We start from the raw sequence: 1,153,433 nt of genomic DNA on the forward strand, positions 1-1,153,433 counted from the left end.
CCAGTCCCTCCACCCTTCCCTATCACAGTAACGTCCTCCAGTCCCTACACCCTACCCTACCTCAGTAACGTCCTCCAGTTCCTACACCCTTCCCTATCTCACTAACAACCTCCAGTCCCTATACACATCCCTATCTCAGTAACTTCCTCCAGTCCCTAAACCCTTCCCTATCTCAGCAACAACCTCCAGTCCCTACACCCTTCCCTATATCAGTAATGTCCTGCAGTCGCTACACCTTTCCTAGCTCAGTAACTTCGCCCAGTCCCGACACACTTCCCTACCTCAGTGACGTCCTCCAGTCCCTACACCCTTCCCTATCTAACTAATGTCCTCCAGACCCTACACCGTTCCCTATCTCAGTGACGTCCTCCAGTCCCTACACACTTCCCTATCACAGTAACGACCTACAGTCCCGACACCCTTCCCTACCTCAGTAACTTCTTCCGTTTCCTACACCCTTCCCTATCTCAGTAACGTCCTCCAGTCCCTACAACCTTCGCAATCTCAGTAACTTCCTCCAGTCCCGATACCCTTCCCTATCTCAGTAACTGTCTGCAGTCCCTACTCCCTTCCCTATTTCAGTAACTTCTTCCGTTTCCTACACCCTTCCCTATCTCAGTAACGTCCTCCAATCCCTACACCCTTCGCTATCTCAGTAACGTCCTCCAGTCCCTACAACCTTCGCAATCTCAGTAACTTCCTCTAGTCCCTACACCCATCCCTATCGCAGTAACTACCTCCATTCCCTGCACCCTTCCCTATCTCAGTAACGTCCTCCAGTCCCGAAACACATCCCTATCTCAGTAACTGTCTTCAGTACCTACACCCTTCCCTATCTCAGTAATGTCCTCCAGTCCATGCACCCTTCCCTATCTCAGTAATGTCCACCAGTCCCTACTCCCCTCCCTCTCTCAGTAACATCTTCCGTTTCCTACACCCTTCCCTATCTCAGTAACTTCCTCCAGTCACTGCGCGCTTTCCTATCGCAGTAATAACCTCCAGTCCCTACACCCTTCCCTATCTCAGTAACGTCCTCCAGACCCTACACCTTTCCCTATCTCAGTAACGTCCTCCAGTCCCTACACACTTCCCTATCTCAGTAACTACCTCCATTCCCTACACCCTTCCCTATCTCAGTAACTTCCTCCAGTCCCTACACCCTTCCCTATCTCAGTAACTTCTTCCGTTTCCTACACCCTTCCCTATCTCAGTGACGTCCTCCAGTCCCTACACCCTTCCCTATCACAGTAGCTTCCTCCAGTCCCGACACCCTTCCCTACCTCAGTAACTTCTTCCGTTTCCTACAACCTTCGCAATCTCAGTAACTTCCTCCAGTCCCGATACCCTTCCCTATCTCAGTAACTTCCTCAAGTCCCTACACCCTTCCCTACCTGAGTAATGTCCTCCAGTCCCTACTCCCTTCCCTATCTCAGTAACTGTCTGCAGTCCCTACACCCTTCCCTATCTCAGTACATTCCTCCAGTCCCTACACCCTTCCCTATCTCAGTAACTTCCTCCAGTCCCGAAACACATCCCTATCTCAGTATGCTCCTCCAGTCCCTACACCCTTACCTATCTCAGTAACTGTCTGCAGTCCCTACACCCTTCCCTATCTCAGTACATTCCTCCAGTCCCTACACCCTTCCCTATCTCAGTAATGTCCTCCAGTCCCTACTCCCTTCCCTATTTCAGTAACTTCCTCCAGTCCCTACACCCTTCCCTAGCTCAGTAACTGTCTTCAGTCCCTACACCCTTCCCTATCTCAGTAATGTCCTCCAGTCCATGCACCCTTCCCTATCTCAGTACATTCCTCCAGTCCCGACACCCTTCCCTATCTCAGTAACTTCCTCCAGTCCCTACACCCTTCCCAATCTCAATAACGTTTTCAAGTACCTACACCCTTCCCTATCTCAGTAACTTCCTCCAGTCCCTACACCCTTCCCAATCTCAATAACGTTTTCAAGTCCCTACACCCTTCCCTATCTCAGTAACTTCCTCCAGTCCCTCCACTCTTCCCTATCTCAGTATCGTCCTCCTGTCCCTTCATCCTTCCCTACCTCAGTAACGCCCTCCAGTTCCTACACCCTTCCCTATCTCAGTAATGTCCTCCATTCCCTACACCCTTCCCTATCCTAGTAACGTCCTCCAGTCCCTACACCCTTCCCTATCTCACTAACAACCTCCAGTCCCTATACACACCCCTATCTCAGTAACATCCTCCAGTCCCTACACGCTTCTCTATCTCAGTAACTACCTCCAGTTCCTATACACATCCCTATCTCAGTAACAACCTCCAGTCCCTACACCCTTCCCTATCTCAGTAACTTCCACCAGTACCTACACCCTACCCTATCTCAGTAACATCCTCCAGTCCGTACACCCTACCCTATCTCAGTAAACTCCTCCAGTCCCTACACCTTTCTTGGCTCAGTAAATTCCTCCAGTCCCTACACCCTTCCCTATCTCAGTAACTTCGCCCAGTCCCTACACCCTTCCCTACCTCAGTGACGTCCTCCAGTCCCTACACCCTTCCCTATCTCACTAATGTCCTCCAGACCCTGCACTGTTCCCTATCTCAGTAATGTTCTACAGTCCCTACACCCTTCCCTATCTCAGTAACTTCTTCCGTTTCCTACACCCTTCCCTATCTCAGTAACATCCTCTAGTCCCTACAACCTTCGCAATCTCAGTAACTTCCTCCAGTCCCTATACCCTTTCCTATCTCAGTAACGACCTCCAGTCCCTACACCCTTCACTATCTCAGTAACTTCCTCCAGTCCCTACACCCTTCCTTATCTCAGTAATGTACTCCAGTCCCTACAGCCTTCCCTAGCTCAGTAACTTCCTCCAGTCACCACATCCTTCCCTATCTCAGTAATGTCCTCCAGTCCCTACACCCTTCTCTATCTCAGTAATGTCCTCCAGTCCCTACACCCTTCCCTTTCTCAGTAACGTCCTCCAGTCCCTACAACCTTTGCAATCTCAGTAACGTCCTCCAGTCCCTACACCCTTTCCTATCTCAGTAACTTCCTCAAGTCCCTACACCCATCCCTATCTCAGTAACTACCTCCATTCCCTGCACCCTTTCCTATCTCAGTAATGTCCTCCAGTCCCTACTCCCTTCCCTATCTCAGTAACCTCCTCCAGTCCCGAAACACATCCCTATTTCAGTAAGTTCCTCCAGTCCCTACACCCTTCGCTATCTCAGTAACTGTCTTCAGTCCCTACTCCCCTCCCTATCTCAGCAACATCCTCCAGTCCCTACACCCTTCCCTATCTCAGTAACTTCCTCCAGTCCCTACACCTTTCCCTACCTCAGTAACGTCCTCCAGTCCCTACACCCTTCCCTATCTCAGTAATGTCCACCAGTCCCTACACCCTTCGCTATCTCAGTAACTTCCTCCAGTCCCTACAACCTTCCTTATCCCAGTAACGTCCTCCAGTCCCTACACCCTTCCCTATCTCAGTAACGTCATCCAATCCCTACACCCTTCCCTATCTCAGTAACGTCCTCCAGTTCCTGCACCCTTCCCTATCTCAGTAACTTCCTCCAGTTCCTGCACCCTTCCCTATCTCAGTAACTTCCTCCAGTCCCTACACCCTTCCCTATCTCAGTAACTTCGCCCAGTCCCTACACCCTTCCCTACCTCAGTGACGTCCTCCAGTCCCTACACCCTTCCCTATCTCACTAATGTCCTCCAGACCCTGCACTGTTCCCTATCTCAGTAATGTTCTACAGTCCCTACACCCTTCCCTATCTCAGTAACTTCTTCCGTTTCCTACACCCTTCCCTATCTCAGTAACGTCCTCTAGTCCCTACAACCTTCGCAATCTCAGTAACTTCCTCCAGTCCCTATACCCTTTCCTATCTCAGTAACTACCTCCAGTCCCTACACCCTTGACTATCTCAGTAACTTCCTTCAGTCCCTACACCCTTCCTTATCTCAGTAATGTACTCCAGTCCCTACAGCCTTCCCTAGCTCAGTAACTTCCTCCAGTCACCACATCCTTCCCTATCTCAGTAATGTCCTCCAGTCCCTACACCCTTCTCTATCTCAGTAATGTCCTCCAGTCCCTACACCCTTCCCTTTCTCAGTAACGTCCTCCAGTCCCTACAACCTTTGCAATCTCAGTAACGTCCTCCAGTCCCTACACCCTTTCCTATCTCAGTAACTTCCTCAAGTCCCTACACCCATCCCTATCTCAGTAACTACCTCCATTCCCTGCACCCTTTCCTATCTCAGTAATGTCCTCCAGTCCCTACTCCCTTCCCTATCTCAGTAACCTCCTCCAGTCCCGAAACACATCCCTATTTCAGTAAGTTCCTCCAGTCCCTACACCCTTCGCTATCTCAGTAACTGTCTTCAGTCCCTACTCCCCTCCCTATCTCAGCAACATCCTCCAGTCCCTACACCCTTCCCTATCTCAGTAACTTCCTCCAGTCCCTACACCTTTCCCTACCTCAGTAACGTCCTCCAGTCCCTACACCCTTCCCTATCTCAGTAATGTCCACCAGTCCCTACACCCTTCGCTATCTCAGTAACTTCCTCCAGTCCCTACAACCTTCCTTATCCCAGTAACGTCCTCCAGTCCCTACACCCTTCCCTATCTCAGTAACGTCATCCAATCCCTACACCCTTCCCTATCTCAGTAACGTCCTCCAGTTCCTGCACCCTTCCCTATCTCAGTAACTTCCTCCAGTTCCTGCACCCTTCCCTATCTCAGTAACTTCCTCCAGTTCCTGCACCCTTCCCTATCTCAGTAACGTCCTCCAGTCCCTACACCCTTCCCTATCTCAGTAACTTCCTCCAGTCCCTCCACCCTTCCCTATCTCAGTATCGTCCTGCTGTCCCTACACCCTTCCCTACCTCAGTAACGCCCTCCAGTTCCTACGCCCTTCCCTATCTCAGTAATGTCCTCCATTCCCTACACCCTTCCCTATCCTAGTAACGTCCTCCAGTCCCTACACCCTTCCCTATCTCACTAACAACCTCCAGTCCCTACACCCTTCCCTATCTCACTAACAACCTCCAGTCCCTATACACACCCCTATCTCAGTAACATCCTCCAGTCCCTACACCCTTCGCAATCTCAGTAACTTCCTCCAGTCCCTTCAACATTCCTTATCCCAGTAACGTCCTCCAGTCCCTACACCCTTCCCTATCTCAGTAACGTCCTCCAATCCCTACACCCTTCCCTATCTCAGTAACGTCCTCCAGTCCCTACACCCTTCCCTATCTCAGTAACTTCCTCCAGTTCCTGCACCCTTCCCTATCTCAGTAACGTCCTCCAGTCCCTACACCCTTCCCAATCTCAGTAACTTCCTCCAGTCCCTCCACCCTTCCCTACCTCAGTATCGTCCTCCTGTCCCTACACCCTTCCCTACCTCAGTAACGCCCTCCAGTTCCTACACCCTTTCCTATCTCAGTAATGTCCTCCATTCCCTACACCCTTCCCTATCCTAGTAACGTCCTCCAGTCCCTACACCCTTCCCTATCTCACTAACAACCTCCAGTCCCTATACACACCCCTATCTCAGTAACATCCTCCATTTCCTACACACTTCTCTATCTCAGTAACTTCTTCCGTTTCCTACACCCTTCCCTATCTCAGTAACGTCCTCCAGTCCCTACAACCTTCGCAATCTCAGTAATGTCCTCCAGTCCCTACTCCCTTCCCTATCTCTGTAACTTCCTCCACTCCCGAAACACATCCCTATCTCAGTAACTTCCTCCAGTCCCTACACCCTTCCCTATCTCAGTAACTGTCTTCAGTCCCTACACCCTTCCCTATCTCAGTAACTGTCTCCAGTCCCTACTCCCCTCCCTATCTCAGTAACATCTTCTGTTTCCTACACCCTTCCCTATCTCAGTAACTTCCTCCACTCACTACACGCTTTCCTATCTCAGTAACTACCTCCAGTCCCTACACCCATCCCTATCTCAGTAAGTTCCTCCAGTCCCTCCACCCTTGCCTATCTCAGTAACGTCTTCCAGTCCCTACACCCTTCCCTACCTCAGTAACGTCCTCCAGTCCCTACACCCTTCCCTATCTCACTAACAACCTCCAGTCCCTATACACATCCCTATCTCAGTAACTTCCTCCAGTCCCTACACCCTTCCTTATCTCAGTAACATCCTCCAGTCCCTGAACCCTTCCCTATCTCAGTAACAACCTCCAGTCCCTACACCCTTCCCTATCTCAGTAATGTCCTGCAGTCCCTACACCCTTCCCTATCTCAGTAACTTCTTCCAGTCTCTCCAACCCTCCTTATCTCAGTAACTCCTTCTGTTCATTACATCCTTCCCTATCTCAGTAACCTCTTCCGTTTCCTACACCCTTCCCTATATCAGTAAACTCCTCCAGTCCTTACACCTTTCCTAGCTCAGTAACCTCCTCCAGTCCCTACACCCTTCCCTATCTCAGTAACTTCGCCCAGTCCCTACACCCTTCCCTACCTCAGTGACGTCCTCCAGTCCCTACACCCTTCCCTATCTCAGTAAGGTCCTCCAGTCCCTACACCTTTCCCTAACTCAGTAACGTCCTCCAGTCCCTACACCCTTCCCTATCTCAGTAACTGTCTTCAGTCCCTACACCCTTCCCTATCTCAGTAACTGTCTGCAGTCCCTACACACTTCCCTACCTCAGCAACATCCTCCAGTCCCTACACCCTTCCCTATCTCAGTAAGGTCCTCCAGACCCTACACCTTTCCCTAACTCAGTAACGTCCTCCAGTCCCTACACCCTTCCCTATCTCAGTAACGTCCTCCAGTCCCTACACCCTTACCTATCTCAGTAACTTCCTCCAGTCCCTACACCCTTCCCTATCTCAGTAACTTCCTCCAGTCCCTACACCCTTCCCTATCTCACGAACAACCTCCAGTCCCTATACTCACCCCTATCTCAGTTTCATCCTCCAGTCACTACACGCTTTCCTATCTCAGTAACATCCTCCAGTCCCTACACCCTTCCCTACCTCAGCAACATCCTTCAGTCCCTACACCCTTCCCTATCTCAGTAACATCCTCCAGTTCCTACACCCTTCCCTATCTCAGTAATGTCCTCCATTCCCTACACCCTTCCCTATCCTAGTAACGTCCTCCAGTCCCTACACCCTTCCCTATCTCACTAACAACCTCCAGTCCCTATACACACCCCTATCTCAGTAACATCCTCCAGTCCCTACACCCTTCTCTATCTCAGTAACTATCTCCAGTCCCTATACACATCCCTATCTCAGTAACATCCTCCAGTCCCTACACCCTTCCCTATCTCTGTAACTTCCTCCAGTCCCTACACCCTTCCCTATCTCACTAACAACCTCCAGTCCCTATACACACCCCTATCTCAGTAACGTCCTCCAGTCCCTACACGCTTCTCTATCTCAGTAACTATCTCCAGTCCCTATACACATCCCTATCTCAGTAACATCCTCCAGTCCCTACACCCTTCCCTATCTCAGTAACTTCCTCCAGTCCCTACACCCTTCTCTATCTCAGTAACTATCTCCAGTCCCTATACACATCCCTATCTCAGTAACATCCTCCAGTCCCTACACCCTTCACTATCTCAGTAACTTCCTTCAGTCCCTACACCCTTCCTTATCTCAGTAATGTACTCCAGTCCCTACAGCCTTCCCTAGCTCAGTAACTTCCTCCAGTCACCACATCCTTCCCTATCTCAGTAATGTCCTCCAGTCCCTACACCCTTCTCTATCTCAGTAATGTCCTCCAGTCCCTACACCCTTCCCTTTCTCAGTAACGTCCTCCAGTCCCTACAACCTTTGCAATCTCAGTAACGTCCTCCAGTCCCTACACCCTTTCCTATCTCAGTAACTTCCTCAAGTCCCTACACCCATCCCTATCTCAGTAACTACCTCCATTCCCTGCACCCTTTCCTATCTCAGTAATGTCCTCCAGTCCCTACTCCCTTCCCTATCTCAGTAACCTCCTCCAGTCCCGAAACACATCCCTATCTCAGCAACATCCTCAAGTCCCTACACCCATCCCTATCTCAGTAACTACCTCCATTCCCTGCACCCTTTCCTATCTCAGTAATGTCCTCCAGTCCCTACACCCTTCCCTATCTCAGTAACTTCCTCCAGTCCCTACACCTTTCCCTACCTCAGTAACGTCCTGCAGTCCCTACACCCTTCCCTACCTCAGTAACGTCCTCCAGTCCCTACACCCTTCCCTATCTCAGTAACTTCCTCCAGTCCCTACACCCTTCCCTATCTCAGTAACGTCCTCCAATCCCTACACCCTTCTCTATCTCAGTAACTATCTCCAGTCCCTATACACATCCCTATCTCAGTAACATCCTCCAGTCCCTACACCCTTCCCTATCTCTGTAACTTCCTCCAGTCCCTACACCCTTCCCTATCTCACTAACAACCTCCAGTCCCTATACACACCCCTATCTCAGTAACATCCTCCAGTCCCTACACCCTTCTCTATCTCAGTAACTATCTCCAGTCCCTATACACATCCCTATCTCAGTAACATCCTCCAGTCCCTACACCCTTCCCTATCTCTGTAACTTCCTCCAGTCCCTACACCCTTCCCTATCTCAGTAACATCCTCCAGTCCCTACACCCTTCCCTATCTCTGTAACTTCCTCCAGTCCCTACACCCTTCCCTATCTCACTAACAACCTCCAGTCCCTATACACACCCCTATCTCAGTAACATCCTCCAGTCCCTACACCCTTCTCTATCTCAGTAACTATCTCCAGTCCCTATACACATCCCTATCTCAGTAACATCCTCCAGTCCCTACACCCTTCCCTATCTCTGTAACTTCCTCCAGTCCCTACACCCTTCCCTATCTCACTAACAACCTCCAGTCCCTATACACACCCCTATCTCAGTAACGTCCTCCAGTCCCTACACGCTTCTCTATCTCAGTAACTATCTCCAGTCCCTATACACATCCCTATCTCAGTAACATCCTCCAGTCCCTACACCCTTCCCTATCTCAGTAACTTCCTCCAGTCCCTACACCCTTCTCTATCTCAGTAACTATCTCCAGTCCCTATACACATCCCTATCTCAGTAACATCCTCCAGTCCCTACACCCTTCACTATCTCAGTAACTTCCTTCAGTCCCTACACCCTTCCTTATCTCAGTAATGTACTCCAGTCCCTACAGCCTTCCCTAGCTCAGTAACTTCCTCCAGTCACCACATCCTTCCCTATCTCAGTAATGTCCTCCAGTCCCTACACCCTTCTCTATCTCAGTAATGTCCTCCAGTCCCTACACCCTTCCCTTTCTCAGTAACGTCCTCCAGTCCCTACAACCTTTGCAATCTCAGTAACGTCCTCCAGTCCCTACACCCTTTCCTATCTCAGTAACTTCCTCAAGTCCCTACACCCATCCCTATCTCAGTAACTACCTCCATTCCCTGCACCCTTTCCTATCTCAGTAATGTCCTCCAGTCCCTACTCCCTTCCCTATCTCAGTAACCTCCTCCAGTCCCGAAACACATCCCTATCTCAGCAACATCCTCAAGTCCCTACACCCATCCCTATCTCAGTAACTACCTCCATTCCCTGCACCCTTTCCTATCTCAGTAATGTCCTCCAGTCCCTACACCCTTCCCTATCTCAGTAACTTCCTCCAGTCCCTACACCTTTCCCTACCTCAGTAACGTCCTGCAGTCCCTACACCCTTCCCTACCTCAGTAACGTCCTCCAGTCCCTACACCCTTCCCTATCTCAGTAACTTCCTCCAGTCCCTACACCCTTCCCTATCTCAGTAACGTCCTCCAATCCCTACACCCTTCCCTATCTCAGTAACTTCTTCCATTTCCTACACCCTTCCCTATCTCAGTAACTTCCTCCAGTTCCTGCACCCTTCCCTATCTCAGTAACGTCCTCCAGTCCCTACAACCTTCCCTATCTCAGTAACTTCCACCAGTCCCTCCACCCTTCCCTATCTCAGTATCGTCCTGCTGTCCCTACACCCTTCCCTATCTCAGTAACGCCCTCCAGTTCCTACACCCTTCCCTACCTCAGTAACGCCCTCCAGTTCCTACACCCTTCCCTATCCTAGTAACGTCCTCCAGTCCCTACACCCTTCCCTATCTCACGAACAACCTCCAGTCCCTATACACACCCCTATCTCAGTAACTTCCTCCAGTCCCTACACCCTTCCCTATCTCAGTAACGTCCTCCAATCCCTACACCCTTCCCTATCTCAGTAACGTCCTCCAATCCCTACACCCTTCCCTATCTCAGTAACTTCCTCCAGTTCCTGCACCCTTCCCTATCTCAGTAACGTCCTCCAGTCCCTACACCCTTCCCAATCTCAGTAACTTCCTCCAGTCCCTACACCCTTCCCTACCTCAGTATCGTCCTCCAGTCCCTACACCCTTCCCTACCTCAGTAACGCCCTCCAGTTCCTACACCCTTTCCTATCCTAGTAACGTCCTCCAGTCCCTACACCGTTCCCTATCTCACTAACAACCTCCAGTCCCTATACACACCCCTATCTCAGTAACATCCTCCATTCCCTACACACTTCTCTATCTCAGTAACTTCTTCCGTTTCCTACACCCTTCCCTATCTCAGTAACGTCCTCCAGTCCCTACAACCTTCGCAATCTCAGTAATGTCCTCCAGTCCCTACTCCCTTCCCTATCTCTGTAACTTCCTCCACTCCCGAAACACATCCCTATCTCAGTAACTTCCTCCAGTCCCTACTCCCCTCCCTATCTCAGTAACATCTTCTGTTTCCTACACCCTTCCCTATCTCAGTAACAACCTCCAGTCCCTACACCCTTCCCTATCTCAGTAATGTCCTGCAGTCCCTACACCCTTCCCTATCTCAGTAACTTCTTCCAGTCTCTCCAACCCTCCTTATCTCAGTAACTCCTTCTGTTCATTACATCCTTCCCTATCTCAGTAACCTCTTCCGTTTCCTACACCCTTCCCTATATCAGTAAACTCCTCCAGTCCTTACACCTTTCCTAGCTCAGTAACCTCCTCCAGTCCCTACACCCTTCCCTATCTCAGTAACTTCGCCCAGTCCCTACACCCTTCCCTACCTCAGTGACGTCCTCCAGTCCCTACACCCTTCCCTATCTCAGTAAGGTCCTCCAGACCCTACACCTTTCCCTAACTCAGTAACGTCCTCCAGTCCCTACACCCTTCCCTATCTCAGTAACTGTCTTCAGTCCCTACACCCTTCCCTATCTCAGTAACTGTCTGCAGTCCCTACACCCTTCCCTATCTCAGTAACTTCCTCCAGTCCCTACACCCTTCCCTATCTCACTAACAACCTCCAGTCCCTATACTCACCCCTATCTCAGTTTCATCCTCCAGTCACTACACGCTTTCCTATCTCAGTAACATCCTCCAGTCTCTACACCCTTCCCTATCTCAGTAACTTCCTCCAGTCCCTACACCCTTCCCTACCTCAGCAACATCCTTCAGTCCCTACACCCTTCCCTATCTCAGTAACGTCCTCCAGTCCCTACAACCTTCGCTATCTCAGTAACTTCCTCCAGTCCCGATACCCTTCCCTATCTCAGTAACTGTCTGCAGTCCCTACTCCCTTCCCTATTTCAGTAACTTCTTCCGTTTCCTACACCCTTCCCTATCTCAGTAACGTCCTCCAATCCCTACACCCTTCGCTATCTCAGTAACGTCCTCCAGTCCCTACAACCTTCGCAATCTCAGTAACTTCCTCCAGTCCCTACACCCATCCCTATCGCAGTAACTACCTCCATTCCCTGCACCCTTCCCTATCTCAGTAATGTCCTCCAGTCCCTACTCCCTTCCCTATCTCAGTAACGTCCTCCAGTCCCGAAACACATCCCTATCTCAGTAACTGTCTTCAGTACCTACACCCTTCCCTATCTCAGTAATGTCCTCCAGTCCATGCACCCTTCCCTATCTCAGTAATGTCCACCAGTCCCTACTCCCCTCCCTCTCTCAGTAACATCTTCCGTTTCCTACACCCTTCCCTATCTCAGTAACTTCCTCCAGTCACTGCGCGCTTTCCTATCGCAGTAACAACCTCCAGTCCCTACACCCTTCCCTATCTCAGTAACGTCCTCCAGACCCTACACCTTTCCCTATCTCAGTAACGTCCTCCAGTCCCTACACACTTCCCTATCTCAGTAACTACCTCCATTCCCTACACCCTTCCCTATCTCAGTAACTTCCTCCAGTCCCTACACCCTTCCCTATCTCAGTAACTTCTTCCGTTTCCTACACCCTTCCCTATCTCAGTGACGTCCTCCAGTCCCTACACCCTTCCCTATCACAGTAGCTTCCTCCAGTCCCTACACCCTTCCCTACCTCAGTAACTTCTTCCGTTTCCTACAACCTTCGCAATCTCAGTAACTTCCTCCAGTCCCGATACCCTTCCCTATCTCAGGAACTTCCTCCAGTCCCGAAACACATCCCTATCTCAGTATGCTCCTCCAGTCCCTACACCCTTACCTATCTCAGTAACTGTCTGCAGTCCCTACACCCTTCCCTATCTCAGTACATTCCTCCAGTCCCTACACCCTTCCCTATCTCAGTAATGTCCTCCAGTCCCTACTCCCTTCCCTATTTCAGTAACTTCCTCCAGTCCCTACACCCTTCCCTAGCTCAGTAACTGTCTTCAGTCCCTACACCCTTCCCTATCTCAGTAATGTCCTCCAGTCCATGCACCCTTCCCTATCTCAGTACATTCCTCCAGTCCCGACACCCTTCCCTATCTCAGTAACTTCCTCCAGTCCCTACACCCTTCCTAATCTCAATAACGTTTTCAAGTCCCTACACCCTTCCCTATCTCAGTAACTTCCTCCAGTCCCTACACCCTTCCCAATCTCAATAACGTTTTCAAGTCCCTACACCCTTCCCTATCTCAGTAACTTCCTCCAGTCCCTCCACTCTTCCCTATCTCAGTATCGTCCTCCTGTCCCTACATCCTTCCCTACCTCAGTAACGCCCTCCAGTTCCTACACCCTTCCCTATCTCAGTAATGTCCTCCATTCCCTACACCCTTCCCTATCCTAGTAACGTCCTCCAGTCCCTACACCCTTCCCTATCTCACTAACAACCTCCAGTCCCTATACACACCCCTATCTCAGTAACATCCTCCAGTCCCTACACGCTTCTCTATCTCAGTAACTACCTCCAGTTCCTATACACATCCCTATCTCAGTAACAACCTCCAGTCCCTACACCCTTCCCTATCTCAGTAACTTCCACCAGTACCTACACCCTACCCTATCTCAGTAACATCCTCCAGTCTGTACACCCTACCCTATCTCAGTAAACTCCTCCAGTCCCTACACCTTTCTTGGCTCAGTAAATTCCTCCAATCCCTACACCCTTCCCTATCTCAGTAACGTCCTCCAATCCCTACACCCTTCCCTATCTCAGTAACTTCCTCCAGTTCCTGCACCCTTCCCTATCTCAGTAACGTCCTCCAGTCCCTACACCCTTCCCAATCTCAGTAACTTCCTCCAGTCCCTACACCCTTCCCTACCTCAGTATCGTCCTCCTGTCCCTATACCCTTCCCTACCTCAGTAACGCCCTCCAGTTCCTACACCCTTTCCTATCCTAGTAACGTCCTCCAGTCCCTACACCGTTCCCTATCTCACTAACAACCTCCAGTCCCTATACACACCCCTATCTCAGTAACATCCTCCATTCCCTACACACTTCTCTATCTCAGTAACTTCTTCCGTTTCCTACACCCTTCCCTATCTCAGTAACGTCTTCCAGTCCCTACAACCTTCGCAATCTCAGTAATGTCCTCCAGTCCCTACTCCCTTCCCTATCTCAGTAACTTCCTCCACTCCCGAAACACATCCCTATCTCAGTAACTTCCTCCAGTCCCTACTCCCCTCCCTATCTCAGTAACATCTTCTGTTTCCTACACCCTTCCCTATCTCAGTAACAACCTCCAGTCCCTACACCCTTCCCTATCTCAGTAATGTCCTGCAGTCCCTACACCCTTCCCTATCTCAGTAACTTCTTCCAGTCTCTCCAACCCTCCTTATCTCAGTAACTCCTTCTGTTCATTACATCCTTCCCTATCTCAGTAACCTCTTCCGTTTCCTACACCCTTCCCTATATCAGTAAACTCCTCCAGTCCTTACACCTTTCCTAGCTCAGTAACCTCCTCCAGTCCCTACACCCTTCCCTATCTCAGTAACTTCGCCCAGTCCCTACACCCTTCCCTACCTCAGTGACGTCCTCCAGTCCCTACACCCTTCCCTATCTCAGTAAGGTCCTCCAGACCCTACACCTTTCCCTAACTCAGTAACGTCCTCCAGTCCCTACACCCTTCCCTATCTCAGTAACTGTCTTCAGTCCCTACACCCTTCCCTATCTCAGTAACTGTCTGCAGTCCCTACACCCTTCCCTATCTCAGTAACTTCCTCCAGTCCCTACACCCTTCCCTATCTCACTAACAACCTCCAGTCCCTATACTCACCCCTATCTCAGTTTCATCCTCCAGTCACTACACGCTTTCCTATCTCAGTAACATCCTCCAGTCTCTACACCCTTCCCTATCTCAGTAACTTCCTCCAATCCCTACACCCTTCCCTATCTCAGTAACGTCCTCCAATCCCTACACCCTTCCCTATCTCAGTAACTTCCTCCAGTTCCTGCACCCTTCCCTATCTCAGTAACTTCCTCCAGTCCCTACACCCTTCCCAATCTCAGTAACTTCCTCCAGTCCCTACACCCTTCCCTACCTCAGTATCGTCCTCCTGTCCCTATACCCTTCCCTACCTCAGTAACGCCCTCCAGTTCCTACACCCTTTCCTATCCTAGTAACGTCCTCCAGTCCCTACACCGTTCCCTATCTCACTAACAACCTCCAGTCCCTATACACACCCCTATCTCAGTAACATCCTCCATTCCCTACACACTTCTCTATCTCAGTAACTTCTTCCGTTTCCTACACCCTTCCCTATCTCAGTAACGTCTTCCAGTCCCTACAACCTTCGCAATCTCAGTAATGTCCTCCAGTCCCTACTCCCTTCCCTATCTCTGTAACTTCCTCCACTCCCGAAACACATCCCTATCTCAGTAACTTCCTCCAGTCCCTACTCCCCTCCCTATCTCAGTAACATCTTCTGTTTCCTACACCCTTCCCTATCTCAGTAACAACCTCCAGTCCCTACACCCTTCCCTATCTCAGTAATGTCCTGCAGTCCCTACACCCTTCCCTATCTCAGTAACTTCTTCCAGTCTCTCCAACCCTCCTTATCTCAGTAACTCCTTCTGTTCATTACATCCTTCCCTATCTCAGTAACCTCTTCCGTTTCCTACACCCTTCCCTATATCAGTAAACTCCTCCAGTCCTTACACCTTTCCTAGCTCAGTAACCTCCTCCAGTCCCTACACCCTTCCCTATCTCAGTAACTTCGCCCAGTCCCTACACCCTTCCCTACCTCAGTGACGTCCTCCAGTCCCTACACCCTTCCCTATCTCAGTAAGGTCCTCCAGACCCTACACCTTTCCCTAACTCAGTAACGTCCTCCAGTCCCTACACCCTTCCCTATCTCAGTAACTGTCTTCAGTCCCTACACCCTTCCCTATCTCAGTAACTGTCTGCAGTCCCTACACCCTTCCCTATCTCAGTAACTTCCTCCAGTCCCTACACCCTTCCCTATCTCACTAACAACCTCCAGTCCCTATACTCACCCCTATCTCAGTTTCATCCTCCAGTCACTACACGCTTTCCTATCTCAGTAACATCCTCCAGTCTCTACACCCTTCCCTATCTCAGTAACTTCCTCCAGTCCCTACACCCTTCCCTACCTCAGCAACATCCTTCAGTCCCTACACCCTTCCCTATCTCAGTAACGTCCTCCAGTCCCTACAACCTTCGCAATCTCAGTAACTTCCTCCAGTCCCGATACCCTTCCCTATCTCAGTAACTGTCTGCAGTCCCTACTCCCTTCCCTATTTCAGTACCTTCTTCCGTTTCCTACACCCTTCCCTATCTCAGTAACGTCCTCCAATCCCTACACCCTTCGCTATCTCAGTAACGTCCTCCAGTCCCTACAACCTTCGCAATCTCAGTAACTTCCTCTAGTCCCTACACCCATCCCTATCGCAGTAACTACCTCCATTCCCTGCACCCTTCCCTATCTCAGTAATGTCCTCCAGTCCCTACTCCCTTCCCTATCTCAGTAACGTCCTCCAGTCCCGAAACACATCCCTATCTCAGTAACTGTCTTCAGTACCTACACCCTTCCCTATCTCAGTAATGTCCTCCAGTCCATGCACCCTTCCCTATCTCAGTAATGTCCACCAGTCCCTACTCCCCTCCCTCTCTCAGTAACATCTTCCGTTTCCTACACCCTTCCCTATCTCAGTAACTTCCTCCAGTCACTGCGCGCTTTCCTATCGCAGTAACAACCTCCAGTCCCTACACCCTTCCCTATCTCAGTAACGTCCTCCAGACCCTACACCTTTCCCTATCTCAGTAACGTCCTCCAGTCCCTACACACTTCCCTATCTCAGTAACTACCTCCATTCCCTACACCCTTCCCTATCTCAGTAACTTCCTCCAGTCCCTACACCCTTCCCTATCTCAGTAACTTCTTCCGTTTCCTACACCCTTCCCTATCTCAGTGACGTCCTCCAGTCCCTACACCCTTCCCTATCACAGTAGCTTCCTCCAGTCCCGACACCCTTCCCTACCTCAGTAACTTCTTCCGTTTCCTACAACCTTCGCAATCTCAGTAACTTCCTCCAGTCCCGATACCCTTCCCTATCTCAGTAACTTCCTCAAGTCCCTACACCCTTCCCTACCTGAGTAATGTCCTCCAGTCCCTACTCCCTTCCCTATCTCAGTAACTGTCTGCAGTCCCTACACCCTTCCCTATCTCAGTACATTCCTCCAGTCCCTACACCCATCCCTATCTCAGTAACTTCCTCCAGTCCCGAAACACATCCCTATCTCAGTATGCTCCTCCAGTCCCTACACCCTTACCTATCTCAGTAACTGTCTGCAGTCCCTACACCCTTCCCTATCTCAGTACATTCCTCCAGTCCCTACACCCTTCCCTATCTCAGTAATGTCCTCCAGTCCCTACTCCCTTCCCTATTTCAGTAACTTCCTCCAGTCCCTACACCCTTCCCTAGCTCAGTAACTGTCTTCAGTCCCTACACCCTTCCCTATCTCAGTAATGTCCTCCAGTCCATGCACCCTTCCCTATCTCAGTACATTCCTCCAGTCCCGACACCCTTCCCTATCTCAGTAACTTCCTCCAGTCCCTACACCCTTCCCAATCTCAATAACGTTTTCAAGTCCCTACACCCTTCCCTATCTCAGTAACTTCCTCCAGTCCCTACACCCTTCCCAATCTCAATAACGTTTTCAAGTCCCTACACCCTTCCCTATCTCAGTAACTTCCTCCAGTCCCTCCACTCTTCCCTATCTCAGTATCGTCCTCCTGTCCCTACATCCTTCCCTACCTCAGTAACGCCCTCCAGTTCCTACACCCTTCCCTATCTCAGTAATGTCCTCCATTCCCTACACCCTTCCCTATCCTAGTAACGTCCTCCAGTCCCTACACCCTTCCCTATCTCACTAACAACCTCCAGTCCCTATACACACCCCTATCTCAGTAACATCCTCCAGTCCCTACACGCTTCTCTATCTCAGTAACTACCTCCAGTTCCTATACACATCCCTATCTCAGTAACATCCTCCAGTCCGTACACCCTACCCTATCTCAGTAAACTCCTCCAGTCCCTACACCTTTCTTGGCTCAGTAAATTCCTCCAGTCCCTACACCCTTCCCTATCTCAGTAACTTCGCCCAGTCCCTACACCCTTCCCTACCTCAGTGACGTCCTCCAGTCCCTACACCCTTCCCTATCTCACTAATGTCCTCCAGACCCTGCACTGTTCCCTATCTCAGTAATGTTCTACAGTCCCTACACCCTTCCCTATCTCAGTAACTTCTTCCGTTTCCTACACCCTTCCCTATCTCAGTAATGTCCTCTAGTCCCTACACCCTTCGCAATCTCAGTAACTTCCTCCAGTCCCTATACCCTTTCCTATCTCAGTAACGCCCTCCAGTTCCTACACCCTTTCCTATCTCAGTAATGTCCTCCATTCCCTACACCCTTCCCTATCCTAGTAACGTCCTCCAGTCCCTACACCCTTCCCTATCTCACTAACAACCTCCAGTCCCTATACACACCCCTATCTCAGTAACATCCTCCATTCCCTACACACTTCTCTATCTCAGTAACTTCTTCCGTTTCCTACACCCTTCCCTATCTCAGTAACGTCCTCCAGTCCCTACAACCTTCGCAATCTCAGTAATGTCCTCCAGTCCCTACACCCTTCCCTCTCTCTGTAACTTCCTCCACTCCCGAAACACATCCCTATCTCAGTAACTTCCTCCAGTCCCTACACCCTTCCCTATCTCAGTAACTGTCTTCAGTCCCTACACCCTTCCCTATCTCAGTAACTGTCTCCAGTCCCTACACCCCTCCCTATCTCAGTAACATCTTCTGTTTCCTACACCCTTCCCTATCTCAGTAACTTCCTCCACTCACTACACGCTTTCCTATCTCAGTAACTACCTCCAGTCCCTACACCCATCCCTATCTCAGTAAGTTCCTCCAGTCCCTCCACCCTTGCCTATCTCAGTAACGTCTTCCAGTCCCTACACCCTTCCCTACCTCAGTAACGTCCTCCAGTCCCTACACCCTTCCCTATCTCACTAACAACCTCCAGTCCCTATACACATCCCTATCTCAGTAACTTCCTCCAGTCCCTACACCCTTCCTTATCTCAGTAACATCCTCCAGTCCCTGAACCCTTCCCTATCTCAGTAACAACCTCCAGTCCCTACACCCTTCCCTATCTCAGTAATGTCCTGCAGTCCCTACACCCTTCCCTATCTCAGTAACTTCTTCCAGTCTCTCCAACCCTCCTTATCTCAGTAACTCCTTCTGTTCATTACATCCTTCCCTATCTCAGTAACCTCTTCCGTTTCCTACACCCTTCCCTATATCAGTAAACTCCTCCAGTCCTTACACCTTAGTGGGCGGCACGGTGGCACAGTGGTTAGCACTGCTGCCTCACAGCGCCTGTAGACCCGGGTTCAATTCCCGACTCAGGCGACTGACTGTGTGGAGTTTGCACGTTCTCCCCGTGTCTGCGTGGGTTTCCTCCGGGTGCTCCGGTTTCCTCCCACAGTCCAAAGATGTGCGGGTCAGGTGAATTGGCCAAGCTAAATTGCCCGTAGTGTTAGGTAAGGGGTAATGTAGGGGTATGGGTGGGTTTCGCTTCGGCGGGTCGGTGTGGACTTGTTGGGACGAAGGGCCTGTTTCCACACTGTAAGTCTAATCTAATCTAATCTAAACCTTTCCTAGCTCAGTAACCTCCTCCAGTCCCTACACCCTTCCCTATCTCAGTAACTTCGCCCAGTCCCTACACCCTTCCCTACCTCAGTGACGTCCTCCAGTCCCTACACCCTTCCCTATCTCAGTAAGGTCCTCCAGACCCTACACCTTTCCCTAACTCAGTAACGTCCTCCAGTCCCTACACCCTTCCCTATCTCAGTAACTGTCTTCAGTCCCTACACCCTTCCCTATCTCAGTAACTGTCTGCAGTCCCTACACACTTCCCTACCTCAGCAACATCCTCCAGTCCCTACACCCTTCCCTATCTCAGTAAGGTCCTCCAGACCCTACACCTTTCCCTAACTCAGTAACGTCCTCCAGTCCCTACACCCTTCCCTATCTCAGTAACGTCCTCCAGTCCCTACACCCTTCCCTATCTCAGTAACTTCCTCCAGTCCCTACACCCTTCCCTATCTCAGTAACTTCCTCCAGTCCCTACACCCTTCCCTATCTCAGTAACTTCCTCCAGTTCCTACACCCTTCCCTATCTCACTAACAACCTCCAGTCCCTATACTCACCCCTATCTCAGTTTCATCCTCCAGTCACTACACGCTTTCCTATCTCAGTAACATCCTCCAGTCCCTACACCCTTCCCTACCTCAGCAACATCCTTCAGTCCCTACACCCTTCCCTATCTCAGTAACATCCTCCAGTTCCTACACCCTTCCCTATCTCAGTAATGTCCTCCATTCCCTACACCCTTCCCTATCCTAGTAACGTCCTCCAGTCCCTACACCCTTCCCTATCTCACTAACAACCTCCAGTCCCTATACACACCCCTATCTCAGTAACATCCTCCAGTCCCTACACCCTTCTCTATCTCAGTAACTATCTCCAGTCCCTATACACATCCCTATCTCAGTAACATCCTCCAGTCCCTACACCCTTCCCTATCTCTGTAACTTCCTCCAGTCCCTACACCCTTCCCTATCTCACTAACAACCTCCAGTCCCTATACACACCCCTATCTCAGTAACGTCCTCCAGTCCCTACACGCTTCTCTATCTCAGTAACTATCTCCAGTCCCTATACACATCCCTATCTCAGTAACATCCTCCAGTCCCTACACCCTTCCCTATCTCAGTAACTTCCTCCAGTCCCTACACCCTTCTCTATCTCAGTAACTATCTCCAGTCCCTATACACATCCCTATCTCAGTAACATCCTCCAGTCCCTACACCCTTCACTATCTCAGTAACTTCCTTCAGTCCCTACACCCTTCCTTATCTCAGTAATGTACTCCAGTCCCTACAGCCTTCCCTAGCTCAGTAACTTCCTCCAGTCACCACATCCTTCCCTATCTCAGTAATGTCCTCCAGTCCCTACACCCTTCTCTATCTCAGTAATGTCCTCCAGTCCCTACACCCTTCCCTTTCTCAGTAACGTCCTCCAGTCCCTACAACCTTTGCAATCTCAGTAACGTCCTCCAGTCCCGAAACACATCCCTATCTCAGCAACATCCTCAAGTCCCTACACCCATCCCTATCTCAGTAACTACCTCCATTCCCTGCACCCTTTCCTATCTCAGTAATGTCCTCCAGTCCCTACACCCTTCCCTATCTCAGTAACTTCCTCCAGTCCCTACACCTTTCCCTACCTCAGTAACGTCCTGCAGTCCCTACACCCTTCCCTACCTCAGTAACGTCCTCCAGTCCCTACACCCTTCCCTATCTCAGTAACTTCCTCCAGTCCCTACACCCTTCCCTATCTCAGTAACGTCCTCCAATCCCTACACCCTTCCCTATCTCAGTAACTTCTTCCATTTCCTACACCCTTCCCTATCTCAGTAACTGTCTCCAGTCCCTACAACCTTCCCTATCTCAGTAACTTCCTCCAGTCCCTCCACCCTTCCCTATCTCAGTATCGTCCTCCTGTCCCTACACCCTTCCCTATCTCAGTAACGCCCTCCAGTTCCTACACCCTTCCCTACCTCAGTAACGCCCTCCAGTTCCTACACCCTTCCCTATCCTAGTAACGTCCTCCAGTCCCTACACCCTTCCCTATCTCACGAACAACCTCCAGTCCCTATACACACCCCTATCTCAGTAACTTCCTCCAGTCCCTACACCCTTCCCTATCTCAGTAACGTCCTCCAATCCCTACACCCTTCCCTATCTCAGTAACGTCCTCCAATCCCTACACCCTTCCCTATCTCAGTAACTTCCTCCAGTTCCTGCACCCTTCCCTATCTCAGTAACGTCCTCCAGTCCCTACACCCTTCCCAATCTCAGTAACTTCCTCCAGTCCCTACACCCTTCCCTACCTCAGTATCGTCCTCCTGTCCCTATACCCTTCCCTACCTCAGTAACGCCCTCCAGTTCCTACACCCTTTCCTATCCTAGTAACGTCCTCCAGTCCCTACACCGTTCCCTATCTCACTAACAACCTCCAGTCCCTATACACACCCCTATCTCAGTAACATCCTCCATTCCCTACACACTTCTCTATCTCAGTAACTTCTTCCGTTTCCTACACCCTTCCCTATCTCAGTAACGTCCTCCAGTCCCTACAACCTTCGCAATCTCAGTAATGTCCTCCAGTCCCTACTCCCTTCCCTATCTCTGTAACTTCCTCCACTCCCGAAACACATCCCTATCTCAGTAACTTCCTCCAGTCCCTACTCCCCTCCCTATCTCAGTAACATCTTCTGTTTCCTACACCCTTCCCTATCTCAGTAACAACCTCCAGTCCCTACACCCTTCCCTATCTCAGTAATGTCCTGCAGTCCCTACACCCTTCCCTATCTCAGTAACTTCTTCCAGTCTCTCCAACCCTCCTTATCTCAGTAACTCCTTCTGTTCATTACATCCTTCCCTATCTCAGTAACCTCTTCCGTTTCCTACACCCTTCCCTATATCAGTAAACTCCTCCAGTCCTTACACCTTTCCTAGCTCAGTAACCTCCTCCAGTCCCTACACCCTTCCCTATCTCAGTAACTTCGCCCAGTCCCTACACCCTTCCCTACCTCAGTGACGTCCTCCAGTCCCTACACCCTTCCCTATCTCAGTAAGGTCCTCCAGACCCTACACCTTTCCCTAACTCAGTAACGTCCTCCAGTCCCTACACCCTTCCCTATCTCAGTAACTGTCTTCAGTCCCTACACCCTTCCCTATCTCAGTACTGTCTGCAGTCCCTACACCCTTCCCTATCTCAGTAACTTCCTCCAGTCCCTACACCCTTCCCTATCTCACTAACAACCTCCAGTCCCTATACTCACCCCTATCTCAGTTTCATCCTCCAGTCACTACACGCTTTCCTATCTCAGTAACATCCTCCAGTCTCTACACCCTTCCCTATCTCAGTAACTTCCTCCAGTCCCTACACCCTTCCCTACCTCAGCAACATCCTTCAGTCCCTACACCCTTCCCTATCTCAGTAACATCCTCCAGTTCCTACACCCTTCCCTATCTCAGTAATGTCCTCCATTCCCTACACCCTTCCCTATCCTAGTAACGTCCTCCAGTCCCTACACCCTTCCCTATCTCACTAACAACCTCCAGTCCCTATACACACCCCTATCTCAGTAACATCCTCCAGTCCCTACACCCTTCTCTATCTCAGTAACTATCTCCAGTCCCTATACACATCCCTATCTCAGTAACATCCTCCAGTCCCTACACCCTTCCCTATCTCTGTAACTTCCTCCAGTCCCTACACCCTTCCCTATCTCACTAACAACCTCCAGTCCCTATACACACCCCTATCTCAGTAACGTCCTCCAGTCCCTACACGCTTCTCTATCTCAGTAACTATCTCCAGTCCCTATACACATCCCTATCTCAGTAACATCCTCCAGTCCCTACACCCTTCCCTATCTCAGTAACTTCCTCCAGTCCCTACACCCTTCCCTATCTCACTAACAACCTCTAGTCCCTATACACACCCCTATCTCAGTAAAGTCCTCCAGTCCCTACACGCTTCTCTATCTCAGTAACTATCTCCAGTCCCTATACACATCCCTATCTCAGTAACATCCTCCAGTCCCTACACCCTTCCCTATCTCCGTAACTTCCTCCAGTCCCTAAACCCTTCCCTATCTCAGTAATGTCCTCCAGTCCCTACTCCCTTCCCTATCTCAGTAACCTCCTCCAGTCCCGAAACACATCCCTATCTCAGTACGTTCCTCCAGCCCCTACACCCTTCCCTATCTCAGTAACTGTCTTCAGTCCCTACACCCTTCCCTATCTCAGTAACTGTCTGCAGTCCCTACACCCTTCCCTATCTCAGTACATTCCTCCAGTCCCTACACCCTTCCCTATCTCAGTAACTTCCTCCAGTCCCTACTCCCCTGCCTATCTCAGTAACATCTTCCGTTTCCTACACCCTTCCCTATCTCAGTAACTTCCTCTAGTCACTACACGCTTTCCTATCTCAGTAACATCCTCCAGTCCCTATACCCTTCCCTATCTCAGTAACTTCCTCCAGTCCCTACATCCTTCCCTATCTCAGTAACTTCCTTCAGTCCCTATACCCTTCCCTATCTCAGTAACGTCCTCCTGTCCCTACAACCTTCGCAATCTCAGTAACTTCCTCCAGTCCCTATATCCTTCCCTATCTCAGTAACTTCCTCTAGTCACTACACGCTTTCCTATCTCAGTAACATCCTCCAGTCCCTACACCCTTCCCTATCTCAGTAATGTCCTCCAGTCCCTACACCCTTCCCTATCTCAGTAACTGTCTTTAGTCCCTACACCCTTCCCTATCTCAGTAACTGTCTGCAGTCCCTACACCCTTCCCTATCTCAGTAATGTCCTCCAGTCCCTACTCCCCTCCCTATCTCAGTAACATCTTCCGTTTCCTACACCCTTCCCTATCTCAGTAACTTCCTCCAGTCACTACACGCTTTCCTATCTCAGTAAGTACCTCCAGTCCCTACACCCTTCCCTATCTCAGTAACTTCCTTCAGTCCCTACACCCTTCCCTACCTCAGCAACATCCTCCAGTCCCTACACCCTTCCCTATCTCAGTAACTTCCTCCAGTCCCTACACCCTTCCCTATCTCAGTAACTTCCTTCAGTCCCTACACCCTTCCCTACCTCAGCAACATCCTCCAGTCCCTACACCCTTCCCTATCTCAGTAACTTCCTTCAGTCCCTACACCCTTCCCTACCTCAGCAACATCCTCCAGTCCCTACACCCTTCCCTATCTCAGTAACGTCCTCCAGACCCTACACCTTTCCCTATCTCAGTAACGTCCTCCAGTCCCTACACCCTTCCCTATCTCAGTAACTTCCTCCAGTCCCTACACCCTTCCCTATCTCAGTAACTTCTTCCGTTTCCTACACCCTTCCCTATCTCAGTAATGTCCTCCAGTCCCTACACCCTTCCCTATCTCGGTAATGTCCTCCAGTCCCTACACCCTTCCCTATCTCGGTAATGTCCTCCAGTCCCTACAACCTTCCTTATCCCAGTAACGTCCTCCAGTCCCTACACCCTTCCCTATCTCAGTAACGTCCTCCAGTTCCTACACCCTTCCCTATCTCAGTAACTTCTTCCAGTTCCTGCACCCTTCCCTATCTCAGTAACCTCCTCCAGTCCCTACACCCTTCCCTATCTCAGTACCTTCCTCCAGTCCCTACACCCTTCCCTATCTCAGTAATGTCCTCCAGTTCTTACACCCTTCCCTATCTCAGTACCTTCCTCCAGTCCCTACACCCTTCCCTATCTCAGTAATGTCCTCCAGTTCTTACACCCTTCCCTATCTCAGTAACGTCCTCCAGTTGCTACACTCTTTTCTATTTCTTTAACCTTCTTCAGAAAATTGAGATTAGTACACTTTTACTGGTGGCTATGTCAGTGCTGACATAGCGCCTTTTCCGTGCTTTATGTGTGTATGAATCTACACCCCTTCCTCCAGCTCGTCCAGTCGTTTCCACGTTTGTAATCTCCTCCACTGTCTCTCCCTACCTCTGTAACCTCCTGCAGCCACGCCACTGCTTCTTAGTGGAGTTTAAAGAGATCGCTGTGTTTTTGGGATTGGGGGTGGTTACACAGATAGGGAGGAGACTAGTGGCTGGAAGGTGCTTTCTAAGGATCTTTGATGAATTTCTGTCATGCGTTTTGCTGTTACTGAGGGTTAGAAGTGGAGGGAGTGGATTTTGCAATCAAAAAGGCTGCTTTATCCTGGATGGTTTCGAACTTCTTGAGCATTTTTGCAGCTGGAAAGATCCAGGCAATCGCAAAGAATTCCATCACAGTCCTGATTTCTGCCTTGTCGATAGTGGATAGGCTTTAGGGAGTCAGGAGGGGAGTTTCTCACTGCTGGTTTCCTAGCCTCTGACCTGCTCTTGTAGTCACTGTATTTATTTGGTTACACTAGTTTGATATCAGGTCAATGGTAACCCCTAGGATGTTGACAGTGGGTGAATTCCCATTGGTAACACCACCCAATGTTAAGGGTTGTTGGTTAGATTGCCTCTTTTTTATGATAGCCATAGCCTGGCATTTGTGTGATGTGAATATTACCTGCCACCTGTCAGCACAAGCCTAGATATTGTCCACACCTTGTTGCATTTGAACATATCTGAGGAGTTGCAAATGATGTTGAACATTATAGAATCATCAGTAAACATCTCTACTCTGATGAAGAGCCATCCTGACTTGAAACATTAGCTTGCCGTCTCTGTCTGACCCACTGTGATCTCCAGCATTTGCTGTTGTCAGTACAGATTCCAGCATCTGCAATAATTTGTTCCCACTTCTGACCTTATGATCATTGATGAAGCAGCTGAAGATGATTGGGCTTGTTCATTACCCTCAGGAACTCTTGCAGAGATGTCCTGGAGCTGAGATGAGTGACCTCCAACAACTACAACTAGCTTCCTATGTGCCAGGTATGATTCCAACCAGTGGGGAGATTTCCCCCGATGTCCATTGATTCCAGATTTGCTCGGGTACCTTGATGACACACTCAATCGAATGTAGCAGAGATGGCACTCTCACTTCACCTAGAGCTGTCACACTGTCTGTAAGCTGAGGTGTTATTCTATCAAGAAGTTGAGGTATTGCTTTCTGAGCCAGTGGAGGTGTTAGTTTGTCAGGGGGTTGAAATGTTATTCTGTTAATGAGTCAAAGTGTTACCTAATGACTGTGTCGAGCTGTTACTCTGAGGGTTTGTCAGGGTTTTCCTCTGTGGGACAGTCAAAGTGTTACACTGTGGGTGTGTTAAGGTGTTACAGCATGGGTATGTCGAGGCGTTATACAGCATGGGTGCATCGAGATATTACAGCGTGGGTGTGTCAAGGTGTTACAGTGTGGGTGAGTCGAGGTGTTACTCTTTGGGTGAATCAAGATGTTATTCTGCCACTGATTTGAGGTGCTACTTCAAAATGGGTATTCCAGGAGATCACTACGTATTTCTCATGACAACCCTACCTTGTTATGTCAGCCAGCGCTGTCTCACATCATGCACAATACGATCTGACTGTGTGATCTGTCCTGAATACTGGAGTGCCCGTGAATCCCTCAGTTTCAGTACTGGGTGCTCTCATCTCCAACATTCATTTCTGCAAAGTCAGAGCTATGAAAGCTGACATCATACAGCAGTTATGTTAACAATCTGGAAACCTCTCCCATGACAGGAAAAAAGCAGTAGGAAATTGTGAAATAAAGTGGACTTTCAGATATGTCACTTCATGAACACCTGTTAAACAGAACTGGGAAGGAGAAGGAATCTTACTCTCACTGTGCTCTCCACCCTAATACAATCCTGTTGTCTAAACTCCTTTTAGACAGTAATCTTTAATTTTCTCCTTTCCCCAGAGAGGTCAGTCTATGGGTCAGATGTGAGTGTCATATGACTTCCACATATGTCATGATGTGGAAGTGCCAGTGGTGGACTGGGGTGTACAAAGTTAAAAATCACACAACCCCAGGTTCTAGTCCAACAGGTTGATTTGGAAGCACTAGCTTTTGGAGCGCTGCTCCTTCATCAAGTGGTTGACAATTGGCGTTGTGTGATTTTTAACTGGGTATTATGTGACGTGATACACAGTCAGTTTTAATCTGCTGTGTGATTGGAGGAGTGTTAACTGCTCATTGAAGGAAGCAAAATGAGGACCCTCAAAGAGACACTCACAAGCTCAAAGTACCATGTTTCTGAACAGGCCTCTGATCACCAAGTTGCTTCCCTGTTTTATACTCAGAACATAGAGTTGTTAATTTCTAACCAACAAGTTCAGAGATGTTATTGCACATCTCTGGAGGATATGGGGCTTGAATGAAGACTTCCTGGCCCAGAGGTAGGGAGACTACCACTGCAGCACAAGAGCCCCGGCGTGCTCCTGGGCCTTGGCTATACTGGTCCAGTGACATTACCACTACATCATTACTGCCACTGCTGAGGCATCACCCTGGGAACATAGCATCCAACATTGACCTTGATGCCTTTCAAATTTCCTGGGATGAGGCCCTTGTGTACAGTGGGGTTCATATCTTCACCAAGAAGATACTGTGAACCAGAGTGGGGAAATAGTGAGTCAAATGCATCTGAATCTCTGGCCCCCTACTGCTAGAAGGCATCAATTGTAAAAAATCTATTTATAGCCAATAAAAAGGGAACTGAGAACTTGTTGGGGTCAACTTTTAACAGAAGCATGAGTAGACCCATTGGCCAGTTGATGTCTGTGTTAGTTTACTCAATTTGACCGTCCTCCTGCCCGCACTCAGGGAGTTGGAGATTGGTACAGACATTGGGCACTCAGTGAAGCTGCTCTGTGAGAATATATCACATGACCAGGGATTCAAATCACCCTTCAGTTCAGGTGAAGACTGGTTGGGGTTTGTTGAGACTGCTCAGAGTTTACAGCCATTATATCATTCTTACTTTGGTGTGAGAAAGTTGTGAGAGAACTTCCAGTTGAGAGATTGGACATGATAACCTCGGTGGATGCAAGGTGCAGTACTGGGGGAATGCAGTATTTCCAGAGGTGCCATCTTTTAGAGGGGAAACTAAACTGAGTCCTGCTTGTCTCTGTCTGATGTAAAAGATCCCTAGCATGACTTTCAAGAAGACTTTCATGGGCGGCACGGTGGCATAGTGGTTAGCACTGCTGCCTCACAGCGCCTGAGACCCGGGTTCAATTCCCGACTCAGGCGACTGACTGTGTGGAGTTTGCACGTTCTCCCCGTGTCTGCGTGGGTTTCCTCCGGGTGCTCCGGTTTCCTCCCACAGTCTAAAGATGTGCGGGTCAGGTGAATTGGTCATGCTAAATTGCCCGTAGTGTTAGGTAAGGGGTAAATGTAGGGGTATGGGCGGGTCGGTGTGGACTTGTTGGGCCGAAGGGCCTGTTTCCACACTGTAAGTAATCTAATCTAATCTAAAAAAAAAGAGCAGAAGATATTTCCTCAGTGTCCCAGCTGATATTTATTCCTCTATCACCATCAAGCAGATTATTTGGGTCATTATAACTTTATTGTGTGCAAAATAGCTGCTGTGTTTCTTACTTTACAATGGTGACTACACAAATATTTCAATGGCTTGAAAACATTCTGCGATATCCTGAGGTTGTGAAAGGTGTTATATCAATGTCTATTTCTCTGCCTTTTATGTTTTTGTTATTCTGAAAGATGGAAGGAGGTGAATAACAGAGCACTGCTCATCCAAACGCATTGGCAAATCTTTTGGCAGTTGTGGCCAATAAAGCGGTACACACAAGGGATATTTAACATGTTTTTGGAAAGGCAGAGGGGGCTTCAGTTCAATGCTTCACTTGAAAAACAGCACTTCTGACAGTGCAGCACTCCCTCAGGAAGGAAGTGTATTTCAGAACTGGTTTTCTGAGTATAGGCCATGGCGACTCAGCTGTGGGGAATGCCGATGTGGCTGTAACCTGCATTGGGAAAGTCACCCCCTGTGGTATGGTTGGTATCGACAACCTTTTCACCTTGGGGTGCACTTGCTACCAGCTGGGGTGGCAATTGTCTCAGTCCCAACATTGAGAGCAGCTGGATGGAAGACTTGGCTAAGGCGGTGCCAAACACTGACACACATTTGTCCATTACTCTGGGTAAGTGGACAGTGAGCCTGGATCTGTCAGGGTTTTTACCTGTATGGATCAGGGTTTAGCTCCAGCCCCCAGTCAGTATTTTCTCCGTAGCAGCCCTGATTTTAATCATTCCATGATTGTAGATGTGCCATCAACAGTCATGGCCTCCGCTCATAAACCACTGCATCTCTCTGTGTCACCGTCTTCCTTTAAGACACATCTTAAAACCTTTTAGCAAAGTTTAATCAGTTGTCCCATATGTTTTAATGTGATCCAGTATCAACATTTGTTTCCTGAAACTCCTGTGTAGTACCTCGGGACATTTTCCTATAAAAGCCTAAGATGAACATAAATTGCTGTTGTTTTACCTATTGCCCAGAACAGCATGAAAAAAACACAATGGCAGCTGGATACTTAGCCACGTTCCGTGATTTTGTCCAGTTTCTTGCTTTCTACTGGATAAAGTACCTGTGATATGTGTCCAGGAATTCTTGAGATACTGACCAATTCCCATTCATATTGCCACCCAGACCCAACATCTCCTTCAAATGATAACTCTTTCAGCCTTTTTTATGGGATTTCTCAGTTTGTGACAGCTGTGTATATCAGCTCGTTGCAATTTCAGTGCCATCAATCTGGTACAATCAATCTGGCATATGTCGAAAAAATGTGAAAGGGAATGGGGTCAGCATTGGTTGACTCAGAAGCCAATTGTTCAGATGTGTGAAATACAAGACACTCATGTTGCACATTCAGCATGTACTAAATCCAAAAATATTCATGATTAATTGTTATTTAGAAGTTAGAGTCAAAAATGCCCACATAATCACTTTGGTCTCTGTCTATTTTGTCTTTGGAGCTGACCCCAATGTATAATACATTACTCAGACTCAAATGATTCATTTATTACAGGATTCGGAAACTAAAAGGAGGCCTCACAATGATGAGAAACATCAGGGAAAACGTGAAAATGAAATAGAAGCAGAGTCTGGTTGGAAGTAATTGGAGAAAATTGGTTTTATTGTTTTCTGTATCTGATCTAACCACCTTCATTACTCAGTAACCAAGATGACTAACCTGGAGACCAATGTTAACCTTTTGCTTTCACATGTAAGAGTCCAAGGACAGAGAAAGAGAGTCCATGACCTTCACTGGCTGACTACAGTAATTGTTTAAGCTGTGGAACAGATTTATTTCTGTCATATTATTGAGTGGGTTCAATTTAATTAGGACCATTGCGCTCAATGTCAATTCAAATGAATGCACAAAAGAAAGGGCTGGGGGGTTAAAGAGGAGGGTGAGTCCAAGTGAAGAATGTAGGGAAATCAGAAAATGATAAACAGTATTTCAGATTGCTGTAACTTCCTCGGTGATGGGCCTCCAGTCATAACTGAGCTGGAGTGGCGAGTGTTTCTGTCAGTGCTCGACAGTGTAATTTGTCCAAAAGCCACGAACAACTGCAAAAGGCCGGGTGCGAATCTGAAATACAAGTTATGATATATCGATTTTCTGAGAACTTTTGTCTGAGTTTAGAAAATATTTTAAAATATTTTATTAAGAAATTAACCATTAAACACAATGCAATAGCTAAAATGTTCTGATTCGAATTTTAAGATCATTTTCAATTATTTCAGTTTACGTTACAGATACAAGATGTTCTGGTTACAAATGAATATTTTTCTGTGTTACAGCTCCATTATTAAACATGTATCAAGTTATTAATTGTAAGTATTACAGGAACATACCTTAATACAAAATAAAAACATTTCCATTCTGTATTGCTTCCTGGTTGTTCGTTGAAGAATTTTTACATTCCACAATATGTGCAGGTCAATGGGTTTGGGTGGAAACTTAAGCAAAGCATGAATTAATTTATGCTAATATTCCTGTCACCAGGCACAGTGCTGCTCCCATGGACTCACACCTGAATCGTTCAACTCCCAAGGATTCTGGGCACCATTGGATGGCTCATGGGAGTCTGTAATGCATTCTAGATTAGATTAGACATCTTTGGCCCAACAAGTCCACACCAACCCTCTGAAGAGTAACCCACTCAGACCCATTTCCCTCTGACTAATGCACCTAACACTTTGGGCAATTTAGCTTGGCCAATCCACCTGACCTGCACATCTGTGGGAGGAAACTGGAGCACCTGGAGAAAACCCATGCAGACACAGGGAGAATGTGCAAACTCCACACAGACAGTCACCCGAGGCTGGAATCGAACCTGGGTCCCTGGTGCTGGGAGGCTGCAGTGCTAACCACTGAGCCATTGTGCCGCCCCTATTTTCTAGTATTGCTGTACTTAACAGAACTGCACCTATTCAGAATCTGCTGCATCTCTGTCTTTAATTTATCTAAGAGTATGTATAATCTGACTCTGAGGAGTTTCAATAAACTCGTTATTTACAATCTGATACAGAATGCTGATTACAGCTTGCGAGTATGGTTTTTCAATCAGACTCTTCTCTGAACCTTGATAGCATGTGACTGTTGGTGTCAGAGTTACATCATCTGTGTAGCTTCATAATACATTAATTGTTTGAGAGATAAGGCTCTATGGTAGAGGAATATTGCATGAGTTTAAGTTTGAGATGTGTTTCCTTATTATGTATGTTAAGTAGAAAGAAGACATTGTTTTTAATTTAATTTTAGATTTGTTCTGTGGCTGTTGCCAGGCTTTGTTTTGTTTACATGCATTTAAAATAAAAGGGGTCCTTGAGGGTATAATATCTGGATTATACCCAGTGCTACAAGCTAGTGATGGTAAGTATAGTAGCATAGAGCAGATGAATGCGTGGCTGAGGAGCTGGTGTATGGGAGAAGGGTTCACATTTTTGCATCATTGGAATCTCTTCTGGGGCAGAAGTGACCTGTACAAGAAGGGTAGATTGCACCTGAATTGTAAGTAAACGAATATACTGGCAGGGAGATTTGCTAGAGGAGCAAGGCAGGGAAGGCAGGGACAAAGCAGAGAATGAGGTAGGATGTATCAATTAAACAGCATTTATTTCAATACAAGAGGCCTAACAGGGAAGGCAGATGAACTCAGGATGAACTCAGGGCATGGTTAGGAATGTGGGACTGGGATATCATAGCAATTACAGAGACATGGCTCAGGGATGGTCAGGACTGGCAGCTTAATGCTCCAGAATACAGATTGTGTAGGAAGGATAGAAAGGTGGTGGTGGGGTGGGGGGGGGGGGGGGGAGAATGATGGCAAGCGAGGAGGAGATGTGGTGTTTTTGATAAGAGATAACATTATAGCTTAGGGAGGATATTGTTGTGGACAGTCTGATTTGTGGGAGTTGTTCAGTTCGTTTGGCACTTCCTCTCCCCTCTCCCCCCATCTCTCTCTCTCTCTGGGTTACTGGGAAGAATATGAACAGGAAGCAATTAAGAAAGGAACAAAGGGAGTAGAAGGAATAGTTGAACAAGCTAGAGAATGGAAGCAATCAGGAGAATATGTTACAGCAGTGGAATGCTACCTTAAAGTCAAAGAGACAAATAATTTACCTCTGACGGAGAAGTGCTGGATGAAAGCTGCTGAAATGTCTATCAAATTTTTAAATCAGGACTAAACAGTTAAGGTGATTCAGACACTTGGTCCTCAACTGATTGAAATACAGAAATACAGTGCAGCAGCTGAACTGTACCTTAATATGGACCTCATTAAAGATGCCATTGACTGTTTCATAGGAGGGGAAGAATGGAAGAAAGCTAAACGTGTGGCAAAGGAGCTCCATCCCAGATATGAAGACTATGTTGATCAATGCTATAAGGAATATTGGAAAAATCAAGGCAAAGTGGATTCACTGGTTGGAGTGGGTGTGATAGCTACACTTGACATGTATGTTGAATGAGGGCACTGGGAAAAATGCATGGAAACTGCTAATAAGCAGTATTACAAAATTCTCCACAACTATGTGGCTCTATATGTTACGCACCTTATCAAAGAAGGTCATACTGAAAAAGCCTTAAATCTGTTCAACATGGTGCTCTTGCCAATAAACAACGTTTTAACATTTACAAATGGATTATTATGGACATTATAAACATGCCAGATAAAAATACTGCAGACTCATTTAGGACATGGGCTGATCTTCACGATGTACTCTTCAATCTGTGTGATATTCTTAGGAATATATCCAGGGAAGTTATTTGGGTGGAACTGAGAAATAAGAAAGGGATGATCACCTTATTGGGATTGTACCGTAGATGCCTAAATAGTCAGAAGGATATTGAGAAAGAAATTTGTAAGAATTTGTAAGAAATTTGTGTTATCTGTAAGAATAATAGGGTGGTTATGGTAGAGGATTTTAACTTTCCAAACACAGATTGGGACTACCTTGCTTCCCAAGGGTTTAGATGGAGAGGAATTTGTTAAGTGTGTACAAGAAAAATTTCAGATTCGGCATGTGGATGTACCTACTAGAGAAGGTGCAAAACTTGACCTACTGTTAGGAAATAAGGCAGGGCAAGTGACTGAGGTGTCAGTGGGGGAGCACTTTGGGGCCAGCGACCATAATTCTATTGGTTTTAAAATAGTGATGGAAAAGGATAGACTGGATCTAAAAGTAAAAGTTCTAAATTGGAGGAAAGCCAAGTTTGACAGTATTAGGCAAGAACTTTCAAAAGTTGATTAGGGGTGTTTGTTTGCAGGTAAAGGGACGGCTGGAAAGTGGGAAGCCTTCAGAAATGAGGTATCGAGAGTCCACAGACATATTCCTGTTAGGGTGAAAGGGAAGGCTGGTAGGTATAGGGAATGCTGGATGACTAGAGAAATTAAGGGTTTGGTTAAGAAAAAGAAGGAAGCATATGTCAGGTATAGACAGATCGAGTGAATCCTTAGAAGAGTATAAAGGCAGTATGAGTATAGTTAAGACAGAAATCAGACCGGCAAAAAGGGGACATGAGATTTCTTTAGCAAATAGAGTTAAGGAGAATCCAAAGCGTTTTTATAAATGCATTAATGACAAAAGGATAACAAGGAGCGAAAAGGGCCCCTAATAGATCAGCAAGACAGCCGATGTATGGAACTGCAGGAGATGGGAAAGATACTAAATGAGTATTGTACATCAGTGTTTACTGTGGAGAATGACATGAAAGATATAGAATGTGGGGAAATAAATGGTAACATCTTGAAAATGCCCATATTACACTGAAGAAGGTGCTGGATGTCTTAAAATGCTCAAAGGTGGATAAATCCACAGGATCTTATCAGGTATGCTCTAGAACTCTGTGAGAAGCAAGGGAAGTGTTTGCTGGGCCTTTTGCTGAGATATTTGTCTCATTGATAGTCACAGGTGAAGTGTCGGAAGACTGGAGAGTGGCAAATGTGGTGCCAGTGTTTAAGAAAAATAGTAAGGACAAGCCAGGGAACTACAGACTGATGAGCCTGACATCAGTGGTGGGAATGTTGTTGGCGGGAATCCTGAGGGACAGGATTTACATGTACTTGGAAAGGCGAGGACTGATTAGAGATAGTTGACATGGCTTTGTGCGTGGGAAATCATGTCTCACAAACTTGATTGAGGTTTTTGAAGATGTAACAAAGAGGATTGATGAGGGTAGAGTGGTGGACCAGATTCATATGGACTTCAGTAAGACGTTTGACTAGGTTTCTCTTGGGAGACTGATTAGCAATGTTAGATCACATGGAATATAGGGAGAACTAGCCATTTGACTAAAAACTGGCTTGCAGGTAGAAGACAGAGAGTGGTGGTGGAGGCTTGTTTTTCAGACTGGAGGCCTGTGACCAGTGGAGTGCCACAAGGATCGGTACTGGGCCCAATGTTTTTCATCATTTATATAAATGATTTGGATATGAATATAGGAGGTGTAGTTGATAAGTTTGCAAATGAAACCAAAATTGGAGGTGGCATGGACAGTGAAGAAGGTTACTTCAGAGCACAATGGGATCTTGATCAGATGGGCCAATGGGCTGAGAAGTGGCAGATGGAGCTTAATTTAGATAAACGTGAGGTGCTGCATTTTGGAAAGGCAAATCAGGGCAGCAAGTATACACGTAATGGTGAGATCCTCGGGAGTGTTCCTGAACAAACGTTTTGGACATATGCTCTTCTTCAGGAATGAAGACATTACTGCTGAAGGGCTTATGCCTGAAATGTTGACATCCTGCTCCTCGGATGCTGCCCGACCTGCTGTGCTTTTCCAGCACCACACATTTCGACTCTTACTCTCCAGCACTTGCATTCCTCACTTTCTCTCAGTCACTAAACTACATCAACCTTAGGAAACAAACACCATTTTGTGTGTATTTTTGAGCATGGCTGTGGATTGAACCCAAAGAGGAAACTGTATCCTAACACATAGAACATAGAACATAGAACATAGAACAGTACAGCACAGAACAGGCCCTTAGGCCCATGATGTTGTGCCGAGACTTAATCCTAATGTAACATATAGTAACTTAACCTACACACCCCTCAACTCACTGCTATCCATGTGCATATCCAGCAGTCGCTTAAATGTTCCCAATGACTCTGCTTCCACCACCACAGCATTTCATGTATTCACAACTCTCTGCGTAAAGGCATATTCATGCCTCTTTGCCCATATCTGAGATTACACAGTCACCTCCTCACCATTCCCATCCAGTTTACTGCACACACTCTCCTGACGTGTAAGGTGTCGGTCTGCAATGGTACTCCTGTCTCTGAATCACTATTCTGGAGTTTAAGACTGAACTTAGTGTCTTCACATGATTTTAGCAGATAGTGCAGCTCATTGCCTTTGGGAACATTGATGGAGTCTGTTGTCAGGTGACTATGAAGTATCCCACAGCAGATGCATTATTTCAGTGGGGATGATATTTATCCCCAGACTAATACCCAACACTGATGATCTGGTCCCTCCCTGGATTACCTCGTTAAAATTTTGTCGTGTGCAAACTGGTGCCACATTACTTGCAACACAAGAGCAATTATATTCCACAGGTTGATCTCTTAACTGTAAAACATTGAGATGACCTCAGGTTGTGAAAGTAGCTATAATCTATGTGAATAAAATTTGAAGTTATTTAAAACAAAACAAAAAGAACAAAGAACAAAGAACAAAGAAAATTACATCACAGGAACAGGCCCTTCGGCCCTCCAAGCCAGCGCTGATCCAGATCCTCTCTCTAAACCCATCACCTATTTTCTAAGGATCTGTATCCCTCTGCTCCCTTCCCATTCATATATCAGTCTAGATACATTTTAATTGACGTTATTGTGTCTACCTCTACCACCTCCGCTAGCAATACGTTCCAGGCACTCACCACCCTCTGCCATAACATGTGACATAATTTGTCCATTTCCTTTTGTGCCTGTATTGTAGACAAACATAACACTCAATTTGTTAACCCAGAGGGATAATGTTAATCAACACTGCAACCACCAGGAAACTGCTGTTGATGACTCCATGAGATTGTGGTATGATTCTGGTGGTAGTTGTACTAGATATTACAATAAAGATTGACTGAATCATGGAAATGAATTTTTATACACTCATGGGATATGGACGATGCTAACTGTTGTGGTTCTGCTCGCCGAGCTGGAAGTTTTTGCTGCAAACGTTTCGTTCCCTGGCTAGGGAACATCATCAGTGCTGTTGGAGCCTCGTGTGAAGCGCTGCTTTGATGTTTCTTCCGGTATTTATATTATATTTATATTTATATTATATATAAATACCAGAAGAAACATCAAAGCAGCGCTTCACACGAGGCTCCAACAGCACTGATGATGTTCCCTAGCCAGGGAACGAAACGTTTGCAGCAAAAACTTCCAGCTCGGCGAGCAGAACCACAACAACGGATACCAGAGCTACAAATCTTCAATCAGATTTTAAACGATGCTAACTGGCCGGTGTCCATCCCTAGTTGTCCTTGAGGTGGTGTTGGTGAGCTGCCTTTTTGAACTGCTGCAATCCACCTTCTGTTGGTTGACCCACAATGCCTTTAGGGAGGGAATTCCAGGATTTTCACCCAGTGACATTGGAGGAATGGTGATATCTTTCTAAGTCAGGATGGCAAATAGCTTGAAGGGGAAATTGTAGTTGGTGGTCTTCCCCTGTATCTGCTGCCCTTGTCCTTCTAGGTGGAAGTGGTCATGGGTTTGGAAGTGCTGTTGATGAATTTCTGCAGTGCACCTTGTAGACAGTGTACACTGCTGCTATTGAACGTCGGTGGTGGAAGGAGTGGATGTTTGTGACTGTCAAGCTTCCTGAACACTGTTGGAGCTGACCCATCCAGGCAAGCAGGGAGTATTCCATCACAGTCCTGACTTGTGCTGGTCATTTCTATAAACAATTAAACGAATATATTGAAGTGTTATGCTGAAACAGATTTTTCTCCAAACCAGATGTCTCAGGATGTTTCCTATGAAGCTTGGATTTGCAGTGACTGCTCATCAGGCACCCTTGTTGCTGCTGGCTTCAAGTAGTCAAGGTTAGAAGTCACACGATGCCAGGTCAGAGACCAACAGGTTTATTTTAAATCACAAGTCTGACTTCACCTGATGAAAGACCAGCACTCCAAAAGCTTGTGCTTGCAAATAAACCTGTTGGACTATAACCTGGTGTTGTGCAACCCCTGACCTTGTCTACTCCAGTCCAACATTGGCACCTCATCGTCATGGCTTCAAGTCGTATAATTGTTACTCAATAAATCCTGAGCCAGACTTTATAGATGAGGGCCTCCAGGCATAGAGTTTAATGTGACGGCTGTGCATATCAGGAATTTGGTCCTGGAGGTCGAGCTCATTAAATTCCCTGCCAGCAGTGCTTACCTTGAAGCACTTCCTTCAGTGCTTTGACCTGTCTTCCCCAACACATGCTGCTTTCCAACCATGGGAAGAGCAGGGCCCTCAATGTGAATGGGATGGTTTGTGAGGCTACATGTCATGGCCAGACAGAAACACATCAGGGATTTTCACTCAAAGTGGGGTAGTTTTCTTGTGCAAATACATGTGCCTCGAATACAAGTTCATTACGTCTGCATAGAATGCAAGTTCCTTACATGTGCATGTATTGCTGGTTCACTACATTTGTATGCATTGAAAGTTCCTTACAAACGCATGTTCATTTTACCTGTGGGCAGGCAGAAAGCTCTGGTTTCCACTGGACCTTCTGGCAACAATTTCTAGGTCAAGGTTAGAGTGGTGCTGGAAAAGCACAGCAGGTCAGGCAGTATCCGAGGAGCAGGAGAATCAATGTTTCGGGCAAAAGCCTTTCATCAGGAAGCTCTGCTTTTTCAGCACCACTCTAATCTTCACTCTAATCTCCAGCAGCCACTTTCGCCTACCAATTTCTAGGTGCCATTTTTAAAAGGTACCCAGTCAGCACTTCACTTTTGGAACCCAAGAGAATTGGTGGATCTTGCATTCTGACCCCAGGCAGTCCTAAAGATGACAGGGCAGAGGCAGAAGCAAGTGCCCCAATTCAGTGACTGCTCCTTTGAGTTGCTGTTGCAGAGTGTGTGTGAACTCAGGGACATCTGGCTGACTAGGAGTGATTACAAGAGGCCATTTTGCATAATGAAGGCAGCGTGAGTGGAGGTAGCTGAGGGGACAGCACAATCAAACCCGAGTTGAGCCTGAATGCAGTGCTACGGGAGGATGAAGGATCTCTTTCGGTCTTCCAGCATAAGTACCACTGTCTCCTAATTCCTTTATTCTCCTATACCTCTGACCTACTATAGAATCCGTACAGGACTACCACACCCTTAGAGGATAGACATCTCCATCACATGCCTCATTACAAACCAAAACCATCACTCTTCAAGGGCTGCTTTGTGATTTCAGGGCTAACCTTTTATTGTCATTGACTCCAGCCTCAGGTGCTACAGTCACACAGAAAAATTATCCTCTCTAATAGTGCTGATGCTTGGACTATTTGGACTCTCACAATTGAAATTAGAAGAATTCAACAATATCCTCAATCATCAATTCATTAAACCTAGTTACAACACACAACAGCCTAAAGTCAGCAGCAAATACATATTTAAAAGTTATTGACATTTATATGCAAACATATATTTTATCAAGACAATCAATGAACAGGTTCAAAACAGAAATTGATCAGTTTTCAGTAATTAACAACATCAAAGAACATGGCAATAATGCAGAAAAATGGCATAGAGATCAGCCATGATTGAGAATGGTGAGACACACTCAATGGGCTGAAGACCTTATTCCAGGTCCCATTTTCTGTGAACTTGGTTAACCCTCTCACTCTCCTGTCTGTAGACTCACTTTGCCCTCAGTGCCAGCTTCACTCTCTGGGCCTTGGACCTACCAAACTCACTACCAAGGCACCTCCATTCTCCCTCACCCGCTAGCTGCACAATATACTTGACAAACCTTTTTGCTCAAGCTCTTTCCCTGGCCCCACTTCCTGCTGTTCCAATCTCAGACACTGACCTGAAGCTCTCACCCTCAACACTCTAACCCAACCCAGTCCAACTTGTACTGAACTTCAAATGTTTTGTCACTACTCATCCAATCATATGCTTCCTTCTTCCCACGTTTGCTGCTGATAGGCGCATAGTGAGCCTATCAACAGCAAGCACAAGCGAGAGCTAGCCACTGATTGGATAAGCAGCTCATCTGTTTTTGACTGGCCCCAGATACTGGGAGGAATTTTGGCTGATAGGTGGCCCAATGTGGTTACATTTCCACAGCCACTCCCATTCTATCATCTCAAACTCTAGCAGCACCCATCTGAACAGCTCAAATTCCAGCAGCACCCATATGAGCAGCTCAAACTCCAGGAGTGATATGAGATAGCTTTAGCAAATAGAATTAAGGAGAATCCAAAGTGTTTTTACAAATACATTAAGGATAAAAGCGTAACTAGGGAGAGAATAGGGCCCCTAGTAAAGGACAGCAAGGCGGCCTTTGTGTGGAGCTGCAGAAAATGGGGGCGATACTAAACAAGTATTTTGCATCAGTATTTACTGTGGAAAAGGAGATGGAAGTTATAGAAGGGAGGGAAACAGATGGTGACACCTTAAAAAATGTCCATATTACAGAAGAGAAAGTGCTAGATGTCTTGAAACACAAAAAGGTGAATAAATCCCCAGGACCTGATCAGGTGTACCTTAGAACTCTGTGGGAAGCTAGGGAAGTGATTGCGGGACCTCTTGCTGAAATATTTGTATCATCGATAGTCACAGGTGAGGTGCCAGAAGACTGGAGGTTGGCTAACATGGTGCCACTGTTTAAGATTAGATTAGATTACTTACAGTGTGAAAACAGGCCCTTCGGCCCAACAAGTCCACACTGACCTGTCAAAGCGCAACCCACCCATTCCCCTACATTTACCCTTTTACCTAACACTACGTGCAATTTAGCATGGCCAATTCAGTTGACTGGCACATCTTTAGACTGTGGGAGGAAACCAGAGCACCCGGAGGAAACCCACGCAGACACAGGGAGAATGTGCAAACTCTGCACAGTCAGTCGCCTGAGACGGGAATTGAACCCAGGTCTCTGGTTATGTGAGGCAGCAGTGCTAACCACTGTGCCACCGCCACAGAAAGGTGATAAGGACAAGCCAGGGAACTTAGACCAGTGAGCCTGATGTGGGTGGTGGGCAAGTTGTTGGAGGAAATCCTAAGCGACAGGATGTACTTGAATTTGGAAAGGCAAGGACTGATTAGGGATAGTCAGCATGATTTTGTGTGTGAGGTGCTGGTCAGTGGGCTGCTGGGATGTGAGGTGCCGGGCTGTGAGGTGCCGGGCTGTGAGGTGCCGGGCTGTGAGGTGATGGGGTGTGAGGTGCCGGGGTGTGAGGTGCCGGGGTGTGAGGTGCCGAGGTGTGAGCTGCCGGGGTGTGAGCTGCCGGGGTGTGAGGTGCCGGGGTGTGAGGTGCCGGAGTGTGAGGTGCCGGATTGTGAGGTGCCGGGGTGTGAGCTGCTGGAGTGTGAGCTGCTGGAATGTGAGCTGCTGGAATGTGAGCTGCCGGGGTGTGAGGGGCCGGGGTGTGAGCTGCCGGGGTGTGAGCTGCCGGGGTGTGAGGTGCCGGAGTGTGAGGTGCCGGAGTGTGAGGTGCCGGAGTGTGAACTGCTGGAGTGTGAAGTGCTGGAGTGTGAGGTGCCGGGGTGTGAGGTGCCGGGGTGTGAGCTGCTGGGATGGAAGGTGCCGGGGTGTGAGGTGCTGGGGTGTGAGGTGCTGGGGTGTGAGGTGCTGGAGTGTGAACTGCTGGGGTGTGAACTGCTGGGGTGTGATCTGCTGGGGTGTGAGGTGCCGGGCTGTGAGGTGCCGGGCTGTGAGGTGCCGGGCTGCGAGGTGCCCGGGTGTGAGGTGCCCGGGTGTGAGGTGCCGGGGTGTGAGGTGCCGGGGTGTGAGGTGCCAGGGTGTGAGGTACCGGAGTGTGAGGTGCCGGATAGTGTGCTGCTGGAGTGTGAGCTGCTGGATGTGTGAGCTGCTGGGGTGTGAGCTGCTGGGGTGTGAGCTGCTGGAGTGTGAGTTGCTGGGTGTGAGGAGCTGGGGTGTGAGTTGCTGGGGTGAGGTTCTGGGTTTGAGGTGCCGGGGTGTGAGGTGCCGGAGTGTGAGGTGCCGGAGTGTGAACTGCTGGGGTGTGAGGTATTGGGATGTAAGGTGCTGGAGTGTGAACTGCTGGGGTGTGAGGTGCCGCGGTGTGAGGTGCCGGAGTGTGAGGTGCCGGAGTGTGAGGTGCCGGGGTGTGAGGTGCCGGGGTGTGAGGTGCCGGGGTGTGAGGTGCTGGAGTGTGAGCTGCTGGGGTGTGAGCTGCTGGGGTGTGAGGTGCTGGAGTGAGAGGTGCTGGGGAGTGAGCTGCTGGAGTGTGAGGTGCTGGGGTGTGAGCTGCTGGAGTGTGAGGTGCTGGGGTGTGAGGTGCTGGAAAGTGAGCTGCTGGAATGTGAGGTGCCGGGGTGTGAGGTGCCGGAGTGTGAACTACTGGGGTGTGAGCTGCTGGGGTGTGAGCTGCGGGGTGTGAGGTGCCGGGGTGTGAGGTGCCGGGGTGTGAGGTGCGGGGTGTGAGGTGCCGGGGTGTGAGGTGCCGGGGTGTGAGGTGCTGGAGTGTGAACTACTGGGGTGTGAGCTGCCAGAGTGTGAGGTGCCGGAGTGTGAACTACTGGGGTGTGAGCTGCTGGGGTGTGAGGCGCTGGAGTGTGAGGCGCTGGGATGTGAGGCGCTGGGATGTGAGGCGCTGGGGTGTGAGGCGCTGGGGTGTGAGGCGCTGGGGTGTGAGGCGCTGGGGTGTGAGGCGCTGGGGTGTGAGCTGCTGGAGTGTGAGGTGCTGGGGTGTGAGGTGCTGGAGTGAGAGGTGCTGGGATGTAAGGTGCTGGAGTGTGAGGTGCTGGGATGTGAGGTGCTGGGATGTGAGGCGCTGGAGTGTGAGGCGCTGGAGTGTGAGGCGCTGGAGTGTGAGGCGCTGGGGTGTGAGGCGCCGGGGTGTGAGGCGCCGGGGTGTGAGGCGCCGGGGTGTGAGGCGCCGGGGTGTGAGGCGCCGGGGTGTGAGGCGCCGGGGTGTGAGGTGCCGGAGTGCGAGGTGCTGGAAAGTGAGGTTCTGGGTTTGAGGTGCCGGGGTGTGAGGTGCCGGACTATGAGCTGCTGAAGTGTGAGGTGCTGGAGTGTGAGGTGCTGGAGTGTGAGGTGCTGGAGTGTGAGGTGCTGGGGTGTGAGGTGCTGGGGTGTGAGCTGCTGGAGTGTGAGGTGCCGGAGTGAGAGGTGCTGGGGTGTGAGGTGCTGGGGTGTGAGGTGCTGGGGTGTGAGGCGCTGGGGTGTGAGGCGCTGGGGTGTGAGGCGCTGGGGTGTGAGGCGCTGGGGTGTGAGGCGCTGGGGTGTGAGGCGCTGGGGTGTGAGCTTCTGGTGTGTGAGCTGCTGGAGTGTGAGGTGCTGGGGTGTGCGCTGCTGGGGTGTGAGGTGCTGGGGTGTGAGGCGCCAGGGTGTGAGGCGCCGGTGTGTGAGCTGCTGGAGTGTGAGGTTCTGGGTTTGAGGTGCCGGTGTGTGAGGTGCCGGGGTGTGAGGTGCCGGACTATGAGCTGCTGAAGTGTGAGGTGCCGATGTGTGAGGTGCCGATGTGTGAGCTGCTGGAGTGTGAGGTGTTGGAGTGTGAGGTACTGGTGTGTGATCTGCTGGGGTGTGATCTGCTGGGGGTGTGCGGTGCTGGGATGTGAGGTGCTGGGATGTGAGGTGCTGGGGTGCGAGGTGCTGGAGTGTGAGGTGCTGGAGTGTGAGGTGCTGGGTGTGAGGTGCTGGGGTGTGAGGTTCTGGGATGTGAGGTTCTGGAGTGTGAGCTGCTGGAGTGTGAGCTGCTGGGGTGCGAGCTGCTGGGGTGCGAGGTGCCGGGGTGCGAGGTGCCGGGGTGCGAGGTGCCGGAGTGCGAGGTGCTGGAAAGTGAGGTTCTGGGTTTGAGGTGCCGGGGTGTGAGGTGCCGGACTATGAGCTGCTGAAGTGTGAGGTGCTGGAGTGTGAGGTGCTGGAGTGTGAGGTGCTGGAGTGTGAGGTGCTGGGGTGTGAGGTGCTGGGGTGTGAGCTGCTGGAGTGTGAGGTGTTGGAGTGTGAGGTACTGGTGTGTGATCTGCTGGTGTGTGATCTGCTGGGGTGTGCGGTGCTGGGGTGTGAGGTGCTGGAGTGTGAGGTGCTGGGGTGTGAGGTGCTGGGGTGTGAGGTGCTGGAGTGTGAGCTGCTGGGGTGTGAGGTGCCGGGGTGTGAGGTGCCGGAGTGAGAGGTGCTGGGATGGAAGGTGCTGGAGTGTGAGGTGCTGGAGTGTGAGCTGCTAGGATGTGAGGTGCTGGAGTGTGAGCTGCTGGGGTGTGAGCTGCTGGGGTGTGAGGTGCTGGGGTGTGAGCTGCTGGGGTGTAAGGTGCCGGGGTGTGAGGTGCCGGGGTGTGAGCAGCTGGGGTGTGAGGTGCTGGAGTGAGAGGTGCTGGGATGTAAGGTGCTGGAGTGTGAGGTGCTAGGATGTGAGGTGCTGGGGTGTGAGGTGCTGGGGTGTGAGGTGCTGGGGTGTGAGGTGCTGGGGTGTGAGGTGCTGGGGTGTGAGCTGCTGGAGTGTGAGGTGCTGGGGTGTGAGGTGCTGGGGTGTGAGGTGCTGGGATGTGAGGCGCTGGAGTGTGAGGCGCTGGGATGTGAGGCGCTGGGATGTGAGGCGCTTGGGGTGTGAGGCGCTGGGGTGTGAGGCGCTGGGGTGTGAGGCGCTGGGGTGTGAGGCGCTGGGGTGTGAGCTGCTGGAGTGTGAGGTGCTGGGGTGTGAGGTGCTGGAGTGAGAGGTGCTGGGATGTAAGGTGCTGGAGTGTGAGGTGCTAGGATGTGAGGTGCTGGGATGTGAGGCGCTGGAGTGTGAGGCGCTGGGGTGTGAGGCGCCGGGGTGTGAGGCGCCGGGGTGTGAGGTGCCGGGGTGTGAGGCGCCGGGGTGTGAGGTGCCGGGGTGTGAGGTGCCGGGGTGTGAGGTGCCGGAGTGAGAGGTGCTGGGATGTGAGGTGCTGGGATGTGAGGTGCTGGGGTGTGAGGTGCTGGGGTGTGAGGTGCTGGGGTGTGAGGCGCTGGGGTGTGAGGCGCTGGGGTGTGAGGCGCTGGGGTGTGAGGCGCTGGAGTGTGAGCTGCTGGAGTGTGAGGTGCTGGGGTGTGCGCTGCTGGGGTGTGAGGTGCTGGGGTGTGAGGCGCCAGGGTGTGAGGCGCCGGTGTGTGAGCTGCTGGAGTGTGAGGTTCTGGGTTTGAGGTGCCGGTGTGTGAGGTGCCGGGGTGTGAGGTGCCGGACTATGAGCTGCTGAAGTGTGAGGTGCCGATGTGTGAGGTGCCGATGTGTGAGGTGCCGATGTGTGAGGTGCTGGGGTGTGAGCTGCTGGAGTGTGAGGTGTTGGAGTGTGAGGTACTGGTGTGTGATCTGCTGGGGTGTGATCTGCTGGGGTGTGCGGTGCTGGGATGTGAGGTGCTGGGATGTGAGGTGCTGGGATGTGAGGTGCTGGGGTGCGAGGTGCTGGAGTGTGAGGTGCTGGGGTGTGAGGTGCTGGGATGTGAGGTTCTGGAGTGTGAGCTGCTGGAGTGTGAGCTGCTGGAGTGTGAGCTGCTGGGGTGCGAGCTGCTGGGGTGCGAGGTGCCGGGGTGCGAGGTGCCGGAGTGCGAGGTGCCGGAGTGCGAGGTGCTGGAAAGTGAGGTTCTGGGTTTGAGGTGCCGGGGTGTGAGGTGCCGGACTATGAGCTGCTGAAGTGTGAGGTGCCGATGTGTGAGGTGCTGGAGTGTGAGTTGCTGGGTGTGAGTTGCTGGGTGTGAGTTGCTGGGGTGAGTTGCTGGGGTGTGAGTTGCTGGGGTGTGAGGTGCTGGGGTGTGAGGTTCGGGGTTTGAGGTGCTGGGGTTTGAGGTGCTGGGGTGTGAGCTGCTGGGGTGTGAGGTGCCGGGGTGTGAGGTGCCGGGGTGTGAGGTGCTATGATGTGAGGTGCTGGGGTGTGAGCTGCCGGGGTGTGAGCTGCCGGAGTGCGAGGTGCCGGGGTGCGAGGTGCCGGGTAGTGTGCTGCTGGAGTGTGAGCTGCTGGAGTGTGAGCTGCTGGAGTGTGAGCTGCTGGAGTGTGAGCTGCTGGGGTGTGCGCTGCTGGGGTGTGAGCTGCTGGAGTGAGAGGTGCTGGGATGTAAGGTGCTGGAGTGTGAGGTGCTAGGATGTGAGGTGCTAGGATGTGAGGTGCTGGGGTGTGAGGTGCTGGGGTGTGAGGTGCTGGGGTGTGAGCTGCTGGGGTGTGAGGTGCTGGGGTGTGAGCTGCTGGAGTGTGAGGTGCTGGGGTGTGAGGTGCTGGGGTGTGAGGTGCTGGGATGTGAGGCGCTGGAGTGTGAGGCGCTGGGATGTGAGGCGCTGGGATGTGAGGCGCTGGGATGTGAGGCGCTGGGGTGTGAGGCGCTGGGGTGTGAGGCGCTGGGGTGTGAGGCGCTGGGGTGTGAGGCGCTGGGGTGTGAGGCGCTGGGGTGTGAGCTGCTGGAGTGTGAGGGGCTGGGGTGTGAGGTGCTGGAGTGAGAGGTGCTGGGATGTTAGGTGCTGGAGTGTGAGGTGCTAGGATGTGAGGTGCTGGGATGTGAGGCGATGGAGTGTGAGGCGCTGGAGTGTGAGGCGCTGGAGTGTGAGGCGCTGGGGTGTGAGGCGCTGGGGTGTGAGGCGCCGAGGTGTGAGGCGCCGGGGTGTGAGGTGCCGGGGTGTGAGGCGCCGGGGTGTGAGGTGCCGGGGTGTGAGGTGCCGGAGTGAGAGGTGCTGGGATGTGAGGTGCTGGGATGTGAGGTGCTGGGGTGTGAGGTGCTGGGGTGTGAGGTGCTGGGGTGTGAGGTGCTGGGGTGTGAGGCGCTGGGGTGTGAGGCGCTGGGGTGTGAGGCGCTGGGGTGTGAGGCGCTGGGGTGTGAGGCGCTGGGGTGTGAGGCGCTGGGGTGTGAGGCGCTGGAGTGTGAGCTGCTGGAGTGTGAGCTGCTGGAGTGTGAGCTGCTGGAGTGTGAGGTGCTGGAGTGTGAGGTGCTGGGGTGTGCGCTGCTGGGGTGTGAGGTGCTGGGGTGTGAGGCGCCAGGGTGTGAGGCGCCGGTGTGTGAGCTGCTGGAGTGTGAGGTTCTGGGTTTGAGGTGCCGGTGTGTGAGGTGCCGGGGTGTGAGGTGCCGGACTATGAGCTGCTGAAGTGTGAGGTGCCGATGTGTGAGGTGCCGATGTGTGAGGTGCTGGGGTGTGAGCTGCTGGAGTGTGAGGTGTTGGAGTGTGAGGTACTGGTGTGTGATCTGCTGGGGTGTGATCTGCTGGGGTGTGCGGTGCTGGGATGTGAGGTGCTGGGATGTGAGGTGCTGGGATGTGAGGTGCTGGGGTGCGAGGTGCTGGAGTGTGAGGTGCTGGAGTGTGAGGTGCTGGGGTGTGAGGTGCTGGGATGTGAGGTTCTGGAGTGTGAGCTGCTGGAGTGTGAGCTGCTGGAGTGTGAGCTGCTGGGGTGCGAGCTGCCGGGGTGCGAGGTGCCGGGGTGCGAGGTGCCGGGGTGCGAGGTGCCGGAGTGCGAGGTGCCGGAGTGCGAGGTGCTGGAAAGTGAGGTTCTGGGTTTGAGGTGCCGGGGTGTGAGGTGCCGGACTATGAGCTGCTGAAGTGTGAGGTGCCGATGTGTGAGGTGCTGGAGTGTGAGGTGCTGGGGTGTGAGGTGCTGGGGTGTGAGGTGCTGGGGTGTGAGGTGCTGGGGTGTGAGGTGCTGGAGTGTGAGGTGTTGGAGTGTGAGGTACTGGTGTGTGATCTGCTGGTGTGTGATCTGCTGGGGTGTGAGGTGCTGGGGTGTGAGGTGCTGGGGTGTGAGGTGCTGGGGTGTGAGGTGCTGGAGTGTGAGCTGCTGGGGTGTGAGGTGCCGGGGTGTGAGGTGCCGGAGTGAGAGGTGCTGGGATGGAAGGTGCTGGAGTGTGAGGTGCTGGAGTGTGAGCTGCTAGGATGTGAGGTGCTGGAGTGTGAGCTGCTGGGGTGTGAGCTGCTGGGGTGTGAGGTGCTGGGGTGTGAGCTGCTGGGGTGTAAGGTGCCGGGGTGTGAGGTGCCGGGGTGTGAGCAGCTGGGGTGTGAGGTGCTGGAGTGAGAGGTGCTGGGATGTAAGATGCTGGAGTGTGAGGTGCTAGGATGTGAGGTGCTAGGATGTGAGGTGCTGGGGTGTGAGGTGCTGGGGTGTGAGGTGCTGGGGTGTGAGCTGCTGGGGTGTGAGGTGCCGGGGTGCGAAGTGCCGGGGTGCGAGGTGCTGGGTAGTGTGCTGCTGGAGTGTGAGCTGCCGGGGTGTGAGCTGCCGGGGTGTGAGGTGCCGGGCTGTGTGCTGCCGGGGTGGGAGCTGCCGGAGTGTGAGCTGCCGGAGTGTGAGCTGCCGGGGTGTGAGCTGCCGGGGTGTGAGGTGCCGGGGTGTGAGCTGCCGGAGTGTGAGTTGCTGGGTGTGAGTTGCTGGGTGTGAGTTGCTGGGGTGAGTTGCTGGGGTGTGAGTTGCTGGGGTGTGAGTTGCTGGGGTGTGAGGTTCGGGGTTTGAGGTGCTGGGGTTTGAGGTGCTGGGGTGTGAGCTGCTGGGGTGTGAGGTGCCGGGGTGTGAGGTGCCGGGGTGTGAGGTGCTATGATGTGAGGTGCTGGGGTGTGAGCTGCCGGGGTGTGAGCTGCCGGAGTGCGAGGTGCCGGGGTGCGAGGTGCCGGGGTGCGAGGTGCCGGGGTGCGAGGTGCCGGGTAGTGTGCTGCTGGAGTGTGAGCTGCTGGAGTGTGAGCTGCTGGAGTGTGAGCTGCTGGAGTGTGCGCTGCTGGGGTGTGCGCTGCTGGGGTGTGAGCTGCTGGGGTGTGAGCTGCTGGGGTGTGAGCTGCTGGGGTGTGAGCTGCTGGGGTGTGAGCTGCTGGGGTGTGAGGTGCTGGGGTGTGAGGTGCTGGGGTGTGAGTTGCTGGGTGTGAGGAGCTGGGATGTGAGGAGCTGGGATGTGAGGAGCTGGGGTGTGAGGTTCGGGGTGTGAGCTGCTGGGGTGTAAGTTGCCGGGGTGTGAGGTGCTGGGGTGTGAGCAGCTGGGGTGTGAGGTGCTGGAGTGAGAGGTGCTGGGATGTAAGGTGCTGGAGTGTGAGGTGCTAGGATGTGAGGTGCTGGGGTGTGAGGTGCTGGGGTGTGAGGTGCTGGGGTGTGAGGTGCTGGGGTGTGAGCTGCTGGAGTGTGAGGCGCTGGGGTGTGAGGCGCTGGGGTGTGAGGCGCTGGGGTGTGAGGCGCTGGAAAGTGAGCTGCCGGGGTGTGAGCTGCCGGGGTGTGAGGTGCCGGTGTGTGAGGTGCCGGTGTGTGAGGTGCCGGGGTGTGAGGTGCCGGACTATGAGCTGCTGAAGTGTGAGGTGCCGATGTGTGAGGTGCCGATGTGTGAGGTGCTGGGGTGTGAGGTGCTGGGGTGTGAGGTGCTGGGGTGTGAGCTGCTGGAGTGTGAGGTACTGGGGTGTGATCTGCTGGGGTGTGAGCTGATCGGGTGCGAGGTGCTGGAGTGCGAGGTGCCGGGGTGCGAGGTGCCGGGGTGCGAGATGCCGGGGTGCGAGGTGCCGGGGTGCGAGGTGCCGGGGTGCGAGGTGCCGGGGTGCGAGGTGCCGGGGTGCGAGGTGCCGGGATGTGAGCTGCTGGAGTGTGAGGTGCTGGGATGTAAGGTGCTGGGGTGTGAGCAGCTGGGGTGTGAGGTGCCGGGGTGTGAGGTGCCGGGGTGTGAGGTGCCGGGGTGTGAGGTGCCGGGGTGTGAGGTGCCGGGGTGTGAGGTGCCGGGGTGTGAACTACTGGAGTGTGAACTGCTGGGGTGTGAGGTGCTGGAAAGTGAGGTGCTGGGGTGTGAGCTGCTGGAGTGTGAGCTGCTGGGTGTGAGGTGCTGGAGTGTGAGGTGCTGGAGTGTGAGGTGCTGGAGTGTGAGGTGCTGGAGTGTGAGGTGCTGGAGTGTGAGGAGCTGGGATGTAAGGTGCTGGAGTGTGAGGTGCTGGAGTGTGAGGTGCTGGAGTGTGAGGTGCTGGGATGTAAGGTGCTGGGGTGTAAGCAGCTGGGGTGTGAGGTGCCGGGGTGTGAGGTGCCGGGGTGTGAGGTGCCGGGGTGTGAACTGCTGGAGTGTGAACTGCTGGGGTGTGAGGTGCTGGGGTGTGAGGTGCTGGGGTGTGAGGTGCTGGGGTGTGAGGTGCTGGGGTGTGAGGTGCTGGGGTGTGAGGTGCTGGGGTGTGAGGTGCTGGGGTGTGAGGTGCTGGGGTGTGAGGTGCCGGAGTATGAGGTGCCGGAGTGTGAGGTGCCGGAGTGTGAGGTGCCGGAGTGTGAGCTGCTGGGTGTGAGCTGCTGGGGTGTGAGATGCTGGGGTGTGAGGTGCTGGGGTGTGAGGTGCTGGGGTGTGAGGTGCTGGGGTGTGAGGTGCTGGGGTGTGAGGTGCTGGGGTGAGAGGTGCTGGAGTGTGAGGTGCTGGGGTGTGAGGTGCTGGAGTGTGAGATGCTGGAAAATGAGCTGCTGGTGTGTGAGCTGCTGGAGTGTGAGGTGCTGGGATGTGAGGTGCCGGAGTATGAGGTGCCGGAATGTGAGCTGCTGGGTGTGAGGTGCTGAAGTGTGAGCTGCTGGGATGTGAACTGCTGGGATGTGAACTGCTGGGGTGTGAACTGCTGGGGTGTGAACTGCTGGGGTGTGCGGTGCTGGAGTGTGCGGTGCAGGAGTGTGCGGTGCAGGAGTGTGAGGTGCAGGAGTGTGAGGTGCAGGGGTGTGAGGTGCAGGGGTGTGAGGTGCCGGGGTGTGAGGTGCCGGGGTGTGAGGTGCCGTGGTGTGAGGTGCCGGGGTGTGAGGTGCCGGAGTGTGAACTGCTGGGATGTGAACTGCTGGGGTGTGAACAGCTGGGATGTGAACTGCTGGGGTGTGAGGTGCTGGAAAGTGAGCTGCAGGGGTGTGAGGTGCTGGGGTGTGAGCTGCTGGGGTGTGTGGTGCTGTGGTGTGAGGTGCTAGGATGTGAGGTGCCGGGATGTGAGGTGCCGGGGTGTGAGGTGCCGGGGTGTGAGGTGCCGGGGTGTGAGGTGCCGGAGTGTGAGGTCTAGAGTTTGAGCTGCTGGGATGTGAGGTGCTGGGTGTGAGGTGCCGGGGTGTGAGGTGCCGGGGTGTGAGGTGCCGGGGTGTGAGGTGCCGGGGTGTGAGGTGCCGGAGTGTGAGGTGCCGGAAAATGAGCTGCGTGTGTGTGAGCTGCTGGAGTGTGAGCTGCTGGAGTGTGAGGTGCTGGGATGTGAGGTGCTGGGATGTGAGGTGCCGGAGTGCGAGGTGCCGGAGTGCGAGGTGCCGGAGTGCGAGGTGCCGGAGTGTGAGGTCTGGAGTGTGAGCTGCTGGGATGTGAACTGCTGGGGTGTGAGGTGCTAGGATGTGAGGTGCTAGGATGTGAGGTGCTGGGGTGTGAGGTGCCGGGGTGTGAGGTGCCGGGGTGTGAGGTGCCAGGATGTGAAGTGCCGGGGTGTGAGGTGCCAGGATGTGAGGTGCCAGGATGTGAGGTGCCGGGGTGTGAGCTGCCGGGGTGTGAGCTGCCGGGGTGTGAGCTGCCGGGGTGTGAGGTGCCGGGGTGTGAGGCGCAGGGGTGTGAGGCGCCGGGGTGTGAGGCGCCGGGGTGTGAGGCGCCGGGGTGTGAACTGCTGGAGTGTGAACTGCTGGAGTGTGAACTGCTGGGGTGTGAACTGCTGGGGTGTGAGCTGCTGGAGTGTGAGCTGCTGGAGTGTGAGCTGCTGGGGTGTGAGGTGTTGGGGTGTGAGGTGCTGTGGTGTGAGGCGCCGGGGTGTGAGGCGCCGGGGTGTGAGGCGCCGGGGTGTGAGGCGCCGGGGTGTGAGCTGCCGAGGTGTGAGGCGCCGGGGTGTGAGGCGCCGGGATGTGAGGCGCCGGGATGTGAGGCGCCGGGGTGTGAGGTGCTGGAGTGTGAGGTGCTGGGGTGTGAGGTGCTGGGGTGTGAGGTGCTGGGGTGTGAGCTGCTGGGGTGTGAGCTGCTGGAGTGTGAGGTGCTGGGGTGTGAGGTGCCGGGGTGTGAGGTGCCGGGGTGTGAGGTGCCGGGGTGTGAGGTGCCGGGGTGTGAGCTGCCGGGGTGTGATGTGCCGGAGTGTGAGGTGCCGGAATGTGAGGTGCTGGAGTGTGAGGTGCCGGAAAATGAGCTGCGTGTGTGTGAGCTGCTGGAGTGTGAGCTGCTGGAGTGTGAGCTGCTGGAGTGTGAGGTGCTGGGATGTGAGGTGCTGGGGTGCGAGGTGCTGGGGTGCGAGGTGCCGGAGTGCGAGGTGCCGGAGTGCGAGGTGCCGGGGTGCGGGGTGCCGGGGTGCGAGGTGCCGGGGTGCGGGATGCCGGGGTGCGGGATGCCGGGGTGCGGGATGCCGGGGTGTGGGATGCCGGGGTGTGAGCTGCCGGAGTGTGAGATGTTTGTCAATGAGTGGGTTGAAGGGGAACTTGCAGGTGGTGGAAGTTCTAGATGGAAGTTGCTGTAGGTTTGGAAGGTGCTGTCTGAGAGTCTTTGGTGAATTTCTGCCGTGCATCTTGTAGATAGTACATGTTGGCCAAACTGGCCATAAACAGGTCCAGGCAGCGGGCCGTGGAAGGGGTCGTTAGGGCCGACTGCCTGCCCCTCTTCCGCGGTTACGTTAGGGCCCGGGTGTCCTTGGAGAAGGAGCACGCGGTGTCCACCAACACCCTGGAGTTGTTCAGGGAGAGGTGGGCGCCGCAGGGAGTGGAGTGCATCATTTCCCCCTCCAACTCTATTTTGATTTAGTCCCTGCCCTCCCCTTCACTGTTTTGATCACACAGCATTGCCCTTTGATGTGAAGGGCACTGCTCGTCACAGGCCACTCGGGTGTTTTCCTACTTTTCCTGGTGGTGGAAATTGAATAAAGATTTGTACACTTTGTGTCTCTCACTGTGTCTCACACCTGCACACACACACCATGGGTGCTGGGGATAAAAATAAGCACTACCGCAGTTAGGCGGTAGTGTGGGGGTTAAAAAAAAGAGAAAAAAATAAAAGAAAAAAAGATAAAAAAAATATAAACAGAAAAAAAAATATAACCAGGAGATGCCGTTTGATGTGAAGGGCACTGCTTGTCACTGGCCACTCGGGTGTTTAAAAAAAATAATAGATAGTACATGTTGCTGTGACTGAGCGCAGGTGGTGTGGGAGTGGGTGCTTGTGAATATGTGCCAATCAAATGGGCTACTTTGTCCTGGATGGGATCAAGTTTTTTGAGTGTTGTTGGGTCTACTCTCATCTAGACAAGTGGGGAATATTCCAACACACTCCTGACTTGTAGATGGTGGACAAGCGTTGGAATGTTAGGAGGCGCGTTACTCATTGCAGTCTTCCTAGCCTCTGACCTGCTCTTGTAGCCATTCTGTTTATGTAGCGAGTCCAATTGAGTTTCTGGTCAATGGTAGCCCCTAGTATGTTGACAATGGGGGATTTAGTGATGTAACATCACTGAATGTCAAGGGGCCGTGGTTAGATTGTCTCTTACTGGTGATGGCCATTGCCAGGCCTTTGTTCGGCACAAATGTTACTTGCCACTTGTCGGCCCAAACCTGTATATTGTCCATAAGTTGTTGTATTTAAATGTGTATTGCTTTTGTATCTGAGGAGTTGTAAATGGTGCTGAACATTGTGCAATCATCATCAAACATCTCCATTCTGACTTTATGATGGAGGGAAGTTTATTGATGAAACAGCTGAAAATGGTTCGGCCTACGACACTATCCTGAGGAACGTCCACAGATATCCTGGAGCTGAGATGACTGACCTCCAACCTCCTCCTATGTGTCAGGTATGACTCCAGTCAGTGGAGAGTTTGCCCCAGATACCCATTCATTTCAGTTTTGCTAGGGGTCCTTGATGTCACATTTTGTTGAATGAAGCCTTGATGTCAAGGGCTGTCACTCTCACCTCCACTCTGGAATTCAGCTTTTTTGTCTATGTTTGAACCAAGGCTGTAATGAGGTCAGGAGCTGAGTGGCCCTCCAAGCCTGTGCTGCTTATCATGCCCCAACTAAACTAAAAAACAAACTTTCTGCCCTTATTCAGTCCATATCGCTCTATTCCCTCCCTATTCATGTAACCATCCAGATGCCTCTTAAATGTAGCCAATGTACCTGCTTCCACCACCTCTTCAGACAGTGCGATTCAGGTTTCTACCACACTCTGTTGAAAATCTTTCCTTTCACACCTTCCTTAAACTTTTCCCCTCTCACCTTAAATTTGTGCTCCCTTGTAATTGAAACCCAGGGAAAAAGCCTCTGACTATCCACCCTATCAATGCCCCTCACAGTTTTGTAGACCTCCATCAGGTCTTTTCTCAGCTGCCGTGAAAACAATTCTAGTCTTTTTAACCTTTCCTCATAGCCAACGGCCTCAAGACCAGGCAACATCCTGGTGATCCTTGTATGCACTTTCTCCAAAGTTTCCATGTCCTTCTGGTAGTGCGGCGACCAACACTGCACATAATATTCCAAATGCAGCCTAACAAGGGTTATATATAGCTGGAACATGGTTTGCCAACTCTTGTACTCCATGCCCCAACCGATGAACACAAGCATGCCATGTGTCTTCTTACTCACCTTGGCCATCTGTGTTGTCACTTTTAGGGAACTGTGGACCTGCAAACCCAGATCGGTTTGTGTGTTAGTGTTCCTAAGGGTTCTTCCATTTACAGTATAATTCACACCTAAATTTGATCCTCCAAAATGCATCACCTCACATTTGTTTGGATTAAACTCCATCTGCTCTTTCTGCACCCAAGTCACCAATCTATCTATCCTTTCATAAACGGCAGTACTGTCAGCAGTTCCACCAATTTTCATATCATCTACAAACTTACTAATTAGACTACCAGCAGTTTCATCGAGATCATTCACATAGACTACAAACAACAGAGACTTTAGACTGATCCATGTGGAACACCTCTCTCCATTCTGAAAAACACCTTTCCACTGCTACCCTCTGTCTTCTATGACCAAGCCAGTTTTGTTTCCATCCAGTGAGCCCAGCCTGAATCCCATGTGATTTTCACTTTTGTACCAATCTGCCGTGTGGGGCTTTGTCAAATGCCTTACTAAAGTCCATATAAACTACATCCACAGCCCTTCCCTCATCAATTATCTTTGTCATCTCTTCAAAAAATTCAATCAAGTTGGTCAGACATGACCTTCTCCATAAAAAAAACTATGCTGCCTACTAATTATAATTTCCTAGATTATCCCTGCTTCCTTTCTTAGACAAGGAAACAATATTGGCTAATCTCCAGTCCTTTGGGTCAAAGAGGATGTGAAGATATCTGCTAATGCCCCAACTATTTCTTCCCTTGGCTCTTGCAGTAACCTGGGATAGATCTCATCTGACCCCGCGCACTTGTCTACCTTAATGCAATTTAGGATACTCAAAACTTCCTCCTTCAATATATTGACATTCGCTAGAGTGTTCACGTACTCATCCCTGATCTCAACATCAGTCATGTCTTTCTTCTTGGTGACTACCAATACAATGTATTCATTTAGGATCTTGCCCACCTGCTCTGGCTCCATGTATAACTTCCCTCCTTTGACCTTGAGTGGGCCTACTCTTTCCCTTGCTACACTCTTTCTTCTTATATATAAATAAAAAGCCTTGGGATTCTCTTTGACCTTGTTTGCTAAAGATATTTCATAGCCCCTATTAGCTTTCCTAATTCCATGTTTCAGTTCCTTCCTAATTAGTCGGTACACCTGAAGGGCTTCATCAGTTTGTAGCTGCCTAGACCAATCGTATGCTTCCTTCTTCCTTTTGACTAAGCTCACAATTTCCCTGGTCATCCCTAGTTCCTGAATCCTGCCATTCCTCTCCTTCAGTTTTGCAGGGATATGCATGTACTGCATTTTAATCAAGTAGTCTTCAAAGCCTCCAACATGCCAGATGTAGATTTACTGACAAAGAACTGCTCCCAATCCACATCCCCAGTTCCTGGCTAATTTGAATGTAATTGGCCCTTGCCCAATTAAACACTCTCATCCAAAATCTTATGAAGTTATGGTCCCTAAGCCCAAAATGCCCTCCTACCGAAACATTGATCATTATTCCTGGCTCATTCCCCTAATACAAAGTCTCGTATGACCTCCTCGCTGGTTGGGCTGTCCATATGCTGTCTCAAAAAGCCCTTTTGGACACATCTAATAAATTGCTCTCCATCCGAGCCCCTGGCTCTGAGGGAGTCCCAGTCAACAAGAGGAAAGTTGAAGTCACCCACCATAACTACCCTGCATTTTTCACACCTTTCCAGTACCTGACTACATACCTGCTCCTCTGGCTCCTGTAGGCTTTTTGGAAGTCGATAGCACAGTCCCAACATGGCGATTCCCTATTCCTGAACTCCACCCATAATGCCTCACTGCAAGATCCCTCTAATATATCCTACCTCAACACAGCTGTGATGTGATCCCTAATCAGGAAGGCAACTCCCTTCTCCTTTTGTTCCCCTTTCTATCCCATGTAAAACAGTGATATCCTGGAATGTTATGCTGCCAGTCCTGTCCCTCCTTTAACCATTTCTCCATAATGGCAATTCCATGCAGTAATCTATGCTCTTGGTTCATCTGTCTTACCTGTTATACTTCTTACGTTGAAGTAAATCCGCTGCATGTCTCCAGTCCCTCTTGCCCTTTTAACTTCCCTCTGCCTGCTCTGACTCTGCACTAAATATATCTCAGTCTCAGCTTTGGCCCCAGTCCCTGCACTTACTGGCCTGTTGTTCAGATTCCCACCGCCCTTGTCACATTAGTTTAAATGTTCCCAAAGAGCTCCAGCAAACATCCTGAGGTCCAGAGTCAATGTTGAGGACTGTCAGGACAACTCCCTCCTGACTGTATCCCACTGCACCGCCACCTCTGCTGGGTCTGTCCTGCTGGTGGGAAAGGACATATCTAGGTGATAGCAGTGATTGGAGCATTGTCTGAAGGATGTGCTTCTGTGAGTATGACTATGTCAGGCTGTTGCTTGACTAGGCTGTAAGACAGCTCTCCCAACTATGGCACTAGCCCCCAGATGTTAGTGAGGAAGACTTTACAAGGGTCTACAAGGTTGTTTCTGCCATTGTCTTTTTGGGTGCCTAGATCAATTCCAGGTGATCCGTCTGCTTTCATTTCTGTGAGACTTTGGTGCAACTTATACAATTGGTACAACTGAATGGCTTGCTAGGCCACTTCAGAGTGTAACTGAGTCAATCACATTGATGTGGGTCTGGAGTCACATGTAGGCCAAAGCAGGTGAGGATGGCAGATTTCCTTCCCTGAAGGACACTAGTGAATCAAATGAGTTTTTCTGATAGTCTGCAGTGGTTTTATTGTCATTAATAGGTTCTTAATTCCAGATTTTTCTTTCGGCTGCAGCTAGAGTATTGTGTGGAGTTCTGGAATCCATGTTATGGGAGGGATGTAATAGCACGACAGAGGGTGCAGAGGAGATTTATCAAAGGGTTGCTGAAACTGCAAAGTTTCAGTTTTTTATGAAGAGAGATTGGACAGACTGAGGTTATTATCATGAAGACAGAGGATATTGAAAGGGGGCATGATCGAGATATATAAAATTATGTGAGGTATATATAAACAGGAATGTCTAAGCTGTAGCATTGTCTTGTTATCGGCTTTCAAACGCATCAACATTGGTCTTCAAATACTTTTGTCTTGACCTGTCTCTTAATCCAACCCTTCAACTTTCCCAACCCACTTTTATATGGTTTTTGAAATTCTTCATGAGGAGCCCCTTCTGTAAAGATTGCCACAGGCTGCTGCATGTGCCCTACTGATGTGAACACAAATGTACAGATTTCCCTAGTGGAATACCATTAATATGTTAGTAATTCCCTTCTGATCCTCAGCCATCTTAGATGCATATGTAGTGCCATTGGACACAATTAAGGCCCTTGTACATATATGGCACCATTACATGTTGGCTCTGTCTAAACAGGTGTGTGTTGACACTGACAGTAGACTGTGTCCAATTTACATCAATGACAACTTCTTCCTATGTTGCTTTATCTTCCAGCCAAGGACTGAATTCTATCCCCATTTTGAGCAAAGACCCATGGTGAGCAAGTTTAAATCCACTTCCTGTGAATGGAGACTCAGATGTCCTCCATCATGAGTTCTGAGTGACCCATTTCCTATCTCGCCTGTAACTTAATTGAGGAAACAAAGTTAATTTAGGAAATGGTGATATGCATAGAAACCCATATTTAAAAAAATGTTGCTCTGTGTTGACAAATGTGGAGTAATGAAGTGCTCATTTAATTTATCACTAAAGAATCATTCTATTCCGAGTGTTATGATCCTAGCTGATGTTATTTATGGGCAAGTCAGATCCCAGAATAAAAGCTAGCCACATCGATCATTTTTATTTGGTAATGTGGTAATTAGTCATTGAAAAATTGTTGTGCAAGACTGAAAATGCTGTTTAGCAACGTAAGTTTATTACAGAGAAGAAATTGAGCTATACACATACCAACAGGTAGAAAGATCTGAACAAAAACATCACAACAAGGTTTCATCCTGTTTCCCCAACATTATTCATTACAGAAACTTAAGATCAGAGGAATTATATTCCAATCTCAACTCCCTCGTGGGATAGCATTTAAACAGTAAGTTTAAATCCACTCCCCAGGACTTAAAAAAGACTCATAAAATTGCCTCCACTGTTCAAGAAAAAAAAACTGCAAGGAATCTGTTAAAATAGAAACTTACTCTCCCTGGGTGTTTGCTCAGTAAAGGGATGCAATTCAGTACTTGGTTAGAAGAAGATAAGGCAGCACAACGAGGAGTTGTCAGTAATGTCAAGAGAACGCAGTGTGCCATCAGTGTCAGCGTACACTTGTCTCCAGTACTAGGCAAAGTTAATGTGTTATAGTGCCGTATGTGTCCAATGACCATTCTCCACTGTGATGGCCTCAGTATTTCCAGTTCTAATATCTTTAAGCTTCCATCCAAAACTCTCCTGGCTTGAAAGCTTCACAGAGTACAAAACATTGCCGCAGCGAGCTCCTCCAGACTAGATTCCCTACAGTGTGGAAACAGGCCCTTCGGCCCAACCAGTCCACACCAACCCTCCGAAGAGTAACCCACCCAGACCCATTTCCCTCTGACTAATGCATCTAACACTCTTGGCAATTTAGCATGGCCAATCCACTTGACCTGCACACCTTTTGACTGTGGGAAGAAACATGAACACATGGAGAAAACCCACACAGACACGGAGAGAATGTGCAAACTCCACACAGACAGTTGCCCAAGGCTGGAATTGAACTCGGGACCCTGGTGTTGTGAGGCAGCAGTGCTTCAGCACTGAGCCACCATGCCACCACAAAACTCCTGCTAACAGAAAATCTCTTCCCTTTCAAACTAAACCTTTGCTTTCTTTTGAACTGAAGTCCAACCAAACCCAGTGGCTTTGTGCTGTTTGCCCTGCCTATCATAAACTCAAAAGTATCAACCTTTTATTCCATTGGCCACAGACAGCAACCTGATGCAGTTAGATCAGTATATCTTATAGGCTTTCTGAACTTTTCGAAAAGAAAACAAATTTTCACAGCACTAACCCACACTATTTATCTCTACTTTAAAAAAAATTCCCGAAATGATACTCAAGTTTCATCATAAGAATATCGAACATAGAACAGTTCAGCACAGGAACAGGCCCTTGCTCCCACCATGACTGTGCTGACCACAGTTCCATTCTAAACTAATCCGGCCTGCCTGTATTTGGTCCCTGTCTCTCTATTCATTGCCTTGCCTCTGTGTCTGCCCAAAAGCCTCTTAGCTGTTGCTATCAATTCAACACCTTTCTTGGCAAAGAGAGCTTGATTATCTGCTGGACTATTCCCCTGACATTTCAGGAAGTGCCGCCAGCTTTACTCTGATACTAAACTGATTTAATATCAATATTCACAGGGAGCAAGTCTGATGAGTACTTAGCTAGAGTTTAGAATTCTGCATCATCCCATTCAAAACATAGACATCCCTTCCTATTCATTCCTTTGTACACCATACCAATGGGTCAGACTCTTCATTTCATTGTATGGAATCTTCACGAGTCAAACCTCTTCCCATTCACTTCATTGTCTTCTCTGACTGAAGGTAGGTTTGACCCACATCAACTGCAGGAAGGTCAAAGGGACAGCTCCTAATCCATCCTACCATAAATGGCCATTGAACCCCTGATGTTAGCATCAATCTGATCTGCAATAGCTGTCCAGTGGCTGAACCAAGGCTGAAAATATTTAGCTACAAATTCTAGTCATCTTGATCCAATTTGAGTCTGAGCCAAGCTTTCTTTTTTGGCCGATGGAATCCAAGTTTTTATCAGAGACTGACTGTAATTGAAACCTGATGGGACTTTGAAGATTTAACTTGAAATAGTGCTGGCACTGTTGAATGCTACTTATCATCACATTGTCAGACAATGACTCAGCAGGTGAGTATGTAAGGTAGGAGATTATCAGCATATCCTATCCGAATGAAAGGGACCCTGAGCCAATAGAAATGGTTCGCACTAACATTGCTTCTTGCAATCAGTCTTTGCTTTACTTTGGTTTTCCAAATTTGCCCTTTTCTTATAAAGGACCCATGTTAACCTTTTCCCTCTCTGTCCTTCCATAATGCTCACAGCATCAAGCTTCGTAGATGAGGCCAGAATAGTCTGGATGCACAGCATCCTTGCCTCATTGGACTTCCATATGGAATCCCATGTGGCTTCATGCTGGGGCCGTTTTCCATTTCATGCTGATGGAGGGGTGGCCAAATGACCAGTAAGAATTAACACCGTGAATTCCTGAAGCCATTCATTTCTGTACGAAGAATGCAGACTTTGCAAAATAAAAGTGCCATTCTAAAGGGCTGTCAAGGGACCTGAGTGTATAAATACTCAAAATATTCTTGGCCTCAACTTCACCAGTCTGTCTGTCCATGACAGTATCGATAAGAGTGACCATCGCTCTCAGCGATGAGTCTAAAGAGACACCCAGAAGACACTTCCACTATGCCTCTTAACATATTCACAATGAAGAAGGTGGCACTACAGCCTCACAGCGCCAGGGACCCAGGTTCGATTCCAACCTCAGGCAATTATCTATGTGGTTTTGCACATTCTCCCCGTGTCTGCGTGGGTTTCCTCCGGGTGCTCTGATTTCCTCCCACAGTCCAAAGAGGTGCAGTTTAGATGAATTGGCCATGCTAAATTGCCCACAGTGTCAGGTGCATTAGTCAGAGGGAAATGGGTCTGGGTGGGTTACTCTTCGGAGGGTCGGTGTGGACTTGTTGAGCTGAAGGGCCTGTTTCCACACTGTTGGAAATCTAATCCAAAAAAAAGAATGCGTGATTAAAAAAGAGGGATTTGGGATGGATGGAGTAATCAGGCTAGATGATCCAAAGTGAAAATGGAAGGTACAACTAATAGATATAAAATCTACGGACATAAATCACTCATAAGTATTCCTTTTAGAGTGGTATTGTCCTCCCGTGTACACCATGCATATGGAAAAAATAAGACATGCATTTATTTGGCATCATTCTCAATTACAGGACTTTTCTAAGTGCTTGAGCTGAAAATGTGTTGCTGGAAAAGCGCAGCAGGTCAGGCAGCATCCAAGGATCAGGAGATTTGACGTTTCAGGCATAAGCCCTTCTTCTCTAAGTGCTTTCCAGCCAATGAACAGGTTATTGCTGTAATGTAGAAAATACTGGAGCAAATTGCACTCAGGAGCTTCTCCGACAGTAATGTCTATTAATATGTAAATAATAACTCAGCTCCAGGAAGAACTCTCTGGCTCTTCTTTGAATGATCCCACAAGATACTTGACCACAAGACGAGAAGGTCGCAAATCCCTCAATTCATGGCAGAAAGACAATAACTCCTCATCAACAAAATACACCAGTGTCACGCTGGATTGGAGAAAGAGCCTCAACCTGATAGTGACAGAGCTAACAGCTACCAGCATGTCCTTAATCAAAGGAATGTCAGAGGCTCTTGTCTCTGAGTCTGACAATGTCCACCCTGTGGTGATTATGGAATGCACTTTGCAGGGGCCAGTTAATCAGGAGGGTGGATTATGGAGAAATAGTTTGTGGAACAGAGGGGCACAAACCCAGGGTTAGGAGCCAATTACTGGAGACACAGATAGAGTCAGAGAGTTGTACAATACAGAAACAGATCCTTTGGTCCAACTCGTCCTTGCCGACTAAATATCCTAAATTAATCTAGCCCCATTTACCAGTATTTGGCTCATGTTCCTCTAAACCCTTGCCATCCAAATACCAATCCAGATACCTTTTAAATGTAATTGTAACAGCTTCCACACTTCCCCAGGCAGCTTGTTCCAAACACGCACCACCCTCTATGTGAAAAAAATTGCCCTTTAGGCTCCTTTTAAATCTTTCCCCCTTCAACTTAAATATACGCATCTAGTTTTGGACTCCCCTACCCTGGGAAAAATACTTTGGCACCCTATCAATGCATTTCATGATTTTAAAAACCTCTCATCCACCCTTGCTCCAGGGAAAACAGCCCCAGTCTATTCAACCTCTCTCAATACCTCAAACTCTCAACCCCAGCAACATCCTTGTTAATCTTTTCTGCATCCTTTCAAACCTAACAACATCTTTCCTCTAACAGGGAGACCAGACTGAATGCAATATTCCAAAAGCAGCCTAACCAAAGTCCTGTCCAGCAACAACATAACATCCTAACGCCTGCACTCAATGGACTAACCGACAAAGGCAAGTGTGCCAACACCTTTTTCACTACCATGTTGTAGCAGCCTCCTGACTGCTAAAGCACAGATAGATTGCTCCAACAGTGAGGGACACTGGGTACATTGGCCAAGTGAAACTTTGAAATCACAAAAACTGACCAGACACAGTGCAAACACAGCAGCCAGGTACTAATGATATTAGCATAATGTAAAAGACAGCATTTATTCTTCACAAACACCCCTAACAAGTTATCCACTAAACTAAGTAAAGCCAAGATAGAAAGGCACTGGGTTCTGCTATACAAAGCAACTAACAGTAGCATACTATTTAATGATTGACTCTTGTTCCAAATTATTAAGTATATCTTCTCCATTGCCCAGAACTATAGAAAGTTCAAAAAAAAACATTTAAAAGGTATAAAAACATGGTTTCACCCGCAGACCTCTCTCTCTTGGAACCTCTCTCAGAACCATCTGAGGTCTTCTGAGGAGACCAGCATGGCAAGAGACAGAGACCAGCTGACCATTCAGAGCGAGGAAGAATGCAGCTTTGCAGACCAAGAGACAGAATGGAATATCCTTTATTGTCACATGTACTCCATTGTAGAAGGACAGTGAAAAGCTTTGACAATGTCTGCTTCTTATGGCACCATCTTAAGTACAAGTACCTAGACACAAATTATGGATACAAAAGACGAATAAAAGTAGTTGCATTACTTTACAGAGTTTAAAAATAAGTTAGAAATAAGACATCATTAAAGGATTAAGATTGCAGTCAGGTAAAGCATTTCAAATAAATATTACATTGCAGCTGTTCAGTGCAGAGCCACAGAAAGAGTGATGGTGTAAATTTTCAAGAGACTGTGGAAGTGTTGTAACCTTAAGGGACCAACAGGATTAGAGATATTATATTTAGTATTAAAGATTATTGTAACTTTGTTCTTGATAAAGTTGGGACTGTTTTGTATTTGTACTAGCTTGTATTCATATTGATTTGACTGCTTTGGTATTGTAGGATACCTGGGCAAATTCATTCATAACATTCTGGTCGAAGTTGTCTGTAACATGTTTAAAGAGGAACCAGACAACACAGTTTACCTGTGACTCCACCTTCAAGGAACCGTGAACCTGCATCCCAAGTTCTCTTTGCCTGGCAACACTCCCCAGGACCTTATCATTAAATATGTAAATCCTGCCCAATTTGCCATATCAAAATGCAGCACCTCACATTTATCTAAATTAAACTCCATCTGCCACTCCTTGGCAAATTGGCCCATCTGATCAAGGTCTTGTTGTACACTGAAATAACTTTCTCCATTGTCCTCTACACCACCAATTTTGGCGTCATCTGCAAATGCAACCCTCCACCATCACCCCCTGTTTTCTACCTTCAAGTCAATTCTGTATCCAAATGGCTAGGTCTCCCTGTATTGCATGTGATCTAATGTTGCTAACCTGTCAACCATGCAGAATCTTGTGGAAGCCCTTGCTGAACTCCATGTAGATATCGTCCACTTCATCAATCTTCTTTGTCACTTCTTCAAAAAGATCTATCAAGTTTGTGAGACATAATTTCCCAAGCACAGAGCCATGTTGACTATCCCGAATCAACCTTCCCTTTCCATGTAAATCCTGTCCCTCAGAATCCCCTCCAACATGATACCCACCACTGACATCAGACTCACCAGTCTCTAGTTCCCTGGCTTTTTGTTACTAACTTTGTTAAGTAGTGGCACCACATTAGCCAACCTTCAGTCTTCCATCACTTCACCCTTAGCTATCGATGATCCAAATATCTCAGCAAGGGACCCAGCAATCACTTCCTGAGCTTCCTACAAAGTTATAAGATGCACCCGATCAGGTCCTGGGGATTTATCCATCATTATGCATTTTAAGATGTCCAGCACCTTCTCCTCTGTAAAGTGGAGAAAATGCAGGAGCAAGTTGCACTCAGCAGTTTCTCAGAGTGGATGTGGGAAGCTGGAGAAGTGATTGCTGGGCCCCTTGCTGAAAACTAATTCAATAATTGCCTGTCAAAGTGAGTGGGCAAGAGAGTGGGGACTAAACTAAATGGGACAGTAAAAAGAGTGGGGACTGAGTGTGGGAGAGTGGTCAGCTTGAAATTGGAAGCAGTCAGTTCCTGAGGGCACTACATTGAGAACATTTTTCTGGGCAGTTTTACCTGTTTCATTTGGATGTGTAAGTAGTGTTGAAATCCCAGTGAACCCATCAGAAACACTGATCATGGATCACTTTAGTTTCTAGCAGGCCTCTGTACCGGTGAGTCGGTTTCCTTCCCTGTGCCTGGCTAGCTCTTTTACAGAACTGCAAAATAGTTAAGGTCATTGCAGTGATTTTTCTCTTTAGTGGAAGGAGTATGGAACAGATTTTCTCAGACATTCCATCCATACCAGGCTGAACGGGGCTATTCTGAGGCAAGAATACCCCAGAGTTGTTGAATCTAATTACTTCTCTGCTCAGGGAAGTCGTGGTCTATAAATATTATTTTGGTGACATTTGTTCTTGGTTACCATGGGAATGAGATAAGATCATCCAATACTTAATTTGGATAGATACAGAAGCAGGAGAAAGCTGGAGGAGTTTGCTACTGTTTTGATCACAAATATTGATGTGTGCAGTGGTCTGTACAACCTCGAATGTGGTTCAGTAAGTCCAGTTCACTCTGCCTTGGCAACATTCATGTAGCTAATAGGTACCCTGGAAGTAAGCTGATCACCAACAAAGAAAAGGAATTGATTTTCCCCATTAACCCTACATTTCATTGACTGTTTTATCCTCTGGCTGGAGGTGACCATGCAAAGATTGTTAATGACACACTGGATTACCCTGCGGAAATGAAGAGTTTCCTACAAGCAAGGCTTGAGTTATGTCAAGGAGAGGGTTTTTAACCTGTAGGATATTAGTTAGGATTATATTTCAGGGTTGGGGTTGGAACAGATTTAAAATAAGAAAGATGCACTGGTTGGAATTACAAACTGGGGTGAGGTTAGGGCTCAGTAGAGGGATTATACGAGTAAAAAGTGAGGTCTGCAGATGCTGGAGATCAGAGCTGAAAATGTGCTGGTTAAAGCACAGCAGGTTAGGCAGCATCCAAGGAACAGGAAATTCAACGTTTCGGGCCAGAGCCCTTCATCAGGAAGGGCTCTGGCCTGAAACGTCGAATTTCCTGTTCCTTGGATGCTGCCTAACCTGCTGTGCTTTAACCACCAACACATTTTCAGAGGGATTATACATCCATTGGTGAAGAGGAGGCAGCTAGGACCAGGAAACTAGAAATTGTGGGACTGACATAGTGTTAGAAGAGTCATAAATGTCAGTTGGAAGAGATTGAACAAGCAATAGAGTCAAGATGGGAGGAAATTGGTTCAGTGGGAGAGGAACAGCTGAAATGGTGCGTCTGCTAGGGCAGTCTTGTTTGTGGACTTTGGGAAGAAGATAGAAACAGGGTCTGCAGGGTGGGGAGATTCTGGAGGGCAGTCAGAAAAACAAAGCAACGTGGAAAATATGAGCAGTCATCCAGCCTTTTGAGCCTTTTCCGCCATTGAATACAATCATGGCTAATCATCCAACTCAATCAACTATTCCGACTTTCCCCCAATGCTCTTTGGTCCCTATAGCCCCAAGGATTGGAACCGCAGGAGATAGGTGAAATAATAAACAAATATTTTCCATCAATATTTATGATGGAGAAGGATATGGAAGCAAGAGAATTTACAGAGTCATAGAGTCCCACAGCACGGAGACAGGCCATTCGGCCCAAACTGGTCCATGCCGACCAAAATGTCCATCAACGCTAACCCCGTTTCCCTGCACTTGGTCCATGTCCTTCTAAACTGTGGGTGACATGGTGGTACAGTGGTTAGCACTGCTGCCTCACAGCGCCAAAGACCCGGTTCAATTCCCGCTTCTGTGAGAAATTTGCACATTCTCCCCGTGTCTGAGTGGGTTTTCTCTGGGTGCTCTGGTTTCCTCCCACAATCCAAAAATGTGCAGGTTAGGTGAATTGGCCAGGCTAAATTGCCTGTAGTGTTAGGTGAAGGGGTAAATGTAGGGAAATGGGTCTGGGTGGGTTGCGGGTTGGTGTGGACTTGTTGGGCTGAAGGGCTATTTCCACACTGTAAGTAATCTAACCTAATAAACCTTTCCTATCCATGTTTTTGTCCAAATGTCTTTTAAATGTTATTAATGTACCCACCTCAACCACATTCGCTGGCAGCTCATTCCGTATACATACCACCCTCTGTGGAAAAAAGTTGCCCCTCAGGTTCTATTTAATAGTTTCCCCTCTAACCTTAAACTGATGCCTTCTCGTCCTCAATTCCCCAACCCTGGGAAAAAGGCTGTGTGCATTCACCCTATCCACGATCTTATACACTTCTATAAGATTCCCCCTCAGTCTCCTACATTTGAAAGAAAAAGTCCTTGCTTGTCCAACTTCTCCCTATAACTCAGACCATTGTGTTCAGGCAACATCCTTGTAAATTTCTTCTGCACTCTTTCTAGATTAATAACATCGTTCCTGTAGCAAGGTGACCAAAACTGAACACAACACTCCAAGTGCAGCCTCACCAACATCCTGTACAACTGAAGTATAACTTCCCAACTTCTATACTCAATTCCCTGACTGATGAAGGCCAGTGTGCCAAAAGCCTTCTTCACTGCCCTGTCTACCTGTGACTCCACGTTCAGAGAATCGTGCACCTGAACACCAAAGTCCCTTTGTTCCACTACACTCCTTAAGGCCCAACCATTCACCATGAAAACTCCTACCTCGATTTGACTTTCCAAAATGCAACACCTCACACTTATGTTTATTAAACTCCATTTGCCATTTCTCAGCCCACTTCCACAGTTGATCCAGGTTCTGCTGCAATTTCTGACCACCTCCCTCACTGTCTACAATGCAGCCTATTTTAGTGTCATCTGTAAACTTACTAATCATGCCTTGTACATTCTGATCCAAATCATTGATATAGATAACAAATAGCAAGGGGCCAAGCACTGACCCCTGAGGGACTCCACTGGTCACAGGTCTCCAGTCTTACAAGCATCCTTCCATTATTACCCTCTGCTTCCTACCATCAAGCCAAATGTATATCCATTTTCCATTTTGTATATCCATATGGAACTTTATCAAAGGCATGATATCCATACTGAAATCCATATAGACTACATCTACTGCCATGCTCTCTTCAACATTCCTGGTCACTTCATCAAAGAGCTCTAACAAATTTGTGAGGCACAATCTCCCACTCACAAATCCATGCTGATTACTCCTAATCAAACCCTGTCTTTCCAAATGTATGTATATCATATTCCTCAGTATCTTCTCAAGTACCCACCATAAATGTTAGGCTTAGTGATCTACAGTTCCCAGACTTTTCTTTGCAAACCTCTTGAATAATGGTACAACATTCGTTACCCTCCAGTCTTTCTGGACCTCACCCGTGGCTAACGTTGATGCAAAAATATTAGCCAGGGCCCTCACAATTTCTTCTCTAGCCTTTTGCAGGGTTCTTGGGTGTATCTGGTCAGGGCCAGGAGATTTATCCAACTTCATACACTGTAATACATCTAGCACCTCCCCTACTGGGGGTATGTACTATCCCCAAGATATCACCACTTATTTCCCAAGTTCCCAAGTCTCCACGTCTTCCTCCATGGTAAACACAGAGGGGAAATAATCATTGAAAACCTTCTCCCACAGTTCTACACCTACATGGCCACTTTGTTCTGAGGGGCCCTATTCTGCCCCTACTTATTCATTTTCCTTTAACATATTTAAAGTACCTCTTTGGATTCATCCTATTCTGTTTAGCCAGGGCTAAGTCATGCCTCTTTTCACCCTCCTTATTTCCTTCTTCAGTAAACTCATGTATTCCCTGTATACCTCCAGGGATTCCCTTGGTCCCAGCTGCCTGTACCTGAGTACTTGAGAAAATAAATAGTGATATCTTGAAAAGTATCCATATTACAAAAGAAGAGGTGCTGGACATCTTAAAATACATAATGTAGATAAATCTCCAGGACCTGATCAGGTGTGTCCCAGAACTCTGTGGGAAGCTAGGGAAGTAATTGCTGGGCCCCTTGCTGAGATATTTGTATCATTGATAGCAATGGGTGAGGTGCTGAGATGCTAGAAAACTGGAGTCTGGCTAATGTGGTGCCATCATTTAAGAAAGTTGGTAAGGAAATGCCAGGGAACTATAGACTGATGAGCCTGACATCAGTAGTGGGTATGTTGTGGGAGAGGATTCTAGGGGACAAGATTTACATGTATTTGGAAAGGCAAGGATAGATTAGAGATTGTCAACATGGCTTTGTGCATGGAAACTGAGTCTCATCATTTTGATTGAGTTTATGACCAGGAAGAAAGGAAACACCCGAGTGGCCAGTGACAAGCAGTGCCCTTCACATCAAAGGGCAAGTCCCTGTTTATATTTTTTCTCTCCAAAAGCAGAGGAGGAGGTTTTTGAGAAAATCAAAAAGGGAGTGCAAATGCCCACACCCAATATACACATGGTCCACGGACTCCACAGCGCCACAGAACAAGCAGTTGGGCTGGGAGTCTGTGAAACACCGCAATCTGTGGTTGCAGGGGACTGCTGCGTGCAGCTCCCTCCACCCCAGATCCTCGAGAGAAAGGAGAGGACTCCTGCGTAGAGGGCCCTCCACTGGGAAAATCTCCTGTTTATATTTTTTCTTTATTTATCTCCTTTTTTTTTCCAAAAATAACCCCTACACTACTGCCTAACTGCGGTAGTGCTTATTTTCTCCCCAGCACCCATGGTGTGTGTGTGCAGGTGTGAGACACAGTGAGAGAGACAAGGTGCACAAATCTTTATTCAATTTCCACCACCAGGAAGAAAGGAAACACCTGAGTGGCCGGTGACAAGCAGTGCCCTTCACATCAAAGGGCAAGTCCCTGTTTATCTTTTTTATTTTATTAAACAAATTACAAAACAGTTTACAAAAAACATTTGCAGCTGTACAAGACTCAGCAATTTTACAAGGGAGAGGAGCAGCAAAGCTAGGCCCCAAACCCGACCATTCAACCATTTTACAGGGAGATGAGGACAAACCTCCAATCCCAGTTCCCCATATGACAAGACAGTGACAACGACATTTGAACATTAAACAATACGGTTACATACAGAAGTGCAGACAATACAGACCCAGCAAGCCCCCACCCCTCCCACCTTCCAACCACTCTAAGGCAGCCCGCCCCTACCCACCTTCCGGCTCTTGGTCTACCCCATGCCCCTTCCAGTTCTCGGTCTGCCCTGAAAGACCTTTCGACCACCTTAGGACAGCCCACCACGGTACCCGCCCAGGGTGACAGCGGTCAGAAAGTACCGTTTTTTTTCCCTTTTTTTTTTATTAACCCCCACACTACCGCCTAACTGCGGTAGTGCTTATTATTTTTAACCCCAGCACCCATGGTGTGTGTGTGCAGGTGTGAGACACAGTGAGAGAGAAGGTGTACAAATCTTTATTCAATTTCCACCACCAGGAAAAGTAGGAAAACGCCCGAGTGGCCTATGACAAGCAGTGCCCTTCACATCAAAGGGCAATGCTGTGTGAACAAACAGTGAAGGGGAGGGCAGGGACTAAATCAAAATAGAGTTGGAGGGGGAAATGATGCACTCCACTCCCTGCGGCGCCCACCTCTCCCTGAACAACTCCAGGGTGTTGGTGGACACCGCGTGCTCCTTCTCCAAGGACACCCGGGCCCTAACGTAACCGCGGAAGAGGGGCAGGCAGTCGGCCCTAACGACCCCCTCCACGGCCCGCTGCCTGGACCTGTTTATGGCCAGTTTGGCCAGGCCCAGGAGCAGACCCACGAGGAGGTCTTCAGACCTGCCCTCCCTCCTCCGCACTGGGTGCCCGAAGATCAGGAGCGTGGGACTGAAGTGCAACCAAAAGCAGAGGAGAAGGTTTTTCAGAAAATCAAAAAGGGAGTGCAAACGCCCACACCCAACATACACATGGTCCACGGACTCCACAGCGCCACAGAACAAGCAGTTGGGCTGGGAGTCCGTGAACCACCGCAATCTGCGGTTGCAGGGGACTGCTGCGTGCAACACCCTCCACCCCAGATCCCCGAGAGAAAGGGGGAGGACTCCTGCGTAGAGGGCCCTCCACTGGGGATCCCCACCGCCCGGTGGCAAATGGGCACGCCAGGGCGTGTCCGGGCGGTGGATGAGGGAGAAGAGGTGGACGGTGTGCAGCAGCAGTCGATATAGGACACACCTTTTAACGTCCTTGAACGGGACAAAGTTAAAATTTCGGAGGCGCCTCAGGTTGTGGGGCACAGGCTCCCGCAGGAAGTACGGGACCTTGGGGCCAATGTGAAATTCCGTCCGGGCAGGGGTGAGCGCGGACGGGATCCCACCGCACACCTGAGCGTCCTCCAACTGGTGCACTATGTCGGGTCCGAGCACCGCCGTTTTAAGGCGTCGGATGCCGGTGGCCACGTACCGGACGTCTACCGCTGCCCTGCTCGCTATGTCTTGCGGCAACGTCCAGCCCAGGCCCCCGGCACCCAGCACGTCCCCGACCCTGGTCACCCTCGCCGCCACGGCCCTCCCCTCCGACAGCCACTCGAACCCGCGAGCACGGAGGTGCGGATTCCTGAGCAACGGCTCCCTGACGACAGCCGCTACTCCTGCCGGAGGGTAGGCGCGACGCGATTCGACCGTGTTCCAGACAGTGATCAGGTCCTGGTAAAAGACAGGCAGCACCTTGAGGGCGACCTCCAAACCGTCACGGTCGACGAACAAGAGCTGCGTGTCGTAGTTGAGGTTACGCACCTGGCGGAAAAAATACGTCGCCAGGGCGCACCACCTAGGAGGAGGCTCGACGTAAAGGTATCGCTGCAAGGTCTGAAGGCGGAAGGTCGCGACCTGGGTGCGGACGCACGCCAGCGACTGACCGCCCTCCTCAATGGGGAGACTCAGAACCTGCGCAGCGACCCAGTGCATCATTTTGTCCCAGAAGAAGTCGACCAACGTTCTCTGGATGTCAGCGACAAAGCCAGGAGGAGGGACCAAAGTGACCAGCCGGTACCACAGCATGGCGGCCACCAGCTGGTTTATGACCAGCACTCGGCTCCTGTAAGATAGCACTCGGAGCAGTCCTGTCCAGCGGCCTAGGCGAGCCGAGACTTTGGCCTCCAGCTCCTGCCAGTTGGCCGGCCAGGATTCCTCGGTCGGGCTGAGGTAGACCCCCAGGTAGAGGAGGAGATGGGTGGTACTCCAGCTGAACCCCCGAAACTCCTCCGGCAGGGAGTCCACCCGCCACGGACCCACCAGTAGCCCGGAACATTTGGCCCAGTTGATCCTGGTGGAAGACGCCGCCGAGTACACGGCCTGGCACTCGCGCATCCTCCCCAGGTCAGCCGGGTCGGTGAAAGTGAGGAGCACGTCGTCGGCGTAGGCCGAGAGGACCACCCCCGCGCCCGCGCCGCGCAGAACCAGCCCCGACAACCTCCTCCGCAAGAGGCGCAGGAAAGGCTCCACGCACAGGGAATACAGTTGGCCGGACAGGGGGCAGCCTTGACGCACTCCTCTCCCGAAGCGAAGGGGCGCCGTCAGGGACCCGTTAACTTTAACCAGACACTCTGCGGCGGCGTACAAAAGTCGGATCCGGGCGACGAACTGCGTCCCGAACCCGAACGCCCGCAGAGTCCCGAGCAGGTACTCGTGATCGACCCTGTCGAACGCCTTCTCCTGGTCGAGAGACAGGAAGGCGCTCGGCAGACCAGCCCGTCGACAGAAATGGATCAGGTCCCGGACCAGATGGACGTTGTCTTGTATCCTTCGGCCCGGGACCGTGTAGGACTGGTCCGGGTGAATCATGTGGGCCAGCACGGAAGCCAGGCGAGAAGACAACACCCTGGCAAAGATTTTGTAGTCCGTGCTGAGGAGGGAGACCGGACGCCAGTTCTTCAACGAACGAAGGTCCCCCTTCTTTGGCAGCAGGACGATGACCGCCCTGCGCCAAGAAAGGGGCAGCTCTCCGGCATTTAGACACTCCCCCAGGACCTGTGCGTAGTCGCTCCCCAGGACGTCCCAGAACGCCCTGAAGAACTCCACAGTCAGCCCGTCCAGCCCCGGGGATTTGCCCCTCGAGAGCCGGTCGAGGGCGCCGGTCAGCTCCTCTAAGGTGACAGGAGCGTCGAGCCTTCCGGCGTCCTCCGGGCTGAGCTGCGGCAGGTCCTCCCACAGAACTCTGCGAGCATCCTCGCTGGACGGATCCGGAGAGAACAGGGCCGTGTAATAGGATCGGATGTGGGCCCTGATACCCTCCGGATCCGAGACGAGGGACCCGTCGTCGGCCAGCAGCACAAGGAGCTGCTGACGGGTGCCACGCCTTTTTTCCAGCGAGTAGAAGAAGGGGGAGCCGCGGTCCAGGTCCTGGAGGAGCTGGAGCCGCGACCTCACGTACGCGCCCCGAGCCCCGACGAGCTGCAGGTCCCGGAGCGCGGCCTTCTTCTCTTCGTACACCCCGCGCAGGGCCGGGTCCGCGTCGGGCTGACCGAGGCGTGACTCCAGGTCGAGCATCTTCCTCTCCAACTCCCCGATCCTGGATTTCCGCCTCTTCGTCGACCCCCTCGCATACTCCTGACAGAAGACGCGGACGTGAGCCTTGCCCACGTCCCACCATAGCCTCAGGGAGGGGAAGCTTCCCCGCTTCCTTCTCCAGCCGGCCCAGAAACGACGAAACGAGTCCCGGAACCGCTCGTCCTCCAGCAGCAGGTTGTTAAAGTGCCAGTACGCGGAGCCCAACCTGGCGCCGAACGGAAGGAGTTCCGCCCACACCAGGTGATGGTCTGTGCACGACACCTGCCGCGTGGAGGCCTTCGGAAAACAGGAGGCGTACGCCCGCGAAACGTACAGGCGGTCGATTCTGGACGCTCCGACCCCAGGCCTCACGAAGGTGAAGGCGATGGAGTCAGGATGGAGATTCCGCCAGACGTCCACCAGGTCCAAGGACTTGACCAAGTCCCCCAACCTCCTCCCCGACGTCGAACTCATGCGGGCACCACCGTGGTCCCTGTCCTCAAGGACGCAGTTAAAATCTCCCCCGAGGACGACGCACTGGTTCTCGTCGATGGAAGCGAGATGAGCGGACACTTCTTCGAAGAAGCTCGCTTGCCTCGGCCCGGCCAGGGGAGCGTAGACGTTCACCAAGTGAAGCACCGCGCCCCCCAGCCAAACCGTCAGGTGAAGCAAACGGCCTGGCACTGGCTCCCTGACCCCCAAGATCTCCGGCTGAAAATGCGGGGCCAACAGGATAGCCACCCCGCCAGATCTGCGGGTGAGGTGACTCATGTAGACCCCCCCTTGCCACTCCAGGAGCCAGGTAGCTTCGTCTCCCGGGGTAGTGTGGGTTTCTTGCAGGAAGCACACCGCATACCTCCCGTCCCGGAGGACCGAGGGGGTCTGGAATCTGTGCCGTTGATGTTGAGGCTATCTATAGTTATCTCCATGTCGGAAGTATAGTGCAACCACCACCAGTAAACAGTTAACAAAAACTATGTACATATTTACTGGGAGGACGAGAGAGGGGCACAGAAGTCCCTCGCCCTCACCAGGAGTGCTCCCAGGAAGTTCCTGACTCGCTTTCGCTCATTGACGTCAAGCCCGGGCGCCTGGCGCGCAGCGTGGGCCGACCAGTAGACTCTTTCGAAGGAGCTCCAGCGGTCGAGCGCCAGTTGGGCTCTATCCCGGCGACTCCGAGTTTCCTCGACAAATTCCCGGAGTTCCTCGAGGGGGATGATGGGGAGATCGGTGGGGGGCACCTGGGACTCGAAAATGTCGCTGGAGACGGACTCCGCGTCGTCCCCGGTGTCCGCCACCGATCCAGAACCCTCCTCCGGGAGGTCGCCTTCGGTCAACGACCCCTCCCCCACCGAGAGGATGGGGGCTGGTCCGGCACCACCAACTGGCCTCAAACCTCCAGTGACCCCACCCCCAGTCACCTTCAGTCCCTTCCTCGGCGCACCCCCTCCCGGAACGCCCCGAGTTTGGGTCGCCGGGCGGCAGAGGCTCGGGGCCCCGCTCCTCTCCCGACACCGGGACGCCCGGCTCCTCGGGGAAAAGGTCCTCCCCCAGGGCCAAGGCCCCCGGAAAAACAGTCTGGGAGGGAGGAGCGAGGATAACACCTTCCTCGCCTCCACCGCTCGACGACCCAATGATAAAAAGAACGCGGCCGCCTGCCCGTGACGGTATTAAAATCCTCCCCAGGGGCTGGAGGAGTTATGGCGGTGGAAGGCCCGGCTGTCGCCCCTGGGGGTTTGGGCAGGTCAGGCCATGGTGCAGGACAGTGGGGAGACACCGTCGGCTCATCCCCTGGAGAGGGGCAGCGCCGCCGGCGCGCTGATGGGATTTCTCCCCCCTCCAAGGGCCGGTGCCTCTTCCCCAGAGAGACAGGGGGGGATTTATGGGTCTTCCCCTCCCCGCCCGCCTTGGTGGTCATGGGGCCCGAGGTCCCTCCCCCCGCCTTTCCCGGAATACGATTGGCTGGGGGAAGTCAGGGGGCGTGGCCAGGGTGGGAGGGTCAGCCATGTCACTTCCTGCCCCGCCCCTGGTATATCAGGTGATGGCGGGCGGGGCAGGGGCCCAGTTCCCTCTCCGGGCCCAGAGACACGGTCGCTGCAGGAAGTGGAGCAGCGATGGTTCCCCCCAGGTTAGTGCCAGGGGGTGGCTGGGTGGGGCGGGGCTCAGTTTCTGGAGGGGGGGTTGAAGCCCCAGGAGTTTCTTTAACGAGGTGGGGGTCGGTGTTGGGGTCGGGGTCAGTGGGACCGGGATCAGGTACGGGTTTGGGGGTTCGGGGGTCAGGGTTCCCGCGCCGGGGCGACGCTGGCACGGCCGCAGGGGCATTGTCGTGCCGGGGCGGGGCAGGTCGTGGGTTACGTGGAGGGGAAGGGGATGGGGATAGGGTGGTCTCCCCGTGGGCGGGCTTGACGCGTTGCGTCTTCCTGAGCGCCTTCCGTTCGGTCGGGCGCTCACCCCCCTCCCTGCCAGAAGCTGAGGCATTGGGAGCCTCCGGCTTAGCCCCCGGTGCCGGGGCTTGTGGTTTTGACTTTGGGGGAGGGGGAGTGGGTGCGGCGGCACCACCCGCAGCCGTTGGTGTGGGCTGGGCAGCCTTCTGGGTGGGGCAGTTCTTTCTAATGTGCCCCACCTCACGGCACAGGTGGCACCGCACGCCGTCCGCCGTCCAGAAGGCGCGGTAGGCCGCGCCCTCGTGGAGGATGGTGAATGAGCCCTCCGTGACCTCCTCCCGGGCCAGGCAAATAAACACCTGGCGTCGGAAGGAGTACACGTGACGGAGGGTGGGGTCCTTAAGACCGAGCAGGAGCGGTTGAACACCTGACCGGATCTCCCCCAAGGTGTTGAGGTGGGGAAGAAGGAGCTCGCTGGCAATGAAGGGCGGGACGTTGGAGATCACGACTCTCTGGGCCGTGACCTCCAAAGGGTCGACTGGCAAATATGTCCCGCCCACAGTGAGCCCCCTCTCCACGGCCAGGTGGACCGCCTGCTCGGTCTTAAGAAAGAATACGGCCTTCCCGTACATGCGGGCCGCAGCGACGATGGCCAGTGGGCCGACCACACTAGCCATGGCCTTACTGCAGGCCTCGATGGTCATGTTGGGATGGGGATAGGCCTTGACCCCCAGGCGTTTGGTCAGGTGCCTGAAGGGGGATGCGGTTGCGGCCGGGGTTGGGCCAGCCGAGCCCAAGGCAGCGGCTACCCCGGCGTAGGTCCGGCTGGGCCCTGCGACCTTCGGGCTCGCCATACTCCGTCGGCCCCCGGCAGCAGCGGTGGAGGTGGGCCTCTGGCAGTAGTCGCGGTGGAGTCCTTGGGGAGGTGCCCGAGGCCAGTCACCCGAGGCGAGTCCTAGGCAGCGGTGGTGGAGGCAGGCCTCAGGCAAGTCCTCGGCAGGCCCTCAGTTGCAGTGTTGGGGGCAGGCCTGTTGGGGGGGGGGGGGGGGGTCCCCAAGACAAGTCCCAGGCAGCCCCAAAATTATGTCCTGGGCAGCAGCGTTGGAGGTGGGCCTCAGGTCACAGCAGTGGTGGAGGCTGCGGGGAGTGGCCTCAGGCAAGTCCCAGGCTGCAGTGGTGGAGGCAGGCCTCTGGCGAGTCCCAGGCAGGCCCTCAGTTGGGGAGGGACTCCCAGGCAAGTCCCAGGCAGCGCTGGTGGAGGCAGGCCTCTGGCTGCAGCAGAAGTTGAGGCAGGCCTCTGGCGAGTCCCAGGCTGGCCCTTGGTCCCAGCAGTGGAGGTAGGCCTCAGGTCACACCAGTGGAGGAGGTTGTGGGAAGGGGCCTCAGGCGAGTCCCAGGCTGCGGTGGTGGAGGCAGGCCCAGGCGGGGTCCCAGAGACCAGCAGTGGGAGTGGGCCCCAGGTCAGCTCAAACACAGGGCCCAGAACACACAGCTCTCACCTCCTTCCTCCTCCACGTTCTTGTTCTTGTTCTTGTTCTTCTCTCTTTTTTTTTTAAATTAACCCCACACTACCGCCTAACTGCGGTAGTGCTTATATTTTTTTTCCCAGCACCCATGGTGTGTGTGTGTGTGTGTGCAGCTGTGAGACACAGTGAGAGACATAAAGGGCACAAATCTTTATTTAATTTCCACCACCAGGAAAAGTAGGAAAACACCCGAGTGGCCTGTGACGAGCAGTGCCCTTCACATCAAAGGGCAATGCTGTGTGATCAAAACAGTGAAGGGGAGGGCAGGGACTAAATCAAAATAGAGTTGGAGGGGGAAATGATGCACTCCACTCCCTGCGGCGCCCACCTCTCCCTGAACAACTCCAGGGTGTTGGTGGACACCGCGTGCTCCTTCTCCAAGGACACCCGGGCCCTAACGTAACCGCGGAAGAGGGGCAGGCAGTCGGCCCTAACGACCCCCTCCACGGCCCGCTGCCTGGACCTGTTTATGGCCAGTTTGGCCAGGCCCAGGAGCAGACCCACGAGGAGGTCTTCAGACCTGCCCTCCCTCCTCCGCACTGGGTGCCCGAAGATCAGGAGCGTGGGACTGAAGTGCAACCAAAAGCAGAGGAGAAGGTTTTTCAGAAAATCAAAAAGGGAGTGCAAACGCCCACACCCAACATACACATGGTCCACGGACTCCACAGCGCCACAGAACAAGCAGTTGGGCTGGGAGTCCGTGAACCACCGCAATCTGCGGTTGCAGGGGACTGCTGCGTGCAACACCCTCCACCCCAGATCCCCGAGAGAAAGGGGGAGGACTCCTGCGTAGAGGGCCCTCCACTGGGGATCCCCACCGCCCGGTGGCAAATGGGCACGCCAGGGCGTGTCCGGGCGGTGGATGAGGGAGAAGAGGTGGACGGTGTGCAGCAGCAGTCGATATAGGACACACCTTTTAACGTCCTTGAACGGGACAAAGTTAAAATTTCGGAGGCGGCTCAGGTTGTGGGGCACAGGCTCCCGCGGGAAGTACGGGACCCTGGGGCCAATGTGAAATTCCGTCCGGGCAGGGGTGAGCGCGGACGGGATCCCACCGCACACCTGAGCGTCCTCCAACTGGTGCACTACGTCGGGTCCGAGCACCGCCGTTTTAAGGCGTCGGATGCCGGTGGCCACGTACCGGACGTCTACCGCTGCCCTGCTCGCTATGTCTTGCGGCAACGTCCAGCCCAGGCCCCCGGCACCCAGCACGTCCCCGACCCTGGTCACCCTCGCCGCCACGGCCCTCCCCTCCGACAGCCACTCGAACCCGCGAGCACGGAGGTGCGGATTCCTGAGCAACGGCTCCCTGACGACAGCCGCTACTCCTGCCGGAGGGTAGGCGCGACGCGATTCGACCATGTTCCAGACAGTGATCAGGTCCTGGTAAAAGACAGGCAGCACCTTGAGGGCGACCTCCAAACCGTCACGGTCGACGAACAGGAGCTGCGTGTCGTAGTTGAGGTTACGCACCTGGCGGAAAAAATACGTCGCCAGGGCGCACCACCTAGGAGGAGGCTCGACGTAAAGGTATCGCTGCAAGGTCTGAAGGCGGAAGGTCGCGACCTGGGTGCGGACGCACACCAGCGACTGACCGCCCTCCTCAATGGGGAGACTCAGAACCTGCGCAGCGACCCAGTGCATCTTTTTGTCCCAGAAGAAGTCGACCAACGTTCTCTGGATGTCAGCGACAAAGCCAGGAGGAGGGACCAAAGTGACCAGCCGGTACCACAGCATGGCGGCCACCAGCTGGTTTATGACCAGCACTCGGCTCCTGTAAGATAGCACTCGGAGCAGTCCTGTCCAGCGGCCTAGGCGAGCCGAGACTTTGGCCTCCAGCTCCTGCCAGTTGGCCGGCCAGGATTCCTCGGTCGGGCTGAGGTAGACCCCCAGGTAGAGGAGATGGGTGGTACTCCAGCTGAACCCCCGAAACTCCTCCGGCAGGGAGTCCACCCGCCACGGACCCACCAGTAGCCCGGAACATTTGGCCCAGTTGATCCTGGCGGAAGACGCCGCCGAGTACACGGCCTGGCACTCGCGCATCCTCCCCAGGTCAGCCGGGTCGGTGAAAGTGAGGAGCACGTCGTCGGCGTAGGCCGAGAGGACCACCCCCGCGCCCGCGCCGCGCAGAACCAGCCCCGACAACCTCCTCCGCAAGAGGCGCAGGAAAGGCTCCACGCACAGGGAATACAGTTGGCCGGACAGGGGGCAGCCTTGACGCACTCCTCTCCCGAAGCGAAGGGGCGCCGTCAGGGACCCGTTAACTTTAACCAGACACTCTGCGGCGGCGTACAAAAGTCGGATCCGGGCGACGAACTGCGTCCCGAACCCGAACGCCCGCAGAGTCCCGAGCAGGTACTCGTGATCGACCCTGTCGAACGCCTTCTCCTGGTCGAGAGACAGGAAGGCGCTCGGCAGACCAGCCCGTCGACAGAAATGGATCAGGTCCCGGACCAGATGGACGTTGTCTTGTATCCTCCGGCCCGGGACCGTGTAGGACTGGTCCGGGTGAATCATGTGGGCCAGCACGGAAGCCAGGCGAGAAGACAACACCCTGGCAAAGATTTTGTAGTCCGTGCTGAGGAGGGAGACCGGACGCCAGTTCTTCAAAGAACGAAGGTCCCCTTCTTTGGCAGCAGGACGATGACCGCCCTGCGCCAAGAAAGGGGCAGCTCTCCGGCATTTAGACACTCCCCCAGGACCTGTGCGTAGTCGCTCCCCAGGACGTCCCAGAACGCCCTGAAGAACTCCACAGTCAGCCCGTCCAGCCCCGGGGATTTGCCCCTCGAGAGCCGGTCGAGGGCGCCGGTCAGCTCCTCTAAGGTGACGGGAGCGTCGAGCCTTCCGGCGTCCTCCGGGCTGAGCTGCGGCAGGTCCTCCCACAGAACTCTGCGAGCGTCCTCGCTGGACGGATCCGGAGAGAACAGGGCCGTGTAATAGGATCGGACGTGGGCCCTGATACCCTCCGGATCCGAGACGAGGGACCCGTCGTCGGCCAGCAGCACAAGGAGCTGCTGACGGGTGCCACGCCTTTTTTCCAGCGAGTAGAAGAAGGGGGAGCCGCGGTCCAGGTCCTGGAGGAGCTGGAGCCGCGACCTCACGTACGCGCCCCGAGCCCCGACGAGCTGCAGGTCCCGGAGCGCGGCCTTCTTCTCTTCGTACACCCCGCGCAGGGCCGGGTCCGCGTCGGGCTGACCGAGGCGTGACTCCAGGTCGAGCATCTCCCTCTCCAACTCCCCGATCCTGGATTTCCGCCTCTTCGTCGACCCCCTCGCGTACTCCTGACAGAAGACGCGGACGTGAGCCTTGCCCACGTCCCACCATAGCCTCAGGGAGGGGAAGCTTCCCCGCTTCCTTCTCCAGCCGGCCCAGAAACGACGAAACGAGTCCCGGAACCGCTCGTCCTCCAGCAGCAGGTTGTTAAAGTGCCAGTACGCGGAGCCCAACCTGGCGCCGAACGGAAGGAGTTCCGCCCACACCAGGTGATGGTCCGTGCACGACACCTGCCGCGTGGAGGCCTTCGGAAAGCAGGAGGCGTACGCCCGCGAAACGTACAGGCGGTCGATTCTGGACGCTCCGACCCCAGGCCTCACGAAGGTGAAGGCGATGGAGTCAGGATGGAGATTCCGCCAGACGTCCACCAGGTCCGAGGACTTGACCAAGTCCCCCAACCTCCTCCCCGACGTCGAACTCGTGCGGGCACCGCCGTGGTCCCTGTCCTCGAGGACGCAGTTAAAATCTCCCCCGAGGACGACGCACTGGTTCTCGTCGATGGAAGCGAGATGAGCGGACACTTCTTCGAAGAAGCTCGCTTGCCTCGGCCCGGCCAGGGGAGCGTAGACGTTCACCAAGTGAAGCACCGCGCCCCCCAGCCGAACCGTCAGGTGAAGCAAACGGCCTGGCACTGGCTCCCTGACCCCCAAGATCTCCGGCTGAAAATGCGGGGCCAACAAGATAGCCACCCCGCCAGATCTGCGGGTGAGGTGACTCATGTAGACCCCCCCCGCCACTCCAGGAGCCAGGTGGCTTCGTCTCCCGGGGTAGTGTGGGTTTCTTGCAGGAAGCACACCGCATACCTCCCGTCCCGAAGGACCGAGAGGGTCTGGAATCTGCGCTGTGACTCCCTGCTGCCGTTGATGTTGAGGCTGGCTATAGTTGTCTCCATGTCGGAAGTATAGTGCAACCACCACCAGTACACACAGTTAAACTATGTACATATTTACTGGGAGGACGAGAGAGGGGCACAGAAGTCCCTCGCCCTCACCAGGAGTGCTCCCAGGAAGTTCCTGACTCGCTTTCGCTCATTGACGTCAAGCCCGGGCGCCTGGCGCGCAGCGTGGGCCGACCAGTAGACTCTTTCGAAGGAGCTCCAGCGGTCGAGCGCCAGTTGGGCTCTATCCCGGCGACTCCGAGTTTCCTCGACAAATTCCCGGAGTTCCTCGAGGGGGATGAGGGGGAGATCGGTGGGGGGCACCTGGGACTCGAAAATGTCGCTGGAGACGGACTCCGCGTCGTCCCCGGTGTCCGCCACCGATCCAGAACCCTCCTCCGGGAGGTCGCCTTCGGTCACCGACCCCTCCCCCACCGAGAGGATGGGGGCTGGTCCGGCACCGCCAACTGGCCTCAAACCTCCAGTGACCCCACCCCCAGGGTCACCTTCCGTATCTTCCTCGGCGCACCCCTTCCCGGAACGCCCCGAGTTCGGGTCGCCGGGCGGCAGAGGCTCGGGGCCCCGCTCCTCTCCCGACACCGGGACGCCCGGCTCCTCGGGGAAAAGGTCCTCCCCCAGGGCCAAGGCCCCGGAAAAACAGTCTGGGAGGGAGGAGCGAGGATAACACCTTCCTCCCCTCCACCGCTCGACGACCCAATGTTAAAAAGAACACGGCCGCCTGCACCATGGCCCGTGACGGTATTAAAATCCTCCCCAGGGGCTGGAGGAGTTATGGCGGTGGAAGGCCCGGCTGTCGCCCCTGGGGGTTTGGGCAGGTCAGGCCATGGTGCAGGACAGTGGGGAGACACCGTCGGCTCATCCCCTGGAGAGGGGCAGCGCCGCCGGCGCGCTGATGGGATTTCTCCCCCCTCCAAGGGCCGGCGCCTCTTCCCCAGAGAGACAGGGGGGGATTTATGGGTCTTCCCCTCCCCGCCCGCCTTGGTGGTCGTGGGGCCCGAGGTCCCTCCCCCCCGCCTTTCCCGGAATATGATTGGCTGGGGGAATGCAGGGGGCGTGGCCAGGGTGGAGAGGGTCAGCCGTGTCACTTCCTGCCCCGCCCCTGGTATATCAGGTGATGGCGGGCGGGGCAGGGGCCCAGTTCCCTCTCCAGGGCCCAGAGACACGGTCGCTGCAGGAAGTGGAGCAGCAATGGTTCCCCCCAGGTTAGTGCCAGGGGGTGGCTGGGTGGGGCGGGGCTCAGTTTCTGGAGGGGGGGTTGAAGCCCCAGGAGTTTCCTTAACGGGGTGGGGGTCGGTGTTGGGGTCGGGGTCAGTGGGGCCGGGATCAGGTACGTGTTTGGGGGTTCGGGGGTCAGGGTTCCCGCGCCGGGGCGACGCTGGCACGGCCGCAGGGGCATTGTCGTGCCGGGGCGGGGCAGGTCGTGGGTTACGTGGAGGGGGAGGGGAAGGGGATGGGGATAGGGTGGTCTCCCCGTGGGCGGGCTTGACGCGTTGCGTCTTCCTGAGCGCCTTCCGTTCGGTCGGACGCTCACCCCCCTCCCTGCCAGAAGCTGAGGCATTGGGAGCCTCCGGCTTAGCCCCCGGTGCCGGGGCTTGTGGTGTTGACTTTGGGGGAGGGGGAGTGGGTGCGGCGGCACCACCCGCAGCCGTTGGTGTGGGCTGGGCAGCCTTCTGGGTGGGGCAGTTCTTTCTAATGTGCCCCACCTCACGGCACAGGTGGCACCGCACACCGTCCGCCGTCCAGAAGGCGCGGTATGCCGCGCCCTCGTGGAGGACAGTGAAGGAGCCCTCCGTGACCTCCTCCCGGGCCAGGCAAATAAACACCTGGCGTCGGAAGGAGTACACGTGACGGAGGGTGGGGTCCTTAAGACCGAGCAGGAGCGGTTGAACACCTGACCGGATCTCCCCCAAGGTGTTGAGGTGGGGAAGAAGGAGCTCGCTGGCAATGAAGGGCGGGACGTTGGAGATCACGACTCTCTGGGCCGTGACCTCCAAAGGGTCGACTGGCAAATATGTCCCGCCCACAGTGAGCCCCCTCTCCACGGCCAGGTGGACCGCCTGCTCGGTCTTAAGAAAGAAGACGGCCTTCCCGTACATGCGGGCCGCAGCGACGATGGCCAGTGGGCCGACCACACTAGCCATGGCCTTACTGCAGGCCTCGATGGTCATGTTGGGATGGGGATAGGCCTTGACCCCCAGGCGTTTGGTCAGGTGCCTGAAGGGGGATGCGGTTGCGGCCGGGGTTGGGCCAGCCGAGCCCAAGGCAGCGGCTACCCCGGCGTAGGTCCGGCTGGGCCCTGCGACCTTCGGGCTCGCCATACTCCGTCGGCCCCCGGCAGCAGCGGTGGAGGTGGGCCTCTGGCAGTAGTCGCGGTGGAGTCCTTGGGGAGGTGCCCGAGGCCAGTCACCCGAGGCGAGTCCTAGGCAGCGGTGGTGTAGGCAGGCCTCAGGCAAGTCCTCGGCAGGCCCTCGGTTGCAGTGTTGGGGGCAGGCCTGTTGGGGGGGGTCCCCAAGACAAGTCCCAGGCAGCCCCAAAATTATGTCCTGGGCAGCAGCGGTGGAGGTGGGCCTCAGGTCGCAGCAGTGGTGGAGGCTGCGGGGAGTGGCCTCAGGCAAGTCCCAGGCTGCGGTGGTGGAGGCAGGCCTCTGGCGAGTCCCAGGCAGGCCCTCAGTTGGGGAGGGACTCCCAGGCAAGTCCCAGGCAGCGCTGGTGGAGGCAGGCCTCTGGCTGCAGCATAAGTTGAGGCAGGCCTCTGGCGAGTCCCAGGCTGGCCCTTGGTCCCAGCAGTGGAGGTAGGCCTCAGGTCACACCAGTGGAGGAGGTTGTGGGAAGGGGCCTCAGGCGAGTCCCAGGCTGCGGTGGTGGAGGCAGGCCCAGGCGGGGTCCCAGAGACCAGCAGTGGGAGTGGGCCCCAGGTCAGCTCAAACACAGGGCCCAGAACACACAGCTCTCACCTCCTTCCTCCTCCACGTTCTTGTTCTTGTTCTTGTTCTTCTCTCTTCTCCTCCAGGCACAACACTGCCACTGGTCCAACTCTTAACAGGCAAAACACCCGAGTGGCCTGTGACAAGCAGTGCCCTTCTCAACAAAGGGCAATGCTGTGTGAACAAACAGTGAAGGGGAGGGCAGGAGATTCCTGGTTATTTTTTTTTTTCTTCTTTTCTTTGTGTGTGTAGGTGTGAGACACAGTGAAAGACTTAAGGTGCACAAGTCTTTATTTTTTTTTTTTTTTTTTTTTTATTAACCCCTACACTACCGCCTAACTGCGGTAGTGCTTATTTCCCCAGCACCCATGGTGTGTGTGTGCAGGTGTGAGACACAGTGAGAGACACAAAGTGCACAAATCTTTATTCAATATACACCACCAGGAAAAGTAGGAAAACACCCGAGTGGCCTGTGACGAGCAGTGCCCTTCACATCAAAGGGCAATGCTGTGTGATCAAAACAGTGAAGGGGAGGGCAGGGACTAAATCAAAATAGAGTTGGAGGGGGAAATGATGCACTCCACTCCCTGCGGCGCCCACCTCTCCCTGAACAACTCCAGGGTGTTGGTGGACACCGCGTGCTCCTTCTCCAAGGACACCCGGGCCCTAACGTAACCGCGGAAGAGGGGCAGGCAGTCGGCCCTAACGACCCCCTCCACGGCCCGCTGCCTGGACCTGTTTATGGCCAGTTTGGCCAGGCCCAGGAGCAGACCCACGAGGAGGTCTTCAGACCTGCCCTCCCTCCTCCGCACCGGGTGCCCGAAGATCAGGAGCGTGGGACTGAAGTGCATCCAAAAGCAGAGGAGAAGGTTTTTCAGAAAATCAAAAAGGGAGTGCAAACGCCCACACCCAACATACACATGGTCCACGGACTCCACAGCGCCACAGAACAAGCAGTTGGGCTGGGAGTCCGTGAACCACCGCAATCTGCGGTTGCAGGGGACTGCTGCGTGCAACACCCTCCACCCCAGATCCCCGAGAGAAAGGGGGAGGACTCCTGCGTAGAGGGCCCTCCACTGGGGATCCCCACCGCCCGGTGGCAAATGGGCACGCCAGGGCGTGTCCGGGCGGTGGATGAGGGAGAAGAGGTGGACGGTGTGCAGCAGCAGTCGATATAGGACACACCTTTTAACGTCCTTGAACGGGACAAAGTTAAAATTTCGGAGGCGGCTCAGGTTGTGGGGCACAGGCTCCCGCGGGAAGTACGGGACCCTGGGGCCGATGTGAAATTCCGTCCGGGCAGGGGTGAGCGCGGACGGGATCCCACCGCACACCCGAGCGTCCTCCAACTGGTGCACTACGTTGGGTCCGAGCACCGCCGTTTTAAGGCGTCGGATGCCGGTGGCCACGTACCGGACGTCTACCGCTGCCCTGCTCGCTATGTCTTGCGGCAACGTCCAGCCCAGGCCCCCGGCACCCAGCACGTCCCCGACCCTGGTCACCCTCGCTGCCACGGCCCTCCCCTCCGACAGCCACTCGAACCCGCGAGCACGGAGGTGCGGATTCCTGAGCAACGGCTCCCTGACGACAGCCGCTACTCCTGCCGGAGGGTAGGCGCGACGCGATTCGACCATGTTCCAGACAGTGATCAGGTCCTGGTAAAAGACAGGCAGCACCTTGAGGGCGACCTCCAAACCGTCACGGTCGACGAACAGGAGCTGCGTGTCGTAGTTGAGGTTACGCACCTGGCGGAAAAAATACGTCGCCAGGGCGCACCACCTAGGAGGAGGCTCGACGTAAAGGTATCGCTGCAAGGTCTGAAGGCGGAAGGTCGCGACCTGGGTGCGGACGCACACCAGCGACTGACCGCCCTCCTCAATGGGGAGACTCAGAACCTGCGCAGCGACCCAGTGCATCTTTTTGTCCCAGAAGAAGTCGACCAACGTTCTCTGGATGTCAGCGACAAAGCCAGGAGGAGGGACCAAAGTGACCAGCCGGTACCACAGCATGGCGGCCACCAGCTGGTTTATGACCAGCACTCGGCTCCTGTAAGATAACACTCGGAGCAGTCCTGTCCAGCGGCCTAGGCGAGCCGAGACTTTGGCCTCCAGCTCCTGCCAGTTGGCCGGCCAGGATTCCTCGGTCGGGCTGAGGTAGACCCCCAGGTAGAGGAGATGGGTGGTACTCCAGCTGAACCCCCGAAACTCCTCCGGCAGGGAGTCCACCCGCCACGGACCCACCAGTAGCCCGGAACATTTGGCCCAGTTGATCCTGGCGGAAGACGCCGCCGAGTATACGGCCTGGCACTCGCGCATCCTCCCCAGGTCAGCCGGGTCGGTGAAAGTGAGGAGCACGTCGTCGGCGTAGGCCGAGAGGACCACCCCCGCGCCCGCGCCGCGCAGAACCAGCCCCGACAACCTCCTCCGCAAGAGGCGCAGGAAAGGCTCCACGCACAGGGAATACAGCTGGCCGGACAGGGGGCAGCCTTGTCGCACTCCTCTCCCGAAGCGAAGGGGCGCCGTCAGGGACCCGTTAACTTTAACCAGACACTCTGCGGCGGCGTACAAAAGTCGGATCCGGGCGACGAACTGCGTCCCGAACCCGAACGCCCGCAGAGTCCCGAGCAGGTACTCGTGATCGACCCTGTCGAACGCCTTCTCCTGGTCGAGAGACAGGAAGGCGCTCGGCAGACCAGCCCGTCGACAGAAATGGATCAGGTCCCGGACCAGATGGACGTTGTCTTGTATCCTCCGGCCCGGGACCGTGTAGGACTGGTCCGGGTGAATCATGTGGGCCAGCACGGAAGCCAGGCGAGAAGACAACACCCTGGCAAAGATTTTGTAGTCCGTGCTGAGGAGGGAGACCGGACGCCAGTTCTTCAAAGAACGAAGGTCCCCCTTCTTTGGCAGCAGGACGATGACCGCCCTGCGCCAAGAAAGGGGCAGCTCTCCGGCATTTAGACACTCCCCCAGGACCTGTGCGTAGTCGCTCCCCAGGACGTCCCAGAACGCCCTGAAGAACTCCACAGTCAGTCCGTCCAGCCCCGGGGATTTGCCCCTCGAGAGCCGGTCGAGGGCGCCGGTCAGCTCCTCTAAGGTGACAGGAGCGTCGAGCCTTCCGGCGTCCTCCGGGCTGAGCTGCGGCAGGTCCTCCCACAGAACTCTGCGAGCGTCCTCGCTGGACGGATCCGGAGAGAACAGGGCCGTGTAATAGGATCGGACGTGGGCCCTGATACCCTCCGGATCCGAGACGAGGGACCCGTCGTCGGCCAGCAGCACAAGGAGCTGCTGACGGGTGCCACGCCTTTTTTCCAGCGAGTAGAAGAAGGGGGAGCCGCGGTCCAGGTCCTGGAGGAGCTGGAGCCGCGACCTCACGTACGCGCCCCGAGCCCCGACGAGCTGCAGGTCCCGGAGCGCGGCCTTCTTCTCTTCGTACACACCGCGCAGAGCCGGGTCCGCGTCGGGCTGACCGAGGCGTGACTCCAGGTCGAGCATCTCCCTCTCCAACTCCCCGATCCTGGATTTCCGCCTCTTCGTCGACCCCCTCGCGTACTCCTGACAGAAGACGCGGACGTGAGCCTTGCCCACGTCCCACCATAGCCTCAGGGAGGGGAAGCTTCCCCGCTTCCTTCTCCAGCCGGCCCAGAAACGACGAAACGAGTCCCGGAACCGCTCGTCCTCCAGCAGCAGGTTGTTAAAGTGCCAGTACGCGGAGCCCAACCTGGCGCCGAACGGAAGGAGTTCCGCCCACACCAGGTGATGGTCCGTGCACGACACCTGCCGCGTGGAGGCCTTCGGAAAGCAGGAGGCGTACGCCCGCGAAACGTACAGGCGGTCGATTCTGGACGCTCCGACCCCAGGCCTCACGAAGGTGAAGGCGATGGAGTCAGGATGGAGATTCCGCCAGACGTCCACCAGGTCCGAGGACTTGACCAAGTCCCCCAACCTCCTCCCCGACGTCGAACTCGTGCGGGCACCGCCGTGGTCCCTGTCCTCGAGGACGCAGTTAAAATCTCCCCCGAGGACGACGCACTGGTTCTCGTCGATGGAAGCGAGATGAGCGGACACTTCTTCGAAGAAGCTCGCTTGCCTCGGCCCGGCCAGGGGAGCGTAGACGTTCACCAAGTGAAGCACCGCGCCCCCCAGCCGAACCGTCAGGTGAAGCAAACGGCCTGGCACTGGCTCCCTGACCCCCAAGATCTCCGGCTGAAAATGCGGGGCCAACAAGATAGCCACCCCGCCAGATCTGCGGGTGAGGTGACTCATGTAGACCCCCCCTCGCCACTCCAGGAGCCAGGTGGCTTCGTCTCCCGGGGTAGTGTGGGTTTCTTGCAGGAAGCACACCGCATACCTCCCGTCCCGAAGGACCGAGAGGGTCTGGAATCTGCGCTGTGACTCCCTGCTGCCGTTGATGTTGAGGCTGGCTATAGTTGTCTCCATGTCGGAAGTATAGTGCAACCACCACCAGTACACACAGTTAAACTATGTACATATTTACTGGGAGGACGAGAGAGGGGCACAGAAGTCCCTCGCCCTCACCAGGAGTGCTCCCAGGAAGTTCCTGACTCGCTTTCGCTCATTGACGTCAAGCCCGGGCGCCTGGCGCGCAGCGTGGGCCGACCAGTAGATTCTTTCGAAGGAGCTCCAGCGGTCGAGCGCCAGTTGGGCTCTATCCCGGCGACTCCGAGTTTCCTCGACAAATTCCCGGAGTTCCTCGAGGGGGATGAGGGGGAGATCGGTGGGGGGCACCTGGGACTCGAAAATGTCGCTGGAGACGGACTCCGCGTCGTCCCCGGTGTCCGCCACCGATCCAGAACCCTCCTCCGGGAGGTCGCCTTCGGTCACCGACCCCTCCCCCACCGAGAGGATGGGGGCTGGTCCGGCACCGCCAACTGGCCTCAAACCTCCAGTGACCCCACCCCCAGGGTCACCTTCCGTATCTTCCTCGGCGCACCCCTTCCCGGAACGCCCCGAGTTCGGGTCGCCGGGCGGCAGAGGCTCGGGGCCCCGCTCCTCTCCCGACACCGGGACGCCCGGCTCCTCGGGGAAAAGGTCCTCCCCCAGGGCCAAGGCCCCCGGAAAAACAGTCTGGGAGGGAGGAGCGAGGATAACACCTTCCTCCCCTCCACCGCTCGACGACCCAATGTTAAAAAGAACACGGCCGCCTGCACCATGGCCCGTGACGGTATTAAAATCCTCCCCAGGGGCTGGAGGAGTTATGGCGGTGGAAGGCCCGGCTGTCGCCCCTGGGGGTTTGGGCAGGTCAGGCCATGGTGCAGGACAGTGGGGAGACACCGTCGGCTCATCCCCTGGAGAGGGGCAGCGCCGCCGGCGCGCTGATGGGATTTCTCCCCCCTCCAAGGGCCGGCGCCTCTTCCCCAGAGAGACAGGGGGGGATTTATGGGTCTTCCCCTCCCCGCCCGCCTTGGTGGTCGTGGGGCCCGAGGTCCCTCCCCCCCGCCTTTCCCGGAATATGATTGGCTGGGGGAATGCAGGGGGCGTGGCCAGGGTGGAGAGGGTCAGCCGTGTCACTTCCTGCCCCGCCCCTGGTATATCAGGTGATGGCGGGCGGGGCAGGGGCCCAGTTCCCTCTCCAGGGCCCAGAGACACGGTCGCTGCAGGAAGTGGAGCAGCAATGGTTCCCCCCAGGTTAGTGCCAGGGGGTGGCTGGGTGGGGCGGGGCTCAGTTTCTGGAGGGGGGGTTGAAGCCCCAGGAGTTTCCTTAACGGGGTGGGGGTCGGTGTTGGGGTCGGGGTCAGTGGGGCCGGGATCAGGTACGGGTTTGGGGGTTCGGGGGTCAGGGTTCCCGCGCCGGGGCGACGCTGGCACGGCCGCAGGGGCATTGTCGTGCCGGGGCGGGGCAGGTCGTGGGTTACGTGGAGGGGGAGGGGAAGGGGATGGGGATAGGGTGGTCTCCCCGTGGGCGGGCTTGACGCGTTGCGTCTTCCTGAGCGCCTTCCGTTCGGTCGGACGCTCACCCCCCTCCCTGCCAGAGGCTGAGGCATTAGGAGCCTCCGGCTTAGCCCCCGGTGCCGGGGCTTGTGGTGTTGACTTTGGGGGAGGGGGAGTGGGTGCGGCGGCACCACCCGCAGCCGTTGGTGTGGGCTGGGCAGCCTTCTGGGTGGGGCAGTTCTTTCTAATGTGCCCCACCTCACGGCACAGGTGGCACCGCACACCGTCCGCCGTCCAGAAGGCGCGGTATGCCGCGCCCTCGTGGAGGACAGTGAAGGAGCCCTCCGTGACCTCCTCCCGGGCCAGGCAAATAAACACCTGGCGTCGGAAGGAGTACACGTGACGGAGGGTGGGGTCCTTAAGACCGAGCAGGAGCGGTTGAACACCTGACCGGATCTCCCCCAAGGTGTTGAGGTGGGGAAGAAGGAGCTCGCTGGCAATGAAGGGCGGGACGTTGGAGATCACGACTCTCTGGGCCGTGACCTCCAAAGGGTCGACTGGCAAATATGTCCCGCCCACAGTGAGCCCCCTCTCCACGGCCAGGTGGACCGCCTGCTCGGTCTTAAGAAAGAAGACGGCCTTCCCGTACATGCGGGCCGCAGCGACGATGGCCAGTGGGCCGACCACACTAGCCATGGCCTTACTGCAGGCCTCGATGGTCATGTTGGGATGGGGATAGGCCTTGACCCCCAGGCGTTTGGTCAGGTGCCTGAAGGGGGATGCGGTTGCGGCCGGGGTTGGGCCAGCCGAGCCCAAGGCAGCGGCTACCCCGGCGTAGGTCCGGCTGGGCCCTGCGACCTTCGGGCTCGCCATACTCCGTCGGCCCCCGGCAGCAGCGGTGGAGGTGGGCCTCTGGCAGTAGTCGCGGTGGAGTCCTTGGGGAGGTGCCCGAGGCCAGTCACCCGAGGCGAGTCCTAGGCAGCGGTGGTGTAGGCAGGCCTCAGGCAAGTCCTCGGCAGGCCCTCGGTTGCAGTGTTGGGGGCAGGCCTGTTGGGGGGGGTCCCCAAGACAAGTCCCAGGCAGCCCCAAAATTATGTCCTGGGCAGCAGCGGTGGAGGTGGGCCTCAGGTCGCAGCAGTGGTGGAGGCTGCGGGGAGTGGCCTCAGGCAAGTCCCAGGCTGCGGTGGTGGAGGCAGGCCTCTGGCGAGTCCCAGGCAGGCCCTCAGTTGGGGAGGGACTCCCAGGCAAGTCCCAGGCAGCGCTGGTGGAGGCAGGCCTCTGGCTGCAGCATAAGTTGAGGCAGGCCTCTGGCGAGTCCCAGGCTGGCCCTTGGTCCCAGCAGTGGAGGTAGGCCTCAGGTCACACCAGTGGAGGAGGTTGTGGGAAGGGGCCTCAGGCGAGTCCCAGGCTGCGGTGGTGGAGGCAGGCCCAGGCGGGGTCCCAGAGACCAGCAGTGGGAGTGGGCCCCAGGTCAGCTCAAACACAGGGCCCAGAACACACAGCTCTCACCTCCTTCCTCCTCCACGTTCTTGTTCTTGTTCTTGTTCTTCTCTCTTCTCCTCCAGGCACAACACTGCCACTGGTCCAACTCTTAACAGGCAAAACACCCGAGTGGCCTGTGACAAGCAGTGCCCTTCTCAACAAAGGGCAATGCTGTGTGAACAAACAGTGAAGGGGAGGGCAGGAGATTCCTGGTTATTTTTTTTTTTCTTCTTTTCTTTGTGTGTGTAGGTGTGAGACACAGTGAAAGACTTAAGGTGCACAAGTCTTTATTTTTTTTTTTTTTTTATTTTTTTTATTAACCCCTACACTACCGCCTAACTGCGGTAGTGCTTATTTTCCCCAGCACCCATGGTGTGTGTGTGCAGGTGTGAGACACAGTGAGAGACACAAAGTGCACAAATCTTTATTCAATATACACCACCAGGAAAAGTAGGAAAACACCCGAGTGGCCTGTGACGAGCAGTGCCCTTCACATCAAAGGGCAATGCTGTGTGATCAAAACAGTGAAGGGGAGGGCAGGGACTAAATCAAAATAGAGTTGGAGGGGGAAATGATGCACTCCACTCCCTGCGGCGCCCACCTCTCCCTGAACAACTCCAGGGTGTTGGTGGACACCGCGTGCTCCTTCTCCAAGGACACCCGGGCCCTAACGTAACCGCGGAAGAGGGGCAGGCAGTCGGCCCTAACGACCCCCTCCACGGCCCGCTGCCTGGACCTGTTTATGGCCAGTTTGGCCAGGCCCAGGAGCAGACCCACGAGGAGGTCTTCAGACCTGCCCTCCCTCCTCCGCACCGGGTGCCCGAAGATCAGGAGCGTGGGACTGAAGTGCATCCAAAAGCAGAGGAGAAGGTTTTTCAGAAAATCGAAAAGGGAGTGCAAACGCCCACACCCAACATACACATGGTCCACGGACTCCACAGCGCCACAGAACAAGCAGTTGGGCTGGGAGTCCGTGAACCACCGCAATCTGCGGTTGCAGGGGACTGCTGCGTGCAACACCCTCCACCCCAGATCCCCGAGAGAAAGGGGGAGGACTCCTGCGTAGAGGGCCCTCCACTGGGGATCCCCACCGCCCGGTGGCAAATGGGCACGCCAGGGCGTGTCCGGGCGGTGGATGAGGGAGAAGAGGTGGACGGTGTGCAGCAGCAGTCGATATAGGACACACCTTTTAACGTCCTTGAACGGGACAAAGTTAAAATTTCGGAGGCGGCTCAGGTTGTGGGGCACAGGCTCCCGCGGGAAGTACGGGACCCTGGGGCCGATGTGAAATTCCGTCCGGGCAGGGGTGAGCGCGGACGGGATCCCACCGCACACCCGAGCGTCCTCCAACTGGTGCACTACGTTGGGTCCGAGCACCGCCGTTTTAAGGCGTCGGATGCCGGTGGCCACGTACCGGACGTCTACCGCTGCCCTGCTCGCTATGTCTTGCGGCAACGTCCAGCCCAGGCCCCCGGCACCCAGCACGTCCCCGACCCTGGTCACCCTCGCTGCCACGGCCCTCCCCTCCGACAGCCACTCGAACCCGCGAGCACGGAGGTGCGGATTCCTGAGCAACGGCTCCCTGACGACAGCCGCTACTCCTGCCGGAGGGTAGGCGCGACGCGATTCGACCATGTTCCAGACAGTGATCAGGTCCTGGTAAAAGACAGGCAGCACCTTGAGGGCGACCTCCAAACCGTCACGGTCGACGAACAGGAGCTGCGTGTCGTAGTTGAGGTTACGCACCTGGCGGAAAAAATACGTCGCCAGGGCGCACCACCTAGGAGGAGGCTCGACGTAAAGGTATCGCTGCAAGGTCTGAAGGCGGAAGGTCGCGACCTGGGTGCGGACGCACACCAGCGACTGACCGCCCTCCTCAATGGGGAGACTCAGAACCTGCGCAGCGACCCAGTGCATCTTTTTGTCCCAGAAGAAGTCGACCAACGTTCTCTGGATGTCAGCGACAAAGCCAGGAGGAGGGACCAAAGTGACCAGCCGGTACCACAGCATGGCGGCCACCAGCTGGTTTATGACCAGCACTCGGCTCCTGTAAGATAACACTCGGAGCAGTCCTGTCCAGCGGCCTAGGCGAGCCGAGACTTTGGCCTCCAGCTCCTGCCAGTTGGCCGGCCAGGATTCCTCGGTCGGGCTGAGGTAGACCCCCAGGTAGAGGAGATGGGTGGTACTCCAGCTGAACCCCCGAAACTCCTCCGGCAGGGAGTCCACCCGCCACGGACCCACCAGTAGCCCGGAACATTTGGCCCAGTTGATCCTGGCGGAAGACGCCGCCGAGTATACGGCCTGGCACTCGCGCATCCTCCCCAGGTCAGCCGGGTCGGTGAAAGTGAGGAGCACGTCGTCGGCGTAGGCCGAGAGGACCACCCCCGCGCCCGCGCCGCGCAGAACCAGCCCCGACAACCTCCTCCGCAAGAGGCGCAGGAAAGGCTCCACGCACAGGGAATACAGCTGGCCGGACAGGGGGCAGCCTTGTCGCACTCCTCTCCCGAAGCGAAGGGGCGCCGTCAGGGACCCGTTAACTTTAACCAGACACTCTGCGGCGGCGTACAAAAGTCGGATCCGGGCGACGAACTGCGTCCCGAACCCGAACGCCCGCAGAGTCCCGAGCAGGTACTCGTGATCGACCCTGTCGAACGCCTTCTCCTGGTCGAGAGACAGGAAGGCGCTCGGCAGACCAGCCCGTCGACAGAAATGGATCAGGTCCCGGACCAGATGGACGTTGTCTTGTATCCTCCGGCCCGGGACCGTGTAGGACTGGTCCGGGTGAATCATGTGGGCCAGCACGGAAGCCAGGCGAGAAGACAACACCCTGGCAAAGATTTTGTAGTCCGTGCTGAGGAGGGAGACCGGACGCCAGTTCTTCAAAGAACGAAGGTCCCCCTTCTTTGGCAGCAGGACGATGACCGCCCTGCGCCAAGAAAGGGGCAGCTCTCCGGCATTTAGACACTCCCCCAGGACCTGTGCGTAGTCGCTCCCCAGGACGTCCCAGAACGCCCTGAAGAACTCCACAGTCAGTCCGTCCAGCCCCGGGGATTTGCCCCTCGAGAGCCGGTCGAGGGCGCCGGTCAGCTCCTCTAAGGTGACAGGAGCGTCGAGCCTTCCGGCGTCCTCCGGGCTGAGCTGCGGCAGGTCCTCCCACAGAACTCTGCGAGCGTCCTCGCTGGACGGATCCGGAGAGAACAGGGCCGTGTAATAGGATCGGACGTGGGCCCTGATACCCTCCGGATCCGAGACGAGGGACCCGTCGTCGGCCAGCAGCACAAGGAGCTGCTGACGGGTGCCACGCCTTTTTTCCAGCGAGTAGAAGAAGGGGGAGCCGCGGTCCAGGTCCTGGAGGAGCTGGAGCCGCGACCTCACGTACGCGCCCCGAGCCCCGACGAGCTGCAGGTCCCGGAGCGCGGCCTTCTTCTCTTCGTACACACCGCGCAGAGCCGGGTCCGCGTCGGGCTGACCGAGGCGTGACTCCAGGTCGAGCATCTCCCTCTCCAACTCCCCGATCCTGGATTTCCGCCTCTTCGTCGACCCCCTCGCGTACTCCTGACAGAAGACGCGGACGTGAGCCTTGCCCACGTCCCACCATAGCCTCAGGGAGGGGAAGCTTCCCCGCTTCCTTCTCCAGCCGGCCCAGAAACGACGAAACGAGTCCCGGAACCGCTCGTCCTCCAGCAGCAGGTTGTTAAAGTGCCAGTACGCGGAGCCCAACCTGGCGCCGAACGGAAGGAGTTCCGCCCACACCAGGTGATGGTCCGTGCACGACACCTGCCGCGTGGAGGCCTTCGGAAAGCAGGAGGCGTACGCCCGCGAAACGTACAGGCGGTCGATTCTGGACGCTCCGACCCCAGGCCTCACGAAGGTGAAGGCGATGGAGTCAGGATGGAGATTCCGCCAGACGTCCACCAGGTCCAAGGACTTGACCAAGTCCCCCAACCTCCTCCCCGACGTCGAACTCGTGCGGGCACCGCCGTGGTCCCTGTCCTCGAGGACGCAGTTAAAATCTCCCCCGAGGACGACGCACTGGTTCTCGTCGATGGAAGCGAGATGAGCGGACACTTCTTCGAAGAAGCTCGCTTGCCTCGGCCCGGCCAGGGGAGCGTAGACGTTCACCAAGTGAAGCACCGCGCCCCCCAGCCGAACCGTCAGGTGAAGCAAACGGCCTGGCACTGGCTCCCTGACCCCCAAGATCTCCGGCTGAAAATGCGGGGCCAACAAGATAGCCACCCCGCCAGATCTGCGGGTGAGGTGACTCATGTAGACCCCCCCTCGCCACTCCAGGAGCCAGGTGGCTTCGTCTCCCGGGGTAGTGTGGGTTTCTTGCAGGAAGCACACCGCATACCTCCCGTCCCGAAGGACCGAGAGGGTCTGGAATCTGCGCTGTGACTCCCTGCTGCCGTTGATGTTGAGGCTGGCTATAGTTGTCTCCATGTCGGAAGTATAGTGCAACCACCACCAGTACACACAGTTAAACTATGTACATATTTACTGGGAGGACGAGAGAGGGGCACAGAAGTCCCTCGCCCTCACCAGGAGTGCTCCCAGGAAGTTCCTGACTCGCTTTCGCTCATTGACGTCAAGCCCGGGCGCCTGGCGCGCAGCGTGGGCCGACCAGTAGATTCTTTCGAAGGAGCTCCAGCGGTCGAGCACCAGTTGGGCTCTATCCCGGCGACTCCGAGTTTCCTCGACAAATTCCCGGAGTTCCTCGAGGGGGATGAGGGGGAGATCGGTGGGGGGCACCTGGGACTCGAAAATGTCGCTGGAGACGGACTCCGCGTCGTCCCCGGTGTCCGCCACCGATCCAGAACCCTCCTCCGGGAGGTCGCCTTCGGTCACCGACCCCTCCCCCACCGAGAGGATGGGGGCTGGTCCGGCACCGCCAACTGGCCTCAAACCTCCAGTGACCCCACCCCCAGGGTCACCTTCCGTATCTTCCTCGGCGCACCCCTTCCCGGAACGCCCCGAGTTCGGGTCGCCGGGCGGCAGAGGCTCGGGGCCCCGCTCCTCTCCCGACACCGGGACGCCCGGCTCCTCGGGGAAAAGGTCCTCCCCCAGGGCCAAGGCCCCCGGAAAAACAGTCTGGGAGGGAGGAGCGAGGATAACACCTTCCTCCCCTCCAACGCTCGACGACCCAATGTTAAAAAGAACACGGCCGCCTGCACCATGGCCCGTGACGGTATTAAAATCCTCCCCAGGGGCTGGAGGAGTTATGGCGGTGGAAGGCCCGGCTGTCGCCCCTGGGGGTTTGGGCAGGTCAGGCCATGGTGCAGGACAGTGGGGAGACACCGTCGGCTCATCCCCTGGAGAGGGGCAGCGCCGCCGGCGCGCTGATGGGATTTCTCCCCCCTCCAAGGGCCGGCGCCTCTTCCCCAGAGAGACAGGGGGGGATTTATGGGTCTTCCCCTCCCCGCCCGCCTTGGTGGTCGTGGGGCCCGAGGTCCCTCCCCCCCGCCTTTCCCGGAATATGATTGGCTGGGGGAATGCAGGGGGCGTGGCCAGGGTGGAGAGGGTCAGCCGTGTCACTTCCTGCCCCGCCCCTGGTATATCAGGTGATGGCGGGCGGGGCAGGGGCCCAGTTCCCTCTCCGGGGCCCAGAGACACGGTCGCTGCAGGAAGTGGAGCAGCAATGGTTCCCCCCAGGTTAGTGTCAGGGGGTGGCTGGGTGGGGCGGGGCTCAGTTTCTGGAGGGGGGGTTGAAGCCCCAGGAGTTTCCTTAACGAGGTGGGGGTCGGTGTTGGGGTCGGGGTCAGTGGGGCCGGGATCAGGTACGTGTTTGGGGGTTCGGGGGTCAGGGTTCCCGCGCCGGGGTGACGCTGGCACGGCCGCAGGGGCATTGTCGTGCCGGGGCGGGGCAGGTCGTGGGTTATGTGGAGGGGAAGGGGAAGGGGATGGGGATAGGGTGGTCTCCCCGTGGGCGGGCTTGACGCGTAGCGTCTTTCTGGGCACCTTCTGTCCGGTCGGACGCTCACCCCTCTCCCTGCCAGAGGCTGAGGTATTAGGAGCCTCCGGCTTAGCCCCCGGTGCCGGGGCTTGTGGTGTTGGCTTTGGGGGAGGGGGAATGGGTGCGGCGGCACCACCCGCAGCCGTTGGTGTGGGCTGGGCAGCTTTCTGGGTGGGGCAGTTTTTTCTAACATGCCCCACCTCGCGGCACAGGTGGCACCGCACGCCGTCCGCCGTCCAGAAGGCGCGGTACGCCGCGCCCTCGTGGAGGATGGTGAATGAGCCCTCCGTGACCTCCTCCCGGGCCAGGCAAATAAACACCTGGCGTCGGAAGGAGTACACGTGACGGAGGGTGGGGTCCTTAAGACCGAGCAGGAGCGGTTGAACACCTGACCGGATCTCCCCCAAGGTGTTGAGGTGGGGAAGAAGGAGCTCGCTGGCAATGAAGGGCGGGACGTTGGAGATCACGACTCTCTGGGCCGTGACCTCCAAAGGGTCGACTGGCAAATATGTCCCGCCCACAGTGAGCCCCCTCTCCACGGCCAGGTGGACCGCCTGCTCGGTCTTAAGAAAGAAGACGGCCTTCCCGTACATGCGGGCCGCAGCGACGATGGCCAGTGGGCCGACCACACTAGCCATGGCCTTACTGCAGGCCTCGATGGTCATGTTGGGATGGGGATAGGCCTTGACCCCCAGGCGTTTGGTCAGGTGCCTGAAGGGGGATGCGGTTGCGGCCGGGGTTGGGCCAGCCGAGCCCAAGGCAGCGGCTACCCCGGCGTAGGTCCGGCTGGGCCCTGCGACCTTCGGGCTCGCCATACTCCGTCGGCCCCCGGCAGCAGCGGTGGAGGTGGGCCTCTGGCAGTAGTCGCGGTGGAGTCCTTGGGGAGGTGCCCGAGGCCAGTCACCCGAGGCGAGTCCTAGGCAGCGGTGGTGGAGGCAGGCCTCAGGCAAGTCCTCGGCAGGCCCTCGGTTGCAGTGTTGGGGGCAGGCCTGTTGGGGGGGGTCCCCAAGACAAGTCCCAGGCAGCCCCAAAATTAAGTCCTGGGCAGCAGCGGTGGAGGTGGGCCACGGGTCGCAGCAGTGGTGGAGGCTGTGGGGAGTGGCCTCAGGCAAGTCCCAGGCTGCAGTGGTGGAGGCAGGCCTCTGGCGAGTCCCAGGCAGGCCCTCAGTTGGGGAGGGACTCCCAGGCAAGTCCCAGGCAGTGGTGGTGGAGTCAGGCCTCTGGCAGCAGCAGCAGTTGAGGCAGGCCTCTGGCAAATCCCAGGCTGGCCCTTTGTCCCAGCAGTGGAGGCAGACCTGTTGGGGAGGCACCCCCAGGCGAGTTCCAGTCAGCAGTGGTGGAGGCAGGCCTCTGGCTGCAGCAGAAGTTGAGGCAGGCCTCTGGTGAGTCCCAGGCTGGCCCTTGGTCCCAGCAGTGGAGGTAGGCCTCAGGTCACACCAGTGGAGGAGGTTGTGGGAAGGGGCCTCAGGCAAGTCCCAGGCTGCGGTGGTGGAGGGCAGGCCCAGGCGGGGTCCCAGAGACCAGCAGTGGGAGTGGGCCCCAGGTCAGCTCAAACACAGGGCCCAGAACACACAGCTCTCACCTCCTTCCTCCTCCACGTTCTTGTTCTTGTTCTTGTTCTTCTCTCTTCTCCTCCAGGCACAACACTGCCACTGGTCCAACTCTTAACAGGCAAAACACCCGAGTGGCCTGTGACAAGCAGTGCCCTTCTCAACAAAGGGCAATGCTGTGTGAACAAACAGTGAAGGGGAGGGCAGGAGATTCCTGGTTATTTTTTTTTTTTCTTCTTTGTGTGTGTAGGTGTGAGACACAGTGAAAGACTTAAGGTGCACAAGTCTTTATTCAGTTTAGACCCCTGTTTATATTGGTCAGCCAGGTCTTCCTGATTGGGGCTATTAACTGGGCCAATCAAAAATCTTTTAGTCAACAAGATCCACCAGGTTCCAGTCACTGCAGGAGGGATGGTTAGTAAGTTTTCAGATTACACCAAGATTGGTGGTGTAATGGACAGTGAAGACTATCTCAGAGTACAACGGGATCTTGATCAGATGGGCTAAGGACTGGCAGATGGAGTTATAGAATCGTAGAGTCATAGAAATGTACAGTATGGAATCAGACCCTTCGGCCCAAATCGTCCATGCTGACCAGATATCCCAAACTAATCTAGTCCTATTGGCTAACACTTGGCCCATATATATCCCTCTAAACCCTTCCTATTCATATACACATTCTGGTTGCTTTTAAATGCTGTAATTGTACCAGCCTCCACCACTTCCTCTGGCAGCTCATGCCATACATCCACCACCCACTGTTTGCAAAAGTTGCCCATGAGGTCGCTTTTATATCTTTCCCCTCTCACCCTAAACCTATGCCCTCTAGGTCTGGAGTCTCCGACCCCAGGGAAAGGACTTTGTCTATTTATCCCATCCATGCCCCTCATGATTTTATAGACCTCAAGAAGGTCACCCCTCAGCCTCTGACACATCCGGGAAAACTGACCCAGCCTATTTAGCCTCTCCCTGTAGCTCAAATCCTCCAAGCCTGGCAATATCCTTGTCAATCTTTTCTGAACCCTTTCAAGTTAGGAAGGAGACCACAGCTGCATGCAATATTCCAAAAGTGGCCTAACCAATGTCCTGTACAGCTGCAACATGACCTCCCAACTCCTGTATTCAATACTCTGACCAATAAAGGAAAGCATACCAAACACTTTTTTCACTATCCTATCTACCTGCGACTCTACTTTCAAGGAACTATGAACCTGTACTCCATGGTCTCTTTGTTCAGCAACACTCCCCAGGTCCTTCTCTGAATTGCCTTTCCAAAATGTAGCACCTCGCATTTATCTAAATTAATCTCCATCTGCAACTCTTCACCCCATTGGCCCATCTGATCAAAATCCTGTTGTAATCTGAAGTAACCTTCTTCACACCTCCAATTTTTGTGTCATCTGCAAACTTACTAACTATACCTCCTGTCCAAAGATGTGCGGGTCAGGTGAATTGGCCAAGCTAAATTGTCCGTAGTGATAGGTAAGGGGTAAATGTAGGGGTATGGGTGGGTTGCGCTTCGGCGGGTCGGTGTGGACTTGTTGGGCCGAAGGGCCTGTTTCCACACTGTAAGTCTAAGTCTAAGTCTAAGTCTAAGTGTTCACATCTAAATCAGTTATATAAATGATGAAAAGTAGTGGACCTAGCATCGGTCTTTGTGGCACACCACTGGTCACAGGCCTCCTGTCTGAAAAGCAACCCTCTACCATCACCCTCTGTATTCTACCTTCAAGCCAGTTCTCCCTGTATACCGTGAGATCTAACCTTGCTAAGCAGTTTCACATGAGGTACCTTGTCAAACAAGATCCACCTGGTTCCAGTCACTGCAGGAGGGACTTACTGAAGTCCATATAGATCATGTCCACTGCTCTGTCCTCATTAATCCTCTTTGTTACTGCTTAAAAAACTCAATCAAGTTTGTGAGACATGATTTTCCACGCACAAAGCCATGTTGACTATCCCTAATCAATCCTGCCTTTCCAAATACATGTACATCCCATCCCTTAGGATTCCCTCCAATAACTTGCCCACCACCGATGTCAGGCTCACCGGTCTACAGTTCCCTGGCTTGTTCTTATCACCTTTCTTAAACAGTGGCACCACATTTGCAAAACTCCAGTTTTCTGACACTCACCTGTGACTATCGATGATACAAATATCTCAGCAAAGGGCCCAGAATCACTTCTTTAGCTTCCCACTGAGTTCTATGGTACACCTGATCTGGTCCTGTGGACTTATCCACTTTTATGCGTTTTACGACATCCAGCACCTTCTTCTCTGTAATATGGATATTTTGCAAGATGTCACCATGTATTTCCCCACATTCTATATTTTCCACATCCTTTTCCACAGCAAATACTGATGCAAAATAGTCATTTATTTCCTTCTGTGTCTCCACACATAGGCTGCCTTGCTGATCTATGAGGGTAACTATTCTCTCCCTAGTTACTCTTTTGTCCTTAATGTATTCATAAAATTGCTTTGGATTCTCCTTAACTCTATTTGCCAAAGCTATCTCATGTCCCCTTTTTGCCCTCTTGATTTCTGTCTTAATATACTCCAATGACCTTCATACTTTTCTAAGTATTCACTCAATCTCTCTAGTCTATACTTGACATATGCTTCCTTCTTTTTCTTAACCAAATGCTCAATTTCTTGAGTCACCCAGCAATCCCTATACCTACCAGCCTTCCCTTTCTCCCTAACTGGAATATACTGTCCCTGGATTCTCGTTATCTAATTTCTAAAGGCTTCCCATTTTCGACGTCCCTTTATCTGTGAACATCTGCCCACAATCAACTTTTAGATCCGGTCTATCCTTTTCCATCACAATTTCAAAATCAATAGAATTATGGTCACTGGCCCCAAAGTGCTCCCTTTGGAGAACACCTCAGTCACCTGCCCTGCCTTATTTCCCAAGAGTCGGTCAAGTTTTGCACCTTCTCTAGTAGGTACATCCACATACTGAATCAGAAAATATTCTTGTACCCACTTAACAAATTCCTCTCCATCTAAACCCTTAACACTATGGCGGTCCCAGTCTGTGTTTGGAAAGTTAAATCCCCTACCATAACCAACTTATTATTCTTACAGATAACTGAGATCTCCTTACAAATTTGTTTCACAATTTCCCGCTGACTATTAGGCGGTTTATAATACAATGCCAATAAAGTGATTATCTCTTTTTTATTTCTCAGTTCACTCAAATAACCTCCCTGGATGTAGTCCCAGGAATATCCTCCCTAGGTACAGGAGTAATACTATCCCTTATCAAAAACATTACTCCCCCTCCTCTCTGGCCCCTCCTTCTGTCCTTCCTGTAGCATTTGTATCCTGGAACATTAAGCTGCCCGTCCTATCCATCCCTGAGCCACATTTCTATAAATGATATCCAGTCCCATTTTCCTAACCATGCTCTGAGTTCATCTGCCTTCCCTCTTGCTTTGAAATAAATGCAGTTTAATTTATCAGTCATACTTTCTTCTCTGCTTTGTCCCTGCCTGCCCTGATTGTTTGACTCTTTTCTTTTCCCAACTGTATCAATCTCAGATTGATCTCTTTCCTCACTAGCTCCCTGGGTCCCAACTCCCCACCTTACTAATTTAAATCCTCCTGAGCAGCTCTAGCAAATTTCCCTGCCAGTATATCAGTCCCCTTCCAATTCAGGTGCAATCTGTCCTTACACAGATCTCTTCTACCCCAGAAGAGATTCAAATGATCCAAAAATGTGAACCCTTCTCCCCTGCACAAGCTCCTCAGCCATGCATTCCATCTGCTCTATCCTCCTATTCCTATTCTCACTAGCTTATAGCACCGGGAGTAATCCAGATATTACTACCCTCGAGGACCTCCTTTTTAAATTCCTCCCTAACTCCCTGCAATCATCCCTTCAGAAGCTCATCCTTTTCCCTTCCTATGTCATTGGTTACACTGTGTATGATGACCCCGTGCTGACCCCTCTCCCCCATGAGAACATGTCCCTCTCTGAGACATCCTTGATCCTGGCACCAAGGAAGCAACACTCCATTCTGATTTTTTGCTGCTGGCCACCGAAACATCTGTCTGTACCTCGGACTAGAGAATCCCCTAGCATAATCAATCTCTTGGAACCCGATGTTGCATTCCAGCCGGTCTCAATACCAGAAACTTGGCTATTTGTGCTACATTCCCCTGAGCATCCACCACCCTGTACCTTTTCCAAAACAGCATACTTGCTTGGCATGGGGATAGCCGTAGAAGACTTCTGAACTACCTGCCTACACCTCTTACCATTCCTGGAGTTAACTCATCTACCTGACTGTAAGTAAGTCTCACATCTGTCGTCTGCAAGGTGTTAGAAAGGATTCTGAGGGATAGGATTTATGACCATCTGGAAGAGCATGGCTTGATTAAATGCAGTCAACACGGCTTTGTGAGGGGCAGGTCATGCCTCACAAACCTTATCGAGTTCTTTGAGGATGTGACTAGAAAAGTTGATGAGGGTCGAGCTGTGGATGTGGTGTATATGGACTTTCAGCAAGGCATTTGATAAAGGACATTGACAGGATGCAGAGTTGGGCTGAGAGGTGGCAGATGGAGTTCAACCTGGATAAATGCAAGGTGATGCATTTTGGAAGGTTGAATTTGAAAGCTGAGTACAGGATTAAGGATAGGATTCTTGGCAGTGTCGAGGAACAGAGGGATCTTGGGGTGTGGGTACATAGATCCCTTAAAATGGCCACCCAAGTGGACATGGTTGTTAAGAAAGCATATGGTGTTTTGGCTTTCATTAACAGGGGTATTGAGTTTAAGAGTCATGAGATCTTGTTGCAGCTCTATAAAACTTTGGTTAGACTGCACTTGGTTGAAGGGCCTGTTCTGTGCTGTACTGTTCTATGTTCTATGTTCTATATCTACAGCCTTTCTCCCTTCCGACAACTGTCATCCATCACAGCCTCAAGGTCTTATAAATTACATATTACCTCTATCTGCCACTCCAACCAATCCATGTGATCTGATAGGATTCACAACTGAAGACACTTCCTGCAGACATAATCATCAGTTAATATGGAAACTCTCCCTAAACTTCCATATCTGACAAGAAGAGCATATCCCTCTATTAAAGGCCATCTTTGCTCCTTCACAATCTACATACCCAGAAAATTGCTTTTTGCTCTAAAATACAGTGCTCCAAGTTAACTTAATACTTATGGTTTATATTTTTAAAATTTAAATCAAGAAACAGATCTCAATAAAACATATAATCAATAAAGAACCCACTGTACTCACTGCTGTGGACCTACAGCAAAGTTACCTTTAAAACTATGCACTTATCTGTTCGTGTGCTGTGTATTCTCCTACACAGGTTCCTCCAAGGTGAGCTGTGAATTTTGTTGTTCATTAATTTTTCCTAGCTGTACTCTGATGTCCAGAGATAGATGAACTCAACAGCAAACGCAGTAAATGTCAGTTAGCAGTGCAGGTTTCTTTCTCTCTCTCCCTCACTGACTGTGTGGTTGCTGTCTTTTATCTGTCGTCCTCCTTTTACAAGTGCCGTTGTTTTGATCGTTTTTTTTCCCCCAAAGTTCCAAAACAATGCAGCGGCATATAAAACAATAGTTGCTGCTCCAGGAATTCGAGGAAATCACCTCCAATACCAGAAACGCCTCTAAAAAGGAACAGCTCTTACAGGCAGAATTTTTTCCCATCCTCCATCTGGGATTACCCAGATTTCTTCTTTAATTTTAATAAATATGAGGTATTGCATTTTGGTAAAGCAAATGAGGGCAGGACTTACATACTTAATCTATGGGCCCTGAGGGAGAGTTACCAAGCAAAGAGACCTAGGGGTGGAGATGCATAGCTACTTGAAAGTAAAGTTGCAGGTAGACAGGATGATGAAGAAGGCATTTGGCATGCTTGCCTTCACTGATCCATGCATTGAGTATAGGAATTGGGATGTTATGTTGCAGCTGTACAGGACAGTGGTGAGGCCATTTTTAGAATACTGCACTGAAATCTGGTTTCCCTGCTATAGAAAGATTTTGTTCAACTTGAAAGATGTTGTTAAACTTGAAAGAGTTCAGAAAAGATTTATAAGGCTGTTACTGGGATTGGAGCATTTGAATTATTGGGAGAGGCTGAATCGGCTGGACTTATTTTCCAGGAGTCAGCGATGAAGGGCTCTGGCCCGAAACCGCGATTCTCCTGTTCCTCGGATGCTGCCTGACCTGCTGTGCCTTTCCAGCAATACACACTCAACTGGGGCTATTTTCCCTGGAGTGTTGGTGGCTGAGGGGTGACCTTATGGAGGTCTGTAAAATCATGAGGGGCACAAATAGAGTGAATGGTCAAAGATAGGGGAGTCCAAAACTAGACAGCATAGATTTAAGGTGAGAAGGGAAAAATTTAAAAGGGATCTGAGAGGCAACATTTTCATGTACAGAGTAGTACATGTATGGAATGAGCTGCCAAAGGAAATGGTGGAGGTTGGAACAATTATGAGATTTAAAAGGCATCTGATGCGTGTATGAATAGGAAGGGTTTGGAGGGATATGGAACAAATGCTGGCAAATGGGACTCGATCAGTATGGGACATCTGGTCAGAATGAATGAGTTGGACTGAAGTGTCTGTTTCTGTGGTGTATAACTCTGTAATTATATCTATACCCTTATTTTTTGGGGAGAAAGAGTTTCATAGCACTGTGATATAATGAGGAGAAAGTGAGGACTGCAGATGCTGGAGATGAGGGTTGAGAGTGTGGTGCTGGAAAAGTGCAGCAGGTCAGGCAGCATCTGAGGAACAGGAGGATCAACGTTTTGGGCATAAGCCCTTCATCAGGAAAAATGAACTGAGGCTGCCTGACCTGCTGTACTTTTCCAGCACCACACTCTGTAATGACAATAATATAAACCCGGCTCAAACATGGACAGGAATAAACTTAATACTTATGATATTTTGAGACGAACTAGGAAAAGGAAAAGGAGCAAAGTGCAGTAATATTGATCAATGCAGCTATTAAAGAACAGAAAAGGAGTGATGTGCTTGATAATGGTGATGTTTTTATAAATTTTCAGAAGGTTTTTGGATAAAATATCACTTAACAGACTTGTCAACAAAACTGGAGGCTATGAGACTAAATGGGCAATAGAAACATGGATACAAATAATGAAGAGGCAGATAGCGGGCAGAGATGCTGAACAGTTCTTTATCTGATTTGCATCTCCAATTTATGACCTGGACTTGGATTGTAATTTCAAACATTCAGATGTCACAAAGCTCGAAAGAGTGGTGAACAATGAGGAAGAAAGTCAAAGTCCTGAGGAGGGCATAGACAACTGGGTGAGCTGGGAAACACATGGCCACAGTAATTTAGAACATAGAATGTGGAACATTACAGTGCAGTACAGACCTTTCAGCCCTTGATGTTGCACCAACCTGTGGAACCAATCTGAAGCCCATTTAACCTACACTATTCCATTTTGGTCCATATGTTTATTCAATGATCATTTAAATACCTTTAAGCTTGACAAGTCTACTACTGTCTCAGGCAGTGCATTCCATGTGTCTACTATGCTCTGTGTAGAGAACCTACCTCTCACATCTGTCCTATATCTATCACCCCTCAATTTAAAGCTATGTCACCGCGTGCTAGCCATCACCATCCAAGGAAAAAGGCTCTCTCTCCACCCTATCGAATCCTTTGATTATCTTGTATGTCTCAATTAAGTCACCTCTCTACCAACTTCTCTCTAACGAAAACAGCCTCAAGTCCTTCAGCCTTTCCTCATAAGACCTTCCCTCCAAACTAGACAACATGCTAATAAATCTCCTCTGAACCCTTTCCAAAGCTCCCACATCCTTCCTGTAATGTGATGGCCAGAAATATACGCAATACTCCAAGTACAGCTGCACCAGTGTTTTGACCAGCTGCAGCATGACCTCGTGGTTCTGAAACTCAATCCCTCTACCAATAAAAGCTAACACACTGTTTGCCTTCTTAACAACCCAGCAACCGGGTGGCAACTTTCAGGCATCAATGTACATGGACACCGAGATGTCTCTGCTCATCTACATTACCAAGAATCTTACCATTAGCTCTTTATTCCTGTTGTTCCTTCCAAACTGAATTACCTCACACTTTCTGCATTAAACTCCATTTGCCAACTCTCAGCTTAGCCCTTCAGCTTATCAATGTCCCTCTGTAACCTGCAACATCCTTCAGCAGTATTCATAACTCCACTGACTTTAGTGTCATCCCCAAGTTTACGAATCCATCCTGCTAACATTTAATGCAAGAGACTGTGAAGAATCATTGAGAAGGAAAAATGAGGAGAGTCAATTGTCACACAAGTGTTTTGAAAGTTATCCAAGGAAAACAAAATTGGGATAACCATGTTAGGTTGGAGAAATTGCTATATGATTTGCCATGAGGATATGCAGTTGTCATGGAAGAAACACAAATTGATTGAGGTAGCCTGTCAATTTTAACAAATTTTACTGCATTTCACAGAATACAGGGCTGCTGCTGTTTAGGTGCAGGAATAAATGTACAATTGCTATGGGAAAGATAATGTCTCATGTTAGCAACATGACAGAATACTGATGGAGATTCAGTTTCTATTCCAAAGGAAGAGACAGAAGAAAGGGAGCCTTGAAGACTTAAGACCCAGGGAATTGAAAGACATGTTTTGCTGGTGTAATCTCAAGACGGGGGGTAGACGAGTGTGAAAGAACACTGGAAGTTTTGACCTGTCCCAGTGGGACCTCTACGAAAAGCCCAGGAGTAACTGTGGACTAGTTCTGTGATGCTTGAAAGATGGTGGGAGCAGTGTTTGGTCTTTTTAAGGAGGAGGGTGGTAGATTCTTGAGAATCAAAGGAGCTATATTTGTCTTGAGTTGGTGGAAACTTGGAGTAATTAGATCAGCCATGATAGCAGAACAGGCTCAAGGGGCCGAGGGACTGACTTCTATGTATGTTCGTATGTTCGCCAGAAGCTCAGTGTACAGTGAAAGACCATCAGTTGTGTCAATTAATGTGAAATTAACTGTAAGTTTCAAATTGTTAGTTCAAATGTTAACTAGCAGCAATCTATGTTGTTTGCAGTTTATTTGTTTATACTGCAAGTCCTAAGGTGTGAAATCTTGAGTTATTCAATTCATTTATTTCCATCAATGTTACTAAATTTATCCCTTTTTGAAAAAAAATGTTATTGACTTGTAGGTTCACTACACAGCTGCAGTGTCAGTGTAGGAACAGAGAGCTGTGAGTTCACATATTCACATTGATAAGTTTGTTGACAAGATATGCATGACCTTGGACTTTGTTAGCAATATATTGTGTGAAACACTGATTAGGTTCCCGTTCTGAACATTGCACTTTAGGAAGCACATGCAGGTCTTGATGAAATGAGGGTGAGGGTATGGAGCTGGGCTTTAGTAGAATGGTGCCATGGAAGAGCCAGTTTGGATACTTGAAGGGCACGGACAGACTGTGTTTGTTCTCTTTTCAGAGCAGTTTCATGGAGTGAAGAAGAATTAGTAACATGAAAATGCAGATTTTGGACTGTTAGCAAAACATCCAGAATGGAAGTGAGGAAGTTTTTGACAGAGCATGCAGTTGCGATCTGGAACGCAGTGCCAGAAAGGATGGATGAAGTAAACGCAATAACATTCAAAAGAGAATTTAATGAACATTTGAACAGGAGAAATGTTCAGGTTGTGAGACTAATTAACCATATCACTCTTTCACAGGGTTGCCAGAGGCACCATAAACTGAATGGCCTCCTTCTGTGCTCTTTCATTCTATAACTAACTGAAATGGACTCATTTTGATGAGTTACCCATATTTGTGGGTGTGCTGTGATCAGCTTCAAACCACATTCCCCTAATTCAGCAAACCAGCTCCAGATACATTTCCTGTGCAGTAGTAATAGTGGCTGCAGGAAATGAGCAAAGCGCAAACCGTCAGTCTCACGTGGGCCCACGAACCATTCCAAACTCAGTGAGGATTAATCAGCAGCTGAATCACTGAGAGATATTTTCATGCCTTCTCCTTTCATTGTGATTATTTCTGTTGGCTTACGTCTCATACAAGACTCACTGGTCATGCTGTTACCTCTGGTTCACCCCTGGCTCCGTCAAGCTCATGCTACAGACTGACAGTGCAGTGTCATTCACAGGGAGTGCTGCACTGAGGGGAGTGTTGTAAACTGAGGCCCCCTCTGCCCCCACAGGAGGTTGTGAAAGCTCCCTCAGCACAAGTTTGATTTGGAGTGGGGAATTCTCTCCAGAACCTTGACTAATAATTAGCTTCTCACCTAGTTCCAAGATGGCAGTGGATTAGGACACTCCAGCTGCAGCTCATCCACTCTGCCTGTTCCTCCTCTTCCTTTCTTCTCTTTTCTTTCCTCTTAGTATTTCTTTCGCATTTTCTCTCCTGGCCTCCGACGACTCCCGGCCTCCAGCAATGACAGTTGGCCTCCGACAACTCTCGGCCTGGTACAGCAGCCTTACAGCATGGCATAGTGACCTCCTGGCCTGGTACAGCAGCCTCACAGCATGGCATAGTGACCTCCCAGCATGGCACAACAGCCTCCTAGCATGGCATAGTGACCTCCTGGCATGGTACAGCAGCCTCACAGCAGGACATAGTGACCTCCCGGCCTGGTACAGCAGCCTCCCAGCATGGCATAGTGACCTCCCGTCCTGGCAACAGCAGCCTCACAGCATGGCATAGTGACCTCCCGGCCTGGCAACAGCAGCCTCACAGCAGGACATAGTGACCTCCCGTCCTGGCAACAGCAGCCTCACAGCATGGCATAGTGACCTCTCGGCTTGGTACAGCAGCTTCACAGCATGGCATAGTGACCAACCGGCCTAGCACAAGCCTCCCAGCATGGCATAGTGACCTTCTGGCATGGCACAGTATCCTCACTGCATGACAGAAGTGGGTACTGCAGATGCTGAAGATTGGAGTCAAGGTTAGAGTGGTGCCGGAAAAGCACAGCAGGTCAGACAGCATTCAAAGAGCAGGAAAATCGAGGTTTCGGGCAAAAGCACGGACTTCCTGACGAAAGGCTTTTGCCCAAAACGTAGATTTTCCTGCTCCTCGGATGCTGCCTGATCTGCTGTGCTTTTCCAGCCTGCCAGCGTGATGTAGTGACCCCCTGGCCTGGCACAGCAGCCTCACAGCGTAGCATGGTGACCTCCCAGCATGGTGTAGTGATCTCCTGACCTGCTGTAGTGGCCTCCCAACATGGCATCCTCCCAGCTCAGTGTGGTGTCCTTGGCCTGATCACCTGCCAGCCTCATGGTGAAGCCAGGCACTGTTTGGATCCAGGGCCCAATGTGCAAATATGGCTGTTAGCGAGATAACCGACCATTTGAGATTAGACAAAAGGGCTGCAGTCACTGTTTTATTGAACAGTCTTTCACAGCGAGAGAGGTTAGCCAAAAACCTCATCTGTGTGACTATCCTACCCAGAGATCAAACCTCCTGGTGAGGGTCAGCTTTAGGGAAAGTCACAATGCAATGCTCAGGCATGTCGTGGAAACAAAGTAACTGTGAGAGCTTGTACAATATTGAAATCTATCCTTAAGATTAATAAGGTTGTCAGCCAGACACCCACAAACTGAGTCTAGGAAACAGTCCCCTTGTCTTTAACAGGCCTAGGAATGTTCAACATAATATAATGCATCACACACAAAGCAAACTCTAAATCTCTGTAAAAACCAAAAGGACTGCAGATGCTGGAAATGAGAAACAAAGACAGAACTTGCTGGAAAGGCTCAGCAGGTCTAGGCGCATCTTGGAGAGAAATCAAAGTTAATGTTTCAGGTTCAGTGACCTGATGTGTTTGTTCAAAGCTCACATCCAAAGAACAGAGAACGGTTCAGGAACAGGCCCTTCAGTCCACCAAGCCTACGCTGACCCATAATATAAACTAAAAACCTTTTGTCTCCACATTGTCCATATCCCTCTATTCTCTGTCTATTCATGGATCAGTCAAGATGCCCCTTAAACATTGCTATTGTATCTGTCTCCACTACCTTCTCAGGCAGCACATTCCAAACACTTACCACTCTCTGTGTAAAAACCTTTCCTCTCACATCCTCTTTATACTTACCCCTTTTTATCTGAAATCCCACATTCCCCCAGTAATTGACATTTCTATCCTGGGACAAAGCCTCCAACTATCCATTCTATCCATGCCTTTCATAACTTTTTAAATGTTTATCAGATCATTCCTCATCCTTTGATGTTAAAGTGAAAACTAACCAAGTTTGACAATCTTTCCTCATAGCTAATATCCTCCAAACCAGGCAATACCATGGTAAACCGTTTCTGTACCGTCTCCAAAGTCTCCACATCCTTCTGGTCTTGTGGTGACCATAACTGTACACTAGATTCCATATATGGCCAAATTAAATTTCTATGTTGCTGCACCATGACTTGCTAACGGTTATAGTCTATGCCCTGACTGATGAAGGAAAGCATGCTATTTGCCGCCTTGATCTCATCCACGTCGGCTTCAGCGGAAAGAGGACATTGAGGCAATGCTGAAGAAGGGGCTATTTCAAAGGTGACAGAATGATGGCATTCTGTTTGGTTATGGTGCCAGTTTCTAAACCAAACAGAATTTGTGTCAATTTAACACATTTAAACAAAGCAGAGTAACATGAGATCTATCCAATAGTACCTGTAGACAAGAGCCTGACTAACCTCTCAAATACCATACTTCCCACCAGGTTTGATGCCAACAGTAGCTTCTGGCAACTTCTTTTAGACAAATATTCTAAATTGCTGACTGCATTCATGAATTCCCCTGGATGTTATTCTTCTAAATATCTTCCCTTTGGCATATCTACACTTGAGATTTTTAAATGAAAAATGTCTAACATACTGGAAGGAGTCTTATGTCATATTCCCATCCATGAGTTACTAAAACCCAACATGATGACAGAGTGAAGAGGGTCTGGTATAAGTTACAGAATGGTGGGTTGACACTTAACTACATATGGGACTTTTACAGGCCATGGTGATCAGGCAACAGGAGTAATGGCGGATCTACAGGAGACAGAGCCATCTGGAACTTTCATCAATAACACTAATCCTGACAGTGCATAGGAATAGTAAACCAGGTGGGAAAAATCCAGCTTCACTTAGCCCAGTTTAATGAACCTCGCAGACAGCTCTAGAAGTAAGATCAGCGATGCTCATCCAACTAAACAACAAAATAAGCTCATTTTGTCAATGATCCTTTACCAGTATGCCCACACTTGTGCCGCTGTAATAAAGGCAGCTCCATCAGCAGCAGCAGATCCAGGAGCCATCTTCTTTCAGGTTTAACATGAAAGGCACAGAAGAACATTTTATAAAGCTTCCAGAGCTCTCTCATACATAGAACAAATGACAAAGAAACATTTTTGCAGCAACTTCAATGTGTGAGAAATTATCGGGTGACATCTTTGGTCACTGTTCAGGATTGAAGCTGACTGCATGTTGTCAGGAACCTTGTTAAATACAAGAGCTTGGAAAGCTGCTTCCCAAAATTCAGAGACTCTGTTTAATGCTGGAGCAGTCAATTCTGTTTTGCATCCCAGCTGACGGTAATACTTAACAAATCAGATCCCAGGGTGAGACGTGGCGTGATAAACTATAAATTTTAATGTGTTTACTGTGGAGGTCAGTCACTGAACAAAAAGTTGCCACTGAATTTTTAATGAAATAACATAAAAATCTGTTACTTTTATAATTTATTATATGAAAGAAAACTCACACTACATAAAACTATTTAATATGACTCATTACAAATATTAGAAACAAGTATTCAACATTTTTACTTCAACAATAACCATACAGACATTCACTTCAAGGAAGTTATCTAGATGCTAAAGCTTCCACATCAGTTGGTAAATTTCCATGCAATGACTTGAAGATATTTTCTTCAATTAATGTCTCTCCTCGAGAACTTTAAACAATGTGCTAACTCAGCTCACTATTACTACTGTACACGGGTTCCTTGACCTTCTGTCTTCAATAGCCTTGTAGGATGTCCTTCTTTCTGACATTTCCACGGCCTTCAAAGTATCCAAGACTTGCCTCTATTTCTGCTTGACCGTTTCTGGGGAATGCTACTAGCAGTATCTCAGCCTTTGATAAAGCTGCCTGCCTCACTCTCTCTGGGTTGCAAAACACAAGTCGGCCAACAATTGAGCAATGATCTCCAGATGGTTTGGTAGTTTTTGGTTGAGTTAAAGTTACATTAATTTTTGGATATGATGTTTTCAACCCACTTTAACTTTTAACAAATGACTTTCTGACCCTTTTAAAGACAACCACTCAGACCTTCACAGAACTGAACATTAAGATCTATTTGTCCTCCACTTTAAAATTTGAGTTCCTAAATAGCTATTGAAAGTTGAATGTTAACTGTTAAGTGCAGGGCCCAAAGGCATCAGCGAGGTGAGCCCAGAGAAGACTCTTGACGGCGGTGGAGTTGATTTTGAGCTGGTGTGGGACCCAGTGGCATTGGCAGCAGCTGTATTGGTGAGACCCAGCCAGTGCTCGCGTTGGCAACAGTATCGGTGGAGGTGGGATGACGATGGAGAGTGGCAATCCTTGTTCGGGTGGTCCCTGAGGGACGCATGGCTGGCCACTCCAAGTGCATGGCTGAGCACTTAACAAGAAGGACTGTAACGTTGAAATGTATTTCTTTATTTCTCTGCTTTTACATTCTATGTTCTGGTTTATGTTTCAATGTTTTAAGATGAGGCTAGAGAGTGACAACACCATCCAACACTTTTCACTGTATTTTGCAACAAAATGCACATGACAATAAGTAATTCAATCAAATAAATCAAACAATGATTTAAGACAGATTAAAGAAAAACTGGGAGGGGAGCTGTAGGCTAATTAGAATCCCTACAGTGTGGAAACAGGCCCTTCGGCCCAACAAGTCCACAATGACCCTCTGAAGAGTAACCCACCCAGACCCATTCCTCCTACCCTGCATTTACCCCTGACTAATGCACCTGACACTGCAGGTAATTTAGCATGGCCAAGTCACCTGACCTGCACATTGTTGGAACATGGGAGGAAACTGGAGCACCCGGAGGAAACCCATGCAGACACGGGGAGAATGTACAAACTTCACACAGGCAGTTGAACCCAGGTCCCTGACGCTGTGAGGCAGTGGTGCTAACCACTGAGTCTCCGTTCTGCCCCCACAGGGCTGTAACCAAAATGGTTGAAAGTTGGAGCAAGCATGCAGGGTTCTAAGCATGGTCAATCCTACTCACATTGCATAAACAGTGAATAAAGTTTGTCGTTCACTGAACTGAGGACAAACTCACCATTCTTTGCAATCTCAGTATAATCTCACAACACATACACTTTGGAAGTGAAGCTGAGATGGAGAACTAAAGGATTTTATGGTTTCAGAGAGACAGATTCTTCAAATGGTAAAACCATGAAAATGCAAACTAAGCATTGGGGGTTATTTCTACAGAGGGAGAAATGATTAAAAAGCAAACAAACTATGTTAAACTTAGGTAAAATGTTATTTAGATGAGATTCAGAGGACTGTGAACATTTCAGGTCTCCAAATCAGTGAAAGAACATAGAGTCAAAATAGGAGAGAAAATAATAGATTTATAACAATGATGTTCAAGACTTAACTCGGCGCAGATAAAGTGCCTGATGATTGGTTGGGTGGATTAGCCATGGTTAAATGCAGGGATAGGATAGAGGGTGTGAGTCTGGGTGATATGTTCTTCAGAGAATCGATGTGGACTTGTTGGGCTGAATGGCCTGCTTTCACAATGTAGGGATTCTATTGATTCTGTGGACCGGACAATAGCTAATGTGATCCCTTTGTTCAAGAAGAGCAATAGGGATTGACCAGGAAATTGCAGATCAGCTAGTCTGATATCAGTGGTAGGGGAATTATCGAAAAAAATTCTAAGGGACAGAATTAAATTAATATTTGGAGAGGCAGTGATTGGTCAGGAATACTCAGCATGCATTTGTTGGAGGGAGATTGTGTCGAGTTTTAATCGAGTTTTTTTTCAAAAGGTGACTAAATATATTGATGAGGGTAGTGCAGTTGATGTGGTTTCCAATTATTTCAGTCAGGCTGTTGACAATGTCCCACATGGAAGGCTGATCCAAAAGGTAAGAGCCCATGGGATCCAAGGCAAGTTGGCAAACTGGATCCAAAATAAACTTGTTAATAGAAGGCAGAGTCGAGAATGTTGCTGGAAAAGCACAGCAGGTCAGGCAGCATCCAAGGAGCAGGACAATTGATGTTACGGGCATAAGCCATTCATCAGGAATCAGATTCTTGATGAAGAGCTTTTGCCTGAAACGTCAACTCTCCTGCTCCTCGACGCTGCCTGACCTGCTGTGCTTTTCCAGCGTCACAGTCTCTGACTCTGATCTCCAGCATCTGCAGTCTTCACTTTCTACTCCATAATAGAAGGCAGAGGGTGATGATGGAGGGTTGTTTTTGTAATTGGAAACATGTGACCAACGGTGTGCCACATGGATTGGTGCTGAGTTTCTTGGTGTTTGTTACGTTCATTAACAACTGGGATGTGAATGTAGAAAGTATAACTAGGTTTGTCAATGACTCCAAAATTGGGGTGTGGCTAATAATCAGGAGGATGGTCTCAGGCTACAGTCTGTTACTGGTCAGCTGGTAAATTGGGCAGAGCAATGGCAGATGGAATTTAAGCTGAAAAAGGTGTTGCTGGAAAAGCGCAGCAGATCAGGCAGCATCCAAGGAGCAGGAGAATCGGCATTTCGGGCATAAGCCCTCTGATCTCCAGCATCTGCAGTCCTCACTTTCTCCCAGATGGAATTTAATCCTGATAAGTGTGAGGTGATGCATTTTGGGAGGTCTAGTAAGGCAAGGATGTACACGATGAATGGTAGGTCCCTAAAAAGGACTGAGGAAAAAAGGGTGTGCTGAAGTTGAAGAAGCCATTTGGGGACGTGCCTTCATTACCCAGAGTATTGAACATAGGAGCAAGAAAGTCCTGTTGCAACTATATAAAACATTCTTTAGGCCGCAGATGAAACACTATGTGCAGTTCTGGTCATCTCACTATCAAAATGACATGATAGCATGGTGATTGTGCAGAGGGGGTTAACCAGGGTGTTGTCTAGGATGGAAAGTCTCTCTAATGAGGAGGGACTGAACAAGCTGGGCTTGTTTTCCCTGGAGCAGAGAAGGCTGATGGGGAGATCTGATTGAAGTATACAAACGTATGAAAGGCATTGACAGGGTGGAATGTGAGAATCTTTTCTTTGTGGTAGATGTCCAATGACGTGCATGGACTGACCATGCTAAATTGTCTGTAGTACTCAGTGATGTGCAGGCTCGACAGGTTAGCCATGGTAAATGCAGGCTTATAGAGATAGGGTGAGGGCTGGATGGGATGCGCTTTAGAGAGTTTGTGCAGACTTACTGGGCTGAATGTCCATTTTCTGCACAATAGGGATTCTATGATTCTGTGACGTGTCTAAGACCAGGGGGCTTACATTTAAGTGGTTTAGAGGGCATCTGAGAAATTTGTTTCACCAGGTGGGTGGTAGAATTATGGGTGATGGAGGCTGGGATTCTTGCAAAATTTATGAAGGATCTGGACAAACATAAAAAAAAGGTTACAGTCAGCTATAGACCAAGTACCAGTACATAGAATTAGTGTATCATAGAATCCCTGCAGTATGGAAACAGACTCTTCGGCCCAACAAGTCCATACTGATCCTCCAAAGAGTAACCCACCCAGACCCATTCCCCTAACCTACACATCCATGAATACTATGGGCAATTCGCCATGGTCAATCCACCTAACCTGCACATCTTTGAACTGTGGGAGGGAACCATAGCATCCGGAGGAAACCCACACAGACACAGGGAGAATGTGCAAACTCCACACAGACAGCCACCTGAGGCTGGAATCGAACCCAGGTCCCATGCGCTATGAGGCAGCAATGCAAACCACTGAGTCATCATGTATTTGTTGACCAACATTGATAAAGTGGGCTGAAGGGCCTGTTTCTAAGCTGTATGACTCCATGACTCTGAAACTGTATGGTTTTGCCACCTTACTGAGGTAAAAGCATTTATAATAAAAAAAGGAATGAATTAAATAAATCAATTAAGTTTAGAGGATAAGGCTTTAAAAAGTATGAGGTCTTTTCCTGTGGTGGAAGGATCAATTATTAGGGGACACAGGTTCAAGATTCCAGGGGAAATGTTGAGCAGAGCTGTGTGAGGCAAGGTTTTCACACATAAGGTGGGACATGCTGCCAGAGGGGGTGGTGGGAACAGACACCATAACAACATTCAACAAGCACCTGGACAAATACAGGAAGAGGAAAGGAATTATGGGATAGGAATTCTGTAAGTGAAAATGGTTTTAGTATGGAAGGACAAAATGTTGCAGCACAGGCTTATAGGGCCGAAGGGTCTGTTCCTGTGCTGTATTGTTCTTTGTTTTTTGTTCTAGGATAAATCAATCCCTGGTTTGAAGGTGTTGCATCCAGGCATTTTAGAGGAATCTGGAGAAGAAATAGCAGCGCTATTAGAACCCACATTTAGTAATCAATTCAAAAAAGATGAGGTGTTAGACAACTGACAGAAGGCTAATGTATTGGACAGCCTACTGCCCCGCACCATGACCAATTCTCCCAAAGTGTTCAAGTTGCTACAGTTACCCAGACTGTTACATGCATCTTGCTTGTCATGAACAACAATGGTGGAGGCTCCAACTTGCTTTCCATCATGTTGCTGATCAGGAATCTCTCCCAGCGTATCCACTCTGCACTGCCTATTCAGTTGGGATACATCTCTAACTCCACTAGAAGTAATAGTTGTGCTTTCATCTCCCTTCTTATCTGTCTTTCTCTCATTCCAGAAGGAAATAAACCCAAAATAATGCAGAAGGAATCGAGATGTCTGGTGGCCATCCTAACATTCAGCTCCTTACCCCTCATGAGGAGAGGATCTTACTCTCTCCAGCTCAAGCAAGTGACCCTGTCCTGATATAGGGCCCACCCCCACCCCCCATACACCACACCCTCCACCCACTACCCATCATCCCCCACCCACCATCCACCACCCCCCGCCCCTGAATGAAAGCTTTCTCCTTTGACTTTACTGAGGCCTGCTCTCAATCATAATAAGACTCCAGGTCTTATGCCTGTGTTAACTGGCACAGCAATACAACAGTCCTGTCAGACTGGTATCTCTGAGAGGAAACGTACAGCAAAGCAGGGATACTGCGAGTGTCTAAGTAGGCTCAGAATGAGCCAGTGAGTTTTATGAGAGTGAGTGTAGAGCCCAGAGATACAGTTCCTGAGCTCTGTGTGTGTGTGTGTGTGTCCCTGAGCATGCAGTGTTGTTATTGCAGTATTACAATGCGAGTTACAGGTGCAGTCTAGTGTGAGAGCATTGAAGGGCTGAAATGTCCTATAAATGGATCGGAGGTGTGCCATGGGGGCTGTTAGAGGCTGGATATGTCAGGTGCCAAAGTCCATTGAAATAGAGTCAGTGTGCCCTGAGATGCTGGTACCTTGCATCCAATATTGAAGTTGTACAGAGAGGGTGGCAGGCTGAATCCAGCAGGTACACACTCTGGTTTCCAGGTACACTGTACTCAGGTCCAGCTGGTTCAGTGTGTTTGGTCAGATAAGAAGGTTAATATTAATGAGGTGAGTTAGGCTGTGAACAAAATGTTTAACAATCAACATTCCCCCATAACTGATAATCCACTGCTGCCTTGAGAGAAACATACTGCAGAGATAGGAAAGGGCATTAAAAGATGCAGTGAGATGCTGCTGACATTGAAATAGTCCTTGCTCAACTTCCTCATCTGGTTCTGCCACACAGCTCACATCATCCAGAGCCCTACATCTAACTGTACCTCTGTACCTACCCAAACCTAAAGACTAACTCTAACTCTAACTGTAACTCTAGTCCTAACCCTAACTCTAAGTCTAACCCTAATCCTAACCCAAACACTAATTCTAACTCTAACCCAAACACTAACCCTAACTCTAACCCTAACCCTAACTCTAACCCAAACACTAACACTAACTCAAGCACTAACCCTAACCACACATCTCATACCATTGAGAATCCTGTAACAAATACTAATCCGATAGCTAACTCTAACTCTAACTCTAACCCTAACCCTAACCCTAACCCTAACCCTAACTCTAACCCAACCCTAACTCTAACCCTAACCCTAACTCTAACTCTAACTCTAACTCTAACCCAACCCTAACTCTAACTCTAACTCTAACTCTAACTCTAACCCTAACTCTAACCCAAACACTAACTCTAACCCAAACACTAACCCTAACCACATATCTCACACCATTGAGAGCCCTGTAACTAATACTAATCTGATAGTTAGTGTACATGATGATTAGGGGTTTAGATAGGGTAGACACTAAATTAAGGGGTGGTAGGTATAGGACAGATGTTAGGGGTAGATTCTTTACTCAGCGGGTTGTGAGTTCATGGAATGCCCTGCCAGTAGCAGTGGTGAACTCTCCCTCTTTATGGTCATTTAAGCGGGCATTGGATAAGCATATGGAGGTTATTGGGCTAGTGTAGGTTAGGTAGACTTTGGTCGGCGCAACATCGAGGGCCGAAGGGCCTGTACTGCGCTGTATTTTTCTATGTTCTATGTTCTATGTTCTAACTCTAACCCAAGCACTAACACTAGCCCAAACACAAACCCTAACCACACACCTCACACCATTGAGAATCCTGTAACTAATACTAATCCGATAGCTAACTCTAACCCTAACTACATAGGTCACATTATGCGGAGATCTATATGTAACCCTAAGTCTATATCTCACCCTAAATGTGTACCTAACCACACAACTCAGATCATCCAGACTTCTGTACCTAACCCTAACCCTAACCTTATATCTAATCCTAACCTTACCCACACAGCTCACATCATCTAGAGCCCTAACCCTAACTCTAATCCTAACCCTATATCTAACCATAACCCTATAGATTAGATTAGATTAGACTTACAGTGTGGAAACAGGCCCTTCGGCCCAACAAGTCCACACCGACCTGCCGAAGCGCAACCCACCCATACCCCTACATTTACCCCTTACCTAACACTACGGGCAATTTAGCTTGGCCAATTCACCTGACCCGCACATCTTTGTGACTGTGGGAGGAAACCGGAGCACCCGGAGGAAACCCACGCAGACACGGGGAGAACATGCAAACTCCACACAGTCAGTCGCCTGAGTATACCTAACCCTAACTCTATAAAACCCCATCAACAGTGTGTGACTGGAATAACATGTAACCCAGAGTGAGGAAAGGTCCAAGATTCCTTTTTCTGAGGAGCTTTAGTTTGTTGTTAGTTTATTTGTAGCTTATGATCATCTCTTACTTTCACTTATGTGGCATTAGTCCAGTTATTAAAGAGTTATTGAATTTAGGTTTTGTGAGAACGAAGGAATAATGCAAGAGATAATGTGGCAATGTGTACAGTGAGACTGCCTGGGAACATTCCACCGTTCAAGTGAAGCTCTGTCTCCCCCAAACTCTCGTTCCCCAAGGACAAGGACTCAACCTTGACTTGACAGAGATACAGGGAGCCAACTGACACAGTAACCAATTATAATAACTTCAGTGACCTTGTGCTGAATCATTTTAATCCACCAGTGTGTTTTGGATTTGTTGATACATCTTCTTCAGTTCATTCACATACTTCCAGAATAGGACTACAAACCGACAGCCCCCTCCCCCCACCCCCAAACTTATCACCTTCAATCTGACGGTCCCATCCCTCCAATACTACTCTTACGTAGATACACAGAGATAGACATAACAACATACAAACACAGACACATCACACCCTCACGGAGAAACACAGTGAAACACATATACAGTCACAGACATAGAGAGACATAGGCAGGTATACAACCACACACACGCACAGACATAAAGACATTCAGACACACATCCTCTCTCACACACAGACAGACAGACACACGCACGCATTTACACAAAACTCTGGCACATTATTGCCTCCCTCCAACACGCAAAGCTATGTATTAATTAGAAGGCTCCCCTTCAGGCTCTGTACAAGTTGGGCCCCTGTAAGTAACTGTAAATATTGTCATGAACGGTAATTTAACAGGATCCAGCATTTAAACAAATTACCTTACTGTATGAAAAATAAAATGAAATGAGAGGATTGTCTACACTATGAATCTATGATCAAGATTTAGTTACACAATCTGCATATACTCTGAAGGCACAACTGTTTCTCATGTTGTTCTGCTGTGTCTGCAAATCTCTGAAAACAATAGGCTCTTTGCTTTAAAATCCAGAATGTGAAATGACAATTTACCTTGATATAAGATTGACGTGGTGGACATGGATTTTCAGAAAGCCTTTGATACAACGCTTCACAACAGCCTTGTGAGGAAAGTTACTGGTCATTACATAAAAGGGTCAGTTGCAACATGGATATAAAACTAGCTGAGTGATAGGAAATAGAGGGTAATGCTCAATGGATAGTTTTTCAGGCTGGAGGAGAGTTTGTAATGGAGCTCCTCACTACCTTGCTTTTCTTGATATGTCCTAATGACCTAGATGTTGGTGTCTAGGGGAAAGTTTACAAATTTTCAGATGTCATTAGACTGTGAAGAGGACAATGTGGAACGCCAAAAGGAGATTGATAAGTTGGGGAAATAGGTGGCAGGCGAGGTTCTATGCACACAAGTGTGAGGCAATGCTCTTTGGTTGGAAGGGCACAGGCTCTTAGGTGTGTATATGCATAGATTATCAAAGGTGGCAGGACAGATGGAGGTAAATAAATTATACATTATCCTTAGCTTTATTAGCAGGACATTGAGCACAAGAGCAAGGAGATGATATTGACCCTGTATAAGACACTTAGATTGACAGAGTCATAGAGTCATACAGCAGAGAAACAGACCCTTTGGTCCAACTCATTTGTGCCATCCAACTATCCCAAACTGACATCGTCCCAATAGCAGGATTTGGTCCAGATCCCTCTAAACTCTTCATACTCATTTGCTGATCCAGATACCTTTCAAATGCTGTGATTGTACCCAGCTTCCGCTTCCTCTGGCAGCTTGTTCCATACATGCCCCACCCTCTGTGTAAGCAAGTTACCTCTCAGGTCCTTTTTAAATCTTTCCTCTCTTACCCCAAACTTACACCCTCTAGTTTTGGACTCCTCCACCTTGGGAAAATAACATCGGCTATTTATCCTATCCAGGCCTCTCATAACTTTATAAATCTCTGTCAGATCACTTCATAGCTTCTGACATTCCAGGGAAGAATGTCCCAGTTTAATCAGCCTCTCCCTATAACTCAAACCCTCCAATGCTGGCAACATTCTTACAAATCTTTTCTGCACCCTCTCAAGTTTAACAATGCCTTTGCGATAAAAGGGAGATCAGAATTGTCAACAGTGTTCTAAAAGTGGCCTCACCAATGTCCTGTACAGCCACAACATGATGTTCCAGCTCCTAAATTCAATGTTCTAACCAATGAAGGAAGTGTGCCAATCAGCTCCTTCACTACCCTGTCTACCTGTGACTCCACTTTTATGGGACTATGCACCTACACCTCTAGGTCTCTTTGTTTGGCAACATTCCCCAGGGCCTTACCATTAATTTTGTAAGTCCCGACTTGGTTACCTTACCAAAATGCAACAGGAGAAAGTGAGGACTGCAGATGCTGGAGATCAGAGCTGAAGATGTGTTGCTGGAAAAGCGCAGCAGGTCAGGCAGCATCCAAGGAACAGGAGATTCGACGTTTTGGGCATAAGCCCTTCTTCAGAAGGGCTTATGCCCGAAACGTCGAACCTCCTGTTCCTTGGATGCTGCCCAAAATGCGACACTTCACATTAGATTAGACTTAGATTACAGTGTGGAAACAGGCCCTTCGGCCCAACAAGTCCACACCGACCCGCCGAAGCGCAACCCACCCATACCCCTACATTTACCCCTTACCTAACACTACGGGCAATTTAGCATGGCCAATTCACCTGACCCGCACATCTTTGGACTGTGGGAGGAAACCGGAGCACCCGGAGGAAACCCACGCAGACACGGGGAGAACGTGCAAACTCCACACAGTCAGTCGCCTGAGTCGGGAATTGAACCTGGGTCTCAGGCGCTGTGAGGCAGCAGTGCTAACCACTGTGCCACCGTGCCGCCCACAAATGTATCATATATCTAAATTGAACACCATCTGCCACTCCTCGGCCTATTGGCCCACCCAATCAAGGTCCTGTTGTACTCTGAGATCATCCTCTTCATGTTCAATCCACTAACTGTTTTGGTATCATCAGCAAACTTACTAACCATACACCCTACATTTGCATCCAAGTATTTTATATAAATGATGAAAAGCAGTGGACCCAGCACTGATCCTTGTAATGCACTGCTAGTCAGAGGCCTTTAAAAAGCAAGCCTTTACTACCTCTCTGTGTCTCCCACCTTTAAGCCAATTTTATGTCCAACTGGCTAACTCCCCTTGGATCCCATATGATCTAACCTTATTAATCAGAATACTAAGCAGAATCTTGTCAAACGCTTTACTGAAAGCCATACAGACAACGTCTACTGCTCTGCCTTCACCAATCGTCTTTGTCACGGCTTCAAAAAACTCAAATTAATTCAGTGATACATCATTTCCCATGCAGCAAGCTCAGCGGGAGTTTTACAGTGTGGGCACTGCGTTATAGGAAAGCTGTGAGCATATTGGAGGGTGTGCAGGGGTAATTTATATGAATGATTGCAGGGGTGACAAACTTCAGTTGTTCGAATGGATTGAATAAGTTCGGACTGTTCTCCTGGAAAAGAAGAAGGCTGGAAATTTTCAAAGTCATGAGTGGTCTGGTACAGAGTAGATGGGGAGAAATTTCCTACTTGTAAATGGAATTAAAACAGGAGCACATAGATTTAAACAGATCTGCAAAACAAACCAAAGGGAAATGAAGGAAAGACATTTTACACCCTGCCTGGAACTGTGGTGAAGGCAGAGTCAACTGAAACATTGAAGAGAGTATTGGAAGATTATTTGGATGAAAGTAATGTGCCAGGATGTGGGGGAAAGCAGTTGTTTGACACTCAGTAATGATATTCTGGATGTTCTGGCTGTGTCATAGCCCATTCATGATTCAGAGAGCCCAGGACTTCCAGCTTATGTGTAAAAGCTGCCTGAGGCTGCCCTGGCCTCCTGGAAATAGAAACAACCTTTTTGATAAGTGTGATTGAACAGAAATTAAAAATGCAACAGATCTCTGTAGTGAAATCAATGTTTCAATACATCTAGAAATGAATACCTAACAGGTGCCCAGTCTCAGTGGCTGCAATCTGAACTTCCATAAAATGCGTGAGAGGGAAAACCAATAAATTACAAGGTCATGTTAACATCACTCAAAACCACTTGGAATTTCAGTATTGTGGCCAGACTTCAGCACTTGGCTCAGAACTTTTCACTCTTGTTTTTTTACTGAGGTATGTGAAAAAACTCCACAGAGACCAGTGTCCCATCATCCTTTATTTACACATGCTTAGGACTTGACAATGGTATAGCATCCTCAGAATCAGCTCTCAGAGTGAACCGAACCCCTGCACTCCAGTGTATTTTTTCTTTTTTATATTCTATTTTTCTCTTTCTCTTCGTTTTTTGTTTTTTTTTGTACTACTGCCTAACTGCGGTAGCACTCCCATTTATATTTGTCAGCCAGGACTCCCTGATTGGACAAGATTTAATAGCCCCAATTAGTGTTCTTATATTCTATGAGAATCACCTGGCTGATTCCATTGCAGTCGCTATAATATGCTTTAGCGCTATCGCAAAATTCTAGTTCCCTGGAAATTGAGCAGATATGTTAAAAGCTTTGGTAAATCCAGGGTATCAAAAAACATCCTGGAGATCAGAGTCTCTTTGGAGATCTGGGCACAGTAGTTTTCCTTCTTGCAGGTAAAGTGTGAACTTGTTTGCAGCAAGAAATTGGAATTGGAGGTGGAGGGCCTGAGGCAAGCTACCATCACAGCCTGGAGTCCTGCTGTCCCTGTACATCAAACAGGATTCCAGAAATATAGACTCCAGCAATTCAACAAGCTCCGATTTCTGTCATGTGACAATGATGGGCTTTTCAGGTGCTGAGGGCCCAGCAAAATTGGAAAGCCATTAAGCAAACAGGAGCTTTACCTCCAAATCCAACTGTCCAAGACGAGGTGAAGGGGCCAACTGTAAGACCATTTGGCCCATTTTAATGGGTATGGCTTTTAATAGTATGGGTTTTGATCGCATGGGTTTTGATAGTATGGGTTTTGATAGTATGAGCTTTGAGACGTATCCTTGGCCAGGTACGGCTGTAGACAGCTCATCTCCAAGTTCTATGGTAGCTTTAGCTGAAATCTCTAAACAACTCAGAGGGTTCACAAGCTTCGAGAAAATTATCATGTGATCAGCTTCGGCCATCTTATCAGCCCAGTAAAACTGCCCATTTTTCAAAGAAATACAAGTGAAATATGAAATAAAGAGGAGAATATGGTTTTCTTTAGGATGTCTCCTCATGTCTCTTTTAGGGCGGCACAGTGGCTCAGTGGTTAGCACCGCTACCTCACAGCGCCAGGGACCCGGGTTCGATTCCAACCTCAGGTGACTGGCTGTGTGGAGTTTGCATATTCGCCCCATGTCTGCGTGGGTTTCCTCCGGGTGCTCTGGTTTCCTCCAAAGATGTGCAGGTTAGGTGAATTGATCTTACTAAATTGTTCATGATGTTCAGGGATGTGTAGGTTAGGTCCGTGAGTCAGGTGTACATGTAGGGTTGGGGAATGGGTCTGGGTGAATTGCTCTGTGGATTTGTTGGGCCAAAGGGCCTGTTTCCACACTGTAGGGATTCTATGATATTCTATGATTATCTTGCTGTCTGACAATGACCAATGACATGCCCTCACTGGCTGTGTTTACACTGAGGAGGATGTCAGTGAAATCAGGTCAGCTGCCCAACGCTCCAACCTGCCTTGAGCTTGCATAGCATCCTACAGAGCGGTGTGGGGAGACACTGCGACCGACAGCCTGCTCTCCAGATGGAAAGAAATAATCATCTTAATTGAGACCGCGATAATACACTGCCCATGCCAACATACTGGTGTGGCCAGTCTATTTTTTAACCAGCTGCAGGAACAAAGGCAGAAAGTGCAGGGGTCTATCTTTCAGGGCACTGCCCTTTTCTGCCCAGCTCCAGGCACCACGATTTTTCCCCACCATAACACCCAGAGCCACACCATCTCAGGGTAGACATGACCCTCACCAGGGGTCTCTAGTTGTGCCCACTACGCAGCTCTGGCAGTGATTGACCTGCAGTTCCCCAGGGTGTGGCTTCCTCTTGGGGTAGGGGGAGGACACCAACAATTAGCCGCAGTCGTGGGTATAACAGTGCGTGATATTCTGCGGATGACATCTCTTCATGGTGTGGGGGAGTGCAGGTGGAGTGGGGTGGATATGGGGGATGTGCCCCAGAATTGGGTTCAGAAACATATCGGTCACGATTGAATGGTGGGGCAGATTCAATGGGCCGAGAGGCCTAATTCATCTTATGGCCGAATGGTCACAGTGAGTTCAGAATTAATGCTGCACAGATTAACCCAGTCACCCTTGGAGCTGGGGGAGTGACTGTGGGTCATATCATTCTCCTCCACCCCACCCCCTCCCAAACTCCTGCTTTAAAGAAGCCGTGCATTCAGCCCGTTCACTCTCACAGCCTGCCCCCATGCTGGGTACTGAGACTGGTGTGTCCTGAAACTGTCCCAGCTCAGACTGCACCCGGAGCACAACTAGACTGGGCCTCATTGACCAGACCCTCAAAGGATTTTATCAGCCACATCCCCAAGACGCCATCTGTCAGAGACACTGATAATTAGCATGTTATGTATCAAAATAATGATCCCCCTCTACCCAGAATTTGGTTTTTGATCAGGTTAAAGGCAACTTTTGCTTAATTCCTGGTGCCCTCTTGTGATTGGTTCAAGAAGTACACCATTTGGGGAACTCATTTCAAACTTCCAGTGTACAGTCAGGAAAGGTAGATCTGTCTGCCATAAAACAGAATTGATCACCAACTGAAATCGCACATACAGTCCAGGCACAGCTTGACATAAAAATCGGGGGTTTGGAAATCTGTGGCAGGTCTGACAGTGTCAGTGTGGACGGAAACGGACTCATGAGCAGGGCTATATCAGCACAGGGTTGAAAGCAGGAGCTAACAGGATATCATTCTGGGAAATCCTGAGATAGTAATCAGCGACACAGCCTGTCTGTGGCCCCTGTCCAGCTGGGAATTATGGTCCACCTACCAAATTACTGACCCTCTCACAGCATCTCTGCAGGAGCCAGCAGTGACACTGATTCATGGAGGAAACCTTTCCTCAAACCCCAATCACCATTAAGGACTGGTTAGTTCAGTTATGGAAGATGTACTCCCGCCTCAGGTGATTGTCTGTGTGGAGTTTGCACATTCTCCCCGTGTCTGCGTGGGTTTCCTCCGGGTGCTCCCGTTTCCTCCCACAGTCCAAAGATGTGCAGGTCAGGTGAATTGGCCATGCTAAATTGCCCATAGTGTAAGGTAAGGGGTATGTGTAGGGGTATGGGTGGGTTGCGCTTCGGCGGGTCAGTGTGGACTTGTTGGGCCGAAGGGCCTGTTTCCACACTGTAAGTAATCTAATCTAATCTAATCTAATCTAAATGTAGGGGGTGTTGTTGGGGGTTGGGGGGGTGGATTTGGAAAGGGGAGGTATTGTTGGGTATTGGACTAGCAGTAACTTCAGTGAGGGGGAAATCTACTCTTCTAGAACATTCAGCAAAGAGGACTTCACCCAGAACCGACTGGGGCGGCTTCCCTCGCAGTGATGGACCCTTCTCCTGACAGTGAAATGGCTACCAGAGAGAAAAGGGCCATACTCCAGTTAGTCTCAAATTGCTGGGAATACACCATGGCTGTGGATAATGCCTGGCTCCCCTCTGGAGGTTTCCCTGGCAACAAACCATGTGACATGTCACCTCCAAGCCTATCATATGGAAACACTGAGCATCATCTTTCAGCTCAATGATCTTTCATCAGAACTAGATCGAATTTAAGAGGTAACAACTTTTAATAATAGAAAGGCCCAAGGAAAGACCAAAAGGGACGGTCTCTGATTGGGTGAAGACAGGAGAAATTCAATGACTAAAAGGTTAAATGGGGAGAAGTGAGATTGAGGAGAAGGAAGGAAGAGGGAGGATGAGGGCGAAGTATTAAGGAGGGAGTAGAATCATCATCTACAACTGCATCCAAACAAATAACAGCTTTCCTCATGTGGATTCTGGGCAGAATAGTGAACAGGCGTTTACATCCCACCTGCTCTAGAGGTGTGTAATAATATCTCTGAACAGGTTGATTTTAAAAAAAAAGGAATGTTTAATATGTGTGACTTTATGCAAAGAACAAAGAACAATACAGCACAGGAACAGGCCCTTCGGCCCTTCAAGCCTACGCTGATATATTTTGCCCTTCCATTCTAAAACTGCCTTCACTTTCAGGATCCATTTCCCTCTATTCCCTTCCTATTCATGTATTTGTCCAGGTGCTTCTTGAATGCTGCCATTATGTTTGCTTCCACCACCTTCCTCTGGCAATGTGTTCCAGCAATCACCACCCTTTGTGTGAAAAACATCTCTTTTAAACTTTCTTGCACCTTGAACCTGTGTCTCCTAGTAATTGACCCCTCCACCCTGGGAAAAAGCCTCATACTTTCCAATCTGTCCATTCACCATCTTTACAAACGTCTATCAGGCCGCCCCTCAACCTCTTGTAATCCAGTGAAAACAAACCCAGTCTATCCAACCTTCCTTCATAGCTATATCCTCAGGCAATATCCTGATAAAACTTTTCTTACCCACTCCAACGCATCCACATCCTTCTGGAAGTGTGGTGACCAGAAATGTATGCAATATTCCAAGTGTGGCCTAACTAAAGTTCTCTAAAGCTGCAGCATGACTTGTCTATCCTTACACTCAATGCCCCTTCCAATGAAGGCAACCATGCCATAAGCATTTTTTATTATCTTATCTACCTTCAGTGATAAGTGGACCTGCACACCCAGATCTCTCTCCACATCAATACTCACAATGATTCTGTCATTCACTGTATAATTACTGTATAATATTATTTAATCTTCCAAAATGCATCACCTCACATTTGTCCAGATTAAACTCCATCTGCCATTTTTCAGGCCATACATCCAACTGTTGCCTATCCCGAAGTCTGCCTTGGGGGTAGTCACCCGAAGATCTGAGCTGAGTGTCCCTGACCCTGACCCTGACCGCTGACTGGGAGGGAATACCCCTGTCTGGCAATTGTTGCCAAACCATTCATTCATTGTTGTAGCATCTGCTTGGTGCGTAGGCAGTCAATATTTTTATAATCTATGTGACATTTTATAAATTCCTATTTTGGAAATAGAATCAGTCTGACTCAAGACTGGAATACATACAGACTCTAACCTCACACCTTTAATGCATTGTCTGAGCTGAGATGTCACCTTTTGTTTTGTAAAACCTTAAGCTATTTTAGGAATGTGACTTGAAAGATGTTCTGGGATTTACATATTGGTGAATCGAAACCTGCAACCCATTCTAAAAGATGAAAGACTTAACAGAAATCTAGGTTCGTTCAATACATCACATCAGTGTATGACACTGTGATTTTTTGCTATACATTCTGTGTCCTATGATCCAACTCTGCTGGCTACCTGATGCAGGAGCAGTGCCCCAAAAGCTTGTATTTCCAAATAAACCTGTTGGACTATAACCTGGTGTTGTGTAATTTTTAACTATATACAGAGAGAGTCTGCAGTTTCTGATGTTAGTGTGAACAGGGAGTGTGCGTCGTATCCAGCATGAGTGAAAAGTAAATGTATGCAGTATCTGAAATCTGTGTAAAGGGAGACCGTACAGTGTTCAGTGTGAATGGTCAGGCAGTGTGTGCAGTGTGTATATACAGGAATGTGTGCATCATCTGATCTGAGCGTGTGAAAGACGTGTGTGCAGCATCTGAATTATATGTAAAGGGAGATAACACAGGGTCTAATAGAACATAGAACATAGAACAGTACAGCATAGAACAGGCCCTTCAGCCCACAATGTTGTGCCGACCATTGATCCTCATGTATGAACCCTCACATTTCTGTGACCATATGCATGTCCAGCAGTCTCTTAAATGTCCCCAATGACCTTGCTTCCACAACTGCTGCTGGCAACACATTCCATGTTCTCACAACTCTCTGTGTAAAGAACCCACCTCTGACATCCCCTCTATACTTTCCTCCAACCAGTTTAAAACTATGACCCCTCGTGTTAGCCATTTCTGCCCTGGGAAATAGTCTCTGGCTATCAACTCTATCTATGCCTCTCATTATCTTGTATACCTCAATTATGTCCCCTCTCCTCCTCCTTTTCTCCAATGAAAAAAGTCCGAGCTCTGTCAACCTCTCCTCATAAGATAAGCCCTCCAGTCCAGGCAGCATCCTGGTAAACCTCCTCTGAACCCTCTCCAAAGCATCCACATCTTTCCTATTATAGGGCGACCAGAACTGGACGCAGTTTCCCAAGTGCGGTCTAGCCAAAGTTTTATAGAGCTGCAACAAGATCTCACGACTCTTAAACTTAATCCCCCTGTTAATGAAAGCCAAAACATCATATGCTTTCATAACAACCCTGTCCACTTGGGTGGCCATTTTAAGGGATCTATGTATCTGCACACCAAGATCCCTCTGTTCCTCCACACTGCCAAGAATCCTATCCTTAATCCTGTACTCAGCTTTCAAATTCGACCTTCCAAAATGCATCACCTCGCATTTATCCAGGTTGAACTCCATCTGCCACCTCTCAGCCCATCTCTGCATCCTGTCAATGTCTCGCTGCAGCCTACAACAGCCCTCTATACTGTCAACGATACCTCCAACCTTTGTGTCATCTGCAAACTTGCTGACCCATCCTTCAATCCCCTCATCCAAGTCATTAATAAAAATTACAAACAATAGAGGCCCAAGGGCACAGCCCTGTGGAATACCACAGACTTTCAGGCAGAATATTTTCCTTCTACTACCACTTGCTGTTTTCTGTTGGCCAGCCAATTCTGTATCCAGATGGGCGGCATGGTGGCACAGTGGTTAGCACTGCTGCCTCACAGCGCCTGAGACCCGGGTTCAATTCCCGACTCAGGCGACTGACTGTGTGGAGTTTGCACGTTCTCCCCGTGTCTGCGTGGGTTTCCTCCGGGTGCTCCGGTTTCCTCCCACGGTCCAAAGATGTGCGGGTTAGGTGAATTGGCCATGCTAAATTGCCCGTAGTGTTAGGTAGGGGTAAATGTAGGGGTATGGGTGGGTTGCGCTTCGGCGGGTCGGTGTGGACTTGTTGGGCTGAAGGGCCTGTTTCCACACTGTAAGTCTAATCTAATCTGTAAGCTAAGTTCCCCTGTATCCCATTCCTCCTGACCTTCTGAATGAACCTACCATGGGGAACCTTATCAAATGCCTTGCTGAAGTCCATGTACACCACATCCACAGCTCGACCCTCATCAACTTTTCTAGTCACATCCTCAAAGAATTCAATAATGTTTGTGAGGCATGACCTGCCCCTCACAAAGCCGTGTTGGCTGCATTTAATCAAGCCATGCTCTTCCAGATGGTCATAAATCCTCCCCCTCAGAATCCTTTCTAACACCTTGCAGATGACAGACGTGAGACTGACTGGTCTGTAATTGCCAGGAATTTCCCTATTTCCTTTCTTGAAGAGAGGAATTACATTTGCCTCTCTCCAGCCCTCTGGTACAACTCCAGTGGAGAGCGAGGATGAAAAGATATTCGCAAGTGGAGAATCAATTGCATTTCTTGTTTCCCAAAGCAGCCGAGGACAAATCTGGTCTGGGCCTGGTGACTTGTCAATCTTAACATTTGACAACATTTTCAGCACATCAGGTTCCTCTATCTCGATCCAATCCAGCATGCACACCTGCTCTTCAAAGGTTACATTCACTATAAAGTTCATTTCTTTCGTAAAGACAGAAGCAAAAAACTCATTTAGGGCTTCCCCAACTTCCTCAGACTCCACACACAAGTTCCCTATGCTATCCCTGATCGGCCCTACTCTTTTTTTGACCATTCTCTTATTCCTCACATAAGTGTAAAATGCCTTTGTGTTCTCCCTAATCCGTTCTGCCAAGTCTTTCTCGTGCCCCCTCCTGGCTCTCCTCAGACCATTTTTAAGCTCCTTCCTTGCCTGCCTGTAATCCTCTACAGCTGAGCTTGACCCTAGCTTCCTCCACCTTATGTAAGCTACCTTCTTCCTTTTGATGAGAAACTCCACCGCTCTCGTCATCCAAGGTTCCTTTATCTTAGCCCTTCTTGCCTGTGAGTGTGATCACACACTAATGTGAGTGTGATCACACACTAATGTGAGTGTGATCTGGGAGTGGGTAGTTTCCTGGTTTATTCTTTGAATCCCTTCATTTTTAGTGGGTCCACACTGAATGCCCTTCAGTCCTCTGGCACTTCTCTTGTGGCCAGAGGGGACTTGAAATGTTTTGCATGTATCTCTGCAATATCCTCTCTTGCTTCAATCAACAATCTGAGATATTTATCTTCTTTTAAGCCTGCCTGATCACTCAGATTTACTTGTAAGTATCTGCTCCCAGTACACTGTAGCCAAATCATTCCTGATCTTATTAAAATCAGTTTTCTCCCAGTTGATTTTATGCCCATCTTTCTCCTTTTCTATTAACAAACTTTAATCTAACAGAGTTATGATCACTGTCTGCAAAATGCTCCCTCACTGATACTTCAACCACCTGTCCAGCTTTGATACCTAAACTTACATCCACCCTCTCTCTTGTAGTGGCTTTATGTACTGGCTTAAACAGTTGTCCTGGCAGCATTTTAAGAATTATGCTCCTTCCATTCCTCCGCTATGACTACCCCAGGTAATTTTGGGTAAGTTGAAATTTCTTATCATTGTTACTTTAATACTTCCAAGTATAAAGAAGGGATCAGAAACAATTGTATATATAAAGGGAAATGAAAATCAGTGTGTGAATATGTTTTTATTTTAAAAATATTTTATTTTGCCCACACTTTATAATAAGTCATTCATTTTTCCAAAGTGGAGGTGTTATGAAGGACCTTTATATTTAATGTTTTTCAGAGTATTTTAGTGTTGAATGATTGTTATAAAATAGATGAATTTCAAATTTTGTGGAAATAGCCCAAGCAGCTTTTACAACAAGCAGTTAATCCGGAATGGTTTCTTGAGAAGTGGTCCTTGTAAGGTCACTGAGGCCATTAGAGTTTCTTGTTTATTATGTTCAAATCTTATACATTTATTAAACTATTCAGAAGCTTAAGGAACCTTTCATTCACCCATTTCCTTCTCCATGGCAAAACCTCAGGTTGACTTGTCAACCAATGAATATCCTCAAAAACTGTCATGATCATTTGGAATTGGCATCCTTGCATTTCATGACTGCAAAGTGGAAACATTTGGCAACACATCCCTCTTTTCAACAATTTTTGAGAACATCCCTCTTACTTTGCTAAAAGTTACACTACACTAGGCTACAGTCCAACAGGTCCAATTGGAAGGACCAGCCCCCGGAGCGCTGCTCCCCCACCAGGCGTCCATCACCACCTGATGAAGGAATGGCGTTCTGAAAGCCAGTGCCCCCAACCAAACCTGCCGGACCACAACCCGGCGCTGCGCGACCTTATTTTTAAATTTTTAATAGTTTTTTTTTATTGAAAATTTAACATGTTTTTACAAACTTACAAATAAAATAACACAAGTACAGACACTAATATACAATTAAATCTTAAATAAATAATAGCCAAAACCTGTCAAACAAAAAGAAGAGATACAGAGAAAAAAAAGAAAAAGAGAAAACTCAACTAATTACTAATCTAACCTATAACTAACCAGAATGTATGATCAAATATCTTATATTACTCAAGAGAAAAAAAAGGATAACATAGTAATTAAATAGTGAAGTACATGCTCGGAATGAGTTAACATCAAGTTGTAATAAAACCTGTATTCATGCAGGATTCCTCTCCCAAGGGGCCCCAGACCAGCCAGAACCGTTACCTCAACTAGATGAAAGTCCTTGACAAAATGGCCGAAATATCTACATCTATTTAATTCAAGAAGAGCTGCCATATTTTATAGAATAATTCAGTTTTTTGGTGCACCATATTCGTAAGGAAGTCAAATTTCATAAAATTCCACAATTAATCTGTGCCAATTCGGAAGCCCTGGAGGGCCTTCAGCTGCCCAGTTTACTCAGATATTTTTCCTTACATAAAAGGAGAGAATGGAAAATAATTTCCTCCCGTGCACATCCAGAGAAGGTAAACTCGAGATGCCCAGGAGAAGAGGTACTGGATCTACTCTAATTTCCGTTCCAAAGATTTCTGTCAAGGCGTTTGCTACTTTGGTTTGTGGACCTTATGACATGTCCATAAGCAGTGTGTGAGAGTGCCTACCTCTGTTTTGCATTTGGGACACAGTGGAGATGCTTCTGCCCTATATTTTGCCAATTGTTCTGGTGCTATATGAGCCCTATGAAGTATCTTTAACTGAATGGCCTGGGTTCTGTTACAAATGGAGATTTTTCTGGCATTTTCCCAGATGTCATCCTACATTTCTGTAGAAGTTTCCAGCCCCAATTCTTGATCCCATGTTCTAAGCAGACGGTCCATGTCTTCCGACACTTCATAATGTAATAAATGACCGAGGGTACACCCATTGGCCACAACACTACGTTCTCTATCTGATTTATAAAGGCTATCTAATAGTATAGTCTTCTTCTGTATGTAATCTCGAATTTGGAAGTATCGAAAGAGGTCTCCATTAGGTAATCCAAATTTCTGATGCAGCTGTTCAAAAGGCATCAGGACCCCCTCCTCAAACAGATCCCCTAAACAGGAGATACCCCTGGACCTCCAGGATTTGAGTGTGGTGTCTGTGAGCCCCGGTTGAAAACCCCATGCCCCCACTTTTGGAGTGTAGGGGAATGTTATATGTGAATTACCTTTGCTTTATCGCATTATATTCCAGGCTTTAATTGTGTTTAGTACTGTAGGGTTTTTACAGTGCTTCATAATGATTTTTATCTTATCTAAAAATAAGAAGGCACTGTACTTGAGAAGCCTTAATGTCCAGCCAGATTGACTGCAGGTCAGACAAGACCCAATCGGCTATGTAGCTTAAAAGGGAACTCAGCTGATACTTCCTAAAGTCTGGAAAATCCAGCCCTCCCCTTGCCTGTGGAAGCTGTAGCTTCCTTAACTTAATGAGGGGCCGTCTATGATTCCAGATGAAAGAACCCAGCCAACCATACAATTTCTGTGGTGCTGGCCTCGGCAGCATCACCAGGAGCATTCTCATAGGGTATAAGAGACGGGGCAGGACCTTCAATTTAATTAGAGCTATTCTATCTAGCCAGGAAATTGGAAGATCCACCCAACGTTGAAGGTCATGCCTTATCCTTTCCAGTAGATGCACAAGATTGAACTTGTATAGCTGGCCAAATACTGGGGTGATATAAATACCTAAATATAAAAAACCCTCCAGAGACCACCGAAAGGGAAAGTGATATCCGTCCAATAAGGGGGACGCACTAGCGAGGCCACCCATCGGCAGGGCCTCCGGTTTTGTAACCTGAGAATGCACTAAATATATTAGTAACTTGGATCGGGGGTGCTCGGCCATCAGAGGATTACTAAGAAAAAGGACAACATCATTTGCATAATGGGTAATTTTATGTTTACTTGTACCAACCCTCGGGGCCGTTATATTAGAGTCAGCCCGTATAGCTTCCACTAGTGGCTCAATTATGAGCCTGAATTGTAACATTGAGAGAGGACATCCTAGACTTAGTGCTCGGAAACGAGCCGGGGCAGGTATCAGATCTTGTGGTGGGAGAGCATTTTGGTGATAGTGACCACAACTGCCTCACATTCTACATAGCTATGGAGAAGAGGATTAGGCAAAATGGGAGGATATGGAAATGGGAGGATTAGGCGAAATGGGGAAGAGGAAACTGATGCGATTAGACATGAGTTAGGAAGCATGGACTGGGAGCAATTGTTCCATGGTAAAGGCACTATAGACATGTGGAGACTGTTTAAGGAACAGTTGTTGCAAGTGATGAATAAATATGTCCCTCTGAGACTGGCAAGAAGTGGTAAGATAAAGGAACCTTGGATGGCGAGAGCGGTGGAGCTTCTTGTCAAAAGGAAAAAGGTAGCTTACATAAGGTGGAGGAAGCTAGGGTCAAGCTCAGCTCTACAGGATTACAGGCAGGCAAGGAAGGAGCTTAAAAATGGTCTGAGGAGAGCCAGGAGGGGGCACGGGAAAGGCTTGGCAGAACGGATTAGGGAGAACACAAAGGCATTTCACACTTATGTGAGGAATAAGAGAATGGTCAAAGAAAGAGTAGGGTCAATCAGGGATAGCATTGGGAATTTGTGTGTGGAGTCTGAGGAGGTAGGGGAAGCCCTAAATGAGTATTTTGCTTCTGTCTTTACGAAAGAAACGAGCTTTGTAGTGAATGTAACTTTTGAAGAGGAGGTGTGCATGCTGGAATGGATAGAGATAGAGGAAGCTGATGTGCTGAAAATTTTGTCAAACATTAAGATTGACAAGTCGCCAGGCCCAGACCAGATTTGTCCTCGGCTGCTTTGGGAAATGAGAAATGTAATTGCTTCGCCACTTGCGAAGATTTTTGCATCCTCGCTCTCCACTGGAGTCGTACCTGAGGACTGGAGAGAGGCAAATGTAATTCCTCTCTTCAAGAAAGGAAATAGGGAAATCCCCGGCAATTACAGACCAGTAAGTCTCACGTCTGTCGTCTGCAAGGTGTTAGAAAGGATCCTGAGGGATAGGATTTATGACCATCTGGAAGAGCATGGCTTGATTAAATGCAGTCAACACGGCTTTGTGAGGGGCAGGTCATGCCTCACAAACCTTATCGAGTTCTTTGAGGATGTGACTAGAAAAGTTGATGAGGGTCAAGCTGTGGATGTGGTGTATATGGACTTCAGCAAGGCATTTGATAAGGTTCCCCATGGTAGGCTCATTCAGAAGGTCAGGAGGAATGGGATTCAGGGGAACATAGCTGTCTGGATACAGAATTGGCTAGCCAACAGAAGACAGTGAGTGGTAATAGAAGGAAAATATTCTGCCTAGAAGTCAGTGGTGAGTGGTGTTCCAAAGAGCTCAGTCTTGGGCCTCTATTTTTTGTAATTTTTATTAATGGCTTGAATGAGAGGATTGAAGGATGGGTCAGCAAGTTTGCAGATGACACAAAGGTTGGAGGTGTCGTTGACAGTATAGTGGGCTGTTGTAGGCTGCAGTGGGACATTGACAGGATGCAGAGATGGGCTGAGAGGTGGCAGATGGAGTTCAACTTGGATAAATGTGAGGTGATGCATTTTGGAAGGTTGAATTTAAAGCTGAGGACAGGATTAAGGATAGGATTCTTGGCAGTGTGGAGGAACAGAGGGATCTTGGTGTGCAGATACATAGATCCCTTAAAATGACCACCCAAGTGGGCAGGGTTGTTAAGAAAGCATATGGTGTTTTGGCTTTCATTAACAGGGGGATTGAGTTTAAGGGTCGTGAGATCTTGTTGCAGCTCTATAAATCTTTGGCTAGACCGCACTTGGAATACTGCATCCAGTTCTGGTCGCCCTATTATAGGAAAGATGTGGATGCTTTGGAGAGGATTCAGAGGAGGTTTACCAGGGTGCTGCCTGGACTGGAGGGCTTATCTTATGAGGAGAGGTTGACAGAGCTCAGACTTTTATCATTGGAGAAAAGGAGGAGAAGAGGGGACCTAATTGAGGTATACAAGATAATGAGAGGCATAGATAGAGTTGATAGCTAGAGACTATTTCCCAGGGCAGAAATGATTAACACGAGGGATCATAGTTTAAACCTAGTTGGAGGAAAGTATAGAGGGGATGTCAGAGGCAGGTTCTTTACACAGAGAGTTGTGAGAACATGGAATGTGTTGCCAGCAGCAGTTGTGGAGGCAGGGTCATTGGGGACATTTTAGAGAGTCCTGGACATGCATGTGGCCACAGAAATTTGAGGGTGCATACATGAGGATCAGTGGTCGGCACAACATCATGGGCTGAAGGGCCTGTTCTGTGCTGTACTGCTCTATGTTCTATCCCTTACGGCAGCCCTCACCCACACTGAAGCTATCTGAGCCTAATCCATTGGTGATCACAACTGCTTTGGGATCATTATACAGTGTTGAGACCCATTTAGAGAATACCTTTCCAACTCCAAACCTTTCCAATGTATATAACAGGTATGACCATTCAACCCTGTCAAATGCATTCTCCGCATCCAATGATTCGCGGTATTCTTTCCTGATGACAGACTTGAACCACATTCAAAATCCTTCTAATATTATTAGATGATCTACGGCCCTTGATAAACCCCATCTGATCCTCTTTTATGCTGTATGGCAATACCCTCTCCAGCCTCAATGCTTAATGTTTTAGAAATAATTTTAAAATCTACATTTAGCAAGGATATTGGTCTGCATGATGCTCAATCTTCTGGGTCCTTTCCTTTTTTGAGAATAAGAGAGATATTCGCCTCTTTCAGCGAAGGTGTGAGACAGCCCTGACTATATGAGTAGTTATACATGTCCATAAGTGGGCCAGCTAATGCTCTTGTAAACTCTTTGTAGAATTCAACCTGAAATCCATCTGGGCCAGGTGCCTTAACACTCTGAAGCTGCCTGATTGCTTCCTGGGTTGTCAGGGGAGCATTCAGGATTGACACCTATTCTGGGGTTAAGTCCGGAAAGGCCAGGCTTTTAAAAAAGGACTGCATCCTCCTGGTTCTATCTTCACAATCCTGCAATTTGTACAAATCAGAATAAAACATTCTGAAGATTGTGTTGATCCTTTTATGATTGTGAGTCAGAATACCAACACTTTCCCTGATAGACGTGATAGCTTGAGGGGCTTTTTTTTGCCTTGCGAGAAATGCTAAGTATCTACCAGGTTTATTGCCAAATTCATATAATCCATGCTTTGCAAATAATATTTTCCTCTTTGCCGTTTGGGTAAGCGTGGTATTCAGGGCTGTCCAAAGGTCGTAATCCTTTGTAATTTGATAATAGAAGGTCTATCAACATACGCTATTTCAGCTGCTTTCAAGCGAGCCTCAAGTAGACGCTGTTGTTCTCCCTTTAGTTTTTTCTGGGTGGCCAAGTATGAAATGATCAAACCTCATGCATAAGCCTTAATAGTCTCCCACATCATTGACGAGTTACTGGCCGTACCTGAATTAATTTCCAAGAAAGCTTTAAATTCTTGAGAAAAATATTTTACAAATTTATTATCCTTCATTAAGAAGGAATCCATACACCTATGTCGGGGGGGGCGGGGTTAGGGATGCCTCATTGTTTCTAGCCTTGATTTCCATATACACAGCAGCGTGATCAGGGTGGCACGGTGGCACAGTGGTTAGCACTGCTGCCTCACAGCGCCAGAGACCCGGGTTCAATTTCCAACTCAGGTGACTGACTGTGTGGAGTTTGCACATTCTCCCCGTGTCTGCGTGGGTTTCCTCCAGGTGCTCCGGTTTCTTCCCACAATCCAAAGATGTGCAGGTCAGGTGAATTGGCCATGCTAAATTGCCTGTAGTGTTAGGTAAGGGGTAAATGTAAGGAATGTTGTGCTTCGGCTGGTGAGTGTGGACTTGTTGGGCCGAAGGGCCTGTTTCCACACTGTAAGTAATCTAATCTAATTTATTATATTACCTATTTGGCAAGATGATATGGAATTCAAAAAGGTCGAGGGGGCAAAAAACATATCGATTCTAGAGTGATATTTATGTGGGTTAGAGTAAAAAGAGAAATCTCTGCCTTGCAGGTGAAGGCACCTCCACACATCTACTAATCCGAACTCTTTATTCAAATCCACCAATTGCCTGGATCTGGGGGATACACCCGCAGTACCCTTGGGTATCCTGTCTATCTCCAGGCCCATAATGCAATTAGAGTCTCACCCTATAATTGTAGATAAGCCCCGAGAGCCATCAGTTTGGAGAAGGCTTCTGTTATAAATTTGAAAGGATGTGCTGGGGGACAAATCCCATATTCCTCTCCATTTATAAGGGCTTTAATCAGTATATATCGTCCAGATTCACCTATTATCTGACTTAGGATTTGGAAAGGGGAATTCTTCTGAATAAGAATGACTACTCCCCTACCTTTTGAGCTGAAAGAAGAAAAGAAGGCCTGATCAAATCCACCCTGTTGTCATTTCAAGTATTCTTTATCCAGTAAATGTGTCTCCTGTATGACAGCTATATCAACCCTTTCTTTTTTGAGATTTGATAGTATTTTCTTCCTTTTGACTGGTGAATTACTCCCCTTGACTTTCCAGGTGCACCATTTAATCATGGTGATTGACCATAATCGTCCAGCAAGTCCAAGACCCCTCGTGAGAAGGAACCCCATCCAAAACACCCTGAGCATAGAGCATATAAAATTCACAAAAATAGAGATTCTTTAATACACTCACACCAATATAATAAAAAAAACTATTTCTAAATAGAAAAAATATAAAACATATTTAAACGGAGAGTTTCCCCCTTTTTTCCAGGGGGCATCACTTCCTTTCCGAAAACCCATCATATCCTCTCCCAACCAGTGCCCCACTCTTGACCCAGGCATCCCATAATAAAATAAAGAAAATTCAAGTGTACTATAAAGCTAAAGTTAACAATGAGTACTCTACCCCTCCCCCCCACCACACCAATGCCTAGGTATATCTGATAATGTTAATACTATGTATTAGAGGAGAAAGTGAGGTCTGCAGATGCTGTGGATCAGAGCTGAAAATGTGTAGCTGGAAAAGTGCAGCAGCTCAGGCAGCATCCAAGGAACAGGAGAATCGACGTTTTGGGCATAAGCCCCTCTTCAGGAGCCTGAAGAAGGGCTCATGCCCGAAGTGTCGATTCTCCTGCTCTTTTGGATGCTGCCTGACCTGCTGCGCTTTTCCAACAACTACGTATTAGAGTTTCTTTTAACAAAGTTTCCTCCAAATCACATGACTGGTGATACCTGCTTGTTGTTGACCCTGCTTGGGCTAATTGTAAACAGTGGCTGGCTTGCTGAGGTTCTTATTCTATTGTGCTCAGGAGAAGGCAAGCCTGCTATGAACAAGGTATCCACCAGATATCTACCATTTCTGAAAAGGCAGAATTTGGCTTTCTAAAAGAATAAACACAGGCTATGGTGGTTGTAACAAGGTCAGCCAACTGGATATCATAGAATCAGAGGTCCCTGATTGAGGCCGTTAATCTGGTTCAATCAGGGAGCCCTGACTGATATAAAGCAAGGAAGTGTGTCAGAGATCCTATGAACAAGGTATCCACCAGATTTCTACCATTATTGAGTGAAATCCATTTGTTCTTTTTGAAAGAGAGATCAAAGGAAAATCTTAAAGTTGCATTTCCTGAGCAAGCTATGTCTGTAAAACGTCAAAGACAACCTTGTATGATTAGTGATGTCAGCACTCGCATGAGTAGATCAGTGCTCCAAACTCCAGAATATTCTATCCATTACCCTTTTGCCCATGAAATAACTCTACACAGGCCGATATTCCATCATCAAGTCACCCTTTACTTACACATGAACAGTCCTTGACTTTATTACTGCCTCATTCAGAGTCAGCTACCTGAGTGTTAGGATCTCTGACACACTTCCTTTCTTTATATCAGTCAGGGCTCCCTGATTGAACCAATTAATGGCCTCAATCAGGGACCTCTGATTCTACGATATCCAGTTGGCTGACCTTGTTACAACCACCATAGCCTGTGTTTATTCTTTTAGAAAGCCAAATTCTGCAGGGAAATTTGCATTTTATTCTCTTGTCCCAAAGACTGTGTTTGTATTTACTTTGAAGCTTTATTAACTGTATGTTGGAGAGGGCCATGCTTGTTTTCTTTTATTTTCTCATTTTGTTTTAGTTTGGAACTGTGAGTTAAATTTAAGAGTTGAACTATGCACGGTGGCACAGTGGTTAGCACTGCTGCCTCACAGCACCAGAGACCCGGGTTCAATTCCAGCCTCAGGCAACTGTCTGTGTGGAGATTGCACATTCTCCCCGTGTCTGTGTGGGTTTCTTCCGGGTGCTTCGATTTCCTCCCACATTCCCAAAATGTGCAGGTTAGGTGAATTGGCTATGCTAAATTGTTCTTAGTGTTAGGTGAAGGGGTAAATGTAGGGGAACGGGTCTGGGTGGGTTGCTCTTCGGAGGGTCGGTGTGGACTTGTTGGGCCAAAGGGCCTGTTTCCACACAGTAAGTAATTTAATCTATGAACAGCAGCTTGTTTAAAAGGGCCTGATAACAAGGACATACGTTTGCTGTTCAGATCTAGGCCTGCTAAATGCCTGTTGTAAGGATATTATAGGTGAATCAGTACTGAGACATTACTGTGCTCAGGGCTGGTAACTGATTAGATGTTGAATTGGTCAATAAATAAGGACTGGTCCTAACGGGCCAACCAGAGATAACGTTGATTAAAAACGAGAAAAGAGAGCACCAGTTCTGACTGGATTTTAGCAGGAGGTGGTGTTATTTTTAGAAACTCCAGAGACTGTAGCCATTCTCTTCTCTCTGGTTTTCTTTCCAGTTATTACATTGTTGAATGTTCTAAGTAAAGAATCCCAGTCTGTGAAAAATAGGTAAATATTCGTATGAGACAGTGAGGACTGCAGATGCTGGAGATCAGAATCAAGAGTGTGGGGCTGGAAAAGCACAGCAGGTCAGGCAGCATCTGAGGAGCAGACAAGTTGACGTTTTGGGCAAAAGCCCTTCAATATTCTTCGGATTCTGCAGAAAGTTTTTGCCCTAATCAATGACTTCACAATCTAACTAAGGGCATGCAACCGTGGCTTTCTTGGTTAAAGCACCTGCCTAATACACAGGAGATCCGTGTTTCCGCTCCGGTGGTGCTTGTCTTTGTCGAGAGCTCATTGTTGTATCTTCTCGCTAATGTTGCGTAAGGGGTGGCACGGTCGCTCAGTGGTTAGCACTGTTGCCTCACAGCACCAGAGACCCTGATTCAATTCCTGCCTCAGGTAACTGTCTGTGTGGAGTTTGCACGTTCTCTCTGTGTCTGCGTGGGTTTCGTTTGGTGCTCCGGTTTCCTCCCACAGTCCAAAGATGTGGAGGTTAGGTGAATTGGCCATGTCAAATTGCTTGTAGTGTTAGGTGCATTAGCCAGGGGTAAATATAGGGGAATGGGTCTGAGTGGTTTGCTCTTCGGAGGATTGGTATGGACTTGTTGGGCCAAAGGGCCTGTTTCCACACTGTAGGGAATCTATCTATCAAATATTATGTACGGGTTCTGCATGCCTGTGAACAACACATTGTCAAGGGACTTAATGAAGGCCTGGTATTTATTGCTTGAACTGGCAAATTACTGTTAAATTCTTCTTTTGTATTTAATTTACTCCTTAACTGTAACTGGATTAGAGTGGTGCTGGAAAAGCACAGCAATTCAGGCAGCGTCCAAGGAGCAATAAAATCGATGTTTCGGGCAAAAGCCCTTCATCAGGAATACCTCCTTAACTGTATTTGTCAGCCTGTCTATGTGAGAGTGGAGGCTTATGATCAAAGAGAATTGAGTTTAGATTGCCAACATTAAATAGATTACCTTGTCATTTGTCGCTGTTCTGCTAAATCACATTCTTAATAATAATTTGTTAATTTTTGTTTGAGTTATAAATCTTGGTGTCCAAGATCTGTTATTTGTCAGGTCTACTTAAGAACAGTTGAGCAATTTGAAGCACATTGAATGTTTTGTTTTCATTGTGTTGTGAGCCCAGTGATACCAAAACATGATTTGTTTGGCTTGTCCCTGTGTCATAACATATGTTATAACATACATAAGCATTGCATCAGCACTGAAACAAAACTGTTTTGATAACAATCAAATAATTGTATTTACTAAGAAAGGTGCTTGAGAGATCATGCATATGCAGTCTTGTGAGTGTGTAGACAGGGAGTCAATGTGTTCCTGGTGTATATATGATATTAGGAGAATGTTCAATATAAGTATATCTGCACACTGCGAGTGTGTGTAACATCTGGTGTTTGCGTGCGTGTAAAACAGTTACATGGATATGAGCGGTGTATGGTGAGGTGATATATGTGAAGTTTAGTGTGTCATACGAGTAGTGTATGTTGTATTAAGTATGTCTTTACAGGGAATATGTACAATGCCTGGTATGTGTCTATAATGAAAGTGTCTGCAGTATCTGGTGTGTGTATACACATAATTCGAGTGAATGTAGTGTTTGGGTGTTTAAGAAGGGAATGCATGTCCAACGTGTACATCCACAGGGAGCGTGTATACTGTCTGGTATGTGCACAAACAAAGTGCTGCAATATCTGGTATCTGCATGCAGGAAGCGTCTGCATGTTTGGTTCATGTTTATACTGTGAATGTGCACAATGTCCTGTATGTGTATAAATGGATATGTGTAACGTCTAGTGTGTTAGTGTTCAGGAAGTATGTGCAATGTCTGATGTATGTGTACACAGGCAGTATGTGCATACACAGACAGGGAGGGTAATCAAGATCTGGAGTAGGTGTATGCAGGGATTGTGCTGAAAGTATGTTGTTGGGGCTTGTGTGCAATGTCTGACGTGTGTGTATAGATGGAGTTTGTGCATTGTCTGGTCTGTTACATTCAGGGAGTGTATGCAGTAGCTGTTGTGTGTATAAGCAGGGAATGTGTGGTGTTTTCTTGTGTATTTGTGTGTGTAAATGTGTTACATGTACATGTGTGGAGTATGTTGAGGTGATATATGTGAAGTTTAGTGTGTCATACAAGTAGTGTACGTTGTATTAAGTATGTCTTTACAGGGAATATGTACAATGCCTGGTATGTGTCTATAATGGAAGTGTCTGCAATATCTGGTGTGTGTATATACACAGGCTGCATGGAATGTCCGTGTGCACATATGGTTGTGTGTGAGGTGTCTGATGTGTGTACATAAGGATGTATTCAATGTCTGGAGTATGCATATACAAGGAGTATGTACAATATTTGGTGTGCCTATAAAGGGAGAATGTACATTAACCAGTGTCTGTACAAATGGAGTGTTTGAAATCTTGTATATGTGCGTGTACATTGGAGGCATGTGTGGTGTTTTCTTGTGTATTTGTGTGCTCAGAGATGAGAAATATTATATCATGTTGGAGAATTTCTGGAATAAACAAATAAAGAACGATGGATAAATCACAAACGGACAAATTCTTCATTAACGTTTATTATAATAAATAACACTTCATTATCTTAGTGAGGTACTAATTTCTTTTGTTAAGCAGAACTGGTTAGAAGCTGGTTAGGATTGTCTTGCGGCTAGGGTCTTTTATTCTGGTTGCAAGGGGACATTATATTCTTAGAAATCATTGGAAATTAAACAAACATCAAAATGACACTTTGAAAAACTTCTCCCCTAATTTTGTTCAGATATGACACTCCTCGTACCAATATTATTTGCTTAGCGTGGCTGGAAGGACATGCATCTCATGCAGATGATGTCGGTGAGACAAAATGTGCAACTCTTCCATGACATGCAGTTGCCACGTGCAATTGGTGTAATGCATAGATATGGTCCACCTTTATCATACAGCCTACACCCCAGCCCAGTGTAACGTAATGGAGCCAGGCCTAGTTACAATCAAGCTAATGAAGCTAGCATGTTGGCTCTTGGATTACTAATTATTATTATTAATTAATCATGATTAATAATAATATAACAATAATATGCTACGAGTGTGGAAGAAGCAGTTTTCCTCAGGTTGTAAAGCCTGTTGGATGCTATGGGTTGGGACGGTTAAACATGCAATGACACCATTGAGACGCAAGAGATGCACACCAGGAGAGACTGTTCTGTTCATAATTACTTATTTCTTAATCCTTACAGACTAAAGTTTGAACAGCAGAAGAGTTGTTCATTACTCCCACAAACTCTGGTGTAATGTCAATAAAGAGTTCAGCTAGCTTGCAAGATTGTGGCCTCGAGAGTGGGATAAATTACCCACATAAATGAATGCTGTTGTTGCAATTGTGAAGGAGTGAAAAAGACATGTTTGCCATCAAGAATGGCTGGGGAGAAGGTCAGCTGGGGGTTGTTTGATAAAGTCATGCATCCACCACACCAAGACTTATTACAACTTCATAGATCAAAATCTAATGTTAAATGGCCTGCACACAACAATGGGAAACAAACTCCATGACCTGCTACGTGGAATTTGTAAACAGTTTTAACAGTTAAAACTGCTTACTGACTAGCCACAGAATATTATGTCCAAAACAATTTCCCATGCATTGATGTAACCATACATGGAGGTGAAAGGCAGAGGATAGGTTTCCAGCTCAGAATCACAACCCTTTGTTAGGTTTCCTGCTCAGAATCACGACTATTGATACCCATAGTGTAAACTGTGTGTAAATGAAAATGGTTAAATATTTAATCATCATCTTCTCCCCCCTCATTGTTGTGCTTACCCCAGATTCATCCCCAGGTCTCTTCTGAAGCTCTGCCCCTAGGAAACTTATACATTTTTAAAGTCACAAATTCCATGAGTAAATTATTACTCCCTATAGTTTACAATGAGCTGGGTTTCATCTTTCTTCACTTCAGCCATGAACTGAAGATTTGTTTGGCATGTTCTGACTTCTGTTTTTCAGTTCTATTCCAGTACAAAGAGATTTGCACTTTCCAGTTCAGCAACATTACCACATGAACGAGCAATGGCACCTGTGGGCTCCTCTCTTAGCCATGGAGTGGTCATAAAGGGGTACTCCTTCCCTTGACAGTCCACTGGGTTTGTTCAGCAGTCTGTCTGCGTGGTGGTAGAGTCCCGCTTGTCAGTGAGAGCAGAATGTGGTGGGCAATTAATCATTTTTTTTGGATTGACCGGCCTCTGATTGGCAGATAATCATATAATAAGTTTTCTGTTGTCAGTAACACTGTGGTGTAGGACAATATCCAACTCTCCTCACAATGTCTCCCATACGCATTTTAACTGCCTCCCAGCCTGTATTCAGAGAAGATGTTAAAATTCACCTTCATTTATGTGTCATTTTAAACTGATAATCAAAAATGATTAAAATTATACTCAGTGAAAGAGCAGCATTCAGTAAGGGCGTTCTCAGTTCCTTTCCCCAGTTTGTATTGAGCTAGACATTGCAACAAAGCAGAAATAGATTACCACAATTTGCCTATTCACTATCAATATTCATGCTCCTGAATATTCACTGCTCGAAACAATGAGTTAATGGACATATGTAATTTAAAAAAAATCTCAACTCCAGCACACATTTCTTGTCCTTCTGCATTTTGACACTGTCATTGTCAAGTTGCTCATTCCAGTTAGAATGTTGGGTGGATTTTAATTGCCACCCTGAAATCTGACTGGCCCACATTAGATTATCAAGCAGTTCATTCATAATGACAATTTGATACATTGGTGGCAGGTCAAAGCTTTGGGCCAATTATCACTAGGGATCAGAGTAGAGAATACAGAAACAGAGTGCTTTTCAATGAAGCATAAAATCTAAACAGGGAATTTAAAAGGAGAATAGAAAAAGGAAGTACTTTCACTGGGGAAGAAGAATTTAAGAGTAACACCAAAGAACAAGGTAAGATAACATCTCTTTGTGTAAGAGTAATGATGAGATAGAATTATCCTATGAGAAACAAACAAATACCGGTGAATAAATTATTTGAAGATGTTTATATTCTAAATTATGGTGAAAAGAGATGAGATTGAGATTAAATTCCATTCTTTCAGGGAGCCACTGGTCTCATTATTATAGTATTGAGAGCACAGAAATATTTGACCCAGCCACCCTATCAGAAGTGCTTTATGCTCTAAAGAACTGTCTGTCAGACAACTTCATTTCTACATAATGTAATAAAAAATTCAAAGTTTGTTTAGAAATTGAAGTCTTCAAAATGCCAATGTGGTTTTACTTCTTGACCCCTGGATTACCAGTCTAGGAATATGAACCATCACACCACCCTAACAGTGCAAATAGAATTTCCACCAATTAAAAGGCACTTCCTATCACTTCATTTGTTTTGATCACCACCAATGTTCTGTTCCGCATCTGCAAAAAAATTGAGTTGGTATGAAGTTTGACTGATCCTCTTCGAAAAGTCTTACGCACTAGTTACTTTCTGACCTAGATTGATTACTGTAACTTGAGGTTTTGTGTCTCAGTGAGAGTGCTGTGCTTTCTGATCCTCCACCTATTACCCCCTTTTCACTCTCCAACGATTGATGAGACATGGGGAGAGGATGAAGGAATGAACAAATCTTTTTCAATAAGCTCTTCAAGTCTAACATTGGCTTCACCCAATTAGCTCCAGTGTTCTCTACTACTCAGGTATGTCTGCATAAAATCCCCAGCCATGCTCAATAAAAGAAATGGATCAAACTGGCTAGTGTGAGGACCATATCAGAAGTCTGCCTTATCACTGAAAATAATGAGCCAGGCAATAGGGTGTGTCAGAACAGTACAAGACACCTACAGTTCTCTGCGTAAAATGGATTAAACATAATGGCCCTGATCATTTGTTGGATTTTTTTTGTACAAAATCTACATGGAGTCTGGAGATGGTCATTGGTTACTCACAATGCATTCCTGTACAGTCATCTCAAAGTACATTATTGTACAGACATCTGACAAAGTACATTATCCCTTACAAAATAAGGTTTTCCAAAAAAAAGAATGGATCTCTCATCATGTGTAGGTTACCTGCTTTTACAGAAAGCTCTGAAACAATGAAGTTGTGATTTTTCAGAAATGCAAGATTAAAAGTCTCAGAAACCTCATCTTCTATAGCATAACAGCCATGTGTGTTATACAGTCTATTCTGATATAATACAATAGTTCCATTCTTGTGCGATCCTGCATTATAAGAAAATTGTGTAATAGCAGTACCATTTAAATCAATGGGAACAGAATTGTGTTATAAGGAACGTTCATGTTCTACAAATAATGATCTAAATTATTCACTCGCATTATAGCCAATTGCATTGAAGAAACTTGCGTTATAGCAGAACCGACTGTACCTGTAAAACGTGATTGAAATAAATGATGGATCCCTTTTCCTCACCTTGTCAGCTCTCCTAATCAGAAGTTTAATTGGACTAGGCACTTTGGGAAGTGCTGTATTAACAACTGTTCAAGTGTTGTTTGGAGGTATCTTGTAGCTGTTTGTCCAATCACTCTTTATTTAGGGACTATGTTACTTTACTCTTTGGCAATCTTTGTGGTTCAAATTTCATGCAATAGACACAAAGGTTAAATCAAATATCTGGACAATCCATAGATATTAAATTGGAAGCTAAGAGAAAGTAACTTAGTAATGGGCTAGCACTGCTGCCTCATAGCGCCAGAGACCCAGGTTCAATTCCTGACTCAGGCGACTCTCTGTGTGGAGTTTGCACATTCTCCCCGTGTTTGCGTGGGTTTCCTCCGGGTGCTCCGGTTTCCTCCCACAGTCCAAAGATGTGCAGGTGAATTGGCCATGCTAAATTGCCCGTAGTGTAAGGTAAAAGGGGTAAATGTGGGGGAATGGGTGGGTTACGCTTCGGCAGGTCGGCGTGGACTTGATAGGCCGAAGGGCCTGTTTCCACACTGTAAGTAATGTAATCTAAAAAAAACTTTACAAGAGATAAGAAATACAATAAAATTGTTACTGGTTGATGCACCTACTGAGCTCAGGCTGACATGATACTTATACAGAGGCTGTAGGCCCAGAATAAGATGTCCACACAATCAGTAACACTACCACCAGTGACATCAACAGCAGTAACAATATTATTGGTAACACTACCATCAGTGATACCATCAACAGTGACATTGTCATCCATGACACTGCAATCAGCGACACTACCATCAGTGACACTACTGTCTGTAATTACAGCAATCATTAACACCGTCATCATAACACCATTCAGTAACACTATCATCAATGTGACAGTACCAACAATGTTCCAAGAACTTCAATGTGATGGGACCAATGATGTGATTGATGTATCAATGTGATAGTAAAATCAGTGATTTATCATCAGGAATAAGCTAACTTCAGTGTAGCTGTACCATTGTCAGTGTGATCCAACAAGACGACATGACCAACTGAATCAGTCTTGTGTTTCTGGCTGTTATCACCATTTGGGGTGATATAATGAATGTGCTGTCCTGACAGAGAAACAGCTGTTGAGCACAAAGGTTAGAGCATGTTGTCCAATATATTTCAATTGCCCTGGCTAGTGGAGATGTTCCAATCCAGTACAACACATTTGTGAGAATAGCCTTCAAGACAGCTTAAACTGCCCGACAGGCCATTGTTGCTCAGTACACCTTCACATTACATGAAAAATAAATAAAAACAAAGTCCACAAAGCTCAACCCAGCTGGGATTCTAGCCAAGCATTCAAAATGTGATGCAAGTAAACTTTTGTGTTATGGGTGGACAGTGTATAGGTTCTCTCAATGGTTTAACAGTTCTGAATTTCCCAAGAAAATAACTGACTTCTGGTTTTCAACAATAGTTGCAAGGAAAGGAAAAATTTCTGCATTATTTTGTAAATCAGATTGTCAGAACATACTGTACACCTCTCTATATGGTACCCCCTGACTGCTGAGTATATGTCAATGAATTAGAGATAACATCAGACTCAATTACGCAAGTTACTTACAAAAGGGAAATGAACCTTCGGAACTGCCTATAATATCTCATCTCTTAGTCACACCTCGTACTGTGTTTTATGTTGTTGAAGCTCACTGGGAGCAGAGATTTTGTAAATAGTTCCTCTTATGCAAAATCCAGCTATTTGGTTCCACTGACCTCATGAATAGGCAGCAAATCCACTATGTCCATCGATGATGCCATTCAGGGTATGACAGAATGGAACATTTCAGCATGAAATGGCTCAGTTGATGGTACTCTTCCCTCAGTCAGAAGGAGATTGGTTTATATCCCAAATTAGCGAGAGCACAGTGCAGTGTTGAGAGAGATAACTGCCTGATGTTCACATGGACATTAAAGATCCCAAGGCACAATTTGAAGAGCAGGGAATTCTCCCAGTGTCCCGACTAATATGTTTCCCTCAGTCAATACAACCAAAAATACACATTAATATCTTATTGCCGTTTGAGGTTTTTTGCTATTTTCTAATTGCCTGGCAGATTTGCCTGCACAATAGTCATTTTACCTGAAAACAAGTGTGAAGCAACCTGAGATTTGTCAGAGGTGGTAAAGTCCTTCTTTAACTGTCCAGCTTGTCTCTAACCAGTAATTTAAAAGCAGAAAACACAGTAACAAGACTTAACTGAGAGGCACAGATATAATTCCCATGTCTGCATTCTTTATAACACTTAAAATGAGTGGTGATTCAGTGGAATTTATTCCTCTTTAAACTCATATGATTTCTCAATTAGGATACGTGTATCAAGCCACATGAAGGCGAAAGGGTCTCTATGATAACTGGCTAATGATGTCCTAACAGCAGCACTATCACATTTTGCAATTTTGTAAATAAGTTATTGTTTTTTGTGAGATAGGATTGTGCGAAGAATCAGCCATCTCTCTATTTCTCCTTTCCTCTTATTTGCTTTTGCTCTTCTATCACATACATTAAAAAGAAAAGAGATCTTGCTGTGAAGCTAGTTTGTGTGTAATACCCATTAGAATGTCCTTTATTCAGACAGCTCAATGTTTAACTTGGGGTTTCTGGTTAGCCACTGTACCTTTGCATCTGTGGATGAAATAACAACTGGTACCTGAATCATACAGGCTAACAAATAGACACGGAGCTGCAATTAGTAATGCTCATACATTCCTTTCTTTAAGTATTGTTACTAGGGTCCTGATAAACTGAAATTCCTGATGAAGGGTTTTTACCTGAAGCATCGATTCTCCTGCTCCTCGGATGCTTTTCCAGCACCCCACTTTCGACTCTGACCTCCAGCATCTGCAGTCCTCACTGTCTCCTGAAAAACTCTATCTTATTCCTTAACTGAGCATGAACTAAACATCAGATTGGGTTAGATTTCTCTTGGATTTTATATTCTGCTTCCTCTCTGAAGGTATCTGAAACTCACTGAGAAATGTTGTCCTGCTCTGATGTCTTATGTGTCAGCTGCACTTGGATTTGAAAGTTTGTATTTGCCAGCATTTCATTTCACAGCTCTTCATCAATGTAGCTATAATTCACATTGTTATATCTCAAACTTTTCAGTAAGTCCACTACCAGGCACCACATTCCCCATCTCAAATTAAAACAGGAGTTGGTTCAATTGTTCCTTGAGAAATTTTGGCAAATTAGATTTTCCCAGTCCTTTCTTTAATATGCTGTCTTGCTTCAGAAATAGATATCTTTAACACTCTCTAGGAAGGACATTACAATACTGATGGCCAAAGACAAATGGACACACTCTAACAGAATGTTGATCTTGGCCAGAATCCTGAGAATTTGATTGACATCATTCTTTAATGCAGCTTCTGTGAATATAGTGCTAAGTTGTGTTCAACTTGACCTTTCATATGATTCCTTTGGTGCAGAAAGCTAAGCAAAAAACCAGGGATCTCAGACACACCTTGGATATGATAAATTATTTCATTGGAATGTTCTGAATAGAAATTGGAATTCCTTCATTAGCTTGAAATCTTATTAGTTTCTTTTTGCTAATGCTACATCTTTTACTACGGATTGCCTTGTGCACCATTGAGTTGGGGCTGGAAGACTGCAAAAAGCCAGGTGGAAACCTGTCACAGGCCATATTGACAAATTGTGTTGGCCGTTTCAGAATCATAGGAGACTGCAGATCATTTTATTCCCACTTGAGACCAGTAGTTGTCTTCGAGGTCACAGAAGATATTTTTTGTCACGTTGTTCTTCAAAAGTTGATCACTGGTACCGAAAAGACATCATTAAATTAAAATGCAAAACAATAATGGTGGCTTTTAAGATGTCTTCTTAGGTTTGTTTGTGCCAATCCACATAACCACATTCAGTCAGGTTACAAAATCAGCAATGGTCACCAGGACCTTTTCATAACCTTACTCTAGATTTGTGGAGGCAGATAGGTTCAACGTCTGGGTGGACATAGAGATATCTGTAGTATCCACTGGGCTGTGATAGTCAGAGGTCAGGTCCTGGTCAACTAGAGGAATGTTCATTGCAGCCAGTGTCAATGCTGTCACTGAACCTTTGCTTAAACTCTGGCTGTAGATCATCAATAACATGTCCAGCTTTTGTTCAATGGACTGCACCTAGAATAGACGGAGAAAAGACAGCGTAAATATACAACGAAACAAGGATACAATGAAAGAAAATTATTAATATTCACAGTGTTCAAACGTCAAGATGGTGATGTAGTCAGTAGTATGACTGGTGATGTAGTAATGTGTAATTAGGCATATCATTCTCTTTCTCATGGGAGATGCTTGGAACACAATTACAGGAGTAAACTCTAGAACTTGTCCCACCATTCATTTTGATCATGCCTAATTTGTGACTGAACTCCATATTACCCTTGCCCTATACCTTTTACTACTTTGGGTTAAAAAATATCAATCAAACTCAAGATTTTAAAATCCTTGCTGTTTCTGGAAGAGAATTCTATACTTCAACACTTTTTTTTGTAGGAGTGTTTCCTAACTGTACATCTAAGTTTTAGACAACGGCCTATTGTTTTAGACTCCCAATCTGCAGAAAGAATGTATCTGCAACTATTTTATCAACTCTATGCAATATGTTGAAAACTTTGATCAAATACATTTAGTGTGCTAAATTCCACGGAAAATGAAATGGTTTACATAATATATTCCCTTAATTTAACCCTTGGAGATTCGATATTAATGACAGATTCCCCTGATGCTTTGACGGGTGAGTGTTGATGTCTGGGTGAAAGACCTTCAGAATGTCTGATTCAGGGGCATTCAATGGTGAGTGTTTTCATCGTCAACTGACTGTAGAAAGAGACCTTTGGCACTCTGAATAGCATGGTCTTGACAGCAGCAGCAGATTATAAGAACTTTGGTGTTAAGAATTTTGTCTTTCAACTTAAGTTGCCGATAAATTTTAAACAGTGAAAGTATATTAATCTAGTTTTTTAAGTGAGAATGGTTGGTTGCCATATCTCATAGCCAAAGAGAAATTACATAAGAATCATTGTCCTGTAAGTTTTTAATACATGTTTTGAGACAAAGTCCTTGCTCTCCTCAAATCCTGTCTGTTAATCTATTGAATGCTTGATATATTTCTACAAGACAACAAGTGGTGTTGTTGGAGAATATAATCCCGAGTTGCAGAACATTTGAAATGAGTTTAGGGGTGTATCATTGATTGTGATTATCAAGTCTTAGAGTTTATGGCTAGGGACAAGTTTGTGTAAAATCTCTGTCTTTCTCAGACTTACTGTAATGCTGAAACATTCTGAGGATTGGGCAGGGCAGTCAACAAACAGTTCAAAATCCTTAAAGTGCGTGCACTCGGATAGTAAAGTTTCTAACAAACCAGAGCCTGCTTAACAGCCGTTCCGTGATCTTTGTGCAAGCCTTCAGACTTTCCAGGTTGAAGAAGTTGCTGTTTGCATTAAACTGAATGTTGTCTCCTATGTGAAGATCTTTGAATGAAAAGTAAATGGCAAACAGACCTGGAAGCTTGTTAATGCCATTGGAGACAGGAAAGGCATCTCATGAGGCATTATTCTATCTCACACTGACCACTACACGATCATAACATAAGAAGAGCCTGTACATCATTTTACGGCACTTCCACAGGTCTTCATAGTTTAAATTGGTGTAGCCCTTGATCAAGTAAATCAATACTATATACAGCACTTTCTTCTGTTATAGGCTTTTTTGGAAGTTAATGTGCTGAATAGATTGTATTGACCAATCTGAGTCAAGCCATAACAGAGAAAGCTGCACTGTGATTGTTGGCTGACCGAGTTTGCAAGATGAGTGAGAATCCTGTTACAATCTAAACTTGAGCATATCGAATTACATTATTGTAGGAAGTGACACACAAAGCTCTCCGACTCAGAGGAAATACAGCAAGCTTGACATAAGTAGTCGCAAAGATTGGTGATTTCACAGAAGATAACAGAGGTACTGAAGTTTCTCAGAATAAGAATGGATGTCACTCATAGCACAGCCTCTGAAATCCTTGGTTTCACCAAATGATAGCAACAGGATTGCTTCCATAAGCATGATAAACACCTGATAATCATCAATCAGAACACATGCTACAGAGCAAAGTAAGAGCAACAAACAATGTATAGTAGAATTTAATGGCATCAAAATGTTGCCAATAAACATGACCTTCTCCAAGAAAGTCTGTGATCCGTCTATGGCCCCCAAACCAGTATGATATCCATTTTTCCAGCGGACACTGATGAGCTCCTAATGAATAGGTGTAGCATTTTCTTTCATTCAATAGAGACTTTAACAATCTCCTGAAGCAAGAATCCTCAGTGAACAAAGATGTTGCTGAATCACTCCCAAAGCAGTATATTCTGGATGTGTTTGCCCTTGTTCAAATTCAAGCTGGAGTTACCATGATCATAAAGCAAATGTCTGGAAGTAAGTTTCCAGGAATCAATGACAGTTCCCTAAATATTCAAAAACGTGGAAAACCTCACATGGTCAGGCCAAGTTTGCTTAAACTGGAACCAGGGCATTTCAGGTTACAAGAATATTTCAATAACTCATTTGTATAAACGGGAGAGAAGCAAGCTCATCTGTGACAATTATTGTGGTATTTCATCTCTTTATATTAGATTAGATTATTTACAGTGTGGAAACAGGCCCTTTGGCCCAACAAATCCACACCGACCCGCCGAAGCGCAACCCATCCAGACCCATTCCCCTACATTTACCCCTTCACCTAACACTACGGGCAATTTAGCACGGCCAATTCACCTAACCTGCACATTTTTTGGACTGTGGGAGGAAACCGGAGCACCCAGAGGAAACCCACACGGACATGGGGAGAACGTGCAAACTCCACACAGTCGCCTGAGGTGGGAATTGACCCATGTTTTGGGCACTGTGAGGCAGCAGTGCTAACCACTGTGCCACCGTGCCGCCCACTGTGGGAAAATTTTTGCAGGGCTTTTCTGAACACCCAGATCTAGCATAATTTAGTAAATTTATATTATACCTTTCCTAAAATGTGAGCTCAGAACTGGTCACATTAACTTCAGTTATGAATTTGCATCTGCAGCATAATTCCCAGTTCCTTGTTTCCTAGTCCTCCATCAGCCTTGCTTATTATTTGCTGTATGTGTTTAGCACATTTGAATGATCTGTGAAGGTGCAGAAATGCAGGGTAGTGAAGAGGCAAGCAATAATCAAAGTGTGACAGGAAAGGGTAGAAAATATATGCAGAAGAGTGTAGTAGAAATTAGAACCAGAGAGAGTAATGATGGTGGAAGTTGAAGCCTAAGGCTCTTAATCTGATGTCAAAAATATCAGAAATAATGATAAAACCCTTTTACTCTCAATAACAGCCTTACAGACACTCAAACATCAGTGAAGGGTCAACGAGTTTCAACCGCCCCAAAGTTATCAAGGTGCACTCCACAAAGTGATGTAACAAGATCGGGGAGTTCAAAGCACAAACTAAAAATAAATTAACACATCTTGACAGCTATTACAGAGATGTGGTTACAGGGTGACCAGACCAGGAGCTCAATATTCAAAGATATTCAATGTTCTGGAAGATGAAACAAAAAGGAAAAGAAGGTAGTATAGCTTTGTTAATAAAGAAAGGTATCAGTGCAGTAACATAGATGTATTAGATCAGTTGTGGATTCAGTTTGGACAAAATGAGGAAACAAAGGAAAAAGGCCACAAGTGGGAGGCATCCACAGATCCAGACGAGTTGCCTCAATGTTAGATAAAGTAGAAGGCTGGAAATAATAGAGATGTGTCAGAAGACAATTGTCGTGGGTGATTTTAATTTGCATATTGACTGGACATGTCAGGTGCTTAAGGGGAGCAAGGAAGAAGAATTTGTAGAGTGCATCAGGAATTATTTCCCAAAGCGGTACATTACAGAATCTGTCCAGGAACAGGCAATTTTACATTTAGTAATGTATAATGAGATAGGATTAATAGGAGGTAATTAAGAATCTTTTGGGAGTAGGATCACAACATGGCAGAATTTCAGTTTAAGGGAGAAGCAGCTATGGAGGGGACGAGACTGTGGGGTTTGTTAAGATTTGTCCTGAACAGCTGTTTCCTGGGGTGCACATCGAAATGAATATCAACTGTGCCTGGAGGATCATCAGTTCGGTAGAAGAAGCTCTTTTGTATGCCCAAACCTTGCTGGTCTTCCACTTGAAGGAGTTAACCCCAAGTGAGTGTTGTAAACTGGCACATTCCAAGGTCCAGGACTATGTGCTGAAGCTTGGGGCAGCTGCTGCCAAGGCACAGTGGGGAAAGACCACTGTGTAAGGTCCCTCTGCTGAAGAATAAGGGGGGGGGGCGGTCCATTCAGTAACTGGGCCCCACTATTGCCTCAGCTATAGGCCAAGAGGTTGTCTGTAAGTATTGAGTATGGTGGACATCAAAGACTTAATTCTTCATCAGTAAGTGAAGAGAGTATAGATCTGAGCGGGTTCATTAACCTTCCATGTACCAAATGGAAGGATAGCTATCTTCTCCCCTGCCCGACCCCCCCTCCCATTTGTCTCTCCATTCTAGAGGCTCTCTGCCTCATTTCTGATGAAGGGCTTTTGCCTGAAATGTCAATCTTCCTGCTCCTTGGATGCTGCCTGACCCGCTGTGCTTTTCCAGCACCACTCTAATCTTGATTCTAGTCAGTAATGTCCCCATCCCCTGAATGAATAGAAAAAACAGTGGAATCATTTGTCAAAATATTCCAGAACTCACTGGATTCTGGGAGGTACCAGCGAAATGGAAAACTGCTAATGTGACATTACTGTTCAAGAAGGGCGAGAGACAGAAAGCAGGAAACTATAGGCTAGTTTGCCTAACATCCATCATTGGGAAAATGCAAAATTATTAAGGAAGAAATAGCTGCTCACTTAGAAAAAATTAACACAGTCAAACAGTTAAAAACATAATTTGTGAAAGAGAAATCACATTTGACAAATTTGATAGAGATCTTTGAGGAAGTAACAAGCAGAATATTTGGATTTGCAGAAGGCATTCAATAAGGTGCTATTGAATAAAAGGTTACTGTACAAAATAGTAGCTCATGATATTGAGGGTATATATTCCTATGAACTGAGAATTAGTTAAAATACAGAAAACAGTCACAATTTCTGGCATCTTTTTCAGGTGAAAATATGTAACCAATGGAGTGTCACAACGATCAATTCTTGAGCCTCAATTGTTTACTATTAATGACATATGTGTAACGTATCCAAATTTGTTGGATACAAAAATAGGAGGGGGGGCATTCTGTGATGGAGACAGAATGAATCTGCAAGGGTATAGAATAGAATAGAAGACATAGATCAGTATAGCAAAGTATAGGCCCTTCAGCCATCAATGTTGTGCCAACCTTTTATCCTACTCTAAGATCAAACTAACCTACATACTCTACATTTTATAATCATCCAATGTGTCTACCAAGAGTCACTTAAATGTCCCTAATGCATCTGACTCTACTATCACAACTGGCAGTGCATTCCATGCACCCTCCATTCTCTGTGGAAAAAATCTCCCTTTGACATCTCCTCTAAATCTTCCTCCAATTACCTTAAAATTATGCCCCTTCATGATAGCCCTCTATCAAGTTACCTCTCATCCTTCTTCACTGCAATGAGAAAAGCCCTAGGTGCCTCAACCTTTCTTCATAACACATGCACCCCCCCGTGCCCCCGTCCAGGCAGCATCCTGGTAAATCTCCTCTGCACCCTCTCTAAAGCTTCCACGTCCTTCTTATAATGAGGTGGCCAGAACTGAATACAAAATTCCAAATGTGGTCTAAGCAGGAATTTATAGAGCTGCAGAATAACCTCACAGCTCTTAAACTCAATCCCCCTGCTAATGAAAGGTGGGAAGGAAGATGGACAAATCCAGTCAAGTTAAGGGGGGGCAGGGTGGAGAGGGAGGCCTGGGTCTGGGATGTGGTGGGGGTGGAGAGATTTGAAAGCTGGTGAATTCTATGTTGAGGCTGTACAGTTGTAAGCTCCTGAGGAAGATGATGAGATGCTCTTCTTCCAGTGTGCATGTGGGCTTGTGTTGACGATGGACAACACCCAGGAAGGGCATGTTGTCAGGGGAGTGGGACTGGGAATTGAAATGGATGGCGACTGGAGATGGGCTTGATTGGAGTGTACGGACCATAAATGTTCCCTGAACCACTCCGTGAGTTTGCGCTCGGTCTCTCCGATGTAGAGGAGACCACATTGGGAGCAACGGATGCAATAAATCAGGTTAGAGGACATGTACGTGAATCTTTGCCGGAATTGGAATGATTCTTTGCGACTTTGGACAGAGGTGAGGGGGGAGATGTGGGGACAGGTTTTGCACCTCCTGTGGCTGCAGGGGAAGGTTCCAGGTGTAGGGGAGGGGTTGGTGGGGTCTGTGAAACTAATTAGGGAGTGCGGAGAGAGAGGTCCCTGTGAAAAATGGATAGGGTGAAGAGAAATATCATTTTGGTGGTAGGGTCCAACTGCAGGTGGCAGAAGTGGCGGAGGATGATATGCTGGACTTGAAGATGAATGGGTTGCAATGTGAAGACCAGAGGGACTCTTCCTTTGTTGTGGCTGGGAGGATTTTGTGTGAGGTCAGAGGTGCAGGAAATGGAGGAGATGCAGCTGAAGGTAGTGTTGGTCATGAGTGAGGGAAAATTACGGTCGTTGAAGTAGGAGGACGTCTAGGATGGCCTTGTGTGGAACTGCTCATCCGGGGAGCAGATATGGCTGAGGCACAGGAATTGGGAGTATGGGATCGCATTTTGCAGGGGGTTGTGGGAGGAGGTGTAACTGAGGTAGCTGTGGGACTCATTGGGCTTGTAATAGATGTCAGTGCTGAGTTGGTTGGTGAAGGTGGAGGCAGACAGGTCCAGGAAGAGCAGGGAGGTATCAGAGATGGTCCAGGTGAATTTGAGGTCAGGGTGGAATGTGTGGGTGAAGTGGGTGAACTGTTCAAGCTTCTCGTGGGAGCACGAGGCAGCACCAATACAGTCATCGATATAGCAGACGAAAAAGTGGATTTCGTGTCAGTATAGCTGCAGAAGATGTTCTGTTCCATGCATCCTATGAAGAGAACAGGCATAGCTTGGACCTAAGCGGGCAAGTGTGGCCATCCTTCTGGTTTGTAGGAAGTGGGAGGATTAAAGGAAAAGTTGTTAAGGGTGAGGACCTGTTCTGCCAGGTGGATATGAGTGTCAGTGGAGGGGGACTGGTTGGGTCTGCGAGAGAGGAAGATACAGGGGCCCTTGAGGCCCTCTAAACATCATGTGTAGAAAAACTGGATGGGCACGCTGAAGATGAGGTGTTGGGGGCTGGGAAACTGAAAGATGTGGAGAAGGTGTATGGCGTAGGTGGTGTGCTGAACGTAAGTGGAGAGTTCATGGACCAAATAGGACAGGACGTAATTCAAGATTGAATTCACTCTGCAATTTGAGAGGGAGAAGAAAGAATCAGAGGTAATGCTATTACAGCTGAATAAAAGCAACTACAGAGGCTTAAGGGTAGAGCTGGGTAGAACTGACTGGGAGAGGAACCTAGCAGGAAAGACACTGGAACAGAAGTGGCAGGAGTTTCTAGGAGTAATTCAGGAGACACAGCAGAGATTCATTCTGAGGAAAAAGAAGCGTGATAGGGAAGATGAGGCAACCATGGTTGACCAGGGAAGTCAGGGATAGCACAAAAACAAAACAGAAAGCATATAATGTGGCAAAGACAGAGGGAAACCAGGAGATTGGGAAGCTTACAAAGACTAACAGATGGCAACAAAAAAAGAAATAAGGAAGGAGAAGGTTAAATATGAGGATAAGCTAGTGAGTAATATAAAGGAAGACTTTAGATATATAAAGAGAGGCAAAAGAGAGGCAAAAGTGGATATTGGGTCACTGGAAAATGATGCTGGAGAGATAGTAGTGGGGAGCAAAGAAATGACTTAGAACTGAGTAATTACTTTGCTTTAGTCTTCATGGTGGAAGACACGAGTAATGCCCCAAAAATTCAAGAGAGTGAGGGGGCAGAGCTGAGAATGATGGCCATCACCAAGGAGAATGTGCTAGAAAACCTGAAAATGGATAAATAACCTGGACCAGATGGACTACACCCCAGAGTTCTAAGGGAAAAAGCTGAAGAGATAATGGAGATGTTAGTGGTGATCTTCAAGGATTCACTAGAATCAGGGATGGTTCTAGAGGACTGGTAAATCACTAGAGTGACACCCCTGTTTAAAAAGGGAGGAAGGCAAAATTGCAGGCTGATTAGCCTCACCTCGGTCGTGAGTAAGATCCTGGAATCCATTGTGAAGGATGGGATTTCTGAATACTTGGAAGTGTATGGTAAAATGGCAAAGTCAGCATGGTTTCATCAAGGGAAGGTCGTGCCTGAATCCTTTGAGGAAGTAACAAGCAGGTTAGACCAAGGAGAGCCGATGGATGTTACCTACCTAGACTTCAAGAAGGCCTTTGACAAGGTGACACATAGGAGGCTACTGAGTGAGCCAAGGGGCCGTGGTATTAGAGGCAAGGTGCTAGCACAGATAGAAGCTTGGCTGTCTGGTAGAAAGCAGAGCGGGAATTAAAGGGTCCTTCTCAGGATGGCAGCCAGTGACAAGTGGTATTCTGCTTGGGACGATAACTTTTCCCTTTATACATTAACGTTTTAGATGAAGGAACTGAGGGCATTCTGGCTAAGTTTGCAGACAAAACAAAGTTAGGCAGAGGGACTGGAAGCATTGAGGAGGCAGGGAGGCTGCAGGAGGATTTGGACAGGTTAAGAAATTGGACAAAGAAGTGGCAGATAGAGTACAATGTGAGAAAGTGTGAGGCCATACACTTTAGTAGGAAGAACAGAGACATGGGGTTGTTTCTAAATAGGGAGAACATTCAGAAGTCTGGAAAGAGACTTGGGAGTTCTAGTCCAGGATTGTCTCAAGGTAAATTTGCAGGTTGAGTGCGTAGTTAGGAAGGCAAATACAATGATGGCATTTATTTTGAGAGGACTTGAATATAAAAGCAGGGATGTACTTCTGAGACTCTATAAGGCTCTGGTCAGAACATATTTGGAGTATTGTGCACAGGTTTGGGCTCCATATCTCAAGAAGGATGTACTGGCCTGGAGTGTGTTCAGAGCAGGTTCACAACAATGGTCCCAGGAATGAAAAGCTTAACATATGAGGAACGTTTGAGGAGTCTGGCTCTATACTTGATGGAGTTTAAGGGATGAGGAGGACCTAATTAAAGCACACAAAATACTGAATAGCCTGCAAACAGCAGATGTTGGGAAGATGTTTCCATTGGTAAGAGACTAGGCCTCGAGGGCACAGCCTTAGAGTAAAGGGAAGACCTTTTAGAATGGAGATAAGGAGAAACTTCTTCAGCCAGTGAGCGGGAAATCTATGGAATTCATTGTACAGAAGGCTGTGGAGGCCAGGTCATTGAGTACATTTAAGACTGAGATAGATAGATTCTTCAGTATCAAGGGGATCAAGGGTTACTGAGAGCAAGTGGGAGAATGGGGCTGAGAAAACTATCAGCCACGATTGAATGCTGGAGCAGACTCAATTGGCTGAATGGCCTAATTTCTGCTCGTATGTCTTATGGTCTTATGGAGATGATTTCAGTGAGGCAGGAGCAGGCAGAGACAAAAGGTAGACTGGGGCAGTCAGGTTTATGAATTTTAGGGAGAAGATGGAAGCAGGCGGTGTAGGGCTATTGGAATTATGAGGTTTGAGGCTGTAGATGGAAGATCTCCTGAGGTGATAAGATTGTGGGTGACCTTGGAGATAATGGTTTCGTGATGATAGGTCAGTCATGATCGAAGGGGTAGTAGGAGGATGTGTCAGACGTGGTAGGAGGTTGGTGTTGGGGTGGAAGGAGTGGAGGGCTGCATGTTTGGATGAGGACAGGTTGAAGTAGGTCAGGGGTGGAGAGATTCAGGCAATTGATGTCATGACAGCAATTGAAGATGGAGAGGTCAAGTGAGGGTAGGAAACCAGCACAGGAGGATGGAGCTTGTTGGAGAAGGGGTCTTCAGAGGGTGGGTGGATTTCACGTTTGAAGAAGTAGGCATGGAGGCGGGTGGTGTCAAAAGTGCTCGACATCTAGACGTGTGAGAAATTCATTGATGTGGGAATAGTGGAATGAAAATGAGTCCTTTGCTGAGGTTTGACCGTTCTCCTCAGTGAGGAGTAGATCGGGTGGGGGGAGGGGGGGGAAATTGGTAAATACCTGGCAAGGCTTGGGGTTGGAGCCTAGTGTTGAGCAAGGTGTTTCCAATAAGCGTGGAAAGCTCAAACTAGGGTCATAATCTTCCAAATTCTACAGACCTCGGGATGTTCCTAGGGATTGGAAGGTAGTAAATGTAACTCCAGCATTTAAAACAAGAGGGAAAATACAGAGAAATATAGTCCATAAGTAACATCATAATTGGGATATACGCTAAAGTCTATTATAGAGGATGTGATAACAATATTTGGAAAGCATTAATGGGATTAGACAAAAATTAGCACAGGTTTACGAAAGGCAGGCCATGCTTAACCAATCTTCTGGAAGATATAGTACATCTGGATTACAAGTTTTGATAAGGTCACTAAAAGAAGCTGGAGGACAAAATTAAAGCATAAAGCATCGGGAAAAATGTATTGGCTTACATTAAGAATTGATTAATAGACTGGAGAGAGAGAGTGGGGATAAATGTATCTTTTTGCAGATGGTAGGCAGTGATTACCACAAGGGTGAGTGCTTGGGTCCCCAGATATTTACTGTAGACATGATCTAGATGAGGGAACCAAATGCAGTATTTCCAAATTTGCTGATGACACAAAACTAGGTAGGATTATGAATTGTGAGAAGAATGCAAGGAAGCTTCAGGGAGATCTAGATAAATAGAATTCAATATAAAGTGAATAAAATGTGAAAGTGCATACATTGGTATGAATATCAGAAAGATAATATTATTTAAAATGGTGATGTATTAGAAAGTGTGGGTGTACAACACAATCTAGGAGTCCTTGTACATCAGACAATGAAAGTAAACAGGCAGTAGCAACAAGTAATTAGAGAGGCAAATGGTATAATGACCTTCAATGCAACATCGTTTGAGTTATGGTGTATGCGTTTCTCAGTGCAATTACTTTGAGGACTTGGTGAGTCCACACTGCTGTATCGTGCATAGTTTTGGTCTCCCTATCTAAGAAAGGATATAAATACTGTAGAGGAAGTGCAGTGAAGATTACTTGGCTGATTCCAAGGATTGAAAAGTGTGGTGCTGGAAAGGCACAGCAGGCCAGGCAGCATCCTTGGATGCTGCCTGGCCTGCTGCGCTTTTCCAGCACCACACTTTTCAACTCTGGTCTCCAGCATCTGCAGTCCTCACTTTCTCCTGATACCAAGGAGGGCAGGATTGACCAATAAGAGGTTGATTTGACCAGGTTTTATTCAGTAATTTAAAAGAATGTGAAGGAATTTGATTGATTCAAATAAAATTCTATGAGGGCTAGGCAAACTACAGTTAGGATCTTTTCCCTGATTCGGAAGTCTAGAACCAGGGAAGAAAAGATGGGGTAGACCATTTAGAACTGAGATGAGGTTAAATTTCTTCACTCAGAGGGTGGTCAACTTGTGAAATTCGCTACCACAGTAGGCTGTGGAGGCTAGGTCACTGAGTATATCCAAAAAAGAAATTAATATATTTTATGAGATTAAGTCATCATAGCAGGAAAAGGCATTAACATAGAGGATCAGCTATGACCATATTGAAAAATTGAATAAGCTGAACTGGCTGAATGGCCTAATCAAATGACATTGTCATTGCATCACCAAACCTCTTTCTTTATTATTTATGGGATGTGAGCTAGGCCAGCATTTATTACTTATCCCTATTTGCCCTTGAGAAGGCAGTGGTGAGCTATCTTCCTGAATCACTCCAGTCCATGTGGTGTACGTGGACCCTTAATGCTGTTAGAGAAAAAACTCTAGCATTCTGACCCAGCAACATGGAAGGAATGGCGACTTATTTCCAAATCTGATGGTGAGTGGCACGAAGGGAAACCTGCAGGTGGTGGTGTTCTCATGTATCTGCTGCTTTGACCTTCTAGATGGTAGTTATTGTGGGTTTGGAAAGTGTTGTCTCAGGATGTTACTTGCCACTTGTCAGCCCAAACTTGAATATGGAACATGGACTGCTTTAGTACCTGAAGAGTCATGAATGGTATTGAGCAATGTGCAATCATTTGCAAACATTCCCATTTCTTACCTTATGATGGAGGGAAAGTCATTGATGAAGCAGCTGAAGATTGTTGGGCTAAGAACACTACCCAGGGGAACTTGTGCAGAGATCCTGGAGATGAGATGACTGATCAGCAAAAAAGACAACCGCATTGCTTTCTGCTGTATATGACAGCAAACAATGGAGAATCTTCCCTCTGATTTCTACAGACTGTAGTTTTGCTATGGGTCCTTAATGCTACATTCAGCCAAATATGATCTTGATGTTAAGGACAGTAACGCTCACCTAACCCCTTGGAAATCAGTTCTTTTGTCAATGTTTGAACCAAGACTGAAAGTAGGTCAGGAGTTGAGTGGCCCTGGTGGAAACCAAACTCAGCATCAGTGATCAGGTTATTGGTGTTTTCTCCTATTTCCTTGATTCTATATATGAGAGAAATAGAAGTGAGTGCCTTAACATATATCAGTACTACAACATCAGTTAACAAGGAGAGGACATCAAATTGAAAAGGATGAAATTTAGATATATTACCAATGGAGAATATTAGTAATAATCAGATGTGCTAAATGAAGTTTAGTGGAAAATGATGGATAAAAGCTTGCTTGCTACTTGGGACTTTTCCTGTAAAAACCTACTCTCTGTCCCAATGCTTGTCTTATCACTGCTAGTAACGGTTCAATTGATTTCTTGTAAGTATTCCACCTGGTTCTGATTAATGTTGTTCAAAACATTTGAAGAAAATTGTGGGTACGGTTTGGGGAAGGTGCAACACCTATAATAAAATGTAACTGGCCAGACTTCCGCCTTCGTGTTTGAGGGCTGGGGCAAATCCTTTGATCTGCAGAACAATGAAGACTCTCTGTGTCACAGATTCAGTTAGTATCAAGTGGACTATTGTGGTGTTCAGTGCAATGCTATGTTCCATCCATGGAATAAATTACCTGTTTTTCCACTTTTATCACCCGTCCCATCATGCTCAACTCATCAAAGGGTTCCAGTTCTGGTGGGACTTTCTCTCCTTTCTCACGCAACTTCTTGTCTGTGGGCATCTGACCTTTCCCAATGATTTGGTCAACTCTACAATGAAATAAAATATCAAAGTCAGCAAAACCCAAAGCCATGTCCCTATTTCTTCCGGTTTATTATGCTTAAGAAATAAAAAAAGAATCCAAGGCTTGTTGCAGAACTGCCATTCTCTTGAACCTTGCTTACAGCAGGAAATTTATTAGAAATTAGTGAATGCAGTGCGCACTTTTATCCAACAATTGATATTGATGTTCAGAAATTTCAAACAACTTTCTCACTGAGTGCCTTATGTAGGAAGTCAGCATGATTGTGCTGGGCAATGTAGTTTTTCATTTTGTCTTGCTGAAGCTTTTCAAAGCTGCAGCTAATGATGGGATGTTAAAAAAATTAAATTTGAAACAATATAAAGATCTTTCTTCTAATATTATACAGGTACATGTCCTAAATTTAGCCTCCTTTTCAGGCTTAATGCAGAAAGGCTTGGTTTCCTAGGACTCGGTGAAACCTTACAATTGACATTTCCAGCATTGCTTGTGAGTCAGTGGGAACAGGAGTGTTGGCTTTGGAGGGGATACAGTAAAGATTCATGAGAATGGCCTCAGGGATGAGAAACTTCAGTTATGCCAATAGCTGGATAAGTTGGAATTGGGAGAAGAGACATTTGAGAGTGGAGTTGATTGAGGTGTTCAAAATCAGGAGGGAACTTGACTGGGTACATTGGTAGATACCGTTCCCATTGGTAGATGGGATTGAGAATCAAATAAAGGTAATTGGCAACAGAAGCAATTGAGATATGAGGAAAAACCTGCTCATACATGAAATGGTTAGGGTCTACAATGCACTGTATGAGTGTGCTGGAGGTTAGCAGTCACGGCTTTCAAGAAAAAAATTGGATAAACACCCAAGGAGAAAAGCATTTGCAGGACTACAGACAAAGCAGAGATTATTAGTGCTGCAGGGAGCCAACATGGCACAAAGAGCTGTGCTTTAATACATGTGCTCACTTTCCATGACCAGCCATTAACGTAGGGCCATTCTATGCCAGCAGATCCTTGACTGAGGTGAGAACAGACATACCTGAATTGGAGGCTCTTGATTCGGCCAAGCATGTCCAGGTGACCAGCAGAATATTGCTCAATCACATCTTTTACGTCATAAGGTCGCAAAGTCTCTTTAAATTTTCTCTTTGCTACAAGAAATTTCAGAATCCTACAGGGAGAAGAAAGTGAAAAAACACATTTGGGAAATGCATCAGCAGGTGCTTTCAGATTATTTGATGGCTATGGTTTGACCTATAATTTGAACAAGAGGAATCAAGTTTACGAACTGAGAGACCTAGAGAACTGGTATTAAACTAGATTCAACAAGGTCATGGTTAATCTTTAGCTTGGACTGGTGTTAAATATTTCAATAATACCTGAAACATTCCACACTGGCATGTTCCCTTTGTTTTTCCCCACAGTTTCTGGATTTTTCAGTTGGATTCATGATTATTAACTCAGCAGAGATCCATACGTGTACGTGAACCATGAGAGCAGATTTGGTCTGTGATAAGACAATAGCACGAATTTAACAAAGGAGGGTCCAAAACTAAACTGATACAGAAAGGGAAAAGTACAATGTGAAAGTAAACAAGCCAGGAACATTAAAACAAACTTATATAAGTATGTGAAAAGGAAAAATAGGCAAAGAGAAGTGTGGATCCATTACAGATAGAGACAGGAGAATTTATTATCGGGATTGAGTAAATCACAGAAATGTTAATCAAATACTTTGAATCTGTGTTCATAGAGGAAAGTCTATAAAAAGCTGTTATAAGCAGTTAGAAACCAAGGGATTAGTGAGAATGTGGAACTGAAAGAAATTATTAGTAAAAATGTCGTACTAGAGAACTTAATTGACCGCAAATTGATAAATCTCTTTGGATCCATTGATTTCAATAGAATCTGGAAAGACTCCTGCAGATTCTAAGGAAGCAAATGTAAGCCCCTTTTTAAGAAGGGAGGGGAGAGAAAATGGGGAATTGTAGACTTGCTATCCAGACATCAAAATTAGAGAAATGATAAAATCTACAATAGACACCAAAAGAAAAACAACGGTAGGGTTGGGCAGAGTCAACATGAAATGGAAACTATGTTTGGCAAAGCTACTGGAACTTTTTAAGGACGTATCTAGCAGAATAGATAATGGGGAACGAGTTCATACTGTGTGTTTGGCTTTCTTCATGGTCCCACATAACAAGTTATTAAACAAAGGTTTGAGAAATTGTTTTAATATTGCAATGTGGATTGAAAATTAGTTAATGGACAGAAAACAGAGAATTGATATTGGGGGATTGAGAGTGGGATTGCCCTATGAGCAGTGATTGAAAAGACAAGTCTACATTCTTTACAGTTTAGAAGAATGATTTCATTGAAACATATAGAATTCATGCAAGACTTGACAAAACAAATGTAGAATAGATGCTGTCCTTGGGCTAGAAGTGGGTATGTCATTTTGTATTGAAATGAAGAGGGTGGCAAATCTTTGGAATCCTCCATACCAGAGGGCTGTGCAGGATTAATCATTGAGTATATTCATGTCTGACATCGATGCATTTATGGATGTTAAAGCAATCAAGGGATTTGGGGACAATGTAGGAAAAGCTAAAGATTAACCATGATCTAATTGAATGTCAGAGAAGGCTTGATGGCTGAATAGCTTACTCCTACTCCTATTTCATATGTTTCACGTGACTGTGTATAGACCCCATTCACTGATGCAAAGGGATAACTTTCAGTACTTTCAATAATTATTTGTCAATATGGTAACTGACATGTTCACAAAACAACAGAAACAGTGAGATAAATAAACCAATTTATAATGAGAACACTTCAACTCCAGAACATCTCTGCAAGAGTTCCTCAGGGTGGTGTCCTAGGCCCAACTATTTTCAGCTGCTTCATCAATGACCTTCCCTCCGTCATAAGGTCAGAAGTGGGTGTTCACCAAAAATTGCACAGTGTTTAGCACCATTTGCTCAGATACTGAAGCAGACTGTGCTCAAATACAACAAAATCTGGACAATACCCAGGCTTGGGCTGACAAGTGGCAAATAATATTGCCACACAAATGCCAGATTATTACCATCACCAATTAAAAAAAATCTAACCACCGCTCCTTGACATTCAATGGTGCTACAATAATTGACTACCTCATTACCAACATCCTGGTAGTCACCATTGACCAGAAACTCCACTGGACTCGCCACATAAACAGTGGCTATAAGCAGGTCAGAGGCTCGGAATACTATGAGCAACTCACCTCCTGACTTCCCAAAGCCTGTCCACCAAGTTCACCTGTCCAAGGCACAATTCAGGAATGTGATGGAGTACTCCCCACTTGTGGATCAGTGCAGCCACAACAATACTCTAGAAGCTTTACATCATCCATGACAAAGCAGCCTACTTGATTGCTACCACATCCTCAAGCATCAATCCCTCAACCACTGACAAGATGCACTGCAGACATTCACCGAAGAACTGTCAACAGCACCTTCCAACCCCATGATCACTTGCATCTAGAAGGACAAAGGGAACACCACCATCTGCAAGTTCCCCTCCAAGCGACTCACCATCCTTGCTTGGAAATATATCGCTGTTCCTTCATTGTTGCAGGATCAAAATTCTTGATTTCCCTACCAAATGGCTTTGTGGATCAACCCACAGCGAGTGGACTGCAGTGGTTCAAGAAGGCAGCTTATCATAATCTTCCCAAGGGCAACTAGGGACTGGCAATACTGGCCAGACAGTGACATCCACATCTCACAAATTAATTTTTAAAAAAACCAATAACACCCAGTGTATCAGTTATCAAGAAAAAGCTCTGTACACACTTATAGGATTGAAATTATATAACTTTAGTTCTGCTGGAATGTCAGCACACTGTCACAATGACACTCTGTTCTCTGTCTACTCTATCTTAAGGGCTCAGTGATTAGCACTGCTGCCTCATAGCACCAGGGACCTGGGTTTGATTCCACCCTCAAGCAACTGTCTATGAGCTTTAATATTCATTGGTTGAATCCTACACAATCAACATCCTGGACCCTAGCATTGAAGTTTAATATTAAATTGAACTGCATCTGCCATATAAATACTGTACCTACAAGAGGCTAGGAATCTTGCAGTGAGTAACTACCTTCTCCAGCATCATATGTCAGCTCAGCCATATCCATATCCTAACAATCATCTTATTACATTCTTCATAATTATAACACCGTCCATTTCGACAAGTTTTAATTTTTTAGACAGAGTAATATCTCAAATTCCTCTTTATATCTGTAATCCCTCAGACCTGCAAAAAGGGCTCATTATAATCAGAAAAAGTTTCAAGTGCAACTGTATCACCAGTCTGTTTGTTTTATTGACTGGGCATTCTACGTATGAACTACAGTGCTGTGAGGGCTGTGCTTTGAGACCATCCATTTTAAATACCCCCACACTATAGGCAAAGATAAAAGGAAAAGATCTCTCTCACTCAGTCAATGTTGAAAAGAATCAGAACAATAGAAATTCAGCTGACTTGCAAACGAAGAATCTTAAAATCAAATGCTCAACTGTCAAGTTCAATAATATCTACCAATGCCATCCAATAAGAGCTGCAACACTGACTTATCTGCTCTTCATGAATAATTCAAGAGACTGATCTGCATTTTTAAATACCTTTTATCTTTTTGAACTCACCTCTTATTTCTACTGCATGTTTGTGTGTTACACAATTGTTTCTTCTGGTAATTAGACATTTGAAATTAATTTAGCAATTCGGTTTATTTAGTAATTAATAAACCCATTCTTTTTGTTAATTGGGTTACTTTTAAAACATAAGATTCATTTGGGTCTGGGAGAAAGGTATCTACAAGGGGATTCTTCTAAGTTAACCCTGAGGCAATTAACTAACAGGGCGGGTAAATACAGAAGGGGAGCAAGTTAATCTCTCCAGGAACTTAATGTTTTGGGATATTACCTGTGAAACTAAAAAAAATTGGGAATCTCACCTTGGATCTCTCCTACAAATTAGGGACTTCTGCTGTGATGTGAATCCACAGATGAAAAAATAAAACTGCAGTGAGCAAATTGTTACCTTGACACCTTATTTTAAAGCGAAAAGAACTGCAGAACTTTAGTCTACATTGTTACAGTATAGAAATGCTTACATTACAAACATTTAGGGAGAATTTAGACATTCTGTCCCATGAACAATTAAAAGATGAGCAAAGCACTAGGGTTTAGAACGTCAAAAAAAGCCAAAAAAAATCAAAATAGTGGACAACAGTTTATGTTTGGAAACAGAGGACATTGAAACAGAGAGTAATGGTAGAGAGATTAAAATTGGAGCAGCAGAAAATAGAATTTCAAGAAAAAGAAAACAACCTAGATCAAAAAAGCCCATAAGGATAAGCTCAGCAACTACAAACCAGTCAGTTTAATGTTGAGAGCGGGGAGGCTTCTAGAAACAATTATTTGGCAAGAATTAGTAGTCATGTGGAAAAAGGTGGATGTATTAGGAAGAATCAGGATGGACTTCTGAAGGAAACATCATGTTGAACTAACTTGCTGGAGTCTTTTTTTTAAAAACAGAGGTTACAGTAAGATTTGGTGAGATTAATACTGTTGATGTTGTAAGTGTGAATTTCCAAAAGACACTTGATGCAGTACCACACAATATACTTTTGAGAAAAGTTATAGCTCATGGTATAAAACGGACAGTAGCAACACAGATACAAAATTGGTTGAGTAATAGGAAACAGAGGGTAATGCTCTATGGTTATTTTTCAGGCTGTAAGAAGATTTGTAGAGGAGTTTTCTAGGGATCAGTATTGGGACCCTTGCTTTTTCTGTGCAGGAGACAATTTCAAAGCGTGCAGCTGATATAAACTTGGCAAAATTGTAAAAATGTGAGGAAGACAGTGCAGAACTCCAGAAGGACATTGACAAGTTGCCGCAGCAGGCCAATAGGTAGCAGATGAGGTTCAATACAGAAAAGTGTGTGATATGTTTAGGTTAGAAGAGCATTGAAAGATAATACAAAATAGGGAGTACAATTCTAAAGGGGTGCAGCAGCACAGGTCCTGTATGTATATGTGCACAGATAATTAAGATGGCAATTAAAATATACAGTATCCTTGGCTTTATTAATAGGATCATTCAGTTCAACTAGAGTGTAGTGTAATGGGTACCACATTATAGAAAAGATGTAAATGCATTGGAGAGGGTGCAGAAGCAATTTACAAGAATGGTTCCAACAATGATAAACTTCAATTATGAGGACAGATTGAAGAAGAGGAGACTGTTCTCCTTGGAGTGATGGCGAGGAGGAGATTTGATATAGGGTTTTAAAATCTTGAGTGGGGTGGATAGAGGAGATAGGGAGAAGCTGTTCCTGCTCATAAAAGGAGCAAGAATGAGAGGGCTTGGATTTAAGGTGACATGCAAAAGAAGCAAAGGTGATGTAAAACAAAAAACTTTTCACTAAGTGAGTAGTTAGGACATGGAGATTGGCACTAGGTAATGCTGCTTGTTTAAGGATCTGGTGCAGGCACGAAGGGTGAATGGCCTCCTTCTGCACCACAATTATTCTGATTCAGTCAATTCTAATGCACTCAAAATCCACTCTTCTATTAAGTGACTGTGGTGAGTGGCATTACTTGGATTTATGTGACTGACTTCGAGTCATAAAGTCATAGAGAGGTAACAGCACGGAAACACACCAGTCGGCCCAACTTGTCCATGCTGACCAGATATCCCAACCCAATCTAGTCCCACCTGGCAGCACCCAACCCATATTCCTTCAAACCCTACCTATTCATATATCCATCCAGATGCCTTTTAAACGTTGCAATTGTACCAGCCTCCACCACTTTCTCTGGTAGCTCATTCCATCCACATACCACCTTCTGCATGAAAAAGTTGCCCCTTAGGTCTCTTTTATATCTTTTCCCTCTCACCCTAAACACATACCCTCTAGTTCTGGACTCCCTTACCCAAAGGAAAATATTTTATCTATTTATCCTATCCACGCCCGTCATGATTATATAAACCTATATAAACCTCAGCCTCTGACGCTCCAGGGAAAACAGTCCCAACTTATTCAGCCTCTCCCTATCGCTCAAGTCCTCCAACCCTGGCAACATCCTTGTAGATCTTTTCTGAACCCTTTCAAGTTTCCACCGATAGGAAGGAGACCAGAATTGCACGCAATATTCCAACAGGAGCCTAACCAACTGACAGCCATGTCGAGGACACCAACTTTACCTCTGTCTCCACAAAGTCAAAGTGATCATGGGTGATTTCAATATTCAGGTGAACTGGGAAAATTGGGTTGGTAATAGATTGCAAGAAAAGGAATTTGTGGAATGCCTTTGGCAATACTGGATTTAGTGTTGTGCAATGAGGCAGACTTGATAAGGGAGCTGAAGGTGAAGGAATACTTAGGAGGCAATGACCATAATATGATTGAATTTACTCTGCAATTTGAAAGGAAGAAGATAGAATCATAGGAAATGGCATTACAGCTGAGTGAAGGCAACTACAGAGGCATGAGGGAGGAGCTGGGTAGAACTGACTGGAGGAGGAGCCTAGCAGGAATGACAATGGAACAGCAATGGCAGAGGTTTCTGGGAGTAATTCAGGAGATACAGCAGAGATTAATCCCAAGGGAAAACAAAGCATGGTACAGGGAGGATGAGGCAACCATAGCTGACGAGGGAAGTCAGGAATAGCATAAAACCAAAGGGAAAACATATAATGTGGCAAAAGAAAATGGGAAATCTGAGAATTGGGAAACTTACAAAGACCAACAGAAGGATGAGAGGGATCTAACTGAAGGGAGTAGATTAAATATGAGGGTAAGATAGCCAGTAATATAAAGAAAGACTGTAAGAGTTTATTTAGATATATAAAGGGTAAAAGAGAGGCAAAAGTGGACATTGAACCGCTGGAAAATGATGCTGGACAGATAATTGTGGGAACAAGGAAATGGCTTAGAACTGAATAATTAAGTCATGTCTGTCTTCTTGGTGGAAGACATGAGTAATATCCCAAAGGTTCAAGAGAGTGAGGAGGCAGAGCTCAGTATGGTGGCCATCACCAAGGAGAAGGTGCTAGAAAACCCAAATGGCCTGAAAGTGGATAAATAACCTGGACCAGATGGACTAAACCCCAGTGTTCTAAGGGAGATAGCTGAAGAGATAGTGGAGGCATTAGTGGTGATCTTTCATGAATCACTAGACTTGGTGAGGGTTCAGAGGACTGGAAAATCACTAAAGTGAGAGCCCTGTTTAAAATGGGAGTAAGGCAAAACACAGAAAATTACATACTGATTAGTCTAACTTGGGTCAAAGGCAAGAGTGATGCATCCTTGAAATTCATTTTGACAGAAGGCTGTGGAGGCCACACATTGTGAAAGTTGAGATTTCTGAATATTTGGAAGCGTATGGTAAAATAGGGCAAAGTCACCATGGTTTCATCAAGGGGAAGTCTGCCTGACAAACCCATCAGAATTATTTGAGGAAATAATGAGCATGTTAGACCAAGGAGAGCCAATGAATGTAATCCATCAGGACTTCAAGAAGACCTTTGGCATGGAGCTGCACAGGAGGCTACTGAGTAAGATAAGGGCTCATGGTGTTAGAGTGAAGGTGCTAACATGGATAGAAGCTTGGCTGACTGACAGAAAGCAGAGAGTGGGGATAAAAGGGTCTTTCTCAGGGTTGTGGACAGCGACGAGTGGTGTTCCACAAGGTTCAGTGTTGGGACCACAACTTTTCACTTTATAAAGATCTAGATGAAGGAACTGAGAGCATTCTGGGTAAGCTTGCAGACATATAAAGATGGGTGGAGGGACAAGTAGCATTGAGGAGGCAGGGAGGTTGGAATTGGACAGGTTAGGAGAGTGGGTGAAGAAGTAGCAGATGGAGCACAACGTAGGAAAGTGTGTGGTCATATACTTTGGTAAGAAGAATGGAGGCATGGACTATTTCCTAAATGAGGAGAAAATTCAGAAGTATGAAGTGCAAAGCAACTTAGGAATTCTTGTCCAGGATTCTCTCAAGGCAAACTTAGGGGTTAGGAGTACAAATGCAATTTTGGCATTTATTTTGAGAGGACCTGAAAACAAAAGCAGGGATGTATTCTGAGGCTCTATAAGGCTGTGGTCAGATGACATATGGAGTTATGTGTGCAGTTTTGGGCCCCATATCTCAAGAAGGATGTACTGGCCCTGGAATGTGTTCAGAAGAGGCTCATGAGAATGGTCCCAGGAATGAAAAGCTTCACATAAGAGGTTCATTTGGAGATTCTGGATCTATACTCGGTCGAGTTTAGAAGAATGAGTGGATCTAATTAAAACCTACAGAATACTGAATAGCCTGGACAGAGTGGATGTCAGGAAGGTGTTTCCATTGGTAGGAGAGACTAGGACTAGAGGGCACAGCCTTAGAATAAAGGGAAGACGCTTCAGAATGGAGATAAGGAGAAACATCTTCAGCCTGAGATTGGGGAATCTTTGGAATTCATTGCCATTCAAGGTTATGGAGGCCAGGTCATTGGTATATTTAAGACTGAGGTAGATATGTTCTTGAGTATCAAGGGAACCAATGGTTATGGAGAGAAAGTGGGAGAATGGGGTTGAGAAACCTACCAGCTGTGATTGAATGATGGCGCAGAATCGATGGGCCGAATGGCCTAATTTCTGCTCCTATGTCTTATGGTCTAATATTCAGCTTGTACAATACTACTAACCAAGATAAATGCTTCACTACCTTCATGTTGGCAGGGCAGAAGCTACTCTCAGTCTCCATTCATTACCTCTAAGTATCTGGCCTTGAGTTAATTGTCTTTCATGCTTCCATCTCAATCAGACTTAAAGTATAAAACATTCTGTTTGACTCCAAACTCTGCTTCTTCTTCCATGTGGCTTTCATTATCAAAATCATCTTCATCACCTCTCTACAACATTGTCTATGCTCTACCTCAACCTGTTCTGCTGCTGCAACTAAGTCCTCATCTCTGTCATCTCCAGCCTTGACACTTACAAAGTAGTGACTCCAAGAGCTCTGACTTCTCTGAACTCCCATCATCATTCACTACCTTGCTAATTGCTAATTCTTCATTGCTAATTTCAAAAGTCCAGCTCTCATTTTCAAATTCAATCCCCTACATTAATCTGGTGCTTCTCCAACATGAGATCTCTGGACACTCTTGCTTCTCAACAGCAGTAAACCATTCAGCTTGTTGAGCCCACCCTGCCATTCAATACAATCACAGTTGTTCAAACACTTCAACCATTTTTACCCACCCGATCCCCATAATCATGAATGCCATTGATAATCAGAAATCTATAAATCTCTATCATACAAAGACTGAGTTTCTGTAGCCCTTTGTGGTAGAGAGTTCCGAAGATTCACAACTCTGAGTAAAATAAATTCTCCTCATCCCAGACCTAAGTGGCAGCCCCCTTACTCTTAAATTGTGCCCTCTAACTTTAAAGTGATCAACCAAACTAAACATCTTACCTGCATGTTTATCTCATTAGAAATTTTATAAATTTCAATGAGTTCACCTCTCATTTCTCAAAACTCTACAGAGAATAAAGGCGTAGTCTGCTGAATCTATTTTCAAAGGACAATCCTAATATCTGGGAACAAATATGGTGAATCTTTGTTGCACTTCCTCTAATGCAATAATACTTTCCTTGAGATAAGGAGACCAATGCTGCACACAATACTCCACACTCAGTCTAACCCAATCCCTTTACATTTGAAACAAAAAAAAATCATTACTTCCGAAAACCGTCTTGTAATAAAAACTAACATTTTATTATCCTTCCTAATAATTTGCTGCACTTGCATATTAGCCTTCAGTGACTTATCGATAAGGATACCCAGATTCCTTTGTACATCCATACATTCCAACCACTTACAATTTAAGAGTCTGTAGATCTGTCCCCAAACTGGATAATCTCACATTTTTCCACATTAAATTTCATCAGCCATGTTTCTGCCCAGTCAGTAAGTTTGTTCAAATCCTTCTGAAATCACTTCACGTTTTCCTTATACCACACATTCCTACTTAGCTTTTATATCATCAACAAATTTGGAAATATTAGATTTGGTCTTCACCTCCAAATCATTTATATATTGTGAACAGCTGGGGCCCAAGTATAGATTCTAGTAGTATCCCACTAATCATAGCCTGCTAACATGAGAACGACCCATTTGTTCCTAGGCTTTGATTGAAATTCCTCACCTTTGCTCCCTCTGGTGCCACATGATTGCCTTTTTGTCCCATTTCTCCTCTAAACCAGACCTCATACCTTCCTCCTTGCAAATCCCTGTTCAGCTACTAAACTCTGATCCACAGAATTCCTAGCTCCTCTCTCTTCATTACTACCTTACTCACTGCTTTCTACCTTTCCCACTGCTCTAAATACACATTCCACTTCTCATCTTGCCTCTCCATTCCCTACTGCTTCCCTAAATTCAATTTTTGTCTCATATTCTAAAGGATAAGTCCTCTCACACTGTGCAAAGATTGCTCTAAAATAGCCAATTGTATACTTGCTAAAATTCACACATTAATGTGCCACACAGTAAATCACAATAGAGTTGACGTCAATGAAACCTGCATTTCCAGAATGAGTTAACTCCATCTGAAAAATGAAACAGAAACAAATTCTGCATTCTATGCTCTGAAAGGCATTTTACTCACATTAATCCACTGACTCTTGCGTTACTCACCAAGAGGTGGCGATCTCTGCTGACAACTCTCATGCTTGGCCAATTCAAAACAACACAAATTGAGTGTTGACCTACATTTCTCAGTGCAAAGCAGGTGTGAAACAGAGTATTTATAAGTGACTTTGACAATGATGATCAGCACACTCGTTCCATCTAACAGGCAAAAGGCAACAAAAAAGAACAGTTCTGGGGAAAAGCCAGCACAGCAAAATAACAGCACACAGCTCTTTGCTCCTAACAACATTATTTATAACTTCGCACATCTTTGTCAGCAAAGAGCAAATTCCTTTCTACAGAAAACACAAATGTTTGTAGCGCTATACTAAACTTTCATTCCAGACCACCCAATCCTAGCATTGAATTTAGCCTTTGTTATAGACCACCTAATCCCAGCATGAATTGAGACTTCATTACAGACTACCCAATCCCAGCACTGAACTAAGGTTTTGTTATAGACTACCCAATCCCAGCATGAACTGAGGCTTCATTATAGACCACCCAATCCCAGCATGAACTGAGGCTTCGTTATAGACCACCCAATCCCAGCATGAACTGAGGCTTCATTATAGACCACCTAATCCCAGCATGAACTGAGGCTTCGTTATAGACCACCCAATCCCAGCATGAACTAAGGCTTCATTATAGACCACCCAATCCCAGCATGAACTAAGGCTTCATTATAGACCAGAACTGAAAATGTGTTGCTGGAAAAGCGCAGCAGGTCAGGCAGCATCCAAGGAACAGGAGATTTGACGTTTCGGGCATAAGCCCTTCTTCAGGAATGAGGAAAGTGTGTCCAGCAGGCTAAGATAAAAGGTAGGGAGGAGTGACTTGGGGGAGGTGTGTTGGAGACCTGGGGTGTGCAGTGAGAGAGGGACTCACTGAAATCCTTGTAGAGGGAGGAAGAGAGCTTCTTCAAGGAAGGTATCCTTGCAAAAGGATTCGCAGTAGGTTAAAATCTTCGAGGAGAAAGTGAGGTCTGCAGATGCTGGAGATCTGATCTCCAGCATCTGCAGACCTCACTTTTTCCCTTCATTATAGACCACCCAATCCCAGCATGAATTAAGGCTGGGGTGGCACGGTGACACAGTGGTTAGCACTGCTGCCTCACAGCGCCAGAGACCCAGGTTCAATTCCTGACTCAGGCAACTGACTGTGTGGAGTTTGCACTTTCTCCCCATGTCTGTGTGGGTTTCCTCTGGGTGCTCTGGTTTCCTCCCACAGTCCAAAGATGTGCGGGTCAGGTGAATTGGCCATGCTAAATTGCCTGTAGTGTTAGGTAAATGGGTGGGTTGCGCTTTGGCGGATCGGTGTGGACTTGTTGGGCCGAAGGGCCTGTTTCCACACTGTAAGTAATCTCATCTAATTAAAGACCACCCAATCCCAGCATGAACTAAGGCTTCATTATAGACCACCCAATCCCAGCATGAACTAAGGCTTCATTATAGACCACCCAATCCCAGAATGAACTAAGGCTTCGTTATAGACGACCCAATCCCAGCCTGAACTAAGGCTTTATTATAGACCACCCAATCTCAGCACGAACTGAGGCTTCATTATAGATGAAGTATCTTTACATAGGTTGTTCAGTCTAGCACTGAACAGAGTGTCAATACACATACTCTTCAATCCCAGCACTGTCCTGAGTGTCCTTACAAAGAACGTTCAATTACAGTACTGTCCTGAATGTCCTCACGCAAGTATGATGTGGAGGTGCTGGTGTTGGACTGGGGTGGACAAGATAAAAATTACAAAACACCATGTTATAGTCCAACAGGTTTGTTTGGAAGTACAAGCTTTCAGAGGGCTGCCTGATGAATGAGCAAGGCTCTGAAAGCTAGTGTGCTTCCAAATAAACCTGTTGGACTATAACCTGGTGTTGTGTGATTTTAAACTTTGCTCACAAAATATTTAATCTCAGCACTGAGTGTCGTTATACAGATCAATCAATCCCTGCACTGTTTCAATGTCCTTCCAGATATTGTTCAATCCTAGTACTGTACTGAATGTAGTTACACGGACCATTCAATCCCTGTTCTGAGTGCCCTCAAATACAACATTTCCAACATTGTACTGCATGACCTTAAACAGATGTTCAATCCCAGCACTGTACTGAGTCTTACAGAGTCATAGAGATGTTCAGCATGGAAACAGACCCTTCTGTCCAACCCGTCCATGCTGACCAGACATCCCAACCCAATCTAGTCCCATCTGCCGGCACCAAGCCCATATCCCTCCAAACCCTTCCTATTCATATACCCATCCAAATGCCTCTTAAATGTTGCAATTGTACCAGCCTCCACCACATCCTCTGGCAGTTCATTCCATACACATACCATCCTCTGCATTAAAAAGTTGCCCTTTAGATCTCTTATGTATCTTTCTCCTCTCACCCTAAACCTATGCCCTCTAGTTCTGGACTCCCCGATCCCAGGGAAAAGACTTTGTCTATTTATCCTATCCATGCCCCTCATAATTTTGTAAACCTCAATAAGGTCACCCCTCAGTCTCCGACGCTCCAGGGAAAACAGCCCCAGCCTGTTCAGCCTCTCCCTGTAGCTCAGATCCTCCAACCCTGACAACATCCTTGTAAATCTTTTCTGAAATTTTACAAAGACTATTCAAAGCCAGCACAATTATGAGTTCCTTATACAGACTGTTCAATTCCAGCACTGCACTGAGTGTCCTTACATAGACCGTTCAATACCAGCACTGCACTGAGTGTTCTTACACAGACTGTACAATCCCAGCACTGGACTGAGTGTCCTTACACTGACCATTCAATCCGAGCACTGGACTGAGTGTCCTTACACTGACCGTTCAATCCCAGCACTGGCTTCAGTGTTCTTACATTGACTGTTCAATCCCAGCACTGTTACGACTGTCATTACACTTCTTTCCCCGAAGTATTTAAATTTTGTAATTGGCCAATGAACTATTCTTCTCTCAGAATCTGGACAGTGTTTTTCCCCAGGATATTACAGCACACCTAAATGTAGTATCAATATCTAACATCTACACCTGCAGCTTCCAATGCAGGCACTGTATATCTGTCTGAAGGGGAGGTATTGGTTGAGTGGTAATATCTCTGGACTAATAATCCAGAAACTCAACCAAAGCTCTGACAGAGCCAGATTAAATTCTGTCAGATGGTGGAATTTGAGTTCAATAAATATCTGGAATTAAGAGTCAAATGATGAATGTGAAACCACTGCTGATTGTCAGGGGAAACCCATCTCATTCACTAATATCCTTCAGGGAAGAAAATTTGTCATCCTCACCTGGTCTGGCCTACATGTAACCCCTGACCCACAGCAATGTGGCTGACTGTCTAAAATGGTCATGTTAGCCATTCAGTTGTGTTAATCACCAAAAAGTATGGACAAAAAAAAAAGAAACCAGATGGAGCACCTGGCATCTAAAATGACAATAATAAAAACAGATCCTACTGCAAAATTGGGACTGCTATCTCAGAGCCTAGTCAAACAATATCCTGACTTGGTCATACTCATGCAATCATACCTCACATTGTCCGAGATACCACTATCGCCATCCGACTGACTGGACAGACACAGCAGAAGTGGCAATGCAGTGGTATACAATTGGAAGGAAGTTGCACTAGGAGTCATCAACAGTGACTCCAGACCTCATGAAGTCTCATGGCATCAGGTCAAACATGGGCAAGTAGATCTCCTGCTGAATACCACATACTGTCTTCCCTAGGCTGAAAAACTAGTACTCTTTCATTTGAATACTGAGGATGACAAGGGCACAGAACATATTCTAGATGGGAATTTCAATGTTTACCATCAAGAGTGGCTTAGCAACAGCAGTACTGGTGGAGCTGGCAAGTTCTTAAAGGACATAGGTGCTAGATTAGGTCTGGGGCAGGAGGTGAGGGTATCAACAAGTGGGACAAATATACTTGATCTCATCCTCACCAAACTGTCTGCTGCAGATACATCTGTCCATGATGGTATCAGTAAGAGTAAGCACCACACAGTCACTGCAGGGATGAAGTCTGTCTTCATAGTCATAATACCTTCTATCATGTTGTGTGGCATGATCAATGTACTAAATAGGATAGACTTTGAACAGATCTAGCAACTCAAGGCTGGGCATTTGTTCCTGGTCGTAAAAGAAACAAGATTGTGAGAGTATAAATTTTAGTGATGTGGAAAAGAAGGCAGGATGATGTGAGAAAAATTTTTTCACAGTGAGTTCTTAGCATAAAGAATGTGAAATCTCAGCACATGTGGAAATGTGGTGGACACAGGCTCGTTTAAGGAATTCAAGAGGGCATTCATTTTATTTGGACAGAAATAGCATGCAAAGGTTTGGGGAAAAAGCAGGAGACTGACAACAGGGGATGATATTTGTTTGAAGAGCTGGTGTAAGCAAGATGGGCTGAATGGCCTTTTTCTATGCTGTAGCAATTCTGAAATTTTGATTTGCAGAGAATTTGAAGGTCACTTGACTGAATAACAGTCAATTTAACCCACAATAATATATTCCTTTTATCGTCTGCCAATCTGTGAGGAATTCTGTGGGGCGAGGGAAAGGTGCAATCTCCCTTTTGCCATTCATAATGATATCATCCACTTTTCACTGTCAGGCTTGTCAGTGAAATGGTTAAAAGGCTGCATTTTTGACACTGTTTGTATGCTATTTCAAAGAAAGCCTTGTTGTTGTTTCCTTCCATGTTTTGTGTCAGTGACGATTATTTAGTTGCAGTGATTAACCTACAAAGGACACACAATGACATTTTCTGTTCACAGATGAATGATAAGTATTGTAGATTGTGTTGTTCGATGCTTTACAGGTACATTTCTGCTCCTCCCCCATAAGGTTTATGCCTGTGTGAAGTCCGTGTACCAAATACCAAACCATCTATTTCTGTCAGCTTGTTCCAGAAATGAGCTGAATGAGCAGGAAAATTATAAGTAACTCTGCTCCATTAAGCATGACTCTTTCCAGTGTTCACTCCTGAAAGTGCAGATTCTTGCAGTGTCAAGGTTCTTAAGGGAGCCATTACCACACTATCTTCAGGTGTAGACCAAAACAGTCAGCAGCCTTTTAAATCATGGAAGGTATCACGGCCAAGCCCAATCCTTTCTCCATCTGATCTTCCAACTAGTGCAGTTCCCAGAATGGCCGCTCAGAGTAATCCAGGGAAGGCACACTGAATATCATTTTCTTTTCAGGCCAGTAGCACAAAGGCCATCACTACTACCACAACCACTGTCACAGCTGGGATCAGCAGATCATGACATCACATTTATCCTTGGACCAAGTGAGGGCCTTTGTTCTGTTAAATGTTTAAGATTTTACAGTTCTTTTTCATTCCGAGGTGATTGACAGTAAGAGGACAGTAGGAAATGTTCAACAAGATAAAAGATACACTTACAAATCGATGCTTGTGATCTTGCAGTCACAGAATGTGCTATTCGCTATAGGTCTGAAAAATATTGGACATGGCAGACTAATGGTATGTGAAAGAAAGTAGATAACAAGCAACTCCATTCAGTCATAGAATCCCTACCATTTGCAAGCAGGCCATTTGGTCCATTTTGCCCTCTGAAGAGTAGCCCAACCTATCACTGTTATCATAAGACTATAAGACATAGGAGCATAAATTAGGTCATTCAGTCATGGCTGATTAGTTTCTTAACACCATTCTCCCACTTTCTCCCCATAAGCCTTGATACCCTTGATGCTTAAGAACCTATCTATCTCAGTTTTAAATATATTTAATGACTTGGCTTCCATAGCCTTCTATAGCAATGAATTTCATAGCTGAAGAAGCTTCTCTTATTTCTGTTCTAAAAGATCTGCCCTTTTTTTCTAAGGCTATGCCCTTGGGTCTTAGTCTCTCTTACCAATGGAAACACCTTCCCAACATCTAAGCTGTCCAGACCATTCAGTATTCTGTATGTTTCAATTAGATTCCCCTCATTTCTTCTAAACTAATTCGAGTATAAACCCAGACTCCCCAAATGCTCCTCACATGTTAAGCTTTTCATTCCTGGACCACTCTAGTGAACCTCCGATACACACGCTCCAGGGCCAGGACATCCTTCAAAGAATAAACAACTAAGAAAATTTACAGCCCTGGAGCAGGCCCTTTGGCCCTCCAACCCTGAGCCGATCCAAATCCACTGTCTAAACCTGTCTCCCAATTCCTAAGCATCTGTATCCCTCTGCTCCCCACCTACTCATGCATCTGTCCAGACACATCTTAAATAAATCTACCATGCCTGCCTCTACCACCTCTGCTGGCAACACATTCCTGTCACCTACCACCCTCTGTGTAAAGTACTTGCCGCATGTATTCCCTCTTAAACCTTTCACCTCTCACCTTGAAAGTATGACCTCTCGTTATTGAATCTTTCACCCTGGGAAAAAGCGAATCTCTATCTACCCTATCTATACCCTTCATGATTTTGTAGACCTCAATCAGTCCTCCCTCAATCTCCTTTTTTCTAATTAAAACAATCCTAAACTACTCAACCTCTCTTCACAGCCAGCACCTTCCATACCAGGCAACATCCTCGTAAACTTTCTCTGCACCTTCTCCAAAAGTGTCCACATCCTTTTGGTAATGTGGCGACCAGAACTTTACACAGTATTCTAAGTGCGGCCGAACCAGTGTTGTGTTCAACTTTAACATAATCTGCCAACTCTCATACTCAATACCCCGTCCGATGAAGGCAAGCATACCATATGCCTTCTTGACCACTCCATCCACCTGTGCAGCAACTTTCAGGGTACAATGGACCTGAACTCCCAGATCTCTCTACTCGTCAACTTTTCCCAAGGCTCTTCCATTTACTGAATAATTCGCTATAGAATTAGACTTCCCAAAATGCATCACCTCACATTTTTCTGGATCGAACGCCATCTGCCACTTCTTCACCCAACACTCCAGTCTATCTATATTTTCCTGTATTCTTTGACAGTCCCCTATGCTTTCTGCTACTCCACCAATCATTGTGTCATCTGCAAACTTGCTGATCATACCAGGTGCCTTCTTCCAGATCATCTTTGTATATCACAAACAACAGTGGCCCCATCACTGATCCCTGTGGAACACTACTGAACACCTTGTTCGATTTCAAGAAACTCCCTTCAACTACTACTCTCTGTCTCCTTTTGCTCAACCAGTTCTTTATCCACCTAGCTAGAACACCCTGCACACCATGTGACTTCACTTTATCAATTACTTTACCATGGGGAACCTTATCAAAAGCCTTACTAAAGTCCAAATATATGACATCTACAGCCCTTCCTTCATCTATCAACTTAGTCACTTTCTCAAAGAACTCTATTAAGTTGGTAAGGTACGATCTCCCCTGCACAAAACCATGTTGCCTATCACTGATAAGCCCATTCTTTTCCAAATATAAATAGATTTTATCCCGCAGTACCTTCTCCAGCTACTTCTTCTTCCAGAGATATGGGGCCCAAAACTGCACACAATACTCAAAATGTGGACTGACTAGAGCCCCAGAAGTACACCTCTGCTTTTATATTCAAGTCCTCTCAAATAAAACCATCATTGCATTTGCCTTCCAAACTACTGATTCAACCTACAAGTTTACCTTGAAAGAATCCTGAACTCCCAAGTCTCTTTGCACTTCAGACTTCTGAATTTTCTCCCCAAGTAGAAAATAGCCCATGCCTCTATTTTTCCTAACAAACTTTCCCATGTTGTACTCCATCTGCCACTTTGGTGCCCACTCTCCTAATCTGTCGAAATCTTTCCATGGCCTCTCTGTATCCTCAATACTATTTGTCCTTCTACCTTTCTTTGTATCATCTGCAAATGTATAAAGTGAAAAGTTGTGGTCCCAACACTGAGCCTTGCGGAACACCACTTGTCACCAGTTACTATCCCAAGAAGGACACTATTATCTCCAATCTCTGCTTTCTACCAGACAGCCAAGCTTCTATCCATGCTAATACCTTGCCTCTAACACCATGGCCCTTATCTTACGCAGTAGCCCTTTGTGTGGCACCTTGTTGTGTTCTTGAAGCCCAAGTAGATAACATCCATTGGCTCTCCTTGGTCTAACCTGCTCATTACTTCCTCAAAGAAGTCCAGCAGATTTGTCAGGCATGACGTCCCCTTGATGAAACCGTGCTGACTTTGCTATGTTTTATCATACACTTCCAATTATTCAGAAATCTCATCTTTCACAATGGATTCCAGGATCTTCCCCTTGACCAAAGTTAGGCTAACCGGTCTATAATTTTCCTTCTTTTGCCTTACTCCCTTTTTAAACAGGGATGCCCCTCTAGTGATTTTCCAGTCTTCTGGGACCCTTCCTGATTCTAGTGATTCCTGAAAGATCTCCATGAACACTTCCACTAACTCTTCAGCTTTCTCCCTGCAAACTCTGGTGTGTAGTCTATCTGGTCCAAGCAATTTATCCACTTTCAGGCCATTCAGTTTTTCCAGCACCTTCTGCTTGGTGATGGCCACCATACTCAGCTCTGCCCCCTCACTCTCTTGAACTTTTGGGATATTATTTGTATCTTACACCGTAATGACTGACATGAATTAATTATTCAGATCTCAGCCATTTCCTTGTTCCCCACTATTTCCCCATCATTTTCCAGCAGCCCAAGGTCCACTTTTGTCTCTCTTCAGCCCTTACTATATTTAATCCCGCATTTCCCACGGTTAATCCAACGAGCCTCCACATCCCCAGTCATGATAGGCAACTTAGTATGGGCAATCAACCTAACTGCGTATTTCTGGGCTTAGGGAGAAAATCAGAGCACCCAGAGGAAATCCAAACAGATAAGGGGAGAATGTGCAAACTTCACACAAACAGTCGCCTAAGCATGGAATCAAATCCAGGTCTCTGGTGCACTGAAGTAGCAGCCACCGTGCTACCAAGTTGACTCAGTCCTTAGCTGATACTTACATACAAGATCTCTGATAGTGGTCTGAAACAGAAGCATTGTTTGGCAACTTTAACCCTGCTTACATCCTAAGATTTAACGCTGGCAGCCTTTCAGCAGTTGTAAAGTGAGGTGATAGTGAAAATTCCACCTTATGCAGTCAGCTAATATTTTATATGGTGAATGATGCTCAACCTTTGGTGACTCGAGATAGTTACCTTTTAAAGGCAGACAGGATTAGAGGATTGAGAAGTACCAGTGAACTTTCAACAAGTGCTGAAATTACATAATTAGATTATTGCTGTATTCTTAAAACATCAGAGCAAATTGAAGAGGTGTTGATGAATCAGATACAAGGCTGCAGCTGGGATGTAGGACCTGGATGGGTTGTTGGTGCTAGAATGGAACTGCCAGGTATGGTTTCTTCTCTGCTTCCTATGCAGAATGCCACTCTTAAGGTGGGAAACCTCCAGGACTGCATTGACTCTACACAACAGTAGGAGGCCTTCAGCATTGGACCCTTGGAGACAAGGGACACCCATTTAAACACAGCTACTGATAGCAGTGAGGAACACTCATTCTGCAGCCAAGGAATGTCGCAAAATATTCTAAGGGTTGCCCTAAGCCATGAGCGAACAGTCACTGGCCTCTTAAAGATGCAACTCTGTTGTTAGATGATGGTGAAGGGTGTAGTTGAGTGACACAGTACGCTGCTGCAAGGGTTTACCATTCCATCATCATCTGCTGTGATCTGCACAACCTTAATAAGACCATACGACTCAGGGCCAGAATTAGGCCATTTGGTCCAATGGGTCATGGCTGATATGTTTCTCAACCTCATTCTCCTTCCTTTTCCCCACAAATCTTGATCCCTTTACTAATCAAGAACCTATCTATCTCTGTCTCAAATGTGCTCAATGCCTTGGCCTCCACAGCCTCATGTGGCAATAAGTTCATTCGATTCACCACCCTCTGGCTGAAGACATTCTCCATCATCTCAGTTTGCAATGTAAAGAGGGGAGTGATGCTCCTCATCCAACAAGAGGATGTGGAAGAGTGGCCAGAGCAGGCAGAACAGGATGCTCTGGACCATGAACAGGAGACAAGGCCGATGGAGAAGTATGCAAGCAAGCTTTGGAATGCTTACATTCACATTCCCTGCCTGCAAGCACAAGATCCTTCCAATGCCTATATGATAAAAAGTCTCACTCATTGAGGCTAGATAGCAACTGTCTCATATTGTTCACTCTCATGTTACACCCAGGGTTGTCACTTACACACACCACACACAGACAGGCAGACACACACGCACACACAAAATGGGCCTGTGCATTCATTGACAGTCCACTGAGAAGGCTGCAATAACTCCATGGCCCACAGCAGGAGCTAAAACATTTATCCATCAGAGCATCATCAATCCTTAACATGTGACAAATCTTAACACTTGTCAGCCACTGGTAAAAAGGAGTGATTCTGAACATGATACTTGTGCTTTTGTAGGGTGTTGCCCCTGTGCTTGCAACTAAGCTGCAGGCAGGCTGCTTATCATGCTGCCCCATGTTCTAGGATGACCTTGACAGCCACCCTTGGTTTTCCAGAATACAGTTGGTTTTCATTTCTTGCAAGACATGATGGGACCACCCTGCCAACCAGGGATACAGAATATCTGGGAGAGATTTCTGGAACTCAAGGTCTCCTCACTCTCTGTATTTGTAGCTCAAATCTTACTATCTGTGATCACCCAACTATCCTGCAATCCAGCAAGTTCCAGGGCCATCTCCTCTGCAGGTATCAGTGCTTTAGTATCAATCACATCAGTTCTGGTCTCAGTTCTCACCTTGCTGCTGTGGGCTTGCATGGGGTGCAGGTAGAATGAGGAACATTTGAGTATCCACACAAAGGTCAACACAGCATATTTTTGTTGGACAGTGATGGTGCTCCCAAGTCTCTCCTCCATGCATTTATTGTCCAAGGACATGGAAAGAATGAGCAAAGGTAGACTACTGGTGCCATCCAGCTGTGGTTATCTACTTGGACAGTAGCTAAACCCCGAGACTCCACAAATCATCACAAATGTATAAATAACCAATCGAATCATTAAGATGGTTAATTTACTTCATTTTGCTGTTGAGTACAAAGTAACTCCTATGCGTTTTCATCAATAAACACAAAGACTTAAAACAGATTATGAAATACAACTACACAAGCTTAAACTATCCTCTTTAAATCAAATTCACACACAAATATTCACAGATAGAACAGATGAGACAGAAAGCTCTGTATAAATGTCATGGGTGGAAAACTGGCTAAAGGAACAAATTCTGTGGATCCAAAGTCTAAACCACAAGGGCGGAATAAGGCAACTTCCTCATTACTCTTTTGGCAACGATAGTATGTCGTTGTTGATTGCTCAACAATAGAAGATCCTTAATTCAGTAGTTCATCAGTTGGACCTAGGTTGGTGCTTGAGTTAAAAGTTCTTTTTTTTTTAAGAGTCTGTGTGTATTGTATTTTCACTCCCAGAGAGAGAGAGAGAGAGGCTGACTTTCCTTGTAAATTTTCTGGAGGTCTATGTTAGATTGCATTTTCTCAGGTCTGACCAACTGCAACTTAAAGGGTCACTGTGAGGCAGATTTTTAACTCAAAGACACCTGGTGACAGCTTGTCCCATGAAAGTATCAAATAAAATTTCTAAAAAGTTGCACAACCTATGTAACAACTTTAAATTATTTTTTATTCAATCTGTTCAGAGATGTCATTACACACCTTCTGGAGCAGGTGGCACTTGAACTCAGGCAATGACAGTGTCCCTACCTCTCGAGTCAGAGGTAGGGACATGATTATTGGTCCACACCATGTGAACACTACACAATTTCACTATAACCTTCAAATTCTGAAGAGAAACATGCCTGGCATATTGTTTGCAACACAGCAATGTTCATACTTGCATTTTCCCCTAGCTTGCACCCCTCAAAAGCCTTTAAATGTCTAACAAAGGCTGTATATAATTAGCACACATATCTAAATTCCAGTGCCTTAAAAGTGAAGACCTGAGACAGTTGCTTGTGACAGATATTTACAAAGAAAAGTCCAAATGGTTTAACTACCCCATGATATTTATGAATACTATGAGAACTAAACTTTATTCATTCAAATCTACTTCCCAGGTACCAAGGATATTTTTTGACTTTGAGGATGCAGTGGCAGAGGTAATGCCACTAGACTAATTATACAGAACAACAGACTAATGTTCTGGGGACATGGGTTTAACTTCCACTATGGCAGTCAGTAATTCTAAATTCAACAAAAAAATCTTGAATTAAGCAAAGCTAGTCTAATGGTAACCATGTCTTTATCAGTTGTTGTAAATAAAAATCTATGGGGCGGCACGGTGGCACAGTGGTTAGCACTGCTGCCTCACAGCGCCAAAGACCCAGGTTCAATTCCCACCTCAGGCGACTGACTGTGTGGAGTTTGCACATTCTCCCCATGTCTGCGTGGGTTTCCTCCGGGTGCTCCGGTTTCCTCCCACAGTCCAAAAATGTGCAGGTTTGGTGAATTGGCCATGCTAAATTGCCCATAGTGTTAGGTGAAGGGGTAAATGTAGGGGAATGGGTACTGGTGGGTTGATCTTTGGAGGGTCGGTTGGGCCGAAGGCCTATTTCCACCCTGTAAGTAATCTAGTTCACTAATGACCTTTAGAAAAGGGAATCTGCTGTACTACCTGGTCTTGCCTATATGTGACTGCAGACCCAAAGCAATGTGGTTGATACTGAACTACATCCAGTAGGGCCAATTAGGGGTGAGAAGTAAATATTGGCCTGGTCAATGATATCCACATCTCACGAATGTTCCAGAAAAGAATTCTCTCTCCATAAATACATAATATTTCATGAAAAAACAAAAACTGGTTTTAGGATTGTGGAAACTTTACACGGAGAGCAAAGTTCAATCAAACATCCATTGTAGATTGCCCCCACACCACTCATGTCAATATCCCTTAATAAACACGGGTTACTTTTACTCCATACCTTGCCTTTGTGAAGCCTGTTTGTCTTCCTTAATCGTGAATTTGAAATCTATTTTTTAAAATTTGTTTCCTGTTGCCCTTTTGAACTATCTCAGTAACGTTGCTAATGACTGACACCTCAGCCCTTACCCCACAGCCTCCGTTTTGTAGGTAGTTGAAACAACTTTATCTGCTTTAAAATAGTTTTTTTATTCACTGGACACGTGTTGAAGGGCATGATTGTGGAGCTGCTGATAAGCTTTAAGTCAGAATTTTGAGCTACTTGTATCACAAATCAGCCCAGTTCTGAATGTGAAGGAATCAGTAGATATTTACTAACAGTAATGGAGAGCCATTGTCTGGTATTGTAAGAATTAGAGAGCATGAAGAGAGAGAGACATACTGCTTCATTCCTCATCCTCCTCTGTCCCAATAAAATCTTGCTTCCTTTCTCTTGGAAAAAATGTGAACAAAATCCACAAGTTTTTTCAATGATTTAAGGCTGAGCTGCTCACAAGCTCACCCCCTTTCAGTAACTGCTTTTGTGGGGTGTTCTAGACAGGAATGGAAGCAAAGTAATCTTCTTGCCTGAAAATGGGCCAAAAATTATATGTTAGGATTTGAAGACTTGCTCCAGATTCTTGTTAGTGAGGTTGAGAAAGATGAGGCAACTTAGGAAAGATAGTTGTTCTTTAAAGTAGCTAATGAGTTTTTAAAGTCAATTATTAAATTGAACTGTATCTCAAATTTCACAGAGAGAGTGAAATGTGAGATAATGGGAAAGCCTGCCAGAATTTTTATTCCTGAATTGCACATTGATTTAGTGAATGTAATCAGATTTCACATTGTCATCTTCAAATTTACAGGTGATCTTAATCAGCGAAATTAGAATCTAATGGAAGAAAGGGAAATCAGCCTGTGTCCACAGTAACTACCCTTTGTACTTTCCTATAAAGTTCAATGTTGGTGCTCATTAAGTGACGGGTAGCAGTTGTTGAAAATCAACTGCAGTTTGCTTTCATCCAATTTCTACCTAAAGTAGTTAGAAATGTGCAGGCACATGGTTTTCCAGTCATAGTGTTTTTAGCTGATATTAACAGTGAACTCAACAATAACAGTTTATGTTTGCATATCTATCACCTTCAACATAGTAAAATGTCCGATATTGCTTCACATGATTGATACTAAACTAGGCACAACTACAAACCATGTGAGGAAATATTAGTGATGGAATTCTAGAACTTTGGCAGCCATCAGTGTGGAGAAAGCAGGGATACATAAGTGACTGGCTTTAAAGGAGTGAAGATATAATTGAAGGTTGAGGGAGAGTACAGAGATCAGGAGGGGCAACGCTGCAGCGTGATTTGAAAACAAGGATCAAAACTTGAAACTGGCATTGTTGTGTCTGCTCTGATGAGTGCAAAGTGAACAGGTTTGACAGCACATTCATTTTTGAGAAATGTAAATTCCGTACCATGAAATGATTTTTGAGCCATCAGTTAACAAAGAGTCAATGTCAGAGTTAGCTGCACAGTTAGAGTGGGACTGAGATAAAGCAAGTAACTGAGAATGTCGAGCTAAGTGGGACTTCAACTGGTAAACTGTTGTAATTTTAATTATAGAGTAAAAGGCAGAATCAGACTTATAAACTATAACCTTAAAGGAAGTTTAATTATTGATCAAACATCTGAAATTCCTTGCCAGAATTCGGTGTCGATTACAGTAACAGAAAGTTAGGATTGTTAGGAATTGTCTACAAATTGCTGGAAATTAGAAAAACAATTTTTTATAGATGTTTTCTGATTTAATTGAGAAAGTCAATTAAATAAGGTAATAAAACTAAAGGAAATAAAGCTAAGACTTAAAAGTCAGGTCTTGAGATACATAAGGCAAGGTGTTTGCATTGCAGGATGAGTGTTTGCAATTAAATAAATTAGTATTCTTTAAAATGAGTAAGTACCAAGCTTACTCTACAAGAAAGTTATGAAGGCAGAGTTGCACAATAGTACGCCCTGCCTGTACTATATGGAAAGTCATGGTCACATCCGGTAATCCTGATGATCACATATGCAGGAAGTGTATCCAGTTGAGGCTACAGACTAACCATATTTCAGGGCTGGAATGGCAACTGTACTCACTGTGGCTTATCTATGATGCTGACATTATTATGGTCATTCAGTGAAGTGGTTACACCACACACCACAGGCAAACACTCTAGGCAGAAAGGTGAGGAGTAACCAGCAGGCAAAGTACAGGAAGGTAGATAGTGCAGAAAGCCATTGTAGTCGTCCCCTCTTTAATTTGGATATTACTTTGGATACTGTTGGGGAGAATAACCTTTTAGGGGATAGCAGCAGAAGCAAAGTCCATGGTGCTGCAGGTGGCTCTAATGCACGAGAGGAGAGGAAGAAGAATGGCAGGGCCATAATGATAGGAGAGTCAATCATAAGGGTAACAGACAGGCGTTTCTGTGACCACAAAGAAAGCACAGGATGGTAGCTGATGTCAGAATCAAGGATGACTTAGAGAGATTGCAGGGCTTTCTGAAGAGTGTTGTTAAAGATAACAGGATATACCAGATAATAACATGTAGGAGGGAGGGATTCAGATTCCTGGGATATTGGGACCAATAGGGTAGGTGTAGAGCAGGGAGAGCAAGGAGATAAAGGAGAGGAAAACAAAGATGAGAAATGAAAGATAAAAGTGGAAGACAGAAGAAATATGGGAGCAAAACAAATGGGGCCATAGGGGAAAATACAGCTAAGATGATTAAGAAGGTTAATTAGACAATATAAAGGGACAGTGCCTTAATGCATGAAATATTCACAATAACATAGATGAATTAGCAGTGCAAACAGATATAAATGATTATCTTCGAGTTGCCATTACAGAGACATAGCTGCAAAGTGACCAAGGATGGGAACTGAACATTCAAGGGTATTCATTGTTTGGGATGGACAAACAAAAAGGGAAAGAAGTTGTAAGAGCATTGTTAGTAAATGAAAAATCAATATAACAGTGAGGAAGGATATTTGCTTGGAAAACCATGATGTGGAAGTTATAAAAGGATGGAGATAAGAAACACCTTATTATTGAGATCATTGTAAGGGGTTGTCCAGAGGATCCCAAATAGTAATGGAGATATAAGGGAAGACATTACACAAGAAATCAGAGATGCACGCCATAAGGATATAACTGTAAAAATGCATGAGTTTGATTTACAACAGATTGGATAAACCAAACTAACAATGTATTGTGGAGGAGGATTTCTTGGACTTCATACCACCAAACCATCATCTCCCAGACCATCCATAACCTCATCACCTCATCCCATCCACCGCCTCCAACCTCATAGTCCCACAACCCCGCACCGCCCGTTTCTACCTCCTGCCCAAAATCCACAAACCTGCCTGCCCCAGCCGACCCATTGTCTCAGCCTGCTCCTGCCCCACCAAACTCATCTCCGCGTACCTCGACACGGTTCTGTCCCCTTTAGTCCAAGAACTCCCCACCTACGTTCGGGACACCACCCACGCCCTCCACCTCCTCCATGATTTTCGCTTCCCCGGTCCCCAACGCCTTATCTTCACGATGGACATCCAGTCCCTGTACACCTCCATCCCCCATCATGAAGGACTCAAAGCCCTCCGCTTCTTCCTTTCCCGCCGCACCAACCAGTACCCTTCTACTGACACCCTCACCCTCTTTTCAATCCTCCCACTTCCTCCAAACTAAAGGAGTTGCCATGGGCACCCGCATGGGCCCCAGCTATGCCTGTCTCTTCGTAGGATATGTGGAACAGTCCATCTTCCGCAACTACACTGGCACCACCCCCCACCTTTTCCTCCGCTACATCGATGACTGTTTTGGCGCTGCCTCGTGCTCCCACGAGGAGATTGAACAGTTCATCAACTTTACTAACACCTTCCATCCCGACCTCAAATTCACCTGGACTGTCTCAGACTCCTCCCTCCCCTTCCTAGGCCTTTCCATTTCTATCTCGGGCGACCGACTCAATACAGACATCTACTATAAACCGACTGACTCCCACAGCTACCTGGACTACACCTCCTCCCACCCTGCCCCCTGTAAAAACGCCATCCCATATTCCCAATTCCTTCGTCTCCGCCGCATCTGCTCCCAGGAGGACCAGTTCCAATACCGTACAGCCCAGATGGCCTCCTTCTTCGAGGACCGCAGACTCCCCCCAGACGTGATCGACGATGCCCTCCACCGCATCTCCTCCACTTCCTGCTCCTCCGCCCTTGAGCCCCGCTCCTCCAACCGCCACCAAGACAGAACCCCACTGGTTCTCACCTACCACCCCACCAACCTCCGAATACAACGTATCATCTGCCGTTATTTCCGCCACCTCCAAACGGACCCCACCACCAGGGATATATTTCCCTCCCCTCCCCTATCAGCGTTCCGCAAAGACCACTCCCTTCGTGACTCCCTCATCAGGTCCACACCCCCCACCAACCCAACCTCCACTCCCGGCACCTTCCCCTGCAACCGCAGGAAATGTAAAACTTGCGCCCACACCTCCTCCCTTACTTCTCTTCAAGGCCCCAAGGGATCCTTCCATATCCGCCACAAATTCACCTGCACCTCCACACACATCATCAATTGCATCCGCTGCACCCGATGTGGCCTCCTCTATATTGGGGAGACGGGCCGCCTACTTGCGGAACGCTTCAGGGAACACCTCTGGGACGCCCGGACCAACCAACCCAACCACCCCGTGGCTCAACACTTTAACTCTCCCTCCCACTCCACCGAGGACATGCACGTCCTGGGATTCCTCCATCGCCAGAACATAACAACACGACGGTTGGAGGAAGAGCGCCTCATCTTCCGCCTGGGAACCCTCCAACCACAAAGAATGAACTCAGATTTCTCCAGTTTCCTCATTTTCCCTCCCCCCACCTTGTCTCAGTCGGTTCCCTCAACTCAGCACCGCCCTCCTAACCTGCAATCTTCTTCCTGACCTCTCCGCCCCCACCCCACTCCGGCCTATCACCCTCACCTTGATCTCCTTCCACCTATCACATCTCCATTGCCCCTCCCCCAAGTCCCTCCTCCCTACCTTTTATCTTAGCCTGCCTGGCACACTCTCCTCATTCCTGATGAAGGGCTCTGGCCCGAAACGTCGAATTTCCTGTTCCTTGGATGCTGCCTGACCTGCTGCGCTTTAACCAGCAACACATTTTCAGCTCTGATCTCCAGCATCTGCAGACCTCACTTTTTACCCCAACACATTAAAGACCCAACCTGAGAACAGGCTGCTCTTTGTACAAACTTACAGTAAAGGGATTCCAAAGACTCACAACCCTCAGAGAGGTAAAAATATTTTCTCATCTATGTTTTGAATGGCCAACCCCTTATTTTTAAATCATAGAATCATAGAATCCCTACAGTGTGGAAACAGACCATTTGGCCCAAAAGTCTACACTGACCCTCTGAAGAGCAACCTACACAGACTCATTCTCCTACCCTATTCCTCTAACACCTAACCTACACATCCCTGAACACTACTGGCAATTTAGTGTGGCCAATTCACTTAACCTGCACATCTTTGCATTGTGGGAGGATATCTGAGCACCTGGAGGAAACCCATGTTCTAGATTCTTCCACAAGAGAAAATATCCTTTCAACATCTGCCCAGTAAAGTCCTCTCAGAATCAATGAAGTCGCCTCAGACTCTTCTAAACACCAGACAATATAGGCCTAGCCTGTCTAGCCTTTCCTCAGAAGGCAATCTTCCCATTCCAGGCATTAGTGTAGAAAAGCTTCTCTGAACTGTTTCTAACACATTAACGATCTTCTATGAATAAGGCATATAGTCTCACCAACATCCTGTATAAATGAAGCACTGGGTACTGTGCAATGAGAAGGAATTAATTAACAATCTTGTTATGCAGGGTCGGTTGGGGAAACAGTGACCATAATATGATAGAATTCTTCAGTAAGATGGAAAGTGAAGTTGGTGAATACGAAATGAGGGTCCTGAATCTAAATAAAGGGAACTACAACTTTAGATGTTTCAGGCATGATAGAGAGGGGTATAAAATGGTTGGAGGAGTTACATTACTGATTTAGGAGAATGTCACAGCTGCACAAAGAGAGATATCATGAAAGGCTCATCCAACAAACAAGGCTGAATAGCAGAACTCACGAATAAGAAAGGTGCAATCACAATGATGGGGTTATACTACAGGCCCCAATAGTCATTCAGGGATAGAGGCAAAGATCATGTAAGTAGATTATGGAAAGATGTAAAAACAATAGGGTTGTTGTCGTGCATGATTTTAACTTCACCAATATTGACCTGGACTCTCTAAGTGCTAAGGACAGAGATGGGGAAAAATTTACTCGGTCCATTTATTAGTACTAATCCTCGTAATGGCGAATGAGCCTGACCAGGTAATGGCAGTTTGAATAGAAGTGCATTTTAGGAAAATGATCATAATTCCATAAGCTTTAAGATAGTTATGGATACAGATAAGGGTCTGGATTAGTGGTGCCGGAAGAGCATAGCAGTTAGGCAGCATCCGAGGAGCAGTAAAATCAACGTTTCGGGCAAAAGCCCTTCATCAGGAATAAAAGCAGAGAGCCTCAAGGGTGGAGAGATAAGTGAGAGGAGGGTGGGGGTGGGGAGAAAGTAACATAGAGTACAATAGGTGAGTGGAGGAGGGGATGAAGGTGATCAGGGGGCAGGGTGGAGTGGATAGAAGAGATCTCCCACCCACAGCTTCCAACCTCATAGTCCGGGAACCCCGCACTACCCGGTTCTAGCTCCTTCCCAAGATCCACAAGCCTGACCACCCTGGCCGACCCATCGTCTCAGCATGCTCCTGCCCCACTGAACTCATTTCTACCTACCTCGACACTGTCCTATCCCCCCTAGACCAGGAACTCCCAACATACGTTCAAGACACCAGCCACGCCCTCCACCTCCTCCAAGACTTCCGTTTTCCTGGCTTCCAACGCCTCATCTTCACCATGGATATCCAATCCTCTACACCTCCATCCGCCATGACCAGGGCCTCCAAGCCCTCCATTTCTTCCACTCCCGACATCCCCAACAGTACCCTTCCACCGACACTCTCATTTGTTTGGCTGAACTAGTCCTCACCCTAAACAATTTCTCCTTTGAATCTTCCCACTTCCTCCAGACTAAAGGGGTAGCCATGGGCTCACATATGGGCCCCAGCTATGGCAGTCTCTTTGTTGGCTACGTAGAACAGTTGATCTTCCGTAATTACACCGGCACCACTCCCCACCTCTTCCTCCGCTATATTGATGACTGCATTGGCGCCACCTCGTGCTCCCGCGAGGAGGTTGAGCAATTCATCAACTTCACCAACACATTCCACCCTGACTTTAAATTTACCTGGACTATCTCTGACACCTCCCTCCCCTTCCTGGACCTCTCCATCTCCATTAAGGACAAATGACTTGATACCGACATTTTTTACAAACCCACCGACTCCCACAGCTACCTGGATTACACCTCTTCCCACTCTACCTCCTGCAAAAATGCCATCCCATATTCCCAATTCCTCCGTCTCTGCCGTATCTGCTCCCAGGAGGACCAGTTCCACCATAGAACACACCAGATGGTCTCCTTCTTTAGAGACCTCAATTTCCCTTCCCACATGGTTAAAGATGCCCTCCAACGCATCTTGTCCACATCCCGCACCTCCGCCCTCAGACTTCACCCCTCCAACAGTAACAAGGATAGAAAGTCCCTGGTGCACACCTTCCACCCTACCAACCTTCGCATAAAGCAAATCATCCGTCAACATTTCTGCCACCTCCAAACAGACCCCACCACCAGGGATATATTTCCCTCCCCACCCCTTTCCACAAAGATTGTTCCCTCCGTGATTACCTGGTCATGTCCACGCCCCCCCTACAACCCACCCTCCCATCCTGGCACCTTCCCCTGCTACCGCAGGAATTGCAACCTGCGCCCACACCTCCTCCCTCACCTCCATCCAAGGCCCTAAAGGAGCTTTCCACATCCAAAGTCTTACTTGCACATCCACTAATATCATTTATTGTATCTGTTGCTCCTGATGCGGTCTCCTCTACATTGGGGAGATTGGGCGCCTCCTAGCAGAGCGCTTTAGGGAACATCTCCAGAACACCTGCACCAATCAACCCCACCGCCCTGTGGCCCAACATTTCAACTCCCCCTCCCATTCTGCTGAGGACATGGAGATCCTGGGCGTCCTTCACCAGTGCTCCCTCACCACCAAACGCCTGGAGGAAGAATGCCTCATCTTCCGCCTCAGAATACTTCAACCCCAGGGCATCAATGTGGACTTCAACAGTTTCCTCATTTCCCCTTCCCCCACCTCACCCCAGTTCCAAACTTCCAGCTCACCACTGTCTCCATGACTTGTCCTACCTGCCTATATTCTTTTCCACCTATCCACTCCATCCTCCCTCCCCCCCGACCTATCACTTTCATCCCCTCCCCCACTCACCTATTGTAATCTATGCTACTTTCTCCCCACCCCCACCCTCCTCTCACTTATCTCTTCACCCTTCAGGCTCTCTGCCTGTATTCCTGATGAAGGGCTTTTGTCCGAAACATCGATTTTACTGCTTCTTGGATGCTGCCTGAACTGCTGTGCTCTTCCAGCACCACTAATCCAGAATCTGGTTTCCAGCATCTGCAGTCATTGTTTTTACCTATGGATGCAGATAGGAGTGGTCATCAGATGAAAGTGCTAAATTGGGGGAAGGCTAATTACAATAGACAGGAACTAGAGAAATTAGATTGGGGCAGCTGAAGATAAATTCTGGTCTGGCATGTGGAAGACTTTTAAAGGCCAATTGATCAGAGTGCAGGACCAGCATGTTCCTGTGAGGATGAAAGATAAGGATCGAAAGAGTCAGTAACCCTGAATAGCAAGAGATTTTGAAAGTTTAGTCAAAAAGAGAAAGGAAGCATATTTAGGGTTTAGGAAACTGAAATCAGAAAAGGCCTTTGAGGAATATAATGGAAGTCGGAAAGAACTTAAACAAGGAATTAGGAGCCATCAAAGAAGCCATGAAATGTCCTTGGCAAAAAGGATTAAAGAGAATCCCAAGGCATTTTATACATGTTTTGGGACAAGAATAGCTTGGGAAAGGATGACAATGACAAACAGAAAATTTATGCATGGAGCTAGAGGAAGTGGATGAAAATTTTAATGAGTAACTGGTAAACACATCAGTATTAACCAAAGAGAATGACATAGATGATGGTAAGATTGGGGATGAGTATATGGGTATGCTAGGGCATGTTGACGTTAAGAAGGAGGTGGTGTTGGGCGTCTTGAAAAACATTAAGGTAGTTCTAAGTCTCTAGGGCTTGATGGAATCTATCTCAGGATACTAAGTGAGGCAACGGGAGAACTACTGGGTCTTGACAGAGATCTTTGTATCCTCTTTAGCCGCTGGCAAGGCCCCAGAAAACAGCCAATGTTGTTCATTTGTTGAAGAAGGGAAACGGGGATAATCCAGGAAAATAGGCCAGTGAGCTTTACATCAGTGATAGGAAAACTATTGGATAAGATTCATAGGGACAGGATTTACTTGCCTTCAGAAAAGAATGTATTTACTAGTGATAGTCAGCATGGCTTTAGATAGCAATGTCTCTTCCTCACCTCAGTCGGGAATGGCTTAGACTGTGACCCCTGATTCTAGACTTCTTCAACATTAGCGATGTTCTTCCCTTTCCTTGCCTGTTCAGTCCCTTCAGGATTTTGCATGTTTTTATAAGATCCCCCTAGCATTCTTCTATGCTCCAGTGAGCATAAGCCCAATTGACCCACTCTTACTTCATATGTCAGTCCTGCCATCCCAGGAATCAGTCTGGTGAATCTTCGCTGGACTCCTTCAATAACAAGAATGTCCTTCCTCAGACTATGAGACCAAAACTGCACATAATACTGAAGGTGTGGCCTCACTAAGGTCCTGTATAACTGCAGTAAGACATCCCGACACCTCTACTCAAATCCTGTCACAATGACAGCCAGTATGCCATTAGCTTTCCTCACCACCTGCTGAACCTGCACACTAACCTTCAGCGACTGTTCCACCATGGAGGAGGTTGGTACTGCAGATGCTGGAAATTAGAGTCAAGGAATCCTGATGAAGGGCTTTTGCCCAAAACTTCGATTTTCCTGCTCCTTGGATGCTGCCTGATCTGTTGTGCTTTTCCAGCACCACTCTAATCTTGACTTTTCCACCATGACACCCAGGTCTTACCACCTCACCTTTTTCTAAACTGCCACCATTCAGATAAAAATCTGCCTTCCTTTTTTTGCCACCAAAGTGGATAACCTCATATTTATCCACATTATACTGCATTTACCAAGTATTTGCCCACTCACCCAGCCTATCCAAGTGATCCTTGCATCAACTTAGGAGTCAAGTGATATTATGGAGGTGGAAGTAGCCTTTCTTCCTGATAGGATGGATATATAGCTGGAAATTTTTTTTATTATTGTCACATGTACCTAGGTACAGTGAAAAGTTTTACTTTGCGTGCAGTACAAGCAGATCATACCATGTAAAAATTATAGCGTGATAGAACAGAGCAAAGATGCAAAGTTACGGCTGCAAAGAAGGTATACAAAAGCAAGATTGACGTTAGATTTGAAATTTGACATATCCATTCAGAAGTTCAACAAAAGCAGGGGAGAAGTTGCTTTTGTACTTGTTAGTACGTGTTTAAGCTTGTGTATCTTTTACCTGACAGAAGAGGTTGGAAGAGGTTATAATCAGGGTGGGAGGGATCTTTGATGGTGTTTTGGCTGCCTTTCCGAGGTAGCAGGAAGTGTAAATGGAATCAATGGATGGAAGATTGGCTTATGTGACGGACTGCGCTGTGTTCATAAACAAATCTTGAAGTAATTTTGGACGTAAGAAAATTAGTTTTTAGGTGAGTGACCATTCATCCCAGGTTATGTGCTGCCAGAACAGCTTTTGTTCAGTATTTTTGAAGTTTGATTTTTGCCTACATGCAGTACAACAGTTCGTAACCTCTTGTTCAATGCCAAGCTGGGCTTCTCAGCCAAAACCACTTGTGTCTTTCTCCCTTTCTACCTCAGTTCACCTGGCACTGAGTTCCTCATCCATTCATCTGTCAGATGAAGGCAGATCTCTTGGCCAGCCTCCAATAGCTTCACTACTGGTTAACTTCAGTTCACCCAAAAGATTTCTGCCCTAGTCTGTGCAAACTTTGCTTGTCAAGCAGTCATTACTGTTCTACATTTGTAGGGGTTCCTCAAGGTCTCAATTTTAAAATTTTTATTGTGCTTTTAATAATAAAGAACAATACAGCACAGGAACAGGCCCTTTGGCCTTCCAACTCTGACTTCCTATACCAAAACTGTCTTCACTGACAGGATCCATTTCCCTCTGTTCCCCTCCTATTCCACCGCGGGCGGCACAGTGGTTAGCATTGCTGCTTCACAGCGCTCGAGACCCGGATTCAATTCCTGCCTCAGGCAATCGTCTGTATGGCGTTTGCACATTCTCCTTGTAACTGCGCGGGTTTCCTCCGGGTGCTCCGGTTTCATCCCACAGTTCAAAAATGTGCAGGTTAGGTGAATTGGCCATACTAAATTGCCCGTAGTGTTAGGTGAAGGGGTAAATGTAGGGGAGTGGGTCTTGGTGGGTTGCTCTTCGGAGGGTTGGTGTGGACTTGTTGAGCCGAAGGGGCTGTTTCCACACTGTAGGTAATCTAATCTAATGTATTCATCCAGGTGTTTCTTGAATGCTGCCATTGTGTCTGCTTCCACTACCTCCTCTAGCAATGTGTCCCAGGCACTCACCACCCTTTGTGTGAAAAATTTGTTTCATACATCTCTTTTAAACTTCACCCCTTTGCAATTTGTACCTGTGTCTTCTAGTAATTGATCCCTCTACCCTGGGAAAAGCCTCAGACCTTCCACTCTATCCATGCCATTCACCACCTGCTATTAGGTTGCCCCTCAACCTCCTATGTTCCAGTGAAAGCAAATCTAGTTTATCCAACCTTTCTTCATAGCTAAAACCTCCCATATCATGCAACATTCTGGTAAATCTTTTCTGCACCCTCTCCAAAGCATCCACATTCTTCTGGTTGTGTGGTGACCAGAATTATACACAATATTTCAATTGTAGCCTAACTAAAGTTCAATAAAGCTGTAGATAACTTGTTTACCTTATATTCAATGTCCCTTCCAATGAAGGCTGGCATGCCACAAGCCCTTTCTACTATCTTATCTACCTCCGCTACCACCTTCAGTGATCTGTGAACCTGCACACCCAAATCTCTCTGCATATCAATAATCCTAATGATTCTATCATTCACTGTATAATTTTTACCTGTATTTGACCTTTCAAAATGCATCACCTCACATTTGGAGATTAAACTCCATCTGCCAATTTTCTGCACGTACCTCCAACCAATCTATATTCTGCTGTACCCTCTGACAATCCTCCTCACTATCTGCAACACCACCAATCTTGGTGTCGTCTGCAAATGTACTAATTAGACCAGCTACGTTTTCCTCCAAATTATTTATGTAGATCCTGAACAGCAGAGGTCCCAGCACTGATCTCTATGGAGCACCACTAATCAAAGCCCTCTATTCTGCAAAGTGTGCTTTCTATCTCCTATGACTAGACTAAGCCAGTCCTGTATCCATCTTGGCAGCTCACCCCTCATGTGACTTCATCTTTTGCACTAGTCTGCCATGAGGGAGTTGAACAGTGTGGTACTGGAAAAGTACAGCTGGTCAGGCAGCATCCGAGGAGCAGGAGAATCGATATTTTGAGCATAAGCCCTTCATCAGAAATGCCATGAGGGCATTTGTTAAAGGCTTTACTGAAGTCCATGTAGACTTTTCCCTCATCCTCACCTCCTCAGAAAAGTCAATCAAGTGAGTGAGGCATGACCTCCCCTGCACAAAACCATGCTGTTTATTGCTAATAAGCCCATTTGCTTTTAAATGCATAATGATATTGTCCCCGAGAATCTTTTCCAATAATTTCCCTGTCATCGACATCAGACTCAGAGGCCTGTAATTTCCAGGATTCTCCCTGCTATCCTTCTTAAATAATGGGACAATAGTGGCTATTCTCCAGTCCTCTGGGACCTTACCTGTTGTCAAAGAGGATACAAAGATGTCTGTCAATACTCCAGCAATTTGTTCTCTTGTCTCCCTTAATATTCTGGGATATATCTACCTTAATAATTTTTAAGACGCACAACACCTCTTCCTTTTTAACAGCAACTTGGCTTAGAAACTTAGAAACTCGACACTGCATCACCAATCCTTCTTTGGTGAATACCGACACAAAGTATTTGTTTCATTTTCACCCATCTCTTCTGGTTACCTCCTTTGTTCTTGAGTGGGCCAACCCTTTCCCGGCTATTCTTTTGCTTTTTATATAGGATTCTCTCTAACCTGTTTGCTAATAACTTTTCATGACCCCTTTTAGCTCTTCTAATTGCCTAAGTTCTTCCCTACTGTCCTTATATACTTCAAGGGCTTCATCAGTTCTCATTCTCCTGGACCTTGTGTATGCTTCCTTTATCTTTCTGACCAAGATCATAACATCCCTGGTCATCTAGAGTTCACGTAACTTACCATAACCTATCCTTCATTCTTGCAAGAATGTACTGCTCCTGAACTCTTATCAACTGCCGTTTGAAATACTCCCACATGTCCGAAGTAGATTTACCCTCAAACAGCAACCTCCAATCAAAATTCTCCAGTTTTTGCCAAATATTGTTGCAGTTGGCCTTCCCCCAGTTTAACACCTTTACCTGAGGACTATTGCGATTCCTATCCCTAAGTATCTGGACACAACGCCCAAAATATTTCTCCACTGAAATTTCATTCACCTGGCTGGTCTTATTTCCCAAAACCAAACCCAGTATATCTCCTTCCTTGGTGGGACTGTTTACATGTTGAGTCAAGAATCCCTCCTGAATGGTCTTTGCAAATTCTGTCCCTTGATCCTGTCCTTCTATATTTCTGTAAATTTTGGAGTATAACAACAAATACCCTCCTCTGATTCAGATCTTTACACATTCTCTCTGCTTTCACTTTGGCATCTTTGCACCATTGAGTATTTAAAATACTTAAATGAGTTGACAGATGCAGAGAGGATTTTTCCTCTGGCGTTGAATCTAGAACTAGGTTCATTATTCAAAATTAAAAGGAACTTTTCGTACAAGTAATAATGGAATGTGGATGTCTCTCAACAAAAAAGCCTGTAGATGCTGGGGTCAATTAAAATTAGAGCAGCTGAGATTTACAATATTTCTGTTGCATTAAGATACTTGGAATCCAGAAACAAAGGCAGTCTATTCGATTTGTCGAATTATTCTGCTTTGCTTTAATTAAGTGGTAGAACAGGTCCAAAAAGCTGAATGCCTCCTCTTCTTATGTTCCTATATTCTGACATTGCCCCTTTCAAATCTCTCTCTTTCTCTCTCCACCTTATCTTATTGTGTCAAGCATTTAATTGCCATTTCCAAGACCTTTCTTAAAATGGAGATCTAGTCATTAACTGTCAGAGAGTCATTGAGTTATACAGTCTGAAGACAGATTCTTCAGTCCAATTCATCCATGTTGACCAGATATGCTAAATTAATCTAGTCCCACATGCAAACATTTGGTCCATATCCTCTAAACCCTTCCTATTCATGTACACCATGACACCTTTTAAATGTTGATAAAGCCCAGAGTTTGAGGGACTAGGTAACACCTTCTAAAAGAATCTCCTTCAAAATTAACAAAATAGCCAACTGATAGTTTAGAAACAATCCTGGCGAGACAGTGTTCAAAGTGGACTCAGAAGATGATGGTGGAGGGACTTTCCAACGGAAAGTTTGTATCCAGTTGAGTCCCACAGGGGTCAGTGCTGGGGCCCTTGCTATTTGTGGTATTTATAAATATTTTAGACTTGAATGTAGAAGGGCTGATTAGTAAGCTTGCAGATGATATAAAAATTGGTAGGGTGGTAAATATTGAGGTGGATAGCCTTAAACGACAAGAGGATATAGATGGACTGATCAGTGGTAAATGGAATTTAATCTAGATAAATGTGAAGTGATGCACTTGGTCAGGGCAAATAGGCAAGGGAACACATGATGAATGTTAAGACTCAGCGAAGCACATAAGACCAGTCCCTTTTAGAAAAGGTGAATAGAATGTTTAAGAAGGCATATGGGACGTTTGCCTTTATTAAACAAGGCACAGAGTTTAACAACAGGGAGATTATACTGGAATTATATAAAATATTAGTTAGGCCACAGCAAGAGAATTGTGTTCCATTCTGGAATTTGTATTATAGGAGGGGTGTTAGCACTGAGAGGCTGGACAGGAGACTTACCATGATGCTTTGGTTCCCACTTTTTTCTTCCATGCTATGTTCTATGTTCTTAACTGGGCTCGACACTTCTACTTATAAAGAGATATTGGACAGACTGGGGTTGTTCTTCGAGCGTAGGAGATTGAGAGAAGACATAATTAAGATGTATAAAATTATGAGGGCAGAGATAGGATGGACAGGAAGAAACCTTTCCCCTTGATGGAGGGATCAATGACTGGGGACTGAGATTGAAGTTAGGGGTAGAAGGTTTAGAGGAGATGTGAGGAGAAACTTTTTTACCCAGAAGGTGGCAGAAACCTGGAACTCGCTGCCTTTAAAGGTAATAGAGGCAGAAACCTCATAACATTTAAGAAATATTTAGGTGTGCACTTGTGATGCCAAGCTGCTAATTGCCTCTGCCTAAGTGATGAGCTAGGGTTGAGGAAGACCTGTGAACCCACAAAGACACTTTACTGATAATAGAAGGTACTTCCCAACTGACCTGAAGATTGACTTGATTAGATTTACAGTGTGGAAACAGGCCCTTCGGCCCAACAAGTCCACACCGACCCGCCGAAGCGCAACCCAACTATACCCCTACATATACCCCTTACCTAACACTACGGGCAATTTAGCATGGCCAATTCACCTGACCCGCACATCTTTGGACGGTGGGAGGAAACCGGAGCACCCGGAGGAAACCCACGCAGACACGGGGAGAACGTGCAAACTCCACACAGTCAGTCGCCCGAGGCGGGAATTGAACCCAGGTCCCTGGCGCTGTGAGGCAGCAGTGCTAACCACTGTGCCACCGTGCCGCCCTACCCAATAATCTAAATTTGCTCCAAGCAGCATTTATTTCCAGCTTTAAATACAATACTTACAGTATCGAACATTACAGCGCAGTACAGGCCCTTCAGCCCTCAATGTTGTGCCGCTCTGTGAAAAGAATCCATTGCCCATCTAACCTACACGATTCCATTCTCGTCCATATGCCTACCAATGACCATTTAAATGTCCTTAAAGTTTGCGAGTCTACTGCTGTTGCAGACAGTGCATTCCATGTCCCACTACTCTCTAAGTAAAGAAACTACCTCTGACATCCCTCAATTTAAAGCTATGTCCCCTCATGCTAGCCATTGCCATCTGAGTAAAAAGGCTCTCACTGTTCACCCTATCTAACCCTCTAATTATCTGATTTGTCTCAATTAAGTCATCTCTCAACCTTCTTCTAATGAAAACAGCCTCAAGTCCATCAGACTTTCCTCATAAGACCTTCCCTCCATACTAGGTAGCATCTAGTAAATCTCCTCTGAACCCTTTCTAAAGCTTCCACATCCTTCCTATAATGCGGTGACCAGAACTATATGCATTACTCAAAGTGCAGCTGCACCAGTGTTTTGTACAACTGCAACATGACCTCAGGGTTCAGAAGCACAATCCCTCTCCCAATAAAAGTTAACACACTGTATGCCTTCTTAACAACCCTATCAACTTGGGTGGCAACGTTCAAGGACCTGGACACTGAGATCTCTTTGCTCATCTACACTAGCAAGAATTTTACCATTAGCCTAGTACTCTGCATTCCTGTTACTCCTTCCAAATTGAATGATTTCACACTTTTCTATATTAAACTCCATTTTCCACCTCTCAGCCCAGCTTTGCAGCTTATCTATGTCTCTCTGTAACCTACAATATCCTTAGTCATTATCCACAACTCTACTGACCTTCGTGTCATCCGCAAATTTACTAACCCACCCTTCTATGCCCTAATCCAGGTCATTTATGAAAATGACAAACAGCAGTGGACCCAAAACAGATCCTTGCGTTACACCACTAGTAACTGAACACCAGGATGAATATTTCCCATCAACCACCACCCTCTGTCTTTTTTCAGTTAGCCAATTTCTGGTCCCAGCTGTTACAAATCACCCTCAATCCCATGCCTCCGTATTTTGTGCAATAGCCTACTGTGGGGAACCTTATCAAACACCTTTCTGAAATAAACTTAATCACAGTTACAACTTACATCAGAAGACAGCATGTATTTCTATCACAGGAGATCTGTTAGTAATGGTGCAAATATCTTCATCTCCCTCTCATACCAGAGTTAACTCTGGACCAGTCACATTTGGCGGCACGGTGGCACAGTGGTTAGGACTGCTGCCTCACAGCGCCAGGGACCTGGGTTCAATTCCCACCTCAGGCGACTGACTGTGTGGAGATTGCACGTTCTCCCAGTGTCTGCATGGGTTTCCTCCGGGTGCTCCGGTTTCCTCCCACAGTCCAAAGATGGGCGGGTCAGGTGAATTGGCCATGCTAAATTGCCTGTACTGTTAGGTAAGGGGTATATGTAGGGGTATGGGTGGGTTGCGCTTCGGCGGGTCGGTGTGGACTTGTTGGGCTGAAGGGCCTGTTTCCATACTGTAAGTAATCTAATCTAATTTAATACGAAATATAAATAAAATCTCCTCACAATGAAACAAGTTGACAGCCTTGTGGTTAGGTGAAAATTTATAGTGGGTTATTTTCCAGCATGTTCTGCTGCTCACCAACTGTAACCTAAATGGACAAAGTGCAGAATCCTGTGGGTGAGCAAAACGGCGCCTGTGGAGATTCAATCCCTAACTATTTCACAAAGCTGACTCAGCCAAACACAGCCTTGAAGTTAATTTCATTGTAATCTGATTTTCTTCATCGCTTGTGTTCCTGCAGTAAATGTTAATGCTTCACTTTGTAATGAAACACTGACCTAATGGCTCGGATGAGGGTTTTCACAGCAGGCTTTACATCTTCCATACTGATGTCACAGTGAAATGTCTTTTCATCATAGTTGTCATCTCCCATGTTCTCAGCTTAATAAAAAACAAGGAAAGAGTTATCACAGAGTGCAACACAGAAAGGAAACTTGCATTTTTATAAAATATTGCAGGATCTCAAGAGCATCTCAAGGCTCTTTACAGTCAGTCAATGAAGTAATTTTTAAAGTGCAGTCAAAAAATAATAAAAGGGTTTTAACATAAGACTCACTTTTAAAATAATGCTTAGGTTCCCACTTTTTCCTTCCTTTCCATAACAGGTATGAGAGTTTAGACACACAATATTGACAGACTTTTGTACCATGACAAGCATGAGACAGAGGCTTGCCTTTACCAAACAACAGCCAAACATCTGGAAAGGACTCTTTTTTTTTAATCAAGTTGGCAGAGCTTTGGGGCCTCACCGAAAAAGTGAAGTAGATTTGGTTTGGGGCAGACCATAAACCAGCAAACTGGATTAAAGGGGCACCTAACACAGCCTTAGAGTGCCCTAAATGTCTTGAGATATTCCCGAAGAGATATAGGGATGTAATCCAGCAATATGAAATGGATTCATGCTGAATTAGCAGCTACAGTTTCACTACTCACTATTTCCCACTGATTTGGAAAGTATTACCAAAATATTCAACTTTAAACTAAGTGATAGGGAGTCTAAGAAGTGAGTCTCAAAGAGTTTAAGGTATATTTTTGTCAACCTCAGTGGAAAGAAGATCAGGTCAGGAGTGGTGATAAATGGATAGATGATTTGCAAAGAATCCATTTTGTACAGTGGGACTGGAATAATTTCAGCTCCACTACCATATAATGGGCTCACTGAGTTTGACCTTGCTGTCTGTGGGAAGAGAAACATGACTCAGTTTCCTGTGCCAGTGATCCAGACTACATGAATATGAGTGCACTTTGAGTGAGACCAAAATTTGATTGGGTGGTGATACTCTCCATATAGAATAGCTGGCTAACATGCAATGTTTGGTTTAACACTTTGAGTCATACAACACAGAACCCTTCGGTCTATCAAGCCCACTGACCAATCTACACTAATCCCACTTTCCAGCCATTCGATCTGTAGCCTTGAATGTTGTGACATTTCAGATGCTCATCTATATATATTTTAAAGATTGAGATATCCCAACTCTACTACCCTCCCAAGCAATGCATTCCAGATTCCCACCATCCTCTTGGTGAAAAGGTTTTCCTCAAATCCCCTGTAAATCTCCTGCTCCTCACCTTAAAATTACATCCATCATTACTGACCCTTCAACTAAGGGGAATGACTGCTTTCAAGCGACCCTGTCCCTCATAATTTTATATACCTCAACCAGGTTTCCCTTCTGTTTGCCCTGCTCCAAAGAAAACAACTATGTTCTATGTTCTATGTTTTTAGATTAGATTTCTTACAGTGTGGAAACAGGCCCTTCGGCCCAACAAGCCCACACTGACCCGCCGAAGCGCAACCCACCCATACCCCTACATTTACCCCTTACCTAACACTACGGGCAATTTAGCATGGCCAATTCACCTGACCCGCACATCTTTGGACTGTGGGAGGAAACCGGAGCCTATCCAGCCTACATAGCTGAAATACTCCATCCCGGGCAATATTCTGCTGAATCTCCCTCCAGTACAATCACATTGTTTCTATAGTATGGTGAGCAGATTTACATGCAGTATTCCAGCTGTTGCGTCACGAACATTTTGTATAAATCCTACATAAACTCTCTGCTCTTCTAATCTATGCTTCAACTAATAAAGGGAAATCCCATATGATTTCTTAACTTTCTTAATCTGTCCTGTCACCTTCAGGGACCTGTGGACAAGCACCCAAGATCCTTCTATTCCTATGAGATTCCTGGTGTCCTGCCATTCATGGATTACTTCCTTGTCTTATTCCTTCTTCCAAAGGTTTATCACCTCACACTCTTAAGGGTTGAACTCCATCTGACCAATCTGTCAGTATCCCCCTGTAACCGGATATCTTCTTCTTTGCTGTCAACCTTTGTGTCATCTGCAAACTTATTTGTCAGCCCCCAGCATAAAATTGCTACTTAGTGAATGATAAGGGTCTGCTCCCTGTGGTATATCAATGGACACTGGCCTGCAGTCACACAAACAACTTTCTTTCACCACCCTGATTTCTACAACTAAGTCAAATTTTGGATGCAGCTTTCTAATTTGCCTGGGTCTTTTTACCTTCTTTATTAGTCTCTCATGTAGAACCTCATGAAAAGCTTTGCTGAAATCCATATAAATTCCAATTACTGCATTACCCTCAGCTACAGACCTGATTATTATGATTGGACATAATCATAAGTTATTAAAAGACCACAGGATAGGCCTGTAGACATTTGAACCATGAATGACTTTACAGCAACACAACATAGTCAGGCCAAGACTGCCCCCCAAAGCTCCCTATCAAGGTTCACCTGACTTGGTCTCTCAAAGGGGCAGCACACATTCCCACTACATATACAATAGGGCTGCACGGTGGCTCAGTGGTTAGCACTGCTGCCTCACAGTGTTTGATTCCACCTTTGAACAACTGTGTGGAATTTGCACTTTCCCCCCTATGTCTGCACGGGTTTCCTCTGGGTGCCCTGGTTTCCTTCCACAACCCAAAGATGTGCAGGTTAGATCAACTGTCCACAGGAAATGCACGGTTACAGTGATAGAGTATGGGGGTGGATCTGGGTTGGGATGGTATTTGGATGGTCAGTGTGGACTAGATGGGCCAAATGGCCTGCTTCTACAATGCAGGGATTCTATAATTCTATGAACACCAATAACCTCGTCGAAAAATTCTATCAAATTTGTTAGGCATCACTTCTCTCTGACAACACTATGCTGACTATCCGTAATTAAACCTTGCCTCTCCAAATGGAGATTAATTCCCTCCATCAGAATGTTTTCCAACACTTTCCCTCCTAATATACTACTACTACTCCTGAGTGAAGACAGGTACGAAGTCGTCATTTAACACCCCATCAATGTCCTCTGGCCCCATGCACAATTGTCCCCTTGATCCCTAAAATAAGCTGTACTCTTTTCCGGTATCCTCTTCCTCTTGAAAAATGTATACCTGAAGAATAATAATTCATTTGACAATTATTATGCAGGTTATAAAAATGTCATCAAAACTAAAGAACTTCTTGACAACCTGAGACTTCATGGGAACCCCAAAAATGGTTCCAGAAATTTAATAAATACTTGCACAAAAGCAAGAAAGTGAATGTGGATTAAAGAATCACGAGTAGTGAAGCTGGTAGATCTAGTTCGAGCTAGCACCAACAGACAATAAACTGAATGGTCTCCTTCTATTCTACAATTTCTATGATTCTATCAATCTGTAAAATGGAGTACTTACTGTTTCAGGCACTCTATGCTGCAAGAAATAATTCGAGCTAGGTAGAGCATGGCCATGTACATCAAAGAACAAAACAAAGAACAAAGAAAGTTCAGCACAGGAACAGGCCCTTTGGCCCTCCAAGCCTGCACCGATCCAGATTAGATTCCCACAGTATGGAAACAAGCCCTTCGGCACAACAAGTCCACGCCAACCCTCCAAAGAGTAGCTCACCCAGACCTATTCCGCTACCCTACATTTACCCCTGACTAATGCACCTATCACTATGGGCAATTTAGCTTGGCCAATTCACCTGACCTGCACATCTTTGGATTGTGGAATGAAACTGGAGTACCTGGAGGAAACCCATGCAGACACGGGGAGAATATGCAAACTCCACACAGACAGTTGCCCAAGGTGGGAATCAAGCCCGGGTTCCTGGCACTGTAAGGCAGCAGTGCTAACCACTGAGCCATCGTACCGCCCTATCTATCTCTTTCTAAACCTGCCACCTATTTTCTAAAGGTCTGTATCACTTTGGTCCGTGCTCATTCATGTATCTGTCTAGATACATCTGAAATGATGGTATCATTCCTGCCTCCATCACCTCTGCTAGCAATGCATTTCAGGTTCCGACCACCCTCTGTGTGAAGAACTTTCCATGCATTTCTCCCCTAAACTTTTCACTTCTCACTTTTAACTGGTGACCCCAAGTAATTGAGTCCCTCACTCTGGGAAAAACCTACTTGCTATCCACCCTGTCTGTACCTCTCATGATTCTGTAGACCTCAATCAGATTCCTCCCTCAACCGCCATCTTTTTAATAAAAATAATCCTAATCTACTCAACCTCTCTTCATAACTAGCACTCTACATATCAGGCAACATACGGGCGAACCTCCTCTGCACTCTTTCCAAAGCATCCACATCCTTTTGATAAAGAGGCAAACAGAACTGTACACAGTATTTCAAATGTGGCCAAACCAAAGTCTTCTACAACTGTAACATGACCTGCCAGCTCGTGTTTTCAATACCCCGTCCAATGAAGGAAAGCACTTCTTGACCACTACTGACCTGCATTGCCAACTTCAGGGAACAATGGACCTGAACATTCAGATTTCCCTGTACATCAATTTTCTCCAGGACTTTTCCATTTACTGTATAGTTCACACTTGAATTGGATTTTCCAAAATGCATCACCTTGCATTTGTCTGGATAGAACTCCATCTGCCATTTCTCTGCCCAACTCTGCCCAACCAGATTCTACTGTATTCTCTGACAGTTCCCTTCATTTTCTGCTGCTCCACCAATTTTAGTGTTATCTGCAAACTTGCTAATCGGGCAACCTACATCTGCCTCCAAACCATTTATGTATATCTCAAACAACAGTGGTCCTAGCATAGATCCCTGTGGAACACCACTGGTCACAGGTCTCCATTTTGAGAAACTCCATTCCATTACTACTCTGTCTTCTGTTGACCAGGCAGTTCTCTATCCACCTGGCTAAAATACCATGGATCCTGTGTGACTTCACTTTCTCCATCAGCCTACCATGGGTAACCACATCAAACGCCTTTCTGAAGTCCATGTATATGACTTCTACATCCCTTCCCTCATTAATCAACGCTGTCACCTTCTCAAAGAATTATATTAGGTTTCTAAGACATGACTTTCCCTGCACAAAAACAAAAGTGTCTCCCTATTGTATCAACAACCAACCCACTCCCAGCTTTGACCTCACAAACGCATCATTTCATGCGTTCATTCAGCATTACGGTTGTATGCAATAGATCACAGAATGCCTATGATCTGATAAAACTGGCCAGTGCCAAGGCTGCTAGCAGTCAGTCCATCAATTGCAAATGCCCACAAACTGCATTAGGGCTGAAAAATTATAAAATGAAAGGACCTAGGTGGTGTTTGCTCAGAGTCTCTCAGGCCTTACAACTTTCTTATTCTGAGCTCAAAACTGCTCCATGCTTCAAGCTTCCATGAATTGGTAATCAACATCTCAAAGAGCTACAGCTTGACTACATTCCAGATCTTGAAATTTGTTCCTTCCCTCCTCTGCTGGCCATTTCAGCTCATCGTGCATAAGTAGAGTGAGCCAACAATGTCAATATGAAGCAAGATCAGCTTAGATACATTCAGAGTGCTCAGGTAGCTAGGTACTTGTTTCAAGGTCTAAATTGATAACTCAGGCAGGATTCCCACACTGTCACAGAGTCATAGGATTTTTACAGTATGGAAATAGCTCGTTCAGCACATTGTGTCTGCACCAGTCACTGAACATCCATTATTCTGAACACATTTCCAGAATTTAGTCAGTATCCCTTTGAGCTATGTTGTTTTGAGTGCTCATCTAAACAGCTCTTAAATGTCTTGAGAGTTCCTGCCTCTACCATCCTTTCAGGCAGTGAGTCCAAGGTACCCACAAACCCCTGGGTAAAGAAGAAAATCCTCAAAGCCCAGCTAAACCTCCTCCATGTTTCGGTTAAAACTGTACTCTCTGGTTATTGATCTCTCTACTGAGAGGAAAGATTTCTTAATATCCACTCTGTGATATGTCCCTCAGAACTTTATACACACCTATCAAATCACCCAGCAGCCTTTTGTGCTTTATGGAAACTGATACCAGCCTATCTAGCCTCTCTTCATAACTGAATCACTCCAGCTCAGGCAACATCCTGGTGAATCTCTTCTGCACTCCCTTCAAAGGAATTACATCCTATCTTTCCAGAACCACTCACAATATTCCCTGTATATTGTATATAGCCCCACCGCAACCTCCATGTTCTTCTATCCAATGCCTTGACCAATAAAGGCAAGTATCCCACATGAACTCTTAACTACCGTATCTGTGGTAAGCAAAGTAATGGAAAGGGTACTGAGGGATAGGATTTATGAGTATCTGGAAAGACACTGCTTGATTAGGGACAGCCAGCACGGATTTGTGAAGGGTAGGTCTTGCCTTACAAGTCTTATTGAATTCTTTGAGGAGGTGACCAAGCATGTGGATGAGGGTAGAGCAGTGGATGTAGTGTACATGGATTTTAGTAAGGCATTTGATAAGGTTCCCCATGGTAGGCTTATGCGGAAAGTCAGGAGGCATGGGATAGAGGGAAATTTGGCCAATTGGATAGAAAACTGGCTAACCGGTCGAAGTCAGAGAGTGGTGGTAGATGGTAAATATTCAGCCTGGAGCCCAGTTACAAGTGGAGTTCCGCAGGGATCAGTTTTGTGTCCTCTGCTGTTTGTAATTTTTATTAATGACTTGGATGAGGGAGTCGAAGGGTGGGTCAGTAAATTTGCAGATGATACGAAGATTGGTGGAGTTGTGGACAGTGAGGAGGGCTGTTGTCGGCTGCAAAGGGACTTAGATATGATGCAGAGCTGGGCTGAGGAGTGGCAGATGTAGTTCAACCCTGCCAAGTGTGAGGTTGTCTATTTTGGAAGAACAAATAAGAATGCGGAATACAGGGTTAACGGTAGGGTTCTTAGTCAGGTGGAGGAACAGAGGGATCTTGGGGTCTATGTACATAGATCTTTGAAAGTTGCCACTCAGGTGGATAGAGCTTGTAAGAAGGCCTATGGTGTATTAGCGTTCATTAGCAGAGGCATTGAATTCAAGAGTCGTGAAGTGATGTTGCAGCTGTACAGGACTTTGGTTAGGCCACATTTGGAGTACTGTGTGCAGTTCTGGTCGCCTCACTTTAGGAAAGATGTGGAAGCTTTGGAGAGGGTGCAGAGAAGATTTACCAGGATGTTGCCTGGAATGGAGAATAGGTCGTACGAGGATAGGTTGAGAGTTCTCGGCCTTTTCTCGTTGGAATGGCGAAGGATGAGGGGTGACTTGATAGAGGTTTATAAGATGATCAGAGGAATAGATAGAGTAGACAGTCAGAAACTTTTTCCCCGGGTACAACAGAGTGTTACAAGGGGAGATAAATTTAAGGTGAAGGGTGGAAGGTATAGGGGAGATGTCAGGGGTAGGTTCTTTACCCAGAGAGTGGTGGAGGCATGGAATGCGCTGCCCGTGGGAGTGGTAGAGTCAGAATCATTGGCGACCTTTAAGCGGCAATTGGATAGGTACATGGATGGGTGCTTAATCTAGGATAGATGTTCGGCACAACATCGTGGGCCGAAGGGCCTGTTCTGTGCTATATTGTTCTATGTTCTATGTCTTACCTGTTGATTTCAAAGATCTCTAAAGATGTACACTAAAGTCCCTCTGATGCCTTGTGCTTAGGAGGGTCCTACCATTCAACATCTAGTCTCTTACCTTGTTAGTCTTCCCAAAATATATCACCTCACACTTTTCAGGACTAAATTCCACTTGTCACTGTTCATCTTTTCTGACCAACCCATCTATGTCATCCAACAGTCTAAAGTTTTTCTCCTCACTATTTATTACACTATTAACATCTTTCCCATCTGCGAACCTACTGATCAAACCTCTTACATTCATGTCTAGATCATTAATATATACTACAAACAGCAAGGGCCGAGCACCGAGACCCGTGGTACATTGATCACCACCCTCCCCCCTCCGCTTTCTGCCCATTAAGCTAATTTTGGGTCCAATTTACACTGAATCCCAAGGAGTCTTAGCTTCTTAACCAATCTGCCAGGTGAGACCTTATGAAAGCCTTAATGAAATCCAAGCAGACTACATCAACGACATTACCTTCATTGACCTTCTTAAAAAATTCAATCAAATATATGAGGTATGATCTCCCCCGATACAACCATGCTGACTATCCTCGATTAATCCTGACCTGTGCAAGTAGAGATTAAGTCTGAACTTCGGATTGTTTTTCCAGTAGTTTTAATACCTACCATCCTTCTTGAATAATGTATCACATTAGCTGAGCTCCAGTTTCTGGAACCCCTTCTGCGTCCAGAGAGGATTTGAAAATTAAGTCCGAGCCACTGCAATCTCCTCTGTTGCCTCCTACAGAAACCAGCTTACCTGTCATCTAGGCCTGTGAATTTATCCACTTTCAAGTTTCCTGAAACCGCTAATATCTCTTCCCTCCCAATATTAATTTGTTCAAGTACATTGCAGTCCCCCTCCATCAGAGATTTCTCTCTTCTTACTTTCCACAGTTGTTCTGGGTTTTAATCGGAGTGATGCCCGGAAACGAGTTCTGTCGTTGAAACTCCAGCTCTTCTGCACCTTAGTGGGGCTGACCTGTGTTGCATTCTCTGTACTGGGTGAGCGCTGGATACTTGGGGCTGAAGTCTGCTTGCTCCTCATGCTCTGAATCCTTGGACTATTCATCTTCATTCTGTCTCTGAATCCTAGCTTCTGGTTACTGAAACATGGTAGAACAACATGAAAAACATGAAAATCCTTGCATCCATATATTGCTTAACCAATACAAAGCTGATGTATTTATCAACATATTTATCTATCAAAATATATTTATACTACAGATGGAAAATAATTTTGCAACAGAAAAGTTCATGTCTACCTAGGAGTCTATTTTTGATAGGATTAATCCTATCTACTTATTTTTTCACCATCCATATATTCTATCCAGAATCAGAACTCCATTACCAAGCAGAAAAGCTCCCTGTGGCTTCCCTTCTTCTTAGCATTCTCAGTTTAACCTGTCTCCAACCAAAAGTTGAATCCTTCACCACAGGATCACTTTACTGGGATCACCATTACATTCTTCAGTTGGCCAAACGTTCTAAAGAGGAAACGCTGCATTTTCTGTCACTGTTCCTGTGGATTTAAAATTTCTCAAAAATGCTGGAGATATTAGCGAGTTTTGAGAAATTGTTTTGCTCAGGTTGAGGTTTTGGATGTAGGTTTGCTTGCTGAGCTGAAAGGTTCATTTCCAGATGTTTCATTACCTTACTATGTGAGGATACTAGTGAGAGAGGGTCATGTCTTTTTGTGGCTAATATTCTCACATACAGATGAGGAAGGACACCACTTCAACTGGGACAACACATTCATCCTAGGACGAGCCAAACAGAGACACGCACGAGAATTCCTAGAAGCATGGCATTCCAACCGGAACTCTTATCAACAAACACATTGAGTTAGACTCCATCTACCACCCCCTGAGAAAAGGAACAGGAAGTGACTTCACCAACAGAAGTAATATCACCAACCCAAAGAAACACAAACTTATAAATAGAAAGCAGGAATTTTCAGCATTGCTTCGCCTGAGGCCCACTGAAGATTTTACCTAGTAAGGTAACGAAATGTCTGGAAATGAAGTTTTCAGCTCAGCGAGCAAACCTACATCCAAAATGCTGGAGATATGTTTCTGATCCTCATATTACTGATAGCAAAACCAGATCAACTTGCTTAGAAATATTTAAAATGTGTGGTAATAAGTAAGAAAGAACTTGGCAGTAGTGAACTCGAATGTAATCTTTACTTTCATGTTTGACCATAATGCAGTTGCTCATCAGTTTGTCTCATGCCACAAGCTAGCTACACTGGATTATTGCCCAGGTATATCCTTGGCCATGATCCAAATAACAATTTTATTTAAAGATGTGCTGGCATAATTGAACTGTATAACTTGAGTTTACCTTATTGGAAGTTGCAGAAAAGAAACTGATCAACAAAGCTTCACATGTTACATTCGTCAGAACAAATGCAAGAATTCCAAATTTCAATGACTTACAATAATTTATGCTACAGGAGAAAAGGGATGTGAATTGGTTGGCAAGTAATTGGCTGAGGCTTTGTAATGGGTTCCCGAGATTCCAGGTAATTCAGAAAGTGAAAGGTTTGAAAATATTGCTTTTGTTTGTGGAGAACAAGTTCTTGAGTATGTTGCTTCCAGTAAACATACATTTGCAAGGCTACAACTCAATTGATTACCTCAAGTTGTTTCTTCGCAGGTTTAGTAAGTGCCGCCAAATTGCAGTTCACCTGAATACAAAAGGTATTTTTTAATATTCCTAAGTTTTCTGAATTACCTATGGGCTTTGGGAATCTGTAGTACCCTGCTTTCTCCGTGGCAAGTGTTTTAGTTAAAAAAAACCCTACTGGTTTTGGCAACATGCTCTCTTTTCAGCAACATTCAATTTGTGTTATCAACTAGGAGAAAGTGAGAACTGCAGATGCTGGAGATCAGAGTCGAGAGTGGGGTGCTGGAAAAGCACAGCAGGTCAGGTAGCATCCAGGGAGCAGGAGAATCGATGTTTTGGTCTTAAACCCTACATCTGGAATTTGGATGCTACCTGACCTGCCGTGCTTTTCCAGCACCCCACTCTCGAAGTTGTGTTGACAGGCCACTGATTGTTGGAAATGTATAGGACAAGCACTTTGCCCAATCCAAAATTAGACGTGATGAGAAAATTATCATTGCCTGTATTATCTAGTTGAAATGGTACAACCATAAGTGCACCAATTAGGAGAGAGAAAACTGACATGCACCAAACAGGAGAGACAGCCTACTCTCACACCAATCAGGGAGAGGGCCTAATTCACATTGCTCCAACCAGGATAGAGAGTCTGACTCTCACTACATTATGGACACAGGATAATCTAACTGTTAGAAGTTCATGATGATCATCTTTTAAGTGTAGGGAACTACAGGGCAGACCAGTCAAGGAAAACCATTTATTGGTCTAACTAGAGAAAGCTCTTGCAGTTAACAATGTGGTTTATTGCATGCTAGCAACTAGCTATTGGTTACATTGATATGATTGATGTTGTTACAAAAGCGGAGTAAGGACCAGCTGTAGGTCTCATTCTTTCACAATCCTAAACTGTCTTTCCCAAGCTTGGTATTCCTAACTATTAACAATTTCAGACCCTGTTTGACCTATCAGCCATGAGACAGACTATCAATCATACAGCCACTAACATACTGGAAACAGGGTGAATCATGTCAGCAAAATGAAAGAGGAAATGGGTTCCATCACACAATAGTTAAAAATGAAAAGCAATGGGATATTTTATTTAGAAAGTTCAACATAAGGAAGATAAGGATACATGGAGTGAGAAGTGCAAACCTAGTGGTTTCTAGAGAAATATATTATCCAAGAGTCACTGGGCTGAATGGCAGTTCCTATGTTAAAGTATTCTAGGGCTTGATAACAGATGGTCAGAGCCACATTTGAGCACACAGGCACCAACTGACAAACACTGGTCAACGGCAATTTCACAATGGTATCCGGCCAGTTTCACAATGGCACTCAGCCAACCTTAAAGTACTGAAGATGAGGTACCTGCAGACAGCTCCAGAATATTACATATGCAAAATGCAGTTGTACATCTGAGCATGTTGATGACAAAAATGGACTTCAGGGAAGATAGAATTGTCTTTGAGAGAAAGTAATGTAGATTCACTATTATATCGGTGCTCAAGGTTTACATTATGGAGACAGGATAATCTGATTGAAAGAAGTTCATCAAATAGTAACATTAATTCATTTTCTCTGCAAATGCTACCTGACTTGAACTTTTCAGAAATATTTACATTTAGTTGAATCAATCTTCACTTTCCTGGATGCTGTTAAGCTCCTTGAATATTGTCATTGCTCCACTCAAACACAACTTGCCCATAAGCATCTTTAATGTTGTAAAACATCATAAGGTACGTCACAAGAAAGCCATTGAGCCAAAGCTGATGTTAATTTAATATCATAGATGTCACGATCAATGAATTAAAGCTTAGTTGAAGAGGCAGTTTTAAAAAAAAGTCTGAAAGGAGGGCGATGTAGCGGAGCAGGGAGATTGAAGGAGGAAATTCTATAACCCAAGCGGGTACACTGGCCATTGGCAGATGGAGGGTAGGAGGGCAAGCTCAGAAGCCAAAGTTTAAGGAACACAGAGTTCACATAAAATTATAGGCTTGGAGAAGATTTCATGGTCATATAACAAGAGTTTTTAAAAGCATTGCTTTATGAAATCATTTGTGATTGACACAAAGGTAAATAATCCCTCTGATTTTCTTTTGGCCCGTCTGCAGCCTTTGACAGAGCTGACCATACCATCCTCTTCCAATGCCTCTGAGCTATCATACTGCTGGGTGGAACTGCACTCACCTGGTTCCACTCTAACTATCCATCTAAACATAGCCAGAGAATCACATACAATAGCTCTTCTTCCCACTTCTGTGCAATTTACGACTATGTAGCTTGATCATAGTAACATAGTTTGTTTTACAATGGCTCTGTGAAACAACTTTGGACATTGATTTTAGAAGCGCTCTGTAAATACAAGTTGTTGTTAAGGCAAGTGGACAATGGGAAGCTAACATTTGAATAAATGAATCTTGAGATAACAAAAGCCTGGATGAGGATTTGATGGGCTGTGTGTTGATAGCTGACGTTTAGTCACTGTGAAGATATGGACTTGTATGTGCAGTTCTGAGTTAGTCCCAAAGTCAAGGTGGCAGACAGTCTGGCTCAGTGGCCAGGAAGAGGAATGGAACCAGTGTCTCATAAATAGATTTTGTGATATGGACTGAAGGTATAGCTTTCGTTTTTTTTTGTCCAATTAGAAGAAGTTTAAGTTCCTTGGGCGGAATGAACTAACTGACCATGGCACCATGATACAAGAAGTCACTCATGAGTAAGAAGGAGTGTAATTTAGTAGGGGATAGTATAATGAGGGAGATTGACATTGTAGGAGACAGAGAGTGCATATGTGTTGCCTGCAGAGTGTCAGGGTTTGGAACAACTTCTCTGAGCTGGAAATGAAACTGTAATAGGAAAGAAGGGATCCAGTCATCATGGTCCATATATCAATGAGATAGGCAGCACAATGGAGGTTGTGCATAGACAGTATGAGGAGCTAAGTGCCAAATTAAGAAGAACTTCAAAGGTTATAATCTCTGCTAATTACTGAAGCAACATGCTAATTGGCATAAACAAAATAAGGCAACAGAATATGTGGCCACAAGACTGGCTAGGAGAAGCGGGTTTCAATTTGTGGGGCAGTGGCATTAGTCCCTGTGCAAGTGGGATCTGTACCACTGGTTTGTCTCCACATGAATCATGTTGGGGCCAGTGTTTTTGTTAACTTCATAACCAGGTAAGGATCTTAAACTGAATATTGTGGGCAAGGGGTCAAATCTGGAAAACGTGATAAATCAAAGAGTACTCTCAAGCTCAAAGAGAGGTATTAAAATGGGAAATGATAAATAGGCCATGACAAAAGGATAGAAAGCAAAAATCTAAGATCAAAATCAACAGATAGAGCAGAATTTATAAAGTGAGTAAAAGGATAAAGCTGAAGCACTCCATCTCTATGCATATAGCACTCAAAACAAAATGGATGAACTAAGAGTGCAAACAGAAATTCATAAATATGATCTAGTAGCCAACAGAGAGACATGGCTGAAGGATGACATGGATTGGCACCTGAATGTTGAAGGGAATAGGAGTTTTAGGAATGATAGAGAAGTAAGAATAGGTGGAGAATGACTTATTAGTTAGTGATGGTATTAGCACAATAAAGAGGAATGACCTAAGTTCAGGAAACCAAGATATGGAAAAGTTTGGGTAAAAATGAAAGATGATAAAGAGCAGAGTCACTTTGGGAGTGCTTTACAGGTCCCCTCACAATAACCACATAGTATGGTGAGTCATAAGGAAAAAATATTGAGAGTTTGTCAGAAAGGCACAGTGACAATAATGGGAGGTTTTAGTCTATAATATTGATTGGAAAAGTCAGATAGTCAAAGGTAGTGTAAAGACCTTATCTTTTCATTTTTTTCTTTATGTTTTGATTGTGGACCAAAAAGAGAAAAGGATACTACTTTGAATCAAGGAATCTGTGGAAGGAGAAGTAGCAGTTTTAAAACAATTTGCTGGAACTCACCGTGACTTGTACTTATACGGTTGCTTTGTTCAAGTGATGGGGGAAGATTGTTACAGACTTATGGTCACAGTGGGTAGGTGCTCAAGACAGCTCTGCCCAGAGGTAGACTGATGATCTTTTTTTAAAACTCAAAGTTCACAGAATCATAGAAACCGTACAGTGTGGAATCAGGCCATTCGGCCCAATAAGTCCACACCAGCTCTTTGAAGAGCATCCCACCTAAACTTAATCCGCTACCCAATCCCTGTAACCCTGCATTTCCCATGGCTAATACAGCTAACCTTCACATCTCTGAACATTATGGGCAATTTAGCATGGCCAATCCACCTAACATGCATATCTTTGAATTGTGGGAGGAAAAGGGGGTACCCGAAGGAAATCCACACAGACATGGGGACAATGTGCAAACACCATACAGTCAGTTGTTCCAAGGCTTAGTGTAGGTCAGGACAACAATTCTTTGACTGGCTCTTGGGCAGGTGGACATCGATACAGTACAGATTCTAAAGAGTCAGCTTCTTTTGCTCTTTGCAGAAAATTAACAAATATTTCGGAGATAGTTAAAAATCAGACAACACCAGGTTTAATTGGAAGCACTAGTTTTCAGAGCGTGGCTCCTTCATCAGGTAGTTGTGGAATGACCATGTTGATCATCTAACAGTTGAGAGACTTAACAAACAATCCAGGTCTTTTTCAATATATAACTTCAGTTACATCACACTGTAAACTTTTGCTATAAAAGACCTGTGAGAACTCCCCACATACATTTGGGACACCATCCACCTCCTCCAAGACTTTCATTTCTTCGGCCCCGACGCCTCATCTTCACCATTGACATCCAGTTCTTATTCACCTACATCCGCCATGATGAGGATCTCCAAGTCCTCTGTTTCTTCCTCTCCCGGCATATCCACAAGTACCCCTTCACTGACACTCTCATTCGTTTTGGCTGAACTGGTCCTCACCCTAAATAATTTCTCCTTTGAATCCTCCCAGTTGCTCCAAACCAAAAGGGTAGTGATAGGTATCCACATGAGTCCCAGCTATGTCTGTTTCTTTGTCGTGTATGTAGAACAGTCCATCAACTACACCGGCACCCCACCTTTGCTACATTGAGACTGTATCGGCGCCACCTCATGATCCCACAAGGAGGTTGAAAAGTCCATCAACTTCACACCGACGTTAAATTCAACAGGATCATGTCAGACACTTCCCTCCCCTTCCTAGACCTCTCCATCTCCATCAACAGTGACTGACTCAACATGGACATCTTCTAAAAACCCACCGACTCCCACAGCTATCTGGACTACACTTCCTCCCACCCTGCCTATCGTAAAAACACTATCCCTTATTCCCAATTGTTTAACCTCTGCTGCATCTGGTCCCAGGAGGACCACATTCTGGATTAGTGGTGCTGGAAGAGCACAGCAGTTCAGGCAGCATCCGAGGAGCAGCAAAATTGACATTTCGGGCAAAAGCCCTTCATCAGGAATACAGGCAGAGAACCTGAAGGGTGGAGAGATAAATGAGAGGAGAGAGGGGGTGGGGAGAAAGTAGCATAGAGTGGGGGAGGGGATAAAGGTGATATGTCGGGGGCGGGGGGAGGGTGGAGTGGATAGGTGGAAAAGAAGATAGGCAGGTTGGACAAGTCATGGAGACAGTGATGAGCTGGAAGTTTGGAACTAGGGTGAGGTGGGGGAAGGGGAAATGAGGAAACTGTTGAAGTCCACATTGACAACTTTTATCTACCCACCTCCATAACCAGCGCTCCTCAATCATTCCAGAAGATTCCCCCAGCCTCTGGAACTGCTCGGACACCATTAGCCATGCGGCTGTGTAGCTGCCACCCCCACGCTGATTGATGATGTCACTTCTGCCCCCATCATGGCCACTCCCACAACCACTTCCACCTCTCACAATTCCTCATGCATCACACGTGACATCACTTCTGCCCCTCACATCATCGTTGATGTCACACGCTCAGTGATTTCCATCACCCCTACTGCCGTGTCTGCCACCACTTCCGCCCCCACCAACGCCACTCACCTGCATTCTGCTGACATGCCCCCCACAGATCCCATTGTCACCATTCCCAGTCCCCAGAACCCTGAGGGAACACCACCCCTGCTCATGAATCTACCCCCATTCCCCCCACCATCGCACCCACTCCAGTTACTGGCTCCGCCTCCATACCCAGCTCCACACCCACACCAGATCCCAGCTTCCAGCACTGCCGAGTTTTCACTATCCCTCCAGACCTTCCCCTCACTGAGGACGAACGATCAGTCCTCAGCAAAGGACTTGCCTTCATCCCCCTCCGTCCACGCATCAATGAATTTAATACACGCTGTGACATCGTACACTTCTTCCGCTACCTCCGCCTCCAAGCTTACTTTCACAATCAGGACTCCCGCCCACCTTCCGAGGACGCCTTCGCCCACCTCCAACACACTGCATCCACCTGGACACCCCGGACTGGCCTATTACCTGCCCTCGACCTCTTCATTTCCAACTGCTGCCGGGACATTAATTGCCTCAACCTGTCTACCCCCATCCCCCACTCCAACCTCTCACCCTCAAAACGTGCAGCCCTCCAATCCCTTTGCTCCAATCACAACTTCACCATCAAGCCAGCAGATAAATGGGGTGCAGTGGTAGTTTGGCGCACTGATCTCTACACCGCTGAAGCCAAATGCCAACTCGAGGACACCTCTTCCTACTGCCCCCTCAACCATGACCCCACCCCCCCATCACCAAACCATCATCTCCCAGACCATACAGAACCTCATCACCTCAGGAGATCTCCCACCCACAGCTTCCAATCTCATAGTCCGGGAACCCCATACTGCCTGATTCTACCTTCTTCCCAAGATCCACAAACCTGACCACCCTGGCCGACCCATTGTCTCAATCTGCTCCTGCCCCACTGAACTCATTTCTACCTACCTCGACACTGTACCATCCCCCCCTAGTCCAGGAACTCCCTACATAGGCTTGAGACACCACATGCGCCATTCACCTTCTCCAAGACTTCCGTTTTCCCCAACGCCTCATCTTCACCATGGATATCCAATCCCTCTACACCTCCTTCCGCATGACCAGGACCTCCAAGACCTCCAATGTTTCTCTCCCGAAGTCCCCAACAGTATTCTTCTACCGACACTCTCTTGTTGCATTTGGAAGGGTGGGATTCGAGGACAGAGGTGTGGGTAGTGGGTAGGGCAGTTGATGTGGTATACATGGACTTCAGTAAAGCCTCATTAGCACATGGCACTGGTAGCAATCCTGAGATTTCTACTATGCTCATCCTACGTTTTAGCTTCCAACCCAACCTCCTACCTTCACTTTTCAGGTACTCATCCCTTTTCCTAGCTATATTCATATTTTGTCTGCCTATGCTTAGAACGGATTTATTCATAATAAATAGTTAACCGCAGAAACCTGGCTGGTGTTTTCCATTCATCTGAATTGATCAGACAGATAAATTAAGGATTTTGAGTAACCTGATTAATCGTTTAACTTTGGTGATGACCTATGGAGTAGTGGAGCTCAAGCATCAACACACTTTCCCAACTGGCCTAAAGAAATAGCTCAAATAATGCTTTTCGGATAGCTTCTGAGCTGGCTCTAGGACTCAGCAATCTGTAAGAATAATAGGGTGGTTATGGTAGGGGATTTTAACTTTCCAAACATAGACTGGGACTGCTATAGTGGTTAGGAAGAAGACTTTGTTAAGTGTGTACAAGAACATTTTTTGATTCAGTATGTGGATGTACCTACCAGAGAAGGTGCAAAATTTGACCTACTCTTGGGAAATAAAATAGGGCAGGTGACAGAGATGTCAGTGGGGGAGCACTTTGGGGCCAGTGACCATAATTCTATTAGTTTTAAAATAGTGATGAAAAAGGATAGACCTAAAAGTTGAAGTTCTAAATTGGAGGAAGGCTAACTTTGACAGTATTAGACGAGAACTTTCAAAAGCCGATTGGGGCAGATGTTTGCAGGTAAAGGGATGACTGGAAAATGGGAAGCCTACAGGAATGAGATAACATGAGTTCAGAGACAGTATATTCCTATTAGGGTGAAAGAAAAGGCCTGTAGGTGTAGGGAATGCTGGATGATGAGAGAAATTGAGGGTTTGGTTAAGAGAATCAAGGAAGCATATGCCAGTATAGACAGGATAGATTGAGTGAATCCTTAGAAGAGTATAAAGACAGTTGGAGTATAAGAGGGAAATCAGGAGGGCAAAAAGGGGACATGAGATAGCTTTGGCAAATACAATTAAGGAGAATCTAAAGGGTGCTTTGCAAATACATTAAGGACAAAAGGGTAACAGGGAGAGAATAGGGACCCTCAAAGATCAGTAAGGTGGCCTTTATGTGGAGTCACGGGAGATGGGGGAGATACTAAACGAATATTTTGCATCAGTATTTACTGTTGAAAAGGACATGGAAGATAGAATGTAAGGAAATAGATGGTGACATCTTGAACAATGTCCATATTACAGAGTAGGAAGTGTCGGATGTCTTGAAATGTATAAAAGTGGATAAATCCCCAGGACATGATCAGGTGTACCCTAAAACTCTGTGGGAAGCTAGGGAGGTGATTGCTGGGATCCTTGCTGAGATATTTGTATCATTGATAGTCACAGGTAAAGTGCTGGAAGACTGCAAGTTGGCTAACATTGTGCCACTATTTAAGAAAGGTGGTAATGACAAGCCACGGAACTATAGACCACTGAACCTGACATCGGTGGTAGTCAAGCAGTTGGAGGGAATCCTGAAGGACAGAATGTACATGTATTTGGAAAGGCAAGGACTGATTAGGGATAGTCAACATGGCTTTGTGTGTGGGAAATTATGTCTCACAGACTTGATTGAGTTCTTTGAAGAAGCAACAAAGAGGATTGATGAGGACAGAGTGGTAGATGTGATTTATATGGCCTTCAGTAAGATGTTCGACAAGGTTCCCCGTGGAAGACTAGTTAGCAAGGTTAGATCTCATGGAATACATGGATAACTAGCCATTTGAATACAGAACTGGGTCAAAGGTAGAAGACAGAGGGTGGTAGAGAGTTGTTTTTCAGACTGGAGTCTTGTGACCAGTGGAATGTCACAAGGATCGGTGCTGGGTCCTCTACTTTTCATCATTTATATAATGATTTGGATGTGAGCATAAGAGGTATAGTTAGTAAGTTTGCAGATGTTTGCGGCTGTACAGGACATTGGTTAGGCCATTTTTGGAATATTGCATGCAATTCTGGTCTCCTTCCTATCGGAAAGATGTTGTGAAACTTAAAAGGGTTCAGAAAAGATTTACAAGAATGTTGCCAGGGTTGGAGGATTTGAGCTATAGAGAGATGCTGAACAGACTGGGGCTATTTTTCCTGGAACGTCGGAGGCTGAGGGGTGACGTTGTTGAGGTTTACAAAATCATGAGGGGCATGGATAGGATAAATAGACAAAGTCTTTTCCCTGAAGTGGTGGAGTCCAGAACTAGATGACATAAGTTTAGGGTGACATAAAAGAGACCTAAGGGGCAGCGTTTTCACACAGAGAGTGGTACATGTATGGAATGAACTGCCAGAGGAAGTAGTGGAGTTGAAAAATGTGGTGCTGGAAAAACACAGCAGGCCAGGCAGCATCCGAGGAGCAAGAGAATCGACGTTTCGTGCATAAGCCCCTCTCCTGCTCTTTGGATGCTGCCTGGCCTGCTGTGTTTTTCCAGCACCACATTTTTCAACTCTGGTATTCCAGCATCTGCAGTCCTCACTTTCTCCATCTGGATGGGTATATGAAAGGAAGGATTTGGAGGGATATGGGCCAGGTGCAAGATTGGGTTGGGATATCTGGTCAGCATGGACGAGTTGGATTGCAGGGTCTATTTCCATGCTGGACATCTCAATGACTGTATGACAACCAGAGAGCAGGTTATATAAGACCTGGTATTGACAATGGGACAGGATTAATTAATAACCTGACAATGAAATTTGGGCAGCAACAAGCTCAGAGAACCCTGGATGGGACTGGATTAAAAGGAAAGGAGAGACATATAACAAGTAGAAAGGGAGCAAAACAACACAGGCATGAGAAAATATATAAAATGCAGGAGGAGCTCAAGAAAGCAATGAGGAGACATGAAAAAATGTTGGCAGTGAGGACTATGGAGAATCTTAAGATATTCCATAAGTATATAAAGAGAATAATAAGGGAAAGAATAGGGATAAAATGGCTTCCACTTGCTCTTGATGTATATATTCATATGTCCAGGATTGGATGTTGGAAAAGCAGTGTGGTAACACAATGTGGAGGAGATGACAAAGAACATGGTGATAAGCTTTTATCAACTGACATATAGAACTTAATGTGCTTTTGGATGCTGTCCTGATCCTTCGATCATATTTAAATTTTCAGACTAATGTCTGAATTCATATACTAGATCAGCAGAAACTTTCCCCAACAAAATCTTGGAAAGATTGAAGACCTGTACAAACTCCTGTTACAAACTCTGCTCCCTTTCCATTGACATCCTCTCCTTGACAACTGTCAGCGGCTGAGACAGATTGTTTGCAATGTTGTTGACTTGTACATTATCCCAAGTTGATCACATTTCAATCGAGACCACCACCTCCATTATATTGATTAACTCTGCCATGTTACATCAAGTTCAAATCAAGTCTTGTTCACCCTTCACTCCTCTGCTCTTTCACACATATAGGCTGCCATTATTCTTACGTCCCTCTTTGGCTTTGTCACCTCCCTATCTTATTAACTTTCTCCAACTTTAAAACCTTCTACGATACCTGTTTTTCTGTAATTCTGGCCTCTAGTAACCTCTAGTTTAATCTTTCTGCCACTGGTGCCTGTGCATTCAGCTGCCAAAACCTTAACTTCTGGAATTCCACTCCTCAATCTCACTAGCTCTCTATCTCTCTTTCTTTCTTTAAGATGTTCCTTAAAATCTCTTTGATCAAGCTTTGGTCATTTGTCTTAATCTCTCAGGTGGGCTTGGTCTTCAATTTTTTTATTTGATTTGCTCTTTTGAAGCAAATTGGGACTTTTTAAACATTGTTAAAGCTGCTATATTAATGCAATTTGCTGGTTTTATATGTAGAATTCACAGGATGTACTTACTTCAGAAGGCCAGTCAGCCCATACCAGCTTAGCCATTCAACTCCTCTTCCCCCAACCAATTCAACAAATAAGTTTTTTATAGATGGCTTTTCCTCTCCTCCAACCAGAGGTCCATTCTCCACTATCACTGCTACTATCCAAAGGTAAATGCCCATATTAAACTGCATTGTAAATTTCATATGAAACTCTTGTCTGAATTTAACCCTGAAACTACAAGATTGGTTCCCCGTTTTGCTTTGGTGGACAGAAACACATTGGTTACAAAACAAAGAACTGGTTGAATGCAATGGGCCCAACTTCATTCTGTGGTATTTAATAGTTTCTCAACTCTTCGTTCTCTTCCCGTTGTCAATCAATAGAATGTACTCTCAGGGCTGCCACAAGAAAGGAGTGACATTTGCAAAGGCAGGAAATCAAGTAATTGAGAGGTAAAAAATTTCAATTCAGGGATCTCCACTTGCAGCTCCTGCTAAAATCCCTCATTAATCCTAAATGTCCTGACCTTCAATGGTGCAGTTGTGAGATTTTGTAATGGGCTTAAATGTTCTCTGCTGGAACATGCAACTCAAATGAATACCAAACAAGAACTGGATGAAGTTTGACTGTAATGCCTCCATTTTGAATAAGATGTTAAAACTCATTGTTCAGACCCACACATGGAGAATGGTCCTTTCGGTGAGGTACTAGGAGTTCTTGGCATTCAGACAATAATACTTGGATCATGAATTTCAGCACAGAAGGAAATTGAAGAAATCTTCAATTATGTACTTTCCTCTTTTTAAAAACATCCACATGAAATCAATCTCTTCTTGTTAAGACTCTGGAATAGAGGATAACCACTATACAAAATTAGGCTTTACATCTTCCACTATTTCGAGATGACCACTGGGCGTAGGCTGAGAATCTCTGAGCATCGCACAAAACAACATACTCACACCAACAGCAGAAAATGCCATGGAATGCTGGAATTCCAAGTTCATAACAACTTAGTTTACAATTTCAGAAGTGTTAATAAGGTAATATCTTGATAATCAAAAGATTAACTCCAAGAATCCATGCAAGAACAGGCATAAACATAATCTAACATCAAGCATCTAAAAGTCTACCTAATGGAGAACAGGCTAGTCTCCAATGTCTGCTGAAGCAAGGAATTCTAGGACTGAGGGGGGGGAGGGTTCATGCAGATTCAGTTAGTTGGCATTCCAAAGGATCACGCGACCCATCCAGGAGCTTGATACCTCTGTTTCCGTGTGGTTTGAATCCGGAAGAAATTCTTTTTACTATTAAAGAGATGACTAGGAGTCAAGAAGGAGATAAAAGTAGAATGTTATTGTACATATTAAAGGATTAAAAAAGTAAAGCACATGCAGTGTTACCAGAATCTGACTGCAGCCCAAAAGCAGAAGTGAAATAAATTAAGCACCTTCATTGTGAATTGTTCTTTCATACAGAAAAGCATGTGTCTGGTTAGAGAGGAGGGATACCATGGTCTTCTTATTGTGGATATACCCATGATGGCTATTTACAAGCTAAAGGTTACATTTTGTACTTGTTACCTTTAATTAAGTAATTAATTCAGAATTCCAGATTATTTCAATGCAGAGGGCTAAAAGGAATAAGATGCAGTTCATCAAATATTTAAAGGGCTGGCTTGTTTTTTGACACTTTAATGCTATTAATATGCCATATGACACCTCATCCTGTAAGATCTGTAAAAGGTTTTCTCCTCTGCTGCTTGTAATGGCTAATGCATCATATTGATATGCTCAACTGATCAATTTATTTACTGTAAATGTTGACTGTAAACAGACAGATCCTGAAATACTCCTCTTTGACAGTCAGTGATTGTGAAAAGTTAAACAGCCTTTAATCAACTTTCTTACTCCATGTTCAGAAGTCTATATTTGGCTATTTACAGCAAATTCTTATTTAAAATAACTTATTAATTAATAGATAAATTCATTTGGTAAAGTTTTTAAGTGTTTTCCTGTGGTCTCTTAGAACCCCAGATGTATTAACCTCCACCTCTGAAGGATGCTCCTTATTTTGTTTGGAGGTGGCACAAGCTTTCCCAATTCAGTTCATAGTTATCTTTAAACATGAGAGTGGAATTGAAGCCAAGGCCAGAGAATTCCTAACTGAATGGCAGAGCAGACTTGAGGAACCATATAGCCTACTCCTGTCCCATGTCATTTTCTTAAAATACAGGAGAATATAGGTGCCATTGTGTTGATGTTATTGGACCATTGGAGTAATCCAGATGTATGACCTAATACTGCAGTGACATGAGCTCAAATCTCATAACGGTTTAAATGCAATTAATTAATTCAAAGGTTGGAATAAAAAGCAAATCTTTAGTAATAATGATCTTGAAACCACAGGATTATTATAAAATCCCAACTCTTTCACTAATATCTGTTTGGGAAGGATGTCTGTCATCCTTACCAGTCCTGGCATGAATGTGAATTCTGATCTACAGCTAACTCTTAACCTCCTCCTGAAATGGTCTAGTAGGTACTCAGTTGTATCAAACAGCTATAGACAAATAAAGACAAAATCTAACAAACCACCCCTCGTTGATTGAGTCATCAGGAACAACAAAAGCAAACCCAGCCTTGATGACCTTGTAATGTTGTCCTTGTCCACATTTGGGGATTTCTGCTAAAATTGAAAAGCTGTCCCACAACTCATTGAGCAACTGCCTGATACATTCATACTTTCAAAATCATATGTAACAATGTGCCAGACACAACCATTTCTGGGACACCCTGTTCTATCATAAGACCAGACCCACTAGAAGCAGTACGGTGCTATGATGTCAGGAAGGAATGGCCAGGAGATTTTGAGTTAATGAAAAACTGCTGGACCACAACCCTTGGATTGGTCGAATGAGTAGTTATACAGTTAGAAATTTCTAAGTGCAGAACAGCCAGAGACAGCCAGGACTGGCAAAATTAAAACACCTCTCTCCTTCTCCACGTCTGACTGAAAACGCAAAACAAACCAAGAAAGCTTAAAAGAAAAAAGAATTAATCAAAAAAAAATCCAAATCCATCACATCAATTATCTAGTGAAGAACAACAATTGCTTTACAGTCTGTCATCAGTGCTGAAACTACGAGATATCATTGAACCCACCTTCGGAAGCGGAGTTTGAATCTTCAGAATTTTGATCCCTGTCTACGTGTTTTCTATTCATAATGACTATGTCATACTGTCTGTCTTTAACATGCATGAGCGTGTGTGAGGGTTATAAAGGTATATAAAGCTATATAATTCTTTGAGGAAGTAACAAAGTTGATTGATGAGGAAAGGGCTGTAAATGTCATATACATGGACTTTAGTAAGGCATTTGATAAGGTTCCCCATGGCAGGCTGATGGAGGAAGTTGCATGGGGTCCAGGGTGTACTAGCTAGATGGCTGGAGAACTGGCTGAGCAACAGGACACAGAGAGTAGTAATGGAAGGGAGTTTCTCAAAATGAAAAGCTATGACCAGTGGTGTTCCACAGGGATTCGTGCTGGGACCACTGTTGTTTGTGATGTACATAAATGATTTGAAGGAGGGTATAGGTGGTCTGATTAGCAAGTTTGGAGATGACACCTAAATTGGTGGAGTAGCAGATAGTGAAGAGGACTGTCAGGGAATGCAGCAGAACATAGGCAGAATGGAGAGTTGAGCAGATAGAGTTCAATCCGGGCAAATTGAGGTGTTGGAAGATCCAATTCAACAGCAAACTATATGGTAAATGGAAAAGCTCTGGGAAAATTGATGTACACAGAGATCTGGGTGTTCAGGTCCATTGTATCCTGAAGGTGGCAACTCAGGTCAGTAGAGTGGTCAAGAAGACATAAGGCATGCTTTCCCTCATTGGATGGGGTATAGACTACAAGAGTGGGCATGTCATGTAACAATTGTATAAGACTTTGGTTTGGCCACAGTTGAAAGACTGCATACAGTTCTGCTTGTCACATTACCAAAAAGATGTGAATACTTTGGAGAGGGTGCAGAAGAGATTCACCAGGATGTTGCATGGTATGGAGGGCGCTAGCTATGAAGATCAGTGCTGGGTCCTCTACTTTTCATCATTTATATAATGATTTGGATGTGAGCATAAGAGGTATAGTTAGTAAGTTTGCAGATGACACCAAAATTGGAGGTATAATGAACAGCGAAGAAGGTTACTTTAGATTACAACGGGATCTTAATCAGTTGGGCCAATGGACTGAGGAGTGGCAGATGGAGTTAAATTTAAATGAATGCAAGATGCTGCATTTTGGGAAAGCAAATCATAGCAGGACTTACACACTGAATTGTTAGGTCAGAGGGAGTGTTGCTGAACAAAGAGACCTTGGAGTGCAGATTTATAGCTCCTTGAAAGTGGTAGATGGGATAGTGAAGAAGGCATTTGGTATGCTTTCCTTTATTGATCAGAGTATTGAGTACAGGAGTTGGGAGGTCATGTTGCAGCTGTACAGGACATTGGTTAGGCCATTTTTGGAATATTGCATGCAATTCTGGTCTCCTTCCTATCGGAAAGATGTTGTGAAACTTAAAAGGGTTCAGAGAAGATTTACAAGAATGTTGCCATGGTTGGAGGATTTGAGCTATAGAGAGATGCTGAACAGACTGGGGCTGTTTTTCCTGGAACGTCGGAGGCTGAGCGGTGACATTTCTGAGGTTTACAAATCTTGAGGGGCATAGCTATGTAGAAATGTTGAGTAAATTAGGACTATTTTCATTAAAAAGATGAAGGTTGAGGGGGGAGCTCTACAAAATCATGAGAGGTATAGACAGGGTGGATAGCAAGAAGCTTTTTGCAAGAGTGGGGGACTCAATTACTAGGTGTCATGAGTTTAAGGTGAAAGGGAAGAAGTTTAAGGGAGATATGCATGAAAAGTTCTTTACACAGAGGGTGGTGGGTGCCTGGAACGCGTTACCAGTGGAGGTAGTAGAGGCCGTCGTGATAGCTTCATTTAAGATGTATCTAGACAAATACATGAATGGGCAGGGAGCAGAGGATACAGGAAAACAGGCAACAGGTTTAGATAAAGGATCTGAATCGGTGCAGGCTTGGAGGACCAAAGGGCCTGTTCCTGTGCTGTAATTTTCTTTGCTCTTTGAATAAGCAATGATTAATCAAGGATAATCACAATGACAGAAAATCATTATTGACAGTTTTGAATTTTTTGAGGACGTGTCCATGTGTGTTTGAGGGTAGTAATGTATTTCATGGACTGTAATAAGGCTGTTCATGAAACACCACTTGGGAGATTGGTCAAGGAGGTAAGAACCCATGGAATCCAAAGCAATCTGGCAAATTGGATCCAAAATTGGCTCAATGGTCGAAAGCAAAAGGTGAGGACCAATGGCTCTTTTTGTGACTGGAAGCCTGTCTTCAGTGGCATACCATACTGCTGAATCCTTTGCTGTTACATTAATGATCTGGACATGAAATTGGGAGGTTTGAGCAGTAAGTTCAGAGATGACACATGTTGGACTATATGAGCAATGGCAACACGCACCCCACACCTGTGCCTTTGGCATCCAAAATGTGCAGAACCCAGAAGGGCACCTTCCAATCAGATTAGAGGATGCTTTTGCACCTTATACTGCACTGGTGCATCAGTGTAATTCTGCAGTAAAGACATTTGCATCAGCTCATGGACATGACCAGGCTATATCTCTTTGCTTGCTGTCAGAACGTTCATTCACACTGAGCTTACCTGGATATTGGCATCACCCCCGTCTTGGTTTGGTTTGCCTTGCCTTGTTTTTCTCAAATTGCGTCTCAGCCAGAGACAACAGGTTCATATTCCTGTCTTGCCATGCCATTTAGCGCAGACTCAAAGTTAGAGTGTTAGCCACAGTTGCCAGCAGCCCTCAGTCCAATCAAGGGGATTGCCTTTGTTCAGGGGATCCTGGCAATAGTAAGTCAAGGGTAGCCTCATGTACTGGTCCAGGGTCTGCATGGGCAGTCTAAATCAGGATCCTCTGCTGTTAAAGGGTGAGGAGCCAAGTACCAGGTTGCATATCACCCAAATTGACTATTTCTGTCCTGCTGTGGTCTGCTTTGCTCCTTGGGGCAGGTAAGGGTGAGTGTGGGAGATCTTCATGCATTAGCAAGAATGGTAGAGAATGAGCCTTGGTGGGAGGTGTGTAAAGTAACAGATGGTGGCATTTATACTGGCGGAGTTGAGAAAGACATTGACCTTCTTCCTGCAATGTTGCGCATTCCTCCAGATAGCTGAGACTGCACTGAACAAGGTGGCAACGTCAGACTAGGCTGGCATGTTGTGGTGTCAGGACCTTCACTGCTGATCCTGGGGGAAGAGGGCATTTTATATTCGCACTACCCTGTCCAACAGAAATTAAAAATCACACAACACCAGGTTTTAGTCCAACAGGTTTAATTAGATGCACACTAGCTTCCGGAGCGTCGCTCCTTTATCAGGTGATAGTGGAAGTCTCAATCCTAACACACAAAATTAATGGCAAAAATTTACAGTGTGATGTAACTGAAATTATACACTGAAAGACTGATTGTCTGTTAAGTCTTTCACCTGTTAGAATAGTGATAGTTTCACTTCTTTCATGTGTAAATCACAAAATCTTTTTTTAAAAGTTGCATTCTCAGGTTAGCTGTTAACAATGGGTGATAGCTAAACAATATGTTGAAGGTGTTAGCCCCCTGTGTTCTCTGTCTATGCCATGATGTTTAGATTTATTCTAATCTAAAAAGTGAGATAACGGAGTTTTACATGAATTCGTGCAGTTTTTGAGCAAAGTACAATGTAACCCTGCAAGTAAAAATTCACCCCACAAAATATATGCGTGCATGTGGGTCTTTGTCTGCCTATGTGTGTGTGTCTGTCTGGGTTGAGGGTTGTGAGTGTGAGAAAGTGTATGTGTGTGTGTAGTGAGTGCAGAGTGTCTTAAGTCTGTGAGGGGGTGCATGTGGGAGTGTGTGTCTGTAAGGGTGTGTGTGGGTGTCTCATACATATACACAGACGCGCACACAGACATCCACACACACCTTTACAGTCACACACACTCCCACACTCATACATGCACCCCCTCACAGACTTAAGACACTGCACTCTGGGACACCCGGACCAACCAACCCAACCACCCCGTAACTCAACACTTTAACTCCCCCTCCCACTCCACCAAGGACATGCAGGTCTTTGGACTCCTCCATCGCCAGAACATAACAACACAACGGTTGGAGGAAGAGCGCCTCATCTTCCGCCTGGGAACCCTCCAACCACAAGGGATGAACTCAGATTTCTCCAGTTTCCTCATTTCCCCTCCCCCCACCTTGTCTCAGTCAAATCCCTCGAACTCAGCACCGCCCTCCTAACCTGCAATCTTCTTCCTGACCTCTCCGCCCCCACCCCACTCCGGCCTATCACCCTCACCTTGACCTCCTTCCACCTATCACATCTCCATTGCCCCTCCCCCAAGTCCCTCCTCCCTACCTTTTATCTTAGCCTGCTGGACACACTCTCCTCATTCCTGATGAAGGGCTTGTGCCCGAAACGTCGAATTTCCGTTCCTTGGATGCTGCCTGACCTGCTGCGCTTTTCCAGCAACACATTTTCAGCTCTGATCTCCAGCATCTGCAGACCTCACTTTTTCCGCGAAGATTTTAACCTACTGCGAATCCTCTTGCAAGGATGCCTTCCTTGAGAAAGACACATATATTTTGTGGGGTGAATTTGTACTTGCAGGATTACATTGTACTTTGCTCAATAACTACATGCATTCATGTAAAACTCCGTTATCTCACTTTTTAGATTAGCATCAATCTAAACATCATGGCATAGACAGACAACACAGGGGGCTAACACCTTCAACATATTGTCTAGCTATCACCCATTGTTAACAGCTAACCTGAGAATGCAACTTTTTAAAAAAAAAGGTTTTGTGAACTACACATGAAAGAAGTGAAACTATCATGGGATTCAAACAGATGAAATACTTAACAGACGATCAATCTTTCAATGTATAATTTCAGTTACATCACACTGTAAATTTTTGCTATAAATTTTATGTTAGGATTGAGCCCTCCACTATCAATTGATGAAGGAGCGACGCTCTGAATGCTAGTGTGCTTCCAATTAAACTGTTGTCGACTATAACCTGGTGTTGTGTGATTTTTAACTTTGTACATCCCAGTCCAGCATTGGCATCTCCAAATCACAACAGAAATTAGACATGTCACACTCCATGAGCGACCTTGGTAAGATATGGCAAGGAATTTCATTTGGTCTTGTAGCAATATTTCACTCCATGAAATGCGATTTGCAGGCATTGCATTAGAGGACATGAGGTCTCTCTTTCCTGAGAGAGCAATGGGGACAGTGGAGGATCTGGGTTGGCATGTTGGTATGTGGGTTTGAGACAGCAAAAGAGACCCATTAGACCTACATTGAGTAAAAGAACTCCAGAATCCAGGAGAGTGCATACCCTGGAAAGTACACCTACATCTGGTTTGGAACAGTTAAATTGCTTAGCAACATCTAAATCAAAGCCAACTGAAATAAACATCTGCTTAAATAGTCACCCAGTCCTAATTGAGGTCGATAGTGATGCAGCCATTTCAATGATCATAGAACTAGTCTTTAACAAAATTTGTTCTGAACTCCAACTTTTAAGTTTGCACAAGAGAACCTATACCTGGGAACATTTACAAATTAAGAGTACAACTTTGGTTTTGGTTTTTCATGAGAAGCAGCTGGTTCAGTTACCACTGATTGTCATAAAAAGGCTCGGGCCAAAGCTTGATGGGGCTAAATTTCTTGAGGTTCATCTAGACTGGTTAAAACTTTTTTGATTAGAAAATGGCTGCCTCAGTGAAGTTCAAATTAAATATATGCACGTTTGTCAGGAATGTCTAGGGACTATCAAAGGAGCTAAGGCCACCTTGCATGCTGACCAGGAAGCAAGTCCACAATTTTGCAAGACCTGCCCAGGAGCCATTTGCCTGACAGGCAAAAGTAGAGGCAGAAATCAGAAGGCTGGAAAATGAAAGAATTATCAAAGCAGTTTGTGGAATGGGCAGCATTGGTCATATCAATTGTGAAGCCGGATGGGTCAGTTCGCCTTTGTGGAAATTTGTGAAGATGAGGATTCCCAGAAGTATGCTCCAATTAATATCCACAGGGTTTGTACAAATGTATGAGACTACCATTTGGGGTACTGTCAGCCTGAGCAATTTTTCAGTGGACATTAGAGAACATTTTACAAGGTCTACCTCGAGTCACCATTTATCGAGATGACTTTCAATAACAGGAAAGACCAATAATGAACACTTAGAGAATTTGGGCATTGTGCTTAGATGTTTCTCCCAGGTAGCCGTATATTTTAGAAGTGAAAAATGTGTTCCAGGCATCCCAAGTGACCTACATGGGCTACAGAGTCACCATAATTGGGTTACACCCATTGAAAGATAAAGTAAGGATGATCAAAAGTGCCCTGGCACCCACTTCTACATTAGAGCTTAGGTCTTTCCTTGGGTTGGTGAAATATTATGGAAAATTCATACATCGCCTGGTGTCCATCCTGGCACATTTGCATCAACTCTTTACAAAGTGTCTTTACATAGATAAGACATAGATTTTAGGGAAGTGAAGAAACAGCAATCGTCCTCTAAAATGTTAGCATACAATAATCCCAAGTGAGATCTGCTATTGACATGCAATGCTTCCCCGTTTGGCATTGGGGTAGCATTAGCTCACAGGTGGCTCAATAGAGATGAATGCCCAGTAGTGTATGTATTGAGGACTTCGGCTTATGCAGAGTGTAAATAAACCCAGATAGAGAAGGCTGGCGTGGCGGCCATATTTGGAGTCAGGATGTTCCACCAATACCTTTACAGATGTAAATTTGTAATAATAACAGACCACAAACTCCTGCCACGTCTACATAAAGAGGACCAAGGTAGTACAGCCCATAAAGTCAGGCCGAATTCAATGGCAGACTCTAATGCTAAGTGCATATAATTACAAATTGGAATATTGCAGGGAGACCAAGTAGCAAATGTGGATGTATTGAGCTGCCTCCCTCAAGTACAGACTACAAACAGAGCATGTCTTCCTCCATACTGATTACATTAAATGCTCCCTGGGCAGGTGCAGTATAGGGTTAGCTACAGAGTAAATCTCCCTTCACTGTCCCCATCAAACACTATCAGGGCAGGTACAGCATATCCAGGCTATAGAATATATCTGACATTAATGGTTTTTAAAGTTTTATAATTGAAAGATCATCTCAAAAATTGATTCATAATCATGGAACTTCCAGCTAAATTACTAAACTACACAATATTCATAGTAAACATTGCATTAAAATGTCATCTATGCTTTTAAGAAAATAAGCATTTACTTAGAGATATCAAGGAGATGGATATATCTAATTCTCAATGCAAAGTCTGTAAATCCTTATTTGCTCCTTTTCTCAGTGGGACACTCAGCTCAAACTCCGCTGTATATGTGATCATCATACTCCATTTCCATCTCCTGACTCATGTGTCATATTGTTTCACTGAAGCTCTGCAAGGTCTCAATGAACCCCAGAGTGTGTGTAGCCCAGTTTGAAAATCACGGCTCTACTGTGTCCAATCATGGACATCAAAGGCAAGTCCAGAGAGAAGGTTAATACAATCTTACTTAACAGTGTCTGAACTTTCACCTTCAATCAGATAATGCTGGGATTAGGCACAGTAAAGCTTTAACTGCACTCTTCCATCAAACAAAGATTTATAACAAAGAGAAGTGGGTAATTCAGCCCTTCAAGTCTGCTTCATCATTTAAAAGGGTTATGGCTCATTGGATTGAGCCCTTAATGCCAGTTTCTTATAGTCCCATCCCATAACCATTGTCATTCAAAGTTTGTCTGATTCAGCTGTAAATGATCCAGACTCCTCTGCTCTCTGGGAAAGAGAATTCACTGACTAATGACCTTCTGAAAGAAGAAATTCTTCCTCATTTCTTTCTTCATACTTTAGTCTATATTATGAAATTATGCTCCCTGGTTCCAGATTCTCCCCCGAGAAAAGCATTCACTGACCACAAATCTTGTCAAGTCTCCTCAGAATCTACATGCTTCATTAAGATATCCTTTCATTCTTTTAACCTAAGCTGCTCAACCTTTCCTTAGAAAGCTGCTCTTCATTTCAGGAATCAACCAAATGAACTAGTTACAATGGCCATCATGACAACTACCATAGATTGTTTTTTTTCCCCAATGACAATCTTCCTCCCTTTAAGGAAGAAAATCTGCTATCCTTGTCTGGTTTAGCCTATATGTGATTCCAGATTCACAGCAATGTGGCTGACTCTTAACTGTCTTGTGAAATGTCAGTACAAATGTAATGAGGAATGGGAAACAAAAGCATTCAAATTATATAAAAGAATAAAGAAAAATTCTTTACCTTGCTTAGTTATAGTAAGACTGCCCTTTTTCTACCCCTTCCATTTGTAGAAAAGACCAACATTCAATTTACTCTCCTGGTTACTTATTGCAGCTACACGTTAACCTTTTGTGCTTATGTACAATGACACCCAGATCCCACGGTATTGCATCATTCTGTAATCTCTCTGTTTAAATAATGTTTATTCGTCGTGCCAAAGTGGACATCCTCTCACTTTCCACATTATACTCCATCATGTTTTTCCTACTCATTGGATCTATATTCTTTTGTATCTGATTTATTGAAGCCTCTTACAAATTACTTTCTTTCATATCCTTGTGTCAGGAGCAAATATTACAATCTAAATTGCAAAAGTTGCAGCCTCAGCACAGATCCTGTTGGCACTCCAAAAGTTAACAGCTTGTTCCTCTGAAAATGAGGTACTTATCCTGACTCCCAGTTTCCTGTTTGTTAGCCAATCCGCTAACTATGCTAATATATCATCCACAATGCCACCAGATCTTATCAGCATCTTATTGATTGCTTTCTGGAAATTCACATGCACTACATCTCCTGGTTCCCTGGTTATCCACCCTACATGCTACTTGCTCGAATAACACTAACAAATGTGTCAAGCATTATTTCCCTTGCATAAAGCTGCATTGATTCTGATTTATTATGACTTTTGCAAATATCTTACGAATACCTCCTTTATAATGGATTCTACCATTTTCTCAATGACAGATATGAGACTAAGTGGTGTATAGTTCCAGTCATTTTGTCTCCCTCTACTGTGCACTGCAGTCCTGAGTGAAGAGATTAGCCAGCTGGCCTTGTCCATCAATAAACTTCCTTTGATTTCTTGTAGTGACTCAAATGTTGAGGTATTGTGGCTGTTGCAAAACAAAAGCAACATGAGTACTTTCAGGATATAAGACAGTGACCATTGTAATTCCTAGCTATCATCATATATTACCTGTGATGTTGAGGTGCCAGTGTTGACTGGGGTGGACAGAGTTAAAATTCACACAAAACCAGGTTATAGTCCAACAGGTTTATTTGGAATAACAAGCTACCTGACGAAGGAGCAGCACTCTGAAAGCTTGTACTTCCAAATAAGCTTGTTGGACTATAACCTGTTACATTTTATATTACCTGGACATCGAAGAAGATAAATTCCTTTTGCTTGTGGCACATCTTTGAATCTATACATATATTCCACAAAGTGATGTGCATGTGGCTAATGGCACCCTGCATCATGGGGAAGACTGCAATCATAGTCAAGCAGCATGCTAACTCTGCCAGCTTGTCTCAGGCAAGGTGAAATACGTTATTCTTAGTCATCCTTTCATGGACACTACCAGTGACCTACCTCAGGCAGCAGTGGATGGCAAACTTGGGAGATTTTGTTTATCTGCTCCAGCCTGGAAGTATCCCCAATCCAAAACATTCAATGCCACTGTTACCTTCCCAGCTATTGACAATGCAAACTGCATCCTGTTCTGAGGCTACAGTTCTACTTCCAAGAGATGACAGAAAGCTGCTCCCTCATAGTGCTTAAATTATGGGCACAGTGTAACCAAACGTTGCAACAGAGAGACCTTAATTCCATCAGATCAAATGGATTGGAACTGGTGTCCATAGAAAAAGGCCTGATAATAACTGCCCTAATTTCTCAAACAGTTTTAATTTTAGTTAAGTTTAAAATAAAATTAACTTGGTTCTCTCTTGAGCAGGATAGAGTAAAATGTGCAAAGTTCTGAACAGATGAAACAACAAGCTCACAATTGTACAATTTTGAATGCAGAAATGCAAATAAAGAGTACAAGGAAACAGTCCAGAGTGTTAACAGCAAGCTATAATCAGTCCATCTTGTACAAACATTGATTTTTCAAAAATAAACACAATTTAACTTAACACAGTAAATATATTTTTCATTGGGGCTGAAAATTTGAAAACATTGCACTACATTCTGTCCTGATATGTACAAACCTGTTCTTCGATGTTTTTTTCCCACTAATGTTAATGAATGGAAGAATGGAAAGAAAAATAAGGATTAATAGTGTGAGATGATAAAAAAAAACAAGTGCACAACTTCTGGGATGAGTGACTGTTGCCTCTTCCAATATTTCCAAACTTCAGTAACATGGCCCCCTACACCAAGCACCACTTGCTAGTCATGTGAAAGAAGAAATGATTCTCAGCATTTTTGCAGGGATAACATATTAAATGGTCAGTATATGTCTATATCCCAAAGGACTCCGCAATCTGCTGGTTTAATTCCACACAGTGTCCTTGGGGACACATATGAAAACAGCAGTCTTTGCTACAGCATTTGGCTGTTGGACTTAACCCTCATCACCCATGGAAGGATTAAATGTCTATGAACAGTAATCTAAATGTACTTCACATATAACTAGGCTATCATCAAAGACAGTCAAAAAATGTATTTACAGCAGGGTCCTGAAGTAATCTTTGACATTTGAATGTTTTCTTCCCTGGTGATAACTCATTGGTCAACATTTCCCAACTGGGAAGAGAAACGGGCGAATTATTCTCAGTCCTCAAACACAGTTAGCTAACATTTTCCTTGAGGAAGCTGTCATCTATCTGGTGTTCGTCTTCCGGTATTCTCTTAAAGATTAGAATTCATTGGTTTAGGTAGCATACTGGCATTATCAAGGCATTGCAAAACTTTACCTTAAGACTTACTAAATAGAAGAGATAATACAGCTTCTCATCCCATAAGTTGACTTTTAAGTTATACCTGAACAATGAAAACATATGACCATAGCTAGAGGGAAGCATACACATACACACAAATGGAAACAAATGGCAAATTTGGCTTAGGGTAAATATATTTGTCACCTACCTCTCCCCCAAATTACAGGGGGGGACAATTAGTCTTTGACTTGAATGAAATGCATGTATCCGTGGGGATTCTTCTTGTAATTTTTTGCAGTCTGAATTTCTAAGTCCACCATTGCGCCAACGGCTCAGTGATTCAAGCATAATTGCCAGTTCTCTAGAGTTTGGTTTTAACAAATGAAAATGATCATTCCTTTTTGATGCTAAACATTTTGGATTCTCTTAAAGAGACAGTATCTTTTATTTATTTGCATGGTTTAGATTTTGGTGCCCAGAGAAAAGCTGTTCAGGATTTCCTGGCATTACCAGAGGGCCCTAACTAGGACCACAAGACAGAGTGGGAACTCGGCCATTTATGTTGGAACAACACTTAGCTTTAACTGAGTAGGAAGTGCTCCCAGCTCTGGAGGCAATTTTTTCATCTATTTTAGGAGAAAAAAGGCCTGATGGGCAATATTTTTTATTACAGGAGAGGTTAGACATTTATCTGTCTGGCAGTTTGTCATGAGCAGAAAAAAATCTCTAATTAAATACTGGAAAATCAAAGGCATTGACTTAATTTCTAGCACAAACTCTGTACCGTTGCCACTGACTCCATCTATCTCCCTCATAAAAGTCTGAGGATGAACCTAGTCTGTTTATAACTTCAATTTCATATTTGATCCAGGTATCCATCAAAACACAGTAAGTGTCATCACTAAGACTGCCTAATTTCAGCACCATGCCATTAGCTAATGCAAGCCAATTCAACTTCTGTTGCTGAAACCTTCATCCATACCTTTATTACCTCTCGATTTGACTATTCTACGTGGCCTCCCACATTCAAACCTCCACAAACCTGATTCAAAAATCTCCTGCCTATGTCCTAAATCACACAAAGTACCATTCCCCTATCACATGTACTTCAACTAACCTACACTGACTCCCAGCTACATAACACTTCACATTTAAAGTTCTCATCCTTGTTTGCTAATCCATTCATGGCTTCACCCCTCATCTCTGTAAATCAACCAACCCAAAAACTCCAAATGTCTGTACTACTCCAATTTAGATCTCCTATTTTATTTGCTCCAACAATGGAGGCCATACTTTCGGCTGGTGTGACACAAAGCTTTTGTATGTCCTACCTAAGCCTCTATGCCTCCTAAAAATTGCTCCTTAAAACTAACCTCTTTGTTTTATATCCACCTGCCTCAATATTATATGTGGTTCAATATTAAATCTTGCTCCTTGGAATGCATTACTATGTTAAAGCTGCAACTGTAACACAAGTTACCTGTGTTAACTGTTGTTATTGTGAAGGATCACAACAAAGGCATACATCAAATGTTAGATCTCTTTCACAATTGTGGTGGGAGCAGATTTCATCTGCAGAAATGAGTATTTGAACTCATCATTCTTTTCCTGGGTTCCTTTCCTCCTCTTTCGAATTTGTTAACTTTTGCTATTGGTTGCTAGTGGACAGTTCTCATGCGAAAAAAACCAATCAAGGCTTCATAACTGAGGCTTTTCTCCTCATACTCAGTTTCAAGCAAAGATAATTCAGTAGACCACCAAGAGTGAGTATACTGGTTGATTCTCCTCTTTCCTAGTGTTGGACCTTTTTGGTCAGTTATAGTCTTCACTATGCAATCCCAACAAATAACCAGAAACAGAACCTGCAGTCTTCCAAGACACACTCAATACTGCAACCACTGGCATCCACTGAAACACTAAGTTAGAAGTAGACATTCAAACTTAAACAAAAACTCTATTCACAAGTTCAGCTCCTGAGCAAATATTCCTGTGTTGTAAACAGGAACAACTGAATAGTTCCAGCTGTTCAGCAATGTGAGGAGAGTCCCTGGGCATACTGGCAATTGGGAGCATCACTGAAGCAGAAAAATATCTCAACAGGTACACTACAATCCAACAATTTCTGCTGGTGAATGAGTTGCTAATGGACACTACAATAAAAAAAAATTGGAAAGTTTAGAAAAAGATTTGGACAAAGGGAACCAGGCAAGACTGCTGCAAAAAACCCTTTATCTCTCTTTTACTTTCACATCTTGGTCACACAATGGTTCAAATTACAGGGGCTCTCACTGCATCAGAGAGCAGACCTGCCTTTTGTTGAATGGAGAAGTTCTAGTCATCTTGAGTTAATTACTGGTGCTACTAGATAAATCCTCCCACAGAGGATTTGGTCACATAAGCCTAGTCATGACTAGCTTCAGCAACAGACCTGTGACATCTGGAAAGTAGTAGCCTTGTTGTGGGGCGGTGGTGGGGGGGCTAGTTTATAAGCATTGAAGCTGAAAGGAAACGCACTGCACAGCACCTTTGAAAGCTAGAGGCATTTCTCCTACCAATAAATGAAAATTTATGGGTCAGAAGCACTGTGACAGACTGAATGAGATTGATTGAGTTCAACAATTTTTCTGCTAATTCTAAAACAATTCTCACCCAAAGTTTGCTGAATCCACAAAGAAGATACTGTCACTTTAATCCGTAAAAAGGAAACAAAACGTAAACTGAATTTTTAGCTTCTCAGGTTCTGAAGTTTATGTGAGCATATCAGTGAAAGCATTCAGAGTGAGTAGTACTTGTCTGGTGCTTTGCAAAGCATTTGGTGAAGTACAGCTGCCAGGTAGGAGACAAATACTATTTGACCTTTGTGAAGTGATTTAATTTGACCTATGGTATAATTTCTCTGTTTTCCCAGAGTAGCTTTGGAAAATGAGGAAAAGAACCAATAGATTCTAAATTATTTTCTAATCATGCGGCAAAATGAGGATAGCCACAAGGTGAAGTACAACAGAAGTAGACAGTGCGTGAGTGAAAGAGAGAGAGAGAGAGAGAGAGACTTGTATAGAGAGAAAGATGGGAAGAGAGGAGAAATGAGATTTGAAATTGATAAGGTCAGGGTGCTCAGGAAAACAGAATTAAGTTTTAGATGGAATTATTTTAGATTTCACGATGCACCCCTCAAACTTCTCCATCATCCAAACTAACTATTATAGCTGAAAATGTGTTGCTGGTTAAAGTGCAGCAGGTCAGGCAGCATCCAAGGAACAGGAAATTCGACGTTTTGGGCATAAGCCCTTCATCAGGAATAACTATTATAGCTAACTTGCATTATGTGATCAACATGAGATTTTTTTTCAGCCCTTACTTTGCAATCTGGAAGTATTCACTGCAACACATTGTAAAAAATGGTGCTAAACACCATCAGCAAGTTAATTTGTCGTCTATTATTTTATGGGATAAGATATTTAATGCAGAGAATAGAGATATATTTTCTTTTTGAGCTAGCAATAAAATATTGCAAAGCAAATAAATAGACAAGCTCCTTCAACCAATTTGAAACTGAAACATCTTGGTGGGGCACATTTATGCAGATTCACCTGCATCAAGTCAAAAATGCTTGTATAATGTAGGCGTTCATATGCATTTTAGATGGACTGAATTTTCTTTACCATTATTAATCTAACTCATTGTTGGAAAATATGATTCCTTTTGGCCAAGGTTTAATCAATTTATGTATTCCAGGAACAACGATGAATGATCCATAAAACACAGATATGTTCCCGCTCCCTGGGAAATACAGAGTGAATTGATCATCAAATGGTGCTGCTGTGCAATTCAGCTTGATTACTATAAGTGACAGCTATAATGACGACAGACAAACTACTGCTGGCTGATTCTGAAGCATGTGGCTCCAAAGAAAAATGAAAACTGAGGGGGAAAGTAAAGGAATTTGGGGAATAGGGTGAGAATTAGAAGGAGTATAGAGCAGGAATAGTTGAACTTTCAGCTGAACAATTCAGGAAGGAACTTCTCATGCAGCAAAGACTGGGACTGAAAGTAGAAAAAAGTTTAGTCACACTGAGCACATGATACAGGAGAACATGAAGGAGACAGTAACACCACGTAATTACTGGGATGGAGATACGCAGATGTTATAGTGCAGCAAAGCACCCAGAACAGTCTCATAAGGTGAACACTGGGGTACAATGTCAACTTGCAGACCAGGCTCTGTAGCAGAATTATAATGCAGAATTAGTAAATATTTTCCATTTAAACCACATGACCACTCAGAAGTATATAAAAACTTTATTTTGTTGTTCTAAAATTTGAAAATAAATTGCAAAAACCACTATTGTTTCCTATTGCTAAGTGTTACGTTCATATGCAAGTCAACAAAGCACTTTGCTCTAGTGACAATATAGTGGCTCGAGACCATGCATAGCCCCTGAGCCAAAGACTCTGAAATTCAATTATTTTTGCACTGACATTTCTTATTTGCTGGATTGACTGATTTGACTTTTGTGCAGTTGAAAATTTGTAAATCATTATTATTTCTATTTTATTAATGGATAAAACCCAAATTTGGGTACCAAGATCAGTTAATGGTAACATTAATTAATTTTTTGTGCAATCTTAAAAGTGAAAAGCCTGGGCATCCTGATATAACCCTATTCTGTTAGGTCCAAATTCTCAAATTCATGTGTTTTATAATAGTTTGAGAGTTCAGAGAAAACTTTTGCATCATTCCCCATGAAACTACCTTCTCCCTACATTACTCACCTTGGCCTGGGTCACTTCACGATTCTAAGAGTCTGGTAGCTGTTTCTCCTGCATGGCCTTGGCCTCCACTGTGGCACTGCTAAGTTCTGATTGGCCAAACCCCAGAGTAATGAGTACAATTTTCATCCCTTGTGGAAAGATGCAGTTGCACTGCAGGAGTTCAGAGGAGGTTCATAGATTGATTTCAGAGATGAGCAGTTTGTTTATTAAAGAGAGATTGAGCAATTTAGAAGAATTAGAAGAGCATTAAGAATAATGAGAGATCTAAGTGAGGTTTATAAGGTGCTGCAGGAATTGACAAAGTAGACATAGAGAAGATGTTCCCTCACATGAGACACTGTTGTTGTCATTGTTATAGGATGAGGGGAGCAGATTTAAGACAGAGATAAGGAGAATTTACTTCTTATAAGAGATTGTGAACCTGTGGAATTCGCTATCCCAGAAAATGGTAGATAGAGTCATAGAGATGTACAGCACGGAAACAGACCCTTCGGTCCATCTGTCCATGCCGACCAGATATCCCAATCCAATCTAGTCCCACCTGCCAGCAGCTGGCCCATATCTGGTGGCACAGTGGTTAGCACTGCTGCTTCACAGTGCCAGAGACCCGGGTTCAATTCCCGCCTCAGGCGACTGACTGTGTGGAGTTTGCACGTTCTTCCCGTGTCTGCGTGGGTTTCCTCCGGGTGCTCCGGTTTCCTCCCACAACCCAAAAGATGTGCGGGTCAGGTGAATTGGCCATGCTAAATTGCCCATAGTGTTAGGTAAGGGGTAAATGTAGGGGTATGGGTGGGTTGTGCTTCGGCGGGTCGGTGTGGACTTGTTGGGCCGAAGGGCCTGTTTCCACACTGTAAGTAATCTAAAAGTAATCTAATCTAATCTCTCCAAACCCTTCCTGGTCAGATACCCATCCAGATGCCTTTAAAATGTTGCAATCGTACTAGCTGAGAACCACTTCCTCTAGCTGTTCATTCCATAAACATACCACCCTGTGCATGAAAAAGTTGCCCCTTCAGGTCTCTTTTATAGCTTTGCCCTCTCACCCTAAACCTATGCCTTCTAGTTCTGGACTCCCCCACACCAGGGAAAAGACTTTGCCTATTTATCCTATCCATGCCCCTCATGATTTTGTAAACCTTGATAAGGTCACCCCTCAACCTCTGACGCTCCAGGGAAAACATCCCCAGCCTGTTCAGTCTATTCCTATAGCTTAAATCCTCCAAAACTGGCAATATCCTTGTAAATCTTTTCTGAACTCTTTCAAATTTCACTACATCTTTCCAACAGGAAGGAGGCCGGAATTGCATGCAATATTCCAAAAGTGGCCCCCTAACCAATGTCCTGTACAACTGCAACATGACCTCCCAACTCCTGTACTTAATACTCTGACCAATAAAGGAAAGCATACCAAATGCCTTCTTCACTATTCTTTCTAGCTGCGATTCTACTTTCAAGGAGCTATGAAACTCAAAGTTTGTGAGAAGATTTGTAGCTCGGGTGCTCATTGTTGTGGTTCTGCTCGCCGTGCTGGGAATTTGTGTTGCAGACGTTTCGTCTCTTGTCTAGGTGACATCCTCAGTGCTTGGGAGCCTCCTGTGAAGCGCTTCTGTGATGTTTCCTCTGGCATTTACAGTGGTTTGAATCTGCTGCTTCGGGTTGTCAGTTCCAGCTGTCCGTTGCAGTGGTTGGTATATTGGGTCCAGGTCGATGAGCTTATTGATTTAATCTGTGGATGAGTGCCATGCCTCGAGGAATTCCCTGGCTGTTCTCTGTTTGGCTTGTCCTATAATAGTAGTGTTGTCCCAGTCGAATTCATGTTGCTTGTTATCTGCATGTGTGGCTACTAAGGATAGCTGGTCGTGTTGTTTCGTGGCTAGTTGGTGTTCATGGATGTGGATCGTTAGCTGTCTTCCTGTTTGTCCTATGTCGTGTTTTGTGCAGTCCTTGCATGGGATTTTGAACACTACATTGATTTTGATCATGCTGGGTATTGGTTCCTTCGTTCTGGTGAGTTGTTGTCTGAGAGTGGCTGTTGGTTTGTGTGCTGTTATGTGTCCTAGTGGTCGCAGTAGTCTGGCTGTCAGTTCAGAAATGCTCTTGATATATGGTAGTGTGGCTAGTCCTTAGGGTTGCGGCATGTCCTCGTTCCGTTGTTTTTCCCTTAGGCATCTGTTGATGAAATTGCGCGGGTATCCGTTTCTGGTGAATACATTGTATAGGTGTTCTTCTTCCTCTTTTTGCAGTTCTGGTGTGCTGCAGTATGTTGTGGCCCTTTTGAATAGTGTCTTGATGCAACTTCTTTTGTGTGTGTTGGGGTGGTTGCTTTCGTAGTTCAGGACTTAGTCTGTGTGTGTGGCTTTCCTGTATACTTTTGTGGTGAATTCTTCATTCGGTGTTCACTGTACCATCACGTCTAGGAATGGGAGTTGGTTGTCCTTTTCTTCCTCTCTAGTGAATCGGATTCCTGTGAGTGTGGCGTTGATGATCCGGTGTGTGTTCTCTATTTCTGTGTTTTAATAATTACAAAGGTGTCATCCGTATATCTGACACAGAGTTTGGGTTGAATTTGCGGTAAGATTGTTTGTTCTAATCTTTGCATTACTGCTTCTGCTATGAGTCCAGAGTTGGGTGAGCCCATGGGTGTGCCGTGATTTGTTCATATATTTGGTTGTTGAATGTGAAGTGTGTTGTGAGGCACAGGTCCAGCAGTTTGAGTCTGCCGTCTTTGTCGATAGGTTCAATGTCCTGTTGTCTGTTCTCACAGGAATCTGATTCACTAGGGAGGAAGAAAAGGACAACCAATTCCCATTCCTAGACGAGATGGTACAGGGAACACCGAATGGAGAATTCACCACAAAGGTATACAGGAAAGCCACACACACAGACCAAGTCCTGAACTACGAAAGCAACCACCCCAACACACACAAAAGAAGTTGCATCAAGACACTATTCAAAAGGGCCACAATACACTGCAGTACAGCAGAGTTGCAAAAAGAGGAAGAAGAACACCTATACAATGTATTCACCAAAAATGGATACCCGCGCAATTTCATCAACAGATGCCTAAGAGAAAGACAACGGAACGAGAACATGCCGCAACCCAAAGGACTAGCCACACTACCATACATCAAGAGCATTTCTGAACTGACAGCCAGACTACTGCGACCACTAGGACTCATAACAGCACACAAACCAATAGCCACTCTCAGACACAACTCACCAGAACGAAGGAACCAATACCCAGCATGAGCAAAACCAATGTAGTGTACAAAATCCCATGCAAGGATTGCACAAAACACTACGAAGGACAAACAGGAAGACAGCTAACGATCCGCATCCATGAACACCAACTAGCCACGAAACAACACGACCAGCTATCCTTAGTAGCCACACACGCAGATGACAAGCAACATGAATTCGACTGGGACAACACTACTATTATAGATTAGATTAGATTATTTACAGTGTGGAAACAGGCCCTTCGGCCCAACAAGTCCACACCGACCCACCGAAGCGCAACCCACCCATACCCCTAACCTAACACTATGGGCAATTTAGCATGGCCAATTCACCTGACCCGCACATCTTTGGACTGTGGGAGGAAACCGGAGCACCCGGAGGAAACCCACGCAGACACGGGGAGAACGTGCAAACTCCACACAGTCAGTCGCCTGAGGCGGGAATTGAACCCAGGTCCCTGGCGCTGTGAGGCAGCAGTGCTAACCACTGTGCCACCGTGCCGCCCCACGAGAACAGCCAGGGAATTCCTCGAGGCATGGCACTCATCCACAGATTAAATCAATAAGCTCATCGACCTGGACCCAATATACCAACCACTGCAACAGACAGCTGGAATTGACAACCAGAAGCGGCAGATTCAAACCACTATAAATGCCAGAGGAAACATCACAGAAGCGCTTCACAGGAGGCTCCCAAGCACTGAGGATGTTACCTAGACAGGGGACGAAACGTCTGCAACACAAATTCCCAGCTTGGCTAACAGAACCACAACAGCTATGAAACTGCACTCCAAGGTTTCTTTGTTCAGCAACACTCCCTAGGACCTTACCATTAAGTGTATAAGTCATGCTAAGATTTACTCTCCCAAAATGCAGCACCTCGCATTTACCTGAATTAAACTCCATCTACCACTCCTCAGCCCATTGGCCCCATCAGATCAAGATCCTGTTGTAAGCTGAGGTTACCTTCTTCACTGTCTCTGACACTTCCAATTTTGGTGTCATCTGCAAACTTACTAACTATACTTCTTATGCTCACATCCAAATTATTTATATAAATGACAAAAAGTAGTGGACCTTTGTGGCATTCCACTGGTCACAGGTCTCCAGTCTGAAAAACAACCCTCCACCACACCCTCTGTCTTCTACCTTTGAGCCAGTTCTGTATCTAAATAGCTAGTTCTCCATGTATTCCATGAGATCTAACCTTATTCACCAGTCTCCCATGGGGAACCTTGTCGAATGCCTTAATTAAGTCCATATAGATCACATCTACCACTCTGCCCTCATCAATCCTCTTTGTTACTTCCTCAAAAAACTTAATCAAGTTTGTCAGACATGATTTCCCACGCACAAAGCCGCGTTGACTATCCCTAATCAATCTTTGCCTTTCCAAATACATAGACATCCTGTCCCTCAGGATTCTCTCCAATAACTTTCCCACCAATGATGTCAGGCTCACCAGTCTATAGTTCCCTGTCTTGTCCTTACCACCTTTTTTAAACAGTGGCACCACGTTTGCCAACCTCCAGTTTTCCGTCACCTCACCTTTGACTATTGATGATAAAAATTATTTCAGTAAAAGATGCTGAGACATTGAGTAATTTTGAGGAGATAGATAGATTTTGATCAGTAATAGGTTGATGGATTATGGAGAGTGGGCAGGAAAGTGGTGTTGAGGCCAAGATGAGATTAATGATGATTGCATCAAATGGTGAAACAAGCTGAAGGGGCTGAAATAGATATACCTGCTCCTAGTTCTTGTGTCCTAAACCATTTGTGCCTATAGTTTTGATTCCAGGGGAAAGATTACTGGTAGTTAGTGGTGTATGGGCCTTCCTAAAAACTCTTTCTCCAAGTCTGTGGCCAACAGGTGAGATCTCAGTTTCCTCAGTACGATTCTGTCCAGGATGAGCAGTGCAAGCTGAAAATCTGATCTTCATAGAATCTCTTTACTGCAGAAAGAGGCCTTTCGGTCCATCAAAGAGCATCCTACAGAGACCCAACCAATTCCCTATAACCCCCACATTTATCATGGCCAATCCAACTAGCCTCCATACCTTTGAACTGTGACAGGAAACTGAAGACATGGTAGAAACTCACACAGACACAGGGAGAATGTGCAAACTCCACACAGTCGCCCAAGGCTGAAAGTGAACTGGGGGTCCCTGACACTCTTAGACAGCAGTGCTAATCACTGTGTTACTATGCTGTTGTGCCACACTCTTACTTGCATAAATTACAGTATTCCACTGGGAATGTGTGACATCCTCAGAAAATATTTAGTTTTCAACAGAATGCTTTTGTGCATTATCAAGGAAACTGAATACAAAAATAGTGGGGATTATTCTTCACGTAGGCAGGGTACTGGTGAGAACACATCTGGAGTATTGTGTGCAGTGTTAGTCACTTATTTAAGGAAGGACGTAAAAGTATTGGAGGCAGATCAGATAAATTGGGTCAGAAGACGATTGCGAAGGGGGAGTTGGTTAAGAATGAGATAACAAGAGGTCAGAGACAGTATGTTCCTGTTATTGTGAAGGGCAAGGCTGTTAGGTGCAGGAAATGCTGGATGACTGGAGACATTGAGGCTCTGGTCAAGAAAATGGAAGCATATATTAGGTAGAGACAGATTGGATCGAGTGAATCCCTAGAAGAGTATAAGGGCAGTAGGAGTACAATTAAGATGGACATCAGGATGGCAAAAAGGGGACTTGAGATACCTTTGGCAAACAGAGTTAAGGAGAATACAGAGAGGTTCTATAAATATATTAAAGGCGAAAGAGTAACCAGGGAGAGAATAGGGCTCGTTGAAGATCAATGAGGTTATCTGTGTGAGGAACCATAGGAGATACCAAACAAATGTTTTGACTCAGTATTTACTGTTTAGGGGACAGGAAAGTTAGGGAATTTTGGAAAATAAATAGTGATGTCTTGTTAAGAGTCCATATTACAGAAAAGGAGGTGCTGGAGGTCTTAAAAGCGCATAAAGGTAGATAAATTCCAGGGACTAGATCAGATTTGGATTTCTGGTCAGTGTGGATGAATCATAGTCACACAGCATGGAAAGTGACCCTTCACTCCAATCAGTCCATGCCAACCCTAATCCCAAACCAAACTAATCCCACTTCCCTATGCTTAGCCCTTATCCCTCCAAACACTTTTTATTCATATATTTATCAAAATGTCTTTCAAATGGACCTGAATCCACCACTTCCCCTGGAAGTGCCGCACATGAACACTGTGCAAAAAAATTGCTCCCATGTCTTTTTTAAATCTCTCTCCTCTCACCTTAAAAGTATGCTCCCTAGTCTTGAAATCACTCACACAAGGGAAATGGCACCTGCCATTCACCATCCCAATCTGACCTAATCTCATTTGCCAGCATTTGGCCTATATCCCTCTAAGCCATTCCTAATCATATACACACCCAAATGCCTTCTAAATGTTGCAATTACACCGGCTCCACCACTTCCTCTGGCAGTGTTCCATACACAAACTACCTGCTGCATGAAAATGTTATCCCTCGGGTTCTTTTTAACTCTTTCCCCTCTTACCTTAAACATATGTCATCTAGTTTTTAACTCCCACACCCTAGGAAAAAGACCAATGGCTATTAACCAAGGTCCTCATGTCTTTTTCAATAGATAAGCTGGACTGAAAGGTCTGTTTCCATGCTGTATGACTCAATGACTCTCAGGCTTACTCAACTAATGTCTGTAATGGGCAGGTAGTCTTATGAGAGAAGGTTGGACAGGGTCATTTTGTACACAGTGGAAGGTTAAGAGGAGACTTGTTTGAAATATACAGGATTCTGAGGGGGTTTCAAAGCATAGATTTGGGAAGGAAACTTCCTCATGTGGGACAATCTAGATGAAGATGTGAAAATGGTCACCTTTGAAGTCAGAAATGAAGAGAACTTATTTGTCTCACAGGAATGTGTAATGGGGCAGACTTGATCAGGGAGTTTAACGTGAAGGAACTCTAGGGGGCAGAGACAATATATGAACAAATTCACCTTGCAGTTTGAGAGGGAGAAACTGGAATCAGATGTATTGGTAATACAACTGGGGAAAGGTAACTACAAAGACGTGAAGAAGGAGCTGACTTTGAGGCAGATTGGAAGTGGACCCTGGCAGCAAGACAGTGGAGCAGGAGTGGCAGGAGTTTCTGGGGATAATTTGGGAAGCAAAGCTGAAATTCATTCCAAGGAAAAAGTAACATAAAAAGGGGAGCATAGGTAATCAGGACTAACAAGAGAAGTAAACATCAGCATAAAAGTAAAAGAAAAATCACACAATGTGGTTAAGATTAATGGGAAGTCAGAGGATGGGGAAGCTTTTAAAAATCAGCAGAGGGCAACCAAGAAAAGCAATTAGTGGAGATGATGAAATACAAGGGTAAGCAATAATAGGAAACAAAGCAATGGCGGAGGACTGAATCAGTACTTTGCATGAGTCTTCATGGTGAAAGACACAAGTAGCACATGAGAAGGTTACGAATGTTGGTCAGCGAATGGGCTCAGTATGGACTCATGGCAGTCGTCGAGTAGGCCCAACATAGGCTCGAGTGGGCCCACGGTGGTGGTGGACAGAATTTGGGTTTCCGGCAGCTTCTGTATCGATGAGACCAACTTAGAGCCAACACATGGCTGCTGCATTGGAGGCAACTTTTGGTTCCCAGTGTCATCCATGTCCAGTGTAGATTCATGGAGGTGGCAGTGACAAGTCTAGCCCAGTAGGGGACCCTGCAGCATTGGTGCAGTGACTGCTTTGGTGAGGTGGGCCTGAAGTGGACTTATGGAGGTATTGGAGTCAAGTTTGGGCCAGTGTGATACCGGCGGTGTCAGTGTGTCTGCATTAGAACATAGAATATTACAGCGCAATACAGGCCCTTTGCCCCTCGATGTTGTGCTGACCTGTGAAGCTAATCTAAAGCTCATCTAACCTACGCTATTCCATTACCATCCTTATCTCTATCTAATGACCATTTAAATGCCCTTAATGTTGGCGAGTCTACTACTGTTGCAGAGAGGGCAATCCACACCCTTACTACTGAGTAAAGAAACTACCTTTGACATCTGTCCTATCACCCCTCAATTTAAAGCCATGTCCCCTTGTGTTAGCCACAAGGAGAAAGGCACTCACTGTCCACTCTATCTAACCTTCTGATCATCTTCTTTGCCTCTATTAAGTCACTACTTAACCTTCATCTCTCTAATGAAACAGCCTCAAGATCTCAGCCTTTTCTCATAAGATCTTCTCTCCATACCAGGCAACATCTTGGTAAATCTCTGCACACTCTCCAATGCTTCCACATCCTTTCTATAATGTGGTGACCAGAACTGTATGCAATACTCCAAGTCTGGCCGCACGAGAGCTTTGCACAGCTGCAACATGACCTCGTGGCTCCGAAATGCAAACCCTCTACCAATAAACGCTAATACACTGTATGCCCTCTTAACAACCCTCTCAACCTGGGTGGAAACTTTCAGGGATCAATGCACATGCACACAGAGATCTCTCTGCCCATCTACACAACCAAGAATCTTACCATTTGCCCAGTACTCTGTATTCCTGTTACTCCTTCCAAAGTGATTCACCTCACACTTTTCCACATTAAACTCCATTTGCCACTTCTCAGCCCAGCTCTACATTTTATCCATGTCCCTCTGTAACCTGCAACATCCTTCTGCACTCCACCGACCCCACCGACCTTAGTGTCATCCACAAATTTACTATCCCATCCTTCCATGCCCTCATCCAAGTCATTTATAAAAATGACAAACAGCAGTGGCCCCAAAACAGATCCTTGTGGTACACCACCAGTAACTAAACTCCAGGATGGACATTTCTCATTAACCACCACCCTCTGTCTTTTTTCAGCTGATCCAAATCACAAAAATCACCCTCAATCCCATGCCTCCATATTTTCTGCAATAGCCTACCATGGGGAATCTTTTCTAGCGCTTTACTGAAATCCACATACTAGACATTAACCACTTTACCCTCATCCAACTGTTTGGTCACCTTCTCAAAGAACTCAATAAGGTTTGTGAAGCACAAATTACCCTTCCCAAAACCGTGTTGACTATCCCTAATCAAGTTATTCCTTTCTAAATGATCATAAATCCTATCTCTTATAATCCTTTCCAAAACTTTGCCCACAAGAGAAGCAAGACTCATTGGTCTATAATTACCAGGGTTGTCACTACTCACCTTCTTAAACAAGGGGACAACATTTGCTATTCTCCTATGAAAACTTAACGATCAAAGCCAAAGACTCTCCTTCCTAGCTTCCCAGAGAGTCCTAGGATAAATCCCATCTGGCCTAGGGGTACTTAACTATTTTCACACTTTCTAGAATTGCTAACATCTCCTCCTTATGAACCTCAATCCCATCTAGTCGAATAGTCTGCATCTCAGTATTCTCCTCAACAACATTTTCTTTCTCCTGTGTGAATACTGAAGAAAAATATTCATTTAGGGTCTCTCTGATCTCCCGAGACTCCACACACAACTTCCCTTACTGTCCTTGACTGGCTCTAATTTTACCCTAGTCATTCTTTTATTCCTGACATACCTATAGAAAGCTTTAGGGTTCTCCTTGATCCTAGCTGCCAAAGACTTCTCATGTGGCCTCTTGGCTCTTCTTAGCTCTCTCTTTAGGTCCTTCTTGGCTAACTTGTAATTTTTAAGTGCCTAACTGGGTCTTCACATCTCATCTTTACATAAGCCTGTTTGTTCCTCTTGACTAAAGGTTCAACTTCTTTAGTAAACCATGGTTCCAGTGCTCGATCACTTCCTCCCTGCCTGACAGGTACATATTATCAAGTATATGCAGTAGCTGTTCCTTGAACAAACTCCACATTTCAATTGTGTCCATTTACTGCAGTTACCTTCCCCCTCTGTAGACCAGGTGAACTACAATCCAGGGTTCTGAAAGAGATAGCTGAGGATATTGTGGAGGCATTGGTGTGATCTTTCAGAAATCATTGGAGTAAGAGAGAGTCCTAGAGGACCAGGAAATGGCTAATCTATCATCCCTGTTTCAGAAGGGAGGGAGGCAGATGGGAAATTACAGGCTGGCTAGTCTGAAATCAGTCATTGGGATGATTTTAGAATCCATTATTTAAGATTGAGATTGCAGACAACTTGCAACTACATGATAAAATAGGGCTGATTCAGCATGGCTTTGTCAAGGGGAGGCCACAACAAAAAAATCTGTTAGATATCTTCGAGGAGGTAACAAGCAACTTCAATAAAGGAGAATCAGTGCATGAGATCTATTTGGATTTCTAGAATGCCTTTAACAAGGTGTCATAAATGAGGCTGCCAAATCAGATAAGAGCGTATAGTTTTGGGGCAAGGTACTGTCGTGGATAGAAGATTGGCAGACTGGGAGAAGGCAGAAAGTGGGGATAAAAGGGTCTTTTTCAGAATGGCAGCCAGTGACTTGTGGTGTTCTGCAGGGATCAGCATTGGGACCACAATTATTCACATTATACATTAACAATCTGGATGAAGGAACTGAGGACATTGTTGCTAAGTTTGCAGATGACACAAAGATAGTACTGAGGAAGCATGGAGGCAGCAAAAGGAGTAGCATAGGTTGGAGGTGATGTCCAAGTGCCAGTGTTGGACTGGTTTGGACAAGGCAAAAATCACATGACAACCGGTTATAGCCCAACAGGTTTATTTGAAAACACTAGTTCTCGAATCACTGTTCGTTCATAAGGTGTTAGTGAGAGAGGAAGACCTTTGACACAGAACATACAAGGAGAAGATCAAACGCTTATACAACACATGCTAGGAGAGTGGGCAAAGAAGTGACAGTTGCAATACAATGTGGGAAACTGTGAAGGTATGCACTTTGGTCAGAAAAAGAGGCATTAACTATTTTATAAATGGGGAAAGGCTTAGGAAATCTGAAGAATAAAGGAACTTAGGAGTTCTAGTTTAGGATTCCTGTAAGGTTAACATGCAGTTTCAGTTGACAGTTAGGAAAGCAAATACAATGTTAGCATTCCTTTCGACCGAAGGCCAGAACACAAGAACAGAGATGTGCTGCTCATGCTGTATAAGGTTCTGGTCAGACTGTATTTGGAATATTGTGAGCAGAATTGTGTTCTGTATCCAAGGAAGGGTGTGCTGGCCTTGATGTGAGCCAAGTGAGGTTCACAGGAATGATCCTGGGAATGCAGAGTTTGTTGTTTGAGCAGCAGTTGAGGACTCTGTACTCAATGGAATTTTGAAGAATGAGGGGTTCTCATCAAAATTTACAGAATACTGAGAGACCTGGATAGACTGGATGTGGGGGTGATATTTCCACCTGTTGGATAGACTAGGACCTGAGGGCACAGCCTCAGGGTGAAGGGATGATCCTTCAGAACTGAGATAAAAGGAATTTCTTCAGCCAGAAAAGGTGAATCTGTGGAACTCATTGTAATAGAAGGTTGTGGAGGCCAAGTCATTGAATGTATTTAAGACAGCAATGGATAGGTTCTTGATTAGTAAGGGGATCAAAGCTTGTGGGAGAAGGCAGGAGAACAGAGTTGAGAAACATTTCAGCAAACTCAATGGGCCAATTAGGTTAATGCTGTCCTTCAATAATGTAGTCATATGGTCATGTATCTTTGAAACTCTCTTCCTGAAAGATCAGTGGAAACAGAGTTTTTGAATATTTCTAAGCCAGAGATAGATCAGTTCTTGTTAAAAAAAGGGGGTGAAAGGTTAATGAGGGATAGGTAGAAATGTGTAGTTGAGGTTACAATTAGATCAGTCGTGATCTTAATGAATATTACAGCAGGCACAAGGAGCTGAATGGCTTATTCCTGTTCCTAATTTGTATGCTTGTATATTCTAATAGCTGGAGAGATGGAAAACTGATCTGCAGACGGATCCAATGATATCAACAAGGGATCATCTTCAATTTGTTGCTGGCATTTAAGTTCTAGTGAGAGCACTGGCGTGGGATCTTCTTTACATTTCCTCACTTTGATAGATGACCCACACCTACTGCACTTCCCAACAAGCTCAATGGAACCTGTTGACATTATTCATCATCGGTTTTATTGCGATCCTAGTGAAGATCCCCAGTTCTTTACTGCAGTGTCATTGTCCAAAGTGGGTGATTATCCTATTTTGCCAGGCATTCCAACCAGAACTCTATCAACAAATACATTGACTTGGATCCCATTTATCATCCCTGAGAAAAAGAACAGGAAATTACATCGCCACAGGAAATGGCATCACAAACCCAAGGAAACCTAAACGCATAAATAAAAAGCAGACCATACCACCAGTACTTCATCTGGAGGGTCACTGATGATGTTACCTAGTATGGTAACGAAACTTTTAAAACCAAACCTTCCAGCTCAGTGAGCAAACCTGCATCCAGAACCACAACCTGAGCTAAAAGACTTTTCAAAACTCATTTAGATTTCTATTTGGATTTCTATTAAGGGTTTATTGTTACGCGTACTCAATTATGAGGTACAAGAGTACAGTGAAAAGTGTACAATGTCGCCATCTTAGGTACAAAATTCCTAGGGACAAAATCTTAACTGTAGAAATAGAAAATAAAGATATAGGTTAAAAAGTTCAGCACTACAGTCTTAGAATCATAGAGGTCTACAGCATGGAAACAGGCCCTAACTTGCCCATGCTATCCATTTTTCACAGTTAAGCTACTTCGATTTGTTTACGTTTGGTCCATATTCCTCCATACCTATCTCATCCACGTGCCTGACTAAATGTTTCTTAAATGACGAAATTGCATTTGCTTCCACCACTATCTCTGGCAGCCCATTCCAGACACTCACCGCCCTCTCTGTGAAAAAACTACCCCTTTGGACCCTTTTGTATTTCTCCTCTCTCACCTTAAACCTATGCCCTCTAGTTTCAGACTTCGTTACCATTGGGAAAAGCTGTTGGCTAGCTATCTTATCTACTCCTCTCATGATTTTATAGAGCTCTATAAGATCACCCCTCAGTCTCCTATGCTCCGGGGGGAAAGAAGTCCCAGCCTACCCAACCTCCTTATAACTCAAACCTTCCAGTCCATGTAGCATCCTAGTAAATCTTTTCTGCACTCTTTCTGGTTTAATAATATCCTTTCTATAGTAGGTTGAGCAGAACTACATGTTGTATACCAAATGTGGCCTTACCAACATCTTGTCCAGCTGTAATAAGATATCCTAACTCCTATACTCAATGCTCTGACTGATGAAAGCAAGCATGTCAAAAGCCTGTCCCTCATCCTGTCTACTTGTGACTCCACCTTCAAGCAGCTATGAACTTGTACCCTGGATCTTTTTGTTCTATAACACTCCCAAGACCCTATCATTGACTGTGTAAGTCCTGCCCTGATTTGACCCACCAAAATGTAACATCTGCATTTATCTAAATTAAACTCTACAGTCATTTTAGTATAAAAGTGGAAAAATAAAGAAATAAAGCTAAAATGACAAATATTACATGGGCCTGCAAATGCTCCAAGCTGGGCTTACCCCAATAGGGCTCATTCTGCCCTGCGCTGGATATGCTTTCCTGTGCGGGGCTAAGACCCATCTGTATTCACCAACCACTGAGTAGATAAGATAGCTGTCGACTGTTGCAAGGCTTTGACCCAGAGTGCCGCTTCACCACTGCCATCATCCTTCAAAACCGACTGCCATTGCTGCCACCTTTCATTGCTGACCACCACTGATGCCATCCTTCGCTACCGCCATCTGGGCTTGCATTGGGCCCTAGCCACTGCTGTGCTTCATTGCCACTTTAGTCACCTCACTGCAAAGTCCTGCTCTAGTACAGCTCCGGACATTGATGCAGCATGATGCTGCCTTCTGGCTGACATCACTGTCCCACAGCCACTGCTTTATTAAGCAACTTGATTTCTCACCAGGGATCTGACTAAATTAGATTTTGTTTCATTGCACTTGAGCCTGTTGGCGGATGCCAGGAATCTCAGACTCATAATTTTTAGCATATGGTGAGTTTAAAATATTGGGTGAACAGGGTCTTCCTTGATTATGGTGCTAATTCTGACTGGAGTTTGATAGCAGAAGCCCTTTATCTAATCTGTTGGGAATACATATTTAAGGACAAACTTGGAAAACTGGGCGATTTTCTGGATTGAAAAGGATGTTACCATGTGACTTCTTGGAAATTAAGGTAACAGTTTTAATGTGTGCTGTGGTTGGCCTTTGTGCAAATTGTTGCCCAGAAACCCTTTCTGATTCTATTGTACAGATTCAAGCTTCAGACTAAAGAAGGCATTTCAAAGTTGGAAGTGCTTCCTGAAATCCTTTTCTCAGGAGAAATTTTTGAAAATTGATAGGATTATCAAATACCAGTATTTCTCTTTCCTGCTAAAATCAGAAGGGAAGAAGTCTCAAATCCAAGTTGACTGGAATCAGAATTGGACATCTATCTATGGCTGTCAGCAATTTGGCTTCATCAACATGAAATTCAGTGGACATGAAAAGTCATTATATTTTATCATTCGCTCTTGACACTTAGCCCTCAGGGATTTCCTTTTCTTTTTTTGAAATGCATTTTCTCCACATCCTTTTGTATTTTTATTTATTCATTCATGGGATGTGGGTTTCACTGGCTGGACCAGCATTTATAGCCCATCCCTAACTGCGTGGAGTGCAGTTAAGAGTCAATTGCATTATTGTGGATCTGGAGTCACATGTAGGCAGCCAGGTAAGGATGGCAGATTTTCTTACTGAAAGGACATTAGTGAAACAGATGGATATTCCTGACAATCAGTAGTGGTTTCATAGCTATCATTAGACTCTTATTTCTAGATTATTATTGAATTCAAATTCCACCATCCGCCCTGGCAAATTCAAACTCAGGACCCCAGAATGTTATCAAGGTCTCTAGATTAATAGTCTTGCAATAATGCCATGAAGCATTATCTATCCCTATATTCCTTGTGTGAATGTGTCCATGCATATACAATTTTAATTCTTGATCATAGCTTTAGTATTAATCACTGTTTGCCACTTTCCATAAAAAGGTTTTGCTGATGATAAGTAGCTAGTTTGATTTAATTAAGGAAGTCTGGCTAACTTTTTAAAAGTACTGAATAATAGTACAAAAGAAGTAATTGGCGATTTTATTTATTTAATTAAAGAGTCATATTGAAAATATAACTTGTGGTATGGCAGGTTTTGATTCTACTATCTGTTCTATTATCAGAACAGATGTACTTTTAAGGAAGGAAGTTTGCCATCCTGACCTGGTCTGGCCCCACTCCAGCCCCACAGTTGTGGTTGTCTGCCTTCTAAAAAGGTTAGCAAACCACTTAGTTCAAGGGTAGTTAGGGATGGACAACCTGGCCTTACTATTGATAGTGCACAGTAGCATTTCCAGAGAGCTTCTCTGCAGGATATGATTTATCCCATGGGAAACATATCTTATATGGGATCTATTCTGAGTTGGTCAGAAGGCTATTGAATGTAACCTGCTGGCTAACCACACAGAGGTTTGTTAGGCATGTTGGGTGTGTCCGCCTCAGGTCTTGACAATATACTCAAACCACACTGGTGCAGCGGACTCCAGATGGTGCAGTCTGAGCTCTAAAATGTCTCTGTTAACTTGATGAGGAAGATATACCCAGGGAGAATATTTTTAATTCAAGTACAACCTTCTCAACTTGTATGAAAAATGTTTGCAACAAAACAATAAGAGCAAAATACTACAGATGTTGAAAATCTGAATCAAACAGAGAATTCTGGAGAAACTCATCAGATATGGCAGCACCTTCAGAAAGATGATGATAATTAACATTTTAAGTACATTATCAGTCATATTGGACTCAAAATGTTATTTCTCTTCCTCGTTAACATCAACTATGATTCTCTGTCCACAGATGCTGCCAGGCCTGCTGAGGTTTTCCAGCGTTCTGTGTATTTGCTGCAACAAAATAATAATTATTTTCTGGATTCAATGTTGGTTTAGGCTTCATTCTTTCTTCAATTGCTTCAGTAATGTTGGTGCAAGCAGATACCTTTGTGTTTGGAGGGGCACTTTCAAATAGATGGGAACTGCCAATTGGGTAAGAGCTAGGGTGAGAATTGCCAACTCCAAACCATCTGGTCTTATAAAACTTTTAACCATTCAAGAATAGGACAAACTCCATGATATCCACCCTGTGACCCCTGCCACTGGTTTCCAGCAGCTACGTAGCTCTGGGTTGATTCATTAGATTATTCTGATGCTTGTCCCTATTTAAACTGAATGAATGCTTTCAGGAACTTTGGAAACCAACCGTTTGTAACTGATGCCATTAGAGCAATAGAGGAGACAAGGCATAGGGTGCTTTTATAACAGATGTTATGTTTTTGTAACTATATTATTCTTCAAACATGCAATGATTGTGATTAGCACAAAAACTCTCTGCCTAAACTTCATTTCCTCTTTTCTTGAACAATTGAAGCTGAAATTCTGAGTCAGACAGGAACCATCAATCTCGTGCTGTTTAGGGACTATTTTAATGTAAATTTAAAAACATGGCATAACAAGTGAAAAAAAAACTTGGGGTATCTATGGATCAAAGAATGATTGTTTTTTCATTCTAAGCAATTCACAAACAATTCAGTGTGCAGTGCCCTACATGCTTATGAAAATAACATTGTATTAAATGAATCTAATCTCTCCAATGTCAACCTGGAAAACTAAATATAAAGTCCTTCCACTACAAACACTCCTGAGTGGTCATGGGTACTTCATGGAAAATAAATCAGAAAAAAAATAGAATTTACACAGTGCCAGGACAACATGGAAATGGGGACATGAAAACTGCGACACAGGCTGCTGCTGTCTCTTTTCCTGTTACAGGACAATGGGGGGGGTGCAAGCTCTTCAATACTAGTGAATATGGCAGTAATAAAACTGCAATAGTGCACAACAAAGAGAAAGGAACCTTTTTTCTTGGTCTGCCGGCAACCACAAGTCGCATACAAGAAACACATATCGTCTCAAAGTATTCTTTTTAAAGTTTTCAAGCAATAATGCCTCAATAATAAAGAATTTGCTGATGCTTAGATTCCAGATTATACATCGTTTATTGTCACTTGGGCAAAACAATGACTTAGTATTAGTTTTTGTGGCACATCTTTAATTAGCAATTTGAAAAATAAAAACTTTCGGGAGGACCACATTTCTCTTGAGGATGTGGATTCATGTTACGCTTCCACCTGCAACCTTTCTACTCTCCATTTGCGAGCCTGGAGAATGAGCATTGATATACACAATGACTATAAGAGAAGCATATCAAGCCTAGACTTGCATGCAATTACAAAACTACACCAACAGCAGTGAAGTGAGAAGTGGTAACTTGCACTGATTTCCCCCCTTCTGGGGCACTAAGGCCAAAAATTGAATTTTCAAGAATTCACTTGCAAGCTCCTGCAATGTTCAGATTATATTTATCAGGGATCAAGACTTCTAGGCCCAGAAATAATCAGTCCTGTAAGATCTCAATGGACTGCTTGGCAGAACAATTAAATTGGTATTTTCTCTTCATTGAACAACACAGATTAGACAGAGTGAATACTGAAGTCACGTAGAGACTGAAAGGCAGGTTGATACAACATATTGTTACTTCAGTGGTCTGTGGGTACATGCCTGAACGAAGGTAGAACACTGTCATAGTAATACCAGGTGGCCGTCAGGTATGGCCGACTCACATCTGTAGAGTAGAGACGCCAAGCAGCCTGGATAAATAAAACAGAGAAAGACACACACCAACAGATCAAACCATCAAACAGGACAGGACAAAAGAAAGCAAAATAAAAAGTGGCACATAAAACACCATGCAAGATAATGGGAACTTTACACTGAGGGCAATTTCATAGATTAATGAGGCATTGCAGCTTCATGTGCATAAGAAAACAGTATGTACAATTGGTGCATGTAAAATGATATACAATAATCTATAACACTGTTGAAGTCTGCAAATTAATTACAACGTTGTGATTAAAAGGATTCAGATACTTGGCAATATTGCAGTGAACGGTGAATACTCACCCTGAATGAGTTCCAAGGACATTTGTTTTTAATGTATTTGAAAATTTTCTTCTCATTAAGACAACAATAGGGTCTAGAAAAGTGCTTTTAGAATGTCATCACCCTCTACTCCTTCACTAATTGCCTGAACTTCACTTCTGAATATATTGTGAGTGATCACACATGGTTTTATCGTGGGGAGTTTCATAACACTCATCACTAACGTCCATCACCAACAGCAAGACAATTTCTAAGATCCTCACTTCTAGCACTGTATGAAAATGTGTTGCTGGAAAAGTGCAGCAGGTCAGGCAGCATCCAAGGAACAGGAAATTCGACGTTTTGGGCATAAGCCCTTCATCAGGAATCAGATTCCTGATGAAGGGCTTATGCCCGAAAGGTCAAATTTCCTGTTCCTTGGATGCTGCCTGACCTGCTGCGCTTTTCCAGCAACACATTTTCAGCTCTGACCTCCAGCATCTGCAGCCCTCACTTTCTCCTCTAGCACTGTATGTCCAGCATTGTGTCAGCGACACAAAACAATTCCTATACGGTGCTGATATTAAGGAGTAATATCGACACTGACTTTCAGTCCTTGCTCAGGTCCACCGACACATGCTTTACAAACACCTGTTCACACTTCACATTTGTGGGGAATAAGTTAGACTGGAAGTCAGGCTGGGTCACCTGAAAAGAGCCAAAGGGGCTGCTAGTTGCCGAGGTGGGTTGAGCAGAAATCCTGCTTCAGGGTTCTATTAATGCGTACAAAAATTAAAACAGCACAAAGAGGGGAGGAGGAGTTGCATTTTTGATTCAGGGGAGTATTTCAGCAGTAATCAGAGACGAAATAACTGAAGGATCATCCAGTGAGGCTTTGTGGGTGGAGCTAAGAAATAAACAGGGGTTGGTGATGTTATTGAGGTTGTACAATAAGCCCCCAAATAGTCAACAGGAATTAGAGGAACAAATATGCAGGGAGACTGTGGAGATTTGCAGGAGCAATATGGTCGTCATAGTTGGGGATTATAATTTTCCTAACATAGACTGGGATTGCCAGGGTGTTAAAGGCTTAGATGGGGTGGAATTTGTTAAGTGTGTTCAGTAAAGTTTCCTCAAACAGCATATAGAGGGCCCAGCTCAGGAAGGGGCAAAACTCTTGGGAAATAGAGCAGGGCAGGTGACTGAAGTGACAGTGGTAGAGCCCTTTGCAACCAGTGACCAGAGTTCTATTAATTTTAAAATAGTTGTGGAGAGGTCAAAGCTGGTACAAGGCTCAAGCTCTAAATTGGGGCAAAGCAAATTTTGATAGAATTAGATTTGAGCTTGAAGGGGTTGATTGGAGTAGTTTGTTTGCAGGCAAAGGGATCTCCGGCAAGTGAGGGGCTTTTAAAATCGAGATAGCTAGAGTTCAAGGTCTACATGTTCCTGTGAGGGTGAGAGGCAGGTTTGACAGGAACAGGGAACCCTGGATGACAAGAGATTTTGAGGCTTTGACCAGAAAAATCGAGCCATGGCTCAGGTACAGGTAGCTGGGATTAAGGGAATATCTGGAGGTATATAGGGGATGCAGGAGTTTACTGAAGAAGGAAATCAGGAAGGCAAAAAGGGGGCATGAGATAGCCTTGGCTGAGAAGATTAGTATAATCCAAAAAGGTTCATTAAGTATATTAAAGGAAAAAGAATAAAAGAAAATGAAAAAGGATAGGGCCCCTCAAGGACCATAGTAGACATTTATGTGTATAACTACAGGAGATGGGCAGGTCCTCAATGAATACTTAACGTCTGTGTTTACAATGGAGAAGGACATGAAGATTTGGGAACTTGGGGAGGTTAGTGGTCATATCTTTGAGGACAGCCCATATCACAGTAGAGGAGGTGTTGGATGTACTGGAATGTATGGAGGTGAATAAATCTCCTGGTCCTGACTAGATATACCCAAGATCACTGGAGGAGGCTGGATAAGAAATGCGGGGGTCCTGGCTGATATTTTTGCATCATCATTAGTCACTAGTGAAGTCTTGGAAGACTGGAGGGTCGCAAATATTGTGCTCTCACTCAAGAAGGGCTGCAAAGAAAAACCTTGGAACTATAGACCAGTAAGCTTAACATTTGTGGGAGGTACATTACTTGAGAAGATTCTGATAAGATATACATGCATTTGAAAAGACAGGGTTAGGAATAAGCAGCATGGCTTTGTGCATGGGAGATCATGCCTCACAAATTTGTTAAAGGTCTTTGACAAACTGACCAGGAAGGTTGATGAGGGCAGGGCTGTAGATGTAGTCTATATGGATTTCAGTAAGGCCTTCAGTAAGGTTCCACATGGTTGGCTGCTCTGGAAGGTTAGAATGAATGGAATCCAGGGGGAGCTGGCAAATTGGCTTGATGGTAGGAAGCAGAGAGTAATAGTGGAAGCATCTTTGTCAGACTGGAGGCTTGTGACTGGTGGTGCACCTCAGGCGTTGATGCTGGGCCCATTGCTGTTTTTTATTTATATCAATGATTTGGTTAAGAATATATAAGGCATGATTAGTAAGCTTGCAAATGACATTAAAATAGGTAGTATCGTGGACAGTGAGGAAGGTTACCAGAAATTGCAGCAGGATCTTGATCAGCTGGGGAAGTGGGCCGAGAAATGGCAAAAAGAGTTTAATAAAGATAAGTGAGAGGTCTTGCATCTAGGAAAGTCAAATCAAGAGAGGAGCTTCATGGTGAATGGTAGGGCATTAAAGAGTGCAGTGGAAGTGAGGGACTTTGGAGTTCAGGTGCAGAGTTCTCTGAGAATGGAGTCATAGGGAGACAAGGAAGTGAGGAAGGCTTTTGGCACACAGGCCTTCATCAGTCAGGGCACTGAGTATAGAAGTTGGGAAGTTATGTTGCAGTTGTACAGAATGTTGGTGAGCCACACTTGGGAGTATTGTGTTCAGTTTTGGTCACCTTGCAATAGGAGGATGTCATTAAACTGGAAAGAGTGCAGATTAACAAGGATGTTGCCGGACTCAATGGTCTGAGTTATACAGAGAGGTTGGACAAGCTCAGATTTTTTTCTTTAAAGTGTCGGAGACTTGGGGAGCGGGATGGTTATAGAAGTGCATAACATCATGTGAGTCATGGACAGAGTGAATGCACTTAGTCTTTTTCCCAGGGTTGGAGAATCGAGGACTAGAATGCATCAGTTTAAGGTTAGAGGAAAAGAACAAAAGGGAACCTGAGGTGATATGTATATGGAATGAGCTGCCAGGGGAAGTGGTTGAGGTGGGTATATTAACACCGTTTAAAAGGGATTTGGACAAGTACGTGGATAAGAAAGGTTGAGAAGGATATGGGCCGAGTCCAGGGAAATGGGGTTAGCGTTAATGGACATTTTGGTCAGCATGGACCAGTTTGGGCTGAAGGATCTATCTCCATGCTGTAGGACCCTATGACTCTATATACCAGCAACTCACCCAGGCTCCTCAAATAACACCTTCCAAACACTACATCTAAAAAAACAAGGGCAGCAGACACATGGGAACACCACCACCTTAAAGTTCCCGTCCAGGCTGCACATCATCCTGACTGGTTCAAAATCGTAGAATGCCCTTCTTAACAGCATCTTCAGCTCAAGGACTGTATCAGTTCAAGAAAGCAACTCACCACCCAACTGCTTCAGGGATGGACAATAAATACCTTGCAAGAACTGTAACAAGCACTACATCGGACAAACAGGCAGAAAACTAGCCACCAGGATACATGAACATCAATTAGCCACAAAAAGACATGACACACTCTCAATAGTATCCTTACATACAGATTTGGAAGGACACCACTTCGACTAGGACAACACATCCATCCTAGGACATGGCTAACAGAGACACACACGAGAATTCCTTGAAGCATGGCATTCCAACCGGAACTCTATCAACAAACACATTGACTTGGATCTCATTTCCCCACCCATTGAGAAAAAGAACCAGAAATGACATCACCACGGGAAATGATGTCACTAACCCAAGAAAACCTAAACATATAAATAGAAAGCGGGCCATGCCACCAGTGCTTCATCCGGAGGCTCATTGATGATGTTACCTAATATGATGACAAAACATCTGACAACGAACCTTCCAGATCAGCGAGCAAACCTACATCCATGGGCAATAAATCCTAGACAGCAGCCCATGATATGCTAAAACAAAATTCCTCAACCCCTTACAACCCTCTCAACTCCTTCATATGCCCCAATACCCATTTGTGCCACTGTATATATTCTGCATACCCCATATGGCTCCTTATGTTCCCTATATGCCTCCAAACATTCCCCATTGCCCCTCAATACCCCTTTAGTAACTTACTGTCAACCCATAGTTTCTACTATTTCTTACCTTGTACCTTCAAGTAACCATGTATCTATCAAAAAAGTCCTTGTATTTAAAGTTCAATATTACAAACTGTACTTTCTTGATACGTATGGCACTTCTTTGACAGTTGCAAAGGGTTTATTCACTTTTTCAGAACAATCTTCTCTATTGTCAACAATCCCAAAGACTACCTGGCACACCATGAATACCGAAGACCCCCAAAAAGAGAGCATGATCCCATTTCAAAAAGATGTTCTTGACAAGAACCTAATATGTGCAATGGCATTCAAATTAATCCATGAAGTTCAAATCAGTTCTCAGCAAGTGTACTTTGTATACACAGACTTCCAGGTGAAAGGAACATTAAAATCTCACTCCAGTGGATGCAGTTGAAGATTTCAATGCCCATCTGCCTCTGCAAGGCATGGTGGCACATACCCGGCCTGACTCCCCCATCCCCACAAAAATGAGAATGCTTTGTTCTGGGGTGAAACTTGTGATTTCAGGGCACTATTGCCATTTTCATCATAAAGGCGAGCCTCTCTGTAATGGGCAAAATTAAGAAGAGTCTTTTCATCTATCAAGCTCTAAGATTTGACGAAATGGATACCCGAGGATACATCTTGTGTTATTACTAGTAACACTAATATTCACTGCAATTTCATTTGTTTTTCTCCACATTTTTGTTCATCAGGATCTGCTTTCCTCCAGAACAATAGCGGGTACTCAGTACTGAGAGTGCAGCTTTGTCAGAGTTTTATGCTTCAGATGGATGTTAAGATTTTTGTCCAGTACATGTTAAAGATTCCATGGAATTGATTGATGAAAAGCACAGAATTCTCACTATGTCATGTCCAATGTTTCTCTGTCAATTAATTGTTCTTTGTATGTTTTTATTTCACTATGTAATTTCAATTACACTTTAAACTATTTCACACCAAGGTTGTTTAACTAAACAAGTAGGGTTTTCATCTTTTAGGGCTTTGTATAGTTCTTGTGTTGTGGCAGAGTTAGTATTTCAAGTTCAATATGATGATTTTTCACAGTTCTAAAGGAGAGTCATTTAGAAATGTTAAAGTAAATTTATAGTAGCTACAATTTTACAGAATACGATGAGGTTGTTTTCATTAAAGCATAGAAGGCTGAGTGTCGTAGACAGATCAAACACTGAGACACCTTTACTTGTACTACAAGGGTCAATAACTAGGAGGCACAATTTAAAGGTGAGAAACAAGAGGTTTAGAGGGGATACAATGAAAAAAACGTTTCCAACCAAAGGAATATGCAACTTACTGGTAAAAGGGTGGTTGTGGTTGGGACCTTCAAAACATTGAAGAACTATTTAGATGCACACTTTAAACATCATAGCACAAAGGATACAAGCCAAGTGCTGAAAAATAAGATTAGAGTAGATAGCTGCTTGATGATTGGCATAGATAGAACGGCCAAAGACCTCCTTAATATGCTGCAAACCCTGTGTGATTCTTTGATTCTAATAAACTTGTACATTAAAAACAACTCTTCAGCATCAACACTGTCATGCACATAATTGTTTGGGTTTGCTGATCTGATTTCAAAATTGCCTTCTTGTACTCTCCTAGTCCCAAACAATGAATGAGCTCCTCAAGGAATTTAACAGAGCCAAGTAGGACCCTGGCTTCCCCAGTCACCTGGGCTTTGAAAATTAAAGCATCCCCAAAAGTCTCAGGGCACTGACACACCAGCATTTTTTCAAAACTTACACCAATCTCATCTCTGACAGCAACCAAACATCAACTGCTTGATTAAAAAAAAATCAAGAAAACTTTGAGCCCTGATGAAGGGCTTTTGCCCGAAACATCGATTTTCCTGCTCCTCGGATGCTGCCTGACCTGCTGCGCTTTTCCAGCAACACTCTAATGTAGATAATTTAATTGATTGTTCAAGCCTATTACTTAATTATAAATTTGGTTACTGTTTAAAATACAAATGCATGTATGGCTCTTTTGCAGCTTCGGCCAATTCTATTGCCAGCAGAGTCCTGAATATGGTGACTGCTTGTCATGATGGCATTTTTGTCGGGTGATCCTCATGCAAATCAGTCAATGAGAATTCTCTGATTTTGTTGTGAGTGAATCCTGAATAAGCATTGATCAAAATTTGTCCACAGAGTAGCAAAGAATTCAAGATCGACAGGATAGCATGTAAGCAAAAAGATGGGAAAACTCATTGGGTCCTATAAAGTTTGCCACATCACACAATATACACCTGCTAACCTACCTCTTAACCCTGAATTCTTTGGGAAGGAAAGAAATTTGAGAAGAAAAACTGTGGCCAATTCAGAAAAACACTGGGATTTCCCTTTGATTTCTTGAGATGTCACACTAAATTTCAGGATTCCTGACATCATACTTAAAGAGCAACTTACCCATAATGACAGAATACATTTCTTGGAACAGTGAAGGAATGAACCAATATTCGCTAAATGTTTAGGGAGCCTACTCCACAGAGTCAACAAATTTAGCCAATCTCATAATCTTGACTAAACATGGGTGACCAAGCCATCCAAATTTAATTTCCTTTCCATTACTCTGTATGCCAATGAGATTGTCCTTGCTTGATTCCATTCTTGCCAATATGACTGTAGTTAGAGCATCTCCAACAATTGCTTCTATTTCAGTTCAGGTACCATTTTTTTCTGAAATCTTCCAACAACTGTCCTTAGCCACTATCTTTGCCACATGTCATTTCTTGGTAATATCCTTCAAAACAATGGTATGAATGATCACATGGACATGAATCATATCCAACTCTTATTTCTCTACTATTTCTCTCAATCTCTGCACACTTGTCAAGATATCTGTTCAATATCAAAAAATAAATTAACCACATTTCCTTCCAGTTAAATATTGCAGTAAAGCTCATGTTAAAACAAAGGATTATTAAGATGCAGAGGAACCCAGGATTTTATAGTGTCTCTGTTTTTTGTTATGAAGATTTTACAAATATATTAAGGACAAAAGGGTAACTAGGTCCCTCAGAGATCAGCAAGGCACCCTATGCGTGGAACCACAGGACATGGGTGAGATATGAAATGAGTTTATTGTTTCAGTGTTTACTATGGAGAAGGACATGGCAGATATAAAATGTGGGGAAATAGATGGTGACATCTTGAAAAATGTTCATATTACAGAGCAGAAGGTGCTGGGTGTCTTGAAACGCATAAAAGTGGATAAATGCCTATGACCTGATCAGGTGTGTTCTAGAACTCTGTGGAAAGCTAGGAAAGTGATTGCTTGGACTCTTGCTGAGATATCTGTATCATTGATAGTCACAGGTGAGGTGCCGGAAGACTGGAGGTTGACTAACGTGATGCCACTATCTAAGAAAGGTGGTAAGGAAAAGCCAAGGAATTGTAGACCGGTCAACTTGACACTGGTGGTGGGCAAGTTGTTGGAGAGAATCCTGAGGGACAGGATTTACATATATTTGGAAAGGCAAGGGATAGTCAACATGGCTTTGTGCATGGGAAATCATGTCTCACTAATGCAGTTTTTTGAAGAAATAACAGGATTGATGAGGACAGAGCAGTGGACATGATCAATATGGACTTCAATAAGGCATTTGACAAGGTTCCTCATGGTAGACTGATTAGCAAGTTTAGATTTCATTGAATACAGAGAGAAGTAGCCATTTGGATAGAGAACTGGCTCGAAGGTAGAAGACAGAGGGTGGTGGTGGAGGGTTGCTTTTCAGACTGGAGGCATGTGACCAGTGGAGTGACACAAGGATCGGTGTTGGTTTCGTTGCTTTTCATCATTTATAGAGTCATAGAGTCATAGTGATGTACAGCATGGAAACAGAACCTTCGGTCCATCTGTCCATGCCGACCAGATATCCCAACCCAATCTAGTCCCACCTGCCAGCACCCGGCCCATATCCCTCCAAACCCTTCCTATTCATATATCCATCCAGATGCCTCTTAAATGTTGCAATTGTACCAGCCTCCACCACATCCTCTAGCAGCTCATTCCATACACCTATCACCCTCTGTGTGAAACAGTTGCCCTGTAGGTCTCTTTTATATCTTTCCCCTCTCACCCTAAACCTATGCCCTATAGTTCTGGACTCCCCGACCCCAGGGAAAAGACTTTGCCTATTCACCCTATCCATGCCCATCATAATTTTGTAAATCTCTATAAGGTCACCCCTCAGCCTCCGATGCTCCAGGGAAAACAGTCCCAGCCTGTTCAGCCTCTCCCAAAAGCAGAAATCCTCCAACCCTGACAAAATCTTTATAAATCTTTTCTAACCCTTTCAGGTTTAACAACATCTTTCCAATAGGAAGGACACCAGAATTGCACGCAATATCCAACAGTGGCCTAACCAATGATGTGAATACAAGTGGTATAGTTAGTAGGTTTGCAGACGACATCAAAATTGGAGGTGTAGTGGACAGCAAAGAAGGTTACTTCAGAGTACAATAAGACCTTGATCAGATAGGCCAATGGGCCGAGGAGTGGCAAATGGAGTTTAATTAGATAAACGTGAGATGCTGCATTTTGGAAAGACAAATTAGGGCAGAACTTATACACTTAATGGTAAGGTCCGAGGGAGTGTTGCTGAACAAAGAGACCTTGGAGTGCAGGTTCAGAGTTCCTTGAAAGTGGAGTCACAGGTAGATAGGATAGTGAAGAAGGCGTTTGGTATGCTTTCCATTATTGGTCAGAGTATTGAGTCTAGGAGTTGGGATCATGTTGTGGCTGTCTAGGACATTGGTTATGTCACTTTTGGAATATATTGTGTAATTCTGTTGTCTCTACTATCAGAACGATGTTGTGAAACTTGAAAGGGTTCAGAAAAGATTTACAGGATGTTGCCAGGGCTGGAGGATTAGAGCTACAGGTAGAGGCTGAATAGGCTGGGGCTGCTTTCCCTGGAACGTCGGAGACTTATGGAGGTCTATAAAATCATGAGAGGTATAGATAGGATAAATAGACAAGGTATTTTCCCTGAGGTGTGGGAGTCCAGAACTAGATGGCATAGGTTAAGGTTGAGAGGGGGAAAATTTAAAAGGCATCGAAGGGGCAACATTTTTCATGCAGAGGGTGGTGCATGTATTGAATGAGCTGCCAGAGAAAGTAGTAGAGGCTGGTACAATTGCAACGTTTAAAAGGCATCTAGATGGGTATATGAATAGGAAGGGTTTAGGGAAATATGGTCCAAGTGCTGGCAAATGGGATAGATTAGGTAAGGATATCTGGCATGGACGGGTTGAACAGAAGGGTCTGTTTCCGTGTTGTACATCTCTATGACTCTAAGTGCAAAAGCAGATATGTACCACTCAGCCCATCAAGTCTGCTCTGTCATTCATTGAGATCATGGGTATTCTGCTAATCCTCAACTCCACCATCCTACCTTATCCCCACAACGCTTGACTCCCTTATTTATAAACCAAAATCTGTCTACTTCAGCCACAATATATTTAACGACCCAGCCTCAATAGTATTTTGTAGTAAAGGATTCCATAGATTCACCACCTCGTGTGAGAAAAAAACCTCCTCATTTCTGTCTTAACTGGATGACTCTCTACGAGATTATGCTCTCTTGTCCCAGACTCTCCCACAATTGGAAAAATGCTTTCTCAAATCCTTTAAGAATCTCATTTGCTTCAGTAAGATCTCTCATTCTCTTAAACTTCCAATTCACACAATCTCTCCACATTAGAAAATCACTCCATATCTGGCATCAATCTGGAGAACCTACTCTAGCCTCCTCCAATGCCAATATATCTTTCCTTTGCTGAGGGTTGAAAAACTGAACAAGTGCCTTGTATAGTTTTATCAAGAACCCCTCCCTCTACTTTTGTACTTCAATCCTGTTGAAACAAAGCCTAACATTCCACTTTTCTACTATCTGATTGCTAGCTTTCTGTGATTTATCCATGAGAACGTTGGGATACGAGTGTTGCTGTCTGGGATTTTTTTGCCCATCCCGGATTGCCTGGGAGCAGGCGTGATGTAGTTCCAAGTCAGGATGATGTGTGACCTGGAAAGCAGCTTTCAGGTGGTGGTACTGCCCTTGTTCTTCTAGATGGTAATAATTTGGGAGGTTCTGTTGGAGGAGTCTAGGTGAGTTACTGTTACCTGTTTCATTCTTCTTTTTTAATTTTTGTACACAGTGCTGGAACCCTTCGGGAGATTTTCTGCCCAGCCCATCTCAGCAACGAGCAGCTTCTTAGGTTCTTCTCAGGTGACACAAACTAGTTTCCTCACAAATTATTCCTTGCAAATCTGAAATCATCATAGAATCATAGAATCCCTACAGTGTAGAAACAGGCCATTTGGTCCAACAAGTCCATACCGACCCTCCAAAGAGTATCCCACCCAGACCTATTCCCCTACCCTATTATTCTACATTTCCCCAGACTAATGCCCTGAGCCTACACATCCCAGAACATCATGGACAATTCAGCATAGCCAACTCACCTAACCTGCACATCTTTGGACTGTGGGAGGAAACCCATGCAAACACGGGAAGAATGTGCAAACTCCACACACACTGAGGCTGGAATCAAACCTGGGTCCCTGGCGCTGTGAGGCAGCAGTGCTAACCACTGAGCCACTGTGCCACTCTAAATGTGACACAATGGTGAAGACTGCTCCTCCAAACAGAAACTGGCTCTCTCCTGCTCTTACTTAGTCAGGCTATTAACAATGAACATGGGAAAGATACAATCTGTGAATGGAGCAGCAATAGGCAGAGTAGGTGCTAGTCATGAGGGAGTCTCTGGGCTAAGTGTCTGCTAGAGACTGGTGGTTGGAGGTAAATCATATGAACACAGGAATTAGGAGCAGGGGTAGGACATTCAGTCTCTTGAGCCTGGTCCAACATTCAATAAGAAGGGCTGATGTTTTCACCTTTTGACTTCCACATTCCCATTCATTCCCAATGATCTTCTTCGCCATATTCTATGATCTATTTACCTGCACCTATAAAACATTTAACTACCCTGCCTCTACCGCCTTCTGAGGCAAAGTCACAGAATCCTCTAAGACAAAATAATTCTCCTCATCTCTGTCCCAAAAAGGCTACCCCTAATTTTAGAAATCACCCACAAGAGAAAACATCTTTTTCAAACCACGTCTTCAAGACTATTCAGGATCTCATACAGTTCAAACAAATCACTCCTCACTCTTTGAAACTTTAGTAGATTTACATCCATCCAGTCCAAACTTTTCTCATAAACAAATCGATAAGGACCCTCACCAACTTTTACAGATGCACTATTGAAAGCATACTGTGCGATTGCATACTGGCCTGGTATGGCAAGGACCATAAGAAACTACAGAAGGTGGTGTGTACAGCCCAGACCATCATGGAAACCAACCTTCCATCTACCTGCTGCGGAAAGGCTGCCAACATCATCAAAGACAGATTGCACCTCAGTCATAATCTCTATAACCTCTTCCGTCAGATAGAAGACACAGAATCCTGAACACACGCACTAGCAGGTTCAGGAATAGCTTCTTCCCGACCATTATTAGACTGATGAATGCACTCTTGAGCCTCAAATAATGCTGATCCTGCTAACATTGATCTCGCCTAGTGCACACCTTGTGCAATGTAACCTGGATGCCTCTGTGTAAGTCTTTTTACTCTGTACACCCTCGCTTAATAAAATCTGTCTGCATGTACTGCACATAAACAAAGCTTTTCACTGTACTTTAGTACACAGGACAATAAATCAATTGATAAGAGAACCTGCTCAGTCTTGGCATTGATCTAAGTAAATCTCTTCCTAATCACCTTTATTATGTTTAAACATCGAAGCAAAAAAATACATACAGCAAGTTGAGATGTGGAGTCACCAATGCCCTGTACAACTACAGCCTAACAACCTTACTTTTAAATACAATTCTCTTACACTAAGTCTTTCAGAATTAGAATCCTTACAGTGTGAAAGCAAGCCATTTGACCTATCGAGTCCACACCAATGCTCCAAAGAGCATTCCACCCAGACCCATCCCATCTCCATAGACCTTGCATCTCCCATGGCTAACTCACCTTACCTATACATCCCTGGACACTATGGGTAATTTAACATGGACAATTGACCTAACGTGCACATTTTTGGATTGTGGGAGGAAACCAGGGCACCCTGAGTAAACCCACACAGACACAGGGAGAATGTGCAATTTCCACACAGACAGTCACCTGAGGATGGAATTGAACTGGGCTTCTGGTGTTGTGAGGCAGCAGTGCTAACCACTGAGCCACCATGATACGCCTTGATAATGTGCAGTGCCTGGATAATAACCTTTTGTTACTATTAACTAGAAAGCAGACATCACTCTGCACTTTGGAATTCTGAAGCTGAGATGCAGTGATGGGGGGGGTTGGGAGGCCAGGGGTGGTGGTAGCTAGCCACTGGAGAGGAAGACATATATTTGCAAGGCGCTTGCTTGTCTCCAGGATTTGAGGGACACTGGAAGGTGCTTAGAGGAAGCTGCAAAGGGGATGGTGGAGGTGGGATCTGTAAGTGGGGACTGGGGAAGGCAGGGAAGCTCCAAAGCAGATGGAGTGGGAGAAAGGATGGCTGCATGGAAATATCAGGCCCACAGGAAGGTTGCAAGGGGATAAAGGAGATGGTGTCTGCAAGGCAAATGGGGGGAAACAGGATGTTGCTGAAAGGGAACAGCAGGGAAGATAATCAGCCTGTAACAGGGTTGAAACGAGATGGGAAGGCCACAGATTGAGGGGCTGAGACGGAGAGACTGGGAGGTAGTTGGAGCTGTAAGGGAACTGTGGAAAGACAGGGACACTGCACGACCAGGGAGGATTGTATGAGAGGGAAGCTGCACAGGGGTTGGTGAGAGAGTGAAGCTGCAATAGATGTGAAAGAAAGAGGGAAGTTCTATCAGGATGGTGGGAGAGGATGCGGGGACAGAAAAGGCAGAGAGGCTACAAAGAAGGGAACACACTTTTGAACTATTCAACAAATGAACACTTAGCTAACTGGGAGATAGAAAAACTTGAAGTCATCGAATTCACAAATTACTTGAAAATGAAGGTGAAATGGATGCAAGTTTGCTCGCTGAGCTGGAAGGTTCATTTTCAGACATTTTACCACCATCCTAGGTAATATCATCAGAGAGCCTCCGGTGAAGTACTGGTGTTAGTGACTTGCTGTCTATTTATGTGTGTAGGTTTCCTTGTGTTGGTGATGTCATTTGCTGTGGTGATGTCATTTCTGTGTTTTTTTCTCAGAGGGTGGTAAATGGGGTCCAAGTCAATGTGGTTTGTTGATAGAGTTCCAGTTGAAATGCCATGCTTCTAGGAATTCTCGTGTGTGTCGCTGTTTGGCTTGTCCTAGGATGGATGTGTTGTCCCAGTCGAAGTGGTGAACATCAACTAGCCACAAAAAGACATGACCACTCTCACTAGTATCCTTACATACAGATGAGGAAGGACACCACTTCGACTGGGGCAACACATCCATCCTAGGTCAAGCAAAATAGAGACATGTATGAGAATTCCTAGAAGCATGGCATTTCAACTGGAACTGACAGCACCAACCCAAGGAAACCTAAATCATAAATAGAAAGTAGGTTACTAACACCAGTGCTTCACCAGAGGCTCACCGATGATGTTACTTAGTATGGTGATGAAATGTCTGAAAACAAACCTTCCAGCTCAGTGAGCAAACTTACATCCAGAACCTCAACCTGAGCTACAAATCTTCTCAAAACTTGCTATGAAGGTGAAATCTCCAGTTTAAGACTGCATATGTTCAGGAGCAACCGTATGGGAAAAATCTGTTGGGAGCCATATGATGCTGGCACTTAGCAACCAAGTTCCCAACAACATTCTGCACCTAAAAAAAGGAAGACATATCTTCTTTCATGAGATCCTCACTAGCAAAATCAAACATGATTTCAGATTCTTGATCAGTTCCTATTTCAAATATTAAAGGGATTTGATAGGCCAGATAGAGAAATATGTTTCTATAGTGAAGGAATTAAGAGCAAAGAGATATGATCTAAAACTTGAACTAGATCATTTAGCATGAGAATAAAATGCACTTTTGCACATACAGGAGTAAAAATAAGAAACTCTTTCCTTCAAATGGTTGGGGATCTGGAGACAAATGGAGCTTCAAAGTGAAATAAATAAAGTTTTATTTGGTAAAGTATCAAAAAATTATGGAACAAAGTTAGGTTGGTGAAGTTAAGTTCAGGCATAATCCAGCTGAATGGTGATACAGGTTCAAGAAGCTCAATGACTTCAGTCAGTTCTTAAAGTTATGTTCCCTCAGTGTCTCATCCCTTGTGTTTTACAGACATGTAAGGCTCCTGATTTGTACTGTAGTCTTGCTATTCTTCTCACTCTTTGTATTTACTGTGATATAAACTTTGACCCTTCACCTCAGGATTTCAAGAATGTAAAGCATTTCAGCTGGACAGCAATAGTTATATTTCGCAAGATCTAACTAAATTTAAACAGCGGATGCAACAAGTTTTGATTACTTGTATTCGTGTCATATTGGATGAAATAGAAACTTTCAACTTGCTATGGCTGTCACAGAGATTTTCTGTGTGTGTGTGTGAGACAGAGAGTGTGAGTGTTTATGTGTGTGCATGCTTGTGTCTGTGTGTGTCTGTTTGAGATGAGGCTGTAAGCTCCCCAAGCGAAACATAGGGCATTTTCCTCTTGCTTCCATTTGTCTTTACTCTAACAGTGGAGGAGACCAAGGATGGACATGGTCAGGGGAGTGGGAGGGTGAATTAAAATGGATGGCAACTGGAAGGTCAGGTTTGTTAATGCGTGCAGAACACAGGTGCTCTGCAAACTGGTTCTTGAATCAGTGTTTGGCTTCCCCGATATAGAGGAGACCATATCAGGAGCAACAGATGCAATTGATGAGGTTAGATGACATGCAGGTGAATCTCTGTCAGATCTGGTCTAGCCTCACCCCTCCTCCTCACCTCCCTGAACTATTCTATCTTGTCTATCTTCCTACTCAAGTGTTACACTCCACCCTTCCTACTGACCAATCACAATAACCTCCTATCTGCATCCACCAATCACCATCCCACCTACCCTTTACCCCAGCCTCACCCCACTCTCTCAATCTTCTTCTGGGCTCCCCTCCCCCTCCTGATGAAGGTTTCCACCCAAAACATTGACTTTCCTGCTTCTTGGATGCAGTCTGACCTTCAGTACTCTTCCAGCTTCAAATCTATTGACACTAACTTACAGCATCTGCAGTCCCTACTGTCTCTTACTATTTCTGCTGAGCTGTTATAGATTCCAGAAGACGTTTGGGGTTTAACAGATGAAAGCTTTTCCTTCATTCAGATTGCCAGATTGCTCTTCTTGCACTACATCAAAACCCACCCAAAATTTGTGTGCATTCTTTAGCACTGAGTCTATGGTAACAAAATATGATGGCACTGCCTGACCATTTAAGTATTTGCTGTGATTGTAATGTGCTCTCATATGATGCTGACAGAGTGTGCAATTCTTCACTTACCTGAATGAGATTGGCAGCAGGGGTTCTTCTTTTCTCAAAGTGTTTCTGTCGATGTTGTTCTTGCACTTTGAGAGCAAAACCAGAACCTAGAATTCCCTGCAGACAACACATCACAGTCAATTACTACTTGAGATACAACATTGGTTGAAACTGGACATTTTCTACATTGTGATTAGCAAGTTTGGATTCTATCCTCCTTGCCTGAAGTTGCTAATCTTACTGGAGTCATTCTACATTGCCAAATACAGGTAGTTCTTTTACAATGTGTGCTTCCAATTAAACCTGTTGGACTATAACCTGGTGTTGAGTGATTTTTAACTTTGTACACCCCAGTCCAACACCAGCATCTCCAAATCATGCCTAATTTGTCAGTCACGTTACGGTGAATTTGCGTCAACAAAACACACGTTATAGCAGAACAACCTGTATCCTTCAAATACCTACTTCAACTGGTTAATTTTGACATCTCTCATTGTACTGTAAGTGACTGCAGACTATGGGGACAGCAGAAACAAACACAAACTCAGCATCAAATGTGCACAAGATAGTAATTGACACAAGAACCTTGTGTGTTTTTTCTCATCAGCAGTCTAGAGTGTTTGAGGGCTGTTATAGTATCTTCACATTGCCATTGCCTCAGTTGAGAAATCAAACTGAAAATTAGGATCATCTTGTATGGTTCAACAACACAAGGGTAGTCTATTAAGCCATGGCCTCATTGGGGTCGACTATCCTAGCCAAGTAGAAGTAATAAGTGATAAAAACACATTTTGATGAAGCTTTTCATCTTGCACTCAGCAGTAGAATTTGTAAGAAATAACAAAGTAAAGACAAAATAATATTTATACTGCATGAGAGGAGAAATCATGTGGGTAATGGTTACTCAGAGTCATAGAGTTACAGAGTCATACAACACCCTTCTGGCCAGCCAGTCCATGCTGAACATAATCCCAAACTAAACTAGAACCACCTGCCTGCTCCTGAACCATATCCCTCTGAACCTTTCCTATTCATGTATCCATCCAAATGTCTTTTAAACATTGTAATTGTATACACATCCACCACTTCGAGAAGTTCATTCCACACGTGAACCAGGTTCTGTGTAAAAAATTGCCTCTTACGTCTTTTTAAAATCTCTCTCCTCTCGCCTTAAAAATGAACATTTTGGTTGGCAGGGACCAGTTTGGGCCAAAGGGCCTGTCTCTGTGCTGTAGGACTCTGTGACTCTATGACCTTCTAACCTTTCCTCAAAGGACTGAGCAATGAGGCAAGTGAGCCAAATGCCTTTTTAACCTACAGTCTATACAAAGTCATAGATTCTTACAGCAGGGAGATAGGCCCTTTGGCCCAAACTGGTCCATGCTGACCAAAATGTCCATCCACGCTAACCCCACTTCCCTGCACTTGGCCCACATCCTTCAAAACCATTCCTATCCATGTATTTGTCCAAATGCCTTTTAAATATTGTTAATATACCCACCTCAACCACATCTGCTGGCAGCTCATTCCATATGCATATCACCCTCCGTGTAAAAAGCTGTCCCTCAGGTTCCCTTTTTCTTTCCCTCAACCTTAAACTGATGCCCTCTCATCCTCGATTCCCCAACCCTGGGAAAACGACTGAGTGCACCCTATCCATGCTTCTCATGATCTTATACACTTGCACGAGATCCCATCTCAGTCTCTTACGCTCAAAAGAAAAAGTCTTAGCTTATCCAACGTCTCCTGAGATCTCAGTCCCTTGAGTCCTGGCAATATCCTTGTAAATTTATTCTCCACCCTTCCCAGCTTAATAACATCCTTCCTACAGCAAGGTAACCAAAACTGAATACAATACTCCAAGTACGGCTTCACCAATGTCCTGTACAACTGTAACATAACTTCCCAATTACTATACTCAATGCCCTGACTGATGAAGGCCAGTGTGTCAAAAGCGTTCTTCACTGCCCTGTCTACCTGTGACTCCACTTTCAAATAACTGTACACCTGAACTCCAACATCCCTCTGTTCCATTACACTCCTTAAGGCCTGACCATTCACCATGAAACTCCTACCTTGATTTGATTTTCCAAAATGCAAACTTCACACTTATTTATATTAAACTCTTTTTGCCATTTCTCAGCCCACTTCCCCAGTTGATCAAGGACCTTCTGTAATTTCTGATAACTTTCCTCACTGTTCACCATACCACCTATTCTAGTGTCATCTGCAAACTTACTAATCATGCCTTGTACATTCTCATTCAAGTCATTGAAATAGATAACTAACACTGACCCCTGAGGCATACCACCAGTGACAGGCCTCCAATCCGGCAAGTATTTTTTCACTGTTATCCTTAGCTTGCTACCATCAAGCCAATTGTGTATCCAATTTGCCAGCATCCATTGGATTCCATGCAATTTAACCTTCCAGAGCAGCATACCATGTGGAACCTTATCAAAGTCTTAACTGAAATCTATACTGACTACATAAAGGTAAAAACAAGGACTGCAGATGCTGGAAACCAGAGTCTAGATTAGAGTGGTGCTGGAAAAGCACAGCAGGTCAGGCAGCATCTGAAGAGCAGGCAAATTGATGTTTTGGGCAAAAGCCCTTCATCAGGAATAGATGAAGGGCTTTTGCCCTAAACATCGATTTTCCTGCTCCTCGGAAGCTGCCTGACCTGCTGTGCTTTTCCAGCACCACTCTATACTGACTACGTCTACTGATCTGCCCCATCAAATTCTTGATCACTTGATCAAAGAACTCTAACAAATTTGTGAGGCATGATCTCCCATGCACAAAGCCATGTTGACTATCCCTAATCAAACCTTGTCTTTCCAAATGCTCAAACCCTGTCTTTCCATACGTGACACACACTTTAGAGAATTATGTACCTGCACCACAAGGCCCTACCATCAACTGTATATGCCCTACCCTTGTTTGTTGTACCAAAATGCAATACCTCACTTTTATCCAGATTTAACTCCATCTGCCATTTTTCAGCCCATTGATCCATTCGATCAAGTTCCTTTGTAGTCTTAGAAGACCTCCTTCACTGTCTACTGTGCCACCAACTTTGGTGTCATCCCCAAACTTACAAACCATGCCTTCTATATTCTCATCCAAATCATTTACATGAATGACAAATAAAAGAAGGACCCAGAGCCAGTCTCTGTGGAACACTGCTGGTCACGGGCCTCCAGTCCGAAAAGCTACCGTCTACCATTACTCTGTGTCTTCTGCCCTTAAGTCAATTATGTATCCAATTGGCAAACTCACCCTGAATCCAATGTGACCTAACTTTACTAATATATCTACCATGCAGAACCTTGTCAAAGGCTTTACTAATATCCAAATAAACAACATCTACTGCTCTGTCATCATCAACCTTTTTTGGTAACTTCCACAAATAGTTCAATCATGGTTGTGAGACACAACTTTCCTCACACAAAACCTTGCTGATCAGATGTTTACATAGACATAGAAATACGTATAACAGGGGTAGGAGTAGGGCAATTGGCCCTTCGAACGTGCTCTGCTATTTAATGTAATCACAGCTGATCATCCAACTCAGTACCGAGTTCCCGCTTTTGCCCCATATCCTGTGATCCCTTTCTCCATAGGAACAATTTCTATTTCATTCTTGAAAACAAAATTAATGTTTGACTTAAACTGCATTCTGTGACAGAGAATTTAACAGGCTCACCACACTCTGAAGAAATTTCTCCTCATCTCAGTTTTAAATGGCTTTCTGCATACCCTTTGACCTTGACCTCTAGTTCTGGATTCCCTGGGCATTGGCAATGGCCCTCCTGCATTTACCTTGTCTTTACCTGTTAGAAGTGTATATGTTTCAATCTGAGTGCCACTCATTCTTCTTCATTCCAGTGAATACAGTCCTAATCAATCCAGTCTTGCTTTTACATGAGTCTATCATCTCATGAAAGAGTCTGGTAAACCTTCGTTGCATTCCCTCCACCGTCAGATCATCATTCCTCAGAAGAGGGAACCATTATGTCACACAACGCAGTACTCCAGATGTGGTCTCATTAAGGTCCTTGACGGAGCAAGAAATCCCTCCTCTTGTTATAAAGAACAACATACTATTTGCTTGCTTGACCACCTGCTATACTGTGTGTTTACTTTCAGTAAATGGTGAACAAGGGAGTTCAGGTCTTGTTGCACTTCCCCCTTTCCAAATCTATCACTACTCAGATTATAATCTGCCTTCCTGTTTGTTTAACCAATATGGATAGTCTCACATTTATCCACATTATAGATCATCTGTGATGCATTTGCCCACTCATCCAACTCGTCCAATCTCTGCATCCTCCTCATAATTCATCTGCCCACCAAACTTTGTGTCATCTGCAAACTTGGAGATATTTCATGTTATTTCCTCATCTAACTCATTAATATATATTGTGAATAACAAGGGTCCAATCATTGGTTCTTGCAGTATTCAATAGGCACTGGCTGCCACTTGAAAAATGACCTATTTAATCCTACTGCATTTTTTTCTCAACCTGTCAGATCGCTACCCGATCCCACGTGCCTTAATTTTACATGCTAATGTCTTACGTAGGATCTTATCGAAGTGCTTCTGAATGTCCATGTAAACCGCATCCATAAGGTCTCTGTTATCAATTCTAGGAGTTACATCCTCAAAACATTAGTCTGTTTTGATGTCCCTTTTGTAAATCCGTGCTGTCCAATTTTTTCATCGTTTCCAAATGCTTTGCTACTAAATCTTTTATCATCAATCTTAGTATTTTCCCTCTTACTGATATCATGCCAACTGGTCCATAATGCCCTGTTTTCTTTCTACCTCCTTTTTAATGGTGGGATTATTTTAGTTACCCTCCAACCCATAGTTAAGAGAATATAAAAAGATAACTCTGAATGATGTAGGATCAGCAAGGAAACTGGCATTTAGAAGTTACATCTTATGGCCAATTTTGTTTAATTGTAATCACATAATCAATATATTAATTGATTATTCTGACATATGCAGTCTTCTTAAATATAGCCAATGTAGAATTCGACATTTTAACATCATTTGAGTTTTCTCAGTTTCATTTGACAAAGAAACACACAATGGGATTGCAATCAGAATGAAGACAATAATCTTTTAGACTTATTGCTGCAAGACAGACAGACATCTGTTTAGTTTCAGATCAACAGCTCCAAGGTTGAACATGAGACATAGTGCTCTCCCAGCTTGTCAGTCCTCATCAAGGAATCATAACATAGCTGTGCCCTTGTATTAGTATATTAAAAAGTGTAAATGACTATATATAACCTTTGTATTCGAGAAAGCTTTGTAACGACGTATTCGTAATACTAAAATAAACCTTCAGCAGTTCTGACCCGAAACATTAATTTTGTTTCTCTCCTCAGATTCTTCTGACCTGCTGAACTTCTCAGAAATTTCTATTTTTGTTGTTCGAGGTGGTAATCATATAACCCTTACTCTTTAACACATCCTGTTTAACATTTTGTCAAAATTAGCATATTTTCTGATCTTCTATATAAAGGCAATGTCAGGAATGTAAACTGTTTCCAAACTTTCCACACTGCAGGATCAAACAGGGAGAAACAAACGGTGATAAGTAAATGTCTGATTAAGTGGGAACTTCACCAATTAATTGAAGATTGAGCCATGAACTCAAGACATCAATCACTGAGGCCAGATTACACTTGTCTCTGGTTTGTTTTTAAGTAAGAAGCAAAGAACTTCTATTTCAGTAAAACGGCCATAACAAACTCATGGATGCACACATGGATAATTGACAACCTGAGGAACCAGTCAGGAGATAGTGAGAAGTGTCAGCAGTCAATGCCCATAACCCTTAAGAGTCAATTAGAAATTCATCATACATCCCTTTGATTGGTGAGCAGTAGGTCTAGCTAAGCATAGGCCACTCAGAATGTAATTTTGTAATTCTATAATTTGTTACAAACTTCCTGACTTTCTGCACCAGTCTCCTGTTGCCTTATTGGTTAAAATTTCAAAATAAACAGTCACATAGCTGTATTGGGATTTTATTATTAGGACTCAAAAATTTACAGTGCATCCACTATTTCTAGGGCCACTTCCATCAGTACTGTAGGATGTGGATTATCAAGCCCTGGGAATTTAACAACCTTTGATTCCATCATTTCTCTATTCCTGATGATTTCCTTCAGTTCTTCCCTCTCACTATGCCCTGTGTTCCACAACATTTTGAGATGTAAATAAGCTCCCCCCTCCCCCCCACCCCCCACCATGTGAAGAAAGACCAAAATATGCATTCAATTGATCTGCCATTTCTTTGTTCATGATTATAACTTTTCCTGTTTCAGACTGTAAGGGACCAGCACATTTCTCTTCATGTATCTATAAAAAGTTTAAAATCAGTTTGTATGTTCCCTGTAAGTTTAATCTCGTAACAGGTGCAGGAGTAGGTCATTCAATCCTGTTTTCCCTTAACAGGATGCTGCCATCCAGCTAAAACGACATCTGTCCATCACACAAATGAGTAATGTGGTATATGAATTTCAGTGCCGACGTGATGCAATGTACATAAACTGTAATTTCCAAAGAACATGGCATATCATATCAAAGAACATATCCTTTGACAGTTTAGAACAAGAATGGTGCTGACTGTACCCAAACAACTCATGTCTGTAAAATTTATAAAATAATGACCAACATTAAATGAATTTAACTTACTAAATAATCCAGAGTGTGCAAATTGATTATGGTGACAACTAGTCAGATCTTGCTGTGTATGCTGAAAGTTACGTACATTAAATACAGAGCCATGTTATTGGGGAGGGTGATGGCCTAGTGGTTTTATCACTGGACTATTAATCCAGAAACCTCAGGTAACGTTCTGGGCATCCAGAGTTTGAATGCCAACATGGCAGATGATGAAATTTGAATTCAATCAGAATCTGAAATTAGAAGTCTTAGAAATGACCATGGATCCATTGTCGATTGTTAGAAAAAACCCATCTGGTTCACTAAAATCTTTTGGTGACCATGTGTCGTGTGTAGATGACACTAAAATGAATGGTAGAGGAGAGTGTCCAGAGGACATTGAAAGTCTACACAGAGATAAAGACAGATTAAGTGAGAGGGCAAGGGTATGGTAGATGGAATACAAAGTTGGCAAATGGTACGAGTAACAACAAAATGGACTTTTATTTAAATGGTGAAAAATTGCAGCATGCTGCTATGCAGAGGGACCTGGGTGTCGTTATGCATGAATCACCAAAAATTGGTTTACAGGTGCAGAAGGTAATTAAGAAGGCAAATGGAATATTGTCCTTCATTACTAGAGTGATGGAGTTTAAAAATAGGAGGTTATGCTGCAGCTGTTTAGGGTGTTGGTAAGAGCACACCTAGAGTACCGTGTACAGTTTTGATCTCCTTACTTGAGAAAGGATGTAGTGGTACTGAAGAGGTTTACTAGGTGGATTCTGAAATTGAGAAGGTTGGCTTATGAGGAGGGATTGGGTAGACAGAGACTGTACTTACTGGAATTTAGAAGGCTGAGGGGGTGATCTTACAGGAGCATATAAAATTATGAAGGGAATAGATAGGATAGAAGCAGGGAGGTTGTTTCCACTGGCGGGTGACACCAGAACTCAGGGGCATAGCCTCAAAATAAGGGGGAGCAGATTTCAGGCTGAGTTGAGGAGGAACTTCTTCACTCAAAGGGTTGTGAATCTGTGGAATTCCCTGCCAAGTGAAGCAGTTGAGGTTAAATGTTGAATGTTTTTAAAGGCGAAGGTAGATAGATTTCTAAACAATAAAGATTATGGTCAGCAGGTGGGTAAGTGGGTTGAGTCCACAAAAAGATCAGCCATGATCTTATTGAATGGCTGAGCAGGCTCAATGAGCCAGATGGCCTACTCCTGCTCCTAGTTCTTATGTTCTTATTTACAGATAGAAAGAACAAGTAACCACACTGCACCCATTTCAACGCCACAAAATAGGCGACGGCCATTTTTTTGTTCATTTCTTAGAGCCATGCATTGACTAATCAGAGTCAACCTGCTTATTTTATAATAAACTTTAAACAGATCCTCATGTGGAGGTGCCCTTCAGGACAAAAACAAACCACAAGAGGTTTCTTCACTAACTGTAATTTTTGAAGGTTTCCTTGTTTCTTTCTTTTCATTCTCCTCACATAATCTGTATTAAGGTAAACCCTGACCATTTATAGGGCTTTTGCTACACTGAACCCTTACGATCCCACAAGTGGTGGCAATTCATCTGAACTGAATGTTACCAAAAGATAAAGATATATCATTGTCTCTCAATGGGTTTCACTTGCATTTTCCCAGCTGCAAAAACCTACTTATACAATCTTCCAATTTTTAAAGGCAACTTCCATTTTTCTTGATTTTCAGTTCACAGTCCACAATAAAAGAAGATGTGGCCTCTTACAACTAACAGTCATCATTAACTTGTGTACTTTCCATTGCAATGCCTTTACTAATGAAAGTTGAATTGCCAACCAATCTACAATCTCCTCTCATTTAGTATAAAGATTATTTTCCCTTCTCTTTTGTATTTTTTGTGAATTGTCCTAATGAAGGTAATATGATCAGCTTTTAGAACATGTGTATTATATACTTACAGCTGGTAGAGCAAAGAAAGAGACTCCTAATAGTGCAAATCCTGCTGCCAGCATTCGACCAAGCCATGTTTGTGGAGTTTTATCACCATAGCCGATTGTTGTTAGTGTAACCTGCAAAATGAGAGAAGTGATTTTTTCAAAAAATGGGTCTTGTAATTCATTTAAATCTATTCTTCCACCTCAAGTAGTCTGATCATCTTAACCAGGCTGAGTAAGATTAGGGATCGCACAATAACTGGTCAGGCAGACACCAGCTCTTACTGTTCTGTGGTACTTTGCAGCCAGATTTCTTCTCCAAACTGGGTGTGGAGTAAAAGGTTAACTAGACCTTTAATCTAATAATTGCTACTGAGCATGTGCATCAGGAGCCAAATCAAAATGATATCAGGTTACGTGGAAGTGGATCAGGCTCCAGAGATGTTTTCTCTTATGGTCCCCTATACAAAGTGTGTGTATTTAATGAAAATTGTTAATACTCACTGACAAGAATGTGAACTGACTTCTATTAAAAACCTGGACCTGATCTTACCGCATTGGGAAAAGTACAGTAAGAGTGGAATAGTGTTGGTGCAACATAGGATTGAAGAAACTGAACCAAACTGAAAAATCCAAAACAAATCTGCAGCAAGCTGTTGCTTTACTCACTGGATGGTCTTAAGACCTGTACATATGAAAACTGAGCAGCCTATTAGAAGCCTTGAAGAGGGTATTGGATAATTATTTGGATAAAAATGATGTGTGCAAGTCGATGTTAAAAAGCAGGAAATTAGCACTCGGTAATGAAGCTCATTAAATGTGCCAGTGCAGGCACAGTAAGCTGAATGGACTCCTAATGCACCCATAACACCTCTGCGATTAAAACAAGACTCCAAATCTGTTGTCAAATTTAACTTTAGTCAATGTTAAATGGTTTGCTGATAGAGAAGAAAGGTGAGAAAACCTGGAGATACTGAGAGTGTTGGTCAGAGTGGGACAGGGAAATCACTTAAGATAATGGGATGAAGAAGTTAGAGATAAAAAAAGCTTTCTTCACACAAGGCCGTGCGATGTACTCTCTGACGTAATGGAAAAATAGGTCCTGGGCTGAAAATGTGCTGCTGGAAAAACACATTTTCAGCTCTGATCTCCAGCATCTGCAGACCTCACTTTCTCCTCAAAAATAGGTCCTGTACTCAGAAGACTAACCTATAACTAAACAGAGGTAATCTGTATGTTGTGAGGTAAACAATTTCCTCAGAAAGAACATAAAATGCTAATCTCTGCTCTGAAATATAGTAATTTTAAAAATGAGCACTGATAAAGGCTCAGTTGTCAATGCTTTTACATTTCAATGTACAAGGAAAGTGCAAATTATTTTACATTGATAGAAATGCCTACTCAGGGAAATTTAATTGATAGTGGTTTTGTCCAAATAGTTATCCAGATGAGTATTGTTGAATCACACTTATTGAAAATGAAGCATGAAATAAAAAGGATTAGGGTATTTCAGAAACTTTACAAACTAGAAGATAAAGAAATTCAAACAAACATAGGAACATGAGAACAGGAGTAGACTACTCAGCCTTTTGAGCATGTTCTATTATTCAGTCAGATTATGTCTGATCTGTGGTCTAACTCCATATACATGCCTTCAGCCCCTCTCCCTTAATAAGTTTGCTTAAAAAAACTTAATCTATTTAAGATTTTAAATTAACAACTGATCTGCCATCCACCACCATATTTGGAAGAGTGTTCCAATCATCTACAACTTATCGTGTATATAAGTTCTTCCCTTAAGATCTCTTCTTAATGCTGGGGCCTTTCTATTGCATCCCCTAGTTCTAGAATTCCCCCACCAGTTGAAATAGATTATCTTTATAACCAGCTAAGCAAGATTATTCACTAAAGAAAACAGAAATTGCTGGAAAAGCTCAGCAGGTCTGGCAGCATCTATGAAGAGAAATCAAAGTTAAGTTTCAGGTCCAGTGACCCTTTCTCAGCATCTGATAAATGAAAATTGACTTAAAATGACAGAGGTAGAGATAAAAGGTAGGATTAGTGATGAGGACAGTGATAAACAGCAAATCTATTGTAGCCAAAAGCCTGATGGGAATCTGTTTAAATACGCCCAACCATTACCAAGGTTAACGATAAGGATATAGAAGCTATTATCATTTCATTTGAGTAAGGGGCAAAACAAATGATCATTGGTTTGTAGGCATAGTTGATTCAATCAAAGTTGGTAGGTAGAGCTAGTGAGGTGTTTGCATCATTATCAGAGGTGGTAACTGGGGAGTATGATGAGGTGAAAAAATTATCTTAAATACATATAAGCTAGTGCCAGAAGCCTACAGACAAGGTTTTAGGAATCTCAGGAGGGAACCTGGTCAAACTCACACTGAGTTTAAAAGATTAAAAGAAACAACTTTGATGGGTGGATAAGGGCATTGAAAATAGGTCAAACACATGACTCTCTTAGAGAGACTGATATTTTAGTGGAGATAATAAATTCACTTCCTGAAGTAGTGAGAACTCATGTGGAAGAGTGCTAAAAACTGCAAGAATAGCAGCTGAAATGGCAGATGATGATGAGTTGGTTCATAACATCAAAGTTTGGCTTCTGACATCAATTTCATCTGAAATTGGGGAAAAGAGAAATCTTCATGTAAAGGAAAAGGAGATCTCATTGAGGATAGTAAAGATAGTTTACCACAAGTTAAAAAGGACGGGGAAAGAGAAGGAAAAAAAACCTCATTTGCTTTCATTGTTCTAAAGTGTCTTGAAGTTGCTGTGTTACTGGTTTAAAAAAAAGTACTGGGAAGATGGATGTGGGAAAACAGGATACGTAATGGGCTTTGTTAAAGAGGTAAAGAAAAGCTCAGGGGAAGCAAAAGACCTGCAAAAGAACGTAGAGCCTGCTTAGGGGTTGGTTGATTAGAAAGTGCCAGATCTCTTAAGAATTTATTTGCATAGGTAAGGCTTACTCATGTGTACCAGGAGGAGCAGGTAAAGAAATAAGAGATGTGGGAGCAAATTGATCTTTGATGGTGAGAAATGAAGAGGTATGCAATTCAGAAGGAGTATTGTCAGAAAAAAACGGTAATATAGTGAAGAGTAGTGTTCCATCCTATAAGGTGAATAGTGTAGAGTCGTGTTTCATTTTATAAGGTGAGAATAGTGAAGAGTAGTGTTCCATTGAGTTAAATCCCAGAGGAAATTTAACATGTTTTGAAAGAGTTATTACAAACACAAGGAGAGGTATATGGGAATAAGCTGAAAGTACCAAATTGATTATGCATTGTGTCCATATAGAAAATGCTGTTCTAATTAAGCAATAGCCCTAACCCTTTAAAATTCAAAAAGAGATTGAAAGCATACTCAGAGATGACATAATTGGAGTGAATTGCAGCAAATGAAGCCAAATGGTGGTACCAAAACCAGATGGTATCCAGTAATTATGTGTGGACTGTTGCAAAGTTAATGCAGTTACAAAATCTGATTCATATCCTGTAGTGATTGGAACCAGGGCCAAGTGGATCTCATTGACTATGAGATCCTTGATTGGGGTTATTGACTTGGGCCAATCAGGGAGCCCTGGCTAACAGATATAAACAGGAAATTTGCAGGTGGAACATGTAATCAGGAAGGCAAATGGAATATTGGCTTTCATTTTGAGAGGGATTGAATTTAAGAGAAGAGGGGTTCTGCTGCAATTGTTCAAGGTGTTGATGAGGCTGCACCTGAAGTATTGTGCGCAGTTCTGATCTCCTTACTTGAGGAAGGATAAACCCACTTTGGAAGCAGTGCCGAGGAGGTTCACCAGGTTGATTCCTGGTGTGGATGCAGGGCAGTTGAATGTTCCTCCTGCAGAATGTGGGAGGTAAGGGTCACCACACGTGTCCCTGCTGACATTATCTGCATGAAGTGCACCCAGCTCCACCTCCTCGAAAACTGTGTTAGGGCACTGGAACTGGATGAACTTTGGATCATTCCGGAGGCAGAGGGGGTTATTCAGAGGAGTTACAGGGAGGTAGTCACACCTCAAATGCAATAAATAGGCATATGGGTTACAGTCAGGGGACGGACAGAGAACCGACTTGCAAGTGCAGGGATCCCCTGTGGCTGTTCTCCTCAATAACAAGTATATCGTTTTGGATATTGTTGGTGGGGGGTGATCTTCCAGGGGTAAGCAATGGGGTACAGGTCTCTGGCACAGAGTCTGTCCCTGCTGCTCAGAAGGGAAGGGAGGAGATAAGTAGAGCATTAGTCTTTGAGGACTCCATAGTTAGGGGGATGGGTAGGAGACTCTGTGGGGATGAGAGAGACTCACGGTTGGTATGTTGCTTCCCAGGTGCCAGAATTCGTGATGTCTCCGATCATGTTTCCGGGATCCTTAAGGGGGAGGGGGAGCAGCCCAAGTCATGGTCCACACAGGTACTTGCAACATAGTTAGGAAAAGGGATGGGGATTTAAGGCAGACATTCAGGGGAGGCCGGGTGGAAGCTTAGTGCAAGAACAAACAGAGTTTTTATCTCTGGTTTGTTGCCTATGCCGCGTGCTACACAGGCGAGGAATAGAGAGACAGAGTAGTTGAACACGTGGCTACAGGGATGGCGCAGGAGGGAGGGTTTCAGATATTGGATACAGTAAGAACAGAGAAGATGGTAAAAGAGGGGGAAGTGTGGCATTGTTAGTCAAGGATAGTATTACGATGGTAGAAAGGACATTTGAGGATCCGTCTACTGAGGTGATATGTGCTGAGGTTAGAAAGGAAAGGAGAGATTATCCTGTTGGGAGTTTTCTATAGGCCTCCGAATTGTTCCAGAGATTTAGAGGCAAGGCTAACAAACATAATTCCCTGGATAGGAGGGAGAGTAACAGGGTAACTGTTATGGGGGACTTAAACTTTCCAAATATTGACGAGAAATACGACAGTTCGAGTATTTTAGATGGGTCAGTTTTTCTCTAACGTTGCAGGATAGTTTCCTGACACATTATGTAGACAAGCCAACAAGGGGCAAGGCCACATTGGACTTGGTACTGGGTAATGAACCTGACCAGGTGTTAGATTCAGAGATAGGTGAGCACTTTGGTGATAGTGACCACAATTTGGTTATGTTTACTTTCGTGATAGAAAGGGATAGGTATGTATGGCAGGGCAAGAGTTATTGCTGGGGAAAGGCAATTATAATGCGATTAGACAAGATTTAGGATGCATTGGATGGGGAAAGAAACTGCAAGGGATGGGCACAAATGAAATGTAGAACTTATTCAAGGAACAACAACTGTGTGTCCTGGATAAGTATGTATCTGTCGGGCAGGGAGGAAGTGGTAGAGTGAGAGAAATGTGGTTTACTAAAGAAATCAAATCTTTTGTCAAGAGGAAGAAGAAGGCTTATGTTAGGAGGAGACGTGAAGGCTAAGTTAGGGTGATAGAGAGTTACAAATTAGCCAGGAAAGACCTGAAGAATGGACTAAGAAGGGCCAAGCGCGGACATGAGAAGTCGTTGGCAGGTAGGATCAAGGATAACCCTAAGCTTTCTATAGGTACATCAGGAATAAAAGAATGACTAGAGAAAGATTAGGGCCAATCAAGGATAGTAATGGGAAGTTGTGCGTGGAGTCAGGGGAGATGGGGAAGCGCTAAATGAATATTTTTTGTCAGTATTCACACTGAAAAAAGACAATGTTGTCGGGGATAATACTGAGAAACAGGCTACTAGACTAGATGGGATTGACGTTTGCAAGGAAAAGGTGTTAGCAATTCTGCAAAGTGAGAAAACAGACAAATCCCCAGGGCCAGATGCAATTTATCCTAGGATTCTCTGGGCTCTGGGGTGGAGATTGCAAAGCCTTTGGCTTTGATTTTTATGTCATCATTGTCTACAGGAATAATACCAGAAGACTGGAGGATAGCAAAAGTTGACCCCTTAGTCAAGAAGGGGAATAGAGACAACCCTAATAATTATAGACCCGTGAGGCTTACTCCGGTTGTGGGTAGAGTGTTGGAAAAGGTTATAAGTGACAGGATTTATAACCATCTAGAGAGGAACAAGTTGATTTGGGATAATCAACATGATTTTGTGAAGGGTAGGTCGTGCCTCACAAACCTTATTGAGTCCTTTGAGAAGGTGACCAAACAGGGGGATGAGGGTAAAGCTGTTGATGTGGTGTATCTGGATTTCATTTGGTAAGGTTCCCCACGGTAGGCTATTGCATAAAATACGGAGGCATGGGATTAAGGATGATTTAGGAGTTTGGATCAGAAATTGGCTAGCTGAAAGAAGACAATGATGGTTGATGTAAAATGTTCAATGTGGAGTTCAGTTGCTAGTGGTGTACCACAGGGATCTGTTTTGGGGCCACTGCTTTTTGTCATTTTTATAAATGACCTAGATGACCTAGAAGGATGCGTTAGTAAATTTGCAGATGACATGAAGGTTGGTGGAATTGAGGATAGTACTGAAGGATGTTGCAGGATACAGATGGACATAGATAAACTGCAGAGCTGGGCTGCGAAATGGCAAATGGAGTTTAATGTGGAAAAATGTGAGGTAATTAACTTTGAAAGAAGCAACAGGAATAAAGAGTAATGGGCTATTGGTAAGATCCTCGGTAGTGTAGATGAGCAGAGACATCTCAGTGTCCATGTACATAGATCCCTAAAAGTTGCCACCCAGGTTGATTGGGTTGTTAAGAAGGCATCCGGTGTGTTAGATTTTATTGATAGAGGGATTGAGTTACGGAGCCACGAGGTCATGCTGCAGCTGTACAGAACTCTGGTGCGGCCACACTTGGAATACTGCATACAGTTCTGGTCACCGCATTATAGGAAGGATGTGGAAGCTTTGGAAAGGGTTCAGAGGAGACTTACTAGGTTCTTGCCTGGTATGGAGGGAAGGTCTTATGAGGAAAGGCTGATGGACTTGAGGCTGCTTTTGTTAGAAACAAAAAGGTTGAGAAGTAATTTAATTGAGACATATAAGATAATCAGAGGGTTAGATAGGTTGGACAGTGAGACCCTTTTTCTTCGGATGGTGATGGCTAACACGAACGGAAATAGTTTTAAATTGAGGGGTGATAGACAAAGGACAGATATCAGAGATAGTTTCTTTACTCAAAGAGTAGTAGGGGCATGGAACGCACTAGCTGCAACAATAATAGACTCGCCAACTTTAAGAGTAATTAAATGGTCATTGGTTTGACATGGACAAAAATGGAATAGATGGGCTTCAGATTTGTTTCACAGGTTGGTGCAACATCGAAAGCTGAAGGGCTTGCGCTGCACTGTAATGTTCTATGTTCTATTACGATCCAAACAAAACAATAAACTGGAATATTAGTATCTGGACTTACTGTACCCCACCACAGGGAATCTGCGTATGTCAAAAATTGAGGATTTGCCTCTTTCTCAGCCAGATAAACGAGGAACGAAGAGAAAATGAGTATTAAGAACCCAATGTACCAGGCTGTAATCAGTTCCTGCAACAGAAAGAAGAAAGCATCTTACTACATTGAACAAAACAACAAAGCAAAATCATAGAATCCCTAAATGTCCAACAAGTCCACACCAACCCTCCAAAGAGTAAGCCACCCAGACCCTTACCCTATTATCCTATATTTACCCCTGACTCATGCACCTGACCTACACATCCCTGAACTCTATGGCAACTTAGCATAGCCAACTCACCTAACTTACACAACTTTGATCAGTGGCAGTGAACCAATGCACCCGGAGGAAACCCGCAGAGACCTGGGGACAATGTGCAAACTCCACTCAGACAGTTGTCCGAGACTGGAATTGAATCTGGGTCCCTGGCGCTGTGAGGCAGCAGTGCTAACCACTTAGTCACTGTGCCACCCTGTAATTAACTCAGGCTCCTGATTCTTCAGTTGCCATGTACACAACCGGTTAAGTTACAAAGTCGTACCAAGTTCGCTGATTTTAGTTGGGAACCAGTATCACTTGTCCCTGACATTAAGGAATGCAATCAAATCAAGAATTTTTGCTTCTACTTGCTGGTTAACACCCCAGGAAAATGTATGTGTTGGGTGATATATGAGAGCATAATCAAGCTTGAATTCAATTGGCCCTGTCATAATAAACAACATTGGGTAATCACCCTCAAATAACATGCATGCATACTTCCTGGCAGCTGGCTGTTTGTGTATGTTTTATTATGGACTAAGCCAAACCCTCTCAAAATATATCAAGGAAGTAGCCTAGATCCTATCTATTTTCATATTTAAGGGCAAGTCTAAGGCAATGTGTTCCAGATTCTAGACATTAATTCTATCAAAATACTTAACAAAATAATGTACTATTTAACTATTAGTTATCAACTGTTCCAATATCCCATAAACACCCTTTGGCAAAGGAAAATTCAACAAAACTGATAGTGAGAACAATCTCTAGTCCCGAAGAAAAGAAAACCAAAAGAAAAATCTAGCAGAACAGAAGGCATGCAAGCGTTTTGGTGCAACAGAGTGACAGCTGTATTTATCAGCTACAACTCCAGAAACCCCAATTCCAACTGAAATCAAAACTAAAACCTGGGGTATGTATGAGCCTGAATCAACTCATTCATGCTTCTTTGTCTAATTTTTAAAAACACGCAGGGAACCCAAAGCTGTTTACCCCTGCTTCTGAAGCAACCATGTTGGTACTATTGTATTAACATCTCTCTTCAAGAGAAACAGCACCATGTGGGCGGCACGGTGGCACAGTGGTTAGCACTGCTGCCTCACAGCACCAGAGACCCGGGTTCATTTCCCACCTCATGCGACTTACTGTGAGGAGTTTGCACATTCTCCCCGTATCTGCTTGGGTTTCCTCCGGGTGCTCCGGTTTCCTCCCACATCCAAAGATGTGCGGGTCAGGTGAATTGGCCATGCTAAATTGCCCGTTGTGTTAGGTAAGGGGTAAATGTATGGGTGGGTTGCGCTTCGGCAGGTCGGTGTGGATTTGTTGGGCCGAAGGGCCTGTTTCCACACTGTAAGTAATCTAATCTAATCTAAACAAATCTCTCTTAAAAAGCACAATTCTGTTACAGCTTATCAAGTTGAAAGAAGCTTTTGCTGTGAACCTTCTAAATCTACTTCATAGGGGAATCAAAAAATACAGGAGACTTTCAGTTTAGTAATTGCTAAACATAGATTTTTGCAATGAAAGGATTGCGCCTAAAATAGTGTAGACAGTACTCTGTTCCTAATTCTGTAGTACAAAATGAGTGGTGAATCAGCAGCTCGTAACTATTTCTAAAGGTAGACAGTGATATTTTTTGCAATAGTGTGAACAATATACCTCAAAACAAAGAGATGTCTTTCAAAGAACATTGGTACCTAGGTAGGATATGTCACAAGGAAGAACTGATTTGTTTTTTGCAAAGGTGCAAGCCTGAATCCTGGAATTTTTTTAAAGGATCTGTTAACATTGAGACATCGGGTGAATCAATTGTTTTTTTGGAATGTCTTGGATTATTTGATTTAGAATGTTGTTGATTACCTCAACCACAGTTGTAGACATTGTCACAACTGTCAAAATATGAAGAGTTCTCAAAGTAAGTTGTTAAATCAATACTGGCCTGAAGCCTCCTCAGTGAAATGTAAATTTTTAATAAAAGGATTCATTTTTCAGCTTTATTGTTACTGGACATTAACCAGGCAGGGAAAGGCCTCGAGGGAAGGAGAGGCAAGGACTGATTAGTGATAGTCAGCATAGCTTTGTGCGTGGGAAATCATGTCCACAAACTTGATTGAGTTTTTTGAGGCCATGACGAAGAAGATAGATGAGGACAGAGCAGTAGATGTTATGTACATGGATTTTAACCATACCTTTGACAATATTCTGCCTGGTTGACTGATTAGTAAAGTGAGATCACGTGGGATTTAGGAAGAGCTAGCCAAATGGATACAAAATTGCCTTGACAGTAGGAGACAGAGTGGTGGTGGTGATGGGTGTTTTGCAGACTGGAGGCCTATGACCAGCCGTGTGGCGCAGGGATTGGTGCTGGATTCACTGTCATTCATATAAACAATTTGGATAAAAATATAGAAAGCATGGTTAGTAAGTTTGCGGATGACACCAGAATTGGTGGATAGTAGACAGTGAAGTAGGTTATCTAAGATTACAAAGAGACCTCAATCAAGCGGGCCAAAGGACTGAGGAGCGGAAGTTGGAGTTAAATTTGAATAAATACAAGGTATTGCATTTTGGTAAAACAAATAAGGACAGGATTTATTCAGTTAATGGTGGGGCCCTGGGTAGTGCTGACCAACAGAGAGATCTAGGGGTTCAAGTACACAGTTCTTTGAAAGTTGCATCACAGGTAGGCAGGGTGGTTAAGAAAGTAGTTAACATGCTTTCTTTCGTTGCTTAGATTATTGAATGTAGGAGTTGGAATGACATGTTGAGGCAGTACAGGACATTGGTGAAGCAACTTTTGGGGTCCTGCACACAGATCTGGTCACCCTGCTGTAGGAAGGATATTATTAAATTGGAGAGGGCTCAGAAAAATTTGTAAGAATATTGCTGGGACTAGAAGTTTTGAGTTATAAGGAGAAGCTGAATGGGCTGGGACTTTTTTCATTGGAGTATAGGAGGTTGAGGGGTGGTTTATAAAATCATGATGGACATAGATAAGCTGAATAGCAAATATCTTTTCCCTAGGATGGGGAGTTCAAAACTATGGGGGTATATTTTTAAGGTGAGGCGAGAAAGATACCTGAGGGGCAACATTTTCACACAGAGGATGATCCATACTTGGAATAAACTGACAGAGGAAATGGTAGATGCAGGTACAGATATTTGGACCGTGACATGAATTGGAAAGGTTTAGCGAAATAAGGGCCAAACTCAGGCAAATGAGGCTAGTTTAGTTTAGGAAACATGGTTGCTACGTATGAGTTGGATGGAATGATCTGTTTCAATGCTGTCTGACTCTGTGACTCTAAGAAAATGTCTATAATTGTAATATCAGCGATTTAACACAGCACGGCAGTGGAATGTGCTCCAGTATGTGATCTCTCCATTGATACGATTGATTTCAATGGAAGCAAACATCAGGATGTATGTTAAACAGATAACAAATTTATCTCGTCCATTTTGTACATTAAAGCAAAGTTAAAATTGTTCCCACAATCAGAACAATGCTAAGAAAATTGTAGAACGACAAAAATCTCTAGAAATAAAGATTACACGGAGGGCTGTATAAAGGAACTCCATACTAGTTTGGCTTCCCCATGTTTATTCTGCCAAATATTAAATCTGGAGGCCAAAAATGAGAAAGCATTCCTTTCTCAAACTGAAAAAAACTACAATAACAGCTACAATGTGTCACCATCAGTTTTGGATTTGGGAGTTGGAAAAAGTTAAGTAATTACTTGTTCTTAGGATCACCAACTGACCACTGTTGTAAAGCAATATTTGAGCATCGTGATTACTTCTGGTTGTGAAGCCCTTCAAGGTAACTTGTTCAATGAATGACCAATTCAAATAGAAATGTAAGGAAAAGGCAGTTGACTGATGGATTGCCCTCTGGAAATAAGCCCCTTGCAGTAGCTTATACCTTCAGAAAAGTTGGAGAGAAAATTAACAAGAAAATATTGCGGCACTGAGGTTAGGTTGAATAAGAAGGAAAGGGAGGTGCACAAAGCTAGACTGACCTTACTGTGAGCATACACAACAGATCCCAACAACTTCCAGGTTCCACCCCTACGATCCATCCGTACCATCCGAAGAATCTGTAGGAATCTCATGCTACGAAGTGCTGAAGTGGCAAAGATATTTCCCTTAGTCCCAGCAGCTATCACAGCAACAGAGGCAACAAATACAATAAAATCTGAAAGGTAGAAATGAGATGAAAATTAAGATTTGAAAGTTGAAGTTATCCTTGTTCGAGTCCCCTCCTTATGCATCTGAACATCTTGACTTGTACAATGGTATGGATTACATGGAGACTTTCACCACTCCAGAACCTGCCTACTGATCATTCTCTAAATATAAATCAAAACAGTCAATCGTTGGGAGATTATTTGATTATTTGTGACCAGTAAAATGAAGTTCAAATAAATAAAACATGAAACTGTAGAAGCGGGATATCTGAAACAAAAACAGAAATTGCTGGTGAAACATATAAAACGTTTACTGAGCAGCTGCAGGACACTCTTAAAAGGGAGTGTAAGCAGCCAGAAGTCATGGCATCATCGGACGAATGAAAAGAGTGACAAAGTCTTGCAAGGGGAGTTAGCACTAAGCTGAAAAGAAGGACCTCTCAGTATTACTCCTCGAGTCACGTGCTAGAGAGGCTAGGAGCAGGAAGATGGTACAGTTAGATATGTGGCTAAAGAGCTGGTGTAAGAGGGAGGACTTCAGATATCTGGATCATTTGGATGTCTTCCAGGGCAGGTGGGTCCTACACAAGAGGGACAGGTTGCACTGAAACTGGAGAGGCACCAATATCTTTGCTGGTGTCACTTGGGAGGTTTAAGCGAGTGTGGCAGGCAAGTGCAAATGAGAGCATTAGGACAGCAAATGAAATGACCGAGAAAGATTTCGAGACAAAGGTCAGTAAAGCTAAGAGGAAGAACAGATAAGGACAGACAACTGAACATGGTGTGACTGGCAGTCTGAAGTGTATTTATTTTAATATGGGGAGCATGAATTTAGATCTTGGATCATTACATACAAGCTTGGTGTTGCAGCTATTACAGAGACTTGGTTGAGATAGGGAAAATACTGGTATCTTAATGTTCCAGGATTTAGATATTTCGGGCAGAACAGAGAAGGATGTAAATGAAGTGGAGGAGTTACATTACTGATTAGGGAGATATCACAGCTGTACTGAGGAAGGACACCTTGAAAGGCTCATCTAGTGAGGCCATGTGGGCAGATGTCAGGAATAGGAAGAGCGCAACCAGAAGGCTCCCAACAGCCAACAGGAGATACAGGAACAGAAATGTGGCCAGATTATGGAAAAATATAGAAACAAGTGGATTGTTGTAATATTTGATTTTAATTTCTCCCTATATTGACTGGGACTCCCTTAGTAATCTAATTAGTAAGTTTGTTGGGGGAGCTGCAGATGGTGAGAAGGATTGCCACAGGTTACAGCAGAATATAAATTGGCTGGAGACTTGGGCAGAGAAATGGCAGATAGAATTTAAAATGGACAAATGCATGGTAATGGATCTTCAAAGGTCTAATGCAAGAGAGAAGTAAACAGTAGAACACTTAGAAACATTAATATACAAAGGGATCGAGGTGTACACGACCACAATTCCTTGAAGGTGCCAATACAAGTGGATCAGGTGTTCAAGAAGGCATATGATAGGGCAGAGAGTATAAACACTGGCAAGACATTTTGCAGCTGCAAAGAATATTACTTAGGTCACATTTGGAGTATTGCATACAGTTCTGTCACCACGCTATCAGAAGAATGTGGAGGCTTTAGAATGTGTACAGAAAAGGTCTACCAAAATGTTGCCTGGTTTAGAGGGTATTAGCTATGGCCAAACAACTTGTTTGTTTTTACTTGAATGTCGGAGTGGTGATCTGATAGAAGTTTACAATATCATGAGAGGCATGGATAAAATGGATAGTTGGAGTCTTTCTCCCAGGGTCGAAATGTTAACTGCTGGGGACATCGATTTAATGTAAAAGGGGAAGTTTAAAGGAGATGTGAGAGGCAAGTCTTTTTTTCTGCAGAGGATGTTAAGGGCTGAAATGCGCTGCCAAAGGAAGTGATAGAAGCAGATACAATAGCAACGTCTAAGCGGCATCTTGATAAATACATGAATAGGCAGGGAATAGAGGCAGAGCTTTTCAGGTTAGAAAGAAGTCATGTATCGGTGCAGGCTTGATGGGCTAAAGGGCCTGTTCCTACTGATCTCTGCTAGGTCTGGCAAAATCTGTGCAGAGAAAACTGAATTAGCATTTTGAGTCTGGTGATGAAGAGTTTTGCCAGCAATTTCTATTTTTGTTTCAAACTGAAGCTCGGTCCTATTGATTCTCGAGCCTTTAAAAGTCTGTAAATACAACGAGGGCTAAAAGATGTGGAGAATTTTGGGATTCTCAGAAAACATTACGACGACAATAAAACTAGATAACTGAATGAGGAACCTCAAATTCAACACAATGAAGGTTGTAGGGAGCAGGAATGGTTTATAAACCCCTCCATGAAAGAAGAGTTCAAAGCAGCAAGGTTCAGGGGTTTACAGATGAAATGGAAAGGCAAGGAAGATTGAAATGGAGGGAGGTTAGATATCACACATAAGGTAACAAATATTTATAGTCTACCACTGAGGTATAAAATGTGTGTTGTTGTAGAAGCTACCTATTCTCTGCAGTAAAAAAATCAGTTTAAACTTCAAGAAAACTAGTTATTTTCCTGCTGCAGTTGCTGCGAGTTGCAATTTTTGAATAGATATATCAGAAACATTTTCCGAGTTAATCAGTCGCCCTGTATTTATTAAAAACCAATGGAAGGTTCCAAAGACAAGCAACATAAAGGGCCTGGTTAGCCAAAGTAGGTCCATCCCAACATTGGAGTCAGGAAGCCAAGACCACTGAATTAACTTTTCAACTTTTCCATAAGCCTCCCAAAAATCTATTATCCTTATTAGTTTGTTTATGTAGGTAAGGGGGAGTTAAGGTCATTAGAGTTTTAGTTAGTAATGTTATATATGCTAATGATCGATATCAATTTACCTGTAGCTATTCTCCAATTACTTCCTATAAATAGTTGGTAGACTGGGTCTGTGGCACGTAGTGAGGAAACCATACTTGCTTTCAGTGAACAGTCAGACTGCCAAAGTCAAATCAAACCAGGCAAAAGATGAGCTGGGAGAACTGGCTTTCATTTTACAATGATTTTTTTTTAAATCTTAAAAGACTTTTGCCTGAGACAGTATCTGTTAGCTAGAATCAAACTGGCCCTAAAGCACCTCAAAGCTAGATTTTTCGGCGTCTGTGTCTTTTGCGTCCTCTCTCAAAAAAAACCAAGGACACCATAATCTTGTTAAAGTAGCAGCATCATCACACCTGATACATAGGAAGATGGTCATGGTTGGAGGTCAGTCACCTCAGCTCCAGGACATGTCTGCAGAAGTTGCTCAGAATAGTGTCTGAGGTCAAGGACCACCTTCAGCTGCTTCATCAATGACCTTCCCTCCATCATAAGGTCAGAAGTGGGGATGTTCGCCGATGATTGTCCAACGTTCAGCACCATTTGCGATTCCTCAGATGCTGAAGCAGTCCATGTCCCAATCTGTCCAACAAGATCTGGACAATATCCAGGCTTGGGCAGACAAATGGCAAGGAGAATCGACGTTTCGGGCATAAGCCCTCCTTCAGGAATGAGGAGGGTGTGCCAAGCAGGCTATGATAAAAGGTAGGGGGACGGGACTTGGGGGAGGGGCGTTGGGAAAGCGATAGGTGGAAGGAGGTTAAGGTGAGGGTGAAAGGCCGGAGAGGGAGTGGGGGCGGAGAGGTCGGGAAGAAGATTGCAGGTCAAGAAGTCTGAGGGGTGAGACTGAGAAAAGGTGGGGGGAGGGGAAATGAGGAAGCTGGAGAAATTTGCATTCATCCCTTGTGGTTGGAGGGTACCTAGGCGGAAGATGAGTCGCTCTTCCTCCAGGCGTCGTGTTGCCATGGTTTGGCAATGGAGGAGGCCAAGGACCTGCATTTCCTTGGCGGAGTGGGAGGGGGAGTTAAAGTGTTCAGCCACGAGGTGGTTGGGTTGGTTGGTGCGGGTGCGGTAAATGATGTGTGTGGAGGTGCAGGTGCATCCGTTGCACCCGATGTGGCCTCCTATACATTGGAGAGACAGGCCGCCTACTTGTGGAACGTTTCAGAGAACACCTCTTCCTGGAGGAAGAGTGACTCATCTTCCGCCTAGGAACCCTCCAACCATAAGGGATGAATGCAGATTTCTCCAGCATCCTTATTTCCCCTCCTGCCATCTTTTCTCAGTCCCAACCCTCAGACTCAGCACCGCTTTCTTGACCTGCAATCTTCTTTCTGACCTCTCCGCCCCCACCCCCTCTCCAACATTCAATGACGCTACAATCACTGAATCCTCCACTGTCAACATTTTGGGAGTTATCATTGATCAGACACTGATCTGGACTCACCACATAACTGCAGTGGCTACAAGAATAGGTCAGATGCTAGGAATACTGGTGCTGGGTCCACTACTTTTCATCATTTATATAAATGATTTGAATGTGAGCATAAGAAGCAGATGACACCAAAATTGGATTGGAATGGACAGCAAAGAAGGTTACCTCAGATTATAAGAAAATCTTGATCAGATGGGCCAATGGGCTGAGAGGTGGCAGTGGACTTTAATTTAGATAAATGTGAGGTGCGGCATTTCTAGAAAGCAAATCTTAGCAAGACTTATACACTAAATGGGAAGGTCCTAGGAAGTGTTGCTGAATAAAGAGACCTTGGAGTGCAGGTTCATAGCTCCTTGAAAGCCAAGTCGCAGGTAGATAGGATAGTGAAGAAGGGGTTTGGTCTGCTTTCCTTTATCGGTCAGAGTATTGAGTACAGGAGTTGGTAGGTCATGTTGCGGCTGTACAGATATTGGTTAAGCCACTTTTGGAATATTGCGTGCAATTCTAGTCTCCTTCCTAATGAAAAGAAGTTGTGAAACTTGACAAGGTTCAGAAAGGAATTACAAGGATGTTGCCAGGGTTGGAAGATTTGAGCTCCAGGGAGAGGCTAAATAGGCTGGGGCTGTTTTCCCTGGAGCTCACTGGTCTGTAGTTCTCTAGCTTGTTCTTACCCCAACTTTCTTAAACAGTGGCACCACATTAGCCAACCTCCAGTCTTTTGGCATCTCACCTGTGACTATCGATGATACAAATATCTCAGTAAGAGGAGAAAGTGAGGTCTGCAGATGCTGGAGTACCAGAGCTGAAAATGTGTTGCTGGAAAAGTACAGCAGGTCAGGCAGCATCCAAGGAACAGGAAATTCGACGTTTCGGGCATAAGCCATTCATCATTCCTGATGAAGGGCTTATGCCCAAAACGTCGAATTTCCTGTTCCTTGGATGCTGCCTGACCGGCTGTGCTTTTCCAGCAACACATCTCAGTAAGAGGCTCAGCAATCACTTCTCTAGCTTCCCACAGAGTTCTACGGTATACCTGATCAGGTCCTGGGGATTTATCTACTTTCATGCTATACTATATTAGTTCACTGTGTGAAGAAGTTTCTCCTCATTTCAGTCCAAAACGGTCTGTTGCATAGCCTGAGAACCCAAGCTCTTGTTCTGGACCAACGCTTGCTTTCACCAATTTGTTACCACTCTCTGAGAGATCTCTATCAGTTACATCCTCTCAAACCCTCTCTGATATTAGTTGTTGCTATACATTGGGAGTTGTTATACAATGGGAGTACATGACAGATAAAATTTAGTGTACACAAGTATAAAATGGTTCATTTTGGCAGAAAGAGGCTGAGGAGTGATGTTATAGAGGTTTATAAAATCATGAGGGGCATGGATAGCATAAATAGACAAAGTCTCTTCTCTGGGGTGGGGGAATCCAGAACTAGAGGGCATAGGTTTAGGGTGAGAGGGTAAAGATATGAAAGAGACCTGAGGGGGGTTGTTTTCACACATAGGGTGGTACGTGTATGGAAATAAGCTGCCAGCGAAAGTGGCTCTCGGCTCATACAATTGAAACATTTCAAAGGCATCTGGAAGGGTATATGAATAGGAAGGGTTTGCAGGGATATGGGCTGGGTACTGGCAGGTGGGACTTGATTGGGTTGGGATACCAGGTTGTCATGATGGGTTAGACCGAAGGGTCTGTTTCCGTGCTGTATATTTTCTGGAATTCTCTACACAGAAGGTGATAGAGACTAAGTCACTGAATATATACAGTTCTGAAGAAAGGGTTACTGGACCAAAATGTTAACACTGTTTCCTCTCCACAGATGCTGTCAGATCTCAAGATAGAATCAGTCATAATCATGTTGAATAGTGAAGAAGACATGATGGGCTAAAAGGCCTACTCACAAGGTCATGAAGCACAGACCCTTGGGTCCAACTCATCAATGCCAACCAGACACCTCAATGTGACCTATTCCATTTGCCAGAATTTGGCCCATATCTCTCTAAACCCTTCCTATTCATATACCCATCCAGATGCCTTTTAAATGATGTAATTGTAACAGCTTCAACCTCTTCCTCTGACAGCCTATTCCATACACACACCACCTTCTGCGTGAAAAAGTTACCCCTCAGGTCCCTTTTTAAATCTTTTCTTTCTCACCTTAAACCTGTGCCCTCTAGTTTTGGATTCCCTCAACCTAGGAAAATGACCTTGGCTATTCACCCTGTCATGCCCCTCATGATTTTATAAACTTTTGGAAGGTTACCCCTCAGTGTCCGATGTTCCAGGGAAAAAAAAACCCTAATCTTTTCAGTCTCTCTTATAGTTCAAATATCATAGAACATAGAACAGTATACCCTTCTTCCCTATACCTTCTTCCAGTCACTTTAAAATGATGATCCCTTGTGAATGCCGTTTCTGCCCTGGGGAAAAGTCTCTGGCTATCTATCCACCTTTGCCTCTCATTACCTTGTGCACCTCTATCTTCTCTTCTGTGTGAAAAGTCTGAGCTCACTCAACCTGTCTTCATAAGACAAGCCCTCCAATCCAAGCAGCATCCTGGTAAATCTCTAAAGCACCTACATCCTTCCTATAATGAAGCGACCAGATCTGGACACAATATTCCAAGTGTGGTCTAACCAGGACTCTATACAGCTGCAGCAAAACCTCACGGATCTTAAGCTCAATCCCCTTATTAATGAAAGCCATCACGTCACATGCCTTCTTAACAACCCTATCAACTTGTGTGGCAACTTTGACGGATCTATATACATGGACCCCAAGATCTCACTGTTCCTCCACACTGCCAAGAATCCTGTCTTTCACCCTGTATTTAGCATTCAAATTCGATCTTCCAAAATAAATCACTTCACATTTATCCAGGTTGAACTCCATCTGCCACTTCTCAGCCCAGCTCTACATCCTGTCAACATCTTGTTACAGCCTGCAACAGCCCCTGACACTATTTATAACACCACCAACCTTTGTGTCATCGGCTAACCCACCCTTTCACTTCATCATCCAAGTCATTTATAAAAACTACAAAGAGCAGAGGCCCAAGAACAGACCCCTACGGGACACCACTGGTCACCGACCTATAGGCAGAATACTTTCCATCCACTACCACTCACTATCTTCTTTCTGCCAGCCAATTCTGTATCCAGACAGCCCAAATGTCCCTGTATCCCATACCTCCTAACCTTCTGAATGAGCCTACTGTGGGGAATCTTATCAAATACCTTACTGAAATCTATATACACCACATCCAACACTCGACCTTCATCAACTTGTCTCGTCACATCCTCAAAGAACTTAATAAGGTTTGTGAGGCATGACCTGCCCCTCACAAAGCTGTGCTTTAATCAAACTATGTTTTTCCAAATAGCCATAAATCCTATCTCTCAGAATCCTTTCCAGTACTTTGCTTACCATAGACATAAGACTGACTGGTCTGTCATTCCTAGGGATTTCCCTATTCCCATTCTTGAACAGAGGAACAACATTTGCCTCCTTCCAATCAACCAGTACTACTCCCGTGGAGAGTGAGGATGCAAAGATCATCACCAGAGACACACCAATCTCATTCCTCGCTTCCCGTAGTAATCTTGGATATATTGGTCTGGCCCTGGGGATTTATCTATCCTGATGATTCCCCGAATTTCCAGCACATCCACTTCGTTAATATCAATCTGTTCAAGCCTATTAACTTGGTCCATGGTGCTGTCACCATAAACAAGGTCCCTCTCTCTCGTGAATACTGAAGCAAAAATCTCATTTAGGGCCTCCCCTATCTCTTCAGACTCCAGGCACAAGTTCCCTCCACTATCCCTGATCAGCCCTACCCGTTCTCTGATAATTCTCTTTAACACCATCTTTTCTATAGAAGGGTGACGAGAACTATCTGCAGTGTTGTACTTCTGCCACAGTTTTCTATATTTCTATGAGAAGGTTAGGGAGGTAGTTCCCGAGTTTAGGGTTTTTGCAGCTCATGGAGAGTGATTAAAATTGAGGTTGCTCAAACACTCACAACTGGAGGAACAAAAGTACCTGAAGGGTTGTGATGCTGCAGGAGATTATAGAGATATGGTGAATTCTCAGGAGAGATGCTGCATTGTTCTGACACAGAAATAGTTACTTCCTCCGTGATTTTTCCATCAAAATAGATACAACACAGGTGAGACAGAGAATTAAGCCACTTCTGCAGGTTCTGGACAACATTACCAGAGTAGTGGGTTAGATACTGAGTAAAGATTTCTTAAACTGTCCCATTAAACTCCTCCAGTTGTTACACAGAGAGGAGAGATAGCACAGATGGTTCCTCTCTGATACACTCTCTACTGACTGAAGATAGTGCACTTTTGAAAGCATTTTAATACTGATCACTGAGAACAATCAACGGTTTTTCATGAGTTTAGAAGTATCTACATATATGCAATACATTCATTTAAACACTAATACAGATGCTTACACCCCCACGAAAAGCTCAAAATTCCAAAATTAGTATGCATTTCAATCCTAGGATCTCAATACTTCTTTGTTTCATTTGTTTTGCCCTCATGACTTGGAATGAAGCAGGCCTGTAAACCTTTGACGAGGCAGAAGTGGGTACTGCAGATGCTGGATATTAGAGTCAAGATTCGAGTAGTGCTGAAAAAGCACGGCAGGTCAGACAGCACCTGAGGACCAGGAAAATCGACATTTCGGGAGGTCAGACAGCACCTGAGGACCAGGAAAATCGACATTTCGGGCAAAAGCCCTTCATCAGGGATGAGGCTGGGAGCCTTGGGGGTGGAGAGGTAAATGGGATGGGGGGGGTGGGGCGGTGAGGCTGGAGAGAAGGTAGCTGAGATTGCAATAGGCAGATGGCGATGGGGATAAAGGTGATAGGTCGGAGAGGAGGGTGGAGTGGGTAAGTAGGAAGGAAGAAAAATTGATGGGTGGGACAGGTCTTCCATTTGCAGTGACCACTGTTCTATGTACACAAAGGTAAGGGGCAGGTTTTGTAATTCCTGCGGTGGCAGAGGAAGGTATTAGGAAGGGACAGTGGATTGTTGTGGGCGTGGACCTGACCAAGTAGTCGCGGAGAAAATGGTTGTTACACAAAGCAGATAGGGGTGGGGAGGGAAATATATCTCTGGTGGTGGGGTCCATTTGTAGGTGGCGGAAATGTCGGCGGATGATGCAATTTATGCGGAGGTTGGTGGCTTGGAAGGTGAGGACCAGGAGTGTTTGTCCTTGTTGCAGTTGGAAGGGTGGGGTTTGAGGGCAGAGGTGCAGGACGAGGATGAGATGCATTGGAGGGCATCTTCAACTATGTGGGAGGGGAAATTTCGGTCTTTAAAGAAGGAGGCTATCTGGTATGTTCTGTGCTGAAACTGGTCCTCTTGGGAGCAGATGCGGAGAAATTGGGAATACAGGATAGCATTTTTGCAGGAGGCTGAGTGGGAGGAGGTGTAATCCAGGTAGCTGTGGCAGTCAGTGGGTTTGCAGAAAATGTCAGTGTTGTGTCAGTCATCCTTGATGGAGAGGTCCAGGATGCGAAGAGAGGTGTCAGAGATGGTCCAGGTGGTGCCGATGCAGTCATCAATTTAGTGGAGAAAGAGGTGGGGAGTGGTGCCAGTGTAATTATGGAAGATGGACTGTTCTATGTAGCCGACAAAGGGACAGGCATAGCTGGAGCCCATGTGAGTGCCTATGGCTATCCCTTTCGTCTGGAGGAAGTGGGAGGATTCGATGGAGAAATTGTTGAGGGTAAGGACCAGTTTAGCCAAACGAATGACAATGTCAGTGGAAGGGTACTGGTAGCGATGTCTGGAGAGGAAAAAAATGGAGGATGTGGAGGCCCTGTCATGGCGGATGGAGGTGTAGAGGGACTGGATTCCAGACATAGTATTCCAGCTGTGGTCTGACTAAAGCTTTGTAGAATTTTAACAAGAGCTCCATCCCCTACCTCTATATATATACTTTAATACCTTTGAAATAAAGGCCAACATTCAACTTGCCTTCCCTACCAACTAATGAACGTGATTGCTAGGTTTTTTTTATGATTTATCCAAAATCCCACTGTTCTATACCTTGTTACATTTAAATAATAATCAACACCTCTATTCTACCTGCCAAAGTGCATAACCTCACATCATATCCATCTTTCAAGTTTCTGCCCACTCACTTCATCTGTCTATATCCATCTGCCATTTCACCATTTGCCTTTCACCTACATTAGTGTCATCTGCAACTTGGCTAGAGTACCTTCAATTTACTCATCCAAGTAAATAATGTACATGGTAAATAATTGTGGTCTCAGCACTGATCCCTGGGGCACTCCACTTTTTGTAGGTTGCCATCCTGAAACTGCACAACTCTGTCTTCTATTAGTTAACCAATCTTCTAAAGTTTGACTTCAAAATCGACTTTTCGATGAGTATACAGTCATTATTTCAGAAAGATGTCTTTATAGAAGACAAGATTTGAAAACTGATTCTACAAGATTGTAGTTGGTAAGTGCAAATTTTAAGAATTTTTTTCTTCGTTCCACAATTCTATGATACATTCATGAGCACAGTTTATGTGTGGACAGCTTTGTGTACATAGAACAGTGGTCACTGCAAATGGAAGTGAAAGCACCATTGGAATGGTTTTGGCTCTGGATAAACTTCTGTTTTGCCACCATTGTACCTTGAAAACACAATGCATTGCTCTGTGCACTTCTCCACAGTGAACGGACTGAATTCTTAAGCAATATGAGTACATGCACTCCATCATCCTGTTGGAATGCCAGTTACAGAACTCAAATGGATCCTTGAGTGCCACAGCAAAAGCTGGAGCTTTGCCCTGACAAACAGGCACAAAGGCAATCTTTGAAACATATAACAGCTTGCAGCTGTTTCCCAATTCTAGTAGCTTAGAATTCTCCATGGGAAAGAAGGTTTTATTTTACTCCTCCATTGTACTGTATCATTTCTTTTGCAGATCAACAGAGTTCACAACCTAAAAATAAATGCATGTTACAGATGATGTGTTAAACAGATTCTGTTTAATGTTTGTCTCTTCATCTGAGGTGACTCCTCCACATTTTATATGGAGCTCTGAATTATAATTGTGCAAGTGCGAGAAAGCTTCTTAGTTCATAACATTGTTTTGTGACTGAAGTACAGAAAGGGCAGGAAGATATGGTGGCATAGTGGAAATATCAATGGACTAGTAATCCAAAAGCTCAGGCTAATGTGCAGGGGCCATGGGTTGAAATTCTAACATGGCAACTGGTGAAATTTAAATTCAATAAAAATGTGGAACTGAGTATTTTTCTATTGTGGGACAAAGTGGCAAGGTAATACTGGATGCATGTGATAAAAAGAGCAAATTATCATGGGAAATTTTAATCTACACATAAACTAGAAAAATCAGATTGGTAGTGGTGACCTGGATGAAGGATTCACAGAATGCTTTCATGATAGCTTCTTGGAGCAGTACATTCTGGAACTATACAGACAGCAGTTTATATTTCACTTGGCATTGTGTAATGTGACAGGGTTAATTGATGACTTAAGCATAAAAGCACTCCTTTAGCAGCTACAATAGGAACTGAATTTTACAGTTGAAAATGTGTTGCTGGTTAAAGCACAGCAGGTCAGGCAGCATCCAAGGAATAGGAAATTCGACGTTTCGGGCATAAGCCCTTCATCAGGAATCCTGATGAAGGGCTTATGCCCGAAACGTCGAATTTCCTATTCCTTGGATGCTGCCTGACCTGCTGTGCTTTAACCAGCAACACATTTTCAACTGTGATCTCCAGCATCTGCAGACCTCATTTTTTAACTGAATTTTACATCTAGTTTGAAAGGGAAAAGATTGGATCTGAGACTGCTATTTTAAATTCAAGTAAAGACGACCATGTGAACACGAAACCTAAGTCACCTGAAGTGAATTGACAGACTAGGCCAGGAGATAGAGCTACATTTCACTACAGTAGCACACTGGAAATCAAGCCCCACTACTCCAAGAGTCATCACAAAATTAAGGATTTTACAAAGTGTATTGCATTCAATTGACCTGTTTTTTCAGACCCAATTTAACAGAAACTATAGACCAGATTTCTGTGCTTAAGAATTACCATGAGAATGTGAGGTCTGCAGATGCTGGAGATCAGAGCTGAAAATGTGTTGCTGGAAAAGCGCAGCAGGTCAGGCAGCATCCAAGGAGCAGGAGATTCGACGTTTCGGGCATAAGCCCTACTTCAGGAATTCCTGAAGAAGGGCTTATGCCCGAAACGTCGAATCTCCTGTTCCTTGGATGCTGCCTGACCTGCTGCGCTTTTCCAGCAACACATTTTCAGTTAAGAATTACTATTCCTTACAAATAAACAGATTCAAGCCACAGATAAACAACTGTCGACATAAAACTCTAACCCACTTATAAACTCCCCTCCACATACATACAGACAAAATAGCAAGAAAACAAAGTGTGATGGGCAGACGGAAGACAGTGCAGTGGTTGCCATTTGCAGTTCATTAATATGGTCTTTTTGGCTCATAAGGATTTGCTGATCCTTGATCTTCCTTTTCCACGTAGTTTCACTTGCTTACAGAAGACTACTGTTGTTGGCCATCACTGCTGATGAGTATGATTGTCCACCTAGGAAATCCCATGTCACTGGTCTGAGGTTCTGCGGGTCCTTGGGTTGCTGAAGAGCCCCATCCACAATCACATATTTGGCAGGTGGTTCTGGGAGATGGAAGTGGTCCTTGGCCTTGAGATCATGGCATTCCTTTATTCAATTCCTTTTCTGTCCTTTTGTTGCTAACATGTGTTTTTGAAGAATTGTGTCCCTTCATACAAGAGCTTTCTCCAAGTCAATTTTTTCTGATGATGGTCTCCCATATCTATGCTGCATTTCATGGCAGAAGCCCCTTCAGGAACTTTTGAAAAGCTCCTCTGCCCTCTTCTCATTTGAGTGCCTTTCTTGAGCTGGATGAAATGATTTGCTTTAGCAGCCAGAACTCAGGCATCCTCAGCACGTGACCAGCCCAGGAGAGTTGCTATGCATGGTCATGGGCTTGATATTGCTCTATTATTTACTTCGAAGATGAGGAAAGTATAGGATAGCTCATTCACATTTACTAGTTAAAAGCACAGCTAATGGTGACTGCTAAGGGAAAAATAATTTGGCTTTCTTCAGGCTCAAGGTAGCTTTTACAATAGAGAAAAGAGACAGCTCTTGCCCTTGTGGCGATCTGATAGGTTGTCCCTCAAACAATCATACCCACAAACTTGGCAACCAATCACAATGTTGATTTGGAGAGTATTGTTGGCAGACAGAAGGCTTTTGTTATCAATTACTGGTAACGATTTGTTACTGATCAAATGTTTATTTGTATACAGCCTCTGGTTCCAGCTCATCTACAACTAGAACCTTCCTTGCTGCTTCCACAAAAAGCTGTATAAATAGTATTTGCACTGAATGCCAGATAACCTAGAACATAAGAACTAGGAGCAGGAGTCGGATATCTGGCCCTTCGAGCCTGCCCCGCCATTCAATAAGATCATGGCTGATCTTTTTGTGCCCTCAGCTCCACTAACCCATGCTCTCACTATAACCCTTAATTCCTTTACTGTTAAAAAAATAATTTATCTTAGCTTTAAAAACATTTACCGAGGAAGCCTCAACTACTTCGCTGGGCAAGGAATTCCGTAGATTCACAACCCTCTGGGTGAAGAAGTTCCTTCTCAATTCAACCCTAAATCTGCTCCCCTTAATCTTGAGGCTATGCCCTCTTGTCCTAGTTTCACCCACCAGTGGAAACATCCTCTCTACTTCCACCTCATCTAATCCCTTCATAATTCTGCATGTTTCTACAACATTCCCCCCTCCCACCCCCATTCTTCTAAATTCAAATGAACATAATCCCAGTCTACTCAGTGTCGCCTCATAAGCCAACCCCTTCAACTCTGGAATCACTCTAGTGAACATCCTCTGCAGCCCCTCCAGTGCCAGTACATCCTTTCTCAAGTAAGGAGACCAAAACTGCTTGCAGTACTCCAGATGTGGCCTCACCAGCAGCCTATACAGCTGCAACATAACCCCCCCCTGCTTTTAAACTCAATCCCTCTAGCAATTAAGGACATCTCATTTGCCCTCTTAATTACCTGTTGCACTTGCAGACCAATCTTCTGTGATTCATGCACAAGGACACCCAGGTCCCTCTGCATAGCAGATGATTTGACCATCTACAGCAGCAGAGATGTACTCCAGCACAATGTGCAACCCCATGGCCTCTCATACCCCCACTCAAAAATTACCATTAAGCCAGGGGATCAACCCTGGTTCAATGGAGAGTGCAGGAAGGCATGAGAGGAACAGCACCAGGCATACCTGAAAATGAGGTGTTAACTTAGTAAGGCTACCAACATACCAAACAGCACTATCAGCAAGTGATAGACAGATCGCACAATCAATTAATCTGATCTGAGCTCTGTAGTCTGGTAACATACAGCTGTTGAAAATGTGTTGCTGGTCAAAGCACAGCAGGTCAGGCAGCATCCAAGGAACAGGAAATTCGACGTTTCGGGCCAGAGCCCTTCATCATTCCAGATGAAGGGCTCTGGCCCGAAACGTCAAATTTCCTGTTCCTTGGATGCTGCCTGACCTGCTGTGCTTTGACCAGCAACACATTTTCAGCTCTGATCTCCAGCATCTGCAGACCTCACTTTTTACTCACATACAGCTGTGAATGATTGTGAGTTATAGGGTCATACAGCAGGGGACAGGCCATTTTGTCCAATTCATCCATGCCAAACAAGTTTTCCAAACTAAATTAGTTGTACTTGCCCGCATTTATCCCTTACTCCTCTAAACTCTTCCCATTCAACCCCTGTCCAAATGTTTTTTATGTACTGTAACTGTATTTACCACTTCCTCTGGCAATTTATTCCACATACAGACTACCCTCTATGTGAAAATGTTGCCCCTTAGGAATCTTTCTTTTCTCATCTTAAATATATACCCCCTAGCTTTGAACTTTCCCACTCGAGAGAAAAGACCTTTGTCATTCATCTTATCTATGCTCCTCATGATTATAGTCAGAAATCACGCGATACCATGTTATAGTCCAACAGGTTAATTTGAAACCACACAAACTTTCGGAGTGCAGCCCTTCATTAGATGCACCTGATGAAGGGGTTTTGCTCTGATAGCCTATGTGATTTCAAATAAACCTAATGCACTATAACATAGTATTGTGTGATTTCTGACTTTGTCCACCCTAGTCCAACACCTGCATGTCCTACATCATGGCCTTGTGATTATAAATCACCCTTCAACCTCCTACACTCAGTGAAAAATGTGCCAGCCTTTCCAGCCTCTCCTTAAAACTCTAAACTTCTAGTTCTGGCAACATCTTGATTAATTTTTCTCTGAACCCTCTCCAGTTTAATAATATCCTTGCTGTAGGAAAGTGACCAGACACACAATACTCCAGAAGTGGCTTCATCAACGTCCTGTACAACCACAACATGACACCCCAACTCCTATACTCAATAGTACAGCAATGAAGGCAAGCATGCTAAATGCCTTCTTTACCATCCTGTCTACAACTTTCAAAGGATTATGTACCTGAACCCCTAGGCATCTCTGTTGGATAACACGACCCAGGGCCCTACCATTAATTGTATAAGTCCTGCCCTTGTTTGTTTTACCCAAAATGCTTCACATTTATTCCAACTAAACTAATCTGCTACTCCTCAACCCATTGGCTCAACTGATCAAGTTTGTAATCTTAGATATCAGCCTTCAGTGTCAACTATACCACCAGTTTTGGCGTCATCCACAAATCTACTAACCATGCTTCCCATTGGGATATCTGGTCGGCATGAAAGGTTTGGACCGAATGGTCTGTTTCCATTCTGTACATCTCTATGACTCTAAATTGTTTATATAAATGGCAATCCCATCCAAAAACTTACCCACTACTGATGTCAGGCTCACTAGTCCGTAGAGCCCAGACTACTCCTTACAGCCTTTCCTAAATGAAGGCACAACATTAGCCACCCTCCATTACCTCACTCTTGGCTACAGATGATGCAAATATCTCTACTTGGGACCCACGATTTCTTCTGACTTCCCATAACATCCTAGGATATACTTCAGGCCCTGGAGATTTTTCCATCTTTATGTTTTTTAAGACCTCCAACATCTCCCCTTGTGGACTGCTTTCAAGACATCAATATGTATTTCTCTGATTATGCCTCGCCTCCATAACTTTCTCCACAGTAAAATTAAACAACTCACTGGAAGAGGAGGCTCCACAAATATCCCTATCCTCAATGATTGAAGAGACCAGCACATCAGTGCAAAAGATAAGGCTGAAGTTTTCACAGCAATCTTCAGCCAGAAGTGTCAAGTGGATGATTCATCTTGACCTCCTTCAGTGGTCCACAGCATCACAGATACCAGGTTTCAGCCGATTTGATTCACTCCACGTGATATCAAGAAACAGCTGGAAGCACTGGGTACTGCAAAGGTTACAGGCCCCGATAACATTTCAACAAAGCAACATGGTTGAATTTGAACTGCCCTATGGGCAAGTAAAGGTGGACCATATGTGTTGGCCTGGTTAGTAATACCCACAGCCTGTGATTGAATGAAAACAGCAGTACTGAAGACCTTATGTACCAGAATCTGCCACTCCCTTGGCCAAGCTGTTCCAGTACAGTTACAACACTGGCATCCACCTGTCAATGTGGAAAATTATCCAGGTATGTCCTGTACATAAAAAGCAGAATAAATCCAACCTGGCCAGTTACCGATCTATAAACTACTCTTTATGTTCATTAAAGTGATGGAAGGTGTCATCAACAGTGTTATCAAGTAACACCAGCTCAGCAATAACCAGCTCAGTGACACACAGTTTGGGTTCTGTCAGGGCCACTCAGCTCCTGACCTCATTACAGCCTTGGTTCAAACATGGACAAAAGAGCTGAATGTCAGAGGGGAGACCAGAGTGATACGCCTTGATATCAAGTCCACATTCAACTGAATGTGACATCAAGGAGCCTAAGCAAAACTGGAATTAATGAGTTTCGGGGGCAAACTCTCCCTGATCAGAGTCATAACTGAGACACAGGAAGATAGTCTGCTGGATGCAGTCATCAGAAATCCAGGATATCTCTGCAGGAGTTCCTTAAGGTAATGTCCTAGGTCCAGCCATCTTCAACTGCTTCATTAATAACCTTACCTCCATCACAAGGTTAGAAGTAGGTTCATTCATCAACAATTACACAACGTTTAGCACTATTTGCGGAATCTGCAGACATTAAAGCAGTCCATATCCAAATACAGAAAGACCTGGACTACATCCAGGACTGAACTGATAAGTGGAACATAACATGCGAGCCATATAAATGTAGAGAACCAACCATCATTTCTACATGTTCAATGGCATCACTGAATCCACTATTAACACTTTGAAGGTTATGATTTAACAGAACTGAACCATACTAACTTTCTAGATTGAGTCTAGAACAGGTTAGAGGCTAGTAATTCCCCAGTAAGTAATTCATCTCTTGTCTCCCACCATCTACAAGACAGAATTCGGGAGTGTGATAGAATTCTCTTCATTTGCCTGGATGAGTGCAACTCCAACAATACTCAAGGAGATCATTATCATTCAAAACAAAATAGCCCTTTGGCTGGCACCGCATTATTAGCTTAACCCTTCACTCCCTTCACTGCCAACTCATGATGACAGTGAGTTCCGAGCAGGAAAATCGGTGCGCATCTTATATTTATGGTTCAGTTCTCCTGACATGTGGAAGCATACTCTTAAATTTCATTCTATTGAATGTCTTCTTCATTTCAAAGACCTTTATCAGGTCACCTCTCACTGTTATACATTCAAGTAAGTATTCCAAGGGATGGACCTAGCATCTATGATTACTTAGAAATATTAAAAGTAGCTTCAAACTAAAAGAGAAAGCATATAATTATTCTTAGAATCCCTACAGTGCGGAAACAGGCCATTTAACCTGTTAGTGTAGACAAGTTTGGCATGACTGCTTCAGAACTGTTGATCAGAGTACAAGTGAGTAATGCTGCTTAATTATCCGAATGACAATTGCTCAAGGGATGGAATGTGCCACAACTTGGTCAAATTCAAACAAGATGATTTCTAACCAAGTAGGTCCCAAGTCCAAGTCCAAGAATCTAACTGCAATGAAATAGCCAGCTAATGGAATAACAAAGGAAATTGGTAAGTAATAACCTAATTTGAGAGGGATTAAATATCATCTGTCTAGGCAGGAAACTGTTCCAGGGAGTGGACAGCATTGTCACTTCCTCCAGTCATACTCTAGTAACTGTGGGGGCTATCAGATTCTTCACAGGACGTCAATGGTATAGAAAACAATGAGCGTTTAATGGTTTTAATGGTAAATAAAGGGTGGACGTATGTAACAACACTGAAGGGAAATACAAGTTATGTGGTAAAGATATCATTACATACAAGAAATGCCTCATTGATGAATGAGATAGTGTGATACTAGCTAAAACATAAGTCAGATGCAGTCAATGGGTGTTAATAGAACAAAGAACTGTACAGCACAGGAATGGATCTTACGGATCATGATGTTGAGCCGCACATGATTCCCTTCTGCCCGTATTGGTCCATATCGCTCCATTCCTCGCATATTCACGTGCTTACCTAAATGTCCCTTAAAAATGCCACTATTGTAAATGCCTCAACCCTCCAACCCTGCAGTAGTGCATTCCAGACCCCTCTCATTCTGTGTAAAAAAACTTGCCCCTCACATCTTCTTTGAACTTTCCCCCATCTCACCTTAAATGCATGCCCTCTAGTATGAAACATTTCAACTCTGGAAAAAAGATTTCGATTGTCAATCTGATCTATGCTTCCCATAATTTTATAGAAGTCTATCAAGTCTCCCCTTAGCTTCTGACACTCAAGAGAAAACAACCCAAGCTTTTCTAGACTCTCTTTATAGCTCATACTCTCTAAACCAGGCAGCAACCTGGTAAACCTCTCCAAAACCTCCCTGTAATATGGTGACCAGAACTGAACACAACACTTTAAATGTGGCCTAACCAAAGTCTTATAAAACTGCAACATGACATCCTGACACATCCACTCAATTCTCAGAACAATAAAGGCAAGCATGCCATATGCCTTCTTTATCACCTTATCTACTTGCCTAGCCACTTTCAGAGATCTGTGAACTTGAACACCAAGATCCTTCTGCACATCAACATTGTTCAGAGTCCTACCATTAACTGTATAGTTTTTCTCAATATTTGATCTCCCAAAGTGCAGCACTTCAAACTTACCCCGATTAAATTCCATCTACCATTTCTTCACCCATATCTCCAACTGATCTCTTCCCACTGTCTCCTTTGACAACCTTTTGCATGATTCACAACTCCACCAATCTTTCTATCATCTGCAAATCTACTAATCTTCCCATTTACATGTTCATTTAAGTCATTTATATTCATCACAACAGCAGAGATCCAAGAAAGGATATCTGCAGAACACCACTAGTCATGGACATCTGGCCTGAAAACAATCCTCCACCACTAACCTCTGTCCTCTATGGGCAAGCCAATTCTGAATCCACATGGCCAAGTCACCATGCATCCTATGCATCTTAATCTTCTGGATGAGCCTAACATGAGGAATCTTGTCGAAAGCCTTACTACATTCCATGTAGACAACATTCCCTGCTGTACCCTCCTTGATCAACTTTGTCACCTCCTTGAAAAGTTCAATCAAGTTAGTAAAACATGGCCTGCCCAGCACAAAGTGGTGTTAACTGTGCCTATTTAGGCCATGTTTTTTCCAAATGTGTGTAAATCCTAACCCTAAGAATTCTCACCAAAATGACAGTCACCAGTCTCCAGTTGCCTGGATTATCCCTATTTCCCTTCTTGAACAGAGGATCAACATTAGCTACTCAGCCGTCTTCTGATGTCCAGCTAATGCTACTATGGTTTTTTAAAAAATGATTCAGCAAGTGGAAATCTAGTGCTGCATAACAAAGTAGAGAACACTATAGAAGGCCAATAACAGAACTGTTGTGTGAGGTTCCTGCATTCAGTGTGGTAAATGCATTAAAGCCCTAACCAAGTCAGAAAACATTAATACAGTTCCACATTCACAAGGATCTTGCTACATGCATCACCGGTCCCTTCACTCTGCCTTGTCAACCCAACTCCATCACAACATCTTCACACCCGCTTATCCTGCATGTTTGTCTGTTTTTGGAAATACAAGGCTTCAAGGAGTACAGATATGGCTTTAATACAGAGGATCAGCCACAGTCATGTTTGAAAGTTTGAAAGGCCGACTGCTGCTCTTAGTTTCTTGATTTCTCAGTCTATCTCTGAGATAGTTTTTTTTGTGAAGGTAAGGTATTAACGTGTATTGGCTGAAGGCAGATGTATGGAGTTAGGCCACAAATTAGTCATGACCTGACAGACATAGAGTCACAGAGTACTACAGCACAGAGGCAGGCCCTTGGCCCAAACTGGTCCACGTGACCAAAATGTCCATCCACACTAACCCCATTCCCCTGCATTTCACCCATATCCTTCTAAACCTTTCCTATCCATGTATTTTCCAAATGCCTTTTGAATGTTGTTCACATACTCTCTTCAAACACTTCTACTAGCAGCTCATTCCATATGCATACCACCTGTGTAAAAAAGTTGCCCCTCAGGTCCCCTTTTATTATTTCCCCTCTCACCTTAAACTGATGCCCTCTAGTCCTCAATTCCTAAACCCTGGGAAAATGACTGAATGCATTCACCCTATTCATGTCTCTCATGGTCTTATATACCTCTATAAGATTCCACCCATCCCCCCTCCCTCCCTCAGTCTCCTATGCTCCAAAAAAAGGTCTTACCCTGTCCAACATCTCCCTATAACTCAGACCCTTGAGTCCTGGCAATTTCCTTGTACATTTCTTCTGCATGCTTTCCAGTTTAATAACATCCTTCCTATAGCAAGGTGACCAAAACTGAACACAATACTCCAAATGCAGCCTCACCAATGTCCTGTCCAACTGCGACATAACTTCCCAACTTCTCTACTCATTGCCCTAAATGACAAAGGACAGCGTACTAAAAGCTCTGTCTACCTGTGACTCCAACTCACTGAATAGTGGAACAGGCTTGAAGGGTTGATTAGATTCGAGTCACCTTTCCCATATGCCCATGTTTTGGAGAAAAAGCAGGCAACTGTTCAAGGAAATGCAATTTAAGGAACTTAATTACTGGAAAACCTGGTTTTGAAAAGATTCTAGGGACTCTAAGTTAATGGTTGTCAAGCTGGTTAAGTTCTGGATTTAGTTTTCTATTTTACAGACATAAGTGGTAAGTGAAGATGGGAACCCAGGGGAACAATTCTCTCTCCCCTCTCTTAGTAGAATTTTCTGGAAACCTGACAAAGTTTTCAAATATAATTAATTTTGATTAACTTATAAACCTTGAAAAGGTGGCCTTCGTCACTTTCCAAAGACTCAGATCTAGCTTGATGTCAAATTAAACTAAAGATCTTCCGTCAGCACACAGCTGCCAGCAACTCAATTTCATGGACTCTAAGAAGTCATCAAATTCTTTCCTTTGTTTTCAGGCCCTTGGCCAACAGACGTGTCTGTGTTTGTGACTAAGGGGACATAGTTCAAGTTGTGAATTATAACTTTTATGTTTCATGTTTTTCTACATGGTTTAAAGATAAAATTAGTGTTATAACTAATATACAATCTTGAGATTATTAAAGAGGCCAGGTGAAAGTCTGTTTTACTCTGGAAAACTGTACAAAAGAGATCATTTTGGTGATTGAATAAACATATTCAAACAAATAGTATGGCTGGTGGAAGTATGGGACTTGATTATCAACACATTCCATTCTATTTATTCACTTGTGGAATGTGCTTTTCGCTGGCTGGTCAACACTTATTGTCTATTCATGGTTGCCCTTGAGAAGGTAGTGGCGAGCTGCCTTGTGAACCGCAACCACGTAATGTTTGTAGACCCACAATGCCCTTATGGAGGGAATTCTAGGATTTTTACTAAGTGACACTGAGAAATATTTCCAAGTCAGGATAGTGAGTGGCTTGGAGGTTCCCACGTATCTGTTTCCATTGTCCATCTCGACTGATGTGGCCATAGGTTTGTAAAGTGCTCAGGATCATCAGAGAATTTCTGCAGTGCTTTTTGTAGGTAATATAAACTAATGCTACTCAGCATTGGTGATGGAGGGAGTTGATGCTTGTGGAAGTAGTACCAAACAAGCAGGCCGCTTTGTCTTGGATGGTATCTAGCTTTTTAAGTGTTGTTGGAACTGCAGTCATCTAGACAAGTGGGGAGTATTCCATCATATTCCTGATTTATGCCTTGTAGAATGTGGAAAAGTTTTGGGGAGTTAGGTGGTAAGTTAGTCGCTGCAGTATTCCAAGCATCTGATCTGCTCTTGTACTTACATGGTGACTTCAGTTGTGTTTCTGGTCAATGGCAGCCTCTAGGATGTTGATAGTGGGGGACTCAGTAATGGTAGCACCATTGTTTGTTAAGGCCGATGATTAGATGATCTGTTATTGGAGATGTTCATTGCCTGGCATTTGTGTGGTAAGAATGTTACTTGGTACTTGTCAGCCCCAGCCAGGACACTGTTCAATTGTTGCATTTGAACATGGACAGTTTCAGTATCTAAGGAATATCAACTGATGTTGAGTATTGTGCAATCTCTGGCAAAATCCCCACTTCTGACCTTATGATGGAGGGAAGATCATTGATGAAATAGTTTAAGATGGTTGAGCCCAGGACACTACCCCAAGGAAATCCTGCAGAGATATCCTGCAGCTGAGATGAATAACCTCAGCCATCTTCCTATATGCCAGGTATAACTCCAAGCAGTGGAGGGTTTGTCCCCAACACCCACTGATTCCAGTTTTTCCAAAGCTCCTTGATGCCCCAATCATGCGAATGCAGCGTTGCCGACAAGAGTTGTCACTCTCACTTCAACTCTAGACTTCCGTACTTTTGTTTATGCTTGAACCAAGGCTAAAATGGGTCAGGAGCTGAATGGCCCTTAACAGTGCCCAAACTGGGTGTCAGTGAGTCGATTATTGCTCAGCAGGTACTGGTGATTGCACTGTTATTGGCATCTTTCATCACACTACTGATGATCGAGAGTAGACTGATGGGGCAGTAACTGGCCAGTTAGATTTGCCCTGCTTTGTGACATTTCTGGACAAGTCTTCAGTACTATTGAGGGCACAGTTTCAGGACCCATAGCTTTTGCAGTATCCTGTGCTTCCAAACATTTCTTGATATTACGTAGAGTGAATTGAAATGGCTGAAGACTGGCATGAGATTTTGTGGATGGCACGTCTTGCTGAATTTTGTTGCAGATGTTTCAGCCTTCTCTTTTGCACTGATGTGCTGATCTCCCCAGCATTGAGAAAGGGACATTTGTGGCACGCCTCCTCCTCCAGTGAGTTGTTTAACTGTCCATCACCATTCATGACTGCAGAACTCAGATCTGACCGTTAGTTTAGGATCACTTAACTCTGTCTATCACTTGCTGCTTATGCTGTTTGGCATGCAAGTAGTCCTGTTTGGAACTTCACCAGGTTGACACCTCATTTGTAGGTATATCTGGTCTGCTCCTGGAATGTCTTTCTGCATTCTCCATTGAACCAGGTTGATCCCCTTCTTGATGGTAATGGTTGAGTAGGGAACCGCTGGGCCATGAGGTTGCAGATTGTGTTGGAGTATAATTCTGCTTGTTGATGGTCCAAAGTGCCTCAAAGTTGCTTAGTTTGAGTTGTTAGATTTGTCCCATTTCCGATGTGGTGTATTCTCAATTTGAAAGCAGGACTTCATCACCACAAAGACTCTCTGGTGGTCACTCTTATCGATACAGTCATGGAAAGATGTATCTGCACTGAGCAGACTTGTAAAGATGAGATTAAACATATTTTTTCCTCTTGCTGCTGCTGAACCACTCTTGCTAGTGGCCATTGAAATCTCCAACACAAAGTACATGTTATGCCCTTGTCACCCTCAGACCTTCATTCAAAAGTGTTGTTCAATATGGAGGGGTACTGAATCATTGACTGACAGATGACAGTGTGTGGTCATTAACAGATTTCCTTGACCATGTTTTACCTTAAGACATACAACGTCATGGGGTTTGAGGCCAATATTGAGGAATCCCAAGGTGAATCCCTCCTAACTGTATGTCACCACCTTTGCTGGATTTGTCCTGATGGTGGGACAATATATATCTAGGGATAGTGATGGTGGTATCTGGGACATTATCTGTAAGGTGTGATCCTGTGAGACAGTTCTCCCAATTTTGGCACACATTCTCAGATGTTAGTAAGGAAGACTTTGCATGGACATCACAGCTGTCATTGTTGGTTCTGGTGTCTAGATTGATGCCAGGTGACCCGTCTGGTTTAATTTTTTAGTTGAGACTTCATTACCACTTCCTCGGTTATTTCAGAGGGCAGCTGAGAGTCAACCACATTGCTGTGGCTCTGAAGTCACATGTAAGTCAGGCGAGGTGAGGTTAAGCAGGTTGCTTTCTCAGAAGTACATTAGTGAGGCAGATGCATTTTACCAACAATCAACAATGGTTTCACGGTCATCAGTAGATTTATTCCAGACTTTTTTTATTTAATTCAAGTTCTACTAGCTGCCATGTTAGGCTTTGAACCTGGATATCCAGAAAATTAATTGAGTTTTGGATAAATACTCAAGTGGTAATACTTGGCCATCGCCTCCCCAGTAAACATGATAAGATGCATTTTCTCACAGTCCCTTGCACCCCACCTTCCCCCTTATACAATTTTGTAAATCTCCATGATATCTAGTGTTCTCTAACCATATATAACCACTCATTAACATTGGTGAAAAGAACACAGAGCATGGGAAGAGGAGGAGACCTGGATGTGGGCTTCCACATAACTTCAGCTGAAATTGCAAGAAGGGCTCCCTTGAAATCGCTGATACTTTGGAGGCCATCATCATCAGAGATTGATATTAACTACCCCCTTCTCCAAATGTCCCAGCGAACACCTAAATATGTTGATAAATTTTCAACATAGATTAAAATATGATAATTTTTCTAATAGTATTTAATCTACCATTTCTAATCTGTGGCTTTTAAATAAACTGCTTTAAAAAAAACTATGATCTCAACCCTCATTTTGAATAACATAAGCCCTAGACCTAGAAGCTGAAAGTAGAGAGTAAGCTTGTAGAGAAACTATAAGAAAGTAGAATAATAGCAGATGTAAAATTGGAGCTTTTTCGTGCAAATGAAGAGTCAGGCATTATAGAGAATTGGTAGCAGGGTAATAATAGTGATGAAATTGTAGATCAATAATAATCTAAAAGTAATGGACAATGATAATGAATTTCTGACCAGGAACTACAATGCAAAATTTAACTCAACAGCCTTCAGGATAAGTGGGACATCATACATTGAACAACTAACAGCACAAGTGGGAGATAGACATTTAACTGTACATGGTTACCTTAAACCTTAAGCAACTGATTTTAATGTAGTTAGTGGACTGATCTAGTTTTAACAGCAGAGAAGTCGTGGAATTTGGAAACCAAATGTGAAAAATACTCTAGAGGTCAATGATGAAAATACGAACTGGACACTTTCAGGTGCTGAGGTAAATACAAACTTGTGGCTAAAATTAATAGTAAAACTAGAAGGCACGCCCTCTCTCCATTAGAGCTGATGGAATATGAAGTGTGGAAGAGAGATCTGGGGAGGATGGCAAATAATAGAAATCCCATTCGGAACTTAGTGTAGAACTATTATAAATATTTTAAAAATTCTTAAAACCAATTCTTAAAACCTGTCACCAGAATCTAATTTTTCAGTTTGGATAACATTATGATCAAGATGCCTTTTTAACTTTACTGCTGCTGCTCAGGACTTTCAATTTTCTGCTTGAAGCTGTTTTACATCCTGGACAGAAGTAGGATGATTTGTGGATTGTGTAACTGTGATATTAAGTGCTGACCAATCAATTGAAGTTAGAAGTTGATGAGCCTGCTGTATTCTGTATAACTGCCGTATTTTCACATTTTAAAATGAATAATTCTCAATTTGCTCTCCAGTAAATGCTGACTGACAGCAGTATATAGTTGTACAGTTGTTGCATACACAAAATAACCAAGTTGAAGCCTCAACAAGAAAAGGTGGCAGCACTCTAGCCAAATACAATCCCGTCCTCACTTCACAACAGTGAATGGTGATCAGGAAGAGATCCATGATACCCACTCCTGCAGTTGTAGCTGTAATCAGCTAATTCAATATAGATTGACATCGTCCCAGTCTTTGTTGAGCTTTACAATTGTTTCAAGTTATCTATAGGGAGAGAGCTCCTAAACAGATGTTCTAAAGCTTCATCAGTTCCAGGAATAATTATTAAAATATTGCTGAAGAGGGAGCCATGATGCTGACACATTCCATCTTGCACTCATCAGGACAAATGCAAGAATAGCAAATTTTAAATAATCACAGTAATCTATTCTGCTTGATTCAATTCTGAGCTGCTGTAGAGGGGAAAATCAAGCCCTATGCCTCTACTGTGATCTGCATGCCTTTCTATAAACTTTCACTATCTTCAATAACCTGCTCCTGCATACTTTATTGAATCATTTTTTTTAGTTTATATTGCCTCACATCACTTTTCTGACCAAAATATTTTGCTTTCCACTTTCCTGCGTTGGATTTAAACCGCTACCTGTCCACCCATTCAACTAGCATATGTCTGCTTAAAGTCTTTCACAGTCATTCTCAGAGTTCACTGTGTTTCCAAGTTTGGTGTAGTCAGCAAATTTCAAATTGTGCCCAGAAGTGTAGGTCAATGATGTATCTGGAAAAAGCACTGATTTCATATCATGCCCTGAGAACCACATTTTACATTTTGAACTAGTTAAGAAAATACTGTTCCACCATTCAGTTTTGTGTCAGTTTCCAATTTTATAATTATGCTGCCACTGTCCCTTTTATTCCAAAGTCTTCAACTTTGATGACAAGGCTGATGAGACTTTGTCAAACATCTTTTGGAATCCATATATACACATAAGCTACGCAATTCCACCAAATTCCTTTGATATATCAAAACTCAATCAAGTTGGTTAACAACAATTTGCCTTCAACAAATTCATGCTGCACCCGTTAATTAACCTAAATGTGTTCTATTAACTATTAATTTTGTCCTACATTATCATTTCTAAAATCTTTCCAAAAACATTATTTCATGGTTAAAATTGCTTCCCATTTTCCCACTTTCCCTGATAATCTTACCAATTTAATGGTCTGTCGGTTGGCCCTTGAACTTGCATTCTTCATAAGATTACAGGTTTTCCATATCACATCTCAGACCATCAAATGCCAATCACCCATCATGCTCATTGAACTGCATTAGCTACTAGTCCAGATATATCTTAAAATTTGATGATGCTTATTCTTATTCAAAATCAGATTATCTCTGTACGTTCCCAATCAAACAGACTCAGGGAAAGTCCAGGATTAGATACAGAGTAAATCTCCCTCTACCCTTACATCAGTGGTAAGGAAATAATTGAAAAAAATTCTGAGAGACAAATTAAGCAACACTTAGAAAGGCAGTGATTGATTGTGCATAGTCAGCATGGATTTGTCAGAGGGGCCTATCTCAATTAATTGAATTTTGATGAGGGTAGGGCAGTTGATGTGGTCTACGTGGACTTCAATAAGGTCTTTGACAAGGTCTCACATGGAAGGCTGGTCCAAAAAGTAAGAGCCCACGGGATCCAAAATTGGCTAACAAATAGGAGGCAAAGGATCACGGTGGAGGATTGTTCTTATAACTGGAAGCCTATGGCTAATGATGTACCACAGACATCAGTGCTGTGAACCTTGCTGTTTGTTATGTACATTAATAAGTTGGATGTGAATGTAGCAGGTACAATTTATTCAGTTTGCAAATGCCACGAAAGTTGGATGGTGATGATAATGTGGAGGATGGTCTCAGCCTATAGTCTGATATTAATCAGCTGGTAAATTGGGCATAATAATGGCAGTTAGAATTTAATCCTGATAAGTGTGAGATGATACATTTTGGGACGTCTAATAAGGGAAGGTTATGTACAATGAATGGCAGGTCCTTAGGGAGGAACAAAAGAACCTTGGTATACAAATCCATAGATTCCTGAAGTTGTCATGACATGCAGACAGGGTGGTGAAGAAGGCATATGGGATGTTTGTCCTCATTAGCCAGAGTATGGAATATAAGAGTTAGGCAGTCTTGTTACAACTTAAAACATTGCTTAGACCATAAATGGAATACTGTGTACAGTTCTGGTTGGTACACTATCGGAAGGACGAGATTGCACTGGGGAGGATGCAGAGGAGATTCACCAGGACGTTACCTGGAATGAGAAGTCTCAGTTATAAGGAAAGATAGAATAGACTGGGTTGTCTTGCTTGGAGCACACGAGGCTGAGGGGTGGGGCTTTTCTGATTGAAGTATACAAAATTATGAGATGCATAGACAGGGTAGATCATGAGAATATTTTCCCCACGACAGACGTGTCTAAGACCAGAGGGGATGTGTTTAAGGTGAAGACTACGTGGTTAAAGGAGATCCAAGAAAACCAATTTTCAGAGCTTGGTGGAAATATAGCACTTGCTGCCTGAAAAGGTGGTGGAGGCAGGTACTCTCGTAACATTTAAGAAGCATCTGGATGAGCACTTAAAATGCCGGAGAACAGTCAGCTATGGACCAGGGCCTAACAGAAGAAATATGCTCTCTATTTCATTAATATAATTTATGTTTGCTGGGATCCAGATTTTTTTTTCCCAAGGATGTCATACAATCTAGTGGTTCTTACCGATTACACAGAATGGCTTTCGAGCAAATCGGAGCCTCCCCTGCAATCCTCTGTACCGGCAACAGCAGCCAGCTGCCCAAATTCGGACCACATACTCCATTCCAAATACAATGATCATTAGGAATTCCTGTAGACAGGACAAATTAAACATGTAGCATTAGTACTGAGTTTCTCAACTCTAAACTTGTGGTTAAGGTTGTCATGGACTAGGTCAGGCCCTTTTCAGAACATTTCAAGAAAGGAGCCTGGATCCTAACTTTGCTCATTGTTTTAAACAGGTGCAGACTGAATATTCCAGGAGTGATGCAGCTGGCTCAACCACTTAGCATTAAACAAAACAGAATTTATTTGCATTATTACCAAATAAAACATAAACAAAAGAGAACAGAATATAGAATAACTTAATCTATCTGAAAACCCAAAAGACTATCCCAACTTAATGATGCTGTTCCAAATTTCTGCAACAATCCCCATAAACACTCCTTGGTAAAAAAAGGTAAAACCAAACACAGGGTCTTACAGGAGAGAGAGAGAGATGGCAGAGGGATTCAGCATGAAACACCTTCTTCCATGTAGCTGTTCCTTGGACCAGAAGCCTCAAACTGCTTTCAGTGAACAGCCAGACTGCTAAAACCCAACCAAACCAGAGAAAAGCTGAGCTGGGAGAACTGACCACTCCCTTTTCATTGTACAAGAGGTTTTTTTTTAAACTTGAAAGTCTTTTGCTTGAGGCAGTACCTGTTAGTTATACTCAAATTGGCCCGAAAACGCTTCAAACCTAGACCTTTTAGAATTGCTGCATTCATGGCTGCTCTGACAAAAAAGTCAAGGACAGCATAACCTTGTTAATGAAGCAGCATCCACACACCTCCCCCCCCTTAAACAAAAACCATCAATGTCCAAAGATAGCTTCATTTTAAAACCCCTTAACCTTAAACAGTTGTACTCCACACACACAAATAGATTACATTGACAATAGTCATGCAAACGTGCACTGCTACATTTGTTTCCGTCAGTTTTACTCCTGCCACCGAACACCTGTTTCTCATTCAAGTCTCGACAATGCTTTGGCAATCATGTTTCCTCATCCTGCCACATGCATAATTTTCAAATTGAATGGCTGTAACAATAAAAACAGTCTGTCAGTTTTGTCCTTAAATTTCTCCACAAACTTCAATGATCAGTGTATACGATTGTCTCAGATACATGACTGGTAACATAAACATTGAAATGTTGTAACGCCAACACCAAGCTCAAAGTCTCCTTCTTAACTGTCGAATATTTCTGCTGATGAATGTTCAGTTTCCTGGAGAAATACCCAGTAGGTCTTTCTATCTTCTCATCATCTTCCTGTAAGAGCACAGCACCGACATGGCTTTGCTTGATAAGATATGGCTGATACTGGAGCAGTGGTTAACACAGCTTTCAGATTGCCAAATGCCTTCTGACAGTCTGCTGTCCACTGAAGCTTCTTACCTTTCTTTATTAATTCAGTGAGTGGAGAAGCCACATTGCTAAAATTTGGTACAAATTTTCAATAAATTCCACTCAATCCCAGGAACCATAGTACTGCTCTTTTTGTCAATGATATGGGAAGCTCCCTAGTTACCTTGGTTTTTGCATCCCATGGGCCACTTGTCCATGTCCAATAGCATGACCCAGGAAAGTGACTCGGGCTTTGGCAAATTTACTTTTAGCCAGGTTTCTCACCAAGCCTGCCTTCTGAAGTTGATCGAACAAGTCTGATAAATGTTGTAAATGTTCCTTCCATGTGGGATTAAAAATAACAAGGCCATCAATATAAATTATACAATTGGGTAATCCAGCAATGATCTTATTGGTTAATCTCTAAAATGTGGCTGGCGCATTTTTCATACCAAATGGCATGACTTTAAACTGATACAGTCCATTCGCCATTACAAAAGCCGAAATTGTCTTTGCTCTTCCAGACAAAGATATCTGCCAATATCCTCTGAGCAAGTCCAACTTAGAAATATAAGTTGCTTGTTCCACCTTTTTAACACAGTCTTTCAAACGCAGAATCGGATAAGCATCAGTCTTTGTAACTGCATTGACTTTGTTTTAGTCCATACATAAGCGATGGGTACCATCTGGGTTTGGCACCATTACTATGGGTGAGCTCCAGACACTGTAACTCACTTCAATTATATCGTTTTGAAGCATGCATTCAATCTCCTTTGAACCTGTGCCAACTTTAGAAGGTTATGCCTATAAGGATGTTGCTTAATCAGAACAGCATCTCCTATATCCATATCATGCATAATTAGGTTAGTACTTCCCAGCTTATTTCCATGTGATAGAAATAACTTTTTCAGGTCATTTTCCTCTGGAAGGTAACTCAATAATTTATCGCAATCTTTGACAACTTCCTCACTGTCCAATTTAATTTGAGGAATGCCCAATTCAGAATCGTCTGAACCTGGTTCTTTCCTCTGTCTCCTTTGGCTTTCCTTCCCTGTCAAAATACCTTTTGTGCACATTCACATACATACTCTGTGAGATTTCCTTATGTCTGCCATCCTTATCAAATAATTCACCTCACTTAATTTCCTTTCAACTTGATAAAGTCCACTAAAGCTTGCTTTTGAAGGTTCACCTATCACTGGAAGGACCACTAACACCTTATCCCCCATAGCAAAATTGCAAGTATTTGATTTCTTATCTGTATCCTGTTTCATTGTATGCTCTGATACTTTTAAATGTTGTATAGCCAGCTGCCCCGTTGTAGCTAAGTGTTCCCTAAAATTTCACACATAGACCAGAGATGTGGTCTCTGAATTCTGACTTACTATTTTCTCCTTAATCAATTTCAGTGGTCCTCTCACTTCATGCCCGATCATTAATTCAAATGGACTGAATTTGGTTGATGCATTTGGTGCATCTCTGATCACAAAAAGTACTAATGGAATTCCCTAATCCCAGTCATCTGGATAGTCTTGACTATAAGTCCTTGACATGGTCTTTAATGTCTGATGCCACCTTTCTAGCGCTCCCTGCAATCCTGGGTGGTACGCAGTAGATTTGAATTGTTTTATTCCTAAGCTGTCCATAACTTCCGTGAATAACTCTGATATAAAGTTTGACCCTTGATCTGATTGTATCTCTGAAGGCAGTCCGTATCTAGTGAAAAATCTGAGTAATTCCTCCACAATCCTTTTAGCTGTGGAATTGTGTAATGGAACTGCCTCTGGAAATCTAGTGGACACATCCATTATTGTTAACAGTTACTGAGTCCCACTTTTTGTTTTCAGTAGGAGTTCTATGCAATCAGTTAAGACTCTTGTAAATAGTTCCTCAAAGCCAGAATTAAAGGTGCATGTTTTATTACTGCCTGTGTTTTTACAATTACCTGACATATATGACATGTCTGGCTACATTCAGCTACATTCTTGTGCAGTCCAGGATGGTAAAAATGTTTTATATTTTAGCTTGGGTTTTTCTCACTCCAAAATGACCCCCTAGTGGTAGCTCGTGTGCTACCCACAACACCTCCTTTCTATAACCCACTGGCAATACGACTTAATGAATTTCTGCCCATTTTTCATCTGCCTGAATAGATGACGGTCTCATTTTCTCATTAACATATCCTTTTTAAGATTTTAACATTCAGGGATACATTCAAATTCTTTTTCCATGTGTGCCTTTTGATACAATCATTTTAAATGTTCATCTTTCTGCTGTAACTCAGTTAATTTATCTGAGCTAAAGATGTCTGCTTTGTCATCTATTTGCTCCTGGTTTGTCTCAAAGATTTGAACAAACAGGGTCTCTGCTAATTCTACTTCAACTTTCTTAGCTGTACTCTTTGATCTCTCCTGTTTCAACTGGTGACTTTGTGACATCGTTATCACACAGTCAGGAAATATCTTAGAATATGTATCCTGCAATAACTCAGTTGCCTGAATCTTGATTGGCTTTTCAATCACAGTAGACAGCACCCCTACTCCTGAATGAACTATATCATTAGCAAGGTCAAATTGTGTTGCTGGAGCTAAGAGTTTGTCCAGTACTCCTACTACAACTTCTCCACACTTCACTGGACACTCTAACCTCACCTTACATAACTGAGCGCTTCTTGTCTCATTGAGAATCCCCGTTACTAGCACCTTTTATGGCAATAGTCCTTCATCTCTCAACATTACAGATTGAGAGGATCCTGTATCTCTTAATATTGTAACATCTTTTCCTGCTGCGCCTGGTCTATGTGAACTAACTCACAGGTATATGGTTTAAGAATATCTGGCACTTCCTCCTTAACCAATTTCCAACCAGGTTGTACATTCTGGTGCAGCTTATCCTGTTTTCCTACATCTGGCTTCCCATGCTTTTCCTAACCCACCAACACTGTAAAATTTCATGTGGCCTACTTTATTACAGTGAAAACAATGGAGCTTTTTAACTTCTCTTTCCTCTTCAAGGATTTCCTTTTACCCATAACTTATCCTTATGATCTTCACCGAGAATTACCTTTCCCTTTCCGTATGAGGATTTCGCTTTTCCCCAATTTCTAACTCTCATGGATTGAAATTGATTTTGGAAGCCAAACCTTGATAAATGGACCAACTCTTAATTATCAGCCATTTCATCTGCTAATCTTGCTGTTTTAACTCTCTGCTCTTCCACATGAGTTCTCATTACTTCAAGAAGTGAATTTTAGTGCTCGTCCAAAATAATTGCCTCTCCAAGAACGTCATAGGTTTGCTCTTTTTTTTATGCCCTTATCCACTGATCAAAATTACTTTGTTTGATCCTTTCAAACTGAATGTATATTTGACCAAGTTCCCTCCTTAGATTCCTGAAACATTGTCTGTAGGCTTCTGGCACAGGATCATATGCACTTAAGATGGCTTTCTTCACCCCCTCATTTGCCTGAGATACAGTCTCTGATAATGAAGTGAATATCTCACTAGCTGTACCTACAATTTTAGTCTGGATCAAGAAAACCCACATGGTCACTGGCCACCACATTTGTTTAGTCACCTTTTCAAATGAATCCTTCTCCTCAAATTTAGGCAATGCTTGAATATATTTAAACAGATTCCCACCAGGCCTTTGGCTACCATGGGTTTGCTCATCCTCACTAAGCTTACCTTCAACCTTCACCTCCATCCTTTTAAGCTGACTTTTCTAAGTGCCAATTTCTGAAGTTCAAACTCCTTCTCTTTCTTTCTTTCCTCTCTCTTTCTTTTTGTTCTGCTAAAGCAATTCATTCTTCTTTTCTTTTCTCTGCTTTTAATGTAATTCAAACTGTTTCATTTCTGTTACACTTTCCTTGTATGTGGGGAGTTCCTGGACTGGGGGGGGACAGGGCAGTATCGAGGTAGGTGGAGATGAGTTCGGTGGAGCAGGTGCATGCTGAGACAATGGTTCACCCAGAGTGGTCAGGCTTGTGGATCTTGGGAAGGAGGTAGAATCGGGCGGTGCAGGGTTCTCGGACTAAGAGGTTGGAAGCTGTGGATGGGAGATCTCCTGAGGTGATGACGGTTTGGTGATGGTGGTGGGGTCATGGTCGAGGGGGCAGTAGAAGGAGGTGTCTTCGAGTTGGCATCTGGCTTCAACCGTGTAGCGGTCAGTGCGTCAAACTACCACTGCACCCCCTTTACCTGCTGGCTTGATGGTGAGGTTGGGATTGGAGTAGAGGAAGTGGAGGGCTGTGCATTGTGAGGGTGAGAGGTTGGAGTGGGGGAGGGGGGTAGACAGGTTGAGGTGGTTAATGTCCTGGCGGCAGTTGGAACTGAAGAGATCAAGGGCGGGTAGTAGGCCAGCACGGCGTGTCCAGGTGGATGGAGTGTGTTGGAGGTGTGTGAAGGGGTCCTTGGAAGGTGGGCGGGAGTCCTGATTGAAAAAGTAAGCTCAGAGGCAGAGGCGGCGGAAGATGTGTTCGACATCACGACATGTATTAAATTCATTGATGCGTGGAAGGAGGGGGATAAAGTTAAGGACTCGCCTACCATCCGAGGACCCCTTCACATACCTCCTGTGAGGAGGTTGAGCAGTTCATCAACTTCACCAACATATTCCACCCGACCTTAAATTCACCTGGACTATCTCTGACACCTCCCCCCTTTCCTGGACCTCTCCATCTCCATTAATAACGACCGACTTGACACTGACATTTTTTTTTAACAAACCCACCGACTCCCACAGCTACCTCTTCCCACCCTACCTCCTGCAAAAATGCCATCCCATACTCCCAATTCCTCCACCTCCACCGTATCTGCTCCCAGGAGGACCAGTTCCACCACAGAACACACCAGATGGCCTCTTGATTTAAAGACCACAATTTCCCTTCCATGTTTGAAGATGCCCTCCAACGTATCTCATCCACATCCCACACCTCTGCCCTCAAACCCCACCCCTCCAACCATAACAAGGACAGAACCCCCCTGGTCCTCACTTTCCACCCTACCAACCTTTGCATAAAATGCATCATCCGATAACATTTCCACCACCTCCAAACGGACACCACCACCAGGGATATATTTCCCTCCCCACTGCTTTCCGCAAAGACTGTTCCTTCTGTGACTACCTGGTCAGGTCCATGCCCCCCCACCTCCCCAACAAACCACCCTCCCGTTCTGGCACCTTCCTCTGCCACGAATTGTAAAATCTGCGCCCACACCTCCTCCTTCACCTCCGTCCAAGACCCCAGAGGGGCCTTCCACATCCATCAAAGTTTCACCTGCACATTCACCAATGTCATTTATTGTATCTGTTGCTCCCGATGCGGTCTCCTCTATATTGAGGAGACTGGACGCTTCCTTGCAGAGCGCTTTAGGGAACACCTTCAGGACACCCGCACCAATCAACTCCACCGCCCCGTGGCACAACATTTCAACTCCCCCTCCCACTCTGAGGACATGCAAGTCCTGGGCCTCCTCCACCACCGCTCCCTCATTACCTGACGCCTGGAGGAAGAATGCCTCATCTTCCGCCTCGGAACACTTCAACCCCAGGGCATCAATGTGGACTTCACCAGTTTCCTCATTTCCACTCCCCCTCACCTTACCCCAGTTCCAACTTTCCAGCTCAGTACCGTCCTCATGACCTGTCCTACCTGCAAACCTATCAGCTCCACCCTCCCCTCTGACCTATCACCTCCATCCCTACCCTCATTCACCTACTGTACTCTTTGCTGCTTTCTCCCCAGCTCCCCCCACTCCCCCATTTATCTCTCCACCCTGGAGGCCCCTGCCTCCATTCCTGATGAAGGGCTTTTGCCCGAAACATTGATTCTCCTGCTCCTCGGATGCTGCCTGACCTGCTGTGCTTTTCCAGCACCACTCTAATCTAACTCTGGTTTTCAACATCTGCATTTTTGCCTACTTAACCAGAACAAAAGACTGTCCTCCAGACACCACTATGCCAGTCAACTTTACATTTGCACATGTGGTCGCTCTGCCTGCCTGTTTTTTCACAAGACTTCATCAACGGGTTGGTCCCAGTCTTTCTCTGGTCGGATACCTTTGTTCCTCCTGACCAGAAAATCCCAACAGTGGTCCCGGGACTACTGTCCAATGGAAAAGACTTCATCGTGACCACGATTATTCGCTGTTGAGGCTGCAGGAAGTATGCAAGGGCATTTTCATGTCAAGATGTTCATGAAAGCAAGATAAAATAAGATAGACAGAAAGCCTGAGTAGTCAGTGGGGAAGACCATCCAGTAGTTGTTCTGTAGCAGCAGGGTGCATGTTGCCACCACAGTCAAGAAACAGCTTTACAGGTTCCTCCCAGGAATGTTGCAGATGGTGAATAGGCTTTGGAGAGTCAGGTGGTGAGTTTACCTGTTGCAGAATGCATAGCCTCTGACTTGTTCTTGTGGCTGGTCCAGTTCAGTTTCTGGTCAATGGTAAGAGACTATGTTTTATCACAGGCATGGTGTCACTCTAGTCGTGTAGTAGTAAAATTGGAACAGAAAGAGGTCATTCAGCCTGTTGAACCTAGTTCACCAGTCAAGTAGATTACAGCTGATCATCTAGCTCACTGCGACTTTCTTATCTTATTCCTATGTGCTTTAATTTCATTTGACTCCACGAATCAATTTTTTTTAAATTGACTTGCGGAACGTGAACGTCGCTTGCTGACCAGTCAGCATTTATTGCCTGTTCCTAGCTGCTCTTGAGAAGATGGAAGTGAGCTGCCTTCTTGAGCTGCTGCAGTCCACTTGCTGTGGGTTGACCCAAAATAGCCTTAAGAAGGGAATTTCAAAATTCTGACCCAGTGACACTGAAGGAACAGCAATCTCCTTCCGAGTCACTGTTTGGAGGGGAACTTGCAGGTGGTGACGTTCCCATATATTTGCTGCTCTTGTCCTTCCAGATGGAAATGACTGTGGGTTTGGAAGGTGCTGTCTAAGAATCTCTGGTAAATTTCTGCCGTATATTTGTTCAGGTTCATTATTCTCTGAAGGTGGCAACACCAGTCAGTAGAGTGGTCAAGGCGGCAAACGGCATGCTTTGCTTCATCGGACGGGGTATTGAGTACAAGAATGGGCAGGGCATGTTACAGTTACAGTCCAGCTACTGGACTGTAGCTTTAGGGTACAGGACCTTGAGTGTAGGGAGGTTATGAACAAGGCAGCAATCTCGAAGGAGGGTGCCTGTAAACAGAAGGGCGGCTTGAAGTGTGTATACTTCAATGCCAGAAGTATAAGAAATAACGTAGGTGAACTTGCAGCGTGGGTTGGTACCTGGGACTTCGATGTTGTGGCCATTACAGAGACGTGGGTAGAACAGGGGCAAGAATGGCTGTTGCAGGTTCCAGGGTTTAAATGTTTTAGTAGGGTCAGACATGGGGGTAAAAGAGGGGGAGGTGTGGCATTACTTGTCAAGGATAGTATTACAGCGGTGGAAAGGATGATGGAGGAAGACTTGCCATCTGAGGTAGTTTGGGCTGAGGTTAGAAATAGGAAAGGTGAGGTCACCCTGTTAGGTGTTTTCTACAGGCCTCCTAATAGTCCGAGAGAAGTAGAGGATAGTATTGCGAGGATGATTCAGGAGAAGAGTGAAAGTAGCAGAGTGGTTGTTATGGGGGACTTTAGCTTCCCAGATATTGACTGGGAAAGCTATAGCTCGAGGTCGTTAGATGGGTTGGTGTTTGTCCAATGTGTGCAGGAGGGTTTCCTGACACAATATGTCGACAGGCCAACAAGAGGTGAGGCTATACTGGATTTGGTTCTAGGTAATGAACCAGGCCAGGTGTTAGACTTGGAGGTAGGTGAGCACTTCGGGGACAGTGACCACAACTCGGTGACTTTTACTTTAGTGATGGAGAGGGATAAGTGTGCACTGCAGGGCAAGAGTTATAGCTGGGGGCAGGGAAATTATGATGCGGTGAGGCATGACTTAGGATGTGTGGATTGGAAAAACAGGCTTCAAGAGAAGAATACTAATGATATGTGGAGATTGTTCAAGGAACAGCTACTGAGTGTCCTTGATAAGTATGTACCAGTCAGGCATGGAGTTAAGGGTCTTGTGAGGGAGCCATGGTCTAATAAGGAATTGGAATCCCTTGTGAAAGGGAAGAAGGTGGCATATGTAAAGATGAGGCGTGAAGGTTCACTTGGGGCGATTGAGTGTTATAAGGTAGCCAGGAAGGATCTAAAGAGAGAGCTAAGAGCAGCGAGAAGGGGACATGAAAAGTCCTTAGCTGGTAGGATTAGGGAAAATCCAAAGGCTTTCTATAGGTATGTCGGAATAAAAGGATGACTAGGGTAGGTATCGGTCCGGTCAAGGATAGTAGTGGGAAGTTGTGTGTGGAGGCGGAGGAGATTGGAGAGACACTAAATCAATACTTTTCGTCAGTATTCACTCAGGAACAGGACACTGTTGCTGGTGTGAATATTGAGTCACAAATGATTAGAATGGATGGCATTGAAGTATGTAGGGAAGAGGTTTTGGGAATACTGGAAAGGATGAAAATAGAGAAGTCTCCTGGGCCTGATGGCATTTATCCTAGGATCCTCTGGGAAGCTAGGGAGGAGATAGCAGAGCCATTGGCCTGGATATTTATGTTGTCATTGTCAACGGGAATAGTACCAGAAGACTGGAGGATGGTGAATGTGGTCCCCTTTTTCAAGAAGGGGAGTAGGGATAGCCCAAGTAACTATAGGCCAGTGAGTCTGACTTTTGTGGTGGGCAAAGTCTTAGAGAGAATTGTAAGGGATAAGATTTCTGAACATCTGGATAGGAATAATGTGATCAAGGATAGTCAGCATGGTTTTGTGAAGGGCAGGTCGTGCCGCACAAACCTTATTGAGTTCTTTGAGCAGGTGACTAAGGAGGTGGACGAGGGTAAAGCAGTAGATGTTGTGTATATGGATTTTAGTAAGGCGTTCGATAAGGTACCCTGTGGTAGGCTAATGCAAAAACTACGGAGGTATGGCATTGAGGGTGCATTAGAGGTTTGGATTAGAAATTGGCTGGCTGGAAGGAGACAGAGGGTAGTAGTTGATGGTATAGGTTCATCTTGGAGTGCAGTTACTAGCGGTGTACCTCAATGTTTTGGGACCATTGCTTTTTGTTATCTTTATAAATGATCTAGAGGAGGGGCTTGAAAGCTGGGTGAGTAAGTTTGTGGATGACACAAAAGTCGGTGGAGTTGTGGATAGTGAGGAAGGATGTGGCAGGTTACAGCGGGATATAGACAAGTTGCAAAGCTGGGCAGAAATGTGGCAAATGGAATTCAATGTAGCTAAGTGTGAAGTCATTCACTTTGGTAGGAGTAACAAGAAGATGGATTACTGGGCTAATGGTAGGCTACTTGGTAGTGTGGATGAGCAGAGGGATCTTGGTGTCCATGTACACAGATCTCTGAAAGTTGCCACCCAGGTAAATAGTGCTGTGAGGAAGGCATATGGCGTACTGGGCTTTATTGGTAGAGGAATTGAGTTCCGGAGTCCTGAGGTCATGTTGCAGTTGTATAAGACTCTGGTGCGGCCTCATCTGGAGTATTGTGTGCAGTTTTGGTCGCCATACTATAGGAAGGATGTGGAGGCATTGGAACGAGTGCAGAGGAGGTTTACCAGGATGTTGCCTGGTATGGTAGGAAAATCGTATGAGGAAAGACTGAGGCACCTGGGGCTGTTCTCATTGGAGAAAAGAAGGTTTAGGGGAGATTTGATAGAGGTGTACAAGATGATTAGGGGTTTAGATAGGGTAGACACTGAGAACCTTTTACCGCTAATGGAGTCAGCTGTTACAAGGGGACACAGCTTTAAATTAAGGGGTGGAAGGTATAGAACAGATGTTAGGGGTAGATTCTTCACACAGCGGGTTGTGAGTTCATGGAATGCCCTGCCAGTAGCAGTGGTGAACTCTCCCTCTTTATGGTCATTTAAGCGGGCATTGGATAGGCATTTGGAAGTTATTGGGCTAGTGTAGGTTAGGTAGGATTCGGTCGGCGCAACATTGAGGGCCGAAGGGCCTGTACTGCGCTGTATTTTTCTATGTCCTATAGTTGTAAAACACTGATTGGGCCACAGTTCTAGTTGCCACATTACCAAAAGGATGTGAATGCTTTAGAGAGGGTGTAGAGGAGATCCACCAGGATGTTGCCTCGTATGGAAGGCACTAGATAGAAGGAGAGGTGTTGAGTAGATTAGGATTATTTTCATTGGAAAGAAAGAGGTTGGGGAGGGGGGACCTGACTGAGGCCTACAAAATCATGAGAGGTACAGACAGGGTGGAAAGCAAGAAACTTTTTTCCCCAGAGTGGAGGACTCAATTACGAGTTTAAAATGAGAGGGAAAAAGTTTAGAGGAAATATACGTGGAAGGTTCTTTATGTAGAGGGTGGTGGGTGCCTGGAATGCATTGCCAGCGGAGGTGGGAGGGGTGGAAAAGATAGCATAATTTAAGATGTATCTAGACAGATACATGAATGGGCAGGGATCAGAGGAATACAGATCCTTAGAAAATAGGTGGCAGATTTAGATAGAGGACATTGATTGGCACAAGCTTGGAGGGCCGAACAGCCTGTTCCTGTGCTGTAATATTCTTTGTATATCTTGTAGATAGTACAGACTGTGTTGGTGGTGGATGGACTGGATGCTTGTGGATGTGGTAGCAATCAAGTGGGCTGCTGTGTGGTGGATGGTGTCAAGCTTTGCGAGTTTTTACAGCTGTGCTCATCTGGTCAAGTGGGGAATTTGCCATCACACGTAAAACCTGTGATTTTGGCTTTGGGGAGACAAGAGGTTAGCGATTTGCCGTAGTATTCCTAGTCTTTGACCTACTCTTGTAGTCACTGTGTTTATGTGGTGAGTCTAGTTGAGTTCTGGTCAATGATTTCTGTCTTAAACATGACCAAGCTTATACAGTGATGTGATCTGGGATACAGAATTCTAAAGATCCACCACCCTCTGATTGAAGGAATTTTTCCTCATCTCAGTCTTAAAAAGCCTCCCCCTTACTTTGAGAATATGAGGCCTATTTGTAGAGTCACCAGCCAGGGGAAATATTATATTTTCATCTAATCCATCACATACTGTATGAATTTTATGAGTTTCATTGAGATCACCTCATTTTTCTAAACTCAGAAGAAAACAGGCTCAGTTTTCCCACTCTCTAATGCAACCTTTCATCCCAGATTGATCTGTGAACCCCACTGCTGCCCCTCAGTAGTGAGTATATCCTTCCATAGCAGCCGGGTTGGCATGGACAAGATGGACCAAATTGTCCCCTTCTGTGCTGCATAATTTCTATAGTTCTATAAGGAGACCAAAACTACACAGAACACTCCAGAACGCTAACTGATTTTTTATTGTTTTTATTTTCATTCTTTTGTCAATTTTGGTTTGGAACTGTGTACTGGGCATTGTGGGCTGGAGATGACCTTTGGACTTTGGTAACAGCTTATGGTAAAAGAAAAAGAACAGATCAAACGAGCTTTTGCTTAGTTGTGAGGTCAGGTCTGGAGGTTAATTGCAGGCCGATTCTTGATTAGAATGGTTGCCACAGGCACAGCGACATTATCTTCAAATATAGCGGAAGCTATCAATTACCTTAGAATCGGTTCAGGAAAGTCAGGATATTTAAGCAGGTGGCAGATGCTGAATGGTAGTTGAGGGTTTGGGAAAAGACAATCAGTCTGTAGTGCAGAACCAGAGATAAAGTTGTTTTGTAAACTGTCTTTTCTGGGGGAGAAAATTATGAAGATTTGAAAGCCCCCATGCCCAAACTCCCTTACCAGCTTTCAGAAAGCTGAGTTAGAAGTATTATTACCTTTATCTGAGTGAACTGGAAAGGTGACCCTGATCAACCTCTCCAGAAAAGTAACCAATGATTTCAAATTTATGCTTCGTTTGTCTGTCTGTCTTCTGTGTGAATTGCAGCTAAAATCAAACTTTTCAGGTTCAAAGCATAGACGTTAATTAGATAACCTTGCTGTTTTAATTTCTTGTCGGAGAAAGTGAGGACGGCAGATGCTGGAGATCAGAGCTGAAAATGTGTTGCTGGAAAAGCACAGCAGGTCAGGCAGCATCCAAGGAGCAGGAGAATCAACGTTTCGGGCATAAGCCCTTCTTCAGGAATGAAGGGCTCATGCCTGAAACGTCGACTCTCCTGCTCCTTGGATGCTGCCTGACCTGCTGTGCTTTTCCAGCAATACATTTTCAGCATTTAATTTCTTGTCTGCTACTATTGCATATTTAATAAATTGTTAAGTCTTTTGTTTAAGATATAAAACTGTTACTGGAATTTATTATTCACTAAAACTGAGATTGGTTATCATAAGTCTGGTTAGGCCCAAGATTAACTCATGACCAAGAACACAAGACCCCTTTGGATATCATCAACCTCTTACCATTAAAGAAATATTCTGTTTTTTTCTACAAAAGTGGATAAATTCATACTTATTTACATCAAATTTCATCTGCCCTGTTTTTGCTTATTCACTTATCTGGTCAAGCAAGCTTGAAACCTACTTGAAGGGTTGTGCAGTGGTTATGTCTTGGATCTCTTGTCCAGTTTGTGGTTCTAGGTGATTCTTGTTTTTTTGTCTTTATCACCCACTTATCTACACCCTCATGTATTCCATCACAGCTTGTTAATGGTCCAGCAGAATAAATCATTGTGTTAATGTCAGGTTTGCTATGTAAACCTGAAGTGATTCCATGTCTCATAAATTAACCTAGGAGAAACATTTTAATTATTTGTGTAGAGCTTCTGTAACTTTAAATCTGCTTGGAAGTGTAATATTTTTCACCTTTTTATTGGTTGAATTGAATTACTCACTCTAAATTCTGAAAGCCTTTTAAAATTATTTTAAGTTCTGCTGTATTTTCAGCTTTTCTTCTTTAAGTTTGAATTATGGTTTCAATTCAATTCCTATAAAGCTTGAATGAGAATTTCCAGCTTTACAAAGTATTTTAATATTATAACTAAATGTTAATTACCATTACAGAAGATCTGTAATGATTTTTGTATTCTCTAATCCTTTCCTCGGAACATCTTTGCACTTCTTTGTTTTTTCAGTTGTACAAGTTTTTTAATCTCTGCATTGAAAAGATATTTCTTCAATAACGCTTTTGATTTTGAAGTGGCAAATCTTCTCGTAAATGAAATGTTATTTTCCAATTTAAAATAGCTTAACATGGGAGATTCACAGTGTTTTGCCCTTCTTCATTTTCTGCCTCTTTTCAGTATATTCCATAAGATATAAGATCAGAATTAGGCCATTCAGCCCACCAGGTGTGCTCCACCATTTGATCTTGGCTGATGTTTCTCAACACCATTCCCTGTAAACTTTGACCCCGTTCGAATCAAGAACCTATCTATCTCTATCTTAAATATACTCAACGACTTGGCCTCCACAGCTTTCTGTGGCAATGAGTTCCAAAGAATCACCACCCTCCGGCTGAAGAAATTTTTTCTCCTCACAGTTCTAAAGGATAATTCCCTCACTCTGAGAATGTGTCCCTAGGTCCTTGTCTCTCCAACTATTGAAAACATCTTCTCCATGTTCACTCTCTCAGGTTTCTCAGTATACTGTAAGTTGCAAGATGGAGAGTTGAAACAATTTCTCTTTCATCTGCAACTGTTTTGCACATTTTTAAACAGCAAAAGCTTGTGCCTTTTTAAGCCTTCAAATAAATTTCGATTGATAAACGAAAACAATTTATTTGATTCAAACTCATTTATTTTAAATCTGGTTTTGACTTGTAGGTCTCAATCTCACTGAAGATGTTTGATGAAAGTCTAAATAGTGTCCCCCATCATATTATATATCTGCAGTGTTTAATAACATTGACTCCAACAGCCATAATCCTTCTTCTAAATAAATTTTCCTGAATTCTACCTTTTCTCAGCTTCCCAGCGCAGAATAGCACTTCACAAGTAGGTTTCTTGAGAGATACAAATTACATTTGAAGCCCAAGTCAACTGTTATGTTGACAGACCAATGAGAGGAGAGGCCATTTTGGATTTGGTGCTCGGCAACGAGTCAGGACAGGTGTCAGATCTCACAGTGGGAGAGCAGTTTGGTGAAAGTGATCACAACTGCCCCACATTTAGCATAGCTTTGGAGAGTGAAAGGTGCAGTTACTGAGGGAAGATATTTAATTGGGGAAAAGGAAATTATGACGCTATCAAACAGGAATTGGGAAGTACAGATTAGGAGCAATTGTTCCACAGAAAGGGCACAGCAGACATGTGGAGACTGTTTAAGGAGTAGTTGTTACGAGTGATGCACGAATTTGTTCCTCTGAGACAGGTAGGAAGGAGTAAGATTAAGGAACCTTGGATGATGAGAACAGAGGAACTTCTCATCAAAAGGAAGGCAGCTTACATAAGGCGGAGGAAGCAAGGATCTAGCACAGCTTTAGAGGATTACAGACTTGCTAGAAAGGAGCTCAGAAATGGACTGAGGAGAGCCAGGAAGGGGCTTGGCAAGAAGGATTGAGGAGAACCCAAAGGCGTTTTACTCATACGTGAGGAATAAGAGGATGATCAGGGAGAAGGTAGAGCTGATCAGGGATAGTGGAGGGAACTTATAGTGGAGTCTGAGCAGATAGGGGAAGCCCTAAATGAGTTTTTTGCTTTGGTTTTCACCAAGGAAAGGGAACTTGTTGTAAATTAAAACTTAGAAGAACTGGGATACAGTCTTGACCAGATCAAGATTGATGAAGTTGAAGTGCTAGAAATTTTGGAAAACATTAAGATTGATAAGTCCCCAGGGCCAGACCAGATTTATCCAAGGCTGCTCCGGGAAGTGAGAAAGGAGGTTGCTAAGCCACTGGCGAGGATAGTTACCTCCTCACTCTCCACGGGAGTTGTACTGGAGGATTGGAAGGAGACGAATGCTGTTCCACTTTTCAAGAACGGTAATAGGGAAATCCCTAGCAATTACAGACCAGTCAGTCTTACGTCTGTGGTCAGCAAAGTTGTGGAAAGAATTCTGAGGAATAGGATTTATGACTATTTGGCAAAGCATAATGTGATTAAAGACAGTCGGCATGGCTTTGTGAGGGGCAGGTAATGCCTCACAAATCTTATTGAGTTCTTTGAGGAGGTGTCATGACAGGTCAATGATGGTCGAGTAGTGGATGTGGTGTATATGGATTTCAGCAAGGCATTTGATAGGGTTCCCCATGGTAGGCTCATTCATAAAGTCAGGAAGTATGAGATACAGGGAGATTTGGCTATCTGGATTCAGAATTGGCTGGCTGACAGAAGGCAGAGAGTGGTTGTAGGTGGAAAATATTCTGTCTGGAGGTCAGTGTTGAGTGGGGTCCCGCAGGGCTCTGTTCTTGGGCCTCTGCTCTTTGTAGTTTTTATAAATGACTTGGATGAGGAGGTTGAGGGCTGGGTTAGTAAATTTGCAGATTACACAAAGGTTGGAGGTGTCGTTGATAGTATAGAGGGCTACTGCAGGCTGCAGCGTGACATAGACAGGATGCAGAGCTGGGCTGAGAAATGGCAGATGGAGTTCAACCTGGATAAATGCGAAGTAATGCATTTTGGAAGATCGAACTCGAATGCTGAATATAGGATTAAAGACAGGATTCTTGGCAGTGAGGAGGAACAGAGGGATCTGGGTGTGCAAGTACATAGATCCCTCAAAGTTGCCACCCAAGTGGATAGGGTTGTTCAGAAAGCATTGGTGTTTTGGCTTTCATTAACAGGGGTATCGAGTTTAAGAGCTGCAAGGTTTTGCTGCAACTCCACAAGTCCCTGGTGAGACCACACTTGAAATAGTGTGGTCCAGTTCTGGTGTCCTGTCTGTGTCCAGTTCTGGTCGCCCTACTATAGGAAAGACGTGGAAGTGTTGGAGAGGTTGCAAAGAAGGTTTACCAGGATGCTGCCTGGACTGGAGGGCTTGCCTTAAGAAGAAAGGTTGAATAAGCTCGGACTTTTCTTTCTGGAGAGAAGGTGGAAGAGACCGGATCGAGGTGTACAAAATAATGAGAGGAATAGATAAAGTCAATAGCCAGAGACATTTCTCCAGGGTAGGATTGATTGGTACGAGAAGTCAACGTTTGAAGATATTAGGAGGAAGGTATAAAGGAGATATCAGAGGTAGGTTCTTTACGCAGAGAGCTGTGAATGCATGGAATACGTTGCCAGCTGTGGTGGTGGAAGCAGAGTAATTGGGGACATTTAAGCGACTGCTGGACATGCACATAGATAGCAGTGAGTTGAGGGGTGCGTAGGTTAAGTTACTATATCTTACGTTAGGATTAAGTTTTGGCACAACATTGTGGGCTGAAGGGCCTGTTCCGTGCTGTACTTTTCTATGTCTATGTTTATTTGCTGAATTTTGAGTTGGATCATCCAAAGTATGATTCTCTTTAGTCCTGACAGCTTTTCTGTCCAATTTGTTTTTGTCTGATTGAGAGTTAAGGGAGATTTTCTGGTCTACTGACTAGCTGCCGTCTCTGCTGCTGCAGTTGGCTTTCTACTTCTTTAAAATATATTCTTCGTTGTGCAGAATTCTTTTATTCTCTTTTCTCTTTGGATTGCTGTGAATTCTTTGAACTGCTGGTGGTTTCTTTATTACGTATCAGAAGTTGGAGCTATTCCAAAGCTTCCGAGTTAAATCTATCAGATCAACTGCCTTAGACAGCAATCAATTGCTAATATACTTAATGTTCAACCTGTGCTTTTGTAGTTGTTAGCAGTTATTAATTTGTGACCTGACTAACTTGCTTTATTCACTCAGCTGTGGCTATCCAAAATCAAGATTTGGCCAAATCTATCTTAACTGGATGACTTAGGATTCAGTTTCTGCATCGTTTACCCAACTACAAACTCAGATGGTTCCAGTAAAGTGAAAGGGTTAAAAACAAATCAATTGCCTTGGCATATATGTATTGTGATATGTGCAAACCGCGGTTTTTGCAATCCATTTAGACCACGCTAGTGAGGTTAAATGTCCAGCTACCAGCTACATGATGTAGCATCAATAGTAAAGTGCCTGAAAACTATTGTTTACCTTCAATTGTTTACCTTCAATTTCCAAATTGTAGTCAAGCCCAGATTTAGAGGCACTGCATGTTGGAAGAGAGATTAATGCGTGCATGGCATGTGAAGTCAGGGGTGGGAGGAAAACACAAGTAAATGCACACCTTGATAAATAGCCAATCCCGCCAATGCTTTAGAAAAATATGTATACAAACTCCAGAAACCATATCTAATTCCTGCCAATACCCAACGTGTACAAAGCTGAGTTTGTATGTTAGTGGGTTAAAGGCCAGGCTTTCTTTCTTCAGATAAATATTTGAGAATCTATGAGGAAACAGAATGAAATGATGCAGAAGTGCAATTTTTACATTCCACTGTGTCCCAGCACTCTTTGGTAAACAGACATATTTACACACCAGAAGCAGTAAGAAATGTATAATGAATCCTTTGTACTCTTTCAGTTTCTTTGAAATTTATGTTCAGTCCAATGTGCCTCAGAATTTATTTTATTAATTCCATTCTCCACCTCCCCTGAACAAACAGGGTCCTGTGGGGCACAGTTCCACAGAAGACAGTTTTCCTTCACTTATCACAGGTTTATCACTGACGAGTTATTTTAGCAAACAGTATCAGAGTTAAGCTATAAGCTAAGTTCATCTGAGGTTCACACTTAAAGACTTTCCAGTAGGTGTCACTAGATCACAATCAGGAGCAGGAAAGCTCACAGATCATTTGATACCCAATACAGCAGTGTTGAAACCAATTAATAGCAAACTTACTTTCACTTAGTTCAGATGAACTAATTCAACACAAACAGGAAATCAAACTTGAGACCTTGATAATCTCCATGAATCAGAATTGTCATGACCCCGGAGAACTTACTAAGAAATAGCTAGGCTCATTGGGGTGTGATCCAAATATAGAATCCCTACAATGTGGCTGCAGGCCCTTGGCCCCCATCAAGTCCACACCAAATCTCCAAACCCTGACCCATCCCAATCTCTGTAACTGTGCATTTCACATGGTTAGTCTATCTAACCTATACATGTTTGGGCTGTGGGAGGAAACCGGAGTACCTGGAGGAAGCCCGCACAGACATGAGGAGAATGTCCAAACTCCACACGGACAGTCATCAGAGCGTGGAATTGAACGCGGGTCCCTGGCACTGTGACGCAGCAGTGTTAACCACTGAGCCATTTTGTCACCTTTTTTTCTTCTGCAGCAGCTACCGCCAGGGCTATCTGGCCTCGCCCTCCTAGTTCAACAGATCGTAACTGGCACACATGCAGTCCCATCACCCTCCCAATGAGCCGAAGCATTATTATGCCACCTTAAGGAATGCTCTTTGCAACCATAACATTTCACAGGTAATGAGGAAAATATTAAAGACAGTTTCTGTTTGAGTAACATGGGAGGCATTGCTATGGGGAAGTCAGGAGAATTACTTCTGCATTAATAACTGTGCAGAATGCTTGGGAAAGTTTGGTTTCTATTCAGAAGAAAGAAAATAGAAATGCGGAGGCTCCTGAAGACTTATGAAAAGTGACACAAGGTAAGCCGAACTGATGATAGCCTGAGATTTCCTGGGTATGGGTGAGTGTAACAACTGTGAAAGGATTCTAGAATGACCTTCATGGTGGGGAAAAGTGAACATCATGGAGGTGTCACACCTTAATGGGAAAGACTGCATTGATAATCATGCTCCACTTTATTACAAACTTTCACAATGTGTAAATCTCCAATTAGATCACCAAGGTGACGCATTTGCCTGTCTGACTGCTATTCACAACAACAGAAGTTCACACTTAGTTTCACCATTAATGTAAAATAACTATTTATTGTCACACACAACTTTAACAAATGGCAGCAAAAGGAAGGAATTACTAATCTACTCCTAAATGATTTAAACCACACATCTTTAAAATTCCAAATGCACACACACAATCACCAATAAGACAGGCAAAAGACAAATGATTTGACATAGATAGCATTGATGGGAAAAAGAAGTTTAACAGTAAAAATAAAATTTACACATTATAATGGTATAGCCTGCTTTCTATTTATATGTTTGAGTTTCCTAGGGTTAGTTATGCCATTTCCTGTGGAAAGCGAGCTACACCAACAGTGCTTCATTCATAGACTCACTGAAGATGTGACCTAGTATGGTGATGAAACGTCTGAAAGCAAACCTTCCAGCTCAGCGAGCAAACCTACATCTAGAGCTTTCTGAGGTATCCGGTGGTGCTTTGGATCACCTTAGATGGATCTGTACATCTGGGCATTTTGGGCGGCACGGTGGCACAGTGGTTAGCACTGCTGCCTCACAGCGCCTGTAGACCTGGGTTCAATTCCCGACTCAGGCGACTGACTGTGTGGAGTTTGCACGTTCTCCCCGTGTCTGCGTGGGTTTCCTCCGGGTGCTCCGGTTTCCTCCCACAGTCACAAAGATGTGCGGGTCAGGTGAATTGGCCAAGCTAAATTGCCCGTAGTGTTAGGTAAGGGGTAAATGTAGGGGTATGGGTGGGTTGCGCTTCGGCGGGTCGGTGTGGACTTGTTGGGCCGAAGGGCCTGTTTCCACACTGTAAGTCTAATCTAACATCTCTTTGACACTTCAGAGAAGGCAAGAGACTTTGTGGACATATTAACCTAATTTGAACAATTTATTATGTACAAACAGTAGTGTTGTTTGGGTATGTCTTTTTTTTCTTTAAAAAAGAGGAAATCCGGTTGGGGCTTTCTTTTCCTTTTTTTAAAATTGGTAATAATCTGGTTTGAACTATGTTTGGCAGCGGTTGAGATGTGTACTTTCAATTTCTAAGTTAAGTTATACTGAAGGATGGATGGAGTATATACCCTTTTTCTCTTAAAAAAAACTTTACTCAATCACTAGTTCATGGTGTATTTTCTTTCTTTGTGCTTGTGTTTGCAGTGCAGCTCTAGCTAGAAGAAGGAAAAATGTTTGGGATGGCTAAATGCCTACTTATAGGTAGCTTGTACCCGTTTCAGGTATTTATACGCCTGGGCTGTACTCTTGGCAGCGGGAGGGGAAATTGGGTCTTGGGATAGGTAGTTGCCCTCTTTAGACAGGGGGTGAGTTCCTCTATTCAGTGCCATTGCTGCTTTATATGCCGGTTTGCTTTTTTAGTTTTTGTTGTATATAATCTTTGATAGCTTTGTCGGTTTGTTAAATGTAGTGGTTTTAGTTTATGTAGCTTTTATGTTTGATGGATCTTGTGACACTAAGGCTTGGTGATTTGTGGTTCGAGTTCCCCCTCTGGAATTTAAATGTTACTGCAGAAGGTTATGTCTAATGACTTGATTAAATGGTGTACCTGGAATATCAAGGGGAGTCACTCTCCAATTAAGAGGAAGAATGAACTTTTGATTCTTAGAAAGGAGAAGGTGTATATTGCTTTGTTACAGAAGACACACTTGGATGATAGGGAGCATTTTAAACTACAGCAGAATGTCTTTGTTCGGGTTTACCTTTCATCTTTTAATACCAAAAGGGTGTGGCTATATTGGTTAGGAGGAACCTCCCATTTAAGTTACTAGAGTGTGTTAAAGACATATATGGGAGGTTCGTATTCTCAAAGTCCTGATATATGGGGAAGAATATGGTGTTTTAAATGTTTATTACCAGATTTTTGGTAGATGTGTTCTCTAAACTGATCAGTCTCGAGATCAGGCATATTATTATAGGGGGAGATTTTAACTGTCTCATGGATTCCACTGTAGACAGGTTTCCCAAAGACCCCCTGATTCCTTCTGTACAAACTAAACAATTATGGTTCTATGTGTAGAGTTAGGGTTTTTTGATTAGATTAGACTTACAGTGTGGAAACAGGCCCTTCGGCCCAACAAGTCCACACCGACCCGCCGAAGCGCAACCCACCCATACCCCTACATTTATCCCTTACCTAACACTACGGGCAATTTAGCTTGGCCAATTCACCTGACCCGCACATCTTTGGACTGTGGGAGGAAACCGGAGCACCCGGAGGAAACCCACGCAGACACGGGGAGAACGTGCAAACTCCACACAGTCAGTCGCCTGAGTCGGGAATTGAACCCGGGTCTACAGGCGCTGTGAGGCAGCAGTGCTAACCACTGTGCCACCGTGCCGCCCACAAATTTTGGTGGATGTCTGGAGGCGCCTCCACCCTATAGGCAGGGATGTTACTTTTTTTTTCCCAATCTGCACAGATGCCACACCAGGATTGATTTTTTTTTCTGACCTCCCCCATAGCAACCCTGAACTTGGTGGCATCTTGTACGATTGGTAATATTACCATCTCTGATCACGCTCCAGTGTACCTGTTGGTTAAGATCAAGGACATTACAGTGGGTTCGAAGCATGGCGAATGGATCCCTTTATCCTCAAGGATAATAAGTTTGTGTAGTATTTCTCTTGGAAATTTCAGGGGTTCCTAGACATTAACTCAGGCTCAATTAGTAGCCCATCCGTCCTTTGGGAAACTGCCAAAGCAAGCCTATGCCGGGGGTTAGTTATTTCCTACTCAGCCAGTAGGAAGCGGCAGAAGGGTGAGCAGCAACGTTTCCTTGAAGCATGGTTGAAGGCAGCCGAGAAGGCTTTCTTTAACAGCCCCTTGTTGGCCAAGTTATAGAGGCTTACGGCGCTGTGTCTGCATTGAATTCTGTGCTCACACAGATGGCAAAGAAGAAGCTTAACTTTGCATAGCAAAGGTTATATGAGCATGGTGACAGGCAAATACTTAGCATATCTCACCAGGAAAAATAATGCCCCTCAAGCCATTACACCAATTAAGGAAGGATCTGAGAACCTAACATGTGACTCCAAAAAGATTAATGTGGCATTCCAAAGATTTTACTCTAAGTTATACCAATCTGAGGGTTGTAAGGAGGGGCAGGCCAAAATGGAGTAATTCTTTTAAGGATCTGGAGCTCCCAGGCGTGACCCCCGAACAAGAGTGTTTTCTCAATGCTTCCTTATCAGAGCAAGAGGTGCAGGAGGCTGTGAAGCAGCTTCAGAGAGGAAAGGCGCCTGGTTCTGATGGACGTCCCAGTGAATTCTATAAGGAATTTATCAACATATTGTTCGGCCCGATGCTGCAACATGTTTAATGAATCATACAGCAATGATTATCTCCCACTATCTTTGACAGAGGCCAATATTTCTCTTATTCTTAAAAAAAGGGAAGGTCCCGGAGAACTGAGCTTTATATAGGCGCATTTCACTCTTAAATGTGGACTTTAATATCCTAAGACACTTACTTTCTATTGTTAAAGAGGACCAGTCGGGCTTCATAAAGGACCGTAGATCCTCCAATAGGAGGCTGCTTAATGTAATTCAAGCATGTCATCAACAGTCAAGACAGGGATTGGTGATTTCTCTAGATGCAGCGAGGGCATTTGACCGGGTTGAGTGGCCATACCTTTTCTATACGCTGGAGTGGTTTGGCTCGGGCAAAGTCTTTATAAGATGGGTAAAGGTTCACTACAGTGGCCCTCTTCCTGTGGCCATCATCAGTGGGGTATGACCAAGCAATTTTAACATTTTTAGGGGCAGCCGGTAGGGCTGTCCCCTTTCGCCACTGTTTTTTCACATTGGTGATTGAACCATTGGCGGAGGTCATTTGTAGGGATCCCAATATATCAGCTCCAGAAGTGGGGTAAAAATTACATAAGATTTCACTATATATGGACATTATCCTAATCCAGTAGTTTCAGTGCTTCACCTGATAGAATGCATCAGTGCGTTTGGCGCCTTTTCGGGGTACAAGATTAATTTTGCAAAATCAGAGGCTGTGCCTATAGGTAGTCTTATGGGATGCTAGGTCCTGAGGGTGAATATCGATTCCCATTTAAGCGGTCACAGGGGGGTTTTGTGTATTTGGGCACATTCATTACTCTAGTTCTGGATTGGTTGTTCAAACCTAATTTTGTGCAATTATTTGACAAAATCAAACAAGACTTACAAAGATGGGAGGCACTTCCAGTCTCAGGGTTAGGTTGGATAGTTCTTATTAAGATGAATATCCTCCCCTCTTTGTTATGCCCTATATGGATGATCACCCTGATTTTCAATATCAAACACTCAGGAGGCTGAACAGCTGGTTCAGCTCTTTTATTTGGCATCATAAGTGGCTGCTCATTAAATTAACCCTCTTTCAATATGGTTAGATATCGAAACCACCCAGCAAGGTGCCCCCTTACTAGCTTGTTGTTTTTGGACAAAATGAGGACCGTTAAGGATAACCCAATAGTTATCAATACTGTTAAAGCATGGAAGCAATTCAACAGAGGGATGGCAATATTGGCAAAACATCTTCTTTTACACCTTTAGTGGGTATGTCAGGTTTTCAACCGGGATGATAGATTCAGGATTCAAACGTTGGGCAGCTAGGGATGTGTCTTGCATGGGCGGTTTATTTGAGGGAGACACAATGATGTTCTTTGATCAGTTAACATGGAAGTATGAGCAATCCAACAGGGACCTCTTTCATTTCTTTCAAGTTAGGGATTTTATTCTAAAAACTACTCCACTTTTGACTGATCCTACAAATCCAACAGAGAGGAGGGTGCTCAGTGCTAAGAGTGTACTTTCTGTCAGCACTTTATATCATTAATTGGGGGGGGTGCCCCCTCAGATGAATTTGATCAACTCTGCAGGGTGTGGGAGAGAGAGAGATAGGCGTTGAGGTCTCCTCAGAGGCATGGGAAGATATTTGGGAAAACGCAACGAAGATATCAATTTGCAATAGGACCCATGCTTTACAGTTGAAGATTCTCCACAGGGTCCACTTGGCTCCAGACCATTTGTCAAAATTTAAACCAGGGTATCGTCAACATGTCCCAAGTGCAAGGTCTGCATGAGCACTCTGATCCATTGTCTTCATAGGCTTCAAACATACTGGAGTGCAGTGGTGGGTGCAATGGAGAGGATTTTGAGTGTAAGGACCCGATCTCTCTTCTTCTTGGCCTGCTCAGTGTGTTCCCTGCAGATGCGCATTCAAAAAAACTTTTCACCATCTTCACTTTCTGCACAAGAAAGAATAGCTTGCTAGTTTGGGTATTCAAAAACCCTGGGCCTGTCAGGTTGGTGGAAGATTGTTATGGAGCATATCCCCTTGGATTTTCTCACAAGTATGGTACACCACAAAACTGAGAATTTTTGTACAACATGGCAGCCCTTTTTGGAATACCTGGAAGTGGATTTATCTGCCACACTAATAAGGGTTTTTATATAACTGTAACGATTGTGCTTTATGAGTCCAATATCCAGGGAGAAGGAACTGCAAATGTATGGGTGTCTTGTTGGGCTGAGTGGAGTTATTTTAAATATATATATTATGTTTGTTGTTGGTTATTATTTATTTAGTTAATAATTAGTTGGTTTTTTTAATTATATATTTTTCCATGTATATTTATACCTTTGTACACAAGGGCAGGTTGGGTTTTTGTCTTTTTTTGTATTCTTGCTTTGTATTGTTTTGAATTATATTGTTTTGTATTTATTGCAATACTTTTAATACATTTATAAGGGGTTTAGAGTTTTAGTTAGTAGTGTTATAGAGTCATAGAGATGTACAGAACACACCCTTTGGTCCAACTCATCCATGCCAACCAGATATCCTAAACTAATCTAGTCCCATTTGCCAGCACTTCACTCATATCCCTCTAAACCCTTCCTATTCATATATCCATCCAGATGCCTTTTAAATGTTGTAACTGTCCCAGGCTCCACTACATCCTTGGGTAGCTCATTCCATATATACACCACCCTCTGCATAAAAAATGCCGTCCCTTAGTTCCCTTTTAAATTTTTCCCCTCTCACCCTAAATCTATGTCCTCTAGATTAGATTACTTACAGTGTGGAAACAGGCCCTTCGGCCCAACAAGTCCACACCGACCCGCCGAAGCGCAACCCACCCATACCCCTACATATACCCCTTACCTAACACTACGGGCAATTTAGCATGGCCAATTCACCTGACCCACACATCTTTGGACTGTGGGAGGAAACCGGAGCACCCGGAGGAAACCCACGCAGACACGGGGAGAATGTGCAAACTCCACACAGTCAGTCGCCTGAGGCGGGAATTGAACCCAGGTCCCTGGCGCTGTGAGGCAGCAGTGCTAACCACTGTGCCACCGTGCTGCCTCTAGTTCTGGACTCCCCCACCCCGGGAAAATACCTTGTCTATTTACACTATCCATGCCCCCTTGTGATTTTATAAACCTCTATAAGTTCACCCCTCAGCCTCCAATACTCCAGGGAAAACAGCCCTAGCCTATTCAGCTTCTCCCTACAGCTTAAATCCTCCAACCCTGGCAACATCCTTGTAAATCTTTTCTGAACTCTTTCAAGTTTCACAAAATCCTTCCTATAGCAAAGAGACCAGAAATGGACACAATATTCAAAAAGTGGCCTAACAGTGTCCGAATAAACTGCAACATGACCTCCCAACTCCTGTCCTCAATGCTCTGTCCAATAAAGGAAAACATACCAAACATCTTCTTCACTGTTCTATCTACCTGTGACTCCACTTTCAAAGAGCTATGAATCTGCACTCCAAGGTCTCTTTGTTCAGCAACACTTCCCAGGACCATACCATTAAGTGTATAAGTCCTGCCCTAATTTGTTTTTCCAAAATGCACACCTCATATTTATCTAAATTAAACTCCATCTGCCACTCCTCAGCCATGACCCATCTGACCAAGATCACATTGCACTCTGAGGTAACCTTCTTCGCTGTACACTATGCCTCCAATTTTGGTGTCATCTGCAAACTTACTAACTATTTCTCCTTTGTTCACATCCGAATCATTTATTTAAGTGACAAAAAGCAGTGGACTCAGCACTGATCCTTGTGACACACCACTGGTCACAGGCCTCCAGTTTGAAAAGCAACCCTCCACCACCACCCTCTGTCTTCCATCTTTGAGCCAGTTTCAGCTGGCGTTATACATCTGTGGTTTAAAATCTTAGCTTGTAACTCAGGTAAACTTGGGTGCAATGCATACCCTAAAAATGAGCTAAAATATTTGGCATGAATCCAGGAATAGCAAAATTCAGTCTGGGACATGACACCCCAGTAGGTCATAACAACATAATTTTCTAAATGGTTTCTATCTGCGCTGGTACCATTCTATGATATTACATAAAAATCCTATTGTTGGTAAATGCCAGTTATCCTGGAAGCTATAACTGTATCTTCTTCCTGAAACAATCTGCTGTTCACACTGTCTTCAAGCCTCCAAGTTGAACATGATCGATGTTTGTAAACATGTGAGACTCTCTAGCTGCATCACATGGATAATGTAAGAATAATGGGCATATAATAAAATCTTTGTTGCCACCACAGCGTCATGAAGCAGATCGCTAACATGTTAAAGCAATTAAATAAAACAAAGAACTGCAAATTTTGGAAATCTGAAACAGAAATAGCTGGAGAAACTCATCAGTTCAGTTTAGAAGAAGCCATTGGATTTGAAATATTAACACTGCTTTCTCTCCACATTTGCTGCCAGACCTGCTGAGCTTCTCTAGCGTTTTTTTTATTTTTACTAAAGCCATGCTTCTGTTGTCTTGACCACTTATGAGAGAAGCCAGAACATGCCAGAGTGCATTCGAAGGTTTGCTTTTTCCACTAGATATCCATCACGATCGCATAACCATTGCTACCAGCCATCCTGAGGCCAGTTAGAAGCAGCAAACAGAAAGTAAAAAAAAAAGGAGGAAGAAACACAAGAAAGAAAGGACCCATCCAGGGTTCATTCATTCTAGTGAGGCAGAGAATATAGTTTTAAGATACAGGTTCCCTTTGAAAAACATCCCTTCATCACTCCAGTTCCATCAGTGCTCTTCAGTATGGAACATCCATCACAGTTGTGTGGAAACCAATAGTAACATCACAGGTTGCACTTCATGTAAGATAACTGGATTAAAGCAAGATGGGATTTGAGAAGGGACATTAGAGATGAACATACCATCATCCTCAGTGTTCTAAGCACTATCTGACGCATTGGCCTCTGTTGCAGTTAGTTGCACAATGAGGAGTATCATGTCCTTTCCTGGGCTCAGGCTATGCTGTCCCTGTTAAAATACTCTAGTTCTTTCTATTATGTGCAACTTTGTCCTGCAAGTGAGCAGGAAGAGCACCAGTGATTGTGATGTCCTATGTTTGATGATTACGGTTGAATGACTAGTTGCACATGGAAGCATCAAGAGGTTAACATCATTGTGTGTGAGAGGACTGGCCAACTTTCTCCTTTACAACTCAACACAGTTGAGGTCATTAATGCTGACTCCTTCACTGACAGACATCAGTTGATTCAGCACAGACTGGAAACCTCACAGTTCAGCCAACTCATTGAATATCTGCAAAACTATGTGAAGGCACAGATTGGGTTCCATATTTTTCACAGCATGATGCCTGAGATATATAGCTTCTGATTAAACAACTACATCCAAAACAGTCCAAGGAGCATCACTCTGCTAATTACCCAGCCAATGTGAATGAAAACTTGCAGATTTCATATTCTTTTAAAATATCTAATTGGCATTTTTGATTTATTACTTAATTAGCATCTGAGTTTCACCGGATATACAGATTTAAAATTTCTAATTAAGACAGAGTCAGGCAGGAATCTTGTGCCAACGGTCTATGTGGGAGATTTCCCTTGTACAGCAGAAAGACACTTTTGGAGCCAATGCACTATTTACTCGTACTCCCTAAGCTAGTTTTACTATTGTCAGCAATATACTTAATACAGTTAATATTCCTTCCATGAACTTAGCATTTTGCTTATTGTTCATAAACACTGAATTGGTCAGGTGTCTGCAGTATTTAATGAGATTTTTTACAGATGATGATGGGGAATGAAAAGGTTGTCTCCAAGGCAGTTAACACAAAATGTGCACAAGGCAAAATAGAAGATTTCAATCCCATCCTGTACAGTATGATTCTTGAGCATTTCCCTAACAGCTCTGGTACATGGTTGATATAAATGGGGTAGAAAGGAACATTTCATTGACATCTACACTGTACAGATTGTGTATCTCACTGTCAATACCAGTATGCGTACTGTCTGTAGTGAACGTGGATATCATTTCTGAATTAGAGACTTTAATACTGAGCTCCAAAGGCTTCTGCTGCCCCTCTGAAGGAGGGATTCACTCTACTGCCACTCAGAAGACTGGTTCTTCAAACTTGTCAGATGTTGGGGGGTGGGGGTGGGGGGTGGGGGGGTGGCTTCTAAACCTGACATTGTTTATAGAATGGACAAACCATCAGTAATTATCAGCAGTGCTCACTGAGCTCACATAAAATAATTTGACACTCAACACAGAGAAAGACAAACTCACTGTGTCTGAAATTAACTTTCTAAGATACAGGGAGATAACAACGAGAGTAAACTTGCACATAACAATGTAATGTCATTTGTTTCCTTCTAACCCCATCAAACATGAAAGAGTGAGCATTATTCCCTGCTTGTATCATAAATTCATTCCCAGGTACACAGAAATCACAGAGCTTCTTTACCAAGATGTGCAATGACACAGCAAATACATTATTGATAAAGATAGCACCTCCATGAACTCAATGTGGTGAACCAGTGCCATAGTGTATTTTCAATGGATATGAATCCAGAATCCCAGGCTAATATTCTAGAACATTGGTCTGAATCCCACCACAAAAAAACAAATTCAATAAATAAATCTGGAATTAAGAGCTCATCTACCAGTGAACAGGAAACTATTATGAATAATTGTAAAAACCAATCTGATTCATTATCCTTTAGGGAAGGAGAATGTATCATACATATCTGGCCCATGTGTGACTGCAAATCTACAGCTATATGGTTGACTTAACAGCGCCACCTCGTGCTCCCATGAGGAGGTTGAGCAATTCATCAACTTCACCAACACATTCCACCCTGACCTTAAATTTACCTGGACCATCTCTGACACCTCCCTCCCCTTCCAGGACCTCTCCATCTCCATTAATGATGACCGACTTGACACTGACATTTTTTACAAAACCAACCGACTCTCACAGCTACCTGGATTACATCTCTTCCCACCCTACCTCTTGCAAAAATGCCATCCCGTATTCCCAATTCCTCCGCCTCCGCCGTATCTGCTCCCAGGAGGACCAGTTCCACCACAGAACACACCAGATGGTCTCCTTCTTTAGAGACCACAATTTCTCTTCCCACATGGTTAAAGATGCCCTCCAACTCATCTCGTCCACATCCCGCACCTCTGTCCTCAGACCCCACCCTTCCAACCGTAACAAGGACAGAATGCCCCTGGTGCTCACCTTCCACCCTACAAACCTTCGCATAAACCAAATCATCCGCCAACATTTCCACCACCTCCAAAAAGACCCCACCACCAGGGATATATTTCCCTCCCCACCCCTTTCCGCCTTCCGCAAAGACCGTTCCCTCTGTGACTACCTGGTCTGGTCCACGCCCCCCCTACAACCCACCCTACCATCCTGGCATTTTCCCCTGCCACCGCAGGAACTGTAAAACCTGTGCCCACACCTCCTCCCTCACCTGTATCCAGGGTCCTAAAGGAGCCTTCCACATCCATCAAAGTTTTACCTGCACATCCACTAATATCATTTACTGTATCCGTTGCTCCCGATGCGGTCTCCTCTACATTGGGGACACTGGGCACCTCCTAGCAGAGCGCTTTAGGGAACATCTCCGGGACACCCGCACCAATCAACCACACCGCCCCGTGGCCCAACATTTCAACTCCCCCTCCCACTCTGCTGAGAACATGGAGGTCCTGGGCCTCCTTCACCACTGCTCCCTCACCACCAAACGCCTGGAGGAAGAACGCCTCATCTTCCGCCTTGGAACACTTCAACCACAGGGCATCAATGTGGACTTCAACAGTTTCCTCATTTCCCCTTCTCCCACCTCACCCTAGTTCCAAACTTCCAACTCAGCACTGTCCCCATCACTTGTCCGGACTTGTCCTACCTGCCTACCTCCTTTTCCACCTATCCACTCCACCCTCTCCTCCCTGACCTATCACCTTCATCTCCTCCCCCACTCACCCATTGTACTCTATGCTACTTTCTCCCCACCCCCACCCTCCTCTAGCTTATCTCTCCATGCTTCAGGCTCTCTGCCTTAATTCCTGATGAAGGGCTTTTGCCAGAAACGTCAATTTCGCTGCTCATTGGACGCTGCCTGAACTGCTATGCTCTTCCAGCACCACTAATCCAGCATTCTGAAATGGTCAGGCTAGCCACTCAATTGAATCTAACTATTACAAAGGCTGCAGAAGGAATGAAACTGGACAGTTCACCTGATATCAACCAAGGGTGCATCACAGTCCAGTTGACTTTGCATAATCTTCCTTTCTAACATCTGCAGGCTTCTGTTAATCTTGGGAGAGTTGCCACACAAACTAGTCAAGCAACAGCCTGTTATAGTCATTCTCACAGGATCACACCTAACAGGCAAGATGTGAGCTACTCCACTTACCAAAGCTGAGAATGGCTGTCTTGATGACAGGGCAGGTCCATTAGAGATTGTGATACAGTAGCAGTCAGGAAGGAGTTGCCTTGGGAGTGCTCAACATTCATTATGGACCCCATGACATATCATGGCATCAGGTCAAATATGGGCAAAGAGGCCTCCTGATAACTTTAACCAACAGTCCTTTCTCAGCTGATGAACCAGCTCTTCTCCATTTGAGGATGCACAAAGTGTGGCAAGGGTACAGAATATACTCTGGGTACGGAATGTCAATGTCCATCACCCAGAGTAACTTAGTGCCATCAGCAGAGTTTACAAGCGGTTCTTACTCAAAAATAACCTGCTAAATGATGCTCAGTTTGGGTTCCTGTAGAGACCCCAACTGTGGCACAGAGGAACTTACGAAACTGAAGTCAATAGGAATCGAAGGAAAACTATCCACAGTTGGAGGCATTCCAGGCATAAAGGAAGATATTTGTGTTTCTTGCAGATAAATCAGCTTAGCTCAGGAATTCTCTGCTGAAGTTCCTCAGAATAGTGTCCAAGGCTCAACCATCTTCAGCTGCTTCAAGGCCTTTACTGTAAAGTCAAAAATGAGAATATTTGCTGATGATTGCATATGTTTGTGACCATTCATGACTCCTCAGGTACTCAAGCAGTCCGTGTCCATGTGCAGTAAGACCTAGGTATTCTAGCTTGGACTGATGTAGTAAGCAACATTTTCACCAATAAGTGTCAGACAATGCTATCTTAACAAAAGAGATTAAATATTTTCCTTTGATATACAACGGCATTAGCATTACTTAATACCCACTATCAACATCCTAGCCATTATAGAAAACCAGAAACTGATCTAATCATCTAATCAGCTATAAAATTCTGTGTTGAGGTGGGGGGGGGGGGTTTGCAGATCAGGCAACATCCAGGGAGCAGGAGAATCGAGACTTCTGGCATAAGCCCTTCAACAGGAATTATGCTGGAAACATCGATTCTCCTGCTCCCCAGGTGCTGCCTCACCTGCTGTGCTTTTCCAACACCAAACTCTCGAGTCTGATCTCCAGCATCTGCAGTCCTCACTTTCTCCATAAAAATACTACGGTTACAATGGCAAATCGGAGGCTGGGAATTCTGCAGCAATCAACTCAACACCTGGCACTTTCCAGTCTGTGCACCATCGACAAAGCACAAGTCGGGAGTCTGACAAAATACTCACTTCCCTACATGTATACAGCTCCAACAAAACTCAAGAGGCTCAACCCTATCTAGGTCAAATCAGCCTGCTTGATTAGCATTTCATGTCCTCTATATTCACACCATTCACCACCAAGTCAGTGGCAGCAGCTACAAGCTGTGCTGCGACAAATCAAGAAGGCTTCTGTGACAACCCAGAAGAACAGTGTTAACAGATTTAAGGGAATATTAAGACCTGCAAGTTTCCTGTCTAAGTCATGCACCATCATTATTTGGAACTATCTCAACCTTCCTTCATTGTTGCTGGGTCAAAACCCTGCTAACCATATTGTGGGTGCACCTACCCACCATTAGGTGTCCATGATCAGGTAGGATTTTGGTGACTTGACTTTTACTTTACTGTCAGAAATTGAATGCAAATACTCAACTGGTGAATGGGAAGGATAAAAGGACCTACAATCATGAACATTGGCACTTGTATCTCTGTGACAGGAAGTGTGTTCTCTGTAATGATCTGCAGGTCCTGACTTTATTGTTAGACACATCACGATCTGATCATCAACCTTTACATCTACATTAGATTATCTTCATCAATACAACATTGAGGTGGAGTATCCCACAGATTCATGCAACTGCATATTCGACATGCCTAGCCATATTGCTATCACAGAGTTAGCAATGACGCAGCAACGAAAATGACATAATTGCAGTGGTTTCACCTAAACATGAATCTTGTAAAGATTTGAGCCTCTGCAGTAGTAAATAATCACCTGTAAAGCAAGTGGAATCACAAAATTGAGGAAGAATCAGTTCCATACTAGAATACATAACTGTATTGAAATCACACTGTTTGATGACAACTGGGTAGCAGTTATTTGAAGTGCTTCAGTTTGTGTACTGCCTCTTGCCCATGAATGGCATCTGGGTGTTACTAAGATGAAAAAATGATCCCCTCAAGCTGTCTGATTGCCAGTAACACATCACGATATAGAAAGTTCATAAGTAAACATAGGTTGCACATTTGCCTGAGTGATAATTAATATTGTCCTGAATTATCATTTAGAGTCATAGAGGTGTACAGCATGGAAACAGGCCCTTCGGTCCAACTCGTCCGTGCTGACCAGACATCACAAAGTAATCTACTCCCCATTTGCCAGTATTTACCCCTCTAAACCCTTCCTATTCATGTACCCATCCAGATGCGTTTCAAATATTGTAATTACACCAGCACCACCACCTCCTCCAGTCACTTGTTCCATACAAATACCATCCTGTGTGAAAACATTGCCCCTTAGGTCTCTTTTAAACCTTTCCTCCTCTCACCTTAAACCTATGCCTTATAGTTTTGGACTCACCTATACCTTGCCCTATCCATGCCCCTCATGATTTTATTAACCCCTAAAAGGTTACCCTTATGCCTCCAAATCACCAGGGAAAATAGTCCCAGCCTATTCAACCTCTCCCTATAATTCAAACTCTCCAACCCTGCCAACATTCATGTGAATCTTTTCTGAACTCTTTCAAGTTTCACAACACCTTTCCTATAGCAGGGAGACCAGAATTGAATGCCATATTTTGAAAGTTTGGCCAAACAATGTCGACAGCATGACCTCCCAAATCAATGCTCTGACCAATAAAGGCAAGTGTACCAAATACCTTCTTCACTACCCTGTCTGTCCACGACTCCATTTTCAATTAACCTGCACCTCAAGATCTCTTTGTTCAGCAACACTCCCCGGGACTTCACCATTAAGAGTAAAGATCCTACCCTGATTTGCCTTTCCAAAATGCAACACCTCACATTTATCTAAAACTCCACCTGCCACTCCTTGGCCCTTTTGCCTATCTGATCAAGGTCCTATTCTACCCCGAGATAACACTCTTCACTCTCCATTACACCACCAATTTTGGTGTCATCTGAAAACTTATTAACCATATCTGCTACATTCATATCCAAATCATTTATATAAATGACAAAAAGTAGTGAACACAACACCGATCCTTGCAGCACATCGCTTGTCACAGGCTTCAAGTCCAAAACACTATCTTCCATCACCACCCTCTGTCTCCGACCTTCGAGCAAATTTTGTATCCAAATGGCTAGTTCTCCCAAGCCGTTGCTTAAATTGATACAAATAACATCCACTGCTCTGCCTTAATCAATTTCTTCATCATGAAAAGCTGTGGGATGGCATGGTGGCTCAGTGATCAACACTGCTGCCTCACAGCGCCACAGATGCTAGTTTGATTCCAGCCTCAGGCAACTGTGCAGTTTGCACATCCTCCCTGTCTGCGTCTGGTTTCCTCCCACAGTCCAAAAAATACGTGCAGGTTAGGTGAATTGGCCATGCTAGAATGTGCATTAGTCAAGGGTAAATATAGGGTAATAGGAGAAGGTGTGAATCTGGGTGGACTGCACTTCGGAGGGTCAGTGTGAACTTGTTGGGCTGAAGGGCCTGTTTCCACACTCTCGAGATTCTATGATTATTCTTTCCCAACACAAATGTTAAATTGAATTATCTATAACTTTTTTTTTTCTTTACTGCTTTTTGAAAAATGTTGTAACATTTTCAATTCTCCAATCCTTTGGGTGCCACCCCTGAGTTTCATGATCAGTATTTGCACAATTTCCAGTCTCATACCTTTCAATATCACAAACACCTGATCAAGAAGCAAACCTCTGAAAGCTAGTGCTTCCAAATAAATCTGTTGGACCATAACCTGGTATTGTGTGATTTTTAACTTTGTCCATCGCAGGAGAAAGTGAAGACTGCAGATGCTGGAGATCAGAGCTGAAAAATGTGTTGCTGGAAAAGTGCAGCAAGTCAGGCAGCAACCAAGGAGCAGAAGAATCGACGTTTTGGGCATATGCCCTTTCGGCTTATGCCCGAAACATCGATTCTCCTGCTCCTTGGATGCTGCCTGATCTGCTGTGCTTTTCCAGCAACACATTTTTCAGCTTTGTCTACCGCTGTCCAACACTGACTCCTTCATATCACTCAATATCTTTGGATGCATCACAACTGATTCTAGAACCTTATCAATTTTAAGTCCTAACAGCCCTCTAATCCCTCCTCTTTATCAATTTTAAACCCTTCAATTGGCTGAACTACATCCTTTTCCACCATGATTTGCACAGCATCTTTGTCCATGGTAAAGATAGATAGAAACTATTCACTTACTACCTCACCTGTTTCCACATACAAATCCCCTCTAGATATTTAACTGCCTGCTATCTCTTCTCTCACCCTTTTAGTATTAATGTCTCTGTAGTCACTTTAAGATTTGGTTTTATCTTAGCTGTCACTCTCTTCTCATACTCTCACATTCCTTCTCTTGTGTGTTTTTCAATTACCATCTTTACCAGGCTATATCAATATTCTGCTGAATCTCAGTTCAATTTTCCAGCTTCATTTTAATCACAATTTCTTTTCTCAGTTAGGGAGTTTTGAACTTATTGCCCTAAATTTTCTCTTTGTGGGAATATACTTCTTTGACTGCACTTGAACAATCTTTTCTTTAAAGGTTCCCTATGGGTCAGTTACTGCTTTACCTGTTAATCTTTGATTCAAAATTATTTTAGCCAAATCTATTGTTACCCCATTGAAGTTGGTTATTTTCATGTCATTTATCCCTACATTTGATTGCTCCATGCCCTTTTCAAACACCAACCGAAATCTTATGATACAATGATGTATGCCCCCTCAATCTTCTCCTGTGGATACTTTGATTCACTTGGTCCACTTCATTCCAGAGAACTAGGTCCGGAAACAAAGTGTTGTTGAAAATTCTTCAGCAGCCAATGAAAAAACTGCTAACTGGCTATTCGGGTCTAGTTTTTTTTTTACGGAAAGTTAACATTAATTATAACAAGCCATTAGGAAAGCAAATTATATGTTAGGCTTTGTTACATGAATGGATTGGAATTTAAAAGTAAAAAGAGTTCTTCGTGCAATTATATCAGGCAAAAGAATATTTCTGCGGTTTTGCTCTCTTTAACTAAAGGAAATAAATCTCTTGCCAGAGAGGAAGCACAATGAATGTTCATGAGACTGGCTTCTGGAATAACTTTTCATCTTCTGTGGAGAGACTGAGTAGATGAAACCTATATTCATTGGAGTTTAAAAGAATGGTAATCTAATTTGAAACACAAAACAATTTTAAGGGTTAAATCAGGCTTATGCAGCAGGCAGCCAGCGAGCTCCTATCTAACCAGCAGCTGCTGTTTCAAATGCTGATATAAACATGTGAAATATTTTGTACAGAGCTGTTCATCTAATCAGAAGCCACTTCTCTCACTGCACAGGTTGGGTTTCTGTGTCAAACATCTATGGAAGCCAGAAAGTGAGTGAGGAATATGTGAGCGGTTATGGGGGAAGGATGAGGGATGGGTGGCTGAGTGAGGAAGGGAGGGAGTGACTGAGTGGGAGCAAGTGTGGAGGAGAGGAACAAATGGGGATGGAAAGACTGAGATATAAGGGAGATTGACTGAAGGGGGAATATTGGAGGAGTGAGTGATTGAAATGGGGGCAGCAAAGGATGGGAGAAAGGAAGAAGGAGGCAAGAATGATGGATGGAAGGAGTGGAGAGTAAAGGGTGGAGGGAGGCAGGAATGAAGGATTAAGGGGAGAGTGAAAGGTAGAGGAAGAGTAGAGTGGAGGATGAAGAGAGTGAAGATTGGAGGGAGGAGAAGTGAAGATTGGAGGGAGGGGGAGTAAAGAGTGGAAGGAGGGCAAGTGATGGGCAGATATTTATGGATAGGGAGACAGTGCAGGAGAGACAGTGAGATAGAGAGGAAGAGAGAGGAAGTGAGAACATGTGAGAGGGATGGAGTCAGAAAGGAAGGAGGATTGGTACACTATTGTGCGTACAGAGGTGTAGCACAATTGGGAATGCAATGAGAGTATGTAGGAACAGCGACCAAGTAAGCCAGATACACACTCAATGTCCTCTTTCTCACACTATTCCCCACTAAAACCACCAGAAAGTAGTTTGGGAGAGTAGAATGATCCAGGCTGACAGGTAACCCGGTTCTCAAACCCATTTTCATATGAATTCCACCAAGACCTTCTTAGGATGTTTGCCACCAGAGGCTAAAGCAAGGTCAGTGTTTCTTAAACCCGAATCCTTAGCTTGTTCTCAGTCCTCTCTCATTCACTATTGATCAAGACTGGGGACCTTGTCTGTCTCGCTTTAATTCTGTTTCTTAACTGAAAAGACAAAGAAGGTTTTATTTTTCAGCTCCGCTGCTTGCCACTTTTTAAACTCTTATTTTAAATAATTATTCATTTATTTAAATGATCAATTATTGATTTGGATTTTAAAAAAAAGTGTTCCCATTGTACCAACCCTTATTTCAATGAAATTTGTTCACGAGCCCCTCCAAGTCTGAGAAAAAGTGAACAAGTAGGCCCAACTGTGAAAACATAGGGACAAGCAAAGAACAAAGAACAATACAGCTCCGCCGCATTTCGGCCTTCCAAGCCTGCGTCAATATATGTAGCCCTTCCAACAAAACTGCCTTCACTGACAGGTCCAGTGACCCTCAGTTCCCTTCCGATGCATATATTTATCCAGGTGTTTCTTGAATGCTGTTATTATGTTTGCTTCCACTAGCTCCTCTGGCAATGTGTTCCAGGTGCTCACCACACTTTGTGAGAAAAACCTGTTTCGTACATCTCATTTAACCTTCCCGCTTGCACTGCAAATCCGTGTCACCTAGTAATTGACCCCTCTATCCTGGGAAAAAGCCTCATACTTTACACTCTATCCATGCTATTCACTATCTTACAAAATTCTATTAGGTCATCCCTCAACTCCCTGCATCACACTCAAAATAAACCCAGTCTATCCAACCTTTCTTCATAACCCAAATTCCCCATACCAGGCAACATCCTGGTCAACCTTTTCTGTACCCTGTTCAAAGGATCCACATTCCTCTGGTAGTGTGGTGACCAGAACTGGACGCAATATTCCAAGTGTGGCTTAACTAAAATTCTATAAAGCTGCAGGATAACTTGTCTACCTTATAATCAATGTCCCTTTCAATGAAGGCAAGCATGCCATAAGCCCTTTTTACTACCTTATCTACCTGTGCTGCAACCTTCAGTGATGTGTGGACCTGCACATCCAGATCCCTCTGCATATCTATACTCCTAAGGGTTCTGCCATTCACTGTATAATTTCAAACTGCACTTGACCTTCCAAAAAACATCACCTTACATTTAGAATCAGAGTCATAGAGGTGTACAGCATGGAAACAGACCCTTCGGTCCAACTCTTCCAAGCCGACCAAATATCCTAAACTAATCTAGTCCCATTTGTCAGCACTTGGCCCATATCCCTCTAAACCCTTCCTATACATATACCCATCCATACCCACCCAGCTGATTTTTAAATATTGTAATTATACCAGGCTCCACCACTTCATCTGGAAGACCATTCCATACACACACCACTCTCTATGTCCCTTTTATATCTTTCCCCTCTGACCCTAAATCTTTGACCTCTAGTTCTGGACTTCCCCACTCCAAGGAAAAGACCTTGTCTATTTACCCTATGCCCTTCATGATTTTATAAACCTCTATAAGACCACCCCTCAGCCTCCGATAATCCAGGGAAAACAGCCCCAGCCTATTCAGCATCTCCCTAAAGCTCAAACCCTCCAGCACTGGCAACATCTTTGTAAATCTTTTCTAAACGCTTTCAAGTTTCACAATATCCTTCCTATAGAGGAAGACCAGAATTGCACACAATATTCCAAAAGTGGCCGAACCAACATCCTGTACAGCCGCCACATAATCTCCCAACGCCTGTACTCAATACTCTGACCGATAAAAGAAAGCAAACCAAACACCTCTTCACTATCCTATCTACCTGTGACTCCACTTTCAAGGAATTATGAACCTGCACTCCAAGGTCTCCTTTTTAGATTAGATTACTTACAGTGTGGAAACAGGCCCTTCGGCCCAACAAGTCCACACCGACCCGCCGAAGCGCAATCCACCCATACCCCTACATTTACCCCTTACCTAACACTATGGGCACTTTAGCATGGCCAATACACCTGACCTGCACATCTTTGGACTGTGGGAGGAAACCGGAGCACCCGGAGGAAACCCACACAGACACGGGGAGAACGTGCAAACTCCACACAGTCAGTCGCCTGAGTCGGGAATTGAACCCAGGTCCCTGGCGCTGTGAGGCAGCAGTGCTAACCACTGTGCCACCGTGCCGCCCACAACCACTGTGCCACCGTGCCCCTTTTTAAAGATACCCTCCAGGACCTTACCATTAAGTGGATAAGTTCTGTCCTGATTTGCCTTTCCAAAATGCAGCCTCTCACATTTATCTAAATTAAACTGCATCTGCCATCCCTCGGCCCATTGGCTCATCTGATCAAGATCCAGTGGTGTTCTGACTACACTACATATCCAATTTTGGTGTCAACTGCAAACTTACTAACTATACCTACTATGGTAACATCCAAATCATTTATGTAAATGATGAAAAACAGTGGACCCAGCACTGACCCTTGCGGCACTCCACTAGTCACAGGCCTCCAGTCTAAAAAGCAACCCTCCATCATCACCCTTTGTCTTCTACCTTTGAGCCAGTTCTGTATCCAAATGGCTAGTTCTTGGGAACACTAATATAAACTAAAGAATCATGTTTAACGCTTTAAAAGTTCGCAGTTTAGAAACAGTTTAAATGTTGCTGTTATTACGTGATTTTCTAATGACATGGGATTGCATGAGAACAGAACTATCACATTTTAGCAAACCGACTGTCTGTAAATCACAAACAGCAGAGATCCCAGCACTAATCCCTGTGGAACGTTACTAGTCACAGGCCTCCATTCCAAAAAGCACTCTTCCACCATTACACTCTGTCTCCTATGATTAAGCAAGTTCTGTATCCATCTTGCCAATTAATCACTGATACCATGTGACTTCACCTTTTGTACTAGTCTGCCATGAGGGACCTTGTCAAAAGCTTTACTGAAGTCCATGTAGATAATATCAATCTCTTTTCCCTCATCAATCATCTTTGTCACCTCTTCAAAAAATTTGATCCAAGTTAATGAAGCATGACCTCCTCTGCACAAAACCATGCTGTCTATCGCTAATAAGTCCATTTTCTTCAAAATGTGTACAGACCTTGTCCCTGAGAATCTTTTCCAATGATTTCCCTATCATCGATGTGAGGCTTACAGGCCTGTAATTTCCAGGATTATTCCTGCTACCCTTCTGAAACAATGGGAAACCTTGGCTATTTCCTAGTCCTCTGGGGGCTCACCTGTGGCCAAAGAGGATACAAATACATCTGTCAATGCTCCAGAAATTTATTCCCTTGCTGCTCTCAATATTCTGGGAGAAATCCCATCAAGACCCCAAGACTTATCTACCCTAATACTTTTTAAGACCCACAACACCTCTTCTGTTTTAATTACATTTTGATTTAGAAACTCAACACTCCCTTCCCTGAGATCATCCTCCACCAGTTCCTTCTCTTTGGTGAATACCAATACAAAAATGTGTTTAGGGCCTCACCTCCCTCTTCTGACTCCGCATATAGATTCCCTCCTTTGTCCTGGAGTAGGCCAACCCATTCCCTGGCTACCCTCTTGTCACCTATAAAAACATGATCATAACGCAGACTCAGACTCCACAGATAGGAAAGGAATCATAGAATCCCTACAGTGTGGAAACAGGCCATTCAGCCCAACAAGTCCACACTGTCCCTCCGAAGAGTATGCAGCCAAACTCATTCCCCAACTCTATTATCCCATATTTATCCCTGACTAATGCACCTAACCTATGCATCCCTGAACGCTTTGGGCAATTTAGCATGACCAATTCACCTAACTTGCACATCTTTGGATTGTGGGAGGAAACCGGAACACCCGGAGGAAACCCACGCAGACACAGGGAGAATGTGCAAACTCCAAGCAGACAGCCCCCAAGGCTGGAATTGAACCCAGATCTGTGGTGTTATGAGGCAGCAGTGCTAACCACTGAGCCACCGTGCCATCCAGTTACCACCTCTCTATACCTGCTATCCACAACACTCTTTGCCTCATGAGCACTCTACAGTTTCTCCAGATGTTGCTTCAACTCCGAAACTTGGGCTTCCAGGAGCTGCAGCTGGAGACACGCCTCACAAACATGCACATCCCAGGCGCTGGAAATATGCCTGGCTTCTCACAGGGAGCAAGAGGAGCAGACTACAATTTGGAGCTCTCCTGTCATGTCATACCCTTGTAAGTTAATTAATCCTTATAATGTTGAAACTTCTGATGCTCTTTGCTCTGATAACAATTTCTCAAAACTTATCTGTTACTCACCAACAACAGTTTCCAGAAGCAGTTTACACTCGCTCTCCTTCCTCTCATGACGTTCTGTCTCCTCTGAATCTTGCCTCTCCCTTTTTTTTGTTCAGAGGAGGGAGGAGGCCAATGTTAGATTCTAAGAAAATATTTCCCTTGGCTCGTAATTCAGAACAAGGGGTCACAATCACAAAACAGTCCATTCAAGACTGAGGTGAGAGGATTCTGTTACACTCAAAGCTTTAAGAGCTTTTGGAATTCTCTTACCCTAGAGAATTGTAAATGCTGAGACATTTGTGTGCATTCAAGACAAAGGCCAACAGCATTTTGGAAACAACTAATTGAAGGACTTGGGAGAGGATGGAGTTGAAGTAGAAAATCAGTTATCAGCACGTTGATTGGTGGTGTAGCCTTTAAGGGCTAAATGGCATTCTCCGATGATTATTTCATATGTTCTTCTTGCCTTACCGTGGTCCCATTTTTCACGGTCTCCAGGATCCTGCCATCATGACTCACTGCTACATTTGCATCACTGGGGCAGGTGATCTGCATCATCTGTGACCAGGTTAGACTATTACTTGCACAATCTACTGATCCTAAATATTGTTTCAGCCGTTCCACTTTGAATCAAATATGTTGAGTTACAAAATTGTATTGAATGTAAATCAGCTAATTACATTTATGTACAGTTAAACTTTTCCCACCGTTTCTCTTACCAGAATAAAGAGTCCAGAATTTGCCACATCCTGGTGCGCAGGTATGGTGGAAAACACTGACAGGACGAGACAACTGAAGACAAGCAGGAATCTGTTGGAGACAAACAGAATGTAATTAAATTAAGCAAATGTGATAGGAGATATAGCAGATATTCTGGAGTTATTGATCACACTCTTCCAGTGTTTTTATCTCAGCATCCTAGAGTGTCAAATTGGTCTCAAATTCAATCATCCATACTCCAGAAAAAACAAACTGATTAGCAAACAAGTGTTAGAATATTGTACTAACCTGACATTGCTGGAGTATAATCATCAATGACTGTCTATTATGTAAGGCACCTCTTGGGGTTTTTCTTAATAATTTGTTAATTTAGAATACTTTGCTGAAGAGCATTAATAAACCAGATGGGTATCTAGAACAGTCATACAGTCATAGAGATGTACAGCATAGAAACAGACTCAATCAGTCCGACCCATCCATGCTGACCAGATATTCTAGATAAATCTAGCTCCCATTTGACAGCATTTGGCTCATATCCCTCTGAACCCTTTATTTTCATGTACCCATCCAGATGCCTTCTAAAAGTTCTATTTGTAGCAGCCTCCACCATTTCCTCCAGCAGCTCATTCCACATACACACCATCCTCTGCATGAACAAGTTGCCCCTAAGGTCCTTTTAAATCTTGCCCCTCTCATCTTAAACCTATGCCGTCTAGTTTTGACTCCCCCACCCCAGGGAAAACAGCCCCACCCTATTCAGCCTCTCCCTATAGCAGAAACTCTTCAACCCTGGCAATATTCTTGTAAATTGATGATAGTTTCATTACCACCAATACTAGGCTTTAATTTCAATTTTTTGTTATTTGAACTTATATCTTACCAGATGACTTGGTAAGATTCAAACCCACATCCTGTGTCACAAGCCTGGTTTGTAGATTACAATACTGGTCCAGTTACATTGCTACTTCAGCACCATCTTTTCTTCCCCACACTCAGTACCCACTACAGTGATAAAGTATTTACCTGATTACTCTACAACTGAAAAAGTGCTAATTACAATTGCTCATGATCAACACATAATCTATTCAGCACCACAAAACATATATGGGCTTAGTTATCTCAGTTGATTGGCAGTTGGTTTGTGTTGCTGACTGATGCCAGTGTGTGTTCATTCCTGCACTGGATGAGGTTCCCATAAAGGACTCTCCAGCGCATCCTTGCCTGAGGCTCAGGTTAAACCAGCTGTTTCTCTAATAAGAGAGCAGCCTTATGGCCCTTGGGAACTACGATGACTTTGCATCTATTAATGATCACTGTACAACAAATATGATCTATAATACAAATGCTGGTCATTATTATATAATGAACACAGTATACAATTGTCCAGATTGAAAAGTGTGGGGCTGGAAAAGTGCAGTAGGTCAGGCAGCATCCGAGGAGCAGGAGAGTCGATGGTTTGGGCATAAGCCCTTCATCAGAAATACAGAGGGGGAAGGGGAATGAAAGATAATTACGTAGGCGTGGGCGGGACTGAAGGAGGGTAGCTAGGAAGGCAACAGGTGGATGCAGATGGACGGTAATTGTGATGGGTCAGTGGGGAGGGTGGAGCGAATAGGTGAGAAAGAAGATGGACAGGTCTGATAGGTCAGGATGGCAGTACCAAGTTGAAGGGTTGGGTCTGGGATGAAGTGGGAGTAGGAAAGATTTGGAAACTGGTGAAGTTGATGTTGATGCTGTGTGGTCGTAGGCTCCCGAGGCAGAAGATGAGGTATTCTTCCTCCAGTTGATGGGTGGCTTTGGTTTGGCGGTGGAGGAGGACCAAAACTTGTCTGTCTTTGGGGGAGTGAGAGGGGGGATTAAAGTGACCACGGGGCACTGGGGCTGTTTGGTGCATGCATCCCAGAGATGTTCCCTGAACCACTTCATCAGTTGGTGTTCTGTCATCCTGATGTGGAGGAGATCACATCGAGGGCAATAGACTCAATAGATGAAGTGGGTGGATGTGCAGGAAAATCTCCACTGGATTTGAAAAGATCCTCTAGGGCCTTGGGCAGAGGTGAGGGCACAGGCTTTACACCTCTTGTGATGGGAAAGGAAGGTGCTGCATGTGGAGGGTGGGTTGTTGAGGGTGTGGACCTAACGAGAGAGTCGCAGAGGGAATGGTCTCTGCAGAACGCAGGTAGGAGTGTAGAGGTCTGGCTGAAGGTGGCAGACATGGCAAAGGATAATGTGCTGTATCAAGGGGTGGAAGGTAAGGACCAGAGGGGGTTTCTATTCTTGCGGAAGTTAGAGTGGTGGGATTTGAGGGCAGAGGAGTGGAAGATGAGAGGTGCGTTGGAGGATATTGCTGATCATGTCAGAGGGGAAATTGCAGTCCTTGAAGTAGCAGAACATTTGGGATGTCCTGGAATGGAATTGCTCCTCCTGGGAGCAAATATGGCAGAGGCAGGTGGAATTGGGAGTAAGGGGGTGGGGGGGTTGGGATAGGTTTAGTCAAGGTATCTGTGGGAGCTGGTAGGTTTGAAATAGATGCCCATGTTGAGTCAGTTGCCAGACGATGAGACAAAGAGGTTCAGGAAGGGGAGGGAGGTGTTGGAGATGGTCCGTGTGAACTTGAAGTCAGGGTGGAAGGTGTTGGTGAATTTGATGAACTGTTCAACCTCCTGGTGGGAGCATGAGGTGGCGCTGACACAGTCATCAATGTAGTAGAGAAAAAGTTGGGGCATTGTGCCAGTGTAATTGCAGAAGATGGACTATTCCACATATCCTACGAGAGGTAAGCATAGCTGGGGCACATGCAGGTGCCCATGGCTACTTCGCTGGTTTGTAGGAAGTGGGAGGATTCGAAGGAGAAGTTGTTGAGGGTAAGGACCAGTTCCACCAATTAAATGAGTGTATCAGTGCAGGGGGGGTTCGTTGGGTCAGCAGGAAAGGATGTAATGGAGGGCTTGTAGGCCTTTGTCTTGGGGGATGGGCATGTATAGGGACTGGATGTCCATGGTGAAAATGAGGTGTTGGGGGCTGGAAAACTGACAGTCACAGAGGAGATGGAGGGCATGGGTGGTGTCCCGAATAATATGTGGGGAGTTGATGGACCAAGGGGAACAGGACAGAGTCAAGGCATGAGGAGATGGTGGGAGAGGAGTAGACAGAGACAATTAGTCGACCAGGGCAATCAGGATTTTGGATTTTGGATGAGAGGTAAAACCCGGTTGTGCATTGTTGGGGAACTATGTGGTTGAAGGCTGTGAATGGGAGATCCCCGAGGTCATGAAGTTGTGGATGGTTTGGGAGATGATGGTTTGGTGCCAAGAGTTGGGGGCATGGTCGAGGGGATAGTAGGAGGACGTGTCAGTGAGTTGACGTCTGGCTTCAGTGATTAGATTAGATTAGATTACTTACAGTATGGAAACAGGCCCTTTGGCCCAACAAGTCCACACCGACCCTCCGAACAGCAACCCACCCAGACCCATTCCCCTACATTTACCCCTTCACCTAACACTACGGGCAATTTAGCATGGTCAATTCACCTAACCTACATATTTTTGGACTGTTAGAAGAAACCGGAGCACCTGGAGGAAACCCACGTAGACACGGGGAGAATGTACAAATTCCACACAAACAGTTGCCTGAGGCAGGAATTAAACACGGGTGTCTGGCGCTGTGAGGCAGCAGTGCTAACTACTGCGCCACTGTGCTGCCCATTGCCAATGTGCCGACCATGAGGCAGCTGATTTGATGGCGAGGTTGGGATTGGAGCAGTGGGAGTGGAGGGCTGCACATTGCGAGGTTGGAGTAGGTGAGAGGGGTGGACAGGTTGAAGTGGTATCAAGGACCTGACCAAGACAACTGCTACCTCCAACAGGAGCTGACCGAGTGCAATTACCAGAAACAATTGTACCATATAATCATAAAATCATACAATGCAGAAGAGGCTCTCCAGCTTATTGAGTTTGTATGGCTAAAATATACTAAATCTACACTACACATGATCGACAATATCTTCCAACACAATCCTGATAGTAAGAGATGGGATCAGTGCATTAGTAAGGGAGGATCTCAGATTAGAAGAACAACCCATGAAACCTGTTGGGTGGAACTATAAAACAGTAAGGGACAGCAAATACTGACTGGGGTTATTTGTAGGCCACCAAATAGTAGTGGTAGATTCAACAATTCAAAAAAGATCAGTCAATCAGGGTTACCAACAGACATTCAGGATTATACAGATAAAAAGTAAAGGCTTAAAATATTGCCAGAAATAGCAGTAAATCTGAAGATCAAGATGTTTTAAAGAATACAGCTAAGGAGGACCAAGAAACTAGTAAGGAATGGAAGAATAGAATATTAATGCAACCTAGCAAATAAACATAAAAAACATACTTTTGAAAAAAATTCACTCATGGGATGTGCATCCATTTCTATCCATCCCTAGTTAAAGAGTCATAGAGATGTACAGCACGGAAACAGACCCTTCCGTCCAACTTGTCCATGCTGACCAGATATACTAACCTAATCTAGTCCCATTTGCCAGCACTTGGCCCATATCCCTCTAAAACTTTCCTATTCATACACCCATCCAAATGCCTTTTAAATGCTGTAATGGTATCAGCCACCAGCACTTTCTCTGGCAACTCATCCATACATGAACCAGCCTCGTGTGAAAAATAATGTCCCTTGGGTCCCTTTTATATCTCTTCCCTCTCACCCTAAACCTATGCCATCTAGTTCTGGACATCCCCACCCCAGGGAAATGACCTTGTCTATCCATGCCCCTCATGATTTTATAAACCTCAATAAGGTCACTCCTCAGCTTCCAATGCTCCAGGGAAAACAGCCCCAGCCTATTCAGCCTCGACCTATAGCTCAACTCCTCCAACCCTGGCAACATTCTTGGACATCTTTTCTTAAACCTTTCAAGTTTCACAATATCCTTTCAATAGGAAGGAGACCAGAATTGCACACAATATTCCAAAAGTGGCCTAACCAACGTCCTGGACAGCTGCAACATGATCTCCCAACTCCTATACTCAATGCTCTGATCACTAAAGAAAAGCATACCAAATGTCTTCTTCACTATCCTATCTACCTGTGACTTCACTTTTGAGGAGCTATGAACCTGCACTCCAAGGTCTCTTTGTTCAACAACACTCCTCAGGACCTTACCATTAATTGTATATGCTCTGCAAAGATTTGCTTTTCCACAATGCAGCACCTCACATTTATCTAACGCAATCTCCATCTGCCATTTCTCAACCAACTGGCCCATCTGATAAAAATCTGTTGTACTCTGTCGATGACACCTCCAATTTTCGTGCCATCTGCAAACTTACTAACTATACCTCCTACGTTCACATCCAAATCATTTACATAAATAACAAAAAGTAGTGGACCCAGCACCGATCCTTATGGCACTCCACTGGTCACAGGCCTCCAGTCTGAAAAACAACCCTCCACCACCACCCTCTGTCTTCTACCTTTGAGTCAGTTCTGTATCCAAATGGTTCTTTCTCCCCGTATTCCAATGAGATCTAATCTTGCTAACTAGTCTTCCATGGGGATCCTTTTCAAACGTCTTACTGAAGTCCATATAGATCACGTCTACCATTCTGCCCTCATCAATCCCTTTTGCCAATTCTTCAAAAAACTCAATCAAGTTTGTGAGACATGATTTCCCACGCACAAAGCCTTGCCGACTATCCCTAAACAGTCCTTGCCTTTCCAAATATATGTAAATCCTGTCTGTCAGGATTCACTCTTAACAACTTGCCCACCACCGACGTCAGGCTCACCGGTCAATAATCCTTGAGAAGTGATGGTGAGCTGCCTTCTTGAACTGCTACAATCCTTGTGCTGTAAGCAGATCCACAATGCCCTTTAGGAGGGAATTTCAGGATTTAACTAACAACACTGACAATACATTTCCAAGTCAGGATGGTGAATGGCTTTGAGGGAACTTTGCAGGTGTTGATGTTGCCAGGTATCTGCTGTCCATGTCCTTCTAGATGGTAGTGGTTGTGGGTTTGGGGTTGGATGTCTAAGGATCTCTTGTGCATGTCGTAAATAGCTGCTATAGTTTAATGGCTGAATGTTTGTGGGTGCATTGCCAATCAAGCAGGCTGGTATTTTTCTGGATGTTGTCAAGCTTCTTGTTGTCACAGCTACATCCATCCGAATAAGTAGAGAGTTTTCCATCACAGTCCTGACTTGTGCCTTGTGAATGGTGGACGGGGCTTTAGAGATTCGGCAAGTAAGTTACTTGCTGCAGTAATCCTAACATTCAACCTGCTCTTGTAGCCACTATATTTATAGGGTGACTCAAGTTCCGTTTCTGATCAATGGTAACCCCCAAGATGTTGATAGTGAGTGATTCAGTTACAACAATGTCATTGCATATCAAAGGGCAGTGGTTAGATTTTTACTCAGATGATTGTCGGTCTTGGAATTATCTACATTAGAGGGCTGTGAAAGCTCAGTCCTTTGCATATGTTCAAGGTAGAGATTGACAGATTTCTAATTACCAGAACATTCAGGCTCATAAGGATGGGGTGGATAAAAGGCATTGAAGTGTTTGATCAGCCATAATTATACTGAATGGCAGAGCAGACTTGACAGGCTCCTGTAGCGATGTGCCTAACTTGATGATTGGCTGAGCATAACAACAGGTAGTAAATATTATGAGTGCCATGTACCACCATACATTTGTCTAAACTGCTTGAAACAAGCCAGGACCTCTAAAGGGATGGTGGATTATGGCTGGAGCAAATGTTGGAAGTGACACCAACCTGAGAAAATTTGAAGAATCGTGCAATGTTGCAGACAGCAGGCTTTTGGAGACAGCCTGCATTTTACAACATGCAGTTATTTCATTCTTAATGTTCTGTCCTCGTGCTATGGTCAAGGAGTCCAAAATAATTCTTCAAATAAGCCCACTCCACCATTCAATAAGATCATGACTGTCTGTTTATGTTGTGAATTTCACATTCCAATCCACTCTCAAAAATGTTTGTTTCCCGTGAGAAGAATTTATCTATCTCCGTTGTGAAAATATCTAATGACACCTCCCTCCCTGTACCTCCACCATCTTTTGAGGCAGAGTTCCAAAGCACAGCTCTCAGAGAAGAAAGTTCTCCTCACTTCTGTCTTAAATGGGCAACCTTTAATTTTAAAACAGTGTCTCCTTGTTCCAGACTCACCCACACAAAAAAATCAATTCCACATCCAACTTATTAAGTCCAACCAATATAGTCATAGAGCATGGAAACAGACCCTTCGGTCCAACCCATCCATGCCGACCAGATATCCAAACCCAACCTAGTCCCACCTGCCAGCACCAGGCCCATATCCCTCCAAACCCTTCCTATTCATATACCCATCCAAATGCCTCTTAAATGTTGCAACTGTACCAGCCTCCACCTCTTCCTCGGGCAGCTCATTCCATTCACCTACAACCCTCTGTGTGAAAAAGTTGTCGCTTAGGTTTCTTTTATATCTTTCCCCTCTCACCCTAAACCTATGCCCTCTAGTTCTGGACTCCCTGACCCCAGGAAAAAGACTTTGCCTATTTACCCTATCCATGCCCTTCATAATTTTGTAAACCTCTATAAGGTCACCCCTCAGCCCTTATAAATTTCAACAAATCAGCTCTCATGCTTTTAAACTGCAGTGGAAAGAAAAGTCAGTCCAACCTATTTTCGTAAGACAATCATGTAAACCAGGTATCAGTCTAGTACACCACTTTCAATGCATTTCCATACTTTTTTAAATGAAACAAATCTAATTGCAGTTTTTGAAATGTGGTCTCACCAAGACCCTGTTTAACTGAAGGATAACGTCCTTACTTTTATGTTCAATTCCTCTTGTAATAAAGGGCAACATTTCATTAATTGTATGACAATAGTTACTTGTCATACCTATATTTAGGGGTAGGTGATGGCTTAGAGATATTATCGCTACACTTATTAATCCAGAGACCCAGGAAATGTTCTGGGCACCTGGGTTTAAATCTCACTATGGTAGAGTTTAAATTCAATAAAAGTCTGGAAGTAAGAATTTAATGGATGATGACAAAACCATTGCTAATTGTCTGGGAAAAAAACATCTGGTTTGCTAATATCCTTTAAGGAAGGAAATCTTCTGTCCTTAACTAGTCTGTGACTCCAGACCCACAGCAATGTGGTTGACTCTTAACTGCCCTCTGGGCAATTAGAGATGGGTAATAAATGCTGCTTCAACCAGTAACACCCACATGCTATGAATAAATAAAAGAAAAAACTAACTTTTTGTGACTCATGCACTAGAGCACCTCGATCTCCCTGCACCTCAATTTTGCAGTTGTTATTTGTTTAGCTAACAGAGTGCCCTTTTTACATTCAATACTGAACTTGCAGAAAGCTTGAGACTAACAGATCACCCACATCTGTAAAACAATAATGTTTACAAACAATACTTAAAATTGTCTGGGATTAGAAGTGATTCACGGAAAGGTATCATTGCTGACCGAACAGCTGGAGGGTTAGCAGTCGGGAGTGTGTAGAAAAAGCAAAAGAATTGACTAGATAGAAGAAAAGTAGGACCACCAGAAAGGGAAAAAGAAATTAGTTGACCTGAGGCCAACACTGTTGGAAGGGACTGCAATAGAATCACACAGAACAGAAAAGGCCCTTCCGCTCACTGAATCTATACCACCAAAATTATATTAATGCCTCCACAAGTCACACTTTCTAGCACTTGCTCTATAGCCTTGAATATTTATGACAGTTCAAGTGCTTACATAAGTACTGTTTAAAAGGTAATGAGGTCTCCCACCCGAACTACACTTCCAGGCATTCTTGGGCATTCCACATCCTCACCACCATCGGGGTTGCAAATTATATTCCTCAAATCCCCTCTAAATCTCCTGATTTTCACTTTAAAATTATGCCCCTCTGTTACTGACCTTTTGATAAAAGGGTTAAAGCTGCTATTTACTCTGTCCATGCCCCTCATAGGCTCAAAGACCTCCATCAGATCGTCCCTCAATCTCTTCTGCAACAAGGAAAGCAACCCAAGCTTATCCAGCCTCTCTTCACTGCTAAAATACTTTATACCAGGCACCCTCCTGATGAATCTTCTTTTCAAGCCCTCCAGTGCAATTACATCCCTCAGGAATGTGGTGATTATGGTTTCAAACCAAAAGTGACATAGATTCCTGGGCAATTCCATCATCTCCCAAGACAGACAGCTACTATTGATTAAGAAGCAAGGTCCAAGTTACTATTGATTTTGTTTGGTTAAATCGATGTAAAGTAAGTATGAATTTCTTAAAGATTTTGCAATGATTTTATCTTAAATTTGAAATGTTTCGAACATGTTCTTTTGTAATATTAATATTTATAATATGAAAGTATCTATCTTTTTTTTCTCTCAAAGAGTCATACAACACAGAACACATACAACAACAGGTCCTTCAGCCCACTATGTCAATGTCAACTAGCAATCACCAAACTACACTAACCCCATTTACCTGCACTTGGTCAATAACTGATTATGCCTTGGCATTTTAAGTGCTCATCCAGATGCTTCTTAAATGTTGGGGGAGTGCCTATGTCCACCCTCCTCTCTCAGCACATTTCATATTTCTATCATACTTTGGGTGAAAACATCTTTCCTCAGAATTACTTCTCACTTTAAACTTGTGTCCTCTAATTTATGTCTGCTATGGGGAGAAGATTATTACAATCTACTGTGTCTATGCCTCTCATAATTTTGTATACTTCAATCAGATTCCCCCCTCAGCCTCCTCTGCTCCAGGGAAAATAAACCCAGCCAGTCCAGTTCCACCTCACAAGAGATTTTCTATTCCAGGCAACATCTTGACGAAGGAGAAAGTGAGGACTGCAAATGCTGGAGATCATAGTTGAGATTCTACTGCTGGAAAACACAGCAGGTCAGGCAGCATCTGAGAAGCAGGCGAATCGACTGTTGGAGGGCTTCTGTCTGAAACGACAATTCTCCTGACGAATCTCTTCTGTGGCCTCTCCAGTGTAATCACATCCTTGTAGTAGTATGGCAAACAAAATTGCACATGGTATTCCATCTGTGGCCTATTCAATGTTTTAAAAGATTCTAACAAGACTTCCTAGCTCCTATATTCCACGCCCTGGCTAATTAAGGCAAGCATGCCCTTTGCCTTTCTTCACCATCCTGACTAGCTGTGCTGATATCTTCAGTGATCCACAGACTTGTTCAGCAAGATCCCTTTGTTCCTCAGTACTCCCTAGGGACCTACATTGTGTATATACTTCCCTTATTAAAACTCTCAAAATGCATCACCTCACATTTATCAGGATTAAATGCCACCTGCCATTGCTCTGCCCAATCTACCAGTTGATCAATATCAGGCTGTAGGCTGAGACCATGCTGCTCACTGTCAACACTATCAACTTTTGTGGCATCCGCAAACTTACTAATTATACCATCTATATTAACAGAGAACTGTACAGCACAGAAACGGGCCCTTCAGCCACAACGTTGTGACAAACATGACACCAAATGATATTAATCCCTTCTGCCTGCCCTTGGTCCATTTCCCTCTGTTCCTTGCATTTTCATGTGCTTATCTAAAAGTCTTGTAAACGGCCCATTTGTGTCTGCCTCCACAACCATCCCTGGAAGTGTGTCCACACTCCTACCACTCTCAGTGTTAAAAATTTGCCCCTCATATCTCCTTTGAACTTGCCTCCTCTCACCTTAAATGCACACCTTCTAGTATTAGACATTTCAACTCCGAGAAAAAGATTCTGACCGTCAACCTTATCTATGCATTTCATAATTTTACAGCCTTCTGTCAAGTCTACCCTAAGCCTCCACCAATCAACAGAAAACAATATCTTCCTCATGCTCATACCCACTAATCCAGGCAGCACCCTATAAATGTCTTCTGCACCCTCTCCAGAGCTTCCACAACCTTCCTGTAATATGACAACCAAATTTGAACACAATACTGTTAAGTGTGGCATAACCAAAGTCTTATAAAGCTGCAACATGACATGCTGACTCTTCTACCCAACTGCCAGACCAATAAAATCAAGCATGCGTATGCCTTCTTCATCACACTATCTACTTACTTGCATGGCCACTTTCAGGGAGAACACCGAAATTCTTCTGTCCATCAATGCTGTTCAGGGTCCTGCCACTAAATGTATACTTTTCCTTAACATCTGTTGTCCCAAAGTGCAGCACCTTACACATACCTGGTCTAAATTCCATCTGCTATTTCTCTGCCCATATCTGCAACTGATCTATATCCCAGCCTCATTTACATTCACACCTATCAGCACACCTGATACTTCTTTACCCTGGAATATTGAGTTGCCAGTCCTGCCCTTCCTTCAACCATGTCTCAGTGATTGCAATGACAGCAGACATCCACGTCCTGATGAATGCTCTACGTTCATCCACTTTAACAGTCAGGGTACTTGCGTTTAAACAGATATAATTTAGCTTTCCGGTCCTCTCATGAGACTTATCATGTTCATGTCTTCTCTGCCAAGTATTCCTGATTGACCTTGCTCCCAACTGTGTCTCTACCTTGTGCTCCATCTTCGCCATTCTACCCCCCCTGGAGGGATCTGGGATGTCCTGGCCTGGGAACTGCTCCTTCTGGGAGCAGATACAGTGCAGGCAGAGGAATTGGAAATAAGGGATTGTGTTTTTACAGGAGACGGTGTGGGAGGAGGTGCAATCAAGGTAGCTGTGGGAGTCGGTTGGTTTGAAATAGATGTCCTCCTATTTCACGGAGTGCAATTTCACCTTCCACGTGATCAACAATGCTCTCCAGTGCCTCCCCTCTCAAAACCCACCCCTCAACCACAACAAAGATAGAACCCTGCTGGTCCTCACGTTCCAACCCACAAATCTCTGGATACAGCGCATTATTCTCTGCTATTTCTGCCACCTTCAGTCAGACCCCACCACCAAAATTTTATTTCCCTCCCCACCCCTATCTGTGTTCCGCGGAGAGCACTTCCTCTGCAACTCCCTTGTTAGGTCCACACCCCCCAACAAGCCACTCTCCACTCCCAGCATCTTCCCTTGCCAATGCAAGAAAGGTAAATACTTGCACCCACACCTGCCCCCTCATCTCAGTCCAAGGCCCTAAAGGATCATTTCAAATCTGGCAGAGAGTTTCATGCACATTCACCCACTTCATCTATTGCATCTATTGCTCACAATGTGTTCTCCTCTACATTGAGATGACAGAACACCAACTTGTGGAGTGGTTCAGGGAACATCTCTGGGATGCACTCACCACCCTGTGGCCAATCACCTTAAATCCTCCTCCCACTCCTCCAAAGACATGCAAGTTCTGGGGATCCTCTACCACCAAATCCAAGCCACCGTCAACTGAAGGAAGAACATCTCATCCTCTGCCTTGGGGCCCTATAACCAAACAGCATCAATATCAACTTCACCAGTTTCCAAATCTCCCCTACACCACACCATCCCCACCTCCCTCCCCCATTTCATCCCAGATCCAACCCTCCAACTTGGCACTGCTCTTTTGACCTGTCCTACAAGTCCATCTTCCTTTCCACCTATCCACTTCACCCTCCCCAATTACCTCCGATCTGCATTCACCTGTCCACTAAGAGAACAATTTAAACCTTTCAACAGGGGGATATTCAGCAAACCATGAATCACAAAAACCACGATAAGAACTTCTTACAAATGAATTTGGAGTCTTTAGCTCAAAGATGACAGGAATTCAGGAGTTACTGTGTGGGAGCAAATTGTAATGGATGCTACTGGAAAGAACACTGGTCGATGACTTTAATATTGAACCATTTTACTTCACAAAGACTTGTATTTTGTGTTTCACATCTCACTGTGGATTATTTGATGCGCAAACTCTGTTAGAAGCAAATAGTATTGGCAAGAGCTGTGATTTCACCAGTAAAACGCATGTGATCTTTCCCCTGTACAGAAGTGTGTACCAGTTTTTAAAATTGTTTATGCCAATTTAAATGTAGTGGTGTCTGGGAAATTAGTGCTTTCATTGTGTTAAAAGATATTCATTTCACGTGGCAGCATGGACTATTGAGAATTTTGATGAACTCTAATGCTGCTTTCTGCAAATCCATATCAGTATTTACAGAAGGTATTGTTAGTAACTGACTGCACTATTTCATAGAGGAAATTGTCAGAATGACAAGGGACTTCCCGAAAACCAAATACTAGCCTCCAAAAGTAAAAAGAAGTCCTTGAGAAAAACAAGCCCAAAAATCCTTAATGTCTATATAAATGGAAGCAATTATGTTGGCAGCATCTCTCAAAAAGATGCCTGCTGTATACAGGGAACGACGAATTGTAATTTCAGGCCTCTTCACTGATCAGGGATCTGACAACTCCAGGCAAATGGCGGGGCCATTACCTGTGCGTCCGTGCTGGACGATAACAACCTCAGCCGCTTTCGATGTAGTCAGAATGAATACGGATGATGGGACAGCACGCACTGACCAGAAAGCCAACACAGACACTCCTCACTCACACACGTGCCTATCTCCACTCCCGGCTCCAACAGAACACACATGCGCATTTGGACAATGGCCTCGCGCTGATGGGGGTTGATAACGGTAATGGCGCGCGCTAAATGGCGGGAAACGGTAGTGAATGTTTGTGCGGAACAACCGTTGAAATTTCTTCATCTGTAAATCGACGAAGGGATACATTTGTGTACATTTAATTAATACTTCCATCATCGCTTTGTGAGTGATTGAAAACTTTCTTTCTGAACAATGGGAATGTGTGTGAGGTCGCTCAGGGTTTGTTATGGTCCCATGGGTATCTCAAGCAAGGCCACCATTTATTGCCCAATACTCATTGCCCGGGGCCAGTTACGAATCAACCAACTGCTGTGGGTCTGGACGCACATGTAAAACCAGACCAGGAAAGGAGGACAGAATTCCTTCCCTAAATTGAAATAGGTGGGCACCACTCTAATCCAGACTCAGTCATAGTTTTATGGTCATCAGTACACTTGTAATTCCAGACTCTATTAAGTTCAAATTCCACCATGGCAGGATTCAAACCCAGGTCCCAAGAACATTAGTTGAGTTTCTGGATTACAGTAATAGTGTAGCAATAATACACCAGGCCATCACCTCACCATAATCCAAGGAGTGCTGGTCTACTGCCTCTATTTCCAAAAATCCCCGCTCCCCTATTCATCTCTCTAATCAGTTAGTTCTGGCTCCAGTAACTTTACAATTTAAAAATTTTCAGTTTTGTTTTTGGTTATGCCTGTGGTACTCCCTGCGTATGCAACCTCTTCTGAACCTGTAGTTCTCCAATTCTGGCCTCTTGTGCAAAGCTGATTTCAACTGATGCACAAGTGTCGACCTTGCCATTGGCTGTCTCGATTTCCCTCTCTAATCCTCTCAATTCTGTACTTCACTTTTTCACATTTAAGATGATTTTTAACAGTTAATTTAATGAGCAGCATTGCGCCATTTGTCTGAATATTTCCATTGTAAGGATATAATTGTACTAAAGATTAACAAATCACAAAGGATCAAATGGTTTTCATTCCAAAATTTTGAAAAGAGTTGGCGAGAACACTGCAGATGCATTAACAATAACCTTTTCCCAGTGTTCTCAATTCAACAGTTGTTCCTTTAAATTTGAAAAAACAAATTACTATTAAAAATTCTGTAAAGCTAGTCTAGTTAGCCTCATACCTGTTGTCAGGATTGCACAAGTAACTGAACTCCTTGCAACTTTTCATTTGATGAATTGGAACAAGCATGGTGCATTATGCTGAATGGTTCTTAAATTTTAGAAATGAAGTCAGGGGAATGTCTATGGATATTATTTGTATGGCATTCCAAAATATATTTGATAAAATCCTACATTAGAATATTGTACTTAACAAGTGACAATATAGCCCTCTTAACCTTCACCGAATCCCAAGCTATCAATGTTGTTCTTTCCTAGATGGCCATTGACCAAATTGAAATATGACATGGAGGTGGCAATATTGGACTGAGGTGGACAAAATCAGAAGTCACGTGATACCAGATTGTGACTTCACCTGATGAAGGAGCAGGGTGATCTATATGGACTTCAGTCAGGTGTTGACAAGGTTCCTCATGGTAGATTGGTTAGGATGGGGAAGGAAACTGCAGGGAGTGGGCACAATTGAAATGTGGAGCTTATTCAAGGAACAGCTCCTGTGCATCCTTGATAAGCATGTACCTGTCAGGCAGGGACAAAGATGTCGAGCGTGGGAGCCGTGCTTTACTCAGAATGTTTAATCTCTTGTCAAGAGGAAGAAGAAGGCTTATGCTAGGATGAGATGTGAAGGCTCACTAAGGGCGCTTGAGAGTTATAGGCAAGCCAGGAAAGACCTAAAGGAAGACTTAAGAGCCAGGATGGGACATAAGTACTTGTTGGCAGATAGGATCAAGCAAAACCCAAAGGCTTTCTTTCGGTATATCAGGAATAAAAGAATGACTAGAGAAAGATTAGGGCTAATCAACGATAGTAGTGGGAAGTTGTGTGTGGAGTCAGGGGAGATGGGGAAGTGCTAAATGAATATTTTTCGTCAGTATTCACACGATAAAAAGACAATGTTGTCGAGAAGAATACCGAGATACAGGCAACTAGACCAGATGGGATTGAGGTTCACAAAGAGCAGGTGTTAGCAATTCTGGAAAGTGTGAAAATAGGTAAGTCCACTGGGCCAGATGGGATTTATCCTAGGATTCTCTGGGAAGCCAAGGACAAGATTGCTGAGCCTTTGGCTTTGATCTTTATAGAGTCATAGAAATGTACAGCATGGAAACAGACCCTTCGGTCCAACACATGCATGCCGACCAGATATCCCAACCCAATCTAGTCCCACCTGCCCACACCCGAACCATATCCCTCCAAACCCTTCCTATTCATATACCCATCCAAATGCCTCTTAAATGTTGCAATTGTACCAGCCTCCACCACTTCCTCTGGCAGCTCATTCCATACACGTACCACCCTCTGAGTGAAAAAGTTGCCCTTTTATATCTTTCCCCTCTCACCCTAAACCTATGCCCTCTAGTTCTGGATTCCCCTACCCCAGGGAAAAGACTTTGCCTATTTACCCTATCCATGCCCCTCATAATTTTGTAAGCCTCTATCAGGTGACCCCTCAGCCTCTGACGCTCAGGAAAAACAGTCCCAGCCTATTCAGCCTCTCCCTATAGCTCAAATCCTCCAACCCTGGCAACATCCTTGTAATCTTTTCTGAACCCTTTCAAGTTTCACAACATCTTTCCGATCAGAAGGAGACCAGAATTGCGTGCAATATTCCAACAGTGGCCTAACCAATGTCCTGTACAGCCGCAACATAACATCTCAACTCTTGTACTCAATCCTCCAACCAATAAAGGAAAGCATATCAAACACCTTCACTATCTTATCTACCTGCAACTCCACTTTCAAGGAGATACGGACCTGCACTCCAAGGTCTCTTTGTTTAGCAACACTCCCTAGGACCTAACCATTAAGTGCATACGTCCTGCTAAGATTTGCCTTTCCAAAATGCAGCACCTCACACTTATCTAAATTAAACCCCATCTGCCACTTCTGAGCCCACTGGCCCATCTGATCAAGATCCCATTATAATCTGAGGTGACCTTTTTCACTGTCCACTACACCTCCAATTTTGATGTAATCTGCAAAAATATTAGTACAGAATCGATGGGTTGATGGACCAAAGGGCCTTTATTGAACTGTATGATTCTATGAAAAAAATCTTTAAGTGGCATAGCCTATGAGGCTACAGATCAAGAGCCAGAAAAGGAGATTGGAGATTAGATGATTTCCTGTTGGCCATGTGGACATGATGACCTCTTTGCTTGCTGTAAATTTGTATGATTTTGTGAAATCCTTCCTTGGCCTTGCTCCACCCTAACCTCTCTCACCAAAACTCTATAATCTCAAATGGGTATCTCTGCAAATCCCCCCTGTCAGGTTTAACTTTTTCAAACACAAATCCCTCCTAGATTTCGGTGCTTCTTGCTTGTGTCAGCCACAGTTCAGCAGGTAGCATTCTGCTCTCTGAATGAGAATGCTATCAGTTCTAGTACCACTTCAGGGAATAAGCATAAAGTCCAAAGCTGAAACTCCAGAGGAATTGCAAGGGAATGCTATACTGTCAAAGGTGTCATCTTTCAGATGTTAAATAAACTCCCACTTTCCCTCTTGGATGGATGTAAAAATCTAAGGAAGAGTAGTGAATTACCTTTGATGTCCTAGCAAATATTAACTTCTAAAGACATCAATAAAATAGACTACCTGCTCATTGTTGTATTTATTTGTGGGAGCTTGCTGTGAACAAATTGGTTACTTTTCCTATAGCTTGACAATTGGCTTCACTTCACAGGTACTTAAGTGGCTGTGAAAGCCTTTTGGACATCTGGTGGTTTTAAATGATGCAGGTCTTTCTACTTCCCCTGCATGTCAATGCTAATTCATGGAGTCAATGCAATGGATATAACCAAACTGAGAAAAGCTGCATCAATCATAAAATCGTTCACACTTGCACGTGCTGCTGCAAACATGAGACTGTAGCAATCAACAAGGCCGGAATTAGCATTGAGTGAAGTAAGAATGAGAAATGAAGCTGGCAAGGCAGATCCTGCAGTACAGCTGCAGAGTTACTGGAAAGCTGGGAAGTAAAGTGAAGTTGGAATTCTGTTGGAAGTGGAGCTGCAAAGAAAAGAGAACAATTTAAACCTTTCAACAGGGGAAAATTCAGCAAACCATGAATCACAAAAACCACGATAAGAACTTCTTACAAATGAATTTGGAGTCTTTAGCTCAAAGACGGCAGGAATTCAGGAGTTACTGTGTGGGAGCAAATTGTGATGGATGCTACTGGAAAGAACACTGGTTGATGACTTTAATATTGAACCATTTTACATCACAAAGACTTGTATTTTGTGTTTCACATCTCACTGTGGATTATTTGATGAACAAACTGTTAGAAGCAAATAGAATTGGCAAGAGCTGTGATTTCACCAGTGAAAAGCATGTGATCTTTCCCCTGTACAGAAGAGCTATGAAACTGCACTCCAAGGTCTCTTTGTTCAGCAACATTCCGTAGGACTTTACCATTAAGTGTGTAAGTCCTGCTAAGATTTGTTTTCCCAAAATGCAGCACCTCGCCTTTATCTGAATTAAACTCTGTCTGCCACTTCTCAGCCCATTGGCCCATCCAACATCCTGTTGTAATCTGAGGTAACCCTCTTCGCTGTCCACTACACCTCCAATTTTGGTGTCATCTGCAAACTTACTAACTGTACCTCTTATGCTTGCATCCAAATCATTTATGTAAATGATAAAAAGTAGACGACCTAGCACTGATTCTTGTGGCACTCCACTGGTCACAGGCCTCCAGTCTGAAAAGCAATCCTCCACCACCACCCTCTGTCTTCCACCTTTGAGCCAGTTCTGTATCCAAATGGCTAGTTCTCCATGTATTCCATGAGGTCTAACTTTGCTAATCAATCTCCCATGGGGAAACTTGTCGAACGTCTTACTGAAGTCCATATAGATCACATCTACCACTCTGCCCTCATCAATCCTCTATGTTACTTCCTCAAAAAACTTGATCAAGTTTGTGAGACATGTTTTCCCACGCACAAAGCCATGTTGACTATCCTTAATCAGTCCTTGCCTTTCCAAATCCATGTACATCCTGTCCCTCCAACAACTTTCCCACCACTGACGTCAGGCTCACTGGTCTATAGTTCCCTGGCTTGTTCTTACCCCCTTCTTAAACAGTGGCACCACGTTTGCCAACCTCCAGTCTTCCGGCACTTCACTTGTGACTATCCCACAGTGTTCTAGGATTCACCTGATCAGGTATCCTGAAGAGGATAGCAAATGTTGTTCCCTTGTTCAAGAAGGAGAGTAGAGACAACCCTGGTAACTATAGACCAGTGGTTGTGGGTTTTGAGTAAAGTGTTGGAAAATGAGAGAGAGGATTTATAATCATCAAGAAAGGAATAAGTTGATTTGGGATAGTCAACACGGTTTTGTGAAGGATAAGTCATGCCTCACAAACCTTTTTGAGTTCTTTGAGAAGGTGACCAAACAGGTGGATGAGCGTAAAGCGGTTGATGTGGTGTATATGGGATTGAGGGTGATTTAGTGGTTTGGATCGGAAATTGGCTATCTGAAAGAAGACAGGGTGGTGGTTGATGGGAAATGATTTTCCTGCTGTTAAATTACTCGTGGTGTACCGCAGGGATTGTGTTTGGGCCACTGCTGTTTGTCATTTTTATAAACGACTGAGATGAGGGCATAGGAGGATAGGTTAGTAAATTTGCAGATGATACTAAGGTCGTAGAGTTCTGGATAGTGCTGACAAATGTGCAGGTTACAGAGGGACATAGATAAACTGCAGAGCTAGGTTGAGAGGTAGCAAATTGAGTTTAATATGGAAAAGTGTTAGGAGCAACAGGAATGCAGAGTACTGAGCTAATGGTAAGATTCTTGGTCGTGTGGATGAACAGAGGGATCTTGGTGTCCATATACATAGATCCCTGAAAGTTGCCACCCAGGTTGATAGGGTTGTTAATAAGGCAAACAGTGTGTTAGCTTTTATTAGTTGAAGGATTGAGTCTGAGTCAAGAGGTCATGCTGCAGCTGTATAAAACTCTGCTCCCGCTGCACTTGGAGTATTGTATACAGTTCTGGTCACTGCATTATAGGAAATATGTAGAAGCTTTGGAAACAGTTCAAAGCAGATTTACTGGGATGTTGTCTGGTATGGAGAAAAGGTCTTATGAGGAAAGGCTGAGAGACTTGAGAGTGCTTTTGTTGGAGAGACAAAGGTTGAGAAGTGACTTAATTGAGACATATAAGATAATCAGAGGATTAGATAGGGTGGATAGTGAGCCCTTTTTCCTCAGATGGTGATGGCTAACATGAATGGACATTGCTTTAAATTTAGGTGTGATGGATATAGGAGAGATGTCAGAGGGGCATGGAATCCACTGCCTGCAACAGTAGTGGACTCGCCAACTTTAAGGGCATTTAAATGGTCATTGGATAGACATACAGACGAAAGTAGAATAGTGTAGATTAGATAGGCTTCAGATTGGTTTCACAGGTCGACGCAACAATGTGGGCCAAAGGGCCTGTGCTGTACTGTAATGTTCTATGTTCTATATTACAACAAACTTCAAAAGTACTCTCTCTAATTAAAAATATAATCGAACATATCACAGATAATATCAAAATACTTCATTGTCCCAGCAGGTGTGGTGCCCCTGTTCATATGTGGCTTGCTGATCTGGTGAAAGAATTTGTGTGGGAATCAGTTATCATTCTAACTTCTTCGAGAATTCCCACAGCTGAACTGCCCACTATCTGGGTCAATTTGAACAATGTAATTAACCACAACTGACATTGAAGTTTATCATTTATGTCATCCACTGAGCCATAGCAGTTTAAATGATATAATTGAATCATTTTAATGCACATGGAATTGTGATACCTATCAAAACAATAATATCCATTTAATTGGTGACTGTTAAAATTGGTTGCCATTGGAATTAGCATCTGATGGTACTGTCTTACTCATTGCACTGGTCACAGGTGAAATTAGCCCTGAATTAGCACGATAAAGACAGGAAGAGAGAAGCAGAAAGTCAGACTCAATCTTATTATAAAAACGTTTCAGTGACATGTAGACTTAAACAACATCTTCGTTCGTTAAGATCAGTAATCTCAGCATAGATTTGCGATCAAATCCAAGACCTTTTGCTGTTTGTATAGATCAACTTACGTCTTACATTCATCAATTGGTGGAATATATTTGTTATGTCTCCTGCAACAGAGAGGACAAGGAGTTAAACTGTACAAGACAGTTCTAACAGTTCCAAACAGCATAATTTCAAGCACTACCACTAGACTTTGAAGGGGAGAAGCAGTAAATTACTGCTAAGCAAATTCTAAATCATTTAAACAGCTCTTTAAATAAATCAAGTGTTTCTAAATCTTAATTTCCATAAAATATATAGGAAACAAGGAGGAAAGTGAATACTTCTGGCCAAATTGCAAAGCACTGTTGTGTTGATCAGTTGGAATACTCTTGGTTACCAATGATGAGGGAAGACCATTTCTTGAAATTTTGACAAAAGCACTGCGGTGAATGGGAATATGAGAGACCACTCCCAGTGCAAAAATAGAAGAGATTAGTTAAAATTCAAAACTTGCGGTTATGTGATACCAAGTGCTTGCTTTCAAAGAACATAATAGGCAGGGGAGTAGTAAAAGTATTCCATAGTGTGGTTGTCCTGTAAAGAAGGACTTTGAATAGCAGAAGGTGCAATAAGTACTGATTTAAACAAAAGAGAAAAATGCAGAACAGACTACTTCAGACAAACAACAGAAGAAACAAATGTGGGGCAAAAATTATTGCTGAAGGTTGGTGTTGCAGAGATGCAACCTAGAATTAATACCTTTGCATTCAAACTACTTGAAGGGAAATTCACATGCCAATATGAACGATTGTGTTGCATTTCGGTCTCTAAGCATAACAACTGACTACCCGACAGGCAAGACAAACATGGAGATCTTCAAACTGAAAACTTTTAATTTTCTGCCACCTGATTTACTCGATTAGTGAATGTGGAAGAAGTTATCTACTTGTTGTGACTTTCGGTGATGATAATATTTCTATTTCCGTATAAAACAAAGACAATAATATTTCAGTATAAAACACAGGGCATTTTAACATTCTGATGCAGATTACATCCAAATTGGGAACAGATTGGGAACAGAAACAGATTGGGAACCAGACTTTGGAAAGGTGCAGAAGCCACAGGCTAGTAGTCATGGGCGGTTTCAACTTCCCAAATATTGATTGGAAACTCTTTAGATCAAGTAGATTGGATGGGGCGGTGTTTGTGCAGTGTGTCCAGGAAGCTTTTTAAGTCAGTATGTCGATTGTCCTGACCAGAGGGGAGGCCAAATTAGATTTGGTACTTGGTAACGAACCGGGACAAGTGATGGGCTTGTACTGGGTGAGCATTTTGGTGATGTTGACCACAATTCTGTGACTTTCACCTTGAATATGGAGAGAGATAGGTGCATGCAACAGGGCAGGTTTTACAATTGGGGGAAGGGTAAATACAATGCTGCAAGACAGGATCTGAGGAGCATAAATTGGGAGCACAGGCTGTCAGGGAAGGATGTCGTTGAAATGTGGAACTTTTTCAAGGAACAGATACGACGTGTCCTTGATATGTGTGCACCTGTCAGGCAGGAAAGAGATGGTCATGTAAGGGAACCTTGGTTGATGAGGGAGGTTGAGTGTCTTGTAAGGAGGAAGAAGGAGGCTTACATAAGGTTGAGGAAACAAGGTTCAGACAGAGTGTTGGAGGGATACAGGATAGCCAGGAGGGAGCTGAAGAAAGGGATTAGGAGAGCTAAGAGAAAGCATGAAAAATCTTTGGCGGGTAGGATCAAGGATAACCCCAAGGCCTTTTATGTGTATGTGAGAAACATGAGAATGACGAGAACGAGGGTAGGTCCGATCAAGAACAGTAGTGGGAGACTATGTATTGAGTCGGAAGAGATAGGAGAGGTCTTGAATGAGTACTTTTCTTCAGTATTTACAAATGAGAGGGACGGTATTGTTGAAGAGGACAGTATGAAACGGACTGGTAAGCTAGAGGAGATAGTTGTTAGGAAGGAAGATGTGTTGGGCATTTTGAAAAACTTGAGGATAGACAAGTCCCCCGGCCTGACGGGATATATCCTAGGATTATGTGGGAAACAAGAGAGGAAATTGCAGAACCGTTGGCAATGATCTTTTCATCTTCACTGTCAATGGGGGTGGTGCCAGGGGACTGGAGAATGGCAAATGTTGTGCCCCTGTCCATAACTCCGGGAATTACAGGCAAGTTAGTCTTACTTCGGTGGTAGGCAAAGTGATGGAAAGGGTACTGATGGATAGGATTTATGAGTATCTGGAAAGACACTGCTTGATTAGGGACAGCCTGCACGGATTTGTGAGGGATAGGTCTTGCCTTTCAAGTCTTATTAAATTCTTTGAGGAGGTGACCAAGTATGTGGATGAGGGTAGAGCAATGGATGTAGTGTACATGGATTTTAGTAAGGCATTTGATAAGGTTCCCTATGGTATGCTGATGTGGAAAGTCAGGAGGCATGGGATAGTGGGAAGTCTGGCCAGTTGGATAGAGAACTGGCTAACCGGTCGAAGTCAGAGAGTGGTGGTAGATGGTAAATATTCAGCCTGGAGCCCAGTTATAAGTGGAGTTCCGCAGGGATCAGTTCTGGGTCCTCTGCTGTTTGTAATTTTTATTAATGACTTGGAAGAGGGGGTCGAAGGGTGGGTCAGTAAATTTGCAGACAATACGAAGATTGGTGGAGTTGTGGATAGTGAGGAGGGCTGTTGTCAGCTGCAAAGGGACTTAGATATAATGCAGAGCTGGCAGATGGAGGTCAACCCTGTCAAGTGTGAGGTTGTCCATTCTGGAAGGACAAATAAGAATGCGGAATACAGGGTTAATAGTAGGGTTCTTAATAAGGTGGAGGAGCAGAGGGATCTTGGGGGTCTATGTTCATAGATCTTTGAAAGTTGCCACTCAGGTGGATAGAGCTTGTAAGAAGGCCTATGGTGTATTAGCGTTCATTAGCAGAAGGATTGAATTCAAGAGTCGTGAGGTGATGTTGCAGCTGTATATGACCTTGGTAAGGCCACATTTGGAGTACTGTGTGCAGTTCTGGTCGCCTCATTTTAGCAACGATGTGGAAGCTTTGGAGAGGGTGCAGAGAAGATTTACCAGGATGTTGCCTGGAATGGAGAATAGATCGTACGAGGATAGGTTGAGAGTGCTAGGCCTTTTCTCATTGGAACGGCGAAGGATGAGGGGTGACTTGATAGAGGTTTATATGATGATCAGGGGAATAGATAGAGTAGACAGTCAGAGACTTTTTCCCCAGGTACAACAGAGTGTTACAAGGGGACAAATTTAAGGTGAAGGGTGGAAGGTATAGGGGGGATGTCAAGGGTAGGTTCTTTACCCAGAGAGTGGTAGGGGCATGGAATGTGCTGCCTGTGGAAGTGGCAGAGTCAGAATCATTGGTGACCTTTAAGCGGCAATTGGATAGGTACATGGATAGGTGCTTAAGCAAGGACAAATGTTCGGCACAACATCGTGGGCCAAAGGGCCTGTTCTGTGCTGTATAATTCTATATATAAAAAAATACTGTGCCCAAACCGATGCAGGTGATGTCGTCGTAGGAGCAAAATAAAATTTTATAGTGGTGTGGACAGTGTAGTCAGATAGATTGATACAATTCTCTGCAGCTGAGACTGGGAATCCTGAAGCTGTGTTGCTGGCCTGGTGCCAGGTTTTAAGGACATTCCCTCATGACTGGGAAGAACTTTGAGAACAAGTGAGTTGATAGCATTCTTGTGATTCACATGGCAAATAATAATACAATAAAGCTAGACATGAGGTTCTGCTCAGGGATGTTGTCTACATGGATTTTCGTAAGGCACTTGACAAGGTTCCATGGGGTAGACTGATTAGTAAAGCTTGCCAATTGGAGATAAAATTGGCTTGAAGGTAGGAGCCAGGGTTATAGAGGATGGTTGTTTTTCAGACTGGAGACTTGTGACCAGCAATGTTCCATCGGGATTGGAACCAGGTACAATGTTGTTTGTCCTTTATGCAATTTATTTGGATGGGAATTTAGGGGTCATGTTAATAAGTTTACAGATGACACCAAAATTGGTAGTGTCGTGATCAATGAAGGGGGTTTTCTAAGTTACAAATGGATCTTGATCATTTGGGCCAATAAGCTAAGAAGTGGCAGTTGGAGTTTAATTTGGATATATTTGAGGTATTGCATTTCGATAAGATGAACAAGAGCAGAACTTATACAGTTCAGAGTAGGGCTTTGGATAGTGTTGTTGAGTAAAGAGATCTAGGTGTTCAAGTACATAGTTCTTTGAAAGTTGCTTCATGTGTAGACAGGATGGTTAAAGAGGTATCTAGCATGCTTGCCTTTATTACTCAAAATATAGGAGTTGGGATGACATGTTGAGGATATACAGGATGTTGGTGAGGCCATTAGGGTCATAGAAATATGCAGCACAGAAATAGACCCTTTGGTCCAACTCATTCATGCAACCAGATATCCTAAATTTAATCTAGCCAGCATTTAGCCCTTATCACTGTAAACCCTTATTATACATACCCATCCAGATGTCTTTTAAATGTTGCAATTGTATCAGCTTCGCCTGACAGCTCATTCCATTCATGTACCATGCTCTGCGTGAAAACGTTGCCCCTTAGGTCCCTTTTAAATCTTTCCCCTCTCACCCTAAACCTATGTCCTCTAGTTTTGCACACCCCCATGCCAGGGAAAAGATCTTAGCAATCCATGTCGCTCATAATGTAAAAACCTCTATAAGGTCATTCCTCAGCCTCTGACACTTCAGGGAAAATGGCCCCAGCCTTTTCAGCCTCTCTGTATAGCTCAAACCCTCCAACTCTGACAACATCCTTGTATATCTTTTCCTTTAGCAGGGAGACCAGAATTGAATGCAGTACTCCAAAAATGGCTTAACCAATGCCCTCTACAGCTGCAACATGACCTTCCAACTCTTACACTCAATGCACTGACCAATAAAGTCAAGTGTACCAAATGCCTTCTTCACCCTATCTACCTGCAACTCAATTTTAAAGGAACTATAAAACTGCATTCCAAGGTCTCTTTGTTCAACAACACTCTCCAAGACCTTACCGTTAAGTGCATAAGTCCTGCACTGATTTGCCCTACCAGAAAACAACACCTCACATTCATCTAAATTAAACTCCATCTGCCACTCCTGAGCTCATTAGTCCATCTGATCAAGGTCCCATTGTACACTTGAGGCAGCTTTGTTCGCTGTCCACTACAACACCAATTTTGGTGTCATCTGCAAATTTGCTAACCATGCCTCCTATATTCACATCCAAAACATGTGTAGAAATTACAAAAAGCAGAGGACCCAGTTCTGATCCTTGTGAGACACTGCTGATCACAAGCCTTCAGTCTGAAAAGCAGCCCTCCCACACCACTCTCAATCCCTTACCTTAGAGCCAATTTTGTACCAAAATGGCTAGCTCTTCCTGTATTTGTTTTGGAGCACTGTGTACAGTTCTGGTCACCCTGCTACAGAAATAATATTATTAAATTGGAGAGAGTTCAGAAAAGACTTGCCTGGATGTTGCTGGGAAGGGATGGTTTGAGTTATGAGGAACAGCTGGATAGGCATGAGACTTTGTTCACTAGATCATAGGAGGTTGAGAGGTGACCTTGTAGTGGTTTATAAAATCATGAGGGAAATAGATAAAGTGAATAGCGAAGGTCCTTTCCTTAAGGTGGAGGAATTCAAAACTAGAGAGCATCTTTTTTAAGATGAGAGGAAAAAGAGGAACCTGAGGGGGCAATCTTTTCACACAGTGGGTGGTTCATATGTGGAATGATCTGCCAGAGGAAGTGGTAGATGTAGGCACAGTTACAACATTTAAAGGACTTTTGGACATGTACATGAATAGGAAGGGTTTAGAGGGATATGGGCCAAATGCAGGCAAGTGGGAATTAGTTTGGCAAACTTGGTCAGCATGGATAAGTTGGACTAAAGGGTCTGTTTCTGTGCTGTATGACTATAATTCTATAACTAGGGTCCAAATTAATAAGCAGGAAGTTAGACTAATAACCTTGGGATTACTGTTGGAGCCTCATTCAAATTGATATTGTGACAAGTAGACTAGAGGTTAAATTGCATGCATGACAAAGTGGTGTGAGAAACAAGGGTTTCTTGAGACACTGGCACCATATTGTGGAAAGAGGGAACTGTTTCACTCGGATAGGCGCCATTTAAATCAAACTGACATCAGTTTCTTTGTTGATCATAACAGTCTGGGTAGACTGAGCTTTAAATTCATCAGATGAGGAAAGGTACAGGTAAGCATGAAATTTTAAAATTGAAGGTAAGTCTTGGCCTTTTCCATAACTAAAGTAAAACTTATGGAATTATGACCCTGGCTAGGTTCATTTCCCAATACAGGGTCTAATACGGTCCCTTCACTAGTTGAACTCTCTACATATTGTTTCAAGAATTCCTCCTGGGTGCACCTAACAAAATCTGCCATATCTAAGTTCTCGACACTATGGGAATACCAATCACTAAATAAAAACTGAAAGAACTGTGGATGTTGTAAATCAGAACCAAAAACAGATTCTCAATTCTGAGGAAGGGTCACTCAATCCAAAAAGTTCATACTGATTTCTCTCCACAGATGCTGCCAGAGCTTTTCCAGCAATTTCTGTTTTTGAGTTCCAGTTGTTATTGGGGAAGTTAAAATCACCCACTAGCACAACCTTTCCATGATGTACTTACGCATCTGTTCTTCTCACTCCCACAGGCTACTGGGAGGCCTGTTGTACAACCACATCACAGCAATCACTATCATATTCATAAGTTACCAAATATCTTGCTTAATGAGCCTTCCAAGATGTCCTTTCTTAGAACAGCTGTGACATTCTCCTTAAGCAGTAATCCCATTTCCCACTCCTTTTACATCCCTCTCTATTACTCCTGAAACATCTAAATCCTGGTACATCGAGCCACCAATCTTATCCATCTCTCAACCAGATTTCTGTAATGTCTACCACATCATAGTGTTATACAGTAATCCATTCACTATACTAATTTGCATTATCTCATGGAATCCCTACAGCAAGGGAGCACGCCATTGAGTCCACACCGTCCCTCTGCAGAGCATTCCACCCAGACCCATCCCACTACGCTATCTCTGTAACCCCACATTTCTCATGGCCAATCCACGTTACCTGCACGTCTTTGAACTGTGGGACAAAACTGGAGCACCAGAGGAAACGCATTCAGACATTCAGAGAATGTGCAAACTCCATACAGACAGTTGCCCGAGGGTGGAATTGAATCAGAGTCCCTAGTGCTGTGAGGCAGCAGTGCTAACCACTGAGCCACTGTGCCAGCCTCTCTGTTAGACTCTTTGCATTAAAATAAATACACATAAGACTGCCAGACCTGTAGCGGTTATTAATCTGGGCCTGCCTGTTCATCTACTATCTTTACTTGATTAGTCCCTCTCTTCTATATACACGCTCGACATGCTGACCTACTGCTCTGGGTTCCACTCCTTTACCATACTTACGTTATATATTAGATTAGATTAGACTTAGTGTGGAAACAGGCCCTTCGGCCCAACAAGTCCACACCGACCCGCCGAAGCGCAACCCACCCATACCCCTACATTTACCCCTTACTTAACACTACGGGCAATTTAGCATGGCCAATTCACTTGACCCACACATCTTTGGACTGTGGGAGGAAACCGGAGCACCCGGAGGAAACCCACGCAGACACGGGGAGAACGTACAAACTCCACACATTTGGAAGAAGGAACCGAGTGTAATATATTCAAGTTTGCTGATGACACTAAATTGAGTGGAAAGGCAAACCGTGCAGAGGATGTGGAGGTTCTGCAGATAGGTTAAGTGAATGGGCAAGGGTCTGGCAGATGATATACAATGTTGGTAAATGTGAGGCTATCCACTTTGGAAGTATAAATAGTAGGTCAGAATATTATTTAAATGGTGAAAGGTTGCAGCCTGATGTTGTGCAGAGGGACTTTGGAGTGCTCGTACACGAATCACTAAAAGTTGATTTGCAGGTGCAACAGATAATCAGGAAGACAAATGGAATATTGGCTTTTGTTGCTAGAGGAATTGAATTTAATAGCAGGGAGGTTCTGCTGCAATGTAAAAGATGCTGGTGAGGCAGCACTTGGAGTATTGTGAGCAGTTCTGATCTCCTTACTTGAGGAAAGATATACAGGCTTTAGAGGTGATGCAGAGGAGGTTCACCAGGTTGATTCCGAAGATGAGAGGGGTACCCTATGAGGACAGGTTGAGCCGTCTGGGACTGTACTCGCTAGAATTTAAAAGAATGAGGGGGGGATCTTATCAAAATCATATAAATTTACAAAAATGATAGATAAGATAGCGGCAGGCAAGTTGTTTCTGCTGGTAGGTAAGACGAGGACTAGGGGACATGGCCTCAAGATTAGGGGGAGTAGATTTCGGACAGAGATGAGGAGGAACTGCATTTCCCAGGGAATAGCAAATCTATGGAATTCTCTGCCCAAGGAAGCAGTAGAAGCAGCTTGATTAAATATATTCAAGGCACAGTTGGTTGGATTTTTGCATGGCAGGGAAAGTAAGAGTCATGGCATAATGCAGGTAGGAGGAGCTGAGACGATGGATAGATTAGCCATGATTTTAATGAATGGCGGAGCAGGTTCGATGGGCCAAATGGCCTACTCCAGCTTCTATTACTATGAAACTCATTTTGACTCCCAAGTAGCACTAGCAAATCTGCTCTGCAAGGATATTGGTGCCTAGCTGTTTAAGCGCAACCTTATACAGGTATCATCTGCCCTGGAACAGAGCCCAGTGATCCAGATATCTGAATCCCTTCCTCCTACATCAACTATAAGCCATACATTCAACTGTAATATCTTCCTATTTCCGACCTCACTAACACATGGCACAGGGAGTGATGCTGAGATTACAACCCCACAGGTCTCCTTTTCAACTTTCTACCTAACTCCCTAAATGACTTTAAAGGACCTCCTCTCTTTCTGCCTAGGTCGTTAGTACAATAAGGACCACGAAACTTGGCTGCTCACCCTCTCACTTCAAAATATCCTGCGTATGGTCAGCAACATCCTTGATACTGGCTTGTGGCCACAGAAACATCTCTCTGTGCCCATGACTATAGAGTCTCCTATACTAGTGCTCGCCTATACCTCAACTCTCCCTGCTGTGCAACAGTGTTGAAAAGTGTGGCACTGGAAAAGTACAGCAGATCAGGCAGCATCCAAGGAGAAGGCGAGTCAATGTTTTGGGCATAAACCCTTCATCAAGAATGTCGGGGGGGGGGAGAAGTAGACTGAGAGATAAGTGGGGGCATGGGGGAAGGGCTTGGGGGGAAGGTAGCTGGGAAGGCAATAGGTAGATGCAGGTGAGGCTAATTGTAATAGGTCGATGGGAGGGTAGAGTGCATAGGTTTAAAGGAAGATAGGTATGACTGGTCAAGAGGGTGGTACTGAGTTGGAGGATTGGATCTGGGATGAGGTGGTAGAGGGAAGATTTGGAAACTGGTGAAGTTGATGTTGATGCTGTGTGGTTAAAGAGTCCCAAATTGGAAAATAAGGCAATTTTCCTCCAGTTGTCGGGTGGCTTGGATTTGGCAGTGCAGGAGGACCAGGACTTGCTGGTCTTTGGCGGAGTGGAAAGGGGAGTTGAAGTGGTCGGCCACAGGGCAGTGTGGTTATTTGGCGTGTGTGTCCCAGAGATGTTCCCTGAAATGCTCCGTGGGTTGGCTTCCTGTCTTCATGATGTAGAGGAGACCACATCGAGAGCAATGGACACAGTAGATGATGTGGATGGATGTGCAGGAAAATCTCTTCTAGATATGAAAAGATCCTTTGGAGCCTTTGATGGGAAGTGTGGGCACAGGTTTTACACCTTTTACAGCGGCAAGGGAAGGTGAAGGGTGTGGACGGTATTGGTAGTTGGCGTGAACGTAACAAGGGAGTCACGGAGGGAATGGTCTCTGCAGAGCGCAGATAGAGGTGGGAATGGAAATATGTCTCTGGTGGTGGGGTCTGATTGTAGGTGGTGAAAATAGTGGAGGATAATAACTGCTATACAAGTATCAGTTATGGTGTCGAGCTGAAAATGTGTTGCTGGAAAAGCGCAGCAGATCAGGCAGCATCCAAGGAACAGCCCTTCTTCAGGAAGGGCTTATGCCTGAAACGTCGAATCTCCTATTCCTTGAATGTTGCCTGACCTGCTGCACTTTTCCAGCAACACATTTTCAGCTCTGATCTCTAGCATCTGCAGTCCTCACTTTTTCCTCAGTTATGGTATCACACATTTGGCTGCTGCTGTTGCCCTTCCGCTGAGAGGCTGTTCCCTCACAACAGTATCAACAACGACGTATTTGCGCCAGAGGGAAATGTCACAGGTGTTCCTGCACTACCTACCCACGCTTATTAGTGATTTGACCACCTCGGTAAACATGCTATCCACTACATTCTCAGCTCATGAATGCTCTGTAGTGAGTCCATCTGCAGCCCCAGGCACTCTGTGCAGCAAATCAGTAGTTACAACTGAACGTACTCCCCACATGCCAGGGGCACTGGAAGTCTTCCTGATTTCTCACAAATTGCAGGAATAACATTCCACAAGGCTGAGTTCTTCTGCCATTTCTTCTGTCAGAAATAATTGACAGATTATTTCTGTCAATAATCTAGGGACCAATTATACAACATAACCCACTATTCACCAAAATCAGCTTTTCTCTCTCGCTCTTTATTCCAAATAAGCTACAGTGACATAAGTACTCAGCCCATGTTTTAGACTTCTGGATTTTACTTGATCTATGATATTTTGCAGGATTTGATTCTTCAAGTAGCAGTTCTTATTTTTTTCTGAACTGTCATGCCTTTATATACTTCCTAAGTATGGTCCCTGAAATTAAGGCAAGTGGTTTATAATAGTTAATCATAACCTTTTTAAAGATTGCTTTATATAGGTGCTGCATCCAAGTCATGTACTTAATAGTCCTTACAAAGTTTGTGGTGGTGATGATTTTCTCAAAGGTAGGGAAAAATGCAGGCCTCCAAACCTGCACGATAGCAGCACACCTGAACCTCATCATTTCTTCCATCTTCACCAGAATTAAGTCAGGACTAGGAAATGGCCTACTGTTAGACTTCCACCCTATACCAATTGATGGCTCAAAACCTTGGAAGTCACTCCCCAACAGCACAAGGATGACTAGGGTAGGAATAGGTCCAGTCAAGGATAGTAGTGGGCAGTTGCGTGTGGAGGCTGAAGAAATTGGGGAGACACTGAATGAATACTTTTCGTCAGTATTCACTCAGGAACAGGACATTGTTGCCAATGTGAGTATTGAGTCACAATTAATTAGAATGGATGGCCTTGAGATATGTAGGGAAGAGGTGTTGGAAATTCTGGAAAGGGTGAATGTAGATAAGTCCCCTGGGCCTGATGGCATTTATCCTAGGATTCTCTGGGAAGCAAGGGAGGAGATTGCAGAGCCATTGGCCTTGATTTTTATGTCCTCGTTGTCTATAGGAATAGTGCCAGAAGACTGGAGGATAGCAAATGTGGTTCCCTTGTTCAAGAAGGGGAGTCGGGATAACCCTAGTAACTATAGGCCGGTGAGTCTTACCTCTGTTGTGGGCAAAGTCTTAGAGAGAATTGTAAGGGATAGGATTTATGAACATCTGAATAGGAATAATGTGATCAAGGATAGTCAGCATGGTTTTGTGAAGGGCAGGTCGTGCCTCACAAACCTTATTGAATTCTTCGAGAAGATGACTAAGGAGGTGGACGAGGGTAAAGCGGTAGATGTGGTGTATATGGATTTTTGTAAGATGTTTGGTCAGGTTCCCCATGGTAGGCTACTGCAAAAAATACAGAGGTATGGCATTGAGGGTGAGCTGGAGGTTTGGATTAGGAATTGGCTGGCTGGAAGAAGACAGAGGGTAGTAGTTGATGGTAAAGGTTCATCTTGGAGTGCAGTTACCAGCGGTGTTCCGCAAGGATCTGTTTTGGGACCATTGCTGTTTGTCATTTTTATAAATGACCTGGAGGAGGGGCTAGAAGGTTGGGTGAGCAAGTTTGCGGATGATACGCAAGTCGGTGGAGTTGTTGACAGTGAGGAAGGATGTGGCTGGTTACAGCGGGATATAGATAAGTTGCAGAACTGGGCAGAAAGGTGGCAAATGGAGTTCAATGGAGGTAAGTGTGAAGTGATTAACTTTGGTAAGAGTAACAAGAAGATGGAGTACTGGGCTAATGGTCGGATACTTGGTAGTGTGGATGAGCAGAGGGATCTTGGTGTCCATGTACACAGATCTCTGAAAGTTGCCACCCAGGTAAATAGTGCTGTGAGGAAGGCATATGGCGTACTGGCTTTTATTCGTAGAGGAATTGAGTTCCAGAGTCCTGAGGTCATGTTGCAGTTGTATAAGACTCTGGTGCGGCCGCATCTGGAGTATTGTGTGCAGTTTTGGTCGCCATACTATCGGAAGGATGTGTAGGCACTGGAACGGGTGCAGAGGAGGTTTACCAGGATGTTGCCTGCTATGGTAGGAAGATCATATGAGGAAAGGCTGAGGCATTTGGGGCTGTTTTCATTGGAGAAAAGAAGGTTTAGGGGTGCCTTGATAGAGGTGTACAAGATGATTAGCGGTTTAGATAGGGTTGACCATGAGAACCTTTTTCCACGTATGGAGTCAGACATTACGAGCGGCATAGCTTTTAATTAATGGGTGGTAGGTATAGGACTGATGTTAGGGGTAGATTCTTTACTCAGCGAGTCATGAGTTCATGGAATGCCCTGCCAGTAACAGTGGTGGACTCTCCCTCTTTATGGGCATTTAAACGGGCATTGGATAGGCATATGGAGGAAAGTGGGCTAGTGTAGGTTAGGTGGGCTTGGATCGGCGCAACATCGAGGGCCAAAGGGCCTGTACTGCGCTGTATTTTTCTATGTTTCTATGTTAGCACGGTGTGTCCTTACACCCCAAGGACTGCAGCAGTTCAAGAAGGCAGCTCAATCCCTTTCTCTGGAGTAATTGGGAATGTCGGCAAACTCTCCATTCCATGAACAAGTAAAACAAAATCTCAGACCTCATTCAGATTCCCACTCAAGTTAGGGTTTTGGTACAAAATCAAATCCACCTCCTGTTTTCTGTATCCAAGGATACAGGTCCAGATCCTCACGTGTCCTGTTCTGAATCTTGTATGTCTCCGTCCATAGGTACCTACATTCTGGTTCCCTTCTACCTTACAATTTGCCTTATCAATGAACTGCTTCTCATTCTGGTCTTTCACTGTTGCTGCATCATCTTTAAGGGTCTTGTTTTAATTTCTGGAATTCCATCATACAGTTTATTCAGCACCAACTGTTGAATAAGCTGGTTGTTGGGAGTGCTGTCAAAGTTGATCACACTTAATTCATGCATCTAATTTACAGCCTTCCTTTCCTTTACATTACCAGCTCATTTCACTCCATGCACTATTAGCTTGTACTATGTCCTCACATTAGCAGGTTCAGTGTCCTTGTGGCACCATCTAGCTCCCTCAAAAAATGTATCTAGAATGTGATAAATTCTTAAAAGCCACTCTATATAATGGAACAATGGCTGCAGAATTGAATTTTGCAGCACTAGGCTTATTGTTTAAGCACCATTGAATGGGTGCATTGAATAGGGAATCACTAAATGCATATGCCCTGAGTGAATTTTGATTTTTGCCAACAAAATGCTTAAAGTCACTGCACTGCTCCTTGTGGCATGCCAGTATAAGATTGCACAAACCCCTTTAGATTTGCAGCAACATGACAGTCTGTGGGAGAGATATTGAATTTAAGTAATTTCTCCACAGTGGTCTTAGGCTACCTGGAATCTAGAGACAGGTTAACTGCAAAGATACTTGATATTGGAATGACATGACATGGAGGAGAAGAGAGAAAGAATGGAAATGTATCACTTTATTTTAGGTGAAGAAAGCCCATCAGCGCCTTCAGAACCAACAATATTACAAGCTGAGAATTATAACATCATGATTCTTGAAAGAGTCCACTGTCTTGCCGTGACTATCCTTTCTGGTAATCAACTGCAGATATTCGTTAATTACCTCTCGTGAAGAAATACTTCCTGGTATCTGTCCTAAACATACATTTCACCATAAAATCATTGTGCAGAAGGTAAGCAGTGTCATCTTGCTCTGCTGTATGAAATATTTGTAACTTTTGTTGCAGCTTGTTACCATTATGATATTGTGCATTTTTCATCAGAACTGTATACAGTTTTGCAGACATATTCATACTAGTACTTGGTAATAATATTGAAGTCTGTTTGCGTTGTACACTGAGTAATAAATTTTAAATGATTAATAGTAAGCTGCTTCCAGTTATTAATGTCAATGTTGCCATGCTTTGAGGAGAGCTTTGCAGAAGCTCGGACATTGGCCATTGAGAGATGAAAAAACAGGACAGCCGAGATGCTTTTCATCCACTAGACACAGTTCATCATGTTTGATTTTGCGAGAGCATTGCCTGAATATTTGTTGAATTGGCTTAACATAGGATTCTAGTCTATCAAGCTGCATCATGCTTTGGGCCCAGATGTCTTAATGATGAGACAAAGTAGCAACAGAGACAGGAAAGCATGTAAAGTTTGTACTCTTAAGTCCCATGACCTCAAGGAACATTCTCCTCCATGAACCCTGAAATCCATGGGACACTAATTGATCAATTCCAGTGAATCTGTGCTGTACTTCTTGAAGACGAGTATATCTTTCAGAGGGTCATGGTGTCTAAAACTGACAAAAGAATTTGACCATAGCTCTGTGCAACTGAAGTACCCTCACTTTTAAATTCAAGTTCTCTTCAGTTAAAGTCCAACATCCCATTCACTTTTTTTAAAATACCTTGTTGTAGTTTTGTACTAACCTTTAATGATTTGTGAGTCAGTCCCATAAATTTCTTTCTTTCTCTACAGTTCTTTATCTTTTGTCACAAAGAAATTTATTTGATTTGTCTTTCTTGGATTCAAAGTGAACAATTTTGAAGTTCCAGATTGTGAATAATCTCTATCATAGTAACATAGAACAAAGAACTGCAAATGCTGTAAATCTGAAACAATAAATTGCTGCAGAAAATCAACTGGTGTGGCAGCAGCAATGGAGAGAAAGCAGAGTTAATATTTTGGGTCTAATGATCATTTTTCAGAATATTTCTTTGGCGGTGGCAACCAGGTACTTTATCCAAATGCATAGTGAGGGACAGCAGAGAGGCTTATGGGACGCAATGGTCCTCATTGCCCAGAAGCTGCATCAATGCAGTGAGTTATGTCTGTCTGTATACACAGATTGGAAACTGCCTTTGAAAGCCCTCAGGGAAAGACACCTACACCTCCTCAGGACCAAAGACATGATGACAGGGAACCTTGACCCTCATCTAGGTGCCCAGTCCTCACAAGGGAATAGAGGCACCCACTAACTGGAGATAGAACCACACACAGGTCTCCCTGCAATTTCCACACAGAATACTTCAGATCTGGAGGCCTTGGCCATCTCTACCCTGTCTGCCTCCCTCCAACCTTGGTTGTCTGTAGAAACTTATCTCTAGAAAGAAGACCTTAGTGAGTTTTGAGAAGATTTGTAGCTCAGATTGAGGTTTTGGATGTAGGTTTGTTCAATGAATCTTGCAGTTCAGTGAGCAAACCTACATCCAAAAGAAAGAAGACCTTTAGCATGTTTGACTTGTTTGGGTAACAAGTGGAATCAGGGAGTGCATAAGATATTGTGGGAGGGAGAGAAAGAAAACATATTAAGTGCATTTTGGTAGCAAGGCATTTTTGTAAATAGAACTATGTATGTAAATATTGATGACTCTAAATTACTTGCATCTGCCTGGGGTTCTCCAGCAATAATGGCCCTCCATAAGTTTTAATGCATGGAGGTGTGTGCAGACAGCATGCAGCAAAATATGAATGCAGGTGGAACACTGAAAACATGGCACTAGGTGTTACTGATACTTTTGACTCTTCTAGTTCAACATTCCTAATACTTAACTCCCTTTCTGTGTAAAAGGTGTGCCTGTCAAAGATTTATCCAGCATGGTTTGTGCTAAGGCCGTGCCACACACAGAGAAGGTCAGTGCTATGGGATGTGTTTCATATTTCTTGGGCCTGTTTTCCATGTTGATTCCCTTTAAAAGCCCTCTATACAGCATTAATGCAGCCCTCTCCCCCTTAATTCAGGTCACTTACCTATTCCAAGCCGTTCCAAGTGGTCATAGCTATTGTCTTTCGAATCCAGGAGAATTGAAATTGACAGTGATCATTCCTCTTCTAGCAGCTTCAGGCCTCTTGACACACAAGATGACCACCGGACCACAATATGGAGACAGACAGCAGAGCAGACACAGATACTGCCTGGGGCCACCAGAACACTGGCACAATGCACTCACAACCTAATTGATTAATTTAGGTGGGTGGGGTAGAGAATACACATGAGTAGCGTATACTGCCCACCGAAGTGTAGCCAACAAGGCCAAAACCTTTGATAGAAATGCAAATGGTTTGATGTGGACTCAATACAATGTGCCAACAACCAGGGCTGCAGCAATTGTCCTTCTCAGGAAGAGCGATTAGCACCCATTACTACAGTAATGGACTTCCGCGCAAACAATGAAACTGAGAATGTCTGTGCTGAAACTGACAATGACTACGCTGAAATTAACAAAGGCTGCACTGGAACTGATAATGACTGATAATGATAATGACAGCACCAAAACTATCACTGATTCTGCAATGATTACAATAAACAAACTGACCTATTATGTGACAAAATGTATAAAAGTATCTTGACATGTGTTCCAGGTGAGAGAAGACTCACAGCTGACCACTGTGCTGTTGGTATCTTTCTCTCCCTGGAGCTCTAGTATTTCCTTGTACAATAAACTCTGTCATTGAATCCCGATTCTGATTCTGAGGCTGGTGATTTTCCCTAAAACAGATCCTTGCGGTACACCACTAGTAACTGAACTCAAGGATGAATATTTCCTATCAAGCACTACCCTCTGTCTTCTTTCAGCTAGCCAACTCCTGATCAAAACTGCTAAATAATCCTCAATCCCATGCCTCCATATTTTGTGCAGTAGCCTATCATGGGGAATTATCAAAGGCCCTTACTGAAATTCATATGCACCACATCAACTGCTTTACTCTCATCTACCTGTTTGGTCACCTGCTCAAAGAACTAAGTAAGATTTGTGAGGCACGACCTACCCTTCACAAATCGTGTTGGCTATCCCTAATCAACTTATTCCTATCGAGATGATAATAAATCGTATCACTTATAACTTTTTCCAACTCTTTACCCACAACCGAAACAAAGCTCACAGTTCTATAATTACTTGGGTTGTCTCTACTCCCCTTCTTGAACAAAGGAACAACACTGGCTATCCTCCAATCTTCTTGTACTTTTCCTGCAAACAGTGATGACATAAAGATCAAAGCCAAAGGCTCCTCCAGTCTTCTGGTACTTTTCCTGTTGACAATGATGACATAAAGATCAAGCCAAAGGCTCAGCAATCTCCTCCCTGGCTTCCCAGAGAATCCGCGGATAAATCCCATCCGGCCGAGGGGATTTATCTATTTTCACGCTTTCCAGAATTTCTAATACCGCCTCCTTGTGAATCTCAATCCCATCTAGTCTAGTTGCCTGTTTCTCAGTATTCTCCTCGACAACATTGTCTTTTTCCACTGTGAGTACTGATGTAAAATATTCATTTAGCACTTTAACTATGTCCTCTGACAACTTCCCATTGGTCCTAATCTTACTCGAGTAATTATTTTATCCTTTATATACCTATAGAAAGCATTAGGGTTTTCCCTGATCCTACTTGCCAGCAACTTCTCATGTCCCCTCCTCGCCTGTCTGAGCTCTCTTTTTATGTCTTTCCTGGTTACCTTGTAACTCTCAATTGCCCTGACTGAGCCTTCACATCTCATCCTAACATATGCTTTGTTCTTTCTCTTGACAAGAGTTTCAACTTCCTTAGTAAACTACAGCTCCTGCGCTTGACAACCTCCTCCCTGTCTGACAGATACATACTTATCAAGGACACACAGTAGCTGTTCCTTGAATAAACTCCACATTTCTGTTGTGCCCATCCACTGCAGTTACCTTCCCCATCCTAGGCATCCTAAATCTTGTCTAATTGCATCGTAATTGCCTTTCCCCTAGCTATAGCTCTTGCCCTCTGGTGTATGCCTATCTCTTTCCATCACTAAAGTAAACATAACTGAATTGTGGTCACTATCACCAAAGTGCTCACCTACCTCCAAATCTAGCACCTGGCTGGGTTCATTGCCCAACACCAAATCTAATTGGCCTTGCCCCATGTTGGCTTGCCTACATACCATGTCAGATAACCTTCCTGCACACAATGGACAAAAATTGACACATCTAAAGTACTTGAACTGTACTATTCCCAGTCAATATTTGGGAAGTTGAAGTCCCCCATATCATCTACCCTATCATTCTCACTCCTATTGAGAATTATCATTGCTATCCTTTCCTCTAAATCTCTGGAACTATTCTGAGGTCTATAGAAAGCTCCCAACAGGATGACCTCTCCTTTCCTGTTTCTCATCTCAGCCCATAATACTCCAGTTGATGAGTCCTTTCTACAGCTGTAATACTATCCTTGACTAACAATGCCACAGCCCACCTCTTTTACCATCTTCTCTGTTCTTACTGAAACATCTAAATCCCAGAACCTGCAACAACCTTTTCTATCCCTGCTTTATCCAGGTCTCTGAAATGGCCACGACATCGAACTTCAAGGAAGCAACCCATGCTGCAAGTACACCCACCTTATTCCAGATGTCCCTGGCATTGAAATAGACATACTTCAAACCAACTTCTTGCTTGCCAGTGCCCTCTTGCGACCCTGAAACTTATTTCAGACCTCCCTTCTCTCAACCTCCTGTATACTCAAACTCCAGTTTGGGTTCCCATCCCATGCTGAGTTAGTTTAAACCCACCCAAACAGCATTAGCAAATTCCCCCTCCCCCCCTCCAAGGATATTGGTACCCCTCTGGTTCAGGTGAAAACCATCCTATTTGTAGAGGTGCAAAAAACCAATTGAATTTTTTATACACTTGTAGGATGTGGGTGTCACTGGCTGGTCAGCATTTATTGCCTATCCGTGGTTGTCCTTGAGAAGGTGATGGTGAGCTGCTTTTTTGACCATTGCAGTCAAAACACTGTAAGGCTGTACTAACTCTCGCACTAGTCTCACTTTCCCACAGTAAGCCCACAGCCTTGAGTATTATGAATGTCATTGAAGTACTTTTTAAAGATTGTGAGGTTTTCTGCCTCAAATACCAGGCAGTACATTCCAGGCCCTCAGCATGCTCTGGTAAAAAGGTTTCTATTCAAATCCCTTCTAAACCTCTTACCTTTCATTTTAAAATTGTTTCCCCTTTTCTTTGCCTCTTCAACTAAGGGTAACAGCTGCTTTCTTGCCCATCTGTAAATGCCCCTCATAATCTTACATACCTCTATCAGGTTCTCCCTCAACCTTCTCTAACCAAAGAAAACATCCCAAGCTAATCTAGCCTCTCTTCATTGCCAAAAACATCCCAGGCAATATCCTCTGCATGCCCTCCCATGCAATCACATTCTTCTATAGTTTGATGTTTGCAGCCAGTACTTTAGGTATGGCCTGACCAAAGCTCTGTGTAGCTCCAACATGGCCTCCCTTGCTTGTAAAATTTATGCTACAAGTAATGAAGGTAAGTGTCCTGTATGCCTTCTTAATCAACCTCTTGACAAGTCCTGCCAGTTTCAGGGATTTGTGGACAAGCGCTCCAAGATCTTTCTGTTCCTCTGAGCTTCCTCATGTTTTGCCATTCATTGAGTACTCCCTTATCTTATCCTTTCTTCTAAACTCCATTATCTCGCATTTTTCAGGGTAAATTCCATCTGCCAGTGACCATCTGACCAATCCATTTTTACCTTTGTTTCTACCTTTCTTCTTGCTATCAACCATCCAATCAAGCTTTGTGCCATTTGCAAACTCATCATCCCTTCCACATTCTCATCTACATCATTTATGGATATCACAAACAATAAAGCACCCAGTACTGATCCCTGTGACATATCACTGCACACTCAGATTTATTTACACAAACAGCCTTCTTCCACCCCCTGTCTCCTACTACTGAGATAAGTTTGGATCCATCTTGCCAAGTTACCCTGAATCCCATAAACTTTTACCTTCTTTCTCAGTTTCCCAAATGGGACCTTGTCAAGGGCCTTGATGAAATCCATATAAAGTACATCAGCTGTCCTATCCTCATTCAAACACTTGGTCACCCCCTCAAAAACTACACCATATTTGTTAGGTATGACTTCCCTCTAACAAAGCCACGCTGACTATCCCTGATCAAACGTTGCCTCTGTAAATGGAGTTTAATTTTCTCCAGTAGTTTTCTTACTATTGATGCTCAACTCACTGATCTACAATTTTCTGGTCCATCTCTATCACCATTCTTGAAAAGCAGAATCACATTAGCTGTCCTTCAGTCATTTGGCATCATGTCTATGGCCAGGGAAGTTTTTAAAATTTGGGTAAATTACCCTGTAATTTCATCCCTCAACTCATGCAATAGCTTCTAATACAACTCATTTGGGTTTGGAGATTTGTCCACTTTAAGTCCACCCAAACCTTGAATACCTCCTCACTTCTAATATTAAGCTGCTGAAGAACTTCACCGTCCACCATTCTGAAGTTGTATGCTCTTTCTCCTGAGTTAAGACAGACATGAAGTACTCATTTAAGAGTCTACCAAATTCTCCATCTTCACAGATTGCCCCTTGGTCCCTAATAAGCACCGTTCTTTCCCTGGTTATTCTCTTCCCTGTGATGTACTTGTAGAATATCCCAAATCTAGTCTCCCAGTGTTTCCTCATATCTCTTTTGCTCTCCTAATTACTTTCTTGCGTTCTCCCTTCACTTCTTATACTTCTCTCAAGCCTCTATTGCTTTGTTCCCTTTGTATCTGTTATAGCTCTCTCTTTTCATGATTATCCAGTCCTCAATATTCCTAGTCATTCATGGCTCTTTGGGCTTGTTGCTTCTACATTTGAGGTGTATAGAGAAATTAGGAAGGATCTTAAGCGTGGAATTAAGGAAGACTAAAAGGGACCATAAAATATCTTTAGCGAACAGGATCAAGGAGAATCCCAAGATTTTTTATGCATATCTTAAAAGAAAGAGAGTAGCAAGGGAAAGAGTTACCCCACTGAAGGTTAAAGGAGGGATATTATGTGTGGAGCCACAGGTAGTGGGAGAGATCCTTAATGAATACTTCGTATCAGTATTCACTGAGGAGAAGGACGTGACTGATGTTGAAATCAGGGATGAGTATGTGAATACGAGAGAGGATTTCAATATATTGAAGGAGGAAGTTTTGGGTATCCTAAATTGCATTAAGGTAGACAAAGTGCCCAGATTACTGCGAGAGGCAAGGGATGAAATAGTTGGGGCATTAGCAGATATCTTCACATCCTCTTTGATCACATGTGAGATTCCAGAGGACTGGAGCTTAGTCAATGTCATTCACTTGTTTAAGAAAGAAGCAGGGTTATTTGAGGAAATTATAGAATGGTGAGCTTGACATGCATGTTGGGGAAGCTTTTGGAGAAAATACTGAGGGACAAGATATATGCATACTTGGAAGAAAATGAACTAGTTAGTGACAGGCTGTATGGTTTTATTTGGGGAAAGCTATGTCTCACCAACTTGATAGAATTTTTTGAAGAAGTGACAAAGATTATTGATGAGGGAAGGGCTGTGAATGTAGTTTATATGTTGTGGTTCTGTTCGCCGAGCTGGGAATTTGTGTTGCAGACATTTCGTCCCCTGTCTAGGTGACATCCTCAGTGCTTGGGAGCTTCCTGTGAAGCGCTTCTGTGATGTTTCCTCCGTCATTTATAGTGGTTTGTCTCCGCCGCTTCCAGTTGTCAGTTTCAGCTGTCCGCTGCAGTGGCCGGTGTATTGGGTCCAGGTCGATGTGTTTGTTGATAGAATCTGTGGATGAGTGCCATGCCTCTAGGAATTTCCTGGCTGTTCTCTATTTGGCTTGTCCTATAATAGTAGCGTTGTCCCAGTCAAACTCATGTTGCTTGTCATCTGCTTGTGTGGCTACTAAGGATAGCTGATCGTGTCGTTTTGTGGCTAGTTGGTGTTCATGGATACGGATCATTAGCTGTCTTCCTGTTTGTCCTATGTAGTGTTTTGTGCAGTCGTTGCATGGGATTTTGTACACTACGTTGGTTTTACTCAGGCTGGGTATCGGGTCCTTTGTCCTGGTGAGTTGTTGTCTGGGAGTGGCTGTTGGTTTGTGTGCTGTTATGAGTCCTAGTGGTCGCAGTAGTCTGGCTGTCAGTTCAGAAGTGTTCTTGATGTATGGTATCGTGGCTAGTCCTTTGGGTTGCGGCATGTCCTCATTCCGTTGTCTTTCCCTTAGGCATCTGTTGATGAAATTGCGGGGGTATCCATTTTTGGCGAATACATTGTAGAGGTGTTCTTCTTCCTCTTTTTTCAGTTCTGGTGTGCTGCAGTGTGTTGTGGCCCTTTTGAATAGTGTCTTGATGCAACTTCTTTTGTGTGTGTTGGGGTCGTTGCTTTCGTAGTTCAGGACTTGGTCTGTGTGTGTGACTTTCCTGTATACCTTTGTGGTGAATTCTCTGTTCGGTGTTCTCTGTAGCATCACGTCTAGGAATGGGAGTTGATTGTCCTTTTCTTCCTCTCTAGTGAATCGGATTCCTGTAAGTGTGGCGTTGATGATCCGGTGTGTGTTTTCTATTTCTGTGTTTTTAATGATTACAAAGGTGTCATCTACATATCTGACCCAGAGTTGGGTTGAATTTGCAGTAAGACTGTTTGTTCTAATCTTTGCATTACAGCTTCCGCTATGAGTCCAGAGATGGGTGAGCCCATGGGTGTGCCATTGATTTGTTCATATATTTGGTTGTTGAATGTGAAGTGTGTTGTGAGGCACAGGTCCAGTAGTTTGAGTATGCCGTCTTTGTTGATAGGTTCCCCGTCTTGTTGTCTATTCTGTATGTCCAGCAGGTTGGCTATTGTTTCTCTGTCTAGGGTTTTGACAAGAGCCCTTCTCTTCCCAAAACATTGATTCTCCTACTCCTCAGAAGCTGCCTGACGTGCTGTGCTTTTCCACCACCACAATCTCGACTGTGATATCCAATATCTGCAGCCCTCACTTTCTCAGAGTTACTGATAGTGCCAATAATTTTGAAAGGATAAAGCAGGATATAGATAGATTGGTGACTTGGGCACAGAAAGGGCAGATGGAGTTTAATCCAGACAAATGCGAGGAGTTACATTTTGGAGGATCAAATTTAGGTGTGAATTGTACTGTAAATGGAAGAACCCTTAGGAACACTAACATACAAACAGATCTGGGTTTGCAGGTCCACAGTTCCCTAAAAGTTGCAAGACAGGTGGCCAAGGTGAGTAAGAAGGCATATGGCATGCTTCCCTTCATCAGCTGAGGCATGGAGTACAAGAGTTGGCAAACCATGTTGCATCTATATAAAACCCTTGTTAGGCTGCATTTAGAGTATTGTGTGTAGTTTTGGTTTCCACACTACCAGAAGGATTTGGAAGCTTTGGAGAGAAGGCAGACAAGGTTCATCAGAAGGTTACCTGGTCTCGAGGGCATTGGCAATGAGGAAAATTTAAAAAGACTAAGATTGTTTTCAATGGAAAGACGGCAGTTGGGAGGAGAACTGATAGAGGTCTACAAAATTATGAGGGGCATAGATAGGATGGATAGTCAGAAGATTTTTCCCAGGGTTGAAATTTCAATTACAAGGGAGCACAGGTTCAAGGTGAGGGGTGGGGGAAGTTTAAGGGAGATGTGTGAGGGATGTTTTTCACACAGAGTGTGGTGGGAGCCTAGAAAGCACTGCCAGAAGAGGTGGTGGAAGCAGGTACGTTGGCTATATTTAAGAGGTATCTCAATGGTTACATGAATAGGGAGGGAATAGAGAGATATGGACAAAATAAGGGCAAAAGGTTTGTTTTTTAGGTTAGTTAGGGCATGATGATCGGCACAGGCTTGGAGGGCTGAAGGGTTGTTCCTGTACTGTATTTCTTTTTATTCTATTTCACCCTAAAGGAAACATGTTGGGCTTGTACTTTTCCATTCCCTTTTAGAATGCCTCCCACTGTTATCCTGCAGATTTCCACATTGTTTCCATACTGTAAAGGCCTGTTTCCACACTGTAAGTAATCTAATTTAATCTAATTTATCCTTAAGTAGCTGTTCTCAATCTGTTTTGGTCAGAGCCTGCCTTATATTTGTACAACCTGCTTGACCCCAATCTAAAAATCTTTTTTTTTTGCAGATTATCTTTATCCTTTTCCAGCCTGTACCCTGTACTCCCAACCTGACTGGCTATATCTGCTAAATAAGGACTTTTTCGATGGCATTTCCAGCTCCCCTGCAATTTCCATCAAATCAGGGCAATTTCCCAAGCATTCATGGTCTCTGATGTATTCCTTGGAGCAAAGTCTGGAGATGGAAACATTGTGAAGCAGAAATTGAAAAGGTCTTACCCATTAATGGGACCTGATGAAGTGTATCCCAGGACTTTGTGGGAAGCTAGGGAGGAAATTGCGGGACCTGTAGCAGAGATATATGTATCATCCACAGCCTCAGGTGAAGTGCCCAAAGATCGAAGGGTGGCTAATGTTGTGCCATTATTTAAAAAAGCTGCAGGGAACTACAGACTGTGAGCCTAGCGTCTGTGATGGGTAAGTTGTTATTGGGAATTCTGTGGAATAGGATCTACAGTCATTTGGAGAGGCAAGGACTCATTTTGAGATACTCAACATGGCTTTTGTGCTTGGAAAATTGTGTCTCATGAATTTGATTTTTCTGAAGGGGTGACGATGAAAATAGATGAGGTTTGTGCGATAGCCATTGTCTACATGGAGTTTAGCAAGGCTAATAACAAAGTTCCGCATGGTAGACTGTTGAGTAAAGTTAAATCTCACAGGATTCAGGGAGAGCTAGCCAATTAGATACAAAATTGGTTTTGATAGTAGAAGACAGAGAATGGTGGTAGATAGTTGTTTTTCAGACTAGAGGCGTGTGACCAGCGGTGTGCCACAGGGATCACTCATCCTTGATTGTTGAGTCTCCCTGGTGCATGTACTTGTCTGTTGCCCAGTGCACTCCAGAACTTCAATGGAAGTGGATGTGTAAAATTGCCAAAATTGCTCTGAGATAACTGTTAAGTCTAAACGTGCAGATATCAATTTATTGTACTTCTAGACATGTTTAAATCATTGTAATCAGAAATTATTCTGAAAATTGCAGTCTAAAATTAGACTTAATGACAGGCGTGTCTTATTAGCAGAGCAGCAACTTAGTACCTGTTCTGGCCTTATGCCCAAAATAGCCTCCAGTATCTTTGAGACAGTAAGGCAAGTAAAAATAAAATTATTCAACAAAAATTCTAAAGCTATTGTATAGCTAACTTGTCGAACCTCAGTAGACTTACTCTAGTGCTCAGCTCAGGAATCTGATTCAGCACGAGCAAACCCTCTCTAACAGAGAAATCAATTTACGAGTTGTGCTTCCTGGGATATAGTTTAGTACATGAACATTCTAACTGTACTTAAACAAGAGAATAAAATAGCAACCTGTGCATTTTTTGTGCCATCATTTCTCCTTGTTGACAAAATAATTGCTGTGTTTTGACATTGATTCCATACAAAGCAAAATTTGCAAAACTAAAGTGACATTGCAGGCTAGGTGCCAAACTAAGTTAGAAATCGTAGTTGTGTGGCTGGGATTTAGACTAGGGTTTGGTGCAGTGGGACAGGCTTGTTCCCACTTCACTTGTACACCTGGAACCAGAGCTAATAGCTAAACCACGATGACAATGCGAGTGCCTCTTCCTCGCATTGACTGCTGGAAGTTCTGTGTGAAATGAGTTTGGGCAGTTTTCCATGACTTTCCAATAAGTACAACTTGCTTTTGTTTGTATGGTCCAGTAAAGATGGTGTGTATCAAGGAAATCTCAAAAATAGTTGGGGGAAAATGGGGAAGTAATATATACAATAAAAGAAATGTTTTACATTGGACCTAAGACACGTTGCCATGGCATTATAGACAGAGCTTTATTCTCTCACTGGTGCCAAGCATGATATATGTGACGACACACTTGCCACTCAGTAAGACGATTGTGGATTTAAGACTCATTCTAGGGGCTCATGCAAATTATCAAGCTTGACACTTCAATAGTATAGTGAGAGGCTGCATATTTTAGATGAAACATTAAACAAAGGTCAAACTCTGTTCCTCAGGTGGACATAAAAATTCCCAGTGTACTATTTGAAGAACAGCTGGGAATTCTGTACGTATTTAAACATTCATCTGTAAAACAATGGGTGGAATGTTATAGAGTTTTGAATGGCATGGCCTATGACAACATTTGTGGTAGGCCTTTTTGGACTTCTCATTCAATTCTTATCTGAAAATCTAAGCTGGTAACTTCAGCTTGCTCTTGTCTGCAAGGAACCTCCTTGTTGCTAGCACCAAACAGCATCTCAAGACATAATCCACAGGCACTAGTCATATGTATCCCTCAACTCATCACCCCGATACTTGTCAACTCTTATGACCATCATTTTACCATTTTGATCCACTTCCATGCCGATTAAGAAGCCCAGCGCTAGCATTAAAAAGCTACAAGGCTACTTGAAGAAGGGCTTATGCCCGAAATGTCGATTCTCCTGCTCCTTGGATGCTGCCTGACCTGCTGCGATTTTCCAGCAACACATTTTTCAGCTCTGATCTCCAGCATCTGCAGTCCTCACTTTCTCCTACAAGGCTACTTTGCCCTGATGAGATTGCCATCTGGCTCACGGATTGGACCAGGCAGCAACTCAGGGCTTCATGCTTGCTCATTTAGCACTCATTTGTTTATTACCTACTTACATGTTTACAGCATCTATGCCTTGCCTTGCCATGCCATGCCTGTCAACGCACTAATGCTTCAGCCAGAGCCAAAAGATATCAGTATGTTCACATTGACATGTTCTGTTTTGTGAAGACACACAGCTGCTTGTTATGCCTGTTAGTAGGGATCTGTCCGGGGATTAAGCGGGTACACGACACATCACTCTAGCAGCCATTACATGTGTCAGCTGCCTGTGCAACAAATGCACTACTTGCTTATTTAATCCAATGGCCATGTGGGAAACTATCTGGAGTTTAGCCCTCATTCCATCAAGCGGTTCTGCTGTTGATCAAGGGGTTCCACTACCATCAGTCATGGCATAATCTCCACTCAGTCCAGGGGCTTGGCTATGGTCAGTCTGATTGGACTGTGCACAGTCAGGGGATATATCTTGATTACAATCCAGGCAGTGGGTAAGCACTAGCAGTCAGAGGATTCACCAATCATCAGTTAGAAGGCTACAAACGCAGTAGACAGGAATCTGTTCAGTTTTGTCTCGGGGCTGCTTGTCAATGGCAGTCTGAAATGTATACAGTCCTGGAGTCAGTCTGTTGATTGTTCAGGGGAGTGCAAGGGAGCTTGAAGGTACATGGGGAATCAAGGCTGTGGCAAAAAAACTGATGCATTTGGAGAGATGGGGCAAGGATGTTGATGGGGGAACCACTAAGTGCACGGGTGGATATGGGAAACAACATTGGCTATGGGAGCAGGGTTATTTGCAATGACCACCACTGTGGTCTTCAGAGGGGATGCATATCAAAGTAGGTTAGGCATTCTAAAGGTGTAATGCCAGTTCAGAAAGCAGAGAGGATGGCTAAAGACAAAATTCAATGTGGTGGATCGGGGTGTGGTAGGGGTCGTGGAATGCGATGAAATTGGCTGTCAGAGTAGTGTGAGGTAATAGGAGACTTGGAGGCATTGAGGGGTAGCTAGTGATCAGGAAGGGCCTGGAGTTGATGATGTCCACCACTAGTTGTGCTCCCTGCCATCAATTGCCATTAGGGCACATAGAGTCAGGGTTAATCTCATGGGTGAAAGCACAAAATCCACGATGATGAGACTTTGAAGAGATAAATACATGGAGCAGCATTTTGCAGTCTCCAACTACATTTTATTTGCAAGCATTTTATCATCCATTTGTTATGCATGCACAGTAAATGTTCTTCGGAGTCAGATGCAGGTTGAAGATGTTTTTAACCAATCCATTGGTGCTTGTAAATTGTAAATCTCAATGGATGCTTAAGATGGCAACAGCAACTTACAAAGAGCTCAATGCTGGAAAAATATGAACAATTATTTGTGCAATTCTAAGAGTGCTATGCCGTGTGCAGATCATTGCTTCATCATGTGTCATGTAAGCTTAATAATGTTCTGTACTGAATGCAATGAAAAGTTAAACAATTTGATATGGGTTGGAAATGGTGCTTGGAATTCGATCAAGTTGCTGCACATAGAGTCATAGAGACGTACAGCATGGAAACAGACCCTTTGGTCCAACTTGTCCAAGCTGACCAGATATCCTAAATTAATCTAGTCCCATTTGCCAGCATTTGGCCCATATCCTTCGAAATGCTTCCTATTCATATACCGATCCAAATGCCTTTTAAGTGTTATAATTGTAGCAGCCTTCACCATCTCCTCTGTCAGTTCATTCCATACATGCAAAACTCACTGTATGAAAAGGTTGCCCTTTAGGTTCCTTTTAAATCCTACCACTCTCACCTTCAACCTATGTGTCTGGTTTTGGAGTCCCCCACCCCGGGGAAAAGATCTTGTCTATTTACCTTATCCGTAACCCTCATGATTTTATAAACATGCATCACTCCTCAGTCCCCATGCTCCAGGGAAAAGAGCCCCAGCCTATTCAACCTCCACCTCAAGCTTAAACCTTCCAATCCTGGCAACATCATCGTATGCTGAAGCTGAATGAATAATGGAGACATGGGCCTTGTTGTCTGGATGTAGCATATATGGAGAAATGTGTTGAGCCCTCACCTGCAGGACATACCACAATGACTCTCTGAGACCCAAGAAATCTCCTTTGCTCTTTTTGTTTCCAACAAAAGTAATTTTTGCTGAGATCACTGTGGCTGCTTTGCTAAGAAGATGAATATGAAAGGAGCACCATGGCTTCCAGAAAACCCACAAAAAAGCAGCAGACTGCTGTGAAGGATGAAAAGCACCAAGTTTGAGGAGACACAACAGTGTCAAGGTGCTTTATGATTGTTAGGGTCCTCAGGAGGACCAAAGTTTTCCATCCTGACTCCATTTCCTAGGGTAAAAAATGAGGTCTGCAGATGCTGGAGATCACAGTTGAAAATGTGTTGCTGGTTAAAGCACAGCAGGTCAGGCAGCATCCAAGGAATAGGAAATTCGACGTTTCGGGCATAAGCCCTTCATCAGGAATGAGGAGAGGGTGCCAGGCAGGTTAAGATAAAAGGTAGGGAGGAGGGACTTGGGGGAGGGGCGATGGAGATGTGATAGGTGGAAGGAGGTCAAGGTGAGGGTGATAGGCTGGAGTGGGGTGGGGGCGGAGAGGTTAGGAAGAAGATTGCAGGTTAGGAGGGCGGTGCTGAGTTGAGGGAACCGACTGAGACAAGGTGGGGGGAGGGGAAATGAGGAAACTGGAGAAATCCGAGTTCATCCCTTGTGGTTGGAGGGTTCCCAGGCGGAAGATGAGGCGTTCTTCCTCCAACCGTCGTGTTGTTATGTTTTGCCGGTGGAGGAGTCCAAGGACCTGCATGTCCTCGGTGGAGTGGGAGGGAGAGTTAAAGTGTTGAGCCATGGGGTGGTCCGGGCATCCCTGAGGTGTTCTCTGAAGCGTTCCGCAAGTAAGCGGCCCGTCTCCCCAATGTAGAGGAGGCCACATCGGGTGCAGCGGATGCAATAGATGATGTGTGTGGAGGTACAGGTGAACTTGTGGCGGATATGGAAGGATCCCTTGGGGCCTTGGAGGGATGTGAGGGAGGAGGTGTGGGCGCAAGTTTTACATTTCCTGCGGTTGCAGGGGAAGCTGCCGGGAGTGGAGGTTGGGTTGGTGGGGGGTGTGGACCTGACGAGGGTGTCACGAAGGGAGTGGTCTTTGCGGAACGCTGTTAGGGGAGGGGAGGGAAATACCCCACCACCAGGGATCACATGGCATCGAGAGGGCCATATTACAAGGTTGCAGAATTCATCAATAAGAAAGGTTTCCACTTAATTGATGTTCAGGTCATCTATGATACCTCCAGGAAGTGGTAAAAGTTATGTGTCTGCTACTGTAACAACTGCCATGACTTCTATATCTTGAAGCCCTCTTGTACACCTTGTGTGACAAGGGCTCCACTGTGACTATGGCTCATAACACACTTGGTTAGACAGCAACCTGAGTGGAAAAATGGTGTTGTATGTGCAAGGAACTTTCAAGCATGCAGCCAATGTACTGTGAGTGAGCGGCTTTGTGGCTGCTGTGCTTTTATGAAGTGATGGGGTGGGGGTGGGGGGGGGGGGGTGGGGAGCGGGGCAACACCATTTGGCGACAGTGGTAATTGTCTTTGAGGAGAAAGTGAAGACTGCAGATGCTGGAGATCAGAGCTGAAAATGTGTTGCTGGAAAAGCGCAGCAGGTCAGGCAGCATCCAGGAAGAGAACTTCTTCAAGACAGGCATCCTTGCAAGAGGATTCGCAGTAGGTTAAAATCTTCGAGGAGAAAGTGAGGACTGCGGATGCTGGAGATCAGAGCTGAAAATGTGTTGCTGGAAAAGCGCAGCAGGTCAGACAGCATTCCTGAAGAAGGGCTCATGCCCGAAACGTTGATTCTCCTGCTCCTTGGATGCTGCCTGACCTGCTGCGCTTTTCCAGCAACACATTTTCAGTACAGTGGTAATTGTAAAAGGACCTCATACAATATGAGATCCCTGACTGGGCTAAATTAGATGCCCCAATCAAGAAGCCCTGGCTGACATATTTAAACGGGAGTGTCAGAGGTCTGTTCACTCCGAGAGCTGGCTCTGAGAAGGCCAGACCAGTGTGAAGTACAGTGCACGTGTAAATAAAGTGTGACTTGATGACAGGATACTGGCCTTTCTTGAGTTCTCAGCCATATGCGCAGCCACCTTTCAAAGACGGCATAGGAGCGAAGAGTGTGATTTTTTTTTGGTAGCTATCTGGTGAGTGGTAATAGGACAATGTAGAGGGAATTCTGTTGTGCACTTTATCAAACCTGTATTGTTACCTGCCCTCAAAGTTCTTGAAGGAATAGTGCAGAAGAAATTTATGCGATATATACCATTCTGTACATTTGCTAGGAGCATCTAAGGAGAAAGTGAGGACTGCAGATGCTGGAAATCAGAATCGAAAAGTCTAGCACTGGAAAAACATGGGAGGTCAGGTAGCATCCGAGGAGAAGTAGAGTCAACGTTTTGGGCTTAAGACCTTCAGGAGTACCTAATGCTGGCATTATCCCCCAACTTAGAAAATATTCTATTCTAAAAATTATAAGCGCTGAAATTATTTTTAAAACATTCTTCTGTTCTCTGCCTGTTTCAAAGTAGTTCTCATAAAACCAAAATACTCGAATTATGGAAATCTGAAACAAAGGAAATCCTAGAAAAACTTTATCTGCAGAGATAGAAACTGAGATAACATTTCCAGGCCAATATATCTTTTGTTTCAGAACTGAATGGAGTTGGAAAGCTATTTTTTTCTACATTAACTCTGACTTCTCTCCACAGATGCTGCCAGACCCGCTGAGCTATTCCAGCAATTTCTGTATTTGTTCTGATTTCCAGCATCCTTACTTGTTTTTCTGTCAGAGGCAGAGGAGGACCCAAATGGTGTGGAGATAGGTGGCTACTTGGAGTTAAAAAAAAATCAAAATGCGAAATAAGTGTAAGTTAAAATGTGGAAGGCTGAAAATGTGTCCTTTCAATTGACAGCGAAGTAAACAATCCACAAAGTAAACAAGTCCACAATGATGGTGGTGGTGATTGAGGTGAGGGAGCAGAAGAAGGTAACAAAATTGAGGTTAGATGTGATTGGGTCAGGCCCTGATGGTGTGGAATTCGGTACTGAGACTAAAATGCCTAAGTGGGTGATGAGGTTTCTTGACTTTGCATTATTTTCATTGGAACATTGCAGCAAGCCCAGGTCAGAAATGTTAACTCGAGAACAAGGTGATTCATAGAAACTGGAAGGTGGGTTATTCCTACAGACTGAGCATAGGTGTTTCGCTAAGCAGTCAACTAGTGTGTGTTTAGCCTTGCCAATGGAAAGAAGATGACATTGTCAGCAGCAAATACAGTAGACTAGATTGAAAAAAAGTAAAAGTGAAATGCTGCTTGGCCTGTGTAATTTGCAAGCTCCCACCAACAGCAATGTTTATTGATACAATTTATGTTTATTTATATTTATCATAGGTAATTTGTTTCAATAATGTTAATTGCTGAGTATAGATCAAGCAAAGAGCTTTTATAAAATGTTAATATAAATGTAGGCCCAAACCTTGTAGTATTATACTGAGATCTGCATCTCTTAAAATGAAATGCAGAAATGCATGGTACTTCCAGATTAAAATGTAAATTATGAGATACATTCAAGGTAAAAGGTATGAATGGGAAACTTACTTTGTAAAGATAAAGGTACTAAATCTGGAGGACCTTGGATGATCAGAGACACAGAGAATAGGATGAAGCAAAAACAGTGGTGCAGAAACATGTCAGATGAATTCTTCAAGCAGCTCAAATGCAATAAGTTGATAAGGAAGAGAAGAGGAAAGAAACACTGGCAAAGAACAAATATAAGAAAAGGAATAGCAGTTAACATAAAAGGAAATCAAACAATCTTCTGAAATATAAATGTAAGTGGATAGTAAGAGTTTGATTATCTCTTACTCAGGTTAAAAAGGATGATATTTACTAGACTACTCAATGAGTATTTTGTATCTGTCTTTACTAAGGAAGACAAAATGGAGATAATAGAGGTAACAGGTGGTGTAAATTGAGAGACAACAGGCACTGGAAAGGCTGACAATGTTTAGAATTAGTAAGTCACCTGACTTGTATCGTAATTTGCAAAAGAAGGTGGGAGTGCTAAAATCTTTCAATCACACCCAGATAAGGGGGGCTTGGGCAATGTGGCATCAGTTTTAGAGAGTGGCATCCTTGCTCAAAAAAGGATGCATGGACAGTCTGGTTACTCCAAACCAGTTACGTTAACATCAGTAAAGGATAAAGTTTTAGAAACAATAATTTGGGGAAAACCAAAGGTTTTTTTTGTTAATTAGGTATTGTCAATATGCAGACTTATGAAGCAAATTGGTCTCATAGTTTGTTTTGATACAGTAAAAGAACATGAATGAAGCAATTGCAGTGGATTTTGTATATGTGGATTTTAATAAAGTCACTTTGTCAAAAACACATAAATAGTTAACAAATGTATGATTTAAGGGATAAGAAGTTCATTGTCAGCCCAAACAATAAACAATGACCTACGGTAAATTGTTATTTTTCAGACTGAACGGTTGTAGATGATGTTCTTGGTCCATTTTTTTTTCCAAAAACCTGGTAAGTTGTAGATATTTTCTAACCAACCTGTTCAAAGAGGGTATTACACAGCTGTGGAGTAGGTGGGGCTTTATAGAATCATAGAATCCCTACCGTTTGGTGACAGGTCATTTGGCCCAACATGTCCACACATGATCCTCTGAAGAGTAACCTACCATTCCCCTACCCTATTACTCTACATTCACCCCTGACTAATGCACCTAACTTGCACACCCCTGAACACTATGGGCAGTTTAACATGGCTAGTTCACCTGAACCAATTCACTTGAACCCTGGTATCCTCGCTCAGATAGGGATGCTACCATTGCCTTACAATAGCCCTCTCCCAGACTGTAAACTGAAGATGATACCAAACGACTGTAATAGGTCTAGATAGAATGGCAAAATGGACAAGCAAGTGGCAGATGAAATTTAAGTCAGAGAAATGTGAGGTGATGAATTTTGGCGGAAAACGTAGGCAGAGGCAGTTTAGATATAAGGACAGTTTTAAAGAATGTGTGGGATCAGAAAGACCTTGGGGTGCTGCATAGTTCATTGACAGTGGGAGAATGTATTGAGAAAGTATTTTGCAATACATATGAGATCTTGGGCTTCATTACTAGAAGTATTGAGCATGAAAGCAGGGATATAATGTGGAACCTTCTAATGTTTTAATTAGGCCACAGTAGAATATTGTATCCAGGAAACACATGAGGGTACTTAAGGTGCAGAGGAGATTTTCCATAGGAATTTTAACTATAAGATTAGCTTGGAGAAGTTGGGGTTTTCACTTTGAAACAAAGAAGATTTTGGGGAGATTCCATAGAGGTGTGTAAGATTGTGACAGATTCGGATAAGAAAGGAAAATTTGTTGCTAGGAACCGATTATGCAAAAATCTGAGGAAACAGATGTAAAGCTTTGGACAAGAAATTAAGGGAAAATACAAGGTAGAAGCTTGTTTTGCAGTGAGTGATCGTGATGGAGAATACTGCCCACAAGAGGGGGAGAAAGCACAGGTGATCAATCATTTCAAAAGAAAATAAATTTGTGGATGTATGGTAATAATCAGGCTAATGGGACTGAATTACTTACATACACCTGGCTTGGAATTGATGGACCAAATTGGTTCTTTTTGTGCTATATGTATACATAGTTCTATGTTTGACTTCACCAGTTTCCAAATCTCCCCACTCCAAACTTCATCCTAGATCCATCCCTCCAACCATCTTCTTGACCTGACCTGCTTGTCCATCTTCCTTCCTATCTATCTGCTCCATCCTCCCCACCAACCTATCCCAATCAACTCCCATGTGCATCCACCTATTACTATCTTTCAGCCCAGCCCCACTCCCACCTCCCTATTTATCTCTCACCTGCCTTTCCCCTCCACATTCCTGATGAAGGGCTTATGCCTGAATCGTCTCTCTCCAGCTCCTCGGATACTGCCCGACCTGCTGTGCGTTTTCCAGCGCCACACTTTTCGACTCTGACTCTCCAGCATCTGCAGTCCTCACTTTCTCATAGTTCTATGTTTAGAAAAGTAGAGTGTTGTATTAAGTATTACATCAAGGGGAGTTCACATTTCAACTTAAAGTGACCACCCTCTGATAGCTATCAAATGGTAATAGTCCTGAAGTAGTATTAGGTAGAACAGTGGATGTATTGCATTGAATTATATTTGTCTTACAACTTGCAGCTGGGTGGGATGGGAAGGAGAAGGGGGAGAGAGGATTAAGACATTACAGGGAGATAGAGTTGGGAAAGGAAACAATTCAGAAGGAGAATACATGAAAAGAAGGAAAAACAAAAAATAATGGAGTCAAGAGAAGAAAAATGAAATGAGCACTGCAGTCTGTGGCAATAAACTGTGTCTCTGTGAAAAGAGATTTTCAATCTGAATAGCTTTATGACAGGTACCCAATACCAAACAGGAGTGAAATTTTACTGAGGCCTTAGAGCTCTCACCTGCCAGCATTTGAGCACATCCAGAGTCCCAGGATCATGGAGGACCAAGGACAGTGGTAACTATGGATGGTGGGAGTCTTGTTTGGGAGGCAGAGGGAAAAGTGGGGTTGGGGTTGGGGGGCATGGTGATGGTGTAGAGACATCCACTGCCTACAGGGTAGCAACTATGAGGAAAGCTGTATGGTGACAATCACTTGTACAGCTGGGCTTATCTTAGCGGTGGTGTGCTGAACTCCTTAAGTGGTTCTTAACTGAACATTTAAGCACCTTAATTGGCACTGTGAAAGAAAGATTGACCATGGGTTTCCCCACCCACAACTTAATTATGACCAAAGCTGAAGGGTGTCAGGGTTTGGGAATGCCAACCCCAACTTAATGAAATACTATCCTGCCTCCAATCTCACCACCTCCTTGAGCAACAGATTCAGTCTCATGAATCTTCCAAAGGGAGAATGCAGGGGCAAAAAGGGGAGAAAATCTGAAGCTGATTCAGGGATAGATCTGATGTATTTCCTGGTTCCTCTCACCAGTTCCAACCCAACTCTCATGTGGTAGACCTTTTAGGGGCAACTGATGAACACACAGCTTGAGCATCCAACAGCTTATTGTCAGCTAATCAAAAAGATATCAGTGGTGAACGATGATGTAAATAAAACTTCCTACAAATTGTTTTAACCACTTTTGACAACTTGGATTGTATAAATCAGTATCATCCCGTCACAAGGCTATATCACGGCTATATCACCATTTGACTTCTCTCAGACTCTAAATAAATCAATTTTTTGCTATTAAAGTAAGATTTATTTCTGGAAGTATTCATAGCGGCTTATTGCCAAGAGAGTAAGCCTTGAGTGTAATTGTACCAACATTAATACTACATATAATACAAAGCAATACAGTATCATTCTGTGCAACATTACTTGCATCAGAAGATCTAAGATTGTTTGAGGGTTTGAAAGGGATGGGTGCAAGGAGGATGATCTATTTGTGTGTACTGGGTTTGGAAATGTCATCTTATTGCAGAAATTGCTTGGTTTGGGTTCTGCCAGGACCACTCAGTACAATACTGCTTTACATACTTGGTCCAAATATAGACATAAAGCTGAATTCCAGACGTGAAGAAGGAGTGACTGCCATAACATCATGACAGTGTCTTCCAAATGTGGCATCAAGGAGTTTGAACAGAAGTAGACCAATGGGAATCAATTGTTTGGGGTGATATCTTGTGATTGTTGATGTCAATTATCTCAGTCCTAGGACATCACTGCAGGAGATTCTCAAGGTAGTGACCCTGGCCCCAAACATCTTCATTAATAATCCTTCTACCATGATGTGGTCAGAAGTGGGAGTGTTCACTGATGGTTACTGAGTGTTCAGTAGTACTGAGAACTCCTCACATACCGAAAAAATCCATGTCCATGTATGCATTAAGATTTGGACAACATTTCGGCTTGCAGGGTAAAAGGTGGAAAATAGCATTTGTGTCTTACAAAGCCAGATAATGACTGTCTCCAACAAATAAAAATCCAGCTATCATGTCATCAATGGCAATGCCATCACTGGAACTTCTGCCAACAACCTGGGGTTAAACATTGACTAGAAACAGCCATATAAAAACTAGCTATAAAGATCAGAGGCCAGGAATTCTGTACTAAGTAACTTACCTCCTTCGAGTGTCATTGTATACTTTCTACTTGCCTGGATGAGCACAGATCCAACAATGGTCAATCAACTCAACACCAAATGGGAGAAAACATCTTGCTTGATGGGCACCTTGTACATCATCTTAAACATTCACTGTCTAACCACTGATGCACAATAGTGAATCACTGCTGCAACTCCCTGAGGCTTTTTCAACAGCACCTTCCAAGTCTGACGTGTACCTCTTAGAAGGATTAGGGCAGCAGATGCAAGTTCCCCTCCAAGTCACACATTGTGTTGACTTGGAACTATGTTCCTTCATTGTCACTGGATCAAAATCCTGGAACTTCCTCCATAATAGTACTGGGTGTACTTGCACCAGATTGGCTGCAGCGCTTCTTTCTCAAGGGAAATTAAGGATGGACAATTACTGCTCGACTTGCAAGTAATTCCAAAATCCTGTGAATGATTAATATAGATAGAAAGTTTGATAGCAGGTTTAGTCTCCATTACTGTAAGTGAGGTATTTTCTCAAACTAATGCAAGTCAGTGTTTCTCTGGACATTTAGGAAATAATCTCTTTGGCATGATTCATAGAATATCAGTGCGTAATCACTGAGCTTTAGATTGATGCATCTTTAAGGTATTTCAGCTCCTTGGCTCTCAGGGACAATTTGAACTTCTGGACTAATTTTGATCATCTAAGCAGAATGAAGAGAGATTTTCCAATTTATTTTTCCTGTACTTTATCTGCCTTTTTTGTCTTTCTTGGGAGAGCTTATTGTGACGAGTGGATTTGTGAGTGTGAATCATGATCTATTATGCCGCAAAACTGTATGGAACTTTTCAAATTCTGTTTTCTTATCCATCATTTTTGTATGTGTGCATGCTCCTTACTGTGAGTTTGCTTGGTGTCCTTCTACAATCCTTATCTGAATGTCCCTTCCCGGTGCCATAACTTGGTGTTTTTTCATTATACACAGTTCAACCACCTTTGAATTCACGGCATCCATTTATTCTCCCAAGGAAAGGTTATGAGTTTGTGTTTTATTAATCTTTGCAGAAAGGGAGCAAAAGAAAAACAAGAGTAGAGCACCTCTACCTGTTCCAGATACATGGTCTATATGATTAAATATTTTGGGACTGTATGTTTCACTTAGGATAAAATGGAGGCATAATTCTGGCATAAGCTTTGCTGTCATGCACCAGCTCATCACTAAAATGATTTATTTTCTCAAGAATGTTAGTGATCATCTGATGATTTGAATTTGAAGTATTTTCACACCATGGTCAGCACTGAAGAAGTCAAGGATAAATTCTGGTTATTTTTATTAACCTGTTCAGATGTGAATAACACACCTGCAGGGTAGGTGGGATTTGGAACTCGACCTGCTGGTTCAGAGGTAGGGACTCTAACATTATTCCACAAGTGCTCTAAGGATTAATTTTATCATGACCCTTACTCCTTACTTGCTACCGAGTCAAAGACAGATAAGGTAATTACTGCAATGACTTCAAGAGTTGGCGTAGGTCACCAGGCAGTGGAGGAAGTCCTTAGAAAAAACGGTATTGGTCATTGAAATTACAACCTGTTCTTCTCCTGCTGCTGACATGTGCTGAACATGAGCTCTTAATCACCATCATAATTTTCTACCTACCTTATTGCACCAAGATGTCTTGGATGCACCCCATCAGCATCAATACAAAATGTTATCTTCAGACAGAGGGACAGGCAGAATCTATGTGTAATGAAAGTCATATGTAGCACTGACTCTTGAAATACCACCAACTTATCATTTAAAAGCTCTGCATCAAGACCTATCTCCCTAGATGCTTAAAAAGGATGAAGGTAGATAGGTAGAGATAGGTAGATTGATATTACGCAGGGGAGTGAAAAGTTAGCAGGGGTGGGTAGGAAGCTACAGTCAGGTTACCCATGATCCTGTTGAATGGTGGAATAGATTCAGGCTGATTGTCCTACTCCTCCTAATCTGTATTTGCATGTAGGTTCAGAAGCATCTCATGGCTTAATTTGGCAGTCATAGATACATCTTTCTCTGAAATTTAAGAGTCACCTGTACATAGTGAAAATGAGTATTCACGACATTGAGGGCAACTTTCATGGAGGTAGTGCCCACCACCATTCTAGAGGTCTTTGGTTTTACTTCTGGTAAGCTTCAAGATTGATTGGATGAAAACAATGACATAATCCAGAAACTACAAGAGGGCAAATATAACCTCTACAGAGTTTTCCTGAACAACTATTCAGAATCATCCCAATATGAGGACTACCAAAATATCCGCAGAACTGTGCAGTGTCAGGTCTGAGAGATGCAAGATTCCTGTCTGAATCAGAAAGAAGATGAACTTGAGAGTTATGCAAACCACAAAGATGGGAAGCAATTCTACACATCAGTCCAGTAGTTCATCATTAATCTTCGGCAGCCATGGAATAACTAACTCTGCTCAAGGAGAAAACAAATTCAGGAAGACAGATAGTCGATTTTAACCACATTCTCAAATTTCTTTAATACACCAATGAGAAGGCAATTAATGGGGGTGGGGGTCATAGGTTGCCTGTAAAATTATTTTCTTGATGTCTTTTGGAAGCTGTTAGAAATGATGCACGCATTCAAATGCCTGACTGGAGACAAAGCCCCTAAAATTGATTTAATCCCAAATAGTTACACTGTCATTATTCCCTACCTTTTTCTCCATTACAATATTGACTTATCGGCGCCACCTTGCGCTCTCACAAGGAGGTTGAACAGTTCATCAACTTTACAAGCACCTTCCACCTTGACCTCAAGTTCACCTGGACCGTCTCGGACATCTCCCTCTCCTCCTGCACCTCTCTATCTCTGTTCTGGCAACCGACCTAAATGGACATCTGCTGCAAACCCACCGACTCCCACAGCTACCTGGACTACACCTCCTCCCATCCTCTCCTGTAAAAATGCTGTCCCCCACTCCCAATTCCTTAGCTTCTGCCGTATCTGCTCGCAGGAGGAGCAATTCCACTCCAGAACATTCCAGATGAACTCCTACTTCGAGGACCACAATTTCTCCTCCTATGTGGTCAACAATGCCCTCCAGCACATCTCCTCCACTTCCCACACCTCTGCCCTTACACCCCACCACTCCAACTGCAACAAGGATAGAATCCCTTTGGTCCTCACCTTCCACCCCACCAATCTCTGTATACAATGTATCATCCTTCGCCATTTCTGACACCTACAATCAGACCACATGGCATCAATGTCGATTCCACCAGTTTTCTCATCTCCCCACCTGATCCCAGATCCAACCCTCCAACTCAGCATCATCCTCTTGAACTGTCCAATCTGATCATCTTCCTTCCCACCAATCCGCTCCACCCTCTGTTCTGACCTACCACCATCACCCCCTACCTGCATCTACTTACCACCTTCCAAGATACCTCCACCCCCCCCCAGCCCCACACTCTCCTATTTATCTCCCAGCCCCCTACTCCCCACCACCCCCCCAACCCCGATACAATTTCCTGATGAAGGGCTTATCCCTGAAATGTTGACTCTCCTGCTCCTTGGTTGCTGCTTGATCTGCTGTAATTTTCCAGTGCCACACTTTTTGATATGTAATCCTATAGAGAAGGACTGTAAGGCTTGCGTCTATGCCTGGTCAAGAAGCTCACAGAAATCTTTCAATTTATGTAGGAGCAAGGAACCATCCTGCAAAAATAAAAAGCTGCCTTAATTGTCCATCTTTACAAACAGAAAGGAACTCATCAATCTGGGTAATCCAAGATGGAGGACCGGAAAATTTTCTGGTGGTAACAAGCTGCTCTTTATTTGAGATGTTTTAGGTGATGGAGGTGATTTCCTCGAATTCCAGGAGCAGCAATTACTGTTTTATGTGCTGTTGCATTGTTTTGGAACTTTGAAGAAAAAAAAATCAAAACAGCAGCACTTTTAAAAGGGAGACAAACAGACAAAGGCAGCACATGGTGAGGTCAGTGCAGGAAAGAGAGAGAAAGAAACCCACATTGCTAACTCACAGTTAGCAGTTACTACCTTTGTTGTTGAATTCATGTATCGCTGGACATCAGAATGCGTCTGGGAAAAATTAAAAATAGTGAACTTCACACTGATCTCGGAAGAACCTGTTTGGGAGAGGTCACAGCACAGAAACAGATAAGTAAATGTTTTAAGTGTGGCCTTAAAATAAGTCTGTAGTAGTGAGTAAAGTGAGTTCATTCTTGATTATATGTTTTATTGAGCTATGTCTCTTGATTAAATTTAAAATATAAGCCATACGTATTAATTTAACCTGGAGCAATGTTTTGTAGAGGAATAAGACAGTGCTATTTTCTGAGTCTGTAGATTGAAAGAAGCAAAAATGGCCTTTAGGAGAGTGGTATGCTCTTCTTGTCGGATGTGGGAGTTTAGGGAGAGTTCACGGATTACTGAGGATTAAATGTGCAATAAATGCCATTGGTTGCGAATCCTATCAGATTGAATGGATCAGTTAGAGAGACAATTAGAGTCAATGAGGAACTTACAAGAGCAAGGGGATATGATGGATGGCAGTTACAGGAAGGCAGAAAAGCCTCATATATAGTCAAATAGATAGGTTAACTCCAGGAAATGTAAGAGAGGTTGGTAGGTAATGCAGGACTCTTCTGTGGCTATCCCCATTTCAAACAAGTATGCTGTTTTGGAAAATGTAGGGGGTGATTGATTCACAGGGGAACGTAGCATGAACAGTCAAGTTTCTGGTGCTGAGACTGGCTCTAATGTCATGAGAGGCATATCGGGTTTCGAGAGATCAGTTATGTTAGGGGACTGTCTATTCTGAGGTACAGACAGATGTTTCTGTCACCAGCAGCGAAAAATCAGAATGGTGTGTTGCTTCCCTGGTGCCAGTATCAAGGATGTCTCAGAGAGGATGCAGAATGTTCTCAAGGGAGAAGAGGGGCCAGCAGGAGATCATTGTACCCATTGGAACCAACGACAGAGGAAGGGAAACCGTTGAGATTCTGAAGGGAGATGATAGAGTTAAGCAGGAATTTAAAAAGGAGGTCCTCAAGAATAGTAATATCTGGATTATTCACAGTGCTATGAACTAGTGAGGGCAGGAATAGGAGGATAGAGCAGATGAATGCATGGCTGAGGAGCTGGTAGCTGGTGTATAGGAGAAGGATTCACATTTTTGGATCATTGGAAGCTGTTTTGGGATAGAGGTGACCTGTACAAGAAGGACGGATTGCACCTAAATTGGAAGGGGAATAATATACTGGCAGAGAGATTTGCTAGAGCTGCTCGAGGGGATTTAAACTAGTAATTTGGTGGGGGAGATAGTGAGGAAAGATTTCAATCTGCGACTGGTACAGTTGAGAACAAAGATGAGTCAAACAGTCAGGGACAAAGCAGAGAACAAGGTAAGACTGATAAATTAAACTGCATTTATTTGAAAGCAAGAAGCCTAATAGGGAAGGCAGATGAACTCAGGCCATGGTTAGAAACATGGGACTGAGATATCATAGCAAGCACAGAAACATGGCTCAGGGATGGACAGGACTGGCAGCTTAATGTTCCAGGATACAAATGCTACAGGAAGGCTAGAGAGGGGGGCAAGAGAGGAGAAGAAGTGGTGTTTTTGATAAGGGATAGCAATACAGCTGTACTGAGGGAGGGTATTCCCAGAAGTACATCCAGGGAAGTTATTTAGGTGGAACTGAGAAATAAGAAAGGGATGATCACCTTATTGAGATTGTATTATGGATCCCCTAATAGTCAGAGGGAAATTGAGAAACAAATTTGTAAGGACATCTCAGTTATCTGTAAGAATAATAGGGTGGTTACGGTAGGTGATTTTAACTTTCCAAACATAAGACTGGGACTGCTATAGTTTAGATGGAAGGAATTTGTTAAGTGTGTACAAGAAACTTTTCTGATTCAGTATGTGGATGTACCTCCTAGAGAAGGTGCAAAACTTGACCTACTCTTGGGAAATAAGGCAGGGCAGATGACTGAGGTGTCAGTGGGGGAGCACTTTGGGGCCAGTGACCATAATTCTATTAGTTTTAAAATCATGATGTAAAAGGAAAGATCAGATCTAAAAGTTGAAGTTCTAAATTGGAGGAAGGCCAATTTTGATGGTATTAGGTAAGAACTTTCAAAGCTGATTGGGCGCAGATGTTCGCAGGTAAAGAGATGGCTGGAAAATGGGAAGCCTTCAGAAATAAGATAACATGAGTCCAGAGGAAGTATATTCCTGTTAGGGTGGTAGGTATAGGGAATGCTGGATGACTAAAGAAGTTGAGGGTTTGGTTAAGAAAAAAAGGAAGCATATATCAGGTATAGACAGAATAGATCGAATTAATCCTTCAAAGAGTATAAAGGCAATAGGAGTATACTGAAGAGAGAAATCAGGAGGGCAAAACGGGAACATGAGATAGCTTTGGCACATATAGGTAAGGAAAATCCAAAGGGGTTTTACAAATATGTTAAGGGCAAAAGGGTAACTAGGGAAAGAATAGGACCCCTCAAAGAACAGTGGAGCCGCAGGAGATGGGGGGAGATATTAAACGAGTATTTTACATCAGTGTTTACAATGGAGAAAGACATGGAACATATAGAATGTAGGGAAATAGCTGGTGACATCTTGAAAAATGTCCATACTATAGAAGAGGAAGTGCTGGATGTCTTTGGATACATAAAAGTGGATAAATCCCCAGGACGTGATCAGGTGTACCCTTGAACTCTGTGGGAAGCTAGGAAAGTGATTGCTTGACCCCTTACTGAGATATTTACATCATCGATAGTCACAGGTGAAGTGCCGAAGACTGGAGGTTGGCTAATGTGGTGCCACTGTTAAGAAAGGTGGTAAGGACAAGCCAGGGAACTATAGACCAGTGAGCCTGACGTCAGTGGCGGGCAAGTTGTCAGAGGGAATCCTGAGGGACAGGATGTATATGTATTTGGAAAGGCAAGTTCTGATTAGGGATAGTCAACATGGCTTTGTGAATGGGAAATCATGTCTCACAAAATTGATTGAGTTGTTTGAAGAAGCAACAAAGAAGATTGATGAGGGCAGAGCAGTAAACATGATCTATATGGGTTTCAGTAAGGCTTTCGACAAGGTTCCCCATGGGAGACTGGTTAGCAAGGTTAGATCTCATGGAATACAGGGAGAAATAGCTATTTGGATACAGAACTAGCTCAAAGGTAGAAGACAGAGGGTGGTGGTGGAGGGTTGTTTTTCAGACTGGAGGCCTGTGACCAGTGGAGTGCCACAAGGATCGGTGCTGGGTCCACTACTTTTCATCATTTATATAATTCTTTAGGATGTGAGCTTAAGAGGTATAATGAATACGCACGGAAGAAGGTTATCTCAGATTACAACGGGATCTTGATCAGATGTGCCAATGGGCTGAGAAGTGGCAGATGGAGTGTAATTTAGATAAATGTGAGGTGCTGCATTTTGGGAAAGCAAATGTTAGCAGTACTTATACACTTAATGATAAGGTCCTAGGGAGTGTTGCTGAACAAGGAGTGCAGGTTCATAGTTCCTTGAAAGTGGATTTGCTGGAGATAGGATAGTGAAGAAGGCGTTTGGTATGCTTTCCTTTATTGGTCAGAGTTTTGAGTATAGGAGTTGGGAGATCATGTGCAGGACATTGGTTAGGCCACCGTTGGAATATTGCGTGCAGTTCTGAACTTCTTTCTACTGGAAAGATGTTGTGAAACTTGAAAGGGTTCATAAAAGATTTACAAGGATGTTGCCAGGTTATGAGGATTTGAGCTATAGGGAGAGGTTGAATAGGTTAGGACTGTTTTCCCTGGAGCATTGGAGGCTGAGGGGTGACCTTATAGAGGATTACAAAATCATGAGGGGCAAAGATAGGATAAATAGACAAAGTGTTTTCCCTGGGGTGGACGAGTTCAGAAGTAGAGAGCATAGGTTTAGGGTGAGAGGGGAAAGATATAAAAGCGACCTAAGGGGCAATGTTTTCATGCAGAGGGTGGTACGTGTATGGAATGAACTGCCAGAGGAAGCGGTAGAGTTTAATACAATTGCAACATTTAACAGGCATCTGGATGGGTATCTGAATAGGAAGGGTTTGGAGGGATATGGGTCGGGTGCTGGCAGGTGGGATTAGATTGGGTTGGGATATCTGGTCAGCATGGACGAGTTGGACTGCAGGATCTGTTTTCGCGCTGTACATCTCTATGACTCCATGACTCTAATCTTGTATTGAAATCCTTCTGAAACCACTTGGTACAACATCTCAATCAGAATCTGTTGCTAGTGAGTCAGTGGGGTTTTAGAAAAGGTTGAACAAACAGTGGTAAAGTGTTTGCAGTTACTCAACTCCAGGAAAAACGCCAAGAACAGAACACGGACCATCTATATCATGTTTGCTGACCTGACCAAGGCCTTTGACACAGCCCTGAGGGCCTTTGGAAGGTAATGGAAAAAGTTTGCTGCTCAAAAATTCATTGCAAAGGTCTGACAATTTCACCACATTGTATGTCCTTGAATGACTGTGAGTTTTCTGACCTATTGCTAATGGAAGTAGATGGCCACGCACTATCATCAACCTTCTTTAGCTGTGCTGTCCAATGCCTTCTATGAATGTGATCTTGGCATTGAAATTAGATGATGCATGGATGGGAAAGGCTGTTCCATCTCAGATAACTGCAGACAAAGACTAAAGCCTCCAAGGATATAGTTTGCAATTTTTTCTTTGCTAATTGGCAATGCATTAGCTGCTGGCTTAGATGTAAACAATACTGCACAAAGAAGCATGGAGTTGTTCTCCAATGCATGTGACAATCTTGGCTTTATCATCAGCACAAAGAAAACTGAAGTAATCAACCAGCCTACTCCAGGACAGCTCCATCTTGAGCCTCAGGTTTCAATCATAACCAAAATCTGTCAGCACTGGGTAGATTCACTTATCCAACAGCACAATCTCTCTGTTTATTCTGATGATGCGACTCATGGAAAAATTGCAAAAGCAAATGAAGCATTCAGCAGACCATCAGCTGAGAATGAAAAGTAAATCTGCCTAGCAAACTGGAAGTCAATAGAGCAATAGTCCTGTCTCTACATGTGAGACTTGTAACCATTTGCCAGTGCCATACCAAGAAGCACAATAGCTTTCACTTGTCCCACCTTCAGAAGGCAGAGAAAACACCAAATGGAGAGGAAGTCCTGAGCCAGCATCTTTTACAAAACTCAATCATCCATGGTATCTGGTACTGTTTACTTTTAGGGTGCAGATCAACCTTGGTTGAGATTCTTATCAAAAACACTAGGTGATGAATGCAGCATCTTTACCTCAAAGAACAAACAAGAAATTGAGGCATTGATTGGGTTATTATGACTAGTTATTTATCTTACCTGGCAACAAGCATAAAACAGCTTACCTGTTAAGGTTAAAGGCTTCCCTGGTTATTTTCTTGTTGCTGTTACAAGCTAATTAGCTTGGAACAAACTTTTCAATGTTGACAGTGAAAAAATAAATCAAAAAATCCAGCAATCATTGGATAGAATAACACCACAAAATATATTTTCAACAAAACAAAAATCATTGTACATACAGAGAAAGTAACCAAAGCACCAGCACTAACTTAAAACATTGGCTTATAAAGACTTATGCTATAAACTCAGTTGCACAGTATATTTTCACCAGAGTTCCTTTATCTTATGGGAATCCCAAAGGCTTGTTCACTGTTGCGAGGACCAACCCAAAAATATGCTAAGACCATTGGGAAATTTTTCATTGATCAATTTTTAATTAACCTCAAACATAAAGTTAAATAAATCATTTCACCTATGAATAATTTACATTGCAAATGGAATATTATAAGCCCCCCAGAACTGCTGGCCTTGTTAAGGAACGCTCTTGTTTACAGTCTGGTTTTATTTTCTTTTGAACAGGGAACTACATACATAATTTAAACCTTTGATTGAAGTAGTGGCAGACCTTCATGGTCTATTGTGCTATGATAGAAGACCCCTTCTTATTTATTAGTTTTTGAATTGTACCTATGACTTTGCAAGATAAACATAATTTAGCTTTTAACTATAATTACCTCAGAGGTTGTTTCATACAGGCCTGAATGAAAAGTGGAAGTCTTTGAATCCAGTGATTTTCAAAGATAGCTGTATCTTTTAAAGTAAGAAGTCGATACCTTTTGCAAAACCCATTTTGCGTAGCTATGGGTTTTAGGATTGTGCAGATAAACTGGGTCCAACAAATTGTTTACAAGTGAAGCTGACTGATAATTGGCTCCTAGTACACAAAACCAATGTCATAAGTTGTAGGTAATAAGCTAACCAGCCACGTGATTGATTGTCAAGTAGCTGAACACCTTAGGAAAGAAGGCAGCAGCCAAAAAACACATTCTGATTTCTCTGGACAAAAGATCTGAGGGCATTGTTGCTAAATTTGCAACTTACACAAAGATAGATGGAGGGGCAGGTAGTTGAGGAAGCGGGAGGGCTCCAGAAGGACTTAGACAAGCTCGGGGAGTGGGCAAAGAATCCACAGATGGAATACAATGAGGTTATAAATGATAGGTTATAAGTGAGATTATGCACTTTGGTAGGAAGAGTAGAGGTGTACATTATTTTCTAATTAGGAAAGGCTTCAGAAATCTGCAACACAAAGGGACTTGGGAATTCTACATGCAGCATTGACTAAAGGTTAACTTGCAGGTTCAGTTTGCAGTTACGAAGGCAAATGCAATGTTAGCTTTACTTTCATGAGGACTAGAATACAACAACTGGAATATGCTGCTGAGGCTTTAGAAGGCACTGGTTCAGACCACATGGGAATATCGTGGGCACTTTTGAGACCCATATCGAAGGAAGGATGAGCTGCATTAGAGGAAGTCCAGAGGAGGTTTACAAGAATGTTCCCAGGGATGAAGGGTTTGTCATATGAGGAGCGGTTGCAGTCTCTGGGTCTGTGCTCAATGGAGTTAAGAAGGATGGGGCAGGGCATGGAAATCTGACTGAAACTTAAATTTGAGAACAAACCTTCAGATCTACAAGAACCAACCTAAGTGATCTTGGAAAGAAAAACCATGGAGCTGAAATTTCCACTTTTCCTCCACCCATTTTTTCCCCTTTGTTTATATTTGTCTGCCTGTGTGTGCATAAGGTGGAGGGATTATTAAGGGGTATCGAGTTTTCTTTCATAGCTTTATATGGTGGTTTGTGGTTTGTACATGTTGCTAGAACTGAAGAACAAGAATTACTATTTAATACAGGTAAAGTACAAAAACCTGGTCTTTGATTTCTATCTGAAAATCAGATAGTTTTGAAATTTTATATATTTCTTTTAAAACATTACAACTTTTTGCATGACTCCAGAAATAGCAGGGCTTGATTTCCAGAGCACTATCCCAGTGAATCTTGAAACAGTCCAACTTTTACCAGATAAGGGGACCAAAATTGTTCACAGTATTCCACTATGGTCTAAAGTGTCTTGTATAGTTTTCAAAGTACATCCCCATTCTGGTATTTCATTCCCTTTAAAAGAAAGGCCAAATAAAGTCCATTTATGTTCCTTAATGCCTGCTGAACTTACATGCTAGCTTTTTGTGATTTATGTACAAGGATTGTAACTTTTCTAAATAATATTCAGCTCCTTTATTCTTTTTACCAATGTGCACATTATCCGACAGTGCATTCCATCTAACCAAATTTTTTGACCTACTTGCTTAATCTGTTGCTGATCCTCTGTAAGCTCTGTGTGGTGTTCACCAGTTGCCTTTCCACCCAGTTTTGTATCACCCACAAACTTGACTACAGTACATTCATTTGCTTCATCCAAGCCATTAATATATTTTGTAAACAATTGGGGCCCCAGCACTGATCCGTGTGGCACTCCAGTAGTTTCAATTTCGTCAGCACAATGCTGCCTCACAGTGCCAGGAACCCAGTTTCAATTCCAGCCTCTACTGACCATCTATATGGTTTTGCACATTCTCCCCATGTCAGTGTGGGTTTCAGCTGGGAGTTCCTGTTTAGTCGCAGAGTCCAAAGATGTGCAGCTTCAGTGCATTGGCCATGTTAAATTGTCCTTAGTGTGCAGGGATGTGTCAGTTCGATGGATTAGTCATGATGAATGTCGGATTACGGGGCTGGGTTGGGGGCTGACCCTGAGTGGGACACTTCTGAGAGTCAGTCCAGTCTCAATTGGCCAAATGGCCTCTTTCCACTCTGTAGGGATTCGATGACAACTTGCCTTCTTGAAAATGCTTGCCATATCCCAACCTTTTAGCTTAGTTAGCCGATCTTCCAGCCACGCTAATATACTATCTCCAACACAATATGCTCTTATCTTATTAAGTAGCCTAGCATGTGGAACCTAATCAAACACGTTCTGGAGATCCAATGATATTATGTTCACTATTTCCCCTTGTTCTATCCTGGTTGGTACCTCATGAAAGAATTCTTGATCAGTGGAAAGTATTTGGATGTCAGATAAGGACACAATCAAGATTACAGTGATATCCTTTGAGTTCAAATAGTCAATCACTGTGTAGTCTCTCACACTGAGGATATGTGTAGTACTAAAAGTTAGGCATTCCTTGTGAAACTTGAATTTCAAGAATCATGGTCATCAGAACACAAATGGAGAATCAAATTGACAATTAGATACATAGCGATCATTGAACAAAAGAACAAATAAGAGTTATTAGGAATATGTTTATGCAAAGGCCTGCTAAGAAATGGAATGCAATGCCAGTGCATTCAAATGGCTGAAACAGAATCCATAAAATGTTTGAAAGGGAAATTAATAACTGTTTTAAAAATGTTTGAAGAATGTAGGACTAGATTGACAGCTATTTTATAGAATTGGCACAGGTGGGTTTTGGAAAATGTCATGATTCTACATGTATACAGTAATAGATTTTTCAGGAATAACATACAGGTACTTGACAGTTCAAAGGTCCATTGAGTACTCAGTGTTAATCATTCATTATATCTTCAATCTGTACTGATTAATACAAAACAACAACTGTGAACCAGTTGGAAACATTTTATTCAAGCAAAATTATTTTATAGTTATCCATGAGAACACACAGAACAAGAGGGCAACAGCAAAAATATCAAAATCACCCTTTGTCCCATTCAAATTCTGAGCCAAATGTCTTGTACATTTCAATGAGAAGCCCTCTTATTCTTCTCAATTCCAATGAATCTATTCAATCTGTTCAAAATCTCCTGTTAAGATAGTCCCTCCATACCAAAGGATTATCCTAGTGTACCTGCTCTGAGCTGCCTTTGATGAAATAATATTGTTTGTTAAATAAGGGGACTAAAACTGTTTGCAGCACTCCAGATGTTGTCTCAGTACCTTGTACAGTTGCAGGAAGACTTCTCTGCTGTTATGCTCCAACCCCCTTGAAATAAGGGCCAATATTCCATTAGCCTTCCCGATAACCAGTTGGACCTTTGTGCTAGCTTTCTGTGTTTTGTCACAAGTACTCCAAAGTCCCTTTGCATTGCAACTTTATGTTGTTTTTCTCCATTTAAACAATACTCTGTTCTTTTATCCCTTCAAAAATGACAATTTCACAATTTCATACATAATACTCCTTTCGCCAATGTTTTGCCCACTTAACCTATCATCCCTCTCACAACTTGACTTTCAACCTATTTTTGTGTCATTTGCAAATTTGGCTACAGTATATTCATATCCTTCCTCCAAGTCATTAATATATATTGTAAATAGTTGTGGTCAGCACTGATTCCTGTGAACGTCCACTGGTTACAGATCACCAACCTGGCATCCCCACTCGCTGTTTCTTCCCCATTAGCTAATTGACTATCAATGCAATATACCATCACCAACACCAAGTTATCTCATAGAACATAGAACAGTACAGCATACTACAGGCCCTTCAGCCCTCGATGTAGTACCAACCTTACACCCTGCTCTAAGATCAAACTAACCTGCATACCCTATTCTACTATCATCCATGTGCCTATTCAAAAGTTGCTTAAATGTTGCTAATGTATCTGACTCTACCACCACTGCTAGCAGTGCATGCCACACACCCACCATTCTCTGTGTAAAGAACCTACCTCTGACATCTCCCCATCTTCCTCCAATCAGCCTAAAATTATGCCCCGGCATGATAGCCATTTCCTCCCTGCAAGTGCTCCCTCAACATCCCCTGCATTTCTGCTGTGTGTTTCCCTGAGAACATCTGTTTCCAATTTATTCTGTACATTTTCTGTCTAATTGCATTATAAAAGCCCCTCCCAAATTAAATACTTTCCCATACCGCCTGGTCCTATCGCTCTCCAAGACTATAGTAAAGGCCACTATCACCGAAATGCTGTCCCACTGAGAGATCTAACACCAGACCTGATTCGTTGCCAAGCACCAAATCCAATATGGCCTCCCCTCTAATAGACCCAACTACATATTGAGTTAAGAATCCTTCCTGTGACACACCTGATAAAATCTGCTCCATCCAAACTACTTGCACAAAGGTGGGTCCAATCAATGTTAGGGAAGTTGAAGTCACCCATAACAATAACCCTGTTAACTTCTGCACCTTTCCAAAATCTGCTCCTCCGTGTTCTCTGTTGCTATTGGAGGGTGTATTGAAAACTCCCAATAAAGTGACTGCTCCTTTCCTGTTTCTGACCTCCGCCCATAATGACTCATCAAGAAACCCTCATCGACGACCTCCCTTTCTGCAGCTGTGATACTAACCCTGATTAGCAATGCCACTCCATCACCTCTTTTATCTCCCTTTTAAAACATCTAAATCCCGGAACATCCAACAACCATTCCTGCCTCTGTGATATCCAATGTCTACAACATCATAGCTTCAACCACTAATCCACGCTCTAAGTTTATCATCTTTATTCCCGACACTTGTTGCGTTAAAATAGACTCACTTCAACCCATCACACTGACTGCAACTTTGCCCTATCAGCTGTCTATCCTTCCTCACAGATTCTCTGCACGCTGTATCTGCCTGTTCACCAGCAACCCCATCCTCTGATCCATAGCTCCAATACCCACCCATCTGCCAAACTAGTTTAAATCTTCTTGAAGAGCTGTAGTATATCTCCTGCCCAGGATATTGGTACCCCTCCAGTTCAGGTACAACCTATCTTCCTTGTACAAGTCCTAAATTCCCGAGAAAGTATCCCAATGATCCACATTATGACTTAACCTTTTGTGAAGTACCATGTTGAACACTTTCTGGAAGTCCAAATACAATACATCTCTGGTTCCACTCTGCCCACTGTGGTTGAGAATTCCTTGAAAAGCTAATAAATTAGTCAGAGCTAATTTCTCTTTCATGAAGCGATACTGACTCCGTTTGATTAGATCATGATTTTACAATGATGCTTCCTTAATAATTGATTCCAATATTTTTTCCAACACTAGATGTTAGGCTAATCTGCCTATAGTTACCTGCTTTTTGCCTTCCTCCCTTTTTGAATAGGGTTGTCACATTGGCAGTTTTCAGTCCTCTGATATTTTTTTGATTTCTAGCCTTTCCTATAGAGTGTGCTACTGTTTGGGGATCTGAAGATTAAAATGGTTACAGTGGACAAGTGGCTTACTTATCCAGTACCAGATTGGCTAAACACCAAAAAAAGGACATTGTCTCCTGTTGTCATCTGCTAAAACTGTTCACTTTTCTAGGATGATCCTGGAGTATAGAGTTAGTTTCCTTTGGAACTGGATTTCTCTGTACTGCAAGCCATCTTCTTAACCAGTAAGTCTTCTCTACCCTCAACTCCAACTAAAAGCAATAGAAAATTATGGATTTATTTGTCACCAGAATTGAGACCACCTGAGCAATGCCTTTGTACATCCGCTCCCTTCTCCTAGCTCACCAGGCCAAATTTCCTGTATGGTTATCCTCTGTTGTAGCATGACAGAGTGCTACATAATTATATCTTTCACGAGTTTATTTCCTACCTAAAGTTCTAAATTGGAGAAAGGCCAATTTTGACGGTATTAGGCAAGAACTTTCGAAAGCTGATTGGAGTCAGATGTTCGCAGGTAAAGGGACGGCTGGAAAATGGGAAGCCTTCAGAAATGAGATAACAAGAATCCAGAGAAAGTATATTCCTGTCAGGGTGAAAGGGAAGGCTGGTATGTATAGGGAATGCTGGATGACTAAAGAAATTGAGGGTAAGAAAAAGAAGGAAGCATATGTCCAGTGTAGACAGGATAGATAGAGTGAATCCTTAGAAGAATATAAAGAAAGTAGGAGTATATTTAAGAGGGAAATCAGGTGGGCAAAACAGGGACATGAGATAGCTTTGGCAAATAGAATGAAGGAGAATTCAAAGGGTTTTTACAAATATATTAAGGACAAAAGGGTGACTAGGGAGAGAATAGGGCCCCTCAAAGCTCAGCAAGGCGGCCTTTGTGTGGAGCCACAGAAAATGGGGGAGATACTAAATGAATATTTTGCATCAGTATTTAGTGTGGAAAAGGATATGGAAGATATAGACTGTAGAGAATTAGATGGTGACATCTTGCAAAATGTCCAGATTACAGAGGAGGAAGTGCTGGATGTCTTGAAACGGTTAAAAGTGGATAAATCCCAGGACCTGATTAGGTGTACCCGAGAACTCTGTGGGAACCTAGAGAAGTGATTGCTGGGCCCGTTGCTGAGATATATGTATCATCGATAGTCACAGGTGAGGTGCCGGAAGACTAGAGGTTGACAAACGTGGTGCCACTGTTTAAGAAGGGTGGTAAAGACAAGCCAAGGAACTATAGACCGGTGAGCCTGACCTCGGTGGTGGGAAAGTTGTTGGAGGGAATCCTGAGGGACAGGATGTACATGCATTTGGAAAGTCAAGGACTGATTCGGGATAGTCAACATGGCTTTGTGCGTGGGAAATCATGTCTCACAAACTTGATTGAGTTTTTTGAAGAAGTAACAAAGAAGATTGATGAGGGCAGAGCAGTAGATGTGATCTATATGTACTTCAGCAAGGTGTTTGACAAGGTTCCCCATGGGAGACTGATTAGCAAGGTTAGATCTCATAGAATACAGGGAGAACTAGCCATTTGGATACAGAACTGGCTCAAAGGTATAAGACAGAGGGTGTTTGGTGGAGGGTTATTTTTCAGACTGGAGGCCTGTGACCAGTGGAGTGCCACAAGCATTGGTGCTGGGTCCTCTATGTTTTGTCATTTACATAAATGATTTGGATGCGAGCATAAGAGGTACAGTTAGTAAGTTTGCAGATGACACCAAATTGAAGGTGTAGTAGACAGCGAAGAGGATTACCTCAGATTACAACAGGATCTGGACCAGATGGGCCAATGGGCTGAGAAGTGGCAGACAGAGTTTAATTCAGATAAAGGCGAGGTGCTGCATTTTGGGAAAGCAAATCTTAGCAGGACTTACACACTTAATGGTAAGGTCCTAGGGAGTGTTGCTGAACAAAGAGACCTTGGAGTGCAGGTTCCTAGCTCCTTGAAAGTGGAATTGCAGGTAGATAAGATGGTGAAGAAGGCTTTTGGTATGCTTTCCTTTATTGGTCAGACTATTGAGTACAGGAGTTGGGAGGTCACGTTGCAGCTGTACAGGACATTGGTTAGGCCACTGTTGGAATATTGCGTGCAGTTTTGGTCTCCTTCCTATCGGAAAGATGTTGTGAAACTTGAAAGGGTTCATAAAAGATTTACAAGGATGTTGCCAGGGTTGGAGGATCTGAGCTACATGGAGAGGCTGAACAGGCTGGGGCTGTTTTCCCTGGAGCGTCGGAGGCTGAGGGGTGACCTTATAGAGAAGTATAAAATTATGTCGGGCATAGATAGGATAAATAGACAAAGACTTTTCCCTATGATCGGGGAGTCCAGAACTAGAGGACATAGGTTTAGGTTAAGAGGGGAAAGATATAAAAGAGACCTAAGGGACAACTTTTTCATGCAGACGGTGGTATGTGTATGGAATGAACTGCCAGAGGATGTGGTGGAGGCTGGTACAATTGCAACATTTAAGAGGCATTTGGATGGGTATATGAATAGGAACGATTTGGAGGGATATGGGCCGGGTGCCGGCAGGTGGGACTAGATTGGGCTGGGATTCTGGTCGGCATGGATGGGTTGGACCGAACAGTTTCCATGCTGTACATCTCTATGACTCTATGACTCTACCTAAAACCAGTGTGTGATATAAAGGTCAGAAGAGAGAAAAATTAGAGTCCACCTACAAGTATAATCAGAGTGGGAAAAAGGTTTTAAACAAACAAAAACTTTGTCGGGGGTAGCGTTCAGGTGAAGGGGATTTAAAAATCCAAAGTTGAGGCTATAGGAAAGTAGCTGAAAATGTGTTGCTGGAAAAGCACAGCAGGTCAGGCAGCATTCAAGGAGCAGGAGAATCGACGTTTCGGGCATGAGCCCTTCTTCAATTAACTGAATTTCGGATTATCTGAACAAGATCGTATTGTCCTGATGCTTGGCCAACTATGTTATCTGGCATTCGATTATCCGAACGAAATACTCCCCGCCCATGTCCTTCGGATGATCGAGATTCCTGAAGTTAAAACTCTTAACCGAAAAGTAGTAGAAATGTGAAATGTGGAGGATGGTGGAGGCAGGTACTGTGGCATCATTTTACAAGCATTTGAATGAGCACTTTTAAAATGCCAAGGCAGAGTAGGCTTTGGTAAAGTGCAGGTGAATGGGATTAATATGGTTTAGTGTTTGTTGCTTGGCATAGACATAGTGGATTGAAAGGCCTGCTTCTATGCTGTACAACTCTGTGACTGTATCAATTTATCATTACAGAGGCAAAGTTACAGGGTGATCAAAATTAGGAAATAAATATTCTCTGGTAGACAATGTTTCAAAAAGGTAGGTTGAATGGAAAAAGACTGATAGAAAGGCTAACATAAGAACATTGGTAAGAAAGGATCTTTGTTCAGTAGAATCAGTATATATGGAGATTAGAATTAGGAAGGTGTTTAGGACAACTAACAATTGTACATTTGGACAAAGTATTAAACAAAACGTTGTTTAAGCTTACAATAAAAGACAATGAAATAGTTGTGGGGACTTTAATTTTCATATAGACTGACAGTCAGATTGGCAACATGAACTGGAGGATGAGTTTGTAGACCGTTTCCTAGAACAATATGTTGTGGAATCAATTGTAAATCTATTTACGATTGAATATTGTGTAATGTAGCAAGGCTAATTATACTGGTATAGTGAAATGTGCACTGGTAAATAAGTATCATAATACAACTTATTCCACATTAAGTTCGAAAGAGGCATGATGCAGTCATCAGCATACTAAACAAAGCCATTTATGAGGAGAGCTGGCTACGGTTGATTGGGTAACTAGACGAAAGGTTATGGTGGTAAATAAACAGTGGGAAACACTAAACAAAATAGTTCAAAATGTTCAATGAAAGTACATTTTGTTGAACAAAAGCACAGTATGATTCATTAGTGGTGTATTACAGAGATTAAGTATTGTCTTAGTTTAAAAGAAGAGGCTTACAATCTTGTAAAGAGTAATGGTAACTCTGAAGATTTAGAGTGTTTTAGAAATCAACAAAATACCAAAATGTTAATGAAAATCAGGAAATTTTTTTATGAAAAGAAACAATGTGCAGTATTACAAGGAGAATGGCACTAATGGGAACTGGAGCTGGAGTTGGATGAACTGAGGATTATTCGAGAGGCTGAGAGGGTGATAGATAGAAGCTACAGGGACATAGTTACGCCAGAGAATAGAGGTAGCTGGGTAACCGTTAGAGGTGGGAAGGGGAGGAAGCAGGCAGTGCAGGGATCCCCTGTGGTCGTTCCCCTCAACAATAAGTATACTGCTTTGGATACTGTTGGGGGGACGGCTAACATAGGTAAGCTGCAGTGACTGGGTCTCTGGAACGAGGTCCAGCTCTGAGGCCCAGAAGGGTAAGGGGGAGAGGTGGAGAGCACTAGTTATAGGAGACTCTATAGTTAGAGGGACAGACAGGTGGTTCTGTGGACATGGGCGAGACTCTTGGATGGTTTGTTGCCTCCTGGGTGCCAGGGTCCGAGACGTCTCGGACCGTGTCTTCAGAATCCTAAAGGTTGGGGGGGGGACAGCAAGAAGTAGTGGTGCACATTGGCACCAACGACATAGGTAGGAAGGGGGTGGGGAGGTCATTCAGGAGCTCAGGGAGTTAGGCTGGCAGCTAAAAGCTAGGACGGACAGAGTCGTCATCTCTGGGTTGTTGCCAGTGCCACGTGACAGTGAGGCAAGGAATAGGGAGAGAGTGCAGTTGAATACGTAGCTGCAGGTGTAGGAGGGAGGGCTTCAGGTATTTGGACAATTGGACTGCATTCTGGGGAAGGTGGGACCTGTACAAGCAGGATGGGTTGCACCTGAACCAGAGGGGCACAAATATCCTGGGAGGTACGTTTGCTAGCACTCTTCGGTGGGGAGGGGGGTTTAAACTAATTTGGCAGGGGGATGGGGTCCAGCAAGTAGGTTAGCTGTTTTTCACGATGTCCAAGAATGTAGGGAGGCTGTGGAGAAGGTAGCACTGACAGGGAATACTTGTGGACACAGAGATGGGCTCAAGTGTGTATACTTCAACGCAAGGAGTATCAGAAGTAAGGTGGGTGAACGTAAGGCGTGGATCGGTACTTGGGACTATGATGTTGTGGCCATCACGGAAACGTGGATAGAAGAGGGACAGGAATGGATATTGGAAGTTCCTGGTTACAGAAGTTTCAGTAAGATTGAGGGGGTGGTAAAAAAGGAGGGAGGTGGTGTTGCTAATTAGAAATGGTATAATGGCTGCAGAAAGGCAGTTTGAGGGGTATCTGCCTTTGGAGGTAGTATGGGCTGAAGTCAGAAATAGGAAAGGAGCAGTCACCTTGTTGAGTGTTTACTCTGCCCCACAAAAGCAGCAGAGTTGTGGAGAAACAGATTGGGAAACAGATTTTGGAAAGGTGCAGAAGCCACAGGGCAGTAGTCATGGGCGATTTCAACTTCCCGAATATTGATTGGAAGCTCTTTAGATCAAGTAAATTGGACGAGGCAGTGTTTGTGCAGTGTGTCCAGGAAGCTTTTCTAAGTCATTATGTAGATTGTCCCGACCAGAGGGGACGCCATATTAGATTTGGTACTTGGTAATGAACCGGGACAAGTGATGGGCTTGTTAGTGGGTGAGCATTTTGGTGATGTTGACCACAATTCTGTGATTTTCACCTTGGTATTGGAGAGAGATAGGTGCGTGCAACAGGGTAGGTTTTACAATTGGGGGAAGGGTAAATACAATGCTGCAAGACAGGATCTGAGGAGCATAAATTGGGAGCGCAGGCTGTCAGGGAAGGATGTCGTTGAAATGTGGAACTTTTTCAAGGAACAGATACGATGTATCCTTGATATGTATGTACCTGTCAGGCAGTAAGGAGATGGTCATGTGAGGGAACCTTGGTTGATGAGGGAGGTTGAATGTCTTGTAAGGAGGAAGAAGGAGACTTACATAAGGTTGAGGAAACAAGGTTCAAGACAGAGTGTTGGAGGGATACAGGATAGCCAGGAGGGAGCTGAAGAAAGGGATTAGGAGAGCTAAGAGAGGGCATGAAAAATCTTTGGCGTGCAGGATCAAGGATACCCCCAAGGCCTTTTATGTGTATGTGAGAAATATGAGAATGACGAGAACGAGGGTAGGTCCGATCAAGGACAGTAGTGGGAGACTGTGTATTGAGTCGGAAGAGATAGGAGTGATCTTGAATGAGTACTTTTCTTTAGTAATTGCAAATGAGAGGGACCGTATTGTTGAAGAGGACAGTATGAAACGGACTGGTAAGCTAGAGGAGATAGTTGTTAGGAAGGAAGATGTGTTGGGCATTTTGAAAAACTTGAGGATAGACAAGTCCCCCGGGCCTGACGGGATATATCCTAGGATTATTAGATTAGACTTACAGTGCGGAAACAGGCCCTTCGGCCCAACAAGTCCACACCGACCCGCCGAAGCGCAACCCACCCATACCCCTACATATACCCCTTACCTAACACTACGGGCAATTTAGCTTGGCCAATTCACCTGACCCGCACATCTTTGTGACTGTGGGAGGAAACCGGAGCACCCGGAGGAAACCCACGCAGACACGGGGAGAACGTGCAAACTCCACACAGTCAGTCGCCTGAGTCGGGAATTGAACCCGGGTCTACAGGCGCTGTGAGGCAGCAGTGCTAACCACTGTGCCACCGTGCCACCCATTATGTGGGAAGCAAGAGAGGAAATTGCAGAACCGTTGGCAATGATCTTTTCATCTTCACTGTCAATGGGGGTGGTGCCAGGGGACTGGAGAGTGGCGAATGTTGTGCCCCTGTTCGGAAAAGGGAATAGGGATAACCCTGGGAATTACAGGCCAGTTAGTCTTACTTCAGTGGTAGGCAAAGTGATGGAAAGGGTACTGAGGGATAGCATTTATGAGTATCTGGAAAGACACTGCTTGATTAGAGACAGCCAGCACGGATTTGTGAGGGGTAGGTCTTGCCTTTCAAGTCTTATTGAATTCTTTGAGAAGGTGACCAAGCATGTGGATGAGGGTAGAGCAGTGGATGTAGTGTACATGGATTTTAGTAAGGCATTTGATAAGGTTCCCCTTGGTATGCTTATGCGGAAAGTCAGGAGGCATGGGATGGTGGGAAGTTTGGCCAGTTGGATGGAGAACTGGCTAACCGGTCGAAGTCAGAGAGTGGTGGTAGATGGTAAATATTCAGCCTGGAGCCCAGTTACAAGTGGAGTTCCGCAGGGATCAGTTCTGGGTCCTCTGCTGTTTGTAATTTTTATTAATGACTTGGAAGATGGAGTCGAAGGGTGGGTCACTAAATTTGCAGACAATACGAAGATTGGTGGAGTTGTGGATAGTGAGGAGGGCTGTTGTCAGCTGCAAAGGGACTTAGATATGATGCAGAGCTGGGCTGAGGAGTGGCAGATGGAGGTCAACCCTGTCAAGTGTGAGGTTGTCCATTTTGGAAGGATAAATAAGAATGCAGAATACAAGGTTAATGGTAGGGTTCTTAGTCAGGTGGAAGAGTAGAGGGATCTTGGGGTCTATGTACATAGATTTTTGAAAGTTGCCACTCAGGTGAATAGAGCTTGTAAGAAGGCCTATGGTGTATTAGCGTTCATTAGCAGAGGGATTGAATTCAAGAGTCCTGAGGTGATGTTGCAGCTGTACAGGACCTTGGTAAGGCCACATTTGGAGTACTGTGTGCAGTTCTGGTCGCCTCATTTTAGGAACGATGTGAAGCTTTGGAGAGGGTGCAGAGGAGATTTACCAGGATGTTGCCTGGAATGGGGAATAGGTTGGATGAGGATAAGTTAAAAGTGCTAGCCTTTTCTCATTGGAACGGCGAAGGATGAGGAGTGACTTAATAGAGGTTTATACGATGATCAGGGGAATAGGTAGAGTAGACAGTCAGAGACTTTTTCCCCGGGTACAACAGAGTGTTATAAGGGGACATAAATTTAAGGTGAAGGGTGGAAGGTATCGGGGGATATCAGGGGTAGGTTCTTTACCCAGAGAGTGGTGGGGGCATGGAATGCGCTGCCTGTGGGAGTGGCAGAGTCAGAATCATTGGTGACCTTTAAGTGGCAATTGAATAGGTACATGGATAGGTGCTTAAGCTAGGACAAATGTTCGGCACAACATCGTGGGCCGAAGGGCCTGTTCTGTGCTGTATTGTTCAATGTTCTATATTCTAATTGAAATATCATTCGGATGGCCAAATGGAACAAATGCCCTCCTGCACAGTAACAATTGTGACAATAGCTAGAAAAAGAACAGACATATTGTAAAAGCTTTGACAAATATATAAAAGAGTGTGGCTGGCAAAAACATTGGCCCTCAGAAGCAGAGACAAGAGAAATTGTCCGGGACAATAAGTAAATAGAGGCATTGAATTTTGTATTTTTGGCAAGTTACATAGCAGAAATGGAAGCTAAGGGGAAAGTAGCACTGAGAAAATTCAAGTCATTAATATTAGAAGAGAAGAAATACTAGAGAAATTCAAAGAGCTAAAATCTGATGTATCTCCAGGATTTTGATGGTTTATACCTTAGAATAGATAACTTCTGTAATAGTGCATGTATTGATTATGAGTTTCTGAAATTATTTTCATTCTGGAATGATTTCAGCAGATTGGAAGTGATTAAATGTAACATGGGTATTCAAGACACTAGAAAAGAGAGGATGCTGTTGTTAGCTTTTATTAACAAAGTCTTAGCCAAGCACTTAGAAAAATGTGGTTTAATTACAAATCAACTTGGTGTTATGGAAGGGAAATTATGTTTGGCAAATTGTTTAGATTTTTTTGAGGAAGTACCAACTGGGATGACGAAGTGAAACCAATAGGCCTTGTTTCCTCAGATTTCCAAAAGGCATTAGTTAATGTGGATTTTTTTCCTACTCTTTCATTGGAACTGCTGGTTGCCCATCCTTAAGGTGGCTGTGATGACTTCTTGAATCACTGATGTCCATCTGATTCAGTTTCTTAACAAGGCTGTTAAGAGAGTTGTAGGACTTTGATGTAGTGGTAGTGAAAAAACAGCATTATTGGATCATGTGTGGCTTGAAAGAGGAAGTTGTAAATTATGATGTTCCCATGAGTCTGTTGCTCTTGCCCTTCTAAATGATCCAGGTCATCAGTTTGGAAGGTTTCACTGAAACCACCTAGGTGCACTGTTGCAGTCTATTTTATACATGTAGGATACTCTCCTGCCACTGTGCTCTAGCTATGGAGGAAGCGAATATTTAAGTTGGTGAATTGGATACTGATCAAGCAGACTGTTTTGTTCCTGATGATGTTCAACTTCCTGACAGTTTTACTAGCTGCACACATCCAGGCAAGTTGGGTCTTGTATGCGGTTCATAGAATTCCTACAGGGTGGAAACAGGCCATTCGGCCCAACATGTCCACACTGACCCTCCAAAAAGCATCCCAACCAGATCCATCCCCTTACCTTTTTTCCCCTGTTACCCTGCATTTCCCAGGGCTAATGCACCTAACCTACACACCTACAATTTAGCATGGCCAATCCACCTAACATGCATTTGGAGTCATAGAGATGGAGAGCATGGAGATAGACCCTTCAGTCCAACCCATCCATGCCGACCAGATATCCCAACCCAATCTAGTCCCACCTGCCAGGATCTGGTCCATATTCCTCCAAACCCTTCCTATTTATATAACCATCCAAATAACTCTTAAATGTTGCAATTGTACCAGCCTCCACCACTTCCTCTGGCAGCTCATTCCATACACGTACTACCCTCTGTGTGAAAAAGTTGGTCCTTAGGTCTCTTTTATATCTTTCCCCTCTCACCCTAAATCTATGCCCTCTAGTACTGGGCTCCCCAACTCCAGGGAAAAGACTTTGCCTATTTACCCTATCCAGGCCCCTCATAATTTTGTACTTCTCTATAAGGTCACCCTGCAACCTTTGACACTCCAGGGAAAACAGCTCCAGCCTGTTCAGCCTCTCCCTATCGCTCAAATCCTCCAACCCTGGCAAAATCATTGTAAATCTTTTCTGAACCCTTTCAAGTTTCACAACATCTTTCCGATAGGAAGGAGACCAGAATTGCATGCATTATTCCAGCAGTGGCCTAACCAATGTTCTGTACAGTCGCAACATGACCTCCCAGCTCCTGTCTTCAATAATCTGACCAATAAAAGAAAGCGTACCAAACGCCTTCCTCACTATCCTATCTACCTGGGACTCCACTTTCAAGAAGCTGTGAACCTGCATTTCAAGGTTTATTCAGCAATACTCCCTCAGACCTTATCATTAAGTGTATAAGTCCGCTAAGATTTGCTTTCCCAAAATGCAGCACCTCGCATTTATCTGAATTAAACTCCATCTGCCACTTCTCAGCCCATTGGCCCCATCTGGACAAGATCCTATTGTAATCTGAGGTGACCCTCTTTGCTGTCCACTACACCTCCAATTTTAGTGTCACCTGCAAACTTATTCACTGTACCTCTTATGCTTGCATCCAAGTCATTTATGAAAATGACAGAACGTAAAGGACCCAGCACTGATTATTGTGGCACTCCACTGTTCACAGGCCTCCAGTCTGAAAAACAACCCTCCACCACCACCCTCTGTCTTCTACCTTTGAGCCAGTTCTGTATCCAAATGGCTAGTTCTCCCTCTATTCTGTGATGTCTCACCTTGCTAATCAGTCTCCCATGGGGAACTTTGTTGAATGCCTTACTGAAGTCCACATAGATCACATCTACCACTCTGCCTTCATCAATCCTCTTTGTTACTTATAGAGTCATAGCATGGAACAGCATGGAAACAGACCCTTTGATTCAACTCGTCCATGCCGACCAGATATCCCAACCCAACCTAGTTCCACCTGCCAGCATCTGGCCCATATCCCTCCAAACCCTTCCTATTCATATACCCATCCAAATGCCTCTTAAATGTTGAAATTGTACCAGTCTCCACCACGTCCTCTGGCTGCTTTTCCAAACCCATAGCACCCTCTGTGTGAAAAGTTGACCCTTATTTGTCTTTTATATCTTTCCCCTCTCACCCTAAACCTATGCCCCCTAGTTCTGGACTCCCTGAAGCCAATGAAAAGACTTTGCCCTATCCATGCCCCTCATAATTTTGTAAACCTCAAATAAGGTCACCCCTCAGCCTCCGACGCTCCAGGGAAAACAGCCCCACTTTGTGAGACATGATTTCCCACACACAAAGCATGTTGATTATCCCTAATCAGTCCTTGCCTTTCCAAATACATCCTATTCCTCAGGATTCCCTTTAACTACTTGCCCACCACCGACGTCAGACTCCCTGGTCTATAGTTCCATGGCTTGTTCTTACCACCCTTCTTAAACAGTGGCACCAAGTTAGCCGACCTCCAGTCTTCCAGCACCTCACCTGTGACTATCAATGATACAAATATCTCAGCAAAAGGCACAGCAATCACTTCTCTAGCTTCCCACAGAGTTCTCGGGTACACCTGATCAAGTCCTGGCGATTTATCCACCTTTACTCATTTCTAGACATCCAACCCTTCCTCCTCTGTAATATGGACATTTTGCAAGGTGTCACCATCTATTTCCCTACAGTCCATATCTTCGATATCCTTTTCCACAGTAAATATTGATGCAAAATACTCGTTTAGTATTTCCCCCATTTTATGTGGCTCCACACAAAGGCCGCCTTGCATCTTTGGATTGTGGGAGGAGACAGCGGAAATGCATACAGGCATGGGGAGGATGTGCAAACTCCACACAGAGAGCCTCCCGAGGGTGGAATTGAACCCAGGTCCCTGGTGCTGTGATGCAGCAGTGCTAACCACTGAGCCATTGTGCTACCCTAAGACACAAGAAAAGGATTCATGGAATTGGGCTGGCTTACTGATTTGAGAATTTATTCCTTGAAGGAAGCAGAGAATAGGAATAAATTGGGAATTTTCAAATTGTTAGGCTGTGATCAGTGGGTTGTCACAAGGATCATTATGGGGGGCCTGAACTACTTACAATCCATACTAATGATAATACAAATCTAGTATGTAAGCTTTGTGATAGATACAGAAATGTCCAAAAGGGATTTAGATAGGTTAGGTGAAGGAGCAACAAGGTGGCACATGAGTGCAATACTGTGAAGCATTAGGACTTTCCCTTTTCTTGTACAAATAGAAATGCAAAATGTTTGAAACTTAGAAATCTAGACATGCAAAGAGATCCAGGTACACTTATACAAGGAACACAAAATGTTAGCATGTGAGTACAACAATCAATTAGGAAAGCAAATTACATTTTTTTTTGCAAGGGATAAAGTAGGAACAAAGACATTTTGCTATAATTGTACAGGACTTTGGATAGAATCTTCTGCTCCCAGAAATGGTGAGCTTATAGGTAGGAAGGGCTCAACTTGCGTCTTGGGTCCTTTGTGATCCTGGGTCTCTGGACCTGCATTTCTAACAACATTCATATCCTCCTCAGTGGTGCTGCTGAGTGCAAGAGCTGCTTGGTGGGGATGCTGGTCTCAAGTCTTGAATCTAGGGAAAAGCATGCAATGGTCTCACCACTACCTGATTAGTTAGTAGTTCAGTGGTCCCTCACTCAAGGAAATAGCTGGAGTCTCTCACTAGTGCTTCAGCTGGGTGGCAAGACTCAGGATGCCTCAAAAAGATTCTGCTCATTGCCTGGAATGCAGTGTCATATTTTGCTTTCTTTAAGGGAGGAAATGTTTGCATTGGCAGGACACTGCAGGTTCACTAGGTTCGCCCTTCGGATGAGGAGTCCTATGATGTGAAACTGAGTAAATTACATCTGCATTTTCAGAGCTTATTAGAATAAAAGGTGATCTCACTCAAACCAATAAAATTTTTGAGGAAATTTAGCTGAGTAGGACTGAAAATCTACGGTTGGCAAATGTAGAATAAAAGACTACAGTGTCAGGGTAAGGTGCTGAACATTTAAAACTTGGAATAAGGAGAAGTTGCTTCAATCAAAAGTGAATCTTTGGAATTCTCTATCCCCAAGAGCAGTGAATGCATCACCGTTATATATAAGACTGAAATAGATTTTCGGACTCGCAAGGAGAGATAGGGTAGTAAGTGGAAAAGTGCATTTGAAGCCCGAGACCAGTCATGATCGTACTGAATGGCGGAGCTCCATGGATCAATGGGCCATATGGTTTTCTCTAGGTCCCTAATTATTATTTCACCCTCATGGCCTCTCTAATCTGTTCATTGCTTCTCTTCCTGCTCCTGCACAGTTAATTTTGATGTTAACCAAGGAGTTGTGCTTTGCTTTGGCTTTTGCTGAGCCACATGCTGTCTCTTGGCAGCATCATCTGAAAACACAAGGGTGAACCAGAGAGTCAAAGAGACCTACAGCATGGAAACAGGCAGGCCCGTTAGCCCAAACTGGTCCATGCCGACCAAAATGTCCATCCATGCTAGCCCTGTTTTCCTGCACTTGGCCCATATATTTCTAAACCTTTTCTATCCATGTATTTATCCAAAAAACTTTTTAAAATTGTTAATGTACCCGCCTCAACCACTTCTGCTGGCAGCTTGTTCCATATGCGTGCCACCCTCTGTGTAAAAAAGTTGCTATTGTGGTTCTCATTTATTCTTTCTCCTTCAACCTTAAACTAATGCCCTCTAATCCTCGATTCCCCAACCCTGGAAAAAGACTAAGTGCATTCACTCTATCCATGCCTCTCATGATCTTATATACTTCTATCAGATCCCTCCCTCAGTCTCCTATGCTGTAAAGGAAAACAGTCCTCGCTTGTCCAACCTCTCCCTATAATTCAGACATTGAGTTCTGGCAACATCCTTGTAAATTTCTTCTGCACTCTTTCCAGTTTAATGACACCCTTCCTATAGCAAGGTGACCAAAACTGAACACGATACTCCAAGTGTGGCCTCACCAACATCCTGTACAATTGCAACATAACTTCCAACTTCTATACTCAGTGCCCTGATTGATGAGGCCAGTGTGCCAAAAGGTGTCTTCACTGCCCTGTCTACCTGTGACTCCACTTTCAGAGAACCGTGCCCTTGAACTCACAGTCCCTCTGTTCCACCACACTCCTTAAAGCCCAACCATTCACCATGAAACTCCTATCTTGATTTGACTTTCTAAAATGCAAGACCTTACACTTATCTATATTAAACTTCATTTGTCATTTCTCGGCCTACTTCCCCAGCTGCTCAAGGTCTTGCTACAATTTTTGGTAACCTTCCTCACTGTCCACAATAACACTTTAGTGTCATCTGCAAACTTACTAATCATGCCTTGTACATTCTTATCTAAATCATTGATATAGATAACAAACAGCATTTGGGCACAGCACTGATCCCTAAAGCATACCACTAGTTATAGGCCTCCACCCCGATAAGCATTCTTCCACTGTTACCTTATGCTTCCTACCATCAAGCCAATTGTGTGTCCAATTTGCCAGCTCCCCCTGGACTCCATGCAATCTAACCTTCCAGAGCAGCCTACTGTGTGAAGCCTTATCAAAGGCCTTACTGAAATCCAGATTGACTATATTTACCACCTGACCTTCATTAACTTTCCTGGGGTCACTTCATCAAAGAACTCTAACAAATTTGTGAGACATGATATCCCCATGCTCAAAACCCTGTCTTTCCAAATGCTTGTATATCTTACCCCTCAGAATCTTCTTAAGTAAATTACATACCACAGATACAAAGCTTACTGATCTATAATTCCCAGGTTTTTCTTGAATAAGGGAACAACATTCGCTATCCTCCAGTTTTTAAGGACCTCACCCGTGGCTAACGATGATGCAAAAATATCAGTCAGGAACCCCCAACTTCTTCTGATGCCTCGTGCAGGGTTCTTGGATATTTCTGGTCAGGACCAGGAAACGTCATACCTCCTCTACTGTGATATGGAATACCCCCAAGATATCACCACTGACTTCTCAAGTCTTCACATCTTTCTGCATGGTAAACACAGAGGAGAAATATTCATTTAGGAACTCACCCATCTCCTGTGGTTCTACACATACATGTCCACTTTGGTCCTTGAGGAATCTTAGATCATAGAATAGAATCCCTACAGTGTGGAAACATGTCATTTGGCCCAACAAGTCCACACTGAAGAGTAACCCACTCAGACCCATTCCCTTATCTTATTACTTTACATTTGTCCTGACGAATGCACCTAACCTACACATCTCTGAATACTATAGGTAATGTAATATGGCATACTCACCTAACCTGCACATCGTTGGACTATAGGAGGAAACCAGAGCATCCAGGAGGAAATCTGATGCAGACACGTGAAGGATTAGATTAGACTTACAGTGTGGAAACAGGCCCTTCGGCCCAACAAGTCCACACCGACCCGCCGAAGCGCAACCCACCCATACCCCTACATTTACCCCTTACCTAACACTATGGGCAATTTAGCTTGGCCAATTCACCTGACCCGCACATCTTTGTGACTGTGGGAGGAAACCGGAGCACCCGGAGGAAACCCACGCAGACACGGGGAGAACGTGCAAACTCCACACAGTCAGTCGCCTGAGTCGGGAATTGAACCCGGGTCTACAGGCGCTGTGAGGCAGCAGTGCTAACCACTGTGCCACCGTGCCGCCCACAAGGATGTGTAAACTTCACACAGACAGTCGCCTGGGGAATCAAACCCGGGTCCCTGGCGCTGTGAGGCAGCAGTGCTAACCAGTGAATCACCATGCCGGTCCTCTTCTCTCCCTAGCTATTCTGTTCCCTTTAAATATCTTTGGATTCACCCTAATCATCTCAGCCAAGAGGGCAGCACGGTGGCTCAGTAGTTAGCACTGCTGCCTCATAGCGCCAGGGTCCACTTTTGCTCGAAACGTCGATTTTCCTGCTCCTCGGATGCTGCCTGATCTGCTGTGCTTTTCTAGCACCACTCAAATCTAGACTCCCAGGTTCGATTCCAGCCTTGGGTGACTGTCTGTACGGAGTTTGCACATTCTCTCCATGTCTGCGTGGGTTTTCTCCGGGTGCTCCGGTTTCCTCCCACAGTCCAAAGATGTGCAGGTCAGATGAATTGGCCATGCTAAATTGCCCATAGTGTTGGGTGCATTATCTAGAGATAAATGGATCTGGGTGGGTTACTTTTAGGAGGGGCAGTGTCGACTTGTTGGGCCGAAGAGCCTGTTTCCACACTGTATGGAATCTAATCTAAACTAATCTAATCAAGGCCCCCTTTTTGGCTTCCTGATTTCCTTCTTCAGTAAACTCCTGTATCCCCTATAAACATCCAGAGATTTCCTTGATCCCAGCTCCCTGTACCTGAACCATGCCTCTTTTTTTTTCTGGTCAAAGCCTCAATATCTCTTGTCATCCCGATACCCTATTCTTGCCAAATTTGCCGTTCACCTTCAGAGGAATATATAGAGCTTGAACTCTAGCCGTCTCATTTGTAAAGGCTTCCCACTTGCTGGAGGTCCCTTTGTTTGCAAACAAACTACTCCAATCAACCCCTGCAAGCTCCTGTTTAATTCCATCAAAATTTGCTTTGCCCCAATTTAGAACTTGAACCTGTGGACCAGTTTTGTTCCTCTCCATAACTATTTTAATGTTAATAGAACTATGGTCACTGGTTCCAAAGTGCTCCCCCACTCACCTCAGTCACCTGTCCTGCCCTGTTTCCCAAGAGTAGATAGTGTTTTGCCCCTTCCTGAGTAGACCCTCTATATACTGCTTGAGGATACTTTCCTGAACAGACTTAACAAATTCCACCCCACTTAAGCCTTTAATTCTCTAGCAGTGTCAGTCTATGATAGCAAAATTAAAATCCACTACAAAGACAACTGTTTTGCTCCTGTAAGTCTCTCTCCGTCTCTCTGCATATTTGGTCCTCTAATTCCTGTTGGCTATTTAGGGGCCTATAGTGCAACCCTAATAACATCACCATCCCCTTCTTATTTCTTAGCTCCACTTACAAAAGCCTCACTGGATGATCCTTCAGTTATTTCATCTTTGACTACTGCTGTGATATTCGCCTTAATCGAAAATGCAACTTCCCCTCTCCTCTTCCCATGTGTTTTTGACAAAGTCTGAGTTGATTGGATCTTTTGGAAGGTTTTTCAACACAAGACCTAGTGAATGCTCTCATTGCATCTTTACCACAGAATTCATTGCCTCTAAAGGCTGTGAAGGCCAGGTCATTGAGTGTATTTAAAACAGAGATAGATTGGTTCTTGATTAACAAGGAGATAAAAAGTTACAGGGAGTAAGCAGGAGAATGGGTTTGAAAAAACTTAATCAATCTTGATTAAATGGCACAGCAAACTCGATGGATCAAATGGCCTAATTTCTGCTCTTATGTCTTATTATATTACCAAACATACCACATTAATTACCAACAAAACCACCTAGCATTTCTCAGCTCCATCTTACCATGCACCATTCCTGAAACAACTTGCTGAATAGCAACTGAAAGACTGGCATCCCTTTCTTTGAATGCATTGGTACAGTAACCCTGATGCCATGCTGCCCACAGCATACAGTTGGTGTATCTCTCACAGTCTCTTACCCTAGTTGTAATTTAACCATAATGTCACGCATTTTACCTGTCCATAAGCACATCCCACCTAAGTTAGCATTACCTCTCATCAATGTCCACGACAAGCTCATAGCTTGTCCTCGTCCAATAGTGCAACATCACATAGAGGCAAACAATGAGCAAATATACATTTAAACTTTTATTTGTAGAAAGCAAAAGGGAGCACAAATAAAACAAAGCAAAGCTGAAGCTCACCCTGGAATGCTATGTTGTATGGCTCACACATGATCCTTGGAAGTAAAATGCCCTTCAGCCAGCATTGGCTTTTCTTAATGACATTGCTGCTAATTGTCCCATTATTGAAATGTCCAAATTCAATTTGCAAGCACAAATGGCATGTTAGAAATTGCCACATGGATCTAACATGCATTTCATGCATTCAACTATCAAACTAATACTCCACCCACTCTGGGCATTCTGCCAGCCATTTTGTAGTAGCACTTCGCATCCAGGGAACAAAAAGTGATGGTAGGGTCGCAGTTTGCAATTAAGACCATCAGCGCTGACCCCAGTTTGGTTGCCAAATACCCCTACCCAGAACCTCAATTCCCTCTTCAAGTACCTTATGGTATTCCAGGCCATTTCAACCATTCCACCCCCCGCCCCCCCTCCCCCCAAATATCTGGACACCAACTACATTGAACTTCACCTAAAGTTGTCATCCCTGCCTCCACACCATGATATTACAACTTGATGATGCTCACCCTACTCCTTTGTGCTTCCCTGATGGAGAACATGATAATGGTCACTGCCGATAACACATAAAAATTCAGTTATTGAGTCATAATACACAAACAGACCCTTTGGTCCAACTCGTCCATGCTGACCAAGTTTCCCAAACTAATTTAGTCCCAATTGCCCCTGCACTTGGCCCATATCCCCTTCAACCTTTCCTATTCATTTTGTGTCCAAATATCTTTTAAATGTTATACCTGTACCTGCATCTACTACTTCCTCTGGCAATTAATTCCACACACAAACTACCCTCTGTGTGAGTAAGTTACCCCTCAGGACCCTTTTCAATTGTTCTCTTCTCACCTTAAAATGATGCCCTCTAGTTTTGAACTCTCCTAATGTAGGGAAAAGTCCTTTGGTATTCACCTTGTCTCTGCCCCTCATGATTTTATAAACCTCTATAAGGTCACTCTTGAACCTCCTACCCTCAAAGGAAAAATGGTCCCAGCCCATCTAGCCTGTCATTATAACTTACTGTCCTCTTCCAGTAACATCCTTGCAGATAGATCCTTTTCTGTACTCTTTCCAATTTAATAATATCCTTCCTATAGTAGGGTGACCAGAACTGTATACAGTACTCCAAAAATGGTTTCACCAAAATCCCTTAAAAGCGTAAGATTACACCCCAACTCCTATTCAACCTGGAGCTCAGTGACCAGTGGGTTCTGCAGGATCTGTTTTGGGACTTCTGTTCTTTGTGATTTTTAAGGAAAAAGTGAGGTCTGCAGATGCTGGAGATCAGAGCTGAAAATGTGTTGCTGGAAAAGCGCAGCAGGTCAGGCAGCATCCAAGGAACAGGAAATTCGATGTTTCGGGCATAAGCCCTTCATCAGGCTTATGCCCGAAACATCGAATTTCCTGTTCCTTGGATGCTGCCTGACCTGCTGCGCTTTTCCAGCAACACATTTTCAGTTTGTGATTTTTACAAATGATTTGGATGAGGAATTGGAAGGGTGGGTTAGTAAGTTTGTCGATGACACAAAGGTTGGTGGAGTGGTGGGTACTATGAAGGGCTGTTGTTGGTTGCAAAGAAACATTGACAGAATACAAAACTGGGCTGAGAAGTGACAGATTGAGTTCAATCTGGAAAAGTATGAAGTTATTCACTTTGGAAGGTTGAATATGAATGCTGAATACAGAGTTAAAGGCAGGATTCATGGCAGAGTGGAGGAACAGAGGTATCTTATGGTCCATGTCCGTGGATCCCTCAAAGTTGTCACCCAAGTTGATAGCATTGTTCAGAAGGTTTATGGTGTGTTGGCTTTCATTAACAGGGGCATTGAGTTTAAGTGCCACGAGGTTATGCTGCAGCTCTGTAGAGCCCTGGAAGCTTTAGAGAGTGCACAGAGGAGATTTACCAGGATACTGCCTAGATTGGAGGGCATGTCTTATGAAGAAAGGTTGCAGTAGCTAGGGCTTTTCTCATTGGAGCGATGAAGGATGAGAGTCAACTTGATAGAGGTGTACAAGTTGATGAGAGGTGTGGATAGAGTAAATAATCAAAGACTTTTTCCCAGGGCAGAATTGGCTATCACAAGGGGGCATAATTTTAAGATAATTGGAGGAAGGTTTAGGGGAGATGTCAGAGATAGGTTCTTTACTCAGAGAGTGATAGGTGCGTGGAATGCACTGCCAGTAGAGATAGTAGAGTCAGATACATTACGGATATTGAAGTGACTTTGGATAGGCACATGGATGATAATAAAATGCAGGGTGTGTAGGTTAGTTTGATCTTAGAGTAGGATAAAAGGGCCTGTAATGTGCTGTAATGTTCTATGTTCCATACCCAATGGTCTGAGCACTTATATTGCTCTCTCCACTGTCTCTAAATTATTACACTGCTTGTTCACCATCTAGAACTAGATGAGCAGAAATTTCCTCAAATTAAATTGACAATATTAAAGCCATTGTCTTTGGCCCCTGCCACAAACCCTACTCCGTAACCGTTGCCTTCAACCCTCTCCTTGGCAACCTTAACTGATTTTGACTGTTCACAAACTTGGTGTCATATTTGATAGGCTCATGGATGATAAAATGAAGGGTATGTAGGTTAGTTTGATCTTAGAGTAGGATAAAAGGGCCTGTAATGTGCTGTAATGTGCTATGTTCTATGAAAGCAAAAGTGAGCTTTCACATTAATAACATCCATGTTATTAATTAGACCACCTCCTTCCACTTCCATAACTTTGCCTGACTATACCTATTCCCTCAGCAAATCTGCTGCTGAAATGCTCATCCATGACTTTATTAACTTCAGACTTGACTATCCCAATGGTGTATAGATGAAGGTCATGCTTTTGAAATAGTCTACTTGGACTTCAGCAAAACTATTGATAATGTCCTGCTTGGGAGACTGATATCAAAGGTGAGAGTCATAGAATCATAGAGATGTACAGAATGGAAACAGACCCATTGGTCCAACTCGTCCATGCCGACCAGATATCCCAACCCAATCTAGTCCCACCTGCCAGCACCCTGCTAATATCCCTCCAAACCCTTCCTATTCATATTCCCATCCAAATGCCTTTTAAATGTTGCAATTGTACCAGCCTCCACCACTTCCTCTGGCAGCTCATTCCATACACGTACTACCCTCTGCATGAGAAAGTTGCCCCTTAGGTCCCTTTTATATCTTTCCCCTCTCACCCTAAACCTCTAGTTCTGGACTCCCCCCACCCTATGGAAAAGACTTTGTCTATTTACCCTGTCCATGCCCCTCATAATTTTGTAAACCTCTATAAGGTCACCCCTCAGCCTCCGACGCTGCAGGGAAAACAGTTCCAGCCTATTCAGCGTCTCCCTATCGCTCAAATCCTCCAACTCTGGCAACATCCTTGTAAATCTTTTCTGAACCCTTTCAAGTTTCACAACATCTTTCCGATAGGAGGGAGACCAGAATTGCATGCAATATTCCAACAATGGCCTAACCAATGTCCTGTACAGCTGCAACATGACCTCCTAACTCCTGTACTCAATACTCTGACCACTAAAGGAAAGCATACCAAACGCCTTCTTCACTATCCAATCTACCTGTGACTCCACTTTCAAGGAGCTATGAACCTGCACTCCAAAGTCTCTTTGTTCAGCAACACTCCCTAGGACCTTACCATTAAGTGTATAAGTCCTGCTAAGATTTAATTTCCCAAAATGCAGCATCTCGTATTTATCTGAATTAAACTCCATCTGCCACTTCTCAGCCCAGGGGCCCATCTGGTCAAGATCCTGTTGTAATCTGAGGTAACCTTCTTTGCTGTCCACTACACCTTCAATTTTGGTGTCATCTGCAAACTTACTAACTGTACCTCATATGTTCGCATCCAAATAATTTATGTAAATGACAAAAAGTAGAGGACCCAGCACTGATCCTTGTGGCACTCCACTGGTCTCAGGCCTCCAGTCTGAAAATCAACCCTTCACATCTGTCTTCTACCTTTGAGCCAGTGCATGGGATCCAAGAAAATTTGGCAGATTGGATCCACAACTGACTGAATGGTAGGCAGCAGAGGGTGATGGTTGAGTCATTTTTGAACTGGAAATCTGAGTCCACTACATCCCATAGGGATCAGTGTGGAGCCCTTGTTGTTTTGGGTTTTCATAAATGATTTAGACTTAAATGCAAAATGTACACAGATGTTACAAAAATTTTGTGGACTCACTTTGTCTTTCTAATTTGTATATACATCATTATTTATTCTCACATTTAGTAAGTAATCATCTTTTGTTAAATCAAGAAAACCTGATTAAATTGGTTCTTTTTAAAACATTTGAGTATTTGGTCTGGGAGAAATGTATCCACAAGGAAAAGGATCCTTTCTCAATTAGCGTGTGACCAACTGGGAAGATGTGTGAATAAAGAAGGGGAACCAATACATTCCTCCTCGTCTGGATGCCTAACAATTTGGGACATCGCATTTAAAACTATAAGACACAATGGCCTTGCCTCATTATAGTGGAAGTCTTGGTAAATGTCCTGGGACCTAGGTTCAAATCTTGCCATGACAGATGGTAGAATTTGAATTCAATAAGAATCTGGAATTAAGAGTTTAATGAAGACCATAAATGGTTGTCAATTGTCAAAAAACAGATATGATTCACTTATATCCTTTTGGAAAGGAAACCTTACCTCTTCTGGCCTACATGTAAGTCATAACAATGTGATTAACTCTTGACTGCCCTCTGTGTAATTCAGGATGGGCATACAAATGCTGACCCAATCAGCAACATCCACATTCCTTGAATGAAAAAACAATTTGGGGAACCTCACCTGGAGTGTGGTTATAACACAAGTATATTGAGATAAGGGGAGGCAATGGTCTAGTGGTATTATCACTGGAGTGTTAATCCAGAGAGCCAGATGATATTCTGGGGAGCAGTCTTTGAATCCTGCCATGGCAGGTGTTGGAATTTCAATTCAATAGAAAAGAAAGATTCTGGAATTAAGTGTCTAATGATGACCATGAATCTGTTGCCAATGGGAAAACCCATTTGGCTCACTCATGACCTTTGTGGAAGGAAACTGTCATCCTGGTCTGGCCTACATGTGACTCCAGACCCACAGCAACATGGTTGATTCTTGACTGCTCTCTAGGCATTTAGGAATGGGCAATAAATGCTGGGCTAACTAGCAATGTCCTTATCCTGTGAATTAATACATTTTTAAAAATGGGAGGTTAATGTTTAGAGTAAACATATGAGACTCTGCCATTGATCATTATTAAATATCTGTCTAATCTTTTGATCTGCATGTAGTGACAGGACAATACCAGAATTTCCTGCTGTATTTTGGTGTTTAATGATATTTGAGATTGAGGAATGAAAGTTCAAGTATAGCTAACTCAAACCTGTACACCCACATTTCAGAAAAATATGATCTCACAAACTAAATGTCTCGCAAGTGACTCCTGAATCTACCTAAAGGTAAATTGAAAGTACTTAGTGCCCAAAAAGGGGATATCAGTGTTGGCAATAGAACATGTTACATTTCAACAGTCCATTGCTATCTTAAACACATATGCACTTGCATGCGCATCCACATGAATTTATATTTTGCAGCGTGTGTAACAGGAAAATCCTAGCTAATTTCCCCTACCCCTCTACAATCCAAGGTTTTTTTGAAGGATAGTAGGATTGTCATCATTCTGTTTAAAGTATTTACTGTCAACAATTGTAATGCAATAGTATCTATGTATGATTGTGTGGTACTACCTGCAAATCCTTGATGATGATATGTACCAGGATGGTGGTACTCCGTTAAAAGCATTCACTACATTATTCAATACAATAGACTCACTGATGTTCCACAGTGATAAGTGAATGAGAAGGTTACTGCTAACAGCTTAATAGGAACTGACCCAAGATCAGGCTTTGGCCTGTGCTGAATTGGTTGATTTAAATCAAGATGCTTCCTGGTCTACGGAAGGAAACTTTAGTCTTGATTGTGCCACTATCCAATGCCCCTGACATATGCAGCTGTCAGTTGAGGAAGGGGAGATGTGAATATCATTGACTTGAGAGCTAAGTAACTTCACAGCTATAATTCAAGAGAACAGTACTTGAGTGAATTAGCAAAAGGGCACAAGAGAAATTTTCCAAACTTGAGCTCGCCTGCTTAGAAGAGGGAAAAGTTTTGTTTTAATTAGGAATTGACAGTAATAGTTTTCTTTGAAGAAATAAAATTCACAGAATTCCTGAGCCATCTGGTTGGATGAACATTGCCTGCATTACTTACTCACCTTCACTTCAGAGAAAGAAAATATAAGAGTTTGTCCCAAAGAACATTTGCAATCCAATTTGTCAAGTTTATCCATTTTATTCCCTGGAAAAGTCTTCAGTTTGTTCCTGCTTTGTTACTTCGGTCCCTCTCCCCCAACACACATGCATGTACACACATACATTTCACTAAAGTGGTGTTTCAGAATGTATTAGATATGAAACATTTTGGGACATCTAAAGACATGACAGGTGCTAGAGAGAACATAGAACAATACAGCGCAGAACAGGCCCTTCGGCCCTCGATGTTGCGCTGACCTGTGAACGATTCTCAGCTCGTCCCCCTACACTATCCCAAAATCATCCATGTGCTTATCTAAGGATTGCTTAAATCTCCCTCATGTGGCTGAGTTGACGACCTTAGCAGGTAGGGCACTCCATGCCCTTACCACTCTCTGCGTAAAGAACTTGCCTCTGACATCTGTCTTAAATCTATCACCCCTCAATTTGTAGTTGTGCCCTCTCGTACAAGCTGATGTCATCATCCTATGAAAAAGACTTTCACTGTCTACCCTACCTAATCCTCTGATCATCTTGTATGTCTCTATCAAATCCCCTCTTAGCCTTCTTCTTTCTAATGAGAACAGAGCCAAGTTTCTCAGCGTTTCCTCATAAAACCTTCCCTCCAGACCAGGCAACATCCTGGTAAATCTCCTCTGCACCTTTTCCAATGCTTCCGCATCCTTTCTGTAATGGGGCGACCAGAACTGTACACAATATTCCAAGTGTGGCCGCACCAGCGTTTTGTATAGTTGCAGCATAATATTGCGCGTCCGGAACTCAATCCCTCTACCAATATATACAGCAGTTTTAATTTTTTTGACCAACTAACTTTACTTCATGCATTAATACTTCCTGTCATAGAATTTTTCTGATCACAGCAGTTCACAAACTATTACTGTGCTCCCAGGATTTTAAGTTATACTGAATCCCCAACCGAAAATATTCTTGCAAATTGTTATACATCTGGCATATGTAACCACAAGAGGTTACTGAACCTTCTACAGATTTGAACAATAATTTGTGTATTGCATACTAATGAACTACATACAATTTACAAAGGTATGATTGACTCTGTGAAACCATAATGTTTCTCCCTGGGAGAAGTTATATCATCACTTTTTAAAAGTTTATTCATGAGATGAGGCTAGGCCAGCATTAATTGTCCATCCCTAATCGCCCAGAGGGCAATTCAGAGTTAACCACATTGCTGTGGGTTTGGAGTCACGTGTTGATCAGACCAGGTAAGGATGGCAGTTTTCTTCCCTCAAGGACATTAGTGAGGTTTCCCAACAATTGACAATGGTTTCATTGGTCATCATTAGATTCTTTATTCCAGGTTTTAATTCAAATTTTACCATCTGCAGTGGCATGATTTGTCCTCAGAACATTACCTAGGCCTCAGGATTAACGGTCCAATTATAATACTGCTAGCCATCACCTCCCCTTAATCACAGTACATGGTATTATTTTACATTACTCCAGAATTAACCCTTTCATTGACCATTTATCTATCTAGGGTTGTTTTTATTTGTAAAATAGTTTTTGTTAACTCACGGTTGAATTCTTGTCTGGAAGTCCAAGTTTCACATCTAATGGCAGCAGACTACATGTGCAAAAAGAACCCTTCTTTGAACCCTCCCTGAGCCTTTTTTAGTTTGTACTCTAATTTTGTGCTTATTCTTGGCAGTTTCTTCTATTCCTAATGGCAAGACAGGCAAAGCATTTCCACATGCACTTTTACATCCATTAAACTGTTGTTCTAGTTTTCATGATGGGTCACTGGACCAAAACGTTGACCTTGCTTTCTCTCCACAAATGTTGCCAGACCTGCTGAATTTCTCCAGCAATTCCTGTTTTTTTTCAGATATCCAGCATTTGTAATTTTTAATTTTATTGTTGTTTTGTGCTGTATTAACAACAAACAGCATGTTTTGTGTGGATTTGCCATTAGTTTGACAAAGGGAATCAGTAGCAGTGTTTGTGATGTTGAGGATCATCATTGTATTCCCTTTACAATCCCATTAATATTCGATAATCAAAGACCAGATCTGTTGTCTCTTTTAGGCATGAAATCTGTGTTTACCATTGAAAGAAAGGCAAGGTATGCACTTATATGGTGCTTTTCATGAGTGCTGATTACATCAGAGTGCATCACGTGAATGAAGTACCTTTCAAAGTGTTGTCACAGTTGTATTCAGGAAATATGTTAGCCAACTTGCATGCAGAAAGCCCCCACAAAGAGCATTGTGAAAAAATCCAATTAATCTGTTTTTGTGATGTATGTTGAGGGAGAAATATTGACCAGGACATGTCCCTTGCTGTTGTCTAAATTTGAACAATGGGATCTTTTACTCAAATGGGTTTCAATTTAAAGTTTCACATGGTGAATGCATTTTTAGTACTGTATTGAAGTATCAGCCTTTATTTAAGTCCTCAAATCCTGGAGCAGAATGTGAACCTGTAACTCAGAGGCAAGTGAGCCATTGCAATAACCTCATGTTGGCAGCACTCACAGTCATAAAATGTGCATTATTTTTCCCTCTTAATCTTTCTTTATTAGATTACTTGTGGAAACAGGCCCTTTGGACCAACAAATTCACACCGACCCGCCGAAGCGCACCCACCCAGACCCATTTGGCTACATTTACCCCTGCGCCTAACACTACGGGCAATTTTGCATGGCCAATTCGCCTAACCTGCACATTTTTGCCCTGTGGCAGGAAACTGGAGCACCCGGAGGGTGCCCACGCAGACACGGAGAGAATGTGCAAACTCCACACGGGAGTTGAGGCGGCAATTGAAACCGGATCTCTGGTGCTGTGAGGCAGCAGTGCTAATCACTGTGCCACCGTGCTGCCCATTTTAAGTCTGAAATTCTTAATTTTGAGCTCCAGGGACTTAGACTCATTCTTTCCTGCGTGCTTTCCAGTCTAAGCGACATGAAATGTCTGTGAATTACATTTTAAAACGTACAACCACCAAGAACAAAAGAATTGTGAATTTCCTCCCACAGTCCAAAGATGTGCAAGTTAAGTGAATTAGCCATGCTAAATTGCCCTAGTGTTCAGGGATATGTAGGTTAGATGTACTAATCGCGGAAATGTAGAATATGGTAGGGAATGGGTCTGGGTGGGATACTCTTCAGAAGGTCGGTGTGACTTGTTGGGCCGATTGGCCGGTTTCCACAATGTAGGGATTCTTTGATTCTATGATTAAATTTCTATATCACACTTACCTTTGAACTTGTCTTGAGAGTGAACTGTTTTGTTGATCTTTTGTGGCATGTTCTGTGACACACAATTACATATTCTTAAATATTTGCAATCTGAATTCAGATTTGATTTGTAAATTTTAAATAATACAAACTTAAGGATGAAAATGGCTTCTTTTGGTATGTCAGGGAGAATAAGATAAAGGATGGCAGTAGCAGAGTAAAAGGAGGCTCAAGTACAGTATAATGTGTAACTTTGAGCAATACTGTTATGTGACCTGTTTCAATACTGTGGATTCTGGTTGATTCACAAGAACGTGGGAATCATTCACTTCTTTCTGACTAATCTATCTAAAGAAACCTCTGCAACTCTTGTCACACTATCCAAGTATTCAAACTTTGAATACAGGCTCGATATTCATTCATAAGTCACTGACCCAAACAAAATTCAATAAGAACTGGAGTTGCACCGGCACTTTCATACACCTAATGCTAACAAATTCAAAGCAACACCAATGACTCTGCACAGATGACCATGGGCCTAACCTGGCTGCAGCCAGTTTGCCTCCAAAATAACTTATTGTTTGTAAATCTAACTCTCAAAGGAATCAACTGCACTAATAAGACATCTGATTTGGGTACAAATGCACTAATGAAATACGAGTGATGCAGAAGTGAACTGCACTAATGAAAGAGGTGATAAAAGAGATGACTGCCTTGATGAAATCTATGATACAGAAAGCAATGCCAGCAATGAAATATAAAGGTCAATGTCTTCAATACAGAATAGAAAAGCAGGCAAGAAGGGAGGAACAAATAAAGCAAGTTAACAGAGTTGACCTCACTGTTAATGAGACAATTTTGTCAGATCTTCTAGAGCAAACTTGAGCAACAGTGAAACCAAAATAGATCACACAAACAGATAAAAGTTGATGACGTTTGAGATTTGTTTTTAAAAAATCGGAAAACGATCCTCAGAAAGAAAGAGAACATTTTGTGCACTCCACGTCTGCTGTGATGTCAGTTTTCTGACTTTATTGCTGTGCTCAGCCTTGACACATCAGGCACTTGCTCTCTACCTAACCCCTGACCTTTAACAGTTTATGCTGAGGTTGCAGTGCACAATAAATCTGCCTAAGAAACCAGTGGAGAAGCCCACTTCATTCAGACACTCCTAGTGTGACAAAAGCCACAAGTCACTTAAAATTGAATCGTCCAATTAGAGATATGACACACCTTGATTTCCCCAATCTTCTCTCTTATTCTTTTCAACATTTTAATCTAATAGCTGCAATCCTTCATTTAGATTTCCCAAATGAACAAGCAAATAAAGCAGTATCAATGACAGTTTCTTTCATCATTCATTTTGCAAAGGTGGATTCTTTGTTCAGGGAGGGGGGAGAGATATTTGTAGGTTATTAGTGAGACAGATGTGGAGAGCAGTTGGGAATGACTCAATGACACATAGAGTGCTGAAATGGCTATTAGTAAGATTTAAGTATTTTTAGGTATATGTCAGGTTCATTTTGTAGATGATTGATATTTTTACAAGGGTTCGTTTGGGTTAAGTCAGCAAAAGAAAAGTTAGGCTGTAGCTTAATACTCTTCTTTTTCACAAACATAATTCATCTTGGAAAATATAAATTAACTATATCTCCTCAGAGGTTTGAATTTTCAATACTAAAATGTGTTATTTTCTCTTGAGCCCCTAGTGCAGGTACAGTTGTTTGGTCCCAGCAGACAGTTACTCAAAAAACTCCAAATACTTTTTCTGGGACTACAGTAATATTTGGTACGATCCAGGCATAACCAATCATTTGTGAACTGGATCCCATTCAGAATTGGAGAAGACTAATTATTCTCAATCACGAAGTGCTTAGTGTTTAAGAAAGAAGTGTTTAGATTGTGTACTATCATTATCCATTCTAAGATCAGACCCACACTTCCTGAATGATCACAAAGTACCATAAATCACAAGTCTGATTATTAACTGAAAATATATTTTTCTATTTTCATAATTCATTGGTGGCAAAATTTACTGTGCTGAATTTTCAGCAGGTTCACATTCAAAACAGTGAAAATCGCTTGCTAAATGTTAGAGCTGCACTCACATTTGCTAATTCATGCATTAATAGTGCATCTTTGAGTGCCATTGATATTGAAACTACTAAAAGCCCTGATATCATGGAAGAACTTTAAATACAGACATGGTCAGCTCCATCTTGGGCTCCCAAAGATGTACAAACTTTGATTGAAAGCTATATTGTTGGAAGTCAGTCATCACAGCCCTAGCAGAAGTTCTTTAGAGAGGCATTCTTGTGTCAACCACCTTCAGTTACTCATGATCTTTCCTCCATCTTGAAGTCAGGAGCACAGCTGTTTGTTGATGATTTTCAAGTGTTGAACTCCATTTATAACCCCATTGATACTGAAATAGCCAATTCAACCTGTAAACCATGCAGATTTGGCTGATGAGTGGCAAGTAATATTCAGGGTAGATAAATGCCAAGAAATAGTCCAACAAGCAAAAGCACAGCTGTTTCCCCTTAACATTTAATGGTACCATCATCATCAATATCCTGGAAATCAGCGTTGATGTGAAACTGAACCAGAATCAGTATTAGCAACACTGAAGCTCATGTCCTCAAGGGCAACTAGGGGTGGACAACAAAGACTAGCTTTGCTGGTGATGCCCTTTATGTCATAAACAAATTTTAAAACTGTGGTTACAAGAACAGTACAGGAATAAATACTCTGCAATAAATGCCTCCCCTCTTGAATCCTCAGATTCCTTCTACTCTCTGCAAAGCTTGAGTAAGGAATGTGATGGAACATTCTCCATTCATTACAATTTGTGCAGCTAAAAGAGCACTCAATTGGCTCAATGCCATCAAAAACAGTCACTTAATAGGCTTGGTGCAACTGCAGTTGGACTCAGTATCCACCCTACATCACCACAGTATGGAATCTGCAGTACGTGTAATCTATAAGAGGCACCTCTGCAGCACTCAGCAATACAATTAATAGCACCATCTCTAACACTGAGAACAAAAACAGACCAGAAGTCTCATCACACTGATTGCCCCAGGTGATAGAGAGATTCCAGAAAATGTCTTCTCAGGATATCTTGTGAGTTATAAAGACATGTCCACACTCCAGTAACAAAAATAGATCAATAAACTGCACATCCTTCTTATCTGTTTCTCCTGCCTGACAATGGTGGTTGGATATCCTTCCTATCACCTTGTATCACCAACAAGGTTGCATATTTTATCTTGACAGGCGGAGCTTAATAGGTATAGATCAGGAAGTTTTAACCTTCATTATACTCTAAATGGAGAAACTATGCTTTGTATTTCATATATTATTAATTTTGGAGATGAATATAGTAGACATTTGCACGTAGGGCGGCACGGTGGCTCAATGGCTAGCACTGCTGCCTCACAGTGCCAGGGACCCAGGTTCGATTCCAGCCTCGGGCAACTGTCTGTGTGGAATTTGCACATTCTCCATATGTCTGCGTGGGTTTCCTCTGGGTGCTTCAGGTTCCTCCTACAGTCACAAAGATGTGCAGGTCAGGTGAATTAGCCTGACCTGCTAAATTACCCATAGTGTGTTAGGTACATTAGTCAGAGGGAAATGGATCTTGGTGGGTTCCTCTTCGGAGTGTCGGTGTGGACTTGTTGGACACTGTAGGGAATCTAATCTAATTTAAAATAGCAATTTTGAGGGAGAAGCCTAAAGTTCATTCATCCTTAAATTCTAATGCCATGGCATCCTAACAGGGCAGAGGGAAGCTTTGTTTTATATCCCATCAAAAGATAATTTCTAACAATGCAGTACTTAGCACTTCATACTGCATTGGAATATCAGCCTCGAAGATATACTTTCATCTGTTATTGGGGCTTGAATCCATAGCCTCCTAGCTCAGAGGCATGAGTCAAGTTGATATGTGGAACAGGACTGGGTACATTCTTTGCTCATGCTGCAAACAGTGAGTGTAAACACAACAATCGGACAAGCATTAAACTGTGAAGAGCCTGATAGAATTGAAGCACGTGGTCTGTAATTGCAGGCAGGGTCTTTAAAAAAAAGTTAGTTTGAATGTTATTTTGTTTACCTAGGTAGCCAAATTATTGCTGTGTGCTGACGGTACTGGCCTAAAGTTTAAATGGTGTATTGAAATTATCCGTTACCTTTTCAAATGTGAAAAACAAATCCTTATCCAGCCCATGTAAAATGAATGTCTCTTTAGTATAAAGGTAGTATGCAAAAAAAAAGGTTTTTCTTAATCCAGTTCCCAATAGGCAGTGGGCCCAGAGCCTAAACTATCTGGCACTAACATGGCAATTTCACTTATAGGGGCCACATCTCGCCTGTGACTATTAATTTGAACACAACAGTTCAGCCCTGTCCCTTGAGCGACCGTCCCTGAAACATAGCTGGACATTTACCAGATGTAGCAACACACATCTCACTACTCACCAGTAGTTTTGTGCAAAAACAAAAACATGATTTGAGTACAAGCAAATCATGTTTTTCAAACCTATCATTTTAATTTATTGATTTTAAAAAGGATCCTTATATTCTATGGAACAGAACACAGAACTTTTCTCTGTAGGATAGAGATTTGAAACCATCTCAAAGGGATGCAATGAAATTATGCTTACTGCCAATTGATCTGTGTTGTGTAATTTGGGGCGGTTTCAAAGCAATTTCTTGTGACCCTAAAAAAGAAGCCAAACCTTCCATTACCTCAACAAATCAGAATTGGCCCAGTTGATCTCTGGTGGGGTTTATAATTCACGTGAATCTCCTTTGTCTCTAATTAACTTTCCCAACTCAGCCTCCATTTCCTCTCTGTTCCCTTCTCCCTCAAGGATATCAATAGAGCAAATGTGTTTGACTTTCAGAATTACGTCAAAATCAATCTAAAACCAATTGATAATCTCCTTCAGTAGACAACAGAAGGCTGCTGTGTGAAAGGAAAGAAATCAAATGTCACCGCGAAGGCAATATTTAAAAGCTGTTTTAAAGCTGTGGCTGAGTTGCACTGTTATGAGTTAATTACAAACACTACTCTGTAGTTTATCTGTACAATAACTGAACCAGAGTCACTGGTGTAGATCCCAAGTCCAAAAATGGAATCAGCATTAAAAATCTTCACCTACATGAACACCAAATGAACAGAAATTCCCCACAAAATTGACACAGTGATTCAATAGAGTAGGATGACCTCAAAGACATCATGCTAAGAACAGCTATGTGTCTTAGGACAGTTGACAGGAGATTAGCTGATAATGCAATTTACCAGCATCAATCTGCCATTTAAATTTATGGAGTACAATCCCCAATTTATAAAGGTTCTATTGCTCATCCAGCATTGCAATAGAAGCCATTAAAACATTAATACATCTGGCGCTGTTAACTAACTTTGTAAGGTTGTGTCAGAGAGCACAGCATCTAATAAATCTATTAATATCTTATCTAATATATATTAGTTGGAGTGATGCAAAACCCATTGAGTTTCATTTCTTTTATTTCTTTTGTATCCATAAAGGTGCAGGATGTCGTTACTGGAAAGTATAGCAAATTTCAACTCAAGACTTCCAGTGCAATGACAAGAGACCGTGTAATGGGAGACAAGATCTCCCATTACAAGGTCTCGTAGACATGGAGTAAGGCAATTCCTGCAATTTTCCACCAAATATTCCAAAGTGTGATACATATACTTCAGGGGAATTATGAAGTTCTCTCTCTAATGTTATTATAAAACACTCACAGAGATAGTTTAAGACAAGGTTAGTGATTGAGTAAAGCTTTGTCTACACAGAGGGTAAAAACAAGGACTGCAGATGCTGGAAACCAGAGTCTAGATTAGAGTGGTGCTGGAAAAGCACAGCAGGTCAGGCAGCATCCAAGGAGCAGACCCTATCAAACAATCGTAGGACAGGTACAGCACAGGGTTAGATACAGATTTAAGCACCCATTTATAAATGTTGGTGTATGCGCTTACCAACAATCGTTGAAGAATGCCTGAGGCTGCTCAGTTTGCTATTTTATGCTTCCTTCACACTGCATTACTTTCCAAAAAATCTTTCCACGTGCAGGTGCCCAATCAAAAGCAGGAATGGAAACTTCCTTGATGGGATATATTTTATAGTGTGCATCCAACACTTAGTTAACTGGATTATAGATCTATAAAATTATAACCTTATGAATATGTCATCATTAAAAGATGCTTATAAAGGATACTAATTTCAAAGAAGCAAATGGAGAAAGCTTGTGCACTATCCAGTGTACAAAGATGAGAAGAAGAGCATTTCAGGTGAAAGAGAAAGAGAGGTAAAAAGCTTGAAACAAAAAAAAGAGACTTCTGATTCCTGGGGACATTGTGAAGAGGAAAGATAAGACCAATTGGTGATATGTTTAAACTTGTGCAATCTCTCCCAAAAAAAGTGGTGAAAGGAATGCTGAGATATTTTTTTCTTTTGTAAAGGTAGCTAAGCAGATAAGGTGGCTAGAAGAAAGCTGGACAAGGGTTATACTTGAAATTTCAACTTCTCCACCTCTTGATGCTACCTGGCTTGCTGTGTTCTTCTAGCCTCCTGTTTGTCTACTTTAGATTCCAACATGTGGAGTTTTTTTTGTCTCATTATTAATGCAAAGTGGTTGACAGACAGAGCTTATGAGATTTATGCTTTGCTTTCTGAAGAGGTCTAGATTATGAGGTCACTGGCAAAAAGTCTGAAATATCTTAATTCAGTCTGGTCAGACTCATTTACAATTTGTGAGGGTAAGGCAGAATAACTCCCGACTGTCGGCTGTGGGCATTAAAGATGAAAATTATCTCTGATAGGGTCAGGGAAATAATTCTCTTAGAATAATTTAAAATTTCAATCCTTCCATTGTGAGAACTCATGAAACAATAAAATGAATAATAATTACAAGCTGGTCCACAAATCTAAACATCTTCACATCATCTGTTCAAAGATAGAAGGTGGGCAGGTGAAAAAGAACCAATTAGAATGAAAAGGGAGGACTGGGAATCCCCCAGTAACTATTCCTCAGCCCAGAAAGAAAGATCACTGGGGCAGGAAGTATTATTTGAAGGCCCAAGTGTTTTCATTGTGTTGAGAACAATGTAAAACACTTTAGTTTATATTTTGGCGAGATAAGAAGGGAAAGACAACAAGGTTAATCATTTTTAAAATTTCATGTGAGAGTTTGGGGCTTTGATATTGAGGAGTCTTGTCACAACAACAGAGGAACCCCAAAGTAGTTATGCACATATTGAACTTTTAAGAAAAGCTTTTAAAAATGGGATTCTAATATGGAAGTGAAGACTTCACAAACCTACAGAAGAGGAATGGTTGGTGTCTCACAAGATAGTTGGACTGTCCAACTATTCAGCAAAAGATAACTGTGGATGTAACTTTGTGCCTGTGTGGAGAGACATCCTGGAATGTCATGCCTTTTGAGATGTCAAAGAAGTGTCAAAGAGATGAAGTTAAAAGGGAGAAATGTACTACAAATTAACTGTAAGGGAGTTCTCTCAAATAATGTTTATAATGGGTGAAGAGAGAGTAGTCTGGGAGAAAAAATATATTTTGTGTTTTCCTCTTTCAAGAATATTCCGGTTAAAAGCCAGATCAACCCTGGTTTGTGTGTGCTAGTAAAAGAAGGTGTGATTGTGAATTGAGGTGTTTCGGTGTGCCAGTGAGGCAAAGTACTTGTGTGTATTAGCCTGTGTTTGAGCACTAGTGTACTGTGGTGGTAAAGGATTTGTGCTAAATGCCAACTAGCCAGTCAAATGGAAACAGAATAAAAAGAAGGATTCTCTCATAGAGTCACAGATATTTACAGCACAGAAAGAGGCCATTCAGTCAATCATATTTCTGCTGGTCAACAAAGATCTGACTGCATTTCAGACCAAGCTGGAAGAGCAGCATCTCATTTTCCGCTTAGGGACCCTGCAGCTTTAAGGACTCAATATCAATTTTAATAATTTTAGAACCCGAACACTTCCTTCCATGTCCTTTATCCACACCCACATCCCAAACCCTGTAAAGACATTGGTAACTTTCAGCATAGCCAGCCCATTTTCACCGATTAATGGTCCAAATGATCAACTTCTCTTTCTTCTTTGCATACTATGATCCATCCTCCTGTGTCCCTAACTGACATTCCCTCTCTCTGGGCTCCAATTCCACCCATCTGCCCATTCCTACCCAACCCTCCAGTCCCAACATTCTGTCTTCAGCATATATATCACCTTTTCCTGGCTACAATCACTTCTGAAGAAGGGTCCCTAGATTCAAAATATCAACTCTGCTTTCTGTCTACAAATGCTGCTAGATCTGCTGAGTTTGTTGAGTAATTTTTGTTTTGGCTCAATTAGCCTTCGATCAAAACTCAGCAAGCCCATCCAGAATTAAAGTAACCCAATCAGTTTCTGAATGTTGCTGTGTTAAAAATGGGATTCTGATGCAGAAGTGAAGGCTTCACAGACCTACAGGAAAGGAATGGTTTGTGCTTCACATGATAGTTGGACTGTCCAACTATTATCAAGACCTGTTAAAGATGCTCCATAAAACCACTCTGGCAGAACATCAGAGATCTGGAAGATCAAGCATAAATTGATGTTTTACTGACCAGATCTTCACAGTGATGCAGTGCAGTTTGTAAAAAGTAGCATATTTTTATCAGACGTTAGGAAACCATGACATGCAGTAAAAATGACACCTTTAATTCACATACGAATTTTTGAGGAAATTTTAATAGGGTGTGAGTAGATTGTTTGCAATACCTTTAGTGATAAGATGAACAGAACACTAGTGTATCCTTTCCGTGTGGATAAGGCTACTCGATTTCCAGAGGCCATTGCCTCAAGAACACTTATTGCTAAGGTAATGGAAAACAATTAACCCAGTTTTTCATTTGATATGAAATACCACTGAGGATTCATTTGAATCAAGATTTCAATTTTATATCTAAAGATTCAGGTTATGGTTAGCCTGGGTATAACAGAGTTAAAGTATTCAATGTAATACTCACAGACACAATGAGATTTAGAAAGATATCATCACATCCTCAAAATGAATATCTCATGATTTGGTCAAAAGATTAAAATAAGTTTTGATTATCATATAAAATTTACCTCATTAATTGACTGCTTTTAACCCTTCTGAAGTAGATTATGGACATGAGTTAAGGGGCCCTCTGAAACTAGTCAAAGACAATTTTTGAACAAACTATATTTAACTATTTCCTGGGAGTAGATCACAGAAATCTGCAAAGTAGTGCAAGAGCATCACAAACTACCATGAAGTAATATACCAATACAGATGCCAAATCCTGAATTTTTCATTTAATGTAATATTATTATTGCCTTTACAAGGTGCTCCACTGAAAGCAACATTCAGTGGTCAATAGATTGAATTAGATTTTCTACAGTGTGGAAACAGGCCCTTTGGCCCAACAGGTCCACACCAACCCTCTGAAGAGTAACCCACCCAGACCCATTTCCCTCTGACTAATGCACCTAACACTATGGGCAATTTAGCTTGGCCAATTCACCTAACTTGCACATCTTTGGACTGTGGGAGGAAACCAGAGCACCCGGAGGAAACCCACGCAGACACAGGGAGAATGTGCAAACTCCACACAGACAGTCACCTGAGGCTGGAATCGAACGTGGGACCCTGGTGCTGTGAGGCAGTAGTGCTAACCGCTGAGCCACCATGCTGCCCAAAAGGATGAGTCAAAAGGATCAGTAAAGTAAATCATGTGATTGACACCACAGATTATCAGAAAAAGAACTGATTGTATCATATTCAATATGTTAAAACAATACTCAAGAAATGATTACTGTTTGTCTTCACTGAGGAAAATGCATGAAATCTCCCATTCTTATAGATCCAAAGGACTACAGGGTATGAAGAACTGAAGGAAATTAGAATTCATAAGAAAGTTGTGTTGCAGAAATTAATGATACTGGAAGTTGACAAGTTTGTGATACCTGATGTGCTGTGTTCCATAGTGTTAAAAGTAGTAGTTATAAAGATAGAGAATGCACCGGTGATCATTTTCCAACTTTCTGCAGATTCTGGAATTTTTTTTATACATTCATTTGCATTTCTGGCTGGCCAGCATTTATTGCCCATCCCTAATTGACTTTGAGAAAGTGGTGGTGAGCTGCCTCATGAACTGCTGCAGTCTACCTGCCATGGGTTGACCGACAATGCCCTTAAAAAGAGAATTTCAGGAATTTGAGCCAGCGACAGTGAAGGAACAGTGATATATTTTCAAGTCAGGATGGTGAGTGGCTTGGAGGGAAATTTGAAGGTGGTGGTGTTCCCATGTATTTGCTGCCCATTGCCTTCTAGATGGAAGTGGTCATGGGTTTGGAAGGTGCTGTCTGAGGATCTTTGGTTAAATTCTGCAGTGCATATTGTATGTAGTGCACACTGTTACTACTTAGCATCAGCGGTGGATGTAGTTCCAGTCAAGTAGCCTGCTTTGTCTTGGATGGTGTTAAGCTTCTTGTTGTTGGAGCTGCACTCATTTGGGCAAATGGAAAGTACTCAATCGTACTCCTGACTTGTGCCTTGTACATGGTGAAGAGACTTTGGGGAGTCAGGAGGTGAGTTACTCGCTGTGGCATTCCTAGCCTCTGACGAGCTGTCTTGGTCTCTGGATTCATGTGATGGGTCCAGTTGAGTTTCTGGTCAAGATAATCCCCAGGATGTGGATCTGCCAGCGACAGTGAAGGAACAGTGATATATTTTCAAGTCAGGATGGTGAGTGGCTTGGAGGGAAATTTGAAGGTGGTGGTGTTCCCATGTATTTGCTGCCCATTGCCTTCTAGATGGAAGTGGTCATGGGTTTGGAAGGTACTGTCTGACGATCTTTGGTTAAATTCTGCAGTGCATATTGTATGTAGTGCACACTGTTACTACTGAGCATCAGCGGTGGATGTAGTTCCAGTCAAGTAGCCTGCTTTGTCTTGGATGGTGTTAAACTTCTTGTTGTTGGAGCTGCACTCATTTGGGCAAATGGAAAGTACTCAATCGTACTCCTGACTTGTGCCTTGTACATGGTGAAGAGACTTTGGGGAGTCAGGAGATGAGTTACTCGCTGTGGCATTCCTAGCCTCTGACGAGCTGTCTTGGTCACTGGATTTATGTGGTGGGTCCAGTTGAGTTTCTGGTCAAGATAATCCCCAGGATGTTGATAGTGGGAAATTTATTGTTAGTAACACCATTGAATGCCTAACACCATTGGTGGTTAGATTGTCTCTTATTGGTGATGGTCATAGCCTGATATTTGTGTGGCCTGCATGTTACTTGCCACTTGTCAGCCCAAGCCTGGACATTGTCCTGATCTTCTTACATTTTGAACATGGATTGCTTTAGCATCTGAGGAGTCCCAAATGGTGCTAAACATTCTGCAATCTTTGGCGAATATCCCCACTTCTGACCTTATGATGAAGGGAAGGTAATTGATGAAGCAGTGAAGATGATTGGGAGTAGGCCACTATCCCGAGGAACTCCTGCAGTGATGTCCTGGAGCTGAGATGACAGACCTCTAACAACCACGACTATCTTTCTATGTGCCATGTATAACTCCAACCACTAGAGAGTTTGCCCCCGATACCCAGTGATTCCAGAGCCAAAGAGTATAGTGCTGGAAAAGCTCAGACAGTCAGGCAGCATCCGAGGAGCAGGAGAATCAACATTTCGAGCATAAGCTCTGATGATTCCTGATGAGGAATATTGATTCTCCTGCGCCTCAGATGTTGCCTGACTGGCTGTGCTTTTCCAGCACCACACTATTCGACTGTGATCTCCAGCATCTGTAGTGCTCACTTTCACCCAATTCTGCTAGAGCTTCTTGAAATCACACTCTGTTGAGCGCAGCCATGATGTTGTCAAGGGCTGTCATTCTCACCTCACCTCTGGAATTCAGTTCTTTTGTCTGTATTTGACCCAAGGCTGTAATGAGGTCAGGAGCTGAATGGCCCTGGCAGTATCTAAACTGGGCATCACTGAGCTGGTGCTGCTTGGAAGCACTGTTGATGGCACCATCCATTACCACTGATCGAGAGTAGACTGATAGGGCAGTAATTGGCAGTTTGGGATTTGTGCTGCGCTTTATATGCAGGAGACACCTAGGCAATTTAGGATGCATAGGATGGGGAAGGAAGCTGCAGGGGATAGGTACAATTGAAATGTGGAGCTTATTCAAGGAACAGCTACTGCATGTCCTTAATAAGGATATATCCATCAGGTAGGGAGGAAGTGGTCGAGCGCGGGAACCATGGTTTTCTAAAGAAGTTGAATCTCTTGTCAAGAGGAAGAAGATTTATGTTAGGATGAGACATGAAGGCTCAGTTATGACGCTTGAGAGTTACAAGCTAACCAGGAGAGACCTAAATAGTGAGCTAAGAAGACCCAGGAGGGAACATGAGAAGTTGTTGGCAGATTGGATCAAGGATAACCCTAAAGCCTTCTATAGGCACATCAGGAATAAAAGAATGACAAGAGAAAGATTAGGGCCAATCAAGGATAGTAGTGGGAAGTTGTGCATGGAGTCCAAGGAGATAGGGGAAGCACTAAATGAATATATTTTATCAGTATTCACACTGGAAAAAGACAATGTTGTCCACGAGAATACTGAGATAGAGGTTACTAGACCGAACAGGATTAAAGTTCACAAGGAGGAGAATAGGTAAGTCCCTTGGGCCGGAGAGCATTTATCCTTGGATTCTCTGGGAAGCCAGGAAGGAGATTGCAGAGCTTTTGGCTTTGGTCTTTATGCCGTCATTGTCTGCAGGAATAGTGCCAGAAGAGTGGAGGATAGCAATTGTTGTTCCCTAGTTCAAGAAGGGGAGTAGAGATAAGCCTGGTAATTATAGACTAGTGAGGCTTACTTCAGTTGTAGATAAAGAGTTAGAAAGGATTTTGAGAGATAGGATTTATAATCATCTAGAAAGGAATAAGTTGATTAGGAATAGTCAAAATGGTTTTGTGAGGGGTAGGTCATGCCACACAAACCTTATTGAGTTCTTTGAGATAATGACCAAACAGGTGGACGAGAGTAAAGCGGTTGATGTGGCGCATATGGATTTCAGTAAGGCTCCCCACATTAGGCTATTGCACAAAATACAGAGACATGGAATTAAGGGTGATTTAGCAGTTTGGATCAGAAATTGGCTAGCTGAAAGAGGATAGAAGGAAATTAGTTACTAGTGAAGTTTAGTTTCTAGATCCCTAAAAGTTGCCACCCAGGTTGATACTGTTGCTAAGAAGGCATACGGTGTGTGTTAGCTTTTATTGGTAGAGGGGTTGAGTTTCAGAGCCACGAAGTCAGGCTGCAGCTGCACAAAACTCTGATGCGACGCACTTGGAGTATTGCATACAGTACTGGTCACCGTATTACAGGAAGGATGTGGAAGTTTTGGAAAGGGTTCAGAGGAGATTTACTGGGATGTTGCCTGGTATGGAGGGAAGGACTTATGAGGAAAAGCTGATGGACTTGAGGCTGTTTTTATTTGAGAGAAGAAGGTTGAGAGGTGACTTAATTGAGGCATATAAGATAATCAGAGGGTTCGATAGGGTGGACAATGAGAGCCTTTTTCCTCAGATGGTGATGGCTAGCTCGAGGGGACATAGCTTTAAATTAAGGGTGATAGATATAGGACAGATGTCAGAGATAGGTTCTTTACTCAGAGAGTAGCAGGGGTGTGGAACGCACTGCCTGCAACAGTAGTAGACTGGCCAACTTTAAGGGCATTTAAATGGTCATTGGATAAACTAATGAATAAAAGTGGAATAATGTAACTTAGGCAGGCTTCAGATTGGTTCCACAGGTCGGCGCAATGTCGAGGGCCGAAGGACCTATACTGCGTTGTAATGTTCTCTATTCTATGTTCTAATTTTCCACATTGTCGGTTGGATGCTGACACTGTAACGTTACAGTGTTGTAACTGTACTGGAACAGCATAGCTAGGGGAGCAGCAATTCTTTACTTCTATTGTTGGAATGTTGTCAGGGGTTGTCCAGTGTCACCAGCTGTTTTTTGATATCATGTGGAGAGAATCAATTTGGCTGAAGACTGATATCTGTAATGCTTGGGACCACTGGAGGAGGCTGAGATTGATCATCCACTTGGCACATCTGGTTAGATTGCAGCGAAATTTCCAGCCTTATTTTGGTTCCATGGTTCCAGTGCAGATTGGATAGTAACAAATGTTTTAAGAAGGGAAGGAGGGAATAAGAAAATGGGGAACTACAGACCTGTTAAGCCTTACATTAATAAGAGTGAAAATGCTTGAGAATGTGATGTATAGGTGCAATTGTCCTGAAAAAAAAACAAGTGGGCCATATGTAAGCTAAAAATCGGCAAACTTGCAGGATCACAATATGCCCCACCCCTGGGAACTTTCAGAAATGCTACTGGAACCCACAGATTCATCCTCTGTCAAACATTATCATGTCACCTGTATCGGAAACAGACATGATGGAAGTAGCCGCCTCAATACCTTTGGCATCAGAAGAAGAGGGTGAACGGCTACTTAGGTACTGCTGGCACAGGAGATGAGCTACCATGCTGTTCATGTCAGACACTGAGTTGAAAGAACTTGACCTAGTGTTAAAATGTCTCAAGAGGCTCTCAAAGAAAAATGACCGGCCTATGTCCACAGATTCAGAGATAGAGGGATGTACTGAATATAACAAGGTCAGCCACCTGGCATTCACTGAATATTGGGCCTGTTACTCGATCCAATCGGGGAGCACTGTCTGAAGTAAAAAGCTTAATTGTCAGTGATACTTATACTCTGGTGCCTGACTCTGTATGAGGTAGTACTATAGTCAAGGTCTGTTCATGTGTAAATATGATGTGGACTGAGGTGGATAATGTCAAAAGTCACAAAATATCAAGTTATAGTTCAAGTAATTTACTTGAAATCACAAGTTTTCAGAGTGCTGCTTCTTCCTCAGGTGAAATGGCCTCTGTAGAGGTATTTCAGAGTCAACCACTTTGATGTAGGACTAGAATCACATGTAGACTAGACCAGTTAAGAATAGATTTCCTTCCCAAAAGGCCTTTAATCAACCAAATTAGTTTTTCTAAAAATTGGCAACCATTTTTTTAATGGTCATCATTAGACTCTTAGTTCCAGATTATTATAAATTCCAATTTCACCTTGTGCCATGTTGGGATTCAAACCCAGGTACCCATAACATTACTGGGGTTTCTGGAATGCTAGAAAAGCACAGCAGGTCAGGCAGCATTCGGGTCCTCCTCCTCCTGCTCCTCGGATGCTGCCTGACCTGCTGTGCTTTTCCAGCACCACTCTAATCTAAACTCTGGTTTCCAGTATCTGCAGTCCTCACTTTTGCCGTTCTGGAATAATAGTCCAGTGATAATGCCATTAGGCCATAGCCTCGCTTTAACATGAAAGCAGTTGTTCATTGAGAGCTTTTAAGCCACCACAAATCATGAGAATCAATCTCAAGCAATCTCTACAAATGGAAAATTACTTCAATATTACTGTAAGTTTGTCAATGCTGTTCAAGATGAATGAGATCCAGTTTATCAGGCCGTTTGTTATAGAAGTGGTTTTTAAAAACATTTTTTCCTCCAGCAGTGCTTTTACAACAATTTCAAAACCTTAGTCCTTGACCTCTTTGAATTTCATGTTCTGTGATTAGCAAGTACCCATTTTACTACACCAAACATTTTGAATTAATAGGTAATAAATATCAGGTATCAACACATTTCTTGGTTCAAACCTAGAATGACAGAGCAAAGTAGGAGACCATTAAGACTGTCATAAAAACCGAAAAGAGCTGCAGATACTGCAAGTCAGAAACAAAGCAGATGTTGCCGGAAAAACTCAACAGGTCTGGTAGCATCTGTGAAGAGAAATCAGAGTTAACGTTTTGGATCTAGAGACCCTCTGTCAGAACTGAGACTGTCATGCCATTCTTTGAAAAATGTATTGACTTAGTCTTATTCTAGTATCCTTTCCCTATCTCCGTAGCTCAGTAGGATTTCTCCTTTATAATTAATTTTTAAATTTACTGAGTCTGAATCTGCACTGTTTAAGGTAGTGAATGCAAAACAACTTACTTTTAAAAATATTCTAATCTAATTTCTGGTTCTTTTGCTAATTACTTTCAATCTGTGCCATGTGGTATTCACTCGTCCGTCAGATGAAACAGTGGACATAATCTTATGGAGTTTGATAACAAAAATGTCAGAATCATGCAGCAAGTCCAGGAAGGCCTATTACATTGTTAAGAATAACCAGGCATCAAGGCAAAATTCTCACTAGCAGCAGTGAGTTGCCGATTTAGGGGGTTATTACTTGTTACAGTCAGTACAAGCAAATTGAACACCAATAATTCATGGAAGTCAGCAAGATGCTTGCGAGCAGCTACCTGCTTATGCCAGAGGACTTCCATGTTAGACACCAGCCACCTCTTTAGAGTCATAGAGGCGCACAGCACGGAGATAGGCCCATTGGCCTAAATTCGTCCTTCCGACCAAAATATGCATCTCCACAAAACCCATTTCCCTGTACTTGGATCATATCCTTCTAAACCTTTCCTATCTATGTATTTGTCCAAATGCCTTTTAAATGGTGTTAATGCCTCAACCACTTCCGCTGGCAGCTTATTCCATATGCGTACCACTCTCTGTGTAAAAAAAATTGTCCCTCAAGTTCCCTTTTATTCTTTTCCCTCTAACCTTAAACTGATACCCCAACCCTGGGAAAAAGACTAAATGCATTCACCCTATTCTTGCCTCTCATGCTTTTATACACCTCTGTATACCACCGTTCCCCCCCCCCCCCCCCCTCCCCAGTCTCCTATACTCTAAAGAAAAAGGTCCTAGCTTGTCCAACCTCTCCCTATAACTCAGACCACTGATTTCAGGCAACATCCTTGTAAATTTCTTTTGCACTCTCTAGTTTAATAACATCCTTCCTATAACAGGATGACCAAAACTGAACACAATACTCCAAGTGTGGCCTCAACCACATCCTGTGTAACTGCAACATAACTTCCCAGCTTCTATACTCAGGGCATGATTTGTGTTCACTGAACACAAACATTCCACATTCATAAACCTTGGTATCCAACATGTGGCAACCTCAAATAACCCTCATGGCACATCTCTGATCCACTCACAGTTTGCTTCTGCACTTCAGTGCTGCATTTCGGGCCATAATGGCAAGCTACAATTTGGTTACCCTGTTATAGGAAAGGCATAGTTAAACTGGAAAGAGTGCAAAGAAGATTTACGAGGATGTTGCCAGGACTAGTAAGCTTCAGTTATAGGCGAGAGATTAGCCAGAATAGAACTTTATTCCTTGGAGCATAGGAGAATGTGGGGATCACTTATTGAGGTGTATAAAATCATGAGGGGCATAGATAGGATGAATGCATGTAGTCTTTTTCCCAGGGATGGGGAATTGAAAACTAGATAGCATAGGTTTAAGGTGAGAGGGGAAAAATTTGAGAAGCACCTTAGGGGCAAATTCTTCATACAGAGAGTGGTGTTTATATGGAATGAGCTGCAGGAGAAATTAGTTGAGACAGGTACAATAGCAACATTTTAAAAACATTTGGATAGATACATGGATGGGAAGAGTTTAGAAGGATATGGACCAAATGTCAGCATTTGGAACTAGTTGAGTGGGTACCCTGATCAGCATGGACAAGTTTAAGTTGAAGGGCCTGTTTCATGGTGTATTACTCTTTGACTCTACACTATTATTCTATGATTTTGGCAAAGCAAATCTTGGCAGGACTTATACACTTAATGGTAAGATCCTAGGAAGTGCTGCTGAATAAAGAGACCTTAGAGTAGATGTTCATAGCTCCTTGAAAGTCGAGTTACAGGTAGATAGGATAGTGAAGAAGGTTTTTGGTATGTTTTCCATTATTGGTCAGAGTATTGAGTACAGGAGTTGGGAGGTCATGTTGTGACTGTACAGACATTGGTTAGGCCACTTTTGGAAACATATTCCAAAAGCTTTCCCTGGAGCATTGGAGGCTGAAGGGTGACCTTATAGAGGTTTATAAAATCACGAGGGGGCATGAGTAGGATAAATAGACAAAATCTTTTCTCTGGGATGGGGGAGTCCAGAACTAGAGAGCATAGGTTTAGGGAGAGTGGGGAAAGATATAAAAGAAACCTAAGGGGCAGCTTTTCACGCAGAGGGTGGTGCGTGTATGGAATGAGCTGCCAGAGGGAGTGGTGGAGGCGACTACAATTGCAATGTTTAAAAGGTATTGGATGGGTATATGAATAGGAAGGGTTTGGAGGGATTGGGCCGGGTGCTGGCAAGTGGGACTATATCAGGTTAGGATATCTGGTTGGCATGGATGAGTTAGACCGAACGGTCTGTTTCTGTGCTGTACATCTCGATGACTTTTACCAGTGTAATGCTGCAGCAAGGAAACTTTGCTTTCAGGGACTGGAACCCAGCTGATTATTAGATCAGGCTGTGTTTCTGGGCTGTTCGCTTGCTCTCTTAGTGCTCACTTACTTTGCGCCCCCTGCCTTACATTGGCTTTATGCACTTTGCCCCTCAGCTAGAGATACCAGTCTTATAGCAGGAATCTTGTCATGGTTGACAGCACATCTCAGTAGAGTCAAGGGAGATAGCTTTCACTCAGAGGGTACCAGCACAGGACCTGATACTGGGACAAGGTCAGTCAGTTGCTCGAGGTGGAAAGAGTAGGATTCTCTCCTCACGAGGGGATAGGAGCTGAATTCAGTTAGGCAGTCCACCACACATCTTGGCTTGTTTGCTTTATTGTGGGTTGATTTCCTTCTGGAATGAGAGGCAGATATGAAAGGAGATAAAAGTGGGTGTCACAGTGCAGTTGGAGAGGTATCCAGACTGAGTAGGCAGGACAGAGGATATGCTGGATTAGTGCTGTTGGGGGTTTGAGTGGATGACCACATGAGGGAAGATGTTACAGGCAATAGTAAGAGTGTTAGTGTGGTTGGTGGTAGTTGGCACAATATGCAGAGATAGAGTGTGAGGTACTGGGGAGAAGACAATAGATTGGAGAAGCTCATTGACTTTCTTCCTACATTACTGTGCATTCCTCCAGACAGTTGAGCCTGCACTGACCTGGATGTCAACTTCGGACTAGCTTGCATGGTTTAGTACATTGGGCTCCACTGCCGGTCCTGGGGGAAAAAGGACTTCCACCACTATGTCACCCCATCCAGCTGCCCATAAAAGGTGGTGCCAGTTTTCCCTTCGCTGACATGTGCAAGGCAAATACTGGAAACCATGCAGTCCAGCTCTGGACTAACAGTGGTTGTCCAGGAAGACAATGGTTTTTTTTTTAAAATGGCACCAGCACTAGGGATGCCAGTCCATTCCTAGATATTTTGGCAGTAGCGAGTTGTTTCGGGTACAGTGAGTGATGGAATGGACTAGAATCAGACAGGAGGTGCACCATTGGGGTAGAGTAGGTAGTTAACGAGGTGAAACAAAAACAGAAATTACTGGAGAAACTCAGAAGGTCCAACAGTATCTGTGGAGAGAAGGCAGAGTTAATGTTTCGAGTCTGGTGACACTTCTTCAAAATATTTTGAAAACTTTCTTGCTTTTGTACTGTATTCTTCCACTTACAAAGCCAAAATTCCTGTATTTTGTTTAACAGCTTTCTCAGCATGACTTGTCACTATCAAAAATTTGTGTATGTAAACCTTCAGGTCTCTCTATTTCTGCACTTTAAACTTGTATCATATGGTTTACATTACTTCTACCTGCTGCTTGGCATTACGTTTCTTCTGTCATGTGTCTCCAAACTTTCACCAGCCTGTCTCTGTCCTGAAGTTTGTTACAATTTTCTTCTTTGATTACCACACTGAGTTTTATATCATCTGAAAATTATGCCCTGTACAGTGTGAGTTATTATTATGTAAAAGAAAGAATATCCTAATATTGACTTTCAGAGAATACAACTGTATACTTCCCTCCAAGTCTGAAGACAATGTGCACCTCTGTTATTTCTTAATGTTTAAACAGGAATAGAAAATATTAAATTCATCAACATATCAAAAGTGCAATGTGTATAATAGTACATGGAAGAGAGTCTATAACGAGTCAGCTATCTTTCACAAGAATGACTCCTAAAGAAATAAAACACTAGCTGATATTTTGCAAAGTAATACGCTTGTTTCTGGCAAAGTAGCTTTAAAATTGTCACCATCTGCTTGTATTAATTTTGGCGTAGCATATTTCAGCGAACAAAATGAGAGTCTGGGCTTTTGATCATTTCACCCATTTCCAAAAGAACTTTGTAATCCTGAAAAGCTGTGCTTTTATCCTTAAAGAGCTTTGAAGTGGAATTTTTTAGATAAACTTTATGATATTACATTATGATATACAATTGACAAATGTCAAAATAATTAAATATATGTGTGGATCTGTAATGGAAAATTAACAAATTTTACATTTACTGTGAAATTTGAAAGAGAATGCATTTCTAAAATTTAATGCTGTGCTGAGCTTTGTAAACAATACTTTGATGAGGCTGCAGCCAGCTTGTCTCTGTTTGAACTTTGTAAACATTCAACTTGACCTTGCAACAGTCAAATTCAGCGAAAGTTGAAGAACTGTTATGTCCAAGACCAGGGGATAAGAGAATAACAACTTGAGTTTTCCCAGTCTTTGCCCTTGAAAGCGTGATAAGAAACAGTATAAGACGAGTATCTGAATTATGTTCAAGTACCCCTTTGCATAAGGCATTTTGTCAAGTGCAGAGGGTCCCTTTGCAAAGGCCTGTAATTAAATTTTTCTTTGCTCTTGCTAGCATTTTAGTCAAGTCGATTTAATTTCCTTGACAGAATCTAAATAGGATTCATACGCCACACATAATGAGAAATGCACTGAATATATTTCATATTTACAGAAAATTTGCAGCATAGAAGGAAGCCATTCAGCCCATTGTGTGGCACGGCGGCACAACGGGTGGCACGGTGGCTCAGTGGTTAGCACTGCTGCCTCTCAGCACCAGGAACCCAGGTTCGATTCCCACTTGTCTGTGTGGAGTTTGCAAATTCTCCTCGTGTCTGTGTGGGTTTCATCCAGGTGCTCCGGTTTCCTCCCACAATCCAAAGATGTGCAGGTAAGGTGAATTGGCCATGCTAAATTGCCCACAGTGTTTGGTGCATTAGTCAGGGGTAAATATAGGATAGGGGAATGGGTTTGGGTGGGTTACTATTAAAAGGGGCAATGTGGACTTGTTGGACCGAAGTGCCTGTTTCCACACTGTAGGGAATCTAATCTAATAACTTGAAAAAGAGCTATCTAGCTTAATTCTACTTTCTAGCTCGTGATCCATAACTGTAAGTTACAGCATATCATGGGTTTATCTGCATGTTTTTAAAGAAAGATACCAAGAGAGCTTCTGCCTCTACCCCTTTCAGGCACCAATTAAAATTATTGGGCAAAAAGCATTATCATCAACTCACCCTAATCATTCTACCAATTACTTTAAATCTCTGACCCAATTGTTACTAACATCTCTGCTAAATAAAATAGGTCATTTTTATACACTACACTATATCCAGATCCCTCATAATTTTGTACACTTCAATTAGTCTCCTTTAAGTCTCCTCTTTCTAAAGAAAACAACCTTATTTAATCCAACGCACAACAGTCAACAGACAGGAGTGTTCCCTCCCAGTTGGGGAACACTACAACGGTCCAGGACATTCGACCTCAGACCTTCGGGTGACCATCCTCCAAGGTGGACTTCAGGACAGGCAGCAGCAAAAAGTGGCCAAGCAGAGGCTGATAGCTAAGCTCCATACCCATAGGGAGGGCCTCGACTGGGACCTTGGGTTCATGTCACACTACAGGTGACCACCATTGCTCTATATACACACACACACACACGCAGTCCTATACATATACACAGACATGCACACAGATACTCACACGCACCCTTACACACACACACACTCCCACACTCACACAGGCATCCTCTTAGAGACTTAGACCACTCTACATTCATGCATACACATATACACTCTCTCTCACAGACACTCACACACCCCCACCGCAGACACACACAAACACTCCCACACTCAAACATGCACCCCCTCACAGATTTAAGACACTCTGCACTTACTACACACACACATACACTCTCACACTCAACCCCCAACCCAGACAGACACACACACACAGACAGACACAAAGACCCACATGCACACATATATTTTGTGGGGTAAATTTGTATTTGTAGAGTTACATTGTACTTTGCTCAAAAACTGCATGAATTCATGTAAAACTCTGTTATCTCACTTTTTAGATTAGAATCAATCTAAACATCATAGCTCAGACAGAGAACACATGGGGCTAACACCTTCAACATATTGTCTAGCTAACACCAGTTAGCCTGAGAATGCAACTTTTAAAAAACGGTTTTGTGATTTACACATGAAAATAGTGAAACTATCATGGTATTAGAACAGATGAAAGACTCAACAGACAATCAAAGTATTTTTCAATGCATAATTTCAGTTACATCACACTGTAAATTTTTGCTATAAATTCTGTGCTTTACAATTGGGCGGCACGGTGGCACAGTGGTTAGCACTGCTGCCTCACAGCGCCTGTAGACCCGGGTTCAATTCCCGACTCAGGCGACTGACTGTGTGGAGTTTGCACGTTCTCCCCGTGTCTGCGTGGGTTTCCTCCGGGTGCTCCGGTTTCCTCCCACAGTCACAAAGATGTGCGGGTCAGGTGAATTGGCCAAGCTAAATTGCCCGTAGTGTTAGGTAAGGGGTAAATGTAGGGGTATGGGTGGGTTGCGCTTCGGCGGGTCGGTGTGGACTTGTTGGGCCGAAGGGCCTGTTTCCACACTGTAAGTCTAATCTGTAAATCTAATCAACTGTGTCCTCCACAACCACCTGATGAAGGAGCGGCGCTCCGAAAGCTAGTGTGCTTCCAATTAAACCTGTTGGACTATAACCTGGTGTTGTGTGATTTTAACTTTGTACACCCCAGTCCAACACCAGCATCTCCAAATCATGATTATTTAATCCAGTCTTTTCTCATAGTTAAAATTCCTTATTTGTGGCAACATCCTCATAAATGTCCGCTGCACTGTCTGCAGTGTGATCACATCCTTCCTGTAATATGATAACTGAATTGAATACAGTCTTGTACCTGGGGTCTAATTAACATTTTAAACAATTCTAGCATATGTTTCCCGCTCTTCTAATCTATCCCTCAATCAACAAAGTATTTCATGTGTGTTCTTGACCACTATCCTTTTGTCCAGCTACCTTCAGAGACTTATGGACATTGAATCCTGGGTTCCTCCATTCCTCTGCTTTTCTCAGAATTGTACCAATTATTTGGTATTCCTTGGCTTGTTTGTGTTTCTCAAATGCATGACTATACTGTTCTCTGAATTCCATTTGCCAATTTTCTAACTATGTGATCAGTTGATTGATAACTTCCTGCAATCTACAGATTCCTTCCTCACTGTTGGGCAGTTCTTATATCATCTAAAAATGTTTTAATCGTTTACCCACACGTAAGTCTAAATTATGATATGTATTAAGAAGAGCAACCACACAACTTCATTTGGACTACCAGTAAAACTGCACATTGATAATCTGTTGTTTCCTGCCATTGAGCTAATCATGTACTTTTAATGTTCTGACCAGTTTGCCACATGGCAACTTGTCAAAAGCTTTGCTAAAATTCATATAGATTGCACCAAATGTGTTGTCAACATCACCACCCCCCTCCCACACACACATCCACCATCAACCTTCCATAGTAGTTTCCAAAGAATTCAGTTACATTAATAAGAAACTGCTTTTCTAAACAAAACCATTTTGACTGCTTTGATTAATTTAAAACTTCCTAAATGACAATTGATGTTGTCCTTCAAAACTTTTCCTGGTATTTTGTACATGACTGAGATTAAGTTGATCAGACTATAATTGTTCAGTCTATCTCCTTCTCCCTTTTTAAACAACATTAGCTGTTTTTTCATCCTTCTGTCTCTATACACATCACCAGATGGCTTGGAAAGTGATGATCAGAATTTCTGCTATTTCTTGCCTAGCTACACTTGGCAACCCAAGGGTACATTGTACCTGGGCCTGATGTTTTATCCATTTGTGAAATTGCTAAACTCCTTAACTTGTTTTTCAACATACTTATCCCACCCAATATTGAAAACTCCTACTCCTTAAATGCAATGTGTGCATTGTTCTTCTTTTTTATGAAGACAAATGCAAACAATGCATTCAGAATCTTGTCCAAATCTTCCACCTTTATTAACTACACAAGTGAACATGTTGATCTCTAAACATCACTAATTTTTCTTTTGTTATTCTGTTGCTCTTTGTATATTTATTACATAGACAAGGGTTATAGTTCAGTGATGCCTCTGTTTCTTTTCATTTGACAAGGTGCTTTGGGGAATGTTACTAATGTAAGAGAGACAAAACAGTACTGAAGTAGCTGTTTGAGGCTGTTACTTATTTCAGACACTCACAGAGCAATTGTGAACATCCAGCACTTTTTGTTCTTATTCAGATTTCCATAATTTGTGGTTTTCTTTATGTCACAGCTTGGAATACACATTTCTTGAATCGGTCTCTACTTTTGATGTACTAACTATCTGCGATTTATAATCATTTAAACGAGACCTAAATCAAGCTGCACAAACCAAACTACTTAAATTCTGACAAGGACCAGATCGCTTATTAAAACAATAATGTTGAGATATTTGAACTTTAGAACACACTGTCTACTTCTTTCATCTTATGGCCAAAAGTAATATTGCACTGAATCAAACGTTTCTGGTGATGTCATTGACTAAATCTTGGCCATGTTTCTTTGTCTTTTGGATATTGATCTCACATAAGTCACCTGATAGACCACTTTACATTAGTCAAGTCAAAGCAGCAAGTCCACATTAAGATTGTTAGCACGATCAGTGACTGTGGATGGCACTATTGATCATTGAGCCTTTACCTACCATCAGAACATGTGTAACAACCAGGTACACATGTGTAGCAGGTACTGAATAGTGATTAAGATTTGCTATCTTAGCTGAGGGTAATTGTAACAATATAGCAAAGATTGTAAGCAAACAAAACAGTCACGGAGACTCTTCCAATATGAAGCTTAAAACTTAGGAAACTATTATAAACAATTCTGAGGGACAAATGTAATCTGCATTCGGAGAGGCAGGGATGAATGGAGAATAATCAGCATGGTTTTGTTAAGGTCATGTCTGACTAACTTGGTTTGAATTTTTCAGGGACATCAAGATTTGTAGAGGAGACCAATGCCTTTGATGTGGTCTACTCGGACTTCAGCAAGGTTTTTAATAAGGTCTAGCATGGGAGACTAACAGCATAAGTGAGAGGCATGGCACCCAAGGAAATTTGGCAAAATAGATTCACAGTTGGTTGAATGACAGGAAGTAAAGGATGATGGTTAAAGGGTGTTTTTCCAATTGAGAGTTTATGTCCAGTTGGGTCCCATGGGGATCAATATTGGAGCTCTTGCTTTGTGAATTATGTAAATGTTTCCAAGATTCCATGCACTCTGGAGCAGTTCCTATAGATTGAAGGTTGACAAATGTAACCCCATTATGTAAAAAGGGAGAGAGAGAGAGAGAGAAAACTAACCAGGAATTATAATCTGTTTAGTCTAACATAGAATCAGAGAGGTGTACAGCATGGAAACAGACCTTTTGGTCCAACTTGCCCATGCTGACTAGATATCCCAACCCAATCTAGTCCCACCTGCTAGAATAAAAAGTGAGGTCTGCAGATGCTGGAGATCAGAGCTGAAAATGTGTTGCTGGTTAAAGCACAGCAGGTCAGGCAGCATCCAAGGAACAGGAAATTCGACGTTTCAGGCCAGAGCCCTTCATCAGGAATGACTGATGAAGGGCTCTGGCCCGAACCGTCGAATTTCCTGTTCCTTGGATGCTGCCTGATCTGCTGTGCTTTAACCAGCAACACATTTTCAGCTCTGATCTCCAGCATCTGCAGACCTCACTTTTTACTTGAAGATTTTAACCTACTGCGAATCCCCTTGCAAGGATGCCTCCCTTGAAGAAGCTCTCTTCCCACCTGCTAGAACCCAGCTTATATCCCTCCAAACCCTTCTGATTCATATGCCCATCGAGATGCCTTTTAAATGTTGCAATTGTACTAGCCTCCACCAGTTCCTGTGGCAGCCCATTCCATACACGCACCACCCTCTGCTTGAAAAAGTTGGCCCTTAGGTCCCTTTTACATCTTTCCCCCTCACCCTAAACCTATGCCCTCTACTTCTGGACTCCCCCACTCCAGGGAAAGCACCTTGACTATGTACCCTATCTATGCCCCCTCATGATTTTATAAAACTCTATAAGTTCGTCCCTCAGCCTCCGACGCTCCAGGGAAAACAATCCCTGCCTATTCAACCTCACCCTCTAGCTCAAATTCTCCAACCCTGGCAACATTCTTGTAAATCTTTTCTGAATCCTTTCAAGTTTCACAATATTCTTCTGATAGAAAGGAGACCAGTGTTGTATCAATATTCCAAAAGTGGCCTAACCAATAACCTGTACAGATGCAACATGACCTCCCAACTGCTGTGGTCAATATCCTGACCAATAAAGGAAAGCATACCAAATGCCTACTTCACTGTCCTATCTACGTGCGACTCTTTTCATGGAGCTATGAACCTGCACTCCAAGGTCTCTTTGATCAGCAACATTTCCTAGTACCTTACCATTAAGTGCATAAGTCCTGCTAAACTTTGCTTTCCTAAAATGCAGCACCTCACATTTATCTAAATTAAACTCCATCTGCCTCTCCTGAGCCCAATGGCTCATCTGATCAAGATCCTGTTGTAATCTGAGGTAACCTTCTTCACTGTCCACTACACCTCCAGTTTTGATGTCATCTGCAAAGTTACTAAATATAACTCTTAAGCTCACACCCAAATCATTATATAATGACAATAAAGTACTGAACCCAGCATTGATCCTTGTGGCACTCCACTGGTCACAGGCCTTCAATCTGAAAAGCAGCCCTCCACCATCAGCCTCTGTCTTCTACCTTTGAGCCAATTCTGTATCCAAATGACTGGTTCTCCCTATATTCCATGAGTTCTAATCTTGCTAACCAGTCTCCCCTAAACAACCTTGTCAAACACCTTACTGAAGTCCATATAGATCACGTCTTCCGCTCTGCCCTCATCAATCCTCTTTGTTACTTCTTCAAAAAAACTCAATCAAGCATTAGTAGGGAAATGCAGAGTCTATTATCAAGAAGTGAAACAGAACACCAAATGCATCCAATATTACCAGGGTCACTTCCTTTCATACTCTGGGATGTACATTCTCAGAGGCGGACGTGGGTACTGCAGATGCTGGAGATTAGAGTCAAGATTAGAGTGGTGCTGAAAAAGCACAGCAAGTCAGGCAGCGTCCGAGGAGCAGAAAAATTGACATTTAGGGCAAAAGCTGTTCATCGGACCCTGGCGATTTGTCAGCTTTTAACCCCATTAATTTCCCCAGCACCACTTACTATTACCAATTTCACCCTGTCAGTAGACCTTTGGTTGACTAATATTCCTTGAAGATTATTTGTGCTGTCTTTGTGAAGACAGAACAGAAATTAATTTCCCTGGCTTCTGACAGTAAGGGAACTATATTTGTCTTCACTCATCATTTCCTCTTCACATGTTTACAGAAGCTTTTACGGTCAGCTTCTGTGTTTTGTGCAATTTTACTTTCATACTCTATTTTTCATCTTCTTGATCAAACTTTTTGTCCATTTTTGCTGAACTCTAAAATGCTCCAACTCCTCAGGCTTACTGCCTTTTCTGGTAAGTATTTTAGTGATTATTGAGAAGAATTGTAGCTCCAGTTAAGTTTTGGATGTCGGTTTGCTCACCGAACCGGAAGGTTCATTTTAAGACATTTCATCACCATACTAGGTAACATCATCAATGAGTCTCCGAATGAAGCACTGGTGGCCCGCTATCTGTTTACGTGTTTAGGTTTCCTTGGGTTGGTGACATCATTTCTTGTGGTGATGCAGTTTCCTGTTATTTCCACATCACCACAGGAAATGATATTACCAATCCAAGGAATGGTATGGTGACGAAACATCTGAAAACGAACCAGCCAGCTCAGCGAGCAAACCTACATCCAGTGAATATATTTCACTTTGATTCTAATGCTACAATCAAGCTATCTTTCCTCTTTTATTTTTGTGTCAGACAGTAATGAATAATTCTTATAATTCTTGCACTTGTGCTTAAATATTAACTATTGTCTACCCAATATCAACATCTTTAGTTAGGTTTCTCATTCATCCTTTCTAATTTGTTCCTCATACTTTCTATTAAGATTCAGAACCCTAGTTTTGGATTTGACTACTTTACTTTCCATCTTAATTAAGAATCCTAACAGTATTATTAGATTAGATTAGATTAGATTACTTACAGTGTGGAAACGCCCTTCGGCCCAACAAGTCCACACCGACCCGCCGAAGCGCAACCCACCCATACCCCTACATTTACCCCTTTACCTAACACTATGGGCAATTTAGCATAGCCAATTCACCTGACCCGCACATCTTTGGACTGTGGGAGGAAACCGGAGCACCCGGAGGAAACCCACGCAGACACGGGGAGAACGTGCAAACTCCACACAGTCAGTCGTCTGAGTCGGGAACTGAACCCAGGTCTCAGGCGCTGTGAGGCAGCAGTGCTAACCACTGTGCCATCGTGCCCCCCACCAATGGACCAAACACCGAGTCGAGAATATCCTGTTCTGTCTCCGGTTGCTCAATATATTGTTTCAAACAACTATCATATATACACTTCAGGAAATTCGCCTCCAAAAAACAATTGCTGGTTTCCTTTGTCCAGTATATATGTAAACAAAACTCACGTTTGATACCGGTTGTATCATTATTGTGCACATCTCTGATTTATTATTTAATGCTTTCCCATATCTCCACTACTGTTTGGGAGCCTCAGACAGCCCCAACATTTTCTGCCCCTTTTTCTTATTTCCAACATTCAGAGTCCATATCATGATTTTCTAAGCTGATGATGTTCCCCCTATTGGATTTATTTTCTTCTTTACCAGCAATTCCACCTCACCTCCTTTCCCTTTTCTTCTGTCCTTCCCAAATAATGAATACTGTTGGATGTTCAGTTCCCTTGGTCACCTTGCAGTCTTTTCTCTGTTATCACAACTATATCATAACTCTTTATATCTATTTATGTTACTAATTCATCTACTTTTTCATTTGTGATCCCATTGAATGGCATAGCAAGCTCAAGGAGACTAATGGCATACTACTGTTCCTATTTCTTATTCTCAACCTATCATCTTATTCTGAATGCATTAGGAGATGCAAAACCTTTAGATTTGTATTTTTAACCTTGTTGGTCATTTTAGTGTTACTTTCACCCCATCTGCCACCCAATCTGTCTTTCTCCTATATGCTTTCCAGTTTTGCTTCTTACCTTTCTGTCTTTTGTTTATGTTTGTGTTCTCCCACCCTTTGTCTCCTTGCTCAGGTTCTCCTTCCGCTGCCATTCCAGTATAAACCCTTTTTGACAACACTATCAAACACCCCCCGAGGACATCAGACCCAGTCTTAGCCAGATACAACCCATCCTACTTGTGCCAGTTGCACCTTCTCCAGAACTGGTCCCAAGAATCTTAATCCCTCCCTCCTACACCATTTCGCATTCATCTGCTATATCCTACTGCTTTCGCTCTTACTAGCATGTAGTATTGTTAATAATCCTGAGATTACTACCTTTTGAGGTCCTACTCCTCTGTTACTGCCTTATTATTCTTATACATCTCTGAAATTTGATCCTCTATCTTTCTCTTAACTACACGAGAGCTTATTGTGTAAACCCAACACCCTGTTCTGTTTTTGATTTTGCATGTTGCCTCATTTGATGATATCATCGTCCTGTCTGCTATAATTGATTTTTAGATTAATATTATAAATCCTCACTCTTCTATCACCCCTCTATCTTATTTGAATACCTTATAACAAGGAATGTTGAGCTGCCAAGACTGCCCATCTTTCAGCCAAGACTCGTGATTTAGTGTGTACAAGCCTTTCTGCACCCTCAGCCTGTCTATCTTATTCCTCAGCTTCCTTATACGAAAATATATTCTATTTAGTCTTGCTAACAGATTTCTTCTTTGTCCAGCCTGTGTTTCCTCTGCCTTCCAGAATCACTAACTTTTGTTTCAACTTCTAATTCAATCTCAGCTTCTCTCCCTTCTGAGTGATTTGTCAGGATTGCATTGCCCCAACAATCCAGTTTAAATCTACTGTAATCCTTGTGTCATTTGTTACCAGTAGGACTTCTCCTCCTGCTCCCTTTCCATTCTACTTGTGTTTTTGAAAGGTTGTGTATTCTGGAATATTTATTTCCTACCCTTGGACCTTATATATCAGCATTTACAACTGAATGATTTTATCCCTGTTTGTGTTGCTAGTTTGTCTGTCTTATCAATTTATGAGTTCAGGTAAGGAATCCTTAATTATCTCAATTCTTCTTCTGCTTCTTGAATGGATCCCCTTAAATTTCCTACCCTTTACCTCAGACGTGTTTTTGTTGCAAATCACAATGTTTCCATCATATGTTCTATGAGTTGTAGTTACATCATAGTGTACACCTCCTGCTGTTTTCTAACCTATTTATTTAGTTAATAACCTTTAATTTTAATAAAGTAACAGCATGTTATAGTCTCCTCATTTAGAGACAAAAGGGAAATATTCATCAGCTACAAGGAGATAAAACAAAATGTATATAAAGGACCACCTTCCTCTCCACAGGCTTTGGATTCCCACTTGCATGAAATTACGGATGTCAGAACTCTGTAAACAAACATTTCTCTTATCTGATTGCTGTATGATTTACTGATCAGAGAATAATCGACATAGGACAGGGCTTGAAACCAATGCCCCACAACTTAATGGACTTTTGACTCTTACACATGAGGGATGGCCGCATTGGAAAAAGTTTGAATAGTAGTCTTATGCTTGGAGCAATGTCCTAACTATATCAGCTAGAGCTTTAATTTGGATACTGAACTCATCTAAACCCAATTCTTACTTAGAAAAACCTGAATATAGTACTGCAAAAGGAAGAATAAGCTGTTGTGTGGTTCCAATGCTTGGTACCACTGTTAACTCAATAATGCATGTTCCTATCAGTGAGTTAGAATTGTCATTGCAGAGGATTGTCACACTGAAGTTCGGTGTTAGGCATCTCTGTCAGATACCTTGTGCTATCAATGTCTTTCACTCCATTGTAGCTACCAGTGTAACACACCTACCAGGGTTCACACTTAAAAGATACTGGAATGCACTGCCTGCAACTGTAGTAGACGCGCCAACTTTAAGGGCATTTAAATGGTCACTGGATAAACATATGGATGAAAATGGAATATTGTAGGATAGATGGGCTTCAGATTGGTTCCACAGATCAGTGCAACATCAAGGGCTGAAGAGCCTATACTGCACTGTAATGTTTTATGTTCTATAAAAAGAAATTGCTACACTCAGCAGCTCACACCCCATCAGGTCACTGACTTTTCACCACAACTGGGGAATGTGCACAGGAAATTCAACCCAATAAAGAAGTTTCTGAATAGAAAAAAAAATCCCACCATTAGGAAACTAAATGTTTGTCTTCTAATTGATTAAATTTCTCTATCTGCCCTTCTAAAAGCTTTGGGTAACCCTGGAAAGTTCCACTCATTGTCACTTGTGGTGTAGGTAAATTGAGAGGGCCACATTACAAATCTCACAAACGCTAAATGTTTGATAACCAATTAAAATGGTTTTTGTATGACACTCCTAACAGTGTTGCATTTTTTCAATGCTACCCTTGAATGGCTGTTTAGATTATACCCTTTGGTTTGAGAGTGGTGTTTTCATCTGCTACCTGTGTAGTGATTGTAAGGAGGTTAGCCAACTGGACCTCACAGAATATGAGTTCCCTGATTGGGGCTGTTAATCTGGTCCATTTAGGGAGCCCTGGCTGAAAGTTAAAAAGGGGAGTGTCAGAGATGCTGACATTCTGTGAGATGACACTGAAAAGACAGTAATAGAGTCAAGGACTTTTCATAAAAGGTGACTTGGTGACAGGATACTGGCCTGCCTATTTCAGTGGCTATGACAGTAAAGCACAATCTTAAAGAAACCTGCTCGCAACAGTCATCTTTGAGTTGGGATAAGCATTTCTTATATTGTGTCTTTGTTTGGGAGCCTTGACTCATTCAACCCTGCAGTCGAAGACTGGGCCCAGTATGTGGAAAGAATGCATTATGTGTTTCAGGCAAATGACATCGGGACAGCTTTTTCTGTTATTTGGAGTCTAACTTACCCTGAGACACCAGATTACGAAAACGTTCAAGAATTGATGGATATAGTTAAGGAATATTATGACCCCAAGGCTCCTCTAATTCTGAGGTGCTATCATTTTTTTTAATTTTTGTGATGATACAATGGCTTTAAGAGGTATATTTTATCCCTTTTTTTGAAGAGAGGTTGAAACAGACATACCAAGTGGTTTGTTTGTTCCATGAACAACTTGTGAGGCCTTGGTTTTTTATTGAAGTTGGAACAATAGAAGCAGCATGAATGGTTGGAGTCAGGCTCCCATAGAAGAAAAGTTTTGTTTAGCTTTCAATAATTGTACTTTTGAAGTTAGCTGTCTCTACCAGAATTTCCATCTCTTTGCCAGAATCTCATGTGAGAAAATTTGTTTTATCATCCTTGCCTTTGCCAAGGTTGTGTCTGTGGGATGTTACTATATTAGAACAATCACTGTTTAGTTGATAAATTATCTATCATCTATTATTCTGTTAAATTTTCTAATAGAGTTGAAGTTATACCCATTTCTTCTTTCTTTTATTTGTATTTTTACTATAGGATAAGAATAAAGTATGTTTTGATTAAAGCCAAACTGACCAATTGACTTATATATGAAACATAGCACTTGCCTTTAAAAAAGTTAAAGATTAGCATCTAGACTATCTCCTTGACATATTTGTAGGGTGTTTGGTCTAATCCATAACATTTGGCAATTTGAGAACCAGGTGAATCCACATTGGGATTTTTGACTCAGTTAAGACAACTGGCAGAAGCCTGTGACTTTGGTTTAACCCTTAATAAGTTGTTTTAAGATGATTGGTATGTGAGATCAATGATGTCACTGCAAAAACATCCACGACCTGAAGTCCAGTTGGGTTTCAGGCACTACAACTGGCCTTATCTTTGGAAAATATGACCAGTGGAGCACATGAGTTGCAGGGTAGTTCAATCGAAGTGGACACCCTTGCCAGTCTGACTGAGCTTGGTGAATGCTAGTTCATTGCAGGCAGTTGCATAGCCTCACTCAGGGCATATCCTGATCAGTGGGGCTCTAGGTGGCTCACAACAAAACTTGAAAACAAATGCAAATCTCAATCAAACAATTAAATATTCTTTAGGATCCAGGCTGGCAAGCCATTGTAGTTGCTGCTGGTATGCAGACTTGAGGCACCTGAAGAGTCCCATTAGATCTAAATTGAGTAAGATAACTTATAGGTCGATACCCAGGACAGTTCATATCCTGGAACATACACCTACATCTGGTTTGGAACAGTTAACTTTCTTGGCATCATCCAAATCACAATCAAGCAAAATAAATGATTAAATGATCACCTGATTCTAATGGAAGTTGACACTACCGCAGCCCATATCAGTGATCGAGAACCAGTGTTTAACAAAATTCACTCTGGACTCGAGCCCTTATGTTTGCGCAAGATCTCTGTTCGACTGAGAACCTATACCAAGGAACCTTTACAGATTAAGGGTAGAACTTCGGTTCTGGTCTCTCTTAAGAAGCAGCTGCTTCAGTTACCACTGATTGTAGTAAAAGCATAATGCTCAAAATTGATGGGGTGAAATTAGCTGAGAGATTCAGCTAGATTGGCTCAACAGTTTTCAATGAGAGAATGCCTGCCTGAGTAATGTCCAAGTTAAATACCTGAAAGTCTTCCTGGAAGATCTCACGGTTAATCAGAGGAGCCAAGGCCACCTTGCATATTGACAGGAAGCAATTCCACAATTCTGCAGTGCCATGTGCCATATGGGCAAAGCTAGCGGCAGAAATCAAAGGCTAGAAAGTGAAGGATTCATCAAACCAGTCCAGTTTGTGGAATGGACAGCACAAGTTATACTGATCGTGAAGCCCAACCAGTCAGTTTGACTTTGTGAATTTCAAACATACCTTCCAGGTGAAGCATCACGTTACCTGCACTTCCCACAATCCTGTCCACTGCATTCGCTGCTCATAATGTTTTCTCCTCTACATTGGAGAAACGAAGTGTATACTGTACTGGGTGACCACTTCACAGAATATCTATATTTTGCCCACAGAAAATACCTTGAGCTTCCAATTGCCTGCCACATTAACACACCACCTTGTTCCCTGACCAACATCTCTGTCTCAGGCTTGCTACAGTGTTTCAGCAGAGAACACAACACAAGCAGAAAGAAAAGCACCTCATTTTCCACTTGGGGACCATGCAGCCCTGAGTACTCAATATTGAGTTCAATATTTTAGGGCCTGAACTCCCATGTTCTGGCCCTTACTCTACACACCAGGTTTGTTATCACATAGTCTGACATTACACACTACAAACTGTTAGCCACTGACAGTCTCCATTAACAGCCAGATCATTATCCACTCCTTTGTCTGTCCAACAGTTCTTCTCTCTCTTTGGGCTCTATCCCCAACTATCATATACTCCTTACCCCTCCCCCCACCCTATCTTCTGAATATAAACTGACATTTTCCTAGCTACCATCAGTTCTGAGGAAGGGTCACCAGACCTGAAATGTTAACTCTGATTTCTCCTCACAGATGCTCCCAAACCTGCTGAGCTTTTCCAGCAACTTCTGTTTTTGTTTCTGATTTACAGCATCTGTAGTTCTTTTAGTTTTTACTGAAGAAGTACATTCTTGTTGTTGATGGAATCAAGGAAAGGTTCACTAGACTGATTACCAGGAAGGTAGGACTGACATATGATGTAAGACTGAATCTATTGTGCTTGTACTCACTAGAATTTAGAAGAATGAGGGGAGAATCTCATAGAAACACAGAAAATCCTGATGTGAATGGACAGGCTAGATGCAGGAAGATTAGGGAATCCAGAACTAGGGGTCACAATCTAAGAGAGTGGTGAACCTGTGAAATTCTCTACCAAAAGAAAGCTGTTGGGACCAGTTTGTTAGATATATTCAAGAGGGCGCTGGATGTGACCCTCACAGCTAAAGCGATCAAGGGGTATGGAGAGAAAGCAGGAGCAGGAATACGAAATTGCATGATTAGCCATGATCATATTGAATGATGGTGCAGGCTCGAAGGGCTGATTGGCATACTCCTGTACCTAATTTCTATGTTTCTGCATAAAACTGCATGAATATGTTTCAAAACACTGAGTCCTGGAAGTGTTGCTCACATATAATGAGCCACTATTTACCAGCAGGGAATTTGTGTATTTCCTAAAGTCAAATGGGATTCTACATAAAAGGACAGCTCCATATCACCCATCATCCAATGGCCTGGAAGAAAGAGCAGTCCAAATTTTGAAGGCTAGCTCGAAGAAACATCTTGCGAATGACCAAGCTGTCATGGTTTTCATTTGCTTATAGGACCATCCACATGTAACCACATGGACAACAGAGTTATCGATGTGTCAAAAACATGTGTGAAGTTTGAACTTTCCACACCTGAAGGTTGAGAGAGGTGAAATGGCCTCAGGAACATCAATGCCAGACCCTAGACTCTGCCAAGCAAGACAGAAAGTTCGAGACAGGAGACAAAGTTTGGTGTAAGAATCATAGAACCCCTCGCTGACAGATAAAAAGGGGAGTGAAAGTGATTGAAGAAATGGATGTTGTTGACAAAATTGAGCAATTAAAGACAAATGACCAAGACAAACCACTGCAAGATGTAGTTATTGCAGATTGTGGCAAGATCAAGTTGGAGAAACCCTTTGCTGTTGCCAAAGAGCGAGCTGCAGCCACTTGACTTATTGCTGGCAAAATCCTGTTTACTATTATCCTGATATATACAAAATTGAAGTATAGGCAGGGTAGATCATGAGAATCTTTTTCCTTTGGCAGACATGTTTAACACCAGAGAATATAGGTTTAAACTGAGGAATATTTGGTACAGAGGGGGTGTGAAGCAAATTCTTTACACCCAGAGAGTGTGGTAGAAATATGGAATGTGTGCCTGAGACGGTGGTAGAGGTAAATACCTGTGCAACATCTAAGAAGCATCTGGATAAGCACCTAAGAATACCAGGGCATAATAGATTATGGACAAAGTGCAGGAAAATGGGAGTGGAACAGGTTGGAGTTTGATGGTTGCCACAGACATGGTGGCTTGAAGGGTATGTTTTTATGCTGTATGACTCCTGACCCATCGGAGATTGGAGATCTTGGAAGAACAAGATCTTTCCTGAATCTAGAAGAGCAGGAAAGGGGGCTGAATGAGTACTGGTTATGAGGTGGGGTTATGAATTGGACAGTGTTGATGTCTTCAGGATAATCCTGGGGATATAATCATAGAATCCCTACAATGTGGAAACAGGCCATTTGGCCCAACAAGTCCACACCGACCCTCTGAAGAATACCCCACACAGACCCATTCCCCTACCTTATTACCTTACATTTCCCCTGACTAATGCACCTAATATACACATCCCTGATCAAAAGTGGACAATTTAGCATAGCCAATTCACCTAATCTGCACATTCTTCCTGTGTCTGCGTGGGTTTCCTCCGGGTGTTCAGGTTTCCTCCCACAATCCAAAGATGTGCGGATCAAGTGGATTGGCCATGCTAAATTGTCCATCGTGTCAGGTGCATTAGTCAGAGGGAAATGGGTTTGGGTGGGTTACTCTTCGGAGGGTCAGTGTAGACTGGTTGGGCTGAAGGGCCTGTTTCCACACTGTAGGGAATCTAACCTTTGGACTGTGGGAGTAAACTGGAGCACCCAGAGGGAACCCATGCAGACACAGGGAGAATGTACAACAGGCAATCGTCTGAGGCTGGAATTGAACCTGGGTCCCTGGTGTTGTGAGGCAGCAGACACACCACTGAGCCAACCTTTTTCTGACAAAAAGCAATATTCCAGCCCAGGACATTTTGAAACAAATAGTAGAATCAAATATTTATCATTTTATTATCAAGTCACCACTTGGAACTGCTGAACTGAACGGAATACACATCCTAAAACTCAGTTCCCATAAGTTCTGAGGAAGGGTCACTGAACCCAAGCAGTTAACCCTGATCTATCTCCACAGATGCTGCCAGACCTGCTGAGCTTTTCCAGCAATTTCTGTTTTTATATCTGATTTCCAGCATCAGCAGTTTTTTTTATTTTCATCCTAAAGCTGTACTTGCACACACAGTTGGAACTCCTACTTAAATAACACAAGGCAAACAATACTGCTTCTCTGCATGCAGCTTCAGAGTTTCATAGCCTCCAGCATAATTTGATTGAGTAATTCTTGTTGAGTTACATATTATGCTTTTTTCTGGCTCTAGGGCTTCTGACGCCTCTTCATCATCACTTAGACCCAGGCAGAGTGAAAACATCTTGCGCAGCATTCTCAGATCCTGCTGACAGACAACCACAACATTGAACTTTTGTGCTGATATTTATAAATGCAGACCATCAGTTGAAAAGGTGAATATTAACAGGCTAGTAGGTTAATGGATACAATCCAAAAATAGCCCCAACACTCAAATGTCAGCTAAAGTCAAAGCCAAACAACTCAGCCATTTTAATTCACTGAAACATAGAATTTGCAAAAAAAAAACAAAATGTAAAGAAGGCAGTTTTCCCCAGATGTTTCTAATGCTAAAGAGCCTCTGAGCTGGCCAAAATGGGTTCTTAAGATGCAATAGGAATTTCTGTCTGAGCACCAGCATTCTTTTCATTTGGGTACGAGTGTTGTACCTCAAACTAGAGCCTGCCAGCCTGAAGATCGTTAAAGCTCTGATGGGCAGTGAAGTTGCCTGCTGGAACTCATTAAAGAGGTCATACACCATTTTAAGTTATCGCAATCAGCCGTTGGGATTGAATTCATTGATGACGATTATGAATGTTACTTAACATCATGCCTAGTTTTCAAAGTTAATTTGTTGATAGATCAACTGACTGCACTATATTTGAAGAAAAAGGTTCAGATACGTTAGTAAAATATCTGGGACAGTTCTCCAAGATTTCACCATACCTAGAAGGGAAAATAGCAGTTAATTTATTAGTGAGACATACTGGTCTGACAACCAATCAGACCAATTTATCTCACTTATTTGCAATAGCTTGTTTTAACTTTATTATTTCTTGGCAAAAACCAGATGATATTTTTATAGAACATTCTCTGAGTGCTTCAATTCAAAGTGTGAGTGCTGAATTACTCAATCTTACTAAATACCTTTTAAGAATCACCATAAAAAAGAAGTGCTATTTATTCTTATAATATCCATTTAAGGGATTTAGGGAATTGCTGTAAAGGACAAGATTCATTGCACAAGCTTAACTGCCCTTGAGAAAGTGGTACCATTCCACCTTTTCAGTCCATGTAGTGCAGGTACACCCGTAGTGAAAAATAGCAAGGGAGTTCCAGGATTTTGATTTTGCAACAGTGAAGGAATAGCTGATGTAATTCCAAGTCAGGGTGGTGTAGACTTTAATAGGAACTTGCAGATGGTGGTGTTCCCATGCATCTGCTGCCCATGTTCTAGGTGGTAGAGGTCACAGATTTGGAAGGAGCTATCAGAGGTGATTGCTGCAGTGCACCTCCTATGTGGTGCAATATTGCTGCCATTGTGTGATAGTGGGGGATAAAGAGATTGTTTAAAGTGGTGCCAATGAAACAGGCAGTTTCCCTCCCTCTGATCCTCTCCCTTACATTCTATAAGTGCTCAGAATTGAGAACCGTAGTTATGGTGAGGTTACATATTTTTCTTTTTCACATGATTAGCAAAACCTCTTGGCTATTATACTCTGGGCCTCTATTTTGAAAGCTCAGGTTTTGACCAATACACTTTACGACCATTGCTTTCCAGACAATTGAATGCAATGGAATATCTTTTATCCAAAGAGTCCACTTCTTTGAATCTGGCACTGCTATATCTGGACAGCAACATCCAAAGTACTTTGGCATTATTTACAAAAAAAAATCATTTTTCAATGCATAACAATTATTTTCTTAGTATAAATTGCAATTAAGCACACTTACAAATGTCCAACATGGATCATATAACAAGAGATCAACATATGCAGATACTAGATCAATATTCTAAGCTGAAAATGCAGGAAATACTCAGCAGCCAGGCAGCATCTGTGCAAAGAGACAAAATCAACTCTTCAGTTCCACAATCTGGACTATTCTGATGAAAAGTCACTGGCCTCTGTGTCTGTCTGCCTCTCTCTCTCTCTCTCTCTCTCTCTCTCTCTCAGCATAGATACTACCAAGCATTTTCATAATATCAGTTTATATTATAAAATAAAAATTAGCAGCAGGATTAGGCAATTCAGCCCCTCAAGTTTTTTTAAAAAATTTATTCATGGGATGTGGGCATCGCTGGCTAAGCCAACATTTATTGCCCAGAGGGCAGTTAAGAGTCAACCACATTGCTGTGGATCTGGAATCACATGTTGGCCAGCCTGGGTAAGGATGACGATTTCCTTTCCTAAAGGGCATGAGTAAACCAGACGGGTTTTCCATCAATCAACAATGGATTCAACATTTGACTCTTAACTCCAGATTTTTACTGACTTCAAATTCCACCATTTGCAGCAGCAGGATTTGAGTCCAGGTCTCCAGAATATTTTCTGGGTCTCTAGTTGAGTCCAGTGATAACATCACTGGATTGTTGCATCCCACCTGTCCTGCTATTTGATATAATCATCGCCAATCTCATCTCAGCCTCAATAACTTGCCTGCCCAATCTCCATAACTCTTCAACTAATTAAAGATTTGTCTATCTCTTTAAATTTACTCAATGTCCCAGTATCAAAATTCTACCGATTCACAACCCTTTCAGAGAAGCAATTTCTCCTCATCTCTATTTCAAATCTGCGATCCCAATTATAAGACTATGACCTCTCATCTGGATTGCCCCCACATGAGGAAACATCCTCTCTCTGTCTGCTTTGTCAATCCCCTTTAACACCTTATAGATCTCAATTAAATTTCCTCTCATTTTTTAAAATTCGAGACCCTTAAATTGATCAATGTCTCTTCATAATACAAACCAGTTATTACTCAATTTGCCAGTCCTATACAAAGCAATCAGACTTTTTCTAACCTCATTTCTTTTTTAGAAGAAGCAGCAGCTGCCGGAGATATGGTTTGTCAAAATATTAAACATAAATTTTAAAATAAGCTTAAGGTATGAAGAAAATATATTGGGAAATTGCTACATGGAAAAATTATTGTCAAAGCAATTAATTGATAATTTTAAACTACTTGTAGCTATTAAAAATGAGCATTAGGAAGTGCAAAGCAGCAGAGCTAACTAATTAAAACTTGATAAGCTTTTTGTTTTAGAAGCAGAGCTGGAGATAGACAGATTAAACCACAAATCCTAATCATCAGAGGTGGGGAGGTGAATGGGCTAAGTAAAGGAATTAGATTTAACTTTTATCCACCTGGTGGTGACGCATACTCCAAAGTTGACCTCATGCACACTTTCTGACATGCACGTTCTTCCTTGTACTCTTGTTCTTTTGTGCACAAACTCTTTCACTGCCTCTCTTCTCTCACTCTTGGATTTTCTCTCTTCTCTCATGCTTATTTTCTTTCATTTGTTTTCTCAGCGCTTAACTATGTTTTGTTTCATGCCATGAATCTTTATAGATCCATTGTAAATTTTGAGGACTCACAGAGAAATCCCCTCCTGATTGTATATCACTGTGCCATTACCTCTGTCTTGCTGATGGGGTATAAAATAACCAGCGATGGAATAGAGGTCCCCCAGGATCTTGTAAGGTATCAATTAATATGACAATAATGCCTATTGTTTGACTAATATATGGAACAGTCCAAATTTTGCCACAGGACCCCCAGATGTTAGTGATAAGGACTTTGCAGGGTTGGCAGGACTAGGTGTGTCATTGCCCTTTTCCATGCTGTGGTTGATATCCAGCGATACATCAGCTTTTGTTGTTGTTCATCTTTTCTGTTGAAGTTTTATACAACCGAGCATCTTGCATGGCAATTTCAGAACAGCAATACAAGTCAACATGATTACAATGGATCAAAAGTCACATGTAGATGAGACTGAGGAAAGTTGGAAGATTTATTTTTGTTTATTATTTTGGATTTGGACATCTTTGACAAGGCAGCATCTATTTCTCAATCCTAGATGCCCTTGAGAAGGTGGTGGTAAGCTGTCTTCTTGAAGCTCTGCCCTGCATTTGGTGTAGTTAGTTCCAAGGTTTTGATAGACTGAAGGAATAGCAATATATTTCCAAGTCAGGATGGCGAGTGCCTTGGGCAGGAACTTGCAGGTGGTGGTTCCTGTGTTTCTCTAACATAGAATCCCTACAGTGTGGAAACAGGCCATTTGGCCCAACAAGTCCACACCAACCCTCTGAAGAGCAGCCTACCCAGACCCATTCCTCTACTACTGTACATTTCGCCAACTAATGCACCTAACCCACACATCCCTGAACACTCTGGGCAATTTAGCATGGCTAATTCACCTAACCTGCATATCTTTGGACTGTGGGAGGAAGCCAGAGCTCCCAGGGGAAACCCATGCAGACACGGGGAGAATGTGCAAATTCCACACAAGGCATTCGCTCCTCCCTATCTTTGTCCTTTTAAATGAAATAGCCATAGTTTTGGAAGGTGCAAACTGAGGAATATTGGTGAATTTCTGCAGTGCATCTTGTGGATGTTACACACTACTGCATGTTGGTGGTAGAGGGAGTGAATATTATAGATGTGGTGCCAATCATGTGGGCTGCTTTGGATGATGCTAAGCTCCTCTGTGTAGCTGGAGCTGCATTTATCCAGGCAAATGGCGAATATTCCATCACAGTCCTGGCCATGCCTTCTCGAAAATGAACAGGCTTTGGAGAGTCAGGAGGTAGGCATTCCTAACCTCCGGTCTACTCTTAGAATCATAGAATCCCTCGAATGCCAAAAGAGGCCATTTGGCTCATTCAGCCTAAATGAGCTGTCCAAAAAGCATCCCACCCACACCTAGCCTCACCCACCCTATCCTTGTAACCCTACATTAACTATGGCTAACCCATCTAGCCTACACAACACTGGACATTCGCATGGCCTAATTTCCACATCTTTGGTCTGTTGAAGGAAACCAGAGCACCCCATGGAATTCATGCAGAGACAGGAAGAACACACAAACTCCACAAAGACAATAAGCCAAGGCTGGAATCAAAACCAGGTCACTGGCATTGGTGAGGCAACAGGTCACAGAATTTACATGGATAGCCTACTTCAATGTCAGAACAATGATGACACCTAGATGTTGACAGTAGGGGATTTAGCAATGGTAAAGCCATTGAATGTCGATGAGTAATGGTTAGATTCTTTGTTAAGCTGGTGCTGCTTGATAGCACTATTGATGACTAATGGTCGAGAGTGGATAGATGGGGTAGTAATTGGTCAAATTGGATTATTCCATTTCTTGTTTTCAGAACACACCTGGGTAATATTCCACATGGCTGGGTAGGTGCCAGAGCTGTAGATGTACTGGAACAGCTTTGCCAGAACAACGGTAAGTCCTGGAATATGAGCTTTCAGTACTATTGCCAGAACGTTATTGTGGACCATAGCCTTTGCAGTATTCAGTGCCATCTACCATTTATTGGTCAAGTGGAGTCATTCACATTTGATGAAGACTGATATCTGTGATGCTAAGAACCTCTGGGAGAGGCTGATGATAATGTACCTTCGTGGTGATATAGTTTATCCCTACTACTAGTTTAATAAGTATTGAGTTTTCAGTTACATGGATAGACTGAAAATGATGGATTTTTTTTAGAATACAAAGGTTAAGGAGAGATTGGTATCATTTTAGTAAATCTCCTTTGAACTCTCTCCAGGCTTTTAACATCCTTACTTGAGGAAGATGCTCAGAACTGAACACCATGTTCCAAATGTGGTCTGACCAATGATCTGCAGAGATTTGGCATCACTTTCTAGTATTTATATTCTATGTCTCTATTTATAAACCCAAGAACCCTATAAACCTGAGCAACTATTTCAACTTGCCTGGGTACCTTCAAAACATCATGTGTATGAATCCTTGAGGTCTTTCTGCTCCTGTACTCTCCTCAAAGTTGTACCATTGAGCCTGTTTTGTCATTTTGGATTTCTTCTACCTCACATTTCTCTGCATTGAAATTCATCTGCCAGGGGTCTGCTCATTGGGCCAACTTGTCAATGTCCCTCTGAAGTCATTCAGCATCATCCTCACAATTCACTACCTTAGTATCATTTGCAAATTTAGAGATTTTGCCCTGAACTCCCATCTTCAAATTGTTTACATGAATCATGGAAAACAAGGGTCCCATAACTCATCCCTGGGGAACACGACTTTCAACTCATCTCCAAACTGAGAAATGCCCATCTATACTTGCGCATTGTTTCCTATCCTTTAACCAGCTTCTAATCCATGCTGCCAAGGACCCATCAATCCCAAACATGTCTAATTTGTTAACCAACCTACCACATGGCAGCATATTAAATGATTTCTGAAAGTCCAAATATACAACTTCCACAGCACTACCTTCATTCACTGCCTATGTCAACTCATCAAAACCTCAAATTAAATTTGACACACATGACCTGCCCTTGACAAAGCCGTGTTGACTGTCTAGTATTAACTTATTTTTTTCTGTGTATTTACCTTACCCCATATTATGCCTCCATCAGTTTTTCAATTCTTAATGTCAAGATGACATTTCTGTCATTCCAGGGTTATCCTTTGTCCCTTTCTTAAACAATGGTGTCATATTTGCATTCCTCTAGTCCGCAGGAATTAATCCTGTGTTCAGAGAGGCCTGGAAAATTTCTAGCAATTGCTCCATGATTTGCCGTGTTACTTCTGTCAGCAATCTAGAATGCATCCTATCTGGGCTGGCGACTTCTTTACCTGGAGTGCTGCCAGCCTTTTTAGCACTTCCTTTTTTATCTATCAGCATACTGCTCACTTGCTTCAACATCCACAACATTTTCATTGCCACCATCTTCTGATTTGGTAAAGACAGAAACAGAATATTCATTTTGTAACTCTGTATATCCTTTGCTTCAGTGAGCAGCTTACCCTGTTTGTTCCTTATAGGCCCCACTCTATCCTTTACTAATCTTTTATGTTCATATGTTTGAAAAACATTTTACTATTTGTTTTACCACAGCCTGCTGTGCTTTCCTTGTGCTTCCTGTTAGCTTTCCTTATTCCAGCTTTAGCCTCTCTCCTGCATTTGAGGTATTCTTCCTCATTTGTACTGCTGGTATTATTTTAACATGCATCAGATTCCTCCCTTTTCTTGCTTATTTTCTCATCAATATCCTTAGTTATCCAAGGTAGTCTAATTTTGGATGTCCCTTATTTATTTCTCATGGGTATGTACCTAGCTTGCATCCTGCTCATTTCTCGTTTGAAATTCTCTCATTTTTCATCCACTATTTTGTGTACCAAGATGCATTTCCAATAATCATCCTCCAGTTCAAATTTTAGAGCCCTAAAACCTACCCTTTTCCAGTCTTGGATCTTAATCATTGATTAATTTCTTTCTTTCTCCAACTTAATATTGAATGATCACTATGTTTTGATCACTATTTCTCAAATTCTGCCCCACTCTGATATTCTCCACTTAGCCTACCTTTTTTCGTCGTTCAGATCTGGCACAGTTCCCTTCCTGGTAGGAGTGGAAATGTGCTGTTCTAGAAAGTTCTCCTGCCCATTTGGAGGAATTTCTCCCCTTCCGTCCCCACATGTACTTTTCTTCCACTACACCCGAGACTAATTGAATTACTACCTGTCCTGCACAGTTCCATAATCTGCCTACAATGGCTCTTTTCTACACCCTCCCCACTATTTAGGTCAAGAATAAATACCCAACAAGGTTTCCATTGCCTTCCATTTCTCAATCTCAACCATTTAGATTCTAATTCAGGAACTGCATCTCATTCAAGGGCATCGTTCCCTTTTCTACTAAAAGACTTATAACCTAGAGTGTTAAATATCCAGTCCTGTTCTGGATTGAGCTACATTTCTGACAATGCTACTATATCATAGCCCCCAGAGCAATTTCTGCTTCAGTTTCCCAATTTTATTCACTATACTCTGTGTATTTACATACATAAATTGTGGAAAATCCATGTTACTTTAGGCCATCAGGCAGAGATAGAGAACGCTTTGTTTCCAGCGTATTTTTACCTGAATTCAACCTCAAGGCTCAAGTTGACGTGGAAATTTGTACCATGGTTCTCCCAATGAGAGCTTTACTTTGATATGACTGCAAGCTGGAAGACATTCATACTGAGTTACTGAGGCAAAGCATTTGGCTCAAAGATTGTGTTATAACAAGGCTGAAGAGGAATAGTTAAACAGTAAAAACCACACACATACTGCAACATCATCAGATTCATCAGAATACCAGTCAGTCCAGTGAGACTGTGCTTACGTCAACAGATTCAGGCTCATTTTGCAAATCATAGCAGAGGAAGTGATGGAAGGGACCAAAATAAGTCCAAGGATCTAGCCTACTACTACATTTCTCAAAGTCAACCATCTGCTGAGTGGCACTATAACAAAGGGTTTGGTTTCTTGTTTGATCAAATTCTGTTTAATAACATTTCTGTGAAGTACTTTGGAATGTTTTTCCATGTTAAAGATAAATGCACGTGGAAGTTTTTGTGCAATTTATTATGTTATGGACTAAGCCAGACCACTCAAAACATTCTTAAACAGGCAGCACAGACCATAACTTTGCAATTTGTTTCTTTAAGTGTACAATGAAAATTACCCGGATTAAGTAAGCTAGATTGACTACTAGGTTTTAAAACAGACAAACATTTATTCACAAAATTACACAATGAAACACAAAATAACAGATTAAGTAACCCTGACAGAACTCAGCCCTATCCAACAGACTTAATGATGCTGTTCCGAATATAGTGGACTATATTGGAATAGTCCCAATAAGCAAACTCCCTTTAAAACCCAGTATAAATGGAACAGATGCTTACAGGTTGAAGTTGAGCTTCTCACCAGGTCAGACTGAATTAAAACAGCTCAGTCACTAGAGCTGACCACTCCCTTTTTCATTATACAGGTCACTTCTAAAACATGACCACTTAGCCTGAAGTCTCATCTGTTTACATATAAACAAAAGGCCTCTCAAAACCTTCTCATCTCTGTACCAAACCAGATTGATCGGAGCCCGGTCCGGTTTATTACCTCTCTGCAAAAAATCAAGAACCTTGAGCTAAGGAACAGCTTTTAGAAAAGAAAAGGGACTAGCTTTCTGATAATTACAACACTGCATGTCCTATATTTTAGCAACGAACTTTGGAGGGCCAAATTGACATAACCCTATGTGCTATTGATGGGTTTTTTTATGCTCTGAACAGTAATCTTCCCCAACCCTAGCTGATGGGTTACAGCAATGCAGCACTAACTACTCAATGTTTCATCCAGTTTAAGGATCATTTCAAATGAATAAAATTTTACCATATTCCTGCCACCATCATGATTATTAACATAGCTCATGTTCATACATATAAGATATATAACACTGATTGAATTAACTATTAGCTATTATTATAGACACAAACGCATAAAGTCATACACCACAAAAACAGACCCTTCAGTCCAACTAGTCCGTGCCCAATATGATCTCAGGCTAAACTTTCCTGCTCCTGGCCCATATCACTCCAATCATTTTGTATTCATGTATTTATTCAAATGTCTATTAAACGTTATAATTATGCCCACATCCAGCATTTCCTCAGGAAGTTCATACCACATGTGAACTGACTTTGCCCCTTGTGCCTTTTTAAAATGTCTCTCCTCTCACCTTAAAAATGTACCCTCAGTCTTGAAATCCCCCATCTTAGGGAAAAGACACCTACCATTAATCCTATTTATACCCATCATGATTTTATAAACTTCTTTAAGATCACCTCTCAATCTCCTACACTCCAGTGAAAAATATCCCAAATTATCCAGCTTTCCTTATAACTCAAACCTTTCATACCCAACAACATTGTCCTTGTGTGTATTATAGAACACATAGAATGTTTAAAGGAAGTGCTACTTAAAGAAGAATATTCCAGTAGGAGCTTCTGAACCCATTTGCAGTCATTTTTAGGCTAAGAGACCAAAAGAAGATAAACAACAGGCAATTACAAAGAACAAGTGAAGCTTGGAGTTTGATTGGAAATGGCAGAACAACCCAAGCCTTGTTTGATGATTGTTGAAGTGGAAATGATGCCAATACATCTGCATATCTCAGATTAGATGACTTACAGTGTGGAAACAGGCCCTTTGGCCCAACAAGTCCACACCGACCCGCCGAAGCACAACCCACCCATACCCCTACATTTACCCCTTACCTAACACTACGGGCAATTTAGCATGGCCAATTCACCTGACCCGCACATCTTTGGACTGTGGGAGGAAACCGGAGCACCTGAAGGAAACCCATGCAGACATAGGGAGAATGTGCAAACTCCACACAGTCAGTTGCCTGAGTCGGGAATTGAACCCGGGTCTCAGGCGCTGTGAGGCAGCAGTGCTAACCACTGTGCCACCGTGCCGCCCACTACCACCATGCCGCCCACTGGTTTGCAATCTCAAGGATTGCAAACCAGTTTTCAGACCACAATTAACAGCTGTTAGAGAGTGAGCTAACACCATGCTCCATGGGGCCAGCAGGTATTTTTACATAAGCTGGCTTGACTGTTTGACCACTTATCTGACTCTCTGCTGATCCAAATGTTCTACATACAGATTCCCATTGATCAATACCAATACAGATGGTGGAATTTTGGAAGACATGAGCTGGCAGGTTGTGTTGGCTGAGAATCACTGTTGTACTGTACCTACTTCCATTCAACATCTGAAAGGAGGATATATGGGAGGACACATGGAACAGGCATTCGCTTATATAGTTAGCTAGATATTTACATAATTTGGTGGTGCCAGTAACTCTGTGAATCAGCTTCTTTCAACAACTGGAGCCTCCACCTGCAACAAATCATCTGCAAATGTGAGCTATGTACACGTATATCAACAGACTGAGAATGTTGGCACCAGCAGTTGATCATACTGCATCTCCGATTCTAGCCTAGTTTTCCAGAGTTCCATCCATAGACAGTCAGAATTTGAATAAATTGTTTCCCATTGTGAACCACATTGATGCTGAGTCAAACAAAAATCAAAACAACTTGCAAAAGAGTCATGAGAACCAAAGGGCCAGCAAAATAAAAATTTGAAAGAAGTTCCAAAAAAATTCCTATTGTATTACTAAATATCAAGTATGAACTTCAACCTGGTTTCTTACTAAAGACCAACCCTCAATGTGCTTTACACAATGCATTAATAAATTGAACGAAGTTCAGACCACACCTAGCTCTTTACTTTAATCAAACTGCTACATGAATCTATGGGATTCCAAAAGGTGAAGATGAGTCAAGATTCATCTTTAAAGAAACTGCAATTCTATCGAACCCTTTGTTCATTTTTCTGGGGATTAATGGAGACTAAAATCAGCCTCATATGATTACTGGGATATAAACTTCTATTTCTATATTAAATATATCTATAAATATATAGTAAAATAGTGATATATTAACTATTACTATTTATTAAATATTCATATAATAATCAAGTTACAATATTTTAAAGTATTTTTACTTTTTCATGGAAATCGGGTTGCTGGCATCTGTTGCCCATCCTGACCGAGCTATGAACTAACCAGCTTGCTCAGTCATTTCAAGCAACAGTTGAAAGCCAACCATATTGCTGCAGGAAAGGATAACATTTTTTTTCTCTAGAGAATATTAGTGAGCTAAATGGGTTTTGCAACAATCAACACCATTAATGAAACTTAAATTCCACCTGTTACTATGGTGGGATTTGAATCCATGTCTTCATGGTCTTAACTTGGGTCTCTGGATTACTAATCCAGTAACATTGGCACTTGTCGCCTAAATATATCTGATATAGCATAATGAGACATTGTTTTCATTTTATGTTATCATGTATCATTTACGTCAGATATAAATAATCCTGTTGTATATCATATATCTTCAGTAGTGTTACACATATGCCCTTTTTGTTTTGGTTTTTAATTAATTCACAAGATGAGTGTTATTGCCGAAGACAGCATCTATTGCTTGTCTCAAATTACCCTTGAGATAGTGGCAATGAACTTCCTTATTGAACCACCACAGCACATGGTGTGTAGGAATACCTACAGTGCTGTTAAGATGGGAACTCTGGGATTTTAACTGAGTGACAGTGATAGAATGGCAATATAGTTAAAAATCATGAAGGTTTGTGGCTTCGAAGTGATGGTGTTCTCATCCATCTGCTGACTTTGCCCTTCTAGATGATAAAGTTTTTGTGGGTTTGGGATTAGATTAGATTACTTACAGTGTGGAAACAGGCCCTTCGGCCCAACAAGTCCACACCTACCCATACCTCTACATTTGCCCCTTACCTAACACCACGGGCAATTTAGCATGGCCAATTCACCTGACCTACACATCTTTGGACTGTGGGAGGAAACCGGAGCACCCGGAGGAAACCCACGCAGACACGGGGAGAACGTGCAAACTCCACACAGTCAGTGCATTGTCTAAAAGACCCTTGGTGAATTTCTGTAGTGCATGTGGTAGACAGTGTACACTGCTGGTACTGAGTATTTGTGATTGATTGAGTGAATGTTGAAGGTAGTGTCTGGGTTACCAATCAAGTGGGAGACTTTGCTGTGGATGGTGTCAGGCTGCTTGAATGATGTTGGAGCTGCACTCACGGAGGCAAGTGATGAATATTCCATCATACTCCTAACTTTTGATGTACAGGCTTTGAAGAATCAGGAGATGAGTAATTCACTGCAGAATTCCCAAACTTCCAATTGTTCCTGTCGTCACAATACTTATATGGTGGGTACAGTTTAGTTTTGGTCATTGCTAATCACCAGGATATTGGTAAGGGGAGACATAGAGATTGTATAACTGATCAAGTATTATAGATGTTATACTCCTATACGTATTAAATACCACCATCTGATTTACCAATCATGTTAATTGTAGTTAATCCAAATAAGTTTGATGTAGCAGCTTTTTTTGGTCTGATGAAGAGTCACTGGACTCAAAGCATTAACGTTGCTTTATCCCCACAAATACTGTCAGATCTGTTGAGTTTCACCAGCAATTTCAGCTTTTGTTTCAGATCTCCATTATCTGCAGTTATTTGTTTTACCTCAGCTTTTTTTTCTGAAAAGTACCTATAAAATCTACGAGAAATTAATGTTGATGGTGGCAGGCAAACAGTCTCGAAATTAATTAGGTTCTGGTATGAAAGCATCTGCTGTATTCTTACTCCACTCACTAAATTACTTAAATGGCTGATGGAAACAATTCAGAGTGAAAAATAACAGGAGGATTGTGTGCCCACCCCAACTGCATTTTATTGGTAGGGTGCATTTCACCAGTCAGGCGGGTGGTTGGAGTGAACTTATAACTTTCTGACCTTTACCCCAATTAAGTATATGGGCAGGAAGGTATCATGCCAGGTACATAGACCTGTATGTACCCCAACAATTGGCTGATTGAATTAAATAACATTTTCTATTGATTGTTCATAATAAGCAGAATACAGACTGTACTCATCCAAAGCCAAAAACAAAATGTCTCCCGTTAGATGTGATTCTGTGACTGGGCAACACTTGCTAATGAAGGGCTCTGGCCCGAAACGTCGAATTTCCTGTTCCTTGGATGCTGCCTGACCTGCTGTGCTTTAACCTGCAACACATTTTCAGCTCGGATCTCCAGCATCTGCAGATCTCACTTTTTACTCCAACACTTGCTGATCCTGACTATGCAAAAACTACACTACCAATCAGTTTAAGATTATAAATGGCGCTTGCTATATGACTGATTTATGCTAGGTAGGAGTGACATACATCAGCACGCATGGATTTCTTCTCTGCAAACAAATGAAAGTATTCAAGCTTTGCACTGTTATTGAATTACCCAGGGGCTTGGATAGCCTTTTGTTTCTTGTTGTTTTCTATAACATTCTGACTACTTGCAGTTGACTTGCTGACCAATCTGCATTCTTCTTTCCTGTATTAAAAGTTGCCATGGTCATTTAGATTTTCATGTTCTTGTATTTGTCTGATGAATGCAACACAAAAAGCTACAGCGACATATCTCTTCTGTCAGCAATATTCACAAATATCACTTTTATTCTGATTGTTTTATTTGATTCTTTGGTTCATTTAAAACACAGCTAAAAGTTCCCACCAATAGAAGAACTTGCCTGCCAAAAGTATTAGTGGAATAAGCTGCATGATTCCCTTTGCCATCATCAATCTAGTTGATGTGTGAGCCACACCAATCAGCTAGATCGTACAATAAAACGATAACCTTTCAAATGTGCTAACAATGAGTTTTTCTCTTTCAATGTACTTAGGCCAGCTGGAATACTGTTAGGCTGAAACAAAGAAAAGGCAAGCTTATATTTGAAACTACACAAAATGAAAATTAGGTTTATAAAAACTATTTTTTAAACTGCAGGTAAAAGTGCTGTATTCTGACAAACGCATGACTAATTTGCCAAGAATGTTTTTGCTTAGATAAGGTCTCTGTGTGACTGCAAGGTGCTGTGCTCCAAATATTGCTGCATCAACATATGTTGAGTGTAAAAGACTGTAAATCTTGACAGCATCACAGTCAGGGGTACTCAAAATAGGGCCGTCGAAACACATGCAACTCACTTCCTTCTTACCTATAGAACCTTTGGCAAACTCCCTTCTCCTGAACCCAGCCATAATTCACAAAGTAACCAGCATATTGCCAATATTGGGAATTACAAATCTGCCTTCCTCACCTGTTTCCAATAAAAGAAGTTGAACAGGAGGAAAGCATATTTCAGCTTCAATGCAAACATACAAGGGTTTATTAGTTTCTGTAGTCACAGAGCTGTACAGCACGGAAACAGACCCTTCAGTTCAACTTGTCCATGCCGACCAGATAACCTAAGTAAATCTGGTCCCATTTGTCAGCATCTGGCCCATAACCCTCTGACCCCTTTCTATTCATATACACAGATGCCTTTTAAATGTTGTAATTGTATCAGCCTCCACCATTTCCTCTGGCACCTAATTCCACACACAGACTACCCTCTGTATGAAAAGGTTGCCCCTTATGGATCCTTTTTAAATCTTTCCACTCTCACCTTAGACTTATGCCCACTGGTTCTGGACTCACCTGTCCTAGGGAAAAGACCTTGGCTACTCACCCTATCCATGCCCTTCATGATTCTATAAACCTCTATAAGGTCATCCCTCAGCCTCTGACACTCTAGGGAAAATAGCCCCAACCTCTTCAGCCTGTCCCCTAGCTCAAACCCTCAACCCTGGCAACATCATTGTAAACCTTTACTGAACCCTTTCAAGTTTCACAACGTTTTTCCTATAGCAGGGAAGCCAGAACCAAATCAGTATTCTAAAAGTGTCCTAAACAATGTCCTGTACAGCCTTATCATGACCTCCCAACCCTTATACTCAACGCACTGACCAAACACCTTCTTCACTATTCTGTCTACCTGTGACTCCACTTTAAAGGAATGATGAACTCCAAGGTCTCCTTATTTCAGCCACACTGCCCAGGACCTTACCGTTAAGTGTATAAGTCCTGCCCTGATTTTGGCTTTCCAAAATGCAGCACCTCACATTTATCTAAATTAAACTCCGTTTGCCACTCCTCAGCCATGAGAGATGTCATTAGGGATGTAAATTTAAAATTACAGGTGGTGATATTGATTGATAGCAGTTAACACAGTCAGGTGATGTCTTTTGTTCTTAAAATTCATCCAATCTTTAGAATACCATGGATTAATACCTACGATAAAATAGCAAGCAGGATATACAGTAATGCATATAAATATATTAAATATTCATTTACTAATATCATAGCAGTCATTTATAGCCCATAGTTTTATTCCACTGCTACGGGAAACATTTGACTTTTGCTTGTCAGTCACCCATTAGAGGAATTTAGCATGTGGAGAAAGGTGAACACAGAGCTTCAATCATTCCATGTGCAAACTACTAAATTGAACCTAGGAGACATTCCTGAATTTAGAGAGTAATATTGCACCAACAAATATATGCAATATTCTTAAGTTAATCACTCCTTATGCATTCCGTTGCTAGTCTATAGAGACCAGTAAGGTCCTACCTTTGATCCTGGTCCATGCTGAGTTGGCTGATCCTAGCTAATTTTGACAAAATGCTACAATTAGTCTCAAGGTCACGAGACTGGAAATGATAGCAGAGCTCCTTTCATTCTCAGATCCCCTGCTGGAAGTACACGTATGGATATCAAAAATAAATTCTGGTTCACATAGAATCGTGCAGCACAGAAGGAGGCCATTTAGCCCATTATACTGATACTTGCTCTTTCAAACAACTATCTGATCAATTAATTTCTTTTCTTTGCTCCTGAAATGACTCCACAGAGGCCGATATCCAGTCACCAGGTCACACTTTATTTGCACATGGAGAATCCTTGACACTGATCCAGCTCCATCAGAGCCAGATCTCAGGGTGCACAGAACTTCTGATGCTCCTATTTATCCTGTTTTTTTTCTTTGTTTTCCTTCCCCCACACTACTGCCTGACAGCGGTAGTGCTTATTTTTTCCCAGCACCTATGTTGTGTGTGCAAGTATGGGACACAGTGAAGAACAACAAGTGTGTAAATCTTTACTTATATTCCAGCACCAGGAAGAAAGGAAAACACCCGAGTGGCCAGTGCTCCTATTTATTTTTTAATTTTTTTTCTCTCTTTTAGTCAAGGAGGAGAGTCCTTGCACACACACTGGTCCAGCTCCCTCAGAGCCAGCTCTCAGAGTGAACAGAACCTCTGACACTCCTTTTTTTTTACTTCAGGGATTTTTTTTTCTTTTCTTTTTTTCCCCCCACACTACCGCCTAACTGCGGTAGTGCTTATTTTTTCCCAGCACCTATGTTGTGTGTGTGCAGGTGTTGGACACAGTGAAGAACAACAAGTGTGTAAATCTTTACTTATATTCCAGCACCAAGAAGAAAGGAAACGTCCGAGTGGCCAGTGCTCCTGTTTATTGTTTTCTTTTTTTTTAACTTTTTTTTCTTTTTAAATCAACATTTTCTGTTATTTTTTTTGGAGACTCCTGTTTATTTTTTAAAAATTTTTTTTCTTAACCCCCCCACACTACCGCCTAACTGTGATAGTGTGCTCCTGTTTATCGCTATTTTTAAGCAGATACAGCTGCCAATTTGTGTACTGTGAGGTCCTTTTCATTGTAAAATAAAAGCAGTGCTCATCAGTTTTTTTAAGTATTCATTGAGCAATGAATATTGGCCAGGACAGGTAACTTGCTGTTCTTCTGTAAACAGTGCAAAGACATATCTTACAACAACCTAAGAAGAGAGACAGGGCCTTGGTTTAACATCTCATTCTAACAACACCATCTTAAAAACAACTCAGCACTCCTTTAATGCTGCTCTGACATGTCAGCCTAGGTCATGGGCTCACTGCACTGAAATTCAACCGGGGTACACAGCTCGGGGGTGACCTGTCGATCTCCCAGTTAGCGAATAGGTTCATGGGCACAGGTTTGGGGAGCCCAGTGCCCGGGACAATGGCGACTCGCCCTCGCTCCGCCATCATCATCATGCCGTGCCGTCCGCTGCCTCCGCGCTGTGCTCCTGTTTATATCTGTCAGCCAGGACCTACTGATTGGACCAGCTTAACAGCCTCAATCAGGGAATTCATGTTCTGATACCCATCTGGCTGACCTCGTTACAATCACTAGAGATCCTTTGGATGTAGATGCTGGGGGGATAACAAGTGATGACCAGGGCATCCCTATTGCTGTTGTTGGCTGTCCTTGTGGGGTATGGATGTGTTTAAGGACTGCATGTCCATGGTGAAGATGAAGTGCTGGAGGCAGGAGAACTGCAAATTTCCAAAGGAGTGAAGGGCATGGTTTATGTCCCAGATGTAGGTTGGAAATGCCTGGATCAAGGGGGAGAGAATAGAGTCAAGGTGGGAAGAAATTAGTTCTGTGAGGCAGGAGCATGCAGAGACAATGATCGGCTGGGATAGTTGGGCTTATCAAGAAAGGGGAGGGAGGTGTCCAAGATAGACCAAGTGAATTTGTGGGCAGGGTGGAAGTTGTTAGCAAAGTCAATGAATTGCGCCAGTTCAGCCTGGCTGCAGGATGCAGCACCAATGCAATCATTGATGTAATGACGGATGAATTGGGGAACAGTACCAGTATAGGTACTGAAGAGGCACTGTTCGACATAACCAACAAAGAGGCAGGCATTGCTAGGGCCATGTGAGCACCGATGGTCACTCCCTGGATTTGGAGGAAATGGAAGGAGTTGAAGGAAAAGTTATTCAGGGTGGGAACTAATTTGGCGAGGTGGAGGAGGGTGTTGATTGGGGGGCATTGGATGGGTCTGTTGGAGAAGTAAAAACTGAAGGCATACAGGTCATCCTTGTGGGGAATGGATGTTTATAAGGACTGCATGTCCCTAGTGAAAATGAAGCACTGGGGGAGGTGGGGAACTGGAAGTTTTCAAAGAGGCGAGGGCATGGTTTGTGTCCCAGATGTAGGTGGAAAGTGCCTGGACTAAGGGAGAGAGAATGAAGTCATGGGAGGAAGAAGTGTGTTCAGTGGGGCAGGAGCCTACAGACACCATGTGTCAGTCAGTGTAGTTCTGCTTGTGGATCTTGGGGAGCAAGTAGAACTGGGCAGTGCCTCAGGTATTAAAAGCAAGTATTCCATGTGCTTTCATAACCACTTTTATCTCTCTATCCTACTGTCCTAAGGAACCAGTGGACATTCTTACCAAAGTCTTTCAGATCCTGATTGTTTCCCAGTGTCCTGCCATTCATCAGGTATTCCCTTGCCTTTTTTGGCCTGCCCAAGTGCATCACCATACACCTATTCAAGAATTCTATTAGCTACTGATAGCCTGCCTGACCAAACCATCTATATCCTCGTGTAATCTGATGCTACCCTCCACACTGAAATAACTCCACGAAGTCCAGTATCTGTCACCAAGTCCTAGACCTGAGTCCAGGATTTACCTGGCCATATCTATGAATGTGTCAGCAGCTGCTGGCAGCAGTCTTTTTCTTTGTTGGTATTCTGGGCATTGCCCACCAAAGCAGCTATATCTGCATCCAGTCCTGACCACCAGTCATAACTTATTGCCAGCACTTCATTTTTGAAACAGGGGTTTGAGGTCTGTTACCATTACAAATTAGAATCTGTAAAAGTAGCAATGGAATTTTCTCATACCAAAATGGACCGCTAAACCTTCCTTTTCTATCTGGGTGTATCTTCATTCGGCATCATTCAAGGTCCAGAAAGCATATGCTATCAAGTGTTTCTCTCTGGTAGGCTATCAGTGAGCCAAAACTATCCCAAAACCATACGGGGACGCATCACATGTCAGCATCACATCTTGCTTGCCAACACGGTGGCACAGTGGTTAGCACAGTGGGCAGCACGGTGGCACAGTGGTTAGCACTGCTGCCTCACAGCGCCAGGGACCTGGGTTCAATTCCCGCCTCAGGCGACTGACTGTGTGAGTTTGCACATTCTCCCCGTGTCTGCGTGGGTTTCCTCCGGGTGCTCTGGTTTCCTCCCACAGTCCAAAGATGTGCGGGTCAGGTGAATTGGCCATGCTAAATTGCCCATAGTGTTAGGTAAGGGGTAAATGTAGGGGTATGGGTGGGTTGCGCTTCGGCGGGTCGGTGTGGACTTGTTGGGCCGAACGGCCTGTTTCCACACTGTAAGTAATCTAATCTAATCTAATCTAATACCTTAGATGACAATAGTTGCTTCTTCATTCTCTAAAGGCTACATCTTGGTGAAGAGACCATTTCCAAGGCTGATGTAAGAGTGTCAGGATGGAGGCCACATTATGTATGAATTTTGCATAATAATTCACCAACCCAAGGAAAGACCTGTCCGCAAGGGTGTGTGAGTCAAAGGTCCTTTGACCGACCTCACTTTATCTTCCAACAGGTGTAACCTGGTCTTGTTGATAGTGTGTTCTAAACAGATCACTTAGGGTGCCTGGAGCACACATTTTCTTTCCTCCTAAGACGCACACCCGCCTTGGAGAAATGTTTATGTGCTATGCCCAAGTTCTCTAAATACTTCTTATGATATTCCCAGTTATTAACACACCATCCAGATAAATGGCGACCTAGGTAGACCTTAGAACACAGAACATTAGAGCGCAGTACATGCGGCCCTCGATGTTGCACAACCTGTGGAAACAAACTGAAACCCATCTATCCAACATTCTTCCATTTTCTATTCCTTGTATTATGTTCTCCATCATCTTCTGAAAAATGGCACAGACCCAAAAGGCAGTCTCATATATTGGTGCAAACATTTATGGTTTTTAATTGTAGCATATGTCTGGGAATCCTCATCTAATTGCAATTGCAGGTACACATGGCTCATGTCCAGCTTCATGATGGACAGTCCCCTGCCAGTTTTGCGTGTAAATCCCCTGTGCAAGTCCTCTTTCCAGTTGCAAAATACTGTTTAGCATTTATTTGAAATCCTCACAAAAGTGAATTGACCAAAATAGGCTTCACAATCAGTACAGGAGAAAGTGAGATCTGCAGATGCTGGAGATCAGAGCTGAAAATGTGTTGCTGGAAAAGTGCAGCAGGTCAGGCAGCATCCAAGGAACAGGCGATTCAACGTTTCAGGCATAAGCCCTTCTTCAGGAATGAGGAAAGTGTGTCCAGCAGGCTAAGATAAAAGGTAGGGAGGAGGGACTTGGGGGAGGGGCATTGGAGATGCGATAGGTGGAAGGAGGTCAAGGTGAGGGTGATAGGCCGGAGTGGGGTGGGGGCGGAGAGGTCAGGAAGAAGATTGCAGGTTAGGAAGACGGTGCTGAGTTCGAGGGATTTGACTGAGACAAGGTGGGGGGAGGGGAAATGAGGAAACTGGAGAAATCTGAGTTCATCCCTTGTGGTTGGAGGGTTCCTAGACCAAAGATGAGACCCTCTTCCTCCAACCGTCATGTTGTTATGGTCTGACGATGGAGGAGTCCAAGAACCTGCATGTCCTTGGTGGAGTGGGAGGGGGAGTTAAAGCGTGGAGCCACGGGGTGGTTGGGTTGGTTGGTCCGGGTATCCCAAAGGTGTTCTCTGAAACATTCCGCAAGTAGGCGGCCTGTCTCCCCAATATAGAGGAGGCCACATCGGGTGCAGCGGATGCAATAGATGATGTGTGTGGAGGTGCAGGTGAATTTGTGGCGGATATGGAAGGATCCCTTGGGGCCTTGGAGTGAAGTAAGGGAGGAGGTGTGGGCACAAGTTTTGCATTTCTTGCGGTTGCAGGGGAAGGTGCCGGGAATGGAAGTTGCGTTGGTGGGGGGTGTGGACCTGACGAGGGAGTCACGGAGGGAGTGGTCTTTTCGGTTTTTCCCTCCCCTCCCCTATCAGCGTAACACGGACATTTACTATACACCGACTGACCCCCACAGCTACCTAGACTACACCTCCTCCCACCCTGCCCCCTGTAAAAACGCCATCCCATTTTCCCAATTCCTTCGTCTCCGCCGCATCTGCTCCCAGGAGGACCAGTTCCAATACTGTACAGCCCAGATGGCCTCCTTCTTCAAGGACCGCAGCTTCCCCCCAGACGTGATCGACGATGCCCTCCACCGCATCTCCTCAACTTCCCGCTCCTCCGCCCTTGAGCCCTGCCCCTCCAACCGCCACCAGGACAGAAGCCCACTGGTTCTCACCTACCACCCCACTAACCTCCATATACAGCGTATCATCCATCGTCATTTCCGCCACCTCCAAACAGACCCCACCACCAGGGATATATTTCCCTCCCCTCCCCTATCAGCATTCCGAAAAGACCGAAAAGAATCTTCTTCCTGACCTCTCCGCCCCCACCCCACTCCGGCCTATCACCCTCACCGTGACCTCCTTCCACCTATCGCATCTCCAATGCCCCTCCCCCAAGTCCCTCCTCCCTACCTTTTATCTTAGCCTGCTGGACATACTTTCCTCATTCCTGAAGAAGGGCTTATGCCCGAAACATTGAATCTCCTGTTCCTTGGATGCTGCCTGCCCTGCTGCGCTTTTCCAGCAACACATTTTCAGTTCACAATCAGTACAACAGATTGCTGCCCATTCTGCAAACTATACTGGTTTGATGATTTCTTTGCTTTCCAGCATCCTGATTTCTGACTCTACTTTTGCATGTAAGGTGAATGGCACTGGGTGGGCCTTGCAGAATCGTGGAATTACTCCCAGGTCAACATAGAACATTGAAGGTTACAGCGCAGTAAAGGCCCTTTGGCCCTTGATGTTGCGCTGACCTGTGAAATTTAATGTGATGCCAATCTAACCTACACTGTTCCATTATTATCCATATGTATATCCAATGCCTGTTTAAATGCCCTTAAAATCGACAAATCTACCACTGTTGCTGGCAGGCCTTTCCATGCCCCCTACCACACTCTGAGTAAAGAAACTACCTCCAACATCTGTCCTATATCTATCACCCCTCAATTTAAAGCTATGTCTCCTCGTGTTAGCCTTCACCATCGAAGGAAAAAGGCTTTCATTGTCCACCCTATCCAACCTTATATGTCTCGATTAAGTCATCTCTCAACCTTCTTCTCTCCAATGAAAACAGCCTCAGTTCCCTCAGCCTTTCCTCATAAGACTTTCCTTCCATATCAGGCAACATCCCAGTAAAGCTCCTCTGAACCCTTTCCAAAGCTTCCACAACCTTCCTATAATGCAGTGACTAGAACTGTATGCAATACTCCAGGTGGCTTGTACAGCTGAAGCATGACCTCTTGGCTCCGAAACTCGATCCTCCTACCAATAAACACCAACACACCATATGCTTTCTTAACAACCTGGGTGGCAATTTTCAGGGATTTATGCATCTGGACGCCGAGATCTCTGTTCATCTGCACTGCCAAGAATTTTACCATGAGCCCAGTACTCTGTATTCCTGTTATTTCTTCCGAAGTGAAGTACCTCATAGTTTTCCGCTTTAAACTCCATTTGCTACTTCTCAGCCTAGCACTGCATCTTTTCTATGTCCCTCTGTACCCGCAACATCCTTCAGCACTATCTACAACTCTGCTTACCTTAGTGTCATCTGCAAATTAACTAACCCATCCTTCTATGCCCACATCCAGATCATTTATAAAAATGATAAACAGCAGTTGCCCCAAAACAGATCCTTGCAACACACCACTGGCAACTGAGCTGCAGGATGATCATTTCCTATCAACCACCACCCTCTGTCTTCGGTCAGCTAGCCAATTTCTGATCCAATTCACTAGATCAGCTTCAATCCCAAAACTCTGTATTTTGGGCATTAGCCTACCATGTGGAACCTTATCAAATGCCTTACTGAAATCCATATTCACCATAACAACCACTTTACCTTCATCCACCTGTTTGATCACCTTCTCGAAGAACTCAATAAAGTTAGTTAGGCACAACCTAACCTTCATAAAACTGTGTTGACTAGCTTTAATCAAATTATTCCTTTCCAGATGATGAAAATCCTATCTCTTATAACCTTTTCCAACACCTTATCCACAACCGAAGTAAGACTCATTGGCCTATAATTATCTGGGTTGTCCCGACTCCCCTTCTTAAACAAAGGAACAACATTTGCTATCCTCTAGTCTTCTATCGACAATGATGACATAAAGATCAAAACCAAAGGTTCTGCAGTCTCCTTCCTAGCTTCCCAGACAATCCGAGGATAAATCCCATCTAGCCCAAGGGTCTTATCTATTTTCAGATCTTCCAAAATTGCTAAAAACCTCCTCGTTGTCAACTGCAATCCCATCTAATCCTATAGTCTGTATCTCCATATTCTCACTAACATTGCCCTTTTCCAATGTGAATACTGATTAAAAGTATTCATTAAGCACTTCCCCTATATCCTCAGATTGCACACACAGCTTTCCACTACTGTCTTTGATTCGCTCAAATCTAACTCTAGTCATTCTTTTATTTCTGATATACCTGTAGAAGGCCTTAGGGTTTTCCTTGTTCCTATCCACCACCAACTTCTTATGTCCCCTCCTGGCTCTTCTTAGCCCTCCCTTTAGATCTTTTCTGGCAAACTTATAACTCTCAAGCCCCTGAACTGAGCCTTCACATCTCATTCTCACTTAAGCCTTCTTCTTCCTCTTGACAAGAGCTTCAACTTCTTTAGTAAACCATGGCTCGTGCTCCAGACAACTACCTCCCTGCCTGATAGGTATATACTTATCAAGGACCCACGGTAGCTGTACCTTGAATAAGCTGTGTGTCCATCCCCTGCAGTTTCCTTCCCATCCCCTGCATCCTAAATCTTGCTTAATTGCATCATAATTGCCTTTCACCCAGTTATACTTCTTTCCATGTGATATATATCTATCCCTGTCCATTGTTAGAAAACTCTCCTACACACATTGAACAAAAACTGATCCATCTAAACTACTTGAACTATAGTATTCCCAGTCAATGTTGGGGGAAGTTAAAATCCCCCATAACAACTACCCTATTACTTGCTCCTATCAAGAATCATCTTTGCTATCCTTTCCTCTACATCCCTGAAACAATTCGGAAGCCTATAGAAAACTCCCAACAGGGTGACCACTTCTTTTTTGTTTCTAACCTCAGCCCAACTACTTTAGTAGGGATGAGTCCTCACATGCTTTTAGATTCTTACAATGTGGAAACAGGCCCTTCGGCCCAACAAGTCCACACCACCCCTCCAAAGAGAAACCCACCCAAATCCATTCCCCTACCCTATATTTAACCCTGACTAACACTGTGGGCAGTTTAGCATGGCCAATTCACCTGACATGCATATTTTTGGACTGTGGGAGGAAACTGGAGCACCCGAAGGAAACCCACGCAGACACAGGGAAAATGTGCAAACTCCACACAGACAGGTGAGAATCGAACCCAGGACTGTGCTGCTGTGAGGCAGCAGTGCTAACCACTGAGCCATCGTGCTGCCCCATGTTATCTCAGCTTCCCTAATACTACCCTTAATTAACAATGCTACCTCCCCCACCTCACTTTACCATCCTCTCTGTTCTTGCTGAAACATCTAAATCCTGGAATCTGCAACAACTGTTCTTGTCCCACTCTGAAATGGCCACAACATCAAAATCCCAGGTACCAACCCATGCTGCAAGTTCACCCACCTTATTCTGGATGCTCCTGGCATTGAAGTGACACAAATTTCAAACCAACACCCTGATTGCCGGTGCCCTTTTACGACCCTGTAAAGCCATCCCTGACCTCACTACCCTCAACCTCATGTACACAGGAACTACAATTCAGGTCCCATCTCACTGTAGTATTAGTCTAAACTCCCCCCCCCCCATCACCACCACCGAAGAGCATTAGCAAATTTCCCTCTGGTTCAGGTGAAGACTATCCTGTTTGTCGAGGTTCCACCTTCCTCAGAAAGAGTTTCCATTATCCAAGAATCCAAAACCCTCCCTCCTGCGCTATCGCTGCAGCCACGTGTTCAGCTCCACTCTCTCCCTGTTCCTCACTTCACTAGCATGTGGCACGGGCAACAAACTAGAGAAAACAACTCTGTTTATTCTAGCTCTAAGCTTCAACCCTAACTCCACGAATTTCTGACTTAGATCCCCACCTTTTTTCCTACCTATGTCATTGGTGCCTATGTGGACCATGACTTGGGACTGCTCCCCCTCACCGTTATGAATCCCAAAAACACGATCAGAGACATTACGAACCTTTGGCACCTGGAAATATACCAACCATAAGTCTCTCTCATTCCCACAAAACTTCCTATCTGTCCCCCTGACGATGGAATCCCCAATGACGAAAGCTCTGCTCCTCTTACCCATTCCCTTCTGAGCAATAGGGACAGACTCTCCACTAGACACCTGTGCCCCATTGCTTAACCTGGTAAGTTGTCCCTCCAACAGTATCCAAAATGGTATACTTGTTGTTGAAGGAAACCACCACAGAAGATCCCTGCACTGCCTGCTGGTTCCCTTTCCTTCTCCTGAAGATAACCCATCTACCTTCTTCACGTTGATGTAGAGTAACTTCCTCCCTATAACGCCTCTCAGTAATCTCCTCCGCCTCCTGAATGATTCGAAGTTCATCTAGCTCCAGCTCCTGTTCACAACACAGTTCTCGAGGAGCTGGAGTTGGGTGCATTTCACACGAGTGAGGTCAGCAGGGACACCAGAGGTGACCCTTACCTCCCACATACTACAGGAGGAACATTCGATGCCCTAAACATGTAAGGTAGCCTTGGCCTCTTTGATAATCACTAGATCTTTCTGAAAAACCTCTGGATATTTAACTTAGAACTTCATTCAAGGAGCAATTTTCTAATCAAAAAATGTTGAGTTAATCAAGTTGGATCTTTCTCAACCAATTTCACCCCATCAAGCTCAGTTCCAAGCTTTTTACCATTATCAGTGATAACTAAACCAGCTTCTTCTGATAAGAGACCTGAACTGAAGTTGTACTCTTAATTTGTAGTGATTCCCCAGTACAGATTCTCAGCCTGACTAATATCCTACACAAACTTAAGGGTTGGAGTCCAGAGTAAATTTTAGTAGAGACTGGTTCCACAATCACCGATACAGCTGCACTGGTGTCAACCTCCATTTGAATTGGATGACAATTTTACTAAACCTGTTTTTGGTTGTCATTCAAGGGTGTGCACTCTCCTTGCTATCAGCCTATGAGTTTTCTTCCTCAATTCAGGCCTGGTGGGATTCTTTTGCTATCTCGAGTCAGCGTACCAGCAGCAACTACAATGACCTGCTGACCCAGATCCTCAAGAAAGTTTTAGCTGTTTGGCTGAGGCTTGGTTTTGTTTTGGGGTTTTTGCTGTGAGCTGACTTAGAATCCTTCTGTTCAGGATCCACCTGACTGAATTTGTTCCAATCATGACACTCACTATTTACCACTCCACCAAGCTTACGAATCAACCATCCTATATTTAAGTTTAAATCATATACAACAAATGGTACTGACCCTTGTGGAACCTTATTGACAAAGGTTTCCAATCACAAAAACACCTTTGACCTCTGTTTCCTGGCACTCAGCCAATTCTGGTTCCATTTAGACAAATTTCCGGTGATCCCATAGGCTCTTACCTTGCTATGAATCTCCTATGCAGGACCTTAACAAAAGTCTTGCTGAAGTTCAACTAGATTAAGCCCTCATCTACAGTCACCTCTTCAAAAAATGCAATCAAGCTGGTCAAGGTGACTTCCCCTTAACAAAACCATGCTGACTATTCTTGATTAATCCATGCCTCTCCAAATGCAGGATAATTTTTTTCTTCCAAATTGCTTCCAATAATTTCCCCACCACTGAGGTAAAACTGACTGGACTGTAGGTACTTAGTTTGTATCTTCTTCCCTTCTTGAATATTGGTTGTCCTCCAGTCCTCTGGCACCTCTTCTGTGTCCCAGCCTCACAATAACAGCAGTTAACTGTAATAGTATCTACAATTATATGAAAGTTCTACAACAGAATACACAACAACTATGATACACCATAACAAAATTTTCAATATCTACAGTCTTTTTGCACAATTAACTGCCATATTCTTTCACAGAATCTACAAAAACTGCAACACTCCATTCTTAAAGCCAGAATCACGAGACATCCTCAACCTTCAGATACCATGTCAGATCACAGTGAGTTACTGTAATGTCAGTACTAATTCAAAAAGTTAAATTCTTGCATTTGTTCAGGCAGGTTGTGGACTCTGATACTTCAATTGATTCCAAGATGAAGACCGCTTTGGCAAAATGGTCCAGCAGCAAGTGATGGTGCCAGAACGTGGCAACTTTAATGTTGGTGGGTCTGGTGCAGAAGCCAGGTGCAGATCTCGAGGCGCTGGCACTGATGGTGGTGAAGCAGCAGTTGCAGTGGTGGTGGCACAATGTTGTTGGTAGGTATGGAGCAGGCGGCATTGGTGAGCCTGATCATGGCAGCAGTGAGGGTGATCTGGACATTTCCTTTTATTTCTGTTTCTTTAATTTCAGCTCTTGTTTTTAAATCTAACTGTTGTATTGTAAGATGGCGCTAGAGAATAACAACTCTGTACACTTCTCACTGTAGTCCTGTACTCGGGTACCTGTGGCGATAAAATCTAATTAATCTAATGACTTAATCTGAGCATTGCTATTGAGCAATATATTAAGCAAATATATTTTAAAATGAAAGTTCACAGATCTGGCATCATGTTTTAAATGGTAAGTTTTTATTATTTAAAGCTAGAAATGGACAAATTATTGGACGGGCGGCATGGTGGCACAGTAGTTAGCACTGCTGCCTCACACCGCCAGAGACCCGGGTTTGATTCCCGACTCAGGCGACTCTCTGTGGAGTTTGCAAATTCTCCCCGTGTCTGCGTGGGTTTCCTCCAACAATGCAAACATGTGCAGGTTAGGTGAATTGGCCATGCTAAATTGCCCGTAGTGTTAGGTGAAGGGGTAAATGAATGGGTGTGAGTGGGTGGCGGGTCGGTGTGAACTTGTTGGGCCAAAGGGCCTGTTTCCAAACTGTAAGTAATCTAATCTATTTCTTACCAACATACTTTCTTCCTTTTTTCAACAGTAATTAATCTGCAAATCTTTTACTTACAGCTACAAAGTTTTAAAGAGACAGGAAAGATGAGCAAAATTCTGATTTAAAAGCAGGATAATGCCTTGGGTGTTGCATAGTATAACAGAATATTACACAGCCTACCATGAGCATCATCACAGGAAATGTCCTGTGGTCCAGGCATTAAGCACAAACTTTATGACGTGAGTGAACCATGAAATGTTATTAAACAGCCTGTTAAGGTTTACGCCAAATTTTTTTTCTTAAAACAGAATGCTGCTTTTTTAAAATTAAATAGGAATTCTCTAAATGGATTGGTTAATACTAATGTGCAGCTTAATTTCAAGGTATACTCGAGGTCTGGAACTTGGTTTTTGAAGTTAAGCTTTGAACATTTTCTGTCACTGAACATTCAACTAAAATGATGAACAACTAAAGAGGATGGACTAGGGCCTGATGAGTATCTGAACCTTGTTCCCTCTTTGGTCCTCTACTCAAGGGGAAAAAAAATTATCACTTAATCCCTCTCTCACTGATGTAAAAATGCATATTTAAAACTTACATACTCCACCCATCCCCACCCACAAGATACCTCACACTTTCCTTCCCCAACCATTATTTAGCTTGTAAACACATTTCAGAGTGATCTAAGCCACATTTTAAAAATAATAAGATTGACTGAGGTTTCTTCATGGATCTCAGCCAAGTATCATAATGATAAGACAAAGATTTATATTCATATTTAGATTTCATTGTTTAATGTGACAGAATAGACAGTCTGAAATTTTCAAAATGGAAAATGTTATTATGGGATATAAAATGTTGAGTTGTATAAAAGGATTTTCCTTTATGAAATCAATCCAGTAGGAGTATTCCAAATAAAACAAACTAAACATTGAACTAGGAATAAACCATCAGCAGCAGAAACAAACTCACCATGTAATCCCAAGGTTAGAGTCTCAGAAGTAAGGGTGACAGCACTGGACCTCAGATATGTCCTTCAGAATGCTTCCTTTGGAGGAATCTTGAGCTATACTATAGTAGCTTCTCTAAATAGCAATTCTGTGCATATCGTCTGAGTCTCAGCAAGTTATTCAGCTGTGGAAGGCATTGTAGCTGAGCCTCTTATCCACCTAGACCAACACTCTTTGTGACACTGTATAAAGATGAGGATTGAAAGTGTGTTTGATATTGTTTCCTTTTTCGACCAAGGCTGAGGCCCAGTGTAACCCAATGTAAATTGCATTTGCCAAACTTGGCTAAGTTTTCTGATGAGACGAGGGAGAGTTTGAGTGAGGACAGTACAGTTGATATTTTGCATCTGAACTTCTGAAAGGTGTTTAATAAAGTGCCATATAATGCATGTCAGCAAAATCAAAGCCCATAGGATAACAGGAGGTGTTGACACCATATTGCTGAAAAACAGAAAAGTAAATGTTGTCGCCAGTGGAGGTTTTCAGACTCGGTGGGAGTGGAGATCTAAAGAGAGGAGTTACCAGGTTTTGATGTAAGGATTACTCTTTTACTATGCATTAAGCAGGCATGAACTCATTGGAATTTAGGAGAATGAAAGGCAACCGTATTGGCAACTCTTAATAGATTTAACAGGATAAATGGTAGGAAAGTGGAGTTAAGGATTATCAGGTCAATCATAATCTCATTGAGTGACAGATGGGCCAATTGGCCTACTTCTGCTCCTACATTTTATGATCTTAATCACATGCACTGGGGGTGGGGGGAGTATGGCACGATTAAGAAAATTGCAAAATTTGCAGCTAATGTAGTTACTGAGAAAAGTTGTAATATGGATATAGACAATTGGGTGAAATGGGAAGACAAATAGCAGATGAAGTTCAATGCAGAATAATAAGGGGGTAATACATTTTGGTATGAGAAAGGGAGATAAATGTTACAGTCTATATTAAAATGTAAAAGTGGTTGTACAAATACAGAAACAGAAACTTTTATCACAAATCTTTAAAGGCATTGGGACACGTTTAAAATGGAATCACTGAATTGTTACGACTTAGAATGAGGCCATCCAGCCCATCATGTCTACAAAGCCTCTTCAAGTAAGCATTGTTACCTAGTACCAACCGTCTGCCTTTCCCCATATCCTTGCACATCATTTTTATCCACATAATCTTCAATTACCCTTTTGAATGCCTCAAATGAATCTACCTTCCCTACACTTTCTCTACACATCCATTCCCTAACTATTTATTGTGTGAAAAAGATTTTCCTCACTTCACCCTTGCTTCTTTTGCAGATCACTTGAAATCGTATCCTTCTGTTCTTCTATTCTTGTTCCATTTACAAGCTTCACAATTTATCCCTATTGACACAATCCAGCCCGCTCATGATTTTGAAAACCTCTATCATACCTCCCTCAGACTTCTTCTTTGCAGAGAGAACAATCCCAACGTGATCAATCAATCCTCAATACTGAAGTTCCTCATCATGGAACCATTCTTAATAAACAACTTTTACACTCTCTCTAATGTGTTCATATCCTTCCTATAATGTGGCACCCAGAACAAGACATAATACTATCGCTGAGGTCTAACAAGCATCTTATACAAGTTCAACATCACCTCCTTGCTCTTCATGCACCTATTATGAAAGCCAAGGATACTACATGCTTTACTTACTGCTGTCTCTACCTGTCCTGTCCTTTCAATGATCCGTGCACATATACAATCAAGTCCCTTTGCTCCTGCAATCCCTCCCCTCTCACTTCGAATTATTCCCCCTATTTTGTATTCTCTGTCAGTGTTCCTCTTCCAAAATGCATCAAGGCACACTTCTCTGCATTGAAGCCCCTATCTGCCTAATCCACTAATTTGGAGATGGGACAGAAATTAAATGAATATTTTGCAATAATCTTTACTTTGGAAAAATAAATGGAGGCTGGAGAACTCAGGGAAACAAGTATTGATGTTTTGAAAACAGTTCACATTATAGAAGAGGAAATGCTGGATGAATTTGAAAATATAAAGGTGGATAAGTCTCCAGGACCTGATCCAGTGCATCCAATTGTGGGAAGTTAGGGAAGAAATTGTGGGGTCCCTTGCAAAAATGTGTGTTCATCTATAACTATGGGTGAGGTGCTGGATGACTGGAGAGTAGCTAATGCTGGGCCTTTGTTTAAGAAGAGGTGTAAGGAGAAGCCTAGGAACCATATACCTGTGAGTCTGATTTCGCTGGTGGGTAAGTTGTTGGACGTGATTCTGAAAGATAGGATTTATACATATTTGGAAAGGCAAGAAATTATTAGGGATAGTCAGCATGGTTTTGTACATGGGAAATTATGTCTCACAAACGTATTTGAGTTTTTTGAGCAAGTAACCAAGAAGATTGACAAGGTAGACTTCATTTACTTGGACTTAGTAAATCTTTTGATGCTAGGTTTGTGAAGGTTTGTAGCTCAGGTTGAGGTTTAGGGTGTAGGTTTGTTCGCTACACCCTAAATCTTTTGATAACGTTCTGCATGGTAGACTAATTAGTAAAGTCAGACCACATGGGATTCAGAGTTATTTGCCAATTGGATACAAAATTGGCTTAATGACAGGAGATAGGGTGGTGATGGAGGCCTACCAGTGGTGTTCAACAGAGTTTGGTGCTGAGTCTATTTCTCTTTGTAATTTATGTAAATGATTTAGATGAGAATATAGAAGGCATGGTTAGTAAATTCGCAGATAATGTGCGAAGTCAGTGTGTAAAAATGGTAAAATTGTATAGCAAGGAAAACATTGCATGGTCCTTTTAAAAGATGGTGTTCTTTTCAGTGCTTAGAGTTAAACTGTAAGTCTGAACAGCAGCTTAAAATGCAGGTGCACAGATTGAAACATTCTGTATCAAACAGCCAAGCAAAATTTTACCACAACAAGTCTTTTCAAATTTAGCCAATTAATTTAAACCAAGCACTTAGAAATTGAAACCCAATTTAAATTTAATGACGGTATTGACACTCTTGAACCAGTACAGTTGTAAATAAATTAAATGTCAGCACAGATATAAACATGGGAGCAATTGGATAGAGAAGAGAAAGAAAACTGCCATCTGAAGAGATATGAATTTCCCAGCTCTCAGTAAAAAGCACCAACTATTCATAGCATGGTTAGCACTGCTGCCTCACAGCATCAGGGATCCAGCTTTGATTCCAGCCTCAGGCGACTGTGTGGAGTTTGCACGTTCTCCCAGTGTCTGTGTGGTGTTCGTCCGAGTGCTCCGGTTTCCTCCCACAATCCAAAGATGTGCAAGTTAGGTGAATTGGCCATGCTAAATTGCCCATAGTGTAGGTTATTAGTCAGGGTAAATATAGGGTAGGGGAATGGGTCTGGGTGGGTTGCTCTTTGGAGGGTCAGTGTGGACTTGTTGGGCCAAAGGGCCTGTTTCCACATTGGAAGGATTCCAATTCTAATTATAATAAGGGTAAACAGCACTCTCAGGTAATATTCTTGGCACCAGAAAACGACTAAGGAGCCATTTCGGATAGAGGAAGACGACAGAAGAAAATACAGACAGTTCAGGAGGAACCGTTCTGTGTGAACTTTGAGAGACTAAGTTTTAATTCATTGTTTTCTTATTACTTGGATTTGTATAAGTGGAAGTGGATTTGTATAAGTGTGAACTTGTGTTATTGGAACAGCATATTAATAGTTTTTTTTCAGGAATAGGTAGTTAGAGTGGGATTGTTTGGTTTGTCAGTACTTGTGCAAATTTGTTCACTGTTGAAGTGAGATAATTAAATTGTTAATTAGAGAGTGGGTGAAAGGATTCCATTTCATTTAATCACTCATCATAATAGATTGGGGGTAAAAAGGTAGGTTATGCCACCTTTCACGCTTCTTTCATCAGATTATGAGATGAGCTTCTCTGGGTGTTTCAGTTTTAATTATCAGAGGGTGTCAACCTCCACTCTATAACAGCAAAACCAAAATTGGTGGTATAGTGGACAGTGAAGAAAGTTTTTTAAGACTACAAAGAAATTCTGATCAATTGAGTCAATGGGCTTAGGAGTGGCAGAGGAAGTATAATTTGGATAAATGTGAAGTATTGCGATCGGGGGGGGGCATTTTTAAGTTGAGAGGAGAAAGATTTTAAAAAGACATAAGGGGCAATTATTTTACACAGAGAATGGTTTGTGTGTGAAATGAACTTCCAGAGGAAGTGGTGGATGTGGGTGCAGTTACAATGTTTAAAGAACATGTGGATAAGTACATAAATAAGAAAATTTTGGAGAGTTATGGGCCAAGTGCAGGCAGGTGGAAATAGTTTAGTTTAGGATTATGGTTGGCATGGACTGGTTGGACTGAAGGGTCTGTTTCCAAGCTGTATGATTCTATGACTCTATGATTGAAATTAGATAAAGCTTCAACACATAAAAATGTTTGGAACTCCCTTCTGAAAATGGCAATTGATATTCAATTAATTTTACATCTGGGATTGATAGACATCCATTGCATCGATCTGTTAACACATATGGGCTAAGATGGGGATGTTAGAATTAGGCTACATATCGGTTATGGTCTCACTGACGTGAAGGGTGAAACAGCATTTATTATGTTCCTAATGACAACAAAATCAGAGATAAGTGAAGAGTAATTTTTACCCTACAAATGGATAGAGTTTGGAAGGCACTGCACAATATGGTTTCATGGTAATATTTAAATAGACACTTGATAAATACTAGAAAGAGAAAAACTTGCAGGGATTTAAGAGTAAGGGAGTAGAACTAGCCAGATGGCTCTTTTGAATGTTGATCCTATGGGCTGAATGGCTCCCTACAATGTACTTTTTTGTGCTTCAATGATTCTGCATCGGTATTGGTTATGTGAAGGACTGGGATTGGATATGATGCCATCCCGATGACTAGGAACACTGACAAGGAATGACAAGGTTATCAGGATAACTGGAACCCGTCAAAGTCGTGACTTCAGGACATGGAAGGAGAATACAGAAGAAAACTTTGAAACAGCACTGCCCTTTTTCACCAATGAAAACTGAAAGTGCTGGAAAAACTCTGCAAGTTTGGCAGCATCTGTGGAGATAGAATCATAGTTATCTTTTTGAATCCAATATGACTCTTCAGAAACCTCAGATTCTCTCAGATTTGCTGAGTTTCTCCAGCACTTTATATTTTTATTTTAGATCTCTAGAATTTGTAGTACTTTAAGTGAAGAGGTGATGTACTTTGAAAGAAGTAACAAGGTGTGCGTGCACGTAGTGAATGCCAAGGCATGACAAAGCTTAGCAGGATCTTGGGGTATCTTCCCATAGATCCTTGAAAGTGGCAGTGCAGAATAAAAAGATAATTAAGAAGGCACACAGGACATTTGCCTTTATCAGTTGAGGCATTGAGTATAAGAGCATTGAGGTTATGTTGGAGCTGTGCAGGACTTTGATTAGGCTGCAGCTGGAGTACTGTGTGCAATTCTGGTCACTGCACTATAGGAAGGATGTGATTGCATTGGAAGGGATGCAGAAGAGATTCACCAGAACGTTGCTTGGAATGGAGCTTCTTGGCTATGAAGGGAGGCTGGATAAGCTTGGATTGTTTTGTTTGGAGCAGAGAAGCAGATCTGACAAATATGTATAAGATTATGAAGGGTATGGACAGGGGGAATAGAAACCAGCTGTTCCCCTTAGTTGAAGGATCACAAACAAGTGGGCAAACTTTTAAAGTGGAAGGCAGGGGTTTAAAGGTTTTCCCCACCCAGAGGGTGGCAGGCATCTGGAATGCACTGCCTGGATAGATAGTTGAGGTGGGTAACCTCACATCCTTTAAAAAAATACATGGAAGAACACTTCAAGTGTTGTAACATTCAAGGTTATGGGACTAATGCTGTAAAGTAGAACTATTGTAAACATGGTGTATTTTTGGCAGTACAGAACAGATGGGCCAAAGGGCTTCTGTACTGATTTATATTTATTTGACTGCACCTTTTCAAATAATGTATCCACTACTCATAATTACAGGGAGCAGATGAATTAGTATTTAAGGACTCTTTGTAGCTACGAACCTAGCATTGGACCCAAAATACAGAGCAAAAGTTCCATTTGGAGTCCCAGAGCATTTTGGTGGCTGCAACAAACTTCTGTCATTCTGAGTCAGGTTGTTTGGGAGAAGCAGGTTATGTATATCAAATTAATTATAAAATCTCCCCACATATCTGAAACCTGCCTTTTTCCAGGAATGCTACACATTATATTTTGATCACATGACTCTCTTACAGATGAAAACCTGCCCTCTTTAACAGCAAATGGACTATTTCCAACCTAAAGCAACTTAGTTATTTCAACGAAATTCCACGTTTAGTTCTCAGTGTTGTTAAACACCAAACGATGCCAGGAAAGTAGACTAATACTGAATTAATCTACTGATATGAATCAGTTTGAATTTTCCACTTCAAGGATAATATATGGTCTATAATATCTCATTATAATGAAAACACTAACATGCTGAATATTTATCTGTGAAAAACATATAAATGAGGAGACTGCCTTGGCTCAGCTCCCAACCAAAGGATAAAATAATTTACCAAAAATGGTCATAAGTCCTGAGAAAATGGGACAGGTTTGCTGAACAAAACACTGAGGCATCGCTTAACTTCTGCTTCAACTTTCACAAAATATTAATTGTTAAGAATTCCAGCAGTGGAGTCAATATAGTTAGGCACAGAATCAGCATTTTGCTGCAAATAGTACACAGGCCATGAGATACTACAGAATAACATAATAGATACAGCCCAGAAGAAGGGCCTGTCTGTGCTGCCATCTGTGCAGAGCTACCTGAAGAAACCAGGGGAGTGAGTATAATCAACAAATTTGCTTCTTCATTTTTTTGTTTTTAGATAATATTCTAAATTATTTTGAATACCTCAACTGAAAGACATTCTCAGCAATGTATTCCAAATCTGACTACTAACAGCATGGAAAAGATTGTTCTTGTGTTGCCTTTTCTTTTTTTCAAATTACCTTAAAATTGCACCCTTTGGTTCTCAATTCTTCCAGTTTCTCCTTACTAACTTAGTTGAAATCCACTTGATTTTGAATATCCTGATATCTCTGATATCTATGAAACTTTACTCAGAAAAAAAATCCCAACTTCAACAAACTGTCTATGTTACCGAAGTTCCTGCTCCTTGGAGCCATTCTTTTGAATCTTCTCTCCCAGTATTCTGTGCATTTTGATACCCCTCTCTGATATTATCTTCAGGTTACCACATGCCGGCTATCAAATCTGTTTAAATCTTCCTTATGGCACTAGTAAACACCCCAAGTAATTTAGTCCGAATACTGTTTAGGTGCTACCTGTCTAGACTGTGCAGGTCCCATATCCCTCATTTCTAAAGCCCTCTAATCATGCATGATCTCTCCAGGCACACATTCGTCTGTCCTTATGTCGTTTGGATATGGTGCTGGAGTAATTCAGAAATTGCTACTTTTGATGTCCTGCTTGCTAACTTCCTACCTTGCTATCCAAGTACCAGGATTTCATTCTGTGGGTGACACAGGTAGCTGGTCATAGTAGTTTGCTCTACCTCTCACTGACAGATACCTAACCCAACTCCTCTATTAGGTCCTGTTATTGAATATCTTGACTTTAAGTACACACCTACTATGAACTTGACATGTACTGGGGGATAATGTGGAAGCAGATAAAAATGATTTGTAGACCATCAAGAATAATTGTGAATTTTAGGTGTTGTTTACCACACATTTCCAAAAGTTGATTAGATTAGACTTACAGTGTGGAAACAGGCCCTTCGGCCCAACAAGTCCACACCGACCCGCCGAAGCGCAACCCACCCATACCCCTACATTTACCCCTTACCTAACACTACGGGCAATTTAGCATGGCCAATTCACCTGACCCGCACATCTTTGGACTCGAGGATTATTTGAACAAATGAGATATAATAGTTGAGAACAAAGTAAGCCCATTGGACTTCGTAGAATATGAATTCCCTGATTAACCTGGTCCAATCAGAGATTCCTTGCTGACATTCCTTACTGACAGATATAAACAGGAGTGTCAGGGGTTCTATTCATCCTAGGAGCAAGCTCTGAGCTAGCTGGGTCAGTGTCATGCTGTGTAAATAAAAGATGACTTGGTGTTGCGATACTGGCCTTTGTGGAATTATTTCAGTGGTGACAAAGGTGGGATTAATGATGTAACCAAGCAAAGGCAGCTACTAGCTGAAGCACAACTTCAAACAAGCACTACAATTGGCTTTGTCATTAGAAAAAGCGGTAAGTGGAGCTTATGAGTGACAGGGTATTCCAACCCACATCACAACCCCAAAATAAAGCCCTGGCTTTTGAGAATCAAGACTGGAAGGCCATTAGCTAGGATGAGAACCTATACTGGAAATGCCTACAGGTTAAGGGTACAACTTTGGTTCCAGTCTCTTATGAGAAGCAACTGATTCAGTGACCATCAACTGTAGTAAAAGGCTTGGGCCCAAGTTTGATGGGGCATAATTGGTTGAGAAAGATTCAACTTGATGGGCTCAAGTTTTTCAATCAGAAAATGGCTGCATGTGCTAAGTCCTAATTAAATACCCGGAGGTTTTTCAGAAAGGTCTAGGGCAAAGGTTGGGAACCTTTTCATGTTGGAAGGCCGCATTATGTTAGTTGTAATCTAACAAGGCTGCATCCAAGAAACTTCAATTGTATATTCTTCAAAATGCATATTTTTTTAATTGTGGCGGTCAGTCTGTGAGGATTATTTTGTTGAATTTTCTTTTACTCTCTGGTATTTTAAATACATTCATTTTAAGATTAAAATTAAAATAATAAAGGACAAAAAAAATTAATAAAAAAATAAATGATTTGTTCTGCAAAATTTGGATTCATTCAAAAGGCCACACACAACGGCCTAGAAGGCCGCATGCAGCCTAAGGCTGCAGGTTCCCCACCCCTGGGCTAGGGATTATCAAAGGGGCCAAGGCCACCTTGTATGTTGACCAAGAAGTAATTCTATGATTCTGTAAGGTCTGCCCAGTGTCATTTGCCTTACACACGCAAAAGTACAGACAGAAATCAGGAGAAACTGAAAGATGCTGTAAATCGGAAACAAAAACAGAAGTTGTTGGAAAAGCTCAGCAGGTCTGGCAGCATCTGTGCAGAGAAATCAGAGTTAACACTTCAGGTCTGGTGACCTTTCCTCAGAACTGCTAGGAAAATTTGGTTTAAATGCAGAAGATAGAGTGGGGGGAAGGGGAAAGGAGTAAGGTGGGGAGAGAGCCCAAAGAGAGACATGAACAGTTGGACAGACAAAGGAGTGGATAACAATCTGGCTAGGAGATTGAATAGCTGTTAATGGAGACTATTAATGGCTAATAATAGAATGTGTGTAATGGCAGACTGTGTGATAACAAGGCCCGGTGTACGTGGTAGGGGGCTAGGACATCGGGGAGTTCAGGCCCTAAAATTATTGAACTTGATATTCAGTCCACAGGGCTGTAGGGGCCCCAAGCAAAAAAATGAGATGTTGTTCTTGCTGCTTGTGCTGAACTTTGCTGAAACATTGCAGCAAGCCTGAGACAGAGATGTTGGCCAGGGAACAAGGTGGGGTGTTAAAGTGTCAGGCACTTGGAGGTTCAAGATCTTTTTTGTGGGCAGAACGTAGATGTTCTGCGAAGTGGCCATACAGTCTACACTTTGTTTCTCCAATGTAGAGGAGACCACATTGTGAGCAGGAATCAGGAGGCTGGAAAGCAAAAGAAACCAGTACAGTTTGTGGAATGGGTAACACGAGTGGTACTGATTGTGAAGGTGCGTTCGCCTTTGTGGGGATTTCAAATAAACAGTAACCCATTTTTTTGCAGCTGGATAAATATCCAAGCCCTTGCATAGAGAACTTGTACTCAAAGCTGGCTGGGGGTCTGTTCTTCATGAAGGTGGACATGAGACACGTGTACCTGCAATTGCAACTAGATGAAGAATCCCAGAGATATCTCCTGACAAAGTGTGGTCTTTACAGGCTCAGAGGTCATTTTATTTAAGAAGAATATGTGTCTCTTTAAAACTATGAGTACATGGAGGTATTAGATTTAAAAACTGTTGTGAATATGTTTAGTGTGTGGATTAGACTTTCAAAATGGCTTTGAGGATTGCTAAGACTTTTGTGGACATAGAAGGTATAACTGGATTATTTGAAATCTTTGACTAAGACCAAACAGAATTAGGAGATATATTGAAATGGGATCTTGTAATAATGAGATGCTTAAAATAATTGCTCATTTAAATTTTGAAGTTGCGAGCCCTGAAGTTGAAGTGTCATCACTACAAGTAGCTAAGATTCAGGTAAAAATGAAAATGATTTGACTTAGAGAGAGACAGAGAGAGAGAAGGAATTGGAAGAAAAACAGAAGAGAAGTAAAAATGGAGGAGAAAGAAAGGTTAAGAGAATTGGAAATAAAGAGTCAACTTCAGGGTATGGAGAGAAAGAAACAAAGGAAACTAATAAGAAAGGAAAAGACAGGGAATGAAGTTAAAAACAATTGAACAAAGAGATAGACAGACCAGACAGCATGACTTGGCGAGAGAAAAATTTTGAGTAAGGAACGAAATAAGAATTATAGGTTCAAACAGTGCAGAAAAGGCCCTTTGGCCCAACAATTCTGCAAGGTCATTATTACCACTAAAAGCGCTAATCCCAATTTCCTGTACTTGTCCCATATTCTTGAATGTTTTGCTATTTGAAGTGCTCACTCAAATATCTTTTAAAGGTTGTGAGGTTTCCAGCCTTCACTACCTCCCAGGCAGTGCATTCCAGATTCCTACCACCTGCTGAGTGACCAGAGTTTTTTCCATATTCCCTCTGAATGTCCTGCCCATACCTTAAAACTATGCCCTCTCATAGTTTTAAGGGAAGCGGCCTCTCTCAATTCACCTTGTGCATATCTTCATAGTCTTTTATACATCATTCATGTTTCCCCCCACCCCCGGTCTTCTCTGCTGTAAAGAAAATATCCAAGCCTACCTAGTCTCTGCTTTTAGCTCAATTTCTCCATCCCTGGTAACATCCTGGTGAACCTCATATATACCCCTCTTGTACTATCAAGTCCTTCCAGTAGTGAGGTGATTTGAACTCAACACAGTACTCCAGCTGTGGCCTAAACAATGCTCTATACAACTCCAACATTACCTCCTTCCTTTCATACTCTATGCCACGATTGATAAAAGCAAGTGTCCCAACTATTCTATTCACTTGCTGTGCTGAATTCAGAGATCTGTGAATAATTACCCCAAGATCCCTTTATTTCTCGAAGCTATCCAGTGCCCTGCCATTCATTGCCTCCCTTGTCTTGTTGTTTCTTCCAAAGTGCATCACTTCACACTTATCAGGGTTAAGTACCATCTGCCACTAATTTGCCCATCTGACCAACCATCTATATCTTCCTGTAACTACAACTATCTTCTTTGATATTAACAACTCTAAAAAAAACTTAACGTTGTCTGTAAATTCAATAACATCCCCTCAAATTTTCATCAATATCGTTTATGTACATAACACACAATAAGGATCCCAGTACTGACCCTTGTGTTTCACGACTGGACACTGGTTTCCAGTCACTCAACTGCCTTTTACCATTACCCTTTGTGTCCTATGACCAAGGTAGTTTTTGATCCATCTTGCCAAGTTTCCCTTAGTTCCATGTACTTTAATCTTCTCAATCAGACTCAAGTAGGTCCTGGTCAAAAGCTTTGCTAAAATCCATATGAACTACATCAACTAAACTCCCCTCATCCACATACTTCATCACATTTTCAAAGAATTCTAACAAATTTGTTAAACATGACCTCCCTCTGGCAAAACCATGCTGACCATCCCTAATTAACCCATGCCTTTCCATGCTTTAATTTGCTCCTTCAGATTTTTTTTCCAAGTTTCCCTTTCACTGACATGAAACTCACTGGTCTGTAATTTCCTGGCTCATCTCTATTATTCCTTCTTGAAAAGTGAAACCAGTTAGCCATCCTCCAGCCCTCCGACACCTCCCCCATGGTCCGGAGAGAAATTAAAAATTTGTGTTAGAGTGCCTGCAATTTCCTGCTTCACCTTCCACACAACCTGGGATGCAGTTCATCCTGGCGAGCGGATTTGTCCATTTTAAACCCAACGGAGTCTCCATTACCTCCCCATTTCCTGTGTCAAACTGCAAGCTCCTCAGAGTTCCATTTCCTGAATTCAGTACCTACATTCACCTTTACTGGAGTGAAGATCGAATAGAAGTATTCATTTAACACCCTTCCTGCAGCTTCACATACAGGTAGCTCCCTTGGTCCTAATAGGCCCTACTCTTTTCCTGGTTAATCTCTTCCCTTTAATGTATTTATAGAAGAGGTTGTGGTTCAGAGGACTATTCTGATTCCAGTGAGGGATTTGTTTTAACTGGACATTATGTCTAGTCATCTCTTTACAGAGGTTGGATTTCAAAGAATTTCACTTCATTTGAAAAGGTCGTTGAAATGGGCAAAGCAAGTTGCACCTGAATGTTTCTGGGTGTTTTCACAGGTACAGCTATAGATCTGTACACCAAGTTGCCAGGAGAACAATCTGCAAATTATAAAACTTAAAAATAGTAATGTAATACACAATTGTAGTGAGCTTGTTCCTGAAGCTTATGAATAAAAATTTAGAGCTACAAAAAAAAACTGAATCAGATATTTGTAGAATTTGCAAGAGAAAAGAAAAGTTCAGGCATCAGTTTCTTTGATCAATGAAGTCAGACAAGGAGATTGAGAGTGTAATGGAAATCGTGATTAATGAAGAATTAAGAAATAGTAGTCCACTAAACCTTAAGATTTATTTAGATAAATATCAAGTAATAATGACTTGGTGAACAGTAGTTCTAGCAGACACCTATATCAGATGGACAGTTATATGTGGGGTGAAAGTTAGATGGGAATTTACAAGGAATTGGAGGAGTAGAAAATCAATGGATGGGAGAGGTATTAATTTTAGGGAACATACAGAAGGACGGCAAAATAATCTCTTGGTGCGTGTACATATCCAGGTCCCTGTTCAGTTTGGCATGGCATCCAACAGCAACACATATATTAGATTAACAGAGATTCCAGGCCACCTGTATTTTCAGAGATGTTGAGGGGTTTGTGATCCATGTGTACAGATTGAATGTTAAAGTACAGCTTCTTTCTCATTATTTGAAAGGGTTATGCCTGAAATTTTGGTTTCACTTCTACCTCACTCTTCTGATTTTTGGTCACTAAGTACAAAGAGAAGGCAGGCAAGTCACAGGTCTTCAATATGAGTGTCATCCTGAGTCTGACCAAGGAGGTTAGTTACAGGAATAAAAACAGAAAATGCAGGAGAAACTCAGCAGTTCTGGCAGCACCATGGAGATCTTCTCTCAGTGATGGTGACTATGACAACTATCAGATTTGCATTAAAACTCATTTTGATTCACAAATGCCCTTTAGGGAAGGAATTCTATCATTCTTACCTGGTCTGGCCAACATGTGACTCCACACCGACAGCGGTGTGAGTGATACTTAAATGGCCAAGCAAGCCACTCAGGTCAAGATGCTAATAAGACCTTAATCAATTAGAGTAGAGGTGCAGGTTTCAATTGATTAATATATAAATCCCATAATTTCTTTCAAGTCACTAACCGAAAATAACTTCAGGTTTTATCAGAATGAAGGTGACCCCTTTGGTCAGACAATGCACCTCAGGTGTGAGGCCGAGATTCAAGTCTGTTTTGTATCTCAATCTGGAGCCAGACTGGTTACATTTCCAAAGTAGGAATTTATAAAATTGACTGACTGTCTACAGATTGTGTGCTTTTTGAACACATTAGAATGTTATCTGCAAATACAAATCTGCAAATACAAATTCACCCATAGAGGGTGTTGGATGTCACGTTGAAGTTGTACCGGACAATGGTGAGGCCACTTTTGGAGTACTGCATAAGTTCTGGTCGCCCTGCCATAGGTAGGATATTCTTAAATTGGAAAGAGTGGAGAAAAGCTTTACAAGGATGTTACCTGGACTGGGGAGTTTTGAGTTATAGGGAGGTGCTGGATAAGCTGGGACTTTTTTTCGCTGGAGAATAGGAGGCTAAGGGGTGACCTCATGGAGGTTTATAAAATCATGAGAGGCATGAATAAGTGAATAGCCAAGGTCTTTTCCTGAGGGTAGGTGAATTCAAAACTAGAGGGCATGGGTTTGAGGTGAGGGGAAATATTTAAAAGGAGCATTTTTTCACACAGTGTGGTACATGTATGGAATGAACTGCCAGGGGAAGTGGTAGATGCAGGTACAGTTAAAACATTTAAAAGACATTTGGACAGGTACATGAATAGGAATGGTTTAGAGTGATACGGGCCAAACAGAGGGAAATGAGACTAGTCAACATGGATGAGTTTGACCGAAAGGTCTGTTTCTGTGCTGTATTAATCTATCACTCTGCTCCTATAGCCACTTTAGAATTGTACCCTCCATTTTATATTATTTCCCTATGTTCTTCGTCCAAATTGAATGAGGTCACTCTTCTGAACATTAAATTTCATCTCCCACTTGTCTGCCTGTTCTACCAATTTTGTTATCTCCTTTTGAAATTCTAAATTGTCTTCTTCACAGTTCACAATACTTGCAAGTTTTGTGTTTGCTGCAAACTTTGAAATTATGTTTTGTACAACAAGGTGTAAGTTGATAATATGTATAGGAATATAGGAATGAGAGGTCCCTGGGCAACTTAAATACATATTTCCTATAGTCCAAACCAAAAGCCATTAACCATGACTGTTGTTTCAATGGCCTAGTGAGGTGGGCAAAAAGAGAAAATGGGAAATGGAGTGCATTTTTGGAGGATAAACAAAAGAGGCAATGTACAATAAGTGGCAGGATGCTGAGAAATGTAGAAGAACAGTGTGACCCTGGAGCATATGGCAGTATCTCCTCAAAAGTAGATAATAACTCTCATTGATGCTGATTCAACCACTTGCACTCAGTGAACCTCAAATCGCCTCAGTACGCTCTGATCGATAGAGTCAGTTCTTTCCATTCTCTCTTTAACTCAACTTACTCTTTCCTGCCACATAGAGTGGACACCTGACTTGAATATGTAACTAACCTCTCCCCTGCCCCAAGAAGTAACACTCAAAGAAAGAAAACTTTTGTGAGGTCTTAATAACTTTATCCAGCATGATCCATCATCTTCTGGTAAAAATTAAATCTCTGACAAACTCCGTAATTACTTGTGAGAGTTGATTGGAATCAGCTGTTTTCCTTGCAAAGGTCAAGACCATATCTGATGATGTTGTGATTATTGGAGATGATGTGTACACTTGCAGATCCATGCCATAATATCTTTTTCTATTTTTACTAACAAAGATGTATTTATAGTCCCCATTCAGCATCACTGGAAAATTGTTAACTCTCAATGTGACATATTTTTAACTTCTCCTCCCTTTCCTACTCACACATACTGCTGATTCAATAGAGGAATTCAGGTCAGTTTTAAGTGTGATTCTGTTATAACCAATTTTCTGTTAATTCATTAATGAAGGCCACTTTTAATGACTGATTTCCGATATAATTTAATACCATTTGGAAACATTTATACAAATTGATACTATTTATTTAGTTTAAAGCTACCTTTCATAACTTTTTGACCATATCTATAAGATATTCTCTACCTTTTCAGAAGTAAGAACAACACAATAATGTTGACTCTGTATTTAGATGATTAATGCACTGCCTTGTGTCATGCTAGTTAATAAACTCCCAGGATAACATTAGCCATTGCTAGCCTCTAGTTTGTGTAGGCTTTAGTTTTTATGGTCTGAAGAATGTGGAGATCTGTAGAGGTGCTCTCCCCTCAGATTATTGTCCATGACACTCACTGGAATATGCATGAGATATAAAATTTAGAAGATGGGGCATGGCTGTCATGCAAATACGGATAGAAAAAAAATGTATACATTTCCAATATCCATATCATAAGCATACTGCTATAATAAATGCTACTCCTAAATCAGGATGAATTGGGATAAAATTTCAACGCTTCAAATTCTGATCTCTTCAAATCTTGCTTGTGATGAGATTGTTTGACTGGACTATAGGAGTTGGACCATTTTGTGGAACTGACATACCATCTTTTTCAATCTCATGGAAATCTACAATGTTGTAAAAGGAATTATCAAGACAGGTTAATGCAGGGCACTGATTTCCTGGATTTATGATGTTAAAAATCAGGTTATAGTCCAACAGGTTTATTTGGGAGCACTAGCTTTCAGACTGCTACTACCTGATGAATCCAAGTTCATGATAGAGAATCATAAGTAGTAGTGAGACAGTGCTTCCAAATAAACCCGATGGATTATAAACCTGGTATTGTGTGGTTTTTAACTTTGTATGCCCCAGTCCAACACCGGCACCTCCAAATTATGGATTTAAGATGTTATATTAATAGAGGATAATGGGCAATGTGCCTGCAATAATAGAGATGGAGATAGTTTTAAAGTGAGACTCTCCAGCACATTTTTTACTAGTTTTTACTCTCTTGACTTTGCCAGCTGATCTCTCATCCTGCCTGGTCAATGGAACCTATCCCTTGTCCAAGTGACCACTATTAAAATGTGAGCCAAGCTGTGAGAGACTGAGACTGTTCTGTATTGGACCTCAATATACAATATTACTACTGTCTCACTACTTACTGATTCTCTATCGGGAACTTGGGTTCATTTTCACCTCCCTGAAGAATAAACTATAGTCACCCAGTCTTCATTGGAAATATTTATGGATGTTTGAATTGTTTACTGATTGATGTTAGATTTAAGAGAGGCAGGTATAATTAAACAGTGGTACATAAGCTGACACATCCCCTTTCAGCGAGCAGACCATTATGATCCATGTTCTTTCCAAGGTGTCTGTAATAACCATGCCTAATTGGGCCAATTCACAGCCAAGCCAATAATTATTCAGACACCATAGAAAATGGTCTTTTGGAAGAATGTCCTTCAGAGTTTCTTTGCTATCTTAAAGAAACTGCTTCACTGTACTCCACAACTACAAAATGGAGACTGGCCATTTGTTCCAAAGTGGTCCAGACAAACATAGGTTCAAATTGACACCCACCGTCTGGAGGATAAGGAGTTACCTCATCATCCTGCACACACTTTCAGCTGGTGGACTCCTGGAAAATCTCTGTTGCTTCTGAGATATGGGCCATAGTAAAAATTATACTCACAAGCAACATGTGCATTTGCAACTGGAAAAGTAGCTGATATTCTAAAACATAAAGACAACACTAGAGTTGGATAATCATACAAACTCCATGCCAATAGGAAATTGGCATAGCACGGTGGGGCGGCACGGTGGCACAGTGGTTAGCACTGCTGCCTCAGCGCCAGAGACCTAGATTCAATTCCCACCTCAGGCGACTGACTGTGTGGAGTTTGCACATTCTCCCCGAGTCTGCATGGATTTCCTCCGGGTGCTCCGGTTTCCTCCCACAGTCCAAAGATGTGCAGGTTAGGTGAATTGGCCATGCTAAATTGCCCATAGTGTTAGATGAAGGGGTAAATGTAGGGGTATGGGTGGGTTGCGCTTCGGCGGGTCGGTGTGGACTTGTTGGGTCGAAGGGTCTGTTTCCACACTGTAAGTAATCTAAGTAAATTCAGCATGTTGAAATCATAAACCTAGTGTGTGGATGTGATGTCCTTTCCATCCTATTTATTGACTATCACAAAATTCAGAAGGTTTTGCACATTCAGAAGTAATACTAATCTGTGAGTCCATGTGCTCATTGATTTTAATTTTCCATATTGTTTTTCTTTCATGGTTCTCTTTAGTCTTTCTCCCTTTATCTGCCTGTCTTTTTTTTGATTCTCTCGGTTTCTAATGTCCCCTCTCTTCCACTGTGTCTCTTTTCTCTCTTTCTTCCTGTGTCGCTGGGTCTCTCTTTCACTATCTCTCTCTCTTTCTCATCTCTGTCTCTGTCTGTCTATCTCTCTCTCTCTCTCTCTCTCTCTCTCTCTCTCTGATTCAGCTAAATTTTCAAGTTTTAAGTTGGGAATGGAGGTAGAATGGGTGGCTGAGGGCAATGGAAATGCAAGATGGCATGCTGCTTTCAGAGCTATCCCCTAGCTCTGACACTACCAATTGGGACATGTAGTGAGTGGGAAAACAATCTGGCTATCCTCCCAGTTGAGCCCAGTTAAAGGGTTTAAAATGTTTCGTGAAAGCTTTTTGGATGGGGTGGGCTAGGGTGTTTGTATCTTGAACTTTTGCAACAGTTGACAACAATGTGTTTGATATGAATCAAGTCTTCAAGTTGGATAACACTTTACGCTGGGGTTCCAAAGGAACCAAATTTGGCCCTATGGTATTTTTAGCCATGATAAACAATGGGTGTTTTGATTACATCATGCCTATTCATCGTTATAAATATGTGGATGATTTGACCCTCCTAGATTGCTGGGCTCAAAGCATCTCACATGCATGGAGCAATTGCTTTTCTGAGTGAACGGACAACAATGAATCAGATGAGCCTGAAGCACCAAAAATGCAATGCTATAAAATTGTATAGCATGAGAAATCCTGTGATCTCCTTCTCACCAATTTAGGTGATGTTGGGTTTGTGCAATAGGTATGCATTAAACTATTAGAAAACCTTATTCCATGATCTCAAATCAAATTTTTAAATGAGCAGTGAGAAGTAACCTTATCCACTCCTTATTGAAAAGGTTCAATGTTTTGGCCTTTTTGTGGTAGAGAATTCTTCAGGCTCACCACTCTGGGTGACAAAATGCTTTCTCATCTCAGCCCTAAATGACCTATCCTTATCCGTAGACTGTGACCCCTAATTCTAGAACTCCAGACTTTTTCAAATTTTATAGGTGTCTTTGAGATTCCCCCATCATTGTTCTAAACTCCAGTAATTATAGTCCTAATTCTCTCCTCAGTTTTGGTATCCTGGGAGTCAGACTTGTAAACCTTTGTAGCAGTCTTTCCTTAGCCAGAACATCCCTCCTCAGATAAGAAGACCAAACTGTACATAATACTCCAGGTCTGGTCTCATTGAGGCCCCTGTACAATGGTAGCAGGACACCCTTGCTCCTTTACTCAAATCTGCTCACTATGAAGGCCAACATAACACCTGCCTTCTAAATCGCCAGCTCTGCCTGCATGCTTACTTTCCACAACTCGTGTACAAGGACACCCAGGTCTCCTTGCACCTCTCTGCTTCCCAATCTATTGCCAGAAATTAATCTACCTTCCTACCAAACTGAATAATCTCATATTTATCCATTTTATACTTCATCTGCTATGTGTTTGCCCACTCACTTAACTTATCCAAATCATGCGAAAGCATATTTACATTGACACAGCCATCCAGTCTTGTGTTGTCTGCAAATTTGGAGATATTATATTTAGTTCCCTCATTTATATCATTAATGTATATTGTGAATAGCTGGGGTCCAGTTGCTGCTCCCTGTTGTACCCATTGGCCACTGGCTGCCAAGCAGAAAATGACCTGTTTATTCCTCTCTTTGTTTCCGGTCTCCCAGTCAATTCTCTCTTCAGGTCAGTACACTCTACCCAATCCTTTGCACTTTAATAAAACTCTAAATGGATTTCATCCTACCTTCCATTATTACTGCCTTTTGTTACAACTACAATAAAGGTGAAAATACACCATTCTGCAAATAAAGTAAATAGACTACAAGATAGCCCAATCCTTGAGTGGGATATAAATAATTGAGAATTTAATGAACTAAATCTGATAACAGATGATCTATGGACTTTAGTGCCAAAAAGTGAAACCATTCATTTTATTCTATAAGTTAAGGAGATCAGCATTTTGCAATTTAATTAGTTGCAAACAAATTACAGAAAGGTGCAACAAGTGGGCAGCACGGTGGCACAGTGGTTAGCACTGCTGCCTCACAGCGCCTGAGACCCAGGTTCAGTTCCTGACTCAGGCGACTGACTGTGTGGAGTTTGCATGTTCTCCCCGTGTCTGCGTGGGTTTCCTCCGGGTGCTCCGGTTTCCTTCCACAGTCCAAAAATGTGCGGGTCAGGTGAATTGGCCATGCTAAATTGCCCGTAGTGTTAGGTAAGGGGCAAATATAGGGGTATGGGTGGGTTTCGCTTCGGCGGGTCGGTGTGGACTTGTTGGGCCGAAGGGCCTGTTTCCACACTGTAAGTAATCTAAAAAAAAAGTGCAGATAATACAGATATATTTAAATTACCAGAATACAGTCTGGAATATCAACAGTGTAAAGGATTAAGAATGAAAGGAATTACTGAATTTTTCCAAGAAAAAAATAATCTAACTTCCTTAATCAATGTATCCCAAGGTCTAAAAGGAGGATCACGAGGAAATGGGTTCTGATGGAGGATCATGGGTTGAAACATTAATTCTGTTGCTCTCCACAAATGTGATCTTCTGAGTATTTCCAGAATTATCTGTTTTATTGTTAAAAAAGCTATGTGGATCTAACTGTGAGAAATGAATGAGAAAGTGAAACATGCTTGAATAGTAGAGAATTCAGGAAACAGTCCACATAATATAATCAAATTTAAAACAATTATGGAGAAGGATAAAGAATAATCTTGCTTCATAATCTTTTAAATGAGGGGAGAAAAAATCTTAAAGGTATTATCACTGGGCTGTTAATCCAAAGACTCAGACAATGTTTTGGAAATCTAGGTTTGAATCCTGCGCCAGTAGATGAATTCAATAATAAAAGAAGACAGGAATTAAAGAATCGGATGATGGCCACAAATCCTTTGTTGATTGTCGAGAACAAATATTATCTAGTTTACTAATATCTTTCAGAGAAGCAAACTGCCATCTTTACCTGGTTTGTCTACGTATGACTCCATACCCACAACAATGCAGCTGAGTCTTAACTGCCCTCTGGGCAATTAAGGATGGACAATAAATGCTGGCCTGGCCAGTGATGTTCTCACCCTGTGAATGAATTTTAAAAACCTGGAATATTCTAATTTCAGTGAGTTGCAAAGCAACCTGCTTTGATGTGGGATTAAAACCTGAAAGCCAAAACAGAAATTAAACAATGGCACACCTTCAAAGTGGGAATGGCTGGATGCAGTGTAGATACATTCCCATGAGGGGGAAAGGAACAGCATCTTAGAGTTTCCTGGATGACCAAAAAATATAAAGATTAAAATGAGACAAAAAGAGGCTTATAGCGATTGTTAGTTCTGTAAGAGAACCAAAGTATAGAAAGTGTAGAGCAGATCTTAAAACAAGGAAATAGAGTATAACAGAGAGAATATGAGAATAGGTTAGCAACCAACAAAACAACGAATGAAAAATCCTTAATAGATACAGTCAATAAAAATAATAAAAAGCTGTTTAAAGAAAGAACCAGTTAGGGACCAAAAATGTGGCAGGTGACATAGCTAAGATAGAAAATGAATTCTCTGTATCTATATTCATAAAAACAAAGAGAGCACCCCTAGAAATGTGATGATACCTTATTGAAAAATGGAAAGAAAGATAATCATTGCAACCAATGGCCAATTAGCCCAACATCAATGCTAGGGATAGATTTAGAGACAATAATCTCCATCAAACTAAGAGTTTTATGAATATTATGATGCCATCACAGGTAGACAGGGTGCTGGCCTTCCTCAGTCAAGGCATTGAGTATAGGAGTTGGGATATTATGTTACAGTTGTATACGAGGATGGGGAGGCTGCACTTGAAATATTGTGTTGAGTTTTTATCACCCTGTTATAGGAAATATATAGTTAAACTGGAAAGAATACAAAGAAGAAGATTTGCGAGGATGTTGCCAGGACCAGTATAGGAAAAGATTGGCCAGGCAAAGATTTTATTCATTGGAATGTAGGAGAATGAGGTAACCTAATTGAGGTGCACAAAATCATGAGGGGCATGGATAGGTTGAATGCAGATAGTCTTTTTTTCCAGGGATGGGAAATTGAAAACTAGAGTGCGCAGGTTTAAGGTGAGAGGGGAAAGGAGCAATTTCTTCACGCAGAGAGTAGTGCGTACATGGAATGGGCTTCCAGAGAAAGTAGTTGAGGCAGGTACAATAGCAACATATAGGAAACATTTTGCTAGGTACATGGATGGGAAGAGTTTAGAGGGATATGGACCAAATGAAGACAATTGGAACTGGCACTATGGTCAGCATGGACCAGTTGGGCTGAAGAGCCTGTTTCCATGCTGTATTACTCTATGACTGTATGACTATAGGATAATAACTGAGTCAAGGGCAATCATCCTCCATTCCCTACTTGAGTTCAACTCTCTTCTCTGTATTTCAATCAAGGTTGTAATAGGGGCCAAGTGAAACACAAACTGTATATCATTCAGCAGGTAATTGTTGAGTATGTACTATCTAATAGTATTATTGTCAACACTTCCTATCACTTTGCAGCTTTTTGTTTGTTATTTGTGTATGAGATATGGGCACTACTGGCTAGACCAGCATGTATTGCCCTTGAGAAGGTTGTGGTGAGCTGCCTTTATAAAATCATGAGAGGCATGGATAGGGTAAATCGACAAGGTCTTTTCCCTGGATTGGGGGAGTCCAGGACTAAAGGGCATTGGTTTACAGTAAGATGGGAAAATTTAAAAGGGATCTAAGGTTAACTTTTTCATGCAGAGGGTGGTGCATGTATGGAATGAGCTGCCAGACGAAGTGGCGGAGACTGGTACAATTACAACATTTAAAAGGCATCTGGATGGGTAAATAAATTGGAAGGATTTAGAGGAATATGGGCCAATGGGTAAATGGGAATGGATTAGTTTAGGATATTTGATTGGTATGGATTAGTGGGACCGAAGGGTCTGTTTCCGTGCTGTACATCTCTATGACTCCATCACTGCAGTTCTTGGGGAATAGGTACAGCAACAGTGCTATTAGGTAGGGAGTTCTAAGTATTTAACCCAATCACAGTGAAGTAATGGCAATGTATTTCCAAGTCCGGAAATGTGTGGTTTGGAAGGAAGCCTGAAGATTGCAGTGTTCTTATGTATTTGCTGCCCTTGCCCTTCTAGGTAGTAGAGATTATGGATTTGCAAGGTACTGTTGAAAAACTTTGGTGATTGTTGCAGTGCATCTTGTGGCATTGTAAACCATCCACTACAGTACATGAGTGATAGAGAGTGATTGTTGATCTTGTTGCACAGAGTTCCAATCCAACATTTGTTTTGTCCTGAATGGCATCAAACTTCTTGAGTGTTATTGGAGCTGCACCTATCGAGACAAGTTGAGAGCTTTCCATCAGACTTGTGCTTTGTAGATGATAGATAGACACTAGGATGTCAGGAGATGGGTTATTTGATGCAGACTCCCTGGTTTCTGAAGTGCTCTTGTTATCACAGTATTTAGCTAAGCTAGTCCAGTTTATTTTCTGGTCAATGGCAAGCCCTAAAATGTTGATAGAAAGGGATTCAGTGATAGCAATGCTGTTGAATGTTAAGGGGTAATAACTTGATTATGTCTCATTGGAAATAGTCATTGTTTGGAACTTGTGTGTCATAATTCTTACTTGCGGTTTATCAGCCCACACTAGACATTGTCCAGGTTTTATTGTGTATGGACAGGGACTTTTTCAGTATGTGAGGAGTTGTAAATGATGCTGAACATTGTGCAATCATCAGTAAACATCCTCGTTTCTGACTTTATCATGAAGCAGCTAAAGATGGTTGAGCCTATCCATTTTGAGGAACTCCTGCAACTGAAATGATTGACCTCCAACAACCACACCATCCTCCTTTATACCAGATATTACTTGAACCAGGAGAGTGTTTTCATCCTGATTCCCAAGGACTTCAGTTTTGCTAGGGATAACCAGCCTTGAAATCATTTTATGGGGCATCTGTTTTGGAACAGGAGGCATCTGTATCGATGGGATGGTCTCCGCCTGAACCAATCTGGAACCAGTGTTCTCGTGAAAAGGATAAATAGGATGGTCTCTAGGACTTTAAACTAGTGAGTCGGGGGAAGGGAAAGAGAAATTGACAGGAAGGATGGTGTACAGGAGAGTTTAACTACATGGTAGACTATAAAAGAGATAAAAAGGAAGGATAACTCAGGAGATATTATTATTGGAGATGTTGGAATTCATAAAGAGGGTACAAAAACTAGCATAAGGGCACTTTGCCTGAATGCTCATAGCATTTGTAACAAGGTAGATGAGTTAATGGCACAAATGATCATAATGAGTATGATTTAGTAGCCAATGCAGAGACATTGTTGCAGGATGGTCACGACTGGGAGTTAAATATCCAGGGTATCAGACTATTCAGAAGGACAGACAGGAAGGTAAGGGGAGTGGTGTAGCTCTGATATTTAAGGATGACATCAGGGCAGTGCTGAGTGATGATGTAGGTTCTATGGAGAATAAGGCTGAATCCATTTGGGTGGAAATTAGAAATTTTAAGAAGAAAATGTCTCTGGTAGGTGTAGTCTATAGGCCACCAAATAATAACATCTCATTGGGGCATGCAGTAAACAATGAAATAACAAATGGGAGATTTTAACCTATATGTCGATTGGTCGAACCAGGTCAGTCAGAGTAGCCTTGAGGAGGAGTTAATTGATAGTTTTCTTGAACAGTAATGGATTGGAAGCAACAAGGGAACAAGTTTTCCTAGGTCTGGTCCTGTATAATGAGACAGGAATAATCAATGATCTCATAGTGAGAGATATTCTTGGATGGAGTAATCACAGCATGGTTGAATTAAAGAACAGATGGAAAGCGCAAAGGTAAAATCCAATACTAAGGTCCTGTGCTTAAACAAGGAGACTACAATAGGGTGAGGGAGGAATAGGCTAAAGTAGACTGAAAGCAAAGACTTTATGTTGGGACAGTTGACGAATAGTGAAGGACTTTCAAAGCAATTTTTCAAAGTGCTCAGCAAGCATATATTCCAGTGAAAAGAAGGACTGTAAGAAGTAGGGTAGTCTGCCATGGGTGTCTAAAGAAATAAGGAAGGCTATCAAATTGAAAGAGAAGGCATACAAAGTGGCCAAAAACAGCAGGAATCTAGAAGATTGGGAAAACATTAAAGGCCAACAGAAAGCCACAAAAAGAGCTATAAAACAAAGTAAGATAGATTATGAGAAAAAAAAACTAGCACAGAATATAAAGACAGAGAGCAATTTGTTTTATAAATATATAAAACTAATTAGAGTTGTTAAAGTAAACATTGGTCCTTCAAAAGATGAGAAGGGGGATTTAGTAATGAGATATGAGGAAATGGCTGAGGCATGGAATACATATGTCAGTCTTCACAGTGGAGGATACTAATAACATGCCAGTAATCAACAAAGATGAAGGTCGTGAAGACTTGAAAACAATCATTATTGTGATAGAGTTTGTGTTGGGCAAGCTAATGGAGCTAAGAGTAGACAATCTCCTGGGCCTAATGGAATGCATCCCGGGGTAATAAAAGAGATGGCAGGACAAATGGCAAATGCACTAGTGGTAATTTTCCAAAATTCACTGGATCCTGGGGCAGTTCCAGCAGATTGGAAAACAGCAAGTGTCCCGCCACTGTTTAAAAAGGGAGGTAGATAAAAGTTGGGGAATTATAGACCAGTTAGCTTAATTTATGTAGTGGGGAAAATGCATGAGTCTATTATCAAGGAAGAAATAGCAAGGGATCTAAATAGAAATTGTCCCATTGGCCAGACACATCATGGGTTCATGTAGGATGGGTCATGCTTAACTAATATTTTTGAATCCAATGAAGACATTATGAACATGTTCGACAATATGGTGTATCTAGATTTCCAAAAGGCATTTGACAAGGCTGCTGCATAAGATAAAGATGTATGGCATTATGGGTAATGTATTAGCATGGACAGAGGATTGGTTAATCAACAGGAAGCAAAGAGTGGGGATAAATCGGTGCTATTCTGGTTGGCAATCAGTGACTAGTGGTGTGCCTCAGGGATCGGTGTTTTATTCACAATTTACATCGATGATTTGGAGTTGGGGACCATGTGTAGTGTGTCAAAGTTTGCAGATGACATTAAGATGAGTGGTAGAGCAAAGTGTGCAGAGAATTTTGAAACTTTGCAAAGGGACTTAGACAATTTAAGTGAGTGGGCAAAAATCTGGCTGATGGAACACCATGTTAATAAATGTGAAGTCATCAGTTTCTGTAGGAATAACAGTAAAAAAGGATCTTACTTGAATGGTAAGAAATTGCAGCTTGCTGATATGCAGAGGGATCTGGGTGTCTTTGAGCATGAATCACAGAAGATTGGTCTACAAGTGCAACAGGTAATTAAGAAGGCAAATGGAACTTTGTCCTTCATTGCTAAAGAGATTGAATTTAAAAGCAGGAGAGTTATGTTGCAACTGTATAAGCTGCTGGTGAGGCTGCACCTGGAGTACTGCAAGCAGTTTTGGTCTCCTTACTTGAGAAAGGATGTAATGGCACTGGAGGGGATGCAGAGGAGTTCACTAGGTTGATTCCAGAATTGAGGGGGTTGGCTTATGAGTAGACACTGAGTAAGTTGGGATTATATTCATTTGAATTTAGAAGACTGAGGAGCTGTCTGATAGAAACATATGCAGTTATGAAGGGAATAGATAAGATAGACGTGGAGAGGATGTTTCTGCTGGCAGGTGAAACTAAGAGAAGAGGGCATAGCTTCAAAATTGGGGGGAGCAGATTTAGGACTGAATTGAGAAGGAACTTCTTCACCCAGAGGGTTGTGAATCTATGGAATTCCCTGCTCAGTGAAGTGATTGAGCCTTCCTTAGTAAATGTTTTTCAAGCTAAAATAGATAATTTTTTTGAACAGTAAGCAATTAAGGTTTATAGTGCGAGGGCGAGTAAGAGGAGTTGTGGCAACAAAAACATTAACCATGAATTTATTGAATGGGCGAGCAGGCTCGAAGGGCCAGATGGCCTACTTCCACTCCTGCTCCTTGTTCTTATGTCATGGGCAGTCATTCTCACCTCACCTCAGAAATTTTGCTCTATGTTAGGACCAAGGCTGTAATGAAATAAGGAGCTGAGTGAGCCTGACAGAACCCAAACTGATTGTTATTGAGCAGGTAACTTCCTGTAAGTGCTTGATCGTATTATCTACGACCCTTTCCATCACTTTGCTGATGATTGCAAGTAGATCAAATGTAGACTGATAGGACAATAATTGGTCAGGCTGGATTTGACTACTTTTGTGAACATTGTGAAATTTCCTGTGTAATGTCCACATTTCTGAATAGATGCTAATATTATAACTCGATTGGAACAGTTTGGTTAGGGGTGTGGTTAGTTCTGGAGTACATTCTTAAGATATTGTCATAACCGATGTATTATCCAGTGCTTTCAACTATTCTTTGACATCATGTGGAGTGAATCGAATTGGTAGCAGAGAGGCATCTGTGATACTGGAGATTTCAGGAAGAGGATGAGATGGATCATTCACTTTGCATCTTTGACTGAAGATCTTGCAAATGCTTCAGCCTTGTCTTTTGCACTGATTAGCTGGACTTACCTATCAATTACAATAGGACTTTGGTGCAGCCCCCTCCACCAGTGAGGGGTATTTAATTGTTTATCATAATTCCTGACTGGATGTGGCAGGACTGCAGATCTGGTCAGTTGGTTCTGAATCGCTTAGTTGTGCTTATCACATGCCACTTACACTGCTTGGTATGTAGGTTGTTCTACACCGTAGATTTACAAGATCTTTACTTCGTTTTTAGATATACCTGGTGCTACTCCTGACATGCCCTTCTGATTGGAACAGTGTTGATTCCCTGGATTATTGATAATCTCTGACCTACCACCATTACCCCCACCTCTATCCACCTATTGCACTCTCAGCTACCTTCCCCACAGCCCTATCCCCCTTCCATTTATCTCTCCACCCCTGAAGCTCCCAGCCTCATTCCTGATGAAAGGCTTTTGCCCGTAATGTCAATTTTCCTACTGCTCAGATGCTGCCTGACCTGCTGTCCTTTTCCAGCACCACACTCCTGACTGTGAAGATGAAGTTTGCATTTGAGTACAATTCTGCTGTAGGTAATGGCCACAGAACCTCATGGTCCTGATTGCTGGATCTGTTCAAATTTATTCTTTTCAGCACAGTGATAATGCCAAAAAACATGCTGGAGAGTATTCTCAGAGCAAAGACATGACTGTGACTCCACAAAGACTGCAATGTTTATCCAACATGCAGTTTCATGGACAGGTAGATCGATATGGATGAAATAAAATGAGTTTTTCCCTCTTGTTGCATCCCAAACCCAGCAGCAATATCCTTCAGGATATGACCACCATGTTCAGTAGCAGCAAGATGGTGCACACTGCTACTATTGTGCATTGGTTGTGGTGAGAGAATGTTGAAGGTGGTCAATGGAGTGCCAATTAAGCAGTTTTCTTTGTTCTGAATTTTGTCAAGTTTCTTGAATGTTGTTGGAGCTCCACATTTACTGTCAGACTTGCTGAGTTTCTCCAGCATATTTTTGAGTGCTTTTAAGACAATGGGATGGGGAGGGGGTCTCCTATATTTGAAGTTGGACTATTCTCCACACAGTCTGTTCAGAGAATACTTCTACTAATGATATCATGAACAATGCATCTGTGACAAGTAAGTTTATGAGGAAGAGGAAAAATTGCAGTTTATCTTGTTAGTTCACTCATTGCCTGCTGAAGGCCCACTATAGCAGATATGTCCTTCAGAAGATAGCCAGCTCAGTCAGTGGTGGTGCTACTAAACAACTCTTCATGATGGATTTTGAAGTATTTCACTCAGATTGCATTTTGTGCCCTTGCCTCCATTTGTACTTCCTCCAAGTTGTATTCAATATGGGGAAATATGGATTCATCAACTGAGGGAGGGTGGTAGATCAGAAAGAGGTTTTTCTCTTGATACTCAGGAACTCCATGCAATCTGAGTATAATGTGAAGACAACAAGGTTCTTGATAGTTCAATGTTTTCTCACTGTGCTGACATCTTACTGGGTTTGTCCTACCATTGGGAGAGAACTTAGTGAGAAGTGGTGAGGAGGCATCTGGGATTTTGGTTATTAGATATGTTCTGTGAGTATGACTCTGTGAGTCATTGATTGATCTGTGGAACAGTTCTCACAATTTTTTACATAAACATCCATATAAATGAAGAGTGTCAACTGGGATTACTATCATTCCTGAATCCAGTGCCTAAGTAAATGCCATTGTTCTAATCCAGTTTAATTATTTCGTGTGACTAATTTGATTAAGTTACTGGATAAAGTAATGGAGAGTGCTAGTAAGCTTGATGACAAGTATGTGTAATTGCAAATGATATTTTATAGATTTGTCCTATAATACATATAATCACACAATTAAAGACCATGAAATTAAAGAAACATAAATAATCGCACGAATAGGCCATTTGGCCCTTTGACCCTGCTCCACCATCTGTTATAATCATGGCTGATCATCCAACGTTTCCTGCTTTTCCCCATATCCTTTGATTCCTTTTTAACCACAAGTGCTAGATCCAACACATTCTTAAACTCATACGATGTTTTGACCGTGTATCCCATACCTCCTAACTCTCTGAATGAGCCTATCGTGAGGAACTTTATCAAATGCCTTACTGAAATCCATATACACCACATCCACTGCTCAACCTTCAACAACTTGTCTCATCACATCCTCAAAGAACTCAATAAGGCTTGTGAGGCATGACCTGCCCCTTACAAAGCCGTGCTGACCATCTTTAATCAAGCTATGTTTTTCCAAAATTCATAAATCCTATCTCTCAGAATTCTTTCCAGTACTTTGCTTACCACAGATGTAAGACTTACTGATCTGTAATTCCCAGGGATTTCCCTATTCCCTTTCTTGAACAGAGGAACAACATTCACCTCCCTCTAATCAGCCAGTACTACTCCAATGGAGAGTGAGGATGCAAAGATCATCGCCAGAGGTGCAGCAATCTCATTCCTTGCTTCCTGCAGTAACCTTGGATATATTTGGTCTGGCCCTGGAGACATATCTGTCATGATGCTTCCCAGTATTTCTGGCACATCCACTTCCTTAATGTCAATCTGTTCTATTAACTTGGTCCACAGTGTTCTCACTATCAGCAAAGTCCCTCTCTCTTGTGAATACTGAAGCAAAATACCCATTTAGGGCCTCCTCTACCTTTTCAGACTCCAGGCACAAGTTCCCTCCACTATTACTGATTGGCCCTAGCCTCTCTCTGATCATTCTCTTATTGCTCACATAAGTGTAGAACGTCTTTAGGGTTTCCCTAATCCTTCCCACCAAGGATTTCTCGTGCCCCCTCTTAGCTCTCCTCAGTCCATTTTTGAATTCTTTCCTAGCTATCCTGTAATCCTCTCAAACTGTGCCAGATCCTTGCTTCCTCAACCTGAAGTAAGCTTCCTTCTTCCTCTTGATGAGAAGCTCCTCTTCTCTTGTCATCCAAGGCTCCTTCACCTTACCATTCTTTGCCTGTTTCAGTGGGACAAAGTTATCCAACACTCACAACAAGTGTTCCTGAAACAGCCTCCACATTTCTGTTGTGCATTTCCCATAGAACAACTGTTCCCAATTTATACTCCACAGCTCCTGTCTAATAGCATGATAATTTCCTCTCCCCCAATTAAATACTTTCCCATACTGTCTGTTCTTATCCCTCTCATTGGCTGTGGTAAAGCTGAGGCACTTGTGGTCACTATCACTGGAATGCTTTCCCACTGACAAATATGACACTTGGCCTGGCTCATTGCCTAGCACCAAATCCAATATGGCCTCCCCCCTGGTCAGTCTATCTACATATTGAGTCAGGGATCCTTCCTGGACACACCTGACAAAAATGGCTTCATCCAGACCATCTGCATTAAGGAGGTTCCAATCAATGTTGGGGAAGTTGAAATCACCCAGAACAACAACTCTGTTACATCTGCACCTTTCCAAGGTCTGCTATCCAATCTATCAGCTGTTATTGTGGGGCTCTATAGAAAACACCCAATAAAGTGACTGTTTCTTTCCTGTTACTGACTTCCACCCAAACTGACTCAGTAGACAAACTCTCCTCAACAACCTCCTTTACTGCAGCTGTGATGCACTCTTTAATTAACAAAGCTATTCATCCTCCTCTTTTACCCCCTTCCTGTTTTTTCCAAAAGATCTTTGTATTTTGAATGTGTACTTCCAAATAAACCTGTTGGACTAGAACCTGGTGTCATGTGATTTTTACCTTTGTCCTCCCCAGTCCCACACCAGCACCTCCATACCATGTCTATTCTGTTAGGATTTCATAGGTTTCTATAAGGCTTCCCCCTAATTCTTCTGAACTCCAGCAATTATAATCCTAACTGATTCAACATCTCCTCATATGTCACTCCTGCCATGCCAGGAATCCGTTTGGTAAACCTGCACTCCGTCTCCTTCTTCCTCAGATCAGGAGGCTAAAACAACACCCAGCATCGCAGGGGTGGTCTCAAAGCCCTGTACAATTGCAGCAGAACATCTCTGCTCCTCAGCTCAAATCCTCTTGCTATGAAGACCATTTGCCTTCTTTGCTGCTACTGCACCTACATGCTTATCTTCAGTAACTGGTATATGAGAACACTCAGATCTGTCTCAATTTCTCTCTCTCAATTTATAGCCACTTAGATAAGAATCTGCCTTGCTGTTTTTGCTGCCAAAGTGGATAACCTCACATTCATCCACATTATACTGTACCTATGGTTTATTTGCCCACACATTCAGCTTGTCCAAATCACACTGTAACATCTCTGTATCCTCCTTATGGTTTACCCCCACCCCCTACCCAGCCGTGGGTCATCTGCAAATTTTGAAATATTACATTAGTTATGTCATCCAAATCATTTATACATATGTGTGTGTGTGTGTGTAAATGGCTGGGGTCCTAGCACTTATTCCTGAAGGATTCTATTAGTCACCGCCTGTCTTTCAGAAAAAGACATATTTATTCCTACTCTCTCTCCTGCCTGCCAACCATCTATACGTCTTAATATATTATCCCAATTCCATGCACTTTTAATTGCACCCCAATTTCTTATGTGGAACTTTGTCAAAGGCCTTCTGATAGTCCTAATAAACCACATCCACTGGCTCCCCTTCACGCGCTCTCACGTTATTAGCAGATTTTTCCTTTCAGTCTGATCAAGCCACTGATTTTCAAATCTTCAGCTATTAATTCTTTTACAATGGACTCTGGCATTTTGTCCACTAACAATGTTAGACTGATTGGTCTATAATTTCCAGTTTTCTATCTACTTCCCTTCCTAAATAATGGGATTACATTAGGCACTTTCCAATCTTTAGGAATTGGTCAAGATTCTATAGGATGATGATGACCAATGCATCCACTATTTCTAGGGCCACTTCCTTGAGTTCTCTGGGGTGTAGATTATCCGGTCTTGGCAATGTATTGGCATTCAATTCTATCAATTTCCCCAGTATCATTTCCCTACTAGTACGAATTTCCTTCAGTACCTCAATCTCATTAAACCCTGTGTTCCCCAACATTTCTGGTATGTTATTTGTGAGTGTAGAATCAAAGTATATGCTTTGTTAGACAGCATTTCTTTAGTTTCTTGTTTCTGAGTGTAAGGGACCTTCATTTATCTTCGCCAATCTTTTTCTCTTCACATACCTATAGAAACTTTTAGAATCAGTTCTTGTGTTTCCCACAAGCTTACTCTTGTACTCTCCCTTTCATGATCAATTTCTTTGAATTTAACACTGCTCCCACTCTTCAGGTCTGTTGTTTTTTCTGGCCAATTTCTATGCCTCTTCCTTACAACTAATCTGCTACCCCTAATTTATCTTGTAAGCCATGGTTTAGTCACGTTACCCATTGCAGATCGTTTCAGAGAATATCTCTGGGACACCTGCTCCCACTAACCCCACTGCCCTGTGGCTGAACACTTCAACTCCCCCTCCCACTCCATCAAGGACATGCAGGTCCTGGGCATCCTCCACCACCAAACTGTTACCACCTGACTTCTGGAGGAAGAACCCCTCATCTTCCGCCTTGGGACCCTGCAACCACACGGATTTAAACAGCTTCCTCAATTCCCCTGCCCCTACATTATCCCAGTCCTAAGCATCCAACTCAGCATCACCCTCCTGACCTGTCCATCACTCCCCCCTCTGACTTATCACTTTCTCCCTCAACTTCATCCACCTATTACTTTCTCAGCTACCTTCCCCCCAACCCCACCCCCTCCCATTTATCTCCCAGCCCCCAAGCCACAAGCCTCATTTCTGATGAAGGGCTTATGTCTGAAACGTTGATACTTCTGTTCCTCGGATGCTGCCTGACCTGCTGTGTTCTCCCAGCAACACACGTTCGTCTCTGATCTCCAGTATCTGCAGTCCTCACTTTCTACCATTTTACTTCTGCGCCAGACAGGAATGAACAATTGTTGCAGTTCTCCCTTGCGCAGTTTGAATGTTTGTCATTGCCTTTCCACCATCATCCCTTAAGTTGACTACGCCATGATTATCGAATTTCCACAATTTTTGCTTATTCCCTGTGTAGCAGAGCCAACCATTGTGTAAGAAATTTGGTTGTTGCTGCTTTCCCCGAAGATAATTTCCCTCAACAGAATCAAAAATAGTATATCTGTCTTGCAGTGGAATAACCACATTGCCTGCATAGAGTCCTCTTGTTCTCAAACACAAACAAAAACAGAAATTGCTGGAAAAGATCAGCAGGTCTGACAGCATCACTGGAGAGAAGTCAGAGTTAACGTTTCGGGTCCAGTGACCCTTCCTCAGAATTGGTTTTATTTCTGATTTCCAGCATCCACAATTCTTTTAGTTTATTTAGTTCTCTTGTTCAGCCTGGTGGTCACTCCCTTTCTATCTGTGCCGTCTTAGCCTGCAGTGCAACCTGCTCGGTACATATTATCTATGACACTCTCCACGTCTTAAAGCTCCACAGTGTCTTCAGCAGCTGCTCCAATTCTTGGGCTTCCAGGAAATGCCTCCAGCTTCTTTCAAAGAGCAGGAAGAGCACCCTGTAGCTTTGAGCTCTCCTTCCGTAATTACCTCCTTTTAAACTAAAACTTTTGGAATTTCAATCTCAAATAATACCAATTATTCTTAAGACCATAAGACATAGGAGCAGAAATTCAGCCCATCGAGTCTGCTCTGCCATTCAATCATGGCTGATAAGTTTCTGAACCCCATTCTCCCATTTTCTCCTCAAAACCCTTGATCCCCTTGATACTCAAGAACCTAACTATCTTAGTCTTAAATATATTCAATGACCTGGCCTCCACAGCCTTCTATGGCAGCGAATTCCAGAGATTCACCATTCTCTGCCTGAAGAAGTTTCTTCTTATCTCTGTTCTAAAAGGCTCTTCCCTTTACTCTAAGTCTTAGTCTCTCCCAACATCTACACTGTCCAGGGCCATTCAGTATTCTGTATGTTTCAATTAGATCCCCACTCATCCTTCTAAACTCCATTGAGTATAAACCCAGAGTCCTTAAACATTCCTCATATGTTAAGCTTTTCATTCAGGGACTATCCTTGTGAACCTTCTCTGAACACCCTCCAGGGCAAGTCCTTCCTGAGATATGGGGCCCAAAACTGCACACAATACTCCAAATGTTGTCTGACCAGAGCCTTATAGAGCCTCAGAACTACATATGAGAAGTACATATTCAAGTCCTCAAAATAAATGCCATCATTGCATTTGCCTTCCTAACTACTGACTCAACCTACAAGTTTATCTTGAGAGAATCCTGGACTAGAACTCTCAAGTCTCTTTGCACTTCAGACTTCTTTGCCCATTCTCCTAACCTATCCAAGTCCTTCTGCAGCCTCTCCACCTCCTCAATAGTAATGGCCCCTTTACTTATCTTTGTATCATCTGCAAACTTAGCCAGAATGCTACAGTTTCTTCATCCAGATCATTTATATATAAAGTGAAAAGTTGTGGTTCCAACACTGAAACCTTGTGGAAAACCAGTTGCCATCCTGAGAAGGACCCTTTTATCCCCACTCTCTGCTTTCTGTCAGACAGCCAAACTTCTATCCATGCTAGCACCATGGGCCTTTAACTTACTCAGTAGCTTCCTGTGCAGCATCTTGTCAAAGACCTTCTTAAAGTCCAGGTAGATAACATCCATTGGCTCACCTTGGTCTAACCTGCTCATTACATTGTTAAAGAATTCTAACAGATTTGTCAGGCATGACCTCTCCTTGATGAAACCACGCTGACTTTGCCCTATTTTACCATAGACTTTCAAGTATTCAGAAATCTCGTCCATCATAATGGATTCCAGGATCTTACCAACAACTGAGGTTAGGTTAATCGGATTGTAATTTTCTATCTTTTGCCTTACTCCCTTTTTGAACTGGGGTGTCACATTCATAATTTTCCAATCCTCTGACAGCCTCCCTGATTCTAGCAATTCCTGAAAGATCACCACTAATGCCTCAACTATCTCTTCAGCTTTTTCCCTGAGAACTCTGGGATGTAGTTCAGTCTGGTCCAGGTGACTTATCCACCTTCAGGCTATTAGTTTTTATAGCACCTTCTCCTTGGTGATGGCCACCATACTCAACTCTGCCCCCTCACTCTCTTGAATTTTTGGGATATTACTCACGTCTTCCACTGTGAAGATTGACGCGAAGTAATTATTCAGTTCCACAGCCATTTCCTTGTGACTTTTTATATTAGATTAGATTCAGCCCAACAAGTCCACACCGACCGGCGAAGCGCAACCCACCCATACCCCCTACCTAACACTACGGGCAATTTAGCATGGCCAATTCTTTGGATTGTGGGAGGAAACCGGAGCACCCGGAGGAAACCCACGCAGGCATGGGGAGAACGTGCAAACTCCACACAGTCAGTCGCCTGAGTCGGGAATTGAACCCGGGTCTCAGGCGCTGTGAGACAGCAGTGCTAACCACTGTGCCACCGTGCCACCCACTGCCACCGTGCCGCCCACTTATTACTATCTCTCCAGCATCATTTTCCAGCAGCCCAATGTCCACTCTTACCTCTCTTTTGCCCTTTATAAACAAACTCCTGCAGTCTTCCTTTATATTACTGGCTAGCTTACCCTCATATTTAATCTTCTCCCTCCTTATTTATTTTTTGGTTGCTCTCTGTTGGTCTTTGTAAGCTTCCCAATCCTCTCATTTCCCACTGCCCTTCACCACATTACATGCTTTCTCCTTTGCTTTAATGATATCCTTGACTTCCCTGGTCAGCCATGGTTGCCTCATCCTTCCTGTACCAAGCTTTTTTTTTCCCCGGGATGAATCTCTGCTGTGTCTCCTGAATTACTCCCAGAAACTCCTGCTATTGCTGTTCCTCTTTCTTGCTGCGCTCCTCTCCCAGTCAATTTAGCTCCCTCATGCCTCTGTAGTTGCCTTTATTCAGCCATAATACCATTACCTCTGCTTCTATCTTCTCCCTCTCAGATTGCAGAGTAAATTCAATCATATTGTGATCACTGCCTCTGAAGGTTCCTTCATCTTAAGCTCCCTCATCAAGGCTGTCTCATTGCACAACACTAAATCTAGTATTGCCTATTCCCTAGTGGGCTCCAAAAGGCCATCTCGTAGACATTCCATAAATTCCTTTTCTTGCAATTACCAACCTGATTTTCCCAGTCCACCTGCATATTGAAATCCCCCATGATCACTGTAACTTTGCCTTTCCTGCACATTATTGGTTTTTGTTACTATAGAATATAGTCCATTAAAATTGTAAACCACAGAAAACACCAGTTCCCCTCAGCACTGAACTCCTACTGTGCTCCAAATTCCCAGAAACACATACTCACTCAGTCTGTGTCTCACTTCCACAACTGCTCATGCAGAGACTGTTGCAAGATGGGTACAAATTGTCTAAGGGACAGGAAGCAGAAGATATTTTTGAACAATTGCCTTCCTCCAGTCTGAAAACAAACTGTGATGTTTCCCAGGAATTTGTATGAGGATCATTGTATTCCTCCTCAAATAATTCCAACAGATCTTTCAGGCATGACTTCCCCTGACGTAGCCGAATATTGAGGCCTCGAAGATTTACTGGCATGAAACCAGTGCTGAGGGACTTCAGTTCACTGAAGAGACTGGAGAGTTTGTGGTTGTTTTGCAGAAACTTTTTTTTTACGAAACAAGTTGTGATGTCATGTACTAACTATGGCACAAAACTGAAGAGAATTGTGAACAGTGAGGAGGGTAATGATAGATTAACAGGGCACATGCACTGTGGTGGAATGAGTGGAAGCACACCAGACTAAATTTAGATGCAGAGAAAACGGATGCATTTTGGACGGAAGCAAGGCAATATAAAACAGAAAATACAGTTCTCAAGGAGATGTTGAGCAAAGAGACGTGAGGATACTTCTGCATAAATCATTGAAAATGGTACAGCAGGTTGATAAAGCGTCATAGAATCCTACAGCACGGAGACAGGCCCATCAGCCCAAACTGGTCCATGCCAAAAAAAATGTCAATCCCTGCTAACCCCATTTCCCTGCACTTGGCCCATGTCCTTCTAAACCTTTTCTATCCATATATTTGTCCTAATGCCTTTTAAATGTTGTTAGTGTACCCACCTCAACCATTTCTGCTGGCAGCTCATTCCATATGCGTACCACCTTCCGTGTAAAAAGGTTGCCCCTCAGTTTCCCTTTTAATCTTTTCCCTCTAACCTTAAACTGATGCCCTCTAGTCCTCAATTCCCTAACCCTGGGAAAAAGACTGAGTGCATTCACCCTATCCATGTCTCTTTTGATCTCATACACCTTTATAACATCTCCCCTCAGTCTCCTACACGCTAAAGAAAAAAATCCTACCTTGTCCAACCTGTCCTTATAACTCAGACCGTTGAGTCCTGTTAATATCCTTGTAAATTTCTTCTGTTCTTTTTCCAGTTTAATAACATCCTTCCTGTAGCAAGGTGACCAAAACTGAACACAATACACCAAGTGCGGCCTCACCAACATCCTGTATCACTGCAATATAATTTGCCAAGTTCTATACTCAATGCCCTGACTGATGAAAGACAGTGTTCCAAAAGCCTCTTCACTGCCCTGTCTTATCTGTGACTCCAGTTTCAGAGAACCATGCACCAGGCCTTCAACATCCCGCTGTTCCACCACATTCATTCAGGCCCTTCCATTCACCATGAAACTCTTACCTTGATCTGACTTTCCAAAATGCAAGACCTCAACTTATCTATATTAAACTCCACTTTGCCATTTCTTTACCCAATTCCCCATCTGATCAAGGTCCTGCTGCAATTTTTGATAACCTTCCTCACTGTCCACGATACCACCTATTTTAGTGTCACCTGCAAACTTACTAATCATGCCTTGTACGTTCTCATCCAAATCATTGATATAGATAACATACAGCAATGTACCCAACACTGACCCCTGAGGCACTCCACTAGTCACAAGCCTCAAGTCTGACAAGCATCCTTGCACTATTACCCTCTGCTTCCTACCATCAACCCAATTGTGTATCCAATTTGCCAGCTTTCCCTGGATTCCATGTGCTCTAACCTTTCAGAGCAGTATACCATGTGGAATTTTATCAAAGGCCTTACTGAAATCCATATAGACTACATCGACTACCCTGTTCTTGTCAACCTTCCTGGTCACTTCATCAAAGAACTCTGATAAATCTGTGAGGCATGCTCTCCCATGTACAAAGACATGTTGACTACTCCTTACCAAACCCTGTGTTTCCAAATGCATGTACATCTTATCTTTCAGAGTTTTCTCAAGTAATTTACTTACCATTGATGTTAGGCTTACTGGTGTATAGTTTCCGGCTTTTTCTTTGCAACCTTTTTTGAATAAGGGCACAATATTTGCTACCCTCCAGTCTTCAGGGACCTCACACTTAGCTAACAATGATGGAAAAATATCAGCCAGGACCCCTGCAATTTCTTCTCTCGCCTCTTGCATACATCTGGTTAGGACAAGGAGATTTATCCACCTTCATACATTTTAAACATGGTCAATAAAACATGTGCTTTATGATTGAGGTATAATCTAGAAAGTAAGGAATCTATGATGAACCAGTATGAAGTGGTTTTATAAAATCATTTTCAATCAGAATACATGTTCAATTTTTGCATGAGGTCCACTCTTTAGGAAAGATACAAATACACTGGAGAGGATGTAGAAAATGTGAGAATGTTTCTCAAGATAAGAAACTTCAGTGACAAGGGTAGTTTGGAGAAACATATGCTGTTTTCTTTAGATAACTAGATAATATTGGCTTTAGAGGGAGGTCCAGAGGAGATTCACAAGGATGATACCAGGCATGAAGTGCTTGTCATATGAGGTTGATGAACCTGGGTCCATATCTGATAGCATTTGGGGGAGAGTGGATCTCATTGCAACTTACAGAATACTGAGAGGGCCGGCCAGAGTGGACATGGAGACTAGAACCCAAGGGCACAGAACCGAAGGAATTTCTTCAAACTGTGCTGTTTCTTCAGCCAGAGGGTGGTTAATCTGTGGAATTTATTGCATCAGAAGCTGTGGAGGCCAGGTCATTGAGTGTATTAAAGAATGAGATAGATAGGTTCTTGTTTAGTAAGAAGATAAAGGGTTATGGAGAGAAGGCAGGAAAATAGGGTTGAGAAACATGCAAGCCATGATTGAATGCCAGGGCATTCCCAGTGATCCAAATGGCCTAATTCTGTTCTTCTATCTTATCGTGTAACTGGCAGAAGAGTAAAGAGCTACTATACTAAGGCAAATGGCTTCCTTTTGTTTGTAACTATCCTATGAGCCAATGAAAGCATGGTGGAAACAGATTCAATAATAACATTCAATGAAGACCTTTAGGGGATAATGACAGAGGTGGAACTAATTTGATAGCCTTGCCAACAAACCGTACATAAGTGATGGGCTGAATGATTTGCTTATGTGTTTTATGTTGTATATCAGCCGTAAATTAACAGCCATCAGCACGACTCTCGATTATATCACGCGACTTCTTTAAAAATTTAAACTAACTTAGAATGATCTAACCTTCACAAATTCAAGTTGATCCTTTCATTAGCTCATTTTTTCTCAGTGCTCAATTACTGTATTCTGTAAATTCCAACAAAGTAATAGTAAAGGGGGAGCTCAGTAATTCTTGTACAAAGGGTGAAATACTCAATACTAAACAGTTTTAGAAATTTATAAGTAAAACACTTATAATTTGCACATCTGCTTCTTTGAATATCCTGGGTCAGATTACTGAGATTTAAGTTCCTTTGTTTCCTCCATTGCTTTGTATTTTTTTTAAAATTCATATTAATTCCAACAATTTCTTCCCTTTAGCTTGTATGATGACAAAGATTGGAAGGCACCAATTCTTTCTAGTTCCACTTCTCCATTGGTAACAACAAATTTTAATAAAGATTATTGACAGGAAAATAAATAGACTATACAAAGATTTATATACTCTAACATCCCAAACTTATGGCCAACCATTTCACAGAATGCATCAAGCATAAATTCTGATGAGGAGAGTTCCCACAGATTTCTCAACAATCTCTTCTCCCAGGATGTTTGAAACACTAAAAGTTATCAAATGTCATTAAAATTTCACAAGTGATTACAATATTTAACTTCTGAAGACCTGATCTTGATCCCACTAGATTTGCCATAATGGACTGCCTCAAAGACTGTTCATGTTCTGATGGTTTATACAGTCATAGAGATGTACTGCACGGAAACAGACCCTTCAGTCCAACTCGTCTATGCCGACCAGATATCCCAACCCAATCGAGTCCTGCCAGCACCTGGCCCACATCCCTCCAAACCCTTCCTATTCATATACCCATCCAAATACCTTTTAAATGTTGCAATCATACCAGCCTCCGCCAGCTCATTCCACACACATACTACCCTCTACCTGAAAAAGTTGCCCCTTAGGTCTCTTTTATACCTTTCCCCTCTCACCCTAAACCTATACCTTCTAGATCTGGATTTCCCCACCCCAGGGAAAATATTTTGCCTATTTATCCTATCTATGCCCCTCATGATTTTCCAAACCTCTCTAAGGTCACCCCTCAGCCTCCAAAGCTCCAGGGATAACAGCCCCAGTCTGTTCAGCCTCTCTCTATAGCTCAAATCCTCTAATCTTGGCAACATCCATGTAAATCTTTTCTGAACCCTTTCAAGTTTCACAACATCCTTCCAATAGGAAGGAGACCTGAATTGCACGCAATATTCCAAAAGTGGCCTAACCAATGTCCTATACAGCTGCAACATAACCTCCCAATTCCTACACTCAATACTCTGACCAATAAAGGAAAGCATATCAAACGCCTTCTAAACCATCCTACCTACCTGCTACTCCACTTTCAAGAAGCTATGAGCCTGCACTCCAAGGTCTCTTTGTTCAGCAACACTCCCTTACCTTACCATTAAGTGTATAAGTCCTGCTAAGATTTGATTTCCCAAAATGTAGCACCTCACATTTATCTGAATTAAACTCCATCTGTCACTTCTCAGCCCATTGGCCCATCTGATCATGATCCCATTGTAATCTGAGGTAACCTTCTTCATTGTCCACTATGCCTCCAATTTTGGTGTCATCTGCAAATTTACTAACTGTACCTCTTATGCTTGCATGCAAATCATTTATGTAAATGACAAAAAGGAGAGGGCCCAGCACTGATGCTTGTGGCACTCCACTGGTCACAGGCCTCCAGTCTGAAAAACAACCATCCACCACCACCCTCTGTCTTCTCCCTTTGAGCCAGTTCTGTATCCAAATGGCTAGTTCTCCCTGTGTTCCATGAGATCTAACCTTGCTAATCAGTCTCCCATGGGGTCCCTTGTCGAATGCCTTACTGAAGTCCATATAGATCACATCTACAGCTCTGCTCTCATCAATTGTCTACTTTGCCTCTTCAAAAAACTCCATCAAGTTTGTGAGACATGATTTCCCATGCACAAAGCCATGCTCACTATCCCTAATCAGTTCTTGCCTTTCCAAATACATGTACATCCTGTCCCTCAGGATTCCCTCCAACAACTTGCCCACCACCAAGGTCAGGCTCACTGGTCTACAGTCCCCTGGCTTGTCCTTACCACCCTTCTTAAACAGTGGCACCACGTTAGACAATCTCCAGTCTTCTGGTACCTTACCTGTGACTTTCAATGATACAAATATCTCAACAAGAGGCCCAGCAATCACTTCCCTAGCTTCACACAGAATTCTAGGGTACACCTGATCAGGTCCAGGGGATTTACCCACTTTTATGTTCTTTTCCTGGGACTAAGCTCCTTTGCATCCTGAAAACTTCACTTAGTTGTAGGCACGACTCAGGTATTTTGACAAACAGCAAACTTCAAGCCAGAACAGACACTGGATTTCATTTCCAAGCTTTAACCTTTCTCAATTGTACAAATTGAATGTTGCATGTGCATTTCCTTCACTCTCATTCACAATTACACTGAAGTGTAAATGGTACGTCGATTTTTTCTGAGCCCCCATAGCTTTCAGGACTTCTCTCAAGTCATGAGATAAATTGTTGACCAACTCTTCTGAGTTCTAACAGCATAGAACCATGTAACTGCTTTGGACTTCTTACTGAGTCCCAGTTACGCAGGCGTCGTGAAGGTCAGTATCTTTTCAGCATCTCACTAAATAGTTTTTTCCTGTGTGAAGTTTGTGGTCTCTGTTTTCTCCTCCAGCTAACTGCAACCCCAGAACTGCTCTTTGGTGACCCTTAAACTGTTTTGAGTGATCTATTTAAAACCTGTATCGTCCTTAATTTGAGGCAAAACTGAATATAACTATTATTCTGAAACAGTCAAATTTCACTAACAGCAGTGGGACGCAAATGTAACAACTTGAAACTATCTGCCTGTTAAAATGCTCTACGCCGTGAGGTGACACAGTGGCTCAGGGGCGCATGCTGCCTCAGTGGTTATCACTGCTGCCTCACAGCACCAGGGACCTCTGTCCATTGCTCACCTTGGGTGACTGTCTGTGCGGAGTTTGTACATTCTCTCCGTGTCTATGTGGGTTTCCTCTGGGTGCTCCAGTTTCCTCCCACAATCCAAAGATGTGCAGGTCAGGTCAACTGGCCATGCCAAATTGGCCATAGTGTTATGTGCATTAGTCAGGTGTAAAGATAGGGCAGGGAAATGGGTCTGGGTGGGTTACTCTTCGGAAGGTTGGTGTGGACTTGTTGGGCCGAAGGGCCTGTTTCCATACTGTAGAGAATCTAATCTAATCTAATCTAAAGGTTGCTGGCTCCATTAGGATAAAATCAATACATGAAAGAAAGGAATTCATCTCGCTTATTTTCAGCTTATATTATGAGTTTCACAAACAATCCCTGAATGGTACTCTCAGAACATGCTTGATGAACCCAAAGGCTTCACGTCTGAGTCAGGAGCTGAAATCCAACTCAAACTCCTCCTATCAGATACTATCTCTGAGATCTGCAACTCATCTCAATGTTGAAAAGCACCCATTTTGTCCTGCTGTAAATCCACATCAAATTGTTTATTTCTTACATTTATGCATGATTTGTATATTCAATAGTCTAGTTGTATCAATTGCTGGACAGTTAGTCCAGAAACCCAGTTAATGTTCTGAGGACCCATGTTCAAATTCTACCATGGCAGATGGTGGAATTTGAATACCTTGAAGAATCTGGCATTAAGAGTCTAACAATAACCATGAAACCATTGCAGATTGTCAGGAAAACCCATCAGGTTCACTAATGCTCTTTAGGGGAGGAAATCTGTAATGCTTACCTGGGCTAACCTACATGTGACTACAAACTCTCAATAATATGATTGACTCTGAACTGTCCTCTAAGCCATTAGGGATGAGCAATAAATACTGACCTAGCCAGAAAAAAACTTGCAAAAGTCTTGGTGACACCTCAGGGATAATTAAATTCTCTTGACGGCGGCACGGTGGCACAGTGGTTAGCACTGCTGCCTCACAGCACCAGGGACCTGGGTTCAATTCCTGCCTCGGGCGACTGACTGTGTGGAGTTTGCACGTTCTCCCCGTGTCTGCGTGGGTTTCCTCCGGGTGCTCCGGTTTCCTCCCACAGTCCAAAGATGTGCGGGTCAGGTCAATGGGCCATGCTAAAATTGCCCCTAGTGTTAGGTAAGGGGTATATGTAGGAGTATGGGTGGGTTGCGCTTCGGCGGGTCGGTGTGGACTTGTTGGGCCGAAGGGCCTGTTTCCACACTGTAAGTAATCTAATCTAATCTTGCCACTGCAATTCCCTCTCAAACAATCCAATGCTGAATAGGAGATTGTATGTTAGACAGACACATTCAGAGAACACCTCTGGGACACCCGCACCAACCAACCCAACTGCCCCGTGGCTGAACACTTTAACTCCCCTTCCCACTCCGCAGATCCTTGGCCTCCTTCATCACCAGACCATGGCAACATGATGCCTGGATGAAGAGCGCCTCATCTTCCATCTAGGAACCCTCCAACCACAAGGGATGAATGCAGATTTCTCGAGCTTTCTCATTTCCCCTCCCCCCACCTTATCTCAGTCTCAATCCTCAGACTCAGCACTGCCTTCTTGACCTGCAGTCTTCTTCCCAACCTCTCCGTGCCCACCCCCTCTCCGGCCTATCACCTTAACCTCCTTCCATCTATCGCATTCCCAATGCCCATCCTCCAAGTCCCTCCTCCCTACCTTTTATCTTAGCCTGTTTGGCACACCCTCCTCATTCCTGAAGAAGGGCGTATGCCCAAAACATCGATTCTTCTGCTCCTTGGATGCTGCCTGACCTGCTGCGCTTTTCCAGCAACATATTTTTCAGCTCTGATCTCCAGCATCTGCAATCCTCACTTTCTCCTAGACACATTCAGAGCCTGACTTTCCACATTTAAATCAATAAACATCTTTCTGGGCCAAAATGGCCTGTTTTCACACTGTAGGGATTCCATGATTCTATGAAAATGAGAAGTGGCAAAAGGTGTCGACACGTAGTATAAAGAAAGTGCAAATAGTGTTGATTATATCTCCTCAGCCAGATGAGAATTGCTTATACTCTGTAACAGAAATGACTGGATAAAAAAGAAAAAGAAAAGGACTCAGTGGTTAGCACTGGTGCTTCACAGCGCCAGGGACCCAAGTTTGATTCCAGCCTTGAGTGACTGCCCGTGTGGATTTTGCACATTCTCCCCATGTCTGCACGGGTTTCCTCCCAGAGTCCAAAGATTGTCAGGTTAGGTGAATTGGCAATACTAAATTGCCCATAGTGTTCAGGTGTGTGGGTTAGGTGGCATAGTCTGGGGAAATATAGAACAATAGGGTAGGGGAATGAGTCTGGGTGGGTTACTCTTCGGAAGGTTGGTGAGGACTTGTTGGGCCAAAATGGCCTGTTTCCACACTGTAAGGATTCTATGATTCATTTCTATCTTTAAAATATTACACTGAAGAAAGAAATTTAGTTCTAAACATTTCAAAATGCATCAAGGATTAAGAAAAAAAAATTGCCATTTTAATTTTTGAACTGTCTCCATGATCTGATCCAGCTTGACACTCTAATGTGAGAGATGCAAACCTTTGAAGGAGACTTCACACCACCTCAATGCACTTCCAAGTGAGCACAAATGTGAACCTACTGTCTCCATGGCATTAGAATAGGAGTAGGGTGTTCCTCCAGTGTCCCCATCAATGTCCTTGCCACAATCAACATCACTGAAAAACAGCTTATACCATCAATGATCTCATTACCAATTAACTGCTATAGTTAACTGCAAAAACAACCAATGACTTCAAAAATAATGCACTGACTGGATCACTGTGGGAAACATTTGAGGAGAAGTGATTAACCACTTTCTAAATAAAAGAGTTTTCTTCACAACTTCAGGGATTATGAACTGTTACGTAAATCTAGTTGGTTTACTGATGGCAGAGGTTTTGCTGCACACAGTGATCATTGGACAACAGCCAAGAACAGCATGGCGTCAGTCCAGAGATATTAGCCTATTTTAATGAGCAGATAGGCATGCTACATAGACTTTCTATTTATTAGACCCACTTAAAGCCGGCAGTTAAACAGTGACTCTATAATTGAACTTTCCTCCAGGACTTAGTGAGTAAATACACTAATTAGTACCACAGTAGATTATCTGCTTGATTGATAGTCCATGCTGAGGTTCATTTGATTTCATTTGGGGCAGTGATGTGATTTCCAATTGGCCTTAATATTGTTGGATTAGGAAGAAAATGAACTACAGTCAGGATTATTGTTATCGATTAGTGTCCAGTGAGTCCTGCAGTAAACAAATAGAACATTACAGTGCAGTACAGGCCCTTCAGCCCTCGATGTTGTGCCAACCAGTGAAACCAATCTGAAGCCCATCTAATCTACATTATTCCATTTTCATCCACATGTCTATCCAATGACCATTTAAATTCCCGTAAAGTTGGCGAGTCTACTACTGTTGCAGGAAGTGGGTTCCACGCCCCTACTACTCTCTGAGTAAAGAAACTACCTCTGACATCTGTCCTATATTGATCACCCCTAAATTTAAAGTTATGTCCCTTTGTGCTCGCCATCACTATCTGAGGTAAAAGGCCCTCACTGTCCAACCTATCTAACGTTCTGATTATCTTATATGTCTCAATTACATCACCTCTCAGCCTTCGTCTCTGTAACAAAAACAGTTTCACATCCCTCAGCCTTTCCTCATAAGACCTCCCTTCCATACCAGGCCTCATCCTAGCAAATCTCCTCAAACCCTTTCCAACACTTCCACATCCTTTTTACAATATGGTGACCTGAACTGTACGCAATACTGCAAGCGCAGCTGCACCAGAGTTTTGTACAGCTGCAGTATGACATCATAGTTCCGAAACACTATTCCTCTACTAACACACCTTAAGCCTTCTTAACAGCTCTATCAACTTGGGTGCAACTTTCAGGGGTCTACATGAACACCAAGATCTCTCTGCTCATCTGCACTACTAAGAATCTTACCATTAGCCCAGTACTCTGCAGTTCTGTTACTCCTTCCAAAATGAATCACCTCACATTTTTCTGCATTAAACTCCATTGCCATCTCTCAGCCCAGCTCTGCAGCTTATCTACGTCCCTTTGTAACCCACAACATCCTTCCTGGCTATGTCCTGGTAAATCTTTTCTGAACCCTCTCCAGCTTAATAATATCCTTCCTAGACCAGGGCAGCCAGAACTGGATTAGTACTCCAGAAGAGGCTTCACCCATTCTAAACACTGGGAAGCCCACTGTAGCACAGAGGGTTCAGCTACTTCATGGCTAAGTGACATGAAAGAATTCTGAACTCCATGAACTTATTGTGGCCATAGACCAAACAGTTCTTTGGAAAACACCTCGCTTTGTATCACCTGTATTAATATCAGGGGAGAAGTAGAGCTCTTAATTGGTTGCATAATGAACAAACATTAAACAATAGTAAAGGGAAATAGAAGAAATCAAGTTACCAGCTCTTTTCCATTCTAAAACAAAGTCTTAAGCTCGCCCAGAGCTGGAACAGGGATAAGAGGCAGGGAGCAAGAGTAGAGTTAAACTTGGAATGTTGATGCTGACATTTCTATTGTTGAAAACTCATAAGAAACCCTCAGAACTGTTAACTTCACCACAGAGCCACAAGAGAAGCTTGGGTTTCTGTTTTAAAATGCAGATTTATGATGCCTGGTTTATATTTCAGACATTTCCTAAAAGTTTCCTTATATCCTGACCTGATGTGAAATTTACTCATGAAACTAGAAAGAAGTAAAGGCAATAGATTTAACATTTCAGAAACAAACAGCACAGATTAATGTTATTCAACTCATCGTGCGTTGCCAGCTCTTTGAAACTGCGATCCAATTAGTATCTCTTCACATAGCACTGGTACTTTTCCTTTTCAAGTGTTTATCAAATTCCTCCTTGAAAGTCATTCCTAATCTGTGTCCTGCCCTCCCTCCTCCCTTTCGGGCAGTATGTTCCGGAGCACTACATTTTTAAAAATCCCATCTTTTCTCTGCTTGTTTTACAGTTACATTAAGTCTGCATCCTCTGGTTACTGACCCTGTCACTGCAAAACAGTTGCTACTCATTTCCTTAATCAAATTCTCTTCATTTTCCCTGGATCAGGACATTTCCCTGTAATGTGTTCTGGAGCCTGGTTAATGTACTGATCTCTGAGAAAGTGCAATGTTGCAGCCTACAGTGTAATAGCCCCCTTTACAGTGCTGCTTTTGGGCTTTTCCAATTCTCCAAGTGCAGCTTCTGTTTCTGTACATTAAACATGACAAAGCCGAAGAGGTACAGAAACACATGGTGTCAGATAGGATTGGGGAATAGGGCAGTCAGCAAGATTCCTTCTAATGTTTAAAAGATACTTATAAGTGCATTTGAGTGCCATAACCTTCAAACCAACAGAAGGTTGGAAATTGGGATAAGCTGGATAGGTGCATATCGGTTGGCCAAATGGCCTCCATTAGTGCAGTAAAAGTCTAGAATTCGCTAATTTTCCTCTAAACCGCATGGCTGTGCAAGAATGAAAAGGTAACACATAGAACTGGCCACTCTAATGCAACATTCTTCTTTTACATATGTTGCCATACAGCAATCTTAAAAGAATACAAGCTACAAAGAACAGGTTGTGTACAGCAAACAGAAATTGGAGACAAGATTGATCTTCAAGTGAGTACTGAATGGAGCACATGCTGAACATTGGTGCCCATTTGGTTGAGGAGAGAATACTGAAGGATGCAGTGCAAGGAAGACAGCAATTGAGAGACATCAAGGTTAAAAGAGATGGCAGTGTGTTGGGTACGGAACCATATGAAAGATGTTTAAGGAGGTGGTCTCTCATATCTCACTACACTCAGAATCAGGCCCACCTTACCAGAGAGCAGGGAGTGAGGTAGCACCATGCACAGAACAAGAGAGGGGAAGAATTGAGAAACCAGTAAGCTAATGAGAGCCAAGGTCGGAAAGAGACAGTAAAGTGTTATGTTTCACAGCTGGTGAATATATCCTTAAGAAGAGTGTTAATGATATCATCACTGCCTGTGACTTGATGTACTAGGGTCTCACTCTCTATCTTGCTAGGGTCACTTGCAGTTTCTAACCAATTTGCTCAGTACTAGCCCAGACATGACAGTGGCTGTAATTGTAATGTATGTTGAAACTGGGATCTGTAACAGTCATCAATTGAACCTTTCAGTACCACATTATCCACGCCTAGTTTTTCTGTTACAGAGGAACATTGATGTCGCCTCGTCAAGTACAAATATCCTGAAAGTAAAAAAGCCCATAACTACTTCTACGGCAGATTATGAGGACAGATCAGATAAAAAAAAAAGGCAGAAAGAACAAGAGAATGAAGGACAGAAAGAGGAAGAAGTGAAACTGAAAAATGGAGTGAAACATGCAGTTAGATGAAAAAGAGATCAAGAGATGACAAAGACTGAGCCTGAAAGAGAAACCAAGAGAATGGGAGGGAGACAGCACTAAGGGAAGCACCCAAGTTGTACCTGTAATCAAGAGGAGAGACTGATCATGAGAGGTAACTGGAGAGTCCTTTCCTGCTTTCGGAACAAGAAGGGTCCCTTCCAATTATCTCTTCTCCTATCCTGAAATTTTATTTTGATGTGGGTGCTTGTACATCAGTATCTGTCACTTTATAGGATTTCACCCCAATAGGTATCCCTCATCAATGAAATTGGACAGAGAGAAACTTTTCAACCATATGGCTATTACCACAGCTGACCACAGTTAAATGTAGCCCTGTACTCAACTAGTGCACAGGATGAATACTTTTATATTTGGAAACAGGCGCAGCTATATTGAAGCCACCCAAGTAACTTCCAACTCAGAATAAAGTGAAATCTGCTACAATAGATTATAGATACATCCTTAATTGGGGAGTAAATGGAATATTTTAAGTGAACCAGAATGAAAAGGAGCCAAGAGTTATTGAAAGTATTTTTGTAGTGTTTGATCATTGTTACATCTACATTTATCTGCTAGCGTTATGTAACTAGCTGTTCCACTGACAGGTATCTCCAAAATATCAGGAGTTTCTATATAAAGTACAAATATAAAACCAGGTCGATATCTTATTTCACCTTCCACTTCACCTTGCCCATTACCCACCCCCACAGCCCCCTGCCAACCCATAACTGGGAGAATTACATTTCCTCATTGGGGGTGGAGAATATGGAGTTTGTGTAGCACCTCAGATCAACCCAACAATTAAATTGCCTGATAGATTAATTATTGTTCATCACGAGATTCCACCTAAAGACCTTTAAGAATGCAGCAGCATGGTACATGAAAGCTATATGCACAACATGATTATCTGCAATAGTTGGCAAAGTTACATGTGCTAATGGCTGCACTCCAATTGCACAAACCTTTTCTCTAGGGTTTTGAGTGTGTTGGTTCTTGTCGAAACAGGTACAGTGATCACACCATGATGATGATAAGGAAATTTGTTCAGTCCATTGCAACTGATTCGCACACAAATATCCTATTATTACTCCCTCCATCATTACATGTTAAATTATTGTCTTGAGCTTCACTAATCTACAAAGCAATTGTACAGACGAAAGCCATTTGGCCTATTGTGTCTGTGTTAGGCCTTTTCAGGAGTGATCCAAAACTAATCACAGTTCCCTGTCCTCTTGGCACTGTGGTTTTCTCTGCATCAATATTTCCTCAGTTTTCTTGTAAAGGATACTGTACAGTCTGCCTCAACTATATGCCCATCAACCTCAAATAGATCAGCTAAATAAAGGCAACAGTACTCAGCCACAGGAGAAAAGACACCAGGGGAAAGAAAATTAATACATTTCAAAGTATAACATGACACCAAGCATTACAATACTAATAACCTTATGTATGTTTGTTAACAACAGTGATACCAGAGCGATGACATCAGGTCAACATGAAGCCAGCTATCACTACCTGATACAAAATTTCATGTGGATCAACAATAGTCCAAGCCTTCAATCTCACCTTTGGTTCCTTTAATTTTCAGATCCCTTTTTCCCACATCATTCATAATACTAACTAAACATACTTGTAACCAGTCTTCCAACTGTAATTCTCATGATGCACATCTTTTCCATATTGTGAGATTGTGGGTTTGGGGAATCACAGACACCTCAGATCAGCTGGTGATTTTAGAGAAGTCATTTTAAGTTAGTTCATTAATTCATTGAGAAGCAACAATTTAGATATGATACGTTAGCTAAATGGGCAATAGAATTCTACCACCTTGCCAGTTTTTTTAAAAATCCAATATTTGGATATCTCTCAGTACCACATGCTTGTGAGAGTAGGAATAGGAGGATAGAGCAGTGAATGCATGGCTGAGGAGTGGGTACAGGGCAGAAGGATTCACATTTTTGAATCATTGGAATCTCTTCTAGGGTAGAAGTGATCTGTATAAGAGGTATCGGTTGCACCTGAATTGGAAGGGGCCTAATATACTGGCAGGGAGATTTGCTAGTGCTTTAAACTAGTAAGGGGCAAAAGGACACTGGCGGGGGGAACCCAAAGAGATATTGAGAAAAGAGATCAGTCTGAGGTTGGTACAGTTGAGAAAAGGAGCAAGTCAAACAGTCAAGACAGGCAGGAGCAAGGCAGAGGATGAGGACTGATCAATTAAACTACATTTATTTCAATGCAAGAGGCTGAACAGGGAAGGCAGATGAAGGCAGGGCATGGTTGGGAACTTGGGACTGGGATCTCATAGTTATTACAGAAATCTGACTCAGTGGACTGGCAGCTAGCTCCATAGTATAGGTTCTGTGAAGAAGGATAGAAAGAGGGACAAGAGAGGAGGAGTTGGTGGTATTTTTGATTAGGGATAACATTGCTGCTGTACTTAGGGAGGATATTTCGGGGAGTACCTCCAGTGGTGTTATTGGGGTAAAACTGAGAAATAAGAAAGGGATGATCACCTTATTGGGATTGTACTAAAGATCCCCCAGTAGTCAGTGAGAAATTGAGAAGCAAATTTGCAAGGAGATATCAATTATCTGTAAGAATAATAGGGTTGTAATGGTAAGGAATTTTAACTCTCCAAACATAAACTGGGACTGCCATAATGTAAAGGGCTTGAGTGGAGAAGAATTTGTTAAGTGTATACAAGTAAATTTTCTTCTTCAGTATGTGGATGTACTGACTAGAGAAGGAGCAAAACTTGACCTTCTGTTAGGAAATAAGGAAGGGAAAGTACCTGAGGTAGCAATGGGTGAGCACTTCGGGGCTAGTTGTAAAATAGTTATGGTAACGGATACACTTGATCTAAAAATTAAAGTTCTAAATTGGAGGAAGGCCAATTTTGAAGGTATTAGGCAAGAACTTTCAAAAGTATACTGAGGGCAAATATTTGCAGGTAAAGGGACAGCTGGAAAACGGGATGCCTTCAGAAATGAGATAAGAGTCAAGAAACAACATGTTCCTGTTAATTTGAAGGTCAAGGCTGGTAGTGTAGGGAATGCTGGATGGCTACAGAAATTGAGGTTTCGGTCAAGAAAAAGGAGGCATATGCCAGGTACAGACAGCTGGCATTAAATGAATCCCGAGAAGAGTACAAGGATAGAAGCAGTATACTCAAGAGGGATATCAGTAGGTCAAAAAGGGTACATAGCTTTGGAAAATAGGGCGAAGGAGAATCCAAAGGATTTACAAATACATTAAGGACAAAAGAGTAACTGGGGAGAAAAGATCCTTAAAGATCAACAAGGCTGCCTGTGTGTGGAACTGCATGAGATGGGTGAGATACTAAACAAATATTTCACATCAGTGTTTACTGTAGAAATGGAGATGGAAGCTAGAGAACTTGGTGAAAGAAATTGTCATATCTTGAAAAGTGTCCATATTACAGAGGAGGAGGTGCTAGACATCTTAAAACACATAAAGGTGGATAAACCTCGGGATCCTGATCACGTGTATCCCAGAACTTTGTGGGAAGCTAGGGAAGTGATCGCTTGACTCCTTCCTGAGGTATTTGTATCCTTGATAGCCACAGGTGAAGTGCCGGAAGACTGGAGGTTGGTAACATGGTGTCATTATTTAAGAAAGATGGTAAAGAAAAACCAGGGAACTGTGGATCAGTGAGCCTGACATCGGCGGTGGGCAAGTTGTTGGAGGGGATTCTGAGGGATGGGATTTACATGCATTTGGAAAGGCAAAGACTAATTAGGGAGAGTTTGGAGGGGATTCTGAGGGATAGGATTTACATGCATTTGGAAAGGCAAAGACTGATTACAGAGAGTCAACATCTGTGTGGGAAATTGTGTTTCTCTAACTTGACTGATTATTTTGAAGAAGTGACAAACAAGATTGATGAAGGCAGAGCAGTGGACATCTGCACGGATTTCAGCAAGGTGTTCGACAACATTCCGCATAGTAGACTGGCTTCCAAGGTTAGGTCACATGGAATTCAGGGAGAGCTAGCCATTTGGATACAAAATTCAATCGTAGATAGGAGACAGAGGGTGGTGGTGGAGAGTTGCCTTTTAGATTGGAGACCTGTCATCAGTGGTGTGCTGCAAGGAACATTGCTGGGTCCACTACTTTTTATGATTTATATAAATAACTTGGATGTGAATACAGGAGGTGTGGTTAGAAAGTTTGCAGATGACACCAAAAATGATGGTGTAGTGGACAGTGACACAGATTACCTGAGATTACAACGGGACCTTGGTCAGATGGGCCAATGGGTCAAGGAGTGGTAGATAAATGTGAAATGCTGTATTTTGATAAGACAAATCAAGCAGGACTTCCATATTTAAAGGTATGGTCCTCGGGGTATTGCCGAACAAAGAGTTCTTGGGCTGCAGGTTCTTAGATCATTGAAATTGGAGTTGCGGATAGATAGGGTAATGAAGAAGGAATTTGGTAGGTTTGCCTTTATTGGTCAGTGCATCAAGTAGAGGAGCGGGAAGTCACGTTGCGGCTGTACAGGATATTTGTTAGGCCACTTTTGGAATATAGCATTCAAATCTGGTCTTCCTGCTCTTGAAAGATATTGTGAAACTTGAAAGGGTTCAGCAAAGGTTTACAAGGATGTTGCCAGGGTTGGAGGATTTGAGCTACAGAGAAAGGCTGGATAGACTGGGGCTTTTTTCCCTGGAGGGCAGAGGCTGAGGGGTGACCTTATGGAGGTTTATAAAATCATGACAGGTATGGGTAGGTGAATAGCCAAGGTGTTTTCCCCAGGGTAGGGGAGTCCAAAACTAGAGGGCATAGGTCAAAGGTGAGAGGGGTAGATTTAAAAGGGAGCCATGGTGCAACTTTTTCATGCAGAGGATGTGATGGTGGCTGGTACAATTACAACAGAGGAGGTGATGGGTATATGAATAGGAAGGGTTTAGAGGGACAAGGGCCAAATGCTGGCAAATGGGACTAGATTGATTTAGGATATTTGGTCGGCATAGACGAATTGGACCAAAGGGTCTGAATCCGTGCTCTGTATCTCTATGACTCATTCACAGGATGAGGGCATTGTTGCCCAGAGTGCAGTTAAGAATCAACAACATTGTTGTGGGTCTGGAGTCACATGAGGCCAGACCTGGTAAGGTTGGCAGTTTCCTTCCCTAAACTACATTATTGAATCTTAATTCCAGATTTTCTTTGCATTTATACTCCTCCATCTGCCATGGTGGGATTTGAATTTGGTCCCCAGAACATTATGGGTCTCTAGATTAACAGACAAGCAACAGTACCACAAGGCTGCCACTTCCTTTATTCTGGATTAGTGGTGCTGGAAGAGCACAGCAGTTCAGGCAGCATCCGAGGAGCAGTAAAATCGACGTTTCGGGCAAAAGCCCTTCATCAGGAATAAAGACAGAGAACCTGAAGGGTGGAGAGATAAGTCCTTTATTCAGTTGAAAGCAGGTCACTGCTACCAGAGAACAAACAACTGAACAGCATAGAGTGTGTTGATCTCAGTAACTTGTGACAGCAATGTTTTGGTCTCAAGCAAAAGTGTGAGGGAACACTTCCCTGGATCTTCTATTTTTCCCTAATCCATCATCCAACTGAGGAAGGTGGGTTTCTGAAAAGGACTGTCATTTGATGAGCACTGCCCTCTGACTCTCAGCACCTGTTAATATACTTTGTTTTGAGTAGTAGTTCACTGTATCATTTATCCTACAGTATTTGTTTGAGCATTCCTCAACAATTAACACAGGACAGGTAGCCAAGATGGTAGGATGATCATTTATTGCCTTGACAATCTCCCAGCTCAGTCAGGTTTTCACTTCACTTCATGCTGAAGGTCACTTTCTCATCCTTTTATAGATAAATGGCATGGTGGCTCAGTGGTGGATAGCACTGCTGCCTCACAGCACCAGAGACCCGAGTTCACTTCCACCCTCACTGTCTGTGTGGAGTTTGCATGTTCTGCAAGTGTCTGTGTGGGTTTCCTCCCATAGTCCATGGATTGGCCATGCTAAACTGCCCGTGGTGAAAGTGAGGACTACAGATGCTGGAGAATAGAGATAAGAGTGTGGTGTTGGAAAAGCACAGCAGGTCAGGCAACATCCGAGGAGCAGGAAAATCGACATTTCTGGCAAAAGCCCTTCATTAGGAATGAGGGTGGGGGCCTCGAGGGTGGAGAGATATATGGTAGAGGGGTGGGACTGGAGAGAAGGTAGCAGAGAGTGCGATAGGTGGATGAGGTGGAGGTAATGGTGATAGGTTTGAGGAGAGGATGGAATGAATAGGTGGGAAGGAAGATGGACAGGTAGGACAGATCATGACAATGGTGTTGAGCTGGAAGTTTGGAACTGGGATAAGGTGGAGGAAATTAGGAAACTGGCCTGTGGTGTCCAGAGATGTGCAAGCTGGGTTATAGGATGGTGTTTGGAGGATTGGTGTGGGCCTAATGGGCTGAATGGCCTGCTGTGACACTGTAAAGATTCTATGATTCTATCAAGGAGAACTCAGGATACTGGAGAACTTCCTGGCCTCAGTTCAGGAACATAGTGACGTCAATACTGGGACCACAATCTTTGTGGCATTTATCTCTATCATGTCTTAGTTCCTAATTGGTGAGGATTGTTTTTATGTTTCTAGAGCCAGAAATTCAATGTTGTGCCAGCTAATTCCACAGGACTTCAATACTATCCTGAGAAATACTACTTATTAAGGAACCCTTATTTCTTACAATACTACTTTGAGTGTCCAATCCTTCACCAAGAAATATCACAGATTGTACCTATCTTTCCACAGACATTAATAAATCTATTCATTGTGTATTTGTGTTGATCTCCTCATTGTATATATGAACCAATTATCTTGTGTTATTTCCCACCAGAAGTGGGAATGCTCACAGATGATTGTATAATGCTCAGCATCATTCATGATATTATTTTGCTGCAGAAGCAGCCTGTGTCCTTACACAGCAAAACTGGGTTACTGCTTGTTGGCCTCATTAATGGCAATTATCACCTCATTAATATGCAGCTTCTCAACCTATAACCTAGAACAAGGAAACACAATTTTGACAATTCCTGACATAGAAGTCTGAGTTAGGTACCTGGTGAATTCAGCCTGTCGTTTGCCCATCTGGACTACCAATTTGGACAACTGGCAATAATGTCAGGGCACACTCCATGGGCAGACATCCCGAAGCTCCCATCATACCCAACGTGTGCGAGCCTCCCTGTATCGTCATGGCATATCTCCAATGTGCTTACAATACCCTTCTGCATTTCAACGTAGCATCCCAGGACACACTGGCACCTGCTATTGGAATGCTGCTGTAAGGATAGTTTACACACAGGCATCCAGCTCACAGACTGGACCAAGGTGCATCTCAGGGTTACCTGTGCTTTCCCTTAGTAGCTGTTCACTTTCTGCCTACTTGGATGCTCACAGCATTCTGCATTAATTTTTTTAAGAATCCCTACAGTGCAGAAACAGGACATTCAGCCCAACAAGTCCACACCGACCCTCCAAAGAGTTTTGTCACCATACTAGGTAACTTCATCATCCCGTTTCCCCTATCCTATTACACTACATTTACCCATGACTAATGCACCTAACCTACAGGTCCCTGAACACTATGGACAATTTAGTATGACCAGTTCACCTGATCCTCACACCTTTGGACTGTGAGAGGAAACCAGAGCACCCAGAGGAAACCCACACAGACACAGGGAGAATGTGCAAATTTGACACAATCGCCCAAGGCTGGAATTGAACCTGGGTCTCTGGCACTATGAGGCAGCAGTGCTAATCACTGAACAACCTGCTGCCCCTTTGTTTTGTGATATGTCCCCTTAGCCAGAGATGGAGAAAGTGAGGACTGCAGATGCTGGAGATCAGAGCTGAAAATGTGTTGCTGGAAAAGCGCAGCAGGTCAGGCAGCATCCAAGGAACAGGAGATTCGATGTTTCGGGCATAAACCTTTCTTCAGGAAGGGTTCCTGAAGAAGAGTTTTTGCCCAAAACGTCGAATCTCCTGTTCCTTGGATGCTGCCTGACCTGCTGCGCTTTTCCAGCAACACATTTTCAGCCCTTAGCCAGAGATACCAGGCTCATAGTGCTACTGTATTGATTTATAATTTAGCACAGACATAAGCCAGGAAGCTTTTCATGGTTGTCAGAAGGCCTCAGTCAAGTCAAGGAAGACACCCTTCAACCAGTAGATCTCAGCACAGAAAGTCAACCATGGCTCATATTCTAATCCAGGGGCTTGGACATGGACAGTCAGCTGCTTGGGGCAGTTAGGGTCAGGATACTCTCATAAAGAGCTGAATGTCAGACAGTCTGGGTGGGCTTTTTCTTCTGTCTTTTCCACCCTATGGTAGCCTGTTTTCTATTGTTTTAAGAGAAAAGGAAGCTTGTAAGTTAGCTTGTTAAGCTTGAAGGTTTGTTTTCAGACGTTTTGTCACCATACTAGGTAACTTCATCAGTGAGAGTCTCTGGTGAAGTGCTGGTGGTATGCCCCACCTCTCTATTTATAGGTCTTGGCTTCTTAAGGTAGGTGATGTCATTTGGACACCACACTAGGACAACACACACATCCTAGGACAGGTGAAACAAAGACCCGCACGAGAGTTCTTCGAGCCATTAAGTTCTAACCAGAACTCCATCAATAAACATGTCGGCTTAGATCCATTTACCTTCTCTTGAAAAAAAACGGGCCGGAAATGACATCACCCACCTTAAGAAACCAAGACCTATAAATAGAGAGGCGGGACATACCACCAGTGCTTCATCTGGAGGCTCACTGATGATGTTACGTCGCATGGTGAGGAAACATTTGTGAACAAACCTTCAAGCTCAGCGAGCTAACTTACAGACTAATCATCAACCTGAGCTACAAAACTTCTCAAAAATCACTAAGAAAAGGAAGTATGAAGGGAAATGGAAATGGCTGGTCTGGGTGTTAGTGCTGGTTGAGGGGTGAGAGGTGTTGACGTATTCCATGCAGGGATAGTGGTGCAGATAAAAGTTTGTGGAGGGTGAGAGGGAGTGAGGGAAGATGCTGCAGACAACAGTGAGAGTGATAGAGAATGAGCCTTGGTGGGAGGTAGGGGCAGTAGCAGATGTAGAGTCTGAGATAGCAGAGAGAAGATGGTAGCCCTTACTCTGGCAGAGTGGAGAAGCCCATTGGCCATCTTCTAGATAGCTGAGAGTGCACTGATCCAAGTAATTGTCTACCATGTCTTGGGCAAATGTAAGTTCTGGACGGATATTGATTGTTCAGGAGCACAAAACCTCTTAAAGTTGGGTGCCAGCACGTGGGATGCCTGGATATGCAGATATTATTGAGTTCTTTTGGCTGTGGTGGGTGGTAGAATTGGGCTGGGGCTGTGTCTGAGGGGCATAATAGGTTGATGGGGCAGGTTCAGTAAGATAGAGTGAGAAAACATCCTAAGCATGTTGGAGGATTCCATTTTGCCAAAATATGACAACATTCAGCACAATGAAACCATAATAAATTGTCATCTAGTTCATTGATACCCTCAAGGGAATCTGTCATTGTAGTCTGGTTTGGTGTGCATGTGACTGTAGATCCATGGCAATGGCTGACTGCTTTCTAAATGGCTTCACAATTTAGTTCAGCCACAGTTAGGCTTGGGCAACAAATGTTGACCTTGTCAGTGATGCTCACATCCCATGAATGAACCTTGAAAAAAAACAAATAGAACACTTTACTGTGCCCTCAAATAGATGTGTGGACCTGGTGGAGACCCTCTGGGCCCAATGACCTCTTTCTGCACTGAAGGGATTCTAAGATTCTATGAAATTACTTGTGACTTTCCTCCACTTAACATGACCACCAGGAGGTTTGCTGTTCCTGCCCTAATTCTCCCTTCCCCATGCTGGCATGAAGGAGACTTCAAAACAGCTGATAAACAGAGTCAGATGGATGGACTATCCAGCAACCATAAAGTTAACTTGGCATGCTGATATCCCATATGACTAATCATGTGAGAAATCAAAACTATAAGTCTAGCTTAACATACAGAATTTTGGATGAAAAATTAAATCAGACCCCTGTCCGCCCTTTCAAATGATGTACATGCCCACAGCATTATTGGAAGAAGAAGTAGGTCATTTAATAAGATCATGGCTGATCTTGCTGTAACCTGAACCCCACATTGCTGCTTACCCCTGATTATCTTTCACCCCATTAATGAGAATCTCCCCACCTCTTCCTTAAAAATATTCAAAGACACTGCTTCCACCTTTTCAGGAAGAGAGTTCATCACCAACCTGCTGTTTCTTGATTTCATCAGTTCTTCCCTTTGTCTTTCAATGTTGGTGCTATGTCACACAGTGCTCTGGTCTGCTGACAATCCAAACTCAATGTGGATGGAACAAGAAATCATTTGCATTGCTTTCCAAAGAACATGCCACATGGAATGATTCAAGAAATTCTGACTGACTGCACTCACTCACCAGTTTTGACTGGTATTGGATGCCTCACGAGGAGTTCTCAGCCTATAAAGATCAATAAGCTAATCAACAACAGCTACATTCAGAGTCGAGAGTGTGGTGCTGGAAAAGCATAGCAGGTCAGGCAGTGTCCAAGGAGCAGGAGAATCAACATTTCAGGCAAGAGCCCTTCATCCTGTTGAATGGCTCTTGCTCAAAATGTCAATTCTCCTGCTCCTCTGATGCTGCTTCACTCTGATTTCCAATATCTGCAGTCCTCACTTTCTCCTAATGGCTACAATCAACTGATTTTAAGCAGAATGTAGTGTGGTGAATCTCAGCACAGTCAAAGGGAATTCAAATAAATAACATAACAATTCAACAGAGATCTGTGGACATGAGTATGTGTATATATTCAAGACAGAGTTCAATAGATTAATTAATACTAAAGGAATTAATACTAAGGATATGGGAATAATGCATGAAGGTGAAATTAAGTTAAGAAATAACAGTCAGGATCATATTGATTGGTACAGCACGCTAGAAAGGCCACATTGTCTCCCGCTGCTGATATTGTACACTGTCAACAGCTGCAACTGCTACTCGGGTGGCAGAGCCTGCAGTGAGACTTGCCAGCCTCTGACTGATGGCCAGCTCTTGGTGGCTGTTAATTCGGACTCTGGAGTCCTTGATATTGTATCTAGCCAATGCTGACCACTTAAGCTGGACATTCCTCAAAGGAAACATGGCATTCCTACTTTCTTTCCTGCCAAGCTGACAAGACTCCGATCACATCAATTGATTACCACTCTCTATGGAGATGCACAGGGTGGCAGCAAAACCTAGCTAAGCTGTGTTTGCTTCATTATCTGGGTTGTAAATTCTCAGCCATGAAGAATATCAACTGGAGTGCAACTCAGGATGGCTGGGGGAGCTGTACAATCATCTCCATTCCACCCCCATCATTAGCAATCTCCTGTCAGGGAGGAAGATAACATCAAGGATAACATCAGTTTTGTTTTAGCGCTAGTTGTGAAATTTCATCTTGTGATGTAGGCATACAATCTCATTTTAACCTGCAATCATTGCACTGCAATATACAACTATTCCTAGATTACACCATGGATAAAGCATAATGGGGAGGGCCCTTCCCTCTGCTATCTTGCATGAATGAACTAGCTTCAGGAGCTTTCATAAACCTGTTTCATCGACTGGAAATGGGAAGTTCCTGAAACCCTTACCAAGCCAGCACTGAGATCTTTACAACTGCAAAGTTTCACCGCTGCCCCCTGTAATAAATGATGAAAGGTGAGGATTTGACAGATCTCCTCTGAAAAGCTACTTACAACACTGACAGTTTCTTTGAAGTTTACAGCTAGTTTCCATTTCCTGTCAGTTACATTAACCAATACTTTCTAGTAATTTTAAACAGCTACTTTTCCTCTCAAATGCCTACTTTGAAGTCAAGAAATGTAAACACTTTACAAATGTGTTACAAAGAATGGCTGATTTTATTTATACTCGTGTCAAAACAAAACTCCTTTCAAGAGACTGATTCATTAAACCACAAAAAAGGAGTTACCGTGTTGGGGGCTGGGACACTGTGAGGTAGTCATATGGTGGTACAAAAAATAAGTACTGCTGATAAAAAGCATATTTTGTGAAAGCATTTCATCTTATGTTCATCAGGATAATTCACAAGGAGTACCAAATTTAAGTGAAAAGAGCATTTACAATGGAAGAAAGGAAAATGCAGATTGTTGGTAAGTGCACTCTGATTGGTAGAGGTGTTACCATGAAAATATACCAATTATTATTGACTGATAGAGGGACAAAAGAATTGTAGTTATTTGAGCAATCCCCACCGTTTTAAATGATCTTCGCTGATCAAACACTTCAGTGCTTTGTTCCCCACAATATTCCCTTTATTCCATTGACAATTAAAATTTACCAACCTCTGCTTTAAATACACTCAAAGACTTAGCTTTCATAGGGAGAGAATTCCAAAGGTTTACCACCTCTGAATAGAAAAATTCAGAGTTTGGGACAAAATGACATCACCTTTTATTTTTACATTGTGCATCCTGCTTTTAAATTCCAGGACCAGTGGAAACACTAACTGCATCTGACTTCTGAAGAAGAGTCACTGCACTCAAAATGTTAACTCTGCTTTCTCTCCAGCAATTTCTGTTTTTGTTTCAGATTGCCAGCATCTGCAGTTCTTTGTCTTATGTCCATCCCATTACGTTTTATGTACCTATATCTATTCTGTCTATCCCTTTACATTTTATGTACCTGTATCTACCCTGTCTATACCATTACAGTTTATGTACCTGTAAATACTCTGTCTATCCCATTACATTTTATGTACCTGCATCTACCCTGTCAATCCCATTGCGTTTTATGTACCTGCATTTACCCTGTCATTCCCATTACGTTTTGTGTACCTGTATTTACCCTGTCAATCCCGTTACATTTTATGTACCTGTATCTACCCTGTCTATCCCATTACATTTAATGTAACTGTATCTACCCTGTCAATCCCATTGCGTTTTATGTACCTGTATCTACCCTGTCTATCCCGTTACATTTTATGTACCTGTATCTACCCTGTCATTCCCATTACATTTTATGTAGCTGTATCTACCCTGTCTATCCCATTACATTTAATGTAACTGTATCTACCCTGTCTATCCCATTACATTTTATGTACCTGTATCTACCCTGTATATCCCATTACATTTTATGAACCTGTATCTACCCTGTCTATCCCATTACATTTTGTGTACCTGTATCTACCCTGTCTATCCAATTACGTTTTATGTACCTATATCTACCCTGTCTATCCTATTACATTTTGTGTACCTGTATCTACCCTGTCTATCCTATTACATTTTATGTATCTGTATCTACCCTGTCTATCCTATTACATTTTGTGTACCTGTATCTACCCTGTCTATCCAATTACGTTTTATGTACCTATATCTACCCTGTCTATCCTATTACATTTTGTGTACCTGTATCTACCCTGTCTATCCTATTACAGTTTATGTACCTGTATCTACCCTGTCTATCCTATTACATTTTATGTATCTGTATCTACCCTGTCTATCCTATTACATTTTGTGTACCTGTATCTACCCTGTCTATCCCATTACATTTTATGTACCTGTATCTACCCTGTCTATCCCATTACGTTTTATGTACCTGTATCTACCCTGTCTATCCTATTACATTTTGTGTACCTGTATCTACCCTGTCTATCCTTTTTTGAACCTCGAGAGAAGACAGATCCAGTTTTCTAATGTCCCTTCAGAGGACAATCCTGCTTTTCAGGAAAAGATCTGATAACCTTTGTTCCAGTCCCTCAATTGTAATGATATCTTTCCTGAGATAAGGAGTCCAAAACACAGTACTCTAAGGTGCGGTCCAACCAAGCTTACAGATAATTCAAGAAAGGTTTCAATACTTCAGTTCTCAAATCCTCTTGCATTAATGGCAATTCCTTTAGCCTTCTGAATAGCTTGCTGCACCTGTATATCAGCCTTCAATGACCTATTGACATGAATATAGAAGTCCCTTCGTATATCTATATTTCCAACCTCTCAGCATGTAAGAAATATCCTGCATGTCTGCCCTTCCTACCAAAGTGAATAATGTCACATTTTTCAAAGTATATGCCATCTGTCACATTCTTTCCCAGTCACTAAGCTTGTCCAAATCCTCCTGAAATCACTTTACATGTTCGCCATAACACACATTCTGCTAAGCTTTAGAAACAAAAACAGAAATTGCTGGAAGAGTTCAGCAGGTCCAGCAATATCTGTGGAGAGAAATCAGAGTTAATGCTTCAAGTGACCCAGAATTGAGTTCTGAGGAAGGGTCACTAAATCCAAATGTTAACTTTGACTTCTCTCCACAGATGCTGCCAAACCTGCTGAACTTTTCCAGCAATTTTTGTTTTTGTTTGTGATTTACAGCATCCACAGTTCTTTCGGTTCTCACTTAGCTTTATGTCAGCTGCAAATTTATAATTATGACATTTGGAGCCCACATCCAAATCATTGATATATAATTGTGAACAGCTGGAGCCAAGTACTGATTTTTGTGGTCCTCAGTAATCACAGCCTGCCAACATGAGAATGACCCTTTCATTCCTACTCTCCGGCATCTGTTTTTGAGCCAATCCCTAATCTGTAGCTGCCACTTCTTTATAATTGGTATGTTGATTTTAAGTTTAAACTATTTAGCCTCACACCCAGACAGCAGCTTCACATTGACCTGTAAGCTGAGAAAGTTCATGTGACATCACTCCAGATATTTTCCACACTCAGCCTGTCTGGATGCTGGATTCAGAATGAAATTACTTCCTGCTGTCCTCAGTCTTTAAGCCTGCCATCTCCTTTCTGCACACTGTTCATAATGAAGCTTATTCCCTCCATACACACTCTTTAACCCAGCTGCCTCCTCTTTCAGCACTGTGTACAGAACGAAGCTCCTACATACTCTCTGCACTCTTTAATCTTATTGCCTTCTCTCTCCCACTGTTCCCACTCCTCATTCTTTTTAAACCTGCTTCCTCTTCCCTCCACATTGTGTTGATTCGACAATAATTCCTGCATTAAATTTTTAGTTCCAGATTTTTTTCAATATAGATTCTACTTTGGGCTGTGGGCCCTCAGGTCTCTGGATTTCCAGTCCAACATCGATTGGCCATCATGTTGTATGTTATGTCTGTTATCTAACATGCATTTTTACAGATCAAATATATTATTAACTTTTTTCAGCTCATCTACTATCTTGAGCCTTATTAACAAAAAAAGCCCTCGTAGCATACCACTACTCACCAATTAACCAGCTGTTCTCCTGTAGTAGGGGAAGAATCAATTATTTGAGACTGAACATAGCTTAGGCAAAATAAAAAGCACCAGAATATCTATTTCCTATTGCAGACTGAAAACTAAAAATGCTGGAATTCACAGCAGGCCAGGGAGCATCCATGGAGATAGAGAAAGCTACCATTTCGAGTCCAGATGACTCTTCATCAGAGTTTCACCAATATCCCATCCTTCACTTAACTCCATGGATAACCTAACTCGTGCACTCTACTGTGAAATAACTCCACGGAGGCTGGTATCCCATCAACAAGTCACTCTTTATTTACACATGGAAAGAACATGGACTCTGCCCAGCACTCAGAGCCAGTCCTTAAATAAAGGAGATTCTCTGAGGCTCCTGTTTATTTTTCTTTTTAGTGTTCAGATAATGCACTTTTACTTAAGAAATTAAAGTAAATTATAAATGCATCCTTTGAACAATCCTACCACAATGTTCAAAAGCATCTTAGAAAAAAGTGGATTGTACATGACCGATGGTTTGAAGCCATTCCTGTTCAGCCACTGAATATTCCATCAACCTGTCACACCAATTCAAGCCAGTAAATGTTCAACTGCTCATTGAACAGACTGAATCTTTAGTGAGACTCCTGTATACATCTATCAGCCAAGGCTTCCTGATTGGCTCCAGGTTAACAGCCCCAATCAGGGATTTCATACTCAATGAGATCCACTTGGTTCCCATTCCAGTCATTATATCCCTCCCTGTCTACGTTCAGGGATATGGGCCTGTTCTTTTCCTAGTAGCTTTTCCCAGGACTTTTTGACACCAGGTCTGGTACTGTCAACTCTGACTAGGACAAGGGTGGAGCATACTGGACTGTAGCCCATCTCTTGCCCTCAAAACATTTCAGAAGAAATTCCTCCTCTTTTTCAGGCAGTAACAGTATCAAGGCTGCAAAAACAGCTGCAACCATCTCAGTCTCTGAGATTTCTTCAATGTGAGACAGAGGGGGAGAACCCACAGTTTCTGACAACATTTCTGGCTGTTCTGAGGGGCCAGGTATATTTTGCTCCAACCATGTTTGTGAGGTAGCTGCTTTGATTTGATCCTCGTGTTTGTTCAGGACTGCATCACCTACCTGAACTTTGTACGTCATGGGACCATGGGAATTGACTTTGTGCCGACCTCACCTCATGCCCATGCAAGGCCATTTCCATGGTTTCGACAACAAACTGCGAGCCCTGAAGTAAACTGCTTCTCTGGCTTAGACAAAGCATGTGGCTATCATTGACAGTCCATTTCACCACCCCGCTTGGTTGGGGCGGAGGGGATTGGGTGAGGGGGTAATTTACAGCATCCACACAATCACTCTTGCTTCCTCTTGACCTTGCTTGATCAGGTCTTGCCAAGTCCAGGAAGATTTCCATTCTAGTTGTGATGACCTTCGCTTTCCCCGCCTCACCACCAGCTTGTGTCCATCGTCAGATATTGTCAGCGGTGACCAGAAGAGTATCCAGAAAGGTTAAAACCAGAACGGCTGGAAGATAAACTGATGGTGATCAAAGGTGCCCTGGCTCCCATGTCTGCAGCGGAGCTTAGGTGTTTTCTTGGGTCGGTGAATTATTGCAGAAAAATACATACATAACCTGGCCTCCATCTTAGCATCCTTACACCAGCATTTGAGAAAGGGTCAGCCTTGAAAATGATCTTATTGCCAAGAAGTAGCCTTCAGGGAAGTGAAAACACAGCTATCATTATCTAAGGTGTCAGCCCACTACATGCGATGCCTTCCCATACAGGATCAGGGTTGTGTTGGCTCACTGGTGGCCCAATGGAGAGCAACACCTGACAGTGTATGCTTCCCGGACTTCGGCTGATGCAGAACACAAATTTGCCCAGATAGAGAAGAAACATTTGGCAGCCATTGATCTGAGAAAGTTCCACCAAAAACTTTTTGTACGTAAATTTGTAATTGTAATGGACCTTGAACCCCTGCTAGGGTATCTGGTCACAACTGTAGGTACACATGGCTTATACCTAGCTTCATGAAGGACAGCACCCTTCTCCCCCAGATTTGCAGACAAATTCACAATGGAAGGGACTGGGTATTTATCCAGTTGCGAGAAGCAGTTCACCATTTGCTTAAAGTCTCCACAAAGGCAAACCAAGCCATCAGGCTTCACAATCGGTATGATTGATGCTGTCCATTCTGCAAATTGTACTGGTTTGATGATTCTTTCACTTTTAAGCATACAGATTTCTGTCTGTATTTTTGCCCGTAAGGCAAATGACACTGAGCGGTCTTTGCAGAATCATGGAATTGCTTCCAGGTCAACATGTAAGGTGGCCTTTGCTCCTTTGATAGTCGCTGCACATGCCTGGGAAACGTCCTGGTATTTAATCAGAACTTCATTCAGGCAGCCATTTTCTAATCGAAAAATGTTGAGCCAAACAAGGTGAACCTTTCTCTGCCAATTCTACCCCATCAAGCTTGAGCCTGAACCTTTTACTACAATCGGTGGTAACTGCGTCAATTGCTTCTCATAGGTCACCAGACCGAGGTAATACCCTTCATTTGTAATGGTTCCCTGGTATAGGTTCTTAGTCTGGCTGAAATCTTGCGCAAACATAGGGGTTGGAATGCAGAGTGAATCTTATTAAAAACTGGATCTGCTGATATCGGCATCCATTTGAACCAGGTGACCATTTAGCCAGACATTTATATTGATTGGTTCTGATTTGGACATTACTAAGCAATTGAACTGCTCCAAACCTCATGTAGGTGTACTTTCCAGGCCATGCAGTCTCCTGGATACCACCTTATGAGTTTTCTTACTCAAGTCAGGCCCTAAGGTTTCCTTTACCGTCTTGAGTTTGCACACCAGCAACTACCATATCTTTCCAGCCTAAGGAACGTTTTAGCCATTTGACCAAGGCTTGGCTTTGTTGTGAGGTTTTGCTGTGGGCTGACCTAGGATCCCTCTGCTCAGAATATGCTCTTCGTGTGGCTCTGCAACTGCCTACAATCAAGTGGTGTTCCCCAAGCTCAGTCGGTCAAGTGAGGGTGTCCACTTCTATTACAGTATCTTGTAGTTCACTTGCTCCCCATCCTGCATTTTCTAATGATAAAGCCAGCTGTAGTGCCTGTTTGAAGTCCAGATAGTCTTCAGCTAGTCGGCAATTTTGCATGGATAATCCAACTTTCACCATCACTGAAATAATGGCCAGTATCCCATCACCAAGTCACCCTTTGTTTATACGTGCACAGTATATGGACTCTGACCAGCTAGCTCAGATCCAGTGTCCAAAATGAGAATCTCTGAGACACCTGCTTTTATTTGTTTATTTTCCCCCACACTACCACCTCACAGCGTTAGTACTTATTTTTCCCCAGCACCCATGTCGTATGTGTGCAGGTGTAGGACAGTGAAGAGACTCCTATTTATATCTGTCAGCCAAGGCTCCCCGATTGACCCCAGATTAACAGCACCAATCAGGAATCTTATAATAAATGAGAAAGACTTGACCCTTGTTTAATTCACTACAATTGGAAGTCACGCTCAGGTATTAGATTATGTTAACTTAGCTAGTTTTATATGCATCTATCACAAATGGGCTTGCTGAACCACTTAATGACGGTTCCGTTTTATCTTTTTTTTAATTAAGCTGATTTTTCTTTGGAAGCCATGATAAGATGCTGCTTTAGTCTGGCAGCTACAAAGTTTAAATTGCAGATTTTGGTGTCACAAAATTATAAACTACAAGTTAAATTAATCTTAGTCCTTGAGCCTTACAATGTCTCGATCCCTACTCTTAATCACCTTAATCATCACATCTTGCAGTGCCTCAGTCCCTACAACTCAGCAGCTCACTCACTATACCTCACACTGTCTCACTACCAACACATATAATGTCTCTCTTCTTATACCTCAATGTCTCACACTTCAAAGTCCCAGTCCCTACACATCACCATATCTCATCCTGGAATTCCCTCCTTAAAACAGCATTGGGGGGTACCTACACCAAATAGACTCAGCAGTTCAAGAAAGCAGCTCACTACCACCTTCCCAAGGGCAACTCACTATGGACAGTAAACTGTGGCCTAGCCAGTGATACCCACAACTCACAAGTGAATTGTAAAGTATCAAAACAATACTGACATAATAATAGTATTCTACTTTATATTTAATTAAGCCATTTCTTTGAACTACATCAAGAATGAAAAATGTGCAAAGTATCATAGTAGCAGCAATGGAAGTTCATGGTTATCAATTTGGACCAGAGTAAACACATCTGTGACAAGTGTTTAAGTTCACGTAGATTTGACTCGGATCTTATGAGCTTGAGGCTACACTATAGACACTGTGATGTCACCTGGATTCTTTGAACCAGGAGGCAGTCACATCTCTTAAGGTCAAATGATTTGAATCAGTCAGCATTCAAAGATAGAAGAGTCTGATTGTGAGTGAGGCAGGTAAGGGAATCTAGAAGGCAGGAGCCTCAGACATCGCTATTGTCCAACAGGTTGAGGTTCTTTTGGTTTGTCTGGATGAGTGTGGGGGTTGAATGGTGTGGGGATGAGCTAACTGAGCATGACACATGGTACAGGAAACCATTCAAGAGGAGGGTGCAGGAATCTAGTAGTAGGGGACAGTACAATCAGAGGGATTGACAGTATTCTTTGCAGCAGAGTGTGAGTCCATATGGCTGTGTTCCTGCACAGTGCCAGAGTTCAGGCCAACTGCTCAGAGCTAAAGAGGAACTTGGGGGTGGCACGGTGGCACAATGGTTAGCACTGCTGCCTCACAGCACCAGAGACCTGGGTTCAATTCCTGCCTCAGGCAACTGTCTGTGTGGAGTTTGCACATTCTCCCTGTGTCTGCGTGGGTTTCCTCCCACAGTCCAAAAATGTGCAGGTTAGGTGAATTGGCCATGCTAAATTGCCTGTAGTGTTAGGTGAAGGGGTAAATGTAGGGGAATGGGTCTGGGTGGGTTGCTTTTCGGAGGGTTGGTGTGGACTTGTTGGGCCAAAGGGCCTGTTTCCACTCTGTAAGCAATCTAATCTAACCTAATCTAACCTTGCAATGGAAGGAGGGAAGATGCAGTCATTGTTGCCTATGTAGGTACCAACAACACAGATAATCACAAGGAATGAAGTTCTGCATAGAGAGAAATGAGCAGCTCAGAACCAAACTAAGAAACAGAACTTCAAATGTCATAACCTTTGCATTATGATCTGAGCCAAGCGCAACCTAGCATAAGACCTATTAAATTAGCGAGATCAGTGTGGTCAAAGGACTGGTGAAGGGGATGTCACTTCCAGTTCCTGGGCACTGGCACCAGTACTGGGGAAAGCAAGATCTGTACCCATGTGTTGGTCTCCTGGATCATTCTGGGATCAGTGTTCTTTTCAAGCACATCACTGACAAGTGCAGACAATTTTAAACTGAATAATGAGGACAGATGACCAAATTTGAGAAAATGTGGTAAATCACAGAATAGGGTCAAGATGAAAGGAGAAATTATCAATAAAGTAAATGATAACCATGATGGAATGAATAAAGAGTATGAATCCAAGAGTCGAACAAGTTTGCTGATGACACTAAGATAGATGGTATCGTGGACAGTGAGGAAGGTGATCAGAAATTACAGCAGGACCTTACTCAGCTGGGGAAGTGGATAAAGAAATGACAAATAGCGTTTAATAAAAATAAGTGTGAGGTCTTGTACTTTGTAAAATCAAATCAAGGTTGGAGTTTCATGGTGAATGGGTTGGGCCTTGAGGAATGTAATAGAACAGAGGGATCTTGGAGTTCAGGTTCACAGTTGTCTGAAAACGGGGTCACAGGTAGACAGGGCAGTGAAGGAGGTTTTTGGCACACTGGCCTTCATCAGTCAGGACACTGACTAAAGAAGTTGGGAAGTTATGTTGCAGTTGTACAGGACATTGATGAGGCTATACTTGGAGTATTGTGTTCAGTTTTGGTCACCTCGCTTTTGGAAGAATGTTATTAAACTGGAAAGAATGCAGTGAAATTTACAAGGATGGTTCCAGGACTCAATGGTCAGAGTTATAGGGAGAGGCTAGATAAGCTAGAACATTTTTCTTTAGAGCATAGGAGATTGAGGGGGATCTTATAGAAGTGTGTAAGATCATGAGAAGCATAGATAGGGTGAATGTGCTCTGTCTGCATTCTTATAAGACTGTATTCTTATACAACATAAAATCAGATTGTCTCAATAGTTCAATGTTGGCAAAATAAAAAATTCAAACTCGATTGGGTATCCTGGGACATAATTTAAACTGATTAGTTAAATTTGAATTGTTGTCAAAACAGCAACCAAAACTCTGGTATCCATTTCACAGCCAAAATATTTTCAATTTTCCAGTGCACTCTAGACTGCTATCTGGTCACATACACAAGTTCTCAATTCAGAATGGCATTCTCTCTCTCAAAGATACAGTACATGCCTTCAACCTCATAACACTGTGTATCGATGTGTGCCTTCATGATTAAAGAGAGACATAGTTTAATGTGCATTGTATCTTAGTCACAAATTTGTGACTCATTTTAAGAGTACGTTTAACACAGAGTCATAGAGTCATAGGGTCTCTACAGCACAGAGGCAGGCCCTTTGGCTCAAACTGGTCCATGCCGACCAAAATGTCCATCCACACTAACCCCATTTCCTTGCACTTGGCCCATATCCTTCTAATCCTTTCTTATCCATGTATTTGTTCAAATGCCTTTTAAATGTTGTTAATGTACCCGCCTCAACCACTTGCAGCTCATTCTCTATGCATACCACACTCTGTGTAAAAATGTTGTCCCTCAGGGTCCCTTTTATTCTTTCCCCTCTAATCTTAAACTTGTGCCCTTTAGTCCTCGATTCCCCAAGGACTAAACCAAGGTCAAGCCTGACCCTGTGTCAAGCTCAGTGAGGCAGCTGACACTGTCTTTACACATTATGAAAAAAACCTGCATTTCTTTAGAATCTTTCACAACTTAGGGCACCCAAAACACTCAAATTAAATACTTTTGGATGTAACCATGGAATATGGCTGAGTCGGAAGGCTGAAATGCCTCCTTGAAACATTTCATTCAATTTCAATGTTATTTCATTCCAGGTCATGGTGGATTTGTAAGCAACAAGAAACAAAGTTGTTTCTCCCAAGGCATTTGTGTTCCATCGACCTCACTAACATCAGTGGTCAAATTTTCTAATCTGTGACGTTAAACCAGGTTGAACGTGAGTAAAGTAAACACTTATTTATAATTGTGACTATCATCCCGCATATCCTCAGAGGATGAGAAACATCAGCTTTAGCCTGTTAGGCGACTGACAGCAATGATGATGAAATGTACAGATGACACTGTTTAATCGTTCTGCCCAACTGTTCTGTGAGCCAACCTGCTTGCGGTGTAATAGAGTAATGTGTTCAGCAAGTTAAGGGTGAATCACTGTTCTTTTCAGCAAGGTAAGGATTACTTGACGTATAGAACTATTGAAATTTATGACAGAAAAGGCAGCCATTACATGCGGACTGACTGAAGAATGCTGGTGAAGCTAATCTCACTTTCCAGATCTTGGATTGTATCCCTGTAGATTACCATACTTCACGTGCACATTCAAATAGTCAGAGTTTTTATGCTACAGACAGGGTGTTCCAAATCTCCCATCACCCTTTTCTCCCCAACTAAAATTTCTATCCAGAACTTTAACTCAATGCAACCAGTTATCAATTCCTCCTATCCATTCTATCTTGGCTCCTCCTAATTTTATACACCTCAGCATCCTCTGCTCCAAAGAAAGTATTTCCAGTCTTTCCTCATGGTTAAAATTCTCCAGTCCTTCCCATTACTTTGGAGCCATTATTGTTCAGTACAGTAAGGTTTACTCGCTGTGTTACTGCACAGGATTACTCTTCGCTCAATGTTTAACAGACTTAACATTTGTGAAGCTTTCAATGTGCATATATCTACACATTAAACATCGGATTTGTCGTAACAATAAATCACTGGAGTCTTGGACAAAGAGGAAAAGGAGGAATTCATTCAGCCCTAAAGTTCAATAGGTATCTTAACTTCATTTACTTGCTTTTGCTTCATACCCCTTGATATGCGATCACACACCACAAACTGCATTTTGAAGGAGAAAGTTCCAGATTTCCATGTCCTTTATGTGAATTTGCACTGCCAAATGGTTTAGATCTAATTTTCAAAATTGCCTCCATCATAGAAAATAGGTGCACGGGCCACTCAGAATGATGGATTTATGAAAACAGGACAATAAATGAGGCATGCTGGGAAATTGAAGCAAGCATTGGTCAAAGTGACTGTGCTCAAAGACTCAGGAATAAACATGCTACAGAATCCAGATGGTGCGGAACTGACCCAACAGCTGCAGACAATACAATATACATTTGAATTGGAACTGAGTGGAATTGACTTTAATGCCATCCCCAGTACAATCAGAAACATTGGGTTTTTTGCCAGATGAAGGGGCGCCTCACACCCTTATTTGGAAAGGGCTACCTGACCTACATGCTTCCAACAGCTCCAGGAATGGATGCCCAAAGACCACCCTGCCACCTCCATGCAGGGCCCCAATCTGCCCTTCCAGGTGAGACAGAGGTTCACTTCCTACCTAGGAGAAAATGAGGACTGTAGATGCTGGAGATCAGAGTCGAGAGTGTATTGCTGGAAAAGCACAGTAGGCCAGGCAACATCCGAGGAGCAGGTGAATCGATGTTTCAAGCATAAGCTCTTCATCAGGAATGAGACTTGTGGGCCAAGGGGGCTGAGAGATAAATAGGATGAGAGTTGGGGCTGGGGGGGGAGGTAGCTGGGAATGTGATAGATAAATGGAGGTGGGGAGAAAGTGATAGGTCAAGGGGGAAGGCAGAGAGGATGGGTAAGAAGGAAGATGGACAGGTAGGACAGGTCAAGAGGACGGTGCTGAGTTTGAAGGTTGGATCTTGGATAAAGTGTGGGGATGGGAGATAAGGAAACGGAGGTTAAGGAGTGATCTGATCAAAGTATTCAAAATATGAACAGGAAAAGACAGAGCGGATAAAGCTAAACTATGTCCACTAGTTGGGGATTCTCAAATTAGGGGGCACAGTCTGAGAATTAGGGCCAGACTCTTCAACAGAGATGCTAGGAAGCATTTCTACATATAAAGAGTGGCAGAGATTTGGAACTCTCTTCCACAATGGCAGTTGATGCAATATCAATTGTTCCTCTGTGATAATCAGTTAAGTAAAGGTATTAAGGGATATAGACCAAGAGCAGGTACATGGAGTTAGACCACAGATCAGCCATGATCTCATTAATTGGCAGAACAGGCTCAATGAGCTGAGTGATCTACTCCTGTTCGTATGTTCTTGGTAGGTGGTTCTTCAGTGAAATGGCTGATAAGCAACAGCAAATACAGTAATGTGTCAATACACGAAGCATGGAGCAGGTTGCAGCACAGAATTTCAATGGCAGAGAAATACTTGAGGAAGAAGGAATGGATTTCAACTTTTAATTGTGGGTATGATGAAAATACAAGGGTTGGTACTGCCATTGAGAGCTGACTTGATCTTGGAATATTGTTTATCCACATATGAGACATGGGTGTTGCTGGTTGGCTAGCATTTATTGCCCATTGCCAGTTGCCTTTGAACTGAGTGACTTGCTCGGCCATTTCAGAGAGCTGCTAAGAGTCAACCACATTGCTGTGTGCCTGGAGTCACACTTAGACCAAACCAGGTGAGGACAGCAGATTTCTTTCTGTGATGGTCATCAGTGAACCAGATGAATTTTTCTAATAATCGGCAATGGTTTCATTGTCATCAGTAGGCTCTTACTTCCAGAGTTTTTATTTTAATTGAGTTCAATTTCACCATCTGCTGTAGCAGGACTTGAACTGGGGGTCCCAGGACATGAGCTGAGCTTCTAGATTACTAATCTAGTGATGATACCACCAGGCCATTACCTCCCGACAGCTCCACTTTCCTGCCTTATCCACTTATCCCTCGATTTGTTTCATGATTAAAAGTCTGTCTCTCAGGTTTCAATGACCCAGCTTCTTTCTCCTTCTGCAGTAAAGAATTCACAGATTCATTTTTTCACGGGAAAAAAACTTCCTGCTCATCTCTGATTTATGGTTGATTCCTTACTCTGAGATTATATCCTCTGGTTATGACTTTCCCAAAAGGGGAAGCAATCTTTCCCCGTCTATCCTGTCAAGCTCCCAAAGAAATTTTCGATGCTTCAATAACATCTCCTCTCATTTTTCTAAACTCCAATAATCACAGGCCCCCAACCTATTCACACTCACTGAACAAGAAAACCCTCCACAGCTGGAATCTAGTGAATCAGCCTCTAATACCAGTATGTATTTCCTTTGATTAATGGTCCAAAAGTATTCTAGCTGAGGGCTGCCTAGTACCTTGTGTAGTTTTGGCAAGTCCTCCCTAGCTTTGTAATCCCTTCCTTTGGAAATAAAGAACATAGCTCTTACATGCCTTCTGTAATACTCAATGAACTTGTATGCCAGCTTTTTGTGATTCATGCACACAGATCCCAAATCCTTCTGTGTTGCTGCTTGCCCCATTTAAATAATATTCAGCTCTTCTATTCTTTCTGCCAAAGTGCCTCACATCATATTATGTGAGGCTTTTGCTCACTCATTTAACCTATCTATATATCCCGCTGTACACCCTTGGCATCATCTCCATCAGTTGCCTTACTATCTACTTTTGTGTCATCTGTAAATTTGGTGGCAATATTTTCACTTCCCTCATCCAAGTATATATTGTAGGTAATTATGGCCCCAACACTGATCCTTGTGACACTCCACTAGTTGCAAATTAAAATGGCCCCTTTAACCTAACTCTTTGTCTTCTGTTAGTTAGCCAGTCCTCTATCCATGCAAACTACCACCAACCTCATGAACTCTTACCTTTCTGGTACCTTATTGATCACCCAAGCATATTTAATGGAGCCCCTTTATCTATTCTGCTTGCTTCCTCCTCAAAATAACTTTGTTAAAGAACTAATAAATCAAGTGGGATTTCCTCTTCATGAAGCTATGCTGACTCTGTATGATTATAATACGTATTACTAAATGCTCTGCTATTACATTCCTTATAACAAACGCTAACATTGTTCCAATGACAGATGTTAAGCTAACTGGTGTATAGTTACTTGTTCTTTGTCTTCCTCTTTTTTTAAATAAAGGTGTTACATTGGTATTTTTCCAATCTTGTATGATGTTTCCAAAATGTAACGATTCTTTGAAGGTTCCTACCAGTATATCCACTACATCTGAAGCTGCTTCCTTTAAAATCATAGAATGCAACTCATCAGGGACTTATTGGCATTTAGTCCAATCAGTTTTACTAATAATTTTTCTCAGGTGTTAATTGCTGGGTTTATTTCCTACCACCCCACCCCCTTAGTTTCTTAATTATTCTGTAGTTTTGCAATGCTGTTAGTGTTCACTACCATGAGAACTATTGCAAAGTATTTATTCAATTCCTTTGCCATTTCCTGGCTCCCCAGTATTATTTCCTCAGTCTCGTTCTCTAAGGAGCCAATGTTCACTCTGGCCTATGTTCATTCTCTCTTCCTTATCTGTCATTGAAGCTCCTGAGTAGCTTTGTATGTTTACCAAATGAGAAGCTAAGGCTTTTCAAAGATCCCACTGAACAGATTTCAGCATTGTTAGGAGTGTCGATCATCGCAGTGTGGAAGTACCCGTGAGGACAGCACCTGAGGGCAGCACCGACCTTTTGTGTTCTACCTTAAACAAATAATTTTCACACAAAGCTCACAAAATAAAGCAAAGAAAAGAAGATAGAGTGTGTATCTGAGTGTGTACACTGCACTGAGTTTATATTCACCTTTAAAGCTATTGTCAGCTGTGGGTACTCCAGTAAAAACAGCTTCTTAGATTAGATTAGATTACTTACAGTGTGGAAACAGGCCCTTCGGCCCAACAAGTCCACACTGACCTGCCACCCACCCCTCTACATTTGCTCCTTCTCCTAACACCAAGGGCAATTTAGCATGGCCAATTCACCTAACCTGCACATTTTTGTAACTGTGGGAGGAAACCCACAGAGACACGGGGAGAACGTGCAAACTCCACACAGTCAGTCGCCTGAGTTGGGAATTGAACCCGGATCTCAGGCGCTGTGAGGCAACAGTGCTAACCACTGTGCCGTAGTGTTAGGTAAGGGGTAAATGTAGGGGTATGGGTGGGTTGCGCTTCGGCGGGTCGGTGTGGACAGACCCACGCAGACAGTTGCCTGAGATGGGAATTGAACCCAGGTCTCTGGCGCTGTAGGGCAGCAGGACTAACCACTGTGCCACCATGCCACCCATGCTTTCTCCAACTCCAACAAAATTGTTGCTATTGTGGATGACATTGAGTTAAGAGAGCTGTCAGTTTGGAAATAGGTCAGGAAACTATAAAGGATAGTAGATTGGGTGGGCACACTGTGGCAGATGGAACTCAGTGTGGGAAAAGTGTGAGGGCATTCTGAGAAAGGCTCTGGAGTATTTTGTTAATGCTGGGGGACTCAGAACTGTGGAGGAGCAAATCCAGTAAAGTTTGCGCAGTTTTAAAAGGTGATCAAAAAAACAAATGAATTGTTGGTCTTTATCAAATGGGGGTTGGAATGCAACCAAATGATGTTTTAGTGGTTGCACACCTTGACCATGCCCCATTCGGAGAGCTGTGTTCAGTTCTGGGCATCAGAGCTCAGGAAGGATGTATTGGCCTTGCAGCACAGATTCATGGGAAAGAAATGAGAGCTTAGAGGATTATATTCCGAGGTATAGCAGACAGATGAGGTTCGGCTCTGAGAAAAAGCAAATCATTCCCAACAATAAATGAAATCAGGACCTAGTTGGTGACATTAATCCTGCTAATCTCCCAATAAAATCCTTAGTATGCAGTTTTCTCAGTAGCAAAGCTAATGGAATCAACATTTTTGTCCATTCGAGCAGAAGTCCTTTGGCTGATAATTCTTTGATCATTCATGTATCTAAGTATAAAAGATCTCTTGTTAGGGAATGTAATTGAATGGCACGCACATAAATAACACTTCATTAAAATGTTATATTGTCTTGCATTGAGAATCTAGTTCAATGTATGACATTTAACTGGTGGGCAAATACACACACACACAAAATACATCCTGCAGCATGCGCATGTCCACTGAAATGAGCATATATGCTGACACAGCTGAATGCACAAACTCACATTCACTGTCATATTTGCCACACTCTGGCAGGAGTCAGCGTTGAGGGGGTCAGCAGTTTAAACTAAGATGCATTAAAAGAAATATCTGTATTCTTGGCACCTAAAATGGTTTGTCAAGGGTTGTGTCTGAAGTAGAGATTGTACCATCTTTCAGGGACAATTGGTACAGGAAGAGAGGGTATGACAAGAGAGTGGGACATTGTGTGCAGTCTGTGATTGCAGTAGTAAGGAAACGGGAACAACATGAATGAACACACATCTTCTTTTGTGCTACAAATCTCTAGAGATCTACTTAAAGGCTGAGTGCGATTGCTTCTAAATAGCAGTAACACAAAAGCAAATCACTGCTGCCGGGTTCATTGAGTTTCTAGAATGTGTCACTGAGCTGCACTAAGCAGGAATGCCCCAGCTCCTGTGTGGGAAACATGAATTTCACTGACAGTGCAGTTTTCCTGCAGCGTCCCTGGGTTAGGGTGGAGGTATTCCTGATGAAGGTTTTTGCCCGAAGCTTCGATTTTACTGCTCCTCGGACGTTGCCTGAACTGCTGTGCTCTTCCAGCAACACTAAGCAAGAACAATCAGCCAGGGCTGCCACATCTGGTGACCAACTGCTGCCTGATGCTGGAAAAGTGAGAGGGCAAGAGAACTGGACCAGGCTGTGAAACCCTTCCACTGTCAGGAGAATCTTTAAACTGGGAACTGCACATCCCGGTAGATTCACACAGACCTTTGAGAGGTGCCGCGATACAGGCTACCCCAAGAGTTGATGACATGAAAGACCTTCCAGGGCACGAGAGCTAAAAGGAAGCAAAGCGGCAGAAGCTGAATGGAAAAAATCTTTCACTGTGTTCCTATACATTACCCAACACATGCTCTGTCACCCGTGCTCCTGATCTCTCCCCATGCTCCTGCCCTCTCTCCCCATGCTCCTGCTCTCTCTCCCCACGCTCCTGCTCTCTCTCCCCACGCTCCTGCCCTCTCTCCCCGTGCTCCTGCTCTCACTCCCCGTGCTCCTGCTCTCACTCCCCGTGCTCCTGCTCTCACTCCCCGTGCTCCTGCTCTCTCCCTGTGCTCCTGCTCTCTCCATCTGTGCTCCTGCTCTCTCTCCGTGCTCCTGCTTCCTCCCTGTGCTCCTGCTCTCCCTCCTCGTGCTCCTGCTCTGTCCCCATGCTCCTGCTGTCTCTCCCCGTGCTCTTGTTCCTTCCCTGTGCTCCTGCTCTCTCTTCTCATGCTCCTGCTCTCTCCCCATGTTCCTGCTCTCTCCCCATGTTCCTGCTCTCTCCCCGTGCTCCTGCTTTCTCTCCCATGCTCCAGCTCTCTCTCCCGTGCTCCTGATCTGTCCCTGTGATCCTGTTCTCTCTCCATGCTCCTGTTCCCTCCCTGTGCTCCTGCTCTCTCCGTGCTCCTGCTCTCTCCCCGTGCTCCTGCCCTCTCCCCGTGCTCCTGCTCTCTGCCACCCGTACTCCTGCCCTCTCCCTGTGCTCCTGCTCTCTCCCCTTGCTCCTGCCCTCTCCCTGTGCTCCTGCTCTCTGTCTCCGTGTTCCTGCTCTCTCTCCCCGTGCTCCTGTTCTCTCTCCATGCTCCTGCCCTCTTTCCCCGTGCTCCTGCCCTCTCTCCCCATGCTCCTGTTCTCTCCCCATGCCCATACTCTCTCCCTGTGCTCCTGCTCTCTCCCCGTGCTCCTGATCCCTCGCTGTGCTCCAGCTCTCTCTCCCCATGTTCCTGCTCTCTCCCCGTGCTCCTGCTCTCTCTCCCCGTGCTCCTGCTCTCCCTGTGCTCCTGCTCTCTCTCCCCGTGCTCCTGCTCTCTCCCTGTGCTCCTGCTCTCTCTCCCCGTGCTCCTGCTCTCCCTGTGCTCCTGCTCTCTCTCCCCGTGCTCCTGCTCTCCCCGTGCTCCTGCTCTCTTCCCGTGCTCCTGCTCTCTCTTCCTGTGCTCCTGATCCCTCCTTGTGCTCCTGCTCTCTCTCCCCGTGTTCCTGCTCTCTCTCCCCATGCTCCTGCTCTCTCTCCCCGTGCTCCTGATCCCTTCCTGTGCTCCTGCTCCCTCGCTGTGCTCCTGCTCTCTCTCCCTGTGCTCCTGCTCCCTCGCCGTGCTCCTGCTCTCTCCCTGTGCTCCTGCTCCCTCCCCCATGCTCCTAATCTCTCCCCGTGCTCCTGCTCCCTCCCCGTGTTCCTGCTCCCTCTCCGTGTTCCTGCTCTCTCCCTGTGCTCCTGCTCTCTCTCCCCGTGCTCCTGCTCTCCCTGTGCTCCTGCTCTCTCTCCCCGTGCTCCTGCTCTCCCCGTGCTCCTGCTCTCTTCCCGTGCTCCTGCTCTCTCTTCCTGTGCTCCTGATCCCTCCTTGTGCTCCTGCTCTCTCTCCCCGTGTTCCTGCTCTCTCTCCCCATGCTCCTGCTCTCTCTCCCCGTGCTCCTGATCCCTTCCTGTGCTCCTGCTCCCTCGCTGTGCTCCTGCTCTCTCTCTCTGTGCTCCTGCTCCCTCGCCGTGCTCCTGCTCTCTCCCTGTGCTCCTGCTCCCTCCCCCATGCTCCTAATCTCTCCCCGTGCTCCTGCTCCCTCCCCGTGTTCCTGCTCCCTCTCCGTGTTCCTGCTCTCTCACCGTGTTTCTGCTCCCTCTCCGTGCTCCTGCTCCCTGTCCGTGCTCCTGCTCCCTGTCCGTGCTCCTGCTTTCTCCCTTTGCTCCTGCTCTCTCTGCCCATGCTCCTGCTCCCGCCCCGTGCTCCTGCTCCCTCCCTGTGCTCCTGGTCACTCTCCCCATGCTCCTGCTCCCTCCCTGTGCTCCTGCTCACTCTCCCTGTGCTCCTGCTCTCTGTCCCCATGCTCCTGATCCCTCCCTGTGCTCCTGCTCACTCTCCCTGTGCTCCTGCTCTCTGTCCCCATGCTCCTGATCCCTCCCTGTGCTCCTGCTCACTCTCCCTGTGCTCCTGCTCTCTGTCCCCGTGCTCCTGCTCCCTCCCTGTGCTCCTGCCCTCTGTCCCCGTGCTCCTGCTCCCTCCCTGTGCTCCTGCCCTCTGTCCCCGTGCTCCTGCTCCCTCCCTGTGCTCCTGCCCTCTGTCCCCGTGCTCCTGCTCCCTCCCTGTGCTCCTGCCCTCTGTCCCCGTGCTCCTGCTCCCTCCCTGTGCTCCTGCCCTCTGTCCCCGTGCTCCTGCTCCCTCCCTGTGCTCCTGCACTTTTCCTCTTTCTGCCCATGGTCTGCTTTCTCCTTGCTTTCCATGCATCAGTTGCATCGTGTGAATAGTGCAGAGCATTATTATTTCGAGAAAAAAACATGAATTGATCATCTATTTGAAATGATTTCTTTCAACCAAAAGAGCTTGGGAACTAGTTTCGGGAACTTGTGTTTAAGCATTTCCACAAAGTATTTTATTGGAAACCAATAAAGTTAAGTTCTGATGAGATTTCACTTGTCATGATCAAAGAGAAAATCTCAATAAGGCTTACTAAAAATAAGACAGATCTAACATACATCATACATGTTGGAGTTTATTTACATTGCTAAAAAAAAGTCACACAGCTCCTTTCTGCTGGCCAGTAACAGGTTCCTTCATCGTTAATTAGTGGGCAATAAGGAAAATGAAAGGACTCTTGGTATCATGTAGATTATCATCAGCTACCCAATTATGTTGTATACAGTATCAATGCACATTACAGCATACACAGCTCGGAAATTCTGTATTTACTGTGTTCCCTCCATGACCTCAGGATATCCCAAAGCACTTTAATATCCGTGAAGTACTACAAGACTGTTCTCACTGTTGTTATAAAGGGGAATAAAACAAGAATACATAAATGTAAATAAACGACCAGCCAATTTGCTTCCATGATGTTGGTTAAGAAATAAATGCTGGGAAGAATTCTCATCGCTTCTCTGGAGTACTGGCATAAAAACCTTCCTTCTAAAATACTGAGGCAACTAGCACAGTGGTTAGCACTGCTACTTCACAGCACTAGGGACCTGAGTTCAATTCCAGCCTCTGTGTGGAGTTTGCACGTTCTCCCTCTGTCTGTGTGGGGTTCCTCCCATGGTGCATGCTGGAATGTTTTGAGAATATGACCAATAGTGAATCAGTATATATTGTGTATCTGGTCTTTCAAAAGACTTTTGACAACACTCCACACAAGAGATTAGTAAGCTCAATTGAAGGCAATGTATTGACATGGATCAAACACTGGTTGGCAGATAGGAAGCAGAGAGTTGGAATAACTCTCCAGAGTGGCAGAGTGGCAGACAGTAACAACTGGGGTGCCACACGGGTCAGTGGTGGAACCACAGCTGTTGACAATATACATGAACGATTTGGACGAAGGCACAATGGCTCAGTGGTTAGCACTACTGCCTCACAGCCAGGGATCTGAGTTCAATTCCAACTCTGGGTGACTGTCTGTGTTGAGGTCATATATTCTCCCCGTGTCTGTGTGGGTTTCTGCCACATGCTCTGGTTTCCTCCCTCAGTCCTAACTGAAGTGGATTGGCCATGCTAAATTGCCCATAGTGTTCAGGGAGTTTAGGTGCATTCACCATGGAAATCGCAAGGTTACAGGAATAGGGCGGGCAATAGAACATAAAACATTACAGTGTAGTACAGGCCCTTCGGCCCTCGATGTTGCACTGACCAATCTGAAGCCCATCTAACTTACACTATTCCATTCTCGCCCATTTGTCTATTCAATAACCATTTAAATGCCTTTAATGTTGGCAAGTCTACCTCAGCTGCAGGCAGTGCGTTCCATGGCCCTACTAATCTCTGAGTAAAGAAACTACCTCTGACATCTGTCCTATATCTAACATCCCCTCAATTAGAAGCTACATCCCCTCGTGCTAGCCATCACCATCTGACGAAAAATGATCTCACTGCCCACCCTATCTAACCTTCTGATTATCTTCTATGTCTCAATTAAATCACCTCTCAACCTTCTTCTCTCTAACGAAAACAGCCTCAAGACCCTCAACCTTTCCTCATAAGACTTTCCCTCCATACCAGGAAACATCATGGTAAATCTCCTCTGAATCCTTTCCAAAGCTTCCACATCCTTCCTATAAGGCAGTGACCAGAACTGTACGCAATACTCCAAGTGCAGCCGCACCAGAGTTTTGTACAGCTGCAGCATGGCATCATGGCTCCGAAACTCAATTCCTCTATGGATAAAAGTGAGCACATTGTATGCCTTCTTAACAACCCTATCAATCTGGGTGGCAACTTTCAAGGATCTATGTACCTGGACACTGAGATCTCTCTGCCCATCTACACTATCAATAATCTTACCATTAGCCCTGTACTCTGCATTCCAAAATGAATCACCTCACACTTTTCTGCATTAAACTCCATTTGCCAACACTCAGCCCAGCTCTGCAGCTTATCTATGTCCCTCTGTAATCTACAACATCCTTACTGAAATCCATATATATCACATCAATAGCTTTACCCTCATCCAACTGTTTGGTCACCTTCTCAAAGAAGGTTTGGGAGGCATGAACTACTCTTCCCTAATGAACTTATTCCTTTCTAGATGATTATAAATCCTTTCTCTTATAACCTGTTCCAACACTTCATCCACAACCGAAGTAAGGCTCACTATACTGTAATTACCAGGGTTGTCTCTACTCCCCTTCTTGAACAAGGGAACAACATTTGCCATCCTCCAGTCTTCTGTTACTTATCCTGTTGACAATGGTGATTTAAAGATCAAAGCCAAAGGCTCGGCAATTTCCTCCCTGGCTTCCCAGAGAATTCTAGGGTAAATCCCGTCCAGCCCAGTGGATTTATCTATTTTCACACTTTCCAGAATTTCTAAAGCCTCCTCCTTATGAACCACAATCCCATCTAGTCTAGTAGCCTGTTTCTCAGTATTCTCCTCGACAAAATTGTCGTTTTTCCCGTTTGAATACTGACGAAAAATATTCATTTAGCGCTTCCCCTATCTCCTCTGTCTCCATGCACAATTTCCCACTACCGTCCTCAATTGGCCCTAATCTTATTTGAGTCATTCTTTTATCCCATATATATATATATATATACAAAGCTTTGGGGTTTTCCCTGATCCTATCCGTTATCCTTCTCATGTCCCCTTCTCGCCTGTTTCTTTAGGTTTTTCCTGGCTACCTTGTAACTCTCAATCGCCCTAACTGAGCCTTCACATCTCATCCTAACATAAGCCTTGTTCTTCCTCTTGACAAGAAATTCAACTTCCTAATTGCAAGTTCCTTGTCTAATTGCATTGAAATTGCCTTTCCCCCGCTATAGCTCTTGCCCTCCGGTGTATACCTATCCCTTTCCATCGTTCAAGTAAACATCACTGAATTGTGGACACTATTGAGTGTTCTTGATAAGTATATACCTGTCAGGCAGGAAGGAAAGGGTCGTGTCAGGGAGCCGTGGTTTAATAAGGAATTGGAATCCCTTGTTAAAGGGAAGAGGGCGGCCTATGTAAAGATGAGGTGTGAAGGTTCAATTGGGGCGATTGAGAGTTATAAGGTAGCCAGGAAGGATCTAAAGAGAGAGCTAAGAGCAGCAAGGAGGGGACATGAAAAGTCTTGGTTGGTAGGATTAGGGAAAACCCAAAGGCTTTCTATAGGTATGTCAGGAACAAAAGAATGACTAGGGTAGGAATAGGTCCAGTCAAGGATAGTAATAGGAAGTTGCGTGTGGAGGCTGAAGAGATTGGGGAGACACTGAATGAATACTTTTCGTCAGTATTCACTCAGGAACAGGACATTGTTGCCGATGTGAATATTGAGTCACAATTAATTAGAATGGATGGCTTTGAGGTATGTAGAGAAGAGGTGTTGGAAATACTGGAAAGGGTGAGAATAGATAAGTCCCCTGGGCCTGATGACATTTATCCTAGGATTCTCTGGGAAGCAAGGGAGGAGATTGCAGAGCCATTGGCCTTATTTTTATGTCCTCATTGTCTACAGGAATAGTGCCAGAAGACTGGAGGATAGCAAATGTGATTCCCTTGTTCAAGAAGGGGAGTAGGAATAACCCTAGTAACTATAGGCCGGTGAGTCTCACTTCTGTTGTGGGCAAAGTCTTAGAGAGAATTGTAAGGGATAGGATTTATGAACATCTGGATAGGAATAATGTGATCAAGGATAGTCAGCATGGTTTCGTGAAGGGCAGGTCGTGCCTCACAAACCTTATTGAATTCTTCGAGAAGATGACTAAGGAGGTAGACGAGGGTAAAGCGGTTGATGTGGTGTATATGGATTTTAGTAAGGCGTTCGATCAGGTTCCCCATGGTAGGCTACTGCAAAAAATACGGAGGTATGGCATTGAGGGTGAGTTGGAGGTTTGGATTAGGAATTGGCTGGCTGGAAGAAGACAGAGGGTAGTAGTTGATGGTAAAGGTTCATCTTGGAGTGCAGTTACTAGCGGTGTTCCGCAAGGATCTGTTTTGGGACCATTGCTGTTTGTCATTTTTATAAATGACCTGGAGGAGGGGCTAGAAGGTTGGGTGAGCAAGTTTGCGGATGATACGAAAGTCGGTGGAGTTGTTGACAGTGAGGAAGGATGTGGCAGGTTACAGCGGGATATAGATAAGCTGCAGAGCTGGGCAGAAAGGTGGCAAATGGAGTTCAATGTAGGTAAGTGTGAAGTGATTCACTTTGGTAAGAGTAACAAGAAGATGGGGTACTGGGCTAATGGTCGGATACTTGGTAGTGTGGATAAGCAGAGGGATCTTGGTGTCCATGTACACAGATCTCTGAAAGTTGCCACCCAGGTAAATAGTGCTGTGAAGAAGGCATATGGCTACTGGCTTTTATTGGTAGAGGAATTGAGTTCCAGAGTCCTGAGGTCATGTTGCAGTTGTATAAGACTCTGGTGCGGCCGCATCTGGAGTACTGTGTGCAGTTTTGGTCGCCATACTATGGGAAGGATGTGGAGGCATTGGAACGGGTGCAGAGGAGGTTTACCAGGATGTTGCCTGGTATGGTAGGAAGATCGTATGAGGAAAGGCTGAGGCACTTGGGGCTGTTTTCATTGGAGAAAAGAAGGTTTAGGGGTGACTTGATAGAGGTGTACAAGATGATTAGGGGTTTAGATAGGGTTGACCATGAGAACCTTTTTCCACGTATGGAGTCAGCTATTACGAGGGGGCATAGCTTTAAATTAAGGGGTGGTAGGTATAGGACAGATGTTAGGGGTAGATTCTTTATTCAGCGAGTTGAGAGTTCATGGAATGCCCTGCCAGTAGCAGTGGTTGATTCTCCCTCTTTATGGGCATTTAAACGGGCATTGGATAGACATATGGAGGATAGTGGGCTAGTGTAGGTTAGGTGGCCTTGGATCGGCACAACATCGAGGGCCGAAGGGCCTGTACTGCGCTGTATTTTTCTATGTTCTATGTTCTATCACCAAAGTGCTCACCTACCACTGAATTGAACATCAAAGTCTCAGGTACCACCACATGCTGCAAGTACACCCACCATATTCCAGATGCACATGACATTGAAGTAGACACACTTCCAGCCAATTTCTTGCTTGCCTGTGACCTCTTGCAACCCTGAAACCTTATTTAGGACATTCCTACTTTCAACATCCTGGATACTCAAACTACAATTCAGGTTCCCATCCCCCTGCTGAATTAGATTAGATTACTGACAGTGTGGAAACAGGCCCTTCGGCCCAACAAGTCCACACCGACCCGCCGAAGTGCAACCCACCCATACCCCTACCCCTACATTTACCCCTTACCTAACACCATGGGCAATTTAGCATGGCCAATTCACCTGACCCGCACATCTTTGGACTGTGGGAGGAAACCGGAGCACCCGGAGAACGTGCAAACTCCACACAGTCAGTCGCCTGAGGTGGGAATTGAACCTGGGTCTCTGGCGCTGTGAGGCAGCAGTGCTAACCACTGTGCCACCATGCCGCCCAATTAGTTTAAACCCACCCAAAGAGCATTAGCAAACATCCCCCTCCCCACCCACCCCCAGGATATTGGTACCTCTCTGGCTCAGGATGGGTATGGGTTGGGATGCTCTTTGGAGGGTCAGTGTAAGGTTGATGGGCCAAATGGCCTGCTCTCACACTAGGAATTCTATGATTCTATTTACTGTTGCCACTGGAGTTACATTAAGGACACAGCTGGACCCTGGACAAGCTGAATTATATTAGCGAGTATTAAAACTTCAAAAATTCATAGTAAAGGTACAATCTTTATCCAGTAATATGTATGTGAAGCATCTTGGACGATTTACTGCTGTACTTTAAAAGCACTGTCAAAATACAAGTCGTTGTTGATACTGGATGGCAAAAAGAACATGAACATGACGTTGTAGGGCGATGGGCTGTGGTAATAGTGGGAATGATAGTGTAATGAACATAGAGTTGCAGGGCAGTGAGATGTGGTAATTGGAAATGTTGGTGTAATGAACATAGAGTTGCAGGGCGATGGGCTGTGTAATTAGGAATGTTGGTGTAATGAACATCGGGTTGCAGGGTGATGGACTGTGGTAATAATGGGAATGATAATGTAATGAACATAAGTGACCATAATGATGGAAAGGTTTTTGAGATTAAGTTGAAGATGTGATTCCATAAGAATGGAACCAGACATGAACTGTCAGGTGGGGCTGGACAGTAGAGACATTAGATGACAATGTGTGATGGACAATTATCTCAAAAGAAAGGGAGAAGTGGGATACAACCTCTTCAAACAATATGCAATCTAAAGCTGCAGAACAGTGAAGAATTTGAAGCACACATGAATTCCCAAGGAAGGAGTTAGTATTTTCTCTCGAGGTTGAGCTTAAAAAAAGTGTCTGTTTGCAGTTGCTACAAAGACAACAATTGTGAGTGACTTGGCCTTTCTGGAAATTGTTCAGGCCATTTTTGAGCGAGTTGAATTTTTTTTGCCATTTTGGGGAATTCCTTCACAGTTTAACTGCGGGGATCAGCAAACATCTGTTTCCTGGAAATCTTCATCTTGTAAAAGAAAATATTGATAGACAACAAAGCTGTGCTTCAATAATGGGAATGCAGTCAATAACCCATGCACCAAGGGATTAAACTATACACAGCAGCCTAGTGCAGGAGGCTGGCCAAGGCTTTCAAATGTGTCAATGTTTTGTCCTTAAAAGGCACTGACCAGTAGTTTTTTCTCATCATGTGTGCATGTTTTATTTACCCTTTTCTCGATTTGTGAGCGTGCTAAAAGCAGGACATTAGATCTGCTTTTAGAAAATAGAAATTCTTTGATGTACCACCTGTTGAAATACAATCACTGGTAATGGAGCTGTAACTACAACAGCTTCAAACTATCCACCTGGATAAGGAATCTGCAAATGCTGAAACTCTCATTGAGAGCTCACCTCAACAATGGCACACATTCAGAGATTCTCATCCATCTAAATACTGCTACGGTCCTGAGAACTCCTTACTAAATATTAAGACAATCTCAAAAGCATTTAACATTGTGGATTCACATCCAAAACTTCATCCCTATGAACCAGAACTCCTGGTAGCACTTCCACTTGAACAAAGAACAAAGAAAATTTACAGCCCAGGAACAGGTCCTGCGGCCCTCCAAGCTTGAGCCAATCCAAATGTACTGTCTAAACCTGTCGGTCAATCCCTAAGCATTTGTATCCCTCTGCTCCTCGCCTACTCATGCATCTGTCCTTACTAACATCTACACTCTAAAGATGAAAGTCCTAGCTTGTCCAACCTCTCCCTATAACTCAGACCATTGCGTCCTGGCAATATCCTTGTAAGTTCCTTCTGCAGTCTTTCCAGTTTATTAACATCCTTCTGATAGCAAGGTGACCAAAACTGAACGCAATACTCCAAGTGTACCCTCACCAACGTCCTATACAACTGCAACATCACTTCCTAACTTCTATACTCAATGCCCTGACTGATGAAGACCAGTGTGCCAAAAGCCTCCTTCACTACCCTGTCTACCTGTGACTCCACGTTCAGAGAACCGTGCACGTGAACTCCAAGGTCCCTCTGTTCCACTACACTCCTTAAGGCCCTACCATTCACCACTAAATTTATCTCTTGATTTGACTTTCCAAGATGCAACACCTCACACTTATCTATATTAAACTCCTTTTGCCATTTCTCAGCCCACTTCCCCAGCTGAGCAAGGTCCTGCTGCAATTTCTGACAATCTTGCTCACTGTCCACTTACCACCTATTCAGTGACATCAGCAAACTTGCTAATCATGCCTTGTACATTCTCATCTCAAAATCATTGATATAGATAACAAACCATAATGGGCCCAGCACTGCACCTCTGCTGGGTCTGTCCTGCCGGTGGGATCACTTACCTCTGTCTATCACTTGGTGCTTATGCTGTTTGGTATCCAGTTTTATAGCTTCCCCAGATTGAGACCTCATCTTCAAGTATACCCGGTGCTGTTCCTAACATGCTTTCTTGCACTCTCTATTGAAGCATGACTGATCCCATTGATTCCCAGTGTCCTCCCTCAGCTGTTGAATCAATACCCCTCCATATTGAACAAAACTTGGAGAAAGTACTGAGCATGGCAAAGGCACACAATGTACTCTGGGTGGAATTTCCATATCCACCACCAAGAGTGGCTCGGCAGCAGCGCTACTGATCGAGCTGGTCGGGTCCTAAAGGACACAGCTGCTAGACTGGGTCTGTGGCAAGTGATGAAGGAACTAACAAGCGGGAAAAACATACTTGACCTCATCCTTACCAATCTGACGACTGTGGATCCATCTGTCCATGACAGTATGGGTAGAAGTGACCACCGCACTGTCCTTGTGTAGACAAAGTCCCGCCTTCACATTGAGAATAACCTGCATCTTTTTTGTATGGGACAGACTTTGAACTGATCTAGCAGCTCAAGACTAGGCATCCATGAGGCACTGTGGGCCATCAACAGAACTGTACTCCAGCACAATCTGTAACATCATGACTCGGCATATCCCCCACTCAAACATTGTCATCAAGCCAGGAGATCAACCCTGGTTCAATGGAGAGTGTAAGCGGACATGCCAGGAGCAGCGTCAGGCATACCTGAAAATGAGGTGTCAGCGTGATGAAGCTATAACACTGGACAACTTGTATGCGAAACAGCATAAGCAGCAACAGATCAGATCTAAGCTCTACAGTCCTGCCACATCCAGTGGTGGTGGACAATTAAACAACTTTCTGGAGAAGGAAGTTCCACAAATTTCCCCAACCTCAATTATGGAAAGGCCCAGCACATTAGTGCAAAAGATAAAGTTGAAGTATTCACAGCAACCTTCAGTCAGAAGTGTGAGTAGATGGTCCAGTAGACTCCTACATAGTCCCCAACATTACAGATACCAGTCTTCAGCCAATTAGGAATCCATGTGATATCAAAAAACAGTTGGAGACATTGAACACTGCAAAGGCTATGGGCCCTAACAATGTTCTGACAACAGTACTGAAGACTTGTGCTCCATAATGTGCTGCTCCTCTGGCCAAGCTATTCCAGTACAGTTACAACACTGGCATCTACCCGACAATGTGGAAAATTTGCCCAGGTACGTCATATACATATAAAACAGGACAAATCCAACCCGGCCAATTACTGACCCATCAGTCTACTTTCAATCGTCAGTAAAGTGATGAAAAGTGTCATCAACAGTGCTATCAAGCAATACCGGCACAGCAATAACCTGCTCAGTGATGCCCAATTTGGGTTCTGCCAGGGCCACTCAGCTCCTGACCTCATTACAACCTAGGTTCGAACATGGACAAAAGAGTTGAATTCCAGAGGGGAGAGTGACAGTCTTTGACATCAAGGCTGCATTCTATCAAGTGGAGCATCAAGGACCCCCAGCAAAACTGAAGTCAATGGCAAACTCTATGCTGGTTGGAGTCATTGGCACCTGACACATAGGAAGGTGGTTTTGGTTGTTGGAGGTCAGTCATCTCATCTCCAGGATATCTCTGCAGGAATTCCTCAGGGTAGTGTCCTAGGCCCAACCATCTTCAGCTGCATCATCAGTGACCTTCCCTCCATCATAAGGTCAGAAGTGGGATATTCGTCGATGATTGCACAATGTTCAGCACTGTTCATGACTCCTCAGATACTGAAGTAGTTTTCAAATGCAACGAGATCTGGACAATGTCCCAGTAGGCTTGGGTGAACAAATGCCAGGCTATGACCATCATTAATCAGAGACAGAAACTACTGTCCCTTGACATTCAATGGTGTTACAATCACTGAATTCCCCCACTAACAACACCCTGGAGGTTACCATTGACCAGAAAATCAACTGGACTCACCACATAAACATAGTGGCCACAAGAGCAAGTCAGGTGTTAGGAATACTGCAGCAACTAACTCACCTTCTAACTCCCCAGAGCCTGCCCATCAACTACAAGGCACAAGTCAGGAGTGCTCTGGTTTGAAGGTTTCTGAGCTGACTGTAAATTACAATGTGGCATCTGTAGACTCTATCACATTGGGGCAGGTAATGCTTGAAGGGCTGTGTTAACAGGTTGTCTGGAGATTTGTGCACTCTCTCCAACCCCTCCACTCCATCTCTGCATGTTCCTAATGGTCTCCCGATGTGTTCTCCATTTCAGTCAGTGACAATCCAGCATCCCGCATGAATGGTTGGGGATGTTTGACATGTCTGCTTTGAGGACATCCCCTAAGCATTTCTGTTGTCCTGCTAGGAGTCTCCTGCTGGCTGAATTCCACATTTCAGGATTCTAGTATCAAGCAAACATTCAACATGTCCTGTCCAGAGGAGCTGTTTCTGAGGGATTAATGCCTGGATACGGAAGAAGAAATGTTGGTCTATTATGTCTGAGGAGAAAAGATTTCAACTATCAGTGTGACTGGGAAGGCACTGAGATGCATGCACAACACATCATGGTGTTTCAGTGACTATGTAAAGAGTTGTAACTAGTCACAGCCTATAAGAACATCATATAATTCACTACATGCTTTCTGTGTGTTGAAGAGCATTAAATAGATAATATGATCTACAGACATGCAAGGACATCATGAAAATGCAGAGACAGTGGCAAGTGTTTCAGATTACCATCTGAGTTAGAAATTCATTGACATGGTCATACCAGACAGAGACTGCTCATCTGCTCTGTATGTGGGAAGGGATTCTTTCCTGGAACCAGTCTTAAGATACATCAATGAGTTCACACTGGGGAGAAACCATTTAGCTGTGCTGTCTGTGTGAAGTAATTCACTGAGTTAGACAATCTCTCTGCATGCCAGTGTGTTCACTCTTGTGAGAGACAGTTCACCCTGCTTGGTATGTGGAAAGGGATGTACTAACGAACCAAAGTCAATGCTGTGGGTCTGGAGTCACATTTAGGTCAGACCAGGTCAGGATGGCTTCTATCCTTCCTTAAAGGATATTAATTAACTAGATACGTTTTTATGATAATCGACAGTTGATTGCTACTTTTTTGAAATTTTTTGTTGAGTTCAAATTTCCCTGCTGCCAAAAGTTCCAAAACAATGCAACAACATATAAAACAGTAATTGCTGCTCCTGGAATACCTAAAATACCTCAAAGAAGGAACAGCCTGTTACAGCCAGAATTTTTTCCTGTCCTCCATCTTGGATTACCTTGAAAGTGGAGTCACAGGTAGATAGGATAGTGAAGAAGGCATTTGGTATGCTTTCCTTGATTGGTCAGAGTATTGAGTACAGGAGTTGGGAGGTCATGTTGCGGCTGTACAAGACATTGGTTAAGCCTCTGTTGGAATATTACATGCAATTCTGGTCTCCTTCCTATCGGAAAGATGTTGTGAAACTTGAAAGGGTTCAGAAAAGATTTACATGGATGTTGCCAGGGTTGGAGGATCTGAGCTACAGGGAGAGGTTAAATAGGCTGAGGCTGTTTTCCCTGGAGCGTCAGAGGCTGAGGGGTGACCTTATAGAGGTTTACAAAGTCATGAGGGGCTTAGATAGGATAAATAGACATAGTATTTTCCCTAGGGTGGGGGAGTCCAGAACTAGAGGGCATAGTTTAGGGTGAGAGGGGAAAGATATAAAAGAGACCTAAGGGGTGACCTTTTCATATAGAGGGTGGTACGTGTATGGAATGAGTTGCCAGAAGAAGTGGTGGAGGCTGGTACAATTGCAACATTTAAAATGCATCTGGATGGGTATATGAATAGGAAGGTAAGGGCCGGGTGCTGGCAGGTGGGACTAGAGTGGGTTGGGATATTTGGTCAGCATGGACGAGTTGGACCGTGCTTACATCTCTCTGACTCTATGACTGTACACTGCCACAGGGAGACCTGAACATATGTCCCAGCACATTATCCCATGTCTCTAGACTACTGATCAAGTACATTGTTATTATGCAATATCTCTATGTATAGAAACCAAGATTAAAAACTGGAGAGGTTGGAGAGTTTTAATTCTGAAGAGAGATTGAACAGACAAGAGTTGCTTCTTTGGAGGAGAGGAGATGGACTAGGGACACGATTGAAGTGTATAAAATGTTGAATGGCATAGACAGGGTAGTCAGGAAGAAAATTTTCTTCTTGGTGGAGTGATGAATGATCAAAGTGCATAGATTTAAGGTTGAAGGTTTAGAAGTGAGGAATGGTGTTTTCACTCTGAGGGTGGTGTGAATTCACAACTCACTGCCAGTAAGGTTGATAGAGGCAGAAACTCTTAAAACATTTAAGAATTATTTCGATGAGCACTTGTGATGCCAAGGCAAACAAGGCCAAGTGCCGGAAAATGGATTAGAATCATTAGTTTCACTTTGACAAGCGCAGACTTGATGGGCTGAAGAGCCTTGTTCTGTGCTGTAGACTTCTATGGGTACCAGGCAAGTTGGGCTGTCATTGACTGTCTTTCTTGCTACCAGAGTTTGAAGATTTTGTGAAGGCACATTTGGTGTCAATTGTTCAAGTATCCAAAGCAAAAAAGGAGCACTATGACTTAAGTCTTGAGTTTGAAATCCTGGTCCTCAAATATTCTTTACCTTAGTCAGCTGTAGGCTGAGCTGGCATATCAGCAGTAAAGGTGAATTTTGCTGTCTATATCTGGTTTCATTGATAGGGGGCTCCCAGAATACAGAACATTTCTAGGATCACATTGTTGATTTCAATCAATGGAGGGAGGTATTTTGATGTGGGACCTGGTTCAAAAACGATTTGTGCTTTGTGGTTGTTTTATGAAAGGCCCATTTTCTGATACACTTCAGGATGACTTGGAGCTCAGTGAGTCCATATACACAAGCATTATCTGCATGCTGGAGCTCAGTGCCAGAGTGGAATAGTTTTGGTTTTGGATTTAAGGCAGCATAAGTTATGGGTGGCACAGTGGTTAGCACTGCTGTCTCACAGTGCCAGAGACCTGGGTTCAATTCCCACCTCAGCTGACTCTCTGTGTGGAGTTTGCACATTCTCCCTGTGACTGTGTTGGTTTCCTCCCACAATCCAAAAATATATAGGTTAGGTGAATAGGCCATGCTAAATTGCCATAGTGTAGGGGCATGGGTCGGTGTGGACGTGTTGGGCCGAAGGGCCTGTTTCCACACTGTAAGTAATCTAAAAATAAAGTTGAATAGTGTTCTGTAGATTATCTTAATGATATGAAGTGAAGTTTGGTTTTGTAGTGAGGAGAATGGAGAAGAAGGTTGGTGCAATGTCTCAGCCTTGTACAACACTAGTCTTCACTGAAACATGATTTCAGGTAATTCCATTGTGAACAACATGGTCTATCTATCAGTCTGAAGTTGGAAGTGAATAGTGAATTCTGGGGGCAGCCAAATCTCAGGAGGACCCCCTGTAAGCCTTTGTGGTTCACAGAGACTATTTTGATTGAGAAAGTCCAGGACTGGTTGATACTTGATTTTTTCCTGAATGCGATGTGTAATGAAGATCATGTTTGCAGTGCCCCTCAATGGGTGAAAACAACATTGCAACTCTGAAAGGAACTCCCCAGTTACTGGGAGGAAGCAATTGAAGAGAATTCTTGCAAAACTCTCCTGTGTGACAAACAGCAGGGAAACTCCTCAGCAGTAACCATAATCCTGATTGCACATGTACAAATGGGTAGCACAGTGGCACTGCTACCTCTCAATGCTAGAGACCTGGTTCGATTTCAGCCTCAAGCGACTGTCTGTCTGAGTTTGCACATCTTTTCCTCCCACAATCCAAAGATGTGCAGGTTTAATGAATTGCCTGTGTTAAATTACCCAAAGCATTTAGGGATGTGCATGTTAGGTGCATTAGTCAGGGGAAATGTAAAGTAATAGGGTAGGGGAATGGGTCTGAGTGGGATATTCTTCAGAGGGTTGGTGTGGACTGATTGGGCCAAATGGCCTGTTTCCAAACTGTAGGGATTCTGTGAAATTCCACATTACACACATTACATTTATGTAGTGCCTTTATTGTAGTAAAACATCTCAAGAAGCTTTAGAAATATTATTAAATAAAACTTGTCCCAAGGTACATGGGGAGATATTAGGACAAATGATCCAATAGTTAGGTTTTAAGAAGCATCTGAAAGGAAGAAAGAGAAGGAGAAAATTGGAAAGTTTGGATGAGGGACGTCCATAATTCTGAGCTTAATGAAGCAATCCTTACTCTCGGATATGTGTTTGCTATGGTCAGAGACACACACAAGTTGGATAGTACCAGATAGGAATGAAAATTTCTCTGTGAATTGTACATCCACAGGAGCTGACACTGAGACACACAAAGACAGTCCTCTAGCAGACTGCAGTGGGCTATAGCATTTTGCAGAGGGGGATGTGTGTGTGAGAGAGTGAGAGCGAGACACACACAAAGAGAAGGAGAATTTAGACTGCAGGGAGAATGATCTTAACCAGATAGACAGCTGACAGTAAAAGCAAAGGGTGCAGTTACCCAGCGTTGTGACTTCCTGGAAGCCAAGGAAACCTGTGTTCAGATCCCCCACTGTTCCAGAGGTGAGTGATAGCGCTTCTGAACAGGTTGATTTAAAAAAGGTAAGCCTGCTTTGGACAATACTGGGTGACAGATGATGTGGCTAGAATCCACACTCACTGTGTCGAGGCTTTTTGCAAAAGCTTTAAACCAAAAACATTTACCAGCAGAGAGTAAGTCCAACATTCAGAGCCTATTGCTAGATACTTTTTCCGATCAAAAATGAACATTAATGACTGAAGCAATTTGCACCAAAGGTCACTTTAGAAATCATAGAATCCCTACAGTGTGGAAGCAGGTCATTCAGCCTTTAAGTTGAGACTGCCCCTCCAAACAGCATCCCATCCAGGCCCACCCTATCCCTATAACTCTGCATTTACCACAGTTAATCCACCTAGTCTGCACACCCTCGAACATTGTGGGTAAGTTCGCTTGGCCAATCCATCTAATCTACACATCTTTGGACTGCGGGAGGAAACTGGAACACTCAGAGGAAATCCACATAGACATATGCTAATTCCATACAGATTCCACCCTCATCAAAGGGTGGAATCAAAACCAGATCCCTGGTACTATAAGATCTGCTAATCACTGAGCCACCATGCCAGCCCACAGGTGCTGCCCTTACAGGCAATTTCTCGAGATTGACAACAGGTTCACCTGTGAGGACTGGTCAGATGCACCTCTGTTCAGACATCACATATCACATTTTACAGACAGTGCTGCTCAGAGAATCAAAGCAGCTCCCAAACACCTACAGGCTGCTCTTTGTAACTGTTGCACACAATTATTCTGAGGTAGGATTACAAATGATAGCAATTCAACCAGTGGCCTATACTGAGGTAGCAGCAGTAGTAAGGTCATTGTACAAGCCTCAGAACCACAATCAATTCAAACAAAGAATGCAAGAATATAATGCATAGAGGATCTATAAATAGAGGTATTTAATGTACTGCACACAGAAACAGCAGGAACAGACTGTAAACACTGAGAGATGAATATATTCCGCATAAGGATAGTGTACACAAAACCTACTCACCAGTCATTAATATACTGCACATGAGGATAGCAAACTTAGACTGTACAAACTAGGTCATACACATCAGTCATTAATATCCACATATCAGAACAGCATAAACAGACTGCTCACACCCATCATTAGTATAATGCCCACAAGAACAGCATACTCTGACTATTCACACTGGTCATTAATAAACTGCACATAAGGATAGTGTACAAAGAATGTAAACTCCAGGCATTAATTTACTGCACACAAGCAAAGCATACAAAAACTGTACACAAGGACAGCATACACTGACTGTACAAACCAGTCATTAACATGCTATATACATGGACTGCACACACAGAAGGCGCAGATATACAACATTAATATACAGCACACAAAGACTGTACACTCTGGACCATTAATGACAGCATGGCATGGACTGTACATACCAATTATTAACATATTGCACTAAAAGAGAGCATATGCACACAAAGTCATCAATACGCCGCACACAAGGACAGCATACACTCACTGTAGAAATCAGTCATTAATACTGTATACAGCACACAAGAACTGTACATACCAGGTCATTAATGTGTTGCTCACAAGAAAAGCAAACACAGACTGTATACACTGGTCATAAATATACTGCACACAAACACAGACTGTACACAGCAATCATTAACATATTGCACACAAGGACAGCACACACAGACTGTACACACTGAATTAAGATACTCTAGACAAGGACAGCATACCCATACTGTACATACTGGGTCATTAATGGAATGCACACAAGGCTAACATACAAAGATAAGCACACCAGGTCATTAATATATTGCCCACAAGGATGACACAGCAGCCACACAATGACAACATACACGGATATACACATTCTGCAGACAAGGCCAGCTAACGCAGACAGCTGACACTGGTCATTCATATACTGTGCACAAAGACAGTATACACAGACTCTACACACTGAATCATTATTATCCCGCACATAATGACAGCATACACAGATGAACACACTGGATCATTAATACACCACAGACAAGAAAAGTTTATAAGGCTGTACACACAGATCATGAATATACTGTGCATAAATACAACAGACATAGGCTGTACACACTGGTCATTAAAATCTCCACACAAGGACAGCATGCACTATTAAGCACACCAGTTGTCACAAAGCTAGCCACTTTTTTCTAAAAGTTGTTCCTTGGCTCAAGGAGCCTCTGTCCTTGAGTTTTTTCAGAGGGACAATAAATCAGGGCCGGGCTCCGATCAGTCTGGTTTGGTACAGATGCGAAAAGGACTCTGAGAGGCCTTTTGTTTATATGTAAACAGATGAGGCTTCAGGCCAAAGTGGTCATGTCTTAGAAGTGACCTGTATAACTTGTGGGCGGCACGGTGGCACAGTGGTTAGCACTGCTGCCTCACAGCGCTTGAGACCCGGGTTCAATTCCCGACTCAGGCGTCTGACTGTGTGGAGTTTGCACGTTCTCCCCGTGTCTGCGTGGGTTTCCTCCGGGTGCTCCGGTTTCCTCCCACAGTCCAAAGATGTGCGGGTTAGGTGAATTGGCCATGCTAAATTGCCCGTAGTGTTAGGTAAGGGGTAGATGTAAGGGTTTGGGTGGGTTGCGCTTCGGCGGGTCGGTGTGGACTTGTTGGGCCGAAGGGCCTGTTTCCACACTGTAAGTAATCTAATCTAATCTAAAAAAGTAATCTAAAAACGAAAGGGGAGCGGTCAGCTCTTTAGGTGAGCTGAGCAGTTTTAGCTGAGTCTTGAACTAGAAGTTCAACAGGGAGCTGTGTGGAAACTCTCTTTTCTGCCCTTCAATTTCAACCTGTAAGCATGTGTTCCATTTATACTAGTTTTTAAAGGGAGTTTGCTAATTGGGACTGTTCTGTATATATGAAACAGAAAAATAAGTCTAGCTGGATAGGCTGAGTTCTGTAAGGGTTCTTTGTTCTGTTCTTTGTGTTTCATTGTGTAATTTTGTGAATAGTTGTTTTGTCTATTTTAAAATGTAGTAATCAACCTAGCTATCTTACTCCAGGTAATTTTCACAGTACGCTTACCGAAACAAATTGCAACATTAGGTCTAGGGCTGCCTGATTAAGAATGTTTTGAGTGGTCTGGCCTAGTCCATAACACAATTCATTAACACACACTTTTCAGGGACAGCAAATACACACTGTACATGCTGGTCATTAACATACTGCACACAAGGACAATTTACACAGATTGTACGTACTGGTTCATCAACATAATGCACAGAAACACAGCAAAGCAAATTAGAGATAGCATCTGATCCAAGGAAGAAGCATACAGATTGGCCAAGAAAAACAATAGGTCTGGACATTGGGAGCAGTTTGGAATTCAGCAAAGAAGGAGAAAGACATTGATGAAGATGGGGGAAATACACAACAAAATTAAGCTTGCAGGGAGCATAATGACTGACACTAAAGAGAAAGAGATTGGTGAAGACAAATGTAGATCCCCTCCAGACAGAAACGGGATAATGTATAATAGGAGACAAAGAAATGGCTGAGCAACTGAATGCATACTTTGGTTCTGTCTTCACAAAAGCAGACACATATGGAATACCAGCAAGGTTGGAGAACACAAGATTTAATGAAAAGGAAGAACTGAACAAGATCAGTATTATTAGAGAAATGGTGCTGGAAAAATTGATGGGATTGAAGATGGATAAATCCTCATGACTTGCTAATCCCAGAGTATTTAAGGAAGTGCTTTAGAAATAGTGAATGCGTTAATGTCATCTTCCAGAATTCTATGGACTCTAAAACAGATTGGAGGTTAGCTAATGTGATTCCAATATTCAAAAAGGGAGGTAGAGAGAAAACAAGGAATTATAGACAAGTAAGCCTAACTTCGGTAGTGGGAACAATTCTCAAATCCATTATCAAGGACTTTATGGCAGAGCATTTCGAAAGCAGTGACAGGACCAGACAGAGTCCACATTGATTTATGAAGGGGAAATCATGCTTGACAAATCCGTCGGAATTCTATCAAGATATAGCTAGTAGAGTTGACAAGGGGGAGTCATTCAATGCAGTCTATTTGGGCTATCAGAAAGCATTTGACAGAATCCTGCATAAGTCCTGCACATTGTGCAAGATTAAAGAGCATGGGATTGGGAGAAGTGTATTGAGATGGGTAGAAGACTACTTGGCAGAGAAGAAACAGAGTAGGAACTAATGGGTTCTTTTCAAATTGGCAGTTAGTGCCACAGGGATTGGTGCTGGGACTCTAGCTATTCACAATATATATTAACAATTTGGATAAAGGAACAAGATGTAACATCTCAAGTTTGCAGATAATAACAACTTGGGTGGTCGGGTGAATTGTGATGAGGATGCAGAGATCTTTCAGCATGATCTGGACAGGTTGGTGAGTGGGCAAATCAGTGGCAGATACAGTCTTAGAGTCATAGAGGTGTACAGCATGGAAACAGACCCTTCAGTCTAACCCATCCATGCCGACCAGATATCCCAATAATTTGGATAAATGTGAGGTTATTCACTTTGGAAGCAAAAACAAGGCGGCAGATTACTACCCGAATGGCTATACATTGTGAGGGAGGAGTGTGCAATGGGACCTGGGTATCATTGTGCACCAGTCACTGAAGGTCAGCATGCAGGTGCAGCAGGTGGTAAAGAAAGTAAATGGGATGTTGGCCTTCATTGTGAGAGGTTTCTGGTACAGGAGCAGGGATGTGTTATTGCAGTTATACAGAGCCTTGGTGAGGCCACAGCTCGAATACTGTGTGCAGTTTTGGTCTCCTTTTCTGAGGAAAGATGCTCTTGCTCTCTAGGGAGTGCAGCAAAGGTTTCCCAGGCTGTTTCCGGGGATGGTGGGACTGACGTATGAGGAGAGATTGACGAGCTTAGGATTGTTTTTGCTCGAGTTCATATAAATGAGGGGGGAATCTCAAAGAGAATTATCAAATTCTAACAAGATAAGACAGGGTAGATGCAGGGAGGATGTTCCTGGTGGTGGGTGGGTCCAGAACCAGAAATCACAGTCTGAGGATTTGGAGCAGACTGGTTAGGACAGAGATGAGAGGTTTCTTCACCCAAAGAATGGTGAGACAACGGAATTCATGGCACAAAAGGGCAGCGTACACAGGCTGTACAAAGGGGTCATTAACATACTGTACACAAGGCCAGCATGCAGACACTGTACACGCTGGATAATTAACATATTACACACAAACAAAGCAACTACGGACTGTATGCACCATGTCATTAACCTATTGCATGCAATGACAGCATACACAAATTGTACACACTGGTTGTAACATACTCTACACATGAACAGCAAACACAGACTGTACACACTGGTCCGAAGTAAACTGCACACAAACACACACTGTACACAAGGACAACACACACAGACACACACACATCATTTACATACAGCATGTGAGAACAGCATACACAGACTGCACAATCGTCATTAATGTTCACACCAGTCCTTAATATACTGCAGTCATAGACAGCATTGACAGACTATACATACATCTGGTCATTAATAAAGTGCAAAAAGGGACAGTATAACAGAGGCTGTCTCTGCATACTTGATCTGAAGCACATAAGGAAATCATTCACAGAATGTACACATTGGTCATTAATGTACTGCACACCACATAATTAACGTACTGTACAGAAGGACAGCAGACACAGACTATATACATGGAGTCATTCATTTACTTAACACAAGGAGAGCATACTCAGATTGTACTCACCAGCTCATTAGGAAAGCATACAGAGATTGATGTCAGGGGCAAGCAACGAGGTTCAGGCCTCTGGCACGGAGCCTGGCCCCGTTGCTCAGAAGGGAAGGGTGGAGAAAGGTAGAGCGATTGTTCTTGGGGACTCGATAGTGAGGGGTACAGACAGACGGTTTTGTGGGGGCGACAGGGACTCACGTTTGGTATGTTGCCTCCCAGGTGCAAGGGTACGTGATGTCGCTGATCGTGTTTTCCGGGTCCTTAAGGGGGAGGGGGAGCAGCCCCAGATCGTGGTCCACGTTGGCACCAACGATATAGGTAGGAAGAAGGGTGAGGATGTAAGGCAGGCTTTCAGGGAGCTAGGTTGGAAGCTCAGAGTTAGAACAAACAGAGTTGTAGTCTCTGGTTTGTTACCCGTGCCACGTGATAGAGAGTCGAGGAACAGGGAGAGAGAGCAGTTAAATGCGTGGCTACAGGGATGGTGCAGGAGGGAGGGATTCCGGTTTCTGGATAACTGGGGTCCTTTCTGGGGAAGGTGGGACCTCTATAAAAAGGATGGTCTACACTTGAACCTGAGGGGCACCAGTATCCTTGGGGGGAGGTTTGCTAGTGCTCTTTGGGAGGGTTTAAACTAACTCCGCGGGGGCATGGGAACCAGGACTGTAGCTTTAGGGTACAGGACCTTGAGTGTAGGGAGGTTAGGAATAATGCAGCGATCTCTAAGGAGGGTGACTGTAACCAGAAAGGTGGATTGAAGTGTGTATACTTCAATGCCAGAAGTATAAGGAATAAGGTAGGTGAACTTGCAGCGTGGGTTGGTACCTGGGACTTCGATGTTGTGGCCATTACAGAGACGTGGGTAGAACAGGGACAAGAATGGCTGTTGCACGTTCCAGGGTTCAAATGTTTTAGTAGGATCAGACATGGGGGTAAAAAAGGGGGAGGCGTGGCATTACTTGTCAAAGACAGTATCACAGCAGTGGAATGGACGATGGAAGAGGACTTGCCATCTGAGGTAGTTTGGGCTGAGGTTAGAAATAGGAAAGGTGAGGTCACCCTGTTAGGTGTTTTCTACAGGCCTCCTAATAGTCCTAGAGAAGTAGAGGATAATATTGCGAGGATGATTCATGAAAAGAGTGAAGGTAGCAGGGTGGTTGTTATGGGGGACTTTAACTTCCCAGATATTGACTGGGAGAGCTATAGCTCGAGTTCATTAGATGGGTCGGTGTTTGTACAATGTGTGCAGGAGGGTTTCCTGACACAATATGTCGACAGGCCAACAAGAGGGGAGGCTATATTGGATTTGGTTCTAGGTAATGAACCAGGCCAGGTGTTGGACTTGGAGGTAGGTGAGCACTTCGGGGACAGTGACCACAACTCGGTGACTTTTACTTTAGTGATGGAGAGGGATAATCGTGTGCCGCAGGGCAAGAGCTATAGCTGGGGGCAGGGAAATTATGATGCAGTGAGGCATGACTTAGGATGTGTGGATTGGAAAAACAGGCTTCAAGAGAAGAACACTAATGAGATGTGGGGAGTGTTCAAGGAGCAGCTAACTGCGTGTCCTCGATAGGTATGTACCAGTCAGGCATGGTGTAAAGGGCCTTGTGAGGCAGCCGTGGTTTAGTAAGGAATTGGAGTCCCTTGTGAAAGGGAAGAAGGCGGCATATGTAAAGATGAGGCGTGAAGGTTCAGTAGGGGCGATTGAGAGTTATAAGGTAGCCAGGAAGGAGCTAAAGAGGGAGTTAAGAAAAGCGAGAAGGGGACATGAAAAGTCTTTAGCTGGTAGGATTAGGGAAAACCCAAAGGCTTTCTATAGGTATGTCAAGAATAAAAGGATGACTAGGGTAGGTATCGGTCCAGTCAAGGATAGTAGTGGGAAGTTGTGTGTGGAGGCGGAGGAGATTGGAGAGACATTAAATCAGTACTTTTCATCAGTATTCACTCAGGAACAGGACACTGTTGCTGATGTGAATATGGAATCACAAATAATTAGAATGGATGCCCTGGAAATATGCAGGGAAGAGGTTTTGGGAATATTGGAAAGGATGAATATAGATAAGTCTCCTGGGCCTGATGGCATTTACCCCAGGATCCTATGGGAAGCTAGGGAGGAGATAGCAGAGCCATTGGCCTGGATTTTTATGTCATCGTTGTCAACAGGAATAGTACCAGAGGACTGGAGGATAGCGAATGTGGTCCCATTGTTCAAGAAAGGGAGTAGGGATAGCCCTAGCAACTATAGGCCAGTGAGTCTGACTTCAGTGGTGGGCAAAGTCTTAGAGAGAATGGTAAGGGATAGGATTTATGAACATCTGGGTAGGAATAACGTGATCAGGGATAGCCAGCATGGTTTTGTGAAGGGCAGGTCGTGCCTCACAAACCTTATTGAGTTCTTTGAGAAGGTGACCAAGGAAGTGGATGAGGGTAAAGCAGTAGATGTTGTGTATATGGATTTTAGTAAGGCGTTCGATAAGGTTCCCCATGGTAGGCTAATGCTAAAACTTCGGAGGTATGGCATTGAGGATACATTAGAGGTTTGGATTAGGAATTGGCTGGCTGGAAGGAGACAGAGGGTAGTAGTTGATGGATTATGTTCATCTTGGAGCGCAGTTACTAGCGGTGTACCACAAGGATCTGTTTTGGGACCATTGCTTTTTGTTATCTTTATAAATGATCTAGAGGAAGGACTTGAAAGCTGGGTAAGCAAGTTTGCGGATGACACAAAAGTCGGTGGAGTTGTGGATAGTGAGGAAGGAAGTGGTAGGTTACAGCGGGATATAGATAAGTTGCAGAGCTGGGCGGAAATGTGGCAAATGGAATTCAATGTAGCTAAGTGCGAAGTCGTTCACTTTGGTAGGAATAACAAGATGATGGATTACTGGGCTAATGGTAGGCTACTTGGTAGTGTGGATGAGCAGAGGGATCTTGGTGTCCATGTACACAGATCTCTGAAAGTTGCCACCCAGGTAAATAGTGCTGTGAGGAAGGCATATGGTGTACTGGGCTTTATTGGCAGAGGAATTGAGTTCCGGAGTCCTGAGGTCATGTTGCAGTTGTATAAGACTCTGGTGCGGCCTCATCTGGAGTATTGTGTGCAGTTTTGGTCGCCATACTATAGGAAGGATGTGGAAGCTTTAGAACGAGTGCAGAGGAGGTTTACCAGGATGTTGCCTGGAATGGTAGGAAAATCTTATGAGGAAAGGCTGAGGCACTTGGGGCTGTTCTCATTGGAGAAGAGAAGGTTTAGGGGAGATCTGATAGAAATGTATAAGATGATTAGGGGTTTAGATAGGGTAGATACTAAGAACCTTTTACCGCTAATGGAGTCAGGTGTTACTAGGGGACATAGCTTTAAATTAAGGGGTGGTAGGTATAGGACAGATGTTAGGGGTAGATTCTTCACACAGCGGGTTGTGAGTTCATGGAATGCCCTGCCCGTATCAGTGGTGAACTCTCCTTCTTTATGGTCATTTAAGCGGGCATTGGATAGGCATTTGGAAGTTATTGGGCTAGTATAGGTTAGGTAGGATTCGGTCGGCGCAACATCGAGGGCCGAAGGGCCTGTACTGCGCTGTATCCTTCTATGTTCTATGTTCTATATACTACACAGAAGAACAGCTTACAGGATGTACACACAGGCCATTTACTGCATAGTAGGACAGTAAAGACAGATTGTACACACCAGTCATTAATATGATGCACATACAAAGACAGTATTCATCCAATGTAGACCAATGGTCCTTAATATACTGCTGACAAAGGCAGCATAGAATAGAATGTAAACACTAATCATTAATATACAAGAACATCATACACAAAATTTACACACAGAATTATGAATGCACTGCACACAAGGAGAATATTGCACAGATTGGACACACTGGATCACTAATATACTGCACATAATGACAGCATACACAGTCTGTACTCACTGGTCATTAATACAGTGTACACAAGAACAGCATACACAGACTGTACACACCATATCATTAATATACTGCACACATGAACAGCATACACAGACTGTACACACTGGGCAATTGATATGGGCAATTAATATACTTAACACAAGCAGAACATATGCAAGCCAAACATTCTGGCTCATTAGGAGAACATACAAAAACTGATCACACTGGGTTATTAATACAATAATGCATACACAGTCTGCTCACAGTGGTCATTGATACTCTGCACACAGGGACAGCATACCCAGAATCTAAACACTGTTCCTTAATATGCTATACATAAAGACAGAAAAAAACAGACTATGCACACTGGGGGTCATTAAAGGTAGCATGCAGAGTCTATGCACATAAGGTCAGTAACACACTGCACAAATTGACAGCATGCAGAGATGACGCATACTGGCAAATAATATGGTACACAAAAGGAGAGAATACATAGACTGATCATGAAAAACTGATTACAAGGACAGCACACACAGTCTGAACACACCGGACCATTAATATATTGCACTCAAGGTTAACATACACAAGTTGTCCCTCTGGTTGTGAACATACTGCACAAAATGACAGTAATACAGACTGTGTGGGTCATCAATATATTGCACACAAAGACAGATACAGAGACTCTACCCAACAGGTCATTAACATACTACACACAAGGACAACAAACAGCGAATGTACATACCAGACATTAATACATTGCACACATGGGCAGCACACAGAGTGTACACACCAGTTCAGTAATATACTGCATGCATAGACAGCATACACAAACTGTACACGCTGGTCATTAATATACAATAGGGCAACATACACAGAATATATGCGCTGGTCATTCCTATCCTGCACAAATGGACACATGTGAGTGTTTAATACCTTTGTCCCACTGAGATAGACAAGGAATGGTAAGGTGAAGGAGCCTTGGATGACAAGAGAAGAGGAGATTCTCATCAAGAGGAAGAAGAATGCTTCCTTAAGGTTGAGGAAGTAAGAATCTGGCACAGCTTGACAGGATTACAGGAAAGCTAGGAAAGAATTCAAAAATGAGCTGAGGAGAGCTAGGAGGGGGCACAAAACAAGCCTTGGTGGGAAGGATTAGGGAAACCCTAAAGGTGTTCTACACTTATGTGAGCAATAAGAGAATGATTAGAGAGAGGGTAGGGTCGATCAGGGATGGTGGAGGGAACTTGTATCTGGAGTCTGAAAAGGTAAAGGAGACCCTAAATGGTTTTTTTGCTTCAGTATTCATGAGAGAGAGGGGCCTTGCACCAGGAACACGGTGGACCAGATTAATTGGTTTGAACAGATTGACATGGAGAAAGTGGATGTGCTGGAGATTCTGGAAGCATCAAGATCGGTAAGTCCCCAGGGCCAGACACAATATATCCAAGGTTATTAGGGAAGCGAGGAATGAGATTGCTGAGTCTCTGGCGATGATCTTTGCATCCTCACTCTCCACAGGAATAGTACTGGATGATTGGAGGGAGGTGAATGTTGTTCCTCTGTTCAAGAAAGGGAATAGGAAAATCCCTAGGAATTACAGACCAGTCAGTCTTAGTCTGTGGCAAGCAAGGAACTGGAAAGGATTCTGCGAGATAAGATTTATGACTACTTGGAAAAACATCCACTTGTTTTTCCATATACACCACATCCACCTGATGTGGTGTACATGGATTTCAGTAAGGCATTTGATAAGGTTCCTCACTATAGGCTCATTCAGAAAGTTAGGAGGTATGGGATACAGGGAAATTTGGCTGACTGGATATAGAATTGTCTGGCCAAAAGACAGTGAGTGGTAATGGATGGAAAGCATTCCACCTGGAGGTCAGTGACCAGTGGTGTCCTATGGATCTGCTCTTGGGTCTCTGCTTAATAACTTGGATGAGGAAATGGAAGGGTGGGTTAGTAAGTTTGTTGATGGCATAAAGGTCAGTGGTGTTGTTGATTGTGTTGAGGGCTGTTGCAGGCTACAACAAGACATTGACAGGATGCAGAGTTGGGCTAAGAAGTGGCAGATAGAGTTCAACCTGGATAAATATGAAAGAATTCCTTTTGGAAGGTCAAATTTGAATGCAGAATACAGGGTTAAAGACAGGATTCTTGGCAGTGTGGAAGAATAGCAGGATCTTGGGGTTCATGCATACAGATCCCTCAAAGTTGCCACCCAAGTTGATAGGGTTGTAAAGAACATGTATGGTGTTTTGGTTTTCATTAAAATGGAGATTGAATTTAAGAGCCTTGAGGTTTTGCTGCAGCTCTATAAAACCCTGGTTAGACCACACTTGGAATATTGTGTCCAGTTCTGGTCACCTCATTATAGGAAGGATGTAGATGCTTTAGAGAGGGTCAGAGAAGATTTACCAGGATGCTGCCTGGATTGGAGGGCTTGTCTTATAAAGAAAGGTTGAATGAGCTCAGGCTTTTCAAATTGGAGCGAAGAAGGAAGAGAGGTGACTTGATAGAGCTGTACAAGGTAATGAGGTAAAAATCGCACAACACCAGGTTTAATTGGAAACACTAGCTTTCAGAGCGCTGCTCCTTCATCTGGTCATTGTGGAGTATGATATTGTAAGACACAGAATTTATAGCAAACATTTACAGTGTGCTGTATCTGAAATTATATATTGAAAAAGACCTGGATTGTTTGTTTAGTCTCTCATCTGTTAGAATGATCATGTTGGTTTCAATTCTATCATATCTAAATCAGAAAACTTTTTCTTAAAAGTTACCTTCTCAAGTGAACTTTAACATTTGGTGACTGTGGCTTTAAGGGGTTATTTTGTCCTGTTTTTTTTTTCAGGGAGATTGAGCGATAGTTGCACAGCTAACTCGTTAAGACCACTTTTGTAAAGAGTTTGGGAGGCCTTGGTTTTTTTTCCCTAACAGCCTGAATGGGTGTGGCCAGCTCTCTCACAGATGAGGGTTTCTGGGCTCTCAGTAGCTTCAGAAGCTATTGGGTTCCCAGTAGAGTTGGGAGCTTCAGTGCATGTCTCATGGCTGCTACTCTGTCTGGATTTTCTCTTGATGTTTTTTCCCTCCTGGATTGGAGAACTGCATGTGAGAACCTGAGTCTGAATTTTCCTTTTTTGAAAAGGGGTGTGTTTATGGAATGTTACCATGTTGGAACAGTTAATTAGTAATAGTTACTGTATCTATCATTCTATTAAGCTTCCATCTAGAACACTGCACTTCATATTTACCTTTAAAAATAAGAAAAGGTTAGTGTCTAGGCTCAAAATATCTTGAAGGAATCTGGTCTGATCCATAACAGTTTACACGGACTGTACACATCGGTCAATAATATGCTACAGACATGGGCAGCAAGGATGGATAGAACACACCAGGCTGTTAGTATACTGCACACAAGGACAACATACAAGGATTGTGCACATAAATCATGAATTTACTGCACACAATGACAGTATACACAATCTACACTCACCAGACATTAATACAGTGCACACAAGAAAAGCATACATACCTTGTCATTAATATACTACACACATGAACAACATACATAGACTACACATGCTAGTCATTAATATATCACATACATAAACAGTCTGTTCACAATGATCATTAATACTCTGCACACATGAACAGCACCCACAGAATTTACATACCATTCCTTAATATACTGCCCACGAAGACAGCATACATAGATGACTAACCGCAGGTCATTAATACCCTGCACACAGATTAGATTAGATTAGATTTATCATTGTCACATGTATACAAATACAATGAGAAGTGATGTTTAGTGTCACCACACTCGAGTGCCATCTTGAAACATACAATATAACGCAAGATATTAACGCAATAGAGTTTGGCTTTACATTCCCTTTGAAGGTAACCTCCCCTTCTTCTTGTTATGAGCGCTAGGGCCTCTGTCATGTTAAAATTGTACAAGACATTGGTTTGGCCGCATTTATAGTACTGTGTACAGTTCTGGTCGCCACATTAGCAAAAAGATGTGGATGCTTTGGAGAGGGTACAGAGAAGGTTTATGAGGATGTTGCCTGGTATGGAAGGTGCTAGCTATGAAGAGAGGTTGAGTAGGTGGTTTATTTTCATGAGAAAAAAGGAGATTGAGGGGGGACCTGATTTGAGGTCTACAAAATCATAAAAGGTATAGACAGGGTGAATAGAGATAAGCTTTTTCCCAGGGTGAAGGATTCAATAATAAAAGGTCACGCTTTCAATTTGATGAGGTGAAAAGTTTAAGGGGGATACACTCAGCAAGTACTTTACACAGAGGATGGTAGGTGCATGGAAAGCATTGCCAGCAGAGGTACTAGAAGCAGGCACGGTAGATTTATTTAAGATGCATCTGGACAGATGCATGAGTCAGTGGGGGGCAGAGGGAGACAGATGCTTAAGAATTGGGTGACAGGTTTAGACAGTGGATTTAGATCGGCTCAGGCTTAGAGGACTGAAGGGCCTGTTCCTGGGGTGTAAATTTCTTTATTCTTTGTGGAACATTCACCAGGGTCTTGATTACACCAGTGCTCCTGTGACCGCCACATCTGAGCTAGAGCCATGTCCTGCCTCTGGGCTCCTCCATCCCTGACACTAAAACCTTCACGACCACTGTGCTCGGGCCAGAGCCGGCCATGGGCCTGGGGCTAACCTTCACACTTGCTCGACAGTCCACCAGCACAGAGCATTTGGTAAGGCCGGCCATGGTCGAATCACTGCTGCTTATTAAGCGACATTGCTGCTCATTCATGTGCCCGGGCCTAGCTGTGAACTTGGAGCCTCAGCACAGCCTGTGGAGAATCAGCAGACCTGCTTCTCGCTCACCAGGAGACCCTGGGCTGGGTGGAGCCATGTTCCACAGAGATAGCATGCATGAGCTACACACACCAGGTCAATAATACACTGCACGAAAGGACAGTATACAGAGACTGTATATACTGAAATAATATGATACACAAAATGACAGAGTACACAGAATGTACACACCATCATTAATATACCGCTCAAAACTACACCATACAGAAATTATACATACTGGTCACTAATATCCTGTGCATAAGGGCAGCATACTCAGATGTACCTGCCAGGTAATTAATACACTGCACATAAGAATAGCATACACACTGGTCATTAATATATTGCACACAGAAATTGCACACACAGACTGTACTTAGTAATTAATACTCTGAACACAGAAATAGAAAACACTGCCTGTGCACACCGGTCTTTAACTTACTGCACACAGAAGCATTATATATTGACTATGCACATTGTATCATTAATGTACTGCACACGAAAGGACTGCATACACAGACCGATATGGTGTCCATAGGGACAACATAGACACAATATACACAATGGTCATTAATATCCTGCATACTTTCAGCATGCAGATGTGCATGCTGTATAATTAATAGATAGTACACAAAGACAGCAAACACAGGCTGTACACCCTGTGTCATTAATGTCCTGCACACAGGCACAGCATATGCAGCTGTATACTCCGGCCATTAGGTTGGAGAGATATGGACTGCATACACAGAATAGACACATCAGTTATTAATTCTCTGTACACAAGGACAGCGTACACAGATGTACATGCTCGGTTATTAATATCCTGCACAAGGACAGCAAACACAGTATGTACATCCAGGTCATTAATATGTTGCATGCAAAAGGACAGCATACGCAAGCTATCCACAGTGTGTCAGTAGTACACTGCACACAAGGTCAACAAACACAGTCTGTTCACACCTGTCATTATTACATTGCACACATGGAAAATATACTAATGCTGTACACACAATAAATATCCTGTGCAGAAGGACTGTATATACTGATTGTGATATACTGGGTCATTAGTATACGGCACACATGGGGCAGCATAAACAGACAGGTCATTACTATAGTGCATGGACATTATACACAGACCACAAAACATTCATTACTGTAATGCGTACAAGACTGTACACATTGGTCATCAATATACTCTACAACTAACAGTTGGGGCAGACTCTACACAATGGTCTTTTATACCCTTACACAGCATCAGCATACACAAATTGTAGTTTTAGGTGATTCAGTTGCTGCACACACGAACAGCATACAGAGTGTACATACTGTGTTATTATTATACTGCACACAAGAACAGCATACACAGAGTGTGCATACTGTCATTATTATACTGCACACAAGAACAACATACACAGAGTGTACGCATTGTGTCATTACTATACTGCACACAAGAACAGCATATACAGAGTGTACACACTGTCATTACTATACTGCACACAAGAACAGCATATACAGAATGTACATTCAGGTCATTAAGGGAATGTACATACAGGTCATTAATATCCTGCACACAAGAATAGAATACACTAAGTGTACACACTGGTCCTTAATTTACTGCATACAAAGGAATCATATATTGATTATGCACACTGCATCATTAATGCAATTCCTCATTCCCAATGAAGGGTTTATGCCCGAAACGTTGATTCTCCTGCTCTTCGGCTGTGCTTTTCCAGCACCACAATCTTGACTCTAATCTCCAGTATCTGCAGTCCTCATTTTCTCCTCCCTGTAATTGCTGTACTGAACACAAAAGGACAGCATACACAGACTAATATGGTGCCCATAGGGATGGCATAGATGGTATATACTGAACATACACAGACTGGACACATTGGACATCAATATGGTGTACACAAGGACAGCACATACACTATACACTGTGTACACTGGTCATTAATATCCTGCACACAAGGACAGCACATACAAACAGTACTCAATAGTCATTCAGATACTGCACACATAGGCAGTAACCATAGATTGTACACAGCAGTCATTAATATAATGCACAAAAGCACAGCATACAGAAATTGTACTCACTGGTCAGCAATATGGTACACACAAGGACAGCATACACAGATTGTACACACCATGCCATGAATATACTGTACACACAGGTCATTAATATACTCTACAAAATAACAACATATATAGGTTGTCACTGGTTAATGACACACTGGGCACAAAAATCAGTAAACACAGAGTGTGTAAACTGTGTTATTAATGTACTGCTCACAAGGATAGCATACACAGACTGCATACACCTGTCATAAATATGCTGCACAGAAGGACCACATAGACAGATGATATACACTTTCTCATATGTATACTGCACTCAAGAACAGCATGCACAGACTGTTCACACAGATCATTAATACCCTGTTCACAGGACCAGCATACACCATGTTCACAGGGGTCATTAATACCCTGTTCACAGGACCAGCATACATGGTGTTCTCGGGTGTCATTAATAACCTGTACACAGGACCAGCATATGCAGTGCTCACAGGGGTCATTAATACCCTGCACACAGGACCAGCATATACAGTGCTCACAGGGGTCATTAATACCCTGCACACAGGACCAGCATACACATTATTCACAGGGGTCATTAATAGCCTGTACACTCTACCAGCATACACAATATTCACAGGGGTCGTTAATATTGTGTACACAGGATCAGCATAGACAGTGTTCACAGACGTCATTAATATCCTGTACACAGGACCAACATACACAGTGTTCACAGGGTCATGAATACCCCGTACACAGAACCAGCACACACACGGTTCACAGGGGTCATTAATACCCTGTTCACAGGACCAGCATACATGGTGTTCTCGGGTGTCATTAATAACCTGTACACAGGACCAGCATATGCAGTGCTCACAGGGGTCATTAATACCCTGCACACAGGACCAGCATATACAGTGCTCACAGGGGTCATTAATACCCTGCACACAGGACCAGCATACACATTATTCACAGGGGTCATTAATAGCCTGTACACTCTACCAGCATACACAATATTCACAGGGGTCGTTAATATTGTGTACACAGGATCAGCATAGACAGTGTTCACAGACGTCATTAATATCCTGTACACAGGACCAACATACACAGTGTTCACAGGGTCATGAATACCCCGTACACAGAACCAGCACACACACGGTTCACAGGGGTCATTAATACCCTGTATACAGGACCAGCATACACAGTGTTAACAGGGGTCATTAATATTGTGCACACAGGACCAGCATACACAGTGTTCACAGGGGTCATTAATACCCTGTTCACTGGACCAGCATACACAGTGTTGACAGGGGGCATTAATACACCATACACAGAACCAGCATACACAGTGTTCACAGGGGTCATTAATACCCAGTACACATGACCAGCATACAGAGTGTTCTCGGGTGTCGTTAAAATCCTGTACACAGGACCAGCATTAACAGTGTTCACAGGGGTCATTAATACCCTGTACACAGGACCAGCATCCACAGTGTTCTCAGAGGTCATTAGTACCCTGTACACAGGACCACCATACACAGTATTCACAGGGGTCATTAATACCCTGTACACTGGACCAGCATACACAATATTCACAGGGGTCATTAATACACTGTACACAGGACCAGCATACACAGTGTTCACAGGGGTCATTAATACCCTGCACACAGGATCAGTATACAGTGTTCACAGGCGTCATTAAAACCCTGTACACAGGGGTCATTAAAACTCTATACACTGGACCAGCATACTCAGTATTCACAGGGGTCATTAATATTTTGCACACAGGATCAGCATACACATTGTTCACAGATGTCATTAATACCCTGTACACAGGGCCAACATACACAGTGTTCTCGGGAGTCATTAATACCACGAACACAGAACCAGCACACACAGTGTTCACAGGGGTCATTAATACTCTGTACACGGGACCAACATACACTGTGTTCACAGAGATCAGTAATACCCTGTTCACTGGACCAGCATACACAGTGTTGACAGGGGGCATTAATACACCATACACAGAACCAGCATACACAGTGTTCACAGGGGTCATTAATACCCAGTACACATGACCAGCATACAGAGTGTTCTCGGGTGTCGTTAAAATCCTGTACACAGGACCAGCATTAACAGTGTTCACAGGGGTCATTAATACCCTGTACACAGGACCAGCATCCACAGTGTTCTCAGAGGTCATTAGTACCCTGTACACAGGACCACCATACACAGTATTCACAGGGGTCATTAATACCCTGTACACTGGACCAGCATACACAATATTCACAGGGGTCATTAATACACTGTACACAGGACCAGCATACACAGTGTTCACAGGGGTCATTAATACCCTGCACACAGGATCAGTATACAGTGTTCACAGGCGTCATTAAAACCCTGTACACAGGGGTCATTAAAACTCTATACACTGGACCAGCATACTCAGTATTCACAGGGGTCATTAATATTTTGCACACAGGATCAGCATACACATTGTTCACAGATGTCATTAATACCCTGTACACAGGGCCAACATACACAGTGTTCTCGGGAGTCATTAATACCACGAACACAGAACCAGCACACACAGTGTTCACAGGGGTCATTAATACTCTGTACACGGGACCAACATACACTGTGTTCACAGAGATCAGTAATACCCTTCACAAACGAGGAGCATACACAGTGTTCACTGGTGTCATTAATACCCCGTACACAGAACCAGCATTAACAAGGATCATTAATAATGTGCACACAGGGCCGTCATACGGAGTGTTTACAGGGGTCATTAATACCCTGTACATGGGACCAGCATACACAGTTTTCACAGGGGTCATTAATACTCTGAACACAGGACTAGCGTACACAGTGTTCACAGGGGTCATTAATACTCTGAACACAGGACCAGCGTACACAGTGTTCACAGGGGTCATTAATATGCTCTGCAAAGGACCGGCAAACACAGTGTTCACAGGGGTCATTAATGCCCTGTACACAGGACCAGCATAGACAGTGTTCACAGGGGTCATTAATACCCTGTCATAGGACTAGCATAGAATGGTGTTCACAAGGGGCCATTAATGTTGTGCACAGAGGACCAGCATACCATGTTCACAGGCGTCATTAATACCCCGTACAAAGAACCAGCATACACAGTGTTCACAGGGGTCATTAATATTGTGCACACATGACCATCATACTCAGCATTCGACAGGGGTCATTTAATAACCTGTACATACGACGAACATACACAATATTCACAGGAGTCATTAATACCCCTTACAAAGGAGGAGCATACACACTGTTCACTGGGGTCATTAATACACTGCACACAGGACCATCATACACAGTGTTCACAGGGTTTTTAATACCCCGTACACAGGACAAGGCAACATAGTGTTCACAGGGGCCAGTTTATTTTCCTGTTCACAGAACCAGCATACACAGTGTTCACAAGGGTCATTAATACCCCGTACACAGGATCAGCGTACACAGAATTCACAGGGGTCATTCATATCCTGTACACAGGACCAGAAAACACAGTGTTCACATGGGCCATTTTAATTTCCTGTACACAGGACCATCATACACAGTGTTCAGAGGGTCTTTAATACCCTGTACACATGATCAGTGTACACGATATTGACAGGGTTCATTAAGACCCATACACAGTACCAGCAAACACAGTGTTCACAGGGTCATTAATATCGTGCACACAGGAACTGCATGCACAGACTGTGCACATAATTTATAAATGTACTGCATACAGGAACTGCATGCTCAGTCTGTACTCACAGTTTTTAAATCTACCACACAGGGGAACTGCATGCACAGACTATACACACAGATTATAAATATTTTGCACGCAGAACTGCATGCACAGGCTGTACGCATAGTTTCTAAACATACCACATATGGAAACTGCATGCACATTCTGTATGCATGGTATATAAATATGCTATACACAGGAACTGTATGCACAGACTATGCACACAGTTCATAAATATACAACATATGGAAACAGTATACACAGACTGTATGCACAGTTTATAAATATACTGCACACAGAAACAGCATACATCGACTGTACACACAGTTCATAATTATACCACACACGGGAACCGCATGGACCGACCTTACACACAGTTTATAAACATACTGCACACGGGAACCGCATGCACAGACTGTACACACAGTTTATAAATATACCGCACATAGGATCTGCATGAACAGACTGTACACACAGTTTATAAATATACTGCATACGGGAACTGCATGTACAGACTGTATACACAGTTTATAAATATACCGCACACAGGATCTGCATGCACAGACTGTACACACAGTTTACAAATATACCACACACAGGAACTGCATGCACAGACCATACACACTGTTTATAAATATACTGTACACAGGAATCACATGCATAGACTGTATACACAGTTTATAAATATACCGTACAGGGGAATTGCATGCATAGACAGTACACAGAGTTTATAAATATACCTCACACGGGAACTGCATGCATAGATTGTACAAACGGTTTATAAATATACTGCACACAGGAACTGCATGACAGACAGTACACACTGTTTATAAATATACTACACAGAGGAACTGCATGCACAGACTGTATACACTGTTTATAAATATACTTCACATGGGAACTGCATGTCATACTGTACACACTGTTTATAAATATACCGTACAGGGGAACTGCATGCACAGAATATACACACTGTTTATAAATATACTGCACTTGGGAACTGCATGCACAGACTGTACACACTGTTTATAAATATATAGATTAGATTAGATTACTTACAGTGTGGAAACAGGCCCTTCGGCCCAACAAGTCCACACCGACCCGCAACCCACCCATACACCTACATTTACCCCTTACCTAACACTATGGACAATTTAGCATGGCCAATTCACCTGACCCGCACATCTTTGGACTGTGGGAGGAAACCGGAGCACCCGGAGGAAACCCATGCAGACACGGGGAGAACTTGCAAACTCCACCTGAGTCAGGAATTGAACCCGGGTCTCAGGCGCTGTGAGACAGCAGTGCTAACCACTGTGCCACCGTGCCACCCATTATACTACAATGGGAACTGCATGCACAGATTGTACACACAGTTTATAAATATACTGCACACAGAAACTGCATGCACAGACTGTGCACACTGTTTATAAATATACCGCACAGGGGAACTGCATGCACAGACTATACATATAGTTTATGAATATACTGCACACAGAAACAGCCCACACCGTCTGTACATGCTGGTACTTAATATAATGCACACAAAGGCAGCATACATAGAGTATGCAGACTAGTTCATTAATGTAGTGCACACAGAGATAGTATACACAGACTACACACACCAGGTCATTTATAGACTGCACAAAAGCACAGCATTGACAAACTACACTATGGTGACTAATATGGTGCACAGAAGGACAGCATTCACAGGTGTACACCCCAAGTCATTAATAAACTGCAAAAAGGAGCAGCATACACAGATATACACATTAGGTAATTAATATAATGGACACAAGGCCAGTAAACACAGACTAGATATACTAGTTATTAATTAAATGCACACACATAAGGAGACTGTATACAGTGATCACTAATACACTGCACGAGGGAACAGCGGACTCTGCACAATGGTCTTTAATACCCTGCACACAGGATCAGCAGACACAAGCTGTACTTTTTGGCTATTGGTATGCTGCACACAAGAACATTACACACTGATCGTACACATCTGTCATTAAGATACTGCACATAAGAACAGCATGCACATTGTACACAATGGTCATAAATATATAGCACAAAAGGACAGCATTATATATGTGTGGGTGCATTAATACGTGCATACAGGGACAACATACTAGAATTTCACACCGGTCATTAACATAATGCACACATAGACAGGATGCACAGACCAGGTCATTAATGTATTGCACACAAGAACATACGCACTGTTCACTGGGCAGCAAACACAGACTGCACACAAATGAATGTAATCACATGTGGACAACATACACAGACTGTATGCTACAGATCATTAATATAATAAACACAAAGACAACATAAGTCCAAGAGGAGTAGTAACACGAATAGGCTATTTGGCCCCTTAAGCCTTCTCTGCCATTCAGTGAGATCATGGTTGATCCAATAGTCCTCATGTCCACTTTCCTGCCTTTTCCCTTGACCCTTGACTCTTCTGCTGGTCAAGAATTTATCTTTCTCAGCCTTAAGTATACACAAGCACTCTAACCCAAACTGTCTCTGTTGCAAGGGGTTCCATAGACTCACAATCCTCTGAGAGGACTACTCCCTCCTCATCTCCGATTTAAACTGGTCTCCCTTAAATCTGATCCTATGTCCTCTGGTCTGAGACTCTCCCAAGAGGGGAAACATCCTCTCAGCATTTACTGTGCACACAAGACATCAATATACTGCAACACAGGGACTGCACACACAAGTTCTTAACATATTGTGCACATAAGGACATTATCCCAAAATCATTAGTATACCTCACAGAGAGAAACCGCACAGACTGTACACACAGGGCATTTATACACTGCAGGGATAGCCTGCATGGACATCAGCTGTGCACACAGGTCATTAATATAATTATCATTATCAGATATTAATATATAATATTAATTACTATTCAATCAATTATTTTTAATATCCTTTACACTAGGACTGGATACAAGGGTCATTAACATTTTGTGAACAGGGAATGTACACACTGGATTGTACAGGTAGGTCATTAATAATTTGCGCGCAAGTGCTATACGTACAAGACTATATATACAGATTATTAATGTACTGCATATAGAGATAATAAACATAGTATCTGTGCACACAGGGGCTGCACACATTTCACACACGTGGCTCTACACACAGGGACTGTACAGGCATACACGTTATCTGCATGCATGAGGCTATATATGTAATGATTCCAAATACAGATTAATTCTAAGTGTTATACAATTAACATTTCTTTGAATTGTATGAAATAGGGAACAACCAGCCTTTGGGCATCTCGACTTATGCGAAAGTCTGTCCTTAACATTTATTCCAATCCCCAAATGGCAACATATTTTTTAGAAGCAGAGAGAATATTCTGATATGTTTGAGAAGAGTGAATGAGAAAAGAGATGTGGGAAATATTAAACATTGATGACAATGAAGTACCATTAAATTATCAAACATCAGCAAAATCAGTTGATTTTGGAAATTATTTTTCTAAGCTACCAACACTGACTTTATATGGCCTACTTTATTGCAGTGAAAACACCTCAGCCTTTTTATTTGTCTTTCCCCTCATCAGGTTCCTTTTTACCCTGTGGTAAACTATCTTTGTTGTCTTCAATCAGATCTCCTTTTCCCTTACCAACTGAGGATTTCGCTTTTCTCCAATTTCTACCACTCAGATTGAAATTGATATCTGAAGATAAACTTTGATTTATGAACCAATTCCTAATCATCGGCTATTTCAGCTGCCAATCTTTCCACTTTAACTCTCTGCTCTTACACGAGTTCTCACTGCTTCAGAAAGTGAATTTTTGAACTCTTCCAAAATAACAGTGTCTCTCAGAGCGTCATGTGTTTGATCTATTTTCAATACCTGAATCCACCTATCAAAATTACTTTCTCTGATCCTTTCAAACTCAATGTGTGTTTGACCAGGGTCTGTCCTTATATTCCTGAAATGTTCTCTGTAGGCTTCTGGTACAAGTTCATATGCACTTAAGATACACTTTTCATGTCATCATACTCCCCGGATATCTCCTCTGATAGTAATGCAAATACCTCAGTGGCTCTGCCTTCCAACTTTGTTTAGATCAGCAAAACCTATATGGTCACCAGCCAATTCACTTCTTTCTCAAATTAAATGAAAAAGGCTTCCACATGCTTCTTATCGAATTTAGGTAATGATTAGATATATTTAAACAAGTCCCTGCTGGCCTTTGGATACAATGGGTTTGCTCATCATGATTATCCTCCCCACTAAGCCTACCTTCTACCTTCACCTCTGTCCTTTTAAGTTGACTGTCTTTTCTAATTGCCAACTTCTGAAATTCAAACTTTCTGTTTCTGTTTCTTCCTCTCTCTCTTTCTTCTCCTTTCCTTCTTTTCCTTTTCTTTTCTCCCTGCTTTTAATTGTAATTCAAATTGCTTCATTTCCTTTTGTCTTTCAAACTTCTTCATTTGCAACTGAATGTTAGCTATTTCCAAAGATTCCGATGGCATTGCCAGTAAATGTAAATGCTGTGCACAACCATCTTCCCTTTCCTTGCAGCTTCAGGCAACCCCAACTCCAGTTTGTTTGCCAATTCCAAAAGCTTTGCCTCGCTCATGTGTTTAAAAATCCCAAAGTCACCTCTGCCAACCCAGAAAAACTTTGGTGAGTGAAAGAGCCATTGCTATATTGTTTAAACCACCCAAATTTAACATCCAAAATAAAGACACCAACCATTACCACTCGCCGCCTTTGAGGTCAACAATCTTAAACCCAATTTGGAATTATAGATTTCAATCCCAACGAGAGCCTCCAATTTGTTATGGACCAGACCAGACCTCCTCAAAATATTTTAAGAAGGTAGCCCAGACCCTCACTTTTTCTTATTTTAAAAGTAAATGTGAAGTCCCATGTTCAAGTCAACAATGCAACAAGTCAAACTACTCAACATTAAGCAAAACCCTATAGTTAAAATACAAATAAAAGAAAGAGAAATTTAGAATAACTTCAGTAATAGAATAATAGATACAGTACCTGTTACTAATTAAGTGTTCCGATATAGTAACATCCCATAAACATAGCCCTTGGCAAAAAGACAGTCAGACACAGATTTTCACATGCAGTCCTATTGGGAAAAAGCATCAAGAGAAAATTCAGAGAAAGCAGCTTGGAGACATTCACTGAAGCTCCCAATTCTTTTGAGACCCCAAAGGCTTCGCTTAAAACTAAATCTAAAAACTAGAAAGCCTGGTCTGCGAGAGCTGGCCACACCCAGCCAGGCTGCTTCCATTGTTCCAACTTTAAAAAACACCCCAACGTCTCACAAATTGTTTACTTTCTTAGCGACAGCTCGGCACTTCTACCTTACAACATCTCTTCAAAAAAAAGGCCAAAATAACCTCTTCAAGTGACAGCGTCGTTACATGTCACTTCACAGGACAAGTTAAGAAATACACTATAAATGATCAAATGTGACGGGCAAGGTTCCTTGTGGCAACATCACAGGAACAAGCCCAGAACTGACTCCATTTGTCACACCGAAGCTGGAAACTATCCATATAATAGGATATCTCCAGTGGGAATGAAATTCATCATCCACTACAACTAAGGAAATATTAATTCAACTACATTAATTCAACCACAGAATGAAGGAGATGGCCACAAGCTATGTTGGTGGCCCATAATTTGGCTCCAAAATTGAGGAGAAGGTGCAGCTTGCACAAGAGTTTACAGCCTATCTCTAATAGTACCATTGGAGCAATGGAAATGGCTAGAAAGGCTGTAGCAAAGAATTCATATTTGGTTATGCCCGATATTTTGAAGGGTAAGTGTTTTCATAGCAATTGACACAAATGCTAAATGGTCTGATTTTTGCCATCATGAAGACGACATCTTCAGAGAGAACCATCGAAAAATTGGGGAGATCTTTGTGAGGTTTGTCTATCCAGAACAACTCAAGAGTTTACAAACTATCTAAAGCAAAATGGAATTCGACATATCCAATTCAGTCCTTAGCGAATGGTTTGTCAGAGAGGTTTGTTCAATCAATGAAACAATCCTTCAAAGTAACTTGACAACAAGGATCGCTATCCATAAGACTGTGTAAATTTTTGTTGACATACAGGAATACAACCCTTTCACTGACTCAAAGTTCTCCAGCATTGCTCATAGCAAAGTGTCAGCTGAGCTCAGTATTTGATTTGCTGAAACCACCCATGACAAAAGAAATTGTTTTCAGGAAATCACAGAATTAGGTTTTCCATCAAGAGAACAAGGCCAAATGTCACATTTTCCAAACAAAGTTCAAGAAGCGTTTGCAAGGAATTACACCACTGGCGAGAAGTAGGAACCAATCATCATGGTAGCACAGTTTGAGCTAACCAGTCTCCCACACCATTTGATGAGAGATGATATAGTTTGGAGAACTCTTAGCAACCAGAACAAAAATAAATATTGTGAATATTTTCATTGCAGTAACCTCTGAGTGGTGTATGTTGTGTAAGTATGATGGACTGTCACTTTAAGAATCTGATCATATGACATGATGATGACATCATTGGCTGTTTTGGGTGGGAAGCAATTTAGTGTAAGCTTGCTACCTTGTAGAGTAAACATTTTCCTAATAAAGTTCCTGCTGCATAAAGCTGCAGCCCCCGGTCCTTCTTGGATTTATTTCTCAGCTCCCTTCCCCTTCCTCGGTCCTGATGATGGGTTATGCCCGAAATATCGACTCTCTTGTTCCTCAGTTGCTGCCTGACCTGCTATACCTGCTCCAGTGCCACACAGTATCATCTCTGACTCTTCAGTATCTGCAGTTCTCACCAACCTCTTCTTGAAAATTAACAGTGTTTGGTGGATTTACTTCTTAGATAATGTTCCCTTTACTGAGGAACATAGAACATGGGAGCTATGTATCAGAGGACCGTTAAGAATGAGATGAGGAGAAATTTCTCAGCTTAGCCATTGAGTATATTCAACACAATGACTGATCAGTAGATTTCCAAATTAAACATTATGCATTATGCATAACTAAGCATTATGGGAATTGTGAGAGAAAATGGAATTGATGGGTAAAAGATCAACTTTGATCATACTGAATGGTCGAACAGAGCTGAAGAGCCAAATAGCCTTCTGCTCCAATTTATAGCTGTTTTGTTTTTGCTGTTACCATGGTCCCATGCTCCGAGCAAGAGTTAGAACATTCAGAGTGCAGTTAGTTCTGAAACTGATGCACTGTCTACTATATCTGTTGGATGTAAAAGACCCCATGGCACTGATAGAAGATGAATATGTTCTCCTTGATATTCGCAATATTTATAGTATTTATTCCTAAAGGAGCCCCACAAAAAAACAGATTGTTTGCTCATTATCACATTGTTGCTCGCAGGGACTGCATTTCCTACATTACAGTAGCAACCACATTTCAAAAGTACTTAATTAGCTGTAAAGTATTTTGGAATGACCAACAGTCATGAAAGGCACTATAGGAATTGTTTAATCCATATGACAGGTGTGAGAATGACACTCTGTGATAACAATAGAATCACTGTTAGCAGAATGGCATGAGACCTCGTGTACATTTTGAACTGAGGGATACACCAGCTAGGTCAAACTGAAATACTGCGACAGTTGCGTCCCTCAGCAAACTCGTGCCATAGAAAATCACACTATGGAAAATTGCTATAGAAAATATTGCTATAGGAAATCACGAGGCCTGTTCAGTAGAAAGTTATCCAAATAGTGTTCATAATTCATCATTTGCATTAGCCCAATTCATGTTAACGAAACACGTGTTATACCAGAACGACTTGTACCGTGAAGTCCAATGGCCCATTATAGATATATTGAGTGACCGATCACCCAGAGTTTCCATAGTTTCTGAAATTTGCCCTCCTGTCTCATATCGCAGAAGTGGGCACACTGGGATGCAATATATGTAGATATTTCTCTGATTGGAATTGACCGATCATAACTCTGTTTATTTGTTTGTGTGTGTCTGTATGTACAGCTGTGAGTGTGCAGTCCACAACTACAAGTGAAATGTCGCACTGGTTGGCACTGGCACCACTTACCTCCCAACTTTGACAGGCATTGGGTGGGGGAGGGGGGTCCAACATGATTATGGAAAGTGGGCTGAGACTGACAGCTTGAGGAGGTGTGTGGGTGGGAGTTTGGGCTCCGCAACCATGTTCCACAGCAGCTGTCTCAGGCTTGTGTCCAGGAATTTGGATCTGGCACAATATGCCCAGAGAGTTCTTCAGAAGACCTTGTTGTGAGGATCACTGAGACGGCATGGAGATGTGGTGTGTGCATATTAGGGTTATAGGTTGGAAGGTCAGGCCAGTGGATGGTGGGTTTGTGAAAACCTGAAAGGGGAGACAATGAGCAGGAACCCATAACTATTCCTTCAACCCCCTGACAAAGTCTAATATTTCTATTCTCTGAATAAAAGATAAAAGATCATCAGCTGAGCCAGTAACATCACACATACACTCAATGCAGCTTCACAAACTTTTTTTCCAAAAGCTCTCTTGCATTACTGCAATAAAGTCAAAAGTACTTGTTTTACTGCCTCAAGATCCTAAAGAGCTAAATTAGTGCCATAATGTCTGTAAACAGTAACTTTTGATCATCCTTTCAGTTTAATGACAGACATTTTTCAGTAGGGTGATTATAAAGTTTTAGAATTACCTTGGTAACATAGCAATTGGCCTTTCAAACCTGTTTTATCATTCATTTAGGTTATGGCTGATCTGCATGGTATGCCATGTACACTTATCCAAACAAAACCTGGAAAAAATGGTCTTGAAAGCTGCAACCAACATTGGACTATAATGTAGACTATGTTTTATATATGATATAATTATTAATATATTTAATTTTAGTTTCCATTTGTGGATTGGAATTAGTGACCTTTGAGTTTTTCTGAGTGTCTGACGGATAAATGATTAGCTTGTAACCATCCCTGCAACCCTGGTGCTTCTTTTCAAACAGTTTGTATGAGCTAGCCTCAAAATTAATGGGCTTCTGTTTTGGCGTGTTTACCATTATACATCATCTGGAACCATACAGGTGTTCTTTTGGACGCAAGATACAAGACTTCCACAGCTCTTTGTGTCTTGAGATGTACAGGAGCAAACAATATTTATAGGGATTTAAGTTGGAAGTTAAAGGCAGAACGAGCAGTGTAGTAATCTCAGGATCGCTACCGGTGCTACTGGCTGATGAGACGAGGAACAGAGAGCGAGTGCAGCTGAACGCATGGCTGCAGAGCTGGTGAAGGAGGAAGGGCTTCAGATACGTGGATCATTGGGATGCTTTCTGGGGAAGGTGGAACCTGTACAAGGAGGACATGTTGCACCTGAACTGGAGGAGCACCAATATCCTGGATGGGAGGTTTGTAATTAGATGGGCAAGGGGGCTGGGAACCAGAGCTACAGATCTGAGGATGAAGAAGCTAGTGAACAGGATATAGAGTGTCTGTGAGGAGGGATAGATAGTTGGTAGAGCAAAGGTGCAGCCAGTGTGATGGATTGAAGTGTGTCTATTTTAATGCAAGAAGTATCAGGAATAAGGATGATGAACTCAAAGCATGGATCATTACTTGGAACTATGATGTTGTGGCCTTTAGAGAGATTTGGATATCACAGGGGCAGGAATGGTTGTTGGATGTTCCAGGGTTTAGATTGTTTCAAAATAGGGTGGGAGTCAAAAGAAGTGGATGAGTGACATTGCTAATGAAAGATAGTCTCACAGCTGTAGAAAGGAAAATCGTCGAGGAGGGTTTGTCTACAGAGTCAGTGTGGGTGGAAGTCAGAAACGGGAAAGGAGCAGTCACTTTATTGGGAGTTTTCCACAGACCACACCCCCCTTCCCTCTCCCCCTCAATAGCAATAGAGATACAGAGGAGCAGATTGGGAAGCAGATTTTGGAAAGTTGCGGAAGTAACAGGGTTGTTGTCATGGGTGACTTTAACTTCACTAATATTGAATGGAATCTCCTTAGTTCAAGTAGTTTGTATAGAGCAGATTTTGTCAGATGTATCCAGGAACGATGGCACAGTGGTTAGCGTTGCTGCCTCACAGCGCCAGAGATCCGGGTTCAATTCCCGCCTGAGGCGACTGACTGTGTGGAGTTTGCACATTCTCCCCGTGTCTGCGTGGGTTTCCTTCGGATGCTCCGGTTTCCTCCCACAGTCCAAAGATGTGCAGGTCAGGTGAATTGGCCATGCTAAATTGTCTGTAGTGTTAGGTAAGGGGTAAATGGAGGGGTACAGGTGGGTTGCGCTTCGGCGGGTCGGTGTGGACTTGTTGGGCCGAAGGGCCTGATTCTAATCTAATCAGGAAGGGTTCCTGATGCAATATTTAGATATGTTGACTAGAGGGGAGCCATATTGGATTTGGTGCTTGACAACGAACCAGGTTAGGTGTCAGATCTCTCAGTGGAAGAGCATTTCGGTGATAATGATCACAACTCCATGACCTCATGGAGAGGGATAGAAACAGATGGTATGGGAACGTATTTAATTGGGGGAGGGGAATGACAATGCTTTTGGCAGGAACTGGGTTGCCAAATTTGGGAACAAATGTTCTCAGGGAAATGCACAATAGAAATGTAGAGGTTGTTTAGGGAGAATGTGCTGACAGTGCTGGATAGTTTTGTCCCACTGAGGCAAGGAAGGGATGGTAAGTTGAAGGAACATGTGGAACATCTAGTCAAGAGGAAAGAGGAAGCTTACTTAAGGGTAAGGAGGCAAGGATCAGACAGGGCTTTAGAGGGTTACAAGGTAGCCAGGAATGAACTGAAGAATGGAATTAGGAAAGCTAGAAGGGGGCATGAGAAAGCTTTAGAGGGTAGAATTAAGGAAAACCCTGCAGCATTCCACACTTATATGAGGAACAAGAGAATTGAGGGTAGGGCCGATCAAGGATACTGGAGGGAACTTGTGCCCGGAGTCAGAGGAGGTAGGGGAGGTCCTTGATGAATACTTTGCTTCAGTATTCACTACTGAGAGGGACCTTGACACTTGTAAGGACAGCATGAAACAGACTGCTATGAGAAAGGAGGATGTGCTGAAAATTTTGATATGTCCTCTGGGCCAGACAGTATATACCCTAGGTTACTACAGTAAGTGTAGTAACTTCGTGCCTTTGGCCATGATCTTTGCATCCTCACTGTCCACAGGAGTACTGCCAGTTGACTGGAGGGTAACAAATGTTATTTGCTAGTTCAAGAAAGGAAATAGGGATAATCCTGGGAATTACAGACCAGTCAGTCTTACATCTGTTATGGACAGAGTATTGAAGAGGATTCTGAGAAACAGAATTTATGATTACTTAGAGCTAGTCAGCATGGCTTGTGAGGGGCAGGTCATGCCTCACAAATGATATTTAATTATTTGAGGATGTGACAAAACATGACGATGAAGATAGAGCAGAGGATGTGGTGTACATGGATTTCAGCAAGACATTTGATAAGGTTCCCCATGGCAGCTTGTCCAGAAAGTAAGGAGTCATGGGATACAGGGAAACCTGTCTGTCTGGATACAGAATTGGCTGTCCCATAGAAGACAGAGGATGGTAGTAGATGGAAAGTATTCAGCCTGGAGGTCAGTGACCAGTGGTGTTCTGTAGGGATCTGTTCTGGGGCCTCTGCTCTTTGTGATTTTTATAAATGATTTGGATGGCGAAGTGGAAGGGTGGACTAGTAAGTTTGTCAAAGACGTTAAGGTTGGTAGAGTTATGGATAGTGTGGAGGGCTGTTGTAGGTTGCAATGGTACATCGACAGGATGCAGAGCTGGGCTGAGAAGTAGCAGATGGAGTTCAACCTGGAAAAGTGGGAAATGATTCATTCTGGAAGGTTAAAATTGAATACAGAATGCAAGATTAAAAGGATTCTTGGCAGTGTGGAGGAACGGAGGGATCTTGGGATCCATGTCCATAGATCCCTCAAAGTTGCCACCCAAGTTGATAGGGTTATTAAGAAGACGTATGGTGTGTTGACTTTCATTAGCAATGGGGCTGAGCTGTGAGGTTATGCTGCAGCTCTATAGAGCCCTGGTTAGAACACACTTGGAATATTGCATTCAGTTCTGGTCACCTCATTGTAGGAAGGATGTGGAAGTTGTGGTGCTGTTCGCCGAGCTGGGAATTTGTGTTGCAGACATTTCATCCCCTGTCTAGATGACATCCTCAGTGCTTGGGAGCCTCCTATGAAGCGCTTCTGTGATCTTTCCTCCGGCATTTGTAGTGGTTTGAATCTGTCGATTCCGGTTGTCAGTTCCAGCTGTCCGCTGCAGTGGCCGGTGTATTGGATCCAGGTCAATGTGCTTATTGATTGAATCTGTGGATGAGTGGATCGATGAGCACATCGATCTGGACCCAATATACCGGCCACTGCAACGGACAGCTGGAACTGACAACTGGAAGCGACAATTCAAACCACTACAAATGCTGGAGGAAAGATCACAGAAGCGCTTCACAGAAGGCTCCCAAGCACTGAGGATGTCACCTAGACAGGGGATGAAACGTCTGCAACACAAACTCCCAGCTTGGCGAACAGAACCATAACAACGAGTACCCAAGCTACAAATCTTCTCACAAACCTTGAAGGATGTGGAAGCTTTAGACAGGGTGCAGAGGACATTTCCCAGGATGCTGCCTGGATTGGAGGGCATGTCTTATGAAGAGAGGTTGAGGGAGCGAGGGCTTTTCTCATTGGAGTGAAGAAGGGTGAGAGGTGACTTAATAGAGGTGTACAAGTTGATGAGAGGCAGAGATAGAGTGGATAGTCAGAGATTTTTTTTCCCTGGATAGAAACGTCTATCATGAGAAGTGATTTGAGGTGATTGGAGGAAGGTTTAGGGGAGATGTGGATGTAGGTTTGCTCGCTGAGCTGAAAGGTTCATGTTCAGATGTGTTATCACCATACTTTCAAAACTCGTTTAGGGGAAATGTCAGAGGTAGGTTCCTTACACAGAGGGTGGTGGGTGTGTGGAATGCACTGCTAGCACGGGTAGTAGAGTCAGATATATTAGGGACATTTAAGCGACTCTTGGGTAGGCACATGGATGATAGTACATTGAAGGGTATGTAGATCAGTTTGATCTTAGAGCAGGATATAAGGCCGGCACAACATCGAGGGCTGAAGGGCCTTTACTGTGCTGTACTATTCCTTGGTCTATGTCCAGCTATATTTAGCAGCATAGACTATCTTTATTTAGTATCTCTCCTTCTTTAACTATTCTTTGCTTGAAATGTCCATTCCTACAGATTGTGTGTTGAGTTTACTTTCAGCTTGCTGATGAGAAGCCCCAGAGATGACAATGAGCATGTTTCTTCAGGCCTTCACCTCCTCCCTGTCTCACCTTCCCCTCCTCCCTGTCCCACTATTTCAGCAATATCTCGGTTATGCATTTAGAATCATAGAGATGGACAGCACGGAAACAGACTCTTCGGTTCAACTCGTCCATGCTGACCCGATATCCTAAATTAATCTAGTTCCATTTGCCAGCACTTGGTCCATATCCCTCTAAATCCTTCCTATTCATATACTCATCCAGATGCCTTTTAAATGTTCTAATTGATCCAGCCTTCCTCTAGCAGCTCATTCCATACCACTCTGTGCGAAAAAGTTGTCCATTAGTTCCCTTTTCAAATTTTTCCTGTCTCAGTTTAACCTATGCCCACCTTCAGGAAAAGATCTTGTCTATTTACCCTAACCATGCCCTTCATGATTTTATAAACCTCTACATGGTCACCTCTCAGCCTCCAAAGGCCCAGGAGAAAACAGCCCCAGCTTGTTTGACCTCTCTCTTTAGCTCAAACTTTCCAACCCTGGCGACATCCTTGTAAGTCTTCTCTGAATCCTTTCAAGTTTCACAACATCCTCCCTATAGGAGGGAGATCAGAATTGCACATAGTATTCCAGAAATGGCCTAAACGATGTCCTGTACAGCCACAACATAACTTCCCAACTTCTTGTATTCAATGTACTGACCAATAAATGAAAGCATACCAAATGCCTTCTTCACTATCCTATCTATCTGCGACTGCTTCAGATGGATTTGCAGAACTGCAGACAAATGCAGGGAGGCATGGTATCGTAGTAATGTCACTGGGCTAATCGTTCAGAACTCCAGGCTAATTTTCAAAGAACATTAGTTCAATTTCACCATGGCGCCTGAATCTAATAAAAATCTGGAATAAAAAGTCAATCTAATAGTGACAATGTGACTAGTGTCAATTTTGTAAAGGCATTGGTCTACTAATGTCCTTTATGGAGAGAAATCTGTCTGGTATACACGAGACTCCAGATCTACAACGTAGGAGATTCTTTTTTTGTAAATATTTTTATTGAGAAAAAGATTTTGAATTGTTTACAAAATTATAAAATTACTACAAAATAATATAACAATCTTATAATAACAATAACAGCAACAAACTGCTGCTGTATTCCACAAACAATTTTAAAAAAAGAAAGAAACCCTACGCAAACTACAATTCAATAAATTAAACAAATAAAACTAAATTAAATTGAATTCAGCCAAGACAAATTCCCCATCACCGAGATCATCAGTTGTCAAACCTTTAGTTGTTCGGAATTCTTCCTCCCAAGGACCCCTGGCCCACCAGACACAGCCCTCACTGCTACACAAAGACCCTGACGAGCTGACAAATCTGCGTCTATATAATTCAAAAAGGGCCCCTATGTCCTATAAAAGATTTCCATTTTCTAGTGCACCATACTCGTGAGGAAGTCCAGGGGGATGTGCTCCATAATTAACCTATGCCAGCCCGAGAGTCCCAGAGGATTCTCCAACATCCAGCTCATCAGGATGTCCTTCCTCCCACAAAATGAAAGAATATTAAACAGTTTCTTCCCACGCGCGTCCAAAGAGGGGCGATTTGGCAATCCCAAGAGGAGGGACACCAGATCTACCTTGACCTCGGTTCCCAGTGAGTAAGAGTATCAAATCCATTTTACGTTTGGGGCACATTGGGGATGCTCCTGTCTTAAATTTCACAAGCCGCTCCAGTGCCAAATAAGTCCTGTGGAGTAGCTTCAGTTGCATGGCCTGTGTCCTGTTGCAGATCGAAATCTTCCTTACGTTCTCCCAAATATCCTCCCACGCCTCTGATGAGATCCCCACCCCAATTCCTGAGACCAGATCCCGCACAGCTGCTCAATGTCCTTCAAAACATTACCTCAAAATAAATGATTGAGGGTGCTGACCAAGAGAGTGCCCGTAGACTGGAATACTCTCCTCTCCACATCAGACTTATAGCGACTAACCATTAATATAGTCTTTTTCTGTATAAAGTCCCTAATCTGCAACTTTCAAAAGAGATCCTTCCTAGATAGTTCATATTTCTGGCTCAACCACTTGAAAGACATCATGACCTCCCCCACAAATAAATCTCCCAGACAATAAACTCCTCTAGACTCCAGAGCCTAAAGCCAGAATCCATCGATCTCAGCTGGAATCCTGGCATTCCTACTATGGGAGTAAAAGGGGAAGATTTTTGTAAATTGCCCTCACTTTCTTCCATCATTCTCCATGCTTTAACTGTGTTAAGGACAATCGGATTTCTGCAATATTTCAGAGCAGTCCTCAACTTGCCCATAACCAACAAATTAATGAGGGGGCATTTCGCCGGGGAGGTCTCAATGTCCATGGGTCCTGGCAGGCCCAGTCAGCCACATCGGACAGTCGGGAACTTAATTGATATTTCTTAAAATCTGGAAAATCCACACCCCCATTCCCTGCGGAAGCTGCAATGTGGCAAGCTTAATAAGAGGCCTCCTATGATGCCAGATAAAAGAACTGAGCCAACCATTAAGCCTCCATAGCACCTGCCAGGGCAACATCAAAGGGAGCATCCACATGGGATATAATAAACGAGGAAGAACGTTCATTTTGACCAGAACTATTCTACCCAACCAGGATATTGGAAGGTCCTCCCAGTGCTGAAAATCCTGCCTTATCTTCTCTATCAACTGCACAAAATTAGCTTTATATAATTGATCAAAGGCGGGGTGATAAAAATGCCTAAATACAGGAAACCTCCCTGCGACCACTGAAAGGGAATTAGATTCCATCCCCAAGATTGGGTCCTCTAATAAGACCCCCACAGGCATGGCCTCCGACTTCATTAAATTGATTTTATGCCCCGAGAACGAACCAAATAGATTTATCACTTTAATTAAACGGGGCACAAATATTGTTGAGTTAGTTAGAAAAAGAAGAACGTCATCTGCATAAAGGGTGATCTTACGCCCTCCTTATCCTACCTCCGGGGCAGTTATATTGGAGTCTCTCCAGATGGCCTCTACCAATGGCTCAATTACCGTAATAAATAGTAAGGGTGAAACCCTTGTCGGCTGCCGCTGCCAATACTAAAACTGTCAGACCTTATACCATTAGTGAGAACAGCTGCTTTGGGGTCACTGTATAACACTGCCACCCAATGGGTAAAGACCTCTCCAAGACCAAACCACTCTATGACATAGAGGAATGGCCAGAGTCTAGATCAGAGTGTTGCTGGAAAAGCACAGCAGGTCAGGCAGCATCCAAGGAGCAGGAAAATCGACATTTCAGGCAAAAGCCTTTCATCAGGAATAGAGGTATGGCCACTCCACCCGGTCAAACGCTTTCTCTGCATCCAGGGAGACTACCAAGCCCAGAATCGACCCTTGCTAGCATACCCGACTATATTTATTACTCTTCTAATGTTATTAGAAGACTTGTGGCCCCAAATAAAGCCTTTCTGGTCCTCCTTTTCAATGAAGGACAAGAACTTCACCAACCTCAATACCTGCATTTCCAACAAAATTGTAAAATCCATGTTTAATAATGATATGGGCCTGTATAAAGTACAATCCTCTAGAGCTTTCCCTCCCTTGAGAATAAGGGAGATATTTGCTTCTCTCAGAGAGGATAGGAGGCAGTCCTGACTGTACGAATAATTGTACCTATCCAACATTGGCCCAGCCACCATGTTTATAAACGCGTTATAAAACTCAATTTGAAATCTGTCTGGGCCGTATTTTACCACTCTGGAGCTGCCTCACCATTTCCTATATCTTTTAAATTGTTGGAGGGGCATTCAAAAGAGATATCTGCTCTAAAGTTACACCTGGGAGGTCCAAGATCTTAAAAAAGGATTCCAGCTTTGCCAATCTGTCCTCACGGCCCTCCGACCGGTACAACCCAGAGTAGAATTTCCTGAATGCTGCGTTAATCCTTTTGGAATCGCAAGTGAGAGGACCAGCACACTCTCTAATGGATGTGATAGATTGGAGGGCAGTCTTCTTTCTGGCCAGGTACTCAAATAATCTCTGTTTCACAAAGGAGATCTCCCTCCTTGTTGTCTGGGTCAGCGCAGCATTCAGAGTAGCCGTAAGGGCTGTAATCCACTGCAATTTGTTTACAGACGGTCTGTCAAAGTATGTTGTCTCAGCTGCCTTCAGCCAGACCTTGAGCATACACTGCTGCTCTCCCCTCTGCTGCTTCTGAGTCGCTGAGTACAAAATAATCAAATCCTTGCATAGGCCTTGGCAGTCTCCCAGAGCACCGACAGGTTGTAGTTGACTCTTAATGGTCTTCTGTATAATTAGTGATGGGCAATGAATGTTACCCTAGCCAATGATGCCTAACTTCCATAAATGAAAAAGAAATTAGTTTGTAATTAGAGATTAAAACTCCCTTGCTCTACTGGGTTGATAGACCTACTTGAACAAAAAATAACATAGGTAAGGGTTCCAGCATCTTTCCAAAGCCACTCTTGTCCTTGTGGGATCAATTCCTTCATGTGCCATTAGGATTTTCTCACACAACTGCAATCACGTGTAATATCTACAGACCTGATAATCAGCAGCTTTGGTTCAGGGAACTCAATATCTTTGGAGCAACTATTACCTGATTTTATTTGTAAGCAACTATATACATCCTTTGGGAATATAGACAGAAATGAAATTGGATTGCTACAACTGAAATACCAGGAGAGTTTTGCAACTTGAAAATCAAATCCTGTGAATTAATTGAGCTATGCTTTGTAGCTTTTTGAAGCATTGACAGGGAGAATATGAATGGAACCAGGAGTTTTTTTTGAGTTAAGGGAATTCTGTCAGCAGCCCTCTGTTTGGTTGAGTTGCAGAGTGTTAAAATCTCCAAGTGCCAAGGTAGCAGCGAGTGAGAAACATCTGATGCCTCCAAACTGAAAATATCCAACTCTCACACACTCCCTTCCTCCCTTCAGAGAAAGTCAGAAAAATAAGAAAGCTTAAAAAACAGTTTTGAAACAAGATCAGAGGGTCCACGTGATCAAATGTTAAATGGAAGAACAGCCATCAGCTTCAGATAACTATGTCAATCATTGCTAAAATCAAAAGTACTTTGAAAAAGAAATTCCACCTTGTCTGGACATTTAACCTTCAGAATTTTGTTTACTGTTTTGAAGTTTTTTTTACTATTCATGTATGTTAAATGACCAGTAAGTTATGCACGGTCAGTGAGGAGTGATCACATGCGTGGTGAGATACAGACTGAGTAAGTATATAATTCAGAAACTCTGTAGGCTGCATAGGAATTCATTGCAGAGGAGAAGAGGGAGGTTTTTTTTGGTTCATCATTTGTAAGATTTTTCTTAAGGGTTTGGGGCTCAGCACAAAGTGAAGAGTGACATCACAGGAAAGCTGCATGTTTATTGGTTGGTAATAGCTGCTAATCTGGCTATTATAGGATATTTAAAGATTGAATGTAAATAGGAGACATATTTACAAATTACAAACTAAAACTTAAAAAAAATAAGAATGGAGTAAATAAATAGAGATGCAGAGCCAGGCAATGTATTGTATTTGCATGATGGACCCCATTGTGGTTCATATTGACCACATCTGGAGTAAGATTTTTGGCTCAGAGTTGATGAGCTGGAGTCTGAGCTTCGAACACTGTGACACACCAGCAAGGGACAGAATTACCTGGACGCTGTGTTTCAGGAAGCAGTCACACCCCACAAATTTGGCCAGTCATCAGGGACAGGCGGATATAACAATCAGTGAGGCAGGTAGAAGGATCCAGGAGATAGTACTGAAGGAGCCTCAGCCCTTAAGCTTGTCTGAGATATTTGAGATTCTTGTTTCCTGTGTGAATGACAGTAGGTGCTGTTGGGAGGATGGTCCAAACTGACCATAGCACCCGTGACAATGGGAGCCATGCAAGATGGGGGAGGAAAGAGAAACGTAGTTGTAATTGGGGTTAGTACAGTTGGCGGAATAGATGCCATATGTTTTCTATGGCCAGGATCAAGTGCCCCAAAGGCTGTGTTGCCCCATTATTGCCCAAGTTCAGAATACCTCATCCATTTTACAGAGGAATTTGGAATGAGAAAGATCAGATGTTGTGGTCCACTTGGGTACCAATGATATAGGTGGAAGGAGGCTCTGCTGAGGTAATATGGTAAGCTAGGAGCTGAACTGAAAAGTCAAACTCAAAAGATAATAATCACCAGATTACTCCCTGAGCTACAAGCTACTTAACACAGGGTCAACAAGATTAAAGAAGTTAACGTGTAGCTCAAAGATTGGTATGGGAAAAAGGGGTTCAAATTCGTGGGACATTGGCACCAGTACTGTGGAAGGACGGAATTGTTTCAATGCAACAGACTCTATCTGAATCAGGCTGGGACCAGAGACCTAGCATAACTAAAGCTGTGGTTAGTAAATGTGCAGATGACACTAAGGTTGGTAGAGTTGTGGATAGGGCAGAAGGATGCTGTAGGTTACAGGGGGGCATAGATAAGCTGCAGAGCTGGGCTGAGAGGTGGCAAATGGAATTTAATGCGGAAAAGCGTAAGGTGACCCACTTTGGAAGGAGGAACAGGAATGCAGAGTACTGGGTGAATGATAAGATTCCTGGTAGTGTAGATAAGCAGAGAGATCTCAGTATCCATGTACACAGATCTCTGAAAGTTGCCACCCAGGTTGATAGGATTGTTAAGAAGAAGGCATACAGTGTTCTAGTTTTTATCAGTAGAGTGATTGAGTTTCGGAACCATGCTGCAGCTGTACAAAACTCTGGTGTGACTGCACTTGGAGTATTGCGTACAGTTCTGGCCACTGCATTATCGGAAGGATGTGGAAGCTTTGGAAAGGGTTCAGATGAGATTTACTGGGATGTTGCCTGGTATGGAGGGAAGGTCTTATGAGGAAAGGCTGATGGACTTTTGAGGCTGTTTTCATTAGAGAGAAGAAGGCTGAGAGGTGACTTAATTAATATAAGATAATCAGAGGGTTTGATAGGGTGGACAGTGAGAGCCTTTTTCCTCAGATGGTGATGGCTAGCACAAGGGGGCATAGTTTTAAACTGAGGGGTGATAGATATAGAACAGATGTCAGGGGTAGTTTCTTTACTCAATAGTAGGAGGGGTGTGGAACGCACTGCCTGCAACAGTAGCAGACTCACCAATTTTAAGGGCATTCAAATAGTCATTGGTTAAACATATGATGATGGAATTGTATAGGTTAGATGGGCTTCAGATTAGTTTCACAGGTTGGCGCAACATCGAGGACTGAATGGCCTGTACTGTTCTATGTTTAAAGATAGATGAAATGATGATGCAAATCAAAAGAAACAAATATGATCTCACAGCCTTTATGGAGACATGGTTACAAGATAATCGAAACTGGAACTTAACACTCAGCAACATTTGACCTTTTGGAAGGACAGGAGAGATGGTAAAGATGCTGGGGAAGCACAGGTCATAAATGAAATGAAATGATGGCAGTTGAGAGAGAATATCTAGCCTCAGATAATGTGGAGTCCACCTGGGACTCAGAAAGTAACTGAGGGATCGCTGATCTATATGACAAACATCTAAGGCTTGTCTGCTTGATCTTCACACCACTGTATGCCTGATACATACCTAATACCATATAGATTAGATTAGATTACACATCTGGTCTCTGCACTAATCCGTTCTAGTTGGATGATAAGGAGCAGAATCTTTGGTTACATGTATACCATACCTTTGTTCTGCACAAGAAAAAGATGGCCTGAAAAAGACAGCTTTGGAATGGGGAAAGGCAGCTTTTATTAAAATAAAGCAGGATGAGGCCACAGCAGACTGGGAACAGCTCATTGCCAGTAAGTCTACAGCGGAGCAATGAGAGGCATTCAGAAAGGGAGCTGGGCTGAGTACAGGTCCAACATGTACCATTTAGAGGGAAGTGAGGAGCAATGAGTTCAGAGAATCTTGGATGTCTCGACAATTCAGGACTGGATAAGGAGAACAGGAAGTGCAGGAAAGAACATTCAAAAGCAATTAGAAAAGCAAAAAGAGACTATGAGAAACGATTTGACAACAGAATTATGGAGAATCCTAAGAAATACATTAAAGGGAACAGATTAAAAGACAGCTAGAGTTTTTAGATTAGATTCTCTACAGTGTAGAAACAGGCCCTTCAGCCCAACAAGTCCACACTGACCCTCCAAAGAGTAACCTACCCAGACTCATTTCCGCCATTTACCCCGACTAACACACCTAGTTAGTGTTAGATTTCTTAAGGTGGGTGATGTCATTTCTGGTTGTTTTTTTTACAAGGGAAGGTTGTCAGAAATTGCAGCAGGACCTTGATCAACTGGGGAAGTGGGCCAAGCAATGGCAAATGGGGTTTAATAAAGATAAGTGTGAGGTGCTGTATTTTGGAAAGTCAAATCAAGTAGGAGTTTTATGGTGAATGGTTAGGCCTTAAGGAGTGTAGTGGAACAGAGGGACCTTGGTGTTCAGGTGGACATTTCTCTGAAAGTGGAGTCACAGGTAGACAGGGTAGTGAAGGAGGCTTTTGGCACACTGGCCTTCATCAGTCAGGGTATTGAGTGTAGAAGTTGGGAAGTTATAGTGCAGTTGTACAGGATGTTGGTGAGGCCACACTTGGGAGTGTTGTGTTCAATTTTGGTCACCTTGTTATAGGAAGGATGTTATTAAACTGGAAAGAGTGCAGACGAAATCTAAAGGATGTTGCCAGGACTCAACGGTCTGAGCTATATGGAGAGGTTGGACAAGCTAGGACTTTTTTCTTTTTCTTTAGAGTGTAGGAGACTGAGGGGGGATTTTAAAGAAGTGTGTAAGATCATGAGAGGCATGGATAGGGTGAGTGCACTCAGTCTTTTTCCCAGGATTGGGAAATCGAGGACTGGAGGATATCAGTTTACCTTAAACTGAAGGCAAAGAATAAAAGGGAAGCTGAGGGGAAACGTTTTTTACAGATGGTGGTACACATTTGGAATGAGCTGCCAGCGGAAGTGGTGGAGGTGATTACATTAACAACATTTAAAAGGGATTTGGACAAATACATGGATAGGAAAGGTTTAGAAGGATATAGTTCAAGTGCAGGGAAATGGGGTGAGCGGGGATTGACATTATGGTCAGCATGGACCAGTTTGGGCTGAAAGGCCTGTATTCGTGCTGTATGACTCTATGAATATATTAACCCTCAGGGACCAAAGGGACACCTGTGTGCGAAGCTAAAGGATATTGGAATGGTGTTGAAAGAATATTTCTCTTCACTCTTCATTCTAGAACGTAAATACAGAATTTAGGAAAAGGGACTGTGAGAAACTTGTACGGTTTGACACAGGAAATGGGGAGATATTGGAGGCTCTGTTGGCCTTTTAAACAGGCCAGATGAATTGTATCCCAGTCTGCTGTGGGAGGTAAGGCAGGAAATTACAGAAGCTTTGACACAAATTTTTAATTCCTCCCTGGCCACAGGGCAAGTGCCAGAGGACTAGTGAATGGCTAATGTGATTCCACTTTTAAAAGAATGGTAGAGATGAAGCAGGAAGTTGCAGACTGGTGAGCCTCAAATCAGTGGGAGGGAAACTTGTGGAGAAAATTCTGAAGAAGCATGTTAGTACCCACTTGGATAGACATAGGTTAATTAGAGATAGTCAATATGCCTTTGTCAGAGGGAGGTCATGCCTAACAAAGCTGTTAGAAATTTTTTGAAAATGTAATCAAATGTATCATGAGGATCACGATGGAAGTTCAGTTGATGTCGTTTATGCGTATTTTAGTAAAGCTTTTGACAAGGTCCTTATCTGAGAGACTCATTGAGAAGTTTCAAGAACTTGGAATTGAGGGAAATTTGGTGAGATGGATCAAAAACTAGCTTAGCAACAGAACACAGAGGCTAGTGGTAAAAGGCTGGAGGCTAGTGTTCAGCAATGCACCACAAGGATCAATACTGGGACCGTTATTGTTTGTTACATCCATAAATGATATAGATGGAACTGTTGGAGAATGCTAAGCATTAGGTTCTTAGGTACTTTAAGGCTGAGATAGATTTTTAATCAATAAGAGAATCAAGTCTTATGGGAAAGGAGGGGAAAGTGGAGTTGAGGATGATCAGATCAGCCAGGATTTCATTGAATATTGAAGCAGACTCAATGGGTTGAATGAGTCAAGGTTAGAGTGGTGCTGGAAAAGCACAGCAGGTCATGCAGCATCTGAGGGGCGGGAAAATCTATGTTTCGGGCAAAAGCCCTTCATCAGTCAATAGGTTGAATGGCCTACCTCTGCTTCTTATGGACTCATGATCTCCAAATTAAATCGTTTATAATGTTTTGGCCGGGCTACAACTGGGTCACTAGACTTTAGGAAGAATGTGACAGATCCTTGAGAGAGTGTGGAGGAAATTTATCAGAATGGTTCCAGGAATTTAGCTATTGGGTTCGGTTGGAGAAGTTGAGATTGTTCTCCTTGGCGAAAATGATGTTATGGGGAGATGTGATTCTGAAAGCCCAGACATTCAATAGATTGCTCAAATACCTGAGTCCCTGCAAACTGACTGTTATGGCTGACTGTCCTCTACATTAATATTAAACAGTGTTTATTTATACACAGTTAAGTGGCTACAAGTGCTTGCAGTTTCAGCTAGTAACACTTGAAAGGATCTGGATATTTGACACTTTTAGTAAGCTAAAGAGCGTGTATTTTAAAACTATTTCTATTCACTCATGGAATGTTAGCATCGCTAATAAGCCAGCATTTTTGTCCCTACTTAGATACCCTTGAGAGCAGTCCATGTGCTGTAGGTAGACCCACAATGCCCTTAGAAAGAGAATTCCAGGATTTTGACCCTGTAACAGTGAAGGAATGAAGATATATTTCCAAATCATGATGGTGAGTGGCTTGGAGGGGAACTTGCAGGTGATGGTGTTCCCATGTATCTGATGTGCTTGTCCTTCTAGATGGAAGTGGTGGTGAGTTTGGAAGGGGTTGTCTAAGGATCTTTAATGAAGTATCTCGTGTTTTAAAGATTGTGATTTACATTTAAAAGTATCACTGTACATTTTTTTTCCCCTGTGCATTGTATAGTGGGCAAATTAGCATGAAAGTGCCATGCCTTGCCAAGTAGTGTTTGAGGTATGATTTGACATTGTGGTTATGATGGGCCATGTTGCTCCCTGTGGCTGTTTAAGATCTTTTGGAGGTTGTCTGGCCTGACTTCAGCTCCACAATGAAAATCTCATCTCCAGATTAGTATTTTTCCAGGCAGGATGCAAAGTTGGAAATTTTCGAGACCCCTGCTACCCGGCTTAAGGGTGACCCATAGTTACAATAAGGATGTATGAGACTTAACGGGTGTATTTTCAAAAAGGCAGGAAATTTGGTTAAATATTATAGCTCTCTTCTAAATTTGCTTCTGGGCATGAAATACCAGATTTCACTAAGGAATTATCTTCAGTGTTACTGATTACCTACTCTGCTATTTTTCATACTTCAACAAGTAGCTTATCCAGCGTCAGGAGGCACTGGTTGTGAAGAATGAAGCTTTATAGTTTGAAAGATGGTTGAATTCTTCTTGTCTCTCCCCCATAACCCTGGCAGGTTACCAGAAGAACAGCCTCAAAACCCGCAGCAGAGACTGAACAACTGCTTCACTCCTTCACAGCAATGTTCTCTGATTGGAAAGTTAAAGAGCAGGTACATTACTAGTGTGACAATGCTAGAATCTAGAAACAAAAGAAATAATTTGTATTTATGTACCTCCTTTCAGAGTGTCAGATGCTTCGGAGTGTTACCACTTCACAGTGAGACCAGGTGATGGAGAGAATCAAAAATAGAAAGATATTGAGAGAGGCAAAGATAGCAAAATAGGTGAGACAGGGAGAGATTGACACAGACTCAGAGATAGTCCACAGTCCAAAGAAAGACATACAGATCTGTGGGCATCACGGTGGCACAGTGATTAGCACTGCTGCCTCACAGCGCCTGAGACCCGGGTTCAATTCCCGACTCAGGCGACTGACTGTGTGGAGTTTGCCCGTTCTCCCCGTGTCAGCGTGGGTTTCCTCCGGGTGCTCCGGTTTCCTCCCACAGTCCAAAGATGTGCGGGTCAGGTGAATTGGACATGCTAAATTGCCCGTAGTGTTAGGTAAGGGGTAAATGTAGGGGTATGGGTGGGTTGCGCTTCGGCGGGTCGGTGTAGACTTGTTGGGCCGAAGGGCCTGTTTCCACACTGTAAGTAATCTAATCTAATCTAATCTAAATGCTACAAAAGGAAATGAGGAATGGTACAACTCCTGAATTGTGTAATGTAAATCTTGAGAAGAGTGAAAAAAAGTTAAAGTTTCAAGTCCAGAATCCCATTTCAGAATTACTTCAGGGTTCTGTAGAAGACTCATACTGGACTCAAAATATTAACTTTATTTCTCTCTCCACAAATGTTGCCAGATCTGCAGAATTTCTCCAGCATTCTCTGTTTCTTTCAGATTTCCAGCATCCACATTATTTTACTTCTATATAAAACATGAGGAATGTTCGTAATGTTGACAGCACCATGGCTCATGGGAAAGAGGGAATCGCCATTTGCCAAGAATAACACACGATAAGGGGAGAGCTTTTGGCACTTTTAAGCAGTGTCCTTATTATGATAGGATCTGAGAGTTTTTATGTAATGCGATTACACTTTAACCCATACTGAACCTTTTGCTTTGTGTGTTTTTCTGGTGTTTTCTTTCATAACCTAACTTATGCTGTTCAGAATCCTGGAGGATCAAAAGTCAACTCTTCTGAGGCCTCAATAATACAGGATCCCACAAGCAGCCATGTGACAAAGACCCAGTTCTATTCTTGTAATGACGTTAGGAGTCAGGCAGATATTGCTAAAAGAGGGGATTATTCCCCTTTTCTTTTTTCAATTCTGGTTTGGAATCTTTCACGCATGTCTGTTAAGGTAGACAGGATCTCTCCTGGAGTACTGGCCCAGTTCTCAACACCATAATTTAGGTAGTAATTTTGAAGGTAGTAGGGAGGGAACAGAAAAGACTTCTGAAAGTGGTTCCAAGATTGGGACAAGGCAGTTACATAAATCAATAGGCGAAGCTATGACTGTTCTCCTTAGAGGAGAGAGAGGAGATTTGATAGAGGTATTCAAATCACAAGACAGCTGGACAGAGTAGATAGAGACACTGTTCCCATTGGTAGATGGTTTGAGAATGAGAGGGAAAACACAGAAGGTAATTGGGAAAGCACACTGATTGGGTGGGATTTGGAGTGCACTTCCTGAGAGTAGGGGTAGTTTCAATCAGGGGTGGTTTTCAAAAGGGATTTGGATCATTATCTGAAAAGAAAAAAGGATTGTAGGGATATTGGGGAAAAGTGGAGAATATCACGAGAAGAATTCCTCATGAGGAGAGCCAGTACCAGCACAATTGACCAAATGTCTTCTTCTGTGCTGTAACCTGAAACAACTCCATGATGGCTGGCATTCTGTCACCAAGTCACCCTTTATTTACAATTGCATAGTACATGACCCTGACCCAGCTAGCCCAGAGCCAGCTCCGAGAGTGAGCAGAGCCCCTGACACTCTTGTTTATATCTGTCAGCCAGGGCTCCTTAATTGGATCACGTTAACAGCACCAATCAGGGATCTCATATTCTATGATATCCATCTGGCTGACCTCATTCCAATCACTATATCCCTCCTCCTTAAGTCCTGGGATGTAGGCCCATTCCTTTTCTTGTAGCCTGTCCTGGGGAATTTTCACACTAAAATCGACTCTGCCTCGGATGTTGGTGGTGTGTACCTGACCGTAGCCCACCTCTTGCATCCAGAGCATCTCAGAAGAGATTCATCTTCTTCAGGGGATAATGGCATCGAGGCTGCGACATTTGCCATGTCCATCTTGTCCTCAGAGTTTTCTTTGATGCTAAGTGGAGGGGGAGAACTCATTGGTCCTGACAGCTTTGCCGCATGCTTTGAGAGGCTGGGTAGGTTTTGCCCCTGCCCCATTTGCGAGGTTGCAGCTTTCTTCTGGTTCATCTGCTTGTTTAGGAGTGCCTGTCCTACCTGAACTGCATATGTCCCAGGACTTGGCCTCATGTCGATCACACCTCCTACCCATGCAGGCCATCTCCTTGGTTTTGACACTAAATTTCATCCCCTGAAGTAAACTGCCACTCTTGCTGAGATGAGTCTTTTATGTAGCATCAGTGTTACTAATGTCGTTTCACCTTCCCTTCTTCAGGTCCAGGAAGATCAGCTTTAACCTGCTATGGAGTCTCCTCCCCCTTAGCAGCTGGAGCTGCCCCTGTAGTTGTGTGAGGGATGATCCTGTGATCAAACAGGAACGGGAGCAGTTTAGCATCAAGTGAGGCTGTAGGCTGTTTCATCAAAATTTGTGCCAGGCGACTAGACGATGGATGGTGTGGAAGTGTCCTTAAATGCTAATTGCCATTCAACTTTGGGTAATTCTTGAATTCTGTGCTGGCCTGTTGTCTGTGACCAACACCTCCTAGAGGCCATGTATTGCAAAAAATGTTCACAGCTTTTCAACCATTGTCCCCATGGTTAATGAATGAGCTCAATGCAAGTCCAAATACTTGGAATGGGCATCCACAATGATTATGAGCATAGACGCCATTGAAAGGACTGGAATAGTCGAGATTTAACTGAGTCTAGGTTTTACCTGGCATTCCCACGTGTGACAGTAATTCTTGTCCTTGTTGCTATTCTGGGCACTACCCCACCAACGCATCTAGGTATCCAACCCAATCTTGTCCTACCTGCCAGCACCCGGCCCATATCCCTCCAAACCTTTCTTATTCATATATGCATCAAAATTCCTTTTAAGTGTTGCAATTGTACCAGCCTCCACCACTTCCTCTGGCAGTTCATTCCATACACATACCACCCTCAGCATGAAAACGTTGCCCCTTAGGTTTCTTTTATATCTTTCCCCTCTCACCCTAAATCTCTGCCCTCTACTTCTCAACTCCCCGACCCCAAGGAAAAGACTTTTCCTATTTATCCTATACATGTCCCTCATAATTTTGTAAACCTCTATAAGGTCACCCCTCAGCTCCCTCAACCCCAGCCTATTCAGCCTCTCCCTTTAGCTCAATGGATGGGTTGGACCAAAGGGTCTGTTTCCATGCTGTACATCACTATAACTCTATATCAGCATCCAATCCTGGTCACCAGATATTCCTTCTCACCAACATCATCATTTTAGACACCCCTGGTGGAGTTCAGCCAGTATCTGGCAGCAATCTCTGCTCACTTTTGCCATCCTCAACAGTGATCTGGTCTTGCCAAGTCCAGAAAGGTTTCAGTTCTGGTTGTGATGGCCCTTTCATTTCCCCCATCACCAACTGCTGTGCAAGTTTGCCAGGACCGGATCTCTATTAGCTACCATCTGATATTGTCAGTGGTGACTGGAAGGGTGCCCAGAAAGTTTAAAACCAGAATGGACTAATCTAGTGGCAGCACCTGGAATCCAAAGTAGACAGGCAGGAGGCTGGAAGAACACAACAAGCCAGACAAGATGTAGCACTTCTTCAGGACTAGGAGTGGGTGTTGGGGAGCTGCAGATAAAGGGAGAGATGGGGGCAGAGTGGTGAAGTGGGGATAGGTGAAGACAGGCAGAGGGTATGATCTGGTTGGTCAATGGGAGGAATGAATCCGGTTGTTGGCAGGGAGCAGGGGAAGGGAGGGGGAGGGGCTAGGAAGGGAGTCAGGAAATGGGGGAGGAAGGTTATTTGAAATTGGAGAACTCAATGTTTAGTGATCCGGGTTATAGGCTGCCCAGGCAGATGATGAGGTGGCGTTCCTCCAATTTGTGGTCTGATTCGTTGTGGCAATGGAGGAGGCCAAGGATGGTCATGTCAGAAAGGGAGTGGGAAAAGGAACTAAAATAGGCGGTGACTGGGAAGTCCAGTTGGCGAACCGTTCCCTCAGTTAAGTTTGGTCTTCCTGATGTAGAAAGTGGTGTATCCACCAGAGGGAGGCAGCTCAAGGCATCTACCTTTGCCACTTGGCCTTCCAAACAGTGTTCCAACTTGTAATTGTACACACTTAGAATAAGAGCCCGCCACTGAATTTGACCTGAAACTATGGGCAGCTCTGTCCTGTCCTCTTCAGATAGCCCTAACAGGGGTTTGTGGTGCATTACCATTACAAATTTACACCCACAAAGGTATTAGTGGAACTTTCTCACATGAAAGAAGACAGCCAAACCTTCCTTCTCTAACTGGGCATATTTTCATTTGGCATCAGCCAAACTCCAGGAAGCACACGCTTTCGGCTGGTCCTCTCCACTGGCCCACCAGAGAGCCAACACTATCCTGATACCATACAGAGAGGCATTGCACATCAGAACCAGATCTTGCTTGGGAATGTAGTGTACCAACACCTTCAATGGCAATAGCTGCTTCTTCACTTCCATAAAGGTCATGTCTTTGCTACAGACCATTTCTAAGGCGAACCCTTTTTCAATAGCAGATTTTCAGGATGGAGGAGAGATTACAAATTAAATTTCCATAATAATTCACTAACTTAAGGGTAGACCTAAGCTCCGGTAAAGATGTGTGAGGCGGGGCATCTTTGATCACCCTCACTTTATCTTCCAATGGGTGTAACCGGTCTGTGGCTCAAGGAGGTCACTTGAGGTGCCTAGAACACACATTGTTCCCTCCTAAGGTACATCCCCGCCTTTGATAAATATTTAAGCATTATATCCAAGTTCTCTAAATGCTCTTTATTGGTTTTCCCGGTTAATAGCACGTCATCCAGCTAAATGGTGACCTGGAGTACACCTTGTAAACTGTTGGGCAACATCCAAGGAGCAGGAAAATTGACATTTCAGGCAAAAGCCCTTCATCAAGACTAAAGGCAGAGAGCTTCCAGGGTGGAGAGATAAATGGGGAAGGGGTAGGGCTGGGGAGACAGCAGCAAAGAGTACAACAGGTGAATGGGGGTGGGGATGAAGGTGATAGGTCAGAGGGGAGGGTGGGGGAAGGTAGCAAAGAGTACAATAGGTGAATGGGGGTGGGGATGAAGGTGATAGGTCGGGGGGAGGGTGGAGTGGATAGGTTGGCAGGTAGGACAGGTCATGAGGACGGTGCTGAGCTGAAAGGTTGGAACTGGGGTAAGGTGGAGGATGGGGAAATAAGGAAACTGGTGAAGTCCACATTGATGCCCTGGGGTTGAAGTGTTCCGAGGTGGAAGATGAGGCATTCTTCCTCCAGGCGTCTGGTGGTGAGGGAGTGGCAGTGGAGGAGGCCCAGCACCTGCATCTCCTCGGCAGAGTGGGAGGGGGAGTTGAAATGTTGGGCCACGGTGCAGTGGGGTTGATTGGTGCGGGTGTCCTGGAGATGTTCCCTAAAGTGCTCTGCTACCGTCTCCCCAGCCCCACCCCCTCCCATTTATCTCTCCACCCTGGAGGCTCTCTGCCTTCAGTCCTGATGAAGGGCCTTTGCCTGAAACATTGATTTTCCTGCTCCTCAGATGCTGCCTGACATGCTGTGCTTTTCCAGCACCACTCTAACCTAGACTCTGATTTCCAGCATCTACAGTCCTCACTTTTGCCTTGTAAAATGTTCTCTAATGTCAGCTGGAAAATGCCACCGGCTGCACTACCCCAAAACGTTGTTTCATATTTTGTACATTTCATCTGCCCCATTGTCATTTGCCTGGAAAAGTCATGGGGCCAGTCTTCAACAGCAGGATTGAATGAGTCAAGCTTTCCAACTGACAGCATGATGCCAGAAATGCAACTCAAGGACAACTATTGTGAATGAACCTCTTCAGGGTCATGTTTATCTCTCGTTGCCACTAAAATAACTCAATGAAGTCTGCTATCCTGTCACCAAGTCACCCTTTATTTGGATGTACATTATATATGACACTGACCCAACTAGCTCAGAGCTGGTTCTTCAGTCTCCTGTTGATATCTGTCAGCCGGGGCTCCCTGATTGAACCAGGTTAACAGCACCAATCAGGGATCTCATTCTATGATACCCACCTTGCTGACTTCATTCTAATCACTATATTACCATCCAACATTCGGCAAAATTTACGAAAGATAGCACCTCTGACATGCCGGCATTTCCTCAACCTTACACAACAACCTCAGCTTTTACAGTCGAGTAACTGAAGTAGGACTGGAACCTTTCACCATGTTGCAGATTACCATTGCTCAGAAACTTAACTGGACTCAGGATATAAATACAGTGATACAAGAGCAGGTCAGAGGCTAAGAATTCTACAATGGGAACTCACCTCCTGAAATCTCAGGCCTGTTCACCATCTATGAAGCACAAGTCAGGAGTGTGATGGAATACTCCCCAGTTGCGTGGGTGGGTGCAGCTCCAACAACACTCGAAGCTTGACACCATCCAGGAGAAGGTTTTTTTGGCATTACAGCAGAAACATTCAGTCCCTTCACCACAGACATTCAGTAACAGCAGTGTGTACCATCTACAGGATGCATTATAGAAATCCACCAGATACATTTCTTAGAAAGTTTCTTAGACGTTCTAAATTCATGGCCATAATCATCTAGAAGGACAAGGACAGCAGATAATGGGAACAACATCTGAGCACTAATTCCCCTCCAAGTCACACACCAACCTAACTTGGAAGTATATTGTCGTTAATATTGAATGAACAAATTAATTAATATCAATGTTGCTGGTCAAAATCCTGGTACTCCCTCCCCAACAGCATTGTGGGCCTTCCTACAGCAAATGGACTGCAGTGGTTCAAGGAGACAGCTCACCACCACCTTCTCCAGGGTAACTAGAAAGGGACAGTAAGTATTGGCCCAGACAGTGGCACTCACATTCCATGAATAAATGGTTAAAAAACCCTAAATCTTCTGCTCTAACAGGCTAGACAGCAAAGCACTGAGCCATGAGTTACCCCTTATCGAGTCTGCAAAGACCTTCTCAATGAGACATTCTTCTCTGATAAGGCAAATGTGTGGCCAAGTGTGAGCAAAGGCCAACGCCAGCCAGCTCAAACAGCTTTCATTTAAAGCTGTTTCCTACACTGATGCTGAAACTTTTAAGAAATAATGAAGGAATTGATTGTTTGGATAATTTCATTCCAAAGAAAAATATATCTTTTACACAACAGCTGTACAAATCTCCATCTGAAACAACAAAACACACACAAACATTTTCTGCAATACAGGAAGTACCCAGGGCACTCCAGCCAGTACTGAATGCCACAGAAACAATGCATGTGTTTGGAAAGCTGGAACTCACAATGTTTCCTGACACCCCATACTTCCTGTGAATCTGTGACAGTGTTTAATATCCATCTCTGCATAAACAGCTCCTTCTTTGGAAAGGAGACACCAAATAAATTACAAACAGCACCTTAAGCCAGCAGACCATGATGCCCTGACACCCTACTCACCTGGTTACGGCTTTCAATATAAATCTTTGTGACACTTATTTTAACTTGCTTATTTTGTCTCTGTAACTATTTTTCATCAACCTGTTTAGACATATTACAACATTTGTCTAGGGCAGGTGGAACTTGAACCCAGTTCTTCTGGCCCAGAGGTAGGGATCCTATTACTGTGGCATAAGGTCTCGAATATTTGGTAGGGTGGGATTCAAACCCACATCTCAAATAGACCAGAGCGTGAATCCAGCACCTTTGACTGTATGACACACTGCTGTCATTTTGTTTCTGTATCCTCCTCTCAATGCGAGCATGACAGGATTGACATAATTAGAAAGCAGACATTTAGAGTCATGGAGATGTACAGCATGGAAACAGACCCTTCAGTCCAACTCGTCCATGCCGACCAGATATCCCAACCCAAACAAGTCCCACCTACCAGCACCCGGCCCATATCCCTCCAAACCCTTCCTATTCATATACCCATCCAAATGCCTCTTAAATGTTGCAATTTTACCAGCCTCCACCACATCCTCTGGCAACTCATTCCATACACGTACCACCCACTGCGTGAAAAAGTTCCCCCTTAGGTCTCTTTTATATCTTTCCTCTCTCACCCTAAACCTAGTTCTGGACTCCCCGAACCCAGGGAAAAGATTTTGTCTATTTATCCTATCCATGCCCCTCATGATTTTGTAAACCTCTATAAGGTCACCCCTCAACCTCGAACGCTCCAGGGAAAACAGCCCCAACCTGTTCAGCCTCTCCCTGTAGCTCAAATCCTCCAACCCTGGCAACATCCTTATAAATCTTTTCTGAATCCTTTCAAGTTTCACAACTTCTTTCCAATAGGAAGGAGACCAGAACTGTATGCAATATTCCAACAGAGGCCTAACCAATGTCCTGTACAGACGCAACATGACCTCCCAACTCCTGTACTCAATACTATGACCAATATAAGAAAGCATACCAAACGCCTTCCTCACTATTCTATCTTAATTACATTTCGATAGTTACTGAAATGTAAGTATGCTTCAAACAACTCTGGGTAAAAACAATGACTGCAGATGCTGGAAAGCAGATTCTGGATCAGTGATGCTGGAAGAGCACAGCAGTTCAGGCTGCATCCAAAGTGCAGCGAAATCGATGTTTCGGGCAAATGCCCTTCATCAGGAATAAAGGCAGTGAGCCTGAAGCGTGGAGAGATAAGCTGGAGGAGGGTGGGGGTGGGGAGAAAGTAGCATAGAGTACAATGGGTGAGTGGGGGAGGGGATGAAGGTGATAGGTCAGGGAGGAGAGGGTGGAGTGGATAGGTGGAATAGGAGATAGGCAGGTAGGACAAGTCTGGACAAGTCATGGGGACAGTGCTGAGCTGGAAGTTTGGAACTAGGGTGAGGTGGGGGAAGGGGAAATGAGGAAACTGTTGAAGTCCACATTGATGCCCTGGGGTTGAAGTATTCCGAGGCGGAAGATGAGGCGTTCTTCCTCCAGGCGTTTGGTGGTGAGGGAGCGGCGGTGAAGGAGGCCCAGGACCTCCATGTCCTCAGCAGAGTGGGAAGGGGAGTTGAAAGGTTGGGCCACGGACGGTGTGGTTGTCCCGGAGATGTTCCCTAAAGCGCTCTGATAGGAGGCGCCCAGTCTCCCCAATGTAGAGGAGATCGCATCGGGTAAAAAATGAGGTCTGCAGATGCTGGAGATCACAGCTGCAAATGTGTTGCTGGTCAAAGCACAGCAGGTTAGGCAGCATCTCAGGAATAGAGAATTCGACGTTTCGAGCATAAGCCCTTCATCAGGAATAAGAGAGAGAGAGCCAAGCCGGCTGAGATAAAAGGTAGGGAGGAGGGACTAGGGGGAGGGGCGATGGAGGTGGGATAGGTGGAAGGAGGTCAAGGTGAGGGTGATAGGCCGGAGTGGGGTGGGGGCGGAGAGGTCAGGAAGAGGATTGCAGGTTAGGAGGGCGGTGCTGAGTTGAGGGAACCGCCCGAACCAACCAACCCAATCACCCCGTGGCTCAACACTTTAACTCCCCCTCCCACTCCACCGAGGACATGCAGGTCCTTGGACTCCTCCACCGGCAGAACACAACTACACGACGGCTGGAGGAGGAGCGCCTCATCTTCCGCCTGGGAACCCTCCAACCACAAGGTATGAATTCAGATTTCTCCAGCTTCCTCATTTCCCCTCCCCCCACCTTGTCTCAGTCGGTTCCCTCAACTCAGCACCGCCCTCCTAACCTGCAATCCTCTTCCTGACCTCTCCGCCCCCACCCCACTCCGGCCTATCACCCTCACCTTGACCTCCTTCCACCTATCCCACCTCCATCGCCCCTCCCCCTAGTCCCTCCTCCCTACCTTTTATCTCAGCCGGCTTGGCTCTCTCTCTCTTATTCCTGATGAAGGGCTTATGCTCGAAACGTCGAATTCTCTATTCCTGAGATGCTGCCTAACCTGCTGTGCAGAGATCGCATCGGGAGCAACGGATACAATAAATGATATTAGTGGATGTGCAGGTAAAACTTTGATGGATGTGGAAAGCTGCTTTAGGGCCTTGGATAGAGGTGAGGGAAGAGGTGTGGGCACAGGTTTTACAGTTCCTGGTGGCAGGGGAAAGTGCCAGGATGGGAGGGTGGGTGGGTTGTAGGGGGGCGTGGACCTAACCAGGTAGTCACGGAGGGAACGGTCTTTGCGGAAGGCGGAAAGGGGTGGGAAGGGAAATATATCCCTGGTGGTGGGGTCTTTTTGGAGGTGGCAGAAATGTTGGTGGATGATCATGTTTATGTGAAGGTTTGCAGGATGGAAGGTGAGCACCAGGAGCGTTCTGTCCTTGTTACGGTTGGAGGGGTGGGGTCTGAGGGCGGAGGTGCGGGATGTGGACGAGATGCGTTGGAGGGCATCGTTAACCACTTGGGAAAGGAAATTGCGGTCTCTAAAGAAGGAGACCATCTGGTGTGTTCTATGGTGGAACTGGTCCTCCTGGGAGCAGATACGGCGGAGATGGAGGAATTGGGAATACGGGATGACATTTTTGCAAGGTGGGAAGAGGTGTAATCCAGGTAGCTGTGGGAGTCTGTGGGTTTGTAAAAAATGTCAGTGTCAAGTTGGTCGTCATTAATGGAGATGGAGAGGTCCAGGAAGGGGAGGGAGGTGTCAGAGATGGTCCAGGTAAATTTAAGGTCAGGGTGGAATGTGTTGGTGAAGTTGATGAATTGCTCAACCTCCTCGCGGGAGCACGAGGTGGCGCCAATGCAGTCATCAATGTAGCGGAGGAAGAAGTGGGCAATGGTGCCAGTGTAATTACGGAAGATCAACTGTTCTACGTAGCCAACAAAGAGACAGGCATAGCTGGGGCACAGACGTGTGTCCATGGCTACCCCTTTAGTCTGGTGGAAGTGGGAGGATTCAAAGGAGAAATTGTTAAGGGTGAGGACCAGTTCGGCCAAACGAATGAGAGTGTCGGTGGAAAGGTACTGTTGGGGACGTCTGGAGAGGAAACAACGGAGGGCTTGGAGGCTCTGGTCATGGCGGATGGAGGTGTAGAGGGATTGGATATCCATGGTGAAGATGAGGCATTGGGGGCCAGGGAAACGGAAGTCTTGGAGGAGGTGGAGGGTGTGGGTGGTGTCTCAAACGTATGTGGGGAGTTCCTAGACTAGGGGGGATAGGACAGTGTTGAGGTAGGTAGAGATGAGTTCAGTGGGGCAGGAGCATGAGGCGGCCTTTGTGTGGAGCCACAGAAAATGAGGGAGATACTAAATGAATATTTTGCATCAGTATTTAGTGTGGAAAAGGATATGGAAGATATAGACTGTAGGGAAATAGATGGTGACATCTTGCAAAATGTCCAGATTACAGAGGAGGAGATGCTGGATGTCTTGAAACGGTTAAAAGTGGATAAATCCCCAGGACCTGATCAGGTGCCAGGATCAAAGATGGCTCAGAGAGGGTGCAGAATGTTTTCAAAGAGGAGAGGGATCAGCAGGAGGCCATTGTACACATTGGAACCAAGGACATAGGGAGGAAAAAGGATGAGATTCTGAAGGGAGGTTACAGAGAGTTAGGCAGGAATTTAAAAAGGAGGTCCGCAAGAGTAGTAATATCTGGATTACTCCTGGTGCTATGAGCTAATGAGGGCAGGAATAGGAGGATAGAGCAGATAAATGCATGGCTGAGGAGCTGGTGGATGGGAGAAGGATTCACATTTTTGAACCAATGGAATCTTTTCTGGGGTAAAAGTGATCTGTCCAAGAAGGATGGATTGCAGCTGTATTGGAAGGACACTAATATATTGGCAGGGAGATTTGCTCGAGCTATTAATAAGGTGGGGGGTGGGGAGGGGGGGGGAGCGTTGTGACCCAGGGAGACAGTGAGGAAAAAGATCAATCTGAGACTGGTACAGTTGAGAAAAAAAGCTAATCAAATAGTCAGAGCAGGCAGTAACAAAACAGAGAACAAGATAGGACTGATAAATTAAACTGCATTTACTTCAATGCAAGAGGCCTAACAGGGAAGACAGATGAACTCAGGGCATGGCTAGGAACATAGGACTGGGATCTCATAGCAATTAGAGAAACATGGCTCAGGGATGGACAGGACTGGCAGCTTAATGTTCCAGGATAAAATGCTACAGGAAGGACAGAAAGGGTGGGAAGAGAGGAGGGGGAGTGGCATTTTTGATAACGGACAGTGTTACAGCTGTACTTAGGGAGGATATTCCCGAAATAGATCCAGGGAAGTAATTTGGGTGGAGTTGAGAATTAAGAAAGGGATGATCATCTTACTGGGATTGTATTATAGACCCCAAATAGTCAGCGGGAAATTGAGAAACAAATTTTTAAGGAGATCTGTTACCTGTAAGAATAATTGAATAACTTAAGAATAACCTGTAAGTTATGGTAGGGGATTTTAACTTTCCAAACATAGACTGGGACTGCGATAGTGTTAAAGGTTTAGATGGAGAGGAATTTGTTAAGTGTATACAAGAAAATTTTCTGATTCAGTATGTGGATGTACCTACTAGAGAAGGTGCAGAATTTGGTCTACTCATGGGAAATAAGGCAGGACAGGTGACTGAGGTGTCAGTGGGGTAGCACTTTGGAGCCCTACCATAACCGATCTATATTCTTACAGATAATTGACATCTCTTTACAAATTTGTTTCTCAAAATCCCTCTGACTGTTAGAATGTTAGGTCCCTTGGGAGTATTGAGGAACAGAGGGACCTTGGTGTACAAGTCTATCGATCCCTGAAGGTACCAGCACAGGTAAATAGGGTGGTGAAGACAGGTGGGATGCTTCTCTTCATTAGCCGGGGTATGGAATAAAGGAGCACGGAAGTCTTCATAAACATTGTATAGGCCACAGATGGAAAACTGTGCAGTTTTGGTTGCCACAGAATTGGAAGGTTGTGACTGCACTGGAGAGGAAGCAGAGGAGATTCACCACGGGATGAAAAATCTCAGATATGAGGAAAGACTGGATGGGTTGTGTTTGTTTGCCTAGGAGCAGGATCTGACTGAGATATACAAAATTGTGAGAGGCAGAGATAGAGTAGATCATGAGAATCTTTTCTCCAAGGCAGATGTGTCTAAGACCAGACGGCACAGATTTAAGATGGGGAGTAAGTAGTTTTGAGGAGATCGGAGAACGGATTTTTCACCCAGAGGATGGTAAAAATCTGGAATGTGCTGCCTGAGAGGGTGGTGGAGGCCGGTATTCTTGCAACACTTAAGTAGCATCTGGACAAACTCTTAAAATGGGAGAAATTGAGTACTGCAGGTGTTGGAGACCAGAGTCGGGAGTGTGGAGCTGGAAAAGCACAGCAGGCCATGCAGCATCCGAGGAGCAGGAGAATCGATGATTCGGGCATCAGCCCTTCATCAGGAATGTGGGCTATGGAACAAGTGCAGGTAAACATCAAAATGGCAGCACAGGAAGACATTCCAGCTGGAGATCCTCTGCTCACTGGTTCCTTTTCTTTTCTTTCCTCTTTGCAGCAGTTTTTCTTCCCCTCACCCACCAGCTTCTTAGACTACCCTACCCTACCAGGAGAATGGAGGTGAGAGGAAAGGAGACAAGTCAGGCCAGAGCCCTGGAGGGAGCAGAGTTGCAGAACAGCAGCAGAGCTCCCAGGTTGAGCCCCATAGCGGGGACCGGAGCGAGACGCAGCCAGAGCCCAGAGCAGCAGCAGACCAAACGCAGGACAAATTATGGCCAAATCCCAGAGTGGGGAGAAGAGTGACCAAGGGCTAAGTCCCAGAGCGAGGAGCAGAGTGACCAGGGGCTGAGTCCCAGAGTAGAGAGCAGAGTGATCAGGGGCTGAGACGCAGAGTGACCAGGGGCTGAGTCCCAGAGTAGAGAGCAGAGTGATCGGGGCTGAGACGCAGAGTGACCAGGGGCTGAGACCCGGAGTGGGGAGCAGAGTGACCAGGGGCTGTGACATAGAGTGGGGAGCAGAGTAACCAGGGGCTGAGTCCCAGTGTGGAGAGCAGAGTGACCAGGGACTGAGTCCCAGAGCGGGGAGCAGAGTGACCAGGGGCTGAGACGCAGAGCGAGGAGCAGAGTGACCAGGGGCTGAACCCCAGAGCGGGGAGCAGAGTGACCAGGGGCTGAGCCCCATGGCAGGGAGCAGAGTGACCAGGGGCTGAGACGCAGAGTGACCAGAGGCTGAGTCCCGGAGTGGGGAGCAGAGTGACCAGGGGCTGTGACATAGAGTGGGGAGCAGAGTAACCAGGGGCTGAGTCCCAGTGTGGAGAGCAGAGTGACCAGGGGCTGAACCCCAGAGCGGGGAGCAGAGTGACCAGTGGCTGAGACGCAGAGCGAGGAGCAGAGTGACCAGGGGCTGAACCCCAGAGCGGGGAGCAGAGTGACCAGGGGCTGAGCCCCATGGCAGGGAGCAGAGTGACCAGGGGCTGAGACGCAGAGTGACCAGGGGCTGAGTCCCGGAGTGAGGAGCAGAGTGACCAGGGGCTGAGTCCCAGAGCGGGGAGCAGAGTGACCAGGGTCTGAGACGCAGAGTGACCAGGGACTGAGTCCCAGTGTGGAGAGCAGAGTGACCAGAACCTGAGTCCCAAAGCGGGGAGCAGAGTGACCAGGGGCTGAGTCCCAGAGCGGGGAGCAGACTGACCGGGGCTGAGACGCAGAGCGGGGAGCAGAGTGACCAGGGGCTGAGACGCAGAGTGACCAGGGGCTGAGTCCCAGAGTGGGTACAGAGTGACCAGGGGTTGAGACGCAGATTGACAAGGGGCTGAGTCCCGGAGCGGGGAGCAGAGTGACCAGGGGCTGAGTCCCAGAGCGGGGAGCAGAGTGACCAGGGGCTGAGCACCACAGCAGGGAGCAGAGTGACCAGGGGCTAGGTCCCTGAACAGGGAGCAGAGTGACCAGGGGCTGAGACGCAGAGTGGGGAGCAGAGTGACCAGGGGCTGAGCCCCAGAGCAGGGAGCAGAGTGACCAGGGGCTGAGAGGCAGAGTGACCAGGAGCCGAGTCCCAGAGCAGGGAGCAGAGTGACCAGGGGCTGAGCCCCAGAGCGAGGTGCAGAGTGACCAGGGGCTGAGACGCAGAGGGGGAGCAGAGTGACCAGTGGCTGAGACGCAGAGAGACCAGGGGCTGAGACGCAGAGTTGGGAGCAGAATGACCAGGGGCTGAACCCCAGAGCAGGGAGCAGAGTGACCAGGGGGTGAGACGCAGAGCGAGGAGCAGAGTGACCAGTGGCTGAGATGCAGAGTGACCAGAGGCTGAGTCCCGGAGTGGGGAGCAGAGTAACCAGGGGGCTGAGTCCCGGAGTGGGGAGCAGAGTAACCAGGGGCTGAGTCCCAGTGTGGAGAGCAGAGTGACCAGGGACTGAGTCCCAGAGCGGGGAGCAGAGTGACCGGGGCTGAGACGCAGAGCGGGGAGCAGAGTGACCGGGGGCTGAGACGCAGAGCGAGGAGCAGAGAGACCAGGGTCTGAGACGCAGAGTGACCAGGGGCTGAGACGCAGAGCGGGGAGCAGAGTGACCAGGGGCTGAGCCCCATAGCAGGGAGCAGAGTGACCAGGGGCTAGGTCCCTGAACGGGGAGCAGAGTGACCAGGGGCTGAGACGCAGAGTGGGGAGCAGAGTGACCAGGGGCTGAGCCCCAGTGCAGGGAGCAGAGTGACCAGGGGCTGAGACACAGAGTGACCAGGGGCTGAGAGGCAGAGTGACCAGGAGCCGAATCCCAGAGCGGGGAGCAGAGCGACCAGGGTCTGAGTCCCAGAGCGAGGAGCAGAGTGACCAGTGGCTGAGACGCAGAGTGATCAGGGGCTGAGACGCAGAGGGGGAGCAGAGTGACCAGGGGATGAGACGCAGAGTGACCAGGGGCTGAGTCCCGGAATGGGGAGCAGAGTGACCAGGCGCTGCGTCCCCGAGTGGGGAGCAGAGTGACCAGGGACAGAGACGTAGAGTGGGGAGCAGAGTAACCAGGTGCTGTGTCCCAGTGTGGAGAGCAGTGTGACCAGGGACTGAGTCCCAGAGCGGGAGTAGAGTGATCAGGAGCTGAGACGCAGAGTGACCAGGGACTTAGTCCCAGAGTAGAGAGCAGAATGACCAGGGGCTGAGACGCAGAGTGACCAGGGGCTGAGTCCCAGAGTGGGGAGCAGAGTGACCAGGGGCTGAGTCCCGGAGTGGGGAGCAGAGTGACCAGGGACTGAGACGCAGAGTTGGGAGCAGAGTGACCAGGGGCTGAGACGCTGTCTCAGACTCCTCCCTCCCCTTACTAGACCTCTCCATTTCTATCTCGGGCAACCGACTCAACATGGACACTTACTATAAACCGACCGACTCCCATAGCTACCTAGATTACACCTGTAAAAACGCTATCCCATATTCCCAATTCCTTCGCCTCCGCTGCATCTGCTCCCAAGAGGATCAATTCCAATACCGAACAACCCAGATGGCCTCCTTCTTCAAAAACCGCAATTTCACCTCAGATGTGGTTGACGATGCTCTCCACCACATCTCCTCCACTTCCCACTCCTCCGCCCTTGAACCCTGCCCCTCCAATCGCCATCAGGACAGAACCCCACTGGTCTTCACCTACCACCCCACCAACCTCCAGATACATTGTATCATCCTTCATTATTTCCACCACCTCCAAATAGACCCCACCACCAAGGATATATTTCACTCCCCTCTCCTATCAGCGTTCCGGAAAGACTACTCCCTCCGCGAGTCCCTCGTCAGGTCCACACCCCCCACCAACCCAACCTCCACTCCCGGCACCTTCCCCTGCAACCGCAAGAAATGCAAAACTTGCGCCCACCCCCTCACCCTCCCCCCTCCAAGGCCCCAAGGGATCCTTTCATATCCGTCACAAATTCACCTGCACCTCCACACACATCATTTACTGCATCCGCTGCACCCGATGTGGCCTCCTCTATATTTGGGAGACAGGCCGCCTACTTGCGGAATGTTTCAGAGAACACCTCTGGGACATCCGGACCAACCAACCCAACCACCCCGTGGCTCAACACTTCAACTCCCCCTCCCATTCCACCAAGGACATGGAGGTCCTTGGCCTCCTCCATCGCCAGACCATAGCAACACGATGGTTGGAGGAAGAGCGCCTCATCTTCCGCCTAGGAACCCTCCAACCACAAGGGATCAATGCAGATTTCTCCAGCTTTCTCATTTCCCTCCCCCCACCTTATCTCAGCCCCAACCCTCAGACTCAGCACCGCCCTCCTAACCTGCAATCTTCTTCCCGATCTCTCCGCCCCCACCCCCACTCCGGCCTATCACCCTCACCTTAACCTCCTTCCACCTATCGCATTCCTAACGTCCATCCCCCAAGTCCCTCCTCCCTACCTTTTATCTTAGCCTGCTTGGCACACCCTCCTCATTCATGAAGAAGGGCTTATGCCCGAAATGTCCATTCTCCTGCTCCTTGGATGCTGCCTGACCTGCTGTGCTTTTCCAGCAACACATTTTTCAGCTCTGATCTCCAGCATCTGCAGTCCTCACTTTCTCCCAAAAAAAATGAATCAGCCAAGTTAAGTAAAGGATTACAGAAGTAAAAGTACTTCCAGAAAAATGGGAGAAACAAACACTAAGGGAAGTGGTGGTAAATACCAGAGCCCAAGTTAATGTCCTTGAGACTGCAGGTTCAAATTTGGCATGACAGTAAGCAGAATTTAAATTCAATTAATAAATCAGGAATACAAAGAATGTCTCAGTAGTGATGAAAGTACCATCCAATGGTGTAAAAGTTTATATGGTTCATTAATGTCCTTCAGGAAAAGAAATCTACTGTACCTACCTGATCAAACCATTCCAAAAGATGTGAATTGGCCATGCTAAATTACCCATAGTGTTAGGTGCAGTAGTCAGGGGTAAATGTAGGGGAATGAGTCTGCGTGGGTTACCCTTTGGACGGTTGATGTGGACTTGGTGGGCCAAAGGGCCAGTTTCCACACTGTAGGGAATCTAATTTAATCATGACTCCAACCCAGAGCAATGTGATTCAGACTTAACTGCCTTCTGAAATTGACCTAGCAAGTCAGTCAGATTCATGAGAAATTAGGATGGTACAAAATGTTCGTTTTACCAGCACTATCCACATCCCATGAAAGAATAAAAAATCCTCTGAGAATACACAAATTGGATGTGCATTAAAGTACAGGTAGTGGTCCAAGCCATGAAGGAACTCCACTTGGTCAGTTTTATACAGATTTGTAAGTGCAATGGAAGACACCAGGTAGAAGCTACAGTAGCAGGAAAAAAAAGCAAGAGGCCTTACACCAGGAGTAATTCCAGAATGTGATTTGCTCTTCAGAATATAGATACAGAGAAGAAACCCAACATACAAATCACTCATTTACTCAAATCTAAACTTTCAGTCATTATTCCAGAAAGTCCAGCTGTCTCTTCTATATAGAATCAGTTCCTTCTTGAAGAAGATAAAGAAGAAGTGAAGCTGTCTATTTATTGAACAGGATGCCCAGGAGATGCAGAAACAGGAATTGCTATCACAGTTAGATGAAGAGGTTCCTCCCAAAGTAAATGATCAGATCACCTGCTGAAATGCAAGAAGTAACCTTCAGCATGGTGGCTCAGTGGTTAACATTTCTACCTCACAGCACCAGGGACCTAGGTTTGATCCCACCCTTAAGCGACTGTCTGAGTGGGGCCGTCACATTCTCCACATGTCTGTATGCGTCCCCTCCCGTTTCCTCCCACAGTGCAAAGATGTGCAGGTTAGGTAAATTGCCCATAGTGTTCGGGGATATGTTGATTAGGTGCATTAGTTAGGGTAAATGTAGGGGAATGGGTTTGGGTGGGTTACTCTTCAGGCGGTCGGTGTGGACTTGTTGGGCCAAATGGCCTGTTTCTACACTGCAGGGTGTCTATGACAGTTCAATTAGTGATGGCCAATGAAGCTTCAGACATTTGTACAGCAAGTAAAGCTACTACAAAATCTGAGATATCCAGAATTATGAAATTAGAAAGAGATTTTCAATCATGCAAGGAAGAGATTACAAAACTTCAAAATAAGTTTGACCATTGAAGCTTCAGACAGGATGCTTGACACAACGTTTACAGGGGTAGAAGCTTTGCAATCATACACAGAGAACGCCAATGTAAGTTTGACATGTTTAGAGAAAAATGTTAATCCCCAGAAAAGGCCCATCAACAAGAAGTATTACATCTTCAAATAGCTAATAAATTATCCAGATAGAAAGAGACCCTTAAGTCCAAAGTGAATCATGTTAATATTTAATGTGTAGCAATTAATTAAGAAGCCTAATGGGATGTTATCCTCTATTACAAAAGAAATTGAACATAAAAGTAAGGTTGTTATGCTTTAGTTATACAGGACATTGTGAGACCATATGTTAACTACTGTGCACAGTTTTGAACTTACAGGAAAGGTTAGAAATGCTCTGGAAAAGGTTCAGAGAATGAACGGGTTTTTTTTATGAGGATAGGTCAGACTGACTAGGTTTGCTTTCACTGGAATTTAGAAAAGTGAGGTGGACTTGCCTGAAGTATACAAGATCCTGAGTGGTTTTGACAAGATGGGCTTGGAAACACTTGGCTGATTTTCTGAGGAGTGACAGTTATAGTCACATTGCAACTTGGCTTCCATCCTTTTCTGTTAAGAAAGAGCACCACATTTCTTGCAGAAGATTCTGATCACAGCTTGTGCAGAGCTATGGAGCACATCTCAAACACAACTTCATTGGCATAGTGCAGGATAGTTGGAGGAAGTCAAACAGTGTCCTCTTTTTAAAAGCAGTATTGCTGTATTCCTGAGGTAAATATTCAGAAGCACAGCCAGCCACTTTCACAGTTCCTGTGAAACATTAAGTATACAAGGTAAGTATGAGGTTAGGTTGCCACGTGGGAAGGCCACCAGATGAGTAGGGTGTCAGAGGAGTAGGGTAAGGAGGTAAGTGATGGAATATCTGGGGTAGGCCTGAGTAAATCAGTCCTGATTGAGAGGGAGGGGATGGGGAGGTATGATTGGTGCCTGAGTTTTTAATTGCATATCTTTTTCTGGATAATTATTTTAAAACTGCAGCTATTCTTCAATTTACATGGATATTTTCAGAAGGTTCCAAGCCAAGGGGAACCGCCCATCAGAATCTTTAATTTCCTCGGTAATTTCTGGGATTCCACAGGGTTTTGATACCCAACTCCCACTTGCATGACAAAGATAACTATCTAGTCCAACAGTAAATCTGTTTCTTAATGTGGCAGGTCCAAACCACAAGCAGCACTGACTTAATTTAGCGATCACCCTTTTAGGAGAGAGTTAAGATTTTTTTTCTCTCAAAGCATTATGCAGGTTTGGAACAAGATGATGGAGGCTGGGTCATTAAATATTTTTAAAGTGGAGGTAAATAGATTTATTTTAGGCAGGGGAATTAAAGGTTACCAGAGGCTGAAGCAAATATGGAATAGTTGCTGTACAAACAGATCAGCCATGATCTGATGAAATGCGAGAGCAGGTGCTGAAAGGCCCATTGCTACGTTTGTATGTTCCTATGTTTATAAATTGTTGATCTACATTGACAGCAGCTGCAGGATGCGAGAAAACTCAATCAACAAACCACGGAAGCACTGCGAATCTGTATACCCGAAGGACTAACCGTTCTCAGAAGCTGTCATTCCATTCCACCAACACGATGGTCTTCCAGAGAATGACAAGAAAACAGATAGGTCTGAAACATCTCATGAGAGGAATATTGATGCTATTGAAAATTAGTTCCTCAAGGACAAGAGACTTATAGGAGGAGGATAGTTGAGTTGAAGTGTTATATGTTCATAGGTAAAAAGGCTGATGAAGGGCTTTTGCCCGAAACGTCGATTTCGCTGCTCCTTGGATGCTGCCTGAACTGCTGTGCTCTTCCAGCACCACTGATCCAGAATCTGTTATATGTTCATAGTCAAACGTTAATAATACAAACAGGTAGGTGTAAAGTAAATGTTATAATAGGTTTGAATAGGTGTAAATGTTATAATTCTAGTACGTCGGATGGATTAGTTTTTGGCCAATGTGTAAAGGAGGGTTTCCTGACACAGTATGTCAAAGGGCTGACAAGAGGGGAGGCCACACTGGATCTGGTGCTTGGTAATGAACCAGGCCAGGTGTTTGATTTAGTTGTAGGTGAGCACTTTGGAGAGAGTGACCATAATTCAGTTATGTTTAGTTTAGCGATGGAAAGGGATAGGTACATGTCACAGGTCAAGCGTTATCGATGGGGCAAGGGCAATTATTATGCGATTAGGCAAGAATTAGGATGCATAGAGTGGGGTAGCAAAATGCAGGGGATGCAGACAATGGAAATGTGGAGCTGGTTTAAGGAACAGATATTGTGTGTCCTTGATAGGTATGTCCCTGTCAGGCAGGGAGGAAGTGATAAGATAAGGGAACCATGGTTTACAACAGAAATTGCATCTCTTGTTAAGCAGAAGGAGGCTTAAGTGGTGATGAGGCAAGATGGTTCAGCTGAGGTGATGGAGAGTTACAGATCAGCCAGGAAGGATTTAAAGAGAGAGTTAAGAAGAGCGAAGAGAGGACACGAGCAGTGTTTAGCAAATAGAATAAAGGAGAACCCTAAAGCTTTCTATCGGTATGTGAGGAATAAAAGGATGGCTAGGGTAGGAATAGGGCCAGTCAAAGACAAAAGTGGGAAGTTGAGTGTGGACCCTGTGGAGATCAGAGAGCTGCTAAACTAACATTTCTCATTGGTGTTCACTCAGGAAAAGGAGAATATTGTAGAGGAGAAGAATGAGGTACGAGATATTAGACTAGAAAGGATCGAGGTTAGTTACGCACAGGTATTATCAATTCGAGAAGGAGTGAAAGTAGACAAGTCCCCTGGGCCGGATGGGATTTATCCGAGGATTCTCTGGGAAGCTAGGGAGGAGATAGCAGAGCCTTTGGCTTTGATATTTGAGTCGTCATTGTCTACAGGTTTATTACCTGAGAACTGGAGGATTGCAAATGTTGTGCCCTTGTTCAAGAAGGGAAGCAGAGATGACCCAGGTCATTATAGACCAGTGAGCCTTACTTCTGTTGTAGGAAAGGTTTTGGAAAGGATTATAAGAGATAAGATTTATAATCATCTAGCTAGCAACAATTTGATTTCAGATAGTCAACATGGTTTCGTCAAGGGCAGGCCATGTCTCACAAACCTTATTGAGTTATTTGAGAAGGTGACCAAGCATGTAGATGAGGGTAGGGCAGTTGACATGGTGTACATGGACTTCAGTAAAGCCTTTGATAAGGTTGCACATGGTAGGCTGATGGAGAAAATGCAGAGGCTTGGAACTGAGAGTAATTTAGCAGTTTGGATTAGAAACTGGCTTTCTGAAAGAAGGCAGCGAGTGATAGTTGATGGAAAATATTCAGCCTGGAGTCCAGTTACTAGTGGTGTGCCACGAGGATCTGTTTTGGGACCACTGTGTTTGTCACTTTTATAAATGACTGAGAGGCAGGCATAGATGGATGGATTAGTAAATTTGCAGACGACATTAAAGTCGGTGGAGTAGTGGACAGTTTGGAAGAATGTTGCAGGTTGCAGGGGGACTTGGATAAACTGCAGAATTGGGCTGAGAGGTGGCAAATGGAGTTCAATGCAGATAAATGTGAGGTGATGCTCTTTGGGAAGAATAACAGGATGGCAGAGTACTGGTCAATGGAAAGATTCTTGGTAGTGTGGATGTGCAGAGGGATCTTGGAGTCCATGTGCATAGATCCCTGAATGTTGCCACCCATGTTGATAGTGCTGTTAAGAAGGCATACAGTGTGTTAGGTTTTATTGGTAGAGGGATTGAGTTCCGGAACCGCAATATCATGCTGCAATTATACAAAACACTAGTGCGGCCGCACTTGGAATATTGTGTACAATACTAGTCACTCCATTACAGGAAGGATGTGACAGCAATGGAAAAGGTGCAGAGGAGATTTACCAGGATGTTGCCTGGTCTGGAGGGAAGGTCTTATGAGGAAAGGCCGAGAGACTTGGGTTTTTTCTCATTGGAAAGAAGAAGGTTAAGAGGGGATTTGATAGAGACATACAAGATGATCAGAGGATTAGATAGAGTAGACAGTAAAAGACTTTTTCCTAGGATGATGATGTCAGCTTGTTCACGGAGGCATAACTACAAATTGAGGGGTGATAGATTTAAGACAGATATCAGAGGCAGGTTCTTTACTCAGAGAGTGGTAAGGGTGTGGAATGCCCTATCTGCTAATATAGTCAACTCAGCCACATTAGAGAGATTTAAACAAACCTTAGATAAGCACATGGATGATTTTGGGATAGTGTAGGGCAACGAGCTGAAAATAGTTCACAGGTCGGCACAACATCAAGGGCATAAGGGCCTGTTCTGCGCTGTACTGTTCTATGTTCTATTTTCTAAAGGGAATTGTAGTTACTCAGGATATGTGAAACGATAAAGCCATATTGATGCCAGAACACACAGAACTGGAGACTGGGTCTGCAGGGCTCCAATTAAGATACCCTCTCTAACAACCTTCTGTGTATAGTATTTTTAATAAAGCATGTTGCCATTTACTCTCAAGAGCCTAGATCTACAAGAGACAGGAACAGAAAAGCAGAGAGACAAACAAAAGATGGAGATAGAGACAAAGATTTATCGAAAAATGAAGTGAATGAATCTCACTGTTGATGACTGGAGCAATGGGAGAAAGTAGAAAGATGTAACAAAAATATATTTATGATCATGTGATGGTTACAATTCAGTAATAGTTATTTGTAATCATGGCACCTTCTGGACAAGTAATTCCAGTACAGTGACAAAGCTGACAAAGTGGAAAATTGCCCAGGTACATTTTGTTCACAAAAAGCAGTTTAAATCCAATCCAGCCAGCTACTAATCATTAAATCTATTCCCAGTCTTCAGCAAAGTCATGGAAGGAGTTGTCAATATTACTATTAAGTGTCACTTACTCAGCAGTAACCTGTTCCTCAGTTTGGACTCTGCCACTCAGCTCCTGACCTCATTACAGCCTAGGTCCAAAATGGATAAAAGAGCCAAATATCTGAGGTAAGCGGAGAGCAACAACCCTTGATATTATAATAATATTTGACTGAGGTGTGACAGAATGTACAGCAGAGACTGCAACAAGATTGAGGGGGATGATGAAGGATCAGACAATTGTATCATTGTCACTGGGAATATTTTTTGTGGTTCTGGTTATGAGTGTTTCAATCCTCTTGGAAGGATGGAAACCTGCTGGGAGAGATTGAAGTGGGGAATTGTGACAGAGCTGGTCACAGATGTGAGAGACTGCAGCAAATTAAGATTCTGAAGCAACTCAGACACCAAAACGTGAGGCAATTGATCAAATCTTGCAAAAGAGCACTAAAGATCTGAAATCACAGCCTTTATTTGTTGAGTTGAAAGCAAGTCCTTGTTCACCTTGAGAGCTAAGTTGTCTGGAGATCTGATTGATAGTCCCAGCACTACAGAATCATTTTGATATACTCCATATAAATACACACACGTGATATTCTGTCATCACCATGTACACAATCCAGACAAGCCAATATTCATAGATCACCTGTGGTCAGTTTCACACCATTCACAACAAATAGCGATTGTAACATTTTTCTACTTGATGTATGGAAAGTCAGTACTAAACTCTGTTGCCTTTCCCATGCTGCTCTTTATCGAACCAATTGCAATGCAAAATCCCACGCTGAATCCCAACATTTGGAGAGGGTGACATTCCACACATCCTCGATCAACACTGACCTCAGTACAAGGTTAGATAAGAGAACCTAAGGAGGTAAAAGCTGGAAACACACAGCAAGTCGATCAGACTCTGAGGGGGCCATTAGCCTCCAGGTGGGTGCCTTATTACAGTTTTCACCTGAGACATGAACTCAGCTTTATTTCAGACCCGAAACACTTTGCTGTATTTAATTAGTATTTTGTCTTTAATCAGAATGTGGACATCATTTGACCTGCCAGTTATTCCACGTTACTAACCCTTCATTCTTACTCCCCTTCCTCAAAATAATTGGTCAGGAAGTAATCTGAAGACAGTTTGACGTCGCTTTCTCAAAGGTCATTAGGGAGGGGGTCTCACCAATGACACCTGCATCATTGTGTGACAGAATATTAACAGAAGTTATGCTTTTTGGAAAGCATCCACTCCATAACACAATCCACCACAGCAGCTGTTGGAATACAAAGTTTGAGTTGTTGGCCTAACATCATGCAGCTCCAGGTTTTCACAGTTAGAAAGTACACTCTCCCTCTCTCTCTCAAAATCTCATCTCTAGGAAGAATTTTGGACATTACCTGTGAAGCTAGATTCGAAGTACAAGATACGTTACTGCACTTTCAACTGTAATCCGTTTGTACTCAGCCCCCAGGAGAAGAATTACTACAACATCAACTGACTGACAACTCTCAAAAGGAGACTCACTGAATCTAAGTCACCGAAACTAAATCAACACCTTTGACATTTTTTGGAAATTTTCAGGGTGTATCTCCTTTCCTCTCCTTTCTCGTTGTTCTCTTTTTTACGTCTGTGTGTGTGAATGAAGTAGCAAAGCAATCTCCCCCCAGTTTTTAAATGTTCAGTAAACTCTACCTCAAATTTCTCTTTAAAGGATCTTTCTGTGAGTTGCTTGAATCACAAAGAAGGGTTTGGGAATATCCTTTGGTTGAGTTCAGTAAAAGATCAGAGTAAAAGGTGAAGGGATAAAGGCAACAGTACCTCACTGTCTCATCTGTAAGAGCAGAAAAGCAATCATAACTTAAATTCACCGCATTCCTCCTTTATCCGTGACAGGACCAATAATGAGAATTCTTACACTCTTAATTGGGAATATGTATGTGCTGTCTCCTATTTGACACCCCTTGCAGTGCAGAGTTTCTTCTCAAATATCTTGGCATGGATTATCTATTTTGGCTGGAAATGTCTTTGGCTTTTTTTCTGTTTTACCTCATGAACTTTTAATATGCATTGTTTGACTTTTGCTGCTCCATAATTGTATCATTTTGTAATATGTCTGGAAGTGGCCTATTGTTTTACCAATGAAACATTCTTTTTAAATAACTGTTCACTGTGTGCATCTCGGAGGTTTCCTTTCTTCACAACATTGACACTGAATTTGAATAAAAGTGGAATTTTCCCAGTCTTTGTACTGGCAAGCAATGGTGAATACAGGGAGAATGGAAAAATGTCAGATTCTTGATGGCAAGAAAAGAGTCCTCTTAAAGTATCAATGAAGAGATGAAAATCTTGGAGGTAAGTGCTGGGACTGAATTCCTTGCACTTGCATCTCCTAACAAGGAATCCTGCCTTATTTCTATGCAGTTTGTGATTCTTTGACAGTCAGAGTGATTACCTGATGGATAAAGATCACCAGTTGCTTCTCCAGGCCTCCATGTTTATCGGCTTCATTGACATTTCATGGCACATGACTGCCTCTACCTTCATCCACAGGAAGTGGTTTTGATCTCACCACACCAACATGCCCGAACAGAGTCTAACTCAGAAGAGGCTTGAAATACTTAGCATTTTAAATGCTGTATGAGTACGGAGATCTTCTCCTCCCAACCCCACATCACCCAAGAAAGGCCTCATTGCAAAGACTGAGACTTCAAGTTAAGAGGGAATCAGTTTTTTAGCCCTGGGGACTTGATGAGGTCTTGCATTGTCTTTCTGATTTGTGACCCACAGGTACCATTTTTGAAGTCCCCTGTCATTTCTTCAACTTCAAAAAGCTGACTATCTCCAATCCACAATGAGCAATGATGTGGCTAAGATGGCTTGTGACCAATCCACACAGATGGACACTGCTTCACATACAGAGTGCTATGAATAGAGATGTCATCAACCTGGACTGTGGAAGTGACTGATTAATGCAACTTGGGTCTCAAGTCACTCACAAATGGAGTCCATGTGCTCAGACGGAAAATAACAGTGACTCTGCCCACACCAATGAAGTTGTAGCCATTTTCCAGTTCCATTGGACATTGGTTAGTCACATTAGTTGGAAGGCAATGCAGGTCATGCTTGGTTCAATGAGTCACAAGCTCAGTCTGGTCATAATGGAGCTTCCCTAAAGTCCCAAGTTCCTTTCTTCCTGGCACTCCCTGACTAGCCCATCAGTGCTAATGATTCCCTACATATTTCCATACACAGTGTGAAATGCCTTCATCTCTCAACATTTTATCTTGGCCACCCTGGTTAATTCATATCTACCCATTCCCCTGTCAAGGCCATGATGGTTATGACTGTTGACAAGCCCACTGTACTGTAACCTATGTTCTCCAATGCACTATCATCTCCCCTTGTTGTATGTAGAATTTTCCCTTCACAATGATTGTTCTTTTTGCATCATATCATGCTCCTGCCAATCTGCAGACTGGAGCTCCTCCATTTGCCTATTAAAGCAGCATCCCTGATAACCTCACCTGAGCATTGATTGAACTGAACCCCGAAGGCCGACCGTCGCCCAGCTCCCAAACTGATTGGGATGAAAAGCCCTGATTGATGAATGGCCATACCTCTGACTTATCAATGTGTAGCTAGCTCCTAGAGTGACTAAACACAAATTGCGATGGAACTGCAGGACTGACTTTGGCCTACTCGTGAGACTCTATTGATACCTGCTTCCTGACTCTGACCACCCCGAGTGGCCAACTGACCATGTCCAAACCCTGGAGTGAGATCAAATGATGTCCTTGACATACCCCTCCAATACCCTATAACTGGTGATAACCTTCCCTTGACTGAGGACTACTCCCCTTAGATTTTGAAACAAAGCCATTTGTTTCATGTTTGTTAAGCTGCTGCTACACGCTTCAGGTGTCAGATTGATGTAGCACAGTGTCCTACAAAAAGATGTGAACCTCCCTAATTGATGGCTGTTGATAACCATGTCAAAGTGCTTGGCTTTGAGACTGTGCTAAAAGACAAGACAGAAGTGCTATGATCCTTTAAGCTCTGGATGAGATGGGAAAGCAACCAAAAGCTAGGGAGAGACGTTTTGAGGATGAAAGTAGGCACAAAGTGAATGAGTGCTAAGCCAGCAACTGACGAGCCCTCAGATGCTCCCTGGTCAAATCTGCGAAGGGTGTTTATCCCAGCATGTGAAGTGTCCTTGCAAAATATTCCGATGATTGTTGCTATCATATTGCAAAGAGCAGCATTGAAGTGCATTGGGTTGGAGATGTACTGTGCTGGTGAGGTATGTGCAGTCGCTGTCCATGGATCATGCCTCGGGATGTTGGTACCTGATATAACAGCTTTCCTGTAAAATATTGTAAAGCACTTCACAGGAATGTTGTCAAACATTGAGCAGAGGACCAAACTCTTGGTCAAACAGATGGTGTGTTGTGTTTTGAGAGGGAATTACAAAGCTTCAGGCTGAAGGTAAGTAAGAATGCTCTGGCTAGGGTGGGAGTGCAACAAAGGTTTACAAAACTGATTCCTGGGATGGCATGACTGAAGTAGGAGGACAGATTGGATTGGTTAGGACTATGTTCACTGGAGTTTAGAAGAATGAGAGGAAATCTCAGAAACCTGTAAATTTTATCAGGATGTGACACGGTAAACACAGGAAGTGTGTTCCCAATGACCAGGGAATCCAGACCAGGGCTCACAGTTTAACTATATAGGTTAGGCCATTGGAATGAGGTGAAACTTCTTCACCTGCAGAGAGGTGCGCTCATGGAACTCCCTGCCACAGAAAGCAGTTGAGGTCAAAACATTGGATGTATTCAAGAAGTAGTTAGATATTGTAATTACAGTTAAAGGGATCAAAGGTTACAGGGAAAAAACAGGAGGTGTTGTTCACCATGTTCATATAAAATGGTAGAGTAGGCTTGAAGGGCCAGATGACCTCCTCACCTCATTAGATCTATCTGTAATACAAGTGACAGGTCAAAATACCTAACATCAAAGCTTATACCTGATGTTGAATACATGCTAATCAGAGTTCACTTTTGATGGATTAGCCATCCAGTTCATAACAAAGATTCCTGCAAATTAAAGGTAGCATTGGCTAGGCAGCTGAGCAGAGGAACCTGTACCATAGGACTTCCCAAAAACCTCTCCACTCTAACATTCTAAAACCCAATCTCAGAATCTATCATTCCGACTCCACGACTTAAGAAACAAATAACCCTGGACTGTTATCAATCATTGTCAATATTCAGGAACAGAATGGAGACCAAACAGGACAAGCAAGCATGGAGAAAAACCAGTGCCTTTTCCCACTCCTCCAACATCTTTGTAGGTAGCATTGCTGATACTGTTAGAAGGAGATTAAACTCCTCTCACAAGGGGAGAGGACAGAGCATATTTATGAAATGGAGACACATTATGTTACAGCAAAGGAGACAAGTCAGAGTGAGGTCAACAATGTTGAGTGCCAAGACAGTAAAGTAATACTCAGAGTGTACTAAGTAGACTGATAAAGTAGACTAATAAAGGTGTGAATTGATATGTGGAAGTATGATATCATCGCCATCACAGCAACATGGTTGAGGGGAGGGCAGGATTGGCAACTCAACTTTATGGGGTATAGGATCTTGAGGCAAGACAGAGGAGGGAGTCAATACTGCAACAAGGAGAGATGATATCTTGGACGGGTCTTCAAATGAGACTTTGTGGGTAGAACTTAGGAATGTTAAGGGAGGCAGTCACATTCATGGCTTCGAAAGAGTCAGCAGGAAATAGAGGAACAAATATGTAAACAGTTCACAGAGGCTGGATAATTATTCTGAGGCATTTCAACTTTCCCAATATAAATTGGCACAGTCAAAGTGTTAAGGATTTAGAGGAGGTATATTTCTTGAGGTTAGATTAGATTCCCTACAGAGTGGAAACAGGCCATTTGGTCCAACAAATCCACACCTGAAGAGTAACCCACCCCCTGTATTGACCCCTGCCTAATGCACCTAACACAATGGGCAATTTAGCATGGCCAATTCACCTAACCTGGGAGGAAACCAGAGCACCCGGAGGAAACCCACGCAGACATGGGGAGAATGTGCAAACTCCACACAGACAGAAGCCTGAGGCTGGAATCAAGCCGAGGTCCCTGGTGCTGTGAGGCAGCAGTGCTAACCACTGAGCCATTGTGCCACCCCAAATGTATCCAGGGGAGACTTTTTTTGTATTACTAAGTACAAGACCCAGCAAGGGATGGTGTAGTGTTTGATCTGGTTCTGGGAAAAGAAGCCAAACAAGTGTTTGATGTGGCAGTGAGGGAACGTGTAAGCGATAGCGACCTTGAGAAGGAATGGTTCAAATTTGCAATGGATGGCAATGAAGAAGGTTATTTAAGATTACAAAGTGATCTTGATCAGTTGGGTCATGGACTGAGGAACAGCAGATAGAGTTTAGAACATAGAACACGATGCTGTGCTGAACATGACACAAATTAAACGAATCCCTTCTGTCTGTCCTTGGTCCATAGTCCTCCATTCTCATGTGCTTATCTAAAAGTCTGTTAAAAGCCCCTATTGTATCTGCCTCTACCACCACCCCTGGCAGCATATTCCATATTCCCACCAAGTTCCCCCTTAAATGCATGCTCCCTAGTTTTGGACATTTCAACTCTGGGAAAATGATTCTGACCATCAACCCAATCTATGCATCTCAATTTTATAGACTATCAAGTCTCCTCTCAGCCTTCGCCACTCCAGAGAAATTCTAAGTTTTTCTAGCCTCTCCTTATAGCTCATACCCTCTAATCCAGGCAGCATCCTAGGAAACCTCTTCTGAACCCTCTCCAAAGCCTCCATATCCTTCCTGATGTGGTGACCAGAATTGAACGTAGTACTCCAAGTGTGGCCTAACTAAAGTCTTATAAATCTGCAATATGACATCTTAACACCTGTACTCAGTTTCTCGTCCAATAAAGGCAAGCTTGCCATACGCCTTCTTCACCAGCTGTTAACTTACCTGGCCATTTTCAGGGAGCTATGGACCAGAACTCCAAAATTCCTTTGTACATCAATTCTATTCAGTGACCTGCCACTAACTGCATATTTTTCCTTAACATTTGATTTCCCAAAGTGCAGTACCTCACACTTACTTTGCTCAAATTCCATCTGCCATTTCTCTGCCCATATCTTCAATTGGTTGGCATGGTGGCACCGGAGGTAGATACCATCATGTGTTGGGGAGTTATTTACCTTAATACTCTCCAAGACACCCAACACCACTTCTTTCTTGATCTCAAAATGCCCTAGTAAATTAGTATATTCCACACTAATCTCACTATCCTCCATATCCTTCTCCTAGGTGAATACAGACACAAAGTACTCATTTAGGATCTCACCCCCATCCTCTGTCTCTAAGCACAATTTCGCTCCTTTATCCTTGAGCCGTCCTACTTTCTCCCTAGTTATCCTCTTGTTTTTAAGATATAAGAATGCCTTGGGATTCTCTTTAACCCTACTTGCCTATGTCATTTCATTGCCCCTTCTTAAACTCCTAATTCCCTGATAAAGGTCATTCACCCCCATCATGTCCATGCCAGTCATCAGGCATCTACCTATTTGAATCATATTTTCCAGCACTTGGCCCATACCCACGTAGATATTATCTCAAAATGTTTACACTTCTCCGGAGCAGGTGGACTTGAACCCGGGCAGCTTGACCCCTTCATGTGCTATGGTGCTTCAAAGGCTCATCCAAATACTTATAAACACCCTGTTTGGAAGTTCCAGATATCCACTGCTCCCTCAGTGAAAAAATATTTCCTCAAACCCCTTCTATACTATCTGCTCCTCATGTTAAAACTATGCAGCCTCATTACTAACCTCTCTACTAGGGGTGGGGTGGGGTTTCACCCTGCGCTCCTCATATCTCTGTTCACCTCAAACAGGACCCCATTCTCTCAGCCTTCGGAGGAAGACTATGCCAGCCTATTTAGCCTCTATTCAAAGGTGAATCAACTCAGTCCACGCAGCTTCCTGGCAAACCTCTTCTCTCCCTCACTTTCTAATCAAGCAAATCCTTCCTCCAATGAGTTTTAATTTGGATAAATGCGAGTTTTTACATTTTGATAAAACAAATAAAGATCAAACTGATGCAATTAATGATAGGGCGCTGGGTAATGTTGTGAACCCAGGGGTTCAGGTGCATAATTTTTTCAAATTTGCATCACAGGTATACAGGGTGGTTCAGAAGGCATTTGGCACACTTGGCTTCATTGCTCAGACCTTTGAACGTAGGAGTTGGGATGTTGTGTTGAGTCGAAAAGTGTGGCGCTGAAAATGCACAACAGGAGCAGGAGAATCAACATTGTCCGAAATGTCAAATCCCAGCTTCTTGGATACTGCCCGACCTGCTGTGCTTTCCCAGCACTACCCTTTTCCACTCTGACTTTCCAGCAGCTGCAGTCCTCAATTTCTCTTAGTCATGTTGATGTTGTACAGAATGTTGCTGTGGCCTCTTCTGGAGTACTGTGTGCAGTTCTGATCATCCTGTTAAACTGAAGAGACTTCAGAAAAGATTTACCAGGATGTTGCCAGGAATGGAGGGTTTGAGCTATAAATATAGACTGGAAAACCTGGGACTTCCTTCACTGAAGCTTGGGAGGTTGAAGGGTGAGCTTATTGAGGTTTATAAAATCATGAGGGGCAGTGATGAGGTGAACAACAAGGCTGGGGAAGGTCAAAACTAGGGGGTATATTTTTAGGGTGAGAGAAGAAAGATCTAAGGACACAAGAGGCATTTTTTTTTCACAAAGAGTCATTTGTGTGTGCAATGAACTGCCAGAGGAAATGATGGATGCAGGTACATTTCAAAGGCATGTGGATTAGATCATGAATGGGAAAGGTTGGGAGGGATATGGGCCACGTGAAGGCAGGTGCAACTAGTTTAGTTTGGGAACATGATCAGCGTGGACTATTTGGACGTAAGGGTTTGCTTCCATACTGTATAACTCTCCACCTGCAAAAAAATGACTTTAGATTGAAAGGAGGCTTATTTTATTTAAATTAAACAAGATCTGGCCAAATTTGACTTTTACAGCACCTTTCAGGGAAGTCTACAGCAGCGCAATGGAACACATTCAAAAAGGAGCTGGGCAGAGTACAGGTCTAACATGGACCCTTTTAGGGGAAGTATAGGAGCAATAAGTTCATGGAACCTTGGATGCCTAGGACAATTCAGGACTGGATGAGGAAGAAGAGAAAGCCTTTTAGCAAGTCTAGCAGGAGCAATTCAGCTGCAGCCCCAGAGGGATATAGGAAGTCTAAGAGGGAACGTCAGAAAGCAATTAAAACAGCATAAATGGGGCATGAAAAAGCAGTTGCAAACAGGATTATGGAGAATCCTAAGATATTTTATTAATACATTAAAGGGAAGAGGTTAAACAGGGAAAACATAGGGCGTATTAGGGACAAGGAGACAACCTGTGTGTGAAGCCACAGGATATTGGAAGGTTGTTAAATAAACGTTTCTGTTTGGTCTTCACTCTGGAAAAGGACGTAGGTATAGAATTCAGGCAGAGGGACTGTGAGGAGCTTGCAGCTTGACATAGGAAATGGGGAAGTACAGGAGGCTCTGTCAGGCTGAAAAAAATGGACAAAACTCCTGGCCCAGATGAATTGTATCCGAGATTGCTGTGGGAGGCAAGGTAGGAAATTTCAGGGAATCTGGCCATGGTGGACGTTCCAGAGGACTGAAGGATTGCTAATGTGTTTCCATTTATCAAGGAAGGTGGTAGAGATGAACCAGGAAATTACAGCCCAGTGAGTCTCACATCAGTGGGAGAGAAACTGTTGGAGAGAATTCTGAAGGAGACAATTAGTGTCCAATAAACAAATTTATAGAGTTATAGAGGTATTTGTTAGGCATGACCTCCTTCTGACAAAGCCATGCTAACTATCCTATTTAACCCATGCTTTTCCAAGTAGACATTAATTGTGGGCGGCACGGTGGCACAATGGTTAGCACTGCTGCCTCACAGCGCCAGAGATCCGGGTTCAAATCCCGCCTCAGGCGACTGACTGTGTGGAGTTTGCACATTCTCCCCGTATCTGCGTGGGTTTCCTCCAGGTGCTCCGGTTTCCTCTCAGGGGTGCGGGTTAGGTGAATTGGCCATGCTAAATTGCCCGTAGTGTTAGGTGAAGGGGTAAATGTAGGGGAATGGGTCTGGGTAGGTTGCGTGTCGGTGTGGACTTGTTGGGCCAAAGGGCCTGTTTCCACACTATAAAGTAAAGTAATCTAATCTCTTCCACTGATGGGAGACTCACTGGTCTGTAATTTCCTGGTTCATCTCCTTCACTCCAATTCATCCACATTGACCAGATATCCTAATGTGATATTCAACTTGGACAAGGTGGAGAAAGGCAGTCAGCCACAATGCTAATTTGGAAAGCTAGCACTTACAGGATGAACCAAAAGGCCTCCTTTATAACACTTCTGTGATAAAAACTGTTAAAGACCAGACCAAACCCCCTCAAAATATATTAAGAAGATAGTCCAGACCCTAACGTTTTTCTTATTTTAAAGGTAGGTGTAGGGTTCTGTGTACCAGATACAATTCAATTGATCAAGCTGCTCGACACTCTGCAAAACACACTTTATTTTTTAACTGCAGTTAAAATACAGACAACATAAAAAGAAACAAATTTGCTTATCTGTAACTCTATTGAAATGGTTACCGAAACAGCCATAGAGTCATAGAGATGTACAGCATGGAAACAAATCCGTTGGTCCAACTCGTCCATAATAACCAGATATTGTGCAATTTGTCCCATTTTCTAGTATCTGGCCCATATCCCTCTAAACCCTTCCTATTCATATACCCATATAGGTGTCTTTTAAAAGTTATAATTGCACCAGTCTCCACCACCTCCTCTATGTGAAAAGTTGCTCCTTAGGTACCTTTTATATTCTTCCCCCACCTCACCTTAAACCGATAGCGTCAGGTTTTGGACTTCTCTAGCCTGGGGAAAACACCTTGACCATTCACTCTATCTCTGCCCCTCATGATTTTATAAACTTCTATAAAGGTCACCCCTCATCCTCCAATGCTCTAAAAAAAAAGCCCCAGCCTATTCAGCCTCTCCCTATAGTTCAAACCTTCCAACCCTGGGAACACATCATTGTAATTTTTTTATGAGCCCTTCCAAGTTTCACAACTTCTTTCCTGGAGCAGAGAGATCAGAATTGCACACAATATTCCAAAAGTGACCTAATCAATGTCCTATACAGCCACACCATGACCTTCCAGCTCCTGTACTCAAAGCACTGAGTAAAGGCAAGTGTACTAAATGCCTTCTTCACCACTATCTACCTGTGGCTCCACTTTCAAGGAATTATGAATTTGCACCTGAGGTTCTCTTTGTTCGGCAACACTCCTGGGACCTGACCGTTAAGTCTATAAATCCTGCCTGATTTGCCCTACCAAAATACAGCACTTTACATTTAATTAAATAAAACTATAGTAGCATCTCATATACACACCATTGGCAAAAGCAAATTCAGTAAAACAGATTGTCTCACATGCAATGCTAGCAGCGGGAAGAGAACTGCAGCTTTTAACTCCAATGGAGACAGGAATTTGAGCTCCCACACTTCCACATCCAGCTTCAAGACCCCACGAACTGTAGAAAACTAAAACTAAAAGTCCGGGTTTGGAGGAAACTTGACTCCACCCATTCAGGCTGCTTCTTTTGTTCCAATTTTAAATAAAGCCCCAAGACCTCACAAGCTGTTTAATCTATCGGCTTTGAGCAGACTGCTCACTACTTCTGTTTCAACCTTTCTTCGTGAAAAAAAACCCAGGATGGCATACACCTCTTAAAGACATAATATCATCATGCCTCCCCCTTAAAGAATCATCAATGCACAAAGAAGGCTTCATTTTTTAAGAACTTTTAGCCGTTCAATACATATCGATCACACTGGCTCTAAACATGCAAACATTTACTACAACAGTCTGTTTCAGTCCCTTTACTGCAGCCACTGAAGGGTCCCATCTTCTTTCATCAAAGTCACAAGAACACACCGGCAATTATGATCTCACATCCTGCCATGTGCATCATTTTCAACTTGAATGGCTGCAATAATAAGCTCTATCTAAGTAGTATGAAATTTTTATCCTTAATTATTTTCCCCAAAAGCTTTAAGAGATTGTGATCAGTATATGCGTATGTCTCACATTACTGACAATAAGGTCTTTTGTTCTATGTTCTATAGTGTAGGTTAAATGTGATTTCACAGGTTGGCACAACATTAAGGGCCAAAGGGTCTGTACTGTGTTGTAGTGTTCTATGTTCTTCTCAATTGTGGGATATTATTATTGATGATTATTCAATTTACTGTAAAAATATTCTGTACCCAGTAGGGCAGCATCGTGGCTCAATGGTTAGCGCTGCTGCCTCATAGCACCAGGGACCCAGGTTCAATCCCTGCCTCAGGTGACTGTATAGAGTTTGCATGTTCTCCCAGTGTCTGCTTGGGCTTCCTCTGGGTGTTCTGGGTTCTTTCCATAATCCAAAGATGTGCAGGTCTGGTGAATTGGCCATCCTAAATTGCCCATGGTGTTAGGTGCATTAGTCAGGAGTAAATAAAGGGTAGGGGAATGAGTCTGGGTGGGTTACTCGTTGCAGGGTGGGAGTGGACTTGTTGGTCCGAAGAACCTGTTTTCATACTGTAGGCAATCTAGTCTAGCTCTTTCTAACTTCTTATTGCCTTCTTGCAAAAGCATGGCACTGACACCCACATTACTTGCATCAATCGCTATTTTGAATGACTTTATGTAATTAGGTGTGGCTCACAGTAGGATAGTGGTTAATACTGCTTCTAGGCAGTCAAATACCTTCTGCCATTCCTCCATTTACTGAAATGTTTTGCACTTCAGCAAATCAGTCAGTGGCGTAACCGCACTGCTAGAATTCAGTAGAAATTACACATAAAAACCGCTCAGTCCCAGGAATTGTAATATACTTCCCTTTTCATCAATGGCATTGGAAACTCCCCAGTAAATTTTGTTTTCACATCATATGAGACCATCTGTCCACGTCCAATAATATGGCACAGGAACATGATTTGGGCTTTTGCAAACTCACTCTTAGCCAGTTTTATCACCAAGTCTATCTCCAGATGTCGATCGAACAGTTCTGATAGATGCTCTAAATGTTCCATCCATGTGACTAAAACTCACCAGATTGTTGCTGTATGTCACACAGTTAGGTAATCCTGAACTGACCCTGATAATTCATCACTGAAATGTGACTGGTGCATTTTTCATTGCAAATGATATGACTTTAAACTGGTAAAGTCTACACAGCACCACAAACACTGAAACTTTCTTCGCTCTTTTGGATAAAGAGTATCCTCTAAGTCCAACTTTGAAATATAAGTTTCTTGTCCCATCTTCTGAACACAGTTTTCCTAAAGTGAAATAGGATATGAAATAGCTTTTGTAACTGCATTTGAATAAGCCTATAAGGACGTTATTTAATTGGAATAGCATTTCCTATATCTGCATCATGCATTATTAGATTAGTACTTCTGTCCCCACATGATAGTAATAACTCTTCCAGGTCATTTCGATCTTCTTCTGGAAGGTAACCCAATTTATGCTAATTTTTGAGAACTTCCTCATTGTCTAGTTCAATTTGAGGAATGTCTAATTCAGAATCATTTGAACTTGGTTCTTCACTCTATCGTAACCAGTATCACATTCTCCTTTTGTTATCCCTCCATGTCAAAATACCTTTTGTGCATATTCACATGACACAGATTTCTTTCTATATGGCATTCTTATCAAATAATGCACCTCACTCAATCTCATTTTGGTTTGATAAGATTCATTAAAACTCACCTTTAAACATTCACCTACCACTGGAAATTACACTGGTACTTCACCGACAGTAGCAAAATTATGCATTTTTGATTTCTTGTCAGCTTCTTGTTTGATCATACACTGTACTACTTTCAAATACTATCTAGCCAATTCACCTACTCTATATAACATTTCCCTAAAATTTGACACAGTTCAAATATGTGTCTCTGAACTCTAACTCAGCTCTTCTTCAGGAAGGGCTCATGCCCGAAACATCGATTCTCCTGTTCCTTGGATGCTGCCTGACCTGCTGCGCTTTTCCAGCAACACATTTTCAGCTCTGATCTCCAGCATCTGCAGTCCTCACTTTCTCTCTGAACTCTCACTAATTTCTCTTTCATTTATTTCAGTGATCCTTTCACCTCATGCCCAAAAACTAATTAAAATTTAGTTGATTCATTAGGTTAATCTCTAATTGCAAAAAGTACAAATAGAATTCCTTTATCAAATCAAAACAAAAATTGCTGGAAAAGCTCAGCAGTTCTGGTAGTATTCAGGGAGAGAAATCAGAGTTAATGTTTTGGGTTGAGTGCCCTTCCTTCAAACACTTTCTCGGTTCACATTTCTTGAATGCAACTGAATTGTTTGCGAGGCTATTTTGGAGGACAGGTAAAAGACAACCACGTTGCTGTGGGTCTAAATTTAGATGGACCACACTAGGTAAGGATGGCAAATTCTTTTTGATGAAAGAAATTAGTGAATTAGATGGGTTTGTGCTTTAATTCAGCAATTTCATGTTTGCCATTTTGGAAACTGGCTTTTTATCCCGATGTATTTAATCAAATTTAAACTCCCACCAGCTGTATCCAGGTCATTAAACCACCCTTAACATACCACTATATTGCATCCTGCACACCGCAGAGACCTAACAAATTGTTCAGTTGCATCAGACTTTCTATGACACCACAAATCATTAATAAATGCCGGCCTTTCCAGTGATACCTAAAAACTAAGAATTAACGATAAGTCACCCCTGAAGCGGGCCGGACACTAACCCACCTCTCTGCTTCCTCCTTCTTTTCAATCATCTCATTCAGGTTGTCAACTGAGAGAACCCAGATGTTTCCATGTCAATCATCTCAAGGTGGAAATGGTCAAGGTGCAGAAAATTGAGATATAACCTGTTTAGCCACCACTGTGCAGAGACCGAATAGTTCCACCTCCAGCAGTGTAAGGATTACTTTCGTGCTGAACAAAGGAACGTTAGACTTTGGTTACAGATTGTAAGCACCTGGGGTTTCTTACATTCTAAGAGTCAGCAAAGATGATGAAGAGGTTTGTTGAACAATTGAAGTGTGGAATAAAATTTCATTGAAGTTTGAAGCCAAAAAGAAGGTGGTATCCATCTTTTAAAAGAAATTCAATATCCATCTGATGACTAATCAGATTCACAGCCAGTCAGGTTGTGAAAGATCATTTTGCTAATGTTATGTTATTTATATTGTTAAAGTTAAAGGTTAACAATGGAAAGTATGAATTGATTATCTTGAGTAGAATTGCAGATAAGGGACTCCTCAGTTACTTGGTCGGTGTGAGACAGCGATAACTAATGCTGTATTCTGTAAATAAACTTGCTCTCAAGAAAAGTTATAGTGTCTGGATTCATACTTCTTTATCTGCCTTGAATCCGTTTCACAATTCACTTGAAACATTAACTTTGCTTCTCTCTCCACAGACGCTGTCTGACCTACAGAGTATTACTAGAAAGTTGCATCTTTAATTCTGATTTTCAACATTCAATATAGCATAACATTCTCTCTCAATGACCCCATCAAACATTCCCAGGACAAGTACAGCACAAGTGTGAAACAGAGTGAAGCTTTCTCGACACTGTTCCCACGAAACCCTCCCAGGGCAGGTCAGCATGACTGAGATATAATGTAAAACGCTTGTGCTATTTCAGCACTTAGTTTTACCTGACTCACTGCTTGCCTGTCTCAGTGACACTGCTTGTTTAGTGTTTAACCATGGGAAGTGTTCATTCTAAAAAAAAGGACAGTCATACAGTCATAAGGTCTACAGCACAGAGAAAGGCCCTTCGGCCCATTACATCCACACTGATCACCTACTCTAATACCATTTTCCAGCACCGAGCCTTGGCTTCGAAGCATTTGCATTGCAATTATATATCTAAATACTTAAATTCATGAGGGTTTCTGCTTTTACCACTCTTACAGACAGAGAGTTCCAGATTCCCATCACTCTCTGGGTGAAAAAGACTTTCGTCACATTTCCTCTAAACCTCCTCCCTCTCTGCCCCCAGTCATTGATCACTCTACCAAATGGGGAAAGCTTTTTTCCCTGTTTAATGTATTTAAGTATCTCAGTTTTAAATATCTCAATCATAACCCCTCACTGAACCAGAAGAAAACATTTTGCTGATGAAATTTTAAGTGGGAGAATGGTCACTGAAATAACTGCACAGAGGCCAGTATCCTGTCACCAAGACCCCCTTTATTTGCTTGTGCGCAGTGCACTGGCTGTAAAAACCAGCCAGTTCAGAGTCAGTCCCCTGAATGGAGAAGATTCGAAAGCTCCTGTTTTTTATTATTTTATTAAACAGTACAAAATACAGTTAACAATAGACAGAAAGAAGCAGTTCACAATAAAACCCACTATATACATGGGAAAGGGCAGCAAAGACAAACCCCAACCCCAAATGTTCAACCAGTTTTCAGGGAGATGAGGACAAACCTCAAATCCCACTTCCACTCATCACAAAGGGAACAGTAACAAACACAGACAGGACAGTGCAATTAAATGAGAAACAGTGCATAGAACACAGACCCAATATCGCTGAAAAAAAAATACACCTGACACCAGTCCACACCACATACGGATCAGACTGTCCTTGGCTAGTCTTCCTGCAGGACAGTCATTGGCCTTCTGATCTCTGGCCACCCTGTGTACTGACTGACACTCCCTGGGCTTGCTTTCCTCCAAGCTGGTCATCAACTGTTCAGCCCCCAGCCAGCCCGCATACTGGCTGCCACTTCCTTCACCAGCTTTCCTACGAGCATGTTACCGGCTGCCCATCCCCCAGCCACCCTGCATACTCACAGACCCCCCACCCCCCCCAGCTCCCAGCTCACTTTCCCCCAGGCCAGCCATTGACCCTCCAGCTCCCAGCCACCCCACATACTGACAAGCCCACTCTGGCTTGCACTCAAAACACAATTAATTACAAAACCCACATTGTAACAGAATTCAGAAAATCCTCAATATGTTTCCGGTACAAAGGCAGAGTCCACGCCCAAACTCCAGGATGTAGCAAATGCTCACCTCCCAGCACGCACACACAGGTGTTCAGTCTCCAAAGAGGCCTGGCCCTTCTGGGAAGAACCAGGCCCATTCTCAGGAACACATTGTGAAGCTGCAGTTAACTCACAGGGATTTGGTCCAGTTCCAAAGGCAGAGTCCACTCCCGAAGGCAGAGCCCACACACACACAGGTGTTCAGTCTTCAGAGGTCTCTTCCATCCAAAGGACCAAGCCCACTCCCAGGAACACAGTACATTGTAAAGCTGCAGTTAACTCACAGGGGTTTGGTCCACTCCTTAAGGCAGAGTCCACTTCAGGATGCAGCAATTTCTCACCTCCCGGCACACACGCAGTCTTTACAGAGGCCTCGTCACCCACAAAAGGCCAGGCCTACCCATACAGGAACAGCTCATCTAGAAAGATGGATTTTCTCACAAGGGCCAAAAAAAAGGAAAAACACATTTAAAAAAAAGCAAGGTCACAAAATGAACATAGTCCTTTTCTCAAAATAAAGGAGAAAAGAATAACACACAGGCTGTAACCAGCCAGTAAAACAACAGTTCCTTAATAAGAACTGAGTCACACCTGTAACACATTGACTGTTTAAATCAACCAGTTTCAAAGCCAGTCCTCAATAAAAGGAATACCAGTTAACAAACTGGTGATGTGATTCAGCCAGTTCAGGAATCAGGTTTCTTACAAAAGCAAGCAGAAACACACTGAATGTGACCCATCCAGCACAAAGTCAGCCCCCTCTACTGAGAGGGCTCTAAAACTCCTGGTTATTTTTTTCTTCTGTGAAATCCTCTGTTTATTTTTTTTTCTTTTTTCTTTTATTATTAACCCCCACACTACCGCCTAACTGCGGTAGTGCTTATTATTTTTAACCCCAGCACCCATGGTGTGTGTGTGTGTGTGTGCAGCTGTGAGACACAGTGAGAGACAAGGTGTACAAATCTTTATTCAATTTCCACCACCAGAAAAAGTAGGAAAACACCCGAGTGGCCTGTGACAAGCAGTGCCCTTCACATCAAAGGGCAATGCTGTGTGAACAAACAGTGAAGGGGAGGGCAGGGACTAAATCAAAATAGAGTTGGAGGGGGAAAAACTCCTGGTTATATCAGTCAGCCAGGGCTCCCTGATTGGGTCAGGTTAATAACCCCAATCAAGAACTTCATAGTCAGCAAGATCCAGCGGGTTCCAATCACTACAGTACTCTTTAAGATAATGTTAACCCGCTGCACCATTCTTGCTCTTGTTTCTGATCTAAAAATAAAGTTGCAAACCTCTGACCCTTTGGGAGAATGCTATTGACAATCACTAACAAACTATTGGAGCAAATACTGGCTGAATTGGGCTGAAGAAGATAAAGTGACTGGATCAATGTGTGGTACTCAAAGCTCCCAAATATGAGCAAACATAAAGAACCAACAAAGCTTAATCAAGGCTTGAAAATAGATGATCCCCACAGAAAAATAAATCATATGAAATCTGTAAAAATTGCTGAGTAGGGATTCACTGTTTGTTTACCGCATAGAAATAAAAATCATTTGGTCTGTTCTGTCATGTCCTTACTCCAATTAAGATTGAACCAGTGTTCTTTACAAGTGTTACATTACTGCCTTGCTTTTGTACAATTTCCTTGTATTATATAAGGCCAGGATGCTGTATTTTTATTAACTGCTTTCTCAACCTGACCTGCTGCCTTCAATGATTTAGCCACATATCTACCCTCTGGTCTTGCATCTCCTCTAAAGTTATACTTTTTATTTAGTGCCTGCATTCTTTCTAACAAAATGAATTAGTTCGCACTTCCCTGCCGTTCCATCAAACTGTTCTTTTGAAGTTCTACACAATTCTACTCTCAGTTCACAATGTTACCAAGTTTTGTATCCCTTGCAGACTTTGAGGTTACGCCCAGTACACCAAGTTCTATACCATTCATGAATATTAGGAATAGAAAGTGTCTCAACTGTGGGCAACTCCACTACAAACTTATCCAGGTTTGAAGAAACATTCATTACTTAAAACGTCCTGTTTCCAATTACTCAGCTAATATCCTATCCACGTTTCTCCTCTAATTTTGTTCAGAATCTCTCCTGGCACTTTATCAACTCCCTTCAGGAAGTACGTGTACACCAACTCAAAAGCATCACACTTACTTAAAACTTTTCAGTACATTAGTTCAACATAATCTGCCATATTGCCTTTCTTTAATTAGCCTGCATTTGTCATAAACCTAACTCTATTAGATCAGTGAATATCTAGTTTAGAAGTGGAATTGGAGAATCTAGATCAATGAGGAGAGAATTTGTATTGTTATCTGCTGACCTGGGAAGTTCCAAAGTATATGACTAAAAACCAAACACATTTGATTTGTAGCCATGGAAAGTGTGGCAGACAATCTGTGCACATCTAACAGAGTATTAAATGGTACAGCAGTCTTAATAGGCCAATACACCTCTGTTTACACACAGAGGGAGGCTTGAAGCCACAACCTTCAGATAAGGAGATCTCAGTGTTACCTATTAAACCATAGATACCGTGTGACATGGGTGCACTGTGCAGCAGAGGCCAACAAAATAGAGATATAGAATTCCAAATTGAATAACACGTTTAATCCAGATGGAATGATAATGGAATTTCTAATTACAACATTAGTCTTGTAATGATATTATGGCTTTAAGAGATGTACTTTGTCCGAGTGTTTTTATGAACAAAGGTTGAGACAGGGGTATTGAGCTGTCTGTTCGAAGCCAATACAGTAAACAGCTTGTGAGGCCTTGGGGCTTTTCTTTTAAAGTTGGAATAATAGAAGCAAACTGAATGGGTGAAGTCAAACTCCCACAGAACCTGAATTTTTAGTGTTACCTTTCTGCGGTTGCTGGGGTCTTGAGGCTATGTGTGGAAACTCTTATTCCTCTCTCTGTTACAGCTAAAAGCTTGGATTCTCTTTCTACTGTTAGAATTGTGTGTGAGGCAATCTATTTTACTGAGTTTGCCCAGGGTGTGTAAATGGGATGTTCCTATATTGGAACAGTTTAGTAGTAGCTCGTTATTTATTATTTTGTTAAGCATTTTGATAGTTACAGTTAAGACAATCCTTTAATTTTTATTTTGTCTGAATTTTATCTGTGGTGTAAAAATAAAGCATGTTTTGCAAAACGTCAAGTAGTTTGACTAATCAAATTGCATCTGGAATGCACTTACCTTTAAAATAAGAAAATGTTAGGGTCTAGACTATCTCCTCAATATACTTTGAGAATTCATATATGTGTTTGGTCTGGTCCATAACAAAGTTGCAGCTCTTGTCGGGATATAAATCTCCAATTCGAGGTTGGGTTTAGGATTATTCGATTCAAAGACAAAGTGAATGGTGAGTGTTGTTGCTTTTTCTTCCTAGTGTTCCTTTCGATTGATTTAAACAGATGTCTTGTGTAATAACAGTTCTTTCTGTTGCTAAGTGTTTATTGGGGGTGGAAGAAGTCATTTCAGGCTTTTTTACAGGAAGTGAGCAAGACAAAGCTTTTGGAATTGGGAAACAAGTTGGACTTGGAGTTGCCTGTGTCTGTGAACAAAATTAAAAGCCACACAACACCAGGTTAGAGTCCAACAAGTTTATCTGGAAGCACAAGCTTCTGTTCCTTCCTCAGGTAGCCAGCCTTTGAGGAAAAGGGAAATAATTGTAACAATAGCTCTACATTTCCAATTACCAAGAGTGCAATCAGAATCACTGAAGGCTGCTAAAAGTAAATTGCACATGAAGCAGTTTGAGTTAGAGACAATGGTAAGGGAAAAGAAAAAGAAAGAACAGCCCCGGCTGAAAAAAAAGGAAAAGAGAAAGGAAAATGAAACAATTTAAACTGGTTTTGAAAGCAATGGGATAAAAAAGGAAAGGGTGGCCTTAGCAGAAAAAAGGAAGAAAGAGAGAATTTTTGAACGTCAAATGTTGGAACTGAGAACTCAAAGTCAAGTTAGAGGCGAAAGGTTAGAGTAGTGATTAATATCGTGATGGAGAGCAATCCCATCGTAGCCAAAGACCTGATCGGGATCTATTTAAACATGTCCAAGCGTGGCTAAAGTTTAATGAGAAGGATGTAAAAGCATTTTTCATTTCATTTGAGCAAATAGCTAATTAAATGAAGTGGCCAGTGACCATGTGAATATTGGTGATCCATACAAACATAGTGAGGTATTCACATCAGTTTCAGAGAAGGAATCTGGGGAGTGTAATGAGGTGAAAAAAGCCATTTTAAGTGCACATGAGTTAATACCACAGTTCTACAGACATTTTAGGAATTTAAGGAAGGAACCTAATCAAACATATATAGAGTTTGAAAGGATCAAACAAATTAATTTTGATAGGTGGATAAGGGCATTGAAAGTAGACCAAATATATGATGCTCTTAGAGAGTCAGTTATTTTGGAGGAGTTCAAAAATTCTGAAATAATGAGAACTCATGTGAAAGAGCAGAGAGTTAAAAGTGCAAGATTAGCAGTGGAAATGGCAGGTGATCATGAGTAGGTTTATAAATCTAAGTCTGGCTTCTGACATCACTTTCAATCTGTGAGGGATAGAAATTGGAGAAAAGAGAAATCCTCAAGTGGTAAGGGATAAGGAGATCTCATTGAAGATTGTAAAGATAGTTTACCACAAGGTAAAAAGAAAATCCATGAGAGGGAAAAAGAAGTGACAAAACTCAAGTGTTTTCGTTATAATAAAGTAGGCCACATGAAGTTGCAGTATTGGCAGTTTAGATAAAGCACTGGGAAGACAGATGTGGGAAAACACGATAAACCAGTGAGTTTAGTTGAAGTGGTAAATGAAAGCACAGGAGGATGAGAAATGGGCAGAGGTTCATCAAGTTGTATTAACAGAGAGTTATAGAAAGGAGGTGTTGTGCATAGCACATGAGTTACCAATAGGACGTCATTTGAGAGTCAGGAAATTTCAAGCTAAAATACAAAAACATTTTTATTGACCTGTTCTGCGAAAGGATGTGGTTGAATTTGGCTGGTATGTCATACATGTCAGGTATTGGAAAACCTTACGCAGTGAGAAAACTAGCACCCTTCATACCCATTCCCGCATGGAGGAACCTTTTACAAGAGTTTTAATTGATTGCATAGGATCCCTTACTAAAACAAAAAGTAGGAATCAGCATTTCTTGACCATTTAATGGATGTGTCTTCTAGAATTCCTAGAATTCACCATTACACTTTTCATGGAATAAATACTGGTCTTGCCAGTGTGAACGTTGATGTAGAACTGGTGTCATGTTTGAGTCAGACTGGGTAAGACTGCTTTCCCTAAATATTTTAACACAGTCACTTACACTGATATCAACCTTTCACTTCCAGTTAGTTTAAACTGAATTATAGTTTCTCAAATTAAAATGGTACAATTTAAACTGATGATTCAGAGTTGTTAGTTCAGGAATACTAATTCAGCAATGCCAGTCATTCCTAAAAAGTAACTGAGACTGCACAGTTATGGTGTTCTTTTTAATGGAGAGATTTTGCTGTCTTGGTCAATGAGGTACCTCGATTCTCTGAAGGACATGGGCGGGGAGTATTTTGTTTAGTTAATCGAATGCTGGATAACACAGTTAGACAAACATCGGAACCTTGCAATCTTGTTTGGATAATCCGAAATTCGGTTAATTGAATGCCAGATACTCAAGGTTCCTCTGTATACTGTTTTCAAGTGAGGCAAGAAGGAACTTTCCTAAAACACCCAATTAGAAATATAAAATAACATGGAAAGTGGATTCAGTGCAGAGTATGCAACAAAACTCTTTAAAAGTCGAGGCTGAGAAGCAATGAGCTGTTTGGAAGAATGAAAGCATTGGAAGCAAGAAAAACCCAAAGGGAGTGAATAACGGTCAAGTGACTAAGAGGAAGTCAATCTGATTCAGATCAATCTTTCATGCATTTGGATAGACTGAAGATTAACCTGGCTTTCAGATGGAGCAAGATGGAGGAGAGAAGGGCTGCTATTGCATGAAGGGTTAAACATAGAACCAACAGCATGGATCCCTGGCACAGCCCGGAGATAAAAACAACTTATATATATACACATATAAATAATTTTTTGTATTATGAATTTGTTTTCGCTGAGTTACCATGGTGAGAATTCCCACGTTGTTTATACAATGAATTATAATAAATCAGGTTAGTACTGGGAATTTTGAAGCAGCTTTTATTTTCTCTGCTGTTCAGACTCTCATCTTCTGCTACCTCCCTCCCTCACTTTCTCTCTCTATCACTCTCTCTATCACTCATAAGGTCTGATCTTTAATTATTGACCAGCTGAGGGAGGAATATCATCGACATTTAAGATGATATAATTTGCCAAGAATTCTCCTGGGCACATAGTCTTCCAACTACTGTCCACTTTTGTATCATGTCAATCAGTAATAATTTCAGGACTGATATCAAACAGACCAAAATGAGGCAAGTACGAACAAGAGCAGTTTCCCAATCTCTGAGTTTAAAACCTTATGCTTTTGTGCAAAAATTAGCACAGTCTTAGTGAGATCTCCGTTTTGATCATTATTAACTCCATATTATTACATTTCTCTCCAAATGAAATAGAAACTTGCATTTATAAAGCACTGTTCAAAACCACAGAATCACTCAAAATTTTTTACCCTTTGTAGTGAAGATATGTCGTCTGAAATATCAACTGGACAAATATCTATACATCGGACATACATCTATACATTGGACATTTTCAAAAGAACACTTTGCAAATGAAAGGAGACTGGCTGCACCAGGGAAAAACGGTGCATTTGTAAAGTTGGAAGCTGCATGACTGGAGTTATTGTGGATATGGACCGGTGCTTAGGACAAGCTGTAAATAATTCATTTTTCTGAATTTAACTGTTCCTTGGCCAAAGTACTTTTAAGATAACACTGCACGTTTTTAAAATGTTTACCCCAGACTTGGAGGTTATGCTGTGTGTTAGTTTTTCTAGCAGAGTAGTTTTACAAATTTGCACAGCTTTAACCTTTTGCTAATAATCTTTATACTTTTGCTTGATTATGTTTTATTCGCTGTAAAGCAATTCATTGCTGTTACCTGCAGGACTTGGTTGACTATTTCCGACAGCAAGGTATTCCAATAGACAGATGTAGGCCACCCTTTATAAATGTAACCCTTGTTGTGATCAGCAGAAGAATGTGTAAGAGGATGAAATCAGTTCACCCTTCCTAACTTGGTTATGACTTGCTGACGAAGATTAGATTAAACTTCCTACAGTATGGAAACAGGCCCTTCAGCCCGACAAGTCCATACTGACCCTCCAAAGAGGAGCACACCCAGGCTCATTCCTCTATCCTATATGAACTCCTGACTAATGCGCCTAACACTATGGGCAATTTAGCATGGCCAATTCACCTGACCTGCACATCTTTTGGAACAGGGGAGGAAACTGGAGCACCCAGGAGGAAACCCACGCAGACAAGGGGAGAATGTGCAAACTCCACACAGACAGTCACCGGAGGGTAGAATCACCCGGGTCCCTGGCACTGTGAGGCAGCAATGCTAACCACTGAGCCACCGTGCTGCCAAGTTTGGAATTAGGAACTTTGGAAGTTGTTACAACCAACTGCAGTTTCCCTCTTTACAACCTCTGCGGCTGACCAAAACAATGAGTTTTGTTTTGTTTAGTATGAAGCTATACCTCCCTTTAATAAAATGCAATTACCCAATGTCTGCTATTTCAGTCAGGAATCAATTATCAATGCTCATAAGGAAGAAGGAGCAAGTTTATTATGGGTTAACCCCAAGAAGATTAACAAATGTGACATTAAGCTACATGCACAAGATCCAAGTTAAAAAGGGTTAGTGTCGAGTACAAAAAGATTAAAGGTATAGACAGTTTAAAGTCCTTAGGGGGTGCTTGAGGCATAAAGGTCTTAACCAGAGACCACAGTTTGTTTGTTTGATATTATGTATCCTAAGCAGTAGCGAATTTTGCAGATTTCTTAAAATGCTTAGTGCCTAGATATCTCTCTAAATATTGCTGCTGCTGGATGCTTTGTCCTTCGAGAGTTAGAGAGAAAGCGAGTTTACCCAGATCTGCAGTCACAAATCCAAATCCCCAACTCTGCTAAAAGCAGTTCATTGAAATATAGGCCGTCCAAGATGGAGGGGGAGTAGGATTCTTCAGGTGGAGCTCATCCACCCCTGCTGTTTATTTTTGCTCTTTTGTGTTTTTTTCTCTCTTCTTTCTTCTCAGTGACATCATGACTCCCGGCCTCAACACAGACTTGACCCTCAGCCTTAGTGTGGATTTGGTATGGTAATCTCCTGGGCTGGCATGGTGGTCTCCAGCATGACATGGTGGTCTTTCGGCCTGTCACTTTGGCCTATAGGTCCAGCGTGGCAGTCTCCTGGACTAGTGTGGCATCCTCTCTGCCTGGTGTGGTGGTCTCCTAGACCAGCATGGTGGTCTCTTGACAGCCCCCTGGCCCAGCATGATGATCTCCCAATGTGGTATGTCGGCTTTTTGGCCTGTATATCACTGACTTGGTGGTTCAATATGTCGGCTTTTCGGCTGGGAGTGTTGGTCTCTTGATGGCGGTGTGGCAGTCTCTCAGTGGCCCGATGTGGTGGTCTCTGAGTGGCACGTGGTGGTCTTTTGGTGACTTGTGGCAGTTGTTTGGCCTGGCTTGGCCTCAGGATGGATCATAGCCCAAAGGTGATCCCAGGGCAGTTTCATAGCCTCAAGAACCTCAAGGTGACACCTGGCACAGTCTGGAGTCAAGTCACAGTGCAGACTGGAGGCTAGGTGCCACTATGGACTGGGTTGGAAGGATTGCTGGTCTGAGCTATTTATTTTTCTCTATTTTCTAATTTATTCCTATGATCTGTAATGTTGGACATTTTTTTAGCTTTTAAATTTTTTTCCCTAAGACCTTTTCCTACAGATCCTCGAAGAATCTGTACCTAGGTACCTTGTACCTAAGATGGCATAGTAAGGAGAGTTTTCACTGTACTTATTTGAGTACATGTGTCAATAAAGCTAATTCAATTCAATTCAAGCTGTTTCGTGTTAATCTATGAACAAATTGTTTCCAACCTCAATAACTTGAGGTGTTGCTTTTCATGTTCAAAATGTAAAATGTATCATACAAGTGTAAATCAAAATAGAAGACAAGGTTTCCAAACAGAGGTCACTGGACTTCAAACGTTAACTTTATTTCTCTCCACAGCCAGCAACAATATTAGGCAGGAACTGAAGAACTGTTTAGAAGTGGCTGTTTGAGGATAAATCCATCTCTGACACATGGGAGTATTTCAACCAGCAGTTGATAAGAGTTCAGGAGTGACATGTTCCCACGAGAATGAAGGATAGGTATGGTAAGGTACGTAAACCTTGGATGACTAGGGATGTTATGATTTCGGTCAAAAAGAAAATGGAAGCATATGTAAGGTTTAGGAGGATGAGAACGGACAAAGCCCATGAAGTATTTAAGGAAAATAGCAAATAATCTAAATAAGGAATTAGAAGGGCTAAAAGGGATCATGAAAAGTCATTAGCAAACAGGAATAAGGAGAATGCCAAGGCCTTTTCATACATATACAGATCACTCTGCTATAATGTGCATTTCATTAACTCAAATTTGACAAACTGGGGACAATGTTTCTAACGCAAACGATTAGCGTGTGTATTGATTATAGTGCGATTCTGGTCCCATTAACTTAAATGGTGTTGCTATTATACAATTTTCTTATAAGACATGATTACATAAGAACAGAACTACCACATTAAAGCAAAACTGACTTTCACACAGAGGGTGGTACGTGTATGGAATGAGCTGCCAGAGGAAGTGGTGGAGGCTTTTACAATTGCAACATTTAAGAGGCATTTGGATGGGTATATGAATAGGAAGGGTTTGGAGGGATATGGGCTGGGTGCTGGCAGGTAGGACTACATTAGGTTGGGATGTCTGGTCGGCATGGACGGGTTGGACCGAAGGGTCTGTTTCCATGCTGTACATCTCTATGACTCTATGACTCTCTGTACAAAAAGCAAGAGAATACCCAGGGAAAGGGTTGGCCCTCTCAAGGACAAAGAAGGGAATTTATGTGTGGAGGTCCTAAACAAATACTTTGATTTGGCAATCACCAAAGAGAAGGAATTGGTGGAGGATGATCTCAGGGAATCTCTAAGCCAAGTCGCTGTTAAAAAGGAGGAAATGTTGTGAATCCTAAAAGGTATTAGGTCCTCATAGGATCTATCCCTGAGTAATGAGGGAGGCAAGAGAACAAATTGCTGGAGCACTGACATCTTTGTATCCTCAATGGCCCAGAGGATTGGAGGATACCAATGTTGTCCCATTATTTAAGACGGGTACCAGGAACAATCCTGGAAATTACAGGCCTGTGAGCCTTATGTTGGTGATAGGGAAATTATTGGAAAAGATTCTCAAGGACAATATCTATGTGCATTTAGAAGTGAATGGACTTATTAGCAATAAACAGCATAGTTTTGTTGTAGGAGGTTGTCCCTCACTAACTTGATTGAGTTCCTTGAGGAGATGACGAAGATGATTGGTGAGGGAAAAGCAGTTGATGTTGTCCACATGGAGTTCAGTAAAACCTTTGACAGGGTCCATCACAGCAGACTGGTACAAAAGGTGAAGTCACATGTGTGGGATATAGGTAGATTGTGTTACTTCTGCAATTCTGCAATTATAATTTCTGATACAAGGTGAATGAACTAACACCAGTGTGTAATTGTTTCAGCCAAGAGCTGAGTCAACAAGAATGGGAACTATGTGGAGGAAATGCATAATTGTTTTTTGTATTAGCTAAAAATGTATGCAAGAAAGAAACGGGACTGTAAGGCAATGGTAGATAATACAGGCACTGGATAAAATACTGTGAGGAGAAGCAGTTAAACTAAATATGCCTGTATAAACAATAGGTATAAACATCTGTTTCCCACTTTTACAGAAACACAGGAACAAACCCCAATTAAAAGGGCTTAGTGATAAGATGCTGTGAGGGGCAGCACAGATGGAGGGAGTAGATAATGGTAGGGCAAGGATGTGCCCACAGCAGGATGAGGGCAAATGGCCTTGTGAGAACAGGAATGAGCATTTTGTCACAGACAAGACCGGATAAGACACAAGATAAACAGGAGTAATGGGTACCGGTCTAAGGGAAGTGGAGGATGTAAACAGGGGGGGAAAGAATGAAATAAGACTAAAATTTGTAGGAACCAAATTATATAAATATCGAGTATTTGTTGAATTCAGTGTGTTTTGTCCCTGCCTTGTGGACATCACACCCACTTGCAAGTGTGAAATAAAGGGCACTACTGATTCAGATCTTGTATTGGACTGAGATTATTGCAGTGAGTGAGCTTTGTTTCTCACACATGGTATCAGGGTTAAGCTAGCAAGATGGATTCAGAACTGGCTTAGTCATAGGAGACAGAGAGTAGTGGTGGAAGGATGCTTTTCAGAATGGAGGGGTGTGACTAGTAGCATCCATAGAGATCAGTGCTGGGACGTCTGCTGTTCAGGATCTACATAAATGATTTGGAGGAAAATGTAGCTGGCCTAATTAGTAAGTTTGTGGATGATACAAAAATTGGTGGTGTTGCAGATAGTGAGGGAGAATTATCAGGAGATACAGCAGGATATAGACCAGTTCACGGCATGGGCAGGTTTAATCCAGACAAATGGGAGGTGATACATTTTGGAAGGTCAAGTATGGGTGGAAATTATACAGTGAATGGCAGAACCCTAAGGAGTATTGATATACAGAGGGATCTGGATGTGCAGGACCACAGATCACTGAAGGTTGCAGTGCAGGTAGATAAGGTAGTTAAAAAAGGGCCTATGGAAGAGGTTTTAAATATAAGGACAGACAAGTTATGCTGCAGTTTTACAGAACTTTAGTTAGGCCAAACTTGGGATATTGCATACAGTTCTGGGCACCAGAAGAATGTGGATGCTTTGGAGAGGGTACAGAAAAGGTTTAACAGGATGTTGCCTGATATGGGGGGTTTTAACTATGAAAAAAGATTGGGTGGACTGAGTTTATTTTCACTGGATCGCAAGAAATTGAGGGGCAACCTAATAGCAGTTTATAAGGTTGTGAATGCATGGCCAGAGTAGAGAGTACGAAGCTTTTTCCCAGGGTTGAGGGTCAATTACTAGGGGATACAGATTTAAGATATGGGCAGTGGGGGAGGGGTTAGCTGTGCGAGGCAAATATTTCACACAAAGGGTGGTGAGTGCCTGGAATGTGCTACCAGAGGAGATGGTGGAAACAAACTCAATAACAGCATTCAAGAAATACCTGGACAAATACATGAATAGGAAAGGAATAGAAGAAAATGGATCCTCTAAGTAAAGACAGTGTTAATATGGAAGGGCAAAATATGTCAGAACAGGCTTGGAAGCCAAATGGTCTGTTCCTGTGCTGTATTGTTCTTTGTTCTAGATGCTGCCAGACCTGCTGAGTTTCTCCTACAAATTCTGATTTTGTTTCAGCATCCACGTTTATCTTACTTTGTTGTTTTCTTTATGTCTTTCTCTTGACTGGGTGGAAAGTGAGGTCTGCAGATGCTGGAGATCAGAGCTGAAACTGTGTTGCTGGAAAAGCGCAGCAGGTCAGGCAGCATCAAAGGAGCAGGAGAATCGGTGTTTCGGGCATGAGCCCTTCTTCAGGAATGAGGAAAGTGTGCCAAGCAGGCTAAGATAAAAGGTAGGGAGGAGGGACGTTGGAAATGTGATAGGTGGAAGGAGGTTGAGGTGAGGGTGATAGGCCGGAGTGGGGGGGACATGCCAGGAAGAAGATTGCAGGTTAGGAAGGTGGTGCTGAGTTCGAGGGTTGGGACTGAGACAAGATGGGGGGAGGGGAAATGAGGAAACTGGAGAAATCTGAGTTCATCCCTTGTGGTTGGAGGGTTCCTAGGCGGAAGATGAGACGCTCTTCCTCCAGCCGTCATGTTGCCATGGTCTGGCGATGGAGGAGTCCAAGGACCTGCATGTCCTTGGTGGGGTGAGAGGGGGAGTTGAAGTGTTGAGCCATGGGGTAGTTGGGTTGGTTGGTCCGGGTGTCCCAGGGATGTTCTCTGAAACGTTCCGCAAGTAGGCGGCCTGTCTCCCCAATATAGAGGAGGCCACATCGGGTGCAGCAGATGCAGTAAGTGATGTGCGTGGAGGTGCAGGTGAATTTGTGGAGGATATGGAAGGATCCCTTGGGGCCTTGGAGGGAAGTAAGGGAGGAGGTGTGGGCGCAAGTTTTGCATTTCTTGCGGTTGCAGGGGAAGGTGCTGGGAGTGGAGGTTGTGTTGGTGGTGGGGTGTGGACCTGACGAGGGAGTCACGGAATGCTGATAGGGGAGGGGAGGGAAATATATCCCTGGTGGTGGGGTCCGTTTGGAGGTGGCGGAAATGACGACAGATGATACGATGTATACGGAGGTTGGTGGGGTGATAGGTGAGGACCAGTGGGGTTCTGTCCTGGTGGCGATTGGAGGGGCGGGGCTCAAGGGTGGAAGAGCAAGAAGTGGAGGAAATGCGGTGGAGAGCATCGTTGACCACGTCTGGGGAGAAATTGCGGTCTTTGAAGAAGGAGGCCATCTGGGTTGCATGGTATTGGAACTGGTCTTCCTGGGAGCAGATGTGGCGAAGACGAAGGAATGGGAATATGGGATGGAGTTTTTACAGGGGGCACGGTGGGAGGAGGTGTAATCTAGGTAGTTGTGGGAGTCGGTCGGTTTATAGTTCCACATATGTGGAACAGTCCATCTTCCGCAGCTACACTGGCACCAACCCCCACCTTTTCCTCCGCTACTTCGATGACTGTATCGACGCTGCCTTGTGCTCTCACGAGGAGGTTGAACAGTTCATCCACTTTACCAAAACCTTTCACCCCGACCTCAAATTTACCTGGACCATCTCAGACTCCTCCCTCCCCTTCCTAGACCTCTCCATTTCTATCTCGGATGACCGAATCAACACAGACATTTACTATAAACCGACCGACTCTCACAACTACCTAGATTACACCTCCTCCCACCGTGCCCCCTGTAAAAACGCCATCCCATATTCCCAATTCCTTCGTCTCCGCCACATCTGCTCCCAGGAGGACCAGTTCCAATACCATGCAACCCAGATGGCCTCCTTCTTCAAAGACCGCAATTTCCCCCCAGACGTGATCGATGATGCTCTCCACCGCATCTCCTCCACTTCCCGCTCCTCCGCCCTTGAGCCCCACCCCTCCAATCGCCACCAGGACAGAACCCCACTGGTCCTCACCTACCACCCCACCAACTCCATATACATCATATCATCCGTCGTCATTTCCGCCACCTCCAAATGGACCCCACCACCAGGGATATATTTTCCTCCTCTCCCCTATCAGCATTCCGAAAAGACCACTCCCTCTGTGACTCCCTCGTCAGGTCCACACCCCCCACCAACACAACCTCCACTCCCAGCACCTTCCCTGCAACCGCAAGAAATGCAAAACTTGCGCCCACACCTCCTCCCTTATTTCCATCCAAGGCCCCAAAGATTCCTTCCATATCTGCCACAAGTTCACCTGCCCCTCCACATACATCATTTACTGCATCTGCTGCACCCGATGTGGCCTCCTCTATATGGGGGAGACAGGCCGCCTACTTGCGGAATGTTTCAGAGAACATCTCTGGGACACCCGGACCAACCAACCCAACCACCCTGTAGCTCAACACTTCAACTCCCCCTCCCACTCCACCAAGGACATGCAGGTCCTTGGACTGCTCCATTGCTAGACCATAACAACACGACGGCTGGAGGAAGAGCGCCTCATCTTCCACATAGGAACCCTCCAACCACAAGGGATGAACTCAGATTTCTCCAGTTTCCTCATTTCCCTCCCCCATCTTGTCTCAGTCCCAACCCTCGAACTCAGCACCACCTTTCTAACCTGCAATCTTCTTCCTGGCCTCTCCGATCCCCACCCCCACTCCGGCCTATCACCTTCACTTTAACATCCTTCCACTATCGCATTTCCAATGCCCCTCCCTCAAGTCCCTCCTCCCTACCTTTTATCTTAGCCTGCTGGACACACTTTCCTCATTCCTGAAGAAAGGCTCATGCCCGAAACGTCGATTCTCCTGCTCCTTTGATGCTGCCTGACCTGCTGCGCTTTTCCAGCAACACATTTTCAGCTCTTGATTGGGTGGACTAGCTTTTAGATAACATGTTAACTTCAGTTCAAATGATTCCATTTATTTCATGTTGGTTTCATGATGCTTTGGCTAACCTGTGCCATCAGCTGACCTTGTGGTAATTTTAAGTCAATGTTCCTCCCCTTGCTGAAACCATTTCAGTCCCTGAAATTCATAGATTTTAGAATCACATGACGGAATTCAAAATCAAGAAATAAATCAGTCTACGTTTTTATCACTGTAATGCTGAAGTGTGGTCACTGTTGTAGTTTGGGAAATGTGGCAGCCATGTATAATTTGTAACATATTTACTCTTTTTTACCGGGAATTATGCTGTATACTTACCCCATATAAGCTAGATATTACACTATGTATTTACAAGATAAGACACTGTATATTTACCCCATACGTACTGAGTAATATGCTGTATAGTTAGAAAATATTTTTCTGTTTTTTTGTTGTGGCTTATAATATGGAGGCATTGTTGAGGGCGACTATCATTGTCGATCATGGTTATCATTCATTATTATGGCTATTGTTAGTACTTAAGGCTATCATTTATCATACCTGTAAGGAGTCTTGACTTAGGAGAAAGTGAGGACTGCAGAAGGGCTCATGCCCAAAACGTCGATTCTCCTGCTCCTTGGATGCTGCCTGACCTGCTGCGCTTTTCCAGCAACACATTTTCATCTCGGAGTTTTGACTTACCCCTGTTTATATTTTCAATTGACTCCCAGTTTTAATGTGAAAATCATAATACACTTTAATTGATTTACAACAGCTTCTATTTCTCCCCTTGAGTATCCAGGCTTGCATAGTGAGGTGCATTGACGGTCATCTCACTGTATTTGAGGAATGAGGAAATTAATTTCCATTGGAAACTCTTTCCCAATGACATCATAAAACAACTTAACAGCCTTCAGAGGCTTTCACACTTCAACTATTGAATAATCGTAAAAGCAGTTTGTGTGTCTAAATGTTTAGATGTGTTATAAACACAATGCACAATGGGGAAGCTTACAGCAAACTTTTACTTAGCTTGAGTCAACTTTGTAAATCATACCTCAGTGTGGATTCTTCCTCACTCAAAATTGAGTGATATTTCAAGACAGCTGGAAGGTACAGGCAAATTATTGAGTTATCTCTTGTACCTCAGTTTAAATCCAGACACTCTGGAGCATGAAAATCCTTTTTCTGTACTAGCCCTACATATTTTCTTCAAATGTGCAGAAGTTTTAACTCAAGTAGGTTATTGACTAGTGTCCACAATATAAAGAAGCTCACACCATGCCTGTATTGCCAATCTATCCCTGAAATGGCACACACAAATGGTGTTTACAGTGGTCTCGAGAGACAAAGGTCAGGGAAGCACCTTGACAGAATTATGAGCTTTGTCTCACACCTGAATCATAAGTTATATTCAAGTCCTCATCCAGTGACTTGTGTACATAATCTTGGCTGGCACATTGGTACAATACTGACGAGTGCTATGCTGTCAAAAGTGGTAGCACTCTTGCATATGATGTGTGGGGATATAAGAAAACAGTATGATAGTCACTGTCATATAACAGTTAAAAATACAAAAAAAACAGTTTATCTGATTGAGGTAATATCATATAACAGTTAAATTTGTTTCTGCTGCTAATAGGATTATGTGACAGACAGAGTGTTGAACAGCTTATCTAAACACAAACAAAAGCCACCACAAACCACACCTAACTGATATCAAAAGGATTCAAGTCAAGTGACATAGTGACAGAATATCATGTTGTAGTTGGCTTCTTGTGTTGCCAAGGCTGGAAAGCAAAATACAATTAGGATAAAGCTATCAGCATCTTAGTGTTTAAAAATGTAAGCCAAACTTAGAATCAATGCAGTTGATTCTAAGAGAGTACCCAACAAGTTGGCATAGTCGGCAGGATTCGCAAAGATTGCAGAGACCCTGATAACATCCTGTACACCCATTGGCGCCCTGAGGTAAGGACTCCTCTTTTAATAAAATTCCATTTGTGTAAAGAAGTTTTGGCAACAGTCCAATATGATTCTATTAAATAAATCTTATTACCAATAGGAAACACACCAGCTCATAGCAAAAACTAAACCTAATGATGGTTATAAAGGACCCAGTGCCCCATAAATAGGTCCAACAGCTCCAATATCAGAAGCTTAAAAATATTGTTCAAGATGTCTAAATCTGAGTTGTCCATGATTGTTAAAGGTGGACAGGTCCCGCCCACTATATCTGAGGAAAACTTCTCCAAGTTTTAAAAGAAAATATTGAACAATAATTTGACTTCTCTGTAAAGCTGACTGAAATCCACCAAACGTATGGAATCTCCATGGGACAATGGTCCCTAGATGACATTCAACATGTTTGAGGTAAAACTATCCAACTAAAAGACAAAAAAAAAATTTGCTGGTCTTTTTGTGTGATGCAACAAGTCAGAAAATGACAAGAGATTACTGAGAAATCTAATCATGACCGTGAAATTTACAATCTAAAAAAACAATTAAAAGTGGTCTGTACTGAACTGAAAACTAGTAAATTGGAACTCCAAAAGGAAAGGGATGCAAACTCCAGCTCCATCACCGCCCCCTTATCTGAGTGCCCCTCCTGCTCCTCAGTACTCAGAATGCGAACCTGAGGTCCGAGTCTTAAATGAAATTGAGGGACACAACTCTGATGACAGTGATTCTGAAGGTTTGGATGATGAGAACAAAAACCAACAGACCTTTAATTATAGCTGGTACAGACTAGGAGCCAAAAAAAATGTAGTCAAATAATGAACAGATTACAAATCTGCCAATGTCAAGTTGGTCAAAGGTAGCCCCAAAAAACTTGCTCATCCAAAAAAAGGAGGTGTCAAAACATGGAATGAGTGGGAAAAACTTAAAAATATACACAGTCTCCGTCCTACGGATAGGGTACACATATTATCCATCATGGTAGGGGTAACAACGACAGGAAACTTGCGAAGAAGGTGAGAAGGGAATTGGGCGAAAATAGGCAAGACTTTGATGATGGATGGAAAGAAATTTGTTGAAGGATTATGGCTCTCCCTAAAACTGACTGGAGTAAGTTTTCAGCTTGCCAGCAAAGAGGCAATTGAGGAATTGAGAGAATATGCAGAGCTGTATGGATTGAACACACTGGATTGGCCATCATTTTGACACTCCAGATGAATTATAGTAACCTCACACCCTTAAATCCATATTCATTGCAAGACTAAAACCAGAGTTAGTGAATATATTAAAGTTACAATCCCAGACTGAGAGAACAGTGGAGAGATGTGGAGAGATAGTTAAGGCTGCAAGTTACCTTGAGTGAAATATGGAATCCAAATTGAGGATTACACAGACTGTAGTAACTACATCAGGAATCTCAGCTAATAGATGCCCAGGCAAATGTCATAATTGCAACCTTGAAGGACATTGGACAAAAATGTGTCAGTTCAAAAAGAAAACGACTGCAGGTAAATCCATGTCCAAACTGGAACCTAAAACCCAGAAAAACTCTGGCTGAACAGGCACTACTGGAACGCACTAAGGGACTGTCTCCCAAACAGTCTCCTCAACCTCACACAAAACTAGAACAGTTCACCTCTCACCTCTTAGCCCCTTTTTTTTACCAGCTTTAGAAAAACAATAGATGGCAATTATGTTTCAATGGGAGTTGGTGAAATGGAAATGGACTGCCTTTTGGATACTGGAGCTGAATTGGTGTGTTTACCTTTAACTGACCAACATAATTTGGCCTTTGATGGTGAGTGGAGGACCACAGTCAGAGTTGGTGGGGGGGGAAAGGACTAATTCTCAGAAAAACACAACCATTGCCAATACAACTGGGGCTGCACCAGTTCTTGACTGGATTGGGTCCATACAATAAGCCCTATTGGAAATGAATGCCTTAACCCAGATAAACTCATCACTATATTACACAGTCAACACAACACCTCAACAGGAGGAATGATAGAATCATCCAATTTGGGCAAAGGATAAAAATGACTGTGGTCTTATAAAGATGACCCCGGTCACTTTTACTGGAGTTGTCCCGCTCCATGGCTGGTATTTTACCCGTAATCAGACTTAGAGCAAGAAGGTGTACTGGTAAAAGTCCATTGTTCATTATAGACAATAGACAATAAGTGCAGGAGTAGGCCATTCTGCCCTTCGAGCCTACACCACCATTCAATATGATCATGGCTGATCATCCTCAATCAGTATCCTGTTCCTGCCTTATCTCCATAACCCTTGATTCCACTACCCTTGAGAGCTCTATCTCTTTTTTAAACGAATCCAGAGACTAGACCTCCACTGCCTTCTTGGCCAGAGCATTCCACACATCCACCACTCTCAGGGTGAAGAAGTTTCTCCTCATCTCTGTCCTAAATGGCCTGCCCCTTATTTTTAAGCTGTGTCCTCTGGTTCGGGACTCACCCATCAGCGGAAACATGTTTCCTGCCTCCAGAGTGTCCAATCCTTTAATAATCGTATACGTCTCAATCATTGAAGAGTTTGATATGGTCAGATAAAAAGCTGGACAGAACCTGGCATCTGACAGTAGACTACAGGAGAGTGAATCAGTGTATTGATCAAAAAGCACCTTTAGTTGCCGATCCCTCTACCATTTTTAACTCTCTCTCGCCTAATCACAAATATGCTTCAGTGACGGGCATGGCCAATGGATTTTGATTTGTTCCCTTGGTCTTTGAGGTGCAAATATGGTTTGCATTTACCATCAACATCACCTGGACACATCTGTCACAGGGCTTCCACAGTAGCCCCATTGTATTCCATATGGATTTGCGAAATGACTTGCAGGAATTTCTTCCGATGGCTTCCACAGTAATTCAATACATGGATGATATTCTAATAGAATCCCAGGTGAAGGAACAACATGGGGAGGATTCACGTGACCTCCTTGACCATTTACACTGCTGCGGACATAATGTCATCCTTAAAAAGGTACAAATTGCCCAAGAGGAAGTACTATACCTGGGACCAACGATTTCAGCAGGAAAATGTGAACTGACCTGGGAGAGGGTAGCTGCTATTCAAACAGCCAAAGAGCCCACTATTATTCTGGAATTGAGATATTTTTCTGGGCCTTTGTAATTTCAACTGAAACTGGATCGATAATTATACACATGAGCTCAGCCACTGAATGATCTTTTGAAAGGAAAGGGGGTATCCAAGGAAGCTATTATACTCATCCCAGAGCAGCATTCTAACCTTCCAAAATTTAAAAACTGCTCTGTGCTCAGCCCCAGCTTTGGGTGTCCTCAGTAATAGGAGACCATTTATTCTCTATCTATACAAGAAGGACAGTCACATGAAAGCTATACTCACACACGAGTATGGTACCAGACAGTGACCCATTGGCTACTGTTTTGTCCAGCTGGATATATTGGCTCAAGGATGGGGCAGCTGCCTGAGAGCCATGGGAGCTATGTGTAGGGCTGTGATGGTCACGGCACCCATCGTAATTGATCATAAGTTGATTATTAGGTGTCTTCACACAGTTCACACCATGTTGTCTATGAATTGTGTCTCCCAGCTCACAGAGGCCCAGTGGACACGCTGGTCTACCGCCTTGGAAGGCCTGAACCTCCACCTCAATCGTGCCAGTCCAGTCAATCTGCTACTCTGCTCCCAATTTTGGATTGTGTAGAAATTCTGCAGCACTTAGATGAGGCAGCTCATGCAGCAGAACAGCATTTGCAGAATCCAGGCCTACTCCTTCTCACAGACAGGTCTTTGTTTGTTGAGAACGCAGACTAAAAGCAGGCCAGGCCATTACCCCATTTCACAAAGTGATAACCAGAAGGCAGCTTGCCGGTGGGTCCCTCAGCACAACATGCAGAATGCCAATCAATTACAGAAGCCTATAAAATAGTGAGGGAAAAACCTGCAAATATTTATACAGGCTCCCGCTATGTGTTTGAAGTAGCCCATGATTTCAGACCCTTGTAGCAGGAAAGGAGATTCCATACAGCGGTTGGAACATCTATCCGAAATGGGGATGCAGTATGAGACCTCCTCAATGCCATACAATTGCCACAGGAAGTTTCAGTTTGTAAATGTACAGTTGGAGAAATGTAAACCTCATACCTGACAGAACACCGTGGAAATGCAAGGCAATGCCTTAGCCAACCAGGTAGCTAGAAATGCAGCTTCGCTGGGGAGTCGCCCCTAGTAGATCAGCCAAACCCAAAATACAAGCCGTTACAAACACGTTACAGGACTTAAAAACCATGCAAGAACAATGCTCTCATGAAGAGAAATGGACGTGGATTGAAGCAGGTATTAAGTTATAAGAGGATGGTGTCTGGAAGCAAAAGGTCCAGATAAAGGTCCACCGCAAGCTTTAATGTTTTTCTTGGCACAACAGATCCATTCATGGGGACATCTGGTCTCTTTACAAATGATGGCTTGGTTTCAAAACCGCTGGTGGGGATGAACATTCACAACTTGTGGTAGGCCATTGTGTAACATGCCAAAACAACAATCCAGGAACAAGCATGGTAATGTCACAACAAAGACCCCCAGCACCTGCTGGAGCCATCCAACATCTGCAGGTGAACTACATATCTGTCTCAAAATGTCAAACGTATACAAACATCTGAGTCATTGTTGATAAATCTTTCAGATGGGTGGAAGCATCTCTGGCTCACTGAAGCACAGCCAATCATACCGCTACAGTTCTCTGTAAGGAATATAGAGTCCCAAGGATGGGGAGACCCAAGTAGTATAGACTTGGATAAAAGGACTCATTTTACAAGTGCAGTGTGCCAGGATATGTGCAGACATTCCTAATCACCCTCAGTTATCGGGTCAGGTGGAATTCACAAATCAGACTCTGAAACAATGCCCAGCTAAGTGTCATCAAGATGGATTGAAGTTGAGAGTGTGGTGCTGTAAAAGCACAGCAAGTCAGGCAGCATCTGAGAAGCAGGAGAATCGACGTTTTGGGCATAAGCCCTTCATCATTCCTGCTCCTTGGATGCTGCCTGACTGGGTGTGCTTTTCCAGCACCACACTCTTCACTTTGATCTCCAGCATCTGCAGTCCTCACGTTCTCCTCATCAAGAAGAATTGCCTTGGCCTCAAGCTCTACCACTGATCCTATGTAGCATTTGAGCCAACCCAAACGGAACCATAGGCCTGAGTCCTTGTGAGGGGATAACTAGCTGACCCATGTCTTCACCTGGCACAATAGACCTTAGGACAGTGGATTGCCATCTATTGTGTGACTCATTGTCAGGATCTAACCAATGCTGTCAGTTCCCAACAGGTGTCAGCAGCTTGGGGAGGTCCCTCTGAGGGGGGATATGATCTAGTCCCCAGAACGTGTTAAGAATATACATAAAGAACTACTGGGTGCCAAGTGGGATGGCCGTTATCAAATTCTCCTTACAACAGCATCAGCTGTCAAGGTACAGCTGTTTGCGGGCGGCACAGTGGCACAGTGGTTAGTACTGCTGCCTCACAGCGCCAGAGACCCGGTTCAATTTCCGCCTCAGGCGACTGACTGTGTGGAGTTTGCACATTCTCCCTGTGTCTGCGTGGTTTTCCTCCGGGTGCTCCAGTTTCCTCCCACAGTCAAAAAGGTGCAGGTTAGGTGAATTGGCCATGCTAAATTGCCCGTAATGTTAGGTGTAGAGGAATGGGTCTGGGTGGGTGCGCTTCGGCGGGTCGGTGTGGACTTGTTGGTAATCCTGTTACCCACACTGTAAGTAATCTAATCTACAACGCAAAAAAGCTTGGATTCATGCATCTCGTGCTAAGAAAATAAAGGTTCCTGATCCATCACAAAGGTGCTGTCACCTTTGGGACTCATAACTATATTAATGCCCCTTGCAGCAGGAGGACTTATTGTAAAGTATGAACTCAAAATAAACACCTTTTTTGGATATGTCTTATGTTTATACTGAGCGAACCAATGTCTCCAGCTGCTGTGCTTGCTCTCACATTCCCATACATTCAAAGGGTGGGATCCCCCTGAAACCCATTCCTTTTAATATATCTGAAGTGGCAGAATGGATCATTCACCAGAGGAAATCCCACATGACTACCACATCTTCCACAGAAAGAGGGATATATTGGCTCATTAAAAGTACCAGAGACAAGTGGGAATTGGCAGGGTACAGCTTTTTGGCATTTGAAGGTGGGCATCAACTTAAAGTTAACATCGCCCATACACCAACGTTTGTTATCATTACTAATACATCAAGGAGAGGAAAATCAGTGTGTTCTATTTGCCTCACTGGATCTGAGCCTAGGGGTTGGTTTGCAAGCTGTACCCAATATTTTAATGTCACAGCTGACACTTGGCCTTCAGCTAAACTTAACTTTATTAACCACATGATTGGAGTGGTGCTGAAGAAGCACAGCAGGTCAGGCAGCATCCGAGTAGCAGGAAAATTGACGTTTGGGCAAAAGCTCTTCATCAAGCCTTTATTAACCTCGTGTCAGTGGGAACTTCTGACCATGTCTAAGTTTTCAAACTACATAGCCTGGTTTCTCTCATACAATGGCATGGATTTTGTTTGTGGGCACCAGGCACATGCCTGGTTGCCCCTGCATGGACAGGTCCCTGTTCCTTTCCGTATGTAGTCCATTTATGTGTCACATTTATGACCTCATGGAAATTCATTCAACGGTACAGACATGTCACCACAGAAATAGAATGATTCTATGTTTCCTGTGCCCCCCTTATGTAACAGGTAAGCTAGCCAGAGAATCTATCAACTTGGTAATTATTCTAGAACAGAATAATTCTATGCAGAACAGAACAGAATTCTATGCAGAATCACAGAGCTCTGGTCTGGATCTTAGCTGAGAAACGTGGTACCTGTGCCCTCATAGGTTAGGAATGTTGTACCTATATCCTCTATAATTCTGAGGAGATAATAAACTTGGCTGACCACATTCATAAAGAGATTGGTAAAGTTAAACAACCCCCATCCTCGACGCTGTGGAGCTGGGCAATCTGCTGTTTGAGATCATTGGGTACATCAACAGTAGAACTTAGAACATAGAACATTACAGTGCAGTGCCGGCCCATTGGCCCTCGATGTTCCGCCGCCCTGTGGAACCAATCTGAAGCCCGTCTAACCTACACTATTTCACCTTTATCCAACAGTGTAGGTTATCATAGTTTTACTTTTAGCAATTCTTGTCCTGTATTTTGCTTTCATGTTCTTTGGAGTTGCATTTAACCCTAAATGCTACAGCATAAAGTTCAATATCTTGCAGCTTGCCAATGCTCTAAGTACTCTACATATTATTGATAGCTTGTTTTGCTTGTGTGATTCTGTTTGGGAAGAATCAAAAGTGGGGAAATGTGGGGATACAAGAAAACAGTGTGATTGAGCCAATGTTGTATAACCGTTAAAATGTAAGAAATCAGCTTATCTGATTGAGGTAATATCGTATAACAGTTAAATTTGTTTCTGCTGCTAACAGAGTATGTGACAAATAGAGTGTTGAACAGCTTAACTAAATACACACACAACCTACCACAAACTGAACCTACCCATTGTCGCATGGGTTCAAATCAAGTGACTTACTGACAGAGTGTTGTGTTGCAATTGGCTTATTGTGTTGCTAAGGCTTGAAAGCGAAATATGATTAAGATGAAGTTTAATGTTTAAAAATGTAAGCCAAACTTAAAATCGACGCAGTTGCATACTTATTCCTGGCAGCCAGGATGTAACTGTCACTCTTGCTTAATAAAAATTCTCGATTTTTACCGATTGACAATGTTATTCTAAGAAGAATCGAAAAGAGTATCAAACAGATGTAATACTGAGGCCTCCGGACAGCTATAAAAGATCCCATAGCATTATTGCAAAAACAGCAAGGAGACTCAGCCAGTGTTCCAATCAATATTTATCTCTTTAAAAAAATCACAATCACATAATTGTTCTCTACTATATAACAGTGAGTATACTTCAAAATTTTGTTATTTGCAAAGCACTTCAAGATTTCCTAGGGCCATAAAAGATACCAAATGAATACAATTTATGTAGAACTAGGAATACAAAATTTATAAAATATAACTTTTGTCAGTGATTTTGGCCAGGGAACCAGTCAGGAACTCTTCAATGACCTTCACTACAGCAGGATAATGTACTTCAACTGCTCCTTGTTCCTAACTGGTGAACCTTTAATTGATGATGACTTTTTCTGGGAGTTGCCCATCACTCATCCTCAACCCAATGGCAACTCATTACATGTGAGCCTAGAGGACAGACAGTGAATTCTGGCAGAGATTTTACTCAAAACGCAGAATCCGGTTATACACAATGCTAAGTAAGAATTTCCGTAGGCAATGCATTTGCCAAGGAAATCCTTGCTAATATTCTCCTCTTGCTATCTCAGGGATATTATGGCCAATTATAGTCTCTCTACTAGTGCCTCAACTCAAATCAATTATTTGAGCATCTATTCCTATTACACTTCCAATTAACAGAAAGAGAATACTCTAATCAGTCTTTTCACAGTTAATGACTGATTATGTGCATGGAGATCAATCAATAGGAATTCTCAGGAAAACTGATCAATTTGAACACAACTGTTTAAGATAAATCAGAAAAAGAAGTTAGGGAGTATTGAAAATAACATCACTCTAACAGTCTGAAATACAGAGAAACTTAATTTCAATGGTAAAATGTGTTTATAACATACAGCCTTAAATCTGTCTTTTGACTTAACAAATGCCACTTGTTCTCCAATGGGATGGTAAGGTGGCTCAGCCCCTTTTCCAGCACTACACTGTTTGACTCTGATCTCCAGCATCTGCAGTCCTCACGTTCTCCTAAATGCAACAAATGCAAATACACACTCACTTCAGATTCAAATACTCAAACTCTCAATCACAGTCATGCTCATGTGTACATACATATACTGATAGATACACAAGAAATAGGAACTAACTTCTGACTTTCCCTTTCTCTAACTAAGGGACCAATGCCAAATAAAATACTTCTGCTAACTTGGCCTAGGCACATGATGACCCCTGGAACATTTCTGTTTTTTTGTGACATCACATTAGTGTTTAATAATACCCTTAACCCTACAACCCCTTCAACGGATACTCCACATTCAAAAACCAGATAAGTGTCACAAAATACACAGAACCTTCTCTCCTAGACTGGTAGAAGGTGTTTTGACTCCATTTCCATGAAAAGCAATCACTCAATTTTCGCAGTGTTAATCTTTGCATGGCATTGTGAATCCCTAAATTAGAGCACCTAGGGCACTACACAGACCAATACCATGCCATAATTTATGTTGAACCAATTCATTATTAAATATGACATTATATCCTCATCTGCAATTCACGTTACCAAGATTTGGTTTCCCACTTGCCCTGAAGCTGTAAATCTCAGCTTCGCATTGGTAGGGAACACACAACCAACTATTCTTCAAATGCAATCCTAGCCAGTCTGATCATCCCCACAATGCAGATGGAGGCCATTTGGTCCATTGGGTCTGCACCAACCCACTGAAGAACATCCTGCCCTATGCCTGTAATCCTGCATTAACCATGGCTAATCCACCAACCCTGCATGTCCGTAGACACTATGAATAATTTAGCATAGCCAATTCACCCAACCTGCATATCTTTGGACTGTGAAAGAGCACCCAGCAGAAACCCACACAGACACAGGGAGAACGTGCAGACTCCACGCAATGCTGGAAGAAAACCTGGGTCCTTAGCATTGTTAGGCACAGTACTAAACACTGTGCCAACCTATTGTTCAGCTGTGGAAGATATCACAAAGAAATTCATCCACATCCTCACCTAATGTCCAACATGAGCTATTGGATGTAAGGTGTACATTTGAACACTGGCCTTGGAAATTTGTAGGCTGTGGTTCCTGTGATTCCACCAGCCAGAACCGATGCCACAATGTTTGCAGGAATAAGGAGACATTCTTTCATTTGCAACCACCCAGCAGAGTGCAAAGTCAGCAAACAGCGGTGAGCAAGGGCATGAGTTGGACAATGCAAATGCTCTCATATCTTGGAGTTGAAGGATTGTATCCTGCCAGCACTGGTCACATTCTCAGCTTTGATGCCAAGGATGATCTCACAGACTGTTAATACTTTCGGCTTCTGAGAGGCCAGGCAGCACGCAATGTGGAGATGCCTAGACACACTCTCTCTGTGTTAGCATCCACCGTTGGACTGGGAGACTTTTGTTTTCTTACAAAAACCACATGACTCGCTATGGTATTGGTCTGTGTGAGTGCCCTGGATGCTCCAGCTTAGAGAATTCACAATGCAATGCAAAGATAATGTGGCAATAATGTGCTGATTATTGTTCATGGAAATGAAGCCAAAACACTACTTATCAGTTCAGGAGAGAATTTTTGATGTAGTTCATGGCACCCATATGGTTCTTGAATGTGGAATTTACACTCAAGAGTGTCCGCTGAAGAGGTGTATCAGCATCCTGGCCTAATGTGTACTGCACTTCACCAGAGTTTACAAAGAGCCTTTGCTGGAGGGGGGTATATGATTTGCGACACACTCACAAAAAGTAAATTATATCTGCATCTATTAACAGGTATTCTTTAAAATTAAAGTTATTTTTCGTGGAGTATGTGACGACATATTTAAGGCAAATTTCTCTTTTCGATTAGAAGATAAAGAAAGAAGATTTCTATAGCACCTTTCATGACATTAGTAAAGCATTTTTCAACTAATGATCTACTCTTTAAGTGTAATTCTTACTGCAGTTAATGAAATGCAGAAAGCAGTTATACATAGCAAACCCATGTAAACAACAAGATAATAACCAGATGATCTGTGTCAGTAATTTGTTTTGTGAGATAACGATTGATCACAACTACTTCTTAGGTCTTTTTTAAACAAAGCACAAACATATTATCCATCAACCTATTATTTATTATTGACTGAAGTCAGCTAAGATTTCTGCATTTTCATACATCCTTCAATTTTTCAAACTGGAATCTTTTGGAGATGCAGTAGATCAGATTGTATTCTTGGGTGGAGATTGCTCAATGCACATATCAGCAAATGGGTGGGTCAATAAACTGCAGACTGTACTGCACATTATCAATCTCATGTCTCTAACTTGTACTTTCAGAGTTTCCGTTGTAAATGTGCATGAAGCCATGGAAAAGAAAGTAATAAAATTTCAGATGTACTCAAGTGCTGTCTAAATAGAGCTTGTAATTATTGCCATTCCATATGAGGTGTAAGTTCAATCAGATTTTAACTGAATTTGAAAAAACTATTTTCTGATTGCTTTGCAATCTCACAGCTGTAATCTAACTCCTGACATCAGCTCTTCTGTATCCTAACATAATTAATCACCAAACTGGAAAATTCCTGACATCTACCACTGTAAATCTGACGTTATTAAACAATGATGCAGTATGGATCACTGAGCTTATAAAGCTTCCGTGACTGATAGAACAGAATGCCCCAGTGCAAGAAATCCACACTATAGACACTGTCTAAGTCATGACATTGAAGTGAACTGTCCGAAGGTCAGTCAGATTTCTGAAAAGTTAATAAAAAGTTATATCGCAGGAGCAGTCGAACACATACTTTAATTCTGCCTTCACAAAAGCAAGTACAAATAACTTCTCCAAAACGTTATAGAACTCAGGGGCTCATGATAGGGTGGAATAGAAGGAAATCAGTACTAGCAGTCAAAATAACTCAGTTGGGAGAGTGTTAGGCTGAACATCTGAAGGTCCCTGGTTTAATCCTGGGTTTTGTCAACCTATGCGCTTGCAGGGCAGAACAGTGGCTCAGTAGTTAACACTGCTGCCTCACAGCGCCATGGACCTGTGTTCAATTCCAGCCTTAGGCAAGAATGCTGAATTTGCAATTTTCCCTGTGTCTGTGTGGGTTTCCTCCAAGTGCTGTGGTTTCCTCCCACAGTCCAAAGATGTGCAGATTACATAGATTGGTCATGCTAAATTGCCCACAGTGTCCAGGAATATGTAGGTTAGGTGGATAGCCATGGGCAATTCATGGTTACAGGGTAGCGGAGGTGAGTCTGGCTGGGATACTGTTTGGAGTGTTGTTGTGGACTAGTTGGGCTGAATGGCCTGTTTCCACATTGTAGGAAATCTTCTAAAATGTACTACAAATCTAAAAAAAATACATGATGCTGGTGAAATTAATGGAGCTCAAGGCTAACAAATCTCCAGGGTCTGATCATCTAAATCCTAGAGTATGAGATGAAATGGCCCTGGAAATATTGAATGCATTGGTGGCCATCTTCCAAAATTATATAGACACTGGAGTCATTCCTACAGATTGGGGGGTGGCAAATGTAATCAGACTATTTAAAAAGGGAGTGAGAAAAACACAGAATTATGGACCAGTTAGCCTCACATTAGTCATGGGAAAACTGCTTCAGTCTGTTATAAAAGATGCAAAAACACTTGAAAAGTCTTCACAGGATTAAATAAAGCCAGAATGGGTTTATGAAAGGCATATTAATAGTTAACAAATCTACTGAAGTTTTTTTGACAATGTAATGAATATATTAGCTAAAGGAGAAGCAGTGGATGTGGTGAATTTGGATTTTCAGAAGGCTTTTGATAAGGTCCCACTAAGAGGTTAATAGGCAAAATTAAACCACATGGTATGGAGTCAGATATTACGAGAGCGCATAGCTTTAAATTAAGGGGTGGTAGATATAGGACAGACGTTAGGGGTAGATTCTTTACTCAGTGAGTCGTGAGTTCATGGAATGCCCTGCCAGTAACAGTGGTGGACTCTCCCTCTTCATGGGCATTTAAACGGGCATTGGATAGGCATATGGAGGAAAGTGGGCTAGTATAGGTTAGGTGGGCTTGGATCGGTGCAACATCGAGGGCCGAAGGGCCTGTGCTGCGCTGTATTTTTCTGTTCTATGTTCTATGGTAATATTTGGCATGGATTAAGGAAAACGTATTTTTTGATGGCGTGTACTATTGACAAGATGCAATGTAAACATCTGCCAAATGTCCTTAGACATCATCTTGCAAACCCATCACCACTTCCACTAGAAGGGCAAAGGCAGCATATACATGGGGGTCCACCACCTGCAAGTTCCTCTCCAAACCACTCACCATCATGACTTGGAAATATATCAGCATTTCTTCAGTGTCATTGGATCAAAATCCTGTCATTTCCTCCCTAAGGGCGTTTCGATTCTACCTGCCGCACACGGACTGCAACGGTTCAAGAAGGTGGCTCATCTTCTCAAGGACAATTAGGATGGGCAATAAATGTTAACCAACCAGCGGTGCCCATGTCCCACAAGTGAATTAAAAACAAACAAGTTGGTAGCAAGGATCAGAGAGTTGGAATAAATGGATTGTTTTGGGGGTAGCAGGCGCTTCAAGTTTTTGGGCCCCCAACTAATCATGATATATGTAAATAACTTAGATGTGGGAACCAAACGTAACATTTCCAAATTTGCTGATGACACAAAACCAGTTGGAATTGTGGTTGTGAGGAGGATGCAAGGAGGCTTCAAGGTGATTAAGACAGGTGAGTGAGTGGGCAAACATGTGGAAGTATAACATATTATTTAAATAGTGATATACTGGGAAGTGTGGATGTACAAAAAGATCTCAATGTCCTTTTACACCAGCCAATGAAAGTAGGTAGGTGGATGCAGCAAGCAGTTAGTAAGACCTTTACTGCAAGAGAATTTGATTTCAGAAGTTGAGATGTCTTAACGCAGTTATACAGGGCCGTGGTGAGACCACATCTGGAGTACTGCTGCAGTTTTGATTTCACTACCTCAGAAATGATATACTCGCCAGAGGGAATGCAGCAGAGGTCCATTAAGCTGATATCACCTGGGCTTATAATCGTTAGAGTTGAGAAGGATAAGACCGGATCCATTAGAAATGCATAAAATTCTAACAGAGTTGGACAGACTAGATTCAGGGAGGATAGCTAGAGAGTCTTGAACCAGGAGTTATCAAGGTTATGGGGAGAAAGTGGGAATAAAGCGTTGAATACCGAGTATCAGCCATAACCTTATTGAATAGTGAAGCAGGTTAGAAGGGTCAAGTGGCCTACTCTTAATTCTAGTGTCTATGTTTCTATGAATTCAGAAAACATTTGGAACTAAAAGAAGGGCGATTTACCTACTTTTTGATATATTAAATTCTCCATTCCATGCAACAAGGCTGATTCTGGAGTTGAGGGAGTTTGGCTTATGAGAGGAGACTGAGTAGACTGGGATTATATTCATTAGAAATTAGAAGAATGAGAGTGGAACCTTATAGAAACATGCAGAATTGTGAAGGGAATAGATAAGCTAGATGTAGAGAGGACGTCACCACCAGTGGGTGAAACTAGGACATGAGGGCACAGCCTCAAGATTAGAGGGAGCAGATTGAGAACTGAACAGAGAAGGAATCTCTTCAGCCAAAGGGTGAAGAAGTGGAATTTCCCTGCCCAGGGAAGTGGTTGAGGCTTCCTCAGTAAATGCTCTTAAAGCTAAGATAGATAATTTTTTGAACAGTAAAGGAAGTAAAGGTGGGTAAGTGGAGCTGAGGGCACAAAAAGATCAGCCAGGAATGTAATGAATGGGGGAACAGGCTGGAAGGGCCAGATGGCCGACTCCTGTCCTGGTTCTTATGTTCTTATGTTCTAACAAAGAGTCATTTAAGCTATCAGTCAGCTAAGAAACATAGATTCAATGCGGCATCAAACCGAGTCATTGAACATTTCTGCAGAGCAAGAAATAGGGTAATTGAATGCAAGAGCATGTTACAAAATATTGTAATTAAACTTATTATTAGGGTAAGAAACACAGTCATTATGAAACCTTGAATACCCTAACCTCTGGACTAAAACATTCAAGTCTCATTTACCATGCATTGTGTGATTGCATAAAATCCCTACAGTGAGTCCACACCAACCTTCTGAAAGGCCTTCCACCCTGTCTGTGTAACCCCGCATATATCATGACTAACCCACCACCCTGCACGTCCCTGGATACTACAGGCAATTTAGGATATCCAATCCATATAACCTGCACATCTTTGGACTGTGGGAGGAAACCCATGTAGACACTAGGAGAATGTGTAAACTCCATACAGTCACTTGAGTGTGGAATTGAACCCCAGCTCTGAAAGGCAACAGTGCTGGTCACTGAGCCCACATACCATGGGGCAGCACGGTGGCACAGTGGTTAGCACTGCTGCCTCACAGTGCCAGAGACCTGGGTTCAATTCCCACCTCGGGCAACTGTGTGTGTGGATTTTGCACATTCTCCCCGTATCTGCATGGGTTTCCTCTGGATGTGCTGGTTCCCTCCCACAGTCCAAAGATGTGTAAGTCAGGTGAATTGCCCATGGTGAAAGGGGAATGGGTCTGGATGGGTTGCTCTTCGGAGGGTCAGTGTGGACTTGTTGGGCTGAAGGGCCTGTTTCCACACTGTAAGTAATCTAATCTTAAGAAAACTACCCTGTGTAAACAAATTAGTTTAAAACAATTCAAAAGCCTTCCATAAGCCTCCCTACTCCATCTCCACAATATATTATATATCTGCATATGATACAAAAGCCATTTTGATTTCAGAATTTTATTTTATACCTAACTTTAGTAGAATGTGTATAATTACTCAACACTCTTACCATCCAAACAAATCTGCTTTAGTGCACGTTATAGGGATTCTGCACACAACATACTCATACTCATTTCATCACTTTCCCTTTTTCTAATGTTCTCTGTACCTATCCCTGTTTAGTGAATTTAACTTCACACTCAGATCCACCAGGAGAGTCCAAGCTCTGGAACTGCTCACCATGGTGCCTCCAAAATAGAATTTACAGTCTCCAGTTGCTGATACAACAGATCCCTGTTAAAGTTTATCTACTGAAGAAATGACAGCAGGCATAAGCTCTTTATAAACCTCCACAGCTCCATAAATCAAGCAGGATAACCAGACCATTAACAAAACATTTCAGCTCATATTGGACTATTGCTTGGGTCATGTAGATTTGGTGAATCACAGTTTGGAAACACTTTACACAAACTGGATAAACTGAAGATGATGCAAGATAAACATAAATGGGTAAGATCATTTCCATATTTTTCCATTTTTTGTCATATATTTTAGTAAGAAGCATTTCCTTGATTTGTTTATATTCAAATAAATTTATGAATATAGGTTTTATTCCTGATGAAGAGCTTTTGCCTGAAATGTCGATTTCGCTGCACTTTGGATGCTGCCTGAACTGCTGTGCTCTTCCAGCATCACTAATCCAGACATTTATGAACATGCCTCACGAACAGAAAGGGCTCAATCTGAATCCATTTTTGCCTAGAGATTTCACACCAGAAGTTGAGGTGACAACATTGTGGAGGAATTACTGAATCCTTTCATTGTTCAGTTAAATATTAAAGACACAGGATTCTACTGGCAAAGGCTGACTTTGAGCCCACATGCAATAGCACACATTAATTGGGAATTCACCATTCAGATTCACACACAATGGCTGAGGGATGTGAGATTGTGCTGGATGAATACAATTTTTTCTTTTCAAACTATCAGTCATTTCTCATTCAGGAAACTCAACCACATGTACATTAAATTGACTTTCTCCCCATGCTTCAACATCCTTCCCTGAGGAAATGGTTCTAGACTCAATTAATAGATGGGTTACAAATTCCACCTGATTCCTTTAACTGACTAATTTATAACTTGTGTGCTTAGGTATTTGAAATCTTCATCAGGTGCCGATGCTTAGTCTGCACCAGCACTAAAGGTATAAATTAGCCATTCTTGGACATATTTGGCTACCACTGATCAATTGTTTGTTAAATTATTGTCATTAATTTGTGGCTCCTTGTGGGAACTTGCTGTACACCAACTGTCAGTCACATTATCTATTTCATGGTGGCTTTGAAGGCAGCCCCTACTTTGAGGGCAGCACAGTGGGTCAGTGGGCAGCATGGTGGGTCAGTGGGTGGCACGGAGGCTCAGTGGGCAGCACGGTGGGTCAATGGGTAGCACGGTGGATCAGTGGGCAGCACAGTGGGTCAGTGGGCAGCACGGTGGATCAGTGGGCAGCACGGTGGGTCAGTGGGCAGCACGGTGGCTCAGTGGGCGGCACTGTGGCTCAGTAGTTAGCATGCTGCCTCACAACGTCAGGGTCCCGGGTTCGATTTCAGCCTCGGATGACTGTCTGTGTGCACATTCTCCCTGTGTCTGTGTGAGTTTCCTCTGGGTGCTCTGGTTTCCTCCCACAATCCAAAAGCTGTGCAGGTTGGGTGAATTGACCATGCTAAATTGCCCGTAGTGTTCAGGGATGTGTAGGTTAGGTGCATTAGTCAGGGGTAAATATAGAATAATAGTGTAGGGGAATGGGTCTAGGGGTGGGTTATTCTTCAGAAGGTCAGTGTGAACTTGTTGGGCCGAAGGGCCTGTTTCCACACTGAAGGGATTCTATGATCATAATACAGGCTAGCGTTCACAATTAATTTGTTGTCAATAAAGAACTTTAGAAAATCCTGACATGAAGAAAGGCTTGATCCAAATGCAAGTTTATCCCTTTGTTTCTAAAATAATAAGTAAAGGAGGGCACAGTAAAGTTTCCTTATGGCCAGAACTGGACACCCCCCACCCCAGTCCCTCACTAGCCACCAAACATCCAAACCCCAGATCCCTGCAATAGCCCAAGGATTAGTTACACTCAAAAAACAAACCATATTGGACTGCAAAACCTGTAGGGAGTAATGTCTTCCATTATCAGCCTGACAGATATACAGCAAAACCAAGTAAGTTGCTATCAAATGAGGCACTGTGCAAACAACTGCTACTTTACACCAAAAAAAACCACATTAGAGAAGCACTCGCCCATGACTATTCCAAATTACTCTCTGTGACACAGCCCTACTGTGATTGTTTGGGTATTTGTGGAACACAAACCCGTCCAGAAGTCTTTTGTTAATCCAGCTAATCAGTGCAGCTTCCTGTAGTTTTTAAAATGGAAATTAAACTGTGTCTACACTGTCCCCATCAAACACTCCCAGTACAGAGATAGTACAGGGTTAGATACAGAGTAAAGCTCCCTTTATACCATCCTAATTGAAGACTCCCAGGAAAGGAACAGCACGGGTTGAAAGATAGAGTAAAAGTCCCTCTATACTTTTAAACTGAAAGTAAAGCCTCTCTTCTTAAAATGCAAGTAAAGCACTCTGTATACTGTCCCCATCAAACTCTCCCAGGACAGGTGCAGTATGTCGTTAAATACAGAGTAAAGCTCGTTCTACACTATCGCCATTAAATGGCCCCTGTTAGGTACAACATGTGGTTAGGTACAGAGTAAAGTTTCCTCTATTCTTTTAAACTGAAAATAAATATCTCTCTACACTCTTCCCATTAAACACTCCCAGAACAGATATAGCACAGGGTTTAGATATAGTTAGATTATCAAGCAAATGTTGTCCAATTGCAGATTCACATCTAATATTGGGTGCTCTGTTGTGAGTTTCCAACAGCGAATCATTTGGGTTTGGTAGTATCTTGTTTGTTGCAATCAACCAAAGGAGTGTGCTGTTTGATCCGATCTGCCAGTCTTTGGGACGTATGGCCTATATACATGGTGTCACACCACCCCTGCAACCTCATTTGTGTGATGAGTAGTATGTCTTTTTAGCTTGATTGGATCATCCTGTTTCGTGGCAACACATGTTGCTACTTGCATCAGAGCAAATGGAACAGCGAGCTTCCCCTGTTGCTCAACCCTTTGAGATATCTTGCCATTCCATGGTGACCTGAGTCAGAAGTCACATGAATCCATGTTATAGTCCAACAGATTTATTTATTTGAAACCCCAAGTGTTCAGAGTACTTCTCCTTCATCAGGTGACGATGAAGGAACAGCACCTCAAAAGCTTGTGATTTCAAATAAACATGTTGGACTATAACTTGGTGTTATGTGACTTCTGATTTTTTTTCCACTCCAGTCCAACAGCGGCAGCTCCACTCAAAAGTTTGAGGTGGACTGTGTACTTTTCAAGATCCCGGGTGACCACCTTTCCATGCTACACTGTGAGAAATGAAGTGATCAGTTTATCCAGGATCCTGCAGGACAGCTTTGATGGGTCATCATTCAGCATCAAGTCTGTCGGTGAACAAATGGCTCTGACTCTATTTAAGAAGGCAGGTTTATGGTAAAAGGAATACACAGATTTTTTTTCAATAAATTTAAAAGGTTTCAAATGATGTCTGTCATTGCCTTTGAATGATAGAGCCATAGAACGGTCTCAGCACTCAAGAAAGCTTTGCATCCTTGCTGGGTTCTCCACAAAAGTAACTGATGAAGTGTCACTGCCCCCAACTTTACTTTCTAGACCTGCACATTTTACTTCTACTTAGCTAATTATCCAATTCCTTTTGAAACCACAGTTGAATCCACTTGCTCCCAGACCCTCGGAGGGTACGTTCCAGATCCCAGTCACTACCTGGTGAAAACTCTGGTCCCCATGTTGGTGTTGCTTCTTTTGCCAATCACTCTAAATCTGTGCCTTCTGGTTCTTGTCCCCTCTGAAATTGGGAAAAGTTTCTCACTATCTACTCTGTGTGGATCTCTTATTCTTCTCTATGAAGAATAGCCTCTCCAATCTATCCAAAGTCTCTCATTCACTCTTGTAAACCTTTTCTGCACTCTCTCATAATAAATGTTCTTCATACAATAAATAGAAGCCAAAACAGGGTTTTAGTAATATTTAATGGAACTTCTTTGCTTTTGTCCTCCATGCCCTTATTTATAAAGGGAAGCCTCCCATATGGCCTGTTAACCACTTTCTCAATATGTCCTGTTAACATCACTGATTTATGTATGTATTTACCCAGTCACTCTGTTCCTATACACCCTTTAGAAATGTACCTTTTAGGTTATACTGTCTCTCCTAAGCCTTCCAACCAAAATAAATCACGTCACTCTCTTCTGCACTGAACTTATTTGGTCACTTATCTGTCCAAATCACCAACCTTGCTGTGTGAAGTCTATTAACATTCTCCTCACAGGGTTCAAAATCCTTTCAAATTCCTGTCATCTGCAGATTTTAAAATTATATCCAAGTTGAGGTCATCAATATATTAATATTCCACAGGACACCCCACTGTATCCTTCCTTCAGTCTGAAAGATATGTAGTCCACTGAAGAGTATGTTTAACTGTAAAAGCTTCTGGAAGGATGATAAATTAGCATAGTTAGAGGAAACTCGCTGTGATCAATCTCTTCTAAGGGTGGGATCAGACATTTTTCAGCACAATCTGTCCATATAGCATCAAAGATCATAGAAACTTGAATTACACAGGAAGCAACTTGCATTTGAAGTTCTTTGGTCTTTTCTGTTGATTTTGCTGATTTCAGATAAACTTGTAGCCCAGCTATATTTTAAATCTCTTATTAATAGATACCCCATAGTGTTGTTCAAGAGTAGTTTGTTGGATGTTAAACACTGGTACCAGGTAATTGTATAATCGTGCTCCACAAAACAGGTAAACTATTGGGGGGGTGGGGGTAAATGAGCACATTCTCAAACAAACAGAATTTCACTGATTGAGGAGAATTCTTTGGACTGAAATTCAGAAGCTAGGATGAAATGTCTCACTGTCTCTGCTTTTATGAGTTTTTTTAAGCAATTGGCTAGAGTCCATGCTGCTTCTTGTGTTAAGGCATTTTCTATTAGTGGGAGATTCTCCAGATCATCTGAAAGGTCTTCTCATTTTCCTTTCTTAAAACAAGCAATGGTTAAATAGATACAGAAGCTAATCAATTCTATCAAGTGTGCCTGGAATATACTTGCTTACATGTTAAACCTGGTGAGCAGTGTCATACTGGACAAAGGATAAATAAAAATATACACACACAGATTTCTGATACCATAGCAGAGAGAGAGAGAGAGAGAGATGGAGACACATACAGAGAGAGAGAGAACTTCAACTGCTGGTAACCATCCTGACTTCCATTGTCCATGGAGGCAGATCCCTATTTCTGGTCATGAGGGACAGAGGGATAATGGAAGAAAACTAAGCAGCATGTGAGCAAACTATGGAAAGAAACAGTGAGAGCCAAAAAAAGAGGGAAAGGAAAAAGAGAATGTAAGAGAACAAGAGAATGAGAAGTAACCAGGAGAAAGTCAGAAATTAAGAGAGAATAATGGATAAGCAAAAGAAACAATGAGAAATACTGGCGGAGGTGGGGGAGAAATACTAGAAGAGTGAGACAGAGAGTAAGAATTAAACTGAAAAAGATAAACTAGGAAAAAAGGAAGAGACAGAAATTCCCTTCAGCCACCTCCCAGTGTGGCCATTGAGGCTCTTTAACTTACAGCAACAATTAGTGTCTTTGATTCTCCGCTGTATCACTATCCATGCTGTGCCTCTCTGCACATGCAGCTTAAGAAGTTCTGTTTGAATTGTCAGTTCACTAACTAGCACCACTTAACACAGGAACACAGGACATAGGAACAGCAGTAGACCATTCAGTTCCTCAAACCTATTCCACCATTCAGCGTGATCATGGCTAACCTTCAGTCTCCACGGCTTTTTTTCATTTCTTCTCGTAACCCTCAGTATCTTTTTAATTTCTAGAAATCTATTGATCTCTGTTGTGAATGTATTCAAATGCTTAGTCTAGACAGCCCTCTGGAATATAGAATTCTAAAGATTTACTCTTAGAGAGGAAGTTTCTCCTCATCTCAGTCCAAAGTGACCTGCCCATAAGATGCGTTCTTTGGTTCTAGATCGCATCCTTCATACATTTACCCAGTTGAGCTCTCTAAGAATGTTGTATTTTTCAATGAGATCACTTCATTCTTGCAAACTCTATGGAATGCAGGCCAGGTAACAACAATGGCTGCAGATGCTGGAAACCAGATTCTGGATCAGCGATGCTGGAAGAGCACAGCAGTTCAGGCAGCATCCAACGAGCAGCGAAATCGACGTTTCGGGCAAAAGCCCTTCATCAGGAATAAAGGCAGAGAGCCTGAAGCGTGGAGAGATAAGCTAGAGGAGGGTGGGGGTGGGGAGAAAGTAGCATAGAGTACAATGGGTGAGTTGGGGAGGGGATGAAGGTGATAGGTCAGGGAGGAGAGGGTGGAGTGAATAGGTGGAAAAGGAGATAGGTAGGTAGGACAAGTCCGGACAAGTCATGGAGACAGTGCTGAGCTGGAAGTTTGGAACTAAGGTGAGGTGGGGGAAGGGGAAATGAGGAAACTGTTGAAGTCCATATTGATGCCCTTGAGTTGAAGTGTTCTGAGGTGGAAGATGAGGCGTTCTTCCTCCAGGTGTCTGGTGGTGAGGGAGCGGTGGTGAAGGAGGCCCAGGACTTCCATGTCCTCGGCAGAGTGGGAGGGGGATTTGAAATGTTGGGCCACAGGGCAGTGTGGTTGATTAGTGCGGGTGTCCCTGAGATGTCCCCTAAAGCGCTGTGCTAGGAGGCGTCCAGTCTCCCCAATGTAGAGGAGACCGCATCGGGAGCAACGGATACAATAAATGATATTAGTGGATGTGCAGGTAAAACTTTGATGGATGTGGAAGGCTCTTTAGGGCCTTGGATAGAGGTGAGGGAGGAGGTGTGGGCACAGGTTTTAGAGTTCCTGCGGTGGCAGGGGAAAGTGCCAGGATGGGAGGGTGGGTTGTAGAGGGGGGGGCGTGGACCTGACCAGGTAGTCATGGAGGGAACAGTCTTTGCGGAAGGCTGAAAGGTGTGGGGAGGGAAATATATCCCTGGTGGTGGGGTCTTTTTGGAAGTGGCGGAAATGTCGGTGAATGATTTGGTTTATGCGAAGGTTGGTAGGATGGAAGGTGAGACCGTTCCCTCCGTGAGTACCTGGTCAGGTCCACGCCCCCCTACAACCCACCTTCCCATCCTGGCACCTTCCCCTGCCACCGTAGGAACTGTAAAACCTGCGCCCACACCTCCTCCCTCACCTCTATCCAAGATCCTAAAGTTTTACCTGCACATCCACTAATATAATTTATTGTATCCATTGCTCCCGATGCGGTCTCCTCTACATTGGGGAGACTGGGCACCTCCTAGCAGCGCGCTTTAGGGAACATCTCCGGGACACCCGCACCAATCAACCACATCGCCCTGTGGCCCAACATTTCAAATCCCTCTCCCACTCTGCCGAGGACATGGAGGTCCTGGGCCTCCTTCACCGCCGCTCCCTCACCACCAGCCACCTGAAGGAAGAACGCCTCATTTTCCGCCTCAGAACACTTCAACCACAGGGCATCAATGTGGACTTCAACAGTTTCCTCATTTCCCCTTCCCCCACCTCACCCTAGTTCCAAACTTCCAGCTCAGCACCATCCCCATGACTTGTCCGGACTTGTCCTACCTGCCTATCTCCTTTTCCACCTATCCACTCCACCCTCTCCTCCCTGACCTATCACCTTCATCCCCTCCCCCACTCACCTATTGTACTCTATGCTACTTTCTCCCCATCCCCACCCTCCCCTAGCTTATCTCTCCACGCTTCAGGCTCTCTGCCTTTATTCCTGATGAAGGGCTTTTGCCCGAAATGTTGATTTCACTGCTCGTTGGATGCTGCCTGAACTGCTGTGCTCTTCCAGCACCACTAATCCTGGAATGCAGGCCAGGTCTCCTTAACATCTCTTTCTGGGACAATCCCACCATCCTAAGGATCAGTATTGTGAACATTTTTTGAGCGAAAACACTGAACCCATCACTTTTGTTTGAAGTACGTAGTTCCCTGAGATGAAGCCCTTCTGTAAGTAGCAGAAACCATTGACAGCACTGATCCATCTCAGTACATAATCAGTGAGAAGAAACCATGCATTCTTTGGAATAACAGTGATAGACCTTCCCCCACATTACTGAGTTTGTTTCTGTGATACCTGCCACTCCCCAATGTCTGTGCACTGAGTTGTTTCCTAAGATTGGAGTTTTAATTGCATTATACAAAAATGATGACAGACTGCGAACATTTATTTACTTGTTGACAAGGAGAGATATTGAATATTTAATTATCAGCTCCTCAGCTATCATAACATCGACAGAACGTATATGGATTTTCTGAATCTGCTTTGTTCAGGGGCTAATTTCAGTGTGTGGTAAGCACAAGGCAGTCTAATTCCCTCACTCTGACCCCACAATCCATCGGGTCAGATACAGTAAGTGATACCCAAAATATCCTACATCTAGTTTGCACCAGTAATTACAACCATACAGTGCCCAGAAACATGGAATTATCAGCATGAGCTGATATCGATTGTTCCCCATCTCCTCCCTCCCTCTGCTCTGCCATTTGCATTACCAGTATGCTTTTATCTTTTTTCTACATTCTTCTGTTTTTTCAAAACTCTGCTACTCATGATCTCAGTCACATCTCCTCCTGTCTCCCCACCGCCACTTGGTCTTGTACAGCTACACTTTAAAACACTCAACCATTTTCACATCACTCCATGGCCTTGCCTCACTTTAGTTCATGAATTTGTAATCTCTTCTGGAACCACAACCCTCCAAGATATCTCATACTCATCTCATTCTGGCCTCATGAATATCCTAAAATTTCAATTCTTCCACTATTAGTGAGCATGCATTCAGTTACCAGAATCCAAAGTTCTGGAATTCCCTCTTCATCTCTCTATCTCACTTTCCTCCTTTAAGATGCTCCTTAAACCCACTTTTTTCATCTCAGCTTTTGATCTTTTGTATGAATATTACTTTATGCAGCTTGGTTGTCAAATATTGCTTCTTAAAATTCATCTCAGGATGATTTACTGCATTAAAGGCACTATATAAATACAGGTTGTTGTTCATCTCTCCGTTTCCCCAATTCATTCTGTGAAGCTTTTATTGCCTACAGATTTCCTGGTACTGATTCCTCAGGAAACTCCAGCCCATGGTTAGTGTTCTTTAATTATCCAAGACAGTGAACATGAGATGGCTATTTAACTACAGCAGGTCAGTGATTTCCACAAGACTTGCATTATTCAGCGTGAGTCACTGGACAGTGACCAGGAGCAGGGGATCTTGATGGAGTTTAAAGCCTCCCACTTCCATCAACTCCATTATTCTATGGCCAAATATTCACTTGCATTGCCCCTCCAAGGCTATGCGCCAAGAGCTGAAAAATGGGATTAGTGCGTTCAGATCTTTGTTGATTGTCGTGGATACGATGGTCCTACTGTCCTCCTTATTTGCTGTAAATATCTAAGAGTGTGAGTCCCAGGCATCAGCTTACCAACACCAACATCAATTCTGTCTCTCTCTGGTTCCTTGAACAATTGGCATTTTATTCATCTGTCTCACTGTGCTGTCTCACCCACAGCTGCCTGTGTCAGGATTTTGCCTAAGTTCTGTCTAACCAGTGTTTCACTATCTCAAGAGATCAGAATTAAGTAAGTGTTATATTGTGCAGATTTGTCCGGGAGGAGTGAGAGACAGTTCAACGTTCTTACAAAAGCAGAGAAGAAGAAGCAAGGAAAGTTCTTCTCTTCTGGAAACTATTGGATGTTGTAACAAAACAAGGAAAGATCATGAAGCATTTATAAAAAAAAGATTTTGTTTTCTTTCTTTTGAATGAATGATTTTATTGTCATGTGCATTTTACAGTGAGAAAAAACAGTAAAATACACTGAAAGGTGTTTTCACTTTCACCTCGATCCAGTGCCATTTTGAATAGTTTTACAAATAAGAAAGATATAGCTTAAAGAGACTCCTTCAGCCCTGAGCCAACTCATCATCAACGATGCCCATCCTCCCTCCACAGTCTACACCGGACCCAACCAACTCTGAAGTTGCCTCTCTTCAGTGCCATCTTTTGTCACGGGCGGATTCTCCTCCAATGCCACCTGCACCAGACCCACCAAAGTCAGAGTTGCATGTCTCACTGCTCGGCCCACCTCTTCGATGTTGCTGTGATGCCCTGCTACCATTGCTCCATTGCGGCCAGCGCCAGACTCAATCAATGACCAAGCCGCCGATCCTCAGGCACTCAGGCTGCCTCGCGATCTCACCTCTGCCGATGTGCAGCCATTGATTCCGAGGCCAGGTCCCATGCTCACCCTGGAAAAGTAAATAGGGGCTAACTCGCTGCCATGAGGTCCACACTGGGCCCACAGAGGGAAGTCAAAAGAAAAAGGCAAAAACAAAAGTGGTTGGAGTATGTGAACAACAACTCAGAAACCCTTCTGGATGATGGCTGGAGTTTGTCCTCTCCTGAGGCTTGGGTAATACATGCTGACCTAGCCACTGGTAACTATACACAACTCATAAATAATAAAAATAACACCAAATATGTATAAGTATTGAAGACTGAACAGATTCATTGCTTGACTAAGTATAGTATTTGGAAATGGAAGGTTGTGTAGATTATTGTAAGGGAGTTGAGGCATAGTGATAATGTCACTAGACCAGTAATCCAGAAAGCCAGGCTAATGGTCTGAAGATATAAGTTCAAATCCTACCATGGCAGCTGGTGGAATTTTAGTAAATCTGGCATTTAATAAATATATTTATTTAATAAATATAAAGCTGATCTCAAGTTGGTACCAAACAACCACCATTGATTAGCATCAAAACCCCATTGATTCACTAATTTCCCAAGAACACCTGGTTGGGGCAATATGTAGACCCAGAGTCATAGCAATGGACTGACATGGCCAAGCGAACCACTCAGTTCAAGAGCTAGAAATGGTCAAAATCCCATGGAAGAACGAAACAAACGGAGGAAATCTCCAGGAGTACATCCAGGCATATGGAGAAGATTATTTCTGCACCTGCATGGTGCAGATAGGTATCACCAGCACACGATCTCACCTGTGATTGCCTCCTCAAAACTGAAACTGACTCCTCAGTGATCGTTCACCCTACAGCAGGTACTGTCACTGCTATGCTTTCAATCTGTGTAGTGTTTGTGCCCCTACACACAGGGGAGCTTTAGTATACTCCCTATGCTGAATACTTACCAAGCTACCAGAGTCTATTTTGGACTGGAGCCAGCTCCTGACTGATAACTGACTGTTTGCCAAAAATAACCAGAAATGCTGAACGTATGTTTCTGCATTTTCTCCCCAGTAGATTTCCTCTCCAGTCCTGAGCTTTGCAAGAATTAGCAAGCCTCCACTAATTTCAACTTCAGAGGCACTGCAGCCTCCTTTTCCAATGTAGCATTAATTTCACATTCCTGCAGACCCTAACTTCCACAGCAGCTCTGGAATAGAAAGGAATTAGTAGCAGTATCTCCACTGGGACAGACCACCATCGGTGCTGCCCTGAAAGAGAAACACAGGAATGGGTCATCCAAAATGCTGCTGATTTTCAGCTCAAGGCCAAAGCTTTTAAATGCTTTAGTAGACGCAAAGCATAGCCCACTCCATAATACCCATAGTAGAAGTGCACACAGAAATACAAAAATTCACTCAGCTGCACATTCACAGACTCAGACACTCACAAACTCTCTCATGCACCAGAAACCTCTGCATACATACCCCGGAGTACATTCGCACATACAAGGAGGGTCTGTGTGGACATGTTCGGCCGAAGGGCCTGTTTCCACACTGTAGGGGATCTAATCTAATCAGTCACATATAAACAGACAATGCACACACACACACACACACTCATATGCTCACAGACACTCAACTAATTCAAATGCTCACATGCACACTCATGCTTGCATGCATACACTTAACATACATGCTTGCGCACACACTCTCACATAGAGAGCAAGCAATATAAACTCTCACACACACACATAGTTTAAGCATACATGCTCGCATGCACCCAGACCATGCACAAACACATACAGAGCTCAGACTCACGCTGACCACAACAGTTAGAGAGCACACATTCAAAGACAAAGCACACATTCATACAATTGCTTTTAATTGACTCTGGAACAATATGATCTCACATGACTGAGTCAGTCACAAGCATCCACTATAACTCTGAATTTCCAGTGTACAATTCAAGAGCAATCAGCTCTGAAGAAGACGTTTAGTTAATTTCAAGTTGTTCCACATTAAACTTATGATTGCAATTTCCTCCAGTTGTTGAACTTGGATGTTTCTGATCTTTGTCCAGTGTCCTAATCTTTAATACAAAAATGAATCTTAAGGAATGTGAAAAGTGAATTGATGCAATAAATCTGTCCTTTGAAAATCCACCTTCCCACCACAAACTCTCTCCAAAACACATCTTATTCCCTGAAACCACTTGATATTGCTATTTCCTGCCTTCCTGTTAATTAACCCTTTGTATGAATATGGTTTTCACACTCCTTTCTTCCTCCTTGTGACTAATTTAACCTGTTCCCTTCAGAATGTGAAAAAGCCAACGGTACTGTTCACTTACGTATTTTAAACAAGAACAACATAATCACTGCTTCCTCATCAAACAAAATCCTGAAATTGGCAAATCCTGTGTTTGGAGGTCATATCAAAGACAAGAAATATAGGGCTTTTGTCATATCAGTGGCAACAACAAACAGTTATGACTGAAATACAGAGCTCCTGATGTTTGTTCATTTTTTAAATCAGATCACAATCTCTAAGGCAGTCCTTCAGCATCAAGGATAATTTGTTTTGTTCTGGTGTCATGGGTGCTGTGGTAGCTAAACAATGCATCACTGAAACCTTGTACTCTACCCTAGGGGAGACAGGTGGTATTTGCTCAAGTAGATGGGTCCTGAAGAAGCATCCAAAACATTGGGTCCTCCAACTCCTGGTGCTGCCTGGCTTGCTGTGTTCTTCCAGGCCTCTGCTCGTCTACCTTGGATTCCAGCATCTACAGTTTTATTGTCTCTAACAAAGTGAGTCGATGAGCTGCTTGAGTTTTCACATGCTCCTGCCAATAGTTTGCACTCGACTTTCACCTGAGATTATTAAAGACACTCAAAATAATTGACAGCTTCAGGGATTTTTCTTCCCCAGTTTGGGCCATGAAGGCCTCGATATGAGCTACCTGTTAAGAAAATGCGACAGAGACAGAGGAACTGGGAGAATGGAATGGAGTCGTTACAAGAAGCAGGGTGTGAGAATGTATAGTCCAGGGAGCTGTAGGAGTCAGTGGGTTTATAGTGGCTATGTTTTTAGTTCTGAAAATGTTTTGCTGGAAAAGCGCAGCAGGTCAGGCAGCATCCAAGGAGCAGGAAAATCGACGTTTCAGGCATGAGCCCTTCTTCAGGAATGAGGAGGATGTGCCAAGCAGGCTAAGATAAAAGGTAGGGAGGACAGACTTGGGGGAGGGGCGTTGGAAATGCGATAGGTGGAAGGAGGTCAAGGTAAGGGTTATTGGCCGGAGAGGGGTGGAGGCGGAGAGGTCAGGCAGAAGATTTTAGTTATTTTTAGATCCTCTGTCTCTGTCGCATATGTTTTGATGAGGCCAACTTTGACAAGGGAGCCTCCTAGATGTCCACCTTCTTCCTCGACTGAGGATTCCCCAACACTGTTGTCAACAGGGCCATCAACCAAGCGTGACCCATCTCCTGCGCCTCTGCCCTCACCGCCTCTCTTCTCTCCCGCAACAGCGATAGGGTTCCCTTTATCCTCACTGACCATCCCAACAGCATCCAAAAGATCATTGGTTGTCATTTCTACCTCCTCCAGCAAGATGCTACCATCAGACACATACCCCCTTCTCCTCCCTTGTCCGTTTACCACAGGGACTTTTCCCTCTGAGACACCTTGGGCTACTCTTCCCTCACTCCCAAAATTCCCCCACAGCCCTCTGGCACATTCTCTGCTACCCGCCAAAGGAGTAACACCTGCCCATTTACCTCCTCCCTCCTCAGTGTCCAAGGGCCCAAACACACCTTCCAGGTGAAGCAGCACTTTATCTTCACTCCTCACAATCTAATTTGCTGCATTCGCTGCTCACAACATGGTTTCCTCTGCATTACGGAAATGAAGCGTAGACTGGGGGACCGCTTCACAAAACATCTACGTTCTGCCCACAAAAAAGACCCTGAGCTTCCAGTTGCCTGCCATTGTAACACACTACCCTGTTCCCTGGCCAATATCTCTGCCTCGGGCTTACTGCAGTGCTCCAGTGAAGCTCAGTGCAAGCTGGAAGAACAACATTTCATTTTCCACATGGGGACCCTGCAGCCCTCAATATCGAGTTCAATAATTTTAAGGCTGGAACTCCCCCATGTTCTCACCTCCTAACCCCACAAACCAGGCCTTGTTACCATTACACACGACCTACTGGTAGCCACTAACGGTCTGCATTAACAGCTATTCACCCTCCCAGCCAAATCGTTATCTACTCTTTTGTCTTTCCAACTGTTCTTCTCCCTTCTTGGGCTCTATCCTCATCCCATCCCCCACCCTATAATCTACATATAAACAAACAATTTCCTCACATTCTGATGAAGACTCACCAGACCTGAAATGTTAACTCTGATTTATCTTCACAGATGCTGCCAGACCTGCTGAGCTTTTTCAGCAACTTCTGTTTTGTTTCTGGTTTACAGCATTGCTGGTTCTTTCGATTTTTATCAGTGAACAGGTCATCGCTAAGTATGTGCTGCTGGAGAGCACTGTTGATGATACCATCCATCAACATTTATAACGATTGAGATTAGAGTGAAGGCTTAGTTTCATTTTACTCTTTGTGTACAGAGCATACTTGGGCAATTGTCTGGTTCATTTCAGTGTTGTAGCTGTACTGAAACATATTGGCTAGGGGAGCAGTAAGTTCTTGAGTACTAGTATTATTGCTGGAATGTTGTCAGAGCCATTAGACTTTGCAGTATGTAGTATCTACAAGATGCACTGTGGAAATACACCAAAGATCCTCAGACAGCACCTTCCAAACCCATAACCACTTCCATCTAGAAAGATAAGGGCAGCAGATATTTGGGAACACCACCACCTTCAAGTTGCTCTCCAAGCCTCTCACCATCCTGACTTGGAAATACATTGCTGTTCCTTCAATGTCACTGGGTCAAATTCCTGGAATTCTCTCCCTAATGGCATTGTGGGTCAACCCACAGCAGACATACTGCAGCGATTCAAGAAGGCATCTCACCCCCACCTTCTCAAGGGGGGCAACTAGGGACGGGAGTAAATGTTGGCCACATCCCACGAATGAATAAATGAAAAAAAATCCGGTGTCTCCAATTGTTTCTTGATATCACGTGAAGTAAATCAAATTAGCTGCAGACTAGTATCTGGAATCACTTTGAGCTGCTTAAGTGATCCATAACTTTTTTTCACCCAAAAAAAAAGAATTTTTAGTACTCAGATCTGAAGAACCATTAGTGAGTAATAAATCTAATGAATAATTCAGGAGAAAGTCTTTACTCTGAGAGTGGTAAGAATGTGAAATTCAATACTGCAGGGCAGTAACTGAGGTGAATAACAGATGCAGTTAAAGGAAAAACTCGATAAACACAAGAAGAAAAACGGAAAAGAAAAAAAATCTAGAGGAGGCATGAAGAGTGCAATGACAGAAGTTCCATATGGAGTACAGAGAAAAGTACAGGGCAAGTTAAGCTGAATATTATATATTCTAATAATTTGATTTGTAAAAACATTTCTTCTGTTTCAACCAACCTCGACCTGAAAGTTCATTACTACAATTTCCCATGTCCCCTAAAAGTGCAACCTTCAGGCAGTTCCCTCTGAAGCAGCCTCATATTCACTAACAGGTTTGGCTAAACTGCACCAAACCAGTTCATGTCAGACACTCACAGCCAGAAAACATTGACGATCCAAATAGTTTGAGCTTGACATGGGAAAGGAACCCACTGAACCATTCCCGCACAATGCTAGATTTTAAAATGTTCACATTTCCTCACATAAGGAAAGGGTTAATGGGCAAATGGAAGGCAGAAGGAAATCATAATGATTATCTTCAGGTCGATAATGCTGAACAATTGGCACAGCTTATCAGGTAAGGGTTTTCATCGCTGGTTTAAAATACAGCCCAATCTACCTGGTAAGATTACGAGCAGTCACTGTCATCAGTAATTCATCACAGGCAAACACAGACATGGGCAAACACAGACATGGGCGAACACGGACGTGGGTGAACACGGACACAGGTAAACATGGACACAGAAAAACACGGACACGGATAAACACGGACATGGGTAAACACGGACATGGGCAAACATCGACATGGGCAAACACGGACATGGGTAAACATGGACATGGGTAAACACGGACATGGGTAAACACGGACCCAGGTAAACACGGACATGGGTAAACACGGACATGGGTAAACATGGACATGGGTAAACACGGACATGGGTAAACACGGACCCAGGTAAACACGGACATGGGCAAACATGGACATGGTAAAAATGGACATGGACAAACACGGACATGGGTAAACACAGACATGAGTAAACACCAACATGGGTAAAAACGGACATGGGCAAACACCAATATGGGTAAAAATGGAAACGGGTAAACACGGACATGGGTAAACATGGACATGGGTGAATGTGGGCATAGGCAAACATGGACATGGGTAAACACGGACATGGATAAACATGGACATGGGCAAACACGGACATGGACAAACACGGACATGGGCAAACACGGACATGGATAAACACGGACATGGACAAACACGGACATGAGTAAATGTAGGCACAGGTGAACACAGGAGAGAGTAAGGACTGCAGATGCTGGACATCAGTCGACAAGCGTAACGCTGGAAAAGCACAGCAGGTCAGGCTGCATCTAAGGAGCAGGCGAGTTGACACTATGGGCATAAAGAAGGGCTTATGCCCGAAATGTCGACTCCCCTGCTCCCCGGATGCTGCCTGACCTGCTGTGCTTTTCCAGCACTACACTTTTTGACAAGTGAACACAGATAAGAGGAAACATGGACAAGGATGAATTTGGGAAGCAGTTACCATAAGCACAGCAAGAAAATTAATTCAAAAAATGTAAAGATCCCTAGCTCATAGCCAGCAGTCAGTCAGTTGGACATACTCTCCATTCAGTCACACTGCTGCTGGACTTCCCACTCATAGTGTGCCCAAGGAGATAAGACCGGTGTTCCAAACGTGCGCTGGCATTTACAAACTGGTACGAACTTTCCTTCAGTCTCTACATCTCACACCTTGAACAATATTTCCCTTTTCCATTTCTTTAAATTTTCAGGATAAAATATTGAAACCCTTTTTTTTAGCCCAGTTTTTACTAAGCCGAGAGTAATCCCAAACTGACTATGCAGTCTAACCTAAATCCACGGTCCTGGACTGCTCAAACATAGCTGGGCATGAGTTGTGCTATTTATGTCTGAGCAAGGGTACAATACAGGAGCTGATAGATTTAAATCTCACACAGAGGTTCACTGTTTCCCACATACCTTGAAGACAAGTTTACTTTATGTACGAACATTTCTGTAAAACACACAAATCGCTGATTTCATATATAGGGTTACTTCTTAAGTCAACCACTGGGTCTACAGCTCTTGTGAAAGGGGGGTTTTCAGGAGACTGGCAAGTTCTGGACGAAGTTTCTTTTGTGGTCGGTCCAATGGGGACCCAGCGGGACTGGGACAAGAACCGAAATGAGTCAGGTCTCAGTGGAAGGGTAAAGGTCGGGCTGTTAGTCTCCAGGTGGACACGGCTACACCGCGTTGGGAAGATCCTTTTTCGAAGTTAATTCGGAAACAGTGTATGGATCCTGATGTGCAATTAGAATAAATACGTGCACATAGATTCGTTAAACACTCCAGACTTCGGCACTTCTCCTGACAGTTCAAGGACTCAACTTCCAAATGCGCACACAGTCTGAAACCAAAACATCCTCATCTTTCCAGGATTTAGGAGCAGGTTTTAAAACTCTAGCACATATTGCAATATACATTTATTTATAAGACGCCACCATCATAAATATACTTTAAAATACCGGGCAGTTTCTAAACATTGCAAACTCGAGACTCGAAGACGCACACTAGTGTTATTTAAATATTCCTGCAATGACAGGGAAGCTCGCAAGTTTGGAAAGATTGGAGTGTACAGAGAGAGAGGGAGAGTGTTGTGGACCGACTGATTGCCAGTTGTGTACCAAGCGGCACTGGTCCAGAGCACGGTGGGGTTTAGGGGGAGTTGGAGCAGAGTGTTACTCACATGAAAGCATGGTAAATGAACGCCCATCCCCGCGGTCTCTCCAACACGTTGTACAGGCAGTTCTGCAGTTTTCTGTAACCGGCATTCCTCTTGTTGCGGTGTTTGAGGGGCAGCGGTCTGCCCAGCAACCCGACCCGGGCACTCTGCACACTGTCCCCGGGCAATCCGGCCAGCATCAATCTCTCCCCATCTCCGGGCTGAGGTGCCAGCCTCAGGCGGCTCCCCTGGTGCCTCTCCCCGGGACTCGCAGCCACTCCGTCCCGACTGGAGGAGCTGCTCTCCACCGCCGTCAGCCCCACGAACTCCACTCGCTTCTCGTCGCTCATGCCGCCGGCATCTGCCTGGTTCCGGGGCATGGAGAGGGCGGACCCGGGCGGGAAGGGAGCACCGCCGCTAACGGCGCCCCGGGAGAGCCCGGACTCGGCTTGACCATGCGCCAGGAGCTCTCTGACCCTGCTCCCAGGTACCGCTCACAGCATACTGTAACTGGGGTGGAGGCGAACTGTTAGTGAGTGATGGGCAGCAATCCCAGATTCCAGAAGTTTCACATCCCAGAGAGATCTTCCTCAAGGATGGAGTTGTCTCTTCACTCGCACTGCCTTATTCAGCTACAATCACCAGTATTGGCTCCCACACAAACACCAGGCTCCCTCTCACTCCCTCTCTGTGCTTTTCACTCAGAAGAAATCGAACTTCAACATCGCTGAAACTTCACACACTGCCCCTCCTGACACCCCACCTGCCATCCATCAAGCTGACATCCCCACTCTCTGAAGACTTGACTCCCCTTCCCCTCCTCTCCCACACCACCCTCCCCGCCTTTGGAGCTTTCCTCAGCCTCCAGGCTCCTCCCTCATCAGCACATTGCTCAGAAAGCTGAAAGGGAGCGGGTCCTGCACTTAGACAGCTCCCGCCGCTGGTTCTGTCCCTGGGAGGGCAGCGAGTCGGCATGGACTCTCTCTCTCTCTCTCCTGCAGGAGCAGCATCACTTCAGGTATTTACACGAATCAGCATCTGAACTATGGAGGAAATAAAGATTCGTTTCTCCATTAAACCCAATGTTCATAATTAACCAGTTTTAGGCACGAAACCCACGGCCTCAACTTACAAAACTCTTCCAAAGAACATGATACAAGTTTGTAAAAATCCGGAACCGTTTACAGAAGTTGACTGTTCCCCTACAATTCCCGTTCCCAGAGAGCTGCAGGTCCTGCAATCCTGAACCTCTCGGTTAGATTCCAGGCTGCATCTCACTCCTCAGTACCTGTTATTCGTTATAAGTTACCCTGAAGCCTTGCTTTGATTCCAGCCTATAACTAACTCTCTCTCTCTCTCTATATATATATATATATCTCCGTATAAGTCTCCAAATGTATTTCATTGACTTGAGTACTTTTTGCAGGGAAAGTTTTGGTTAGACTGCAGGCTGTATTTATTTTGGGAGGGCTGGTGAATTTTTACCGACATGACGCTGATAGATTCCAGTGTTGAATACTCGAAGTACTCGCTGACTATCTGCATGCTTGCAGCATTATCACTGGAGCTGAGTCAGACCCATGAGTTACTCTCAGTCAATGTCACTTTCTGTCTGCACTGGCCCATCCAGGGTAGTATCACCCGGGCCAGCCCTGAAACAGCACCATCTACAGGACCTGGGCCACATTACTGTTTCCTGCCTGCGCGCACAACAGGGACTTGTGATGTTAGGTTATGTCAACTCAGAACTGGATTCATTGGTTGGAGGTCATTTTAGATTGTGAAGACATTCTCAGCCCATTAGTTGAAAATATTCAATACAAATCAACTGATTTCAATCTGTAACTCACTTCCGGCTATCTGTTATTCTGAAGATAAAATCCCAAACAAACAAACAAATAAATAAACAAACAGTTCTTTCAGTACCTACAACAAATCCAAAGCCTCCAGCAACAGACCACCCTCCGGATCCTCCACTCCATGCTTGCAGCCATGCGTCGCTAACTTAATTCCCTGCAATCAGCCCTACACCAGCTCAGGACAACACTCTCACAAACTTGCAAAGGACCTCTACTGTTCTTCATCTACAGAAGAATCCATACACTAAACAAACTGTTCTTTCACCCCACTGGTTCTCACCTACCACCCCACCAACCTACATATACATCATATCATCCGCCATCATTTCCACCACCTCCAAACGGATCCCACCACCAGAGATATATTTCCCTCCCCACCCCTATCAGCGTTCTGAAAAGACCACTCCCTCCATGACTCCCTCGTCAGGTCCACACCCCCCACCAACCCAACCTCCACTCCCGGCACCTTCCCCTGCAACCGCAAGAAATGCAAAACTTGCACCCACACCTCCCCCCTTACTTCCCTCCAAGGCCCCAAGGGATCCTTCCATATCCGCCACAAATTCACCTGTACCTCCACACACATCATTTACTGCATCCGCTGCACCCGATGTGGCCTCCTCTATATTGGGGAGACGGGCCGCCTACTTGCAGAGCGTTTCAGGGAACACCTCTGGGACACCCGAACCAACCAACCCAACACTTCAACTCCCCCTCCCGATCTACCAAGGACATGCAGGTCCTTGGACTCCTCCATCGCTAGACCATAGCAACACGACGGCTGGAGGAAGAGCGCCTCATCTTCAGCCTAGGAACCCTCCAACCACAAGGGATGAACCTAGATTTCTCCAGTTTCCTCATTTCCCCTCCCCCCACCTTGTCTCAGTCAAATCCCTCGAACTCAGCACCACCTTCCTAACCTGCAATCTTCTTCCTGACCTCTCCGCCCCCACCCCACTCTGGCCTATCACCCTCACCTTGACCTCCTTCCACCTATCGCATTTCCAACGCCCCTCCCCCAAGTCCCTCCTCCCTACCTTTTATCTTAGCCTGCTGGACACACTTTCCTCGTTCCTGAAGAAGGGCTCATGCCTGAAACATCGACTCTCCTGCTCCTTGGATGCTGCCTGACCTGCTGCGCTTTTCAAGGAACACATTTTCAGATAAAATCCCAAACCCCATGATTAGATTCCAGGCTGTGACTTCCTCCCTGGTATGTGCTATTCTAGATGTAGATATAAAAAAAACTCTTAACCACTCGATTAGGTTCCAATATGTAACTTACTCCCAGGCATTATCTGTACATAACTACCACCTGCCCTCCAACCCTCTATTAGATTCCAGTCTGTAATTCACTTGTGGAATCTGACATTCTATGTACAAACAATCCTGAACCCCTCGATTAGATTCCAAGCTGTGTCTCACTTCTCGGTACCTGTCATTCTATATAAGCCACCCTGAAGCCTTGTTTTGATTTCAGCCTATAACTAACTCTTGTTTATATATATATATATATACACATATATCCAGAAGACCGAATAGTTTCTTTTCATCATCAAATCAGTCATATTACCTTCTTCCTTGATCCTCCACCTCTGAATCACCCCTGTTTTCTAGTTAAATTACCAATGAACATTCAAAATGCATCATTGCCAGTGCAACAATACTAAATGTGAGGGAGGGGGAGGGATGGGGAGGGAGAGGGAGGGAGGTGGTAGGAGGGGGAGGGAGAGAGGGGAGGGAGAGGGAGGGAGGGGGAGGGAGATGGAGGCAGGGGGAGGGAGAGGGAGGGAGATGAATAAATCAAAATAGAATTGGGGGTAAAGTAAGGCAGTGTACCTCCTGCTGTGCCCATTTTTCTCTAAAGACATCAGAGCATTGGTGAACACTGTGTGCTCCCACTTCAATGGTACCTGGGCACAAATGTAGGGGAAAAGTGGAAGGCAGTTGGGAATTATGACCCCTGTTCATGGCTCACTGCCAGGATCAGTTAATAGTCACTTTGGCCAGGCCCAGCAGCCAATCCATGAGGAGCTGGCACAATGTAAATTGGAATGTTCAAGGGCCAGAGTCAGAGGAGTGCAGATATCTCAGAGAGTTGTGGGACCAGAAGAGATTACAAAGATAGAGAGTGGAGAAGATAAAGAGGGATTTGAAACTAAGGATGGGAATTTGAAATTGATCATTGTGTTCACCGGGATTCTTTATGGGTCAATGAATACAAGAATGATGGCCAAGCAAAGCTGCTGTGCACTAAGACAAGGACAGCAGCATTTTGTGTAACCTATTAGAATGGGGAGGGGAGAATGTGGGAGGTCAGCCTACAGTGTGTTGGAATGAAAACATTTGGATGTAATAAAAGCATGGATGAGAATTTCAACAGGTGATGAGCTGAGGCAGGGGTGATGTCTATGGAGGTGTAAATCCTAATGTCACTTCATCTAAGTATCAAAAAAGACACCAAAGACGCAAACAATTCAACCTAGAAACGTTGCCAGGAAGAGGGATGGAGTTAGCAAGTTAGGACTGGAGTTTGTGGTGGGGACTGGAGACTATAGATTCAGACTTGCCAATGTTTAACTGGTGAAAACATGGATATATTCACCAGATATCAAACTACTGGTGTGACACCTGAGAGGATGGCAGAGTTGGGAGAGAGAGTAGTGAGTTAGAATCGCGCACCATCAATGTATCTGTAAAAATTGAAGCTGCAGTTTTGGAAGGTGTGGTCCAATGATGCAACTGTTCTAGGGGCCAGAGGAGATTAGCGATTGGGAAGGGTGGATGGAGTCTGGGCTTAATAGGTGTGGCTGGACCAGGGATACAGTCAGGATATGTTACAAAGCGTGAAAGCAAGACATCTTTGTGGTAGAACAGACACTCAACATAGGCATCACAAGCAAACCCAATCTTATTGTTAACCAATATCTGACACAGGGGACCCTGGCTGATTTCTGTCCTCTCACTAGGAATGTTGAGGCACAGTGGAGTGATTCAAAGTCACCCCTCTCTCTAACCTAAATTTACTGCGGACACCACTACCCACGACAGCATGGACAATCAACCATATGACTATGTTGGTTTCTATGGGCAAGTGTTAGATATCAGGCAAAATATGGGGATGAATCATGTACAACCATTGCAGGTGCTAAAATCTCTTTAATACAGATCACAGGGGACCTCATTGAGGATGAAATATAGGCTACATTTTCAGGTATAGCTACTTGGTTATTGGGCTTCCTAGGACCTGAATGTAAGTTACATCATAGAGGTTTTCACTGATTTTTGTTGGAATAGAAGGAGATTGTAATCGCTCCAAGATGAAGAGCTCATGTTCACAGTCATAGAGTGATAGAGATGTACAGCATGGAAACAGACCCTTCGGTCCAACCCGTCCATGCCGACCAGTTATCTCAACCCAATCTAGTCCCACCTGCCAGCATCCAGCTCATAACCCTCCAAACCCTTCCTATTCATATACCCATTCAAATGCCTCTTAGATGTTGCAATTGTACCAGCCTCCACTACATCCTCTGGCAGCTCATTCCATACCCATACCACTCTCTGTGTGAACAAGTTGTCCCATAGGTCTCCTTTATATCTTTCCCCTCTCACCCTAAACCTATGCCCTCTAGTTCTGGACTCCCTGACCCCAGGGAAAAAAACTTTGTCTATTTATCCTATCCATGCTCCTCATGATTTTGTAAACCTCTCTAAGGTCACCCCTCAGCCTGCGATGCTCCAGGGAAAACAGCCCCAGCCTGTTCAGCCTCTCCCTGTAGCTCAAATCCTCCAACCCTGGCAACATCTTTGTAAATCTTTTCTGAACCCTTTCAAGTTTCACAACATCTTTCCAATAGGAAGGACACCAGAATTGCACGTAATATTCCAATAGTGGCCTAACCAATGTCCTGTATAGCTGCAACATGACCTCCCAACTCCTGTACTCAATACTCTGGCCAATAAAGGAAAGCATACCAAATGCCTTCTTCACTATCCTATCTACCCGCGACTCCAATTTCAAGGAGCTATGAACCTACAGTCCAAGGTCTCTTTGTTCAGCAACACCCCCTAGGACCTTACCATTACATTGAGTACTTTGCAGAGTCCAGCATCTATGATTTGGATAGGAATGGGAAGTGGTAACGTGGAGGAGATGGATCATTACCTGGTGAAGTGGGATTATCAGCTGAAGGAGATGGAATGTAGACTGAGAAGATTGTAGATAGGAAATTCTAGATGAATTCAAGTTAATAGATAGAGTTAATGGTAGTTGTCTTTTTCTCTTGGATGAGGAATTTTAAGACTGGGGGCACATTTTTAAGATGAGAGGAGAGAGATTTACAAAAGCCATGAGGGGTAAATGTTTTACACACAATGAACATGGAAAGAACTTTCTGAGGAAGTGGTGAATGTGGATACAGTTGCAACAGTTAAAAGAAATGTTTGGGTGAGTACATGAATAGGAAAGGTTTGAAAGCATATGGGCCAGGAGCAGGCAGGTGGGACTGGGTTAGTTTGGAATTATGATCAGCCTGGACTGGTTGGACCGAAGGGTCAGTTTCTGTGCTGTATGACTTTATCACTCTAAGTGAGTCTGGAGTACTGCTACAGAAACCAGTACTTGTCTATTCACTAGTGTTTAAAGTTCTGTATTTTCTAATACTGTGATAAAAAACAAATTTGTACAAATGAAACAATACTCTTTGACTAGCAAATGATTTACACTCCACATTATCAATCCCATGATGACTGACTGTCAGTGAGGCGCTACAACTATCTACCTGAACTACACCTCCACCCACACCCACTCTCAAAAAAAAGATATCTACCTGGATTACACCTCCTCCCTCCCACCCCTGTAAAAATGGTATCTACCTGGACTGCACCTCCTCCCACCACATACCAAGTAACTCACAACAAGTATCCATTAATCTATGTATAGAAGAGGTGGGGGAGATACTAAATGATTATTTTACATCAGTGTTTACTGTGAAGAAGGACAGGGAAGATATAGAATGTCATAGAGATGTATGGCACGGAAACAGACCCTTCGGTCTGACTCATCCATGCCGACCAGATATCCCAGCCCAATCTAGTCCCACCTGCCAGTACCCGACCCATATCCCTCCAAACCTTTCCTATTCATATACCCCTCCAAATGCCTTTTAAATATTGCAATTCCATACATGTACCACCCTCTGTGTGAAAAGTGTTGCTCCTTAGGTCCCTTTTATATCTTTCTCCTCTCACCCTAAACCAAGCCCTCTAGCCCTGGACTCTCCCACCCCAGGGAAAAGACGTTGTCTATTTACTCTATCCATGCCCCTCATGATTTTATAAACCTCTATAAGGTCACCCCTCAGTCTCCAATGCTCCAGGGAAAATAGCCCCAGCTTATTCAGCCTCTCCCTACACCTCAAATTCTCTAACCCTGGCAACATCCTTGTAAATCTTTTCTGAACCCTTTCAAATTTCACAACATCCTTCTGATAGGAAGGAGACCAGAATTGCACGCAATATTCCAACAGTGGCCTAACCAATGCCGCAACATGACTCCCCAACTCCTGTATTCAGTACTCTGACCAATAAAGGAAAGTATACCAAATGCCTTCTTCACTATCTTATCTACCTGTGACTCCACTTTCGAGGAGCTATGAACCTACACTCCAAGGTCTTTTTGTTCAGCAACACTCCCGAGGAGCTTACCATTAAGTGTATAAGTCCTGCTAAGATTTGCTTTCACAAAATGTAGTAACTTGCATTTATCTAAATTAAACTCCATCTGTCACTCCTCAGCTCATTAGCCCATCTGATCAAGATCCCATTGCAATCTGAGATAACCTTCTTCGCTGTCCATTATACCTCCAATTTTGGTGTCTTCTGCAAACTTACTAACTATACCTCTTATGGTCACATTGAAATCATTTATGTAAATGACAAAAAGTGGTGGACCCAGCGCCGATCCTTGTGGCACTCCACTGGTCACAACCCTCCACCACCACCCTCTGTCTTCTACCTTTGAGCCAGTTCTGTATCCAAATGGTTAGTTCCCCCTGTGTTCCATGAGATCTAACCTTGCTAACCAGTCTCCCATGGGGAACCTTGGCAAACGCCATACTGAAGTCCATATAGATCACATCTACTGTTCTGCCCTCATCAATCCTCTTTGTTACTTCTTCAAAAAATTCAATCAAGTTTGTGAGACATGATTTCCCACACACAAAGCCATGTTGACTATCCCTAATCAGTCCTTGCCTTTCCAAATACACGTACATTCTGTCCCTCAGGATTCCCACCATCAGGCTCACTGGTTTATAATTCCCTGGCTTGTCTGTACCACCCTTTCTTAAACAGTGGCAGTACGTGAGCCAACCTCCAGTCTTCCAGCACCTCACCTGTGACTATTGATGATACAAATATCTCAGCAAGAGGCTCAGCAATCACATCCCTGACTTCCCACAGCTTCTCTAAGGTGCACCTGATCAGGTCCTGGAGAACCCCAGTTCTGAACTGGACTCACAAGAGAATAAATCTTTCCATGTCCACCTCATCAAAACCATTCAGGATCTTATACATTTCAATCAAGTTACCTCTCACTTTTCTAAACTCTAATGGAGTCAAATCCAATCAGTCCAATCCTTCCTCATAAAGCAATCAATTCATTCCAGGCTTCAATCTAGTAAACCTCCTCTGCACCACCTTCAATGCATTTACATCCTTAATTAATGACGTGGTCTCACCAACACCCTGTATAACCAAAGTGAAATACCCATTTTGTAATGTGCAATTCCTGTCACAATAAAGGATAGCATCCCATTAACCTCTCAGATTATGTGGCGAAAGTGAGTACTGCAGATATTGGAGATTAGAGTCAAGAGTGTAGTGCTAGAAGAGTACAGCCGGTCAGGCAGCATCCAAGGAGCAGGAGAATCGACATTTCGGGCAAAAACCCTTCATTCCTGATGAAAGGCTTTTGCCTGAAATGTTGATTTTCCTACTCCTTGGGTGCTGCCTGACCAGTTATGCTTTTCCAGCACCACACTCTTCCAGATAATGTGCTCCAACTACATCGTAACCTTTTCTGATTCCAGCAGTGGAACACTCAAATCTCAGTATCTCAGAATTTCCCAGTCATTTCCCATTTAAATAATACCCTGTTTTTTTCATTCTTCATGTCAAAGTGATCAACTTCACATTTTCCCACAAAATACTCCAACTGCCAATTTTTTGCTGACTCACCCGAACTATCTACATCCATCTGTAACTTCCTTCTGTCTTTTGACATACTTTCCTTCTTATCTTTATATCATCTGCAGATTTATCCACCATGCCTTTAACTCCTCTCATTTGAGTCATTGACGTAAATTGTAAAAAACGTTGAAGCTTTGGCACAGACAGCTGCGGGACTCCACTTGTTGCATCCTGCCAATCTGATAAAGATCTATTTAAGCTTATTCTCTGTTTTCTATCAGCCAATCAATCTTCTATGCATGCTAATACTTTACCCCCTAAACCATGATCTTTCACTTTCTGCAATAACTTTTAATAACTTTCTGAAAATTGAAGTATAGTGCATCTGCAGACTTGCTTTTATCCACAGTGCAAGCTATTCCTTCAATGAGCTGCAATAAATTGGTTAAATATGAATTCTCAATAGTTAAATCATGCAGAGTCTTCCTGATTACTTTGTGGTTCTATAAGTGAGCAGTTACATTCTCTTTAATCATCTATTCCAATACCATCCTGTTTTCTGCCTCCCTTAAATAAGGTTTATATTTGTTACTTTCCAGTCTGATAGATCTTTTCCTGAATCAAGGAAAATTTAGAAAATTAACAGCAACACATCTGCTACCTCATTAGCCACCACTAAGAATCTAGAACAAAATACATTTGGACCTGAGACTTGTCACCCACAGCTTTATCATTTTTCATAGTATCATTTCCCTTGTCATTGTAATTTTGTTAAGTTCCTCTCTTCTTTCTATCTCTGATTAATACCTGTTACTGGAATGCTTTTTCTAACCACTAAAATGAAGATAGAAACGATATGTTTGTTCATTTCATTCTTGTGTCTGTCCTGGCGAATTCAAGACGAAGAACCTCAACAGTGCACCTTTTCTTCCAGCCAGTGTCCACTGTGTAGTTCCAGGCCATTACTTTCAGGGGAAAGAAATCTCTCAAAGGCTCCCACTTTTGTAAAAATGTGAAATGGACTGTAACTGGACAAAGGAAGCGAAAACAGGGTATTGAAGAAGGGTCACTGGACCTAAAACATTAACTCTGATTTCTCCTCACAGATGGTGCCAGACCTGCTGAGTTTTTCCAGGAATTTCTGTTTTTGTTGTTGCTGAAGTTAAAACATGACTGCTACAAGTCGGCTCATCTTCCTCAAGTATGCCTCATCTTTCGCCTTGGAACACTTCAACCCCAGGACATCAATGTAGACTTCACCAGTTTCCTCATTTCCCCTCCCCCCCACCTTACCCCAGTTTCAACCTTCCAGCTCGGCACCATCCTCATGACCTGTCCTTCCTGCCAATCTCCCTTCCCACATATCTGCTCCACCCTCCCCTCTGACCTATCATCTCCAACCCCATCCCCATTCACATATTGTACTCTTTGCTACCTTCTCCCAGCCAGCCCCCCCCCCCCTTATTTATCTCTCCCCCCTGCAGGCACCCTGCCTCCATTCCTGATGAAGTGCTTTTGCCCGAAACGTCGATTTTCCTGCTCCTCGGATGCTGCCTGACCTGCTCTGCCTTTCCAGCACCACTCTGATCTAAACTCTGGTTTCCAGCATCTGCAGTCCTCACTTTTGTCCTGTTACAAATCAGCTGTCTAGACAACTGCAAGGTCTATGTGGATTCCAGAGAAGCATACCCGAGCATGTAACAACACTCACTCAGGAGGGCTTTGATGACTCATTGTGAGAATGTAAATTAGACATCAGAGCAAAAGTTAAGAACCACAGTTGGGAATTGAGCTGTCAGTTAAGAATGCCTTGACAAATGAAGATTTAGCCTTGAGCCATACAGAAGAGAACACCTCTACAGGCACAGAAAGCATGAGGAAGCGAGGCATAGAGTCATTGCAAAGAAGCTAACAGAGTGCTGCAGTATGACTGAGCAGCTAAACCAGTCATGCCTTCAGAAATCTTCTCCCTGTCCCAAAACCTACGGTCCTGCACAATCTATCTGCATAAGGAAACAACTATCCAATGATGCAATCCATTTCTGCTGGTTGACATGACTACAAGTATTATCCTCTTCTCTTTAACAACAAAGAATTCAGGCAGAGGGTCATAGCAATCTGTGCACTGAAACTTATTCGGCATGTTCTTCGTGACCTGCAATACATTATCAATGAGGATGAGCACCTCACCAAGACCTTCCCCACAACCTCCACTACTTGCCTTTAAACAACTGCCAAAGCTCAAACAAATCGTTGTTCGTAGCAAGCTGCCCGGTTCTCAGGACAACCCCATACAACCCTGTCACGGTGGACGCTGCAAGATGTGTCAGAGTGTGAACATTGATACCCCCATTACACGTGGAGACACCTCCCACCTTCTACATGGCAGGTACTCATGTGACTCAGCCAACATTGTCTATCTTATACGTTGCAGGCAAGGATGCCCGGAGGCTTGGTACATTGGGGAAACCGAGCAAAGGCTACGACAACGGATGAATGGGCACCGCACAACAATCAACAGACAGGAGGGTTCCATCTCAGTTGGGGAACACTTCAGTGGTCCAGGACATTCAGCCTCAGACCTTCGGGTGACCATCCTCCAAGGTGAACTTCTGGACAGGCAGCAGAGAAAAGTGGCCGGTCAAAGGCTGATAGCTAAGTTCGGTACCCATAGGGAGGGCCTCAACCGGGACCTTGGGTTCATGTCACATTACAGGTGACCACCATTGCACTATATACACACACAGACACTCCTACACACACACACACACTCTCTCTCACACACACAGGCACTCCTATACACACATACACACAGACGTGCACACAGACACCCACACACACCCTTACAGACACACACACTCCCATACTCACACATGCACCCCCTCACAGACTTAAGACACTCTGCACTCACTACACACACACATACACTTTCTCACACTCACAACCCCCAACCCAGACACACACACACACACACAGACAAAGACCCAAATGCACACATATATTTTGTGGGGTGAATTTGTACTTGTACGGTTACATTGTATTTGCTCAAAAACTGCATGCGTTCATGTAGAACTCTGACCTCAAACACTGCATGCATTCATGTAAAACTCCATTGTCTCACTTTTTAGATTAGAATCAATCTAAACATCATGGCATAGACAGAGAACACAGGGGGCCAACACCTTCAACATATTAGATAAAAACAATGACTGCAGATGCTGGAAACCAGATTCTGGATTAGTGGTGCTGGAAGAGCACAGCAGTTCAGGCAGCATTGAGGAGCAGTAAAATTGACGTTTCGGCCAAAAGCCCTTCATCAGGAATAAAGGCAGAGAACCTGAAGCGTGGAGAGATAAGTGAGAGGAGGGTGAGGGTGGGGAGAAAGTTAGTGGGAGAGAGACTCTCTGAGATTCTTGTAGAGAGAGGAGGAAAACTTCTTCAAGGCAGGCATCCTTGCAAGAGGCTTTGCAGTAGAGTTAAAATCAACGAGGTGAAAACAATGACTGCAGATGCTGGAAACCAGATATTGTAGAGAGAGGAGGAAAATTGTCTAGCTATCACCCATTGTTAACAACTAACCCGAGAATGCAACGTTTTTAAAAAAAGATTTTGTGATTTACACATGAAAGAGGTGAAACTATCACTGTATTCTAACAGATGAAAGGCTTAACAGACAATCAATTTTTCAATGTATAATTTCAGTTACATCGCACTGTAAACTCTTGCTATAAATTCTGTGCTTTAAGATTGAGCCCTCTACTACCACCTGATGAAGGAGCATCGCTCTGAAAGCTAGTGTGCTTCCAATTAAACCTGTTGGACTACAACCTGGTGTTGTGTGATTTTTAACTTTGTACACCCCAGTCCAACACCAGAAACTCCAAATCATTAGATTAGATTAGACTTACAGTGTGGAAACAGGCCCTTCGGCCCAACAAGTGCACACCGACCCGCCGAAGCGCAACCCACCCATACCCCTTACCTAACACTACGGGCAATTTAGCTTGGCCAATTCACCTGACCCGCACATCTTTGGACTGTGGGAGGAAACCGGAGCACCCGGAGGAAACCCACGCAGACACGGGGAGAACGTGCAAACTCCACACAGTCAGTCGCCTGAGTCGGGAAATGAACCCGGGTCTACAGGCGCTGTGAGGCAGCAGTGCTAACCACTGTGCCACCGTGCCGCCCACAAATATTCAGATCTTGTTCTCATCACAATGGCTCAGTGGTTAGCAGTGCTGCCTCACAGCGCAGGGAGCCAGGGTCAATTCCAGTCTCTGGTTACTGTTTACCAGCAAGATGGTAGCAGAGTAGGGGGCTCCTCTACTCTGCCTATTCTTTCTGGGTTTTTTTCATATTCCTGCTATCTTTCTAGCAGCCCTGGAGCAGCGTGCAGGGAAGCAGTGTGAGGGGAGTGAGTCCCACAGCAGCGCAAAGGGAACATATGCTGGTGCAGTCCGAGGGGAGCCGATCCTGGAGCAGCACAAAGGGAACGGGTCCCAGAGCAGTGCAAGGGGAATGAGTACTGGTGCAGGCTGAGGGAAACGGAGCGGAGCAGCACAACCTATCTTGGTGCAGCTGAATGCCGATGCAGAGTGGGCTGGAGGCTTGGAGCAGAGTGAGGCAGTTGTTAGATGGGGTCTGACACTGGTAATAACACCATGTACTGAGCTGCTGCTATTAGAAATCCTTTCACTATGTTGTAGCTATCCTATTTTTAACTTTTTTTTAAGACACTGTAAGTATTGCTACTACATTTCCTTTTATTTCTCTTTCGTATACACAATTTGTACCTAGGTACTTGTGTCTAAGATGGCACTATTAAAGGCAGCCATTGTAAAAGCATTTCACTGTGCTCCTGAACTTCGGTAATGGAGTACACATGGCAATAAAGGCTATTCTGTTTTATTCTATTCTGTCTGTGTGGAGTTTGCACATTCTCCCCGTGCGTGCGAAGGTATCTCCCGAATGCTCAGGTTTCCTCCCAGAATCCAAAGATGACGGGGCAATGGGCTGAGAAGTGGCAGATGGAGTTTAATTCCGATAAATGCGAGGTGCTGCATTTTGGGAAAACAAATCTTATACATTTAATGGTAAGGTCTTAGGGAGTGTTGCTAAACAAAGAGACTTTGGAGTGCAGGTTCATAGCTCCTTGAAAGTGGAATCACAGGTAGATAGGATAGTGAAGAAGGCGTTTGGTATGCTTTCCTTTATTGGTCAGAGTATTGAGTACAGGAGTTGGGAAATCATGTTGCGGCTGTACAGGACATTGGATAGGCCACTGTTGGAATATTGTGTGCAATTCTGGTCTCCTCCTATCTGAAAGATGTTGTGAAACTTGGAAGGGGTCAGAAAAGATTTAAAAGGATGTTGCCAGAGTTGGAGAATCTGAGCTATAGGGAGAAGCTGGGGCTGTTTTCCCTGGAGTATCAGAGGCTATGGGGTGACCTTATAGAGGTTTACAAAACTATGAGCGGCATGGATAGGATAAATAGACAAAGTCTTTTCCCTGGGATCGGGGTGTCCAGAACTAGAGGGATCTAGGTTTAGGGTGAGAGGGGAAAGATATAAAAGAGACCTAAGAGGCAACTTTTTCATGCAGAGGGTGGTATGTGTATGGAATGAGCTGCCAGAGGATGTGGTGGAGGCTGGTACAATTGCAACATTTAAGAGGCATTTGAATGGGTATATGAATAGGAAGGGTTTGAAGGCATATGGGCAGGATGCTGGCAGGTGGGACTAGATTGGGTTGGGATATCTGGATGGTATGGACGGGTTGGACTGAAGGGTCTGTTTCCATGCTGTACATCTCTATCACTCTGTGACATTTGATGGATTGACCATGCTAAATTGCCCCATAGTGTCCAGAAATGTACAGGTTAGGTGGATTAGATTGGGAATTGTGAAGATAGGTGGGGGAGTTGGGTCTGGATGGGCTGGTTTTCAGAGGATTGGTGCAGACCCGCTGGGTTGAATGGTCTGCTCTGCGCTATTTCTGTGGGGATTCTACATCATCATAAGCATTCTTGTGGTGTTATCAGTGTTTGGCTTAAACTTGACATCTTCAATTTCTTGTTGATAACTTTATCTCAGTTTCCCGGAGCAATCTTCAGGAATAATTTATGATGAAGATACATTAAACTTGTTTAAATCAAAACCTTGACTACTGGTGCACTTTAACTTGAATCATAAATTGAAAGGGGTCAAATAAGCTATTTAATTCAGTTTACTGAACTGCTGGTGACAATGTCATCTCTAATTCTTTAATTAGAATACAGCTTTGAACATACACTTGGATATCTATAATTCTATATCTGATCCCCTTGATTACATTTCAGCTAGTAACTCACATACCTGTTATTCCATAAATAAAAATCATTCAAACCATGAAATTCTGTTGTAGAATTTAAAGAATTTGTTAATCTATGCACAAACCACCTAAGAATGTCAAATGGATTCAAGCCTATAATTCACTCCTAGATATCCAGTACCTATATATAATCCACTCAAAAAATTCAATTTGAACCTCACACATAACATCTGTTACTTTTATATAAACTACAGAAGCCCTATGACTAAGCTCCAGGATTTAATTCCTAAATATCTGTTTTGTTGTAAATAAATTCCATGAACCTCACAAATACATCTTATCTTATAACGTATTTCTATATATAACGCACCCAAGAACTGGGCACAGTCTGTAACTCTGTCCCACGAATCATTGCTTCCAAGTAAAAACTAGCAAGTTAACACAAGGCTTTGTGGATTTAGTTAGCTTATTCAAACTATTATTATGCAGAGATGCTATGCATTAGCACAGTACCATGCATGGCGTGTAATAGGTTGTAACCACCAAGCCAAAAATATGTTCTGCCTTTCACATAAACATTTTTTAAAAATTCATTCATGGGCTGGAGGTGTCACTGACCAGGCAGCATTTTTGCCCAATTGAGAGTTAACCACAGTGCTGTGGTTGTGGATGTCCATGTAGGCCAGACCTGATAAGAATGTCAGTTTCCTTTCTGAAAAGCCATTAGAGAACCAATGGGTAATCCTCCAGCAATCAGCAACTGTTTCCTAGACATCATTAGATTCTTACTTCTAGGTCTTTTTTGTTGAACTCCAATTGCACAACTTACCATGGTGGGATTCAAACCCAGGTCCCCAGAACATTACCTGATCTCTAGGTTAATAGTCTAGTGATAACACCACTAGGCTTTGTAACGAATCCCACTGGTGGTGTGATGCCTGACATGTAGGCCATACACTCCAAAGACAAATGGACTCTCATATTCCTTTGGATATTTGCAACAAGGTTCTTCCATAATGAAATGCAACACATTTGCAAAACTCAAAACACAATGTCCAGCCTTACATGTGATTCTGTGATTGGATAGTAAAAAATGAGGTCTGCAGATGCTGGAGATCACAGCTGAAAATGTGTTGCTGGTTAAAGCACAGCAGGTTAGGCAGCATCTCAGGAATAGGGAATTCGACGTTTCGAGCATAAGCCCTTCATCAGGAATGAGAGAGAGTAGTCAAGCAGGCTAAGATAAAAGGTAGGGAGGAGGGACTTGGGGGAGGGGCGATGGAGGTGGGATAGGTGGAAGGAGGTCAAGGTGAGGGTGATAGGCTGGAGTGGGGTGGGGGTGGAGAGGTCAGACAACGTGGCTGAAGAGTTTCTGTGCAGAGGAGATGACCTGGGGGGTGCAGTGAGAGAGAGATCTCCAGCATCTGCAGACCTCATTTTTTACTCGAAGATTTTAACCTACTGCGAATCCTCTTGCAAGGATGCCTTCCTTGAAGAAGCTCTCTTCCTCCCTCTACAAGGATTTCAGTGAGTCTCTCTCTCACTGCACCCCCCAGATCATCTCCTCTGCACAGAAACTCTTCAGCCACGTTCTCAAACAGACTCGTTACTACAGCCACATCTCCTTCCTCAGCACCTGCCTAAGGAACCGACTGATCCCACACGGACTCCGAACTACATTCCAACCAACAAAATTTGGACGCAACCAGGCCTCATTTCCCCTCCCCCCACCTTGTCTCAGTCGGTTCCCTCAACTCAGCACCGCCCTCCTAACCTGCAATCTCCTTACTGACCTCTCCGTCCCCACCCCACTCCGGCCTATCACCCTCACCTTGACCTCCTTCCACCTATCCCACCTCCATCGCCCCTCCCCCAAGTCCCTCCTCCCTACCTTTTATCTTAGCCTGCTTGGCTACTCTCTCATTCCTGATGAAGGGCTTATGCTCGAAACGTCGAATTCCCTATTCCTGAGATGCTGCCTGGCCTGCTGTGCTTTGACCAGCAACACATTTTCAGCTAACTATCAGCCATCATCTACTGGAGCAGTCTCCATGGCAATGCCGCTACCAATCAGATTCCACTTGCCACCAAATCAGAGTTCTTCTCTCATCAAGTTTATGTGTTATTTTCTATATACATTGGTATTCTTATGAATTGTCTTAATGAATGCAAAACAGAAAACGTTAACCTTAAATGTGTAATTCTTCAGCAATAATCAAGTTCTAATGACAAAACAATTTACTGGATCAGTGGATTGTCTCCAAATATTTGGATATATCCAGGAAACTTCATTACAGTGGTGCAATTGCATCATGATATCGGACCATAACTACCTTAAGAGGGAGAGCTGAAAGAGATAACTTCAATAGAAAGGGCTAAGGAAAAGGTTATGCTGAGGGATGGATGAGCAACGCAGCACTAGGCTAAAAATCCCACAACTACCTCGTAATAATCTCTAGAAGTTGTTGCAAATTGGTATAGGGTAAATAAGATTAGAGAGGCAAGTGGGTCATTCAGGTATTGGTGTTGGAGAAATAAGTTCCAGTTCATGGGGCATTGGCATCAGTACTGGAGAAAAGGAGATCCAGTCTATTTGGAATACAAGATCAATATCCTGGCAAATTGTATAACTAGTGTTGTAGATAGGGTTTTAAATTAGTTAGTAGGGTGTGGAATCAAAAACAAACCGAGAGCAGAAGTGAGCAATAATCAATATGTGACAGGAGTAGAAAATATACATAGAGATCACATCAAAAATTAGAACCAAAGGGGGTTAAAATGGTGAAAATCTCAAAGCTCAAGGCTCTTTATCTGAATTCATGCAGCATTTATAACAAGATGAATGAGTTGATGGTATAAATAGAAATCAATGAGTATGACTTGATTGCTATCATGGAGGGGTGATTACACAGTGATCAAGACTGGGGATCCAATATTCAAGGGTGTTCAACATTCTGGAAGATAAGGCAAAAGGAGGGAGATGGAGCAGCTTTGTTAATAAAAGGAAGGTATCCGTGCAGTAATGAGCCTTGAAATTGCTGGATAGATCATGATGCAGAATGGTGCAATAAGGAACAGCAAGGGGAAGAAGTCACAGTTGGGAGTCATCTTTAGGCCTCGAAGTGTTGCCTCACTGTAGGACAGAACATAAATCAGGAATAATGGGGCACTATAATTTTCATGGCTTGTACTAATTTGCATATTGAGTAGACAAGTGAGATGGGTAAGGGTAGCAAGGAAGAGAAAGTCCATTGAGGATCATTTCTTAAAACTGTACATCACAGAAACCTGCCAGGAAACAGGCTCTTTTGAATCTAGTAATGACTAACAAGGTAGTTTAGTAAAGGATCTCATAATTAAAAATCATGTTGGTGACAGTGATCACAGCATGATGGAGGAGGGAGAGCAACTCGGGTCTCAAACCAGTGTCTTCAACTTAATGAAGGGCAGTTAGAGATGTGTGAAGAAAGAGTCGTCTAAAACAGTTTTGGAAAATAGAATAAGGGTCAAGTCAGTGGCAGACATTTATGCAGATATTTCATTATGCTCAGTGAAACCTTATTCTAGTCAAAACAAAGATTCAATGAGAAAATGAACAACCAATGTTTACACAGGCAGTCAAGGAGAACATCCAAACTTAAACTAAGGAATATGAAGTGGTGAAAACTAGGCGAGAAGATTGAGTGTTTATAGGAACCAGCAGCAGATCCATTTGCTCCACAGTTTGATATGATCATGACTAATCTCATCTTGGCCTTCACTCCACTTTCTTGCCCACTCTCTGTAACCTTTGAATCCATTATTAATTAAAAAAATCTGTCCGACTACTCCTGAAGTTTACTCAATGTCCAGGATGATGACATTCTGGGGTGATGAATTCCACAGATTCACAGCCCTTTGAGAGAAATAATTACTCCAGATCTGTTTTAAATGCTTACCCTAAAATTATATGCTTTCATTACAGGGAGGGAGAAAATTGATTATAAAATAAATTGGCAAGAAATATAAAAAGAAACAGCAAAACCTTTTATAGATGTATAAACAGAGAGTAGATGCTATAACTGTGGGAGTCCCGAAGGATGCAAATGGAGAATTAATAATGAGAATAGGGAATTGGCAGAAAATTTAAATCAATATTTTGCATCAGTCTTCAACAGTGGAGGCCACTATAAACATGCCAAAGATCACATATAAGTAAGAGTCATAGAGTGATAGAGATGTACAGCATGGAAACAGACCCTTTGGTCCCACCTGTCCACGCCGACCAGATATCCCAACCCAATCTAGCCCCACCTGCCAGCACCCGGCTCATAACCCACCAAACCCTTCCTATTCATATATCCATCCAAATGCCTCTTAAATGTTGCAATTGTACCAGCCTCCACCACATCCTCTGGCAGCTCATTCCATACATGTACCACCCTCTGCATGAAAATGTTGCCCCTTAGGTCTCTTTTATCTTTCCCCTCTCACCCTAAACCTATGCCCTGTAGTTCTGGACTCCCTGATCCCAGGGAAAAGACTTTGTCTATTTATCCTATCCATCTCCCTCATAAGTTTGTAAACCTCTATAAGATCACCCCTCAGCCTCCGACACTCCAGGGAAAACAGCCCCAGCCTGTTCAGCCTCTCCCTATAGCTCAAATCCTCCAACCATGGCAACATCCTTGTAAATCTTTTCTGAACCCTTTCAAGTTTCACAATATATTTCAAATAGAAAGGAGACCAGAATTGCACGCAATATTACAACAGTAGCCTAACCTGTACAGCCGTAACATGACCTCCCAACTCCTGTACTCAATACTCTGACCAATAAAGGAAAGCATACCAAACGCCTTCTTCACTATCCTACCAATCTGCACTCCAAGGTCTCTTTGTTCAGCAACACTCCCTAGGACCTTACCATTAAGTGTATAAGTCCTGCTAAGATTTGCTTTCCCAAAATGCAGCACCTCGCATTTATCTGAATTAAACTCCATCTGCCACTTCTCAGCCATTGGCCCATCTGGTCCAGATCCCGTTGTAATCTGAGGTAACCCTCTTCGCTGTCCACTACACCTCCAATTTTGGTGTCATCTGCAAACTTACTAACTGTATCCCTTATGCTCGCATCCAAATCATTTATATAAATGACAAAAAGTAGAGGGCCCTGCACCGATCCTTGTGACACTCCACTGGTCACAGGCCTCCAGTCTGAAAAACAACCCTCCACCACCACCCTCTGTCTTCTACCATTGAGCCAGTTCTGTATCCAAATGGCTAGCTCTCCCTTTATTCCATGAGATCTAACCTTGCTAACCAGTCTCCCATGGGGAACCTTGTCAAACACCTTACTGAAGTCCATATAGATCACATCTACTGCTCTGCCCTCATCAATCTTCTTTGTTGCTTCTTCAAAAAACTCAATCAAGTTTGTGAGACATGATTTCCCACGCACAAAGCCATGTTGACTATCCCGAATCAGTCCTTGCCTTTCTAAGTACATGTATATCCTGTCCCTCAGGATTCCCTCCAACAACTTGCCCACCACTGAGGTCAGGTTCACTGGTCTATAGTTCCCTGGCTTGTCTTTATTGCCCTTCTTAAGCAGTGGCACCATGTTTGCCAACTCCAGTCTTCCGGCACATCACCTGTGACTATCGATAATACAAATATCTCAGCAAGAGGCCTAGCAATCACTTCTCTAGCTTCCCACAGAGTTCTCGGATACACAGGGTCAGGTCCTGGGGATTTATCCACCTTTAACCGTTTCAAGACATCCAGCACTTCCTCCTCTGTAATCTGGACATTTTGCAAGATGTCACCATCTATTTCCCTACAGTCTATATCTTACATATCCTTTTCCATAGTAAATACTGATGCAAAATATTCATTTAGTATCTCCCCCCATTTTCTGTGGCTCCACACAAAGACCACCTTGCTGTTCTTTGAGGGGCCTATTCTCTCCCTAGATACCATTTGTATCCTTAATATATTTGTAAAAACCCTTGGGATTCTCCTTAATTGTATTTGCCAAAACTACCTCATGTTCCCTTATTACCCTCCTGATTTCCCTCTTAAGTATATTCCTACTGCCTTTATACTCGTCTAAGAATTTACTCAATCTATCCTGTCTATACCTGACATATCCTTCCTTGTTTTGGGTCCAAAAGGAGGGAAGATCTTATAACAATCTTCACCACAAGGGACTAAACTACTGGAGGAGAAAGTGAGGTCTGCAGATGCTGGAGATCAGAGCTGAAAATGTGTTGCTGGAAAAGCGCAGCAGGTCAGGCAGCATCCAAGGAACAGGAAATTCGACGTTTCTGGCATAAGCCCTTCGTCCTGATGAAGGGCTTATGCCCGAAACGTTGAATCTCCTGTTCCTTGGATGCTGCCTGACCTGCTGCGCTTTTCCAGCAACACATTTTCAGCACTAAACTACTGGACTAAAGGTAGACAATTTACAAGGTTTCGATAGCCTGCACCCAAGAGCTTATAAGGAAGTGACTGCTGGGATAGTGGAAGCATTGGATTAAATATTCCAGAACTCACGGGATTTTGGAAAACTGCTAACATGCTCCCCCGTATAAGAAGAGAGGGACACAGAAAGCAGGAAACTATAGGCTGGTTCACCTAACATCAGTCATTGGGAATATGTCCTTGGAAAATCCATTAAGAAAATATTAACAATATACTTAGAAAGGTTTTAATGTAATCAAAGCCAATATGGTTTTGAGAAAAGGGAATGGTGTTTGATGAATTTGCGAGAGTTCTTTGATGATATATCAAGCAGAGTTGGTAAAGAAGAGTTAGTAGGTGTACAAAGTTAAAAAATCACACAACACCAGATTATTGTCCAACAGGTTTACTGGGAAGCACTAGCTTTCGGAGCACTGCTCTGTCATCAGCTGATTATGAAGTATACAATTGTAAGACACAGAATTTAAAACAAAAGTTTACACTGTGATGCAACTGAAATTACATGTCAAAAAAGAACGGGATTGTTAAAGTCTCTCATCTGTTCGAATGGCCATGATGGTTTCATTTTTGTTTCATATGTAAATCACAAAACTTTTTTAGAAGTTACATTCTTAAGTGAACTTTAACAATTGGTGTTATGTCGGCCCAGGAGTGTATGTGTGAGTGTATGAGAGAGGGTCTGCATGATGTGTGTGTGTGAGTGTGCTCCATATGGGTATCGAACTTAGCTATCAGCCTCTGCTCAGTCACTTTTCATTGTTGCCTGTCCTGAAGTCCGCCTTGGAGGATGGTCACCCAAAGATCCGAGGTTGAATGTCCCTCCGACTGGGAGGGAACACTCCTGTCTGTTGATTGTTGTAAGGTGTCCATTCATTCATTGCTGTAGCCTCTGTTTGGTCTCGCCAATGTACCATGCCTCAGGGCATCCTTGCCTGCAGCGTATGAAATAGACAACGTTGGCTGAGTTGCAAGAGTACCTTCCACTTCCCCTCAAGGATCCCAAAAACATGATCCAGTATGTCATGAACCTTGACACCTGGGAGCAATCACGATTCTCTGTTGTTCCCACAGAATCTCCTGTCTGTCCCCCCCAACTATGAAGTCCCCAATGACTAAAGCTCTACTCCTCTTCCCCCTTCCCCTGTGCCAGAGATCTTTACCCCATGGCTTACCCCTGGTAAGTCAACCCCCCCAACAGTATCCAAAATGTAAACTTGTTGTTGAGGGGAACCACCACAGGAGATCCCTGCACTGCCTGCTGGTTCCCTTTCCTACCCCTGAAGGTAACCCATCTACCTTCTTCATGTGGCTGTGGAGTAACTAACCTCCCTGTAACTCCTCTCAATAACCCCCTCCCCCTCCCGAATGATCTAAAGTTAATCCAGTTCCAGCTCCAGTTCCCAACAATGTTCTCGAGGAGCTGGAGTTGGGTGCATTTCCCAAATATGGAAACTTGTGACCTCTCCGAATGCCTTCAGGAACATAGTTTGTAACCAGTGGAGTACCACAGGAACAGTCCTAGGGCCTCAATTATTTACTATCTTGGAGGAGGAGGCAGCATATAATGTATCCAACTTTGCTGACAATGCAAAATAAGTGGGGCGGGGTGGGGGGACCATGGTGTGTTGGGAGCAGAAGGAATCTGTAAGCAGATATGGATACATTAAATGAGTACAAACTTGGCAGATGGAGTTTCATGCAGGAAAGTGTGAGGTTATGTACTTTGGTAGGAAGAATGAAAAATCAGGTGATTATTTAAATGAAAGAAACTCCAAAAAAAGTACAACACAGACCGATTTGGGTGAATCTGTACATGGAAAAAGTTAGCATGCAAGTGCAACCAGAATTTAAGAAGACAGATAAAAATTTGGTCTTTCTTGTTGTGTGGTTGGAAGTTAAGAATAGGAAATCTTGTTACAGATGTACAGTTGGTAAGGCTGTACCTGGACACTGCGTACAGTTATCATCCTTGCATTTAAGAAAGGACACATTGGCATTGAGGGGATTCATTAGGCTGATTCCTGGAATGAATTGGTTGGCTTACCAGGAACAGGCTGAAGAGTTTAGGCCTTTATTCATTAAAGTTTAGGAGAATGAGGAGTAATCTTATTGAAACAACCACGATTCTGAGAAGATGTAACAGGGTGGATGTTGAGAAGATGTTTCCATTAATGGGGTTATGTCTAACTAGGGAGTACAGTTACAGAATAAGGAGACCCTCATTTAAAGATGAAATGTAAAGGATCTATTTCTCCCAAAAGGATAGAGAGTTGCAGAGGTTAGATCACTAGATCACTGAAAGATAGATTGAAGACAGATGTCAGAGGCAGGTTCTTCACTCAGAGAGTGGTAAGGGCGTGGAATGCCCTACCTGCCAATGTAGTTAAGGCGAAAGTGAAGACTGCAGATACTGGAGGTCAGAGTCAAGATTAGAGTGGTGCTGGAAAATCACAGCAGGTCAGACAACATCTGAGGAGCAGGAAAATTGACGTTTTGCGCAAAAGTGTTTCCTGATGAAGTATTTCCTGATGAAAGGATTTTGCCCAAAATGTCGATTTTCCTGCTCCTTGGATGCTGCCTGACCTGGTGTGCTTTTCCAGCATCACTCTAATCTTGACTGCCAATTTGTTCTGTCAGCCACATTAGGTGCTTTTAAACAGTCCTTGGATAAGCATATGGATGATGATGGGATAGTGTGGGGGGGATGGACCCAGATTAGTTCACAGGTTGGTGCAACATCAAGGGCCGAAGCACTGTATTGTTCTATGTTTTATGAAAGCGTTTAGGGAAGGTGAATAGATTTTTTTAAGTATCAGGAAGATGGAAGCCTGTCACCTGAAGTGTTCCACAGAGATCAGTTCTGGGCGCTCTTTTGCCGGCGATTTATATAAATGATTTGGATGAGAATATAGGAGGCATGGTTAGTATGTTTCTGGATGTCACCAAAATTGATGGCATGGTAAACAATGAAGAAGATTTTCTAAGATTACAAAGGGATCTTGATTAAATGGGCCAATGGGCTGAAAAACTGCAGATGGAATTCAATCTGAATAATGTGAGATACTGCATTTTGGTACAAAATATAAGGGTAGGACTTATACACTTGATGGTAGTCCTTTGGGTAGGGGTGTAGGACAGAGGGACCCAGGGTGCAGGTATATAATTAATTGACGTTTGCATGACAAAAAGGGTGGCATGCTTGTCTTCATTGCTCAGTCCCTAGAGTACAGGAGTTGGGAAGTCATGTTGAGGTTGTAAGGACATTGGTGAGGGCCTCTTCTGGAATACAATGCCCCTTCCAGTCACTCTGCTATAGGAAGGCTATTATTAAGCTGGAGAGGGTTCAGAAGAGCCTTACCAGGATGTTGCTGGGTATGGAAGGTTTCAGTTATAAAGAAAGGCTGGATAGGCTAGGATTAGTTTCACTGGAGTGAAGGAGGTTGAGGCGTAACCAGATGGAAGTTTATAATATAATGAGGGTTATAGATAAAGCTAATAGTAGTTTCCCTAGGATGAGGATTTCAATACTAAGGTGAGAGGAAAGAGATTTGGGGCAGCATGGTGGCTCAGTGGTTAGCACTCCTGCCTCACGGCGCCAGGGAACTGGGTTCAATTTCCTCCTTGGTGTGGAGTTTGCACATTCTCCCCATATCTGCGTGGGTTTCCTTCGGGTGCTCCGGTTTCCTCTCACAGTCCAAAGATGGGCAGATTAGGTGAATTGGCCATGCTAAATTGCCCGTAGTGTTAGGTGGATTAGTCAGGGGTAAATATAGGGGGTGTGTGGGTTTCTCTTCAGAGGGTTGGTGTGGGCTTGTTGGATTGAAGGGCCTATTTCCACACTGGAGGTAATCTAATCTAATCCGATTTTAAAACGATATCGGGGCAAATATTTTACATAAAGGGTGGTTTGTGTGTGGAATAAACTTCCTGAGGAAATGGTGGATGTGGATACAATTACAACATTTAAAAGACATTTGGTTAAGTACAAGAATAGGAAAGGTTAGAGGGATATTGGCCAGGAGCAGGCAGGTGGGACTAGTTTAGTTTGGGATTATGTCTGGCGTGGACTGGTTGGACCGAGGAGTCTGTTTCCGTGCTGTATGACTCAATGACTCGATGAAGCACGGTGTTCAATGGGTAGCACTGCTGCCTTGCAGCACTAGAGACCCAGATTTGATTTCAGCCTCAGGTAAAATGCTGTGTGGAATTTAATATTCTCCCCATGTCCTTTTCCTCCCCTAATTGAAAGATGTGCAGACTAAGTGGTTTGGCCATGTCAAATTGTCCCATAGAGTCCAGGGATGTGTAGCCTAGGTGGATTTGCCAGAGAAATGCAGGGTTATGGGGATGGTGTCAAGGGAGGGTTTAGGTGGGATGCTTTTTGGAGGGTTGGTATGGACTTTGTAGGCTGAATAGCCTGCTTTCACACTGTATAGATTCTATGATTCGATGAGGACTTTGAGGACCTGACGCAAAAGAGAAGCTGATGCCTGGGACAGATCAGTCATGATCTTACGGAATGGTGGGCTTGATATGATGGGCAAAATGGCACATTCTTACTTTTATTTCTGGAGTTCAAAGTCCAGACTTAGGGTCCTGAAAGGCTGTGAGATAGCCCTGATACATTTCACAATCAACCTGACAGTGACTCATCACCTCATCCAAGACCAAATGTGAATATTAGATTCCACCGAGATGAAAATTCTTTAACCACACATGCCAAAACTAAAATCAACATCATACAATCCACAATTTGCACATGATTGCCGTGTCATTGTCCACTCTGCACCAGACTTACAAACCACACTTACATTTCTCAATTCTGCTTGCAAATAATTCAGTGAGTCCTTCAATTTGACAGAACAAAACTCATATCCACTCAGATGTGGATAGTGACAGATTCTGCCTCCCACATATGTTGAAGGGGAGAATATGCTGACCCATCTCCTTCATCTTTGCAACTCCTTCTCTCAAAAGGCACTATTAATGAGGAGCTCAAATTGCACCAGCTCAGATTTTTACAAACTATAGTGATCAACGTGTGATAAAAATGGCATCATCAAGTCAACAACACACATGGGGTACAGAAGAAAAACAGTTATACTGCATAGACACCTGGACTGTGTGTTAGTGACACATAATGTTACTAGAGAAATTCTACCATCAATGCCTGTGCTGCATTCTCCATGTCCTATAAGAGAACCATTGAACAAACTCTTGGGTCCTTCTTGAAGCCAATTCCACAGACATTCCTGAAGAAAGGTTACAGCTTAATCTGGTGCTGCCTGGTTGGCTGTGTTCACCCAGCCGCCCGTTTGTCTTCCACAGACATTCAGGCAAAACAGCAAACTTAACTCCAATTTTCAATGGACACTTGTCTGGATACTTAAAAACAGCGCTCCCTGCCAACTCTTGCTTTCTTCACTTTCAAAAGATCAATTTTCTGGTTTAGACAAAGAAAATGTGACAATGACGCTTTGAAAGTTTCCTAGAAACACAGAAGGATTGACATTAATGTTGGGAGGAGCTCATTACTAATTGTGCAAAGTAGTGACAACTTATCCATCAAGTGCATCGTATTTTGATTTGTATCTTCATAATGATACAGTGTGAGAGCAGAGAAGAAAGAAAAGGAGGTAACTCCTGCTCACTGGGTCCACTGTCTGGGGGGAGACACCTACTTTATGAAACCAAAGACTTGGGATGAGAATTGATCTGTTCATTTCGGGGAGATGGTGGCCTGGTCTTATTGTCACTAGACTATTAATCCAGAAACTCGGCTAATGTTCTGGGGATCTGGCTTGAAATCCTGTTATTGGTGGAATTTGAATTCAATTAAAAAGTCGTGAATTAAGAATCTATGGATGGCCATTGTTAATTGTCTTGTGTCCTTCAAGGTAGGAAATCTGTAGTCCTCACCTGAATGGCCTATGTGTGACACTAGAAACACAGCCATGTGATTGACTCTCAAATGATCTCTGAAATGGCCCAGTAAGCCATTCAATCATATCAAATATTATGAAATCTCAACAAAAAGAATGAAACAGTTCGAACCACCTGGCCTCGAACTAGGCATTAGAAATAATGGCAGAAATGGCCATGTCAACCCTACAGAGTCCTCTTTACTAATATATGGGGACTAGTGCCAAAATTGGGAGAGCCGTCTCACAGACTAGTCAAGCAGAAGCCTGCCTCATCATACTCACAGAATCATACCTTACAATCAATGCTTCAGATCCCAGCATCACCATCCCTGTATATGCCCTGTCTCATTGGCAGGACAGTCCCAGCAGAGATGGTGGCACAGTGGTATAGGGTCAGGAAGACCTTTGAGTCCTCACCATTGAGTTTGAATCCCATAGAATCTCATGGCTTCAGGTTCAACATGGGCAAGGAAACCCCTGCTGCTGAGTCCTCCCTTGGCTGATGAGTCAGCACTCCTCCGTGATGAACAACACTCAGAGAAAGCACTGAGCCTGGCAAGGACACACAATGTACCCTGCTTGGATGGGTGCAGTTCGAACAACACTTAAGAAGCTTGACACAATCTAGGACAAAGCAGCCTGCTTGATTGGCACCACATTCACAAACATCCAGCACTGATGCTCAGGAGCAATGATCTACATGATCTACATTTTTTTTAGATTAGATTCTCTACATTATGGAAACAGGCCCTTTGGCCCAACAAGTCCATATCGACCCTTTGAAGAGTAACCCACCCAGACCCATTTCCCATATTTAGCTCTGACTAATGCACTTAACACTGTGGGCAATTTAGCATGGCCAATTCACCTGACCTGCATATCTTTGGATTGTGGGAGGAAATCAGAGCAAACCCACGCAGACACGGGGAGAACGTGCAAACTCCACACAGACAGTCACCCGGGGTAGGAATCGAATCTGGGTCCCTGGTGCTGGGAGGCAGCAGTGCTAACCACTGAGCCACTGTGCTGCCTGCATAATTCATCAAACATCTCTAGACAGCACCTTCCAAACACCTAGTAGGGGTGGCAATGGCAGCAAATACACGGGAACATCATCGCCTGCAGGTTCGCCATCAAACCACTCACCATCCTGACTTGGAAATATATCACCTTTGCTGGGACAAAATCCTGGAATTCCCTCCAAAAGTGAATCTACCAATAGTACATATTCTGCAGCATTTCCAGAAGGCAGCTGACCACCACCTACCCAAGGGGCAACTAGGGATGGGCAATAAATGCTGGGCCCAGCCAGTGACACTCACATTCCACAAGTGTATAAAAGCAAAGATGAAGATCCCAGACAGAACCTCCCTACCTTGGTCAGGCAGCAATATCAAACTGAGAGATGATGCTAGTAGGAGCCATTCAGACATTTAATTAAATTTCAGTGTTCTGTCTGTCAATCATTCTGTTTTAAGTGTAATCCTACTGACTGTAACCCTGCCTTGTAATTCACTCCTGGGCAGCTGTTATTTTCTGTGCAATATTTACAACAATATAAATTCCAATTTGTCTCTCACTCTAGGATAGTTGTTCGAATATAATGGTTAAATTATAAACTTTTGCTTAATAATTTTGGGAAATAATTCCCTCACTGCTCAGAGATCACAATGACGGTAATATAGAAGAATTTCTCTAAAAATGGAAAAACAAGGGACTTGTCCAGTCAATTCAGGGACAAGTGAGTGGCTGAAGGTGAATTCATCTCTATTCTAAGGTCAGGTTTGGGGTAATCAACATACAATCTAAGCTGGTTAAAGCAGTCGTCAGATGGATTTACTGGATTTCCAGCCTTTGCCCTTTCGTATGGGAGAAACACGATACTAAACTGCATAAAAGAATTGCTTTGAATATAGAATTCTAGAAGGCCAACTCGGCTGTGAGCTAATTCAATCACAACAGTCTTGTGACATCACTGAGTATGGGAGAGAAATTTGAGCAATTTATCAATGTTAGCAGAATCCTGAGATAGAATCAGGGTCCCGGAGAGGTTACAGTGAACTGTGTGAGTAGGATCTGTGGCTTTTTACTATTTTATGTGCACAATGTTGAAATAAACTCAGCATGATGGAATTGTCACTGAAATCTAGTTAACAGTGCCCGATTGGAACTACTTGGAGCAAATCCTTTCTCTTTTAGTAGGTAGAATATTGACTTTTATGTTCTGACAAGGCCACCCATCTCCTGATTTTGTTACAGTCTTGGTCCAAACAAAAGAACTGAATTCCAGACTATCTTGCAGTCATAGAAAGTGGCCCTTCAGACCACTGTGTCTGTACTGGTCAGGGGTAAATGTAGAATAATAGGGTAGGGGAATGGGTCTAGGTTGGTTGCTCTTCAGAGGGTTGGTATGGAACTTTTGGGCGAAATGCCCATTTCCACACTCTAGGGATTCTATGATTCTATAGTCAAAAACAGCCACTTAACTATTCCAATCCCATTTTCCAAAATTTGACCTTGTACTGAATACCATAGCATCGCAAATGCACATCTAAATATTTAGTGAGTCCCATATTCCCATTACCCTCTGAATGAATGATAAATCATTGATTTAGTCATTTGCACTTACAGTAAATAACACAATAAAATCAAGTGAAAATCTTCAACAGCCACAGTGGCTCATCGGTTAGCACTGCTGTGTCATAGTGTTCGGGACCTGGGTTTGATTCTACCCTCGGGCGACTGTCTGTGTGGAGTTTGAACATTCTCCCTGTGTCTGCATGGGTTTCCTCCCACAGTCCAAAGACGTGCAGTAAGGTGGATTGGCTATGATCAATTGTCCAGGGATATGTAGGCTAGGTGGATTAGCACTGGATATTGTAGGGGGGGTGGGGTGGTGTGATCTGGGAGGGATGCTTTTTCAGAGTGTCTGTGTCGACTCAATGGGTTGAATGGCCTATTTCCACACTGTAGGGATTTTATGAAAATCACCAAAATCTGGTGCCATTTTGAATCTTACATCTACCTCTAAACTTCCTGCCCCTCACCTTAAATCTATGTCCCTTGGTCATTGATCCCTCCATCAAGGGGAAACATTTCTTCCTGTCTATCCTATCTATACCTCTCAATTTTATACATCTCAATTATAACCCCCCTCAATTGCCTCTGCTCTAAGGCAAACAACACCAGTCTGTCAAGGAAACATTCTGGTAAAACACTTCTCCACGCTCCCTGTGCAATGTCATTCCTCCAAGAGTGTGGTTTCCAGAACTCCATCCAATATTCTAGCTGTGGCATAACCAACATTTTATACACTTCCAACAAGAATCGGTTTAGCTCAGTTGACTGGTTTAGGCAAAAGTGAGGACTGCAGATGCTGGAGATTAGAGTCAAGATAAGAGTGGTGCTGGGAAAGCACAGCAGGTCAAGCAACATCCGAGGAGCAGGAGAATCGACCTTTCGGGGAAAAGCCCTTCATCAGGAATTGTTGGTTTGTGATGCCAACAGTGTGGGTTCTGTTCCCGTCACCAGTTTGAGGTTACAAGAAGGAATCTCCTTCTCAACCTCTTCCCTCATCTGAGGTCTGGTGGCCCTCAGGTTAAATCACTACCGGTTGCTTCTCTCTCTAATGAGAGAGCAGTCCCTATGGTCTGGTAAGACTGTGGTAACACAACAGTACCAGCATGACTTCCTGCTTTAAACTCTGTGCCTCAGTGTACATAGCACAAAGGAAGATGGTTGTGATTGTTGGAGGTCAGTCATCTCTGTAAGAATTCCTCAGGGTAGTGTTCATCAATAATTTTCCCTCCATCATAAGGTTAACATTGGGCATACAGGTAGTTCTCTTATAACGTGTGTTTATTAAATGCATTTTGTCTGTATTACGATTCGTGAATTGTCAACTTTATTTTTATAAAGCGAATTTCCATTTGCTGTTATGTGATTCTCATCCCTGGCACTAGGTATCATGGCTCCTGGAGGACTAGACTCCACATCAGCATCACATGATTATTGGCTCATGCGCTTTCTCGTGAAGACCTTTGTGAAAGCTATTGTAAAATGTTTGTGCTGGTGGACTTGGAAAAGCATCATGAAAATGTCTCTATAGCCTGAGGACAAGAAGCTGGGAGCAATCTGTTAATTTTAAAACTTGTTGAGATAAGAGCAAAATTTCACTGGAATTGACTTTTGGAAGTCAACATTGGAATTGTCATTTGTAAAATGACAGCATTGAGGACTAGTTTGAAAGTTGGCTTTGTTATTTGTATTAAGAGCTTTCTTTCTCTCTTTTTGTTTAACAAAATGTTCAGATGTTAAAGAATTTTTGCTATAAATTCTGTGTTAGGATTGAGCCCTCCACTACCACCTGATGAAGGAGCGTCGCTCCGAAAGCTAGTGTGCTTCCAATTAAACCTGTTGGACTATAACCTGGTGTTGTGTGATTTTTAACTTTGTACACCCCAGTCTAACACTGGCATCTCCAAATCATTAAAGAATATCTATAGTCATGTGAATCTGTTTCACTGACTAATCACTATGGTAACCAAATGCAAAAAAATACTAGCACAGGGGCTTGGACATGCCCAGGGTGGTGAGAGTCAGGAAACTCTGCACACAGTGGGTGAGGGAGAAAAAGATGAGTGGCACATCGTTACTTTTGGTGCACGTGTGGAGATGTCCTGAGGGGTGAGTAGGTGCAGAGAAGATTCAGGGTTAGTCAGGGTCAGATGTTAGCGAGGATGTGAGTGAGTGGGGAAGATGTTGTAGGAAGTGGTGGGTACAGAAACAGAGGTAGAGTGAGTGTGAGGTATCAATGAGAACATGGTGGCCCTTTCACTGGCAGAGTGGAGAAGGTCATTGATCTTCTTCCTACATTTTGTGCATTCCTTCAGACGGCTGAGACAGCACTGGCCTGGATGGTAACCCTGGTCCAGGTTGGCGTACTTCCAGTAGAATGGCATCCTCTATTGGCTTGAGAGAAAAGGACGTCCTGCCTCTGCATCCCACCATCCCCGTCTGCAGCATCTCTATGTCTCAGCCCACAAAGAGAGGCAACAACTTTCCATTGTCTGCCATGTCCAGGGCCAATGCCAGGAATCATGCAGGGCAGCTCCAGACTGATAGCACCATGGATGTTGGTCAATTCTGGGATATCTAGGAAGTGAGGGAGTTGTTTGGAAATGGTGGTGCTGGAATGTGCCAGAGGGGCACCAAAGGGTGGAGTTGGTAATAAAACAGGCAGGTTTCATAAAATAAGGTGATAGACGTCCCCAGGCTTGACAATGTGGCCTCTCAGTTTTTAGGTTGAGGCTTATTTTCTGCAGTTCCTGGTTCTATCTTTAACTCCTCTCACATAAAATTCTGAATCACTGAAATCATGTAGTCATCAATAAGACATTCCACTATAGCTCATGCCGTTTGTGACGGTAGTATAGCTAAATGTGTCAGCTCCCCAGTTGTGTGAGCCAGTGAGATACTCCACATGAGAGGTTGGACAATCTGAATCAGATGGTGTAGAGGTCACTGTGTCGTGCTGTGTGATTCGGGAGGAGAGTGCTCCGTGTCCCAGTGTGCAGCAGTGAAGGTTCGGGACCCATGCTTTCCCCTCTGCAGTACTTTCATTTGTCTGTTTCTCACAAGGTGCCAGCAGTTGGTTGTTCCCCTTCTTCAATGTATTGTGAGGTGACAGCACCTAATACATCTGATCTATCAAGCATTGCTTTATCTGGATTGGAATGTGTGGACTGGTGGTGATGCTGTCTTTATCTTTAATGTGAAGAAATTCTATGATCTCTGTACAACAAGGAACAAAGTTGTTATAAAAGCCCTGGAACAATGCCAACATTTTCATGTTGGATGGGATTGGAAACACACAGGTGGCTTTGATGGTGTTGTGCCTGGCCTTCACTCCATTGAGCACGTGTCCTCATTCGGAATCAAATGTGTGTATGAGCCCAGTTAACTCCACTGATGGTGTTCAGCATTGTTCCATTGCCAGCAACATTGCCAATGATTCCTTGCTGTCTTTCAATGCTGCAGGAAGCAGGAAGCACTAAGGGCTGAAGTTAATCTGTCAGGCATTCTGCAATCCTGAACCCCACTTCATAAGTAACCAATGTTATAAAAAACATCAGCTTTGCTCTGTTAACGGTATCTGAAAATACCTACATTACACAAGCAGTGTGAAGTATATTGAAAATTGTGTGATTAAGCTACAGCATAAAGAGGGTACAAATGTTATTGCAAAACACTGACTTGTAGGTACAGTTGAATGTGACAAACACACTGTCACCTAGATCTTGTGATTAGGGTTTGGGGGACAGTTTGCAGTTTTGGGGAGAATCAAGTTAAACAAAATGCATGATAAGCATGATTAAGCCATTGCTGCAGAGGTCTCAACTTACAACAATGTAATAACATGTAAGAAGAATTAAAGCGAGATATTTGAAAAGATCGCAGACTGGTTCCTTATTTTTTAGGAATTTAACAACTTGGCATAGTTGGCAGGATTGCAAAGCTGAATGTTTGAACACTGCAGATTCCTTATACCTGACTGGCACCCAGAGGTAAGGACTCCTCCTGATTCTGCAAACAGATTGCAGAGCTGGTTCCTTATTTCTAAGGAATCTCACAAGCAGCTTCATAAAAACATGGAGTCATGAAATGATGCTGATAATTCTTGTAAGATGGATATTTTGTTGGCACTTTAAGGCTGATGCATAGTCTATGTTTGCCATTTATTTTGCATTGCGCTAGATGTAGATTTACTATCTGTCGTGATGAACTGATCTGCACAATGATATCATTTATTGAAGGTCCTGTGACACTTCAGCATGGAAATAGTGATCATCACACATTCTGTGCAGCTTGGAACTGAAGTGCTGACACCAGGAGCAGGACAGAACAACTTTATCTTCCAAATCCCGTAACTAAGAAACAATAGTATCATGTACAATCAATGCCATCAATCATGCTAATATGTGCTTATTGTAAAGATCTAACCCCCATAAAGCTTCTGTTTTTAGCTGCATACAAAATGAACCGATCTAGGGTGTTAGAGTGCTGGAACTGTAATCATTCCCCAAAAAAAATTATATCAGTGCAAATTAAAGAGTTTTTGCTGCAGAAATGAGAGAATGTTGCAAAATATAGCAATTGCTAGATTTGACACTCAAAATAAATATTTCTATGCCATCATCTGTGAGCAGTGAGACTGACAAACATAATTGGTGTGATAACATCATTATGGTATTGTATTGGACAGAATTAGACGAAGCTTAAAAAAAGTCCTAGGAACCAGTAATAACTTTTGTACAGTCGAATGTAGGAGTGAGGGAAGCCCTCACAGAGTACTTACTTGGTGCAGCTGTTCAGTATTGGAGTCTGGTGAAATCTAGGGGTATTGCCACTTCACTGAAACTAGCTGCCTGCACAGGGCTAGAGTTTTGACCATCAGTAGAATCTGGGGTACAACATTTGGGAGCCAATGGAATGCAGTGGCAACAGAAGAAAACAAACGACCAGAGCATGAACAGTCACAGAAGCACTCATGATGCAATAGGGATTAAGGGAATTCCAAAGCTACGTCTTCAAAAGTTAGGAATTGGAATCCCTTCTACATGATGGACAAGCAGTGAGGAGTCAGGAGATGAGTTACTCACTGAAGTATTCCTGCCCTCTGACCTGCTCTTGTAGCTATTGTGTTTAGATGGTGAGCCCAGTTGAGTTTCTGGACACTGGTAACTCCCAATATCTTGATAGTGGGGGGTTTAGTGATGGTCACACCACTGAATGTAAGGGGTGTTGGTTAGATTGTCTTTTATTGGAGATAGTCATTGCCTGGCATTTCTATGGCATGAATGTTACTTGGTACTTATCAACCCCAGCCTGGATATTATCCATCTTTGCTGAAAATGTGTTGCTGGTTAAAGCACAGTAGGTCAGGCAGCATCCAAGGAACAGGAAATTCGACGTTTCGGGCCAGAGCCCTTCATCAGGAATTCCTGATGAAGGGCTCTGGCCCGAAACGTCGAATTTCCTGTTCCTTGGATGCTGCCTGACCTGCTGTGCTTTAACCAGCAACACATTTTCAGCTCTGATCTCCAGCATCTGCAGACCTCACTTTTTACTCGTAGATATTATCCATCTTTTCCAAAATTTCACTATAGACTGCTTCAGTATTTGAGGAGTCGCAAATGATGCTGACCTTTATGTAATCATCAGCATACATTCCCACTTCTGTAAAAAGATCATTGATAAAACAGCTGAAGATGGTTGTGCCTTGAACACTATCCTGAGGAGCTCCTGTACAGATATCCTAGAGCTGAGATAACTGACCACAAAAGCCACAATAATTTTCCTTTGTATCAGCTTTGAATCCAAGCTTGCCTGGATACCCATTGATTCCAGTTCAGCAAGGACTCCTTGATGCCACACTCAATTGAATGTGTCCTTGATATCAAGGCCTGACACTCTCATCTCCCCTCTGAAATTCAGCTTTTTTGCCCAAGTTTGACCCAAAGTCGGTAGCTGAGTGGCCCTGCTAGAACCTAAATTGGGCGTCACTGAACATGTTATTGCTGAGCAGGTACTGCTTGATCGCATATTGATGCCACCTTCCAAGATCAAGTGTAGATTGGTGGGCGGTAATTGGCTGGGTTAGATTTGTCTTGCTTTTTTGTACAGGACATACCTGGGCAATTTTCCACATTGTTGGGTAGATGCCAGTGTTGTAACTGTACTGGAAGAGCTGGCTAGGGGAGTGGCAGGTTCTGAAACACAAGCCTTTGTTACTGTTGCCAGGATGTTGTTTGGCCCTTAGCCTTTGTGGTTTCCAGTGTCTGCAACCATTTCTTAATATCGTGTGGAATGAATTGAATTGGCTGAAGATTGGCATTTGTGATGCTGGGGAACACTTTATTAATGACTAATGATATTGTTCTTAAATAAGTGTTCTACAATATGACATGACACGATTATTTTTCTCCTGTGCTAGTATATAGCTGCATATTGAAGAATCAGTCTCTGTTCCTGGAGATTCCAGTTTCATTCTGGGGCCTGGGTAACCTCAGATAAGTAGAAAGCGAGGACTACAGATTCTGGAGATCAGAGTTGTGATGGAAAAGCATCATCTGAGGAGTAGGATGCTGCCTGACCTGCTGTGCTTAATCCCAGATAAGGATGGTAAACTTCTATAAAATAACTAACAAAGCACAATCGAGGAATGAGCTTGTGTTAATTTTCTAGTAAGTTCCTTCCTCTCACTGCGGGTTGATCATAATTTTGCTCCACTCTTGTTCCCACTGCCCCCTGATGACTGACCCATTCCTCAACTTGACTTGTCCAAAAACATTTGCTTCCCTTCATAACATTAACTGCTTTATGGTGACACTGAGGGAAACTGGGCTGACTGACCTTCCAGCTGTCACCATTTTCACTGGAACATTTCAACATTAAAGACAATGTCAGCCTCACAGAATGACAATAATTGTTGATTAGTGAAACCACAGGAAACTGACCTACAGTCTGACTGTAACCCTCTAAAACACCCTGTTCATAAATTTTGATGTTGGACAACAATCTGAAATCAGCCACTTGTTTTACCTCTGTTTTGATTTGTATTTACACTGACTTCAATAAATAAATAAATATTGTTCACTTTAGACTATAGTACAAGTGAAGTTCTATCCCATTGACAACAAACTCATTTTTTCATTTAGCCATAGTATGTCCATGTCTAATCACCCAAAGGGCAGTTAAGAGTCAACCGCGATCCTGTTGGTCTTGAGTCATATGAAGGGCAGACTAAGTCAAGTTGCTCACTTCCTTTCCTAGAGGACATTAGTGAATCCGATGGGGTTTAACAGCAATTAATATGGTTACTTTTAATTCAAGACTTTATATTGAATTCAAATTTCACCATCCTCTGTGGTGGGATCTGAACCCATGACCTGGGGTCACTAGCACAATGACATGACCATTATGTCACTATGTACCCATCAGGATGGCCTGGCAACATTAATTCATGCACTGGCTTGAAAATGCGGAGATAGATGAGAATATTTCGATGGAAATATTGAGATTGTTCTGCGATGTAGCAGAACTCCCTGCTGGTGGGACAAACTGACAAAGTAGTTGTCTTAATATAGATTTGGGAAAAACAAATTTTGAAATTACTTTAGTTTTTTTAGTGTGACTTTAGATCCACCAACATTTTGTGTGAAGATATGTTGCAGGGTGTCTCGATGCCAAGGGGACCTGACTTCTCCATTGGGTGCTTCCAGCTCAGGTTTAACACTAACCATTGCAGAATCAAACTCACCCCATTCTTCAGCCAATCATCATCTGGGTGACATCTCTGATTATTCTGTGACCCTTGAATGAGCTTCCACTGGGCAGGACCAGATAACCTCAATTCATTGGGAAGCTCCACATAGACTGCCTCTTTTTTATTGTACAAATTCAGTGTGTTGTAGAAGTCACTCCTTTATTGTATTTACTCCTTACTTGTAGAGATCATAAGACGATAAGAAATACAAACGGGGGGAGGGGGGGGGGGCAATTGACCCATCCAACAATGAATCCATTCTCTTACTGCTCATCTGCTCTCACACCTCAGCCCTCATTAGCCTTGACACTATATCTGACCTGCACAGATCCTTCAATGGATCAATATCAACTCAACAATAACAACTTACATATATGAACTGAAAAATATGTTGCTGGAAAAGCGCAGCAGGTCAGGCAGCATCACATGAGCAGGAGAATCGATGTTTTGGGCATAAGCCCTTCTTTACCTGCTGCGCTTTTCCAACAACACATTTTTCAGCTCTGATCTCCAGCATCTGCAGTCCTCACTTTCTCCTACATATATGAACTGCCAAAGGTGTGTTTAAAAAAAAATGCACGAAGTCAAATGGATTATTGGAAATGCAAGTAGATACTTGATCAAAGAATTGAAGGAAGAGATTAAAAGAGATGGGGAGACAGAGAAGTTTATAGAAGCAATTCCAGAATGTCGGGCCCAAGCAAATGGTGGCATGGCCTGCAGTGGTGACTGTCAGCTTTGGTGCCAATTGTATGTAACACTGTTAAACTTGGGCCGTTGAAAGATTGAGGTCTGCCTTGTTATGCTGCAGCAACATTAAATATTTTTTTTTTGGGTGTCCTAACATAAATTATGGTATATTCCCATTGATTTCAGTGTTGTCAAAACTCCCTGATGCCACCTTGGTCAAATGCTGATAGCAAGGACAGTTACTGCGTACGGACAAACCTGGGCAATTTGACATTCTAATTGAGTCCGGAAAGGGAACAAAATCTCAGCAACTTCAGCAAAGCAACGTAGCAAAAATTTTAATTAGTAAATATTTAAGCAGACTTAAAGATCTAATCTTAAATTCTTAATGACTTCGAAGAGTAGAAGTAAATGATTAATTAATGGCTTTGCTGAATAAAACTTGGACCTCACAGCAGAGGTTTATTAAACCAATTCAATGCATCAGAGTGGATCCAGATGCAGCCCTGAGTCAGACTGTGCCCATCACAATAACTAATAAATACAATAAAACAAACACAATTAAGTAGAATGAACCACCCTCCTTCCAATCCCAAAATTCCACAAGAGCCAGACTAAAATTAAGAATTAAGTTTAAACCTTCACTCATCAGCCCATCCCAGCCCCTTCAGTTTGTTCTCATTGTTGATTATTCTGCCATTCTTAAAGACAGAACATATTTCCAGTTACAATGCCTTTCATATCCAAATGTTTCACTGTTCTATTTCCTGTTCTGTGAACTCACTGAACAATGGTTGTTGGTACTTGTCCCCCTCATGGTTCAATGAATCAGAGGTCCACCAACATCAATAGTAGCGGCAGGTTTGAGTTGGAATAAACCACTTCCAAACACTGGGAAAAGATCCTTAACTCCAGCCAACTGGGGGGGGGGAAGAGTCTCCAGAAACATCCCCATCTTCACTGACAGCACAGAATGGCATGTGAGGGCAAAAGGATTCAATTCCATCTTCAGCCACAAATACAGATTGGATGATCCATTGCAGCCTTCTCCAATGGTCCCCAGCATCACTGATGTCAGTCTTTGGACAGTTTGATTCACACCATATAATGTCCAGAAGTTGCTGAAGTCACTGGATACTGCAAAAGCAATGGGTCCTGACAACATTTTGACAATTGTACTGAAGACTTGCACTCCATCCCTAGCCAAGCTCTTTCAATGCAGCCATAGCTACATCTAACTGGCATCTAACTGACAATGCGGAAAATTGCCCAGGTTTGTCCATACATAGTAACTGTCCTTGCTATCAGCATTTGACCAAGGTGGCATCAGGGAGTTTTGACAACACTGAAATCAATGGGAATCACACGATGAGTATTGCACCAAAGGAGGTAGGAGAATAAGTTGTGAGGAGGACATAAGAGGCCAATTTCTTGCTGAGTTGAGTTGTCTTGGAAGTCCTTTCAAAATAACAACCAGGATCAACAGCAATGTCTTTAGAAGGAAAAGGGAGACTCCAGATACATGTTGAAACATTGGTTGAAGACATCTGTTTTTGTTACCAGGTTGTTGTCTGGGCTGGAAAGGCTTAGTTATGCAAAGAGATTGGACAGACCGGGGTTGTTTTCTTCAGAGTAGAAGAGTTTGAGAGGGCACATGATTGGGATGTGTAAAATGATAAGGGGCATGGTTAAGGTAGACAAGAAGAACCTTCTCCCCTTGACTGAGGGATCAATGACTAGAAGGTTTCGAGAGGTCTGAGGAAAACCCTTTTCAGCCAGAGGGTAGATGAGAATCTGGAACTCACAGCCTTTAAGAATGGTAGAGGTAGAAACCCTCATAACATTGAAGAAGTATTGAGATGAGCACTTGCTATGCCAAGACATACAAGGCAATGGGTCAAGTGCTGAAAATGGAATTACAGTAGTTAAGTGGGTGCCTTTGACCAGCACAAACATGATGAACCAAAGGGGCCTTTTTCTGTGCTCGATGACTTTATGTTGGATGCTTTGCTCATTGGCTGAGAAAGGTGTCGAGACACCTGAGCTGACTTTTCAAAGCAAGGCTGACCATATCATGGTCCAATTAGACAATCTGAAGGGCAGCCATGTCCTCTTGTCCAAGTGGTAGAAATCCCACCCAGCCAGAGCTGCCAACCAATCAGACGCAGACAGCTCTCACACTCAGCAGTGCCACTCTGTGGCTGCTGCTGGAAAAACACCCTGAATAGCCAGTACCAGAGTGTCAGATAAGTGCTTCTTGGAAGAGGAGGAGACTCGGGGGTTGCCGAAGAGAGGGACTGAAGGTTCAGAAGCAAGGACTAGGGTTGAGTCTCAGTGACAACAGGCTCCACCCCCCCACCCCCTAGCTGACAGCGTGCCAGGTTGCCCAGTTGGCTGGCCTAAATCTTTTACACCCTACTTGCTGGATATGAGTCTGAAAGGGTTAATGTCGAGGAATGCCATAAAAACCACCCTCTCAGATGATGTCACATGCACTGGCAGGCAGGATCATGAAATTCAACATTTCATTCTCCTTGAAATCTCTGTAACAACATCATCTTCATGTGTCCGGTAACGAATTACTAACATGCAATCAATTAATCTTGTCAATTACAAGACTCTTCTACTTAAGTCAGGAATGGTTTCCCTCTCCTGCAGATTTGGAGATTTCCTATAATGGAAGTGAATAAGCACAGTAAACCTTCACTGTGAGCATTAGCTCAGACAGTGCAGTGAGCTGGCATGGTCAGGCAACATGACCTGGTGCTGAGATCATTGCAACTCAGTTGGGAATTGGTCTTTAAGTCATCCTGAAGTGGTCATCAGTTGAGTATTTAGGAACCTCAGTACACCACAAGACTGGAAAGCTGAAAATGTGTTGCTGGAAAAGCGCAGCAGGTCAGGCAGCATCCAAGGAGCAGGAGAATCGACGTTTCGGGCATGAGCCCTTCTTCAGGAATGCTGCCTGACCTGCTGCGCTTTTCCAGCAACACATTTTCAGCTCTGATCTCCAGCATCTGCAGACCTCACTTTCTCCTACAAGACTGGAAAGGCCAACCTTGAGCCAACTGATGCCTGTATGAATAAAAATGAATTCTTTTTTCTAACAAAATACACAAGTCATTATGAGAAATGGAAATTCCTACTCACAGTAAAAGGGGAGGAGGAATTCCATGAGGAGATAGATAATCAGTGTTGATGTTTCTCCTCCCCCAGTCTGTTCCCATACCCCTTTATCACTCTTTCCATCACTACCAAACTGTTATGTTCTTAAATGTTGATATAGTTTCCATTACAAGCATTTATAGCTCATACCTTATGTAAAAAATCATTTCTACCAAATTGCCATATAAGCTCCCTCATTTTTAATGACATCTATTCTAATTTTTCAAGATTTCCTTTGCATTTTTATTTTCTCAGACCAGGCAGTGTCTTTGTCCATTTGTCTTTTGACTGAAAATCCTTGTCCTTCAGTCTTTTGACTGAACCTAAAACTACCTGTAATGGTGATTGTGCTGGCCTATCTACACGTTCATCATTAAAACCTGATTTTACATCTCTCCCCACAAACACAGTTTACCATTGGCCCTTTTTCTGCTCTTACCTAGTTGAGATATTATTTTTTACATTTTGAGAACCTGCATTCTGCATCCCACATCAACCAGATTTTCCCTACTCACTTATATAATTATTGTACTATTTAACAAATTTATACCTTCTCTCATTTTCCAACATTACATCCACCAATTGTCCATGCCACCATCTTACTAACATCCCCATAGACTTTCATCTGGTCATAGAGGCATAGAGTCACTCTGGCCTCAGAATAATTCACAATGTAAAGAGATATTGAAATGGTAGCAGTGAAATGGAGACTGTAACTTTCTTGGGAAGTCACAGTAAAATGCAGCCACGTTCAATAAGAAACAGGATTACTAGGAGTGCTGCTAAAACATAAATCTTTGTTGACCTCTTTTACTCCCTCTGCTGATACACGTGTATGGAAGTGGACAATATAATTTCCATGCATCATTTGGTTTCTCTACAGTATCATCAGTTTGTTCATGTCAAATGCCTTTTTTGTTGTAACCATGATGTGGAGGTGCTGGTGATGGACTGGGATGGACAAAGTCAGAAGTCACATGACCCCAGGTTATAGCCGAACATGTTTATTTGAAATCACAAGCTTTCGGAGCACTGCATCTTCATCAGGTGAAGTAGAGGGAAGTGCACAGGCACAGAATTTATAGGGGGAGAGATCATTGCAAGATAATTCCAGGTAATTAAGAGTGACGAAAGATTGTACAAATGGTGAGTGTCGTGTCGACAGGCTGAATAACAAGCCTTTTCAAGTGATCAAAAGTGTCAGATGGTGAGAGTAAAGTGTTAACAGTGGAATAGCAAGTGAAGTGATGACCTATGATCTGATTAATTAAAGCAGAGAGATAATTACAACAAATCAAAAATAAAATGGTGCTAGAGACAAACCAAGTGGCTGGAATAACATGATAACTATACGGAATGCATAATGATGGTCAAACCAAAGTAACAAGTAATTCAAAACTGTAAAAACTAATTAAGGTAGAGAGGTCACAACAAGTTATCAAGGTGATGGTATCAAAACAAAACCATTAGGAAGATTTTACAAGCACAGAACAGTACAGTGGGGGGTTACATGTAACGTGACATGAATGCAAGATCATGGTTGAGACTGTCTTTATGAGTATGGAACTTGGTTATCAGTTTCAGTTCGGTGATTTTACATTGTTGTGTATCTCAAAGGCCGCCATGGAGGACACTTACCCAAAGATAAGGAGGCTGAATATCCTTGACTGCTGAAGTGTTCTCCAACTGGGAGGGAACATCCTTGTCTGGCAATTGTTGCGTGAAGTCCATTCATCTGTTGTCGTAGCGTCTGCATGGTCTCGCCAATATACCATGCCTCAGGGCATCCTTTCCTGCAGCATCTGAGGTAGATAACATTGGCAGTGTTCCCACGTGTGAAGGTGGTATCCGTGTTGATGGTCTGCCATGTTTTGTGGAGGTTGCCATGGTAAAGTTATGTGGTGTCATGATTTGTGTGTGCGTTGCATTATTATTTCTTCTCACATATAGTAATTCTTTTATAAACTCAAGAAAGCTTGATTGAATTGGCTTAATTTAAAACAAGCTTGTGAGTTCAAATAAACCTGTTGTACTATAACCTGGTGTCGGGGGGAAAGGGAGGACTGCAGATGCTGAAGATCTGAGTAAAATGTGTGGTGCTGGAAAAGCACAGCCAGTCAGGCAGCATCCAAGGAACAGGAGAGTGTGCATATCGAGCATAAGCTTTTCATCAGGAACGTGGTCCATATTTCCGATGAAGAGCTTATGCTCAAAACATTGAATCACGTGGTCCTCGGGTGCTGCCTGACCGGCTGTGCTTTTCCAGCACCACACCTTTTGGCTATAAACTGGTGTCATGTGACTTCTGACTTTCTCATCATATGGCTTGACTTAGTGGCCACATATTAATGTAGCTTCAAAACTTAGATTACTTACAGTGTGGAAACAGGCCCTTCAGCCCAACAAGTCCACACCAACTCATACACCTAACACCACAGGCAATTTAGCATGGCCAATTCACCTAAACTGAACATTTTTGGATTGTGGGAGGAAACTGGAGCAAACCCATGCAGAAACAGGGAGAACATGCAAACTTCACTCAGATAGTTGCTTGAGGCAGGAATTGAACCCAGGTCTCAGGCGCTGTGAGGCAGCAGTGCTAACCACTGTGCCACCGCAACTTGTTCTCACACTTGGGTTTCTTGATAACTTGTTCAGGTGAGACTCAAGGGATGGGCTCATCCCCAACTTCCTCAACAATGTCAGTTCAAGTAAACTCTGAAGTTACTTCTCTGCCAACTTTTTCACATGAACGGTACTCACTGCCATTGACGAGGAGCAGAGTTGGGTCTACGCACGACTTTCATGTGATACCTTTCAGCTTACTGGTGAGCAAAGCAGTCAGCATACAATCCGAGAGTGGTAATGTGATGGCTATCATATATCTCTGGATGGAAATAAGTGTATCACATTCTCCAGATAGAACACAGAGTGCAGCATTTGGTTTTGTGTCCTTGATTTAGATGGGTGTTTCAAGCTTCCTGAAGATTTTGTAGTGGCTTTTCACTTTTGTGAAAGAAAATGCTTGTAGTCTAAGTTTACAGAGAAAGAGGCAATCCTGAAATTTGTTCAATGTTATTTCTTCCATGACAGTGACAGATGCTCTTATATCATTAAAGGGATCTATTACTGACTATCACAGATTATTGGTTAATAACCAATAGAACATAGAACTTTACAGCGCAGTACAAGCCCTTCAGCCCTCGATGTTGTGCTGACCTGTAGAACCAATCTGAAGCCCATCTATCCTACTCTATTCCATTCCCATCCATATGTCTATCCAATGACCATTTAAATGCCCTTAAAGTTACTACTTTTGCTGATAGGGCATTCCACGCCCCTACTATTCTCTGAGTAAAGAAACTACCTCTGACATCTGTCCTATATCTATCACTCCTCAATTTAAAGCTATGTCCCCTCAGGCTACCCATCACCATCTGAGGAAAAAGGCTCTCACTGTCCACCTGATCTAATCCTCTGATTATCTTGTATGTCTTAATTACATCACCTCTCAACCTTTTTCTCTTGAACAAAAACAGCCTCAAGTCCCTCAACCTTTCCTAATAAGACCTTTCCACCATACCTGGCAACATCCTAGTAAATCGCCTCTGAACCCTTTCCAAAGCTTCCACATCCTTCCTATAATGTGGTGACCAGAACTGTACACAATACAGTTGGGGCGACATGTTTAGCACTGCTGCCTCACAGCACCAGGGTCCCAGGTTCGATTCCAGCCTTGGGTAACTGCCTGTGTGGAGTTTGCATATTCTCCCTGTGTCTGTGTGGGTTTCATCCAGGTGTGCCGGTTTCCTCCCACAATCCAAAGATGTGCAGGTCAGGTGAATTGGCCATGCTAAATTGCCACATAGTGCTAGGTATATTAGTCAGAGGGAAATGAGTCTGGGTGGGTTGCTCTCCAGAGGGTCGTCGTGGACTGGTTGAGCTGAAGGGCCCATTTCCACACTGTAGGAAATCTAATCACACTCCAAGTGCGGCCGCAGCAGAGTTTTGTACAGCTGCAGCAATATTCCAAAAGTTACCTAACCAATGTCTTGTATAGCTGCAATATGACCTCCCAACTCCTATACTCAGTGCTCTAACCAATAAAAAAAACATACCAAACACTTTCTTCCACCTGTGACTCTACTTTCAAGGAGTTATGAACCTGCACTCCAAGGTCTCTTTGTTCAGCAACACTCCCTAGGACCTTAGATTAAGTGTATAAATCCTGCTAAGATTTGCTTTCCCAAAATGCAGCACCTCACATTTATCTGAATTAAACTCCATCTGCCACTTCTCAGCCCATTGGCCCATCTGATCAAGATCCTGTTGTTCTTCACTGTCCACTACAACTTCAATTTTGGTGTCATCTGCAAACTTACTAATATATGCTCACATCCAAATCATTTATATAAATGATGAGAAGTTGTGGCACTTCACTGGTCACAGGCCTTCAGTCTGAAAAAACAACCTTCCACCACCACCCTCTGTCTTCTACTTTTGAACCAGTTCTGTCTCCAAATGGCTAGTTGTCCCTGTATTCCATGAGATCTAACCTTTCTAACCAGTCTCCCATGGGGAACCTTGTCGAATGCCTCACTGAAGTCCATACAGTTCACATTTACTGCTCTACTCTCATCAATCCTCTTAGTTACTTTTTCAAAAAGCTCAGTCAAGTTCCCAAGGCCAAAGTCTCTGTAATCTCCTCCCTGGCTTCCCAGAGAATCCTAGGATAAATCCCATCCGGCCCAGGGAACTTATCTATTTTCACACTTTCCAGAATTGCTCACACCTCCTCCATCTCAGTATTCTCCTCCACAATATTGTCTTTTTCTGGTATGAATATTGATGAAAAATATTCATTTAGCACTTCCTCTATATCCTCAGACTCCAAGCACAATTTCTCACTATTATCTTTCTCTCGTCATTCCTTTATCCCTGACATACCTATAGAAAGCTTTAGGATTTTTGTTGATTCTATCTTCCAACGACTTCTCATGTCCCCTTGTGGCTCTTCTCAGCTCTCTCTTTAGGTCTTTCCCGGCTAATTTATAACTCTCAAGTGCCCTAACTGAGCCTTCATGTCTCATCCTAACTTAAGCCTTCTTCTTCCCCTTGACAAGATATTCAACTTTCATAGTAAACCACGGTTCCCTTGCTCAATCACTTCCTCCCTGCCTGACAGTGCATACTTCTCCAGGACACACAGTAGCTGGTCCTTGAATAAGCTCCACATTTCAATTGTGTCCATCCCCTGCAGTTTCTTTCCTGGTTGTATGCATCCTAATTCTTGCCTAATCACATCATAATTACCTTTCCCCAGCAATAACTCTTGCTCTGCGTTATACACCTACACCTTTCCATCGCTAAAGTAAACATAACTGTATTGTGGTCACTACCATCAAAGTGCTCACATACCTCCAAATCTAACTCCAGGCCTGGTTCATTACCTAGTACCAAATCTAATGTTGGCCTGCCTACACACTATGTCAGGAAACCATCCTGCACACATTGGACAAAAACTGACTCATCTAAAGTACTCGAACAATAACATTTCCAGTCAATATTTGGAAAGTTAAGGTCTCCTATAACAATGACCTTGTCACTTTTGCTTCTATCCAGAATAATCTTTGCTATCCTATCTTCGACATCCCTGGAACTATTTGGAGTCCTATAGAAACTTCCCAACAGGGTGACCTCTCCTTTCTTGTTTCTAACCTTAGCCCATATTATCGCAGTAGTCTCAAACATCCTTTCTGGCACTATAAAACTGAACTTGACTAACAATGCCACACCTCACTCTCTTGTACCGTCTTCTTGAAACATCTAAATCCTGGAACCTGCAACAACCATTCCTGTCCCTGCTCTACCCATGTCTCCAAAATAGCCACAACATTGAAGTCCCAGGTATCAACCCATGCTGCAAGTTCACCCACCGTATTCAGGATGCTCCTGGTGTTGAGGTGGACACACCTCAAACTACCTTCCAGCTTGCTGGTGAAATCTTGCGACCTTGAAACCATATTTCTGACCTCACTATTATCAACCTCCTGCACACTGGAACCACAATTTAGGTTCCTGTCCCTGCTGAATTAGTTTAAGCCCTCCTGAAGAGCATTGGCAAATGTGCCCCCCCAGGATACTGGTACCCCTCTGGTTCAGTGGCAGACTGTCCTGTTTGTAGCAGTCCTACCTACCCCAGAATGAGCCCCAATTATCCAGAAATCCAAATCCCTCCCTCCTGCACCATCCTGTAACCATGTGTTCAACTTCTCTCTTTTCCTATTCCTCACCTCTCTAGCACGTGGCAGGGACAATAAAACAGAGATGACAACTCTGTTTGCTCTGGCACTAAGCTTCCACTCTAGCTCTCTGAATTTCTTCGAGTAAAAAGTGAGGACTGCAGATGCTGGAGATCAGAGCTGAAAATGTGTTGCTGGTTAAAGCGCAGCAGGTCAGGCAGCATCCAAGGAACAGGAAATTCGACGTTTCGGGCATAAGCCCTTCATCAGGAACCTAACCCTTCCTGATGAAGGGCTTTTGCCCGAAATGTCGAATTTCCTGTTCCTTGGATGCTGCCTGACCTGCTGCGCTTTAACCAGCAACACATTTTCACCTCCCTGAATTTCTGCCTTACATCCCCATCCCTTTTCCTACCTGTGGTTGTTGTGGGTTATATCACAGAATTTGAGTTGTATGAAGGCTGCACACAAGGCTAGTGCAAAGTATTAGCATTCAGTGCCTGGAAACTAGACATAGAAGCATGGTGGAGCAGGGCTTCATGAGTGGCTTCTTATACCACGTTTCAACTCCATGGAATATAATCTCATCATAACATGGTTCCTTATGCAGAGTGATGGTCCAGTCAACCCTTTACCTGACAACTATTCACAACTTTGCTCTTCTCATAAGATTAATTTTTGTTTTAAATTAAACCAATTCAACCAAACTATCTGGAGTTTATTAGTGACTGTATGTGAGAAGAAATAGTAAAGAAATAGTAAAGAAACACACACACACACACACACACACACACACACACACACACACACACACACACACACACACACACACACAAAGAATGAAATCTGAAAAAAATAAACATTTTTAAAAATGTGATCAGTCTGCTGGCCAGGGGCTGCTCCCATCAAAACAAGAGCTTGTGAACTCAAGTTACCAAGCCCCAGCCACTGTTTTACGCTGGTTGGATCCAGTTCGGATTGGGTCAGCTCAGAGAAAAACAAGGGAAGTGACATAAGGTATAAATCCTTATTTGGTGGAAGAGTAATGAGGTAATACTGATGGTATCCTTGGGCCAGACCCTGTTATGAGAAGACACAGGCTCAGCACAAAGGCCAAAACCAAGAATAAGACACCACAGTTCAGGAAGATAAGGAAAAAGGATAAAAATGAAGGATTTTGAGTTCGCCAGCAGCATAAATTCTGGAAATAGAGTCATAGAGTGATAGAGATGTACAGCACAGAAACAGACCCTTCGGTCCAACTCATCCATGCTGACCAGATATCCCAAGCTAATCTAGTCCCATCTGCCAGCACCTGGCCCATATCCCTCCAAACCCTTCCTATTCATATACCCATCCAGATGCTGTTTAAATGTTGCAATTGTGAGTCTTTTAGATGTTGTAATCATACCCTTCGCTGAAGTGGAGGACCCTATGTTGAAAGGTAGAGACTACATCAAGGAACTGAGGGATCACCTGGCCAGTGTATTAGCCTTTAGTGACTGTTCAGGGAATGATGGAGAAACGTAGTGAGTATGCGAATAGATTTTAGTCTTGTATGAATTGTTCATTGTCTATTTGGCCTGTGTATAATCAGTTTTCTTTTGCAATATGTACTTGTGTGGTGCAGACATACTGCAGAGCAATAACAACCATGATCTATACTAATCCCAAACCTTACAGCAGACTGGACACAAATAACGAAAGAGACAAAGAAGACAATCCATCAATGGACTCAACACACCAAACAATTAGAACTCATGCTAATAAGGCAAATGAGATGTTGCTTGATACTGGCCTTTGGAGCAAGTTTTGGAATTTGAGATCTAATTGGTGAAAGCATCAGCACATACAGCTGTAATATTGATTTTATGTACATTGGTAATCATGATACTCAACGTGCATCAGTTCAGAAGGTGGAAACATGATAATCCTAAGATTGATATCTTTGGATCAAGAGAGGAGAGATGTTGGCTAAGGGCTGCTCACTCATAAAACCAGCAGCCTGCGAACTCAAGTCACCTGAGCCTCAACCACTGTCTTGTGCTGGCTGGAACCAGTTTGTACCAGGTCAGCTCAGAGGGAAACAAGGTGAGTAAAGGTATAAATCCTTTTGTGATGGAAGGGTAATGAGGTTATGCTAACTGTGTATAATGAAAAGACACAGACTTGCCAGATGACCCAGAACTAATGAGAATAAGACACCAGAGTTTGGGAAGATAAGGAAAAAGGATCAAAGTGAAGGATTTTGGGCATGCCAGCAGTAAAAACTCCAGGGATTAACCCTCGCCAAAGTGGAGGCCCCACGTTGGAAGCAAAAAGACTATATTGAGAAACTGCCCAGCGTGCACTCCTATTCTCAAATATTAATGTTGATTTTCTGTAACTGTTCAGGGATTATCCGAGAATCCTGGTTGAGGGGGGTTGGGAGGGGGGGACGTAAATGGATTTAAGTCTTATATGAATTGCAAGCCTGCTGTTCACCCTTTCTTAACAAAACTGTGTGAATTAAATGTCTGTTTAAATTAAAGTAATAAAGTTGATTTTTCTTTCCTCTTTGTGCTGAGCCAATAACTGTTGTTGAGGACAGTAACTGGGCAAATCTCTACATCATACATGAAGATTAGAAAGCAAAGCATTAGAATAATGGATGGTACCAGCAGAGTTCTTTTTAATAGTTGAGTAGTCAAGTTTGAAATTCTTGGCTTCGCAGATTGTCTGAAATTATTTTGTTTGAGAATGGGCGGGGTGGGGGGATTCCTTTCAACAATGACGGGTTGGCAGCACTCAGACTGAGAGTTTGCTTTACCTGCAGTGCAGGGGTTTCCATGGCTGTTCTCAAACTATGACCTTACAGCACACTAATCCATTCAGTGGTACTCCAGGCCATTAACACACTTGGCCAGTGGTTGCAGTTTTTTAATAAATCCCTGGAATTTGGGGCGGCACGGTGGCACAGTGGTTAGCACTGCTGCCTCACAGCGCCAGAGACCTGGGTTCAATTCCCGACTCAGGCGACTGACTGTGTGGAGTTTGCACATTCTCCCCGTGTCTGCGTGCGTTTCCTCCGGGTGCTCCGGTTTCCTCCCACAGTCAAAAGATGTGCGGGTCAGGTGAATTGGCCATGCTAAATTGCCTGAAGTGTTAGGTAAAGGGGTAAATGTAGGGATATGGGTGGGTTGCACTTCGGCAGGTCGGTGTGGACTTGTTGGGCCGAAGGGCCTGTTTCCACACTGTAAGTAATCTAATCTAATCTGGAAGGGTAAAGCACAAGCATGTCTGTAGGAGACCGCTTTCTGCTAAGCAAGCAGCTTCTCATTAGCTTCTTCACCTTAGTATCTCTATTTGAATTTGCTCTGACTCTGTACAGATGTGACATTCCTTGGGTCAGACGGGGCTCTGCTGGACAGGCATTTAATTTACTTCCAGTCATATTTTCAGGGTTCAGCCATCACCGTGATAACAAGTTGATTGTACGTGGCCCATGGCACTGGCAGAACCTTACCTTGAGTTTGCTGTAACTTTTGCCAAGGGCTCATTCACCTTTAGCAGCTGCCGAGTTATGGTATCTCGACATGAATCTTTCTCACCTTCTCTGTGTTGCTCTTGCCTTCATTGCAGGAATATTTATATCAGATTGTGGTCGCTGTTGTTGTTGTTATGGCAGATTCAGGGCTAAACAGAAAAATCACTTATCAACCCTTTAAAACAGATTCTCCTCAGAACAGATCATAGAGACTTTGGCAGCATTACCACTGTTAGCAGAGAACAGGGAGATCTGGGAGGATCAGTGGCTAGTTCATTCTCTCTCACACTTCCCTAAAAGAGTAAGCAAAGGTCTAGAATGTTATTGTGCAGCTGAGCTGTTGCCCGAACTCCCTGTTACTAATAGCCTCTCTTCTAAGAGAAATGAAAAGCACACACCATCTTTCTGCAGTCCCAAGGATGCAGCTTCAGTGGAGACTGAGTCAACTTCGGTTACGTAACTAACTGCTCAACGAAGAAGATGCTATACCACACAGATGTTCCTGTATACAAATAACAGCAGTGATTAGAAATGACTTAGGAAATATTGGTAATCCCTTGCTTATCGTTCTGAAGAGTACTGTCACTGTCCCCTTACTCTTAAATTGTCCCCTTACTCTTAAATACACCTCCTACACCCTTAAAGTGAATTGAGAAATCTAGGTTTCAACCATGGCATGGAATCTGAAAGTATGGATATGTGAACTCTTCATCCAGAGATCAAGATTTCCTGCCATTGATCATGATATCTGTAAACCAGAAATCATCCTGCATCCCTAAAATGCCCTCTGAGAAGAAGAAATCTTGCTCTTCAGCACACGTCATCTCCTGGACAATTGTGGACTGAAGCAGTCTGCTTCCAAATTGCTGCCACAGATGGACATTTATTGTTGGCCTGTCTTTCAGCTGGCATGGTGCTGCTAAACTGGGTGGGTTGTTGCTGATGTGAAAATCTCCACTAAAGCACAACCCAGAGCCAGAGGCAGGCAAGACGCTGTTTTTCCCATCTCGTCTGTTGTTTTACTTAGTGTTGGAATCTGTCTGTTTGATGAACTGGACTCAGTCAGAATCAATGGTGTGTGCCCTAAAAGGTTCCCTGAACCTACAGATGATAAGCTTGGCTTGTTTATGAAATCCAGCCTATCTGTCAAATTGGATTGCCTTTGGTTGTGTAAAATCCTTTTTTTTTAGACTGATGGAGCTTCATCCAGCATCCAATGACAATGAGGTTTCTAATGACCTCAACTATTAATAAATTACCAATAAAATGGTCCAGCTCATTAAGGAATTAATAATCTCTCCTGGCTAGTAGATTTTCCTGAATGTAGTAAACTGACATAAAGAGTCAAAGGCCTTAAGGAGGTTGCAGCATTTGGAGATTCTTCTTCAATACCTCTCAAATGAGAAAGGTACTGGCACTGCTGCTGATTGTGTACATAAGTACACTAACCTGTTCCTGTTCTGTTTTTAATCGAGATGGGAGGAAATCCATTACCTGCTCCAGTTTGATCAGAACCCCAGCATGGACTCAGCGCTGGGGCAAAGGCATAATGTAGCATCAACAAGAATGCTTATCATCAGCTCCAGTAACGGTGAGCGGGTCTGGTCATGGCTGTGGGATCCTTCACTAAGTGAATTTTGTTAGTCAAAGTTACTTTACTTGCCTGCTGTTTGTCAGTGACATATGCAGTTTCCCTCACTGCTGTCCAATTGCTGGACTGGCCTCAAGGTCCTTCAACCAGTGCTCTCTGGCTGTTTCTGCCAGGCTTTCCCTCATCACTGACCACATTTTGTTGCATGGTCACCACTTGGCACCATGTACAAAAAGATAATTTGGAGCTAGTTAGAGATCAAAATATATGAGGGACTGATACACAAAGCTATTGCAAATGTTAATATTTCTGAAAGTCTGGCAGAGCTGGGTTTTGCATCCTTACATCCCGTCTCAGTTCCACATGTTCTAACATAATCATAGGTAGCTCCTCATAAGATGCTCTGTGGCTGTGCCCAGAGTACTGTTAAACCTTCACTCCAGATATCCTCTATTAGCTGCTCACAATGCAGTCTCCTGTACAGTGGGTAATACAAGGTGAACTATTTGTACAACATCTCAGCTCTGTCCTCAAGAATGACCCAATCTTCTTGTCTCTTGCCATTCCACCATCTTATTCTGATGTGAATATTTCTATTCTAGACCTGCTATAGTTTTCCAGCAAAGCCCAACACAAGGTGGAAGGACAAAGCCTCGGAGTTTCCTTTGACCTTCCACTCTGTTCCACTTGCTCCTCCACACCCTTTTTCTCCAGAATTAAAATCATAAATTTTCCACACCCTTAATTTCTGAAGAAGAGTCATACTAGACTTGAAATATTTATTCTGACCCTGGCCCTAAAATACTGAGTTTCTTCAGCACTTTTGTTTTTAATCAACTTTCCATTAGTCAACACCACTCCCATTGACTCCTACTCTATAGAATTTGTCATGGGTTGGACTTATGGCAGATGGGACTGAGATCATCACCTGCAGAGGGAAAATATTGCACAAACTGTTTCATTAATGCAAGTGTCAAGGCAGAATTCTAATCACGGAGATTCCTTGCTTGATACTATTGCCATCACTATTTACCAATAGCTCCATTAGCTGCCTCACAAAGGAGCAGTGCTCCGAAAGCTAACATGTTGGACTATTACCTGGTGTTGTGTGATTTTTAACTTGATATTTATAATGCAGTATAGTGTCACTCCAATGAATTTCCTTCAGTTCTGCATTTAACACCATCGTTCCTCAGCACCTGATTGGAAAGCCGAGTCTGCTGGACCTAAATACCTCCTTTTGTAACTGGATCCTGGACTTGCTGACTGGGATACCTCAGTCAGTCCGAATTGGGACAGCATCATACTGAGCACGGGCCCCCCGCCCCAGGCCTGTGAACTCAGTCCACTGCTGTTCACCTGCTGACACACGTCTATGCAGTGAGGCACAGCTCGAATCACATCAAGTTCACTGATGATACGACTGCAGTGAGTCTCATCAGCATGAATGATGAGTCAGCATACAGAGAGGAGGCTAACGGACTGGTGCAGAGCCAACAACCTGACTTGGAACATGGACAAAACGTGGTTGTTGACTTCAGGAGCTGGACATTGATGGCTCCCCTGTAGAGATCGTGAAGAGTACCAAATTTCTTGGCGTATACCTGGTGGAGAATCGCACCTGGATCCTCAACACCAGTTCCATCGCCAAGAAAGCCCAGCAGTGTCTCTGCTTTCTGTGCAGGCTGAGGGAAGCCCACCTCCCACCCCCCCACCCCCCCACCTCCTCATCACATTCCACAGAGAGTTCATTGAGTAGGTGAAAGTGAGGACTGCAGATGCTGGAGATTAGAGTCAAGAGTGTGGTGTTGGAAAAACACAGCAGGTCAGGCAGCATGCAAGGTGCTGGAAAATTGACATTTCGGGCAAAAGCCCTTCACCAGGAATCAGAGCACCCTCAGCTGCTACATCGCTGCCTGGTTTGGGAATTGCACTATCTTGGATCGTAAGGCCCGACAACAGTTAGTGAGGACAGCTGAGAGGATCATCGGGGTCTCTCTTCCCCCCATTACAATTATTTAAACCACACGCTGCATCCAAAAGGTTAAGAGCATTGTGCAAGACCCTGCACACCCCTCACTCAAACTCTTCTCCCTCCTGCCATCTGACAGAAGATACTGGAGCATTTAGTATCACCTGGCCAGACTGGCAACAGTTTGTTCTCCTGGGCCATCGGGCTCCTTAACACAGTATGATCAGACTCTTTCCCATCTGAAATTCTTTGTAAGACTTTGAATTGCTGCTAGAAAAATATCTATTATTTATCATTCTTCTATTATACTGTAACTTGCGTGTTTTGCACTTCTCATGCACTTTATGCCTTGTACATTTGTATAGTTTGTGCTGTCCATGTAGCACCCTTGGTCCTGAAGGAATGCTGTCTCGTTTTTACTGTGTCAGTTGTATATGGTAGAAATGACAAATAAAAACTAATCTATTCTATGTTAAACATGGTACAGGAGCATCCTCTGCTGGCCAGTTGAATTCATATACACTGACAACAACCAGGCCTTGAAATGATTTTTCTGACTGGTTTTGTTGTCAGTGCAAATATAAGGAATGTCCTCACTGTCCATGGCCATCACAGTTATTTAATGCAGTCCCTGAAATGCATTGGAAGACTATTGACACAGAAGGGATATAATGGAGAGAAGAGGCATGCACTAGCAAGGGGGCAGATAGCAGAGCTACCAGTGGATGCTGAAGGAGAGGCACCCACAGCTATTGTACCACCTCTGGTTCTGGTTCCAGTGTAACGTGAGCGTACAACGATGACACCAAGAGTAACAATGTTCTGAGGAGAGATGCTGCCAGACCTGCTGAGCTTTTCCAACAATTGCTGTTTTTTGTTTCTAATTTACAGCATCTGTAGTTCTTTTGGTTCCTATTTAAGTGTGTCGGCAGTAAATACAGTGTACTGTTTGTGGATAACAACCCTGTTAACATAAAGACTGCTACTTGTATTAAACTACAGCTTGCTGTGAAATGCAATTGATTTAATCAGTTACATTATCTTCCAATTAAAATTCAACATAAAATCAGATGCTGCATCACTCTTGTATAATTTTGTGGAGTTTAAGTTGTATCTGACTGCACTCATTCAGACTGCATTCAGCAGATTAGAAGATGAGAAAAACATATAACTCTGATCAATGTCAGGACTGAACAACTGGGATTCTGTACAATTTGAGTGAAAACGAAAGGGCTTATCCTTTGAGATTTTTTACAATGGCAGCAAATAGTGAGTGTTAGCTCCAATGTGACTTGGAGAAATTATTTATGATGCGCTCGGGACTGTTCATTGAGAAGCTGCACAGTTTGGCTTGCTGTCTGAACTCCTTTGGAACTGCAGGTAAGCCCTGTTTTCTACCCTTGGGGATGGTTCTCTGGAACTTTCAATAGTTCTAGCCAATCAAGGAGACTCACTTCATGGTTTGAAACATTTGGATGGTTTGCTAATGTTTGTTTCTTTGTGTTTCAGGATCTGTAGCCTTTCAGTCTGGTTTTTGGTTGAAAATAGGCATTCCTCCTTTGTTTCGTCGGTAAGGTGTTGGAGATATGTTTGTCAAGGATAAATGTTGATGAATTGTGTCCTTTTAAACTATGCTAATGTCATTAGCACCTGACTATGTCTAGTTTCTGTGTTTACAATTTGCAGAGCTTTACTTGGCCAACGTGTCCCATACCCAGCGATTTAGATTAGATTTAGATTACTTACAGTGTGGAAACAGGCCCTTCGGCCCAACAAGTCCACACCGACCCGCCGAAGCGCAACCCACCCATACCCCTACATTATCCCTTACCACTATGGGCAATTTAGAATGGCCAATTCACCTGACCTGCACATCTTTGGACTGTGGGAGGAAACCGGAGCACCCGGAGGAAACCCACGCAGACACGGGGAGAACGTGCAAACTCCACACAGTCAGTCGCCTGAGTCGGGAATTGAACCCGGGTCTCCAGGCGCTGTGAGGCAGCAGTGCTAACCACTGTGCCACCATGCCGCCGATCTTTGATGTTTGACTAAATTGGTCATCTATTTGCACTTTAGCAGGCATAAAGCTGTTACATTTCCTCCATTTTGAACTGAGAAAGTTTGTGTGAATGTAGCTCGAATCTGATTTCAGAAACCTGGTTTTGATGTTTGTCAGGGAGAAGTGGCTACAAGTCATCATGAAACCCATTATTGATCAAGCTTATCACTAACATTTGATCAGTGATGTGGTTACATTTACAGATTAGTTACAGGCTGTGGTTTACCCTCATATTTTCCTGTTCCTCATCCAATTGTCCTATGGGTCAGGTGTGTGTACAATCTTTTCATTGGGAAGGACACCATTCTAGGAGCTACATTCTGGTGAAGTCTGTTATTATTGGCATAAATTCGTAATGGATATTGTCAAACAAAATTTTACCTGTGGGATTAATTCCCAGTGCATTATGTGGACCTGGAATGCTGTGGGACAAGATGGGGAAGGGGCTCTGGTTTAATTTCACATTCCAGAAATTCTCTTGTTTGGGGCGTCCCTGGACATTGCATCCGAACTCTAATCCTTTGCCCAGGTTGTGTGCTTGATATGCCACCGTCTTGCACCCAGAACCCCCACCAATCATCCATGACCTCTACGCACATGTAACAAAGTGTGAAACTCCCACTGGGCTTTCTGTACACCACAAGTTGATGATTACACCCGAACTTAACCGACTTTGCAGGTTGGACCCAAAGGATCCCATTCACGCACACTGCAGCGTCAGGCAGGGTGTAACATAAGTACCTTGCTTTCCTATTTGCCCACACAACATTTTTACATAAAATAATCATACTCTTACATGGCAGAAGTAGACTTCATTGTTGTCTTGGAATGTTCTCTCCAACATTTTGTAAAAACAATGCAGTAGTTCCTGTAATAATTATTGTTCAACATCTGATCATATTTTAAATGACATTACTCAACTATCAAATTGTCATCCATTCCCTGCTTCCTTTTTATTCAACATATGTGTGTTGGGGTTGTGTGAATGGTGACAATTGAGTTGGGGTAATATGGGTGGGTCTATTGTGTTAGTACCCAATGAGTCTGTATCCTCACTGGGGATGGCCATCAGTGCAGGGGACGGGGAATCATCCTCCCTGGACCAGGTATATTCTCCCAATCGGTTTTGCATTTTGTTTCAGTGGTGCTGTGACCCGCCCCTCAGTGGAGAGACTGGTTTGGACAGCAGTGTGTAGTTTGAAGCTAATTGACTTCAGGCTTCTCATTTGCAGTAACATCTGAAAGTGGGGTTGGGGAGGGGGCAGTGATCTTGAGGTCGGAGGCCAGGAGGTTATCAGAATTGTTCAGGTCTTGTTTTGGATTGGACTCTATTTCCCCAAGCAGATGTGAAAGTGAAGGGAGTTATTTTGAGGCACATTGGATTTCATTTGTTTTATAAGGTACCACCCTGTTTTACCTGAATTCAACAACTTTTATTATCGAGGGGCTAACTTTATCCCAAAGACCTGGGGGCTAGGAAAGAATCAAGCTAATAGACTTAGAGCATAACTTGTTTGATCTTATATTCTGCAGGGTGAACTTTGTAGTTGAAATAACCCAATTTTGTTTTCATCTTGTAGCCATTTTTATTGCTGTGGCCATTGCATAGAATCTCTAGAGTGTGAAAACAGACCACTTGGCCTAACAAGTCCACGCTGACCCTGCAAAAAGTATCCCACCCAGACCCGTTCCCCTACCCTATTGCTCTACATTTACCGCTGTCTAATGCACCTAACCTACACATCCTTGAACACTATGGCCAATTTACCTAACCTGCACATCTTTGGACTGTGAGAGGAAATCCACACAGACACGGGGAGAATCTGCAAACTCCACACAGACAGTCGCCTGAGGCTGGAATTGGACCCAGGTACCTGCCACTGTGAGGCAGCAGCTCAAACCACTGTAATAGCCCTTTTTAAGAGTACTGCACCCAGTATTCTCAGCTAGAATCCCATCCAAATACGAATCAGGCCTGAGTTTGCTTAGCTTCTGAGATTGGACATTTTCAGACTAGCATTGGCCATAGGCTCACATTAATTGGTCTGCTCTAATATTTCTAGTTGGGAAAGTTTTATGGTGAACTTTTACTTTAATGACCCCATTAATCTGGTCTTGGGCTTGCTAGTAACCAGATTTTCTAGCAAGAGCTGAAGACCCAACGCTATGCTTTTCCCAGAGTGGAAGTGAGTCTGTGAGGCTGTAACAGACAGACATGCTGTCGAATGGACGTGTAGCAGTTACAGGAGCTCAGTGGCTTGTGCACTCATGTGGCTGAGTAGCTTTAAGCTCTTTCCATTAGGGGGTTGCTGATCAGGGCTGATGGGCCTGTAGTTTCAGGGAAAGGTGGAGGATGTCCCATAGATGTTCCTTCCTGCTTAATGTATTTGGGATCTGTATTGATTCTCTTCATCTAACCCCTCTCTGCTTCCTGTGTTTGGTGCTACCTCAATGACATATAATTCCAATACAAATCAACAACTGGTTCCCTAGATTCTCTATCCTTTCGTGGACTTTGTATATTTCCCAGTTGTAACAATTTTGATCTTTTCTGTATTAGAGATACACAGCAATGCCACCACAGCCTGCAGCTCTTTACAATGCTGGTCTAGCCTATCAATGTGGACCAGGCTGTTTTCCAGCCTCTGATTGCTCTTCTTTTATTTGAATAGGCCGTTTCATTTTGAGAATAGAAGCTAAAGTTTTAACTTTCCAAATGCATCAGTTGTGACTTCTAATCGCACCTGGAGTGATTCATTTCAGCAACTTTGCCTTGGGAATTCTCTCGATTGTGATTACTTTAGCCTTTGCCCCCAATTCCTCGCGTGATCCAAGCCATCAGTCCTACACTATGGAACTTTTGTTCCAGAGCCAATCTGGTTTACTGCAGAATTCTGCCCATTAGAGCCATTTTTACAACAGATCTTGTTTGAGAGCATCCTCCCTACTCTGACAATGGGACACCTTTCCATTTTTTATTTTTCTTTGAGGCAATGGAGTATGTAGGGGTTCAACAACTGCCAATGCACGTGAAGTCATTTCCCCCCTAGGTTGATTCCCTCTATACCTAGGGTGCCCTCCCAACTCAGGCTCTGCTTATTCACTTCGTCAGGCCCAGAATGTCTCGATTTCTCACGTGAATCCAGGTCTGCACCTGGGACACCTGCCCTCTTCACAGCTGGCCCCAGCTGAATGTTGAAGACAGCAGGCAGTGTCGGTGGTTTGGGTTCGGAGGATCTGACAGTCACTTCTTATCGAAGGCCAGGAGAAAGTGAGGTCTGCAGATGCTGGAGATCAGAGCTGAAAATGTGTTGCTGGAAAAGCGCAGGTCAGGAAGCATCCAAGGAGCAGGAGATTCGACGTTTCGGGCATAAGCCCTTCCTGAAGAAGGGCTTATGCCCGAAACGTCGAATCTCCTGCTCCTTGGATGCTGCCTGACCTGCTGTGCTTTTCCAGCAACACATTTTCAGCTCTTATCGAAGGCCACGCAGGTAACTAAATGTTGCCGAGCCTTTTAGGACCCATCAGACACTAGGAACAGGCATCCCACAATATTAGAACCGTCAAATCTGCAGTAAACCGACACAGGTTGGTACCAATGCAAACTGTTACAAATTTATTAAGGAGCACGTAACTGTAAGACTTTAACACGAAAAATGCTGCTCCGAATCTTATCCAATCCCCTTAGTCGTTACAATACTTCCCAGAGTCTCTTGTAACAGAAATCAGGTTTGTGATGTCATTGTCCTCTTTCTCTCTCACTCTGGACAGTCAGTCAGTGTTTGTCTTTGCCATGTTGGTTGCTGCTTCTTCATCTCTAGTAGACCCAAGAGAGCAACCTTTTTGGATGGCTTTCTGGAACTTCCAATAGTTCTGTCTAATAGGGAGACTCATTTAATGGTTTAAAACATTGACAATCATTTGGATGGCCTGCTAATGTTTGTTTCATTGTGTAAGAGGAACAGGAGCTTTTCAATCTGGTTTTTGGTTTAAAATATGCATTCTTCCTTTGCTGGTTGATCAGTTTTTGGGCATCTGTCTGTCCAGGATAACTATTGACGAGATGTGTCCTTCTATGCTATGCTCATGTAATTCACACCTGGTTGCTTTGTTTGCACTGTGTCCAGATTCTGGGTTTGCAATCTGCAGAGCTTTACTTGGCCAAGGTATCCCATACCCAGCATCTCTTGCTGTTTGCCAAGTTGATAATCCATCTCTGTTTTTAGCAGCCATTAGGATGCTACAGGCCAAAGACTCTTCGTGAATAGATGCTCATGTTCCATCATGTACTCTCGATGGCCACGACTGTGCCTGTATTGTATACTGAGTGTATTCAATGAGAATACTTGACTATGCATAATATTATGAAGATATGATTGTACTGTAGCATATAAAAGCTAGCAGAACTACAAGGTACAATGTAGCATACGGTCCAGTAGTTAGTGTAGCTCGTTGCCTGGAGGCAAAAAATATAAACAAATTTGAATTCAGCCAAGCAACTTATACCCAAAATACTAACCTCCAATCAAGTTTAAATTTGGTTTTTAATATTGTCAATATACTAATGAAACAACCTGATGGTTGGGGGAAAATTGAACAGTTGGGAAGAGAACTGCCACACCACCTAGCATTTACAGACTGCCCGAAAAATAGCTCTTAAAAAGGTACCTTTACTGAACCATGATCTGCGAAGTATAATCGCTAAGAAGAAAAGACGACACAGGAAGATCCAAATAGAAGATTTGACAACTGGCTGGTTTTGACAACTTGAGTTTTTGAGAAATCTTAATTGGGTGGGGGGGGGGGGGGTTATCAGATTAATATTATAGAAGGGAAAATATAAGATAGGTTAGGGGAAGGAGTTGTAAATAGTTGTCAGTTAATTATTCTCTGCTATATTCTAAGAAATAAAGTTGTTAATTTTACTTTAAATAGTTCTTGGCCTCTCAAATTTTCACAGATTACTGCACAGAATCTATCTTTTTTGCTGGTGTAAATTAAGCAAGTGGGTTTACCCCATGTGTAACAATAATTTAGACACCATTCTGTACACATCAGTTGTCCTATGCCATACTTAGTAGCACAGTATTAGGAACTACTTTGCATTTGTCTGCTTATGATACCATTGACTATATGAACAGATCTTGGCACATATCTAGTAGTTGAAAAGTGTGGTGCTGGAAAAGCACAGCAGGCCAGGCAGCGTCTGAGGAGCAGGAGAATCGACGTTTCGGGCATAAGCCCTTCTTCAGGAATCCTGAAGAAAGGCTTATGCCCGAAACATCGAATCTCCTGCTCCTTGGATGCTGCCTGGCCTGCTGCGCTTTTCCAGCACCACAATTTTCAACTCTGGTCTCCAGCATCTGCAGTCCTCACTTTCTTCATATATCTGGTAATGGTTTGCAAGAGCAGACAGGCAGTGAAGGGCTCATGCATCCAATTTATAATAATAGGCAGCTACCATTGCTGACCTGTGCTGTCATAGAGGGTTATTGTTCTTACAATCATGTCCTGGGCTCTATCTGGATTTCAGGAGCTATCAAAGGTTCATGTATGTATTCAATCATGTACTGTCAGATTCACTCCTGAATCTTGGGTTTTCTCACTCTTCAATATTAGCCACATCTCAGTTGGCAACATGCTTGTCTGTGAGTTCAAGTTCAACTCCAGGACTTGAACATAAAAATCTAAGATGACATTTCAGTACTGAGAGAGATTTGCAATGTGAGGTGTCTTTTGAGTGAAATTTGAAACTGAGACCTGGTCTACTCTGACAGGATTATATAAATGATTCCACTATCCTGGTTTTCTGGTCCACACTTATCCCTCAGTCAACATCTGGTCAATATCACACTGGAGTTTCACTGAGCTTTCTATGTACAGATTCATAGAATCACTGATGGTTAAGGTATAAAGGTCATTCGATTCATGTGAAAGAGCCATTTTCCTTGTTTTGCTCCCTTTTTCCAGCTGCCCTGCAAACCTTTTCTTTTCAGACACTGATTCCCCATATGAAAGCCTCAAATGAACATACCTCTGCCACACACTCAGCCAGTGTATTCCAGATCTAGACCACCCACTGCTGGAAAGTTTCATGATGTTGTCATTGTTTCTTTTGCTGACACCTTAAATCTGTCCCCACTGGTTCTTAACCCTTCCACTGACGGGAACAGCTTCTCCCTATCTATTCTGTCCAGACCTCATGATTTTGAGCATCTTGATCAAATCTCTTCTCAAACTTGTTTACGCTAGGGAAACCAGTCCTAATTTCTGCAAACTATCTTGACAACTGAAGTTCCTCAATCCCTGGAACCATTCTTGTGAATCTTTTCTGCATCTTCTCTAATGCTTTCATAGACTCTTTTAAATACTGCATCTATAACTGGAAGCAAAACTCCAGTTGAAGCTACACCGATGTTCTATACAAATCTAACACTAATTCAATGTTCTTGTACTCTATGCCTCTTTCTGGATTGTTTTTTTTGTGATTTATTGGAAATGGGAATCAATGGTTTACCAGGTGTTAAACAGAAATCAGGTGACTTCAAAATAAACAGCTGAGCATACCTCAGTAGCAGCAGCAGTGTGTAGCATCTGCAAGATGCAATGCAGAAATTCCCAAAGATCCTTAGGCAACTCCTTCCAAATTCACAGCCACTATTATCGAGGACAAATTCAGCAGATACAAGGGAAAATCAGCCCCTGCAAATTCCCTTCTAAGTCAGTCACCATCTTGAAATATATCACCTTTTCCTTGGTGTCATTCTGTCAAAATCCTGGAACTCCCTCCCTAACAGCATTGTGGGTGCTCCAGTGCCCCACGGATCGCAGCATTTCAATAAGACAGTTTAAAAAAAGGTATGATTCTAAAGAGGGTGCAGAAGTAGAGGGATCTGGGTGTATATGTACACAGATCATTGAAGGTGGCAGAACTGGCGGAGACAGCAGTTTATAAAAGCATACAGCGTCCTGAGGTTTCTAATAAGAGGCAAAAAGTTCAAAATTTTCAGATTTTCAAGTATTAATTTATGCACTTCTGGTAATTTTCCAAAATCTACTGGACTCTGGTGTAGCTCCAGCAAGTTGAAAAACAGCAAATATGATGCCAGTTTAAACAGGGAGGCAGATAAAAGATGGGGAATTATAGACCAGTTAGCTTAACTTTTGCAGTGGGGAAAATGCTTGATTTTATTATCAAGGAAGAAATAGCAAGGCAAAGGATAGAAAGTGTCCTGTTAGGCAGACGCACCATAGGTTCATGAAGAGCAGGTCATGCTTAACTAATCTTTTGGAGTTCTATAAAGACATTATGAACATGGTGGACAGTGGGGGCCCAGTAGATGTAGTGTATCTAGATTTCCAAAAAGCATTTGACAAGGTGTCACATAAAAGGCTGCTGCATAAGATAAAGATGCGAGGTGTTACAGGTAATGGATTGAAATTTGGTTCGCCAACAGGAAGCAAAGAGTGGGGATAAATGAGTATTATTCTGGTTGGCAGTGACTCATGATGTGCCTCAGGGATCAATGTTGGGACCGCAATTTTTCACAATTTACATTGATGGAGTTGGGCACCACATGTAGTGTGTCAAAGTTTGCAGATGACATTAAGATGACTGGTAGAGCGAAATGTGCAGAGGACTGTGAAACTTTGCATAGATAGTGTAAGTGAGTGGGCAAAGGTCTGGCAGATGGAATACCAAGTTAATAAATGCTTAAGTCATCAGTTTCATTAGAAACAACAGTAAAAAGGACAATTATTAATATGGTAAGAAATTGCAGCTTGCTGCTATGCAGAGGGACCTGGGTGTCCTTGTGCATGAATCACAGGGGGTTGGGTCTACAAGTGTGGGTAATTAAAAAGGCAAATGGAACTTTGCCCTTCATTGCTAAAGGGATTGTGTTTTAAAGCTGGGAAGTTATGTTACAGTTGTATAGGTTGCTGGTGAGGCTGCACCTGGAGTACTATGTGCAGTTTTGGTCTCCATACCTTGAGAAAAGATATACTGGCACTAGAAGGGGTGCAGAGGTCACAAGGTTGATTCCGGAGTTGAGGGGGTTGGCTTATGGGGAGAGACTGAGTAGACTGGGATTATATTCATTGGAGTTTAGAAGCATGAGGGGGTATCTTATAGAAACATACAAAAATATGATCGGAACAGATAAAACAGATATAGAGAGAATGCTTCCCCTGGCAGGCGAAACTAAGACAAGAGGGTATTAGCCTCACAATTGGGGGAGCAGCTTTCAGACTGAATTGAAAAGAAACACTTTCACCCAGATGGTTGTGAATCTATAGAATTCCCTGCCCAGTGAACTGGTTGAGGCTTCCTCAGTAAAAGCTTTTCAAGCTAAGATAGATAATTTTTTGAACAGTAAAGTAATTAAGGATTATAGTGAGAGGGCGAGTAAGTGGAGTTGAGGCAACAAAAACATCAACCATGAACTTATTGAATGGGTGAGCAGGCTCAAAGGGCCAAATGGTCTCTTGTTCCTGGTTCTTATTCCTAATATAATAATAGTTAGCAATCATATTCGAAAATGTAATTTATGAAACAATGTATTTGAATGATATAATGGTAGTTCTCCTATAATGCTGGAGTTGCGTTCCAGTGAAACCTCGCTTAATAGAAAATCGCCTAATATAAATAATGGGGCCTTTTGGACAAGTGGGGTCAGAGACATACCAGTAAAAACCATCACTCTCAATCGCTCAAAAAATACCCAAAAGGCTATCATAAAGTATAGCACAGTCTGCGTGAAGGCATAAATCATATTTATTAATGAAACAAAAATAAATTTAACACAATAAATTTTAAAAGTATTGCTAATGCAGGGCCAGAGGGTCATCATGGTGTATAAAGTAGATTCTATCATTCCTATTAAGCCAGCTTTATCACATATTCCCTCCTTACGCTCAAAATGCTTTCTTAGCTTCTCTTCCAGTGTTACAGCATTTGTGTTCACCATCTGCAATTTTGTCACCAGGACACTTCTTGCTAACATTCTTGCCACTATCTGCCTCCATTTTTTTCCAAACAAGGGATAATCAACTAGTGTACATTTCATAGGAAGCTGCACAATGTATCTCTCCCAGAAAGCTGCGGTGTAGGCAGCTGACAGTGATATGTTCATAGAATGGCGTTGAGACTTTGGTACAGATAGGGGCGCACGTGCGGAACAAAGTGCATGAAATGATCACCACTGGAATCACGTTATTACGAATAAGCATTCTTAAAAATACCATTCCTTAATTCCTGAGCACAATTATAGCCAAATCACACTGCTGGAACACACATTATCCAAGGACTACCAGTAATTTAGTGGAGGCACGGTGGCACAGTGGTTAGCACTGCTGCCTCACAGCGCCAGGGACCTGGGTTCAATTCCCGCCTCAGGTGACTGACTGTGTGGAGTTTGCACGTTCTCCCCGTGTCTGCGTGGGTTTCCTCCGGGTGCTCCGGTTTCCTCCCACAGTCCAAAGATGTGTGGGTCAGGTGAATTGGCCATGCTAAATTGTCCATAGTGTCAGGTAAGGGGTATATGTAGGGGTATGGGTGGGTTGTCGCTTCGGCGGGTCGGTGTGGACTTGTTGGGCCGAAGGGCCTGTTTCCACACTGTAAGTAATCTAAAACAATATAATTGCTGGTGGGTTTTAATCTCACATTTCAAAGGATGAAAATCTTCATGATCAGATAATTCAAATTTTAGCACACTTGTCTGTATTATCACTTTGTAATAATGTAGCACTGAGAAAGTTGAAATCTTGCATGCAAATGTAGTAAACTACAGTAAAATAAACTCCTCTCAATCATTTAATAGTCCATGGAAGTAAAATATTAGCCACGCTTTACCAAGTCAAGGGCAAAGGAAATTACAAAGGAGAAATGTAATTTAGATTTCATAATCAAAAACCCAGAGACAATCCTCACCTGAAATAGCTTGCCATGCAACATTTCCCTGTTAGATCCTGTTGGTATTTCGTCCTTTTATCAATAAGTTGCTGAACAACAGGTTCAGCCCTTACACACATTAACACAGCTAGTTGTGTAGCAGTCATTCCATTGAAGGTGTGGAATGTTCAGGGCCCAAATGAGAGAAAGTACAGGTTCTCACAGTACCTGAGGTCTTGGTGGAGGAGCTCCAGAGACATACTCCACCTAAAGGGGTGGGGGAAAGAGGGGAAGAGGAGTCATTGGGTCCCTGCAGCAGCTTGAGTTGCTCTGCCTAGTTTCATTTCCTCCCATTCCTTCCACAGGCCATCGCATCTTGATGAAGGTGGACCATTGCTGAGCACTTCCTTTCCCTGGTGACTCCTATTAGGTATTCAATAATGCTCGAGTGGCACAATACTCACTATTTTGAGGCGAGGTCCTCAAGAGTTTCTGGAAGAAATGCTGCTTGAGTGTTGGTGACATCTTGCCAAAGTTTCAAAGCCTCCAACAGTTAGTCAGCAATGAAAGGTGATATCATTTCAATAGTGCTCAAAATCTTTCACTTTTTTTTCTTTTTTTATACCAAGTGGTGTTACACACAACTGAATATTTTTGTTTTGTTTTTGTATGTCTAACTTTATGAGGTACTCAAAATCCTTTGCTATAATTAGTTTACTCCTAGCCGGCTGTTCCCAGTAAACACACAAATTAGGCAAAAGTAACACTCAGGGATTTTACCATGAGCCCCTCTACTAGAAAGTGGCTGAGACTATAAACCAAATGGACAATATATTTAAAAGACAACCCTACACCCTTATTGTGGCATTCCCATATCAGGATATTCTGATTGCTCAGGCTTTCTGTATTAGAGCCAATGAAGTAATTTTGAACTGCTGTAATGTAGGGAAACAAAGCAGCTAATTTGTAGACGTTTCCATAAATAGCAAAACAAAGAGTGAAATACTTGAAGTCATGTACTACAGCTAAGTGGAGGGTTACTATTTTTGGTTTGTTCTTACCTTGGAGACAAGATAGATTAAAAACTCATCCGAAATGCAAGTTTTACTGCTCAATCCACTATCATCTTCCATCAATCCTAAAAACAAAGCTCAACAATAGTGCTATAACAAAAGGTTTTTATTTCTAAAGGCATATAAAGTAAAAATGTGCTATTACCAAAGAGTCCAGATATCAGAAAATTCTTAAGACAGCTTGAAGCAACAATAGATGCACTCAGTGTTTTAAACAACAGTGCAACGACTCAGAGGCAGAGTGAGAAATTGTAATACAGGGTATACATGATTAGATTATTCTCATCACCCTAGAAAAGGCATACAACCATATCAAAAGAAACAATTTCAACCCCAGGTCCTCACCTCAACCCTGAGTGGGGAGTCACAATTTCCCTGGTAACTTTTCCTTAGCACTTTTATTACAAGGACGGATATGGAAGCTCATGATTGGCTCTTGTACAGATACTGGGTCATCCCAGCACAGAGATAGAAGGCAGATATGGGATGTGTATTTAATGAGATTACTATTGGAGAGGAAGTGTCACTGTCTGATCAGAATCAGGCAAAGGGGGCAGGGTGCTGGACATTGGTATGCACAGAGGACCATGGCAAGAGGAGAAAGATGGCTGTTCAACCATTGTACAGCAGAAATATTTAATAAAAATCAAGAGAGGACATGATATTTGAAGGCAGTCATTGCCAGAGGAGGTGGTGTAGGTGGGAACCATTGGAGACACAGATGAAATCAAATAAACATTATTTTTAATGCACACACAAAACCAAACACTCATTAGAATCAACTGTGGTTTATAAAATTGAAATGAAACAAAAATATCACACAAAATTAATCAGCTTTTCTAAACATTACAACGCCTTCTTAATGATCTTCTCACCACAGTCACTTCATGTTTTATCAACTTATTCACACATGGAAGGAGAGGTCCACTGCAAATAAACTGGTCATCAACAATGAGCAAGTGGCTGGGGTCAGTGGGTGGTAGGGGCCCTCTGCTGATGCTCCTCTCACCTGCAAGTATTTTCCAGCAATGCTTGGATAACATTGCAGCATAATTGTCCCTTGCCTCGAACCTATATGTGACAAGTTTGACTGTACCATGTGTATGTAGCATTGTCAAGATCACTTAATTCAACATAAACACTGAATTGAGCTGAGGACATGTCTGGTCTGTGTGTGTCACTTATTTCTTAAATAAGCAGATTGGGCATAATTTAGCTGCTCTTTAGCAGAATATTTTAAATAAAAATAAGTTTACTTATGATGGGAAATGAAGAAATTAAATAAGCAAAGGGTTAAGGCCAGGGTTGGTCAGGTTTGTCAGTGACTGAGGTACAAACAGATCTGGCAAGGAAAGATCTAATCATGAGGGGAGAAAATATGACAGATTGTACTGGGAATATGAAAAGCATAATAGCAAACAAACACTGTTTGGCAAGTCAAATATATGTTCAGCAACAAAATGAAAGAAACCTAGCTTTAGAAACTTGTAAAATACCAGGTTCCAGTATCACTTTACAACATTTTCACTCCAATCCCCAACAAAAATATTGAATCTTGTTGGAATAGAATTTCAAGACTCCCAACAGCCCTTCAGTATCTTGCAAATGGAGTCAATCTTCATATATGGGATTAAGGTAGGAATCAGTGGTAAGTTTTTTATTGAAGGGGGTGGAGGGAGAAAGATGTCACCCTCTGGCTGACAGAAGGTGCCCACATTAATAAAAGCTCAAGATGTGAAGCACAACATGTAGAGGATACGTGCAGATGAGGTATGGTGCTCTCTATATATTTGGCTGTTAAATCCACAAGTGATCTCAGTCTAATTTTACATGCAATCCTTCAGCTTCGCAGACTCAATAGAACAAAGTTTCAATTCAGAAAGAACTACATTCCTTCAAGTGCAGTCAAGGTGGAGGAGCACAAACCAATCATTATAATACGTAGGAGATGTTGTGCCCAGTTCCAGTGCAAGCACAGCCAGCTTGTGAAGAAAACCTGCTAATGCTCTGTCCTGTGTTCATATTACAAAGGCTCGCTTTAATCACTCTTAAAGGCTCAGAACTTATACTCTTGCTCTATACCCAAGAAACAGATTCCAAAAGCAGAAAAGCTGGTAGTCAGAACACACAGATTTAAGGTAGTGGGCAAAAGAACAAGGAGGAACATGAGAAATGTGTATTTTATTTTACATAAACATCAGATGATCGGGAAGTACCGTCTTAAAGGGTTTAGAAGCACATTCAATAACATTTTCTAAAGTATATTAGAAAAATGTAAGAATAGAAAAACATCTTCAGAGTTTTATGGAAAGTGTAATTAAACTGCATATAGCAGGCACAAACATAATGGGCTTAATGGACTGACTGTGGTGCTGTGTTATTCTCTATGCAACCAGCAGGATTAAAACAATATTGAAATTAAGCCTGACCTAGTCAGGGTGAATAGACAACGGATACCTGTTAACAATCCATCAGGATTCGTTGAAGTATTCATTCTTTCAAAATTGAAAATTTTCTGTTCACTCAAAGTGAAGATTCGTCTCACTGCTGACCAATCCACTCCCAGGATCACTGGAACAAATTACTTCCCATTAATTAACACAAAATGATCTAAATTTAATAAATACAGAATGACTCAGGATTTTGGGATGTGCTCCACACAGCACTCTTTTATAACAGGCCTAGTTCACCCCATTTGAAAATACAGAAACTCAATTGTACATTCAAGCTGTATACAGGACGCTACCCTATTCAGACTAGCAACAATGGAAATCTTGCAAATTATAAAAGCCTAGTAAGTCAAACTGCTTCAACAGTGCAGAAACTGACTAAGTAATACTGACAGTCCACACAGAAAATAAAACAACTGATAGTCCATGAATCATGTCAAATTAGTTAGGGATTTCAAAGAGGCCTACAAAGGTTGAATGAAGTTTAATCAAAAAAATGCCTAAACTGCGTAACAGTTCTGCATGAAAAATTGGCCCATCACCAACTTCCCAGGTAAGTGCAGCTCAGCAATAAATGTCAGCTCCATCAGTGCTGCCCATGCTGGGTGAATGAATACTATCTCACATATGGGTAGCAGTTAGCAATATTCAGCTACATAGCTGAGGCAGCTGAAGTCAAGTCGAGTATAGGACTGCACCAAAATATTTCTTTATCTGATTTTAGATGACCGAAACACAGAGATACCAAAGTGTTGGAGCAGCACAGAGAAGTCCTCAGGGGTCAATCCTAGTGTCAAAGTTCTCAAATACAAGGAATGATGGGAGAAACTAGGATTATTTAGCCTCCAATGAATGAGAACATGTGTCATATGACAGCAAGCATAGAGAACAAATGGAAAGCTAAGTTCATAAGCAGGTCAATGAGAAAGTTTCAAATTCATTCAAATTCATAAGATGTTTATCATACAATATCAACACTCAGCTTCTTTGCAGACAAGTAGAAACAAGTCCCTGGAAATTTTCAAGAAATATGGGTGCTACACTAGGGCATTTGAAGATTGCTGCATGGATGGAAGGGTCTCCCGCACCCATATTTATTTGGTGATAATTACCAGGAAAAAAAAAGAAGAGACTGGGATAATTGTAGTACATTTTGAGAGCTGCCAAGAGCATGCCATATCATCAATGCTGGTCTCCATCCCAAGTACAGTGAAGAAAGTGCCCAATGTCCTTTCTGGAGCCACTGCACATTTGAGAGTCAGCAACAGGAAATTGGAGATGGAAGAGGAGCACCTTGTGAATGGATTGAGACAAGTATCTATCAAGTAAGTTGTAATATCTGACCAAACACCTCATCTTCACGGCCCTGTGCAGTTCACTCATGAGTATTATACAGTTAGATCCAAGAGACAGTTACTGTAAACACCAACATTCTAAACTTCACTGAGCTATCAACATTTTGTAAACATTAAACAGATTTCTTAAATAAGTAACAAAATGATAAGATGGAAGGGCAACTAGAGGAGCGATATAAATACGTGCATATGAGTAATGTCCATATCTCATTAATATTTAAAGTTTAATCCCACTTTTTCCAACAGTAGTATAAGACTGTAGTTGTTGAGTTGGAGAGCATAGTTTACAAACATTGTTCAACATTTCACCAGAATTCTCTAAGATGTCTCTTTCTACTCCTCTCTGGAGGAGACTAGATCTTGGTCTCTGATTTACACAGCACTTTGAATGTTAGTCTTCATTTTTAAATTTTCATCCTGGTTTCAAATCCATCCAAAGACTCATTCCCTCCTATTGCCTCAAGCCCACAGCTTCCAAGGAATCTGCACTCGTCTCGTTCAAATTTCTTCAGCATCATCAATTTAAAATTGTTCGCCCATCAGTGTCTGTGCCTTCAGCTGTTTAGCCCCAAGTTCATGAATTTGCTCCCTGCATTTCCCTGACTACAGCTCATTTTCCTCTATTAAGCTTTGGTCATATTTTATATTCTAACACTCCTATTGGAATTCCACTGTTAAAAGACTTTTTCATTGATGTTGAACATTCCCTTCTAATGCTTCACTATAAAAATCTCTCAGTGATCAATTCTTTAATTTTGACCAATTTACATATACAGGTCTTGATTCAGCATTCTGAGAACTCTGGTTTATAAACCTGTTACGGAGAAATTGTTAATTAGACTCTCTGATAGGTGAACCAAGGAACACAGTTTATAAGTTTACCTCCATGTAACTCAGATCTATGTTAAATGCAGATTTACTCCATTATGTTCCTTTTTTTTTTAAGAAAAAAGCTGATTAACCTTGGTGAGCAACAACACTGTACAAATGAATAGAACGACAGCAATATGATCAATGATGGTACAGGGTAATCAGCATTGGGAGGAACTCTCCTTTCTTGTCCTCTCACGGGTTTACAAAGCATTACTCGGAAGGAGTTTATTGCAATTTACGTATGTACAATTATTTTCACTTAGCACAATGCAACAGAAAAAGAAAACTTCAAAAAGAGTCATTTTCCATCCTGGTTATTTAGTGACTTTACTATTTATACAATGGCTTCTATGGCAGTTGATTTCAGCTGTCCAATCCCTTTGCACTATTCCCCCGTGACCTGAGTAGGTTGCCCATCTGTAGTCTGGTTCGTGGACTGGATGAACATAGGCTGGGTAATGTCCTGTCCTGCTGGCATGGTAACCTGTTGAATCTGGTATAGTTGCTGCAGGGAACAAGACAAAATACACTGATATATATTATAAATGTGCATAAACTAAACTGTAACTTTATACAAAAGACAAATAAAGACATGATTTCTAAGATGTCCAGGTGCTGCGAATCTCAAAGCAAGCCAATGCTTACTAGCACATTCCATTTGAGCATCTTCCACCTCTTAATCTCAATATCACCTCTTAATCGCAGCATCAGATATGAAGAGTGGGTTCAGGTACGCATGATAATGCAGTGACAAATGTTGATTCATTTTCTGACAGCAGAAAAGGTGGTGTTAAAGCTAGGTCCAGAATTAGTTATTTCATGAGAACCCCCTCCCCCCAATTCCACTGGTTGCACCTCAACATATCAGGAGCTATGAATAGGTCAAGCTACAAGGCAGAAAATCACTAGAATAGTGGGATCGGGCTAAAAAGGTAGAAGGTTGAAGGTTGAAGTAGTAAATTTCCACAGTATAGGATGACAATGGAACTTGGACAAGCACAAAATGGTTCGACGACATGAGCCAAGAATAACACAATAGTACTGCACAATGCAGGCCCTTTGACCCACGATGTTTTATCCTACTCTATGATCAGACTAACCTATGTACCCTTCATTATACTATCATCCTTGTGCCTATCCAAGAGTCAGTTAAATGTTCCTAATGTATCTGACTCTATTACCCCTGCTGGCAGTGCATTCCATGCACCCACCACTCTGTTGAGAAGAACCCAAAATCAGTCATCTCACCTAAACCTTCCTCCAATTACCTTAAAATTATGACCTCTTGTGATGGTCATTTCCACCATGCAGAAAGGTCTCTGGCTATTACTATTCCTCTCATTACCTTGTACACCTCTATCAAGTCATCTCTCATCCTCTTCACTCCAACGAGAAAAGCCCTAGCCCCCTCAGCCTTTCTTTGTAAGACAAGCCCTCTAGTCTAGGCAGCCTCCTAGTAAATCTCCTCCGCACCCTGTCTAAAGCTTCCACATTTTTTCCTATAATGAGGTGACCAGAGCCAAACACAAATGTTCCAAGTGTGGTGTGGCTCATAAACTCAATCCCCTACTAATGAAAGCGAACACATCAAAAGCCTTCTTGACAACTCGATCATCTTTGATGGCAACTTTGAGGGATCTATGGATATGGAGACCAAGATCCCTCTGTTCCTCCACACTGTCAATAATCCTGTCTTTAAACCCTTATTCTGCATTCAAATTCAAAATTTCAAAGTGGATGACTTCACACTTTTTCAGGTTGAAATCCGTCTGCCATTTTCCAGCCCAGTTCTGCATCTTGTCAATGTCCCATTGCAACCTACAACAGCCCTTCACACTATCCACAACTCCACCAACTTTGATGTCATTAGCAAACTTACTAACTCACCCTTGTCTAAGTCATTTATTAAAATCACAAAGATCAAAGAACTGATCCCTGAGGAACACCACTGGTCACCAAGCTCCAGACTGTATACTTTCCATCTACCAACAGCCTCTATTTTCTTCAGGCCAGCCAATTCTGTATCCATACAGACAGATTTCCCTGTATCCCATGCCTCCATACTTTCTGAACAAGCCTACCACGGGGAACCATATCAAACACCTTGCTAAGTTGAAGTTTGTGGTGAAAATATTGTTTAAAGATTCAGTGACTAAAGAAAAAAGATAATAAGTTTTTCACAATCTTAGAAAATCATCAAGAATATCTACTTGAGTTCTTTGAGGACGTGATGAGACAAGTTGAAAGGTTCAGCAGTGGATGTGGTGTATATGGATTTCAGCAAGGCATTTCATAATGTTCCCCACTATGGGCTCATTCAGAGAGTTAGGAGGTATGGGATACAGGGACATTTGGGCTGTCTGGATACAGAATTGGCTGCCTGAAAGATGATGAGTAGTAGTGGACGGAAAGTACTTCGCCTGGAGGTCAGTAACCGGTGGTGTCCTGCAGGGATCCGTTCTAGGGCCTCTGCTCTTTGCAGTTTTTATAAATGACTTGGATGAAGAAGTGGAAGGTGGGTTAGTAGGTTTGCTGATGACACAAGGTAAGGGCGGCACGGTGGCACAGTGGTTAGCACTGCTGCCTCACAGCGCCAGGGACCTGGGTTCAATTCCCGCCTCAGGCGACTGACTGTGTGGAGTTTGCACGTTCTCCCGGTGTCTGCGTGGGTTTCCTCCGGGTGCTCCGGTTTCCTCCCACAGTCCAAAGATGTGCAGGTCAGGTGAATTGGCCATGCTAAATTGCCCGTAGTGTTAGGTAAGGGGTATATGTTGGGGTATGGGTGGGTTGCGCTTCGGCGGGTCGGTGTGGACTTGTTGGGCCGAAGGGCCTGTTTCCACACTGTAAGTAATCTAAGTAATCTAATCTAATCTAAAGGTTGGAGGTGTTATAGATAATGTCGAGAGTTGTTGCAGGCTACAACACGGCATTGGCAGGATGCAGAGGTGTGCTGAGAAGCTACAGATGGAGTTCAACCTGGATAAATGTGAAGTGATTTCTTTTGGAAGGTAGAATTTGAATGCTGAATACAGGGTGAAAGACAGGATTCTTGGCAGCGCGGAGGAACAGTAGGATCTTGGGGTTGATATATATAGATATCTCAAAGTTGCCACACAAGTTGATAAAAGTTGTTAAGGCGTGCATGGTGTTTTGGCTTCCATTCAGTTTTAAGAGCCGTAAGGTTTTGCTGCAGCTCTCTAAAACCCCTAGTTAGACCACACTTGGAACACCATGTCCTGTTCTGGTTGCCTAATTAGAGGACGGATGGAGGTGCTTTAGAGGGGGTACAGAGGAGATTTACCAGGATACTGCCTGGATTGGAGGGCATGTCTTATGAAGAGAGGTCGAGTGAGCTCGGGCTTTTCCCACTGGAGTGGAGGAGGAAGAGAGGTGACTTGATAGAGTTGCACAAGGTAATGAGAGGCATTGAAAGAGTAGATTGAGACTTTTCCTCAGAGCAGAAACGACTGTCACGAGGGGTCATAATTTTAAGATTATTGGAGGAAGGTTTAGGGTGAGACGTCAGAGATAGGATGTTTAAGCAGAGAATGGTGGGTGCATGGAATGCACTGCCAGCCGTGGTAGTGGAGTCGGAGACATTAGAGACATTTAAGAGACCGCTGGACAAGCACATGGATTGCAATAAGTTGAGGGGTGTGTAAGTTAGGTTGATCTTCGATTTAGGTAAAAGCTTGGCACAACTTCATGGGCTGAAGAGCCTGTATTGTGCTGCACTGTTCAATGTTCTTCCTTAATAATATTTAAAAGTTCTGCATCCACTGCCTTTTGAGATACCAAATGTATTAGATCAGATATCATAACCAAGCATAAGTTCTCTGCTTCAGTCATCAATATGTTGCAAGTGACTTACAAGAGCGAAAAATCACTTTGGAGAGCAACTGTGCATTTATTATGATAGCATGAGAAATGGGAGAACACACTGACATAGAGCAGGCTTGGAGGAGAGCAGGTGTTCATTCTTGTTGCAAGGTAACAGAGGCCATGGATAACAAAAAATAGTAATTCGAAATAATGAACCACTTAATTGTTCCAGTTAGTATTTTGCAGAAAAGAGTATCTTCTATTTAAAACATAACTGAGAGGGAGCAAAGTTGAGTGAAAGAGAGAGGGGTGACAATTTCTTTGGTTTAATTAATGGCTTCTCATATTTTAATATATCTTGCTTCATTTTATTACCCTTACAGTTAATAGTTGATGAATTTCTACTAGCTCTCACCTCTTAGGAATGTAATTTCATGGAAACAAAGCTGTTGTTTTGTAAATTATTTACCTACAACCTTGCCCCACCTCTAAACTTGTTATGCAGTCACTAAATATGATTCTGTACAATAGCTTGTGTGTTGTCCTTCTAAAGATAAGCAAAGCAACTTGACACAGAAACAAGCATGTAACTGCAATTATTTGCTTTGAATTGAAAGTTAAGATGAGGAGTCAGGGCCCCATGTGTCTGCCACAGCTCAGCACATAGCACTTTTACCCAAGTCAAAAGCTTGTGAGCTTAAGAATCACAACAGAGACTTGAAGTCAATCTACGTTGACATTCTAACACAGGACTTAGGAATCGGTGGTGTTTTACAGCGTTCAAAAGTCATGAATGCTCTTGCATAATTGCAAGTTCATTCTTGTTACAGCAGACAATATTAAAAGTTCAATAAAGTAAAAGAGAAGACAAATGACTGTAGTAATTAGGTAACACCTACTTTCCAAACCTGAAGATAATAAGAGTGAGGGAAGATGGTGCAGAGTTTGAGGCTTCACAAAGAATGAGTTGTGCCTCAATTTAAAGTCAGTGATTTGGAAAATTTTGTCCTGCAAACCAGATGGTGAACCATTAACCCCATGGTTACAAAAGAGGTCAGAAGTCAGTTTTATGTAAAGCACAAACTAAGGGGAGGTGAGCCTAAAAAGAACAAATTCAAAATACCTGACTTCTCTGTGACAAGCTGACAGAGGAGATGGGTCCTAAGTCCAAAATGCTGGTTAATCTTCAATCTCATTGCAAATTCTCAGTGCACTCACAAAATATACCATAGAGATAAATTATGCCTAAACTATAACCTCAAACTAAGGAATGTAGAGGCAATACTCACCAAGACAATACCACAAAACCTATTTATTACTGGGACTGCTTGCTGATATCAATTAATGGTCAACAATAAAAAGCTATTGCACCCACCAATCATTACAAGTGGGAGATGCTGATTCAGAACAACTAATTAAACAGTAACAATTATCAAGGTATTATGGACCCGGGGTGGGGTGGGGGAAAGAGAGAGAACGGGAGGGGAGGGGAGGGGAGGGGAGGGGAGGGGGGTAAAGAGAGAGAGAGAGAGAGAGAGAGAGAGAGAGAGAGAGAGAGAGAGAGAGAGAGAACGAGAGAGAGAGAACCTCAACATAAATTCCATTTCCAGACTTGAAAACAAAACTGTAACGGGCATTGCTGGCAAATTTATAGATAATTCAGCCATGACATCTCCAGCTTAACAGATGCTCTGGCAAGTGGGATACCTGGTTGGAACACAAGCTGCAATGAATTTTTCAGCAGTATGTATGTTGTTTAAGTGGTTTCCAAATACCAGTAGAATCTTCTTTATTGAGATTAGCACTATCATTTGCATCAATAATGACCAACTGCAGCTAGGTTCAGGTGTACAGTTCCCTTCCTGCAACCCTTGACACAATACATTGCAACAACCACCTCAGAAAGAATGAAAACGAGTATACTAAGCATCGAGGAAAAACTTTGTTCAGCCTAGCTTGTCTGTGCTGCCTCTATGCTACAGAAATCTAAAATGAATTTCAGTTTTGCAACTGCATCACCTCCTCTTTTGAAATCGTACCCAATTTTCGTTTAAGATACAATACTCTTCATTTCAAGCATTTCCCATAGCATTTCATGCCCCTAAAATATCTACTCTTTACATCAACAAACACCCAAATCCACCAGCACATAGACACTCAACTGTATTTATTTTAGCAACACTAATCACCATTGGAGAGGGGAAAGGGACTCAGTTCATTCGGGAGTAGGTGGGGTAATGACTGTTGTTGTTAATTAGTTAGTGAACCGACATTATAAACATTCCAACCTCCAATTTGCCTCTGGCAATGCAGCAGTAAATTCACTGAACTGTGGTAATAATTACTCTAAGATTCTAACTCCTCGGTGTTGCAAGCTATGATTCTCAGTTTAATTATTTGTACAAAAACACAAGCTTATTTATTAATGTAACACATTATACAATTGCTCAATGGAAATGTCATTAGCAGATGAGTAAAGCTCAAGGACAAGTCAGCACAGCTCAGAACACCTTAGATCTTTTTTTGGTCAAACTAAAAAGATCCTATGACTAAGAATTCTGATAAGAAACATGTATTGGTGTAATAAATAACAACTTAAAAATTCAATATTTCAATTTGCTAGACATCTGTAAAGGACAGCTGCAAATGTGTTGCTGGTCAAAGCACAGCAGGTTAGGCAGCATCTCAGGAATAGAGAATTCGACGTTTCGAGCATGAGCCCTGATGAAGGGCTCATGCTCGAAACGTCGAATTCTCTATTCCTGAGATGCTGCCTAACCTGCTGTGCTTTGACCAGCAACACATTTGCAGCTGTGATCTCCAGCATCTGCAGACCTCATTTTTTACTCTGTAAAGGACAGTTAAGAATAAATCATATTGGTGTGACTACAGTCACAAACTAGACCAGGCTTTTAGATTTATCATGACTTTTACAGATGCAAGTTTTATTTTCCAAACATTGCTTTCTTCAAATTAGAAGTCCAATCCAGAATTAGATTCTATATTTTCTGAACTTGCTAGCCCAGCAATAAAACCACTACACTGAACTATAACAGGCTCAAAAGGTGAAGTTGGCAAAACATCAGCTGATGGATGAACATTTCTCAAAGGATCCAGTTAAGAAAGGCATGCTTGCCTCTGCACCTCACCAAGGCAACAACCCCTTTGAAAAGAACTAAATCCTCTGCATGTTCCAACTTGTTTGCAAATTGTTTTCTATTTCCACCTAATATAACTAACTTTTGTGTTTAGCTTTGGTTATGATTCTGAAGGGACTAAATAAGGTAGTCTGGTGTTAAGCAAAGTTTTTCCCACTCCAATCCCATTTTAAAACTTCAGAATTTATGTGAAACTTTGAGGGGGCTAAGAGTCATTGAGCTAGAGGAGATTGAGAGTGGTGGAAGCAAAGCATCATAAAATTCCTACAGTGTAGAAGCAGGCCATTCAGCCCAATGAGTTGAGTGTAAGTGGATTTGGTGGAAAGGGAGGGTTTCTCCATAACAATTAATGTCCATGCATTCACAGATTTTATTTGCAGTAGCAATCAGGCATCAGACAGCATTCCATTAGGGTATTCCCACAAACAAAAACTGAACATTAAAAGGGGTAGCACTGTTATCAGAAATCAGTTGAAGCGTCATCACAGCCATTGCTGCCTTCCACATTGTGACTGCACTAGTGGTCACAGTCATATAGTTTGGGAAAACCTCAAGTAGATACTGAGAATTTGCTTCAACTGGTCAGGGTATCTGAGGTTTGGAATGGTCTCAGGATAAGGGACTGATTATGAAAGACTGGAGATGTGAAGACATTATTTCAGTCAAATGGCTATGAATCTTTGAAATTCTGTAGCCCAGAGGGCAGTGTATGTCCCACTCTTGAATACATTTTAGGGTGGAATAGACAGAATTTTGGTCTCTCAGGGAATGAAGGGACATGGAGTGGCAGCAAAGTGGAGTTGAAGTTCAAGATAAACCATGATTATATTAACTAGCAGAGCAGGTATAATGGGTCACATGGTCTCCCATGCTCCTACCTATTGTGTTGTTAATGCAAAAATGTCAACTCAACAATCTACTCACATTACAAAACAGACAGTCTATCTCATGTTGTATGCAGCTCAGAAAACTAGCTCAAATTCTAAATAGTTTCAGGAATTATGTCAGAAATAAAGAGGCAGTTCAAAGAATATCACAAAAGATAACAAACCTGTCCGTCAGTAAACTGGCTGTACTGTTGCTGCTGTTGCTGTTGTCCCTGTTGAACTTCTGCTTGTCCTACCTAGGATACACAAGAGAAGAAACATGCACCAAGACAGGATACAAAAACAAAATAGAGTTTTCAATCTTTCCTGTTTAGTTATTTTCGAGTTCCCCAGATCACATATTATTCTGAATGTTGCAGTGACCTAACACCCTATCCAGCAATTAACCGTCAGGTACTTCTATCCATAAGGATAGATTTTGATATCCAGTTCTGCCTCTGAGAGAATGCCAAGCAACACACACCTAGTCGTTAGAGGTAGAGGCAGTCACCAGTGAGGTAAATGCTTCCTGGATGGAGAAGGCTCAAAGAGTTGCTCCTTGTGGTTAACAGGATTGTGACTTTGTCTTGAAAGTGGCTGCAGAAGCACTTAATGCAGACTCCCATATCAGTTGCACACAGTTACTCCTCATCAGTGAGCACAGCAAACCAGGTAGCATCAGGAGGCGGAGAAGTCAACGTGTCAGGTATACCCCTTCTTCAGGAAGATATTTGACAGCCAGGATAACAACCTGAACTGGACATTGTGTTCATGGACAGCAGGCACTCAGTACAAACTGATTACACTCAGATCATCTTTGCTTCATGATCATGACTTTGATCTTTACTCAACATATTTTTTTCAATAACTTACTGGAGGTATAACTTCATTGCACAACAAAAAAAGTGACTGAAAAATATAGACAAATCTACAGGATGAAAAATTACTTTTTGGAGTGGTCTGGTAAAAGAAAAATTTCTGTGATTTAAATAAAAGCTGCAAGGCCAACCTCCTGACCTGAACCAGCATCTTCAATTGTTTCCAGGTGGAGGAAAAACATTCTCTCTTGGACATCAGCTTTTAAAGTCCCTTCCCAAGACACACAAAAGAAAAACGGCTGACAATCAAAAGCAAAACACTGCAGCTGCTGAGGGTCAGAAATAAAAACAAACTGCTGCAGGAAGGCAGGTCTGGCAGCATTTATGGAAAGAAAAATAGGATTAATGCTGCGGGTCCAATATGACAATTCCTCAGACTGGCAATCAAAGCTGAACAAGGAACTTAGGACTATGAAGTTTGTGAAGAGACTTTAAGTCACAAGAGTTGATTGTTTATAAACCAATTGCTGACCATTTTTGCTGGATACATGTTAATGATCATTGAAATTATTGTTTTCCACTGCGAAATATTCTGCTTGCATTCAGCATCAATCAGTTGAAATGAAACAAACACTACTAGCTATAATTTAAAATCATGAATTCAATTTCCCAGCTCAGACTCCTTATACCATAAAACACATGCTTACCTGCTGTGCAGTTCCTGAGGCAAGGGTCTGGATTTGTCCCTGGACCACTTGAGTTCCAGATACAGGCTGAGCTAGCCGAATATACTGCAGTTGTCCTGCATTCAATTGCACCTGATGATCACAACAAAATGAAGGCGTCTCATTAAACAAAATACAAAGATTTCCAGTACTTTTCAAGTCATCAACCTACAAATCAGAAGCAGAGTGGGCCATTAAGTCCCTTGAGTCTGCTCTGCAACCCATTAACTTTGTGACTGATTGTAACGTCAAACATGCATTCTCACCTAACCTGGTACCCTTTTACACACTTAACAAGAATCAGTACACCTCCACCTTCAAAATAGTCAAGGGTTCCGGAGCACTTTCTGAAAAGATGGTGACAGCAAAGATCCACACCCCATGAGAAAAAACACATTTCAGCTAACATGTTTTAAGTGGGAACCCTTTTTTTGTAAAGTGACACCTAGATTCTACCATAAGAGGAAATATCCTCTCCATATTTGCCCTTCAAGACCTATTAGAATTTTAAAGTCACAATTTAGTCTGTCAAGCTTCTAAAGGTACAAGCCTAGCCTGTCACCTTTCCTCATAAGAAAATCATTTCCTTTCGGATGCTTACCTGGTAGACATTCTCCAAAATTAAGAACAGACACAGATGACATTTTAATTTTTCACTTCTCACTAAATGCACAAGCAAACAAGGCTCATTAACTGGATTTAAATTACAAGGCAACATTTTCAGAAAGTTAAGTGAACACTCCTCTTTTACTATCAGAGATTGCAGGGTATGAGAAAAGTACATTCGTACATAAGGAGGAATGACAAGATTTTTATTGAGCTCATTAAAATCCAAGTCTGGCTTTCATTTCCACCGGAAAGTATATTAGTGTTCTCTTTTCCTACTTGCTTGAAGAGAGTGGCTTAGGGCATTAGATATAGGAGCAGAGCTTCAGCCAAACGACCCATCAAATCTGCTCCATCATTCAATCACGGCTGATCCTCTTCTTGGCTTCCAACGACTTCTGGGGCAATGAGCTCCCGTGATGCTGCTGCAACTTTAAAAAGGTTATTTTGTCCTTGGATTTTTTGAAGGGAGGTTGTAAAGGCAGAGGTGCCGAAGAGTCCAGTTTAACAATGGAAGGGGAGAGGCCAGTTCTCCCAGTTCAGGTTTCTTTTCTAGTTTGCTTTACTTGTAGCAGTCTCTAGATGTGACAGTCCAGGGGAGCTGCAAGCTTCAGTAAATAATTCCTCTGACTTTCTCTGAAATCTCTGAAAGTTGTTCCTTTCTACCTGTAAAAATCTGTGTTTATGGGATGTATTGGAATGGTTAATTAGTAGTACTTACTGTATTGGGTCAGTTAAATTTTCCAATAGTTAAGTTATTCTAAATTCTGTTTTTTCATTTATGTTTCAACTGTAGTGTTTAAATAAATTCTGGTTTGCTTAAAGCAGGGTGGTTTGACCAGCTGCATCGCACCTGGAACACCCTCTTCACATCTGCCTTTAACATAAGAAAAAGTTAGGATCTAAGCTACCTTCTTAAAATATTTTGAGAGGGTCCTACCTGGTCCATAACAGATTGGAGTTCTTGTCTGGATTGATTCTAGAATTCCACTTTGAGTTTAGGGTTGTTGGACTCAAGAGCGGTGAGTGGTAGGTGTTAGTCTTTTGTTCCAGGTGTTGAATTCGGTTGGTTTAAACAGTGCTTTGTGTAGCAATAGCTCTTTCAGCCACAACGAGCTTTTTGGGGGTGGAAGAAGTGGCTTTGGGTGTTTTGCAAGAAGTGAGCAAGGCAAAGCTGTTGGAATTGGCAGACAAGATGGAGTTGGGGTTGCCTTTCTCCGAGCGAAAAGGACAGGCAATTACTGCAATAACTTGATATTTAAATTTGCCGAAAACACCATTGAAAGCATTAGAAATGCGTAGAGTTCAATTGCAGATGAAGCAGTTTGAACATGAAAAGGAAGCGAAACAGTTTGAACTATGGTTAAAAGCAGAAGAATGGGAAAGTAGTGTTCAAACATCAGAAGTAGGCAATTAGACAGGAAAGTTGGCTCAAATGGATGGAGGTGAAAGCAGAAGGTAGGCTTAGTGAGGAGGATAGTGTTGATGAACAAACCCATTGACATCAAAGGTTTGGCGGGGATCTATTTAGACATATCCAAGCATTGCCTAAATTTGATGAGAAGGATGTAGAAGCCTTTCTCATTTCATTTGAAATTGTGGCTAAATAATTGAAGTGGCCAGTGACCATGAAGGTTTTGTTGATCCAAACAAAGCTGGTAGATAGTAATGTAAATACCTCACTAGCTCAATCAGAGGAGGTTTCTGGGGAGTATGAGGAAGTGACGAAAACTATTTTAAAGAGCATAATGAGCTTGTGCCAGAAGCCTACAGACAATGTTCAGGAGTCTAAGGAGGGACCCTGGTCAAACATACACTGGATTTGAAAGGGGCAAACAAAGTATTCCAATACATTTTCCAAATGTTAAGTTATTCTAAATTCCATTTTATTTTGTTTGTGTTTCAACTGTAGTGTTTAAATAAATTCTGTTTTGCTTAAAGCCGAGTGGTTTGATCAGTTGCATCGCACCTGGAACACCCACTCATATCTGCCTTTAACATAAGAAAAAAGTTAGGGTCTAGGTTACCTTCTTAAAATATTCTGACCTGGTTCAATACAGTTTCACTGAGTCACTACAATCTGACGTAAGAAATTCCTTCTCATCTCAGTTCTGAAGGTTGTCCCTTCACAGAGGCTGTGTTGTTGGGTCCTAGTTTCTTTTACTGACAGAAATATTATCTCTGCACCCACTCTATCCAGTGTTCTCAGTATTCTGTAAGTTTCAATGAGATCCATCCTCATCCTTCTGGACTCCAGACCCAGAGACCTCAAATGCTCCTCAAATGACATGCCCTTCATTCACAAGATCATTCTTAACCCTCTTAACCCTCTGAACCCTCTCCAGAGCCAGTGCATGTGCCCTTAGATACAGGGTCCAAAAATGTTCACAATATTCCAAATGCAGTCTGACCACAGCCTTGTACAGCCTCAGTTATACAATTTTGCTTTTTTATTGTAGCCTTCTTGAAATAAATGCTAACATTACATTGGCTTCCTAACTGACAGTAAAGCTGCATGTTAACCTTAAGGGAATCCTCAGCTGGGACTCAGCTTCAGATTTCTGAAGCCTTTCCCCATTTAGAAAATAGTCAACACCTCTATTCTTCCAACCCAAGTGCAGAACCTCACACTGTATTCTGCCACTTCCTTGCCCACTTTCCTAGGTCGTCCAAGTCTTTCTGCAGCCACTTGTCTTCCTCAGTACTACCTGTTTGTTCACCCATTTCTGTGCTATCTGTAAACGTAGTGATATGCCCTCTTTGTATAATGTGAACAGTTGTGGTCCCAACACTGATCCTTATGGAACTTCACAAATCAGCAGTTACAATCCTGAAAAAGACTTCTTCTGCTAGTCAGGCAATCCATGGCAATAGCCTGCCTCTAACACCAGGAGCTCTTACCTTATTTAGCAGCCTCCTGTGTGTCACATTGTCAAAGGTCTTCTGTAAATCTAAACAGATCACATCTGCTGGCTCTTCTTTATCTAACTTGCTCATTGCCTTCTCAAAGGATTAATGGATTTGTCAGGCATGACTTCCCTTTGTCAAAGCCGTGCTGACTCAGCCCTATTTTATCATGTACTTCCAAGGTACTTGTTTGCCCTCAATGAAATGTAATGAACGTTTCAAACAGGTACGCTTTTTGCGCTAAGTTCCAGTTGCAGATGCATCAGCCTCCCTTTGGTATTCTGCCCATATATATGTGACGGTTTAAGAGAGAGAACATCAACTACTGATTCTTGGAGTGGAACTTACAACCTGATCCCATACCATCAGACACCTACATGAGTATATTTCAAAATGGTTTACTGGAAGATGGTAGGCACTGGGACACAAATTGACACTATAACACACAAGCTATCAAGGTCAAATTTGGAACAGTCATGATGAGGCCAATTTAAAAACAGTTAGTAACTCAACACGAAGCAGGGACTGAGCCTGGGACTTCTCTGGTCTGCAGGGGGTTGATACACACTCAGCAAAGCAATGGGCCAAGTGAGCACAGAAGAAATAATAAGCAGCAAAACCATGGCCATGCCAGTTCACTACACTACACAGCTGCTGTTCAAGATGAAGCTTGCTACCATCATCCCCTCCATGTAGGAACCAACAACCACAAACCTTGATGTTAGGTTGACTCTAACCAATGGAGAGATTACCCCAATTCCCACTGACTCTATTTTCATTAGGGTTCCTTAAGGATTTCCATCCTTTGGGGTTTAAATAATATTTAAGCCACATTTGTTGTGTTTTTTATGAAAAAAATCACCCATCATTTCTGCAGGCTGAACAAAGTCACCCAAACCATCTGTCTCCCTTAGACAAGGTCAACTTAATTTCTTAAGCCGTTGAGATCCTAGATTGATCTCACCACAAATCCACATGACCTCAACATATTGGATTGTGTTAATGACACTCCAGCACTTTTTCCACATACATGGAGAAAACAATTAACTTTTAATGTACACTACTCATTCAAATCCATATATAACATTGTGGAGACAGTTGCAAACCAATCAGAGCCCCTGGATAGTCCCCCACAATAAGATCCTTTGTGCTTCCTCCCACTGGCCTGCAAAGATTCCAACCCATTCTCCCAGTTTTTCCAACTTTACTTTCTTCTGCACTAGCACTTGTACTACCTTGACTTAGTGCATCCTCATTGCAATTGTCAAATGGGGCTGAGACCATCCTAGTCATGTCCTCCCATACCACTGTCCAGGTCTCTGATTCCACCTTCAGGATGAGACAATGATTTATCTGTACTTCCTCTGATCTGGTATTCTATACACAATACTGTCCTTTTCATTGAGAAATGTAGGACAGATTAGGTTCTATTTACAAGTACAAATCTGAACAAGTTCAACACTGTCCAGTACTTTATTACTGCTCATTCCCTCTCCATCACTATACCTGTGCACTGGCCCTACAAATTCCAAATTTCAGGAACAAAATTATATCTCTGCTTCAAAACAACAGCAAACTTGCTGGTATGAATTTTGGATTTCAACTGCATTCTTTTTATCATGTGTTTTTCATTTCATAACTGACAAATTTAAATACATATGCTTATTTCGAGATATACATCAGATATCACAGTTATCCCTGATTGTTTCTATTGTTTACTTCAACAGTGTGCACAACCAAAAGTCGATTCCTTATTTCAACCAAAAATGCAGAAGCGGTGTTTCCAGCTTTATTGATTTTACATAAAATACAAGTCTCCCTTATCTGGGAGAAAGAGTACTGTACCAAGAGCCTCAGGAAACCAACCGACAGGCACAAAATCAAGGTCTACTGGGACAGCATGCAAATCAATTCACTTAAAAAAAAAGAGTATTCAGACTGTCAATGCATCTAAAAGCTGGAAAAAGACCAGGACAGGGCAACATTCAGACTGCACGTCAAAGATAGGAGAGCACTTCATGATCATTCTTCTGATATGCATGGGCTGTGCAAGTGACTTCCTGCCAGCAATTCATTTTTAAGAATATCAAACTGTCCCAGAGTCAGCTTATTTCACCATGTTAAAAGAGTATTACTTTATGCATACCGGTATTTGCTGTATCTCGCCAGTGTTGGTGATAATCTGTTGCATGACCTGCATGGTCTGTCCTGAATTGGACTGAGTCTGTTGTGTTTGATTCTGTGCTGGAACAATTTGCACCTGTTGTCCATCTCCAACCTGCATTGTCACCGGGGCAGTCTGCAATAAAACAGCGTGAAAGCAACCACCTTAATATTGTGTAACATCTAGAAAGAATTATCATCAAGCATCATGCTTTTGTTACAATGAAATTTAAGGGAAATTAATACTTTAATGGCCTAGCTTAGGTTCTACTGTGGTTATTTTTTCATCAACCTGTTTCGAAATGTGATGACACACCACTGAAGCAAACGGAACTTGAACCCAGGCATTCTGGCCCAGAGTTAGGACAGTACTACAAGAGCCCTCAGGGTCTGCTGTTTTCACAGGTATTTCAGTGGCGTTATTAATTTAAATCAACCAAAATTATTAATCACTTTTGCAAATTGAGGTTAATTAAGGAAAGTCTACACCGATTTGTTAAAGGCCATTTGCATTTAGCTAACTTGGGAATTTTGTTGATGAGGAAACAGATGGTTGATGAAGGTAATGCTATTAATATGGTTACATAATCTTCAAAATGACATTTGAGAAAATAATACAGACTTGTGAGCAAAAGTTGGAACTCTCAAAACAAAAAGGGCAATGGCAACTTGTATACAAAGTTAGCACAATGGCTGGAAACATAGTGGTGAATGGTCCTTTTCCAGACAGGAGTTTTAGGACAGCGAACCCCTACTCTTCATGATCTATATCAATGATCTTGATCATTGCAAAAATACAAAAATTGGAAGTATTGTGAATTGTGAGGAGGATAATGCAGCATTAAAAGAGAAAAACAGAGATAATGTTTTGAGTCCAGTGATCCTTTTTTGAACCCTGGCGTAAACATTGGCTTGTTGTGATAAAAGATCACTGGATTCGAAATGTTAACTCGATATTTCTCTCTGCAAATGCTGCCAGACCTTCTGTATTTCTCCAGCACTTTATTTTTGCACAGTAAGGGTACAGTGACAGATACAAGAAAGTTATGTTAATTTTGTACAGAGTACAATTTTGTACTGCAGGAAAAAAGCATCATGCTTTTTAAAGTTCAGGACAGAATCACAAGAATACCAAATTTCAAAAGGAAACAACAATCTATATCCCTGAGCAACAGGATGTTGATTTGTTGGCAGATGAATTCTGATTGGTTGAGAATTTCACTTGCCAACCAATCTATACTCTTTTTCTCATATAGCATCAATGATTTGATATTAGTTTGGTGAAACCAAACTGGGAATAACGTGTACTGTTCTGGTCTCCTTACCTTATACTTACCACAGAAGGAGTGCAATAAATGTTTATCAGGTTAATGCCTAAGATGGCCAAATTGTCTTGTGGAGGGATTGAATAAACTGAATCTGTGTTCTCCACAAATTTCAAGAGTGCAAGGTGATCTCATTGAAATGTACAAAATTCTTACATGGCTTGACAGGATGTCTTTAGATAGGGTGGTTCCCCAGTTAGTGAGTTTTGAATCATGGGTCATAACTGCAGGATAAGGGACACAAGGAGGTTCAGAGGATGGTGAATTTTTGGAACTCCCTAGTTCAGAAGTCTGTGAAAGTTCAAACATTGAGCAAGTTCTAGACAGAAAATCAATAGATTTCTGGAGCCTAATGATATCAAGATAACATGGGAAATTAGCAATGAGATACACGATCAGTCATACAGTACGGAAACAGACCCTCTGGCCTAACTCATCACGATGGCCAGACATCCCAACCTGACCTAGTCCCATTTTTCAGCATTCAGCCCATATCCCTCTAAACCCTTCCTAGTCATATACCCATCGAAATGTCTTAAATACTAGAATTGTATCTGCCTCCAGCACTTACCCGTTTCATTCACGTACCACCCTCTGCATGAAATACATCCACTGAATGCAACTTTACCAAATCTAATTAGATGATCTCACTGAATGGTGAAACAGGCTTGACATGTTGAATGACCGGCTCTTGTTCTTACATTTCTACTGCAAATGTCCAACAATTCTGTTTAGGCTCCAATCCCCCCACCTTGTGTTTTGACAAAAGGAAACAAGATCACAGAAGAAATTTATCACACTGCTTACTTGTGGCAAGCATTCACTACAATACATATCCCACTCAATATACTTCAGGAACTGACTTGACATCGTACCTGCAATGCTGTGGACAAACAGAATCCAGCCACAGCACAATGGGAACAGACCACCATCGGGATTCCAGTAACATGCAAGTACATGGTTGGTCAATTGTAAATACTGCCTTTTCTAGTCATGTTCTTTCCACATTTCTTTTTTTTAAAAAGAAGAGGAGGAGAAGCCTGACTTTGACAAGGAAGGCTGCCTCGAGAGTAATTTTGTCTTATCCATGAATACGGCATAGCATTAAACTCCAAACTCTGGATTAATGGTGCTGGAAGAGCACAACAGTTCAGGCAGCATCCAAGGAGCAGCCGCCCGAACTGCTGTGCTCTTCCAGCACCACTAATCCAGAATCTGGTTTCCAGCATCTGCAGTCATTGTTTTTACCTCGCTGATTAAACTCCAAACACTGTCTCAAATTCCCAGCCCTATACTAGTACCATCATGACCTTCTCTTCCCTTAGACAGACCCTAGGAGGCCAAGCGCAAAAGTGCGTTCAAGATTTGGTTTCATCCCACCCATCCCCTCTCCATTTCATGTTGTTGGGAGGACAATGCTTTTATGTTAACTGTTGGCAAATCTTCCAGCCACTATTAGCATCTATCAATAAAAATGTGAGAAGATAGAAATTGCTAGACCAGAAGTTGCCTATACTGGACAAAGAACATGAGAACACTTCAGGCAGGAGGTCCTCAAACACGAAGTAATATTGGAAAGATCATGCCAAGAATTATAATGGATCAGCTTAGCTGGCACTTAGTCTGACAGGCAATCTTATGAACATTCTTTTAGAAGTTATGGTATTTGTACACAACTGCTGAAAACCGTAACTGAGCTCCACTGCCTGTAAGAGGTTCTGAATTTTCATGCTTTGTTGACCATAAATCAGTTAAAACATAACAGACTTCCAACCTAATTTTTAATGGGCTCTGGTTTTGTAATGCAACCAAACAAGCATTTATCCAAATGTGAAGTTTTTGGCAGAATTTGCTTTGCAAAACTGTGGGGGTTTTGATGTGTTTGAAAAAGAGACAAACTATTTTCAGTAACAGAAAGGTCAGTAACCAGAAATTTAAAATCAGAGGCAAAAAATGGTGAAAAATTGCATATCCTTAGGGAAAGAGTATGAAAGCAGCATGATCTCTGAAATTTGAATTATAACTAGAATTCCTACAGTGTGCAAAGCAGGCCCTTCGACCCAACAAGTCCACACTGCCCCTCCAAAGGGTATCCCACCCAGACCCATTACCCTACATTTCCTGTGACTAATGCATCTATACATCCCTGAACTCTATGGGCAATTTAGCATGGCCAAATCACCCAACCTGCACATCTTTAGACCGTGGCAGGAAACTGGAGCACCCAGAGGAATTCTACGCATACACAGGGAGAACGTGCAAACTCCACACAGATAGTTGCTCGAGGCTGAAATCGAACCTGGGCCCCTTGGGCTTTGAGGCAGCAGTATTAACTGCTGGGTCAATGTGCCACTCCAAAACAAGTTTCTTCAAAAAAATAAAGCTGCCTAGGTACGATGAAACAAATGGCTGCTTCCTGCGCTGCATGATGGGTCACAACATCAGCAGCACTGAAAAAGATCACTCAGTATATGGTGTTGTTATTTGGTTTTAAGAATACTAAAGCAAACTCCTAAATGCACAAGCTGGGAACTTCGTCAGGCAATTTTATCTGAACAATTAGGAGTTTAACTAACTCTGTCAAGTACAGGGGAATTCTCATTTATCTGCAATATGCCATTATTTACGGGATAGGAAAATTTCTCAGACGGACCAGAGATTGTAATATAGTTTGACTTTATTTAAACATTAGTATTCAGAATACAATGTGTGCATAAATCATTGCCCTTTAGTTTTAACATCAAATGTGTTTATATTGGATATTGATGCACCCTTGCAAATCTTGTGCTATGCTCAATTCATGGTCTCAGGTGAATCCCACAGAAAATGCAATCCTGAAACCTCTGGTACACTGTACTCCCACTAATATATATCTCAATGCATTCTCTGGGGACACATGAAAGACTGCTCAAAAGGACAGGAAGTCTACTTCTGGTCATTCTCACAATTCAAGTAGATATAACAGAATAATTTTATCAGTCCATTGTTGTGCTTCAATGACAACTCCATGTACGGTTTCAATAGTCCTGTCAAATCTTGAGAACACAGATCATGCTGCGTATGTACGACACACTCTTGCAGAACAATTTGGGAAAGTAATGGCCCCTAGTGGTATTACTGCAAGACTATTAATCTAGAGACCCAGGTAGTGCTCTGGAGACCTGGGCTCAAAGCCCATCATAGCAAATGAGGAAAATTGTATTCCATAAAAATCTGGAATTAAGAGTCTAATGATGACCATTGCTGTCAGAAAAATTTCTGGCTCACTTCATGTCTTTTAGGGAAGTGAACTGCTGTCCTTACTTGGTGGAGTGTACACTCCAGATCCACAGCAATGTGGATGACTCTTAACTAGAGATGGGCAATAAATGCTGGCCTAGCCAGAGATGCTCACATTCCATGAATGAAATTTAAAAAGTCAGGCACCATACAGAGTCAGGAAACAACTATAAATGGCATCTTGCATTTATATTGTGCCTTTAATGCTGCAAAGCATCCAGATTAATTTATCGATTAAAACACAACACATGCCACACAAGGCAGTAGGATAAGCCTGGTCTCACAGGCAAGAGGTGAAGTAAAGTAAAAGCAGTGAGATGGTGAGATGCAGGGACTTAGGAAATGCATTCCAGAAATTAGGTTAGTGTTATGTTCACCTAGACAGAGATTGAATAAACAGGGCAAGCTAAGAGAGAAAGCATGCATATTTCTTTTTCACAGGGACACATTACCGTAATGGAAGATGCTGTAGTCTGAGATTGTGCAACCTGTACTTGCTGTAACTGCTGGACAGTAGCTCCTTGCACTACCTGTGGATGCAACATTTCAAACCATTGGTCTCTCGGAAGGTCACAAGACTTTATTACATAGACGGCATTAATTAACAAATATAATCAGTAATCATCTTCAGGACATGTGATTCTGTGTACACTTCACGTACAGTAGGGTACTAGATTACTCACAGAGATGTATCATTAATATGGACCATTGGGGGCCATTATTTTTGTAACGTTTCTAGGCTTTATAGATTTTCATGGACATGACAGTATGTTTCCAAAGAGAAGAGTGAAAAAATGTACAGTAAAATAAATTTATATATTGGAGCTTGTTAGAAAAATATAAAATGAACTGAATCCTGTAAAATGAATTAAATTTCGATCAGTTACAGCCATGTTTTTCCACTTGCGCAAAACATCTCAACCACATAACAGGTCACCACAAACAGCAGAAACATTCTAAAGTTACCAACAAAGTGCAGCCAACTAGACTTGCCCTAAAAGGTTAGCTCAAAGGATCATGATTGCTTGCCTGAGCTGCACGATGTAACACTACTGTACTTTTTTCAAAAAGGACCTTTAAGTGTATGGAATGAGCTGCCAGGGGAAGTGGTGAAAGCTAGTACAATTGCAACATTTAAAAGGCATTTGGATGGGTATATGAATAGGAAGGGTTTGGAGGGATATGGGCCAGGTGCTGGCAGGTGGGACTAGATTGGCTTGGGACATCTGGTCGGCATGGATAAGTTGGACCGAAAGATCTGTTTCCATGATGTACATCTCTATGACTCCAGATAACTGGGATGGGAGGGGGAAACAAGGGGGAGAAAGCAAATTCATGGGGAATAATAATCAAGTCTACTTGTTTTGTTGTGTGAATTCAACATCCGTACACTATGGAGCTGAAGCCATAAAGCCAGCTGCTGGAGATCTGGAAAAATTTTGTCTCCTCTATTAAGAGGCGCTGAAGTGACTGGCAGACCTTGGTTTGCACAATGTAATCCTATTGGCTGGTCTCTGAACCACCAGTAAATCTGCAGTTGTGATATGTTTGGTCAAGCAAATGAAAGGCTGTAATACTTTATTTTTAATGTTTTGAGTTTTTTTTATTCATTCATGGGATGAGGGCATCACTGACTAGGCCAGCATTTACTGCCTATCCCTAATTGCCCAGAAAGCAGTTAAGAGTCAACCAAATTGCCGTGGGTCATTAGTGGATCAGATGGGTTTTTCCTGCCCATCTACAGTATTCATGGCCATCATTAGACTCTTAATTCCAGATTTTATTAAATTCAAATTCCTGCCACAGCAGGATTTGAACCCAGGTCACAAGAACATTACCTGGGTTTCTGGGCTAACTGTCTAGCAATAATACCACTAAGGCTACCACCTCCCCACCATTGGTTGCATCGAGTTTAATTTGTGGTTTACAATGGTCAGGAACACAAAAAAAATCCTCAGGTTACAAATTATATTTTCTGACTGCAAACATAGCATGGGAATTCAAGGGCTCGTCACTAAATAGCAGCAAATCAAAATAACTCAAGCTCCAATAAATATTTAAATGAGACAAGGAACCAGCCAGTATGTAGTGTTCATAAATACATGGATTATTAAGATTTGAATGAAACACCAAAGTTGAATTTTAGAACAGTTTAACTCTTAAATAGAAATGTTCTTTTTAAAAAAAACTTCATGCTGTTCCTTAGAGCTATAAGCTCCCTACCTGTCCCTGTTGCGGTTGTCCAATGATGATCTGACTTGGTTGTATGGTTGTGCTACCAGAGCCCTGTTGGCCCTGTTGCTGCCCCTGTACTTGCACAGTTGTGGGCTGTTGAGCTAATGTGAAGTAGTACTGCACTTGCTCTGAGCTTGGAACTGTCTGGCGAACTTCTTCCTGGGATACAAAAACAAACACAAAGTCCATCTACCTGAGATGAGGCAGTGAGAGGTTTGCTATTCCTGTTAGTTAAGGCTGTATCACAGTGGACTAATACACACTGACCTCAGCTAAGATACACAAAATGAACAGATTCTCAGCTGTAGGCAATAGACAGCAGAGTACTTACAACAAGCATGCCACAAATGTCATCTGTAGTATTCCCACCTTGATGAGTATCCACACATCATGGGCCCACAACCAGAGTAGAATTAGCAATTAAACTAGGTTTTCTCATTCACAAACAGAAACCTCAGCATACTGATCAAAGTATCACTTTGAAAGTAGTTGGGTCCATAAAGCTCTCTTTTCACTGAAGATAGCATGGAAAATATTTCAATTTCAAAGCCAACAGAACATTTGCCAGTTAAGGGATAGTGCAACTAACTGATTTTATTTTCTGGACATTTTCAAGTGGCCTTAGAATTTTGCAATCTTACAGCAAGGAGGCGGCCAGTCTCCTGTGATCATGTTTAAAAGCTGTTTGCAGACAGCTTGCACATGCCTCCAATTTTGACAGCACAAAATTTATTCCAGCAGTACCATGAATGTGAGGAGTGGGTGCATAACGCACAACTCCTTTCACTGTAGGATATCACTGCAGCCAATCTCTGTCTCAGTATTGCCCAAGATTATAAAATACAGTACGCAGAAATCACAGAAGCTTTCCAATGATAATACTGGCAGCCTCCTGTATCAAGTTTATTGAGTCCAATGCATTATCCTCTAAAAGTAAATTGACTCTGGGAATAAATCACATCTACCAGAAGAGACATAAGTCCAATCTATGTTTTTTTTAAGTTCTCATCTTTTCAAGTAGCAGATTGCCCTTTGTGTTTGGGTTGGAAGTGGAGACTTTAGGAAGAAGTGGGAAAAGAAAAAAAAAAGGTTGCTAAGCATCCTCATCATGATCCAACATTCTCTGATGAAAAATACATTCAGCTAAGGGTGCAGAAAACTGGTTTGGGTCAAGCTGTAATTCAGGGTAACAGTGGCCTTGAAAATTGCTTTATACACAAGAGATTGTACCAGAGGCGGTCGAGTTTGTGTCAATCTTCTGCACGACTTGCTGGTTTGTTGCTGCTCAGTCTGTGTCAGTATGAGCAAACATCCCTCTCCCAGCTCAGTCAGACCACAGCTGAGAGTGTAGGATGTTTACACACACTAGAGCACAGTGTTAGGATGTGATTCCTCTGCACTGACATTAGATCCTCAAACACCAAAATGAGAAAAAGTTACGAAACAAGAAGGAAATTAGAACGTTAATTGCACATCAGCTAAATTAAAAGTACAGACGAACATTCTGGGACCAATCACCAGCATAGAAACACTCTGACAAAGGTTCTAACAAGCATTGATTTGTTGTATTCCTTTAATTTAGCGCTGCCATTATTTTGCATTTTTTACACTTAGTTTCCAGTAGTTGCTTCTTTGGCTGGTTAGTTCATGTAAACAACTGCAAGAGTCACTGATAGGAGTATATTTTAAACTAAAGAACTGATGTCTGTTTTCGGTTTCCTTTAGTAGTAACCACCTCCCTACTTTGATCAAGATTTTCATGGCATAAAAGGGAACTAATAGTAAATAGGTAGAAGCGAGGTCTGCTACTTCAGGAGCAAGGATTTAAAGTGATTGGTAGAAGGATTAGAGTGGACAGGAGTAAAGTCTGTTCCATTCAGAAGGTGGTGGGTGTCTGTAACTCACTAACCAATTTGATGGTTGAGTGGAAAACTTCAATTCATTTAAAAGGAACCTGGATCTGTACCTGAAACACTACAAGCTGCAAGGCAATGGATCTGGTGCTGGAAGTAGGATTAGAATAGGTGTCAAAAAGTATGGTGCTGGAGAAGCACAGAAGGTCAGGCAGCACCCAAGGAGTAGCAGAGTTGATGTTTCGAGCTTAAGTCCTTCATCAGAACTTTTGACTCTGGTCTCCAGCATCTGCAGTCCGTCACTTTCTCCCTAGGATTAGAACGGGTGTCCACCTGTCCACTCCACCCTCTCCTCCCTGACCTATCACCTTCATCCCCTCCCCCACTCAACCATTGTACTCTATGCTACTCTCTCCACACCCCCACCTCCTCTAGCTTATCTCATCACGCTTCAGGCTCACTGCCTTTATTCCTGATGAAGGGCTTTTGCCCAAAATGTCGATTTTGCTGCATCTTGGATGCTGCTGTGTTCTTCCAGCGCCACTAATCCAGAGTCTAGTTTATTCAGTCAGTGCAGAAATGATGGGCTGAATGGCCTCTTTCTGTTCTGCAATTTTTCTATAGTTTCATTAGTCAACATAAAAATCAGAGTTAGACCTTTCAGGTGAAAGTTAGGAAGTACTTCCAATTGCCAAGGCAAAGGTTTGGAACTCTCTTCTGCAAATGACAACTGATCAAGTGTAAATTTTAAATCTTAAATTGATGGCCCATCATTGTTTAAAACGTATTAAGAGACATGGGCTACCTCATGAAAAGTTGTTATGAAGCATTGGAGGTAGTATATCGTTGCAGATAGAGAATTGCCTAATGGGCAGGAAATAACAAGTGAGGTTAAGGGGTTCATTTCAGGTTGCCAACTCGTAACCAGTGGACTTCAGGAATCAGTGCTGGAACTGCAATTGTTCACAATACATATTAATGACTTGCAGCAAGTGAAATGGAGCCAAATTTGCAGACTTCACAAAAATAGGTGGAAAGGCAAACTGCAAGAGGAATACAGTTTTTAAGAAGATATTAATAGGTTAAATGAGTGGTCAAAATGTTGGTAAATGCCATATACTGTGGGGTAAGTGTGAAGTTGTTCATTTTGGAAGGGAGAATAGATGAACAGAATAGTATTATTTAAGCAGAGAAAAACCACAGAAAGCTATAACACAAAGGAACTTGGGGGTATTTATTCACAAAATACAGAAAGTTTTGATTTGGAGATGCTGGTGTTGGACTGGGATGTACAAAGTTAAAAATCATACAATACCAGGTTATAGTCCAAAAGGTTTAACTGGAAGCACACTAGCTTTCGGAGCGACGCTCCTTCATCAGGTGATTGTGACAATGCTAGTGTGCTTCCAATTAAACCTGTTGGACTATAACCTGGTGTTGTGTGATTTTTAACTTTGTACAGAAAGATAGCACACATGGGAGCAGGTAATTAGGAAGGCTAATGCAATGTTGGCCCTTATTTCAAGAGTGTTGGATTATAAGAGCAGGGAAGTCTTACTGCAACTACAGAAAGCTGCTAAGACCACAACTAGAGTACTGGAAGCATTACCAAGTTGTGTAGAGTTATCATGTTTTGAAAGGGAGAACTTAATTGTTAAAAAAATACGAGGAAGAGTGTGTGGTTCCTTTAAGAGGTAAAGTGTATTTCTAAGTGTGGAGAGTTATACAGAACAACGTGTCTGTAAGTAGTTGCAGATTACAGACAGTTCTGAAATTGAAACATTTATCAATTGGCTGTGCAATTGGAAACCTTAGGTTTGTTTTGATATTTTGGCAACTAACTTGAATTAGCCGATTAATTTAAACCAAGCACTTAGAGATTGAAAGCCAATTGAATTTAAATCTGATGGTTTTGACAAACTCAGACCAATGTTAACGTACGAAAATTGATATGTCATTCAAGGTGTATAAGAAGAGGTTTTTTGAAAATCAGGGTGAGGGCATCTGAGAAATAAACATTTAGCTCTCACAAGAAATCTGTAAGCTCTCTAAGAAAGCACCATCTATCCATAAAAGGAACCATGGCACTTCTAGCTAAGAATCCTCACAGAAGAACTCAACAGAGAAAACATCCCTGACTGCAGGATCAGCAGAAGAAACACATTTGTGACTTAAAAACAACAATCTTTAAGGCACTTACAACTGGAGAGACAGTGGAGAAGGCAGAGCATTCCAGTAGACACATTCTGTGTAGACTTTGAGAGATTAAGTTTTAAATTTATTTTTTCTTATTACCTGGATTTATACAAGTGGGACTTGTGTTTATTGGAACAGCATACCGGTTGAACTTTCTTTGGTTAGGGAATAGTTAGTAATTTGGGGGGAATTGTTTGGTTTGTTAGTAATTCTGTTAATTTGTTTACTGTTAGGGTTAAATCAATAAATTGTTATGTGTTGTTTATAAAGTGACTATCAGGGATTTTCTTTCATTTAACCACTCTTTTTAACAGTTTATATAGGGAAGATGAGCTTCTCTCGGTGTTTCAGTTTTAATTATCAAAGGGGTTCGAACTTTCCTCTTTGTAAGAAAAGGTAGGGGGATATTAAAAAGACAAAAAGGTGATAGCCAGAGGAACTAATAAAGAAATAATAGGTAGATGCAGAGCAGGTGGAAATAGGAATAGCAGTCATTATTAACATCTGTGATATGAAAAAGCTGTGGACAGATGTTATAATTGGAAAATTCATTGATTTTATTTCTCTCTTCACCAGATGCTGCCAGACCCAGAATATTTCCACCTCCGTTCAAATTTCAGATTTCTATCATTCACAATTATTGCCTCAGAGTGAACAGATACATTGAGTACAAATGAACACAGAACAGTACAGCACAAAAACGGATCTTCTGGCCCACAATGCTGTGCTAAACATGGCGCTAAATTAAACTTATCCCTTCTGCTAGCTCTTGGTCCACATCTCTCCATTTCTTGCATATTCGTAGATTTATCCAAAAGTCCCTCTGATGCTCCTATTGTACCTGCATCCACCACTATAACTGGCAGTGCTTTTCAGACTCCTACCACTCTGTAAAAAACTTGCCCCTCACATCTTCTTTGAACTTTCCCTGGTCTCATCTTAAATGCACACCCTCTACTATTAGACATTTCAACACTGGGAAAAAGATTCTGACTGTCAACCGGTCTATGCATCTCATCATTTTATAGAAGTCTATCAAGTCTCCCCTCAGCCTCCGCCACTCCAGAGAAAACAACCCAAGTTTTTCTAGCCTCACCTTATAGCTCATACCCTCTAATTCAGGCAGCATTCTGTAAACCTCTTCTGCACCCTCTCCAAAGTCTCCACATCCTCCCTGCAATGTGGCAACCAGAATTGAATACAATATGAAATGTGGCCTAACTAAAGTCTTATAAAGCTGCACATGACACCCTGACTCTTGTACTCAATTCCCCAACCAATAAAGGCAAATGCCCTTTTTACCACCCCACATACTTGCACGGCCACTTTCAGGGAACCATGGATTTGAACCCCAAAATCCCTCTGTACATCAATGTTGATCCTGGGCTGTCTAGGGTTCATAAGACATATTGCCAGCACACACTGACTGGAATTCACACATCTCTGCAAAGATTCTACAACCCTAGAGAATATTTATGTACATGTTTATAGCAATTGCAGATAGTTTATGCAACATGTTTCACTATTACAGCTTTTGTTTTATAAACCATTACTTCTGCATACTACCAGACTGAATACACACAGCTGGCAGTTCAGGTGTTCCTTCTAAATCCATGCAATCTTGTAACAGTGATCTGAGGTCATTAAGTGAAACTGGCAAAACCTGGCACCCCACATGCACATTCCTGGCAAATTTTAAGATTCGACTTCTGGGAACAAGTGCCAAGACTTAATTCCTGATCTGGTAACATAATCCCTCCTCCCTGAGAAGATATTACTACTGTAGTGCCAGTAATGGACTCTGTACATTATGACTCAATGTCATCAACAAAAGTCCAACAGTATAACAAAATAAAAAGAATCCTTCTTAGAACAATAAATATAAAGTCAAACTGAACATGAATTATAATTTACAATGATACTGAATGAAGGTTAACTTTGGAGTAAAACACAGCACTTGGATTACTGATAGGCACTCATGGATACTCTTGGTGTACATATCTTCTGGCAATACTCATGCTATTCATGAATGGAGTCTGACACATGGACCCTCTTCATAATCTGAACTTGCTAAGGAGTTTAGTTGCATCTAGGAGTAAGCTGAACATACAAATAATTCCATGAAATAATAAAACTAACAAAAGCAAAATACCACAAAGATTGGAAGTATAAAACAAACAGAAAATGTTACAAATACTCAAGCAGATCAGGCAGCATCTGTCAAGAAAACCAGAATTAACATTTCAGGTCAACGTACCTTCATCACAGAACAGATACATTCGGATGAAAAGTCACTAAGTTGAAACGTTAGCCCTGTTTCTCTCCACAATTATTGTTTGACCCAGTGTACTTGAAACATTTCCTGATACTTCAACACTGAAAGGCCAAGGTTTGCAAAATGAATAAAGTAACTTTGTTCCATCTCTTTAATGTGTGCCAAATGCTGGAAAGCCAGAGCATCTGGAGTGCCTAGCTCTACTTACATGGTTCACGATAGGTTTTGAAATTAAAAGCAGCCCTCACTATTGAAGGAAAGCTACAAGATTCTAATCTAATCAATAACAAAAATAAAAGTCAGAGACCCATTCATTTCATGGGCAATTTAAGGCACCATTTGGGAAATAGTGAACTGTAGCTTCTTTCTAATTCAACAGATTATCAGTTCAAAATACTCAAACTCAGGCACAGCCACAGAACGAAGGCTAATCCACCAGAGAGAAATAGGAGGATGAAGGAGATAACATCAGTCAATCAACACAGACTTCTTCACGAAAGCCAAAGGAACAGTCTCCCAAGTCTACCATTTGTGGCAGATGAAAACTAAATTGTGTAAATATGTATAATCTATCTCTGATCAAGCTTTTGTCACCCAGCTTAACTCTTAATGTCTCTACGAAACTGTGCTAATATTGTCTGCTCTTATGAAGTGCTTTGAAACTTTCACATATTAAAAGCATTATGTTCATTGTTTTTAGGCCACTTCTGACCCTATTTTTGTTGCCAATGACCTAAAATCTAACAATAGCCCCCAACATTCAGGATCCCTGCTCAAGATGCAATCGTGTCTGTTAGGGCTTTTTTTCAAAAGGCACATGCACACATTCCAGAGAATAGTTTAATTTGTGATTCTTTAAAGTTCCATTAATCTGACATACATCAGATTGCACCTACCAGAAATCTCATGAGCCTTTTATCAACTGTTAAGTTGGATAAAATATCTAACATGCAATGATATAACGAGTTCTAACTTGGTTGGGGATCAAAGCCACAATTCTTCACTACTTTTCCACTTATCATCCAGTTATCATCAACGCTGGTGTTGTTTTCTGCCACAGTGAGACACTGGGGGCATTCTGCAGTCCAACCACACTGTTTCAAAATGAAACAGATACGTTGACACAAGCTTTGTTCAGTTTTGAATCAAACAAGTTGATTGCTTTGTTAATGAAGCTGTTTAATAATCAATCAGTCAGTCACCAAGATTACATCACATCAATGAAAATTCTTGACTTTTACAACACCTCATTTACTTCTGCTGTTTCCTTCATTAGGAGTTCTCAGGTGGTGGTGAGAGGTGTTTGCCAATTTCACACCCAAGCTATCTCCAAAACACGGTGTGTGTGATGGGACATAGATTCTTTCCACATGATGACCTCCTCAGCCTGAAGCAGAGCAGAGTACATAAACTTCAGTTTAAAACTGAAGTCTGGAAACAAAGCTGCTAAAACATAACAATATCAGGTCAATGAAAGTGGCCATTATCTGTATTCTGAGTTTTGCTAATCTCGCACTTCACACCAACCAGGCCTCAGGATACAGCAAAAGAAGGCAGATTTATAACACCATTACTCGAATCTATTGGAATTAGTAGTCTTACTAGTAGAATGTGGAGGGTAATGAACAAATAGAGTCATAGAGCAAAGAAACACACCTTCAGTCCAACCTGTCCATGCTCACCATAATCCCAAACTGAACTAGTCCCACCTGCCTGCTTCTGGCCCATATCCCTCCGAACCTTTCGGATTCATATACTTACCCAAGTGTCTTTTAAAGATTTTAACAATGCTGCATCCAGGGAAAGTTAATACCACACACAAACCACTCTGCGTAAAAATGCTGCCTCTGTCTTTTTAAAATCTTTCGCCTCTCACCTAGAAAACATGCCCCCCAGTCTTGAAATCCCCTACTCTACGGAAAAGACACCTGCCATTCATCTTATCTACGACCCTCATGATTTATAAATCTCAATAAGGTCACCCCTCAACCTCCTATGCTCTGGATAAAAAAGGTCCCGACCTGTCCAGCCTCTCCTTATAACTCAAACCTTCCATTTCTAGCAACATCCTGGTAAATCTTTTCAAAACCTTCTCCAGCTTAATAATATCCCTCCTATAACAGGGCAACCAGAACTGGACTCCAGGACTGGAGTACCCCAGAGAAGGCCTGACCAACATCATGTAAAACATCAACATGATGTCCCAACTTCTTTATTCAAATATCTGAGCAATGAAGGTAAGCATGCTAAACAATGTAAACATCAAAGAATTATGCATCTGAACCCCTAAGCCTCTCTGCTCTTCAACACCAACTACCCAAAGCCTTGCTTTTAACTGTACAAGTCTTACCCTTGTTTTACCAAAATGGAATACCTGGCATTTATCCAAGTTAAACTCCATCTGCCATTCTTCAGCCCATTGATCCAATCGATTAAGATCTTTTTGTAATCTTAGATGACCTTCTTCACTGTCCACTATATCAGCAATTTTGGTGTTATCTGCAAACTTACTAACCATGCCTTCTACATTCTCATTTAGATAAAATGTCAAACACAAGTTGACCCAGCACCAATTCCCATGGAGCGTTACTGGTCATGGCCGTCCAGTCCAAACAAAACCCTCCACCACCACTCTGTCTCCTGCCATTAATTATTCCTAACCTCTCCAAGTGCATATAAATCCTATCTTTCAGAATAATCTTACACATAACTTACATACCACCAAAGTCAGACTACAGGTCTACAGTTCCTATGTTTCTCCGTGCATCCCCTCTTAAACTAAGGCACAATATTAGCCACTCTCCAGCCAACCAGCATCTCACCTGTAATTATAGGTGACACAAATACTCCTGCAATTCCAAGGGGCTCTGCAATTCCAACCCTAACTTGCCATAACATTCTGGGATACATCAGATCAGGTCCCAGAGATTTATCCACCTTTATATTTTAAGACCCCCAGCATTACTACTTCTGTAATGCAAACTACTTTCAAAACAGCGACATTTATTTTCCCGAGTTCTCTAGCCTCCATTTCTTTCTCCACAGTAAAAAGTGATGCAAAATATTCAGTTAATATTGCTCTCACCTCCTAAGATTTAATACAAAGACAACCTCTTTGACTTTTAAGGGACCATCTCTCTCTCTCTAGTGGCCCTTTTGTTCTTAAAGTACTTGTAGAATCTCTGGATTATCCATAACCTTATCTTCTAAGCATCTCTCACATCCCCTCTTGGCCTTCCTGATCTCACTCTTAAGTATGCCCCTATACTCTTTACTGTTCAAGAGATTCATTTGAACCCAATTGTCCAATTCCTTTTATTCTTGACTAAAACCTCAATATCTTTTATTCATCCACTGTTCCCTAATCCTAATAGCCTTACCTTTCACTCTAAAAGGAATCTAATGACTCTGAACTCTTGTTCTCACCTGTTTGAAAGCCTCCCACTTTTCAGACATCCCTTTCCCTATAAAGTCTACTCTCATCAATTTTTGAAAGTTGTTGCCTCATACCATTAAAATTTACCTTACCCAATTGAAAATCTTTAACTTTTATGCAAGGTTTATCCTTTTCCAAAACTAAAATGATGATGATCATTAAACCTAAAGTGTTCACCTATTATCTCTTGCTCCTTCTCCACTAGGAACATTTACATGTTAATAAAGAAAATGTTCTTGAAATTCTTCAGCATCCAAACCTTTAACACAATGGTAGTCCCAATCAATAGCTAGAAAATTAAAATCACTTACTATTACACCTTATTATTCTGACATATATTTAAGATCTCTCTACAGTCTGTTCTGATATAACGTGATAGTTCTCTTCCCATGTGATCCTGTGTTATAAGAAAATCATGTTGTGAAACTTGAAAGGGTTCAGAAAAGATTTACAAGGATGTTTCTGGGGTTGGAGGATTTGAGCTATAGGGAGAGGCTGGGGCTGTTTTCCCTGGAGCGTTGGAGGCTGAGGGGTGACCTTAGAGAGGTTTACAAAATTATGAGGGGCATGGATAGGGTAAATAGGCCCATATCCCTCCAAACCCTTCCTATTCATATACCCATCCAAATGCCTCTTAAATGTTGCAATTGTACCAGCCTCCACCACTTCCTCTGGCAGCTCATTCCATATCACCCATATCACCCTCTGTGAGAAAAAGTTGCTCCTTAGGTCTGCTTTATATCTTTCCCCTCTTGCCCTAAACCTATGCCCTCTAGCTCTGGGCTCCCTGGGGTTGGAGAATCCAGAACTAGAGGGCATAGGTTTAGGGTGAGAGGGAAAAGATATAAAACAGACCTAAGGGGCAAATTTTTCTCACAGAGGGTTATAGCCAATTTGTGTTGACGAAATGCGCGCTATGGCAGAACTGACTGTACGTATTTGTTACTGAGTTTCCCTATGACTACTGGGGGGCCTACAGTACAATTCCTTCAAGGTGATCATTCCTTTCTTATTTCTAATTTCAGCCCACATATTTTCACCGGATGATTATTCAGAAATATCTGCTTTAGTTACAGCAGTAATGTTTTCCTTAATTAAAAATGGCACTCCCACATCTTTTTTGCCTCCCTTTCTATTCTTCCAATAGCACCTGAAACCCGGAACATTGAGATGCAGTCCTGTTAATCCTTCAGCCAAGTTTCCATAATAGCTTTGACGACTCAAACCCATGTGCCCATGAGTCCATTAGACTTACTTGTAAGATCCCTTGCATCGAAATAAATGCAGTTTTAATTCCTTCCTTACTTCGTTCTTGGGTTTGCTCTTGTCTGTCTTTTCTATCTAACTTGTTCTTTTCAGATTCAGAACCATCCTCATCTACCTTTCAATTTACTCTGCTACTTAGGATTCCTCCACTCCTCCCACCAACATCCCACCTCCACCTAATATTTTTACAATTGCTTTAAATAGAATAGCAGATCTCTCACTCAGATATTGGTCCTTTTCCAGTTCAGGTGAAACCCATCCTTTTGAACAAGTCTTTTCGGACCCTGAAGAGATCCCAATAATCCAAGAATCTGAATCCCTGAACATCATACTGCCTCTTCAGCCATTGATTTATCTTCTTTATTCTTTTATTTCTCTTCTCATTTGAGTTTGTCACCAGGAATAAACCAAAAGATTACTACTTTTGAGGTTCTGTTTTCTAATCTTCTACCTAACCTTTTATATTTACTCTGTAAGGCCTTAATCTTTTCTCCAATTATATCATTTCTACCAACGTGGACAATAACTTCTACCTGCTCAATCTCCCCTTTAACAATATGCTTCAAATGTTTTGAGACATCCTTAATCCTGGCACCAGGTACACAACATATTTTTCTAGATTCACGCTCATTATTGCAGAATCTCCTGTCTGTGCCTGACAGGAGAACGCCTACAACAATTATTCTTTTAAATTCTGTCAAACCTTGTTTCATATAATATTCATTCTAACTTCCCAAGATCTGACTGCCTCTTGTATTTTTCTGAGAGACTAACCATTTCAAGAGTACCTAAAACTGAATATCTGTTTGAGAGAGAGGAATAGCCACAGGAGACTTCTGAATTACCTTCTTACCTTTCCTGACAGTCACTCATCTACCTGACTGATTCTGTTGTGTAATTATTCCTCTAAATCTTGGCATTTAATGCTGTCTCTTGTATGCACTCAATGATATTGCACCTTATATATATAAAATAAACTACCATTCCTTACTCAAAGAATATTAAGCATGCACAAAAAAATGAATCTTAAATAAAATAAACCACTTAACTGAACATTGGAATTAAAATTAACTCCTCAAGCAGTCCAGCATACACTTTCAATTGGCTGATAAAAAAATCTCACTGAAAAGGCGTCCACATGTAGCCCTCTCCAAAAGCTCCATATTAACAAATACCTGTCTTCCACAGTTTAGGCCTCTCCAAAAGTTCCATAAACACAACTTTATTCTGTATTCAGCCCTAACTGAACAATTCTTTATTCTGAGAAATGAAAAAGACAAAGTGTTTATTAAAGTTATTTTAAAGTAGGACAGCTCTGATGAAGAGTCATCTAGACTCGAAATGTTAGCTTGCTCTCTATCCACAGATGGTGCCTGACCCGCTGTGATTTCCAGCATTTTGTGTTTTCAGGAGAGTTTGACAATAGAAGATAACCTATCATATTCCCAAGTAGTATTATACCTCACCTTGAAAACTCCAACTTCATCTAGACTTCAAACATCAGCTTTTTCCACCTGGTGTAGTTCAATACCATGAAGCTCTTCAATCAGGGAATGACAGCAGCAGTGATTCATTGAAGTATGCAGCAGTCAACAGCTGCAAACATCTGACTGAAAGCCCTTCCACTCCACACAGCTTCCAGTCAAGGATGTTTACAGCAGCATATACTGCCAGCAATCAACGCTGTCAAGATGGGCAAGAGATCACATATAACAAAAACTTAAACTAAATCTAAACACTGAAGCTAGGTGGACAATAATCTCAAGACTAGAAACAATGATACAAGGATTCCAATCTGATCAGTCTGATAGCTACACTGCTCTGTTAAATGCTTCTTTGGCAGGATGGCAAATGAGAGAACTTCTAGAAATTCACCAACACCACTTTATGTACAATTAGTTACAGTACTCACCTAGGACAAGACCCCTACACTTCTTCAAAGATATTTTTGCATCTTCCTGTGGACCCAAGAATCTATGCAGTCAGTCAATCACTGCATAAAGAAAAACTAATCTAGAACAGTGAGAATATAACATTGACACCATAATTTATTTGAGATGAACAGGGACTCTAACGTATTGCGCAAAGTCCCACTAAGACCTAATCCTTCTTGAACTAACCAGGCAGGGAGTATGTGGTAAACCACTGGCCTTGGTCACCACTCAGGTATACTACTCAGACCCATGTCAAAAACAAGACATACTCAAGATTCACATACAAGCAGTAATACAGACCAAGTCAGCAGTGATGCAAAGCAACAGTGACATTCACGTAAACTCATTAAAATTGAACTAAATTGACAAAAGAAATCCGCCTACCACAGAAGACTACTTCAGTCCAACGCACTTAGCCAGTCAAGCACAAAGAGGCAGCTATCATGCTGAAAACTGAGGTCCACATACCAGTCTTCGTGAAGACCCCTGCAAATGACTTCTGAGAGTACATAGCTCACTTTAGTCAAATTAAAATGGAGGTAAAGTTTAGGATGTGACCAAGAATTTCATCTGGTTCATTAAACTGAAACAAGGATGTTCCAAGATATTTAGTGACAAGGTAACATAAACATCTAACTGAAAGCTGTATTTATTTTGTAAAGCTTTCAGTTAAAGATGTTTACATGACCGCTACACCAATGCATATCTGAATGGCCAAGAGATAAAGTTATCAGCATGCAACTTTTAAAAACAAACAAACTCTTAATTCTATCAATTCTGACAGAATCGAATAATACTTTCCTCTATACCTTATGGCAATCTCTTGCCTCATCTTATTGTATAATCCCAATAAGTTGCATCTCAGTGGCACTACACTCTGTATTCCTCACCCCTCTTGAAATTGCACCTCTAGAGAGCTGGAGTTAGAAGCTAAAATGTTAAAAGTCAGTCAGTAGTGTGATAGCTATCAACAGTTCACCATTACAATAAAGGAGTGATGAATCACTGTGGGTCTGCTACATGGTTGAATATTTTTATTTATTGGCTCTTTTGAGCTTTTGTTTTTGCTTAAAATAGACATTGCACAACCATAAAAGAAGCTGTTTAAAATGGAAGGAAAAAAATATTATGAACTTTATTTGGAACAAACCATATTGAAGTATCGTAACAAAACCAGTTAACAGCACAGTATCAGACTAAGTTGAGAAATGCCTTTCTATCTCAAGTTAAAGATCATCACATTCAGGTCATTAAATATAATCCACACCACCACCTACAGGTCAGTGTCCTAACAGATATGATTGAAAACATAAGTTGACAGTGCTTATTAATATTTCAGTGCAGAGCCAACTTCCCCACTACATAAATTATGAGACAAATGATTAAAAAGCATAAAAATAAAAAAAAATTGTATATCCACTAATTTTTTGCTCCAAAAACTCCACAAATTTTAACAAGGTTTACTCATGCACGCTGCCACCAGAAGGCAGTGTTCCACTTTCTTCAGATAAATAACTGAATGCAACTACTTAAACAAAGAACATTTTATATAAGAGTACGACGTTTAGATACTATCAGGTTTAAGAGAATGGTGGGTGAACAAAAAACATGCAACCTAGATTTCTGATGAACTTTGTTGTTAGGTTTATAAATCTATTTTTTTTTGTTTCTTACCTGTCGTTTTGGAGGTTTGAGCTCATCTCTAGGAACAATGTCAATCAGAAAATCAAACTGATCAAACTTAGTAATGGCCATGGCAATGTCGTTCCTCTGTCGGGAGGGAAACATCAAAAGTAACTCAAACAGCTATGGCAACAAAGTAGCAACACAAAAAGGCAGCAGGTGTCAGAGAGATTTCTCAGCAGCAGTTCTTTGTAGGGAAATGAATCAATAAGTTTGCATCCACAACACCTTCATTTTAAAAAAAACATTCTAACCCTAATAGCATAAATTAGTCCTAGTTCATCGAATGAACTTGCATTAGGTCAACACTGAGCAAGTCGAAATGTGTCTGAAGGATATGGCAAAGTTGGCAAGCACCCTCCTGTAGTTATATTATGTTAAAACCTTTTACCGCTGACTCAGTTAAATTCCTAGCAGTAAAATAGAATTTAATTTTTTTTGTCTGGCTGCAGCCTAACGTGACTAAACACTGACCTTTAATCTTCCCTTGTAAAACTTTTAACAGTCTTTAACTTAAAAAAATGGGTCTTTATTAAGTCAGAGTATATGGTGACACTCCCAGACATTGGAATTGACACCACCATGTATGAGTAAACCCAGACTCTAAACTGGTTAGTGAGAAAATACACTGAAAATAACAGAATGTGAAGCATTTGTGGAAACCTATAACTACATTATAGCTTATAATGAATCACTCAGTCTCAGCCACAGTGGCCAAGAGTTTGTTACAACACATCTGGGCAAATGGGAAAAAGGACGAGGAAGGGGAAAGCAGAACTAGCCACAGCTCCCAACCTTTCCTTTCAAACAAGACCTATGACAAAGTGTTGGTAGCACTTCAGCTCAATTCTTGTCTCTAATTAGCAAACACCACTGAGACCAAGCAATCCTCATGGACAAATACAGGTGCAAGGCCATCGTCGCATCACTACTATTTAACAGTGATTCCATCCAATGCAATCAGAGACCAAAAGACAACAGAAATCATTGGAAAGTTTAAAAATTGTGTTTCCTTATAACAAAAATAAATTGTACTCTATCAGACATCTAACTGTACCATCCACTGCTGACAGCAGTCTGTGATTCTCTTTCACATTGCTCTTCTCTTTCTGGAGAAATGCTACTTTTTGAGTTTACTGCAAAGTTGTAGACTCCAGTAAAAACAAATTAAGATTGTAAGTGTTTAGCAGGGGCAGGCAGTATTGTTGCGGAGAAATAAGAGTAAAGGAAGATCAAAAGTTGAAAATTTTAATGATGGTAAAAGGATATGTTGTCAAAACATTTCACCTTGCAATCATCAGGGTGGAACTGCAAGAAAATCAAATCTCAAAATCAATAAGAATTTACACAGCATGAGAAGAGAGGGCTGACTGGTCGACGTTGTCGTCCTCACAGCAGCATCTCAAACATTCTAATCTTACGCTAGCTGTTGTTTAATTTCCACTTCCAATTGGTCAGGGCATGTCCTGGGAATTATACCAGAGAATCAATGTTCCCAAGCTTTTGTTTAATTGAAAAGAAAGGCACAATAGGTGGTATTTTCTTTGTTTGCAAATGACAGGACACTGCATATGAATAAATGTTGCTTCTAGCAGAAACTGAGTATTATTCGATTATCTTAAATTGGATGTTATTGTAACTCGTAGCTTAATACCGATTGTTTAGCAAGTGCTGTCCAGTTATGGAACCATACATAATATTGGGCACTTCTTTGTTCTAAGTTTCACAAGCATGGGTCAACTGAATACAGTCAATTTAATGCCAATTATAAACAAAAGGGACAATGCACCGGTCATTGGAATTGTACAGCCCACACAACAGCAATGAAATTCAAATACCACATTATGCATTTGGATGAGGCAGGACACCTTTTTGGTTTGACACCAGTATCCTGTTAATACTACTTTGTGTCGTTACCGCATAGTACCAGTGCGAGATTACTTGCTTCACCTGAAGCTGAGACACTTATCCTTCCAGGGTAATCAGAAGTAGATTGGGCTCTTTTCACAACTGACACTGACAGCTTTAGGCCAACTCATTAGCCTGCATGATATACAGCAAGCAATGATCCGATTTGTGTAGTTATTATTCCAAAGGATAGTTTGATCCATCCTATTTCAAATCACCTGTGTGGTGATCCAAAACCTATTTCTTTTTAAATGTAGAAGGTTGCTAAAAATCCCAACTGCAAGAATAGGAGGAAACCCAGTGAAGGGGAGTTTGTAGGGGACTATAGCAGTGAACGCATTAGCGGATTTCTCAAAAGCACATCAAGGAAAGGGAGCTTATTAGATGCTCATTTTCAAAAGATGAATCTAAGCTCAGGATGGAGGTCACTGGAGCCTGTAAAGAAATCTTTGCATACAAGTGCAGTTTCAAATACGGCAAACGTTTCATCTATGTATTTTATCTATGTATGCAAGGACCTTGCTTTTGTGCTGTGCAGTGAATAACGATTGGAAGAAGTTTCAGGTCTGACTTGACACATCAGCAAAATGGGCCAGGTCGGTACAAAACCCACCTCAGGCAGAAGTTTTGATTCAATTAAAGGAAATGCATTAAATTCTCTTCACAACAAAAGAAGATGCACACCAAACACATTAAAGTCTGTTATTTTGACTAAACAGTCAGCAATGAGAAAACCTGATATCAAAATAGGCGTTCAAGTTAAACAGCAGCATTAGTTTGTTATTGTTTGAATCAAATCATTAAAGCATGATTTTAATTTCGCAAATTTTAATCAAAATATATAAGTAATAGATGTGATATTCCTTTTTTTAGGAATTCTGTCATAGCTTATTTATAGAGTCATGCAGCCATAAAGAGGCACAGCATGGAAACATTTCTGCTAGTCACACTACTGCTGTATGGGACAACTGGTGCATAAGCATCCCATTTAGGTGTGACCAGTTTGGAAAAGTGCTGGCAAAAAGAATTCTCCTCCTTTTGCCCAAGCTGATGGACAGTCCTGCTCTAAGGCAGCGTCTGCTGACCATTAGAGTTAGTATTCCTTGACCTGTCAAGTCCTTTTGTTGTTTTATCAACATTTTCTTGTTTCAAACTCTCCTTTCCATTCAAGGTTCCTCTTATAGAATGTCCAGTACCTGCAGAGTCCTGCGTTTGTTATCTTCAGTGTGTATCCATGCTCGTAAGGATAACTCTGTAATGAAAATCTGAGCTGCTTTCGCAAACAGCACTGGTGCCTCTGCACTGATCATCTATAAAGATAAAAGAAGAGTGCAATTACCTCCTAAAAGTCTCTGCTCCTGTCATCTGCTCTTAGTGAGGATGGGCTGATCAAAGCTCTTTCATTGACTGTACCTTACTAATACAGAGCTGAGAGGCACTATGCAAAGCCCCATATATTCTAGTAGCTAATATGATTTGCACAATGTGGCTTCAATATGAAACAAGGCAATCGGCAATCTGAATTTTTTTTAATTAAAAGGTGATAAAATGATTAGGTGGGTACGTGAATAGGAAGGGTTTAGAGGGATATGGCCAAAGCTGGCAAATGGGGCTAGGTCCAGATTGGGATATTCTCATCAGCGCAAACGAAATGGACCAAAGGGTTTGTTTCTGTGCTGTACCACTATTAGACATTAGAAGATTTTAAAGACTTTTTCGATTCGCAACTACAGGAAAACCTTCAAAACATCAGTTACCTGTCAAGAGTTTCTGGTTCTTGCTCAAATAATTCAGACACCTCTTACTTTGGGTATTTGTTTTCAGTATAGACAGAGGCCCTATGGGCCATCGTACTTATGTTACTCATCAGCACCAAATCTCATCTTCGAGCATTTAGCCTGGAGTTTTGTATTCTGTGGGACTTCAAGTGATTTACTAAATATTTAGGCAATGTTATGTTTGTTCTTGCATCTGTCAGCTTTTCAGGCTGTAAGTTCCAAATATCAACCACCCTTTGGGTGAAAACGGTCTTTCTTAAATACCCTAAAACCTCCTGTTCTTTACCATAACTCTATGCCGCAGGTTAATGGACCTTCTACTAAGAGGAAAGGTTTCTTCCCGCATCTACACTCCTCACAATTGTGCACATATCAATCAGGTCCTCCCTCACTCTTCGCTGCCCCAAGGGAAACAACTTTAGCCTATCTAGCTCCCCCTTATTGTTGATAAACTCCATGCCAGGCAACATTCTGGTTAATCTGCTCTGCATCCTCTCAAGTGAAAATATCTGGATTACTATGTGGTAGCCAGCTGTGACCTATCTAATGTTATATACAGCTCCATTGAAACCTCTGTGCTCTTATATTCAATGCGTTGGCTAATAATGCCAAGAAATCCCACAGGCCATCTTAACCACCAGTCATGTTGCCTTCAAGGATATGTGAACTTGCACACCAATGTTCCTCTGAACCTCTGTACTTCCTAGGGTTCTACTATTAATTATGTACTCCCTTGCTTTTTTAGTTCTCTCAAAGGATATCAACTCACACTTTTCAAGATTAAATTTAATTTGCACATCTGAATAGTCCGTCTATATCATCCTATGATCTATAGCTTTCTTCGTCACTACTTGTTGCAAAAACAATTTCACTTCATCTATGAACTACTGATCAAACATTTACATTTAAATCATTAATGTACTCAACAATCTGCAAGGGACATAGCACCAATTCCTGTGGTACAGCATTGGACATAGTAGCAAGGGACAGTGTGTGTTGATCAATGGTTGTTTTGGTGCCTGGAAGTCCAAGCCAACTTTGGATCCAATTTGCCAAATTGCATCAGCTATTACCTTCTTGATTAGTCTCCCATTCTCATTAAACAGTTTAAGATATAAGATTGTTGGTACATTAAGGCATTGGGGAACAGTTGATGTAAAAGTAACTTGGTCTGATGCTTTAAATAAGAACAGTGTGGATCTCATTTTCTCTCTCCATGACTGCCAGTCTGACTGAAGGTTTTCCACAAAAAGCAACTGCACAGGTTGCAATTCGGGTCCCATAACACACTGAACCAACAAGGATATGCAAATGTATCAGAAGATGATGGAAGTACTCAGCAGGTCTGCCAGCTGTTATAAAGAATGAAACAGATTTAAAGTGCTATGGTTGATGACCCTTCATTAAAACTATGTTTCCATAGATGCTGCCAGACCTCCGAATTCTCAGCATCCTCTGTTTTTAATCCAGAGTGTTTGTATCTAAAATATTTTGCTCTTGTCTTAAGTTTTTAGCCACCCCATTAAATTTCTGCACCTAGCAAGTTACATTAGTTCTGTTGCTACATACAAATCAAGAACTTTCCACTAATGATAGCCATTTCTCCAAACCGGTCTTTCAGATCCAAAGATAACAGATTCCTACAAGAATCAATATTTGTGGACTGTACGCCCACACTGAAATGCTAGGAAACTGGGTTACTGGCAAACACCACATGGCTGGAGAAAATGGGGAGTCAGCTCAGTGCTGTAACAAAATCAAAAATGACTCAGATTAAGAAATCAGAAATCTAAGCTTAGGGAGTCTTCATACTTGTCAAGGTATTACTGTCTATTGTACACTCCCAGTCATATTTTAAAGAGATTGGAATCTTTCAAACTTTGTTTTCTTTTCCATCAGATTTGGAATTTTTCTTTAAGTAGCTACAGCTATTAGAACAAATTTTAGTCACCATTTTCAACTCAAGGAGTTTTGTTAAAAAACATGAAAATAAATTAGAATGGAGTTGTGTAACGACAAGAAACACTTTTATGAAGATTTAATGGAAGTAAAATCAACATATGGCTGCTGTGTGATTTTCTTAATGAATGTTTAAGCATTTGAAGTGCAAGTAGGTAAATCCTAGTCACACAATGTTTTGATTCGGTTGCTAAGCTATTAGGTTAAAAGAAAGAAGCAGAAAAATGGAGTGTAAGAGATAAGATCTGTGGCAAAACATTTTCATTCTAAAGAGTATGGCATCACTCATCAGTCTTTATAAAACTAAGAGTTAGTTATTGACTTTTCCATTACCTCATCTGGATAGAAAGGCAGCTGACCTACACAGCTTAAAAAGATTCCAGATTTGATCATCTGAGCCCTGGTGAAAGCACAAGTGTTACAAAGTTTGGGAGAAGATTTGTAGCTCGGGTGCTCGTTGTTGTGGTTCTGTTCACCGAGCTGGGAATTTGTATTGCAGATGTTTCGTCCCATCTAGGTGACATCCTCAGTGTTTGGGAGCCTCCTGTGAAGCGCTTCTGTGATGTTTCCTCCCGCATTTATTGTGATTTGTATCTGCCGCTTCCGGTTGTCAGTTCCAGCTGTCTGCTGCAAGGGCCGGTATATTGGGTCCAGGTCGATGTGCTCATTGATTGAATCTGTGGATGAATGCCATGCTTCTAGGAATTCCCTGGCTGTTCTCTGTTTGGCTTGACCTATAATAGTAGCGTTGTCCCAGTCAAACTCATGTTACTTGTCATCTGAGTGTGTGGCTACTAAGGATAGCTGGTCATGTCATTTCATGGCTAGTTGGTTCATGGATGCGGATCGTTAGCTGTCTTCCTGTTTGTCCTATGTAGTGTTTTGTGCAGTGCTTGCATGGGATTTTGTACACAACACTGGTTTTGCTCATGCTGGGTATCGGGTCCTTCGTCCTGGTGAGTTGTTGTTGGTTTGCGTACTGTTATGAGTCCTAGTGGTTGCAGTAGTCTGGCTGTCAGTTCAGAAATGTTTTCGATGTATGACAGTGTGGCTAGTCCTTTGGGTTGTGGCATGTCCTCATTCCGTTGTCTTTCCCTTAGGCATCTGTAGATGAAATTGCGGGGGTTTCTGTTTTTGGCGAATACATTGTATAGGTGTTCTTCTTCCTCTTTTTGCAGTTCTGGTGTACTACAGTGTGTTATGGCCCTTTTGAACAGTGTCTTGATGCAACTTCTTGTGTGTGTTGGGGTGGTTGCTTTCGTAGTTCAGGACTTGGTCTGTGTGTGGGGCTTTCCTGTATACCTTTGTGGTGAATTCTCTGTTAGGTGTTCTTTGTACCATCACGTTTAGGAATGGGAGTTGGTTGTCCTTTTCTTCCTCTTTAGTGAATCGGATCCCTGTGAGTGTGGTTTGATGATGCAGTGTGTGTTTTTAATGATTGCAAAGGTATCATCTACATATCTGACCCAGAGTTTGGGTTGAATTTGCGGTAAGACTGTTTGTTCTAATCTTTGCATTACCGCTTCTGCTATGAGTCCAGAGATGGGTGTGCCGTTGATTTGTTCATATATTTGGTTATTGAATGCGAATTGTGTTGTGAGGCACAGGTCCAGTAGTTTGAGTGTGCAGTCTTTGTTTACAGGTTCCCCGTCTTGTTGTCTGTTCTGTATGTCCAGCAGGTTGGCTATTGTTTCTCTGGACCCAATATAACGGCCACTGCAGCGGACAGCTGGAACTGACAACTGGAAGCGGCAGACACAAATCACTATAAATGCCGGAGGAAACATCACAGAAGCGCTTCACAGGAGGCTCCCAAATACTGAGGGTGTCACCTAGATAGGGGACGAATCTCTGCAACACAAATTCCCAGCTCGGCGAACAGAACCACAACAACAAGTATTACAATTAAACAATTTACAGTATTCCTGAGCTCAAGATGTTTTTTGGAGGGAGTGGTATGAGAGAAATATCAGGCCTTCTCCCCACTCCCAGTAGTTCTTGTGAACAAAGCGCTCCTGCATAATCTTGACACATAGCCTGTAAATATAGACTATATCATTGTACCTTTACATCTTCATCAAGCTTCATAATCTTCTTGATACGAGCCAAGGGAAGATCTTGCACCTTGAAATCATTCTGTACGGTCAGATTTTCAAATACAGCCAAGAGTTAAAACACCAAATAACCTGATGCAATATCCACAATATACAACTCTACCAGAGAAATGACCCCCACCACATTTACCCAAAATTTAGACAGGTGTTCCAAATGCTGACTAATCAGTAGCTACAGCCCTCTCCAAACAGATTCTCAACCGCACAAGCCCCTCTGAATTAATACTATTAGCTCATTATATTTTCACGCTTTGGACTGAGACCATGAAATCCTGCTCTCAATGTGGATTACAGAACTGGTGCATTATTATAGATGCATCTCACATCACCAATGACCATTAGTGGAGTTGTGTTTCTAAAAGCACCAATTCTTCAAATATTTATTTTAAAATTACACCTCACAGCATGCAGTGATTAACTTGATATTGAAGGGAATTAACATCAAGATTCGCTGGAATTTAAAATTAATTTTGTCTCCAGTTTATTAAATGAGTTAAGTCTTTCACACAGAGAAAGGTATAAAAAGCAGCAAGCATCGGCTGTAAGTATTAGGCACCCTAAAGTGAATTGCAAAATAGTATAGTTAAATATAGTCAGAGTAATGCTGAAGTGTTTGTTGCTCAATAGTTAAAATCTGGTTAGAAAATAGGAACTGTAAAACAGGAGAATACCAGGAGGACTTGGACATTACAGGTAACAATAAGGATCAAATCTTTTGGATAACAGTCAAAATGAACTTGCTATGGGAAATGGTAGACTCTAAACCAAAAACCACAAGGTGGAAAAAGTATCAGGGCTGATTTACTTTAACCTTAAATGATGAAGGAAATGACCTTCAATAAAAACTTGCATTTAATGTTGTACCTTTACCCAGGTGCTAAACAGCAACAAACATGGACAGTAAGCCAGTTAAAGAAATATTAGAATAAGTTTTAAGGACTAAGGATGAAAATAGTGGTGAAGTAAAGGAGTGTAATGAAAATCAAGTCTAGAAGGGACTTTGGCAACAAAAGGAACTTAAGCTGGGTAGAGTCAGTCAAACATAGAAATAGACAGAACTTACTGCAGTAAATATATCCTCCGTATTGGTGGAGAAACAAATGGAAAGTATTATTGACAGGTTTCATAATCATGATCAGCAACTTTAACTTCTAATTGGAAATATTCAATGTTGCTTCAGAAGCAGCTTCCAATATTTGACAAATTCGATCTATATTACTTTTCAAGAATTAATAAAACTGGACATGTTGTTCACATCATTTGTTGGATGTCATAAATGTATTTTATCTGATGCCACACTGAATCTGCTCAATCATCTAGTGTCACTGGGTGATGGGAATGGCAAAATAATGTCCCTGGGCTACTAATCCAGAGGTTGAGGCTAATTGATTGGGGTCACAGGCAAAAATCAACAACAACTGCTGAAATTTAAAATCACTATTAATACATCTCAAATTTCAAAACTGGTCCTAGCAATGGTCACCATTGGACTGTTGCGATTGTTGTAAAAATCCATCTGCTCCACAAATTTACCTTAGGGAAGGAAATCTGCCATCCTCACTTGATTGACAGGCAAAGGACTCCACACCCACATCAACGTGTATGACTTTTTAGTGCCCTTTGAAGAGGCCCAACAAACCATTCAGTTCTAGGCCCAATTAAGCACAGGCAACAAATGTAGGCCTTGCCAGTGATATCACCAGCCCATCAAAAGAATAATTTTTTTAAAAAGTGCCAGGCCATTGCTACAGAGGCTCCCCAGACTAAGTATTTTGAATCAATTTGTTCAGACATACCACAAGACATTTTAGTGTAGGCTGGATTTTAACCAGGACCTTTTGGCCCAGAGGGAGGGATATTGTCACTGTGTCACAATAGCCCAGATCCTCAGGATAGTGTCTGAGCTCTTTCATGAAGAACCTACATTGGGTTAAAATAATGGGCATTTTCTGGTGATTGCACAGTGTTCCAGTCCACTTGCATCTCCTTGAATTCTGCAGCAGACCATGCCCAGACAACATTCAGGCTTGGATAAGTGGCAAGTAACATTCAATCCAAACTAGTACAAGGTAATGATCATCACCAATAAGAAAAAAAGCTTACCACCTCCCCTTGATATTCAATAGCAATCCCCAGTATCAATATCATGGGGATTGTCATTGACTGGAAACTGAGCGGAATGAACCACATACACACTGTGATTACAAAAGCAGGTTAAAGACTGAAAATTCTGAAGTGAATAATTCACATTCTAACTCTCCAAAGTATGCATACTTCTAGCCAAGTTTACTATGAATGCAACTACATCAACACTAAAGAAACTCAATACCATCTTGTCTAAGATGGATCAAACTGGGCTTGAGTTTTTCCTCATCCTGTATGCATACTATACCATAAACCATTCTCAAACTACATAACCAAGAATGTTGCGCTGTGTTCATGTCCACATCCAATTGCTTACATATTCAATAGCCCAGCAAGTAAAGATTAACTTAAAAGTGTAAATAGTGCATTGTTACTTTTGCCTCATGCCAATTTTATGCACATGAACTGTTTGAAAAGATCCCAGATCCCAGATCCAAACTGAAAAGAGTGTTAGGCAAAGTGAACAAGTGATGATGACAACGTACTGGTGTCAAGTTGCGTATCTCTTCCATGACACGTGGCCAGAACGTCTGGAGCAAGTGCTGGGCTTCACTGCTGCCACCTCCCTGAGAGGCTGTACTAAACGAACCATCTGCAGTGTTAGACATTCCTAGACCTGCAAGAAATCAGATGCAAAGAAGTTATACACAACCTACCAATTACAAGAGATCTGATCTTATATTTAATGAGAGAAATCCTATATTAGAAACATATTTACAATTAATTTTGCTACATAAACATATCTGTACAGTGAGGTCTGAGGTTTCAATGCAGGAAATATTCTCATTGCGTACTTGCTCGAAACAATCTGTGTCTAACAGCACAAATCATTAACTGGAGCATGTAGAAGTCAAACAATACTCAGCAACAATATTATCAAACAACTGACATTGTACCAAACATCCATTCATGCACCCACACACCATATAGTGATTCATTCAGCCCTTTTTGAGAAAGGATTCTCACAACTTTCTCTCTTTTATGAAAGGCCTGATTCTTGATGGATACAGTTGTAAAAATGACAGCAAGCCTCCCAAATTTCATTCAAGGGATCAAGTTCCAAATAAGTGCCTATAGTACTAAATCTAGTTATCTGAATAATCATGAGACGGGATCAGAGCTCAGCATAGAACTGCACACATCAGACATTCACTTCCCTGCTGATGCCTGGCTATCTGCCTTTCACACAGTACAGTTTCGCACACAGAAACAGAGACCATACTGTCTTATCCGAACGGTTTTCTCTGTTGCAATATGTGATTGCGAGCCAGCAGTCTTCTCCAAAACCATGTTAGTGTCAATACTAAGCGCAAAACATAGCTGCTACTTGTGAAACAGTCTCTATAACACTTTCTCAGTTTTCAAGAATGACTGTTTCTCTACTAATATTCAGCCAGGTGTATTCACATAAGCTCTTGTAAAAACAACCCTCCCCTGCTTTACCTACTCCCACACCCTTTATGCCTTTCACTGCACATTCTTTCCCCTCTCCAAGTGTTTCATCAAATGCCCTCCTAGAAGCCTCAACTGAACCTACCTCATTGTATTTTGAGAAGACTTGCTTCCTCATGTCATCATTGAATCTGCCAATAACACCAAAAGCAGTGCCATCTATTTCTCAACCTTTCAGTAATGGTAACAGTTTCGCCCTGTGTATTCCATCTACAGTGTATACTCAAGATTTTGAAGACCTACCAAATCTCATTTTAATTGTTTCTCCAATCTATCCTCATTTAAAATAAAAACAAATCTCTCATCCTTGGAACCAATATTATAAATATTTTCTGCAATAGTCTCCAAATCTTGAAGTATTCTTATTATTCTTGGAGTATGCCAACTGAGGTCAAATCAGTGTTTTGTAAAGGTTCACCAAACTATTCCTATGCCTTTTAAGATATTTTCTACTCATCCTCTTCAGATGTAATGACACTTCTCGCTGGAGCATGGTGAATTCGAAGTGGTCCTCTAGCTCAGAGAGAGGAACATCATGACTATGCCACAAGTGACCCTCCAAACCTTTTTAACTACTTTTCAACTAGCCTTGTCATCCACACCCATTTGTACATATATATTCCCAGTCTCTCTCAACCTGAACCATCAGTAAACCTGTATGCTATAAATTACTGGGTTTTGAGGAGATTTGGTTGAGGTTCTGGATGTATTTTTGCATGCTGAGTTGGAAGGTTCATTTTCAGACATTTCGTCACCATACTAGGTAACATCACCAGTGAGCTTACGGTGAAGCACTGGCGGTATGGTCCGCTTTTTACTTATATGTTTAGATTTCCTTGGGTTGGTGATGTCATTTCCTGTGGCGATATCATTTGCTGTTCTTTTTCTCAGAGGGTGGTAAATGGGGTCCTATGTGCTTGTTGATAAAATTCCAGTTGGAATGCCATGCTTTTGGAATTCTCGAGAGTGTCTCTGTTTAGCTCGTCTTAGGATGGAGGTGTTGTCTCAGTCGAAATGGTGTACTATACTATACTAGTGAGAGTGGGTTATGTCTTTTTGTGGCTCGTTGATGCTCATGTATCCTGGTGGCTAGTTTTGTGACTGTATGTCCAATGTGGTGTGTTTGTTACAGTTCTTGCGAGGTATTTTGTAAATGACATTAGTTTTGTTTGTTGTCTGTATAACGTCTTTCAAGTTCACTCGCTGCTGCTTTAGTGTGTCGGTGGGTTTGTGGGCTACCAGGCTGCCAAGAGGTCTGAGTAGTCTGGCAGTCATTTCTGAGATGTCTTTGAGGTAGGAGAGGCTGGCTAGGGCTTCTGGACATGTTTTGTCTGCTTGTTTGCTGATATATCGGCGGACTATGTTCATTGGGTACCCTTTCTTTTTGAATACACTGTATAGGTGACTTTCCTCTGCTCTCATATTTCCTCTGTGCTGCAGTGTGTGCTGGTTAGCTGAAATAATGTTCTAATGCAGCTTTGTTTGTTGGTGTTGGGATGATTGCTTCTGTAGTTTAGTATTCGGTCCGTATGTCTTCTTTTCCTGTGGACGCTGGTTTGAAGTTCCCCACTGGCTGTTTGCTCTAATGCAACATCTCAGAATGGCAATTTGTTGTTGCTTTCCACCTCTACAGTGAATTTTATGCCAGTAAGGATGTCGTTGATGGCCTTGAAAGTTTCCTCTAATTTGTTTTGTTTAGTGATGATAAAGTGGACCCAAAGTTTGGATTGGGTGGATGATTGGCAAAACAGTTTGTAAGAATCTCTGCATTGCTGCCTCTGCTAAGAACTCGGATATCGGAGATTCTGTCGATGTTTCCATTGGTTTGTCTGTAGGTTTTTGTCGATGTTTCCATTGGTTTGTCTGTAGGTTTTGTTATTGAAAGTGAAGTGGGTGGTAAGGCATAGGTAAACAAACATATCGACTTGGACTCCATGTATCACCCTTTGAGAAAAATAACAGGAAATGACATCATCAAACAAAGGAAACCTGCACACACACAAATAGAAAGCAGGTCACTAACACCAGTGCTTCACCAGAGGCTCATTGATGATCTTACCTAGTATGGTGAAGAACCGCTAGAAGATGAACCTTCCAGCTTAGGGAGCAAACTTACATCCAGAGATTTAAATTATATTGCCTCATCTTGATCTGTCAATCAAAATTCTCTCACTTCTTTTGCATTAAACTAAATCTCCTATCACTTGTCCCCCATTTGACAAAACTACATGCTCATCACTATCCTCCTCACAGTTCATAATATTTCAAGATTTTGTATCAACTGCAAATTTGCAAATGTGCCCTAAACTGTAGTCTCAGTTGAAAATACAAAGAGCAGTGGTTGATGGCATCACAGATGACTCAGTTTAATGGCTTGGGAGGAAGAACAGAAGAGCAATAGCAAAAGATCAGGGGGTTCAGACAGTTTTTCTACAACAGAGACAGAGATAGCGATGTTACCAAGACTCCAGGACAGTGTGTCACCTCCTTGGAGTTAGGGTCAAGGATATCATGGAGTGGCTGCAGAACATTTTTGAGGGAAGACATCAGCCAGAAATCATGGTCCACACTGCTACCACTAACATAGGTAGGAAGATGGATGAGATCCTGAAGTCAGATTTCACGGAGTTGGAAAGGATGTTAAATAGCAGGATCTCAACAGCAGTATTACTTCCAGTACATGCTAGTGAACAGAAGAACAGTAAGATTGATCAATTAAAAATGTTACTAGAGAATTGGTGAAGGAGGGAGGACACCAGATTTTGGAAGAATTGAGACTGGTTTTGGGGCAGGTGAGACTTGTACAAGCTGAACGAGTTATACATTAACAAGAGTGGGACAAACATCCTCACACAAGAGTGTTGCTTGTCCTGTGAGTTTAATTGAATACAACAAGGGAAGAACAAGAAACTAATAAGGAAGGGAATAACAAAATATGAATGCAATCTAGTAAATAAAAACAACTGATTTTAAAAGTTCCAATGGATATATAAAAATAAAACAAATGTGAGGTCATTAATGATAGAGTCAGGAGAATTCGGAATGGGGAACAGAGAAATTGCAAAGAAGTTAAACGATTAGTGAGTGTCTGTTTTCACTGAGGAAGTTACCAGTAATTCTGGGAGATTTCAGGTCCAAGTAGCTAGGGAGAATGAGGAATTGAAGGTAATTAAGATTAGTGAGAAGATTGTGCTGGAGAAGTTAATGGGGTTAGAACTTGATAAATCCCAGCATCTGATGGTCTTCACTCCAGAGAGTTGAAGGAGGGAGCTGTAGAAATAGTCAATACATTGGTGATTATCTTCCAAAATTCTTTAAATTTTGGAATGATTCCTTTGGATTGGAAGGTAACAAATGTTATCCTACTTTTCTAAGAAGATAGTGAAAAAACTAGGGCACTACAGATCCATTAGCCTTACATTAGTTGGAGGGAAAATACTTGAATTTATAAAAGGATGGGATAATTAGATAGCTGGTTGATAATAGCATGATTAGGCACAGAAAATAGTGTTTGACGAACTTGTTCAGGTTTCTGAAGATGCTACTAATAAAATTGATAAAGTAGAACCAAAGGATGTAGTGTACCTAGATTTTTAGAATTTCTTTTTTATAAAAGTGCCCCACAAGATTAGAAAGATTAAAACACATGGGATAGGAAGTAATGTAATGAAATTAACAATTGGCTAATAGATAGTAAGCAGAGGAGAAATAAATGAGTTATTCTTGCATTAGCAGGCTGCAACTAGTGTATACTACAAGGATCAGTACTTGAATCATAGCTATTCACAAAATAAAGATGTAAAACTGCTTCAGGAGGATTTAGACAGACTTTGCAAACAATTAAAAACATAATAGGTAGAATATAGTGAGTGGAAAAATGTGAGGTTATTCACTTTGGCAAGAAGAATTTACTCCTTATTGCAGTGCATTATTGCCATAGAGGGAGTGCAATAACAAAGACTGATCTGACTTGTTCCAGGGTGGCAGTTGTCCTGTGAGTAGAGATTTGGCAAACGAAGCCTGTGATCTTTGAAGTTTTGAAGACCAAGAGATGATCTAACTGAAACCTACAAAACACGTAAAGGGATAAAACAGGATAAATGCAGATAAAATGTTACCTTTGGTTTGGGAGTCTAAAACCAGGCAGCACAATTTAAAAATTAAAAGGGATGCCTCTTAAGTCTGGAATGAGGAGAAATTATTTTACTTAGAACCTTTTGAATCCCCTAGCAAGCAAGGTTGCACAGGTTTAGCCTTTTGAACATGTTTAGGTTTGAGATTAATGGATATCTCATCACCAGTGGCATTCAGGGTATGGGGATGGGGGCAAGTAAAAAAGCACTGAAATGTTTGATCAGAGGTGATCATATTGAACGTCAGGGATAGCTTGAAGGGCTGGGTGGCTTACTTCTGTTCCCATGTTCAAACATGCCATCTGATCCTAGGGATTCAACTCTAAGTACAAAAGGCCTCATATCTTCTCTTCATCATCTATGTAGTAAACAAATTAACACCTCAGTGACCTTTGCATCTCTTTTTGGCCCCTAATTGGTCCCATGTCTTCATTTACTCCTTTTTACTGTTAATATGTCAGTAGAAGATTTTTGCTTCCTTCTTATATTTGCTGCAAGTCTCTTGTACATTCTCAATCTGACAGATATGATCTCAGGTTTATTCAGCTCAAGATCCTTTCTTCAAATGCAAACAAAATCTCAGTATGTTTTTGAAATTTTCACACTTCACTAAAGTCTAAGAGATAACTGGAATATCAGGAATCAAACAGAAATTAGATCTAGTTCCAACTTTTAACAACATGAGACAGAATCATCATCTACAAAGGCAATGTCATCAAATTCAAGAGATGAAAAGCCTGTCCTATGAGGAGAGATGAAACAATTTTGACCTAAGTTTGCTAGAGTTTAGGTGGATGACATGCGATCTAATTGAGGTATGAAAGAAGCTAAAGGCGTTGATGAAGTAGATGTAGAGTGAACGTTTCTCCTTGTGGGAAAATCGAGCATGAGAAATCATATTTTAAATCTGTAACCCCTTAGCCTAAAACTAAGAGAAGTGGAAGAATTATTCCTCTCAAAGGGTTGTGAATCTGTGGAATTCACTACACTAGAGTGTAGCGATGGCAGAATAAACGTAGACAACGTTTGCTGACACCCACAACTGCAGGCAACTGCTGCATGATTGCAACTTCAAGAATTGTGCATGAACACAATATGTCATTATGTAGAATTTATGTGGGATGTCATTGTACACAAATTAAGTAGTGCTCTGGGAAGTGTGTCTTTGAAATGGTGTTCAGCAGTGGGACGCCAGTTGCAGAACAGGGCCCAGGGGTACGGAATCCACTGGAATGAGGAGGGAAAGCTATCCAAGAAAGCTACCCACCCCCTTACCTGGCTCTTCCCCGCCCGCTCCCCCCACCCCCCCCCCCCCCAGCTCTTGCCCCTCTCTCTCCCCGCGCCCCCCAAACTCAACCTCTGCTTCTCAACTGCGTCCCAAACCTCCCCTAGCTTCCTGATCCCTTCCTCTTCTTTCTGGGTCCCCATCTCTCCCCCTCTTGGACTGCATCATCCCAGAACTATTTGTATGCACAAGCACAACTTGAAGCTGCTCACCTGTGCCAATGCCAGTGTCTGCAGCCATCAATTTAAGGAGATAGGTTTTAGGAAGTGAACAAGGAAAATGGAATTGAGGGCAAGAGGAGATCAGCGATGCTTGTATTAAGCAGTGTAGCAGGTTTGAAGACTCCTAATGTAGATATGGATACAGGTGATTCAACAACATAAATCTGGGCTGAAGACCAAATAACTGAACATGCAACAGGTTCCATTGGTCCTTTGGCAAAAACACTAACACCTTGATTTTGGTGACTTTAAGTAGAAATTCATTACTTTTTAGAACTTGGAACTTACCCAGTTATTCATTAATTGACATTTTATACTCAAACTATCACATGAACTCAGCTTCCCCAGTTGAATACAGGGTATTGTGGTTCTGTTCGCCAAGCTGGGAATTTGTGTTGCAGACATTCCATCCCCTGCCTAGGTGACAATCTCAGTGCTTGGGAGGCTCCCAAGCACTGAGGATGTCACCTAGACAGGGGACGAAACGTCTGCAACACAAATTCCCAGCTCGACAAACAGAACCACAATAACGAGCACCCGAGCTACAAATCTTCTCACAAACTTTGAATACAGGGTAATTAAATACTTTCAAGAGTAATCGTTTTGTAGAAACAAGTACTTATTTTTCCTGAAACTATTTACATTAAACTAAATGAAAACACATCCAAGACAACACCACAACTTTCAAATAACTAAAGCCTTTGATAAGGTTCCACATGGTAAGCTGTTCTGGAAGGTTGGATTGCATGGAATCCAGGGGGAGCCGGAAAACTGGATACACAATTGACTCGATGGTAGGAAGTAGAGGGTAATAGTGGAAGGATGCATGTCAGACTGAAGGCCTGTGACTAGTGATGTGTCTCAGGGGTCGGTGGTGAAACCATGGCTGTTTGTTATCTATAACAATGATTTGGATAAGAATGTACAATTAGTAAGTTTGTAGATGACACTACAATAGATGGTATCATGGACGGTGAGGGAGGTTGTCAGAAATTGCAGCAGGACCTTGATCAACTGGGGAAGTGGGCCAAGAAATGGCAAATGGGGTTTAATAAAGATAAGTGTGAGGTGCTGTATTTTGGAAAGTCAAATCAAGAAGAAGTTTTATGGTGAATAGTTAGGCCTTAAAGAGTTTAATGGAACAGAGGGACCTTGGAGTTTAGGTGCACAGTTCTCCGAAAGTGGAGTCACAGGTAGACAGGGTAGTGAAGGAGGCTTTTGGCACACTGGTCTTCATGAGTTAGGGCACTGAGTATAGAAGTTAGGAAGTTATGTTGCAGTTGTACAGGACATTGGTGAGGCTACGCTTAGAGTAGTGTGTTCAGTTCTGGTCACCTCGCTATAGGAAGGACGTTATTAAACTGGAAAGAGTGCAGAGAAATTTACAAGGATAAATTTAAGGTTAGAGAGGAAAGAATAACTGGGAACCTGAGGAGCAACTTTTTTTTTACACTCAGAGGGTGGTACACATATGGAATGAACTGCCAGAAGTGGTTCAGGCAGGTACATTAACGATATTTAAAAGGCATTTGAACAAATACATGGATAGAAAGATTTATAAGGAGATGGGGGTCAACAAGTGAGGTGCTGGAAAAGCACAGCAGCATCCGCAAAGCAGGAGAGTTGACATTTCAGGCATAAAATAGCTGGGAAGGCAATAGGTGGATGCAGATGAGGGGTGATTGCGATAGATCGGTGGGGAGGGTGGAGTGGATAGGAGGGAAGGAAGATGGACAGGTAGGACAGTTCAAGAGGGTGGTGCCAAGTTGGAGGGTTGGATCTGGGATGAGGTGGTGGGAGGGGAGATTGGGAAACTAGTGAAGTTGATGTTGATGCCGTGTGGATGAAGGGTCCTAAGGCGGAATACGAAGCGTGCTTCCTCCAGTTGTCGGGTGTCTTAGATTTGGCAGTGATGGCTGCACAGGACTTGCATGTCCTTGGTGGAGTGGGAAGCAGTTAAAATTTTCAGCCACAGGGCGGTAGGTTGTTCGGAGCATGTTGCCCAGAGATGTTCTGAGAGTTGGTGTCCTGTCTACCCAATATTGAGGAGACCAATTCGAGAGCATTGGACACATTAGATGAGGTGTTTGGATGCGCAGGAAAATCTCTGCTGGATGTGAAAAGGGCATTGTTGATCACGTGACAGGGGAAATTGCAGTCCTTGAAACAGGAGGCCATCTGGGACGTCCTGCATTGGAATGGCTCCTCCTGGGAGAATATAAAGCAGAGGTGGAGGAATTGGGAGTAAGTAAATTGGGAGTAAAGGATCGTATTTTTACAGGAGGGGTGGATGGTGTAATCCAGGTAGCTGTGGAGGTCAGTGGATTTGCAATAGATAACAGTGTTGAATCGCTTGCTGGAGATGGTGACGGAGACCTGCAGGAAGGGGAAGGAGGTGTCGGAGATGGTCCAAGTGAACTTAAGGTCAGGGTGGAAGGTGTTAGTGAAGTTGATGAATTGTTCAACCTGTTCATGGGAGCATGAGGTGGCGCTCATGGTCATGGGCTAACTGCAGGGAAATAGGGTTAGTGTGGATGGACATTTTGGTCAGCACGCACCAGTTTGGGCCGAAGGGCCTGTCTCCATGCTGTGGACTCTATGACTATATCGGAACTTGCCTTGGGAAAACATACAACCTTTAATCTGGATCAGTGAACAGAATGCATAAAATGGTGAAATCCAAAGATTAGTTGGTATTTTTCAAATGGGAGGCTGTTTTGGTACCTTCTGCAAATAAAATTCATTCAGGCCATCTGGGTTTAACTGGCTGGTACAGCATTTATTGCTCATCCCTAATTGCCCTGAAGATGAGTGCACTTCCAATGACGTGTATTTCAATATTTTGTACAGCACCCAGGACAAAGCAGCCTGCTTGATTGCACTACATCCACAAACATCCATTTACAAAAGAACAAAAGCAGGAGAGACCCAGGAAGCTGTCTACTTGAAGTGCTATATCCTTTGGTTGACCGACAATACCGTTATCTTGGCAAAATGCTGCAATCCATCTTAAGGATACACATTACTGCCACAGTGTGTAGATGGTGGGAGTGAATGGATGTGGTTCAATCAAACAAGCTGCTTTGCCTGGAGTGCTGTGAAGATTCTTTAATGTTGTTGAACTGCACTCATCCAGGCAAGTAGGGAGCATTCCATTGACATGTGTTTTGTAGGCCATGGACAAGGGAGTCAAGAGGTGACATACTCACTGCAGTACTCCTAGCTTCTGACCTACTCTGGAAGGCACAGCAATCATATCGGTAGTTCAGCTTCTGCAAGTTACTAAGGAATTGGTCAGAAGGCAATTGAGAAGTCACAATATTAGATAAATGACAATTGTTAACAAGAGAAAAGTTGTGTTTAAGAAGAAACGTACTGGGGTTTGCTGATGGTGTAATGAGTGTTGGTAGCATTGTGACAGGCCCCTTAAATACAATCAAATCTGCTGGCATCACTCACTCCTCAAAGAAACCAACCCATACCCCCTTCATCCCTGCCATTCTCCAAAACCTCCCTGGAACATTCTATCACCTTGCACATCTTTCCTGGAATTCCACGTTTAACACATTCTGATCAGGTTGTTAACCCTGCTACATTACTGAAACAAATTTTGGGTGGCACGGTGGCTCAGTGGTTAGCACTGCTGCCTCACAGCACAGGGTCCCAGGTTCAATTCTGGCCTCGGGTGATTGTCTGTGTGGAGCTTGCACATTTTCCCTGTGTCTGCGTGGGTTTCCTCCGGGTACTCTGGTTTCCTCCCACAGTCCAAAGATGTGCAGGCCAGATGAATTTGCCATGCTAAATTGCCCACAGAGATAGGCGCATTAGTCAGAGGGAAGTGGGACTGGGTGGGTTACTCTTCGGAGGGTCGGTGTGGACTTGTTGGGCCGAAGGGCCTGTTTCCACACTGTAGGGAATCTAATCTAATCAAAAAAGTCACAAATGATATTCTATGAAATTGTGACAGAAGTTCAACTCAGATCTGTAGTTTCTGACATAGCCTTTCTCTAACATCATCCAGTCTTTCAATTGGGTGGAACTGCATTAATCTGGTTCCACTCTTATTATCTCATCGTATGCAGGAAGACACCATCATTAGCTTATCTTCATATTTCTAGTTATCTTTAGTGTAGAGGAGCACTTCTATTTCTAATCTACATGTTGTCCCATGGTAAGTACAATGGTATCACTGCAAGCTGGCTATGATAAATTGGAGAACGTTATTTAAAAGGGATTACAGTGGATAGGCAATGGTAAACATGTAAAAGGCACATGAATGAACTGCAACAATTGTTGAACAAAACTTAAACAGGAAAGGTGACCCAACCAAGGTTAACAAAGGTAATTAGGGATAGCATTAGATACAAGGAAGGGACATAAAAATTGGCAACAGAACAGTAGACCTAAGAATTGGAAGCAGCTTACATTTCAGTAAAGGAGGACAAAAGAATTAATTTAAGAGGGGGAAAAATAGTGAGAGTACGTTTGCAGGGAACATACAGACCGATTGTTAAAGCTTCTATATATATGCAAAGAAAAAAACAGTAGTGAAGACAAACATCGGTCTCTTACACAGTCAGAAACAGGAAAGTTATAATGGGAAACAAAAGCCTGACAGACCAATTATAGAAATATTGGATGCATTTGTGGTTATCTTCCAAGATTCTAGAGAGTCTGGAACAGTCCCTATGGATTGGAAGGTAGTTAATGTAACCCCACTATTCAAAAAAGGAAGTAGAGAGAAATCAAGGATTGATTGACCGGTTAGCCTGACATCAGTGGTGGGAAAAATGCTAGAGTCCATTATAAAAGATGGTAACTTGGTAAACAGTGACTGGATCAGATAGAGTCAGCATAGAATTACAAAATAGAAATCATGCTTGAAAAATCTTCTGAAAAATTGAGGATGTTACCAAGGGGGATAAGTGGGAACCAGTGGATGTAATTTACTTGGATTTTCAGAATATGAGCCTCGGGAATTCTCTGCCACAAAAAGGTGGAGGTCAAAACACTGAATGTTTTCAACAAAGTATTAGATACAGTCTTTAGGACTAATGAGATCAAAGAGTACGGGAGGCAGAAGGAACAGGATAGTGTTGGATGATCAATCATGGTAATATTGAATGATGGAGCAGATTAGAACTGCAAAATCTGCCATATTCTGTGTTCCTCTGCAATGTTATCCAATTAGTTTCTATACGCAAGCCGATAACACCCAGCTAGCTCTAACTCAACACCACCTCTTTCAATGCCTGCACTGTCCCTATATTGTAAATTGCTTAACTGATTAGATTAGATTAGATTACTTACAGAGTGGAAACAAGCCCTTCGGCCCAACAAGTCCACACCGACCCTCTGAAGCGCAACCTACCCAAACCCATCCCCCTACATCTACCCCTTCACCTAACACTATGGGCAATCTAACATGGCCAATTCACCTAACCTGCACATCTTTGGACTATGGGAGGAAACCGGAGCACCCGGAGGAAACTCACGCAGACACAGGGAGAATGTGCAAACACCACAGAGACAGTTGCCCAAGGCTGGAAATGAACCCTGATCTCTGGCACTGTGAGGCAGCTATTGAGAACAGTTTGAGCATAGATTTCTTAGATTAAATCTAGTAAAAACTGAAGACATTGTTTGAGAGAAGGATCAGCTAGACTTGAAACGTCAGCTCTTTTCTCTCCTTACAGATGCTGCCGGACCTGCTGAGATTTTCCAGCATTTTCTCTTTTGGATACTGAAGACATTGTTTGATTCCTGTCTCAAAATCTGTTCCTATCATTGCCCGCCAACTGTTAGCCTGTAACCACACTGTTCACAAACGCAAAATGAATTTTAAAATGTATAGCTGGCTGCCTCAATCTGAAACAATGCTGGAGAAACTCAACTTTCTGACAGCTTCTGTGGAGAGAGAACCAGAGTTAATGTTTCAAGTATGGTATGACTGCTACTTCATAGTTCTTTATTTACCTCTAAGATTTCCTATTTTGATCTCTAACATTACCTGCTTCAATTCCCTGCCTAAACTTCTTCATCTTTCTCATGCATTCTCATCCTTAAGACAGTCCTTCAAACCTATCTCTTTGATAAAACTATTAGTCACCTGATCTATTATCGCCTTAACTATAAACAGAAAGTGCTAGAAAGATTCAGGTCAGGTACCATCTATGGAGACAGAATTAGAATCAAAGCTTCAGATCAATCACCACTCATGAGAACAAAGATAATTAACTTGAAATATTAACTCTGACTCTCTGTCCACAGAAGCTGATTGACCTGCCAAGTATTCCTGACATTATCTTGTTTTATTTCAAATTTTCAGAATTCACATATTTTGCTTTTGTCAAAGACAGTTTTTAAGGCTTGGCATCATATTTTGTTTGGAAGTGCCTCTTAATCTCCTTGGGATGTTTTATTATATTGAAGGTACTATCGAAATACAAGTGGCTAACATGCAGATAAAATGAGCAAGTATGAAGGCAAATAGTATATTATCATATATTGCAATGAGTGAAGCAGTAGGAGTAAGGAAATCTAGATGCAATTGTTTAGAGCTCGGATTAAACTGTACGGATTTGGTCTTTGTCCATGTAAAAATAGATTTGTCTTGCAGGCGCTGTAAGATGTTGTCCAGTGAGGAGAGATTGAGTAGATTATTCACTTGTTTTAGAAGAATGAGGTGTGAAATTTTAATTAAGCAAATTCTTAGTGATTGACATGACAGATAAATGGAGGGTGTTTCCCTAGCTGGAGAATCAAAATTACAGGTTATAGTTTCAGGGAAAGAGCTTATCCATTTAAAATTTAGATGAGGAGAAATTTCTTCATTCAGTATTGTGCATCTTTAGGATTCCCTACCCTAAAGGTCTCTGGCGATATGTAGAAGACAAAGATCAACAAGTTCTTAGGCACAAAGGGAATCAAAAGGCTATGAAAAAGTAGAATTGATGTATAAAGTCATCCACAAACTAAACGAGTCACAGAGCAGGCATTAGTGACTGAATGGCCAGCGCCTGTTCCCATATCCAGTAAGTGCAAGACTCAAAGTTCTTAAGGAATAAGACAATTTGTGCAACAGGAAGATGTTAGGAGCCCAATAAAGTTGCATATAATTCAGTATTTTCAAAAGTGCAAATGATATCTTGTTAAAAATGTGAATAGATGAAAATTTGGGAGAAATTCTAATTTTAGGTTATCAAAATACCATTGTTTGAAGTGTGAAAGTGTAATTACATTCTGGTAGCATTATATCACATCAGGATATTTAAAACAACAGTTCTTTTTGATAATTGACTAATACTTAATTCTGAGAAAAAAAAACACGATTCACTCTTAGAATGGACTACCATTCTTTGCCATTCTGTATATGTTTAAAACACTATAGATTTCAGCAGGTTTCTTTTATCTTCATCAAGATTGCCTGCTGACTGTAAAAGGTTGTTTTAACATGCAAGTTGCGATACAAACAATGAGTTATCAGATTTACCTAGTCTTCCAACTGGAAAACATACTCCAGTGTAACAGATGAAAACATATTCACAGTTTACATATTTCAGTGAAATAAAACAAAGAACTGCAAATACCGCAGATCTGAATCAAAAACAGAAATTACTGAGAAATCAAAAGGTTTGGCACCATCTGTAGAGAGAAAGCAATATTAACATTTTGAATCCAATGACTCTTTGTCAGAACTAATGACAGCTTGGAAAAAGTGAAATAAAACCTCATATTTAAGTAACCTGGAATAGTGAACCAAATGCAAGGTTCAAGTCTTCTCAGATGCACTGAGGCTTTAAATCACCTTAAAGCAGCTGAGTGAGGGAACTAACACCTGGCATATGTAGCACAAACATGACTAAATGTGAAGGTTTTCACTTCCGTATGAGAAAGGAAGAGAGAAATGTGAACATACAAGAGGATTTGGGTGTCTTTGTTTACCAGGCAAGGAAAGCATGCAAGCAGGTGCAATTATTTGATTTGATTTGATTTGATTTGATTTATTGACTGTTGTCGCATGTACTGAGATACAGTGAAAAATATTGTATTGCTTGCTAACCAGACAAATTGTTCTATATGCAAGTACATCAGGGTAATAGAACAGAATGTAGAGTATAGTATTACAATTAAGGAGGCAAATGGTACATTGGCCTTCATTGCAAGAGGATTGAGTTTAGAAGTAGGGATGACTTATTGCAGTTATGCAGGGTTTTGGTGAGACCTGAAGTATTATATGATGTTGTTCTCCCTACCAACTAAGCTGGGTAACAGCTACATGCACTCTCAGCACTGCAAGGTTCTGTGCACAGCAATTGGCATCAACATACAGCTTTGATTTCTGGTTCAGGAAGTTGATGCATGCACAGATCTTGGAGGCCCAGGCAGCCGGAAAGAAATTAGAGGGAATGCTGCTTATGACATAAGAAAGAATATTTGCCATACATGGAGTGCAGTGTAGATTCATTAGGTGACAAGGTGGCTCAGTGGTTAGCACCGCTGCCTCACAGTGACAGGGACCTGGGTTTGATTCCAACCTCAAGCAACTGCCTGTGTGGAGTTTGCACATTCTCCCTGTGTCTGCATGGGTTTCCTCGGGGCACTTCGGTTTCCTCCCACAATCCAAAAGATGCATAGGTTAGGTGAATTGGTTATGTTAAACTGCCCAGCATTCAGGGATATGCAGGTTGGGTGTGTTGGTCGGGGTAAATGTAGAATAATCGGATAGGGGAGTGCATCTGGGCGGGTTGCTCTTCAGAGGGTCAGTGTGGTCTTATTGGGCCTAATGGCCTATTTCCACACTGTGGGGATTCTATGATATCAGGGATGGTAGGATTGTGCTAGAAGAGATTGGTTTGACTGGGCCTGTAATTCAGCTATGTTTAGATGTATGAGAGGGGATCAGATTAAAACTTTTGAAATTCTAGCAAGGTTAGACAGACTAGATACAGGGAGAATGTTTTCCCTGGTTGGGGAGCTAGAGCTGGGAAGACCATTTAGGGCAGAGATGAGGAAACAAAAATTTTCACTCACAAGGATAGTGAACCTGTGGATTTTTCTAACACCGAAGGCTGTGGAAGCCAAGTCACTGAGCATATTCAAGAAAGAGATAAATACCCTTTCAGACTTTAAAGGTATCACGGAGTATGTGGAGAAAACAGGAATATAGCACTGAAATAGAGGATCAGTCCATGATCATATTGAATGGCAGAACAGGCCTGAGGGAACAAATGGCATACTGCTTCTCATTCCAATGTTTCTATACAGATCACCATATCCTGAAGGTTTGCAGCCTTGATTCAAAATGGACTGTGATATCAGTATGACATCTGAATGTGCAGAAGTGAGTGGTGTACATTCCAAATGCTTAGCAATACTGGATCAGGTAAGGCTAAAACAAAACAAATTTGTCAACTGCTCTTAATGAGGACAGTTCATCTCATAACTTTCCTCAAGGTAACAGCATAGACTCAACAGATATGCAGGGTATCGAGGTGGTGTGGTACAATGGGAGCAGCACCACCTATAATTGCTGTGCACTGAGAAGGGCGCAGAAACTGGACTTTTCAGACATGAAGCAATTTGAAGACACATACTTTGGGATTATGTTACAGACAAATAGCTATCTTGGATAAATTGTAACTCCAACGGGAAATGTTAGGATGCAGCACAGAAACAGTTGCTGTAGTAATGGATTCTACTTGTATTGAACAACTTTCTGTGAGTATAACATTAAGACAACTGCTATGAAAGACAGTACACACAATCCTCATAGAATGTTACATTTGCAAGTAAAGAGAAATACACTGAATTCTAAGCAAGGTGTCAAAGCTAGAAATAGCAAGATAGTGAGATAGCAAGAAAACAGAAGGAGACAGAAACATCTGGATTTTACTGGGTATTTTGTCATTAACTTTCTACTCAATAAGACAATGTCATAATCAAACCTCAACTGACTTTCACACTCACGTCCTTCATCTTCCTACCATTGTAGAGATAATGCTGTTAAACTAAAACTAGGAAGTTCATTATACATAGCTGGTGCTTATACAATATTAGGGTAGTTACAGTTTTTTCTTTCTTATCCTTGCTACATGCACATGTTCTCCCCTTAGTCCACCTGCTCATTGTATCAATGCAGATGCTGGACTACGAACAATTATTTAATAGAAGGAGCCAGAAGCCACAGGCACCAGACTTTGACAACACAAAACTTCTGAGTCTGGTGTTCAAATGAGGCTGCTGTATGAATAGGAAATTAAGGAAATCAACGAGTTGGATTACAAGGGTTAGAGAGGAGTAATGGGGAATGCTTTATAGAAAGCTCACATGGACTTAACAGCCCACTCAGTGGCCTCCTGTGTTGGACCCATTTTATGATTCACTGAGTGTGTTTGTGGTGCCAGGATACATACAGTTCTGTTAGGGAGGGCATTGCAGGTTTTGTCCCAGCAATGATGAATGTTAGATCTGCAAGTAATGAGAAATACATTGAATTTCTAAGCAAGGTGTCAAAGCTTGAAATGGCATGGTGAGATAGCAAGAAAACAGAAGGACAAAGAAACTTCTCAGGTTTTAGTCCAATCAATGATCAATGGACAGCAACGTACTTCCGAGTCAGATGCTTCGAGATCTGCAGGGGGATTTGTAGGTGGCATTCCCATGCAGATTCTGGGTATGGCCTCCTTGATAATAGAGGTCATGGGTTTGGAAAATGCTGTCAATGGCAAATTGTTCAAGTGCATCTTGTAGGTGGTGCACACTGTGTAGCAGTGAGGGATGGAGTGAACATTTAAAAGTGGTTGAGTGGACTGTCAATCAAACGAGCTGCTTTGTTCCAGCTGATATCACGACTGAGTGTTGTTGGAGCTGCAATCAGAGGCAAGTGGAAAATCTTTCATTAAGCTCCAGGTTTTTGCCTTACAGTGCACAGGATCAGGACAGTTAGAAAGAGTTACTCACTGCAGAATTCCCAGCCTCTGACTTCTCTTGTAGGCAGAGTATTAAATGTGGCTGGCAGAGTTAAATATCTGATTAATTATCATCAACTGGATGTTGATAGAACATAGAACAGTACAGCACAGAACAGGCCCTTCAGCCCACGATGTTGTGCCCACATTGATCCTCATGTAAGCACACTCAAATGTCTGTGACCATTTGCATGTCCAGCAGTCTCTTAAATGTCCCTAATGACCTTGCTTCCACAATTGTTGCTGGCAACGCATTCCATGCTCTCACAACTCTCTGGGTAAAGAACCCACCTCTGACATCCCCTCTATACTTTCCTCCAACCAGCTTAAAACTACGACCCCTTGTGTTAGCCATTTCTGCCCTGGGAAATAGTCGCTGGCTATTGACTGTATGTATGCTTCTCATTGTCTTGTATACCTCAATTAGGTCCCCTCTCCTCCTCCTTTTCTCCAATGAAAAAAAGTCCGAGCTCAGTCAACCTCTCTTCGTAAAACAAGCCCTCCAGTCCAGGCAGCACCCTGATAAACCTCCTCTGAACTCTCTCCAAAGCATCCATATCCTTCCTATAATAGGCGACCAGAACTGGATGCAGTATTCCAAGTGCAGTCTAACCAAAGTTTTATAGAGCTGCAACAAGATCTCAAGACTCTTAAACTCCATCCCCCGTTAATGAAAGCCAAAACACCATACGCTTTCTTATCAACCCTGTCCACTTGGGTGGCCATTTTAAAGGAACTATGTACCTGCACACCAAGATCCCTCTGTTCCTCCACACTGCCAAGAATCCTATCCTTAATCCTGTACTCAGCTTTCAAATTCGACCTTCCAAAATGCATCACCTCGCATTTATCCAAATTGTACTCCATCTGCCACCTCTCAGCCTATCTCTGAATCCTGTCAATGTCCCACTGCAGCCTACAACAGCTCTCTATACTGTCAACGACACCTCCAACCTTTGTGTCATCTGCAAACTTGCTGACCCATCCTTTAATCCCCTCATCCAAGTCATTAATAAAAATTACAAATAGTAGAGGGCCAAGGACAAAGCCCTGTGGAACACCACTCATCACTGACTTCCAGGCAGAATATTTTCCTTCTACTACCACTCGCTGTCTTCTGTTGGCCAGCCAATTCTGTATCCAGATAGCTAAGTTCCCCTGTATCCCATTCCTCATGACCTTCTGAATGAGCCTACCATGGGGAACCTTATCAAATGCCTTGCTGAAGTCCATATACACCACATCCACAGCTCGACCCTCATCAACTTTTCTAGTCACATCCTCAAAGAACTCGATAAGGTGTGTTGAGGCATGACCTGCCCCTCACAAAGCCATGTTGACTGCATTTAATCAAGCCATGCTCTTCCAGATGATGCGAGAGATTCAATGTTGGTAATGCCATTGAATTACATGGGATGATAACTAGGTTTTATTTTGTCAAAGATGATCACTGTTTGGCACCTGTGTAATAAATGTTTTTCAGGTCTTGCTGCATGTAGACAAAGGGTGCATCAATACCTGAAAAGTTTTGAATTGTACTGTGCACTGAATGATCTCATGTGCCTGACAGAGTTACTACTATGCTGTTTTACTTGGATACTTATAGCAGTTCTGGACTGGGTGAAAGATTTAAGAGTTATATGGTGCTTAACCATAAACACATTTAAATTTTGTGCTTTATTTGCAAACTAAGAAAGAAAATCTTTCCTTTGAAAAGAAATATCGTATATCTTGATTCAGACGAAAGGCTGATCAATGGGACAGCAACAATCTAGAATGAGTCCAACACAAGAAAGCTGAAAGAGAAAAGGCTGTATTGGAAACAAAAGTATAAATATGCTGACACCTGTAGGTTGTCAAGATACTTTGACATTTGAGCTGCAGCAAAAAGCTTGTTTAGCAAGTCAAATTTTCCAATCTTGTGACATTCAAAGTGACTGCAACTTTCAATATGGGATTATAAATTAACAGGTTCCCACTACATACACTGAATATTTTGCACTCCATCTTATTGACAAGGTCAGGAACATATATACTAGTTTATATGCATAGCCAGCAGAGAGTTTTCTATCTAGTAAAGCACTCTTACGTATGACAAAGGATAAAGTTCCTCTGTGTACTTCAATCTCTACTGCAACAGTTCTTTCCATACTTCCTCCAAGTTGTCTTAATTGAACTAATTTTATAAGTAGTGTTGTGCTGTGAGTTTGTAGCCTGCTCACTAAGGGATCAGACCACTTAAAACTCAAAGGAATTTTGCTGCAAGCTCTAAAGCTAATCAGTCCAGAGAAATCTTGCATTTAAATATAGTTTCTTTATCTCAAATATTCCAGCTTCCTTAAATGTATGCTACATTAATTGGAGGCTTTAGTCACTTATAAGCACAAATGCAGTTGCACAACATAATTCACAAATAGCAATGAGATAAATAACTAATTTGAAGAAGCACTGTTAACCAGGATGCTGCTCTTCTTCAGACTGCACATCAGTATCTTTTAATACAACATCATTGAATCAATATTCTGCTTTTAATGTCACATCTAAAGTATGAAACTCTTAGCTGTAATAGTTGGCCCAGTTTTTGCACCAGTGGGACTTGACGCTAAATTTCATGATGTGGTTGCAATTGGGTTAAGGTAACATTTGTAATGTGATATCCCTTTCCTATGATTGTAATTTCAATGTCAGATATTAAGCCATAACTGCAAACTATTTGCATTTTGATTTTGAGTTCTCAGACAAACAAACATTTTTCAGTATGCTCCAAAAGGTGACTGGTCATTCAGTAATTCTTACTCATTATGCTTAGTGTAACTGGCAATTAAAGTAAATCCTCTTGCATATGAACAAAGGGTGGAGTGGCAGGTATTGAAGGGGTAGTTTGAAAGAGAAAGAGCGAGAGAGGGCGAGAGAGAGAGAGACATCAATGACATACATTAAAAATGAAATCTCAACAGCACATCCTACTGTCAGCTACAACAACTTTAAGTAGATGTATTCACAATATTTAATGATACAACATTTCTATGTATACAATACTGTAGTACCGCTGGGAGGTAGTGTACACTGGTTTCGGCCGTAACCCTGGAAGTTCATGCAAAGTAGTCAACATACAAGTGCAAAGAGCATTCGGCAACACTCTTCTCTGCTCTCCAAAACACCAACTAACTTCCAATAATGGGTAACAAAGCAATTTGGCATGAGGAAATGGGGCTAATTCAAATGCTAACACAGGAAAACACCCAACGTCTGACTAAAAATACACAGCTGAAATTTGTCAAAATTACATAAAATACACATCATTTCAAGAATTTGGACTTGCTATTAACTATCTAGAATTATACCGTAACCGCAACAATCCAGAATGCATGCAAACAAGACATTTCTGGATGCTGGAATTTTGTTTACAAAATTCAGAATGCTTAATCATATGAACCAGAAAAATGCAAATGTAAACATTAAAACAGTAAAACATCACAAAGCAGTATGCATCTTGTGTTTCTGCTCCCAAAATACTACACTAAAATGACAGTTACCTGGGTCTGCTCAAAAGGTTCTGAACAACTGGTACTTCGAAATAAATTTAGAGACAGGAGAGGTCAGTGTATCAGTGAATCTCTCCTCTCACTGTTTTGTTTTTATGATTTATTGACCATTTGATGCATGAGCGCAATTACAGAGCAGGTAACGTGAATTTTTATTTGTCAACATGAGTGTGAAAACTTTGTAAACATGCTGCTCTCCTACCACAGAGAAAATTATAAGGCAGAGTAAGAGGTGAAATTATCCCTTGGTCACCTTTTAAAAGGTTGTTCATGTCAAAAAGCAAAAACTTGACACTGACCATCTACATGCACCTGGAGTATGAATATTATTAATTAACTTTGACAATGAGAGCTAAGCATTAGCAGTGAGATTATCTGAACCTTAGTCAATTATAGTATGCTCTCAGTAAATGAATTAACCACTCTTGATCGATATAAAATCTAACTTGTTATGGAGTAATCAAAGATCTAGGGCCTTCTGGGTAATACTCATCCAATCTTACAAATGTAGACAGTTTCAAGCAAGGAGGTTAGTAATGCAGACACCATGATGAAGGAATTCAGTGAATATCCTCCTTTCCGCCTCGCCTCTCCACACCCCACCATCAAAATAAGTCCTAGGCAAATCAGTACCATCAACGCTAGATTGGCTGTAATACAAAAGAGATATGATGTGGGAGGGTTTTGGACAGTGCTGGCATTTCCCACAATGAAATGTTATCTTTGATCACTATATTATAGTACATCATGCCTCCAGATAGGTGATTGGTATGTACATGATAAGTTTTTTGCTGAATGCAGTATAAAAATGTTATCTTGCTAGTGTAAGAATTACATGCACAGGTATATTCTGACATTGTCAAAATAGCGTGGGTTGCAATGTAAATAATAAGACATTAAGTGGAACCTCCAGCAATGAACAGAATCATAGAAAAAAGTTGAAGAAAAACAGCAGAACACTAACTCAGAGGATTTGAAAGTCTGGGACTGAGGGTCAACTGTAATGTACTTTTATCTTAGCCTGCTTGGCACACTTTCCTCATTCCTGAAGAAGGGCTCATGCCCAAAACGTCGATTCTCCTGCTACTTGGATGCTGCCTGGCCTGCTGCGCTTTTCCAGCAACACATTTTCAGCTCTGATCTCCAGTCCTCACTTTCTCCTGTAATGTACTTGAGACAATTAAATGTTCCTGGAGATAGAACTGACCAAGAAATATTCTAAGAATGTTTTTAGATGGAACTAATCAGAAACAAATGTTAATTGGACTCAACAACCTATTTACTTTATGTCCCCTTATTTAATCCACAAGAAACAAATGCCCAATATAGTTGAGGCTCCCTCTGTATTTAATAGGCAATCTTGGACTTTGGAGGGACACCATTGTGAATGGTACAACATATATTCAGCACAGTGGCAGTGAATTACACATCATACACAGTCTTCTAAAGAATTAATTCACACCAATGTGAATTATGTATAGCAACTGTGATTCCAAACAACATGAAGTTTATCAGAAAAGGTAACAATGTCAGGAGCAGGAAAAGGCCATTTGACCTCTCAAACTTGCTCTGCCAAAGCTCATGGTTACAGGTCATCTGCATTGAGTTCCACTGTTCCATTTACCTCTAGCAACCTTTGAGTCCCTTACTCAAAAAAACTATTTACTTTCACCTTAAAAATAATCAGCGATCCCTGCCTCTACTGCCCTCCGAGTAGGCAGTCCTGAAGTGATAACATATCTCATAACAGTATCACTGCAGCACTGTCAATGTTTTGAAAAATGAGTTAAAACTTACAGAGAACATTTTAAACCAAATCAAAGTGCTAGTTTTGTACAATTATCCTAACAAATGTATATGTTTTCAACTCTATTTGTTCTTGTAACCAAATCTGCTATAGGCAAACTACATGAGGTCAATTCTCATCATCTTAAGTGTGTACGTAGCAGCTAGTATCTCAAGAAATCAGCAACAAGCGTGGCGTTGTTCCTTGATGGCCACAATTTCTTTAAAAATGTTTTCAGCATATTACAATAATTTATTTACCATAATAAAAATCAATCACCTTAAATTTTTCAGAAATTGAAACCATGCATCCATATTACAAAATATAGAGGATAGTTATATTCAAGATAGAAAATCCCTGCAAAGTTATGAAATATTTTGCAAGTGTAACAAAATGCTTCCATAGTACCCATTCCCACTCAATGGTATAATCATACCCTTTGAACAGCTATCAAGCAACTGCATCTCAAGGTCACTTATTTTCAGTTCAAGGCCCAGCTACGCCAACTTCAGACATACTTTGTCAAACCCTTCACAACAAGAACAAAACAGACCGCAATTCTAACAGTACACAGATAAGAGTTCTAATGGGCTTTTAGAAAAAAAGAGTAAAAGCATTTTAGTTACTACTCCTTCCATGTCTCTTGTGGGTGTGTAACAATACTTAGTTTGAGAGGCATTTACTAGCTGAGCTATTCCAAGCCAACATTCCAGTGACCTTCACACAATTCTCAAGTCAAACACGCACAGGACCGGGCACTTGTCTGTTCCTCTCCTGTAACATATTGCCTATGTAACAGAAGAAAGACTAGCAAACTTCAATCATTGTCCTAGATAAGAAGGACAAAACTGTACGACAGCAATATAAACTGAATTCTAATTAAAAAGAACAAGACAATTAAGAAAGAGACTGTCATCCGAGGATAGTCGCAGGATTTCTAAACACAGTCTAGTTCGCAAACATACAATTTTGAATGAACCTGTCATCAAGTTTTGATATTGTGTAAAGTCTGTTGATCCTGTTTAGTTTGAACATACTCTCTATATCAACTCTAGTACACTGGAAATCAAAATAACACTGACATACTGGACTTAAAACAAAAATTCAAATGTTTGTGGGAGTATAGGAATAAGAAATCAAAAGTAGGACATTTTCATTACACCCACATATTGAACTTGGACATTGTTTACTTGTAGTTAAGAAAAAAAAATCTACTTAACAATCTTTCCTCTCTAGAAGTAAATCAAAACAAACGTCTGAATGGCCTTTCCTTTAACAACCACTGTCTACTCACTAGCCCTTGAGGAATTCGAGGTTGCTCAAAGCCCTTCGATTACTTGACTGCGATTTGTAAAGAAGCAGAATGCTGAAGGACACAGCCGAAATGTTAGAACAACAGTCAGACCAGCAGGATTTTGTTTCGACTAAATTTTGAGAGGGAAACCCAGAACCTTGCAAATCCACGACAGTATCTGTGCAGTCGTTCACTCATTTTGATTAGGAAAAAAAAATCTCATACTTACCCCAACATCCAGCTTCATGGTAAGAATGTACTCTTTCCTCTCCAGGTCCGGAAGGAGAGGAAAAGGAGCACTGGAAGACACTCCTAGGCTCCAAAAAAAAGGAGGCCAGCAATCAAAAAGCTTCTCAAATGCAGGAAGCCCCAAACGCAGCTGCAGTGCAATGCAGACAGGACACATTGTAAAGTAGAAAGCTTGGTGCTCTGAAGCCAGTAAATGAATGCATTCGCCATTTTTCTTTGTCTTTCACTTGACCCCTGTCTCAGTGATAAACTCACTACAACAAACCTGCAGCCTTTTTTTCCCCCACTGGCAAGTGAAGGCTGAAACTCAGCCCAACCTGCTACTCGTGAAAGACCCGCCTTCCCGGTACAGTGACCTGCCATTGGAACACCATCTCACCCTTCCCCTGGGTCCTATATCCTGATTGGATCGTGGACACGCCAATCCGCTGGCCATTTGACACTTCCGGTTTCAGGTTCGGTTGCCCGACAGAATAGGGGTCAGAGGAGATAGGGGAGGCCTGGATCGGCAAAGGAGACATTCAACGAAAGCATTCATTCGGGGGGAAAAACACCATGATACAATTGTAGGATCGTGTGTACAAAAGGTTGGAGTGTTTTTGCAATTAAACCAATCAGTAAATTGTCTGTTTATTAGCCTGTGTATTAGCACATTTCCCCTTGGCAATACATGTAGATTCTATTGCCGACATCACCGTGTAACCTTGCTTTGTTTCTCTCCTCTTTCATGGCGAAGAGGATTTTTTTTTGCAAACTTTCCACTGCTTTTCCCCTTCATCAAGCAAATCCCGCCCCATGCGCTCTCAGATTGGTCCGAATAGGGTTGCAAACATTCCATTCCAGCGCCGCCCAGTATTCGATTGGCGAGCAGCTACATCAATCATTGCAAAGAGATCGCGTCATCATGAAGGCTCTTTCCCCATTTATCTTTACCGAAATCTCCAAAAGATTGAACGAGACCAGATCTTCAAGTTAATGTTGTTCAAACAATTTTGCTAAAACTAAACGCCGCTGCCATAAGTAACAGAGGCGACATAAACAAGAAAGATGTTCTCAAGAATATCTAAACACGCCGTTCAATACACAACTCATTTATCTACAAAAATGTTGACCAAAGTGATCCTATTATCTGTCTCCGACGTAAAGAATTCCATTCTTGGGCAGATTCTTAATCCGGGAACAATTAAGTTAACGACTACCAGGGTCAGACAGGTCAACTACAGGCAAAACACTGGAACCAGCAGGGCCAAACAAAAACCAGAGTCAGACAGGCACAATACATGTACAGGGATTTGACACGACAACGGCAGACAGGATTGCATAGTTAAATTACTGGACCCAGCAACACTGGCATGAGAGAAGGCAACTGGAGGCACACATGAAGATCAGACAAGGCAAGGATACATACAGCAGCACCATAATCAGTTAATGGTAGGCCAGAAAGGGTAATATCCTGAAATGTCCTGAAGCCAAAAGTAAGCAACAACATTTAGTAATGCCAGCAGCTAGTCACTGATAGCAAACGTTCACAAGCAAAAACAAGAGTTGCCAAAAAAGTCTCAGCAGGTCTGGCAGCATCTGTGAAAAGTAATCAGAGTTAATGGTTCAGGTCCGGTGACCCTTCCTCAGAATCTGACCGAAATATTAACTCTGCTTTCTCTTCACAGATCCTGCCAGACCTGCTGAGCTTTTCCAGCAATTTCTGGGTTTTTTTCTGATTTACAGCATCTATAGTTCTTTCGGTTTTAATAACGAGCATTCGTCTCCCTGACTTATTAATCCCAATTGGGGCAAATTTGCAGTGACGTTTGGTGCAGAAACTGATGCAATCACATTCAAGAAAAAAGTGTTTCTATTCATCATTGCCATAAATGTAATAATCTAACCTAATAGATACCATAAGATATGCAGCATGGAAATAGGCCATTCGGATCAAACGTCAAAGGGATAAATACAATTTTTATGGCTAATGCAGCACAATTCAAAGCTGTTCAGATCTAAAAATGATTCACACTGAATCTAATTGGAAAAACAATCTGGCAGTTACATCATTAGCTAAATTATAATTCAGACAACATAAGAGTTACTCATGTGAACACTGACCCCTATACTTGCAACACTGACAGCTGAGCTTCATCGTCTTACATCAAATATAAAATGTAAGAGAATATTAAAAAAGTTATTTTTTTTTAAACCAGAAAACCTTGTATGATGGGCATGCTAATCTCATTGTTAAGCATCACTTGTTGAATCAGACTACCGCAGGAGGTATCAGTAAACATAAAACTTGAAACCTATTTGATTACAGTGTTCCAAATCTCATCAACTGCACTTCCAGAGTTAAGTCATGTTTATATGAGTTTATTAGTTCCCTCTGCACGTCACTTACTAAAGAACGTGCACTTTAAAATGCATTAATATAACACCTTTCATATTCCAAAACCCTTTACAGTCAATTTCAAAGTGCTTTGCTGCTTTAATAAAGTGGACACAACAAAATCCAAAACTAGCAAAGTGATGAATGCCATCTTAAGTGAGAGGGTTTGTTTGAGGATAAATATTGGTCAGGGCATTTAGGAGAACTTCCACATGTTCCTTTGAAATGTTATCATGAATGTTTCCAAATGGAAACTCCGGGAAAGGTAGCAGAGGGAGGCAGATAGTGCAGGAGTCTCCTGTGGCTATCCCCATTTCAAATAAGTATGCTATTTTGGAAAATGTAGGATGTGATGGACTCTCCAACAGCACTAACAGCCAAGTTTCTGGTATTAAGACAGGCTGTAATGAAATGAGGAGTACATTGAGTTCCAAGCGATCGATTACGTTAGGGGACTTCCTAGGAATAGGTGCAGACAGCGGCGAAAGCTCAGAATGGTGTGCTGCCTCCCTGGTGCCAGGATCAAGGATGGCTCAGAGAGGGTATAGAATATTTTCAAAGGGGAGAGGGACCAACAGGAGGTCATTGTACACATTGGAACCAAGGACATAGGGAGGGAAAAAGGATGAGATTCTGAAGGGAGAATCTAGAAAGTTAGGCAGGAATTTTAAAAGGAGGTCCTTGAGGGTAGTAATATCTGGATTACTCTCGGTGCTGCGAGCTAGTGAGGGTAGGAATAAGTGAATAAAGCAGATGGAATGTGTAGCTGAGGAGCTGATGGGAGAAGGATTCACATTTTTGAATCATTCGAATCTTTTCTGGGGTAGAAGGGACCTATACAAGAAGGATGGATTGTAACTGAATTGGAAGGAGACTGATATACTGGCAGGGAGATTTGCTAGAGCTACTCAGGAGGATTTAAACTAATAAGGTGGGGGATGGGACCCAGAGAGATCGTGGGGAAAGAGATCAATCTGAGACGGGTGCATTTGGGAAAGAAGCGAGTCAAACAGTCAGAGCAGGCAGAGACAAAGCAGAGACAAGGTAGGACTGATAAATTAAACTGCATTTATTTCAATGCAAGAGGCCTAACAGGGAAGGCAGATGAACTCAGGGCATGGTTAGGAACACGGGACTGGGATATCATAGCAATTACAGAAATGTGGCTCAGTGATGGACAGGACTGACAGCTTAATGTTCCAAGATACAAATGCTACAGGAAGGACAGAAAGGGAGGCAAGAGAGGAGGGGGAAGTGGCATTTTTGATAAGGGATAACGTTACAGCTGTAATTAGGGAGGATATTCCCAGAGATACATCCAGCGAAGTTATTTGGATGGCAGTGAAAAATAAGAAAAGGATGATCACCTTATTGGGATTGTATTAAATACTCCTTAATAGTCAAAGGGAAATTGAGAAACAAATTTGTTAGGAGATTTCAGTTATCTATAAGAATAATAGGGTGGTTATGATAGGGGATTTTAACTTTCCAAACATAGACTGGGACTGCCATAGTGTGAGGGTTTAGATGGAGAAGAATTTGTTAACTGGGTACAAGACAATTTTCTGATTCAGTATGTGGATGTACCTACTAGAGAAGGTGCAAAACTTGACCTACTCTTGAGAAATAAGGCAGGGCAGGTGACTGAGGTGTAGTGGAGGAGCACTTTGGGACCAGCAACTATAATTCTATTAGTTTTAAAATAGTGATGGAAAAGGATAGACCAGATTTAAAAGTTGAAATTCTAAACTGGAGGAAGGTCAAATTTGATGGTATTAGGCAAGAACTTTCAAAAGCTGATTAGAGGCAGATGTTTGCAGGTAAAGGGACGGCTGGAAAATAGGAAGCCTTCAGAAACAAGATAACAAGAGTCCAGAGACAGTATATTCCTGTTAGCATGAAAGGAAAGGCTGGTGCTGTAGGGAATGCTGGATGACTAGAGAAAATGAGGGTTTGGTTAAGGAAAGGCAGGAAGCATATGCCAGTATAGATAGATTACTTACAGTGTGGAAACAGGCCCTTCGGCCCAACAAGTCCACACCGACCCGCCGAAGCGCAACCCACCCATGCCCCTACATTTGCCCCTTACCTAACACTACAGGCAATCTAGCATGGCCAATTCACCTGACCTGCACGTCTTTGTGACTGTGGGAGGAAACCCACGCAGACACAGGGAGAACGTGCAAACTCCACACAGTCAGTCGCCTGAGGCCGGAACTGAACCCGGGTCTCTGGTGCTGTGAGGCAGCAGTGCTAACCACTGTGCCACCGTGCCGCCCATAATAGATCGAGTGAATCCTTAGAAGGGTATAAAGGCAGTCAGAATATACTTAAGGAAATTAGGAGGGCAAAAAGGGGACATGAGATAGCTTTGGCAAATAGGGTTAAGGAGAATCCAAAGGGTTATTACAAATTCATTAAGAATAAAAGGGTAACGAGGGAGAGAATAGGGCCCCTCAAAGATCAACAAGGCAACCTTTGTGTGAAACCACAGGAGATGGGGGGAGATACTACTAGGGAAGTGATTGCTGGACCTCTTGCTGAGATATTTGTATCATCTATAGTCACAGGTGAGGTGCTGGAAGACTGGAGGTTGGTTAACGTGGTACTACTATTTAAGAAAGGTGGTAAGGACCAGCCAGGGAATTGTGGACCGGTGAGCCTGAGGTCAGTGGTGTGCAAGTTGTTGGAGGGAATCCTGAAGGACAGGATTTGCACGTATTCGGAAAGGCAAGGACTGATTCAGGATTGTCAACATGGCTGTGTGTGTGGAAAATCACATCTCACAAACTTGATTGAGTTTTTTGAAGACATAACAAAGAAGATTGATGAGGACAGAGCAGTGGACGTGATCTATATGGACTTCAGTATGGCTTTTGACATGGGAGACTGGTTAGCAAGGTTAGATCTCATGGAATACAGGGAGAACTAGCCATTTGGATACAGAACTAGCTCAAAGGTAGAAGACAGAGGGTAGTGGTGAAGGGTTGTTTTTCAGACTGGAGGCCTGTGACCAGTGGAGTGCCACAAGAATCGGTGCTGGGTCCACTACTTTTCGTCATTTATAGAAAATGATTTGGTTATGAGCATAAGAGGTATAGTTAGTAAGTTTGCAGATGACACCAAAATTGAAGGTGTAGTGGACAGCAAAGAAGGTTGCCACAGATTACAATGGGATCTTGATCAGATGGGCCAATGGGCTAAGGAGTGGCAGATGGAGTGTAATTTAGGTAAATGCGAGGTACTTCATTTTGGGAAAGCAAATCTCAGCAGGACTTATACACTTAATGGTTAGATCCGAGAGAGTGCTGCTGAACAAAGAGACCTTGGAGTGTAGGTTCATAGCTCCTTGAAAACAGAGTCGCAGGTAGGTAGGATGGTGAAGACTGCGTTTGGTAAGCTTTCCTTTATTGGTCAGAGTATTGAATAAAGGAGTTTGGGAGGTCATGTTGCAGCTGTACAGGACATTGGTTAGGCCACTTTTGAAAATATTGCATGCAATTCTGGTCTCCTTCTTGTCAGAAGGATGTTGTGAAACTTGAAAAAGTTCAGAAAAGATTTACAAGGATGTTGCCAGGATTGGAGAATTTGAGCTACAGGGAGAGGCTAAATAGGCTGTGGCTGTTTTCCCTGGAGCGTCAGAGGCTGAGGGGTGACCTTTTTGAGGTTTAGAAAATCATGAGGGGCATCAATAGGATAAATTGACAAAGTCTTTTCCTTGGGGTGAGGAAAGATATAAAAGAGATCTAAGAGACAACTTTTTCACACAGAGGGTGGTGCATATATGAAATGAGCTGCCAGAGGAAGTGGTGGAGGCTGGTACAATTACAACATTTAAAAGGCATCTGGATGGGTATATGAATAAGAAGGGTTTTGAGGGATACGGACAAAGTGCTGACAAATGGGACTAGATTAGGTTAGAATATCTGGTCAGCATGGACGAGTTGGACACAAGGGTCTGTTTCCATGCTGTACATTTCTATGACTATGACACAGAACTTTGGATATCTTCTTAAAATGTCTGATAGTGCAGCACTCCTTCATTGCCACACTGGCGTATCTGTCTTGATTTTGTGCTCATATCTTTGGAGTAGGAGTTGATCACGCAACTTTTGCAAGAAGCAAAAATGTTGTCCACTTATTCACATCTGTCTCTCTTTTTTAGATTAGATTCCCTACAGTGTGGAAACAGGCCCTTCGGCCCAGCCAGTCCACATAGACCCATTTCCCCCTGACCAATGCACTTAACACTGAGGGCAATTTAGCTTGGCCAATTCACCTGATATGCACATCTTTGTGATTGTGGGAGGAAATCCACGCAGACACAGAGAGAATGTGGTTGAGGCTGGAATCGAACCTGGGACCCTGGTGCTGTGAGGCTGAAGTGCTAACCACTGAGCCACTATGCTCATGCCAAGTACTTATTACATATTGTTGCTGTTATTTTGTAGGCCAATGCAGCCATCAATTTGCATATTGCAAAATCCCACAAACAGCAAGGAGTGTTAACCTAGATTGTAGGTAGTCTTGGAGAACATCTTAAACTCATGACTCTTCAGAGGTGTGGTGACCAAAGCCAATGTTAGGCCACTGTTGCAATATTGTGTGCAATTCTGGTCTCCTTCCTATCAGAAAGATGTTGTGAAACTTGAAAGAGTTCCAAAAAGATTTACAATGATGTTGCCAGGGTTGGAGGGTTTGAGCTATAGCGAGGCTGAACAGGCTGGGGCTGTTTTCCCTGGAGCGTCAGAAACTGAGGGGTGACCTTATAGAGGTTTACAAAATTATGAGGGGCATGGATAGGATAAATAGACAAAGTCTTTTCCTTGGGGTCGGTGAGTCCAGAACCAGAAGGCATAGGTTTAGGGCAAGAGGGGAAAGATATAAAAGAGACCCAAGGGGCAACGTTTTCACACAGAGAGTGGTACATGTATAGAATGAGCTGCCAGAGGAAGTAGTGGAGGCTGGTACAATTGCGACATTTAAAAGGCATTTGGATGGGTATATGAATAGGAAGGGTTTGGAGGGATATGGGCTGGGTGCTGGCAGGTGGGACTAGGTTGGGTAGGGATATCTGGTCAGCATGGACAGGTTGGACCGAAGACCGAAGCATGTTCCATGCTGTACATCTCTATGACTATGACACATGGGATGATAATGCAAAGTTAACATAAACTGTGAAACCAAGTCAGAAACTGCTGGAAAATGCAAGAAGTCTAGCAGCATTTGAACTGAAGAAGGATCACTGGATCTGAAATCTTCACTCTGCTTTCTTTACATGCTGCCAGACCTGAAATTTTCCAGCAATTTATGATTTTGTTTCTAATTTCTAGCATTCGCAATTCATTTTAACCATTAACTGTGCCTGTGACAGTACCCGAACTAATCACCGTCCACAGCATTGGTAGTAAGGGATGCACGAAAAGTACATGTAATAGATTGACAACAAAGTTGCAGGTTTGGTTCACATGGGAATTTGATGCTGAGAAGGAAAGCATTTGGTAGCTGACACCTTTGTTTCCAAGTTCGGGCAGTGTAACTTTCTATCACTTCAGCAGTGTGTGAATTAATAACTAATTGATTAGTTAATGATCTGTCTAAGTTTTGAATACAGATAACAATCCAGCCCTACAGCCCTCTGTGTTGAAGACACGTGTCAATATATAAGTATTTCCACGTATTGACTATCCTCCAAGAAGAAAAGTTCTCTACTTTAAAAAGGGCAACCCCTCATTCTGAGATTATGCTTAGTCGCCCTAGACGCTCCCAGAATGAGAAACCACCTTTCCACAGTAAAGCTGTCGAGTCCCCAAGGGAAGAGGATCAGCCCAACTTTAACTTTGAGAATGAGAAGGATGAATGAGTGGACAAATAATGGTACAGAATGCCATTCGAGCAGGCATTAGGGAAAAGGAACGTGGTAGTGTTAAGAGACAGTGTGATCAGGGAGTGTGTAGTTCTCTAAAGTGTGAATTATACATAGAACATTATTCCTGATTCGAAGATAACTTAAAATGTTAATGCCCAAATCAATGCTACCTGAGCAACATGCCAATTCACATTAGCACAGGTTGAGCAAAGTATTAAAGGTGCAGTTCAAAGAGAGGTGTGAGAAGGGGGTTTCAATGTATGAGGTTCCAACATCAGTATTCATGGACAGACAAGCTATTCAGTTGGGATGGGCACTACTTAAACTAGGATGATACCAGTATTCTGGCCAGTCACAGAACTAGAACTGTAGATTGGGTTTTATACCAACAGTAGAGGGGAGAGGAAGCAGAGTGTTGGGAGAATCTGAAAAACAAGAAATATTGCAGTGATGTGATAAAGACAAAGAAAGTAGGATGAGTGAGAACAGAAATGAACATAACTTGTACATCAGTGAATAAGGTAATTGCAGGGAATAGAAGTTAAAAAGAAAATTAGAGGTTGTTTCTCTAAATACATGAAGCATCTGCAATATGATAGATGAACTATAAGCACAAATAGAGGAGAGATTATTTAATACCAATTCAGAGATATGGTTGCGAGGTGTTTAATGTTGGGAAGTAAGCATTCCAGGGTACACAGTATTTTGGAGTTAGCCAGAATAGTGGCAGGGATGGGTAGCATTGAAAGTAAAGGATGACACAAGTACACTAGTGGAAAGTATCTTGTTTGAGAAAATCATCAAATAGAATCGGTGTGGGTGGAAATCAATGTCAGAAAACACTGATAACATATTTTTTAGACCCCTGCATCAGTAGGACAGAGCATTAAATGAGAAATTATTGGTGTTGTATTAACTGTGGGGGACTTTATCTCCAAATGGGTGACAATAACTAAATTGGCAAAAGTGGTCTAGAATCTTATGGTCTTATGACAAAATGCATTTGTAGAATATTTTTAAGACAGTTTGCTGGACCAATAGATTATGTCACTAACCAGGTTCAAAGCTAAATTATATTTGGTAATGTGGCAGGGTTAATTAATTTTTTTTGAGGAATGTGGATGGACATCACTGTCTGGCCAGCATTTTATCATCCATCCCTAGTTGCCAAAGAGAAAGTAGTGATGAGCTGCTTCCTTGAAACACTGTAGACTGCATGCTGTAGGTTGACCCACAATGTCCTTAGGGAAGGAATTCCAGAATTTTGAGCCAGTAACAATGAAAGAATGGTGATATATTTGCAAATCAGGATGGTGGGAGTGTGGTGCTGGAAAAGCACAGAAGGTCAGGTAGCATCCAAGGAGTAGGAGAATCAACGTTTCAGGCATAACCCCCTCAAAAAAAAATGTTATTTCTGAAGGAGGGCTTATGCCCGAAATGTCGATTCTCCTGCTCCTCAGATGCTGCCTGATCTGCTGTTCTTTTCCAGCACCACATTCTCGACTCTGATCTCCAGCATCTGCAGTCCTCGCTTTCTCCGAATCAGGATGGTGAGTGGCTTGGAGAGGATTTTATAGATGGTGTTGTTCCTATGAATCTGCTGCTCTTGTCCTTCGAGATGAGAGTGCTCATGGGTTTGGAAGATGCTGTCTATGGATCTTTGGTGAATCTCTGCAGTGTATCTTATGTATAGTACATACAGCAGCTGAGAAACAGTACACCATCAGTTACACTGGAGAACTGTCCCACTCTGGCATGGTGCACCAAGAGGGCTAATGTACACGCATGCCAAGTCAGTGGTGGAGGGAGCAGATCCTTGTGAATGTGGTACCAATCAGATGGGCTGCTTTGTCCTGGATGGTGTCAAGCTTCTTGAATGCTGTTGGAATTGTACCCAACAGGGAAAGTGGGGAATACTATATCACAATCCTGACCTGTGCCTTGTAGGTGATGGACAGGCTTCGGGGAATCAGGAGAGTTACTCGCCTCAATATTCCTAGCCTCTGACCTGCTTCTTTATGTTTATGTGATGAGTTCAACTGAGTTTCTGCCCAGTGGTAACCCTAAAGATATTGGTAGTAGAGGATTCAGTGATGGTAACACTATGGAATGTCAAGGAGCAGTGATTAGATTGTCTCTTATCGGAGATGGTCATTGCAACACAAATGTGTGGGGCTAATATGACTTACCACATGCCAACCCAAGCCAGATCTTGCACTGGAGGGCTGCTTCAGTATCAGAGAGTGGTAAATGATACTGAACACTGTGCAAATCATCAGCAAACATTCCCATTTCTGACTTATGAGGGAGGGAATAAAATATGCTGTTGGCATCATTCTTCAGATTCAAAAATTACACGACACTGGGTCAGAGTCCAACATGTTTATTTGAAACTGTAAGCTTTCAGAGCTCCCAGTCTTTCCTCAGGTAGCTCCAAAAGCTTGTGGTTTTAAGTAAACCTGTTGGACTATAATCTGTTGTCATGTAAATTTTGACTTTGTCCACACCAGTCCAACACTGGCACCTCCAAATCATCACACTTCAAAGTCACCAACCAGTCAGCCAACTGAGCTAACCAACCCTTTGGATTTGTGAAGGGCAGGTCTTGCCTTACAAGTCTTATTGAATTCTTTGAGGAGGTGACAAAGCATGTGGATGAGGGTAGAGCAGTGGATGTAGTGTACATGGATTTTAGTAAGGCATTTGATAAGGTTCCCCATGGTAGGCTTATGCGGAAAGTCAGGAGGCATGGGATAGAGGGAAATTTGGCCAATTGGATAGAAAACTGGCTAACCAGTCGAAGTCAGAGAGTGGTGGTAGATGGTAAATATTCAGCCTGGAGCCCAGTTACAAGTGGAGTTCCGCACGGATCAGTTCTGGGTCCTCTGCTGTTTGTAATTTTTATTAATGACTTGGAAGAGGGAGTCGAAGGGTGGGTCAGTAAATTTGCAGATGATACGAAGATTGGTGGAGTTGTGGACAGTGAGGAGGGCTGTTGTCGGCTGCAAAGGGACTTAGATATGATGCAGAGCTGGGCTGAGGAGTGGCAGATGGAGTTCAACCCTGCCAAGTGTGAGGTTGTCCATTTTGGAAGAACAAATAAGAATGCGGAATACAGGGTTAACGGTAGGGTTCTTAGTCAGGTGGTGGAACAGAGGGATCTTGGGGTCTATGTACATAGATCTTTGAAAGTTGCCACTCAGGTGGATAGAGCTTGTAAGAAGGCCTATGGTGTATTAGCGTTCATTAGCAGAGGGATTGAATTCAAGAGTCGTGAAGTGATGTTGCAGCTGCGCAGGACTTTGGTTAGGCCACATTTGGAGTACTGTGTGCAGTTTTGGTCGCCTCACTTTAGGAGAGATGTGGAAGCTTTGGAGAGGGTGCAGAGAAGATTTACCAGGATGTTGCCTGGAATGGAGAATAGGTCATACGAGGATAGGTTGAGAGTTCTCGGCCTTTTCTCGTTGGAACGGCGAAGGATGAGGGGTGACCTGATAGAGGTTTATAAGATGATCAGAGGAATATATAGAGTAGACAGTCAGAAACTTTTTCCCCGGGTACAACAGAGTGTTACAAGGGGACATAAATTTAAGGTGAAGGGTGGAAGGTATAGGGGAGATGTCAGGGGTGGGTTCTTTACCCAGAGAGTGGTGGGGGCATGGAATGCGCTGCCCATGGGAGTGGTAGAGTCAGAATCATTGGCGACCTTTAAGCGGCAATTGGATAGGTACATGGATGGGTGCTTAACCTAGGATAGATGTTCGGCACAACATCGTGGGCCGAAGGGCCTGTTCTGTGCTGTATTGTTCTATGTTCTAACTCCCTTTTCAGCCATTGCAGGTAATTTCCAGGGTTACGATAAAATCCCACCTTCTCAATCTCATCCCTTGCCTAAGGCACGGTGCTCCTTACTTTAAACTCACCAATAGTTGTCTTTCTCTCCAATGAGAGAGCATCCCTAAGGTCCTCTGGGACTATAGTAACTTATTTCTACTGAATGATCCATTGGGAAATAGTGATTATAATACCAATTAATGCCCTGTTCAGTTTGAAAGCTTCTTCGTACTGAATCCTCCACCATCAATATCCTTAGGGTTACTATTGAGCAGAATCTCAATTGAACTTATCACATAAACACAGTGGCTCCAAAGGCAGGCTCCAAAGACTGGGAATACTGAGGCAAGGAACTCACCTCCTGACTTCCCTACTACCATTTTAAGAGATATGATGAGGGAATCAAATCCAAGTTTGTATTTCCAAGATCAACCATGATCATATTGAATGATAAAACAGGATAGGCAGGTCATCTGGTGACACATCTCCTTTTCCCATTTATGTTCTTCTGAAGTAGCCGTGGGTGACAATGAGCAGCTGAGAAACAGTACACCATCAGTTACACTGGAGAACTGTCCCACTCTGGCATGGTGCACCAAGAGGGCTAATGTACACCGCATGCCAAGCCCAGGACATGCAGTGAGCTTCCTCCTGTATCCTAAGTCATTTGGTAAGCCCTTTGGCCTAATGCATCCTGCGATCCAATAATCCAGGAACCAGCGCAAGAGCATACAATGGACCAAGACCCCCCTCACTTACACACACCCTGGATATTTGGTGTCAATCAAAGTGTGTATTGTTGGGGGGAGGGGGGTTGCGAGCCCTCACTCCACAACCCGCCGCCTGCCTGTCGGCTGTGTGAAGAGGCCCGTTTCCTTACCACTTCAGAGTCCCTGGATAGCAGGCGGGCTGGCTGCTCAGGGCTCACACCTTAGGCCCAGGCCTCGGGCCCGGGCCCGCGAACCAATAGCGGCCGAAACCCTCAGACCAATCAAACCTCTGACCCGTGTCCACCAATGAGAGCAGCGGCACACCGAGGCGGTGAAAAGATGGCGCCCGAGCAACGGCGGTACGCAGCCCCCTCCCTCCCGCCGCCTCGCACTCCTTCTCCGTGCCGCGCCCCCGACACAGACCCTGTACTCACCCGGCAGCACGTGGAGTGCCGCCCTGTCCCAGCTCCTGCCTGCCCGCTTCGCTCGTCTCCTTCTCCCCTCGCTGCCCCACCCCTCCCCCCTCGCGCGGAAACAAGATGGCTCCCGCGTTGCTTCAAGGAGACGGACGACCAGACAGAGACATCTCGCGATAGCTCGGCGCCAACACCCGCGTCTTAAAGGGCCCGATTCGAATTTCTGTAGGCCAACATTAACGTCTCTTAAGGGGAGTTTTGCCCACAGCACAGTTTTGGTGATAGCTGATTGCAGAAGGGAGATATTCAGGCCATTGTTTAAAATTATACCAGTTAACTTGATTACTGTCCGAATATTTTAGCGCAAAATGTTTACTTCATATTTCCCTGAGTGAAATTTAATCCATCTATGTTCTGCTGCAGTCTGCTACTGTCATTCCCACTGTTTACCACCTTCCTAAACATTGTTATCTGAAATATAGAACTGTACAGCTTGAACAGGACCTTCGGCCCATCATATCTGTGCCATTGTAAACAATAGTGGTGCTGGAAAAGCATAGCAGGTCAGGCAGCATCCGAGGAGCAGGAAAATCAACGTTTCAGGCAAAAGCCCTTCATCACCTGCTGTGCTTTTCCAGCACCACTCTAATCTAACCTCTGATTTCCAGCACCTGCAGACCTCACTTTTGCCTCATTGTAAACAATGCTCCAGCTAAAGTATGTAAATGAAGTGGATCAATAGTCATAGTGCTAACTTTTGGTAAACACCAGTGTATACTTGCCTTCATGGAATTGTAGAATTGTTGCAGCAGAGAACAAGGCAATAAAGACTGTTAGGAATTAATGACAATCTCAGGGGTTGGGCTGCATTATCGACCATGATAACAGCATTTTGATTTAATTTTGATAAGGTCCTGTGCAGTTCTGTTGACAGTTTTATTTTTGTTCTTTTTGTTACAGTGTCCCATCTGATGCTATCTAATTTTTAACATTTTTTTAAAATGCAGAAAGAGGCCATTTAGCAGCCTGGCTTAACTATATTTACTTTTGGAATGATTGATTTGTCTAACACCACTCATATGCCCTTTCCTTATGGCACTGATCATTCTTTGTTCTCAGATACTGATATAATTGTCAAAGTCTAAGAGGAATAGTTCTCATTTCAAAGGAGACACCTTTCAGTCAGTGATATAGAACATAGAACATAGAAGGATACAGCGCAGTACAGGCCCTTCGGCCCTCGATGTTGCGCCGACCGAATCCTACCTAACCTATACTAGCCCAATAACTTCCAAATGCCTATCCAATGCCCGCTTAAATGACCATAAAGAAGGAGAGTTCACCACTGATACGGGCAGGGCATTCCATGAACTCACAACCCGCTGTGTGAAGAATCTACCCCTAACATCTGTCCTATACCTACCACCCCTTAATTTAAAGCTATGTCCCCTAGTAACACCTGACTCCATTAGCGGTAAAAGGTTCTTAGTATCTACCCTATCTAAACCCCTAATCATCTTATACACTTCTATCAGATCTCCCCTAAACCTTCTCTTCTCCAATGAGAACAGCCCCAAGTGCCTCAGCCTTTCCTCATAAGATTTTCCTACCATACCAGGCAACATCCTGGTAAACCTCCTCTGCACTCGTTCTAAAGCTTCCACATCCTTCCTATAGTATGGCGACCAAAACTGCACACAATACTCCAGATGAGGCCTCACCAGAGTCTTATACAACTGCAACATGACCTCAGGACTCCGGAACTCAATTCCTCTGCCAATAAAGCCCAGTACACCATATGCCTTCCTCACAGCACTATTTACCTGGGTGGCAACTTTCAGAGATAAATCTGGCACAGCCTCTGATATCAGTCTAAGGACTTCTGCATTGTCAGTCAGCTCCTTGAGGTAGCGCAGTCAGGGAGTCCATAGTTTTATAGTTTAAGGAGTGGGCCACAGTCAGGGAGTTGCACAAAGAGAAGTCAGAAGTCTGGTCAGCCAATGGTTGGCTGCCATTCAAATTGATGGAGGCGTAGGCCCAAAGTCACTCCTGGGGGTCTGTCCCCAAAAGTCAAATTCAGGTTACCAGGTACTTACTGCTATGGAAAGGAAATTGGGGAACTGGAAGCAATATGATGGGGATGCAGGGGAAATAATTGTGAAGAGGAGCAACTCAGCGTACAACAGGGGAGATAATAGAGTGTGAAAGGAAAGAAGTAATATAGGGGTGGTTTTCATTTACAATCAGCAACACCCTTGCTTCAATGGGGCCAGTGCAATACAGTACCTGGCATTTAGTATGCTTGGAGTTCAGGCATTAAAGTGGGCAGGTAACAGCTAGATAGACAGTTGGGTGGGAATATGAAGATTAGATTACTTATAGTGTGGAAACTTGCCCTTCGGCCCAACAAGTCCACACCGACCCGCCAAAGCACTACCCACCCATACCCCTACATTTACCCCTTACCTAACACTACGGGCAATTTAGCATGGCCAATTCACCTGACCCGCACATCTTTGGACTGTGGGAGGAAACCGGAGCACCTGGAGGGAACCCGCGCAGACATAGGGAGAACGTGCAAACTCCACACAGTCTGTCGCCTGAGTCGGGAATTGAACCCGGGTCTCAGGCGCTGTGAGGCAGCAGTGCTAACCACTGTGCCACCGTGCCGCCCACTAATATTCCAACAGGGTTAATGGGGAGGACTACCAAGAAGGGAATGTGTACAGTTGGGATTCACCAAATGTCAGAGGCCGAGCTTGTAACTCGGGCATGGAGCACAACTGCTATCCCCTTCCATCGAGCTACAAATAACAAAAGTGCAATGAAGCTGAAAATGGCTGCCATAACACCTGAGTGTGTGGAGTAAGTTTCATTCTCTGAATGTGGAAGCTTCATGTTTGAGCAATGTGAGGCCTTTCAAAGGGTGACAGTATATCCACGTGGTGTACCTTAGACATTAATCCACTGTGTCTACAGTTCCTGGTCTGAAGCTCTCTTGACCACATTAGACAACATCAGCAATCAATCTGATTAATGCACAACAATGTACAGTATTATGGACTGGAAATAATGATCCTAGTTGGCAAGGTAGCAATTACCTTGCAACTTCCCATAGCCTGCACAAGATGCAGGAACTGTTGTTTAACACCTTGGACCATAAAACCAAGTTAATACTGGGGATGGTGTCTCTGCACCTTAAATCCTGCAATTACTGCTTAAATCTTACAGTTGCTGCTAAATGAATATTCACTCACAAAGCTGATGATGAGATAAAGATATATTTTCAAAAGTGAGAAGGTAATTATAATAAAGTGTCATCCATGCCACCTGTGTGCCTTCAAAAGATCTTCTTTATTTCCCTTACACTGCATCCAAGTGCAGTCCCGGGTTCTATTTGTCCTGCCACCTCAAGGGATCTGTGGATATGCACAGCAAGGCCTCTTAATTTTCTATTACCTTATGTAGAAATATCCATGTCTTCTATCGCTTTATCTGACATCCACAAATGTAAAGCGTTGCGTTTTTCTGCATTGAATTCCATTTGCCACTTTTCCACGCACTCAGCCGAGCCATTGATATCTTCCTGCAATTAGCAGCCACCCTCCTCACTACCTGGCTAATTTTGTTGTTGTTTGCAAATTTTCAAACTGTGTCTCCCATGTTTAAATCTAAGTTGTTAATATATGCCTCAATAGTAATGGATCCAATAATGAGTTCTGTGGAATGCTATTGGAAACTGCTTTCCATTTGCAAAAGCATCTGTCTTAGAGATATACAGGCCCTTCAGCCCATCAAGTCTGTGCCAGTGAAAAATCACCACCTAACTATGGTTGGCCATAGCCTTGTGTGTGCCATATGTACAAATGCACTTCTAAATACTTTTTAAATATTATGAGGCTTACCAAACTTACAGGCAATGAGTTCCTGGGTTTCCACCACCTCGGGTGAAAAAGTCTTTCTTTGTATCTCCTCCAAACCTTCAACCCCTTACCTGGGCATTGATCCCTCCATTATGGGGAAAAGTTTCTTCCTGCCTACCCTATCTTTGTTGCTCATAATTTTATAATCTCAGTCATGTCTCCTCTCAATCTCCTCTGCTTGAAAGAAAATAACCCCAGTCTGACTAATCTCTCTTCATAACTGAAGCTCTTCAGCCCAGACAAAATCCTGTTAAATCTTCTCTTTATCCTTTCCAGTGCTATCACATCCATCTATAATGTAGATTCCAGAACTGCACATAACACTCCAGTTACGACCTAATCAATGTTTAGTTTGGTCTGTTGACCAAAACCTTTTGTTTCCTGTCCCTTAGTCAATTTTGGACCCAACTCACCACATTCCTTTTATCCCATGGATGCTAATTTTTCAGACCAGTCAGCCATGTGGGCCTTGTCAAATACTAAAATCAATGTAGATACATCAACCACACTACCTTCATCAGTTCTTCTTGTTAATTCCTCAAAGAAATCCTCAATGAAAAGTCTCAACCTTCCTGATACTGACTATCCATGATTAACCCATGCCTTTCTCAGTAACAGTTCATGCTAACTCTCAATATTGATTAAGGTACTTGTTTCACCACCAATTTAGACTGACCAGTCTATAATCATTTTGTGTATCCTCACCCTCTTTTTGAACACCAATCGTAGACCTCTGTGAGATATTTTGATCTAGGTCCTTTCACTAACCCACTCACAAGTGCTTTCTGTCTAATCATTCATAACTCCTTTACTAACCAACTCACAAATGAACACTGCCTTTCCGTTTCATGCATTCATAATTCCCGACTATAACACAGTTAAATTCATTCATTCATAAAACCACGGTTCTGTAGTATATTTTACTATCATAAGATAAAGCAAATTTAAAACAACCCTTTCTAATCAAGATTTGGAGGTGCTGGTGTTGGACAGGGATGTACAAAGTTAAAAATCAAGCAACACCAGGTTATAGTCCAACAAGTTTATTTGGAAGCACTAGCTTTCGGAGCGCCGCTCCTTCATCAGGCCTCCACAACTACCTGATGTAGGAGCAGCGTTCTGAAAGCTAGTACTGTACTTCCAAATAAACTTGTTGACTATAACCTGGTGTTGTATGATTTTTAATTTTCTAATCAAAGCAACCCTTTCAAACCCATCACTGCATTTTACACACCTTGCGATAAGCAGTGTTTACCTTTGATTAAGTGTAACACTCAGAACAATACTATCCCTGCCATCATGTCTCCATGAAACCTTATAATATTAATCAGCCCTTACCAGTCATCTCCTGGATCTGAATAGATTACAGAACCTCCCAAACAGTTTCCCCAGTTAGTATGTACACCGTAGAGATGTACACCATGGAAACAGACCCTTCAGTCCAACCCGTCCATGCCAACCAGATATCCCAACCCAATCTAGTCCCATCTGCCAGTACCTGGCCTATATCCCTCCAAACCCTTCCTATTCATATACCCACCCAAGCACCTCTTAAATATTGCAATGTACCAGCCTCCACCACTTTCTCTGGCAGCTCATTCCATACACGTACCACCCTCTGTGTGAAAAAGTTGCCCCGTAGGTCTCTTTTATATCTTTCACCTCTCACCCTAAAACTATGCCCTCTAGTTCTGGACTCCCCGACCCCAGGGAAAAGACTTTGTCTATTTACCCTATCCATGCCCCTCATAATTTTGTAAACCTCTATAAGGTCACCCCTCAGCCTTCGACGCCCCAGGGAAAACAGCTTCAGCCTATTCAGCCTCTCCCTATATCTCAGATCCTCCAACCCTAGCAATATTCTTGTCGATCTTTTCTGAACCCTTTCAAGTTTCACAACATTTTTCCGATAGGAAGGAGATCAGAATTGCACGCAATATTCCAACAGTGGCCATAACCATGTCCTGTACAGCTGAAAGAAGACCTTGCAACTCCTGTACTCAATACTCTGACCAATAGATGAAGGTATACAAAACGCCTTCTTCACTATCCTATCTACCTGTGACTCCACTTTCAAGGAGTTTTGAACCTGCACTGCAAGGTCTCTTTGTTCAGCAACACTCCCTAGGACCTTACCATTAAGTGTAGAAGTCCTGCTAAGATTTGCTTTCCCAAAATGTAGCACCTCGCATTTATCTGAATTAACTCCATCTGCCACTTCTCAGCCCATTGGCCCATCTGGTCAAGATCCTGTTGTAATCTGAGGTAACCCTCTTCGCTGTCCACTGCACCTCCAATTTTGGTGTCATCTGCACACTTACTAACTCGCATCCAAATCATTTATGTAAATGACGAAAAGTAGAGGGCCCAGCACTGATCCTTGTGGCACTCCACTGGTCACAGGTCTCCAGTCTGAATACCTTTTAACTGGGCCATTATCCCTTTAAGAAACTAACTGACAAAACAGCTCTTCCATGAAATTGCATGAATGAATGAAACTCACACAGTAAACAAATCTCACAACCCAGCTGCGGTGACCAGTTTAAAATTCTTTATTTTTTATTAAGTACAGGTACAATTTCTAACTTATTTAGAGCATAAAGGCCCAGTATTTTTACTAATATTTACTAACTTAAAAGACAAAAGGACTAAAATCTCTTATTATGTAAGCAGACCGGACAGACACTGTTAATTCCATCAGAAGTAGCAGTCAGCACTTAGCACATGTTTTAACCCATCTCCTGTCTCCCAGGACAGAAGCCCCTCAAACTTTTGTGTACTAGAGATGAAACAGTGTAATACCATAGTAATGGAATTTTAATGTATGTAAGAACTGTGTATAAGAAGACTAGTGTAAGAACTGTATTTCAGATTCTATTGCTGCCTTGAACTTGTGCTACTTGTGGTTGCAGAATAAAGAGAATATTTTCACCACTCATTGACTTCAATCATTATTTGAACACGATCCCACACCTCAAATCTTATTATATCTTGCCTTTATTTTTGTATTGATGAATACAATGAAAAAGTAGGGGCTGTATTCATCCTGTAATCCTTATGTAAGTGTTAAAGAGTGCATTCAAAGTATTACACAAGTTATAGAGTCATACAGCATGGAAACAGACCCTTGGTCAAACTGACTCACACTGACAAGACATCCCAATCTGACTTAGTCTCATTTGCCAGCATTTGGCCCATATCCCGCTAAACCCTTCCTATTCATATACCTATCCAGATGTCTTTTAAATGGTGTAATTATATCTACCTCTGCCATTTCCTCTGGTACCTTGGTTCCGTACAGGCACCACCCTATGCGTGAAAAAGTCATCCCTTGGGTCCTTTTTAAAATTTTCCTCCTCATCTTAAACCTGTGACCTCTAGTTTTGGACACCCCCACCCTAGGAAAAAGACCTTGGCTATTCACCCTGTCCACGGTCCTCAGGATTTTATAAACCCTATGCCTCGGATGCTTCAGAGAAGAAAGGCCCAGCCTATTCAAACACCCAGTCCTGGCACCATCCTCGTAAATCTTTTCTGCACCCTCTCTAATTTAACAACATTCTTCCCAGAGAGGACAACCAGATTTATTGCAAAAGTGGCCTCACCAGTGAACTGCAGAGCCACAATATGACATCCCAACTCCTGTACTCAATGTTATAAATAGGATGGGTGTTGCCTGATCCTTCAGTGTTCCTAGTTCTTGATCAGAAGGTCCAAATTAAAGTACCACCTGTTGTGGAGTTGTGTCATAATGTGCCCAAACAGTTAGATTAAAAATTAGGTGCTTGTACTAACATAGTGTCAACACATCATTGGGTGAACTAGTTCTTCAGAAGGTGGACCCCTCCAGTACAATCAGAAAATTGGTGCAAAAAACTAATGTTATTTGTTGATCGACAAATAGCTTATTTTAGCTATTGATTAGAAATCAGAAAAATGCAAATGTTTGCATTGATATAGTGCCTTCCACAACCCCAGGATGTTTCAAAGCACTTTATAGCTCACAAAACATTGCTGCAGTTGTGGAACCATGTGCCCTTCCCCAAACGGGTAAAATACAGTGAAGTGACGTGAGGATCCTGCTGTCTTTCCTGCCTCACCCAATTCAGTTCATTAACCTGTAGACTCCTGGGCTAAGAACCTTAATACCTTGACTGCCCACTGTCATCCACTAGCACCCTGGATTTCTCCTCAGTACTCTCAGGTGGGTGCAGTACTGGCAGGAGCCACTGTTTCCACAGGGCAGACACCGAGTACAGAAGTATTGCCATCCTCCGACTGACTTGGAAGCTGTCAATTCCCCCTCCCATACACATGTGTCTTTGCTCCATTTAATATCCACATGGCCTTTTTCAATGCCTGACTGACACAAGATGTGCTAAGCCTTCCTAAAAAGAGATGATTTCTTCCATTTGAACATGGACTGCTTCAGATTCTGAGGAGTTGCAAATGGTGCTGAACATTGTGCATTCATCAATGAACATCCTTGCTTCTGATGGAGTGAAGGTCATTGATGAAGCAACTGAAAATGCTTGGGCCTAGGATTTGTCCTGGAGCTGAGATTATTGATTTCCAACAATCACAACCATCTTCCTTTATGCCAGGTATGACTCTAACAAGTGGAGAGTTTTTTCCTGATTCCAAATGACTCCAGTTTTGCTAGGGCTCCTTGATGCAGTAGGTGGTTCCCTCACCACCTACTACATACCCAGTCTAGCAGCAATGCCTTTAGGATCCAACCAGCTTGATGGTGAAATGCAAATGTCATGGGATAGTCATCTCTGTAATTCAGTTCTTCTGTCCATGTTTAAAGCAAGGCTGTAATGAGCTCAGGAGTGGCAGAATCCAAACTGGGGGTAACTGAACTGGTTATTATTGAGCAGATACTGCTTCATAGCACTGTTAATGACCCTTCCATTCACTTTACTGATGATCAAGAATAGACTGAAGGGGCAGTAATTAGCCAGGTTGGATTTGTCCTGCTTTTTATGTAGAGGACATACCTGGGGAATTTTCCACATTCTTGGTAGATGGCAATGTTGTAACCTGTACTGGAACAACTTGACCAGGAGTCCGGCATGTTGTGGAGGACATGTCTTCAATCCTATTACCAGAATGTTGTCAGGTCTCATTTGTCAGGTAGTCATTGCCTCCATCTGATTCTTGATATCATGTGGAGTGAATTGAATTGGCTGAAGACTGATATCTGTGATGCTGGGGACTACTGGAGGAGTCCAAAATGGATCATCCACACAGCACTTCTGCCTGAAGTTTGCTGTGAATGCACTGATGTGCTGGGCTCATCCATTGTAGAGGATGGAGATATTTGTGGAGTCTATTCTTCCACTGAGTTGTTTAATTGACCATCAGCATTCATGACTAAATGTGACAGGACTGAACAGCTTTGATCTGATCAGTTGGTTGTGGGATTGTTTGACTCTTGACTATTACTTTCTGCTTATGCTGTTTGGCATGCAAGTAGTCCTGTTTTATAGCTTCACCAGTTTAACATCTCATTTTTAGGTATGCCTGGTGTTGCTCTGGCATGTCTTCCTGCATTCTGCATTGAACCAGGGTTGATCTATGATCCCCTGGCTTGATAGTAATGGTTGAGTGGAGGATATGCCAGGCCAAGAGGTTACAGATTGTTTTGTTTCTGCTGAATGTGGATTTTGTTGACATCTGCAGTCAGCAGATTGGTGAGGATTAGGTCAAGACTGTTTTCCCCTTGTTTTGGTTCCGTCACCACATACTACATACCCAGTCTAGCAGCAATGCCCTTTGGGATCCAACCAGCTTGATGAGAAGTGCTGCTGCTGAGCCACTGTTGATGGTGGGCATTGAAATCCTCCACTCAGAGTACATTTTGTGCCCTTGCTTCAAGCATTGTTAAGCATGGAGGAGCACTGATTCATAATGGAGGGAGGACAGTATATCACAATCAATAAGAAGTTTCCTTGTGCATGTTTAACTTGAAGTCATGAGACATCATGGCGTCTAGAGTCAATGATGAGGACTCCCAGGACAACAGCCTCCTGACTGTATACCACTGTGCTGCCATTTCTGCTGCGTGTGTCTTGCTGATGATGTCTGTGACATTGTCTGTAAGGGATGATTACATGAGTATGATTATGTTAGGTAGTTGTTTGACTAGTCTGTGAGACAGCTCTCCCAATTTTGGCATTAGCCTCCATATGTTAGTAAGGAGGACTCTGCAGGGTCGACAGGATGTTTCTGGTGCCTAGGTTAATGTCCATTCACCTTCATTCTTTTTATCCTTTCTAGGAGTTGACATAATTGAGTGACCTGCTCGGCCATTTCTGAGGGCAGTTAAGAGTCAAACACATTGCTGTGTCTGGAGTCACAGGTAGGCCAAACCAATTAAGGACAGCAGTTATTTTCCCTAAAGGACATTAGTGAACCGTGTGGATCACGTTCTCTTGTCTTATACCAATCCAATTGTGAACATGATCCTAATTGTCACACTGTTCCTTTAAGTGATTAACTTGGCCCAAAACATCAGAAGGGCCTGTTAAAACAAAAGTGACAATTGTGGATCGAGTAAATGCAAATCAGAAACTTATTCAAAGCTTGTTTTGATATACCAAATCTCACTGTTCAATTTCTAAAAGTCTTCATTTAATCCCACATTTAAGATACAAATTTTGTAAAACCATCAATTGGAGAAACAGTTAAAATGGATGGGTGACCACACGATTTTTGCTGCAAATTGTTGAAATTCAAAGATGACTGATTTTTCAGGTGGCTAAGGGGCTCACCTCTTACAAGACTCTTACATTTATGCAGTGTCCTGTTATTTCACTCCACTGTAATCTTAACAAGGAAGCTGTACATCTCTATGACTCTTAGGTCAGTGGGCATTTTCATGACGGACAAGAATCTGGCCAGGTTTTCAAAAAGATGCTGCATGCTCCACTCATAAGTTTATTTTCAGGACTGAGAAGGAGGATTCCTTCCTCCTGGATGGGCCAGTGCTTGCAAGACCTTGCAGTCAGAATTCTTGACTGAATGTTAGCAATGAGTTTTAATTGGAACAAAAATCAAAGCATTATCTAAACTTAAAGTAAATACCAAGTTTTACCAAAGTTTCCCATTCATTAGATTTTGCATAGATTAGGTTTTAACAAATTTAACAATTTATTAAATAAATAATTTCTATAAATCAACATAAAACTGGACAATTTGGTCCAAAGACCTTTGAGCTTGTGAGGCAACCAAATATATAGACATCTAGAATCAGATGGGACATTATTTATTCAATTATTAAGTTGTGGAATAAACTACCGGGGCAAGTGAGCTGCTGTCTTGAAATGCCGAGGTTTAGTTTAGTCAAGTGCTGTTCAGGAGGACACAACAATTTCAAAGTTTTCAGATGACAATGAACTTGGAAGAATTGTAAACTGTGCGGAGAACAAAGAGGAATTCCAAAAGGATATTGACAAGTTGATGGAGTAAGCAGATAGGGGCAGATGAGATTCAATGTTGAGAAACATGAAGAGATGCTCTTTGGTTACAAGAACACTGAAAGGTAATATTAAACTGAGGTTTAATATCAGTTGTAAAGGGGATGCAGGAGCATGGGGACCCAAGTACGTATGTGCACAGATCATTGAAGGTGGCTGGACAAGTGAAGAATAAATAAAGGTTACGGTGTTCTTAATTACTTCCTGATGAAGGCCTCATGCCTGAAACTTCGATCCTCCTGCTCCTCAGATGCTGCCTGACCTGCTGTGCTTTTCCAGTGCCACACTCTTGGACGTTCTTGACTTTATTAATAGAAGCAAGAGCAAGGAAGTAATGTTGAACTTGTAGAAGACACTTATTCGACCTCAACTGAAATACTGTATGCAGTTGTTTGCATAACATTATCGAAAAGACATGAATGCATTGGAGAGAGTGCAAGAGTAGTTTACAAGAATGGCTCCAGGAATGAGAAACTTCAGTGATAAGGACTGATTGAAGAACTGTTCACCCTGCAGAGGCTAGGGTGAGAGGGGACTTGATAGACATTTTCAAAATAATTTGTAGGCTGGACAGAGTAGATAGGAAGAACCTGCTTCCTCCTGGAAAGGAACAAAAGAATGAGATGGCATGGATTTGAAGGGATATGCAAACTTATCAATTAAAAGTCACAGGCTGACAGGAACTGCCAAATTAAGCTGAACTGGCTTTCTTCGGGTTTAAAGTGGCTTACTGCAGGGAATGGAGAACAAGCTACTTGCTAGTGGAAACCTGATGGCTTCTCCATATCCTGTTCCCAGTCCTCATCTATTCATTTCTCTGAGAACCAATCACATGACTGTTGGCAGGAGAAGACCTTTGTCATTGATAACCGGTCACTAGTCCACAAACTAATCAGCTTCCTGTTGTCAACACAAGCTCTGCCTGTCCACATACCTCTTAGCTCCCGTTTGTCTGCAAACACTGCTACAATGCCCAGCTGTACAAACAATGTTCACAATGAGTATCAGGTTACTTGCTTGTTAGACACTTTATTAACTGCCCAATTCACTCATTAATGTGCAGCTCCTTACCTTACCAAACAGCTAGACATTGGACATTCTCAGCATGGAAGTCAGAGTGAGTATGTGATGAGCTCAGCTCACTACTGGCTGCAAGGAGTCTCCATGTCACTCAGCACCAAAAAGCATCTCATGATCCAAGGGTACCAATGCACTTTTCATCCTCAGACTTTGGTGTTTGATAGTTGCTATCCTCTCAGGATGCTCATGGCACTTCACAGTCCACTTCAGGACACTTATAAACTGCTTTGCAGGGTGCACCAGCAATCAGCATTGAGAAGGTTGCAATAGGAAAACTGTGTGGACAGGGTCAGCACCACCTCACCACTGAGACCAGGCTGTGTCACAGTGCTTGGAAATTTAGTGCCGAGCTGCACATGCATGTTCCTTGCCTTGCCATACATGCCAATTAGCACATTCACATGAAAATTAACAGCCTGCCTTGCTGCTCAGTAGTCATCAGTCAAGGGGATGGGATCTCTTGCTGTTCGGCAGTGGACGAGAAGTTACAAGGTATTCTACACATTGTATCATCAACTTAAGTGGCAAACACACTGCACTGCAGCAAGCAGGCAGCCATGTCTCAAAATTGCATGAGAGTATTCCTCACCAAAGTCCATGAAGGCATCTGTTAGTTGGGGGGGTGGAGGGGGAGGGCAGTGGGTGGCAGTCAAGGTGGGGGTGTCTGATACCAATCCACAAGCGGACATCCAGTCGGGTTTCTGTGAGGGCATCTATACCTCTGTAGCCTTGGAGAGGGTCATGGTAAGTTCTGTGGCTCCATAATGAGGGGAGGCTATCACTGTCCAGGAGATGGACAGGCATTAGCCAAGGGTCTGGGGACTTCTCATCCAGGGCTATGTGGTTAGCTCACTCAGTGGAGTGGGTTATTGTCAGTCCTTCAGGTGTGTCACAAACTAAGGGAAAAGGGGTGGAGAGATGGGTATTGTTGCAGGTAGGAGATTCAGGAAACTGTTCGTAAGGATTGGGGGGGGGTGATAGGCTGATGGGCAGGGGGAATGACAATTATGAAATAGGCAATTGTATTAATAAGGGAGTTATGGTAAAGCTTGATAAAAACAGGGTAATATGGGAGGGGAGTGCCCTGGCTAGCAGAGTGAGGACAATGTTGCATCATAACTGGCATTGTCACCTCTTATGCCAGTGTCTGGGGAAGAAACGTGGCCAGGTGGAGGCTCATGTAGATGAATTGGATGGGTATCTAGGGAGCTGTGAATCCAATGGAGGCTATCAGGAGGGGATCTGGATGTTTGGGGCCTCACCGACACATGGAGCCAGTTACCCAGAGCCACTGCCTGAAGATTAGATTAGATTCCCTACAGTGTAGAAACAGGCCCTTTGGCCCAACAAGTCCACACCGACCCTCCAAAGAGCAACCCACCCAGACGCATTCCCCTACATTTACCCCTGACTAATGCACCCAACACTACGGGCAATTTAGCATGGCCAATTCACCTAATCTGCCCACCTTTGGACCGTGAGAGGAAATGAGAGCACCTGGAGGAAGCCCATGCAGACATAGGGAGAATGTGCAAACTCCACATAGACAATTGCTCAAGGTGGGAATTGAACCCAGGTCCCTGGTACTGTGAGGCAGCAGTGCTAGCCACTGAGCCACCGCGCTGCCCCTAAGAGTACTCTGTCACATTGCAGTGTGCTGGAAATTGTAAGTACTGTACGTAAAAGGGAGGAAAATTGTTGTGATCACACTGGGAGTGAGCAGGGCAACACCTTGACCCCTACGGGAGATGGCTGCAGTAACCATCATTGATATGTCTACATAACATACACAGCCATGGAGTATACAAGACACAGAGGTGCTATGTAGTCCCTAACCCAGTGGTTGCTAGTGGTGTGCAATGAATGACAGTGACAGTGGGGTTACTGTGAGATTTAGAACTGAATGAAGAGTGCGATTTACTCATTTGGCAGGACCTAGATGTCGCCCCATAAGATTGGTCCCAGTTTTCTATAAGGGACAGAATTCTCTCCTCCTAGAGGGTGAGAAACCTGATGTCAAGCATCCTCCACCCATCTGCCTTACTGTGCGCTGTTTTTTTCCTGGAACTGTAGAAATGGAGGGACTGAGAGAGGTGAGGGATTGAGGCACAGCTGTTGTGTTGGAGCAGATGGAGGAAAGGCGGTGAAGTGTCCTGGTTGAGTGAGTAGGCAGCACAGAGGCCGTGCAGGGTTAGTGATGTGACAGATTGGGTGGGGTTGACAGCAAGTGAGGGAAGCTATTGCAGGAAATAGTGAGAGTCACAGAGCTTGAGCCTGAGTGGGAGGTGGTAAGTGGATTTCTGCTGAGCAACAAGTTCCAGGAAGGGGGTGTGGTGAGATGAGGCAAGGATCAGACACGAGAAACCTAGGGGGTGGGGTAGGTGATTACTGAGGTGAGTTTGATAAGATAATGTGAAAATTTTCATTAGTTCTTTCAGATCAGTTGTGAAACAACTAACAGCCAAAAAGACCCATAAGATTCAGCCCTCTATGAACATTCTAAATGGATAGGATATGAAGTTTTTGAACTCCTCAAATAGAATTCATTCAAAGTTTTTGTATGTGGCTTCTTATTACCCCTGGTCAAAATCAAACTGCTTCAAACTTTCATATTCTGAGTATGTTTAGTCAAGCCATTTTCTGATGATATGGAACATTTGAAACATAAAAACTATGATCAGGAATAGGCCATATAAGGCCTTTGTGCCTGCTCCACTATTTAATATGATCATAACTGATTAAAAGTAACTTCCCTGAGGTGTTATACCACCCAGGTTACCAACTAAAATAAACTTTTTTTGTAAACCACCTTATAATCAGAAATCTCTCTCATTCTCTTGTCCCTTCTGTTTTTCTTGAAATTCTATTTTGCGTGCCAGTTTTAATCTCTCTAACACCACTCTCTCCATTTCACCTACCTGAGTTTCAATCTACACATGATCAACCACATTTTAAAAAATTTTGGGTGTCTCAAGATGATAACTCCTAGTCGACAGACTTTCTTTATTTCTACTTTGAACTTTTCTCATTTGCTACAATTTCTTCTCAGATACAGGTAAGTTTCCTGTTACTGACAGTGTAATGACATTAACTTCTGCTACCAACTTCAAAACTACTTTCTCAACCTCTTCAACTGGTATTCTGGACAAAATATCAGCCATAATTTGATATTTCCCTTGCACAGACTCAGTGGTTAAATTGTATCCCATCAAACATTGAACATGGGGTGGCGTCCTCACAATCTCTTGTATTGAGAAGAGAGACTAGAGAGAGTTCATGGCATCCTGGCAGTGTGGAAACAGACCATTTGGCCCTTTGAGTCCACATTGACCCTTCGAAAAGCAAGCTACCCAGAGCCACTCCCCTTCCCTGTCCCTACATTTCCCATGGCTAACCCACCGAGCCTGCACATCCCTTGACACTATCATGACCAATTTACCTAACCTGCTTATCTTTGGACTTGGGTAGGAAACCCACATAGACATGAGGAGAAAACTCCATGCAGACAAACACCCTCAGGTCGAATGAAACCCAACTCCATAGCGTTGTGAGGTAACAATGCTAACCACTCAGCCACTCACATTGAAGTTGAACATCGATAGTTTACCGCTATCATGAAAGCTCCCTGTCATGATAGAAAATGTCAACAATATTTCACTTTCTTGTTTTCAGTGAGTGTTCCATTGAAATATCATGAAAAAAAACGTTAAAAATTTGGCAAGAAAACACAATCATTCTACATTCAACTCTTTCACCTGGACATGGACCTATTGCCAGGACAATCTTCCCAAGGTTTAACTTTTCACTCTTTATGTTTGAGCTTGCTGAGTTTGAATCTAGGGGTGGAATCTTCTCAGGGTCTGAGTAATGTTGGCTGTGGTAAGATGTCTGGTCGACTCAGACGAGTTGATCCAGTGAGGCTTATCTTAATGTTGGGAGCAACTCTGTCCATCTTCTTTGCTTTCACAAACAGCCTGGTGAGATTCTGTCACCAAACCAGCTCAATGCCAAAGCAATCCAAAATGGAAACCAGAGTGGGTGTCTCAAGGATACAGCTCGCCACTTGCTTTGAACGACTTCCATGTTGTGTTCAATCAAGCTGCAGCCCAGATCTCGGTCCAGAGGAACCAGCCGTGCACCCCGCTTGTCCATTGACATTGGTGATGGCACCTGCCAACCCCTCACAGCCATGATGGCATTTCTCCAAAGCACCAGCAATGGACTTTGGAAGCAGACAGCTGCATTGCATGGTGCACTGACAACTGGCATTAGAAGGCTGCAGAAGGGATACTTTGTGCAGGGGCACAGCCCACAGATTGGACCAGGCTACATCTCAGTGCCCCATACTTCACCTTTTAGCACTCATTCAGTTAAAACCTACCTGCATATTCTCTTGCTGTGTCAGTTAGCGCCATCACATAACTAGGCAGCTCACCTTGCTGGTCAGCAACTCACAGTCAGGAACATCTTGCTGTACCTGATGAAGGGGCTGCACTTCATTGCTTGTGATTTCAAATAAACCTGTTGGAGCATAACCTGGTGTCATGTGACTTCTAACCTTGTCCACCCCAGTCCCACATCGGCACCTCCACGTCTTGCTGAATGGCAGAGTATTGTGTTAATCTCACAACTACACCATGTGCCAGCAGCTCATGCAACAAGCACTCTGCAAGTGCAGGAATCAAGCTGCCATGTCTTAAAGAGTTAGGAGAGTAGTGTTCATTGATGTCCATGTAGGCCTCCTCATTCTGGAGGCACCAGTACAACAAATCAAGGGCAGAAAATCCAGGGGATTGGCCACAATCAGGTGTCCAGTTGGGGTGATCCCAGTCAGGGGGACCAAGCCTCTGCAGTCCACGGAGTGGGTTACGCTCAGTCCTAGGTCTCCATAGCAACCAGTCCTGGGAATAGGGCTAATGTGGTAAGGGAGATGCACAGCCATCAGTTAGAGAGTCTGGCCATGTTTTGATGACGTTTGGAGGTTATGATCTTTTGTGAGATGCCTGTGCAGTGAGGTAGCAGAGGGGAGACTTACCCCAGCGGAGTGCTGCAGGTCATCCATTTTCTTCCTGCACTGCTTGTGGTCCCACTGGTGAGGGCAACAGCCTGTGAACTGCACTGCAGCGAAGCCTGGGGCTGGGCAGGTTTGGAGGCTGATCTGTACTATCCCCAGGGAAAGGGATCTCCCTTCTCTGTGACTCCATCTGGGAGTATTTAGAAGAAAGCATCACCGAACCAAAGGGAGTGCTCCTGCTCCTCTCACAGGCATTTCTTAGCTCACAGGTGTAACCCGCAAGGGGTCCTGTGACTCTCCGGCTCGCACTGAGTGAAGTGGTTTCCAGCAAAATGAGGTGAAAAATACATAATCACTCAAGCGAAGTTACCCAGGGCATTGGCAGATGTAACACCATCTGAGGTACTCTCTGTCATACTTCAACTTTAAAACCTCGGCCTAGTTTCAGAGTCTTACAGACACCTGGACGGTACTGGTGTGGCTGGCAGAAAGTCTCTTTGGCATGACTGCAGATTCTTGTTTGTGGAGAGTAGCAATGGTGTGGCTCCTACCTGCAGCATGAAATAAGCAGTCTCACCTGCTCAGGAAATCTCAGGAGGATCGTGTGCTTTTCAGACACTGAAACAGTGTGGGAACCGTGAACAAGACAGCAGCACCAGAAATCTAATTGTCCACCACAAGGTGGTGCTCAATAGCTTCAAATCAGCCATTAGCTGTCTCAGTGTTGAGCAAAACTGGCACTGGATTTTCAGGAGAGACATCTTTATTCACTGAACTCTTTCATACGCTACCCTGAATAAAACAAGGCTATCTTATTTGCACCTTTGTATCCTCACAACATTCCGAACACATCACACGTAAATGTCAGCTTTGAAAATTTAGCAAAAGCTGAGCAACAGTTCCAATAAATTGACCAATATCTTGAGTACTCCTGATTTTACAGAGACTAGTTATAAAGTACAGTACAAGGCAGAAGCTCCACAGAGGGGTGTGCCAGCAGCAATCCATGGACACTACATTGCTGAGTCCAATGAAGGAAAGCATGCCGTATGCCTTCTTGAACACTCTACTGACCCGCGTTTCCACTTTCAGGGTATAATGGACCTGAACTCTCTGATCTCTCTGTACATCAGTTTTCCCCAGGACTGTACCATTTACCATATAGTTCACTCTTGAATTGCATCTTCCAAAATGCATCACCTCATTTGCCCGGATTGAACTCTATCTGCCATTTCCACAATTTCTCCCCTAACTCTCCAATCTATCTATATTCTGCTGCATTCTCTGACAGTCCCCTTCACTCTCTGCTACTCCACTAATCTTAGTGTCATCTGCAAACTTGCTAATCAGACCACCTATACCTTTCTCCAGATCATTTATGTATATCACAAACAACAGTGGTCCCAGCACAGATCCCTGTGGGACACCACTGGTCACAGCTCTCCATTTTGAGAAGCTCCTTTCCATTACTACTCCCTGTCTGCTGTTGCCCAGCCAGTTCTGTATCCATCTAGCTAGTACCCTCTGGACCCCATGCAACTTCAATTTCTCCATCAGCCTACCATGGGAAACCTTATCAAATGCCTTACTGAAATCCATACATATGACATCTTCGGTCTTTCCCTCATTAATCAACTTTGTCACTTCCTCAAAGAATTCTATTAAGTTGGTAAGACATGACCCTCCCTGCACAAAACCATGCTGCTGATCACTGATAAGCCCCATTTTCTCCCAAGTGTAAATAGATCCTGTCCCTCAGTATGTTCTCCAGCAATTCTCCAGTCCTCCGAGACCTCACCCGTGTTCAACGATGCTGTGAAGGGCTCAGCTATTTCCTCTCTTGCTTCCATCAATAACCTGGGTTAGATTCCTCCTAGACTTGTCCACCTTAATGCCTTTTAGAATACCCAACACTTCCTCCCTCTTTGTGCTGACCTGTCCAAGAGTAAGATTTCAAGTTGAATTTTCACCACAGAGAACAGGAGAAAGGCTCCAGGATTGTTCCTGAGTTCGTGACCCCTTATCCCCAAAGTGGGAGCCTGACTAAAAATCATAACTTTCACAGGATTTGAGGCCTTGCTTGATTTCTGTCCAATCTGAGCCAGTGGCAGTGAACACAGATATGGGTCCTAGAGTCATGAAGACTTGGCTAGTACACACTATGCTGGGTCACTTCAGAACAATCGAATCACACTCTGTCATGCTCTCATCCCACTCTGCCCACCACCCAACTTGTGTGATTCAGCCTCCACGTGACAACCTGATCATCCTGAGGCAGAAATCTGCTGACTGGGCCAAAGACACCAGAGAGAAGGGGCAGGAGAATGGATGCCAGTGCTATCAATGCCAACCTGGTCCTAACATTAGGGGCCATGAGGGATGGGGGGAAGGGAGGGTGTCCCTTCCCAGAAAGTGGAAGGAGGTGGCCACCCTCTGAAGCTAAATAGACTCCATCAAGGAAGTCCAACTTGCAACCATCCTGGTGGGCCTCACGGACTGCACCCTCCAGCGATTTGTGAAACAGCTTTGTGGATGCCGCTGCTTTGACTATGCGTGGGGAAGGAGAGAGGAGTACACTGGGGTCACTGACTGACCCCTTGGACTGACTCACAGCCATAAATGCTGCTGTGCACCTTTCCCCGCTGAGACATGCAGTTCTTAATGAAGAGAGGCACGTGAGAGGAGACTAGGGTTCTTTATCATGTTCTTTTCTTCCGTGCAGGAGAAACAGATACAATATCCAGGAGATGACTCAAAGGTTGGGCCAGTACCTTTCTGCTGAATTACCCCATTGAGCAGAGGGTGATGGACATAACCAGAAAAGTGGTCAAAGAGGCAGTGGGGACTACTCAAGTGAACCTGATGATTATAGAGAGGGCAAAATGATGATTGAGATTCAGATCATAGTATTCCATACTGTAACATTGGCAAGTGGCAACACTATAGAGACTTCCTCTCTTGAGATAGGCTCACATCATCTTTTCCTGTGTCGCGCACATTCAGGCATTTGACTAAGACCATCCTCTCCTCTCACTTGACAGACCCATAGGAGCAGAAGTTCACAAAGAAGCCCAGGCACACCTTACTAATACAGCACAGACGCAGTCACCTTGGTGGGTCCTCACACAGACAGATAGGCTGGCTTTGGATGAACAGCCTAGCACTATGGGCAGGAGAAACTGTCAGAGACAAACCCGGCTGCAGCTGGTCACCCTCGAAGGAGAGAGGATGTGCAGAGTGAGAAAGATAAGGTGTGTGAGAGAGAAAGAGAGAGAGGCAGGGTGTGTGTGTGAGAGAGAGAGTGATAAAGACAAGATGTGTGTGTGAGAGAGAGAGACAGGGTAAAAACGAGAGTGTGAGCGATACAGAGTTTATTTTTTCACTTGTGGGATGTGGATATCCCTGGCTGGCCAGTAATTATTGTCCATCCCTAATTGCCATTGAGAAGGTGGTGGTGAGCTGCCTTTTTGAACTGCTGCAGTCCACCTGCTGTGGGTTGATCCACTATGCCCTTAGGGAGGGAATTCCAAGATTTTGACCCAGAGACACTGAAGGAACAGTGATATATTTCCAGGTCAGACTATTGAGTGGCTTGGAGGGGAGCTTGCAGGTGGTGGTGTTCACATATATCTATTGCCTTTGTCCTTCTAGATGGAAATATTTATGGCTTTGGAAGGCGCTGTCTGAGGGTCTTTGGTGAATTTCCGCACTACATCTTGTAGATTGTACACGCTGTTGCTACTGAGTGTTGGTAACAGAGAAAGTGGGTGTTTGTGGATGTAGTGCCAATCAAACGGGCTGCTTTGACCTGGGTGGTATCAAGTTTCTTGAGTGCTGTTAGAGCTGCACCCACCCCCCCCCCCCCCCACACTCCTGACTTGTGCCTGGGAGATTGTCAACAAGCTTTGGGAATCAGGATGTGAGCTGCTACCGTAGTATTTCTAACCTCTGACCTGTTCCTGCAGTCAGTGTATTTGTACGTGAAGTCCAGTTGAGTTTCTGGTCAGTGGTAATCTCCAGAATTTTGATCGTGGGGATTTCAGTGATGGAAACACTGTTGAATGTCAATGGGTAACTGTCAGATCACCTCTTATTGGAAATGGTCATTACCTGGCACAAATGCTACTTGTCAGTCCAAGCCTGGAATATTGTCCAGATCTTGTTACATTTGAAGATGGACTGTTGCAGTATCTGAGGAGTCATGAATGATGCTGAACATAGCGCAATCATTAGTAAACTATCCCACTTCTGACCTTATGATGGATGCAAAGCCATTGAGGAAACAGCTGAAGATGGTTAGACCTAGGTCACTACCCTAAGGAATTCCCGCAGAGACGTCCTGGAGCTGAACTGACTGTCCTCCAACAACACGACCATCTTCCATAAGGTTTCATCAGGAATGTGGACAGACTCTGATCTCCAGCATCTGCAATCTTCCCTTTCTCCTAGGGTGAGAGAGAGAGAAAAGGTGAGGGAGAGAGAAACAAGTGAAAATGAGAGGCTAGTGGAAGAGGGATAAGGTGAGAGTGAGAAAGGCAGCGTGAGAGAGAACATAGAACATTGAACATTACAGCGCAATACAGCCCCTTCGGCCCTTGATGTTGCACCGATCTGTGAAACTGATCCAAAGCCCATCTAACGGACGCTATTCCATTATCATCCATACATTTGTCCAATGACCATTCATCATTCACTTCCTTCCCCATCGTCAGTACACAGTGGCAGCCGTGTAAAACATCGATAGGATACACTGCAACAATTCAAGAGCACTTCTAGGATAAGACCTTTATAGAATGTTGTTATTCCTGGTGCATAAAAGTGTAGGGATCTGAAAGGATTAATACTGAGGAGTGCTTTAAGCAACACCCACAAGGATTGTATAATACAGACCATATACAGTAATAGTGGGAAAACAGCTAAGGAGCTTAGAGGAGGAAGATCTACAGTCCTGGCCCCCACCTCCATAGTCTCTGTAATGACATGACAATGTGACTTGTACATAAAAGGTTTTCCTCAACCCCAGGGGGCTTAGTGGGCCTTATTGATGCTGGAAAGGGAATGGTGACAGCAAACTGACCCCATGGTGGGCAATAGTGCAGACAACCCCTTACAACATAGTGATCAGTATGAAGGATTGCTCACACAACAGTTCGACACAGAGAGAGACATTCAGTGCATCAAAAGTGCTGACTCTCTGCGTGTAATTCAGTGACTCCCACTACCACTTTATTTCTTTGCATTCTGAAATCATTAACCTTGACTATTTTCATCACCCTTGTTTTTTCCCACTGATCTGGACAGTCACACGTGTAACCCTCCGAAACTCTCACTACCTGGGGTGGCCATTTCTTACAACAGATAATTCAGAGACTCTCATCATCTCTGATACTGTGAGTGACTCCCAGTGAATCACTCACTCCTGAGCTCAAGCTGCGACAGCTGGAGACACTTCCAATACATGAGGTGCCCCTGAGCCACACAATCTGTCCTGAACTTCCACCAAGGTACAGGAATGACAAACAACAAGTTGCAGCTGGCCATCCAAGTTCTAAAATCAGCTCAATTCCCTCTTTTAAAATCTAACAAGTACCTCGTTCAAACTATTATTTTCAGTTTATGCCTCTCAACTTGCTCTGTGCTAATGTTCTATTGTCAGTTCATGACATGGGATATTCAGCCCAAATGAAAACTTTAATTTATTGATTCCCAATTTTAATCAATACCCTAGTTTAAATAGGAAAAAAGGAAGACTCACCAACAAATTATTTATCTACTTTCTTGTGATGCCAACAGTTTAATTTTTCTTTTGATCTGGGTCGACAGCTCCCAGCAGAGATTGCCTCCTCCTGGTTTTTAGTTGGCTCTACACCCCTCTTCTCACATGCCCTAAGGACTGCCAAGATTCAAGAAGGTAGTTCACCACCATCCTTTCCAGGGCAATTAAGATGGACAACAAATGCTGCCCCAGACAGCAATGCCCACATCTCTCAAATGAATGAAAGAAACATAAGTAGGTTTGTCCTTGTATTCACCTCCCTGGTTAGTTTCCCATAGGTACAGTCTAATGCTGAGCAAGACAGTGGAGAGTTTACGATGTTGTTCAGTATTCACCAGTCAGAATGTCCAGGATAACAATGGACAGAGAGAAGGGACACTGTATCATCATATCCTCAAGGCAGCAGGGCAGCAACATCCACTGGTGCTTGGATTAGATTAGATTAGATTACTTACAGTGTGGAAACAGGCCCTTTGGGCCAACAAGTCCACACCAACCCGCCGAAGCGCAACCCACCCATACCCCTACATTTACCCCTTACCTAACACTACGGGCAATTTAGCATGGCCAATTCACCTGACCCGCACATCTTTGGACTGTGGGAGGAAACTGGAGCACCCGGAGGAAACCCACGCAGACACGGGGAGAACGTGCAAACTCCACACAGTCAGTCGCCTGAGTCGGGAATTGAACCCGGGTCTCAGGCGCTGTGAGACAGCAGTGCTAACCACTGTGCCACCGTGCCACCCATCAAAGTCTTGAAAGTGCAGTGGTTTGCCCAGTGAGAAACATGGCAGCTGAAATCTCTTTGACTGTTTCCAATCCTTCAATAAACCTATTGACCCAGTGCATATTCCTCCCAGTGCACCTCTGCCCAATGCACCTCCCACCAGTGCACTTCCTCCCAGTGCGCCTTGTCCCTGTGTGCCTCCTCCCAATGCACTACTCCAAGTGCACTTCCACCCAATGCAGCTTTCACCAGTGTGCCTCTTCCCAGTGAACCTCACCCCAGTGAACTACTCCTAGTGCACCTCCTCCCAATGCATCTCCCCCCAATGTTTCTCCACCCATTGCACCTCCCCCCAATGTTTCTCCACCCATTGCACCTCCCCCCAATGTTTCTCCATCCATTGCACCTCCCCCCAATGTTTCTCCACCCATTGCACCTCCCCCAATGTACCTCCATCCAGTGCACCTCCCCTAGTGAACCACTCTCAGAGCATCTCCTCCTAGTGGGACCTGCTATCTTTTGACATTTATCATGGAAGTTATAATAGGTTGTGCTGCAGTTTGAGGGCAATGCAGAATAAGATGTGAATGTGGCATTACTTTTAAAAAAGTATAAAATATTTGTGTCCCTGACATGTATGGCTGTCCTTGTCACCAGTATCTGCATGTACTCACTTGTAAGCTATGAAGCACCAGGTGAAAACCCAACTAGCCATTGGTTTGGACTCACTGCAGAATGAGCAACTCCACTGATATTTGCTTGTGCTCCCTGTGAGGCTGCTCCTTCAGAAGGAATCCCTGACAGATTGCCTTCATGCAGTACTATAATACATGAGGAAAATTTACCCTGCTCCTTTGTCTTTATCTAGTTTCTCAGAAAATGTGAAAGGAAGACTCCATCAGAATGTTGCCAACTCTCTGAAATTGTTATGAAATCTCCAGGAACTAGCAATTGGTCATCTGGATAATGAACAATTGAGAGAGAGAAAAATTTGTCGGGACAACATGGAAGAGAATTTGGTTTTCATTTTATTTAAACACTATTGTCTACTGTTGTGGTTCTGTTCGCCAAGCTGGGAATTTGTGTTGCAGACGTTTCGTCCCCTGTCTAGGTGACATCCTCAGTGCTTGGGAGCCTCCTGTGAAGCGCTTCTGCGATCTTTCCTCCGGCATTTGTAGTGGTTTGAATCTGCCGCTTCCGGTTGTCAGTTCCAGCTGTCTGCTGCAGTGGCCGGTATATTGGGTCCAGGTCGATGTGCTTATTGATTGAATCTGTGGATGAGTGCCATGCCTCTAGGAATCCGATCCACATCCATAAACACCAACTAGCCATGAAACGACACGACCAGCCATCCTTAGTAGCCACACACATAGATGACAAGCAACATGAATTCGACTGGGACAACACTACTATTATAGGACAAGCTAAACAGAGAACAGCCAGGGAATTCCTAGAGGCATGGCACTCATCCACAGATTCAATCAATAAGCACATCGACCTGGACCCAATATACCGGCCACTGCAGCAGACAGCTGGAACTGACAAGCGGAAGCGGCAGATTCAAACCACTACAAATGGTGGAGGAAAGATCACAGGAGCGCTTCACAGGAGGCTCCCAAGCACTGAAGATGTCACCTAGACAGGGGACGAAATGTCTGCAACACAAATTCCCAGCTCGGCGAACAGAACCACAACAACGAGCACCCGAGCTACAAATCTTCTCCCAAACTTTGAACTATTGTCTACTAGTTATTACAACTTTAGACTGAGGAGAGAAGGTTGTTTTACTGAATGGAATAGACAGTGATGGGAAAATGTCCAACCAGAACAGGCAACAGTTTACCTCTCAAACAGACCATTTTATCTGAAGAAAAAGCACAACTTATTAATTTTTACAACCAGACCCTGGCCAAAGTTTCGCAATTCACTATGTTACCCCAAAATTGTTAAGCTCTCTTGTGTGAGGAGGGAAGACCAGCCTCCTCTTCTTTACTCAACCGCCCCTTGATTGGACGTAACCAGATTAATTTACAAAGGAGCCTTCTCCCTACTGGCACCTTTCTGCCAGACCCAAATGTTTAAAAGGAGCCAATTTAACAAGGCTTTCTTGAATTAACAAAAAAGATTTTTTTATGTATTACTAAACAAGAGAAGAATTAATAACCCAAACATATAACTCAACTAAAAATAAAAGGTGAGTTCAGAAAGATAGAGATTTTAAAAACCATCAGATATATGGTCCAGCCTCTGATTTGTTTGTGAAGATTGGATGGTTGAACATTCTACCCTGTACAGTGAAAGGTATTGGTTGTGCTGACACAGGAGTGTGAATAGGGGAGATTCTATAGTTCCAGTGGCTTTTTACCAAATTGAATTCCAGCTTTTAAATTCGAGAAAGTACTGTGTTATCATATTTTCATTTATCTAGTTTCCGGCACTTGGAAAGAGAGACAGTCTTTACTTGCAACATATGGGTCTCTGGGGAATGGTTCCTAACTGTGACTATCATATCCCACTAACATATGAACCCAGCTTGGTACACATGACAGCAATCAATCCCACCGGTCTACTCCACTAGAGCGCAACTGGCATTTTTACTTTATATATTGTCCTTGTGTATTCTTCAAAGGAAAACAAAACACAGAATGTGTCCCAGTGTAGGCCACAATGTGAAAGGGTGGTTTGCTGCTTTTCGGGGTCATTGGCCTCTCATACCTTTGTGTTTGAATCTCTAGAGCTTATTTGAAACTTCCTTAACAGTCTCTAGGTGCAACAACTGGAAGGTCATGGAATTTAAATCTACAGTTTTTTTTTCTGTAGCAGTATTCCTTTTAAATTTTACATTCCTTAGAACTAAACATAAGAAAAGTATACAAATATTTTGGGGTTCTGATCCATTATCACAACAGTTGTACTTCCTGCTGCTTGTTGTTCCCTCTTAATAATCCCGAAACATCGATTTTACTGCTCCTCGGATGCTGCCTGAACTGCTGTGCTTTTCCAGTACCTCTAATCCAGAATCCCCTCTCAGTAATAAGCTTGTTGCTGAGGTTACCAGGACAAGACACTGAACCAAACCATTTGAGACGGCAACAAAGTATATTCCAGGAGGGAGGAGGGATCCATAAATAAACCAGAGCACAGTCAAAGTGGCAAAGACTTTATTGGGTCAAATTATGTTTTCTCTTTCATTAAAGCTTATATAGGCTGCAATCTTTTCCCATTCAAAAGGCAAGAGAAAAGAGCTAAAAACAAATTAATCTTCTTCATAGCAGGATACTCAAGTCCATTAAAACTCAAGTGTAAGTGTCCTCATCGCTATAACAGAGCGTTACAGGCAAATTGTGCAATGACAAGCTCTGGAACGCTCTGTCTGCAATTATTTTGATTGCTTGCTATCAGCACAGGAACCATATGCCACAGAAAAAAATCAATGAAACATGTTCTCATCACAGTAGATAGTAATTATCTGCTAGACAATTGTGAACTCTACACGGATACTTCAGTTGGACCACTAGTGTAAATATTAAAAAAAACTTTCCAATTCAATTAGTAGTGCTCTTCAGTACTCAAGATCTGCTTCTGCTGATAGATATCAAACAGCAGCAATGAGACAGAGAAATGACTGGAGCACATGTATCACTGGCATTTGCTGCCCATCCTTAATGACCCTTGAACTGAATGGCTTGCAAGGTCATGACAGAAGACAATTAAGAGTCAATCCTATTGCTGTAGGTCTGGAGACACATGTAGGCTGGAACAGGTAAGGCTGCAGATTTCCTACCCATAGGACATTAGTGGACCAGACCTTTTCTACAACAATCAACAATATTGCTGTAGTCACAATGACTGACACTAGCATTATATTCTAGATTTATGAATTATGTTAGCCTGGGCCTCTGGAATACTGGTATAATGACATGATACCTATGTACCATGTGTGTCTGCACCTGTGTGAGTGAGTCAGATCCTGGGAAACATATTAACCAGGATTTGCTATGTCTGCTCCCTTTCAACTGGAATTTGATGTGAATGAGTTCCTGCCATAACTTAGAACCCACATTTATATTTATCCTGGTGGTCCCAGGGACTGCCCATCTATTTTCCAATGGGTGTCAGTGAATAAAGGTGACACTAACTGAAGAGGTACAACAATCAAATCAGCAAGTTACAAAGGGCCAAAGCCTGATCAAGGTAGGAGGGAGAACTGTTGCAGTGCAGGTGGTGTTCAGTGCAGTCAAATATTGGGCTGTTTGCTGTTTGCTGCTTTGCGTACCATGCATATAAACATTTGTGAGAAGATCTGTAGCTCGGTTGCTTGTTGTTGTGGTTCTGTTCGCCGAGCTGGGAGTTTTTGTTGCAAACGTTTCATCCCCTTTCTAGGTGACATCTTCAGTGCTTGGGAGCCTCCTGTGAAGCGCTTCTGTGCTGATTCCTCCGGCATTTATAGTAGTTTGTCTCTGCCGCTTCCGGTTGTAAGTTTCTGTCCACTGCAGTGGCCGGTATATAGGGTCTAGGTCGATGTGTCTGTTGATAGAATTTGTGCATGAGTGACATGCCTCTAGGAATTCCCTGGCTGTTCTATGTAGTGCAGGACTGCACAAAACACTACATTGGACAAACAGGAAGACAGCTAACAATCCGCATCCATGAACACCAACTAGCCACGTAACGACACGGCCAGCTATCCCTAGTAGCCATACACTCAGATGACAAACAACATGAATTCGATTGGGACAACACCACTATTATAGGGCAGGCCAAACAGAGATCCCACTTGCAGTATCCCACTTATCACTGTCATGCAGAAAAAGACATATTTATTCCCACTCCGTTTTCTGTCTGTCAATCAATTCTCCATCCATGCTATTATATTACCCTTTTACCCTATATGCTTTCATTTTATATGGGACCTTACCAAACGTCTTCTGACAATCCAAATACACCACATCTGATGTTTTCTCCTTATCTATTCTATGAATTACATCCTCAAAAAACTTGAGTAGATTTGTTAACAATCATTTGCCTTTCATAAACACATGCTGGCTTTGTCCAATCTTATTAATGCTTTGCAAGTTGTCACACCTTTCATAATAATGTTCCCCATTACTGATGTCAGACGAATTGGTTTATTATTCCTTGTTTTACTTCTCTCCACTTTTTAAAATAATTTGTTTATATTTGCCACACTCCAATCTGCAAGAACCTCTCCAGAGTCTATTGAGTTTTGGAAATTGACCATTTAATACTTCCAAGGCCACTTCGTTTAGTGTTCTAACATGAAGATTATTAGGCCCTAGTGTTTTGTTAGGCTTTAACCCCATTAATTTCTCCAGCACCATTTTCTTATTAACACTGATTTCCTTCAATTCCACCCTCTCACTAATCCTTTGATTCCCTAACATTTCTGGGAGGTTTTTGATGCCTTTTTTCGTGAAGACAGTACCAAAGTATATGTTCAATTCTTCTATTTTTTTATTCCCCATTATCATTTCCCACCCTTTGACTGTAAGGGCCCTACGCATGTCTTTAATAATCATTTTCTCTTGGTGTTTCGTTTCCTCTGAGCAAGTCAAACAGCTTCATCAAATAGTATAGTTACTTTGTAAATCACATAAGTGTCTATTTATTCAGTTTTCTCACACAGATAGATTTGGTCATGATTTCTGATTCCACTATGTTGCTCATTATTGCTGGTGAATTGATGAGTCATTCGTACCTGGATTAGATATCTGCCTTTCCTTGAACATGAACAGGAAGTTAATATGTTAGGAAAATGTTATCTATCCAATATTAGAGGTTTCTTCAAACTATCAGTGGAGGGTGATATCAGCGAAGTAGACCCAGTGGTGAAAGATAACACCCCAGGGTTTGTGGCTTCAATGCTGTTGGATCCGGCACTGGCAGCGGTGAAAATGCATCACAGCAACATTGATGAGATGGACCCAATGACAAGAGATGTGACTTGGCAGGTCCAATACATGTGGCAGTGAGGCATAGCAGAGGAGAATCGGCCTATCAGTGAAAGATGGCGTCCGAAGAGTGATGACTTCAATGTTAATTGGGTCCAGTGTAGATGGCAGTGAGCTGGTGGAGAAGGAATGTCAGTGAAGGCGGAGTTAATGATGAGCTGCCTCAGGAGTGATGGACTTTCTTCAAGCAATTTTTTTTATTCTTAAAACGATTCAAAATGGCGCTGGGTCATGGCAACAGTGTAGTTTACTGTTTTCTCACTTCAAAATAGACATGACAATAAAATCATTAATTCATTTGTTCATTCATTGCCAGTGATGTCAGACTCCTTTGGGCGGATGTTCACTTACAGCTGGAGGATGATAACCTTCCCTCTCCTGCTGCTCTTCCTTGTGAATTCTGGCTGTGATTTCAACACTGTCTCCTCTCGGCAGTTCCACCCAGTTCCTCATATAGGAACCAGGAACTTAGAACAAATTGCTGTGGAATGGAAGGTTAGAAAACCTGGGAGAGCCCAGGTTAATCAATAACTCATGCCTGAGCTTTTCTGAGTTCTTTACACAATGTGGAATTGACAGGAGTGAGAGTGATTGGTTCTGACCATCAGGCAGCTGCTTTAATGGGCCCCTTTAAAGTAGCACATGCATTTTGTGTTAATGGCACCGTAAAACCAAAGACACCACCTAGACGCATGTGTTGTCTCATTAGCATTGGGCAAAGGCATTCAGTATTGACTTCCTTCTATCTGGAGGAATCAACCTTGACACATTGCTAGATATTATTATACTGTCCTCTGGTGACTGCTTCATGGAAGTACTTTGTGAATATATCAATTATTCTCTGCTAATTTTCAGTTTAATTCCATTATCTTCTTGTAAGACCACCTACTTGCTGTTTGGAAGAAATTCTTCTCTTATTTTCCATTTACCCACATCACCAGTTCCTTCTCAATTTCCTTGCCATGATTCCAGCATTTGCTGTATTCTTCTCACGGGATCCTTTTCTCTACTTCTTAAGATGACTAAAGTTCATTTCTTCTGACCACCTGATTTTCTGGTTGTCTTGTTGAACCATTTAAAGATTATTTTTTGTTTGCACTAACTAATCCTAGATCTGTAGCTGAAATCATAGAATCAGATATCACAGGAGTCAGTGTGTCCTCTGATGTCAGTACAACCTCTTTAATGGAGCCAAACAAATTAGTTCTGTCTTTCTCCAGAGCCATGAAAACTTCTTAGTTTTAATTATTTATCAAATTCTCTTTTGAAAGTTATTATTGAATCTGCTTCTACCATCCTTTCCAGATCATTACTCAGAGGGAGCTGGTGGTGATGGTCCTGTCACTCAACTGCTAATCCAGTGATTAGGCTAATGCTATGGAGGCACAGGTTCAAATCCTACTGTGGTGCAACTTATAAAGCTAATCTCTGTAATGATTGATTATTGTAAAAAAAATCTTTACAGAAGGAAATTTACCATCATCACTGTGATGTTTGACTCATGCTAAATGGTAGGCTTTTAATTGTCCTTGTTAGTCAAAGACAGTATTACAGTTGCAGAAAGGACATTTGAGGACTCATTCACTGAGGTAGTATGGGCTGAGGTTAGAAACAGGAAAGGAGAGGTCACCCTGTTGGGAGTTTTCTATGAGCCTCAGAATAGTTTCAGAGATTAGAGAAAAGGATAGCAAAGATGATTCTGGAAAGGAGCGAGAGTGACAGAGTAGTTGTTATGGGGGACTTCAACTTTCCAAATATTGACTAGAAATATTGCAATTCGAATACTTTAGATGGGTCAGTTCTTTTCAATGTGTGCAGGAGGGTTTTCTACAGTAAGTAGACAAGCCAACATTGGATTTGATAGGATCAAGGAAAACCCTAAAGTTTTCCATAGGTATATCAGGAATAAAAGAATGACTAGAGTAAGATTAGGCGAAAGTGAGTACTGCAGATGCTGGAGATTAATGTCAAGAGTGTGGTGCTGAATTCCTGATGAAAGAGTTTTGCCTGAAACCTCAGATGCTACCTGACCTGCTGTGTTTTGCCAGCACCACATTCTTGACTCTAGAATAAGATTAGGGCCATCTTATTCTAGAGTAAAAGTAGTAGTAGTGAATAGTAATGGGAAGTCGTGCGTGGAGTCTGAGGAGATAGGAAAAGCACTAAATGAATATTTTTCATCAGTATTCACACTAGAAAAAGAAAATGTTATCGAGGAGAATACCGAGATACAGGCTACTAGACTAGACAGGATTGAGGTTCATAAGGAGGAAGAGTTAGCAATTCTGGAATGTGTGAATATAGATAAGTCTCTTGGGCCGGTTGGGATTTATCCTCGGATTCTCTGGGAAGCCAGGGAGGAGATTGCAGAGCCTCTGGCTTTGATCTTTATGTTGTCATTGTTTACAGGAATTGCGCCAGAAGACAGGAGGATAGCAAATGCTGTTCCCTTGTTCAAGAAGGGAAGTCGAGACAACCCTGGTAATTATAGAAATGTGAGCCTTACTTCGGTTGTGGGTAAAGATTGGAAAAGGTTATAAGAGATAAGATTTATAATCATCTAGAAAGGAATAAGTTGACTAGGGATAGGAGAGCATACTGTCTGGATGTATCACTACCTGGTATGGCAACTGTACCATTCAAGATTGGAGACAGTTACAGAGAGTGGTGAACTCAGCCCAGACAACCACAAAGGCCAATCTTCCATCTATACAATCCATCTATCAGGCCCGCAGTCGAGGAAAGGCCACCAGCATTCTCAAAGATCCATCCCACCCTGGCAATGCTTTTCTACAACCTCTACCTGAACACACGCACCAACCGATTTCAAAACAGTTTCTACCCTACTGTTGTTAGAATACTGAATGGACTCACAAACTCTTAGCATTTGCCTGTGCCTGTATTTTTGTTTTTGCTGCTGTTTATCTATTATTTACTTATCTATGCTATTTAACTATGTGATCTGCCCGTATTGCTCACAAGACAAAGGTTTTCACTGTGCCTCAGTACACGTGACAATAAATTTAATTCAACTTTATTCAATTTTGTGTCTCACAAATCTTATTAAGTTCTTTGCGAAGGTGACCAAACAGGTGGATGAGAGTAAAATGGTTGATGTAGTGAATATGGATTTCAGTAAGGCATTTAATAAAGTTCCCCACAGAAGGCTGTTGCACAAAAAAACAGAAGCATGGGATTGAGGGTGATTTATGGTTTGGATCAGAAACTGGCTAGCTGAAAGAAGTCAGAGGATGGTGCTTGATGGGAAATATTCATCCTGGAGTTCAGTTACTAGTGATGTACCGCAGGGATCTGTTTTGGGGCCACTGCTGTTTGTCATGTTTATAAATGACCTGGATGAGGGCATAGAAGGATGGGTTAGTAAATTTGCGGATGACACTAAAGTCAGTGGAGTTGTAGATAGTGCCAAAGGATGTTGTAGGTTGCAGAGGGACATAATAAACTGCAGTAATTGTGGGTGGCACGGTAGCACGGCAGTTAGCACTGTTGCCTCACAGCGCTAGAGACCCAGGTTCAATTCCCGACTCAGGAGACTGACTATGTGAAGTTTGCACATTCTCCCCGTGTCTGCGTGGGTTTCCTCCGGGTGCTCCGGTTTCCTCCCACAGTCCAAAGATCTGCAGGTCAGGTGAATTGGCCATGCTAAATTGCCCGTAGTATTAAGTAAAGAGGTAAATGTAGGGGAATGGGTGGGTTGCGCTTCGGCGGGTCAGTGTGGACTTGTTGGGCCAATGGGCCTGTTTCCACACTGTAAGTGTGTAACTCTTTAATCTAATCAAAGAGTTGGGCTGAGAGGTGGCAAATGAGTTTAATGTGGAAAGTGTGAGGTGATTCATTTTGGAAGGAGCAACAGGAATAAAATGTACTGGGTGACTATTAAGATTCTTGGTAGTTTAGATGAGCAGACACATTTGGTGTCCATGTACATATATCCCTGAAAGTAGCCACCCAGGTTGATAGGGTTGTTAAGAAGGCATGCAGTGTGTTAGCTTTTATTGGTAGAGGGATTGCGTTTTGGATCCATGAGATCATGGTGCAGCTGTACAAAACGCTGGTGCGGCCGCAGTTAGAGTATTGTGTACAGTTCTGGTCACTGCATTATAGAAAGGATGTGGAAGCTGCGGAAATGGCCCAGAGGAGATTTACCAGGATGTCGCCTGGTATGGAGGGAAGGTCTCCTGAGGAAAGGCTGATGGACTTGAGGCTATTTTCATTGGAGAGAAGACGTTTGAGAAGTGATTTAATTGAGACACATAAACTTAACCAGAGGGTTAGATAGGGAGGACAATGAGAGCCTTTTTCCTCAGATGATGATGACTAGCACGAGGGGATATAGCTTTAAATTGAGGGGTGATAGATATAGGACAGACGTCAGAGTTAGTTTCTTTACTCAGTGAGTAGTAAGGGTGTGGAACACACTGCCTGCAACAATAGTAGACCCGCCAACGTTAAGGGCATTTAAATGGTCATTGGATAAGCATATGGATGATAATGGAATAGTGTAGGTTAGATGGGCTTCAGATTGGTTCCACAGATCGGCGTAACATTGAGGGCCGAAGGGCCTGTACTGCGCTGTAAAGTTCTCTGTTCTAGAAGGCTGAGCAGACCTCTCAGTTCCAGGGTAATTATCAATGGGCAATGAAAACTGGCCTTGCCACCAAAGCCCACATTGCATGAAAGAAAACTTAGGTGGAACAAACTATTTATTAGATCTCTCTGGTATTTGCTCTACTTTGAAAATTATCTTCTCTGCAATTACATTGTCAATTTGTGCAATTTGATGCAGAAATTCTTCTGCAAATTTATCACCATCTCAGGCACAAAGTACTGAGCTCCAAATCTTCAGCACAAAAAATTTGACGAAATAAAAAAAAAGAAATTACACTGCATTACAGATATACAGTTAGGAAAATAAGAAATAAAGCTAAAAAGATAGACATCACAGTCTTTCTATAAGAGGTGGAGTGAGTGTGGGGGGGGGGGGGGGGGGGTACTTCCTGTTGGTCTGGCCAGGCTGCATCAGTTCTCAACCAGGAGCCATCTTAGCTCCAGCCTGATGGCCATTTTCCATGATCACTTCCATTGTCTGGCTTTTTGGTAGAAATTCCACCTTGAATTTTTACCATATTATGTAAAGAACAGTTTGATGTGAGAAGCAAAATCCAGCATCAAGGAGGCATGTTGGTTTTGCTTGAGCTGAAAGTTTGTCTTTTTCCATCCTTAGATCACCTTTGGATGTTGGTTTCAGTCAGAACATTTGTTGTCCTGATGGCCCTGTGGAAAATACAGCTTTGGATTTAGGTCATGAAATCCACAGCAGGTATCTCTCTACATTTCAAAGAGAAGGGTGAGGAGATGGTAAAGTCTAGATTGAAGGGACCAAGTGATAGTTTCTTCTTACACATAGATACTCATCCAGCAGGACTTACTCTTTCACTGAAACATTTCTGCATATTGCTGTGTTAGGAAGTCTTTGACAGTCAGCGAGAAATTCCATTTACTAACAAAAAGACCTGCAGCACATTCCCAACAGAAGAACAATGCTAAAATAAATCAATGAACTACAAATGCTAGAGATCTGAAACAAACAAAAGCAGAAAGTGCTGAAGGAACTCAGCACTTTGAAGTAGATGTCTTTGTTGCATCAGTCGCCAGAGATGGAGAAGGAGAGGTCCAGGAAGGAGAGGGAGGTGTCTGAGATTGTCCAGGTGAACAGGATAGAAGGTGCTCGTGAAGTTGATGAGTGTTCAACCTCCTCATGGGAGCATGAGGTGGCGCCGATACAGTCATCAATGTAGCAGGAAAAAATGGGGGATGGTGAGATTGTAACTGGAAGATTGACATTTTCCACGTATCTGATGAAGAGGCACTGCATGAGTCAGCTGCTGTCCCCCCCATATTCTCACTTCAAGAGGGCTACACCATTCACATTCTTCCCAGTGGATCTAAACCACAGACGAGTGAGGTGACCAATTGCCCAGATTGGCAGAATTTCCATTGGTGTAAAGAGCAACTGATGGAGTGCAGAGTGAAGCTAAAGTAATTATTCCCTGCACTTTCTGAATAGCAAGGTCTAACATTCCTAACATGCAGTTAGTGTTTGATGTGAATCATCTTACCCTGCACATAACAGCCCGGGGCCCGGGAACTGCATCAACAGATGGTCCAATCTACCAATCTGATGGCAAAAAGAACCATCACTGGATTAAAAATTGGGAATCAGAACTTCCATCTCCTTCAACTTGTGGTTCATGGCTCTAGTAAGGGTTCTGAAACTCATCGAATCACAGCAAGCATTTTGCTGGGAGGATTTCTCATCACACTCAGGTGAAACTCTGCAAGACAGTTGAAACAGGATCTCTAAATCCTCAGAGACTCCCTAGATCCACAGAGAATCAAAGCCCAGTGCTTTCAATGCGTATCTATCATATCAGCATATTCTCTCAATGCATGACTACATTCCTGTTCCTGACCTGTTGTGGGAGGAGACGGAGAGACCAGGCATGCGAGAATTGTTGTGGAGTGTTGCAGAGGGGATAACTGAGTGTCGGGATCCATTACTGCTCTCTTGCAAACTCACCAATGTCTGTGCTGACATCCTGAAATGGGAAACAGTTACACCACCATCACTGAAAGCCATAACTGAAGCTTAAGATTCAATGTATTATTTTCCATTGCATATATCAAAAAATAGAAACACAGAGACACGTACAGAAACACTTGTACACAGTCTCAGATGCATGCCCATTCACCTACAGACACACATAAATACATATGCACACATACATGCCAAAGAAAATATGCATACACACAGAGACACTTAGATTCATACAGTCATAGAGATGTACAGCAGGGAAACAGACCCTTCGGTCCAACTCATCCATGCTGACCTGCTATCCTAAAATAACCTACTCTCATTTGCCAGCACTTGGCCCATATCCCTCTAATTCATATACTCATCCAATGCCTTTTAATGCACAGACACACAAGTAAATACACACACATACAGACAGAGTCACACACATCGGTAAAGCACTGACTCAGATTCACACACGATCACTTACATCACATATAAATACAAACACACACACACACACACACACACACACACACACACACACACACACACACTCTGTATGCACTTGCTCGGATATGCAGACACACCATCACTCACAAGCACACAGTCACACAGAAAAATGTTGTAACTACTAGCCTCCATCACTTCCTCTTGTAGCTCATTCTGTCCATACACCACCCTTTGTCTGAACAAGTTGCCCCTTAGGTCCATTTAAATCTTTCCTCTTCACTCTAAACCTATGCCCTGTAGTTCTGGACTCCACCAACTAGGGAAAAGACCATGTCTATTTACCGTATGCATGCTCCTCATGATTTTATAAACCCCTGTAAGGTCACCCCTCAGCCTCTGACACTCCGAGGAAAGCAGCCCCAGCCTATTCAGCCTCTCCTTATAGCTCAAACCTTCCAATCCAGGCAACATACTTGTAAACCTTTTCTGGATTCTTTTAAATTTCACATCATTCTTCCTATTGGAGGGAGACCAGAACTGTACACAATATTCAAAAAGTGGCCTAACCAATGTCCTGTACATCTGCAACATGACCTCCCAACTCCTATACTCAATACTCTGACCAATAAAGAAAAGCATACCAAACGCCTTCTTCACTATCCTATCTACATGAGATTCCACTTTCAAGGAGCTATGAACCTGCACTCCAAGGTCTCTTTGTTCAGCAACACTCCCTAGGACCTTGCCATTAAGTGTATAAGTTCTGTTAAGATTTGCCTTTCCAAAATGCAGTACCTCACATTTATCTAAATTAAACTCCATCTGCCACTTCTCAGCTTATTGGCCCATCTGATCCCAAATCCCATTGTACGCTGGGGTAACCTTCTTCACTGTCCACTAGATCTCCAATTTTGGTGTCATCTGTAAATTTACTAACTGTATCTCCCATGTTCACATGCAAATCATTTATGTAAATGACAAAAAGCAGTGGAACTAGCACCGATCCTTATGGCACCTCACTGGTCACAGGCCTCCAGTTGGAAAAACAACCCTCCACCACCACCCTCTGTCTTCTACCTTTGGGCCAGTTCTGTATCCAAATGGCTAGTTATAGAGTCATAGAGTCATAGAGATGTACAGCACGGAAACAGACCCTTCAATCCAACTTGTCCGTGCTGACTAGATATCCCAACCCAATCTGGTCCCACCTGCCAGCACCCGGCACATATCCCTCCAAACCTTTCAGATGTCTTTTAAATGTTGCAACTGTACCAGCCTCCACCACTTCCTCTGGCAGCTCATTCCATACACATACCACCCTCCGTGTGAAAATGTTGCCCCTTAGCTCTTTTTTATATCTTTCCCCTCTCACCCTAAACCTATGCCCTCTAGTTATGGATTCCCCCACCCCAGGGAAAAGACTTTGTCTATTTATCCTAACTATGTCCCTCATGATTTTATAAACCTCTATAAGGTCACCCCTCATTCTCCGAAGCTCCAGGGAAAACAGCCCCAGCCTGTTCAACCTCTCCCTATAGCTCAAATCCTCCAATCCAGGCAACATCCTTGTAAATCTTTTCTGAACCCTTTCAAGTTTCACAATCCTTCCGATAAGAAAGAGACCAGAATTGCAAGCAATATTCCAACAGTGGCCTAACCAATGTCCTGTACAGCCACAACACAACCTCCCAACTCTTGTACTCAATACTCTGACCAATAAAGGAAAGGTACCAAACGCTTTCTTCACTATCCTATCTACCTGCGACTCCACTTTCAAAGAGCTATCAACCTGCACTCCAAGGTCTCTTTGTTCAGCCACACTCCCATGACCTTACCATTAAGTGTAAAAGTCCTGCTCAGATTTGCTTTCCCAAAATGCCGCACTTCGCATTTATCTGAATTAAACTCCATCTGCCACTTCTCAGCCCATTGGCCAATTGATCAAGATTCCATTGTAATCTGAGGTAACCTTCTTCACTGTCTACTACACCTTCTCCCTGTATTCAATGAGATCTCACCTTGCTAACCTGTCTCCCATGGGGAGCCTTGTTGAATGCCTTACTGAAGTCCACATAGATGACATATACTGTTCTACCCTCATCAATCCTCTTTATTACTTCTTCAAAACACTCAATCAAGTTTGTGATAAATGATTTCCCACACACAGAGCCATGTTAAATATCCCAAATCAGTCTTTGGTTTTCCATATACATGTACATCCTGTCCCTTAGGATTCCCTCCAATAATTTGCCCACCATCGATGTCAGGGTCACTGATCTATAGTTCCCTGGCTTGTCCTTATCACCTTTCGTAAATGGTGGTACCACGTTTGTCAACCTCCAGTCTTCCGTTACCTTACCTGTGACTATCAATGACACAAATATCTCAGTAAGGGGCCCAGAAATCACTTCCCTAGCTTCCCACAGAGTACTCGGGTACACATGATCAGATCCTGGGGATTTATCCACCATTATGCATTTTAAGATATCCAGTACCTCCTCCTCCAGAATATCAATTTTTCAAAATGTTACTATCTATTTCCCCACATTCTGTATCGTAGAACATAAAACAGTACAGCACAGTACAGGTCCTTCGTCCCTTGATGTTGTGCCTACCTGTTATCCTACTCTCAGATCAGACTAACCTGCGTACCCTTCATTGTACTATCTTCCACGTGTCTATCGAAGAGTTGCTTAAATGTCCCTAATGTATCAGACTCTATTACCATTACTGGCAGTGCATTCCACCCACCCACCACTCACTGTGTAAAGAACCTACCTCTGACATCTCCCCTAAACCTTCCTTCAATCATGTTAAAATTATGCCCCCTCGTGATAGCCATTTCTGCTCTGGGAAAAAGTCTCTGGCTATTTATTCTATCTATGCCTCTCATTACCTTGTACACCTCTATCAAATCACCTCGTATCCTTCTTCGCTCCAATGAGAAAAGCCCTAGCTCCATCAACCTTTCTTCAGAAGACCCCCCTCCAGTCCAAGCAACGTCCTGGTAAATCTCCTCTGCACCCTGTCTAAAGTTTATAACTGAACACAATATTCCAAGTGTGATCTAACCAGGGCTCTATAGAACTGCAGCATTATCTCACAGCTCTTAAACTCAATCTCCCTGCTAATGAAAGCCAACACACCATACATCTTCTTGACAACCCTATCAATTTGGATGGCAAATTTGAGGGATCTCTGGACATGGACACCAAACTCCCTCTGTTGCCCCACACTGCGAAGAATCCTACCTTTAACCCTGAATCCTGCATTCAAATTTGACCTTTCAAAGTGAATCACTTCACATTTTTCCAGGTTGAACTCCATCTGCCATTTTTCAGCCCAGCTCTGCATCCTGTCAATGTCCCGCTGCAACCTACAACAGTCCTCCACAGTATCTACCATTCCACCAACCTAATGTCATCAGCAAATTTACTAAACCACCCTTCCACTTCCTTATCTAAGTCATTTATAAAAATCACAAAGAGCAGAAGTACCAGAACCTATCTCTACGGAACACCACATGTTACCAAACTCCAGCTGAATACTTTCCAACCACCATCATCAGCCATTTCTGTATCCAGATGGCCAAATTTCCTTGTATCCCATGCCTCCTTACTTTCTGAATGAGCCTACCATGGAGAACCTTGCTAAAATCCATATCCACCACATCCGCTGCTCCACCTTCATCGAAGTGTTTTGTGACATCCTCAAAGAAACAAGGTTTGTGAGGCATGATCTGCCCCTCACAAAGCCGTGCTCACTGCGTCTAATCAAACTATGGTTTTCCAACTAATCATAAATCCTGTCTCTCAGAATCCTTTCCAATACTTTACCCATCACAGACATGAGACTGACTGGTTTTTTGAATCCTGGGATTATTCCTATTCCCTTTGTTGAACAAGGGAATAACATTTGCTAGCCTCCCATCATTTGGTACTACTTCAGTGAACACCGCGGACGCAAAGATAATCGCCAAAGGCGCAGCAATCTCTTCCCTCACTTCCTGTAGTAACCCAGAGTATATCCCATCTGGCCCAGGGGATTTATCTATCCTTATGATTTTCAAATTTTTCAGCACATCCTCCTTCTTAATATCAATCTGTTCTTGCATATTAGTCTGTTTCATGCTGTCCTCAGAAATGTCAGGTTCCTTCTCAGTAGTGAATACTGAAGCAAAATTTCATTAAGGACTTTCCCTACCTCCTCTGAGTCCAGACATAAGTTCCCTCCACGATCCATGACAGGCCCTCCCTCACTCTGGCCATCCTTTTGTTCCTCATATCTTCTATGTCCTTCTCCAGAGTAAACACTGAAGCAAAATACTTGTTTAGTATCTCCCCATCTCCTGTTGTTCCACACCTAGCCTGCCTTACTGATTTTGAGGGGTCTATTCTCTCCCTTTTGTCCATAATGTATTTCTAAATTCCCTTTTGATTCTCCTTAACCTGATTTGCCAAAGTTATTTCATGTCCCTTCTTTGCCCTCCTAATTTCTTTTTTAAGTGTACCCCTACTGTTTTTATACTCTTGTAAGGATTCACTCGATCTATCCTGTCTATATCTGACATATGCTTTCTGTTTTTTCTTGACCAAAACCTCAATTTCTCTAGTAATCCTGTGTACCCTACACCTACCAGCCTTGCCTTTTACCCTAACCGGAACATAACGTCTCTGGAATGCACTGTCTCAGATACACACACAATCACTTCCAGACATGCACAGACACGCATGTAAATGCACACACAAACAGACATAGTCACACGCAATGGTAATGCACTGTTTCAGATTTACACAGAATCACTTACAGACACACATAAATACACACACGTGCACACACAAATGCACACAGGCACAAAAACAATTGAATGCATTGTCGCAGATGCTCATGCACACACACACACACACTTACTCAGATATGCACTCATGCACTTTCTCAGATATGCATACACACAATCACTCACAGCCACACACACAGAAACATGAGCAAACACTGTCATACAGACGCAGACAAAAGTATATACACATATAGAAACATATCTACATGAACACATACAAGCTCAGACTCAACCTCCTGAAAAAGGGGGTCTTATTGTAATGAAAAAAAAGTTTTAAAAATCTCCAAGCAGTGTTTGTTTCAGTTGCTAATTGTGGGGTATTAATATCCCATTCTTGCTGACACACTATTATTAAAAAGCTCACGTGTTCCAGAAGACTGTAATTTGCTTTGTGTTGAGTGTCAGTTGTATATACAGAAACAAGAGGCTGGCAGCATGAGCCAGTGAGAAACCGGCTACCACTGAGCTCTGCATTATTCCTCATGTCCTCTGAATGATCCCATTAGCTGTTTGGTCAGGGCTGTCACATGGGACAGAATCCTGGGTCAGACTGTACTGGGCTGAATAATTACACAGATAGGGTTGTTGGGAAAAAAAGACAGGATCTCACTCTGATATCATTCCATCCAACAATGAAGAATATCAGAGGATGAATTGTTAGGCAGATCCCAAGTTTCCGCTTGTGGGTCCACACTATATCATGGAGTATCTGTGTGTTAAAAATCAGATAGTGAAGGAGAATATTGCCTCTGTGCATACCTATCTATATTCACTAATAGGTCAATAGTGGGCAGCACGGTGACTCAGTGATTAGCACTGCTGCCTCACCATGATGCTTAGTTCGATTCCAACCTCAGGTGACTGTCTGTGTGGAGTTTGCACATTCTCCCTGAGTCTGTGTAGGTTTCCTCTCACAGTCCAAAGATGTGCAGGTTAGGTGGATTGCCCATAGTGTCCAGGGATGTGTAGGCTAGGTGGATTAACCATGGGAAATACAGGGATGAGATGGGTCTGGGTGGGATGCTCTACAGAGGGTCAGCATGGACTCAATGGCTGAATGGCTTGCTTCCACACTGTAGGGATTCTATGAATAGTTATCTTCTGTTAAAAGCTGGTTTTCTTTTGTTCATTTACAGGACATGGGCATCTTTGGCTGGGTCAGTATTTGTTGTCCATCTCTAACTTCTCTTGATAATCTGTAATGAGCTGCCATTTTGAAGCACTGTAAACCTTGGGACAAGTTAGATCCACTACCAGTTCATCAGGGAGAGAGATTCATAATTTTGACCCAGTGACAGTAAGGAGTGGGGATATGTTTCCTAGTCAGGATTGTGAGTGGCTTGGAGGGAAACTTACGACTGGTGATGTTCCCGAGCATCCACCGCCCTTGTCTTGGAGAATTTCTGCTGTACATCTTTTAGATAGTACACGTTGCTGCCAATACATTGTTGGTGAACAAGGTAAAAGTCACACAACACCAGGTTATAGTCCAACAGGTTTATTTGGAAGCACTAGCTTTCAGAGCAATGCTCGTTCATAAGGTAGCTGTGGAACAGGACCATATGACACAGATTCTGGATCAGTGGTGCTGGAAGAGCACAGCAGTTCAGGCAGCATCCAAAGTGCAGCGAAATCGACGTTTCGGGCAAAAGTCCTTCATAGGAGGTTGAGCAATTCATCAACTTTACCAACACATTCCACCCTGACCTTAAATTTACCTGAACCATCTCTGACACCTCCCTCCCCTTCCTGGACCTCTCCATCTCTATTAATGGTGACCGACTTGACATTTTTTATAAACCCACCGACTCCCACAGCTGCCTGGTTTACACCTCTTCCCACCCTACCTCTTGCAAACATGCCATCCCGTATTCCCAATTGCTCCTCCTCCGCCGTATCTGCTCCCAGGAGGACCAGTTCCACCATAGAACACACCAGATGGCCTCCTTCTTTAGAGACCACAATTTCCCTTCCCACGTGGTTAAAGATGCCCTCCAACACATCTCGTCCACATCCCGCACCTCCGCCCTCAGACCCCACCCCTCCAACCGTAACAAGGACAGAACGCCCATGGTGCTCACCTTCCACCCTACAAACCTTCACATAAACCAAATCATCCGCCGACATTTCCGCCAGCTCCAAACAGACCCCACTACCAGAGATATATTTCCCTCCCCACCCCTTTCTGCCTTCCGCAAAGACCGTTCCCTCCGTGACTGCCTGGTCAGGTCCACACTCCCCTACAACCCACCCTCCCATCCTGGCACCTTCCCCTGCCACCGCAGGAACTGTAAATCCTGCGCCCACACCTCCTCCCTCACCTCTATCCAAGGCCCTAAAGGAACCTTCCACATCCATCAAAGTTTTACCTGCACATCCACCAATATCATTTATTGTATCCCTTGCTCCTGATTCGGTCTCCTCTACATTGGGGAGACTGGACACCTCCTAGCAGAGTGCTTTAGGGATCATCTCCAGGACACCCGCACCAATCAACCACACCACCCCGTAGCCCAACATTTCAACTCCCCCTCCCACTCTGCCGAGGACATGGAGGTCCTGGGCCTCCTTCACCGCTGCTCCCTCACCACCAGACGCCTGGAGGAAGAACGCCTCATCTTCCGCCTCGGAACACTTCAACCCCAGGGCATCAATGTGGACTTCAACAGTTTCCTCATTTCCCCTTCCCCCACTTCACCCTAGTTCCAAACTTCCAGCTCAGCACTGTCCCCATGACTTGTCCGGACTTGCCCGACCTGCCTAGCTCCTTTTCCACCTATCCACTCCACCCTCTCTTCCCTGACCTATCACCTTCATCTCCTCCCCCACTCACCTATTGTACTCTATGCTACTTTCTCCCCACCCCCACCCTCCCCTAGCTTATCTTCCACGCTTCAGGCTCACTGCCTTTATTCCTGATGAAGGGTTTTTGCCCGAAACGTCGATTTTGCTGCTCGTTGGATGCTGCCTGAACTGCTGTGCTCTTCCAGCACCACTGATCCAGAATCTGGTTTCCAGCATCTGCAGTCATTGTTTTTACCATAAGACATAGAATCTATCATATGGGCGGCACGGTGGCACAGTGGTTAGCACTGCTGCCTCACAGCGCCTGAGACCCGGGTTCAATTCCCGACTCAGGCGACTGACTGTGTGGAGTTTGCACGTTCTCCCCGTGTCAGCGTGGGTTTCCTCCGGGTGCTCCGGTTTCCTCCCACAGTCCAAAGATGTGCGGGTCAGGTAAATTGGCCATGTTAAATTGCCCGTAGTGTTAGGTAAGGGGTAAATGTAGGGGTATGGGTGGGTTTCGCTTCGGCGGGTCGGTGTGGACTTGTTGGGCCGAAGGGCCTGTTTCCACACTGTAAGTCTAATCTAATCTAATCTATAAAAGATCACAGTGTCATGCAATTGAAATACGCGACATTTCAGTTGCATGACTCTGTAATCTTTTGCTATAAATTCTGTGTCTTATGGTCCTGCTCCACAACTCCCTGAGAAAGGAGCAGCGCTCCAAAAGCTGGTGCTTCCAAATAAACCTGTTGGAATATAACCTGGTATTTGTGTGATTTTTAACTTTGTCCATGCCCAGTCCAATACCAGCTCCTCCACATCATTGGTGAAGGCAATGGGAAGATTGGTGAATGTTGAAGATGTGGTTAGAAATCCAAATCTTGTACATGGATAACATGGGCATAACTTGCGACTGTCTTCACAGAAAACACGGACAATGCAGATGTCAGTGTTGAAGAGAAGTGTGAAATACTGGGTGGGATAAATCCAGGGAGAGAGTGATTATTAGGGGATTTTTCATCCAAGAAAATGGTAAGTCACTAGGTCTGCATAAAATGTACCCCAATTTACTAAGAAAAGCAAGATAGAGATATATCATTTTTCAATTCTCTCTGACTACAGTCATGATGTCAAGACCTTATAGGATTGTTATTGTTGTACATTGTTTAAAGGTGAGGAAAGGATAAACGTAGTAACTGTCGGACAGTCACCCAAACCCGGCTGTGGGCAAATTATTGGAACAAATCTCTGAGAGACCATATTAAATATCATTTGGACAAACATGGATGAATCAAGGACAGTCAAATGGGATTTCTTAAGGTAGGATTATGTCTAACAAACTTGATTGAATTTCCTGAGGAAGTAACAAGAAGGATTGTTGAGGCCTTGAATCACAGACAGAAATTTGCATTCTCTTTGCTACCCGTGATCAGTATGGAAAAGCTGTGAGATTTCTTATTTTTGATGTGTGTGCCGCAATAGAGGACCAGCAGAAGCTTTTGTGAGTTCTAAAATAAAGAACTTTATTTATTCTCAAGCAATCACCCCAAATTTAAAACATGATATTTTGTAAATGCATTGCCATTTGTGGATGTGTGCACACACAAAATCACATAAATGCACACAACCACACACAGTCACATACACATATACAGCATACACATTCACAGGGACTCCAACATAAACATACTCTTACACACACACACACACACACACACACACACACACACACACACACACACACACACACACACACACACACACACACACACACGTTACAAAGTCATATTCTTTCCAAAATAAGTATTTATGTTGATTCCAGGATCCTCTGTCATTGTTTAATATTTCTAATATTGTTATTATTTTTGATTTTGAATATTCCATCAACTTGATAACACTCTTTCAGAAATGTTGTTCAGGAATAAGCATTGATACACAAGGGTTGAGAGTGTGGTGCTGGAAAAGCACAGCAGGTCAGGCAGCATCCAAGAAGCAGGAGAATCGACATTCCAGGCAAAAGCACATGGTCTGAGGGTTGTGTTGTGTTGCTGTCAATTAAAACAGAGATTGGGTGAGTTCCCTGGATACTGTACATATCCAGATTTCATTAAATATTCACTGAGATATGTGTACACTCCAAATGTCAGGGATCACATCATTTTCACCCGTCGTTTTAATAAGCCACTTATGTCCAGTTTTAAAAGTATTGATTAAAACTCATAATATACTGGGGCATGACAATGGAATAAGAGGGACTGGTTTCTCTTCATCAGTTGTAGCCCAGAGGCTAGAGTTACTGAGCTGCATAGACAGCAAAGGAAATAGATCATTCCTATCCACGCTAACATAAACCGTCATTGTATCGAAGCTAGGACAAAGGTAGGCTTTAAAATCTGGATCAAGCGGTGAGATTATCAAGTCAGTTGAAGCTTAAGAAGGGAATGGAGCAGGAGTTTAACTACAAGAGGGCTAAGAGAAAAGCAATACCTGCATTACTATCTGCAAATTTCCCTTTAAGCCACACACTATCCTGACACGAAAATATATCACTATCATTTGAGTGTCACTGGGCCAAAATCCTGAAACCCCTCCCACACAGAATTGTGGGTGTATTTACGCTAAACGAGGTGCAGCAGTTCAAGAAGGCAGCTCCCTACTACCTCCCCAAGGGAAATTTGGAATGGACAATAAATTCTGACCGAACCAGCAGCACCCGCGTTTTGTGAATGAAGAAGGTTAATTTAAATCAGGATTAATTTGCGCAACATTTCAAGGGATATTCAGTGCAAAAGAGTTTGAGAGATAGAAGAAAAAATACAGAGTTTTATCAAATATCTCTCATGGATGGAGGCTGCTTATGGACAGGGGAGGAGGTGCTAAATGGAATCAAATAAGATTGAAACGAGACACATTCTTTCCTTGATCGTTAGCTTATTTGCAGAATGTAACATTGCAAAACTGTGCTTTCCCATTTCCCAGTGGTCCCTATTTATTCTTTTGCAAAACAAGTAGAATAAATTAACCAACTAATTAAAAGAAACCCTAAAATTGCAAAAACAAAATTAAAGCTTACAAAATTAAGTTGAAATTTGGTTTTTGGGGTCAGATGATGCACTCCTGGCCCTATGCTGTCCAATGATTGTGGCAGACACTGCGTATTCCCTCTTCATTGACACCCTGGAGTGAACACAACCAATGTTCCCTCTAAGCTGTGTGGCTGAGTACATGAATATTCAGCACATTGTGATGGATGTTAGTGAACCAATTCTGGTATCAAGTTCGGGATGTGGAGTTACTGCCGCACAGAGGCCAGTGCAATTCGGGGGTACACTGGCCATAAGCATAAAAGAGAGACAGCCAGTCAAGTGTCCTATTGCCCAATGTCTGTAACGCAGCCCCCTTGGCCCAGCACAGGAGAGATCCTCTCATTGTGCCAACACTCAAATCCACCATTTCAGATGGCCCAAATTTAGGAATGTAGGATTGAAGTACAGCTGAAAATAAAGGTTTTATCTGAGTTAGCAGAGAAAATTTTGCTTGCGAAGGAAATTCAGGTGATCTTCCAAAAAAAATGGACTAATAAAGTCTACCAAGCGGCAATATCTTCTACAAAGGAGCAAGATCCTCCAGCACAGATCAGAACAAATGTCAACAGCTCAGTGATGGAAATCTAACCATTTTAGCACGTCTGAAGAGAATTCATTCTGAAAAAAATTCTGAAACATTCAGCCCTCCTGTATTTGTGAAGTCAGCAATATATGGGGGAATGGGGGAATGATGAAGGTAATAAAGTCATTTATACGATTACAGTGGGTTAACAATGGGAGGAAAGCTTTGTGGGAGATGTGTATGAAATAATCGTTAAGAAAAAGTGAATGTTGAAGTTTGAACAGGTCCACTCAGTGTGATGATGTTTCATACAGTCTGTGGGTGAAAACAGTGAAAACACACACTTTCATAGGCAGCACATGTATTCTGTAAAACTCCAGGGAGTTCTAGTAATTATTCCTGACCAGCAACGTAGTTGTACTTATTGCTATCATGCAATAAACCATGTTGTTAACTAAGAACAATGCCTCTTATGTAAATCTCTACAGTGGTGTATCCTGTACTAAGTATTTTTAGATAAGCCCAAACACAGTATGATCAAAGGAGGAGTAATGGCAATGAACTACCACTGAACTGCAAACTGGCAGAGAGGATAGACACCATGAGATGCCATCAGTAGCAATCAGTAGTACCAGTAGCAACCAGTAGTAATCTAGCTCTTTGTTGGTGCTTTTCACGTGTCCCAATGAGACAGAGACAGCAATGTTTCTGTTTCTGAGAAGAGAGGAGTGGGACTTGGCCCAGGAGTGGTTGTGAGCCTGTACCGCCATCAGTCCGCAATAGAAAGGTCTTTGTTATGGAAGGTTGAGAAATAAAGATTCACAAATCTTTAAAAAAATTAGCAAATCTGTGCCTTCCAGCTCTTGATCCTTCCACCAATAGGCCATTTTCTCCATTTCACCTCTGTCTAGCTTCCTCATAATTTTGAAAACCTTGATCAAATCTCTTCTCAGCCATCTCTTCTCCAAGGTAAACAGTCAGACAAATTAAATTGAATTTATATCAAACCCTTGTGAGGTTACATTTGGAATGTTGAGAACAAGTTTGATTACCAAAGTAGATAGTAGATACATTGATACAGCAAAGATACAAACAAGATTTATTAGATTAATATCAGAACTGAAGGCTGTAACCGTTAGGAAGGACTACACAGGCTAGTGCTCTTTTCCCCTGAGAAGACTGAAGGAAGAGCTAATAGAGGGATTTCAAATAATGAAAAAATTTGTTAATGTAGATATAGAGAAAATGGACGAAATTTGACCAGAAATTGTTTAAGTGTCAATTTTGGCAAGTTTCATTAAGAGATTCTCTCCGTGATCCTGATGAGTTTTCTGACACTATTCTCCGCAGTCTGTCTCACGTATCTACGGCACTCTCCTGCACTCAGCAATGGGAGAGGTACCTGGTCCAGTGCTCCCAGCTTTTCTTTGTGCACGTAGTAAAACCAAAAAAGCAATGCTTCTGAGGGCACAGCTGACGCTGCATTGCAAACCCACGTGTACATTTGTAAATCTACTGGGATTTCACATCATCACCTGTCTGATTGCTGGTCAATATAACTAGACTGGTTTAAGCCAGACTACACAGGTTACCAGCCTAAGCATCATCCCACCTTGAATCCTATGTAGAGGAGGTTACTGTTTCCCTCATGGCCAATGCAGCCTACCATCTACAATGTGGAAGCTCGACTGACTGGAAAGCCTTCAAAAGGTGCTAATGAGCACAAAGACCCAGTACGGGCTGAGGCGAAGTCGGCGAGGTGGTAGAGGGATGTTTCAGGTGGGCTGCTGCAGCGTCTTCAGCGGCACAGCCCAGTATTCCTTTGGATGACTTTAGTGATGTCCTCCTTCTGAGGATCAGCGTCAGGCGATGAGATAATTCCTTGGGACAGCTTCTGTGGAGTGTTGTGACCGGGTATTCCAGTGGCCTAGTGTGATGGTCCTGCAGCTGTACTGTCTTTTCCCCATCCCAGGAGCCAAGAATTTAACTAAGATAGACTTTGTCTTAATTTTTTAAAAAATGTTTCTTATCTATTCCTTCAGTCATTAATTTATGTCACCGCGGTTTGGTGACTTAAACACTTTTCACTACGTTTGTTTTGTAAAAGATACAAGTGACAATAAATGACAATTCTATTCTAAATGTTACTTTTATTCAGCAATAAGAAAAGCAAAGATAAAGCAAGCAGAAATAAAGCTGCACTAGCTTTTGGGAAGAGACCGGGAGCTTTTGAGCACCAATAAATTTACAAGCAATGAATGATCAGAACCCCATGGCAGAGTGACAATAACTCCTTACTGTGGCTGCATGCATTGGTCACAGCTCCAGTGAAACTACTCAGTGAAACCAGAACAGTTTCTGGGATAGGGTCACTGGATTTGAAATGTTAATTCTGCTTTCTCTCCACAGATGCTGCCAGATCTGCTGAGTTTTTCCAGCAATTTCTGTTTTTGTTTCTGAAACATCTATGTTGTTTTCTTCTGTGCACTCCCATTCGGATCATCAGAATTGAGCTTCCATGCACCTGTTTGGATTGTGACTTCATTACTCAGCACTGTCCCCTGAACCCTATGACTTAATTATATCAACCATCATGTGACAGTCCCTCGCTCCCCCCAACAAAGGCAAGGTGGTTGGAACTGTCGATGACCACCCACTCCAACAGTAACCCATGGCCTCCACTGCACCGTCATCTCCCTGCCTTTTATATTGAATATCTCCCTGTCACAATTATTGTATCCCAGCATGCTGCCCTCAATCCTTAGAATTGATTAGGCCAACATCCCAACCACAGCAGTGGCCCCTGGTAACTCCCCTCAACTTCCATTGTGTTGATGATGGCACATTCCTCTGAGCAATCTGGACAACTAGCGCCATGTGATGGATGATCAGACTGATCTCTATCCATATCTCTGATGGCACTGGACCTACATACTGACCGTTGCCCACTTTCCGGACTGTCATGATATGGATCCTGTGACCCTGACTGCCTGGAGTGGGGGACTGATTGTATCTAAATTGAGTGTTATTAGATACTGCCCTTGACTTATTGGCATGCATAGACTGACTGTTTCCCTTGGCTTGACTGTGATACATAAGTTTAACAGCATAAGTTTAAGTTGAGGAGTAAGTGGTTGAGAGGAGATCTGATGAAAAGCTGCTTTCACCCAGAGGGTGATAAAAATATGGAAGTTCTGCCTGAGGGTGTGGAGGAAATAAGTACTTTTGCAACATTTAAAATGCATCTGGATAAGCACTTAAAATGCCAGGATATTGTATAATACGCCATATTGACCAAGTTCGGTAAATGGGATTAATGTTGGTCAGTATAGACATGATGGGCCAAAAGGCCTATTTCTATGCTAAAAGACTCTATGATTCAATGAAATGGTCGGTTGCTCACTGCACGTATAGTATGTTTGGTACGTGGTACAGAGATTAACACTGCACACTGCCAAACAACAAGATGCCCACCCTTCGAGACTGATTCTTGCTGATAACGATGACAATCTGCCTGGCTTAGTGTCTGTGCTAAAGATCATTGTAAAGCATAGGTACTGTTATCCGTGCACAACCTTTAAGCTCTGTCTGAAGGACAAAGCACAAGAAAGCAAGCCAGGACAGAGATGCTATTTACATCCAAGGAGGTGTAAAGTGAGTGAGCACTAAGAGATCAAGTAGGATCTCTGAGATGTAGCTCAGTCCAGTCCATGAGATGAGTATTTATCCCTGTTTGCAAAATGTCCTAACTAGCAGCATTGCAATAGGAGGAGCCAGTGTGCTCCAAATGGAGAGTTGTGTTGTAAGTGGATCAAAGATGTGCCATGATGATGAAACAAGACTTGTATGCTGATACATGCCAACCACAGTGGCAGGGGATATGGATGTCACTATCCATGGAGTGTACCCTGAAATGTTGAGGATTGCTCCGAGATGGAGTCACCAGGAGATCAGGATACTTTCACATCAGGAATCATCACCATCTCCTTTCTCTCTGGCGTGCAGGAGAATGGCAAACTGCGTACCAATGAGGTGAGATGAGGTCCTCATGACATGCTCATGAATGCCGATAGGTCTCCCACAGGTCACGAGCGAGATTCTCATCTTGCCATTCAAAACACAGTTGTGAAATCAGACTGCTTTATCTTGACCTTGAGAATCTCATTCCTTCCAATCTCGGCGTATTTTCCAACCATCTCAGCAATAGCTGTGTGGCCAGGGGCTGGGAAGATTCCACCCTAATGTTTCCACCTGTGGGGAAGTTCAAAACCAAGGGCCACAAATAAAAGATAACAAATGATCAATGCAATAAGGAATTCACAAAACTAAAGCCTGAAAGTGGTGAGATTGGGGAGCTTGCTACTACAGAGGAATAGTGAAGTGAATAGTGTGCATTTAATGTGATCCTAATTAATACATGGCATTGTAAGGAATAAAAGACTGGGATAGAATATTGCTGAAAACGTGTTGCTGGTTAAAGCACAGCAGGTCAGGCAGCATCCAAGGAGCAGGAAATTCGACGTTTCGGACCAGAGCCCTTCATCAGGAAGGCTCTGACCCGAAACGTCGATTCTCCTGTTCCTTGGATGCTGCCTGACCTGCTGTGCTTTAACCAGCAACACATTTTCAGCTCTGATCTCCAGCATCTGCAGACCTCATTTTTTACTCTGGGATAGAATATTGTAAGAAGTCGTAGAGGAGCAATAGACAGGATAAGATAAAAGTACAACAAGATATTTTAGGTGAGATGTCGTAAAGTTCATGAATAATATATTCACCAACATGGACCAGCTGGGCCAAATGATCTGATAAGTACCAGGAAAGAAATAAGCCAGGTACAATCGTTAAGACAGTGATACACAGGGAAAGGCTATCTGTTCCAGCCTATTCTGCATAATCATGATGTCTTATATACCTTAACAAAATGAGAATGAGCATGAGGCTAAATTAAGATTGTGTTTCCCCTCTTAAGCTGGGAATGGCAAAGTATTGTTTAATTGACTACTTCCCCATTTCACTCCTGTTCCTTACTGAGATTCACTGAATTGTCTTCAGATTTTAATCTCTGAAATAACCAGGGGGCCATAAAATGGCCAAGGTCAATCACAAAATCATATTGCTTTGGGATCCCAGAAATGTAGACGTCAGCAATTCAACAAGCTCTGATTTCCATCATGTGACAATGACAGGAATTTCCAGTGCTGAGGGCTCATCAAAATTGGAAAGTCATTAAACGAATATGAGCTTTACCTCCCAATCTGCGTTTCCATTATGAAGTGAAAAGACCATTTGGCTCTTTTAACAGAATGGGTTTTGAGATGGCTCCTGTCCAGAACTGGCTGATGGCGGCTCATTTCCAAGTCATTGTTTCACAGCAGAGAGTGGTGAGAGCTGGACGGAAGTGAGGTCAGAGCACAGAGGCTGTTGGGAAGGTTAGTGAATTCTATTTAAGTAGGTGTGTTCTCGGTCCCAGGTCCTACATAGTAGGGCCTCCTCTAACCTAATTAAGAGCCCACAGACTCGCAGCAAAAAAAAGAGGGGTCGAGGGAAGTGTCTGGTGAGAAAAATGCGAATCTTTGGCTCCGGAGTTTTTGGGTGAAGAGACTGAGTGAGAAGGTTATGCCACAGTTTGAAGAGGGTGAAGACACGACTGCTAAGCTGATTCAGTGTGCATGATGTGGGAGGTCAGGGACATTAATGGTGTCTGTGGCTCCTATAGCTGTGGAAAATGTGTACACATTCAGCTTCTGAAGGAACATGTTGCAGCACTGAAGAAAGAACGAGATGACCTCAGGCTCATTCGAGAGAACGAGAATGTTCTGAACAGGACCTTCAGCGAGATCATTACATCCAGCATACCAGAAGAGAGAAGGGAGATGATGATGAGGAGGGAAGAGCTGATTCAAGTACAAGAGACCCCGGGGAAAGTACGTTTTGTGAACAAGTTGAATCTCTTGGAAACTCTGCCAATCGAAAATTGGCATGAAGGTAGGACCAAGGAGTCAGACGTCATGCAGAGCTGTGATAATCAGAGACTCCATAGTGAGAGGGACTGAAAGGGGTTTCTGTGGCAACAGGTGGGATTTAAGAATGGCATATTGCCTTCCTGGTGCCAGGACTCAAGACATCACTGAGAGAGGGCAGGGAATCCTCATGGGTGAAGGTGAAGAGCCAGAGGTGGTAGTGCATGTCGGCACAAAGTATGTCAGGAAGAAGAGGAGGGACAGTCTGCAGTGGGACTTCAGAGAACTCGGAAGAAGGCTGGAAAGCAGGATCCAGGGTGGTTATCTCTGGTTTGCTTTCAGTTCCTCGGGCTGGAGAGGGCAGGAACAGGGAGATAATGGACTTGAATGTGTGGCTGAGGAACTGGTGCAGCAAGCAGGGATTTAAATTCTTGGATCACTGGGGTATATATTGCGGTAAGGATAAATTATACAAGAGTGATGGGTTGCACCTTAATAGGTGGGTGACCAGCATTCTGGCAGGCAGGTTTGCCACTGAAACACAGGGGTGTTTAAACTAAGTAGTGTGGTGGGAGGGGACAAGCTGGAAATTTAAGAAGCAAGTTGAAGGGAAAGTGAGAATAAGAGAAGTTAAGAAAGACAACAGAATCAATGAAGCAGAAAACTCAAGAAGGGATCATACAGTATGCTCAAGAGAAATAGGGATTGATAGGAAAGGTGAGGGGAGTAACAAATTAAGAATATTATACATGAATGCACGAAGTGTAAGAAATAAGATGGATGAGCTTGAGACTCAGTTGGAAATTGGCAAGTATGATGTTGCGGGGATAACTGAGATGAGGCTTCAAGTGGACAGGGTTTGGGAAATGAATATTCAAAGCTATACATGCTATCAAAAGGACAGACTGATGGGCAGAGGGGGTGGGGTGGCTCTGTTGGTGAGGAATGATATTCAGTCCCTTGTGAGGGAGAACATAGAATCAGGAGATGTAGAGTCAGTATGGATAGAGCTGAGAAATTCTAAGGGTAGAAAGACCCTAACGAGAGTTATCTACAGGCTCTCAAACAGTAGTCTGGATGTAGGGTGTAAGTTGAATAAGAAGTTGAAACTGGCCTGTCACAAAGATATTACTACAGTTGTTATGGGGGATTTCAACATGCAGGAAGACTGGGGGAGAATCAGAATGGTACTGCACCCCAAGAAAGGGTGTTTGTGGAGTGCCTCCAAGATGGATTCCTAGAACAACTTGTACTGGAGCCTACCAGGGAGAAGGCAATTCTGGATCTGGTGTTGTGCAATGAACCGGATTTGATCATGGAACTTGAAGTAAAGGAGCCATTAGGAGGTAGTGACCATAATATGATAATTTTAATCTGCAATTTGAGAGGAAGGAGGGAAAATCGGAAGTGTCAGTATTGCAGTGCAGTTAGGGCACATGGTATTGCTGTATTGCCAGTGGCTAATGTTGTCCCACTTTTCAAGAAGGAGGGAGAGAGAAAACAGGGAATCATAGAATGGTTAGCCTGACCTCAGTGGTGGGAAAGATGCTAGAGTCAATTATAAACGATGAAATTAAGTCTCATTTGGATAGCAGTAACAGGATAGGTCAGTCAGCATGGATTTACGAAGGGGAAATCATGCTTGACTAATCTTCTGAAATTTTTTGAAGATGTAACTATGAAGATGGACAAGGGAAAGCCAGTGGATGTAATGTACCTGGACCTTCAGAAAGCCTTTGATAAAGTCCCACATAGGAGGTTAGTGAGCAAAGTTAGGGCACATGGTATTGGGAGAAAGTGAGGACTGCAGATGCTGGAGTACCAAAGTTGAAAATTTGTTGCTGGAAAAACACAGCAGGCCAGACAGCATCCGAGAAGCAGGAGAATCGACATTTCGGGCATAAGCCCTTCTTCAGGAATGAGGCTGGTGTGCCAAGCAGGCTGAGATAAAAGGTAGGGGGAGGGGCGACGGGAATGTGATAGGCAGAAGGAGGTGAGGGTGACGGTGATAGGCCGGAGAGGGGGTGGGGGCGGAGAGGTCGGGAAGAAGATTGCAGGTCATTAGGGTGGTGCTGAGTCCGAGGATTGGGACTGAGATAAGGTGGGGGAGGGGAAATGAGAAAGCTGGAGAAATCTACATTCATCCCGTGTGGTTGGAGGGTTCCTAGGCGGAAGATGAGGCGCTCTTCCTCTAGGCGTCGTGTGGCCAAGGTCTGGCGATGGAGGAGGCCAAGGACTTGCATGTCATTGGCGGAGTAGGAGGGGGAGATAAAGTGTTCAGGCACGGGGTGATTGGGTTGGTTGGTGCGGGTGTCCCAGAGGTGTTCCCTGAAATGTTCCGCAAGTAGGCGCCTGTCTCCCCAATGCAGAGGAGACCACATCGGGTGCAGCGAGTACAGTAAATGATGTGTGTGGAGATCCAGGTGAATTTGCGATGGATATAGAAGGACCCCTTGGGGCCTTGGAGGGAGGTGAGTGGTGAGGGTGTGGGCACAAGTTTTACACTTTTTACGGTTGCAGGGGAAGGTGCCGGGAGTGGAGTTTGGGTTGGTTGGGGGGTGTGAACCAGACGAGGGAGTCGCGGAGGGAGTGGTCTCTCCTGAATGCTGATAGGGGAGGGGAGGGAAATATATCCCTGGTGGTGGGGTCTGTCTGGAGGTGGCAGAAATGACGGAGGATGATACGATGTATCCAGAGGTTGGTGGGATGGTAGGTGAGGACCAGTGGGGTTCTGTCCTGGTGGCGATTGGAGGGGCGGGGTTCAAGGGTGGAGTTCGGGAAGTGGAGGACATGCGGTGGAGAGCGTCGTCGACCACGTCGGAGGGGAAATTGCGGTCTTTGAAGAAGGAGGCCATTTGAGTTATTCGGTAGTGGAATTGGTCATCCTGGGAGCAGATGCGGCGGAGGCAAAGGAATTGGGAATATGGGATGGCGTTTTTACTGGGGATAGGGTGGAAGGAGGTGTAATCTAGGTAGCTGTGGGAGTCGGTCGGTTTGTAGTAAATGTCTGTGTTGAGTCGGTCGCCCGAAGTAGAAATGGAGAGGTCTAGGAAGGGGAGGGAGGAGTCTGAGACGGTCCAAGTAAATTTGAGGTCAGAGTGAAAGGTGTTAGTAAAGTGGATGAACTATTCAACCTCCTCCTGGGAGCATGAGGTAGCGCCAATACAATCGTTGATGTAGTGGAGGAAAATGTGGGGGGTGGTGCCAGTGTAGCTGTGGAAGATGGACTGTTCCACATATCCAACGAAGAGGTAGGCAAAGCTGGGGCCCATGTGGGAGAATCTTCTTCACCCAGAGAGTGGTGGGTGTATGGAATGCTCTGCCCCAGAAGGCTGTGGAGGCCAAGTCTCTGGATACTTTCAAGAAAGAGTTGGATAGAGCTCTTAAAGGTAGTGGAAACAAGGGTTATGGGGATAAGGCAGGAACTGGATACTGATTATGTATGATCAGCCATGATCATAATGAATGGTGGTGCAGGCTCGAAGGGCTGAATGGCCTACTCCTGCACCTATTTTCTATTGTCTAACTCAGAGGGTTCAGAAACTTCTGGAAATATGATCAGCTTCAACCATCATCACTATAGAAAAGTGGTCAATTTAAAAAAAAATAAAGTTTATACATCAAAATATCATAGAAAATAAGTTTTCTTTGGATACCTCCTCCTGCCCTATGACAATATCATAATATATATGATTCCAACCATCCCGCCACCTCAAATAAACCAACCATCTCATGAGAGATTATTAAAGATTAAAGTCCAGTGAAATGAGTAAAAATACAAAATCTAGAAACCACTTCTTTAATTCCCTAGTCAAAAGGGTCACTCTGATCTTGTTGGCCACTGCAGGTTTTGTACTGGGTGATCTCCCCGGCCAGAAACAGGACCAGCTCTCACTTGAGTGATTTCAGCGAATTAAGAATTATCACATGGGCAGGTAACCTAATTCACAATGCCACTATTCTACAGAAAAATAATATCTTCAGCATTGATGCTCAATCTGACTGTAGATAATGTTACATGGTGGCTCAGTGGTTAGCACTGCTGCCTCACAGCACCAGGGATTGATTTCAGTCTCAGGTGACAGTCTGGAGTTTGCACATTCTCCCTTTGTCTGTGTGGATTTTCTCAGAGTGTTCCAGTCCAAAGATGCACAGGTTAGATGAATTGGCCATGCTAGATTGCCCATAGTATTCAGAGATGTGTAGGTTAGGTGCATTCATCAGGGGTAAATATAGGGTGGGGGAATGGGTCTGGGTGGGCTACTCTTTGGAGGGTCGGTGTGGACTTGTTGGTGCAAAGGACCTGTTTCCACACTGTGGGGATTCTATAATATTTAAGGAATATGATATCTGCTCTTCCTGTTTAGTTGAAACAATCAATCTCCACAAATAACACAATCTATTGCCCAAACCAACTTTTACATAAATCTATTCCTACACTTCGCAGATCTTTGGGTCTATTTGTGAATCCCACACCCTTTTTTCAAAGAAATGGCTAGGAATTGACTTTCCATAGTTTGAGAAGGAGACTTAGTGGAATTTAAATTTAAATTCAATTAATTAATAAAGCTGAAAATGAAAGCTAATGCCAGGGTGACAATGTAACCATTGATTAAAAACCCATCACATTTACTATTGCCCTTTCCAGAAGGAAATCTGCCATCCTACTCTGCCTGGTTCACGTGTGCCTGCATAGATTAGAAACTGCATTTGCAAATAATATTTCAGTAGGATGAACAGAACAATGGAGGCTTTAATTGTCCTAGAAGTTAGAGCATTCGTGAAGGGTTCTTTGACCCTAACAGTATAGATGCAGTTTGACCTGGCTAATTACCTAATGTCCAAATCAAAACACTTGTCAGTGGTTGGACACCAACCCATCACTAATACAATACTCTAGCTCTCTGCTCGGTGAAATATGTGGTTGTATGATGTTTGAAACTACACAATATTTGTCACCCAAAGCCCAAACATGCAGTGATGAAGGCAGCAATTAGTCATGAATGCTCAATGTACAGATTCATCAATTCCTCCTTTCCTCGTGAAGCCAATTGTAATACAGCCTGGATCAGTTGGTAGTATTTGTCACAATAGGACACTGTTTGTTGGTTCAAAACTGATTCCAGTATACAAATGTGTGCTCTAGTCTGACACCCAATTACACTAATGACTGGATGCTGCGTCGTATCCTTTGATTGTTACTATTCTTATTTCCACTACAAACCCAACAACTCTCGTAGTTACCTTGACTGTAAATCCTCACATTCTGCTTCCTGGAAAGGCTCGATTCTGTTCTACTCTCTGTCTAGATCACATCTGTTCTGATGATACCAGCTTCAACAAGAGGGCCTCTAAATTGTCCATCTTCTTCCTCAACTGAGGATTATCCAGCTCTAAGCGTGACAGGTTCTAACTCAACACATCTCACACTTCAGCCCCACTCCCCCCTTCTCTTCCACAACAGTGATAGGATCCCCCTTCTCTTCACTTGCCATCCCACCAACATCCACATCCAGAGGATCATTAGCCGCCATTTCTGCCATCGCCAGTGGGATGCCACCACCAAACACACATTCCCCTCCCCTCCCTTGTCAGCCTTCCACAAGGACCATTACCTCTGGGACTCCCTGGTCCACTCTTCTTTCACTCCCAACAAACCCCCACGATCCCATGCCACCTTCCGCTGCAACTGCAGAAGGTGTAACATCTATCCATTTACTTCCTCACTCCTCACCATGCAAGGCTCTAACACAATGGACTGTACTCAATCTTATCGACTGTATTCACAAGGTGCTCACAATGTGGTCTCTTCTACAATGGGGAGATGAAGCTGAGACTGGGTGACTGTTTTGCAGAGCATCTACATTCTGCCCAAAAAATGACCCTGAGCTTCCAGTTGTCTACCACTTCAACACATCACCATGTTCCCTGGGCAACAACGCTGTCTCAGACTTGCAGCAGTCCTCCAGTGCAGCTCTCTGGAAGCTGGAAGAACAGTATATGATTTTCTGCTTGGGAATCCTGCAGCCTCTGAACTTAATATCAAGTTCAACAATTTTAAGGCTAGAGACAGAGGTGAAGAACAGTCTTCTCCAAAACCAATAAACGGTTTGTGAGGCCTTGGTTATTTTTAAACTTGAAACAATAGAAACAGCCTAGATGGGTGGACTCCCACAGAACCAGAATTTTTAGCTTTAGCCTTCAGCAGTTACTAGGGAGTTAAAGTTGAATTTGGAAGCTCTCATACCTCTCTATGTTACAGCTAAAAGCTGGGGTTCTCTTCCTGCTGCTAGAATTGCATGTGATAGCATCTGTTTTACTGAATTTGCCTTTGCCAAGACTGTGCTAATAGGATTTTACTACTGAATATTGGAACAGATAATTAGTAATTGATATATTATTTTGTCAGCTTTCAATAGAGTTACAGTTAAGCTAATTCTTTTATTTTATTTCTGTTTTGTCTGTACTTTAACTGTAGTGTAAAAGTAAAATATGTTTTGCCTTAAAGTGGAGTAGTTTGACCAATTGAATTGCATCTGGAACACAACACCTTACACTTACTTTTAAAATAAGAAAACATTAGGGTCTAGGCTATCTTCTTAACATATTTTGAGGGGGTTTGGTCCAGTCCATAACATTGTTCAAAAGAGTGACTTGATATTAGCAACAAAACTCAAAATGGTAGATTGGGTGTTTGGTTAGCCTTCAAGGTCGCTTGCTATATGATCCCTACAGTGTCAAAACAGGTCATTTGGCCCATCAAGTCCATGGTTAATCCACCTAACTAGCACATGCCTGTAAACTATGGGCAACTTAGCAAAGCAATCTACAGAACTTGCACATATTTTGGACTGTGGAAGGAAATAAATGCAGACATGGGTTAAATATGCAAACTCCACACCAGCAATCACCCAAGGGTGGAATTGAACCTGGGAGCACTAAACCACTGTGCCCATAACACAGTTTACTTTTGAGATGACATGTTAAATTGGAGGTCCTTCCTGCCCTCTCCCATGGTAAGAGTGCCTCACTCCTCACCATGCAAGGCTCTAACACAATGGACTGTACTCAATCTTATCGACTGTATTCACAAGGTGCTCACAATGTGGTCTCTTCTACAATGGGGAGATGAAGCTGAGACTGGGTGACTGTTTTGCAGAGCATCTACATTCTACCTAAAAAATGACCCTGAGCTTCCAGTTGTCTACCACTTCAACACATCACCATGTTCCTTAGGCAACAACGCTGTCTCAGACTTGCAGCAGTACTCCTTTGGTACTATTTTGAAGAGGTTTTGGGATTCTGGTGATCATGACAGGTGCTGTAGAAATACTGGCAGATCTACTATAATGCGTCTATTGTTAATGTGTATTGGGTGAATAGGGAATGCTGATTAGATTAGATTAGATTAGATTACTTACAGTGTGGAAACAGGCCCTTCAGCCCAACAAGTCCACACTGACCCTCCGAAGAGCAACCCACCCAGATCCATTCCCTTACATTTACCCCTTCACCTAACACTATGGGCAATTTAGCATGGCCAATTCACCTAACCTGCACATTTTTGGACTGTGGGAGCAGCCCGAGGAGACCCACGCAGACACGGGGAGAATGTGCAAACTCCACACAGACAGTTGCCTGCACTGATTCTAAAGCATGAACGTTTAAAGTCCGTGTTGGCTATAATGTGGTTAGATCACCAACGCTTCAAGTGTTATTTGTTTTGCATGCTTTTTGTCTGGCATGGGATTAAACAGGAACACAACAATTGTGTTCTGGAAAAACTGCCTGACAATTCTTCCTTTTCTGTTTACTCTTTAGAGACACCAATGTTAAAGGAGGGGAAATGCTGACGTCTGGGTCATCAAGAAATGCCCAAAGCACTGCCACAGTCCAATTCTGGTCAGAGTTAAATCAACACCCAGCCGAGTGAATAAGTATTCAAGTTGCACTCCTGGAAATCCAGCCTCACTGTATCATTGACCTTGCAATGAGCTGTTAGCTCAGTATCTGTATTTGTTATGTGATAGGTTAGCATTATCTCACTTTGAAACCATTATTGCCTTAAATAATACCCTGTAGCTCTCAATACTAACACTGACACAATGCAAGTGGTTTAGTCAGTTTGATGTCTGTTTCTGCTGCCAGATTGTTCGTGTTTGAAGTATGGAGCTGTGGGTTTACACACAAAAAAAACCACAAAAAGAATTTGATGCAATTGGAGCACGACCAGTTGAGATCTTGCTAACACTGATAGGAGTACTATGTGTTCACACCGAAGCTCTCCTCTACGTCTAGTGGCTGCAGTCACGGGAGTTCTGGGCTGTGAATCCCAGTTACTCAGCCACCAACATCCCCTACCCCACTCTCAGCAGTAACCCCAGATATGCCCTCACTGGCAGTGTGCCAGCTTGGATGAACACAGCCCCAACATGGAGTGAGCCGTGGAGGCTTTCTTCCAGGGTGAAAGGTTAGCTGCAAGAGGGCACACGTTCAAGGTGAGAGAGGGAGAATGTTTAGGGGCGATTACAGGGGAAGATTTCCACGCATAAGATAGTGTGTGCCTGGAACGCACTGCCAGTGGAGGTCATGGAAGCAGGCATGTTAGCAATGTTTAAGGCATATCCATATAGACACAAACTGTAGGCAAACAGTGAGATAGAAGCAGCGGCTGGGCAATAAGCAGAGGGTCTAACTAAGGATTAGAATTGGTGCAAGCTGGTGGGCTGAAGGGCCTGTTCGTGTGCTGTATTGATTGTATTATATATACTCACCTAGGCTGCTCCTGGATCCTTAGTCTGGAGTGGACCAGCCTTGTGAGGAATTGGGGGACATGAGGGGGGAGGGGGTGGTGGTAGAGATATTGTTCTTTGCATCTGATTTGATTTGATTTGATTTATTATCGTCATATGCACTGAGATAAAGTGAAAAGTTGTTGTTTTGCAAGGTCTATAGGCAGATGGTACCATACAAAGTGCATTAGGTAGCAGAACAGAGTGTTACAGCCGCAGAGAAGTTACAGAGAGAGAGAGACCAGAATTAACATTTGAGAGGTCTATTCAGTCTGATAACAGCTGGGAAAAAGATGTTCTTGAATCTACTTGTATAAGAATATAATCATTTGTATCTTCTACCTGACGGAAGAGGGTAGAAGTGAGGGCAGTATGGATGGAGTCAATGGATAGAAGGCTGGTTTGTGTCATGGACTGGGCTGTGTTCATGACTTTCTGTAGTTTCTTGTGGCCTTGGGCTGTGACGCACCCAGGTAGGATGCTTTCTATGGTGCACCTATAAAAATTGGTAAAAGTCAGTGTGGTCATGCCGAATTCCTTAGCCTCCTGAGGATGTATGTTGACCGATACGTCGCCATGGGTGGACCTGGACAGATTGTTAGTTATCATCACTCCAAGGAACTTGACGTACTGCAGCATGCCTTTCACTCTGCTTCCTGAGTGCTCCGTCAAGACAGTTGAACCTTCGACCACAGAACTGATTCAACTCTTCACATTCCTGACTCACTGTCATCAGCAGCTGCCATTGTGGCTCCCACTGGGAAATCAGCCTGCAGCACATGGACTGGAAGAGCAGGCAAACCTAGCAGATGTTATTGTGCTACAGCTCCACTCTAAGGAGGGGAAGACTAACTGCTTCTTATCTCTGCCCCAACACAGAAGGAGCTGAGACTAACTATAGCCTTTGAGCCATTGGCCACACACCATCTTAACATCAGGCTGGGACCAGAAATGAGGAAAGTACTTTTCTCACAGAGGATCATGAATCTTTGGAACTCTCTTTTTCAAAAGCTGCTGGAAGCAGGGTCATTGAATATTTTAAATATAGAGTTAGATAGATTCTTGATAAGCCAGAGAGTGAAATGTTACAAAGGACATGTGAGAATGTGGAGTAATCCCATCAACCAATGATCTTATTGAATGATGCAGCAGGACGGCAGGCTGAACAGCCGCCTCCTGCTCCTTCTTTGTATGTTTTTAATCAGCCAATTCAGCTCAAACTGTGGTCTGGCTGTAAGATGCTATATTTGACTGAACTTTTCTCTGGCAAATTTTACAAGGACAGAAAAATCCTGCCAAGTCCAAATCAGCAGTGACTCTGAGTGACCTTCCCCTCATTGAGTCAGGAGATTGTGAATTCCAGTATCACACCAGGGAGCTGTACACGTTTCCAGAGCAAACACTTGTGTGGTTTACTGGACTGATAATTTCTCAACAACATTCTTCCGCAGTGGGGAACCTGTCTAAGGTCATTCTGCCAAAGTTAATTGGGTGTCGTTCAGTTATCAGAACCTCCCAACACCTCAAATATATGTAAAAAAAGACCTTGGACCTGTAAGAAATACCTTGGGTTTACTTGTTGGAGAAAATCAAACTCCAATGTTTGTTCATTTCTTCATTCGCTACTGTACAGAATCAAGCTGTTTTTGTGATGATTTATGTACATAAAGATATTTTTAGGAATAAAGTATATTTTTGAAATTTAAAAAGTTCTTAGCAATAGCCTCCTCTTTTGCAGGAGGGGTAGGTAGTAGGGTGGGCCTCATTGCAAGACCAGGCTAGTAAACTCATGGGCCAGATGTTAATCTTAAACTCGCTGACCATACCCTTCCTTTCCATGACAGCTGATTGGCTGGTGCCAGGATTCAGGAGCTGTACATGTTGCTGTTTTTCCTGTGGGATTTGGGATTGTCTCCAGCCCAGTCTGCTGCGACACCAACAGAATGATATCTCTGTCAAAAATCATTTTCCATGCTCTTAACTTGACCCAGCAGAAAGCCACTCTGAATACAAAAGGTTTTAGCAGAGGAAATTGGTAGAAAGTATGTTTAGAGAGTTAGGAACCAGAGGCTGTAGGTTTAAGGTAAGAAGTGAACTATTTTTAATGCAGTGAGTTGTTATGATCTAGAATATGTTGCCTGTAAGGGCAGTAGATGTGAGTTTTGCATTTATGTAGCACGTTTCATGACTAGCAGATATTTTAATGTGCTTTCCAACCAATAAAGCACTTTCGAAATATAGTCACTGTTTTCGGAAACATGATGCTTAATTTGCACATGGGAAGATTCCTCAAATAGCAATGTGATAATCAACAGTAAATCTATCTCTAGTGATGAAGGGATATTGGCCAAGACACTAAGGACAACTTCTTCCAGATATTGTCATGAGATTTTTTACACCCACCTGAGCAAACAGATGATCTGATGTCTCGTAATTTGTTTGCAGTGTACCTTTAAGAGATATGCTAATGATGTCATCACTGTTTCATTCCATGTGACCTGATGGTATAAAGCTTTCAGTTTCCAGCATACTGACTGCAATTTGTAACCAAATTGTTCAGTGTTAGCGCAGATATGACAGTGCCTGTGATGGAGATGCTTGAGCTGTATTAAGCATCTGTTGAACCTCTCAGTACCACATTACCCATTTCTTGTTCATAAGTCATGGGAATTAACATTGCCTCATCAGGTACAAATAGCTCTTGAAGGTAAAAATCCCATCCCACTTCAACAGATCATGAAGACAGTTCAGCTGGGGGTCAGTTTAACAACTTATCGAAAGACAGCATCTCTGATAGTGCAGTGCTCCCTCCATACTGCACTGGACTGTCAGCCTTGACAATTATGTTCATGCTTTGCAGCAGGAATTGAACCTGATGCCATCATAATCCAGAGGCGAGGGTGACCAACTGAGTCATAGCTGACATACTAACAACTTGAACAGGAAAAATATGCAGGCCATTGGTAAAGAAAAGGAGTGTGGAACAATTGGATAGCTATTTTCAAATGCCCTCTTAGTGTTCAGTATCATTCGATGAAATGTGGAACAAAATTGGCAACTGATTCAGAGTAATGCACTGCTCAGCAATGTGAGAATGTTTTATGGGAAAGAGCTGTGGAAATTGGATATTCAGGTCAGAATGAAGAGAGAGCTTTCCTCTGAAAGTGACCAGGTTATACTTGAACTGGAGATGCCTAGTACCGATACCAGGTGCAGAGGCATTCCACTTCCCAGTCTTTCTGTCCCTTGGCTTGATGAGTGTGGAAACCATTCCAAGAAAAGTTGTACAAATGAGGATATCACACTGTTGATCTATTCTCACATAGGCAGCATCCACATTTCCTTTCCTGTTTAAATTTTGGGTGAAAACTATTGATCTTCTGCCTTCACTCCTGATGAAACTGGCCCTGGAATTCTCTGTAAATTATATCCCCATCAACTTGACATTGCTGAACTGAGAGTAGCTGAGAGCTACACAGATGTAGTTCAGGTCTTTCTTATTAACTGCTCCCATTAGAGCTCAGAATATTTCTCATTGTCCTTTTCTTAAACCATCAACCTCAGATCAGTTACATTAAGTAGGATTTCAGTACAGTGCACTATCCCTTTGTGAATAGTTTTGGCTTGGGATTTGATGGATAGTTGATAATTATTGAAGTTACTGATGAATTCTTCTAACTCTATTTCTAATTTGAGTCCACCTAGCCTAATGCACTGACACAAATGTAGAAGGTAATGTTACTACATGACTGCAACATGTCATTAATAGAGAGACTAAAAAAAGGCCCTGAAAATCAAAAGGTTGCTCTCAAGAAAATTTCAAGAGGAGTCTTCAAGATCAAGAAATGTGCCCGGAGACAAGCGCTCCAATCCAGAACCATCAGAGTGAACCTTATCAGAGACATTTTCAATACAAGTTTGTGCACCCTTCGATTAGGTAGCCTGGGTGAAGTCTAATCAATGTCCAGTACAGTTGTAGCAAGATTCACCTATTTTATACTCCATTCCCCTTGCCTTAAAATCAATATTCTGCTTGCCTTTCTAGTTAGTTGTGGTAATTCCCATATAGACTTTCAGTGCTTCATATACAAGTTGATGTACTGCAGTGTTCTGTCCCAATTTCAACACTATTCTGTTTTTCTCTCCTTGCTGCCAACGTTTTGACAGGAAAAACAGAAACGAGGTGTTGATAAATGTCAAGTTGAGAATACAATGCAAAAGAATACAAAGAATACGGTAGGAAGAATAGAGTGCGTGAGGTTGTGTGGAATAGGGTGGGGATGGTTGAGAAGGAACTGTGAAAGGATTCGTGTTGGCAAGCGGGAGGTGAGTAGAAATTTTTGCAGTTTACTTCTAAATTTTTAAACATATTTTAAAGGTGATTGAACTTAACAACAACAATATCAACATAAATGTAAAATACATACAACATCAATTTCAATTTAAGTTCACCTGGGATGAATCTTGTCATAGTTTGGCAGAATTAAGATCTTTATGATTATTAGTGGGTTTTCTCATACTATGTTACCAAACCTACACCATTGTCTACCTACAGTGTCACTAAGATGCACTCCCAGCTCAATAGTACCACCTACCCCAGCCAAACGAACTTAGCAATGTCTGGCTGTCTTGGGATTGCCTGGGCGCTGGCACCACCTTTACAAAGCTGTTGTGTATCCGGACAATCAACTGTCAGTCCTGAGCTTCTCTGCATTGGTCCTTTCATTTGACCAGGACACGACAGAGAAGAGGAAATTGGGGCCTACTTTGTGGACAAGCACCTGGAGATCCTATTAAATGGTGTGGTGATGTGAGGAAGTACTTTGGGCATTTAAATGGTCATTAGATAGACATATGGGCGAGCATGGAATAGTGTAGGTTAGATGAGCTTTAGTTTGGTTTCACAGGTCGGTGCAATGTCGAGGGCCGAAGGGCCAGTACTGCTCTGTAATGTTCTATGTTCCATGTTCTTCCCTTCGGACTGCCAGGGGAGACCACAGCAGCAGACCATAGCAGCATGGTCCAAGGTTGTCACTTGGGTCAGTACTCTGTCAGCCATCAGGAAGACCTTCTCCACTCTGCCAGGGTAAGGACTACCATCTTCTCTCTGCTATCTCATACTCTCGATCTGCTACTGCCCCCACCTCCCACCAAGGCTCATCCTCTACCTCTCTCACTGTTGCCTGCAGCATCTTCCCTCACTCCCTCTCACCTACCACAAACCCTCTCTGTACCACTATCCCTGCATGGAATACAGCACTAACACCTGGACCAGCCATTTTCATTTCCCTTCATACTTCCTTTCCTCTTACAACAGTAGAAAACAGGCCACCATAGAGTGGAAAAGACAAAAGAAAGAGCCCACCAGGGTCAGGATACTCTCATAAAGGATAAAGAGCTGAATGTCAGACGAGCCCACCAGGGGTGGTGGGCTGGTCTGACATTCAGCTCTTTATCCTTTATAAGAGTATCCTGACCCTAACTGCCCCAAGCAGCTGACTGTCCATGTCCAAGCCCCTGGACTGGAATATGAGCCATGGTTGACTTCCTGTGCTGAGACCCACTGGCTGAAAGGGTGTCTTCCTTGACTTGACTGAGGCCTTCTGACAACCATGAAAAGTTTCCTGGTTTATGTCTGTGCTAAATGACAAGTCAATACAGAAATATTATGGGGTGGCTAAGGGGGCATATCACAAAATGTTAATGCAGGAAGTGAATGGCTACTAAGGGAAAGCACAATGTAACCCTGAGATGCAGCTTGGTCCAGTCTGTGAGCTGGATGACTGTGTGTAAACTAGCCTTACAGCAGCATTCCAATAGCAGGTGCCAGTGTGTCCTGGGATGCTACGTTGAAATGCAGAAGGGTATTGTAAGCACATTGGAGATATGCCATGACGATACAGGGAGGCTGGCACATGCTGAGTATGATGGGAGCCTCGGGATCTCTGCCCATGGAGTGTGCCCTGACATTATTGTAAGTTGTCTGAACTGGTTGTCCAGATGGGCAAATGGCGGCTGTTTCATTCCTGATGAAGGGCTTTTGCCTGAAACATCGATTTTCCTGCTTCTCGGATGCTGCCTGACCTGCTGTGCTTTTCCAGCAACACTCTGATTTCCAGCATCTGCAGTCCTCATGTTTGCCTACCTGAATTCTCCAGGCACCTACTCAGACTTCAATGTCAGGAATTGTCAAAATTGTGTTTCCTTGTTCTAGGTTATAGGTTGAGAAGCTGCATATTAATGAGGTGATAATTGCCATAAATGAGGCCAACAACAAGCAGTAACCGCCATTAGTCTGCATCTTGCTGCTCACTTGCAAGAATCACATCTCAATGCCCAGAACTCCATTTCTAAAAGCAAGTCGCTCCTGACGTGAAGAAAGGCTTCACCAGATTCGATTCCAGCCTTGGGCAACTGTCTGTGTGGAGTTTGCACATTCTCCCCGTGTCTGCGTGGGTTTCCTCCAAGTGCTCCGGTTTCCTCCCACAGTCCAAAGATGTGCAGGTTAGGATGAATTGGTCAGCTAAATTACCCATAGTGTTAGGTATATTAGTCAGAGGGAAATGGGTCTGAGTGGGTTATTCTTCGGAGGGTCGGTGTGGACTTGTTGGGCCGAAGGGCCTGTTTCCACACTGTAGGGAATCTAATCTAATCTAATGTTTCATGTGTTTCCCATCTTGGCCCCTGTAATTCAGGCCTTGCCTGCTGTGTTCTTTCTGACGGGAAGCATTCCAGAGGGCTTAACTACAGATTTTATATCAGTTTTCATGTGTAAATCTAACTTGCTTAATGTTTTTAACTTAAAGTTGCAGTTTCCAGGATTGCGTCCACAAGGTTAAGTGAAGAGCTATTGCACATAGTTACATGTGGGTATCACGTCAAACTGCTGACTGACGCTATGCTGGTGCTGCTCTTGCTCTGGATCATACTGGTTTTCACCCTTGGGCAGTTTTATAGCTTTCACCTCCACAACTCAAGGCATTAGGCTGATCCCTCCTGGGTTTCACACTCCAGGAGGTCTGAAATAAGACCATAAGACCATAAGACATAGGAGTTGAAGTAAGGCCATTCGGCCCATTGAGTCCACTCTGCTATTTAATCATGGCTGATGGGCATTTCAACTCCACTTACCAGCATTCTCCCCGTAGCCCTTAATTCCTCGTGACATCAAGAATTTATCAATTTCTGCCTTGAAGACATTCAGCGTCCCGGCCTCCACTGCACTCTGTGGCAATGAATTCCACAGGCCCACCACTCTCTGGCTGAAGAAATGTCTCCGCATTTCTGTTCTGAATTGACCCTCTCTAATTCTAAGGCTGTGTCCACAGGTCCTAGTCTCCTTGCCTAACGGAAGCAATTTCCTCGCGTCCACCCTTTCCAAGCCATGTATTATCTTGTACGTTTCTATTAAATCGCCCCTTAATCTTCTAAACTCCAATGAATACAATCCCAGGATCCTCAGCCGTTCCTCGTATGTTAGACCTACCATTCCAGGGATCATCCGTGTGAATCTCCGCTGGACACGTTCCAGTGCCAGTATGTCCTTCCTGAGGTGTGGGGACCAAAACTGGACACAGTACTCCAAATGGGACCTAACCAGAGCTTTATAAAGTCTCAGTAGCACAATGGTGCTTTTATATTCCAACCCTCGTGAGATAAGTGACAACATTGCATTCACTTTCTTAATCACGGACTCAACCTGCATGTTTACCTTTAGAGAATCCTCGACTAGCACTCCCAGATCCCTTTGTACTTTGGTTTTATGAATTTTCTCACCGTTTAGAAAGTAGTCTATGTGTTTTTATTCTTTTTTTCCAAAGTGCAAGACCTCGCATTTGCTCACATTGAATTCCATCAGCCATTTCCTGGACCACTCTCCCAAACTGTCTAGATCCTTCTGCAGCCTCCCCACTTCCTCAGTACTACCTGCCTGTCCACCTAACTTCGTATCATCGGCAAACTTCGCTAGAATGCCCCCAGTCCCTTCATCCAGATCATTAATATATAATGTGAACAGCTGTGGACCCAACACTGAACCCTATGGGACACCGCTTGTCACCAGCTGCCATTCCAAAAAAGAACCTTTTATCCCAACTCTCTGCCTTCTGTCAGACAGCCAATCCTCAATCCATACCAGTAGCTCACCTCGAACACCATGGGCCCTCACCTTGATCAGCAGCTTCCCGTGTGGCACCTTATCAAAGGCCTTTTGGAAGTCTAGATAGACCAGTTATAGACCAAGATAGACCAAGAAAATAAATGAGAGAGGCAGAGCGAGAGAGAAGCTGTTGAGTTCACTGATGGGCAGTCTGTCTTGGAAAGAGAGTGACAGAGTCCAGTTTCCGATCTCAACCTTTGGGATGTTTATTGAATAATCTGAACTTCAGATAATTGATGTTTAGATAACTGAGGTTGTTCTGTATAGGGAAAAGCTGATCAGGCTGGTCTTCTTTCCCTGGAGTGTGGGAGGCTGAGGGGTGGCCTGGTACAGGTTTATAAAATCATTAGGGGCATGGAAAGGGTAAATAGAAAACATTTTTTCGCTGAGTTAGCGGAGTTCAGAACTAGAGGGCATAGGTATAAGGTGAGATGGGAAAGATTTAAAATGGATATAAGGGACAACTTTTTCACACAGAGGGTGATGCGTCAATGGAATGAGCTGTCAGTGGAAGTGGTGGAGGCTGATACAATTACAGCATTTAAAAGGCACCTGGATGGGTATATGAATAGGAAGCGTTTGGAGTGATATGGGCCGGTGCTGGCAAGTGGGACTAGATTAATTTAGGATATCTGGCCAGCATGGACGAGTTGGACCCAGGGTCTGTTTCTGTACTGTACATCTCTATGACTCTATGAGTCTAAGTACAGAAAACCCCAGCTTTACTGATGCAGGTACCCTGCAATGATTGATAGATTTAATAGGAATAAGATGGTAATCACAGCATGGAATGCGAGCTGTTGAAATTTTGCATAGACTTGCTGCGTGACACAGTTTGGTGCTTTCTCCCCTGGCCAGTTTCTGGTGCTTTTCCTGTCTTTCCCTCTTAGAATTTGTAAAGAGTGCTTTGACTCTGTTGAAAAACCAGGAAAAGCTGGGAATGCTCAGCAGGCTGACAGCACTTGTGGTGAGAAACAGAAGGAATTTTAGAAATTGAGGTTCTATCATCAGAATGTCAGGTCATCTCACTCAAAGATCAACTCTGTTTCTGTCTCCACAGATGCTGCCAGCCCTGCTGAGTTTCTCCAGCAATTTCTGTGGTTGTTTCAGATTTCCAGCAACAGCTTTATTTTCTATTTTTCTGCTGTCTTTTATTTGTTCTGTTCACAGGCAATGAAGGGTATTATAAATTGCTTAAAATCTGGACTTTATTTTCTCATTTGTTTCATCCAAGGATTATCAACATTAAATGTTGTAAGATGGTCAAAAATTCTAACAGTGGTTTGAAGAAGGACAAAGATGGACAGCTCTCCCTTGAGGAACTCTGACTTATAAATCCTACTGAGGTCTGGACGCTGTGGGCTGGGCTGAGGTTTATCACGGATTCAGATGAGGAGTGAGTGAGGATGTTCTTGATGTCCCATCAAAGGGATCTGCTGTTGATTGAAGGGGTTAGTCCATATGACATAGGAGCAGAAGTTAGTTAAAGATCACACAACACAAGGTTATAATCCAAGAGGTTTATTGGGAAGCACTAGCTTTTGGAGTGTCACTCCTTCACAACCACCTGATGAAGGAGCAGCGCTCCAAAAGCTAATGTTTCCCTATAAACCTGTTGGACTGTAACCTGGTGTTGTGTGATTTTTAACTTTGTCCACCCCAGTCCAACACCAGGTCCTCCAAGTCAGAGCAGAAATTAGGCCATTCAGCCCATCGAGTCTGCTCTGCCAGTCAATCATGAGTGATAAGTTTCTCAACCCCATTCTCCCACTTCCTCCCTCTATCCCTTGATCCTCTTGACAATCAAGAACCTATCTGTCTCAATCTTCACTACACTCACAGCCTTCTGTGGCAGTGAATTCCACAGATTCACCACTCTCTGACTGAAGACCTTTTTCCTTATCTCCATTCTAAAAGGCTCTTGCCTTCTAAGGCTGTGCCCTTAGGTCCTAGATTCTGGATCAGTGGTGCTGGAAGAGCACAGCAATTCAGGCAGCATCCAAGGAGCAGCGAAATCGATGTTTCGGGCTAAAGCCCTTGATGAAGGGCTTTTGCCCGAAACGTCGATTTCGCTGCTCCTTGGATGCTGCCTGAACTGCTGTGCTCTTCCAGCACCACTGATCCAGAATCTGGTTTTCAGCATCTGCAGTCATTGTTTTTACCTACCCTTAGGTCCTAGTCTGTCCTACCAATGGAAACAGTTTCCCAACATCTGCTTTGTCCAGGCCATTCAGTATGTTTCAATTTGATCCCCCCCATCCTTCTAAACTCCATTAAGTATAGACCCAGAGTCCTCAAATGTTCCTCATATGTTCAGCTTTCTATTCCTGGAACCATTCTCATGAGACTCCTCTGAACATGCTCCAAAGCCAGTACATTCTTCCTGAGATATGGGGCCCAAAATTGTGCACCATACTCCGAATGTGGCCTGACCAGAGCCTTATAGAGCCTCAGACATACATCCCTGCTTTTACATTCAAGTCCTCTCAAAATAAATGCCATAATTGTATTTGCATTTGCCTTTCTAACTATTGACTCAACCTGCAAGTGTACCTTGGGAGAATCCTGGACTAGAACTCCCAAGTCTCTTTGCTCTTCAGACTTCTGAATTTTCTCCCCATTTAGAAAATAGTTCCATTACCATCAGTCATGGCACATGGCACTCACTCCAAGGCTTTGTCCATGGTCAGTCTGATTGGACCATGCACTGTCAGGGGATATATTGACTACAATCCAGGCAGTGGGCAACGATCAATCTGTTGGAGTCAGGGGATTCACCAATCATCAGTTAGAAAGCTATAAACACAGTAGACAGGAATCTACTCAGTCTTGTCTAAGGGCTGCTTGTCAGTGATAGCCTGAGGTTTTAAATTTGACTTGATTTGATTTATTATTGTCACACGTACCTGGGCACAGTGAAAAGCTTTGTTTTGCGTGCAGAACAGACATATCAAACCATACAAATGGTCTAAAGGTAATAGAACAAAGTGGACAATACAATGTTGTGGCTGCATAAAGAGCAAGGTCAACATTACATTTAAAATTGGAGAGGTTCATTTAGAAGCCTAATAACCGTGGGGAAGAAGCTGCTTTTGAATCTGTTGGTACACGTGCTTCGGTTTTGTATCTTCTGTCCAATAGAAAATGATTAAAGAGATTCTAACTGGGATGGAAGGGTTGTTTGATTATGCTGGCTGCGTATCTGAGGCAATGGGGAGTATAGATGGAGAAACTGGATGGAAGGCTGGTTTATGTGATGGACTGGACTGTGTTCACAACTCTCTGCAGTTTCTTGCAACCTTAGGCAGAACTGTTGGCATACCAAGCTATGATGTATTCAGTTAGAATACTTTCCATGGTGCATCTATGTAAATTGGTCAGAGTCCTTGAAGACATGCCAAATATCCTTAGTCTCCCGAGAATGTCGAGATATTGTTGTGCTTTCTTGACTATTGCATCAATGTGGGTGGTCCAGGACAGATTATTGGTGATTTTCGCACCCTCAGATCTTGATGCTCTTGACCATCTCCACCTCAGCACCAGGTGAATACAAGCCTGGGATCAATCAGTTGGTTATTCAGGGGAGTGCAATGGAAGAGGGGATCATTGCTCATTAGGGAATCAAGACTGGAGCAAAAAGAAAATACATTTCTAGAGGTGTGAACAAGGACAGTCATGGAGAAATCTCAAAGTGCATGGGTGGATATGTGGAATAACACTGGAGGGTGTGGTGGGTTATGGGAGCAGGGTTATTGACAGTAACCATCACTGTAGTCTCCACAGGGGATATGTACCAGAGCAGGGTAGGCATTGCTAAGGTGTAATACCAGGGTTCAGGGTACAGAGAATGGATGAAGACAAAACTCAATGTGGTGGATGAGTGGGTATAGAGTGAGTTGAGATTGGCTGTCAGAGTAGTGTGAGGTAATAAGGGACATAGAGGCACTGAAGGGTAGCTAGTGATCAGGAGTGGATGGTGTCCAACATGAGTTGTAATCCCTGCCATCAACTGCTGTTCTCCAGCTACAAAATATGACTCAAAAACAGCTGGGACATGAGCAAGCTATATAGAGTCAGTCTGATGGATGAAAGCACAAGATCCACGATTGCTGGATGATGAGACTTTGAAGAGTTAAATACATAAAGCAGCATTTTGCAGTCTCCAACTACATTTCATTTGTAAGCATTTCATCATCCGTTTGCTATGCATGCAGAGTAAATGTTCTTAGGAGTCAGATGCTGATTCAAGATGTTTTTAACCAATCCATTGGTGCTTGTAAATTGAAGATTGGCATCTCAATGATGCTTAAGATGGTAATTGTGATGCTGCTGCTCCTTTAACAAGGTTACTTCCAGTGATAGGCGAACCTTTAAAAGCAAGGTTTAGTGGACCTGATCAAGTCGAAAGGAAATCGAGTGAGGTGAACTATTTGATATGGACTCCAGACAGAAAGAAATCTCAGAGTGTGTACGTGAATATGTTCAAAAGGTATTTTGACAGCGAAGGAAAGCCAAAGTGTTATTGGTTACAACACAGAGTTCACAGGATTCTGAATTGGACATTCTTCAAATTAAATTAGACAATGAGGAAGTTGTCAAAATTAGAATAAATTATTGAGTTATCTTCCAGAGGAAAATGGAAATGATCTGAAAGAGATGTTGCTATCACATAGGGAGATATGTGGAAATAAGATGGCAATTACTAACCTAATTATGCCTGATGTAATATAGGAGACGCTATTCCAATTAAGCAACATCCTTTAGGCATAACCCTCTAAAGATGGCACAGGTTCAGAAGGAAATTGATCGCATGCTCCAAAACGACATAATTGAAGCGAGTTACAGTGACTGGAGCTCACCACTGTAACGGTGCCAAAGCCAGATGGTACCCAACGGTTATGTGTAGACTATCGCAAAGTCAACGCTATTACAAAGACTTATGCATATCCAATTTCGCATTTGGAAAACTGTGTTGAAAAGATGGGACAAGCAACTTATATTTCTAAGTTGGACTTGCTCAGAAGCTACTGGCAAGTACCTTTGTCTGAAAGTGCAAAGACAATTTCGGCTTTCGTAACTCCGCACGGACTGTATCAGTTTAAAGTCATGCCATTTGGTATGAAAAATGCGCCAGCCACATTTCAAAGATTAACCAATAAGATCATTGCTGGATTACCCAATTGTATAATTTATATTGATGGCCTTGTTATTTTTAATCCCACATGGAAGGAACATTTACAACATTTATCAGACTTGTTCGATCAACTTCAGAAGGCAGGCTTGGTGAGAAACCTGGCTAAAAGTAAATTTGCCAAAGCCCGAGTCACCTTCCTGGATCATGCTATTGGACATGGACAAGTGGCCCATGGGATGCAAAAACAACGGTAATTAGGGAGCTTCCCATCTCATTGACAAAAAGAGTAGTACTATGGTTCCTGGGATTGAATGGAATTTATCGAAAATTCGTTCCAAATTTTAGCAATGTGGCTTCTCCACTCACTGCATTGCTAAAGAAAGGCAAGAGGTTTCAGTGGGCAGTGAACTGTCAGAAGGGAATTGACAGCCTGAAAGCTGTGTTAACCACTGCCCCAGTATCAGCCACATCTCATTATGCAGAACGATTCAAGGTGGCTATCGTGAGTGATGTGGGTGTCAGTGCCGTGCTCTTACAGGAAGATGATGAGAAGATAGAAAGACCTATGGGTATTTCTCCAGGAAACGGAACATTCATCAGTAGAAATATTCGACAGTTGAGAAGGAGACTGTTGGCGTTACAACATTTCAATGTTACCAGTGTATATCTACATAGAACATAGAACATAGAAGGATACAGCGCAGTACAGGCCCTTCGGCCCTCGATGTTGCGCCGACCGAATCCTACCTAACCTATACTAGCCCAATAACTTCCAAATGCCTATCCAATGCCCGCTTAAATGACCATAAAGAAGGAGAGTTCACCACTGATACGGGCAGGGCATTCCATGAACTCACAACCCGCTGTGTGAAGAATCTACCCCTAACATCTGTCCTATACCTACCACCCCTTAATTTAAAGCTATGTCCCCTAGTAACACCTGACTCCATTAGCGGTAAAAGGTTCTTAGTATCTACCCTATCTAAACCCCTAATCATCTTATACACTTCTATCAGATCTCCCCTAAACCTTCTCTTCTCCAATGAGAACAGCCCCAAGTGCCTCAGCCTTTCCTCATAAGATTTTCCTACCATTCCAGGCAACATCCTGGTAAACCTCCTCTGCACTCGTTCTAAAGCTTCCACATCCTTCCTATAGTATGGCGACCAAAACTGCACACAATACTCCAGATGAGGCCGCACCAGAGTCTTATACAACTGCAACATGACCTCAGGACTCCGGAACTCAATTCCTCTGCCAATAAAGCCCAGTACACCATATGCCTTCCTCACAGCACTATTTACCTGGGTGGCAACTTTCAGAGATCTGTGTACATGGACACCAAGATCCCTCTGCTCATCCACACTACCAAGTAGCCTACCATTAGCCCAGTAATCCATCATCTTGTTATTCCTACCAAAGTGAACGACTTCGCACTTAGCTACATTGAATTCCATTTGCCACATTTCCGCCCAGCTCTGCAACTTATCTATATCCCGCTGTAACCTACCACTTCCTTCCTCACTATCCACAACTCCACCGACTTTCGTGTCATCCGCAAACTTGCTTACCCAGCTTTCAAGTCCTTCCTCTAGATCATTTATAAAGATAACAAAAAGCAATGGTCCCAAAACAGATCCTTGTGGTACACCGCTAGTAACTGCGCTCCAAGATGAACATAATCCATCAACTACTACCCTCTGTCTCCTTCCAGCCAGCCAATTCCTAATCCAAACCTCTAATGTATCCTCAATGCCATACCTCCGTAGTTTTAGCATTAGCCTACCATGGGGAACCTTATCGAACGCCTTACTAAAATCCATATACACAACATCTACTGCTTTACCCTCGTCCACTTCCTTAGTCACCTTCTCAAAGAACTCAATAAGGTTTGTGAGGCACGACCTGCCCTTCACAAAACCATGCTGGCTATCCCTGATCACGTTATTCCTACCCAGATATTCATAAATCTTATCCCTTACCACTCTCTCTAAGACTTTGCCCACCACTGAAGTCAGACTCACTGGCCTATAGTTACTAGGGCTATCCCTACTCCCTTTCTTGAACAATGGGACCACATTCGCTATCCTCCAGTCCTCTGGTACTATTCCCGTTGACAATGACGACATAAAAATCCAGGCCAATGGCTCTGCTATCTCCTCCCTAGCTTCCCATAGGATCCTGGGGTAAATGCCATCAGGCCCAGGAGACTTATCTATATTCATCCTTTCCAATATTCCCAAAACCTCTTACCTGCATATTTCCAGGGCATCCATTCTAATTATTTGTGATTCCATATTCACATCAGCAACAGTGTCCTGTTCCTGAGTGAATACTGATGAAAAGTACTGATTTAATGTCTCTCCAATCTCCTCCGCCTCCACACACAACTTCCCACTACTATCCTTGACTGGACCGATACCTACCCTAGTCATCCTTTTATTCTTGACATACCTATAGAAAGCCTTTGGGTTTTCCCTAATCCTACCAGCTAAAGACTTTTCATGTCCCCTTCTCGCTTCTCTTAGCTCCCTCTTTAGCTCCTTCCTGGCTACCTTATAACTCTCAATCGCCCCTACTGAACCTTCATGCCTCATCTTTACATATGCCGCCTTCTTCCCTTTCACAAGGGACTCCAATTCCTTACTAAACCACGGCTGCCTCACAAGGCCCTTTACACCATGCCTGACTGGTACATACCTATCGAGGACACGCAGTAGCTGCTCCTTGAACAATCCCCACATCTCATTAGTGTTCTTCTCTTGAAGCCTGTTTTTCCAATCCACACATCCTAAGTCATGCCTCACTGCATCATAATTTCCCTGCCCCCAGCTATAACTCTTGCCCTGCGGCGCACGATTATCCCTCTCCATCACTAAAGTAAAAGTCACCGAGTTGTGGTCACTGTCCCCGAAGTGCTCACCTACCTCCAAGTCTAACACCTGGCCTGGTTCATTACCTAGAACCAAATCCAATATAGCCTCCCCTCTTGTTGGCCTGTCGACATATTGTGTCAGGAAACCCTCCTGCACACATTGTACAAACACCGAGACAATCATTTACACTGGTCATAATCCATTGAAGTTTGTGGAGAAATTTAAGGACAAGAATGCCAGACTGTTTAGGTGGAGCTTGTGGTTACAGCCATTCAATTTGGAAATTATGCAGGTGGCAGGATGAGAGACCGTGATTGCCAACGCAGTGTCAAGACTTGAATGAGAAACAGCGATGTTCAGAGGCAGGAGTGAAACAGACTGAAACAGAATATAGTTGTGCATGTTTGTGTGATTGTCGTCAATGTAATGTATCAGGGTGTTGTAGTGTACTACCAATTTAAGAATAAGGGGTTTTAAAGTGAAGCCATGTTTAGATATTGATAGTTTTTTTTAAAGGGGATGCTGCTCCTTTAATAATGTTATGTTGTACTTACTTCTTTTCAGAAGGGTCATAAATGCAGAGTTACTGCAAGGCTTGGTTTGGATGGGCTTTAGGGCCAGTTTGATTATCGCTATCGCAGATACTGCCTCAGACAAAAGGCTTTCAAGTTTAAAAAAAACATTTCTTCAAAGAAGGGGGAGTGGCCAGTTCTCCCAGCTCAGTTTTGCTCTGGTTTGATTTGGGTTTTAGCAGTCTGGCTGTTCACCGAAAACAGTCAGTCAGTTTGAGGCTGCTGGTCCAAGGAACAGCTACATGGAAGAAGGTGTTCCATGCTGAATCCCTCTGCCATCTCTCTCTCTCTCCTGTAAGATCCTGTGTTTGATTTTATCTTTTTTTGCCAAGGCATATTTATGGGGCTTTTTCCAGGAATTTGGAACAGCATCGTTAAGTTGGGATAGTCTGTTGAGCTTTTGGATAGATTAAGTAATTTGATATTCTGTTTTTGTTTGTTTGTATTTCATTCGGTAATCTTGCAAATAAATTTTATTTTGTTTAAAACTAAGCAATTGGGCCAACTACATCGCTTTGGAATATTCACTTGTTTAAAACAACCAGTAAAGTTAGTGTCCAGGCAAATTTCTTGAAATGTTCTGAGGGGGTCTTGCCTGGTCCGGAACACAATCGCAACTTAAAAAGAGGCCAATGCTGGTAAAATGTGAGCCATTATTTATACGGCTTCCAAGAGTGTTGTGAAATGTACAGACCTCATTATTTGTCATGTAAGCTGCATTAAATGGTCTGTATTGAATGATTGATGTGGGTCTGTTTGGCCCAGATTTTGCAATTACACTTGGAATGGGTTTGATGAATGGTCATCTTCTTTAAAATTCCACTTTACCTGTTAGAGACTTTCCTGGCCACATTTCTAACTTTGGCCTGTCCTGAATGCATCTATCTGTGAAAACTGGCGAGAAACCAACTCAGCACAGGGTTAGAAGATTCCAAAGGTATTTTGACAGCAAGGGAGCAAATGTAAGTGTGTAAGGTAAGTGAGAGAGTATTGTTCCAGGTTGGTGAGGGATAGGATGCCAGGGGGGTGAGATATTGGTGTGGTCATGGATGAGGGTTTAGAGGGTTTAGTGGATTGGTGGTTGAGGTGCCAGGTAGTTGAGGGGTTAATGTGCCATGTGGATGATGAGATAAGGTGCCAGATTAATAGATTAGTGCTCAGGGTGAATTAGGAAGGATTCAATAGGAATTGGATGGTAATGTAGAATGTGGAGGGCACTGTACGGTAGTGGGGAGGGGTTGGCGTATGGATGTGGACGGTGCTGTAGTGTAGGGCCAGGTGGTGTAGGGTTGTGGAGGGTTGGGATTGGGTCCCAGACTCTTGTGCTGAGGAGAATCACGACTTTGGGTCTGGAGCTGTTAATTTCTCATGGCTGTGTATGACTGTGTGAATGGTGAATCAGGGGTTTGGCTCGATAGTTACTCAGGAACAAGAGCAGCGTGTTAAATTTCTCACATTTCCTAAGTAAATATTCAGCTTAACTGGGTTGGAACCTTTGAGAGATTTTTAACTTTTCACTCTGACTTTAAGGAGCTAAAGAGAAAAAAAATGCCCATCAGAAAATTAAATTTTCCAGGTCATTCCCATGGACTGGTAGACTGGGACTGCTGCACTGTGACTCCCCTATGATCCTGATGTGCTACTTCACTCTGTGCTGCAGAAACAATGACCTTACCATCGGAGATTCCAGCCCAGCAATAATATGTTCTCAGATGCTCAATGGCCTTTGACCAGAGTAAAGGAAACTATCTTCAAATAACTCAACAATGGGCAATATCACATGATCAACTTCTCTGCATTTTTGCAGAGCTTTAATAGCATAGTTCTGATCTCTAGTTATCAGTTGATTGTTGATTGTTATGTGTATAACCACAGGAGATGGGCAAGATCCCCAAGAATGCTGATATTGTGAGGACAGTCCATATCACAGTAGAGGAAGTGTTGAGATATTAGAATGTGTGAAGGTTGATAAATCTTCTGGTCCTGACCTGAAGAACACAGCAAGAGACGAGAGAAAAAATTGCCATGACCTTGGCTGATATTTTTCCATCATCATTAGCTACGGGTGAGGCCTCAGAAAACTAGAGGGAAGCAAATGTTGTGCCATTATTCAAGAAGAAAAAGCTGGGAACTACAGACTAGTAAGCCTAACCTCTGTGGTAGGTAAGTTACTTGAGAAGATTCTGAGAGATAAGATATACATGCATTTGGAAAGATAGAGTTTGATTGGGAGTAGTCAGCATGGCTTTCTGCTGTAGAATCATGCCTCACAAATTTGTTAGAAGTGACCTGAAAAATTGATGAGGGCAGGATGGTAGACATAGTCTTTATGGATTTCAGTAAGGCATTTGATAAAGTTCCACAATCTGCTCTGGAAGGTTAGTTTGCATGGAATCCTGGGGGAGCTGGCAAATTGGATACACAATTGGCTTGATGGTAGGAAGTAGAGCACACTGGCCTTCATCAGTCAGAGCATTGAGTATAGAAGTTGGGAAGTTATGTTGCAGTTGTACAGGATGTTGCTGAGGCTGTACATGGAGTATTGTGTTCTGTTTTGGTCACCTTGCTATAGGGAGGATGTTATTAAACTGGGAACAGTGCAGAAGAAATTTACAAGGATGTTGCCAGGACTCAAGGATCTGATTTATAGGGAGAGGTTAGACCAGCTAGGACATTTTTCTTTAGAGTGTGGGAGACTGAGGGGGGATCTTACAGAAGTGTATAAGATCATGAGAGGCATGGATAGGGTGAATGCACTCAGTCTTTTTCCCAGGGTTGGGAATTGAGGAAACAGAGGGTATCAGTTTAAGGTTGGAGGGGAAAGAATAAAAGGGAACCTAAGGGGCAACTTCTTCACACAGAGGGTGGTACGCATATGGCATGAGCTGCGGGTACATTAACAGCATTTAAAAGGCATTGGGACAAATACATCGATAGTAAGGGTTTAGAAGGATATGGGCCAAGTGCAGGGAAATGGGGTTGGCATGGATGGACATTTTGGTCGGCATGGACCAGTTTGGGCCAAAGGGCCTATCTCCCTGCTGTGGACTCTATGATTCTAGGACTCTGTAGCATCTATATTGCAGTCTGCTATACCATCAGTGACAGGAAGCAGGGTGTAACTGACCCTTTCTGAGGGTGTAGAGTCATGAAGTCATAGAGATGTACAACATGGAACAGACCCTTTGGTCCAACTCGTCCATGCTGACCAGATATCCTAAATTAATCTAATCCCATTTCTCAGCACTTGGCCCATATCCTTCCAAACCCTTCTTATTAGTATACCCATCCAGATACTTTATAAATGAGGTAATTATCGCAGCCTCCACCACTTCGTCTGGCAGCTCATTCCATGCAAACATCACCTCCTGTGTGAAAAAGTTGCCCCTTAGATCTCTTTTCTATCTTTCCCCTCTCACCCTAAACCTATGCTCTCTAGTTCCCTCCCTCACCTCAGGGAAAATACTTTCTCTATTTATCCTTTCTGTGCCCCTCATGATTTTGTAAACCTCTATAAGATTACCCCTCAACCTTTCAAGCTCCAGAGAAAACAGCCCCAGCCTATTCAGCCTCTCTCTGTAGGTTAAATCCTCCAACCCTGGCAACATTCTTGTAAATCTTTTCTGAATCCTTTCAGGTTTCACAACATCTACCAATAGGAAGGAGACCAGAATAGCACAATATTCCAAATGGCCTAACCAATGTCCTGTACAGCCATAACATGCTCTCCCAACCCCTGTACTCAATACTCTGACCAATAAAGGTAAGCATACCAAACATCTTCTTTACTATCCTATCTACCTGCAAATTTACTTTCAAGGAGCTATGAGCCTGCACTCCAAGGTCTCTTTGTTCAGCAACACTCCCTAGGACCTTACCAAAGAAGCGCTTCGCAGGAGGCTCCACAGCACTGATGATGTCTCCTAGCCAGGGGACGAAACGTTTGCAACAAAAACTTCCAGCTCGGCGAACAGAACCACTACACCTTACCATTAAGTGTATAAGTCCTGCTAAGATTTTCTTTCCCAAAATGCAGCACCTCGCATTTATCTGAATTAAACTCCATCTGAAACTCCTTAGCCCATTGGCCCATCTGAACAGGATGCCATTGTAATCTGAGGTAACCTTCTTCACTGTCCACTACATCTCCAATTTTGGTGCCATCTGCAAACTTACTAACTATATCTCTTCTGGTCACATCCAAATCATTTTTAGAAATGATGAAAAGTAATGGACCCAGCACCGATCTTTGTGGCACACCACTGGTCGCAGGGCTCCAATCTGAAAAACAACCCTCCACCACCACCCTCTGTCTTCTACCTTTGAGCCAGTTCTGTATCTAAATGGCTACTTCTCCCCGCATTCCATGTGATCTAACCTTGCTAATCAGACTCCCATGGGGAACCTTGTCGAATGCCTTACTGAAGTCCATATAGATCACATCTACTGCTTTGCCCTCATCAATCCTCTTTGTTACTTCTTCAAAAAACTCAAACAAGTTCATGAGACATAATTTCCTATGCTCAAAGCCATGTTTATTATCCCTAATTTGTCTTTGCCTTTCTAAATACATGTAAATCCTGTCCCTCAGGATTCCCTCCAACAACTAACCACGACTGATTTCAGGCTCACTGGTCTACTGTTCCCTGGCTTTTCCTTACCACCTTCCTTAAACAGTGGCACGACGTGAGCCAACCTCCAGTCTTCCTGCGCCTCACCTGTGACTATTGATGATACAAATATCTCAGTAAGGGGCCCAACAATAGTTTCCCACAGAGCTCTAGGGCACATCTCCTCGGATGCTGCCTGACCTGCTGTGCTTTTCCCGCACCACTCTGATCTACATCTGATCAGGTCCCAGGAATTTATGCACCTTTATGCATTTTAAGATATCCAAAGCATCTTCCTATGTAATATGGACATTTTTCAAAATATCACCATATATTTTCTCATGTTCTATGTCTTCCATGTAAACACTGATGCAAAATACTTGTTTAGTATCTCCCCCATTATCTGCGGCTCCACACAAAGGCTGCCTTGCATGGGCGGCACGGTGGCACAGTGGTTAACACTGCTGCCTCACAGCGCCAGGGACCTGGGTTCAATTCCTGCCTCAGGCGACTGACTGTGTGGAGTTTGCATGTTCTCCCCGTGTCTGCGTGGGTTTCCTCCGGGTGCTCCGGTTTCCTCCCACAGTCCAAAGATGTGCGTGTCAGGTGAATTGGCCATGTTAGATTGCCCATAGTGTTAGGTGAAGGGGTAGATGTAGGGGGATGGGTTTGGGTAGGTTGCGCTTCGGCGGGTCGGTGTGGACTTGTTGGGCTGAAGGGCCTGTTTCCACACTGTAAGTAATCTAATCTAATCTAATCTTTGAGGGGCCCTATTGTCTCTCTAGTTAGCCTTTTGTCCTTAATGTATTTATAAAAACTCTCTGGATTCTCCTTAACCCTTTTGCCAAAACTATTCCATGTTCCTTTTTGCCCTCCTGATTTCCCTCTTAAATATACACCTACTGTCTTTATACTCTTCTAATGATTCACTCGATCTTTGTTGTCTATACCTGATGTTTCAGGCATAAACCCTTCATCTGGAATGAAGGGCTTATGCCTGAAACATTGATTCTCCTGCTCTGCGGATGCTGCCTGACCAGCTGTGCTTTTCCAGCACCACACTCTTCCACTCTGATCTCCAGCATCTGCAGGCCTCACTTTCTCGCTGTCTACACCTGACATAAGCTTCTTTGTTTTTCCTAATCAAAATCTCAATTCCTCTAGTCATCCAGCATTCCCTATACCTACCAGCCTTTCCTTTCACCCTAACAGAAATATACTGTCTCTGGATTCTCCTTATCTCATTTTTGAAGACTTTCCATTTTCCAGCCATCCCTTTACCTGCAAACATCCACTCCCAATCAATTTTTGAAAGTTTTTGCCTAATACTGTCAAAATTGGCCTTCTTCCATTTAGAACTTTAACTTTTAGATCTGGTCAATCGTTTCCCATCACTATTTTAAAACTAATAGAATTATGGTCGCTGGTCCCAACATGCTCCCTTACCTGCCCTGCCTTAGTTCCCAAGAGTAGGTCAAGTTTTAGATTAGATTACTTACAGTGTGGAAATAGACCCTTCGGCCCAACAATTCCACACTGACCCACCGAAGAGCAATAAATTCCCTGGATATATTCCCAAGAATATCCTCCCTAAGTACAGCTGTAATGCTATCCCTTATCAAAAACGCCATTCCCCCTCCTGTCTATCCTTCCTATAGTATTTGTATCCTGGAACATTAAGCTGCCAGTTCTGCCCATCCCAGACCCATTCTCCTACATTTACCCCCTTCACCTAACACTACGGGCAATTTAGCATGCCCAATTCACCTAACCTGCACATCTTTGGATTGTGGGAGGAAACCGGAGCACCCAGAGGAAACCCACACAGACACGGGGAGAATGTGCAAACTCCACAAAGACAGTTGCCTGAGATGGGAATTGAACCCAGGTCCCTGGCACTGTGAGGCAGCAGTGCTAACCACTGTACCACCGTGCACCTTCTCTAGTAGGTACATTCACATTCTGAATCAGAAATTTTCGTCTACATACTTCACAAATTCCTCTTCATCTAAACTCTTAAAAATCCCAGCCTATGTTTAGAAAGTTAAAATCTCCTACCAGTTTCACTCTATTATTCTTACAGATAACTGAGTTCTCCTAACAAATTTGTTTCTCAATTTCCTGCAATTGGGGGGGTCTATAGTACAATCCCAATAAGGTGATTATCCATTTCTTCTTTCTTAGTTCTACCCAAATAAATTCCCTGGATATATTCCCAAGAACATCCTCCCTAAGTACAGCTGTAATGCTATCCCTTATCAAAAACGCCATTCCCCCTCCTGTCTTGTCTCCCTGTCTATCCTTCCTATAGCATTTGTATCCTGGAACATTAAGCTGCCAGTCCTGCCCATCCCTGAGCCACTTTACAGTAATTGCTATGATTTCACAGTCCCTCGTACCTAATCATGCCCAGAATTCATCTGCCTTTCCTGTTAGGCCTCTTGCATTGAAATAAATGCAGTTTCATTATCAGTCCTACCTCGTTCCCTATTTTGTCCCTGCCTGCCCTGACTGTTTGACTCGCTTCTTTCCCAACTGTACCAGTCTCAGACTAATCTCTTTCTGCACTATCGCCCTATGTCCCACTCTCACCTTGCTAGTTTAAATCCTCCCGAACAGCTCTAGCAAATCTCCCTGCCAGGATAATAGTCCCTTCCAATTCAGGTGTAAACCATCCTTCTTATATAGGTCTCTTCTACCCCAGAAGAGATTCCAATGATCCAAAAATGTGAATCCTTCTCCCCTGTACCACCTCCTCAGCCATGCATTTACCTGCTCTATCTTCCTATTCCTACCCACACTAGTTCATAGCACCAGGAGTAATCCAGATATTACTACCCTCAAGGTCCTCCTTTTTAAATTCCTGTCTAACTCTCTATATTCTCCCTTCAGAATCTCAACCATTTCCCTTCCTATTTCATTAGTTCCAACGCGTACAACAACCTCCTGCAGGGCCCTCTCCCCTTTGAGAATATTCTGCACCGTCTCTGAGATATCCTTGATCCTGGAATCAGGGAAGCAACACACCATTCTGATTTCTCGCTGTCGCCCACAGATGCATCTGTCTGTGCCTCTGATTAGAGAGTCCCCTATCCCAATTGATCATTTGGAACCCAATGTACCCCTCATTAATTAGAGCCAGTCTGAATACCAGAAACTTGGCTGTTCATGCTATATTCTTTCAGAATGTAGACCCCATCGAGTTAGACCCCAATTACCAGCCCCTGGTAAAAAGAACAGAAAATGACATAATCTTAGGAAATGACATCACCAACCCAAAGAAACCCAAACAAATAAATAGAAAGCAGGAATTATCAGCAGTGCTTTGCCCAGAGGCTCACTGAAGATGTTACCTAGTATGGTGATGAAACATCTGGAAATGAACCTTCCAGCTCAGTGAGCAAACCTACATCCAGACCCTCAACCTGAGCTACAAATCTTCTCAAAACTCACTATTCCCTGAGAGTCCATCACCCTCCACATTTTCCAAAACAGCATATTTGTTTGACATGGGGATAGCCGCAGAAGTCTCCTGCACCACCTGCCTACATCTCCTACCTTTTCTGGAGTTAACTTATCTCCCTGACTATATCTACAGCTTTTCTCCATTCCAATAACTGCCATCTGCCACACCCCCTAGCTCCTGTAAACTCCTCATTGCCTCTAACTGCCACTCCAACCAATCTGTGCAATCTAGTAGGATTCACAACCAAACACACTCCCTGTAGACATTATCATCAGTAACATGGAAACCCTCCCTTATCTCCCACATCCAACAGGAAGAGCACATCCCTCTACTAAAGACCATCCTTGCACCGTAACAATCTACAGACCCAGAAAATAACACAATTCTACTGTTCCAAAACAAACACTGTTCCGGACTATCTTAAGTTAAAAATAAAACAACACCTGGTTATAGTCCAAAAGTTTATTTGGAAGCACTAGCTTCCAAAAGTACACCCTAGTCCAACACCAGCACCTCCAAAACCAGTTTATCTTCGTATAAGCTGTTTTATATAAGCTGGTTTTGAAAACTGTCTCTGAAAATATCCCACTCACTGGGCTCTAATATTGATGTAAATTGATAATTATGTTGATGTATTATGATACATATGTAATCACATGGATATATAATATATATATATTTAATATTTAATAAGGTATTGATTATATTTAATAATCACAGATGCAAAAATCTATTCTGTTCTCCTGTAAGTTCTTTGCATACCTGCATTGTGTGCATGTGTGAGAAGGGTTTGGAATGTGTGAATAAGGAATACTCCTGCTCGAACTGTGAACTGAGTTTGTTGTGTGTCACTTTCACCATAACCAGAGGTTTAGGAAACACACTGCAGACTTTTCAAAACATTAATCACAGGGAGTAAAGGGCTGCGCTCTATCTCATTTTCCTGTCTGTAGCAGAATTTAAAAATCAATTGGCCGCACATTAGCTTTTGTTAATTTGTGTCTCGCCCTCCTTCTGTGTGTACTCCTTTCTTTGAGGCTTTTGACATCCATTGCCTGTAACCGCGAGAGTCCATTGTGTGTATCTGCATCAGGCTAAGGGAGAGTGCTTCCTCCTTCCTCTCCCAGCTTCATCGAGTTCATAACATAGCAGCTCCTTGTATGAACAATTGTGCCCTATTCAGACTATTCTTTCCAAAGTTCTTGTTTGGAGCTCAGATTTAAACCACTGTGAGGTATATTGAGGTTGCTGGGAGTTGGGTATGCTGACATTGGTTAAACACTACTCTGCAGACTGGTGCTGAGAGCTGCTTTCACACAGTCTAATATGAACTGACTACCAGTACTGCATTGTATTTAAAATTTAAACTGTCTTAAAAATCATTTTCAGTCTCTGCTTTTCTGCTGCAATTCCCTTCATGACCAGTGATGTCACGGCTGAGTTTATAAAGGTGCAGGATGCGGATACTGTTTATTGGAGCGAGGTTTCCATGGTAACACATCCTGCAAAGCAATTCACCATCTTTGTGTAAAAAGGAAGAAGCACTGTAGACCATTGGGAATATAATTATCCTGCCCAATGCTATTGCTTCAGCACCAGGCCAGTGAACAACTGCACTACATTGGTCGTGACCGACAAACAGATAAGTCCTAGAGTTGCTGTGCATTGAGTTAGTTACACTGAGACCACAGTCAGGGACAGAAACCTCAGATCTGTTGCTGCCCCTGAACCTGGTCTCTCCCTCAGATCCAACCCCAATCACTGTGAGCCCCTACAGCACTGGGAGCTGCTCACTACCCTGACGTACACACCTCCCTTACCGAGCTCTGTTCCAAACACATCAGATGGCAGTGTCTATCCATCAGAAAGAGAACAAGAATCCGATCTGATCAGGCATCTCAGAGTTTTTCAATGAACCACACTGGTCACTGCATGTGCACAGTGTTAGTTTAACGTTTACTCACAGCATTCCTTCACTAACTTCTAATTAATTTGTGCATTGGCTCACAGTGAAAAATGCATCAAAAATACAGAAAGCTCTCAAATCTCCCACAACTGTAACACAGCACTAGTGATTGTAATGCAACACTTTAGACATGTTAGAGATTAGTTAAGACAACACTACGCAGTGCAAAATAACAGCGTGCAGATTCTATGGGCTTTGTCAAAGAAAATCATCATCAAATGTCTCTCAATTCGAGGATGAGTTTTGTTCTGTTATGGTATAGATTCTAGACCTATCAAACAGAGAGAGTTATGTGATATCATGACACTGATGCTCCAGTAAAAAAGTATTCACCTCACCTTCAGTCTGTGTGTAACAGAGATAGTACAGTCAGTCAAACAGCCAGCTATATACATATAATGTAACATCAGTGCAATCTACAGCATTGACATCGGTTGTAATGTACAAGAACTTCACTGTAATGTCAGTGTAATGTCCACTGTAAAGTACAATATTAACATCAGTACAATGTACAGCTGCAATATTGGTGTCATGTACAACATTAACATCAGTGTAATGTAAAGCAGTAGCATTTGTGTAGTGTACAGTAGCATCAGTATAGTGTACAGTAACACTGATTAATGACAACAAAAACACCAGTATAAAGTACAGGAACATGGATATAATGTACAGCATTAACATCAGTGCAATGTAATTTAATATCAATGTAATGTACAGCAATCTCAGTGTAATATACCACATTAACATCCGTATAATGTATAGAAACATCAATATAATGTACAGTGTTAACATCAGTGCAATATAAAATAATATCACTGTAATATGCAGGAATATCAGTGTGATATACCCCAGTAACATTAGTGTAATGTCCAGTGACATCAGTGTAATGTTCAGAAGTAACTTCAGTGTAATATATCACTATATCATCAGTGCAACGTACAGCTGTAAAATCAATCAAATGTAGACAAACATCAGTATAATGTATAGGAATATCTGTGTAATATAAGGGAACATTAGTTTAACGTATAACAATAGCATCTGTGATAAGTAGAGGAATATCAATGTAATGTTCATTATTAAAATCAGTGTAATGTACTGTAACATCAATATAATGTATAACATTAAAGCACTTTAATATACAATAACATCAGTGTAATGTACAGCTGTATGATCAGTGTATTCTGCAGTAACATCAGTGTAATGTATAGAAAACAAAAATGTAGTGCTCAGGAACATCAGTGTAATGTACAGCAGGAACTTCAGTAATGTACCATGACATCAATATAATGCTTAAGAACATCAGAATAAAGTACATAATTAACATTTTGTAATGTTCAATAATATCACTGAAATGTACAGAAACATCCATGTAATGCACATTGTAAACATCAGTGCAATATACTTAATCATACGTAAGATGTACATCATTAATACCACTACAATCTATAGCAAAATCAGTGTACTGTACAACATTGACACCAGTGCAAGATAAGGAACATTATTGCAATGTACAGCAATAACATCTGTGCAGTCTACAGTAACATTAGTGTGACGTACAGTGCACATCACTGATGTTTACATTAACATCTATGCAACGTACAGTTGTAACATCACTGATGTGTACATTAACATCTATGCAACGTACAGTTGTAACATCATTGATGTGTACATTAACACCTATGCAATGTACAGTTGTACAGTCACACGATTGTAATGTATAACATTAACATCAGGGTGATGTGCAGAGGTAAGATCAGTGTAACATAGAGTAACATCTGTGTAATGTACAGCAATAATCTGTGTAATGTACAGGAACATCAAATAATGTACAATCTTAATATCAGTGTAATTTACAGCAGTAACATCAGAGTATTGTGTATTTAGATCAGCGTGATGCACAGGAACATCTGTGTCTAGTACTGGACTACTACCACAATAATGTACAGTAACATCAATGCAATATATAGCAGTAATATCAGTGTGACACATTGATGTAACAGCGTAGTTCCCCACAGTAACAGTATTATGGACAGGAACATTAATGTACAGCATTATCATCAGCATAGTGTACAACAGTAACAATGGTGAAATGTAAAGTAACATCAGTGTGATGTACAGTAACATCACTAACGTATAGTAACATACAGCAAACATGCCGTAACATAATGTACAACATTAAAAAACACTTTACATACAGTAACATTAGGGTAATGCATGCAATAAAATCAGTGATATATAAAGAACATCAGTCTAATGTACATTACATCGATGTAATGTACAACATGAACATCAGTGGAATATATGCAATGTCAGTGTAATGTACAGTAATAACAGTCACTGTGCAATGGCGACATCAGTGTAATGTCCAGTAATATCACAGAGCTGTAGAGTAGAGAGTAGAGTAGTGTAGCTTTTATTCACCATTTCTGCTAAATACAGCTGATACAGTAAAATGAGACAGTGTTCCTCCTGGACCGAGGGTGCGACATGGACAGCACAAACTATACAAATGTACAAGGCATAAAGTGCATGAGAAGTGCAAAACACGCAAGTTACTGTGTAGTAGAAGAATGATTAATAATAGATATTTTTCCAGCAGCAATTTGAAATCGTGCAAAGAATTTCAGATGAGAAAGAATCCGATCATACTGTGTTAAAGGGCCTGATGGCTTGAGGGATGAAACCGTTGCACAGTCTGGACATGAGAGACCGTATGCTCCAGTATCTTCTGTCAGATGGCAGGAGGGAGAAGAGTTTGAGTGAGGGATGTGTTGGCTCTTCTACAATGCTCTTAGCTTTTCAGATGCAGTGTGGTGTAAGTGGCTGCATTGGAGGGACGATCCTCCCAGCTGTCCTCAATATCCATTGTAGGGTCTTACAATGTACAGCTGCAAATTCAGCGAACTGTAGACAAACATTGGTATAATGTATATAAACATATGTGTAATCTGAAAGAACATCAGGTTTAAATATAGCAGTAACATCAGCAATTCATACAGGAACATTACTAATATGATGTATAACATTAAGATCAGTACAATGTATAGTAACATCAATAAAATGTACAACATTAAAACACTAACATACTTTGATTTGATTTTTTTGAAGTTATGTGTATTTGAGTACAGTGAAAAGCTTTGTTTATGAACAGTACAAACTGATCATAGTAAATAAGGATATACAGATCATAAGGTGCTTAGACAGAACGAGGCATACAGCTTACACTGCACAGGAGGTGTGCGAAGTGAGGTTAACATTAACAAGATCAACATTATTTGAAGTTAGGAGTCCATTCATCAGTCCAATAATGGCAGGGCAGAAGCTGTTCTTGAGTAAAAAGTGAGGTCTGCAGATGCTGGAGATCAGAGCTGAAAATATCCTGATGAAGGGCTCTGGCCCGAAACGTCGAATTTCCTGTTCCTTGGATGCTGCCTAACCTGCTGTGCTTTAATCAGCAACACATTTTCAGAAGCTGTTCTTGAACCTATTGTGTGTGTGTGTGTGTGTGTGTGTGTGTGTGTGTGTGTGTGTGTGTTCAAGTTTCTGTATCTTCTGTCTGACAGAAGACATTGGAGGAAAGTGTTATTGGGATGGGAGGGGTCTTTGATGATGTTGGCAGCCTTTCTGCAGCAATGAGAAGAGTAAATGGCGTCCATGGATGGAAGGTTGGCTTCCGTGATGGTCTGGGCTGTGCACACAACCTTCTGTAGCTTCTTACAGTCCTGGACAGAGCAGTAGCCATACCAGACCGTTATGCACCTGAATAGTATGCTTTCTATGGTGCATCTGTGAAAGTTGATGAGGGTCCATACTGAATTACCTAAACTGCCTGAGGAAGAAGAGGTGTCCTTATGCCTTCTTGACTGTCACATCTATGTGGGAGGTCTAGGATAGATTGTCGGTTATCGTCACTCCTAGGAACGTGACGCTCTCATCCCTCTCCAACCCAACTCCATTAATCTGAACTGGGGCATGTTCTGCTCCTTTCTTTCTGAAGTCAGTGATCAGTTTTTTTGTTTTGGTGACATTGGGAGAGAAGTTGTTTTCATTACACTCCAATACCGACCCCTCTACCTCTTTTCTGTATTCTGACTCTTCGTTGTTTGATATCCGTCCTACCATGGTGGTGTTGTCAGCAAACTTGGAGATGGCATTTGTTCAGAATTTGGTCACACAGTGGTGGGTGCAGAGGGACTACAGTAGGGGGGTGAGATTGGGGCAGGGATGGGGAGCTCCAGTGTTGAGGGTTGTCATGGATGAAATGCAGTTGTCTATCTTTACAGATTGCGGTCGATGGGTCAGGAAGCTAAGGATCCAGAGGATAGAACATTGGTCTTGGAGGTTTGAGATCAGTCTTGGGAAGGATTATGATGTTGAAGGCAGAGCTGTAGTCAATGAGTAGGAGTCTGATGTAGATGTCCTTACTGTTAATCTGTTCTAGGGATGAGTGCAAGGCTAGGGAAATGGCATCCTAGTGACATCCTGTGACATCAGTAGGCAAATTTCTGGGAATCGAGGCAGGCTTGGAGGCTAGAGTTGATGTGGGCCATGACCACCCTCTTGAAGCACTTTATGATTATGGAGGTCAGAGCTGCTGGGATGTGGGTGGTCTTCCGAAGAAGGTAGGGTCTTCAGCTTGTAGGAGGGAGAGGTTGAAGATGTATACAGTATGTACTGTATTACATACAGTATTATCAGTATAATGTACAGAACTATCAATGTAATTTACAGCTGTAAAATTAGTGCAATGTATATAATGTATAGGAAAATCTGTGTAATGTAAATGAATATTAGTTTAATGCACAGCAGCAACACTAGTGATATGCACAGGGGCATGTGGGTAATGGATAGTAACAGCTATAATGTTGATATAATGTACACTAACATCACTGTAATATACAATAACATCAGAATAATGTACAGTAACATCAGTGTATTCCAAAGCATGAACATCAGTGTAAAAGGCAAGAATATCAGTGTAGTGAACATGAATATCTGTGTGATGTACAAGAATATAGTTTCTTGTGCAACATTAATGTCAGTGTTATGTACAATATCATCAATGTATCTTACAATTTTAGTGAAATAGACAGCAAAAATGACAGTGTAATGTATGGGATCTTCAGCGAAACGTACAGTATAATATATACAACATTCGGATCAGGATAACGTACACTAAATCACTATAATAATCAGTGACATCAGAGTACAGTACACAAGTAGCATAACTATAATGTACAACAACATGTGTCTTGAACAGGAAAGTCAATGTAAAATGCAGCAGTAACATCAGTGTTGTGTTTAGTAACAACATTCGTATAATAGACTGGGACTTCATTAATGTGCAGGAACATCAATGTAATATACAGCAACATCAGCATAATTTTTTAGATTAGACTTAGATTAGACTTACAGTGTGGAAACAGGCCCTTCGGCCCAACAAGTCCACACCGACCCACCGAAGCGCAACCCACCCATACCCCTTACCTAACACTACGGGGAATTTAGCATGGCCAATTCACCTGACCCGCACATCTTTGGACTGTGGGAGGAAACCGGAGCACCCGGAGGAAACCCACGCAGACACGGGGAGAATGTGCAAACTCCACACAGTCAGTCGCCTGAGGCGGGAATTGAACCCAGGTCCCTGGCGCTGTGAGGCAGCAGTGCTAACCACTGTGCCACCGTGCTGCCCTTACACAATGTAATAATGTACAGAAAAATCAACATAATATACAGTAACATCACTGTAATATATAATAACATCAGCATAATGTACAGGAACATATGTAATGTGTACAAACATCATTATAAAGTACTGTGGTAACTGCATTGGTGTGTATCGTAACAACAGCCTTAATTACAGCAAAAACATTAGTAGAATAGACTTGGACTTCACTAATGTGCAGAATGCATCAGTTCAATGAACAGCATTAATGTTCATGTAATGTATACTAACATTACTGTAAATATACAGCAGTATCAGCATAATGTACAGAAACATCAATGTAATACACACCAGTAACATCAGTGTAATGTACATCAGTAACCACAGAGTAATGTACAGAACATCAGTATAATATACTGGAACTTCACTAATGTACAGGAATATAATTGTAATAACAACATTAACATCAGTACAACAGACTAACATCACTGTACTAAACAGTAATATCATCGTAATATATAATGACATCAGTGTAATGTAGTAGTAACTTCTATCTAGTGTATAGTAACAACAGTGTAGGGTATAGGAATAACATCAGTATACTGCACTGGAATTTCACCAATGTACAGAAATTACAGCGTAAAGAACAGCTATGGCATTGTAATGTACAATAACCTCAGTGTTACAGTAACACTGTATATACAGTAACATTAGACTACATTAACATCTGTGTAATGCACATCAGTAACATCAGTGTAATGTACAATAACATCAAAGCAAGGGACATTATTAACATCAGTGTGATGAACAGTGTAACATACAGGAACATCAGTGTAATGCACAGCCATACCATCAGTGTAATGTACAGCAGTGTAACATACAATATTAGCATTTGTGTAATATAAATGTATATGAACATCACAATGGCATATAGTAATATCAGTTTAATATACAGGAATATCAGTGTACAGCATTAGCATCAGTGTACTGAACATGAACATATGTATAATGTATCGGAGTAAATATATAATAATATATATATATAAGTAATTTATATATACTTATATAAATATATATATAAGTAATGCATATAATATCAGTCTTATGTACAGTAACATCAGTATGATGTATGGCAGTAACATTAGCAAAATGTACTGGAATATCTGTGTAATGTACAGCATTAACATTAACGTAATGTAGGAACATCAGAATAACATATGACATTAACATCTGGGTGATGTGCAGGGATATCAATCTAATGTCCAACACTAACAGCAGTGTAATGTATGTAATATCTATAATGTACAGGAACATTAATGCAATGTGCAACAACATTTGTGTAATGTCCAGAAGTAAATCAGTATAATGTACAGCAACAATGTCAGTGTAATGTACAGGATCATTAGGACAATGAACAGGAACATTATAGTAAGGTACAGCAATAACTTCAGTGTTGTGGATAGTAACAGCATTCTAACATACAGCAAAAACATCAGCAAAATAGACTGGACCTTCACTAAGGTACAGGAACGCTAGTGCAATGAACAGCATTGACATTAGGTCTCTTGGCTGCGCTGCCTGGTGGTCTCTCAATGGCCCACATTGGCAATCTCTTACTGGCCTGGCGTGGACGTCCGACCTTGAGATGATTGTAAACTTTTCACTGCACTCATTTGAATACATGACAAAAAACCTATTTCAAATCAATTCTATATACCAACACTACTGTAATATGCAGCAACATTAGCACAGTGTACACTGACATCGGTGTAATATGTCAGTAACACAATCTACAGAATTGACAACAGTCTAATAGATGGGAAAATCAGTATAATGTACATAATCATCTATATGATGTACAGGAAATACAATTTTATGTGTAACATAAAACTCAATGTAATTTACAGGAAAATCAATATCATATACAGCAGTAACATCAATTTATTACAAAAATTAACATAAGCGTAATGTACAGTAACAGCACTATAGTCAACAGTAACATCAGTCTAATGGTACAACTGTAACCTCAGTGTATTGTACAGAAATATCAGTATAATGTACTGCATTAACATTAGTGTAATGTACAGCAGAAACATCAATGTAATATACAGTGCTATGGACCAGACTGGACCCCCTCAAAATATAGCAGAAGATAGTCTCGACCCTAACCTTTTCTTATTTTAAATGTAAGTGTCAGGTGCTGTGTTCCAGGTATAATTTAATTAAAAATACCATATTTGTAGCAAAACACACTTTATTCATACAATCTTGTTGAAATACAATGAAGAACAAATAAAGAAGAGTTGGCTTAGCTGTAGCTGTATTGGAAATGCTTAACAAAATAATATATAGCATCTATTAGAATAGTATCTATTCTAATATAGTAACATCCCATAAACACACCCTTGACAAAAGGCAAATTCAGAAAACAGATTGTCTCACAAGCAACTCCAGCAACCCAGGAGGAAAAAACATTAAGCGAACTCTGACAGAGTGTAGCAGGGAGAGATGTACTGCAGCAACAGACCTAGCAACAGCTGCTATTCAAGAAAAACTAAGAAACTAAAAATCCTGGTTCTGTTAATCTTGACCACATCCATTCTGGCTGCTCCTATTATTCAAACTTTAAACCATTCCCAAGGCCTCACAAGCTGTTTACTTTATTGCCTTTCAAAATGATTAGCTCTGCACCTCTGTCTTAAAACCTCTCAAAAAAATGGACATAATATTGTCACAATTGTAATGCACAAAGACATGAGCGTATTGTACAAGATCATCTGCATAGTATAAACAGTAACCATTGTGTTGTATATAGCAACAACACTGTAATATAGAGCAAAAACATCAGTATAATAGATTAGGACTTCACTAAGGTACAAGAACATCAGTGCATGGAACAGCATTATCATCAGTTAATGTATACTAACATAACTGAAATGTATAGTAACAACAGCTTAATGTATAATGACATCAGTGTAATGCACACCAGTAAAATCAGTGGAATATCAGTGTAATGTATGGAATGCAATTTCATGCACAACATTGACATCAGTGTAATATATACATCAGTGTGACGTATAGCAGTAACATTAGTGTAGTGTACAACATTAACGTATGTGTAACATACATCAATAACATCAACATAATGTACAGTTATTATCAGCATAATGTACGATGTTAACATATGTAGTAGTAAGTAATGTCACTACAATGTACAGTAATATCAGTGTAATATACAGTAATGTGAGGATAATGAACATTAGTCTCAGTGTAATATACAGTAACATCAGCATAATGTACACCAGCAAAATTAGTGTAATGTAACGTGTCTAATGTGCAGGAACATCATTGTAATACAGAGTAATATCAGTGCAATATTTAATATTTACATATTGTAATATGTAGAAACTTTTGTGTGACAGCCATCATTATCATCAGTCAGGAACATCAAGTGTAATGTACAGAAGTATCATCAGTGTTGTGTGCAGTAACAGCAGTGTTTTGTACAGCAATAACAGATCCATAATATCAAGGAACTTCACCAAAGTATAGAAACTGAACAGCAATGACAGCTGTGTAATATACAATAAAATCAGTATAATATGTGATAATATCATGTAATGCACAGGAACATCTCCTCAAAGGACAATATTAACATCAGTGTAATAACAGTAACATTAGTTTAATCTACAGCATTAACATCAGTGTAATGTACAGGAGCATCAGTGAAATGTACATGAATATCTGTGCAGTTTATAGAAACATCAGTTTAATGTGCATCATCAACGCCAATGTAAAATATGGAACATGAGTGTTATGTACAGCATTAACATCCGTGCAATATACAGTAACATCAATATAATGCACAATAACATTAGTGTAGTGTACAATAGTAACCTTAGTGTAACATACAGGAATGTTAGTATAAGTTATAAATCACACACCTCCACATCAAGTATAAGGTATAGTATAAACAGTAGCATTATATATGGAGGATCAGCATTGTCATGTACAGTGACATCAGCATAATATACAACAACAATGTCAGTGTGTTGTACAGAATCATCAGTGTTATCTAAGGCTTTAGCATCAGTACAGTGTAGAGAAACATTAGTGTAATGTACTGCAGTAACATTAGTACACTGTATCAGAACTTCACTATTGTACAGGGAGATCAGCATAATGACCTACATTAACATCACTGCAATATTCAGTAACATGTGCAGTGTAGAGTAATATCAGTGTAATGAACAGTAGTATCAGTATAACCTACAACATTAATATCAATGTAAAGTATAGAAAATCTGTGTAACTTACATCCTTAACACCAGTGTGATATACAGGAACATCAGTCCAATGTGTAACATTAACATCAGTGTAGTTAGAGTAAAGTGGGTATCAGGGTAAAGTACAGAAGTAACATCAATGTAATGTACAGAAGTAACTTCAGTGAAATATACAGCAATAATGTCAATGTGATGTACAAAACATCAGTGCAATATAAAGAATTCAAATCAGTCTAATGTACAGTAACGTGCAATGTACAGGGATATCAATATAACATACTGTAACATCACTGTAAAGTACAACTTTAATATTAGTGTGATGTACAGTAACATCAGTCTCAGACTTGCTTCGGTACTCCAGCAAAGCTCAGAGAAAGCTGGAACAACAGTATTTCATTTTCCACTTAGGAAACCTGTAGCCTTCAGGACTCAGTATCAAGTTCAATAACTTTAGGACCTGAGCACCTTCTCCCATATTCTTTCTCCACACACCAGGCCTTGTCATCACATGGGCAACTTTCACTACAGCCAACTCATTGTCAACCACTAATTATTCCCATCAGCAGCTTTTCTTTCTGCCTAAATTCACTGTTATGATGATGCTGTGGCTTTAAGAGGTTATTTTGTTCAGTTTTAAGACAGAGGTACAGAGCTGTCTAGTCGGAAAGCCAGTAAACAGCTTGTAAAGCCTTGGGTTACGTTTTGAATGTTGGAACAATAGAAGCTGCCTGAATGGATGGGCTTGAGTTCTCACAGAACTAGGATTTTTAGTTTTCTTAGCAATAGTTGTTGCTGTAGTCTCAGCAGGGTTGGAAAGCCACAAATCTCTCCCAGCTCTCTCTCTGTCTGAGTTTTCTCTGGATGCTTTTCTCCTGGGCTGAGGGAGTTGCATGTGAGACAATGCTGTTTGCTGAATTGTCTATAGTCAAGGGTGTGTTTAGGGGTGCTACTATTTTGAAAGTTACTGTTTAGTAGTAAATAATCTATTATCCGAATAAGTTAGCAAGCTTTGAGAAGATTTGTAGCTCAGGTTAAGGTTCTGGATATAGGTTTTCTCCACTGAACTGGAAGGTTCATTTTCAGACATTTTGTTACCATACTAGGTAACATCTTCAGTGAGCCTCTAGCCAAAACATCTGAAAATGAACCTTCCAGCTCAGCGAGCAAACCTACATCCAGAGTTCTGTTAAGTTTTCCAATTGAGTTAAGTTATTCCAAGTTTCTCTTCCTTTTGTTGTATTTTAACTAGAATATTTGAATAAATTGTGATTTGCTTAATGTCAAGTAATTTGAGTAAACAAATTATATCTGGAGCACAGCACCTCACATTTACCAAACAATAAGAAAATGTTAGGGGCTAGGCTGCCTATCTATGTTTGAGGGGGTCTGGTCTGATCCATAACACTATTACCCATTCCTTTGTCTGCACCACTGTGTTTCTCTCTCCGGGCTCCATTTCCACTGATTGTTTACTCCTTTGCATTTCCCCCATCTCCAGGTTTCAGCATTTATATCAACATTTTCCTAACTACAATCAGTTCAGAAAAAGGGTTACTGGACCTGAAACATACAAGTCCATAAGACATAGAAGTGGAAATTAGGCCATTAAGTCCATTCTACCATTCAATAATGGCTGAAAAGTTTCTGAACCCCATTTTCCTGTTTTCTCCCCATAACCCTTGATCGCCTTAATACTCAAGAGCCTATCTATCTCACTCTTAAATATACTCAATGACCTGCTCTCCACAGTCTTCTGTGGCAATGAATTCCACAGATTCACCATTCTCTGGCTCAAGAAGTTTCTCCTTATTTCCATTCTAAAAGGTATTCCCTTTACTCTAAGGCTGTGCCCTTAGGTCCTAGTCTCTTCCAAAAGTCTACACTGTCTGAGCCATTCAGTATTCTGTATGTTTCAATTAGCTCCCTCTCATCCCTCCAAGTGTAGATCTACAATCCTCAAACAAGCTTTTCATTCCTGGGACCATTCTCATGAACCTCCTCTGAACATGCTCCAGGACCAGTACATCCTTCCTGAGATTTGGGGCCCAACACTGTGCACCATACTCCAAATGTGGTCTAACCAAAGGAGAAAGTGAGGACAGCAGATGCTGGAGATCAGAGCTGAAAATGTGTTGCTGGAAAAGAGCAGCAGGTCAGGCAGCATCCAAGGAGCAGGAGAATCGACGTTTCGGGCACGAGCCCTTAAGTTTCCTGAAGAAGGGCTCATGCCCGAAGCGTCGACTCTCCTGCTCCTTGCATGGTCTGACCAAAGCCTTATAGTATCAGAAGTACATCCCTGCTTTTATATTCAAGTCCTCTCAAAATAAATGCCATCGTTGCATTTGCCTTCCTAACTCCTGAGAATCCTGGACTAGAACTCTCAAGTCTCTTTGCATTTCAGACTTCTGAATTTTCTTCCTATTTAGGAAGTAGTCCATATCTCTATTCTTCCCAACAAAGTGCATGACCTCATACTTTCCCACTTTATACTCCATCTGCCACTTCTTTGCCCATTCTCCTAACCTGTCCAAATCCTCCTGCAGCCTCCCTGCCTCCTCAATGTTACCTGTCATTCTACTTACCTTTGTATCATCTGCAAAAGTAGCCAGAATGCTCTCAGTTCCTTCATCTTGATCATTAACTGTATAAAATGAAAAGTTGTGGTCCCAACACAACGTTGCGGAACACCACCTGTCACCAGCTGCCATCCTGAGAAGGACCCTTCTATCCCCACTCTCTGCTTCCTACCAAATAGCCAAGCTTCTATCCATGCTAGCAGCTTGCCTCTGATACTATGGTCCCTCAGTAACCATACTCAGTAGCCTCCTGTGTAGCACCTGGTAAACGGCCTTCTTGAAGTCCAGGTAGATAACTTCCATTGGCACCCCTTGCTCTAACGTGCTCATTACTTCCTCAAAGAATTCTAGCAACTTTGTCAGGCATGACCTCCCCTTGATGAAACCATGCTGACTTTGCTGTATTTTACCATACACTTCCAAGTATTCAGAAATCTTATCCTTCACAATAGATTCCAGGATCTTACTCATGACCGAGGTGAGGCTAATCTGTCTGTAATTTTGCCTGACTCCCTTTTTGAACCGGGGTGTCACATTCACAAGTTTCCAGTCCTCTGGCAGCCTCCATGATTCTAGCCATTCCTGAAAGATCACCACTAGCGCCTCCACTATCTCTTCAGCTATCTCCCTTAGAACTCTGGGGTGTAGTTCATCTGGTCCAGGTAATTTTTCCACCTTCAGGCCTTTCAGTTTATCTAGCACCTTCTCCTTGGTGATGGCCACCGTACTGAGCTCTGCCCCCTCAATCTCTTGAATTTTTGGGACATTGCCCATGTCTTTCACCGTGAAGACTGATGCAAAGTAATTATTTAGTTCCATAGCCATTTCCTTGTTCCCCACTACTATCTCTCCAGCATCATTGTCTAGTGGCCTAATGTCCGCTTTTGCCTCTCATTTGCCCTTTATATATCTAAAGGAACTCTTGCAGTTTTCCCGTACATTACTGGCTAGCTTATCCTCATATTTAACCTTCTCCTTCCTTATTTCTCTTTTTGTTGCCCTCTGTTGGTCTTTGTAAGCTTCCCAATCCGCTGGTTTCCCACTGTCTTCGCCACATTATATACTTTCTCCTTTGCTTTTATGCTATCCCTGACTTCCCTCGTCAGTCACGGTTGCCTCAGGCTGTCTATACCATGCTTCTTTTTCCTCAGGATGAATCTCTGCTGTGTCTCTTCAGTTACTCTCAGAAACTCCTGCCACTGCTATTCCACTGTCTTTCCTGCTAGGCTCCTCTCCCAGTCAATTCTACCCAGCTCCTCCCTCGTGCTGCTGTAGTTGCCTTTATTTCTGTAATAGCATTACCTCTGTTTCTCCCTCTAAAATTGCAGAATAAATTCAATCATATTATGATCACTGCCTCCAAAGGGTTCCTTCACCTTAAGTTCCCTTATCAAGTCTGCCTCATCGCACAACACTAACTCCAGTATTGTCCTGTTCCCTACTGGGCTCCACCACAAGCTGCTCCAACATGTCACCTCGTAGACATTCCACAAATGCTTTTTCTTGCAATTCCCCCACCAACCTGATTTTCCCAGTCCCCCTGCATATTGAAACTCCTGGGATCACTGTAACTTTGCCTTTCCTACACATCTTTTCTATCTCCTAGTGTATCTTAACCTCAGCGTAGCCTACTGCATTAATATCACTGTAATCTACAGCATCAACTTCAGAGTAGTCTACAGCATTAATATCACTGCAATCTACAGCATTAACTTCAGTGTAATGTACAGCATTAATATCACTGTAATTGACAGCATTAACTTCAGAGTAGTCTACAGCATTAATATCACTGTAATCTATAGCCTTAACTTCAGTGTAGTCAACAGCATTAATATCACTGCAATCTACAGCATTAACTTCAGTGTAGTTATGGAAAATAAAGATCATGAAAGTATGAGAAGGGTTAAAGCATGAAGACCACTGGTGATTGGTTCCAAGGTGCCTGTGGAATGCTGCACGTGTCAAAAGGTCACTGTGCAGGATGGGATTAGAATAGAGGAATGCTCCTACACCAATGAGCAGATCAGGTTGGAGCCGAAAGGTCACTATGGCGGGATAAGGTAACAACAATTTGTAAAGTCTGCTTTGTCTGCTAAATATCATCATGGCAGGTTGGGACAGGTCGTGACAATAAATATTTAGGACATGACATTAAATATCTAATTAATAGCAGAGTCAACCTGCTTGATACCCTTGACAATAAATATCTAATCAGTAGTTAGTAGTCAGCCGGCTTGACACCCTTGACAGTAAAATATCTAATCATGACATTAGAATAAGATGAAGTGGGGTCTGGGATGAAAGGCCATTGTAACAGAAGTGACAGTAAAATATCTAATCGTGACATTAGAATAATATTAAGTAGAATGTAGGAAAAACCATAGTGGCAGAAAGATAGAGATAGTAGGAATTATTATCATTGGTTTATTGTATAGCTGGAGTGAGGTAATTCTGATTAACATAGTTGGACAGACTGATAAGCTAAAAACAAAGATTAAAAAAGGTATAAAGAGTCACGGACCCTGAGGTTCAGGGGCATTCAAGAATTTGCTTTCTGAGTGTCACGGTTATTTGTTTGCAAATAAAAGACCTACTCCTTGAAGAACTCTCCATGTCTCCTGGTGATTCTCTACACTTTCTCCATGACATAGTCTACAGCATTAATATCACTGTAATCTACAGCATTACCTTCAGCATAGTCTACTGCATTAGATTAGATTCCCTACAGTGTGGAAACAAGCTCTTTGGCCCACCAAGTCCACACCGACCCTCTGAAGAGAAACCCAACCAGACACATTTCCCTCTGACTAATGCACCTAACACTATGGGCAATTTAGATCAATTGACCTGACCTGCACATCTTTGGACTGTGGGAGGAAACTGGAGCACCCGGAGGAAAACCACGCAGACACGGAGAGAATGTGCAAACTCCACACAGACAGTTGTCCGAGGCTAGAATCGAACCTGGGACCCTGGCGCTGTGAGGCAGCAGTGCTAACCACTGAGCCACCGTGTTCCCCCCCAACCACCCCACTGTAATATCACTGTAATCTACAGCATTAACTGCAGAGTAGACTACAGCAATATCACCACTGTGAAACCAAACCAGAAATAAATGGAGAAATTCAGCAGGTCTGGCAGTTTCATTCTTTATGTTTTGATCAGCGGTATCTCTGTGACATACAACAGTCCTCACACAGCTGTTGTCTCTGCATTTTGAAATCCATACTCAGTGCCATGTGCTGCTATATGCATATTCTCAACCTTCCCATCCACTCCTTGAGTGTTTACTATCCCCTCTGACCTTCTGCTCTTAGGTTCTGAATGGTTTGTATTCAGCAAAGATCTTCGTTTGAGCCCTGTGCATCTGGATTCTTCAATGGATTTTGGCTGTGACACAATGTTGAACTATTCTTCCGTTGCCTATCCCTCCATGCCTATGTTTTTGAACAGGAGTCCTCTCTCCATCCAACATATCCTTTCACCCATCCCCAACATTCTTCCTCCACTGGACATCTTCCTCTAGCATTTTCCCTGCACTTGACTAGTTCATTGAGAACTGCTGGCATGACATTTGGTTTCCTGAATATTTCTGCCCTCTTCACCCATTCAAATCCATCTCCCTCTGACTGCGCTCAGATCCAATCCTGACTTTATCATCAAGCATCCAACAAGGCTGGTGCTGTTGTTGCCTGGAGGCCACATCTAACTATCTCCACCGAATCTTGGTCCTACCATTGAAAACCAAGCCATTGTGTCCATCACTGTCACCAACCTCATGGTATCTGGTGATCTCCCCAGCCCAACCTCCAACTACCTCCCAGCTCACAATCCCCCAACCCCATACAGCTTGCTTCTACATTCTGCCCAAAATCCACAAATAGGACTGCTCCACGATTGCTCTGAAACTTCACATCAGTTTCAGAATTTCCAGTTCACAGGCCCCAGCTGCCTCCTCTACACATTGATTCCCCGTCAAGACGGTCTTGGGGCTGTCTGCTTCTATCTGGAGCAAAGGCGCAAACCATCCCCATCCACCACCACCTTCCTCCGCCTGGTCAAACTTGTCCTCATTTTGAACAACTTCTCCATTAACTCTTACTCACTCTCTTCAGTTCAAAGAGGTGGCCATGGGTCCCATGTAGACTCTAGTTATGCCTATCTTTTTACAGGGTGCATGGAACAGTCTTTCTTCTGATCCCATTCTGGCCCCCAGCCACAACTCTTCCTCCGGTATGTTGATGACATAATTTGTGCTGTTTTCTTCTCTCATCTGGAATTTGGAAAGGTTTTTCAATTTCACTTCCAATTCCTACCTCACTCTCACCTTCAACTGATCCGTCTCTGATTCTCCCTTCCCTTCCTCAACATCTGTGTCCATTTCTGGGGATAGGCTGGCCTCCAATATCCACTGCAAACCAACCAACACCAACAGTTAACTTGATGATACGTCCTCACACCCTGCTTCCCATATGACTCTATTCCATTTTCCCAGTTCTTCAGTCTGTTCTGATGATGCCACCTTCTGCAGGAGGTTTCAGAAATGTTCACATCTTTCCTCAACTGAGGTTACCTTGCTACAGTGTTTACAGGGCCCTCGCTTGTGCATGTCCAATCCATCTCCCACATTTCTGTGCTCACTCCTTTCCACAACAACAAGAAGGTCCCCGGTCCTCAGTCTCTACACTACCAGCCTCCACATCCAAAGGATTGTAAACTGCCATTTCTGCAATCTCCAGTGGGATTCCACACGAGACATATATTCCCCATCCCTCCATTGCCAGACTCCCTGTGGGACACCCTGCTCCACTTCTCTTTCACTCCAACGCCTCCTCACAACACAATGCCTTGCAATTGCAGAATGTGCAACACTTTACAGTTTACTTCCTCCATCTTCACTATCCAAGGCCCTAGACATGCATTCCTGGTGGAGCAGCACTTTGCCTGCACTTCACTTAATATAGTGTGCTGCATTTGCTGCTCAAAATGTAGTCTCCGCTACACTAGGGAAACAATGCATAGACTGGGTGACTGCTTTGCAGAACACCCACCTTCTGTCTGCAAAACAGACCCTGAGCTTCCAGTTTCCTGCCACTTCAACATACCTCCCTGTTCCCTGGCCAAAATCTCTGACTCAGGTTTGCTGCAGTGTTCCAGGGAAACTCAGCGCAAGCTGGAAGAATAGCACCTAATTTTCCACTTGGGAACTGTGTAGCCTCCGAACTCAATATCAAGTTCAATAATTTTCGGACGTGAGCACCTTCTCCCATGTCTTTTCCCACCCCATACACACCAGGCCTTGTCATTACATGGACTGCTTTCAGCACAACCAACCCATTTTCACCCACTTAAGGTCATGCTGATCAGATTTTCATTCTCCCCGGCTCACCGTTATCTGTTACTTTACCTCCCCAATTGCTGTTTTTGCTCTCTCTTGAGTCCACCTCCACCTCCACCTATCATTTACTCTTACCCCTTCCCACACCCCATCTTTAGCATATAGAACACCTTCTAGTAGTTTCAATCAATTCTGGAGAAGGGTGAACAGTTGAGAATCATTGAGTTTGTTTCTCTTTCCACAGAATTTTAGAAGTTGGGGATCTATTATCAGAATGTCAGGTCATCTCACTGAAAGATTAACTCTGTTTCTGTCTCCACAGATGCTGCCAGACCTGCTGAGTTCACCAGCTATTTCTGTTTTTGTTTCATATTTGCAGCATCTGCAGTTCTTTGTTTGTTGTATGAGTAATATCAGTGTAATGTCCAGTAACATCAGTATAATGTCTAGTAACGTCAATGCATTATACAGCATTAATCTGCATATAATATAGAGTAACATGAGAGAAATATACAGGACTATCAGTGTAATGTACGAGATTAACATGGTAATTTACAGCAGTAGCATCACTCAAATGTACAACAGTAACATCAATGTAATTTACATTTTAAGTTCAGTGTAATGTACAGTAACATCACTGTAATGTACCAGAACATCAGTGCAGTGCATAGCAGTAACATCACTGTAGTGTACCAGAACATCAGAACAGTGCACAGCAGTAACATCACTGTAGTGTACCAGAACATCAGTGCAGTGCATAGCAGTAACATCACTGTAGTGTACCAGAACATCAGAACAATGCACAGCAGTAACATCACTGTAGTGTACCAGAACATCAGTGCAGTGCACAGCAGGAACATCACTGTAGTGTACCAGAACATCAGAACAATGCACAGCAGTAACATCACTGTAGTGTACCAGAACATCAGTGCAGTGCACAGCAGGAACATCAACAGTGTACATTCAATTTCCGCACTGGCTGAGGTTACCATGAAGGATTCTCTGTCTCAACCTATTCCCTCACCCGGGGCATGGGGACCCTCAGGTGATGAGCGAGCAGCCTTATGTTCCTCTGGGACTCTGGTGACTTTACCTTGACCATTAGTAACTTCAGTATAATGTGCAGCATTAACATGTGTACAGTAACATCATATAACATATAACTCTAATGTACAGGGACATTAGTGTAACACACATAAGCAACACTAAAGTAACACAGAACCCAGACTATGCATGTGAAGTTCATAATAGCTTTGTAAATAGTTAGTGATGTAAATGAACCTCAGATTCTCAACTGTAAAAGATTAGCTGTGCTCTATATTTTGCAGAATAACAATGACATCAATGTGTACTCATGGTCGTAGCTTCAGCTGGGGGTCTTCATGTGGCTGTAAAAGTCAATCCCTGTCCTGCAGATCTTTGGTCTCATGAGGCAGTGGAATACGGAGAGTAGGATTCATATCCTTTTCTTTCCTTCTCTGCTACCACTCTGCCTCATCAGGAGGACCGAGTGACTGAAAGCGTGATGCGGGTTGATGGACACGCCACAGTTTTTACCCAGTTGGTTGTCACCTGCCAGGGACCTGTTGCCCCACTTCACAGAGACCTTCAGAGTGCCTTTGCTGCATTGTTTTTTGGATTGTTTTGAATTTGAATTTCCCTTGGAACACTGGCCATTCGAGTTGATAAGATAGGATCTGGTGAGGGAGATACATTTTGGCCAGTGTCCACAAAAATGTAATTGATTTTTCAGCAATTTTTGTCTAAATGAATGTACACCTGGCTTCAAAAAGGAGTGAATCTTTTGTCTGCCAGTCTCCCATTGAAAATGGAAGGTGTGGCAGAGGAATTCATAGAATCCCTGCAGTGGGGAAACAGGCCATTTGGCCCCACACTGGCCCACTGAAAAGTAACCCACCCAGACCCATTCCCCTACCCAGTTTTCTACACTTATTCCTGATGAGTGCACCTACCCTACATATCCCTGAACACTATGGGCAATTTAGCACGGCCAATTCATCTAACCTGCATATCTTGGGTTGTGAGTTCATGGAATGCCCTGCCAGTAGCAGTGGTGGACTCTCCCTCTTTATGGTCATTTAAGCGGGCATTGGATAAGCATATGGAGGTTATTGGGCTAGTGTAGGTTAGGTAGGCTTCGGTCGGCGCAACATCGAGGGCCAAAGGGCCTGTACTGCGCTGTATTTTTCTATGTTCTATGTTCTATCTTTGGACTGTGGGAGAAACTCTCACAGACATAGGGAGAATGTGCAAACTTCACACAGACAGTCACCTGAGGTTGGAATCAAGCCCAGGTTCCTGGCGCTGTGAGGCAGCAGTGTTAACCACTGAGCTACCATGCCATCCTGGTGGAACTTCTCTTGTGCTGTTCTGTATCTCTGATAAGCAGTCAGGTCTCATTATTTAACACTCCAGAAACTTTAACACTACAGGAACTGTAACACACAGGAGTTACAGCACTACATAAACTGAAACACAACAGAAACTGTCGCATGCAGAAATCATAACATACAGGATCTGTAACACTCCTGAAATAATGTTCTGGAAATGTAAATACACAGGAGCTAGAGCAAACAGAAAATGCAACACACAGGACCTGTAGCACATAGGAACTGTAATCTACAGGAAATGCAACATGCAAGAATATTCAGAAACTGTGTACACAGACACTAACACAAAGGAACAATAATACTATAGGAACTGTGACACACAGAAACTTCAACATACAGAAACTGTAACACTGCACTTCAAGGATAAGTGCACCAAAATCTGCAGACATTTGGGATGGTTCAGAAAGGATTAATGTGTTCAGGATGAATTTGATATGGGTGCATCAGATACTGTAAGGGATTCTATGATGATAGAGAAACTCAAGATGTATCTAATAGTATGAGATACTCAGAAGAATCAGAGCGTGAAAAAGAATAAGTATAAAGGATAAGGATTGAGTGATAAAGTGTAAAGGCTACTCTAGTTGGGTCAGAGAGAACAAGAGCTGCTCATCTTGTCGAGGAGAATGTGGGGATATCTCAGGAAATGTTGGGCAGGTAAGGACCCTCCAGATGGATCATAATAGATACAGAAGGTTCAGGCAAGATTGAATTAGTTCAGGATGAGTCAAAGAAGAGAAGGGTTCTCATGAAGCATCAGAGTAGATAAGGATTCTCAAACTGGATCAGAAGGAGTCAAGGAAGGAACATAGGAATTAAGAGGGAGATGTGTAATTCAGCTCTTTGAGCCTGATCCACCATGTAGCATGATCAAGGCTAATATTATTGAACCGAACCTTCTGGAAAGTCTTTTATGTGGCACCTTGTCAAATGTCTTTTGGATGTCTGAATGTGCCGCATCCACTGAATCTCCATTATCCCTCTTGCTGGTTGCATCCTCAATGCCTTTCACGAAACAATGCTTGCACTGGTGAATTGAGTTTTGTTTTTCAAAGTGTCAGTTATCTCCTCCTTTATGATTGACTCCAGCAACTTCCCCACGACAGAGGTCCCACTTTTTGCCTGCAACCTTTTTTGGATAAGGGTGTCAAATTAGCATGTTTCCAATTCACTGGTACTTTTCCAGAATCCAGGGAATTTTGGAATATCGGAATGATTGCGTCCACTATCTCTGCTGGCACTGCAATAATGCTCTAGAGTGCAGGACATCAGGCACTGGGGACTTCTTTGTTTTTAATCTCACCAGTTTACTTAATATCTTCTCTCTAGTCATAGCAATTTCACCAAGTACCTCTGTAGTAGATTTTGGGAAGAAATTATTATCTTTCACGATGAAAACAGAGACAAAAAAATTGGTTTAATGCCCTCTGCCTTTTCTGAGTTTCCCATTATTACATCATTATTTTCATCCTGTAAAGAGCCAACATTTACTTTCACAATTCTCTTCCTTTTCATATACTTAAAGAAGCTTTTGATGTCAGTGTTTATGATTTCTGCATCATTTCCTTTAATAGTTCATCTTTGCTCTTTTGATTTTGTTTTTAGTAGTCCTTTGCTGATGTTTAAAGATCCCCCATTGCTCTGGAGTGCCACTAGCTTTTGCAGTATGATATGCCCTAGTTTGTTTACCTTTAGTGCTGTCCTTGACTTCTTGTGAAGCCATGGATGATTTTTCACATTTTTGCAATGCCTCTTCCTGTCAGGAATATATTTTAATTGTGGGTATTTAGTATCTCCCAAAGCATTTTCCACTGTTGTTTAACTATCCTGCACTGTAATATTTTTGTCCAGTCTACTCAGGACAGTTCCTTGTTCAGGCCTTTGCCCAATGCTGAAACTCTTGTGTGCAACAGTCTTCACTCTTTCAATCTGAATTTGGAATTCTAGCATGTTCTGGTCAGGTTTTCCAAAAGGATCCTTAACTACAAGAGGTATGAGCATCGGGCAGGAACACTTGGGAATAGATCAGGGAAAGTCACTGAAACGTGTAGAAGTAACGGATGCTCAGGCTGGATCAGACAGATGACTGATATTGAAGGTCCTTCTGAGAAAATAGGGGGATGCCAAGGATGGACTCCGATATCGAAGGAAACTCTGGGTAAGTGTAAAGCATGGGGAAAAGCATAATACACCACTGGGTCAAATAGACCATATTACTGAGAGGTTTACAAGACAGAAACAGCAAGTCAGACCACAGTGGCAATGGTAACACAGGGACTGCAACACAACAGGTCAAGGAACAACATGAGCTATAACACAACAGGAACTGTAACATAACAGTCCAGAAACTATAACAGAACCAGCAAGATTACGGTTCCGAAGGGGTTCAAAGGTATCAAATGTAACAATATTTAAGAACGGAGGATGAAATAAGACTGGCACCAACAGACTAGTTAGCCTGACATTAGTTGTAAGCAAAATGCTCAAATCTGTTATTAGGGATAACAGGCCACTTAGAGAGTCACTAAATAATCAAGCAGAATTAACATGGATTTATGAAAGGGAAATCAGTTTGACAAATCTGTTTCAGATTTTGGAGAATATAGTTATTGGGATGGATTTGGGGAAGTCAGTGAATGTGATGGATTTGGAGTTTCAAAAATCTTTGATAATGTGACACAAGAAATAGGCCTCATGGGACTGGAGCAGTACATTAGCTTGGATTAAGGACTGATAACAGACCAAAACTGGACTCCAGCACTTTACATTTCTATTTCTTCAGCATGTGTAGTTCTTTGTTTTATCGTTCTTAAGGAATTTAACAGGGACTGAAAATGTGGGTTGAATTTTCCTCATCCAGGTAGAGAGACTGGGAGCAAAGTTGGGAAAGAGAATGTCAGATCAGTCGATTGGTGGGCTTCTGTGCGATCTTACTGGAGATGGGGTCAATATAGTCTGATAGCAGCAGGCAACCAGTAAGGACTATTACTTGGTCAGTGTGGGTACATTGATGGTATCACTATTGATGCTGCAAGCCAGTGTTTAATTGGAGGTAGTCTTCGGACAGTGACTGACACGTCTGAACAGTGACCAGGCATGGATCCACCGGGATGTGTGAGCAGTCCTAGGAAGAGAATCCTTCCAGACTGTACACCTCTCAGTTGCAGCTATGTTTGTTCTGTCATTTTTCTCAATGCTACAGAGAGTATTAACGGCCTCAGAACTGGACACTCAGCCCCACTGCTAGCCCTCCCTCTTTATCAGGGTACTTGTTGCCCTGAATCAGCTGCAGTTTGTGGAGATTGTTCCAGAATTGGTTGCTTCCATGGAGACTTGGTCCCTCCATGACCACTTCCAGTTTCCCAACCCAGAATTGAAGCCAACCCTGGGAACAACAACTCAACTGGGAACATTCAACCCAATGTATCAGATTTCAGAAAAACGTGTTTCTTTTGGATTGAGATGTGTAAACATTTCCTCCCCAAGGAAGACTGAATCTTTGAAATTCTCTGCTCTGGGGGGGTTGGGAATTCTCAGTCATCACATATATTCCAGTTAGAGGCTGGCAGAAAATTGAAGACCATGACAATGAATAGATGTGGTGCAAGTGTTGGAGCTTGGGATGGAAATTCAGCCATGTCTGCATTGCATGTTGGAGCAGACTTAAGGGGCCAAATGGCCTTTACCTGGTCTTTCTTCTGATGAACCATAAGTCAACATGACAGGAATTTTGTGATGACACCAGAGGATACTGCACCAAGGCAACAATAACACAATATCCAAAAAGTGTAGTTGCACTTTCCTAGAAATGCTGCACAATTAGAGTCAGCGTTCAGAACCAAATTAGGATAATGTGGTTTGTCAATAAACCTGCAGCATTTGAGGTCTATTGTATACACCTAGTCAAAAGAATCTTCCAGTCTATCTCAAACAGATTCTGAGAATCACATTAACAGCAGATTCATCAAACCCCACTGCACTACTCCACATTTTACATTTAGTTTAAATACATCAATTCAGAAGATCTCTGTATTCTTTCCCTGAATCATCCACCTCTCCAACATTCTCTGAATTTAAAAATCTTCTCATAGTCTGTTAGCTCTTGACTTAGTGTTTGGTCACCTCTCTATCCCCACCCCAAAACCTTCCAAGGCTCAATGTTTGTTTTCTAATCTGTGAATTGGATTAGATTCCCTCCAGTGAGGAAACAGACCATTTGGCCCAACAAGTCCACACTGGCCCTCCGAAGAGTAACTCGCCCAGACCCATTCCCCTACATTTACTCTGACTAATGCACCTAACACTGGGCAATTTAGCATGACCAATTCACCTAACCTGCACATCTTTGGATTGTGGGAGGAAACTCATGCTGACACGGGGAGAATGTGCAAACTCCACACAGACAGTTGCCCAAGGCTGGAATAGAACCCGCTGTGAGGCAGCAGTGCTAACCACTGAGCCACTTTGCCTCCTCTGTTGTCTCTGTTTCTGGGTTAACGTGTTCTCATTTCAGTCAGTCAATATTTTCAAACTGCTGTGCTGTGAATTTGATCTCACGTCTAGATTTTAATTCGAGGCCTCAGGGTTATTAACCTTACCTTTCACATCAACCACTCAATCCCAACTAAACAAAACAACTGAAAGAACTGTAGATGCTGAAAATCACAAACAAAAACAGAAATTACGGGGAAAACTCAGCAGGTTTGACAGAGAAAGCAGAGTTAACATTTCTTCAGAACTGGGAACTGAAGGGTCACTGGATCCAAAATGTTAACTTTGATTTCTCTTCACACATGCTGTTAAACCAGATGAGTTCACCCAATCGCATCAATTGGGTTGGACATCAGTTATTAATCAATATTGTTATTGATAAAATCACTGCTCTCACAATTGAATATTCACCATGTACAAGTTTCCCAACCAGAGGGAGGAAACAGCATAACAAACCCAGAAATCCTTGTGTCTAAATGGGGGGGGGTGGGGGGGGGGTGGATGGGAGGGGGGTCGGGAGTAGCATATGCCTGTCGTAAGTTTTGCTGTTTTTTTCCTTCCCTCTGGGCATGACTATCCTTCATGTTACTGTCTCTTAACCTCTTCCTAATGTTAGAGCTCCTGCCTGTTCAGCAAGTCAAAGGAGGAGGTGCCAAAGAGAAGACAACACATGAGGGAATGGAAGGGTAATTGAGATCACATGGAAACCTGTGGGACCAAGGAATAACTGTGCTTTGAAGGTGTGATGTTGAGATCCAAGATGGGGCAACCAAGTAGGTCTGAGTCTGTAGTGCTCTGCCTAAGACTCTGGCAAGGTGGGACGCCCACCTTCACCTCACCCTTTAAATAATTCAGGAAAACTTTTGCCCAGCAATCTTAGTCATTTCACATCAAACTTTAACAGTTTGGTGCTTTTTGAAAATGACTAAGGGCAAAAAAACTCCTGTAGTTCTCAACAGGCAGGGATCCCTCCCCCACCTCCTCCCGCAGCAGCAGATACATCCGCGGCTGCTTCGGTGGGCTTACCTGCAGAGGGGAGCCTGATCTCTGGGATCAACAAACTTCAAGAGAAGATCGATGCCTTTATTGAGGAGTCCTGGTCCAGGTGGGAGTCGTTCTCAGTCGTGCTGCAGAAGCACGACCAAGAGATTGAAAAATTCGAGCAGTGTGTCGGAGGGGCAGAGCAACGGGCCGTGGCCTGAGACACTGCTGCTGAGTCATCTGTGGGTCAGGTCAGGGCTCTGGAACGGCAAGTCCGGACCCTGGAGGAGCACATCGACGACCTTGAGAATCGAAGCTGTCGGAAAAATATTCGGTTGCTGGGCCTTCCCGAATGGGAGGAGGAAGGCCAGCTGGTGGATTGCTTGGAGTGATGGCTCCCACAATTATTGAAGTTGGAGTCGGGACCGGGCGGGTAAGGGTGGAGCAGGTCCACCAGGTTGCTGTGTGCAGGCCCGGATCAGACCAGCGCCCCTGCCCAGTTCTAATCCGACTCCAATGCTACAAAAAAACAAATGCTGCTAGAGATCTCCAGAGTCCGGGGGAAGGATCCCCAGGCCATGATGCACAAGGATAATGTTATTTCAGGACTCGTCTCCAGCCGTGGTCCGCAATTGGTGGGGTGAAGAAATATCTGAGAGCCTTAAATATTCAATACTCCTTGTGATATCTGGCAACGCTGTGCTTCAGCCATGGAGGATCCGTGTATAACTTTGGATCACCAGAGAAAGTAAAATAATTCTCGGACTCACTTAAATAGACTGCAGGACTTGAACTGTATGGATAACAACTTTATTTTGCACCCCCCCCCCTTTGTTTACCCTTATTTCTTTCTCCATCTCTCTTTTACTCATCTTTCATTGGGGTGCGGGGTGGCAGGGGTGGGGGAGGGGATTATTCTTTACTCTTTCTTTGGTATCCTTTTTATAGCTTGTGCGGCTTATTTGATTTGTGGGAGAGGCTTTTTCTATAGCAGAGTTTTCTCTTTTATTCTTCTTATTTAGTTGCCTAATACTTGCTAGGATTGTAATTTTGAACTTTATATATTTCTATTTTGTTTTGTTGTTATTAAACCTATCCAGGTGTTGATGTGGGGGGAGGGGTAGATCACTCACTTTTAACTTCTGTTTTATAAGACGCTTGAATTTATTTACTCCATTTTGTAATGCCTGGGCCGAGGGAAGGGCCAGAGCTAGGAGAGGTTAAGGTGGGGTTATTGATAGGTAGTTATGCCCCCTGGGAGCAAGGGGGAACCTCTCCTTTCAAATATGTTTTGTGTTATTTTTATATTATTTTTATTTAGGAGTAGTTCTTAATTGTGTTGATTTAAATGTTTTAAAGAGTTTTTTTATTTGTGAAGAGCAATCATCTGGGGCCTTTCCCTTCTTAAGAATGAGAGAAATATTTGCTTCTCTCAACAAAGGTGGGAGGCAGCCCTGACTATGTGAGTAATTATATATATTTATAAGTGGCCTGACCAGTTCACCTATGAGTTCTTTATAGAACTCAACCTGGAATCCGTCCAGCCCAGATGCCTCACCACATCCTGTACTTCCTGGGTTGTCAGAGGGGCATTCAAGATCAACACCTGCTCCGAGGTTAAGCCCAGAAGGGCCAAATGTTTAAAGAAGGACTCCCTCTTCCTCGTTCTACCTTTACAGTCCTGCAACTTGTACAATTCAAAATAGAACTCGCGAAATGCTGTATTGATCTTTTTACGATCAAAAGTCAGGGTACTGGCACTTTCTCTAATGGACATAATATCTTGAGGACCCTTTTTTCTCCTAGCAAGATATGCTAGGTAACTGCCAGGCTTGTCGCCATATTCATATAATCTCTGCTTTGCGAATTATATTTCCCTCTTTGCTGTCTGATTAAGTGCAGTATTCAAGGCTGCGTTTAGGGCTGTGTTCCTTTGTAGCTCAGTAATAGAGGGCTTATCAACATACACTGTCTCAGCTGCTTTCAAGTGAGCCTCGAGCAGGCGCTGTTGTTCTTCCTTTTGTTTTTTCTGCTTGGGGACCTGTTCGATGGGAAGGTTAGGGTGTCTTTTGAGCAGCTGCACCAGAAGTTTGGACTGCCTAACAAGGACCTCTTTCGGTATTTTCAAATAGGAGACTTTACACAAAAGAAGACCACACTTGATAGTCAACCCTTACAAATTGAATAGGGAAAGGAGAGTGCGTCAGCACTTGGTCAGTACTCTTTATCATTCACTATTCAATAAGGTCTCCTAGGACATAGAACAATTATATAAAACCTGGAAGCAAGACTTAGGGTTGGAAATATCTTTAGAAATGTGGGAGGATTTCTGGGAAAATGCCAGAAAGTTCTCTATGTGGAACCGAACTCAGGCTACTCAATTAAAGATACTTCACAGGGCTCATATAGCACTCGCAAAGTTCAAGGCAGGAGCATCCCCAATGTGTCCGAAATGTAAAATAGAAGTTGGCACTCTCATGCATTGTCTGTGGACATGCCATAAGGTCCATAGGTATTGGGATAGAGTAGAGAATGCCTAGGCAGAGATTTTGTGTACGGAGATTGGATCGGATCCAACGTCCCTACTTTTGGGCACCCCAGATTTCCCCTTTTTGGATGTATCCGGGAGGAAATTATTTACTATCCTCTCCTTTGGAGTGAGGAAAAATATTTTAGTGAATTGGATATCTGAACCCCCCAGGACTTTCAAATTGGCACAGGATAGTCGTGGAATATATCCCCCTTGAATTCCTCACGAAAGTGGTGCACAAAAAAATGGAATTATTTTACAAAACATGGCAGCCCTTTTTGAACCGTATCGACACAGATATTTTGGTCATATTGTCCAGGGCGTTTGTTTAGCTGTGGTAATGATTCTAGCTGGTTTGGGGGCCCCCGGGAGGAGGAATCACATATAAATATGAGTTTAGATTAGATTACTTACAGTGTGGAAACAGGCCCGTCGGCCCAACAAGTCCACACCGACCCGCAACCCACCCATACCCCTACATTTACCCCTTACCTAACACTACGGGCAATTTAGCTTGGCCAATTCACCTGACCCGCACATCTTTGTGACTGTGGGAAGAAACCGGAGCACCCGGAGGAAACCCACGCAGACACAGGGAGAACGTGCAAACTCCACACAGTCTGTCGCCTGAGTCGGGAATTGAACCCAGGTCTCAGACGCTGTGAGACAGCAGTGCTAACCACAGTGCCACCGTGCCGCCCACTTCAGATTATACTTCAGTTCTATTATGACTCGATGTAAATCTATTTTGAGCATGTATCTAGTTATCTAATTACTTTGTTGTTTACTGTTACAATGTATGATATCCTATTTTATATTTTGGTTGTTTGTAGAATAGATTAGTAGTCAGTTGGCTTTTTAAATTTATTTAATTTTATATTGGTGCGGTTATCATATTGGAAAGTGAAGTACACTTGTTTGTATTATTTTTGTAATTTGGTAACAACATCACAAAAATTTCCTTTTTTCAATAAAAATACCTACATAAAAATGGTATGATGTCGAGGTATGCCACTTCCACAACACAACTCGCTCCCACATACCTCAATACAGATACAAATCCTTGATTGGGCACTCAGCTGAAGGACATGATAACAATGGGTTATTCACAGCAGCAATTGACCTGAAAATGTCACTTTGGATGAGGTAAAAAGGCCCCCAGCTGGTAACATTCCAGACAGTTTTCTTATTTCGCAGCATATCAAAGAGCAACACACAAATATGCACAGATCAGCATCAAGTTAAAAATCACACAACACCAGGTTATAGTCCAACAGGTTTAATTGGAAGCACTAGCTTTCGGAGCAACGCTCCTTCATCAGGTGATTGTGGAGAGCTCAATTGTAGCACAGAATTTACGGCAAAAATTTGCAGTGTGATGTAACTGAAATTATACATTGAAAAATTGATTGTCTGTTAAGCCTTTCATCTGTTAGAATACAGTGATAGTCTCACTTCTTTCATGTGTAAATCACAAAACCCTTCTTTTTAAAGTTGCATTCTCGGGTTAGCACAAACAATGGTGATAGCTAGACAATATGTTGAAGGTGTTAGCCCCCTGTGTTTTCTGTCTATGACCTGATGTTTAGATTGATTCTAATCTAAAAAGTGAGATAACAGTGTTTTACATAAATTCCTGCAGTTTTTGAGCTCAGAGTTCTACATGAATGTATGCAGTTTTTGAGCAATGCGCAATGTAACCATGCAATACAAATTCACCCCACAAAATATATGTGTGCATGTGGGTCTTTGTCTGTCTGTGTGTGGGTGTTTGTCTGGAGTTGTGTGTGTGTGTGTGTGTGTGTGTGTGTGTGTGTGTGTGTGTGTGTGTGTGTGTGTGTGTGTGTGTGTGTGTAGTGCCATGGTGATCACCTGTAATGTGACATGAACCCAAGGTCCCGGTTGAGGCCCTCCCTATGGGTACCGAACTTAGCTATCAGCCTCTGCTCGGCCACTTTCCTCTGCTACCTGCCCCGAAGTCCACCTTGGAGGATGGTCACCCAAAGGTCCGAGGCTGAATGTCCTGGACCACTGAAGTGTTCCCCAACTCGGAGGGAACCCTACTGTCTGTTGATTGTTGTGCGGTGCCCATTCATCCGTTGCCGTAGCCTTTGCTCGGTTTCCCCAATGTACCATGCCTCCGGGCATCCTTGCCTGCAACGTATAAGATAGAGAACTTTGGCTGAGTCACATGAGTACCTGCCATGTACAAGGTGGGAGGTGTTCCCAAGCGTAATAGTGGTACCTACGTCCACAATCTGACACGTCTTGCAGCGTCCACCGTGACAGGGTTGTATGGAGTTGTCCTGAGAGCCAGGCAGTTTGCTATGAACAATGATCTGTTTGAGATTTGGCGGTTGTTTAAAGGCAAGTAGTGGAGGTGTGGGGAAGGTCTTGGTGAGGTGCTCATCCTCATTGATAATGTGTTGCAGGTCACAAAGAACATGGCGTAATTTTTCAGCCCCTTGGAAGTACTGAACAACAAAGGGTACTCTGTCAGTTGCAGCACATGTTTGTCTCCTGAGGAGGTCACACACACACACACATTTTGTAACTTTTTAACTTTGTACATCCCAGTCCAACACCAGCATCTCCAAATCAGATCAGCATCACACAGACAAGTGCACAGTTCAGCATCACACTGTCATGCACAGTTCAGCGTCACACTAACATGCACAGATCAGCGTCACATTGTCATGAACAGTTCAGCATCACACTGTCACATACAGATCAGTATCGAAAAATACATGCACAGTTCAGCATCACACTGACATGCACAGTTCAGCATCAAACAGACTTGCACAGTACAGCATCACACAGACCTGCAAAGTTCAGCGTCAAAACTGATGTACACAGTTCAGCGTCACACTGATATGCACATTTCAGCATCACACAGATGTGCACAGATCAGCATCACACTGTCACATGCACAGATCAGCATCACACTGTCACATGCACAGATTAGCATCATACTGTCATATGCACAGATCAGCATCACAGACACATGCACAGTTCAACATTATAAACACATGCACTGTTCAGCATCACTCAGACGTGTACATTTCAGCATCACACTGACATGCATAGTTCAGCACCACACTGACATGTACAGATCAGAATCACACTGTCATGCACTGTTCAGCATTACACTGACTTGCACAGTCCAGCATCACACAGACGTACACAGTGCAGCGTCACACTGACATGCACAGTTCAGTGTCACACTGACATGCATAGCCCAGCATCACAATGACATGCATAATTCAGTACCACACAGACCTGCACAGTTCAGTATCACACAGACCTGCACAGTTCAGTACCACAAAGACCTGCACAGTTCAGTATCACACAGACCTGCACAGTTCAGTATCACACAGGCATGCACAGTTCAGCATCACACAGACATGCACAGTTCAGCATCACACAGACATGCACAGGTTAGTTTCACACAGACCTGCACAGTTCAGTACCACACAGACCTGCACAGTTCAGTACCACACAGACCTGCACAGGTCAGTACCACAAAGACCTGCACAGTTCAGTACCACACAGACCTGCACAGTTCAGTACCACACAGACCTGCACAGGTCAGTACCACAAAGACCTGCACAGTTCAGTACCACACAGACCTGCACAGTTCAGTATTACACAGAGTAAAGGAAAGCAAAAAGGATGGTTCATAGCTGTGAGTGAAACAACGAAAGCAAAAATAGAAAAAGCAGGAGAATTGGAAATCATGAAGAGGCTTTTCGGTACGAGTGCTTGTTTGATGCTCCTTACGTTTGGTTTTTGTTTCTGTGCTCTGAGATGACCAACTATCTCTAGCTGAGCTTGAGGGAGGAATCACAGCCTAATATCCCACATTCAGAAATGGAGTGAAGGTGAAGTTTACTGCATGTTGGACCTTTTGACCCTTTACTAATCAGCAGGAGGTTCAGCAGTGGCAGTACCACCCTGTTACTGCCCTCTCATTCACTGAGTTCAAACTAAGTCAAAACTATACAGTGAGTATCAACCCAGTGAGTATCGCAATATCTGTCTGTGTATACACAACTTTCAGTGGCTCTGTATCTGTCTGTGTATATGTTTGCCTGTTTATGTCAATCTGTGTCTGATGTGATTATATGGGAATGTGTTTGTGTGTTTGAGTAATGGTGAGTGGGGACGGACTACGCTGGGTAGCCTCAGAAAGAGGATAATTGTTCACAATTAGCCCATATAATAGTGAGGATAACATGCTAATTATGTGCAGGCTGCCTTTGGAACGAACCCCATGAGGAGTCATCACAAACTACTCTGTTCATCACCTGAACGGGACCCAAACTCTGAAGTTTGCCACACTACTTAAAGCTGGCCTGACCCTCTGAAACAGGAGGGTTCCTGCAGCTGAGAGTTTTCCAAAGGCTGAAAAGTGTTTTCCAAGTTAAGTCCTGTTTTCCCAACTCTCAGATGGCTAATGTCAGAGTTAGAGTCATACAGTCAGTGAATCATACAGCACAGAAACAGATTCTTCGGCCCAATTCGTCTATGCCAACCAGGTTTCTGAAACTAAACTACTCCCATTGGCCTGCATTTGGCCTATTTCCCTGTAAAACTTTCCTCTCCATGTACCTGTCCAAACGTTTTTTAAATGTTGTAATTGTACTTACCTCTACCATTCCTCTGGCAACTTGTTCGGGATATACACTACCCTCTGTACGAAAATGTCACCCCTCAAGACTCTATTAAATTTCTCCCTGCTCACCTTAAACCTATACCCTTGAGTTTTGGACTTTCCTAGATTTAGGAAAAGACCTATTCACTCTGTCTATGCACCTCATGATTTTATAAGCCTCCGAAAGGTCACCCCTCGGCCTCCTGTGCTCAAGGGAAAACATTTCTCGCCAATCCAGCCACTCCTTATAACTTAAACTCTCCAGTCTTGGTAACATTCTTGTCAGTCTTTTGCATTCTTTCCAGTTTAATAACATCCTTTCTATAGCCAGAATTGTATGCATTATTCCAGATGTGGCCTTACCAATGTCTTGTAGAGCTGTAGCATGACGTCACAACCACTGTGCTCAATGTTCTGATCAATGAAAGCAAGTATACCAAACACCACCTTCACCACTATGTCACCTGTAATGCCACTTTCAAGGAACTATGTACATGTACACCTTGATCACTCTGTCTGACAACACTCCCCAGGGTCCTACCATTAACTGTGCAAGTCCTGTCCTGGTTTGTCTTACCAAAATGCAACAGCACACATTTATCTAAATTAAACTCTGCCTGCCTTTCCTTGGCCCTCACTGGCCAACTTAATTAAGATCCTGTTGTACTCTTAGATAATCCTCTTCACTGTCCACTATACCACTGATTTTGATGTCATCAGCAAACTTACTAACCACGCCTCCTATATTCTCATCCAAATCACTTATATAAATGATGACCAAGAGTGAACACAGTGTTGATCCTTGCGGCACACCACTAGTCACATGCCTATAGTCTGAACAACAAACCTCTACTATCACCCTCTGACCCCACTGTCAAGCCAATTTTGTATCCAATTGGCTAGCTCTCCCTGGATCCAGTGTGACCTAACCTTACTAACCAGTCGATCATGCAGAACCTTGATGAAGGCCTTGCTAAAGTTCACGTAGACAACTGCACTGTCTTCAGCCATCATCTTGATTATCTCTTCAAAAATATCAGTCAAGCTTCTGAGATATGATTTCCCACACACAAAGTCAGGAAAGGACAATGAAAATAGGTCAAAAACACTCTAAAGCTCTCCTTGCATTATGGTAGCATTGACACAAATGGGTGGAGGAACTCACCACCGATCATTGTGCATCAGGCTGTGTTATACATCCAACCACAGTGTCTTCATGATGAGGCATGGCGGCAGCAGAGATTGCTGCCCCATTGCATCATGGGACGTCCTGCCCCTTGTGACCAATGATCTGCAAATCAGGGATCAGCCTGTTCAGTCACATGAAAACTCCTGGTTGAAACCTTGACCTTGAGTCAACATCATCCTCAATGCAAGGGACAACTGACACGTGCTACTGGCAGAGCAACACATGCAGTTAATGGCAACCTGAAGCAAAGGATAACTACAATCCTGTCGCAACTTTGAGGCCACCTGCCTTGTTTTTCTCTTGCAAGAAAGAACACAATGTATTTGCTCCCTCTGCACAGAGCATCTTGCTGATCTCCCTCTTGTAGCATTATGGTAGGTATCAGACCCATAAAAGTTCAAGTCTGTAATCACCTTCACAACATGGTCCTCGTCCTGATTGGAGATAACAGTCATGGCAAGTGACAGATGTCAATGAGGACATCTTTACTGTAACACAGACATCTCACACGTTGTGCCCTGTTGAGATGAAGTTGGAAGAATTGCTGACTGAGCACTGTCTAGTCTCTCCCAGCAGGCTCTTTTCCCCAGTTCCTTCTCATTCTTTCAGCAGTCTGTCCTGCTCTGCTTGACCTCTGCTCATTTTCCCAGTCATCTGTATTGTAAGGGGTGTGGGGTGAACAGTGATTAACACAATGCACGGGAGTGAATAGTTTGTGCTGAAGACTTGAAATGAGCAAAAAGCCCTTCAGCACCTACCACACCATTTCACGCAGCAACTTGAAAAAACTCTCGAGAATATCAAACATTTAGCACCATAAGCATAGCCAGAAAGAATCAGCATGGACATGTAGTTATAAACTCTTTACATAGTGAAAGTGCCAGGTGCACTGTGCTATTATGCTGTACAGGGTAAGAGAAGGAATTAACTGGAGTGTTGACCATTGCAGTGTTCTCTGTTCTGCTGTTCAAACAATATTGCCCATTGATGGCATGATGAGGGATCTCTATTTGGAGATGCCAATGTGGGACTGGGGTGGCCAAAGTTAAAAATCACACAACACCAGGTTATAGTCCAACAGGTTTATTTGGAAGCACTAATGTTCGGAGCACTGCTCCTTCATCAATTGGTTGATTGTGGTATACTCCACAACCACCTGATGAAGGAGCAGCGCTACGAAAGCTAGTGCTTCCAAATAAACCTGTTGGACTATAACCTGGTGTTGTGTGATTTTTAACTCTGTATTCTCTCGATTGACTTTCACTGCCCACAACCTCAGCAATATGACACTTTATTAACAAGCAAATACCAGTTGCAAATGCCATCTTGGAGCTTTAAGTGCACTTGTAACACCCAAAGAAGTGATGCAAATGAGCCCAATTGCTTTTTATTTGTTGATGTGCTTGTATTTCTTCATACCTGCTGGAGTTGATCAGTACTGATAGAGTCTGCATTTGTTTCTGTATGTAGCGTAGGTGTCCGTAAGTGTACACATAGGCCGATTAGAGTCATATTTATTTTTGGAAAAGTATTGGAATGAATTATTAAGCAGCACATTTGGAAAATAACAATCTAATGAAACAGTGTCAGCAAGGCTTCATGAAAGGAAATTATATCTTGTGTATTTATTTGAGCTTTTGAGGAAATCTTAGCCAAATTGGTTAGAGGGAAACCAGAAGATGTGGAGACAGTAAGGACTGCAGATGCTGGAAGTCCGAGTCAATAGATATGAAGCTGGAAAAACACAGCATATCAGGCAACATCCGAGGAGCAAGAAAGTCAAGGTTTCAGGTCAAACCACTTCGTCTGCATTTGGGAGGGGGAAGGAGTCCAGAAGTATATTGAGGGAGGGCTGTGGAGCTAGGGGCCAAGGTAGGCATGACGGTGATAGGTAGATGCAGATAAGGGCTATTGTGATTGGTCAATGGGAAGGGTGGAGTGCATAGGTGAGTAGGAAGATGGACAGATTAGGCCAGGTCAGGGAGGTGAGGACGAGTGGAGCTGGACATGGGATAAAGCTGGAGGTGGCGGGATTTTGGATTTTGGAGCTGGTAAAGTCAATATTAGGCTATAAGTTTCCCAGATGAAATATCAGGTGCTGCTCCTCCAGTTTACGTTTGGCCTCACTCTGACGGAAGACAAGGATGCACATGTCACTAGGGAGGTGATTAGATTACTTACAGTGTGGAAACAGGCCCTTCAGCCCAACAAGTCCACACCGACCCGCCGAAGCACAACCCGCCCATACCCCTACATTTACCTAACACTACGGGCAATTTAGCATGGCCAATTCACCTGACCCGCACATCTTTGGACTGTGGGAGGAAACCGGAGCACCCGGAGGAAACCCACACAGACACGGGGAGAATGTGCAAACTCCACACAGTCAGTCGCCTGAGTCGGGAATTGAACCCGGGCCTCTGGCGCTGTGAGGCAGCAGTGCTAACCACTGTGCCACTGTGCTGCCCACAGGTCGGAGGGGACATGAAAGAAGATGGCAACCATGAAGTCATGATCGATGCATGCAGAGCGCAGATGCTCCGTGAACTGATCCCCGAGTCTGCATTTGATTTCCTTCATATAGCAGAGACCACATTGGGAGCAACAGATACAATAGTTGCAATAGGGCGGCACAGTGGCTCAATGGTTAGCACTGCTGCCTCACAGCCCCAGGGACCCAAGTTTGATTCCAGTCTTGGGCGAATATCTGTGTAGATTTTGCACATTCTCCCCATGTCTGTGAGGGTTTCCTCCAGGTGCTCCGGTTTCCTCCCACAATCCAAAGATGTGCAATTTAGGTGAATTGGCCATGCTAAACTGCCCATAGTGTTCAGGGATGTGTAAGTTAGGTGCATTAGTCAGGAGAAATGAGGAGTAATAGGATAGGATAGGAGGATGGGTCACACTCTGGAGAGTCAGTGTGGATTTGTGAAGCCAAAGTACCTGTTTCCACACTGCGGGGATTCTACAGCTATGGTCAGTTGAAGTGCAGGTGAATCTCCGTTGACCTGGAAGGATTATTTGGGGCCTTGGACGAAGTTATGGGAGCAGGTGTTGCACCTCTTGTGGTTGCAGGAAAAGGTACCAGGTATGGAGGAGAGCTTAGAATTGACAAGGGAGTCACGGAGGAACAGTCCCTGCAGAAAGCGGACTGACATGGGGAAAGAAATATCTTTTTGGTAGTGGATCTGATTATAGGTGATGGAAATGTCAGAGGATGATGCATTGAATTAGATTAGATTCCCTACAGTGTGGAAACAGGCCCTTCGGTCCAACAAGTCCACACCGACCTTCTGAAGAGTAACCCAGCCCCCGACTAATGCACCTGACAACAATTTAGCATGGCCAATTCACCTGACCCGCACAGGTTTGGAACATGGGAGGAAACCGGAGCACCTAGAGGAAACCCATGCAAACACGGGGAGAATGTGCAAACTCCACAGAGACAGTCGCCCGAGGCTGGAATCGAGCCTGGGACCCTGGCACTGTGAGGCAGCAGTGCTAACCACTGAGCCACCGTGCCGCCCCAGTGGTTGGTGGGGTGGTATGTAAAGATAATAAGGAGTATCCCTATTGTTGTTGGGGGAGGGGTTTTGAGGTTGGAAGTGTGTGAAATAAAAGAAGGCATCCTTAATTACTGAAGAGGGGAAACTATGGTCCCTAAAGTAGGAAATTTTTAGAATGTCCTGGAGTGGAACATCTCATCCTAGGAGCAGGTGTGGCAGAGGCAAAGGAATTGGGAGTATGGGATAGCATTTTAGTCGGAGGGTGGGTGAAAGGAGGGTAGTCAAGGCACTTGTGGGAGTCAGTGGATTTATAATGGATATCAGAGGTGAGTCAGTTTCCAGAGATAAAGACAGAGAGGTCCAGGTGAATTTGAGGGCAGGGTAGAATGTATTGGCAAAGTTGCTGAACTGTTTGAGATCCTTGCGGGAGGATGAGGCAGTAACAATGCAGTCATCAATGTAATGGATGAATAGGTGAGGAATGGCACTGGGGTAGGTGTAGAAGACGGACTGTATCATGCATCTTACAAAGAAGCAGATTTGGCTCGGACCCATATGGGGGCCCATGGCCAGCCCTTGTAGGAAGTGGGAAGAATCAAATGAAAAATTGTTGAGGGTGAGAACTAGTTCTGATGAGTGAATGAGAGTGTCAGCGGAGGGGGAGTGGTTGGGCCTACCGGAGAGGAAGAAGCAGAGTGCTTTTCGGTCCTCCATGTGGGGAATACAGATGTAAAGGGCCTGTATGTCTGTATTGAAGGTAAGGTGTTGGGGGGCGGTGAATTGAACGTTTTGGAAGAGGTGGAGGATGTGAATTATGTCTCGAATGAAGGTAGGGAGTTTCTGGACCAAAGGGAAATGAACAGAGTTGAAGTAGGAGGAGATGAGCTCAATGGGGCAGGAGCAGACAGAGGCAATGGGTCGACTGGGGCAGCCAGGTTTATGAATTTTGGGTAGGAGATAGAAATGGGTGATGCGGGGTTGGGAAACTATCCCCAGAGTAACAGGCTGGAGAAGAAGATCTCCAGAACTGATGAGATTGTTGATGGTCTGGGAGATAATGGGTTGGTGATCAGAGGTGGAGTCATAATCAAGGGGAGGGTAGGAGGAGGTGTCAGAGAGAAACCATTAGGTGTGTTGTATTTCGACTTTCAGAAGGTGTTCGACAAGGTACCCCACAAAAGGTTAAATGACAAGACTCTGTGGTGTTGGGGGTAGAAAATTGATGTGAATTGGGGGTAGAAAATTGATTGGCTCCTGGGCAAGAAACAGCAAGAGAGGATAAAGGGTCTTTCATCAGGTTGGTGACTTGTGACCAATGGGGTTCCACAGGGCTCAGTGCTGAGACTACTGACAACATGTCTTAATGACTTGGAGGAAGGGAGTGAAAGTATTGCTGCCTAATTTGCAGATGGCACAAAGAAAGGTTGAAAGACAGGAATCGAGAGGGATACAAACTATTTACGGAGAAGTATTGACAGGTTAAGGAAGTGGGCAAGGAGCTGGAAACTGGCGTATAATGTGGGAAGGAAGGATAAATGAACAAAATATTATTTAAATTGAGAAAAGCTGTAGATATCTGCAACACAAAGGGACTTGGGGATACTTGTACAGGAAACACAGAACATTCGCATACAGGGGCAGTAGGTAATCAGGAAGGCTGATGGAATGTTGGCCCTTATTTCAAGAGGGTTGAAGTATAAGAGCAACAAACTCTTACTGCAACTATACAGAATGCTGGTGAGATCGCAACTAGAGTACTGTGAGCAGTTATGTTCTCCTATTGAAGGAAAGGTATCATTTTATTGGAGTCAGTGCAGAGAAGGTTCACTGGGATGATCCTCGGGATGGAGGGATTGCCTTATGAGGAAAGGCTAAACAGTTTGGGACTCTAATCATTGGAGCTTAGAAGAATGAGAGATTTGACGGGCAGCACGGTGGCACAGTGGTTAGCACTGCTGCCTCACAGCGCCAGAGACCTGGGTTCAATTCCCGCCTCAGGCGACTGACTGTGTGGAGTTTGCACATTCTCCCCGTGTCTGCGTGGGTTTCCTCCGGGTGCTCCGGTTTCCTCCCACAGTCCAAAGATGTGCGGGTCAGGTGAATTGGCCATGCTAAATTGCCCGAAGTGTTAGGTAAGGGGTATGGGTGGGTTGCGCTTCGGCGGGTCGGTGTGGACTTGTTGGGCCAAAGGGCCTGTTTCCACACTGTAAGTAATCTAATCTAATCTAAAGCATGTAGACTCTTAAAGGGTTTGACAGAATAAATGCTGAGAGGATGTTTCTCCTCTTGGAAGAGTTTGGGACCAAAGGGCAAAGTCTCAGAAATAAAGGGGCGCCAATTGAAGACTGAGATGAGAGGAATTTCTTCTCTCAGAATGTTCTGAATCTTTGGAAATCCTTGCCACAGAGAGCTGGGGCGGCACGGTGGCACAGTGGTTAGCACTGCTGCCTCACAGCGCCAGGGACCTGGGTTCAATTCCCGCCTCAGGCGACTGACTGTGTGGAGTTTGCACATTCTCCCCGTGTCTGCATGGGTTTCCTCCGGGTGCTCCGGTTTCCTCCCACAGTCCAAAGATGTGCGGGTCAGGTGAATTGGCCATGCTAAATTGCCCGTAGTGTTAGGTAAGGGGTATGGGTGGGTTGCGCTTCGGCGGGTCGGTGTGGACTTGTTGGGCTGAAGGGCCTGTTTCCACACTGTAAGTAATCTAATCTAATCTAATCTAAAGCTGTGGGGGAAGAATCTGTGCATATATTTAAGGCTGAGATAGATTCTTGATCCAGTGGGCAGCACGGTGGCACAGTGGGTCTCACTGCGCCAGAGACCCGGGTTCAAATCCCCCCTTGGCAACTGTCTGTGTGGAATTTGCATGCTGTCTGCGTGGGTTTCCTCGGGTGCTTCGGTTTCCTCCCACAATCCAAGGATGTGCTGGTTAGGTGAATTGGCCATGCTAAATTGCCCATAGTGTTAGGTGAAGGGGTAAATTTAAGGGAATGGGTCCGGGTGGGTTGCTCTTCGGAGGGTCGGTGTGGACTTGTTGGGCCAAAGGGTCTGTTTCCACACTGTAGGTAATCTAATCTAATTGAGGAGAAAAGGAACGGTAGTAGACATGGGGAATATTGACTTGACCATGATCCTATTGAATGATGGAGCAGGCAGGCGTGGGGGGATGAATGGCCTACTCCTGTCCTATTTCTTGTGGTCTTATGGTCAGTTTTATGGCTCCCTCAGCTGATGGCTTGACAGGTTTGTGCAGAGGGGGCACATAAAAATGGGCCCTTCCTGAAGATGGGCTTATGCCAGAAACGTCGAATCTCCTGTTCCTTGGATGCTGCCTGACCTGCTGCGCTTTTCCAGCAACACATTTTCAGCTCTGATCTCCAGCATCTGCAGACCTCACTTTCTCCACAGCATTGTGTACCCATCTCTTGTCCATTCCCACTCATTGAAGCTTCCTCTTGCTGCTAGGGGCAAAGGAATGTCAATGATGCCAAGTGTCCAGGTCACCCAGCAGATGTTGTCAGCCTGGTGGCTGACTTAAGAATGTATTTTCAGTTAGGGCATCTTGGGTATTTTATCTTCCCTCTGTTCCCTTCCCATTTTATCATGTAAATGCCAGAGTCCCACCCACTTTGGTGAGAACTTGGACCTTCATCGGGAACCTGGCTCTCTTTTTAAAGAGAGTTCCCAATAGTGGCCTCAGGTTCCAGCTGCTGGCCATTTGACTGGATATCCCCCACTAACGAGGCACAGTGGCTCGTAACTTGACAGTAACAGTAATTTGTGACAGTATTATCTGAATCCAGACAGACTGGATTCAATTCCACTCTTGAGCAACCGTCTGTGTGGAGTCACAATCTCTGTGTGACATTTGCACATTCCCCCTGTATCTGTGTGGGTTTCCTTCAGGTACTCTGCTTTCCCCCCACAGCTACAAAGGTGTACAATTTAGGTGGATTAGCCATGCTAAATAGCCTATCATGTCCAGGGATGTGCAGGTTTGTTGGATTAGTCATGCTAAATAGCCTATCATGTCCAGGGATGTGCAGGTTAGGTGGATTAGCCATGCTAAATTGAATATATTGTTCAGGGATGTGCAGTTTTGTTGGATTAGCCATGCTAAATAGCCTATAATGTCCAGAGATGTGCAGGTTAGGTGGATTAGCCATGCTAAATTGCCTATAGTATCCAGGGATATGCAGATTAGTTGGACTGGCTGTGCTAAATTGTCTATAGTTCCAGTGATGTGCAGGTTAAGTGGAATGAGCCATGCTAAATTGTCCATAGTGTTCTGGGATGTGCAGGTTCGGGTGGATTGGCCATGCTAAATTGCCTACAGTGTCCAGTGATGTGCTTGGAGGATTAGGGTGCAGGGAGGATATGTCCAGCCTGGGTTAGCCATGGGAAATATAGGGTTACAGGGATAGGATAGAGGTGGTGGTCTGGTTGGGATGCTCTTTGGAGGGGTCAGTATGGACTTGAAGGGCCGAATTGGATTCTCTGAACTTAATGCCAGACCAATGGCTGTGAGGTGATTGGCCAAGTGTCAGTGGGCATTCCGCAGACTGCTATGCCTGAGAAAATGGAGACCCCTATATCCCCAACTACTTAAACTTCAGCCCTCTGAGTGTACCTGTATGTTTCTAACTGTTGTGCGAATGTCTCCCTGTCCCTCTGTATGCATTTCTTTGTGTGCGGCTATGTTCTCATCTATTTGTGTCTTTATATCTGTATCTCTGTGAATTTGTGACTCTGTGTATCACCTTGTTTCTGTCTCTGTGCATTGCAGATATTCATCAGATTGCGTTTTGTTTGAAAAGTCAATTTTTTTATTTTAATAACATTCAAGTTAAAGTGTAAGAGTTGACTGAAGTATTTGTTCTGATGGCAGATGGTTATTAGTTTGACTTTCAGCAATTGAGTCCAACTCTAATATTTGATAGTGACTTGTGACATGAACATGTCACAGAGCTGTGTGACTGTAACAAGTGACTGCAACAATCTGTAACAGTAACATTACAGCAATATGGGATGGTAATTTGTGACAGTATTATCTGACTGCAAGGACAGTAATATTTGAACATGAGATGGAACAATACTATTTTTTTAATAGTAATCCACATCAGTAACAGACCGGAGGAACACACCACAATTTTCTTATTTATGTATTGATTTTCTTTCACATCCTGACAGACCATGAGATGAATTTAGTGTCCAGCACTCTCACAGTTAGATCACCTTTTCAGTGGTTGTAGGATGATTGGCCAAGCATAGATGGGCTCACTGCACACTGTTATGCCTGAGGAAGTGAGCTTTAACATAGAACATAGAACACAGAACATAGAACAATACAGCACAGAACAGGCCCTTCGGCCCACGATGTTGTGCCGAACATCTATCCTAGATTAAGCACCCATCCATGTACCTATCCAATTGCCGCTTAAAGGTCGCCAATGATTCTGACTCTACCACTCCCACGGGCAGCGCATTCCATGCCCCCACCACTCTCTGGGTAAAGAACCCACCCCTGACATCTCCCCTATACCTTCCACCCTTCACCTTAAATTTATGTCCCCTTGTAACACTCTGTTGTACCCGGGGAAAAAGTTTCTGACTGTCTACTCTATCTATTCCTCTGATCATCTTATAAACCTCTATCAGGTCACCCCTCATCCTTCGCCGTTCCAACGAGAAAAGGCCGAGAACTCTCAACCTATCCTCGTACGACCTATTCTCCATTCCAGGCAACATCCTGGTAAATCTTCTCTGCACCCTCTCCAAAACTTCCATATCTTTCCTAAATTGAGGCGACCAGAACTGCACACAGTACTCCAAATGTGGCCTAACCAAAGTCCTGTACAGCTGCAACATCACTTCACGACTCTTGAATTCAATCCCTCTGCTAATGAACGCTAATACACCATAGGCCTTCTTACAAGCTCTATCCACCTGAGTGGCAACTTTCAAAGATCTATGTACATAGACCCCAAGATCCCTCTGTTCCTCCACCTGACTAAGAACCCTACCGTTAACCCTGTATTTCGCATTCTTATTTGTTCTTCCAAAATGGACAACCTCACACTTGGCAGGGTTGAACTCCATCTGCCACTCCTCAGCCCAGCTCTGCATCATATCTAAGTCCCTTTGCAGCTGACAACAGCCCCCCTCACTGTCCACAACTCCACCTATCTTCGTATCATCTGCAAATTTACTGACCTACCCTTTGACTCCCTCATCCAAGTCATTAATAAAAATTAAAAACAGCAGAGGACCCAGAACTGATCCCTGCGGAAATCCACTTGTAACTGGGCTCCAGGCTGAATATTAACCATCTACCACCACTCCCTGACTTCGACCGGTTAGCCAGTTTTCTATCCAATTGGCCACATTTCCCTCTATTCCATGCCTCCTGACTTTCTGCCTAAGCCTACCATGGGGAACCTTATCAAATGCCTTACTAAAATCCATGTACACTACATCCACTGCTCTACCCTCATCCACATGCTTGGTCACCTCCTCAAAGAATTCAATATTCCCATTTGTAGCTTTCAGAGTAATAAAATCTCTACAGTGCTGACAGATACTGTCCCATTGAGTCTGCACCAACCCCCCCTGCCAAAAAGTGTATCCCACCCAGATCCAGCCCATCCCCATAATCTGCATGGAGCTTTTACCACGGCTAACTCACCTAGCCTACACACCCCTGGGCAATAAAGAACAGTTCAGCATGGCCGATCTTTGGTCAGTGGGAAGAGACCAGAGCAGCTGGAGGAAACTCACACAACATGGGGAGAATGTGCAAACTCCACACAGTCAGTTGCCCAAGACTGGACTCAAACCTGGGCTCCTAGCACTGTGAGGCAGCAGTGATAACTACTGTACCACTGTGTTGTCCCCACACAAAAATAAATAAATGGAGCATTGAACACGAAGGGCCTGACACTAAAGCCCAGGAATTTATAGAATTTGCAAAAAACAGAAAAGTTGGAGCTACATCAGAAAGATGACTCAGTCCAAGCTTAGGTCTCAGTAAACGAGTTGTTAGTGTACTACAAGTGGTTTGTGTGTGGTATGCAAATTAGACATGAAATGCATCATCACAGGAAGTGATGCAGTGTCACATGACATGAACAAGCCCTTGTCACCATTAGTTGTGTTTGCAAATAAAAGTTACTATTTTTAATCCTTTTTCAGTAGACCCTTCTTTGGCCAAGCAATGCAGAATTGTTTAAAACAACAACAACAACAACAACAGTAGTAGTACAGGGGGATGAAGGGAAGAGTGTTGGACGTAAAGAGTTTCACAATTTTCTCAACCATTTGGGAGAGTGGTTAATGTGTTGAGTGCTAGATATTTGGTCCATTACTGGAAGACTGCATAAGGCAGAATATTCAGTGTTAGTCAGGAAATGAATGAATTAAAGCCATCATATTTGTCATAATGCTAACTTTGAGTAGTAGGAAAAAAATTTGGCAAAATCCTGTGAGTTTTTTTTTGTGAAGCTAGTTGAGGGATGGGAGAGAGGATGTAGAGTTGCCTCCTTTGGAGCAAGGAACAGGTTCAATACTGACAGGCAGCCTGCCTTGGGGGTGGGGAAATGAATTAAGGTAGTCTGTGAAGAAGAGTTCTCTGACCAAAGCTCCATTGAAGCAGATGATTATTGGAGGTTGGGGAAGATAACTAGGGCCAATTGGCAATTAAAGATTGTCAATGACTAATCTTTGAATTACAGCCATGAAATAGAGACTCCAGCACCCTAAATGTTGGTTGATATTCTCCCATGTGATTCAATATGAGCTTGAAATGGATGGTTCCCTGAGCTTACTCATACAGCAGTGAATGTTATTTGTTAGCTGTATGTATCATGATACAGCATTATGCCTGTGATTTCAAGCCTCTGACTCTATCCTCACCCACTCGTCTTTGTCAGCAAAGAACATAAAACAGTACAGGCCCTTTGGCCCATGACATTGTGCTGAGCATTTATCTTAATCTAAGATTAACCTAACCAATACACCCCTCAATTTAGTGCTGTCTGTCTGCTTGTCCAGCAATTGCTTAAGTGCCCCAAATATGTCTGACTGTGCTATCACCCCGGCAGTATATTCCATGCACCCACCACTCTCTGCATAAAGAACCTTCTACTTTCCTCCAATTACCTTTAAAATTATGATCCCTTGTGACAGTCTTTTCCCCAGGGCAGAAATGGCTATCTATTTATGCCTCTCATTACCTTGTACACCTCTATCAAGTCACCTCTCTTCCTTCTCTTCAGTATGAAAAGCCTGAGTGTGCTCAATCTCTCTTCGTAAGACAAGCCCTCCAAATCAGGCAGCATCTTGGTAAATCTCTGCACCCTCGCTAAAGCATTTACATCCTTCCTATAATGAGGTGACCAGAACAGGACACAATATTCCAAGTTGGTCTAACCAGGGTTTTATAGAGCTGCAGCAAAACCTCACAGCTCTTAAACTCAATACCCTTGTAAATGAAAGCCTATATACCATACGCCACCTTTTAACAACCCTATCAACTTGGGTGGCACAGTGGTTAGCACTGCTGCCTCTCAGCACCAGAGACCTGGATTCAATTCCTGCCTCGGGCAACTGTCTGTGTGGAGTTTGCATATTCTCCCCATGTCTGCGTGGGTTTCCTCCGGGTGCTCCAGTTTCCTCTCTGTCCAAAAATGTACAGGTTAGGTAAATTGGCCATGCTAAATTGCCTGTAGTGTGAGATGAAGGGGTAAATGTAGGGGAATGGGTCTGGGTGGGTTGCACTTTGGCAGGTCAGTGTGGACTTGTTGGGCCAAAGGGCCTGTTTCTACACTGTAAGTAATCTTAAAAACTACATACGTGGACCCCAAGATCCCACTCTTCCTCCACACTGCCAGGATCCTGTCTTTCACCCTGTACTTCAAACTCAACCTTCCAAAATGAATCACTTCACATTTATCCACATTGAGCTCCATCTGCCACTTCCTCAGCCCAGCTCTGCATCCTGTCAATGTCTTGTAGCCTGCAACAGCCCTCGACACTATCTACAACACCACCGACCTCTGTGTCATCAACTTACTAACCCACCTTTCCGCTTCCTCATTCAAGTTATTTATAAAAGCTGCAAAGAGCAGAGGCTCAAGAACAGATCCCTGCAGGATACCATTGGTCACCGACCTCCAAGTGGAATACTTTCCATCCACTACCACTCACCGTCTTGTTTCAGCCAGCCAATTCTGTATCCAGACAGCCCAAATGTCCCTGTATCCTATACCTCCTAACTCTCTGAACCTACTGTGGGGAACCTGATCAAATGCCTTACTGAAATCCATATACGCCACATCCACTACTTGACCTTCATCAACTTGTCATGTCATATCCTCAAATAACTCCGTAAGATGACTCTCAAAGCCATGCTGACTATCTTTAATCAAACTTTTTTATGCAAATAATCAAATCCAATTTCTCAGAATCCATTCCAGTACCTTGCTTACCACAGACATAAGACTGACTGACTGGTCTGTAATTCCTAGGAATTTTCCTATTCCCATTCTTGAACAGAGGAACAACGTTCACCTCCCTCCAGTCAGCCAGTACTACTCCCGTGGAGAGTAAGGATGCAAAGATCACCGGAGGTGCAGCAATCTCATTCCTCACTTCTCATAGTAACCTTAGATGCATCTGATCTGGCCCTGGGAACTTATCTACCTTTTGCTTCCCAAAATTTTCAGCACATCCACTTCCTTAATATCAATCTGTTCAAGCCAATTAACTTGGCCCATGGTGTTCTATTAGCAAGGTCCCTCTCTCTCATGAATACTGAAGCAAAATTCCCGTTTAAGGCCTCCCCTAGCTTTTCAGACTCCAAACACAGGTTCCCTCCACTAGCCCTGATCTGCCCTACCCTCTCTCTAATCATTCTCTTCTCCTTCACAGAAGTGTAGAATGCCCCTGGGTTTTCCCTATTTCTTCCTGCCAAGACTTTTTTCAAAGACTTAGATGAGGTCACAGTTGCTCTTTCCTTTCTTGCAGACTTACCAATCTTGTCCTTGTGGTTTCCTGCCTTAGATCACTGTCCTCAGAGGGAGATTTTCCCTGCAAAGGGAGCAACCCAGGTCTTGGACATTTGTAGGTTTTCCAGTCACATTTTATGGTCAACCACTGACTAATACATTGTCCTGCTTCCTAGAACTATTGCCCAAGAGACTGCTCAGTGTGACTGGGAATCGTGGTCTCTGCTGGGCCTGCACCTCTAGTCTGGAGGGATGGTGTGGTCCCAACCAGGTAAGAAGGTCTAGGGGTTGGTGACATCAGTCAGATAGGGCTAGGCATTAGAGTGTTGGAGGGGAGGTGGGATCTTCCCACTGACAGCAGCGATGGGTCATATAAAAAGGCAAAAGAGTGTTCGGTTTGGAGCTCTCTCTCATCCCCTTAAGTTGGCAAAGAGGCCACTATATTTCACAATCTGGTCTGTTCCTCACTCTTGATGAAATGCTAACATTGGTGAGCAGCATGCCACAATTGGCTGATTTAAGTCACTGGATTGGTCTTAAAGGGAAGGGCTGTCCTGGCAATGGGGAGACAGTGAGTTCTACACTTCCCTCCTTTTTAGTTTATTAGATTTCTCTTAACCAAACTACAAGCTGCTCCTCCCAGGGTGAGAGGTAATATGGCAGCTAGAAACTAGAGTAAGCTCACAAGGGAGTCAGCAGCTCTCTCAAATCTTAAGAATATCTTCATTACTTCTAGGTTTGGAGTAAATTGTTGATACTTCAGTATAATGAATCCTTTCTGGACATTACTGTCAGATTTGAAAAATCTTGCATTTTAAAGAGTTCAGCATGGTCTTAGGAGACCCAGAAGTGCATAAAACCAGTGAAGTATTTTTTTGAACAGGGGCTTGTGTGTAGAACAATGCAATTTTTTTACCACTGCATCAATCCACTACCTCAATAGATATTTCTTACATCTCTGAAAATCATTAGAATTTTAACAATATCATGAATTTACTGAATTCAAAAATGAATAATTTGAATGCATAACCAAAAGAGAATGCATGAAAATCTCAGCAGGTCTGGCAGCATCTGTCAGAAAAGACAAGAGCTGACGTTTCGAGTCTAACTGACCCTTTATCAAAGCTAGACTCGAAACGTCAGCTCTTTTCTCTCCTGACAGATACTGCCAGACCTGCTGAAATTTTCCAGCATTCTCTCCTTTTTTTTTGGTTTCAGATTTCAGTATCTGCAGTAATTTGCTTTTATTAATTGAATATATAATCCATTTGTTGATCATAGTTCTTGAAAGAAATGAAAAATGTTTTTCTGGCATGTCTGATAGTGTACAGGGGAGGTATTTCGTCCATGCCATGCACGTTCTTTGAAAGGGATAATCCAACAATTCCAGTCTCACAGTCTTTTCTCCAAATCTGCATTTTCTACAGCTCTCATTATTTTTTAATTCTCTTTAGAAAATTTTTTATAATTTGAATCTATTTCCACAAGTTGTTTAGACAGTGCATTCCAGATGATGGAAACTTTTCCAATATGCTTTAATGTGACATGGTCATCACTGGCAAGACCAGAATTTATTGCCAATCCCTAATTCAGGGCTCCTGAAGAAGGGCTCATGCCCGAAACGTCAACACTCCTGCTCCTTGGATGCTGCCTGACCTGCTGCACTTTTCCAGCAACACATTTTCAGCTCTGATCTCCAGCATCTGCAGTCCTCACTTGTCCCTCAAATTTTCATGTCCTTAATTTTGAGCACTGTTGTCCCAGGACTGGTTTAACAACAGCAATGACGCATTATATCACCTCTTGGAACAAACACAAACTCTCTCATTGCCTGACAGAAAAACCTTATTCACAAATCAAGAAGGTAACATTCTGTCATAGAGTCCTACAGCACAAAGGCAGGGCCTTTGACCTAAGCTGGTCCAGGCTAACCCTATTTACCTGCACTTGGCCCATATCCTTCTAAACCTTTCCTATCCATGTCTTTGTCCAAATGCCTTTTAAATATTCATGTACCTGCATCAACCACTTCTGCTGACAGCTCATTCCATATGTGTAACAACTCTTTTTTAATAAAAAAGGTTGCCCTTCACGTTTCCTTTATCCTTTTCCCTCTACCTTTAAACTAATGTCCTCTTCTGAAACCCTGGGAGAAAAGACTGATTACATTCATCTTAAGCATGCCTCTCATGATTATCTATACCTCTGAAAGGTCCCCCCTTCAGTCTCTTACACTCAAAGACAAAGGCCCTCTCTTGTCCAACCTTTCTCTCTAACTCCACATTGGGTCCTGGCAACATTCTAGCAAATTTCTACTGCATTCTTTCCAATTTAATAACATCCTTCCTTTAACGATTTACATTACTTATTAGATTAGAATCAATTTGAACATCAGGTCATAGACAGAGAACACAGGGGGCTAACACCTTCAACATATTGTCTAGCTATCACCATTGTTAGCAGCTAACCCAAGAATGCAACTTTAAAAAGAAGGGTTTTATGATTTACACACGAAAGAAGTGAAACTATCACTTTTCATGTCCTTAATTTTGATGAAAGGCTTAACAGACAATCAATTTTTCAATGTATAATTTCAGTTGCATCACACTGCAAATGTTTGCTGTAAATTCTGTTATGATCGAGCCCTCCACTATCACCTGATGAAGGAGCGTTACTCCGAAAGCTAGTGTGCTTCCAATTAAACCTGTTGGACTATAACCTGGTGTTGTGTGATTTTTAACTTTGTACACCCCAGTCCAACACTGGCATCTCCAAATCATTCCTTGAATGAGGTGACCAAAACCGAACACAATGCTCCAAGTGTGGCCTCACCAACATCCTGCACAACTGCAACATAACTTCCTAACTTCTATACTCACTGCCCTGTCTACCTGGGACTTCACTTTCAGAGAACTGTGCACCTGAACCCCAACATCCCTCTGTTCCACTACACTCCTTAAAGCCCCATCATTCATCATGAAACTCTGACCTTGATTCGACTTTCCAAAATACAACACCTCACACTTATCTATAGTAAACTCCATTTGCCACTTCTTGGCCCACTTCCCCAGCTGATCAAGGTCCTGCTGCAGTTTCCACACTGTCCATGAAACCTTCTATTTTCATGTCATCTGCAAACTTGCTAATCATACCTTGTACATTCTCATCCAAATCACTGATATAGATAACAAACAGCACCGACCCCTGAGGCACTCCACTCATCACAGGCCTCCAGTCCAACAAGCATCCTTCCACTATTACCCTCTGCTTCCTATCATCAAGTCAATTGTGTTTCCAATTTTCCAGCTTCCCCAGGGTTCCATGTGATCTAACATTTCAGAGAAGTTTACTATGTGGAACCTTGTCAAAGGCCTTACTGAAATCCATGTAGACTGTCTGCTGCCCTGCCCTCATCAACCTTTCTCGTCACTTCATCAAAGCACTCCATCAAAATTGTGAGGCATGATCTCCCATGCACAAAGCCATGCTGACTGCTCCTAATCAAACCCTGTCTTTCCAAATGCATGTATATCCTATCCCTGAATCTTCTCAATAACTTGCCCACCACAGATGTTAAACTTACTGGTCTATAGTTCCCAGGATTTTCTTTGCAGCCCTTCTTGAATAACAGCACAAAATTCACTACCCTCCAGTCTTCCAGGACCTCACCCATGGCTAACGATAATGTAAAAATATCAGCCAGGGCCCTTGAAATTTCTTCTCTAGCCTCCTCCAGTGTTCTTGGGTAATTCTGGTCAGGACCAGGAATTCTATCCACCTTCATACATTCTAATACTTCCAACAGCTCCTCTACTGTGAAATGGACCGTTCCCAAGATACTTGTTGTGGTTCTGCTCGCCGAGCTGGAAGTTTTTGCTGCAAACGTTTCGTTCCCTGGCTAGGGAACATCATCAGTGCTGTTGGAGCCTCGTGTGAAGCGCTGCTTTGATGTTTCTTCCGGTACAAGGACTGCACAAACTCCATCAACAGACACATTGACCTGGACACCATATACAAACCACTACAGCTGAAACTGACACCCGGAAACGGCAAGAACGTCCATCAACAGACACATCGACCTGGACCCCACATACAAATCACTGCAGCTGAAACTGACACCAGGAAGCGGCAAGAACAAACCAATATAAATACCGGAAGAAACATCAAAGCAGCGCTTCACACGAGGCTCCAACAGCACTGATGATGTTCCCTAGCCAGGGAACGAAACGTTTGCAGCAAAAACTTCCAGCTCGGCGAGCAGAACCACAACAACGGATACCCGAGCTACAAATCTTCAATCAGGTTCCCAAGATATGACCACTAACTTACCCAAATTCCCAAATCATCTTGTCTTTCTCTATGGGTAACATTGTGGACCTTGTCCATCTCCTGCGGTTCTACATATATATGCCCACTTTGGTCATTGAGGAGCCCTATTCTCTCCCTAGTTATTCATTCTCCTTTTAAAATACGCAAAAAAACCTTTTTGGATTCACCCTAGTCTTCTCGTCAAAGACTATCTCCTGTCACTTTTCACCTTCCTAATTTCCTTGTTCAGTAAACTCCTGTATGTCCTAGATACCTCCAAGGATTCCCTTGATCCCAGCAGCCTGTACCTGAGCCATACCTCCTCCTCTTTTTCTGGTCAAAGCCTCAATATCTCATCATCCAGGGCCCCCTATTCCTGCCAACCTTGCCTTCACTCTCACAGGAACATACAGACCTTAAACTCTCACTGTCTCACTTTTAAAGGCCTCCCACTTGTCAGAAGTCCCTTGACCTGCAAACAAACTACTCCCATCAACCCCTGCGAACTCCTGTCTAATTCCATCAGAATTCACCTTGCCCCAATTTAGAACTTGAACCTGTGGACCAGTTTTGTCCCCCTCTGTAACTATTTTAATGTTAATAGAACTATGATCACTGGTCCCAACGTACCCCCCCCACTGTCACCTCAGTCACCTTTCCTGCCCTGTTTCCCAAGAGCAGTTTGTATTTTGCCCCTTCCCAAATAGGACCCTCTGCATTCTGCTTGAGGAAATTTTTCTGAACAAATTCCACCCCATCTAAGCCTTTAATGCTCTGGCACTCCCACTCTTTGTTAGGAAAATTAAAATCCCCTCCTATAACAATCCTATTGCTCCTGCAAGTCTCCCTGCATGCTTATCCCTCTAACTCCTGTTGACTATAGTACAACCCCAATAATGTCACCATCCCCTTTGTATCCCTTCGCTTCACTCACAAAGCCTCACTGGATGATCCTTTAGTTATTTCATCTCTGACAACTGCTGTGATGATTAGATTCGATTCCCTACATGTGGAACCACCTGCCCTTCGGCCCAACCAGTCCACATCGACCCTCCAAAGAGACCTGTTTCCCCTCTGACAAATGCACCTAACACTATGGGCAATTTAGCATGACTAATTCACTTGTCCTGCACATCTTTGGACTGTGGGAGGAAACCAGAGCACCCAGAGGAAACCCATGCAGATGTGGGAGAATGTGCAAACTGCGTGCCATCAGCCACCCAAGGTTGGAATCGAACCTCGGTTCCTGGAGCTGTGAGGCAGCAATGGTAGCCCAAAATTTCAATGCAAGAGGGCTGAGAGTTACGGCCAATGAACTCAGGGTGTAGATAGATACATGGGACTGAAATATTATAGCCATTACAGAAATGTGGCTAAGGGAAGGACAGGACCGGCAACTTAATGTTCTAGGGTACAGGTGCTTTAGGCGGGACAGAAGTGGTGGAGGAGGGGGCGGGGGAGTTGCATTTTTGATTAAAGCGGTGGCACAGTGGTTAGCACTGCTGCCTCACAGCACCAGGGTCCCAGGTTCAATTCCAGCCTTGGGTGGTTGTCTTGTCTGTGGAGTTTGCACATCCACCCAAGGCTGGGATTGAACCTGGGACCCTGGTGCTGTGAGGCAGCAGTGCTAACCACTGACCCACTGTGTCGCTGCTTTGATCAAAAATGCAACATCCGCTCCCCCCCTCCATCCACCACTTCTGTCCCGCCTAAAGCACCTGTACCCTAGAACGTTAAGTTGCCGGTCCTGCCCTTCCCTTAGCCACATTTCTGTAATGGCTATAATATTTCAGTCCCATGTATCTATCTACACCCTGAGTTCATTGGCCGTAACTCTCAGCCCTCTTGCATTGAAATTTTGGGGTAGCACAGTGGCTCAGTGGTTAGCACTGCTGCCTCACAGCTCCAGGAACCGAGGTTTGATTCCAACCTTGGGTGGCTGATGGCATGCAGTTTGCACATTCTCCCACATCTGCATGGGTTTCCTCTGGGTGCTCTGGTTTCCTCCCACAGTCCAAAGATGTACAAGTTAGGTGAATTAGCTGTGCTAAATTGCCCATAGTGTTCAGAGAGGTGTAGGTTAGGTGCATTAGCCAGGGGCAAATATAGGGTCTGGGAGGGTTACTTTTTGGAGGATCAGTGTGGACTCGTTGGGCCGAAGGGCCGGTTTCCACACTGTGAGTATTTTATGATGCTCTATGAAATGCAACTTAATCCAATAGGCATTTCTTGCTTCTACCATGTTCCAGCCTGACCTGTCTCTTCACCTTACTATTTCTGATTAATGAATCTCCTTTCAGCCTCACAATTGCCTCCCTGCTGTGAAGGATCCCACCCCTCCCCTTGCCAAGCTAGTTTAAACCCTTCCTTGTAGCACTAGCAAACCTGGCCGCTGAGATATCAGTTCCCCTCCAGTTCAGGTGCAACAGGATCTCATCCCTATCTCTACCTGTGTCGTACATGCCAATGTCTTCTGGCTTCTCTCGCTCTCGCGCTCTCCTCCTGGACCCCTCCCACCCCCGAGTATGTTGCTTGAGCCGCTCTGAGACATCCTGGACCCTGACACCCAGGAGGCAACACTCCATCCTGGATTCCTGTTTGCGGCCACAGTATCTCCTCTGTCCCTCTCTCTATCGAGTCTCCTAGCAGTAAGGTCCTGTTTACCTTGACCCTTTCCTGCTGTGCCCCAGCGTGAGTCTTAGTGCCACTGACCTGGCTACAGCTGCTTTACCCTGAACAGCCACCCCCCACCCAATAGTAGCTGAAAATGTGTTGCTGGTTAAAGCGCAGCAGGTCAGGCAGCATCCAAGGAACAGGAAATTCGACGTTTCGGGCATAAGCCCTTCATCATTATGCCAGAAACGTCGAATTTCCTGTTCCTTGGATGCTGCCTGACCTGCTGCGCTTTTCCAGCAACACATTTTCAGCTCTGATCTCCAGCATCTGCAGACCTCACTTTCTCCCCACCCAATAGTATCCAAAATGGCATACTTGTCTTTGAGAGATATGACCACAGGGGATTCCTGCACTCTCTGCCTACACCTTTTTGCCTTTCCTGGTAATCACCCAGCTACTCTCTGCCTGTACCTTAGGTGTGACCACCTCACTAAAACTCTTTATCTGTGAAGCGTTCAGCATCTCGGATGATCCTGAGTGCATCCAGCTCCAGCTCCCCAACACGGTCTCCCAGGAGCTGCAGTTGTGTGCACCTCCCACAGATTAAAACTAACTTCCAAAATCAAATCTGGAAAATAAAGATCAATGTAGTGGGAAGAGAAATTTTGAATGGTCCAGGGACAATCCTGTGGTTTCAAGTCTGGATACTGTTTGATTGGAAAGAACCTGCAGAGAGTGACATTCCCATGCATCTTTTCCCTTGATGAAAGGATCCTCCTGACCAGTGCCATCAATAGACCAAGATCAAAGGGCCAAAATCCCCTTCATTCGCAAGATGGTATCTCTCTCTTCTTGAGGAAAACAATGCCATCCATCAACACTGGAGAGAACATTCCCAAACTACTCCTCATTCATGAATGCACATTGGCAGCTGGTACTTCCATTGCACACTGAGGGATAACTTGGGTCCAATCCACAAGGTACGCACTCTCAAAGGGAGAGCTGCAAACTGCATAGAACAATACAGCACAGAACAGGCCCTTCGGCCCATGATGTTGTGCCAAACATTTGTCCTCGGTTAAGCACCTATCCATGTACCTATCCAATTGCCGCTAAAAGGTCACCAATGATTCTGACTCTGCCACTCCCACAGGCAGCGCATTCCATGCCCCCACCACTCTCTGGGTAAAGAACCTACCCCTGACATCCCCCCTATACCTTCCACCCTTCACCTTAAATTTATGTCCTCTTGTAACACTCTGTTGTACCCGGGGAAAAAGTCTCTGACTGTCTACTCTATCTATTCCCTGATCATCTTATAAACCTCTATCAAGACACCGTTCCAATGAGAAAAGGCCTAGCACTCTCAACCTATCCTCGTACGACCTATTCTCCATTCCAGACAACATCCTGGTAAATTTCCTCTGCACCCTCTCCAAAGCTTCCACATCTTTCCTAAAGTGAGACGACCAGAACTGCACACAGGACTCCAAATGTGGCCTTACCAAGGTCCTGTACAGCTGCAACATCACCTCACGACTCTTGAATTCAATCCCTCTGCTAATGTACGCTAATACACCATAGGCCTTCTTACAAGCTCCATCCACATGAGTGACAACTTTCAAAGATCTATGTACATAGACCCCAAGATCCCTCTGCTCCTCCACCTTACTAAGAACCCTAGCGTTAACCCTGTATTCCGCATTCTTATTTGTTCTTCCAAAATGGACAACCTCACACTTGGCAGGGTTGAATTCCATCTGCCACTCCTCAGCCCAGCTCTGCATCATATCTAAGTCCCTTTGCAGCTGACAACAGCCCTCCTCACTATCCACAACCCCACCTATCTTCATATCATCTGCAAATTTACTGACCCACCCTTCGACTCCCTCTTTCAAGTCATTAATAAAAATTACAACAGCAGAGGACCCAGAACTGATCCTTGCAGAGCTCCACTCGTAACTGGGTTCCAGGCTGAATATTTACCATCTACCACCACTCTGACTTCGACCGGTTAGCCAGTTCTCTATCTAACTGGCCAAATTTCCAACTATCCCATGCCTCCTGACTTTCTGCATAAGCCTACCATGGGGAACCTTATCAAATGCCTTACTAAAATCCATGTACACTACATCCACTGCTCTATCCTCATCCACATGCTTGGTCACCTCCTCAAAGAATTCAATAAGACTTGTAAGGCAAGACCTACCCCTCACAAATCTGTGCTGGCTGTCCCTAATCAAGCAGTGTCTTTCCAGATACTCATAAATCCTATCCCTCAGTATCCTTTCCATTAATTTGCCAACCACCGAAGTAAGACTAACTGGCCTGTAATTCCCGGGGTTATCTTTATTCCTTTTTTTGAACAGGGGCACAACATTCGCCACTCTCCAGTCCCCTGGTACCACCCCCGTTGACAGTGAAGACGAAAAGATCATTGCCAATGGCTCTGCAATCAAAAGAATGAGAAAACAAAAGTGTCTGTGACCCCCAGTGGTATTGCAGCTGAGGTCTTCAAAGCTGCTGAGCTTTTGATGATGAGTACATGGAGTCTTGATATTCTGTAGAACTAAGAATAGGAGGGGCTTTTGTGTTTGTTTCCCTGCACTTCCCTCATAAAGCCTGTACACCTCCTTCAGGAATGTGGTCAGTATAAGTAACTTCTGGAAGGTAGATACATGCTGGAGAAATTATGGAAGTATTTCCTCCTTGTCCTGGGTGACTTTAGACCTTCCAAAGGAACTTTCGACATGATTGATCGCCTGGGCAACAGCGAAGAAAGATGATGGCGACAGCACTAGGAACCCTGCATCGTATACATCAATCCGAGCAGAGCTCTCAATTCAGTAAATGGTGATGGTCTGTAGATTGTTGTCAAGAGATTTGTCATCACAATTTTACAACTGCTTCACAATGATCTGACTGCAACTAACATGAGGGACTTCTGAAACAGACACTCTGAAAAACTGAATTCATGTCAAGTAAGACTTTGTGAGGACCCCAAACTATTTACAATCTAGCGGACAGTTTTCACCTCAAAGATCAACTGCCCTCTGGTGTGAATATTGAATCCTTCCTTGATGAAGAGTTCTTTATCCTCAGTCAGCTCTGTGCCAAAGCTAAACTCATCTTACCATAAACTTAATAAAAACCAAAAGAACTGTGGATGCTGTGAATCAGAAACAAAAACAAGTTGCTGGAAAAGCTCAGCAGATCTGGCAGCATCTGTGAAGAGAAATCAAAGTTAATGTTTCAGTTCCGGTGACCCTATCTCAACTGTGAATAGCTGCTAAAGGGGACCATTAGTGGATAACAATAGGTAGTGTGTAATTGCAGATTGTAATAATAAGGTCTGGTGTGTGGCTAGGACGTGTGGGAGTTGATTAGATTACTTACAGGGTGGAAACAAGCCCTTCGGCCCAAGTCCACACCGACCCGCCAAAGCGCAACCTACCCACACATTCCCCTACACCTAACAACACTATGGGCAATTTAGAATGACCAGTTCACCTAACCTGCACATCTTTGGACTGTGGGAGGAAACCAGGCCATCTAGAGGGAACCCACACAGACACGGGGAGAATATGCAAACTCCACACAGTCAGTCGCCTGAGACAGGAATTGAACCCAGGTCTCTAGCACTGTGAGGCAGCAGTGCTAACCACTGTGCCACCATGCTGCCTGCTGAGACCCTAAAATTATTGAACTCTATATTAGTCTGGAAGGTGCAGGGTCCCAAGTAGAAAATGAAGTGTTGTTCTTTCATGATGTCCCAACTCCAATACTCAATGGCCTGAGCAATTAAGGCAAGTGTGCTAAATACTTCCTTAACCACCCTGTCTACCTGTGATGCAACGTTTTTTAAAAAAAACTCTGTACCCAAACCCCTAGGTTTCTAAATTCAACAACAGTACCCAGGGCCCTACCCTTACAAAAATACAATACCTTGCATTTACCCAAATTAAACTCCATCTGCTGCTCTTCAGCCCATTGGCCTGATTGATCAAGATTCCTTTGTAATCTGAAATAACTTTCTTCAGTATTGACTAAACCACTAATATTAGTGTTATCCACAAACTTACAAACAAGATCTCCTAGTTATTTTTTCATTACTTCATTGTATAAATTACAAACCACAGTGAACTTCGCACCTATCCCACAGAACGCTGCTGGTCACAAGCCTGTGGTCCAAAAAACAACACCTCACTGCCGTTCTGTCTCTCCCATTCGAGCCAATTTTGTATCCAATGGGAAAGCTCCCCCTGAATCCCATGTGTTCTAACTTTACTAATTAGTCTACTATGCAGAACTTTGTCAAAGGCTTCACTAAAGTTCATGTAAACCATGTTTACCGCTCTGCCCTCAGAGCCTCCTGAGAAAATCTCAATCAAGTCAGTCAGACACCATTTCACATGCGCAAAGCCAGGCTATTCCTAATCAATCCTTGCCTCTCCAAATACATGTAAATCTTATCTTTCAGAATCCCTCCCAACAAATAACCCACTCCTGATGCCAGATGCACAGGTCTATAGTTCCCAGGTTTCACCTTGCAGCCTTTCTTAAATAAAGATATGACATTAGCCACCCTCTAGTCTTCCAGCACCTCACCATGGTTATAGATAATACAAATATCTCTGCTAGGGGCCCCGCAATTTCTTCTCTAACTTCCCATAATGACTTAATCAGGTCCCAGAGATTTATTCACTTTCATGGTTTTTTAAGACCTCCAGCACATCCTCTTCTGCAATGTGGACTATTTTCAAGACATCAGCATTTATTTCCCCTAGTTCCCTCACCTCCAATTTCTCTCCTATGACTAAATGAAAATTTTGTATCAGTTTTTAATATCTCTCCCATCTCCACACATAGATGATTTTGTTAATCTTTCCAAAGTATTGGAAAGAATTCTGAGGGATAGGATTTATGACTATTTGGCAAAGCATAGTGTGATTAAAGGCAGTCAGCATGGCTTTGTGAGGGGCAGGTCATGCCTCACAAATCTTATTGAGTTCTTTTGAGGAGGTGTCAAGACAGGTGGACGACGGTCGAGCAGTGGATGTGGTATATATGGATTTCGGCAAGGCATTTGATAAGGTTCCCCATGGCAGGCTCATTCATAAAGTCAGGAAGTATGGGATACAGGGAGATTTGGCTATCTGGATTCAGAATTGGCTGGCTGGCAGAAGATGGAAAGTATTCCACCTGGAGGATAGTGCTGAGTGGGGTCCCACAGGGCTGTGTTCTTGGGCTTCTGCTCTTTTGTAGTTTTTACAAATGACTTGGATGAGGAGGTTGAGGGGTGGGTAAGTAAATTTGCAGATGACACTAAGGTTGGAGGTGTCGTCGGTAGTGTAGAGGGCTACTGCAGGCTGCAGCGCGACATAGACAGGGTGCAGAGCTGGGCTGAGAAATGGCAGATGGAGTTCAACCTGGATAAATGCAAAGTGAAGCATTTTGGAAGGTCGAACTCGAATGCTGAATATAGGATTAAAGACAGAATTCTTGGCAGTGTGGAGGAACAGAGGGATCTGGGTGTGCAAGTACATAGATCCCTCAAGTTGCCACCCAAGTGGATAGGGTTGTTAAGAAAGCATACAGTGTTTTGGTTTTCATTAACAGGGGTATCAATTATAAGAGCTGTGAGGTCTTGCTGCAGCTCTACAAGTCCCCGATGAGACCATCCTTGGAGTATTGTGTCCAATTTTGGTGCCCTACTATAGGAAAGATATAGAGGCTTTGGAGAGGGTGCAAAGAAGGTTTACCAGGATGCTGCCTGGACTGGAGGGCTTGCCTTATGAAGAGATGTTGAATAGGCTCGGACTTTTCTCTCTGGAGAGAAGGAAGAAGAGAGGAGACCTGATCCAGGTGTACAAAATAATGAGAGGAATAGTTAGAGTCAATGGCCAGAGACTTTTCCCCAGGGCAGGATTGACTTAGTCATAGTTTGAAGATATTAAGAGGAAGGTATAAAGAAACGTCAGAGGTAGGTTCTTTACACAGAGTTGTAATGCATTGCCAGCTGTTGTGGTGGAAGCGTTGTTATTGGGGACATTTAAGCAAGTGCTGGACATGCACATGGATAGCAGTGAGTTGAGGGATGCATAGGTTAAGTTATTTATATTCTACATTAGGATTAGAACAGGGCACAGCATTGTGGGCCAAAGGGCCTGTCCTATGCTGTACCTTTCTATGTTCTACGTTTAAGGGCCCTATGTTCTCCCTAGTTGCTCTTTTGCTCTTGTGTAGAATATATTTGTAGAATCATTTTGGATTATCCTTAGTCTCGGTAGAAATGATTATCTTATATCCCCTTTTCTGCTCTCCTGACTTCCTTCTTTAGAGTGCCCCTACACCCCTTCTACTCACAGTTGTCTGTACCTAATATGACTTCTTATTCAGTAATGTAAGAAATAGGAATAGTTCTTATTCAGCCTGCTCTGCCATTCAATATGTCCATGGCTAATCAAATCCACCATTGACTCTCCATGTCCCTTTGATCCCCTGAGAACTGAGAATCTGTCTGCTTCCGCCTATCATTCATTCAGTGATGGAGTATCCACAACTCTCCAGGGCAGAGAATTCCAAAGATTTAGAACAGATTAGATTAGACTTACAGTGTGGAAACAGGCCCTTCGGCCCAACAAGTCCACACCGACCCGCCGAAGCGAAACCCACCCATACCCCTACATTTATCCCTTACCTAACACTACGGGCAATTTAGCATGGCCAATTCACCTGACCCGCACATCTTTGGACTGTGGGAGGAAACCGGAGCACCCGGAGGAAACCCACGCAGACACGGGGAGAACGTGCAAACTCCACACAGTCAGTCACCTGAGTCAGGAATTGAACCCGGGTCTCAGGTGCTGTGAGGCAGCAGTGCTAACCACTGTGCCACCGTGCCGAACACTTGGAGGGAAATGAAATCCTCCTCATCTCAAGTCCCTTTATTGTGAAAAGCAACATCACAACATTTATCCTATCCTTTGAAATCTTAATCCTTTGTTGAAATCACCTCCCATCCTTCTAAACCCCACAGAATAACAGCCAATTAACTCAGTCTCTCACCATTGGATAACTCTCATTGTGTGGGTCAATCTAATGAACTTTCACTGTCTTGACTTTCATACAGGTAGACCAAAGTGAAATCTAAGGAATCTTGACGAGTTACGTTGTGGATGAGCCAACAATGGGATATTGCTGGGTGGGAGCTGGCATCTTTGTGGCCTGCCAATTATTTCACCGAGAAATGCTCAGTAAACAACTGGAGCAAATCACATGATGCAGAGTGTCAAAGTATTTAATTAAACCTGCAAGCTATGTTAGGCAGACGTTGAGGTGTCTGTTAATCAAGCAGGGTGTAAACTGAAGCAGTTTTTATATAGAATAGAGAAAAATAATGCACCAATGATTCATCCATAAAACAGAAATATAAAATACTCACATATTCAGTGAATATTGCTCAGTTTGATATCAGCGAGGACAATGTCATAAATATTTATGCTTACTGTATCATTCCAGAAGTCTGATTTGATCTTTATTATCTTGATATCTGTCGTCTGATAAAGTAAAACTTTCAGCACAAAACAAAGGTTTCTCTCTCCAAGACTTCACACAGCTCAACAATAAATCCCAGATTAAACTGCACAATTGAAAGCAGCAATCCTCCAGAGGAAGAAGGAGATTTTTGTTAGGCATTTGTTAGGAGATTAATCTTCCAGCCAGTGGGATAACTCATTCCACAAGTTTCTTGGAAACAAATGTCCCATAAATGCCATCTGAGCAGCACATGATATTTCACAGGGAAACAACTAAACTCAGTTCAAGACTGTAGGTTCATTAAAAACTGCTTGGCATATCTCAGAACCGTCAAGACTGCTATCTGAATTCCAAATTACATGCAAGGCTTTAACATGCTGCTGGGTATCTGTGATTCTGCATTTAAACCACCCGAATCTTTTGATTAGATCTTTGCTAGTATCTCACCCCTGGGTATCTGTTTCTGTATGTGTAAATTGCCAAACCCTTCAATTAGATTCCATACTGTTCTTCGCATTTGGGTGTATTCCATATGCAACTGTCCTAATGACTAGATTCCAATTTATAAATATCTCTTGCAGATACAGAATAATAGATATCCATATAGGTTTGCTCACTGAGCTGGGAGGTTCATTTCCAGATGTTTTGTCACCCTATACTATAATATATTTATATATTAATAAATAGAAAGCAGGGATCATGCTTTGCCTGAGGCCTACGGAAGATGTTACCTAGTAGGGTGATGAAATGTCTAGGAATGAACCTTCCAGCTCAGCGAACAAACCTACATCCAGAACCTCAACCTGAGCTACAAATCTTCTCAAAACTTGCTGTTATGCTGTATATAATGACATCCAGTAAAGGATTACTAAACATAAATAAAGAACTGGAACAGAATGTAGAAGTAGCAAGAAACATAAAAATGAGATGGTAAGAGCTTCAAGTGTATGAAAAGGAATTGAGTAGCTAAAGTAAACTGGTTGCTTAAAGGATAAGAATTAAAAAGAGAAACAAGGAATTGATAGGACTTTTGAACATTTATTTTGAAGGTATCTTCATAATGAGCGACTTAAATTTTTTTAAACAGTAGAATGGAATTAAAAGCTAATAAGACCCTTTATTCGATGGTCTTAAAAGAAGTGGGTGTAGAAATAGTGAATGCATCCGTTATCGATAAGTCCTTAATTTGTCAAAAGAGAGGCTCTAATGCCTTGGAGAATCACAAATGTAAAGCTTCATTTCAAGGAAGACAGAAAGCAGGAAACTATCGGCCAGTTAGCCTAACATTTGTCATCTGCCTCCATCATCATACCAAGGAGGTGGGCATTGTCTGGCAGTGGGCACACCACCTGCAAACACAAACCAAAGATCAAGGTCAGGAGGTGAAGAGACAGTTTTATTTACAGGTCCATCAGGCCAGCTATAGTGATAACCATTGCATCCTATGATCCCCACTCCTCAAGCTCTGTCACTCCTCCTATGTATGCATGCCCAATAATAGCCTCCTTGACACCTTCATGCTCCCCTTCCCTTTCCATGCTCTCATATCTCCCATATTCCCTCAATGCTGTTTCATATTCCTTTCAGTTATCCCAAATATCTCCCATGGTCTTGGTTCCAGTAGCCACTATATACATAACCTAAGAGACAATAGCAACCTTTGAAATTCTTCTATATCTATAGGTTAGTAAGTAAGCATCGTCAACAATAGGTGAGAAGGCAGCCAGGATGGGAATTGAACTGGGATTGCTAGCATTATTCTGCATCACACTGTGAGAATCTAGTCAACTGGGCTGTGACAACATCAGCAAAAAGGTGTTGAACACAATCTTCAGCTTATAACGTCATAAAACTATTATGTCAGACACACACTCAATTCTCATGTCAAAAATAAAGCGTTTTAATCCACTTTTTATCTCTTCATCTTAAATAAATAAACACACAAGCATTGGAATAAAATGGAAATGATCAAGTTACTGCTAGAAAATAAAATGTCAAACAAAGCTAGCGTTTACCTTTCAACTGTGTCAACATTGCCCACAGGGCTGAGTCCATGAGCCATTATTGGAGATCAGCCAGAGACTCCTTAAGAAGTCATATGGCAAATGTATCAAGGAATTTGAATAGATGGCAACATTTCTGTTTCTCTGGGAAACATGGATCTTGAAAAGATGCTTCTGTTCCTGGGACAATCAAGAACAAATCCATGAATCACCCTTTTTTAAGACAGACCTTAAGAGGATTTTTGGCCTCTTAGAAGGTCATGAATTTTGGAATTCTCTATTCCAGAAAGTAAAGTAAGCTGAATCATTCGATATATTCAAGACTGGGTTAGATTTTGAACGAGAAGAGACTGGAATGTAGAGCTGAAATTGAATGATGTTAAAATCAGACAGCAGCTCATTGCCTGATACTAAACATTTAGATTTCGGAAGACTCTTTTCTCTGAAGGTAATTAATCAATGAGCCTGGGAGTTGTCGACATTGGGATGATTAGTGTAGCCAAGGGGTGACACTTTGTTACAGACCCATGGGGTGCTGGAGCCATGAACTGTGGCATTCCAATATTCAAAATGCTGGAAATGTTTACTTATTCTGTTTTGATTTCAGATTTTCAGTACCTGTGGTAGTTTGTTTTTATAATATTAAATTAATATTAGTTAGCCTTGGTTGAAACAGCAATGCTATAAAAATCAGATTAATTAGCTTCTTGTTTTATTTCTCCCTATGGAATTTTACTGAGTGCAAAACAGTTTGCCTACAATTACACTACGTAATGAAGTTCCACTTGGTGGGAGTGTATCGGATAGGACAAACAACCAATTCCATATTATACCCTATGTCCTGCTGCTGAAGCCAGTTGAAAGAGGTTTTGGGTCCAAACTCTCAGTCTGACAGTTTGTTCACACTCCAGTCAATAATGACTCTGTTTGTCTGCCCTAATATCAGGCAATGTCACAGAGAGGGATAAGATTAAAAAATGTTCACAGAGGAAACCTTGCACTGTTGAAGGAGAGAGACCCTCTTGTCCTGGAAGCATTTGAGAGCAGTGTAAAGGTAGCTTTCTTTTGTTTAAAAAAGCACCGGGAATTTTACTCTGTATCTAAACATGTACTGTTCCTGTAACATGGTAGGAACAATGTAGAGATTGCTTTAAATTCAGTTTAAATGAGTAGATGGACTTTACTCTGTATCTAAGTCATGCTGTACTTGTCCTGGGAGGGTTTGATGGGGATGGTGTGCAGGAAGTTTTACTGTGTCCAACCCTTTGGTATCTCTGTCCTGGGAGTTGTTGAAATTTATATTATCTGTCTGGAATGGAAGATTTGATCCTTGCACTGACACCCCTTACATTAATGAAATCAAATTCTATCCCAATATACATTACGGTACTGCTGACGGTAAAGAGGGGCAGTAAATGTGAAAAATGACATTTGTTTGCTTTTTAAATATTAAGGAGAGTCAGAACATTCTCTGAATCGCAGAATCCCTACAGAGTGGAAACAAGCTATTCAGCGCAGCAAGTCCACCCCTACATTCCAAAGGGGATCTCCCCAAAATCCACCCCCCTACTCTATCCCTGTAACTCAGCATTTCCCATGGCTAATCCACCTTGCCTGCTCATCCCTAGATACTATGAGGAATTTAGCATGGCCAATCCACCTAACCTGTACATTTTTTGGACGTTGAGGGGGGGTTTGATGTGGGTTCAAGGTGTTGTGTACATGGCAGGTGTTGAATAATAAAAATCTATGTCAACAGATTGGTATTGTTACTATCGCAACCAGAGAACAGTAAATATACATATAGTGAGACAATGACTCAGGCTCTGAATCAATGCTGTTTAATTCCAGTATGATCTGGAGTTGGGACCATGGCTATGAAACCAGCATAACAGTCTTGTCTGCCTCAGTCCACTCAGCCAATGTGGAATTCCCAATGGGCATGTGAATTGTCATGTGCTGTCCTCATGTTCTCTGATACATTTTAGAATGTTAATTTACACCAGACTGGATTTGTGACCCACTGCCAATCTAGACAACAGAGTTGTTGTTACAGTCACAGGTTGTGTTAAGCTTGGGGATTGCTGGCTGGACATTGAGGAAGGAACTGGGAGTCATTTCATATTCACAAATATGGGAAACTGCAACAAATGAGTTTCCATACTAAGAATGGCAGAATCATACACGCAGGAAGAAACAATGGAGGATATGGATCCTGGAATGAGTGAGAGGAACTTTTAGGAATATCTAGAGAAGTGGGCTAGAGAAGGACCCAAGACAGAAATAGTGAACAGCACCTAGAGAAGGAAGCAAGAGGAAGGTACCAAGATCAGAAGTTGGGAGCACCTAGAGAAGCAGGTTTCATGAGACCATGCGACAAACAGTCAGCAGCACTTGGAAGAGTGGGCAAGTAGAAGATCCCAAGGTAAGAAGTCAACACATAAAGGAGAGGCAAAGGTGAGAAACTGAGACAGGAAGACTGCAAGCACCAAGAGAAGAGATCGAGGGGAGACCCATGAGGCAAGCATTTTGGAATATAGAGAAAAGTGAAGTCATAAGCTCTGTATAACTGATCTTCGAGAGAATGGATGAATTGGTGGAAATGCACAAATTTTAAATTTAAAAAAAATATTTTGTTATATGGTAAAGGTCTATTCTATCATTAAGTTGTATTAATACGATAGTGAAGGCAAGGTGAAGCCAAAAATAAAATTTGAAATAAAGATAATAATTACCTTTGGGGCTAGAAACAGGCAGAGGCGGATCGGCAGGGGATATACCCAGTGTGGAAAATGATAAATATGCTGGGTTTGAGACAAGATTCAAACAGTAATATCACATGAAGGTTGTGAGCTGATTAGTTGGTAAGTGATCTAGGGACTGTGTGTAAAGTACTGAAATTGAGAAAGATGTAATTATTTTAAACAACCTGTAATTACATAGCTTATGATTACTTAAAAGACTCTAGCAGAAGAAAAGTAAAAAAACTAGTGATCTCATTATTTATCTTAATCTTATGTAGTAAAGATTATTGAATTCTAAGTTTTAAGTTAAAGTAAGTGATAGTGAGAGAGACATTGTTACTAATAATTAATTAATTTTGACACAACGAAGATGGCAGGGCAGGAGATATGTTGCAACTGCAAAATGTTGGAGTCCAAGAAGCCAGGATGATCCAGACAAATACGTCATAGAATCAGAGTCATACAGTATGGAAACAGACCCTTCAGTCAAACTTATCCATGCCAACCAGACATCCCAATCTGACCTAGTCTCATTTGCCAGCATTTGACCTATATCCCTTCTTGTTCATGTACCCATCCAGGTTCCTTTTAAATGTTGTAATTATACACACCTCAACCACTTCCTCTGGCAGCTTGCTCCGTAGATGCACCACCCTCTGTCTGATTCTCTGGCAAGTGTTTGTAGTTGGAGCAACATGAGGTGATTTCAGTTTGTTTTGGATTGTTGGGGAGTGAGGGCTTTAGGGTCGAAGAGCTAACTGACTATGCCTCTCTGGCACAAGAAATCAGGTGTGGGGTGTAGTATAAAGGATTGTAATGACAGTGTGAGAAAGCAACATAGAACATAGAAAGGTACAGCACAGAACAGGCCATTTGGCCCATGATGTTGTGCCGAGATTTAATCCTAATGTAAGATATAGTAACTTAATCTACGCATCCCTCAACTCACTGCTATCCATGTACATGTCCAGCAGTCGCTTAAATGTCCCCAATGACTCTGCTTCCACCACCACAGCTGGCAAAGCATTCCATGCATTCACAACTCTCTGCATAAAGAACCTATCTCTGACGTCTCCTTTATACATTCCTCCTAACATCTTCAAACTATGGCTTCTCGTACCAGTCAATCCTGCCTTGGGGAAAGGTCTCTAACTATTCCTCTCCATTATTTTGTACACCTGGATCAGGTCTCCTTTTTTCCTCAGAAGGCAAGCCCTCCAGTCCAGGCAGCATCCTGGTAAACTGTTTTTGCACCCCCTCCAAAGCCTCTGTATCTTTCCTTTAGTAGGGTGACCAGAACTGGACACAATATTCCAAATGTGGTCTCACCAGGGACTTGTAGAGCTGCAGCAAAACCTCACAGCTCTTATAATTGATACCCCTGTTAACAACCCTATCCACTTGGGTGGCAACTTTGAAGGATCTATGTACATGATCCCTCTGTTCCTCCACACTGCCAAGAATCCTGTCTTTAATCCTATATTCAGCATTCGAGTTCGACCTTCCAAAATGCATCACTTTGCATTTATCCAGGTTGAACTCCATCTGCCATTTCTCAGTCCAGCTCTGCATCCTGTCAATGTCGCGCTGCAGTCTGCAGTAGCCCTCTACACTATTGACGACACCTCCAACCTTTGTGTCATCTGCAAATTTACTAACCCGCCTCTCAACCTCTTCATCCAAGTCATTTATAAAAACTGCAAAGATCAGAGGTCCAAGAACACAGCCCTGCGGGACCCCACTCAACACTGACCTCCAGGCAGAATACTTTCCATCTACAACCACTCTCTCTGTGCCTTCTGTCAGCTAGCCAATTCTGAATCCAGACAGCCAAATCTCCCTGTATCTCATACTCCCTGACTTTATGAATGAGCCTACCATGGGGAACCTTATCAAATGCCTTGCTGAAGTCCATATACACCACATCCATTGCTCGACCATCGTCGACCTGTCTTGGCACATCCTCAAAGAACTCAATAAAATTTGTGAGGCATGACCTGCCCCTCACAAAACCATGCTGACTGCCTTTAATCACACTATGCTTTGCCAAATAGTCATAAATCCTATCCCTCAGAATTCTTTCCACAACTTTACTGACCACAGACATAAGACTGACTGGTCTGTAATTGCTAGGGATTTCCCTATTACTCTTCTTGAAAAGAGGAGCAACATTCGCCTCCTTCCAATCCTCCGGTACGAATCCCATGGAGAGTAAGGAAGCAAAATCCTCACCAGCGGCTTAGCAACCTCCTTTCTCACTTCCAGGTGCAGCCTTGGATAAATCTGGTCTCACCCTGGGACTTATCAATCTTAATGTTTTCCAAAATTTCTAGCACATTAACTTTATTAATTTTGATCTGGTCAAGACTGTATCCCAGCTCCTCTACGTTTTCATTTACAACAAGTTCCCTTTCCTTACTGAAAACCAAAGCAAAAAACTCATTTAGGGCTTCCCCTATCTGCTCGGGCTCCACACACAAGTTCCCTCCGCTATCCCTGATCGGCTTTACCTTCTCCCTGATCATCCTCTTATTCCTCACGTATGAGTAAAATGTCTTTGGGTTCTCCCTAATACTTCTTGCCAAGCCTTCTTCATGCCCCCTCCTGGCTCTCCTCAGTCCATTTCTGAGCTCCTTTCTAGCAAGCCTGTAATCCTCGAAAGCTGTGCTAGATCCTTACTTCCTCCACCTTACGTAAGCTACTTCCTTCCTTTTGACAAAAAGCTCCTCTGTTCTCACCATCCAAGGTTCCTTAATCTTACCACTTCTTACCTGTCTCAGAGGAACAAATTCGTGCATCACTCGCAACAACTGCTCCTTAAATAGGACACAGCAGATATGTGGAGACTTTCTGTGGAACAATTGCTCCCAGTCTGTACTTCCCAACTCCTGTCTGATAGCGTCATAATTTCCTTTTCCCCAATTAAATATTTTCCCACGGAAACTGCTCCCTTCACTCTTTAAGGCTCTGCTAAATGTGAGGCAGTTGTGACCACTGTCACCGAAGTGCTCTGCCACCGCGAGATCTGACACCTGTCCTGGCTCGTTGCCGAGCACCAAATCCAAAATGGCCCCGCCCCTTGTCAGTCTGTCTATGTACTGAGGAAGGAAACCCTCCTGAACACACCTGACAAAAATGGTTCCATCCAAACCATCTACACTTAGGAGGTTCCAGTTGATATTGGGAAAGTTGAAATCACCCATAACAACAACCCTGCTACTTTTGCATTTTTTTCTAGAATCTGCCCACCTATGAATTCTTTAATCTCTACTGCGATTAGGTGGTCTGTAGAAAACCCCCAATGAAGTGGCTGTTTCCTTGCTGTTCCTAACTTCCACCCATACTAACTCAGTAGACAAACCTTCCTCAACAACCTTCGTTTCTGTAGCTGTGATGCACTCTCTGATTAGCAATGCTACACCCCCTCATTTTTTTCCACCCTCCCTGTTCTTTTTAAATATTCTAAACCGTTCCTGTCCCTGTGAAACCCACATCTCCATTATGGCCACAACATCGTAGCCCCAAGTACTGATCCATGCTCTAAGTTTGTCACTCTTATTTCAGACACTCCTTGCATTAAAGCAGACACACTTTAACCGACCCCTTTGTTTCATCATGTAAAGAACCTTCCTGATAGATTCAATATATCCTGTCACTGTCTCATCTGCAACTGACCCCCTCTCAGACATATGGCTCTGATTCCCACCCCCCTGCCAAACTAGTTTAAACCCTCCCAAACCACACAAGCAAATCTCCCACCCAGGACATTTTGTGCCCCTCCAGTTCAGGTGCAACCCATCTTTCATGTACAGGTCCCACCTTCCCCAGAAGGTCTCCCAATGGTCTAGGTATCTGAAGCCCTCCCTCCTGCACCAGCCTCGCAGCCATGTGTTAAGCTGCATTCGCTGACTGTTCCTCACCTCACTACCGTGTGGCACCAGTAACAAAGATCATTGAGATCACTACTCTACTTGTCCTGCTCTTCAGCTTCCAACTTAACTCTCTGTAGTCACAGCCAGGAAAGAGACTGAGGATCTGAAAAGTATCATTAGTGCTAATATGTACCACAATTTCTGGATGCTCACCCTACCCCTTCAGAATGTTGCAAACCTAATCAGCGATATCCTGGACCCTGGCACCGGGAATGCAACATTCCTGACCACAAAATCTCCTGTCAATCCGTCTAACTATTGAGTCACCTACCACTAGCGCTTTTCTGTTTTCCCCCTATTCCCTTCTGAGCCTCAGTGCCAGAGACCTGACAACTATGGCATTCCCCTGGTAGGCTGTCCCCACCAGCAGTATCCAAAACAGTATACTTTTTGCTGAGGGGAACAGCCACAGGGGATCCCTGCTCTGATCGTCGGTTCTCTTTCCTCCCCCTGACAGTAACCCAGCTGTCCTTATCCTGTGTTTGGGGAGTGACCACCTCCCTGTACATCCTCTCAATTTCCCCCTCAGCCTCCTGGATGATCCGTAGTTCATCCAGCTCCAGGTCCAGTTCCCTAACTCAGTTTTCAAGGAGCTGGAATTGGGTGCACTTCCCGCAGATGTAGTTGGCAGAAACATGTGTAGTGTCTCTCACCTGCCACATTCTGCAGGAGGAACATGCAACTGCCCTAACATACATTTCCCACTGCTCTGAAAGCCCGCACAGAACTAAACAAAGGAAGAGAAGAAAAATAAAGAGGAACCTGAAAACTTACCTAGTTTACAGACTCTTAGAAAGGTTAGAGGAGTGCGAGGGATTGATGCTATTCTCGACAACAAACAGTAAGAGTCCAGAGAGCTGTGTAGCCTACACAGTGCCAGGCTCAGAACATCAGCTGAGGCCTGGAAAAGATCCATAGTCTATCTATATACCAATTACATAGACAAGATAAAGAAAGAGTTTCTGCACAGTCAGTGTGAGGAGTCAAAGGCCATAATGTTTGAATTATTATCTGAGTGACATACAAATTGGCAAGTCTAAATAAGGTTAGAGAAATGAATACATGGCTCAGTGGTTGGTATAGGTTCTGCTTCACATAGCATTGACACCAGACTGGGGAAAATGGGGTCTGTGGCATGGGATGGTCTACACCTGAATTGTGCTCGGGTCATTGTTGGGAGAGTTTTTAATAGTGGTGATAGTGAATCATAATGGATTTCTTACAAGGAAGATATAACAAATCACAGAGGAGAGACAAGAAAGAAGGAAAAAAAAATTGATAAACTGGTTAGAGTGCATTAATCTAAAAGTAAATCATCAAATAAGGCCAAAGGTTATGAAAATCATATAAGGACAAAATTAAACTTTCCATGTCTGAATTTTATAGCATTTAAAGGAAAACAAACCAATAATGCAAATAAAAAATATTATTAACATCTGAAAAGCATTATGGCGACATGGTTTCAGGATGACATAGATTGGATCTTGCATATAGCAGGGTACATGATATTTGCAATGGATGGGAAACCAGAAAAAGAGGCGGGTAGCTCTTTTCATTCACACTCACATTAGCACAATAGGATGTGATGATCTGAAATCAAATCAAATGTCAAAGGTAGAAAGTAGAAAATAGAACATAGAACAGTATAGCACAGTTCAGGCCCTTTGATGTTGTGCTTACCTTTGATCCTACTCTAAGATTAGACTAACCAACATACCCTTCAATGTACTATCATCCATGTGCCTATCCAAGAGTTGCTTAAATGTCCCCAACGTATCTGACTCTACTACCACCACTGGCAGTGCATTCCATGCACCCACCACTCTCTGTGTAAAGAACCTGCCTCTGACATCGCCCCTAAACCTTCCTCCAATCACCTTAAAATTATGCCCACTTATGATAGCCATTTCCGCCCTGGGAAAAAGTCTCTGGCTATCCACTCTACCTATACCTCTATCAAGTTGCCTCTCATCCTCTTTGCTGCACTGAGAAAAGCAGTAGCTCTCTCAACCTTTTTTATAAGACATGCCCTCCAGTCCAGGCTGCATCCTGGTAAAACTCCTCTGCACTCTCTCTAAAGCTTCCACATCCGTCCTATAATGAGGTGACCAGAACTGAACGCATTATTCCAAGTGTGTTCTATCCAGGGCTCTATAGAGCTGCAGCATAACCTCGCGGCTCTTAAACTCAATACCTTTGCCACTGAAAGGCAACACACCATACACCTTATCAACTTGGATGGCAACTTTGAGGGATATATGGACGTGGACCCCAAAATCCCTCTGTTCCTCCATACTGCCATGAATCCTGTCTTTAACCCTGTAATCTGCATTCAAATTCGACTTTCTAAAATGAATCACTTCACATTTTTCCAGGTTGCCACTTTTCAGCCCAGCTCTGCGTCCTGTCGATGTCCCATGGCAACCTACAACAGCCCTCCACACTATCCACAACTCCACCAACCTTCGTGTCATTGGCAAAATTACTAACCCATCCTTCCACTTCCTCATGCAAATCATTTATTAAAATCACAAAGAGCAGAGGTCCAAGAACACAACCCTGCGGAACACCACTGATCATCGACCTCCAGGCTGAATACTTTCCATCTCCTACCACCCTCTGTCTTCTATGGGCCAGCCAATTCTATATCCAGACAGCCAAATGTCCCTGTATCCCATGCCTCCTTACTTTCTGAATGAGCCTACCATAACTCCACAGAGCCTGATATCCTGTGTTACAATATTGTGTTGAGTACTCGTGAAATTGAAGGCAGGAAGCTAGAATTTGTTTGTATGATGGGGGGAATAAATGTGTGGTCCCTTTTAAGAGGTGAAGTGTTTTTCAATGCTTGGAGATACTTTAAAAATGTCTGCAAGCAGCTGTAGATGCTCAGACGGTTCTAAAATTGAAATCTACGTATCAATGGGCTTTGTGGTTTGCAATCTCGGCTTGCTTTGATGCTAAGGCAGCCAGCTTGGATGTTAGTTTAATTAATTTAATTTAAACCAAGCCTGAGATACCAAAACCCAATTAAATTTAAATCTGATGCTTTTGATTACCTCCAACCAATCCAATTGTAAAGAAATGAATATGTCATCATGGGTATAAAGAATGGGGCAACTCGACAGAGGGCAGAGCCAACTGCCATCTGAAGTGAGAGTTCTGCCACCATCTGAGGAATCAACATCTCGCTTGCTCTCAGAAATCTCCACACTCTCTCTAAAATAGAGCCGTCTATTCATAAAGGTACATGGCACTCTTAGATAACATTCCTGACATCAGGATTCAATGGAGAGATGCATCCAAAACAGAAGAATTCCCAGAGAAAACATCTCTGAAAGAAGGATCAGTGGAAAAAACGTGTTTATGACTGGAGAGACAGTGGAATGTTCCAGAGGACTCATTCTGCGTGGACTTTGAGAGTCTAAGTTTTAGTTTAGTTTTTGTTAATATCTGTGTTTATTGGAACAGCATACCAGTAGAATTTAGTTCAGTTAGGGTCTAATTAGTAGTTAGGAGGAAATTATTCGTTAGTAATTATGTTAATTTATTTACTGTTAGGGTTAAATAAATTGTTACTTATAAAATGAGTATCAGGGATTCCTTTCATTTAACCATCCTGTTTAAAAAAAAAGATTGAGGGACAAGGCGAGTTTCTCTGGGTGTTTCAGGATTAATTATTTGAAGGGAACCTCTACAGTGATATAACATGTTGGGGCTGGTGTTTCGGTTTAATTATCAGAGGGGTTCGATCTTTTCTCCTTCATTATACCTGTCACCAAATCAGTCTTTATTTACACATGAACAGTCCTTTACTTCAGTACTACCTCATTCAGAGTCAGCTACCAGTGTCGATATCTCTGTCAGCCAGGTCTCCCTGATTGGGGCTGTTAATCTGGTCCTATTCAGGGAACTCTTATTCTATGAGGTCCAGCTGACTGACTTTGTTGCAATCACTGTATCCCTGCCCCTCGTAGTCCGAGAACATCGGCCATTTTACTTGGAGAGCCTCCTGGGTTGTTTTAGCACTGGGTGAGATTCCTCCAACTCGGTGTCTGATACGGCCAGCATGTATTGCTTGGGAACTTACATTTTGCACTAGGAGCACCTCAGCAAAATTTCACTCTCTCCTTCTGGCAACAATGGTGTTGAGGTGACTACGTCCATCTTCCAGTTCTGAGGATGAGTCAATGCTTGACAGAGAAGATGAACCACTGATTCCACCAGTGTTCCTGGCTGTTCCAGGGTCTGGGCACGTTTTGTGAATTTGCAGCCTTCGTACAGTCACACCTACCCAAACTTTATACATTACTGGTCTTGACATGCCAACCATGCCACTTACCCATGTGGGACCATTTCCATGATTCTTAAACCAAACTTCATCCCCTGCATTAAGCTGTCTCTCTGGCTTAGCAGACTCATGAGTCTAGTATAGGTGTTCCTGATGCTGTTTCACCCTACTGTCCATGCTCCCCAAGTCCAGGAAAATCAGATTTAATCTGGTGTGGAGTCTTCTCCCTATTAGCACCTCTGCTAGAGCTATCTCTGTCATTGCACGTGTGGTAGTCCTGTATTCAAATAAGAACCATAACAGTTTAGTATCTAGTAAGGCTGTTGGTTGTTTCTCCAAGCCAACCTTAAAAGTTTGCTCTGCTGTTTCTGCCAGGCCATTAGATGATAGGTGGTATGGAGCAGTCCTGATAGTATTGTTAAATTTGACTTTAGGAAATACCTAAATTCCCTGCTGCTGTTGGCCTGTTATTTTACTGTTGTTATTCTTTACATTTGACAAATGGAATCTATGCACATCCAGCCACTTTGAGCGGACATCTACAATAACTACGAACATTGAGCCCAGAAAGAACTGCACAGTCAACATGCAGCTGAGTCCAGGGTTTCTCCAGCCATTCCCACGAATGTGGGGGAGCTGTTGGCAATAATGTTTATCATTTTTGGCACTCTGGGCCTCACCAAAATGTGATGCCTGCATCCAGGCCTGGCCAACAGTCATAACTTCTCACCAACACCTTCATTTTGGAAACCCCTTGATGGCCCTGGTGAAGTTCAGCCAACCTTTGTTCGGAACAATCACTCTTACTCCCCATAACAAGATGCCACCTTTGACTGTGAGCTGGTCTCCCTGGGTCCAAAAAGGTCTCGATTCTAGTTGTGATGGACCTTTGGGCTTTCCCCATCACCACAAGGTGTTTCAGTTTTGAAAGGACTGGATATTTCTGCGTCAAAGTCTGATATTGTCAGCTGTGACTGGGAGCATGTCCAGAAGATTTAATGTCATTACAGACTCTTCCATTGGGGGTACTCCAGGTGGTATATCTGGTAATGGGAGGTGGCTCAATGCATCTGCAATCGCTACTTGTCCTCCCAGATGGTGTTCTGATTTGTAATTATATGCACTAAAAATTAGAACCCACCATTGAGTACAACCTGAAGCTGTGGCACTGTATGGTGCTGGGAAAGCACAGCAGGTCAGGCAGCATCTGAGGAGTAGGCGAATTGATGTGTTGAGCAAAAGCCCTTCCTGAGGAATGAGGGCCCTGATGAAGGGTTTACGCCCGAAACGTAGGTTCTCCTCCTCGGATGCTGCCTGACCTGCTATACTTTTCCAGTATCACACTCAACTCTGATCTCCAGCATTTGCAGTCCTCCCTTTCTCTTGTGGGTGGCACTGCCTTGTCCTCTCAAAGCAGACCAAGTAGTGGTTTGTACTCTGTGATTATCTCAAATGTTCGATCATTAAGGTATTATTGGAACCTCCCGACTGTAAATATGACAGCCAGTCTTCTCTGTAATTACACTCTGCGTTAGCCAAAGTTCTGGATGCAAATGCTATTGGAGCTTTAACTCCATTGGGCCACCCATGAGCTAATTCCACCTCAATGCCATACGAGCAGGCATCACCTGTCAATACCAGATCTTTCTTGTGATCATGGTGTGCCAACACCTGAGAGGATGGTAACTATTTCTTTACTTGATGCAAAGGAGTCAGGATGGAGGCCAGGTTGTGGATGAACTTTTCATTATAATTTACCTGTCCAACAAAAGACCTGAGCTCCTGGACTGATGTGAGACCTGGGGCACATTTGATCACCCTCATTTTATCTTCCAATGGGTCTAACCCAGTCTTGTCAATTGTGTAGCCCAAGTAGGTCTGTTGGGAACAAAAGTAGAAATTGCTGGAGAAACTCAGCTGGTCTAGCAGCATCTGCAGAGAGAAATCAGGGTTAACATTTTGGGTCCAGTGACCCTTCTTCAGAACCCTTCCAACATCTGCAGTTCTTCTGGTTTATTTATTTAGGTCATTTGGAACACACATTTTTTTCCCTCCTTAGGTTTATGCCAGCCTTGCAAAAGTGCCTGAGGACTACATTCAAGTTCTCTAGATGTTCCTCTTACATTTTCCCTGCTATTAGCATGTCCCCTAGGTAAATGGCAATCGGGGGTAGACCTTGCAAATGTTCTCCATCATACTGTCGGCTGGAAAATTGAACAGGCTGATGATACCTGAAATGACAGATATACCTCATATATCAGTACAAGCCCTTATGGGTATTAATTGTAGCATAATTCTGGGAATCCTTGTCTAAATACAATTGCAAATATGCATGGCTCATGTCTATCTTTGTGATATTAAGCCTCAAAGCAAGGGTATTTATCCAGCTGCAAAAAGTGGTTTATCATTTATTTAAAATTCCCACAAAGCCGAACCGAGCAGTCAGGTTTCAAAAGTGATCCAACCAGTGCTGCCTATTCTGCAAATTGGGCTGGTTTGAAAATTTTCTTCACCTTCCAGCTTTCTGATTTCTGCCTGTACTTTTTCCCGTAAGGCAAATGGCACTGGGCGGGCCTTGCAGAAACATGGGATTGCTTCCTGGTGAACACACAAGGTGGCCTTGGCTCCTCTGATAGTCCCTGGATCTACCTGGAAGATTTCTGAGTATTTAATTAGGACATCACTCAGGCAGCCATTTTCTAATTGAAAAATGTTGAACTAATCAAGGTGAATCTCTCTCGACCAACTTCACCCCATCAAGCTAGGACCCGAGTCTTTTACCACAGTCAGTGATAACTGAACCAGCTGCTTCTCATAAGAGACCAGAACCAAAGTTGTACCCTTAATCTGTTGACCGTTTATTCCACATATGAACTACTTTCTGTATGAAAACGTTGCCCCTCAGGTCTCTTTTTAAATCTTTCTCCTCTCACCTTAAAAGTATGACTCCTAGTTTTGAACTCCCCCAGCATAGGAAAGAAACCTTTGCTACTTCACTTTATCTATGCCCCTCATGATTTATAAACCTCTTCAAGGTCACCCCTCAAACTCCAGTCAGCAAAGTCTCAGCCTATCATTATAACTCAAATCCTACAGTCCCAGCAACATCCTGGTCAATCTTTTCTGAACCCTCTCCAATTTAATAATGTCCTCCCTATAGTAGGGTGACCAAAACTGTCCACAGTATTCCATAAGTAGCCTCACCAACATCCTGTACAACCTCAATATGATGTTCCAACTTCTATAGTCAATGGTCTGAGCAATGAAGGCAAGCATGCTAAATGCCTTCCTAATCGCTCTATCTACCTGTGACATAACTTTCAAAGAACTATGTGCCTGAACTCCTGGATCTCTCTGTTCGATAATATTAACCAGGGTCCTTTCATTAACTGTACAAGTCCTGCCCTGGTTTGCCCTCCCGTTTATCTAAATTAAACTCCATCTGCCACTCCTTGGCCCATTGGCTCATCTGATCAAGGTCCCATTCTACTCTGAGATAATCTTCTTCACTGTCTGCTACATCACCACCTATTTTGGTGTCATCTCCAAACTTACCAACCATCCCTCCCATATTCACGTCCAAATCATTTATATTAAAGATGAAAGGCGGTGGACCCTGCATCAATCCGAGTGGCTCACCACTGGTCACAGACCTGCAGTCCAAAAAACAACCCTCCACCATCACCCTCTGTCTCCTACCTTCAAGCCAATTTTATATTCAATTGGCTAGCTCCTCTGGATCTCTTGTGATCTAACCATCATAATCTGTTTACCATGTGGAACCTTATCAAATGCTTTGCTAAAGTCCATATAGACAATGCTCTGACATAATTTATCTTCTTTGTCACCTCTTCAGAAAAGTCAATCAAATTAGTCAAACATGACTTCCCATACACAAAGCAAAAAGTGAGGTCTGCAGATGCTGGAGATCAGAGCTGAAAATGTGTTGCTGGTTAAAGCACAGCAGGTTAGGCAGCATTCAACGTTTCGGGCCAGAGCCCTTCATCAGGAAAAGCCATGTTGACAATCCCTAATCAGTCTTTGCCTTTGGAATCAATCATATATCATAGAATCCATACAGTGTGGGTATATGCCATTTGACCAACACGTCCACACCAATCCTCTGAAGAGTAACCTACCCAAACCCATTCCCCTACTCTATTATCCTACATTTACCCCTGATTAATGCACCTCAGCTACAAATTTGTGAACAATATAGGCAATTTAGCATGGTCAATTCACAGAACCCGCACATCTTTTGGATTGTGGGAGGAAACCCATGCTGACATGGGAAGAATGTGCAAACTCTACTTTGCCTTTCCAAATGCATATAAATCCTGTCCCTCAGAATCCCCTCCAACAACTTACCCACCACTAATGTAAAGCTCACCAGTCTATAATTGCCTGGCTTTTACTTACGTTCTTTCTTAAATAATGCCGCCATATTAGCCAAATTCCAGTCTTCAAGCACCTCACCCATGGCTGTCAATGTTACAAATATCTGCAATAGGGGTCCAGAAATCTCTTCCCTGGCTTCCCACAAAATTCAGGCCCCATCTGATCAGGTCCCAGGGATTAGAGTCATAGAAATGTACAGCACGGAAACAGACCCTTCAGTCCAACTCGTCCATGTTAAACAGATATCCTAAATTAAACTCATCTCATTTGCCAGCAGTTGGCCCATATCCCTCTCAACCCTTCCTATTCAAATACCCATGCCGATACTTTTTAATTGTTGCAATTGTACCAGCCTCCACCAATTCCTCTGGCAGCTCATTCCATACACGTACCACCATCTGCGTGAAAAGGTTGCCCCTTATTCCCTTTTATATCTTTTCACTTCTGCCCTAAGCCTATGCCCTCTAGTTCTGAACTTCCCCACCCCAGGGAAAAGATTTTATCCTATCCATGCCCCTCATGATTTTATAAACCTCTATAAGGTAACCCCTCAGCCTTCGACAGGCTATGGAAAACAGCCCCAGCCTGTTCAGCCTCTCCCTGTAGCTCAAATCCTCCAACCCTGGCAACGTCCTTGGAAATCTTTTCTGAACCCTTTCAGTTTCGCAACATCCTTCCAATAGGGGTAGACTGGAATTGCACACAATATTCCAACAGTGGCCTAACAATTGTCCTGTACAGCTGCAACATGACCTCCCAACTTCTGTACTCAATTCTCTGACCAATAAAGGAAAGCATATCAAACGCCTCCTTCACTATCCTATCATAGCTCCACTTTCAAGGAGCTATGAACCTGCACTCCAAGGTCTCTTTGTTTAGCAACACTCCTGAGGATCTTACAATTACATGTGCTAAGATTTGGTTTCCCAAATGCAGCACCTCGCAGTTAACCAAATTAAACTCCATCTGCCACTCCTCAGCACATTGGCCCATCTGAATAAGATCCTATAACCTTCTTCGCTGTCCACTACACCTCCAATTTTGGTGTCATCTGCAAACTTACTAACTGTACCTCTTATGCTCACTTCCAAATCATTTACAGAAATGATGAAAAGCAGTGGATCCAGCACCGATCCTTGTGGCACTCCACTAGTCACAGGCCTCCAGTCTGAAAAACAACCCTCCACCATTATCCCCTGTCTTCTACCTTTTGAGCCAGATCTGTTTCCAAATGGCTAGTTCTCCCTGTATTCCATGAGATCTAACCTTGCTAATCAGTCTCCCATGGGGAACCTTGTCGAACACCTTACTGAAGTCCATATAGATCACATCTACTGCTCTGCCCTCATCAATCTTCTTTGTTACTTCAAAAAACTCAATCAAGTTTGTGACACATGATTTCCCATGCACAAAGCCATGCTGACTCTCCCTAATCGGTCCTTGTCTTTCCAAATATGTGTAAATCCTGCCCCTCAGGATTTATCTACCTTTATGCATATTAAGACCTCCAGCACCTCCTCTTCTGTAATATGAACATTTTTCAAGATAACATTATTTCCCGCAGTTCTCTAGCTTCCATATCCTCCTTCATCATAAATACTGACATGAAATATTCATTTAGTATCTCACCCATCTACTGTGGTTCTGCACATGGACGGCCATGTTGATATTTAAAGGGCCCAATTGTCTCAGAGTTACAGTTTTGCCCTTAATGACTTATAGAATCTCTTTGAATTCACCTTAAATCTATTTGCCAAAGATATCTCATGTCCCTTTCTTGCCCACCTGATTTCCTGCTTAAATATGCTCCTACTGTCCTTATACTCCTTTAGGCATTCACTCGATCCCAGCTGTCTATACTAACATCTTCTCTTCTTCTTGAACAGAGCCTCAATGTATCTTGTCATGAAGCATTCCCCACACCTACAAGCCTTGCTCTTCACCCTAGCTGGAGCAGGCTGCCTGTGGCCTCCTGTTATCTCAATGTTAAAGACCTCTCACCTTCCAACTGTCCCTTTTACCTGCGATTAGCCTCCCAAATCAACTTTTGAAAGCTCCTGTCTAATACTGTCAAAATGGAACTCCAATTTAGAGCTTTAAGTTTTTGATCATTTTTATCCTTTTCTACAGTTATTTTAAAGCTAATAGAATTATGATCACTGGTCCCAAAGAGCACTGATACGCCAATCACCTGCCCTGCCTTATTTTCCAACAGAAGGTCAGGTTTTGCTCCTTCTCCAGCAGGTACATCCACATATTGAATAAGAAAATTTTCTTGGACATACTTAACAAATTCCTCTCCATCCAAAAACATTTGACATTTGACAATCCCAGTTTATGTTGGGAAAGTAAAAATCCTCTACCATTACAACCTTATTATACTTACAGATATCTCAGATCTCCTTATGTATTTGCTTCCCAATTGCCCTCTGACTATAATACAATCCCAATTAGATGATCATCCCTTTCTTATTTCTCAGTTCCACTTAAACAACTTCCCCGGATGTATTCACAGGAATATCCTCCCTAAGTACAGCCGTGATGTTATCCCTAATCAAAAATGCCACTCTCCCTCCTCTCTTTCCTCTATTTCTATCCTTCCTATAGCATCTATAGCCTGGAAAATTAAGCTGCCAGTCCTGTCCATTCCTTAGCCACGTTTCAGTGATTGCTATGATATCCCAGTTCCATGTTTCTAACCATGCCTTGAGTTCATCTGCCTTACCAGTCAAACTTCTTGCATTGAAGTAAATGCAGTTAAACTTATCAATCCCATCTCAGACTCTGCCTTGACTATTAGCCTCGCTCCCCTTATCTACTGTACCAGCATCAGACTCTTCTCTTCTCTCAATATTGCATTTGTTCCCATTGCACTCCCCACCCCCAAATTGCTGGTTTAAGGACTCCAGTGTAACATCAGTAAATCTCCCCGCAAGGGTATTAGTCCTTTTCTAATTCACACGGAACCTGTCCCTCTTATACAGATCATTTCTACCCCAGAAGAAAATCCCAATGATCCAAAAATATATATCATCCCTTTCCTGATCTCTGTTGTTGGTACCAACATGCACAGCGACCTTCTGTTGGTCAGTGTCTCCTTTCAGAATATTCTGAACTCTGTCTGAGACATCCTTGATCCTGACACCAGGGAGGCAACCCACCATTCTGATGTCTTGTTCATGGCAACAGAAATGTCTGTCTGTGCCCCAGCTAGACAGTCCTCCAGTATAATCAGTTCTCCAGAGAACCTGACATACACCTTATTACGTTAGAACCAGTCACAGTATCAGAAACCAGGCCATCAGTCCTATATCCCCCTGATAGGCCGTCGCTCTTCACAGTATCCAAAACAGCATACCCCTGTTTGAGATGAGTCACCACAGGAGGTCCTGCACTACCTGCCTATCTCTCCCATGATTCCTAGTGGTCAGCTATCCACCACTTTATTGGTGGTGTCTGCACTTTCCTGAATCTACCATCCATCACACCTCCTTTGCCATTGTAAGCTCCTCATTGTCTCTACCTGCAGCTCCAACCAATCCATGCAGTCTGTTAAGATTCACAACCAAACATACTTCCTACAGACATTGTCCCTGACCTCCCACATCTGACAGGAAGAACACATCACCCTACTAAAAATCATTTCTGTCCCTTTAACAATCTACAGACCTTTTCCATTATGTAATATTAGAATAACATGTCCTTCAGCATACTGCTTTAAAAATCCATTCATAACCCCTTACAGAAACTCATCCTGCATAGCTTTAGTGTTTCGTCACTTGGATAAAAGATGCAGATTGAAGTCACCTGTGATAACTGTTGTCGATGCCACTTAGAGTCATACAGTCATAGAGATGTACAGCATGAAACCAACCCTTCAGACCAACTTGTCCATGCTGAACAGATATTCTAAACTAATCTAGTCCAATTTGGCCCAAATTCTTCTAAACCCTTCATATTCGTATCCCCATCCAAATGCCTTTTAAATGCTGTAATTGTATCAACCTCCTCTCTTCCTCTGACAGCTCGTTCCATACACATACCACCCACTGTGTGAAAAAGTTGCCCCTTAGGTCCCTTTTAAATCTTTCCCCTCTCACCCTAAAACTATACTCTCTATTTCTGGACTTCCGCCAACCCAAGGAAAAGACCTTGTCTATTTGCCCTTTGTGTGTCCCTCATGATTTTATAAACATCAACAAGGTCACTTCTCAGCCTCCAATGCTCCTGGGAAAACAAACCCAGCCTTTTCAAACTTTCCCTATATAGCTCAATTGCTTCAACCTTGGCAACATTCTTATAAATCTTTTCTGAACGCTATCTACTTTCACAACATCCTTCCGATATGATGGAGACCAGAATTGTACACAATATTCCATAAGTGGCCTAACTAATGTCCTGTATAGCCACAACCTTACCTCCCAACTCCTATACTCAATGCTTTTACCAATAAAGGAAAGCATACCAAATGCCTTCTTCACTAGTGTATACGTCCTGCTCTGATTTGCTTTTCCAAAATGCAGCATCTCACATTTATCTAAATTAAACTCCATCTACCACTTCTCAGCCCACTGGCCAATCTGAGCAAGATCCTGTTGTAATCTGAGGTAACCTTCTTTGCTGTCTACAAAACCTCCAATTTTGGTGTCATCTGCAAACTTACTAACTATACCTCCTATGTTCACATCCAAATCATTTATATAAATGATGAAAAGTAGTGGACCGAGCACTGATCCTTGTGGCACTCCACTGGTCACAGGCCTCCAGTCTGAAAAGCAACTCTCCACCACCACCTTCTATCTTCTACCTTCAAGCCATTTCTGTATCCAAATGCCTAGTTCTCCCTGTATTCCATGCGATCTAACCTTCCTAACCTGTCTCGAATGAGAACCTTGTCGAACACCTTACTGAAGTCCATATAGATTATGTCCACCACTCTGCCCTCATCAATCCTCTTCGTTACTTCTTTAAAAAACTCAGTCAAGTTTGTGAGACATGATTTCCGGTGCACAAAACCATGTTGACTATCCCTAGTCAGTCCTTGCCTTTCTAAATACATGTAAATCCTATCCCTCAGGATTGCCTCCAACAACTTGCCCACCGCTGATGTTAGCCTCAACAAGTCTATAGTTCCATGGCTTTTCCTTACCACCTTCCTTAAACAGGGCACCACATTAGCTGACCCCCAGTCTTCGAGCACCTCATCTATGACGAATGATGACTCAATTATCTCAGCAAGAGGTCCAGCAATCATTCCCTAGCTTCCTACAGGGTTCTAGGGTACACCTGATCAGTTCCTGGGGATTTACCCACTTTTATGCATTTTAAGGCATCCAGCACTACCTCCTCTGTAAAATGGACATTGTTCAAGATGTCACAATCTATTTCCCTATATTCTATATCTTCTATGTCCTTCTCCACAGTAAACACTGATGCAAAATATTCATTTAGTATCTCCCCCATCTCCTGTGGCTCCACGCAAAGGCTGCCTTGCTGATCTTTGCGGGGCCCTATTCCCTCCCCAGTTAGCCTTTTGCCCTTAATGTATGTATAAAATCCCTTTAGATTTGCCTTAACACTATTTGCCAAAGCTTTCTCATGTTCCCCTTTTGCCCTCCTGATTTCTCTCGAGTATACTCCGACTGCCTTTATACTCGTCGAAGGTTTCACTCGATCTCTACCGTCTAAACCTGGCATATGCTTCCTTATTTTCCTTAACCAAACCCTCAATTTCTTTCGTCATCCAGCATTCCCTACACCTACCAGCCTTTCCTTTCACCCTAACAGGAATATACGGTCTCTGGACTCTCGTTATCTCATTTTTAAAGGCTTCCCATTTTCCAGCCGTCCCTTTACTGCGAACATCTGCCCCCAGTCAGCATTTGAAAGTTCTTGCCAAATGCCGTCAAAATTGGCCTTTCTCCAATTTAAAACTTCAAGTTTAGATCTAGTCTATCCTCTTCTATCACTATTTTAAATCTAATAGAATTATGGTCGCTGGCCCCAAAGTGCTCCCCCACTGACACCTCAGTCACCTGTCCTGCCTTTTTTCCCAAGAGTAGGTCAAAGTTTGGACCTTCTCTAGTAGGTACATCCACATACTGAATCAGAAAATGTTCTTGTACACACTTAATAAATTCCTCTCCTTAGAAACTCTTAACACTATGGCATTGCCAGTCTATGTTTGGAAAATTAAAATCCTCTACCATTACCACCCTATTATTCTTACAGATAACTGAGATCTCTTCACAAAATTTGTTTCTCAATTTCCTGACTACTGGGGGAATCTATAATACAATGCCAATATGGTGATCACCCCTTTCTTATTTCTCTGTTCCACCCAAATAACTTCCCTGCATGTATTTCCAGGAATATCCTCCCTAAGTACAGTCGTAATTTTATCCCTTATCAAAAACGCTACTCCCCCCTCCTCTCTTGCCCTCCTTTCTATCCTTCCTACAGCACTTGTATCCTGGAATATTAAGCTGCCAGTCCTGTCCATCCCTGTGATTGCTGTGATATCCCAGTCGCATGTTCCTAATCATGCCCTGAGTTCATCTGCCTTCCCTGTTAGGCCTCTTTTACTGAAATAAATTAAACATGGAATATCACAGCACAGTACAGGCCCTTCGGCCCTCGATGTTGCACCAACCTGTGTAACTGATCTGAAACGCTCCTCCGCCCTTGAGCCCCACTCCTCCAACCGCCACCAAGACAGAACCCCACTGGTCCTCACCTACCACCCCACCAACCTCCGCATACAACGTATCATCCGCCGTCATTTCCGCCACCTCCAAACGGACCCCACCACCAAGGATATATTTCCCTCCCCTCCCCTATCAGCGTTCCGCAAGGACCACTCCCTTCGTGACTCCCTCGTCAGATCCACACCCCCCACCAACCCAACCTCCACCCCCGGCACCTTCCCCTGCAACCGCAGGAAATGTAAAACTTGCGCCCACACCTCCACACTCACTTCCCTCCAAGGCCCCAAGGGATCCTTCCATATCCGCCACAAGTTCACCTGTACCTCCACACACATCATCTATTGCATCCGCTGCACCCGATGTGGCCTCCTCTATATTGGTGAGACAGGCCGCTTACTTGCGGAACACTTCAGAGAACACCTCAGGGACGCGGACCAACCAACCCAACCACCCCGTGGCTCAACACTTTAACTCTCCCTCCCACTCCACCGAGGACATGCAGGTCCTTGGACTCCTCCACCGGCAGAACATAACAACACAACGGCTGGAGGAGGAGCGCCTCATCTTCCGCCTGGGAACCCTCCAACCACAAGGTATGAATTTAGATTTCTCCAGTTTCCTCATTTCCCCTCCCCCCACCTTGTCTCAGTCGGTTCCCTCAACTCAGCACCGCCCTCCTAACCTGCAATCTTCTTCCTGACCTCTCCGCCCCCACCCCACTCCGGCCTATCACCCTCACCTTGACCTCCTTCCACCTATCCCACCTCCATCACCCCTCCTCCAAGTCCCTCCTCCCTACCTTTTATCTTAGCCTGCTTGGCTACTCTCTCTCATTCCTGATGAAGGGCTTATGCTCGAAACGTCGAATTCTCTATTCCTGAGATGCTGCCTGGCCTGCTGTGCTTTGACCAGCAACACATTTTCAGCTGAAACCCATCTAACCTACATTATTCAATTCTTGTCCATATGCCTATCCAATGACCATTTAAATGCCCTTTAAGTTGATGAGTCTACTACTGTTGCGGGCAGTACGTTTCATACCCCTACTTCTCTGAGTAAAGAAACTACCTCTGATATCTGTCCAATGTCTACCACCCCTCAATTTAATATTATGCCCCTCATGCTCGTCATCACCATCTGAGGAAAAAGGCTCTCCCTGTCCACCCTATCTAACACTCTGATTATCTTATGCCTCAATTAAGTCACCTCTCTATCTTCTCTCTTACGAAAACAGGCTCAAGTCCCTCAGTCTTTCCACCATACCTGGCAAAATCCGAGTAAATCTCCTCTGAACCCTTTCCAAAGTTTCCACATCCTTCCTATGATGCAGTGACCTGAACTGTATGCAATACTCCAAGTGCACACATTGGACAAAAACTGACCCATCCAAACTACTTGAACTATAATATTTCCAGTCAATATTTGGAAAGTTAAAGAACCCATAACAACTACTCTGTTACTTTCATTCCTGTCAAGAATCATCTTTTCTATCCTTTCCTCTACATATCTGGAACTATTCGGAAGCCTATGGAAAACTCCCAACAAGGTGACCTCTCCTTTCCTGTTTCTAACCTCAGCCCATACTATCTCAGTAGATGAGTCCTCAAATGTCCTTTCTTTCACCATAATACTGTTTTTAACAATCAATGCCCCCCTCCCCCTTGAACATCTTCTCTGTTCTTACTGAAACATCTCAATTCCAGAACCTGCAATAACCATTCCTGTCCCCGCTCTACCCACGTCTCCAAAATGGCCACAACATTGAAGTCCCAGGCTTGCACGTTCACCCACTTTATTCCTAGCGTTGAAGTCAACACACTTCAAACAAACCTCTTGCTTGTTGGTGTCCTCTTGTGACTTTGGAACCTTATTTCTGACCTCACTTCTCTCAACCTCTTGTCACTGGAACTTAAATTCAAGTTCCCACCCCCTGCTGAATTAGTTTAAACCCACCCGGAGAGCATTAGCAAATCTACCCTCCGCCCCCCCCTTACAGAATACTTCTACTCCAAAAGACCTTTCAATGATCCCTTCTCCCCGCACCACTTCCTCAGCCATGCATTCATCTGCTGTATCCTCCTGTTCCTGCCCTCACTAGTTCGTAGCCCCAGGAGTAATCCAGATATTATAGAACATAGAACAATACAGCACAGAACAGGCCCTTCGGCCCACGATGTTGTGCCGAACATCTATCCTAGATTAAGCACCCATCCATGTACCTATCCAATTGCCGCTTAAAGGTCGCCAATGATTCTGACTCTACCACTCCCACGGGCAGCACATTCCATGCCCCCACCACTCTCTGGGTAAAGAACCCACCCCTGACATCTCCCCTATACCTTCCACCCTTCACCTTAAATTTATGTCCCCTTGTAACACTCTGTTGTACCCGGGGAAAAAGTTTCTGACTGTCTACTCTATCTATTCCCCTGATCATCTTATAAACCTCTATCAAGTCACCCCTCATCCTTCGCCGTTCCAACAAGAAAAGGCCGAGAACTCTCAACCTATCCTCGTACGACCTATTCTCCATTCCAGGCAACATCCTGGTAAATCTTCTCTGCACCCTCTCCAAAGCTTCCACATCTTTCCTAAAGTGAGGCGACCAGAACTGCACACAGTACTCCAAATGTGGCCTAACCAAAGTCCTGTACAGCTGCAACATCACTTCACGACTCTTGAATTCAATCCCTCTGCTAATGAACGCTAATACACCATAGGCCTTCTTACAAGCTCTATCCACCTGAGTGGCAACTTTCAAAGATCTATGTACATAGACCCCAAGATCCCTCTGTTCCTCCACCTGACTAAGAACCCTACCGTTAACCCTGTATTCCGCATTCTTATTTGTCCTTCCAAAATGGACAACCTCACACTTGGCAGGGTTGAACTCCATCTGCCACTCCTCAGCCCAGCTCTGCATCATATCTAAGTCCCTTTGCAGCCGACAACAGCCCTCCTCACTGTCCACAACTCCACCTATCTTCGTGTCATCTGCAAATTTACTGACCCACCCTTCGACTCTCTCATCCAAGTCATTAATAAAAATTACAAACAGCAGACGACCCAGAACTGATCCCTGCGGAACTCCACTTGTAACTGGGCTTCAGGCTGAATATTTACCATCTACCACCACTCTCTGACTTCGACCAGTTAGCCAGTTTTCTATCCAATTGGCCAAATTTCCCTCTATCCCATGCCTCCTGACTTTCTGCATAAGCCTACCATGGGGAACCTTATCAAATGCCTTACTAAAATCCATGTACACTACATCCACTGCTCTACCCTCATCCACATGCTTGGTCACCTCCTCAAAGAATTCAATAAGACTTGTAAGGCAAGACCTACCCTTCACAAATCCGTGCTGGCTGTCCCTAATCAAGCAAGGTCTTTCCAGATACTCATAAATCCTATCCCTCAGTATCCTTTCCATTACTTTGCCTACCACCGAAGTAAGACTAACTGGCCTGTAATTCCCGGGGTTATCCCTATTCCCTTTTTTGAACATTTTACTACCCTCGAGGACCTCCTTTTTAAATTCCTGCCTAACTTTCTAGATTCTCCCTTCAGAATCTCATCCTTTTCCCTTCCTATGTCCTTGGTTCCAATATGTACAATGACCTCCTGCTGGTCCCTCTCCCCTTTGAAAACACTCTGCACCCTCTCTGAGCCATCCTTGCTCCTGGCACTAGGGAGGCAGCACACCACTATGATTTTTCACTGCCAGCTGCAGAAATGTCTGTCTGTGCCTCTGACTAGAGAATCCCTATCACAATTGATCTCTTGGAACCCAACGTACCCCTCATTGCATTAGAGCCAGTCTCGATACCAGAACCTTGGCTGTTCATGCTACATTCCCTGAGAGTCAATCACCCCCTATGTTTTCCAAAACAGCATACTTGTTTGACATGGGGATAGCTACAGGAAACTCCTGCATTATCTGCCTACCTCTCCTACCTTTCCTGAAGTTAAACCCTGACTGTATCTGCAACTTTTCTCCCTTCCTATAACTGCCATCTATCACAGTACCCAGCTCATTGCCTCTAACTGCCGCTCCAACCGATCCATGCGATCTGATAGGATTCACAACCAAACATACTTCCTGCAGATATAATCATCAGTAACATGGAAACTCTCCCTAAACTCCCACCACTGACACAAAGAGCACATCACTCTGCTAAAGGCCATTTTTGCTCCTTCACAATCTACAAACCCAGAAAATCGTATTGCTCTTTAAAACAACACTGCTCCAGGCTAACTTAATACTTATGGCTAATATTTTAAAAATTCAATCATGGGGCAGATGTCAATAAAATATATTTGCTTTTCTCCTCCACTGATGAATAGCGAGCCACATACTACCGCCACTGTTTGATGGGTGGCCTGCAAAAGCTCCATCCACTGCTGCCCCTTGCTGTTTTTACACTCCGCCCAAACAGATTCCCCACTTGTTCTTCAAGTCTGACATCCTCCGTTACTACTGTAATGACTCCATCCCAATTCCCACCTACTTTTCCTTCTTGTTCCATCATTCCTATACATTGAATATCCTTGAACATCCATTTCCATTAATGTTCACCATAACATCCACTTTTCTGTAATAACAATTAGATCAAAATGATGTCTCTATTTGTGCTTTTGATTATGTACTTTGTTCCAAATGCTGCATGCGTTCAGATAGAGTGCCCTTACCTTTTGCCTTTTTGATGTCATTCTGCTTTCAAAGCTGATTTATGTTCAGCTTTGTTTCATCAGTGTTCCCTAGTATCTTTTCAGCTTGCTGTTACCAACTTTACTTCCTTCCAGTTTGGCTTCTCACTCTGGTTCCCATCTCTCTGTTGAGTTAGTTTAAACCTACCCCAACAGTATGAGTAACTCTCCTGTGCAAAGATGTTGGTTCCACTCCTGGTATGTTTAACCTGCTCAGCTTGTGCAGGTCTCACTTGCCCTAAAACCAGTCCCTATTCTTCTGAAATCTGGTGTCCTCCCTCCTACACCAATTCTCTAGCCGCAGTTTTAATCCTCCTGTTCTTCTACTTACTAGCATGTGGTACTGGGAGTAATCCTGAGAGTTTTGCTCTGATTCCAACTTTTACTCCTGATTAAACTTGCTGAAGATTTACCAGTTAAATTCTCACTCAGCTGCGCATTCCTCAGTTACTCACTCTCTCTCAGTCTCACTCCAGCAAAGTCTCCCTCACTCTGGCTGCATGGATTATTCTTGTCCACCCATGTGCTTCCCCATAACTGTTTTACAGTGACCTATACTGACCTGACTGATCTATTAAAAGCCTTTTAACAAGCCCTCGCCCACTGTCATTGGGCAGAACTGAATGTTGCCACTTAACCAACTGTGGAACTGAGTCTTCCATGTGTAACATTCTTCTTTACTCATCCTACCATCAAATCCCTTTGCCTTGCACCATCGTTATTTTATCATTTATGCTCACTCACTTTCCATCTATTCTAGAACTTCCCTTTGTTTATTTTTAATTCCCGTCCCTGTTCCACCATGTGCACTTATCTAAATCCTCCAACATCTCCAGTTCTAATGAACAACCATTGACTTGATTAGTTAACTCTGTGTTTCTCTGTCCATTGATGTTGCCTGTAATGCTGAGTATTTGCAGTGCTTTCTGCTTTCATTCAGCTTTCTTAAATCTGTACAGTCTGGAACCCTTCCCCAAAAAGTTGTGGATGTGGAGGTTCATTTGGAATTTTTCGAGGCTGTGTTTGATGGATTTTTACTGGGGAAAGATATTAGCCATGGAGATGAAGATGGGTAAGTAGAGGGGAAATTAGCTACAATCAAATTGTAGACTGCTCTAGGCATTGGGGCTGAACTGAACTCGACTCCATTTTCCTGTGAAGCAAAGCTCAGACATCCCTCAACTTCATTGCCAAGAATGGTACAGCACAGTGCCATTGTTATTATAAACAGAATATTACATTACCCAGTCGTGTGACCTTATTGTTTGCACCCTGTTTAATGATAAGAGCTTTTCAGTCATAAATAATGTGTTAGTGTTTGTGTGGCTTGTGATTAATGACATTTCTGTGTGTTACATCCATAAAGCAGCGTGTCTGGAAGTGATAATTATTTAAGTAGATTAAATGCAATGCCCTGGATTTACTACTCTGGTTCTCATCAAGCTAATGCTGGATTCACTCACAGGAGACATAGGCTGGCTAAAATATAAAGTTGTTTTATCAAATGCAGTAATATTGGAAGCGGTATTTTTTCCAGAGCCGAGAGGCTGTTTATCTAATATTATCATAGAATGACACAACAGGGACGATGGTGGTTTGATCCATCTCTCATCCTCCCTTACCCTTTGCTTGTACCAATAAATTAATTTTAATGACCTACTTTTCCACAATTGCTTGGCAATTTATTTATTTTGAAGTGTTTACCTAATTAAGTTTGGAAGTTATAGAGTCATAGAGTGATAGCGATGTACAGCATGGAAACAGACCCTTCGGTCCAACCTGTCCATGCCGACCAGATACTCCAACCCAAACTTAGTCCCACCTGCCAGCACTCGGCCCATATCCCTCCAAATCCTTCCTATTCATATACCCATCCAAATGCCTCTTAAATGTTGCAATTGTACCAGCCTCCACCACATCCTCTGGCAGCTCATTCCATACACCTATCACCCTCTGTGTGAAAAAGTTGCCCCTTCGGTCTCTTTTATATCTTTCCCCCCTCACCCTAAACCTATGCCCTCTAGTTCAGGACTCCCCGACCCCAGGGAAAAGACTTTGCCTATTTACCCTATCCATGCACCTCATAATTTTGTAATACTCTATTAGGTCACCCCTCAGCCTCCGACGCTCCAGGGAAAACAGCCCCAGCCTGTTCAGCCTCTCCGTGTAGCTCAGGTCCTCCAACCCTGGCAACATCCTTGTAAATCTTTTCTGAACTCTTTCAAGTTTAACAACATCTTTTTGATAGGAAGGAGACCAGAATTGCATGCAGTATTCCAACAGTGGCCTAACCAATGTCCTGTACAGCTGCAACATGACCTCCCAACTCCTGTACTCAATACTCTGACCAATAAAGGAAAGTATACCAAACGCCGCCTTTACTATTCTATCTACCTGCGACTCCACTTTCAAACAGATATGAACCTGCACTCCAAAGTCTCTTTGTTCAGCAACACTCCCTAGGACCTTACCGTTAAGTGTATACGTCCCGCTAAGATTTGCTTTCCCAAAATGCAGCATCTCACATTTATCTAAATTAAACTCCATCTGCCACTTCTCAGCCCACTGGCCGATCTGATCAAGATCCTGTTGTAATCTGAGGTAACCTTCTTCGCTGTCTACAAAACTTCCAATTTTGGTGTCATCTGCAAACTTACTAACTATACTTCTTATGCTTGCATCCAAAACATTTATGTAAATGACAAAAAGTAGAGGGCCCAGCACTGATCCTTGTGGCACTCTACTGGTCACAGGCCTCCAGTCTGAAAAACACCACCACCACCACCTCTGTCTTCTACTTTTGAGCCAGTTCTGTATCCAAATGGCTAGTTCTCCCTCTATTCTATGAGATCTAACCTTGCTAATCAATCTCCCATGGGGAATCTTGTCGAATGCCATACTGAAGTCCATATAGATCATATCTACTGCTCTGCTCTCATCAATCTTCTTTGTTACTTCTTCAAAAAACTCAATCAAGTTTGTGAGACATGATTTCCCACGCACAAAGCCATGTTGACTCTCCCTAATCAGTCCTTGCCTTTCCAAATACATGTACATTCTGTCCCTCAGGATTCCCTCCAACAACTTGTCCACCACTGAGGTCAGGCTCACCAGTCTATAGTTCCCTGGCTTGTCTTTACCACCATTCTTAAACAGTGGCACCACGTTTGCCAACCTGCAGTCTTCTGGCACCTCACCTGTGACTATCGATGATACAAATATCTCAACAAGAGGCCCAGCAATCAGTTCTCTAGCTTCCCACAGTGTTCTCAGGTACACCTGATCAGGTCCTGGCGATTTATCCACCTTAAACCGTTTCAAGACATCCAGCACTTCCTCCTCTGTAATCTGGACATTTTGCAAGATGTCACCATCTAGTTCCCTATAGTCTTCCATATCCTCTTCCACAGTAAATATTGATGCAAAATATTCATTTAGTATCTCCCCCATTTTCTGTGGCTCCACACAAAGGCCACCTTGCTGATCTTTGAGGGGCCCCATTCTCTCCCTAGTTACCCTTTTGTCTTTAATATATTTGTAAAAACCCTTTGGATTCTCTTTAATTCTATTTGCCAAAGCTATCTCATGTCCCCGTTTTGCCCTCCTGATTTCCCCCTTAAGTATACTCCTACTTTAGACCATAAGACCACAAGACATATGAGTGGAAGTAAGGCCATTCGGCCCATCGAGTCCACCCCATTCAATCATGGCTGATGGGCATTTCAACTCCCCTTACCAGCATTCTCCCCGTAGCCCTTAATTCCTCGTGACATCAAGAATCTGTCAATCTCTGCCTTGAAGACATTTAGCGTCCCGGCCTCCACTGCACTCTGCGGCAATGAATTCCACAGGCCCACCACTCTCTGGCTGAAGAAATGTCTCCGCATTTCTGTTCTGAATTTACCCCCTCTAAACCTAAGGGTGTGTCCACGGGTCCTAGTCTCCTCGCCTAACAGAAACAATTTCTTAGCATCCACCCTTTCCAAGCCATGTATTATCTTGTAAGTTTCTATTAAGGCTCCCCTCAATCTTCTAAACTCCAATGAATACAATCCCAGGATCCTCAGCCGTTCCTCGTATGTTAGACCAACCATTCCAGGGATCATCCGTGTGAATCTCCGCTGGACACGTTCCAGTGCCAGTATGTCCTTCCTGAGGTGTGGGGACCAAAACTGGACACAGTACTTTCTTTATACTCTTCTAAGGATTCCCTCGGTCTATCCTGTCTGTACCTGACATATGCTTCCTTCTTTTTCTGAACCAAACCCTCAATTTCTTTAGTCATCCAGCATTCCCTATACCTACCAGCCTTCCCTTTCACCCTGACAGGAATATACTTTCTCTGGATTCTTGTTATCTTATTTCTGAAAGCTTCCCATTTTTCCAGCCATTCCTTTACCTGCGAACATCTGCCTCCGAAAGTTTTCGAAAGTTCTTGCCTAATACCGTCAAAATTGTCCTTTCTCCATTTTAGAACTTCAACTTTTTGATCTGGTCTGTCCTTTTCCATCACTATTTTAAAACAAATAGAATTATGGTCATTGGCCCTAAAGTGCTCCCCCACTGACACCTCAGTCACCTGTCCTGCCTTATTTCCCAAGAGGAGGTCAAAGTTTGGACCTTCTCTAGTAGGTACATCCACATACTGAATCAGAAAGTTGTCTTGTAAGCACTTGAGAAATTGCTCTCCATCTAAATCTTTAACACGATGGCAGTCCCAGTTGATGTTTGGAAAGTTAAAATCCCCTACCATAACTACTCTATTATTTTTACAGATAGCTGAGATGTCCTTACAAGTTTGTTTCTCAATTTCCCTCTGACTATTAGGGGGTCTATAATACAATCCCAATAAGGTGATCATCCCTTTCTTATTTCTCAGTTCCACCCAAATAACTTCCCTGGATGTATTTCCGGGAATATCCTCCCTCAGCACAGCTGTAATGCTATCCCTTATCAAAAATGCCACTCCCCCACCCCTCTTGTCTCCCTTTCCATCCTTCCTGTAGCATTTGTATCCTGGAACATTAAGCTGCCAGTCCTGTCCATTTCTGTAATTGCTATGATATCCTAGTCCCATGTTCCTAATCATGCCCTGAGTTCATCTGCCTTCCCTGTTAGGCCCCTTGCATTGAAATAAATGCAGTTTAATTCATTAGTCCTACCTTGTCTTTCTATTGAATCTGTTCCCACCAATGTTTTAGGCAGCATGCTCCAGGCCACAATAACTCACTGCCCCAAAAATCTTCCAATATGTCATCTGTGGATTTTGGGTTTATTTTTATTCACTTATAGCATATGGGCATCCCTGGCTGGCCAGCATTTATTACCCATCCCGAGTTGCCTTGGAGAAGGTGGTGGTGAGCTGCCTTCTTGAACCGCTGCAGTCCACCCGCTATGGGTTGACTCACAATGCCAGTACGGGCAGAGTTCCAGAATTTTGACCCAGCAACACTGAAGGAATGGTGACATATTTACAAGTCAGAATGGTGAGTGGCTTGAGAGGATCTTGCAGGAGGTGGTGTTCCCAAATAGTGGTTGCCCTCCTCCTTCTAGGCGGAGGTGATCTGGTTTTGGGTGGCATTGTCTGAGGATCTTTGGTGAATTTCTGCAGTGCATCTTGTAGATAGTGCACGCTGCTGCTACTGACTATCAATAGTGGAGAGAGTGGATGTTGAGTGTGTTTCTGTATTAGTGAATACAGTATGTGTGAGCATTTGTTTGGGATGTGTTTCTGTTTTGGAAGGATGATTATCTATTAAGTATGTGTATGTTCAGTGGTGTAAATGTGTATTTCTGTGATAGCATGTGTGTGTGAGAGAAAGGTATGGGTGTACAATGGGGAATGCAGGTACATACACCTGTCCTGTATGCATGTTAGGAATGCACACTTTGTGAATTGTATATGTGTGTGAAAGTGTGTCTAACTGTAACCCTTGAATTGTAAAGAGTCAACGTGAATATGTAAATTAAGATTTACAATCGTTAACAATACCATTGACAAATGGTGTAAGAGTGCATGACTACTAGGAGCTGGTTCTCCCATTGCAGAGGTTCTGTTTTGACCAATCTGTATTGAAGGTGGAATCAGAAAGGGGCCTGATCAATACAGACAATGACATGATTTGTGGCAAAATCCCAGGAGACATCTGGCAAGGCCTGGCTGAATTTCTGAAACAACCTGCTGCATCTTTTACACACTGCTCGGTATCAAGGGATTATTTTCACTCAGCATCAGCAAGGTACCTATTCAGGAGAATTATTGCTTATTAAACATTTTATTAACTACACAACATCTTATTAACTGCACATCTCTCCTCATTACAATGCAGCCTTTTATTTTATCAATCATAGAGTCATAGAGATGTACAGCACGGAAACAGACCATTTTGGCAGTTTATTTATTTTGAAGTGTTTACCTAATTAAGTTTGGAAGTTATAGAGTCATAGAGATGTACAGCATAGAAACAGACCCTTCGGTCCAACCCGTCCATGCCGACCAGATATTCCAACCCAATCTAGTCCCACCTGCCAGCACCCAGCCCATATCTCTCCAAACTCTTCCTATTCATATACCCATCCAAATACCCCTCAAATGTTACAATTGTACCAGGCTCCACCACATCCTCTGGCAGCTCATTCCATACATGTACCACCCTCTGTGTGAAAAAGTTGAACCCTTCGGTCTCTTTTATATCTTTCCCCTCTCACCCTAAACCTATGCCCTCTAGTTCTGGACTCTCCGGCCCCAGGGAAAAGACTTTGTCTATTTATCCTACCCAAGCCCCTCATAATTTTGTAAGCCTCTATAAGGTCACTCCTCAGCCTCCGACGTTCCAGGGAAACAGCCCCAGCCTGTTCAGCGTCTCCCTATCGCTCAAATCTTCCAACCCTGGCAACATCCTTGTAAATCTTTTCTGAACCCTTTCAAGTTTCACAACATCTTTTCGATAGGAGGGAGACCAGAATGGCATGCAGTATTCCAACAGCGGCCTAACCAATGTCCTGTACAGCTGCAACATGATCTCCCAACTCCTGTACTCAATACTCTGACGAATAAAGGAAAGCATACCAAATGCCTTCTTCACTATTCTATCTACCTGCGATTCTACTTTCAAGGGGTTATGAACCTGCACTCTAAGGTCTTTTTGTTAAGCAACACACACACACTCTCTCTCTCTCTTTCTGTCTCTCTCTCTCTTTCTGTGACTGTCTTTTATGTAATCGTGTTGAACATTAGGAGTGCGTCTTTTTTGTGAGGATGTCAATTGCATTGAGCTAATGAGTGTGTCATGCTAGAAAGGCTGTTAACTACTTACACCACCCCATGGCATTTTATTTTCCCTGATTCTAATCCTACTTTACCACAGGTCCTGTTCCTGGAATGATTCACCACTCACCAGATATCCACCAGAAGACCCTCAGTCTCACCTTTTATATTTCCCTATCATAACATCAGCCACCTCTCTCTCTGCCTCAGACAGTCTACTACTGAAACCCTCACCCAGGCTTTTGTGACCTTTAAACACAAGCAATCCTCTCTTGTCCAATCATCTGCCTTCATTGTCCTGAACAAAGCAGCTCTGCTTCTCCTCCACCTGGAAACTGCTTAACCCCGGATCCCCTTGATGCTGATGCTGAGCTTTCACATCTTTCTCACACCAACATGGCTGACTCCAAACTGAGACATCCCAAACCACTCAGCCATTTAAGACAGCTCACCGTCTCCTTTTCAGGGCAACTAGAGACAGGCAATAAATCTGCCATAAAAACAATTCAATCAAGCAGCAGAGTGAACATAACTCATCATATCCATTCCATGATGTGTCAACAAATATAAGCATTTTGTTTTAATGAGGGTGTCCCCTCCATCTGTGAGATTTGAATTCACCAAGAAAGGTTTTCTAAAACTGTACAGGACCTGGTCATAGTCTCTGAAGTGAAACACTGCAGATGCTGGAAGTCTGAGTATAAAGTGATAATACTGTCAATAGGTTAGACAGATACAGAGATACCATGGAGAGATACAGAGACAACGTTACAGGCTTATCATCACAATCTCCAGTCAGATCTGTTGCATTTCTCTAGCACATTTCCTTTGTAGATCACTTCATTGTCTTGCTGGAGTACACTCGTCTTAAGTTTCTTCAATAATAAGAGATTGGTAAAATGTGTTTCCTAGTAATGGAGGGCGTGAGAAATTGAACACAAGTTAGAGAACCTTTTGAAGCTGATGTAACCTGAAAATTCTCACTGTATTGGCCTGAAGGTGTAGTTGGTTCTCGGGGTAGGAACTAACCTGGGCAAATTTAACCTTGAATCAGTATAAATGTCAACAAGAACATATGGCTTGTGTTTAAAATTTCCTGATTGAGGTGTTTTAGCCCAACCTCCTGGTTATACTGGAATATTGGTGTGAAGAAAACAGGAACACTATAAACACATGTTTCTAAATGCTGTTCACTCATTCTGACTTGGCAGAGCCAGTCTCTCTTATCTCATCGGAGCTGTGCTCAGCACTTTAGCTGAATGTAGGTTCCCTTGCCAAGCTGAGTGAATTGAGGTCAGTATCCAGAAACCAATACTGGCCTGAGAACATAACCACAATTGATGAGTCAGCAATAGACTTACATGGCAGAAAGGAGACTGCAGATCAATCACAGGAACTGGGAAAGTACTTAACAACAAGCACAACATTTATCTACCAATTGAGATGTAACAAGCTGAGAGGCCAGAGGTCAATGGGTGCAGTGAAGTTTAACCTGAATCAGTCTGATATAAGACCGTAAGACATGGGAGTGGAATCATTCGGCCCATCGAGTCCACTCCGATGGACCTTTCAATTCCGCTTACCCGCACTCTCGCCGTAGCCCTTAATTCCTTGCAAGATCAAGAATTTATCAATCTCTGCCTTGAAGATATTTAACATCCCATCCTCTACTGCGCTCCGTGGCAATGAATTCCATAGGCCCACCGCTCTCTGGATGAAGAAGTTTCTCCTCATTTCCATTCTAAATTGGCTCCCTCTAATTTTAAGGCTATGCCGACGGATCCTAGTCTCCTCACCTGACGGAAACAACTTCCCAGCATCCACCCTTTCTAAGCCATGCATTATCCCGTACGTTTCTATTAGAACTCCCCTCAACCTTCTAAACTCAAATGATATGAAGGACAGCTCAAAACTTTATATTTTTTGGGCGAGGGAAAAGGTTTACAATGTTTGAAAGAAATAAATGGAGTAACAACCACGGCAAATGCTTCAATAATGTAACAGATCATCAATATAATGGGTGGCATGTAAAATTTAAAGGGATAATTCCTACTGCTCAGGAGTATAGGATATTTATGGGGTTAAACAGAGGCACTGCCTGTCCCTCTGACTTGATGCTGAAATAACACCAGCTACTGATTTCTGAGAGGTCTTCAGCACGTTGGCACAGCAGTTAGCACTGCTGCCTCACAGTACCAGAGACCCGGGTTCAATTCTTGCCTCGGGCAATTGTCTGTGTGGAGTTTGCACATTCTCCCAGTGTCTGTGTGGGTTTCCTCCAGGTGCCCTGGTTTCCTCCCACAGTCCAAAGATGTGCAGGTTAGGTGAATTGGCCATGCTAAATTGTCCGTAGTGTTAAGTGAAGGGGTAAATGTAGGGGAACAGATCTGGGTGGGTTGCTCTTCCGAGGGTCGGTGTGGACTTGTTGGGCCGAAAGGCCTGTTTTCCACACTGTAAGTAATCTAATCTAATTAATGATATTGAGCTGGCTGGTTTAAACATCTGAGTGCATCTACATCAGAGTTTGTGTAATCTGTGTTCATGTTTGTGTTTCTCCATCCAAGGAACATCTGGCTATAGATATTAATTCATGATTCTTTTCAAACTTTTTGTTTGGTGGTGGTTTGATTTCAGAATATGATGGAACTTTGATACATTTATTTACTGGTAATAACTTAATCTATTTATTAGCTTGTAATATTCGCCATCCAAGATTTCTAAAAATTATTTCCACAGAAACATTGAAAAACACAGAAATTGGAGCAACAGTAGGCCATTGGGTCATACAATGGCTAATCATCCAACAGGCCTGTTCCTGCAACCTTTGATCTCTTTAGTCTTGAAAACATTTAATATTTTAACCTCAACCACTTTCTTTGACAGAGAACTCCATGGGCTCAACATTCTCTGTATCATAACATGTCTCCTCATCTCAATTGTAAATGGTTTACCCCATTTCTTTCGCCTCTGATCCCTGTTTCTGTATTTCCCAGTGATTGGGAACATCTTTCTTGTGTTTACCCCAACTAGTCCTGTTAGAATTCAGGTTTCCACGACATCCCCTCTTGTTCTTCTGAAATGTAATGAATATAATCCGTACTGATCCAGTCTCTTTTCATACATGCATCCTGCCACCTTAGGAATCAGTCAGTTAAACCTTCATTACATTTATTCCATAGCCAGAACATCCTCCTTCAGATGAGGAGACCAACACTGGGCAAAAGACTCTAGGTGCGATGTCACCTATGCAGTTGTAGGAAGGCGTCTCCTGTACTTGAAACCTCTCACTATGAAGGCCAATGTACCAATTTCTTTTATTCCTTCACAGGATATGTGTGTCACAGACCACACCAGCATTTATTGCCCAGAGCATGGTTAAGTGTTGGCCACGCTGTGGGTCTGGAGTCATATGTAGACTAGATCAGGTAAGGCCTGCCATTTCTTTTCCTCAAGGGCATTAATGAACCAGATGGATTTTATGATAATGGATAATTATTTCATTGTCATTATTGGACTCCTAATTCCAGATATTTACTGAATTCTAATTCCACCATCTGCTATGGCTCACATCAAACCTGGGTCCCTAGACCCAGGTCTCTGAGTTAATAGTCTGGCAATAATACCACCAAGACATTGTAGTGATTGTAACAAGGTCAGCCAGGTGGGCCTCATAGAATTTGATCTTCAATTGGGGCTCTTGACCTGGTCCAATCAGGGAGCCCTGGCTGACAGAAAAGAACAGGAGTGTCAGACATCCTGTTCACTGAGAGCTGGCTCTGAGCTAGCAGAGTCAGTGTCAAGGACTCTCCACATGTCAATAAAGTGTATCTTAGTGATAGTCACTGTGTAGTGATTTCTGTACTTCCAGGCTCGACTATCAGGCTAACCAGTCTATAATTCCCTGTTTTCTATCGACTTCCTTTTTTAAATAGTGGGGTTACATTAGCTAAAAAGGGGTAAAGTCACCATAGTTTTTTCAGATGGCTACTCTCTCATTGGAGAGAGATTGTGGTTTAGCCTGAGGGGCACCATGGGAGGGGAGAGAGTAAGAAGGGAATCTTCCATAGTAGCCTCTGACACTATTTTTTTTATCTAGCCCTTATTGCCCTGGAGGAGGTAATGGTGAGCTACTTTCTTAAGCCTACAATTCTTTGTGTATAGGCACAACCTAAGGACTGCCAGGAAGGGATTTTTGGGATTTTGACACAACAGCATTGAAGGAGTGGTAACATTTTTCCAATTCAGGATGGTGAGTGTTTTGGAGAAGAACTTCTATATGCTGGTGTTCCCATGCAACTGGTGACCTCGTCCTTCAGGAAAAAAATGGTCACTGGTTTGGAATCTTGGTGGATGTCTGCAGTGCATCATGTAGATAGTATACACTGCTATTACTGAGTGTCGGTGAGGAAAGGAGTGAATGTTGAAAGTGGCTTCAAATCAAGTGGCTTTATTTGCCTGGATGATGTCATGCCCTCGAATTCTTGTTGGAACTCATCCAGACAAGTGGGGAGTATTCCATCAGACTCTTGACTTGGGCTTTGTAGATGGTGGACAGGCTCTTGGAATCATAAGCAGAGTACCCATTGTAGAATTCCTGACTATGAACTACTCTCAGAGCTGTGGATGTGACAAACTAGTTAAGATCTGGTCAATGTCAATCTCAAAGGATGGTTGGCAGGGGATTTGGCGATGTTGATATCATTGAATATTTCTGCAGCTGACTATTAAGAAAATTAAGTAAAACTAACTTGGCAGAAGCACTTAAACCAGTAGCTTAAAAATAACCCAGAGACAAATTACATCACCTACATCAGAAATAGCTGTTTCCAATTGTCTTGTTTCTTAATATTTTCTCAACCAATAATCTTTATTTTTGTACATCAAATATTATGTCAGCGAAAGATGGGTGAAAAGAAAGGGGGGGGGATAAATAAAGAGAATGAAATCAAACTGATACAAAATAAACTGTAGATACAAGCCCAGTGACAAGCCTTACTTTCTCTCTCTCTCAGTGACAACAGTGGGATACCTCTGCACTCATTGTTCCCAGTTAATGGAGGAAAGGGGGGCCAAACTCACTGAAAAAACTTCATCCTTCTGTACGGCTGGAAACTGGACCAAACAATCTGACCTAGTTTCATTTATTTTCATACTTTGAACCAGATCTGTCAATAAGCTATAATCATTGTACTGCTGGGATAAGATTCTAACCATGTTTGGACTCAAATAACCTGAATTTTGGAGCTTTATGGAGTTATCTGAATCTGACATTCTCACTTCAAATGAAGATTAGATAGATTAGATTACTTACAGTGTGGAAACAGGCCCTTCAGCCCAACAAGTCCACACCAACCCTCGGAAGAGCAACCCACCCAGACTCATTCCCCTACATTTACCCCTTCACCTACTACGGGCAATTTAGCATGGCCAATTCACCTAACATGCATATTTTTGGACTGTGGGAGGAAACCGGAGCACCCGGAGGAAACCATGCAGACACTGGGGGAATGTGCAACCTCCACACAGACAGTTACCCAAGGCTGGAATTGAACCCAGGTCTCTGGCACTGTGAGGCAGCAGGTTCACAAAGCAGAGAAATCAGACCGAGGCCAGCAATGATCCTACATAAAATGTATCCAATCAGACATATAGACCAATGCACCAATAAGAAAGATGAACCAATGTACAGGTTCCTTAACCAAAGGGCTACCAAATATTTAACTGGATCAGACTTATAAATAAAGTTCTGGGTGAAGGTTTGCTCGCTGAGCTGGAAGGTTTGGTTTCATGAAAATGAGCCTCTAGCTCAGCGAGCAAACCTCCATCCAGAACCTCAAACCGAGCCACAAATCCTCTCAAAAGTCACTTATAAATATAGTGGCCACAAGAGTGAGTCAGAGAATAGAAATTGAATAATTCAATGCCTGTCTTCCTGTACTGGAGAAGGGTCATTGAACCCAAAACGTTAACTCTAATTTCTTTCCATTAGTGCTGCTGAGCTTTTCCAGCAATTTCTGTTTTTGTCTCTGATTTCCTGCATCCAGTTCTTTTGGGTTCCTGTCTCCCCAATGCCCGTCCACTCTCTACAAGATTGAGAGTATGGTGCTAGAAAAGCACAGCAGGTCAGGCAGCATACGAGGAGCAGAATTGAGGTTTCGGGCAAGAGGCTCACTTTCTCCCACTATCTACAAGGCATGAGTCAGGGGTGTGAGTTGCCTGGTTCGGTGCAGCTCAAGAAACTTGACACCATCCAGGATAAAGCAATCCTACTTGATTGGCACCACAACTATGAATATTCAATCTCTCCACCACTAATGCCTAGTAGCAGCAGTGTGTGCAATCTAGAAGATGCACTGCAAAAATTCATCTTAGACAGCATTTTCCTGACCTTTGACCACTACCGTCTGACATAAGGGCAGCAGACACATGGAATCACCATCTGCAAGTTCGCCTCCAAACCACTCACCATCCTTACTTGGAAATATATCGCCATTCCTTCATTGCGATTGCTGTTCAAGAACATGCACCACAGAGTAACTTTTCAAGAGTAACTATGTAGGGACAATTATTGTTAGCTCCCAAGAATGTAGTTAAACAGATTTATTTTGGAACAGATGTGAGAATCAGGAAGCCAGAAATAATCCACTCCAAATTAACGCACCATTTCAACATGCAATGGCAAGAACAATCATCCAGCACACACAAAGGCTGTTGTCTACTTAGTATCAGGGTTTGGAATATTTGTTCTGGGTTGGAGAAGAACTTGCAGTGGGAAGGGGAGGATGCATTGGTCATAGTCCATGTTGGAACCAATAGGCAGAACTAGGAAAGAGGAAAAGTGCTGAGGGAGTGTAAAAAGTAAGGTGCTACATTTAAAAACAGAACATCAAAGGTAGTAATCTCTGGATTACTAGCTGAGGCATACGTAAATTGGCATAGGATGAATAAGATTAAAAAGGCAAATGTTTGACTCAAAGAATGATGTGGGAGAAATGGGTTCTGGATAATGGGCACTGAAAAAAATAGGATCTGCGCCGATTGGGACAGTCTATATCTGAACTGTACTGAGGCTGGTGTTCTTGTCAGGTACATAATGAGGGAAGTAGAGAGGGTTTCAAACGAAAACAAGGCAGGTGAGGGATCAAGCTTGGACAACTGTAATAAATTAAGGATGGAATGAGGCAGGAAAGCAAATCATTAATTTAGAAAATGAAGGTCCGTGAATGATAGGAAAAATTAGAGAGAGAAAACCTAATGATAGGCAATCAAGCATTCAAGACTAGATTCTGTAAGGAGAGCAAAACATAAGCTAAAGAAACTGCATCTGAGTATGTGTAGCATTCATTCCAACGTAAATGTAGTGTATGTTGAACTGAATAAAAATGAATTAATTGCCACTACAGAGCCATGGCTGCCGGATGAGGAGGATTGGGTTCTGAATATTGAAGGGTATATGACAATTCAAGATAAATAGCAAGTTAGGTAAAGATGGAAGGAATAATCTGTTCACCAAAGCTGACATTAAAGCAACAATGGATAAGTGGGAGATTATCCATTTTGTTTGGAAGAATAGAAAGGCAACTTATTATCTAAATAGAGAGAAACTTCTGAGTTCAGTCTTGTGGGATCTGTGTCTCCTTGTACATGAGTTGCAGAAAACTAGTTTGGAGGTACAGCAGGTAATAAGAAAGGCAGATGAATTTTGGCATTTATTGCTAAAGGAATGGAGTATAAAAGTATATCGCCATTCCTTCATTGTGATTGCTTGATATGTTGCTGCAACTGTACAAGGCAGTAGTGAGACTGTGTCTGGTTTATGGCGCACAATTTTGTTCCCTTTACATGAGAAGGAATGTAATTGCATTGGAGGCAGTTCAGAGATTAACCTTATTGATTCCAGAGATGAGGGGTTTATTTTACAAAGAGAGGTTGAGCAGTTTAGGCCTGTATTCTCAGGAGTTTAGAAAAATGAGAGGAGATCTAATGAGGTGTATAAGATGCTAAAGGGACTTGATAAGGAAACATCCTCTCTAGGTCTACTTTATGTGGAGCAATCCAGAATGGGAGGTTATGGTTTTTTGATAAAAGATAGCAGATTTTAAACAGAGATGAAGAAAGATTATTTCTCTCGAAAGATCATGGATCAGCAGAATTCGTTATTCCAGGTGGACTCTGGGATACAATAAATTTGAGTGAATAGACAGACAGATTTTTAATTAGTAATGAGTTGATGGGTTAGGGAGAGTCAGCAGTAAAATGGAGTGGAGTCCGAGATGAGATCAGCCATGATTGTATTGAATGGTGAAGCAGACTCGAAGGACTGAAATACTTACTCCTCCTAAGTTCTTACACTTTTATGTTATGTTCAAATGGATAGAGATGGTTTAAATCAGGCCATTGGCATGGAGAATCAATTTGGGAGGAGAACTGAAATAGTAGGGGAAATAATTCACTGCTGACAGGGCTCCATAGATACCCAAACTGTAATCACTATATAGGAAGAAGCATACAAAAAGAAATACTGTGTGGTTGTGATAAATGGACCATGATTTTACCTTTTTATAAACTAGAAAAATCAAATTGGTCATATTAGCCTCAATGAGAGTTCAAATTTCTTTTTTTAATTCATTCATGGGCTACAGGTTTCGCTGCCTGGCCAACATTTATTGCCCGTCCTCACATACTCTTGACAAGGGGTTGATGAACTGCCTTCTTTAAACCACTGTAGTCCATGTGCTGCAGATAGACTCTCCCAATTCCGTTAGGGAGGGTGTCCCAGGATTTTGCCCCAGTGGCACTGAAGGAACAGTGATATATTTCCAAATCAGGATGGTGAGTGGCTTGGAAGGGAACTTACAGGTGATTGGTGTTCCCATGTCTCTGTTGCCCTCATCAGTAATGGTTGTGGGTTTGGAAGGTGCTGTCTAAGATGCCTTGGTGAATTTCTGCAGAGCATCACGGAGATAGTAGCAGCAGTGTGTACGAAGTGTCAGTAGTGGACAAAGTGGATGCTTGGGGACGTTGTTCCAATCAAGCTAGCTGCTGCATCCTCGATGGTGTCAAGCTTTGATTGTATTAGAGCTACACCCATCTAGGCAGGTGGACAGTATTCCATCACACTCCTGACTTGTGCCTCATGGATGGTGGACAGGCTTTGGGTAGTCAGGAGGTGAGTTACTTGCCACATAATTCCAAGCCTCTGATTTGCTCTTGTAGCCAGAGCATGTATATATCTAAACCAGTTCTGTTTCTGATCATTGGCAATGCCCAGAATGTTGTTGGGGTTTGGATGGTCTGCTCAGTGATAATAACGCCACTGAAGGTCAGGGGGCAGTAGTTATGTTCTCTTTTATTGGAGATGGCTGTTACCTGATACTTGGGTGGTGCAAATATTGCTTGCCAATCATCAGCCCAAACTTGGATAGTTCAGTGTCTGAGGAATCGTGAATGGTGCTGAACATTGTGCAATATTTGGTGAACGTTCCCACTTCTGACTTTATGGTGAAGGGATGATCATTGATGAAGCAGCTGAAGATGGTTGGACCTAGAACACTGCACTGAGGCACTCCTGCAGAGATATCGGAGACTTCAGAATTGAGAAAACTAACCTCAAACAGCCACAACGGTCTTTCTATGTGCCAGGTATGACTCCAATCAGAACTTTCCCCTGTTACGGATTGGTTCCAGTTTTGTTAGAAATCTTTGATGTGATAGACATCAAAGCCACATTTGATTTTCACCTCCCTCCGAAATTCAGCTTTTATGTCCATGTTTGAACCAAGGCTGTAATGAGGTCAGGAGCTGACTGGCCCTGGTCGAACCCATATTGGGTGTCACTGAGCAGCAGCTCCTGAATAGCACATTCCTTCACTTTACTGATAATCGAGAGTAAACTGAAGAGGCAGTAATCAGCCGGTTTGGATTTGTTTACAGAACATACCTGGGCAATTTTCCACATTATCGGGCCTTCCTGGGCCCTCAATATTGTACAATTTATATCAGTGTTGTCTATGTTTGCAGACGACACCAAGACAACTCAGAAAGTATGCAGTGAAGATGACATAACATGGCTACAGACTGGTGTGGATGGGTTAAGTGAGTCTGAGTGAATAAGACTACCATATAATGGTAAGTAACATGAAGTTGTTCACTTTACCAAGAGGAATAAAAACGCAATAAATCAAAAAATACAATAAAAAGAGAACAACTGCAGAATTTCAAGGTGCAGAAGGATCTACATGGAACCCAAAAGAGGCTTTGGAAACCTATCCTTTCATATGAGATGAATTGAACCCTAAAATTGGTTACTCGTTAGTTGTATGGAGGATTAGTGACACCACATCTTGAATACTGTGTGTCATGTTGGTCTATTTATTTACAAAAAAATGTTGCAGATATGTTTGAGGGTACTTCACAGGCAGTTTACTCAATGTTTGCCTGGTATGAGTGGGCTGCCTTATGAAGAAAGATTGAACAGACTGGACTTGTTTTCAGTTGAGTTTAGGAGAACAAGGGATGGTTTAATGGAAGTTTATAAGATCCTGAGAAATCTTGACAAGGTGAATGTGGACAGAATATTACCTCTTCAGAGTGATCCCAGAACTATAAATATGATTTTAAAACTAAGGGTTTCTATTTTAGGACAGATATCTTTTCTGTCAGGGAAGTTGGACCACTCTGCCTCAGAAGACGATGGAAGTGGTGGGTTAAGTAATCCTGAGGTGCAGGATTTTATTGATGGGCTGGGAAATAAAAGCAGGATAATACAAATAGAAACATTAGATCAGAAATAGGCGCAGGACTAAGCTACCTTGGTTCCTTAATTCTACTCCACCACTCAATAAGATTGTGGCTGATCTGATGGGAGCATTTCTTTCCTCATCAATTATAAAGAGATTAGATCAGGATAATCTGATCAGCATGGATGAGTTCGACAATGCTGTACAGCTCTGCGACGATATGACTGCACCAGGATTTGAGTGCTTGGTTTCGGTCCCCCTACCTTTGGAAGGATATTATTGCCAGAGAAGAAGTTTAACAAAGAATCAGCAGACCTGATCCTGGCTTGGTGGGACTGTCCTATGAAGAGAGATTGGCCAAACTATGCCTGTATCCTCTACTGTATCAAAGAATGGGAGGTGATCTAATTGAAACCTATAAAATATTAAGAGTGATGGACAGGGCAGATGCAGGTAAGATATTTCCCATAGGGAGTCTAGAATTGGGGGCATAATTTAAAAATATGCAGGAAACCATATAGAACCAAGATAAGGAGAAATATTTTCACTCAGAAATTTGCAAGTTTTTGGAATTCTTTATCCCAGAATGTTGTGAAAACTTAATCATTGAGCATGTGTAAGGTAGAGATTGATACATTTCTAAAAAGTAACCACCTAAAGGGATATAGGGATGGATGATCAACTCATTCATAATGAATGACGATTGAAGCTTGATGGGCTGAATGGCCAACTCCTTCTCCAATGTTTCAGTAATCTGGCAAATGGAACTGGCCGCTACTTGCTTACTTGGTTTACTGATATCTTCACAGAATGATTGACGATAAGAGTTATGCCCGAGAACAGTGTAATGGAGCAAAATGGCAATCCTTAAAAAAAGGGCAAAGGGATCTTCAGCCCCAGGCCAGTTATGTGTAAACCATTAGAAAGCAGGGATATGAATGATGTGATCGGTATTGTTCATTGGAGGGAGTCAGTACTGAATTATTGAGGGCATGTGCTCACCCAATTAATTTACTGAAGTTCATGAAAATAAGCAATCTTGTTGACAATGGTAACTGTGTTTGGGATATATTTAGATTTCAGAAAGCCTTTTGATACAGTGCCAATGAAGCCATAGGGAAGAAGAAACCAAAAAGGAGGCAAGGTCTGAGGTGTGCTGAGAATTGGTTTAAAAAGGGAATAGTTCTGAACATACAAACATATATACAAATTAGGAATTAAAAACCACACAACACCAGGTTGTAGCCCAAAAGGTTTATTTGGGAGTACATGCTTTTACAGAGCTGCTCCTTTCTCAGCTAGCCACCTGATGAAAGGAACCACGCTCAGAAAGCTAGTGCTTCCAAATAAACCTGTTGGACTGTAACCTAATGTTATGTGATTTTTAACTTTGTCCACCTCAGTCCAACACCAGCACCTCCACATCATGTTAGGAGAGGGAGTCGGCCATCTCACCCTTCAAGCTGCTCTACTTTTCAATGAGATCATAGATGATCCAGTTGGATTTCCCATTCCATATTCCGATCTAGCCCAATAACCTTTGCCTAACACAAAGCTATTTGGATTTAGATTTTGTTGTCACAGGTACTCAAGTACAGAACTACAGAAGTGCAGTGAAAGATGTATAATGTTGCCAAACATGGCACCATCTTAGGTACAAAGGTACAAAGTAAAGGGAAACAGTTTAAAAAGTTAAATGTTATCTCCATAGAGAGTGAGTAGAAAAATTAACAAATAGGGTAATAGGTAACATTAAAGCTTTTCTTAATTCCTTTATTTTCTAATTTAAGTTAAAAGTTCAACAATCTTTTGTGTCCTCCTATCCTCTCACATTCTGGGATACCTCAGCTGCCTATTCCTAGTGCCACAGATAATAGGGGGACCTCCCTCTCTGCTTGCGTATCCCATGTTGGGCCACAATGCCATCACTACTGCTGAAGCTGCCATCTCTCAATCAGTTGTGAGGAAGGGTCACCGGACCTGAAACATTAACTCTGATTTTTCTCCACAGATGCTGCCAGACCTGCTGAGCATTTCTATCAATTTCTGTTTTTGTTTTTGATTTACTGCATCTACAGTCCTTTTGGTTTTTACCTCCCAACCTCTCCTGGTCCTCCGGAACATGCTGAGCTGAGAGACCAGGCTGAGACCCATCATGAGCCACTGAAGGACCAGGCTGAGACCCACCATGAGCCACTGAGGGACCAGGCTGAGACCCACCATGAGCCACTGAGGGACCAGGCTGAGACCTACCATAAGCCATTAAGAGACCAGGCTGAGACACTGCGACAAGCCACCGAGAAGACCCACTGTGTCGCTCATGAATGGAGTGGATGTGCTCCAGCTGGAGCATCCTACTCTGCCACCATCTTGGAGTTGAACATCTACCTCCATCTTTAAGTATTCAATGACCCAACCCTCACTGCCTTCTAAGGCAGAGAGTTCCAAAGTCATACAATCTCTGAGAGAAAATAAAAGTTCTCTTGTTAAGGATGTGGTATCAACATGGTGACTAAGTGGTTCATTCTTTGGGGATATCATAAGGTTTAATAAGAAATCCAACTGGAGCATGAGGCAGAAGCAAATTGTAGATGACATCAATTTGTGGAGATCAAGACAAACCAAATATAAATAGTCATATTGGACATGCAACGTTAACTCTATTTTATAGAATCCTACAGTGATAAACAGGCCCTTCGACCCAACAAGTGCACACTGCCCCTCCAAAGAGTAACCCACCCAGACCCATTCCCCTACCCTACATTTACCTCTGGCTAATGCACCTAACCTACACATCCTTGAACACGACATGCAATTCAGCATGGCCAATTCACCTAACCTGCACATCTTTGGATAAGCAGGAGGAAACTGGAGCATCTGGAGGAAACCCAGTGCAGACACTGGAAGAATGTGCAAACTCCACACAGACAGTCGCCCGAGGCTGGAATTGAACCCAGGTCCCTGGTGCTGGGAGAGAGCAGTGCTAACCACTGAGCTATCGTGCCACTAACACCTTCTCTTCAGAGGTACTTCCAGACCTGCTGAGTTTCTTCAGCAATTTCTCTATTTTGAGTTTCAGATCTCCAGTATCTGCAGTTCTTTGTTTTATTCAAATATAAATAGATCTGGATTAAAAGGAGGGACCAACAAGCAGGAAGGGGCATCTGATGTAGATGATGCTGGATAAGCTGACCAGAGAAAGCAAACAGCGGGAAAGTGAGTTACGTGACAGTGTAAGAGTGGTATCCTGAGAGATGGTGTGACCTCACTGAAACTAAAAACACAGTGTCAGGGAGCAAGAAGCCAACTGGATCTAGAGTCAGAGTAATGAAATGTAGATCCTCAAATGTGATAACATTTTGACTGTTGATTTTTGACAGCTTTGAAAGTGTAAACAGGTGATTGTACTTCAGTAGATCATTGAACTAATCCATCCATTTTCGATTCTTTTAATTTCGGTCAGGAAAGACTTGCTATCATGCATTTCACTGTGTCAAAATCAACCCCAGTGAGTGTGTATAGCTAGAATACTGGGGAAAATTCTGAGCCTCACATTCTGACAGGTAGGCAATATCTGAAAGGACACAGATACAGAGGCAATTTGTAAAGACCAGAGATCAGATCATGTGTTTTCACTTTTTCAAATTTGTTAATAGGATATGGACATTGCTGGCATTTAATGCTCATTGCCATTCACAGTTAGGCAGGGACACCTGGAGTATGGATGTTGCTGAGAAGTTCAGGATCATTGCCATGAAGGTGGAATAGCTTTTGGGTCATTGTTCGGATCAGGGCCAGGATAAGGGTTAGTGTCAGGATCAGTATTAGGTCAGTGTTGGGGTTGGGGTCACTGTCGGTCCAGAGTCAGTATTGGGTCAGCACTGCAGTCGGTGTTGTGGTCAGGATTAGTATTGGGATCAGAGTTACAGCTCTTCAAAGGATTAGTTAGGGTTGGGGTCAAGGTCAATGTTGGGATGAATTGGAGGTTCAGGATTATGGTGAGGGTTAATGGCACAGTCAGGGTAAGAGTTTCATTAGGATTGGGGTCAGGGTTAAGGTGAAGTTTGGGAAATATGATGGTACTTGGGGAGTTGGTTGGAAGTGTGTGTTTCTGTGCTGTATTACTCTATAATGTTCACATATTCACCATCTGAGGGGTTGGTGAGATGTGAATAGAAGGACCACACAATGTGGCCCCTATCGGATGTCCCACCTACAGACTACACATAGCTTAGGCAGCAGGTGGGATCGCTGCTCTGGGAGATTACCAACAATGAGAAGAATACCCCATAATTTCACTTCACATCCACTGATTGCTCAGATTGAGAATAATGTGCCACCTTTGTTTAGTGTTCCTAAAGTAGGTTCCTCAGCTCAGTCAGCACGGGCAGATCTCTGGGTAGGACCAGTAGCTGTTGAGTACCAACTGTCTCTGGAGCCTCAGTGAACCTGAGCCAGGTTGGGAGTAAATCTCAGCCAGAACTTCTAATGCTGGCATTGACTGGTCTCCCCAGCTACAATGTGAATGCATGTGGGTGATACAGAGTCATAGAGATGTACACCTGGGGCAGGCTGGGGGAAGCAGTCTATTGACCCTGACACTATTCATCTTGGGTGGAACCCTGTTGATCCCCTGGTCTAGATCCCCACCCCGGGTGCAGGACAGTTAGATCTGGATACAGGGTGGACAAAGCAATCACACCTCCGACAAACACCTCGCCCCTTTTTGCCTAGTCTTTCTGTATAGAGCATGGGCACTTGAGGGAGACAGCAGAGATTGGTAGCCACCTGTGGAACTAATGCATTGGCAAACTGGCACCTTCCAGGGGCAGAAGGATGGTAGAGACAATAGACAGTTGGCTTGTTACCCCCCTGGTTGCTGGCAGAACAATACGCCATGACAGCTCACCGGAAAGTGGCACAGGCAGTATGGCTCAAACTGATCATTAATTCTTTGGGCTATATAATTATTCTTCATTCTAGACCAATCTAAAAAAAACAGTTAAGGGTGGTGGGGGGAACAGTGGTTAATTTATTCGTAGCAATAAATAGAGAAGCAATTAGAGAGACATTTTTAGCCCGTTCCTGTTTCTTGATCACCCCCCTGCATGTTAATGATTGCTGGTGTTACTGGCCCGCCTGCTCACTGCTCAAGCTGCTGTGTGCGTCTTTGCATTGCTCGCCTTGGGGTGTATTTTTAAACCAGCGATGTTGTGCAGTCCTGAATGTTTGAGGTTCTAGTGCGGCTGACAGTTTGGATAAGTGGGTCAGGTAGGTTACCATGGTGACGTTAGGGTCGCTTTTAGCTGCGGGCTTCTCCGCTTAGATCGCGAAAAGCCAGAGAATGAACGATGCTTTCATTTCTGCCCTCCCGGTCGACCAGGATGGCCAAGAGTAAAAGGTACTTGTACACGTGAAATCTAATCTTTGTTCCGGCAAACAGGAAAGGCAATTTTCCATCGGTGAGTGTGTTCTTAGTTTTTCACAGTCGGTCTTAAATTAGAATTGCTGGATTAGGACAGAATTAGCATTGCTCTGTGTGTCGCTGCTTGGTTGGAATTTAATCTGAAATCACAGCTAATTGGCATTGTTGGGACTTGTCCACAGCAGATTTGGGGTGTTGAGGCTGGGTTGGGGGTGTGTGGTGATCTTCCATTTGTCTGATTGACCTGTCCCTCCCAGCCCATTCCTTGAGCAGTTGCTGCTTTCTCGGGCTGCTGGCCCCTGCAATCTTAGCAAATTGATCAAAAAGCACAATTATTTGTCAGTCCGTTGTGATTTGTAACTCGGTGGAAATCTGCTCGATTTCCAGCCTTTGCATCGAGAGCGCTCATTAGCATCTTGTGTGTTAATCCAAGTCTCAAGTTTGCCAGGTTAACCCTTTAAAGGTTTCATTTGGACAGTTAGACTGTGTAATCAGTCTCGATCTGAATCATGTTTGTATGTGTGACTTGACACATAGCAGTCAATATGTGTGATATTCCCAGTGTGTTTTGTACAATTACTCTCGCACTCTGTGTGTGCCTGCATATTTATTTATAAGATACATCTTGGGGCTGATTGCTGTTTTCATTGTATTTGGGCTGTAAGTTTTCTAAACAACGAGTACTGTAATTACTGGTGTATAAGTGCTCATGGCTGCTTGGTTTGAGATACTCGTTCAGTGACTTACTGCAACTTTTTTAAAAAAAGTAGACTGAGGCTGGGTATAACTGGAACTGTGGTTGACAGTGGTGCCTATGTGTACCAGTGTGACAGGGTGGCTGTGGAGCGCACTGTTGAATTGGTGGAATGTATAATGTACAATTCTGCCTAAAAAGAATTTGCAGCTGGGATTTGTCACAGTTTACGAAGAGTTTATTTCATGGGAATGCCAGTAAGCTGAAAGCAGTAAGTGTTTGTAGCAATTCAGGAATTCCGAGGCCATTTGTTCCCACTGAGTCATTTCCTGCCCAGGAACGTTCTCCCTGGTTTGTGAGAATACTGCAGGAGCCTTGTGCCCCATCACTTTAACATGAGAGTCTGGGCAGTGACCATTGGCAAGCTACTTAACTACGGGGTGCATCAAGCCTAGTCTGATTCTGACCAATCACTGCATCTGTACATTCAATGGCTGGTGATTGGGAGCATGATGTCAGGTTAAGGGGCTGTTTTCCTAACCTGGAAATGCTAAGGTCACCTGTAGCCCTTTTTGGATGCATTCAGCAAATCTCGTGCAGCCTCTCTCAGCTCTGGTCCTCTAACCACAGCATCTCACTCCTGGTCACCTCTCTTTTTAACTTGCTACTGTACATTGTTTTGTTTGGGTCTGGAGGCTTGGGATAGCTGTTCTCCTGTCTCATTTATAAAATCCCAAATCCGGATCTGCTGGTAGAAAGTTCTGGGGAATATGGAACATAAAATTGCTGTGGCCATTGACAAAGGAAGACCTGCATTTATGCAACTCCTTTGATGACCACAGGCCATTCAGAATGCTTTACAGAGAATCCAGTACGGTTAAAATGTAGTCACTGTAGGATAATGGAAAATATGTCAGCCAGTTAGTACACAGCAAGCTCCCACAAACAGCAATGTGATAACAATCAAATCATCACTTTCTTTTGCAATAAAAACAACATACTGCAGTTGCTGGAAAACTGAAATAAAAACAGAAAACACTAGAGAAATGCAGCAAGTTTGGCAGCATCAGTGGAGAGAGAAAAACAGTTAATATTTTGAGTCCAATCTGACACTTAGAATCATTGATTCCGTACAGTGCAGAAGCAGACATTCAGCCCGTCGTGTCCACACTGTCCCTCCGAAAAACATCCCACCCTGTAACCTTACATTTCCCACCTGAAATGCGAATCCACCTAACCTGCGCACTCTTGGATTCTATGCACAATGTAGGTGAAAGTGAGGACTGCAGATGCTGGAGATCAGAGTCAAGATTAGTGTGGTGCTGGAAAAGCACAGCAGGTCAGGCAGCATCTGAGGAGCAGGAAAATCGACGTTTCGGACTGGAGCCCTTCATCAGGATGAAGCCCTTCACCATTCCTGATGAAGGGCTCCTGCCCGAAATGTCGATTTTCCTGCTCCTCTAATGCTCTATGGGTAATTTAGCATGGCCAATCCACCCTAACCTGTACATGTTTGGACTGTGGGAGGAAACTGGAGCATCCACAGGAAACCCATGCAAACAATGTGCAAACTCCACACAGACAGTCACCAAGGGTGGCGTCAAACCTGTTTCCCTGTTTCTGTGAGGCAGCAATGCTAACCACCGAGCTACCGTACTGCCCATCTTCCTTGCCTTTTCTGTCATTTGTTTTGTGATGTTACGAGGTAAACATTGGACAGGACACCAGGCACAACTTGCCAGATCCAGTGATGCAGTGTTGGGTCAACTGTTACATTCCACCTGAGAGAGTAGTTTAAGATCCCATCTGAAAGACGGATGATCCTGCAATCTCCTCAGTGGGGAATTTAAATGTCAGACATGGTCGCTGCAATCTTCTGAGAAACAGCCACACAGCTGATGATGCTAAATAAACCTTGGGCATCTCTGAGCTGTTCTCCCGGCAGCCGAGGGAAAGGCATCTCATCCCCTCTGGTCTGGCTGGCTGAGTGCCACACTACTTCACCACATTGACCTAGAAAATTAAGGAGAGAGCTGTAGGCTTTTCGAAATAACCATCACAGTTAAAAAAGAGTTAGAAATCCAAGAGGTATGGGTGCACTGCTTCCTGGCTCAGAGAAAGTAAGGACTGCAGATGCTGGAGAATCGGAGTCAAAATATGTATTGCTGGAAAAGTGCAGCAGGTCAGGCAGCATCCGAGGAACAGGAGAATTGACGTTTTGGGCATAAGCCCTTCATTAGGAATGTGGGAGGGAAAGGGGCTGGGGGGTGGTTGGGGGGGGAATGGTAAGGTAGCTAGGAATGTGATAGGTGGATGAAGGTGGGGGGAGTGATAGTATAGGTTGGAGGGAAGGGTGGAGCGGGGAAGGAAGTTGGACAAGTAGGACAGCTCAAGAGGGTGGTGTCGAGTTGGAGGATTTTATCCGGGATAAGGTGGGGAGAGGGGAGAAAAGGAAACTGGTGAAGTTGACATTGATGCCGTGTGTTTGGAGGGTCCCAAGGTAAATAATGAGGTGTTCTTCCTCCAGGCATCAGATGGCTTGGATTTGGTGATGGAGGAGGCCCGGGGCTTGCATGTCCTTGATGGAGTGGGAGGAGGAGTTGAAGTGGTCAGCCATAGGGCGGTGGGGTTGCTTCGCACGTGTGTCCCAGAGATGTTCCCTGAAACGTTCCGTGAGGTGGTGTTCTGTAACCCCAATATAGAGAAGACCACATCAAGAGAACGGACACAGTAAATGAAGTGGGTGGATGTGCATGAAGAACTCTACCGGATGTGACAGGATCCTCTGGGGCCTTGGGCGGAGGTGAGGGGGGGTGGTTACACCTCTTCTGGCAGCAAGGGAAGTTGCCGGCGGTTGAGTTGGCTGGTGGATGGGGAGCGTAGATCTGACGAAGTTGCGGAGAGAATGGTCACTGCGGAATGATGGTGTGGTGGGGAGGGAAATCTATCTCAGGTGATGGGATCTGATTGTAGGTGTCAGAAATGGTGGAGGATGATGTGTTAAATCTAGAGGTTGGTGGGCTGGCAGGTGAGGACCATGGGGGTTTCTGTCCTTGCGGTTGAAGGAGTGGGGTTCAAGGGTCAAGGTGTAGGAAGTGGAGGAGATGTGCTGGAGGGCGTTGTTGATCATTAGGGAGGGGACATTGCAATTGTTGAAATAGGAGGCCACCTGGAATGTCTTGGAGTGGAATTGCTCCTCCCAGAAGCAGATACAGCAGAGACAGAGAAATTAGGAGTAAGGGATCACATTTTTACAGAAGTGGGGGTGGGAAGAGGTGTAGTCCAGGTGGCTGTGGGAGTCAGTAGGTTTGAAGTAGATGTCTTTGTTGCATCGGTCGCCAGAGATGGAGAAGGAGAGGTCCAGGAAGGAGAGGGAGGTGTCTGAGATTGTCCAGGTGAACAGGACGGAAGATGCTTGTGAGGTTGATGAGTGTTCAACCTCCTCATGGGAGCATGAGGTGGCGCCGATACAGTCATCAATGTAGCAGAGGAAAAGATGGGGGATGGTGAGAGTGTAACTGGAAGATTGACATTTTCCACGTATCTGATGAAGAGGCAGGCATAGCTGGGGCCCAGGCGGGGGTGCCAATGGCTACCCGTTTGTTCTGAAAGAAGTGAGAGGATTCAAAAGAGAAGTTGTTGAGGGTGAAGACCGGTTGCACCAAACAGGTGAGTGTGTCGGTGGATAGGTGTTGGGTGGGTCAGCTGGAGAGGAAGAAACGGAGGGCTGGGAGGCCTTGGTCATGGCAGATAGTGGTGTAGAGGGGCTGGATGTCCATGGGGGACTGGGGAAACAAAAGTCATGGAACAGGTGGAGGGCGTGGGTGGTATCCCGAATGAGTGTGGGGAGAGTCCGGACCAAGGGGGAGAGGACAGTGTCAAGATATGAGAAGATAAGTTCAGTGTGACAGGAGCAGGTGGAAGTAATGGGACGACCGGGGCAGTTAGGTTTGTGGATTTGGGTAAGAGGTAGAACCAGGTGGTGCAGAGTTCCTGGACAATGAACTTGGAGGCTGTGGATGGGAGATTCGCTGAGGTAGAGGTTGTGGATGGTCTTGGAGATGATGGTTTGGTGATGGGAGGTGAGATCATGGTCAAGGAGGCAGTCAGAGGAGGTATCCGTGAGTTGGCTTGCTGGCTCAGACAGGTTAGGTTTGAACACTATTCTTAGTCTGTCACTGGAGCTTCAGTCATCTTGCTTTCAGTTGTCACTCTTCTATGTCCCAGGGCAGGAAGGTGCAAGTTTACATTAATCACACTCACCCACATTTTACAATCTTGGTGGTGTGGCAAAACGAATTGTGTGTTCGAAACAACAAGACTAATTCAACTGCATTGACATTTTATAATGCTTTTGAAAAGGTAATGGATAAGCAGCCTCGTGTGGGAGACTTTATCAAAAGCTTCTAACAATCTAAGCTATATCCACTGACTCACCTTTAGAAATTCTGTCAGTAACTTTCTCAAAATGTTCTATCAGTCTCATCAGACATGATTTCCCATTTACAACCTCTTTGCTGACTATTATCATTATTATCCTGTGGTCCATTGATCATATCCTTTACACTTGATTCTAACATTTCCCCCAATACTGTACTTCTTTGTTTTCCCTCTTCCTCCCTTATGAAATAGTCTTTGCTATCTTCTAGTCTGAATGAGCCAATCCAGAAATGAATAGAAACTTGGAAGACAATCACCAATGCACCCATTATCTCCATACTGGGATTTAAATTATCACGTACTGGGGATTTATCCATTTTTCAGCCCCATTAATGACTCCAAAATAACCTTATTACTAATATTAATTTCCCTCAACTCCTTATTCTCCCGAGGCATTTGAATCTTTAGTTCTGGAAAATTTCCTGCATCTTCCTCAGTGAAAACAGACACACAGTCATCATTTAACTTCTCTGTGATTTCTCTATTTCCCATTATAAATTCCCTTGGCTCTGACCTGGAGTGAACCTACATTTTTCTTAGCCAAACATTTCCTTTTTATGTAACTTTAGAAGCTTTTACAGTCCATTTATCCAACACACCAATTGTAATAGGTGGCTTTATTTAATAAAGAAGCAATCTCAACCATTAACGGAAAAGGGTTTAATGTTGAGATTCACTGTCTGAGTTGAGGTGGTAAATAAATGTGAGTTGTACTGTAGCCCTGGAGAAGTAGAAGAAAAATTTCACGAGGGTTGCACTGATCATGTTTTATAATGCAATGTTGAAGAATTATCTTGGAGTTCAAATATTTGTGAGTTCAAGACCTACACAGAGCACCTCTCCACCATGGCAAAAATGCTGGGAGAATTGTTAGAAATCCCAACCTCACCTCCCCCCCCCCCCCCCCACCCTCTGAATGTGGCATTTCTCATATCATGGGTGGGGTGGCTGATAGACTGTGGTTCACATGTGTGGCGTTCCTGGAGGAAGATGGCCATTGAAATGGCCAGCTTCCTCTTCTGAAAGCAGACTTTGGAGCTGTTGGAGTGTTTGGATTAGGTAAAAGCAGTTCTGATCTCAGTGCATTTATTTTGGATAGCCAGGGTACCCGTTGGACAGCTGAGATAGCTCTTAGTATATGGTCCAAAGAGATGTTAGGTGAGTGGGAGCCAGGAAGCCTGTGGGAATGTGGGGCTTGGGACATCAGGTATTCTTCAGGGAGGGGAATCAAGGATCATTTAATGGGGTTCAATTATCTTTTGGGTTTGTTAACTGGAAATAACTGCACAAAAGAAACATAAAGCCCTTGGAACTGTCCAATTTGTGAGAACTGTCAAGCAGGTCAACGTCTGTTTTTGAGAGAGTGCTTTTCTCAATAGTGCTTTAAGTCATAGTTTTTCTCCTACATGCATGAGTACTTGCATAATAGGTGAGGAGTGAAAGGATAGTGGATGGAAATAGGTGTGAAAGATCATGAGCAATGGGTAGATGGCATTAAGTTGCCTGGGTTGTCATGGTGGGTCATGGGAATTGTGTGGGTTGTGACCAGCAGCGAGGGAAGTGTGAATTGTGAGGGCTGAATGTATGTTTTATCTCTCTCCTCTCTTGGAGAGGCAAGGTATCGCTTTCAATTTACTCCTGTGACATATTCTGTGAAGGTAAGGCACCTTTGCAGTTTGTGAAAAGACATGTTTGGCATGAGAAGTGCAAAATCCATTGGGACTGGCAACATTGTCAAGGAACTAAAACAGTTCCAAGAAAAAACTACGAGGTATTTGAGGGTGCCTGGTTATCAGAAACAATTATAGGGTTGGTGTGCTACCCTATTTCCTAAACTATTATTTGTAGATTAGGGTGTCTAAGAAGTGAGCATTTTGATGAACAGTTTTAATTGCTTATTGAATGGACACTTGTGTTTGCAAGTGATTTAGCAATTAAGTGAAATGTTTGTTTGCACAGGGATTATTTGAAAGAATTTCAATGTATTGAATTTGTTTTGTTATCACAGAGAATTTTCTTCCAGTAATGACATCAATAAACATAGGCAGCATGCTTTCTGAGATTTATGCCTGTTCAACAGTCAGTTATTTGGCATGGGGAGGAAAGGGAAAGGGTCATTGGTAAGAGTATAAGTTCACATAGAGTTATATGAAGGCCATGGAAATGATTAGGGTTATAGGATGGCCAGGGGTATGAGCGGCAGGGGCATGGACATAAGATGGCAGTGGAGCCATTAGAGTTAAGGTGATGGGTAGTGAGGCAGACGTTCACTTGGATGGAACATGGGGAGTAGGCGATGGTTAGAGATTGCAGGAGGGATGTTTTATGATTTCACTTTTCAAAACAAAAAAAATTGGCAATGTTGCTAGAACCTGTTGGCAGGTTTTCTCTAGCTTCCAGCATCCTGTTGGGCTCTTCCAGGGTCTCCCACCCTGGTTCCCAATCCAGGCACCCCATCTCAGACAGAAAATCAGAAACAAGAGGAGGCTATTTATCAAGGTCAGGATTGTGAAGCTGGGATTCCTATCCAATCTGGGACCAAACATTGGGATCTAACTTCAGATTCTGAAAGGCAGATCTTACCCCTATTTGTTGGAGCTAACAAAATTGGCCCAGGATTGTTGAGTTTGACGACTTTCGCAGGTAAAGATATGGCACCACATTTATCATAGAGAATCCGATACAACTAAACTCATAAAATATTGTTGGTATTGAAGGAAGCCTATGCCAATCAAATGTGCTGATTTTCCTTGAGGGTGCAACAATGGTATTTGATAGGGTTGAGGCAGTGAGTCTGTGGTACTTAGATTTCACAAAGACCTCTGATAAAGTTCTTCTGGTACTAAAAATAATACAAGCAGGAATATTGATGGATTAGGCAGACAGGAGGCAGCTGAGATTTAATTTAGAGAAATGCAGAGTGCAAAACATGGGGACAGAAATGAATCCAGAAAGAGATTGTGAGAGATCTGTGGATGGGATTGGCAATAAACTGATTGGACCACAGTAATGAGCAGCAGTGAGGGAAGCAGATCAAATGTTAAGATGGATTGGAAAGTAAAGATTCTGCCAAAATAGGTGAGGTTATCCTGCTATTGCATAAGTCAGACTGGGATTACACTGAGAATATGGCTGGAATACATCTTACCACAGTGCAAGATGAAGATGGCACTTGGCGACAAGTTACGGTGAGACTTGCAAGGGTAGAAGGATTGGATCAGAGGAGTGATTATTAAATTCCCCACGTTTCAGTGCTATGATATGATTAGCATTGCTGCGATTTGACAGGCACATGGCAAGCAATGACAAGGACACCTCATCTTAGCCAGGTGGGTGCTTGAATAGGGAGTAAATTCAGAACCAACTGCAAGAACACAAGGAGGAATCGTCCTAGCCTAGTGATGGTGGGCTGAGTGCTGGGACAATAATGGAGAGCTGCTTCACATGGTTCCTTGGAGTAATCCCACTGTCCAGGAAAGTTACCCAGCACCATATGGGAAGCTAGGTCCATGCAGGCCAGCAGCCAAGTTGTATACTGAAGCCACTAACTTGACACTATTTGGTACCGTCTCTGCTACTTTTCTAGGAACAATGTTCTCCCACCCCTCACCATGAAGAGGTTATCAGCTCAATTGAATGCCCTCCTTGAAGCATGACTAGGGTGGTCTTAGTAGGGAGAAGGGGTCTGCAGTGATCATCAAAGACATTCCTCAAAGACTTAAGGGAAGGCTGAAGGTTGTAACAGTGGCTCAGGCAAATATAGCAGAGGAAAGTTCCCTTCCAGGCTAAGGCAGCCATGAAATGCCAATTACTTGACACCCAACATGGAGGTCAGTGAGAGTACTTCCAGGTTGCAGCACCTTTGTCCCCCTTGCACTCCCAGTGGAGCGAGAGCTACAGACTCGCTGATTGTCCAGGATAATCAGGAGCCCATTGCTAGCCTTCATAGCACTGCAGGGTCAGTGACAACTAGTCAGGAGGGTTCTCCCTAGGATCTAGGATACCTCTTTGGCCCAGTGAGGCACTCAGAAAAACCTTGAGTATTGAGCCAGGAAGCGAGGGGTTAATGTGTTGAACCAACTCCCTTGGGCGATGATGAAAGAGGTGGTGTTAATTTGTTAAGATGTAAATTAGATTTTGTTCAGACACGAATATTTTGGGATGATGTCTCTGAGTAATTAGAGAAACGATGAGTACTAAGTGTAGCAGAGCTTGGGAAAAGGAGGCAACTTTTGATTGATGCTTCCTCAAGCTCCCCACCATGGCAGAATTTTCCTCACCTCGTGTTTGGGTTTGTTCAATACCATTTGGTGGAGATTTGTTGCGATAAGAGGCAGCAGAAAAGCACATTTCCTGAAGAGTGTTCCTGAGGCTGCAGGTTTCACCCCGGGACCATAGGAGGAGAACAGTCACTTTGCACTAAAGGCTTTGGAATGCAGTGCCCATTATTAGATGGCAGCCATTTCACAAGCAGTAAAACCTTTTTTAAATTAGTGCCATGAATATTTACATAGACATTTAAATCGCAAGGACAAGCAGATTGAGTCTTGGTTGAAGAAAATCATTTAAGAAGGAGTCCGTCCGACCGGGGAGAATTCTACAGCAATGTCAGTTTAGATGGACAGAGCTGGATGAGAACTTGAACCCTCAACTTCAGACTGTGAGACAACACAACTCCTAACTGAGCCAAGGTCTGGATACCCAAGAGATGTTTGCCTTCTGGCATCCAGGAGTGTATTCTGACCTCACTAAGCTCCCTAATGGAGCTAAAAATGTGTTGCTGGTTAAAGCGCAGCAGGTCAGGCAGCATCCAAGGAACAGGAAATTCAACGTTTCGGGCACAAGCAACACATTTTCAGCTCTGATACTCCAGCATCTGCAGACCTCACTTTTTACTCGAAGCTCCCTAATGGAGCAGATACACAAAACAGAACTACCTGTTTTCATTCGTGTTTTTACACTGAAATATGAAGGCAGTGTCAAAATCAATTTGCGTACAGTGTCCTCCTTACCATGTGTAAACATTTGACTTTTTACATTTCCTGTGCATTTGAGGCAAAGAAGGGTCTGTTATGATTCCAAATGTTAATGTAACCTGCTGTAGCTGGAAGGTTTCTGTGTGTGCTGGGCAAGAGACTCACTTTAGTCCTTTCTTTTTACAAAATATTCTGCCACTAAACACATCTTTTGCTTTTAATTAACTACAGCCGCACAACTTTGGTGTTTTACAACGATGTTTCAGTCACAGCAATTTTGGGACCAGGGAGGGAGTGAGCTGACTGGCTTGAACTCCTGGCTCTTATCTGCCGTTGCCATTCTAAAACCGACTACAGGTTGATGAGTATGACTGGGACAGGAGCTGCCAAAAGCATGCTTGATGTTGGCAGGGTAGACAGCGAGAAGGTTTAATAGGAGGGAAGAGGGAAATCTGGGGAGCAGAAAGCTATCAGGCCTTTGCATTGCTCCTCTGCCAGACCTGAAGCTTTTAACTTCTTTTGAGGAATCTCTTTGTCCCCCGACCTAGTTTTACTTATTGTGAAAGCAGCAGAAAACTCCCCACTCTGGCCGTGGGATACGCATGCCTTTATTGGTTAATGTATTTAGTATAGGATTTGGGAGATGCATTGGCAGCTGCATTGGACATTGGTTAAGGGCGTGTTCGGGGTACTGCATACATTTCTGGTCTCACTGCTACAGGGAGGATGCGGTGAAACTTGACAAGGTTCAGAAAAGATTTACAAGGATGTTGCCTGAGTTAAGCATTTTTGAGCTATAGGGAGAGACAGAATAGACTGGGAGCTATTTTTCTCTGGAGCATCGGAGGCTGAGGGGTGACCTTATCAAGGTTTATAAAATCATGAGGGGCATGGATAGGATGAACAGACCAGGTCTTTTCCCCAAGGTGGGGGAGTCCAATACTAGAGGGCATAGGCTTAATGTGAGAGGGGAAAAATTTGAAAGGGACCTAAGGGTAGTGTGTGTGTGTGTGTGTGGAATGAGCTGCCAGAGGAAGAAGTAGAGGCTGCTACAATTACAACATTTAAGACATTTAAAATACCCATTTCATATAGGTGGGTATATGAATAGGAAGGGTTAAGAGGGACATGAGCCAAATGCTGGCAAATGGGACTAAATTAGATTAGAATATCTGGTCGGCATGGATGACTTGGACCAAAGAGTCCATTTCCGTGCAGTACATCTCTGTGACTTTAATTGGATGTCACGTTTTTACATAACAACAATGAATACAACTTGGAAGTATGTCTTTATCTGTGAAATGCTTTGAGATATCCTGAAAGAAGAAAATAAACTTATAACCTGCTAAAGAGCTCCTTTCCAACGCTGAAACAATGTTTAAAATTTGTTTGCCTGTCCCTCCCTCCCCATGGGGAAGACAGAGAGTTTTCAAGGTAGGTTATTCAGTGCCTCAGGTGAGCTCCATCATTCTAGATACTGGCTGATCGTCTGCCTTGTTGCCATATTTCTGCACATGCTCATATTGTGATCAAGTTAAAATCTCAAAGTACTATCAACAGATGCCTGCACCTCCGTATTTTGCAACCCCGCTCTGCCAATGAACTGCTTATAAATTCTGTATTTGCTCCAAGACATCACTTCCTTTTCTAAAATGTAAATATTATCACCTCTCCCAATTTCTTGGGGACTGTCGCTTCTTGACCATGCACATGTGATCCACCGGAAACCGTCATTATAATGTAGACATAAATATATGATTTATGGAGGACATGGTGTCAGAATTGTAATATCACTGGAGATGACCACTATCAAACATTCCCAGGTCAGGGACAACACGGGGTTAGTAACAGGGTAGAGCTCCCTCTACACTGTCACAGTCAAACATTCCCAGGACAGGGACAACACGGGGTTAGTAACAGGGTAGAGCTCCCTCTACACTGTCACAAAAAACATTCCCAGGACAGGGACAACATGGGGTTAGTAACAGGGTAGAGCTCTCTCTACACTGTCACAATCAAACATTCCCAGGACAGGGACAACACGGGGTTAGTAACAGGGTAGAGCTCCCTCTACACTGTCACAATCAAACATTCCCAGGACAGGGACAACACGGGTTGAGTAACAGGGTAGAGCTCCCTCTACACTGTCACAATCAAACATTCCCAGGACAGGGACAACACGGGGTTAGATATAGAATAAAGCTTGCTCTTCAAAATGACTCAGACTGGACTTGAAACCTTTCTTCTTTTTCACTGGCCACAGATGCTGCCAGACCTCCTGAGTTTCTCTAACATTTCTTTTGTCTGTTACTCAAAGCAGTCCATTACTAAACTAGCAACATACCTGTCTGACACCCTGCCTTACTTGGCAGCCTGACACTCTAGCTTACCTGGTCAGTGAACCCCTTACAGCTGCCAGCCTAACTCCTCACTTAGTCTTCGACAGAGACTGTCAAAGTGAATGGCTGTGCTGCTTAGTTCTCAAAGCTTCAGTTATAAAAATTCTCCTAATCAACCAGTGCAGAGATGCTATTATAGCTGGGGTAGGTGGGACTTGAACCCAGGCCTCCTTGCTCAAAGGTAGGGACTTTACCACTGCACCATAAGATTCTCAACATCCCCCCCCACCCACCACCACCAAAGCTTCAGTTATTGTCAATATTCGTACAGACACACTGAACGACAAATAAAAAGAGGTGAACGTGAGGACTGCAGATGCTGGAGATCAGAGTCAAGATTCGAGTGTTGCTGGAAAAGCACAGCAGGTCAGGCAGCATCCGAGGAGCAGGGAAATCAACATTTTGGGCAAAAGCACTTTGTCAGGATAAATGAAAAGAGTTAATAGGGTTTGAATAAATGTATACTCACATGAGGTATGGTGACACTGTAGTTCGCACCACTGTCTCATAACACCAGTACCTGGGCTCGATTCTAGCCTTGGGTGACTGTATATGTGGATTTTGCATGGGTTTCCTCTGGGTGCTCCAGTTTCTGCACACAGTCCAAAGATGTGTAGCTTAGGTGGATCAGCGATGCTAAATTACCCATGGTATCCAGGGATGTGCAGGCTAGGTGGATTAGCCAGGGGAATGTGGGGTGATGGGGATAGGGTAGAGGATGGGTCCAGGTGGGATGTTCTTCAGAGGGTCAGTGCAGACTTGCTGGGTGGTATGGCCTCTATCTGCACTGTAAGGATTCTATGACCTCTGACATCGTTGTGTGCAAATAAAGGTCATTGCTATTTCTCCTACCAAAATGGAGCATGTCATTAGGAGAGTAAAGCTGGCTTTGAATGGATTTTGATAGCTCTAAGAGAACTAAATGTGAAAAAACGCAAGCAGAGAATATTCTAACTGAAGTGTGTATCTCTGCCCAGGATCTCGACAGTTGGTTGAGTCATTATAGTGTTAGAAGTTCCAGTACCTGCTGCTATCGAGGTGAAGGCAGGCTGGAGTGGGAAATTGGTGTTCCTTCCAGAATTATGAGACTGTCGCAGTATTGAACAAATAAAAGGCACAATTAAAACAAAATATTTTAGAAGCTGGAAACCTGCAATAGAAGTAGAAGGTGCTAGAAATCTGCAGCAAGATCTTTGAAAAGAGAGACAGAGTAAACAATTTGAGTCCAAT

General features: G+C 43.4%; 3 protein-coding genes across 7 annotated transcripts; 1 reads left to right on the plus strand and 2 right to left on the minus strand.

Moving 5' to 3' along the window:
- The first annotated feature begins 41,144 nt into the window (after positions 1-41,144).
- LOC132829789 (keratin-associated protein 16-1-like) lies at positions 41,145-41,801 on the plus strand. Its single transcript, XM_060847153.1, has one exon. The coding sequence runs from the start codon at positions 41,145-41,147 to the stop codon at positions 41,799-41,801; it is 657 nt and encodes a 218-aa protein (XP_060703136.1).
- Positions 41,802-145,413: 103,612 nt separating this feature from the next.
- On the minus strand, positions 145,414-778,800 carry LOC132830139 (potassium voltage-gated channel subfamily KQT member 4-like). 2 transcript variants are annotated; one of them, XM_060847647.1, is made up of 14 exons: positions 778,047-778,800; positions 376,527-376,617; positions 333,379-333,505; positions 304,001-304,176; positions 299,693-299,818; positions 292,358-292,468; positions 283,743-283,838; positions 267,510-267,598; positions 245,064-245,216; positions 217,937-218,154; positions 209,431-209,533; positions 167,686-167,817; positions 166,524-166,659; positions 145,414-153,457 (listed from the first exon to the last, which is right to left on the minus strand). In XM_060847647.1, the coding sequence occupies exons 1-14, from the start codon at positions 778,400-778,402 to the stop codon at positions 153,245-153,247; spliced, it is 2,127 nt and encodes a 708-aa protein (XP_060703630.1). In that variant the 5' UTR covers positions 778,403-778,800; the 3' UTR covers positions 145,414-153,244. The 2 variants fall into 2 exon arrangements, with proteins under 2 accessions (XP_060703630.1, XP_060703631.1); XM_060847648.1 differs by lacking the exons at positions 145,414-153,457; positions 166,524-166,659; positions 167,686-167,817 and adding an exon at positions 168,031-168,153.
- A 68,241-nt stretch (positions 778,801-847,041) lies between these two features.
- On the minus strand, positions 847,042-935,686 carry nfyc (nuclear transcription factor Y, gamma). Of its 4 annotated transcripts, none has more exons than XM_060847120.1 (11): positions 935,603-935,686; positions 897,929-898,059; positions 895,249-895,320; positions 890,644-890,757; positions 887,531-887,626; positions 872,885-873,055; positions 871,114-871,191; positions 866,041-866,193; positions 860,364-860,474; positions 859,024-859,095; positions 847,042-851,497 (listed from the first exon to the last, which is right to left on the minus strand). In XM_060847120.1, the coding sequence occupies exons 2-11, from the start codon at positions 898,049-898,051 to the stop codon at positions 851,378-851,380; spliced, it is 1,110 nt and encodes a 369-aa protein (XP_060703103.1). In that variant the 5' UTR covers positions 898,052-898,059; positions 935,603-935,686; the 3' UTR covers positions 847,042-851,377. The 4 variants fall into 4 exon arrangements, with proteins under 4 accessions (XP_060703103.1, XP_060703105.1, XP_060703106.1 ...); XM_060847122.1 differs by lacking the exon at positions 935,603-935,686 and adding an exon at positions 922,359-922,679; XM_060847123.1 differs by lacking the exon at positions 871,114-871,191.
- Positions 935,687-1,153,433: the final 217,747 nt, after the last annotated feature.

The sequence above is a fragment of the Hemiscyllium ocellatum genome, chromosome 30 (genome assembly GCF_020745735.1).
Source record: "Hemiscyllium ocellatum isolate sHemOce1 chromosome 30, sHemOce1.pat.X.cur, whole genome shotgun sequence".
Taxonomy (NCBI): Eukaryota; Metazoa; Chordata; class Chondrichthyes; order Orectolobiformes; family Hemiscylliidae; genus Hemiscyllium; species Hemiscyllium ocellatum.

Excerpts from the sequence above, each read along its gene's own strand:
- LOC132829789 (XM_060847153.1), top strand. The coding sequence starts at position 41,145 with ATGGGGTGTGAGGTGCCGGGGTGTGAGGTGCCGGGGTGTGAGGTGCCG.
- LOC132830139 (XM_060847647.1), bottom strand. The coding sequence starts at position 778,402 with ATGCCCCGGAACCAGGCAGATGCCGGCGGCATGAGCGACGAGAAGCGA. Across the intron at positions 299,819-304,000 it reads TTGTGTATGCTCACAGTAAG|GAACTGATTACAGCCTGGTA; the intron begins GTCAGTCTAGCT and ends TTTCTGTTGCAG. Across the intron at positions 245,217-267,509 it reads AGTGTTCTACCTTCGTTCAG|AGAACTGGCAATTATGCTTG; the intron begins GCATGTACCCAC and ends ACCAAACTCTAG.
- nfyc (XM_060847120.1), bottom strand. The coding sequence starts at position 898,051 with ATGTCTAACACTGCAGATGGTTCGTTTAGTACAGCCTCTCAGGGAGGT. Across the intron at positions 873,056-887,530 it reads TCAAACCTCCAAAACGACAG|GAAGAAGTTCGCCAGACAGT; the intron begins GTAAGAAACAAA and ends TTTGTATCCCAG. Across the intron at positions 866,194-871,113 it reads CTACAGCATCTTCCATTACG|ACTGCCCCGGTGACAATGCA; the intron begins GTAATGTGTCCC and ends GTTTTATTGCAG.